We start from the raw sequence: 950606 nt of genomic DNA, 5'->3' as shown, positions 1-950606 counted from the left end.
TTTTAATTGGTCGACTTTGAGACTTTTACAGTCTGAGGGCGAAACAAATCCTCTTTCACTCAGTAAAGTCAATAATCTTCCTAAGTGATGAAGTCTTTTTTCTTTTTTTTCTTCTCAAATGCAACACAGATGGAACAACTTTGTCCTCTTACTAATAAATGGCTTAAGTATGAAAATTAAAATGCAAACAAAGATGTAAATTTGGCACATGAGTACTACATATACATCTTTGTTTATATATATATATATATGGCACAAATACAAATGCTAAAATATAAAAAATAATAAATAATTACAAACACATGGCACATGAATATAAAAGCTAAAATACAAAAAATAAATAAATACAATAATTTCAAACAATGGCACATAAATACAATGCTAAAACATAAAAAATAAATTAAATAATTACAAACACATGGCACATGAATATAAAAGCTAAAATACAAAAAATAAATAAATACAATAATTTCAAACAATGGCACATAAATACAATGCTAAACATAAAAAATAAATTAAATAATTACAAACACATGGCACATAAATATAAAAGCTAAAATACAAAAAAATACAATAATTACAAACACATGGCACAAAAATATAAAAGCCAAATTACAAAAATACAATAATTGCAAAGACATGGCACAAAAATATAAAAGCCAAATTACAAAAATACAATAATTGCAAAGACATGGCACATAAATACAAATGCTAAAATATAAAATAAATAAAATAATTACAAATACATGGCACATAAATATAAATGCTAAAATACAAAAAATAAATACAATTATTACAAACACATGGCACATAATTATAAAAGCTAAAATACAAAAAAACATAAATACAATAATTAAAAACACATGGCACATAAATACAAATGCTAAAATATAAAAATAATAAATAATTACAAACACATGGCAAATGAATATAAAAGCTAAAATACAAAAAAAAAATACAATATTTAAAAACACATGGCACATGTGTGGCACAAACACAAATTTTAAAATACAAAAAATTAAATAAAATAATACAAACGCTTGCCACATTTATGGCATATAAATACAATACACACTGCATGCTAATTTTGAGTTGTTTTATTATTATTATTATTACTTGTGTGATTTAAAGGTGAGCAGTACATGTATAAATGAGCTAACAGCAGCTGATTGTGTGTGATTTCATGCCGTGTTAGATGTGATCTTTTCCCGGAGTGGGTGTGTGCTCATGCAGGTGGCTGCAGCCTCAGTGGATCGAAACTTCATCAGACCTGTCTGTGCACTAATTCATATTCTCTGCTGGTGTTTGAAGCTCAGGTCACTCCTATTTACAGTGTGTCTTTGAATAAACACACACTCAGGCTGAATCTCAGACTCCTCAGTGATCAAACACTCTGCCATGTTTGGCTGTGGGAATAACAGGGGCATGAGCTGGAAAGTCATGTACTCCTAATCAAGACTGATCTGGACGGGGCCCTTATGCGGCTCTAGAATGGATCTTGATGGGGCTGTTGCCTCCCCATACTGCCAACAGGAAGTTTGCATTTGCCTTTCAGAATGTAGATTTCAGCCGCACCTTCTCACATTCTCTGACTGATGTGGTCCTACAGCACCCTCAATGTCCATAGCACCCATGAAATCTTGTTTATGTGCGGTAAACCAACATCTACATGTTGGAAGCCCACTGAGCTACCTGCCCCAATTATAGATTGAACTGGCTGTTTGTTCTCCCCTTTCATGATGGCTTTTTTAAAGGTGCAATTTATAGTCCACAAAATGTAGGTCCCTTCAGCTGCTCCCTTGTTTCCACTCGAGGTCGCCACAGCAGATGCCAAGTGGACCTGTGTGATGATTTGGCTCAAATTTTACGCTGGGTGCCCTTCCTGATGCAATTCCACTTCACATGGAAAGATGTGGCAGGGAAAAACCAGGAACATTCTGCACTGAAACCAAGCACACTAACCACTTGGCCGTGACCGCTGTGCCAATTTATAGTCCATAAAACACGGTATCTTAATAGTCATGGAAATGTTCAAATGGTTAAACTGTGATTGTGTTGTGTGAACCAGGTGACGTTTGCACAGTAAAGCCTTAAAAAGTGTTAATTAAGCAAAACCATGAGTTTGTTAAATGTAAAATGGTAAAAATCTTTGATTTGTGAAGTTTATCACTCAGATTTTAATTTTGAAGTGTCATATTTTAAAATAAAAATAGTCTAGGTTAAACTCTTGCACAAATAAAATCATTATTAAGGTCGTATAGTGCAAATCCAGTCACTCCTACCCACTACTAAATACTCATGCCTCCACTTTACATTTCATTTAAAGTTGATTCTGTGAGAAATTATTTGATGCATTGTAAAATCTGACATTGCACTGACCATTTAATCTCAAATGTTGCCATTAAATTTGATATGTCTGAAAGAGTTTGACTATGTAATTACAAGAACTCTAGTTGAGCGTAGACATTTAATCAACAAGATGAGTTTGCAGAAGCTGTGCAGAGACAGCAATGCAGATGAGAGTTTGTTCATCTATTGTTTATTTCAGCTTTAAAGCTATCTTAAACAGACTCCTCACAACCCTGCTTTACAGATATGGCAGAAAATAAGGATCTATGCACTGTTAAACTGAATTCATCATGTTTTTTTTCCAACTGGTTGTTTGTTTGGAATAAATAAATAAATGCAGTAGGTAAGAGGCTTGTGTGACAAAACAAAATGTGATGCTTTTGGGAGTGCAGCAACTTCTCTACGCTGACGACTCCCCGACTTACCTTTATGTTTTCCCTGGTCTCTCACTCTTTCATTCTTACAGAAAGTGCAAATTGTTATAACTGTTCTGGACTATGACAAGATCGGCAAAAATGATGCCATCGGAAAGGTCTTTGTGGGCCTCAACAGCTCGGGGACGGAGCTGCGCCACTGGTCCGACATGTTGGCCAACCCCAGGAGACCCATTGCCCAGTGGCACGTGCTGAAGCCCGAGGAGGAGGTGGACGCTCAGCTCTCCACCAAGAAATAGACAAGGCCCTTTCAGCATCTGCCTTGTAGTACTCTTTAGCCAGTATGTGTAAATACCTCAGTGATAAAAGGGTCCATCCATGTAACTCCGCCCTCCTCCTCCCAACCTTTACCAGCTTTACGGCACCAATTTTTACACACAATCCTGATTATTCAAATGTGCTTTTTAAACATTATTTTTTTCTATCAGGTTTCTACTTTTCTTTCTTCATCCTCTCTAATTCTGCAGTTTTTTTCCTTATCATGCACTTAACCCCCAAACCAAATGCCCCCTTCTTTTAAGCAATATGATCTGTATAGATAGCGCATGACTGAAAGAATTTATTGTACCACAATTGTATATATAAGTATGCAGACAAAAATGATTTCTAGTTTATGTGTTTGTATGTTGTTACCCATTTCCTAATCTGTGTATATCTTGATGTTTTTAATAAGATGTTCTATTTTAAATTATGTAAATGCAGATATAGAGGAAAGCCAATACTATATATCCCAGGATTTAAAAATTCTACCCTATTACCTTATTGCATTCCAGGAAAAAAAAAAAAACAAAAAACTGAATTCCAACCTGCAAGATGCTAGTGGGAATATAGTCACATTGTGAAGGACAATGTCTGGCTGTAATTTGCGCAAAGGGACATCATATAAATGCTTATGAAATGTATATGAACACACACACACACAAAATTCAAAATCCAAGGCCATTAACTACTACGGTTCTGTGGGCAAATTTATGATTTATGATGCTGGAAATTATACAAGCACATTATTTCTTACAACTTTTTGTACTTATTTCTCAGACAGAGGACGTGTATGTTTAGCTTGCTGCACAGTTCCAAGAAACAACAGTCAATGCAAAACAGTTTGCATTTGATTTGTCCATATTTGGCAATTTATTCTAAGAGAAATAGGTCCTCGTTAAATATTTGTTTTCCACAAATGACGACTTTGGTCAAAACAGTGATTTCTTAATATTTCCAAAACAGATCCCATATGGAGAATGAAAAAAGCACCAAGCTGTAGCCATTGTGTCCTTAAGCTCGTTAACTGCTTACTTTGAACAACCTTGTCGTTGTTGGAAGTGTATTGCATTTGGGCCAGGGGTCTGACCTTTACGACGAGGGAGCGAAAGAGTCGCGGCTCTGCTTTGAAGAAGAGTATTTTTTTAGAGCAGTCAAACATCTTGACTATTTTTAGTAAAGTGCATGATTTTTTTTTTATAATCTTTACTAACGGCCGGGATGGGGTGGTAGATCTCCCGACCCTTGCCTTCAATCAGAGGAGAGGATAAACCAAGTGTGATGTTTAAACTTAAAATGTAGTATGTGTCAATGTTTGATGATACTGTCCGAGGTGACGTTTTGAAACACTGCCATTTCCAGGGAGGGTGACTTCTGCAGAGAGCCTCCCTTCATGCACACTCCCACTTGTTAGTGGTTGTAGCTTTGGTTTATTGGGAACAATGTCTTTGGCTGCAATGGTGCCCTGAATCGCAGTCTTTGCTTTGTGTTGCCTTCTCACAGTGACATTAGAGCTAGCCATGTTTTACTGCCAATTTAAACTTTTATGTGGCTACTGTTTTGCACTGGATGTCTTTGAATTAGCTTGTTGACTTCTTTACAGCTGGGTTTAGTTTTTTATTCTTTTCAGGAAGCTGCAGGGTAGCTGGCCACCTACTTGGTTGGTTTTGATTTAAAACAGAAGCAATGGTGACCAATCAGCCAACAGCAGTTACACCGATTTTGTTTAATCGTTGGCACAGGACTACACCTTAGAATGCGAAATAACCGTAAAAGTTAATAGTCTGTGTAGACTATTAGTCCGTCCTGTCCTTTACTACGGGTCCAAATGGAATGAGTTTGAATCCATGAAAACCATGAAGTCTCTTATCGTGGAGGAACCTCTTGCATATACTCGATGCTAGCTAGCTTCAGGAGGACTTTCTAAATGTTTTCAATGTTATTGTGTAGTTGATAGCGCTATTAAGCAAAAGCTACTTGTCATTCCATAGGAGTCTCTGAGGACTGCTTTGTGTATCACTGTGACTGCCGTGTGTGCTTTGAGATGTAGACTAATCAGTAGGTAGCGAAACCAGTTTATTCCGTAGTGATGTTGTAGCGTTTAATGCCATTCCCCCCCCCCCCCCCCCCCCCCCCCCCCCCCCCCCTTCTAAATGCAGAGAAAGCAAGCAAGCACAAAGCGTTGTCCAGCTGGAAAATGGTTTTCCCCGAGCGTGAGCAGGTCAGTTACACACAGCATTTTGTTGAGCACTGTGCAATACTTCTATGTTCATCCCATGGTGTTGTGTGGGTGGCATCGATTCCAACCCTGGAGGTCGATTCTAGTCCAGAGAGATGTTTATCCTTTCCAGTGAAATGGTTAGGACACAGCACATGTCAATTCTGCCTACTCTGTTGAGGGGTCACTCCATTTCCCAAGGTTCCTTTCTGTTCTTGCACACAGCTCCAGCATCAGACGTTTCAGGGAGTATTAGGCTGTGGTTACACACCGTCACTAGATGCAGCATAGATCCAGTTCATGATATCTGATCGCACCTGCCATCATCTGGACACTTTCGAACCAAAAACATGTCACACTGATATCACACAACGTGATCAAACCTGCATTAATATCACAACCTGGATGCTATCAGACATTTCACAATGCAAAATAGTAATAATAATAATAATAATTAGCAAGTAGCAGCCATCACCTGTATTCTCACAAGAAGAAAAGGTGGGAGTTTGTTTGTTGTTTTGTTTTTACACACTCTTAAACACTAAATGCATTTGCAGTGGTGTGCACAGCTAACCTAAATGATAGCTTTGATAGCTGCTAGTCAGCTAACTGAAAATCTAACTCTGGTAATGCTAAAATGCTAAACCATTTAACAGGCTACTGCTAACTGCTTTGGCTTAGTTTTTTTGTTTGTTTGTTTTGTTTTGTTTTTTGCTGCAAATCAAAGTAAAACAGGCCTAAAGAGCTGCAATTTTAATGTCGTAGTGTAAACATGGCGGATCCCAGAAATGTTTAGCACACCCGTGTGTATTGATTTCACTTCAGGATCAAACATGTATGATTTTAGGGTTTACAAATGTATTAGACTGTTAAACTATATTTTAAACATGTTATCCGACTTAAAGTTAGGTGAGTGTAAGCTAACTTGTCCGCTAATGGTTTTCAAAGGTGGCTCAAAAGCTAATCTGCTGACAAAGTTAGCTAATTAACTGTTAGCTGATTAGCTAAACTGTGCTAACCACTGTGCGTGTTTCTGTTTTGTACACATTCTGCAGAATAAAGAAATCCAATTTGGACGTTTTTATTGTCACACATGGATCAGCTCTAGCACAGTGATCGCCGTGTAATCACAGCCTTTGTTATATACCAAACGAGATTCTACATTTAAATATCTCCTTGCCCTCAAAACGCTATGTATATATTTACATTGTCGTGTAAAAGATGTATATCTAGAATAAATATAAAATGAGAATAATATGATTATTCAGCTGCAAATGTCATTCCTATACGACATCTCATCATTCTTGTTTAATTTTGTCCTTTTATTTATTTATTTATTTATTTATTTATTTATTTACCTGCCCTGTCAATCAAAAGCTCTTTTATATTTGAGATTAAATCTCTGAATGTACAGTACAGACTGTGTTGGTGTAGATTACATTTATGGTGAAATTTAGTGTACTTTTTGTTGTTGAGAAAAAGTCATTTTGTTCTATTTTTTAGTGTATTTATTTGATTCCCTTCCGGGGTAAAATCTCAGCATTCACAAAATATAAATCAGTACATCAGTAGTTCCAGTCTCTTTGTAATTTCTCTTCAACAAAGGGAATTGTTTGTTTCACATCTGTACAGTAGGTTCATTCTGATTCCAGTACAGCTTCAGATTATTGTAAAAATAAAGTACAGTGTTAATTCTTGGGGGGGAAAAAAATGGCCTGTGCAGTTCGATCAGAGTGCAAACAGGCTGTATTAACAGAAATATCAAAGATGAACACAAATCAGAGCTAACTAACACGTGCAAACACATGAGGGAATTTGGTAACAGGCAGCATCGCACAACGAATCAGATTGTGTGATTTGTGTGTGGGGCAAAAACAAACAAAAAAAAATCAAAAGCCATTACCTGCACCACAACACAGCACTTCTCTGATTACCGTTTCCTACCAAAGTGTGCACGCGTAATCAATCCCTCAAATTGTCCTTTTGTAAAAGCAGCTCACTGTGTGTCCAGGAACTTAAGGATCCTCTGCGGTGACACCGACCAAAAGCCACACTGACCTTTCCAAACAAAGCTGTGTCGAGTATTAGAATCTGATGCTGTAGAAAGATCTTAGTTGCCTTTGTGTATATCAACTGCCTGCTTGAGTATTTTGTGTGTGGAACTTTTCTCTGTAACCTTGTAGAACTGTTCAAGGTGTTTTTTCCTGCCATACCGCTCGCAGTGACGGCGAGCTGCCGACGGTTATATTTGCTGTGTATACCTTCATTTTTGACGAGGTGTTTTCTGGTTTCGTTTCACTTTGCGTAGTGATTCACTCTGTGGAGTTTTCTGACTGTTGTTCTATAACTTCATATACACAAAGGATCAATAAAAATGTTTTATTTCCTGTTGATACAGAACTTTATCACGTTGTACTTTCATTTACGGTGTGATTTGTAACGTTTAAAGAAAAGAACGTATTGTTGAGCTCAGGAAAGCCGAAAGAAAACAGTTTTCTTGGTGAAGGGAAAAGCTCCATTATAACAGTGAGCCAGATGAAGAACACCCTACAGGGGATGCAGAAAACTTCAGAGTGAATACTGAATATTTATCACCTGATGGCAAAAAGAACAGCCAAATTCACCAGCGGTCCATTGACCTAAAGCCAGGGGCGCCACCAAGGATTTTGGGTCCCATGAAAAAAAATCTTACTGGGCCACCACCCCCATATTATTTTATCAGTATTATAATTGTATTAGGGCCTCTAGAATCCTTCTCCGTATTGTTCTCGTTTCAGCACCCCTGCCTAAAGCATTACAATTACGACGCCTTAAACTAAACTGAACTTGGAATCCTTCAAATTAAACCTGAAGGTCTTTGAGCTCGTATTCATTATTTTCATTCAAATCGCTGTGCGAAACAGCAAAAGTAATATTGTCAATGTTCAATTATTTATGTTTCAGTCACACACACACCCCCCCCCCCCCCAAAAAAAAAAGCTGTTTATTCCAATTACTGATTGACAGTAGAAGTGTAAACGATTCATTCCTACACAGTAATCTTTTCATATCAAGGAAAGTAGCTAAATTCAAATATTGTTTATTTTCAAATCAGTCTTCTCCAGTCATCCAAGCCAACCTAGTAAAAAGAACAAGACTGCCATCTAAAGGACATATGGGAGCATGACACCTTCAAAACTCAGATGACAAAGTAGGGTTTTTTTTTTTTCTGTTTTACCCTTTTGGCACAAATTAGTTTCTGTCAATGAAAATTTTGTTTTGTGACAGAGGGGATAAAAAACAGGGGCAAGAGTTTGTCCTCACACATCAGTGATCAGAAGAAACATAAAAACTTGCAGAAGTAACAGACCACTGAATGTTGGCGTGTCACTCACTACACCCTAGGGTCGCAAAACTGACCACCCACAAGTTACTAGGTGAATATTTCTAGTTAATATTCATTTATGATAGCCATCTCAAGGTGATTATTGGTTGAGCTACTAATGTTTTAAAAAGGAATATTTGGCACCATCTGTACTATGTTACGGGGTAAAATATGTAGAATCCAACAGACGTCGACCTTGTGTGACTGTTACTGTGAAGAACAAACATCCAACACTGTCAAAACTATTCTTTTTATTAATCCTATTGGCGCAATCAATAATTTGAATCACTTTTTACCAAAAATTGGGGCAATTTTATCTTTTTAATCCCTGTACAAGCTGAAATTGACCTTTCTGACCATTTTTGCTGCAGAACATTTAGACATAGATGGTCCAAACTATACTTTTTTGGAATCCCCATGATTAGACAAATGATGTAGTGTACTTTGCAAAATGATCAGAGCATTTTTAAATTTTAATGCCGTGTTATCCGTCTTTGACCCATAGATAAATGGCTAAAATGACATAACAGTTTTGCTATCCTGAGTGATAGTGACCAATCTATCTGGCACACAGACTATAAATTCAAGTCACCTCAAGGTGGTATACAGGCGTAAGCTCTAGAGTAGACACTACCCACTCCATGAGCAAAAAACTGGTGACACAGGTAAGAAAACACTTCCTCAGCATTTTTTAGTTCCAAGAAGAAACTTCAAGCAGACCAGACTCAATGGCGTAACCATCTGCTACAGCCACAATAATGGGACAAAACCACATCATAAGCTTGACTGAACATGCAATGAAAAAATGTTGGAGCTAAACATCCCCATAATGACGGCATAGTTAAAAAGACAAGGTGAAGGTTCAACAAATCCAACGTGGAACATACTGATGCAAGTTCACACCCATCCATACATGAGTTTACCCCACCACTAGGAGTAGTCCTAAACTCTTATAATACCAACACTCATTAAAGTGCATCCAGCAAATTCTATTTTCAGGCTCATATGGGGACATCTGAAAGGCGAGTGTGACCCCTGCTGGCAGCTTTATCTTGTCTGCAGATGCAGCACGTAATTTCCCAGTACATATTTTTAATGTGTGTGGCATACCATTTTTGTAGATGTTTTTTTTTTTTTTTTTTTTTTTGTAGTTTTTTTTATGTGTGGAGCACTTTATTTAAAGCCTGTACTCACATCTCACCCCAGCATGCCCTCCTTATTTGAGGGCTGTCTGGGTTCTTTCTATTTCTTTTGAAGCATGTATTTGGGGAGGGGAGGTGATGGTCTAGTGGTTAAGGTGTTGGGCTTGAGACCAGAAGATCCGGGGTTCAAATCCCCGCCTGACTGGAAAATCACTAAGGGTCTGGTGTGTAGTGAGCGCCTTGTATGGCAACATCGGGGTGAATGTGAGGCATTATTGTAAAGCGCTTTGAGCGTCTGATGCAGATGGAAAAGCGCTATATAAATGCCGTCCATTTACCATTTATTTGAGACTGTTCCTTTAATGGAACTATGATATGCACGTTTGCACTTAAATTCTCTTACCTATATGAACAAACCTTGCTGGCCAGGATGACCACTTTCCTCTTTGGAAGACAACCAACATGTAAAAATGTGAAATAAATCTTGTTGTAAAAATCTAAATAAAATTAATCACGGTTCTCTTGTCATTGCACCACTTCAATGTTTGTCTTTCCCACATAATTTCTGGTCCATCACCAAACATAGGAAAATAGGAGCTTTTTTTGGCAGGGGCCGTCTGACTCCTGACCCTAACCCTGAACTCCAAATCATAACACTAACCCTATTTATGGAAATTATCTTCCATACAAATGGCTGCGGGCAATGGAAGTCAGGGGCCGATGGCCAATCTCCGTGGAAGTCACCGGCCAGTGGCTGATCTCTGTGGAGGTCAGTGGCCGATGGCCGATCTCTGTGGAAGTCACCAGCCGGTGGCTGATCTCCGTGGAAGTCACCAGCCGGTGGCCAATCTCTGTGGAAGTCAGTGGCCGGTGGCCGATCTCCGTGGAAGTCACCGGCCAGTGGCTGATCTCTGTGGAGGTCAGTAGCCGATGGCCGATCTCCGTGGAAGTCACCGGCCAGTGGCCGATCTCCGTGGAAGTCAGTGGCCGGTGGCCGATCGCCGTAGAAGTCATTTATGTGTCACTGGTCTCCATTCAAGTCATTCGCCACCACCAGCTAGTCACCATGGAAGTCAGTTCCAGGAGAAAATCCACGTGCTGTGCCCAGAATCACTGCACTCTATCCGCTTAAAAGTTCAGCAGAGGACACCCCATACAGACTTCCACATTTTGAACAAACATCTCCAGACACTGTATCCCAGGACAATCCACTCATAGGCATATAAATTCATACCAGAGGACACTGCTACACACATCCTCCAGAACCCAACCCTCCAGCTGAACCTGGTACACTCAACCTTAAGGTCCCCTTGGTCCTTAATGTTAATCCTTAAGGCTGGTCCTTGGTCCTGGTACACTCAACCTTAAGGTCCCTTTGGCTAAATGATACACACCTTGTATCATTTGGCTAAAGGCCTCACACCCCTGGTGGCATAATTTGAACTTTGTGCCCGGGGTGCACTTTTTGCTCTTATGTAGGGCATGTCTAGCACCAGGGGCAGATCTATGGGAGTGCAAGGTAATAACTTAATGCAAACCCCCCCCCCAGCTGCTCCCTAACTTTTATGCTTGTAAAACTGTACCTATAAAAAACAATTTACACTTTGTCAACAAGCTCTTCAAGGCTTTGAAACAAAAGATAAACTGACCAGAAGTGAAAAGTGCCCCCCCCCCCCCCCCCCCGCCCTAAAAAAAGATGCTTAGCTACAGCACTGCATCAAAGGCACAGAGCGGCTTTCACAAAGACACAGTGAGATGGAGTCTGTCTGCAGCCCGGCAGAGCAGAGCCACTGAGCCGCCCAAGCATCTTCAGGTAAAGTCAGTTTCCCCAAGTAAAAAAATTAAATTTCAAGTTAAATTTGTAATGAAAGTAATGTTTACTGATGGAAATAACTACACAATTAATCGCTAGCCAAAGGTGAATGGCTCGCTTGTGATTTGATGGAGCATTTTGCCCTTTGATACAGGATCAGAACCTGTTCTCCAGACCAGTGAGAGGATGCTGGAGGTGTAAGTCCAGGTCTATGATTTATCCAAACCAACAATCACTGCTAACCACTCATTTACAAAATATTATCCCAACAACATCAATCTCTGACATAATTTTAAATGTATCTGTGGCAGCTGATGACACCAACAGCTCCCGTCTGTCACCCGTAGGCTCAGCCGGGGGGAGGTCTAGCCTGTCCGGGCAGCTGATCTCCTCTACTCAAATACCACAAACAGTACTAAGTCCCTTCAGCTGCTCGGAGTCGCCACAGCAAATCCAAGGTGGATCTGCATGTTTTTCACAGGTATTACACCAGATGCCCTTCCTGACGCAACTCTACATTACATGGCAGGGATGGGATTTGAACCAGGATCCTTCCGCACTGAAACCAAGTGCACTAATTACTTGGCCACCACTGCTTCTAAGTACTACAAAGGAGGCCAACATGATTGCTTCAGCACCCTCTGAACTCCCCATTAACCCAAACCCTGAGTGGGTCGTGTTGCCCGGCCAGGCAGCTTTAGACCTCTACACCACCTTGAACCTGGTCCAAAACCTACTATGCCTTCCACCACAGTCCACTACCTCGTCCCCGGACAAATTCAGACCAACATCTCATCTAGTAAGACCTCACCATATGTTACAAGACTGATTCTAGCCCCAACCCCTAACCTTTAAACCTATCTATAAAGTTCTAAAATAAATCCAAGACTTCAGTAAAGCTAACATGTCGCCACTGGGGGGCAGTCAAACACCGGAAATAACGACACCAAATCTCCACTGTCAACAGCAGATGAAATTACATGACAAACTTTTCCCATCAGGATTCTCAATGTCCCCAATGAACATATATATATATATATTTCTTCATGTGAAGTGCAGTGCACCAAAGATCAAATGTTTTCTTACAGAGTTAAAAAATAAATAGGTTTTGTAATGAACACATTTTGACACAAGAGGGCACTGAAAGACCAAATCTCTCCACAATCTCATGCCTTCTATTTTCTACACCGGCTTATTCCAGTCGAGGGTCATAGGGGCCTGTTCCAGTAGTCAGGGTGCGAGGCAAGGTACATCCCAGACAAGACGAAGGGCCACACGCCGACAAACAAGCACATCCACACACACTACAGTCACTTTAGATTCATGGGGAGAACATGCAAACTCCACGCAGAATGGACCAGGCAGGAAGCAACCCCACGACTGTTTTGCAGTTTACCAACAGTACTAACTGCTAAGCCACCATGCCACCCCAATCTCATAACACAGTCAAAAGAAGGTGCGAACCTGTGAGCTAGTACAGATGGACAACTATCTGTGTACACTTGACATGCCCAATAAGACATAATTACCACATACTTCCTACTGCCTACACGATTTCCTAAACAATCCCTCCAATTGGGCTATTTAAGATGCAGATTCCCCCACCTCCCCCAAGCAGTGTCCTGGAAGTCTTTTGGACTACTGAACCTTCAACAGTGTACCCCGCCCGTGGGGTGCCAATGACTGGACTGCTGTACTGTGTACACTCTGGTGAGCAATAATATTCACCGGCTTTCACACCACTGATTAGATATTGAGGCATTTGACCATTTTTGGATATCTAGAGCTTTCTGGTTGTCATCATAGTGTTCATTGCTCACTGTAGTCATTACAAACCCCACATCCCCCATTTGTTGGTTGCATGAAGTTGTAAGAACTTGATCAGCATAGAAAGTTCCTCGGCTATGGTGGCTGAGAGTGGCCACAACACTTCCTAGGCTGGAATCAAATGTCAGTATTAAGCATTAATCAGCGGCAGCTAGAAAATACGAGGAAACAAAGAACACTGGAAGACGTGGTATGACATTCTGGCAGAGAGGAGCTGGACAAGGGTTTAAATAGAACAGGATGTGATTAATGAAGTGGGAAACAGGTGTGAGGGCAGACAAGAAGAAGAGTTTGGGCTAGCTAACTCTTCATATCCTGACGGAAAGGGGCACCAACCATGTGTAAAAATGTGGAGCTGGGAGAAGGTGTGCTACTGTAAGATCTGCACACCTAAAGCAATATCTAGCATTGGCTCCAAACATTAAATCCATCTCACAGGACCAGGCAGGCAACCCTCACAATCACCACCTCACCATCCTGGTTAGGAGAATACAACGGGTCAACGCAAGCCTAACATGCATCACTTTGTCCCACTCTGGGCTCAAACTCACAGTCTCTGGGATGGGAGGGGGGTGCTGGCTGGCCTTGGTGAGTGAGATTTATTCTTCTGCACAGCACCACCTGCTGGCCTCCATTACACGAGTTATGGACACAAGATGTAGAGCCAATAACTCAACACTTTCCTGATGCTCCCCATTTATTTGCTACTTAGTGTTGCTGCCCTTGAGTCTGAAGAGTTCTACTGGAGCATTTTTAAAGTGTGATTCTCATAACCATGATGAATACAGGCCCTAAGGGAGGACGAACCCATAAATAAGATCAGTACGCATCTGAGGCAGCTGTACATCGCTGAATTCCAGATGCTGTTCATGATTTACATGCATTCATTGTCCTGAAGACAGACAGAGGTCGTCCCCATTATCCTGCTCGTACCATTAATCATCTCAGTGTTTCAACACGATAATGAGCTAGTCGTATGTGGTGCATAATTCACCTGATCGAGCAGATTTGTCTGTACACTGAGAGCCGGATGGTCTGATGGTCCAGTCCCACCTGCTGCTGTCATTACGATCCATTTGGCTGCTTTCACAACATTCAGTTTGTTCACTGTCAACAGAGGTGTTGTCTTTTGTTGCACCTCCATTTATATACGTGTGTGTAAAAGGGACCCGTGTTGCTGGTAGAAGGTTGCAGTGGATCACGGTAAATGTATCCATAAGTCTACTTATCTGTTCCCTTTCCCCAACAATCATAATTTCACTGCTTTCTCGTTGAATAACATCAAAACAATGTCATAAAGGTGCTGCAGAGCTCAGACTTGATTATATTCTCTCTGCGTTTCATTGATTCATAATTTCGAATTGTTACGTGTTTGTATCATGCTGCCAACGTCACCACTCCACAAATATTGTCCCCAGTCCATTTGAGACATCAAACCCACTCTGCGTCGTGGATGGAAACAACTCAGGGCTCCATCAGGGACCGTGAGGCTTCAACCAGTATTATCACAGTCAGTACAAACAATGTTTCCGTCACGCTCTGCCACATCCCAACAGGCAAAGTGGCAAATTATCCCTCCACAGCCTGGACAAAGTGCAGCCGCGCTGCCCACTGAGTCCAAGATCTGCACATGACGGCAAAGACAGACAGCGAATGATTTTAGTGCAGAAATGTCCAGTTAAATCAAATAAACAGGAATGAGTGAAATTAAGATGAAATGCCACAAAATGTTGACATTTCGAGCCACAATTAGAGCCACAATTTCTTGTTACAACACATTGTGTAAAACACTAAAATGCATTAGCGTGAAGGATGCGTATGGACCGCGCCCCACGATTCAGAATGCATGTCAGCCGCGGATTAATCACAGTGTGATTTTTCTGTCATGGTGATTTGTTTTTAATGTAATAACTGTGTTCATTTTGATGCAGTTACGGTAAAATCACAGTCTGAGCGCTGACACAGCCTGTTCAAAAAACAACAGCCTCACGGAGTGACTGGAGTGCCTACAGTCGCTGTACGCTAATGCAGCCCATACAGTCAGCACAAAAAGAATCTCCGTTCACGTTAAGATTTGTCGTCTCTTCCCTGTGCAGCCATGAGTCCAGTGAACAGAGCATCACACTCAAACCACATGCGCAGCCAAGGTGGCTGAAAGTCCACAGCTCTGAAAAAATAACAAGTATTCCCGACTGTTTCAGAGCGCCTGCTGGTGGGTAGGATAAATGGATTTATCCAGAAAGTGTAATAAATACGGTGGATCAGTCGTTAGCACTGTTGTCTCACAGCAAGATGGTCATAGGATTCCTCTTCTTCTTTTTTTGTACCTTTCATGATTTCAACAAAGGCTAATATTTTTGTTCACTGATGCCATTCGTATTACACTTTTATTTTAAATTACTATTTAAAACATTGGAGACCTTGTTTTCATTCAGGGCCACATTAAAAAGGTCCTTATTTTCATTACTCAAGTTAATAAAAAAATTAAAATAAAACCCTTTGGGGTTTTTTTTGGGGGGGGGGGGGGGGGGGGTTGTTTTTCCAATCCAAACCGTGGCTTTTGTGATCCAGGACACCCCGACTAAAATCCAGTTGTATATTTCAATAATTTAAACTAAGCCGTGGTCACATTACAAGTTACAGCAAAAGTGGCAATTTGCGTTCATTTTCAATCATTTGCTGTCTTGCAGCCGCAAGAGACAACGGTCGCTCTGCCGCCGCTAGGTGGCGCCAAACTCGACGTCTATTTTATGCAAATATTGAGCGATGTGAGCTGGCGACTACCAATCCCAGTGAATGACGTCAGCAGGTTGTTCACTCAAACAAAATAATCCAAAATGCCGGAAAATGCTCCAGAACAACTGTGTTTCTGTAAAAGCTAATATGTTTCTCATATATTTTGTAAAAGTTACCGAAAAATAAACACCAGATAACATCTGTGAAGTGATTCATAAGACATATTACAGCGATGTAGCGTGCACGCCTCGAGAACGCCCATCAAGTGACAATCAAGCATTTGTAGCAAATGTGACCGTAGCATTGATGGCCATCTCGTCAACACTGCAAAATGTCATTATCATTATTGTTGGCTGGGGGGCCTGGCTGCCTTTTTGTTTCTGTCTTTTGTTTTTCCTTCCAGGTGGCTTGCATTTGGGACTGAGTGGCTGTGTTGCTGAGGTTATCAGGACCTCACTCTGATCACCTGCGGCTCGTCAGGACTCACAGCTGAGGTGCATCTATATGGATTGGAACATGGTGGCATTTAAGACTGGAGTGCACAGTGTGTATTTGCCAGAGACTCGACCTTGTGACCAGACGGGTGAGATCGTCGTCTCGGGAGCCATCTCATCATCAGTGGATGCAGAGAACGTCCAGGGTTTGATGCACGGTCTGTGAAAGAGGAGGGGGTGAGGTCTCACGCTCGTCAGCACACTTCCTGAGGTACGTTAGATTTTGTGACTAACATTTATACAGTCAGTAAATGTGGTGTCCCTCACACCTTTATTATATTGAGCTGTATGTTAGTCATGTATCGGCTTCCACTGCAGTGGAGTTTTGTGAACTGGATGTTCCATGCCTGCAGGTTGGGAAGCTGATTAGTAATCAAGCCAGGAAGTGGTTGCTGTTTGTACACCTTTAAGTGTTCTCTCTGTGTGTAGAGTGTGGACTCACATAATGGTTCCTTCTTTCACAGACTCGGTTTGTTGCGGCCACCTGGGGGGTGTCGGCGGGGTCCTTGGGTCCGAACAGCTTCTGGCTCCGGACCGTTAGCACTGCTGGGAGCGCACCACGCCAGACCGCACTTTCTTTTGTATTTTTTGTATCACTGTTATGTATTAAATTCAGTTAGCCTTTGTACCGTGCTCTGCTTATTTCATACTGGGTCCTTCAAACGCCGGTCAGTTCTCCGAGCTGCGTCCGACACATAACAATTATCTACAATCTGCAGATGGCAGTGATGTAGCTGTATAACACCTGTTATAACACCTGTTATAATGCCTGTTATGACAGTTTATCATGAAGGTTACATTACAACCCCTGGCAAAAATTATGGAATCACCGGCCTCGGAGGATGTTCATTCAGTTGTTTAATTTTGTAGAAAAAAAGCAGATCACAGACATGACACAAAACTAAAGTCATTTCAAATGGCAACTTTCTGGCTTTAAGAAACACTATAAGAAATCAAGAAAAAAAGATTGTGGCAGTCAGTAACGGTTACGTTTTTAGACCAAGCAGAGGAAAAAAATATGGACTCACTCAATTCTGAGGAATAAATTATGGAATCACCCTGTAAATTTTCATCCCCAAAACTAACACCTGCATCAAATCACATCTGCTTGTTAGTCTGCATCTAAAAAGGAGTGATCACACCTTGGAGAGATGTTGCACCAAGTGGACTGACATGAATCATGGCTGCAACACGAGAGATGTCAATTGAAACAAAGGAGAGGATTATCAAATTCTTAAAAGAGGGTAAATCATCACGCAATGTTGCAAAAGATGTTGGTTGTTCACAGTCAGCTGTGTCTAAACTCTGGACCAAATACAAACAACATGGGAAGGTTGTTAAAGGCAAACATACTGGTAGACCAAGGAAGACATCAAAGCATCAAGACAGAAAACTTAAAGCAATATGTCTCAAAAATCGAAAATGCACAACAAAACAAATGAGGAACGAATGGGAGGAAACTGGAGTCAACGTCTGTGACCGAACTGTAAGAAACCGCCTAAAGGAAATGGGATTTACATACAGAAAAGCTAAACGAAAGCCATCATTAACACCTAAACAGAAAAAAAACAAGGTTACAATGGGCTAAAGAAAAGCAATCGTGGACTGTGGATGACTGGATGAAAGTCATATTCAGTGATGAATCTCGAATCGGCATTGGGCAAGGTGATGATGCTGGAACTTTTGTTTGGTGCCGTTCCAATTAGATTTATAAAGATGACTGCCTGAAGAGAACATGTAAATTTCCACAGTCATTGATGATATGGGGCTGCATGTCAGGTAAAGGCACTGGGGAGATGGCTGTCATTACATCATCAATAAATGCACAAGTTTACGTTGATATTTTGGACACTTTTCTGATGTTTAAGGATGATGAAATCATTTTTCAAAAAGATAATGCATCTTGCCATAGAGCAAAAACTGTGAAAACATTCCTTGCAAAAAGACACATAGGGTCAATTTCATGACATAGGGTTAATGTCAACGAGCAGATGTGATTTGATGCAGGTGTTAGTTTTGGGGATGGAAATTTACAGGGTGATTCCATAATTTATTCCTCAGAAATGAGTGAGTCCATATTTTTTTCCTCTGCTTGGTCTAAAAAAGTAACCGTTACTGACTGCCACAATCTTTTTTTCTTGATTTCTTATAGTGTTTCTTAAAGCCAGAAAGTTGCCATTTGAAATGACTTTAGTTTTGTGTCATGTCTGTGATCTGCTTTTTTTCTACAAAATTAAACAACTGAATGAACATCCTCCGAGGCCGGTGATTCCATAATTTTTGCCAGGGGTTGTATTTTTGCACAGCTGCCTTCTTTCCTTGTCTACACAAGTACGTTTTCTTATTATCGCTAAGCTGCAACCTTATCCGTTGTGCTTCCTGTCCCAGTCAGGAGGTCCACTCCAAATGGAGTGTTTGTATGAATAAAGGACACAAAACTGGAGGCCTTTCCTGTTTTGATCTGACTAAACATTGCCAATAATGACTAAAAGGAGGTGGAGAAGCATGGTCCGTTGTGGTGCATTGTGGTGTATTGTTGTGCACAGCTCCAGCAGAGCGTTAGCGCAGAGTTGACACTTGCACCTCCTATATACACAAACCAGACCAGTGACGGCAACACTGCATGGACGCTTTCAACCGTGTATTATTAGTCTTTCTATTGTCCTCCCACCCTTGTCCGGAGAACTGAAGGTCAGGACGAGGCGCACTCTGAAATGCCGGCTGTTGGTCACATGACCAGTGGGCCTGACTTGGCCTGCTGTGTGGAATGTTCAGAGGGAGGGTTCCGCTCCACAGCAGGAAAGTCTGGGAGGTCTTTCCGGGCTAAGATAGGTCACATTAAAACAAATGTGAGCAACATCTATTTGACATCTGTCCTGAAATCAGCTACACATCCAAATGTTTGGTGTCTGTCAGACTCTGAGCAAAATACTGCAGCTTGATATTAGCAAGGGGGAGGGTCCACTAGTCCTAGGCTCCACTGGTCTTAAGCTCCATTGGTCTTAGGGTCCACTGGTCTCAGGGTCCACTAGTGCTAGGGTCTACTAGTCCTAGAGTCCACTTGTTCTAGGTTCCATTGGTCTTAGGGTCCTCTGGTCTTAGGGTCCACTGGTCTTAGGGTTCACTGGTCTTAGAGTCCACTAGCCCTAGGGTCCACTGGTCTTAGGCTCCACTGGTCTTAGGGTCCACTAGTCCTAGGATCCATTCGTCCTAGAGTCCACTGGTCTTAGGGTCCACTAGTCCTAGTTTCCACTGGTCTTAGGCTACACTGGTGTTAGGGCCCACTAGTTCTGGGGTCTACTAGTCCTAGAGTCCACTGGTCCTAGGTTCCACTGGTCTTAGGGTGCTCTGGTCTTAGGGTCCACTGGTCTTAGGGTCCACTGGTCTTAGGGCCCACTGGTTGTAGGGTCCTCTGGTCTTAGGGTCCACTGGTCTTAGGGTTCACTGGTCTTAGAGTCCACTAGCCCTAGGGTCCACTGGTCTTAGGCTCCACTGGTCTTAGGGTCCACTAGTCCTAGGATCCATTCGTCCTAGAGTCCACTGGTCTTAGGGTCCACTAGTCCTAGTTTCCACTGGTCTTAGGCTACACTGGTGTTAGGGCCCACTAGTTCTGGGGTCTACTAGTCCTAGAGTCCACTGGTCCTAGGTTCCACTGGTCTTAGGGTGCTCTGGTCTTAGGGTCCACTGGTCTTAGGGCCCACTGGTTGTAGGGTCCACTGGTCTTAGGGTCCACTGGTCTTAGGGTTCACTGGTCTTAGGGTCCACTAGTCCTAAGGTCCATTCATCCTAGGGTCCACTGGTCTTAGGGTCCACTAGTCCTAGGGTCCACTGGTCTTAGGCCCCACTGGTCTTAGGGTTCACTGGTCCTAGGTTCCACTGGTCTTAACCTCTTTATATTATTTGATGTTGTATATTACAATCCCAAGCTGATTTTAAAGTTCACAAATAAATGTAACACTTTCAAATAGCTAACAAACCAGATTCAGTTTTGTTCAATTTCCAAAAATAAAACCTATGATTCTGTTGACATAGATCATTAATCACCTTTAATTGTACTGTTGTGTATAAATCTGACTTGAAAATCAACAAATAATGGTAATTCAGTTTGTTTTTGTTTTAACTGTAACACTTTTGTAACATTAGTTAACCTACTTTAGTGCGACATATAGCCTAAAATAAATGTAAAAACGCCTTCAACATGCTCTCCTAAAGACTAGAACTCGTGGACCCTAGGACTAGTGGGAAGTTCCCATTAGGGCGAGCTCGGTGATAGCATGGAACTTTCCTGCTAATGAACTCAGCAAGTCCAGAAGCATGCGCTGATGCCGCGCCTTGATGCATCACATGGCACCAGCGCATTCTCGTACCCACTTCCTGCTGCTGATTAACACAATAACTTGATCTGCACACTGCAAAGTCTGAAGGTGGAACGAACATGACCCCATGTGGTTACAGATATTGGTTTAAATATGACCGTGTGCTGTTGTTGTTTGAATGCAGACTCAGCAAAAGGCCAGTTCCCAGTACTCTGCCTGTGTCCTACCACTTCACCCTTTTCCTTTAATTGTCCACAGAATGTACAAACGTCTGTGCACATAATGGATTTTTGGAAGGGTCTTGGGAAGTAAAATCATCTGAAAAACTCAAACATAATGACTCTGCATGTGTTGAGAAATAGCTCAAACAGCTCACCAACTACCAAAACCCCCCACACACGCTATAACCCGCGCAGATTCTCCTCCTTCCACTTAAAAGACAAAAGGTCAGTCCTGTCACCATCCCCCACAACGGCTCCGTTAGCAGACCAGTTCCACCTCCTCTACCGCAGCAAGATCTCACCTCCCCCCAAATCTTCTATCTCTGCATCTTCAACAAGGATGTCAACAAGATCTGAACCCCCCAGGATGCAGCCAATCCTGATTCTGTCCCTCCCTCCTCCCTTGCCCCAGACAGCTTCAACACCTCAACGGAGACATGCCACATACCAGTGTGCTTCAAGCAGTCCTCCATAATCCCTGTCCCTAAAAACACATAGGACCACTGTAGGCTTGTCCCAGCTTCAGGATTAGCCGCGTATGTCGACTTATGAAAAATTTGGTGAATACACCTGATACATTGAATAAGTTCTACACACCTGCTGCACTGGCCTCTGTAGTCATAGTAATGAATATAATTTAAGCACAATCCAACTCCCCACCACCTCAACACACACACACACACACACACACACACACCTGGACTGTCTTTTTGCATATGGCATTATTCTGCACTTTTCATTGACAATGTTCTGCACATTCTTGCATATTTTGTACATTTCTTATATTTAAATAATTATTCATGTTTAGAATATATTTATAAAGTGGCCTGTTCAACCTTTCAGTACTTTTTTTGTACTTTTGGATATTTTTCACATTTTTCATACCTTTGTTGCACATTTTTGTAAAGTTTGCACACATTTGTATATTTTGCACATTTTTGTATAGTTTACACATTTTCATACCTTTTTTGCACATTTGTGGACTTTGCACATTTGATACGTTTTTTGCACCTTTGTATATTTTGTATGTTTTTGTATACCTTTTTGACCATTTTTGTATAGTATGCACATTTTTCATATATTTTTTGCACATTTTGTATTGCTTGCACATTTTTCATACCTTTTTCGCCAAGTTTTGAATATTTTACACGTTTACCACACATTGCACATTTGTATATTTTCATATCTTTTTCCACACTTGTATATTTTGCACATTTTTGTATAGTTTGCACATTTTTGATACCTTTGTTGGACATTTTTGAATAGTTTGCACATTTTTTACTTTTTATTGTACATGTTTGCATAGTTTGCACATTTTACAAACTGCTTTGCTCATTTGTATACTTTGTACATTTTTCATACCTTTTTTCCACACTTGTATATTTTGCCCATTTCATACCTTTTGTGCCAATTTTTGTATAGTTTGCACATTTTTCATACATTTCGCAAATTTTGTATAGCTTGCACATTTTCATCTTTTTGCCCATTTTTGTATATTTTGCACATTTATCACACTTTGCAGTTTGTATATTTTTCATATCTTTTTCCACACTTGTATATTTTGCACATTTAATTGCACACTTTTCATACCTTTGTTGCACTTTTTTGTATATTTTGCACATTTTTGTATAGTTTGCACATTTTTAACCTTTTATTGTGTATTTTTGCATAGTTTGCCCATTTTTCAAATCTTTTTGCACATTTGTATAGCAGGGTTGGTGGCCAAGTGGTTAGTGCACTTGGTTTCAGTGCGAAAGGTTCCCGGTTCAAACCCCATCACTGCCACGTTTCTCCATGTAACGTGGAGTTGCGTCAGGAAGGGCATCTGGCGTAAAACTTGTGCCAAATCAACATGTAAATCCACCTAGGATTTGATTTGGCGACCCCGAGTGCAAATAAGGGAGCAGCTGAAGGGACTTGGTTAGTGGTAGTTTAGACATTTTTAACCTTTTATTGTACATTTTTGCATAGTTTGCACATTTTCAAACCTTTTTTTTCCACACTTGTATATTTTGCCCATTTTCATAACTTTTTTGCACTTTAGTATATTTTGCACATTTTTCATTCCTTTTTGCACATTTTTGTATAGTTTGTACATTTTTCCTATTTAACTAGTCACTGACTGCTAAGTCAAATTCTCTGTAGCGTGATCTCACCTACTTCAGTATTTTATTTATTTTTGCACATTTCTGAACATGATAATTCTCACTCAACCTTCTGTACATATGTAGTTCATTAGTTTATCTTATGTATGATCATTACAACGTTACCCTTATTTTTGCACCAGTTCAACACAATAACTGATTTTGTTTGTGATACTGTATCAGTCCTGACCCTGACCTGACCCTGACCCTGACCTGACCTGACAGCTTCCATTCTACCTGCAGCTCTTGTGGATGTTGGGTACATGGTTTTTGGCCAAATGCCATTCATGGACAGCAGACTGACCTTTCTCTGTGTGACAAAAGTACAGCAGCTCTGCCCTGTGTTTTTTTTTTTGTTTTTTGTGTGTGTCCAGCATTCCAGCCGTGTACATTCTTTCCACTGCTGATGACCTTGTTGGTAAAGATTACAAAGGGCTGCCTGAAAACTGACGTTTATGATTCTGATTCATTTAAAAACAGAATAAATGTATAGATTCATAAAATTTAATTTGGGAAAAAAAAATATATTTTCAAGCAAGAAAACAGATTCCATCAAGGCTCAAGTCTCCCAAATGCCTTCTGGCAAACTGGAGCTGAAATTTTACATTTTCTTTTCAAGGAAATCCTTCTCTGTTCGACAATGAAATTGTGCAGCTGCTGATGGAACAGACAAAAGGTGTTTCTCCAAACATGGCCACAGAAGGTCAACATGTGTTTACTCGTAAATGTCCACGCATCCGTCACCCATCTAAAAACAACCAGCTGTCAAATTTTGCATAATCCTATTCCTGATATAGTCTGTCAAACAATTTCTGGGCTTTGAAAATCGATTGAGGGAGTCTGTATAGAAAGACTGAAAGTCGACTTTAAGGCGTCTTAACTGTTTCATGGTGATTTTGATGCAAAGTTACAAAAATTGTGTCACTGTCTAAATACACATAGACGTGACTGCAAAGAGTTTTTGTTTGAATCTGCACGAAGCTCGACTGCGACACAGACGCTGACCTCGACGTGAACAGTAAGACGCCGTACAGACACAAGCTGCAGTTTACTGACAGACACAAACCAGATCAGGCCTGCAACAAGAGGATGTTTGCTCGTGGAGAGATAAAGAGAGAAGTGTGGAGAGTGTAGCTGCATCAGGGGAGCGGGGCCTTTGAGTTATCTAACACACTGATGACTCTGCCCCTCCCTCAACTGGCCAAAATAATCTCTCTGTACTCATGTGGACCACACCCACAACCCACGGACCACCGGGTGAGGAAAGAAGTGTGAGTGAAAATACACTTTGAAATGATTTAAAATTAAAATGATGATGCAGGTGGAGGCACGCAGGCACCCTGGTGGGTATCGGTACCACGGCCTCCAGCATGGCCAAGCCCCACCCACACTCCAAAAAAACCATGCATACCTCACATCACATGCAAATGCATGACAGTCAGGAAGCTGTCATGCATTTGCATGCGAGGGGGAGGGGCGGCTTCCCCTGGAGCAGCCCCCCAGTCCAGGCCCCCTACAGCACGACTGTCCTACATGTGTACTGATGACATAGCTCGCTTTTTTATTCAGATGTAATTACAGAAATCAGTGTTATGATTTTGAAGCATCAGCCTGAAGGGAGCAAGGAAGGAAGGAAGGAAGGAAAGAGGGTCTCAGCAGGTCTACTGTTTCTCACTGGACAGTTCAACAAACAAAACCCTAAAGAAGCTGCAAAACAAAAGATGGTGAATAACACCGATATTATGGAATAATCACTATACACTATACTTTTTTTTTAACATTTGCAATCACAGATTAGTGATTATTTAATCTTACAGGGGCTGCAGAGCCTCAGAGACACAGGATTTTTATTTTTATTTATTTATTTATTTATAGCATATTTAATTTTTATATAGCACGAAAGTGTTGCTTGTGCAGGTCACAGCATATTGAAACAAATATTTTAATCACCTGCTACGACACGGCGTCTTTAATGTTCTGAATGTGTCATTTACAGGTGAAAGTCCACCTGTATCCGGGAACACCTACATAAAGTGCAAACAGAACTGTCACTCTCAGCTGTAGTCCGATTAGGTGGCTGTTGTATGAATTATAGCACTTTGTGTTGTCATTTTTCTAAGATCACTGGAGCTGAACATGCAGTTTTCATCATTTCATTAACAAACAATGTGTTATTTAAAGTATTACTTCTCTCGTGCATACAGTCTTATAACCTCCTGTACATGAGTTCAACTAATCATGAAGAAATGCAGAAGAAGACTGACGCATGACAGCAAATCTGTCTAAAATAATGACATTAATTAATACAGATCATCTCTTTTATGGCCAGTTTTCTTTGGACCAGTCCAGGGGATGGATGTGTGAACATTATCTCGGACTTCATTTCCATCAGTCATGAAGAAATACAAAGAGAATGTGGTCAATCTGGATATATGGTCATACTGGAAGGGGACTAGTGAGGGAAGCCACCAAGACACCGAGGCAACTCTGAAGGGTGTATAGTGAACACGTATCACCTACCAACTTGTAGCACTCACTCAACTGGTCAACTGGCAGCACCTCAGTCGCATCGTAGAACTTTTCATTGATCAACAGGTTGGGTTCGGACAAATATTTCAAAATAATAGTCGGGTTCAATCACAGAGACACTGAACGTGCAGAACCATTCTGAAACTATGATGTCATAGCACTGCCTTTGTAACCTCAGTCGCTTATAAGTAATGGCATGTTGTTGTTGTTGTTAGTTTTTTTTTTTTTTTTGTCTTGGTGGATCATTAACTGGATGCTGAAGAGATGAAGGATGGCTGTGGTGAACGCTGATTGTGAATAAATGGAGCACTGTGACGCTGATAAAATAACTGCAGAAAGGACTTTCAGCTTTTAACCCTTTAAGGGCTTAAAAAGTTTAAATAAGTGATTGTTTTTTTTTTTTCCTTTTTGCACCCAGAGCACTGCATTGTAACAATGACCAATGAAAAGTGCTATGATTTGACCAAGGTGCGACAATGTGACCAAATGGGTGCTACGAGTTGACCTGGTGTTCTCTGAAGGGGTTATAGACTCCTCTGGCTGTGACTGCAGAAATTGTGTATTGTGCAACCTTTGTGTGTCCCATCACTTGTTATACAGGTTCATGGTCCAGTGTAACAGAAGAACTTTCTTCAAAAAAAAATTGATGCAAAATTTCAGCTAAAGTTTAACAGAAAGAACATGCGAGACTCTGTGATGCACAGACACACACTCGGCTTCTCACGTGCTTCAATCAGGTCGTCCACTGATTCTACAACGTTCACAGCATGGACCACAAAACGCCATTGTACAGTTCTGGCACGACTCAGCTTGACTCTATTCAGTTTTTGTTTTTTTGTTTTTTTGCTTTTCCATTAATGACAGAACCTGGTACCTAGTCAAGGCCCATGAACTTTCCTCACCAACTGGTACCATGAGGTTCAACAGCCCTGCTTAAACACAGAGTCCATGCAAGCACTGGACGATGTAAGAGATAAAAATCACTGATGGGTTGGATTTATTAGGTTAAAAAAATCATCCATGTAAAATGCAAATATAAATAATTATCAAGCATTTTTAAAAAATTGTTTCTCACATTGGAGATTCACTGGTTAATGTGGTCTTCCCACCCTGGAAATGCCCCTTTAAAAAAAAAAAAAAAAGGGAAAATCAACAGCTGATACGCTGAGGTACTTACGAGGTCCAACCCCCTCCACTTGTACACCTCCTCCTCCTCCTTCCCCCTTCCTCCTTCCTCCTCCTCCTCCTCCTTCCTCCTTCTCTTCCACCTTCCCCCTTCCTCCTCCTCCCCCTCCTTCCTCCTTCCTCTTCCTCCTTCTCCTCAAGCCCCACATTCCCCATTCCTCCTCCTCCTCCTCCTCTACCCCCTCCTCCCCCTGCTTCCCCTTCCTCCTCCTCCCCCTCCTCTTTCTCCCCCCTCCTTCCTCCCTCCTCCTCCCCCCTCCTTCTCCTTCCTCCTCCTCCTGCTTCCCCTCCTTCCCCCTTCCTACTCCTCCTTCCCCCTTCCTCCTTCCTCCTCCTCATCCTTCCTCCCTTCCTCCTCCCCCTCCTTCCTCCTTCTCCTCCACCTTCCCCCTTCTCCTTCCTCCTCCTCCTCCCCCTCCTTCCCCCTTCCTCCTCCTCCTTCTCCCCTCCTTCCTCCTCCTCCTCCTGCCCCTCCTTCCCCATTCCTCCTTCCCCGCCTTCCCTCTCCCTCCTTCCTCTTCCTCCTCCTCCTCCTCCTTCCTCCTTCTCTTCCACCTTCCTCCTTCCTCTCCCTCCTTCTCCTCAAGCCCCACATTCCCCATTCCTGCTTCCCCTTCCTCCTCCTCCCCCTCGTCTTTCTCCCCCTCCTTCCTCCCCTCCTCCTCCCCCCCCTCCTTCTCCTTCCTCCTCCCCCTACTTCCCCTCCTTCCCCCTTCCTACTCCTCCTTCCCCCTTCCTCCTTCCTCCTCCTCCTCCTTCCTCCCCCACTTCCCCCTTCTCCTTCCTCCTCCTCCTCCCCCTCCTTCCCCCTTCCTCCTCCTCCTTCTCCCCTCCTTCCTCCTCTTCCTCCTGCCCCTCCTTCCCCATTCCTCCTCCTCCCCCTCCTTCCCCTTATCTCCTCCTCCCCCGCCTTCCCTCCCTTCGCCTTCCCCTTCCTCCTCCTCCTTCCCCCTTCCTCCTTCCTCCTTCCTCCTCCTCCCCCTCCTCCTCCCCCTCCTTCCCCTTCCTCCTCCTCCTTCCTCCTCCTCCCCTCCTTCGTCCCCTCCTCCTCCTCCTCCTCCTCCCCCCTTCCTCCTCCTCTTCCACCTTCCCCCTTCTCCTTCCTCCTCCTCCTCCTGCCCCTCCTTCCCCCTTCCTCCTCCTCCTCCCCCTTCCCCTCCTCCTCCTCTACCCCCTCCTCCCCCTGCTTCCCCTTCCTCCTCCTCCTCCCCCTCCTCTTTCTCCCCCTCCTTCCTCCCCTCCTCCTCCCCCTCCTCCTCCTTCCTCCTCCTCCTCCTTCCCCTCCTTCCCCCTTCCTCCTCCTCCTTCCCCCTTCCTCCTCCTCCTTCCTCCCCTCCTCCCTCCTTCTCCTCCACCCCTTCCTCCTCCTCCTCTCCCTTCCTCCTCCTCCTCCTCCTTCCCCCCTCCCCCCCCCTTCCTCCTCCTCCTCCTGCCCTCCTTCCCCCTTCCTCCTCCTCCCCCTCCTTCCCCTTATCTCCTCCTCCCCCGCCTTCCCTCTTCCTCCTTCCTCCTCCTCCTCCCCCTCCTTCCTCCTCCTCCCACTCCTTCCTCCCCTCCTCCTCCCCCTCCTCCCCCTTCTCTTCCTGTTCCTCCTTCTCTTCCACCTTCCCCCTCCTCCTTCCTCCTCCTCCTCCTCCTCCCCCTCCTTCCTTTTCCTCCTTCTCCCCCTTCTTCCTCCTCCTCCTCAAGCCCCACATTCCCATTCCTCCTCCCCCTTTATTCCTCCTCCTCTACCCCCTCCTCCCCCTGCTTCCCCTTCCTCCTCCTCCCCCTCCTCTTTCTCCCCCTCTTTCCTCCCCTCCTCATCCCCCTCCTTCTCCCCTTCCTTCCTTCCTTCCTCCTCCCCCTCATTCCTCATCCTCCTCCTCCTTCCCCCTTTTCCTTCCTCCCCTTCCTTCCCCCTTCCTCCCCCTCCCTCCTCCCCCTCCTTCCCTCTTCCCCCTCCTCCCCTTCCTTCCTCCTCCCCCTCATTCCTCATCCTCCTCCTCCTTCCCCCTTTTTCCTTCCTCCCCTTCCTCCCCCTCGTCCTCCCCCTCCTTCCCTCTTCCCCCTCCTCCCCTTCCTTCCTCCTCCCCCTCATTCCTCATCCTCCTCTTCCTTCCCCCTTCTCCTTCCTCCCCCTCCTTCCCCCTTCCTCCCCCTCCTCCTCCCCCTCCTTCCCCCTTCCTCCTCCTCCCCCTCCCCCTCCGGGTTCTCCGTCTCTCACACTCGGTACCAGCTCGTGTACTTTACTCGTTCTGCTGCATCAGTAACGGACATCAACTGTACAAACGTAAGTATCGAAGTACCTTTTCGTTTATTTTTTATTTCATTTTATATTTTATTTGTTTTATTACTATTATTTTGTCCTTTTTTGGCGTGTCTGTTCGGCGCGAGACGGTGAGCGCGCTTGGATGCTGCGCGCGACCATTTTCTCTCGGTTTTTAGTCTCGAATGTCGCGTAAAGTCGTTAACTTTGTCCTTTAAAAAATATTATTCTTCTCTTTTTTTAAATTATTCGTTTAAAACGGGCAGCAGTAAAATAGTATTCACTGCAGGTTCAATTTTAACTGAACAGCGGCGAAAATAAAACAGAGTGAATCGAACTGAAAGTTTACTTCAGGTCACGTTTGTGTTTTATCACGTTTATTTCAAGTGTTAAAACTGCACATTGTTGATTTAAAGTTAATTTAAATTACTTCAAACTCAAGATTATGGATTTCAAGTTAAATTAGTTCAAACTCAAGATTATCTAAAGATGATGGATTTCAAGTTAAATTAAATTGGTTAAAACTCAAGATGATGGATTTCAAGTTAAATTAAATTGGTTAAAACTCAAGATGATGGATTTCAAGTTGTTAAATTAGTTCAAACTCAAGATTGTGGATAAATGAAGCTAGTTACAAGTCAAGGTTATTGATGTTAGTTAAAACTCAAAATTATGGATTTTAAGTTGTGAAATTAGTTCAAACTCAATATTAGAACAAGGTGAATAGTTTTGACTGTGTTGAATGCTTATTCAACACAGTCAAAACTATTCACTTTATTAATTCTGTTATTTCAACCACTAATTTGAATAATTTTTCACTGAAATTGGAGCAACTTTAATTTTGACCCCTGTGCAAACTTAAATTGACCTTTGTCACATTTTTTGCTATTTTCACCCCATAACTCCTTAACATTAAATCATAGTTAGTCCAAATTCTACCTTTTCGGAATCATTATGATCAGACAAATAATGTGGTATATTTTTTAACATGATTGGAGCATTTTTAAATTTTGACCTCTACGTAACCCTTCATTGACCTCTACCTGGCTATATCTACCACCCTGGGATGGCGTTCATACATTTTTGTGTAGGTTGTGGTACTGATGTGCTCAGAATTGATGACTGGCTGATGGACTATAAAGGCTCTGGCATGCTTAGGGTTCTTTATTCCGCTTCTTGATCATCCTGAAAGAAAAAACAATTAAAATATTTACCTCTTTTGTCTTTTGATGTGCAGAATTTATCTGCCACCTTTAAGATTATTTAAGTGTTTCATTTCTGTTGGCTATGTGTAGGTGAACATAAGGTCATAACAATGAAAACGGCTTATCATCAGTACAGATGGGTCACGTGACGCACTTGTTTCAGCCACACATTCTTCCCTGTTTTTGGGAACAGAGCCCCTCCCCCTTATTCCACCGTTTTGACCTTGATAGGAAATGAACTGTGCCTCAGTGCTGCAGCTGATACACACACACACACACACACACACACACACATACACACAAAGTGTGTGGACACCAAAGCCCATTTGTGAAGTACATTAACTAACTTCAATTCTTACCCTATTATTAGCTGCATTTGTGAAACTGTAGAAGTCGAGATAAAGTTCTGAGCACCGCTTCCTTAATAGTCATTTATTTATAGAGGACTTTAAAATAAAATTTAAAAAAAATTGCAACGTGCTCAACATAATGTCAGAACAGCAATAAAACAAACATCCTGCATTCTTAGGAATAGTTAAGATTGTAATTTAAAAAAAAATTATGTTAATTTCTTATAGGCACATCAACAGTATCTTGTGGAAAAGGATTTTCCCACTATTTGGACTGCATTTATATAGCGCTTTTCCATCTGCATCAGATGCTCAAAGCGCTTTACAATAATGCCTCACATTCACCCAGATGTCAGGGTGCTGCCATACAAGGCGCTCACTACACACCGGGAGCAACTAGGGGATTAAGGATCTTGCCCAATGGGGCCTTAGTGATTTTCCGGTCTGGTTGGGATTTGAACTGAGGATCCTCTGGTCTCAAGCCCAGCAGCTTAACCACTAGACCATCACCTCTCCATTTATCACAAGTATGGACGCACTTAAAGAAATAATTGGAAGATAATTTTACCGCAGACAGCAGAGATTTGACATTCTCACTTATGTTTTTTTTATGTGGAATTTCTGTATAAATTTGTTTGCACATATGATGGTTATAGTCTCTGAAATCAGTGTTCATGTCAGTGCCTCGGGTCTCCGCGTAATTTATTGATTGATTGAGTTTTGAGGTGTGGCAACTGTAAACCAGAGCTGTTGATTGTGTAGCCACTCTCGTCTCTGTCATTTATAACAATTTTCCTTATCCTGTGCATATTGGCCATAAATATTAGACATGTTGAAGTAAAATTACTTTGCTTCACCTCCCCTTATGAGGCCCATTCAGTCTGAATAGAGCTTAAAACTGCCTCAGTGACTCACTGTTTGTCTCTTTAGTCCTCATCATGTCAGTGCTGCCAAAGCTGATCAGCCCGCTGGTTACCAGTCCAGCGGATCCACCCAGAAACAAGGTGACAGTGGTTGGAGTGGGTCAGGTGGGCATGGCCTGTGCCATCAGCATCCTGCTGCGGGTAAGTTCCACCAACACTTATTTTCCAAGCAGATAATGAATGAATGATTCACTAAATTCATCCTCGCAGGAAAGTTATGCGACATTGGGTAAAGAGTGACGGTTTATATTTAAGGTGGGTAGCCAAACACTATGCTTACTTCCAGAAGGGCCCACGGTATGCATGTTTCCACCTCCCCAACATCCCATTTCACAGTTCGCACTCGGGCTGCCACAACTAGTTGACTAGTCACGACAACGTCGACTAATGAAACCGTCGACAACTAATTTAGTAGTTGACAAGTCGTTTATTTTATTTAAGTTTTTGTTTTTCTCTCAATTCATAGTTTTAGGCAGCGAGCCGTCCTGCCGTCATTTGAATGTTCAAATTTGGATAAGACGGCCGATGCTCTTTCTCTACCGGTGTTCTTTCTGATGACACTGTCCTGTTCACACCATGTGCATGTCGTATACTGAATTTATGAGATCATGAGATGAAATAAACAGTCAAATATCCTTAAAACATCCTTTAAAAATAAGAATATATAAATGAACTGAGGAAAAATTATGCATTCACGGGTTAAAAAAAACCCTGCTGTGGAGAAGCTGCAGTGATGTTCAGAGGCACAGATCACAAAAAGCAGGTGAGAACTCTGAACTTTAACAGCTGTTATTTTCCAAAGGTATTGATTTTTCAGTCTTAAGCTTAATGTAGTGTTCAAGCACAAAACGTGACTGGTGAGGAGAAAAAAATGACTTCATCACACTAAAATGAACTGGAGTCAAAATAAAAATACAAGCTGCTGATTTTTATTTTTCAAAGTTATTATAAGCTGCAGCTATATGTTTTATTCATTTCAAAGTGAGTTACCTCTTATTTTATTCTGATTTATTTATACAAAAAATATGCAGAGTCAAATCAGCCTGCATTGTTCTGTTCAGTTTATATCAAAGTTTTCCTGCACATATCCGTGTATTTTTTCCTTCTTTATAAGAGTTTGGTGTTTGCATTTGCTCCACAAAGGTTTAAAACACAATAAAATGTTCACACTTTTCTTTATAGCAGTTCTGTAATTTCAGAAATGCAACAGAAACAACCACAAATCAGAAAAAGTTGGGACTATAGTATAATGAAGATAAAAATAAAAATGTTGCACTACTCCCAGTTTCTCCACTCACAGAAGTCAAAAGTTCTTCCAGAGTTGTGTCTTGGTGGCTTCCCTCACTTGTCTCCTTCCAGCATGGACATTTAGTTTTTGAGAACTGCCTACCTGACACAGATTTACTATAAAGTACCACACTGTTTGTATTTCTGTTTGATTGATGTAAATAAAGTCTAAGAAATAGTCACTGATTTGGAAATGTTCATGTTTTCATCCCGACGTTTCTCGGAAAATGCTGCAGACCTTAATTTAGGAAATTATGTATGATCCGACTAGTCGACTAATCGCAAAAATAATCGTTGACTAGTCGACTATCAAAATAGTCGTTTGTGGCAGCCCTAGTTCGCACTGCTGGAAACAGTATGACACTCAGATCTGATAGTGACATTTGGGATCTCGGCTGTGATTTGGGAAACAAACCCGGATTGTCAGCACCACAGTTCAGTGTGCAACTGTTACTGTTGTGAAAGTGTTGGAACACGGACCCACAACAGGGGGCGCAATGAACGGACAATGGAGAAAGTAAGTAAGTTTTACTGTTGTGAAAATGCACAACCAATACAACAATTGACAATTTGGGTTTGCACCGAATTCCACTGGTGTCGTGTGGGCAGGCTCGAAGGTAGGAGACGTCCGTCCAAGTCGAGCCGGAACCACCCAGATTTCCCCTGCCACCGAACCCTGGAAATACTGGAACCGCCAAGTCCCGAACTCCCAGGTGGCCACTGCCTCCGCTCGTCGGATCCGGTACTGCTGGCAAGAGAACAAACACACAGGTGTGGGTGCGGCTGCACCCAGTACACAGAAAGGGAAGAAGCTGACTCCACCTCACGTCAATACTGCAGAAAGGTGAGTACTTCTCCAAGCAATTTAGCACACAATAAGCAGCTGTCCTGCAAAGGTTTAACAAAGCTTTTAGCCAGTTAATCAGAGTATTAGTGCAGAGAACGTTACCTCAACGTAAGGCGATATCTCGGCACTGAGGTGGAGACGCCGTCCTCCTGATATACCTCTGTGCTGAGTGGAACAGCTGAGTCTGGTGATGGGTGACAGCTGTCACCCAGGCTGCTCCCAAAGAGGTGGCAGCGCCCTCTGGTGCCTGGAGCCCGCACTCCAGGCAGGGCGCCCTCTGGTGGTGGTGGGCCAGCAGTACCTCCTCTTCAGCGGCCCACACAACAGGACCCCCCCCTCAACGGGCGCCTCCTGGCGCACGACCGGGCTTGTCCGGATGGCGACGGTAGAAGTCGGCCAGGAGGGCCGGGTCCAGGATGAAGCCCTTCTTCACCCAGGAGCGCTCCTCGGGTCCGTACCCCTCCCAGTCCACCAGATACTGAAAACCCCGGCCCATCCGACGGACGTCAAGGAGCCGGCGGACAGTCCAAGCCGGTGCTCCGTCGATGATCCGGGCAGGAGGCGGCGTCGGACCCGGGGTGCAGAGGGGTGAGGTGTGAAGAGGCTTGATCCGGGAAACATGGAAGACTGGATGGATCCGCAGTGAGGCCGGAAGCTGGAGCCTCACTGCGACGGGGTTGATGACCTTGAGGATCTTATAAGGTCCGATGTACCGTTCTTGGAGTTTTGGAGAGTCAACCTGTAGAGGAATGTCCTTGGTGGACAACCAGACCTCCTGCCCAGGACGATACTTGGGGGCCGGGGCTCGCCGCCGGTCTGCATGTTTCTTCGCCCTCGTCCGGGCCTGCAACAAGGCAGAGCGGGCGGCCCGCCACACCCGACGGCACTTCCGTAGGTGGGCCTGGACCGAGGGCACACCGACCTCTCCCTCAACCACCGGAAACAAGGGGAGCTGATACCCCAAGCACACCTCAAACGGGGAGAGGCCGGTGGCTGATGACACTTGGCTGTTGTGGGCGTACTCGATCCAGGCCAGGTGGGTACTCCAGGCCGTCGGGTGCGCGGCTGTCACACAGCGAAGTGTCTGCTCCAGTTCTTGATTCGCCCGCTCTGCCTGCCCGTTGGTCTGGGGGTGGTACCCAGACGAGAGGCTGACCGTGGCCCCCAGTTCCCGGCAGAAGCTCCTCCAGACATGTGAGGTGAACTGGGGACCGCGATCGGAGACGATGTCTGATGGTATGCCATGCAGACGGACGACGTGGTGGACCAGGAGGTCCGCTGTCTCCTGGGCCGTTGGGAGCTTCGGGAGGGCCACGAAGTGGGCCGCCTTGGAGAAACAGTCCACTATCGTGAAGACGACGGTGTTTCCCTGGGACGGCGGGAGACCCGTGACGAAGTCCAGACCGATGTGGGACCAGGGGCGATGAGGCACGGGCAGTGGCTGTAGCTGCCCTGAGGTCTTCCTGTGGTCGGCCTTGCCCCTGGCGCAGATGGTACAGGCCTGGACGTAGTCCCGGACATCGGCCTCCAGGGATGCCCACCAGAAGCGTTGCCGGACGACTGTCACGGTCCTTCGCACCCCTGGGTGACAGGAGAGTTTGGAACCGTGACAGAAGTCCAGGACCGCAGCCCTAGCCTCTGGTGGGACGTATAGTCTGTTCTTTGGACCGTTTCCGGGGTCCGGGACACGGGTCAGGGCCTCCCGGACGGTCTTCTCCACGTCCCAGGTGAGGGCGGCCACGATAGCGGACTCCGGGATGATGGGATCCGGGGGATCCGACGGTTCCGTTTTGACTTCGTCTTCGTGCACCCGGGACAATGCATCCGACCTCTGATTCTTGGTCCCGGGACGGTAGGTAATCCGGAAGTCAAAACGGCCAAAGAACAGCGACCAGCGGGCTTGCCTGGGGTTCAGCCGCTTGGCGGTCCTGATGTACTCCAGGTTCCGATGGTCAGTGAAAACCGTGAATGGCACGGCTGTTCCCTCCAACAGATGTCTCCACTCTTCGAGGGCCTCTTTCACAGCAAGGAGTTCCCGATTGCCGACGTCATAGTTCCGTTCAGCGGGGGTCAACCTGCGAGAAAAATAGGCACACGGGTGAAGGACCTTATCGGTCTTCCCGCTCTGGGAGAGCACCGCTCCTATCCCTGAGTCCGAGGCATCCACTTCAACCACTAACTGGCGGCTAGGATCGGGCTGCACCAGAACTGGTGCAGACGAGAAGCGCCGTTTCAACTCCTTGAACGCGGCTTCGCACCGATCCGACCAGGTGAAGGGAACTTTTGGTGAGGTCAGGGCTGTCAGGGGGCTAACTACCTGACTATAGCCCTTAATGAACCTCCTATAGAAATTAGCAAAACCGAGGAACTGTTGCAGCTTCCTACGGCTTGTGGGTTGGGGCCAATCTCTCACCGCCGCAACCTTGGCCGGATCAGGGGCGACGGAGTTAGAGGAGATGATAAACCCCAAGAAGGACAAAGAAGTGCGGTGGAATTCACACTTCTCGCCCTTCACAAACAGGCGGTTCTCCAACAACCGCTGCAGAACCTGATGGACATGCCGGACATGAGTCTCAGGATCCGGGGAAAAGATGAGTATATCGTCCAGATACACGAAGACGAACCGGTGCAGGAAGTCCCGCAGGACATCATTTACCAACGCTTGGAAGGTCGCGGGAGCATTAGTGAGACCGAACGGCATGACCAGGTACTCAAAGTGACCTAACGGGGTGTTAAAAGCCGTCTTCCATTCGTCTCCCTTCCGGATCCGAACCAAATGATACGCATTCCTAAGATCAAGTTTGGTGAAGATATTGGCTCCATGCAAGGGGGTGAACACCGAATCCAATAGGGGCAACGGGTATCGGTTGCGAACCGTGATCTCGTTCAACCCCCTGTAATCAATGCATGGACGAAGCCCGCCATCCTTTTTACCCACAAAAAAGAAACCAGCACCCATCGGAGAGGTGGAATTCCGGATCAACCCGGCAGCTAACGAGTCCCGGATGTAGGTCTCCATTGATTCACGCTCCGGCCGTGAGAGGTTGTACAGTCTACTGGACGGGAACTCACTGCCTGGAACCAAATCAATGGCACAATCATACGGGCGGTGGGGAGGAAGCGTGAGAGCCAGATCCTTGCTGAACACGTCAGCGAGGTCATGGTACTCCGCCGGCACCGCCTTCAGATTGGGCGGGACTCGGACCTCCTCCTTAGCTTGGGAGCCGGGAGGAACCGAGGAACCTAGACACTCCCGATGGCAGGTTTCGCTCCACTGAACTACTACCCCGGACGGCCAATCGATCCGGGGATTGTGCTTTAGCATCCATGGAAACCCTAAAACCACACGGGAGGTGGCCTGAGTCACAAAGAACTCGATCACCTCCCGGTGGTTACCTGACACCACCAGAGTTACTGGAGGTGTCTTATGTGTGATTGGTGGGAGTAGGGAGCCATCTAGCGCCCGAACCTGCACAGGCGAGGTAAGAGCCACCAGAGGGAGCCCTATCTCCCTGGCCCATCTACTGTCAAGCAGATTCCCTTCAGAGCCCGTGTCCACCAGTGCTGGGGCCTTCAGGGTTGAATCCTCAAACAGGATCGTGACTGGGAGTCGTGTAGCAATGTGGGTGTGTCCCACGTGAATATTTTGGCCCACCCCTGGCCCAGTCTCTAGGGGCGGGCGTTGGAGTTTAACCGCTCGGGGCAGTCGTTTGCGAGATGCTCACTTGAGCCACAAACATAACAAGCTCCGTGGGCCCGCCTCCTTTGTGCTCCAGGTGCCCTAAATGTTGCCCTGCTCGTGTCCATAGCCTCGTCAGCAGGGGGAGCCATAGGCGCACGGAGCGCAGGAACAGAGGAGCGTGGGGAGGGCGGAGCTCGATCGGACCCGGAAGGGAGAGGGATGACGCGTGCCTGGCCACGCCCTTCGCCTCGTTCCCGACGGCGTTCTTCTAACCGGTTGTCGAGTCGTATAACTAGATCGATGAGCCCATCTAAATCCCGCGGTTCATCCTTAGCCACCAGGTGCTCTTTTAGGACCAGTGACAGTCCGTTTACAAAGGCAGCGCGGAGGGCAGTGCTATTCCAGCCGGATCTCGCCGCCGCGATGCGGAAGGCGACTGCATAGGCAGCTGCGCTCCGACGCCCCTGTCTTATTGACAGTAGTGCGGTTGAAGCGGACTCTCCTCTATTGGGATGATCGAACACCGTTCTGAGCTCCCGTACAAACCCATCGTATGTATGAAGGAGCCGTGAGTTCTGCTCCCAGAGCGCTGTAGCCCAAGCGCGTGCCTCCCCGCGAAGCAGATTTATCACATAAGCTACTTTGCTAGCATCAGTCGCGTACATCACGGGACGCTGTGCGAAGACGAGCGAACACTGCATCAGAAAGTCCGCGCACGTCTCCACACAGCCTCCGTACGGCTCTGGAGGGCTTATGTATGCTTCTGGGGACGGAGGAAGGGACTGTTGAACGACCAGTGGAACGTCACTCCCGCGCTCAGGGTCCTCGGGAGGGAGAGCCGCAGCTGCGCCCGAAGGGCGCGCCTCCACTTGTGCGGCGAGAGCCTCCACCCTGCGGTTCAGGAGAACATGCTGCTCGGTCATTAAATCGAGCCGAGAGGTGAAAGCGGTGAGAATCCGCTGCAACTCACCGATTACCCCTCCCGAAGCCTCCGCCGCGCCTTGGTCTTCCATTGGCCGTTCAACAGCCGGTTGACGCCCCTCGGGGTCCATGACGCTGGCCGAGATATCCTGTTGTGAAAGTGTTGGAACACGGACCCACAACAGGGGGCGCAATGAACGGACAATGGAGAAAGTAAATAACAAGTTTTACTGTTGTGAAAATGCACAACCAATACAACAATTGACAATTTGGGTTTGCACCGAATTCCACTGGTGTCATGTGGGCAGGCTCGAAGGTAGGAGACGTCCGTCCAAGTCGAGCCGGAACCACCCAGATTTCCCCTGCCACCGAACCCTGGAAATACTGGAACCGCCAAGTCCCAAACTCCCAGGTGGCCACTGCCTCCGCTCGTCGGATCCGGTACTGCTGGCAAGAGAACAAACACACAGGTGTGGGTGCGGCTGCACCCAGTACACAGAAAGGGAAGAAGCTGACTCCACCTCATGTCAATACTGCAGAAAGGTGAGTACTTCTCCAAGCAATTTAGCACACAATAAGCAGCTGTCCTGCAAAGGTTTAACAAAGCTTTTAGCCAGTTAATCAGAGTATTAGTGCAGAGAACGTTACCTCAACGTAAGGCGATATCTCGGCACTGAGGTGGAGACGCCGTCCTCCTGATATACCTCTGTGCTGAGTGGAACAGCTGAGTCTGGTGATGGGTGACAGCTGTCACCCAGGCTGCTCCCAAAGAGGTGGCAGCGCCCTCTGGTGCCTGGAGCCCGCACTCCAGGCAGGGCGCCCTCTGGTGGTGGTGGGCCAGCAGTACCTCCTCTTCAGCGGCCCACACAACAGTTACATCACCATCTCCCTTTGAATCCGCTAGCAGTCTTCACCACATACTCCAGTACAGTAGGTGGCAGTGTGCACCTGTAAAGCTGTTTGCAGTCTGCCGATAAAAACAAAGAAGTCATTATATTTTTGCTATTAAATGATAAGTGTTATGTTTAGTTTTATAAGGTTGTCTGGCAGTGTGTCTCCTTTTTGCTAAAGGAGTAGACACGACTGAACAAGATGTTAGCGAGACCAAAGCAGTCTCAGAGGCAACGATGAAGCCTCGGAGATAACAGAAAGAAATCGGCCTGCGTTTGAAAGTGGCACAAAATTTCTACTCAAATACCCAATCTGGAAAGCCACGATAAGAATCCATGGCATCCTTGGCAAAGTCATAAAACCACATCCAGTCCATCACCTTCCCACTCGGGTGGTCTTTTTTTGTCCTGCTCTTGGAGTCTTCTACAGAATGAAGGTCTTCTCTCCCCATGCAGGAACTCGCTGATGAACTGGCTCTGGTAGATGTCATCGAAGACCGTCTAAAAGGAGAGATGATGGACCTGCAGCACGGCAGCCTCTTCCTGAAGACATCCAAGATAGTTGCTGACAAAGGTCTGAGAACTTAACACTTAAAGTCAAACTGAAGTTAAAGAGCATTTTGATTCATGGGATTAAACATTGATGCATGAAAGGGGCAAATTCATCCGCAATAGTTTTTGTATTTACTTGGTGGCACAGTGATAAAATTTACCACGTAAGGTCTTAATGTTTTGGTCTACATCTGTTTGTTGGTTTGTTAGCAAGTCCAGTGCTTCCCAATCCTGGTCTTCTGGACCCAAAGTATTGCACATTTTCCATTTGTCCCTGAACTAGTCAAAGCATATCAGCTGGTCCACCCAGCTGGAAATGGGTTCCACCTTTGACTGGAGAAGTCATCTGTGATGAACTGGTGTTCCATCCAGGGGTAGTTGTAGACTCTGAGGTGTTTTGGAGCTTTATTTTACTTAAGAAACTACAAAAAAAGTGTCATTTCACTTTTTCTTTTTTATCTTCTACAATTGTTTTTTTTTTAAACAATGTGCAATCTGACATTACCAAGTATGTAAGTCCCTGGGTGCAGCAGAGCAGAGTTGCCAGATTGGGAGGTTTTGAATTTTATTTTGCTGACTGAGAGCAGTTTTTGAAGAGCCTTCAAAAACTGTACCTGGCAACATCGCACCTGAGCAGCGATTCACAGTCACGTGACCTCTGGCTAAATGATCACATGGTACAGAACTAAATCACGCAGGATATCCTCAATGTTTCCTTTCCTACAGACTATGCAGTAACAGCCAACTCTCGCCTGGTTGTGCTGACGGCTGGTGTTCGCCAGCAGGAGGGCGAGAGCCGCCTGAACCTGGTGCAGAGAAACGTCAATGTGTTCAGGTCCATCGTCCCCCAGATCATCAAATACAGCCCCAACTGCACCCTGATTGTGGTGTCCAACCCTGGTGAATGCACACATACGCATGTTTACATCATGAAGTATTTCCATTGTAGCCGAGTTTAAGATTTAATGACGCTCTTCTCCATTCTGGTCAACGTTTCATCATATTCCTATGAATAGATCTCATCTACACAGTAAATTTTGCGGAGTAAAATATACTCTGCCGGGACAAGATTTGGTGCCAGTCTAAACAGAATAAAATACACTCTATTACAGAGTTAAATCAGCGCTACCGTCTTGTCAAATCAAGTGTTTCTACTCCAATAAGAGTTGATTTTACACTGTGATGGAGTTGACTTAGCAGTGTGATAGAGGATATTTAACTCTATATGCATATACACAGTCCAGAAAGCTGAGATTGTTCTGAACATTTTGATATGCAGCACATGAGCATTATACTAAATGAAAGTATTTTAAAAGGGGAATTTCTTAAGATATGGTAAAATACCCTCAGGGCTCTTAGTTCATGCGTTAAAATACTCATTATGGTATGAGTCAGTACATCGAGGTGTTTCTTTGTACTCCGTGTATATTTGATATTCGAGTTATATTCCGTGTAGGAGAATCTGTACCAGATCTCTTTGCCGGATCACTGGGCACCACTGTAATAACTTTGTAGCTGTTGAGGGAGAATAAGGAGGATCGCTGACATTGTGGTGCGTTTGTCTGTCTGATCCAGTACGCATGTGCCTCAGTGTTGAGGACCCCAGCATCTGGAGAAGGTCAAGGACGTGCCCACGTTTCACCTTGTAGTAGATAGATGTTTTTTCTGCACACGAGTGGCTGCTGTTCAGGACCCAAGGTGGTTCCATAGTGTGGTGGACGTGTGGGCCCAGCACGTGCTCCCAGGCCTGAGTCTGTGTTCTTTTTAATGATCCTTCCACAGTTGACATCCTGACGTACGTCACCTGGAAGCTCAGCGGCTTTCCTAAACACCGTGTTATTGGTAGTGGCACCAACCTAGACTCTGCCCGCTTCCGCTTCCTGATGGCTGAACGCCTCGGTATCCATGCCAGCTCCTTCAATGGCTGGGTGCTGGGTGAACATGGAGATACCAGCGGTGAGTAGACACAGGAAACACACCCGAAACAGCCTGCTACTTTCCTGGGTCTTTGCAGTTCACCGTTCACTGGCGTGTGTGTTTCTTTCCAGTACCTGTGTGGAGTGGTGCAAATGTTGCAGGAGTCAACCTGCAGAAGCTGAATCCTGAGATTGGCACTGATGCTGACAAGGAGCAGTGGAAAGCCACTCATAAGGCCGTGGTGGACAGGTAGGCTGCCCTGAGGCACACTGCACAACATCAGTCATGCTCAGAAGTAAATAAGTTTAAATATGTCCAGAAACAAATGCGCTTTCTCTCACCGGTCTCGTTCAGTCACTCGGAGCCGTACAACTGCTACCTGAGCCAAGACTGTCAAAAAATTACTTTGTAAGCACATAGACCCAGTTCAAAAGTAACGTGGGGTTATTGGGACCTGGTTTGATGCTGAATGAAGCTGGTTTTAAAGTATTGGGCACCAAAGCACTTCCAGACTTTCATAAGTGGGTGCCTACATTCTGAAATCAATTCCTCTCACAGTTTTAGGAGGAATTTTGTGTAATTTGGTATAAGTCCTTGTTATATATTGATAATACGCATATTGGAATATTGTACAAGAATGACAGAGATATGGCCCTTGATTACCAAACCTAGACACTGTCAGTTTCATGAGTTGGTGTCTGCATTCTGAAATCAACTATCACATATCTTGAAATGTTATTAAAAAGTAGAAAGCACTTATACCAAAACAGCATTTGTCAGCGGGGGATATTGTGGTCTCAGAGCACGCTTCTTAAGCTATTTCCTGGAAATTAAACGATGCACAAGAAGGCAACAATACAGTTCTCGACCCCTGTACTCCAAACCGTATTTTCCAGAGTGTACGTCCGGCTTTTATTTTACTAGTTTGCACGTATACTCCTGTGCAACTTATAAACTGAAAAATCACAAGTTTGTCATTCATAATAGTAATTTATATTAAATATTTATATAAGACTTTCCCAGGAAAGAAAGCGCTAAACAAAATAAACTCCAGTAATAAAAGAATAAATGCCAATTATAAAAAGTACACTACAATGATGCACAAAAGGTACGACTTATATATGAGTTTGTTTGTTTTTCTTTTTTTAAGAGGCGTTTTTTTTACAGGTTCGATTTATACTTTGGAAAATATGGTAATTCTTGTTGTTGTTTAATGTTGCACTGTTTCATTCAATTGATGAACAAAGATACAAAAGGAAAGATTAGATTAGATTAGAACTTTATTGATCCCTTGGGAAGACTCCCTCAGGGAAATTGAGGTTCCAGCAGCATTGTATAGCAGCACACAGGGTAAGAAGCACACAGAGTATCAAAAGTGAAAGTAAAAAAGAAAAACAGCTTGCAAATATAAATACAGCTGTAGCAAATGGAGACTTAACTGAAAAGGTTCTACGCAGTCCATGTGGTCTCTTGGCACCAGTACTTATCACCAGATTTCGCGCGTGAAGTCGATGAGAGTCTAAGATTTTCTGGGCAGGACACAACTTCATTGTAGGTCACTTCACCAGCCAAGGTGGGACACGTAGGTAAGTGGGTGAAGCGTCTTCTCAAAGAACACGGAATCAAACCCAGTTCTGCGTATTGGCAGGTCAACTCCTTGTCCCATCGAGGCCTACAAATAAACGTTAGATGATGGAACACCAGCTCTATGATACATACTTTTGAGTATACGTTGAGGCAGTAACTGCACATTGTGTTTCAGCGCGTACGAAGTCATCAAGCTGAAGGGTTTCACCAACTGGGCCATCGGCCTGAGCGTGGCCGACCTGACTGAGAGCATTGTGAAAAACATGAGCCGCGTCCACCCTGTGTCCACCATGGTGAAGGTCAGAACCAACAACACACTCCAATGCTCTGAAGATACTTTAGTTTCCCGCTGAATTGGCGGTCGAAGCCCAGAATTTCAACGCATTATTTTCATACAACCATCTTTTTTAGAATAGACTTTTGTTATATTTGTGTGTGTGTGTGTGTGTGTGTGTGTGTGTGTGTGTGTGTGTGTGTGTGTGTGTGTGTGTGTGTGTGTGTGTGTGTGTGTGTGTGTGTGTGTGTGTGTGTGTGTGTGTGTGTGTGTACTTTTTCAGGACATGTACGGTATTAGCGATGAAGTCTTCTTGTCGCTGCCGTGTGTTCTGAACAGCAGCGGCGTGAACAGCGTGGTCAACATGACGCTGACAGATGGCGAGGTGGCTCAGCTCAGGAAGAGCGCCGAGACACTGTGGAACATCCAGAAGGACCTGAAGGACATCTGATCACACAAACTCACACTTTACACACACAAATACACACTCCAGTAAAAAAAAAAAAAAAAAAATTGTAGCACATTGATGAATTTTCCCCATGTTACTATAAAAACGACAGATTTATTGTAGTTGTATGTTTGTGGTTGGACCGCGGCATTTGTGGTTCTTCGGGATTCTCAGCTTCATTTGTCTCAGGGTTTTAAACATCAAGTGAGGAAAAGTGTTTGTGAAGTAAACCTGTCCTGGAATTTTATACAGCAAATTCAAATACTGCTACTCATAAAAATGTCTGTTACAACATCTGGAGGATGAAAAAACTCATCACCTTCTGCAATCACCAATAAAGTTTGAACTTTGGATCTGTTTTATTGAGGGAAATCTATAAAACACTTTTTATTATGATTTTTTTTTACTTTGATTTTTGCCTTGACAATGTTCTCTGGAAACTGACACTGGGAGAAGAGGCAGCTCCTTATGTGTCCACCTAGTGGACAGGTGTGGAACAGCAGACTGTAATTGCATAATTTCAGTATTTCAGTTCAGTATTTTTGTTCAATCAAAAGTAGGTGTTAAAATAAATTTAATCGCAAACACAGACGGGAACATTTGAGCAATAATTCTACAAATTTTATGTAATAAAGGAAAAAACTTACTATTCTGTTCAAACTAAAATGCAAAATTTCCTCTTGTTCCTGCAGAAAAAAATGACAGTCCTTCATTCCAATTAAAAAAGTCTTTTATTTTTTATGAACCTTGACGGCGAGGAGTTCTCAAGTTTGTGTTTGACATCACGAATGACTAAAATGTTTCTTAAATATGAAGCTCATCAGCTTTTCTGTCTTTTTAAAAGTTAATTAAGGAACTAGGACTCATAGTGTCTGCTGCAGAAAAAATGAACTGCTGAAGGTTTGTTTACATCAGCAATGACCAAAAATTTGCAAAATTTTCATTTTGAAAACACTTATTTGTTTTTTTGTTGTTGTTTGTTTGTTTGTTTGTTTGTTTTTTGTTTTTTTTTTTGTTTTTTGTTTTTTCAGAAATGTTCATTGTTTCAATTTACACTCTCAATTGGACAATATGCAAAACATGCCTACTCTTTAAATAAACAGATTCTGGTTCAGTCTACTTTTGCAGATCAGCCCCAACATTTAGTAATTTCAAGGTCAGAGCAGACTTTCTGAGTGTGTGAAAGATTCAATTCATTAGTTTTTACAGCCTCAAATGAGCAAAAAGTGGGACGGGATGGAAAATGCAAATCAATAAATAGATAAGTGAATAAAATAACACACTGATTCTTACTTTTCCTTTGGCTTCTATTTTATTGCAGATGATGATTATCCAATCCTGCATTTTAGACCTGCAACACATAACTAAAAAAAAAACCCCCCTAAAAAAAACAGTTGGGAAGCAAAAGCATTTATTTACTACTTAGTAATGTTGCTATTCCTTCCCACAACACGTAGAAGACATTTTGACAACTGATTTCAGATGTTATTTTGTCTCATTCTTCATGTAAATATGTCTTAAGTTGTTCAAAGGTTTGGGGTCCTCACATTTTTTCTTTCAAAATTCTCCACACGTTATCTGTTGGAGACAGGTCAGGATGGCGGGCAGGCCAGTCCAGTATCCGTACTCTTCTTCTGCAGCTGTGCCGTTGTAAGGTGAAGAATGTGGTCTTGAACTGACTTGTTAAAACATGCATAGACGTCCCTGGAAAAGATGTCATCTTGAAGGCAGCATATGCTGTCCTAAAATAGTCTATTTTTTCTGCATTAATGCTGCATCACAGAAGTGTGACACAGACAAAACCCCAGACCATGACAGATCCTGGTTTATGGAGGTGTTGCTGATAGTAGTCGGGATGATGCTTTTGTCTTTGGTCCAGAGAATATGGCTTCCACTTCTTCAAAAAAGATGATGTGGAATACTGATTGGTCTGACCACTACACATTAACACTGTAGTGGTCCAAGCCAGATGCCTACAGACCAGAGAAGTCAACCACACATCTGGACAAAGTTAACATAAGGCTTCTTTTTTTGCACAGTAAAGATTTAAGTGTGTTTTTGTGTATTTAACTCCATACTGTAGAGCTTCACAAAGGTTTCCTATAATAGTCCCTTACCCATGTGGTTATATCATCTATTGATGAATGAATTACTGATGCAGTGCTGTCTGAGGGATCAGTGCTCAGGGATCTTCATCTTAGGTTTGCACCCTTGCCCTTTACGCACTGAAATTCCTCTAGACTGCTTAAACCATTTTACGCACCGTAGTGAGAGAAATATGCAAATCCCTTCCAATCTTTCTTTGGGGTTTCAAAAGATTTCACAAATGTCCTCATGCATTTTTGACAAACTGGAGATCCTCCGCCCATCTTTGCTCCTCAAAGCCTTTATTGGATACTGTTTAAGTACCAAATCATGATTACAATCACCTGATTGTAATAACATCGTTAATTATTTGTTTAAACTAATTACTAACCCTGAATGTGTTGCAGGTCTTAAATGCAGGAATATATATCCAAATTAAATCAAGTTGACCACAGAAAACATGATATCTCTGGTTCGTGTTGTCTACATTCTACAATGAAATGTTAGTCAAAGTAAATGTAAGGATCACTATATTTTTTTTAATTTGCATTTTTTTATGTCGTCCTAACTTTTTTCTGATTTGGGGCTGTAAATATGTGGTTCCCTCTGGGTACTCTGGTTTCCTCCTACTTCCGAAGGTAGGTTTCTGTAGGAGTGAGTGAGAGTGTGAATGTCTTTGTCTGTCTATATGCATCAGCCTTGCGATAGACTTGCAGTCTGTCTGCCTGTCTATTTGTCTGTCTGTCTATATGTGTCAACTGTGTTGGTCTGTCCGACTGTGACAGACAGCCTGTCCAGGGTGAACCCACGACCTCTGGGACAGACTCCAACCAGAATGAACACAGCGTCAACACTGCCATCTTGTGGTTACACAGCATTTTACAGTCATTATTTATTTATTTATTTTAATTTGACCTTCCAGGACATTATGACCTTAACTCATCGTTTCCTAGAGTTACTTGGTGGTATTGCAGGGGGTACATGAGAATAAAAACTGATATTTTAAGAATAATTTATTTAAAAAAAAAGTCGACCTGGCTTATGCCTATCCATGCAAATATTTTTACTAAACTGAACAAGTTGAGCCAGAATTCAGAGACATCACCATTTTAAAACTTTATGACTGAATCAGAGGTTTTCTTAAGAAAGCAGAGATGTGTGAAATGTTTTACTCAGTTTGATGCCTTCAGTAAAAACTTAAGTCTTAGTTTCCTGATGTAAGAGAGAAGTTTGAGGAGCTGGACTGAGTCTTAAACCCATTTACAGTTTGCCAAAACAAGCGTAGCATGCTGCTTGTAGACCTGAGCCATTGGATGTGTGGACAGTCTTGAAAACTGTTCCGTGAGAAGAGAGACCTTGAGCCGGGGCAATAAAGGCCGTGGAACATCTGCTCCTGTTTGGTTCTACTGACCTCTGAGACTCGTCATTGTCAGGGATGACACAGAACAATACAAAAGCAAGGGTAGTGGAGAAGTGGTTAGTGTGCTTGATTTCAGTGCAGAAGGTTTGTGGTTCAAACCCCACCCTTTATGAGTTGTGTCAGGAAGGGCATCCAGCGTCAAACTTGTGCCGAATCAATATGCAGCTCTACCTTGGATCCGGTGTGGTGACCTTGAGTACAAAACAAAGGAGCAGCCAAAAGGTCTTACTTTTTTTTTTTTTTACCCAAAATAATACAAAGACACAGACGTTGCCTTCAAAATAGTCTGATAAGAGCTGCAGCTTCCCCAAAAGTCAATGATCTTGAAAGAACGACAGTTAAAGTTGAAATAAAAATCCTTTAAAAAGTTTAATTATCCTTTTTATGGTTATTACCGTTACACTGCTTATTAAAAGCCAGAGAACCTTTTCAATGTGGTGCCTATCAGGTCAGTGTGATCTAATGGTGTGACTCGTCTCAGCCTCTTGCACAATGACCACTGGGACAGGCTCCAGTCGTGGACTAGCCTCTTTGTGTGTGTGTCCTGCTCTGTCTGTCTGTCTGCTTGTTGGTCTATCTGTGTCTATATTTGTCACTTTGTGGACACTTGGGGCCTGATTTTCAAAGATCCCAGATAAGGAGAGCTGAATTGCGTGGGCAGTCCAAAGCTTTGCGCGTTGGGGTCGAGACGGCTTTGTGAGTGATTGACTCAGAGTAAATGTGCAGTTGACAGTGGGCGGCGGTCATATGATGTAGACATCAGTTTGCAAATGAGGATTTTGCACATGTTAATGACCATAAGTGCAAAATGAAAATGCAGGTGCAAGGTACCACTTTATCCAGACCAAATGTCCATGGAAGACCATTCAGTCCTGGAACAGCAGAATATTCTATTGGTTTATTACTGAAGTGCACAGAATGCACACGTGCACTGCACACATTTTTCACAGTGGCATCATTTCTCTGTGATAACAGACAGAACTTGTTATATGGCTGGGGGGGCCTGGCTGCCGGTTTGTTTCTGTTGTTTGGTTTTCCTCCCAGGTGGCGTGCGTTTGGGACTGAGTGGCTGTGTTGCTGAGGTTGTCAGGACCTCACCCTGATCACCTGCGACTCGTCAGGACTCACAGCTGTAGTGCATCTGGATGGATTGGAACATGTTGGCATTTAAAACTGGAGTGCACAATATGTATTTGCCAGAGACTCGACCTTGTGACCAGACGGGTGAGATCGTCGTCTCGGGAGCCATCTCATCAGCAGCGGATGCTGAGAACGTCCAGGTTTGATGCACAGTCTGTGAAAGAGGAGGGGGTGAGGTCTCAGGCTCGTCAGCACACTTCCTGAGGTACGTTAGATTTTGTGACTAACAGTTATACAGTCAGTAAATGTGGTGTCCCTCACACCTTATTGTATTGAGCTGTTTGTTAGTCATGTATCAGCTTCCACTGCAGTGGAGTTTTGTGAACTGGATGTTCCATGCCTGCAGGTTGGGAAGCTGATTAGTAATCAAGCCAGGAAGTGTTTGCTGTTTGTACACCTTTAAGTGTTCTCTCTGTGTGTAGAGTGTGGACTCACATAATGGTTCCTTCTTTCACAGACTCGGTTGTTGCGGCCACCTGGGGGGTGTCGGCGGGGTCCTTGGGTCCGAAACAGCTTCTGGCTCCGGACCGTTAGCGCTGCTGGGAGCGCACCACGCCAGACCGCACTTTTTTATTATTATGATCACTGTTATGTATTAAATTCAGTTAGCCTTTGTACCGTGCTCTGCTTATTTCATACTGGGTCCTTCAAACGCTGGTCGGTTCTCCGAGCTGCGTCCGACACATAACAGTAGTCTCTGGCCAAACATCACGGACCCAGCGGTAGCAGAGACGGTAACGCGCCGGGAAGGCGGCAGCAGACGTTCAGTGGTTATCCGGATCAGTTGCGGGGCTCTCCGCCCGGAAGGTGCGTGTTTGAGACCCATTACTGGATACTGATTTGTGCTCTCTTGCAGCCGTGTTCCTGTGTTTGTGCCTTATCCGTGGGTCGTGGTGGAGTGTGACTGGCGACGGCTTCGCGTCACACTCCGACCGGATAAGAGGTTTAAACGGGAGCTGCAAGAGTGCGTTTGTAATGGGTTCACGCGCACGGCGGAGCTCTGTTAGCACGGGTCGCTGGGCTTCCTGTGCTACAGTCGTAGCCCCGTTTCCCCGGATAAAGGTAACTACTGCGTCTGTTGTATCAGCTCCGGCGTTATTTAGTTGAGCACATTTTGGTTGTGTGTTGCACTCAGCTGCGCACATAAGAGCAGCTCGTTTGTTTTTTCTGTCGCCAAAGGGTTTTTTTTTTTCGTTTTTTGCACTCTGGTTCCCCCTTGTGGTGACTGAATCACGTTACCGTCAAGCTCTTGAGTAGGAACAGGTGTGTTCCATTTGGTTGAGCTTGACGGTATAACTCACTGATTTGTTTTGTGTTAGTTCATTTTGTGTGGGATTTTATTTTTTTGTTGTCCACTATTTGTCTGGGGTTGTGACCCTGCAGCCTGTTTGACAACGAACAAAAACAAAAAAAAAAGGACCCAACCAACTGTGTGTTGGTCTGTTTGTTTTTTCTTTTATTTCTTTTTGTTTCACATCCCCCGGGGTTAGATGGAACGGTCCCCTGGGGGGTGATGGGTTGTTTTTTTCTTTGTTTTTTGTTGTGCCCTCTCTTCTCCTCTGACTCCAGCCGGGTGTGCCGTAGTGTTGGCATTGCTGGAGGGGTGCAGTTAGGTTGTGCTGGGCGTTTCCCAGGTAGCCTCTGCACCCGGGAGGGGAGGGGGGGGGGGTTTGGGGTGTCTTTTTGTTTCCCCCCCCCAGTTTCCGCCCTCAGGGTTTGACTGTGGTGTCCTCTGGGGGGGAAAGGGCGTTGGGTCCATCTAGCCGTGGACGGCCGGGGCTGGGTCCATGGGTCATGAGGGGAGGCGTCTCCTGGGGTTGACGAGTGGTCCTCTGGGAGGCGCTGGTAGTCCCCGTGGGTGACGTTGGATCCCAGAGGGACCTCGGCCGTGGTTATTACTCCTGGAGCTGGCGGGTGGCCCTCTGGGGGGTGTTGGTTCCTATGTGTCGTTTGGGGGGAGGAGGGGGGGTATTTTGGCATTTTTGTTTGTGAGCTCAAGTTTGGGTTTTTCTGTTCTCCCCTTCCCTGGGGTTTGATGGAACGGTCCTCTGGGGGGGGTGTTTTGGCATTTTTGTTTGTGAGCTCACGTTTGGGTTGTTTCCTTTCTCCCCTTCCCTGGGGTTTGATGGGACGGTCCCCTGGGGAGGGGGGGGTGTTTTGGTTGTTTTGTTTTATGACTAATCACACGTTTGAATAAAGGCTGACCGCACAGGTGTAAGAACTCCTGGCCACACCTGTGCTAAGAGACTGTCAGAAACAAGGGCAAAGATGCAGCCGGTTCAACCAGTCTGTTGGAGGATGAACGCAGACGCGGTTTCCAGCCATGGTCCCTGGAGGGGGTTGTTTCTCCTGGGCCAGGTGTGTGGGGTCGCCGGGAGGCTTCCCGTGAGGGTGGGGTACTGTTATATGGCTGGGGGGGCCTGGCTGCCGGTTTGTTTCTGTTTGGTTTTCCTCCCAGGTGGCGTGCGTTTGGGACTGAGTGGCTGTGTTGCTGAGGCTGTCAGGACCTCACCCTGATCACCTGCGACTCGTCAGGACTCACAGCTGTAGTGCATCTGGATGGATTGGAACATGTTGGCATTTAAAACTGGAGTGCACAGTGTGTATTTGCCAGAGACTCGACCTTGTGACCAGACGGGTGAGATCGTCGTCTCGGGAGCCATCTCATCAACAGCGGATGCTGAGAACGTCCAGGTTTGATGCACAGTCTGTGAAAGAGGAGGGGGTGAGGTCTCACGCTCATCAGCACACTTCCTGAGGTACGTTAGATTTTGTGACTAACTGTTATACAGTCAGTAAATGTGGTGTCCCTCACACCTTATTGTATTGAGCTGTATGTTAGTCATGTATCAGCTTCCACTGCAGTGGAGTTTTGTGAACTGGATGTTCCATGCCTGCAGGTTGGGAAGCTGATCAGTAATCAAGCCAGGAAGTGTTTGCTGTTTGTACACCTTTAAGTGTTCTCTCTGTGTGTAGAGTGTGGACTCACATAATGGTTCCTTCTTTCACAGACTCGGTTGTTGCGGCCACCTGGGGGGTGTCGGCGGGGTCCTTGGGTCCGAAACAGCTTCTGGCTCCGGACCGTTAGCGCTGCTGGGAGCGCACCACGCCAGGCCGCACTTTTTTATTATATTATCACTGTTATGTATTAAATTCAGTTATCCTTTGAACCGTGCTCTGCTTATTTCATACTGGGTCCTTCAAACGCTGGTCGGTTCTCCGAGCTGCGTCCGACACATAACAGAACTGTCTGCTTGAGGAACATCGGTTACCAAATGACCAAACTGAAGAAGAATTACTGAAGCAGAAGAATAATTTAGGGCAGTGAAGGAGACAAGGTCTTCAGCTCATCTCTCCAAAGTTCTCTCTCATGGACTTTTCAACAGTGTTTTAGAGGTGTGGCCTTAAAGTGAGATCTGAAGGGAGGCCTACTGGGGTTTATTGATTTACTGTAGTTAACTAATTCTTCCTAGTATGTACCAATACTACCAATCCTAGTTTTAATGTGTTACCATAAAATGTCGTAGACAGAATAGTTGTTTTGGAGCTTATGAGATTATTACCTCTGCCATTGAAGTTGAAGGGGGTGATGTTTTTGCCCCAGTTTGTCTGTTTGTGAACAGCCTGGAGCCCACAAGTTTTCATATATTTTTATGAAATTTATACTGAAGATTCATATCCTGATAGGAAAGAAGTGATTCAATTTTCAAGGTGAAAGTCAGGAAAAATCCCTATCCTTTAACACTGAACAAAGTTTCAAAAATTCATAACTCTGTCAAAAAATATCAAATTTCTATCATATTTGGGAGTGTTATATAGGATGGTATCCTTAATTGACTTACCAAGTGTAATCCAGATCTGATCCAGATTTTGTGGCCATTTAAATTTAACATTGAAACCCCCTTTTAATGTATATTTTACATTATATCTTAATCAAACGTGCTCCAGTCACTCTTATATTTGAAAGTGAGGTGTACACTGGCACTCACTATCACCTAACAAAGTTTTATCCGGATCCGATCCAGATTTTGTATTTTGTGGAATTTTGAATTTAACATCAAAGCCCATTTGATATACATTTTTCATTATATCTCAATCAAAAGTGCCTCAATCACTCTCATTTTTCTGTTATGGATTTACCGACACCACCAAAATTGGATGGAGGTTCCAATTTTATGCCTGTTTATTTTCCAGTTATCAGCTGGAAACCAAGTGCCAAAAAGCAATGACAAATTGTGCATAGCAGAGAAAACCAATCTTCTGTGGAAATTATCTGAAAAAGAATTCAGAAACCAAAAAAAAAAAATTGGGGAAAAGGCTACAATTCAAGTACATGAACTAAATGGATACTCCTGACATTTGATCACATCTAATTAAGCTTATGAAAAGCCACTTCTAACAGGACTTTGACTTTTGTGGAATTAGGTGTAGGTTCGTGCTCTTTGATCTTGGTGCTTTAATCTTTGATCTCTTCCTTTACCATTCTCCCCTTGTGATGTCACAAAGGTCTGACTGTGTTAACTCCAACCCTCCCCTGGCAATTCGCAGAGTTAATAATAGCAGATCATTGTTATTTTGATGGAGATGTGTGTCTTTGAGTGCCCCTCTGATTTATTTTGTCAACATGTTCACATTTAAAATCCTGCAAATACATTCACTTGAATGCAACCACAATTGATTTATTTCATTAAACAGACACTAAATATAAGAGCTGGTGTTTAAGAAAGCTGCTCTCAAACTTCAGAAGACATTTATTTTTGAATGTTGTTTCTTCCAACACTTCCAGACATTAAGTCTTTTTTTTTTGTTGTTTTTCATTCTACACCACCAGTCAAGAAAAATGATCAGGTTTCAGCTCTCGCAGGAACACAGACAGAGGTGAAAACTTGTCCAGGGTGGCCCGGGTCACAGCCCGCCGGTACACGTAGCTGTTGTATCGTTTCCCAAAGCGGAGCCCGAAGGGGTTGAAATTGAATTTGCTCCTGCGGTCGTTACACATGATCTGTTCGTCGTCTTTGGCAGAGAAACACAGGTTGGCTTTATCTGCTGCCTGGACGTCTGCTGATGACCTTCTGACAGACATGGTAGCTTCTGGGAAAAATAAATGAAAAAGAAACCCAGTAGAACCAATGTCATTCTGCATCAACAGCCCAAATTACTAATCACCAGTCCAATAATAAATCAATCTGTTAATTAGTGTCCATTAATAAATGATAAGTGGTCTGTCTGCAAGTATGTAACACACACACACACACACAAACATACACGCACTCTTTTTTCTAAACTAATTGATTATTGGATTAATCATCAAAATCTTGTCATCACCAGATTAATTGATCATGAAAATTTTTGCAATCTCTTGTCGAAAAGGAAAAAAAAAGAAACCCAAAAGTCACCAATTATTACAAAAATGAAGCATTTCAACCTGTAGTTTTATATTTACATGCAAAAGTGAAGTCATTTATTTATTATGACACGTTGCAAATGTAAATGCTTTCAGTTATTTTTAAAGAATAGTTAAGCTGTAGTTTAATATGAAAATTGTTCTTAAGTGTTTGTTGTTGTTGTTGTTGTTGTTGTTTTGGTACCTGTTTCTCGTGCTTGGTTTGCAGAGTCGAATCCTCCACCAGATGTTTCCAGACTTCTTGCATCCTGACCCACGATCAGCCCACATACTGCAGCCAGCACCAGAACCTTCATCCTCTGTCAGTGATCCAAGTCCTCGGTGTGGTTTTTGTGAACGTGTGAGCAGGTACTAAGGCGCTGACTCCATTCAGGATTTACTTTTTTTTTGTTTTGTTTTTTTCTTTCCTATTCCACCAGGTGACCTTGTGCTCCTGGTCAGCTGGCAGCCAATCACAGCTGGCTCTGACTGCATGTGGCTCTGAAATGCATCATTTATCAGCTGGTGTCAGAAATGCTGAAAACATGTTGCATTACTACAGAACGATGAAGCCATTTGGCTCAGTTTTACATTGGATGATTTGCTCTGCTGCGCACTTTTCTGTTTTCATCTCCGTGTTGTTCTGTGCTGTGTGTCTGAATGGATCTGTACCTCCACTGACAGACACAGGCAGGATTTATACGTAAATAAAACCACTGGAACATCTGCAGACTGCCTGTGATGGTGTTCGGACCCACTTCAAATCCACATTCATGCTGTTCACAGCTGTAAGTTGTCAGGAGAAATTCCTTCTTCTGGCAAACTTTCACATCTTAAAACTCAAGAATCATAGAAAAAAAAAGTCCTGCATTTCTGACATTTATAAATGTTTTGTTTTTTTCTGAATTTTCTGTTTCAAGTAAGAAAAGTACCAGAAGCCCTGAAATGCTCAGATCAAATCAAATCAAATCAATTTTATTTATATAGTGCCAAATCACAACAAACAGTTGCCCCAAGGCGCTTTATATTTGTAAGGCAAAGCCATACAATAATTACGGAAAAACCCCAACGGTCAAAACGACCCCCTGTGAGCAAGCACTTGGCGACAGTGGGAAGGAAAAACTCCCTTTTAACAGGAAGAAACCTCCAGCAGAACCAGGCTCAGGGAGGGGCAGTCTTCTGCTGGGACTGGTTGGGGCTGAGGGAGAGAACCGGGAAAAAGACATGCTGTGGAGGGGAGCAGAGATCAATCACTAATGATTAAATGCAGAGTGGTGCATACAGAGCAAAAAGAGAAATAAACACTCAGTGCATCATGGGAACCCCCCAGCAGTCTAAGTCTATAGCAGCATAACTAAGGGATGGTTCAGGGTCACCTGATCCAGCCCTAACTATAAGCTTTAGCAAAAAGGAAAGTTTTAAGCCTAATCTTAAAAGTAGAGAGGGTGTCTGTCTCCCTGATCTGAATTGGGAGCTGGTTCCACAGGAGAGGAGCCTGAAAGCTGAAGGCTCTGCCTCCCATTCTACTCTTACAAACCCTAGGAACTACAAGTAAGCCTGCAGTCTGAGAGCGAAGCACTCTATTGGGGTGATATGGTACTATGAGGTCCCTAAGATAAGATGGGACCTGATTATTCAAAACCTTATAAGTAAGAAGAAGAATTTTAAATTCTATTCTAGAATTAACATGAAGCCAATGAAGAGAGGCCAATATGGGTGAGATATGCTCTCTCCTTCTAGTCCCTGTCCGTACTCTAGCTGCAGCATTTTGAATTAACTGAAGGCTTTTCAGGGAACTTTTAGGACAACCTGATAATAATGAATTACAATAGTCCAGCCTAGAGGAAATAAATGCATGAATTAGTTTTTCAGCATCACTCTGAGACAAGACCTCTCTAATTTTAGAGATATTGCGCAAATGCAAAAAAGCAGTCCTACGTATTTGTTTAATATGCGCATTGAATGACATATCCTGATCAAAAATGACTCCAAGATTTTTCACGGTATTACTAGAGGTCAGGGTAATGCCATCCAGAGTAAGGATCTGGTTAGACACCATGTTTCTAAGATTTGTGGGGCCAAGTACAATAACTTCAGTTTTATCTGAGTTTAAAAGCAGGAAATTAGAGGTCATCCATGTCTTTATGTAGTTTAGCTAATTGGTGTGTGTCCTCTGGCTTCACGGATAGATAAAGCTGGGTATCATCTGTGTAACAATGAAAATTTAAGCAATGCTGTCTAATAATACTGCCTAAGGGAAGCATGTATAAAGTGAATAAAATTGGTCCTAGCACAGAACCTTGTGGAACTCCATAATTAACCTTAATTAACCTTATCGGCCACTAGATGACGACATAAGCTGCTAAAATGTGCAGCAAAGTGAGACTGACAGCCAAAAATCAGCTGACAGTTGTGTCCCCTCACCCTCATGGGCAACATACTTGTTTTTTCAAGTGAAAAAGAATTAATGTCTAATCTCAAGATTTCAACTACTCAAGGGGGCTGAGATAGAAATGGTCACAGCTTACAAATATTTAGATCTCATCACTGATTAGAACCATATTCATCATTCAGATCACATGTTGACAACCTCCTCACCAAGCTGAACCTTTTTTAGGAAAAAAATCTAACCTTCCCCTCCAGGAAAGGAAACATTTGATATCAGCAACTTATTATTATTATTATTAATGTACTAGCCTATAAAACTAGCCTATAAAATTGTTTGCAAACTGGCGCCTCCCTACCTAGCTAACCTAATTTAAACCCTATGTACCGACCCGGGCTTTGTGTTCTCAGGGTGCAGGACTACTTTCTGTCCCTAGGGTGAATAAGAAGTCTACGGGTCACAGAGCTTTCTCTTATCGTGCCCCTGTTCTGTGGAATGATCTCTCTGCATCAATAAAACAATCAGATTCTGTAGAGACTTTCAAGTCCAGACTTAAGACGCACTTATTGTCCCTTTCGTATGGCTACCATACTGGTATAATATGTTTCTATGCTTTTTACTCTTTTAATTCATTTTATTAGGAAATGTGCCGCGGCCTCAACTTTATCTAAATTCTGGGTCTTTTAGTGAAGCTTAGGGCTAGTGGCCGGCGATCACCTTAGTATTTCTTCTGTTTTTCTTGTTACTTAATGCTGACAAATTATACAGTATTGGTTGTCTTTCTGATGCCTGATTCTGTTTCTCTCTCTCTGTTTGAGGTGCAGCTTCATCCAGAGATGGGTGTGGTGTCTGTTTCTGTAACCCTCCAGTCCTGTGCACCGGCAACATTTCCTCTATATTCATTTTGTAAATTGTTCTGTAATTTATGTTTGTAGCATGGCCCAAGCAGAGGGTCACCCCTTCAAGTCAGGTCTGCTTGAGGTTTCTTCCTCAGAGGGAGTTTTTCCTTACCACTGTTGCTCTGGGGGTTGATACTTGTGTGAAGTGCCTTGAGGCAACTTTTTTTTTTTGTGATTTGGTGCTATATAAATGAAAATAAATTGAAATTAATTTTTTAATCTTTACTGGAATATGGTGACTTGCTTTTTATGAATTCCCCAACCAGTGTCTCAAGAAATTGAACACGGTGTATCACATTTCATTTTCTCTCTCTCTCATTGTTTGATTTTTATGTATAAATCCATTTTTGGCTGAGTTTCCTCTTATCACTGCTTGTGTAGAAACCAAAATCAATACAACCTTCACTCTCGTAATATTTGATATTTTTAAATACACCCCTGCTTTGTCCTTTTGGAACAACTTGGTGGAGTGGATCTCTGTGCGCTTTTACATTTTGCCAAATGCCAGTTTTAAATCATACATTATCTCCATCGTAATCGTTTTGTGTCCTTGACGTTATGTTCCACGTGTATTGGGTGGTGTGGTTCCTCTCTGTTGATGTGCGCGGTCGTTTAAAATGTCTGTTTGCTCTGTTTTTGTTACCTACTTGGCCAGGTCCTTCTTGCAAAAGAGATTTTTAATCTCAATGATGCATCATTTGAGCTTCTGGTTCAGATGGAAAAACACCACAGAAATGCAGTCCATAGGTGACCTTTAACCCTGCTATCCGTGTGTGTGTGTGTGTGTGTGTGTGTGTGTGTGTGTGTGTGTGTGTGTGTGTGTGTGTGTGTGTGTGTGTGTGTGTGTGTGTGTGTGTGTGTGTGTGTGTGTGTGTGTGTGTGTGTGTGTGTGTGTGTGAGACGCTCACTTTGTGGAGGTCAGTGTCGGTAGGCGGGATGGACTTTTATCTGGTCCTGGTTTCCTGCTGGATGACTGTCACCACCGACTTCCTCTCAGAAGAATATTGTCTTCAACTGGACCTCCAGACGCTTCAAGATGCCGCTGTCCCGTTCCTTGTCCATGACGTCACTCAGCGGAGTTCTGCCGCAGTGGGAGGGCGAGGACCTGCCGGTGGATGACCTCTTGTTCTTTGAGGTGGCCTGGGAAATTACTAATAAAGGTCAGATGATGATTTTTATCAGAAAGAACGTTTGATTCCGAGGAAGATGAACCCAGTGAAAGTGGTCGGAATAAGAACTAATTTGACTGTAAAACAGCTCGTCCACTTCAAATTACAGAACGAGTTGATTTTCCAAGAAGATTCACAAATAGCAAATGTGAATTTACTTTGGTGATTGAACAGTTTCCTCTGAAGTTCAGGGTGAAGTACAATGAATCATTTTAATCATAGGAGAGTTTTTTTTAATTAATAACACATAAAATCTAAATCTTGGTCTTTGTTGTGTATATTTTATGAAACCTGCTCTTGCCGCTGACAAAGTAAATATTGCATGACAGCAAGAGTGCGTGCGATCTCCGAACAGTTAAACATTAAACTACAGATAAGTGATGAAAGAGTAGCAGATCCACAGAGGACCAGGAGTATGCGGACGTGAAAGTTTCTGGCTATCAGGTAAAACATGCAAAATCATCCACAACACCATTTAACCACCTTTGGTCCTGGATCTCAACCACCCTGGTAGACAACCATTCCATCCCCCATCTATTTGCCACAGCCAGGTGTAATGGGGGCATCCTCCTTGACCTTCTCCAGCTTCTGGGGTCTCAACACTGAGGCACTTTCACACTGGATCATGCACAGGGCTAAAATATTGAAGCTGACGCTTCCTCACAATGCAAGTGATCCTACTTATCTTAGTCTCCACAGGTAGCTGCTCATTTGACACAAAGCCATTCCAGCGGGACCCAAGGATCCTCCAATGAAACCTGGTGCCAAAGACATCCAGTCATCACCTTAGGTCACTGGTTAGAGGCCAAGTCTCACAACCATACAGTAAGACAGGAAGCACCAGGACCCTAAAGACTTGGACTTTTCTTCTTCCTGCAAAGATATCACCATAAGATCTTTGTAGGTGTCTCTGGATCGCAAAGGCTTAGAACCCAGAGACATCAATCAGTCAATCAATCAATTTTTTTATATAGCGCCAAATCACAACAAACAGTTGCCCCAAGGCGCTTTATATTGTAAGGCAAGGCCATACAATAATTATGTAAAACCCCAACGGTCAAACAACCCCCTGTGAGCAAGCACTTGGCTACAGTGGGAAGGAAAAACTCCCTTTTAACAGGAAGAAACCTCCAGCAGAACCAGGCTCAGGGAGGGGCAGTCTTCTGCTGGGACTGGTTGGGGCTGAGGGAGAGAACCAGGAAAAAAGACATGCTGTGGAGGGGAGCAGAGATCGATCACTAATGATTAAATGCAGAGTGGTGCATACAGAGCAAAAAGAGAAAGAAACAGTGCATCATGGGAACCCCCCAGCAGTCTACGTCTATAGCAGCATAACTAAGGGATGGTTCAGGGTCACCTGATCCAGCCCTAACTATAAGCTTTAGCAAAAAGGAAAGTTTTAAGCCTAATCTTAAAAGTAGAGAGGGTGTCTGTCTCCCTGATCTGAATTGGGAGCTGGTTCCACAGGAGAGGAGCCTGAAAGCTGAAGGCTCTGCCTCCCATTCTACTCTTACAAACCCTAGGAACTACAAGTAAGCCTGCAGTCTGAGAGCGAAGCGCTCTATTGGGGTGATATGGTACTACGAGGTCCCTAAGATGCGATGGGACCTGATTATTCAAAACCTTATAAGTAAGAAGAAGAATTTTAAATTCTATTCTAGAATTTAAAATTCAAATAGACATGAATCCTACCTGCTGAGATCAGTGAATGTCTCTACAAGTTCAACACTGTCACCACATGCAGATACACTTTTGATGCCCAAGTCCAATAAGTCACTGATTTGAGTCTTGAACCACGACAACCACAAAAACAAGACACTCAGCTTCTCAAGTGCTGCAATCCAGAGTATCCAATGATTATACAAAGACCACAGCAACGTCTGCAAAGTCAAGGTGAGTAAACCTTTCCTCGGAAACAAAAGCACCTAAATTACTGGCTTCCACATCCTGATCCGACATCCGGCCCATGTGAGAACTGAACAATAGTAGCCAGTTTACATCCCTGAGGAACACCAGTTTTCACTGGGAAAAATTCACTCTGTCTCCGCTCTGCACAGCACTCACGCTAAATGTGCATAGGCTGGCTATGATGTCCAGCAACTTCTTGGGGATCCAATGACTTTTCTGGATGTCTCAGAGAGCAGCCAGATCAGCTGGATCAACTGCTTTGTGAACATCAACACAGGCTGCAAAGAAGCGGTGCTGATATGCAAGTTGCATTCTGCGAGTACTCACAAGACTAGAAGGCAGTCCATGGTTGACTTCTTTGGCATAAAACCAGACTCTTCCGGTCGCTGAATAGCAAGTTGATGGAATGGAATCCTATTAAAAATAATCCTTGCAAGCATCTTCCCTGGCACAGAGAGAGGTGTGAGTCCATACAATCACCCTTTCCTTTCCAGACTGGGACAAGAAGTCCTTTTGTTCCCCATCCATAGAGATGATACCAAAGTCCCAGATTGTTTGCAATGCCAGGAGAATGATCAGTTGACCACGTAACGAATAGATATTATAGTTGATTGAAGAGCAATTCCATCAAAATCATGAGGACAGCACGGGAATTACAGTACTTTTTGTCGGTGGACCCGTATCTTTAAGAGACCAGAAATAACTGGGCAAATGTCCGCTGAGCCATTTCATCTCATTTATATTGTGGAAAAAACTTTAAACCCAATGAGCAGGTGAATGCTGCAACTCTTTGTGTGCAGAAAACCCTCCGTTCATAAGTTACAAGCTTTTCTGTTTGCATGTTTGTAGTTGGTGGCATCTACACAGTGATTCAGACCAAGGCCAAGATAACAGTGGATGAATGGGCTGACAATTACTATATGATGGGGCCGTACTTTGAGCACAACGTCAAGATGCAGGTGGAGGAATGTGAGCCACCCAACCCTGCTGTCAGGAAGGCCATGGATGCTCTCATTAGCAACGGCTGCCAGGTTAGTGTTTGCTGACTAATTAAATGTGTTAATCTCCCCGTTTGTTATGTTTGTTCATATGATTCATGAAACCATCTCTCTGGACTTCACCTTGCTACAATACACACAAGCAATTCAAATAAAACAATGATATAAGCAATTCACAGCTTGATGTTGGAGTGGCACAGAGATGGAAGTTCAACTACAGTTTGCCAGAAGGCACATGGGTGATTCAAACCTAGATTTGCTCTGATTTCTTCTATAAAAATCCTTCTTTGCTCCACTCCATCATGAAGCTGTGACTCGTGATGCAACAAGTAAATGTTGCGGTTTTCCCAGTTCCTCCCACTGCAGCCAGAGAAGAATTTAACTTCTTCAGGGTTGTTACAGATGTCTTGGTGGCTTCCCTCACTCATTTCCTGCTCCAGACAGATTTACCATGCAGTACCCTGCTGTCTTTATTTCTTAATGACCAATGGAAATGTTCATGTCTTTACGTTCTGACTGGTCAAAAGAAAACTGCCTGCAAAAATAAAGATTTGTATTAAAAATAATTATTGTTTAGTTTGTCCAAATACTTATGGTCTCTGAAAATAGAGGAACTGTGTATAAACATGTCTGTCTCGTCTCGTGGCAAGGAAGATTGTATCTTAGTCAATTCCCAGATGGGATGGTGCACATCAGTCGAAATGCCTGTAATTACTAAAAGGTTAATATTTTTGGATTAAAGCTTTTGAATTAAAGCACAATATTTATGTACCTGACTAGAGTAAGAGATGTGCGTTTCTCTCTGCATCTTTCTGAGCGATACACCGATCAACACGAGTGTAAATGTTTTGTAGGTTCACTTCGGTCGCTGGCTGATCGACGGCAGCCCCAGTGTCATCCTGTTTGACATCGGCACAGCTGCCTGGAATCTGGACCGCTGGAAGGGCGATCTCTGGGACACCTGCAACATCGGCCTGCCTTACCACGACCGAGAGGCCAACGACACCCTCATCCTTGGGTCCTTGATTGCTTGGTTCTTCAAAGAGGTTCACCAGATGTTTGCTGTGATGCTCATAAGTCCTGGGCTCAGTATTTTTAAAAGTTTTTTCATCTTTACATTCAGTGGCCGTCATTGATCCACGCACTCTGTCTCTCCCGCTCTTTCTCCTCCACCGTTTCTCCATTCATACTGCAACGTGTGTAGGACGGATCAAAAATGTGACCAATAAGATGAAAATTCAGTAAGGTATATCTTATATATTATATTCCAATTCTAAGGTGGAACTATGCCAGTATACTAAGGTATATCTAAATATATAAAAAGGAAGAGCAAAATAGGAGAGTAGAAAAGAATAGAGTAGAGCCACTTAGGTGCCTGGTCTTGAGAACCAGGGATAGTAGGTTAAAAAGCTTTTTTTATCCCATGGGAACTCTCCCTACACACCCAAGCAGCTCAAGAAAAAGGTATATATAATATAAGTAATAAGACATAAGAAGGATAAGACATCACAGGAGAAGATTGTTATCAAACACAAAGGAACCAACTATTTTGTAAGCTACCATGAACGTTGCTAAGGCTGACTAGATAAGCTAACGTTAGCTGTTAGATATAACTAATTGTACCCCACTCCTCCAATATTTACTTAAATATAATAATATTAAAAAGGGGGGAACAAGAAAAAGTAAAGCGTGTAGAAGTGTATATGGAGACATAAGTACATATATTTGCAGAAAAGAGAAAAACGGCGCCCATTTTAATCACCAAACCTGCAGCTGCCAGCGTTACACATCTTGCTGCTGTCTTGCTGGAAAATCACTTTGGGATTACTGGAACTGCTCTTGCCTGGTTGACGTCATACCTGTCCAGTCGCTCTTACTGCGTACTGTGTAATGGCATCTCCTCTGATTGTAGGGACATGAAGTTTGGGGTTCCTCAGGGATCCGTTTTAGGCCCCCTGCTTTTTTCCCTTTATGTAGCACATCTTGGGAACATCCTGCGGTGCTTTGGGATTTCCTTTCATTGCTATGCTGATGACACTCAATTGTACATGCCAATAACTGCTGGTAATCTCATTCACATAAAATCATTGGAAGATTGCCTTGCATCAGTAAGAAGTTGGATGTCTAATAACTTCCTACTTTTAAATTCTGATAAGACTGAAGTTATGGTTCTTGGTCCAGCGAGGTATCGGCATAAATTTGATCAGCTAGCACTTAGCTTAGGTCCGTGTGTTATACGTCATACGGATAAAGTGAGGAACCTTGGAGTAATTTTTGATCCTACGTTGTCCTTTGATTTCCACATTAGAGACATTACGAGGACTGCTTTCTTCCATTTGCGAAATATAGCGAAGATCCGTCCCATCCTGTCTATGGCTGATGCTGAGACTTTGATTCATGCATTTGTCTCTTCTAGATTGGACTATTGTAATGCTCTATTTTCTGGCTTACCGCAGTCCAGGATTAGGGGTCTTCAACTGGTTCAAAAATGCTGCTGCCAGACTTTTGACACAAAGCAGAAAGTTTGACCATATTAAACCTGTTTTGGTGTCCCTGCACTGGCTTCCTGTTCCTGCAAGATCGGATTTTAAAGTACTGTTATTAGTTTATAAAATCGTTCATTTACTTGCACCTCCCTATCTAGCTGACCTGGTAAGCCCCTATGTACCAGCTCGGGCCCTGCGTTCTCAGGGTGCAGGACTTCTGTGTGTTCCCAGGGTGAATAAAAAGTCTGCTGGTCATAGAGCTTTCTCCTACCGTGCCCCAGCTCTGTGGAACGATCTCCCGGCACACATTCGGCAGTCGGATATTGTGGAGACTTTTAAGTCACGTTTAAAGATTCATTTGTTTTCTCTGTCTTATCATTAGTATTATGAAGTGTTTTATTCTTGTATTCTTTTATGGTTGTCTTTCTTTTATGGTCTTTTTTTATTGTTTTAAATTTTTTAATTGGTTGTTGTGTGAAGCGCCTTGGGACGATTTTATCGTGAACTGGCGCTATATAAATTCATAAATTTGAATTTGAATTTTGCTGTTTCTTCTTCTTCTGCTTATATTTCTGACACACTATTCAGTAGCTTCGCCCAAACTTAGAATGTAGAAATCTTGCCTTTTATGTCCCCTTTCTTCTGTATCAATCAATCGACCAATCCCATAATTTTTGCAAAATCAACCACCATCTGTCCTTCAATGTTCTTCCTCCTGACACCGTTTCAACCCCTTGCTTCCTCATCACCAACATGCCCACTGGTATCCAGTCACCACTCTTTCTTAATATACACTAAATGAAATGAAGAACTGAAATAAAGTGCTGTAATAAGTATTTAACAGACAATAAAATGAAAACTCAAATGTATTTTTTGTGTGTCATATTGCTGGATATTGAAGTGCTCAAACCCATATCTTAATTTTTTTTTCTTGCTACCATTTTTCCCTCTGTAAAATTGAAAGATGATTGTTTCAAGCTCCTTCTCAAACAATATCTTTGACTTTTCAGTTAACTGACAACCTTGGAGACAGGCCCAATGTCATCATTCATTTCCATGAGTGGCAAGCGGGACCAGGGCTCATTCTTTCTCGTTCACGCAAAATACCGATGGCAACAGTGTTCACGACGCACGCCACCCTGCTGGGACGATACCTCTGTGCCGGAAAGGTCGACTTCTACAACAACCTGGACAAGGTCAGAAGTCACGTGCACTGGTCATATAATGCAAACATTTATGTTCATTTATTTATTTAGTTATTGTGCCTATAACATCAACCATATGTAACACGAAACTGGTGAATGGGTCATTGAATAATAATCCTGTACTATGCAGTAATACAGTACTCGTGTCTTCAGTGACACCAGTTGCTAATGGTAACATTTTTGATTTCACCTTTGGTTGCAAAACACAGTAAACTGCACAAGATATAGGCTTAATGCAACCAACTACAAACAGCCTGAGATACTGGAAGTATGGAACCTGTTAATATGCGTAATTTATATTTTTAGCAATGCTAAGTGTCCTCATGCAAGTCCTCCAAATGTTACTTAGTCTTCCACGGTAACTCTGGAATGTTTCAAAAAAGAAAATGTGAGCAGGTCTGAGATTACTAAACTATAGGAGAAAAGTGCAAAAACATCTGGCGTAATACTGCTGCCAGATAAACCAAGATATTCTGCTGTTGGTATCAAAGGCTGGAACCATGTGAGGTGGTAAAGTGGTTTATTACAAATTTGAAGTGACAGCGGGTCACAGGGCGCTGCAGCTGAAGCACAGAAGGTGGAGACATTGGTGGTCTGGAGGGGAGCCAGGATTTGAGTAGCCAGAGCAAAGTGGAGCCACAGAACAAGGAGAGAGAGAGAGAGAGAGAGAGAGAGAGAGAGAGAGAGAGAGAGAGAGAGAGAGAGAGAACTACTAACTACTGATACAGGGATAACTGGACTGAGAATTGTAGAAGCAAACTAGGGATCAGAGACCAAGTGTACTGCACAGTGGAAGGGAAGAATTTTGTGAAGATGGAGTGAAGAGCCACAATTGAAATACAGCACAGTGATTGGATGCAAGAGTTCCACCTGCCAGAGGTGTGGCCACACAGAGGTGATCAGTGAAATGTGTAACAGATCCAACACAAGCAGGAAGAAAAAAGTTAGAAGAAATAAATACAGGTACAGAGAACATGACACTCAACCAAAGCAGATGAAATCTGGTTTACGGGCCAGCTTTTGTTTCACCTTTGTTGAAGGTTTGAAATTAAATGGTCATTTTGTAAAGTAGGACTTTGAGATGCTCTGTACTAAAACACACTTGTTTTAAATACCTTAAAGAAAAAAGGTGATTCATATTAAAACTCAGGTTACAGAGAAACCTGGGAATATATGTTTGTAAATGTGATCCTCTGGCGTTGTGTATGGAAAAAGATTTTACTTTAAACATTCTTTTGAGAAAGTATTTGCATGTTTTGAATATGGATGAACAAGTACAATGAAGAAATCCAATTCTCACATACAAATGTCAGATTTACATCAATTATCACTGTGAAAAGTTGTGTTCCCAAAGTCCTGTCCTTAACAAGAACTTGGAGCTTCATTAATGATTTCACGAATGGTCAGGCTTCGGTTCTATGCGGCGCACAGCCTAAAGGTCAATGTGCGGCTAAAGGCCACTCATTGGCTGAATCAATATTGCTTCCTGTCTGAACTTTCAGACAAACCTTGCATGAAATCACATCCACATGTATTTCTGTGTTGACTATGACAACCTAGATGGAAACAAAGGGTGTATTTAGTGCTCAAGTCTTTATGCAATTAATTATTTAGCTGATCACAGAAAAATAATATTCAATTCTATGTAATGATCTGTTGGTTATTTAAGTCATGAAAATCAGTTAGAGACTCGCACCTGAAGGTGGATGCCAGTCCATCACAGGGTTACTTCCCCAATCAAGGCTGTACTCATTCACAGCTGGTTGGCCTGAGACAATGCGGGTGAAGTGTCTTTTCCAAGGACACAGACCCATGGTACTGTGGACCAGGAATCCAAACCCAAATATACATAGTGGCAGGGTTACCCCACTGAGCTACCTGCTCTACAATAAACAAGCCAAACTTTAATTAGTTATAGTTTCTAAGGGCCCTGTCCCACTAGTGTTTAGGAGGATTTGCGCATGAAATGAGGAGACAAAAGCTGAGCCGTCCGCAACAAAGGTGGGCGGAAATGGACAATTGTCACTGGGGTGGCATCAGCGAATACATGAGGAAGAAAAGCGGATATAAACAGTGGAACAGAAGCGAAGGCGACCGCGGAGGTGCCCCCATGAGGGGCCAGCGGACGTGATGCACCTCGCTTCATCCGTGCCACTCTGTCTGCATGCGCGACATACCATTGCGACCGTGATGTGGGCCATGCTGGGCACGCGTCATATCTGTTTTGCATGCTGTCCTGGTCCGCCGCAAAGCTGCAGCCAACCCGTCGGTTTGCGGATCATCAGCGGATGACAGGGGATATGCGGCGCGTTGGTTGTGTATGTCCCTGCGTATGTCTTCAGTATGTGTTCAGGCAGTGATGCGGATCTCATCCGCATACAGACAGGATTTTCAAAGCGGCTCAAAAATCCTGTCTGCGGACATGCGTGCCTCTGCGGATGATCACGGAGCTTTTCGGATGGCGGCGACTCATACAGGAATGTTAACCGGTTATGCGGTTGTTTGGCGTATGTGGGCCACTTTGTGCGCATTCCATCCGCAAATCCTCCTAAACGCCAGTGGACATGGCCCTAAAATATGACGATTCCGTCATCAGTGAGTTGTTCTTCTCAACATGAAGCTCAGTCACATCACTGGATCAAAAACCTGCAGACTGGTGGCACTTTTTTGCATGACTTTTTCAAAAATGTCACACAGTGAATGGACTAACTGGTTTGCAACCTTGAATATCTATTTTTACAAATCATTACCTTCCCCACCATGTCGGTTGTTTGTGCATCTCTTGTAGTTTGACCTTGACAAGGGGCGGGCGACAGACAGATCTACCATCGATACTGCCTGGAGAGAGCAGCGGTGCACTGCGCTCACGTCTTCACAACAGTCTCCAAGATCACTGCTGTCGAAGCCAATCACATGGTGCACAGGAAGCCAGGTGGAGTATTCTGTCATTCTCATCTCCATCCCAAAGGAGCCAACCATATCTGAGTGCAGTTTGCACAGTGATGAGTTGGATGTAACTTCTTAAAATTAAGGTTTAGTTGACAGCATGAAGCATGAAATGAAATTATCAGAAACAGACCAGGGCTTTGATCAAAAAACAGGTGGGTCAGCAAAAGGCAAAGTGACAAACAGTCATTGCCAAAACATGGCCACAAGACAATCTGGCACAGCATTAATGCAGTAATATGTGATGATCAGATGTACAGTCAGTGATTCCAGCAGTGGGTGTGGACAGGCATGAGCATACTGAAGTACTGATGATGTACTAACTGAGACTCTTAGGGTAATGCAGCAGTCAGGGTTTATGTCTCTTTAAAACAGGGGTGCTTTTAATGATCCTTTCAATGGATTCAGGTATGTTGGAGCAGGGAGACAACTAAGAGTGTCAGGAAGGTAGAGCTCAACAACTGATCTTGGGCACCCCTGCTTTAAAACATTATGTTGATCTCAAGTCTCACAGTCACACCAGGTGAATGCTGCTGCAGCAGTTTCACAATGTGTCCATCCACACCTCCTGAAAGTAACCGTCTATCCAGGTGAAATGTGGGCATGTCCTTGGCCTTTTCCAGCCGCTGGGGTCCTCAACACTGAGGCACCTGCGTGTTGAATGTGATAGCTGATGTTCCTTCACAATGTCAGTAATCCTCCTCATCTTACTCTCACTAAATAACCGTTCGTTATACACAAAGTCATTCCAGTGGGACTCAGGCATCCTCCAAAGTAGACCAAGTACCAAAGACATCCAGTTGCCACCGTAGATCTGGTTAGAGTTCAAGTCTCACAACCATATAGTAAGACAGGAAGCATCATAACCCTACAGACTTGGACCTTCATTCTCCTGCAGAGATATCGGCATAAGATTTTTCCAGGCATCTGTTATGTGGGCCGCCCTAAGAGGAGGTACTGCTGGCTAACGCCAGAGGGCACCCTGCCTGTTGTCGGGTTTCAGGCACCAGAGGGCACAGTCACCACCCAGGAGCCAGGACTACAGCTGTCAGAAATCATCTCATCACCATCCCATCCCATAAAAGACTGGAGGAGACACCACATCTCTGCCGAGATATAAGCTTACCTCTCAGGTAACCTCTCAGCCGTTTTTGACTGTGCCGTATGCCACAGGTTCTCTTTTCTGAGTGTTGTAGGAGTTCCTGTCTACTAGCCAGCTGGGAGCCGGGTTTGTGGTTAATGGAGGAGTGACGTCTTCACCCCTCACTCCAAACCGGCTAAGTAGTGCTTTTCAGGCTTCACAAACTGTGTTTCCTGTGTAGGTGTTTTCCCACCCTACTACAGTGAGAACTTATTTTGCTGACTGCTTACTGGGTGTCCACACACCCACCCTTAACCTGTTTTTGTTCTGCCAGCAGTACCGGATCTGACAGCTGGAAGCAGAGGCCACCTGGGGACTGGGACTTGGCGGCTTCAGTATACTGCAGGTCTTCATTGGCGGCGGAACTTGTGGGCCCCGGCTCTTCTCTGGATAGGCGTCTCCTACCTCGGGCCTGCCCACACGTCACTCATTGTATCTTGTGATTGACAGTCTAAAACAGTATTTGACCTGCTGTGCACTTTTGCTGCAATAAATTGTATTTATTGGATTATCTATTGACCGTTCATTTGCGCCCCCTGTTGTGGGTCCGTGCATTACACTTTCCCCAACAGGATATCTCGGCCAACGTCATGGATCCCAAGGGGCACAACCCACCCGTTGAACAGTCAATGGAGACGCAAGGTGCACAGGCTCTGCAGGAGGAATAATGGGTGAGTTGTGCAGCAATTCTTGGCCGCCTTCACTGCTCGGTTGGATTTGGTAACCGAGCAGAATGTACTACTCAATCGTAGGTTGGAGGCTCTCACCGCACAGGTGGAAGCGCGTGCACAGGGCGCGGCTGCTGCTCCTCCTCCTGCCGACCTGTTGCAGAACAGGGACCCTCCAGTGGTCGTTCAACGGACCCCCCCCCCCATCCCCTGAAGCATACATAAGTCCCCCGGAGCCGTACGGAGGCTGTGTAGAGACGTGCACGGACTTCTTAATGCAGTGCTCGCTCGTCTTCGCTCAGCGTCCAGTAATGTACGCGTCAGACTCCAGCAGGGTGGCTTATGTTGTCAATTTGCTTCGAGGTGAGGCACGCGCCTGGGCTACGGCGCTTTGGGAGCAGAATTCACGGTTCCTAACAACATACACTGGGTTCGTATGGGAATTCAGACAAGTGATTGATCACCCTAATCGAAGCGAATCTGTTGAGGGGGGGGTCCTGTTGTGTGGGCCGCCCGAAGAGGAGGTACTGCTGGCTAACGCCAGAGGGCGCCCTGCCTGTTGTCGGGTTTTAGGCACCAGAGGGCGCAGTCACCACCCAGGAGCCAGGACTACAGCTGTCAGAAATCATCTCATCACCATCCCATCCCATAAAAGACTGGAGGAGACACCACATCTCTGCCGAGATATCAGCTTACCTCTCAGGTAACCTCTCAGCCGTTTTTGACTGTGCCGTACGCACAAGTTCTCTCTTTTCTGAGTGTTGTAGGAGTTCCTGTCTACTACTGCCAGCTGGGAGCCGGGTTTGTGGTTAATGGAGGAGTGACGTCTTCACCCCTCACTCCAAACCGGCTAAGTAGTGCTTTTCAGGCTCTTCACGAACTGCGTTTCCTGTGTAGGTGGTGGAGGTGTTTTCCCACCCTACTACAGTGAGAACCTATTTTGCTGACTGCTTACTGGGTGTCCACACACCCACCCTTAACCTGTTTTTGTTCCTGCCAGCAGTACCGGATCTGACAGCTGGAAGCAGAGGCCACCTGGGGACTTGGGACTTGGCGGCTTCAGTATACTGCAGGTCTTCGTTGGCGGCGGAACCTGGTGGGCCCCTCTTCTCTGGATAGGCGTCTCCTACCCTCGGGCCTGCCCACACGTCACTCATTGTATCTTGTGATTGACAGTCTAAAAACAGTATTTGACCTGCTGTGCACTTTTGCTGCAATAAATTGTATTTACTGGATTATCTATTGACTGTTCATTTGCGCCCCCTGTTGTGGGTCCGTGCATTACACTTTCCCCAACAACATCTCTGCATCTCAAAGGTCACGGACCCAGAGATAAGAACATCACTGCTGAGATCAGTGAATGTCTTTACAAGTTTAACACTTTCACCAAATATAGATACACTTCTGATGACTGAGTCCAGGAAGTCACTGAAAGCATCTTAGCCTTGATCTAGGAAGTCTCACACCCACACACTCAGAAGTGTTTCAACAAAAATATCTGCTGACTCATCAAAGATCACAACATTGTTCATGAAGTCAAGATGAACAAACCTTTCCTCACCGGCAAAAAGCACCTAAGCTGCTGCTTTTCGTAATCCTTCCCAACCCCAAGTCCATGCAAGGAACAGTGGAGGAACCAGAACACATCTGTGGTGAATGCCAGTTTTCACTGGAAAAAAAAAAATCTGTGTTTCTAATCCCGTATCTGTGTATAGGGAATGTCCAGCAACTTCTTGGTGATCCCACAAATTCCCAGATGATTGTCCCAGAGACCAGCCCCATCAACTGAATTAAATGTTGACTTCTTATGTGTGAAGTCAGACTGTCACTTTCACTGTTTCTAATTATAGGCATTGTCAGATTTCAGTGATCAATCAAAATAGCATTTTTTTTCATGTTGTAAACAAATGTTTTACTTCGAATTGTGTGCCAGATTTTCTCAGGAAAGCTCTTTACTCAAAGTAGAGAAGCTTGAATCTTTGACTGGACTGGGTTGCTTGACGTAAGGACGTTTCGCGTCAAATCACAGAAGCTTCCTCAGCTAAAATGCTTGCTCTGGTAGTCTGACTTCTGTCTTGACTCTTGTAGAGAAGAATAAACCAGAAGCCAACAAAAGCTGGAGTTTTTTAACCTAACCAGACCCCACCTACCGAGAGGTTGACTGCTATAGGCTAGTGACTAAACAATAGCTCTAATTAGCACCTATTGTGTTCTATTTAGCACTCTCCTAATGACAGGACGGACGCCTCCCCTGATGGCTCCCTTGACGACTCTCTCCTGATGACATGAATGACTCATTACCATGAACAAAAGACTGAAACTGCTTTGACCCGAGTACCACATTGTAAACAGGGAACAAGTGTGTCTGAGACCCACTGAAAATTGTTCTTAAGTGTTTGTTGTTGTTGTTGTTGTTGTTTTTTGGTACCTGTTTCTCGTGCTTGGTTTGCAGAGTCGAATCCTCCACCAGATGTTTCCAGACTTCTTGCATCCTGACCCACGATCAGCCCACATACTGCAGCCAGCACCAGAACCTTCATCCTCTGTCAGTGATCCAAGTCCTCGGTGTGGTTTTTGTGAACGTGTGAGCAGGTACTAAGGCGCTGACTCCATTCAGGATTTACTTTTTTTTGTTTTGTTTTTTTCTTTCCTATTCCACCAGGTGACCTTGTGCTCCTGGTCAGCTGGCAGCCAATCACAGCTGGCTCTGACTGCATGTGGCTCTGAAATGCATCATTTATCAGCTGGTGTCAGAAATGCTGAAAACATGTTGCATTACTACAGAACGATGAAGCCATTTGGCTCAGTTTTACATTGGATGATTTGCTCTGCTGCGCACTTTTCTGTTTTCATCTCCGTGTTGTTCTGTGCTGTGTGTCTGAATGGATCTGTACCTCCACTGACAGACACAGGCAGGATTTATACGTAAATAAAACCACTGGAACATCTGCAGACTGCCTGTGATGGTGTTCGGACCCACTTCAAATCCACATTCATGCTGTTCACAGCTGTAAGTTGTCAGGAGAAATTCCTTCTTCTGGCAAACTTTCACATCTTAAAACTCAAGAATCATAGAAAAAAAAAGTCCTGCATTTCTGACATTTATAAATGTTTTGTTTTTTTCTGAATTTTCTGTTTCAAGTAAGAAAAGTACCAGAAGCCCTGAAATGCTCAGATCAAATCAAATCAAATCAATTTTATTTATATAGTGCCAAATCACAACAAACAGTTGCCCCAAGGCGCTTTATATTTGTAAGGCAAAGCCATACAATAATTACGGAAAAACCCCAACGGTCAAAACGACCCCCTGTGAGCAAGCACTTGGCGACAGTGGGAAGGAAAAACTCCCTTTTAACAGGAAGAAACCTCCAGCAGAACCAGGCTCAGGGAGGGGCAGTCTTCTGCTGGGACTGGTTGGGGCTGAGGGAAGAACCGGAAAACATGCTGTGGAGGGGAGCAGAGATCAATCACTAATGATTAAATGCAGAGTGGTGCATACAGAGCAAAAAGAGAAAACACTCAGTGCATCATGGGAACCCCCCAGCAGTCTAAGTCTATAGCAGCATAACTAAGGGATGGTTCAGGGTCACCTGATCCAGCCCTAACTATAAGCTTTAGCAAAAAGGAAAGTTTTAAGCCTAATCTTAAAAGTAGAGAGGGTGTCTGTCTCCCTGATCTGAATTGGGAGCTGGTTCCACAGGAGAGGAGCCTGAAAGCTGAAGGCTCTGCCTCCCATTCTACTCTTACAAACCCTAGGAACTACAAGTAAGCCTGCAGTCTGAGAGCGAAGCACTCTATTGGGGTGATATGGTACTATGAGGTCCCTAAGATAAGATGGGACCTGATTATTCAAAACCTTATAAGTAAGAAGAAGAATTTTAAATTCTATTCTAGAATTAACATGAAGCCAATGAAGAGAGGCCAATATGGGTGAGATATGCTCTCTCCTTCTAGTCCCTGTCAGTACTCTAGCTGCAGCATTTTGAATTAACTGAAGGCTTTTCAGGGAACTTTTAGGACAACCTGATAATAATGAATTACAGTAGTCCAACCTAGAGGAAATAAATGCATGAATTAGTTTTTCAGCATCACTCTGAGACAAGACCTTTCTAATTTTAGAGATATTGCGCAAATGCAAAAAAGCAGTCCTACATATTTGTTTAATATGCGCATTGAATGACATATCCTGATCAAAAATGACTCCAAGATTTCTCACGGTATTACTAGAGGTCAGGGTAATGCCATCCAGAGTAAGGATCTGGTTAGACACCATGTTTCTAAGATTTGTGGGGCCAAGTACAATAACTTCAGTTTTATCTGAGTTTAAAAGCAGGAAATTAGAGGTCATCCATGTCTTTATGTAGTTTAGCTAATTGGTGTGTGTCCTCTGGCTTCACGGATAGATAAAGCTGGGTATCATCTGTGTAACAATGAAAATTTAAGCAATGCTGTCTAATAATACTGCCTAAGGGAAGCATGTATAAAGTGAATAAAATTGGTCCTAGCACAGAACCTTGTGGAACTCCATAATTAACCTTAATTAACCTTATCGGCCACTAGATGACGACATAAGCTGCTAAAATGTGCAGCAAAGTGAGACTGACAGCCAAAAATCAGCTGACAGTTGTGTCCCCTCACCCTCATGGGCAACATACTTGTTTTTTCAAGTGAAAAAGAATTAATGTCTAATCTCAAGATTTCAACTACTCAAGGGGGCTGAGATAGAAATGGTCACAGCTTACAAATATTTAGATCTCATCACTGATTAGAACCATATTCATCATTCAGATCACATGTTGACAACCTCCTCACCAAGCTGAACCTTTTTTAGGAAAAAAATCTAACCTTCCCCTCCAGGAAAGGAAACATTTGATATCAGCAACTTATTATTATTATTATTAATGTACTAGCCTATAAAACTAGCCTATAAAATTGTTTGCAAACTGGCGCCTCCCTACCTAGCTAACCTAATTTAAACCCTATGTACCGACCCGGGCTTTGTGTTCTCAGGGTGCAGGACTACTTTCTGTCCCTAGGGTGAATAAGAAGTCTACGGGTCACAGAGCTTCTCTTATCGTGCCCCTGTTCTGTGGAATGATCTCTCTGCATCAATAAAACAATCAGATTCTGTAGAGACTTTCAAGTCCAGACTTAAGACGCACTTATTGTCCCTTTCGTATGGCTACCATACTGGTATAATATGTTTCTATGCTTTTTACTCTTTAATTCATTTTATTAGGAAATGTGCCGCGGCCGCAACTTTATCTAAATTCGGGTCTTTTAGTGGAAGCTTAGGGCTAGTGGCCGGCGATCACCTTAGTATTTCTTCTGTTTTCTTGTTACTAATGCTGACAAATTATACAGTATTGGTTGTCTTTTCTGATGCTGATTCTGTTCTCTCTCTCGTTTGAGGTGCAGCTTCATCCAGAGATGGGTGTGGTGTCTGGTTTCTGTAACCCTCCAGTCCTGTGCACCGGCAACATTTCCTCTATATTCATTTTGTAAATTGTCTGTAATTTATGTTTGTAGCATGGCCAAGCAGAGGGTCACCCCTTCAAGTCAGGTCTGCTTGAGGTTTCTTCCTCAGAGGGAGTTTTCCTTACCACTGTGCTCTGGGGTTGATACTGTGTGGAAGTGCCTTGAGGCAACTTTTTTTTTTTGTGATTGGTGGCTATATAAATGAAAATAATTGAATTAATTTTTTAATCTGTACTGGAATATGGTGACTTGCTTTTTATGAATCCCCAACCAGTGTCTCAGAAATTGAACACGGTGTATCACATTTCATTTTCCTCTCTCTCCATTGTTTGATTTTTATGTATAAATCCATGTTTTGGCTGAGTTTTCTCTTATCACTGCTTGTGTAGAAACCAAAATCAATACAACCTTCACCTCTCGTAATATTTGATATTTTTAAAATACCCCCTGCTTTGTCCTTTTGGAACAACTTGGTGGAGTGGATCTCTGTGCAGCTTTACATTTTGCCAAATGCCAGTTTTAAATCATACATATCTCCATCGTAATCGTTTTTGTGTCCTTGACGTTATGTTCCACGTGTATTGGGTGGTGTGGTTCCTCTCTGTTGATGTGCGCGGTCGTTTAAAATGTCTGTTTGCTCTGTTTTTGTTACCTACTTGGCCAGGTCCTTCTTGCAAAAGAGATTTTTAATCTCAATGATGCTCATTTGAGCTTCTGGTTCAGATGGAAAAACACCACAGAAATGCAGTCCATAGGTGACTTTAACCCTGCTATCCGTGTGTGTGTGTGTGTGTGTGTGTGTGTGTGTGTGTGTGTGTGTGTGTGTGTGTGTGTGTGTGTGTGTGTGTGTGTGTGTGTGTGTGTGTGTGTTGTGTGGTGTGTGTGTGTGTGGTGTGAGACGCTCACTTTGTGGAGGTCAGTGTCGGTAGGCGGGATGGACTTTTATCTGGTCCTGGTTTCCTGCTGGATGACTGTCACCACCGACTTCCTCTCAGAAGAATATTGTCTTCAACTGGACCTCCAGACGCTTCAAGATGCCGCTGTCCCGTTCCTTGTCCATGACGTCACTCAGCGGAGTTCTGCCGGCAGTGGGAGGGCGAGGACCTGCCGGTGGATGACCTCTTGTTCTTTGAGGTGGCCTGGGAAATTACTAATAAAGGTCAGATGATGATTTTTATCAGAAAGAACGTTTGATTCCGAGGAAGATGAACCCAGTGAAAGTGGTCGGAATAAGAACTAATTTGACTGTAAAACAGCTCGTCCACTTCAAATTACAGAACGAGTTGATTTTCCAAGAAGAATCACAAATAGCAAATGTGAATTTACTTTGGTGATTGAACAGTTTCCTCTGAAGTTCAGGGTGAAGTACAATGAATCATTTTAATCATAGGAGAGTTTTTTTTAATTAATAACACATAAAATCTAAATCTTGGTCTTTGTTGTGTATATTTTATGAAACCTGCTCTTGCCGCTGACAAAGTAAATATTGCATGACAGCAAGAGTGCGTGCGATCTCCGAACAGTTAAACATTAAACTACAGATAAGTGATGAAAGAGTAGCAGATCCACAGAGGACCAGGAGTATGCGGACGTGAAAGTTTCTGGCTATCAGGTAAAACATGCAAAATCATCCACAACACCATTAACCACCTTTGGTCCTGGATCTCAACCACCCTGGTAGACAACCATTCCATCCCCCATCTATTTGCCACAGCCAGGTGTAATGGGGGCATCCTCCTTGACCTTCTCCAGCTTCTGGGGTCTCAACACTGAGGCACTTTCACACTGGATCATGCACAGGGCTAAAATATTGAAGCTGACGCTTCCTCACAATGCAAGTGATCCTACTTATCTTAGTCTCCACAGGTAGCTGCTCATTTGACACAAAGCCATTCCAGCGGGGGACCCAAGGATCCTCCAATGAACCTGGTGCCAAAGACATCCAGTCATCACCTTAGGTCACTGGTTAGAGGCCAAGTCTCACAACCATACAGTAAGACAGGAAGCACCAGGACCCTAAAGACTTGGACTTTTCTTCTTCCTGCAAAGATATCACCATAAGATCTTTGTAGGTGTCTCTGGATCGCAAAGGCTTAGAACCCAGAGACATCAATCAGTCAATCAATCAATTTTTTTATATAGCGCCAAATCACAACAAACAGTTGCCCCAAGGCGCTTTATATTGTAAGGCAAGGCCATACAATAATTATGTAAAACCCCAACGGTCAAAACAACCCCCTGTGAGCAAGCACTTGGCTACAGTGGGAAGGAAAAACTCCCTTTTAACAGGAAGAAACCTCCAGCAGAACCAGGCTCAGGGAGGGGCAGTCTTCTGCTGGGACTGGTTGGGGCTGAGGGAGAGAACCAGGAAAAAGACATGCTGTGGAGGGGAGCAGAAGATCGATCACTAATGATTAAATGCAGAGTGGTGCATACAGAGCAAAAGAGAAAGAAACAGTGCATCATGGGAACCCCCCAGCAGTCTACGTCTATAGCAGCATAACTAAGGGATGGTTCAGGGTCACCTGATCCAGCCCTAACTATAAGCTTTAGCAAAAAGGAAAGTTTTAAGCCTAATCTTAAAAGTAGAGAGGGTGTCTGTCTCCCTGATCTGAATTGGGAGCTGGTTCCACAGGAGAGGAGCCTGAAAGCTGAAGCTCTGCCTCCCATTCTACTTTACAAACCCTAGGAACTACAAGTAAGCCTGCAGTCTGAGAGCGAAGCGCTCTATTGGGGTGATATGGACTACGAGGGTCCCTAAGATAAGATGGACCTGATTATTCAAAAACCTTATAAGTAAGAGAAGAATTTTAAATTCTATTCTAGATTTAAAATTCAAATAGACATGAATCCTAACTGCTGAAGATCATGAATGTTCTACAAGTTCAACACGTCACCACTCTTGCAGATACACTTTTGATGCCCAAGTCCAATAAGTCACTGATTTGAGTCTTGAACCACGACAACCACAAAAACAAGACACTCAGTCTTCTCAAGTGCTGCAATCCAGAGTATCCAATGATTATACAAAGACCACAGCAACGTCTGCAGAAGTCAAGGTGAGTAAACCTTTCCTCGGGAAACAAAAGCACCTAACTTACTGGCTTCCACATCCTGATCCGAACATCCGGCCCATGTGAGAACTGAACAATAGTAGCCAGTTTACATCCCTGAGGAACACAGTTTTCACTGGGAAAAATTCACTCTGTCTCCGCTCTGCACAGCACTCACGCTAATGTGCATAGGCTGGCTATGATGTCCAGCAACTTCTTGGGATCCAATGACTTTTCTGGATGTCTCAGAGAGCAGCCAGATAAGCTGGATCAACTGCTTTGTGAACATCAACACAGGCTGCAAAGAAGCGGTGCTGATATGCAAGTTGCATTCTGCGAGTACTCACAAGACTAGAAGGGCAGTCGCATGGTTGACTTCTTTGGCATAAAACCAGACTCTTCCGGTCGCTGAATAGCAAGTTGATGGAATGGAATCCTATTAAAAATATCCTTGCAAGCATCTTCCCTGGCACAGAGAGAGGTGTGAGTCCATACAATCACCCTTTCCTTTCCAGACTGGGACAAGAAGTCCTTTTGTTCCCCATCCATAGAGATGATACCAAAGTCCCAGATTGTTTGCAATGCCAGGAGAATGATCAGTTGACCACGTAACGAATAGATATTATAGTTGATTGAAGAGCAATTCCATCAAAATCATGAGGACAGCACGGGAATTACAGTACTTTTTGTCGGTGTGGACCCGTATCTTTAAGAGACCAGAAATAACTGGGCAAATGTCCGCTGAGCCATTTCATCTCATTTATATTGTGGAAAAAACTTTAAACCAATGAGCAGGTGAATGCTGCAACTCTTTGTGTGCAGAAAACCCTCCGTTCATAAGTTACAAGCTTTTCTGTTTGCATGTTTGTAGTTGGTGGCATCTACACAGTGATTCAGACCAAGGCCAAGATAACAGTGGATGAATGGGCTGACAATTACTATATGATGGGGCCGTACTTTGAGCACAACGTCAAGATGCAGGTGGAGGAATGTGAGCCACCCAACCCTGCTGTCAGGAAGGCCATGGATGCTCTCATTAGCAACGGCTGCCAGGTTAGTGTTTGCTGACTAATTAAATGTGTTAATCTCCCCGTTTGTTATGTTTGTTCATATGATTCATGAAACCATCTCTCTGGACTTCACCTTGCTACAATACACACAAGCAATTCAAATAAAACAATGATATAAGCAATTCACAGCTTGATGTTGGAGTGGCACAGAGATGGAAGTTCAACTACAGTTTGCCAGAAGGCACATGGGTGATTCAAACCTAGATTTGCTCTGATTTCTTCTATAAAAATCCTTCTTTGCTCCACTCCATCATGAAGCTGTAACTCGTGATGCAACAAGTAAATGTTGTGGTTTTCCCAGTTCCTCCCACTGCAGCCAGAGAAGAATTTAACTTCTTCAGGGTTGTTACAGATGTCTTGGTGGCTTCCCTCACTCATTTCCTGCTCCAGACAGATTTACCATGCAGTACCCTGCTGTCTTTATTTCTTAATGACCAATGGAAATGTTCATGTCTTTACGTTCTGACTGGTCAAAAGAAAACTGGCTGCAAAAATAAAGATTTGTATTAAAAATAATTATTGTTTAGTTTGTCCAAATACTTATGGTCTCTGAAAATAGAGGAACTGTGTATAAACATGTCTGTCTCGTCTCGTGGCAAGGAAGATTGTATCTTAGTCAATTCCCAGATGGGATGGTGCACATCAGTCGAAATGCCTGTAATTACTAAAAGGTTAATATTTTTGGATTAAAGCTTTTGAATTAAAGCACAATATTTATGTACCTGACTAGAGTAAGAGATGTGCGTTTCTCTCTGCATCTTTCTGAGCGATACACCGATCAACACGAGTGTAAATGTTTTGTAGGTTCACTTCGGTCGCTGGCTGATCGACGGCAGCCCCAGTGTCATCCTGTTTGACATCGGCACAGCTGCCTGGAATCTGGATCGCTGGAAGGGCGATCTCTGGGACACCTGCAACATCGGCCTGCCTTACCACGACCGAGAGGCCAACGACACCCTCATCCTTGGGTCCTTGATTGCTTGGTTCTTCAAAGAGGTTCACCAGATGTTTGCTGTGATGCTCATAAGTCCTGGGCTCAGTATTTTTAAAAGTTTTTTCATCTTTACATTCAGTGGCCGTCATTGATCCACGCACTCTGTCTCTCCCGCTCTTTCTCCTCCACCGTTTCTCCATTCATACTGCAACGTGTGTAGGACGGATCAAAAATGTGACCAATAAGATGAAAATTCAGTAAGGTATATCTTATATATTATATTCCAATTCTAAGGTGGAACTATGCCAGTATACTAAGGTATATCTAAATATATAAAAAGGAAGAGCAAAATAGGAGAGTAGAAAAGAATAGAGTAGAGCCACTTAGGTGCCTGGTCTTGAGAACCAGGGATAGTAGGTTAAAAAGCTTTTTTTATCCCATGGGAACTCTCCCTACACACCCAAGCAGCTCAAGAAAAGGTATATATTATATAAGTAATAAGACATAAGAAGGATAAGACATCACAGGAGAAGATTGTTATCAAACACAAAGGAACCAACTATTTTGTAAGCTACCATGAACGTTGCTAAGGCTGACTAGATAAGCTAACGTTAGCTGTTAGATATAACTAATTGTACCCCACTCCTCCAATATTTACTTAAATATAATAATATTAAAAAGGGGGGAACAAGAAAAAGTAAAGCGTGTAGAAGTGTATATGGAGACATAAGTACATATATTTGCAGAAAAGAGAAAAACGGCGCCCATTTTAATCACCAAACCTGCAGCTGCCAGCGTTACACATCTTGCTGCTGTCTTGCTGGAAAATCACTTTGGGATTACTGGAACTGCTCTTGCCTGGTTGACGTCATACCTGTCCAGTCGCTCTTACTGCGTACTGTGTAATGGCATCTCCTCTGATTGGAGGGACATGAAGTTTGGGGTCCTCAGGGATCCGTTTAGGCCCCCTGCTTTTTTCCCTTTATGTAGCACATCTTGGGAACATCCTGCGGTGCTTGGGGATTTCCTTTCATTGCTATGCTGATGACACTCAATTGTACATGCCAATAACTGCTGGTAATCTCATTCACATAAAATCATTGGAAGATTGCCTTGCATCAGTAAGAAGTTGGATGTCTAATAACTTCCTACTTTTAAATTCTGATAAGACTGAAGTTATGGTTCTTGGTCCAGCGAGGTATCGGCATAAATTTGATCAGCTAGCACTTAGCTTAGGTCCGTGTGTTATACGTCATACGGATAAAGTGAGGAACCTTGGAGTAATTTTTGATCCTACGTTGTCCTTTGATTTCCACATTAGAGACATTACGAGGACTGCTTTCTTCCATTTGCGAAATATAGCGAAGATCCGTCCCATCCTGTCTATGGCTGATGCTGAGACTTTGATTCATGCATTTGTCTCTTCTAGATTGGACTATTGTAATGCTCTATTTTCTGGCTTACCGCAGTCCAGGATTAGGGGTCTTCAACTGGTTCAAAATGCTGCTGCCAGACTTTTGACACAAAGCAGAAAGTTTGACCATATTAAACCTGTTTTGGTGTCCCTGCACTGGCTTCCTGTTCCTGCAAGATCGGATTTTAAAGTACTGTTATTAGTTTATAAAATCGTTCATTTACTTGCACCTCCCTATCTAGCTGACCTGGTAAGCCCCTATGTACCAGCTCGGGCCCTGCGTTCTCAGGGTGCAGGACTTCTGTGTGTTCCCAGGGTGAATAAAAAGTCTGCTGGTCATAGAGCTTTCTCCTACCGTGCCCCAGCTCTGTGGAACGATCTCCCGGCACACATTCGGCAGTCGGATATTGTGGAGACTTTTAAGTCACGTTTAAAGATTCATTTGTTTTCTCTGTCTTATCATTAGTATTATGAAGTGTTTTTATTCTTGTATTCTTTTATGGTTGTCTTTCTTTTATGGTCTTTTTTATTGTTTTAAATTTTTTAATTGGTTGTTGTGTGAAGCGCCTTGGGACGATTTTATCGTGAACTGGCGCTATATAAATTCATAAATTTGAATTTGAATTTTGCTGTTTCTTCTTCTTCTGCTTATATTTCTGACACACTATTCAGTAGCTTCGCCCAAACTTAGAATGTAGAAATCTTGCCTTTTATGTCCCCTTTCTTCTGTATCAATCAATCGACCAATCCCATAATTTTTGCAAAATCAACCACCATCTGTCCTTCAATGTTCTTCTCCTTGACACCGTTTCAACCCCTTGCTTCCTCATCACCAACATGCCCACTGGTATCCAGTCACCACTCTTTCTTAATATACACTAAATGAAATGAAGAACTGAAATAAAGTGCTGTAATAAGTATTTAACAGACAATAAAATGAAAACTCAAATGTATTTTTTGTGTGTCATATTGCTGGATATTGAAGTGCTCAAACCCATATCTTAAATTTTTTTTTCTTGCTACCATTTTTCTCTGTAAAATTGAAAAGATGGATTGTTTCAAGCTCCTTCTCAAACAATATCTTTGACTTTTCAGTTAACTGACAACCTTGGAGACAGGCCCAATGTCATCAGTCATTTCCATGAGTGGCAAGCGGGACCAGGGCTCATTCTTTCTCGTTCACGCAAAATACCGATGGCAACAGTGTTCACGACGCACGCCACCCTGCTGGGACGATACCTCTGTGCCGGAAAGGTCGACTTCTACAACAACCTGGACAAGGTCAGAAGTCACGTGCACTGGTCATATAATGCAAACATTTTATGTTCATTTATTTATTTAGTTATTGTGCTATAAACATCAACCATATGTACACGAAACTGGTGAATGAGTCATTGAATAATAATCCTGTACTATGCAGTAATACAGTACTCGTGTCTTCAGTGACACCAGTTGCTAATGGTAACATTTTTGATTTCACCTTTGGTGCAAAACACAGTAAACTGCACAAGATATAGGCTTAATGCAACCAACTACAACAGCCTGAGATACTGGAAGTATGGAACCTGTTAATATGCGATATTTATATTTTTAGCAATGCTAAGTGTCCTTCATGCAAGTCCTCCAAATGTTACTTAGTCTTCCACGGTAACTCTGGAATGTTTCAAAAAAGAAAATGTGAGCAGGTCTGAGATTACTAAACTATAGGAGAAAAGTGCAAAAACATCTGGCGTAATACTGCTGCCAGATAAACCAAGATATTCTGCTGTTGGTATCAAAGGCTGGAACCATGTGAGGTGGTAAAGTGGTTTATTACAAATTTGAAGTGACAGCGGGTCACAGGCGCTGCAGCTGAAGCACAGAAGGTGGAGACATTGGTGGTCTGGAGGGGAGCCAGGAGTTGAGTAGCCAGAGCAAAGTGGAGCCACAGAACAAGGAGAGAGAGAGAGAGAGAGAGAGAGGAGAGGAGAGAGGGAGAGAGAGGAGAGATGAGAGAGAGGAGAGAGAACTACTAACTACTGATACAGGGATAACTGGACTGAGAATTGTAGAAGCAAACTAGGGATCAGAGACCAAGTGTACTGCACAGTGGAAGGGAAGAATTTTGTGAAGATGGAGTGAAGAGCCACAATTGAAATACAGCACAGTGATTGGATGCAAGAGTTCCACCTGCCAGAGGTGTGGCCACACAGAGGTGATCAGTGAAATGTGTAACAGATCCAACACAAGCAGGAAGAAAAAAGTTAGAAGAAATAAATACAGGTACAGAGAACATGACACTCAACCAAAGCAGATGAAATCTGGTTTACGGGCCAGCTTTTGTTTCACCTTTGTTGAAGGTTTGAAATTAAATGGTCATTTTGTAAAGTAGGACTTTGAGATGCTCTGTACATAAAACACACTTGTTTTAAATACCTTAAAGAAAAAAGGTGATTCATATTAAAACTCAGGTTACAGAATGAACCTGGGAATATTATGTTTGTAAATGTGAACTTCTGGCGTTGTGTATGGAAAAAGATTTTACTTTAAACATTCTTTTGAGAAGTATTTGCATGTTTTTGAATATTGATGAACAAGTACAAATGAAGAAAGCACATTCTCACATACAAATGTCAGATTTTACATCAATTATCACTGTGAAAAGTTTGTTCCCAAAAGTCCTGTCTTAACAAGAACTTGGAGCTTCATTAATGATTTCACGAATGGTCAGCTTCGGTTCTATGCGGCGCACAGCCTAAAGGTCAATGTGCGGCTAAAGGCCACTCATTGGCTGAATCAATAATTGCTTCCTGTCTGAACTTTCAGACAAACCTTGCATGAAATCACATCCACATGTATTTTCTGTGTTGACTATGACAACCTAGATGGAAACAAAGGGGTATTTTAGTGCTCAAGTCTTTATGCAATTAATTATTTAGCTGATCAACAGAAAAATAATATTCAATTCTATGTAATGATCTGTTGGTTATTTAAGTCATGAAAATCAGTTAGAGACTCCACCTGAAGGTGATGCCAGTCCATCACAGGTTACTTCCCCAATCAAGGCTGGTACTCATTCACAGCTGGTTGGCCTGAGACAATGCGGGTGAAGTGTCTTTTCCAAGGACACAGACAGGTACTGTGACCAGGAATCAAACCCAAATATACATATTGGCAGGTTACCCCACTGAGCTACCTGCTCTACAATAAACAAAGCCAAACTTTAATTAGTTATAGTTTCTAAGGGCCCTGTCCCACTAGTGTTTAGGAGGATTTGCGCATGAAATGAGGAGACAAAAGCTGAGCGTCCGCAACAAAGGTGGGCGGAAATGACAATTGTCACGGGGTGGATCAGCGAATACATGAGGAAGAAAAGCGGATATAACAGTGAACAGAAGCGAAGGCGACCGCGGAGGTGCCCCCATGAGGGGCACAGCGGACGTGATGCACTCGCTTCATCCGTGCCCACTCTGTCTGCATGCGCGACATACCATTTGCGACCGTGATGTGGCCATGCTGGGCACGCGTCATATCTGTTTTGCATGCTGTCCTGGTCCGCCGCAAAGCTGCACCAACCCGTCGGTTGCGGATATCAGCGGATGACAGGGGATATGCGGCGCGTTGGTTGTGTATGTCCTGCGTATGTCTTCAGTATGTGTTCAGGCAGTGATGCGGATCTCATCCGCATACAGACAGGATTTTCAAGCGGCTCAAAAATCCTGTCTGCGGACATGCGTGCCTCTGCGGATGATCACGGACGTGTTCGGATGGCGGCCGACTCATACAGGAATGTTACACGGTTATTGCGGTTGTTTGGCGTATGTGGGCCACTTTTGTGCGCATTCCATCCGCAAATCCTCCTAAACGCCAGTGGGACAGGGCCCTAAAATATGACGATTCCGTCATCAGTGAGTTGTTCTTCTCAACATGAAGCTCAGTCACATCACTGGGATCAAAAACCTGCAGACTGGTGGCACTTTTTTGCATGACTTTTTCAAAAATGTCACACAGTGAATGGACTAACTGGTTGCAACCTTGAATATCTATTTTTACAAATCATTACCTTCCCCACCATGTCGGTTGTTTGTGCATCTCTTGTAGTTTGACCTTGACAAGGAGGCGGGCGACAGACAGATCTACCATCGATACTGCCTGGAGAGAGCAGCGGTGCACTGCGCTCACGTCTTCACAACAGTCTCCAAGATCACTGCTGTCGAAGCCAATCACATGGTGCACAGGAAGCCAGGTGGAGTATTCTGTCATTCTCATCTCCATCCCAAAGGAGCCAACCATATCTGAGTGCAGTTTGCACAGTGATGAGTTGGATGTAACTTCTTAAAATTAAGGTTTAGTTGACAGCATGAAGCATGAAATGAAATTATCAGAAACAGACCAGGGCTTTGATCAAAAAACAGGTGGGTCAGCAAAAGGCAAAGTGACAAACAGTCATTGCCAAAACATGGCCACAAGACAATCTGGCACAGCATTAATGCAGTAATATGTGATGATCAGATGTACAGTCAGTGATTCCAGCAGTGGGTGTGGACAGGCATGAGCATACTGAAGTACTGATGATGTACTAACTGAGACTCTTAGGGTAATGCAGCAGTCAGGGTTTATGTCTCTTTAAAACAGGGGTGCTTTTAATGATCCTTTCAATGGATTCAGGTATGTTGGAGCAGGGAGACAACTAAGAGTGTCAGGAAGGTAGAGCTCAACAACTGATCTTGGGCACCCCTGCTTTAAAACATTATGTTGATCTCAAGTCTCACAGTCACACCAGGTGAATGCTGCTGCAGCAGTTTCACAATGTGTCCATCCACACCTCCTGAAAGTAACCGTCTATCCAGGTGAAATGTGGGCATGTCCTTGGCCTTTTCCAGCCGCTGGGGTCCTCAACACTGAGGCACCTGCGTGTTGAATGTGATAGCTGATGTTCCTTCACAATGTCAGTAATCCTCCTCATCTTACTCTCACTAAATAACCGTTCGTTATACACAAAGTCATTCCAGTGGGACTCAGGCATCCTCCAAAGTAGACCAAGTACCAAAGACATCCAGTTGCCACCGTAGATCTGGTTAGAGTTCAAGTCTCACAACCATATAGTAAGACAGGAAGCATCATAACCCTACAGACTTGGACCTTCATTCTCCTGCAGAGATATCGGCATAAGATTTTTCCAGGCATCTGTTATGTGGGCCGCCCTAAGAGGAGGTACTGCTGGCTAACGCCAGAGGGCACCCTGCCTGTTGTCGGGTTTCAGGCACCAGAGGGCACAGTCACCACCCAGGAGCCAGGACTACAGCTGTCAGAAATCATCTCATCACCATCCCATCCCATAAAAGACTGGAGGAGACACCACATCTCTGCCGAGATATAAGCTTACCTCTCAGGTAACCTCTCAGCCGTTTTTGACTGTGCCGTATGCACAGGTTCTCTCTTTTCTGAGTGTTGTAGGAGTTCCTGTCTACTACTGCCAGCTGGGAGCCGGGTTTGTGGTTAATGGAGGAGTGACGTCTTCACCCCTCACTCCAAACCGGCTAAGTAGTGCTTTTCAGGCTCTTCACAAACTGTGTTTCCTGTGTAGGTGTTTTCCCACCCTACTACAGTGAGAACTTATTTTGCTGACTGCTTACTGGGTGTCCACACACCCACCCTTAACCTGTTTTTGTTCTTGCCAGCAGTACCGGATCTGACAGCTGGAAGCAGAGGCCACCTGGGGACTTGGGACTTGGCGGCTTCAGTATACTGCAGGTCTTCATTGGCGGCGGAACTTGGTGGGCCCCGGCTCTTCTCTGGATAGGCGTCTCCTACCGTCGGGCCTGCCCACACGTCACTCATTGTATCTTGTGATTGACAGTCTAAAAACAGTATTTGACCTGCTGTGCACTTTTGCTGCAATAAATTGTATTTATTGGATTATCTATTGACCGTTCATTTGCGCCCCCTGTTGTGGGTCCGTGCATTACACTTTCCCCAACAGGATATCTCGGCCAACGTCATGGATCCCAAGGGGCACAACCCACCCGTTGAACAGTCAATGGAGACGCAAGGTGCACAGGCTACTGCAGGAGGAATAATGGGTGAGTTGTAGCAATTCTTGGCCGCCTTCACTGCTCGGTTGGATTTGGTAACCGAGCAGTATGTACTACTCAATCGTAGGTTGGAGGCTCTCACCGCACAGGTGGAAGCGCGTGCACAGGGCGCGGCTGCTGCTCCTCCTCCTGCCGACCTGTTGCAGAACAGGGACCCTCCAGTGGTCGTTCAACGGACCCCCCCCCCCATCCCCTGAAGCATACATAAGTCCCCCGGAGCCGTACGGAGGCTGTGTAGAGACGTGCACGGACTTCTTAATGCAGTGCTCGCTCGTCTTCGCTCAGCGTCCAGTAATGTACGCGTCAGACTCCAGCAGGGTGGCTTATGTTGTCAATTTGCTTCGAGGTGAGGCACGCGCCTGGGCTACGGCGCTTTGGGAGCAGAATTCACGGTTCCTAACAACATACACTGGGTTCGTATGGGAATTCAGACAAGTGATTGATCACCCTAATCGAAGCGAATCTGTTGAGGGGGGGGTCCTGTTGTGTGGGCCGCCCGAAGAGGAGGTACTGCTGGCTAACGCCAGAGGGCGCCCTGCCTGTTGTCGGGTTTTAGGCACCAGAGGGCGCAGTCACCACCCAGGAGCCAGGACTACAGCTGTCAGAAATCATCTCATCACCATCCCATCCCATAAAAGACTGGAGGAGACACCACATCTCTGCCGAGATATCAGCTTACCTCTCAGGTAACCTCTCAGCCGTTTTTGACTGTGCCGTACGCACAAGTTCTCTCTTTTCTGAGTGTTGTAGGAGTTCCTGTCTACTACTGCCAGCTGGGAGCCGGGTTTGTGGTAATGGAGGAGTGACGTCTTCACCCCTCACTCCAAACCGGCTAAGTAGTGCTTTTCAGGCTCTTCACGAACTGCGTTTCCTGTGTAGGTGGTGGAGGTGTTTTCCCACCCTACTACAGTGAGAACCTATTTTGCTGACTGCTTACTGGGTGTCCACACACCCACCCTTAACCTGTTTTTGTTCCTGCCAGCAGTACCGGATCTGACAGCTGGAAGCAGAGGCCACCTGGGGACTTGGGACTTGGCGGCTTCAGTATACTGCAGGTCTTCGTTGGCGGCGGAACCTGGTGGGCCCCGGCTCTTCTCTGGATAGGCGTCTCCTACCCTCGGGCCTGCCCACACGTCACTCATTGTATCTTGTGATTGACAGTCTAAAAACAGTATTTGACCTGCTGTGCACTTTTGCTGCAATAAATTGTATTTACTGGATTATCTATTGACTGTTCATTTGCGCCCCCTGTTGTGGGTCCGTGCATTACACTTTCCCCAACAACATCTCTGCATCTCAAAGGTCACGGACCCAGAGATAAGAACATCACTGCTGAGATCAGTGAATGTCTTTACAAGTTTAACACTTTCACCAAATATAGATACACTTCTGATGACTGAGTCCAGGAAGTCACTGAAAGCATCTTAGCCTTGATCTAGGAAGTCTCACACCCACACACTCAGAAGTGTTTCAACAAAAATATCTGCTGACTCATCAAAGATCACAACATTGTTCATGAAGTCAAGATGAACAAACCTTTCCTCACCGGCAAAAAGCACCTAAGCTGCTGCTTTTCGTAATCCTTCCCAACCCCAAGTCCATGCAAGGAACAGTGGAGGAACCAGAACACATCTGTGGTGAATGCCAGTTTTCACTGGAAAAAAAAAAATCTGTGTTTCTAATCCCGTATCTGTGTATAGGGAATGTCCAGCAACTTCTTGGTGATCCCACAAATTCCCAGATGATTGTCCCAGAGACCAGCCCCATCAACTGAATTAAATGTTGACTTCTTATGTGTGAAGTCAGACTGTCACTTTCACTGTTTCTAATTATAGGCATTGTCAGATTTCAGTGATCAATCAAAATAGCATTTTTTTTCATGTTGTAAACAAATGTTTTACTTCGAATTGTGTGCCAGATTTTCTCAGGAAAGCTCTTTACTCAAAGTAGAGAAGCTTGAATCTTTGACTGGACTGGGTTGCTTGACGTAAGGACGTTTCGCGTCAAATCACAGAAGCTTCCTCAGCTAAAATGCTTGCTCTGGTAGTCTGACTTCTGTCTTGACTCTTGTAGAGAAGAATAAACCAGAAGCCAACAAAAGCTGGAGTTTTTTAACCTAACCAGACCCCACCTACCGAGAGGTTGACTGCTATAGGCTAGTGACTAAACAATAGCTCTAATTAGCACCTATTGTGTTCTATTTAGCACTCTCCTAATGACAGGACGGACGCCTCCCCTGATGGCTCCCTTGACGACTCTCTCCTGATGACATGAATGACTCATTACCATGAACAAAAGACTGAAACTGCTTTGACCCGAGTACCACATTGTAAACAGGGAACAAAGTGTGTCTGAGACCCACTCTGCGGTTAAGGCTGGGTTTCAGCTGTTTTACAAAGAATGCTTCCTTGACACCTCTCTCAAACAATTTCTTCTCTCTGGCTAAGATTTTAACTTCCTTGTCCTCAAATGTGTGGTTAGTGTCTTTCAGGTGGAGATGAACTGCAGACTGAGGTCCACTGGCGACCTCTCTGCGGTGCTGGTATAGCCTTTTGTGTAAAAGTTGCTTTGTCTCACCTATGTAGTGTTCATTACAGTTTTCCTGACATCTGATATGATACACTACATTGCTCTGTTTGTAACTAGGGATCCTGTCCTTAGGGTGAACTAATTTCTGTCTCAAGGTGTTGACTGGTTTAAAGTAAACTGGGATTTTGTGCTGTCTGAAGATCCTCTGTAGGTTTTCCCCTACTCCTGCTAAATAAGGGAGAGACACTCCTCTTCTTCTTGTCTCTGTCTCCTGTCTATCTGGTCTCTTTGTTTTCTGGGACTTCTGCACTTTGTCCAGGGACCAACGTGGGTACCCACATACTGTGAGGGCTTTCCGTACAAGTTGTTGCTCTTTAGCCCTTCCCTCTGCAGTTGTGGGCACCTGTAGGGCTCTGTGTTGAAGAGTCCTGATCACCCCGAGCTTGTGTTCAAGGGGGTGGTTTGAGCCAAAGAGCAGATATTGGTTAGTGTGAGTGGGTTTTCTGTAAACCTCTGTCTGGAGCTGCCTGTTCTCTCCAATCGTAACATCACAGTCCAAGAAGGCTAAATGGTTGTTTCTGGCATCCTCACGTGTGAAATTGATATTGGAGTCCACCGAATTGATGTGTTCTGTAAAGTCCTCGACCTCCTGTTGCTTGATTTTAACCCATGTGTCATCGACATATCTGAACCAGTGACTGGGAGAGATGCCCGTGAACGACGTCAAGGCTGTCTTCTCCACTCACTCCATGTACAGATTGGCCACAATGGGGGATACCGGAGACCCCATCGCACAACCATGGATCTGCCTGTAGTAATTCCCCCTAAACAGGAAATACGAGGTCTGTGACATAAAAAGCGGTCCTTTTTATTTTTTTCAAAAAATAAATGGATTTGATTTATATGTTTTTACGTCAGACAAGCTTGAACCCTTGTGCGCATGCGTGAGTTTTGTCATGCCTGTCGGTGACATCATTCGCCTGTGGGCAGGCTTTGAGTGAGGTGTGGACTTCCCCTCTCGTCAGAATCTCTTTGTCTGAGACGCTGCAGGGAGACGGCGCGCATTGCTTTATCAAATTTTTTCAGGACCGGTGAGGGATATCCGTGTGGACACTATTCAAGAAATTCAGCTGGTTTTCGGTGTAAAGTTTAATGGCTGATGAGAGATTGTGGAGTTTCTTTCGCTTTAAGCACAGCCCACAAAGCGGATCGGCGCGATGTGGTCGGAGGTGGCGTCCGTCTGGCTGTTTCGAGCTGAAAACATCCTAATTTAAAGCTCTGTTCACCCAGGACGTCATCAGAGAACAGAGACGTTTCAGAAGAAGCCAGCATCAGGAGTTTACCCAGACATTCCACTGTTAAAGAAGATTTTGTAATGAAAGAACGTGCGGACGAATTTGCCGAGTCGGATCCGTGACGACGTGGCAAATCCGTCTGCGCCGCGACATGAAAAACACCTCTGTGTTGAAAACCATTTGTAAAATTCAGGCGGCTTTTGATGGCTTTCAACAAGTGAGTATCTGAGAAATTGTTTAACAGCTTGGGCATGTTCCAACTTGTCCGTTAAGGTTTCCAACGGAGGTGTTTTTCCTGTGGCGACCCCCCGCGGTCGGGTCCGGCCCAACATGCGAACTGCCCGCACGTTCTTTCATTGCAAAATCTCCTTTAACAGTGGAATGTCTGGATAAACTCCTGATCCCGAATTCTTCTGAAAGTTCTCTGTTATCTCACGACGTCTTGGGTCCACAGAGCCTGAAATGAGGAAGTTTTCAGCTTGAAACAGCGAGACGACGCCGCCTCGGAGCGCAGATCGCCGTCAGGCACTGTGGGCCGTCCTTATGGCGACAGTAAAACTCCAAAATCTCTCATCAGCTGTTAAAATTTTCACCGAAAACCAGCTGAATTTATCGAATGGTGTCCACTCAGTTGTGCCTTACAGGTTTTGAAAAAATTTTTATCAAACAAAGCAGCAGTCTCTGAGCCATTCCTAAACAATGAAAAAATCGATGAGAGGGTGAGCCACTCCTCACTCAAAGACTGCCCACAGGCGAATGACGTAACCGACAGGCGTGAAAAAACTCTCGCATGCCCACGAGGGTTCAAGCATGTCTGATGTAATCACACGTGATTCAAATCCATATAGTTTTTGAAAAAAACAATAAGGTCCGTTACTTTTCTCACAGACCTCGTACATGGTGTTAAGACAGATCGCAGACACCAGAATTCCCCCTAAACCACGTATGGAGAGAACAGGCAGCTCCAGACAGAGGTTTACAGAAAACCCACTCACACTGACCAATATCTGCTCTTTGGCTCAAACCACCCCCTTGAACACAAGCTCGGGGTGATCAGGACTCTTCAACACAGAGCCCTACAGGTGCCCACAACTGCAGAGGGAAGGGCTAAAGAGCATCAACTTGTACAGAAAGCCCTCACAGTATGTGGGTACCCACGTTGGTCCCTGGACAAAGTGCAGAAGTCCCAGAAAACAAAGAGACCAGATAGACAGGAGACAGAGACAAGAAGAAGAGGAGTGTCTCTCCATTATTTAGCAGGAGTAGGGGAAAACCTACAGAGGATCTTCAGACAGCACAAAATCCCAGTTTACTTTAAACCAGTCAACACCTTGAGACAGAAATTAGTTCACCCTAAGGACAGGATCCCTAGTTACAAACAGAGCAATGTAGTGTATCATATCAGATGTCAGGAAAACTGTAATGAACACTGCATAGGTGAGACAAAGCAACTTTTACACAAGAGGCTATACCAGCACCGCAGAGAGGTCGCCAGTGGACCTCAGTCTGCAGTTCATCTCCACCTGAAAGACACTAACCACACGTTTGAGGACAAGGAAGTTAAAATCTTAGCCAGAGAGAAGAAATGGTTTGAGAGAGGTGTCAAGGAAGCATTCTTTGTAAAACAGTTGAAACCCAGCCTTAACCGCGGAGCGGGTCTCAGACACACTTTGTCCCCTGTTTACAATGCGGTACTCAGGTCAAAGCAGGTTCAGTCTTTTGCTCATGGTAATGAGTCATTCACGTCATCAGGAGAGAGTCGTCAAGGGAGCCATCAGGGGAGGCTTCCATCCTGTCATTAGGAGAGTGCTAACTAGAGCACAATAGGTGCTAATTAGAGCTACTGTTTAGTCACTAGCCTATAGCAGTCAACCTCTTGGTAGGTGGGGTCTGGTTAGGTTAAAAACTCCAGCTTTTGTTGGCTTCTGGTTTATTCTTCTCTACAAGAGTCAAGACAGAAGTCAGACTACCAGAGCAAGAATTTTAGCTGAGGAAGCTTCTGTGATTTGAAGCGAAACGTCCTCACGTCAAGCAACCCAGTCCAGTCGAAGATTCAAGCTTCTCTACTATGGAAACCACCTGGACAACTGAGAGCCTACACAGAAACTTTACTCAAAGTGTTCTCTGTCAATAAATAATCTGCTTTTTGCAGTTTTCCTGCAACAGATCTGTTTCCGTTAAAAGTGTCATGTTGCTGTTTTGATGGTGCAGATGTGGTGACACCAAATGGACTCAATGTGAAGAAGTTCTCAGCCATGCATGAGTTCCAAAACCTGCACGCCACCAGCAAGACTCGCATCCAGGAATTCATCAGAGGACACTTTTACGGGTGGGTGTGGCTATATATTCATTACTTTCATGCTGTTATATTTCATACCCTGTTCTCACACACACGAACACACACAGGCTAATGAATAACAATTACGCCATGGGAACTGGTTGTTGGGTGATGTGTGTAAGTGCTCAAGGTGAAGGAGATCTTTTGTGGAGTTTCGAAGGTCCAAGATGGACTTGCCCTCCATTGTCATCTTGGAACAAGAAGAGGTGTTGATTGGACATAAGATACCAGGGTGTTTACCTTCACCCCAGACTGGAACGGATAGTCTACTGTCTCCAGTCTATAGTCTAAATCTTCAATAAGTACAGCAAGATGTTTCGGATCTTCTGCCAGGCAATAGCCCCAAGTGCAACGGTCTTTGCAGCCATCTGTTAGGGCAACAGCATCAGAGAAACTAACACAACTGACTGAGTATCCAAGGGTCCAAAGTTTGTTGGCCATGACCAGAGTAGCCTCTGTGAAGATGACATGGACGGGACGGGCACAGAGAACCTCCCATTGAGGAGAGATGATCTGTGGGTGACAGAATTGTGTGAATTCTTCAAGGATATATTTTTTATTTGTTTTTTTTCTAACAGCCATCTGGATTTCAAACTGGAGAAAACCCTGTTCTTCTTCATCGCTGGACGCTATGAGTTCTCCAATAAAGGCGCTGATATTTTCCTGGAAGCACTAGTCAGACTTAACTATCTGCTTCGGGTATAACTCTTGTATCTGTTTCTTATTGTACTATTATAATATATTGATTGGATAGAATTAAACTTGTTCGCATGCATCACATCCTGTGTTTTAATCTGGTTTCTCTGATGTTTTCGAAATAGATGCACCGGAGCGATTTGACGGTGGTCGTTTTCTTCATCATGCCGGCTAAAACCAACAACTTCAATGTGGAGTCATTGAAGGGGCAGGCAGTACGCAAACAACTCTGGTACAGCACCGATATTCTTTTTAAACACATGGCATGCATACTGTATTCTGCATAATTCATATATCAAGTGTCCAAAAGTCTCTAAATAAGAACAACCTATATGGTGTCGGGTTTCACCGCTTGTCTATCTACGTGTGTTTTTAGTATCATTTATGTCTGAGTGCCTTTTTAGTTTTTTTTTTCCCCCCCCTCGTTGTCCAGCCATCTGGTCTCACTGTGTTTCAGCGTTGTGGTTTCTCTTTTGTGTTTGTGGGCGTACACTCTGTGTTGGTTTGGCTTCTCTCCACACCTGCACCTTATTAATAATCACACACCTGCCTTCTATTGTCTCATCACTGTTCAGACCATATTAGTTCCTGGTTTTTGCTTTGTTCTTGTCGGATTCTCTTAGACGTATTTTGAGTTTTCTACCAGATTGTGCATCAGTTTGCTGTGGAGTTTTATGTACTTTGGCATTCTAGCTTCCTGTTACTTTTTTATTCCCCCCTCCTCTTACGTCATGGTCCTTCAGTCTTTGTGGTTCCACATTCATGTCCTTTTTTGGACTGTTTACTGTGAACACTGCAAATAAATATCCACTTTACCTGCTCAAACAGTGCAGTGTTTACTTGAGCATTTTGGCATCAATATTGGCAAAAACCTCGGAGGATGATCCAAAACGTTATGACCCAGTAGGCATCATGTGGGCATTGCACAGATTAAAGCTACTTTAGAGCAGTTTAATCTTCTTTTTAGCCGCTTCCACAGAATGGACAGTCAGGATTAATTGTACTTTTTGGGGGGGGGGGGCGTAATAATGAGATCTTCCCTCATCTGACTGATATGGATGCTTTATTTGCTTGGGGAAGACTTTTTCGGTCTCTTTGGAGAATCTTTGGGTGTGGCTAAAATAACTTTTTGTCAAAGAAGCAGTTACTTTTTAATCTTTTTTTTTTTTAATCAAGCTGATCTATTTAATTGTTGCTGAATCAGTCTTGACCTTCTTATTAGTGCATTGCACTCAAAAAATGTCTCATTGAATGAACTCAGTTCAATTGTGAGCAGGAGTTCCATCTAATAAATATATGTAGTCCTAAATAAATTAAATTAAATTATGTTGGATGTACTTTTTAAGTTGGGTCTACATATATTGATTAGATGGAAATCCAGTCCAATCACAACAGAGAGTTTCAGGTGCTTCCATTCTTTTAATCACAGCTGTAAGGGACCTTTTTGTGTGATTTTCACGTGGTTTATCTTTGAGCGACTCTTTAGTTTTTCATTCCACTCCCTTTGTTTTTTTTTGTTTTTTTGTGAGTGTACACTCTGTCTTACACACCTGCACATCACTCTTACTCACACACCTGCCTCGTCTTGTCTCACCAGTTTACACAGTGTTACGATTTCACTTCGTCGGTGCCAGATCATTATGTCAGTGTGACTTGTACCTTTTGAGATTTCAGTCACAATTTAAGGTATCCCTTAGCAAAAATAAGTTTATTCAAGTGTAGTATGAGTATACTTATTTTTTTACTAAACTTGAGGAAGTATACTTGAAGGTGACTTTTTATAAACTATATTTTATATACTTAAGAATAGTATAGTGAAGTATACTTGGCTTATACTGAAGAGTATAAACAAAAGTCTAAGTCTAAGTGCATTAATACTAAAACTTACACTTATACTTTAATACTAAAACTTGTACTTTAGTAAACTTTTTACGTCTTTCTGCCACAAAGTACTAACACTTATTATGCACTTGGAGCAAGATATACTAAGTCAAGCCATTGACTCAAGTAACTGAAAAGAAGTCATAAAAGTACAGATTTTTTTTCTATGTAGTTATTTATTTTTGGTTCCAAAGGTTCGCACGTTTCTTTTACCTTTTTTGACAAGGAAGGACTTTAGTTCTCAGTTGAAGACACAATGTTTACATTTTTACAAATAAGGACTTGATCTCGGAGAGACCATTACGTTTACATTTTACATGCACTTTTTCCTTTAATTTTCTCCACAAAGGAAGGACTTGATTTCATAGGTCTTTGTTTTTGAAATGTTTGAAAATATATCAAACTTGTTTTCAACATTCTGTCTTGTGATTTTTTTTAAATGCATCACACTCTTGTGTACATACAGTATGAGTAAACTTTAAGAATACTTTATGGAGTATATTTTCAGTATATAAATAGTAAGCTACAAGTAATATGCCAAGCAAAATTAAAGTAGTAAAATAGTGAAATAACCAATGTGTATAACAGTGTACTTTAAGTAAACTAAAAATAGGGACTCAAAGTATACAACTAGTACAATGGCAGTACGGTATATCGATAAGTGCACTTGTGGTATATGAGGGCTGTCAATAAAGTATAGGTCCTTTTTATTTTTTTCAAAAACTATATGGATTTCATTCATATGTTTTTACGTCAGACATGCTTGAACCCTCGTGCGCATGCGTGAGTTTTTCCACACCTGTCGGTGACGTCATTCGCCTGTGAGCACTCCTTGTGGGAGGAGTCGTCCAGCCCCTCGTCGGAATTCCTTTGTCTGCGAAGTTGCTGAGAGACTGGCGCTTTGTTTGATCAAAATTTTTTCTAAACCTGTGAGACACATCGAAGTGGACATGGTTCGAAAAATTAAGCTGGTTTTCAGTGAAAATTTTAACGGCTGATGAGAGATTTTGAGGGGATTCTGTCGCTTTAAGGACTTCCCACGGAGCGAGACGTCGCTCAGCGCTCTCAGGCGGCGTCATCAGCCTGTTCAAGCTGAAAACCTCCACATTTCAGGCTCTATTGATCCAGGACGTCGTGAGAGAACAGAGAAGTTTCGGAAGAAGTCGGTTTCAGCATTTTATCCAGATATTCCACTGTTAAAGGAGATTTTTTTTAATGAAAGACGTGCGGACGGGTCCGCGCGTCACGCGACGCTCCGCCACAGGAAAAACACCTCTGTTGGAAGCCTTAAGGACAAGTTGGAACATGTCCTGCTGTTAAACAATTTCTCATATACTCACTCCACTGAAAGCCATCAAAAGCCGCCTGGATTTTACAAATGGTTATCAACACGGAGGTGTTTTTCCTGTGCCGCCGCACCGCGTCGGCTGCGTCCCGACACACGGACCCGTCCGCACGTCTTTCATTAAAAAAATCTCCTTTAACAGTGGAATATCCGGATAAAATGCTGAAACCGACTTCTTCTGAAACTTCTCTGTTCTCTCACGACGTCCTGGATCAATAGAGCCTGAAATGTGGAGGTTTTCAGCTTGAACAGGCTGACGACGGCGCCTGAGAGCGCTGAGCGACGTCTCGCACCGTGGGAAGTCCTTAAAGCGACAGTATCACCTCAAAATCTCTCATCAGCCGTTAAAATTTTCACTGAAAACCAGCTTAATTTTTCGAACCGTGTCCACTTCGATGTGTCTCACAGGTTTAGAAAAAAGTTTGATCAAACAACGCGCCAGTCTCTCAGCAACTTCTCAGACAAAGGAATTCCAACGAGGGGCTGGACGACTCCTCCCATAAGGAGTGCTCACAGGCGAATGACGTCACCGACAGGCGTGGAAAAACTCACGCATGCGCACGAGGGTTCAAGCATGTCTGACGTAAAAACATATGAATGAAATCCATATAGTTTTTGAAAAAAATAAAAAGGACCGTTGCTTTATTGACAGACCTCGTACTTTAAGCATAGGAGAGGAATCCAGCCCTCTAATTCATCCTTACTGGACCTGTTTTTAACTAATGCCCCAGATAAGTACTCCGCGGTTGGAATCTTTGTCAATGACATCAGTGACCATTGTGGTATTGCTACAGTCAGGGAAACCAAACTACCCAAAACAAAACCCCAAATTATTTTAAAGCGTGATTTCAAACATTTTAGTGAACAGGCCTTTTTCCATGACCTATGGGCTTTTGATTGGAACAGAATTTTTATTACTGACTCGGTAGAACTGGCATGGAAATACTTTTACGATGCTTTTACAGAAATTATTGATAGACATGCACCGTTTCGTAAATTTCGGGTCAAGGGCCGCTTCAACCCCTGGTTTTCAACTGAATTGTCCAATCTTTTAAAAGAAAGGGATGAAGCCTGGGCCCGGGCGAGAAAAAACAAGTCAGAGACAGACTGGGTCAGTTTCTGACAGCTCAGAAATCGGTGTACCGCTTTAATTAAAAAATCTGAGTTTTACTTGTCCCAAACAACAAAGAGCCTCAATGATCCAAGGAAATTCTGGAAAGCAATAAAATCAACTTTTGGAAAAATCCAAACTAATGATTTCCCAACTCATATTGTCAGTAATTTACAATTTATTACTGATAAATAAGAAATTCTATCTTGTTTTAATAATCACTTTGTTTCATCCGGCTCTCTATTTGAGTCTTTGTATCCAAACTCAAACCACTCTAATAGTTACTCCCTTTCACCATCACAAAATGTTTCCCAATCATTTGTTTTGAGGCCTTTAACACAAGTCAAGGTTCACAGAGCACTAAAGCAATTAGATGCTGCTAAATCTGCAGGTGTTGATAATCTGGATTCTCCGCAGATTTTATTTCTGAGCCCCTCACACATCTGTTCAATCTCAGTCTGACTAACAATATCATTCCTGCTGTGTGGAAGACTGCATATGTTCTTCCTCTTTTAAAGGGAGGGGATTCATCAGTTTTAAATAACTACAGGCCCATTTCAAAATTATGCGTTTTAGTTAAAATTCTTGAAAAGTATGTTGCAGACCATCTTAAACAGTATCTAGAAGAAAATCACATTTTAATTAATAATCAATCAGGTTTTAGAAAAGGACACAGCACAATGACCGCCGCTGTGAAAGTTCTCAATGACATAATTGAGGCTGTTGACAGTAAAAAAATATTGCACTGCACTTTTTATTGATCTGTCAAAGGCCTTCAATACCGTTGATCATGCCATTCTCTTAAACAGACTCTCTGTGATTGGCTTTTCTAAAGAAGCTCTGGGCTGGTTTAGTAATTACTTATCAGGGAGGATGCAATCCGTTCATTTCTCAGGGTCTGTCTCTCCGTTTCTTCCCATAACATAAGTGGTTCCCCAAGGATCTGTCCTAGGCCCACTGTTATTTTCTATTTATATTAATAATCTCTGCTGTAATATAGCCAATACATCTTGTCATTTTTACGCAGATGATACCGTTATCTATTGTTCTTCTGCCACAGTTGAACAAGCATTTGCAGTTTTACAGTCGGCTTTTAATATAATTCAGTCTCATTTGATGAATCTTAAACTGGTTTTAAATGCAGACAAATCAAAAATAAAGCTTTTTTCAAATGCTAAATGGTTACCCGCAAATCTCCCCAAGATAAAAAGCACCGAGGGCACAGAGATAGAAATTGTGTCAACTTACAGGTACCTCGGCTTATTAATTGACCAAGATTTGTCTTTTAAACCCCATATTGAGGGCCTAGTTCGAAAACTAAAGTTGAAATTGGGTTTCTTCTTTCAGAACAAATCCTGTTTTTCAATTCTTGTAAGAAAGCGTCTAATTTCTGTAACTTTTTTACCTTTGTTGGATTATGGCGATTTATTGTACATGAATGCAACTTTACAGCACCTCAAGAAATTGGACAGTGTGTACCATAGTGCTTTGCATTTTATCACTGGTTGTGGAAACCGTGTTCACCACTGTACACTGTATTCTACAGCCGAGTATCCATCTCTGTCTGCTCGTAGATTGTCACACTGGTTTTTATTTGTCTATAAATGTATTCTTGGGCTCCTGCCATCTTATCTGTGTGTATATATGTTTAAAAATCAACCATCTTACGGCCTACGTTCCCAACAAACATTTCAGATGTCAGTTCCTCGGGTGAGAACTGAACTGGGAAAAACTGCTTTCAGATATGCTGCCCCCGCTTCTTGGAACAAACTCCAAAAGGATCTGAAATTAACAGATCCTGTGACTTTGGGTGAATTTAAATCTCTTTTGAAGGAACGTGAAACTAACACTATTGGACATTGTGACTGCTTCTAGTACATGCTGAATTTCACTGTGGTTTTTAATGGTCTTAATGGTTTTAATTGTTTTACTCTTGTGTGAAATTGTGTTTGTTGTCTTGTCTCATCGCTTTAACAATGTTTTGGCTGCTGTCTTGGCCAGGTCACTCTTGGAAAAGAGATGTCAATCTCAATGAGTTTTTTACCTGGGTAAATAAAGGAAATGAAATGAAATGAATATACCAAGTACATTGATAGTATATAGATTAGTGTACTTGTTGCATACTTTAAAGTGTACTTTTGCAAACTTAAAACGAACTTTAAAATATACTTTTATAAATGTTCCAATTTAGTCTGAAAAAGTATAAAATTTGTGTACTTTCTAGTATACTAACAGTACACGGTCTGTCGTATACTTGCTATACTTATACTTATACTGAAGCATACTTAATAAAATGAACTTTAAGTATACTACTTTTTGCTAAGGTATACCACATTTTTTCATCTCCATAAGGCTGCTGCTGGACAAATTTGCCATTCAATGGTTGGAAAATCTTCCCATATCATACATGACATTGCTGAAGAAAATATGTGATGCCATCTTTGTCATTATATTTTAGCCCACATGGGTCAAAATCCAAAACTGTTTCCACACGAGGTGAATTTTGATCACATTGGTGACATAAGATTGAGTTCTTTATTTGACTGTGAAGAAACAAATTTAAAGTGAATAGTGGAGCAGTTCTCAAAGTGTTCATCTCTTACAGGGATACAGCACATATTGTGAAGGAAAAGTTTGGAACAAAGCTCTATGACGCTCTATTAAAGTAAGTCTCAGTTTATACTAACATGAACTAGAGGGGAGCTCAGACGTACCAACCAACAGAGGGGAACTTTAGAATCTTAAGGTATAATGAATGAAGCAAGAGATCCGATTTTTGACGTTCTAAAGCCCATCCACAACCTTTTGCGACTTCTTCAGACAAACAAATAGGATGCGATGACGCACTCTGCCCCTCTGTTGATTGGTGAAGGCAATGAACCCGCAATTTAATTGGCTTGATCGGTTGTGTGACACATTTGATGTGAAGAAGGTCGAACCTCATTTTATGTCCTTCTGCTGTCAGAGGACAGATCCCCAACATGAACACGATTTTAGACAAAGATGACCTCACCATCATGAAGAGAGCCATCTTCGCCACACAGGTACAGCAACACATTTATTCTTCTTCTGCTATGATTAGGATTTTTAGGCAATTCACTCGACATAAAGTTATGCAGTGATGCATGGTACCAGGGCATGCCGGTACCTAAACCAACACAGGAAGCAGCATAATACCCCTGAAGCTACTGCGTTCCAGGTGATCAATAAGGCCTTTCTTCTAATTCCTTGTGGCACCTGCTCAAAGTGTCCAATCCAGGAGGTCATGTCCAGGAGGACATTCTCACGGCTTCAGCTCTATTTTTATGAACGATATCCCCCCCCGCCCCCACCCCCCCCAAAAGACCAGTCAGTCTGACTGATGGTTCCTGCTGGTGATGAATAATAAATGGAGGGTTTGAATGGTAACCAATCTGCACACGGCTCTAATGACCTACTGAGGCTCTTTGAGACGGATGGACCGTACAGCAGATCCACACAAGCAATGTAGCACTAAAATAGGTTTCTTCTCTCTTAAATCTCCCCCCAATGATATGTCAATTTGTGAAAATAGAGCTGCATGGACCTGCAGCAGATAAGTGTAAGAATCATTCAGTTGATGATGCAAGCACCAAATTTGGTGTGAACACTTCTGAGAAGTCTCTGTGAAGGTTCTCAGTTGTCCAGGTGGTTTCCATAGTAGAGAAGCTTGAATCTTCAACTGGACTGGGTTGCTTGACGCAAGGACATTTCGCTTCAAATCGCAGAAGCTTCCTCAGCTAAAATTCTTGCTCTGGTAGTCTGACTTCTGTCTTGACTCTTGCAGAGAAGAACAAACAGAAGCCACAAAAACTGGAGTTTTAAACCTAACAAGCCCCTCCTACCAAGAGGCAGACTGCTATAGGCTAGTGACTAAACAATAGCTTTAATTAGCACCTATTGTGCTCTAGTTCGCACCCTCCTAATGACAGGGTAGCTGTCCCTTCTAACGATGGGACTGACGGCTCTCCTGACGACTCTCCTAATGACGTGAATGACTCATTACCATGAACAAAAGACTGAAACTGCAGACTGAGGTCCACTGGCGCCCTCTCTGCAGTGCTGGTATAGCCTTTTGTGTAACGGCTGCTTAGTCTCACCTTCTGTTTATTCTTCTCTACAAGAGTCAAGACAGAAGTCAGACTACCAGAGCAAGAATTGTAGCTGAGGAAGCTTCTGCGATTTGAAGCAGAACGTCCTCGCGTCAAGCAACCCGGTCCAGTCGAAGATTCAAGCTTCTGAGAAGTCCTTTTCTTCTTCAAAAAAAAAAAAAAAGCCATTAGCTACATGGAATTTTCATTTTGGGGAGGTATAATGTTGAAGTCATTGTTCCATCTATCCAACAGTCCATTCTGGAAGTGTCCAGTCTTTACACAGGAATCTCTCTGTGTGCTCCCCTTACCTAGTTCAGCCCACAAGTCAATGCAGTTTACTGGGGTGAGGCTGTTGCTGTGCACAAGCAACTACTTGAACCCATAGGTAAGAGTCAGGTAAGAAGTGAGGACTAATGTTCATGCAAAGTTCATGGCTGACTTTAAAAGTACATACTACCTCTACTACTAAACTCTTACTCCCCAAATGCTATCACACATTCTGCAGCATGCATGTGCACCTATTAAAAACATATACAATCCATTGAAAAAGCATGAAATTATTGCTTGAAGTTGAGGTCAAATCCCCCCTAGTCCACAGTACAATATTTAACAGGTACAACACTGAAATTGACAAATATAGTTGTACATATTTCTGAGTACCAGCTTGAAAAAAATGGCTACCATCATGGAAACTGAAATAATTCATGTTTTTATTATTATTATTATTATTATTATTATTTTGCAAAAAGTAGACCAAGAAGTACTACTGTGCCAAATTTGGCGCTTGCATCACAAAATGAAAGTTTCTTATGATATATGCATTTATCTGCTGCACTTGTACCCGTTTACAACTGGGTGGACTGGGACACAGCAGGTGAAGTGGTTTGGGGATGTAATGGGCTTGAGACCAGAGGATCCTTGGTTCAAATCCCAGCCTGACTGGAAAATCACGAAGGGCCCTTGGGGAAGGTCCTTAATCCCCTAGTTGCTCCCGGTGTGTAGTGAGTGCCTTGTATGGCTCACCCTGACATTGGGGTGAATGTGAGGCATTATTGTAAAGCACTTTGCGGATGGAATGGAGCTATATAAATGCAGTCCATTTACCGTTTTGTCCAAGAACACAGACGTAGTGTGACCATGAATCAAACTTGCATCTGTACATTGTCATCCCAGCACCTAGTTGTTTCCACTTTGAGTTTAAATGGATCATTTGGAAACGTATGATGGAAATAGTGAGACTTATAAAGCACAGAGTTTATGCACCTTGCTGCAGAGACACGGCCTCCCACCGGTGACCACACACAACATGCTGGACGATGGAGTAGATCCCATCCTAAATAACGTCCGACGCGTTGGCCTCTTCAACTCCAGGGATGACCGAGTTAAGGTAACCAACATATGCATGCGTGTTTAGATCTTTTCTTTCATTTGTGGATGTTTATGTTTCCACCTCGTCTGCACTGATAGTGACATTTATATATGTGCATGGTCTTAAACCACCAAACGCTTTCTTGGTCTGTTGTCCTCTCAGATTATCTTTCACCCAGAGTTCCTGTCCTCCACCAGTCCCCTGCTGCCCATGGACTATGAGGAGTTTGTCAGAGGGTGTCACCTTGGGGTGTTTCCGTCCTATTACGAGCCATGGGGATACACGCCAGGTAGCCTTTTCCATCACGCTGAGAGAGAAACAGAAGATGACACACATGCGCTTTCTGAAATGAAGATTTTACAGGATGACTCAAACAAATGTCAAAGCAAGCCCAACTTTCGGAAAGAACAAAATAATACTCCCACATGGGAATTTCATTGGAACTAACCTCCACCTTCATTTATCAAGGCTGTAAAGGTTGTACAGCTTTAAATATCTTTGATGACGTGACTTTGCCTTATTGTATAGATTTCTGAATGTAGACTGTAGAAACACACATACAGCAGCTCAGTGATTAAAGCATCCCATCATATTCATATATTCATTTTCTGCTGCTTATCCGGATCTGGGTCATGGTAGCAACAGACCGAGCAGCTCATCCCGCACTTCCCTATCCTCAGCTAAGCCGTCTAACCCCTCCTGGGGGTTCCTGAGGTGTTCCAGCTGGGAAATGTAATCCTTCTACCGGCTTCTGGTTCTTCCCTGGGGCCTCCTCCTAGCTGGATGAGTCTGGAAGACCTCCGTAGGGAGACCAGCAGGATGCTGTAACATGGTTTTATCGAGACATCAGCAGAAATCTTTAACAAAGTGCTGCCTGTGATTGTGAGAACACACTCACCTCGTATTTCTTTATACTTGTGCTTTCCAGCTGAATGCACAGTGATGGGCATTCCCAGCGTGACCACCAACCTGTCCGGTTTTGGCTGTTTCATGGAGGAACATGTTTCAGATCCTGCTGCCTATGGTGCACACACACACACACACACACACACACACACACACACACACACACACACACACACACACGCATCATCTTTCAAAACATTGTGATTTGGTATTGCAGGTTTGTTTTAATCCACGTTTTCCACTTGTGCAGGTCTCCTGAGAGTCCGCATGCTGACAGTCTGTCTGTGTTCTCTGATCCCGTCTTAGGGATTTACATCGTGGACCGGCGCTTCCGCTCGCCAGAGGAATCCTGCACTCAGCTTACCCAGTTCATGTTTAAATTCTGCCAGCAGTCTCGCCGGCAACGGATCATCCAACGAAACCGAACTGAGAGGCTGTCAGACCTGCTGGACTGGAGATACCTGGGACGGGTCCGTAGGGTCTTTATCTGTCTTTATCTGTGGTTCATTGGTGACATTTATCAGATGGTGTGTGCTAGTGTGTGTGTATCAAGGGATGTTTCTTTGGTCAAAGAACATTTTTACAGTGATTTAAAAGTCTCTCAGAATGTTTCCTTTTTCCTTTCGGGCAGTAGCAGTTTTGGGAAAGTATTCGGTACATTGGTGGAAATCTGAGTTTTGACCAAAATGACCGTGAACGTCACCTGAGTGACAGACCTTTGGCTATCCTTGCCAGGAAAATTCCAGATGGCACAGACCTGCTGCGTACTTTGACATGTCAACACTCCATTTGAAATCTTACACAACTTAAAAATAAATAAATAAATAAATGTCCCAGATTGTTGTTTTGTCCTCGGGATCCAAAGAATGTTGGATTGGGTTAAGATTCGTCTAATATGTGTGTTCAAGTCCAATCAAGAGGCCAAAAGCAGCTACATCAGTTCCAGACCCACTCAATGACTCTATAGTCCAAGATGAAAAATTAAGTCTTCTCAAAATTAGCAAAAGGTTTTGTTGAGTGTTGTTAAACTGATGGTGGGCGTGTCTGCTTGTGATTGACAGTTCTATGTGCACGCCCGCTACCTTGCCCTGGGCAGAGCATTCCCTGACAAGTTCAAGATTGATCTTGCAATCAAGCCTAAGGTGAGAACTTACTTCAAAGTCCATTGAAGAGGTATTTGTTCGATTCTGCTTATCGGACCTGCTTATCGGACATACACACAAGTCGACCAAAACATATCCCAGCAACTATAACGTACACATTTTTATCAAATACTTGGAATATGGTCTCAATCCTTTAGTGAACCTACAATCTTTTCAGCTGCACTTTGTATGTATTAAATGCGGTGAATCTCCTGCATATCAGTTAATGGGACTCGATCTCCACAGACGGAGGGTTTTCATTACCCACGACCGTACTCCGTGCCCCCCTCCCCCTCTGCCTCCGTCCACTCCACCCCTCACCACAGCGATGCAGAGGATGAAGAAGATCACGAGCCCTACGATGAAGATGAGGAGGCTGAGAGGGACAGGCTCAACATCAAGGTTCCCTTTGCCCTGGGAGGGGTACCAGAAGGCAAGAAGAAGCAGTGTGGAGAGTCGGGGAATTGACACTGTAAAGTTTGTAGAATTGGATGAAACTGGAATTGTACTCATGGAAGCACTTCAATCCACATTTTCTATAATATACTACAATATATACTCATGCAATATATAATTGTATATTTTGGCCTCAAAATGTAAGCTGTTGTTTTGATCCCAGATCACGTTAATCAATTCTCCCTACTGCATATAAAGTAGGTACTTACCGCCACAGTGAGTGCATTATTGGATTTACCTGAATTTTCTGAGGTTCACCAACCAGCTCCGGCTCCTTTGTAACCCACAGTGTATTCAGAAAAAAAACACCAAATACGTCTAAATAAGACTGGATAGCACAAATAAAGTATTAATAAATCCATACCCTGAAACACAACGACATCCTGCATTTACTTCTCCTGCGTTAGCAAACAGCAGCCGTGTAGAATATCGTTCTGCTACGTGGTGCTGCTCCAGATCAGATTTGTATGTAAACAAAGTTATCTCCTTTTGATACTTACAAATTCTACAAGTTCCAAGCGACGGTCAGTAAGCATCCAATAGCCGACATCACATTTGTTTTGCTTGCTTCATTCATTTGTCCACAGTCAATAAGGCGGTAACGTCGCTAACGTGAATGGCTGGTCGCTGTTTCAAGTCCCGTATCCACAACACAGCTCTACCGTTGAAACGCCGAAAGATCGTGGTCACACTTCTACAAAATCCGATAAACTTGTTCAGTTTTGTCCATAAGACTCACTGGCCCGCTGCGTAGTTTTCCACTCCAGGGAACAGCCCTGACAGCGAGACATTTTTTCAGCTGTGGGACTGTCGTATTCCTGAAATTTCCGTGCTCCTCTATGACGACAGACTGTGAAGTAACAGTAATCAAACACTAAAAATAATTACAAAATAAAGAATGCGCTGCTAAGTGAAAATCATCACTGTATGCAAAAATAAATAAATAAATAAATAGTTGTTTATGACGCAGTGCAGTCTGGCTTCAGTTTTCCGATACGCAGTAGGAAGAATTCGCTAAGTTTGTCAGTGTTGGTTAAGCTGGTTGAAGTCAATAAAATATGTCCTTTGATGTGTGAAGTCATTCAGCAAAGTGTTTTCTAAGTTGGTCTCTATCCAACAGCTAATATCACCAAACATTACTGTTAGCTTTAGCTTTATCTTGCTAACAAAGGTTAAATTGCAACTTCAGGCGTACGGTAGAAACTAACCAATATTAGCATTTATCCATTGACATTTCACACAATAATTCAGACCCTCTGAGGTTTAGAAAGTTTATTAAATAAGCGAGTTAGCTACTTTCATGAACCTCTTTTAGAGTCTTTCATCTCCTGAGTGCCTGGAGTGATGCCGGTTGTAAACAATGAAAATGGCGTCACTGCTTATCGCGCACTATGAAAAGAAATGCGAACCAACTTGACATGCATTCAAATGTAAGTTAATGTGTATATAGATTTTTGTTTTGTTTTTTCAAATCCCAGGATGAATCACACCCAGGTTACTTGCATCGATATTCCCGTTCCAGAAGGTCCTTAATTTCCTGATAGCCGCAAGGAATTAATGAATCTCCATGCAACGCCATGTTAGCATGAGACCAGAACCACTCCATGTGTGCAAAGGATCATGGGACCCTGAAGTTGTCTGTGGTATCATTTGGCTTGCACGAAAGAGCCGTTACCATGATGGACTGAGGTGGACTAGATGTTCATCTAAAGTTAAGGAATGGGTACGGTCCACTTTAAAATTCTTCAGGGTATGAATGTGGGAAATATATTGTAATACTTACAGTTACAGAGATATGGATATTTGATAGGGTCTTCATATATAATATGGACATTTGACACAATCTCCTTTTCCCCAAATGCCCACATGCACTGTACCTGTCTTATGCATTTGTGGGAAAATGATTCTCAACCCATGATAGACATGACTAACAGGACAAAAGTGTTTGAATTCATAATTATGTGTGAGGTTCTGACTGAAGTTCTACGTTGTTTTATTCCGCTCGTGTCACACAGAAACCCACTAATGAGAAAACCTATTTTGGAATATTGGGAAAATTGCACCATTTCTTAACAAGGTTGAAACCTGAGAAATGAGACAATGTGAGGCCAACAGTGGTATGAATTCAAACTTTTTATGAACATATCACATCCAGTCAGATTTACAAATTTCCTTCTGTGTCACAGGGAATTAAACGCCTCATGTCCAGCTCCACTGGTTTGTACATCAGAAGTATTCTCGTTTCCACACCGGCGGCTCCTGAAAATACACCTCATCTGGGTTCTCGGCAGCTTTAAGAGACGGAGACAGAAAACGAACATTAATCAACATCTAAACACAAAAATCATAATGTGCACAAGGTGCTTGTTTTGTTGGAAGGACGATAAGATTTCATGCAGGAAGAGTGACGTTCATGTCTCTGGGTCCTGGAGGGAACTTCTGATGGAGTCATGAAGTCGCTGGACATTAAGGAGTTGTACCAAGCTTACAAATCTTCAGAAATAGCTGATTTGAGAAAGCCAAAATCTGCCCAATAAATATTAACTGTATGTGTGTTCACAAATGTATGCCTCAAACATCACAAGCTGATGGGGTTGAAAGTCTCACCGCCGTCTTTGGCCTGCTGCAGGAAGTTGAGCAGCATGGTGGCGACCTGTTCCACGCTCAGCTTGTCTGTGTTCTGACTGTGAGTCTCTGCAACCAAACAAACACTTTAGTTGTACATGTCAAAAGGATATTCCAGCTTTGATAACTGTTTTGTAAAAAAAAAAAAAAAAATGACAGCATTTTCAAAAAATATTCTTCAGCCTAAGTTAAGTCCAAAGCGACAGTGAAAGAAGAAACAGTGGCAGACTTAATTTAAATGTGCCCAACATTGAACCTGTCTGGGGTCTTACTGAGGTGATCTCCTGCACCAACTTTCCCATTGATACACAAAGTCTTTGTCAAGATATTGTGTAAACATCGACTACACAGATACACTGTGAACCAGCACACTGGCAACTGTGGTGAGGAACACCCAGTCCAACCAGCTGTAAATGGGCACGGACCTTCCACACCAAATAACTGTAGAGTCAAAACAAAGCCATCAAAGTATTTTTTTTTTAAAGAAACATGACAAAGAGTGGAAAAACTCACAAAAGCACATTTAAAAAAAAATGAAGACATGCATCTTACCAAGGTGCAGCGTATCGTACATGTCTCCTTCTTTTCGGTCCTCTGAGATGAATCTGCGTCCTTCTGAAAGGGAAAAAATAAGGTTTTCTCTGAGTTTTAGGGACGTGAAGTTTTGGAAAAAAAAAAGCTTTTTAATATTTGTAGATGTGGAAACATACGAGTGCCTTTGAGGTAGAGCATCGCCTGCGGGGTCCAGTTCCTCCGCTGGAAAAACCCCTTCAAGAAGCAAACAGTTGACTGTGAAACTGTCACGTTTCTGTGTGTTTTTCTCAGTGTTTAAAAGCCTTTACCTTCGGCGCACTCCAGGATGGTGACACAAATGTTGCCAGCAGCAGAAGTGTGAAGACACAAGTTATTGTGACAATCTTTAAACCCTGTGGAAAGGAAACACATTCACCAAGAATCACATCACCACCTCTGATCATTGAACTCTGGTCATATTGTCATTGACTTCCAATCATTAACCTCCAATTATTTCATCACCACCTCCAGGCATTGACCACTGAGCTTTTCATCATTTACCTCTGGGTGATTCCACCAACACTGTCTGAGAAGACTATACCGTACCAACATCAGCCAAGCTCCAGAGCACAGACTGTCATCAAGGACCAGCTTCGGTGGGTCATGTCGTTGGGATGGATGACAGCTGACTTACCAAGTAGATCTTCTACTCCCAAATGAACAAAGAAAAACAGTCCAGAGGAGGACAAAAGGATACGTTACAAGGACCTCCTGAAGCACAACCTCAAGAGCTGCTCCATCTACTGGAAGACCTGGGAAGAACAAGTGAGGAGCTGAGCCAGCTGGCAAGCAATGATCCACATGGGAGGGGAATCTTCAAAAAAAATGCAGACGAACAACACAGAGGAGAAGCAGAGCAAGAGGAAGGAGAGAGAGCAAGATCCTGACCGGCAGAAGCTTCCTGTAGCGTCTGTCAGAAACAGTGTGTGTCAAGACTGGGCCTGTCCAGTCAACTCCGCGTCCACCATCCCATACGGGAATCGATCGAGAAATCATCTTCCTCACTACTGAGGGGTTGCCACGATTTGACACAGTGGACAAAAAAAAAAAAAAAAAGAAAAATTAAACATCCAGGGATCAATGCGAACCGTTGCAGCTTTGCACCATTTGATTGGTACCATTGCACAGTTTAATTGACTGAAAGAAATTTGATTGATGCCATTATTTTTTCAACTTTGGCTGAAGTGATTTCATACTAATGCACTTCATTCAACCAATGGAATTTGTGCTTCTTGAAAGAATCAACACATTTCCAAGAGATGACTTCTGCTGTGTTGAAGGTGATGATGATGAAAACCAAGTGGATCCCAGTTTGGTGAAGCAAGTCAAAAGAATCAAGAAAAAAAACTGTAAAATAAAGGTGTAAAACCATTTTTAACAGCTGTTTTTTTTTTCTTCTTCTTTCATGCAAACTCAAACTCTGAACTTACTTACTTTCATGGTGATGCAGTGCACTGAGCACCGCCGCCGCCTTGTCTGATGAAGGTGAAGAGTGACAGCGTGTCATCGCTTCCTGTATTTATATCATCCGGGCAGGAAATCCTCCATGAGCTGCCTTCTTCGCTGATAAGGTCACGCCAATTTAATGAAAAGAGGAGAAAAGTGAATGAAACATCGGCACCAATCAATGTTCAGCTGGAGGCGAAGCTTTTTATACTTCTGAATGAAAAGAGCAGCCAAAAGCAACTCCAGCTTCTCAGATCCGTCATCTGAGCTCAGAAAGTCAAACCGGGATCCCCAGCAGATTATTGACGTTTGTTCACCCAAGCAGAAAGCGGATAAATGAGCACACGCGCACGTATGACTCACTAATGATCAACCCCATGTTGCCGGCAGCTGGAGCGAATACTTCACTTTTTGTGCTCAGTGATTTCAAACATCGATGGTTGGTGATCTCCAGATGTTTCTCCTCCATCTCATTGTGTTTTTAGCCTCCTTCACTAAGTCCACCTGTGGTCGAGGTTGGATCTGTAGGTATTTGGACAGCAATGTGGTTTACGTGCCTGTTTTCAGAGGTAATTCAGCCGTTTAAGAGTTATAGATGTTGTACACAGTCCTCCGTTTTCAAAGCCAGTAAGCAACTGGACAAACTAATAAGGCCACAAGCTCAAGGACACACCCACCTTAAAAACATGGGAATGGACCGTTTGTCTGCCTGCATGGCTGCCATGGCACTCATGACACATTATCTCTGTGATGGAGATTTACTGATGAACAAGACTTTGTTATTTCAGCGATTGCGTTCGATCCTCTCAGGTAAAACAACACCAACACTGGTGTTTTCCTGGTCGCTGGCTTTACCAGATCCCTTCATACCCCTTACTGAAGGTCAGGTCAGTTTCAGTAACCTGCTATTATATAACGCCTGAATAGATTGTTGTCATTTGACTGGTGGTTTGTATGTCACGTGATACTGATCATTTGCCCCATTCGCCATTGTGCTCCATTTAGCATGCGAATTAGGTTCCATATAATTTCTACCATTGCATGCTGCAACCACCGCGTGCACACACAAGCGGTGATGGCGCTTAGCAGCTTATTGACGCTGCTCGTTCTTCTAACACAAAAGAAAAAACAAATCTAGTACGACATAAACTGTCTGAAGGGATTTGCAATATCTACGGACTGGATTGTCAGGATTGTTTTTGAACTATCTGTTTTTGCAAGGTGACTGGGAACAATTCTGGATTGGAATCCTATTTAAAATTTGTGTTGGAGCATTTGGAACCTCTTGACATCAAAGGACCAGGTGTTATATAAAACAAATGACTGTTTTTTCATTTGTTCAATAGTACGGCTTTGCCTCATTTGATGGAATATTCCATCTTTCACCTCATGAAATATTCGTACCATTTGACTCGTAACCCAGTACAACCTGTCGCACGGACGGGTGGTCAGCGTCTAAACTGGCTCCCCCACTTGTTTCGTACCAGTTGGGGAGGGTAATGTGATGCCCTGCAGGATGAAAAACAAGACCTGACAAAAGGCAGGTGAGCTCTTCTTGAGGCAACCGCCATCGTGCACAAAGGCAGTTCTGTCCAGTTCCGGCAACATGCACCAAGTTGCTCCATCTCAGCTATGCTGTGCTGTCAATTAATAGAGCCTCTCGCCAAGTTGACACTACACTAGGACGATGTAGTGTTGACATCATGGTGCAGCCTCAGTTTAGTTTTATGACAGTATGGTACCCCTTATTACACATGTACAAATTAGGCTTTTTGGGTGGTAGTGGTTTTAGTGATTAGCACTGATGCCTCACAGCAAAAAGGTTGTGGGTTCATCTCCCACCTGGTCCTTCCTGTGTGGAGTTTGCATGTTCTCCCCGGCTTCCTCTCACTTACAAAGATGAGTTAGCTGAATTGGTGACTCTAAATTGAGCTTATGTGTGTGTGTGTGTGAGTGAATTGTGGCCCTGCGACAGACTGGTGTCCAGTCCAGGATGTGCCCCGCCTCTTGATCTGTAGCGGGAATGTCCATAGATACTAGGATAGGCTCCGCCCCTCCACGACTCTTGATTGGAGTAAGCAGGTATAGAAAATGGATGAAATTAGATTTGTCCTTTTGTTTTTACAGCTTTGATAGCAGGATGCCCATTTCTGATGTCATGTCCTGATTGGTCACTTCTGACATATGGGCAGGGTGAGAAGCCATATATGGTATTATGGTAATTTGGGCTGTTATTTATGCAAATTCGCAATCCTCATGAACATGCTTGTGGTTTAAAACTAATTTACGCACATCCTTGATGCCATTTATTTTTATTTTTTAATTAACAAACGTTTGCTAAACCTGATGTGGCACACTCTTAAGAAATGACCACACGAAGACGAAAGAGAAATTTGAAAGAAAATGTAATTTTTGTGTGTGTGTGTCATGAAAATGTGAACGCCTCACAAATTTTGCAGAAAATTTAATGAGGCGAGACAGTATTTAGCAGCCAATGGGAGAAACCTTACATTTCTTATGTTATAATCTCATTTATTGTATTTAATTTGATTGGGACTGCAGCAAGTAATGTTTTTCCTCATTCAGTGGTTTCAGTAGAATCATGAACAGAAGGAATTCTGTTCATGATTCCACACTGAGGTGTTTGATGACACTGATGTCTTTGCAGGACAGTGATGGTCCTGGTGCTTCCTGAGACTTGGACTCTAACCAGTGACCTAAAGTGACGACTGCGTTTAGTTAAGGACACAGGCTGAGAAACAGTGCATTAAAAAAAAAAATCAGTTCTTGCAGAAATTAGCATCATCTTATAAAAGTGAAAATATACATCGCTGTTATTCCAGTGTGTCCAAAGTTTAGACCTTTACTATCTGCAGAAGAGTTTATGATACATCAGAAAACAGTAAAAAAAAAAAATGTACAGAAGTGAAACAACATTAATGTTGTAAAATAATGACAATAATCCAACATCTTAAAATAATTTAGACTGAAATCAGAATTGGCAAAACTTATACGTCACAAAAAGGAGAAGATTTTCCAGATTCTAAATAGTTTCACAACATGAAAAAATGGATAATCAACTGTTAAGGGCTTCATGTTTTTTTTTACCAAATAAAGTGAAAAGGCAGCCTCGTTATCGCTGTCTTAATAACGTGACAAAGTGCTGAAGGAAAGTCTGTCACAGAAGCAGCTTTTCAAACATTGACTGTAGTGACTTTGGGGCCTTCATCCTTTCGTAACAGACTGGTGGTTTGGCGCTCGGATGAACTGTGAAAAATCTGAATAAGAACCTTGGCCGCTCGAGTCCAATGAGAAGCTTCTTCGTGGGATAAGACACCGTTATACCATCGTGTTGCTCTCGTTTGCTTTGTCCACATACTGAAAGGAAATAAAAATAAATACAAGTGGTTACATTTGTCTCACAAAAAACAAAGTTTCCAAGTGGTGACAGAAAACAGAATCAACGAAAAAAAAAAAAATCAAATTTTTCTTATGAATTTAACAAAAACAGACATTTTCACAAAATAATAAGAAGTTTTGCTCTTAAAATTTAACGCAAAACAGGACAGTTAAGCGCAGATATGGTACTATTCCTCCATAACCCAAAGAGGAAGTTATGACATCACAGGAAGTGACAGCAGGAAGTTACAACAGGATGTGACAGCAGGAAGGGGCGGAGAAAAAGGCGGGCCAAGGGGAGGGGCAACACCTAGGGAAGGGGCTTGCCTTAAGCCCCGTTTACACATAGACGGTAAGAGCTCCCGGAAGCGTCCCGGAAGAGTATTTGGCCGTCTTAAGGATCAAACGCCGTTGTCAACGCAGGCACTAGGGGGCGTGGCTTAGTTCCGGCTTTACCGGGAATTGTCGAAAAAATTATTCAACGTCGAATAATTCCGGGAGCGTTCCTGGAGAATTCGCGTGATGACGGAGACAACGCGAACAACGGCGTTTGATACTTTTTAATCGCCGTGTCATCCTGCTCCTTCCTGTAGTGCCGCAGTTTACACCGCCATAATTGGCAGCTGGCGTTGTATCCCTAACCAATGGCGTGTAAAACGGCGATAGAGCCCACATCGGCGTCCTCAAAGGCGTTTTAACCGGCGACAGAGGCAGACAAAACGGCGGCGCTAGCGGACAGTACGTCGTTCTAAACACCACCTCCCGATTAACGGCGTTCCAAACGGCCGATAGGCGGCGGTCAATATAAAAACGCTAGCGCGCTGCATGCAGGCCTCTCACTCGCAGCCAGCTCCAGATATTTTGCAGAGAAGCTCCAGTATTCCTCCTAAAAGAAAATTGGCAGCGGCAAGGCCTTACCAAGAGGTCTGGTTCAGAAGCAGAGGAGAGCCCTGTAGTGGAGACGAGCAACACATTGAGGAGGGGAAAAGGAAAGGAGAATAAAAGAAAAGGTCTTTCTGAGACCGACACATACACAAAACGTCATCAAAAAATGTTCTCCTCTGTTTGTAATGCCGCGTTTTATTAGACACAGATCAAATGGAGCGTTTTTGAGGGAAGAGCGAACAGTAGCCACCGGAGAGTTTTTTTTTTTTTTTTTTTTATTTCTCTACGTGCACGCGCAAGCAAATCATCCCTGAAGATTATTTTATTTATTAACTACACAGATGTATAATAAAAGCAAATGGTGACTGGTTTATAAACACAATTATGACAGAGTTTTTGAGGGAAGAGCTGCCTTAGATTCTGAGCTTAATTCTGATTCTGAGGAAGAACACCTTGAAGTGCTGCAGAGAATGGCAGATGACCATGATGACTGCTAATAGATTTTCTGTAATCACAAGTGTAATCAACACTCATGGCAGCCATGATTGTTAATGGGCTGGATGTTTAATAAAACATCGGCAGCTGAGATGACTCCATGCCAATATGCACAGGCAGATTGGCATGGAGTCATCTCAGCTTCTGACAAGGTTAGAAAATTTCAAAATTTCAGAAAATATTACTCCAAAAACACAAAAATTCCCTTCCATAATTTCATCCTATCTGATGAAGGGCGAGGCCCGAAATGTCACCTTTGGTGTGTTATTAAAGGCTTGTTTGGGAGCTAACTGGCTGTGCGGATCTCTTTCGTTTTTTGTTCTTCCATAATTTTACCCCAAATCTGCCCCAGATATCACGAGAATGCACAATTTGCATCCTTTTATATCAAAATTTTGTGGGGAGCATGCCCCCAGACCCCCCTAGTTGCTTTGCCGCTATGCTGCGTAGCGGTAGGTTTGGTACCGAACTTTTCTGAGGGGCACCAAACTTTTCAGATTTTGGTGCCCTTAAGGCACACTATTTATTCTAAAAGGCAAACCCTGGATTTAGCGGTGTTTTATCTGCGCATTTGCAGCTAGTACGGCGCTCAAAATGCCGCAGAAATGCTCCACCCCTTTCCACTGCAAAACAGCCGGAACTACCGCGAACTTCGGTCTACATACTGCCCGCCGACAAAACCGTCTATGTGTAACCTGGGCTTTAGGGTTTTCTCAGAGGGCTTAAAAACAACCTAAAATTAAGTCCCCAAAATTAAAAGAACGTTTTCAGACAAACACTGAAATGTTGTATATTTTTGGCATCACATACAGTGAGGAAAATAAGTATTTGAACACCCTGCGATTTTGCAAGTTCTCCCACTTAGAAATCATGGAGGGGTCTGAAATTTTCATCTTAGGTGCATGTCCACTGTGAGAGACAATCTAAAAAATAAAAATTAAAAAAATGCGGAAATCACAATGTATGATTTTTTTTTAGATAATTTATTTGTATGTTACTGCTGCAAATAAGTATTTGAATACCTGTGAAAATCAATGTTAATATTTGGTACAGTAGCCTTTGTTTGCAGTTACAGAGGTCAAATGTTTCCTGTAGTTTTTCACCAGGTTTTCACACACTGCAGCAGGGATTTTGGTCCACTCCTCCATACAGATCTTTTCTAGATCTTTCAGGTTTGGAGTTTCAGCTCCCTCCAAAGATTTTCTATTGAGTTCAGGTCTGGAGACTGGCCAGGCCACTCCAGGACCTTGAAATGCTTCTTACGGAGCCCCCCCTTAGTTGCCCTGGCTGTGTGTTTGGGGTCATTGTCATGCTGGAAGACCCAACCATGACCCATCTTCAATGCTCTTACTGAGGGAAGGAGGTTGTTTGCCAAAATCTCGCAATACATGACCCCATCCATCCTCCCTTCAATACGGTGCAGTCGTCCTGTCCCCTTTGCAGAAGAGCACCCCCAGAGTATGATGTTTCCACCCCCATGCTTCACGATTGGGATGGTGTTCTTGGGGTTGTTCTCATCCTCTAAACATGGTAAGTGGAGTTGATTCCAAAAAGCTCTATTCTGATCTCATATGATCACATGATCTTCTCCCATGCTTCCTCTGGATCATCCAGATGGTCTCTGGTGAACTTCAAACGGGCCTGGACATGTGCTGGCTTGAGCAGGGGGACCTTGCTGCCCTGCAGGATTTTAAACCATGACAGCATCATGTGTTACTAATGTAATCTTTGTGACTGTGGTCCCAGCTCTCTTCATGTCATTGGCCAGATCCTCCTGTGTAGTTCTGAGCTTTCTCAGAATCATCCTTACCACACAAAGTGAGATCTTGCATGGAATCCCAGACTGAGGGAGATTAACAGTCATCTTGTGTTTCTTCCACTTTCTAATAAATAATCATAACAGTTGTTGTTTTCTACCAAGCTGCCTGCCTGTTGTCCTGTAGTCCATCCCAGCCTTGTGCAGGTCTACAGTTTTGTCCCTGGTGTCCTTAGACAGCTCTTTGGTCTTGGCTATGGTGGACAGGTTGGAGTGTGATTGATTGAGTGTGTGAACAGGTGTCTTTTATACAGGTAACAAGTTCAAACAGGTGCAATTAATACAGGTAAAGAGTGCAGAATAAGAGGGCTTCTTAAAGAAAAATTAACAGGTCTGTGTGAGCTAGAATTCTTGCTGGTTGGTAGGTGTTCAAATACTTATTTGCAGCAGTAACATACAAATAAATTAAAAAAAAAAATCATACATTGTGATTTCCGGATTTTTTTTTTTTTTTTTTTAGATTATGTCTCTCACAGTGGACATGCAGCTAAGATGAAACTTTCAGACCCCTCCATGATTTCTAAGTGGGAGAACTTGCAAAACTGCAAGGTGTTCAAATACTTATTTTCCTCACTGTAGAAACACGTGTTGTGTTTGTACATGTAGATACAGAAGAAAGTGACAGTGTCCAAATGATGATGCTGACACGTTCACTTGATTAAAATTCCTCACATAAAAAAGTGAATTTAAAAAGTAACAGCTGCACACAAAATTTCAGTTAATCAGTGCCCCCAAAATTTGAAAAAATAAATAAATATAATAATAATAATAATAATAATAAAAACATAAAACCCCCATCAACTTAAGCATCCAATCACAGACAGAGGACCCGTAAAGGGGTGTGTCAGTTTGTAACAGGGTTCTGTGAAGGATCCTTGCCTCTGCCTCCTACATCCTTTAACCTCTACCTTCAAAGTATAAATTACCCACTAACATCCTCGGCGGCGGATGTTTATTTTGTGATGTATTTATTTAATGTTAACATGCAAGGTAAAAAGCGGCAGTGACTGACCAATGCTGCTGATTGTCCTCAGTCGTACGAAGGCTTTAAAAAAATTAAATAAAAATAAAAAAGACATTCACCTCAAAACAAAGCAACAGCATAGTGTGACTTTGTTCATTAGCCACATGCTAGCTACACTTCTGCTAAGTTGCACTTCTGGACTTGATGGTTTCAGGCCTCATTGGACAGCTCGTATATCGATTTAGCTTCTGCACTAAACCCGCGACAGATACGTCTTCTTTCATGTTCGTACTTACACTTTGCTACTTCCAGGTTTGCTTTGAAACATTTGAAATGTAAAAATTAACTGACAACTAATAAACCACATTTACAATTTAAAATATAAAATGCCTAATCTGGGAATAAACTCCTAGAGAGGGGCTGGACTCACGTTCTCTAGAGTTGTCCAGGGTAAGAAGCGCCAGGCAGGTCCGGAGATCATCACAAACCCCGAGCCGAGTGCCATTATTTTGGAGTTTTCCCTTGTGAACTAGAGGGTGGTGTCACTGTAACTTTGTGACAAGAAGCGGAACGGGACTGTTTAGAGGCAGTTTTGAGTACTCAGCCTTCTTGGTGGGATTCTGTAAAAGGTCCCCAATGGAGACTCCATAGTTCTACTGGGAGACTTCAATGCTCACGCTGGCAATGACAGAAAAACTGGGAGGAACCCTGCCCCCAATCTGAACCCAAGTGGTGTTTTGTTGTTGGACTTCTATGCTGGTTATGGATTGTCCATCACAAACACCTTGTTCAAGCACGAGTGTTCATAAATACACTTGGTACCACCAGCCTAGGTCAAAGGTTAATGATTGATTTGGTCATCATTTCATCAAATCTGTTATCATGCGTTTTGAACAGTCGGGTGAAGAGGGGGCAGCACCGTCAAATGATCACCACCCAAGTAATGAGTAGCATCAGATAGCGGGTAAGATCTTGAAAACCTAAACACGTTGTGAGGTTCTGGGAACATCTGGTAGAAGAACCTACATTCTTTAACTCACACCTATAAAAGACCTTCTCTGACTTTCCAAGGGATGTTGGGGACATGGAGGTATGTCCAAGGCCTCCATCATTGTTGACGTAACTGCTTTAGTTTGTGGCCACATGGTTATCAGCACTCGTCCCAGTGGCAACCCAAGAATTTAGCGTTCAACCTCAGAATCTGAACGTATGGAAGATCCACATGAAGGCGGTCTTTGACATTATTAAAGTGGACGATCGAGGAGCAGTTCAGCAGTAAACCAGTTTCACACTAAATCTGTTCTGGTGAATGATTATTGCAGAGCTGCTGTGTTGGATTCATACTTACTGCACTGATGAACGGCAGGTTTAGAATTGAGCCGAGGACGGGTATTCTCCTGATGAAGCCGATTACGACAGGAAAGAAACCCCTGAGTGAGAAAGACAAAGTTAAATAATAACTTTGTGGAGAGAGAAAAAATATTCCTTATATGATAACAGGTCGTACATTATATTATGGCCCAGTCACACGGAATAAGATTCCTGAACGAAGGGAAAAAAGTAAAAAAAAAAAAAGAAATCGCAATTCACTGAGAAAAGATAGACAAACAAGCTTTATCACCAAATAGCCTGGGAATCAAGAGCGCAAAAGGGATGAAAGAGGAACAAAACAAAACAAAACTGAAACTAAAGTTGATTTCGACACTTTAAACAAAATGCGCCTGGAGCCACTGCTGGAGCAGTGTGTGTCTGCATCTCTGGGTTCCAGGACTTGGCGCTGGGATGGAGCTGCAGCTCCTCCACAAAAGCGCTCAAAAACCGGCTTTTGTACTGTGTGAAAACATTTAGCTGTTTGAATGAAGTCAAATGAAAGGCAAACGTTACAAAATTTAAGCAAACGATAAGAAACTGTCAAGAATGACAGCAAAAACAAAATACGGACAAATTGAGGTTTTCGTTGCCCTTCGTTCAAATTTTTCAACAGTTTAAAAATCCTGACGAAGCGACAGCTGCAGGAACAGAAGCTGAGCGAAGGTTAAAAGATGCCAACAAAAGTCAACGAAAGTCCAGATTTCTTGTTTCATTTGGGCTTCATTGCCCTTCATTAAGTGCTGTGTGACTGGGCCATTAGTGTGTGTACAACAGCAGCTGCCTCCCAGCAAGACGGTTGTGGCTTTAAGGCCTCCTGTGCCTGTTCTCCTCACATAGCTGGAGTTGCACCAGGAAGAGCATCCAGAGTAAAATGTTTGCCAGTTCAAGTTGTGGATCCCAATTGGATCTGCTGTGGTGAACGGGAGTAATGTATAGAAATCAAAATTTTATATGAAATTATTATTTTTTATTATTATTATTTAAATTAACTCATCCCACCTGCCAAACTTGATGGTAACATTCTTGTGGCAGTAGACTTATGACATATGAAGCAGAGGTGATCCTGGATAAGACAGAACAACGTCTATGCCGGGTTCATTCCATCACAGATTTTAGCACACTTCATAAACACTGAAACACTTTAGTTTGTAGCGACCCCTATCTGCTGCAGTGTTCATTACAGCTTGTAATATGAAAACAAATCTCCCACAGCTCCAAACATTTTTTTCCCAGTGCACCACATGAAACGTGCTGAAAATATACACACTGTACTGCATATTATACTCAGATGTTAGTTAGAAATCCAGATTAATTTCTTATTTGTTAAAGGTCTTGGTGTAAAGTAAAAAAAAGGACTCATTCATATTCCTCTCACCTGAACAACAGGAAAAAGCCATAGATTTCCAGAACAACTCCAATAATGGGCCAGCCAATCAACACCACAAACACACCACCCAAGAAGAAACCGGTGGCCTTCATTTTGTGTTTCTGAAAGAAGAAGCGGAAAGTTCTCTCCAGCCCAATGACGAAGGCGAGTCCAGCAACAAACAGGATCTGCAGAGAAAAAGGTCAACTCAGAGAAATTCAGCAGTTTTTGTTCAATGGCTGGTACTGTAATTTCTCCTGGTTCTTTATGCACTTTACTGCCCGTTACAAAGAACCACATCGATATATTCCTCATTTTGAATTTATTGAGGGTCACGTTGAAAACCGGGCCAGGGTCTTCACAGACGGCGTCCAACTTGTGAAAGACCATAAACATAACTTGCACAACACTTTTATAGAATGCGGGAATCACAGTGGGTGTTTTATAGTCTATATGTTACTGGCTCTCACAGATAGGGGGAGCCCTCCCTGTATCTGAAACTTGCACATGTATGATGGAAGTGAAACTTAACTCTTTAAACCAGATCTTAAACTTTAAGATCTCAGAGACTTCCAATCAAATAAAGGAAAATACTTGATCACTAACATAAAATAAGGAATCAGCACAGATATTATCTAACAGTACTAATTACGGAGCATAAATAAATTCTTAAAACTTCCTGGTTCTAGCACTCTTTGAATGGGGTTATTGTTTTGTTCTTTTTTTCATAATAATTCCACTTCCTGTTATCTCTAATCATTGATAAATGAAAAAGATACTTTGATGAAACAGGAAAAGAAGAAATGCAATAAATCAGAGAGAGAGGGGAAAACAGAGAATATTATAGACAAGCAAATAAGTGAAGAAAGAAGTGGGAGGAGCCAAGAAATGAGCAGTGAAGTGCAGGTGGATGTAGAAAGCAAAGGAAGACTGGAAGGTGGAGAAAATCTATCAAAGCCATGGAACCATGTGGATTAAATGAAAGAACAATCTATTCCAGACTCTGCCAAAAACTTTCACCAAGAAGGAATAAGTTCACCTGGAAAAAAGGCCCTTCTAACAAACAGATGTGAAGAACAACATTTATAAATTACAACAGATTCAACCCCACTTTAGTTTTATTAAAACCTACATTTGTGTTAGCAGTAGCTCAAAGGTTGTAAAATACTGGAAACAGAATTTATACAGCATAAACCCACTTTTTTTACACTGTGGATCTTTTAAAGATGAAGAGAGCCACATTTATGTTTGTCAGCACAAATGAAGCACTATTACTCACATTTCCAATAGCAAGAAGTGCTTTATCAAAAAAAAGGATCATCCCAAAGAAGAGGAAAAACACGCCAAAACCTGTTAAGCCCATTCCAATCTCTGCAGGACACAAACACATCAGCAGTTAGACAAAAAAAACAAAAAAAACAAAAAACATTTCATTCAGTGTTATTTATATTAAAAATTTCTTTCAAACAACAACAAGAAAAAAAAGAAAGACAAAAAAGACAGCTGAAATCAGATTCATCATGACACCTCATAAATGTTTTGTAAAACTCATAGGTGGTGTGTGTGTGTGTGTGTGTGTGTGTGTGTGTGTGTGAGAAAGAACCACCTTAACTCGTGCTGCGTAAGTTGCGATTCGGCTTTACTCGCGGTCGATTTGTGGACCCTGAAAATTTAGAGTACTGTATAATATACTGTATATTTTTTGGTCAGCTTCATTAACTCGCGACCCGATTTTGTGGACCCCAACTTGTGCAACTTAACTGGGCTCACCTGTGTGTGTGTACACACATATATATACACATATATATGTATACATACATACATACATACACACACTCAACAAAAATATAAATGCAACACTTTTGGTTTTGCTCCCATTTTGTATGAGATGAACTCAAAGATCTAAAACGTTTTCCACATACACAATATCACCATTTCCCTCAAATATTGTTCACAAACCAGTCGAAATCTGTGATAGTGAGCACTTCTCCTTTGCTGAGATAATCCATCCCACCTCACAGGTGTGCCATATCAAGATGCTGATTAGACACCATGATTAGTGCACAGGTGTGCCTTAGACTGCCCACAATAAAAGGCCACTCTGAAAGGTGCAGTTTTATCACACAGTACAATGCCACAGATGTCGCAAGATTTGAGGGAGCGTGTAATTGGCATGCTGACAGCAGGAATGTCAACCAGAGCTGTTGCTCGTGTATTGAATGTTCATTTCTCTACCATAAGCCGTCTCCAAAGGCGTTTCAGAGAATTTGGCAGTACATCCAACCAACCTCACAACCGCAGAGCATGTGTAACCACACCAGCCCAGGACCTCCACATCCAGCATGTTCACCTCCAAGATCGTCTGAGACCAGCCACTCAGACAGCTGCTGAAACAATTGGTTTGCATAACCAAAGAATTTCTGCACAAACTGTCAGAAACTGTCTCAGGGAAGCTCATCTGCATGCTCGTCGTCCTCATCGGGGTCTCGACCTGACTCCAGTTCGTCGTCGCAACAGACTTGAGTGGGCAAATGCTCACATTCGCTGGCGTTTGGCACGTTGGAGAGGTGTTCTCTTCACGGATGAATCCCGGTTCACACTGTCCAGGGCAGATGGCAGACAGCGTGTGTGGCGTCGTGTGGGTGAGCGGTTTTCTGATGTCAATGTTGTGGATCGAGTGGCCCATGGTGGTGGTGGGGTTATGGTATGGGCAGGCGTCTGTTATGGACGAAGAACACAGGTGCATTATATTGATGGCATTTTGAATGCACAGAGATACCTTGACGAGATCCTGAGGCCCATTGTTGTGCCATACATCCAAGAACATCACGTCATGTTGCAGCAGGATAATGCACGGCCCCATGTTGCAAGGATCTGTACACAATTCTTGGAAGCTGAAAATGTCCCAGTTCTTGCATGGCCGGCATACTCACCGGACATGTCACCCATTGAGCATGTTTGGGGTGCTCTGGACCGGCGTATACGACAGCATGTACCAGTTCCTGCCAATATCCAGCAACTTCACACAGCCATTGAAGAGGAGTGGACCAACATTCCACAGGCCACAATTGACAACCTGATCAACTCTATGCGAAGGAGATGTGTTGCAGTGCATGAGGCAAATGGTGGTCACACCAGATACTGACTGGTATCCCCCCCCCCCCCCCAATAAAACAAAACTGCACCTTTCAGAGTGGCCTTTTATTGTGGACAGTCTAAGGCACACCTGTGCACTAATCATGGTGTCTAATCAGCATCTTGATATGGCTCACCTGTGAGGTGGGATGGATTATCTCAGCAAAGGAGAAGTGCTCACTATCACAGATTTAGACTGGTTTGTGAATATATATATATATATATATATATATGCTTTTGGCACAACTGTTAGGTGAAGTTGAAAAACACTTACTCTGATCACATGACATTCTAGGAAAATGTCCTTCGTCTGTTTCTATGTTAAAGTGTGTAATGCAAATGTCCATAGTCATAAGACTAAAAATATGACGCAATGCTAAAATACCCTCGGCCATATGAACATAAAAATAGGAAACAAAATGTGACCTTTTGACCTCTTAAAATAGGTCCAGGTTAGCTATTTTTGAATTTGTCCAACATCTGTGTCCCAATGTGAATGGGAAGACCCTGGCAACAGGACTGGACTTCTACTGAGCACAGACAGAGAGAAGGAGGGACGGATGCAAAGTCTTCACAATACCCAATGGGCATATTTTAAGCTCGGGTAATGACACTTTACCAAACCTGTTGTATGCTTAATAATAATAATAACAGTAATAATTTACTTGGTTAAATTTTTATGAAACGGAAAAAGATTAGACATTTATTTTACACGGGAATATTAAAAAATTGTTTATTTTCATGAAGTTTTTTTAAAAACCTTTGATTTTCTTAAAGTAGACCTGCATTGAAATAAATGGTTAGAATTCAGAAAAAAATAGCTGATATGTATTTATAAGACCCTTGTGAATGCAGTAAAGTAAATCTGTAAGCCCAAATTTGTAATTCAGCGGAGAAATTTTCGTTTAAAAATGACAAATTTGCAGCTAAAATTTAGCCCTCTGTGAAAACAGTTTGTACAGCGTATCATTTCCATGACGTCAGGGACAAGACGAAGTGCTCCCGCCTTCAGTCCGATCCCGCATTGAAATTGATTTTATCTGTTAGTAATGTTACTTATACACGTCCTGGTTTCAACATCCAAAAGTAAGGTGCAATGAAAGTGAGATACAGATCTGTGTGCTCAGATCAGCAACAACATCGACAGCGGGCGCTGTTCTTCCTCTACCGCTCTCTGCCTCCGCTGCGCTTATTAAGTCTGCGGGCTCGTTAACGAGCTCGATAACCACCGACGCTGGCCACTCACACCGCCCGTGTCTGCTTTGCAGCCGGTGTTGTGCCAGATTCAGCGCACAACACTGGCATCACCTCTCTGTCTACTGAATGGAGCTGCAGCACACTTGGCACAAGTCCTGAGATTATGCTCGCTGTTTTAATGCGAAGCGGCCGGTACACCTGTTGCTGCAAGGACAGACTTCTTGCGGCAAAATCCACAGCACCGCACGTCTCGGCAATCGGAGCCCCAGAGCTCCATGGACAATGAGAGAGGTTTATATATTTTTAGTGACTGGGAATCTTTGCGGGTCTCGCCTCCATATCCCGCGGTGGTACCGGAGGCGAAAGACAGTAGATTTTCATTGCGACACCACTCAATCAAACAGGCGTATGAAAAAGTCCCCCAAAATAATTTTCAAGCACAAATAAAAGAAATGTGTACTCACCAAACGTACCGCAAGACAATATGAAGTTTTAAAAAAAGTAGATCCTTCCATATAAGACAAGAAACAGGTGCAGATGCAAACTGACGTAAATCCACAAATTACAGTTGGCACGCAATGCATACTGGGAGAGAGGGTCTTCTCCGTGACGTCTCGGCAGCGTCCATGATGAGAGGGCCAGTTTTGCGGAGGGCTAAACGTTAGCTGTAAATTTGTCATTTTTAAATGAAGATTTCTCCGTTGAATGACAGATCTGGGCTTCCAGATTTACTTTACTACATTCAGAAGGATCTTATGTGTAAATGTAAGTCATTTTTTGGTCCAAAGATCTGACTGCATTTATTTCAATGCAGGTCTCCTTTAAATAATATTTTCACCCAGTAACCATTTGGCTGTCTGGTCACAAACAGGAAGTGACCTCATATAAAAGGGTCAAATTGGATCCAGGTTAAATCTGTTTTTAGCCAGTATGTTGATACGTTTGACTTTTTGCGTAAATCATAACAAAAAATGATTTGGGGGACAGAAAATGACTGACATTTTGACTTATATTTACCTCCAAACAAAAGTCTTAATAATAAGTCATTTTTCTAACGACAAGCAGGGCATGAGGAGATAACAAGCGCGTTTCATTACAAACAGCAGAATCCAGATTATTTTTAGCCCTGAAGGCTAACTGCTAGTTAGCACACTTTAACTTCACAAGTTACCAACAAATGTCTTACTTTGAGAGTCAGTTAGAGAAATCATCCTGACGGAAAATAATTAAAATTCAAAACCTAGATGACAAAAAAACACGTCAAAATAAGAAGCTAAACTAACAGCTGCGTCTGCAGCCACGTCTTCCGGAAACAAATCTTCTTCTTCTACGTTTTAGCTGAGATCTCTGAACCAATCAGTGCCTGTGCCACACAAACACTCTAGGCCGCCATCTTACGAAGGTAAAAGATTGTCAGGAGAAATACCAGAAGGGGAAAAACTAGGTTTTTATATGTATATACTAGCTGGGGTACCCGGCGCTGCCCGGGTTAACCTGTTTTAGACATAAGCCAAATGTCAATCATTTTAATCAAAACAATTGCCCAACATTTGTTTTTGTAATGCTGATGTCTTATAAATATAATAGTTAATGGGCTAAAGTTTGTCCAGCAGAACTATAAGGGGTGGACTCTCCAAACTAAGCGGAAAGACAAACACATTTGAAGTCCTTCATGCAGACTTTGTTTTGCAATCAAATTTATAACAAAATTACACACAAAAGGTAGGTAACAGTAAATGTAAATATCAGTTAATCAAAACTGAGGTAGTGGTGTATTTCACTGTTTTTACACTGCCATTTTACAAACATAAAATTAATGTATTTAGACAGGAAGGCAAACTGGGTTGTACAGGACAGTCAGGGGCTTAACAGCTGAGAACATAAAGTAGCTGAAGGAAGGGATTAAATAAAAGAGATGGCCAACACATATACAGGACTGGAAATTTTAACCTGCCTGGTCATACCCATAAGTATGTTGGGATGGATGGTCTAGTTCAGTGGTACCTTAATATGAAATACGAGGTCTGTCCATAAAGTATCGTACCTTTTTATTTTTTTTTAAACTATATGGATTTGATTCATATGTTTTCACGTCAGACAAGCTTGAACCCTTGTGCACATGCGTGAGTTTTTCCACGCCTGTCAGTGACGTCATTCGCCTGTGAGCACGCCTTGTGGAAGGAGTGGTCCCGCCCCGTCGTCGGATTTTCATTGTCTGGAAATGGCAGAATGATTTGGGGGTTTTTTTTTCCATCAGAATTTTTTCAGAAGCTGTTAGAGACTGGCAGCTAGAAACTATTCGAAAAATGTATCTGGCTTTTGGTGAAAATTTTACGGGCTTCACAGAGAATAAGATCTGGTAGTACGGCTTTAAGGACGCTCAGCGCGCCGCGCTCCGAGCTGTGACGATGCGGCACAAGCCACCGGACCATTTCTGAGCTGATGGCTCTGTGGATACGAGACCGTCGTGTGCTCTTTCTCTGGTTATCACAAGAGCTGGACATCAGCCATTTTCCGGCAGATTTCACTTTTAACAAGAGATTTTGTCATGGAAAGCCGCGCGGAGGCTTCGCGCGTCACGACCCATTCGCTTTGGAAGCAAGACAAAGGAACACCTCCGTTTCGGGGTGTCAGAGGACAAGTTTGGACATGTCTATCTCGGTTTTCAATGCTTACCAGTCCAGTAAGTATCAGTGAAATTGTGGAGAGCTGGACATGTTTTCACCGAAAGCCAATTTTCACCGAAAGCCAGATACATTTTTCGAATAGTTTCCAGGTGCCAGTCTCTAACAGCTTCTGAAAAAATTCTGATGGAAAAAAACCCCAAATCATTCCGCCATTTCCAGACAATGAAAATCCGATGACGGGGCGGGACCACTCCTTCCACAAGGCGTGCTCACAGGCGAATGACGTCACCGACAGGCGTGGAAAAACTCACGCATGTGCACAAGGGTTCAAGCTTGTCTGACGTGAAAACATATGAATCAAATCCATATAGTTTAAAAAAAAAATAAAAAGGTACGATACTTTATGGACAGACCTCGTATACGGATATGATTCAAATATTTGCAGATGGATTTAAAGATCCGGGCACAGGAAAGACAGGAACAGTTTCTAATCCCCAGTTTCATAAGTCAATCAGAAAAAGACTGTCAGATCATGTAGCTGTCTTTTCTGTGGAACTGTTAGCACGTTTGCTGCACTGTGGTGTGTAGAGCCCCTCAGCCCCAACCAGTCCCAGCATAAGACTGCCCCTCCCTTAGCCTGGTTCTGCTGGAGGTTTCTTCCTGTTAAAAGGGAGTTTTTCCTTCCCACTGTCGCCAAGTGCTTGCTCATAGGGGGTCGTTTTGACCGTTGGGGTTTTTCTGTAATTATTGTATGGCTTTTGCCTTACAATATAAAGGGCCTTGGGGCAACTGTTTGTTGTGATTTGGCGCTATATAAAAAAAAATTGATTTGATTTAGAGGAGGTGAAGTTCAGTCACCATGTCATCTGTTAAGATTCAATGACAGTATTTCAAATGGACAATCTGTTTGCAGGCCAGATCTGACCAGCGAGATTCTTCAAAGCTTATTTAAACTACAACAACAGGATATTTCAGTATGTTTCACAAGCGTTCCATTTTATTCTGGAATTGAGGGTAATGAAGAAGTAGATCAGCTAGAAAAAAGCAGCTGTGAAATTAGAAATACAGATCAACATTCCACTTAGTACATCTGAAGTCAAAACAGTCAAGACAGAAATGAACAAAGCATGACAAAAGCAATGGGGGAGAGAATCTAAGGGTCGGTTTTTACATAAAATTCAGGGACAGGTTGTATCAAGGAGACATGGGAGCTGGAGTCGCAAGGAAGAAGAAGTAATCACACGACTATGTACACAGGCTTAAATCAGACTGTCGGCATCAAAGGAAAACATGAAACCGGTCAGTGTTTGAGATGTAGCAGGGAGGTGTTGAAGGGAGACTGTTGAGCACGTGTTACTACAGACACAAACCTATAACAGACAAAGAACAATTCTATTACACAATGTCAGAACACTAGGACAGACCAGTTTAACACTTCAGGGATTGCTTTCTTTTTCTACAATTACACCACCTGCTTGGAGGCATGTAATTGAATATTTAAAGGGAACAGGATTATTTAATAGAATATAGTACAGTGTAATTCCCCCTCCTTCTTTTTTTCTCCTCCCCTCCCTTATTTTTCCACTTGCTTATTAATATAGCGTCAGACTCCATTAGTGCTCCCTCCCAAACAGCTGGTGGCGGTAATGCACCGTGTCGGTTTGCAAACCGCCAAAAAAAATCGACAGAAAGGAGGAAGAAGAAGAAGAAAAAAGAAGAAGAAGAAGAAGCAGCTTGTGGAACTGGCTGATCTTGGACTGACCACATTTTCCTTTAAGTCCCTTTTTTCGTATCATGCGAATTCTGAAGAAATCAGGAGTGCTATTATTCGTTTTCTCCGCCTGACTGGCGCTTACTCAAGAATATAGTGTAACATCGGCATCATAACAGAGGAGGGCAGCATTGCGCACACCAGCGTATAGCCTGCCGGAGCCCCATTAGAAGAAGAAGAAGAAGAAACTAGCAGAAGACAAAAGCGGTTGGGTTTGTAAAAGTCGATATCTTCTGTTAAAAGTCGCTGTATTTTGGGTTTCTAACAACAAACGTAGGCGCTATCAAATGTAAAACGTTTCACAATGTTCCGACATGTTAAAAAAAAACTAATATTTGATTCATTTCGAGACCACTGGCTCAAAGTAATGATGTTTTCACAGTAAATAACAAAGGTTGATATTGAATAATTTTATATTTCACATGTGAAATTAATGTATAAAGTCAGTGATGCGTGTGTGATTTTTCTGACAGAAAAAATAAGAACAAATCATTGTGAGAACTATGGAAGGCAGTCAAGGTAAGTCAGTTAAATGCTTTTTTCTGATTTTTAATTTATCTTGAGATTACGTATTTCTTATTAAACACCCTCTAAATCCAACACTTCTGTGTCTATTCACTTAGAAGCAAAGATTTAGACCCAACAGCGCTCATTTTCAATACCTGTGACATATGTCACAGAAGTTCATTTCTGGACTTCTGGCTGATCTGGGACACGCCCACTGAGCTGTTCCATGCTGTGCGACACGCCCACACAGTGCTTTTGTTTTTACAAATATTTTGGTCTTTATGTAAAATTTTTGAGTCTAAACTTTAATCTGTTTAACAGACATTTGAAAAGCTTCAGTTTCCCGCTGTGGAAATTCAGTGGTTCTGTTTTAAGTCCAAAACAAAGACATGTCATCGGACCTGCTGCATAGTCAATCAATAACCAATGAATGTTTCTTCTTAAATAAAGACATCATGTTCCTTAATGTGCATTTGGAGAACATGCCATTCTTTATTTTATATATAGCAGACGTGAAGGTGACTCACAGCTGCTGCACAATTTTATTTTGTGATTCTACAACACAACAACAAGCGCTTTCTTTTTGAAATTAACATTCTCGAATGACTGGCTTTAGAAAATGGATGGATGTTGATAATACAGAGTCAAATCATTGCAAAATAAAGATGAATTTCCACCTTGACAAAGTAATGCAGTAATATAATGGAGTAACGCAGCATGAAGGAGGGAGAAAAACAGTTTGTCGTCATGCAGATGTGCAGGAGAAGTTGGACTCAGTGGATGCTGAGCTGGAGTTGGTGGAGCTGCAGATCTCTGAACTTATGCAGAAGCAGGAGGAGCTGATGTCCCGTAAGAATGAGCTGCTGATGCAGCTGGAGGAGGCCTGCAGCACGGCACAGCCCTCATCCTCCTCCTCAGCCGGGTCAAAGGGTTTAACAATGTCCAAGCAGGAGATGAAGTCCTATGACCATTCAGGTACTGGAATTCACAAATGGTTCTTTACAATTCTACTGTACTGCCAAAAAAACAAAACAAAAAAACATTTGACATTGTCTGTGTTGAGCAGAACACAAAACCAGTTTCATTATTTATTATTTCACACTACATTTTAAAGAATGGCTGTTCTGTCGTGTCCTCCAGAGCAACTACTGTAGTTACTCCTTCTGTCACAATAATTATAACGTATGAATGTGAAAACATGTTGTAGCTTAAGGTTGTGGCTTGCATAAAAAAAATAATTGTACAACACTTTGTCCAATTATTCATTTTATTAAGTGATCACTGACAAGTAAGTAAATTTAATTTATCAAGCACTCTGGTCCATCTGGCCTTAAAAACAATCAATGAAACCATGAACTGAATTCTAAAAATGACTTTTTTTTTTTGCTTTTTTTTGCTTTAAAAATGAGGTTTGTAATTGATTAGATTCTTATCTGATTCTAGCTTCTTAAATGTGAACGCTTTCTGGTTTATTTTACTTATTTATTAATTACTATCTGGTAGTAAACTGGATTGTGGACAAGAGAAGACATTTGAACGCATCATCATTGGAGCTGGAAACCATCGATCAACATTTTTCACCGTTTTATGGACCAAACAACCAATCGATTAATCTGTCTATTTTTTTGATTAATCGATTATGGAAGCGATCATTTGTTGCAGCTGTAACATCTTGTGGGTCTGATTGGTGTTTTGTGCTGACGTGCAAAAAAATCTTTTGTGGTTTTGTAGATTTTCCGTGGTCTAAAGATGTGGAGCAGCAGCTTCAGGATTCATTCCATCTGTGCAGCTTCAGGCCTCTGCAGCTGAGGTCCATCAACCTGACTATGTCAGGCAGGGACGTGTTCCTGGTCATGCCCACTGGGCGAGGGAAAAGCCTCTGTTTCCAGCTGCCTGCTGTTTGCTCCAAAGGTAAACCGACTGTATATCCACAGTGTCTGTCGACGTGCACAGAATCGTCTTCAACGTAACGTACTGTGTAGAGCCAGACTGATATATTGGCCAATATAAGCCCTTTTCAAAGTACTCACTATCGGCCGAAATTTTGCCGATAGAACGCCGATAATTTCTCATAAACAGAACAGTTACTGAAATAATGTTTGTCGGCAATGTAAAATGTCCTTGCACCGTTTGTCCAGTAGATGGAGCTCTGCCTCCATTCAACTGCTTGCACCCCTGCTTAAATGTGTTCATCACTGGCCCCAGTAGTTCACCGTCACACTGCACTGATCAGCTGACAAAAGCATACAAGTAAGTTTATAAGGATGTTGTTTGTAATAACTTTGCATTTACATTCACCCCACATTTCTCCCATTTCAGTTCAACTCAGTTTGATTAACTCAGTTTATGTAGTAATGAGTCAAATGTGCTTTGTTGCGTCGGTCATGCTTTTTATTAAGCCCACGTTGTGTAGAACTTATTTCTAGCATGAAAAACTTTCGTTTACTGCAAAGAGGTTGAAACATTCAGATTCACTGGTCATCCGGAAGAGTTCTGGGAATTACTGCCGTTCGCCATTAACCCTCTGGGGCCGACGCCGTCGTATACCACGGCTGGGACCAAGCTTTACTAAATTGTAAATAACTTTTTAGTGATATGAGTTAGAAACTTACTTTTTTTTTTTTTTTGCTGAAAAGTTATCTCTGCAGACTTTTGATCCACCATTGTCCATCTTGGTACTCCTCATAGAAGATGTGTGATGACATGCGCAATGTGAGTGTCCAATCGGAATTGGTTCTCAGTCACATGGTTTTCCAAAATCCAATTGTAGGGCAGATTTACCTCACGTGATATGGCAAAGATCGTTTCAATAGTGATATCTTACTAGTTGGCCCATTTGAATAGCCCCCGAACTGCTCCAATTGCATTTTTGCATTTTTTGAACTTGAAAATTCTTCTCTGTTATAAAGTTAATCAATATGAGGACAAAGCTTCAGCTTTTAGCTCATACCTTTTTTGTTGAGTCCAAAAAAAAACATTTTATTAATAAAAAAAAAAAAAATAATAATATCGGCTGATTTATCAGCTATCGGCAAATCAGCTTATTTATCAGTTATCCTCATTTTTTTCATCCAAATATCATTATCAGCATTGGCCTCAAAAAATCCATATCAGTCGGGTTCTAGTACTGTGTAACCATAAAACAAAAATGTCATTGTGCATGGACATGGATTTGAATCAACGTGCTGTTACTGAATTCCTGACGTTGAGCCTGAGTTAAACCTTTGGAACTGTTGTTTCTGCTCTGTGCATCTGTGCCAGGTTTTACTCTGGTTGTGACACCTCTGGTGTCCCTAATGGAGGACCAGATCATGTACCTGAAGTCCATCCACGTACCTGTGGTCATGCTGAACGCATCCAGCAGCAAAGTAAGTGCTCATTCGTCTTCTCTTTGACTTATTTCCAGGACTCTCTGCACTCTGGTTCAACACAGGTTCAACACGTTTGCTGCCATTTGGTTCCTGAGAACTCTTCAAATCAAGGAGAACTTTGTTGAAGAAAACACAAACTCCCAAACTGTTCAAACACTTATAGGTTACTTGGTGTCTCCATGGTGTATTTGGCGCCTATTGAGAATGATAAATGTAGTACGTTGACCTTGTTATGGACTGGAGTCCTGTTTGGGACATCCCAGATCACTCCAATCCCCCGTGACCCTCAACAAGAAGATAACTAACAAGTGGCTCAGTAAATCCATCCACCCATTGGTGTACTTACTCAACACAAACACCATAATTCCTTTATTCAGCACAGCTGCATCTACAGTGCCTACTTCCTGGAGTAGACCAAGTCCTAGACTGGACCTGATGCTGATCCCTGGAGGCTGTAGCATGAAGCTGATGACCGATTACTTCTCCAGTGAAGGCCAGTACCCATTTAGAGTCAGATGGACTGCAACAGGACAGATGAAGTGACACCTGGACTCCAACTCCTGTCTGTGTACCTGCTCTGCTCTTTAGAAACATTTAATATTTAACGTGTTGACCAGCTTCAGTGCTCCTGAAGCCTGAAGATACCGTGATGACCTGCTATGTTACGAAAACTGTCTCGAACCATCCACCCAGTCCATGCATGCAAGTCCAACTTTGACCACATAGTGGTAGTAAGAAACAAATGAATGTCCAGAGTTCTCCAACAAGCTAAAATGAGACAAGAAAAGCATTTTTTACTTTAACTTTTCCTGTTTCATCCAGAGAACAACATCTCAGGGATTCAGAGAAATGTCAGCGACTGTTTTGTGGTTTCAGGAACATGCCAAATCCGTTCTGGCCGGAATGACAGATTCAAAGTGTTTTTTCAAGCTGCTGTACGTGACTCCAGAGAAGATCGCGAAGAGCAAACTGCTGATGTCGCGCCTGGAAAAAGCGTACAAAGCGGGTCTGCTGAATCGTATCGCTGTGGACGAGGTCCACTGCTGCAGCCAGTGGGGACATGATTTCAGACCAGGTCAGAGGTGACGCACATGTTCATAAAGTCAACTAAAGAAGCACTTAATCACCTTTTATTACAACATGTGTGCACACAGAGCAGGTGAAGTGAAGATAATGTTATTTTCCTGACTGCATGATTCCAGACAGAAGGTTTTGAAGGAGAGTTGTTTTAAAAATGTTCCAGGTGATTAGAATATATTTAAATGTTTTGCAGATTACAAGATGCTGGGAATCCTGAAGAGGCAGTTTCCTAAAGTCCCTTTGCTTGGACTCACAGCCACGGCAACCAGCAGCGTCCTGAAGGATTGTGAGAAGATTCTGTGTGTATCTCAGCCAATTACGCTCACCGCCTCCTTCAACCGCACTAATCTCTACTATGAGGTGGTTGTTATGGCAACGGCATAAGATGATTACATTTCATATATCTTTATTGTATTGCTCCTCATGTATGGGTGACTGGGAAGCTTGTTCGTCATTCCCAAAGGGTGTTTCAATGACCCTTAGGCCATACCCAAGAGGCCTTGCGGTGACCTTTAGGCCATACCCAAGAGGCCTTGCGGTGACTCTTAGGTGATATCCAAGAGGCCTTTTGGTCACCCTTAGATGATATACAAGAGGACTTTTGGTCACCCTTAGGCGATATCCAAGAGGCCTTTTGGTCATCCTTAGGCCATACCCAAGAGGCCTTGCGGTGACTCTTAGGTGATATCCAAGAGGCCTTTTGGTCACCCTTAGATGATATCCAAGAGGCCTTTTGGTCACCCTTAGGCGTTATCCAAGAGGCCTTTAGGTCACCCTTAGGCGATATCCAAGAGGCCTTTAGGTCACCCTTAGGCAATATCCAAGAGGCCTTTCAGTGACCTTAAGGCGATATCCAAGAGGCCTTTCGTCACTCTTAGGCGATATCCAAGAGGCCTTTCGGTCACCCTTAGGCGATATCCAAGGGGCCTTTCGGCGATATCCAAGGGGCCTTTCGGCGATATCCAAGGGGCCTTTCGGCGATATCCAAGGGCCTTTCGGCGATATCCAAGGGGCCTTTCGGTGACCCTTAGGTAATATCCAAGAGGCCTTTCGGTGACCCTTAGGCGATATCCAAGGGGCCTTTTGGTCATCATTAGGCGAAATCCAAGAGACCTTTCAATGACCCTTAGGCCATTTCCAGTGGGCCTTTTGGTGACCCTCAAGTCATCACTGAGGGGGCTTTTGATGACCCACATCCCCACAACACCACAGTGTGCTAAATCTTAGAAACAGCGCCGTCACTATTTAGATTTTCTCTTTTTCTAAAACTACTGGTGAATGAGATCTTCATAGTCAGGAGGTGTTGAAACTCATAGAACTTTGTGTGTTTTTAACATTGTATTTTATTTCAGGGAATTTGTTCTGTCATGCTGTGAAATATTTAGCCCACATAATTATTATTCTACTTACTTAAAATTCACATAATCTGCATTAAAAAAATACACTTGTGGAGAAATAAATGTAGGATAAATTATGATATTTTCCAAAGTATAAGTTGTACCTCTCAAAAAAAATGCCTCTTTAAGGAGGGGGCAAATACAAGTGGCACCAGAGTTTAAGTCATACCTTTTTTTTTTCTGTATTAGCAGCTCTTTAATTCGAATTTTTGTGCATTGTTGTGTTGTACATTTTATTATTGAAGTTTATTTTGTTTAGTGCATTGATTCTTGGGAAAGTCCTATATAAATAGTTATAATAATTATTATTAATAACAAAGTGGGATTTTTATTTTATTATTATTTTTATATATTAAAAAAATCGGCATAAGTTGCAGAACCTCCCAAACTAGTAAAAGTCAAAACACACCTTATACTCTGGAAAATGCAAGATCTGATAATAAAATGTGGCTGGTTGGATCCGGAGGGTTAGGATTTGGTCCCAAGTTGTTTCAGCAGGCGTTGTTGTGATGTCACTCCAAGCAAGCAGAGAAACCATAAAACTTATTCCGAGATTTGGTGCAATCACGTTTTCAGAGGTGACGACATTCTGACGGAGCTCCGTTAGCTGCATAACCAATCGGAACCCAATATACAAATGAGTGTTGGCGCGGTCTGACCCATGTTGACATCTGTTTTTGTCAGTGAAGTGCTGTGTGAAGATACAGATGTTCTGATTGTTCCTCAGGTTCGTGTTAAGGATTCCGACGGCGACACATCAATCAATGACATCGTCTCCCTGATCAAGAGCAGATACAAGGACCAGTCAGGTACCACGACAAATACGACGGGCTCACTGAAGAACCAAACCGACATACAGTCAGGTCCATTGTGTGTCTTCACCACCACAGTGGAGATCACATTAGTCAGTGAAGACTTTCCTGTTTTGTCGACTGTCAGCTTGAGTTAAAGAGTTTTAACAAAAGTATTTGCATGAATCATTTAGGAATTAGACATTTTATGGGTGATTCTTAGACTACGGGCACTTATTATGTCCTTTGATTATATTGTGTGAAAACCAGAAAAAAGTGGAAATTTCACACTTTTATAGTTATCTTTACAATGAAAGTGTGTTAAGAAATTAGTCTATGATGACTTTTTCACCTTTTTTCAGCATCATTATATGCAAATATTGCCGTTTTGTGCTTGTCCCACACCCAGACTTTTGATCTTCAATGATAAAAATGAATGGTAAAGAAACATTTTTTCTAATGTTTTAAAATATCTCTGAATAAAATATCAGTAAAATAATCAAAACATAATTGTGGTATTCAATGTCATACAACTGTTGTGATTTTTTAAAACAAAATGTAGTTGTCCCACACTATTGCCGTAATTTCCACCACAACACTGTAATGTCCCTTTAAACAGTTTGTATGAAAGATTGTTTGGGTAGTTTCTATGGAGATAAACAGTGACATCAGAGCACATGTATATAGCGCCAAATCACAACAAACAGTTGCCCCAGAGCGCTTTATATTGTAAGGCAATGGTGTGGTGGAAATTACATTTACAAGGCCAATAGTGCCTGTAGTTAAAGAATCACCCTTATACATTTTTAGAGGTCATAAGAATTTGGACTATAAACTATATATAATTACAAAAAGATACTGATCTTACAAGAATTCAATTCTTTATCCACAGCTGGATCGTGACTAATATTTAGAGAAATTCTTCTTTTATAATCACTAATACATTTTCCAAGCATTCTAAAAATAGTTTTCTAGTTTTTGTTTTTTTTTGGCTCCACTTTATGTTGCTCCACTGAACAAATGAAACTGAAGGCGGAAGCAGTTCTGTGCTCTGTGCCTTTTTTAATTTGGGCAAAATATTAAAATGTGAAAAGTGCTTTTAGATATTTTTGGTCAAAGCAGTTGAAGTGCTTTAATTTTTTTTTTTTTTTTTTTTATTGCGCAGGAATCGTGTACGTGTTTTCTCAGAAGGATGCAGAGTCCGTGTCATCTGAACTCCAGAAGAGAGACATCAGAGCTTTTCCATATCACGCCAACATGGATGCTGAAGACAAGTCCAGGGTCCACAGACAGTGGAATACCAACAAAATACAGGTAGTAGCTCGTATAATTTTGCAGAATCCTCACCCGAGTCTCACAGAGACAGAATTCAGAATCAGAGTTCAGAATCACTGACAATGAAACCTGATGAATGCTGAGCGAACCAAAAAGCCCAGTTATTGACCAGCTCCTTTGCTGTGGAGTCCTGTACTCTAGCTCCTCCTCTGTTGTGCAGCACCTGTCTGGACTGGATCTTGGGTAACATCTTGGGGTGCAGTGACTCGGGTGTCTTTTGAAAGAATTGGCAGATTTGAGGAGCTGAGTGAGGAATCTGTCTGTCTGGGGTTGTGGTTTGTGATTGTCCAGGATCAGGACTGTGATTCAGGCTTTCAGTGAGTTGCATTTGCGCTTGTTACGGAGTGTCCCTGTGTCCCTCTACAGGTGGTGGTAGCTACAGTAGCATTTGGCATGGGCATTGATAAGGCTGACGTCAGGTTTGTCATTCATCACACCATCAGCAAGTCTGTGGAGAACTACTACCAGGAGAGCGGACGGGCAGGTGCACGCCCTCACACATCTGTTATCACTTAAAACACTCTACAGGTTTGTTTTTCCTCTCAGACACACCAAATGTAAATCAGCCTTCCTCATGTTTGTGTCCGTGTTCAGGCCGAGATGATCACCCAGCAGACTGCATCGTCTACTTTGGCTTTGCAGACATCTTCAGGATCAGCACCATGGTGGTGATGGAGAATACGGGTCAGAAGAAGCTGCTTCAGATGGTTGACTATTGTGTAAATGTTGAGAGGTAACCCACAAAGCACACAGGGTTTTTTCCAGTCTTACGGCTCACGTTCTTCTCGTGGCTAAAGAGTCTCGTATTTATCGTTTGAAGGTGTCGGCGGTCTGTCACGGCTGTTCATTTTGACGAGGTGTGGGACGATGAAGGCTGCAACCAGATGTGTGATGTTTGTCGTCACGGACAAGGTTTGTTAATCTGTTGGGGCGATGTGTCATGTGTGGGTTCTTCTGTCTGCTTCACAGATGTCTTAACTTTGCTCGTTGAGTCCAGGGGGCACCGACCCTGCTCATGGAGGTCACCGACCCTGCTCATGGAGGTCACCGACCCTGCTCATGGAGGTCACCGACCCTGCTCATGGAGGTCACCTGATGCACCTACATGTTTTTCCATGTGTTCCTGCTGCAATCAGCTGACGCCTTAAGTCTGGTGTTTCCAATTAGATGAAGAAGAATTAGGTGAGCCGTGGTTGGAGCAGGGAGACTGTGAAGACGTGCAGGTTGGGTGATTTCTAGGATCAGGGTTGGTGATCCTTGACCCGTTGTTCACAGCAGTAAGGACCTTCTTTTTTGTGTGTCTTCTTTTTTTTTCATTCGCTTGCCTTTCCTTCAGCTGTCTTTGTCTTCCAGATGTGCTTTTACAGAAAGGTTGAACATTGTGATTTTGAAGTGTTTTGCTGATGTTGTTGTTCCTTCCCCTGTAATTTTCCCGCTGCGTTGCCATGATGTCAAAGGTCAAACACCTTTGCTGATGTTTTGATTACCGAGCTGCAGCTGCATTGTTGGCAAATAACCAGCGCCCTCATCTGGTGGGATTGTTTACAACGTGTTGCACCTGCATTTATAATTTTGCACATCCTTAGCAGCTTTTTTTTGTTTAATTATGGGATTATACTAATTAGTAAAAGCTTTTTGTTGGCTTCGAGTTAGTTAAGGAACATTTTCTAACCTTGAATCCCACAGACTACACCACTACTGACATTACCCAGCATGCCCGGGAGGTGAGGCAGATTCTGGAGCTGGCAGCATCCATGGATGAGAAAATGACCCCTCTGAAGTTGGTGGAGGCCTGGATGGGAAAAGGTCCTGCCAAGCGCAGGAAGATGATCCAGACCACCACGCTGTCTCGGCCAGAGGCGGAAGCTGTCATCGTGCAGCTGTTACTGCAGGGTTACCTGAGGTCAGAGGTCAGGCTGCAGAGTGCCACCACTTTCTCCCTTCCCCTTTTGTTCAGACAAATATTAAGAATACTTTGACAGACAGAAGACTGAAGATTAATGGAAAGAAGCTTGAATATTTGAGATTTTAAAGATCAGAAATCACACATTAGCTTGCAGTTTTCTGATTTTTTTTTTTTTCATTATTGTTATTTTTTTTATTCTAACCTGCAGCATCAAATACAAATGACATAAAACAAAGAAAATCCTTAAATTCTCACATTTAGAAAAGAGGACATTCTCCAGGATAAGTGATTGTTAGAAAAAAAATTAACAGCTGTGACAGTTACGTTTTGTTGCTGATTACGTAGGTTTTTATTTATTTCTGCTTTAGATAAGCGTGTGATTGTTTGTTTGTTTTGTCAACATCAGAGAAGATTTTAGCTTCACGCCATACACAACCTACTTCTACCTGAAGCTGGGACGCAAAGCTCCTCTGCTGAAGAATGCCACACACATGCTCAGCATGAAGATGAGGACCACACGGGGACCTCTGGTGAGCATTCGCTGTCCTACAATGATCAGGACTGCATCATACGAGAGCTTGTTTTAATTTAATTTTAATTTATTTGTGTAATTGTTTTGTTTTAAATGCCATTAACATTAAATAAAAAAGGGATCTGAGGTTAACTTCATGAAAAATATAAGCCGACGTGATTAAAATTACATTTTGTGGTTGAACACCTGAAGCATAAAGGATTCTGGGACTTGCACGTTGATATTTAAGTAGTGTCTGATGCCCGTTCTTGTCCTGTCCTTGAGGGTTTTTTTTGTTGTTGTTGTCCACTTCATGTAGGTGTGTGAAATCAAAGCGTCTCAGATTGACTTTTTTTTTTTTTTCCCACCAGGTAAAAGGCTCATCTGCATCCTCAAAAGACTCAAAGAGAAACCATCAGAGTGTTGCAGACGGTCCTGTTGCCAAGAAAGTCAAGACAGATATCCTATAATGATTTTTTCCACTCAGTGCGAGAGAAAATCTGATAAAGTGTTTCTACTGCTTGTTTGTCTTCATTCATTCATTTTTATTCAACTTTAAGGTTGGGGGGGGGGGGGGAAGGCCAGCGGGGGGCAGCATTTGTCCTTGAATAGAATGAATGCTCCGGATTACAGGACACCAAATAACCTGAGTGAAACACAAAACTGCGCTTTATAAAGCAGAATTATTGAAGGTAAAATGTTTGCCGTCACCACGTGACCTTGTGTGAAAGATGAATTGGATTTATTTTATAATAGTTCAATTCTAATAGATACATCCCGGCTGAGCTTCATTAAGTTAAATGTCTAAGAACTCTGCAGGTTTTTGGGTTTTATTAAATGTAGTATCTCCTTTTTACAAACAGACTGTGACTGCAGAATCGACAGTCGAATCTCTCCAGTCACAGCCACTGACACTTTCATATTTTTTTCAGAATGGACTTTGGTCTTTAAGCAGTCGTTACTGTTAATGAGTTGCTCCAATTTCAGTAGAGACATTTATCCTGTGAAACTGACCGAGTATTGAAAGAAGAGAAACCAGGAAAGCAGACACGTGTGGAAAAATACAGTAATTTTTGTTGAAATATTTAATCAGTTTGTTCCACCATCCTGAGTCCTTTCTTCATTTGCGAAGCTCCACATAACATCCACAGTGAGCAGTAAGGAAGGAGGTGCAGCTCTGATTTTATCAGTCCTTATTTGTTTGTTTTGTTGATTGTTATTGCAGCAGTACAACTGCAAGTGAAAGTGAGCAAAACAAAGAATAACTGGTCCAAGAACAGAACCTTGTGGCACGCCATACTTCACACACTACACACAATCTGCTTTGGACGTGCTAACAATACATAAAGAGAATTATCAGAACATGCAGTGATTAAAAATGCTGCAGCTAAACAACCATATGCAGTCCAGTGATCACAATCACACACAATCGAGATGAAGATCAGAGTACTGACTCACTAGATTACAATTTATCACGTTTTGCCTCATTTACAGTAGTGTTCAGAATAATAGTAGTGCTATGTGACTAAAAAGATTAATCCAGGTTTTGAGTAGATTTCTTGTTACATGGGAAACAAGGTACCAGTAGATTCAGTAGATTATGTTCAAACTGCTTTTTAAGCAATCCTGTGAGTCACTAAACTAGTATTTAGTTGTATAACCACAGTTTTTCATGATTTCTTCACATCTGCGAGGCATGGAGTCAACCAACTTGTGGCACCTTTCAGCTGTTATTCCACTCCCAAGATTCTTTAACAGTATTCCACAATTCATTCACATTTCTTGGTTTTGCTTCAGAAACAGCTTTTTTGATGTCACCCCACAAGTTCACAATTGGATTTAGGTCCAGGGATTGGGCAGGTCACTCCAAAACATTAATTTTGTTGGTTTGGAACCAAGATTTTGCTTGTTTACTAGTGTGCTTGGGGTCATTGTCTTGTTGAAACACCCATTTCAAGGGCATGTCCTCTTCAGCATAAGGCAACATGACCTCTTCAAGTATTTTGACATATCCAAACTGATCCATGATACCTGGTATGCGATATATAGGCCCAACACCATAGTAGGAGAAACATGCCCATATCATGATGCTTGGTCTTGTTGGATTTGTGAGAATCTACTGAATCTACTGGTACCTTGTTTCCCATGTAACAATAAGAAATATACTCAAAACCTGGATTAATCTTTTTAGTCACATAGCACTACTATTATTCTGAACACTACTGTACCTTCAACGTGTGCAGACCACTGATCTATACCACCCATTAATTCATCAGATTCCAATAATCAAGGTTGTGGCTTACCTGAATATAAATACATAAGTTATTTACAAGTAGCATCTTTGAGTCATAACTTTGAACAGAAACTGGATTTCAAACCTCAAAACTGGGAAAACTTGGTGATAATTGTAGATTTATCTGTTTCCATACAATACAATAATGAATTCCTGATGAGAAAAAAATGTGACCAAAAGAGGCGATACTCCATTATTTTTAGTATTTTCTTTTCTTTTTTTACAATAACTAACATGCTATTCTATGTTCATACTTTTATTTCTAAATCTATGTATGTAATTTCTCATAATTTAAGTGTGGTGGCTAAAGGCCTCCTATGTCTACCACTTGGGGGCACTCTTCATTGTTTCTGCTTGCTTTAAAATGGTCACAGTAAAAAAAAAAAAAAATTTGTCAAAACATTTCAATCAAGTAGTTTCTAATCAACTTTTTGCATCTATGTCAGAAAAATCTTTTAGAACTAAAAAAAAAATTCAAAGTTTGAGGCCGAATGAAGAGAGGATTTTGACACGGAGAAGTTAATGTCTTTGCAGTTATTGCTGGTAAACGGTCACAGCTCTGAACCCTGACAATATGTTTGACCCTTGACCTCTGCAGTCGAGACCAGTCTGTAATAAGCAAGTCTGGCGGGTTCGGTAATCGGCTAAGGACTCGTATTTAACAGACAGGATTAGTAGTTGAATGGCTTGTGGAGCGTAAACACACACACCAACTGTTCTTCTTAATGCATAAACAAATTAAACACCATATTAATGTGATACACAATTACTTTTTGGGACAATTCTATCAAAGAAATTAAAAATCTTGATAAACTGATGTGGAGAGACGCTGCACGTGGTGTTGACTAATGAATGCAGGCCTGGGAGGGGTGGAGGCCATGTTTTTCGGGTTTACTCAGAAGTTTATGTTGGGAGAGGCCCTCTGGACGTGTGTGTGTGTGTGTGTGTGTGTGTGTGTGTGTGTGTGTGTGTGTGTGTGTGTGTGTGTGTGTGTGTGTTGATATTCTTACAGGCCTCAGTTTGGTTACATCTAAACTGAGCCCTCCACTACTGATGCCTTACTGCTCGTATATTTCCTCATCAACATCTCATGCTACAAAGTATAGTGAAAAAATGCATCAAAGCACGTCTGCGGCAGGTGTCTGCCTGGGTGGTTGCCATCCAGGAGCCATGGTGTGTATTCTCCAAAATGCAGCACCAGCCCATCCTCCCAGACTTGACCTGACTTGACCTAATTGGAACCATCTGGGTGATTGCGCAACAACTTGGGGAATGTGCGCCCTCTGGTGGAAAAAGCAAGCAGATACAAAAATAACATATCAAGCAAAAATAGGAGGCAATTTAAGATTTTGTATGTGAAGTAGCAGTCAATTACACACACACAAACAAGTCCAAACTAATCTGTGAAATGTCCAAAACAGTCACAGAAGACGGTGTGGAGTAAAAGTCATATCAAAGACAATCAATGTGGACTGCACTCGCACCATCAGATGAAATCATTATCGCAATCCAGATCCTGTCAGTCAGAGCTCTGTGGGAGTTGCAGCATTTGGAAAAAGTGAGCTGGAGAATGACACCAAAAGAAGTCATGTGGCTGTTTCCCCGATGTGTGACTGCATTACTATAGCAACCAATGTGGATAAGAGGCAAATGATGACTGTCACACAGACACACAGGTCAGATCTGGTCAGCTCTGTGTATCAGTGAGTCAATCAGTCTCCTATGTGCACAGCTTTGAGATACATCAGACACTTTACGTTTCTTAATTTTAATAGACATACGACACATGAAAACAGCTTTGGATGTTTTATCTGTGGACTTGTCAATGAATTGACCTTTAGGTCCATCCTAAATGTCTGGTCTCACAAAGTGCTGCTCATGTTCATTATCTGGGTTCAACTCTGACCTGATGTGACAGACAGCTAAAATAACGCTTTGTCAATGTCCAAATATATATGGACTTGTTATTGATTATTATTATTATTTTATTACTTATTTACAAATAAAGTTTTCATATAAAAGGCAATTTATTGGGTGTTTTTGACCTCATTGTCTGAATCTACAATAATATGATTATTTTTGGTATTTTTCTTATTTTAAATTATTATATAGTAAGTGCTGTGCACTTAGATGTGTGTAGTTTTATTTTTAATGCAGGTTTTATTTGTCGATTTTTTTCATTCACTACAACTTTTAATTCCTTGGATTTTTTTTTTTTAATCAGTGATAATATTGTCAGGTTTGAGAGCATGCTGATGCTGGTGTCGTCACATCCATGACATCATGGAACCACCAAGGGTCCTGGATGACAACCACTCAGACAGACACCCAGCTGCGGCCAGGTGAGACGTGGGCGTGAAACTTTAAAAATAAAATAAATGTAATTACTTTGAACATTATTTTGTGACAGGATTTGCTGTTTTAATTTTCCGTTAACTTTGCCCTCCTGGGAGTTTCGCCTCCAGAACTTTCAGGTTCGCGGTCCAGAATCGTGGCCCCGCCCCCTCCGACACAAAATAATTGCTGTTGTCTCCCAGGCGCGCGCGCTCCCGAGGCGCGCCGCCGCGCCGCAGAGCTCAGACATGGCGGCGGATCCCGAACCGGACTGGATCTCCAGTTTGCCGTGCTCGTGGAGCTACGGCGTGACGCGGGACGGACGCGTGTTCTTCATCAAGTAAATATGATGTGGCCGCGCCGCGCACGGACACGCGCTGCGTGCTGGTGGTTTTGTGGCGCCTTTAACCGTTTTTTTTTTTTCCTCCCCCCAGTGAAGAAGCCAAGAGCACCGCCTGGCTGCACCCCGTCACCGGAGAGACGGCGGCCACCGGACACCGAAAGACTCCAGGTAACCGAACCACGACACCGAGAAGACGAACGCGGGGAGGAGATTTGTCCTTATTTTCACTGTTTTCTTGTCTGCGGTGAAGCAACAGTGTCCGGTTCGGTCCACCTGGACACTTGTTAGAAGTTCCGTCACGTACAGACTCGAACCGATTCATCAGTCGGTTCGCTGCAGTGACACGGAGCAGCTGCTCTCTGTTCTGGAACCTCTGAGTGTCCACGTCAAATCTGTAGAACCAGAACCGCACGGACTGGACCGATAGCAGGGGGGGGGTCCAAACGGCTTCAAACCGCGGGAAGAAAATCCGCAAAATCAACTGCGGGGGGCGGGGCCACGAAGGAGTAAACATGGAGTACCAAAACAAGCTGTCTGAGGTCCAAAGGGGTTCTAATGTCTGTGTGTCCATGTCTGTCCTCACAGATTTACCCACAGGATGGGAGGAAGGGTACACGTTTGAAGGAGCTCGCTGCTTCATCAAGTGAGTCCACAGAGACACAATACACGGGGACACACAGGGGCAAGAGACATGATGCATGGGGGACACACAGGGGCAAGAGACACTATACACGGAGGACACAATGGGACAAGAGACAAGATATACAGGAGACACATGGGGACAAGAGACACGATATATGGAAGACACGGGGACAAGAGACACGATATACAGGAGGCACACCGAGACAAAAGACATGATATATGGAAGACACGGGGACAAGAGACACGATATACAGGAGACACACCGGGACAAGAGACACGATATACAGGAGGCCCCCTGGACAAGAGACACAATACACGGGAGACACACTGGACAAGAGACATGATACACGGGGGACACACAGGGGCAAGAGACATGATACACGTGGGACACACCGGGACAAGAGACACGATACACGGAGAACACACAGGAGCAAGAGACATGCTACACGGAGGATACACAGGGGCAAGAGACATGATACACGGGGGACACACCGGGACAAGGGACACTATACACGGGGGACACAATGGGGCAAGAGACACAATATACAGGAGACACACGGGGACAAGAGACACAATATACAGGAGGCACACCTGGACAAGAGACACGATACACAGGGGAAACAGCGGGACAAGAGACATGATACACTGGAGACACATGGGGACAAGAGACACGATATTTGGCGGACACACCGGGACAAGAGACATGATATACAGGAGACACACGGGGACAAGAGACACGATATGTGGAAGACACAGGGACAAGCGACATGATATACAGGAGGCACAGGGGGACAAGAGACATGATATACAGGAGACACAGGGACAAGAGACACGATATATGGAAGACACGGGGACAAGAGACACGATATACAGGAGGCACACCAGGACAAAAGACATGATATATGGAAGACACGGGGACAAGAGACACGATATACAGGAGACACACCGGGACAAGAGACACGATATACAGGAGGCCCCCTGAACAAGAGACACGATACCCGGGAGACACACTGGGACAAGAGACACGATACACGGGGGGCACAACGGGACAAGAGACACAATACAAGGGGACAAACCGAGACAAGAGACACGATACACAGGGGACACGCCAGGGCAAGAGACACGATACACTGGGGACACGCCGGGGCAAGACACACGATACACGGGGGACATGCCGGGACAAGAGACACGATACACGGGGGACATGCCGGGACAAGAGACACGATATACAGGAGACACACGGGGACAAGAGACACGATACACGGAAGACACACAGGGACAAGAGACACAATATACTGGAGACACCAACATGTTCAAGAGACACAATATGCAGGAGACACAGAGACACGTACATGAGATACAGGAGTCACATTAGGTCCCGTGTCCACATGTTGGGTTTTTCTTCTTGTTTCTGGTGGAAAAGCACCAAGTGAGTGTCTACAGACGCTTCCTTCCCAGCGGTTTCAGCATCTTTCATTGGGGGGGGGGTCCTCGTGACATGTTCCCTTGACAACAACAAACATTAGCGACTGTGTTATAATGTACAGTGATTAAAACATACTCAACCATTGCAAAGAACCAGGCGTCTGTCCAATCTACTATCACAGATGACTTTTTTGACTCTTGTGTAACATTTCAGTGACATCAGTAATTTTAAATTTATTTCAATTCAATTTATTTCATTTATATAGCGCCAAATCACAACAAAGTTGCGGGGAGGCGCTTCACACAAGTAAGATCTAACCTTACCAACACCCAGAGCAAGCATACAGGTGACAGTGGTAAGGAAAAACTCCCTCTGATGATTTGAGGAAGAAACCTCAAGCAGACCAGACTCAAAGGGGCGACCCTTTGCTTGGGCCAGGATACAGACACAGTTGACAATACAAATATAGAGGAAATTTTGGGAGTCCATGCTGGTGTCCAGGACGGGAGACTTGCAGTAAAACTAATCCTGTCCTCTCGTTGACCTGAAGAGGCGCTGCAGTGATGTTACGACGCCTCTGTAAAATTTTAAAGATTTTCAGTTTACACACGCTCTGAGCGGGCACTCACTGGGTGCTCAGAAAAGGAAAGAAAAAAAAAGAAAAACATTAGTCATGAAGGCCTAATGCAAAAGTCACATGGAGACAAGTTTGAAGGAGCTCACTGTTTTCAAGTGAGTTGAGAGACATGTTCAAGAGACAAACTGAGATTCATACAGGAGACATTAGACAAGATACACACACAGACTCATACAGGAGACATATTAGACAAGAGACGCATCGAAACACATGCAGGAGACATATTAGACACGAGACACACAGAGACACTCACAGGAGACATATTAGACAAGAGACTCATACAGGAGACATATTAGACAAGAGACTCATACAGGAGACATATTAGACAAGAGACACATACAGGAGACATGTTGGACGAGAGACATACAGGAGACATGTTGGACGAGAGACATACAGGAGACATGTTGGACGAGAGACATACAGGAGACATATTGGACAAGAGACACACCGAGACGCATGCATGAGACATATTGGACAAGAGACGCAATGAGACGCATGCAGGAGACATACTGGACAAGAGACGCATTGAGACACATGCATGAGACATATTGGACAAGAGACACACCAAGACGCACGTATGAGACATATTGGACAGTAGATCCACCGAGAAGCATACAGGACACATATTGGACAAGAGAGGCATGAAATGCCTACAGGAGACATATTAGACAAGAGACATACTAAGATGCATACAGGATACATATTGGACAAGAGACATACTGAGACGCATACAGGAAACATATTGGACAAGAGACATACCGAGACGCATACAGGAGACATATTGGACAAGAGACACACCGAGACGCATACAGGAGACATATTGGACAAGAGACACACCGAGACGCGTGCATGAGACATATTCGACAAGAGACGCAATGAGACGCGTGCATGAGACATATTCGACAAGAGACGCAATGAGACGCGTGCATGAGACATATTGGACAAGAGACGCAATGAGACGCGTGCATGAGACATATTGGACAAGAGACGCAATGAGACGCGTGCATGAGACATATTGGACAATAGACACACCGAGACGCACGCATGAGACAGATTGAACAAGAGACGCATCGAGAAGCACGCATGAGACAGATTGGACAAGAGACGCACCGAGACGCACGCATGAGAGTGATTGGACAAGAGACGCACCGAGATGCATACAGGAGACATATTGGACAAGAGAGACACCGAGATACATTACAGGAGACATACAGTTGTATGCAAAAGTTTGGGCACCCCTGATAATTTTCATGATTTTCCTTTATAAATCATTGGTTGTCTGGATCAGAAATTTCAGTTAAAAATATCATATAGCAGACGAACATAGTGATATTTGAGAAGTGAAATGAAGTTTATAGGATTTACAGAAAGTGTGCAATAATTATTTAAACAAAATTAGGCAGGTGCATAAATTTGGGCACCCATATCATTTTATTGATTTTAATACATTTAGCACTAATTATTGTAACTCAAAATTGGTTTGGTAAGCTCATTGACCCTTGACCTCCTTACACACGTCAATCCAATCATGAGAAAGGTTATTTAAGGTGGTCATTTGCAAATGTTTCTCCTCTTTGCATCTCTTCTAATGAGTGGCAACATGGGAGCCTCTAAACAACTTTCAAATGACCTGAAAACAAAGATTGTTCAACATCATGGTTTAGGGGAAGGATACAAAAAGCTATCTCAGAGATTTCAGCCATCAGTTTTCCACTGTGGGGAACATAGTGAGGAAATGGAAGACCACAGACATAGTACTAGTTAAGGCCTGAAGTGGCAGGCCAAGAAAAATCTCAGATAAGCTGAAGCGAAGGATGGTGAGAACAGTCAACCCACAGACCTGCTCCAAAGAACTACAACATGATGCTGCAGATAGTTTCTCTGTGCATCGTTCAACTATACAGCGCACTTTGCACAAAGAGATGCTGTATGATACTGTAATATAGAGGAAGCCTTTTCTGCATACGTGCCACAAACAGTCGCTTGAGGTATGCTAAAGCACATTTAGACAAGCCAGCTTCATTTTGGAATAAGGTGCTGTGGACTGACGAAACTAAAATTGAGTTATTTGGACATAAGTGGCGGTATGCATGGCTGAAAAAGAACAAAGCATGCCAAGAAAAACACTTGCTACCTACAGTAAAATTTGGAGGTGGTTGCATCATGCTGTGTGGCCAGTGCAGGTACTGGGAATCTTGTTAAAGTTGAGGGTCACATGGATTCCAGTCAATATCAGCAGATTCTTGAGAACAATGTTCAAGAATCAGCGCCGAGACTGGATCTTTCAACAAAGACGACGACCCTAAACACTGCTCAAAATCTAAGGCATTCATGCAAAGGAACAAGTACAACCTTCTGGAATGACCATCTCAGTCCCCAGACCTGAATATTATTGAAAATCTGTGGTGTGATTTTAAGCGGGCTGTCCATGCTCGGAAACCAACAAACCTGAGATGTTTTGTAAAGAAGAATGGTCCAAAATACCTTCAACCAGAATCCAGACTCTCATTGGAAGCTATAAGAAGCGTTTAGAGGCTGTGATTTGTGCAAAAGGAGGATCTACTAAATATTGATGTATTTTTTTCTGTTTGGGTGCCCAAATTTATGCACCTTCCTAATTTTGTTTAAAGAATTACTGCACACTTTGTGTAAATCCTATAATCTTCATTTCACTTCTCAAATGTTAGTGTTTGTCTGCTATATGATATATTTAACTGAAATTTATGATCCAAACAACCAATGATTTATAAAGGAAAATCATGGAAATCATCGGGGTGCCCAAACGTTTGCATACAACTGTATTAGACAGGAGACACATCGAGACACTTACAAGAGACATATTGGACAAAAGACACATCGAGATGCATACAGGAGACATATTAGACAGGAGACACACAGAGACGCACAGAGGAGGTGGATATGAGACACTATATATCTTACAGTACTTGTCTGGAGCTGTTGTGTTAAACTGGACTCTCTGGTTCTGCTGGTTGTTGAAAAAGTCAACTTTTTATGTCGTTGCAGCCGAGTTTCTTTCTGTCTCTCGCGCACGTTTATCCCGCTGACCTGATTCAAACTGTGCGCTTCTGCACTTATAGTTCACCTCTTGCTGCCTGTCTTTCCTCCTTCTTACAGACAGAAACCTGGGTTTTTTTCTTGCTGCTGTGGTGAAAATTAAAAAAAATAAATAAACATTTCTGAAATTTGCTGTTGCGTAACGCAGCCATATTGTTTCCAGATTTCTGCACCCACTGAGCACACTGCACGGGTGAGATTGGACCGTGACCTCGTCACGTGTACAGGTTTTTTAACTTTTTACATTTTACTGTCAAAGACGGAATTCATGTGATTTCGGGGGTTTGGATGTTGGTTTGTCATGTGATCATGAACACTGCATATGTAAAATCTCGTTAGACAATCGTTTGAGTTGGACGTGTATGTCAGCGGGACAGAAGTTTGACAAACAAGCGTGAGTCAGTCCTGCGTGCACGGAACCACCTTGCTGCTGCTGTTTGTGTACATTTGCATGCGTGTATATTTTGCGGACCTGTTTGACTACAAAAATCCCCAGCAGCATCAAGCCACTCCTACACCCACACATGCACGCAGAAACGTGCGCTCTCTTGGATTTGCATGGGGCAGTTGTGTGAGAATTTTCTTCCCAGCGACTCGTCCTGCTGCTCTGTGGCCATTTTAAGAACAGCAGCTGACACTATGCTGAGCTCACATAGCCACTCTATAAATAGTGCACAACCGCTGCTCACTGGGACGTGTCCGTGCACGATGTGCATATGCATCACTGCGGACATGTGATGGTGCACGTACCTGTGTGTGTGTGCAAAATAACTGCTCTCTTTTGGAGGTTTCTGGTGGGTTTTTTTTTTTTAAAGGTCACATTTGACTGTAGGAGAAATGGGTCCAGGTGTTTGGATCAGACTGTTGATGCTGCGTTTTAGGAGGAGGTTCAGGTTGTTCACTGATGGCCTGTTTCTTGTCTTCACTCTGTCCGTCACAGCTTCTTTTAAAGGTTGGATTTATTTATTTATTTTCTGCAGGTTTCTCACGTACAGCTGTGATTCTAAACGTTCCTCTGGTGGTGCTGTAACACGCTCGTGATGTTAGAGGGGAATCCCACATGCTGCTGTTCTCAGCACCATGTGTGCGTGACTCAACATCAGGCCGTCGGCTCGGGAGGAAACATGCTGACTCGTTCACTTTCTGGAATACAATGACGAGCATTGGACGTCAAACAATAAGTCTTACAATCGCTGCATCTGTGCCAGTCTTCCAGATTCTTTAAATTCTCCACAGATTCTTGCTGGATCACTTTTGTTTTCAGCCCGTCGGACCCCTGATCGTGCACGGGGTTAAATATCGCTCTTGACCTGTGGTTGACACCGTGGGCTTGGGATTAAACCGCTCTGCGCTCCATTTGAGCTTTGACTTAGAACGCAGTGGAATTTTTTCCAAACATGAATTATCGCTGAATTATAGCTATGACTGCCACAGAAACGATCTGCGTGTGGCGCTGTTGCCACATCACAACAGTGAAGCTTTTTTCCACCTGTCGTAATCATGCACGTCGTGCAGCAGATAAATGCATGCATCAGTCTTTCGTTTTGTGATACAAGCACCAGATTTGCACAATGGTACTTCTTGGTTTTGCATTTTGCAAAAAAGCTGGTGGCAGCTGTTTTTTTTTTTTATTTTGGTCAAGATGGCACCCTGAAATGGCACGTTTGTTCTATATTTGCACAGTTTTGCACAATGTTGGTTTATTTCAATGTTATGTACGTTAAATAGTGTCCTGTGGACTGGGTGGGAGCGGGGTGGGGTGGGGGGGTGGAGATTTGAAATTAATGCCAGACAGACATTAATGCTGTCTGCAGCCCACCCCCTTTTTGTAGAAAGTTGGTTAAACACCCACCTGAAATTAACCTGTTTTTATTCAAGTTTATTAAATAGTCACCCTAAAACAAATTTAATTTTATGACCCCAACAGCCCGTAAAAAGCAAAAAAAAAAAAAAAAAAAAGTTTTCACAATGTTTTTCTCATCTCGATAATGTTATCAGTGCGCGCTGGTAGTGGAATCAATCTTTATGTTGAAATGTGCTCTTATTTTGAAAGAATCTCATTCACGAAAACAGGAAGTGTTCCAGGTCAACACCTTGCTTTGTGAAGGTAAAGAGTTAGTTCTGCTCTGTGATGGACAGGACAGAGCAACAATCAGGGATGTTCTCTGTCTGATGTCTGCTCACAGTTTTGAGGATGTACAAAACTTTTACACTACGGACTCGCCGGACGTCAGCTGACAAGGAAAACATGTAATGAATGAGAAAAGGACAAAAATGGAAACAAGCGTGTGAGTTGTTTGCGATTGAAATGGGCATTTCTAACAAACATAATGTTGGCCATGCTCGTGCATCAGCCCATCCCCTCTTTGGGTAGAATTTGGCGAATACAGTAGACTGTTTGTTTTACAATTTCATGTGGCTAAAGGGTTTTTTTTTTTTTTTTTTTAAGAAGAAGAAGAAGAAAAGGACTTCTCAGAAGTATTTATACCAAATTTGGTGCTTGTACATATCATCAACTGAAGGATTTGTAAGGCACCTTGACACTTGCACAAATTTGGTCCCCACACTGGCGTGCCAGTGTGTCAAGGCGCCTTTACACTGGTTTGCTGCAGTAATCATCTACCATCCAAGTACATCATCAATATGTGCAATGGGTGGTGCACGCCGCTGTTTAAAAAAAAAAAGAAACAGATTAGAGGTGGGCTTGTGACTAGAGGATCCTCTGTCCAAATCCCTGTCAGATCGGAAAATCACCGAGTGTTTGTGGAAAACAGGAATCGTTCTTTGATGTGGCGATAGATGTGGAGGAAATGATGGCAATTAACTGATGGGACAGTTGTGGATGTTTTTTTTTTGTTTGTTTTTTTGCTGTGATTAGCAGCTCTGGAGTAACATGAATGCAGTGGGAGGGTTTTTTTTTCTGTTTTGACTCAGAGTTCCTCAATGGAGTATTTCTTGGGTGGGGCAGATGTACTCATCAACAATTTCCTGTACAACACACATATTTGCACAGTCTGCCGCACTGAATCGGTTTGGCAGGGTGTTTTTTTTTTTTTTTTTTTTTTTTTTAAGTAACTTTTGCTTTGCTCTTGAGACCTACAGACAGTTTAACCCTGTAGACATGCTTGTGGCTGAGTTTTAGGCTCTTTGACAGGATGGAACGCGGGTTCTGTGCAGGGGGGTTTTGTGGTGTCTTGAAGCCCACGCTCGGGCTGGAACCTTTTAGTTCATTTTTATGAATGCAGGTATAGTTACAGAAAAAGTATCCAAAGTAATGTAAGTCTTGTTGGCATGGCGACTGGTCCCAATTTCATAAAGCAATCTAATCTTTTATACCTCAGCCGGATGTGGGTCTACTGGTTTACTAGTGGATCCAGTACCCTGAATCTGTTGTAGCGGATCCACGTTGCGCCGAACTACTTTCTTTCAGCCATCTTTGCTGGCGGAAGGACAATAATGCCACACAACATGGATCCTCAATCTTGTTTATAACATATCGTTTTTATAAAAATACAGTCACCGGCTGAGGTATAAAAACAAAATACCCCTCGCGGGGAGCAATATGGACGGAGGATCCAGTTCATTGGGGATGGTGGATCATGATCCTCTACCATCCCCACTGAACTGGATCTGCTCACATTGCTCCCCAGACGAGGGCTGTTTTCTCATTTTAGTCTGTTAAGCTTAGTCGACTATGTTTAGTCGCCCAACATTATCCATCTAATCTCCATTTCATATTGACGGTTAAACTCGTAGATTAGCCATCTTACGTTAATCAACGATTTTCACAGTCATAGCGGTCTCGCGAGTGCCGTTGCCAAGAAACACTTCCAATGTGCACGACTTTTGTTTACTTCTAGGTTGGTTGTTGTTATGAACTATCCAGCCTTTGTTTTTCGTTAACTGGCTTTATTAACATTTACGGGCACATACAAACAGGAGAACGATGTGCTTAGCTCTTAGCCTAGCAGTTCTTCTTTTTTTTTTGTGTGCGCACAACGCTGCTTAGCGTAACAGCGATGCCTGGTGGCCAATGTGAGAACTGTCGCAAGCATATTACATGTCAGTCGTCTGCTACAACCACAGTCAAAAAGTGGAGGAAGCTCTCCTTTTGGAGGAATACAAGCAACGTAGAGTTTCTCTTGAGTGTTCCATCAAGTGGTGGTGCATCATAGCTGCCATTTTTTTGAAGACACTGAAGTTTTGTTGACTCAACTAAGATTAGCCTCCTCTGTACCAGGCTAAAAACTTTAGTCAGGTAACTTGAAGCTTTAGATGACGAATTGCTTTGTGCAATGACTAACGCTAAAAAACACGAGTCAACTAAGTGAGTTTCTTTGACTAAACAAGATTAGATTTATGAAACCGGGCCCTGGTCAGTGAAACAAAAATGGTCAAATAAGATGAATTATTTGTATTAATAATAAAGTGCTGTGCCTCCCAGTCTTATTTGTATATGGTAATTTTACAAAGAAACCATTAATGAATGAAACTTTTAGACCATATATTTTAGGAGGATCTTCAGCGGGTCCTTGGGTCCTGCTGGAATGACTTTCTGTTAAAGGAGTGGTTACTTAGTGAGACTGTGATGAGGAGGATCACTTGCATTGTGAGGGAGTGTCAGTTTTCACAGCTGTCTGAGTGTTGAGCTCGGCCGGGGGCATGCGCATGTTTCACCCTGGTGCGGCTAATAGATGTCTATTTTTAGAGATGTAGGGATGGACCCTTGTTTGCGTGATGGGTGGTTGCCGTTCAGGACACAAGGGGTTTCTGTGGTGTCATGGGTGCGGCGAGACTTGACTTGATTTTTAGGGTGCCAAACCAGCCAAAACCATTGTGATATGGTTGAGTTACAACAAATTCTGCATAGTGTGGATAAAATTTGAGCACATTTTCCAAAAAAAACTTGGCTTTATTCCAAAAAGTACAGAAAAGTTTACAGAATCCAAAGTATATTCAGCTTGTTTTAACCACCTGGAATGTGATGGTGATGAGGGAGATTTCCAGTCTAATCTAGAAGAGTGAATGCAAAATCATTCTTTTTTTTTAAAAGATTAACTAAATATTTGATACTCCAAAAATGGCAGTTTGTTGTGGACTTAGTTTAATAAATGCTACTAAGGGTTTTGAAAATGAAAGTTGAACTATTTTAAATGACCTAAATGCGTAAGGTCACATTCTGGGTCTCTGCCTGGATAAACACGCAACACTCCCGTCTAGTTCTTTCTCCAGATCTGGTCTGAGTTCAATGATCAAAGGCTCTCGCATAAGAGAGTATTAGACCTTGGTTAGCGCAGTACGTGCATGTGTGCGTTTGTGCACGATGCCGGGATAATCAGGTGAATGTGCAACAGGTGTGAAGTCTGGTGACGGGGAGCGGCGGGAAGGCTGAGGTGTGTCAGCTGGCAGGAGTCAACTTGCTCTGGAGCAACAGGAAATGTGAATCAATAGCCGGGATGTAACCAAAAATGTGAAGGAAAAGAATCAAGAAACTATATTACTTTATTATTAGTTCCCCTCCTTAATAGAACAGGTTTAATGAAGCTGAAATCTCCTTTGTCAGACCAGATTATAGTTAAAACATATATATCTTAAAAACAGACTATTTGAAGTGTAGATGACACACGTGGCACCCACCTCCTTTTTTTATTAAATGTATGTATTTATGTGGAATCACTGGCAGCAAAATAATGAGGCAATGATTCAAAAAGGAAACTAGAAAGAATGATGCAGAGAAATCCTGGGACATATGGGCATCTGCACGCAAGAAGGACTGAAGGATATGTTTTAACTACTATAATGAAAATTCAGTATAGCCAGAATTTTACACAGTCTAGAAAATATTTAAAACTTTTTTTACAGTAAACTGTGAAGTTGAAAGACATGTTGAATTTATGATTGCATAGTTAATTCCTTTGCCACGTAATTTATTAATGTTTGATAATATTTGAGTAAATGTTTGATATAACTGCAGGTAGATGGCTTTAAAAAACAGCTGTGTGAGTACATGTACTACTCTAAAGTGTGTATTTGACATTGGATCTGAGGAAGTGATATCAGGAAAAGAACTCGTTCTGTTTCCTGTCTGGATTCACTGTGTGTGTGTGTGTGTGTGTGTGTGTACGTGCATGACCGGAGAGCCTTTGTGACCTCTGCAGGCTGACTGCACGCCGCCCTCTAATGTTGCACGCTCATCAAACGCGCTCTGATGCTTAAAGCTGCACAAACTCTTCGCTGACCCCGTGGATGGAAACGACGCACATCTTCATCACGTCACTTTTTATTTAAATTTTGTTTTTTGTTTTTTTTAGCTTTGACCGCAGTAGGTTAGTGCACATCACGGCGATGCCACTTTCTAAGTTTTGTTTTTCAGACGAGGTTCAAGTGTTTTACTTCAGCAAGGTGGTGCTGTTTCTTGGGTTTTGTTTGTTTTTTAGGATTACTAAAAGCTTTTCAAAGAACTCAGTCCAACGATCTTGTCATAAAGAGTGGCAGAGGGGGGCAGCTGTGCACAGGTGATAAGAGTCCTAATCGTTGGTGGTATGTTTGGCGAAGGTCGATGTTATAAAGAAGAGACCCGAAATGCGGCTGAGTCATATTAAAAATTTCAGCATTGTCTCACCTTGACAAAGGTACAGCATGCCGTCTCCAAGCGGCTTTGAAACTGGCTTATTTCACCTTGGTGTTTGCGAGAATACTAAACACAAAAGACGGCGGCAAAACGGATCGCCAGTGGTTACCAGGTGTGTTGGCATAAAGAGGGTTTGTTTTGAAAGTGTCCTTGAACAGTCTGAATGTCTGATTTAAAATCGTGGTGTAGATACTGTCAGCCTTTACTGAACGATTTGCTTTAATGTCTCTTTTGTTGTCTGTTTGAAAAAATAATAATGTGTCTCTGTTCGAACCACAGTGATGAATTATTTGTGGTTTAAATTTTTTAATTTCAAGCAGCAGTGAGACTCGTCTGAACTGTTTTTGCATCCGTTCATGAAAATCTGATATTTGAGTGTGATACCAGTTTATCAAATTTGCCGTAAAGCTGGCGGAATTAGTGGCACCACTTCCTCTGGTAGCGGCAGATGATCCTGGCCTGGTGTCACAGACCGAAGGGTCCCCTAAAAATCAGTCCCCCCTGATGACACAGTTCACAGATTATCACCTTGTTTCTGCTTCAAACTGCCTCCAGTCATCATCTATCTCAGCAACAGATATCTGAAGCTTTTGTACAACAATCATTTCCACATAAATTCAGCATTATTCATCAGAAAAGATGGAGGAAGCAATCAGAGCACTGCGGCTGAATGACCTGCTAGCTGATGCGTTCACTGCACGTCGGACATTTCAAAGCGTCACAGATTTTCGCCTCATTTCTGCTTAAAACTCACTTTAGAATGACTTAAGAGGTTTTACTTTATCATGTGATGGTTAAATATCCCATTAATCCATTTGATTGCTTTGGTTGAAGAGACTCCGTCTCAGACGTACTGCTGTTGTCCGAAATGACGCGTGTGCAGATGCAAAAGGCAGACCGATTTTTAGGGGCGGACCGTGGGGTCTGCAATACCGGCTTTGCTGCCGTTTGGGAAACTTGATATCGCAACAGAAAGAAAGAATGTGTCCCGTTCTGGACAACTACATGGGTATTGCACCATTTTCTGTGCAAGCGTCCATCATGGACCTGGTCCTGGCTCTGTATGAAGACCTAGGCAGCACTTTTTGTTGGTACTTTTTGCAGCCTATGTTGATTTAGTTTCTCAGACTGCTCTCTGTGACATTCAAAGAATTTGTAGGATCCCCAGTAAGTTGCTCGACATCGTAGCCAGCTTACACACAGGAAGTGTGAGTGTTGTACGGAAGGATTAATTGTGTGATCATGAAGATTCCATAAAGGTATAGTTTGGACTGTCGCTGACTGAATATTATGGTGTTATGAGGGAAAATGGTAGTAAAACTTCGATTGTACAGGAGTTAAACGCTAAAGTGGCCCCAAGTTTGAAAAAAAAGTGTTGCAAGTTATTGGTTGAGCTAACTGTTAAATTTACAAGGTGTTGTGATTATTTCTGTTTGGGACTTTTGGTTTAATGCCACGTTTTGGAGTCCTCTCTCTGTCGAGTTCCTCTCCAGTCCGACTGACGGGATGAATAGGTAATCTATTCCTGAGGTTGTCTCGGATTACAGTGATCATGGGGATCTGGACTGCTCTCTGCCAGGCTTATGAAATTCTCTGTCGGTTGTGGCAGCTGGCAGAGCATTTTCACCCTACTAATGCCTATCAGTCCCTTTGTCATTGTGTGCACGTGTGCAGAGGTTTTTGTCATGAACCTGCACCTCTGCACTCAGTAGGAGGCTCTCACTTGATGATGAATTTGAAAGCGTGGCAGCACTGACAGGCTTGGGGAAAATTAAAAACATTGGGTGTTTGTGTGCGACTGTTTCAAAGCACGGCTCTGAATCTCAAGGTCAGAGCTCACTGGGATTAAAGGAGGCACATAGACAAAAGTTTTTCTTTGGCTTCCACTTAAACTCCTTGGATATCAGCACTCAGAAACACAAATTTTAAATCTTTTTCTGCAGACTCTTAAGTGGATCATATGGATCATTGTGTTCTAAAGCTATAAATCCGATGATGTTGGCTGCTGATACCAGTCTCACTGTGGCCCATTTATAGATTAATGCCATATCTGCTTCATGGAAGGCAAATCTGTGGTTTAGTGGTTTGCACTGCTGCCTCACAGTGAGAAGTAGGGATGGGAACAGACACTCTGTATTGTGTGGACCCTGGGGCTAAAATACTAATGACCGAAACATGTATAAGTTCTGCCCTTAACAGTGCTGCTTTCGGTACTGGACAAATTAAGGAAACAAATTTATTATTACTGTATAGAACAGTTTTCTCTCCATCCAGTTTCTATACCTGCTTACTTTAATTAAGTGTCACACAGGGACTTATATAATACGAGGTCTATTAGAAAAGTATCCGACCTTATTATTTTTTTCAAAAACCATATGGATTTGAATCACGTGTGATTGCGTCAGACAAGCTTGAACCCTCGTGCGCATGTGTGAGTTTTTCCACGCCTGTCGGTTGCGTCATTCGCACTGTGAGCAGGCTTTGAGTGAGGAGTGGTCCACCCCCTCGGCGGATTTTCATTGTCAGGAAATGGCGGAATGATTTGGGCTTTTTTTCCATCAGAATTTTTTCAGAAACTGTTATAGAGACTGGCAGCTGGAAACCATTCGAAAAATTTATCTGGCTTTTGGTGAAAATTTTACGGGCTTGGTAGAGAATAAGGAGTGTTACTGTCGCTTTAAGGGCGGCCCCCAGCGGCTGTGGGGCGCACCGCGCTCCGAAGCCACCATCGACAGGCTGAACGACCATTTCATTTCTAAACGGATGGCTGTCTGGATCCGTGACCATCGTGTGCCATTTCTCTGGTTATCACAAGAGCTGCCATGCCAGAACATGTCCCGTGAGGCTTCATCACGGCATTGCTGTGCGCCATGCGGCACCGCCACAACGCGTGAAGCCTTCGCTCCTCTTTCCATGACAAAAACTCCTGTAACAGTGGAATGTGCCGTTCATTTCCAAACTGGACACTGTGTTTTATCCGGGACGTCGTCTGACTAGCACAGGAATTGTGAAAAGACATGGACATGAGCACTTTTTCGGCACATTGCGACAGACGTGCGGTGCCGCATGACACAAAGCAATGCCATGATGAAGCCTCACGGGACATGTTCTGGCATGTCCAGGCACATCCACAATTTCTCGGATAGTCGCTCGATGGAAAAACCACCAACAGCTGTCTGAACGCCATCTCAAAGCCATCCTGTGAGACCAAAACGGAGGTGGTTTTGTCTCGCTCCAGTAGCGAATCCATCGTGACGCACGAAGCCTCCGCTCGGCTTTCAATGACAAAATCTTTTGTTAAAAGTGAAATCTGCTGGAAAATGGTTGATGTCCAGCTCTTGTGATAACCAGAGAAATGGCACACGATGGTCACGGATCCAGACAGCCATCCGTTTAGAAATGAAATGGTCGTTCAGCCTGTCAATGGTGGTTTCGGAGCGCGGCGTGCCCCACAGCCGCTGGGGGCCGTCCTTAAAGCGACAGTAACACTCCTTATTCTCTACCAAGCCTGTAACATTTTCACCGAAAGCCAGATACATTTTTCTAATGTTTTCCAGGTGCCAGTTTCTAACAGTTTCTGAAAAAATTCTGATGGAAAAAAAAGCCCAAATCATTCCGCCATTTCCTGACAATGAAAATCTGCCGAGGGGGTGGACCACTCCTCACTCAAAGCCTGCTCACAGGCGAATGACACAACCGACAGGCGTGGAAAAACTCACGCATGCGCACGAGGGTTCAAGCTTGTCTGACGCAATCACATGTGATTCAAATCCATATGGCTTTTGAAAAAAATAATAAGGTCGGATAGTTTTCTAATAGACCTCGTATAGCTGCTCTCACACGCTCTCCACATCATCCAGCCTTTTTCTCTCCCATTTTCTTCATTTATAAGCTCCTCAAAATATTCCTTCCACCTTCACAACACACTCACTTTGCTTGTACATTACCATCTGCATCTTTTACCACCCTAACCTGCTGCACATCCTTTCCAGCTCTGTCCCTTTGTCTGGACAATCAGTACAAGTTCTTTTCTTCTTCCTAATTATTCAACTCCTAGTACAGCTCACTATATGCCTTTTCCTTAGCTTTTGCCACTTCTCTTTTCACCTTACGCCACATTGCCTTGTACCCCTGTCTGTCTTTATCTCTCCAACTATCCCAATTCTTTTTCACAAACCTCTTTCTCCTTATGCTTTCCTGGACATCTTTGTTCCACCACCAAGTCTCCTTGTTTTCCTTCCACTGTCCAGATGTCACACCCTGTACCGTCCTAGCTGTCTCCCTCACCACATCTGCAGTACATTTCCAGTTGTCCAAAATTGCTTCCCCTCCATCCAGTGCCTCTCTCACCTGCTCACTGAATTTCACTCAACAGTCTTCCCTCCTTCACCTTCCACCATCTCATCCTTTGTTGAGGTCTCACTCTCTTCTTCTTCTTCACCTCTAAAGTCATCCTACAAACCACTATCCTATGCTGTCTAGCTACACTCTCTCCTGCCACCACCTTACAGTCTACAATTTCTTTTAGCTTGATCTCCTATGAAGAATGTAGTCAACCTGTGTGCACCTTCCTCCACTCTTATGTCACCCTGTGCTCCTCCCTTTTCTTAAAGTAGGTGTTCACCACTGTCATTTCCAACCTGTTGCAAAATCAACTACCATCTGCCCTTTCATATTCCTGTCCTTGATACTATATCTACCCATTACGTCCTTATCACCTCTGTTCCCTTCACCATTTGTCAATGGGCATCCATTGAAGTCCACTCCTATCACCACTCTTTCATGCTTGGGTTCACTCTCCACCACCTCATCTAACTCACTCCAGAAATCTGCTTTCTCCTTCATCTTGCAACCTGCCTGTGGGGCATATGCACTGATGACATTCACTATCACCCCTTCAATTTCCAACTTCACACTCATCACCCTGTCAGACACTCTTAGCATACTCTTCCCTTGAAATGACCCCAGCACCATTTCTCTTCCTATCCTCACCATGATCGAACTTGAGCCCACCGCCTATGCTCCTGCTCTTACTTCCCTTCCACTTGGTCTCTTGCACGCACAATATGTCTACCTTTCTCCTCTCCATCATGTTAGCCAGCTCTCTCCCTTTACCAGTCATACTGCCAACATTTAAAGTCCTGACTGTCATTTCCACCCTTCTAGTGTTCCTCTTCTCCCACTATCTGTGGACACATTCTCCTTCTCCTCCTCCTCCTTCTTCTTCCTCCAGCAGTAGCCCAATTTCTGGCAGTCATTGTTAACCCCAGCCTCAACAGATCCGGCATGGAAATTCAATTTGTACACTGCATGATTATTTTGGCGTGTTTTATGCCCTTCCTGACGCAACCCTACTCATTTATCCGGACTTGGGACCGGCACTCAGTGTACTGGCTACATACCCTGCCTCCTTCTACCCTCCTCATTTATCCAGGCTTGGGACCGGCACACACATACATATATATATATATATATATATATATATATATATATATACACATAGGACAACAACTGAGTTTGTCCTTTAAAAAGTAATTTATACAAGGTGACGGAACTCATCTATTCCCAGAGGCAGCGAAAGAGGAGAGAACCTGGCTCTCCGTGGAGTGTTTGTAAGTAGTTAATCTGTGCAGAGATGAAATCTGACAGGGTTTAAAGTGTTCCCTTCCAGATTATGTATGGATTAACTTCTCTTATACATACTGTCATGAACATAATATGAAGCGAATCGCTGTGATGTCACACTGAGCTCTCCATTTAGAGCCAAAGGCTGATGATTTTTGTCATGTTGGGGAAATATTCTTGCAGCTGTTTTTGGAATCTTTTATTGGGTTGCAGTAAAAGTTATTTTATGATTACAAATATTCACATATCTGCTTTTTCTGGTATTAATATGAACTGTCTTCTAAGAGAAAGCCTGCAGGTTACAGCTTTACTGAATCTGTTTGACAGTGGAAGTGATAAAGTAACCATTTGATCACTGGCAACAGTGACCTCTAGTGGCCACCTTGTGATTGGCAACAAGCCCCCTCAAACAACATGATGGGCCTGATTATTTTATTTATTGATTGATTGATTGATTATTCGGTCATATGCTAAAATAGGAAATAGTCTCTGGTCCTCACATGTATCTGTCACCATGTCAACTTCAGAACTGGATATCCTGTCTATTGGTTTTTAAGGGGTTACAGGCTCTATTAATCCAAATAATGAATTAATTTCCACAGCAACAAAACTTCATTGTTATGACAGTACAATAAAATGTGATGACACTCAATTATTAATGATGAACTCCATGGGGATACATGTAGTACCCACTGGTCATGAATATTTGGGATACAGGGGAGAAAAAAACTCAATAACTCACCAGAAATTAAAAATATCTCTTACATAATTCTTCTACAGTCACATGTTTATGATTCAAAACACTGTAGTAAAATGTTTATTATTTCACAATTTACTTTACAAATACTGATGCAGTCAATTCTGTATTTTAAAATTTGATTGTTCGAGTCTATGCATCAAGCATGAGTTCCCCCTTTTTAATAAAAATGACTGAGTGGACAAACAAACAAAAAAGACAATAGCTCAGTTTTGAAAAATTGATAAGTCTCTGAGTTAAAGTTTTCCAATGATTTCACTTTATTATTTTAATAAATTGGCTACACTTGCAAGCAGTTTATCTGCACGCAGTGCATGTCGTACTTGTGACAAACGAGGTGGTGAACAGGCGCTCTGTTCTTGTAGTTAATACTACTCAATGATTTCATCCACGTGCGATATAATTGTGCGTACAGGCTCATTTTTATGTGTGATTCACGCCCTGCAGTGTGTGAATGAGAAAGCTGTTGAAAACTGAAATGGTTACTAATTTTAACACATCCTGACCTTCTAGAAAGTCTAACAACGGACTCAGAATGTTTGAGTAAAATAACGGAATATCGTCCACTTATATGGAGCTTTGAGTTGGGCCTTGGTTTGTTTTATCTGGGACATGCATTCTTTGCTGTTTTGTCTCCATCCAGTGACATTTGTTATTCTTCTACCTTGTCTCCTACGGATTCACATTCAGACCTTGAAAGCTTTATTTAGACTGGATGTTAAGTGATGAGCCGACATGTTTGAGTCTTCCCTGGTTTGGAATGGTCCCTGTTGTCATCAGTGATAAAGACTAATTAGCGCGCTTGTTTTTGTGTCTCCGACAGGCAGAAATGGAGCAGGATTTTATGTAGGACAGTTTCTGAAGTGCATGGTGTCACCTGACAGACACCACTCGCAGTGAACTGATTAATACCGTAAAGACGGCCTCACGCCGGAGGCCAGCGAGTCTGGATGTGTTTTTTTTAAGTTGAGCTGCACTTGGATGCTGGTGCACACTTTCTTTTAACTGTGGAATTTCTTTTTGGACATTTGGGTCCTGAGGCCCGTTGCTGCCGGTTTAGTTATGGTGTCGTAACTCAGTTCTGCTTTAGGTGTTTGTACTGTAACAGCTTTATGCTGTCACGACACGGTCCTACTGTTTCACGTGAAATTACTTCCTCTTGTGGTTTTCCAGTGTCATGTTTTACAGCTGACACAGTGCTGATTCTGCTCTTACAGGAGCGACCTGTTATGACAACACCCGGCTGTCGAGGTCGCGCCTCTTTTACGATGACCGGCCTCCGTCTCACCCTCTCTCCATGTAAGGCCGTGAGTCTGACTCCCGTCGGCTCTAATGAACGGTGTTTACACAGACGGGTGATCATGTGACTCAGAAAAAGTTGCGTCTGAAACTGAGGCAAAGGTGATCCAAAAGGAAAACCCACTCCTTCATTTCTTCAATCCATCCAGATGTCAGCACCCAGTGACACTTCGGGAGCCACAAACACTTCTGACGGTGGACTTGCAGAGCAGATTTGATTTAAACACTTTCCCTGCTTTTACTGCCAAAGACAAGCTGCAGCACATAATTCCCTGTGCTGGTAATGTGGCTTGCACGGGAAAAATAGTCCATAACATCAACAATAGCAACCTGAAAATAATAAATGCTGTCCTCTCGCCAACTTCAAGGAGCACAGAATGAAGATGGGCTGATTGGTTTGTGGTTGACTTTAATGTCCACGATCACTTGAAACTTTGTCTCTGTAATATTCCATAGACATGTCTGCCACCTGCTGGATGGGTTGTGGATACATGAGGAGTTAATGCACCTTACCAACAGTGCATGTAGTTTGTCTGCTGAACACTCAGGCATCCGTTACCAGTTTGGGCTAGCTTCCGTAGAGGAAAATGTGCATTAGTAACTACTCACTGAAATATGCAACAGATAGAAGTCGTGGCTGGGGATGATATCGAAACCTTTTGTTTGTGTTGTAATGTTAAATATATTTGTGTGTTTACAGTGGTCCCTCGTTTATCGCAGGAGTTACGTTCCAAAAATAACCCGCGATAAGCGAAATCCGCGAAGTAGTCAGCGTTATTTTTTACAGTTATTATAGATGCTTTAAGGCTGTAAAACCCCTCAATACACACTTTTCTCAAACAGGCATTAACATTTTCTCACTTTTCTCTCGTGTGTAAACACTCTCAAAGTTCACCCCTTAGTAGAAAAATAAGACCAACCTGTTTTCAGACCCAAACATTTGCTTGAGAAATAAAAATAGAACATTTTCCTATAAATAATTATGATGGCTTTTAGAAGTAACGAGTTTAATTTTAACGATCAACCTACGAGGTTGGACACATAAGAAATTATTAATAGTGACTGACCAGTATTTCACAGTTCCTCTGATCGCGCCTCTTCGTCCTGGCGCCGCTCCGCTGTCACGTCTTTTTGCACTGAGTGACACCTTGGTGCAGGTGTCTTTTTCCGAGTGAAGAACACAGTTATGGGTAGTTGTTGGCGCTCCTTTTTCTTCTGGGCGAGAAGATTCTTATAAACAGATACGCAGAACACAATGCGCGTGCTCTGCCTTCGCGGTGCCACGACCGGCCTGCTTGATGAAGATGCAGAACACAGTGCGCTGTTAAAAAAAAAAAAAAAAAGCATGCAAAATTGGACTAAAAAAAGCTGCGAAACTGCGAGGCCGTGAAAGGTGAACCGGTTTGTTATTTGCTTAAACATGCATGTTGAACTGGGTTGAACCGATTTTACTGCTTGAACAAAATTATTCAAGTTACAATATAAATTATAATATGTCTTTTTATCGCGCAGTTTTTGGGCAGGGGCTGGACCTTCCGCTATGCCTACGGGGAACCAAAAAGGGAATGATTTTGCAAAATAATATCCGACTTTGCCACACCCATATTGTGTTTCATAAAATCTGTTTTAATCCTTTGTTCGGGGTTCTGAACGGATGGATCTCCTGTGAGAGAGAAGTTCTTCAGAATCCAGGCCTGTTTTTCGCCATGACTTTGAATAAGTTTAATCTGAGAAATAGTTTATAATAAGAACCAGGTAAAATTCACAGTAATTTAGTGATGACACTTGAAACACTTTTTGAACCTTTCAAAACCTGTTTTGAAACATTGTTCATCAAAAGGAACATTTGCTAAGTACTGTCACCTGCTGGACAGTTTGCAAATGTGTATCCATTTCAAATAACACACACACACACTTGTGTGTTAGTAGAATGTGAATTCCTCTCTGATTTGGGCTTAAAGAGGAGCTCTTCCTCCTGCAGGCGATGAGACAAACATCTCTAGCAGAATCAGAAGAAATATGTGAAGTTTGTCGCCAGTCAGCAAAGTCAGAATTACGAGTTTTCACTGAGGAAACACCAAGCGAGCGCTCAGACGACAACACGGATGCTGTCTGATTGTCCACCTTATCTTGAGGACACAGCACCTGGTGTTTGGAGCAACAAACAGCCCGTGTTGTTCTTCCCAGCGGAGATAAGCTGAGGTTCAGGCTGCTGAACTGATGGAACCCGATCAATACGAGTCCTGGCAGAAAGGTGAAGGTTCATGCCCCAAACCCTGAGCCAGGCAGGAAAACATCTGTCTACGTAAAGTCAAGAACAACCCAGAACTGCTGAGGTGACTATAGTCACATGACATTTGTTTTTACAAAGATTAACTAAAAAAAAAAGTGTTTTCACAGACTGAGGTTGAGCCAAATTCTGTGTCTGTATGTGATAATGAGAGCGATTCATTCCTGAAGCAATTTAAGTTGTGAACGCGAACATGATGTTGGGATTAGGATGGATCATCTGCATAATTGGCGATGTGTGACTTTGCAGACAACCGAGGGTTTTTCAGAAAATGGGGCGGACTGTTTCTCCAAGTTTGCCAGAAGGCACATGGGGGGAAAAGTGTTCAGTAGACAAGTGTCCGATTACTTTTGGTCCCACAAATGTTGCGATTTCTACCCTGCTGACCCAATTTACAGTACATCACTGACTATTAGAATTATATTCATTAATTAAACGTATCCAAATACATTAATATGCTCAGCTGCATACTGAGAATACCTCTGATACTAAGGACTTTGCTCAAGGGCACCTTAGTGATGGTACCTGCAGTTTCCTGTCTGGCTGGGGAATTGAGCATAAGACCTTGTGGTCACAAGACTGTCTCTAATCATTCAGTGCAAGACAGAATATGTTGCACCAGAGGATGGAATCCAGAAAAAGAAAATAAGGTGTATTTTTTAGCACCTGCACGCCACAGTGTTTAATCATATTTGTCGATAGTTGTTTCTTTCTTTAGCCACATCTGCACAGCTGCATGGGCGGCGTCTTCAGATGTCACAACCTGAAAAAATATGAATCACGTTTTAATTGGTGCTTTAATGCACAAAACCTCATAATGCACATTTGTACCGCTGCGATCATCCGCCGTGATGATGGGGTGAGCGTGCACTCATCTCTGCCCTGTGCTCCAGTGTCGTCATGGCAACACAGATCTATACACATGAAGTGCACAGAAAAGATGGTGTTGACTTCCAGCGGAACAACCCGTCAGTGTAATCACACAACGTTTAGACGCTAAGAGCTCTTTGCGTCGTTCCTGTGATTGCTTTCAAACAGGGTGTGTGTGTGTGTGTGTGTGTGTGTGTGTGTGTGTGTGTGTGTGTGTGTGTGTGTGTGTGTGTGCGCGCGCGCGCGCATTTGCACCCATGCTGTGAGAACCAGCATGCTCCCCCACCTGGACGTATCTGGATAATTACAGATTTGGTTGTTTAATCTGCATTTTGTAATTATTCCAAACTTGTTTTTTTTTTTTTTACTTTTGAGTGTTTAATTGCTCAAAAGTAATTAAACACTGTAATGAATTCCACGTGGAGCCACACCCCCTCCACAGTCTCACACACACAAACACACCATCAGCTTTACTTTTTTGTCACATCCACAAGAATTCTCTCTTTGGAGCGCTCCTTCCTTCCTTCCTTCCTTCCTTCCTTCCTTCCTCCCTGATGAGCTTATTTTCCTCCTTTCCTACTTTCTTTTTCTCTTCCCTTCAATCCAGCAGTGATTAAACTGCTGTTTGCACTTCACATCTTCCTTCCTCAGCTGCTTTTCAAGGTTTAATTTATTTAGCGAGGCCCACAGAATTCTTCACGAGGTTTGCTTCACTTCGGAGCTTCAGTACTGAAGCTGTGAAGTTGGGAAGCTGTGATCTCTGGATCTGATCCAGTCTGCTTCTGATTTGAAGGAAAATATCTGCAGTAATGGATGTAAATTATCCCAAGTTTCTAAATCCTTGTTCATCCTCCCAGTTTATATATATATTTTTAAGTCTTCCTCTGGTGTTTTATTTTCTGACATGTTGTTCTGGTGGTTAGGGTTAGGGTTAGGGTTAAGGGAGCAACAAGAATCTCTGCTTCCATCATGCTGTGTGTGAGAGAAGTCATTTATGTTTAGTAAAAAAAAACGCCGCGTGTTAATGGATGGACATGATTTACAAGTAGCGCTTGTGAGTTTGTGGCCACAAGAGGGCGATGTAGCTCCTCTTGTTTGCTCCCACGGGGACAAAAGGGCACTACACAGAACCTGAACCGGACTCGGTGGGGTTTGTGATCATCATTTTATCTATAAATCAGTAAGTGGATCGAGTATCTGCTGGATTCAGTCTAATGCAGCGGAGTGTGAAGGATCCAAGACGCATGTCCTTGTCATTTGTCTTTTGGGTTGGTACTGGGTCAGTTAGTGTGATTGATTTTGTGATTTCTCTTGACAGGACAGAGCAACAGAATGTTTGGACCTGAACTAAACAGGTCGCCCTCGTTATTTCTCACCCTGAATTTCCAAATATGATCAGAAATAAACCAGTTTTGTGTCATCAGAATGTTTCATAATATCTGTAAAGTTACCGAACAGGAAGAAGACAGAAAACAAGCTTCATATCATAAAATTATAATAAATACAGAGGAGGACTGTAGTACAGGAACTGGGCTCCGTTCTCCCATGTGCCTTCTGGCACACTAAAATTTCACTTTGTATTTTGAAGAAACTCCTCTTTTGTTCCACCATAAATCAACAGGTCATGTGTCTTCATCAAAGGTTTGTTTATTTTATTTTATAACTGCTTTTTGTTGATGTTAAGTAATTTTAGAGCTTTTATTAAATATTCCGCTGATACAGAATTTGGTTCATTTGCATTTATCTGCATTCAAGCATGTTTAAAATTGTGTACGTGCCAATAATCCTGAGCTGCCTGTCTTTTCTTTCTCCTCACTAGTTCTTTGTCCCGTGGATTTGTGCTTAAACTATGTGTGGAGATCAGTAACCATGACAACAGCCTCATCATCAGGATGGTGATGCTGAGATATGAACAGCAGCCTGTGCATCAGCTGCTTGTCTGTTTGCCGTATTTGTACGGCGATCTAGCGATGTTCCGTCATTGGCAAATGATCCACACTTCAAAGGAATCCTATAGAAAGCATCAAATCCGTGAATTAAAAATGAATAACAGCGCTGTCCAAACCGTCTGGGTTGGCAGCGCGATTGCGTGCGCGGCTTTTGAGACGCCATTGACTGGATGCACTTTGAGATGCAACATTCCAAAAGGACCGTCAAAGATAAAGAGATACGAATCACTGCTTCCCGTCAGAACTTTTAGAATAGATCCAGCGCAAAAATGGAATCTGGGCCTTTCTGCATCTCACAATATTTCTATAAGACCATCAAGCATTTCCAGAGGTCAGAGGTCAAGGAACATTTGAAGGAAGACTGGCGGAAGAATGAGGCTGAGCCACAGTGACCTTCTGTCGACTAAAGTCCATCTTCCTCTTTCTGAATGCTAACAGACTGCTGCTGACTCCAACTTTAAGCACGTGCACATGTGCATGCACAACCTTTTGACAGTGATTGGAGAGGCAGCCTTATGAAGTTTTTGTGTTCCATTAATCTGCAAACATTTTCCATCTTGATTAGATCATTTGGTTCTCTGATGTTCAGCAGCTTCTCTCTGCAGCTCCAGAAGCTGCTTCCTTTCTTTTATCTGAAGTCTCTGTGGATCATCCTGGAAGATTTTTTTTATGCTTTTATTATTGTTCCGGCAGTTGGGCTTTCCTCATATCTCCCAACATACTGTTTGATTCTGTCGGTCAACTGACGTGGAATCAGCAGTTGGTCAGTCATGGGGCAGGCGACTGATGTGGAATCAGCAGTTGGTCAGTCGTGGTTGGAGGCGACTGATGTGGAATCAGCAGTTGGTCAGTCGTGGTTGGAGGCGACTGATGTGGAATCAGCAGTTGGTCAGTCATGGGGCAGGCGACTGACGTGGAATCGGCAGTTGGTCAGTCATGGGACAGGCGACTGACGTGGAATCGGCAGTTGGTCAGTCGTGGGGGAGGCGACTGATGTGGAATCAGCAGTTGGTCAGTCGTGGGAGAGGCGACTGACGTGGAATCGGCAGTTGGTCAGTCGTGGGGGAGGCGACTGACGTGGAATCAGCAGTTGGTCAGTTGTGGGGCATGCTGGGTTTGCAGAGAGCTCCTCCTTGGAATGACGGTACTGACCCGCATCCCCAGTTCCATAATGTTCTATATATGTCTGTCTACTGAGTGATGTGTAGTTCTACCAGTTGTTATGAGGTAATTTTATTTTGTTTGTCAACCACAGACTGGATGATCATGATGTTCTGGACACAGGTGGCATCCTGTAAAATCTGACCGTTCACGCTTGATGGCAACATTTCCATTTATGTTTGCAAAGCTAACAATGACATCTGGCAGAGCGCTGAGCCCGTCGCCTTGTTCCAGAAATTGCTGCAGAAATCCTGCAGTTGGGATCACACAGACACACGTCATGTACAAAGATGAGCTCATTATTTGTAAAAGTGGCTAAATGTCTGTGTTTGTCTGAAGTTTGACAGAGGCAGACTGCTGATTAAAAGTCGTCTTCATCTAACGTGTCTCTGAGGGTGAGTGGAGCAGCAAAAGCAGCAAATTCCGACACATAATCATGTAAAATACTGTAAGTGAGTGAAACCAGGGGGCTGTGATGTGCTTCAGAGGCTGATACCCGACTATTGAGCTGCTTGGCGGGAAAACCGGAACATTAAGGCAGTGGGAGGAGTTTGGGATTCCCCACAGGACACAAACACGCTACATGACTTTTAGTGCAGCTCCGCCCCCACTCTGGCGAGCAGGCGGTTTTAATATTACTGCTGCCTGAGCTCAAATCTCCCAGGATGCAACTGAAGAACAGAAGCAGAAAGCGTAGGGCATGCTGGGAAACGCAAGCGGAGAGATGGCACACGTCGGTCCTGTTCTTTCTTTCTCCTGCACTTCCTGTCACCCCCTGAAAGTCTCCTTGTCCAGATATTTCTGACCCAACGATGCACCTGCCACATTCCTCGCCTTCCCCGAGCATGTTCTCTTGGCCTCGAAAATCCTTCTTTGGGTTCCAACAAAATCTTTGGCTGTGCCTCTGAGCATCTCGATCCCAGAGGCTGAATGAAGCATTTAAAAACGTGTCGCAGCGTAACTAATCATGTAGGTGGTGCTGCAGGTTTATGATCACATTTGTCAGATTTATTTTCTTCACTCTGGAGTTACTGATGTCATTTGTTGTCGTTGGATGTAGCGGTGTGCCGGGTTCAGCTGTTGACGCTCCAGAGTGAGCGGCGGTGCTGCAGGCTGGTGGACAGACGGAGGTAACAAGGGAAGGAGGCAAGGAAGGAGGGAGGGAGGGTTGTTCAGCTCAGCAGCACCTCTGCATTCTCCCACAGCAAAGTCCACGGAAGCAGCCGTCGTCTGCCTGCTGCATTTCCTGCGGTGAGTCAGAGCTGTGGCTGTTTTGGCGGCGTGTGGAGCGTGCATGTTGTGAAATCTGCTCGGTGCAGACGGCGCGGCTGTGTTTGGGCTCGGGACCGAGATATCGACGCTGCTGCAGGAAAAGCTGCCGTGCTCTTTGTGCTTGGCTGATTTTTTTTTTTTTTTTTTGCTGCACAAAAAACGTTCCTGTGCATGTTTTGGACACTGATGCTTTCTTATATTTGTGATGACATTTTTTTGTAATCGATGCTTTCAAAAATGTTAAATGTTCAGATTAGTGTGTTTGACGGTGCTGATGAGATTTGATCATGTAAGGTGGCTGAAGCTTTATGACATCACACTGTCACTTTTACAGGGTCCACTCAGCTGTTTTTTTTTTGTGCGCGTGCGCGTGCGTGTGTGTGTGTGTGTGTGTGTGTGTGTGTGTGTGTGTGTGTGTGTGTGTGTGTGTGTGTGTGTGTGTGTGTGTTTGAGCTCTTGGTGGTAAAATGAGGTTAAATGTTCATTTTAGTTACCTTTTCTACTAGCTACCTAGTCTGTAGACATGTTCTAAAACAAAGTTATGGCTAATAGACTAAGATATAAATCTGATGATGTTATTGTAGAAACAAAAACTATGATATATGTATTAGGTTCCTATCTAAAGTTCACCCTGCTAGCTAAGTTATGGATAGTTACTATGGAAAGACAAATTCCGTACTCTACATGCTTTCCACGTCAGAGTCATGTCAGCAACATTCAACATTTCATATTTGTTAGAGTGTCAGGTTTGTGTTTAAACCTGGAGTTAAAATGTTTTCCAAGTTGACCTTCTGTCCCTGCGTGTGGACATAGTAGTAAGTCCTGTATAGACCCTGAGACTTGTTGATGCCACACTGCCGGGGCTCATCTCCAGATTCCGTAGCATCAACCGCATGAAAATCTACAACTCCCCCTGGATGGGACGTCCAGTCTAATGCAGGTTCCTTCCCCAGCCAAGGCAGGTACCCATTTAAAGCTGGGTGGACTGAGACTATGTAGATTAAATGTCTTGTCCAAGAACACAGAGAGGCAGCACAAGCGGGATTCAAACCTACAGATTTTCCACTTTTTATTTACCTGCTCTACTGCATGGGGAAGTCAAAAACATCACAACCAAAACATGACTGGAGCTTCTGTAGCTGTTATAGACTCACCGGGAGGGAGGTGATGGTCTAGTGCAGGGGTGCTCACACGTTTTCGGTTCACAAGCTACTTTTAATATGACCAGGTCCAAAAGATCTACCTTCATCAAAAATGCTTAACATAAGTAAGTACATGCCTTACTCTGATGACTTGCAGTGAATGGACTCAGCCAGGGTTGCATAGTCCGGACAGTAGCTCCTGGTAGCTGGTCTCAAGCAGGCTTCCAAGTGATCATCAGTCATGGTGGAACGGTGTGGGGATTTAATAATCTTCATGTGGGAAAAGGCTGACTTGCATAAATAAGTAAAGCCAAATAGTGCAGTCAAGAAGGTAGCACATTTCCTCATATTTGGATACTTTTTGTCTTTGAGTAAGTTCCAGAATTGTCCATGAGCTCTGGCCTTAAGCTCAATGTCAGACTGTGGTGTCAAAATCTCATCCTCCACTGCAGATGAGTTCAGGTGAAACAATGCTGAGATTTTTTGATGTGAGTAAATCAACTTCAACATATTCTCTAAATGTAGCGATTGCCTCAAGTAAAGCAAAGTCTGGAAACCGTTTGTCAAAGTCTGACAGACAATTTTGAATATGCTCTGTGTAGCGTGCTCTTGTCAAGTTGCGCACGTGTCTTCCGTTGCATCTCCATCTCTGATGTGAGGTTTTTAAAGTTCCCCAAATCATGGTGCTGCAGCTTTGAGGACAAATGTTGCATTTTTTGCTTGAAAGCATGAACTGAGCTGATCATATTGATCACAGTTTTGTCTTTTCCTTGCAGCTCTAAATGAAGCTCATTCAACATGTTGGTCAGATTTGTTAAAAATGCCAAGTTGAGCAGCCAGTTATCGTCACAAAGTTGCTTGTATTCTGCATGTTTAATGTCAAGGAGAACATCCTTTATCTCCGGATAGAGCTCTCGAAATCTTTGCAGGAATTTTCCTCTACTGAGCCATCTCACATCAGTGTGTAGCAACAGGTCAGAGTAGCTGCAGTCGGCCTCCTCCAGATGCGCACGGAACAGTCGTTTCTGAAGAGGTCTCACTCGGATAGAACAGGCAATTTTCGTTGCGACATGCATTATCTCTGTCATATTTAGCATTTTAGCACATAAAGCTTGTTGGTGTATGATGCAGTGATAATTAAGGAAAGCATCGTCCTGCCTGCACTTGGTAATAAATCCATTCAAGTGGCCCACCATCGCGGGCGCACCGTCCGTGGTGATTGACATCAATTTCCACACCGGGAGTCGGGCAGTCATGTTAACAGCTCCTCTTTTGCACTCATATCTGAAAACGGCATCCAAATAAAAATGCACAACTGGCCTGTATCACTTCTGTCTGTAGACTCGTCTAATTGCAGTGAGAAACACTCGCAGTCCGCAATGTCCTTCTAAAGCTGCTGTGTCAAATCATCAGCCATAACTACTTCTTCTTGATAACTGAAGAGCTTTGATTGAAGATAGTATTTTTGGTTTGTTTTTAAAGTCTCGAAACAAGGAGTCAGCTGCCTCAGCGAAAGCGTCTTTTATCATCTCTCCATCTTGAAAGGACTTCTTATGCTTAATGATGGCGTGACACACCCAGAACAACGCTTCGGCGGCTCCCTTTGCTTTTGAATTAAGCTGTGTGAAAAATGACTGCTGCCCTGTTAACTGTAATTTTAGTTCCCTCACCTTTTCATTTTCTCAGTTCGCTTTTTGGAGGGAAGTCAGTGTCGCAGTTTTTGTGAACAGTGCGAAAGTGTCTCTCCACATTTTCCTTCTTTGAAGTAGCAACGACAGATTGGCAAATCAGACAAACGCATTTTGAATATGACATGGTGGGGAAAAAAGTCCTCCTCCCATTCCGTATGGAAGTGGTCCGTTTTTGGCTTCTTCCTTGGTCCAGCTGCTCTGCTCATTTTTTTTTAATATCCCGTCTTTTGTCGCTATAAATTGGAAAGCTAACCGGCGTATTGCAGTAGCCAGTGCATTCAACCACACATGCGTGGCGACTATTGGTCGCAATGACCAATCGGCACAATTGCCACTTGATTGACGTGCACAACAGCCAATCTGAGATCTCTTCTCACAGGGAGGATAGATGCTTTACATATTTTATTATGTCATGTGATCTACTTGCACCAGCTTCGCGATCGCAATCGACGTATTGGGCACCCCTGGTCTAGTGGTTAAGGGGTGGACTTGAGACCAGAGGATTCTCTGTTCAAATCCCCACTAGACTGGAAAATCACTAAGGGCCCTTGGGCCTCCAGTTGCTCCTAGTGTGCAGTTTGAGCGTCTTGGTAGCCTTGGTGTGTGAATGTGAGGCATACCAGTGTAAAGTGCTTTGATCTTCTGTTTCAGATGGAAAAGCGCCATATGCAGTCAAATTACAGAGGACATCAAACTTATTTTGCAGAATTATTTTATCCAAAGTGTCTCTTGTGAAAGTCGTTTGCTGTCCAGGTGCATTTAAAAAAAAAATTTCAGTATCATGAAAGAGTTGTTATTTTTGTCAGATATTTCAGAAATGTGAAAATTTGATACAGTTTAGAGTGTTTACATATAAAGGAGAATGGGACATTATTTTTCTTATTTTAAGTTTGATCATTTTGGCCAAGCGCTCCACCAAATGGAAAATGCATCACTCAGATACTTCATAAGCTCGGGGAAAAAAAAAAAAAAATTGCAATACCGTCAGTACAAGTGGCTGCTTTTGCATGAATTACTGCATCAGTGTGGTGCGAAGGCCGTCAGCCCGTGTGCCCGTCTGGATTGTTGGGTTTGTCCTCGTGTGTGCTGAAGCAGACGGGGACATTTCTGGCAGTTTATACTGCATACATTGTGAGTTACTTAAAACTCAAATGAAATATTGCAGTATTTGTGACATGCACTTGTATTCTGTTCAGAGATGCAGGGGGTGGAGCCTGTGGTGTTGTGCTCCGGTCAGGAGGTGGGGTTTACAGTTGGCCTGTCCGTCAGAGTCTGCGCACTCGCACGCCACTCGACTTTCTCACAGTCACAAGTGAACATTTAGGAGAAGTCGGCAGATTTGAAGCTCAGCGCCGCGTTTCTGTTGACCTCTTTGTAAAGGTCGCAGCTGACAGCAAGGACGACGATGAACCTAAAGGTTTCGAAAGCAGTGATGAAATTGAGGAAGTGGAGTGGAAAAAGCGACATGATCTGGTTTCTTTACGTCAGCCGCCTGAAAACATCCAGCTCCACGGAGCTTCACCACGGTCACAATCCCATCAGCCATCTGCCGCGGTTACCAGTAGCAACGCAAGAGCCAGTAGAGTGGTGTGTGTGTGTGTGTGTGTGTGTGTGTGTGTGTGTGTGTGTGTGTGTGTGTGTGTGTGTGTGTGTGTGTGTGTGTGTGTGTGTGTGTGTTGTCCTCAGAGTGACTGTGTGACTGATATTTGACAGGCAGCTCGCAAACCAACGCTCAGCTGTTTGACACGTTAAAGAAGAAAAACACAAAACGTCATCACACAGTAGTCACATGACCTGTGACCACTGTGTCACATTGAAACTTTTTGGATGACCCACATGGGGGGGCATCTCAACCTCCTGTTGTCATGGAAACTGATTCCTTTAAAAAAATTGCATTTTGATTGACTCCTGGTTGTTACTTTTGCTAAGAAATAATGTAAAAACATAGTTTTCTTTTGTTTTAAAAATTGGTTTTGCACGAGCTTTGAGGCGTGTGCACGCTTTTCATCGTGCACATAGCGTTGTCATGTTCTAATCACTGTCGATCGAGCCAGAGGTCTCAAATCAAAGCCATCAATCAAGTCAAATGAACAGATGCTAAAGGGAGGTGGAGCCACAAATGAACAAGAGGAGGTGGAGCTTGAATTTTAATGATCAATATATATACACTCAACAAAAATATAAACGCAACACTTTTGGTTTTGCTCCCATTTTGTATGAGATGAACTCAAAGATCTAAAACTTTTTCCACATACACAATATCACCATTTCTCTCAAATATTGTTCACAAACCAGTCTAAATCTGTGATAGTGAGCACTTCTCCTTTGCTGAGATAATCCATCCCACCTCACAAGTGTGCCATATCAAGATGCTGATTAGACACCATGATTAGTGCACAGGTGTGCCTTAGACTGTCCACAATAAAAGGCCACTCTGAAAGGTGCAGTTTTATCACACAGCACAATGCCACAGATGTCGCAAGATTTGAGGGAGCGTGCAGTTGGCATGCTGACAGCAGGAATGTCAACCAGAGCTGTTGCTCGTGTATTGAATGTTCATGTCTCTACCATAAGCCATCTCCAAAGTCGTTTCAGAGAATTTGGCAGTACATCCAGCCAGCTTCACAACCGCAGACCACGTGTAACCACACCAGCCCAGGACCTCCACATCCAGCATGTTCACCTCCAAGATCGTCTGAGACCAGCCACTCGGACAGCTGTTGGAACAATCGGTTTGCATAACCAAAGAATTTTTGCACAAACTGTCAGAAACCGTCTCAGGGAAGCTCATCTGCATGCTCGTCGTCCTCATCGGGGTCTCGACCTGACTCCAGTTCGTCGTCGTAACCGACTTGCGTGGGCAAACGCTCACATTCGCTGGCGTTTGGCACGTTGGAGAGGTGTTCTCTTCACGGATGATGCGAAGGAGATGTGTTGCACTGCATGAGGCAAATGGTGGTCACACCAGATACTGACTGGTATCCCCCCCACAATAAAACAAAACTGCACCTTTCAAAGTGGCCTTTTATTGTGGGCAGTCTAAGGCACACCTGTGCACTAATCATGGTGTCTAATCAGCATCCTGATATGGCACACCTGTGAGGTGGGATGGATTATCTCAGCAAAGGAGAAGTGCTCACTATCACAGATTTAGACTGGTTTGTGAACAATATTTGAGGGAAATGGTGATATTGTGTATATGGAAAAAGTTTTAGATCTTTGAGTTCATCTCATACAAAATGGGAGCAAAACCAAAAGTGTTGCGTTTATATTTTTGTTGAGTATATATATATATATATATATATATATATATATATATATATATAAAATACCCTAATGATTTGATCAGTAGGGGTAATCTGCAATGATAAGATTAAATGCAAATTAAAATGACTGAAGTGGGGAAAATGTGATTTTCTTCAAACAATCCTGAATTCAGCGATGTAAGGAGAGAAGGGAACATGAGAGGAAAGAAGGAAGGAGGGTTTGCCCATGAAAGAGTGCGGCTGCTCTGATTGGTTAAAACGACCCGACATCAACTTTTATCATCTCTACCTAAGATGCAAATGTCACTAAAACTAGAAAGGCACCCAGCGAGCACGTTCCTCTGCCAGGCTGGGTTTACAGACGTAACACTGTCCCGTGCCTCTTCTGAAGTCCCGCCCACTTCCTGTCACCCTCACCGCCTCATCTGTAATCATGTCTCAAAGTTCTGATCACTTATTAAAACGAGCTGCTCTTCTTCTTCTGCACTTTTTCTTTATCATCATTCAGATGAGTGTGTTTGTGTCGCTTTTTTTAAATGACTTCGTTCCAGCAACAAACTTTTTCTTCTTTGGTGAAAATGATCTTAGAATGACGGCAGTTTGTTTTTAATGAGTAATAATGTGTGTGTGTGTGTGTGTGTGTGTGTGTGTGTGTGTGTGTGTGTGTGTGTGTGTGTGTGTGTGTGTGTGTGTGTGTGTGTGTGTGTGTGTGTGTTTCTTTCTCTCTCTGCAGTCACAATGAGCGGAAGGTGACGTGCAAACACCCGGTGTCCGGTGCACCATCCCAGGACAACTGCATCTTTGTTGTCAATGAACAGTAAGTTCCACATAGCGTGGCCGTGCCATGAACACACGTTAGCTAACAGAATGTAAAAATAACGGACTAACCCTCTGTGGCGTTTTCTGAAGCGCACCTTTGAAGTGGGACGGTTCTAAATGTCGCCAATTTGGCAGTGCCCTACACTCCACCAGCACACAAATGGATAACTGGGTGGAGGGTGTGCAGACATTTTGAAGCCCAAACATGCCCACCTACCTCAAAGTTACCGGGCTAGCTAAGGCTAACGAGCTAGGTACCCTGGGTTTGTGTGATTTGTGGCGTATTATTGTGGGGTGGGCAGTTACTCAAATGACTGGTGGCTTGGGGGTGTGTGTGTGTTTAAAACAATACATGGGCACACTAGCAGCATGCTAGCCACCTGGATGGTAGCAGTCACTCAGATTGACCTAACTATGTATAATGTTGCGACTAAATGATCTTAAATTGTAAATTGAAGACGTATAAAAAATATTCAGACCCCACACAGTTGTCTTCAATGGGGATACTATCTATAGAGACTTAAGCCATATGTTGTATCAGGCTATAAACATGCTTATTTCTAGTCTAACATTGACCAGTTTAACATGGGGTTCCACGAGAAGTGGAGCCAGGCTCAAGTGGTCATTCAAGGAACAGTTTTGGTCCTTCCACAGGTGAAGGACTGTTGACGTGATGGCGTGTTCATATGGTTTGTGGATCCAGTCTTGGTCACAGTTATTGGCAGCCCAGATTTTTATTTTTTCAAACACAAAAGTTGAAATGTGTTTAGAAATAAGAGCAAATGAACCACTATTGTAAAAGCTGAAAAAAAGGTTTGAGATGGACCTGGATCACATGGTCAAATACAAACATTCCTGAGCCAAGGACACGCCCACATTTCACTTGGCCAAGGACACGCCCATGTTTCACCTGTCTGCAGCAGATACTCTGTTACTTCGAAGTGGTGGGGATGAACCGGTTGTCTGCCATCCAGGACCCGAGGTGGATCCAGAATGTGCTGGATGGACTATATATTTACACCTTTGTTCTTAATCTTTGTGTTCTTCATGGAGCACATGGTTAGAACTTCATTCATGCACGTATGTCTGTGCAGCTAGCAGTGTCACTAACCTCGCGGCTAACTCTCCTCTAAGGGATTTACAGCCGTCCTGGGTGGAATTTCTGTTTTTAATGTAGCTTTAAGCTAACTGTGCATGTTGGTGGTCGTCAGTCTTGGAGGTATTTGCATGGCTCCGCCCCCCACAGTCTCCTCTTTTCAGGTCCATGGAGGCAGCACCTGGACTGTCGCTGACTTTTCTCCACCTTTTTTTGTGTGTGTGAATGATTTCTTTGATTTTGTTACTATGAGTTTGTCATTGTGTCTCCTTGTTGTTTCCAGTGTGAGTTGTGGAGCTCTTGTTCATCCCGACAGCAGCAGGTAATCATCTTCCACATCACAGGACCTGCTTTGGCTTCATTCAGTAATCAGTGAATGCAGAATGTTTTCTTTTTTCTCTCTATCTTTTTGGTTTTGCTTTTCTTCCGTTCAAACGTGATGCCGCGGCGTCACTTTACACAAATGACAATCTGCTGTTGACTGTAAATATTGACTCGATAAGAAAAGAGCTTGTTGTACGACTTTGTCCACCTTCTGGTTTTCCGTTAACACTCAAGATGAGAAGATTCTTTGTGTGAAACATCGTCTTCCTGTGAATAAAACATCACACCCTCTTTAATCTCTACTCATCTTTTATTTATGTTTTTTTAATCCCTCTGTTATTTGTGAGTTATCGTTTCTGTTGATTCTGCTTCCGATGACAAAATGAATCTTTATTATTTCAAAAGTTACTTAAAAAGTGCACCTCTTAGGTCCTAGCTAGAAGAGTACTGCGGTACTCGGAGTTCTAGATTTGTCACGGAGTGTAGCGTGGACCATCTGAGTGCCTGAAAGATGAGGCAGAGGGACGGAGAAACCACCGAAAGCCTCGGTCAGGTTCTCCTCTGCCAAGGAAACACCACAACCTGTTCCTTTTCCAGTGTCTGTGGACAAATCCTGACTCTGTCTCCATGTCTCTGTGACAGACCTGTTCCTAAGACTTCATCAGAGCAGACCAGCAACAACGACAAGAAGGAGCATCCTACCAGCACCATGAGCGAGGCGTCAAATTACACCGGCGGCTCGGACTACAGCACCTTCCCCAGCAGCCCAGTCACAACCACAACCATCACCGCCGCCTCCACACGGGTCAGTTACAGTGGCGCCCTTTGTCCTTCTGTTTGCTCAAAAGGGGCTCTGATTGGCTCATTACACTTTGTCTACAGGTTTGTTATCACTTCAGAAATATGTCCAGCTTCCTTTGTGTTGAATTTCTTTCATTTTAAACCAGCTGGATTAACTCCACATTGATGCGTTTCAGCCAGTGACTCTCTTCTTGAGAGACCCAAGCTGGTCTAGACTCTTGACAAAGACTAGTCATCTACCACATCTGGCATGACTCTAGACGGGTGATGTCCACATTATTCCAGAAATGGCCAAGAGGGTGCAGGATTTCTTTGCAGCCACTGACTCCAGCGGGTGATTTTACTGATGAACACCACTTTGAGCAGATGGGATGAGTTCATCAGTGAAATCACCCGCTGGAGTCAGGGGCTACAAAGAAAACCTGCACCCTCTTGGCCCTTTCTGGAATACTGTGGATCCCACTGGTCTAGACTTCTGAGCAGGACCAGTCGTCTGCCACATCTGCCGCGACTCTTTGGTCTAGACTCTTGATTGAGACAAGTCATCTGCCACAACTGTCATGACTCTTTGATCTAGACTCTTGATTGAGACCGGTCATCTGCCACTTCTATCGAGACTCTTGACTGAGACCAGTCATATGCCACATCTGCTGCGACTCTTTGGTCGAGACTCTTGACTGAGACCAGTCGGCTGCCACATCTGTCATGACTCTGTGGTCTAGACTCTTGATTGAGACCAGTCGTCTGCCACATCTGTCATGACTCTTTGGTCTAGACTCTTGATTGAGACCAGTCGTCTGCCACATCTGTCATGATTCTTTGGTCTAGACTCTTGACTGAGACCGGTCGTCTGCCACTTCTATCAAGACTCTTGACTGACACCAGTCATATGCCACATCTGCTGCGACTCTTTGGTCTAGACTCTTGATTAAGACCAGTTGTCTGCCACATCTGTTTTTAGGAATCCGCTAGCTTAGCACAGCTACTAGCTCTTAGCCGGTTTAGCATGGCGGCTTCTCCTGTCTCTCCCGCGCTTTTCTGCTCCGAGTGTGAAATGTTTAGTTATTCCTCGGCCTCCTTTAGCAGTAATGGTACTTGTAATAAGTCTAGCTTATTCATAGCTTTGGAGGCCAGGCTGCGTGAATTGGAGATTCGGCTCCGCACCTTGGAAAATCCTACAGCTAGCCAGGCCCCTGTAGTCGGTGCGGACCAAGGTAGCTTAGCCGCCGTTAGTTCTCCTCCGGCAGATCCCGAGCAGCCGGGAAAGCAGGCCGACTGGGTGACTGTGAGGAGGAAGCGTAGTCCTAAACAGAAGCCCCGTGTACACCGCCAACCCGTTCACATCTCTAACCGTTTTTCCCCACTCGGCGACACACCCGCCGAGGAACACACTCTGGTTATTGGCGACTCTGTTTTGAGAAATGTGAAGTTAGCGACACCAGCAACCATAGGCAATTGTCTTCCGGGGGCCAGAGCAGGCGACATTGAAGGAAATTTGAAACTGCTGGCTAAGGCTAAGCGTAAATTTGGTAAGATTGTAATTCACGTCGGCAGTAATGACACCCGGTTACGCCAATCGGAGGTCACTAAAATTAATATTGAATCGGTGTGTAACTTTGCAAAAACAATGTCAGACTCTGTAGTTTTCTCTGGGGCCCCTCCCCAATCGGACCGGGAGTGACATGTTTAGCCGCATGTTCTCCCTGAATTGTTGGCTGTCTGAGTGGTGTCCAAAAAATGAGGTGGGCTTCATAGATAATTGGCAAAGCTTCTGGGGAAAACCTGGTCTTGTTAGGAGAGACGGCATCCATCCCACTTTGGATGGAGCAGCTCTCATTTCTCGAAATCTGGCCAATTTTCTTAAATCCTCCAAACCGTGACTATCCAGGGTTGGGACCAGGAAGCAGAGTTGTAGTCTTACACACTTCTCTGCAGCTTCTCTCCCCCTGCCATCCCCTCATTACCCCATCCCCGTAGAGACGGTGCCTGCTCCCAGACCACCAATAACCAGCAAAAATCTATTTAAGCATAAAAATTCAAAAAGAAAAAATAATATAGCACCTTCAACTGCACCACAGACTAAAACAGTTAAATGTGGTCTATTAAACATTAGATCTCTCTCTTCTAAGTCCCTGTTAGTAAATGATATAATAATTGATCAACATATTGATTTATTCTGCCTTACAGAAACCTGGTTACAGCAGGATGAATATGTTAGTTTAAATGAGTCAACACCCCAGAGTCACACTAACTGCCAGAACGCTCGTAGCACGGGCCGAGGCGGAGGATTAGCAGCAATCTTCCACTCCAGCTTATTAATTAATCAAAAACCCAGACAGAGCTTTAATTCATTTGAAAGCTTGTCTCTTAGTCTTGTCCATCCAAATTGGAAGTCCCGAAAACCAGTTTTATTTGTTGTTATCTATCGTCCACCTGGTTGTTACTGTGAGTTTCTCTGTGAATTTTCGGACCTTTTGTCTGACTTAGTGCTTAGCTCAGATAAGATAATTATAGTAGGCAATTTTAACATCCACACAGATGCTGAGAATGACAGCCTCAACACTGCATTTAATCTATTGTTAGACTCGATTGGCTTTGCTCAAAATGTAAATGAGTTCACCCACCACTTTAATCATACCTTAGATCTTGTTCTGACTTATGGTATGGAAATTGAAGACTTAACAGTATTCCCTGAAAACTCCCTTCTGTCTGATCATTTCTTAATAACATTTACATTTACTCTGATGGACTACCCAGCAAGTTTCATTACAGTAGAAGTCTTTCAGAAAGCGCTGTAACTAGGTTTAAGGATATGATTCCTTCTTTATGTTCTCCAATGCCATATAACAACACAGGGCAGAGTAGCTACCTAAACTCTGTGAGTGAGATAGATTATCTCGTCAATAGTTTTATATCCTCATTGAGGACAACTTTGGATGCTCTAGCTCCTCTGAAAAAGAGAGCCTTAAATCAGAAGTGCCTGACTCCGTGGTATAACTCACAAACTCGCAGCTTAAAGCAGATAACCCGTAAGTTGGAGAGGAAATGGCGTCTCACTAATTTAGAAGATCTTCACTTAGCCTGGAAAAAGAGTCTGTTGCTCTATAAAAAAGCCCTCCGTAAAGCTAGGACATCTTTCTACTCATCACTAATTGAAGAAAATAAGAACAACCCCAGGTTTCTTTTCAGCACTGTAGCCAGGCTGACAAAGAGTCAGAGCTCTATTGAGCTGAGTATTCCATTAACTTTAACTAGTAATGACTTCATGACTTTCTTTGCTAACAAAATTTTAACTATTAGAGAAAAAATTACTCATAACCATCCCAAAGACGTATCGTTATCTTTGGCTGCTTTCAGTGATGCCGGTATTTGGTTAGACTCTTTCTCTCCGATTGTTCTGTCTGAGTTATTTTCATTAGTTACTTCCTCCAAACCATCAACATGTCTATTAGACCCCATTCCTACCAGGCTGCTCAAGGAAGCCCTACCATTAATTAATGCTTCGATCTTAAATATGATCAGTCTGTCTTTATTAGTTGGCTATGTACCACAGGCTTATAAGGTGGCAGTAATTAAACCATTAATTAAAAAGCCATCACTTGACCCAGCTATCTTAGCTAATTATAGGCCAATCTCCAACCTTCCTTTTCTCTCAAAAATTCTTGAAAGGGTAGTTGTAAAACAGCTAACTGATCATCTGCAGAGGAATGGTCTATTTGAAGAGTTTCAGTCAGGGTTTAGAATTCATCATAGTACAGAAACAGCATTAGTGAAGGTTACAAATGATCTTCTTATGGCCTCAGACAGTGGACTCATCTCTGTGCTTGTTCTGTTAGACCTCAGTGCTGCTTTTGATACTGTTGACCATAACATTTTATTACAGAGATTAGAGCATGTCATAGGTATTAAAGGCGCTGCGGTGGTTTGAATCATATTTATCTAATAGATTACAATTTGTTCATGTAAATGGGGAATCTTCTTCACAGACTAAGGTTAATTATGGAGTTCCACAAGGTTCTGTGCTAGGACCAATTTTATTCACTTTATACATGCTTCCCTTAGGCAGTATTATTAGACAGCATTGCTTAAATTTTCATTGTTACGCAGATGATACCCAGCTTTATCTATCCATGAAGCCAGAGGACACACACCAATTAGCTAAACTGCAGGATTGTCTTACAGACATAAAGACATGGATGACCTCTAATTTCCTGCTTTTAAACTCAGATAAAACTGAAGTTATTGTACTTGGCCCCACAAATCTTAGAAACATGGTGTCTAACCAGATCCTTACTCTGGATTGCATTACCCTGACCTCTAGTAATACTGTGAGAAATCTTGGAGTCATTTTTGATCAGGATATGTCATTCAATGCGCATATTAAACAAATATGTAGGACTGCTTTTTTGCATTTGCGCAATATCTCTAAAATTAGAAAGGTCTTGTCTCAGAGTGATGCTGAAAAACTAATTCATGCATTTATTTCCTCTAGGCTGGACTATTGTAATTCATTATTATCAGGTTGTCCTAAAAGTTCCCTGAAAAGCCTTCAGTTAATTCAAAATGCTGCAGCTAGAGTACTGGCGGGGACTAGAAGGAGAGAGCATATCTCACCCATATTGGCCTCTCTTCATTGGCTTCCTGTTAATTCTAGAATAGAATTTAAAATTCTTCTTCTTACTTATAAGGTTTTGAATAATCAGGTCCCATCTTATCTTAGGGACCTCATAGTACCATATCACCCCAGTAGAGCCTGGTTCTGCTGGAGGTTTCTTCCTGTTAAAAGGGAGTTTTTCCTTCCCACTGTCGCCAAGTGCTTGCTCACAGGGGGTCATTTTGACCGTTGAGGTTTTTCCGTAATTATTGTATGGCTTTGCCTTACAATATAAAGCGCCTTGTTTGTTGTGATTTGGCGCTATATAAATAAAATTGATTTGATTTGATTTGATCTGTCATGACTCTTTGGTCTAGACTCTTGATTGAGACCAGTCGTCTGCCACATCTGTCATGACTCTTTGGTCTAGACTCTTGAATGAGACCAGTTGTCTGCCACATCTGTCATGACTCTTTCGTCTAGACTCTTGATTGAGACCAGTTGTCTGCCACATCTGTCATGGCTCTTAGGTCTAGACTCTTGATTGAGACCAGTCGGCTGCCACATCTGTCATGACTCTTTGGTCTATACTCTTGATTGAGACCAGTCGGCTGCCACATCTGCCATGACTCTTTGGTCTAGACACTTGATTGAGACCAGTCGTCTGCCACATCTGTCATGACTCTTTGGTCTAGACCAGGGGTGGGCAATTAATTTTTACAATGGGCCACATAGGGAACCTGAATTATGTCCGAGGGCCACACCATCGATAACTCGGCTGTCTCCAATTACAAATTTCTTTTACAAAAAATTACCTATTTAATAGCTTCTATAGGTAATTTTTATTATTGTAATATGTAAATATTTTAATATACCTAAATAAACCTCTCTGATTTGCAAAACACAAGCTTGACATTTTTAATATATGTAATAATAATCACAGACCTCATGAGGGCCGGACAGAGACATACAAAGGGCCGCATGTGGCCCCCGGGCCGCAGTTTGCCCAGGTCTGGTCTAAACTCTTGATTGAGACCAGTCGGCTGCCACATCTGTCATGACTCTTTGGTCTAGACTCTTGATTGAGACCAGTCGGCTGCCACATCTGTCATGACTCTTTGGTCCAGACTCTTGATTGAGACCGGTCGTCTGCCACTTCTATCGAGACTCTTGACTGACACCAGTCATATGCCACATCTGCTGCGACTCTTTGGTCTAGACTCTTGACTGAGACTAGTTGTCTGCCACAGCTGTTATGACTCTTTTGTCTAGACTCTTGATTGAGACCAGTCGGCTGCCACATCTGTCATGACTCTTTGATCTAGACTCTTGATTGAGACCAGTCGGCTGCCACATCTGTCATGACTCTTTGATCTAGACTCTTGATTGAGACCAGTCGGCTGCCACATCTGTCATGACTCTTTGATCTAGACTCTTGATTGAGACCAGTCGGCTGCCACATCTGTCATGACTCTTTGATCTAGACTCTTGATTGAGACCAGTCGGCTGCCACATCTGTCATGACTCTTTGATCTAGACTCTTGATTGAGACCAGTCGGCTGCCACATCTGTCATGACTCTTAGGTCTAGACTCTTGATTGAGACCAGTCGGCTGCCACATCTGTCATGACTCTTAGGTCTAGACTCTTGATTGAGACCAGTCGGTTGCCACATCTGTCATGACTCTTAGGTCTAGACTCTTGATTGAGACCAGTCGTCTGCCACATCTGTCATGACTCTTAGGTCTAGACTCTTGATTGAGACCAGTCCTCTGCCACTTCTATCGAGACTCTTGACCGAGACCAGTCATCTGCCACATCTGCCGCGACTCTTTACATAGAAACTGGATATAGGTTGCATTGTTGAGGTGACAGACTCTCCACAGGCATCTCCTGTGACCAAGTTCTTCTCCTTGTGATGTGGTTAAAGTTTAAGATGAGGGTTCCCCAGGCTGATGTACCTTTGGGCTTCACACCAGAGGACCATGTAGACTGTTGGAAACGGCATCTGCAGACCTCATGCTTGTAACCCCTTGGTTGTTGGGGTTCATAGTTGGGTGGATGAACAGACTGATGATTGGATGGACGTACAGGTGGACGGGCAAGTGCTGCTCATCGTTTAGAAATGCTTTGTAACGCACACCTTCTTCAAATGCGCATGGATGTGTGCTGTGATGACTAAGAGATGTTTGACTTCAGTTTCTATGGGCCAAAAAGGAAATGTTAACACAGCAAGTTCTAACATATTTATGAGAAGTCATTACACTGGGGAAAAAGCAGCACACTAACGGCCTGGAGGAAAGGTCACCACAGCTGTGAGCAAGATGATAAACTTTGAGAATATTGCCATCAAGTTGTGTGTGTTTACCTCCGTGTTAAAGGCAGAAAAATATTCTGCCATGAAAATAAAACTGACTGACTGTGTAACAGCTGAAAGGGCATTCAAATCCCTGTTTGGTGTTTTTTGTTTTTTCTGGTGTTTATCTATTTGTCTCTGTAGCCTTCGAGACCTTCCAAAAAACTTCACAACTTCGGCAAGAGGTCCAACTCCATCAAGAGAAGCCTCAACGCTCCGGTGGTCAAGAAGAACTGGCTCTACAAACAGGCACGTCGCTTTCACGCCGTTACACTTTTAGACCCGTGTGCTCACAGTGAGACCAACAGTTTGTGACCTTTAACCTCTGCAGGACAGCACAGGCATGAAGCTGTGGAAGAAGAGGTGGTTTGTTCTGTCGGACATGTGCCTCTTCTATTACCGCGGTGAGGACAAATGCACACACTCTAGTTGTTGCATGATTATGTTCCCCTTCTTTTTATTTCTATGAAAGTGATTGGGGAATGTGCTTCTGGTGGCCTGTTGTAATTACACCTGTGACATCAGTTGCTATCTTCTTTGCCTTTTAGTTTGGTTGTTTCTCAAACTGGTTCTCAAGGGTCAACGAACCTGCACATTTTGCATCTCTACTCAAGCTGATGAGCTCGTTCAGGTGCATCTTCATCCTTGATTGGTTGCACACCTGAATGATCTCATCAGCTTGGGCAGAGATGCAAAATGTGCAGGTTCGGTGACCCCTGAGAACCACAGTTAGTTCATGCTTTTAACAGACTGTTTCCTGTGTCTGATTTCTGTCCATCTCGTAGGAACTCTCAGATAAACACAGACAAGACATTGAGTGTATAAGATGCAGTGTAGAGGACAAACAAGGTTACGTTTTAGAAAACAGTCAGTGTTCGTTGTTTGTGTCTCTTAAACTGTCGAGCGAGATTTTCCCATTACTGAAAATTGACAAATTAGCCGCAGCCTGAGTGCAATCAGCAGCTGCTTTCATGATAAACCCGGGAGAGAAGTTGGATGTTTGTTGGCTGAGCCGCAAAGACTAGACGTCCTTCAGAAAGACGAGGACGTGCTCAACATTTTCGGGTCCTGTTCGTTCCGAATTGTTCTGGGTGGAAGGAAATGATAACGAAACAGAGACACGTCCAGCTGCAGCAAGAGATAAACATTCTCATCCTGCAGGACAGAGCTGCTGGAATGGGTTCTGTGGGTCTGGATCATGTGGAGCTGTAATGGATTCCAGTCATGGTTCCTGCAGGTGGCAGCAACAGACAGTGGTTCAATATCACAGACAGAAGTCCCAGTCTACAGATACTGTTTTATTTAGTGGGAGTCAAAGAAACATTTTTCCTTAATGTGCATTTATTTGGAAAGAAGCGGGACTTGGACTGGGACCCTGGACCTTCTTGCTGTGAGACATCACCGCTAACCGCTGTTACTGACAGAGACGCCTGTCATCCATGACGTGCGTGTGTCTTTGAGTGTCGCTGTGTTGGATTTTAAGGGAAATAAAAGTTGTCCTTTAACTAATGACTCTGAAACGGGATGAATTGAAAGCTGAACGGGACTGACTGGATTTCTAAGCTCAAGTCTTTTTGTGGGATTTGCTTATTTCGTTTAAATCGTTAGTAGTTGTAGCGTTTGTGGTGCAGAAGAAGAACTCACCCCGTAGCAAGAAGGTCAGGGGTTCAAAGTCCACCCATCCCTTATCTTCATGTACACCTGGAGTTGCATCAGAAAGACCATCAGGTGGACAACTGTCTGTGTGTGTCAAAACAGCAGGGGGCGCTGTGTATTCAAACCTCACATGGACCAGGTGCTGGACTGGGTGTTGTGTCGGGCTGAGTGAGGAACCGGAGTGGCTTGGTTTGTGATGGTCCTCACCTGGATCAGGACTAAGATCCTGAGGCTTCCAGTGATTTCCTGGTTGTGCTTGGTTCCACGTAGGTCTATGTGGGTTTGGATGTGTCCGCCTCTGACATGTGGATGTTTCTTCTGTTTTTTTGTTCAGATGAAAAAGAGGACAGCATTCTGGGGAGTATCCTGCTGCCCAGCTTCTACATCTCCATGCTGTCTGTGGACGATCACATCAGTAAAAAATACGCCTTCAAGGTAACCGTGTGTCTCTGTCCTCTGGCTTCATGTCAGTGGACACCAACTGTGACGATAGCGATAATAGTCCAGCTGGTGAAGGGAAAAAATAACTCATTTAAAGGTTTATGAAGTTTTTTGATCACACATGAGGTTTTATGATGAACATGAGTCCAGAGGACATAACGAGTACGTCCAAACACTGATCTGCTAGTATAAAGTAAAAAAATTAAATAATGTACAGAAATTATCACCCACATACTCTGTCTGTCTCTCTGTGTCTGTCTTTGTGTCTTTCTGTCTCTTTGTGTCCCTGTCTGTTTCTCTGTGTCTCTGTCTGTCTGTCTCTTTGTGCCCCTGTCTGTCTCTGTGTCTGTCTTTGTATCCCTGTCTGTCATTCTGTCTCTTTGTGGCCATGTCTCTCTGTGTCTGTCTTTCTATCTCTTTGTGGCCATGTCTCTCTGTGTCTGTCTTTCTATCTCTTTGTGGCCATGTCTCTCTGTGTCTGTCTTTCTGTCTCTTTGTGCCCTTGTTTCTCTGTGTCTCTTTGTGTCCTTGTCTGTTTCTCTGTGTCTTTGTCTGTCTCTGTCTGTCTGTCTCTTTGTCTGTTTCTCTGTGTCCCTGTATGTCTCTGTGTCTGCCTTTCTGTCTCTTTGTGTCCCTGTCTGTTTCTCTGTGTCTCTCTGTCTTTGTGTCCCTGTCTGTCTTTGTGTCTCTTTGTGTCCCTGTCTGTTTCTCTGTGTCTCTCTGTCTTTGTGTCCCTGTCTGTCTTTCTGTCTTTTTGTGATCCTGTCTGTTTCTCTGTGTCCCTGTCTCTGTGTCTGTCTTTCTGTCTCTCTGTGTCCCTGTCTGTCTCCTTGTGTCCCTGTCTCTCTCTGTGTCTGTGTGCCTCTTTGTGTCCCTGTCTGTCTCTGTGTCTGTGTGCCTCTTTGTGTCCCTGTCTGTCTTTCTGTCTCTTTGTGACTCTGTCTGTCTCCCTGGCGGTCTTTTGATTTCGTTCTCTTTAATCAGGCGACTCACCCCAACATGCGGACTTATTATTTCTGCACGGACACCGCCAAAGAGATGGAGTCCTGGATGAAGGTGATGACTGATGCTGCCCTTGTCCACACGGAACCTATCAGAAGGTTGGTGCCCGCTACACGGACACGCCCACAAACCCACATGATGATGTATGATCCCGCCTGCCATCATTCAGAAGCTGAATTCATGAACTAACCCACACACACAGTTCAAATGGGGAAAACAAACAAGACATAAGAAAAATAACTAAAGAGCCCATATTTCTTGGCGGAAAGAAAAGCTGTGACTTTTTCCTGAATGACGACCAACAGTAATGATGTTGAAACTCCATCAAACTCATTTGGACCGTAGATATAAGACAGAAAAGAATAAGGAAACGCTATTAACGGTTCCTTAGAAAAGGCTGCCAGCTACTGCCCTCTTGTGGTTGTTAATTTGAAGTGTTGCTGTGGATTTATTGATGACATCATCAAACAATCAGACATAAATGGCACGTCTTGTACTTTTGTCGTTTTTTTGCTCAGAGTGGACAAGTTAAAAGTAGACCAGCAGACTCCTCATGAACTGAACAATTTACGGAACCACAGAAACCTGACCCAACCTGAGATCCAGAACAACGAACGGAACCGTGAACCTGTGCGCCAGCACTCCCTGTCACGGGCCGATGACAAAAAGCAGAAAGGTGTGGAGAAACATGACTGCCAGAAGGAGCGGGAATACTACACGTTACAGCGAGATGGCGAACGGTACTCACTGAAGAAAGATGGAGTGAGCTACGTGCTTCAGAAGGACGGAGACAAATATCTCCTGCACAAGGATGGAGAGAAGTTCTTGCTGCGGAAGGACGGTGACAGGTACTCCCTGCAGAAAGACGGAGACATGTGTGCTGTTCACAAAGATCTGGAGACGTTCACAGCCCCGAAAAGTAATGAAAAGTACAAACGGATCCCGACGGAGGAGAAATGCACTTTGTCTAAAGAGGAGGAAAAGTATTTGCTCGCAAAGGAGAGAGAGAATTATGCACTGCAGAAATTAGTGGAAAGGCATGCGCTCCAGAACGATGGACAATATGTTCCTCAGAAGGAAGTAAGGAGACAGCTGTCTTTGAAGGAGACGGACAGGTATGGCACCATGACGGACACAGACAGTAAATACGGCACTCTGAAAGAAGTGAAGAAGTACAGCGCCCTCCGAGAAGGCGACAAATACACTCCTTACAGAGAGGCAGAGAAGTATGCCACCATTCGTCAGGGAGGTAAATATGGCCTCCAGTGGGACCTGAGCGCGGACAGGTCCCTCACCAAGATCAGCAGCATCAAACTTCAGCCCGCTCAGGCTGCCGCCATTGCATCTGCAGTGTCAGCTTCCCGCCAGGGCCAGGCTAACCTCGACCCCCATAAGATCGCTCACGTAAACGGTTCCGGAGAGCAGTCCAGGAATTTCAGGCCAGCAGAGACGGATGGCGGGTTGACTGGTGGTGCAACACGGGCTGCTGGCTCAGTGGAGGAGCCAGAGACAGACCTGTCCAGAACGGACTCCACACAGCAGCAGGAGAACTGGAAACGCACGCTCGGGATGAGAGTATCAGATGATGAGAGCAGGAGGTGAGAGCAGGAAATCTATGCAGCTCACATCTCGATCCACAGTGACGTGGTGTAAAAGACCATAACTGGCCTTTCTTAAAAAGTTACAGGTGATTTTTCAAACGCCTTTATAGCTATAGTTTGCGTAAAAATAACCAGGTTTTTGTTTTTATGGTCTAACAAGGTGTTAGTGGATAGAAAAACCAAATGAAATTAAAAAATGAGTTAAAAATTAGTTAATTTTAAAAAAGGCCCGATGCATAACCAAAGAAAGTCCCGATGCCCCCCTCCAAAAAAAAAAAACAACCCAAAAAAAAGGCCTAATGTGTAACCTAAAAAAGTCTTTATACATGACCAAAAAGGCTTGATGCATCCCCCCAAAAGGCATAATGCATGACCAAAATATAGTTTAGATGCATAACCAAAGAATGGCCTGATGCATCGCCGTGCTCCTCGAAAGGCCTAATGCATGACCCAAAAAGGGCCTGATGCATGACCGTGAAAAAGTTTTGATGCATGACCAAAAATAGGCCTGATGCATAACCAAAAAAGGGCCTGATGCATGACCAGAAAAAGGTTTTTATGCATGACCAAAAAAGGCCTAATGCGTAACCTAAAAAAATCTTTATACATGACCAAAAAGGCCTGATGCATCCCCCACAAAAGGCATAATGCATGACCGAAAAAGGGCCTGATGCATGACCATGAAAAAGTTTTGATGCATGACCAAAAAAGGGCCTGATGCATGACCAGAAAAGGGCCTGATGCATGACCAAAAAAGGGCCTGATGCATGACCAAAAAAAAGGCCTGATGCATGACCAAAAATAGGACTAATGCATTACCAAAAACTTTTTTTATGCATGACCCATAAAAAGGCCTGATGCATGACCCAAAAAAAGTTTTGATGCATGACCGAAAATAAGGCCTGATGCATAATCAGGTCCTCAGTTGCTTTAATCCATCAGAAATAAAGCAATTTTGAGTTCATTTCCGCTGCTCGCAGAGTACTGCCGGGGGCATCAGAGTGACCTACATCACTTTATCAGAGCTGCTTTTTACTGTGCATTTGTTAAAATGTAACTGTTAAAAACCACACTTAAACTTCCACACACTTTTTTCAAAAACATTTTAAAGACTATGCTGATTTAGTTGAGCACAGGGCAAAAAGAGGTGTGTTGCTGCAAACTTTCAGGGTCAGTGAGGTCATTCAAACCCAGCAGAGGTCTGATTTCTGAGTGCTATTTTTATCCTCCAGCATCACCTCGTACCAGACTTTGCCCAGAAACATGCCCAGCCACCGTGCCCAGATGGTACCCCGTTACCCTGAGGGTTATCGCACGCTGCCCCGCAACAGCATGATGAGGCCCGACAGCATCTGCGGCGTGGCGGGGTCTGCGTATGACCGCGCCCTCAATCCTGCCTCCACCCTCACCACGGCAGAGAAGAGGAGGTCGATGAGAGACGACACCATGTGGCAGCTCTACGAGTGGCAGCAAAGGCAGGCCTTCTCCAGGCAAAGTCTGGCTCTGCCACCAGGTCCCGCCTCCAGCACATGGCTCCCACAGGATGACCAGCTAGCCCCGCCCACATCCAGACAGCTCACATTAATCAAATCAAACCGAATTCATGTCAAACTCAAAAGAATAGGAAGTGTCTGTGCACTGACGCAAACAATTCACAGTTGCTGGATGTGGGTGTGGCTTTCTGTATTATAGGGTGCAATGCATGCTGGTCATTGTAGGATTTTGAAGTCATGCATGTCTTCTCTGATCATTGACTTTAAAACATTATAAACATGCATTGGTGTGTCTCTTTGTGCAGCTGCGGGTCACTATGGCACCCTGCCCGTCACCAAGACGACGCGCCACCTCTCTGAACACACCGTGGTCCAGTCGATCCCCACGTCGCCATCTCACGGCTCGCTGGCTCTCTACGGCACCTTCTCTCCTCCACGCCAGCAGCTCGCTCACAACCCCAGCCCCCAGTCTGACCTGTCCTCACCCGTCTTCTTGGAAGACACCACACTGGACCGCCGCCAAAGACCACATCTCATCAAGGTCAGTATCAACCGGATACAACCAGCTTTGTTGTAAACATTCAGGGAAAAAAAAGAGATCCAGGTTTCCTCTCGGTGGTGCTGTTTTAGTTTTAGAGAATGTGTCTGTGCTGAACTGTCTGACAGTGAAATGTGTGATTGTCCTGCAGCACGGCTGCGCCCCCCCAGACCGTCGATCTGTCACAGCGGCTGTTCCCGCTCAGAGCATCACGCCACAGTCGCTGCAGGGAAAGACGGTGAGAATCGTCCAGTTTTTTGTTTTTTTTTATTGTCCCATCAGACTTGAACTTGGGTTTGTTAGCAGATGAAGGTGCTGAACCTCAATTAGACGTGTCCTCTTTGTCGTCATGTCTGTGTTCTGATAAACGCACATCCGTGACCCAGATAAGTAGCACGATATGAATGAATGTCTGATTTTTATTTATTTATTTTTTTAAATCAGAATAAATGTGACGGCGGTTAAACTAAATTATAGCAGCTCTTCTTCTCTGCTCTTTGCAGCCCGAGGAGCTGACCCTGCTGCTGATCAAACTCCGCCGGCAGCAGGCGGAGCTCAACAGTCTGCGGGAGCACACAGTGGCGCAACTGATGGCCCTGGGCATGGAGGGGCCCAACGTCAAGGTCAGTCGTGAAACTCAAAACTGTCCACCCAGAGGCTGCAGAGGGGGTCATCTCCTTAAATCTATGACTAGCCCGTTACTTTTCTGTTTTGTGACGTTACTTTCAAGTCCCCTGGATGACTCGTCCCCTCCTTTAATCAGACAGAGTGGTCATGTCACCCACATACTGAATGGAGGTGATATCGTTCTGGGTGGAGAGTTTAAAATGTTTGTATGTGCCCCTGCTAGCTGATCCACGCAGACTTTCAGGACTCCACTTCGTCCAGTACGGTGGCCTTGCAGGGGTTAACTGGCTTCATGTCTCCTCTGGGTTACAATGGCATTTTGAAGGAGTGTCTCTGCTCAGTTGGTTGAACCTGGCATGGAACCCATTGAGGTTATCTGGGTGGGTGGTGCCCCTGCTCTCTGTCCGGACCATATTCCTGTTTGTAATTAGTTCCAGCTTGGATCCCCTTCCACATACTGCATGTGTTGTTATCGCGGAGGCAGTGCTCACATTTGTGGGAATACGCCTGCTGGTTAGCCTTGATGGTATTTTGTAGCTCACATCAGGCCTGTTTACGCTCCGAGATCCTCTCCCCCCCCCCCCCCCCCCCCCCCCCCAACGACTCTTCACTATGTGCGTGTGCCCTCAATGAGAAGTGTGACCATCATATTGATAAGGAGCAGGATGGCACTGCAGTTGATGAGGTGTGGAAATATCAGTTTAATTTATTGTGGATATACCACAGGCATTAAAGGTCTCCATCACTGTGACAGAATTCCATCAATTGGGCTGCCAAAAGACAAGGTTCGCGCTAACGCAAAATTAAGGCGGGGCACAAGATATAAAATTTACCATGTTCAAAACTTTCACAAATGGATTTTTTTTTTGAATGTTTGTTTTATTTTTGTCATTTCTCCTGGCAACGAGTCCCTGTCTTTTCCTGTCAGGCCTTTGTCAGAGGTCTCAGACGGATTCCAGAAAGGGTCAAGAGGGTTTAGGTTTTCTTTGTAACCACCCATTCCACCAGGTGATTTCACTGATTAACTGATTTGATCTGCTCAAAGTGATGTTAGTCAGTGGAACCATCTGGTGGAGTGGGTGGTTGCAAAGAAAGTCTGCACCCTCTTGGCCCTTTCTGGAATCAGTTTGACACCTCTGCCTGTGGGGGGGGGGGTTTGAGTGTGTCACAGCACACAAAAAGGAGAGTTTTACAAACATGTTTTTAAAGTTTCTTTTCTTTCAAGTGGTCTGAGTGTCCTCGCTGTGGTTAAACTAAAAGCACAACTGCAGTCCCGTGACGCATAACAATAAACACTAAAAAACACAAAAGTTTTTTTTTTTAATCCAAAATCCATCTAAAATCTCTTTCTGGGGATGGCATGATGTAAATGCGCTAATAAAGGTCCAAAAGATGTAAGTCTAATAGGTACAAGAACTCTTTTGGTAGGTTTCTAAACACTATCACGTGAGTGTTTTTAACTAGTTTTTCTTTTTATTTTATGTTGCATTATTATGTCTCTTGTTTGGGGAGTTTTCATGCCGTATTTAAGCTCATGTTATGTTTAAGTCTACGTATGTATGATGTGTTCTATCTGCTGGCTGCACAACAAAGACACCTAATACCTAAAGCGTTCTTACTTCTCAGTCAGGTCGCGCTTTCCACATAAATACACAAATTCCTGATGGTTCTACTCAGACTGCAAACCAGGGACACATTGAGTCAGGTTATTTTTGCTCTAGCCCCTGATAATTTATTAGTATTTGATGATCACATTTTCTCCTGTGCTCGTCAGATGTTCCCATCTTAGAGTCCGTTTTTATTGTCCACTCCTTCCTGAAGAATTTCTCTTTGCTGCTTTTCTTTCCATCCCTATAAAATGTCTCTTCTCCTCCTTATTCCTTCTTTCTCCTCCTTCTACTGCTTCCTTTCTTCTTCTTCTTCTTGCAACTGCTGCAGACTGATGTTCTTTGCCATCACCTCCAGAGGAACCTTATGTACCTGGAGAAGCAGGTGAGAACTCATTTCTGAACCAAAATACTACATTTAAATTTTTCTCTGACTCTTCATTTTCTTCTTTTTTTTCCTCTGTTCTGAACAAACTGTCACAACTGTCTCGACTTTGATTTCGCTGACTTTAGCACATTAAAATGAAAATCGATTACCAGTCTGTTATCTGAATGACTTATCGGTGAGGGGCGTGGTGTGATGTTTGCACTTTGTATTTGGAGAATTTTTCTTTTTTGTGGTCACCATTTGTTCCCAGAGTAATATTGGTGGGAAAACAGTTCTCAGAGATTTTGAAAACAAATAAAGTGGAAATGGTGATGATATTCTGTAGTAATTGGAGACTAAATTCTGTGGTTCTTTTGTTGGAATAAAGCTGGTCACCAGGTAACTAGCAGGTTCCGTCTACACTGTGGAAGAGTTTTTGCTTTTCGCAGCTCTCTAGTCTTTGAGTTGATGTATTCATTTAAGAAGAACCTGCAGTCTGAAAGCTAGAGCTAAAACCAAGCGTACAGATTTAGAACTTCAAGAAGGATGATAAGAAACATCTGCCAGTCACATGTTCCAGTAAACTTGCTCGCCCAAACATTGGGTGCTTTGATGCGATGATCCTTTGAGATGAGTGGAATCTGTTGGCTGTGAATTTCTGGTCCACGTCTTCAGGGTCCTTGTGCTTCCTGTCTTAGTATATGATTGTCAGACTTGGACTCTAACCAGTGACCTTATGCCTGGGTGTCTTTGGTACCAGGTCTCTGGGGGGATCCTTGGTTCCAGCTGGAATGATTTTGTGTCAAATTAACAACTACTTAGTGAGACTCAGATGAGGAGGATCACTGACATTCTGAGGGAACATCAGCACATTTTGTCCACGTGGTGCGTTTCTCTGGATGTGAACCAGCATGCAGGTGTCTGTTGAGGATCCCAGTGGCTGAAGAAAGCCAAGGACATGCCCATGTTTCTCCTGGCTGTAGCAGACAGATGGTTTCTTTGGGGAGGTGGAGATGGACCAGTTGTCTGACAGCTGCTTGAGGTCCACTTTTGCATCAGGATAATAGTCCACATCTTCTGGGTTCATGTTCATTCACTGCTCTTTCAGCTTTGAAGGACCTTAAAGCCACAGTCCTTCACACTTCTAGCCACCTGTTATTGTTTTTGTTTGCAATAAGTGATCGTTGACAAGTAAAACCATAAGACTGACTCTGGTCTCAAGTCAGGTCCATATGAACTTTATTAGACTTTAGGTGTCTTTGAGCTGCTGGAATGCTTTTATTGTGAAAGGTGTGCAGAAAGTCTGTGAGCCTTAACTACACAGAAAAAGAATGGATCAGTGAAAGGCTGAATGTGCAGGGTTCTGATGTGGCGTAGAAGGCCACGCCCACTCGGGCTGATGTGTTATTGCATTTTTGTGTTCTCTTCCTCCTCGGTGCTCCGCTAGAAAAAGGAGAACGAGCCGCTAATCTTCATGATTCACACTATGATCGAGAACTCGGCACCACGGCCGCAACTCTACCAGCAAGTAAGGTGCCCGGCAGGTTCTGGCTCAAGTCCCAGTCCAAGTCTACCAATCCACAGTTTGTCTAAACCATTTGTTTAACCTGCAGAAAGTCGCTGTGGGTTCACAATGACTTTTTTCTCCGCTATAGCCGTTAAAGTTTCTGGCATAAAGTGAGATTAACCTAAAGATGGAGAGACTTGAGTCAGATCTTCACCTCCTTCATCAGGAAGTCACACTGTCTCATTTCATTTTTTTTGTTTGATGCTGTTGGTCCATGGATCCTTCTCCATCACCGCCTCAGTGTCACCATGGAAACATCAGATCAGCTTTCATGTATTTGTTTTAAACATGAGGTCTACATTTATTTATTTATTTATTTATTTTCATCGATACACTTTTACGTGTGTTGTTGTTTAAGTGTGATATTATTGGTCACTGCTCACACGCTCTTTGGTGTCGATTTGAGATTTAATTACGATGCTTGGGCGACTTTGCTGCGGAAGGACTCGGAGACGTTCAGTCGACAGATATGTCGACAGATCAGCGCTAATGCACTAAATGTGTGCGTGAAACCAGTGACGTCATGTTTGCGGGTGTGTTTGGTGTTATTTACATGAATTTTAAAAAATGTACAAACTCGTGCACGGAGCAGTTCTGTGCTTTAGTCAAAGCTTCAAAATGTGAAGTTTTGTACTTCCTCCTCATGTTCTGTTTTCATGTTTTGAAAAAAATTTGGCTTCAGGTGTGACTGAGCATCATAAACAACATTTGGCATGTTTTATCTGCGAGTTTCAGCTCAGGTAAAAAATTAACCCTTATTATAGAATAAATGATGTGGAGTTCATCCCTTCATACACTCACTCTCTCATCCTGGAGTGAATGAAAAGTTTATGAACATTCTTTACCAAAATGTCACTGTAGTTTCTCAGGGAAAAAAAACAAACAAAAAAAAACTGCAGCCGTGGGTTAAAACCTTCCAACAGCGACCTTTGACCACCTGAAAGGGTTATATAGAAAGTGAACCTGTGAGGTCATCACACTGCGCAGTAACTGTCTTGATTTCATGAGTCATAATTAAAATGATGTTTCTGATAATCGATTAAACTACAGAGAGCGGCCCCGATGACTTTTAGCGCAGTTGTTCACGTATGTTGTGGGCGCCCCCTGCTGTCCTTCTGAGTGTACGCCTTCATTACAGGTCAAAACGGAAGAATACAAAGATGACTCCATCATCCAGCGGACGGAGGACATGGACACAGACGTAAGACTACAGTGTCCAGTCAAACGTGCTGCTAAAGTCGATGAATCGACTCAGAGTGTGTGTGTGTGTGTGTGTGTGTGTGTGTGTGTGTGTGTGTGTGTGTGTGTGTGTGTGTGTGTGTGTGTGTGTGTGTGTGTGTGTGTGTGTGTGTGTGTGTGTGTGTCTTTCAGACCAAACTGAGTCGACTCTGCGAGCAGGACAAGGTGGTGAGGATGCAGGAGGACAAACTGCAGCAGCTGCACCGTGAAAAGGTCTGCATGCATATGTGTAAGAGGGTGTGTGTGTGTGTGTGTGTGTGTGTGTGTGTGTGTGTGTGTGTGTGTGTGTGTGTGTGTGTGTGTGTGTGTGTGTGTGTGTGTGTGTGTGTGTGTGTGTGTGAGAGAGAGAGAGACAGGTTGCATGATATTGTCTGTGCATACATATACACGTGTGCACAATAAGCAACTGTGTGTGTGTGTGTGTGTGTGTGTGTGTGTGTGTGTGTGTGTGTGTGTGTGTGTCACAGGACACCCTGGAGACGGCGCTGTTGTCTGCCAGTCAGGAGCTCAATGCACGAGGCTCCGCCCCCGCGGCCACGCAGAACCTCATCCAGCAGCGGGACGTCCTGCAGAGCGGCCTGCTGAGCACCTGTAGAGAGCTGTCCCGAGTCAGCGCTGTGAGTCCGACCTCACAAAGTAAAACAGACCGTAATCACAGACCATTTGTCAGGAATTATAAATAAAAAAGACCTTGAAGTTTAGCTTCTAAAGAGAGAATGTGTCTGTCTTTTGATGGGGGGGGATCCTCCTGGGATTTCTGCTCTTCATTAAAGCAGTCATATTTATTTTATGTGCTTTTCATTATTCTTCAAATAACAGTATTCATGTAGTTAAAATGAAAGCAATTCATTCATCCACCAAATTGACTGCAAGACGGCATCAGACACACACACATCTACAATGTAAGCAGTGTCATCTACACAGAGACTAAGCCTGATGAAAACTTCGTTAGTGTCACACCAACGCTGCAGTGTGAACCCAAACTGACGTGTAATAACATGAACCTTGATTTGGACCCATGTTGTCATGGTTACAGGAGCTGGAGCGCTCTTGGAACGAGTATGACCGACTGGAATCTGACGTCACGCTGACTAAATCTAATCTGTTGGAGCAGCTGGAGGCTCTGGGCAGCCCACAGGTCTCTCTCTCTCTCTTTCACTCACACACACACACACACACACAGGTTGTAGAGTACTGAACTGCCTTGTGAACTGTATGTGACCTCAGACAGAACCTCCAAGCCAGCGGCACATCCAGATCCAGAAGGAGCTGTGGAGGATCCAGGACGTGATGGAGGCTCTGGCCAAAACCAAAGTCCAGCGGAGCACAGACAGCAGTGAGTCCTCAGCCGCGTCAGGTCTGCCTCTGGTGAATGACAGCAGTGAGGGGTGTTTATGTCCTTTTGTTAATTTTTTTAAAAAAGTGCAGCTTTTGATACTAATGATCTTTATTGCTGGGCAGACTTACAGTTTGTACAACAATATCGCATCCAAAATCCTCTGTGGTGCAATATGGGGTATCTCAGGGTTCTGTTCTGGGACCTTTTGTTTTCATTTTATATTGTAGCTTTTCGGCAGACACTCATCCATATTGGATCTGCATGGTTCAGAATGCTTTAACACGTCTGTAGATGTTTCTGCTTGTGACAAGTGTTTATGTCCCTCAGGTTTTCCTGCTTCCAGGCCTCTGTCCAGCCTTCAGAAGAACGAGGTACAGCAGAACCTGCATGCGCTTCACACATTTGTCAGCTGAGGTTTGGAATTCTCTCTTGTAGATATTGTGACCATAACTTGAGAATCAAAATTAAATTGAGGTAATTATCTCACTGTGTAAATCAGAGGAACAGAGGTGCTGAATGATGAAAGTGCTGGAATTTGGAAAAAAACACTTAAGTATTTTTATATTCGATTTGTTTATGTCAAATATTTTCACCGGCGAGAGAAGCGTAATCAGCTGGTTTGGAGTGAGTCGACTCTTAACTGTTAACAGGCAGTCGCCCTGCTGACGCTGGGTTCCTTCAAAGAGGGCGACTGTGTTCCGCCACGCCCGCCCCTCCCTCAGTACTATGACTCAGAGTGCTCCTCCCACCACGCTCAGTCCAGCGCCCGCCTGCCTCCTCCCACATACCGCCCTGAGGACCGCAAGCCCACCTGCAGGAACGGGGCTCACAGCGTAAGCCCGCTGAATGTTGGCCCCTCCCCTCTTCATTCCATCTCAACGTTTTGTGCGCTCACATTCATTTTCATCGTCTTAGACTCGCCCTCGTCCCACATCATCCTGATTTAAAGGGGTCATGTTGTTTTAAATCACCTTTTATTGACCTTTTGTAGTTAAGAAGCCAGATTACAAGATTACACCTTTGTGCATTTTAATCTGTAGATGGAAATACCTTGATTTTACCCCAAAGAATTCTCTAACTTCTACATAATTAAAAAAAATAAATCCACATGATCATCATGGGAACCACTCTGGACCTGCTTTAGAACTCTGCTTGCTGATGTTTGAACCCTGGCAGTGTGTATTGGAACCTTCAGTCTTCACACTCGTCTTCCTCACAGCAAGCTCCAGATTACCGGCTGTATAAGAGTGAGCCCGAGCTGACTACAGTGAAGGAGGAAGTGGACGAGGTCAACACCGAGGACAAGACAGAGATATCTGTGGAGGCTAAAGAGGCTGCAGCCTCTAAAGGTACCTTCCATGTCCACCTCTGGACCCTCACAGGAAATGATGGAAGCTTCCATGGAAAAATGCTGGTGTTTTTTTGTTTTGTTTTTTAATCTAATGTTCTGTTTTCTTCGATGTGCATCTGTCTTCTGTCCAACAGTTCCGTCTTACCATGTGGGCATTGTTCCTTCCAGGACCAAATCACCCAAGAAGCCCCCTGAGTCGTCCACCATCGCCTCCTACGTTACGCTGAGGAAGACGAAAAAACCAGAGTCCAGATTTGTAAGTTTGCTCATAACATCACGATAACCAACTAACTAACCACAAGGACAAAGAATGAGGTGATTTCAAATGGGTGGCTAAGAGTCTCTGAAGTCACACAGAATTAACACTGTGAGACTTATTGTGTCCAGGATCGTCCCAGAAGTGCAGTGGATCAGTTCGGATTTGGAGAGCGGGAAGTGGGCAGAACCAGGATGAGCCTGGAAGAGCAGCTGGAGAGGATGAGGAGAAACCAAGAGGCTTCCTCACTCAGAGAGAAGAAGAGAGAAACGCCGTCCCGCTCGCCGTCCTTCAACAAAGACCAACCCTTTCCCATCCTGCAGGTATAACTGCACTAGGAACTGATCGGGCCTTTGTCTGGGATGCTGCCTTGGTGTTGAGGGGTTAAAAACATGGTCTGGGCTTTGTGGGGGGTGTCAGCCTTGTCCTGGATAGTTTAGGCCTTGACAGCAACACTGGACTGTGAACTTCATGACTGGTGGCTCTGTGTGTTGGCAGAACCAGGTCCAGGCAGGAGGACCGTGCTCGAACCCAGACTTGGACTCGGCACTGCAGCAAGTGAAGGGGTCTGTCCTGGAGGAGAGTGGGACGGCTGCTACGACACATACACAGACGTCCTCACAGGTTCATGGTGTCATATTTATTTCAGTCTGTGTTTGAGCTTTAAAGGCATATTTCTGTTGATTACTGGAAACACAAACACAAGAAACAACAGAAACACAAACCTGCACCATGATTACACCCGAAGGAGATTTTTTTTTTTTCTTCCATCATGCCGATCACTGTACAAGTGTTCAACAGCCTAAAATACTCATGATACTGTAATATAGGTAGTAGTTCTGTGTCAGTCTGATCCTGTCAGATCTCAGAAGGTAAGCAGTGCAGGATCTGGTTAGTACTTGGATGGGAGACGTCTTTGGAACACCAGCAGCTGTGTGTGTTTCTCCAGGTTACACTGGAGTTGCGTCAGGAAGGGCATCTGGCATAAAACGTGTGCTAAATACAAATACGGATCAGGCTGTATCTGCTGTGGTGACCCTGGGGGGGAACAGGAGCAGCTGAATGAACAACAACAACAATTGTAATATAGGTGGTAGTGGGTTAGCTGCTTGGGTTTGATCTGGAATTAGTGGCTGAAGGTGGTTCTCTAGTTGGATTTAACCTGGAATAGTGGTGGTAGGTGGTTAGCTGCTTGGGTTTTATGTGAAATAGTAGCTGTAGTGGGTTAGCTGGTTGGTTTTGACCTGGAATCGTGGCAGAAGGTGGTTTCCTGGTTGGTTTTGACCTGGAATAGTGGCTGTAGGTTGCTGGCTGGTTGGATTTTATATGGAATTGTGGCTGTAGGTAGTTAGGTGTTTGGGTTTGACCTGGAAGTGTCCTTTTGTTTCCTGTCTTTTGTCTAGTCTGTGTCTTGTTGTAGTAGTTAGTGACCCATATGTAATGTAGTCTGTTGTTGTATTGAAAGCTCCTGTGATGTTTGTGTGTTTTTACTGAAAATTGTTTAATTTTTATAGTCTGTCAGGGACTATAGATGGAAATTAGCCCATGGCTATAATCTGACATATTTACACTTTATGTGTTCATTAATATGTATTGTCTCATTTAAATAAATAAATGAAATGAATTGTTGCTGTAGGTGGTTAGCTGGTTGGTTTTGTCCTGGAATAGTGACTGAAGGTGGTTTCCTGGTTGGTTTTGACCTGGAATAATGACTGACGGTGGTTTCCTGGTTGGTTTTGACCTGGAATAATGACTGATGGTGGTTTCCTGGTTGGTTTTGACCTGGAATAGTGGCTGTAGGTTGCTGGCTGGTTGGGTTTTATATGAAATTGTGGCTGTAGGTGGTTAGCTGGTTGGTTTTGACCTGGAATAGTGACTGAAGGTTGTTTCCTGGTTGGTTTTGACCTGGAATAATGACTGATGGTGGTTTCTTGGTTGGTTTTGACCTGGAATAGTGGCTGTAGGTTGCTGGCTGGTTGGGTTTTATATGGAATTGTGGCTGTAGGTGGTTAGCTGGTTGGTTTTGACCTGGAATAGTGACTGAAGGTGGTTTCCTGGTTGGTTTTGACCTGGAATTGTGGTTGTAGGTGGTTAGCTGTTTGGTTTTGACCTGGAATAGTGGCGGGACAGCAACAGTGTTAATTCTACTGACACTAAGTACTTTTCTAACGAAGATGTCTGTGTGTTTCAACAGGGTGAAAGTCACCCCGCGGTGATTGTGGACCTGAACACAGAGCATCAGCTCGTGGAAACAGGGAACCTTCAAACCTTTGAAGAAGACCAAAGCAGAGAGCCAGATGTGACCCCAAGCGACAACAGGTGTGTTGTCACGGTGATGAAGCAGCTGCCATCTGACCGTGCAGTAAAAAAAAAAAAAAAAAAAGGCTAAAATGATAGAATGATTGATTGACAGCGTTCTTCGACCCCACGTTGGTTCACAGCCATGTCAAAGATTTGATCTTTTGACCTTTCACTCTTTTTTACCTGCATTCCATTGAGCTTATTATTAGTTGAGAGAAAAAATGATTTGTGAGGACATCACTGTGGTGCTAGAGTCACATGTGTGATAAAATACAGATGATGCAGATTGACCCCTGACCTCAGTCTACTGCTGCTCGCAGCCTCGGGACAACCAGCCCAGAACCGGACGTGGACCAGCTGGAAGTGATGCAGACACACGAACAGGAAACGGTCAGAGAGGAGAAGCTGGAGATGAGCCTCACTTCCTACAAGCAGTTAACAACAGACGACAAACACAACAACAACATGTTGACGTGTAAGTGACAAATTCTTCCTCACGCGTTAAAAAAACAAAACAAAAGTATATCCACGATCGGCAGATTATCGGATCCAGTGTTCAGTGTTTTTATCATTACAGGCCTCGCTTTCTTTTTGTTAAATCTGATTGCAGATACAAATAAATTTAAAAATGTGTTACTTTGGAGTCACACTCTATGCCCCACCCACAGCACTCTCTGATTGGTTCCACATGATCAGTAATGATAAATCAGCAGTAAAACTATGTACAGAGGAGCAGGAGTGGATCCAGTGATCTGGTCCTGACCTGGATCCATCAGGTCACCTCCTGACCACAACCAGTATACGCTAAAGAAAGTTTTATTCATCTCCAACCCCAAACAGGTTCAAGTTTATTTGCCATTTGCAGTATTAAAACCACATTGGAAAAAGGGTGCATTGGAAAAAAAAAACATGAAGATTTGTTTGTGTGTTTGTTTGTTTTTAAATCAAATGATTCATCTGGAATGTTGGTCATGTGACTCCCTCGTCTCTTGTCTTCGCTGCAGCGCAGACCTTCACTCTGGTGACCAGGGATATGTGAGCGGTGCCGGCTTCAAGTCCACAACGGTGTCCTGTAGAGTTCAAATACAGCCAGAGAGTGCCACCTCCTGACAGCTGTGACCTCTGACCTTACTGCAACCAACCACAAACCGTTTTTTCCGCCCAAACACATTATGAAAAACTTCAAGGTTGTGAAACAATCTTTTATCGGGAAAAAATACTTGCTTATTTTTCCTCTGCACATCTTCAGATATAGAAAACTTAATTAATCCTGACGCCAATTCAGTCATTAATTATGGAGACAAGTAATGTCATCCTTTAGGCATCAATAAAAACTCTTCGGCCTGGACATGATGGTGATTAATAATACATTTCTCTGGGAGAAACCAGTCTCCTGTATCCCTCTAAGAGATGTTTGTTGGACCCTCCCCCTTCGCCAAAGATCATAGAGACGGGAGGAGCTCTCGGTTGACAATAATCCCATCATCTTGGTATTGTCGGCTTCATTTTGTGGCAGACGGCAGCAGACCAGCATCAAGAAGAAAAAGAGTGTGAAGAACTGGCCACGCCAACTCAAAGTCCAAATAATGGTTCTCGATAGTTCTACCCACTCACTAAATGTAAAAAGACAGACTTAAAACAAATAAAGATGGATAAAACTCTGTATAGCAGGTCACACAAAAAAAGGCAGAATTCATCAAAGCCCTGTTTGGTCTTTCTCATTCCAAACCGATTTGTAGACACACTGTTAAAAACAAAGTCTGGTACACCTTTTTGGTTATGTGACTGAGGCCTTGTCCACACGGTAACAGAATTTTCCCTAGACCACTGTTTCAAGAAATCTGCATCCACACAAAACCACTGAAACCGGCTGAAAACGCTGTAGTACTTATTAAAGACCGACTGATATAAGCCCTTTTCAAAGTACTTACTATCGGCTGAAATTTTGCCAATAGAACATCGATAATTTCTCATAAACAGAACAGTGAAATAATGTTTGTGTCTGCAATGCAAAATGTCCTTGCACCGTTTGTCCAGTAGATGGAGCTCTGACTTCATTCAACTGAGAGCTGCTTACACCCCTGCTTAAATGTGTTCATCACCGGCCCCCGACGTTTGCCTGCACTGATCGGCTGACAAAAGCATACCAATAAGTTTATAAGACTCTATATCAGGGTGGCCAAGTTCAGTCCTCGAGAGCCACATTCTTGACACTCTTAGTTGTCTCCCTGCTCCAACACACCTGAATCCAATAAAAGGCTCATTAAAAGTCTGCTAACAAGTCTTTCATTGGATTCAGGTGTGTTGGAACAGGGAGACAACTAAGTGTGTCAGGAATGTGGCTCTCGAGGACCGAACCTGGCCAACCCTGCTCTATATCCTTATCCTGAACTTATATCTAAGTTGCAGCAACAAGAGGTACAAGATCAGATGTATTTCACAACTCTTTTTAAGGATATGTATTTGCTAATTTCACAAAGGTTTAATGCTTAATTGCATTTTTTGAACCTGAAAATTCTTCTCTGTTATAAAGTTAATCAATATGAGGACAAAGCTTCAGCTTTTAACTCATACCTTTTTTGTTAAGGGTCCAAAAAAGAACATTTTATTCATTTAAAAAAATAATAATAATATCAGCTGATTTATCGGCTATTGGAAAATCAGACGATTTATCGATAATCTGCATTTTTTCATCCAAATATCGTTATCGGCATCAGCCTCAAAAAATCCATATCAGTCGGGCTCTAGTACTTATATCAGGCCTGTATGAGATACTGCAACGCTTCCATACAAACAGAACAAGATGTGGAGCATGAACATAACTGGAGTAAGGAGCTAATCAATGTAGCAGCAGAAGCTAAGACACTGAGTAAATATAAAGTCTTTTAATCTGACCTGTTGCGTCCTTTCAGTCGGATTCATCACCATCAGCTGAAAACTGTTGTCCACATAAGACACCCTTGTTTTGGAAGATGATGTCTGGAAATGCGGTAATTCCTTATCGTGCAAATTATTTGTGCATAAGCACTGTGTTGTCAAAAAGTCCCTCTGCGTTTGTCTACAAACATTGATTACTCAGGCTGCTGTCCCTACCAAGAAGAAGAAAAAATACTTTAAAAGCTGAAAGTCCCTTCTGCAGTTATTACTGTTGCAATGGTCCCTTTATTCATGCCAGTGTTCACCACAGGCATTCTTCATCTCTTCAGCATTCTGTTCATGATGAAAATAAATGCCATGAAAGATCCACCAAGAAAAAAACAAGGTATGTTAAATTGCCCTGTTAGCAACAACACGTCATTCATTATGACAGGCTGAGGTTAGAGAGGTGGGACTGTGACATCATAGTTTCAGAAATGTTCCATATTGCTTGTACACACAAAGACGCAAATCTGGCATTTTCAGATTTATCCACTCTGGGACCCATTTTCCAAAAGTAGCAGTTTTGGGTTCTGAAAACGCCAGTTCCATGTGGACAAAACATCTATACGATACAAATCTTTTGCAGATACACCTAAACCTGTCTCCATGTGGGTGGGGCCTTAGTATGTAAGGAATGTTTCACAATCTTGACGTATTTGATTTGTTTGTGGGAAATAATCACTATCAAATAGAACTGTGATACTGATTGAAACATTGTGACCATGTGACCAATACTGCTGAGGAGGAGGAAGAGGTGTCCTGTTGGCGAGGAAGAGGAGTCATGGTGGTAATGGTGATGATGAGGATTCCTAAAGATTAAGTTGAAGAGGAGGATTCCTGATGATGATGATGAGGAGGAACACTGATTTGTGATCTCTGCTGGAGATCAGTGTCCCTGAGCTCACATCAGCGCTTTACCTGCACTCTGCCATTTCAATCTGCGTCAGGGTTCCTGGCCTCAGTAAAACCTGGCCCAGGTTTTTAGTTTTTGGTCTTGGCCCCAGTAACACCTGATCCAGATTTTTAGCCTTTGGCCTTGGTAGCAGAAGAACCTGGTCCAGGCTTTTCCACCTTTTGCCCCCTTCCTCAGAAGAACCTGGTACAGGTTTATGTTCGTTGGCTTGGCTTCCATAACACTTGAGACAGGTTTTTACTCTTTGGGCCTTGCCACAGTAACATCTAGTCCAGGTTTTTACTTTTTGGGCCTGGCCACAGTAACATCTAGTCCAGGTTTTTACTTTTTGGGCCTGGCCACAGTAACATCTAGTCCAGGTTTTTAGTCTTTGGGCCTGGCCTAAAGAAGAACCTGGTCCAAGTTGTTTGTCTTTGGGCCTGGCCTAAAGAAGAACCTGGTCCAAGTTGTTTGTCTTTGGGCCTGGCCTCAGAAGAAACTGGTACAAGTTGTTTGTTTTTGTGCCTGGCCTCAGAAGAAACATGGTCCAGGGTTCTATTCTTTAGGCCAGGCCTAAGCAACACCTAGTCCAGGTTTTTAGTCTTTAGGCCTGGACTCAGAAAAACCTGGTCCAGGTTTTTGCCAGAATAAAGTGTTTGGGCTGTGACATGTGACAGCATTTGGGGTGCTAATGTTTTAGATCTCGGGTCTACTTTTAAATTGAGTTTTTCTTGGTTTGATGGGACTTTATGGGGATTTCTAGTGGAATCACAGAATAGCACACGTACAAAGCAATAAGTCAGACTTTGGATCTCCAGGACATACGACATTTTAAAGACATGTATAAACTGTAAAAAATAAAAATGATAGCCTAACTTATGTACATAGTGAATGTCATGACTTAAGAGGTTATTAATATTATTAAGGTCAATATGCAAAAAGTTCATATCATCTGTTTTATATCATGTGAAATAAACATTGTTCTTAAAACACGAATGAGTGGATTTTTATCGTTAATGTTTTTGAACTACTTTCGACCTTTGACACATTAATGTAATTTGATCTGATTGTGGAGTCAAGCCACACCCTCTGTAGGTGGGGCAGTTTTCTGCTGTTGTCCAATCACAGGCCATCGTGAGCCGTTCACCGAAAGTTCTGCTAACTAGTTGTCGCCTGATCCAGTTTGTTGAAATCACTTGATTTAAAAAAAAAAATAGCCCGCTGAGAATTTTTTGTACAAATATTTTCTCTTGAATAAACATAACATGGTGTTAAAGGTGAGCGTGACCCTACAGCTAGCAAGTGTGGAGCAGCGTAACTACTACAAAAATCTGATAAATCAGAATTTCTGATGAAACCTTTTATTATTTTTCAGTTCTGATAGCTATGTGTTCTGATTAAGATGAATAGTTGCAAATGATTAGCTTACTTTCAGGTTATTGAATTTATGTAGTGTTATGGCTAATATTGCTAGAGGTTTTTTAAGTCAATTTTTCATTCACTTAGAATATTTAGTAGAAGAAAAACTGCATAATTGTAAATGGATTAGCAGCTGCTATGGCTATCCAAGGTAGTCTATCTAGTTAGCATGTAGCGTAATTTTGTGAAGAAATAATTCTTATTTTTTGGCATCCAGTTAGTGATTTTATGAAATAGTTACACTTTATTTGTGACAGTGTCACATATTTAGAACATTTTACAAAATAGGACTGCAGCATTATTACTGAATGTTGAAATATGAAAAATAAAATACTGGTTTCAGGTTATCTTGGCTTTTCATCACGAGTTTCCACATTATTGTATGCTTTTGTCTTTTTAAATTCAAATATGAGCCACCTGTTTACTTTACCAATCTAAAGTTACGGTGTATTCATTGTGTTTTTTATGTTATTTTAAATCTGAATTCATTCACGTGTGTGGAACTTTTTTGTTTTTAATCTTAACACTTTCTTGTCTTTGGGGAACTTTTTTTTTCTGTTTGTCAGAACACGTGGAGTGAGAAGCCACAATGCCAAAGATCATCGGCTTTATCGAGATGGCTCACTCTGACACTTCCTGCCTTTCTTTTTTTAATTACCGTCAGTCGGCATCATTTTCAAACTACTACTGTTAAGTTTTTAAAGTTTGAGATTTTATTTTTCATGAATGCGTTGAACCTGACGTGCTTCAGATATCTTGTTGATTGTGAAGCGTCCGGAGCGCTTCTTGGTTCATATTTGAAGCTTCGTGATGATTCCGCTTCATACAGGAAGTGAGACGTCTGTTCTCTACACGAGCTTTGGCTGACGTCACGTCTGAAGCACACGTTGTGACGATAACTTTTACACCAACTGGACCGAAATGGCTGAAATACCGAACAAAGGGATCGAACCTGTTTCTCAACGTGTGTCGGGTTCGAACGGTTCCGGTGAAGTAGGACAAACCGGTACACGGCTAGAGGCCGTGCCGGAGCCCGAACAGGAACCGGGCGACACCGGAACGGATCCGAGCGGCGGCCACCGCGCTGCGGACAAAGAAACACCGTCGCCGGGCCGAGAAGGACCGGAAACGGGCGCCGGGGACTGCCAGGGGGCCCCAAGTCCCGTACCGGAGACTTTAGCGACAAGCCCCGGGTCCGGACACGAGGGTTCCCGGGTCCTTAAAGAACAAAGAGCGGGACCGAGCATCGAGCTGACGAAGCCCGCGGACCGAGTCCCGAAGAGACGGAACAGCGTGGAACTGGATTCAGAGGACAGGTTAGTGGACCATCGGAACCCGCCCGGGGTCTTACTGGGTCTGGACAAACCTCAGAGTAAAACGGGAGGAAATCTAAGAACTTTTTCCTTCAGAGTTCAAGAACAAGAACTAGTTTTCAGGAGATCCTGCTTTAGTAACCGTAACGAGCTGAAGTGATCCTGACGGACCCCAAACCGCACTTTGGGAACCCGCAGCTGTCACGTGACGCCCAGTGATGGGTGAAGGAAACATGAAGAGAGGGGGTCTGGACTGGGACTGGGACTGGGATGGTCTGAATTTGGCCAGAGTGTGTTGAGAATGGGACTGTCTGGACTGGGACAGGGACAATTGGGACGGGGAAGTCTGGATGGACTGGGACAGAGACGGTCTGGACTGGGACAGGGAGGGTTCGGATGAGGCAGTCTGGATGGACTGGGACAGAGACGGTCTGGACTGGGACAGGGAGGGTTCGGATGAGGCAGTCTGGATGGACTGGGACAGAGACGGTCTGGACTGGGACAGGGAGGGTTCGGACGAGACGGTCTGGACTGGGACAGAGACGGTCTGGACTGGGACAGGGAGGGTTCGGACGAGACGGTCTGGACTGGGACAGGTAGGGTCTGGACTGGGACAGGGACGGTCTGGACTGGGACAGGGAGGGTTTGGACGAGACAGTCTGGATGGACTGGGACAGGGAAAAACTGGACCTGCGTTGTGTTTGACACTGTACTGTGAAATCATTTTATTCATATAGCACCAAAATCATAACCCGAGTCTCCTCAAGATGCTTCACAAGGTTAATGTCCAAACCAACAATCCTCTAGAGGACATTGACTACAGTGGTCAGGACAAACTCCTTCGGACAGCAGACCAGACAGCAAGGCTAAACCCCAAAGTCTGTAGGGTCTGTTAGGTGGTGCGTTCTCAGTGCACAGTTGCCCCCCCAACTGTGGTCACAGACTGGACTCAGGACCAAACCACTGACTCTGGAGATCGGGGCGGTCCTCCGGTCTGTCTGATAGTCCAGTCTGAACCGAGGACAGTTGTGTGGACTGGTGGCCGGAGCACCGTCAGATACTCCTCGACCTGAGTTGACCTGACTCTGTGAAGGTAGAACAGTCATCCAGGTATTTTACGTTTCCAGTGAGGTTATCTGCTGGCGTTTTGTAGCTGGGCGAGAAAACGCCAACCGATAGCCGCGCGGCCGTTTGTAGTGGGGTTGTTCGTTTGCCCTTTTGTCAGCTGATGTTTTGGAAAAGTTGATTCCCAAATTCAGGTTCAGTGCACAGAAACATTGCCTTCGTGTGGGGTCAAAGGTCATATCTGAGACGAGACGTTTGTGGCGTTAAAGTCCATGTTTTGAATTTTACCATTTCAAACAGAGAATGTGTGAGCTATCAGTTGCAACTGCTTAGTAATTTTGTGAGGTCAGAGGTTAGTTTGGGGGGAAATGTTTAGCAAATAAAGTTTTTTTTTTTTTGTTTTTTTTTCTTCCCTTCCCTGCATGAAGGTTAAACGATGTCAACGAAAGTCCAGATTTCTTGTTTTGTTTGGGCTTCATTGCCCTTCGTTAAGTGCCGTGTGGCCGGGCCTACTCATTGTCTTTTGTCTGAAATTCATTTATTTTTTATTATTTTTATTTTATTTTTTACTTTCTTCAGTCACTCGTTTTCTTTGACCTGGTAAGTTTTTTGTTTGTTTGTTTTTTCCTCCCCCTCTTGGTCAGTCACTGGTTTTCTTTGATTTGAAACTCTCCTTCAGTCACACTTGTTTTCTTTTATCTGAAATGTTTTTCCCCCTTCTTAATCAGTCAGTTGTTTCCTTTCATCTGAATTTTTTTTTCCCCTTAGGTCATTTTCTTTGACCTGAAACACTTTTGTTCTCTTTCTCGCTCTCCTTCAATCACTTCTTTTCGTTGAGCTGAAATGGGTTTTTTCTCTCCAGTCATTCGTTTTCTTTGATCTGAAATATGTTTTTCCTCTTCATCAGTCACTCATTTTCTTTGATCTCAAACATGTTTTCTTTGAGCTGAACATGTTTTTTTTTTTCTCTCCTTCAGTCACTCATTTTTTGATCTGAAATGTTTTTTTCTCTCTTCAGTGACTCATTTTCTCTGATCTGAAACACTTTTTGCTTCACTTGTTTTCTTTGACCTGAAATGTGTTTTCCTCTTCTCCAGTCACTTGTTTTCTTTCATCTGAAACGTTTTTCCCTTCGGTCACTTGTTTTCTTTGAGCTGAAACGTTTTTTTTTCTTCTCACCTTCACTGATTTTTCTTTCAGCTGAAACATGTTTTTTTTTCTTCTCACCTTCACTGATTTTTCTTTCAGCTGAAACATGTTTTTCTCTTCAGTCACTTTTTGTTTTATTTGCAACTTTTTGCTCTTCTTCAGTCACACACGTTTTCTTTGATCTGAAATGTCTTTCTTCTTCAGTCTTTCTTGTTTCGTTTGTCGTGCAGCGCTCGCTGACAGATTGGAGCGTTTTTGTTTGCAGTATCAGCAGCACACTGATGGACATGGAGAGCACGGTGTCCAGCGGCCGTTCTACTCCTGCCATGCTTAACGGTCACGGCGGCCCTGTGGTGGTGGGAGGAGGCGCGGCGACGGCAAGCGGCAAGTCCCTGAGCTACACCTGCTGCTGGGATCACTGCCAGCTGCAGTTTACCAGCAGCCCTGACCTGGCGGAGCACATCCGGGCAACGCACGTGGAAGGGCAGCGGGGAGGCGTACGTGTGTCTGTGTCTTTTTCAGGATGTTCGCTGGGTGTTGCTGCTTTCTGACTTTGTGTTGTGTTTGTGTGCAAAGGTGTTTGTGTGTCTGTGGAAGGGCTGCAAAGTTTACAACACACCGTCCACCAGTCCCAGCTGGCTGCAGAGACACATGCTGACCCACAGCGGAGACAAACCCTTCAAGGTGACACAGTGCACATCACGCCAGCGCACACGTTACTGTAGGGCGGGAGGCTGAGCGGATCAGGAGGTGGCCTGCCAATATGTAGACCCGGGTTTGAATCCCGCTCGTGCTACCTGTCGGTTGGATGTCTGTTTCTCCAGACGTCTGCTTGTTAGCCCGATGCTGCGTTCACTCCTCCTTAAAATGTGGTATTTTAGAGCTTTAACAGGTTAATATTAATGTAGCTCATTAGATTAAATGGAAAGATCCACGCCCCCTCTCACCCAAATACCATGTGACCATGTCAATGACTCAAGGGGAAAACGGGTGCACATCGTCCTCATTTTGAAACCCAAAGTCATTTCAGGGTGAAAGGTTTTCATCATTTTGACATGTATGTGAGGAATTGTGGGACTTATTCATCAAAACTGTTTTTTTTTTTTTTTTTTTTTTTTTTTTTTTTTTGTAACAAAAAAAAAATTTACACAATTTAATATCTGGACTTTGACTCTGGATCAACTTTACCATTAATTATCTTCCTGCAGTGTGTGGTTGGAGGCTGCAATGCCACATTTGCCTCCCAGGGGGGGCTAGCGCGCCATGTGCCCACCCACTTCAGCTCACAAAATTCATCTAAATTATCCAATGGCAAAATGAAGGAGGAGTCTCCATCCAAGGCGGGGCTAAACAAGAGGAAGAAACTGAAGAACAAGCACAGACGTTCCCTACGTATGTACAAACACAAACACACACACTGTTTGTTACTTTGAGATTTGACTGAGTTCAGAGAAATGAAGAACTGTGATCAACAGAATTGGTGCACATTATTTCCTTTTTGACTCCAAATGCATCTCGACAATGTCAGTGATCCTCCTCATCTGAGTCTCAGTAAGTAACCACTCACTGGACACAGTCATTCCATCAGGATACAAGGATCCAGTCATACCCCCAAGTCTGACAACTGTACAGCGAGACAGGACCAGCCGGAACAGCAGGACCCAAAAGACGTGGACCAAAAATGTCTGCATAAGCTCTTCCCAGGCATCTCTGGGTCTCAAAAGCAGAGGACCCAGAGACATGAACATCACTGACTGTCTCTACAAGTTTAACACTTTCACCACATCCAGATACACTTCTGGTGGCTGAGTCCAGGTAGTCCTTAAAAGCCTGGATCTTAGTCTGGATCCAGGGCCATCACAAACCAAGACATGGTGGATCAGCAGGTGGCATGGTGACATCACAGCAAGAATGTCCAGGGTTCTAGTTCTTGTCTGAGTGGGTTCTCTCCTGCAATCAACCATGCTCATCAGGTTTGTACTTTGTGAGCCCGGCAGCGTGTCCAGTCCTAGAGACGTTCAGATTGTGTCAAAATGATCTCAATCAGTCCATCAATGCTTTGAAACATTGGACCAGGTCCATATCCATGGAAGACATCAGGAGGATCAATATGTCATTAACTGGCTGCAGTCTGTTTAATACTTCGTGTGTTTTTTTCAGCTCGACCTCATGACTTCTTCGATGCTCAGACCATGGACGCCATCCGCCATCGAGCCATCTGCCTCAACCTGGTAACGCACATCGAGAGCATGGGCAATGGACACAGCGTCGTGTTCCGCAGCACGGTGAGCTCACGCGTTTCAGAAACGAGCTGTCCATCAGCGTGCACAGTCACGTGCACAGTCAGGGATGTCACGGCAACGTTAGCATTCAGTGCTTAAGGATTCCAGCTGGTGTGAACGCTGTGATGTCACACAAAAGGTCAAAGTTGACATTTGTTCCCGTCATCACGCTGCTGGTCACAACAGGTCACTGCTCAGTCACTAAGCGTGTTGAACTTGATGTCAGCTGATGTGACCACATGGTGCTTGGTTCAGGTCCCATCAGACAAGAAATTCACGAAGGCAGTCCTGGTGCGCACAACAGCATGCTGACACCACAGTGTGTGTGTGTGTGTGTGTGTGTGTGTGTGTGTGTGTGTGTGTGTGTGTGTGTGTGTGACAGATAGAAACATGCTTCAAAAACACTTTGAGAATTTGTTGCTGCGACACACGGCGGCGGTGTGACGTCTTCCTCACTCCCTCATTGCTTGGTTGTTTGTTCAGGTGATTGCAAAGAGGAAAGAAGATTCTGGAAAAGTAAAGGTGCTGTTACACTGGATGCCCGAGGACATGTAAGTCAGACCACTCACTCTGTTTATTCCCAACAAAATCACACATCTCTGCACAACAAACCACATCATCCAGAGGAGGAAAACTGCGCAAGTTTTAAAAATACACGCTATCAGTTTGACATCTGAGGATGTGCACGCTTTCAAAATACACGCTATCAATTTGCCATCTGAGCACGTGCACGCTTTAGAAATACACACCATCAGTTTGACATCTGAGCACGTGCACGCTTGAGAAATACACGCTGTCAGTTTGACATCTGAGGATGTGCACGCTTTAAAAATACACGCTATCAATTTGCCATCTGAGCACGTGCACGCTTTAGAAATACACGCTATCAGTTTGACATCTGAGGATGTGCACGCTTTAAAAATACACGCTATCAATTTGACATCTGAGCACGTGCACGCTTTAGAAATACACGCTATCAGTTTGACATCTGAGCACGTGCACGCTTGAGAAATACACGCTGTCAGTTTGACATCTGAGCACGTGCACGCTTTAGAAATACATGCTATCAGTTTGACATCTGAGCACGTGCACGCTTTAAAAATACACGCTGTCAGTTTGACATCTGGGGATGTGCACGCTTTAAAAATACACGCTATCAATTTGACATCTGAGCACGTGCACGCTTTAGAAATACATGCTATCAGTTTGACATCTGAGGATGTGCACGCTTTAAAAATACACGCTGTCAGTTTGACATCTGAGCACGTGCACGCTTGAGAAATACACGCTGTCAGTTTGACATCTGAGCACGTGCACGCTTTAGAAATACATGCTATCAGTTTGACATCTGAGCACGTGCACGCTTGAGAAATACACGCTGTCAGTTTGACATCTGAGCACGTGCACGCTTTAGAAATACATGCTATCAGTTTGACATCTGAGCACGTGCACGCTTGAGAAATACACGCTGTCAGTTTGACATCTGGGGATGTGCACGCTTTAAAAATACACGCTATCAATTTGACATCTGAGCACGTGCACGCTTTAGAAATACATGCTATCAGTTTGACATCTGAGGATGTGCACGCTTTAAAAATACACGCTGTCAGTTTGACATCTGAGCACGTGCACGCTTTAGAAATACACGCTATCAGTTTGACATCTGAGCAGGTGCACGCTTTAGAAATACACGCTATCAGTTTGACATCTGAGCAGGTGCACGCTTTAGAAATACATGCCATCAGTTTGACATCTGAGCACGTGCACGCTTTAGAAATACACGCTATCAGTTTGACATCTGAGGGCGTGCACGCTTGAGAAATACACGCTGTCAGTTTGACATCTGAGGATGTGCACGCTTTAAAAATACACGCTATCAATTTGACATCTGAGGGCGTGCATGCTTGAGAAATACACGCTGTCAGTTTGACATCTGAGGGCGTGCACGCTTTAGAAATACACACTGTCAGTTTGACATCTGGGGGCGTGCATGCTTGTGAGCGACGGCTGACCTGAACGTTGTGACCTCAGACAGATGTGGCGCGCTCTTCTTTGAGTTTGTCCTCAGCTGGTTTTGTGCAGATGTGAACACTGTCAGTGTTTAAAGTGTCAAACTGTGTCAGACTGCCAGATGTTTGGGTGAACGAGAGCGAGCACTTGCAGCAGGAAACTAAGGTGGTCCATCTGTCCAAACTGCCCGCAGACATGGCGGTCCTCCTCGATCCAAACGTCTACAGGTAACATGCACAGCAGCGGCACCCTGAGCTCCAGTTTGGATCCACAGAGCACTGACAGGGTTTTTTATCCCCTACAGGATGTTCTTCTGAGCGGTTGACAGGAAATGTCTCTGTCCCACCGTGTCCACGCTGTCCCAGAGGGATGCTGGGAGTTTAGTTATTTCTTCCTTAGTAGTTTTGGAGGACTTGTAGGTAACAGCTAGAATGAAACTGTAGCCGGCGTTCATCTTTGTAAATACTTCAGATTTGTAATATATTTTTATACTTTGAATATTTTTTGCTGTAGATGTCGGTTTCTTGACAAAAATTTTGAAATGGATTTTTTTTTTTAACTGATAAATATGTGCTGATGAAGCTCAAACATTAAACTTTTACCATTTCTACCTGAAGTGCATCATTTCTCATCAGTTAAACATTTACCACATGAGCAGAAAAGATGGGGGCGGGGTTAGTTAGTGACATCAGCTGAGTGACAGATGCTCAGTCTTAATGTGTCATGTGGGTCAGCAATAAAACACTGGAACTTCCAGGACCAGGTGGGTCTTAGTGAGACCTAAAAACAAATAAATGATCAAACAACATGAATGTATGTCATGACAGAATCATATAGAAACATGCAGCCTGTGTCTTGGTGGCTTCCCTCACTAATCACTGAAGTTGGGCGTCTTTTGCTGCATGTCTGTGTGTGCCTGCTCACCCATACACACAATGTATTTGCAGCTGTAATTGGTTACATTTGTGCAATAAACTAAAAAAAAATGATTCACTTTGACTTTTCGCAACACGTTTTCCAACATTTCAAGCACCAGTAAACTGATTTCACCAGAATGAATTGTGGCCACTGGCTGAATAAAATAATAATAATAAAAACAGGCTCATGTGCTTTTAATTTGTCCTTTACGTTTCATCATTTTTTGGGGGGGGGTAAGTAAGACAATAATTGATATTTTTTTGGGGATCCAAATGTTAAAATGACAGTTAACCCTTTATGATGTCATGGAAACAGCTGCAGCCCTTTGGAAAAAAAAAACTTCTGTCAAATAAATTATTGATTTTGATAAGAAATAAAGTATGGTTGTTTATTATTATGAAGACGAGAGGTTTGTCATTACAAACTGTAATTAAGTCAATTAAAGCAAACTCAAAGCTTGGCATAGTGACCAAGGAAATGTTACCAAAAAATGAAAATCATTGAGCAAAAAAAAAAAAAAAGTCATAGTGACGTAATCTGTCGGTTATTGTCGTTTAACTGTTTATTCAGTCAGAGCATCATGTTGGTTTGAAGGACATAAAATGACTTCGCAGTGGCTGATTTCAAATAATTTGATCAGAACATGAAACGCGTTTTGCGCAGACCTGTCCTGTGTTTCACACGGCAGCCACCAGGTGGCGGTAGCGGCATTGCACCGGCTGATTCTCTACAACCCGGCTGTACATAGACCAGAAGAAGTCCGTCGACGCTGGTTCCGCACGTTGCTAGTTAGTTGCAATGTTGTAGCTATTAGCACGATAACTGTCCGGGAGTGAGAGCTGCCGTTAACTCGGTGTTATCGTGTTTGCACTCGGAAACCGAGTCCCGGTCATTCGGAGTGGTTCTGTCAGCGTGCTGTCCGTCGATCGAGTCGGCTAGCTCATCGTTAGCTTGGATGGCGATGAGACAGACTCCGCTGACCTGCTCCGGTCATACCCGGCCCGTGGTCGACCTGGCCTTCAGTGGCATCACTCCTTACGGATACTTCCTCATCAGTGCCTGCAAAGGTAAGATCCAGACTCGGAACGCCGAGTTCCACATGTGCCCGGAAATACGTCACATCAACAGCGCAAGACGTGTTTCCGGTCTGGAGTGTCGTATTTACTCTGCACTCAGAACCCTCCAGCTGCTTTCTCATCAGAGCCTGTTATACCTAAAGCTATGGGTGCCCTTTGATTAGGGGGTCATAACAAAAACAACACCACCCTTCCCCCACCTCCCTTTTGAGGATCAAAGACGAGAGTCAGTGACGAGTAATTTGGATCAACGTGTCACCTTATGGGATCACAGCAAAAACAAACTCACCTTAGTGCGGTACAAAGAAGAAAACAACTCAGAACAGTGGTCGAGTTTGGGAGCATGTACAGGCATGGAAACGCTTTGGGTCCCGGATAGCAACCACTCAGACATACAACCAGTCCATTGACACTGATCTAATAATCATTACCTGTCACAGCCAGGTAAAATGTGTGTCCTTGACCTCCAGCTGCTGGAGTCCTCAACACTGAGCCTATCGGTGTGCTGGATCATGTCCAGAGAAATGCACCACATGGACAAAATGTGGCAGCTGACATTCCCTCACAATGTCAGTTCTCATCCAAGTCTCACTAAGTAATCTTTAGTTTGATGCAAAGTCATTCCAGTAGGAAGGATCGTCCAAAGAGACCTGGTACTGAATACATCCACTCCTCTCCTTAGGTCACTGTTTAGAGTCCAAGTCTCAGGAAGCACCAGGACCCTAAAGACTTGGACTGTCATTCTCTTGCAAATATATCAGCTTCACCAAACACTTCTGACCACATGACCCATAAGATCTTCCCAGGTGTCCCTGGATCTCAAAAGCTTAGGACTTGGAGTTGTAAACATCAGTGACTGTCTCTACAGGTTAAACATGTTCACCACATACAGAAACACTTCTGATGGCTGAGACCAGCAAGTTAGTGAAAGCCTGGATCTTAGACTGGATCCAGGACAATCACAAACCCAGCTTCCCGAATGCTACAAGCAGAGTATCTATTGAATCCATAAAGATCACAGCATCGCTGGTTTCCAACACCCAGTCCTTGCAAGCATTGAACAGTGTAGGACCCAGTACACAACCCTGAGGAACACCAATTTTCACAAATGGATCTCACAAAGAAAATTAGATCAAAGTGTGTAACCAGCTGACTTTTGGACCGTGGTGGAGGTGTGCACGCCGAGTGCCATTCTATTTTTTTGTGTTTTGTTGCGGGCCCAATCGTTTTTACCAAAGGGTGTGGACGTAAACCTGTTAAGTTTTGAGTGGCGGTTGTTTTTCTTCCCCAGATGGCAAGCCCATGTTGCGCCACGGAGACACAGGGGACTGGATTGGAACGTTTCTGGGTCACAAAGGTGCTGTCTGGGGAGCCACTCTGAATACAGACGCCACGAAGGCCGCCACTGCTGCAGCCGACTTCACAGCGTAAGTAAAGTCTCAAAGCGCTAAAGCAGTGGATCTACCGGGCATCGTCAAGGGGCGCAACCACCTGAGATCAAAGCAATGCCACAGCCACATTTCAAAATCAGGCAGGTAAAAGCCTTTAACAGGCAGATTGACTGGCGATAAAATATCTGAGCTTGAGCATTTTTCAATACGTTAGCATGGGGTCAGAGATCTGACGGTGACCTCTGACCCTGATCATTGACTTCGCCTATCCAGAATCAAATCACGTCTTTCCAGCTGTTGGACCAAAACCAAATGAACTATTCTTAAATATCTTTCTAACATGCATGCATGCACAATGGTCCAGAAGTATTTGGACAGTGATGTCATTAATTCTGTATGGAGTAGACAGTTCTCAAGAAGGAGACCGAGGGAAGCTACCCAGACAGTTTTGAAAAAGATTAGTGAGGAAAGCCATCAAAACACCCAGACAGCTCTGAAGGAGTTACAGGCTTCTGTGGCTGCTGTGTTCTTTTGAAATCTCTGTCTGCTCTTTTGTTGATTTGTGAAGATGTTGCCTAGTTTTGTCTCTCTTGTCAGTTTCTTGTTTTTGTGAGTGAAGGAGTTTCATTTATCCCCCCCCAGTAAAGTGTGGGATTCGGTCAGTGGAGACGAGGTCCTCACGCTGGCACACAAACACATCGTCAGGACCGTGAGCTTCACTCAGGTGAGTGCCGTGTCCGTACAGCATATATAAATCTGGGTCATGTGCAAAAAAAAAAAAAAAAAAATTGGGGCAACATTTTTATTGTCATCCCTTTTATCTGAAAAAAAACAGACAATCTGTGTGTGAGAGTGAGTTCAAAAATAAGATAAATTTACCATATTTTCTCTCGTGTATACAATGCACTTTTTTCTGTGTTATAAGCTGTTTAATTTGGGATTTTTGTGCATTGTTGTGTACTTTTGATTGTTGGCATTTTTATTATGAGTTGAGTTTATTTTGTTTAATGCTTTGATTCCTGAGAAAGTCCTATATAAATATTATAATTACTGTTACTAATTAAAAAAAACTTGGCGCATAAGTCGCTGGACCTCCAAAACTAGTCGGTGGAATCAACGGGCCTCGGGGTGTGGATAGATCTAGAGAATAGATCTCGAACTCAATAAGTGCAAATTAGCATAGCTTTGATTGTTGTGTGTAAAAAGTCGGTGTTGGTGTTTGTGAGTGACATGGGTCAGTTAAATCACAGTGGTAATGTTGTGAGACATGAAACACATGTCCCTGTGTTTGTCGTCAGGACAGCGAGTGTCTGCTGACGGGAGGAAATGACAAACTGCTGCGTATCTACGACCTGAGCAGCCCCGAAGCAGGTGAGTGAAGGAAACCCAAACACCACACGGCGGTGATCAGTTCTCCGTCTTGTTCCTGTAGTTTCTGCTCCCATCTGTTGTAATTAACACCGTCATAGGGCACACATTGCTATGGTCTTTTTGTACTTTCTAATTAATTCTAATTAACGTGATACACAGTCCAACCACTAGGGGCAGTGTGCAGCACCCAGGGACCAAATCCAGGTCCACAGACTGTGCCTCAGTCAGGAACAGTTAAAGGAGTGTTTTCACCAAATTTGCACGTGCAGCTTATCTGTAACTTGTTTTTTTTTAACACTGAATCGCAGTAATTAGGGCTGCAGCTATCGATTATTTTAGTAATCGAGTATTCTATCGATTATTTTGGCAATTACTTGGGTAATCGGATAAAACGTACTTTTGTGTTTTTAAACAACATCGATAGTCCAGGGCTCTCCTTAAACAATGGCACAATGTCACTGCGCCAAAGTGTTGGCATTTTGCTGAAATGGCGATGGGATGTGGCTTTCTGTTTTGTTTTCTCCAACTTGTAAAATGTAACCATTTTTAAGTTTTTTTTTTTTTGTTTTGTTTTTATTAAGGTTGATGGACTGGGTCCCTGTGTGATGTTTTTTTTTTTTGTTTTTTTTTTTCCCCTCCCCTCTTCCTCTGCAATTCAGCAGATGCATTTCAGCTGGAGGTTGAACATGCAGCCTCGCAGTCAGTTTTTTTTTTTTTTTTTTTTTTTTTTTTTTATTTAAGGGTGATTTTTTAACTACAGGCACTATTGGCCTTGTAAATGTAATTTCCACCACACCATTGCCTTACAATATAAAGTGCCTTGGGGCAACTGTTTGTTGTGATTTGGCGCTATATACATGTGCTCTGATGTCACTGTTTATCTCCATAGAAACTACCCAAACAATCTTTCATACAAACTGTTTAAAGGGACATTACAGTGTTGTGGTGGAAATTACGGCAATAGTGTGGGACAACTACATTTTGTTTAAAAAAAATCACAACAGTTGTATGACATTGAATACCACAATTATGTTTTGATTATTTTACTGATATTTTATTCAGAGATATTTTAAAACATTAGAAAAAACATTTCTTTACCATTCATTTTTATCATTGAAGATCAAAAGTCTGGGTGTGGGACAAGCACAAAACTGCAATATTTGCATATAATGATGCTGAAAAAAGGTGAAAAAGTCATCATAGACTACTAGAACAAAGTTCTTAACACACTTTCATTGTAAAGATAACTATAAAAGTGTGAAATTTCCCCTTTTTTCTGTTTTTCATACAATATGATCAAAGGACATAATAAGTGCCCGTAGTCTAAGAATCACCCTTAAGTCACCGTGTTTGTGAAGTGTTGTGTGTTGTCCAAAAAAGAAAAAAATTAAAAAGTCAAACAGTGTGAGTCATCAAAGAGTGGACTTCTGCTGTTTGTCAATGTAGCCGGGGCCAGAGCTGTGACTCGCCCGGTCTGAGAGCCCCTCACACTGTGCAGAGAGCAGCCAGCCATCGTCCCTCCCCACGTAGAGCAGACCGTGTGTTTTTTAAAACTAGACAAACACGCTGCTTCGCTTTAAATGCACAGTAAGTCTATTTCAGATGATCGGCGTGGACCATCTATCTCTTAAAAGCCTTTATTTTACTCTGTGTTACGCTGGAAAGCGGTCGCTATCGTTGCTAATTTCATTAGCTGTTATGGCCCAGTCTTCTTCTGCTTTTTTTTTTTTTTTCCTGTGGACGTTGCACCGCGACACACAGGCCTGCCATATGTACTACAATGTTAAACGAAGCTTCGAGGCACAGAATTTGCCTTGAACATTTTTTGTAATCGAATTATTCGAGTTACTCGACTAATCGTTTCAGCCCTAGCAGTAATGCATAAAAGGTGGAGAGCTGAGTCCTGTAGCTATTATGCTCATCAGGTTAATATGGAATAAGAAACAGAAAAGCTTTAAAAAGCATGTGTGTGTAAATTCTTGAAGCTTGGGTGGTCAACCACATGCCTTGGAGTTTGATGGTATCACACTGTCTTGGCTGATCCTGGTGGACCCAGACGTTAGATGTTGCTCCTGGATTCTCCTGGAGCCACTTTCCACCACTTTGGGCTTCGCATTTTATGTTTGTTCGAGTTCTTAGTATTTCTGAACTGTTGATGTTGCTCTTGCAGATGGGACTGCTGACATCAGTCACTGATGCCCTCTGGGTCCTTGTTGACCACCATAAGGTCTGATTGGTTGGCCAGCACCTGCTTGTCACTCTGCAGCTTCTATTCTCCATTTCAGCCACCTTTGGTGGTGTCTACCATCTGGTCTTGGTGATTTCCTGTCCATATTGGACACAGATGTCCTTGTAGACTTGTTTAGCTGCTGTGGTCCTGTCTGGTGTGGTGGAGCTCAGTTTTTACTGACCGGGTGCCAAGTGCCAGTTGCTGTGCTGCCACGATCAGAACCCCTGCTGATCACCAGTTTGGTTTCTGTAAAGATGATGCCATTGATTGCGCTTGTGAGTCGTCCGGTGTCACTGATGAACCCGTTTCCGGATTCTGGGGCTGGTTGCCATGAGACTCGTGTCCTGACTGTTGGGTCTTTCTATGTCCTGTAGCTCTTCAGGAGATTGCAGGTCACACTTCGGCCATCAAGAAGGCTTTGTGGTGTAATAACGACAGGCAGATTCTGTCTGCTGCAGAGGACAAAACCATACGGTCAGTCCCTCTCGTTCACTTAACCCCATCTTCCTCGCTAAAATGATCTCTGCTGAAAGTGCCTTTGTGTGGCTCCAGGCTGTGGGACCGGAGCTCCTTGGAGGAGGTGAAGACGCTGACCTTTGACCTGTCCGTGAGCAGCATGGAGTATGTAGCTGATGGAGAGATTCTTGTCATCACGTATGGAAAAACCATCGCTTTCTACAACGCTCTGACGTAAGAGACAAACAAATACGTCCACAAAAAAAAAAGACTTTTCAGAGTAGTAGTGGCGTTCTTTTAAGATCAAAGTAATTGAGTTTTTCTTTCCCCTCTGACTCTGTTCTCGTCGATTTTTAAGATTTCTGTTCATGCAATTTTTACTTTTCCAGCCTGGACCTGATTAAGACTGTGGAGGCTCCAGCTCCCATTAACTCAGCCTCTCTGCACCCAGACAAAGAGTTCTTTGTTGCGGGTGGTGAAGACTTCAAGCTCTACAAATTTGACTTCAGCACCAAAGAAGAACTGGGTAAGGAGCTGAATTAAACGTGCTGAACTTAAACCCTGCATATGCACATGTGGTTCACAAATATGGGATTCGGGTATATGTTTGTACCTAAATTTGTTTGTACTCTGCCAATACAGAAATGATGGAGGCCCAGCGGACCTAGAAAACTTAATACACTCTTTTAAATAAATGCACAGTATATTTTAAAAGGCTTTATTAATAATTTAGTATTGTTAAATTAAATGATTTAATATGAAATCATTTTTATTACATTAATAATCATTTGAGCTTATTAAATACAATAATTTAATTTAATAATATTAGATTATTCGTAAATTAATTTGAGTGACTATTTTACTGATGAAGTAAAAAAAAAGAAAAAAAAAAAGTTAAACACAAACATCATAAACCTGCATGATCTTTGTGAGGCCCCAGAACCTGATCCAGAGAGCAGCAGCTCTGTGCACATGCGTTATTGTAAATCCACAGAGATATTGGGCGCTACGGGGTAAAATGTGATATAATTTCTCTGGAAAAACACAGCATTTTCTCTGAGTTTGTTTGCATGTAATTTTCCCAAGAAAGTTAAAATGCAAAGAAAAAGTCACAGTGCGGTGGGAAAGTGGACGTGCTGCAGTTTGTTTATGAACCGGAGCACAAACATGTCGAGGCGGTTTTGCAGGCGAGAAACTGTAGCTGCTCTGGTTAGCTGACACTTACCGACACGACGTCTCCCATCTGCCTCGTCTTCCCTTCTCCACTGGAAACTGGAAAAAAAAAAAAAAACACATTTCGCGACTGCTTCGGTGATTGCAGCCGAAAACATAATGTGAAGTTATGTTGTGTATATCTTGCACAACGGGGTCAGCTGTCCCCATAAGTGGTCAAATCCTGCGATATCACACATGGTTCAAATGAGACTGCGGGGCCCTATTAGTCGAGCAATTTCAGCGTGAAAAGCATCACTTTGAGGTCATCGATCCAAATTTATTGCAGTTTCCATCTAACTGTGTCCCCGTCTTCCTGGCCTGCAGAGTCCTATAAAGGACACTTTGGTCCGGTCCATTGTGTTCGCTTCAGCCCTGATGGTGAGCTGTATGCAAGCGGCTCAGAGGACGGCACGCTCCGCCTGTGGCAGACCGCGGTGGGGAAAACCTACGGACTATGGAAATGTGTCCTACCTGGTAAGATTTGGAATATTAATTGATGGTCAGGGCAGGTCACAGAATTGTTAAATACATAAAATGTTGATACATCTTGGTACATCATTAAGCCAGAGTCAAGTTAAGGTGATGGAACAGTTCTGACAGATGTGGTTCAAACCTCCTGGACCGGCTGGTGTGAGTAGCTGTGCGAGTCTTATCCTGCAGTCGGCTGTGGTCTTCTTCAGACGAGCAGTGATACTGTGAGACTGGTATCATGGCAACAGACTGGAAGAAAGGACACGTCTCACTCTGGAAACAAAAGGCTGATTGCCTGAATTAGAGAGAAATTACACTGTTGTCTGTCAGCACTGTAGCCTCTGTTGGTTTTCTGAAAGGCTTTGATTCAGTCGGTCAGGCTGCTCTCTGGGATATCCTCACGTCCAGCCTGGACACAGATGCTGTGAGTGCTGTATGTGGTGGAGGCAGAGAGCCTGAATTTTTCACCATGAATACTGGTGTTCCTCAGGGATGTGTTCCGGCTCCTACAATGTTCAGTTCTTGCATGGACTGGGTGTTGGTTTGGGATGTAGAAACCAGTGATGTATGTGCTTATGTTGGCAAGGAAAGATTCACTAACCTGGACTTCATGGACGATGCTGATTGTCCTGGATTAAGACTGTGATCTAGGCTTTCAGTGACTTCTTGGACTCATCCATCAGAAGCATGTGGTGAAAGTGTTGAGCATGCAGGTACATTCACATCTCTGGGTCCTGGGTCTTTGAAATCCAGAGGTACCTGGAAAAGCTTATGGAGTCATGAAGGTCTGGGTCTTTAGTATCCTGGTGCTTCCTGTCTTACTGTCTGGTTGCTAGTGTTGGGCTCTGAGTGTCCAAAGGTGATGACTGGTAGCAGGTCTCTGTGGAGGAGACTATGGATGAGGACTATCTCCTGCATTGTCCATGTTGTGTGTTTCTCTGGATATGATCCAGTACATAAGTGTCTCACTGTTGAGGACCCTAGAGACCAGAAATGGTCAAGGACATGCCACAATTTTATTATGACATCATCCTCATTTTTGGGGGGATGGGGGGCTAAAAGTTTGGTTTTGAGTCAGAGCTACATACTGGATGTCACAATCATTTCTATTTAAAGAGACATGCACAATGCAAAAAAGGTAAAGACGAGGTTCGAGAGGACTGGAATGGGATGGACCCCCGCTGGGTCTGTCGCGGCTCTTCTGACCACATGGAGAAGTCATAACATTCTGTCTTGTTTATTGTTTTTTATCGGTCATAAATGTGGACTGTTTTCCATAATACTTCCTGTTTGTTTGTTTGTTTTCCTGCTCAGAGGATCTGGGGGCGGAGAATTCTGAGCAGTTACCAGCTGCAGCTCCTGAGATCAAAGCCTGAGGCGAGTCTGCGCCGACGGGGGATGAGGAGCGTTTCGTTCAGGAAGTGAAAATTAACGTCCGTCGTAGACCAAACCATCTCACAGTGACTCGGGCGGTTCCGAGCGATTTGGGCCGTCCCGCGGACAGGTCGGGTTTGTAGAATAAAGCAGTAGAGCTGTGATGACGGCGATGCTGGAGTCACGGCTGCCTGCTTCCGCTCTGACATGCCCACTTCTGTCCGCTAAATGCTTTCATTAACGAGCGCGGAGACACCGCGCCGCGTCATTGCTTTGTGCCACAGTGTGAGAAAATCTTACTTTGTGATTAGAAAGTCTGTTGTCTTCAGTTGTGGTTAGGTTTCCAGATGCTGATTGGTTTTTTTGGTATTTTTCTTTGCTGTTGTCGCCTGTAATCAGAATAAACAGACTGACGGGCTCATTTTATTTTGGAAATATGTACAAATTGAATGACTTCTGTCATATTAAACATTAAAGTTACAGTGTAAAAAATTGTTTGTTTTTAAATTAAGTCTGACTTTTCCCATGTAACTTTGTGTTGGTAATTACGTTATAATTAGCACAGATGAGCTTTTACAACTTTAAGCTGCAGTTAGAACACTTGTATTTGTGCTTTCAGAAAAATATTTTGTCCAGACAAGGGTGCCCGAGTAGCCCATTATTCTTTGCAATTTTTAATGAGGCCTTAAGTCAGGGAGTTATTCAGAATGCAAATATCACAGGTGTACAACTGTTTGGACAAAAACACAAGCTTTCTCTCTTCGCGGATGATGTCTTAATATACTTGTCAAACCCGGACTCATCCTTTACCCATCTTAGTACTTTTCTAAATGGTTTTGGCTCTGTTTCAGGTTATGGACTAAATATTACTAAAACCCAATTACTAAGTTTTAATTATGTACCTAGCCAGATATTAAAATCCCAGATAAATTTAAATTGGAAATTAGATTATATAAAATATCTTGGAGTAACTATCCCAAAGGATTTATCAAAACTATATGAAGTTAATTTTAAACCATTGTGCCAACAGATTAATAACGACAGACGATGGAATTTAATACCCCTATTGACTTTTGATTTGCGTATAGAAATTGTAAAAATGAACATGCTGTCCAGGTTTTTATGCCTGTTTCAAACACTTCCCATTAGTATCATAGACAAACGATTCAAAGAATGGGACAAAATGATCTCCAAGTTTATTTGGCAAGGAAAGAGGCCAAGATTGCGTTTTAAAATCCTTCAGTTATCAAAACAGAAAGGTGGTCTGGCTTTACCGTGCTTGAAGGATTATTATACTTCAGCCCAATTCAGAACTTGGGTGTGTTTGTGTAACTCACATTATAAAGCAAGATGGAAAGAAATTGAAATAAATATGCCTGGAGATTACCCAGTGCAAGCAAGACTTGCAGATAAGAAACTTATTAAGGATCAGATTCAGAAAGAAAATCCTTGGATTGTCTCATTGAAACTATAGTTAAAATATATAAATACAAACAACTTGCAGGAAGAGATAAAAATATTGTGCTGGGCTTATGACACTGATTTTGTGCCTGGTAAAGAAGATGCAAGATTTAAAATTTGGCAAATCCAAGGCCTGTCAGCATACTGTACTTTTTTCCATCATGGAACATTAAGAAATTTTCAATCAATTGTGAGAGGGCATCACTTACAAGATAGTGATTTTTTTTTTTTTTTTTTTTCTTTTTCAGGTTTTTACAAATCTGTCACTATATAAATGGTTTTACAACAAAGCGATACCCATTTTGGAAATTCTTAACATATGAAGCCGACTCTGGTTCTAAATTGATTTCAAGATTATATCAAGATTTACAATAGATAAAAAAGGAAAACACAAATTATATTAAGCAGAAATGGGACAGGGAATCCAAAAAGGTAATAATAGATAATATTTGGCTAAAACATTGTGCTTTCCAATGGAAAATCACTAGTTCAAATGCATGGAGAAGTTTTGGTTGGAAGAGTCTTATTAGATATTTCATCACACCAGCACAGAGTTCTCATTATTCAGGTTCCTCCTTTTGTTGGAGAAATTGTGGTGCACAAGGAGTAAAACATTATCATCTGTTTTGGTCATGCCCGGTCTTGGAATCATTCTGGAATTTAGTGCAAACTGAAGTGAAAATAATTTTGAATATTCAAGCAACTTTAAGCTGGGACAAACTTATTTGGACTATTACACTCTGTTGACACAGATAAAGAGACAAAATGCTTGTTTGGGATATTGAGTCTGGCAGCATGAAAATGTATAACCAAGAAATGGCTGAATTTATTACCTCCAAACCTTGATGATTGGCATGCTACTGTCTATTCGATATTTATCATGGAACGTATCATTTTTCCATAAAAGACTTCAAATGGACAAGTTTGACAGAATTTGGGTGAAGTGGAAAACCTAGATTCTACCTAGACGGCCAGAATTTGTATGAGCCATATGCTTGAAGTCACATTGAATGTAAAACAGATAAACACACTTCTTGTTCTGTTTTTCTTGTTTCATATGTATATTGTAAAATCTTGGAGAAAAAAAAATAAAATTGAAAAAAAATTCAGATTAAAACAATTCATTTAAAAAAAAGAAAAATATTGTGTATCATATATTAATTTTCTTGCTACACTCCACTATATATATATATATATATATATATATATATATATATATATATATATATATATATATTTTTTTTTATTTTATTTTTTTTTTTTTTCTTTCTAAATTTATTGTGCTTTTTATTGGGGCAGACTATGAGTCTTAAGGTGTAGCTCCATTCAATCTTTCTTCACATCAACAAGAAGGAATGGCAGTTGGAGCCTTTTAAAAAGTCTAGGCTCTGCAGGGAAAGTCGGACGTTTGCGGATCCTAGTCTGGCCGTGTTCTTGGTCAGAGGAATTTTTAGGCTCAGTGTTTTATTTTTGGAAGTATTTATGTCTGTCATCCTGAAAAATTCAGCACACTGTAAAAATTCAGCACACTGTAAAAATTCAGCACACTGTAAAAACCTCCACATTTGAAAATGTCATGCAGGGTTTGAACTTCAGTTGGTAGGTAAATGGTTCAGAGTAGTCTCCTTATTATGGAAACTGAAAAACCTGCAGAGAATGTGATGTACAGTGCATCCGGAAAGCATTCGGTCACCTCAGCATTTTATATATATATATATATATATATATATTTTTTTTTTTTTTTTTTTTTTTTTTTAAGTAAAAGTGATGTGTCCATGTGTATCGATTTACCATATTTACTTTTTCATATGGCCAATGTAGGCTACAGGATTCTAAACCAAATTGAATCAACAGAGGTGTTGGGCTTGAGACCAGAAGATCCTCTATTCAAATCCCAGCCTGACTGGAAAATCACTAAGGGCCCTTGGGCAAGGTCTTTAATCCCCTGTTGCTCCCAATGTGTACCGAGCGCCTTGTATAGCAGCATTCTGACATCGGGGTGAATGTCATTATTTGTAAAGCACTTTAAGAGTCTGATGCAGATGGAAAAGCGCTATGTAAATGCAGTCCATTTACCATTTACTCCGAACCAGAAGGTGGCGATAAGGCACCTTAAGGCTGCCCACCACCATTAATAGAAGATGAATTGGAGAATTTAGCACCCATAGAGATTAATAATGACTAGAGCGGACATCGCCATTTACAAAGGCAGCCAGTAACGAGGACTTAGGCCGCCATCTTAGGAAAGGAATGTTCCACTGTGTAAAGAAAACGCTTGTTGTTTCTGTCATATTAACAGCAGAAATGTTTGAATTGCATTAGTGTTACTATTTATGTGGCTTTTTCTTATGTTTTAAGAGAACAGACATATATTAAAAATAAAACATTCATATTCTACTTTTTATCCAGGTACCAATTACAGTGTCATTAGACCAGGCAGCTCATCCCATCCTTTCCTAAACCCCAGCCAAGTCCTCAAGTTCCTCCTGGGAAATCTCAAAAGTGTTTTCCCATTAAGCCACCTGGGAGATATAATCCCTCCAGCATGTCCTGAGGCTTTTTCCCAGTTGGACATGCCGGGAACCCCCCCACAAGAAGACGACTGAGGAAACATCCTCATCAGATGCCCGAACTACCTCAACTGAGTGCTTTCGATGCAAAAAAGCAGAGGCTCTACTCCCGAGTCCTGCAGGGATAATCAAGCTCACCCTCTCCCAGAGTGTAGGCTCAGATACCTGAGAGAGGAACCTAATTTCTGCTGCTTGTATTTCCAACCTTGTTCTTATGATCATTACCCAATTCTCATGATCACAGGCGAGGACACGTGTACATATTGAGGGTCTTCTGGCTCGGCTCTTTCTTATTTATTTTTTTTTTTTTAAGTAAAAGTGATGTGTCTAGTGATGTGAAGTGTCACCACACTTTCTTCACCAGCACGGTCCACTACAACTTCAGGACCTTAGATGATCGAGCCACCAGAACAACGTCATCCACAAAAAGGAGATACGCAACTCTGAGGTGACCAAACAGAACACCCTGCAGTCCCTGACTGGGCCTTGAAATCTTGGAACAGCACAAACAACATAGCTAGAAAGATCTGTGGAAATATATCTCGTTTGTTGCTTATTTCAATTATACCCATGACTTTGCTTCCTTTCTTCTTTTTTAATAATATTGAATGCCTTGTGATCAGCAAAACCCATTCCTTTATTTTTTACTTATGAAATTCTTATTTTATATTTCTCTGCATTTTGACAACACTTTTATTGTATTAAAATGTATAATTCTTCCGATAAGAAGAAAGTTTTTATATGTTCTGTTCTATTGTGTTAAATAATTAAAAAAAAAAAAGATTGGTTATCTGTCCTTGCCAAACATGGCGGACGAAAATAACGCGGAAAGGAGCGTGCTATCCCCACTAGTGTCTGTTTCGCTCCACCCAGTCTGTAGTGACGTCACTGAAGGGCAAATTGAGTTGCTGTGAGGTCATTCGCTCTCTGTCGCCGGTGGCAGAAAGCGGAAGCGCCATCTTAACGCAGTGAGTGCTTTTAATGTTTTAATCTTAAAATCAACCTCAGAGGTTAACTTTGAATGTAGTTATGGTTTTTGGACACATTTATACTAAAGTATGAGTTCTGAATGGTTCCTGTTCTCCTGACCTTCCTCCTTGAAGCGGTCAAATTAGCTCATGGCTAACAGTATTAGCTTAGCTGCTAAACAACGCCAGAAACGTTGCCTTTTTGGTAATAATAATAATGTATCATAAGATATTTTGTCGCATTATTATGAGTGTTTAGATAAAAAAAATGTACAAACGGAGCCAGATCCGAACACTAGAAATGACCGTTGTGTTGAACTGTTTCCGCAGCCTGCTGGTAGAGATCGGTACTACATACATCAGAAATAGTTTAAAAGAAAAGTCTTTCTAAACACCAATAAGCTGCTGAAACGCATATTTTGTATAGTAAACTAAAATCTGTTTACGTCGCTGGTGCAAATGTTGAAGTTGAAATTGGCCGATGACCACGTGACGCTGTTAGCCTCCTGTGCTAACCCCGCATTCTAACCTGTTGCAGCTCGGCCACCATGTACCCGACGTCTGTAACGCAGCTGGCCCGCAGCAACCCTTTCAGTGCTCCGCTGTTCACTCTGCAGAAGGTGGAAGAACCCGGATCAGTGGTCCTTGGACAGCAGAGACGCAAACTCGCTGCGGCGTCCGCCGTCGTGGAAGGTAAAGAGCAGCGGGCTAAGCTAAGCTTAGCACGTTGTTAAAATACATATTCTACTGCTCAGTAGCACTTGTTTGATCGGAGATAAAGGATAAAATGTCGTTGGGATTGTATGACGACTATGTGATAAGATCCCAGTGGAGGACGATGAAGGACAAACCGGAATATTATACCACGACCAGGGGTGCCGAAAAGGGGAGAATAAGGAGAAGGATTCTAGGGGCCCATGATTGACAGGGGTCCGGAGAGGCCCCTAATAGAATTAAAATGGTAACAAAATAATATAGGGGGTGGCCCAGTAAGATTTCTTTTCACAGGACGCAAAATTCCTGGCGGCGCCCCTGCCACGGCACAACTTAACGATTTGTCAGTGTATCGAGCTTGGATGGTGTTGTCACACCACATCGCTTTCTGGGACACGTCACATTGGATGCTGTGTAGTTGGTTTTGATGTAGCCAGTTTATCACCCATTGTGCTTGTATCTTTTTTTATTATTATTTTAGAAGATGTTGTAATTAGGGTCAGACTTTGTTGTGTCACAAAGTGCAGGGACACAGGACTATCACAGCCGAAAAATAAACACCCAACTGAAACGCAGACACCCAAACACTTTCAGGACAAGTTGGGCATGTGGTCATAGAATTATTAGGGCTACATACGTTATGCTAGATGTGTGCTTTGAGCCCGGTGTCGCAGATTGAGCAGTCCCCCCTAAAAATCGGTCCGCCCTGCCTTCATTGCGTATGCATTATTGGCCGCGGTTCACAGATTACCACCTCATTTCTGCTTCAAACTGCACTCCATTCATTATCTATCTCAGTGACAGATATCTGAAGCTTTTGTACAACAATCATTTCCACATAAATTCACCATTATTTCATCATAAAAGAAAGATGAAACAGTAAGGAGTGCAGCGGCTACGAGAGCTGCTAGCTGGTGCGTTTACTGTTTCTGCTTAAAACTGATTTCAGAATGATTTAAGAGGTTTTACTTTGTCATCTGATGGTTAAAAATCCCATTAATCCATTTGATCACTTTGGGTGAAGAGACTCTGTCTCAGAACTCTGAAATGACGCATGCGCAGTGGAGGCGGGGCGGACCGATTTTTAGCTGCGACCGTTCGGGCTGCAACACCGGTATGCACTGTGCGATTTTTCGGCTGTGACAGATGAAAGATTAGCATCGCCAAAAGAAACCACGTTATCTTTGGTCATGTCTCTGAAACAGTGGTCTCACATTGGACTGTGTGGCAAGTTCAAGGACAGCTGTTGTCTCGCATTCGTGACCAAAGACAGTTTCAGACTAGAAGCACTCAGAGGGTGCAAACCTCCACTAAGGCCATAGGGTCACTGACCCTAAAGAGATTCCCTCCTTGGTACAGTGATCTATTCAACAATTCAGTGTTACAACCAAAACTATGATACATACACTTTTCTTTCTTGTAAATTTGACATCCTTGACCATGAAAACATACCACTAGAACTTGGAATCACTTTTATGTCTTTATTAGTTCAAACGTTATTGTATAAAAACGATTTTTCGGTAATGGCAGTTTTCTTCTGGGTCTAGCTCCATAACATTTGAAGCTACATCAAATCTGATGACACCTTACTGAATCAGTACAGATTCAGCTACAATTTGGTGTTAGTTGTGCATCTCTAGCTTCATTTGTCACCTCACACTGACACATTTTCTATTTTCCCTATATTTTTGCATATTCTGGATCACCATATCCAGATCCGATCATCCCCAAACTTTGTTGTTTGATAGAACATTTGACTATGTTACACCCTAATTTTTTTCAAGCCTTTCTGCCTTGTTTTTGTGGAGTTAGAAACTAGAATGTCAAAATTCCCCCTATCCCACAATGGTGAAGAACCCTTTAAAAAATTCCTGTATCACCACTAAAATTTAATCACTTTTTCCTCTTGTCATTTCCAACCACTCCACAAAATTTCATCAAAATCCGTTCAAAACTTTGAGTTATCCTGCTGAGAGACAGACAAACAAACAAACGCAACCGAAAACATAACCTCCTTGGTGGAGGTAAAAAATATCACACTTATGAAATTCTACAACCTACAGGTAGAAATGTGGCGTGAATTGATGCAAACTAGGCATTGTGTATAGGGTTTTTTTGTTTTTCTTGTTTTTTTTTTTGTTTTTTTTTTCTTTTCGCTGGCAGAAAAGCACAGGCAAAGTGTGGAGAAGGACTTCGTCTGTCCTTTCACAAAAAAAAATGGGAAAAATAAAAATGTGGAATGTGTTTCTAAATGACTGATAAAGGTGGTCACCCTCACCAAAAACATATAGTCTGTCCAATCTGCTCTCATAAAGTTTGTGTAACATACTGGCAAGTGCAGTCCATTGTCAAGGTGATGTGATGACGTTTTGTCCCACCATTCTGTTACATTGTAGAGTCTGCAGACATCAAATTTGGAGTCATGCCTTTAAATTAATCCACTTCGCACAGTGTATACTGGGCTTTAGCCAGGACCATTTAGTGAGTCAGGGAAAAGACCAGTGATCCCTCCTACCCAAGGGAAGAGTCGGCTTTTACGCATGACCAAAATCTCCTCTTCTGGAACCGTGATTCTCTAGTTTTGTGGCAGACGTTTCAGCAATGCGAATTCTTGTTTGCCATTATTGATGTAAATAGCTTATTGTGATCTTTATTGTCCAGCCCTGTTTGGAACATTATCAAAGCAGTAGTCAGCCCATGCGTGCTGCAGACACCCCAACAGTTCAGTGAGTTTGTGTGCTGACATGTTCTTAAAGTGTCGTGTGTGTTTCTTTAGAGGGGGACAGTTGTGAATTTGGCTCTCAGAAGTATTTCGTCCTGTGTGGCTTTGGTGGGATTCTGAGTTGCGGAACCACACACACAGCTGTCGTTCCCCTCGACCTGGTCAAATGCCGGATGCAGGTCTGTTTCTTCAGGCGCCGTCGTCTTAACAGCACTCGTCATCCACATTTTATTTATTGGTTGGGAATGCACCAATTTGCATGGGACATATAATATGTCATCCCACCTGTGCTGATTTTATTTTCATCTGTGTGATCATGATTTTGATGTGGCGTTCCCTTAACCTAGCTGCATGCTGCTGCTTCAGAGTTTGCAGCATATTGTGTTTAATTTGTTTTTGTTTGTATTACATTTGTGGATACACTTAACCTGACCCGGTCTTAATGGCTTCCATAGAGTCCACTTTGATCTGAACTTACTCTACAGCCTGATGATGGCTAAATCTGCTGAAATAAAAGAAAATGTCAAAGGTTGTTCAAAAGGAACTTTGGCTTTGCCTGCGGTAAATACCCAGATTGCTTGTGGGGATCAGGATGTTAATGAGTTCAACCTATGATTGACCTCAAAAGGTCATTTACGAATCCATTAATGGATGTTAGGACTTTGCAGATAAAATTTGGTACGAGCAGATAAATATTCAGAATAAGAACAATTCGGTGGAATTAAATTAGTTTTGTGACTAAAGTGCTAACTTTGAAATGAACTGCTGGTCTCTGTGTGTTGTGCTGTTTTAGACTTTGTATACCAACCGTTAAATAAATGTCAGCTTGTTGATGAACTCTGAACTTATAACCTTGTGTGTTAAAGCTGTTGGATTGTATCAGAGCCTAAGAGCCAACGTCACTAATGAACCCGTCGCCTTAGCACCATCACTACTACTTCTTCCAGGATGGACTTCTCTCCACGGCTGGATGGAAATGTCATTGGCGTTCCATTGCTCACATAACGGAGAAACATGTTGAAGTGATCCATTTCCTCTTGTGATCTGATGCTTGTGTTCTGGGAGGATTCCGAGTAAAAGTTAAACTAGGACCAGATGTGACATGGTTCAGCATTAGTAGTATATAGATTTGAATTTAAGATTTGTTGTTCATTGCTGATGCTCAGCAGGTTTCATATCTCTGGAAGCTGTTTTTAATTGTGGATAAAATTCCTGTTTGTTTTGAATGAATGAAGACTCTGAGCAAGATCAAATCAATAAGTGATTTATGAAATTGCTGGTGGTGTGATCGTAGCCGAGCATCTATACTAGAAAAGCTGTGACTGTGAATCCAGGTGTAAACTGACCGTAATTTCCAGTCATATCTCAAATCAAAGTGTTCCTCTTGTCACAGCTTTTCTGCTATGTGGCTCTGGCTTGGCGCTAATTCTTTGAGTTGCATGTGATCCTGCATGTTGCATGTTTTTTGTTATTGTTGTCGTCACAGAGGATGTCAGCTGCGAGTTTGGCTCCTTAAAGTTCTATGCCCTGTGTGGCTTTGGTGGTATCCTGAGCTGCGGCCTCACACACACGGCTGTGGTGCCCCTTGACCTTGTCAAGTGTCGCCTGCAGGTTTGTACGGAACCTCAGTAACGCCCAGTCACCAGCTGCTCCACAGTGGTCGCACTATATTGTACTCTGTATTCAAATGTCTGCTAACTGACAACATACCGCGGGAAGGGGCTTGGTTTGGAATGAATCTGAAGCTAAGTGAAAGCTAGCATGCTAAATAGCTCTAAACCAAATTGATTCTAAAGGAAACTAAAGCCTGATTCTTTGTTCTAACAGAGAGACTGGGCTGTGACCATATAACTTCCACCCTGCTCAATTGGTTGGCAGAGAAAGAAGAAAACAAAAAAAGAGCACATTTTGTAGACTTGTCAGCCACTTTCTGATTACAGTGATGTTGTAAATCTGCTGTTACAGTCTTTAAATGATGCTGTTTTATCAGTTTTAGATATTAAAGTCCCGCCCACAGCACATGCTCGTGATCTTTGAACCGTCACCTTTGACAGCTCCCAGCTGCTTTTGATACTCTTCCTCAGTGTAATCTTTCTCCTTGTCAGGTAAACCCCGATAAATACAGAAGTATTGGTAATGGCTTCGCTGTGACTGTGAGGGAGGACGGCGTCCGGGGGCTGGCCAAGGGCTGGGCTCCTACTTTTATCGGGTACTCTATGCAGGGCCTCTGCAAGTTCGGCTTTTATGAAATCTTCAAGATCCTCTACAGTGACATACTGGGAGAGGTGAGCCCCGTGCAGGAGGAGGACGGGATTGTGGGAACACATGATGTCCTGATTAATAAACGGACTTATTGATGAGTGTGAGCTGCTATAGATGGCAGTCAGATTAAAGGAGTTTTAATGATGCTGCGTTTTCATCGGCTGATGTGATTCTTTGCTCCCCCCCCCCCCAAAAGGAGAATGCCTACCTGTGGAGGACGTCGCTGTACCTGGCTGCTTCAGCCAGCGCAGAGTTCTTTGCTGACATCGCTCTGGCTCCCATGGAGGCTGTTAAAGTTCGTATCCAGACCCAGCCGGGTTACGCCAACAGCCTCAGAGAGGCGGCTCCCAAGATGTTCGCAGAGGAGGGCCTCTGGGCGTGAGTTTGAGAAAACGTTTAGGAAGTGAAACGACACTTATTTACTAATAGTGCAGCAGCTAAGAGAATATTTAGAGCAAAATCATGCAAATGGTGATACAAGCACCAAAATTGGCACAAATACTCCTTAGATATTACTCTTTTGAACAAACCGACTGGCCACTTGAATTTTCAATAGGCGGCCAGATAGGGGTCAATTGAAGAATTACACAGGGGTCAAAATTATAAATGCTCAAATCATTTTGAAAACTACACCACATTATTTGTCTGATTGTAAAGATTCCAAAATGGTATAGTTTGGACTATCTATGACTGAATGTTCTGGAGTTATGGGGTAAAAACAGCAAAAATGGTGACAAAGGTCAGTTTCAGTTTGTACAGGGGTCAAAAGTTAAAGTTGCTCCAATTTTGGTAAAACATGATGCAAATTATTAGTTGAGTTAACAGGGTTTTAAAAAGGAATAGTTTGGACCATGTATCATGCTTAGTTATGTTACGGGGTAACATAAGTCACATGTCAAAGAATCCAATGGACGTTGACCTTGTTTGACCTTTACTTTGGAGACCAAACATTCAACACAGTCAAAACTATTCCATTTATTAATCCTATTAGCTCAACCAATAATTTGCATCACTTTTTACCAAAATTGAAGGAACTTTAACTTTTGACCCCTGTACAAACTGAAACTGACCTTTGTCACCATTTTTGCTGTTTTTACCCCATAACTCCAGAACATTGTTATAGATAGTCCAAACTATACCTTTTTGGAATCTTTACAATCAGACAAATAATTTGGTGTAGCTTTCTAAATGATTTGAGCATTTTTAATTTTGACCCCTGTGTAATTCTTCAATTGACCCCTACCTGGCTGCTTATTGGAAATTCAAGTGGCCAGTCGGTTTGTTCAAAAGAGTAATATCTAAAGAGTATTTGTACCAACTTTAGCGCTTGTATCACCATTTGTACGATTGTTTCAGTTATCTGCTGCACTATAAAGCTCAACCCTCATGAATCTTTACTTACCTGGAGTTTATTTTTAACACCTGAGGAGATCGGACATGTCAGACGCACTCTCATGCACTGGGAGTACTATTCATTTTTGGTGAGGGGTGGAGCCTGAGTAAAACACACAGGAGGCAGAAAGTACCAAAAAAAAACCTTTACTGTTCTTTGAATTTGACTTGAATTTCTGCATCACTCCAGAAATTTGTCCAACTCCAGTAAACATTTTTGTGGCTCTTCTATTTTGGTTTCTCATCAGTCGCATGATGGAAACCTCCTGGACACACCCCCTTCAGTCACTGTGAGTCCTTTGCACCATTCAGCCACTCTGTTTACATGAGCTCACTCAGTCGTGGCATTTAATGTCCGATTCTCTCACACAGCTCCTCTGGGTAATGTTGAGATAAGGACGTTCAGGGTAACAGTGATGTAAATAAAAATGAATCTTCAACACGCTCCTTAGATCCACCTCTAGAGGGCGCTGTGCTGGGAGCATCTGCTCTGCAGAACAGCCCCTCAGCAGCCTTTCAGCTGTACATTTGGAGGTGCTTGAGTCATTGGCGTGTAAGAGCAGTCCACCTGTCCTTCAGCCCGTCTGCACAGCTGGCAACACTGCCCTCTACAGGCAGGGTGCTCCCAGTTGTGCAAGTCTGTGGGACAGACATAGTTTCCATCTGTGTTAACAGCAGCCACTGAGACGCTTTATGATGTCATAGAGCTGTGAAAGGAGGCAGTGTACAGGCTGAACTCTGAAGATGTGTGTCTCCTTTGAATGCAGTTTCTATAAGGGTGTGGTGCCGCTGTGGATGAGACAGATTCCCTACACCATGATGAAGTTTGCCTGTTTTGAGCGGACCGTGGAGACGCTCTACAGATACGTTGTTCCAAAACCTCGCAGCGAGTGCAGCAAACCCGAGCAGCTGGTGGTCACTTTTGTGGCCGGTTACATTGGTGAGTATCTGTGACACCAAACTGCTTCCATTCATTAACATCCTAGGAGCCAAAATAATATTAGTCCACACCAACATCTTTACCATATTTTGCGTTATTAAACTGCATGCCTGAGTCATTTTTTGGCTCCAGTTATTAGGCTGTGCTAGTCTGGGTGTAACATCGATCATGTACAGGCACAGTTCTGGATGACAGATTATACCAGAAAAGGCAAAACCGCTCTAAGTATAATTTATTTAACTGAGTTTAATATTTAATAGTTTTAATTGCCAGCATCGGCAGTACTGAGCATGCAGAGGAAACGAACGGACATTAGTATGATTTCAGGATGAAGTGCAGCTGTAAAATGACCTTTCAATAAGAATAAATTCTGAAGCTGCTTCTGGGCGTTCAGTCAGGCTGAGAATTTGAATTGCTGATTGTGTTTGGTTATCAATTCAGAAGTTTTCCAAAACTTTTCTGAAAGTTTTCAAATGTAAGCCACTGAGTGGGTTTCAGGTTCACTCAGTCAATATTTATTTAATCTGGTGAGCTGCTAAATACTGGAATTTGTGACTAGTTTGAATTTTTATTTATTTCAAGCAGTGAAGGTGTCATTTAAATTTTTTCTGTACCATTAAACTACTTTTGTTGTAATATGTGAATTATTGCTGATGAGAGAGACTTAGTTATTTTTAAAAGTCAAAACTTGTTACTGAAGAATATATCAGTGTCTTCTTGAAAAGGATTGAACAAATATTTACTGGCTGCAGTACGAACTCTGTTTTGTGGGTTTTTGTTGGTTTTGTGAGGAGTATTTGAAGCAGCAAAGTGTAAATGTTGGTTCTGAGCTCTCAGTATTCCTTCTGTTGTCGCTGAGCTCATGCAGACTTCACAGTTGGACTGTTTGGAGTTTTTGATGCGGCTGTGCTCCTTTCTATTGACCTGCTGAATCTCTCCTCTTGTGTGCAGCTGGTGTGTTCTGCGCCATCGTGTCCCATCCTGCAGACTCCGTGGTGTCTGTGCTGAACAAGGAGAAGGGCAGCACCGCCGCACAGGTGCTGAAGCGGCTCGGACCCAGAGGTATAAACATAGTGTCGATCAGAGGGGGGGCGCTGGAGGGCAGGTTGAATATGGACAGTGGTGTTGGTGTATTAGTGGGATCTCATCCCATATTTTTTTGGGGGGGGGAGGGGTGATTCATTGCAGTTTCTCTTTGCTGGCTTTAACTTTTATGCTGAGCATTTTTTTCTTTCTTGCACTCAGGTGTGTGGAAAGGCCTGTTTGCTCGAATCATCATGATCGGCACACTGACCGCCCTGCAGTGGTTCATTTACGACTCCGTTAAAGTCTACTTCCGCCTGCCCCGCCCTCCTCCTCCTGAAATGCCAGAGTCCCTCAAGAAGAAACTGGGCCTGACGGAGTGACCCCACCCTGCAGCCCACAACTTCAAGCCTCACATTTCTGTATTTATGTTTGTGGCCGCCTGCTGCTGTTGCACCTGTATATTTACCTTTAAGAGAACGGGTTGAGCCATCGGGGAGAATCCCTGTGTAGAAACACATCTGCTTTTCTCAATTCCTGGCAATAAATGAATTCCCAGGAAAAATCTGCTCCCCATCTCGTTGCTTCAGCTTTTTGTTGTGCTGCTTTCACAGGTTGGACACAAAGCAGGAAATCAAACCTAACGCCTAGCCTTCATTTATGGTTATGTCATTAGAATGGACCATACTTTGACATATGTTAATATACAGGAAGTTCACTTGTCTGCCAGGCTGCCTCAACAGCACTAAACAGTCCTGGATGCCATGTAGACAGCTGGGTAAGAGTAACGTAACTTTCAGAAGTACAAAATGAATATTAAACATGAATCATGTACATTTCGATTTTAAAAGTTTAGAATGTTTTTTTAATGGCAGCACTGTTGCCTCACAGCAAGAAGGTCATGGGATCATTTCCCACCTGTGGCCTTTCTGTGTGGAGTTTGCATGTTCTCCCTGTGTTGGCGTGGGTTTCCTCCCACATTTAAAGACATGCAGGTTAGGAAACTTAACTGCCCAGGTCTCCTTTGTAAGAGTTCTCAATGTCAATGGGGTTAACTGGTTAAAGTTCATAGAATCAAGTGTGATCAAACTAAAATCTAACTTACTTTGAATGTACGCCATATAACGCATACAATGCCTACTGTAGAATATACAACCCCTGGCAAAAATTATGGAATCACTGGCCTCGGAGGATGTTCATTCAGTTGTTTAATTTTGTAGAAAAAAGCAGATCACAGACATGACAAAACTAAAGTCATTTCAAATGGCAACTTTATGGCTTTAAGAAACACTATAAGAAATCCGGAAAAATAATTGTGGCAGTCAGTAACGGTTACTTTTTTAGACCAAGCAGAGGGAAAAAAAATATGGACTCTCAATTCTGAGGAATAAATTATGGAATCACCCTGTAAATTTTCATCCCCAAAACTAACACCTGCATCAAATCAGATCTGCTTGTTAGTCTGCATCTAAAAAGGAGTGATCACACCTTGGAGAGCTGTTGCACCAAGTGGACTGACATGAATCATGGCTCCAACAGGAAAGATGTCAACTGAAACAAAGGAGAGGATTATCAAACTCTTAAGAGGTTAAATCATCACGCAATGTTGCAAAAGATGTTGGTTGTTCACAGTCAGTTGTGTCTAAACTCTGGACCAAATACAAACAACATGGGAAGGTTGTTAAAGGCAAACATACTGGTAGACCAAGGAAGACATCAAAGCGTCAAGACAGAAAACTTAAAGCAATATGTCTCAAAAATCGAAAATGTACAACAAAACATGAACGAATGGGAGGAAACTGGAGTCGATGTCTGTGACCGAACTGTAAGAAACTGCCTAAAGGAAATGGGATTTACATACAGAAAAGCTAAACGAAAGCCATCATTAACACCTAAACAGAAAAAAAACAAGGTTACAATGGGCTAAGGAAAAGCAATCGTGGACTGTGGATGACTGGATGAAAGTCATATTCAGTGATGAATCTCGAATCTGCATTGGGTAAGGTGATGATGCTGGAACTTTTGTTTGGTGCCGTTCCAGTGAGATTTATAAAGATGACTGCCTGAAGAGAACATGTAAATTTCCACGGTCATTGATATGGGGCTGCATATCAGGTAAAGGCACTGGGGAGATGGCTGTCATTACATCATCAATAAATGCACAAGTTTATGTTGATATTTTGGACACTTTTCTTATCCCATCAATTGAAAGGATGTTTGGGGATGATGAAATCATTTTTCAAGATGATAATGCATCTTGCCATAGAGCAAAAACTGAAAACATTCCTTGCAAAAAGACACATAGGGTCAATGTCATTGGCCTGCAAATAGTTCAGATCTTAATCCAATTGAAAATCTTTGGTGGAAGTTGAAGAAAATGGTCCATGACAAGGCTCCGACCTGCAAAGCTGATCTGGCAACAGCAATCAGAGAAAGCTGGAGCCAGATTGATGAAGAGTACTGTTTGTCACTCATTAAGTCCATGCCTCAGAGACTGCAAGCTGTTATAAAAGCCAGAAGTGGTGCAACAAAATACTAGTGATGTGTTGGAGCGTTCTTTTGTTTTTCATGATTCCATAATTTTTTCCTAAGAATTGAGTGATTCCATATTTTTTTTCCCTCTGCTTGGTCTAAAAAAGTAACCGTTACTGACTGCCACAATTATTTTTCCTGATTTCTTATAGTGTTTCTTAAAGCCAGAAAGTTGCCATTTGAAATGACTTTAGTTTTGTGTCATGTCTGTGATCTGCTTTTTTCTACAAAATTAAACAACTGAATGAACATCCTCCGAGGCCGGTGATTCCATAATTTTTGCCAGGGGTTGTGTATATATATATATATATATACAAAACACAGACTTTGTACATGATGCATTTCTCCCCACTCCAATTTTTACGTCTTCCAATTCCTCAAGACTCCTCACTTTGTCCGAGTGAACCTGAACGCCTCACGGCGCTGATTACTTCCGGTGCGGCTGGCTGCAGCAGTTAGCTTTCTAGCTGTCGCTGACAAATGGCGGTTCTGCGCAGATATCGAACGGATTTCGTCGTCACTCCGCGGGACGAGCAAGACTCGACATGACGGCGTCCTCACGGGAGCAGCGGGTTCGACCGCTGTGTGGTTACGTGGCGCTGGCCGCCGTGTGCGCGCTTTGCTACAGTAACAGTCTGCATGGCGAGCTCGTGCACGACGACGTTTGGGCTATCGTCAACAATCCGGACGTCAGACCCGGATCGAGTCTGAAAAACATCTTCAGCAACGACTTCTGGGGCAAAAGGATGGCGGATAATACGAGTCACAAGTCCTACAGACCGCTGTGTGTCCTCAGCTTCAAGTAAGACACTCGGAGACAAGTTATCACCAAACTCGAACAGGTGCAGCTAACTTAGATCAGGTCTGTGTGACCGCGAACCATCCCAAGGTCCAGGAGGACAACAGACGGTACAAAGTTACCCGCTGGAGCCAAGTGGGGACGTCGGCGTGTCCTTGGCCAGTGGAAAAGTGGGCGTGTCCTTAGTCGAAGGGTGGCTGTGTGCGAGTCCTTGGCCGGGTTGGGGGGAGTGGTCGTATCCCTGGTCAGTGGGAAAGTGGGCGTGTCCTTTGCAAGTGAAGGGGGAAAGTGGGCGTGTCCCTGATAAATCAATCAATTTTATTTATGTAGCGCCAAATCATAACAAACAGTTGCCCCAAGGCGCTTTATATTGTAAGGCAAGGCCACACAACAACCACGTAAAAACCCCAACGGTTAAAACGACCCCCTGTGAGCAAGCACTTGGCAACAGTGGGAAGGAAAAACTCCCTTTTAACAGGAAGAAACCTCCAGCAGAACCAGGCTCAGGGAGGGGCAGTCTTCTGCTGGGACTGGTTGGGGCTGAGGGAGAGAACCAGGAAAAAGACATGCTGTGGAGGGGAGCAGAGATCGATCACTAATGATTAAATGCAGAGTGGTGCATACAGAGCAAAAAGAGAAAGAAACACTCAGTGCATCATGGGAACCCCCCAGCAGTCTACGTCTATAGCAGCATAACTAAGGGATGGTTCAGGGTCACCTGATCCAGCCCTAACTATAAGCTTTAGCAAAAAGGAAAGTTTTAAGCCTAATCTTAAAAGTAGAGAGGGTGTCTGTCTCCCTGATCTGAATTGGGAGCTGGTTCCACAGGAGAGGAGCCTGAAAGCTGAAGGCTCTGCCTCCCATTCTACTCTTACAAACCCTAGGAACTACAAGTAAGCCTGCAGTCTGAGAGCGAAGCGCTCTATTGGGGTGATATGGTACTATGAGGTCCCTAAGATAAGATGGGACCTGATTATTCAAAACCTTATAAGTAAGAAGAAGAATTTTAAATTCTATTCTAGAATTAACAGGAAGCCAATGAAGAGAGGCCAATATGGGTGAGATATGCTCTCTCCTTCTAGTCCCCGTTAGTACTCTAGCTGCAGCATTTTGAATTAACTGAAGGCTTTTCAGGGAACTTTTAGGACAACCTGATAATAATGAATTACAGTAGTCCAGCCTAGAGGAAATAAATGCATGAATTAGTTTTTCAGCATCACTCTGAGACAAGACCTTTCTAATTTTAGAGATATTGCGTAAATGCAAAAAAGCAGACCTACATATTTGTTTAATATGCGCATTGAATGACATATCCTGATCAAAAATGACTCCAAGATTTCTCACAGTATTACTAGAGGTCAGGGTAATGCCATCCAGAGTAAGGATCTGGTTAGACACCATGTTTCTAAGATTTGTTGAGCCAAGTACAATAACTTCAGTTTTATCTGAGTTTAAAAGCAGGAAATTAGAGGTCATCCATGTCTTTATGTCTGTAAGACAATCCTGCAGTTTAGCTAATTGGTGTGTGTCCTCTGGCTTCATGGATAGGTAAAGCTGGGTATCATCTGCGTAACAATGAAAATTTAAGCAATGCCGTCTAATAATACTGCCTAAGGGAAGCATGTATAAAGTGAATAAAATTGGTCCTAGCACAGAACCTTGTGGAACTCCATAATTAACCTTAGTCTGTGAAGAAGATTCCCCAAACAAATTGTAATCTATTAGACAAATATGATTCAAACCACCGCAGCGCAGTGCCTTTAATACCTATGGCATGCTCTAATCTCTGTAATAAAATTTTATGGTCAACAGTATCAAAAGCAGCACTGAGGTCTAACAGAACAAGCACCGAGATGAGTCCACTGTCTGAGGCCATAAGAAGATCATTTGTAACCTTCACTAATCCTGTTCTGTGCAAAAGTTTCGGATCCAGACAACTTTATAAGTTGACAGATCCTTGGCCAGTAAGAAAGTGGGCGTGTCCTTAGTCGAAGGGGGTGGGCAAGTCCATTGCCAGGTTAAGGGGGCGGGAGTGGGCATATTCCTGTTCAGTGGGAAAGTGGGCATGCCTTTGGGGAGTGGTAGGGGAAAAGTAGGCGTGTTCTTGACCAGGTTGGAGGAGAGTGGGTGTATCTCTGGTCATTGGAAATGTGGGCGTGTCCGCGGCCTGGTGGAAATGTGGGCGTGTCCGCGGCCTGGTGGAAACGTGGGCGTGTCCGCGGCCTGGTGGAAACGTGGGCGTGTCCATGACCTTCTCCAGCAGCTGGGGTCCTCTGCACTAAGGGACCTATGTGCTGGATCATGTCCAGCGAAACACACCACATGGATATAATGTGGTAGCTGATGTTTCCTCACAATGTCAGTTATCCTCCTCATCTGAGTTTCAGTAAGTAATCGTTCAGTTGACACAAAATCATTCCAGCAGGAGCCAAAGATCATCCACAGAGACCTGATACCAAAGACATCTGGTCGTCCTGGTTAGAGTCCAAGTCATTGGAAGCACCAGGACACTAAAAACTTGAACCTTCTTTCCCCTGTAAAGATATAAGGATCACCAGACACCTCTGACCTTTGACCTCATGTCTCCATAAGCTCTTCCCAGGCGTCTCTGGGTCTCAGAGGTTGAAGACCCAGAGACATGAATGTCAGTGTGGTTTTAAATGAACGTTTGGAGTTTTTACACGTGATGTTTCACAGAAACTTTGAAGTTCTTCCTGGAAGCTCGGTGACCTCTGGAGATCATTTGGTATCGTGTGTGTTAATAAACAGATTTTGATTAAAACATGTCTTTCTTTCCTGTCAGGTTGAACGTGCTGCTGGGCGGCATGAAGCCGTTCTATTTCCACCTGGTCAACACGTGTCTGCACTGCGCCGTAACCTGTCTGCTCCTACACACGTGTGAGTGTTGCGTGTTCACAGACCGTCGCCTGGCCTTCGTCACGGCGCTGCTCTTCTCTGTCCACCCGGTCCACACCGAGGCTGTGAGTCCACACGTGTGTTTCTGCTGCACCTCCCAAAAGAAGAACATCAGATAGTCCACAAAAGCCACTTGTGCAGGGTCACACAGAATCAGAAGAAGGTTATTGCCATTGCCAGTGAACAGGATTCACAGACTAGGAATTTGCTTCAGTACAATGGTGCAACATTAAGAAGAGATAAAATGCTAAGATAAAATATAACATAAAATATAAGATAAAAAAAAAAGAAATATGAAAGGCTGTGTGCAACAGAGAAACAGAAAAAACAGTGCAGTGGGAGGAGTGCAATTAAAAACCAAAGTACATTGTCTAAAGTGACCCGTGATAAAATGATAAAGTGACAGAGTTAAGCTTAAGGTGACTGAGTTATGAGGAGTTCATGAGTCTAACGGCAGAGGGGAAGAAACTGTTCTTATGGCGGGAGGTTGTGGTCCAGATGGACCGTAGCCTCCTGCCCAAGGGGAGTGGTTTGAATAGACCGTGTGCAGGGTGAGAAGGGTCAGCTGTGATCTGACCTGCTCGGCCCAGAGTCCTGGAGACGTGCAGGTCGTGGAGAGATGGAAGGCTACAGCCGATCACCTTCTCAGCAGAGGCCACAATGCGCTGCAGTCTGTGTCTGTCCCTGGCTGTGGCCCCGGCGTACCACACCGTGATGGAGGAGCAGAGGATGGACTCGATGATGGCCGTGTAGAACTGCACCATCAGCTGGACAGGCAGCTTGGCCTTCTTCAGCTGCCACAGGAAGTACATCCTCTGCTGGGCCTTCTTGATGAGGGAGCTGATGGTTGACTCCCACTTGAGGTCCTGGGTGATGGTGGTGCCGAGGAAGCGGTGACAGTCCACAGTGGTGATGGGGCTGTTGGTGAGGGCGAGGGAGGGCGGGGGGGCTGTGGCTTTCCTGAAGTCCACGATCATCTCCACTGTTTTCTGGACATTGAGCTCCAAGTTGTTGTTGCTGCATCAGGTCACCAGCCGGTCCACCTCCCTCCTGTAGGCAGACTCATCCCCATCCGAAATGAGTCCGATGAGGGTGGTGTCGTCCGCAAACTTGATGAGCTTTACAGAGTCGTGGCTGGAGGTGCAGCAGTTAGTGTAGAGGGAGAAGAGCAGAGGGGAAAGGACACAGCCCTGTGGAGATCCTGTGCTGAGAGCCCGAGTGTTCGAGACATTTTTTCCATCAGGAAGTCTGTGATCCACCTGCAGGTGGTGTTGGGCACGTGGAGCAGAGAAAGCTTGTCCTGGAGCAAAGCTGGAAGGATGGTGTTGAATGCAGAGCTGAAGTCCACAAACAGGATCCTAGCGTAGGTTCCTGGGGAGTCCAGGTGCTGCAGGATGGAGTGCAGGGCCAGGTTTATGGCATCATCTACAGACCTGTTGGCTCTGTAGGCAAACTGCAGGGGGTCCAGGAGGGGGTCGGTGATGGACTTCAGGTGGGATAAAACCAGGCGTTCGAAGGTCTTCATGACTACAGACGTGAGAGCCACAGGATGGTAGTCATTAAGTCCAGTGATGCGTGGTTTCTTGGGGACTGGAACTATGATTGAGGACTTGAAACAGACTGGAACATGGCATGACTCCAGGGAGGTGTTGAAGATCCCCGTGAAGACTGGGGCCAGCTCATCAGCGCAGTGTCTCAGGGTGGCAGGAGAGACACAGTCTGGGCCAGAGGCCTTACATGGATTCAGCCTTTTGAAATGTCTCCTCATGTCCTCCTCTTGGACCGAGAGGGCAACAGGGGGAGTGGGGAGGGCAGCAGTGAGAGGGGGGAGGTCCAGAGTGTTTGAATATTCAGTTGTGTGGGGGGTGGGGAGGTGTGAGTCCTTGTCTTCAAAGCGTGAATAGAAGACGTTCAGGTCGTTGGCCAGCTTCAGGTCGTCAATAGAACGAGGTGCTTTGGGCTTGTAGTTGGTGATCTCTTTCAACCCCCTCCACACAGAGGCCGAGTCGTTGGCAGAGAACCTTTGCTGCAGACGTGAACTGTACATGGATTTAGCCTTTGCCACCTCCTTACTAAATCTGTACTTTGCACCTCTATAGCTGTCTCTGTCTCCTTCTCTGAAAGCCTCCTCTTTCTGCTGACGGAGCTGCTGGAGTTTAGGTGTGAACCAGGGCTTGTCGTTGTTATATCTCAACTTGGTATGCTGAGGGATGATGCTGTCTTCACAGAAATGAATATATGACGTCACAGTGTCCGTGTAGTCATCTAGACTGTCTGTTGAAGCCTCAAACATATCCCAATCCGTGGTGGCCAAGCACGCGCGTAGCTCCTCTACAGCTTCATTGCTCCACACTTTAGATGTCCTCACAACAGGTTTAGAGAGTTTAAGTCTCTGTCTGTACGTGGGGATCAAATGGACCATCACGTGATCTGAGAGTCCCAAAGCTGCACGGGCCACCGTGCGGTAGGCGCCGCTCACTGTTGTGTAACAATGATCTAACGTGCTCCCTTCTCTGGTCGGGCATTTAACAAACTGTTTGTATTTTGGTAATTCCTGACTGAGATTCCCTTTGTTAAAATCACCGAGAATTATAACAAGAGAGTCCGGAAAGTCTCTCTCCACGCTCATAATCTGATCCGCAAGTGCGCGCTCGGCCTCGTGCACGTCCGCGCTCGGTGGAATATACACAGAGCAAAGTATGAAAAGTTAAACTCACGTGGAGAGTAGAACGGTCTGCAGTTTATGAGGAGATATTCCAGAGAGGGACAGCAGTGTTGGGAGATCACAGTCACATCGGAGCACCAGGCGTTGTTGATATAGAAGCAGAGTCCTCCACCTCTTGTTTTTCCACTAAAGAGTGCTCGGCCTCTGTCTGCGCGGAGGAGTCGGAATCCCTCTAGTTGGAGCGCGCAGTCCGGTGTCTGTGCATTTAACCATGTCTCCGTGAAGCACAGTACACAAGATGAGGAGAAATCTCTGTTCTTCTTCATCAGCAGTGCCAGCTCATCCATCTTGTTGTGGAGTGAGCAGACGTTGGAGAGAAATATCCCAGGTAGGGGCGTGCGCGTGCCCCTTCGTCTGAGGTGCACGAGAGCTCCAGCTCGTTTTCCTCTCCGCTGTCGTCTCACTTTTTTGGCCAAAAAGTGATCCAGTTCAGCTGCAGGCACTAAAAAAACTGGCGTAATGTCCGTGGGTGTTGATGATTTGATGTTTAGAAGCTCCTCGCGGGTGTAGGGACACGATGACACACGATTCACGCGCAAAAACAGATAAAACAGGGAGCACCAGAATACCAGGGCGCCTTCACGTGGCGCCATCTTGGAAGGGAAAGCTTCCCTTCCCAGGAGCCAGCAGGTGGTGCTGTACTGAGAGGAATCTATGTTAATGTTTGTATACAGTTAGTCCAGATGTTGGCGCCACCTGCAGTATGAGCAGTGATTAAAGTTTGTTTTTTATTTTAATCGTAGTGAGAATTGTGTGTCGTCTGTGTGTCTGCAGGTGTCCGGCGTCGTGGGCAGAGCTGATGTCTTAGCCTGTCTGCTGTTCTTGCTGACGTTCTTGTCCTTCGTTAGGTGAGACGACTGCGTCCACACGTGGACGAATTAAAGATGCAGCTTCATGTCTCACAGCTTTTATCTTTTACACAATGAAACAACCATCTTTCATGTTTTTATCATTTTATATGTCCATTTTGGAAATATTCTGCCACATTTATGTCTGTCTGTCTTCTCCTTGCACATTCACTGTATTAACGAAGACAAACACAGAGTCAGTGACAAAACAAAACTGTAAATGTAATTTTGTTAAACATACATACATCAACGTACATCATCGTTTTTACTTTTCAGATTTTCTTTAATTTTTGTCTTGTTGTTGAGATTTGTTTACAGGACTTAAATTTACAGCCTGAATTTTTTTTATTTTTTTTTTACGTTTTCATGCCGTTTATGTCATCGTCTTGGTTTCAGGAGTGTGGGAGTGTCCATCTCTGTGGAGTCTCTGCCCACCACAGTGTCTGTGTGGTCCCTTATTGGCTGCCTGTTGCTGGGCACCTGCGCCATGTTAGTGAAGGAGACGGGCGTGACGGTGTTCGGCGTGTGCGTGCTCTACGACGCCATGGTGTTGTGCCGAAAGCCGCTCGTCCAGTAAGCGCGCCGCTTTCTCCATCTCTGGCGGGTTAGCGGGGTGATTTACGGTGCTTCTGAGCTGCCGTCTGACCGTCATGTATCTGTCTCTTCCTCAGTCACCTGTCCAGCTCCGGAATCAAGGACCTCCTGTGTACCTGCAGCCCCTTCTTCAAGCGAGTTGTCCTCATCTTTTCCTATGTGAGTTCATGCCATAGTTCTGCACTTTCCCACGATACCCGCGACTGGTGGAGGACTTCCTGTCGGTAAGCTGAGGCGTGTCCTTCGTGTGTCTCCCAGGTGGTGATCATCATGTCTTTCAGGCTGTGGCTGATGGGAGGATCCATGCCTCTCTTTTCCGAACAGGACAACCCCGCCTCCTTCTCACCTCACCTGCTCACAAGGTCAGCGATGGAACTAAATCAGTCCAGAAAAAAAAACCTGATGTGAGAACATTCACAAACTTCTGCTGCTTCGCAGCAAGTAAATCAGAGTCGGGACTCGGGACAGAAAACAGTTGCTGTTCGGTCACCGAACATTCTGGCTCCACGAAACGCACTTCAAACACAAACTTAATTAGCGGCTTATTTCTGTCCTGATCAGGTAGAGATAAAAAATATGTAATCACTGGGTAATTTTGTCCTTCACAGGCCACCGTACATACAAAGTGCAGCTGGGCAAAAAGAAATGTGATCAGATCTGGGCTCCAGTCTCCCATGTGCCTTTTGGCAAACTGATTTTGGATAAATGGCTTTGTTTTCGGTCGCCATCCTTTCCGATCGTGGCGTCTGAGCGCTCTTCTTAAACCTGGATGATGTCATGTTTCTGTCTGACAAGGAGAAACCCGTCATTAGCTTCAGTGATGTGTAGAAATGTTTGGTGCAGTTGGCAGAAACTGTTACTCATAATAAACGCCCCAGATTTACAGATAAATACGGTTTGTGTTTTCACCATAGAATGTACAAGAAGCACTGGAAAGGTTGAAAAACTTTCCGCTTTGGGAGGAGGTGGATTTTTATGACCCCAATAACTTTCAAGGTTTTGGTCCGATTGGGCCTAATTCAGGCACGTACCTGGCAGCACACAGCCGAACCCACATACAAAATTTGGCTGAGCTGGGTCCCATAAGGAAAAAGTGTGCGTTTTTTTTCCAGACCCTAATAACTTTTCAGGTTGCAGACCAATCGGCATATGCCCTGCTCCACCCCTAGACGAACCTGTGTGCCAACTGGTGAGCAGGTCGGCCCAGCGACCACTGAGAGGCTGTCTGGAAAAACCTCGGCGTGACAGACGCACAGATGCCTGCCAGGAATTACGTATTATAAGATGTTTACAACTCCATCAGTTCCTTAATTGTGATGCTGAGATTCCGTTGAACATCTGTAGCAAAAATTCTGCCTATTTCTGGAAACTTCTGCACTGTTTAAAGATGCATTCAAGTAAAATATTGACCCCACTGGAAATGTAACCAAGTGATGTTTGTTCTTTGATTTCCTGCCTGGTAATAAAGTTGACCTTCTGACTTTCTACGGTGCTTGGTGACATTAATTGTTTGCACCTGGACCGTTTTGAACAGGGTGTATGTAAACCGTTGGCCTGTGACTGACGTGTGCTGCTGTGATCCGCTGCAGGGTTCTGACCTACTCGTACCTGCTGTCCTTTAATGCCTGGCTGCTGCTAGCGCCCGTGGTGCTGTGCTACGACTGGCAGGTGGGCAGCATTCCGCTGGTGGAGTCGCTGGCTGATGTACGGAATTTGGCCACGCTGCTGTTGGCTCTGGCAATGGTCGCTCTCTGCTGGCGCTGCGCGACCGCGCTGCAGGTTAGCCTTATGACACCTGTCAGTCTTCAGATGTTTGATTTGATGGAACAGAAACCCACTCAGGGCCTGTTCCCTGGGATCCAGAGTCTTCTCGACATCACTGGAAGCTTCCAAAGCACCTGATGGGATCCACTTTTTGATGTCTGTGTGTCCAGAATCAGAGTGGCGAGGTTTTGGTGGGACTGTTGTTCCTGATGTTTCCCTTCATCCCTGCCAGTAACCTGTTCTTCAGGGTGGGGTTTGTCGTTGCTGAGCGAGTTCTCTACATGCCGAGGTGAGCCGGTGTCTGTTGTGCTCTTTTAGACTCACTCAGCAAACGGGCACTAAAAGTGTCTTTGTTCATTGCATTGTTACATTTCAGTGATTAGTGCCTTGGAAGTGTTTGTCCCGCTAACATGTAACCCCTAGCCTGTGGTCGTCCACCGGAGACAGGTGACCTATTTGTGAATTTCTCCTCACATAGGCAGAATCATGGTTTTCTACGATTTTATTCCCAGTTTTTTCCAAGCGATAATCTCAGACAACTGATGTTAAGAAAGAGATCATCTCTGACAAATATGAGGTTATGCAAAAGATAATCTCTGACAAATCATCTTTTGTCCAAGAGATAATCTCTGACAAATCAGAGGTTATTCAAGAGATCATCTGTGAAAAATCAGAGGCTATCCAGGAAATGATATCTGACAGATCTGATGTTAAGAAAGAGATCATCTCTGGCAAATAAGAGGTTATCCAGAAAATAATCTGACAAATCATCTTTTCTCCATGAGATAATCTCTGAAAAATCAGAGATTATCCAAGAGGTAATCTCAGATAAATCTGATGTTAGGAAAGAGAAAATCTGTGACAAATCAGAGGTTATCCCAGAGATGATCTCTGACAAATCATAGGCTATCCAAGAGGTGATATCTGACAAATCTGATATTAAGAAAGAGATGATCTCTGACAAATCAGAGTTTATCCAAGAGATCATTTCTGAAAAATCAGTCTATCCAAGAGATATCTGACAAATCTGATGTTAAGAAAGAGATGATCTCTGACAAATCAGAGTTTATCAAAAAAATAATCTCTAACAAATATGAGGTTATGCAAGAGATACTCTCTGACAAATTATGTTTTGTCTCAGAGATCATTTCTGAAAAATAAGATAATATAGCACATCTGAGGTTAGCCCAGATCTGACAAATCAGGTTTTCCAGGTGATTATCTCTGAAAAATCTGAGGTTATCCAGGAGAGTCTCTGACATATCGGATTTTATCCACTGGTTTGGTTGGTGACTTGACACTTATGAGTACTTCATGATGGCTCCACTGGATAAAGGTTCTGTTGAACTAAACCACTTATGGCCCACTTTGGGTCAGAACATTCTGACCTCTGGTTCTGTTGGAAATGGGTCCAATCAACTGTAATCAACACTAAATGCTGACGGGGGGAAAAAAATATGTCAATTTGACACCAGAATTGTGCTTCACATCTACGGGTGAATTGAAAAGAAATGAATTGTTGGTTGTTCTGGTTTCACCGCTTAAATTCTTTTTCTCTCTCCTCCTTCCTTCACTTTGATCAGTCCTTATTTATATCTTCACATGCTTCTTTTTTGTTCTCCTGTTCAGTCTTCCTTCCCTCCCCTCATGATGCTCATTGTATTTCCACCTCTGCTGCCTTCTTTTTAAACTCGTCAGTCGTGTCCTGCTTTGTAACCCTCCTCCTCCTGCCGTTTGTAACTCTTTGGGTTTTCTTGTTTCTCCTCTGTACCTTGGCCTGAAGTATGGGTTACTGCATCCTGGTGGCCCATGGTTTGGGTCGACTGGGCTCGGCGCTGGGTCGCTGGGGGGCCACAGTTCTCAGTGTGTCCATGCTGTTGGTTCTGCTGCTCTTCTCCTGGAAGACGGTCCAACAGAACCAAGTCTGGCTGTCCAGGGAAGCACTTTTTCGGTAAAGCACAGAGACACATATCAACTCTGTTCTCATATTTCGTCTTTACTTCTATGATGATGACTTCTGCAGCTTTATTAATCCCAAGAAGAGCAATTTACAACCATAAATCAGAAAAGGCAGGAAGATATGGAAATACAAATTGGGGGGAGCAGTGTTTTTTTTTTTTTATTTACTTTGACCTTTATTTCACTGCAGACAGCTTCCTTTCATTTGTTAATATACACCCATTCCTGCATTTAAGGCCTGCAACACATTCCATAAGCATTTGGCTGGACCAATGAATTAGGGCGAGTTGAAATGAATAATATTTCAAACAGGTGATTGTCTGAGGAGCAAAGATGTGCAGAGGATCTCCAGTGTGTCAACAAATGTGAGAAAATTATGGAAATATTTAAAATGTTTTTGGAAGAAAGATTGTAAGGGATTTGGATTTTGTTTTCCTCTGCAGTGCGTAATATCATTAAACAATTCAAGGAATCTGAAGGAATTTCATTGCGTAAAGGGCAAGTGTGCAAGCCAAAGATGAACACCTGTGATCTCCAATCCCTCAGAAAGCACTGCATCAAGAACCGTCATTCATCAATAGCTGATATAACCACATGGGCAAGAGGTTATTTTAGGAAGCGCTACAGTGTGGAATTCACAAATGCCACTTAAAAGTGTACTGTGCATAAAATAAGCTTTAGGTTAACCTTTTCTAGAAGCAGCATTGACTTCTCTGAATGTGGAGGCATCTGAGTTGGACCGCCACACAGGAGAAATGTGTTTTGTGGTCAGATGATGAATCAGTATTCCAGGTTTTTGCTGGAAGAAAGACATGCCGTGTGTTTCGGACAGAAGACAAAAAGGACCAGCTAGACGGTTATCAGCAACAAGTCCAAAAGCAAACCGGAGGGTTGAATCAGTTTAGTTGCCAGCCTTGAACTGGTTGTACCAGTTTCTATATAGCAGTCAGGGTGACCGAGCTGACACGTGGTGCAATTGTTTATTTATTTTTTACCCTATAGACCTCTTTTTCGGAGGTTTGTTGTCTCGTGTCTGCAGTCCATTCCCCATCTTTAAATTGAGCCGTCGCCACGTCTCCTTCTCTTTTCAGCTCTGGTATTCAAAGTCTTCCTCACAACGCCAAAGTCCACTACAACTTCGCCAACTTCCTGAAAGACATCGGTAGGGACCCGGAGGCCATTCACCACTACAACAATGCCCTCAGGTCTGCCTCCTGTCAATCCTGTTCATACTTTTCTAATCCAGTTAAAACAATAAATAAATGAACATTGACCATCACAGCATCTGGATTAAAGTCTAGAGTGGCACTGCAGATTGTCATCGTGAGGTTTCTGCCAAAACGTGATGGACTTTGTTTGATTCTTGTCTTTCAGACTATACCCTCGACACGCCAGTGCCTTGAACAATCTGGGAACTCTAACACACGACCCGGATGAGGCCGAACGCTACTACAGGAAAGCTCTGGACACCAACCCTCAGCACAACCGAGCTCTCTTCAACCTAGGGAACCTTCTCAAGTAAGTTGGACAGGTTTTTGTCTGAGATTCAAGTGGCTAACCTGTAACAAAACTACAACATGTCTAATCCGCAGCCCAAAGCTAATCCTGTTCCTTCCAGAAAACACTAAAAATCAATGATTACCTCTTCAGGACAAACTTTTCCCCCACAGAAGACCTGACACTACAAACAGGTTTTTGTCTCACAGCATGAATAAATACCAGCACACTGTGTAATACCATGACCACGAAGGTTCTCTGTCAACCTGGTAGACGAGATCAAGAACTTTACTTGGAAGCATCTGGACGTCCAGACATTTACCCCATTCCAAACTCCAGAAGATGTCTCTCAAGCTCTTGATTTAGCTGGATTGCAGAAGTAACCAGGCTTTCAGAGGTCACCCCTCAGCTACGAGCGCCCAGTGTGAGATCCAGTTTGACTGACTTTAAGGTTCACTCCAAATATGAAACAGGTCGTTTCTTATAACTCTGATTCTTTTCAAAAGTTAAATTTACTCTCTGTGACAGCAGCAAACAGTTTCATCTTCCTGAGTGTAATAACTGACGTCTTTCTGGCACAGCAGCTCTGATTCTCAGCCATTTAAAATCATAATACACGTTATGAGGCATTCATTCCTTCTGTATCATCTTTGGATCACATGGCCTGAAGGTCAAAGATCACATCACTCAAAAACTCATATTTCTGATAGTATGATAATTAAAAAATGAGACATGATTAATAGTGTAACAGTTCTGTGCTTTTGTCCAGGTCTCAGGGTAAAGACAAAGAGGCCGAGGCTCTGTTGAAGGACTCCATCGTCTTTGGTCCTGTACTTCGCCGATGCCTACTCCAGCCTGGCATCGATGTACGCTGAACAGGTCAAAATCTACATTTACCAGCTTTTAATAATGACCTAAGTTTGATGGCTGATCTGCGTGCACCCTGGACTCTTTGTGACCCGGATCCAGTTCAGTTCCTTTTTAATCCTGTTTGATTCTCCCGCAGAAACGTTTTGCTGAAGCCAGTGAAGTGTATCTGAAAGGTATCGAGAACTGTCCCGAGAGCTCCGACCTGCATAATAACTACGGAGTCTTTCTGGTGGATACAGGTGAGACCAGTCCACTGTTCCTGTAGAACTCGCGGGGCTGATGGGTAAACCGCTGCCTCGCTATCAACATGATTTTAATTAAAGGGTCGTGCTGGGTTTCACTCCTTTAGTGTCTTATCTCAGACTCGTATATGATGAACTGGAACATAAAACGTCAGTTCTGGAGAACACGATACCATGAATCAGTGTTTCAGCATCTGTCAGAGATGGAATAGATCTGATCACTGAAAAATGGGCCATCCTAACAACCTCATTAATATGCAAATCAAAAGGCCATGTTGGATCACACATTTGTAGTTCTATAAACTTCACACAGAAATGAACTGATCTTCGGAAAAGAGGACAAACTGCTGCATCACAGCGGAATTCAAATTATCTACAGTTGTACTGTCAGGCGTTGCTTCCTTCTTTCACATTTCTGTCTTTTATTTCTTATTCTTTCATTCCTTCTGGCTTTTTCTTATCCTTTTTTTGCTTCCATCGTTTCTTTTTTTCTTCTTTTTGTCGTCTTTCCTCCTGCAGGAAGAGGCGAGCTGGCTGCTGCTCACTACCACCAAGCTATTAGACTCAAACCAGCTCACTATGTTGCCATGGTGAACCTGGGCCGCCTCCTCCGCTCCTCCAATGAGAACAAAGAGGCGGAGTCCTGGTACAAGAGGTGAGAAAACAATCCAGGATCCAGGTTACGGTGACATCAGTAAACAAACAAATACCAGGATTTTCTGAAGGATTTATTGAGCTTAAACTGAATAAGTGTTTTTAAAACTTGAGGTATGAAATTATTACGTTTCAAATTAGCCTTCATTGTTTTGTTTTGTTTTTTTCAAATAGCCAACACACAGACGCTTATCCAGATGTCGCACACTCGACAAAAAGTATGGACCTGGTTTAATGTTGACCTTTAACCTTTGCCTGTAGGGCACTGCAGGTGACAAGGAAGGTAGAGATCCTGACGCCACTGGGGGCGCTATATTATAACACGGGTCGCTACGAAGAGGCCCTGCAGGTGTACAGAGAGGCCTCGACCTTGCAGCCCAACAGCACAGACATCTGGCTGGCTTTGGTGAGAACATACACACACACACCGCAGCGCTGGTTTGACTGCAGTAAAACACTCGTCAGCTCATCGCTGACCTTTGACCTCACAGACTGTGGCCTTTGGCTTCAGTTGGTCCTTCTGTGATTCATCATCATAAAACAAACAAGAAACAGGAACCAGATCTTTGTGTGACCTTTGACCCTGTCATGATATATGTTCTAATCTGTCCTGGACTCGTACGTCAGGTCTTTAAATGTTTGGGTGTTCCTCAAGCTGGGGTCTTCTACTAGGGGTCTAGGGGTTTCTGGGACTTCGAGGGTTCTGGGCACTATCTTAAAGGTTCCTAGGACCACACCCTCTTATACAGAGACCTCTGAGGTTGTGCCTGGAATCTGTTGGAGCCAGTCTTCCAGTTTGGGCTTCTAATGCTCCTATGACCTCTCGGACCACATTGAACATTACTTTTCCTCAACTTCTCCGGTTGTTACTTCAATCCCTGGGACTTGATCTTCTTCTGCTCCTTCTTGCTGATGTTGCTGTTGTTGTGGTAAACACCTGCCTCCATGGATCCAGTGCTTGTGGAGCCATGATCAGGGACATCAGACACTTGGCTGCTTATTTATTTATTTATCTATCTTTTTGTCTGTCTCTGTCTCTCAGGCTCAGGTTTTGGTGATGGCAGGTCACACTAATGATGCCGAGGTCATGACCCTGGACATTATATCCAGAGAAGATGGATGTATTGAATGTTACAGACTCCTTTCTGCAATTTACAGCAAACGTGGCGACCACTCACAGGTACGTGTCGGACTCCTCTTTATTTGGACATTTACACTTTTAGTTTCTGGGGGCATGATAGGTGGAACCAGAGGACGCTTTCAAAGGATTTAAATGAGGGTGTTCTGGACTTTTCCAGGCTCTGGATGCTCTGGACCGAGCCCTACAGCTGAATCCCGGTGATGTGTCTGTGAGAGCAGAACTCTATTTCTCCAAAGGAAACCAGCTGAGAGAGATGAACCAGTTGGACCAGGCCTTCCAGGTTCTGTCCTTCCTTCACTGATGTAGGACTTGTTGTATTTCTGATGTCAGCACATTTCTTTGAGTTGGAGAGAATTAAGGTTAAAAAAAAATTGTCATTTTTGTGCAGATTATTTTCAAGCACTTCACCAGAAACAAGCAGCTGTGGAAAGTGTTTGCAAGAAAAGACCCTTAAATTTGCTTGAAAACTTTATTTTTGTCTGGATGTGGCGTGAAATAAGTCGCTATACACGAGATATGTAGATCCAGACTTTACCCAACCCATGAACAAACACATCAGTGATGGTCCCAAAGAAGAACTCCATCAGTGCTTTTTATTCAAGGAAGAAACCTCAAGCAGACCAGACTCATGACCATACAAGGACGTCTGAAGGAGAAGCTCAAAGTACTTTACAATCACAGTGATTTTACACACACACACACACTAATGTCAGGGTGCTGCCGTGCAAGGCACTCAACTGCACACCGGGAGCAACATGGGCATTAAAGACTTTGCCCAAGAGTCTTTAGTAGCTTTCAAGACTGACAGGGATTTGATCTGTGGATACTCTTGTCTCAAGACCACCACTTCATACTTTAGACTGCTATTGGCTTTGTAACAAGATAAAACAAACAAAAACAACATATACTATACAAGTCTTCCTGCAAGATTCAGTCACTCAGCAGACCAGGTCCTTGGGTCTGAGGTTCCTATATAGTCTGACTCCCCTTGGACAGGACACCAGTCCATCACATGTTAGATCCTGAGCCAAGACCAGTACAGCTGGGAGGACCGGGATGATGTGGAGGAAGTGTTTTGTCCAAAAACACAGACAAGTTACAGCGGGATTTGAACCCCAGTCATTTGGGTGTCTAGTCCAGCACTTCTTCTACTGATCTACCTTGTCACACACATTCGGCTCCAGCATCAGATGTCAAATTAAATGGACGTTGCAAAGTTATCTGTAACAGCTCTGAAGAACTTTGATCCTTCAGATGGCTTCATGTTCCATGAAGTAATGCATTTTATTTGAATGCTGAAGAGTCTTGAACTGTTTTTGGTTTGGCTAATGGGTTGACAGAATGTTGTCCTTCTTCTTCTTCTCGCCCTCTAGAATTATAAACTCGTTGTGGAACTGAAACCTGACCAGTCTCAGGCCTGGATGAACATGGGAGGGATTCAACACATCAGGGTACAGTTTACATCCAAAAGTCACAACACTGGGTTCGAACCGCTGCAAGTGCAGTTTTGATGAAAGTGTTTTTCTGACTGTGTTTGAAGGGTGACTATGCTGCAGCCAGGATGTACTATCAGAGAGCTCTGCTGCTCAGTCCAGGCTCCAGACTGCTGAAGGAGAACCTTGCCAAGCTGGACCGCCTGGAGAGGAGACCTGCAGAAGAGGTCTAGACCCCTGTGGACCAAAGACAGCAGTGGGCGAGGCACTTCCCAGCCCGCTGGAGCCTCGCCACACCGTCAGACAGATGACCAAAGTGGACCAGTGTGAGAGCAGAATGTCAGGACTGCTGGTGTCGGGGGGATCATTGTCTCGACCTAGAGTGTGAACTTTTATTTATTTTTGTCTGACATTGCACAGTGGACGTTTGTGTGAAACGTCATCACTCGATTGAATGTCCTGCTTTAGTGCATCAAAAGTACAAGAAGCTACAAACTGTGAGAAGATTCATGAAGACTGCTTCAGTTGACATGAAGTGTAAAAACAGATTCAGTCTGTGTTCACGTTGTGCTCGAAAAGTTCATGCCCATTACTGACGCTGATGACATCATGGGTGATGGTGATGGTGTGTGCAGGTGTAGGAGTCCAGATATATTTGGACACTGACAGGTTTAAGTTTTAGCTGTTTGCAGCAGCGTGTTAAACCATGAAGAAGCTTCAGTTGCCAAAGTGTCTTTTGACAAAAAAAAAAAAAGTTATTTTTTAAACAAAGTGTTTGTGTTCTGCACTAAAATGAAGTTGTGACTGGAGAAGCAGCAGCAGTCTCTCCAGTCACAGCCACTACAGCTGTGACTCCTTCAGCGTCATCTTGGTGGCTTTTCCCACTCGCCTCCTTGATGCACGCTCACTCAGTTTTTGAAGACGACCTGCTGGCGGCCCCACCTTGCCCTCTGAGGTAAGTAGGGCCGATCCGCATCCATTAAAGTGAAGATGGTCACATGTATCATATGATCCAAGTCTGTCAAATAAAGTGACTTCAGTCAACAGTTTTCTGAATCAGCTGTTTCACAACAGCTCAAAGCAGCTGGTCCAACAGAACCGTACACTCAACCATCTGGACTGTTCTGTCTCAGCACCAACCATTTTTACCACTAAGCCCAGTGCTGCTCCCTACCGCCCCCTACTGACCACTCACAACACGAGTCCTTAATTACTGGAATTACAGTAATTGACTAACTGCAGTACTGTCACTATAACTGCAGAAATAATACTGCTGCCATTAATGACTTTAGTTAGTAATTAATTATTCTGTAGCTTCAGTAAAAAATGTTTACTGCAGTAATTGTCTGTATAACTGCCGTAGCTAATGCCTGTTACATAGTAATTAATGACTATAACTGCAGTAATAAATGTCCATAACAGTAATTGACTATAGCTGCAGTAATAAAAGTTCCTTATTGCAATAATTATTTTTAACTGTTGTAATCAATGTCTCTATAACAGTAGTTAATGACTAACTGCAGTAATAAATGTCTTTATAACATTGTAAATGTCTATTATAGTAATTATTGACTAACTGCTGTAATAAATGTATATGACTGCCGTACTTAAAGGTATAGTGCCACTGTTTTTTTTTTTAAGATTTAAGTCGTAAAAAGAATAGTCTTTGGCACCGCTATAATTTTATTCTTTATCATTTAGTTAAGGGATTCATAATACGATATTGCCAATATGATCAAAATTCATGCTCTCTGGAAACAATTTAGAATTTCAACCCCTGAGGGAGAGAAATTCAAGGGATCATATGCTATGACCAACATTTGGTAGATTTGGAAGTAATTTACAAGAAAGCTTATGGATGTTAGTGTAAGATACATCACAAGTATTCTCAAAAAATCACACGTGTTCACACTTCCTCCTGTAGTTTGACTGCATGACAGCAATGAAGGAGAAGACAATATCCACTATGAAATTTTCCTGCAGATAAATATGTGCACTTCATTAAAATGAGTTGTATTTTTGCAACATGTTGCAAAAATAAAGCTAAATTATAATGTTTGGATTTTGGTAGAAACTAAATTTTCTCAGTTTTGTGAAAGTTAAAAGGCCCTACAACTTTAATGTACCTATAACACAGTAACTAATGTTGCTATAACTGCAGTAGTTAATTATTCGATAGTAACAAATGTCTCTTAATGCAGTAATTGTCAATCAATCAATTTTTTTATATAGCGCCAAATCACAACAAACAGTTGCCCCAAGGCGCTTTATATTGTAAGGCAAGGCCATACCATAATTATGTAAAACCCCAACGGTCAAAACGACCCCCTGTGAGCAAGCACTTGGCTACAGTGGGAAGGAAAAACTCCCTTTTAACAGGAAGAAACCTCCAGCAGAACCAGGCTCAGGGAGGGGCAATCTTCTGCTGGGACTGGTTGGGGCTGAGGGAGAGAACCAGGAAAAAGACATGCTGTGGAGGGGAGCAGAGATCGATCACTAATGATTAAATGCAGAGTGGTGCATACAGAGCAAAAAGAGAAAGAAACACTCAGTGCATCATGGGAACCCCCCAGCAGTCTACGTCTATAGCAGCATAACTAAGGGATGGTTCAGGGTCACCTGATCCAGCCCTAACTATAAGCTTTAGCAAAAAGGAAAGTTTTAAGCCTAATCTTAAAAGTAGAGAGGGTGTTTGTCTCCCTGATCTGAATTGGGAGCTGGTTCCACGGGAGAGGAGCCTGAAAGCTGAAGGCTCTGCCTCCCATTCTACTCTTACAAACCCTAGGAACTACAAGTAAGCCTGCAGTCTGAGAGCGAAGCGCTCTATTGGGGTGATATGGTACTACGAGGTCCCTAAGATAAGATGAGACCTGATTATTCAAAACCTTATAAGTAAGAAGAAGAATTTTAAATTCTATTCTAGAATTAACAGGAAGCCAATGAAGAGAGGCCAATATGGGTGAGATATGCTCTCTCCTTCTAGTCCCCGTCAGTACTCTAGCTGCAGCATTTTGAATTAACTGAAGGCTTTTTAGGGAACTTTTAGGACAACCTGATAATAATGAATTACAATAGTCCAGCCTAGAGGAAATAAATGCATGAATTAGTTTTTCAGCATCACTCTGAGACAAGACCTTTCTGATTTTAGAGATATTGCGTAAATGCAAAAAAGCAGTCCTACATATTTGTTTAATATGCGCTTTGAATGACATATCCTGATCAAAAATGACTCCAAGATTTCTCACAGTATTACTAGAGGTCAGGGTAATGCCATCCAGAGTAAGGATCTGGTTAGACACCATGTTTCTAAGATTTGTGGGGCCAAGTACAATAACTTCAGTTTTATCTGAGTTTAAAAGCAGGAAATTAGAGGTCATCCATGTCTTTATGTCTGTAAGACAATCCTGCAGTTTAGCTAATTGGTGTGTGTCCTCTGGCTTCATGGATAGATAAAGCTGGGTATCATCTGCGTAACAATGAAAATTTAAACAATACCGTCTAATAATACTGCCTAAGGGAAGCATGTATAAAGTGAATAAAATTGGTCCTAGCACAGAACCTTGTGGAACTCCATAATTAACTTCAGTCTGTGAAGAAGATTCCCCATTTACATGAACAAATTGTAATCTATTAGACAAATATGATTCAAACCACCGCAGCGCAGTGCCTTTAATACCTATGGCATGCTCTAATCTCTGTAATAAAATTTTATGGTCAACAGTATCAAAAGCAGCACTGAGGTCTAACAGAACAAGCACAGAGATGAGTCCACTGTCCGAGGCCATAAGAAGATCATTTGTAACCTTCACTAATGCTGTTTCTGTACTATGATGAATTCTAAAACCTGACTGAAACTCTTCAAATAGACCATTCCTCTGCAGATGATCAGTTAGCTGTTTTACAACTACCCTTTCAAGAATTTTTGAGAGAAAAGGAAGGTTGGAGATTGGCCTATAATTAGCTAAGATAGCTGGGTCAAGTGATGGCTTTTTAAGTAATGGTTTAATTACTGCCACCTTAAAAGCCTGTGGTACATAGCCAACTAACAAAGATAGATTGATCATATTTAAGATCGAAGCATTAAATAATGGTAGGGCTTCCTTGAGCAGCCTGGTAGGAATGGGGTCTAATAAACATGTTGATGGTTTGGATGAAGTAACTAATGAAAATAACTCAGAACAATCGGAGAGAAAGAGTCTAACCAAATACTGGCATCACTGAAAGCAGCCAAAGATAACGATACGTCTTTGGGATGGTTATGAGTAATTTTTTCTCTAATAGTTAAAATTTTGTTAGCAAAGAAAGTCATGAAGTCATTACTAGTTAAAGTTAATGGAATACTCAGCTCAATAGAGCTCTGACTCTTTGTCAGCCTGGCTACAGTGCTGAAAAGAAACCTGGGGTTCTTATTTTCTTCAATTAGTGATGAGTAGAAAGATGTCCTAGCTTTACGGAGGGCTTTTTTATAGAGCAACAGACTCTTTTTCCAGGCTAAGTGAAGATCTTCTAAATTAGTGAGACACCATTTCCTCTCCAACTTACAGGTTATCTGCTTTAAGCTACGAGTTTGTGAGTTATACCACGGAGTCAGGCACTTCTGATTTAAAGCTCTCTTTTTTAGAGGAGCTACAGCATCCAAAGTTGTCTTCAATGAGGATGTAAAACTATTGACGAGATACTCTACCTCACTTACAGAGTTTAGGTAGCTACTCTGCACTGTGTTGGTATATGGCATTGGAGAACATAAAGAAGGAATCATATCCTTAAACCTAGTTACAGCGCTTTCTGAAAGACTTCTAGTGTAATGAAACTTATTCCCCACTGCTGGGTAGTCCATCAGAGTAAATGTAAATGTTATTAAGAAATGATCAGACAGAAGGGAGTTTTCAGGGAATACTGTTAAGTCTTCTATTTCCATACCATAAGTCAGAACAAGATCTAAGATATGGACTCATTTACTTTTTGAGCAAAGCCAATAGAGTCTAATAATAGATTAAATGCAGTGTTGAGGCTGTCATTCTCAGCATCTGTGTGGATGTTAAAATCGCCCACTATAATCATCTTATCTGAGCTAAGCACTAAGTCAGACAAAAGGTCTGAAAATTCACAGAGAAACTCACAGTAACGACCAGGTGGACGATAGATAATAACAAATAAAACTGTTTTTTGGGACTTCCAATTTGGATGGACAAGACTAAGAGTCAAGCTTTCAAATGAATTAAAGCTCTGTCTGGGTTTTTGATTAATTAATAAGCTGGAATGGAAGATTGCTGCTAATCCTTCGCCCCGGCCCGTGCTACGAGCATTCTGACAGTTAGTGTGACTCGGGGGTGTTGACTCATTTAAACTAACATATTCATCCTGCTGTAACCAGGTTTCTGTAAGGCAGAATAAATCAATATGTTGATCGATTATTATATCATTTACCAACAGGGACTTAGAAGAGAGAGACCTAATGTTTAATAGACCACATTTAACTGTTTTATTCTGTGGTGCAGTTGAAGGTGCTATATTTTTTCTTTTGAATTTTTATGCTTAAATAGATTTTTGCTGGTTATTGGTAGTCTGGGAGCAGGCACCGTCTCTACGGGGATGGGGTCATGAGGGGATGGCAGGGGGAGAGAAGCTGCAGAGAGGTGTGTAAGACTACAACTCTGCTTCCTGGTCCCAACCCTGGATAGTCACGGTTTGGAGGATTTAAGAAAATTGGCCAGATTTCTAGAAATGAGAGCTGCTCCATCCAAAGTGGGATGGATGCCGTCTCTCTTAACAAGACCAGGTTTTCCCCAGAAGCTTTGCCAATTATCTATGAAGCCCACCTCATTTTTTGGACACCACTCAGACAGCCAGCAATTCAAGGAGAACATGCGGCTAAACATGTCACTCCCGGTCCGATTGGGGAGGGGCCCAGAGAAAACTACAGAGTCCGACATTGTTTTTGCAAAGTTACACACCGATTTAATGTTCATTTTAGTGACCTCCGATTGGCGTAACCGGGTGTCATTACTGCCGACATGAATTACAATCTTACCAAATTTACGCTTAGCCTTAGCCAGCAGTTTCAAATTTCCTTCAATGTCGCCTGCTCTGGCCCCCGGAAGACAAGTGACTATGGTTGCTGGTGTCGCTAACTTCACATTTCTCAAAACAGAGTCGCCAATAACCAGAGTTTGATCCTCGGCGGGTGTGTCGTCGAGTGGGGAAAAACGGTTAGAGATGTGAACGGGTTGACGGTGTACACGGGGCTTCTGTTTAGGGCTACGCTTCCTCCTCAGTCACCCAGTCGGCCTGCTTTCCCGGCTGCTCGGGATCTGCCAGAGAGAAACTAACGGCGGCTAAGCTACCTTGGTCCGCACCGACTACAGGGGCCTGGCTAGCTGTAGAATTTTCCACGGTGCGGAGCCGAGTCTCCAATTCGCCCAGCCTGGCCTCCAAAGCTACGAATAAGATGCACTTATTACAAGTACCATTACTGCTAAAGGAGGCCGAGGAATAACTAAACATTTCACACCCAGAGCAGAAAAGTGCGGGAGAGACAGGAGAAGCCGCCATGCTAAATCGGCTAAGAGCTAGTAGCTACGCTAAAATAGCAGATTCCTAAAGACACGCAAAGTGAATAATGTGTAAATAATTTAGAGGTGATTCAGCAGAAGGAGTGCTTTAGTTAAGGCACGTACAGATTACACTGTGAAACAAATCGTAATCTAGATAACTAGATCAATCTAACTGCGCAGATTAAACAGCTAACAGATACAGAAAAACACCGCTGTGCTCCGGAACAGGAAGTGATACAATACCGCAGTGAGAGCCAACCACCAGTAGAGGTAATTGTGTGTGTATAATGGCTGTAATTAATGTCTATAACGGTAACTGTCTTTATAACTTCTGAAATAAGACTGCAGAAATTACTATGGAAACGGATGAATGAGAAGCAAATTTTCAGTATCTTCAATTCCTCAATAATATTTTCAAAGTTTATAAAGTTTACATTAATTTATTTAGAATAAAAAAGTTGATTTGGTCAAACTAGACAATGAGTCAGTCAGAGGTTTTAGAGCTCTGTATTTCAATCAAATTTTCACTTTTAGGTAAAAAATAAGTGAAACATGCATGAGGGTGAAAAAGCGGGCCTCTAGCGATCAGCACGTGTCAGTACAACAGGAGTTTCATTTGATTTTATCGATTGATTTATTTTTAAGGCGGTTGTTCATACTCCTGACCACTTGGTGGCAGTAACGCATGTTTGACAACAGCCAATGATCCCGAAAAAAAAAAAGGTTGGCTTTTGCGGAAGTGTCAACATGGAGGAGAATAAAAAGTGTCTTCTGTCAGACGGTAAATAGTTTTATATCAAAAAGTAGTTTTATGTGTCATATTTTAATCAAATTATTGAGACAAAGTACTGGAAGCTGCAATTTTGAGGGCTCTAGTTTATTTTGTAATGAAACGTTTCAGATGAGGTGCTTGAACAGATTTAATGATCACCGACTAATTACTGGATTATTTTTGTTTTAATAATAATAAAATTAACCTTAATTAAACTGCAGAAAATGGGAAAAGTGTACGATATATTAACGATGAGGAGATTTTAATTTGATCCGATAATCTATTATATATTTAATATATTTATCCTTAACCTTATGAGAAACTTTAATAATCACCTTTTGGAAAATGCTATTTTATTTTATTTTATTTTATGTTTTACAAATAAGTATTTTTAAAATCAATTTTAAGTAAATATTTTAATATCCACTTTCCTAATCTTACAAACTTATAAATGTCAATAAAGAGTGGAACATCATGTTAAATAAATAATCATTTTGATTTTATTTTGCTGTATGAAAAAAATAAAAGCGAAGCGTTTATGTGTAATATTAAAGACCACTGTTAAAATAATTAGGAAGGCTTGAGTTTCTTTTAAAATGTGGTAATGAAGTGAACAAGATTAATATTGCTGTTGTCAAATTTCCACAGGCATTCATTATTTATGGAAAATGATCAAATGATGAATAAACTTTGTGGAACAGTACAGCTATTACAGTTGATAGCAAACCAATATTCAAGATTGATTGGTATAGCATAAAGAATGAGGCTTACTGGTTGTAGATCTATTGAATTGCAATGATAACCTTTTGAACTACCGGGCCCGATGGCTTGACTTTGTTCTTCAGTTACCTGGACAAATTTGTCAAATTGTAAATTGCTGTTTTTGCAAATACTATCACAGTTTAAAGTTTTGTTGGTTATAAATGTCATCAGCTGCTCTGCCCACACCTATTAGGTGTGTTGACGATACGGTGACACACAGAATGATGTGTTGCTGTGTTTGCAGAGTGCTACTCTGACTTTCTCTCTGAGGACTTTGATGTGAAGACATACACAGCACAAGCCATTCATCATGCGGTCATCGCCGAACAGCTGGCCAAACTGGCGCAGGGCATCAGCCAGCTGGACAAGGAGCTGCACAGCCAGGTATCATAGAACGCCAGCCCATGGGCCCTGCCCACATGTACCTCCAGTGCCTCATTAAGGCAGATTCGCGGAGAGCATTTATAACTGCATGTGGCGACGTGGCTTTGGCATGCTGTGTCAATATTGTGTTTTAGTGTGATGTTTGATCAGGATGTAATGTCAATGTTTGTTGAAATATGATTATGGGAAGCTGTTCAGCTTTGTTTTGTTTTTTGTTTTTTTCCCACCCTATACTTTTGGCTGTGGGTCATGATATATTTTTTATCTGCCTATAAATAGCCTAACTTTTATTTATAGGCTTCCTGTGGATTTGGGCCTTGGTGGCTGATATAAAAAGAAATCACTGTAATTTTTCAAATGTGGCTGTTGTCTGTTAACAGCATATAATTACTGGGGGAAAATTATTCTATACAAACAGTAATAAAAGAATCTTGAACTCTGCTGAAGGGTGCACCCTAATGGATGGAGTTGCTTTTTTCAATAAAGATTGCTCATTTTGGATGCTGAACCACAGTTGTTTTCTGAAACAGTGATGTCATAAAGCTCCACATCAAGGTTTTTTCCTGTTTTGCATTTAGTCATGTGAACCCTTCATCCACACTGCGTTTCTTACTGATAGGTGGTGGCCAGACATGAAGACTTACTGGCTCAGGCAACTGGCATTGAGTCACTCGAAGGTAATAAACATATTGTAACATGAAGATAAACACAGTAACCTTTCAGCATTCTGTTAAAGGTCCATACTGTTTTTTTGCTCCACTTCCCCATTTATCTGTAAGATATTACCATTAATCTGGTGTGAATCTATCTGGGTGACCTTGCTGATCCTCTCAGCAGGTCTTCTCAAGGTGCTGACTTGATCGGTCGGAATGAAAATCTGAAGACTCATGGTCCTGCATGGCCTAAGGTGGTCCTTGGTGTAGTTTAAAAAAGTGAACTTAAAGGAATGTTGTTGTTTTCAGGTGTGCTTCAGATGATGCAAACGAGGATCAGTGCTCTGCAGGCAGCTGTTGAAAGGTAAACCGGTCTTCCCTACATCAGAAAGCTTCACGTTCTCAGCAGCCACAGGCTCTGCTCCATTTGTGTACATACAAATGACATAAAATAAGTCATGCTAAGCATTTCTCTGTAGGAATAATATTGTGAATAGTCAACACTCTTCTCTGAACTGATTTTATTTGTTGACATTAGTGAAGTCCCTCAGAGTATCTTTTGGTCTCAGAGCCAAACTGAATCACATCGTCTTGATTGTCTCCCACCGTTAAGTCAGATGCCAACATTTGTAAAATGGATTTAAAGTTTTTCCAGTTTAGTAAGACTGCAGCACAAGTTTGTCATGTTTCCTGTAATTTGTACACTTGTGGTTCTGAATGGAACAATGAAGCCATGCATGACTTTCCAGGATCAGGATGAAGATTGTTGACCCGTACAACAAGATTATGGCTCGTATTACCCAGCTTGCAAGGCTGCAGGTGAGCCTCCACCACACACTTGAACTTTTTGTGTGAGCATCTCTGACATTATGGCATCTGTGTCCTTTAAACCTTTTCTCAGCAAAGAGGGACCTGAACTGAGTAGGTTCTTACTAAACTCATCATTTGCTGTATTTTCACAGAGGTTTCTGCGAATGTTAGTCTACAAGGAATAGAAACTGTTAAGTTTGGGATGGAATCTGTGAAACCAGATGACGACAGGACTTTTTTATTCTGGTTTTTGGCTTGGCAGAAGCAGAAGGATAAAGTTGATGTAGTTGTTCCTCCTCCCCTCCAGGTGGCCTGTGACCTGCTGCGGCGAATCATTAGAATTTTGTATCTGAGCAAAAGGCTTCAGGGTCAGCTGCAGGGCGGCAGCAGAGAGATCACAAAGGCTGCTCAAAGTCTCAACGAACTGGGTAAGAACCAATTCCAAAAGTGTGGGTTGCTGACCCTTGGTGGGCCACGAAGTAACTGCATGAGATGTCATTAAAAGTGAATAAATAAAAGAATTTCAGTTTTGCGGTAAAGTGAGTAAGTGAAGCTTCTTCTTTTTCTTCATCTTTATTCTGTATTTGTGGGTCAGAGTGGGCAGCGTGCTCCGTAGTTCAGCACTTTTGTGTCACAGTAAAGCTGGACGTGGTGATTCAGTGGTTTGAGCACTGAGCTTCTGTGCAGAAGGTTCTGGGACCAACTCTTCCAGCAGTCAAAGGGACGAGTACTCCTGTGATGTCATTAAAGATGTTCAAAGAAAGCGTGTGTTAGAGTTGGGCAAAGTTAAAGTGTTAACTTTAGATGGTGTCTGTGTTGTGTTGAGGTTATCAATCATAAATGAAGCTTGATAAGCAACGTTACACTGACATCACACTGAAGATTGGCCCTTATAAAGCTTGTAATTTAATAAGAGCTTTGTTTTGTTTTTTAAGTAATTTAAAATGAGATTTTCTGTTGACCCACTAATAAAGAAAAACTTCACTACTTAATGTGCACAGTGTAACTGATTGTTGGACAATGGATTAAAAGCTAGCGGCGTCAGAGAGGCGGCTGCAAACAGGATGTGACATCACTGTTTCCTTCTTCTCGAGTGCTGAATGTTTGTTTGTCCTTCGAGCCATCTGATTCACATGCTCACCAGGTCACCATCCTTAAAGTTCATCTGTGCGCACTGTTGCACTCTAGACAGTGGAGTGCTCGGTGTGCAAAATCCATGTGTTCATGTTTTAGTGCACGCTTTAATCAATCAGACCAGCCTCAGGCTGTAAGCCTGCCGTTAAACACACAGAGCCATTAGCCGTGTTCGTCTTCGCTGTACTGGTCGTGGAAAGAAAAACTACTTTGACAGAAAGGAGGGAAATAATTTATTGATCCCAGGGGGAAATTACAACAACAACACCACCACAGTACTGGAGTATGTGGTACTAGTACATACAGTATGCTGTTTCAGTAATACGTGATGCTGTCTGCGGCTTATAAACAAGCGGTTCCCGCTACTGCACCTTCACCTTTGACCTCTAGTGCATGTGTTTCTGTTGGCTGCGCTTATTAAGCTGTATTTGCTGTATTTGTTGATTTTTATTTGTGCTCTGCGTCCAGCTGTTGCTGGTCACATTCGCTCTTTATCAGTAATGAAAGCGATGGATCAGATTTTGATTGCTGACTTGTAGACAGTGAGGTCACCACCTTCAGTTATGGCTGGTTTTTATCTGAAGGATGGCGTGACCTCAGTTATGTTCCGTGTTACTTATCAGAGTGCTTGGTGTTATCGTTGAGAAGTGTTTCTGACAGCCTGCATCTGTTTGTCTGCTCTCCAACCACGTGCTCAGAATTTCCACTGGCTGCGAAAAGCTTTGGCCTGGTTCAGTGTCTGCAAAGTCTAACGGTTTCAATGTTGTTATGTTTGTAGTGGAGCCGCGACTCATTACTTCTCCTGTAAGTGAAATATTCTCTAACAGTAAGAATGATTTGACATTGTGGATGTTAAAAGCTCTTTAAATATTTGTGAAAGTTGAACCAGACTTCAATAACTGAGTCTGTCTTTGATTGCTTTCTGGCATCACGCTTTGATTCCAGATTTTATTCTCATCTCAGAACTCTTCACCTGCTCTGGTTCCTAGTGAGTGAGTGACTAATTGGACCTGATTGGTTGCCATTCAGAACCCAGAGCAGTGACATAATGTGGTGGATCCAGGAAGCCAATCGGAGAGAAAACCTCCTAAAAGACTATTAGTTCATAATGAATGCAGGCAAAAACAACTGGATGAAAATACACATTCTTCAGCTGAATTTCTTCTGAATTAGGATAAAGTCTCTCATAGGTCATCATTAGCTTATGATTATTATAACTGTCACTGCAGAAATATTTTTTCAAATATGTATTTGTGTGTTTATTACTTCTGATCAGTCAGCATTGATCATTTGTGTGTCAAAGTAAAAGCACTGTATAGCTTTCATACCATCATGTAAGCTAGTTAGACATTTTGCTGTAAAGAAGCAAGCCCCGCCCACCTGTAATTGTTGTGATGTGGAAGCAGCCACACAAAAAACACACTGCTGTTGTATCACCGACTTTAGCATATCAAAGTGTCTTAGATACAGCGCGCCCAGAAAGTATTCGCGACGCTTCACTGTTTCTACATTTTGTTACATTACAGTCTTATTCCAACATGGATGAAATTCTTTTTTTTTCCTTAAAATTCTACACACAATACCCCATAATGTCAATTTTATTTATTTATTCTTTTTTTTTTTTTTTACATTTTTGAAAATGTATTAAAAGTTAAAAAAAAAAAAGAATCACATGTACATAAGTATTCACAGCTTTTGCCATGAAGCTCAGAATTGAGCTCAGGGGCATCTTGTTTCCACTGATCATCCTTGAGGTGTTGCTACAGGTTAATTGGAGTCTACCTGGGGTAAATTCAGTTGATTGGACATGATTTTGAAAGACACACACCTGTCTACATATAAGGTCCCACAGTTGACAGTCAGAGCACAAACCAAGCATGAAGTCAAAGCAGTTGTCTGTAGACCTCAGAGACAGGATTGTATCGAGGCACAAATCTGGGGAAGGGTACAGAAACATTTCTGATCCTTTGAAGGTCCCAATGAGCACAGTGGCCTCCATCATCTGTAAATGGAAGATGTTCAAATCCACCAGGACTCTTCCTAGAGCTGGCCGCCCATCTAAACTGAGCGATCGGGGGAGAAGGACCTTAGTCAGGGAGGTGACCAAGAACCCAATGGTCACTGTCAGAGCTCCTTCTTTGAAGAGAGGAGAACTTTCTAGAAGGTCAACCACTCCTTAGTAAAAGGCACATGGCAGCCCACCTGAGTTTGACAAAAGACACCTGAAGGACTCTCAGACCAGGAGAAACAAAATTCTCTGGTCTGATGAGACAGAGATTGAACTCTTTGGCATCATGTTTGGAGGAAACCAGGCACCATCCCTACAGTGAAGCATGGTGGTGGAAGCATCATGCTGTGGGGATGTTTTTCAGCAGCAGGAACTGGGAGACTAGTCAGGATTGAGGGAAAGATGAATGCAGCAATGTACAGAGACATCCTGGATGAAAACCTGCTCCAGAGCGCTCTTGACCTCAGACTGGGGCAACAGTTCATCTCTCAGCAGGACAATGACCCTAAGCACACAGCCAAGATATCAAAGGAGTGGCTTCAAGACAACTCTGTGAATGTCCTTGAGTGGTCCAGCCAGAACCCAGACCTGAATCTGATTGAACATCTCAGGAGAGATCTGAAAATGGCTGAGACTGACGCTCCCCATCCATCCTGACGGAGCTTGAGAGGTGCTGCAAAGAGGAACGGACAAAACTGCTCAAAGATAGGTGCACCAAGCTTGTGACATCATTTTCAAGAAGACTTGAGGCTGTAATTGTTGCCAAAGGTGCAGCGACAAAGTATTGAGCAAAAGGTGTGAATACTTATGTATACGTGATTTCTTCATTTTTTTTATTTTTAATACATTTCCAAAAATGTCCAAAAAGCTTTTTTCATGTTGTTTATATGGGCTGTTGAGAGTAGAATTTTGAGGGGGGAAAAGAATTTACTCAAATTTGGAATAAGGCTGTGACACGCTGTGAATACTTTCTGGATGCGCTGTAGTACACAACAATATTACTCTGAATATACTGTGTACTAGTACCATCGTCTACTTGTATGTTTGTATCACAGTAAAGTTGTTATTAAACATGACGTGCTTAGAACAAGATTTTGCAATTTAAAAACAAAAAAAGATCCTGCGACGTCCTGATTGATGTGGGCGTTGTGGAACAAATTATTTTTATTTTGTTGTGGGTGGCAGTCTATCAGTTTAAATCAAAACAGCATTTCTGTTGATTACTACTGATTTAAAGTGTTTCTTTTTGCAGATTCAAAACATGAAACATAAAATGAACTATAAAAAATGTTCCAAAATCAAAACAGAATCCAACCTTTTTTTTCCACTATTAAAAAAATCCAGCTTGTCAAATAACCTTCAGAAATTTAGCTGATGTCAAGTTAGTGTGTTGTTAACTACAAAATAACACCAAATATCTCAAAAGGTTTAAAAGTCTTCTTCACCATTGCATTGATATATGGAAATTTTCTTTCAAGTGAATGTATAATTAACTGCCAAAAAAGAGAGAGAGTTGTTTCCTGTCATACTTTAAATATTTCCAACCTTACACCGTCTTCTGTTTGTGGCTTTTATGGCAGTTGGCTGTCGTCTGCAGCTTCATACAGCTTTGTGCGTATCACTTTCTCTTTAGGCGTTAGTCCGCTTCCTGTGTGCACAGGCACCTCTGTCTGGCCTCTGTGTCCTCGAAAGTGACCTTCTTATTTCTCCTGGGGTCGATCCATGAGTTACGAATGACCGTGTTGTTGGGGGTGGGCGTGGCTTCCACGACGGACACGACCCTCTTCTTCATCTTGCTCTTCAGAACCTTTTGGAACTTCTGTCGCGTGAAGGCGTAGAGGAGAGGGTGAAAGATGGTGGTCCCATAGGCCATGAGCAGGAAGCCCATACGGAGGCGGACTGTGGATCGACTGGGTCCGGTGCTCAGGATGACCGTGTTGAGGACGGTTATCGGCGTCCAGCAGAGCAGGAACGTGGAGATGATCAGAAGAGACATCCTAAAGACACGTTTTTGTCGCTCCCGTTTCTCCCGATGCCGCTTCACGGCCCTCCTGAGTGCAATAATGACGGAGACCGACGCCCTGATGCCCAGTGGAGCATTCCCACCTTCTCGGACGCCTGTGCTGCTCTGTGATGCCTCGGCGGACTCCGCCCGTGCCGACGTGCTCAAAGATATGCTGTTCTTACTCTTCTTCTTAGGCAGGTTGTGCTGGAAGCGCGTTCCAATGCGAATGTTGAGCGCCTGAAGGATCTTGTAGTACGTCACCAACATGACCACAGCTGTGAAAAAAAATATGGGGATCTGAGCCAGCAGGTGGTAGTATTGACCCGGCTCTGTGCGGAACTCATTGTCCTGAGCCACCATCGCCACCACAGTCTGGTTCCCCAAGTTGGATCCAGAGTCCACAAAGAATCCTACTTCTATGAAGGGAACCAGGAAACTGAAGAAGGATAGAGTCCAGATGGACCCCAGCAGAACCACTGCTCGGCCCATCTTCAGTACACGGTTTGCCGTACGCACCGAGATGTCATAGCGGTCCACAGTGATGGCCAGGACATTGGCGGCTGTAGCTACACTTGCAAAGGAGATGCAGGCCTCATGGAAACAGCAGATCAAGGCAGTCTCTGCCTCTACAGGCAGTAGGACCACCACGGTGGTCAGTGGGATGCAGCATATGCACACCTGGAAACAAAATGCATTTCTAAACTGGAGATTAAAGGATCATATTGTTTGTGGAACTGTGCTCAGGACTCACCAGCACGTCCACCACGTGCAGATTCATGGTGATGATGTTGGACACGGAGCTGATCAGGTTTTGTTTCAGGCAGTAAAGGACCAGAACTGTCAGGTTGGAGCTGAGCCCCAGAACGATCTCCAGAAGCAGGAAGGCTGTCAGAGAAATCTGTGACATTTGTCAGAATTAAAAGTATCTATACAGGAAGTCTCCTCACAGCATCCAACAATACTGAGCAACGACAGAATGAACTATTCTTCAGCTCTTCAAGTTTTTCCTCAGATGATTGTTTTGGAAGATTATTAGGAAGAAAAAAATGTTATTTGGAGATTCGTAGTCGGCAGATGGAGATATTCCGGTAAAATATTATTTTCTAAATTGTGCAGACTGAGCTGTTTTCACTGTAACGACAGCTGGAAATGGGGGGAAAAAAAACTTTAGCATTTAGGGTTAGCCTAAATGCTAAACTGGTGTTGTGACATCAGTAACTTTTCTCATAATTACTAATGGGTGTGAATGAATTTAAATGAGCATCTGCATGGGAGCAGCCATCAGAATGTTTTTAACACTTACAGAAAGATGGATTCTGAAGTAGAAATATCTTGACTGTATGACGAAAGACAGACGCGCAAAACCTCAGTTAAATGATGAGGAATGTCGGCTGTAAATGGCACATAAGAATAGATTTTTAAACAATGTTCCTCTTATCTTTTCATCGGTGCTCATTTGCATATTTCAGTGTGCCCATTAGGGATGCAGCGCCTTTTGAATTGAGTTATTTTTAAATGCACCTTGCACAGATGTTTGCGGTCTGATGCTAAATATGGCGGCTGTGTACCTGGAAGCTGATTGGGTAGATGGAGTCATAGGGGTCAGCATGGTCTTGGACGGTCATGTTTGTCATCGTGGCCGCAGACATGAATACTTGGACTGTGTACATCCTCCTGACAGGAGGAAGACCTGAACAAAATAAACATAAGGTATCTAAAAAAACTAATGACCTGATATTGGTGGAATATATGCCATCCATGTTTGGCGTGGATCTCTCTTTTTTTTGTTTTTACTTCTGAGCTCTTAAGAGACCCAGATACAGACTGGAATAATGGTGTGCATAATGAAGGAGCACTAATTGTTAGAATCATCTGATGTGTTTTCATGAACATGATCCAGTGACCTCAGTGACCCCAGATAAGGCTGAGGACACGCCCACATGTCACCTCACTTGCTGCTGGTTTGCCCAAAGCAGCCCCATGAGGTGGTGACGCATCACCAAATAAACATAAATGTTATCCATATTACAGTTTGGGTGCACCTTCAGAAGGTGTTGACCTTTTGGTAAAATAACTGATGGTGGTTTAACAGGATAAAATCTGAGTTCAGAGTGACTCTAGTCAGCTTGATTTCAGCAGTTTGAATCTGAACAAAACGCGCTGTTCAGCCATGTTTTACTGGTTCCTACCTGCAAGTGTGATATCCCGTCCTGTTGTGCAGCACGTGGAAGCTGGAGCAAGTCAGACCATCCCAGCGTACTCTGACTTAACGTGTTCGGTGTCCACTCAGTCCATGATGGGCTTTGGACCGTCGTCTGTGATCTTGACAGTATCACTGACTGCGCTGGTAGATACCCGCCCCTATTTGGGCAGCATGTTATTTCACCATCAGATCAATGCGTTCATTCATGCACAGCTCTGGCTCCTCATTGTTTGTTGAGCTTGGACTGTTGCATCCAGTGTCATCTCGTCGTGAAAGCGACTGCAAGGCCATAACAGTTGTCATCGTTCCTCCTGGGTCCACTATACACGCTGTCCTTTTGGGTTCTAAAGTCCAGCTGTGCTCGGTGACGACGTGTGTTGCAGAGATAGAAGTGAAGAGAGAACAGACTCGCTTATCTGTTATTCTGCACAGCCCAATTTAAACCCACTCGGCACCCCTGTGAGCCCAGGGGGCGGAGTCTGTGACCAGGAGGTCCTCTGGACACTGATGTGTGGGCAGTCGTATCCCATAAGAGGTTCTCATTGAAGCAAATGATGCTTTTCCTTCACTGTTGTTCGCTGCTCCTGCAGAGAGAAAAAAGGATGTAAGAGTTCAGTGAGTTCAAATGTTTCTTCTCAGTCGACAAGATGCACGCCATCTTCAGCTGGTTTCAAAGCAGACGTCGCCTCCAGACAGGTGGCTCCATCTCTGTGGGAGTGATTAATCAGATTGACGCGATACCTGCGTCTTTGATCTTCCTGCCATTCTCAAGTCTTTCACTTTATAAAATAATGCGCTCGCTGGCTGCCACAGTGAGGGGCGGAGCCTTTGCTGTCAGTCTGTCACAGCAGGGGAGGAGCCTCCCTGAGTAAAAGGAAGGGTTTGTACACAGATGGGCAACAACTAGCGATTTGAAGCCATATTGTTTCCTAGCTCGATCCATCACACGCTGCATTTATTGTGTTTATTCATGACAACTCCACAGTCGTGCCCGTCTTCTCATCACCCAGTAGGCCTCATGTAGTGCCAGAAAACATTGTAGAAATTTATCTTTTAAAGTTTTAATTCATTATTTCTGCATGTGAATATCACACATGCAAAAACATACTTCAGATTGTTCTGTGACCATTTTTAAAGCAAGTTGCTTCTCTGTAAAGAAAAGTCAGTAACAGATGTCTGACTTTCGTGGTGACTGGAGGTCACTTGAGCACAGGTGTGAGTTACTGATGTTCTTAGCTTTGCTGGAGGAGAGGTGAGAAAGATCTGTGAGTCTCTGTGGTGTCAATGAACGGATAGAATTATAGGTGAGAGAGAGGTGGTATCTCAGTCTCCCACCCCTGTTGAGAGAAGGTTTCATCACAACCCTAACAAAGGTATAGCTTCCAGCCATCTTCCCTGTTATCTTCAAAGGGCTTTTTTCCTTCAGATAGTAGATGGCTGAGTCCTGAGCAGAGGATTTGGCCACCCTGTGTTGGGCCGTTCGTGTGTTTGAATGACTGTTTGGTTTCTCTGATGTAACGCTGAATCCACAAACACTGGATTGCTTTTGTAGGTTTGGGTGTGTGGTCTTCGGGTTTTCTGTCCGATGGGTCTATGTAGCTGGTGCAGTCATAAGCAGTTTGCAGATGAGGCAGTGATTTGCAGTTTGGTACAGACTGTATATTAATACGTTTAAGGCAACAGTGGCTTTCAGTCTGAATTCTCATTGTTGACTAAGTCCAGCCTCGGGAACAAAAGGTGCACCAACAGTAAACATCCTCATCTCATCAGTACTGTATGGACTCTGAGCAGCGTCTCGAGGCATAGGTTTAAATCAGGTGTCAAAGCAGATCAGTGCAGGCATCATTTCGTCTGGCATCACAGCGTCTTTACTTTTGCTTTATTACTCTGATGCACTTCATAGAGGGTGCGTTTTTTTTTGTTTTTTGTTTTTTGATTTGGCTGCTCAGATTACTGCTGGTTGGAAAAGTTATCCTAAGTGCTTCTTTTTGTCATCTTGCCCTGAGCTGGAATTTTCTATTAAGCGTCCTCTGGATAACCTATTTGTGAGGACACATTCAGCGCCTTCAGCAGGCTGCAGCAGGAGCACTGTTTGATCTGGATTACGGCTCATTCTTTAGTCTAATTATTCTCCTCTCAGAACAGCAATAATAATAATAACAATCACACACAGACTCCGCAGCGTGTCAGACAGTGTCACCTTCACGCGGCACGTCCACGCTGCACCAGCGTTTACCTGTTACACGAAAAAGACTTGTCCGCACATCAGCGATTCTGCTGCTGTTTGCAAATCAGAAAGGTAGAAATCCACAGAACCGGCAGGAACGACGGAGACGCTGCTGCTCCTCTCTGTCTGTCATTCTCCTCCAATAAACCATCCATCCCCGTTCTTGCTCACTCGCTCTGTTTCACTCGCTCTCTTTCTCTCTCTCACACTCTCTCCCCTCCTTCAGTTACTCTTCCTCTCTCCTCCCTCTCCTCCTTCTCCGTGTCTGTTTGAATTCAGAGGATTTAAGACAGGCTGTCTTTTTTTTCTGCCTCCTGTAGTAATAACAGGGATAAATTCAGTTTCCAGAATGCGTGAAGAACATTTGATCCTTCTTTCCTTACCTTTTGTCTATAAGTTGTTCTGTTTGTGTGACAGCGGTAGCCGTGACGATATTTATGACCACATCCTGTCAGGACTTTAGCCCCTCCTCTGTGTCTGTCCTGCAGTTGCCGCTGTTTAAATGTCCCCAATTTTGCTGCTGTTGGATTAGTTGGTGTGTAGCTGTGATTACCTGGTGAGCAGATCTGCAAGGTAACTCATTAGTGAACTAATTAGGACTGGTTATTGTCATGGCAACAGCATATTCAGAGCTGCCAGCTGTTAGCTCCCCTCCCACCCACCTCCTTTTTTTTCATGTTTCCTGATCTTATGCCAGAACCTTTTAATGAGTTCTTGTTATACGGACACACCCAAATGAGATACAAACGTCACACTGTCACAGTTCAGTCACCGCAAAGACAAGTAATATTACATCAGTAGTCTGTCCCCCACCTCTCGCCCTCTGGCTGCTTAGTCTCAGGGACATTTCAAGCTAAATATTCAAGTCACAAAGTCGGAGAATCATCTAGCCTAATAAATTCTGGAATTTAAGTCTGGATCCAGTGATCTGCAATGAACTAACCGCTGATCATTTATCTGGTCCTTTACGTTGTAACTTGACTCCAGATTTGATGATGACAGCAGCAATGCTGTGTGGCCGTGTGGTGGCTTTTTCAGAGCGTAACCTCAGCAGGTGGGCGGGGCCAGGGAAGTCGGTGTTATGATTGGATGTTTTCCATGAGGTGAACTTCCTTCAAGCCGACCTTTAGGCCTTTAAGCCTGGATGTGAAGCTGCAGACGGCCGGAGATGTTTCCAGCTGTCTCCTGTCCCTGCATGATGTCGTTTTGATTTAATTAATTAGTTTCATATTAGCCGACTGAGTTTGACTTCACAGAACGTGCTGGTTCTGTGAGGCGTTTGGTGACTGCTTCGGGTCGAGCTGCACTGTTAAGGCTGAAAATGAACTCATGATGATGATGATGATGACGTTATGAAAGTCTTTAAAATTCATCAAGAAGCCCATTTAAAACTGATACCTCTGTTCGCCGATCAGGCTGGATGGACCATTCTATTGTTTTGTTTTTTTAAAGTAATATATATAAAGATTTTTATATATTTTGTTCAAAGAATTAAACAGAATTGTACAACAGTTCCTAAATTAAAAGACTTTTAGGTACTTTTTCTTTTGAATATTTTAAATTTTCCTTCAGAAATATGATGGAATACATCACTCATTCATTTTGAGGTACTTCATTAAATAATCGTAGACAAGAAAAAGTCGTGTGTGTCTGTAAAATCTCACATGTACTTCAAACGTAATAATGTTCTATTGTTTGCAAATCACCCCAGTTTAAATGTTAACAAAAAATATTGTGGAAATATCTGATCAGGACTGCAGTTTGATCAGTTTTGTACATATTTACAATAAATTTTGACAATGTTAGATAAGTATCACACCTGGTTTGAAGCTGGAAAAATGGTTTTGCAATGACTAGAGCCACACCATTTAAAAACAAATCAAAAGAGAATAGAAAGACAACACAGCAGTCGGTGTTGCTTGTGTGCCGGGATTCTTTCCAAAGCCGGTGGGTGGGCAAGCAAAGCAAAAGCAGAATGGAAATGTTTAAAACACAAAGTCAGAAGTGCGATGTGCTTTTGAATCAAATGGTGCTGACAGATCTGGCGAGCTGACGCGTCCTGCTGTCAACGTTTTAACAAGATGCAAAGTAATGAACAGGAAAGTGCTAATCACAAAAATGTGTTGATGAAATTTCACAATACTGTGCCACAGCGTTTTAGCTGCTCACTTAGTTACCATTTCCAGTTACCAGAAGTTACCATTTCAGGGAAAAAAATGTTCAGATGTGGCTAACGTGTCCTCGGAATGTCATGTAGGCCCTATCATTTGATGAATTGTATTGCTCATTGGGGATGTTGTGGCTTTAGTTCATCCAGAAAATTCCCAACAAATTGCTGCACATCATTGCTGGTTGACACACGTGGGGGCTGTGTGTGTTGTGCAGAGTGGGGACGGAGTCTCTGGCTTCTTCTCAGTGATTTGTGGTGTTCCTCAGGGATGTGTTTTGACTCCTACATTGGTTTCAATGCTTGTACAGACTCTGTTGGGTTGGGTTGTGGAACCCAGCAGTTGTGTAAACTTGCAAGTAATTTGTGTTTGCTGTGTCGTTTCATGTGACCCAGACTATCTGTCACAAGGCGTGGATCTGAGTGGCATCGAGGTGATTGAGAATGACTTGCTGCTTATCAGCAGAGCCCGGCTGGAAGTGGAGAACCAGGCCAAGAGACTGCTGGAACAGGGCATGGAGATCCAGGTAACTTTTTACATTAAATTGCTACCCATCAGAATAGGCTGAAATATGATTCTTTATCTCCACACAAGGTAATGGTGCCTTCTAGTTGTAATTGGAGGCGTGAACTTCCAGTTATGCCCTGAAATCAAAATTCCAACTCGTCACAAGCCTCAATTTCACAATCCCAGTTGGCTGCTCTCAGCACTTTTGCATGTTTTTTTTTTTTTAGCATTTTTTTTTTCTATGTCTAATTTGATAAATCATACAGATAGTACTGTCCTACTGCTGTCTGTGGACATGTTACTACAGTATTTTTGTGCGTGAAATACTGCATAATGGCCAAATGGTGTGTTGTCCATCTGTTAACCTGGTAGACGCTGCTAGCACCAATGTCTGTCTGCACCTCACTACAAACAGCAGTAATTAAAAACGCCATCAGTCCTCTTCCAGGATGTCTCTTTGGTGGACCAAATATTTTTGTAGCTCTGTATACTCCAAAATCTTGGCAACATCCAACTTGTTTTCCAACTTATTGTGTGGAAACTGGAACAGTTTTCCCTCAGGTGTGACGTCAATCCCAGTTGCGATTTACGACTTCCGAGATAAGTAGAATGCAGCATAAGAGCTCGATGCAGGATCGAGTTTACTGAGTGGTTTGTTAACAGTTGGACATATGCTGTGGGAGCGCCTTACGCTTCAGCGCTCTGATTGGGTCAGCAGAGACCCAGTAATCCATCTGTTGAGTGGGAGCTCAACTGACCCTCATATATATGTTTAAATTAAAAACATTATTCTTTCCACTTCCAACTCAACCAGGCCTGAGCGTGGCACAGGCCAAAGGGTGAAAAGGAACCCCCCCCCCCCCCCACCTCAAAAAAAAAAGTCTGCTGTCTGTTTCATGGCTGTTGTATGTTCTGACAGTATGGAAACTTACAGCATCAGCAAAGCTTATAATGTTTTCCAGTATCTAGGAGTGTGTGTCTACATTGTTTTTTTAATTAAATGAGGTGTGTACAGTGTTGAAAGCTCGCACCCTCACAGCCACATTTCTGTCCAATCTGATAATTTTTTTTCTCTGTACACAATACATTTTTTGATCAGTGATTCCAGACCAATGTGTTACTGATGAAAATCCAATTAAGATTAACCACACAACACCTCTCGCCTAATAGAACCCGACCCAGGTCGGCACCGCCCTGCAGGTCTTTTATAACCTCGGCAGTCTGAGGGAGACCATCAGTACCGTGGTGGCAGGTTATCGGACCAGCATCCAGGAGGACATCAGCAGTGCTCTGGATATTAAGGGCCTGACACAGCCGGTCAGTTCCAGAGGTTAGTGCATGCTCACACACACACACGCAGAAATCCACTCACACTCACCACCAAAGAATGAACTGATTGCAGTTTTTGTTTGTCTGTTTATTGTGAATTTACTCTTATGCAACTTTGAACTTTGGTTCATCAAAAGAGAATCAGTGATCTTTTATTTTTTATTGAGTTTCCAGTCAGTCAGTTATTATGAATTGATGCGTTATTTATGTGTGCACGTCTGACAACCTGAGAGCAGACAAAACCTAACAATCCCACTGTGATCTCCGGCGACCCCCTACAGGGGTCTGATAGCCCAGATTGGCAACCAGGGCTCCTGTGCACAGTGTTGTTCAATGTTGATCAGTCCTGTGGCCCAAACTATAGTCCACTTTTTGGTTTTGTCCTCTGCAGGTGCACCGGGCCGGGCGGTTCTGCCCACTCCCGGGAACACGGCTGCTTGCCGTGCAGCTCTGTGGACCAACCTGGAAAAACTGATGGACCAGATCTGTGCGGCCTGCAGACAGGTACAGTGGAGTGCTGAATAAGTCATTAAAACCTGAAAACACTCACTAAATTAGACATGACTTCTGATTTTTTTTTTTTTGCAGGTGCAACATCTGCAGAAGGTTCTGGAGAAAAAGAGAGACCCTGTCACCCACATATGCTTCATTGATGACATCACCAAGGTGGGTGGGGCTTCACCTCCCTGATTTCTGGAATGAATCAATATTACTTTAAACAAAAATAATTTTACCCTCATTCTGTAAGTCAGTATGAAGAAGTCATGTTCTAAATTAGAGGAAATGTGTTTGTACTCTTTGGCCACTTGGTTATAAGAGCATACTCATTAAACATGTTATGTGGCTCCACCCCTTTTCCTAGAGCTGTTCAAATGAAATGGTTGTATTTCCTGATGCTCATTAATCACATTTGAAGAAATTGTTGAACAGTTTTGCAGTTTTTGTCTGAAATGAGTGATTGACAGCTGGGCTTTTTGGGGTTTTTTGTACTGAGCTGCTGGAGCTCATCAGTCGTAGTATTTGTAGTATCTGTTGTAATCATAGCGCTCATTACCATCGTCTCACTCAGAAACACACTGGTACAAATCAGACTGGGAGACTGTTGCTATGGAAACACCGGTCTCAGCAGTTACCCAGAGATGGAGGTGTGAGTTGGAGACCTAATGACATGTAGAAGTGTTCCATTACTTATTCTGCTGACAAACCTACAGCCGTCTTAAAGAAGGCTCAGAGTTTGTCTGTGGACCAATCACAGAGGAGCTGGACTTTAATGGACACGATCAGAAGCTTCTGCACACTTTGATTATATGAAGTCCTGCATATGAGCTCAGAGTGCAGCAGAGCATAAACATCCTCCGAAGGTTTCTGCGCTCCCCCAGGTGACCGCGCGTTCACATGGGCGCCCCGAGGCTGTGCACGGCGCACCATTTGTGTGTGCATAGTAATCTCTGAGAGAGTGCGTGTGTTTGTCCTGAATCACGTGCACACTGAACTGTAAACCAATCCACCACCAACTCATTCTGAATATACGTACTCGACTCTTTTATCCCATTCTGTCATTTTGACTGAAAATATTTTGAAACTATATTTGGTTTGTTGTTTTTACCTCCAAAGATTTTGTGTTCATTCTGGAACTCGTCATCATGTTTCCACCTAATTTAGCAGATTTTTTTGCAAAGTAACATAAATGTGTCACTTTTTTCAGTTATTGGCAAGAATAAAATCAGTACACTTTACAAATAGCTAAATTCCTTTGAAAAAAAAAAATACAGAAACCCTTTCCCTTGTTTCAGCCATTTTCACAAACAGTAAAATGTTCAAAATAATGATAAAATTGTTCACACTGCAGTGATTGATCGTGAGGTGTGTTAGAATAGAAGGGAGCAGGAATGGAATAAATCCTAAGCATTAATTTTGAATGGGGTTTGATGCTTTTAGGGTCCTGGTGCTTCCCTTCCTATCTTACTGTATGGTTGTCAAACTTGGAATTTAAAACAGTGACTTAAGGTGATGACTGGATGTCCTTTGATACCAGATCTCTTTGGAAGATCCTTAGGTCCTGCTGGAATGGTTACTTGGGTGAGACTCAGATGAGGAGGGTAACTGCTGATATTGTGAGGGAACATGTGCATGAACCAGCACACAGGTCCCTCAGTGTTGAGGACCCCAGTTGCTGGAGGAGGTCAAGGGGACGCCCATGTTTGACCTGACTGCAGATGGTCATTTTAGCGATGTGAGAATGGACTGCCTGGGTGGTTGCTATCAAGGACTCATGGCGGTTCCGTGGTGTTGTGAATGGGGCAAAGCGCAGCACCAGCGCATATTCCTGGTGTCTCAGACCGAACAGTCCCCCTAAAAATCAGTCCCCCCGATAAGGCGGTTCACGGATTACCACCTCATTTCTGCTTCAAACTGCACTCCAGTCATCATCTATCTCAGCGACAGATAACTGAACCTTTTGTACAACAATCATTTCCACATAAATTCAGCATTATTTCGTCATAAAAGGCGGCGGAAGCGATCAGAGCACCATGGCTAAACGAGCTGATGCGTTCACTGTGCGTCTGACATTTTAATGCATCACGGAATTTCACCTTGTTTCTGCTTAAAACAGCCTCGTTTCAGCTTAGCACTAACTTTAGAATGATTTAAGAGATTTTACCTTTATCATCTGATGGTTAATAATCCCATTAATCCATTTGGTCACTTTGGGTAAAGAGACTCCATCTCAGACTTGCTGTGGTCCGAAACCACGCATGCACAGATGCAAAAGGCGGACCGATTTTTTGGGACGGACCCTTCGGTCTGCAACACCGGACTTGACTTGTTTGATGTCATAAAACAATAAAAACATTGACATCATAAATGTATATATTTTTTTAATTGCATGTTTCAAATTAGTGCACAAATAGAGTTGATGTGAGTTTTTATCGAGGACAGCTGGACCGTCAGTGTGTGTTTTATATGCAACAGGACGGACACCCTGATATTCTGCACAGCTTCTGGACCAATGTAACTGACACGCTCACTGAAGAGTTTCATCAAGCAACTGAAGGTAGGATTGGGCCTTTGTCTTCTTATCCGCTACAGATACCAGTTTAAAGTAACGGTTTCTGCTTATGAGTGCTTGTACAGTTGGTAGCTGCTTCTCTGCTGCTGGGAACAAACTGGTGGGTGTGGCTCAGTGAGTCATCATCAGATTCTAAAGTTAACAACAAGGCGAAGTGCAGGAGGGTGGAAGTTACTGAGCGCCCTTTGAAGAGGTGGGTTCAGAGAAACGAGACCAGAACAGGAGAGGTGGATTTTCACAGCACTGAAACTCTTATTCAGCTCATTGCGCAGTGAAGATATTCTGGATCCAGTCTGAAGCCGTAGTCCTAAACCTCTTAATGTGTGCATAACCTGAACTGTGTGCAACATAATGAAACATCAAACTGTAACAGAAAAACAAAATTCTATATCCATAAGTTAAAATTAAACATAAAGACAGCAGCTACAGTTAAAATGAGATAAAACATAATGATAAAGAAAATAAATTTTAAATCTTTGATGTCAGTGGACTTTTTGAAGTTGACAGATGAGCTCGACACAGCCCCCCCCCCCCCCCACACACACACACATTATGTAACCTCAGGGCACGAAGGAACATAAGGTTTCCTTGTGTTTGTGGAAATCGAACCTCCAACACTAATCGTGCTGCAGAGGTCACCTGTCCAACCCGAACCCGAGTGTAAAACATCTGCACGTCACGTTCACTGCGGGACGCTCTTTGATGTGCTTCACTTTTTGCGTTACTCCGTTATCCAGCATTTTGTTGAATCGTAACATTTTTCACCAGATAACCTCTGTTCATGTTGTTGGACTGATTAAGGATCACTAAAACCTGACCAGGTTATTGAGTTGTCTTTGTTCTCTTTCTCTGCTCCTCTTCTTTCTCTGCAGCTTCTTCCTTCCTGAAACAGGCGTTTGAAGGAGAATATCCCAAACTGCTGCGTTTGTATAATGAACTGTGGCGTCGCCTACAGCAGTACAGTGCCAGCCTACAGGGGGCGCTAACAAATAGTGGAGAAGCCAGTCTGGACGTCGGTACCACAGAGACGGAGTCCCGAGACCTGTTTACACAAAGTAGACAGGACTACAAGTGAGCATCATTCTATCAGTGAGGAATAATTAAGCCACTGACGGACCACAAAAATAGACACGGCTCAGTGATTAATGCACGTTCGTTAAGGAGATGAGCTTGTCTCACGGCCCCACCCACGTGGCATATGACCCAGTTTGTTTGCACTTGAAGCACAGTAAACAATTATTTCTTCACTCAAGTGAGGAGCTGAGAGCTGTGATGTCACTGCCGTCAGGCCCTGAAGATATGATAATTATGCCGCCGACGTCTGGAACGATCTGATTCAGGCAGCGTTCAGAGCATTAATTTACATATTAATTACAGCTCATTAAATGAACGTGTGAACATCTTAAATCGGAACGTGCCTAAAAGATTTGCACACATGGATGTACATAAACGTCATGTAGAAACACCGCTGTGTATGCTGTTGTCTGTTGCATTATTTGTGATTTGTGTGTGTGTGTGTGTGTGTGTGTGTGTGTGTGTGTGTGTGTGTGTGTGTGTGTGTGTGTGTGTGTGTGTGTGTGTGTGTGTGTGTTTCAGCCCCGAGGACGCCCTTAAAGGCTCACTGCGGCCGTACGAGTCCGCCTATCTGTCCAAGTCGCTGTCTCGTCTCTTTGATCCCATCAACCTTGTGTTTCCTGTGGGAGGCCGCAACCCGCCGTCCAATGATGAGCTGGACTCCATCATCAAGACCATCAGCAGGCAACTCCTTCCTTGTGTCCCTTCAAATGTGAAGCGTGTTTGCAGTAATTAATACTAATGATTAACACTTGAGGCCATGTGTCGAAATCGTTTTTTTTTTTTTTTTTTTCCTCAGTTTCTCTGAATGAGAACGAAGTGTACTGTATTTTCCAGAGTGTAAGTTGCACTGGAGTATAAGTCGCACCTGTCAAAAAATGCCTCTTTATCTGTTATGAGCTCTTTAATTTGGAATGTTTGTGTCCTGTTGTCGTGTATTTGTTATTACTGCCATTAATTATTTTATTGTTGGAGTTTATTTTGTAGTGCTTTGATTCTTGGGAAAGTTCTATATAAATAGCCATTATAATTGCTCTTATTAATAGCAAACGTGAATTTTCGGGATACAAGTTGCACCGGAGTACAAGTTATAGCTCCTCTCGGAATTTGTTTTGATGTCAACAATAAACAACTAGCTTATAATGTATGGCTTGTAAAGCACTCACCCTCAGCAGGAACCAAGCATCTGTCGAATCTGCTGTGACAGATGAGTTCTTTTTTGTCTCTATTGTGTGAAATTCTGAGTGACAAATCAGCAAAAATAAAACCTCTCCTCCCATTTTCTTGAAATGGTGCTGCAGTGACATTGCAGTGCCTTAAAAGTCCTTTGAGAAGCTGCACAAAATGAGTAAACAAATAAAAATTTAAAAAGCTTTGCTCTGAATAAATACTGTATTTTCTGGAGTATACAGTAGTGTTCAGAATAATATAATAATAATAATTTTTTTTACTAATAGCCCAATTTCATAGCCTTAAGAGTGTGCATATCATGAATGCTTGGTCTTGTTGGATTTGTGAGAATCTACTGAATCTACTGGTACCTTGTTTCCCATGTAACAATAAGAAATATACTCAAAACCTGGATTAATCTTTTTAGTCACATAGCACTACTATTATTCTGAACACTACTGTAAGTCACTGGGTCCCCCAAACTAGTAAAAAAAAAGAAAAAAAGCTGCGACTCAGAATTTAGCACAAAAAAGAGACAAAAAAGAACTCATTTGTCACAGCATTTTGGATAGACGCTTGGTTCCTGCTGAGGGTGAGTGCTTTACAAGCCATACATTATATGTTAGTTGTTTATTGTTGTCATCGAAACAAATTCCGAGAGGAGCACTTTTTTTTTACCATCCAGTGTAAATGCTGAAACCGCTGGGATGAAGCATTAGTGGGCGCTCACAGCGCTTTTCTGCCAGGGGGAAACAAACAAATAAATAAAACAAAATGATAATCATATAGTTAGCAGGTGTGGGAACGGGCCTGATGATTGACTGATGATACCGACACACATGCACTGTTTGTAAAAGGACATTTCTTTGTTTACAGTGAGCTGAATGTGGCATCAGTGGATCCAAACCTCTCACTGGCTGTAGCGAAGAATGCGGCCAAGACTGTCCAACTGTTCTGTGTGAAATCTGAGCAGCTGGTGTGTGTTTGTGTGTGTTTTTGTAATTGTTAAATTAATCATTAACTTTTAACTAATGTTTTTGGGGTGTCTGTAGCTGTGTATGCAGGCTGACGCCAGTCAGGTGATCGGTCCGTTAACAGACGGCCAGAAGAAGAACGTGGCCGTGGTCAACTCACTGTACCGTCTGCAGCAGGCCGTCGCAAAGGTAGGACATCTGACAACCAGAAAGCTCATATTTCTTCAGTGACAATTGTCTAAGTCGTTGTTAGCCATCCGTTGCTGTTGTTTGTATGGTCACCACACTGAGTCTGGTCTGCTTGATGTTTCTTCCTGTAATCAGCAAACGGCTGAGGCGGTTTTGCTCAGGGGCTGGGTAGGGTTAGACATGACTCGTGTGAAGCACCTTGAGGTGACTTATGTTGTGATTTGGCCCTCTGTAAATAAATTGAATTATTCCTCCAAATACTTTATCTTGATACTACATGTAACACTGCCACCCAGTGGCTGTATCATGTCCATACAGCTATAAGACCATCGCTGATCATTAGTCTCTGTTTGAAATGATCCTGATCACATGATTGATCTGTATCACAAATGTTGGCTTTGGATTCATGTCACAAAATTTAACATTTCACTCAGTTCGTAGACGTTTGTGTTCAGTTTGAGGAAAGAGGAATGTTTACGGTTCATCTCATGAACAGAAAAAAAAAACCCTGAGACTTTTAAAGTATTATGTTTAATTATTTATAACTGAAGACTGAAACCTTAAAGAAATGAACAAATATCAACATTAGTCCAACATGATAATTAGTTTGTTTGGGGTTTTTTCCAGTCAGTTAAATCAGAGATGTGTAACTGAGTATAATGCTGTTGTTGACCTCTGACCTGTTTTTGTTAGATAATTTCAGGATTGGGTTCGTGCCCTCCAGCTGCTGGACATGTGCTTTCTTCTTCTTTGGAAGTAAGAAAACAAAACATTTTCACTGCTGCTGATTTTTCTAATTGTTTAAACTGTTGCTATGACATTTATTCTGATGAGATTCTGATTCTGGTATGAGTTTAAATACTTGAGATCAGCTGTCCAAAATAATGGAGAGTGTGGTAGGGAGGTGAAGAAGAGAGTGCAGGCAGGGTGGAGAAAGGTGGCAGGAGTGATTTATAACAGAAGACTATCTGCAAGAGTGAAGGGAAAAGTTTACAAGACAGTAGTGAGACCAGCTATGTTGGACGGCTTAGAGACGGTGGCACTAACAAAAAGACAGGAGGCAGAGCTGAAGATGGTGCAATTCTCTTTGGGAATGATGACGATTGACAGGATTAGGAATCAACATATCAGAGGGACAGGTGAGATGGTTTGGACATGTGCAGAGGAGAAACCCAGGGTATATAGGGAGAAGGATGCTGAGGATGGAGCCACCAGTTAGGAAGAGAAGACGGAGGACAAAGAGGAGGTTTATGGATGTGCTGAGGGAGGGCATGCAGGTGGTTGGTGAGACAGGAAGACGCAGAGGACAGGGTGAGATGGAGACGATTGAGCTGCTGTGGCGCCCCCTATTGGGAGCAGCCAAAAGAAGATTCTGATGAGAATGTGGAAACTGAAACTCTGCTGTAACTGGGCTGTTTTGATCTGGTCGGGTTGAGTAGAACCACCCTGAGCTCTGAAAGACACCCGCTCAGTCCCACCGACAGACAGTCTAACAGACAGACAGAAGGTCGCATCAACAACTCTGAAGGACTTCCAGGGTTCTGTGGCTGTGACTAGAGAGACTTTTGTCTATTGCTCAGTCACAGCTTCATGGTGGAGTGGACCACAGAAAGACTTTATCATCAACTCAAACTGATCAAATCTAGGCTCGTCACCCAGGTTTCTCAGCATGAGTCCTCTGGCAATTGGCAAGTTATTCTTCTGCACCATGAAGCTTTGAATAAAGGTGATGTACATGTGATCTCAGCCGCATGTTCAAGCCCAGCTTGGTCACAATGGTTTTTGTGTTCAGGAGCTGCAGGTTCTGATGAGCGGCGCTCTGCAGCCCCTCCTGCAGTCCGTCAGCGACTCCATCGAGGCCATCATCATCACCATGCACCAGGAAGACTTCTCAGGGTCAGTTAATTCAAGATCACCTCATTTTAAGTGAAACAAAGAATTCACTGCCTTTGTTCTTTAATCGGGTGTGTAAATATCAGCAGGATCCGGGTCCATTAAGCTGACCGGAATTTTTAAACATTAAATGTTGAAGAAAGCACAGGACATTCTTGTATTTGAGGATGTTCGGACTGATTTTTGCACCGTGGTTGTGTGGCAGGCCACTGTCCAGCCCCGATAACCCCGACGTCCCTTGTTCCCTCTACATGAAGGAGCTGCAGGGCTTCATCTCCAGAGCCATGGCCGAGTACTTTCTTCACTTCCGGTGTGTGGACTTCATCTACGAGCAGACCGAGACCATCGCGCACAGAGCCATCGAGCTCTTCATACGCCACGCCAGCCTGCTCCGTCCCCTGGGAGAGGGGGGAAAGATGAGGCTGGCAGCTGACTTTGCACAGGTAACGATGCTCCTGTAGGGGTCGCTGTTGTGATGTTTGGTAGTCTGATGTCGCTGTCGTTTCTATCAGATGGAGATGTCGGTGGCTCCTCTGTGCAGGAGGGTGTCAGATTTGGGCAAACCGTACAGAATGCTGCGTTCCTTCAGGTGAGTATTTTATCGACAGCTTTCTGAAATCAGCTGTCACTAAGTCCACACCAGGTGAAGATTGGAAGAATTAAGAAATGCTCAAATATTCGAGATTAGAACCTTCCATTTTAATGTGGCAGTGAAACAGAATCTGTGCTGCTTTCAGGAACCTTTAAACCATCCTAATTTCACTGAAAAGGTCACAAGTCTTTGTGTCACAGGCCGCTGCTGTTTCAGACGAGCGAGCTGATTGGCTGCAGTCCAGCCGTGGGTGATCTGATCCCATACAGCACTGTGCTCCACTTCCTGTTCACCAGAGCTCCACCTGAGCTCAGGTCACCTCACCAGGTAACATACAGCCTCAGCGACTTACTGTGTAAATTGACGGCTGAAGTCTAACCGGCTTGTGACCCACAGAGAGCCGAGTGGTCCATCAGCCGGTACTCACAGTGGCTGGACGAGCACCCGTCTGAGAGAGACCGGCTCAGCTTAATCAGGTACCCCCCCCCCCCCCCAAAAAAAACAAACAAACAAAAAAAGCAATCCAGACCTGAAACTGTTGACACCAGGTGATGCGTTCAGGTGCAGCAGTAGTGAACGTCAGGTTTTTTTTTTTTTTCTTCAAGCGTTAACTCATCGTGTGTTTTCTCGACTATCCTCTAAGGGGTGCCCTGGAGGCCTACGTCCAATCAGTGAGGGCTCGTGAAGGGAAGGAGTTTGCCCCAGTCTATCCCATCATGCTCCAGCTGTTACAGAGAGCCACCAACGGATGAGCGCAGAATATCCAAGTCTGACGAGGGCATTGGCTTTAATCCCTCCTTTGGTGTCATTGTGACATCATCCCTAGCATTAGCAATGACATCACAGTTTATTTCTAATAAATGATTGAATGTTTGAAATGACTGGCAGGAAAAATTGATCAGAAATTCTTTTTTTTATTGTTAGCAGAGTGATGACATGACAGGTCAGAAGTCAAGCAAACCATTTCCACTGGTTGGGCGGAGCATCTTCTATCAGCGGTTCCCATGGTTTCCACTCCATCATCTTCCTGGATAGATACAGTTCCTGTTCGGCCTGCAGTGGTCACACACAGCGGTCACATGAGCTTAGCAATGCTGCGTTCAAGACAATAAACATTACCAGCACTTGTAGGAAGAATTAGGTGGCCACTTTATTAGGTACACCCACAAACACATTTTAACATCACCATGTAATTGTAGTACTTCAGCGTTACATAAAGTACTTTTATCACATCATCAACTCCAACCACTGCTGTGACATCACAGGAACAGAACTTAAAGTATTTTAAAGGGGAATCGTTGACACGGTGTTTAACATACTCAGTTTAATCTGAAAATGATCCAAAGAATCCATCAACATTTCATTTGTGTAAAAACCACCCAACTGGTTGGACATGATCCGTATCCCCCCTTCAAGAGTGGTCTATGTCCATCAACGCAAAGTCACAACATGACAGTCTAACTTTAGCCAGCCAATACTGATCTTTTTACACTGATTGAAGGTTTGTTTGTTTCACAGCATCTCCATTATGTGTTCAGGAGGGAAACCAATAATTAAAATATCCATAAGCCTCAAAATGAGCTCTTCTGCAAGTTTTTCCCCTCACTTACCTGCTAAATTATGCGAAGAATGAGCCAACATCCATGTTTCACAATAAAAGTATTTTTAACATGACATGTTGTGTGAAATGCATCAGAACAGGAAGTTTGAGGTCTTTCAGAATGAATGTAAATGATTAATAATAAAGGCTTATTTTAAGACTTATTTTGGCATGATTGTTGATGGGACGTCCTGGCAAAGATGACACACTGTTGAGACGCCAATAAAGACTGTGTACCTGGACAATGACTTCTTCAATCTGTCCACAATTTATCTTCTTCTCCAGTTTCTCCACGTCAGGCTCCTGCAGAGCAACAGAACTCTTTATTAAATCAGAACCTCAGCAGCACCAGCATCTGTAGGTTGGTTCTGTACCGTATGGACCAGGTTGAGCCGCTCATTCATCAGCTGTTCTGTGTACTTCCTGTAGGCAGCGTCCTGTGGCATGGTCTGCAGTGTTGCCAGAATCTTTCCATATAGAATCCTCAGACGCTGAGACAGAAAATTAATCAGAATCTGGAGGGTGGAATAAAGCTGACTTCAGGAGGCAGCTTACCTCGTGTGGATTGTGGGCGACCGCCAAGCCGACCAGGCCAGTCGTCTGGAAGAAAACACAAAGTCACTTCTGTTGTCTTAGAATTATAAGCCTCATGCACTCTAACCTGGAACCTTAGAGTGTGCAAAAACCCTTCATAAACAAGATCCCACATGACAATTCTGGTCAGGTCCATATTTAGTGGCTCTAATCGAAGCCACACCACTTCGGTCCAAACCGAGGCACATACGTGCAAAGTGCCGTGAGTCCATCCCCAGTTTAACACGATAATTCAAAGGCAGCAGAGGTCAACTCAAATTTACAAAATCAACAGATTAAAATCTGATTAACGTTGATGCACCAGAATAATAAAACAAAGCTGGTCTGATGTACTCTTACAGAAAAGGACCAGAACCATATCAAAATTCACTTCTGGAAGTGTGCAAATCTGATGCATGATTCTGTACTTTCTTGCATATTAAACAGGTTTATGGGTTAAATTCACTATGATCACATATACAATGTGACTATAACTATTTTAATGGTCTTTTTTTTATAGATATTTAATATTTTTCTTCTTGGAAGGTCGTCATTTTATTTTGCTGCAGCAATACCAAATATATATATTATCTGATTAATCAAACTTTACGAAATTTGAATTACTTTATCTCATATCTTTGAATGATAATAGCCATTTATTTAGGACAGCATAATTATGTGCAGCTGAATGTCATAAATTACCAAACAGCTAAACAATTTTAACCGGCCGAGTTATAAAATGATGGTTTTTGTTGTTTTAAACTGATGATGAATTCATTCTACTCAAATAATTAACAACAGGAGCTGAATTTTAACACATATTTCTGGTTTTAAAGCTTCTTTGTTATCGTAACAAGTTGAATTTCAAACATTTATTTCAGGGTTCGCACGTTATAAAGTCAGAACCGTGACCTCAGAAAGCTAACCATAAATTTTGAAGTATTTTAACAAAAAATTTGACCTTCGATGGTTTTTACCTTCTTTAGCAGCCCAGCCATTCTTCTTCTACGTTCCGGAGGCTGCTTCTTCTTCTTGACTATTGGCAGTTGAAAAACCAGTTTATTTGTGCCATAATGCCACCAACTGGGCTGGAGAGATTCAGCAGGCTGTTTCGCTTACCTACAAGGTCACCTGACCTGGTAACTGGGCAACGGTCTGCTGCGAGTTATTACAACTTCGTTATTTCACGGAAAGTCAGAAAATAGACATTCTGGAGGTGAATTAATTTTAGGTATAAATTATATCGGCCCAGGTTCAAGTTGAATTACTTCCTCCTAAATTATTATAATCACAATAAAAAATATTTTTAAAGACACTTTTGTTTTTCTCATGAGTCTGTGTGCATCATTTTATATATATGTGTGTGTGTGTGTGTGCTTTATACTTTTTTGAAATCCACACGTTTTAATCAAAATCAGTTTAATCCGTATGTGACGTCAGAAGGACGCTTCCTTTGTCCTCACCTTCTTTCCTTGCCTTCCGAAACATCTTTAATGGGCGTGGCCATGCGATTAATGCACACGAGACGGACTGAGTGACGTACTCGGCATTTACCGAAGTTTAAAAATAAATAAATAAAAGATTTCCGCGGTCGGGATGTGACCGGATAAGTTATCGGAAAAAGATGCTGCATCATTTCGTTCGTCACGGAGCGGCGCGCGAGGAGTCATTGGGTGGCGTTAGGTGTGAGGATCCGCGTGTCCCTCCGGCGGGGTCTGTGCTTTAAGGACGGACCGAAACCCGAACTGGGACCGATGGCCGCCGGTGCGGCAGGATGCGGGGAGGAGGCGGACCAGTGCCGGTCCGAGGTGGACCGTCTGAGCCGGGAGCTGGCCGAGGCCCACCGAGAGAAGATCCGAGCGGCAGAGTGCGGGCTGGTGGTTCTGGAGGAGAACCAGAACCTGAAGCAGCAGTGCGCGGAGCTGGAGGCCGAGCAGGAGGCGCTGAGGGCGGAGCTGGAGGAGCTCCAAAAGGTCAGGAACGATACCAGACAGAAACTGGTTCCAGAACAGTTACTTCATCCCAGCCACGTTACAGAAACCAGATAGAAACTGGTTCCAGAACAGTTACTTCGTCACAGCCAGTAGAGGTGGGCAGTACCCGGAATTTTGGTATTGATCTGATACCAAGTAAATACAGGCCCAGTATCGCCGATATCGATACGATACTTTTTCATATTTAAACTTCATAGAGCCAAAGGATCCAAAAGACCTAGGACAGAATTTTGCCAAACAATGTACGTGACAGCAAAATACTTTATTATCACAATCAGCATTTTTGTTTAAAAAAATCACTCAACACAACTTAAAACAAAATCTCCTGAGGTAGAAGGCTGACAAATCACAATACAAGGGTGCGCTGCTCTGTGTTGTGTGACACAGCGCAGCGCTGCACTTACAGACAGAGAGTAGACTTTGATGAATCTGCGTGCGCAACAGTCAGTGTGTGCAGGAGAGAAAAAAAGCTTGAGTATCGATCTTTTCAGTATCAATACCAGCATTGGTATCGATATTAAGATCGATACGCCCACCTCTACCAGCCAGGTTACAGAAACCAGATATAAACTGGTTCCAGAACAGTTACTTTGTCACAGCCAGGTTACAGAAACCAGATAGAAACTGGTTACAGAACAGTTACTTTGGTACAGCCAGGTTGCAGAAACCAGATAGAGGCTGGTTCCAGAACAGTTACTTTGTCACAGCCAGGTTACAGAACAGAAAAAAAAGATAGAAACTGGTTCCAGAACAGTTACTTTATCCCAGCCAGGTTAGAGAAACCAGATAGAAACTGGTTCCAGAACAGTTACTTTGGTACAGCCAGGTTACAGAAACCAGATAGAGGCTGGTTCTAGAACAGTTACTTTGGTACAGCCAGGTTACAGAAACCAGATAGAGGCTGGTTCCAGAACAGTTACTTTGTCGCAGCCAGGTTACAGAACAGAAAAAAAAGAAAGAAACTGTTTCCAGAACAGTTACTTTGTCACACCCAGGTTACAGAAACCAGATAGAAACTGGTTCCAGAACAGTTACTTTGTCACAGCCAGGTTACAGAACCGCAAAAAGATAGAAACTGGTTCCAGAACAGTTACTTCGTCACAGCCAGTAGAGGTGGGCAATACCGGGAATTTTGGTATTGATCTGATACCAAGTAAATACAGGCCCAGTATCGCCGATACCGATACTTTTTCATATTTAAACTTCATAGAGCCAAAGGATCCAAAAGACCTAGGACAGAATTTCGCCAAACAATGTACGTGACAACAAAATACTTTATTATCACAATCATCATTTTTCTTTAAAAAAAAAATCACTCAACACAACTTAAAATCTCCTGAGGTAGAGGGCTGACAACCCACAATACAAGGGTGCGCTGCTCCGTGTTGTGTGACACAACGCAGCGCTGCTCTTACAGACAGAGAGTAGACTTTGATGAATCTGCATGCGCAACAGTCAGTGTGTGCAGGAGAGGAAAAAAAGCTTGAGTATCAATCTTTTTACACGAGGATCGTTCAGTATCAATACCAGCATTGGTATTGATATTAGGATCGATCCGCCCACCTCTACCAGCCAGGTTACAGAAACCAGATAGAAACTGGTTCCAGAACAGTTACTTTATCACAGCCAGGTTACAGAAACCAGATAGAAACTGGTTCCAGAACAGTTACTTTAGTACAGCCAGGTTACAGAAACCAGATAGAGGCTGGTTCCAGAACAGTTACTTTGTCGCAGCCAGGTTACAGAACAGAAAAAAAAAGATAGAAACTGGTTCCAGAACAGTTACTTTGTCACACCCAGGTTACAGAACAAAAATAAGATAGAAACTGATTCCAGTACAGTTACTTCATCCCATCCAGGTTACAGAAACCAGATAGAAACTGGTTCCAGAACATTTACTTTGTCACTGCCAGGTTACAGAACAGAAACCAGACAGAAACTGGTTTCAGAACAGTTACTTCATCCCAGCCAGGTTACAGAAACCAGATAGAAACTGGTTCCAGAACAGTTACTTTGTCACAGCCAGGTTACAGAACCGCAAAAACATAGAAACTGGTTCCAGAACAGTTACTGCGTCACAGCCAGTAGAGGTGGGCAATACCGGGAATTTTGGTATTGAGCTGATACCAAGTAAATACAGGCCCAGTATCGCCGATATCGATACCAATACCGATACTTTTTCATATTTAAACTTCATAGAGCCAAAGGATCCAAAAGACCTAGGACAGAATTTCGCCAAACAATGTACGTGACAACAAAATACTTTATTATCACAATCATCATTTTTGTTTAAAAAAAAAAATCACTCAACACAACTTAAAACAAAATCTCCTGAGGTAGAGGGCTGACAAACCACAATACAAGGGTGCGCTGCTCTGTGTTGTGTGACACAGCGCAGCGCTGCTCTTACAGACAGAGAGTAGACTTTGATGAATCTGCGTGCGCAACAGTCAGTGTGTGCAGGAGAGAAAAAAAGAGATAAAAAAGATAGAAACTGGTTCCAGAACAGTTACTTTGTCACACCCAGGTTACAGAACAAAAATAAGATAGAAACTGATTCCAGTACAGTTACTTCATCCCGTCCAGGTTACAGAAACCAGACAGAAACTGGTTTCAGAAAAGTTACTTTGTCATACCCAGGTTACAGAACAGAAACAAAGATAGAAACTGGCTCCAGAACATTTACTTAATCCCAGCCAGGTTACAGAAACCAGATAGAAACAGGTTCCGGAACAGGTACTTCATCCCAGCCAGGTTACTGGAACTGTTACCAGAACACAACCAGGTTACTGAAAATGGTTCCAGATCAGCTACAAAAGGTCAGAAAAAGGTACAAAACACCAAGCTCCACCAGGTGAGGGGCGGAGTTTTTCAGTGATGTCATGTGGTTTCTGGAACCACTTTGTGACCACTGAGTTAAAGTTTATTTAATTAAACGTGATCAGCAGGTGGCGCTAATGAGGAGGAGATGAGTGTTCACCTTCCTTACCCACATCCATGTGGCAGGGGAATCAAACTGACCACCACTTCCACCCGGCGATCCAAGAAACATTCATGCTGCTCACTTTTGACTTGTTCATTCTGTTGATGTGGGCTGGGCTTTTGGTGCTGCAGCAAAGGCTGCTGGGAAACATTGACCTTCAAACGGATTTTTTTGTCTCTGCTCTCCAGGCTTTTGGCCACGCCTACTCCACCCAGCGTAAGGTGGCACAAGACGGAGAGAGCACGGAGGAGACGCTGCTGCAGGAGTCCGCCAGCAAGGACGCGTACTACCAGGGCCGCCTGATCCAGCTGCAGTCAGAGCTCATCAACAGCCGCGCATCCTTAGCCAACGCGCAGGCCGACAACGAGCACCTGAGTGCCATCCTGCAGGAGGTGCAGAAGGTACGATGGGTCAGAAGGTCAACAACCCTGCCACACCTCCTCACCACATGGTGATTGGCTGAGGATTAGAACCTTTCAAAGTGCCTCACAGTTATGAAAAAAAATAAAAGTAGAATCCTGAAAACAACAAGAACTCAAAGTGAAATCAGTTTGAGTTGTGTCTAATGCCCCGCCCATTATACATGATAAGTCACATGCAGCTGTTTTGTTTTGTTTTTCCTGTTGTTTTTCTGTCTCAGCAGAGAAATGATGTGTTGGAGCTGCAGCACAGCCGGATGCAGGAGGAGATCAGGGAGTACAAGCTCAGAGAGTCTCAGCTGCTGCAGGACTGTAGTGAGCTGGAGGAGGAGAACATCTCCCTCCAGAAGCTGGTGTCAACCCTCAAACACAATCAGGTAACACTGCTGCCCGTCGGGTTAGACGTGGACCTCAGGGTTACACTGTGGGACTGTGGACAGTCAGGTTAGATTGTTGACCTTAGGGTTAGACTGTGGACCAAAAGGTTAGAATGTGGACCATCAGGTTAGATTATGGGACTGTGGACCTCAGTTTTGGACTTTGGACCTCAGGCTTAGACTGTGGATCACAGGGTTAGACTGTGGGACTCTGGATATTTATTTGAGTTTTGTTGAGTTTTTCACCATGAAAATTAAGAACATATTTTTTAAGTGCTTATTTTGTGATGGAACCTGACCACAGCCCCTCAGCACAGTGAGGACTCTTTGTAGGAACATCACGTCAGAGGTTTCCTGACCAATCAATGGCTTCCTTCATGTGCTTTGACCAATCAGCTGCTCCTGTCGCTGTTCCTGTCTGAAGGTGGAGTATGAAGGGCTGAAGCATGAGATGAAAGTTCTGGAGGAAGAGGCGGAGCTCCTCAGCAGCCAGTTACAGGAAGCTTTGCGTCTGAAGAACATCTCGGAGGCCCACCTGGAGGAAGTCCTGGAGTCCCTGAAGAACGAACGCGAGCACAAGAACCACCTGCGGCGAGAACTGGTCCATCACCTCAGCCAGTGCGGCGTGGCCTACAGCGGCACCGCTCTGCTGACATTCTCCTCCACTCCGCCCAGTGGTGCTGCCACGCCCACCTCAGTGTTCTCCCCAAATGCAGAAGAACCACCAAGGTGCTCCAACCTTCATCCATAAAAGATTCAATCTTCAGTCTGAGTTTATGGCGGTTTGTTGCATGTGGTGACGTTTACGGTCGGTGTCTGCTCTCTGTGCTCTGATTGGTCAGGTGTAACAGCCTTCTCCATGGTGGGGCGGGAGCAGTGTTGATGTCCAGAGTTAATCGCGAGCGCAGCATGTCAGCTCGGACCCAGGAGGGGTCTCCAACCTTAAACCTGTCCAGTGAGATCAGCCTGACAGAGATCCAGATCCTGAAGCAGCAGCTGATGACGGTCAGCTCTTTGTGGACTCTGTGAGTCCGTTTGTGTTGGTGCTGATCCCCCTGCTGTATTTTCCAGAATAAAAGTCGTGAAAAAAGATGGGATAGGCTCCACCCCCTGGTGACCCTTAACTGGAGTAAGCGGGTGAATGATACAGAAAACAGTGCGACTTTTATTCTGAAAATTATAGTAATTTAATTACAGTGTTACAGTGGTGTGTGTGTGTGTGTGTGTGTGTGTGTGTGTGTGTGTGTGTGTGTGTGTGTGTGTGTGTGTGTGTGTGTGTGTGTGTGTAAAGGTTTTTGTGGTCCATGGGTCTTCTGCATGAGCCATGTTTGGAATATTGCCATCATGGAATGTTGATATAGTTCTAGTGATTGATTATTGGTGATTTTTACTGCCGTGATTGATTATTGGTAATTTGTACTGTCATCATAGAATGTTTGATATCATTGTAGTGATTGATTATTGGTCATTTTTACTGTCATTATCGAATGTTGATCTAATTGTAGTGATTGATTATTGGTAATTTGTACTGTCATCATAGAATGTTGATATAATTGTAGTGATTGATTATTGGTAATTTGTACTGTCATCATAGAATGTTGATATAGTTGTAGTGATTGATTATTGGTGATTTTTACTGTCACCATAGAATTGATATAACTGTAGTGATTAATTATTGGCAAATTTTACCGTCATCTTGTGAGGGTTATTTAACTGATCTGGTTGCTGCCCTCTGCAGGTTGAAAATGAGAAGGCAGCGCTGATGTCCAGCCTGCAGCCATCTCAGTCTCATGTCCGGCACAGGCAGGAGTCTCTGATGGAGCAGCACGAGGAGGTTGCTGAACCCGTCCCAACGAGGGCTCTGTTGGCCGAGGAGGCCCCAACGGACCCGCAGAGGGAGGAGCAGGAGACTGAGACTTCAACAAATAGTCTGGAATCTCTGCAGGTCAAGTACCATATGGTTGTGACTGAAGGAATGGAGCTGAAGGCGGAGCTAAAAGCCTTACGGGAAAGGCTGGCTCAGCGTGAGGAGGAGCAACCAAGAGGGGGCACTCCGCTCCCGAAGGTAGAGTGTCAGCTGGCCTCACTGGAGAAAAGATACCAGGAGGGATGTGAGAAGGTAACCATGGCAACATTATTGAATGAATGTAGGAAACATAACAACATAATAATGGATGTTTAAGGAGTAATTCCATCAAACTGCCAGATGATGGTGCTATACAGACATATAGGCCATACTATATGCCATAGTTATGGCCAGGATTCTGTCTTCAAAGCTCTGGATTGTAGCAGGTGCAGTTCCACCAAGCTGCCATGGTGGCGCTGTACAGCCAGGGTTGCAGTGTTCCCTCATGGGCTTCATATAACCAGTAGAGGGCAGTAAATATCTACATTAAAAGTTCCAGTAAACTTTAAATGTTTGTTGGTTATAAGTTGTAAGTTTGACCGCACTGAGATGTTGTTGAGGTTTGGGATTGAACCCAGCAAAAAATATGAAGGAAAACCATTCTGAGATCTCGCTGCGATAAAACAAATGCAGAGTCTGGACAAAATTAAAGAGGCGCTGATAACTGTTTGTAAGAGCAGCTTCTCCTCTCAGATATGCAGCCTAGAGTTGGCTCTGCAGGAGCGTTCTGCAGCAGCCAGCAATATCCAGAAGGCGCTGAACGCCGCCCAGGATCAGCTGATGATGGTGAGCGAGGAGCTTGCCCAGTTCTACCACCACATCTGTCTGTGCAATAACGAGATGCCCAACCACGTCATGCTGGATTATTACAGGTCAGAACACTGCACATGCTCAGAAGAACATTTTGGTTCACGTTCACAGCTCTGGCCTTCACTTCTTAAAACATATCTGTGTGGCTGCTGGAGGTAGTGCAGCAGATAACAGAATATTTACAGAGGAATCCTTCAAATCCGGAAAGAAGCACCAAAGTTGGCACAAATACTCCTTAGACATTACTCTTTGGAAAAACTGAGTAGCCACTTGAATTTTCAGCAGGCGGCCAGGTAGGGGTCAATTGAAGAATTACACAGGGGTCAAAATTTAAAAATGTTTCAATCATATTAAAAGCTATACCACATTATTTGTCTGATCACAACGATACCAAAAAGGTATAGTTTGGACTATCTATGACTGAATGTTATGGAGTTATGGGGTAAAAACAACAAGAATGGTGACAAAGGTCAGCATTAGTTTGTACAGGGGTCAGATGTTAAAGTTGCTCTAAATATTGTAAAATGTGATGCAAATTATTGGTTGAGTTAATAGGGTTTTAAAAAGGAATTGTTTGCACTATGTGGCACGCTTAGTTATCATGTTACATTGTAACATATGTCACATGTCATAGAATCCAATGGACGTCGACCTTGCTCTACCTTTACCTTGCAGACCAAGCATTCAACACAGTCAAAACTATTTCATTTATTAATCCTATTAGTTCAACCAATAATTTGCACCACTTTTTACCAAAATTGGAGCAACTTTAACTTCTAACCCCTGTACAAACTGAAATTGACCTTTGTCACCATTCTTGTTGTTTTTACCCCATAACTCCATAACATTTAGTCATAGATAGTCCAAACTATACCTTTTTGGTATTGTTGTGATCAGACAAATAATGTGGTATAGCTTTTAATATGATTGGAGCATTTTTAAATTTTGACCCCTGTGTAATTCTTCAATTGACCCCTACCTGGCCGCCTACTGAAAATTCAAGTGGCTACTCAGTTTTTTCAAAAGAGTAATGTCTAAGGAGCATTTGTGCCAACTTTGGTGCTTCTTTCCACAAATGAACAATTGTTACAATTATCTGCTCCACTAAGGCATTTTAAGTTGTTTGAAACCACCGTTACATTATGTTAAACCGGAGCAGGTCTCAAGTCAGGTTTTGGAGCATGTCCTGGTGTTGTGCACTGCCATGAGGTCTAGTTTACACGCCCACCCTGTGTCCTGATGGGTAGATATCCAGACATACCTCCAGTCCACCCTCACCTACTGAAAGTACTGTAGTCATCTATCTGCTGCAGTCAGGTTATATGTGGACATGTTCTTGATCATCTCCAGCCACTGGGGTCCTCAGTTATTGAGGCATCTGCATGCTAGATCATGTCCAGAGAGACACACCACATGGACAAAATGTGGTAGCTGATGTTCCCTCACATTGTCAGTGATCCTCCTCATCTGAGACTCACTAAGTAACCATTCACTTGACACAAAGCTGTTCCAGCAGAACCCAAAGATCTTCCACAGAGACCTGGTAGCAAAGACATCCAGTCGTCTCCTTAAGTCACTGGTAAGAGTCCAAGTCTGACAACCATACAATAAAACAGGAAGCCACAGGACCGTAAGGACCTTCTGAAAAAAATAGCATCAACTTTGTAAGATCTTCCCAGGTGTCTCAAAATCTCAAAGTCTGAGAACTCAGAGACATGAACACCACTGCTGAGATCAGTGATCAGGTTTCACCACACTTCTGATGGCCGAGTCCAGGAAGTCAATTAAAGATTGGATTATAATCTGGATCCAGGACTATCACAACCCCAGACACTCTGATTCCTCACTCAGCTTCTCAACTGTCCATTGATTCCACAAAGATCACATTATCATCCACAAAGTCAAGGTGAGCGAATCTTTCCTTACCATCAAAAGTGCCTAAGCCACTGCACTCGATGACCCTCAGAATCTGGGTAGCAACTACGACGTCCAACAATTTATTGGGGATCCTGCTAATTCTTAGAATGTCCAAGAGAACAGCTTGTTCAACCAACTTAAACACTTTCTGAAAAATCATCGGCTGCATAGCAGCACTACTGATCTTCACGTTCACATTGGAGCCTTCAATGAGCTTTAAGAGGTCAAAGGTCAACTTGGTAAACTGCTTCGGTTCCACCAGAACAAGGAGCTCAGCTGCAAATGCAACACTGGGATTGGAGCATTTTGCTCAAGGGAACCTTAGTCATGAGGGTAAGACGAGTGCAGGTTTTTCACTCCCAAACTCCATGGACTTCACTATGCAGCAGGTCGGTCAGAACTGCTTCTTTAGCTTCAAGAAGGTCAAACAGTTTTTGAACTGTGGATTTTCTACATCTCTTTAAACCCAACAATTCAGTTTTTCAATTTATTTTATAGAAACGTTAAACATGTTTCAAAGTATCTCTCCTCAGTGTCAACAGTGTGGTCTTTAAGGGTCAAGGTTCAGATTTGAGACCTTCTGTAGATTTGTACCATGATGTTCTGCAGATCAAAAAAAGACGTTGGTCTTTTTGTTTTGTTTTTTTGAAAGACAAGGCCGAGGCATCAGGGCACTCAGTGCCAGCCTTAAAGCTGCGTGTTCGGACACAAACAGAGTTCTTCTCACGCCGCGCCTCGCCAGGCATTTGGCCGTCACTGCAGACCAACCTCAAAGCCCCTCTGAGTCTCCTTCCAAAGAGTCCTTGTCTGGGCAGAGGACTGCAGAGGACATGCAGGTTGCGTCCGAGCCCCCATGCTCGCCTCCGACCTGCCCAGCCAGCACCAGTGCCTCCTCATCATCATCATCATCATCACCCAGTGAGCTGCAGAGAGACCCGATGAACATCTCCAACCTCAGCGCCATCATCAAAGACCAGGTAAGCCTGCATTCTGTCCTCTGTCTGTCTCGGGGAACCGGCTCACGCATTGACGGTCTTTCCTCCTCTCTCCGGAAGCTGCAGCACCTCCACGGAGCGGTGGACAGGTGTCTACAGCTGTGCAGACACAGAGCAGCCGGGCCTCTGCTGGAGGACAAAGAGAGCTGTGCGGAGGAGATGCTGAAACTCAGATCTCTGCTGAGCACCAAGAGGGAGCAGATCGTCACCCTCAGACTCATCCTCAAAGCTAACAAGCAGGTGAGGCTAAGCTCCGCCCCCACCGGGCATGCCCACTCTTTGTTTCCCTCCAAGGAGGAGTTTGATTTATAGGCTAGTAGCAGAACCATTGGACCGCACTGCTGTGGGCGTGGCCAACAGGAACGTCTTCCTGCCCGTTATTATGACACCATGTACTGTGGTGTTTTTGGTTTTAGTGTTAAAATGTGATTTTTGACACGTTTGTCTGTTTGTTTGAATGTAGACAGCTGAGGGGGCACTGACCAACCTCAAGAGCAAATACGAGGCAGAGAAGTCCATGGTGACGAATACCATGAAGAAGCTGAGGAACGAGCTGAAAGCTCTGAAGGAGGACGCCGCCACCTTCTCCTCTCTGAGAGCCATATTCGCCACCAGGTCAGAAGCCACACAAAAAACACACGAGCTCATTTCTCCATCAAGCTGGAATTTATTTTTATAAAATCTTTGTGTTGTCATGAAGAAGCAGCAGAAGAACGTTTCTGAAGTTTGTGTGTCCTTCACAGTTGTCTTGGTGGCTTCCCTCACTTGTCTGGTGCACTTACCTTTACTGTACTGTCATTTAATGAATGATTTCACTGACTTGCAGGAGACGTGGGTCATAAACAGAGTAAAGTCCTGGAGATGCTTCTCCAGTAGCTTTTGGTGGTTTAAAAATGGGTATTGGGTGTAATTTTGGATAATCAGCTGACGGTTTTGGTGATTTGGTGTTTCCTGATGCTTGTGTGAATCTTTTTCAGGTGTGACGAGTACGTGACTCAGCTGGATGAGATGCAGCGGCAGCTCGCTGCAGCCGAGGACGAGAAGAAGACGCTGAACTCACTCCTTCGAATGGCCATCCAGCAGAAAGTGGCCCTCACTCAGCGCCTGGACGACTTAGCCTTCGACCAGGAGCAGACACACCACACCCACAGCGGCAGACTGACCCGACTAAAGTCCAGTAAAGTAACGCCTCCAGCCTCAGCTTCAGCCTCGAACCTGGCTGAAGAATCCACCATAAGCAGCCCCCATTCCTCCAGCCTCACTAGTCCGAAGTCTGTTGTTCCCGAGGATCCCGGTGCTGCCCCCTTCAGTCCTGCCAGTGTCAGTGCAGCTGGTGCAGCCTCATCTCCAGCTGTTACCTCCCTTACATCACAGATACACCCCCGCAGGCTGTCATCACCGACCGAGAGCCCCACCTCTCCATCAGTCTGCAGCCCGCCTTCGACCCTTCTAAGACCCGCCCACTTCCAGGGGACTCTGGCTGTCAGGCCATTCCAGGTCGACTCTCACAGTTTCAGCTCCAACACTCTTCCTCTGAACACGTCTCGGCTCTGTGCCCCACCGCTGCACCGCTCCTCTTCCCCGTTTACTGCCAGGTCTCTCCAGCCAGGCTCCGCCCCCTCTCCTTCATACTGTTCCCGTGTCATGGACTTTAGACGCTTCATGTGGAGCCCGATGCTGCAGACCCAGTCCACCTCCAGCGTGTCTCACTCCTCTGTCCTCCACACTCCTTCCTATCACAGCTCCTTCTCTCCTTTGACTCCCTCCAGCTCCTACCGCAGCTCTGTCGGCCGCCCCGCCCACTGCATGCCCCCCAGACACTATTGCTCCTCCCACCCTCGCCACTGAGCTCAAATACCTCAACCGCTCTCAGCCTTTTACTCAGTGGGAGGGTTTTCCATCAGGATCCTGACCGAGTCTGGAGCTGGGCCTCCTCCTGAGCTGGACCAGGGTGGACTGGTTCTGAAGCTGCTCAGGGATTTGACATTTGAGGCACAGTCCCGCCTTCCTGTTCAGACTGCTGATTGGTCAACAGCTTATTCAGACTTTTAGTGTTTATTTTGGAGTCTCACGAACACTCTCACAAGAACTTATTTAGATGTTCAGTTCAGATCCACTGGACTTCTTCTTTTTTCTTCTGTCTTCCAGATGTTTCACTGCTCAGTCTGAGGTCACGTGCACACGTGTCAGGAAATCTGCTGACGCTGACGCTCTGAACGCCGCACAGACCATCTGACCTTTTCCTCTAAACTTTGTTCTCTGCTCGCAATCTTTCACACGGGCAAGATTTTTGGGTTGGATCAGAACCACAGTAGTAAACATTCTGGTGTGGACGAGTAAACTGGGTAGAGACGGGCGTCCCGAACAGACATAGCGACAAAATAAAACTGGAACCCATGACCTTATAGCCATTAATCGATGCTGGGTAACCTGAGTTCATGTTGACGGTAGGCAGTTCGGTGTCTGTCTCCTTCCTGTGGTGATTTCATGAAATCCAAACGTCCACGGAGGGAACCCAGTGAACAGGAAGTGACCTCTTTGACTCACCAATGACGTCACCTTCTGGGGGTGGCAGTCCGGTCACAGCAGCTATAATTTGACCTTTGACCACATACTCAATAATAATTACATCTGTATATATGATCAGAGCCCGGACGGTCATTTATTCCAAACATACCTGATCCTGGATCTGCTTTGCCAGAACCCCTCGTCACATGACCTTATTGATCTGCTGTGTGGCGTATTTTCAGCCGCGTGAATGAGCAATGAAACATCGCGACATAGAAACTCTTCCAGTCGACTGAACCTTCTGAGAATCTTCAGCATTTAAAGGCGTTTAATCGTCATTCTGTCTTAAACTGTTGCCGAAGCACTGTAACCCAAAACTTCTTAACTTACCCATAATAACTTACTCAGTTCTTTTAAATTTATTTATTTATTTGGGATTAGTTTGTTTTCTTTGTCTCAGTTTGTCTTTTTTGTCATCTCTTTTTTTCATTGTTCATCCTTTTTTTGCAGTCTTAGTTTTTCCTGTTTCAGTTGTTTTTGTCAGTTTTTTTCTTTCTTTTTCCCCCTGTCTTTTTTTTTTTTGTCTTGTCTTGTTTTTTGTATCAATTTAGCTTTTTGTCTATGTCTTTTTTCCCCTCAGTTCCTCTTTTGTATGGAGCTCAGGTTTGGTTTTTCTTTTCTCTTTCTAGCCACACTTCCTCAGCTATACACAATTAAATTCTTCCTAATGATCTCAACAGCAAAGAATTGTTTGAGGTTTGTGATCAGGATTATTTGTTGGGGGGAACTGCCCTGGACTTTTTTACTTGACAGGATTGTGGGTGGGGGCTAAAGTCAGAAACTGAATACAATATGGCTACATGTTTTTAGTGATTATAAGCAGCCTGTGAACAATAGTTCTTTGGTTATTTATCTGAAAATGTATTTCATTGAGCCCTGTGACAGACTGGTGTCCTGACCAGGGTATAAAAAACTCCAAACAATCAAACCATCAGCCACTTTTTTTTCTTATTCCAAAAAATTTACTGAAAATGAAATGTGAAGTGTCTGAGCACAAACAGAACTGAGCGTATTAACTCTTGGCTGCATGTAAATTTGACCATTTATTTGAAGGATTTTGTTGAAGGTCTCGTCTCTAATGTGCCTGATCACCATTTGGGATCCTCCTGGCCACTGCAGATGACCAGGTTCGTGTTAAAGATGCTCTTTTGTCACCATGTCTTTCAGTCTTTTTATTTGAAATGACTTTATTCTGTCTGCTTTGGTTGTTTTTATACGCTCTATAGAAATAAAGTTATTATGACTTATTATTGACTTAGACGCCCTCAGCTGAACTCTTCTCTACAGATTTCAGATCAGACATATGTTATTTACTACCTGTTTCATTATTTACTGTGTGTATCATTATATACTCCCTGCTTTATTTTATGTTGTACATTGCTTACTGCCTGTTTTTTTTTTTTTTTTTTTTTTATGCTGTGCATTGCTTACTGCCTGCTTTATTTTTTACACTGTGCATTGTTTAGCGAATGCTTTTTTTATGATGTGCATTGCTTACTGCCTGGTTGATTTCTTTATGCTGTGCATTGCTTACCGCCTGCTCTTTATGTTGTGCATTACTTACTGCCTGCTTTATTTTTATTTCTTTACATTGTGCATTGCTTACTGCCTGCTTTATTTGTTTATTTCTTTATGTTGTGCATTGCTTACTGCCTGTTTTGTTTTTATTTCTTTACGTTGTGCATTGCTTACTGCCTGTTTTGTTTTTATTTCTTTACGTTGTGCATTGCTTACTGCCTGTTTTGTTTTTATTTCTTTACGTGGTGCATTAAATTCAAAATTCTAATTTATTAATTTATATAGCGCCAGTTCACGATAAAATCGTCTCAAGGCGCTTCACACACAAAAAAAAAAACAATTAAAAATTTAAAATCAATAAAAAAAAGACCATAAAAGAATACAAGAATAAAAACACTTCATAACTTAACACAGTCCACTTTTTGAACTGTTTAGATTTTTTTATTCTGAGTTTTCACATATCCCATAATCCCTTGCGTGCCAGAGAGTCGCTGCAGTCAAAACAACATAGAGAATCCACACGATGACAGTTGTAAATGAATATTATACTACAAAAATGTCATTTTTTTTATGCTTTTCATCATGTTAATAAGAGACTGCTGCATGATACCCTGAAAATTTGCTAAAACAATTATAACAAAAAAATCCCTGTCTGCTACATTTAATCTGTGTGGAATTTAATAAGCGCAAACTGAATTTCAGACATATTATATATATTAGTCTGGAACAAAGAGGACAAACAGTGTTGTAAAGAACAATAATCAAGATGTTAAAGAGCAAACTTCACTTTCCCCCAGAATGACATGAACAGGAAGCAAGTGGAGCTCACAGCAGCTCCCAATGAAAATAACGGAGTGTGATTCTCGCATGTTTACATAAAATAAACACAATAACAACATCTAAAAACCCAGAGAATATGTTCACAAGGGTTTTAGGCACAATATAAAAATAGTTTTATGTTGTGATGTTAATTGTGTTGTCCGTGTGCAGCGGTTAAAGTGAAGTGTGATCAGAGCGTATCGTAGTGCAGCAGATAAGTGAATATTTACTGAGGGATCCTTCAAATGGTGATGCAAGCACCAAATTTGGCACACATACTCCTCAGACATTACTCTTTTAAAAATGGCGGGTACCCACATGAACTTTCAATAGGCGGCCAAGAAGGGGTCAATTGAAGTATTACACAGGGGTCAAAATTTAAAAATGCTCCAATCATATTGAAAGGTATTCCATATTATTTGTCTGATCATAAAGATTCCACAAGGTATAGTTTGGACTATCTGTGAATGAATGTTCTGGAGTTATGGGGTAAAAACACCAAGAACAGTGACAAAGGTCAATTTCAATTTGTACAGGGGTCAAAAGTTAAAGTTGCTCCAATTTTGGTAAAAAGTGATGCAAATTATTAGTTGGGTGAATACGGTTTTAAAAAGGAATAGTTTGCATCATGTATCATGCTTAGTTATCATGTTACAGGGTAGCATATGTCACATGTCATAGAATCCAATGGATGCTGATATTGTTTAACCTTTACTTTGCAAACCAAGCACACAACACAGTCAAAACTATTCCATTTATTAATCCTATTAGCTCAACCAGTAATTTGCACCACTTTTTACCAAAATTGGAGCAACTTTAACTTTTGACCCCTGTACAAACTGAAATTGACCTTTCTCAGTGTTCTTACTCCAGACCATTCATTCACAGATAGTCCAAACTATACCTTTTTGGAATCTTTATGAGCAGACAAATAATATGGAATACCTTTCAATATGATTGGAGCATTTTTAAATTTTGACCCCTGGTACTTCAATTGACCCCTTCTTGGCCACCTATTGAAAGTTCACGTGGGTACCCGCCATTTTTAAGACTAATGTCTAAGGAGTATGTGTGCCAAATTTGGTGCTTGCATTTGAAGCTTTTTTTTCAGTTATCCGCTGCACTATCAATGCAGTTCTCAATGTTCCTGAGATCTCGCAGCGCAGCGACCTCTCACATTTTGCGGGATTTGAAACCTGAAAAGCCTCGGTTCAACTCCAGTCCAGTAGGTGGCGGTGATGTTTGCTCACTGAAACATATGAAGAAGTCGAAGCCGAACAGCAGCATTTCCTGATTCTCGACGTTCGATCGTCGACTTTTAATTAGCGAATAAGCTCCATCCGGTACCGAACCGAACCGCCCTGAAGTGAAGCGAAGGAGACACGATGAGCGCGGACAAACAGTCTAGATCTTCGATTGAAGACGACTTTAATTATGGCACAAACGTTGCCACTGCGAGCATTCAGATACGTATGGGTAAGATACGTCATTAGTGCCTCTGACGTCACTACAGGTAGTCGGGCTTCACTCACGTCTGTGAAAATGTCGTTTAAATGTTTTCAGTCTTTTATGACCTACTGGACTCTAAACTTTATGACGTCATGTTTGAACTGACGATGTATTTAGATTTAAAAATCACAAACCCATCAAAATACTACAGACGTCACTGAAGTTACAGACAGATCATGTCATATACAGTAGTGTTCAGAATAATAGTAGTGCTATTTCATAGCCTTAAGAGTGTGCATATCATGAATGCTTGGTCTTGTTGGATTTGTGAGAATCTACTGCATCTACTGGTACCTTGTTTCCCATGTAACAATAAGAAATATACTCAAAACCTGGATTAATCTTTTTAGTCACATAGCACTACTATTATTCTGAAAACTATCTCAAACTCGAACCGTTGTACGAGTTTGAGATAGTACGTAGGACCTCCGGCTTCTTTCCTTAATGGCATTCATCATATCCACTGCAATATCCTGGATGACAACCACCCAGCCTGGTCCATCCCCATATCACCAGAATATTCACCTACCTGCTGCAGCCATGTGTAAAGGTGGGCATGTCCTTGGTCTTCTCCAGTCTCTGGAGTCCTCAACGCTGATGCACCCACCTGCTGGATCAGGACCAGAGAGAAACACCACCTCCAATTTAAGACCAGATTTCTAAACGGATGCTTTTTACTATGTTTCCCTGTTTCCACACCGTAAAGGAAACCAGTCCAGGTGACAGCAGGTCACAGAGACAAAGGCCTGGATCCCAGTCCTGATGTGGATTTATTTATTGACGGTGGATCTGCCGGCCTATGATATTTGTGGGTTTTGTTTTTCAGACTTCCTGCGGAAGGTTTACAGCTTGTTGACCGTACAGATGGTCCTGACCACAGCGACCTCTGGACTCTTCATGTTCTGTCAAACCATCAAAGACTTTGTTCATGCTAGGTGAGTGCGCTTCAGTTTAGCATGACTTATGATTACCGCTTGAATAGTTGTTGTGCTTTTTGTGGGAAAAATTTATGTAAAATTTGTTCTGTCAATGTTCCGTTTGAGTATGTGGCCGTGATTGGAGCAGCCACATGCTAAATTGAACGGAGGATTGCGTTCATTTCCTGAGGAGGAATTCTGTGATGTCATAAAAGCCATGTGATCTTCCTTTGTCAGCCCTGCTGTGGTTTTGGGTTCAGCTCTGGGTTCTCTGGTTCTGCTGGTGGCTTTGGCTGCTTATCGACACCAGCATCCAGCCAATCTCTACCTCCTGCTTACGTTTGTAAGTAATCAGACGTACACCTTCTTTATGACGTGCAGGGAGATTTCTAATTTAAAATCAGTGAAAATGTTTCATTTTTGTTTTTCCCATTGTGAACAAAGGTAAGTTTGAAGCACCGTTTCACAAATATACATTTATTTGTGTCCTCCACAGTAACTGCACCCTTCTAAGTGCTGTGTCCCAGTTCAGGGTCTCCATCCTTCTAAGGGCTGTGTCCCAATTCAGGGTCTGCATCCTTCTAAGGGCTGAGTCCCATGAAGCTCTTCAGGCTTCAGCCCTTCAGACACAGAGGAGGCCAGAAAAAAAGTTCTCACATCAAGAGCCCACGGAGCATCTTGCTGTTGTGTCACTATGTTTTCCCACCTCTACCTCCTGTTGCCTGGCAACCTTAACAGCTGCATGCACCAAGCTAGCATTGAGGGTGTAAGCCTTAGTTTACTAACCATTTTTTAGTACTTATATATACTTATAAATATTACTTGTTTATGAGTGGGTTTTTTTTTTTTTTTTGGCCAACTTTTATCTTTGGGGGGCGTCACTCAGTAACTATTTTCGGGTGAAAGAAGCAGGATGTGAGCATCGGCTTCTTCATAAGCAGCCTTTGAAATGGGACAGCCTTGTTGCACCGCAGCTGAGGGTTACAGCCTTAGAAGGCTGCAGCCACTGAATTGGGACACAGCCGCTGACTTGCTGAGTGTCTTCTTCCTCAATGGTGTTAATTGTATGTTGCTTTGCAGACTCTGTTGGAGGCCGTTTCTGTTGCAACAGCCGGTAAGTGTTTTTAGTTCACGTGGTTCAGTTTTTTGGGGAATTAAGAAAAGATAAAAAATACTTAAAGTACATGAAGTCCTGGTGGGTCTTCTTCTGGTACTGTTGAGTCAGTGAGTCCTGGTTTTGTGGTTCCACTGTTGAAAGGACTCCCAATATTGCTGATTAGATATCAATTCATCAGGGGATTTTATGGTTGATCCAGGATCCTGACGAGACCACCGGGGGTCATCAGAAGAACCAGGTCTTATTCTTCTAGTTCTCCTCGGACCAACAAAACCGGGCTGACATCCAAAGTCAGTGAGTATCAAGGACCGCACATCAGCCTGAAACCACCCAGACTATGCAGAACTTCCTGGGTCAAACCCCGCCAAAAAGAAGAAGACAGAAGGATTTGGATTGCAGATCCAGTACCATCCAGTCTGTCCTTTCTGTTCACACTTCCACTGACAGTACCTTTGCACCAGGATCTGTTTCGTCTGACATCATTCAAAAACTGCACAAAATCTGCTGTGGCAAAATCCCCAAAATCATTTTTTCTGAGAAAACTGAATCAAACATCTGAATGTTTTCAAAAAAAAAAAATTTCATAATCCCCCTAAAACCTGAACCAGATCCAGCTTTTTTGTGGACTCTAGTCTGTGTCCTGTGTGTACTCAGTACTGTATTGTCCCACAGTGACGTTCTATGAGTACTCCACAGTACTGCAGGCCTTCTTCCTGACCTGTGCCGTGTTTGTTGGACTGACTGCTTTCACCTTCCAGACCAAACGAGACTTCAGTAAAATGGGATCAATGTGAGTAATTTTACTTGTGCCAAATATCTAAAAATGCTTTTGAAGTGTGAATTTTTTTTTTTTCGCTGTTTCTTGAAGTATTGGATGTGAACTGAAAGTAGAAGATGTGCCTCACTTGCAGTGAACATCTTTGACTTTTATTTTGGTGACAAACGGGATATTTGTGAAATCTCTTTTGTTGGTTAAATGAGAAACACTTTCAAAAGGGGTAACAGTTAATCAGGTGACATTTCTGCTACTGACTCGTTCATTTGAATTACTTTAGAACAGCTTTCTGCTAGCACAACCTCTGGACCGACCCCTCTCTATCCTCCCCAAGTCCCTCAAGGCTCCTTTAGAGGGAGTCGCCATCATTTTTCTTTAGTCTCTTAAGACTCCTTCAGCCGGAGTCACCTTCACTTTTCTTTTATTGGGAGTCGCCTTCATTTATATTTTTGTCTCTTAAGGCTCCTTTACAGGAAGTTGCCACCCCTTTTGCTTTAGTCTCTTAAGGCTCCTTTAGATTAAGTTGCTGTCCCTTTTCTTTAGTCTCTTAAGGCTCCTTTAGATTAAGTTGCTGTCCCTTTTCTTTAGTCTCTTAAGGCTCCTTTAGATTAAGTTGCGTCCCTTTTCTTTAGTCTCTTAAGGCTCCTTTAGATTAAGTTGCCGTCCCTTTTCTTTAGTCCCTTAAGGCTCGTTTAGATGAAGTTGCCGTCCCTTTTCTTTAGTCCCTTAAGGCTCCTTTAGATTAAGTTGCTGTCCCTTTTCTTTAGTCCCTTAAGGCTCCTTTTAGATGAAGTTGCTGTCCCTTTTCTTTAGTCTCTTAAGGCTCCTTTAGTCGGTGTCACCCTCACTTTTCTTTCATTGGGAGTCGCCATCATTTTTATTTTTGTCTCTTAAGCCTCCTTTAGTGGAAGACATTCCTCCCTGTTCTTAAACCCTTTTTTAACGTGTTATTTTTGGCTGACCTTATGTTGTCTTGCAGACTGTTCGCCTGCTTGTGGATCCTGATCATTGCAGGTGTTATGAAGGTCAGTGCACTGACTTTGCTATCGATTACATTCTGTGATTTTTGAACAACAGCATATTAAAAGGTCAGATCTGTGCTCACAGTACACCACTGATGGACTTTTATTTCACTGAATCTTCAGGTGTGTGTGTGTGTGAGATAAACTGTGTAAAACGACCATTACTTTTTTTTTTTATCTGAGCTGGTGTGTCAGTATGTTGGTGAGTTCATTCGTTCCAGCCTTTGTCAGCAGTAACTCAAAAGCGTCAGACGCTGTCATCTTGTCCGTCCCAGCGAGGACAAAGCTCACAAACTGCGTCTTTTTGTAGTGTTATTTGTTGTTGTTCCACTTTGATTGGACAGTAGAAGACTGAGGCGTGTCTGTTTTCATGCTGGTCTGTCTGCAGCTCTTCTTCCACTCTGACAGCTTGGACCTGCTTCTGGCTGCAGCTGGTGCTCTGGTCTTCTGCGGCTTCATCATCTACGACACCAACCTGCTGATGAGGCACCTATCCCCCGAGGAACACATCCTGGCCTCCATCAACCTCTACCTGGACATTGTGAACCTCTTCCTGCACCTTCTGCGCCTCCTTGAATCCTTGAAGAAACACTGAGGCTCGTGCCCATCCAGTGGTTCCACTCTGAGTTTGGGCTGAGGGAATTCTTACAATTGAAGGACTTGAGGGAACTCAATCTTTAAGGGAAGTTGAACTAATTAATTTCAGGGCTTTTGAATCCAACTTGTTCTTTGGTTCTGTTAGAACTGTATGGTTAGCGTTCCAGGACTTGACACGTGGTGCTTGTTAAAACTCACCACCGTTGCTTTGAATTGTCACAGTCTGTTAATTTGTGGTATTTTCTACCAGGTTGGTTCCAGCTAAACTTTTCGTTTAACTTTGAGCGCCTTGGGGCAACTGTTTGTTGTGATTTGGCGCTATATAAGAAACAAGTTGATTGATTGATTGATTGATTGAACTTTCTGCTTCATAAACAGAATTATTTGAATAGTTTGAGTTTTTATTTTAAATGTTGCAGATGTAAATTGTTCTATTTGTGATGTAATTATGTCAGTTCCTGCTTCACTTTGATAAATATTGTATTGCAAAGCATTCACTTGTAAAAGGTGGGGAAAAAAATAGAACTCTATAGAACTCGATGCTAAAGTACCCTTTGGCCATATGGGCATGTAATCAATAAAAGAATGTGGCCTTTTGACCTCTTAAAATAGGTCAAGGTGAGCCATTTTTTAACTTTTCCAAGATCTGTGTCCCAAGAATGCTCCCTGTGAATTTAAAGACAGTAATAGGACTGGAGTTATGCTGCGCACAGACCAAAGGACACACGCATGCAAAGTCTTTGCAATACCCAATGGCCATATTTTGGCCTCTGATAAAAAATTTACCTGATTTTGTGTGAGTTTGAGTCTGAAATCCAAACGTTAAGTTGATTAAAGTAGCCACAATGTTTAAAATAGATTTGAATCAGGTCTGCTGCTCCAATCAGACTTTACATCTGAAATGATTTCGACAAACACTGAATCAGCTGTGTGACAGGAAACAAAGGGAGACGGGAGGGGGCGTGGCCAGCATCAGGTCCTTTTCATTTAAAATGACAGGTACAAAAAAAAGGGGCTATTTCTTTCATTTTAGTTTTGGCTCCAAACTTCAGTATCTTATTTTTAAATACCTCCTGAAATCTGTTAGCTTGTTGAAGTAATATGATCCCTTTAACTTTGTATTTTAAAGTTAACAGTATCTTTATGAAGAGGGTCAAATGAACAGATGATGTGGAACAGTTGAGTTTAATCACTGATTGAATGCTGTACAGAAACTTTTTTTGTTGTTTTTCCAATATCGGCCTGTTTCTGCACTCTATCAATGAAAAAAAAATCTGCATAGTTTGAATTTTGGCACTGTTAATAATGTTATTGATCTGCAGTATAAAAGCTTGTTTTCAAATTGTAAAGTGGTTAAGAGAGAAAAAATCAACACTGTTTAAGTTTAATAAAAATGACAATCTTAAATTTCAAAAACAAAAGTGGATTGTTTCTGTATGAAGCCTGATGCGACTCTTCGGTAGCTGTGATTGAAGAGAAATGAGCCGGCTGTAAAAGTGATTTTTTTTTCTTCATGTTAAAACACTGTTGTTATAATACAGAGCTGTGATTAACTTTGTGATTGAAGGAGCTTTTTATGTAAATACAGTTGACTCCAGATTTCAATGTGATGTCATAAAGCAAATGAAACAGTAAAGGGTGTGTAGGGTTTTTTTTTTTTTCTTCATTGATCTGGGCACTTCCTGGCTCCTTTCCTCACCTTTGTTCAGGAAGTTTGGGTAATGACTGAAAGGATAAGGTCAAGGATACAAGCAGTGGAAATGAGAGTCCTATGTCTGAAGTCTGGGCTTACACTCTGGGACATGTTGACAAGCTCAACTGTCTGGGAGGGACTCTGAGTAGAGCCGCTGCTTCTTTGAATCGAAAGGAGCTAGCTGAGGTGATTCAGGCATGTGGTGGGGAGGTCCAGGACACGCTGGAGGGATTATTTTTCCCAGGTCATTTGGGAATGCCTTGAGATTCCCCAGGAAAATTGGAGGATTTGTTGTAATCCAGTTTGTAGTTTAGGAGTTTGTGACGTCATAGAGTCTGGTTCCATGAAAGTGCAAAAGAAAATCACTAGCAAAGACCCACAGCGTGAAGTGGAGGAGGTCAAAGGTTACAGCCAGAGCTATGTTGGGTGACACTGAAGCAGGATTTGATTTCAGGAGAGAGAGTTCCCAAACCTGAGGAATGTAGCGCTTGTGGGTCACAAATATTTGGACAGGAAGTGCAGGAAGAGAGAAATAATGGAACAGGACCAGAGAGAAGTAAAACACACTAATGTAGCACTGAGGCTTTTTAATTTTCAAAACTTTATTTTAACAAATACAATAACAAACAAAAGACAAGGCCACAATAATGTTCACAGTATTACCATTATAAATAGAGACAGAAAAGAAAAATAAAATAAATTGTACAACTACCAAAGTAAATTGATACTTTAACATTAATTCTCTTTTTTTTTAAGTATTATATAAGTAGAGTTTATGACATTTTGGAGTTATGTAGCATTGAGGCATCATGGGCGGCCTTCTTAATTATGACGTCATCGTTGTACCGTTCGCTTCCGCCGGTGGCGCTGTTCGGCTTTTGAGTAACCTAATAACGTTCGTCACTTCCGTTGCACAGCCTATTCTGTTTTAGCCAACATGGCGTCCACGCAGTTTACAGATGAGGAGCTTATCTCCGAATTAAAGCGTTTTGGCTTCACACCGGGTCCGGTCACCGAACATACTCGTCCGGTTTATTTGAAGAAACTGAAGAAGCTTCGCGAAGAGTGGCAGCAGCAGCAGCGGGGCTCCAGGACCGGGAAAGTCCGGATTAGCGGGCCCGTTAGCATCTCCACGGCGGGATCCGGGCCAGCCGCTCGTGACGTCACGGAGCTCAACTCGAGCAGGAGACCGGGCCGGAAGTCATCGGTTCTGGGCTTCAGCTCGGACGAGTCTGACGCTGAGGCCCCGCTGAGGAGAAGTGGTCCGAACCAGAAGGTCCGGACCGCTCACAAGAGCCCGTCAAACGGTTCTTCTCCGGGCCCGGACAGACACGCAGCCTGGGGACTCGACTCCGAGGATGATCGAACCGAGAAAAAGTGTCGGTCTGTGAACGGCCGCCGGTCTGCTCCCGTTAAACTTCCCGGAGATTATTCCGACTCAGACGACGACCGGGACCGGCTGGAGACCAGGAGGAGGACGACCCCGAGACCTGCGCCGCCCTCTGAAGGATCGGGTCTCGGATCCGCGTCCGGAGAGACCGAGGAAGGCATGAACCCGCCCCGGAGACCCGACAAGGTGGGGAGTCTGCGGGAGGAGGATAAGGAGGAGAAGCCGGCAGGAGTTCCCGTGGTCTTCTCCAGGAGGTCCATCTACGAGAACCACGGAAGTACTACGAGGAACCACCACGTGGACAACGTGGAGGACGGGGCTTCCAGGCTAAGACACCGGACCCAAACCAACCACAGCGGGTCCAACCACACCTCCAGACAGTCGGTCCGGGAGGAGGAGCTGCTCCAACAGTTCCGGGGTGAGGAGGTGACCTCCTCTGGGAGCTTCAGTGCTCATTATCTCTCCATGGTCCTCCTGACGGCGGCATGCCTCTTCTTCCTGCTGCTGGCCCTCATGTACCTGAGGATGAGGGGTTCTGGAACCCCGGAGACCAGCGTCGTCAGTAAGTCCCTCTCCAGCTTCACCCCCAAAACCATGAAACATTAGGTGACAAAGTCGTGAAAGGAGCCAGGAATCAACTCTGTGATGTCATAAAGAAGGTCCTCAGATCATCACCACAATGTAAAAAAATATTTCTTGAACCAGAGACTCACTAATCACAACGTTATCATATAAAACAAACAAACAAAACACACAATACTGACAGAGTGGGCGTGTCCATCATGTTAAAGAGGAATAATCAGTCTGACTTAGAACTCAAACAGTATCAAAGGCTGAACAGTCACATGATAGAATTGGACATAGCAAGCTAAAATCCCAGTAAGCGTCTGAGGACTCATTCCTGCAGAAGAACAAACAGCTCATTAATTGTCGACTTGTAAATATATACTCATATATTTTATCTTATTTTCCCTTATTTTTACTTCTTTGTTTTGAAATAGCCTGTTCTGGCACTATGTTAAATTGGAGAACTAACTGTTATTTATGTCATATTTGTTGTAAATATTTATTTTGCATAATTAATAAAAAAAAATGTTGGCTTGTATTGGCTGAAGAGCGGCGCCACCGGATGGCCAGAAAGCTGAGGTGAGAAGCGGTTTATTGAGTGTGTTTTCAGATTTCCCCATATCGGTCAGCTGCCTGATTACAAATTTTTTTTGCCCCAATTAAAAAGATGGACCCAGGGTTGGAAAAATACCAGCGTTCCCCTTAAAAGAAATCTGTTTTCCAGGTCTCAACGTTGTACAGTACGACTGAAAGGACCAGAACGCTGAGGATTTTGGCGATTGTCCTCGTGAAAAACAGACCACATTTTGTCAAACTGCAGAGATAAGTTAAAATAATCACTTTGACCCCTAGATTCAACAGTGTCTCAAATATGGATCAGGTTTTAATAAACCATTAAATCCATAAAAGACTTGAATCAGGTTCTCTGTCCATCTTTGGCTCGAACAATCTCAAAGCAAATACAAGATTGATCACCAAAAAAATGAAATAACATCAGCCATCTTTATTGATACATGCATCTTTTGTTGAGAATCGGTGCATAAAATCGGCCACATGATACGTCACGCTTGAGCTTTATCAACATAAAAGCAAAACGTACTTTAGAGGACCCACAGATTGCCGCACACACACACCTCTCTATGCGTGTCTTTACCCCCTCAGAGAAGGACGGTGCACAGTGTTGCAGAGCTCTATTCATTCGAGAAATCAATCAATCAATCAATCAACTTTTTTCTTGTATAGCGCCAAATCACAACAAACAGTTGCCCCAAGGCGCTCCACATTGCAAGGCAAGGCCATACAATAATTATGAAACACAGTCTACGTCTAAAGCAACATAACCAAGGGATGGTCCAGGGTCACCCGATCCAGCCCTAACTATAAGCCTTAGCGAAAAGGAAAGTTTTCTATCAAATTCTACTGTGTGCGCAAAAGATGCCTTTGATTAGTTCATGCACATGATAAGAATCTGAATTGTGCTTAATTACCAAGTGTCCACAGAGACCTGATTCATGAGCAGGGTTTGGACAGAGATTTGTGGTGAAGATCTGCGTCTGTGCGTTCACATCAGCGTCTCATTCATGTGAGTGTGCTGTGCGACGTTTTCATCTCCTGACCAGATTCTTTCTTCATTTTAGTTGGGAATCATCCCTTTGGCAGTGACTTTGACGTGACATATGTAAGTAGATATTTCTGTTTCTCTCTCACTTCTCAGTTGTGGTTGGTTTTGATGAAACGTTGGAAGTGTGTGTTATCAACATGTTGATTCTTCAGGATCTGAGAGAGAAGGGCCTGATCCTGAAGCTTTTGCTCCACTTACACGACCACCTGGCCCACGTTGCTGGTAACCGTTGCGCTTATTTCTGTCATATTTTAGATGTAGCTGGTTATGGTTTGCATTCAGAGTTGAACTTTGACTGTAACATGTGTGGCAGCACTTTACAAATCAGATTTTAGTTTTGTTTGTAATCCTGATTGTCTTTTTTTCATTAAGTGCTATTTATAGTGATTATTTTTCCACACTGGATATTCCACAGTTTACATAATCCATCTTTTTGACAGATTCTGTGCAACATTTACAGCAGTTTGAGAACTGCTCTATTAATGATGCTGACACCTTTATTCTGTGTGTGCTGAACTGTGCTCTTAGTGTTGTTTGTGCTTTCAGGGCAACATGAATGTGGCAACAAGCAGCTTGTGAACAGGAGTGTGTCCATGGCTGAGGCTTCAGAGTACTTACTGGTATGTTGACATTTTCCTGTTATCCTTGAAGACGAAGACTGGGTTTTCCAAACTTCTAGTTTCCTGTGGATCTCTTGGACTATACAGTCCTGAATCCTGCCTGTCTGGGTCACTTGCACAGTTGGGGGAAGTTTGGGATAATGTAGGAATTCCAGCTGTTGGTTTTAGATTCCCTCCCCCTCTAGCTGCCACCTTATCGTGGTGGGGGAGTTTGCGTACCCGGATGATCCTAGGAGCTATGTTGTCGGGGGCTTTGTGCTCCCTGTAGGGTCTCCCAAGGCAAACAGATCCTAGGTGACGGGTCAGACTAAGGGCAGTTCAGAACCTCCATGACCAGTAAAAGATCAAGGACTGTGACGTCGCCCGGTATGGCGGAGCCGGGGTCCCACCCTGGAGCCAGGCCTGGGGTTGGGGCTCGCGCGCGAGCGCCTGGTGGTTAGGCCTTAGCCCATGGGGCCCAGCCGGGCTCAGCCCGAAAGAGTGATGTGGGCCCGCCCTCCTGTGGGTTCACCACCTGCAGAGGGGGCCATGGGGGTCGGGTGCAGAGAAGATTGGGTGGCAGTCAAGGGCGGGTGGCCCGGCAGTCCGGTCCATGCTCACAGCCTCTGGCTTTTGGGACATGGAATGTCACCTCGCTGGGGGGGAAGGAACCTGAGCTTGTGCGGGAGGTTGAGAGATACCGACTAGAGATAGTCGGGCTCACCTCCACGCACAGCTTGGGCTCTGGTACCCAACTCCTGGAGAGGGGCTGGACGCTTCATTTTTCTGGCGTCGCCCACGGGAGAAGCAGAGAGCTGGGGTCGCATTGCTTATTGCTCCCCAGCTCAGTCGCCAAGTGTTGGAGTTTACTCCGGTGAACGAGAGGGTCGCGTCCCTACGCCTTCGGGTCGGGGACAGGTCTCTCACCGTTGTCTCGGCCTACGGGCCAAGCAGCAGTGCAGAGTACCCGACCTTCCTGGAGTCCCTGGGAAGGGTACTACATAGCGCTCCGACTGGGGATTCCATTGTTCTCCTGGGGGATTTCAATGCCCACGTGGGTGGCGACAGTGAGACCTGGAGGGGGGTGATCAGGAAGCACGGCCTCCCCGATCTGAACCCGGGTGGTGTTCAGTTATTGGACTTCTGTGCTAGTCACAGTTTGTCCATCACAAACACCATGTTCGAGCACAAGGGTGTCCATAAGTGCACGTGGCACCAGGACACCCTGAGCCGGAGGTCGATGATCGACTTTGTAGTCGTATCATCTGACCTTCGGCCACATGTCTCGGACACTCGAGTGAAGAGAGGGGCAGAGCTGTCGACTGATCACCACCTGGTGGTGAGTTGGATCCGCTGGGAGGGTAGGAAGCCGGTAAGACCTGGCAGGCCCAAACGTATCGTGAGGGTCTGCTGGGAACGACCGGTGGAACCCTCTGTCAGCGAGGTCTTCAACTCCCACCTCCCGGAGAGCTTCTCCCAGATCCCGGGGGAGGTTGGAGACATGGAGTCCGAGTGGACCATGTTCTCCACCTCCATTGTCGATGCGGCTGCTCGTAGCTGTGGTCGTAAGGTCTCTGGTGCCTGTCGCGGCGGCAATCCCCGAACCCGGTGGTGGACACCGGAAGTAAGGGATGCCATCAAGCTGAAGGAGGAGTCCTACTTATCTTTGTTGGTAGGTGGGACCCCAGAGGCAGCTGACAGGTACCGGCAGGCTAAGCGTGCCGCAGCCCGTGCGGTCGCAGAGGCAAAAACTCGGGTCTGGGAGGAGTTCGGGGAGGCTATGGAGGAGGACTATCGGTCGGCCTCGAAGAGATTCTGGCAAACCGTCCAACGCCTCAGGAGGCAGAAGCAGCTCTCCACCAGCACTGTTTACGGTGCGGGTGGGGAGCTGTTGACCCTGACTGGGGATGTTGTCGGGCGGTGGAAGGAGTACTTCGAGGATCTCCTCAATCCCATCGTCACGTCTTCCGAAGAGGAAGCAGAGACTGGGGACTCGGAGGCGGACTCATCCATTACCCAGGCCGAAGTCACCAAGGTGGTTAGAAAGCTCCTTGGTGGCAAGGCTCCTGGGGTGGATAAAATCCGTCCTGAGTACCTTAAGTCTCTGGATGTTGTGGGGCTGTCTTGGCTGACACGCCTCTGCAACATCGCGTGGCGATCGGGGACAGTGCCTCTGGATTGGCAGACCGGGGTGGTGGTCCCTCTGTTTAAGAACGGGGACCGGAGGGTGTGTTCCAACTATAGGGGGATCACACTCCTCAGCCTCCCCGGTAAGGTCTATTCCAGAGTACTGGAGAGGAGAATTCGACCGATGGTTGAACCTCGGATTCAGGAGGAGCAGTGTGGTTTTCATCCTGGTCGCGGCACACTGGACCAGCTCTACACGCTCCATCGGGTGCTCGAGGGTTCATGGGAGTTTGCCCAACCAGTCCACATGTGTTTTGTGGATCTGGAGAAGGCATTCGACTGTGTCCCTCGGCGCACCCTGTGGGGAGTGCTCTGGGAGTACGGGGTCCGGGGTCCTTTGCTAAGGGCTATCCGGTCCCTGTACGACCGCAGCAGGAGCTTGGTTCGCATTGCCGGTAGTAAGTCAAACCTGTTTCCAGTGCACGTTGGCCTCCGCCAGGGCTGCCCTTTGTCACCGGTTCTGTTCATTATTTTTATGGACAGAATTTCTAGGCTCAGCCAGGGTGTAGAGGGGGTCTGGTTTGGGAACCACATAATCTCGTCTCTGCTGTTTGCGGACGATGTGGTTCTGTTGGCTTCGTCAAATCAGGACCTTCAGCGTGCACTGGGGCGGTTTGCAGCCGAGTGTCAAGTGTCCGGGTTGTAAATCAGCACCTCCAAATCCGAGGCCATGGTTCTCGACCCATACAAGGTGCTTTGCCCTCTTCAGGTCGGTGGAGTGTCCTTGCCTCAAGTGGAGGAGTTTAAGTATCTCGGGGTCTTGTTCACGAGTGAGGGACGGATGGAGCGTGAGATTGATAGACGGATTGGTGCAGCATCTGCAGTGATGCGGTTGCTGTATCGGACCGTCGTGGTGAAGAGAGAGCTGAGTAGGGGGGCAAAGCTCTCGATTTACCGATCGATCTACGTTCCGATCCTCACCTATGGTCATGAGATTTGGCTCATGACCGAAAGAACGAGATCGCGAGTACAAGCGGCCGAGATGAGTTTCCTCCGCAGGGTGGCTGGGCGCTCCCTTAGAGATAGGGTGAGGAGCTCGGTCACTTGGGAGGAGCTCGGAGTCGAGCCGCTGCTCCTCCACGTCGAAAGGAGTCAGTTGAGGTGGCTCAGGCATCTTTTCCTGATGCCCCCTGGATGCCTCGCTGGAGAGGTGTTCCGGGCACATCCCACTGGGAGGAGGCCCCGGGGAAGACCGAGGACACGCTGGAGGGATTACATCTCTCGGCTGGCTTGGGAACGCCTTGGGGTTCCCCCGGAGGAGCTGGAGGAGGTGTGTGTGGATCGGGAGGTCTGGGCGGCTTTGCTTGAGCTGCTGCCCCCGCGACCCGACTCCGGATAAAGCGGAAGAAAATGGATGGATGGATGGATGGATGGATGGATGGATGGATGGATGGATGGATGGATGGATGGATGGATGGATGGATGGATGGGTTTTAGAAAAAGTTGTTTTTCTTGTTGTCATCATTGCTCATGTTTTTGTTGTGTAGAGACTGAATAGAGATTTTGAAGATTTAATTCACACTTCTCTGGAATGGATCCTCCGCACAGACAAGGACGTGGGGATAAGGTAAACAAAACAAAATGTTATGTTGGTGTGTGAGTCGGTCTGCATGCCTAAACTCACTGCGTGTGTGTTTACAGACTGATAGGACAGACTGTGGATGAGCCCGTGACTGATGTGTCTGAGGTCACATGGCTCGAGTCTACACATCCAAACATGCCGTTCATGTGTCGTTTCCAAAGAGCCTTCCTCGTCGTCGCCAGCAGAGTCTTCCTCTGTGCAGCCGGTGAGCTTAAAAAAACACAAAAACATAGAAACACACGAAATACCAACAACGTTTGTGACTCTGGTCTTTATGTAAATGTACAGCAAAGGTCAAGGTCATCCACAGGGGCTATTGATTATATATCATAACATTTAGGGTCATGTATTGATTAGATATCGGAACATTTACTGACTGTCATTTATTGATTATATATCAGAACATTTACTTGTGATTGTCTTTTGATTTATATATCAGAAAATTTGTAATGATTTTTTTTTCCTTCCTGTGAAGAACTGGAGTTTATTTTACTTTATTTTTTTACTATGATAATTATGTTTATTTTTTTGTCCCACCCGCTAAAGAGCTGCCCCCCAACTATATGAATATGAAAAAGGGAAAGTTGGTAGGCCTGATGTTTTTCAAGAAATTAGCCATGTTAGCTAACAGCATTGTGCTGCAATGTACCATGAGAGTTTTGGGTTTTAAATGTTGTTATTGTGGTTCATATTGGTTTAACAGTGTTGTTAGTGTTATTGATTCATTGTGTCTTTGTAGTTCAATTGGCTTAGTCCGTTTAGTTAAGCATCATGTTGCCGTTACCATAAGTGAGAAGGATAGTGGGTTTGATGTCTTCTGCCACCGTCTCTGTGGGTATGTAATAATAAAAGCGTGCGTGTGTGTAACTTCAATCATGGACAAACTGTGGACAGCTGATATTTGCCGTTTGGTATGCTTATGGCTGCGACGGTACACGCACTTTGATTGGCTGATTACTGGTCAGATATTTTCCCACATCCAGACCAGTTACCATGATAGTCAGTCCGCAACACGTGTTTTTTTTTTTTTTTTTTTTACAAACCAGGAAGCTAAAAACAAGATGAGAAAAGCCAAGTTGGACATAAACGTAAATATCTAAACAGCATCCGAAAAAACACAGATTGAAAGCTTACCAGCTAACAATGAGCCATCAGCAGCTTTCATATTCTGGTGATACTGCAAGTTCATATATATCATAGCCATATAATAAACGAATTATTAACCTCGCTTGCTCCTGTACAGGGATATCACACCTCCGTATTTTTCACATGGACCTTGCGAATGCTCGGTCTGTACTAACAACACGTCAGTCTGATATTACTCTGTACCGACCTCACGGTCGGTTAATAATCCTTTAGTATTTTAGGTTGAGGATGAACGCCATAAAAGCGGAACGTTGATAGAAGTAATATTTTTAGAAGAGCTACACATATTAGCTAACGACACTGAATAACGGACATTAAGGCAGTAAATTTACATAAACTATTTAGCAGGTGTAGGGGAAAAACTACAGAGGATCTTCAGACAGCACAAAATCCCAGTTTACTTTAAACCTGTTAACACCTTGAGACAAAAATTAGTTCACCCTAAGGACAGAATCCCTAGTTACAAACAGAGCAATGTATTGTATTCTATCAGATGTCAGGAAAACTGTAACGAACACTACATAGGTGAGACTAAGCAACGTTTACACAAAAGGCTATACCAGCACCGCAGAGAGGGTGCCAGTGGACCTCAGTCTACAGTTCATCTCCACCTTAAAGACACTAACCACACATTTGAGGACGAGGACAAGGAAGTTAAAATCTTAGCCAGAGAGAAGAAATGGTTTGCGAAAGGGGTCAAGGAGGCATTCTATGTGAAACAGCTGAAACCCAGCCTTAACCGGGGAGGGGGTCTGAGACACGCTTTGTCCCCTGTTTACAATGGGGTACTCAGGTCAAAGCAGTTTCAGTCTTTTGTTCATGGTAATGAGTCATTCACGTCATCAGAGAGTATGGCTTGTATGGCTTTGCCTTGCAATATGAAGTGCCTTGGGGCAACTGTTTGTTGTGATTTGGCGCTATATAAATGAAATTGATTTGATTTGATCAGGAGAGGCGTCAGTCCCATCATTAGGAGGGCAGCTGCCCTGTCATTAGCAGGGTGCTAACTAGAGCACATTAGGTGCTAATTAGAGCTATTGTTTAGTCTCCAGCCTATAGCAGTCTGCCTCTCGGTAGGTGGGGTCTGGTTAGGTTTAAAACTCCAGCTTTTGTGGCTTCTGTTTATTCTTCTCTACAAGAGTCAAGACAGAAGTCAGACTACCAGAGCAAGAATTTTAGCTGAGGAAGCTTCTGCGATTTCAAGCGAAACGTCCTCGCGTCAAGCAACCCAGTCCAGTCGAAGATTCAAGCTTCTCTACTATTAAAAAAACTACATAATAAACAGAAAATAAAGGGGTTGAGTTCCTCTTTTGAAAACCATTGAGGTCTAAGCTTCTAAAAACATTCTGGACTCACGCCATTCCAACTCATTATAGAAACATTACATAATTTATTATCACCCTTGAAAAATGTCAGCTACCTATTTTTTAAACACTATCTAGAGCCCGTGGATCCCTGCGGGATCCCATGCTAGTTTTGATTTATTTTCCCTCTCTTTGATCTCAGTTTTAGGCTCCCTGTTGGCTGTGATCTACTACATGAAGCATCGGTGGAGAAGACAGGAGGAAGAAACCAGGCAGATGTACGACATGGTGGAGAGGATCATTGGTATGGAACTACACCACAGTCAGGACCATAATATTTATTTGTACACGGGCGGCTATTCACAGCATGTTAGAGTTGAAAGCAGACTATGAACTTGAGCTTGTTGCTTCCATATCGGGTCAGCGATGGACAGTAATTCTGTGAACTTTATTTAAAGCTTGATGTTTGAATTCTTCTTCTTGTTGGTGGTGGTGTTCAGATGTGCTGAGGAGCCATACTGAGGCATGCCAAGAGAACCCAGACCTACAGCCCTACCTGCCCATTCCCCATGTCAGAGACTCTCTGGTGCCGCCTCAGGACCGGTCAGTACATATACTTCAATTCAGCAGAAGAACAACACAACAAATTCACCATTTTTCAGAAGAAAACATCCATTATTTCCTTTACTTTCCTACATTTCTGAGATGAATCTTTCTCAGAGGCTGTCCCGTTTTGCAGAAAGAAGATGAAGAAGGTTTGGGAGCGGGCTGAGAGGTTCCTGTGTGCCAACGAGTCCAGGATTCAAAAGGAGTCTCGGAGGATTGGTGGAGCCGACTTCCTGGTCTGGAGGTGGACTCAGTCTCCCGTCAGTTGTGATAAACTTTCCCAGATCCCCTCCAAAGTCTGGCAGGGAAAAGGTAAAAGGGTTTAAAGTAGGACTGTTCAGTCTTTGCTCACAAAGACTCAGCGTTCCAGACTTTAAAAAAAAAAAAAAGTCGTTTGTTCAGAAAAGTGAGCGACTTATCTGGCCTACAAACGTGTGTATGACACCACCTAGTGGAACTTCTCCGTTATTGACTTGAACACACGGAGAACTAGAAGAGTTCTCAGAGAGCGAGTACTAACAGCTGATGTTTATGTCTTCAGCATTCCCTCTGGACCGGAGGAACTCGCCTCCCAACAGCCTGACGCCATGTCTGAAGATCCGAAACATGTTTGACCCCATCATGTGAGCACTTTCAGCTGCACTGTTGTTGTTCCTGGTACATGCCTGGAGGCCTGGAGATGTAAAGGTTCTGTCTTGGTCTGGTTTTCAGGGAGGTTGGTGAGAACTGGGACCTGTCGATTCACGAAGCCATCTTGCAGAAGTGCAGTGACAACGACGGCATTGTCCACATTGCTGTCGACAAGAACTCCCGGGAGGTGTGCTGCCGTGCTGCAGACGACTTTTGACCTCTGCCGGTGTGTGTGGGTGTGTTAACCCGGGGTTGTGTGTGCTCTCTCACAGGGCTGTGTGTACGTGAAGTGTTTGTCTGCCGAGTACTCGGGGAAGGCTTTCAAAGCTCTGCATGGTTCCTGGTTTGATGGTAAGTGATGCAATGAGACTTCCTGTCACAAAGACCCAAACCCCAACACAGTCAGAGCGAGTGTCACGAAAGATAAATGCACAGGAAACCCCAAAAAAATATACATATATTCTTTATTGGTCAGTCTGTGAAATCATGAGATATAAAGCAACACAAGATGTGAAATTTCAGCTGCAGTTTGCTAGAAGGCACATGGGAGACTCTATCCTCGGTCATTTTTCTTGTATGAAAATCTGTTGACATTCGGTGAAATTATGTCTCAGCACTTTTAAATAATACATACAATGAATATCCTTTATTTTGCTATAATTTATAAGGAAATAATCATTAAAGGAATATTAAATACTATATTTAAATAATTTGATATAAGAACAATTACAGAGAGCTTTCAGAGAAAAGTTTAAATTCTTCTGATGTGGTTAAATGAATCTGAAGAGAATCTAGACATTAAAGTTTGACTCTAAATTGTGGAGTAATTTAGACACACATTTTCAAAACTTCTTGAGTTATTAATTGTCTGTTTTTATTGTTAAATACTGTTAACATGTTCCATATTGCTGTCTGCTATTGTCATGTATATAATTTAGTCATTTTCATTGTGTTTAATCTAATTTTCATTATTAATGATTTGCGCTGATAGAAAGTGCTAAACTTTTATTTGGCTGATATCTGCAGTACTTTAGTGTCAAACAATGTGGGAATCCCCTCTAAATTAACTGAATGTATTCATTTATTTTGCTTTTTGTGTTTGTTTTTGTTTTTTTACCTAAACTTATATGAAATGTTATTTTTTTATTAAAATATTTTTTATTAAAATGTTTTCCCTAAAGCTATAGGCAAAAAAAACCCCAACATTTTTCTCCCTCAAGTTTGTTGGGGGGGTGTTTCGCCCATATCACAACTCTGGTTATATTCTGTTCCAGTGTTATGAATAATTCAGTGCACTAACGCGTTCATATTGCGCCCCCTTCTGGCTAAACTGCACATTGATATAAAATGGCCTCTTGGTTTTTGTTTGACAGGTAAGCTGGTAACAGTAAAGTATCTGCGTTTGGACCGGTACCACCAGCGGTTCCCTCAGGCCCAGGGCTGTAGTACCCCCCTGAAGGCATCCAGCTCCAACCAGAACACTCCGACCCGTCTGCAGCGCTGCAGCTGAGGAAAGGTTCTTCTCTAGGCTTAGGATCAGAACCGCTTTCGTGGGACTGGGTGGGTTTGGGCATCAAGACATGCAGCAGCTGTTCAGTGGGTTCTGTTTTTCTGTCAGAACTGGACTCCAGCAGGAAACCGCGTCCCTGTTCTGGCTTTGGTGGAAACGTGGACCCTGCCTGTCTGAGAGACGTGAAGCCTTCAGCTCCAACACCATGTTTGTGTTATTTAGAACATCAGACGGCGTTTAAATAAACGTGGATCATCAAATCAACGAGCTGCTCACGTCTTCAAGCGGATCATATGACGCTAACGCCATCTTAGTTTCCTTCCAGTCATTTGTTTTCTGCTGAGTCGTTTCTGGGGAGGTGACTTTTTTTTTTTTTTTTTTTTTTTTTTTTTTTTTTTTTTTTTTTATATAAAGATGATTCACAGTCCTTTGAAGCTTTTCCCTGCCTATATTCTAATTTACTCCCAACGTATATTATTTCTTCTTTGAATTATTTCTCTTTGGTGTCTGTACATCCAAGTCTAATTTGACTTCCTGTAAAAAGTTATTTACATGTTTTATTTACAGACAACAAACCAGAATATTACCAAGTAATCTGGCCTTTTTATTTAAAACAAATAAATAAATAAATCACCCATTTCAGAGTGAAAACAAAATCACCACAATGTGATCCAAATTAAAGATATAAAACTCTAAACAGCAGGGGGTTCGCCCTCTCATCCAAAAACTACATCATCACTTTTGCAGCCATTTTCTTGAGACGCAACAGCAGATGGGACATGAACAGAATATACACAAAATTAGACATAAAATCTAAGCTGCAGTCTGCGGCCATGGCGCCTGGTGACCGACCGGTGGCGGTCTGAGTGGTCAGGTGACTGCCAGTGTGTCTTTGTCACTGGTCTTAATGTTTTCATGTCGTCGTGTTGTTGAGGACGGTGCTCTAATTTCTCGACTCACGCGTTTTGCCCCCCCACCCCTGAATGCCTCACACGCACACACCCGGCGCCCCCTGTGTAAGAAGATTGACCTCACTCTTTGTGTATTTAAAATGCAGTTGTTTTTACAGAAAACACTAAAAAGTCAGAGAGTTGAACCTTTTTTAAATGCAATGAATGTTTGAATTGTGTACTTGTAGTGTTAAATTGTACAAACGATGCACACGTTACAAACTGGTGCACTAGTTTTGCTCCAGACGACCCACTTGTGCCTTAAATGCTTTTTTGGAGTGGCATGGACCGGGTTCCGGAAAATCTCTAACTGCTTTCAGTCTGGTGGGTGAAACCTGCTGTAGTTGGATTTTTTTTTTTTTTCTCCAGACATTTTTGAATCTTGGTCTTTTGTAGCAGTTTCCTTTTTATATTCTGTCTTTTGATTTCTGTATGATTTTTTTTTTTTTTTTTTTTTTTCTTTTGTGGTTCCAGTTGTTACACGTCATTGTCCATCGAACTCCGTCAGCTTTAAACTTGTCAGGATGTATAAATAAATAATTTTGCTGTATCTCAGTGTATCACTGTAAAATTTATTTTTTTTTTCCTCCCTTCAGCGTGACGTCAACCTCGGATTGTAATTAGAGGGTGAATTGACGTGTAGTTTTTTTTTTCTTCTTCTTCTCTGTATTTTCTGTAAACGCTGTACATTTGAAGATATGTATTTAAATCCTGTATTTCCATGTTTTGCTCTTTAACCTGCTCACTGTATAATCCAGAGGCTTTAATGGGACTCACCTGTACAAATGGTTCAATTAAAAGTTTATTAGGGTTTTTGTAATTGTCTGGTACTTTTCTGTACTTTGCATACTTTACTTTCCCGAGCTTTTGCGGTTGCTGCTCAGTGTCATGGATCAGGTGGTTGTCGATTTGAGAGCTGCTGCTCAGGTGATGGATGGATGGAGGCTCTGTGGGACCCCCAGGCATGTGTGGAGGTCAGGGAGTCGGTCCACTTTTTGCTTCATCCTGTAAATGGAAGTTTTGTCAGGAAGGGCATCCGGTGGGAAATTTGTGGCAAATCAACATGACCCTCAAGCAAAAGCAGGCGCTGTCAGAATATTTCTACATACTGGGGTATAGAAATATTTAACATTAAAATCTATTGTGTGCACATTCTTTTTTTTATTTTCATGTATGAAGACTAAAAAATTTTCCCCCCCAAAAAAATGGATTGTAGGTTTGAGACGAGAAGATCCTTGGTTCAAATCCCTCAGCCCAGAAACCCACTTAATCCCCAAGTTAAATCACTTTAGATAAAAACGAAATTAATGTAAAACTCTGCTCATCAATAAGGCACAGCTTACAGGAGACTTATATTTTTATTTATTTGGAGTAATGCACTCAAACAGCCGAAACAATTTTGAACTTTATCGTTCGTCCAACTGCTGCGCTTCTTACATTTGTCCACTAGATGCCAGTGTAGAACAGAGTTTCGTGTGTAAAACGTGTTATGAAAAGAAAAAGAAGCCTTTGACCATATATGGAAGTGTTTATTAATATCTTTGTTGCTTGACGTTTAAAAGGCTCCACAAAAGCTGCTGTTAAAACTAACAAACAGCCGATGTACCGGACTGACAAACGCGGATTAACGACGAACGTCCAACGGTTTATCGTCACTTTATTGCTGGTGCTTCTTTCCGGTATGTTAGCATGTTTGGCTAACGCTAGTTAAGTCCAACTTAAATCGGGTTTTTTGTTTGTTTTTTAGAAAACTTGTCCTTGTGGTTAAAGCTTAAAAGTTCTTTATGCTTTTATACTAAAGGACGTAAAACAGTATTTTCGGGGGGGGTTTTTCTTCTCTAAGGCGTTCATTTACATGTGCAGGCCAGCAGGCGGCGCTGTTTCGGGCCTGCCTAAATTATGCCAGGGCAAAAAAAAAAAAAAAAAAATACTTGCGAGAAATCCACCCAGAGAGAAAGATGATCTATTTCATTTTGCACCAAAGCGCTACTTCCGGTTCACTCTGTGAAAACAAAACCACGTATTAGTGTGTTGATCCGCAAGTGATAGAAAAACGCCAAAATCTGGTGTTACTGTCACTTGCATCAGACATGACATGAAAGCAGGTGACAAAGTGTGAAAGTGAAAGTAGTTGAAGGCACCCACATGGTTTTGTTTTGTGCATCCTGTCTTTTATGTCTAAACTATGTGCCTTGTTGACCTGCTTTGATACACAGTTAAACTTGGTAAATATTTGTAGTTCTCTCATACCCCCACCAGGAGTGAATATGGAGACACAAATACTGACATTGTCATGGTTCTGATGAACCTTCCATCCTTTTTGTTAAATTAATTGAACACAAAAAAAACAATACATTTAAAGTAATCACGGTGACGTTCTTTGCACAATTAAAGTGAATTATTGTTGTATTTTGGCTTTAGTGATTATTGAACTGGAAGAAAAGGTTCTTATTTAACGTGGTACCCAACAAAACCACTTATTTACAACTTATTTCCAGAAGGGCCCACTGCACATGTCTCTTCTCCTCCCCAGCACACCTCTTCAAAGTGCCAGTTGGGAACCTGGCTGCGATCGGGAAATGAACCCAGATTGCTGGCATTCCAGTCCAACCTGCAACCGTTACACCACCACCACCTACCTAAGACCCCCTAAGACTGGGACCAGTAATAACCCAATGCAGTACTGTATACAGCCCGACTGATACATTGTGCTGTCTCGCTCTGTTTTATATGCGGTGAAGCAACAGTGTCCATCGTTTCACTTTCACTTATTGTTTTGTCAAGTTGAATGTCGAAACAGAAACTCATTTAATATATATTGTTTGTCCACTTCTGCTTATTTGAATATCACTTTGATTACTAAAACACAACTGTAAAAATGAAGTACTTCAGATTACATCCAAGCATTTTAATCAGCTGATGTGTGATCTGTATCTGTATGTGGTAACAGTGTTGGACTTGTTAGGACATACACTGATCTCAGCAGTGATGTTCATGTCTCTGGGTCCTCTGCCTTTGAGATCCAGAGACACTTGGTAAGATCTGATGTGGTCATGAGGTCAAAGGTCAGCTGTTGATGTGTTTATGGTCCTGGTGCTTCCTGTCTTACTGTCCTGTTGTCAGACATGGACTATAACCAGTGACTAAAGGAAGCTGGTCTGCCTGGGTGGTTGTGACCTGGATGCAGGCTGGTTCTGTAGTGTCGTGAAGTGAACTAGCTGACTGACCTGATTCTGACCTGTCTGCACCCTGAGCTCATGTTCATAGTTTGATTTCAGCTACTTTTGAATAACAAACGCTTTATCAATGTCCAAATACTTCTGGACCTACTTTGTGTTCTGGATTAATCCAGCTCCTCCTGTGCTGCTGTTTCTCTCTCGTTTTCTTCAGCGTGACTGTCTCATGGCTGCCCTCTTCAGGTGTGGGCTCTTCATGGCCCGTCATCGTGCTCTTTGGCAAGGCAGCAGCACAGGCTGCCTCCCTGCACTGCTGCTAGGTAGAGTAACCCGAGGTGGTACTTAGTAGGTCTCATATATGTATGTGTGTGTGTGTGTGTGTGTGTGTGTGTAATATGAATCGGTGGTTCTTTATAAAAGAGTTAGAACCAGAACTTCTACTACATTGACTCCACTGGGTTTGATTTGAAAACCCTCTGACTCATTTCTATTGTTTATGATCTAAAAATCCTTATCATACAGTTAGACAAAATTAGACTCTTTAACCACAGACTAAAGTAACTCTCTGCATCATCTTCTAAAGGTGAGGCTGTTGAATTTACACAAGTACTCAGGCACTTTGACAGAACAGTTTTGTCTTTAGACAAGTCAGTCGATGGATGCAAGAACTTTTTATTGGACTGGAGTCAAATCCATCAAGAAATGTGAAGTCAACAATAAATCTGTCCAGAGCAGGACATCCTCAAAAAAAAAAGTGAGCATGAAGGAGGCATGTGAGGGAAGCCACCAAGACAACCGTGGCAGCTCTGAAGACATTAAAAGCTAGCTGTGGTTAAAGAGTTTTTTTTTTGTTTTTTTTTTATCTGTGTTTCCCCTTTAACTGGAGAACCAGCAAAGACTTTGATTAAAGAGAAGACATAAATAATAAAGTTGTTTTTGGTGGTGTGAGCAGCTGTTTGGTGGGAGGAGCTCTTGTGTTTGTGTCATTTTGAGGTGGTGGCGGTGAAGCGGCAGAGCAGGTTTTTGCTCACAGTCTGACAGAACAAGTTGGACAAGTTGAAGGTAAAAGTCCAAATGACTCTGCGGTCCTGTTGGAGGAAACTGGTTTAGTTTTCTGTTTCTTAAAAAAAAAAAAAAGCCTGCCTGTCACCATGGTAACATGCACCTGCTTGTTGGCAGGTGTTCTTGGGCTGCCCCGCCCCCTTCAGGTTGAAGGAGGAGTTCATGTATTTTTTTATTATTATTATTTATTTGGTAATTTTTGCGTTTTGATCAAATAATTAATGTAGACATTATCATTGCTGATATGTGAATTATTGATTATGTTTCTGATTGATTTGTTAGCAATCTGTGTTTCTACAACAGTTTCTTATCTGACACGTTCACACATACGCTGATGTCGGCATTTAACTGCATACCAGCAACCACCTGCAGATTTTAAGATACACCGAGGAGCCTCTGGACAGGTGTTCGCCTCTAATATCTGTCTGTCTGAATGTCTTCTTTTTATTACGAAAAATGTTGACAAACTGTAACACTCGATAAAGCTTCTTCTTTTAATGCTTTGTAATTTTCTGCCACCAGCTCCTGTTCCTTTTCCTGCAATGTGCAATAAAAGCGAGGGGCGATGGAGAAGGTTTTGAGTCTGACCCAGAAAAAGTAGGGTGAGGTTCCCCATCTTTTTGCATTCTGAGAAACCAACATTTCTCATGTGTGTGAGAAGTTTTGACTCACCGGGTGCAGTGTTGGAGAACCACCCCCTACTTTTCAGGCTCAAAACTCTCTCAAAGCCCCTGGAATATTTGCTGATATTCTGCATAAATATTGATTAATATTTCTAACCCCACTGTGGGGAAAAATGACAGCAGTGAGCCTTTTTCCCGCTATCCTGTTCCAGCGATGTGGTCTTTTTGATGTCCTCGTGCACATGCTTTACTCCCGAGTTCAGGGTTCCACTCAGGGTTTTTTTGGATCAGGCCTCCTCTGGGTGACTGTGTCGTCTTGTCTCTTCCCGTTCCTGCAGCCCCTCTTCTGCAACTGCTGCCTCGCTGAGGATCATGTCGGGCTTCAACCTCCTGCACCTGATCAGCCAGAGTCAGCGTGCCTGCGGACTTCCTTCAGGTCCCCTGGCGGTGTGCTGTGTGCTTGCTGTGCCCCTCTAAACCTTTCTGCTGTGTCAGCATGTCCACTATGTGAGCTGCTTCTGCACATTTCCCTTTATGTGCGTCACTGATCGGTCTGTTTAATGCTTCATATCTGCAGACACTTTGTCCTGTTGAGTTTAAAGCCACCGTCAGACAGTGTGCAGTGGATTTTTAGTGAACTGCAAATTAAATTTCCAGGTTTTTGTGTGTTTAAATTGAAACATTCTCTGGGATTTTTCCTTCCACTTTTTGTCTGTACATCATGATCCAAATTAAGTCATAGAAAAGACAAATTACTGGATTGTATAACTTTTGAGGCTGCCCTCTGCAGGCGACACGTCGCCAACACACCACAGCAAATTTAAAAGAGCGACTTTTTCGGTCCAGTTCAGGTTCTGCTGATACGACGCTGAAGTGTGTGTTGCTTGCAGACTAATGAATCACTGCTTAGCTGAAAGCTTTCACACAATGAGTTGCTTTAAGTTGTCGTTTTAACTGACAGATCTTAAATATTGATTAGGTGATGTTTCTCTGTCCATCAGAGTGATCAGGGATTTGGATGACAGGGATTATATTTTTTTAAAAAGAGCATTGTGTTACCAGTATGTGGACCTGGGTTTGATTCATGTGTCCTTGGACAAGACACAGCCTGTATCGTCCCAGTCCACCCAGGTGAAGGAACATTTGATGGACTGGAGTCTTGTAGACTGCGGACTCTGGGTATAATCCCAGACACCAACCTCTTTGCCTTCACAGATCATGCTGTGGTTGGACACTCTGATGGCAGCTGCTAAGAGTCATCTCTGGTTCCTCAGCCTTTGAGATGCAGAGAAACCTGGGAGGATCTTAGGGAGTCATGAGGTTGGAGGCTGTCTGGAGGATCCTTGGGTCCCTCTGGAATGACTTTGTGTCAAACTAATGGTGACTTGTGATCTTCTGATGAGGACAATCACTGACTCTGTGAGGGAATATCAGCTACCACATTTTGTCCAAGTGGTGTGTTTCTCTGTGCCTGGGTGGTTGCCATCCAGGACTCGAGATGTGGTGGATACAGCACCAGTGCATGCTGTCTGACCTGAACACCCAGACACCCGTGTGCACGGTCACTGCAGGTTGTAATCCTGTTAAGAGTTGCTGTAGGTGTCTTGGTGGCTTCCCTCACATCTTGCACTCTTGGTTTTTGACAACTTTACTACACAGTCATTCTTTTTATTTTATTTTTTTAAAACCACACACCTGGACAGGAAAAGCTGATCAGGTTGTTATAATTATTGCACTTTGATCAGATGTTAATGTGATAATTGAGACTCTAAGGTGGTCTTTTTCGCAGTTTACTTTTGAATGTCATTGACAGCTACCGTAACGGCTTTACCGCTGTCCAGATACTTGTGGGTGGAAGTATTTGTTTAGAAGTTAGTAGACATTCAGAGTACAGAAGGGCTCCCCGGGCATCACTGGGGATCCTGATCACAGCAATTTTTTTAAAATCTGTTTTGAGTGATTTTTATTTATTTTGTACCGAAAGCACAGTATGTATTTTTTTTTTTTTTTTTATTGTAGGGGGCGCTGTGATGCTCTTCTTCCTTTGTTGGTCTGAACTCAAACTCTTATTTTTCTTTTTTCTTTCCTGTCTCTCAGGAGCTTGTCGCAGCAAGAAGACGTGGCCGGTGAAGTTCTCCCAGGAGGAATTGAAGAACCGTCTCACACCACAGCAGTACCAAGTAACCCAGCAGAGAGGAACTGAGAGGTACCGACACACTGACAGCTCCTAGGTCTCCAGTGTGGCTCTAATTCTGATCACTGACACAACGTGCATGCAGGTCCATATGTATTTGGACACCGGTTTGCTTGCCTTCCAGCTGAGAGTAAACGACAAAGAAATCAAAGTGCTGCTTTAAATACACTGAACAGTGCCGGTGTCGCAGACCGAACGGTCCCCCCTGATGATGCGGTTCAGGGATTAATACCTCGTTTCTGCTTCAAACTGCACACCAGTCATCATCTATCTCAGCAACAGATATCTGAAGCTTTTGTACAACAATCATTTCCACATAAATTCAGCATTATTTCATCATAAAAGGCGGCGGAAGCAATCATGCACCGCAGCTACTCGAGCTGCTAGCTGATGTGTTCACTGCATGTCAGACATTTCAAAGCGTCATGGAATTTCACCTCATTTCTGCTTAAAACTGACTTTAGAATGAATTAAGAGGTTTTTACCTTCCGTCCAGACATGGGGTCAAATACTTTGCATTGTATTTAAATACAAATACTTTAGATTTTCGAATTCCAAATACAAATACTTTATACTTTTTCAAATACAAATACTTTATGTTTAGAGTATTTCAAATACAAATGCTTTCTATGAACTATAAACAACAAATCAACACAAACTGATAAACCAGTGACAATTTATTGTGAAAATAGCATGACCAAATACTATTGATAAGTAAAGGATTGAATGTTTTATCACAAATTCACTACAATATCACAGCCAATAATCAAACTATCACAATATGTATTCTGTTTCCATCAATATTGCATCCTTTTGTATCCACCATATCACAAAACAATAATAAAATGTCATGTCTGGTGTGTCTCAACACGGTGTCACAGAGATTCCGACGTTTGAAAAAGTATTTGGAAATACTTGGGATCGGCGATGTATTTGAAATACAACTACTTTGAATTCAAAATCGGAAAATACAAATACTCCGAAAAATGTATTTAAGTATTTTCAAATACAAATACTTTTGTATTTGGGCCCATGTCTGCTTCCGCCAGATCCTGATAGAGTCATGAGATGGAGTAATGAGGTCAAAGGTCAGCAACATGTGGCACCTGACTGAACATAATCTGCAAAAACAAACAACAACAACAACAAAAATCCTTTTTAAATAGCAACAGCAGTGATGATTCTACAAGAACAAAGTCACAGCACGATGAGGATTTTTGTTGATGCTGCCTCATGCCGCTCAGATGTTTGCAGCTTTGACAGACTGTCTGGAATCAGTCACCTGTTTTTGTTTTGAGGTGAGGCATCTGTTTTATTCAGCTGCACTGATTTGACATTTTCCCCACAGAGCCTTCACGGGCGAGTTCGCCCATCATAATGAAGAGGGCGTGTACACGTGCGTGGTGTGTGGAGCGCCTCTCTTCAGGTACGTCACCTCACCCGTTTCTTTGCACCCGACACCACAGTCTTGAAGTTTTTATCAGCTTTCAATGAATTTTTGGAAGAAATAAAACCCAAAACAAATGTCACCAGAATGAACGCTTTTCCTGTTGTCTGCATTGGCAGCCCATTTATATTGTGAGATAATGATTGGCCTTATCAATAGGTGATCGGACCATGGGAAAGCGGAGAAACAATGTTCAGCAGCCACTAGAGGGAGCTGTGCTTTAACTGTTTGTTTGGTCTTCATAGAAAATTTAAAACAAAATGTCAGTTATTAGTTTAATTAAAATGCCAACAGCACTGATTGTAAATATAGTATTTACAATCTATACACAATATAAATAATACTGATTGTCAGTAAACTATTTGTCTATCTATAAAAAGGACATACATTAGATTTTGTAGAATTGAGAGATTAAATTGATTGCCTTATTTTTATTCATTTATTTTATCATTTAGCTCACTGTAATTTATTTTTTTTTTCTAATCTTCACTTTCTTTTGTAGTTCAAACACTAAGTTTGACTCGGGCTCAGGTAAGTTTTAGTCCTTTTGTCTTCCGTCTGTTTAACATTAGTGGGCTTTTAATCTTACGGTAGAATTTCTACATGATGCGTGTGCAGGTTGGCCGTCCTTCTTTGACCTCCTGAAGGAAGAGTCAGTCAGCTTGTCGGACGATTTCTCGGACGGGATGCACCGAGTGGAGACGACCTGCAGCCAGGTACAACAGGTGGCACCACGCTGCTCGCTACGCCCAATCACATCTCACAAAAACAGAGAACACAGAGCCCAATCAGCGCTTTCTTTGTGTTTCAGTGTGGGGCTCATCTTGGACACTTATTTGATGACGGGCCGCGACCCACAGGAAAACGTTACTGTATTAACTCCGCCTCGCTGGCCTTCCAGCCCAAAGACGCCGATGCTGCTGCTACTGCCACTACCTCAAAGGGCGAGCTACCAGCAGCTCCGTCAGTGACCGACAGGATGAACTCTGAATGAAATATAGAAGAAGGATTATGAGATTCCATCAAAGTGACACGTCTGAAACACTTTGAGATGCTGTGTTTTGTTTTTTTCTGTTAAAGTTTGTCCCAGATGTTAACTGGTATAAAGTCTTTGACCTCAGAGTCTAGAATATGGTGCCTTTACTTTCAACATAGTTTGTGTGCTGCACTCAGTTAATCATGCACCTTTAAAAATGTATTTCTAGAATATCAAATCAGTATTTAAACTTTAGCTTTATAATATCAAGTATGATGCCCAGTTTCAAAGTTAATCATCACTTTTACAGTCAATTAAGACACAGTATACTAAAAGTGTGTAGGTCATGTTGTCCTCAAGAGCTGAGTGTGCAAAGAGGAGAGGAGTGAGGGAAGCCACCAAGGAGAAGGAATTTAATGTTGTCTCTTCAGTCCTGCCTTCATGGCAGAGTGGAACAAAGGCTTTGCTTTTGATTTGAAGAAAGCTGGATGAGATCTGAACTTGTTTCCTGCATGGCTTTGAGATTTGATTAGTATTTTAGTGTTTCACTCATTAAGTTGTGACTGGCGCAGCACTGTGTTGTGAGGTTTTTATATTGGTTCACTGATGATAGAGCAGTTCTGTGCAAAGGATGTTTATTTAGATTTTATGTCATTAAAAATAATCTAAGGGTCCAACATTGAGTTGTGGGCCTGTTTTTTTTTTTTTTTTTTAGCTGCTACTGATGGGATATTATGATAGTCAGGTGTGTGTGTGTGTGATGACTTTTACATAATAGCTGTAATTTTTGCTTCAAATTATGTGATATTGCACCTTGATATCTAACATTGATTTCATAACTCCGATAGAGCTTTAGTCATCCCTTGGGAAGATTCCCTCGGGGAGATTGCGGTTCCAGCAGCATTGGATAACAGCACACAGGGTAAGAAGCACACAGAGTATCCAAAATAAAAGTAAGAAACAATTTGCAAAATGTAAATATATACTCTTCTTCTTAGTCCTCAATATTGCTTTCAATTAAACCAGTAAAATGTTTCGATTCAAAACATTGAAATGTTCTTCAAGATTCCAATGGGAGCTTTTCGTTGCTCTTTTCATTTAATTATGTAAGTTTGTGTGATGATCATAAAAGCAGACAGATGAAAGACAAAGGTAAATTGGATTTTAAACAAAAGCTACTGCGGTTGGAAGCGTACTGATAATTTGTCCAGCAGGTGAATGAAACTCCTGCGCGATTGCGTAAAAGGTTTATGACCTTCTGTCAAATTTCATACAGCAGTCGACCCCAATAAGAAGTAGAGCCCGACCGATATATCAGCCGGTCGATATTATCGGCCGATATAAGCCTTTTTCAAAGTACTTACTATCAGCTGAAATTTTGCCGATAGAATGCCGATAATTTCTCATAAACAGAACAGTTACTGAAATAATGTTTGTGTCGGCAATGTAAAATGTCCTTGCGCCATTTGTCCAGTAGATGGAGCTCTGACTCCTTAAATCTGCTTAAATGTGTTCATCACCGGCTCCCGTAGTTCGCCATCACACTGCACTGATCGGCTGACAAAAGCATACAAGTAAGTTTATAAGGATCTATATCCTTATCCTGAACCTATATCTAAGTTGCAGCAACAAGAGGTAACAGATCAGATTTATTTCACAACTCTTTTTAAGGATATGTACTTGTATTTGCTAATTTCACAAAGTTTAATTCTTGATTGCATTTTTTTGAACTTGAAAATTCTTATGTTATAAAGTTAATCAATATGAGGACAAAGCTTCAGCATTTAGCTCATACTTTTTTAGTTAAGGGTCCAAAAAAGAACATTTTATTCATTAAAAAAAAAAAATATTGGGTGATTTATCAGCTATCGGCATTTTTTTCATCCAAATGTTATCGGCATCAGCCTAAAAAAAATCTGTATCAGTCGGGCTCTAATAAAAAGTACGTTTATGTCTCTTAGAGCAAACCAGACTTATTTCTGATTTACGTATTAATTATGTTGGAGTGCATTTCTTTTCTCAATGTTTTGAGGGGAGCAGCACTCTGGCGCCCTCTAGTGACCAGCGGCTACTGGCCAAACAGTCACTAAATATGGATATCTTTTGGTTTTTCTTCATCAATCTGGTCAGGCTGCAGTGGGTCACGTGACCTGCATCAAAGCATTTGATTGGCTTGTGTAAAAGTACGTAAATGCACATTTCAAGTGGAGAAAAACGTCTGTCCTCGACGTTTGTAAACTTTTTTCTTTTAACTTTTGTAAACATGAATAGAACGTGAGGATTAACGACCTTGTACAAAGGCACCTTCTTCTTACTTAAACTACCATGACGTCATCATGTTGATGTGCTGTGTCCTGACGTAATTTTTTTTTTTTTTTTTTTTTTTTTTTTTTGTCCCGTGGCGAAACCAAAGTGAGTCTGACGAGTAAATACTCGAAATGATACAAACCTGTTCATAGACCATCAGTCTAATGTTGTCCACAGTGTCATTATATTGATTTTTTGAACTGACCAAATACAGTGACGTCATCTGTTATGGTCAAAACTGATAAATTTAAACTTAAAACAAGAGGATTGTTCAACATTTCGTCTTTTCAAGCTGGTACCAAACCTGTTCAGTTATGCTCTGCCTGGTAACAGCCTGTGAAAATTCCTATTGGCTGTTGCGTGCAGGTGGGCGGTGCCGTCGGGTGTGGATTTATTTGCTGCGTTCATCGCGCTCAGCTCAGTGTGTCGTTTCTGCGCGTTATTGTCTTCATCATGAAGCTTGTTGTTCTGATAGTTGTGGTCCTCGCACTTTGGTGCTCAACAGAGTCCAAAACAGGTGAGGTTTTTTGTTGTTGTTGTTGTTTTGTAAAGAATAACTCGTAGCAAAAGCCAGGCAAAGTGTATTAAATGGTGTTTAAAGTGGTCATGTTCGTCATTATCGATCAGGAAATGTTGTTCGATCGTTCGTTCGTTCCAGGACACATTTTAAAACGTGTCGTCTTTTTTTCTACGCTTAAAATGAATAAAATACAACTCAGAATACTTTCGGTTTCACAGCGCCCTCTGGTGGCACCCATGAAGGTGATGATAATTTAAAAACGACAATAGTAAATATGATTTCACATCTTTCAGGCTGAAAAAAACTCCAGCTCCACTGTTTTTATGTGAAACTTTAAGAGGTTTTTCAAAGTTTTATGTGTGGTAGTTGTAATGTTCATGAAACAGTTTTTATACTCCTAAAAATCTAAATGGAGAAAGTTAAATGTGTCGTTTTATTCTTGTTTGTTTCATTCACAGTAATTCCAATGACCAGCTTATCCACACTTGATTGTTTTTATCCAGTTTGCTTTTAGTTTCATAAGTGCTGCTGTAATTCCCCTTCATTTGAGAGTCAACAAATCAGGAGAGGAGGGCGGAGGTCATGTGACAAAGACTTACTGCTCCTGTTGTTGTTGTCGTCCTTGAATGCAGCCCCAGCTAAGGTTCAGGTGTACAGTCATTACCCCGGAAAGTTTGGGCAGGATAACATCCTGATGTGTTATGTGACCGGGTTCCACCCACCGAATATCGAGATCCAGCTGCTGAGGAACGGCGAGGAAATCCCCAATGCCGTGCAGACCGACCTGGCCTTCAGGGAGGGCTGGTACTTTCATCTGATGAAGAACGTGGCCTTCAAGCCCATGAAGGATGACGTGTATCTGTGCCGGGTCACTCATCAAGGCGTGCCCAAAGACTACGCCTGGCGTAAGCAGCCACACATCACTGAATTTAAGAACTGTTCCCTGCAGATATCAGGGAACAAATACAGAAATAATGTGCTGAATTCTGAATATCAGCTCCATGAAAAACTAATGTTTTTAATTCTTTGTTTTTCTTACACAGAAATAAACATGTAACTCAGTATGGACTCAGTTTGGTGAGTTGTTATTATTATTCACTGATTGGTGCCTAACCTTTTTATATCATTTTTATTATTTTTTCTTCTTCTTCGTTCCTCTCCAGGATGATGTCACATCTGTTGACCTCTTTGATCACAGCCATCTGATGATTCGGGAATTCTTTTGGTTTCTTTTTTCACCACATCGACCATAACAATCAGTTTTATCACACTTTCTGGGGTTCGCAGTGTGTGGATGCGTTTATTCAACATCTCAGTTTTTCTCTGAATTATTCTGCACTATAATTCTGTTTTTTGTTTTTTTTTAAGATCTATATGTATTTTAATTGCATATGAAAATGTCCCTCCTTTTGGATTACAAGATTTTAGCGTAAATGGATTAACGTAATGTGAGGTACATGTGTGAAAAATGAATGACAGTTATGGAAAAGTACAAATAAACTCAACATGTCTGATTTACACATTAATCGTCAATAGATTCAAATGGATGAGAACCAGTTTGATAAATTATGCATCATATTAAATGTATTAGTTTGCTTTTCTTAGAACTTGAATCCAAATGGATAGAAAACTTAAATGTAATCAAAATGCATCCATCTTAAATATCACAAGAATTATTTTTTTGTTTTTGAGTGATTTAAATAGGAAATTTTTTATTTTTTTTTTTCTAAACATTTTTTCCTATTAACTTCAAGCGCTGATATCCTGATTGACAGCAAAATAAGAACTGCGTAAGATCTTCAGGACAAGCGTACTGTGGGCGTGTCTCAAAGACGTGACCTTCTATGGGCGGGCCTGTCAGCAACGACCTTTTTGTATTATACTTTTATTTTTCTGTTTTGTACAGTTACTTGGAGAAAGTTTGAAATCAAACACTAAACGTGTTTAACAAAAAATATAAAACAGCTTTTGTCTAATAATGGTTGTAATTGTTGGACCAAGTGGGTGTTCTTTTAAATGTGAAATTGTGGATTTATTCAGTTAAATAAATTTCTGTTAAAAATAAAATGAGTGTTATTTTGCATGCACACACAGAACTCTGGATCCAATCACAAAAAAGGTTGTACAACTTAAATGTGACATTACTCAATTTAATGAAACACAAAGTCGTTTGTTGAGTTCAGGTCACACGATGACCTCACACCTGCACAGGTACTGTGTGGAGGCGGAGTCTCTGACCTCAGGAAATTCTGGCATTTTCCAAGGATGTGTTTTGGCACTGACTTGAGTATTTGCGTGGAATAAGGTTGAGTCCATCCACCAGGGTCTGTCACTGTCCTGGTTCAGGATCCAGAATTAAGTGAATTCCTAGACTCTGACGTCAGATATTTAAAATTACTTTTTAATTTGCAGATTTAAAAAAAAAAGCCGTCCAATTACTTTAGGTCCCTTAACCCCGCCCCCATACAATACTGTGGGTACCGTTTTGTGCCGAAGTCTCTTTCTGGGTCACGTGTTAGTTCTGCATAAAAGTACTTTCTTTACTGTTACTAATAGACTGAATAATTTAAAAATACCAATTAAAAAATAAAATGAAAATTGTCTAATTCATAAAATATAAATTGACATTTCATATATATATATATATATATAGGAGGAAAAAAAACATCACTTAAAATCTTGAAAGATAAAATCGAATCTTTTTTTTTTTTTTTTTTTTTTTTTTTTTGGCGTGTCTTTGTTAATCCTCGTGTGGATCGGAACCAGCGCGCGCGGCACTGCGGGTCCGGTTCTGTTGGTTCTGCGGACGTTCGGCTCCTCCCCGCTGAAGAGGCGTGTCGAGCCGAACCGGATCTCCAGGATGTCAGGTAGGTCTGCGTCCGGACCCACATCCCCGCCGCGGTTCTGATCCGGGATACAGTTCGGAACGGTTTTGGAGGCGGGTTTCAAAATGTAGCTCGACACAAACCGTTTCGGTTCCCAATCCGGATCAGCATTAATGGTACAGTCTCAGTAACGGTGTAAGGAGGACACCGGCGTTACGTCGAGCCAGAACCGGGACGGGGGGCCGGTGAGACAGACCGGGTCCTATGTGGGTTATCCGTCCGATAATGGAGTCAGTCCTCCAGGTACCACAATTAAAGGAAACGGAACCGGATCAGACGGCTCGATGGATGTAGGCCATGTCAGTCCAGATCAGTTCTGCTCTGACAGACCGACATCAGACTTTATGGCCATCAGAACCGGTCTACAGATGTACCTCCACCTGGTCGGTTCTGGTGGGTTTGGATCACACAAGCGTTTATGGATTTTTATGAATCTGTTTCAGGGATGGTTTTGCTCCTGGAAACAATCTGGTCTGAGGATTTTCATTCAAACTGGACTTTATTTTGTGCAGCTCCAGTTTTATTGAAAATCACATTTATTTATTTTATTTTATTTTATTTATTTATTTTTTGTGGGGGGGGGGGATAATAAAAAAAAAAAAACCTACAATCTGGGTCCCAAACATGAAACCACGCCCATATTTCCAGTTTTACCTACAACCAGCCAATAAGACTGAAGCACTTTGAGTAAAATTTAAATTCCTTGACATTTTAGAGATTCTTCAAATATTCAGAGAAATTACAGATTCCTGTTCTTATTTTAAATATTTTACTGGAGATATAAACAAGAAAAACATAAAATAAAATAATCTGTTCACTTTACGGAAAATGAGTAATAAAAGGTTTAATGACGTGTCCTGTAGGGGGCGCACACATCCAATCAGTGGTCAGATGACCGACAGATCAGAGATCAGTCAACAAAATTGCATTTTTGTTTTGTTTTTTGTTAATAAGTAGGTGGAGTAAACTTCACTTAGCCCCACCCACTTAACTTTTGTGATTTTTACTAAATTTGATTGTGGTAATGTCATTCAAATAACTTCCACCACAGAGGATGATTGATTATAAAATAATTTTTCTACAGCATCACCAAATATAGTTCTTGCAGATGCAACTTTATTTCCCAAAGTTTTGAAAATGTTATGAAAAAGCACCATTGATATTTTTAAATACTGTCACTTTGATACGTTTTTGCTGTGATGACGTGCAGGGCTTCCTGACCCGCCCACCGTGAGCAGTCATGCCCACCAACAGGCGGAGTTTTGAGGAGGGATGGAACCTGTGATGGAATCCCAAATTTCCACCTGCACCCTCAATGCACTCCTGCTGATCGCCAGCACACTGGTTTCCATGGCGACCTCAAGCTCATCTGCTGCAGGTAAGATGTCTCTGGTTCCACGGCTTTTGAGAATCCGAATGGACAGAGTCGAGAGGTCGGAGGTGTTTGATGATGCTGATATCTTTAACAAAGGTCCAAGTCTTTAGGATCCTGGGGCCTCATGTACAAAGCGTGCATATGCACAAAAATGTAGTGTACGTACGTTTGTCTCCACACTAACTTTCAGATGTATCAAAAGTGAAATGACCGTGGAACTGTGTGGTGAGTCACGCAAAGATCCTGGCTGGTGTACACACGTTTCTACAGCTATTGGTCAACTTCCCACATGGAGATGATGCTGGGAACCATGAAAAATGTGAAAACATTAAGTCATCAGAGTGATATGCACATTGGAGACACTGATGAGCATTTAACACACCCACGTGTTTGCAATTATATGGCTAGATATAAAAGCATGTGGCACTAACGGTGGCTGCGTTAGCGTTGTTAGAGGACCTTGCAAATGGTGCATGAGTGTGTATTCAGGTAGCCAGGCAGTGTGTGTTCAGCTCGTGTGCGCTGCTTCCGCTCATGTTTATTCCGGTTGACAGGGTACCAAATAAAATATCCACTGTGTATCTCCACTTCATTTACATCATTTACTTCACTTCATCTGCAGCTCACACTCAGTTAAATTCTTTTTCTTGATGTGATCATTCTGGACGGAGGGGCAAATCTCCAGGTCCCAGGGCCTATTTTAATATATTTGCATATTTAAATAGGGTTGTGTACAGGGAGGATTTTGGTACTTCTGCATGTGCGCTCAATTCCACTTTCAGTGGGATGTACAAACGGAACGTGCTTGGATCCATGCGTATGCACACTTTGATACATCTGGATATTTTTGTGCTTACGCCAGTTTCTGGGTTTTGGCGTATGCCATGTTTCAGTAGGAAATCCACACAAGTCCTTTGTGCATGAGGCCCCTGGGCGTTCGGACGTGCTGTATGGTTGTCAGACCTGGATGTCTTTGGTACTAGGTCTCTGTAGAAGATCGTTGGGTCACACTGAAATGAGTTTGTGTCAAATGGAAGGTTACTTAGTGAGACTCAGATGAAGAGGATCACAGACATTGAGGGAACATCAGGTACTGCATTCTCTCCATGTGGTGCGTTTCTGGACATGATCCAGCATGCAGGTGCCTCAGTGCACAGGACCCCAGCGGCTGGAGAACATTTCACCTGGTCAAGTACACGCCCATGTTTTACATGGTTGCAGCAGGATGGTGTTGGGTAGTGTGTCTTATGGCCAATTTGCTACTTTGATAACTTTAGTATAATCATAGTATCTATGATATAAATGACAATATAATTTGATGTCTTTTCTTTCTAACTTTGACAATGCTTTGCTAAATTCATATCTCCTCTGGAATGCCATGAGGTACACTGCCCAACAGTGGTTACTTTGCAGAGATTGGGATGAACCTGGGTGGCTGTCAGTCAGGATCTGTGCTGCACCAGCAACTGCTCAGTGACCTGATCATCATAAAAAGTAAAAAATAAATAAATAAAATTTAAATGGAAAAAAAAATAAATAATTAAAAACATATTTTTTGCAGTATAAAAAAAGGATATGCAGTGGCTTGCAGAGCTCATGAGGTTTTTGCATTTAGAAAAAAATGAGATATTTCCTGTATATTCATTTTGTGAATTGCTCTGTGCAATGGCCCAAGCAGAGGGTCACCCCTTTGAGTCTGGTCTGCTTGAGGTTTCTTCCTCAGAGAGAGTTTTTCCTTACCACTGCTGCTCTGGGGGTTGGTAAGGTTAGACCTTACTTGTGTGAAACACCTTGAGGCAACCTCTGTTGTGATTTGGCGCTATATAAATGAAAATAAATTGAATTGAAATTGAAAATTACCCTGGCAGGTTCAATTGAAAAATTTCTCAGGGCATGGCAGCCTTTTCTGAAATGTATGGAAACATTTAGAATGACACCTTACCATGACTTGAAACCAAATCACTAATATACTTTACAGTTAGCTGTGAAGTGAATCAATCTGTGTATTCTATTTTATTTAATTTATTTTATTTTAATTTATATTTATTTCATTTATTAGGTTCTTTATGTGTAGATTTTTATGTTTCTCATTCGCTTTTTGTCCAGTTGTTGGGGGTTTGGTGTATAAAAATGAACAGCACAGAATAGTGTACTGCTGGAATGTTTTGTGAATAATGTACTGTTGAAAATTATAAAATTGTAAAAAAAGAAAAAAGGATATATATAAAATATCTTGGCCCCGCCCCTTTATATAGACCTCACTTTTCACCAAGTTTCATGAAATTCATTTATTATTATTTTTTGCCTGACTCACCACAACTTTTTAAGGCTCTTTGCTCTGTCCTGTTTATTTATTTATTCTTCTGAAATTTTAAAGATCAGAATGAAAAATGTTCTTCTTGTTGTTGATGATGTCACTGTTTTTTTTTTTTTTTTATCAAAGCTGCAGAAAATCTCGTTTCCATGTTTTTAAATTAAATTACCACCTTAAACAGTATTTGCATTTTTGTTTGTTTTTGTTTTGTTTTGTTTTTGCCTTGATTACTTGACTAATTGACTCATTCTCTCATTTCCTGCATACAAAAAAAGTTCAGTGGCACTGGAAGAAGAATTTAGGATTTGAGGCTTTTTTATTATTATTATTATTATTATTATTATTATTATTATTATTTAAAGATGCTTATGGACAGTCTGTTACCATGCAAATTGACTGTCATCTCTTGATTGACTTTGACACAGAAACACCTCCTTTGCAGTGTGTTCTTAATCTGGCCTTTTATTCTTCCTGAGCTCAGAATTGTTCCTTTGCAGTGTGTTCTTGATCTGGCCTTTTGTTCTTCCTGAGCTCAGATGTGTTCCTTCGATGGTTTGCGTCACAGCTCTTTGGACGTCACATTGTCAGATAACAACAACAACAGTTCACTGAAATAATCAGGGAACAACAGGAAGCAGCACCCAGCTGTCCAAATACTTTTGGTCTCTGAAAAATAAACAACGGATCTATAAGTCCTCATATTAAGGCTGGCAGTCTGCACTTTGAGTTCAGTCCCATGATTTATTTTAAACTCTAGCATGCTGTGATCGGCAGTTAAGATAAAAACTTCGTCTGATCTTTTCATCGTTGCAAAGTGGAGCGTTACCATGGCAACAGTCTGCACATCATGAGAGGCGCGAGTGCAGAATGTGGTCCAGAGAGAGAGACATCTCACTGCGACATTGCACTGGATCCGGATGCCTACAGTGACCCTCTGACCTCTGAGGTCAAAAGGTCAAACCATAAACACACTGATGGACGCTGGTCCAGGAGAATGTGTACTGATGATGCTCAATATGACAGCTGTGTGGGTGGAGCTTCACTCAGGGGTGGAGACTCTTAATTGCTGTGATGCTACTGACTTTGTGGGTCGCTCTTTGTGATGCCCAGTAGGGGGCAGAATAGAGTTCAGGTGAAACATAGTAATTACAACCACAAATAGTTTTGTTCCGCATCCAGATGTGGTGGTTTGAAGACAGAACAGACGGGTCATGTGTTATTGTAATTGAGCAATCTGGGTCGTGATCTGGATCCAGGTTTCGATCCAGATCATGTGGATGACTGACAGCTGTCATTGAGATTAATGGATTAGAATTTGATCGATTAATGTTTCATCTCACAGAATGATAGGTGGACCAATCAAAGGGTACTGTGGCACCGAATCCCAAACCCAAACCACAAATCTGCAGGTGGTCCAGAATCCATCTGGATTTAGCTGTAGACCAGAAATGAACAACATGTTTCATAGAGATGTGACTTGGTTGCTGTGACCGCACAACCTTGAACACAGTCTGTCTTTCTGTCTCCCTGCAGGTGTGCTGGACTTCAACAGGACTGCTGCTGCCTCTTCATCACCCTCGTCCTCCCCCCTTGGCGCCCTGGCTCAGAGCCCACTCACAGATGCCGGAAACCATGGTAATGGTGCCAGTGCAGACTTGACAGAGGACTCAGGCGCTCAGGGATCCACCTGCTGCTGACACCCCCGGACCTCCTGTCCCCGAGCCTTCCCCCAGCCCTCCCGCCTCTTATCCATCAGACGCTCACTCCCCCTCCACCCTGGGGGCAGGGCCCCACCCTGGACGAGGCGTGGGGATCTGGGGACTACCTGGAGACGTTGTCCTTCATGGTTCCTGATGGCGAGGAGCTGTCTCTGGCCACACCCCTGCCTAATGGCCCTTACGATAAAGACGAGGGGGACCACTGGGTCTCTTTCAACATTTCCTTCCCCACCCGACCCACACTTCCACTCTCTTCCCCCTTCCTCCTTTCACCTTCCTCCTCTGTGCCAAATATTCCTGTCAGGGCGGGGCTGCACACCCACATGGTCCAGATAGACACCTTCCCCGCCTTGGAGGAGGAGGATTATGACCTGGAGGACCTGATGCCTCTGGAGCCAACGGAACTGCTGCTTCCGGACATGAACAGTTTTGAGTACTATACCAACCTCCTCGCCCGTGAAAGAGAGCGTGCCAGAAATCGAGAGGCTCGCCCAGAAAAGGGCGTGGTTGAGCAGCCTTCCTCCAAACCCACCATCAGTCCGACGACAATAACCACACCCATTCACACACTCCTGCAACCTCCGTCTCCGGCCCCAAGCTCACGGCCTCCGCCTGGGCCTGAAGACAGACGACCTTTGACACCAGTAGGCCCCACCCCTCCTCTTGTCCTTTCACCCACTCTCACAGTCCAATTGTTAGCACCCACTCCCACCTTAAAACCGCCTTCCACCAAACCTTCACCACAACCACCAATCCTGGATCAATATCCTGCACGAGCTCCACCCGACACTACCAGCCGCGCTCCGCCGCCGACTCCACCAGAACACCCCACTCGGTCCGAAAGGCCTTCAGATCACAATTTAACAGAGTCCCAGGGGCCCGTCACAGCAAAGACCTTGCCCCCCAGGCACAAAACCACCACAACCAAGGTAACCACATCAACCACCGCCATCACCACCACAACCCAGATCACAGCCATCAGCCTGACCAGATCCCCGCCCGTCACCACGCCGAGGGTGGTCCAGACTCCGCCTTCCAGACAGTACATGTGCAATGTCACCAAACCGGAGATGTACCTCGTCAGAGTTGGTAAGAGGACGCACGTGTTGGTTCTGATTAATGATCAGATATTGAATCTGTTATTATAAGTGAGATTAACCGCTCGGAACCCAACGAAGAGCCAAACATAACCACATTATATCAAATTCAAACAGTTTACTTTAAAACCATTTCAAAATCAGGTCATGTTTGGTTTCACCAGTTTTCACCCATGCCAATGTGTAGTGTTCGTTTAGATTATTTATTAGTTTTATCTGGACAGATTAAAGCCATTTTTATAAATTTGTTCCCATCAGGTTATAATGTGGTGCCCAAACGGTGAGTGCTCTTGTTTCCACAGCAGAAACATTCTGGTTCAAGATCACCCCTTTCCAGCCTCCGTGTAATTTGGAGTTGCCAAGAAGGGCAGCCGCTGTAAAACTTGTGCCAAATCAGCATGAAGATTCATATCAGATCTGCTGTGGCGCCCCCAAGTGGGGAAAAAGGAGAGGCTGAAGGGACTTACGAGTTTGTTGTCTTTTATTTCTTTTTATTGCGAAGTAAAATCCAGTTGAAACATTTTTTCCATTGGTATTAAAAGTAATAACAGCAAGGAGGAAAAAAAAGAAAGAGAGCTATTTTTAAATAAACCCACAAAACATGTGATTGTCTTTCAGCTTTTGATTTTCATGGTTTTGAAATGTGAAATAGTGCCGACTGGTCAGCATTCTTGAAAAAAGAGTGAAAGGACACAGTTCTTTGGCTTCACACCAATCAGATTTAAGTGTTGAATAATAATAATCTGAACTATTTACTGCTCTTTTACTGGAACAGAAACATAATAAGTTAAACTTGATAAAAGGCTTAATGATGATGTGGGTGCCAGGTCAGGATTAAAGGGGCTAATTAACCTACAGATCTCAGGTGTAAGTGTTCATTTCATCGTTTGATTGCAGAAATGCAACCAAGGACAGGGTCATTCTTGAACCAAGGGAGGAGTCAGGGTGTGACCTGGTGACCCTTTGACCTGGTTCAGGGTCAGGTGGTGATTTTCTGTTACGGTGCATCTGAAATGTATTCACAGCGCTTCACTTTTTCCACATTTTGTTATGTTACAGTCTTATTCCAAAATAGAATTATTTTTTCCTCAAAATTCTGCTCACAGGACCCCATAATGGCAACATGAAAAAATTTTATTTTTGCAAATTAAAAATAAAAAACTAAGAAATCACATGTACATAAGTATTCACACCCTTTGCTCAATACTTTGTCGATGCACCTTTGGCAGCAATTACAGCCTCAAGCCAGCTTGAATATGATATCACAGGCTTGGTGCACCTATCTTTGAGCAGTTTAGTCCATTCCTCTTTGCAGCACCTCTCAGCCTCCATCAGGTTTGATGTGGAGCGTCAGTGCACAGCCATTTTCAGATCTCTCCAGAGATGTTCAGTCAGATTCAGGTCTGGGCTCTGGCTGGACCACTCAAGGACATTCACAGAGTTGTCCTAAAGCCACTCCTTTGATATCTTGGCTGTGTGTTTAGGGTCATTGTCCTGATGAAAGATGAACCGTCACCCCAGTCTGAGGTCAAGAGCGCTCTGGAGCAGGTTTTCATCCAGGATGTCTCTGTACATTGCTGCATTCATCTTTTCCTCAATCCTGACTAGTGTCCCAGTTCCTGCTGCTGAGAAACATCCCCACAGCATAATGCTGCCACCACCATGCTGATGGTGCCTGGTTTCCTCCAAACATGACACCAAAGAGTTCAGTCTTTGTCTCATCAGACCAGAGAATTTTGTTTCTCCTGGTCTGAGAGTCCTTCAGGTGCCTTTTGTCAAACTCCAGGTGGGCTGCCATGTGCCTTTTACTAAGGAGTGGCTTCCGTCTGGCCACTCTACCATGCAGGCCTGATTGGTGGATTGCTGCAGAGATGGTTGTCCTTCTGGAAGTTTCTCCTCTCTCCACAGAGGAATGCTGGAACTCTGACAGAGTGACCATCGGGTTCTTGGTCACCTCCCCGACTAAGGTCCTTCTCTCCTGATTGCTCAGTTTAGACGCGCGGTCAGTTTTAGGAAGAGTCCTGGTGGATCAGAAATCATTCCATTTAGAGATGATGGAGGTCACTGTGCTCACTGGGACCTTCAAAGCAGCAGAAATATTTCTGTACCCTTACCCAGTTTTGTGCCTTGAGACTCTGATGTCTACAGACAATTCCTTTGACTTCATGCTTGGTTTGTGCTCTGACTGTCAACTGTGGGAACTTAAATGTAGACAGGTGTGTGTCTTTCCAAATCATGTCCAATCAAATTAATTTACCCCAGGTGGAGTCCAATTAAGCTGTAGAAACATCTCAAGGATGATCAGTGGAAACAGGAGGCACCTGAGCTCAATTTTGAGCTTCATAACAAAGGCTGTTAATACTTCTGTACATGTGATTTCTATTATTATTACTGATTATTATTATTTTATTTTTAATAACGTTACAAAATAAAAAAAACTTTTTCACATTGTCATTATGGGGTATTGTGTGTAGAGTTTTGAGGAAAAAATGATGGAAATCATTTGGAGTAAGGCTGTAACATTAAAAAATGCATTAAAAGTGAAGCCCCATGAATACTTTCTGGATGCACTGTATCTAAAAAAACAAACAAAAATGTAATGGTTTGAACAAACCGAAAGTAAATTTCTGCATTTTGTTGATTGAGAGCTAGTAGGTTTCATTTGTCTTTGAATCATGTGTTAATGTCTCAGATTGCTTCATTTGGCTGATTGTTTATTGTGTGTCCTTCAGTGAGCTCCAAAGGTTCATCTCCTGGCTTCAGTCACGTCAGAGATGTTTTGAAGCGAAGCTTCAACCGATCCGTCGAGCTGCAGGTAAACGGTTCACAAACAGTTCTTCATTCTCTCTCACTGGGACCCAGAGGTCGGTTAAGATCAGTAGTCGTTAAGGTCAACTACGACTACCTAGTCACAGAGTTCCTGTGCACGTTCCTGTTCCTTCATTAAAGTCAATTTCGTTTGTCAGGAACTAGTTTAAATAGTGAGGGAAGCCACCAAGACAGCCATGTCAGGTCCGAATGAGTTGGGAGCTTCACTAGCTGTGATTGGTTCTCTCATCACAGCTGTGTGGAAATATATTTTCAGGAGAGAGAGAGAGCGAGAGAGAGAGAATTGTATTTGTAAACCCAACAAGAAGAACGTCATTAACAAAGAGGAACATCTGACATTATGCCTCCTTCATCTGTTCTCCAATCAGTTCCTGAGAACGCCGTCCAGTTTTGCTTTCCGGGCCGTGTCAGGACCGCTGATCTACACCGCCATGTCTGTCATTAACGCCCTCCGTCAACCGGTGAGAGGTTCTGTGCCCATACCCTCTGTCTCACCTCTCTACACCATACCAGACCTCAGGTACCAGATCCACTCGGTTCTGCAGTTTGTTCCGAGCCACGTGGATGTTCGAGTTTGTAACTTCAGCGAGCGAGTGGAGAGCGGTCTGCAGAAGGCATACTCAGCGACTCGCCAGCGCTCACACGAAGTGGGCAACGTCACGGTACAGGTGAGTTCACCCAGAACCCAAATCCAGGTTCTCCATCCTGCAAATGCTGTTAACTTTCTGTGTCCAGCTGCTTAACATCACCACAGGTGTGGCCCGGGTGGTACCAGAGCAGAAGGTTCCAGTAGACATCACCTTTGCTGTGCGTGATGGGCGAGGCTACCTGCCAGGGTCAGAGGTCAGCGAACACCTGAGGAAGCTCAGCCTGGTGGAGTTTAGCTTCTACGTGGGATTTCCTGCTGTGCAGATCGCAGAACGTACGACACACACACACACACACACACACACACACACACACACACACACACACACACACACACACACACAGTATGGAGTGGGCGTGTCCTCACTGTGTGTTTCCTGAAATGTGCCCACAGCGTTCTACTACCCTGAACTCAACACATCTCACCACCTTCGCTCCACATGGGTCCGTACAGGTGAGACCACCTCACACCTTCAGTCCAGTCCTGGTCTGGTTTTTGTTTTCCACATTTATACAGTGTGTGTGTGTGTGTGTGTGTGTGTGTGTGTGTGTGTGTGTGTGTTTTAGTGCTACTGGGTGTTCAGGATCAAACGGTTACTGAGCGAAGCTTCAAGGCTCGTTTGGAGCGACGCCTGGCTCTGCTGCTGGAGGAGGGACTGGGAGGAACCAACAGGGGGCGCTGGAAGAGAGCCACAGCTGTGGGCAACAACAACCTGCAGGTCAGTGATGGTCGGTCTAAGCCTCACGGCAGACCGGATCCATGCAGGTGGCATCAAGTGTCATCTGGTTTCCAGGTGGTGCGTTTGGAGAGGTTGGCAGGAGTGGAGCGCCCCCTGGTGGTGTTGTATTTTGTGGAGGGTCCAGGTGGCGAACGTGTCCCCGCTGAGGAAACCGCCAGCACCCTAAACCGCGTAGACCTGCAGAGAGCTGCCATCATCCTGGGCCACCGAGTCCAGAGACCACTGGCCCAGCGTGAGTAACGGGTTCGAAACACAGCAGAACCCCAGTGGATGTGAAAACAGGACTGTTATTATTATTATAAATCATCATATTTATTTATTTATTTTGCTAAGAGAAAATTTTGTCACACAGAAGATGATGAAAGGAAGCAGAGATTAAATAAAAACAAAGTGAAGTACAGGAAGCAGAAGTGGTCACGTGACGCGATGCTGTGATGTCACTCACCTGTGCAGCTGCGGAGACGCTGCCTGTGCCACCAGCAGAGACGCAGAGCAGCAGCATCTGGCTGATTGTGGGCGTGGTCGTCCCCGTGTTGCTTGCCGTCTTTATCATCATCATCCTCTACTGGAAGCTGTGCGGCTCCGAGAAACTGGAGTTCCAGCCAGACGCCATCAACGCTATCCAGCAGAGGCAGAAGGTTAGAGGTCACACCCCACACACACTTAAAGCGCATGCACAGAGACGTGATCCTGATGTTCTGGTTCCATCCAGCTGCAGGCCCCCACCGTGAAGGGCTTCGACTTCGCAAAGCTCCACCTCGGTCAGCACAGTAAAGATGACATCATGGTCATCCAGGAACCAGGGCCAATCCCCGCCCCCACCAAGGAGGCCACACCCTCTGATGGTGGAGACCTCAACACTCCAAAATCCAAGGGATCATCCACGAAAGCGGTGCAGTCCGTGCACCACAGGGGCAGGTCAGCCCGCAAGCTAAAGTCTCGCTGTTAGCATTAGCACCGTGTTTACCATCGTCACTTTAACAGGAGTATAAATAGGAACACTTTAGCATGTAGCATTAGCGTGTGTGTGTGTGTGTTTTTAACATTAACAATCAACATAAACAAGCTCCCCTGGAGTGTTAACACTCAAGTTTATTAGCTAAACATAGCATTAGCACTGTGCTTGCCATCATCACTTTAACAGGCGTATAAAAGGGAACACTTAATGCATGTAGCATTAGCATATATATATATGTGTGTGTGTGTGTGTGTGTGTGCGTGCATGCACGTGCTACCCTGGAGTGTTAACACTAAGTTTATTAGCAAACATAGCATTAGCACTGTGTTTGCCATCATCACTTTAACAGGAGTATAAATGGGAACACTTTAGCATGTATATGTGTGTGTTTGTGAATTAGCATTAACAATCAACATAAGCTCCCCTGAGGTGTTAACACTCACGTTTATTGGCTAAACACAGCATTAGCACTGGACTTTAGCAGATATGATGTTAATTATCTGTATTAGCATATTATCAGTAGCACTGAACTAGCTAAACGATAGCTTTAACTCAGCAGGACTGACATTACAAAAAATGACAATTTAAACCTTATCAGAAACCAGCTAAACACAACATTTAGTGATAACACAAACTATAAAACTATATATATATATATATATATATATATATATATATATATATATATATATATATATATATATATATATATATATATACACGAGGTCTGTCAATAAAGTATAGGTCCTTTTTATTTTTTTCAAAAACTATATGGATTTCATTCATATGTTTTTACGTCAGACATGCTTGAACCCTCGTGCGCATGCGTGAGTTTTTCCACGCCTGTCGGTGACGTCATTCGCCTGTGAGCACTCCTTGTGGGAGGAGTCGTCCAGCCCCTCATTGGAATTCCTTTGTCTGAGAAGTTGCTGAGAGACTGGCGCTTTGTTTCATCAAAATTTTTTCTAAACCTGTGAAACACATCGAAGTGGACACAGTTCGAAAAATTAAGCTGGTTTTCGGTGAATGAGAGATGAGAGATTTTGAGGTGATACTGTCGCTTTAAGGACTTCCCACGGTGCGAGACGTCGTGCAGCGCTCTCAGGCGCCGTCGTCAGCCTGTTTCAAGCTGAAAACCTCCACATTTCAGGCTCTATTGATCCAGGACGTCGTGAGAGAACAGAGAAGTTTCAGAAGAAGTCGGTTTCATCATTTTATCCGGATATTCCACTGTTAAAGGAGATTTTTTTTAATGAAAGACGTGCGGACGGATTGCAGCGTCGGCTCGCACCCGCCGAGACACTCTGCCACAGGAAAAACACCTCTGTTGGAAGCCTTAAGGACAAGTTGGAACATGTCCAGCTGTTAAACAATTTCTCATATACTCACTCCACTGAAAGCCATCAAAAGCCGCCTGGATTTTACAAATGGTTATCAACACGGAGGTGTTTTTCCTGTGCTGCCGCACCGCGCCGGCTGCGTCCCGACGCGCGGACACGTCCGCACATCTTTCATTAAAAAAATCTCCTTTAACAGTGGAATATCCGGATAAAATGCTGAAACAGACTTCTTCTGAAACTTCTCTGTTCTCTCACGACGTCCTGGATCAATAGAGCCTGAAATGTGGAGGTTTTCAGCTTGAAACAGGCAGACGACGGCGCCTGAGAGCGCTGCACGACGTCTCGCACCGTGGGAAGTCCTTAAAGCGACAGTATCACCTCAAAATCTCTCATCAGCCGTTAAAATTTTCACCGAAAACCAGCTTAATTTTTCGAACCATGTCCACTTTGATGTGCCTCACAAGTTTAGAAAAAATTTTGATCAAACAAAGCGCCAGTCTCTCAGCAACTTCTCAGACAAAGGAATTCCGACGAGGGGCTGGATGACTCCTCCCACAAGGAGTGCTCACAGGCGAATGACGTCACCGACAGGCGTGGAAAAACTCACGCATGCGCACGAGGGTTCAAGCATGTCTGACGTAAAAACATATGATTGAAATCCATATAGTTTTTGAAAAAAATAAAAAGGACCTATACTTTATTGACAGACCTCGTGTATATATATATATATATACATACATACACACATATATATACCTTATAACATGAAGACTAAAGTACTTATAGTACAACAGACATTTGGTATATGATTGAGTTTAAGAGTGCATTAGCATTAGCATGTTTATATCTGTTCATATATCCCAGAAACAAGATACTAACTAAAGTCATGTGTTTTAGCACTTAAAACATGCTAACTCGTGTCCACACGTTGCTATCAGGCTCAGCCCATCAGATGGTGACTCGTTGGGCAGCGACCAATCAAGCGGCAGAGAATCTGCAGAGGAAAGCACCCGGCCTGTAGCCACGCCCAGTGAGGGGAAACCGCACCAAAAGTTGTCCAAAAATGGTAGGAGAGCTTTTTGATTGACATGCAGGTTATTAAATGATTTAAAAATAGTAATTTATTTCAATCTTTGTAATTTTGTGAGTGATTGCGTTAGCAGGAAGTCAGGTGATCATGTGACTGGAGGTTCATTAACCTGTCTTCTTCTTTTGTTTTGCTGTCTGCTGTGGACCGCAGGCAGAAGTAAAATCGGTATGTAGACTTTTTTCTTTGTGTTTGGAGCTAAAGTTTTGATTTTTCATAAAATGACTTGGAAGGGGCGTGGCTGAGAAAAACCTTTCGGGGGGTGTGTCCATTTAGCTAGCATGGTGGTAACATTAATAAATATTCTACTCTGAAAAGGTTGACTGCCTATTTCTGACCTTTTGACCTTTCACCCACACATCACCAGGCAGCGGTCCAGAGGAGCTGCTGTCATCGTCCTCCATCTTCGACCACGTGGACCGCCTGTCCCGTGGCTCATCTGATGGTGTGCGCCGCCAGGCCAACAAGGTGCAGCTCATCGCCATGCAGCCGCGACCGAGCCCGCCGCTGCCGCTGCACACAGAATGCCAGCCAAGCCCCGCCCTCACCGAGAAGGTCAACACAGAGGTGAGAGAATTTCACCATGCAAAATGTTCTGAACACAGCTGTCATGGTCTGTGTGACTTGCAGGTGGCGCTGAGACACAAGTCGGAGATGGAGCACCACAGGAACAAGCTGCGACAACGCTCCAAGAGGCGAGGCCAGTGTGAGTTCCCATCCATGGATGACATCATGGATGCATTTGGCGACGGCCCCGTGCAGAGTGAAGCGGCACAACGTCTCTACAGCTCCGCCCACGACCACATGGACTGCATCCTGCAAACCGACGCCCACTCGCCACCGACCCCTGTGGACTCCAGGAAGAGGTGGAAAGTGCTCCTTAAAGCTGCCATTTGATCCATATATTAGGAAAAACGTCTGTTGTTTCATTACACAGCACTTCTGCATTTAGACACTCCCACATGTTATAATGGTCTGCTTAAAGATATTTAATTAAAAACGGATTATTGATGCATCAGATCAAAGCAGAACAGGACAGATTAATACAGCAAGTTTGTTCCTGCTTGTGTCCATGTGCACCCAAATCAAGACTGTGGTAAAGAATCAATGAATCAATTATAAATCACTGCTCATTTGTGTGGTGGTTTACAGCACGCATTAATGAATGTGACACAAAAAGTCAGCAGCGTGTGTAAAACCATGTTGATGGAAATTAATTCATTTATTTATTTTAGAAGTAACTCCATTAAAAACTGATGCTTATTCAGTTGAGAAATTTTGGTTCTGATGGATGCAGGTGAGACCCATTCAACCTCCATGTTCTTTTGCACTTCAGGGTTCTAGCCACGGTGGGCAGCGCTGGGCGGCCTTGCCCGGTACTGCAAATTTCCGCCCGGCTCTCGAGTTCAAATTGGCTGTGCCACCCAGCACAGAATTTCTGAAAAATGAAGTGAAATGTTTCTGAAAATGTACCAGTTCGATCATACTTCAAGCTTATAGAAGCATGGTTTTGCAATTTTAAACCAATAATTAAAGTAATAAGAAATATATTTCTCATTTTCTTTGTATCAAATCACAAGCAGCAGAGATCAAATCAAATCAAATCAAATCAATTTTATTTATATAGCACCAAATCACAACAAACAGTTGCCCCAAGGCGCGTTATATTGTGAGGCAAAAGCCATACAATAATGACGGAAAAACCCCAACGGTCAAAACGACCCCCTGTGAGCAAGCACTTGGCTACAGTGGGAAGGAAAAACTCCCTTTTAACAGGAAGAAACCTCCAGCAGAACCAGGCTCAGGGAGGGGCAGTCTTCTGCTGGGACTGGTTGGGGCTGAGGGAGAGAACCAGGAAAAAGACATGCTGTGGAGGGGAGCAGAGATCAATCACTAATGATTAAATGCAGAGTGGTGCATACAGAGCAAAAAGAGAAAGAAACACTCAGTGCATCATGGGAACCCCCCAGCAGTCTACGTCTATAGCAGCATAACTAAGGGATGGTTCAGGGTCACCTGATCCAGCCCTAACTATAAGCTTTAGCAAAAAGGAAAGTTTTAAGCCTAATCTTAAAAATAGAGAGGGTGTCTGTCTCCCTGATCTGAATTGGGAGCTGGTTCCACAGGAGAGGAGCCTGAAAGCTGAAGGCTCTGCCTCCCATTCTACTCTTACAAACCCTAGGAACTACAAGTAAGCCTGCAGTCTGAGAGCGAAGCACTCTATTTGGGTGATATGGTACTACGAGGTCCCTAAGATAAGATGAGACCTGATTATTCAAAACCTTATAAGTAAGAAGAAGAATTTTAAATTCTATTCTAGAATTAACAGGAAGCCAATGAAGAGAGGCCAATATGGGTGAGATATGCTCTCTCCTTCTAGTCCCTGTCAGTACTCTAGCTGCAGCATTTTGAATTAACTGAAGGCTTTTCAGGGAACTTTTAGGACAACCTGATAATAATGAATTACAATAGTCCAGCCTAGAGGAAATAAATGCATGAATTAGTTTTTCAGCATCACTCTGAGACAAGACCTTTCTAATTTTAGAGATATTGCGCAAATGCAAAAAAGCAGTCCTACGTATTTGTTTAATATGCGCATTGAATGACATATCCTGATCAAAAATGACTCCAAGATTTCTCACAGTATTACTGGAGGTCAGGGTAATGCCATCCAGAGTAAGGATCTGGTTAGACACCATGTTTCTAAGATTTGTGGGGCCAAGTACAATAACTTCAGTTTTATCTGAGTTTAAAAGCAGGAAATTAGAGGTCATCCATGTCTTTATGTCTGTAAGACAATCCTGCAGTTTAGCTAATTGGTGTGTGTCCTCTGGCTTCATGGATAGATAAAGCTGGGTATCATCTGCGTAACAATGAAAATTTAAGCAATGCCGTCTAATAATACTGCCTAAGGGAAGCATGTATAAAGTGAATAAAATTGGTCCTAGCACAGAACCTTGTGGAACTCCATAATTAACCTTAGTCTGTGAAGAAGATTCCCCATTTACATGAACAAATTGTAATCTATTAGATAAATATGATTCAAACCACCGCAGCGCAGTGCCTTTAATACCTATGGCATGCTCTAATCTCTGTAATAAAATTTTATGGTCAACAGTATCAAAAGCAGCACTGAGGTCTAACAGAACAAGCACAGAGATGAGTCCACTGTCTGAGGCCATAAGAAGATCATTTGTAACCTTCACTAATGCTGTTTCTGTACTATGATGAATTCTGAAACCTGACTGAAACTCTTCAAATAGACCATTCCTCTGCAGATGATCAGTTAGCTGTTTTACAACTACCCTTTCAAGAATTTTGAGAGAAAAGGAAGGTTGGAGATTGGCCTATAATTAGCTAAGATAGCTGGGTCAAGTGATGGCTTTTTAAGTAATGGTTTAATTACTGCCACCTTAAAAGCCTGTGGTACATAGCCAACTAATAAAGATAGATTGATCATATTTAAGGTCGAAGCATTAATTAATGGTAGGGCTTCCTTGAGCAGCCTGGTAGGAATGGGGTCTAATAGACATGTTGATGGTTTGGAGGAAGCAACTAATGAAAATAACTCAGACAGAACAATCGGAGAGAAAGAGTCTAACCAAATACCGGCATCACTGAAAGCAGCCAAAGATAACGATATGTCTTTGGGATGGTTATGAGTAATTTTTTCTCTAATAGTTAAAATTTTATTAGCAAAGAAAGTCATGAAGTCATTACTAGTTAAAGTTAAAGGAATACTTGGCTCAATAGAGCTCTGACTCTTTGTCAGCCTTGCTACAGTGCTGAAAAGAAACCTGGGGTTGTTCTTATTTTCTTCAATTAGTGATGAGTAGTAAGATGTCCTAGTTTTATGGAGGGCTTTTTTATAGAGCAACAGACTCTTTTTCCAGGCTAAGTGAAGATCTTCTAAATTAGTGAGACGCCATTTCCTCTCCAACTTACGAGTTATCTGCTTTAAGCTGCGAGTTTGTGAGTTATACCACGGAGTCAGGCACTTCTGATTTAAAGCTCTCTTTTTCAGAGGAGCTACGGCATCCAAAGTTGTCCTCAATGAGGATGTAAAACTACTGACGAGATAATCTATCTCACTCACAGAGTTTAGGTAGCTACTCTGTACTGTGTTGGTATATGGCATTGGAGAACATAAAGAAGGAATCATATCCTTAAACCTAGTTACAGCGCTTTCTGAAAGACTTCTACTGTAATGAAACTTATTCCCCACTGCTGGGTAGTCCATCAGAGTAAATGTAAATGTTATTAAGAAATGATCAGACAGAAGGGGGTTTTCAGGGAATACTGTTAAGTCTTCAATTTCCATACCATAAGTCAGACAGAACAAGATCTAAGGTATGATTAAAGTGGTGGGTGGACTCATTTACATTTTGAGCAAAGCCAATCGAGTCTAACAATAGATTAAATGCAGTGTTGAGACTGAGAGATCAGAGAGTCTGCGCGTTCTGTGGCCACAGCGGCGCACTGTGAAGTGCCGCAGCTGGTAACAGCGTCTCTTCTCTGAGCTAAAAAAAAGCCACCATGAAAATCCGCCATTAATCCAGGTCCTTCTGTATCTGTATCTGAGTTCAGAAATTTGGTTTATTTTACAGTTGAAAGGCTTCATGTTTCCAAAAAGCTCCAAGTTTGAAAAACAGAAGATGCGCGTGCGCAAGAGAGAGAGAGAGAGAGAGAGAGAGAGAGAGAGAGAGAGAGGAGGAGGAGGGGAGGGGCACAGCGCCAGTGAAAGAGGAAAATGAAACTCATTTACAAATTTTTTCATTTAAATCAGCAGGTTTGACAAATCAGTCCAGATTCAGCTGTTGTTCAAACAAGGCAATTAGGTGTTATATTGTTTAAAAAGAAAAAGTAATGCAATCCCACTCAAACTGTTGAAAGAAAAAAAAACTCAGGATGAGAGAAAAACTGCCTGCTTCACTGAGTTAAAGGCCACTGTTTGTCATTTTTGAAGAAGAGAGTAAATGCTATGTCCATTAAATATTCATGTGTTTTTAACATTTTCAATGTTATTTAATTTATTAACTTAGACTTTTTAACAAACATGCAAAAAATAACTTTGATCTTACATATATTACAACATAAATATAATTTTTTTGTTTATTATTCTTGCATTCAGTGCATCTAAAACCACCAAAAATTAGTTAAAATAAGACTTGCCAAGAATGTTTTAGTGGTATAAAACCATATAGCTCTGGGGGGCCGCAGATCCAGGGGCCCGTGGCTCCCTGAAGCTATGAGCGGCAATCACATAATTTACCGGCACTAAAATGATCCTAGGTAGAACCCTGGTCCACTTTGGCATCTCGTAACATGCAAAAAAAAAAAGCAAAAATAAATCAAATATAGACTGTGATGCTTCATTACTAATTGCAGCATCCTGGTCGCCACTAGAGGTCACTGTTGTTTGTGTCAACTGTTTTAAAGATAAAATCTTAGCTGAGAATGTAACTATAAATGGTAAAAATGGACTGCATTTATATAGCACTTTTCCATCTGCATCAGACGCTCAAAGCGCTTTACAATTATGCCTCACATTCACTCCGATGTCAGGGTGCTGCCATACAAAGCGCTCACTACACACCGGGAGCAATAGGGGATTAAAGGCCTTGCCCAAGGGCCCTTAGTGATTTTCGAGTCAGGCAGGGAACAACTATGAAGCATGTTTCATTTCCCGATACAAATATTATTTTAATCTTCCAGAGGGAGGCGCTCTCCTCGGGGTCAGCGACCTCAGCAAGGACCTGGAAGTCTTCCCGACACAGACAGAGACCGGCTCCTCACCGATCAGAGCGCCACCTACAGGAAATATCCAGGTCTCAACAATGTGGCATACATGGTAAGACATACATGCTAAAGTTAGCATGTAACAGAGCTCGAAGACTATCAAGAATTAGCATTAGCATCCTTCCATAGCGATGTTACCATTACTTTGAGGAATATGTTAGCATAAAAAGTTCATGTTAGCATGTGACAGAACTCAAAGCATGTACGGGGTGTGCATTAGCTTTTGGAAACATCCATAGTAATGTCACCGTTACTTATAGGAATGTGTTAGCATTAAATGCTAATGTTAGTATATGACTGACCTAAAAACAAAATGTAAGAATTAGCATCCGTCTACAGTCATGTCAAACAATGTGAGAATGTTTGTGTCTCAGAATCAGATGAGGGTTTTTGATGCCCTGTACACTCATCTGTCTCACAGTCAGACCCTGACCTGCCCCTGGGCCACGCCAGCCCCTCCCCCACCGATGAAGTGTTTAACTCCGCCTCAGCTCCACCCCCTTACATGCCACCCCAACCCTCCATTGAGGAGGCTCGGCAGCAGATGCACTCCCTCCTGGACGACGCGTTTGCCCTCGTGTCGCCATCGTCACAGGGCAGCGCCGGCCCGAGCGGTGTTAGCCCCGCCCTGCCTGGCCCCTCCCCTCAGGGCCAGCCTCCCGGACGGCAGTGGGGCTCTTACCCAGCAGCCCCTTCTCACAGCCCTTTCTCTGTGGTGAGTGCCAGTTGGGTCCATAAATATTTGGACAACGATCCAGATGTCCATCTTGTCTCGACTTTCAGCTTTAATTCAAAGCATTTAACAAAAAGATCACTTGAACTGTTAAGGAATTAGACATTTTTATACAGTCCCTCTATTTTCAGACACCATAAGTCACTGGACAAAAATAAATATAAATATTATTTAATAAAAATCTTCACTTTTGCAGCCAGTTTTCTCTGACCAGTGAGGACATGAACATTTTCATCAATCATTAAGAAATATGGGTGGCACGGTGGCGTAGTGGTTAGCACTGTTGCCTCACAGTAAAAAGGTCGTGAGATCGCTTGCTTCACTCCCAGTGGCAGCGCCAGGGGGGGCTTGGAGGGGGCTTAAGCCCACCCAATAATGAGCCAAGCTCCCCCTCAGCCCCCCCAATAATTCTGACTGACATATCTGTGCTGAGAATGTCTCAATATTGCGTAACTGAGCAAAGTGATGAACGTGTGTGTTCAGTGATCCAATGCTGAATCACCCTTCACAAACAGAATTTTCAGTTATGCAAATAAACATTTATTTGTAAAAACCCACACACAAGTTCCAAATCAGAAATTTGTGTTTGTAGGTCACAAAGCACGTGTAGAAATCAAAGGATATTTGTAAATCACCCTCTGTGCATTTGCAAGTATTAATGAGACAAATTTAACTCCATACTCCAAAAATTTAGGTTTCCTAAATATTTATTATGGCCACTCTTAAAACTTCACTTATCTTTATTTATACTTATATCATTCTAAGTGATGTGTGTGTGCATTGATACCACATTTTAGAGGAGCACGGGTGACTAAAACATACGTATACCTTGGTATTTATAAAGCAATTTACTATATATTGTTCATTTTGATGACATTTTGTGGAGCCCCTCCAACTTTTACCCCAGCCCCCCCAACAAAAATTTCCTGGCACCGCCAATGTTCACTCCAGCTTCCTCCCATTACTACAGATATAGAGGTTAGGTGAAGTGGTGAGTAAGGTGTCTGTCTGTATGTGGCCCTGTGATGGACCGGTGGCCTCTTCAGGGTAAACGCCGCCTCTCGCCCAATGACCACCAGGACAGGCTGCACCCTCTCCTTGACCCTTAATTCATTAAGTAGACATAGAAAATGAATGAGTGAATGAATTTAGGAATACGAACAGCATGGTACTGTGTGTAAATCGGTCTGGAAAAGGCTGTTCTCAAGGAGACTAGTGAGTGAAACCAGCACGTCGCACAGACAGCTCTGAAGGAGTCACAGTCTCAATCTTCTTCTTCCAGAGATACGCTGAGTTAGGAATGTCTCCCACGTCAGTCCAAGGTCTGCTGCACAGGTCAGTCCAGCTTTGGTTTTAGGCTCGACACAGAGCGCCTTTTGTTTCAGGCTGGACTTCATACGGTTTCGTTTCTTCGTTTTCGTGTTCAGACAGGGACTGAGCTCAGCGGGATTTGTTTCGACTGGAGACCAGCTGCAGGAGTCGGTTTACTCCAACAGGGGGCAGTATGATGACCTTCCATCCTCCTCCAGACCTCGGCCTGTAGGGGGCAGTACAGGTAGACATTATTTGTTGTTAATTTTCCTTTCCACTAAAATAACTGAGACTAAATCCTGCAACGGCCTGCAGGAGCGCAGCTCCACCATCTGACCCAGGTGGGTCTGTCCAGTCAGATGGGGGTCTATCCTGCGGTGGGCCGCAGCCTGTCAGGCCCCACGGGCTCCAGCTGGAACCAGCAGCACTCAGACCAGGACCTCTCCAGGCCAGGAGCCAGCAGAGAGAGTGTGAGTCTGATGGTCTAAAGCTGTCCAAAGGAAATTAAACTGAAAATGGGTTTGGACTTTTGGGCTTTGTTTGTCTTTCTCCCTGCAGGTGCTGTCGTTTCCCGAGTTATCTTCTTCCTCCGTTTTCCAGATGCCCGCCTCCTTAATGCGGGACCCCTCAGCTCCGCCCCTCCTCCTGACCTCTCCGACACCAGAGTACCTACCAGAGGACGCCTCGCCGTCCGCCCATACCTCCGCCTCTCTGATCAAAGCCATCAGAGAGGAGCTGCGGCGCCTGGCCCAGAAACAGGCCGCAGTCACCAGCTACCCTTAAACCGCTGAACAGGACCAAACCGTTGTCCTTTAAACCCGGTCTGAGGCTGCCAGAACCGGATCAACACCCTCAGCAGGTAAACATTCTGGATGACTTAGATCTGTGTCCCAAAGGACTCTGGACAACAACTCACATCTGGCTTCTGACTCAAACGGTACATAACAGGGTCCGTGTCCTCTGTCCTTCAGCTCAGTCTCTCATTGGACGGGAGTTTGTCTCCTCGTGTTTCCATCAAAGTGCTTCCCAGAGTGGATGGTCCCCGACCTCCTGTGGTGCTAATGTCAGCCTCCTATAGGCCCCTCCTACTGACCACACATTGCCTTCATCAGCTCCACCCATACGTTGTTTGGTATTTAATATCTCCTTTTACAAATTAATTAAATAACTGTGTCAGTGTCATTGTGAAATTCTAAAATTAATCCAGAAAAACAAATTTGTACCATTTCCATCAGCAGGGAAATTAAATAAAAAAATATTTTATGTTTGTAACCAATTTAAACCAGTTTACATTTAAAATCAGTTTGAAGGAGTTTTTTTTAAGACAGTTTATTTTTTAAAAGCACAAATAAAACCTGCAGCTACAATTTGGAGATGAATGTAAAATAATAATAATAAAAAAAAACGTCTGGTTTTTATGATGGAAACTTTTAAAATGGAAATTAAATAACTTTTTGTTTTTAGGGTTTTAAATTTGTTTCTCCCCAGAAAATTTCACAGAATAAACTTGCCGCCATCAGCCATATTGGCGAGATGGCACACTGTCGACAGCTGCTCAGTTTACGAAAAATGAGATGTAACTATATAAAACAAATAAAAAAACATAATAAATATATATATATATATATATTATATGTAAGAGATCCCAATGAGCACAATATTAATGTATGTATGCAAGTTATTTTTGCTTCTATATAAATTTTATTTTGAGAGAAAAAAATGACCAAAATGCTGTTTAATGGCTGTATTCCTCTTGTGTTTGATCTCGTGTTTGGGTTTTTAACGTTGCTTAGCATAGCCGCTCGCCCGTTTGTCCGTGTTAGTGGCAAGAACATTAAAAAACAGCTTTGATGTAAACGTTTGTTGCTCTCAAAGCACTCGAGTTTGTTGCAGGGTTTTTATTTATTTTAAGGACAGAAATTACAGGAAGTCATGTGTCACAAATAACTCTCATTCCTTCCAGATGGAACCAAATTGAACCTCTGCAGCCATGATAGCGCCCCCTGGAGTCTATGGATTAGACTGCAGACCTGTTGGCCAAAAAAGTGTCTTACCTATTCTTTGTATTAATGCTAGCATTAGCATGCTAACAACAAATAATTACTAATATAACTAATATAATTAAGGAAAAGCCTTGTATGCCGCATAAATACAGCCACATATTGTCACGCCGGTGACTAGTCTGACGTGGAAGCAAACCGGACAGAATCAATTCTTCCTCCACGCTATTTTAGCTCACATCATGCGACCTTTCAAAATGGTGGCACCCTTCGTTTTTTGCCAATATTTAGACAATACTTCAACAGCTTTTGCCACAACCTGCAAATTATAAATGCCAGGCAGTGCCCCCTTTGGGCTGTAATATTCATGACAAAGTACAGGGTAAAGTTGTTAGATTAAATAAAGCTGCTAACAGTACTCATGCTAACATGCTAATGCTGTTGCTAACAGAAGGACCACATTCGAAATAAGTGTTTTACACTTTATTTGGTATCCTTGGTAATTTATTTGCATGTACATTTTACCATGTGCCTTTTTAAGTACCAAATTTAAACCAAATCTAATAATAAGCTAACTTCAGAACATGAATTTACAGTTTAGCTGCATACGTTAGTTTTGGAAAATTCTTGATTTGTGTGTTAATGAATATGATTGGATCTATGTGGTTCTGTAATTTGTGAATCTGTGATCGGATTCTTTATTAAGCGCCTTGGGGCAACTGTTTGTTGTGATTTGGCGCTATATAAATAAAATTGATTGATTGATTGATTCTTTGAAACAGACGTGTATTTCAAATCAGTCAGTTTAATCCTGATTTGGTTCCTGAGGTTTGAGAGGATGATTTGTGCTTTAACCTTTTGAATCGTGATGTCGATGTCGTGTGCAGGCATGCTGCTGAAAAAATAATATTAATAATAATAAAAATTAAAGTTTACGTATCGAGTTCAGAGTGAGCAAACGTCACAGTGACATCAGCCATCAATCATCCAATCACAGACAAGATAATACACCATGTGAGCTTGTTTTTGTTTACACAAGATACTTTGAATGTAACTGAAAATCTTCAACAGTTGGTGTTGTATAGAAAATATAATCTATTTAGGATCTATTATTTGTGAACAGACAAAGCTCTGCAACAGTGCCAATAAGCCCCGCCCACAGACATGCACCTGTCAGTCAGGCTGTAGGACTTGGTCACGCCCACTCATCAGCTGTAAAAATCAAAGTTTGATTTTGTGTTCTGGTGTTCCTCACCGTGTGACGATTACGACAAAAAACGTTATGAACAAACAAATAAAAAAACAACAACAAACATGACCAGTCCAATGAATGTTGGAGTGAAACAAAATGACAAAACTAGTCAGAATATTTAATGATACATCTGATTCATTAGGAGAAAAAAAACAAAAAAAACAATGCAAATCAAATATTCAAAAAGAAAGAATGAAATTCTTGATTTTATCAATCATTTAGTGATTGGTGGTTTTTAGTGTGAGCCCTGATTGGTTCGTGAGTTGTCACATGACCCGCATTGTTTCAGTGGGTCTGTAATAATAAACGCTGAGGAGAACCAGAACCAGGCGTGAAACTATTGATCTGAACCTTTGGGTGGTTTGGATCGATGAATCTTTCTGGTGTTTGACAGATTGTTGAACAAACAAATAAAAAAAATGTTCACAGTAAATGTGTTGTTTATTCTTTAATTTTTCTTAAAGATCTATTTATACATTGTGAGAGAACATAAGCTGATCCAGATGCTTGAGTGCTGATTGGATGAGGATAAGGACACGCCCACGACACCTGGCTGCTGGACTCACCACTTCATGTCTTCGATGTCTAATGTGTTTCAAAATGCTGTCAAATCTTCAACCTGACATCATAAGTATTGTCACACTAAGCTCAGAACACTCCACGTCTTCCTTTGACTTTGACCTCCCTCTCCCAAACATCAGGCATCACCTAACCTGACCTTTTGCAACCACAGCTGATTGGTCACATCTGGAGTTTCCCAGCTTGTGATTGGCTGAGCACACCTGACTTAATTAGCAGTTGATCAAGCCAAAAAGTAAGACCCTTTGGCTGCTTTTTTTTTAATGCTGGATGCCCTTCCTGACGCAAGAGTTGGGAAACATGTAGGACAGGTTGAAGTGTTTGCCAAGAGTCAACAAGACACTGAAAAGGATGAACAGTAGCCTGGACAGGTGTGGTCAGAAGAAAAGGAAGGTGGGCGGGGCCAAGGACCAGACAGCATCCCAAAGAACATTGGAAACCATGAAGAACAAGGAAGACATCCTTAGCCACATATCTCCAGAGAGTAAGATGGGTCCCGAGAAGCAAGATACCAGGAGGACATCAACGCCACACAGAAAACTCCTCCCAGTGTCGGTGGGTTCCACCCAAAGTACAGCACCACAAGATTGTATGTTGAGTGTAAAGATGGTGGCCAAGAGCTAATGAGCATCAGATCCACGATCCAAGATGAAACAAGGAACTTCTAAGAATACAACATCAGGATGAACCAGGAAGAGAGTACGTCATGAGGCACAGGTCCAAACCCCTCCAGAAATCCTACCAATGTCTATAAAAAGTCCAAAGGGCAAAGTGTTCTACACAGCAGACAAGAACCATGGTGTTGGCTGTCCAAAGCTGTCTGAGTGCAGACTGGAGGTCCTGATGTAACACTCACGACTCCACACGCTCACATTATTTTTTTTTCAAGAAATACCTAACATTTTTGTAATAAATCTGACAAATGCATCATTAACACAGAATGGGAAACATGCTATGTCAGCTAACACATTAGCATTGTAACTTGTTAGCATGCTAATTTGTCAATAAGATAACATATTGTGCATAAAATGATATTAATAACAAAAACATGCTTTAGTTAGCCAAATCTAGCATAGTTCCTAACTCTGTTACATCATGTTTATAGTTGCAAATTTCATTATTATACATTTTATAAACATCAACATTAAAAAAATGGAGTAAGTTAGCCAACACTAGCATTAGCATTGTAATGTGCTCGTGTTTGCATGCTAATACTGTCATTATATTTTTGATGGGTAATTTAGTTAAAATGTAACAGATTATTAAAAGTTATATATACAAAATGCTACATATTTGTAAAACTTAATGCTGATTGGTTTAGACATTATTTAAAATCAGTTGAAAAACAGCTAACAGCTCATTCTAATGTACATTTATATATAAAATAATTTAAAAAAATGATTTAAACCAGTTTTCTTTGAGCCAATGTCTAACCTTATCAAATTAAATAAAAATCTACATTTAAAAGCACTGTCTCAAACTATAAAAGTATCAAATATGTAAATGTTTTAAAATGTGACTTTATAAAGTTAACAGCTCATGTGATAGTTGTGATGTTTCTTATTCTGAAGGTGCAGGTGTAAAAACAGAACTATGTTTACTGTAACAAAACCTCCACGCTTGTAGAGCACAAAACTCCACCAACGCTAGTTTCCAATTCCACAAATGTTTACCTTGGAAAAAATTTAACGTCAAAGTCCTGTTAGAAGTGTTTTTCATAAGCTAAATTAGATGTGATCAATTTTTTTGTGGTGTTTGTTTGTTTTTCAACTTTTTCAGTTTCTGAATTCTTTTTCAGATAATTTTTTTTTTTTTACAGAACATTGGTTTTCTCTGCTTTGCACAATTAGTCATTGCTTTTTGGCACTTAGTTTCTGACTGATAACTGGAAGACAAACAAACAGGCAGAAAATTGAAACCGCCATCCAATTTTGGTGATTGAGGCACTTTTGATTGAGATATAATGCAAAATGTACACAAAATGGGCTTTTCAATATTAAATTCAAATGTCCACAAAATCCACAATCCAGATCAGATCTGTATCAAACGTTGTTAGGCAACAGCGAGTGCCAGTCTGCACCTCACGTTCAAATATGAAAGTGATTGGGACACGTTTGATTAAGATATAATGTAAAATAAACATTAAATAGGGTTTTCAATGTTAAATTCAAATGTCCACAAAATCCACAATCAAGATCAGAACTGGATCAAACTTTGTCAGGTAATAGTGAGTGCCAGTCTGCACCTCACTTTCAAATATGACAGTGATTGGGGCAAGTTTGATTAAGATATAATGTAAAATATACATTAAATGGGGTTTTCAATGTTAAATTTTAATGGATCTGGATCAGATCCGGAACAAACTTTGTCAGTTGACAAAGGATACCATCCTACATAATGCTCTCAAATATGAAAGAAATTCAATCTTTTTTGACAGAGCTATGAATTTTTGAATATGCATTCAATATTAAAGAATTAGGATTTTTCCAATTTTTCAAGATTTTTCCTGGCTTTGACCTTGACCTATGACCTTGAAAGCTGAATCAGTTCTTGCCTACTAGGATATGAATCCTCCTCCTCCTCCTCAAAAAAAAAAAAAAAAAAAATCATAGTGACATGAAAAATTGTTGGTTACAGGCTGTTCACAAACAGACAAACAAACAAAGTAAAAACATAACCACCCAACTTTGTTGGTGAAAATAACTTTTTTTTTTTTTTTTTTTTTTTTTTTTACTGAGCCACTTGTTTTTCCACATCTGTGGCAGAGAAAAAGCGCGGACGGCGACGAATCTTCCTCTTGGTGTTTTGTCTTAAGTTCCGTTGCCTCATATCTGAACAAAAAGACGAGAAATACTTTATTTATGTTTGTGTTATGCTGAAAGCAGGTGCTGATGGGAAGTCTTACCTGTGAAGCATACTAAATACTCTTTATTGCCTTTGATGACCTTGACCTCTGCCCTTCTGTTGGCTTGGTACGCCTCCTCCAGAAGCCGTGAGCTCACTGATGTTGTTCTCTGGTGCTCGTCCTGACAGAAACATGAAGAATTCTTCTTCAGGTTTCCGTGCTGAGCAGAGTTTCTCATGACACTGAAGACCAGGTTGACCTCTAACCCCAGGGTTATAAGTCAACCTACTGCCAAGAATGACAACTGATGGATCCATGTTCTTTGACTGCTTCTAACATTTGCATAATTCAAAATTTAGGTTTCCTGAGCCTAATAATATAGTAATTTATGTTAACAAATGTGCATTATGAACATTGATTCTGCACACAAATGAAGAAAAAGCTGTTATTTAAATACAAATAAACAAACGTGTGTAAATAACTTGTAGATAAATAAAAGTTTATACAACTCAATCATATTAATTAAATCATTAATAAATGTAAATGTGTCTCACCGGTTCGCCATACTCCACCCAGTTCCCACCGCTGCTCTGGTAGAACCAGCGCCACTCTGTGGTCAGGCGGTAGTGAAGCGGTTTAGTTACCGAGGAAATGGTAGAAAGACGGCGGACAGGTCTGCCATCCTGTGTCATCGTGATGAAATCCACAGGCCAGGGGCCCGAGCTACAAACCCAGCACGGAAAACAGAGTTTAAGGAATGCTAATGCTAACGTGCGCCTGTACAAGAAACCTTAATGCTAAAGCTAACACATGTTAAAGTTTAGTGAAAATTGGTTTAGTGTTTTGTTTTGTGGCACTAAGCACAAATCTTATGGAAGAATCATGCAAGAAGAAGAAAACGATGTTTTGGCATGAAGGCGCGATCATACGATTTTGGTACCTAATTTTTTGGGTGGTGCTCGAGCACCAGTTTTTTGTACCAGTTTTTGTACCAGTTGAAAGTAAATCCATTCAGTACTTTTAATGCTACAAGGTACTAAAGGGTAAGCTATAACAACAATAAAAGTGTGTGTACTTTTAATTATATTACATTTATATGACACTTTCCACCCATATATACAAAGTGGCTCCTTTCAACTGTAACTTGTGATTCTTCACTCATAACCGATTTGGTTAAATGCGTCAGCTCAATGAATGGAACGTTCTGATAGATGCTGTGGCTTGGATTGTTGTAGTATTTGCCACAACCAAAAGAAAACAAAAAAAAATGATATATGCCATAAGGTTTTTGTTGGCATAATAAAGTTGAGGGTGTGGCATTAAAAAGTTCTGCACAGTGTAGTTTTGTATATTAACAAAACCCAAATGTTTTTGGAACATTTACTACAGTAAAATATGGAGTGCCTCAGGGTTGTGTAGTTAGCCTTCTCTTCTTTAAATTTCTCATTTCTTTGTATAAAGGCACTGAACCAGGTCTCCCTGCTCTGCCTACACCACAATCCAAATCACCTTCTGATTGGCTGAACTACTAGACTTGCACAATAAATGAACAGCATCAGGAGAAGTAAACAGCCCTGACACTTAACCTCAGACCTTCTTGTATTGCACGGGTCACAGAATGCTCGTTCCACATCCTCCATGTCCTGTAGAATCATCCACATGTCACCATCAAACACCTCCCACAGGTACGGCAGGTGGAAGTGCACACGCGTGCAGTTTTCTGAACCAAAACACAGCAAATAAAAATGAAATGGCTTCATGGAGCCACATGTTTGTCGCTACCAGAATAATCACGGCTGAACAGGTAGAAGAAAACAAACTCACCCTGAAACTTGCAGGTTTTTAGAAAGAAGTGCAGACAGATCTGATCCAGGTCGTCACTTTGGGACAGTTTAAACACTGAATCCAGACTCATCTCTGACACACAGAACGTTCACTCTTTCAGCTCATTTTAAAACAAATTCCATTTATTTGCAGGTGGGCGGCGCTGTAACGGTCTGCTCACCTGAGAGGGCGGAGTCAGCATGCAAGTGATGGTTGTTCTGGTAAATGGTGGGCAGATGAGGAATGATGTCACCGCTCAGGCCTCTGCCCTGAAGCATGAGGCGGACCTCCTCGTCGATGGTGTGATGACGCTTGCACTTGTGCCCAAACAGACACTCGCCGTGGGCAAAGTGCTTGCACAGGTGCAGCTTGGTGCACTTTTCCAGGAAGCGGCAGTCTCCGTAGGGCCCCGAGCCTTTATTGTAGTGACAGCACAACTGTGTGAGGTCACAAAGGGCACAGACACCATCCTGCTTAGATATCAGACATTACACAAAGATCGCTGATGGTTATAATAATAACAAAACCTGATTTAAATCGTTCTGGGACACAATTTTCTTTAAGAAACACTTATTTTCACTCAGATGATCTTTTCAAGTACCTCAAAAGACGCATTTTGAATGTTTACGACAGGAATGCCTGCGTAAAAAAATCTGCAGGTACAAGGAGCTGTAACCGCGATGATGATCATGTGGTTTCCGTGGTTACCTGGGGTAGCAAGGTGGTGTCGTTCTGCAGCAGCAGGAGGAACAGTTCACTTTCGTTAAGGTTATCCAGCGTGCACTCTCTCAGTAACGGGTAGTTGTGATCAGAATGAATGTCGTGGGAGAACTTACACGGCTTTCTGTGATAAACACCAGCACGATATTAATTAATATTTATTAATCATACAGACTCAGTGTGTGTGTGTATATATATATACACTCGTGTATATATATATATATATATATATATATATATATATATATATATAAACTTAATGCAGAATTCCACAATAACAGTCTTAAAAGACTTAAAAGTCTTAAAAAAAAAAAAAATATTTAATGTTAAGATTTAGAAAACATTTGACATTTTCCACCAAAAACCTTTTAAATCTGCACGGTGGATTAGTAGTTAGCACTGTTGCCTTACAGCAAGAAGGTCATGGGTAAAATTCCCCACCTGTGGCCTTTCTATGTGGAGTTTGCATGTTCTCATGTTTGCGGGGGTTCCCTCCGGGTGCTCCGGCTTCCTCCCACATCCAAAGACACGCAGGTTAGGTGGAATGGAAACTTTAACTTGTCCATAGGTGTGAATGTGTTTTGGCCCTGAGACAAACTGGCGTCCTGTCCAGGGTGAACCCCACCTCATGTTCTGTGACTGCTGGGATTGAATCCAGCCCCAGTGACTGAACCTTTTTGTTTTGTTTTGTTTTTTTAAACATGGTGTTTTGAAACTTATTTCCCTTTATTTCAGTTTCTTTTCAGTGTAAAGTGAAACTGAGCTTTTAGATTCATGCATAGACTTTCAGAATTTTGTTTTGAACTCATTCATGTACAAACATAAACATTTTTAATTAAGTTAAAAAATTCGACATAAATCGTCTCAAAATGTGATTAAATATATATTTTTTTCCTGCGCTTCCTTAGGTTTCACTTTGCCTTGTTACTACCGTCACTGTAAGCTTCCGCAGCACCGAATATCTGAAAGTAGTACCTTTAAATGTGATTAAAAGAAAGAAAAAATCCCAAAGAGTTCATCTGTTTCTTTTGTTTTCATATAAATATTTTATTTTTTATTATTATTTTAAGATCTGTGACCTTTAATTGGAGTAGCGGTTGAAGATGAGTGAGTGTGTGATTATTCTGAGTCATCGTGATAAAAAAAAAAAAAAAAAAAAAATGAAGCAAATAATTTCTTAAAATGTCGCATGATGATAAAATGGGCGTGACCTGACCCGGACTCACCTGGCCTTGCTGTACCTGCAGGTCCCGTACACAAAGTACCTGCACAGGTGAAGGTCTTGACATCCGGACCCGGAACACTCCTCATTGCAATATTTACTGCACAGTCTCAAAGAGGTTTGGGCCACCACGGTCCCATCCTCCACCCGGTCCCCGTCCACCACCAGGAACCTGGAGCACTGATCCACGGTCAAGAGGAAGTCTGGATCACTGATAGAGAAGTTCTGCAGCAGGTTCTGGTGGAACTGGACCAGGGACATGGAGCCCCCGTTGGAACACAGCAGCCTGGTAGCGAACTGAATTTGTACGCTGTTCATGGTGGACCAGATCAGATCTAAACTGGTTCTGTGGCGTTTTACTGATCTGTTATAAATCCCCGCTTTATGTCACGCCCACCTGTAGCAAGCGATGCCCCCGGAAGAGTGAGGGCAGCCATCTTACTACACCCAAACAGAAAGACGACTTAAAAATTTTCCTGGCTGGCATGATGTCATCTGCAGGGGGTGGAGTCTAAAAGCATTAAAATATAAATAAATAAATAAAACATCACGGGCGATCTCATGCGCGTTGCCTTCTTAGCAGATGAAATACTACTACTACTAATAAAAATAATAATAAAAAAAACTACCTTACAGGTGCACCATGGACACTCGTGCAGGGACCAGGGACAATTAAGGCACAACAGACACAAGTGCACCATGAAAACAACAGGCAAAACAAACAAATAAAAAAAAAAAACAGCTCCACTCATGTAATCTGACCATATATATGTCGTGACATATTGTGGCATTTTACGCTTCTGTAAAAAAAAAACCCTATTAAAATATGGGCCATTGCTGTCGTCTCAGACAACTGATCCTGATCTCACTCAAGAATCAGGATCAGGATCAGGTTCAGTCGTGATCACCAACCTTCATCGTGTTTCCACGATCCTGATTGGCTGATCACACCTGTTTAATTAATTAGCAATGGGTGGAACAGCCAGTTGGAAAACACGCAGGTGATTTCTGGGAGCAGGTCAGTGACCCCGTGTTAACAATTCAAACAGGTTCACCAGGTATTTGACCTCACGAACCTTTAGGTAGTTTTTATTGATCTGCTGTGATTGACAGGTGTCAGCCACTGAACTAATAACATCAATTTAATTTTATGCTGCAGACAGAATGATTCTGCTTCTCTGGGTCCAGTTTTTAGTGTGGATTCACACAGTCCACTCAGGTAAGCATCCACCATTTAGCAGTTAGCGCAGTCAGATGAAGTAATGACAGACTGGTTAGCCTGCTCGCATCCAGCTCAGTCAACTGGAGGTGGCTGTGTGTGGTTTAGCTTGGCCGGAGGTGACTTTTTTTTATTTCTAGCATGTTAGTAGCTAGATCAGTCAGCTGAAGTTGACTGTGGGGGTTAGCATGTTGGTAGCTAGCTCAGTCAACTCAAGTTGACTGGGAGTTAGCATGTTAGCAGCTAGTGCAGTCAACTCAGTCGACTGTGGGGGTTAGCATGTTAGCAGCTAGCTCAGGCGACTGTGGGGTTTAGCATGTTAGCAGCTAGCTCAGTCAACTCAAGTTGACTGGGAGTTAGCATGTTAGCAGGTAGTGCAGTCAACTCAGTTGACTGTGGGGGTTAGCATGTTAGCAGCTAGCTCAGGCGACTGTGGGGGTTTAGCATGTTAGCAGCTAGCTCAGGCGACTGTGGGGTTTAGCATGTTAGTAGCTAGCTCAGTCAACTCAAGTTGACTGGGAGTTAGCATGTTAGCAGCTAGTGCAGTCAACTCAGTCGACTGCGGGGGTTAGCATGTTAGCAGCTAGCTCAGGCGACTGTGGGGGTTAGCATGTTAGCAGCTAGCTCAGGCGACTGTGGGGGTTAGCATGTTAGCAGCTAGCTCAGGCGACTGTGGGGGTTAGCATGTTAGCAGCTAGCTCAGTCAACTCAAGTTGACTGGGAGTTAGCATGTTAGCAGCTAGTGCAGTCAGCTCAAGGACCTGGGCGGGTTAGCCTGACTCTGTAGCGGACGGGACTCCAGAATCGGATTCTCTTGGAGCAGTTGAACACAAAATATGAAGGTTAACTAACTTTTTCTTTCAGATGAAAACGTTACACACATGCAGAATCATCAGAATGTGAGCATCAGTCAGAAAGTTGCTGCTCTGCATGGATTCTATGGTACGAACAAAGCTGAATGTTTATTCATAAGACATGTTTGAAAACCACAATCGGTGAGGGTGAGTCTGACACTGAAAATAAAATCTGACTAACTGGTGTGGAACAGAACTGGCAGGGATCAGAGTCTTTAATGTGAACCAGGAGGAGGAGCTAAGGATTGTGGGTGGTTTGGAGGCCTGGGCCCACTCATGGCCTTGGCAGGTTTCACTTCAGTACATCAAGTTGTCTGTGTGTGGTGGAGCCATTATCGGCCCCATGTGGATCATCTCTGTAGCGCACTGCTTCATACGGTTAGAACACAAACTGTTAATCTGAATTCCACAAATCTGTTTCCATGTATGGAATTAAAAAGAAAAACAATGTTGGCAGACACAATAAAGCTTCTCTGTGGAAGGTGCTGGCTGGAAAACATGACCTGGAGAATCCTCAGGAATACGGACAACAGGTCAGTGACGCCTGATGACACACAATTTCTTCCTGAAATCCACCAGGGGGTGCTTTAATTTTGTGACAAGACCACTTGTTGGGGGAAAACACTCTGAGGGGCATCTTCATCAGTTTGTGAAATATCAGAGGAGTTCCAACAATCTAGCAGCTCCCTCCTTGCTCTAAAATGGCTATCTGCTGCCACCATCTGGCAGTTTGACTGAATTACACCTGAAACATCAAATCTTTTAGAAATGTAAAATTGTTATTGAGGGCACTTGGTGTCTGTTATTGCTTTTGATGTTTCCTGATCCAAAATAAAAACTCTTGCTCTATAACTTTTTATTTTCTCCCTAATTGGCTCATGATTTAAAAGGAAAGTGCTTCAATGTTTATTTTAATTCTCTTTCTCGTCCAGGAGTGGTGATACTTCAGATTTAATTTACAAATGTGAACTGACTCTATGACCCTCATGATTTTAAAAATAACCCGTCTGAACTTGTGGTCCAGCTGGTGGGCGTGTCCATGATCATCAGTCACAGCAGCTTTAACGTCCAGACTAAAGAATTTGACGTGGCCCTGCTGAAGCTTCAGGCGCCGCTGCAGTTCAATCAGTTCGTCAGACCCATCCAGATCTGGGTGACGCCGTTGCCGGTCTCCGGGATGTGTACGGTGACCGGCTGGGGGTCCACCAGAGAGAGTATGCTGCAGAAAACTTCAATCCTCTCAGATCTGCTGATTCCGGGGGCACATGGTAAAAGCATCTTAGTTTTCCCTCTTCTCTGTGGTGGCGTATTTCTCCCCAGATGGTCCGCGAGTTCAGAGACTGCATGAGGTCAATGTGACTGTCCTGCCCTTGGACGCCTGCATGCAGTACTACACCAAGAGGCTGCACTCCTCCATGTTCTGTGCCGGGAAGGAATCAGGAAACGCCGACGCTTGTCAGGTGGGAGCACTCCCTGTGCAGGAGCAGAGTGCGTACAGGAAATGAGCCGTCACAGTGTGTGTATCTCAGGGCGACTCTGGAGGCCCTCTGTCCTGCTTCACCGGCAGCAGGTACGAGCTGGCGGGTCTGGTCAGCTGGGGAGTCGGATGTGGACGAGCCCAAAAACCAGGCGTCTACACCCAAGTGCAGCAGCACATTCAGTGGATCACTGACACAATCGGTAAGTTACTCACAAAATTCTGGAGCTGAAACAACCAGCTGGTCTAATACAACTTCACTGTGGTTCTTCATGGTCTGAAGGTTCTCATCACCATTAATTTTCAGATAATCAGAAACAAATTAACACGGAAGATGAGACCAAAGGTGAGTTTGATCTTTAACTTCATTGAATTTTGAGTATTTAAAAGAACGTGTGTGTGAAGGAAAACTGAATGAGCCTGTAAGTCAGATAAGGAGAACCTGAAGAGATCAAGATGACATCATGAAGCTCAGGACTTGGAAGTGAGTGAAATCTGCAGGATCATTGGGAACTGAAGAATTGGGTGCAAAGGTCAGGATTTTAAAACCAGTATTGGGCTGAGGGAGTGGGCAATGAAGGAAGTGCAGAAGAAGAAATGAGAGGCCCAAAATCAGGAAGACAAAAATGAGGAGAATCATCTAAGTCCAGGAATGAAGGCTGAGGTGGTTCGGACGAGATGACATCAAAATGGAAGAGGAGGCTCAGGAGTCTGCAGAGAAAGTGGATCATAACCACAGAACCAAGTGGGGAATGAGGAAGATGGTCATGTGACTTAATGGTTTGAATGAAGAGGTAAAATATGTGACGTGGTTCTTCTCCTCTTGCTGTGATTCTGACTCTGAATTAGATGACGTGTGCGGCCGGCAGCAGAACTCCAACTGTGACCTCGTTCCAGGACCTGCAGCTCTTCTGCTGAACCAGAATGGTGACGTGTTGCTGGCTAACGTGACAGAGTCCTGCCCCTTCTTCTGGCCCTGGCAGGTCAGCCTGCAGTCCAACCAAATGCACTACTGCAGCGGAACCCTGGTCCACAGGCTCTGGGTGCTGACCGCCGCCCACTGCCACACCCGGTGGGACAGCAGCTACCAAACCAGTTTAAAATGTTGTAGACTTTAAAATCTATCTGCCTGACGGTGCTCTGAAGCGGAGGATGATTAAAACATGGTGATTGTTGTCACATCCCTGATTAAACATCGTTCTCCTCCACCTTCCAGAGCCAAAGAGGACACAGTGACTGTGGGAGTTCATGACCTCAAATTCTGGGCACCTCAAACGATTCTGGTGGACAAGGTGTTTGACCTGCCAAAGGACAACAGCTTTCCACCAAAACACGACCTGTCGCTACTCCGCCTCAGCGTGCCCGTCAGACTGAGTACTGACCTCCATTCTGACCTTCTAAAATGCAAAACAACTGAGCTGGGTTAGTCCAAGTGAAATATTTGACACTTGTCCTCCTGTCTCCAGGTTCCATCGTGGCTCCAGTCTGTGTCCCTGATGAAGACGAGGAGCTGGACAACACCTGGGCCTGTTTCACTGCCGGCTGGGGGAACGTCAGCACAACAGGTGGGTATGTGGTCCTGAACTCTGGTCAGGTCTGGGACCATGCACACCACTGTACTAGTGCATGACCTAATCCTACCAGTGGAGGTGCCCAAACCACACTGGCGGTCCAGCCTTGCTGTACCACGGCCTAGGCGCAAAAAAAGTACGGTGGCCATCCAGCTAGGGATCAATGCTTTAAAATGCTCAAATCATCATACTGACAAGTCCACCACATAATCTGTCTGATCACAGGGATTCCAAAAAGGTGTAGTTTAGACTATGAACATTATGAGGTAAAAACAGCAAAAATGGTGACAAAGGTCAATTTCTGTTCATTCATTTTTATTCAAATCAAGGTGTCATTGCACTTTACTGTCAGAACTTTTTCTTGTTGTTGTAAACAGTGAATGTGTCCCCTGACCGGCTGCACAACGCCCACCTCACTCTGGTCAACAGGTCAATCTGCACTGAGAAATGGGGGTGGGGCCTCAAAGACTCCCACATCTGTGTGCATCCTGCTGGCTCCGCCTCCTGTATGGTAAACCATATTTTGTATCCAATGAGGTTTATTGTGCCTGAAACATTCAATGTGTAGTTTTCTACTTGTGCAAAATTGTTACGCTTTTACTACAAAACAGTGACATTTTTACGTTATGCTGACACATTTTTCTGTCCCTGTTCTGGATCAGAGGTTTTGTCTCCAGCTAACTCAAACCCTGATTTGACTATTTTCAGGGTGATCCTGGAGCTCCGCTGTTCTGTCGGAAACGTGACGCCTTCTTCCTTTTCGGTGTGGTCACATGGGGCAGTTCGCAGTGTGATGGCAGAAAGCCTGCTGTTTATTCTAGCATCCCAGATTTTCACTCCTGGATCACCAATGTAACAAATGTCTGACATCTTTATAAAATAGGTGACATTTCAATCTATACAATCAAACTGTCAGTCATCAAGCATTTCAGCATATTAATAAACTGAATAAAAATCAAATAAAAGTATTCTGTTTCTGCAGCTTTAAACTGAAAGAAGCTGCAGTTAGCCACACCCCTCACAGCCCAGAGTAGCTCAGTGGGTGTGTCTCTGAGAAAGCAGCAGTTCAGATCACAGGAACAAGTTCAGGTGTAAATTTAGCTCAATGCATTAAAAGGTACTTTGGTTGTTTGCATTCTGACCAGTGGGCGGAGCCTAAACTAATATTTTTACATCCAGAGGTTTTAAATCATTAACGGTTTGGTTAAAGTGATGACTGATCATCTGAGTACAGTAGACTTGGTAACTAAACACTTCATTTTATTCAACGTTAAAGTCAGTTAAAAGTGACTCAAACTTTGAACAAATACAGGTGGAATATGTCCATTAGATGGTGCTGTAGAGTTGAACATTTGACTCGATTTTTGAAAGATTTAGTTTCAAAAAGCTTTCATTGAGATTTGGTCTTTAAATGTAATTTAGAATTGTCTGGACAATTATTTGGGCCCAGGATCCTGAAGTGGTAACCACAGCAACTGTAAACATCCACAACCAGATTAGGAACGGAAACTTTGAGCGCCATCCGTCCATTCAGTCATGCAGCAGGTCGTATGAGCCGCTGTTCTCCACTTCGTGTTTGTCCTCCACCTAAACATGACAGTGAACGCATCACCAACAAACCAAAACTAAAGCCTGTGGATGAAACCATGTGATCTGACTCACTATGACATCATCATGGGACGCTGCACGCTCTGCTGCGGCGTCATAAACCGGGTTACAGACATTACGGCTGCAGTCTGCAGGAGGCGCTGTCTCCTCTTCACTATCCTGTTGCAACAAAGTGGTCAAAGGTTAGCTAACTGCTAAGCTCCTAGAGGCTAGTCATAGTCATAAAATTTCTAGCTAACATTAGCTTGTGACACTTGCAGTTATAGTGTTAAATGTATCAAACCTGCTAATACATCACTCAGTTGCCTTAAGGTTCCTACAGTAGTGTTAAGAATAATAGTAGTGCTATGTGACTAAAAAGATTAATCCATCTTTTGAGTATATTAATTGTTACATGGGAAACAAGGTACGAGTAGATTCTCACAAATCCAGCAAGACCAAGCATTCCTGATATGCACACTCTTAAGGCTATGAAATCGGGCTATTAGTAAAAAAAAAAGTAGAAAAGGGGGTGTTCACAATAATAGTAGCATCTGCTGTGACGCTACAAACTCAAAACTATTATGTTCAAACGCTTTTTTATCAATCCCGTGAATCACTAAACTAGTATTTAGTTGTATAACCACAGTTTTTCATAATTCTTCACATCTGCGAGGCATTAATTTTGTTGGTTTGGAACCAAGATTTTGCTTGTTACTAGTGTGCTTGGGGTCATTGTCTTGTTGAAACACCCATTCAAGGGCATGTCCTCGTCAAGTATTTTGACATATCAAACTGATCCATGATACCTGGTATGCGATATACAGGCCCAACACCATAGTAGGGAGAAACATGCCCATATCATGATGCTTGCACCACCATGCTTCACTGTGATCTGTGGCTTGAATTCAGAGTTTGGGGGGTCGTCTCACAAACTGTCTGCTGCCCTTGGACCCAAAATAACAATTTTACTCTGTCCACAAAATATTCCTCCATTTCTCTTTAGGCCAGTTGATGTGTTCCTTTGGCAAATTGTAAACCTCTTCTGCACATCTTTATTAAAAGAGGGACTTTGCGGGGGATTCTTGCAAATAAATTAGCTTCACACAGGCGTCTTCTGTCACAGCACTTACAGGTAACTCCAGGCTGTCTTTGATCATCCTGGAGCTGATCAATGGGTGAGCCTTTGACATTCTGGTTATTATTCTATCCATTTTGATGGTTTTCCGTTTTCTTCCACACTTTTTTTTTTTTTTTTTTTGTCCATTTTAAAGCATTGGAGATCATTGCAGATGAACAGCCTATAATTTTTTGCACCTGCGTATGTTTTTCCCTCTCCAATCAACTTTTTAATCAACTTTTTGATCAAACGATGCTGTTCTTCTGAACAATGTCTTGAACGTCCCATTTTCCTCAGGCTTTCAAAGAGAAAAGCATGTTCAACAGGTGCTGGCTTCATCCTTGAATAGGGGAACCTGATTCACACCTGTTCTACAAAACTGACGAACTCACTCACTGAATGCCACACTACTATTGTGAACACCCTCTTTTCTACTTCTTTTTTTTACTAATAGCCCCAATTTCATAGCCTTAAGAGTTGTGCATATCATGAATGCTTGGTCTTGTTGGATTTGTGAGAATCTACTGAATCTACTGGTACCTTGTTTCCCATGTAACAATAAGAAATATACTCAAACCTGGATTAATCTTTTTAGTCACATAGCACTACTATTATTCTGAACACTACTGTATATTAGCACCACCATATTAGCTAGCAAGCATATTGTATTTTTACCAGTTGGCATTAGCATACCTACTACTGAAGAATGCTGTAATTGTTAGCGTTTCTTCATTAGCAAATATCTGCCACACTTTTTGGAATTTTTGGCAATAAAAACAGATTCACCTGTGAAATCTAAGCTAAAATGGAAACGAACAAACCTTAAAATAGTGGAAGTGGAACGGTTTAATGGTGTTGTTGTAGAAACGATACGCCACAAAGATGACCACGCCCACCAGTAAAACCAGCAGAATCAGTCCAACTCCCAGACCCGCCCTGTGGGACGCATGCAGCTACAGAGCCAGTCATAGAAGATGTCAAAGGTCAGGGTAAACATGAACAGTGTAAAAGCAGTTATACATCAGCCGGATGTGGAACCACGGGTTTACTACCGAATCCTGGCCCACGTATCCATTTTTTCTGGATCCACATTGTGCTGAACTACTTTAATTCGGCCATCTTGTTGGCAGAGGGACAAATAGATCCTCACAAAATGGATCTCCAATGATGTTTAATGTATCAGTTTTGTAAAAATACAGTCACAGCTGAGGTATAAAAACAAGCACCCCTCGTCTGGGGAGCAATATGATTGGAGGATCCAGTTTCGTTGGGGATAGTAGATCACCGGCGTCTCCGGCTCAGGTGATCCCTCCACATCCCAACTCACTGGTCTGCTCACATTGTTCCCCAGACTCGTGGGTGTTTTGTCATTTTAGTCTGAGGGTGACTGACCTGATGTTGAGGGGGCGGGGCTTTCAGAGGTCCCTGGAGAACGTGTATGACCCCATTTGATCCCACGATGTTGGAGGAGATGACAAAACGGTCATTGATGTAGCAGGACGACTGCGGAGGTGAAAGTGTTTAATAAAAAAGGTTCATTTTTAAACTTGGTTTTCACCGGGTTTTTAGTGATTATATTGGAGTACTTTTCAGTGTAAATAGTTGAACTGAATCTAAATTGTTGCATTCAGTGTTAACAGTGTGTTATCACCTGCAGAGTCCATGTGTCCATATTTAAGACTGGCAAAGTTAATGAGTTAATTACTGGACATTAATGTGCAGCTTGAGATAAAACAGGAAATGATGTCATTTCCTACATCCCATTAATGCCTCCAAAATAAGTGTGGGCCAGTGCACATAAAGTTAACATTAATTTGACTTAACTCTAATTACATCACTCAAGTAAAACACAAATCAGCTGTTTTCTGGCTGAATTATTCTGCGTTATCCAGTAGGGGGCAGCCTTTAATGTCTAAAACAGAAGTGAGCCTTACCAGAGCCGAGGGGTCAAGCAGGTCCCTGACCCCGATCACGGTCAGGCTGCCCAGACGGGTTTTGATCTGCATGCCGTTCTTCAGCTGCCCGAGGAGCAGAGCCTGTCCCTCCAACAGGTGGAACTCAATGTCCCGCTGAGACAGTGTCTGCAGGGACAGGTGAGGCCAAAGGTCAAGTGGGCCTCATATCTCTTCATTAACTGATTAAAATGTAGAGTTTGATGCACGGCTTCAGCTGATGAACAGGAATGACCGAAAGCTCACATTTGGCATTTGTATTTGTTTTATTAGCGCTCTGATTTCAGAACTCAGATGACCAAATCAGTGAGACATTTCCTTTTTTGCACCTTTCTGAGGACATTTTGCTTCTTCAATTAATTCTTTATGGCTAAGGGGTCGTGCACATGGCATATTTTATCTGCAAATGATTAAGGGTGTGTGTACATCCATTCATGGCCAAAGATGGGTGTGGACAGCAGGGGCACTTAACACGAGAACATGTGCATTTGTGACTTTGTATGTGCATGCACACAAGTTTATAACCGGTGTGTGTGTGTGTGTGTGTTTCTGACCTGATTGCCAGGCAGTCCACTGTTGTCAGGAACAAACAAAGTGGATTGAACTGTCGGATCGCTGAGTATCCTCACCAAACGTTTTCCAGAGTCTGACACCAGAGAAGAGTTCAGGATTTGCTGCAGAATAAAAACGTAAAAAGACAAATTCAGTTAAAAATAAACCATCTCAAAGTTTGCTTCAGGACAGTCTAAGCAGTAAACAACAACATCAGCAGCATAAAAATGTACTTTCAGACCCTTTTAAAGTGAATTTAATGGAGGAAAATGCCAAACTGAAATATCTGTAAATCAATCAAAAGTCAATATTTGATCCTAATAATAGGATTGTCAAACAATGGAAGAAATTGAAACTATTCATCCAACACAAAATCGTCTCCCCTTCAGACTGATATTTAATAATCGCAAAATGCCCAAAGACATTTTATTTAAGTCATGAAGAAGTCTAACTGTAACCTACAGATGAATTATTCACTATTAAAACAGCACTCAATCAAATGTTAAGAGATAACTGGTATCTGTGACGTGCACACACCATTTAAACTAGGAAATATGTTCTACTTGTACATGAGCAAAAATCATCGTCTCTTCCACCGTTCTGCACCGTTTATCCAACCGCACTACAATCTATGTTTATTTTTACCAGATAAATTTTCCACTGAAGTTCATTATCAGTGCAATTAAATCCCTCATGCAGTTTTTGTTTGCTGCACATTTTGTTTTTTTCCTCAATCTGTAATGTTTATGTACACACACACACACACACACACATACACACACACACGTGTGTATACATATATAAACACAGATAAATATAAATAAACTAGAACTGTTGCTGAAACTCTACTGTAACTGGATTAATTGTAAATGTCCACCAGGTGGAGATACTGCTCCATTTCAAGAATCTTGAATATAGGGTGCTATGTGACACCACCAATGATGACCAATCTGTTGCTTATATTAGTAGTTATACAAAATATTCCATGTTGTATACACTGTACATAGTTTTTTATGTTGTTGGTTGTTTTTATACATTATATGTTTTATACAGTTTAGAACAGCTGTTTTTGACAAACGGGATGATTTTAACTTTCATATTGTAAAATTTTCTGATATGAATAGTAACATAACGAGTAAACCTACATACAGTGTTTACACCTCTCAATTAGTCAGAATTGGTCGAATCTGTGATAATTGCCAAAGTTTTTCCACTAGACACCATAAACTTACTAGTAGATTAGTTAAACAAGAGTTTCTGTATAACAAATTGGTTCTTCAGTTCAAAAGATTTTTTTAATGGATATCAAGAAATAATATCTAAGTTTGGGGTTCCCATTAAAAAGCATGTAGAAGATGGAATTTTTTCTACCTATATTAGCTAACCATAACCTAACAATTAAAATACACTTTAGATAAAACCTATAACATATTATATCTGAGCTTTTGTTTATATAGTTACACTGCTACAATTATAGCTTAGCCTATTAGCTATTAATTATCTAATAACCTGTTTCACCCTCATTCACCTTGTATATATATATATATATATATATATATATATATATATATATATATATATATATATATATATATGCCAGTTTAATGTTTACGTTTAAGTGGTTACATTGCCTACTACTGTTTACCTAGCTACATACATGTCGTTAGCTTACCTGGAATTTATCCCTCTCCATCATGTTAGTTATAGGCTAACCTAGCCTACATGTTGCTGCAGCCACAAGCCTCAAGCTCTCTTTAGCCGGGAATATAATCCACTTTTATATCCTTTCACTAAGGTACTTATATCATGTCTCCATATACATTTCAACACGTTTTACTTTTTCTTGTTCCCCCCTTTTTAATATTATTATTTTTATGGAAATACTGGAGGAGTGGGGTACAATTAGTTATACCTAACAGCTAACAGCTTATCTAGCTGGCTGTAGCACCATTTATCGTAGCGTACAATATAGTTGGTCCTTTCCTGTTTGATAACCCACATTAATTCATACTTTTGTCCACATTTATTTTTATATGTATTTGTTAATACCGTTATTGTAGGTTTAACTACACTATTATACTTTATACACCAATTACTGTTTTTGTTTATCTTGTTAGCTTGCTAGGTACAGTTAGCTTATTAACGGCTAATTTAGCTCTTCTAACTATAACTAGCTTATTTTTGTTATTTACAATTTTATTTTACATGGTGTAGATTTTTAATGATTCATCAGTTTATGTGTTCTTTTAAAGATATCAACATATAGTACCTAAGTTCTTAGGTTTCCATTTGATAACATATAGATTACGCTTTTTATTTTCCTATAGTATGCTAGCAGAGTTACTTTAGATAGATACCAATGCACATTACATCATAGCTTCTGTTTCTATAATAAAATACCATATTTATAGCTTAGCCTACTAACTATAATTTATTTTACTACTAGTCTACATACTAAATTACCTATACTACAATCTTCTATATTAATATTTAGGTTTTAATACCTACTCCTTTATATTATATAGTACCATAATTATTGTATATGTTGTTTATTACCCTTAATATTTAAATATAAGTTATATATATGATGTCTTATCTTTCTTATGTCTTATTAATTATTATTATTATTATTATACCTTTTTTTCTTGAGCTGCTTGGGTGGGTAGGGAGAGTTTCCCATGGGATAAAAAAGCTTTTCAACCTACCATCCCTGGTTCCCAAGACCAGGCACCTAAGTGGCTCTACTCTCCTCTTTTCTACTCTTCTATTTTACTCTTCCTTTTTAGATATACCTTAGTATACTAGCATAGTTCCGCCTTAGAATTGGAATATACTATATAAGATATACCTTACTGAAATTTCATGTCTATTCTGTCCAATTTGTATCAGCTGTATTCCACTTTTGTTTTTACTGAATCTCCTGCTGTAACAGGTGAATTTTCCCAGTGTGGAACCAATGAAGTCTGAGCTTATTAACATCACAGTTCAAAACAGATGATCTACAAACACCCAAAATGACTTGACTTGTTTGCATAAAAATATAAATAAATAAAAAATCCTTGTTGTAGGTCATGTGACTCACAGTGAGGAAGTTGGAGAAGGTGGGGGTGGAGCCGAGGACATGCCACAGGTTTCCGTAACAAATGAAACCATCACCGACGAAACCAAACCTACACTCACACTGGATCTCTGAAACGTACCACAGACCAACCGGTGATCAATACATCTGTGATCAATCACTACAGACTTCTAATATTTATTATTATAACTAAAAAAAAACCCACTTAAAATCCAAATTTGTAAACATTTTAGTATTTTTGTTTTCTCAGGCAGTATTATGATCATATGCGCACGTCCAAATGAAATCAGAGTGGTTTTCACCTTTCAGCCGGTAGCAGAAGGTGTCCCAGGTCTCGCTCAGGTTTTTGCGCACTCCGTAGTCCACGATGCCAACGTGCCCGCCTCCACAGTTGGGGCTGGAGTAGGTGGTGGGGTAGGCCACTCGGGCCTGGTCCAACCAGCCGGCAGCACACAGGTGCATCCCGCCCTGAGGACCCAAACCCATCACAGTCCAGAACCAGCAGTACTGACCAAGCAGCGTTGGTTAAAACTGATGTAGTCGAACCACAGTGGTGCAGTTTCCACAGCTCCCGACAGGGGGCACTATAGAGCAGTATTAGTCACATTCTGTTTGTTCAGTGTAGCACAGGAATTGATTCAAATTGGGAAGTGGATCTGGACCATCACAGAATTCCAACACTGTACAACTTCAAGAAAACCTCAAACCAATGCATGAATCTGGAAATACTGTTTCACTTTTTACGAGTATATATTTCAGATAAATTAAACCATTTAAGCGAAAGTTATGTGTAACTGAAACATGATCTTAGAACCTCATTTAAATTCCAGAAGTGTGCAGCTGGTTTCAAAATCACAAAAAAATTCATTCTGATTTGGCCAACCAGCATTGTGTTATGTTCACTGACCTGTTGAGCGTAGGACAACTGAGTGTATGTAGCCAGAGTGCCTCCCTCTGCTCTGCAAAGCTGCTGAGCAGCACTGAAATTCAGTTTGTAGTGCCCCCTATCTGAGCGGAGGTGAAATACACCCACTGTCTTATCTGCACACACACACACACACACACACACACACACACACACACACACACACACACACACACACACGACAACAAATACAATAAACAAAGTTACTCTTAACATGACAACAAAGGGAACAAACAATAAATAAACACTAAACATAATGACAATAAGCCCAGAATCACAATAAGCATAAATCACTCCTGAACCCCACCCACCACAATATTCCCTTTGCTAATGGCCCAACAGCCCCTCCTCCCCCCGCCAGTGTCCAATAGCAGTTCAGCCTGAATACCTTCAAAATGGAGGTCGGTGCACACGGCATCCTGGTGACACTGTCCATTATTTAGGAAACATCGGCTGATTGGCAGCTGTTTGACCTCACAGGTGACCCCGTCACCGATATAACCGTCTTTACAACTGCAACTCTTCTTACCCTGACAACACACACACACACACACACACACACAGGTTAAATATCAGCATTAGGAGCGTCTGGAAGCTGAGGTTAGTTGCAGTCTGTCTTGGGTCTTACTGGCGCCATCATGGTGCAGATGGCGTGCTCGTGGCAGCCACCGTTGTCCCCGGACGCGCAGGGGTCAATGGGCTGGCAGGAGAAGCCGTCTCCAGAGTGACCTGGAGGACAGGTGCAGGTCACTTCCTGTCCAGTCTGAGAACACTTGGCTCCTGCAGCACATCCCCCATTCCAGATTTGACACACGTCAATCACTGCAGAGACACGTACAGGGACAAGGTCAGTTAGAAAACTGCGCCAGGGTTTTTTTTTGTTTTTTTTTTGGTAACAGACTCAACTGACTTACCTGTGCATGTGAAGCCATCACCCTCGTAAAATGGCCGACACACACACGTGTTGTTTTCCTGACAAACCGCTTTTGGAGAGCACGGGGGTGAGCAAACGAAGATCTCAGCTGGTGGACAGACAACATCAGTTAAAATCAAAATGGCGTTAGGACGAGATTTAAAAGCAGGTGAAATGTAACGGCAAAGGTCGCCAAACATGACACCATGACCACTAATGCCCACGTTCTACCTGGACATGGATACATCCACATTTCACCTGAACATGGACAAGCCCACGTTTCACCTGTTACTTGTCTGATTGGGTGGATACTAATCAGAACCCCGAGCTGTCCTGTGGTGGGCGGGTTAGGTGACATGTAGCACTAGTGGATGGTGTCTGGGACTGATGGACCCACACACAGTGTGATTCTCTGTTAAACCAAAAACTGAATCCACATCAACCTGCTTTATTCATCAAGGTCTAAAGTCCAAAGTCGATCCTGTTTGGACCGGTTCACGTCCTTCACGTACCTTGTGGGGTTTCACAGCGTTTTCCAGTCCAGCCCACATCACAGAAACAGGAACCAGTCCCTTTACGGCCGTCATCACATGACCCATGTTCTGTGCAGTTACAGGCTGAGAATGTAAAAAATAAATAAATAAATAAATAAATAGATAAAAGTTTAAAAAGGATGAAAAAAAATCCACAGGCGCCACTCAGGAAGTGCTGCTTACCTTTGCAGGTGGGTCCAAAGAATCCTTTGGCACATAGCTCACAGGCCACACCATGGAAACCCGGGTCACACGTACAGGTCCCGTTGCCAAAGTGACCGTCATCACATTTCCCATGTTTACTGCAGAGGAAGCCCAAGCCGCCTGGACAGACTGGATGGAGGACGGACAGGAGCGTTATCACCAGAAACAACTGTTCCATTGTGTTTCCAGTGAGCACAGGTGGGTCTGGGTCAGGACTTACCCAGACAGTCTCGTCCATAGTATCCAGGACAACACTTAGGCTGCCATGAATTGACTGTGCAAATGGTGCGACAGCTGGAGTCCGATGACATGTGTAAGTAGGGTAGATCACATTTGTGAACCTCCTGGATAAACCAGAGAACATTAAAGGTTGTGGGTTCAAATCCCCAGACAGGCTGGGGAAAGGTGAAGAGGAAGAATAAACTCCAACCATCACAGGTTCAAGCATTTTTTTTTTTTGATCTTCTGACACAAACCTTCTGTTTGGAGCCATGTGGGCAGCGAGTCGCCAAGGAGGCACATAGTCCACATTTCAACTACCACAGAAGAAGAAATTTTGATTTCAGACACTCTGGATCACGGTTTGTAGTTAGTTACATCACAACACATTGGGAGTCTCACCGTCATTTCAAAGCTTATTTGCTCATCACAGCGCCCACCAAGGCTGGGCGGAGTCAACAGGCAGTCAATCCCGTAAGCGATGCCGCTGCTGAAGAGGAGGTGCCTCTGAATGATCCGGCACGTTCCACCATTAATGAAGATCTCTCCCTGTTGGGATAAGAATAAAAGAAATGTAAAGATCCACCGTCATTGCTTCTTTGTGTGTTTTATTGGCGGTGTGCTTACGATATTGTCAATTCCTCCGCAGCTGAAGGAGAGCGTCGAGCCCTGCAGGGTCCTCACCGCTTCCATATGCATAAAGAACGCAGCGTTGACCTGAGTTTGGATAAAGAACACTTCAGTCAGGACCACTTTAGCTTTATTTCATTGCAATATGCTATGAGGGCGTGGCGCTACATGGAACCTCCCTATTCTTCTGCAAAAGCCTACCAGCAGGGAGAGCATCTCCCTACATCTCCACGTGCCTCCAAGGACCTACATGGAAAGGCTATAACAGGGAGGTGGCAGCAAAGACCCCCAAGTACAGGGATCAGATCAGGCTGCAGAGACAATGGAATACCACCAACAACAAGCGAAAAACAGGAGGACCTTCAGTTGTGGAGGAGGCAGCTGTGCCAAGTGTGGTGGTTCAATACGAATGTGCCAACTAAAAACATGTGAGGAAGTCAGCTGATGTGGGCTGAACTTGACTTTGTGGGCTACCAGAACATAACACTGTGCTCAGTTTGTATCCTTGACCTTCATGGTCTCAATCCACTTGGCTGTAACTGGGTAGCGACTTTGGCATCCTGACCAGGAGGGTCAGACCCTCATCTGCTTCATGCTACGGATTCCGGTGATCAACACTGGCACCAGTGGGTCTCGGGGTCTATATAGTACTTTATCATGGAAACATATACCGGTAGTTGGTGAAGTTTAGCATAATTTAATAAATTATAGTATTTAAGAGAGCAGCTTCATTACTGTGATCTCTGTTGGTGCTCATGTCTCTCTGGTATGGACTCTCACCTTCTGGTCCTTGAGGATGTGGTACTTCAAGTACTCCAGCAGCTGTGGACGGTTGTCCTGGTGGTACAGGAAGTCCTTCTGCTTCTGCGGCAGAGACGCCATGACGCTATCAGATGGCAAGAAGATGGTCACAGGCTGGTACATCTTGTAATTTATTAGGTCCATCACACCGGCGTCCTAAAAAACATGACAGACTGAAACCCAGGGCCAAAACCGTCATTTGATTGAACCATGACTGGTTAGATATGTGTTTATTACCTCCAACAGTTTGTAGAAGACTTTATAACCATGCAGATTGGCGATATCTGTCAGGTTCAGCTGTTAGACACAACACATACAGAAACATCAAATCAATACTTCGCAATAATTCACCCACATTAACAAGTTAACGTCCATAGACGTTGCTGGTTTGTGACAGCAGATGTTGTTTCCCACAGGAATGATTTAAAATCAGGTTGACTGGGAGGGTTTGGGCTTACAGATTTAATTTACCTCGAGTCCAAACCAGGTTGTTTCTGAGGAGGTTACTCTTATAGGTATGGATACAACCAGTGACCACGATGAAAAGTGGGAAACCTTCAGCAAGAAGATTGCTGTGGGATGCAGTGGAGTTCCTGACGCCCACAGGAACTTGGTTGTTGTACTCACACCGTAACACTAAATCGGCCACCTCCCTCCTGTAGGCCGCTTCGTCACCTCCAGTGATGCGACCGACCACTGCAGTGTCACCCACTGCTTCGGGATGAAGTTGTCCTAGTGGGAGGTGACACAATCATGGGTGGAGAGGGTGGAGATGATGGGGCTGAGGACACATCCCTGAGGGGTGCCAGTATTGGTGTTGATGCTGGCTGAAGTCCTGTTATTAATCCTGACAGACTAGGGCCTGCCAGTCACAGAGGGTGGGGTGCCTGCCAAGTGTGAGCAGTTTGTGGGTGAGTCTGAAGGCCGAGCTGTAGTAAAAAAAAAGAATATCCTGAAGTAGGAGTCTGCTAAGATAGATGATGACTGGAGGCAGTTTGAAGCAGAAACGAGGTTTTAATCAGTGAACTGCGGCTAATGACGCATGCGCAGTGAAGGTAGGGCGGACCGATTTTTAAGGGGGCAATTTGGTCTGCAACACCGGTATGCATATTGCAGGGGGTCCAATGTGTCTGGTATGCCGCTCTGAATGTGGGCAGCATTGTTGTTCAGGGATGTGTTCTGTCTCCTCCTCTCGTTGACATCTATATGAACTGGATGTTGTGAAAGGTCACAGGGTTTTGTGGTACTGATATATGTATCAGTTCAGGAAGGGTCACCGATCTTGGCTTTCAATGACTTCTTGAACTTAGCCATCAGCACTGTCTGTATGTGATGAGAGTGTTGGAAGTCGGCAATGATACTGGTGTCTCTAGAACTCAGCCTAGAAGGTTAAAAGACATCTAGGAAGGATATATGGAGTCAAGCGTTCACTGGATAGAAGTGTGATGCCAAAGCCTTAACAGCAGCACATAAGCCCATCCCTTTGATCTGTTGGTGCTCCAGGTGTTAATGTACATTTGTGATACCTGGACAATGACTACGTGTTTGTTCTTGGGTACCAGTCAAATTACTTTGTGTCACACAAGGAGCCCCTCAACGTGACCTGTACCTACACCATGAGGGAGCATCAGCTGTCAAACTACAGTCATGTGGTGGATGCAGGTGGCTCACTGCTGAGGATTACAGCAACTGGACCAGACCAGGGCAGCACCCACACCTGGTTGTAGCAGATAGTTGGTTACTTTTTGGGAAATAAGGCTGGATCACAGATTTGCATGGTTCAGGACCCAAGGTCTTGGAGCGAGGTGGTGGGGTGAGGTGGTGGGATGACGTGGTAGAGCGAGGTGGTAGAGTGAGGTGGTGGGATGAGATGAGGAGTGAGGTGGTGGGGTAACGTGGTAGAGTGAGGTGGTGGGGGTGAGGTGGTGAGTGAGGTGGTGTGACGTGGTAGAGTGAGGTAGTGGAATGAGGTGGTGGGGTGACCTGGTAGAGTGAGGTGGTGGGGTGACGTGGTAGAGTGAGGTGGTGGAGTGAGGTGGTGGGGTGACGTGGTAGAGTGAGGTGGTGGAATGAGGTTGTAGAGTGAGGTGGTGGGGTGTTGTAGAATGAGGTGCTGGGGCGACATGGTAGAATGAGGTGGTAGAGTGAGGTGGCGGGGTGAGATGAGGAGTGAGGTGGTGGAGTGACATGGTAGAGTGAGGTGGCGGGGTGAGATGAGGAGTGAGGTGGTGGAGTGAGGTAGTGGGGTGGTAGAGTGAGGTGGCAGGGTGAGGTGGTAGAGTGAGGTGGCGGGGTGACATGGTAGAGTGAGGTGGTGGGGTGAGATGAGGAGTGAGGTGGTGGAGTGAGGTGGTGGGGTGAGATGAGGAGTGAGGTGGTAGAGTGAGGTGGTGCGGTGACGTGGTAGAGTGAGGTGGTGGAGTGAGGTGGTGGAGTGAGGTGGTGGAGTGAGGTGGCGGGGTGACATGGTGGAGTGAGGTGGTGGGGTGACATGGTAGAATGAGGTGGTGGAGTGAGGTGGCAGGGTGAGGTGGTAGAGTGAGGTGGCAGGGTGAGGTGGTAGAGTGAGGTGGTGGGGTGACGTGGTAGAGTGAGGTGGTGGAGTGAGGTGGTAGAGTGAGGTGGCAGGGTGAGGTGGTAGAGTGAGGTGGCAGGGTGACATGGTAGAGTGAGGTGGTGGAGTGAGGTGGTAGAGTGAGGTGGTGGGGTGACATGGTAGAATGAGGTGGTGGGGTGACGTGGTGGAGTGACATGGTAGAGTGAGGTGGTGGAGTGAGATGGTGGAGTGAGGTGGTGGAGTGAGATGGTGGAGTGAGATGGTGGAGTGAGGCATGCCTTCATGCAGACACCAGACTAGCTTAATGCTAACATGACTAAGCTGAGGTTTGAGTTGGTGTTGTACAGAGTCTCTGTGAGTCTCTACATACCGGCACTGTTGAGTCCTTCTGATTGTCGATGTCGGGAGGAAAAAGAATGGTGTCGACCTCATGGATGATCCCGTTGACAGCGACCTCATTGTTGTACATCACATTAACGTTGTTGAGAAAGAGGCTGCCCTGAAATTATCCAAAAAACCTTCATTCAAATGTGGTTCACCCAAACAAGACCATGCAGCCATCTGATTGGATACCTGAATGGAGCTGGTGGTCAGGACACGGCCGGACAGAGCAGTCAGGTTGCGGGGTTGGCTCAGGTCGCCGGGCAGCAGAGTGTGGCACAAGACGATGTGGTTACACACGACGTCTAAATAAGCCTGTTGGTTTTTTTTGGACTGCAGTGCTTTCATCTGGAACAAACGGTCCTATCTTAGAATGTATCAACAGGCTCATCTGTCTGCTGCTTTCTGAGTTATTGTGGTCTCACACAAAAATCACACATGCTAGCTTAGCATTAGCACGTTTGATGCAAAAATGAGTCAAATCAACCAAATGAAGGAATTTCATCACCTTGTTTTCAAACTGTCTGTCCTTTGCGTATGCCTCCTCGGACGGAGCGAAGACCGTGTACGGGCCGCGACCTCTCAGGTTTATGTCAGCCACCTGAGGACAAAATGGAGCCCTTTTGTTTTCTCGTTTTGGAAGCAGCAGAATGAAGCGTGTTTGTTACGTACCACCAAAGACATGTAGAAGCCTCTTAACTTCATGATCAGGAGTTCCTGTCCCAAAACAAAGTATTATGACTTCAAATATCTCTGTAACTTCTTTTTAAAATTTGTTTGTCTGCACTCACTCTCGCCACGCTGCCTTTGCAGGACAATCCGTCTCCGATGTAGTTTTTGGGACACGTACATGTGCGAACACCCGGGCCTGTCATATTACATTTGGAAAGCCTGTGGCAGTCACCATTTTTCTAGAAACACATCAAAGCACAATTAAATCACAGAGTTTTTACGGTGAATTAGTTAAAGGCCCGGCTCCAATACAAGGCCGCTTCAATTAACCCCCTACCACCCGCCTCATTTTCACTTGTCAGTATTGCACAAATAAAAAGTGAAATTTCCCATCGATGAGATATACAGGCTTAGAAGGCCCGGCTCCAATACAAGGCCGCTTCAATTAAAGGCCTGTCTCCAATGTGAGGCCGCTTCAATTAAAGGCCTGTCTCCAATACGAGGCCGCTTCAATTAAAGGCCTGTCTCCAATGCGAGGCCGCTTCAATTAAAGACCCGGCTCCAGTACGAGGCTGCTTCAATTAAAGGCCCGGTTCCAATACAAGGCCGCTTCAGTTAAAGGCCTGTCTCCATTGCGAGGCCGCTTCAATTAAAGGCTCGACTCCATTGCAAGGCCGCTTCAATTAAAGGCCCGGCTCCAATACGAGGCTGCTTCAATTAAAGGCTGGCCTCCAATGTGAGGCCGCTTCAGTTAAAGGCCCGTCTCCAATGCGAGGCCGCTTAAATTAAAGGCCCAGCTCCAATACGAGGCCGCTTCATTTAAAGGCCCAGCTCCAATGCAAGGCGGCTTCAATTAAAGGCCTGTCTCTAATATGAGGCCGCTCCAATTAAAGGCCCGGCTCCAATATGAGGCTGCTTCATTTAAAGGCCTGTCTCCAATACGAGGCTGCTTCAGTTAAAGGCCTGTCTTCAATGTAAGGCCGCTTCAATTAAAGGCCCAGCTCCAATACGAGGCCACTTGGCTTTTATGCGATCACCATCACTTCAAACAAAGGCTCCGCCCACCTCTGGAGCATGCTTATTATATGTATAAAATCAAACCTTTTTGCATATGTCGATGAGCTCACAGTTCAGTCCATCGCCCGAGTAATGTTGATTACAGACACAAGAAGTCTGTGGAAAAGAAACAAAAGAAAATGTTTGTATATTACAATAAGAGTTTTTTATAATAATAATAATAATAATAATAAAAAACATGCAGAAATTCTATTGAAGCAGAGAAAAGAAATCCACTTTCTTTTTATATCTGCTGAAACTTACTTTAACCTTTACTGATCATCAAAATTAGACCAGGGGCTTTTTGACTCATGCAAAAAAATCAAACTTTTTGAACCAACTCTTTCAGACTGACTGAGATCCAGTGATTGTGTCACCTGGTGGATGGTGAGACCCCAGCCCTCAAAGTGAATTTCTGTCTCCACCCCTGTTGTCTGTATTTTACATTCTTAGTGGGCAGTATGAAAATAAATTTTTACTTTGTTTGGTCCAATATGAACACAGTCTGCATTGACGTGGCAACCTCCATTTCCTTTCAGACACGGATTTATCTCTGTGGAAAAACACAAAAAAAAATCCTGCAGATGTCGCTGTTTACTAAAAACCAGTAAACAAAGTTAAAGTCTAGAGCTTATTTTTAATAAATTAATGTAATGAACTGTATTAATACCATTAATATTTTAAACCAAATGAATAACAAACATGTTCTTATTTCATGTTATTTCTAAAAATTAGGTTTGTTTGCTTGATGGCGCCCTGAATCCTGATCGGTCATCAGTGGACCATGTTATGTGTCGGACGCAGCCCGGAGAACCGACCAGCGTTTGAAGGACCCAGTATGAAATAAGCAGAGCACGGTACAAAGGATAACAGAGTTTAATAAACATAACAGTGAAGTGATACGTAAACAACAAAAGAGTGCGCGGTCTGGCGTGGTGGATTGCGGTGCGCTCCCCAGCAGCGCTAACGGTCCGGAGCCAGAAAACTGTTCGGACCCAAGGACCCCGCCGACACCCCCCAGGTGGCCGCAACAAACCGAGTCTGTGAAAGAAGAAATCATTATGTGAGTCCACACTCTACACACAGAGAGAACACTCAAAGGTGTACAAACAGCAAACACTTCCTGGCTTAATTGCAAATCAGCTTCCCACCCTGCAGGCATAGAACACCCCGTTCACAAAACTCCACTGCAGTGGAAGCTGATTTAAACGACTAACATACAGCTCAATATAATAAGGTGTGAGGGACACCACATTTACTGACTGTATAAATGTTAGTCACAAAACCAAACGTACCTCAGGAAGTGTGCTGACGAGCTTGAGACCTCACCCCCTCCTCTTTCACAGACCATGCATCAAACCTGGACGTTCTCTGCATCCACTGATGGGAGATGGCTCTAGAGACGACGATCTCACCCGTCTGGTCACAAGGTCGAGTCTCTGGCCAACACACACTGTGCACTCCAGCCTTAAATGCCACCATGTTCCAATCCGTGTAGATCCACCACAGCTGTGAGTCCTGACGAGCTGCACGTGATCAGCCTCAGGTGATCAGGGTGAGGTCCTGATAAACTCAGCTACACAGCCACTCAGTCCCAAATGCGCACCACCTGGGAGGAAAACCAAAAGACAGAAACAGAAGACACACAAAAGCCAGCCAGGCACGCCAGCCACAACAGACCAGAGGTCCATCCAAACCACATACCGACACACACCAGTCCATCTCCAGTGTAACCATAGTTACAAACGCAGTCCCGCCGCCCGGGTCGAGTCCGCTTACAGATGGCGTAGAGACTGCAGCCTCCGTTATTCACCGCGCACGCATTTTTAGCTGCAGACACAAATAAACCAAAAACATAATAACTTGGACAGGTGACACCTGAACACATCCCTGACACACCTGGTGATGCGTTCTTATTCTCACCTGTGCAGATGGTTCCATTTCCCTGAAATCCAGCAGAACAGAGACACCGCGGTCCGAACCGACTGAGGACACAGCTGTGAACGAGCCAGAACATTTTAAGAAAAGATGTGAAACACAAAAGTTACAGACCAGAAAAACAACAGCATGCGCTAGTCCCACCTAATCAAGATTAACCAACTAATCTGAGTCATAGGAGTCTAATCTGGGCAATACATTAATGAGGCCAAATCTAAGCAGTAAAAGCATAAGTTAACTTTAATTAACAAAAACAAAACAATAGAGGTACAAGTTGAAAATATGGCATTAATGTGGTGAACTCCATGGAACCAGAGTTTGTGGTTCTGAAATTTCTTCAGGCTTTCAGTGAAGGAGTTCTGGCTACTGCTGGGTGTTGGTTCCTGTGCTGGTTCCTGCTTGATCTAAGCCCTCAGGAAACCGGTCTCTGTTTTTGACAGCTGTGCAGGAAAATATGAATCACCCAGCTAGTCAACTATAAGAACATTCCACGACTAGTCGAGTCCTAGCTAGTTGTTGTCGACCATCGTGAATTGTCTCCACTCTAGTTGTTTAGTCAAAATATGTCAGAGTGTCACTGGTACAATCTGAAAGGCAAATCTGTGATTTCCAAACTGCAATAATTTGAGAACAAAACATCATTTTGTAAAGAAACCATGTTACTGTAAAAATGTTGCATCATAGCACAAGAGAAATAGCTGACATATTGAAATATTTCAAAAGTCACATTAAAGTCAAAAGACAAAGAGACATTCACTTACTTTGCACTCGTGTGACATTTAACAGAACCACAAAGTTCATCAGGTGCAGATTCAATTTCTGAGATGAACAAACAAACAATCAGATTAGAGTGATGCGATTGCATCATCTCATAATTATCTCTAATTTTTGGTTTCATATGTTGAATTTAACTCCAATTTCAAGGTAATTTCACATCCACAATTTATCTCTAATCTCAGGATCATTTCACCTTTTACAGTCTTGTCTAATCTCAAAGTCATTTCACATCTCAATTTGATCTCTAATCTCAGTCATTTAACATGCCTTTGTTTCTCACACTTCTGGTCTATTTCATATCCTGAATTTAGTATCTCTCATTTTCAAGTTTACTACTTGTCATTGTCTCATCATTATTATTAGATCTCAAGTTTTCTTCTTCAAGTTTCACATCTCTGAATTTCTCTCATACGCTTGTTATCAAATCTCAAAAAAAATTCTCATGTTATTGCTGATTATCTCAGCTGTATCTCTGTGTGTCAAGATTATCTCAGATTAAAGATTTATTTTCATACTTTCATCACACAGGATGCCTTTCCAGCCCAGGTCACATTCACAAGTCCCATCACCATTTGGTCCATCGTTACAATCTCCGTTTTTACACAAACACTCTGCAAAGAAGATTTTAAGAAGTTTAAATCTGTCAACAATCACAAATATTCATTTCATAGCAAGTAAGTAAGTCCCTTTAGCTGCTCCCTTGTTTTTCACTAGGGGTCGCCAATCCAAGGTGGATCTGCATATTGATTTGGCACAAGTTTTACGCTGGATGCCCTTCCTGATGCAACTCCACATTACATGGAGAAATGTGGCAGGGGTGGGGTTTGAACCAAGAACCTTCCACACTGAAACCAAGTGCACTAACCTCTTGGTCACCACCCCAGCATAAATATTTATTCACACTAATTCTACAAACCCCAATCACAATGGGTGTATAAGCCACAGTGTATCTACAAAACATGATTGCAGTAGATTTAATAAAATAACAGTAGATCTACAAAAAATCACAGTGGGTTGATAAACTATGATCACAGTGGATCTACAATCCCTACTTAAAGTGGATCTACAAACCGTGATAACAGTGGATCGACAAACTATCATCACAGTGGACCCACAATCCATGTTAAAAGTGGATCTACAACCCATGATCACAGTGCATCTACAACCTCCAAACACAGTGGATCAAACCATGATTACAGTGGATCTACAAACCTTGATCATAGTGGATGTACAATCTCCAAACACAGTGGATCTACAAACCATGATAAGAGTGCATATACAAACTCCAAACATAGTGGCTCTACAAACTCCAAACACAGTGGATCTACAAACTATAATCACAATGGATCTACAAACCATGATTAGGGTGGATATACAACTTCAAAACACAGTGGATCTACAATCTGCAAACACAGTGGATCTACAATCCCTACTTAAAGTGGATCTACAAACCCTGATAACAGTGGATCGACAAACTATAATCACAGTGGACCCACAATCCATGTTAAAAGTGGATCTACAACCCATGATCACAGTGCATCTACAAACTCCAAACACAGTGGATCAAACCATGATTACAGTGGATCTACAAACCTTGATCATAGTGGATTTACAATCTCCAAACACAGTGGATCTACAAACCACGATAAGAGTGCATATACAAACTCCAAACATAGTGGCTCTACAAACTCCAAACACAGTGGATCTACAAACTATAATCACAATGGATCTACATTCTCCAAACACAGTGGCTCTACAAACCATGATCAGAGTGGATATACAAACTCCAAACATAGTGGATCTACAGTCTCCAAACACAGTGGATCTACAGACAATGATCAGAGTGGATATACAAATTCAAAACACAGTGGACCTACAATCTCCAAACACAGTGGATCTACAAACCATGATGAGTGGATATATAAACTCATAACACAGTGGATCTACAAACCATGATCACAGTGGATCTACAATCTCCAAACACAGTGGATCTACAAACCATGATCAGAGTGGATATACAAACTCCAAACATAGTGGATCTACAATCTCCAAACACAGTGGATCTACAGACAGTGATCAGAGTGGATATACAAATTCAAAACACAGTGGACCTACAATCTCCAAACACAGTGGATCTACAAACCATGATAAGAGTGGATATATAGACTCATAACACAGTGGATCTACAAACCATGATCACAGTGGATCTACAATCTCCAAACACAGTGGATCTACTAACCATGATAAGAGTGGATATATACAGTAGTGTTCAGAATAATAGTAGTGCTATGTGACTAAAAAGATTAATCCAGGTTTCGAGTATATTTCTTATTGTTACATGGGAAACAAGGTACCAATAGATTCAGTAGATTCTCACAGATCCAACAAGACCAAGCATTCATGATATGCACACTCTTAAGGCTATGAAATTGGGCTATTAGTAAAAAAAAAAAGTAGAAAAGGGGGTGTTCACAATAATAATAGCATCTGCTGTTGACGCTACAAACTCAAAACTATTATGTTCAAACTGCTTTTTTAGCAATCCTGTGAATCATTAAACTAGTATTTAGTTGTATAACCACAGTGTACTAGTGTGTACAACAACGTCTTGAACATCCCATTTTCCTCAGGCTTTCAAAGAGAAAAGCATGTTCAACAGGTGCTGGCTTCATCCTTGAATAGGGGACACCTGATTCACACCTGTTTGTTCCACAAAATTGACAGACTCACTGACTGAATGCCACACTACTATTATTGTGAACACCCCCTTTTCTACTTTTTTTTACTAATAGCCCAATTTCATAGCCTTAAGAGTGTGCATATCATGAATGCTTGGTCTTGTTGGATTTGTGAGAATCTACTAAATCTACTGGTACCTTGTTTCCCATGTAACAATAAGAAATATACTCAAAACCTGGATTAATCTTTTTAGTCACATAGCACTACTATTATTCTGAACAGTACTGTATATATCTACAAACTCCAATCAGAGTGGATCTACAACCCCTGGCAATAATTATGGAATCACCGGCCTCGGAGGATGTTCATTCAGTTGTTTAATTTTGTAGAAAAAAAAAGCAGATCACAGACATGACACAAAACTAAAGTAATTTCAAATGGCAACTTTCTGGCTTTAAGAAACGCTATAAGAAATCAAGAAAAAAATTGTGGCAGTCAGTAACGGTTACTTTTTTAGACCAAGCAGAGGGAAAAAATATGGACTCACTCAATTCTGAGGAATAAATTATGGAATCACCCTGTAAATTTTCATCCCCAAAACTAACACTTGCATCAAATCAGATCTGCTCGTTAGTCTGCATCTAAAAAGGAGTGATCACACCTTGGACAGCTGTTGCACAAAGTGGACTGACATGAATCATGGCTCCAACATGAGAGATGTCAATTGAAACAAAGGAGAGGATTATCAAACTCTTAAAAGAGGGTAAATCATCACGCAATGTTGCAAAAGATGTTGGTCATTCACAGTCAGCTGTGTCTAAACTCTGGACCAAATACAAACAACATGGGAAGGTTGTTAAAGGCAAACATACTGGTAGACCAAGGAAGATGTCAAAGCGTCAAGACAGAAAACTTAAAGCAATATGTCTCAAAAATCGAAAATGCACAACAAAACAAATGAGGAAAGAATGGGAGGAAACTGGAGTCAACGTCTGTGACCGAACTGTAAGAAAGAAAAGCTAAACGAAACCCATCATTAACACCTAAACAGAAAAAAACAAGGTTACAATGGGCTAAGGAAAAGCAATCGTGGACTGTGGATGACTGGATGAAAGTCATATTCAGTGATGAATCTCAAATCTGCATTGGGCAAGGTGATGATGCTGGAACTTTTGTTTGGTGCTGTTCCAATGAGATTTATAAAGATGACTGCCTGAAGAGAACATGTAAATTTCCACAGTCATTGATGATATGGGGCTGCATGTCAGGTAAAGGCACTGGGGAGATGGCTGTCATTACATCATCAATAAATGCACAAGTTTACGTTGATATTTTGGACACTTTTCTTATCCCATCAATTGAAAGGATGTTTGGGGATGATGAAATCATTTTTCAAGATGATAATGCATCTTGCCATAGAGCAAAAACTGTGAAAACATTCCTTGCAAAAAGACACATAGGGTCAATGTTATGGCCTGCAAATAGTCTGGATCTTAATCCAATTGAAAATCTTTGGTGGAAGTTGAAGAAAATGGTCCATGACAAGGCTCCAACCTGCAAAGCTGATCTGGCAACAGCAATCAGAGAAAGTTGGAGCCAGATTGATGAAGAGTACTGTTTGTCACTCATTAAGTCCATGCCTCAGAGACTGCAAGCTGTTATAAAAGCCAGAGGTGGTGCAACAAAATGCTAGTGATGTGTTGGAGTGTTCTTTAGTTTTTCACGATTCCATAATTTTTTCCTCAGAATTGAGTGATTCCATGTTTTTTTCCACTGCTTGGTCTAAAAAAGTAACCGTTACTGACTGCCACAATTTTTTTTCCTGATTTCTTAGAGTGTTTCTTAAAGCCAGAAAGTTGCCATTTGAAATGACTTTAGTTTTGTGTCATGTCTGTGATCTGCTTTTTTTTTCTACAAAATTAAACAACTGAATGAGCATCCTCCGAGGCCGGTGATTCCATAATTATTGCCAGGGGTTGTACAAACTATAATCACAGTGGATATACAAACCCTGGTCACAGTGGACTCCGTATTTGTTGCTGTTGCAGGTCTCGCAGGCCGTCCCATTAAAGCCCTTGTTACACCGACAGATTCCCATCCCGTTGATTCCATCCATACAAAGTCCATTCCCAAAGCATGGCTGACCCTTTGGTCCGGGGCAGCGTTCACAATGCTCCCCAAAATACCCGCTGCAGCACAGAGGAACCTGAAACACAAAGTTTTTATATTGTCGACTCAAAGTCTGAATGCAAAGGTGTGAATGCAAATGTGTTTCATGATAATAAAAAAATAAGTCACTCTAAACGTACGATGTGTGACTTCATGCAGTTTGTCCTGCAGCCCAAAGCCAGCACTTCTTTTCCATTGAGCATCTTCTTGAAGAGACATGGCATCGTCTGTGCGGATTTCTAAAAACAAAAAACAGACTCTGACACACTGTATTTAAAGTTTGGTTTTATAGTTGTTATTGAATTATCGGAGAAGTTGATCCGTTTACAGACCACCTGAACATTTGGTCAGATTTGTTCTTACGTCTGGAGTCAGTCCATTTGGGCAGACATTGTCTCGTGGAAAGACACAATCCAGACATAGCCCCTGCACAGAGAGAAAGACATTTTTTCACTGATTTATTTACTTTTGAAATGACATTTAACCCCTTAATGCCTGAATTTATATAGCTGTATATAAAAAATTTAAAAGTTTTGTGTGTGTTTTTGCCTTTAAGTAGATGGTAAATAATGTTGAGATTATTAATTTCACTTTTGCACAAAAACTAGATAGTAATATTGGGTATTCTGGTAATGACTTTATGTTATAATGTTATAATAATAATGATGGTATGTTGCAAATTTGCGACAACGGGCATACAGGTCAAGTTGGTAAGTTGCATATTTGAGTCAGAGATTGTAGCATATATGCGACGATGGGCGTTAAGGGGTTAAAACTTTCAAACTTTTCTCCAGACATAAAGACAAAATGATAGTGATGTTTTACCCTCACGCTGTCGTAACTAATGTCATCACAGCGATTTCTTTTGATTTGTAAAACTGCCGTCACACCGTGAATGACGCCGTTACCGCTCAGGATGTCCGACACGTTGATCTGAGCTTCATTGACAAACACCTGCAAAACAAACAAGCACTTTGTTCAAGAAAAACAATAAAGTCAAGAAATAAATAAAGTCAAGCAAGAAAAAAAAAAAAGCCAAATACAGAATGCTGTTGTTTCCTGACATACAAACTGATAAATTATTGTCTTATTTATTCTTTTATTAAAAAAAATACAGTGCCAGCGCAACATTATTTCAACTTATGCAAACATTTACTGCAACTGAATTTGTTTCTCTTCTCATCCAAGAAGCTTCTTCAGTGTTTTTTGGAGACAAACCTGTAGAATAGTTCCTGTAAACGTTTCGAAATTTCTTCCCAGGATGACTGCGAAATGACAAATTATTTCAACTAATCTCAAAGATAAATCATCTTATATGTTTAAATCTCATTTATTCTGATATACAGTCTCCTTTGTTTTAATATACAGAACATCAACAACACCCAAAGGAGGACAGAGATCATGATGCATCAACATGATGAACAACAGCGTTAGCATCAGTTAGAGATTTGGCCAAATTTGACTGACATCACACACACATATGCTGCATTCAGTGGCAAATGAGAACTTGGAATTTCTGTTGTGCAAAATAAATAAATAAAACAAAAACACCACGATATCATTATGGTGAGACGCAGGAAGCTGGATATACAACTCTCTCTGACCTTTCCATCTCGGGGGAAGAATCCGAGCTGGAAGGAGAATCCGAGCAGAGTCTGTTTGTATCCTCCAGACTGCAGGTCGCTTAGCTGCAGGCGCTCTGACGCCACCACATGGTAACGAGTGGTGTTTATATCCTGAAAGAAAAACAGGCTTCAGAACGTGTGTGAAGACAGATACAAAGTTTAACAACATGACATAGTCTTCTTTTGTTTCTCTGCTGTAACACATGTAACTTATGACATCATAAAGGCCTATCTAGTGTTTGTAGTAAATTTCCTCAAGTCTCCATGTAAATGCAGACAGGCATGATGGGAAAAAAAAAAAACACATTCTAACTGCCCTCCTCCATTGGCTGGTGGAGGTAATACTGGTATTGGACATTATTAATTATCAATTTATCTATACCATTGAAGTGGCAGCCATTTTGGTGAGGTATTCTGTGACAGCGGCGTCCGTTGGTGCAAAGACGGTGAACCAGTCCGACTGTGTGAACTCATTTGTTAGATTGTGTTCCTGAAAAACAAACAAACAAACAAACCATAAAATGCAAATAAGAAAAAGTGCATGCTGTGTGAAAATGCAAATTTGTGTGTGTACAATGAGGTACGATCTGAAGAGAGAAAACTCCGTCCTTAGAGCGAGCGACGCCAGCAGACCATCACTCAGTTTCTGATCTGGAACCAGAACCTGCACACAGGAGAAGAAACATCAGATTATGTGTCTGATCACTGAGCTTTGATCTTAATTGTTGATTGTTGTGTGTGTCTGTGTGTGTATGCACATGTATGTGTGCATGTGTACTGTTCTCCATAATTAATGTTTGTGTGTGGATGAGTTTTGTGTGTGTGTGTGTGTGTGTGTGTGTGTGTATGTGTGAGTTGTTTGGGGAGACGTTGACATGGTTACTGTTGCTAGGCACCATGCTGGTCAAAAACAAACATGCACATTTAACATCATGTGTTGTTGTTATTATTATAATTATTGTTGTGATTATAGCTATTATTGTTGTTGCTATTTCTGTTGTTATTGTGTTACTATTGTTATTATTATTGTTATTATTATAATTACTGTTGTTATTATAGCTATTATAGCTATTATTGTTGTTGCTATTGCTGCTGTTACTGTGTTATTATTATAGCTATTATTGTTGTTGCTATTGCTGCTGTTATTGTGTTATTACTGTTGTTATTATAGCTATTATTGTTGTTGCTATTGCTGCTGTTACTGTGTTATTATTGTTGTTATTATAGCTATTATTGTTGTTGCTATTGCTGCTGTTATTGCGTTATTATAGCTATTATTGTTATTATTATAAATATTATTGTTATTGTGTTATTATTGTTGTTATTATAGCTATTATTATTGTTACTATAATTGTTGTTATAGCTATTGTTATTATTATAGTTGTTGTTATTATAGCTATTATTGTTGTTATTATTGTTGTTATTATTACTGTTATTATAATTACTGTTGTTATTATAGCTATTATAGCTATTATTGTTGTTGCTATTTCTGTTGTTATTGTGTTACTATTATTATTGTTGTTATTATTATAATTGTTGTTATTATAGCTATTATTGTTGTTATTATTGTTATTATTATTGTTATTAGAATTACTGTTGTTATTATAGCTATTATAGCTATTATTGTTGTTGCTATTTCTGTTATTGTGTTACTATTGTTATTATTATTGTTATTATAATTATTGTTGTTATTATAGCTATTATTGTTGTTGCTATTGCTGTTGTTATTGTGTTATTATTGTTATTATAGCTATTATTGTTGTTGCTATTGCTGCTGTTACTGTGTTATTATTGTTATTATAGCTATTATTGTTGTTGCTATTGCTGCTGTTACTGTGTTGTTATTGTTGTTATTATAGCTATTATTGTTGTTGCTATTGCTGCTGTTACTGTGTTGTTATTGTTGTTATTATAGCTATTATTGTTGTTGCTATTGCTGCTGTTATTGTGTTGTTATTGTTGTTATTATAGCTGTTATTGTTGTTGCTATTGCTGCTGTTATTGTGTTATTGTTGTTATTATAGCTATTATTGTTGTTGCCATTGCTGCTGTTATTACGTTATTATTGTTGTTATTATTATTGTTGTTGCCATTGCTGCTGTTATTACATTATTATTGTTGTTATTATTATTGTTATTATAATTATTGTTGTGATTATAGCTATTATTGTTGTTGCTATTGCTGTTATTGTGTTATTATTGTTGTTATTATTATTATTATTATAATTATTGTTGCAATTATAGCTATTATTGTTGTTGCTATTGCTGTTGTTATTGTGTTATTATTGTTGTTATTATTATTGTTATAATTATTGCTGTGATTATAGCTATTATTGTTGTTGCTATTGCTGTTGTTATTGTGTTATTATTGCTGTTATTATTATTGTTATAATTATTGCTGTGATTATAGCTATTATTGTTGTTGCTATTGCTGTTGTTATTGTGTTATTATTGCTCTTGTTATTATTATTGCTATTATTATTGGCGTTGTACCTTATCAATGAGATGTATGAGTCCATTGGTTGCAGCTATATTCGATATGGTAATGGTGGCTCCTCCCACAACTGTTGACTGACAGAGCAAACAGATTATTATGATATCAGCGATCATTCGGGTGTCTTTCACAGCGTTGCTAACCCTATTCAAATGCTTCATGTGGATACTTCAAGCTGCTGAGCTAAGCTAAGCTCAGCTAAGCTAGCATTTTTCCATCCTGCTTCCTCTCTTTGTGCTATGCTAGGCTAAACACGGCCTGTATTCAGCACATGTACAAGTCTGGTACATGTAAGGATGGACTCTTTCATCCTCGCCACCTGTAGTCTCACCTGATTGGTTGATAAAGGAAGTGTTGTCCTGAGAAGTGATGTCACAGAGGACATGCTGCTCAGGCTGGATGATGGATAGTTTCCTGGAATCATGTGATTTCTGTCAGGGAGCAGATTGATATTTCATTTCAGGACGTATCCATGAAAAAAACAGACATTAGAACTTGTGACTGTTCAAAAATTAAAGCTGCCATCTCTCCAAAGAAAACCATGTGACCTGAGAAGACTTGGCAAGTTGCCCTTTAACGTCCAGAACTTCTTGTCTTCTGAAGACATTTTAGCCACGGCAGCAGAAGACGGAACCAGGAGGGTGATGTTCTGCTCCGACAGAATCTGGGACAGACCAGAGTCCTGGGACAGGACGAACACAAAAAGACAAAACCGAGTGGAGGACATGAAGGTGGTTTACAGGCCATCTCAAGCATTTTTAAGTATTTTTTGTGTTGGATTAATGAAAATGAGACCTACAGTTATCCAGGTGAGGAACTCAGAGACATCTGGTAGCGTCATCAACTCCTAAAAATCCCACAAATTAATTCTGTGTCACTCAGTAAGAATAAAACAGCAAAATAATAAAATATCACGACTGACATGTTGCCTTGCTCTAATCTGTATCTTGTTTAAAATCTCTACTTTCATCTCTAGTCTTATTATAATTTTGTCTCTCGCCTTCGTGTCCAAATCCAGATCTGTTTTATTTTCATTAAAATTCCGACCTGTTCCACGGTGCCGTAACATATTTTCCCGTCACCAGCGTATCCGTCCTCGCAAACACATTTCCACTGACCCGAGATCAGCCGACAGTCAGCCTGCACAAACAAACATCAGCTCGTGATGAAAACCCTTTAAATCTCTGCAGATTTGTTATTTTGCTGGTTTTCTGTGCATGTGCGCTCACAAAACAAGGTAAATATTAATGTCCAGCGGACCCACGTCTGGGATTTAAGCTCCTCACCAGGTAATGGCAGCCTCCAGTTTGGAGAACGCACTGGTTAAGGGGTTCACAGTCCCGCCCGTTCCCTGTGTAGTCCGCCTTACACATGCAGTTACGCTGTTGGTATAAAAAGGACAGGATCAAGACTAATCACTCCCTGGGGTCTCTACTGGACCACAGCTCCGAGTCCTTTAAAGCAAGATTACCTGTCCGGGTCCTACGGAGATGCAGGTAGCGTTGACATGGCAGCCGCCCCTATCCGGACCGTCACATATGTTGATTGGCCGGCATTCATCCCCATCCTCCGTCCATCCTGACAGACATTGACACCGGTGTGTGCTTGGACCTGTTTTTATACACTCTGCCTGTAGGGGGCAGAAAAGAGTTTAGACCCATCAAATACGACTTAGCAGAAGAGGAGAAACTCACATGGTCCCAAAATAGAGCCTGAAGAGTTCAGCATAACAGAAATATAAGATACATATGGTCATGTGACCAAGCAATACCATTAAATTCAGGGGGAGGAGCCTCTTCTGTGTGTTTACACAATGGGAGGAACCAGAATCTCTCCACCCCCCACCCCCCCCGCCCAGTCATTCTGAGTCTCACTAAAGTAACCTCTCATTTGAAACAAGGGGACCAGTGGATCGCCCAAAGACACTTGGTACCAAAGACATCCAGGCATCACCTTAGCTCATTGGTTAAAGTCCAATTTGACAACCATAGAGTAAGTCAGGAAGCACCAGGACCCTAAAGACCTAGACCTTCATTCTCTGGTAAAGATATCACTGTCACCAAACACCTCTGACCTTTGCATTCATAAGATCTTCCCAACCATCACTGGATCTCAAAATCTGAAGACCAAGAGACATGAACATCACCGCTAAGATCAGTGAATGTCTCTACAAGTTCAACACTTTCACCATATACGGATACATTTCTGATGGATGAGTCCAGGGAATCACTGAAAGCCTGAATCTTAGTCTGGATCCAGGACAATGTCAAATCCAGACACGCTGATTCCTCACTAAGGGTATCCATTGATACCACAATGATCATAGCATCAACTTCAAAGTCAAGGCCAGTAAACGTTTCCTCACCAATGAAAAGGCATCCAAGTTGCTGGACTCCATGATATTTCAGTTCATGGACAGACTGAACAGCGTAGGAGACTTGTCCAACATGCCTGGTGTGTTATGTGATTAGCTGCAACAGTGGCAAGAAGTAAGTCCCGAGTTCAATTCCACCCAGTTCCGTTCTGTGCCGGTTTCCAATACGTAGACCTGGATTCGATTCCTGGTCCTGCTACTTGTCTGTGTCCTTAAACAAGATCATTTGCATGGTCCCATCCACCTAGCCAGGGCATGGCATCCTGTGCAGGGTGAATCTCAGACCCTCACCAGTTTCAAGTTGTGCAATCCAGGAATACCAATCAATACCAATGGCTTCTTCTTCTATGACACAGTTCCTGATTTTTGGTGGTTGAGGATATGAAGCTCAGGTCCAGTGCTAATCACAAACCCCAAGCAAAATAAATCTGGTTTGAAATTTCACTCTGGTTCAAGTCCAAGTTACGTGACTCGTCTCTATGCCTCCGGGTTTGAACTGGTTTTGGATTTCGTAAAATGAAATGTGATCTGACTTACATTCACACTGCAGCCTCCTCGTTGAGGCGGCGCACACGGATCCAATTCCACACAAGTGATGCCGTCGCCTTGGTAACCAGATTTACAGACACACCTGCAAACAAAAAAACAGCAGACACGCCGAATGATCACTATAGTAACAGGGTTAGTTTATGACAATTTAGTTGATAAATGTTTAGGTTTTGCCTGTTTTTCTTATACTGCCCCCTGCTGTTATTTTTTATTTACCTCATAAGTGAGGTCATAAATATTCTACATTAACACATTTATTACTGCAGATGTTCTTCTAAATGTGTTGCTTTAAAAGTTGCTTTCACATCGCTGTGGTGAGGTGCAGTATACGCACTGTTGCGCCCCCTGGCTGAAGTCACAGTCTGCGTGGGCGTGACAGAACTGAACATGGATGCCACAGGCCTGGGTCTGGCGCTCACAGTATGGTCCGGTGTAACCTGACAAACACGAGTCGACTTTACAGCGTCCGTCGGCATCTGGACGGTTGTCACATAACCCGTGGATGCAGCCGCACACTGCAGACAAAGACACACGGACCAGGTTCAGGGATGCCCGCCGTCTGTCAGCTGTCAGGGGATCAAAGCTCACAGACATACCGCGGTCACAGCTGGGTCCATATTTGTTGGCGTTGGAGCAGTACTGACAGCGGGACCCTCTGAAGTTTGGTTCACAGATACAGGTTCCATTTCCTGTGATTCCCTCAACACACTGTCACAAAACAACAACAATAAGGTTGGCGCACCCACCCTGGTCGTTCCCACCCTGGTTGTTCCCAACATGGTCCTCACCTGGTCATTCCCAACATGGTCGTTCCCACCCTGATCCTTCCCACCCTGGCCCTTCTTACCTGGTTGGTCCCACAATTGCCCTTCCCAACATGGACGTTCCCACATTGGTCGTTGCCACCCTGGTCCTTCTCACCTGGTCATTCCTACTCTTGTCCTTCCCACCCTGGTCATTCCCACCCTGGTCCTTCCCACCCTGGTCCTTCCTAACCTGGTCCTTCCCACCCTGGCCCTTCTTACCTGGTTGTTCCACAATTGCCCTTCCCAATGTGGACGTTCCCACATTGGTCATTCCCACCCTGGTCCTTCTTACCTGGTCATTCCTACCCTTGTCGTTCCCAACACAGTCGTTCCCACATTGGACGTCCTCAACCTGGTCCTTCTCACCTGGTCGTGCCCATCCTTGTCCTTCCCAACATGGTTGTTCCCAACATGGTCCTTCCCACCCTGGTTGCCACCCCGTCCTTCCCAACCTATTTGTCATCTGACCACCCCACCCCTGCCCTCATTCTTCCCAACCTCTTTGTTCCCACCGTGGTCATTCCCAATCTCGTCCTTGCCAACCTAGTTAGCCCCCCCAATCATTTCCACCCTGGTCCTTCCCACTCTGGTCACCACTCCCGTCCTTCCCAACCTGTTAGTCGTCCACCCCCCACCCCTGCTCCTGTTCTTCCCAACCTGGTCCTTCCCAACCTCTTTGTTCCCACTGTGGTCATTCCCAACCTGGTCATTGCTAACCTAGTTAGCCCCCCCCCAAATCATTCCCACCCTGGTCCTTCCCACCCTGGTTCCAGTCTTTACATATTCTGGGTCTCTGTCAGTCTTCTTTGGAAGTGTTGAGGCAGCTTCTTTTTGAGGGAGATGTTGCTTTAAATCGGGTCTAACATGGTGCGTGCTAATGGAGGAAAGGGTTCTGACCTGACCGTGTCCAGAGCAGGGCTTCTGGAATCCTCCTGGACAGGGGCTGCAGTCTGGACCATAGAAACCTTTGCAGCACGCTGGAGTCTGCACAGAAAAAAAAAATTACACATTAAACTTTAAATTACTGCATTCTCAGGATCAGTTCCAACCAATCAGAGCTTAATTAATGCTCCGCTACCATCACAATGTTTAACATTAAAAGATGAAGGCATTCAGAGTGCTTGACCTTTGACCTTTACAGAAAACTTGATATAATGATGGCAATCAGATGAAAATGTTTGCATCCAATCAAAGCTCCACCTTTAAAGAGGTGTGTAAAATACAGTCTGTTTAATCCTGTGATAGGAATGACCGTGCACATGTATGTCTCTCTCGTTCTGTGCACACTTTGCTCCAGTAAATGGCCCAGCTTCAAAAATGACAGGCCAGAAGGAGGAGGAGCTTCTGCAGAAAAATGCACCCTGTTCATGGCTGCAGGCCACGTGTGTTACAGCGTCTATGACCTCACGGAAACATTCGTATCTGATCACATTTTGCACCCATCGTGGGAACACATTCTGGGATCTGACCTGATGTCAGTGTGGTGTGTGTGTGTTTGTACCGTGGAGGTTATGTTGCAGAGCGGCGAGCAGCCTTTTAATGGGAAGTTAAACCCTGGAGAACTGATGGAGAACATGTAATCACAGCCGTAGTTCGATCCCTGATTAAAAACACAAGAAGAAGAAAAAATAGATTTATTCTTATTTATCTGTCAGTCACAGAATATTACAGAATTTTATAAATTGATGAGTTTCAGGTCAAAGTGCATGTTTTGAGAATAATTCCAAACCAGCTGAACGGTGTGGGAGATCCCAATCAAGCTGTTACATTATTTCACATTATTTCACTTATCTTTTTTTTAAGCACATGCTTTCTGTGTTTCCCTTGAAGCTGTGACTGGTGAATAACCGATAAAACTCTCTCCAATCACACCCACTGACTGGAGCTCGTCTTGGTGGCTTCCCTCACTTGTCTCCTTGACATTTAACACAGGAGACTCTAATAACAGATTGAACTGAACTCAAAGTAAATCTTTTTGTAACCATCTGCTGAAAACTGTATAAAACTAATGATGTCTGTTTAAATATTACTTATGTAAATTTTATTTTCAGCTTATGGAGAAAGGGGCGGAGTCACTTTGATCCTCTCTGCACGTATCAACAACATAATGAAGGTGCTAACTTGCATTTACTCTTCATTTGGAGCTTGATCAGATTTCTGATTTTGTAATATGAACTCTTGATATCATAAAAAGGCACATAAAAAGCTCAAAGGGAATTTAATATTTTATCAGCATTACAGTATAATAAAAGAAAAGAAGTGTTGTTTTCACATTAGAATCTTTTGCAAAATGAGGGTTATTTGCTCCTTCCCAAGTGCAGGACCAACAGACTGTACAACTCCTCACTCAGGGGGAGGAGGAGTAACAGGAAGACAGGGGACGGGAAGGAGAGGAACAGTAGTAGCCAGTAAACCAGTAGCAATCAGTATATCTGGCATTTATATTTATATATGCAAACTTTTTTAACTTTCACTTTTGATGCTCTGTGTGCTTCTTACCCTGTGTGCTGCTATACAATGTTGCTGGAACCTCAGTTTCCTTGAGGATGTTTTCCCAAGGGATTAATAGAGTTCTATCTAATCTAATTATGACTTTTTTGTCATATTAACACTGTTTTTATTTTTTATAAATTACTTTATTCTTCATTCCCACATGTCCCACCAATTTTCCAGTGATGTCATAAGAGTGTGACTGTGTGACGTATCAGAGTTGCTGAAAAATGAGCAGAGTGAGACGTCTTACTGTGAAAACTCCAGACGTACACTGCATCAGTTTAATCTTTGAGCAGCTCATACATGGACCCTGAAAAACAAACCATGCTGCATTATTACAAACACACAGCTGTCAAACCCTCATTTCAGTAAGCTCCGCCCTCTCATAGCTACAGTAACACCCCATTTCACAAACAGTAAAGGTCACTGACCCTGCTCCTGTCCTGCTCCACCCACTGCTAACTAATTAACACAGGTGAGCTCACATCAGCTGGACATGTGACCTCCAACAGCAGGGTCAGTGACCCCTGCTGTAACAGATCTTCAGGATGTTCCTGCTGCAGATTTTTGCAGATGACTTTGTGTTGTGCAGCTCCAGAAGGACCTAGAGGACACTGGAATGACAGAAAAAGGCTATGGAAAGTTGACAGGAAGAGGAGGGAGTATCTGAGGGGGTTAATGAAGATCACAGTTCAGATCAGAAAAGAGTGAACAGGTTTAAATGCTTGAAGATGGAGACTTGAGAACAGAAATAATCCACAAAGTAAAGTCTGAATGGAACAACTGGAGGGATGTGAGAGTTCAGGCACAGGTCAAAAGGTCAGGTCTACAAGACTGGTAATGATGTAAGAACCTGCGACATGAGCTGTGAAGGGAGCGCAGAAGAAGAAATTTGAATGCTGAAGAACACGTGGAGTTCCAAAGATGGACAGAATAAAAAAACAAGACCATCCAGGAAAGCAGGCTGAGCAGGTTTGGACGTGGGACAGAAGAGACAATGGATATGTCCCTGAAAGAGAGATGAGAAGAAGAGGGGAAGAGGAAGAGAAGAAAGCTGAAGGATAGAAGGACAGAGTAAAGGAGGTTCAGCACCACACAGTGTGGAGAAAGTCTATCAAAACCATCAAGACACATGTGCTGAAAGAAATCAAAGGTTGAAAAAAGAAACTGGAAAGTAAAGTACAGTCTGGTATAAGTCCTGGATGGCAACCACTGAGACACACAACTGGTCCATCGCCGCCTCGCTAAAGTAACCAATTTTGGAGGATCCTCTGGAAAGACACAAAGTCGTTCCCGAGGATCCTCCAAACTGACCTGCTACCAACGACATCCAGTCGTCACCTTAGGTCACTGGTTAGAGTCCAAGTCTGAGAACCAGACAGTAAGAAGTGTAGAAATAAAATGTACTTAAAAATTAGACAAGTGTATGAAGTCAAAACGTGTCGAATGATTGAATGAAACCCACGCTGATGATCTCTGTGACTGTGAGGTCACATCGGTGTGGCAGCACCGGTTCAATGGAGGCTGGAATCAGAACGCCGTCCAGCACATACAGCCGTCCGTTCTTCGCCTCGACGTCCGCCTCCACCACAGCCGCACCGTTGACCAGAATCTGACCCTGACAGGAAGCAACGTCAGACACGAAGCACAAAGTTAAAACAACATTTACAACTCGTGGACCAAATAAAGTCCCGACTGCTGAAGTCAACGTTATGTCATTAAGCTCGTCTGAAGAACCGCCCTGTGGAGACACACCTGACCTCCAAGGTAAGTCCAAACAAACCCACTGTCACCAATACGGCCATATGATCTGACAGGTCAGACCTTCAGTCTGAGACGAGGGTCTCCATCTGGTCCTCTTCACTACCACTTCCTGGCTCCTGCATTCCGAACTGTCCTCCTGGATTTTACTCCAGTACAGGTGTCATCTTCTCATGGACATGAACTCTGACCACAGACATGAAGTCTTCCAGGCTGATATCTCCTCAGATTGAATCATAATCCAAAAACCTGATCTGGTAATCTGGGATTATCGATTATGGTTCTCAGTCTCCCAGGAGAGAGATATCCAGGGGTGAACCTGAAAGCTACTAAACATCTCGTCGTGTTTCTGCCATCTTCTTCTGGAGGACAGATCACAACAAGGAACCCGGTGAAACCGGAAGCAGCCTCAGATGAACAAAAAGGTTGATTTGGAAACACAAAAAACTAAACCTCAGGCGGTTCTTCACAGAGAGGACACAAAATAACAACTAGTAACACTAACACAGACTAACTACCACTAACAGGACACTGCCCCAGTGCATGATGGGAGCTGACACACCAGACAAGAAATAATAATAATGCTAATAGAAACTAGAACTTTACTTACATTTCCAGTCACGTTAAACACGAGAATCTGATTGGCTGAGGTCATGATCCTCGGGTTAGACGCGGCGTTATAGATGTCCAGCTTCAAAGGAGCAAAAGTAAGATTTATTATCCTGGATTTAAAGACAAATTCCAAACAGGACAAATATCAGGACACACTCACCGCGGTGGACGGGACCACGTGGTTCCTGAGCAGCTCCAGCAGTTTGGTATGACCCTGAAGGTTCAAGAACAGCCGTCAGAGAGTCCAGGTGGACTGAGATGTCCAACACATAAGAGTCCAATCACATAGAAGGTCCCCTAAAAGCTCAGATTCTCTCAAACATCAGCCGGAAGTGTAATTATTTATTTATTTTTCACAAAATGAACTCTGACCTAAAAATCGATTCTGATATCAAATTGGACCATTTTTTTTTCCAAGCTTTTTGTTCCCGTTCTAATTCTGTGAACATCAACTGGAAAATAAATTACATTAGAACACTTAAAGATGAGCCACATTCAATTTTCTGTCATTTCCATGATGTCATAAAGAGCAGTAAGTCCCTCCTTTCTCAAAATCACCAAGGAGATCAGAGTTCAAGGGAAATTCTTTGATTTGTCAGAAGTAGAGAAGCTTGAATCTTCGACTGGACTGGGCTGCTTGACGCGAGGACGTTTCGCTTCAAATCGCAGAAGCTTCCTCAGCTAAAATTCTTGCTCTGGAAGTCTGACTTCTGTCTGACTCTTGTAGAGAAGAATAAAACAGAAGCCAACAAAAGCTGGAGTTTTAAACCTAACCAGACCCCTCCTACTGAGAGGCAGACTGCTATAGGCTAGTGACTAAACAATAGCTCTAATTAGCAACTATTGTGCTGTAGTTAGCACACCTAATGGCAGGACAGCTGTCCCTCTAATGATGGGATGGATGCCTTTCTGATGGCTCCCTTGATGACGTGAATGACTCATTACCATGAACAAAAGACTGAAACTCCTTTGACCTGAGTACCCCATTGTAAACAGGGGATAAAGTGTGTCTCAGACCCCCTCCCCAGTTAAGGCTGGGTTTCAAACGTTTCACAAAGAATGCCTCCTTGACCCCTCTCTCAAACCATTTCTTCTCTCTGGCTAATATTTTAACTTCATTGTCCTCAAACGTCTGGTTAGTGTCTTTAAGGTGGAGATGAACCGCAGGCTGAGGTCCACTGGCGCCCTCTCTGCGGTGCTGGTATAGCCTTTTGTGTAAAGGTTGCTTCGTTTCACCTATGTAGTGTTCGTTACAGTTTTCCTGACATCTGATATGATACACTACATTGCTCTGTTTGTAACTAGGGATCCTGTCCTTAGGGTGAACTAATTTCTGTCTCAAGGTGTTAATCGGTTTAAAGTAAACTGGGATTTTGTGCTGTCTGAAGATCCTCTGTAGTTTTTCCCCTACTCCTGCTAAATAAGGGAGAGACACTCCTCTTCTTCTTGTCTCCGTCTCCTGTCTATCTGGTCTCTTTGTTCTCTGGGACTTCTGCACTTTGTCCAGGGACCATCGTAGGTACCCACATACTGTGAGGGCTTTCCGGACATGTTGTTGTTCTTTAGCCCTTCCCTCTGCAGTTGTGGGCACCTGTAGGGCTCTGTGTTGAAGCGTCCTGATCACCCTGAGCTTGTGTTCAAGGAGGTGGTTTGAGACGAAGAGCAGATATTGGTCAGTGTGAGTGGGTTTTCTGTAAACCCCTGTCTGGAGCTGCCTGTTCTCTCCAATTGTAACATCACAGTCCAGGAAGGCTAAATGGTTGTTTCTGGCATCCTCACGTGTGAACTTGATATTGGCGTCCACCGAGTTGATGTGTTCTGTAAAGTGCTCAACTTGCTGTTGCTTGATTTTGACAAGCAACAGCAAGTTGAGGAGAGAGAGGAGAGAACAGGCAGCTCCAGACAGGGGTTTACAGAAAACCAACTCACACTGACCAATATCTGCTCTTCGGCTCAAACTACCTCCTTGAACACAAGCTCGGGGTGATCAGGACGCTTCAACACAGAGCCCTACAGGTGCCCACAACTGCAGATGGAAGGGCTAAAGAACAACGTGTCCGGAAAGCCCTCACAGTATGTGGGTACCCACGATGGTCCCTGGACAAAGTGCAGAAGTCCCAGAGAACAAAGAGACCAGATAGACAGGAGACGGAGACAAGAAGAAGAGGAATGTCTCTCCCTTATTTAGCAGGAGTAGGGGAAAAACTACAGAGGATCTTCAGACAGCACAAAATCCCAGTTTACTTTAAACCGGTTAACACCTTGAGACAGAAATTAGTTCACCCTAAGGACATGATCCCTAGTTACAAACAGAGCAATGTAGTGTATTCTATCAGATGTCAGGAAAACTGTAACGAACACTACATAGGTGAAACGAAGCAACCTTTACACAAAAGGCTATACCAGCACCGCAGAGAGGGTGCCAGTGGACCTCAGTCTGCGGTTCACCTCCACCTTAAAGACACTAACCACACGTTTGAGGACAAGGAAGTTAAAATATCAGCCAGAGAGAAGAAATGGTTTGAGAGAGGGGTCAAGGAGGCATTCTTTGTGAAACGTTTGAAACCCAGCCTTAACCGGGAGGGGGTCTGAGACACACTTTATCCCCTGTTTACAATGGGGTACTCAGGTCAAAGGAGTTTCAGTCTTTTGTTCATGGTAATGAGTCATTCACGTCATCAAGGGAGCCATCAGAAAGGCATCCATCCCATCATTAGAGGGACAGCTGTCCTGCCATTAGGTGTGCTAACTACAGCACAATAGTTGCTAATTAGAGCTATTGTTTAGTCACTAGCCTATAGCAGTCTGCCTCTCAGTAGGAGGGGTCTGGTTAGGTTTTAAACTCCAGCTTTTGTTGGCTTCTGTTTTATTCTTCTCTACAAGAGTCAAACAGAAGTCAGACTTCCAGAGCAAGAATTTTAGCTGAGGAAGCTTCTGCGATTTGAAGCGAAACGTCCTCGCATCAAGCAACCCAGTCCAGTCGAAGATTCAAGCTTCTCTACTATGGAAACCACCTGGACAACTGAGAGCCTACACAGAAAGATTTGTCAGAAAATAACAGTTAGCGTAGCTTAGCATGAAGACTATAAATGAGACAAACTGCTGAAATCACAGTCAAAGTATAAATGGTTGTACTTTATGACATCACATTTGTGCTTTTTGAATTTACACTCAGTCAGTTCATGGGTGCAAGAAGGAACTTTACATGGTGCAGACTCACTTGAGGGCTACTGAAGTACTGCAGGTAGCCGTCCTGCAACGTGTCAAAGGCGAAGCTAGTGGGCGCGAACACAGTGTAAGGACCCGCCATGTCCATCAGAGACAACATGTCCACTTTCTGCAAAACATACCAATACCTTACAACACAGCACCCCCTACAGGCCACAATGCAAATACAGAACAATGTGTAATGTAATGTGTTTGGCCTGGGGGCGGGGTCATCTTTGGTCCAGACTCTTTTCGTTTTGAGTCAGTGAGCTAAAGAAGACGTACTTGTAATAAAGACTTGAAGGTGTCAAATTTGCCGTAGTCAGAAATGATCTTCATCAGGTTCTCCTGTGGACAAACATGTTGGACATTAGCACCAAGGGTGAGTGGATGAACCGCATGAACACATGAGCGCATCGTCACCTGGCGCTCACTGTCCACAGTAGCAGAGACGCTGTCCATCAGCTTGTTGATGATGTGGATCACACCATTGGAGGCAATGACATCAGACTGGATGACCACGCCCTTCTTTCTGCTGCCATGGATACGGATTTTGGTCTGAGTGTCCTGTTAAAAAATCAATTTTAAGAAGGATTTTTTTTCGTGTGTGTTTTTTTGTCCAGTAAATGATGAATTTTCTCCACTCAGATGTTTGTACATATTTTTTCAAACCCTTATTATGATGATTTTTACTCAACGCTGACTGTATATTTCATGTCAGAAATGTGTTTTTTTTTTTTTTTTTTTATGGACACGTTGCTGTCTCACCCCCTCGGATGTGTCCATCTCGGCTGATTTCCCCGTCAGTGTGTAGTAGACGTCAGTTTTCTTCAGGCTGTCAAAGGGCATCATACCAGCAACAATGTGCAGGTTACACAGGTATTTCGCTTTGGAAAGGTCAGAGGTCAGAGACTTCACCTGTAAAGATAGACAAAAATTACAAAGTCAAAGTGGATTATAAAGTTCTGAATATCGCGTCACGAGTACTGAACATCTGTGGTAATAAAACTGGATTTTTTTTTTTTTCCCATTGGCTCATCAATTGTAAATTTAAAGTTGAGACTTTAAAACACTTAAGTCACATGAAAAATTATTTGAATTCCATCTTCTCACAGAAGTTCCTTTAAAGCCTTTATTGATCGGGACAAAGACGGTGAATGGACCCAAATTCTGCAGAGACCATGACACCGAACCTGAAAGACAAAACGTGACTGCTCAGTTCTTCATGTTCTAACCGACTTTATTCATGTTACAGGGTAAATCATAGTGCACCCGTCCTATAATTACGTTATAACACCGTTAGTCATGTGGGTCAGTGAACATGGAGGTTCTGGTTTGGGAGCAGGATCACGCTTTGGAATTGTTCCGTGTATCATCTCATACCGAACAGCGTGATGCTGCTTGTCAGCTGACCCCTCCACTGGCTGTCGGGCTCCGTGTTCAGGTCGTTCAGACGCTGCATGATGTTCCCGTAGCAGACTTTACCGTTACCGATGTAACCTTGGAGACAGGTGCATCTGAAAGACAGACAGACATCTGAGAGACATGACAGGAACATGCATGAGACACGTGAGGTACATCTATTAGATGTCTGAGAGACATCAGAGGGACATCCATGAGACATGTGAGAGACATCAGCGGGACATGTGAGAGACATCTGTGAGAAATGAGAGGAACATCTATGAGACAAGGGAGAGACATGAGCGGGACATGTGAGAGACATCTATGAGAAATGAGAGGAACATCTATGAGACACCTGAGAGACAACTATGAGAAATGAGAGGAACATCTATGAGACAAGTGAGAAACATCAGCAGGACATGAAAGAGACATCTATGAGACATGAGACATGACAGGAACATCTATGGGACATGCGAAAGACATCTATAAGTCAAGTAAGGTACATCTATTAGATGTCTGAGAGACATCAGAGGTACATCTATGAGACATGTGAGAGACATCAGCGGGACATGTGAGAGACATCTATGAGAAATGAGAGGAACATCTATGGGACATGCGAAAGACATCTATAAGTCAAGTAAGGTACATCTATTAGATGTCTGAGAGACATCAGAGGTACATCTATGAGACATGTGAGAGACATCAGCGGGACATGTGAGAGACATCTATGAGAAATGAGAGGAACATCTATGGGACATGCGAAAGACATCTATAAGTCAAGTAAGGTACATCTATTAGATGTCTGAGAGACATCAGAGGTACATCTATGAGACATGTGAGAGACATCAGCGGGACATGTGAGAGACATCTATGAGAAATGAGAGGAACATCTATGAGGCACCTGAGAGACATCTATGAGAAATGAGAGGAACATCTATGAGACAAGTGAGAAACATCAGCAGGACATGAAAGAGACATCTATGAGACATGACAGGAACATCTATGGGACATGCGAAAGACATCTATAAGTCAAGTAAGGTACATCTATTAGATGTCTGAGAGACATCAGAGGTACATCTATGAGACACGTAACAGACATCAGCGGGACATGTGAGAGACATCTATGAGACATGATAGGAATATCTGTGGGACATGTGAGAGACATCTATGAGACAAGTGAGGTACATCTATTAGATGTCTGAGAAACATGTGTGAGAGACATCTATGACAGACATCTAGACATCTGAGACAGATCAGAGGGACATCTATGAGACATGCAAGGAACATCTATGAGACATGTGAGAGACATCAGGGGGACCATCAATGAGACATCACTGAGGCATGAGATGGACATCTATGAGACGTGAGGGGGACATTTATGAGACATGAGAGGGATATGTGACATGAGAGGGAGATCAATGAGGCATCTATGAGACATAAGAGGGACATCTATGAGACATGAGAAGAACATCTATGAAACATCAATAAGACATACTGGCACATCTATGAGACATCTAGAAGACATGAGAGAAAAATCTGTGAGTCATGTGAGAGACATCTGAGACATCCGAGGGACATCTATGAGAGATGTGAAGAACATCTGAAACATGTGGGAGAGACATCAATGAGAAATGAGAAGAACATCTATGAAACATCTGAGAGACATCTATGAGACATGTGAAGAGCATCTGAAACATGTGGAAGAGACATCTAAGAGACATGTGAAGAGCATCTGAAACATGTGAGAGAGACATCTATGAGACATGTGAAGAGCATCTGAAACATGTGGGAGACACATCTATGAGAAATGAGAAGAACATCTACGAAACATCTGAGAGACATCAGAGGGACATCTATGCGACGTGAAGGACATCTGAAACATGTTTGAGACATCTATAAGACATGAAAGCAACATCTGAAAGATGTGTGAGAGACATCAATGAAATGTGTGAGATGGATCATATCTGCTGATCCATGTGATTGCTCCCTGCTGTGCCATGACCATGAGGACTCTCTGGATCAAGGTTGAGCATCATTGAAACTAGAATTTGGAACTCAGTGTGTGTGAACTTGATATGTGTGCAGGCTAGATGAGAACATTTGAACAGGTTTTGCTCGGTGACAGGGCACTTTGTTGAGGGGTTAGAGGTCTGTCTGGTTTGCTGTGAGCTGTGGGGAATCTCCTGCCTCAGTGGTGGACCTGTTTCACCGGGACTCTAATTCTCACCTCACATTTGAACCCATCACTGTGAACTCTACGTGAGGTAGTTTAGCTGCAACATTTCTGTCTATCTTGTCTGTATTTTGTCATATTAGGAATAACAGATGGTCACCCCACTGAGCCTGGTCTGCTGGAGGTTTCTTCCTGAGGAGGAGTATTTTTTTCTTGACATTGTCATGTAAGGTGCTTGCTCATGGGCCATGGAAGGTTTAACCCTGTGATTGTGTTGTGATTAAATTTGTGATAAATTTTGTTAACATCAGACTGTAATTAAAATCATGTTGGGAAACTGTAATCTTCAGTTATCTCTGGTTCGGTTTATGATCCTGGTTGAGGTTTCTCAGGTTTTGAGGTGCTGCTGGATATGTTCCCTGAAATAAAGTCACATACTCGACTTGATATGGTGCCACAGTGGAACAGTTGGCATTCCTGTGGCAGGAACTTGGTTTGCAAGAATCCCTCAGACTGCAGCGGACTCCATCCTGCAGGTCATGGAACCCATAAAGACACTCGCAGTGAGACTGTAGGACAGGAAACACAGAAACTGTTCTGAAACCAACACCAGTACCAATCCCAAATCTGCCAAAACCCTTTCTTGGTCTAAGCCTGATCCTGATCCTGATCCTTGATACTCATCCTGATACTTCCAGCCTTCCCAACAACACTTCCAGGCCCTACACAAACCTGACCTTAGTCTCAGTCCTAATCCTGGTCTCAAATCTGTATTTGATCCAGATCAGTCAGTTTTACCTTTCCAGGTCCATCGTTCACACAGTGGGTGGAGTCAGCGGAACAGCCTCCATAGTTGGTCTGACAGCGGTCGATGGCCATGCAGACACGTCCGTCCCCTCTGTAGCCCTCGTTACAATTACACAGGTGTTTGTTGGGACCAGTGTGGGCACAGGTGGCATGGGCGTGGCAAACCTGCTGGAGACACGGGTTGATGGCTGAGGAGATGCACAAACACAAAGTCCTTCAGGGAGATGTTAGAGTCCCAAGAAACCAGTGTGGTCATCACTACACATTGACCTCAAAGCTTTACTGCCCCCTAGTGGGCAGACAGACTCACAGACACACTGTCCTCCTGAGTACTGGTAACCCGGTAAACACTGACACATCAGCTGTCTGCTCAGAGCGTCCTCCATACAGCGAGCGTTCTGCTGGCAGCGCAGCGCCGAGCACTCAGGTGACTCTGAAAGCAGGTGATACGTTTCCATGGAGACAGACGTAAAACGAGGCTGAAGATGATTTCATGATTAAAAAAAAAAAAAAACAGGAACCAATCGGATCACAGCCATCAAAATATTTACTCATTTGCACCACCTACTGCTGGAAGCTGGTACTGCAGTTGTTGGGAGGCCACATGACTGATGTTGGTAAACACACTTTAAACAATTACTGTCTCAATCACTGTATGATTAAAAAAAGAAAAAAAACTATGGTCCACTTGTCCAGGTGGGACAGAACCCCGCCCCCCACAGACAAAATTACATTTGCAAATAATTTATGTGATTAATTAAAGTTTTTAAATTAGAGTCTCACCCTGGTCACAGTTTAGTCCCTGATATCCCGAAAAACATAAACACGATCCGTGACCTTTCAATCCAGAAAGACACAAACCATGAACACACCTACACACTGACACACACACACACACACACACACACACACACACACACACACACACACACACACACACACACACACACACACACACACACACACACAAGAATATTAATACATTTTTAATAAAGATGTGGACGACAGTTGAAAGGTGTTTTAGTTCTGGATGGTACCTGAGCTGCAGGAAGGTCCATATCGATTGGGTTCACAGTCCTCACAAGCAAATCCTGCAAAACCCACCTGAACCCAACAGAGAATTTTAGGAACTTGTGGGGACCTCACACTGATGCCAGAACATTCTCCACAAAACAAAAACTAACCAGAAACTAACCCATAGCTACCTTTACTACAGCCTAAAGTGAACTGAAACCAAACATGACTTTAATCTGAATTAAACCAAAATTAAATTTGTGTGTGTGTGTGTGTACTCTGTGCATACACTCTGTGCGTGCACTCTGTGTGTGTACTCTGTGCATACACTCGGTGTGCATGTACTCTGTGTGTGTGTGTACTCTGTGCATACACTCTGTGCGTGCACTCTGTGTGTGTACTCTGTGCATACACTCGGTGTGCATGTACTCTGTGTGTGTGTGTACTCTGTGCATACACTCGGTGTGTGTGTACTCTGTGTGTGTGTACTGTGTGTGTACACTGTGCATACACTCTGTGCGTGCTCTGTGTGTGTACTCTGTGTGTGTACTCTGTGCATACACTCTGTGCGTGCACTCTGTGTGTGTATTCTGTGTGTGTACTCTGTGCATACACTCTGTGCGTGCTCTGTGTGTGTAGTCTGTGTGTGCATTCTGTGTATGTACAGCACTCTGTGTGTGTACACTGTGCGTGTGTACTCTGCATACGCTGCGTGCACTCTGTTTGTACACTGTGCATACACTCTGTGTGTGCGTACTGTGCGTGTGTACTCTGCATACACTGCATGCACTCTGTGTGTGTGTACACTGTGCATACACTCTGTGCATACATTCTGTGCGTCCACTCTTTGTGTGTGCACTCTGTGTGTATGTACACTGTGCCTACACTCTGTGCGTGCACTCTGTGTGTGTACTCTGTGCGTACACTCTGTGTGTGTACTCTGTGTGTGCACTCTGTGTGTGTACACTGTGCATACACTCTGTGTGTGCACTCTGTGTGTGTGTGTGTACTCTGTGTGCTCACTGTGTGTGTAGTCTGTGCGTGCACTGTGTGTGTGTGTGTGTGCACTCTGTGTGTACACTCTATGTGTGTGTACTCTGTGTGTGTGCACTCTGTGTGTGCAAACTCTGTTTGTGTGTGCTCTGTGTGTACTCAATGTCGTTACCTTACAGCTGCAGGTTCCATTTCCTCCCATGCCATCTAAACAGCGTCCGTTGTTGTTGCACGGTTTGTCTGCATTTTCAGGACACTCTGAAACACAAAGTCACGCTCAGATGTCTGTCACATGTTGCGATGATGGAATGTCTCAAAACATTTTGGATTTTCTGTGGGGTTCTTTTTGGGGGTGTGGGTGTGTGTGTGTGTGTGGGGGGGGGTGTCTGATAAAAACACACACCTCTGTTTGAAACTAAATGGATTTGGCTCCAGAACAAAGGTGTCAACGTGAGTTTCATCGTTTCTGAAAAATGTCCTGTTTGCTTCACAAATACGAGATTAAAGAACAGGATGGAAAATAAACTCTGGGATTCTGGTTTGAACCAAATAAAATTCACCAACATAACACCTGATCCACTGATTCAGCGTTTAAATGACAAAAGGTCACAGTTTTTCTCTGAGGTCAACGTGCTCTGCAGGCTGCTGCAGCACCCTCTGTCTGTGACTGCACACAGTGCGCCGCTCAATCTCCCTGTTTGTTGTCACGTCAGCAGAAACCTCCCAAACCTGCTCTGAGACCTGCTGAAGAGCATCAGCTGGAGGTCATCATTTTTGCAAACTCATCCACGCGCACGGCGATAACACGCCACCAACCCGGCTGAGGAAACATCAGGGCCTCCGACTCAGCACATTCCCCATCTGCTGACCACCAGATCCTCAGGACAGGATGGAAGTCCTCAAATCGCAAGAGCCCAAGATGCATCCTGCATCCTGGAGGTGGGCGGAGTCTCCCTCTCCTTTCCTGTCTGCTTTGGTACCCCTCTGTCACGTTGTCCAGTTTCAGGAGCTTTTTGACCTTTGACCTTCCTCCTTTGAGCACATTTTCTCCAGAGTGAAGCACCATCATTATATTTCATATATTATGCAAATCACACTTAACCAACACAGTGCTGCAAGGACACCAAGATCTCAAGAGTGGGCCTGTCAGTGTGTGTGTGTGTGTGTGTGTGTGTGCGTGCGTGCGTGCGTGCAGATATTTGCAAATCAAACAAAGCTCTGTGTAGACGAGATTAACCAGGCAGCAGGGTCGAGGGTCTGCAGCCTCTGATGTAGTTTTTGTCTCATTCAGCTTGTGTGAAATAAAACCTTGTGAGCAGAAACATCTACAGGCGGTGGTGAGATGTGCGGGGTGTGGATGACCTTTGACCTGTCAGTACACACCGATGCAGTCTTGGCCCCAGTACCCGGGACAGCAGCTGGTCTGCTCGACCTGACGGGAACAGACGAAGGAGCAGCCTTTGATGGCCAGCTTCAGACTGGCCGTGCGGATGTAGTAACTGAAACACACAGAACAAATGTTAACTGACCGTCTGTTGCTGGTCGCTTTCCAGTTTAGCCACACTCACCTACAGTCCTCAGGAGTGGGATTCTTGGTGAAGCCAGCCGGACAGATGGTCAAAGCGTTCAGGCTGCACGAGCGACACGTCGTCTGCGTCCTCAGAACCGTCGTGTTGGTACAGAAATTCTGTAAGAAACAGACAAAACGTGACCATCATGTTGCCTGACACAAAACGAAACAATCTTTTTCTGTCTCTCCTGCAAAACTGTTAATTAGATACCATTACACATACTTCCAGTAGGTGTCGTAGTTTCACAAGCAAGGTGTTTGACACCTGTCACTCACACACACACACACACACACACACACACACACACACACACACACACACACACACACACACACACACACACACACACACAGTTACGTCATTGCTGCCTGATCGTTTTGGTGATATTGCGTCCACTTTATGATATCATCAATAGTTCAATGTGCAGAGGAAAAAAACAACATGTGGTCCGGGTCCAACATGTGGACCGGTCCTGACACACTCACCGGGTCTGTGAACTTCAGTCAAATTAATCATGTAGTTTACAGCTGATCTGTCTTGATGTAAATATAAAGAAATATTGTATGTTTATGCTTGTGTTCATCCCCCTGACTTGTCAAATAAAGGCTGTAAAAGTGATGACTTGATCATTATATTTAGCAAAAATTGCCCCCATCCTGTTTTTTGGAGTGTTTACGTCCTTTAATAAAGAAATGGTTGAATATTAACAAATTAAATCAAGTTGGCCAGAAAAAAAAACATGAAATATCTTTGATTAATTAAGTCTTTCATGTTGTTTACACATTAAAGGAACGTCACTTATGTCAACATGTCACACTTCATACGAGACATAAAAATCCCTTTAATGAATGGATGAGTGATGCTGTTACCTGTCCAGGTGCGCTTCTCGTTGTCATCATCATCGTCATCATCATCGTCATCGTCAGAGACACAAACACGCTGCTCGGAGTGGACGCCATGTCGTCTTCTGTCGTCTTCTGTCCTCCGTCTCTTTATCTGAACTCTCTCTCTTCCTCTCTCACTCTGTCATTTCCTGCCTCCCTCATCACACACCAGCCCATCTCACCACACACACACACACACACACACACACACACACACACACACACACACACACACACACACACACACACACACACACACACAGCTCACCCCCCACCCTCCAAAAAACCGGCTGAGTCCTGATTCATAACCAAACACAAAAACTATAATCCAACTGTTGATCAATCAATCAATCAATCAATCAATCAATCAATCGATCAATCAATCAATCAATGTGGATATAAAGGGAAAAACGCACCCACTCCAAATAAACCAAAGAAGAAGAGCACTCACCGCACATACTTCTGCCAAACCCATCAGTCCTCAGCTGTGCTGACAGCAGGTGGTGCTGTTTCACTACACTAAAAATTAATTTAGAAACAATAACTCGTAAAACACTCAGCACCATGGAAGACATGTTCAAGAACATTTAATGCTAATTATAGTTCTAAAATAAATACTAAAATAAAATAAAACTAATAAGGGGTGGGGGGGGGGGGTATAAGGATATCTACAGAAAAGAAAACAACACATTTTCACAAGCCGGGGGACCCTGAGGCCACAGGTGGGAATCGATCCCATGACATTCTTGTTGTGAGGCAACAGTGCTAACCACTAAGTCACCATGCTGCCACAATTTGGTTAATGTTGATGCAAGGTCACTGTCAACAATCAACCTCAAAGGTCAAACTTCAAAGGCAAGGTTAAAGGTGAAGTTACTGTGTCATAAAACTTAACAACCTTTTTTTTTCTTTTCAGGTACTTTTAGTTTTTCACAGTGTCAGTCTGATCACATGAGTGAGTGCAGAAACCATCAAAGGTCACATCATTTCTGGGTCAAAGGTCCCTGCAGTTCAGGTAGATGTTTGCTGTCTCGTACTAAAGTGTTCCAATACTTTATTTTGTTTTGCGTTTTGATTTTCTGTCCTAAAGAGTGAAGAACTTTGAACTGACATGTTACCGTCAGTGAAATCTGTTCATTTTCATGACGGTAGTAAAGTGACACATTGTGACCGCTGGTCTGGGATCAGATTTGTGCCAGTTCACATAATGACAGGATTTCCTGGCGTGTAAATCTGATGTTCCTGGATCTTTGTGCGCCGTCAGGACTTTCAGGGAAAACATTTTGTGCTGAACGTTCACTCTGATCTAAAAAAGAAAAAAACAAATAAAAAAGAAACCTGCACTTTAACACAGTGAGCTACTTTTGGTGAGGAAATCTAAATCTGTCATCAAAATAATCAGCATTTTTTTGATCACTAATTAATAATTAAGATTGTTGAAACAAAATTTGTAAGAACTTATTTAATCCAAGTCAGATCGGCTGAGACGACCCCAAGCAAAAAGGGAGGAGCCAAAAGAACTTAAATCATTGTTATGTATTTACCTTTTCCCTGACCCAGACCACCAGCCAAGGTTTAACCCTGACCCAGCCTATGAGCCAAGGTTTAACCCTGACCCAGCCTATGAGCCAAGGTTTAACCCTGACCCAGACCACCAGCCAAGGTTTAACCCTGACCCAGCCTATGAGCCAAGGTTTAACCCTGACCCAGCCTATGAGCCAAGGTTTAACCCTGACCCAGCCTATGAGCCAAGGTTTAACCCTGACCCAGCCTATGAGCCAAGGTTTAACCCTGACCCAGACCACCAGCCAAGGTTTAACCCTGACCCAGCCTATGAGCCAAGGTTTAACCCTGACCCAGCCTATGAGCCAAGGTTTAACCCTGACCCAGCCTATGAGCCAAGGTTTAACCCTGACCCAGACCACCAGCCAAGGTTTAACCCTGACCCAGCCTATGAGCCAAGGTTTAACCCTGACCCAGCCTATGAGCCAAGGTTTAACCCTGACCCAGACCACCAGCCAAGGTTTAACCCTGACCCAGCCTATGAGCCAAGGTTTAACCCTGACCCAGCCTATGAGCCAAGGTTTAACCCTGACCCAGACCACCAGCCAAGGTTTAACCCAGACACAGCCCATGAGCCAAGGATTAAGCCTGACCCAGCCCATGAACAAAGGTTTAAACCTGACCCAGCCCACCAGCCAAGGTTTAACCCTGACCCAGCCTATGAACCAAGGTTTAACCCTGACCCAGTCCATGAGCCAAGGTTTAACCCTGACCCAGCCTATGAACCAAGGTTTAACCCTGACCCAGTCCATGAGCCAAGGTTTAACCCTGACCCAGCCTATGAACCAAGGTTTAACCCTGACCCAGCCTATGAACCAAGGTTTAACCCTGACCCAGTCCATGAGCCAAGGTTTAACCCTGACCCAGCCTATGAACCAAGGTTTAACCCTGACCCAGTCCATGAGCCAAGGTTTAACCCTGACCCAGTCCATGAGCCAAGGTTTAACCCTGACCCAGCCTATGAACTAAGGTTTAACCCTGACCCAGTCCATGAGCCAAGGTTTAACCCTGACCCAGCCCACCAGTGAGTTTAAATCATTTACTCACAGTCACTGGTTCTTTCCGTTCCAAGGCTCATTCCACGTGACCCACCGATGCTCCTCAGTGCAACAGGAAGTTTGTCACCATCTATCTTCCATCGTCTATCGCAGGGGTGGGCAATCATGTGCCATAAAGGGCCGAGACACTGCAGGTTTTCCATGCAACCAATCACCTCAGCAGGTGATTTCATTAAAGATCAGGTGTTTCAGCAGGTGATTTCATAGACAACCAGGTGTTTATGTTCAGAGCAGAAGCTCATCAGCAACCCACCTGCTGAGGTGATTGGTTACACGGAAAACCTGCAGTGTCTCGGCCCGCGACGCCCACCCCTGGACTCTATCGGCAACCTCAGGGGTCGACCTGCTGGTTCCTCTAGTGGTGGCTCAGTGACCTCCACTCACCTCATGCAGGCAGGATGACAGAGAGCAAATCTCATTCAATCAATCAATCAATCAATCAATCAATCAATCAATCAATCAATCAATCAATCAATCAATCAGAATGACTAATATCACCTGTAACAGCTAATTAACAGGTAACATGATAACTAGCAGTAATTCCAGGAATCTGAGTCCTTCCCCATCAGTGAGTAATAGACTTGAGATGAAAGTTAATGACTCAGTGTGGCTAAGAACAAGATGATTATGAACAAGATCTGAGAAGCCTTTAAATGACTCCAGAGGATCAGACAGGTTTGATCTCAACAAGCAGAATGTTCTAGAGAACAGAGAAAACTCTGTGACCTGCCCACTTCTTTTTGACCCTTAGAACAAACACACAGTAATCGTGCCTCCTGAGAACGCAGAACGCGAGTCAATGCATAAGGTTTAATTTGGTCAGCCATATAGGAGCCCCGAGTCCATGAAGGATTTTCTTTGTTAATAACAAAACCTCAAAATCTGACTTTAAAAAGCCAGTGGAGGAAGGCCAGAATCGCGGTAACATGATCAAACTTTCTCTTCATGGTCAAAACTCCAGCAGCAGCAGCAGCAGCATTTTGAATCATTTGGAGACCAGATCAGAGTCAATCACTTCATCTTGTCTGAATTTTAAAATAAATTATTGCATTATTGTGATGGAAGAGAGGCTAAGGAGTTTGCTGGTTCAGTTCCCAAGCTGTCTCACGCCTTCCCGTCTATCTTTCAGAACAAACAACAAACATAAGTATAGATTTTTTAAAAAGAAGCCCCAAGAAACTGTAAAAGCAGGGACAACTGTTGAATTTCTGGAAAACATCTCTATAAATGTCTGAACCTGTACACTGCACACTGCTCTCTCCCTTTCAGTCCACTAGGGGGCAGTAGAACGCTTATTATTAAATTTACAGAAGTCAAAACGTTTGCGCTCTCACGTACATTAATGTTAATTAAAGTCTAAGAGATTGAACTCCAAATGTAAACAAAACACAGAAATAATCATCCACACGGCAGAGGTTTGTATTTAAAACATCTGACATTTTATTCAGTCAGCAGATGGAGATTTCTCTTGATTTTATTGATGTCTTGATTTATTGACTGAACACGATTTTTCAAATGTTTTCATTAAAGGTATAAATGTTATTAGTTGTATCTACACCGATGTGAAACAGGTCCGGCATTTCTTTTGCTTTCTTTTTTGTGGATTGTCGAAAATTAATTCGCTAGAACTTGTAATGCTTCCATTAGCTATGAGGGGGCGCTATAATCATGACAGCAGTGCAACAATGTACTCAAAAACAGACGCACAAGCAAATAAAACAAGACAAACAAGGTGGGACATTTTGAGGCGATATTGAGTTTGTACATGAGGTCATCATGCAGAACCTCAGTAAACTAGCGGAGCACTCCGAGAACACACCTGTTATAAAACTACCGTATTGTTCTGATTATAAGACGAATCGCTTTTTTCAAGGCGCATTGTTGGAAAATTATTTTTGGAGCTTAGTGTTTGTATCATAACACCGGCTCAACTGCTGGTTCAAACATGCCTGACTTTTGAGCCATGATCATGTAGCATTGTAAGCTAGTAAGAGGGGCGGGTCGCTTCAGTCCTGGGAGGTGCACTTGTTTCATGGCTATTTAGCACCACCTACTGTTGTGTATGTATATATGTAAAAGTCTCAACATTCAACACAAAACAAAACCCTTTCTTTTCAGATGTATTTCCAGTAAACCTTTTTAAAACGCGTCTTATATTCAGACCAATGCGGTAATAAAGGGCAGCTGTTATTACACCAGAAAATTAAAAGCAGGTCAATGGAAACATTTCAAGGGACATTTGAATCCCCACAAAAAAAAATGCATTTTCCAAACTCAAGCCTGTCATGTATCTTTAACATAAGCTCCTCCCTCCTCCGTGAGTTTATACATATGTCATAAAGAGTTTAAAACAAAATAACATTCTGCTGACGTCACACTACTCTGCCCCCTGGTGGAAAAACCTTTAAATCTATCAACTTCACACAAAACATACATTTACACATCAAGAGCTGTCTCAGTGTCGACTTCTGCCAGGGTCTTGCTGCTGGGGGCGCTGTTGAGTCAACATAAAACTAAAACAGGAACCAGGTATTATAACGCACAAACCAACAGTCGTACAAACAGCGCTGTCAAAGTCGCATTTGAAATTCTCTGTCAGTGTTAAGTTTACGTCTTTCAGGTTTTCGTTGTTTGTTTTTATTTACACGTGTGGGTATCGTTCATACTCTCACAGCGCCTGCAGTGTACGTAGCAACACCACACAAACTTGCACTCGCAGCGTTCGACGTGTCGCACAACATGCGTGTTGTAGCCCCGCCCACAGCACAGTAGGTTGCATCCATCTGGGCCTTGGGATGTACGGTTGCAGTGGCGCCCCCTGGTGCCCGAAACGCCCCAGCGTTTGTCCTCCAGGCAGTAGTTTGGCGATTTGTGCAGGAAGACGAGTTCATGCTTGTTGATGGGGACGTGGCGCTGCTCCTTCCTTTTTGTCTTCTTCTTGGATCGGTCCGGCACTTGCACGCTCTGCTCGTAGCGCTCCTTTAGGTAAAAGCCCACCCGTTCAAATGGTGCCATGGTGCGCCAACACGTCTTTACCGCGCAGGAACCTGAGACACCATGACAGCGACACTCTGTGGACATCGTCCTGTCAATGGCCTGACAGAGACACAGACATTACTTTTAATGCACTGCCCCCTACAGGCTTCAGTCTTCATTACAGCAAAATACTGAAATAGTTATTTATGAAAGCTTAGAGCAAGTGGAAAATGTTTTGACCTCTTCTAAGCTCACCTGGCGTCCAGCCTCACTATTGTGCTGGTTCATGGTGAGCAGAGTGTAGCCTCCGCGGGCCGTCGACATGTTCTTGACGCCGTTGTCAATGAAGCGGCGGCTGAACCAGGTGCCGTACTGAATGTGGTCAGAGCAACCACCCCAGTGCCAGCTGGGTGCCTGTGAGGCCACGCCCTGCCGCCGCGGGTCACAGCTGCAGTCCGTCATGTTGCCCTGACTGCAGGAGCGTGTCACAGCGTGGACCAACCCAGCCGCCATCACAGCGTGGATAAATGCCGTTTCCTTGGTTCCTACAGGATGACACAGAGTGGAACATTCTGAGAATATAAGAGGTCAAAGGTCAGCGTGCATTCATTTAAACTCTGCAGGTTTAGTATAAAATTACATTACAGGCGAACTGAGTCATTAGAATCCACTTACTGATGAAGAACAAGCCGCAGTCGACTTGTCATGACTGTGGAAAGTGTTTTCTGACATTTTCTCTTCTTCAAGCGGTTGACCACAAGTGTTTTTAGCTTGCCCCATACAATTCCATTATGTAACTGTTTAGCCCGTGATGGGTGTTTGTGTTCTAAATCAATACTGGACCAATTAAAACCACTTTTCACCCAAGTGAAAAGATGAACCTAAGAACATCTCAAAATAGAGCCCAGGTTGAAAAATCCCATGATTCCCCTTTAATGTTACCATGGTAGCATGCTCTTGTTAGCTTTTGCCTAACAGCTGAGAGACTGACAAAATCTAGCTTGCGTTGATGGAAACATCACAACATTACGAAAGCTATGTGCTAACTGTTAACACGATAAAATGATACTACTTTCTTTATTTTTAATTGCTAACAGAATTGCTATGGCAGTGTTAGCTTTCAGCTCTAAATGCAGGTATTTATCCTAAAGTAATCTAAAACATATTAAACATAGCAAAATCTGTGTGTTAACGCTTAGCACAATAAAATAATACTTGCATTACTTTTAACTGCTAGCAGTAAGATGGTGGGGTTAGCGTTCAGCTTTAATTACAGGCAGCATTTTGTCAAAAGTAATCTAAAACATCCTAAACATGACAAAGCTACTTGCTAATAACCCAAACTTAAATACTAATGATTGCCTTTTTAATTGATAGTTGTAACATGTTTATCTGAGCATATAGTAGTACAAAAAAGAGACAAAACTGACTAATGCTAATCAGAACACACACGACAAAAGCTACATGCTATACAGTATGTTAGCAAGAAGAAAACTGCTGCACATAAAATCATATATTAAAACATCACATCCATTATGAAATAAACTTTATACCTCAGAAAAAAAAGAACAAGAGAGTCAAAAGAAAATGAAATATATATATATATATATATATATATATATATATATATATATATATATATATATATATATATATATATATATATATATATATATATATATATATATATAAAAGTAGACCATCAAGAAAAACTTTGTATTTGTTCTACCAATAATGAAGATAACTAGCTGCAAGTTAAAATTTTTAAAGTTTTTCAAGTCTGGATTTAAATAGCTAAAATAGAGTCAGAATGTGTTGTAGGTATCAGGTTATTCTGAATAAAAGGAGTTTTAAATAACTGTGTTGAGATAAACAGAAATAACTGCTTTATTATTTCTCATTTTCCACGTCGGGCAAACTGAGTGTGTTTTAAGCGTGCACATGTTACAGTGTTCATGTGATGTGTGTGTGTCTGTGGTAAGAAACTACATTCACATTACAAGCTGTTCCGAGGCTATAAAAAAAATTACAGATCTAATCACATCTTGAGGCCAAGCACATTTTACCTACATAAGATGGCGGCCATGCTGACCATCTTCTCCTCTATTCACTTTGTTTATTTCTGCGATTCCACCAAAAATGAGCTAATGAGGACTAACGAGGACACACATGGTTTGGATGTGATGGGTGGAACCAGCTGCTCAAACACAATCACCTTTGATTGGACTAGATATTTGCGTTCAGGTTGACATCAGACATATTTGATGTTTTCAGGGTCAGAGGTGAAAGCTTGGAGTATAAATATAAGAGCTATAATTATGGAACCATCATCTAAATAAATAAAACATTTTTAAGTGCATTGTGGCTTTCACTGTTGTTAATTTCTCAAAATGATTTATTATTAAAGAAAAAAATATTTTCTTTCTCTTCATCGAGGCAACACAAATAATCATATTGGTGTTTTTTAAATTGTTATTTTTTAAATTGAAACACACAGCAGCAGCAACACAATAGTTCAATAACCATCGCCAGTCTCCCCTATCATGACAAAATTTAAGGTGGTATTCCACAAACAAATACTCCATTTTAATTATAATTAATAGCAAGAAAATAATATTAGCAAACTGAAATGATCAAATTTCTTCTGTAACCTTCCAAGCTAACAAACTCACCACTTGTCAGCTCGTAGCCGAACACCGTGTGGTCATTGGTCGTGGAGCAGTTCCATCGCTCATGTCTGAACTGCTTCTGGCAGGCGGCGATGGCAAGCAGCGCTCCATCCTGGATGCTGGGCAGCAAGAATGGCTTCTTTCGGCACAGCTCCCTCTGCCTGTGGCTCAGAGGAAGGTTCATGCAGCCCAGTTTCTCTGCAAGTCCAGCTGAGGTCACGCCCAGCCACCTGCTCAGAGCATCGACTGTTAGTGCAGCACGATCCAGTCCGACAGACCTTCAAAAACCAGGATCACATGACCCGATCTCAACAGACACTTGAAAACAAACTCTGTCCAACACGGTTCCATACCCCCCTAACATTCAGTACATCATGTCCTGGTTTCCCCTACAATAGTCACTTCAACACAAACCCCTTTCCACATACCTCTGTACCCCCCCCCCCCCCACACACACACACACACACATTCAGTACATCATGTCCTGGTCTCCCCCATAAACCCTGACAGTTGAAAAGCAGCAGTGTTATTGTGTTAAAATTATATTTTTCATTATTGAAGACTGTTCATCCAAACAAACACACAAAACATAAACGATAGTTAATTCCCTTCAACTTCTCCCTTTTTCTGTCTCAGGAATCATCACAAATAAATATAAATAAAGTCTACAATAAGTTCTCAGCAGCAAAACAAAGACATTGAACTAAATAAAATATGACAGCAACAAAATACTGCATGATATACTTTAATGTTATTGTAAAGGTGTTAGGTACATTTATTCAACTAAAACCTAAAAAATTAAAAGCAGCAATTTAGATAACATTTAGAAATAAATATAAAGTAAAAAAAAAATGTGACACTGACTTTTAAAAAGAATGTTTTCGGCAATCTGATGCAATTTCTGAGAAAATCAAGTATTTATTCGTTTTATTATTCATTTTTAGATTTTATTGATATAGTATTAATTTTATCTTTGTGTAAAAGAAAGAAAATTAAGGAAATCTAAAAATGAAGTTTGAAATTTAAGCTACGTTTTGATAAATACTGAAATGAAGAGGGGAAAAAAATCTCACCTTTGATTTTTGTTGAAAAGGAATACTGGGACATTTTAAATTGGATTTTCTGTTTACACATTAATGGAAAAACATCAAACATCGCATTTATTACCTTTTCTATTGTGCATAAAACGTTTGCGCATCAGGTTCCTGCATGTTAACAATATTATAACTATTAGTACTACAGTCAATAACACTATTAAAACACATTTGAACGCAAAACAACATATTAACACTCGTTATATGCTCATTATTACCAATATATTTCCTACATTATTACAAATACGTTACCATTATTAGCAGTTATAATTAACACAAATATGCTGTGTTATTATATAAACAAAAATACAATATTAGTAAGTAACTTTCCTTTGGCTTCTCCCTTTTGCTGGAGTCGCCACAGCAGATCTGTTATGGAAATTAATGCAGATTTGGCACAACTTTTACGCCTGATACCCGTCCTGACGCAACTCCACATTACGTGGAGAATGAGGAAGGTGGGCTTTAAAAACAAACAAATACATAATAATAATAATAATAATAATAATAATAATAATAATAATAATAATAATAATAATAATAATAGCATTCTTTATTAAACTTTTTCTTTGGCTTGTCTGTGGTCTCCGGATAAACTCGGATGCGGATTTTATTTGACAGTTTTGTTGAATTTTTGCGCTTTCGGAAGGTTATTTTATGACGTCATACTCACATCCAGCTGGCGGCACAAAGCGGACAGAGCGCGAGCAGCAAAGCGGCGAACGCACACACGTGTCGTACTCCAGCGCTCCGCATGGCCGCTTCACGTGCACGCGCTCACCGTGTCCATAGAGACCACAAATCCATATGTGCAATGAAACCGGCTCAGGACCAGAACCAGGACCCGATGAGTTTTGCTTGGCCGCGCGCGTCCTGCCTTTAATCCGTGTTGAAGGAGCCGCTTCATACCTCCGGACCGGATTTTATTCTGGACCCGCTGAACCAGTAGGAACCCCGGAGAACCCCCATTGGTCTGGTTCAGGATTCACAGATTCGTCGATGGACGCTGATTGGATGAGAAGACAACAGACTGTCCAGGTTTAATAATAATAATAATAATAATAATAAATAATAATAATAAAAAATTAAAAACTGATTTTAAAAGTTTGATTGAGATCCAATCAGGACGTTTAAACGTCAAATTTCTAGACATTAAGCAAGACTGGGTTCAGAATAAACAGAGAATAAATATAAATTATTTAACATTAATTGTATTTTACACTTTAATATTAATGCCGTGTAATATTGTTTAAAACAGACTGAAAATCAACAGTTTGAGAATATGTGCAAATGCACATTTTAAATGTTGATTATTTTCTATTTTTAAAAAACAGCCTTATCCCCCAATTTGGGGATTAAGGAATTTACTCAAATCCAAGCCTTTAAACTCTCAACCATCACACCACCAAATTAATGCTTATTTTATTATAGATTTTAATATTTGACTAATTTAAGATTGTAACCACCAAATCAGGATCAGACTTGACTCCTGCATATTGTTCAGATGTTCCAATCTTTGATGTTACGATTGAAATGAAAATGATTAATATCAAAACGTTATTGACACGTCAACATAAAGTGCGTGCGCGCGCGTGTGTGTTGGGGTCGGCGGTTGGGGAGTGAACCAGTTTTTGTCACACAGTTTTGGTCCACCTGATCTGGATCCACGTCTGGTTAAAGACCAAACTACAAGTATTGATAAGTGATCGGAGACACATGAACGTTTCCATTCATCTCAATCTGAGAGTCTCAGTGAACAAAAACGTAAATAATAATTAAATTAAATTAAATTAAAAAAGGTTCAGGGGCCTTGTGAGCACTTTTGTCTGCAGCGCCTCAGATTAACGAATTTAACGTTTGAGAAAAAAAAAAAACAATGTGAACAAATCAGAAAAATGTTATTTCAGCATTGAATTTTTATCATATGGAATTTCTCAGATTTAACAAAAATCATATAAATAAACGTCATACACAAAGTTATGAATAAAGCAACAAAATGTAAAGTGAAATGATATAAAAATGCAAATTAAACTCGTTGGAGGGACAAAGGGATTGTAATTGGAATTCCTTTAGTTTTCTTTAAATTATTTTCAAAAATTACCATTTAAAACGTATTTGTTACTGGTGGATATATATATATATATATATATATATATATATATATATATATATATATATATATATATATATATATATATATATATATATATATATGTATGTGTGTGTGTGTGTAGTTATAGTGCACTTAAATTGTATTTGAACCAAAGGAGGATTTAAATAATAAAATACTTTCAAGGAAAATGAAACATGACCTAAATTGTTGGTGAAATTGTGACTTTATTTGTGTGATTGGAAGCAGTTTGATTGTCACATGTTCAATCATGTTTATTAAATACTTCAATAAATAAATATCCAGGTTATTCTTTGAAATTAAAACAATTAAGGTAAAAATAAAAAAGAAGCTATATTCATGACAAATATCCAAAATGTTTCTTTCTTACTTCAAAATGATCTAAAAAAACCAAAACAAAACAACATACAGCAAAAAGATGACAGATGTCAAATATTTACAAAATTGTCCAAATCTAACAGACACACGGATGCGCACCTTGCTCAAAGGCACCTTCATATATAATGGCTTTCTCACATTATAACCTGTGACCTTCTGGTGTCCAAGCATTTGTTTAGCTTTATACAAAAAGAAAATAACAGGTTATAAGACAAATTACTTTTATTAAAAGTTAATTAAAACAAATATAGGCAATTATTTAAGCATTTATATAAAATCTGTGGAAACAGATTTTAAGATTAGGACTTAAGTGAAGACCTGTGCTGTTACAAATTTTATATGTTGCTCATGTTAAAGTATAAATATTAATCTGCTTTCCATCTTATTTAAATATAGAAATAAACATATGTAGAAAAATATAGAAAACGAACTGACACATTAAGACATTTTTACGGTATAAAACCTCAGTTTGTTTTTGGTATCAAATATTCATTTATTTCCAACCCAGAAATCAACTTAAAAAAAATTCTAAAGAAAAATGTGTGTGATTTCTGAGCATAAGAAACTAGAAGAGCACTCAGACACTACAAACAACACCAAAAGTTCCAACCTGATCACGGAGTTAGTTATCAACAAGCACGACGTGGTTACAATGAAATAAAAGCAACGCCCACAAAGAAAACACAACGCTGAAAAGTGACACAGCAAAACAAAAAGGGATGGTGACAAACAACAAGGTGCACACAGGAAACAAGGCACACACACAGGAACTGGCGCTCTCACACAGGAAACATGACGCCTAAAAAATAAATGCGGTGCTCATGCAAGAAACAAGGTGCACGCACAGAAAATGTGGCGCTGATGCAGGAAATGCAGTGTGCACCAGGGAAATGTAATGTTCACACAGGAAACGCAGTGAGCATACAGGACACGCAACGCTCACAGAGGAAACGCGGCGCTCACACAGGGCATGTAGCGCTCGGAAACACAGCACGCACACAGGAAATGCAGGTGCTCACACAGGAAACACGTGACGCTCACACAGGAAATGCGTCGCTCACACAGGAAACGCACGCCGCTCACACAGAAAATGCACCACTCACACAGGAAACGCGTGACGCTCACACAGAAAATGCACCACTCACACAGAAAATGCACCACTCACACAGGAAACGCGTGACGCTCACACAGAAAATGCACCACTCACACAGGAAACGCGTGACGCTCACACAGAAAATGCACCGCTCACACAGGAAATGCGCCACTCACACAGGAAACACGTAGCGCTCACACAGGAAGTGCGGCGCTCACACAGGAAATGCACCACTCACACAGGAAACGCGTGACGCTCACACAGAAAATGCACCGCTCACACAGGAAATGCACCACTCACACAGGAAACGCGTGACGCTCACACAGAAAATGCACCGCTCACACAGGAAATGCGCCACTCACACAGGAAACACGTAGCGCTCACACAGGAAGTGCGGCACTCACATCTTGTGGTCAGGCCATTGACCTGATTATTGATGGGATTTAAACACTGATAACTCGTGGAAATCATTAATCATTCACAGGAATGTCACATAACTATGACATCACTACAACATTATTATGGCATCATCATGTGTGGGAATGAAATCAGTGTAAGGGGAAGGAGACGATGATGTCATCAATATGGAGTGATTCTGAATCCATAATTTGTGTTGGAACAAGATAACGTGAGAGAACGTGAGGCCAACATCCTAACACGGGAACGTACACGTGAACTGATGATGTCAACATCTTGTAACCATGACTCCACTAAAAACAAATCATGACTCCATAAAGCTCAGACGTGATCATGTGTCACTCTGGTGATTTCAGCCAACCAGCACGTAGCTGTTGTTCTGGAATGCCATCGGAATGCTATCACCATGATTTGATTTTTCCCCGCTGTTGGTATTTTTCAGTCTTGGACAGGACAAAGTTTTTGTCATCTCATCCCTACAGTTGATGACCTTTGACCCTGCTGACCTTTGACAGCTGCTGACCAGTTGAACCCTCAGGACTCTGACAGTCCTGATTTGTTGACTCTTCCAGGAGGGCTTTACCTGTGGGCGGAGCAAAGGCGGCTCAGCAGGATCTCAGAATACACCTGGTTTACTGGCCCTGTCACGTGATAGGATGAGCTGTAAGACCCCGCCCACTGGTCTGTGTCCAAGGCCATGGACTGGCTACTGAGACTAGGTCTGGATCTGGTAATTTTGGATTCTGTGTTTCTGGCACTTTGATGAAGGTTCTTTGTCTTCCTGAGGGGCGGAGCCTTAGAAGATCTTAACTTCTCCACCTGGATCCCACAGAAGAGGTAAATTTTTCAAAAATGAATTAATCTCAAACTTTAAACTGAAAAAGAAACGTGTCCTGAAGTGTTCTTGATCAATCTGATCAGAGCCCAGAATGCTGGTTTTACTTACACATATGTCATCAACACCAAACATACTAACTTCATGTTAGCATGCTAACATGTTAGTATTGTCAGTATTAATGAACAATATGTTAGCATGTTATCCTTTTGCATTAGCTGTGAACTTTCATTGCATTAGCAAGTTCTAGATTCCTTTGTATCAACTGTACAATTAGCAGAATGTTTTTAGCGCACCATAGCTCGGGATGCTAATGTAGGCAAAGGTTTTCCATTCAAGCACAATGCTACAGTTATTGCTAGCGTGTTATTATGTCGCTGTTTCTATGCTAGCTTGTTGACATGTGACTTTAGTTACAGCATTAAATAAACAGCAGTGTCATCTAATCTGGAAAAAAAAATCTGATATATACCACCTTGTTCTGAAAATAGTAAACTAAAGACTTAAATGTTAATAAATAAATACATGAAGTCCCAACAAATCATGTTAGCTTACCTCATGAAAATGGCACGCACATCGTCCCTGCAGGAACTCTTTGTATCGACCCATTGTGATGCTGAATGTGTCAATAACCTCATACCCAAGATGCTTTGCTGCACTTATGATGTTGTGGTTGTCATGGTAAAGCTGCTGAATTTCTTTCTGAAACATCAATAGACAAACAAAGAATCCACACAGAGTATTTTTGATTTGTAGGACCTGAGAACACTAATCCTGGCTTTATGTAACAAAGAGAGAGTGCCACAGGAGCAGAGTGCCACAAAGAGCCACAGGGGCAGAGTGCCACAGAGTGTCACAAACAGCCACAGGGGCAGAGTGCCACAAAGAGCCACAGGGGCAGAGTGTCACAAAGAGCCACAGGGGCAGAGTGCCACAAAGAGCCACAGGGGCAGAGTGCCACAGAGTGTCACAAACAGCCACAGTGGCAGAGTGCCACAAAGAGCCACACAGGCAGAGTGCCACAAAGAGCCACAGGAGCAGAGTGCCACAAAGAGCCACAGGGGCAGAGTGCCACAGAGTGTCACAAACAGCCACAGTGGCAGAGTGCCACAAAGAGCCACAGGGGCAGAGTGTCACAAAGAGCCACAGGGGCAGAGTGCCACAAAGAGCCACAGGGGCAGAGTGCCACAAAGAGCCACAGGGGCAGAGTGCCACAGAGTGTCACAAACAGCCACAGGGGCAGAGTGCCACAAAGAGCCACACAGGCAGAGTGCCACAAAGAGCCACAGCGGCAGAGTGCCACAGAGTGTCACAAACAGGCACAGGGGCAGAGTGCCACAAAGAGCCACACAGGCAGAGTGCCACAAAGAGCCACAGGGGCAGAGTGCCACAGAGTGTCACAAACAGCCACAGGGGCAGAGTGCCACAAAGAGCCACACAGGCAGAGTGCCACAAAGAGCCACAGCGGCAGAGTGCCACAGAGTGTCACAAACAGGCACAGGGGCAGAGTGCCACAAAGAGCCACAGGGGCAGAGTGCCACAGAGTGTCACAAACAGCCACAGGGGCAGAGTGCCACAAAGAGCCACAGGGGCAGAGTGTCACAAAGAGCCACAGGGGCAGAGTGCCACAGAGTATCACAAAGAGCCACAGGGGCAGAGTGTCACAAAGAGCCACAGGGGCAGAGTGCCACAGAGTATCACAAAGAGCCACAGGGGCAGAGTGTCACAAAGAGCCACAGGGGCAGAGTGCCACAGAGTATCACAAAGAGCCACAGGGGCAGAGTGTCACAAAGAGCCACAGGGGCAGAGTGCCACAAAGAGCCACAGGGGCAGAGTGCCACAGAGTATCACAAACAGCCACGGGGCAGAGTGCCACAGGGATAGCAAATTAGAAAGGCAGAGTGCCACATTAGTCTTTTTTAAAATAGATTTATGGATGTACCAGGCTGAGGGAGCGGACGTCTTCGCCAGGAAGATGGAAGCCCATCCCCAGAGACTTGACCACCACCAGGATGTTGGTGAGAGTTTCTCTGAGAATAAAGAACAAGATTAAAAAAAATCTGATAAATTATTTACAAGTTTAGCATGTTTACATTAATATGCTAGCATTTATCATTTTAATATTCTTAGACATCAGTGAAATTTTGATTAATTATAATAATCTTGCAGAGTTTCCTATGTGACATCACTTTTTTTCATCTTCACCTTTCCAAAAGGTCTCTGATGATGGTCAGGTGATTAGTGTTGAGCCACTGGACTCCGCCCACCACCAGCACAGTCAGATTGGAGTTCACCAGGGGTCGCGACCTTTAGTAAAGCAGAAATCCCCTCAGCATTTAAAAAAATATATATAGCCAGTCTTTGCCATCCTTCCTAAAAGAGTACTGGCCTGGATACATAAAACACAAAAAGCTAATACTGTCTGCTTTTCACATTTTTGGTTTCGGTTGTGACCTGTGCAGCAGCTGTTCCAGCGCCTGCCTGAAGGTGGGCCGGCGCTTCTTTTCCAGCCAGAACTGCGGGTAGTAGGAGTAGCTGACGTGGGTTCGGCCCGCGTTCAGGTGGTTGTAGGTCAGCGTGTCGTGAGCCTTCCCCCAGTCCTCCAGGCTCAAGTTGACCCGCTCCACCAGGAAGTACATCATCCCGCGGTTTGTGGAGTCACCGATGAACAGCAGCTGGGGGGGCGGAGCCACATGAACATGACATTAGTTGGAAAAGAAAAATCCCACAGAGACCGTTGTTTAATACTTTTCTCTCTTTTCAAAGTCATTTTTTAATCATTGTATTTCATTTACAACAACATGCTGGTGTCACTGGCAGAAAAGTCAGATTGACTGATTGATTGATTGACTGATTGACATGATTTCTGGTGGAATATGCCTTCCGGTGTGTTAGGTGACCTCACCTTCCTGTCCGTCATGCAGTCCTGCAGCTGTGGGCCGTCCAGCACAGGATAATGACAGCCCTCAGGTTGCCAGGCAACTTCCCTCCAATCACACGTCCTGTTATCAGCACAGGTGAGACAAGGCACCTCCCACAAACCTGAGACAGACCTCAACAATCAATACTACTGTAGTATGAGCTATCAGCACCAATTTATTACAAACACACCACATTCTGAATTTTTTGAATTAATTTTTTTTTTATGTTTGCAGATTTCAGTATTTTTTAATATGACTTTTTTTTTTAGTTTACAACATCGTTTTATTTTCATCCTAACCCATACAAATGATGTGGTACTGTACGGTAAAGGTGCCAAGGAGGCTGTTCTCCAAAACTGAGTGACCATGCTGGAAGGAGACTAGTGAGGGAAGCCACCGAGACACTCAGCTCTGAAGCTGCACGTAATAAAAGCAGATTGACATTCACCTTCGCTTTAAATATGCAACAACTCTATTTTATTCACACAAATCATCAACAATGCACATCGGCCTTGCTGGGTTTCATAGCGCAGTGCCGACGTAGCGAGAATGAGCTGCTCTCTGCCAGTTCAAAATCTATTTAACACTCCTTCACTTCAAATATGCGTCAAGTCTGTTTCTGTTGGAGGGCACATGTGATATGTTTCTTTCTAGCCAATCCAGAAAGGTTTTATGAGATTTTCCCGTCATAATGTCTGTTTTATTCCCGCTCACAGACACTATACAGGTGCGTAGCCAGAGGGGCGAGTGGACAAAATCCCCCCAACATAATAATAATATTTTTAACAACTTAAACTAAGTGGAATTGATGAGCCGTTTAAAATAAAAACATTAGTGAACAGTTTGCATTGAAGGTGGGCTTTTCTTTATGAAAGGCAGAGCTGTTAAACTGTCGAACATGTACCTCAAATTGACTTCAGTGTGCTCTGTGCAAGTGTAATATGTCGGGAAAAGTACTGAATCAGGAATCAGGTTATTGGCAGATACTTAATATTAAATGAGTCGGCTCGGGACTGGGGGAACCCGGTCTGGACATCCTGACTGTAAAACTACATAATCTCATGAGCAGATTCTGAGCACTGGCAAGAAGTGAATACAAACCTGGGACGTCCCCAGAACTACAGATCTCACGTGGATTCTGAGATACAGGGACCAGCTGCAGCCCACAGGGCCGATCCAGCTGAACCAACAGCCCACAGTCCTGAAACCGAAACCAGAAGACACGCCAGGAAACAGGTAATTAAAAATATATGCGTAGACACAGAAGCTAATTAATTGTTGGAGTTGAAATCAGACAGAAACAAACAAACAAACAAAAAAGAAGATAATTTGTGGATAAACAAAATTATTTCCTTACATCATCTTGTTTTTGTCTGATTATTTCCATTTCACTTACAAAATAAATAAATCAGAGCATCCCTGTGGTCTCTTTCATGTTTTCTCGATGTGTCCAAATGTTTCGACAATCGTCGCTTCATTGGCCTCCAATGGTTAAAGGTCAGAGGTCAAACAAACCAACCAGCTCCTTGTGGGAGCCCCTACGTTTGGCGTGGACTTCAGAGCGGCAGCCGACACAAACCGCCTTCTTTCCTTGGAGCGGCGAGGCGGCGTCACATTCTGCACGGTGGCATCGCAGCTCACAACAAAGTGCCACAAGAAAACTTTACAGGGATTTTCTTGTTCGTACGTGCACACGGAGCACATGCTCAAAGAGCGAGGGCCGCTGCCTTTCATCCCCACGCTCGCTCATTCCTCATCGCTGCCGCGTCGCAGAACTTTACACACAAACAATAAAAGCCAACGGCTTTAACATTTTTTATTCACAGTAGAGGTTTAAAAAAGGAAAATATCTGAGATCGGTTCCATCAAGAAGCTTTAAATATTATGAAAATATTTTTCTCCTAAAATGTAAATTATCAGGTTAATGATTTTTTTAAGGTTAAACTAAAAACGTTGAAGAACTAAAACCTTTGGCACATTAGTTGTGCAAACAGCTTCTTTATAACGTTTGAAATTTTACTGCCTGAATTTACACACATAATTTTTAAAAAATGCTTTAGTGACTGATGTCAACACTTTTCCGTGCACGAGGCTCGATGACACACTGGGAGGGACTTGAGGTTTTAAGGACTTTGCTCGATGGACTTGTGGTGAAGAGGAGCTGAAGATCCTCTGGTCTGCAGCTCGCCCGCTTTATTCAAAGAGCGCAGACCTGGTTTGTTGACAGGTCTCGCACCCTGGATGGACCATTTGTTGAATCTTTCCAGACTGATCCAGAGCAGCAAAACTCCAGTTAGGTGATGTGGATCTACTCAGGTCCAACAGGACTCAGTGTTTGTGGTTTAGCTAATACCCAAAAAAAAAAAAAAAAAAAAGACCATAAACTCTCAAACTCCAGAGTGGGCGGGTACACGTGCAGGTGGATGTGAGGTTAAACACCTGCTGGTCGAGCCGTCCAGATAACGCACACTTATTAAAAGATTCAAGACTTCAAAGCAAAGACCGCATCCTGGGTCAGCGGGCCCTTTGTTGTCCTGGGGGCAGCGGTCTGTGGCCCAAAGCAGCCTGTTAGTGCGGCTAATGGAGCTGAACAGGTAAGATGATGAAACACGACACCAGGCAGATTACTGAGTGCTTCACTGACCCGGAAGGATTATTTATTAAAGCGCTGATCGTCTTCAGCCTCTCTGATGTGGTTTCAAAAAGGTCATCACATCAAGTCTGAGCCCACTGGCCAGTTGTGTAGTGGGTGTGACCACAATAACCACAATAAGCAGCACCTGGACCCTCCAGGTCACGTTAGGTCCAAGTCCAGGTCCAGGAGCACGCACTCACCAACCTACAGAACTGCACTTCATCCTGATGAGGTACAGCTGATCCGTGTCTCCTGAAAGCAACCGTCCATCCGCCACATCAAGCTGACTTGGGCGTATCCTTGACCGTGGTACTAGTGTCCTCTAAGGCAACTGTACACTGGGTTGAGGATGTAGAACTAAAGACATCAACATCTGAAAGTCAAGTACAGCGAACCTTTTCTCACCATCAAAGGCACAGAGGTCACTGGACCCCATGACCTTATCCATGCAAGCAGTGAACAGAGTAGGACCCGGAACAGAACAGTGGGAACACCAGCATTCACTGGGAGGACGTCAGAGACCCCGCCTCCACTCTGTGCAAACACTCACAGTATTTTCTGTGATCCTGTGAAGTCTCAGGATGTCTGGATGCCTCCAAATGAACAGCGTCATACATGTTATGTGTGTTTTGGATCACGCCGCAGATGCTGTGTCGTCAGCAGGGAGCGCATTTTATGTGCATAACGTGACAACTTCAAGGTTCCATTATTTAGTAAGTCAAAGACTTCATGCCCTGCTCACATCAACCCTGTATCCAATAAAAAAAGACAGCTGACATACCTGCACAAAACGGCACATGACATGATCCCCAAACATCGGCAAACTGGGTCGGCTCTCACGGTACACATACAAGGTGTAAATCGTCATGGCAACAGGCTCTGGTGATACTTCATCCATCACCAGGATGCTAATCCTGCTGTTCCCGAGGCCAATAGGGTAGTGAGCCATCCTGGAAAAAGAAACTAAGAAACTAATCTGCTGATATTAGCATTTTAGCATGCTAAAGCTAATGATAATATTCTAGTATAATGCAGTGATATGCTAACATGTGACACACTGATTTAAACTAAGTAAACCGTCTTTAGGTTGTGTGGTTATACGTGTGCCAGAATGACATCATCATGCTACCACGCAAACGCTAATACATAGAAAAACTGACTGCTTTTGAGTTTGGGTACCACCATGCTAGCACATGAAACACGCAGTCTTATGTTAATTTTGCTGTTATCGTACTTCTCTAAACATCCATCCATTTATCCATTTTCTTCCGCTTTATCCGGAGTCGGGTCGCGGGGGCAGCAGCTCAAGCAAATCCGCCCAGACCTCCCGATCCACACACACCTCCTCCAGCTCCTCCGGGGGAACCCCAAGGCGATCCCAAGCCAGCCGAGAGATGTAGTCCCTCCTCATCTCGGCCGCTTGCACTCGCGATCTCTTTCTTTCGGTCATGAGCCAAATCTCGTGACCATAGGTGAGGATCGGAACGTAGATCGATCGGTAAATCGAGAGCTTTGCCCCCCTACTCAGCTCTCTCTTCACCACGACGGTCCGATACAGCAACCGCATCACTGCAGATGCTGCACCGATCCGTCTATCGATCTCACGCTCCATCCGTCCCTCACTCGTGAACAAGACCCCGAGATACTTAAACTCCTCCACCTGAAGCAAGGACACTCCACCGACCTGAAGAGGGCAAAGCACCTTTTTCTGGTCGAGAACCATGGCCTCGGATTTGGAGGTGCTGATCTTCATCCCGGACGCTTCACACTCGGCTGCAAACCGCCCCAGTGCACGCTGAAGGTCCTGATTTGACGAAGCCAACAGAACCACATTGTCCGCAAACAGCAGAGACGAGATTCTGTGGTTCCCAAACCAGACCCCCTCTACACCCTGGCTGTGCCTAGAAATTCTGTCCATAAAAATAATGAACAGAACTGGTGACAAAGGGCAGCCCTGGTGGAGGCCAACGTGCACTGGAAACAGGTTTGACTTACTACCGGCAATGCGAACCAAGCTCCTGCTGCGGTTGTACAGGGACCGGATAGCCCTTAGCAAAGGACCCCGGACCCCGTACTCCCGGAGCACTCCCCACAGGGTGCGCCGAGGGACACGGTCGAATGCCTTCTCCAGATCCACAAAACACATGTGGACTGGTTGGGCAAACTCCCATGAACCCTCGAGCACCCGATGGAGCGTGTAGAGCTGGTCCAGTGTGCCGTGAGCAGGATGAAAACCACACTGCTCCTCCTGAATCCGAGGTTCGACCATCGGTCGAATTCTCCTCTCCAGTACTCTGGAATAGACCTTACCGGGGAGGCTGAGGAGTGTGATCCCCCTATAGTTGGAACACACCCTCCGGTCCCCCTTCTTAAACAGAGGGACCACCACCCCGGTCTGCCAATCCAGAGGCACTGTCCCCGATCGCCACGCGATGTTGCAGAGGCGTGTCAGCCAAGACAGCCCCACAACATCCAGAGACTTAAGGTACACAGGACGGATTTCATCCACCCCAGGAGCCTTGCCACCAAGGAGCTTTCTAACCACCTCGGTGACTTCGGCCTGGGTAATGGATGAGTCCGCCTCCGAGTCCCCAGTCTCTGCTTCCTCTTTGGAAGACGTGACAATGGGATTGAGGAGATCCTCGAAGTACTCCTTCCACCGCCCGACAACATCCCCAGTCAGGGTCAACAGCTCCCCACCCGCACCGTAAACAGTGCTGTTGGAGAGCTGCTTCCGCCTCCTGAGGCGTCGGACGGTTTGCCAGAATCTCTTCGAGGCCGACCGATAGTCCTCCTCCATAGCCTCCCCGAACTCCTCCCAGACCCGAGTTTTTGCCTCTGCAACCGCACGGGTTGCGGCACGCTTGGCCTGCCGGTACCTGTCAGCTGCCTCTGGGGTCCCACCTACCAACAAAGATAAGTAGGACTCCTATTTCAGCTTGATGGCATCCCTTACTTCCGGTGTCCACCACCGGGTTCGGGGATTGCCGCCGCGACAGGCACCAGAGACCTTGCGACCACAGCTACGAGCAGCTGCATCGACAATGGAGGTGGAGAACATGGTCCACTCGGACTCCATGTCTCCAACCTCCCCCGGGATCTGGGAGAAGCTCTCCCGGAGGTGGGAGTTGAAGACCTCGCTGACAGAGGATTCCGCCAGTCGTTCCCAGCAGACCCTCACGATACGTTTGGGCCTGCCAGGTCTTACCGGCTTCCTACCCTCCCAGCGGATCCAACTCACCACCAGGTGGTGATCAGTCGACAGCTCTGCCCCTCTCTTCACTCGAGTGTCCGAGACACGTGGCCGAAGGTCAGATGATACGACTACAAAGTCGATCATCGACCTCCGGCTCAGGGTGTCCTGGTGCCACGTGCACTTATGGATACCCTTGTGCTCGAACATGGTGTTCGTGATGGACAAACTGTGACTAGCACAGAAGTCCAACAACTGAACACCACTCGGGTTCAGATCGGGGAGGCCGTGTTCTCTAAACATGATAACAATAAACCTGGTGACATCACAAACAATCACATCAGTACATTACAGTACGTGCTAATATCAGATAGATATTAGGGATATATATAGTTAGCAGTAAACTCTCTAAACTAGATACAGGCTATGTGGGAATATACATGACAACTTTATGTTAGGATTTTTAAATGCTAACTGTAGCATTTATGTAAGCATACCATCAAGATACGACATTTGCAAGAACGCTGATGTTAGCATGTTAGTGATACCACATCGAATAATGCGCTAGCATGAGCTAACTAATATTAGCATGTGCAACAGTTTAACAGCTATTAGCATGTCTCTGCTGTAGTTTGCATATTTAACATGACTATTAAGTGTTCTAAAATTATAGTCAACATACCTACAAACTAGAGCCCGACCGATATATTGGCCAGCCGATATTATCGGCCGATATAAGCCCTTTTCAAAGTACTCACTATCGGCTGAAATTTTGCCGATAGAACGCCGATAATTTCTCATAAACAGAACAATTACTGAAATAATGTTTGTGTCAGCAATGTAAAATGTTGTCCATTTGTCCAGTAGATGGAGCTCTGACTCCATTCAACTGAGAGCTGCTTACACCCCTGCTTAAATGTGTTCATCACTGGCCCCCGCAGTTCGCCGTCACACTGCACTGATCGGCTGACAAAAGCATACAAGTAAGTTTATAAGGATCTATATCCTTATCCTGAACCTATATCTAAGTTGCAGCAACAAGAGGTACAAGATCAGATGTATTTCACAGCTCTTTTTAAGGATATGTATTTGCTAATTTCACAAAGGTTTAATTCTTGATTGCATTTTTTGAACTTGCAAATTCTTCTCTGTTATAAAGTTAATCAATATGAGGACAAAGCATCAGCTTTTAGCTCATACCTTTTTTGTTAAGGGTCCAAAAAAGAACATTTTATTCATTTAAAAAATATATATATATATATCAGCTGATGTATCGGCTATCGGCAAATCAGCCGATTTATCAATTATCGGCATTTTTTTCATCCAAATATCGTTATCGCATCGGTCGGGTTCTACTACAAACCGCAACTGTAGTATTTAGGCATAGTCACCTGGGTCCGTTGTGGTCATCGAGGTGAACGTAGCAGGCTGAGTTGATGGGTTCTGGCCGGATTCGAACCATCACAGTGTCAAAGGTCACCTCTGTGTAATAGGTCTTCACGAAGGGGCTGAAGGAGGGAGTTAGACTGAGCGGGGGGTCAGTGTAGATCTGCCTGAGGTGAGGGGTCACGCAGGATCCTGAAAACATCACAGAACACAGCTGGTGATGCTTCATAACTGAGCAGACGGACTCAGAGCAAGACGTCTCTCCAGCACAGATAATCTCTGATCTGATCATCTTCCCCAGAAGACTATCAACAAAGATTTTGATAACCCAATATTTTCTCCTGTAGGGCCACCACCAGGCCATAATTCATGTTGGTACATAATCATCATGTATGGATACAACCGAATAAAGATGACATCAAAGTCTTGGTGAGCCCTTTTTTTGGGGTTATACGCAGACGACTCACTGATATTCTCACAATCAGAAACAGAGAAAATGCTGTTTTGTAGTGTGTTCCTGTTATTACTATTATTATTAATTTTTTTTTGTTCTTGCTATACTTGTTACTGTTCCTCTTCTTTCTTCTTTTTGTTCTTGTCATGCATTATTTTGTTATTCTTGTTCATCTTTTGTTGTTGCTGTTATTCTTGTTCCTTTTCTTTTTTGTTTTAATTAGGGCCCGTGTAGGCAACGTCCTACGAGGACCCTATTGTAATTGCGCTGTTTATTATTATTATTATTATTATTATTCTCACTCTTGAAATCGAAATTTCTGCCTCTTCCCATGCTCAAAAACTCACCAAACTTTCCAAAGTCGTCCGGCCGGATCCGAAATTCGATATTTTGGGGGCGTCGCACATGGTCGCAGAAAAATCACGAAATAGCGCCCCCTAGAAATTTTCGACAACCCCTCCGCATTGGGCTTTTTTTGTCATAGCCTCACGAAATTCGGTACACATATTTACCATGCCAGGACGCACGAAAAAGAGGTCCTGATGTCACATACTTAACCCAGTCAACTTCATTCCACTTCTAAAACATGCAGAACAAATTGGTGAACGTAGGCGATGAACGCCGTGAAGTTACGAGTAACGGTGTCCGTGTGGTGGCGTGCCGAATATTGCCCATTCGCCATGAAATTATGTTCTTCATTTTGACGGCTTTAATTTTGTCACATCATCATGAAAATTGATACACAGGTCGAGCATGACAACCTCTTACAATTCATAGGGGCGTCACCCATGGGCGGGGCAAAATGCCTCATAGCGCCCCCTTGAAACTTTCAAAAACCCCTCCACATAGGGGTTTTTTTGGAGTAGGGAGATGAAAATTGGTACACATGTGTGACTTTCATAGATGTACAAAAAAGTCTCTTGCACCATGAGTCTACTCCAAACAGGAAGTCAGCCATTTTTAATTTTCTTCTCATTTTGGCGTGATTTCCACATGTTGTATTTGAACGAACTCCTCCCAGGGATTTTGTCCAATGCACTTCAAATTTCTTTGACAGCATCCAAAGATGATATTGAACAAAAGTTATCGAAAGCTTTTCTCTATGTTGAAGGGTGTGGCCGCTATGGTGCCGCCATTTTGACCCTTTGCCATAGAACATCAAGTCATGATAACTCCTTCATGCTTTGCCTGATTGACTTGAAACTTCACATGTATGATGACGGTTGGCCCCTGAACACACCCAGCCCCTCTGTTTGTACACTGAGCGCCCCCTAGTGGATGAACAATGAATATGTCATAACTCCTTGATGCACTGTGTGATTTGTTTAAAATTTTAACTGTGTGATGAGTGGTTACCCCTGCATGCACATGCCCACATGTGGTCACAAGGGCACCCACTGGCCTGGGTAGGCGGTCGCGCGGAACGAGGGCCCGTATATGACTGCTTGCAGTCCTAGTTAGGGCCCGAGTAGGCAACGTCCTACGAGGACCCTATTGTAATTGCGCTGTTTATTATTATTATTATTTTTTTTTTTATTATTATTATTATTCTCACTCTTGAAATCGAAATTTCGGCCTCTTCCCATGCTCAAAAACTCACCAAGCTTTCCATGCCAGGACGCACGAAAAAGTCTCTTACTGTCATGGTGAAATATCGACAGGAAGTCGGCCATTTTGATTTTAAGTTTCGATTTTGAGCAAATTTTTGCCATTTTTGGCCATTTCCACTATTTACATTTGAACGAACTCGTCCTAGGGATTTCATCCGATTGACTTCAAATTTGGTCAAAATCATCACAACACAATGGTGATCAAAAGTTATCAAAAGATTCTAATTAAGTCAAAAGGCGTGGCTGCTAGGGGTCGTCAAACTTTGGCGAGCTTTTCGGAGCACGCCATTTCACTTCAAACGGCTGTCACGCCCACATACTTCATCGTAGATCCTTCATACTTGCTGGACATGATGAGGGCTCCGCCCTGAACGTCTACATATCTTAGGTTCCCACCTGCGCCATAGCGCCCCCCGTTGGTGGCGGGAAATGTCCTATTTTTACTTTAAGAGGTCCTGATGTCACATACTTAACCCAATTAACTTCATTCCACTTTTAAAACATGCAGAACAAATTGGTGAACATAGGCAATAAACGCCGTGAAGTTACGACTAACGGCGTCCGTGTGACGGCGTACCGAATATTGCCCATTCGCCATGAAATTACGTTCTTCCTTTTGACGGATTTAATTTTGGCACATCATCATGAAAATTGATACACAGGTCGAGCACGACAACCTCTTACAATTCATAGGGGCGTCGCCCAAGGGCGGGGCAAAATGCCTCAATAGCGCCCCCTTGAAACTTTCAAAACCCCTCCCCATAGGGGTTTTTTTGGAGCAGGGAGATGAAAATTGGTACACATGTGTGACTTGCATAGACGTACAAAAAAGTCTCTTGCACCATGGGTCTACTCCAAACAGGAAGTCGGCCATTTTAAATTTTCTTCTCATTTTGGCGTGATTTCCACATGTATTTGAATGAACTCCTCCTAGGGAGTTTGTCCAATGCACTTCAAATTTCTTCCAGATCACCCAGAGACGATACTGTCCAAAAGTTATCGAAAGCTTTTCTGTATGTCGAAGGGTGTGGCCGCTATGGTGCCGCCATTTTGACCCTTCGACATATGAACATTATACTTAAACAGGTACTGAAGTCACATATTTAACCCCATCAACTTCCTTCCACTTCTAAAACATGCAGATCAACTTGGTGAACGTAGGCGATGATCGCCGTGAAGTTACGAGTAACGGCATCCGTGTGGCGGCGTGCCGAATATTGCCCATTCGCCATTAAATTACGTTCTTCCTTTTGACGGCTTTAATTTTGTCATATCATCATGAAAATTGAAACACAGGTCAAGCACGACAACCTCTTACAATTCATAGGGGCAACGCCCATGGGTGGGGCAAAATGTCTCAATAGCGCCCCCTTGAAACTTTCCAAAACCCCTCCCCATAGGGGTTTTTTTGGAGTAGGGAGATGAAAATTGGTACACATGTGTGACTTGCATAGATGTACAAAAAAGTCTCTTGCACCATGAGTCTACTCCAAACAGGAAGTCGGCCATTTTGCATTTTCTTCTCATTTTGAAATGATTTCCACATGTTGTATTTGAACGAACTTCTCCTAGGGATTTCGTCCAATGCACTTCAAATTTCTTTGACAGCATCCAAAGTTGATACTGACCAAAAGTTATCGAAAGCTTTTCTCTATGTTGAAGGGTGTGGCCGCTATGGTGCCGCCATTTTGACCCTTTGCCATGGAACATCAAGTCATGATAACTCCTTCATGCTTTGCCTGACTGACTTGAAACTTCACATGTATGATGACGGTTGGCACCTGAACACACCCAACCCCTCTGTTTGTACACTGAGTGCCCCCTAGTGGATGAACAATCAACATGTCATAACTCCTTGATGCATTGTGTGATTTGTTTAAAATTTTAACTGCGTGAAGAGTGGTTGCCCCTGTATGCACATGCCCACATGTGGTCACAAGGGCACCCACTGGCCTGGGTAGGTGGTTGCGCGGAACGAGGGCCCGTATATGACTGCTTGCAGTCCTAGTTTTTACTGTTCTTTTTCATAATCTTTCTTATTCTTTTTCTTCATTCTTGTTTTTCTTAATGGAGATTAATGATTAAAGATATGTGAAATGATCATTTGACAAACAGAGATAATATTATAGATGATTGACAGCTGTCACGTTACCTCGGCCTGCGGCATGCAGAGAAGATGTCAAGGATGAATTCTGATTGGTCAACACGTCCATGTGGTCATATCTGTGACAGACATCATCAGCCTGAACTCACGTCACAAAATCTGGTCATTTTATGTTTAGCTGAACAAAACTTAGAGTGGAGCTACAGCTCGCAGACAGACAGAGAGAAACAGACAGAGAGACACAGAGACACAAGGACAGAGAGACAGACAGACCTGGAGCTGTGATTCCTCTTTTGCTCATAGTACTGACTGAGTCTAAACAGGAGACCGGACAGACCAGAACCAGGATCAGAACCCGCTGAGCAAGACGAGCAGGGAAACAGCTGCAGAAAGCAGAGAGACCACAATGAGCCCAAAGTCCATAATGCTGACGCTAATCATTCAAAGAACCATCCAGGCATCCTAACCATTGCATCACAAACATTAGCATCATAAACTCTAAGCTTAGTGGTTGTGCTTTCCCTAACGCTGACATTCCAATGAGCATGCTAACATGCTAAATCTCCATATGCTAGGAGTTTCTACAGTATTTTAACCTCACCATTGCAATTAGTGTGCTAGCACGCTAATTCTGCCATATGCTAGGGGTTTCTACAGTATTTTAACCTCACCATTGCAATAAGTGTGCTAGCATGCTAATTCTGCCATATGCTAGGGGTTTCTACAGTATTTTAACCTCACCATTGCAATAAGTGTGCTAACACGCTAATTCTGCCATATGCTAGGGGTTTCTACAGTATTTTAACCTCACCATTGCAATAAGTGTGCTAGCACGCTAATTCTGCCATATGCTAGGGGTTTCTACAGTATTTTAACCTCACCATTGCAATAAGTGTGCTAACACGCTAATTCTGCCATATGCTAGGGGTTTCTACAGTATTTTAACCTCACCATTGCAATAAGTGTGCTAACACGCTAATTCTGCCATATGCTAGGGGTTTCTACAGTATTTTAACCTCACCATTGCAATTAGTGTGCTAGCGAGGAGGAGCTAAGATGGCAGAGTGAGTGGCAGACTTTTTGCAGGCTCTCTTAGTAAAAGTTTATATAGTCCTTGAAATGTGACATCGTCGTGCTGTAACTCTTTAAATACGAAGACTGAAGTAAAAACGGAACTCTTAAGCTGACTGCCGATAAGCTCCAAGCCTTGAATTTTACTTTGAAACGCTATTATTATCATCGGAGAGATCTGCTAAGATTGCTGCTAGCATGAGTGAACATAACTATGTTCTGGCAGGGCTACACAAGGCGTGATGACTGATCGAAGAAATAGAGGTGGATCAAGCTTCAAAACAACAGAAAGTCAACCTCGACCACACACCAATTAAAAGCCCACATCCCCAAAAAAAGAAGCAAAAGAAAGCACCGGAGCAGTGATTCTTCATGCTGTCCAAGCCTTGACTAAAAAGATGGAAGAACAAACTGAACTTTTAAAACGTTTTGAAAAACGCATTGAAGACAACACAGCTGCAGCTAAAGAAAACAAAAGGGAAATTATCAAAGCGCAAAATGAAATACATGCTTTGCAGAAACAAAACCAATCCATGAGGCGTGCATTGGAGGAGCAAGCCCGATACAAGAGGAGATGGGACCTGAGGTTGACCGGTCTGCAAGAGAAAGATGGAGAAGATGCAAGAGAGACGGTCATTGGCATTCTAACGAGAGTGGTACCTATTTCTGTCAAACGATTGCGGGATGTGGTGGATACAGTGCATCGCATGGGTAAAAAAGGGAATGCTGCTACGTCTAACAACATAGCAAGCTCAGTCATCATCCAGTTTGCCATGAGAACCGTGTGAGTTGATGTATGGAGGAGATCGAAGGATGCCAAAGTGTGCAAGGAACTGCACATATGGTTTAAAGAAGATTTCTCAAAAGAGGATCATGAGGCTCGTAGCAAGCTGTGGCCGCTGGTGGAAGAAGCAAGAAGAAAGGGGAAACGAGCTTTCTTGAAGGAGGGATATGCGATGATTGATAACCAAAGAATAGACTCAACTTAGGCAAGTTAACGACTCTAAGGTCTAATGTGAGGTTGATTGTTTAGCATACTGCCCTAAGGTTATTGAGGGTTATAGCGCACATATGAGGTAATTTTTTATAAGGACTAATTTAGTTACTCATTCCTGCACATCAGCTAAACCTTGTGTTTTTGTTCAAAATGAATCGTTCAGTGCTATCATTTATTTCCTTAAACACTAGGGGGCTAAGGGACAATGTAAAGTGAAAGGCTATTTTTCTTTTTTGTAAGGAGCAAAAGGTTAATTGTGTTTTTCTTCAAGAGACTCAATCAGTCACAGATGACTCAACATTTTGGAAAAGTCAATGGGGGGACACTCTTTTTCTTAGTCATGGTACATCACACTCAGCAGGCGTGATGATTTTGTTGAACAGATTTCCTGGTAATGTAATTGACCATAAAAGTGATGATATGGGCCATTGGGTAATGGTGGTTGGTGAAATGAATGGAGTAAACTACATCTTACTGTGTGTCTACGGGTTTAACAGAAAAGTACAGAATAAATCATTTTATTCATCGTTGAGGAAGGATGGAAGACACATTATACAACTGATAAAGTTATTATTGGAGGGGATTTTAATACGGTCCCGGATCTCTGGTTAGATCATATGCCTACTAAAACAAATTGTCACAATTATGATGTAACTATTCTACAATTAGTCACAAATTTAGGGTTGACAGATTATTGGAGAATGCAGAATCCCAGTACACAGCAGTATACTTGGTTTAATGCAGCAAATAATGGTCAATGCTCTAGGTTAGATTATTGGCTAATCTCAGACAATTTGATTCTGTTGTAGCTTTATCTCTGTTCTTGTATGGATATGAGCTTGTGCCAAACTATATCTGGAAATTTAACAATATGTTACTACAAAATGTTCCTTTCTGTTCTAAAGTTAAACAACTATTTGAAGAAATTGAGGGCTTGGATATGTCAAATCTAAGCACATGGGAATGGTTTAAATTTCAGGTAAAGAAGATGGCAATTAATACCAGTAAACAGATATGTAAGCTTAAAAAAATAAAACAGCAAGATATTATAAAGAACATTAATCAGTTGTGCAGCAAATCAAATTTAGCTGAAGATGAAAAAAATAATTTGAACAATCTTCATAAGCAACTTGATATTCTTTATCTGGAAAAAGCCAAGGGTGCTTTTGTACGTTCAAGAGCCCGTTGGATTGAAGAAGGAGAAAAGAACTCCTCCTACTTTTTAATCTTGAAAAACAAAGACAAGTCAAAAAGAAAATTCAAAAATTGAATATAAATGGTAAAGTGAGTGATAATCAAATGGATATTGATGAGGAAATAAGTACGTTTTATAGCAACTTGTATAACTCTCAGTTCTCAGAGTCAGGTTGCTCTTTACTTTTAGAGAAAATTGGCAGATTAAAAAAAAAGATGGACCATGACTTTAGTAATAACATGGAAAACGATCTTAAAATCGAAGAATTAGATAGGGCAATAACAAACATGGCAAAAGGAAAGTCGCCAAGAGTTGATGGGCTAACTACTGAGTTTTATTTGTTCTTTTGGAGTGAAATTAGAGTATTATTGCATAAAGCCTTTAAAGAATGTATATCAAATAGAAACTTGTCTGCCACTATGAAACATGGTCTCATAACATTAATTCCAAAACCTAATAAAGATTCACTCCTGTTAGACAGTTGGCGACCAGTAACACTTCTATGTAACGATTACAAGTTGTTGGCACATGTCTATGCGAATCGACTAAATGAGAGCTTAATGACTGTAATTGATGAATCCCAATCAGCATTCATTAAAGGCAGGAATATCCATAACCACACAAGACTAATATTAGATATGTTGGACTACAATGAATTTATATTCAGTGAGAGTCTTATACTATTCCTTGACTTTTACAAGGGTTTTGATACAGTTGAGCATTCCTTCCTATTAAAAGCACTTAATTTCCTAGGTTTTGGAGAAAGTTTCTGCAATATAGTACAGATGTTCTATACTAATATATACAGTTCTGTTGCCTGAATCCAGGAATGACTCCTAAGTTTAAGGTGTTGCGGGGCATCTGACAAGGATGCCCTATCTCTCATAAATTATTTATTTTGACTACTCAACTATTAGCACTGCTCATTAATAATAATCAGGATTTAATTGGTATTACGATTTTTGACAAAGAATTCAAAATTAGCCAGTTTGTTGATGATGCAGCCATCTTCCTCAAAGATAAATGTATGGTTGAAAAAGCTTTAAGCATAATTAATATTTTTTCTAATGCATCAGGGCTAATCCTTAATACTAAAAAGTGTGAATTGCTTCCTTTACATACATGCACAGATTCTTCTATTGCTTCAATTAGAGTCAAATCTGAAGTTAAATACCTTGGACTAACAATGTCCAAAAACATACTCAGAAGAGAGGACACCAATATCTCTGTCCGAATATCAGATATGAAAAGAAAATTTAGCCGATGGTTATCCAGAGACCTAACCATTTTTGGCAGAGTGATTCTTTCCAAAGCAGATGGCATTTCAAATTTGATCTACCCTTGTCATTCACTTTATATTTCTCCCAACAATATTAAAAAAGCCAACTCTATTATTTTTCAGTTTCTGTGGAAGAATAAAACACATTACATTAAAAGATCACAGCTTATTAAAGAGTATAAAGAAGGTGGTATCAGAGCTCCAGATTTTGAAACAATGGTTGGGACTCTGAAGGTTAAATGGATTAAAACCTTTTTGGCCCAGTCTGATTCTATGTGGTTCCACATACCTAGATCACTGTTCAATAAAGTTGGAGGATTTGATTTTCTTTTAAAATGTGATTTTGATATCAGTAAGATTCCTTTGAAACTTTCAAAATTTCATAAACAGATTCTTCACTTTTGGAAAATGATATTTACCCATAATTTTTCACCTCACGGAGCAACCTTATGGAATAACAGAGTTATTAACATCAACAGAAAGTCACTTTTTAAGAAGGATTGGTATGAGAGAGACATTTGGTTTGTTACTGATATAATGGATGGGGATGGTGAATTTTTGAATCACAGTGTCTTTTCATCTAAATATAAGTTAAAATGTTCTCAATATGAATATAACAAAATCTGCAAGACTGTCCCACTGCCTTTAATTAGATTGATACAAAATATTAAGAAGAATTCTAATGCTAGATCTCATTTACCTCAGTTAATTATAGATGAAATAAACAATCAGAAATGTGATAACAGATTTGTTAGTGTAGCCTTTAAAGTAGAGCTATTCCATAACTTCAATGAAGCCTTGTTCAGAATAACTGATGAAGTGTCCTTGTCAGTTATGGAAAAGGCTCACACAAAATTTGTGAAATGGCCTGTTTCACCTAAGGTAAAAGAAACTCACTTTAAAATAATAAATAAAATCTATCCAGTTGCTGATTTCCTTAAAAGAAGATTTGGGTTTGAAGTAGAGCCTTGTGCCTTCTGTAATGTAGCTGAGGAAACCTTAGAACATATGTTTTATTTATGCCCTGTATCTAGGACGTTTTGGCTGGATATTTTGGCTGGTTATCTGTGAAAGTAATTGATATGTTACCTTTTGTCATCTCTCACATTCTTTTTTATATGGACAATCTAAGGTCTTCTATTTCTGATGTGGTAAATATTGTCATACTCATGGGTAAATATTATATTCACTGTTGTAAACGGAGAAACAATAAGCCCTCCTTTGTAGGTTTTGTTAATGACTTTAAATTATTTTTCTTGTCTCTCCAAAAAGTGAAATCTAAGCTGGCGTGTAAAATCCACAAGGATATAAACTCTATGTTACTTTTATGAAATGACCTTGCTCCTTGCTCCTTATCTGTCACTGGGTAATGGCCCTTTTGAATTTGTTCTTGTTTGTTTGTTTTTATTTTTGTCTGTTTTTGTTTGAATATTTGTCTCCTCTACGAGATGTTGTAATTCAATTTCTTCTTAATTAGTTAAGAAAAAAAACCCCCCTCCAACCTGTCCTCTGAACAGTCCAAGGCGACCCTGGTTGGGGGCATATGGCGCAGGTTTCAGAACAGGCACGCCCCCCCAGTGGAACGCCATGGCTGCCCTGGCTGGTATCTGCATGTTTTTTTATTTTTTATTTTTTTAAATCTTTCTATTTCTCATGATAATACTGAGAACGTTATTGTGACCTTGTTTTTGTTCGTTTACTGTTTGTTATTGCATTTGTTGAAATAAAGTTTTGGATAAAAAATATTTGTGTGCTAGCACGCTAATTCTGTGATATGCTAGGGGTTTCTACAGTATTTTAACTTCATCATTAGAATAACTTGCCAACATGCTAAAACCACCTATTCCATTTTAAGCATACATGTTAATTAGCATGAACAGATTGAAAATAACTTTAAACATACAACAATAGAAAACCAACAATAAACTTTATGTCATGTTTATTTCTGAAATAACAGAATTGTTGTCTACGTTTTTTTTTTCTGTAAATTGGTGATACTACCACCCAGTGGACACAAGTTACCATCCATGTAGTGAAAAAAACTTTTCAGTGAAGCTTAAAACAGCAACAAAACAATGTATTTATATTTGTGTTGATAGTGTTGGAAGTGTTGATATCATTATGTTAACCAAAGTTAAACAGGATAACTAGTCCTGCATGCATGCACATTTTTGTGTAAGCAGTATTAGATTTAAAAAATTTGCACCAGTTGAAAATTTGTGGGCGTGGCTATCTGACGATGAAACTGAAGCAACATCATCAGCTCGTCTTCTGACAAACAGACATCAAATGTCCCTCTGCAGCCACCGTACTGAAACACACATACATAAACAACAAAAAAAATTCCACAAATAAAATACAGTGAATGTAAACACAATAATAATAAAATAAATTAATTAATTAATAATTAAAAACAGTTTCAAATGTTTACAGTAATTTTACAAATTCTACAAATGGTCTGTTGGCAGCAGGAGGAGAAGAATATAACAAACCTTTTTTTGAAATGTTAAATATCATTGTGCTGTCTAAGTCAGTTATGTGAAGGCTTAAAAAAGTTTTAAAATAAATTAGTTTAAATCAAACTGAGCTTAGATTTAACATTTTATTTAGAAAAATCGATTCATGTTTTGAAATTACACTTTTTGTAACTCTTTTTGTAACATTCACTGTACGCTCCCAAATAAATACATTAATTAAATAAAAGGTTAACTGAAAACTGATTTTCTTTCTGTGATTTTAAAGTATTTAAATTATTTTTGTTTTACTTTAAGAAAAATGGTGAAAAGTCAACTCACTTTTGTTTAAAGTAAGATGTGGTTTTGTGAAATTCTATTTTCAGATACAACAGAATAGTGGTATTAAATATAAAAAAGTATCTTTGATGTATTTTATTTACCAAAATGAATCATATTTGTTTTTTTGTTTTTTTTACTATTTTCAAATAAATGCTGCTAAATATTAGGAGAAATATTCTGAAATTTTCTTCTTGTAATGTTTATTTAAGTTGATTTAAATACATATTAAATTTATTTAATTTTCAAATGTAATATCAAAATAACTGGTCAAAATCAAATGAAATGGGACAGTTATTTTTATTTTATTATGAAATATTCAAGTTGTTGGTGGTGAGATAATTTTTTAAAGCACAAAATGTGTTAAAAAAAACAAAATCAATGCCACAAAGAAGAAACTAAGTTCTGACTTTAAAAAAATATTAAAGGTTTGTTGCTGAATGTGAACCTCAGTCACATGCTGGGTGTGGTGATGACATCATAAAGGTGAGTTTTTACCTGTCCACTCTCCATCGGAAGAAGGAAATTGAGCGCGTCCTCGAGTACCATCTCTCTGCTGATCCGTTGCACAAAAACATCGTCACTCAGAGACGAAAACATCACATCGGTGTCGACCTGAACAAACAGGATACCATCGCAGAATCATACTGATGCGGATGAAGACCATAAATAACATGTTTTTGGTTGTGGGAGGAAACCACACCTACACGGGGAGAACATGCAAACTCCACACAGACAGGGCAGGAAGCGATCCCATGACCTTCTTGCTGTGAGGCATCAGTACTAACCACTAATCCACCGTGCCGCCATAAAACAGAGTGAAGCCACAGTCATGAGGACACACTGACCTCTAGTGGACATTTGCACTCGGTACACCTGCCTTTAGTTCTCTCAGCCAAAGAAAGATCAAAGTGAAATAAATACATTTAATAAATTATATTTAAGGTACTTAAGAAAAATGCACCAATAATTAACAACAAAACCATTAAAAAAGAAAACTCAGCAACTTAAAATAATATCAAATAAAACTGTAAAATACATTTTACAGTTAAAAGTGTCAAAGGCTAAAATAAACATCTTTAAAGACTAGAGATCATTGAAAATAAAGTTTGTACTTTCAGATTTTAAAGGCTCTCACACATTTCACTAAATAAACTATTACTCCAAACGGGGACGTGATGGATTAAAGGTGCAAAAGGATCCTAACCCCGTCAGACCAGAAAATGAAGAAGGGCCCTTTTAGGCAAAGTACTTAATCCTCAAGTTCCTCCTGGTGTAAGGTGAGCATCATGCACGGGAGCACGCTGACATCAGTGTGTGTGTGTGTGTGTTAGAAATGCTGTTCATTTCAAGTATACAGTACTCTGTCAGAGCGCCCCCTTGTGATTTCACCCTTGAGCTGCACTCAGCTGAACAAACAGAACTAAGGTTATGATGACTAGTCATAATAGTTAACTGCAACTGGCAAGTACATGATTACTCAACGAACTGAGTTTTTGTTGTTGTTGTTGTTGTTCTTCTTCTGCACAGCTCTCATAGTTCCTGTGCAGAGATCAGACAGGAACCATCACAGGAACAAACATCCAGCAGCAGCCAGAACTCACTTCAGTGAAAGGAACCATGTTGGAACTTTGGTTCCATGTAATTCACTGTGTTCCAACTTTTAGTTTTATTGTTATCTTTTAAATTAAAGTCGATTTGGAGTCTCACTGCCAAGATTTGACCTTATTTATTTACTGTCAGGATTAGTTGTTAACTAGTTAACAACTAATGGTTGACGACTAGTTCTGACCACACAGAGAACACAAACAGGAAGATGTCCTGCGCACGCCCTGCACCTCCCACACGCCCTGTGGCACATACACTCCCTGTGGCCCGTGCACGCCCTGCAGCTCCCACACGCCCTGTGGCACATGCACGCCCTGTGGCCTGTGCACGCCCTGTGGCCTGTGCACGCCCTGCAGCTCCCACACGCCCTGTGGCACATGCACGCCCTGTGGCCTGTGCACGCCCTGCAGCTCCCACACGCCCTGTGGCCTGTGCATGCACTGTGGCCCCGTGCACGCCCTGTGGCCTGTGCATGCCCTGCAGCTCCCACATGCCCTGTGGCCTGTGCATGCCCTGTAGCCCGTGCATGCACTGTGGCCCATGCATGCCCCGCGCCCCATGCATGCCCTGCAGCTCCCACACACCCTGTGGCCTGTGCATGCCCTGTGGCCCGTGCATGCATGCCCTGCAGCTCCCACACGCCCTGTGGTCCGTGCATGCACTGTGGCCCGTGCACGTCCTGCAGCTCCCACATGCCCTGCGCCCCATACACGCCCTGCAGCTCCCACACGCCCTGTGGCCCATGCATGCACTGTGGCCCGTGCACGCCCTGCAGCTCCCACACGCCCTGTGGCCCGTGCATGCACTGTGGCCCGTGCACGCCCTGCAGCTCCCACACGCACTGCAGTGTCTTTGAGATGTTGCCCAGTGATTTGGGAACGTTTGAGTGTCAGTTGCAAAGTGGGCGTTACCTTCAGGATGATGGGTGTCAGAGTTTCACTGAGATGCAGAGTTAATGTGAGCAGCTGGAAACACAGAACACACCTTAAAAAAAAGAAAACATGTCAGGGTGAATGACGGTGTCTCACACAAATACACACAAACGACTACAGATGAAGACAGATGAAAACAGACGAAGGTTACCTGTGAGCCTCCTGATTGGTCAACACAGCTGCCTGAAGCACCTCCCCGATCACTTTCTTGACCCGCCCCAAAGCAACATGGGACACTGAGGGTCCAAATGTCTGCAGGAGGAATGACATCAGCTGGGGGGAGGGGCAAGAGGGGAGCTGTGTTTTATACATTTGACCAGCAGGTGGCAGCAGCTCACACACAATGCAGAAAAACTACAAGTCTTAAAAATAGCATCAAATAAAATAACAATAAATAACCTTTATGCTAACAGGCTAATATCAAGAAACATGAAAGCTAATCAGAATGATTGACAGGTCTACCTGCACGGACCGCCTCTTTGTGTCACGATTTGTCGACACCACACTGACATCATGCAGGAAGGCGGTCAGCGGCGTCGCTGATGTCACCAGGACATACACTGTCACCATGGCAACAGAGTGAGGAGGCGTGGCCTGACCTGTTGAGGGGCTGCGACACAACCAGTCGATGAGCTCAAAGGTCAGCTGATATGGACGTGGAACAGCGTCCGACTCTCACCTGCTGGCTTCGGGTGAGCCCGTGGCGGTCTGTAAGTGCTCGCTGCTCGACCCACAGGCGTGAGGACTTACGGGCAACTTGACTGTGGAAACACGAATGTTAACAGGCTGAAAAAGGAAAAGAAGCCAAAAGCTTGAGAAGGAAAAATAAATGTGCACCTGCAGCATGTTTGATCACGTGACAGCGGCCGTCGCCAGCATCAGAGAACGCCTCAGTCAGCGCCGCCACCATGTTGACCTGAGGACAAACCCACACACGTGACCTCACACAACCTCTGCAACACTGCTTCTGATTGGCTCACATTTGACCCGGTGAGTCTCACCATGTGACGTGACCGCAGGTGAGAGGCGGAGACTCTACGACGACAACTCTGCTCTGAAGAGCGGAGACACAGCAAGAGGCTCCACCCACCGGCTGAAACACACCAATCAGAGCTAATGGCTGCCACCATGAGGTTTATTTTTGTAAACACTGTGAATTCTTCTCAGCAGGAACCACGAAGGGTCACATGACACGCTGTGATGTCACGACTGAGCTCCAGGTCACTCAGAAATGTAAAACAAAGACATTTACACGAAAATCGAAAGAATGTTGAACATCTCAAAATATGTTTGAAATTTAGTCTTAAAGCAAAGAGAACCTTTGATGACCGCCGTTGTCGCTGCTCGCCCTCTCATAAATCAGCCTTTTGATAGTTGGTGTGGACTGTGGAGGAGGTCGCTGTGTCGCGCTGATGTAGATCCACCTCATCATCTTTCTTTTTTATGTTAGATGTTCCTTTGATCTGACATTCTCACCTTATGACATCATAAAAGTGTAAAGTGTGCACACACCACGCTGTCTAAAGGTTGTCACTGTTTTAACGTTTGTAGTCAATCAGAAATAAAGTCATAATAACAACGATGATTATAATAATAATAATAATAATAATATTATTATTATTATTATTATTATGGCTCTTGAGATTCTCTGAGTGCGGCTCAATTTATTTTTGTTCCTGTCTTCTGAAAAACTCGAGGTTTTTTTACTTGTTTATTTTTTTACAGCGCAGGAAGGGGTGTGGGGGGTGAACAGCTTTGTCCAAACATGGACGCAGAAGTAGAACATGTGGAAGTGATTTTGTTCACAGGAAATGAGCTGCTGGGTTTCTGGCACTGATCTGGTTCGCTCTGTTTGCAGGAAACTCCTCCAGCCGACCTCGCCGTTTACCGCGACTTCTGAAGAAATCTGGTTTTTACACACTCTGTTTGGCCGCTTCTGAACGTGGAATAAAATCCACTGAAAACAGACGAAATCGGATTAACAACCAGCTTGATGTTGAAACCAGAACAACAGTTTGACAAACATTTAAATCAGAACATCTCAGAAAAGGAAAGTTTCAATTTGAAACTTCTGAGATCAAACAGTTCATTTTTTTTTATTGTCAAGTACAAAAATTAACTGATGCTCAAAGCAACTGATTATTTTCTTTCAAATGTCTAATCAGCTAGAAGAGCCATTATAGAGTGCACACTTCTGACAAAGCATTTCCTCCTCCAACCACTAGAGGCAGTGTTTTGAACCCGAGTCTAAAGGGCTTTGAGACATGAAATGTATGAGATTTGTGACTGAGATGTGAGTCATGGCTGGTGTTGATGGTTCTGCGGATCCAGACTCACCATTACGGGTTTTCAGGATGCGGCTGGTCTCGGCGTATTGGGACAGATGAACCTCATAACCTTTCTGCTCCAGAACCTGCTGGTACAGTTGGACCTCTGTGTCCGAGGCGGCGTGTTGACCGGTCAGAACCACGGCCTGCCGCCTGTGACCCGCCCACTGCCCCGCCTCCTCCGTCTAAAGAGAGGGATTAAAGTTGAAGAAGTAAAAAAAATTGTTTCACAATTAACACGGCTTTAAAATTTAATTTTATATATGATAAAAATATATAAAAATAGATTTTCTGGTTAAAACAAGACAAAGTAAAAAAAAAGACAATTTTTAAAGTTCTGTTTTTGTTGGAATGCTGATGGACATAAAAATGTCAAAATGATTTGAGCGTTAAAGTCAACATCACAAGAAGAAGGGAAAAAAAAAACAGCTGGGAGGTCAAAGGTCAGCCTGAGCTGGCGGTTCTTAGACACATTACAGAAAAGTTTACATTTCCCAACTTTTTTGGCTTCTGCCACAGGATTTCTTCAGTTTCATGTTTCTTTTTCTTCTCTTTTCTGTTTGTCAGTCGGCTGTAAAAGTGACGATTTCTGTTCTCTTCAGGGCCAAAGGATTACTTATGGATTCTTCTATTTCATTCGAAAAAAAAATATTAATTTATATATTTTTTATCACAGAGATTAAAGAGCAGCTTTAAAAAAAATTCAATGTAGAATTTTTTTTTTAACACAATTAAAAATATCTAATATTTTACCCAGAGTTCTGCTGTGGCTCCAATCCAGATGCACTCTGCAGATTTTTATGTATTTCATTTGTTATAAGTGTGTTATAGCGCCACATTGTGGCCACTCAGGCTGCAGTTAAAGACAGAAGACGTGAGAGCGGCTAAAGTCTGGGTTTTTGGATGTGTTTGGATTTTGTTAATATTCAGTCCTCATCCTGCTCTGACAGAAGCTTCTTTTGTTTCCACTCTGACTTTATTTTCTCTCTCACACGTATAAAGAAGATCATTGTTTCATGTTTTACAAACTTAAAACTAATTCCACTAAAAATGCAAAGGATAAAATGTTATAAGAAAAAAAATTAAACAACCACAGCAGATGGACGATTACTTTGGGGAGGTGGAGATGTACCATTTGTCTGGGTGGTTGCCATCCAGGACCTAGGACCGTCCCGTGGTGTCGCGGATGCAGCACCGGTGTGTGCTCCCAGACTTGAGTCGATCCACTTAACTGGATTTAACTGGACAGACTGAGTTCAAATGAGCTTTAAACCAAATATCAGCTGTTTTAAGTTTTAAAATGAGTAAATGTTTTATAAACAGGCTTTTACTAATGGAATAAATGTGGATTTTAGAAGAATTCATAATCAAACTGATTGATAACAGATTTTTGTGGCCTGTTTTGAGACCGGGTTAAGAGCAGATTCTTCAGAATCGGTTCTCGGCTGTAAAACCGGGAGGTTCACTGAGCCTGGCTAGTTTAGGGTCAACGGTCAAAGAACAGGTGACCTCAGCTGTCACACTGATAACACACATGGAACACATTCAAAAACACACGTGAAGCAGATTAAACGTCATTTCAAAAAGAACTTTAAAGACAAATTCTTTGATTTTTAAATAAACAAACAAATCACATTTTATAAACGTATTAACTGGTTAGAAAATAAATCCAGGCTGAGGTTTCTCTGCTGAACTGAAGCTGAACTCTGGTTCTGATGAACAGAACAAACATTTATTTCAGGGACACTCTTAAAATACTCTGCAGGGATAGCTCAATGTCACCGTCTGATTGGCTCCTACAGCTGTCAATCAAACCCCATCAGCTAAAAAGTAAAGAGGAGGAGCCTCAGTCAGCAAAGAACTCGTCCAGAAAAAATAGCACCACTGATCACATACATTATTGATTAATCTGATCATTTACTGGGTCATGTGAGTTTTATATATATATATATATATATATATATATATATATATATATATATATATATATATATATATATATATATATTATATATATATATATATATATATATATATATATATATATATATATATATATATATATATATATATATACAGTAGTGTTCAGAATAATAGTAGTGCTATGTGACTAAAAAGATTAATCCAGGTTTTTGAAATTGGGCTATTAGTAAAAAAAAAAAAAAAGTAGAAAAGGGGGTGTTCACAATAATAATAGTCTGGCATTCAGTCAGTGAGTTCATCAGTTTTGTGGAACAAACAGGTGTGAATCAGGTGTCCCCTATTTAAGGATGAAGCCAGCACCTGTTGAACATGCTTTTCTCTTTGAAAGCCTGAGGAAAATGGGACGTTCAAGACATTGTTCAGAAGAACAGTGTAGTTTGATTAAAAAGTTGATTGGAGAGGGGAAAACTTATACGCAGGTGCAAAAACGTATAGGCTGTTCATCTACAATGATCTCCAACGCTTTAAAATGGACAAAAAAACAAACAAACAAAAAAACAGAAATGCGTGGAAGAAAACGGAAAACAACCATCAAAATGGACAGAAGAATAACCAGAATGGCAAAGGCTCACCCATTGATCAGCTCCCAGATGATCAAAGACAGTCTGGAGTTACCTGTAAGTATTGTGACAGTTAGAAGACGCCTGTGTGAAGCTAATTTATTTGCAAGAATCCCCCGGAAAGTCCCTCTGTTAAATAAAAGACATGTGCAGAAGAGGTTACAATTTGCCAAAGAACACATCAACTGGCCTAAAGAGAAATGGAGGAATATTTTGTGGATTGATGAGAGTAAAATTGTTCTTTTTGGGTCCAAGGGCTGCAGACAGTTTGTGAGACGACCCCCAAACTCTGAATTCAAGCCACAGTTCACAGTTCACAGTGAAGCATGGTGGTGCAAGCATCATGATATGGGCATGTTTCTCCTACTATGGTGTTGGGCCTATATATCGCATACCAGGTATCATGGATCAGTTTGGATATGTCAAAAAACTTGAAGAGGTCATGTTGCCTGATGCTGAAGAGGACATGCCCTTGAAATGCATGTTTCAACAAGACAATGACCCCAAGCACACTAGTAAACGGGCAAAATCTTGGTTCCAAACCAACAAAATTAATGCCTCGCAGAAGTGAAGAAATCATGAAAAACTGTGGTTATACAACTAAATACTAGTTTAGTGATTCACAGGATTGCTAAAAAAGCAGTTTGAACATAACAGTTTTGCGTTTGTAGCGTCAACAGCAGATGCTACTATTATTGTGAACACCCCCTTTTCTACTTTTTTTTTACTAATAGCCCAATTTCATAGCCTTAAGAGTGTGCATATCATGAATGTTTGGTCTTGTTGGATTTGTGAGAAGCTACTGAATCTACTGGTACCTTGTTTCCCATGTAACAATAAGAAATATACTGAAAACCTGGATTAATCTTTTTAGTCACATAGCACTACTACACTCAACAAAAAATATAAACGCAACACTTTTGGTTTTGCTCCCATTTTGTATGAGATGAACTCAAAGATCTAAAACTTTTTCCACATACACAATATCACCATTTCCCTCAAATATTGTTCACAAACCAGTCTAAATCTGTGATAGTGAGCACTTCTCCTTTGCTGAGATAATCCATCCCACCTCACAGGTGTGCCATATCAAGATGCTGATTAGACACCATGATTAGTGCACAGGTGTGCCTTAGACTGCCCACAATAAAAGGCCACTCTGAAAGGTGCAGTTTTGTTTTATTGGGGGGGGGTACCAGTCAGTATCTGGTATGACCACCATTTGCCTCATGCAGTGCAACACATCTCCTTTGCATAGAGTTGATCAGGTTGTCAATTGTGGCCTGTGGAATGTTGGTCCACTCCTCTTCAATGGCTGTGCGAAGTTGCTGGATATTGGCAGGAACTGGTACATGCTGTCGTATACGCCGGTCCAGAGCATCCCAAACATGCTCAATGGGTGACATGTCCGGTGAGTATGCTGGCCATGCAAGAACTGGGACATTTTCAGCTTCCAAGAATTGTGTACAGATCCTTGCAACATGGGGCCGTGCATTATCCTGCTGCAACATGAGGTGATGTTCTTGGATGTATGGCACAACAATGGGCCTCAGGATCTCGTCACGGTATCTCTGTGCATTCAAAATGCCATCAATAAAATGCACCTGTGTTCTTCGTCCATAACACACGCCTGCCCATACCATAACCCCACCGCCACCATGGGCCACTCGATCCACAACATTGACATCAGAAAACCGCTCACCCACACGACGCCACACACGCTGTCTGCCATCTGCCCTGGACAGTGTGAACTGGGATTCATCCATGAAGAGAACACCTCTCCAACGTGCCAAACACCAGCGAATGTGAGCATTTGCCCACTCAAGTCAGTTACGACAACGAACTGGAGTCAGGTCGAGACCCCGATGAGGACGACGAGCATGCAGATGAGCTTCCCTGAGACGGTTTCTGACGGTTTTGCAGAAATTGTTTGGTTATGCAAACCGATTGTTCCAGCAGCTGTCCGAGTGGCTGGTCTCAGACAATCTTGGAGGTGAACATGCTGGATGTGGAGGTCCTGGGCTGGTGTGGTTACACGTGGTCTGCGGTTGTGAGGCTGGTTGGATGTACTGCCAAATTCTCTGAAATGTCTTTGGAGACGGCTTATGGTAGAGAAATGAACATTCAATACACGAGCAACAGCTCTGGTTGACATTCCTGCTGTCAGCATGCCAATTGCACGCTCCCCCAAATCTTGCAACATCTGTGGCATTGTGCTGTGTGATAAAACTGCACCTTTCAGAGTGGCCTTTTATTGTGGGCAGTCTAAGGCACACCTGTGCACTAATCATGGTGTCTAATCAGCATCTTGATATGGCACACCTGTGAGGTGGGATGGATTATCTCAGCAAAGGAGAAGTGCTCACTATCACAGATTTAGACTGGTTTGTGAACAATATTTGAGGGAAATGGTGATATTGTGTATGTGGAAAAAGTTTTAGATCTTTGAGTTCATCTCATACAAAATGGGAGCAAAACCAAAAGTGTTGCGTTTATATTTTTGTTGAGTGTAATATTCTGAACACTACTGTATATATATAAGACAATGCCGTATTTCATAAGAATAACATTTTTTACATCATCAAGGGTCATGGGGGTTGGAGCCTATCCTACCGGTGACACTGTGTGAGGCTCCCTGCACAGGATGTGATCTATCACAGGGCCACATATTGACAGATGAACACAATCACACTTACACTCGACCGAACCTCCATGTCTTCGGAAGCGGGAAGAGCCCTGAGTCCCAGGAACCCACACACATGGGAGAACATGCAAACTCCTCACAGAAAGGGCCAGGTGGGATGCGATCCCACGACCTTCTTACTGCGAGGCAACAGTGTCAGTGCCAACTACTAACCCACCATGCCAACCACCTGGATATTAACTATTTTAAAAACGCATTCATAAACTGTCGAGTCACTTATTTAAAAAAAAAAATCATAAACTGTCAAGTCCCTTATTTACAAAATGGTAAATGGCTGCATTTATATGGCACTTACATCTGAATCAGAAGCTCATAGAGCTTTACAATGATGCCTTACATTCACCCATTCACACAGACACTCACACCAATGTTCAATCATGAACTGCCAAGTCCCTTGTAAACGCGCACTCATAAACTGCCAAGTCGCTCACAAAAACACTCTCAGAAAGCGCAAGTGGTTTGTAAAACAAAATAACCAACACTGCCGAGTACTTTGTAAAAATGCACTGAAAAACTGCAGAGTTCCTTGTAAAAACACACTGAGAAACTGTCCGAGATCCTTGTAAAAACACACTGAGAAACTGTCAGAGTCCCTGGTAAAAACACACTGAGAAACTGCCCGAGTCCCTGGTAAAAACACACTGAGAAACTGCCCGAGTCCCTGGTAAAAACACACTGAGAAACTGTCCGAGTCCCTTGTAAAAACACACTGAGAAACTGCCCGAGTCCCTGGTAAAAACACACTGAGAAACTGTCCGAGTCCCTTGTAAAAACACACCGAGAAACTGTCCGAGTCCCTTGTAAAAACACACCGAGAAACTGTCAGAGTCCCTTGTAAAAACACACCGAGAAACTGTCCGAGTCCCTTGTAAAAACACACTGAGAAACTGTCCGAGTCCCTTGTAAAAACACACTGAGAAACTGCCCGAGTCCCTGGTAAAAACATACTGAGAAACTGCCCGAGTCCCTGGTAAAAACACACTGAGAAACTGTCCGAGTCCCTTGTAAAAACACACTGAGAAACTGTCCGAGTCCCTTGTAAAAACACACTGAGAAACTGCCCGAGTCCCTGGTAAAAACATACTGAGAAACTGCCCGAGTCCCTGGTAAAAACACACTGAGAAACTGTCCGAGTCCCTTGTAAAAACACACTGAGAAACTGTCCGAGTCCCTTGTAAAAACACACTGAGAAACTGCCCGAGTCCCTGGTAAAAACATACTGAGAAACTGCCCGAGTCCCTTGTAAAAACACACTGAGAAACTGTCCGAGTCCCTTGTAAAAACACACTGAGAAACTGTCCGAGTCCCTTGTAAAAACACACTGAGAAACTGCCCGAGTCCCTGGTAAAAACATACTGAGAAACTGCCCGAGTCCCTTGTAAAAACACACTGAGAAACTGTCCGAGTCCCTTGTAAAAACACACTGAGAAACTGTCCGAGTCCCTTGTAAAAACACAGAGAAACTGCCCGAGTCCCTGGTAAAAACATACTGAGAAACTGCCCGAGTCCCTGGTAAAAACACACTGAGAAACTGTCCGAGTCCCTTGTAAAAACACACCGAGAAACTGTCCGAGTCCCTTGTAAAACCCACTGAGAAACTGTCCGAGATCCTTGTAAAAATACACTGAGAAACTGCAGAGACCCTTGTAAAAACACACTGAGAAACTGCCCGAGTTCCTTGTAAAAACACATTGAGAAACTGTCCGAGTCCCTTGTAAAAACACACTGAGAAACTGCCCGAGTTCCTTGTAAAAACACTGAGAAACTGTCCGAGTCCCTGATAAAAACACACTGAGAAACTGTCCGAGTCCCTTGTAAAAACACTGAGAAACTGTCTGAGTCCCTGATAAAAACACACTAAGAAACTGTCCGAGTCCCTTGTAAAAACACTGAGAAACTGTTGGAGTCCCTGATAAAAACACTCTCAGAAACTGCTGAGTCCCTTGTAAAAATACACTGAGAAACTGTCCGAGTCCCTGGTAAAAACACTGATAAACTGTCCGAGTCCCTGATAAAAACACACTGAGAAACTGTCCGAGTCCCTTGTAAAAACACACTGAGAAACTGTCCAAGATCCTTGTAAAAACATACTGAGAAACTGCCCGAGTCCCTGTTAAAAACACACTGAGAAACTGTCCAAGTCCCTGATAAAAACACACTGAGAAACTGTCCGAGTCCCTTGTAAAAATACACTGAGAAACTGTCCGAGTCCCTGGTAAAAACACTGATAAACTGTCCGAGTCCCTGATAAAAACACACTGATAAACTGTCCGAGTCCCTGATAAAAACACACTGAGAAACTGTCCGAGTCCCTTGTAAAAACACACTGAGAAACTGTCCGAGATCCTTGTAAAAACACACTGAGAAACTGCCCGAGTCGCTGTTAAAAACACACTGAGAAACTTTCCAAGATCCTTGTAAAAACACACTGAGAAACTGTCCGAGATCCTTGTAAAAACATACTGAGAAACTGTCCGAGATCCTTGTAAAAACATACTGAGAAACTGTCCGAGATCCTTGTAAAAACATACTGAGAAACTGTCCGAGATCCTTGTAAAAACACACTGAGAAACTGTCCGAGATCCTTGTAAAAACATACTGAGAAACTGTCCGAGATCCTTGTAAAAACATACTGAGAAACTGTCCGAGATCCTTGTAAAAACACACTGAGAAACTGTCCAAGTCCCTTGTAAAAACATACTGAGAAACTGTCCGAGATCCTTGTAAAAACATACTGAGAAACTGTCCGAGATCCTTGTAAAAACACACTGAGAAACTGTCCGAGATCCTTGTAAAAACACACTGAGAAACTGTCCGAGATCCTTGTAAAAACACACTGAGAAACTGTCCGAGATCCTTGTAAAAACACACTGAGAAACTGCCCGAGATCCTTGTAAAAACACACTGAGAAACTGTCCGAGATCCTTGTAAAAACACACTGAGAAACTGCCCGAGATCCTTGTAAAAACACACTGAGAAACTGTCCGAGATCCTTGTAAAAACATACTGAGAAACTGCCCGGGTCCCTGTTAAAAACACACTGAGAAACTGTCCAAGTCCCTTGTAAAAACACACTGAGAAACTGCCCGAGTTCCTTGTAAAAACACTGAGAAACTGTCCGAGTCCATGATAAAAACACTCTCAGAAACTGCTGAGTTCCTTGTAAGAACACACTGAGAAAGTGTCCGAGTCCCTGGTAAAAACATTATTACTTTGTCTACTTGGGGAGTGGGCTGGGGGGGCGAGTGGACCCCTTCCACCATCAATAATCAAAGATCAATGACGCATAACAAACCTAAATCCGTTTCATGGTCAGAACTGCACTTACGTGTCTGTGTAAATTTTCCAGAGCGGAAACGAGTCGTCCGGTTCCGTCCAGCAGAACTTCATCTGAAGCTTTACTGTGAACATCAGCTGGTGGTCCGGACCGGAGCCGGTTCCGGGCCACCATCAGGGTTTGGTAGAACAGACAAACGGCCACCCCGAGCAGAACCAGCGGCCCGGAGCAGGACCGGCGGCGGAGCAGCATCCCGACCTCGGGAACCAGAACCCGACCCAAACGGAGGAGCATGAGAAGAAAGTTTACTTTCCTCTGCAGATCCACTTCATCCTCCTCTTCGTTCTGGACTCTGTTCGGTCCAAAACAAGTCCAAAGGCGCAGAGCAGAAACCGGAGCAGTCAGACATCGTCACCGAGTCAGACTCGGTTCTGGTTTAGTCCTTTGAACCGTCACAACAAGGCAGCAGAAGCTGCGGGTCAAAAGACAAAAGAACCAAATGTGCGCAAAGTTTGCACACAGACCATCTGGTTTGCGTTAAACCCTAAAGGAGGATCCGGATCCCTCAGACCGGCTCACCGTCTGCTTTGTTTTTCTTCAGCTGGACCAGGTTCGGGTTTTGGAAGGTCTGCTGACAGCCCGGTCGGAGGTCCGCACCTCCTCCTCCTCCTCCTCCTCCTCCTCCCACGAGTTATTTGTGGATCACACGCATGCACGCACGTGCCATCACATCACTGTGTGCGTGCGTGCACGTGTGATATAGTGGTCCAGCAGTGCAAAACTTTTCACAATCTGTCTCTCACACACACACAAAATTTGTGCGCGTGCATCACACACGCACATGTGGTTTTTAGTGTCAAAGTAGAACAAAATACACAGAAACAAAAGCATCTATGAAAGCAGCACGGTAAAACAATAAAAATATACTGCAGTTAAAAAAATTTAAATACTATACAGCAAAAAATAAGAGTAAAAAACAAAACAAAAACCCTGTAAAAATACTGCAGTAAAAAAAAAAAAAAGCATATTAAGAAATACTGAACACTGAATGGTCATTCTTTCATTTTCTGCTGCTAAGCGGGGCTGGTAAATATAATCCCTCCAGTGTGTCCTAAGTCTTTCCCGTGGCCTCCTTCCAGTTGGACGTGACTGGAAGACCTCAATAGAGAGAAGACCGGGGGGCATCCTCACCAGGTGCCACCTCAGCTTGCTCCTTTAGTCAACCTTCTCACCTTGTCCCACAGTGTAAACCCAGATTGGGGGAGGTGATGGTCTAGTGGTTAAAGCGTTGGGCTTGAGACCAGAGGATCCTCAGTTCAAATCCCAGCCTGACCCTTGGCAAGTTCCTTCATCCCCTAGTTGCTCCCAGCGTTTAGTGAGTCTGTTGTATGGTATCTTGTAGACCATAAAGTGGACACCATTTAACTTATGCAATTTGAAACTGTGGATATAAGTACTTTATTCTGAGAATAGCCAGCGTTGATTTTATTAACATCCTGGTGTAAATAAGGTATCACCACATGTGTAGAACTCAAAAAGAATGATAGGTTGAGTTCTCATAAAAAAAAAAAACTGCAATGTGGTAAAATGTATTCATAAATATGAAAGAACAGGCTTTTAATAATTATTAACTATCGCATACTGTATATTTTTTTTCCTCAAGATTTGTTTTTGCATAAGTTTGAAAAAAAAAACAACAGCTCATAAGTTTAGGATAAATTACTTATCATGAATTTAATTTTCGAAGTGGCACTAATGACAACACTCATACTGAACATTATTTCGCTTGCATAGACTGATTTTGGAGATCAAGCAATAATTGCAGATGGGCTTTCTGAGGTCCCAGATAGCTTTTCTGATTACCTTTTCTAACTTTCAGAATTTACTAAATTAGCATATGGTCCATTGATACTTATGTGTAGATACTAGTCCCTAGAGGCAACTATTTTTGGTTTCAAATCTGGGCAAATGCAGTCCCAGAAAATTCAGAATGTGTCAAACAAGAAACAGGTGTTGTAAACAAGTCAATGCTGCTAAAAATACAAACTCGCAGAAACAAAGATACTATTCTGAGATGGTTTGCACATAAGACTGACATAGCATGTTTCAAGTACACACATATATGTCAGAAGGTGGGGGGAACATACCATATTCTGTCCCCCCTGGTTGAAAAGGTGGGGGGGACATGTCCCCTCTATCCCCCACCAAATTGCACCCATGGAAGTCAGTATTAACAGATGTTTGTATTTGTGCAGCTGCTGGTGCACCAACGAGAAAAAAACCTGATGGTTTTGAGGAAATGTGGCCTTTGAACATATTTTAGTCAAAAAACTGGTTAAATTAAAATTTAAATGAGTGACACACCCACTGGGCCAATCTGTCCATTCAGAGAAAAGGAGACAGAATGTCAGTGAAGTGGGCGTGGCCAATAGCATCTCCTTTGCATTTAAAGCAACAGATACATAAAAGCATAGTTCTCAGACATCTGACTTTTCTCTCCTTTAAAGGGCGTTTCAATTCAAATTCTGGCTAAAAGGCTGAACGCTTGTAAGATAACAGTTGACACATGATGTAAAGATATTAAATATCGTCAATTGGCACATTAAAGAAACAAACAAGAGCCTGATTTACTGTGGACGTTTACTGAAGACAGACAGGAGGAAACAGTATGTCCTCATAAAACTGACAATTTAAAGGTAAAGGGTGGATCTTTTAAGCTCATTTCTTATATTCCTTATTGCTTTTGCAATTTGGTTAATTTTATTTTTTCATTGTAATTTTGAATCTATTTCAGAATGAAGCTGGAAAATGTTTTTGTCTGATAAATGTTAAATATTTACTGAGGGTAATATGTCTTTGGTGCCACCTGGAGGCAGTGACAGGTTTTGATCATTGGCTGCCCATCTTTTTTTTTTTTCCTTCTTTGCTACATAATTTCTCTATTTCTTTTTGCCCCTTTTGACTCCATCTGCAGCGTTTAGTGTGATAATGAACTCAGCCAATCAGAAGCCATCAGACATGACATTTAGCCGCCGGTCAGTGTTCACCTGACAGGTGAGATCCACCCAATAATAAAACTGAAATCCATGTTTCTACTCATCAGCTCAGTTTCATGTTCAGACATTAAACCTCTCTCTTTTTTGGATGTAAAAACAAACAGAAAACAGTTTTTTGATTGATTGATTGATTATTTCGAGCTTTACAAAATAAGCATTTCTTTCACATTTACATTTACCTACATTGGGTTGAAAAGAACAGGAAATACGTACATACATACATACACGCGCATTTAGCCCGAAAAGGGGTGGGAAGAAGACGATCTTATTTAATCCCACCCCCAAACACCCATACGTTATTACCACTACCGAGTGTGACCAATATTCCTTTTTTATTATTATGTAATTGATGTCATATATTAGTGATGAATATCTATAATAATAATAATAATAATAATAATAATAATAAAAGAAATTCCCACCATAATAGTTAGTAATAATAACAACAATATTATTATTGTCAATTTTTTTTTTAGGTGATATTGCTGGTGTCATTCCTTGAGTCATTTTCATATGTCAATAAGTTTCCCACATTTATTCAGAGAATGACTATTTAGAAGAATTATTGTATGCGTCAATGGTAGTTCTGTCTCAATATATATATATATATATATATTATATATGTAGATATACATACACAAAATACACACATACATCACCTATACACACATGTATACACATACATACATATATATACAAATATGTTTCATTTATTTTATTACCTTGTCTTTTTTTTTCCCCTTCCCCTCCTTCCCCATTCGTCTTGTGTGTGGTGCATTAAACGATGCAAAGTATTTTGTAAACCTGCTGCCAGAGAGGGGTTGCCCCCTGACACAGGTCCACCATTTGCTGAATGTCCTAGGCTCTGCATTAAAAGACAAGGTTCTGGAGTCTGCTGGCAGAAGGGGGAGACCTTCGAGCAACAGACCTCCACTTGCCGGCCCTGATCTGGTGACAGTGATGTAAGTGATGCAAGTGGGGGAAACAAGGAGGAAAGAAAAATAAAAGTATTTTTATGTATTAATAAATTTATATATGTACATATTTATATAAATGTAAATATAAATATATATATATATACACATAAACATATACACACATGTATACACATACACATACGATTATATACATATACACACACATATATATATATATACACACACACATATACGAGGTGTATATATATATATATATATATATATATATATATGTTCCCCCTCTCTCTAAGTTATTACCATCGGCACCATACTTCATAATAATTTTGACCATGGTTATGACACCAGCAATAACAGGTATTATGCAAATATGTTAACATATATTAACAAACATATAGTAAGATTTTATTATTATTATTTTCTTTTTTTAATAATATAATTTATAATTATGGCTATGATATAATTAAATTGATGTACAGTATAATTCCAGGTATTTTATGAAAGTTTGTGTGTCCTAGCGGGACCCCTTCTATTGCTGACAAGGCAAAAAAGCAAAGGTAAATTAAGTAGAAATAAATTAAAAAAACGTAATGATCACGCACCTCTCTCCTCATTCATGTATTTCAACAGAACCATTTCTTTGTATCTTTGTTTGAATTGGTGGATATTTGGACATTGTGTTATGTGGGCCGCTGAAGAGGAGGTACTGCTGGCCCACCACCACCAGAGGGCGCCCTGCTTGGAGTGCGGGCTCCAAGCACGAGAGGGCGCCGGACCCTGAAGAAGTGACAGCTGTCATTCTTCCCCTGCACCAGCTGTCACTCGTTCATCATCATCATCACCAACTTAAAAGCCGGATCGTGACTCCACCTCCTCGCCGAGAAATCGACTACCGTAAGGTAATTTCTCTGCTGTCTCATACGTTGAGTAATAACCTGAACTTTTGTTGCAGCCGGTATCCTGTGGTGTTCGCCCTTATCTGGGAAGTGGCGTGGAGCGTGACGACGACAACCGCGCTACAGATAAGTGGTCACACCAGGAGCTGCACGAGTGTGTGATTCGGAGGTGGAGGTTCTCCTCCTAACTGTGTACAGACTATAGACCACTGAGTGTAAGGAGTTACACTCATTCATCTTTTCTCTGCTTTCTGCCAGCAGTACCAGGGTCGACAGCCGAAGACAGAGGTCACCTGGGGATTCGGGACTTGGCGGCTCCGGTGTTCTTCAGACCGTTGGTGGTGGAGGCCGTGTGGAGCGCGGTCTCTCTCTCGTCGGGGTCTTCTATCTTCGAGCCTGCCCACACGTCACCTGGTGTTAATTGACTTTGCAATTTCTGTGCATTTAGTTGTGTATTGTCACAACAGTAAATTGTTGCATTTTGGTTTACTCATTGTCCGTTCATTTGCGCCCCCTGTTGTGGGTCCGTGCTACGACACCTTCCCAACACATTGCTTGAGCTGAGGTACCAAACTATTCTACAGCTTAATGCCACACACGGACACACAGAAACTTTTCCTGGTAGTTCTCACTGCCTTGACTTTAAAGTTACCACATCCCCTAAAATTATAGCTCCCTTCTCTCTGAGTGAAGAGACAGAATATTACTACAACCCCTGGCAAAAATTATGGAATCACCGGCCTCGGAGGATGTTCATTCTTAATTTTGTAGAAAAAAAAAGCATAGCACAGACATGACACAAAACTAAAGTCATTTCAAATGGCAACTTTCTGGCTTTAAGAAAAACTATAAGAAATCAGGAAAAATAATTGTGGCAGTCAGCAACGGTTACTTTTTTAGATCAAGCAGAGGGAAAAAAATATGGAATCACTCAATTCTGAGGAAAAAATTATGGAATCATGAAAAACAAAAACGCTCCAACACATCACTAGTAATTTGTTGCACCACCTCTGGCTTTTATAACAGCTTGCAGTTTCTGAGGCATGGACTTAATGAGTGACAAACAGTACTCTTCATCAATCTGGCTCCAACTTTCTCTGATTGCTGTTGCCAGATCAGCTTTGCAGGTTGGAGCCTTGTCATGGACCATTTTCTTCAACTTCCACCAAAGATTTTCAATTGGATTAAGATCCGGACTATTTTTTGACCCTATGTGTCTTTTTGCAAGGAATGTTTTTACAGTTTTTGCTCTATGGCAAGATGCATTATCATCTTGAAAAATGATTTCATCATCCCCAAACATCCTTTCAGTTGATGGGATAAGAAAAGTGTCCAAAATATCAATGTAAACTTGTGCATTTATTGATGATGTAATGACAGCCATCTCCCCAGTGCCTTTACCTGACATGCAGCCCCATATCATCAATGACTGTGGAAATTTACATGTGCTCTTCAGGCAGTCATATTTAGAAATCTCACTGGAACGGCACCAAACAAAAGTTCCAGCATCATCACCTTGCCCAATGCAGATTCGGGATTCATCACTGAATATGACTTTCATCCAGTCATCCACAGTCCACGATTGCTTTTCCTTAGCCCATTGTAACCTTGTTTTTTTCTGTTTAGGTGTTAATGATGGCTTTCATTTAGCTTTTCTGTATGTAAATCCCACTTCCTTTAGGCGGTTTCTTACAGTTCAGTCACAGACGTTGACTCCAGTTTCCTCCCATTCATTCGTTTTGTTGTGCATTTTCGATTTTTGAGACATACTGCTTTAAGTTTTCTTCTTGACGCTTTGATATCTTCCTTGGTCTACCAGTATGTTTGCCTTTAACAACCTTTCCATGTTGTTTGTATTTGGTCCAGAGTTTAGACACAGCTGACTGTGAACAACCAACATCTTTTGCAACATTGTGTGATGATTTACCCTCTTTTAAGAGTTTGATAATCCTCTCCTTTGTTTCAATTGACATCTCTCGTGTTGGAGCCATGATTCATGTCAGTCCACTTGGTGCAACAGCTCTCCAAGGTGTGATCACTCTTTAGATGCAGACTAACAAGCAGATCTGATTTGATGCAGGTGTTAGTTTTGGGGATGAAAATTTACAGGGTGATTCCATAATTTTTTCCTCAGAATTGAGTGATTCCATATTTTTTTTCCTCTGCTTGGTCTAAAAAAGTAACCGTTACTGCCATAATTTTTTTTTTTTTCCTGATTTCTTATAGTGTTTCTTAAAGCCAGAAAGTTGCCATTTGAAATGACTTTAGTTTTGTGTCATGTCTGTGATCTGCTTTTTTTCTACAAAATTAAACTGAATGAACATCCTCCGAGGTCGGTGATTCCATAATTTTTGCCAGGGGTTGTAGGTAATGAGTTTTTACTGGCTTTATATAATTGTGCAGTGTAGAAATGAACCAAATCTGGCATTTTGAACTATTTGGATTGCAAAAAGAGACTATTTGTGTGATCAAGATATCCTACCTTATAGATGATTGTTATTGCACGCTTTTGGAGTATACAGAAAGGATGTAGCAAACTTTTGTAATTGTTGCCCCAGATTTCTATACAGTATGTTAAATAAGGAGAGATTAAAGAACAATACAATAAATATAATGCATTATGATCCAGAAAATATTTTGCTTTGTACATAATAGAGACATCCCTAAAAATTTGATTTCTGACACTATTTCAACACCGTCTATATTTATTGGTAAATTCAAATTGTCATTATTTCTGAAAAACATGACTTTAGTCTTATTTATATTTAGGGATAATTTATTAATATTCAACCAGGTTTTCAGCTTAATTCACTACTTACCACAATAAGTTTGCTATAATTATCACAGAAATAGAATATATTGCTGTCATCTGCAAATAATAACTTTAATAATTGTGACATTAAAAATGTAATTTATATAAAGATTAAAAAAATGTGGACCCCGTATGGATCCCTGTGGGACCCCACAAGTGATGCCCAAACATCCAGATTTAAATGCACCCATCTGCACAAACTGATGTCCCTCCGTTAAATAGCTTTGAATCCAGTTCCAAGCCACTCCCCTACCATATCTTTCCAGTTTATTGAGTAGAATTGAGTGATTGTGTCAAACGCTTTCTTTAAATCAATGAATATTCCAACTATATAGTTTTTACTATCTAAGGTGTTTGTGATCTCTTCTATTGCTTCAATTATTGCAAGTGATGTTGATCTTCCAGACCTAAACCCATATTGACTTTCGTTAATTGTTATATTTTTCTATAAAGGATTCTAACCTGTTGTTAAAAAGCTTTTCTAAAATTTTGGAAAATTGTGGAAGTAGAGAGACCAGTCTGTAGTTTGTGAAGATGTGTTTATTTCCATTTTTGTATAGTGGAATAACTTTTGTCATTTTGTTCAAGAATGTCCCAGTTTGAAATGACAAGTTACATATCTGAGTCAGGGGTTTTGATATGCTTTTAATTATTGTTTTTACTAGCTTCATATCTGTCATAACAGGCAGTTGATTTTTTATTTCTACATTTATTAACAATATCTATTATTTCGGCTTCATTAACACTGGAGAGAAACATTGTGTTTGGATTGATTTTTATGAGTGATTCCTGCTCGTTACAACCTTTGGGAATTTTTGCTGCCAAGTCGGGTCCAATATTAACAAAGAAGTTATTAAAACCATTAACTATGTTATATTATAGATGTCACTGTTCTTATCAATAAAATAATTGGGATAAGAATTACCTCTTACCTTATTTTTGATTATAGTGTTAAGAATTTCCCAGATTCTCTTGGTGTCATTTTTATTATTATTTAATAGATTGGTATAATTTCTTGCTGGCTCTAATTATATTAGTTTGTTTTTATATAATTTATATCTAAGTTCAGATTCTTCTGTCCTTAGTCTAACAAATTGTCTGTACAATGTATTCTTTTTGCAAGCATTTTGTATACCTTTTAACCATGGACTTTTGGCGGCAGTACTGTTTTCGTTGACTTGGCCTATTGGACAGTTTATCTCATATAATGAACTGAAAATGTCTAGAAATTTATTGAAGGCACAATCCACATCATTCTCCCTGTACACAGTATGCCAATCCTGTTTTGTTAAGTCATTATTGAGTTGATCTATTGCTTTTTGGGTTCTTACTCATTTAAATGCAGAGTATTGGGGGTTTTACTTGAAAATTACAATTGGAGTCATACACAGTGAACACAGGAAGATGGTCAGTTATGTCACATATCAATAAACCACTTATTTTTAGTTTCTATATTGTTTGTGAAGATGTTATCTATTAGAGTTCATTTCTTTATTGGACTTTTTTGTTTTGTGCAGAAAGACAAACTGCAGGTTTTTGTTTAAATGAACGTAGGAAATGTTTACATGTCGTAGCAGCTCAGCAGGTTTATCTTCAGTGCTCAAAGGTCAAAATCATCTCATGAGACAAAAAGTCCAGGCTGTGTAGGTCCAAAAGTGGTTCTGATTCCAGCTTTGAAGTCCACAAGCAGAACCACAAAGTAAGATGGTTCTCCACAAAGATTTGAAAAGTCATAATGTTTCTTGTTCATTTTAATGCTAAAGCTGTCGTTCTGGTTTTATGGTTCAGGCAGGACAAGACAAAAGCTAACAGAACTGGGAGTCAGAACTTTGTGTGAAAATTCTGCTCTGGAGACCACCTGACCCCTCCCATATCTGTCCAAGTTCCACCCATACCTGATAAACCTTGTGCTATCTGTGCACTCTTTACCGACCTTACGTCTGAGTGAGGTAAGCTCCAGGAACAGCTCTATTAATCACTGAATGTCATGGATTGTTGTTATTGGCACAGCTCCGCCCCCAAACCAATCGCCAGCCTGCAACTTCCCAACTGTGACCACACGAGGACTAGTACAGACGACTTCCTCACGTACCAACCCAACACTTCAGCTGGTTACCATCCAGGACCCAAGCCGGTTCCATTCTGCAGCAGTTGTGGCGACACACCGCATGCTTCCTCACCCAACCATCAAGGCTAAACACCGTTTTGTAAAAAATTAGTCTTTTTTTAAGCTAACAGTGACATTATGTGAAAAGCATCACATAACAAATAAACTATCACAACAACCAAAGAAGTTTGACTTTTTACTTTTAACTCCACCCACTTCTTGTATCACAGATCACATTTAAAAATCTCCTGCCAACAAATGCAACATCCTGCTTTGACCTTTGACCTCTACTCTGTGCTGTACCACATTTGTAGACAGGCTGAGAGTTTAAAAAACAAACACACTGTTCAGTCTATTTGTGGCGGCTGCCCCTCCTCTTCATGGCGGCTGTACACTGGGGGCAGTACCACTTGCCCTTTGGCGCCTCCGTCAGGCCAACACAGCCGTAATGGAACCACTCGATTGGACACTGGAGGGGAGGGAGACATGACGTCAGTGACAGAGAACATTAATACACTGGACAACTTTAATACTAATAAAACACTTCATATGATCAAACAACCAGAAAATAGTTCATTTAGTACACAGGTGTACCTATGGTGTATCAAGTATTTACCACATATTGCATCCAAATGCACACACAGACGATATACTGTCCAGCACACTATGTAAATATCAGGAGTATAATAACACACCCTCCCCAAGGCAAAACCGATACTTACGTCTGTGTTATCACAGCCGACCATTTCTCCATAAGACACCTGGGAGGGGAAAAAAAGTTAGATTTAGATTATTAGTTTTTAAAATACATTTTACATAAAAGTACTGCACTTTTTCCATTTGTCCCTGAACTAAGCACGAGCACACTAACGTCCACATACCTGGTTACAGATACAGTATCGGGGCTCATTGGGGTCATAGGTCCAGTCTACCTGGCTGTTGGCCTCAGCCTCAGGTAATGCTGAGGCCTGCTGGGAAAGCTCCTGAGCCAGTGCTGATGATGATGAGCAGGATGACAGTGAGGATGAGGAGGAGGATGAAGAGGACTGATGACTGGAAGCCTTAATGCTGCTTCTGTAGATCACAAAAACATTTATGAGCTCACAGACAGATAAGAGACGTCTGACATCGAGGTGGCCAGTTGTCAATGTCTACACGGATGTTTTCAGGTGCTCAGTAGCCCACGGACTTACTTGGACTTGCGGCCCCGGGAGTCAGAGGAGGCGGACGGGGTGAGGGTCTGCGTGAGGGTGGAGGCCAGAGCAGAGGAGGAGGTGTAGCCTGTTGTGTCCCGGGATAGAGAAAACTCTCTGCCCAGCTGGAAGTCGTTGTTTTTGATGGCCTCATAGCTCGCCTTCAGACTGGACGTTCTCCTGCCTTCTTTCATCTACACAAACAAATAAAAAAAGAAGCACATATGATATGCTGATTTTTATATAGATTTTTTTAATGTTGGGGAGCAGGAAAACTGCACAATGACAAAGTAGGTCATCCTCAGGGGTCTAACAAAAAATATACATTTATTTCATTTGTAATCTGCCAAATGAAAATAAAAGCAAGAAACAAAGAGCAGATGTTTGAGCGCTCAAGCTTTCATCAGTGCTCACAGCTCACACACCTGAAGAAACAATACTTACACAATGTTAGCATGCTAACCACAACATGTTTGACAGGTGCAAACGTGTCTGTGGGGACAAACGGCTCTGGCTGTGTCTCACCTGTGCAGTGGCCTGGACAGCCTGAGCAGCCGCCATGGTGATGGCCCCAGCACCGGCCCCAGGCCCCGCCGGCAGAGAGCTCAGGTTATAGGAGGCCAGCGGCTGGGAGGAGTTCACGCTGTACACGTTGTTGGTGGAGGATGCAGATGTGCTGTTGGTTCGGCAACCTGAGGAGGTCAGAGATCAAAGAGAGGGATGAGCAGGCTTGTGAGTACTCTGATTTGTACTCGTTATCTTTTGAGACACCAGCGAACATCTGCACAGGAGGTCAGTGCTCTAAACTCTGAACCACCAGAGCAGCAATATTTACACCAAAAGGCCAGGATTAGCTGGTGCACACACGGCTGTACCTGGAACATTCTCCTTTGCAGCATCAGATGTGAGTGTGGACAGCAAAGCTTCAGACTTGAACTTCTTCTCTGGAATGTGTTCAGTTGTGTGATGAGATGGCGTGTTGTACTTTCTCTCTGATGAATAAAAACATCATATATACGCATTTATTTATGTTTTAGGGGTCAACTTCAGGGCTCCTCCCTCTGGGGAAAAAATATGAATACAAACTAAAATGTTATTCAAGTTTTAAGAGTGAAAGAAGATGTCAGTGCTTATGTTGTTTGAAATATTCATACTATTTTGTGCAGACATTTGGACATCTGCTGTTTTCATGCCTGTCTAAGCGCACCAATGCCACAGTTAAAGGACATATATTGTTTCACTTTTTTTTTTTTAAGTTCATGAAATCCTTAGTAACAGCACATCAGAATTTGAAGACAGGTGTACACACACACACACACACACACACACACACACACACACACACACACACACACACACACACACACACACACACACACACACACACACACACACACACACACACACACACACACACACACACACACACACACACACACACACACGTTTGCATGGATGAGTTGATCCCTACTTACTCTCGGCTGTGGTGTGAGAGTGGACATGGTGGTTATTGACCGGCTGAGACGGACTGTCCATCTCTAAAGACCCTGAGAAGTCAACAAGCAAACAGCATCACACCATCAAACCAATATGGCCGTCATCCTGATCGGTGATTGACAGCTGCCATACTCATTCACTTACGTCTTTCCAGAATCTCTGTGATACCGGCATTGTCAGCCTCCAGTTCCATCTTAAACTTGGTTAGTTCCTGGTCCAGTTTACGCAGGTGACGGTCCACCTGCAGGGGAATTGACAAATGATACCTGATTCATTAAAAAAAAAAAAAAGCAAGCTATCCATCTATGTATCAATCATGCAAACTATCAACCCTGAAAAACCTTATAACTGTGCAACAAGATGCAGAATGAGTCATGTACAGCCTTGGTAACTATACCCATTACAGAATGAAACAAGGCCAAACTCGGTCAAGTGAGACAGTTATTTAATACAAGGTTGAATTGGTCACTAAATAAAAAGCTACAGTTCCTGAAGAAGAATGTCCTATTTTTGTTAGCACAATCAGTTAATCATGTCCCCGCAATATGAAACCACAAACAACACTCAAACATGATGTACTTATTAAAAACAAACTCAGAACAAAAACATCAGCAGAGCACAGTGCCCCTAAAGAATCCCCAAACTCAGGTTAACATATTCCCCCTTTGTCAGTGAAGGAAAGGAACAAACTAATGCAGATTGTGAAGTAGTCAGGGAAACTGATTGGAGAGCTACAATTTAGCCCTGAGTCGTTGTACATCCCCATGAAGGAGTAATGCATTAACTGCATTATAGTAAGCCTTAGAACTTTTCAGCCTACCCTTGTATATTAGGCAGCTAAATAGGATCACAAAATCAATTCTACATGACTATTCACACCCTCTATATGGGGAATTTCAGCTTCTCCCCTCTGGTCGGAGGTTTGCAGTCCCAAAGTGCAGAACAAAGCGCTACAGGAACAGCTTTATTCCAGCTGCTATAATTCCGATAAATAAGTTATAGTAGGAAAATTAGCACCAATTTAGGTAGTTTCTAAGCTGTGCTTTGATGTGGCTTTGAGCACTTTTTTGAAGGTGTCAGGTCTTTAAGTTGGACGCTTTCTGTGATTGCAAAGCAAATCTACTTACGGGTATTAATAAAGTAACCTGAACTTGAACCCCCCCGCCCCATTCACACACACTCAGTTGTGTAATCAGCAACACATATGTCTCAAGTATAGTGCATTATCATGCATGGCCACAGACTACACGTGACAACTAAACGCTGCTCCTATACACCGATCTGAACGAGGAGGAAGGGCTAGATCATAGACAACGAGCTCTTACTTTGCACACGACTTGTTTGCAGCTGCAACAAGAGGATGGCTAGGCTAAGGGAAGGCTAACTATATATTCAGTTACTTAAAAATAGTTTATTTACATTTAGTGATGTAAATGCATATATGTTTAGTTCCGCGTTGAAGTAGTGTGTACATCTGGTCATTTCTAACAACTTTTTTGTCTGTTCAAATGCAACAAGAAGCAGTTTACAGATTCTGTTTACATCATACAGTAACATTAATTAGCTCATTAGCTCCTGCTTGCAAATGTGTTGTCTGTATTAGTAAATAACTCCCTTGGCTTCTTGCTTTTTTTACTCAGTCACCAGCAGATCAGAGGTGCATCAGCATGTTGATTTGGCACAGGTTGTACACCAGATTCCCTTCTTAATGCAACTCCACATTACACAGAGAATGGTCAGTGTTTGCATTATGAATAAATAATTAAAAAGTACGAAGATGACCCTTAATACATCTAAAAATAAAGCCAACGTTGCAATTAGGATTAGAATTCTCCTTTATCAACAGTGCAATAATGTCTCCATTACCAGGCTCATTGAAGAAATTATGATGGATCAGCAATTTACAAAAAACACTTCAAATTATCACCTATACCTGCTCGGAATGGCCGTTTTGAAGTCAGAAATTCTAAAAAATTTTCCACACCCATGCACTGCACTAAATTAAAGATTTTTTTCCCTCCCCCTGGTGGCAGCCCTGCCCCATGTTATGTTCAAAGCTAACAGATAAAATCCATGTAAAAAGTGAAGGCCTGTTGGTGCATCACACTTTTTCCCCCTCACTGTGGAATGTGAATGATAACTTCCTGTCAGAGTAATAAAACAGTGCAACAATTAGCTCTGTGATTAACAAAGCACCCGGTACCAGGTACTAACCCTAGTAGAAAAGAAAAAAAAAAGAAAAAAAAAAAGAAAAAAGAGTGGAGTCGAGCTGAGTAGTGCTACTTTTGTGAAGTAGAAAAGCGCCAAAAGTGTGGGCTGTGGCCCCCAGTGGGCCATGTACAAACTGTCTAGACAGCTGAGAGCATGAGATGTCTGTTTTTCAATTTTTAAGTAACATTTAAAATTACACAAAAATATTCAGAATTTTAAAATACAACCAGAAGAAAGAAAACAAAGTCATGTGATGTTATTCTTCATTTATCTGACCTAGTTTAATATCATATACATACATGGAAGTACTTAATTTTAGTCTCATTTGTCAATGAAAATTGTGATTCAAAATTTTTGTAGGCCTCGGACGATTTTCAAAATGGGCCATGGCATGCTTAAGCTTGGAAATGTTTCACTGAAGTTCAGCTCTGAAGACTTTCTGTGGCAGGTTTCATGTGCAATTTCTATCAGAGATCATCTCACACTCACCAGATCATAAATCTGATTGGCCAGTTGTACTTTCTCATCTGCATCTTCCAAAGCTTTGTAGTAATCCTGAAAGAGAAGAACAGCTCTGGATTTACTATCACACATAAAGCATGATTTAAATATCTGTATAATATCAATGCTTCAATCTGAATATCTCATTCAAAATAGATAAAAGTCTGAAACGCTTCTGAAATATTGCTCATGTTTGACATGAATTGCAGATTCATTTAACAGAAAATAAATGAATAATAAACTCCCCAAAGTTCCTGCTACATCTGATCAAACTTCAGGACAGTGATTTCTGGTGCATTGATGCTTATTAATAAATCAAACAAGGATTAATCAGTAAATCCTTAAAAGTAGTATAATCAAATGCTCTGATAATCAATTAATATGCAGTTACTGCATCAAGAAAATGAAGAATGTTGACATGTTTAAACTTGTAACATTTGGTCTAAGATAAGCTCATTTAAAGACGAATGTCACAGAGCAAATAAACAAATCGCATAATGGATTTTATCCAGACACAACCTGATGTCACATTAATGATCATAAATCCAGACAAATCGCTGACCTACACAGAAATTACGCAAATAAACAGCATTAGAAATGCTGTGACCAGGAGCATCATCTGTTGCTGGGGAAGATTTTCTAACCTTCTTGATAACCTCCATCTGCTCTTCTCTCCACTCTGGTTTGTTCTTCTTGGCATTGACAAAAAACTCAATTACCTTTTGCTCCAGCTGGTCTGTGGCATCTGAAACCAGATGAGACAACAATGGTCACAAAGTCCATGTCAAAAAGGCAAAGACCACCACATGAGAAAACCACTTCATATCATAACCACCCACTTAAAGGATACAACCAATAACACAAACATCTAACTTTGTCTCTCTTTGGATTTTGTGTTGGACTTGGGACGCGTCTGTCAACATTCATCAAAATTTATTTTTAAAGCTGTCTTCATTCATAATTTAATTTCATTTAGGACTGTATCTTAAGAGGTGCATTTCTGTCCATCTGGTATTAGGTCAGATCTACTACACTCATTTTTCTTTTTCTTTTTTACAAAGTATGTGCTGATACTAACAGACATTTTAGATTAGATGGATGTGTTCCAAAACATTTTTAAACAAACCAGCATCTGTTGGGACATTTGAGATCAGATGGACTGGTGTTTGGTGGGACACTTCAGTATACAAACATTTTATTAATATATATATATATATATATATATATATATATATATATATATATATATATATATATATATATATATATATATATATATATATATATATAGCAGCATCTGTTGAGACATTGTAGGACAGATGGGCTGATAGCCATCATGGCTTAAAAAAAAAAAAGACAGGTTATGTGTAGGGGCATTTTAGGATGGACAGATTTGTTGTCAAGTAATTTTCTGACTGGACCAGTATCCATCAGCAAGAATCTATAATTGACAGTGTCCACATGACTGTATGACGGACCTGATTAATCAAGCTATTATTGGACAGACTGTGTCCATCAAACTTCCAGCTATTTAGGAGTCAGTTTTGGTCGTACTCTACTGATTAGGATATTTAATGTCAGACCTAATATAGTCCTGAAGAAAATTATAAGCCATGAAGAAAATTTTCCAGTATAAAATTCACCATCAGCTCAGTGAAATTTCATTAAGCATTTTTCCACTATTTTCAAACATTAACTGATTTTTCTATTGAGGGATCTTTTTTTTGGGGGGGGGGAAATTGTGCCTTCTGTAGAAGGCAATTAATTAAATTTAATTCATGGAATGGTAGTGAGGTAATTTCTTAATTTTCTGAACCAAAATTAAAACTGACTTTCAAATAATAATAAATATACGAAAGAAAAATGATCCTAAATTTAAAAAGCGCGTAACGGCAGAGGCACCAGATAACACGGACACATTCTGAACCACAACACCAGATGACATTCGCTAGGGTGCTAAATTAAAAACTAAACTCACTGTTAAATGATGGACTTCCACTTTTCAAAATGCTTCATAAACATGACACACATACACACAAGTATCATGAGTTCAAAGTGAGCCACAGTTTAAACTAGCTGAGGTAACTGTTAGCACTGTGTTACGGTACAGACTTTGAACCTGCAGGTCCATCTCCCTCATTTCCGTAAACCTGTCGCGGAGATCCATGGGTAACTGCTCGATCACTGCCAGCACAAGAAAGAACAGTTAGCTTTTAGCATGGTGAGGCTAACAGCCGCCAAAATCACACCTTTACAGAACAAAAACACATTAAACTAAATTACATGGCACCACAGACTCGTACTCACTCTCCAAATAATCCTCTAAGTACAGCATGGCGCGGAAAGTCGAGTTTTTAACCGTTTTATCAAAGTATTTACGTCTTTCAATATGGCGCCGTCAGCAGCTATGCGCTTCACAAAAAATACACCGTAAACTGAGGTCAGAGACAGTGACGCAAATGGCGCTTTGCATACTGATTGGATACCAGCAAACCGCAGTCTGTGACGACAAAGTGTTGATCGTGTGCTCGGACAGATGCCCCATGGGAGATGTAGTTCAATGCGATTTTCATTACGTTTTTTAACATAACGAAGACAGACAGACAGATGTAATTTAAAGTCCCCTTAGACGACGACAATGCACAATAAAGCATTAAAGCTATATATATATATATATATATATATATATAGAGAGAGAGAGAGAGAGAGAGAGAGAGAGAGAGAGAGAGAGAGAGAGAGAGAGAGAGAGAGAAAATCTATAGAACAGAAACTATCAGTCATAATATAAAGTAATATAACTTTAATATTCATGTATATGTAAATGCTTCTGCAGGATGGTAACATTTGGGACAGAATTAGACTGTAATCTGATTACTGTATTCTGATTACTGTGCTTGATCACTGCCATACCACAATAAATTCAAATTGATTACATTATAATTCCTCCATGGCTCGATTCTTCTGGAGGATCTGCCAGATCTGGATCCAGATTCCAAGACTTCCATGAGGCAGAGAGTCTGTTTGAAGATAATATGATTAATGTGTCTATTGTGTCAATGTACCAGCAGAAAAGATATAAATAAAGTAAAGGAAATTAAAGAAAGAAGGCATTTTGTGGCTGAACAGCAAAGTCACACTCATAATCCAGAAAAGGACAGACAGACAGAGAGAGACACACACAGAAATGGACAGACAGACAAGTGAACAGACAAGCAGACAAATGGACAGAGGCAGACAAAAGACACAGACAAAGGCAAATGAAAAAATATGCAGGGCAGACAGAGAGACAAATGGGCAGATAGACAGGCAGAGACAAATTGATATAGAGATAGGTGGACAGAGAAAGACAAATGGACAGACAGGCTGACAGACAGAGAGAAAAATGGACAGACAGGCAGACAGAAACAGATAAATGGACAGAGAGACAGGAAGACAGAGACAGACACATGGACAGAAGAGACAGGCAGACAGAGTGAGACAAATGGACAGACCGGCAAACAGAAACAGATAAATGACAGAGAGACAGGCAGACCGAGACAGAGACATGGACAGATAGACAGAAAGACAGAGACAGACAAATGGACAGAGAGACAGGGAGACAGAGTGAGACAAATGGACAGAGAGACAGGCAGACAGAGACAGAAACATGGACAGAGAGACAGGCAGACAGAGACAGACAAATGGACAGACAGGCAGACAGAAACATAAATGGACAGAGAGACAGGGAAACAGAGTGAGACAAATGGACAGAGAGACAGGCAGACCGAGACAGAGACATGGACAGATAGACAGAAAGACAGAGACAGACAAATGGACAGAGAGACAGGGAGACAGAGTGAGACAAATGGACAGAGAGACAGGCAGACAGAGACAGAAACATGGACAGAGAGACAGGCAGATAGAGACAAATGGACAGACAGGCAGACAGAAACATAAATGGACAGAGAGACAGGCAGACACAGTGAGATAAATGGACAGACAGGCAGACAGAAACAGATAAATGGACAGAGAGACAGGCAGACAGAGACAGACACATGGACAGAGAGACAGGCAGACAGAGACAGACAAATGGACAGACAGGCAGACAGAAACAGATAAATGGACAGAGAGACAGGCAGACAGAAACAGATAAGTGGACAGAAAGGCAGACAGAGATAGACACATGGACAGAAAGACAGGCAGACAGAAACAGATAAATGGACAGACAGGCAGACAGAGACAGACACAAGGACAGAGAGACAGGCAGACAGAACCTCCCTGATCTGAGGTTAAAAGGTGAAATGCTTCAGTTCTCTAAATGACCACTAGGTGGCAGCAGAGTCCTTCGCACGGAGCGGAGCTGCCCCGCCTCCCGAGTGATGATGAGGCTCCTCTTCATCTCTGAGGTTCTGTTCGTCCCGTCAGCTCCGCCCCCCGTCAGACTGGTCTGGAGCCCGTCGGAACCGGACTTCGTTCCTCAAACTGGACTTTACAAAGTCACTTTTAAGGACCTGCACAATCCGCGCGTTTGGAATTTACGCAAAGTCAGTTTGTGCGTAAAAGTCACTAAAAGCCACTTTGTTTGCGTTTTAAGTTTGTGAATCATGAAATAATTCTTTTTTTACAATTATTATTTATTATCGTGCGTGTTTCTGGCGGGTGGCTGAGGTGGAAAATAAAAAGTGCTGCGCCAAAGTGAGAAACCACCTGTTGCCGAGGTCTCCTGGACGTGCACGCGCCGCTAAAACAGGACGCACTGGGGTATCTGTTTGTGGACAGGGGGCTGTTGCCATGGTGACCGGGCTGGAGATGAAGATCAGGACGGACCAATGGCTCGTGAGGACGCGCTGAGGTGTCTTCGCTGTCTGCTGTACGCGCTCAACGTGCTCTTCTGGGTAAGCAGGCGACGTTCCACGAGTACTGATGTGTGTCGGCGATCAATTTTACTCTTGAATAAATAAAATAAAGTGGTCAAGCGGTTAGTGCGCTTCTTTCCAAAGCAAAGGGTTCACGGTTCAAGCTCACCCCTGCCCAGAATCCATGCCGTGTGGAGTTGCATCAGGAAGGGCATCCAGTGTAAAACTTGTGCCAAATCAACATTACATACCTGCTGTGACGACCCAGAAAACTAAACATAACCTGACTCTCCTTTACAGTAGTTGAAAAGTTTTCCTTTAGGATGTTAGGATGTCATAGAGCAAGAACATTAGGTTTTCCTTTATGATGTCACAGGGTGAGAACATTAGGTCTTCCTTTACATGTTATCTGACAAGAACATTAGGTGGCAACATTAGGTTTTCCTTTATGATGTCACATGGTGAGAACATTAGGTTTTCCTTTATGATGTCACATGGTGAGAACATTAGGTTTTCCTTTAAGATGTCATGGGAAGAGGACATAGGATTTCCTTTACGTTGTCACAGGGTAAAAACATTTGGTCTTCCTTTGTGATATGATGGGGTGAGAACATTAGGGCGTCCTTTACCGTGTCATAAGGTGAAAATGTTAGGTCTTCCTTTATGATGTCACATGGTGAGAACATTAGGTTTTCCTTTAAGATGTCATGGGAAGAGGACATTGGATTTCCTTTACATTGTCACAGGGTAAAAACATTAGGTCTTCCTTTATGATATGATGGGGTGAGAACATTAGGTCTTCTTTTACAGTGTCACAGGGTGAAAATGTGAGGTCTTCCTTTACCGTGTCAGGGTTGAGAAAACATTAGTTCTTCCTCTATAATGTCATGGGTGGGAATATGAGGTCTTCCTTCAGGATGTCATGGTTTGAAAACAGGAGGCCTTCTTTTTCACTGTCATGGGGTGAAAATATTATGATGTCAAAGGGAGAGAACATCAGGTTTTTGATTACTATGTCATGGGGCGAAAGCATTAGGTCTTTCTTTATGATGTCATGCATGGAGCAAGAACATTAGATTTTTCCTTTACAGTGTCATCGGTTGAGAACATTAGGTTTTCCTTTCCAGTGATGTCATGGGGTGAGAAAATATGGTCTTCCTTTATGATATCATGGGACAAGAACTTTTTCTGCCTTCATGACATCACAAAGCAAAAATAATTTATCAAGCCAGAGTCTTTTATGTTACTCACAGATATCCAGTTACTGCCATTTACTCAGGTTAACCACTTGGGCAGTTGCTGAGTTACTGTTAAAGTAACTTAGTTACTCTCGGTCACCAAATTGCTTTCAGTGAGTTATGTTCATTTACATCACACATATACAGTTACTTCAGTACTTCCATAGTTACCTGAGCCACTCAGCTGTTCCTGCCTTTTTGAAAAATCCTGTTGACAACCAAACAGACAAACAGCAATAATGATGAACTGAAGTTCATGCAGCTTGTCTATATATATATATATATATATATATATATATATATATATATATATATATATATATATATATATATAAATCAATCAATAAAAAAATGAATAACAGGGATCTCTACTTTAGAGGTTTGTTGTTGAGGTGGTTTTGGATGGCGAACACCTGAAGCCTTCATATTAGCTGCAGCTAAAGTGGGTCAGAGTGTGACGCGAGTCTGAGGTCCACATGCTCTGATGTTATTTGTGGGCAGCAGAAACTGATCTCTGGTGGCGTCGCTCTCTTCCAGCTGATGTCAGCATGTGTCCTGGGGGTGGCGGCTTGGATCCGGGATGTCCTGAACACCGTCCTAACCATGACAGCCCACACCAGGTGAGTCTGACTTCAGGTTAACACACCTGCTGGATATGAGCTGGTCTGACCTGTATCACAGAGGTTCTAGATCCATGATATTTTTGGAGTTTTCAGGTTTTTCCTTCACCCTGGCTCTGACACAGCATCCATCGTTCTCGTACCCAACACAAAATCTTTTAACAAGCTTCTGAAACTAGCATCATTTTATCCAACAATCAAACTTAAACACCATGTTGTATTTGAAATATCATTGCACTAAAAAAAACTAATAATGTTAATATTATAACTGAACAAATAATTCATTCTAACAAACAAATTATAACAAATAAATGAGATTCTTTGTCGAAACCACTGTTATTAACATTCATGAAGCTTTCAGTTCTCCAAGAACGTTAGCTGAAGATCAGCCAGGAGAGACACGAAATGTTAGAAATTAAATCAAATATTATCTAATAAACAAGTGAACCAGGTGATGAATGAGTGAAAGTGCTGATGAATGAGTGGAACAGTTGATGAACAAATAAACCCCCTGATGACCAAGTGAACCTGTTGATGAACAAGTGGACCAGTTGATGAACAAGTGATCATGTTGATGAATGAGTGGACCAGTTGATGTACAAGTGAACCCAATGGTGAACAAGTGATCATGTTGATGAACAAGTGGACCAGTTGATGTACAAATGAACCCAATGGTGAACAAGTGATCATGTCGATGAATGAGTGGACCAATTGATGTACAAGTGAACCCAATGGTGAACAAGTGATCATGTTGATGAACGAGTGGACCAGTTGATGAACAAGTGAACCCATTGGTGAACAAGTGATCATGTTGATGAACAAGTGGACCGGTTGATGAACAAGTGAACCCATTGGTGAACAAGTGATCATGTTGATGAATGAGTGGACCAGTTGATGTACAAGTGAACCCATTGGTGAACAAGTGATCATGGTGACGAGCGAGTGAACCTGCTGATGAATGAGTGAACCAGTTGCTGAACATGTGAACCCGTTGGTGAACAAGTGAACCTGTTGATAAACGAGTGAACCCGTTGCTGAACAAGTGAACTTGCTGATGAACTAGTGAACCTGCTGATGAACGAGTGAACCTGAATCTGAATGAGAGGAACTCCTGATGATCAAGTGATCATGTTGATGAACAAGTGAACCTGCTGATGAACGAGTGAAACAGTTGATGAACAGTTGAACCTGTTGGTGAACAAGTGAACCTGTTGATGAATGAGTGAACCAGTTGCTGAACAAGTGAACCTGTTGATAAATGAGTGAACTTGCTGCTGAACGAGAGGACCTGTTGTTGAAGGAGTGAACCTATTGATGAATGAGTGAACCTGTTAACAAATGGACCTGCTGACGTACAGGTAGACCTGGTGATTAATGAGTGAAGCTATTGGTAAACGAGTGAAGTTGTTGATGAACAAGTGATCATGTTGATGAATGAGTGGACCAGTTGATGTACAAGTGAACTCGTTCGTGAACAAGTGATCATGTTGACGAGCAAGTGAACCTGCTGATGAACGAGTGAACCAGTTGCTGAACATGTGAACCTGTTGGTGAACAAGTGAACCTGTTGATGAACGAGTGAACCTGTTGATGAATGAGTGAACCAGTTGCTGAACAAGTGAACTTGCTGATGAACGAGTGAACCTGTTGATGAACGAGTGGACCTGAATCTGAACGAGAGGACCTCCTGATGATCAAGTGATCATGTTGATGAACAAGTGAACCTGCTGATGAACGAGTGAACCAGTTGATGAACAAGTGAACCTGTTGATGAATGAGTGAGCCTGTTGATGAATGAATGAACAAGTGAACCTGTTGATGAATGAGTGAGCCTGTTGATGAATGAGTGAACAAGTGAACCTGTTGATGAATGAGTGACCCTGCTGCTGAACGAGAGGACCTGTTGTTGAAGGAGTGAACATATTGATGAATGAGTGAACCTGTTAATGAACAAATGGACCTGCTGACTTACGGGTAGACCTGGTGATGAATGAGTGAAGCTACTGGTGAACGAGTGAAGTTGTTGAATGAGTGAACCTGCTGATGAATGAGTGACTGTGTCTCTGCAGGCTGGAAGAGGCGGCACTTGTCACGTACTCTCCGGTTGTCCATCCGGTGGTGATCACGGCGTGCTGCTTTCTCATCCTGGTGGCCATGTTGGGGTACTGCGGTGCACTCAGGTGCAACCTGTTGCTGCTGTCCTGGGTATGTCTACTCGCTGCACGGAACTTCTCATCAATCCTCAGTTACTTCAGTCACTTATTAATAGCTGTGCAGATCTGTTGTCTAAGGATCATGTCATGTTTTTAGCATGTTTCAAGCTAACGATGCCCGCTAACATACTGATGATAACACACGTGGACATTGTGACCTGTAGGTGGCGCTAGATGTACAGTCAGGGGTTTATCAGCATTGACTGTGAGATGTTTTACTCTGGAATGAAGGTGCAGATAAAATGTGATTACAAACCGGTCACACAGAGCAGAAAACACACGATAAACTGTTTGCACCTGTGGGTCACCTGAGGGGGCGGGGCCAGGCATCAGGTGTCCCCATTGTCCCACAAAAGAGATAACATTGTGCTGTCAGTCTGTCCCTGAAACATAAGACGTGCAGCGCAGACTGAGCCTGATCAGGCTGAATGAAGTCCGACGGGCCAGGTGGTAGAATCGTCCTGGATTCTGGCTCCGCCCACCCCTCAGGTGACCCGCGTCAGCAGAGACAAACCAGCAGCACAGTGGAAATGTTCTGACATCAGCATTATTTCTATAACCTGGAGCTAAAATCAAAACCAGAATCAAATCTGGTTCTTGTGAGGATTTCTGATTAAATCCACATCAAGTGGTTTTTCCTGGAAGGCTGTGATTGGTTGTTTAAGGTTGATTGGCAGCAGACTGACAGGCTGATGCTCAGCCAACCAGACAAAAAAAGGTCGCTTATAAATAAAGACACAGATCCCTCGGCCCTAAAGCAGCTTGTCCATCTGTCCATGTCTCCATCCGTCCATCCATCCCACTATCTGTCCATCTATCCAGGAATCAGACGCCTGTCTGTATCAGCATCACGTGTTTAGAAGCTTCGCTGCCTTCAGTGGAAACTTCCTGTAGCCACGACTGCAGATTTACCCAAAGAACATTAATGATGACAACACGTTTACCATCTGTTAGCTGATCCTGGTCAAAGCACAAAGTTATGTCGTCTGTGTAGCACACGGACAAAGTTAGACGTTTTAAAAGCTCTTTGCTGCCCAAATTTCTCAGAAAATTCTCAGTTTTCAACACAAAGACTTAAAAATGTTACATAATCATCTTAAATCAGTTTGTACACCTTCTGGTTATTATGACCACACATGCACACTCACACGTACAGTACATATGTGTTCGCACACACACACACACACACACACACACACACACACACACACACACACACACACACACACACACACACACACACACACACACACATACATTTTGAGTAACTGGTTTTATGCTGTGTTCATGACATGTAGTAAAACCGGAAATTACGTCCTCAAACTCAGACAAAACTATTTGAATGTGTGCTTGGGTTCGATATATATATTTGCCGGAAACGTGGGTGCAATTTTAGCATTCCGATTCATCCAACTTGACATCAAAAGAACTACAAACATGGCTGCTATTTAATTAGTTTGAACACGTGATTTACTTTTGTGATGTTTACGTAATTTATTTATGAGCAGAGTGTCCAGCATTACAGTTTTGCAACAAATTAATGTCACTGAGTCGAGACTACAAATAGAAATAATCTCAGAGACATTTTCGGTCATGTTCATCCACAGCGAGTAGCTGGAAAAAATGTATTTCTGTGTTCCTCATGAAGACACCATCAAAGCTGAAGATGTTACTGTGATTAATGTTTTCAGAGGTCATCATGTGAGCGCGCTTCTCAAGTTTCCAGTTTTGCGTTTTTCCTGTAGTCTTGAACGCGGCATAAACTAGCATGCTAACATGCTAAGGCTATGCTAACAACAACTAGACCACGAGTGTCTACAAACTGTTACTATGAATAAAATGTTGGAGATTTTAACCTACATGAAAAGTCACAGCATGCCTATCTGTGTGTGTGTGTCTTTTTTCATCTCTGGTAGTATTTTGGCAGTCTGTTGGTGATCTTCTGTGTGGAGTTGTCTTGTGCCGTTTGGACCTATGAAGAGGTGAGAAAACTCGACTTTAGACTTTTTTCATTAATTTTTTTACACAAACAGCAGAAGTTCTCATGTTTCCAAACACCTCGACTTTCTCCAGTCCTGATCCTCGTTTTCCCTTCCTTCACTCTATCCATCCTTTTCAACATCACTCGTTTATCCACATTCATTATCTCTTCTCCTCAGGTGTCCAACCCGTTGCAGCAAACGTTCTCATTTCATACCCCTGCACTGTCTTCACCGCTTGGTCTTATAAACCTGACCTTTAACCCTTGTGGAACCCCTACATCTCCAAGTCCAACTCTGTCCCAAATGCTCATCAGTGCATAACTCTTCCACTTTGAACGGGGGCTGATCAAAGTGGGGGTTGGGTCTGCAGGTTCATCACAAGGGCCTGACACCTGAAGTCTCAACAGCCTGCCTGCAGGGGCTTCTGGGTATTGTAGTTGGAATGCCTTTACCTCCGTATTCCCTCTGAACAGACTGTCTGTGCATGTGGGACGGTCCTGAACCCACAGACCTGGCTGTGAGGGGGTGGGGCCTCTGACAGTCAGGTGACACGACACTTATTTTAACTGACCCGTGAGACATACATCAATGCAGGGTACACACTGATAGTTTTACAAAACCATCACCATGACGTGTGTGTGTGTTCAGCCTTCAGTGCAGCGCTCAGACATGATCAGCCTGAAGTCCCGGATGACAAATTACGGCCTGCAGCGACACCAGTGGCTCACACACACCTGGAACACCTTTCAGACAGAGGTCAGAGGTCACCACACACACACACACACACACACACACACACACACACACACACACTTTCTGTCACTTCTGGGGACATTTGATACTGCAGTTGCTAAAGCTAACCTTGATCAAAAACATAAACAGCAGGAGCTGGACTACCATTAAATAGATCTGGGTTCGATTCCCGGTCTGTGTCCTTGGACAACTTCCGGTCTGCTCCAGTAATGTGCGATAGACGTGTCGCCTACAGGGAGAGTTGTAGACTCTCATCTCTGTCGCACTCTGGTACCTGGGGATAAGCTCCTATACAGAACTTACGTCATCAACCTAAACGACGATGAGCAACGTGTATAACATCTGGCACATTTTGAGCTAATCACATGCTAACTATCTAAGATAGCTGGCTTGCTGAGCCTCTGTCGGGATGGCGCTAGCTAAGCTATCCAGCATGCTACCGGGGTTTAAAAAAGTAAATCAGCTTTTGAGGTCAGCGTATTTGTGCAGCAGTATCAGTCTGGTTTAAAATTATGCACATAGCAATTGATTTAAAAAAAGGGGGATTATCTGGGGTAGCTAGCTAATAAGCAATGTACATGCTAGTGCACCTACAGATGGTCAGTGTTAAGCGAGTGTTCCTTTTCGATATGGATTCTGGAACAATGTTTCTTAACAGGAATTGAAACATTCCAAACAGTGTTTCAAGTGTATTATCACTAATTTGCAGTACAGACAAGAAGTTTTCTATCATCCCCAGGCACAGCTTCTATCCTTTTTTAAATCCCCCTTTCATTTTGCACTTCTGTTGTATATTTTGTCCCGTACATGTGGGCATCAGCTGTTATCTAAACATATCTAATGACAACGTGAAAGTGGGCGGAGCACATGATGTGCACAGTGTCCAGCAGGTGGCAGACATGTTTATGTGATATTACTTACCAAAACAAAGCTGGTTTTTCTATTGATCTGGTGCATCAAAATTCACGTAAAACTAATCACTTCATCCTCATTATGTGCTCTTTTAATTTGAGTTATGAGATGATTCCTGACTCAGTGCTCTTAACAGCAAAGGGAAAATAGTGATTAATAATAATAATAATGCCATAAAAAATATTGTGTGCATGTGCGCTGAAGGTGGGCGTGTCCCTGTTTGCAGTTTAAATGCTGTGGCGTGATCTACTTCACCGATTGGCTGGAGATGACAGAGATGGAGTGGCCACCTGACTCCTGCTGCTCCAATCAGTATCCAGGATGTGCTCACCACGCCCACAACCATGACCTCAGCGATCTGCATCAAGAGGTGAGACGGCAGCGCCCCCTTCAGGCTGTACTGTTGGTTACTCACTGATGCGTGTGCGTTGCAGGGCTGCGGGCCCAAAGATCTACAGTTTCATCCGCGGCACCAAACACCTGCAGGCGCTGCGTTTCCTGGGCGTGTCCATAGGTGTGGCTCAGATTGTTGCCATGGCGCTCACCCTCATGCTGCTGTGGGTACTTTATTATGACCACAAAGCTCCTGAGCTGGACTCCACACTACGGGCCACAGATGACTCCGCCCTCCTCGCAGTGACCTACAGACCCTCAGACGGCGCCGCAAAGTCAACAAAAGGCGGGATTAAAGCAACAAATACTAACAAGGCCGGGGTCAGCGCCCCCACTGGTGACCTCCAGTTTGAGATGGAGCGTTTGTCGAGTGACGTGAACACACCTGTGACATCAGCAAAGTGACAGGTAAATGTTGATTTTCACGTTATGACATAGTGAGATTTTACAGACATAAAGTTTACAAAAATGGATTTATCGTTATTGACACAATAACAAAGGGAATAACAGAAACCCTGATGCATTCTGGGACTTTGTGGACAGAACGTGATGCGTTAAAGGACCGAACAAAGAAAATTAAATTATGACATCCGGATAAAGAACCACTGGAACATAATCCAACATTTTATTTTATTTTATTTAACAAACTGTTTCAGAATTCATTCACGGTGTATCTTTCTTTAAGTGTTTGATTCTCACATTAACGTCAAATGTTTTAAATCTTCTCTTAGTAGCGAGTGAGAGTTTGGATAAAATCACAGTTAAATAAATGTGTTGCAATGAGATTGTTTACATGTTTTCCTCTATTATTATTTATTCTTATATTTTCAGAGTGTTTTTCATTTTACGGGATCTTCTGACATCATCAGTTGATAAGAAATTTCATTTCAATTTTATTAACTGGTAATGATAAAATTTTAGTAGACACCTGGGGTCACGCTGTTTGTAAGCCAGATGGTGCGCTCTGGTGGTCACTTTGAGAATGCACCCATTGGTTTTCCATTCATTGAAAGTTGCTGCAAACAGCTGTGATGAATTTTCAAGTTAGCAAGCTATGTTAAGCCTAAAGCCAGGATCTGCAGGGACATGAATGTGACTCTTCTTAACCCCCGGGTAAGTCACCATGCAAATGGAACCTGGTGCAGAGCAGATTGTGGTCAGAGTTTCAACTTAAATCAGCTGTTAAGTTGGCAAGGGATTTTATGGAAATGCATGAAAGTGCTTAAAAATGTTTTCCTATTGAATAATTTCACGTTGATCTGGCAACAAACTAACAAATTGATTTGCAGAAATTAGCTCTAATAGTAATGTCAGGATTTGTTGAGCCAGTTTACACATAGAAAGCCTGGCTATGTTGATCTCACTTTGTAATCCAGGCCTCAGGAAAAAAATGGATCAAGTTTTAAGCCAGTTAGAACTGAGAAGATACAAAACATCAAAACATGCACACGTTAGTGTTCCTGTGATTGGATGGCTGTGAATGGATGAACGTGAGACCGGATGATTGTGTGAATGTGAGGCTTTTAGCTGCCACTTTCAGATCCACTTACAGTGAATGTGTCACACAAACTGGCTCAGGGACGTGGCAAAAAGATCAAATATGAACTTCTGTGACATATGTCACAGACATCTAAAGACGTCTAAAGTTTGTTTACAGTCAGAGTTTCTATGCAGATAGAAATTCTAGAATGTTGGCTCATTGAAAACATTTAATATAAAACAAGAACAGTTACAGTAGTGTTCAGAATAATAGTAGTGCTATGTGACTAAAAAGATTAATCCAGGTTTTGAGTATATTTGTTATTGTTACATGGGAAACAAGGTACCAGTAGATTCAGCAGATTCTCACAAATCCAACAAGACCAAGCATTCATGATATGCACACTCTTAAGGCTATGAGATTGGGCTATTAGTAAAAAAAAAGTAGAAAAGGGGGTGTTCACAATAATAGTAGCATTTGCTGTTGACGCTACAAACTCAAAACTATTATGTTCAAACTGCTTTTTTAGCAATCCTGTGAATCACTAAACTAGTATTTAGTTGTATAACCACAGTTTTTCATGATTTCTTCACATCTGCGAGGCATTAATTTTGTTGGTTTGGAACTAAGATTTTGCTGGTTTACTAGTGTGCTTGGGGTCATTGTCTTGTTGAAACACCCATTTCAAGGGCATGTCCTCTTCAGCATAAGGCAACATGACCTCTTCAAGTATTTTGACATATCCAAACTGATCCATGATACCTGGTATGTGATATATAGGCCCAACACCATAGTAGGAGAAACATGCCCATATCATGATGCTTGCACCACCATGCTTCACTGTCTTCACTGTGAACTGTGGCTTGAATTCAGAGTTTGGGGGTTGTCTCACAAACTGTCTGTGGCCCTTGGACCCAAAAAGAACATTTTACTCTCATCAGTCCACAAAATATTCCTCCATTTCTCTTTAGGCCAGTTGATGTGTTCTTTGGCAAATTGTAACCTCTTCTGCACATCTTTTATTTAACAGAGGGACTGCGGGGGATTCTTGCAAATAAATTAGCTTCACAGAGGCGTCTTCTGTCACAGCACTTACAGGTAACTCCAGACTGTCTTTGATCATCCGGGAGCTGATTCTGGTTATTCTTCTGTCCATTTTGATGGTTGATTTCCATTTTCTTCCACACGTCTCTGTTTTTCTTTCTTTTTTTTTGGACCATTTTAAAGCATTGGAGATCATTGTAGTTGAACAGCCTATAAGTTTTTGCACCTGCGTATAAGTTTTCCCCTCTCCAATCAACTTTTTAATCAAACTACACTGTTCTTCTGAACAATGTCTTGAACATCCCATTTTCCTAAGAGAAAAGCATGTTCAACAGGTGCTGGCTTCATCCTTAAATAGGGGACACCTGATTCACACCTGTTTGTTCCACAAAACTGACGAATTCACTGACTGAATGCCACACTACTATTATTGTGAACACCCCCTTTTCTACTTTTTTTTTACTAATAGCCCAATTTCATAGCCTTAAGAGTGTGCATATCATGAATGCTTGGTCTTGTTGGATTTGTGAGAATCTACTGAATCTACTGGTACCTTGTTTCCCATGTAACAATAAGAAATATACTCAAAACCTGGATTCATCTTTTTAGTCACATAGCACTACTATTATTCTGAACACTACTGTAAGTGTAGAATCAAGATAATTCTGCACAATATGATCACTTTAAATCCTTTTAAGTAATTTAAGATGGAGACTGAACATATTTCATATTTTTCAGTATAACAGATTAACATGACATTTTGTTCATCGCATAAAAAGAATAAATTTAATGTATATTTGTAATACTGATTGATAACTGATCATCTGAAGATCTACTGGGTGAGTCACTAAGTAAAAAAGAAAACAGGAGTCATGTGTCAGTTTTTAAACATTAGAATAAAAAGATGTCTATGAGTTGGTCAAAGTTTTATTTTGTCAGACATGAAACTTTCATTAGCAGTGTTTTGTCTTTAACACAAGTGTTAAGGAATCAAAAGGAATAATTATTGTGATGATTTTCACATCCATCCTTTGAAAGCATGCAAACTGTTTGAGAAAAGTATCAGGAAATGCTGAGAAAATGCAACGTAAAACACAACAGTTTTTTTAAAAAAAATGAGCAATAAAGAACAGTTACAACATCTGCACAGGAAGCTTATTTTTCTCTCATTACTCTCAAAAATACGTTTCTGTTCCTCACATTTACAAAAACGGCAAAAGAGGAGGCAAAAAGGGTGCTTAAGTCACGAGGGAACAACAATGGATGGAAGTTCAGTGTTGGCTTTTTGCATCTTTCATATGATTAAAAAAAAAAAAGTTGCAGAGATTAAAATCCAGAACTGAGATCAGATCTGTGAGTTTTTGCATCAGTGCTGCTCGTTACAGCAGAAATATCCAAAATTCAGATCACACATGATCCACTGTGCTCCTTTTGTCCATTTAAGTCCAGCTTCCACAAAAACCGTACAAGAATCATCCAATACCAAGGTCAAAGGTCAGTTTGTTTTTCCAAATGTGACATCCACAGAACAAAGCAACTATTTTATTAATATTTATCGCACACATTCATTTTCAGCATCTTAACATGGTTTGTGCTCTCACAGAAGGAAGTTGTTTGGTGTTCAGCTCATTACAAATTAATAAATATCAACTTTCAAAACACAAAGGTCAAATGTCAGACATGAAGCTGAACAAACCTTCAGTTCTCAGAGATAAATATTAAAAAAGTTTCTAGAAATTTAAATGAAGAATACGCATTTAAAAGTCTGCATAATATTTGTTTTATGTTTAATACAAACATCAATATTGCACATTTTTGAAAAATGAATAAATTTGCAACAACTGCATCTTTATTTCATTCAATCATTAAAATTAAGATTTTGCAAAACAGACTCACTGCTTTGTAACAGGTTGATTTTGTGAAATTGGGATTTTTGAGCCATTTTGTAAATTGTCTATTTCATAGCTCATAAAAAATCTATTTTTTTTCCCTAAAACTTTAATTTTGCTTTAAAACCAATTAATCGGAGTTACCAGGAACAGACTGTCATAATATTTATTTATAATATTTAAAATATATACAATATGCAAAAATCTTAAACATGATTAAAAAAAATCAAATCAAAAAGCAACGCTGCAAAACCTATGAAAAGCTTTTAACTACCAAATTGTTTACAAGCAATACTCAATTTTAAAGACTAAGGTACACCCGATTTAATGTATGTATTTATTATAATGTTTTATTATTCATCTGCATTTTTGACCTATTTTAGCTGTTCTATCTTTTGCTTTCTAATTGAATTAATTTTTATTTGAAAAATTCTTAACTTTTTTTTTTGAAGGTGTACTTTTTAATGTGTCCATAAAACAGTACAAAACAAAAATTGTGTTTTTATTGTACCTTTAAAATGTTTAACTGGAAATAAAATTTCCAGTTTAAAAATGACCTTTTTATTTTGCTGCGTAGCGATGCAGTATCATCAGCAAACATGTTTATCAAACGTGCAAGCTAACAAAAATAAAGATGAAAAGAAACGTAATCACAAACTGACATCAGTGATGGAAGTTCAGCTCGGTACCATGAAGAACCAGAATGTGTGGTACTGTAGCCAGAGAACTGGAAGAACAGATATTTACACACAACGGACCGGATGTCTTACCGCCTTCCTTAAACATATTCACTGACAGGATGTCATAGTGACATCACACACGCATTCATTTAGCATGTAGTCAAACACGCCTACAAGCCGACAACATGCAGAGAACAGTCCAAGGTTGGTCAATCAGAAGATCATCGTTAGTTGCATGTCTTTTTCCTGGTTCTTTCCCTCAGCCCCAACCAGTCTCAGCAGAAGACCGTCCCTCCCTGAGCCTGGTTCTGCTGGAGGTTTCTTCCTGTTAAAAGGGAGTTTTTCCTTCCCACTGTAGCCAAGTGCTTGCTCATAGGGGGTCGTTTTGACCGTTGGGGTTTTTCATAATTATTGTATGGCCTTGCCTTACAATATAGAGCGCCTTGGGGCAACTGTTTGTTGTGATTTGGCGCTATATAAAAAAAAAGTTGATTGAGTTGATTGATTGATAGTTTCAGTTCTGTGAGTCCTGAAAGTCCCTCAAGCCTGTTTTAGCACAGCATTCTGCTAACCTAGTTTAGCACATCATAAACTGCTAGCCTAGATTAGGGCATGACAAATTGCTATTTTACCTTATTTTTGCATAATCTTCTAGTTTAGCAGATAGACTGGACAGCATCACTTTGCTTCTGCTTTCACTAGTTATGCTAAGCTAGGCTATGTTGCAGACACATCCAGACATGACGCAGACTTTCATCTTCTGTGTGTGACTGGAAGCAAAGTTGTTTTTCCAAAGTAGTTTTCATACACATGGTAGCATCACCTTTCTCGTAAATTATCAAACCTGAAATTGGAAAAATAATTTAATTTTCTAGACCTGCGTACTCCAACCAAAGGTCATGGGAGCCTATCCCAGCAGTCATAGGACATGAGGCGGGGTACACCCTGGACAGGATGCCAGTCTGTCGCAGGGAAACATAAGGACAGACAAACACATTAACACGCACACATGAGGCCAATTTAAAGTCACCAGTTCACCTAACCTGCATGTCTTTGGAAGTGGGACGAAGCCAGAGCACCTGAAGGGAACCCACGCGAACACAAGGAGAACATGCAAACTCCACACAAAGATGACCAGACTTGAAGCGATCCCATGACCTTCTTGCTGTGAGGCAACAGTACTATCTACTAAGCCACCGTGCCGCCTTGGAAAAATGATGTTTCTGATTTATTTTCAGATTGATGAACCACCTGTCAATCAAGTGGCTGCCGCTCTTCCGTCTGCGATGTTTGGGCGCCACAGAGTGTTTCTCACATTGCTTTAAAGATGTAGAGGAAGGCGGTGTGAGCATTCAGCTTGTGCACATGGACATTTCTCACAGTACGGGTGAAGAACTGTTGACTTCCTGAATGTGGCACACAAACCCCGCCCCCTTTGCCCCTTGTGCTGTAGGGTCACTGACCCTGTCATCCATATGCGTCATGTCAGCGCAACTGCTGCTTCTAGAGTGCCGACACGCGGACGATGTTGGCCTGGGAGTAGTCGGTGGAGGGGGTTGAATTGTCACCTTCAGGCGTGGTGTTCGCCGCCATGGGCATGCTGATGATGGCAGCAGTGATGTAGGGCTGGTCACAGTTCAGGGGGACTATCTCCTCCAATTTGACGTTCAAACTGGAACGACTGCAGGCAGACAGGAAAATGATTTAAGATTCTTTCAATGACATTCAGTAGACTCATCAAATATTGAGTTGGCAAGCAGACGAAAGCACATCCATCACAATCTGTGAATGAGTTTTTATTATATCTTAAATCACAACTTCTGAGATTGGACTTGGACTCAACAGCTACAATATTTAACATTTCGACATTTCTGTGAAGTTTCTGACATCATCAAACACCTCTTATACCATAAGAAATGAATCACAGGGACTCTAACCCTGACTTGGTGCAGGAAGTACAGAGACTTTAACCCTGACTTGCTGCAGGAAGTACGGGGACTTTAACCTTGACTTGTTGCAGGAAGTACGGGGACTTTAACCTTGACTTGTTGCAGGAAGTATGGAGACTTTAACCCTGACTTGCTGCAGGAAGCACGGGAACTCTAACCCTGACTTGGTGCAGGAAGTACGGAGACTTTAATCCTGACATGGTACAGGAAGTACAGGGACTTTAACCCTGACTTGGTGCAGGAAATACAGAGACTTTAATCCTAACTTGGTACAGGAAGTACGGGGACATTAATCCTGATTTGGTGCAGGAAATATGGGGACTTTAACCTTGACTTGGTGCAGGAAGTACAGGGACTTCCTGACTTGGTGCAGGAAGCACAGGAACTCGAACCCTAACTTGGTGCAGTGACTGTATGCTTTGCTGTTTGTCCACATTACTGGTTGCCTGAAGTAGTTAAGCAGTAAAGTGATTTATTTTGTCCTCACACACACAATAAATAACTCTTTACTCCAAAAAAAAAAAAAAAAGATTAAGAAGAGGATCAGGTCTGACTGTTGGTACTGAAACCAGGGAAAGACGAATTACAATTGGACTTTCCAGCTGTCCCGGTCCCAGAGTCCTCGGACCTCCCACATCCTCCCACAGCTGGACATATTCTGGATTCCTGTGGACTGACTCACTGTGGGAAAACTGCGTCACATGATATCTGGTGGCATCTGTTTGTGCCGTGTCAAACTTTTATTTATAAAACCGACGGTCAGTGAAAGTGTCAGGAAGCTGCACAGCATCAGGAGGACTCAGACTCAAACTGGCTTTCTAGTCTGAGGTGACTCGTTTTTGAAAACACAAATTATGGCCAAGTCTGTTTTAGTGCTCTGGCATCAGTCTTTTTCATGCAAAATAAATAAATAAAAGTACAGATTTTTCACTGAACTAACTGTCCCTGTTTGTGTTTACAGGGGTGCAAAAACAAATGTCTGAAAACAGCTCTGAGGTTTTTAATAGTTCAGATTTTTTAAAAAGAGTTTGTTGTTTGTGTTAAGAAATTAATACATTTGGAGGAAAAAAATATTTGGAAATAAGTGAAAATTAGATAGAATTTCAAGGAAATATGAATATTTAAAAAAAAATCTTGAATTATATTTTATGACAAGTTGATTTGGATTTGTTTAACCTGAGTTAATGTCTCACACAACCAGCAGGGGGCAGTAGAGGTCAAGGTTTAGAGTATGAAACATCTTTGATGTCCATAAAGTGGGAGTGTGGCCTCTTTATGATGTCATCACATCAAGAACAAAATCTACCAAATATTTGCTCATCTGAAAATGTAACAGTTTTACATTATTAAAAGGATCAGAGTGCCGTTTAGCCAGATTTTAATGTAGCAGGGTTCAAGACTTGCATCACTCGAAACATGAAGGAAGTCCACTGAGCTCTTCTTGAGATCTCGCCGCACATTGACGGATTTAATGTAAACGTAATTAAAACTCCTTTTCACTGTCATCAGCTGTAATGTGTCTGATTTAAGAACAGCAGAGGTCCAAGAATCGTACCCAGAGGTACACCATATTTTATAAGACTACAAATCCAAAAATGAATCATAACAGCACTGGTGAGTGAGCAGGTGACAAAAACACTGTGGGTCCGACAAATCCATGAACAACTTAGATAGAAAAGGATCTCGGTGACAAACAGGAAGTGGTTTTAGTTGTTAGCATTTTGGACAAATCCATCTTGAATAATGGAGTTTAGCGGTCTGTACCTGTTGGACAGTGGCCTTTCTCGGATCTGGATGGTACTGAGCTCCTGGATGCTGCCCTGCAGCCCCACAGACATGTTGGAGTTGGGTACATTGAAACTCCTCCTCTTCCTGCGGTTGCAGCAGGAAGTGAGGCTATGATGAGCTGAGGCTGAAGAGGAGACAGACGAGGAGCGAGACACGTGCTTCACCAGTGCCACGTCCCTGCAACTTGCTTCGTACGTCTTCTTGTCCACAAAGTCGTGGTTCTGAGACACAAATAGAACATCAGTGAAACTTTGTGGTGACCAATCAGATTGTCTGCAGGAAGTTTTAAAGACTCTTTGGGTTGTGGCTGAGGTGTGCGCTGGCTGGGTCTTACCGTGGTTTTCTCCAGGCAGTGCATAAGGTGGTGATGGTGAAGCTCGAAGCTGGAGTTGATTTTAGACACCAGCAACCGTCCAGCTTCTTTGGAGGCCTTTAGGGCACAGGCACATATCACATGACCACAGCACGTATCACATGACCACAGCACTCTGCTAGCATTCTGCTGAATGACTGGTTTTTCCCACATTCCCACATCTTCCCAGAGTATTTCAGACTGACAGATTGCTCAATGGTTCAAACCCAGACTTTGACATGACCTACATATTTGACAAATTTGCCTTGTTTGACCCCAGAGGGCCACTGTACTTCTTGAGTACAGGACGTGAGACTAAAACAGTTTAAAGGTTAAAACACAAATAAAACACTTAAAAGAAGTCACATGACATATGAAACTCAAACTCAAGACCTTTAGACCAGAAGCATGGGGGAAAATGTTAGCACAGCGACGCCTAGCTGACCCTATTAGCCTAGCTTAGCACAGCGACTCCTAGCTGACCCTATTAGCCTAGCTTAGCACAGTGACCCCAGGTGGAAAGAAATCCTTAAAGATTGAAAGGAGGAATTTTTAAATGATGATTGCAACAGCTAGCTGCACTGCTAGCGGTCAGTCACACATTTAAGGTAGAGTCTTTGAACAATTTAAACATTTAAAAACATTTGTGAATGTCTTTCAACCTGACTTAAGCAGGAAATGTAGTTCCTTTAAGGTTCAGATTCCGCAGAGTACCTCCTTCAGGACCACCCCAACCACGCCCCCTGCATCCATCCCACTGACCACACCCCTTGCCCCCCTCCCCCCACACAGGTGACTGAGCAGATCATCTGATTCTCATCCAGCTGCACGATGATGTGTTGTGATGATGTCATGAGTCAACAATTCAAAATGCACCAAGCAAAGAAGCAGAACATTAAAATGAGCATTGTTTGGTCAGGCTGTGCGTGTAGTGGGCGGGGCTAAGGCATGGAAGGCTGGATGGATGATTGCATCTCAATTAATTTATTTTGTTTTGAGGTAGAAGATTCCACAGTTTGTTCTGGTGCTGACTTCCTGTGGAGGAGGCGGGGTCAGTGAAGGACCACCCCCGTGCGTGGGCTTCGAGAGTCCTTACGGTCTTTAATGAAGGTTGTACTTTATGTTTTGTGGCACGGATCTGAACTGAAGGTAGAAACCGTAGAAACTCTAGTACTTTCTCAATTCTTGTTCCAGTTGCTCGTCACAGTTGCCGTGTTTGTGTTTCCTGTTGTGTCTCAAAAAAAAAAAATCGGAACCCTCACAAACTTAACATGAACCAGAAAAGTTTTTTAGTTGTTGTTGTTGTTGGGACCAACCAGAGGAACTATTTGGCAAGCGATGACTTGGTGGGCGGAGCCTATAATGCACCACTTCCTCCTCCTTGCAAAAGAACAATGTAAAAGTTCAACGAAGAAGGTTCAAACATCATCTGGTTTCAGGAACTACGTAATGTCACAGGAAAGAAACTAGTTTAACACTAACAGTTTAAATAAGGCTTTTAGTTTTTTGTTTGTATTGATTTTACCATGTCCCAATATCGAGTGTTCCAACACAGAGTGCCTCAATGGCAACAGTCCCAATACCGCGTGCTCCAACAGCAAGTGTCTCAATGCCGAATGTCCCAATGTTGAGTGCCCCAGTGACACGTGTTGCAATGCAATGTCCCAACAAGTGTCTCAATGCCATGTGTCTCAACGCTGAATGTCCCAACAAGAGTCTCAATACTGCGTGCGCCAACAGCAAGTGTCTCAATGCTGCATGCTCCAACTAGTGTCCCAATGCTGAGTGCCCCATTGTCACATGTTGCAATGCAGTGTCCCAACAAGTGTCTCAATGCTGCGTGTCCCATTGCCGAGTGTCCCAACAAGTGTCTCAATGCCACGTGTCCCATCGAGTGTTACAATGCAGAGTGTCCCAATGCTGAGTGCCCCAGTGACACATGTGGCAATGCAGTGTCCCAACAAGTGTCTCAATGCTGTGTGTCCCAACAAGTATCCCAATGCCACGTGTCCCAACAAGTGTCCCAATGCTGAGTGCCCCAGTGACATATGTTGCAATGCAATGTCCTAATAAGTGTCCCAATGCCAAGTGTCCCAACAAGTGTCTCAATGTTGCGTGCCCCAACATTGAGTGTCCCAATGCTGAGTGCCCCAGTGTCACATGTTGCAATGCAGTGTCCCAACAAGTGTCTCAATGCCACGTGTCCCAACAAGTATCCCAATGCTGAGTGTCACAACAAGTGTCCCAATGCTGAGTGCCCCAGTGACACGTGTTGCAATGCCAAGTGTCCCAACAAGTGCCTCAATGCTATGTGTCCCAATGAGTGTCCCAATGCCAAGTGTCCCAACAAGTGCCTCAATGCTATGTGTCCCAATGAGTGTCCCAATGCCAAGTGTCCCAACAAGTGCCTCAATGTTGCATGCCCCAACATCGAGTGTCCCAATGTTGAGTGCTCCAGTGACACATGTTGCAATGCCAAGTGCCTCAGCGATTCGTATGGCAACACTGAGTACCACATGCCCAAATGCTACATGTCCCAGTGAAATGTGTCCCAACAGTGACTGCCCCAGTGACGTGTCTGAATAACATGCCCAAAAAAAAACGTCTGAATAAGGCAGGGTTAATGTTTACTGCTACTGGCCATGAGGGGGCGATATAGATACTTTGAACTGTTTGTCACTTTTCATGTTGTGCACAAAAACAAAATAATGTTTACCGCTGGATGTCAAAACATCAAATGTGTTTAAAAAGTCATTAATTTACATTTTTCTTAATGAAGGGACAAAAACTCTGAGCAAGGTTAAAGATGGATCAATCAGGTAGCAAGTGACTGATGAAATCGATCGATCAGTAAATAGATGACATGATGACGGCGTGAACAGTCCTGCGGCGAATATTTTATTGGGCATCCGACATGCAGCAGGCTGCGACAGATCATGTGAAAAAACAAATGAATTAAAGAAAGAACAGAAGGAAAGAGGGCAAAGGTCAAAATGGCACCAATGACGGCTGCGTTTTCATGGTTACCTCCCGGTCTGGGCCAATCAGCAGCTGGCTGTGTTTGTACTGCAAATATGCGTTAGCCCCTCCACGCTTCACCGCGCGAATTCTAGCAAGCTGGGATTTCTGTTTGTAAACAAACAAACATTTAGGCAGGTCACATGCTGCAGTGTGAACGGGTCAGGACCAAAACACAAACATGTTTTCTCTTTAAGTCTGATTTAAAAAAATTATCACCAGAAAGCAATCAAAAAATATTCCAACTAAACAAAAAATGGGGCCTGTAAAAAGTATCCAAACTAAAAAATATATTAAAGCGGGTTTAATCATCTGAAGCTGAAGCAGATGGTTTGTATTGGTGGAGGTGGTTTGGGGTCACTGGGGTGAAGTGGTGAGGTCAAGAGGTCATCACCTTTTGTGCTCGCCTCTTCTCGGCGCGCTGGCTCTGGTGGTAGATGCGGCTGAAGTTGGAGACAATGACGGGCACGGGCAGGGCGATGACGAGCACGCCGCTCAGCGAGCAGATGGAACCGAAGATCTTCCCCATGATGGTCTTTGGCACCATGTCTCCATATCTGTGCAGGACCAAGAACCAATGAGAGGCCATGTTTGGGAACAACACCGACTCATTCTGTTTGGTAAAGATGGAAAAGTGAGATGGAATCTTATCTTTTAAAAGTTTTAGCTGCCTCAAAACCATGTTGTCCACGAGGGGGCGCTAAAGACTCTGGAATGACACCGGAAATGAACAACGGCCTTAAACTGGTCCCATTAAGGTTCAAAAGGTCAAAGAAGACTGCAGCTGAATTTGGAAGGATTTTCGATGACGTTTAATATGTTGATATTTAGAAACAAAGATCATTTTGTAGACAGAGGCTGCAGATCCATCAGCAGCCACATGGAGGGGACAGAGAGCTGCAAGTCTGATTACGGACTTGAAGACAAATAATAAATAAGAGCTTTATATTAATTTAATTAACATCCAAACCTGATTAACAGTTTACAGCACATTAAATGTCATTAATGTCCTTTTAAAGGGACATCAAAGTAACTGGACAGCTGGTGTTTGATTGACAGCTCAGCAGTTTAAAGGACAGATCTGGACACAGTTTGGTGTCAGCAGCAAGGTCATGACACCAAAAGGAGCAGCAACACGTCACTGTGGTTGTGGGATCAAACCGACCTGGACTGTTGACTGTTTTAAAGGATTTGTTTGTCTCACTGATGTGGACATTTTATACCTTTTTCCACTGAGACAAAAATTGCACATCAATTTAAAACATTTTTTTTTCAATCCCTCCTCGCTCAGGTCTTTGACGTTTGTGGATCTGCAGTCAGAAATGTGTTTTGTCGTTGTGGTACTAACAAAGAGCTGAGCCAGGTCCAGAGTCTGCTGGGTGTTCTCGCTGCTGTTTTAACACACTAATAAATCCTGATGAATGCGTCCCTGCAGTGACATCAGCACAAAGGTCACCACACACACAAAATGAAGACGAATAAAAGTCCACCGTCACGCCACAGAACATATTTCAAAATAAAAGCTCCTGTTTCCTCCCCAGTCAACACTAAACTTTTTATTTCAGCTACTTAAAGACAACAAAATCACTAACGAGGATTACACACCCTGTCCACTTAAGACGTGCACATGTATGTGCCAGAACATCCAGGGCCTGGATGGCAATCACCCCAGCAGACAACCCAACCATCCCCACATCTGCAAAGTCAGGTGAAAGAAGAAGAAGGAGGAGGAGCTTTATTATCATTGACCGTCTTCTGCTTTTAACCATCCTTATACAAACCAACCACTAGGGGCAGTGTGTAGCCACTGCCCAGTACCCAGGGACCAACCCAACTGATTGGGCAAAGATGAATTTAGACTGCTGACTGATGATGTTACAGTGGCGGTCAGGAGTTAAAACCACAGGGAGCAAACAGCAAAAATAAAAATAAAAAAACCTCAAACACATGCTCTGTGTGTGTTTCCCGCTGTGAGCATTAACAGCGTTGACAGCACGTTGAATGTTTCATAAAGTAAATCATTTATGGGCCGCACTGAGCGGCCAGCGCTCGGCTCCTCGCTCGACACTCCGCAGCCACTAAATCTGACGCATGTGAAGAAAAAGCTTATTCATTATGGATCAGGCTATTTCCAGGTCATGCAGCAACAATCCACAGCTTAACGAGTTATAACCATGTGCTAACACTAACGATGTTAATAAAGGCTTCAGCAGATGATGCCAGCAGAGGGCGCTGTCACAGAGCCAGCACGTTCAGGCCTGAAGTAGACGTCCTGTGGTCCACAGTTCAGCAGGTGAAAACTGTAAACCTGAAATTACCAGCTGGTGGATCTGTGACTTATTCTGCGTTTCACCCATTATGACTTCCTGTGATGTCATAAAGAGCTACATCTGGGCTGTTCAGCAACAGCACAATCACAGCGGTGGATAGTGCAGACACGCCCACCAAACTTGCTTGTGCTCCAACACACGTCCATCACACTCATCTGTGCTCTGAGAACGCCCACAAAATTTGCATGTGCTCAGAGAGACACGCCCACCAAACCCACCTGTGCACTGAAACATGCCCACCAAACCCACCTGTGCATTGAAACACGCCCACCAAACCATCCTGTGCATTGAAACACGCCCACCAAACCCACCTGTGCACTGAAACATGCCCACCAAACCCACCTGTGCATTGAAACATGCCCACCAAACCCACCTGTGCATTGAAACATGCCCACCAAACCCACCTGTGCATTGAAACACGCCCACCAAACCATCCTGTGCATTGAAACATGCCCACCAAACCATCCTGTGCATTGAAACATGCCCACCAAACCCACCTATGCAATGAAACACGCCCACCAAACCATCCTGTGCACTGAAACACGCCCACCAAACCCTGCTGTGTATTGAAACACGCCCACCAAACCCACCTGTGCACTATGAGATGCACCCAGCAAAGCTGGCAATGCTCTTGTCAGACACTTCCATTAAACTTGTCTGTGATGTTAGACACGCCCACCAAACACACGTTAGCATTGAGACACACCCGCCAAACTCAGCCATGCTCTATTAGACACGCCCACCAATCCTGTCTGTGCTGTTAGACACGCCCACAGACTATGGGAAAGACAGCAGGATGCCTCTGTCCTGAAGGTGGAGAGGGCAGAGCCAGTAGCAGCAGCTGCTTTTTTAAAGTGACAAGCAGGTTGTCTTTAGAGATCTTGAATATTTTGGTTACATCGCCGATGCTCTGCCCCCATCTTTAGGCGAGGCTTTGGCGGCGGCAGCGTTCTGAGTCGGCTGACATTTGTCCTGGATGTGTTGTGTAGAATTAGCAGCAGAGACGCTCAGACTGCTGACCTGCTTCCACCTGCACACTTTTCTCACAGACTTCCACATGAAGCACCATGTTTGCATCAGAAGCGTGACGCCGGCGAGTGCTTCCGTCACGCTTCATCACGGATTTTGAGTGCTGAACTCATCGGGGACTTCCAAACCTCCACGTTCACAGATTACGTGTCAGATCGTCTTCAGATCCAGGGTTTTAGAATCAGAATCAGATTAGTTTTATTGCCATATGAGTAAACAAGTTCACAATATTAGGAAATTGCTGCGGTATTTGGTGCTAACATTAAAAAAAAGAGTAGTAAAACAAGTAATATATAATAAAACTTAACACTATAGCAATGTTACAAAATGTACAGAATGTATGAGCTAAGATAAATACTAGATGGTGATGATAAATGGTGATAGCAACAATCTAGAGTTCTAAAAGTTCTTGTTGATGAGCCTAACAGCAGAGGGGAAAAAACTGTTCTTATGGCGGGAGGTTCTGGTCCGAAGGGACCGTAGCCTCCTGCCTGAGGGGAGGAGGTCAAAAAGGCTATATCCAGGGTGAGAAGGATCGGCTCTGATCCGACCTGAACGCCCCAGTGTCCTGGAGGTGTACGGGTCCTGAAGAGATGGAAGGTTGCAGCCAATCACTTTCTCGGCAGAGCGTATAACGCGCTGTAGTCTCTGTATGTCCCTGGTGATGGCTCCAGCATACCATACGGTGATGGAGGTGGTGAGGATGGACTCCATGATGGCAGTGTAAAACTGCACCATGATCCTTGCTGGCAGGTTGAATTTCTTCAACTGCCACAGGAAGTACATCCTCTACTGGGCCTTCTTGACAACAGAAGTAATGGTGGACTCCCACCTGAGGTCCTGGGTTAGAGTTATTCCCAGGAAACAGAAGGTGTCCACTATGGTGATGGGGGTGTCTGCCAAGGTAATGAAGGGGAGAGGGGCTGTGTTCTTCCTAAAGTCCACAATAATCTCCACTGTCTTCTCAGTGTTCAGCACCAAGTTGTTATAGCTGCACCAGGACACCAGTCGTTGGACCTCCAGCCTATAGGCGGACTCATCCCCATCAGAGATGAGTCCGATAAGGATGGTGTCATCTGCAAACTTGATAAGCTTGACAGACTGGTGATCAGAGGTACAGCAGTTGGTGTCCAGGGAGAAAAGCAGAGGAGAGAGGACACAGCCCTGAGGAGTACCGATACTGGTGGTCCGGGAGTCTGAGACATTCTTCCCCAGCCTCACGTGCTGCTTCCTATGCTTCAGGAAGTTGACAATCCACCTGCAGGTAGAATCAGGCACGTTCATCTGGGAAAGCTTAGCCTGGAGAAGATCTGGGAGGATGGTATTGAAGGCAGAGCTGAAGTCCACAAACAGGATTCTAGCGTAGGTTCCCGGGGAGTCCAGATGCTGCAGAACGAAGTGCAAAGCCAGGTTGATGGCGTCATCCACAGACCTATTGCCTCTGTAAGCAAACTGCAAGGGGTCCAAGAGGGAGGCCGTGAGAGATTTGAGGTGGGACAGAACCAGACTCTCAAATGACTTCATGACTACAGAAGTCAGTGCCACCAGTCTGTAGTCATTGAGTCCAGTGATCCTCGGTTTCTTGGGAACAGGAACAGTGATGGAGGTTTTGAAACAGTCAGGCACGTGGCAAAGCTCCAATGAGGAGTTGAATATGTCTGTAAACACTGGGGCAAGCTCATTAGCACAGTGTCTCAGAGTGGCAGGTGAGACACCATCTGGCCCAGGAGCTTTGCGAGCTTTACATTCCTAAACTGCTTTTGCACCTCATCTTCATAAATATGCAGAGCTGTGAGGGCGGGGAGAGAGGAGGGGGGCTCTGGGATGGAAGTCCTTGATATTGTGGGCTCCACTAAAGTGTGGTGGGTGGGGGAGGTGGGAGAGTGAATGTCCATGCTGGATGTGTTGCTGGGTATGTTTCTGGGACTGGAGGAGGTGTGAGGGCTGTTAAACTGGTTTACACTGGTTGGTCAGACTACTGACGAGATCCAGGTTCAGAGACCTTGTTTTCTCAGATCCTGGTTCTTTGTGGCGTTTGATGAGTTTGACTCTTGCTGCAGTTAAATCTCTTCTGACAGCAGCAGCTTTACGGCGTCGGCAGCAGCGAGCGTGCCGTGCTAGATGGAGGATAATGAGCTCCATCAGCCGCCTGCTGAGCCTCTATTACCCAGCAGGCATTGCTTCTTCCCCTCTGGTTCTTGTTCAGGAACCTGCTAATGAAACATGGGTGCTCACAGGGGGATCCACTTTAGATCCAGACAACACAAATGTTCACGTCTCTGCAAGAACATCTACTGTTATCTTCTCTTTAATCCATTCAAGAGGAAAAATACTATTTCTTTTCATTATTTTAATCATCAGTGTGATGAATCAGTAACTTTGAATTTGAATCATTTCATTTTTTTCTATGAAACTGTAAATATGAAGCAGTGGTCACTAAGTGAGCCAAAATATTACATCCAGTTTTTACCCTTAAACGTTACTGCATTATAATTAAAAAGCAAATAATTTAACTAAAACTTTGGATTTGATGGAATAAGTCCACTCCTGTTGAAAAGGTCAAAGGTCAAGTTAAAATGAAGGTGATATTTTTGTGTCAGCAGCACACAACAAGGCCTTGAACCTCCAGGAAGCTTTTAATCGCATTCTCTTTCTTCTGCTCCATGTTAATTTCATTTGCAGCCTCACTGGGGCCGAGGCCGCAAAGGTTGATGGGTAATCTCCACGGCGAGCCTGAGGGATGCTGCCGTCACCATGGAAACTTCTTTATCCCAGACTGTACGGCTCTGAGGATTTGGGCTGAAACGTGGCACATCAGTGAAGCACGTTTCAGAGTTTCATAGAAGTATAAAAATAATTTCAAACCAGAAACAAAAATGTTTCAGGTGCCTCATCCTGTAAAAATGCTCGGCCTTATGGGAGTTATTCTTTAATGGTTAATTAATATGATACAAACTTGTAATGAAAATAACTGAGATTAGAGGGGTTAAAAAAAAACAAAAACAATGCAACAAGATGAATCAGATTCAGTTCTCTTATAGGACACTTCAGCATCTTTTCCACCCCACCAGCAGGGAACAGTAAATATCACAGAAGAATTTAGTTTTTCATCTCCATCTGTCATCATTGTCGTGGTCACCAACACGATAAATTATGCTTCATTACGGTGATGTGTTTTAAATCCTTAATTGCATTTAACAGCCTTCAGACTGACAAAAACAGAATTATAACAATTCTGTGATAATGTTTTGATATTTTTAGAAAAAAAATTCTATGGCAGGTTTCTGATATTTTCACTTTAATGTCTCTTCATTAAAAACTCAGCAAAAAGACTTTACAGTTAGCATCATGATTAATTCTCTCATATGCCTTTTTTAGTATAATATCTGTGAAAAATCCTAATTAAGATTAATCTAATAGGCTACGGCCAATACAGATGAATCATGCTAAATTTAATGTGCTTCTTGTTAACTTGTAAACCCCAACAAAGATGTTATGGGATGACATTAGCATGTTGCTACACTAATGCTGACATTAAGCGTTAGCATGTCCTCAGCATATCATAATTCTATGTTTGCTAGCAGCATAGAAAAAATGCTAGCTGATTTACATTATTATACCAGCGTTGAGCTAGCGATAGCATGTGAATATTTTTTGACACTATTCCAGACCACATGTTCCATTTATTGTGTAATTCTAGTTTCACTTTCCCCTTCTGTTCTACGTGTCATCCGGAAGGTTTCTCACTGCAGTTGTTAGCTTGTTAGCTTAGTGGAGCAATAAGCACATGATGTATCCAGTCTTCAGGAGGCAGAAAAACTGTTCCCCCATCTACTCAATCACCTATTCACAAAATCATTCACCTACTAAATCATAAACTCACACACCTACTCATTCACCCACTCACCAACTAACTCATTCATGCACTCACCCACTAACTCACCAACTCACTCACATACTCATTCATCCACTCATTCACTGACTCACCAACTCATTCACCCACCCACTAGCTCATTCACCCACTCACCAACTAACCCATTCATGCACTCACCCATTAACTAATTCACCTACTCATTCATCCACTCACTGTCAATGGACCACTCACTCACTCACTCATTCACTGACTCACCAACTCATGCACCCACTCACCAACTAACTTATTCTTCCACTCACCCACCAACTCACTCACTGCTCCGCATTTTAACTGTCTGAGTTGATGCTGTTACCACCTCAGCGGTAACGTTGAGGTGTTGGACTCCATGTACCGCATTCCTTTGTCCTAAACGGCACGTGTTAAAGGTTACACTGAAACAAGGTGAGTTTCTGCTGCACACCTGCTGTGTCACCTGAGGACAGATGGATTAGATAACAGCTGTGACATCGTCATGGTCACACTGAGCTGCTAAATGTCAGCAAGAAGCTTCAGTATGACTTGTTTTTCCAGCTGCTCCCATTAGGGGGCACTACAGCAGATCATCCATCTCAATCTCACCCTTTCCTCTGCATCTTCCTCTGTAACACCAACCTCCTATATGTTGTCAAACTACCCCAAGATTGCAGAAGGATGAACATTATCCGAGATTGCAAAATTGGGACGCTCAAACACAACCTGTCCTGCCTGATGGGCCTTGTCCAGAAAGGGGGTTGGTAGGTCAGCCTGGGAAAGTCTATATGATTCCCAAGTACCCACAGACATGACTTTCCAGCGTAGTGAGCGTCCACGTCACAGTGAGAGATTAACAGTTCCAGGTCAAGTTACAGGATGACAGCAACTCAAAGAAGGGTTAGTGTCCCCTGACTGGGCCGCATGGCCCCAGAAACCACTTCTGGAACAACAGAAGGGGACCGCCTGAGCAACCAAAGGTCACCACATCCATAAACCTCCACTTTGGCATCCCTCTTCTCCTCCTGCCTGGTGGCTCCATCCTCAGCATCCTTCTCACTATATACCCTGGGTCCCACCTTTGCACATGTGCAAATCATCTTAGTCTCACCTCTCTGACTTTGTCTCCAAACTGTCCGTCTGATATGATCAATCCTAATCCTGTCCATCCTCAACACTCCCAAAGAGAATCACAGTATCTTCTATGGGGCATATGCACTGATGACATTCATTGACACCCCTTCAATTTCCAACTTCACACTCATCACCCTATCAGACACATGCTTCACCTCCATTTTTCCTCCCATCCCTGCCATGATACAACTCAAACCCACCTCCGATGCTCCTGGTCTTACTTCCCTTCCACCTGACCTCTTGGACACAGGGTATGTCTATCTTTCTCCTTTCCATCATATCAGTGAACTCTCTCCCTTTACCAGTCAAACTGCCAACATTCAAAGTCCCGACTGTCACTTCCACACTGAAACTTTCCTCTTCACTGCCTCTTGAAACATTCTCCTCCTCCTCTTCTTTTCCAGCAGTACCACCATTTCCACGGGCACCCAGTTGGACAACAGCACCAGGGGTGTTCGTTGTTAACCCGGGCCTCGACTGATCTGGCAAAATCTATGCTGGGTGCCCTTCCTGACGCAACCCTACTTGCTTATCCGGACTTGGGACTGGTACTCAGAGTGTACTGCACACCCCATGTGGCTGAAACTGCACGCAGCTTCAAGACAAAAATAAATAAATAAATAAAAGTTACCAGTTTCAAGCCTGTCCTGGTTTAATGCAATCCCACATGTACGGCAACAACCACTGAGGCTGTGCTTTCATAAGAAGTAAATGTGGAGAGGATCGTCCTGTGGTAGGTGTGATGCCACCTTTAGGTTGCTGTGCGCACAACACCGGGTCACTAGAGGCAACTTAGTACTTATATAGAGAGTGGAGGTCAAAGGTCATATCCTAGGAATGAAAAAGTGTAGTCAGTTACTACAACACTTGACGTTTCAACAAAGAGCTCTGAAAGCCGCCAGTTGCCTGGTGAAGGGAGGAGTGGGTGTGGCCACAGCAGCATTGTGTTGCAGTAACGTGAATGACGCTGTGAAACACCTGATCCAGGTGAGCAGGAGGTCAGTGATCCAGTTTCACAGCTGAAAAACCAAAGAAAAGACAGGAACTTGACTGACAGGGTCAAAATAGGACAACTGACCTTTACAGGTCCACCAGGAAACTTTCTGTCACAAACCATCTGGATCAAAACCAATCCCTCAGTCCACATCAGAAACAGTCTGAAATCAAAGCTGGAATCTGGATCCAGATCAAAACTGATCACACACACATACACACGTGTGTGTGTGTGTGTGTGTGTGTGTGTGTGTGTGTGTGTGTGTGTGTGTGTGTGTGTCTATGATGGATGGAGCCTGAGTGAGGGGTTTTGTTTTTTTTGTCTCATTTTCTGTATTTTGCTGTGTTTCAGTGCTTTGGTGGTAAACTGATTATATTGTTCATGTGATTTAGATTTGCTTGTTTCCTCAGCGAGGGAATAAGACGAGAAAATCATAAAATGCTGAAACGCAGCCGTTTCTCCTCCCCGACAATCAATCAAACATGTAATTTCTGTTAAAACTGTCTTATTTTGTACAAATTTTCTGCCTCCATAGTGCAGCAGATGAGCATAAAATCATTCATTTGATGATAGAAGCACCAAATTTGGCATAAATATGTCTGACAAGTCCTTTTCTTCATGGCTTATTTTTTCAAAAAAGTATACCAATAAGTACCATTGTGCCAAATTTGGTGCTTGCATCATAAAATTAAAGATTCTTATGACATACGCATCTATGTGCTGCACTGTACTACAGCGGGGAAAACAAATTGTTTTAATCATCTGACTGCAGCCAGCGAGTGAGTTCTGCCTTTCTGGTGAAAGAACTGAAAACAACAGCCTGTGTAACATCATAGAGAAACAACAGATCAATCAGAACTCACTCACCAAATATACGCCACACACCAGTTTAACAATCAAGCTAACACATCTATTAGAAATGATTAAAAATGTCAATATCAAGTCTGAGAAATAAATTCACAGATTATAATGATAACATTATCAGAATGTAGAAAAAGTACACAGTTATCTCACCCTCATGTTGATCTTTCTACTGCTTTTAAATGGCGCTCCCTTGCTGTGCTTTGGTCACATGACACCCCATCTCTGTCTTCTGGACAAATGACACCCCCACTTTGTGCTTTGGTCATATGGCACCACTCTATGTGCATTGGTTACACAGCACCCCCTCTCTTTGTTTTGGTCACATGGCACTCCATCACTGTGTTTTGGTTCAACAGAACCCCCTCTCTGTTTTGGTCAAACGACACCCCCTCTCTGTGCTTTGGTCACCCAGCTAACAATTTGACGTTGCCGGAATGTTGCACAGAAGTTGCAATGACGTTGTAGCAACGTGAAGTTGTAGACTCCCCACAACGTTGCTGCAATGTTGTCAGCAACGTTGCATTTACATTGTGTGTTACCTGGGTCAAACGGTACCCCCTCCCTGTGCTTTGGTCAAACAGCACTCCCTCCCTGTACTTTTCACTTTTCATTAAACTTTGCTGGTGTCTCAGGATATTTGTGAATCTCTGGTTTGTAGACTTGATTGGTTTGAGCTCCTGTATGACATGTCTGTCAGGCGTCAACTCGAGGGGGCGGAATTTATTTCCAGACTGTTGTAATTGGTGACTTCAGTGTTGGAATGCACTTCATTAATTTTTAAAGGAGACTACAGGAAATATTTAATAAATGATTAAACTGTCAATATTTTAAACAATTAAAAAAATGGGGGGCGGAAGGGGGGCCTCTAATTTCCATGTTCCACCTGGATCAGTTTGATCCAGTTTTCTGAAATCCTGCTCAACTGGTGTAAAAACAAAAAGATTAAGAACTCCTTTTGGGATGTATTAATGAGGTAAAACCTGAACTAGCTGAACTAATCTGATTGTCTTGGCTAATTAGCATCAGTCTAGCATGTTTCTGATATGTCAACGCTAATGTGTCTATCCACTGATGGCGGGCTGTGGCTTGTTTAGTGAATAAACTCAATTTAACCAGTTGTGAAATTAAGCTGTTTGTGCACGATGATTAGTTTCATTGTGACGACACAAAACCTGATCTCAGAAACGTTCCTGTTCAGAGTAGCACCTCCCATCCCTAACTCATGGGACGGCCCACTGACATTTTCAGCTGAATGCTGTAGAATATTTTTTGCAACATTTTAATCACATCAAATCACACGTGACCTGAATTTTTGTTTACACGTTTTTTGTTTGTTGCGCCATAGCGGCACATTTTCCCCAAACGTTTAGCACACGGTGTCAGGCTCACGTCACATGTCCTGCAGGTAAAAACAGACAACCTGTGTGACACTGGATCTCTTGTGGTCACCCAAACAGAGATCAGGTCACAAACTTTGCGTGTCCATAGCCCCTGCTTGCGGCAGGGGGAGGAGCTTCTGCAACGTGATCCTGTCCTGATGCGCGGCCTGATGAGCCGTAGCATGTTTCATCACTGGGAGAGCAGCCACAGGTCGACCGTTCTCAAAGGCAGCAAGGAAAACAATCATCAAGCTAAAGCTTTCCTGCACAAGCTCAACATCCTGCATATATATAAAAACAGACAAACAACATTCTTTGAAAAGATAAAATAGCCAAAGTTTTCATAAACGCATTTTATGATGAGAATCTTAGCAACTGTATTTCCAAGCAAATGCAAATGTATTAGCTAACATGCTAATAAAGTCTACAACTTAGCAAAGATGCTAATTAGAATATGTAACATTAATAATAATGCAAAAAAATGTTTAACAATTTTTTCTTTCATCGTTGTGTATGTGTTGTGACAACCTTTTTACCTTAAGTGATTCAGAAGTGTTTGTGTTCGAGTGTAAACATTCAGAAATCTGTTACAACGCGGCGCCTCCCAGCACTCTGTTAGCACTGCAACATTAGCAAAAGCAACACAATAACATCAGCGCTGAGAGTGATGACGCCACGCAGAATCACCACAGTCACAGCAATGCTACTGTGTAGCAGGAGGATCACAAGATGTAAAAACTGCTGAGTCATCAGGACTCATGGCAGCCATATTTATGATTTTCTGGTGAAACGTCCATGATGGATTTTCTTCTTCTCTTCCTGCGAGGGGAAGAAAAAAATCCACATTTAAGTCAGACAACTCGTGATCTTAATGAGCTGCTGACTTTCGATCTGGCGCCACCAGCAGGTCAACATGTGTTAACCCAGTATTTCTTAAGCACCAATAATCAGTTTTATTGATCCTATGAGGGAAAGAGAAAATCTATACACAGTGTGATGTAAAACTTTTAGGCAGCCAAAAATGTTGATTAAATTTTTTTCCCCTAATCAGTAGATTTAAGCAAAATACACAAGAATTTCCAAGCATTAATACTGCAACAAAAATTAAACATGAGATTTTCTATTTGAAGAAATCATAATTTATCAAACAAATTTTTAAATTAAATGTTTTGCTCACTAATCAATCCATTTATAGTGCATCGCACTGCACATAGCGCCCTCTAAAGGACACTGGACAGCTTTGCAAAATGCGATGAAAAGACAATAACGCCACAGTGAGCATCATTAGCATGTCAGCGTAGGGGCAGTTGGGCGGGGCTTCATGACATCAGTCTCCAGCCAATGTGTGTGTGTGTGTGTGTGTTCATTATTATAAAATGCTAAATATATCGGACCACGAGCTTGTTTGCAGAGCAAAAATAAGCTCTTTTATTTAATCGTTGGTTTTATCCCAGCTTCACAAGTGGCTGAATCCAGAAAACAAACAAAACTGTGAAGCCGAGAAGCTCCAGCGTCTGTTATAAATGATGCTGGTCACCATGGAGACAAGATGATGCAGATCTTAATCCATATTGACGGATGAAACACAGTGATTGGTTAACTGGCCCAACAAGGTCATGAGATCAACAAGATTTATTTACTTATTTACAGTTAAACAAAAACTATATCAGACATTAATGACATTTGGTGATGAGGTTATCAAGGGCCAAAAATCAGCAATAATTCTTTTTTCCTTCATCTGTGAAGATGTTATAACACATAAAAGAGGACATGAAAGTAAATCTGGTTTCTTTTATGTCCATGAAACTGTGGCTGACAGTTTGTCTCGTCATAGCCACCGAAGCATATAACTCCTTCACACTGGTTGTGGGTGTCTTGGTGGCTTCCCTCACCTGTGTCCTCTGTGCCTGCTCAAGACACCACCTTGTCTTCACATTTCACGGAACTTTAACAGTCTTTGGGGAACCACTGATGTTGGCACGAGCTGCCGCAGCGCTTACTGTGTCTGAAGCGTGCAGCTTTAGATTCACAGATGAATGGTGGCGCACTGATGTAATTACCTTCAACTCTAATGTCACTTTGACCGTGTCCAAATACATACGGTCGGAGCTGCGTCAGGAACGTGACGCAGTGATTCTTGCGTGTGGGATTTTTGCCGGCGGTGAGGGATTTGTGTCAGAACAGTTCAGTGATCCGCAGCGTATTTCTGCTGACGCTGCTCATCTGTAATCTCACAATTAAAGAAGCAGAGAAGAAGAAAGTGGCGCCTCTTCTTCTCTTCTCAGTGTGCAGAGTAAAACCATCTGCAGCGCCTCGTCTTCCACATTCACAGTCAGGTCACAACCTGTGACCTCTGACACGCCACCTATTATTTTCTGCCTGCTTCTGCAAAGCAGAACAAAACATCTGGGTCAAAGGTCAGACTGCGGTCAGCATGAGGACACGTTTTGGCCAGGACACAAAAACACGTTAAACATTCGTGTGGATCAACATCACAGTGGTGGCTTGGGTGGAGCTCAAAGGGCCACACCCCCAATGTTTAAAATGACACATGATGTTCCAATAAACATTTTCACAAACTGAAAAAAGTCCCAGATTTTCCAGCTGCCTGCATCATCAAAAACCAGCATCTGGATGTTGTTGCCAGTGGCGATGTTCATGTCTCTGGGTCCTCTGGCTTCGCGATCCAGAGATGCCTGGAAAGATTTTATGGAGTCATGAGGTCCAACGTCAGAGCTGTTTGGTGATACTGAAATCGTTGAAGAATGAAGGTCCAACTCTTTCGGGTCCCGGTACTTCCTGTCTTACTGTATGCTTATTAGACCGAGACTCTAACCGGTGACCTAAGGTCTTTGGTACTAGGTCCTTCTGACCTACGGAAACATCACCACTCTAAACTGCTTTTGAACATGGAAGTTAAGCACCTTTCACAACGGGGCTGCTCCCAGTTGCTCCCTGTTGCGTCATGATGACCCAGGAATGTCTGCATCAGGTGCGCCACAGCAGGGGACAGAGCGGAGGTGAGGACGCAGCCTGCAGGTTCTCTGCACAGAGAAATCAGAGTGCACAGTTTGGCTGCAGGCACACTGTGCACTCTGACTTCTCTTCTAGTTTATATTTGTTCTTGTGCTGGGCTGCAGGGCTGCGCTCTGAGTTCTGTTACAGTTTATCTTTCCTCCTCCGGGAACAATAGAGCACAGTAGGAATCATAAATTGGTGTCGGGTAACGTTGTCTTGTGAGCGTGTGGCTTCCAGTCACGTTGAGTACCGTCCTGTTGCTCTCACTTGCGCTGAAACCACTTAATTCTGCGTCAAGCAGAGGACGCAAAAAAATGAAACGTGTTTAATTTTTGTTTGCGCCCCTCGTGCTGTTGTGGCGCCGAGCTGCATCGTCTCGGCACTAGGTTGCTTCCACGTGGCGTTGTCATAACGACGCACGACGCAACCGGGAGCAGCCCCGGTGTGAAAGGGGCTTTAGACAGAGTACAAACGCGTGAGCGTGTGTGTCCATAAAAACTGTTCAAACTCTCAGATCTGTTGGCCATGGCGCGTCTGAGGTGCACAGTCAATGTTACGAGTCTCCTTTCCTGATGAAAGTCAAACATCTCTGCACGGCTGCTCCTCCAGGTGGCTCATCAAGAGGCCACTTAAAGACAATCAGGTTTGTAAAACGAATGTATTAATTAAATTAGCCTCATCACAGAATAACGATGCACAGAGGGAATAAAGAAGAACCGCAAACGAGCAGAAAGATCAACTTCAAAACACCGTTTGACAGGAGGATCAATAATCTGATCACAATCACTCAGTTCCTGTCAGGAGTCACAGAAAAACAAAACGACACTATAACCATCCTGAACATGAGATCAGAGATCAAATCCCCCTTATTCCTGACTGCATGTCGACATGTGACCTTTGTTCAAAATAAAATAGTCTTTTTCGACTTCAAGGGTCACTAATTTTTGTTGATTTAATGTCAGACTCGAGCTGAGAAACAAACAGTCCAAAGCAAGTTACAAGTTGTTTTTGAAACATTATTTGTGTTCAGAGGTGAAAAATGAGACATTTCACTAAAATGACATCGTCTCTGACTTTGTCTGTTTGACACATTTGTGCCTCCGCCGTACTTCAGCTTTTACCAGGTGAGTTTGATTAAAGGCAGCTGTGTTTACACACGGCAACAAAACACTCATTCAGATTCACTCCACAGCCATCAAACACAAACGCACAACAGCACAAGCCGAGGCTGCCAGCCCGCCGCTCCCCAGCCATCAAGCACAACAGCACAACCCGAGGCCTCCAGCCCGCCGCTCCCCAGCCATCAAGCACAACAGCACAACCCGAGGCCTCCAGCCCGCCGCTCCCCAGCCATCAAGCACAACAGCACAACCCAAGGCCGCCGGCCTGCCGCTCCCCAGCCATCAAACACAAAAGCACAACCCGAGGCCTCCAGCCCGCCGCTCCACAGCCATCAAACACAAACGCACAACAGCACAACCCGAGGCCGCCGGCCCGCCGCTCCCCAGCCATCAAACACAAAAGCACAACAGCACAACCCGAGGCCTCCAGCCCGCCGCTCCACAGCCATCAAACACAAACGCACAACAGCACAACCCGAGGCCGCCGGCCTGCCGCTCCCCAGCCATCAAACACAAAAGCACAACCCGAGGCCTCCAGTCTGCCGCTCCACAGCCATCAAACACAAACGCACAACAGCACAACCCGAGGCCGCCGGCCCGCCGCTCCCCAGCCATCAAACACAAAAGCACAACCCGAGGCCGCCGGCCCGCCGTTACACAGCCATCAAACACAAACGCACAACAGCACAACCCGAGGCCTCCGGCCCGCCGCTCCCCAGCCATCAAACACAAAAGCACAACCCGAGGCCGCCGGCCCGCCGCTCCACAGCCATCAAACACAAAAGCACAACCCGAGGCCGCCGGCCCGCCGTTACACAGCCATCAAACACAAAAGCACAACAGCACAACCCGAGGCCGCCGGCCCGCCGTTACACAGCCATCAAACACAAACGCACAACAGCACAACCCGAGGCCGCCGGCCTGCCGCTCCACAGCCATCAAACACAAAAGCACAACCCGAGGCCGCCGGCCCGCCGCTCCACAGCCATCAAACACAAAAGCACAACAGCACAACCCGAGGCCGCCGGCCCACCGTTACACAGCCATCAAACACAAACGCACAACAGCACAACCCGAGGCCTCCGGCCCGCCGATCCCCAGCCATCAAACACAAAAGCACAACCCGAGGCCTCCAGTCTGCCGTTCCACAGCCATCAAACACAAACGCACAACAGCACAACCTGAGGCCGCCGGCCCGCCGCTCCCCAGCCATCAAACACAAAAGCACAACCCGAGGCCGCCGGCCCGCCGTTACACAGCCATCAAACACAAACGCACAACAGCACAACCCGAGGCCTCCGGCCCGCCGCTCCCCAGCCATCAAACACAAAAGCACAACCCGAGGCCGCCGGCCCGCCGCTCCACAGCCATCAAACACAAAAGCACAACCCGAGGCCGCCGGCCCGCCGTTACACAGCCATCAAACACAAAAGCACAACAGCACAACCCGAGGCCGCCGGCCCGCCGTTACACAGCCATCAAACACAAACGCACAACAGCACAACCCGAGGCCGCCGGCCTGCCGCTCCACAGCCATCAAACACAAAAGCACAACCCGAGGCCGCCGGCCCGCCGCTCCACAGCCATCAAACACAAAAGCACAACAGCGCAACAGCACAACCCGAGGCCGCCGGCCCACCGTTACACAGCCATCAAACACAAACGCACAACAGCACAACCCGAGGCCTCCGGCCCGCCGATCCCCAGCCATCAAACACAAAAGCACAACCCGAGGCCTCCAGTCTGCCGTTCCACAGCCATCAAACACAAACGCACAACAGCACAACCCGAGGCCGCCGGCCCGCCGCTCCCCAGCCATCAAACACAAACGCACAACAGCACAACCCGAGGCCTCCGGCCCGCCGCTCCCCAGCCATCAAACACAAAAGCACAACCCGAGGCCGCCGGCCCGCCGCTCCACAGCCATCAAACACAAACGCACAACAGCACAACCCGAGGCCGCCGGCCCGCCGCTCCACAGCCATCAAACACAAAAGCACAACCCGAGGCCGCCGGCCCGCCGCTCCACAGCCATCAAACACAAAAGCATAACCCGAGGCCGCCGGCCCGCCGCTCCACAGCCATCAAACACAAAAGCACAACCCGAGGCTGCCGGCCCGCCGCTCCACCTCTCTGAAAGCCCACCATGGCAACAAGTGTCATAAATACAAGGTCAAAGGTCAAAACCGGCAAATTAGGCCCTCCACCAACGGGAGGAGTCAACTTGCAGGACACCTATCAGTGATTAGCAGTTGAATTCAGAGACCAAAATGTCCAACATAACACTATGTAACACAATTTTTGTTCCTGGCTTCTAAGTGTTATATTTCAACTGCTTATGTCTAAAGTCTATGGAAAAATGACTACATTCAGCACAAACTTTGATTGTATTTTTAACGTTCTAGAAAGTTCTAAAAGTTTCTTGAAATTTCTAGATAATTCTGGAAACTTCTAGAAAATTCTGGACAGTTCTAGCAGTTAAAGAATATTCTAGAAGACTACTCAGTAGTAGTGAAGGCGAATCGAAAATATTCTTGAAAACAGACAAATTTCAAAATATCATTGTCCTGATCACAGAAGCAAAGTTTCTGTGGAATAACAGCTATTTTCTATTTATTTAAGGCACAACAGGTTAGGAAAACACACTGTGTACCCAGGAACAAAACAAAAATAAAAATTTGTTACATAGTGTTATCAATGAGACGCCAACCTGAAGCTTGACCAATCACAGGTCGAAAGGACAACAGACAAAACTAAATGTGCAGAGACTTCCAGATACAATCTAACCAATCATGGCTGACCACTGGCAGATGGTTGACCCCCCCTTAAACAAAATAAATAAAAAAAATAAAAATTATTAAAATTGCTTTAAATGGTAAATGGACTGCATTTATATAGCACTTTTCCATCTGCATCAGACGCTCAAAGATCTTTACAATAATGCTTCACATTCACCCATTCACACAAACACACTGATGCCAGGGTGCTGCCATGCAAGGCCCTCACTACACACCAGGAGCAACCAGGGGATTAAGGACCTTGCCCAAGGGCCCTTAGTGATTTTCCAGACAGGCTGGGGTTTGAACAGAGGATCCTCTGATCTCAAGGCCCCAAAACTGTGACTTGTTTAGAATATGGATCTCAGGAAAACCACAAAATAACTGTGATCTTGGAGGTACCTGAAGTCTCAGTCTGACTTTTTAGTGTTTGTTTCTTTTTGTTTGTATTTAACTGCAAAAACTGCGTTTGATCATCAAACGTGCTTTGAGACAGAAACATGGACTTTCAGCACCACGGACAGCGACACGCCTCCACACACGTTTTTAAATGATGACATTTTTAAGAAACTGACAAACCTTTAATTTGTGCTTTCTAGGGCCCAGCATTATAAGCCCCGCCCACCCGCACAAACACACGAGCGTCACCTACCCGAGCGTCGTCATGGTGACGATGGTGTACCAGAAAGCCGCGGGGATGCTGGTGAACTTGGTGGCCGTGGAGCCTTTCTCCGCGTAAAACATGACAGTGGCGAAGATGATGATGGCCATGGTGAGAGAGAAGAGCAGGAAGCCGAGCTCGGACGCGCAGCTCTTCAGCGTGTAGCCCAGGATGCGCAGCCCCGCCGAGTGCCGCGAGAATTTGAAAATCCGAAACACCCTGAAGACACGCAGCGTGACGAAGGCGCCGCTCACGTCCTCGTTGTCGGTCATGACCAGGCCGATATAGTACGGCATGATGGCCACCACGTCGATGACGCTCATGACGCTCTTGATGAACTTGCAGCGGCTCGGCGCGGCCAGGAGACGCAGCAGGTACTCCACCGTGAAGATCATGACGCACGCCGTGTCCAGGCAGAAGAAGGCCAGCGCGTAACGCTCCCCGCACGACATGTCCTTTAGACGGTTCGACGCGGCGCCGCACGGCACCGTCTCCACGACGTTGGCCAGGACCGACACGGCGATGAAGAAGCCCGTGACGTAGTAGAAGACCAGCGCCATGGTGCTGGTGTGCGGGTTCTCGAAGGCCCTCCACATGGACTCTCGGAACGTCATGTCCGAGGAGACCTGCTCGTTGGTCGGGTCCATCTCCTCGTCGTCCTGGATGCGCTCCTGGTTCTCCCGCCGCCGGTCCTTGTACTCCTCGTAGCAACAGTCCCCGATGATCTCCGGGATTATGCCGAAGAAGGCCAGCTCCTCGTCGTACGCAGAGATGCACTCCTGGCGCGGGTAGTGCAGCTTCCCGGTGCGGTAGAAGTTGAGGATATGCCTGAAGATGTCGGGGTCCCTGTCGAAAAAGTACTCGTTACTCTCCTCGTGGAAGAAGTAGTCCCGCTCCGAGCTGCCCAGCAGGGTGTCCGGGTACCGCTCCAGAGTGTTCCGCCAAGTTTGGAACTTTGTGCCACTCACATTGAGCACGAGGAGGCCGTCCTGACCCCGGTGTTTGTCCTGCGGCGGCACCGGCATGGACGCGCTGGCCACCGGCATCCAGCCGATCGCCGCCGCGCGTGCGAACGGCAACCACGCCGACACTCCTGCTGCCATGATGCGGCGATGAGGAGGTGCGGGGAGCGATCAGGGAGCAGCGGAGCAGCGGGAGGTCATGTGAGACAGTTTCTCCACGAATCCAAGGAGGATTTTACGCACCACGGTGGCGCGTAAAACCTTCAACGAATTCGGCTCCAAAGAAAATCAGATCCCAAACCAGATCCATCGGCAGCCAGTCGAACAAAAACGATTTTCCCTTGAAGAGAAAGTCCACGGGAAAAAAAAAATGTTCAGCGGCGACGAAGACTGGGTCAGAAATCCTTTATTTTCGGTGTCTGCGCGCGTGCGTTTCCCACAGCAACAAGTTCATCCAGCGTCCGGTTCATTGTGCGCTCCAGACCCACAGAACCAGCCGGCATCGAACCCCTCTCCGCTGATCCTCCTGCGGGAAAAGCAGCCCGGAAAGAAAGAAAGAATGAACAAAAACCGCAGCGGCTGTTCGTGGCTTCCTGCGGGTCTCTCTCTCTCTCTCTCTGGGGGCGTGTCACACCGCCTATCACGCGCTGCTCTCCGCGTCTTTTACGCACCTGCGGCGCATCGTTTTAATACAGAAAACGCGGGCGAAACCACACCCGCAAGAAGTACGCGGTAATTGGAGTCACTGCAGTCCTGTTGGCGCGCGCTTTGTAGGGCACGCGGAACTCCCAAACGCGCCTGCACAATCAGCCCTCTGACATCATCAGTACATACAAGAAAAATAACCACAGCCTAACATGAAATACAAGTTTATAATTATTATCTTGTTTCTTTAAAAGTTTAAAAAAAATCTTCTGGGTCACTCGGGTCACTACAGCAGAGGTGGACCTGCATGTTGATTTGGCACAGGGTTTATTTACCTGGATCAAAGGATCAAAGGCAAATCAAGAAAATAATTTTCCAAGTTCAAATGTTGTGTGTCGAAAGTTTAATCTTTGTGAAGCATCATGTCATTAAAATAAATTCAGACAGGAAAATAAATTATTTGCTTGTAAAATGTCTAATCTAGTCATGTAAATGAAATCATGTTCTGCACATCAGACTGGACTGAAAAGGTTAGCAGACAGAGGAGGAATAGGGTGAATAAGGCCAGAGGAAAAAGGAGTTAGGAAAAGGACACAGGAACAACAAAAACTAGTCTGAAAGTGTTCAAACCATTTGATGATCCTCAGCAGGAGAGTCATCTGCTGTACAAAAACAGCCTGAAGTTTAATATCCAAACTCACCAGGAGTAAAAATAAACATTAATTGTAAGAACAGACAATAATAAACAACAGCTAATACAAAGTTCAAAAGAACAGACTAGTTATAAGTCTGATTTACAGAACAAAATCATACAGTTTTTTTCCACCAGAGAAAAGAAGCCTGATCAGAGTAAACCCCATGACCTGCTGACTTCTTTTTCACCTTTGTAACAGAAAGCAGACCTGTGTTTTGAAAACACAGAGCACTGGGAGGAACATAAGGCTTTATGACATCTGACAGATAAAACAAAACCCTATGACCTGCCAACTTCTTTTGCACCTTTGGACACAAAGTTGACCTGTGTTTAGAGAAAGCGCACGAGGGAACCTAAGGCTTTATGACATCTGACAGATTAAAACAAAAAGCTCTGTCATCTGCTGGCTTCTTTTTCATCTTTGGAAACAAAACAGTCCAAAACAGTCTTTCCAATTAGTCTTCGCTACATTTAGATGTTTGGAGTGGGACGGGGTTATCAGAGCCCAGGGTTGAGTCCTGTTTCATTGTTTGTCAGTTCATTAGTGCATGTTTGGATGTTCGGAGTCATGGTCATCTCTCATTAACAAAATGTTTGTGGGTGTGTTCGGGATCAATTGCTGCCTCGTTAGGGATTCCTGTCATGGCTTTAGGAGTGATGAAGTTCTGCATGTTTAACATCACCTGTGACACAGTGCCTCATTATTCAGATGTCCTGCACTAATGACCGTGCAGACGCCATCTGAATTAATCTCTTTCTCCTCTCATAAAAATTCATGTTTATGTGATATCATTTTACTTTTTTAGGATCCACTGGAGGAGGATTATCTGTTTTTGTGCCGAGAATGGTTCTGTGCATCCGTGTCTCATAATTTAAAGATGCTCCATCTTACCATCACATCAGCTGGATCTGGATCCAGATTCTGGAACAGTTTTAAATATTCATTCAAGGTTGTTGAACCAATTATTTAGCAGTGAGCTTCAGTTCAGTTTGACATGTCTCATGAAGACGAGTGGAGTTAATATTTTACTTTGAATAAATCTCACGGTGAAGATGCAGATGTCTGAGGTGATGAATTAAAAAAAGTTTTATTGCGTTAGTCGCCAGAGTCAGTTTAAATAATTATAAAAATATCAATTAAAATTGAAACAAACTCAAAAATCTGAGAAACTACACAGAAATCTGTGCAAATTAAATTAATTATGAAAAGTCAATTAGAATAGTTTTATTCTGTTTGATCCCAACCAAAGCAGAACCTGAACACGTTTGAATCTTATATGATGTATGAAGCAGATTATTTAGTCTAATATGCTTTTAATGGCTCGTTGTGTTTTTGTGATGAATAAATAAAAACAGCATTCACTCCTTTAAAACAACCTTGAGACCAAAACATTAATAACGGAAAATTAAAATGCTAATTCAATGATGACAAATGTTAAGAGGTTTAATTAATGAAAAAACTGAATAATTAAATCTGCACTTTGTGGGATTTGTCGTCTCAACAGCTGAATGAAAACAGTAACAAACATCACAAAACAACAGTACAGACAAGGAAGAGTTTTAAAATTAGAGATATTTCTTCCTAATGTGTGCACAACCACAGTGTGTGTGTTTGTTAACAGCATTACTCAGAATGTCCAGTCCATCATTAACCTTTTGGTTTTAATAAATAAAAAAAAAGATCAAAATCCAGCTCGAGTCTCCCATGTGACTTCTGGCAAACTGTAGATGAAATTTCACATCATCTTTTTAGATTTTTTTTTTTTTTCTGTCATGAAGCTGTAAAAGTGGAGCTCCAACAGAGAAAAGTTGCACATTACTCACAGTTTCTCCAATCACAGCCATAGAAGCCTATAACACCTCCAGATTTATCTGGATGTCTTGGTGGCTTCCCTCACGTATCTCCTTCTTGCACAGTCACCCAAATTTTTTGAATACTGCCTCCTCCAGACAGATTTACCACACAGTACCATGCTGTTTGTATTCATTAATGGAAATAAAGAAAACTGGCTGGAAAATTGAGGATTTACTGTCAAAGTGTTACAGCAAAGTAACATTTCATGTCTTTTTTATTTCACCACATGAAAGCATTTTGTTTTGTTGATAAATTTGAAAAATTTATTCAATTTTTTTTATTTAAATTTGTGTTTAGTCCTGCTCAGAATTATTGAAATTTTAAATACAAAATGTAAAATATTTTCACAAATAAATAGTTCTAAAACATATGTTCATTTAAAGAAAATTCATGGATTGTCTTTCTTGTTTGTATCATTTCTCATTATAAAAATGATGCTTTAAAGCCTCAGTTATCTCCAGCATGAATCACTTTCAGGTTTTATGGAAAAATGCACAAATAAATCACAGTTCCACACATAATGGTGCCAAGAAAATGGACTTAAATGCTGCAAAGATAAGTGAGATGATTCAGAGTTTCTTTATTCTGTCTCACAGCAGAAATATGACACCTGGATCTGAATCAGAATGGTTAGAATAATACTAAGTTTTGTCAGGTGAAGCTGCAAAATGATAAATGCAGAACACGCAGACAACTGTTGCATCGATCTGTGTGATAAAAAAAAAAACCTGGACAATAAAATAAAAAAAACTTCTATAACTATCAGATGCTTCAGTGAAACAAGGATAAGAAATATCTCAGAACTCACTGGAAAAGCTGAAATGGATTTACAAGCTAAACCTTTTCGATATGACAGAAAATTTTAATTGACCCCCGCAGACTCACTTTTTTCAAATATTTAAGCATTATCAAACAGTCATCAGACAACAACCATCAAGTCATCAGACAGTGCGCATTAACTCATCTGACAACATCTATTAGGCCATCCCAAGGTGCATCCAAGTTATTCGATGCCATGCATCAAATCATCAGTCATCCGATGGTGTGCATCAAGTCATCCGATGGTGCCATCAAGTCATCCAATGGTGCCCATCAGGTCATCTGATGGTGCGCATCAAGTCATCCAATGGCACTCATCAAGTCATCTGATGGTGCACATCAAGTCATTAGACAGCGTGCATCAAGTCATCCGAGGGCGCACATCAAGTCATCCGACGAAGCGCATCAAGTCATCAGACGGCACGCATCAAGTCATCTGATGGTGTGCATCAAATCATTAGAGAGCGTGCATCAAGTCATCCGACGGAGCGCATCAAGTCATCAGACAGCGCGCATCAAATCATCCGATGGTGTGCATCAAGTCATTAGACAGCGTGCATCAAGTCATCCGAGGGCGCGCATCAAGTCATCCGACGGAGCGCATCAAGTCAGACGGCACGCATCAAGTCATCCGATGGTGTGCATCAAATCATTAGAGAGCGTGCATCAAGTCATCCGACGGAGCGCATCAAGTCATCCGATGGCATGCATCAAGTCATCCGATGGTGCGCATCAAGTCATCCGATGGTGCGCATCAAGTCATCCGATGTTGTGCATGAAGTCATCAGACAGCACGCATCAAGTCATCTGATGATGTGCATCAAGTTATCAGACAGCGCGTATCAAGTCATCTGATGGTGTGCATCAAGTCATCTGATTGTGCACATCAAGTCATTCGATGGCGTACATCAAGTCATCAGACAGCGTCACCATCAGATACAAGTCATCTGATGATGTGCATCAAGTCACCTGATTGTGCGCATCAAATCATCTGATTGTGTGCATCAAGTCATCAGACAGTGCGCATCAAGTCAACTGATGGTGTGCATCAAGTCATCCGATGGTGTGCATCAAATCATCTGATTGTGTGTATCAAGTCATCCAATGGCACGCATCAAGTCATCCGATGGTGTGCATCAAGTCATCTGACAGCGCGCATCAAGTCATCCGAGGGCGCGCATCAAGTCATCCGAGGGTGCGCATCAAGTCATCCGAAAGAGCGCATCAAGTCATCCGAAGGAGCGCATCAAGTCATCCGAAGGAGCGCATCAAGTCATCAGACAGCGCGCATCAAGTCATCAGACGGCACGCATCAAGTCATCCGATGGTGTGGATCAAATCATTAGAGAGCGTGCATCAAGTCATCAGACGGCACGCATCAAGTCATCCGACGGTGCGCATCAAGTCATCCGATGTTGTGCATGAAGTCACCAGACAGCACGCATCAAGTCATCTGATGATGTGCATCAAGTTATCAAACAGCACGTATCAAGTCATCTGATGGTGTGCATGAAGTCATCTGATTGTGCACATCAAGTCATTCAATGGTGTACGGCGTATATCAAGTTATCAGACAGCGTCACCATCAGATCCAAGTTATCTGATGGTGTGCATCAAGTCACCTGATTGTGCGCATCAAATCATCTGATGATGTGCATCAAGTTATCAAACAGCACGTATCAAGTCATCTGATGGTGTGCATGAAGTCATCTGATTGTGCACATCAAGTCATTCAATGGTGTACGGCGTACATCAAGTTATCAGACAGCGTCACCATCAGATCCAAGTTATCTGATGGTGTGCATCAAGTCATCTGATTGTGCGCGTCATCTGATTGTGCGCATCAGATCATCTGATTGTGTGTATCAAGTCATCCAATGGCGCGCATCAATTCATCAGACTGCGCGCATCAAGTCATCCGACGGTGCACATCAAGTCATTCGATGGCGCACATTAATCTCGTTTGTGCCAACAGTTTAACATCAGACTAGGAATTATTTATTGTGGACAAAAATCAGTTTTTCATTTCCATGCAGCATATGTAGGAATCCAGAGTGTGAAACACATTAATTTACTGATTAACTTCAGAATCTTAAAATTATCATAAATAAATAAAGTCAAACATAATTTATGCAAAACAGGAGAAATACAGGCCTGATTCAGGTCGATCAGCCCAATATTCAGACATGTCAGTGAGATGAGTTATTGATTAGCGATCTGCTATGTTCTCTTCCTCACGTCAGCACGGCAATGCAGAGCACCATAATTCTGTATTAATGTTCCTCAGCCATCAGGCTTATTGCTTATAGCGGGAAATAAATTCCTGAGGTAATTACCCGCTTAAGACCAGCTGAATGTTACTCAGCTCTGCAGCCTTCACTTCTCTTGTTCCAGATCCATCAGAACACCTCGCCGTGGTTTTATTACTGCAACATTAAGTAAACACCGCCTAGTTATGATTTCATTCAGACAGAATGTCTGATGATGCTGAGAACAATGTAAGCCGAGCTACAAAAACACCAACAGTTGGAACAACATAACCTGGGTGTAAATGCAAAACAGAAAACGATCTGCACGAAAGAAAACTGGCTCTTTTGGCGTCTTTGTCTGCAGCTGTGTGATGATGTCACTACCATGGACAAACACGGATGTTCTCGTGAAACGTTTTCACTGTTTTTGTCTTTCCAGCATGACTGCAGGAAACCTTATTTGGGAATGTTGAGAGCCAGACACACTTGTTTTGATGATGAAGTTGGGACAAAAAGTTTCAAAATTTCCCAGACTGTGACATCACAAAGGTGTCGTACTTTGATTGGACGGCTGCGGCAGCAGCATCACAGTTCTTATTTTACTTCTGCTCTCTTTTCAAACTTTATTTACAGTTTAAAAAATAGAGGGAAGAGGAAGTTCCTGATGTGACCTGATTCATTGCGCGAGGACGGGCTGTTTAGACCCGCCCATTAGTCACTCAGGTTAAACATGGGACCTCATGATTAATAACTCAGAATTTAAAAAACAACAACAAAAAAGATCAATCACCATCGCCACTCATTGGTAGACTCCAAGCAGACTGTGAAAAGTCTCTCAAAAACAAAACAAAAAACAGAATTATAAAATAAACATTTAAACACGGGATAAACATGTTATAAACACGCAATTAAAAATGTTACAAACACATGACAAACACATTGTAAGCACATTCTAAACATGCAATAAACATGTTATCAGCGCAAGATAGACATGTTATAAACACGTGATAAACATGTTATAAACATGGAACAATGTGATAAGTTATAAACATGTTAGAAACACACAATAAACTGTTATAAACAAAACAAAAAACAGAATTCTAAAATAAACATTTAAACACGGGATAAACATGTTATAAACAAGCAATAAACATGTTTATAAACACGCAATTAAAAATGTTACAAACACATTGTAAGCACATTCTAAACATGTTATAAACACGTGATAAACATAAGCGTGGGATAAACATGTTATAAACACGTGATAAACATAAGCGTGGGATAAACATGTTATAAACACGTGATAAACATAAGCGTGGGATAAACATGTTATAAACACATGATAAACTGTTATAAACATGCAATAAACATGTTATAAACATGCAACAATGTGATGTAAACATGTTATAAACACCCAATAAACATGTTAAGTGTGAAATATACATGTTATAAACACAAGATAAATTGTTATAAACATGCAATAAACATGTTATAAACATGCAACAATGTGATAAATGTGTTATAAACACACAATAAACAAATATGCAATAAACACATTATGAACACGTGACATGTTAGAGAGGTTTTGTTGTCAGCTGTTTCAGCTGGTTTGTGTGCAGTGCCGGTCACTGGGGTCAGCGTGCAGACAAACCGAATCCTTCCATAACAAATGCTGTGTTAATGCAGCGAGAATATTTAAAGGTGATTCAGACCTGATTTAGACTGCGTGTTGCATTTGAAGGCAGGTTATTTTGGAGCAAACGGGCTCAAAACACGCAGACCAGCTGCTGCAAGCAGATGTTAGGCCATTCAACGCCTGGCGAGACTGAGTCAGAGGACGAGGACTTGGTTTTTAGTTCCTGAATGATCTGCTCAGAGAGATAGAACTGTCGACAACATCATCAGTTAGAAAATTTAACACCATGCTCAAAGTGCAGCGCTGCAACCTACACCACTTTACTCATCCATGAACAACCTCAAAAAGATGCCCCGGTATTCAGAGAAGCACTGTGCTGACTTCCCATCCAGCTTGTTGCCAGATCTGCATTCTCCTTTAGGTGGAAGTATTGAAGAGATATTGTGTTGCCGAGATCAAATCCGGGCCAACAACGAGAAAGTAGCTGCTCCTCCTGCTGCCTGCATTTATTCCACTTTTTAAACAGAGACAATGCCCCGTGCAGCGCCCTCTACAGGACAGACTTCTCTCCAGATTAGCAGCTTTAAAAGTAGAAAAAGTCTGCAATGAAAACAAGCTAAAGGTTTCAGAGCCTTCAGACTATTTCACCAACGTTTATACACCATTTGACTAAATACCACTTTGAAATATCTAACTTGATCTCTTTACGTAGAAATATCTCATGTTGGTAAAAGTTTTACTGTTAGCTGGTATTAGCCCATAGCTACATTTATCAATGTTCAAAATTTACTGATCATGAAATTCACTGATTATGCTCTTTAACACATTATATATATATATATATATATATATATATATATATATATATATATATACACACTCAAAAATATAAACGCAACACTTTTGGTTTTGCTCCCATTTTGTATGCGATGAACTCAAAGATCTAAAACTTTTTCCACATACACAATATCACCATTTCCCTCAAATATTGTTCACAAACCAGTCTAAATCTGTGGTAGTGAGCACTTCTCCTTTGCTGAGATAATCCATCCCACCTCACAGGTGTGCCATATCAAGATGCTGATTAGACACCATGATTAGTGCACAGGTGTGCCTTAGACTGCCCACAATAAAAGGCCACTCTGAAAGGCGCAGTTTTATCACACAGCACTATGCCACAGATGTCGCAAGATTTGAGGGAGCGTGCAATTGGCATGCTGACAGCAGGAATGTCAACCAGAGCTGTTGCTCGTGTATTGAATGTTCATTTCTCTACCATAAGCCGTCTCCAAAGGCGTTTCAGAGAATTTGGCAGTACATCCAACCAGCCTCACAACCGCAGACCACGTGTAACCACACCAGCCCAGGACCTCCACATCCAGCATGTTCACCTCCAAGATAGTCTGAGACCAGCCACTCGGACAGCTGCTGAAACAATCGGTTTGCATAACCAAAGAATTTCTGCACAAACTGTCAGAAACCGTCTCAGGGAAGCTCATCTGCATGCTCGTCGTCCTCATCGGCGTCTCGACCTGACTCCAGTTCGTCGTCGTAACCGACTTGAGTGGGCAAATGCTCACATTCGCTGGTGTTTGGCACGTTGGAGAGGTGTTCTCTTCACGGATGAATCCTGGTTCACACTGTCCAGGGCAGATGGCAGACAGCATGTGTGGCGTCGTGTGGGTGAGCGGTTTTCTGATGTCAATGTTGTGGATCGAGTGGCCCATGGTGGCGGTGGGGTTATGGTATGGGCAGGCGTCTGTATGGACGAAGAACACAGGTGCATTTTATTGATGGCATTTTGAATGCACAGAGATACCGTGACGAGATCCTGAGGCCCATTGTTGTGCCATACATCCAAGAACATCACCTCATGTTGCAGCAGGATAATGCACGGCCCCAGGTTGCAAGGATCTGTACACAATTCTTGGAAGCTGAAATGTCCCAGTTCTTGCATGGCCGGCATACTCACCGGACATGTCACCCATTGAGCATGTTTGGGATGCTCTGGACTGGCGTATACGACAGCGTGTACCAGTTCCTGCCAATATCCAGCAACTTCGCACAGCCATTGAAGAGGAGTGGACCAACATTCCACAGGCCACAATTGACAACCTGATCAACTCTATGCGAAGGAGATGTGTTGCACTGCATGAGGCAAATGGTGGTCACACCAGATACTGACTGGTATCCCCCCCCCAATAAAACAAAACTGCACCTTTCAGAGTGGCCTTTTATTGTGGGCAGTCTAAGGCACACCTGTGCACTAATCATGGTGTCTAATCAGCATCTTGATATGGCACACCTGTGAGGTGGGATGGATTATCTCAGCAAAGGAGAAGTGCTCACTATCACAGATTTAGACTGGTTTGTGAACAATATTTGAGGGAAATGGTGATATTGTGTATGTGGAAAAAGTTTTAGATCTTTGAGTTCATCTCATACAAAATGGGAGCAAAACCAAAAGTGTTGCGTTTATATTTTTGTTGAGTGTATATAAACCAAAAGTAAAAAAAAAAGTAAAAAAAAAAAAAAAAATCCTGATTGGTCTGCTGCATGCGGCACATGAAGAAGAGTTTGCAGATTCGCTGTTTTTCCAGCGTTACCTCGACAAGGCCAAACACTGCTGCAGGGGGCTGATGGGAAGAGGCGGAGCCATGCTGCTTCTCATTTTTAAACTCAACCTGCACCCTCATTTCAAGGTTCATTGTTTGCGTCTTTTTTTATTCTTGCAGAAAAACAGAATTTTTCTTTGTCAGTGTTGGAGAAGGAGCCGGCCAGCTGCTCTTCACCTTGGAGCCGGAAGACACATGCCGCGGGATTTGGAAGCGACTCGCTTCTTGCTGAGACTGACTGAAGAAGTGTTCCATGGCCTTATGGGAAAAAGCTCTTTGAGCTCAGGCAGGTAAGAACATCAAACCCAACATCTCCAAACTGCTTCTGTATGCAGAGTTTAAATTCAAGCTCACGCTGAACTCCAGGTGTTCAGCCAACCATTGAGTTTCATATCACTGTCAGTCCTGTTTACAAAAATCTGGAGATTCTGGTTTAAAGTAAACATCATTGTAGGAACAAGAAGCTCAGAACAGAAATTCTACATGTTTCTTCAAATAAAGTGGAGCCTGTTGGTAAGTAGAGACTGGACCGAACATAAATGAGGCATGGAGTCCCACAGGGATCAATTCCCGGATGTCTCTTCTTCAGTCTTAACATGCAGGTGAGATCCAGATATAAAACAAATCAAATCAATTTTATTTATATAGCGCCAAATCACAACAAACAGTTGCCCCAAGGAGCTTTATATTGTAAGGCAAGGCCATACAATAATTACGTAAAAACCCCAACGGTCAAAACTACCCCCTGTGAGCAAGCACTTGGCGACAGTGGGAAGGAAAAACTCCCTTTTAACAGGAAGAAACCTCCAGCAGAACCAGGCTCAGGGAGGGGCAGTCCTCTGCTGGGACTGGTTGGGGCTGAGGGAGAGAACCAGGAAAAAGACATGCTGTGGAGGGGAGCAGAGATCAATCACTAATGATTAAATGCAGAGTGGTGCATACAGAGCAAAAAGAGAAAGAAACACTCAGTGCATCATGGGAACCCCCCAGCAGTCTAAGTCTATAGCAGCATAACTAAGGGATGGTTCAGGGTCACCTGATCCAGCCCTAACTATAAGCTTTAGCAAAAAGGAAAGTTTTAAGCCTAATCTTAAAAGTAGAGAGGGTGTCTGTCTCCCTGATCTGAATTGGGAGCTGGTTCCACAGGAGAAGAGCCTGAAAGCTGAAGGCTCTGCCTCCCATTCTACTCTTACAAACCCTAGGAACTACAAGTAAGCCTGCAGTCTGAGAGCGAAGCGCTCTATTGGGGTGATATGGTACTATGAGGTCCCTAAGATAAGATGGGACCTGATTATTCAAAACCTTATAAGTAAGAGTAGAATTTTAAATTCTATTCTAGAATTAACAGGAAGCCAATGAAGAGAGGCCAATATGGGTGAGATATGCTCTCTCCTTCTAGTCCCTGTCAGTACTCTAGCTGCAGCATTTGAATTAACTGAAGGCTTTTCAGGGAACTTTTAGGACAACCTGATAATAATGAATTACAATAGTCCAGCCTAGAGGAAATAAATGCATGAATTAGTTTTTCAGCATCACTCTGAGACAAGACCTTTCTAATTTTAGAGATATTGCGTAAATGCAAAAAGCAGTCCTACATATTTGTTTAATATGCGCATTGAATGACATATCCTGATCAAAAATGACTCCAAGATTTCTCACAGTATTACTAGAGGTCAGGGTAATGCCATCCAGAGTAAGGATCTGGTTAGACACCATGTTTCTAAGATTTGTGGGGCCAAGTACAATAACTTCAGTTTTATCTGAGTTTAAAAGCAGGAAATTAGAGGTCATCCATGTCTTTATGTCTGTAAGACAATCCTGCAGTTTAGCTAATTGGTGTGTGTCCTCTGGCTTCATGGATAGATAAAGCTGGGTATCATCTGCGTAACAATGAAAATTTAAGCAATGCCGTCTAATAATACTGCCTAAGGGAAGCATGTATAAAGTGAATAAATTGGTCCTAGCACAGAACCTTGTGGAACTCCATAATTAACCTTAGTCTGTGAAGAAGATTCCCCATTTACATGAACAAATTGTAATCTATTAGATAAATATGATTCAAACCACCGCAGCGCAGTGCCTTTAATACCTATGGCTTGCTCTAATCTCTGTAATAACATTTTATGGTCAACAGTATCAAAAGCAGCACTGAGGTCTAACAGAACAAGCACAGAGATGAGTCCACTGTCTGAGGCCATAAGAAGATCATTTGTAACCTTCACTAATGCTGTTTCTGTACTATGATGAATTCTAAAACCTGACTGAAACTCTTCAAATAGACCATTCCTCTGCAGATGATCAGTTAGCTATTTTACGACTACCCTTTCAAGAATTTTTGAGAGAAAAAGAAGGTTGGAGATTGGCCTATAATTAGCTAAGATAGCTGGGTCAAGTGATGGCTTTTTAAGTAATGGTTTAATTACTGCCACCTTAAAAGCCTGTGGTACATAGCCAACTAATAAAGATAGATTGATCATATTTAAGATCGAAGCATTAAATAATGGTAGGGCTTCCTTGAGCAGCCTGGTAGGAATGGGGTCTAATAGACATGTTGATGGCTTGGAGGAAGTAACTAATGAAAATAACTCAGACAGAACAATCGGAGAGAAAGAGTCTAACCAAATACCGGCATCACTGAAAGCAGCCAAAGATAACGATACGTCTTTGGGATGGTTCTGAGTAATTTTTTCTCTAATAGTTAAAATTTTATTAGCAAAGAAAGTCATGAAGTCATTACTAGTTAAAGTTAAAGGAATACTCGGCTCAACAGAGCTCTGACTCTTTGTCAGCCTGGCTACAGTACTGAAAAGAAACCTGGGGTTGTTCTTATTTTCTTCAAATAGTGATGAGTAGTAAGATGTCCTAGCTTTACGGAGGGCTTTTTTATAGAGCAACAGACTCTTTTTCCAGGCTAAGTGAAGATCTTCTAAATTAGTGAGACGCCATTTCCTCTCCAACTTATGGGTTATCTGCTTTAAGCTGCGAGTTTGTGAGTTATACCACGGAGTCAGGCACTTCTGATTTAAAGCTCTCTTTTTCAGAGGAGCTACAGCATCCAAAGTTGTTTTCAATGAGGATGTAAAACTATTGACGAGATACTCTCTCACTTACAGAATTTAGGTAGCTACTCTACACTGTGTTGGTATATGGCATTAGAGAACATAAAGAAGGAATCATATCCTTAAACCTAATTACAGCGCTTTCTGAAAGACTTCTAGTGTAATGAAACTTATTCCTCACTGCTGGGTAGTCCATCAGAGTAAATGTAAATGTTATTAAGAAATGATCAGACAGAAGGGAGTTTTCAGGGAATACTGTTAAGTCTTCAGTTTCCATACCATAAGTCAGAACAAGATCTAAGATATGATTAAAGTGGTGGGTGGACTCATTTACATTTTGAGCAAAGCCAATTGAGTCTAATAACAGATTAAATGCAGTGTTGAGGCTGTCATTCTCAGCATCTGTGTGGATGTTAAAATCGCCCACTATAATTATCTTATCTGAGCTAAGCACTAAGTCAGACAAAAGGTCTGAAAATTCACAGAGAAACTCACAGTAAGGACCAGGTGGACGATAGATAATAACAAATAAAACTGCATTTTGGGACTTCCAATTTGGATGGACAAGACTAAGAGTCAAGCTTTCAAATGAATTAAAGCTCTGTCTGGGTTTTTGATTAATTAATAAGCTGGAATGGAAGATTGCTGCTAATCCTCTGCCTCAGCCCGTCCTACGAGCGTTCTGGCAGTTAGTGTGACTCGGGGGTGTTGACTCATTTAAACTAACATATTCATCCTGCTGTAACCAGGTTTCTGTAAGGCAGAATAAATCAATATGTTGATCCATTATTATATCATTTACTAACAGGGACTTAGAAGAGAGAGACCTAATGTTTAATAGACCACATTTAACTGTTTTAGTCTGTGGTGCAGTTGAAGGTGCTATATTATTTTTTCTTTTTTAATTTTTATGCTTAAATAGATTTTTGCTGGTTATTGGTGGTCTGGGAGCAGGCACCGTCTCTACGGGGATGGGGTAATGAGGGGATGGCAGGGGGAGAGAAGCTGCAGAGAGATGTGTAAGACTACAACTCTGCTTCCTGGTCCCAACCCTGGATAGTCACGGTTTGGAGGATTTAAGAAAATTGGCCAGATTTCTAGAAATGAGAGCTGCTCCATCCAAAGTGGGATGGATGCCGTCTCTCCTAACAAGACCAGGTTTTCCCCAGAAGCTTTGGCAATTATCTATGAAGCCCACCTCATTTTTTGGACACCACTCAGACAGACAGCAATTCAAGGAGAACATGCGGCTAAACATGTCACTCCCAGTCCGATTGGGGAGGGGCCCAGAGAAAACTACAGAGTCCGACATTGTTTTTGCAAAGTTACACACCAATTCAATGTTAATTTTAGTGACCTCCGATTGGCGTAACCGGGTGTCATTACTGCCGACATGAATTACAATCTTACCAAATTTACGCTTAGCCTTAGCCAGCAGTTTCAAATTTCCTTCAATGTCGCCTGCTCTGGCGCCCAGAAGACAATTGACTATGGTTGCTGGTGTCGCTAACTTCACATTTCTCAAAACAGAGTCGCCAATAACCAGAGTTTGATCCTCGGCGGGTGTGTCGTCGAGTGGGGAAAAACGGTTAGAAATGTGAACGGGTTGGCGGTGTACACGGGGCTTCTGTTTAGGACTACGCTTCCTCCTCACAGTCACCCAGTCGGCCTGGTTTCCCGGCTGCTTGGGATCTGCTGGAAGGGAACTAACGGCGGCTAAGCTACCTTGGTCCGCACCGACTACAGGGGCCTGGCTAGCTGTAGAATTTTCCACGGTGTGGAGTCGAGTCTCCGATTCGCCCAGCCTGGCCTCCAAAGCTACGAATAAGCTAGACTTATTACAAGTACCGTTACTGCTAAAGGAGGCCGAGGAATAACTAAACATTTCACACCCAGAGCAGAAAAGTGCGGGAGAGACAGGAGAAGCCGCCATGCTAAACCGGCTAAGAGCTAGTAGCTGCGCTAAGCTAGCGGATTCCTAAAAACACACAAAGTGAATAATGTGTAAATAATTTAGAGGTGATTCAGCAGAGGGAGTGCTTTAGTTAAGGCACGTGAAGATTACACTGTGAAACAAATCGTTATCTAGTTAACTAGATCAATCTAACTGCGCAGATTAAACAGCTAACAGATACAGCAAAACACCGCTGTGCTCCGGAACAGGAAGTGATACAATACCGCAATGAGAGCCAACCACCAGTAGAGGCTAAAACAGGAATGAGTACAGCACCACATTCACAGGTGCAATGAATAATTCAATGACTGGATGTCCCAAAATTTGTTCCAATTAAGGCGGTGCCATACACGCCACCGTGATACAATGTGACAGTACCATAAGGATCTATTCGTGCAGTGAAGGACGCACGCATCTGCAGTTTCTATCCCATCTGCAGTTGATGCAGAGGAAAATATAGAACAATGACATTTTACTGAGGACTAAAAACACTCCTGTGTCTTATACAGCGACTTCCCCGCAGTTGATGAGTTTGTGTTCACATGACAAGCTTCTGCACTTTTCCAAGATGGCAAGTGCACCCAGAGAGTTTAAACAGAAAAATAACTCCCTGTGCAATCTACGTCATTATTGGGTGTTTAGTTGGATAACAACAAACATGGGAATACATTTATTAAGCAGAGAATAGATTTTGATCCTTCTGGAAGAGGCACGTCTCAGCACTCGTCTTTTCCCGTGGCTTGGCCGTAGCCACTGCCAAAATTATTTCAGCATTTATCTCTTCTACACAAATTAATCAACGCCTCTGAATAAATTATGCCTTATATGCATGTATTAGCACTTCAGACACTATAAGTATTTTTTTCTTCTTTCCGTTTTGTCCGCTCTCTGGCCACACATGCTTGGAGCTTTTGTTTTCAGCGATGTAGACATCTTCACGCACATTATTTATGGACATCTGGTGGATTTTTTTTGCCCATGGGCGAGTGAGTTTGTTTTCTTTTTTCTTTTTTTTTTGCCTGTTAAATTATTTCTTGAAATTTTGCTGGTAAAAATAACCTATAATTTACTCATAAACAATATGAACAAAAACAAATTTTCAAAGTTATGTCACCCTTATAAGCTACCTAGAAATTTGGGTGAGCATGGTTATGCTCAGCGAGTTAGCGCAATAATTCTTAACGATCACTTAAAGGTGGTCCAAACATGGCTCCTTATTGTGTTTGTTTGAATAATATATAAAAAAAAATAATCAAAAACTGATGATTAAAGATTCATCTTGTGATAAAGTGAATGATGTTTGAGGTTTGTATGTTTAAGATTCCCTTTGATGTGTCATAAAGACGCCTTCAGCAGCCAGAACAACCAAAATCAGTAAATCCACAAGCTTCACCAATTTCATCTGAAATCTCAAAACCTTTTGTCCTTGACGATGATGTTCAAACGATGACGAAACACCTGAAAACCTTCATCTTTGTCTCTTAAAGCCATGAAAGACAACTTTCCTACTTAGATTTATATAAAAAGCTCCAAATGACACTCAGATGTAAACATGAACTAGAGTTAACTCATTCATCAACACCAAAATAAAAAGGTTTATACTTAAAAGTTACTCTTCATTTATTATTTATTAACATTATTTATATTTGTCCATTAAGATGTTTTCTTTTGACGTTTGCAGATTAGAAAATTTAAATTGAGCCATTTTGACTTAATTTGCTGCATCCAGTCATCTCACTGAGTGAGGCTAGCATCTTAGCGCCTTCCCACTGCATCCAGTCATCTCACTGAGCTAGGCTAGCGCCTTTCTGCTGCATCCAGTCATCTCACTGAGCTAGGCTAGCGTCTTATGTCTTCCCGCTGCATCCAGTCATCTCACTGGGCTAGCCTAGCATCTTCCCACTGTTTCCAGTCATCTGACTGAGCAAGGCTAGCATCTTAGCATGTTCCCGCTGCATCCAGTCATCTCACTGAGCTAGGCTAGCGCCTTCCTGCTGCATCCAGTCATCTCACTGAGCTAGGCTAGCGTCTTATGTCTTCCCGCTGCATCCAGTCATCTCATTGAGCTAGGCTAGCGCCTTCCTGCTGCGTCCAGTCATCTCACTGAGTTAGGCTAGCTTCTTAGCATCTTCCCACTGCATCCAGTCATCTCATTGAGCTAGGCTAGCATCTTAGCATCTTCCCGCTGCATCCATTCATGGTATTAACCTAGGCTAATGCATTCCCAATCCTGTAAAAATAGAACTGACTGACTTTGTTGTCCACTTGGACACATTGTCTGGGAGCAGGGGGAAAACGAGTTTGGCAGCTGGGGATCAGTTTCAGGTCTACAGGTCCTTGGTCAACAGCAGCGGGAGGAAAGAGACACAGGAACAGCAAGAACATGCAAACCCCAGGAGAACAAATCTCTGCTTTGGTAGGGAATCAAACACACAACCTTTTTGTTGCAAGACTAGAATTCTTTCTGTCTCTTTAAATGTTGACGTGGGTTATGAGTGTGATGGAGAGTCGTTGCTACAGTGACAATGTTTGTTGTTGTCAGAATGAAGTCTGTCTGGGTGTCAATCTGGACAGCGAGTCCTGCACGGACGAATTACTGTAGAAGGAATGCCGTTTAATTACACGTGTGTCTGTAAAATGACATCACAGCCTGTGGCGCGCACACATGCACACACATGCAGATTAAATCCCACCTGGCATCAAATCTAATTGATATCTAAGAGCAACGAGCTGGAATTGCACCTGTGGGGAAACCTGGTGTGGATTTACAGTAGTGTTCAGAATAATAGTAGTGCTATGTGACTAAAAAGATTAATCCAGGTTTTGAGTATATTTCTTATTGTGACATGGGAAACAAGGTACCAGTAGATTCAGTAGATTCTCACAAATCCAACAAGACCAAGCATTCATGATATGCACACTCTTAAGGCTATGAAATTGGGCTATTAGTAAAAAAAGGTAGAAAAGGGTGTGTTCACAATAATAGTAGCATCTGCTGTTGACGCTACAAACTCAAAACTATTATGTTCAAACTGCTTTTTTTATCAATCCTGTGAATCACTAAACTAGTATTTAGTTGTATAACCACAGTTTTTAATGATTTCTTCACATCTGCGAGGCATTAATTTTGTTGGTTTGGAACCAAGATTTTGCTGGTTTACTAGTGTGCTTGGGGTCATTGTCTTGTTGAAACACCCATTTCAAGGGCATGTCCTCTTCAGCATAAGGCAACATGACCTCTTCAAGTATTCTGACATATCCAAACTGATCCATGATACCTGGTATGCGATATATAGGCCCAACACCATAGTAGGAGAAACATGCCCATATCATGATGCTTGCACCACCATGCTTCACTGTCTTCACTGTGAACTGTGGCTTGAATTCAGAGTTTGGGGGTCGTCTCACAAACTGTCTGTGGCCCTTGGACCCAAAAAATAACAATTTTACTCTCATCAGTCCACAAAATATTCCTCCATTTCTCTTTAGGCCAGTTGATGCGTTCTTTGGCAAATTGTAACCTCTTCTGCACGTCTTTTATTTAACAGAGGGACTTTGCGGGGGATTCTTGCAAATAAATTAGCTTCACACAGGCGTCTTCTAACTGTCACAGCACTTACAGGTAACTCCAGACTGTCTTTGATCATCCTGGAGCTGATCAATGGGTGAGCCTTTGCCATTCTGGTTATTCTTCTGTCCATTTTGATGGTTGTTTTCCTTTTTCTTCTACACGTCTTTTTTTTTATGTCCATTTTAAAACAATGGAGATCATTGTAGATGAACAGCCTATAACTTTTTTGCACCTGAGTACACGTTTTCCCCTCCAATCAACTTTTTAATCAAACTACGTTGTTCTTCTGAACAATATCTTGACCGTCCCATTTTCCTCAGGCTTTCAAAGAGAAAAGCATGTTCAACAGGTGCTGGCTTCATCCTTAAATAGGGGACACCTGATTCACACCTGTTTGTTCCACAAAACTGACAAACTCACTGACTGAATGCCACACTACTATTATTGTGAACACCCCCTTTTTCTACTTTTTTTTACTAATAGCCCAATTTCATAGCCTTAAGAGTGTGCATATCATGAATGCTTGGTCTTGTTGGATTTGTGAGAATCTACTGAATCTACTGGTACCTTGTTTCCCATGTAACAATAAGAAATATACTCAAAACCTGGATTAATCTTTTTAGTCACATAGCACTACTATTATTCTGAACACTACTGTATGATGAAAACATGCTGTTGTTCTGCGCGGCCAAAACAAGAACACCCTTCACCAACATTCAAACCTATTCACGGGGTTCATGAGCCCTTTCATGCAGACATCTTGTTTGTGTGTGTGTTTTTGTGCGAACATCTCTCGCAGACACTACGGCCATTTGGACACAAAGCAGAAAAAAAATTCGACAGAAGTTGACGGGAAAAAGGAAAAAAAAAATAGTCACCGAAAAGTACTGCGAGGAAGAAGAAAAAACCCTTTCTGGCTCTGGACTGCTCATTATGCCATCTAAGTGATGTTTAACTGACACGCTTTCGCTAACTTTATACACATACCCTCATTCTCACATTTTGTCACTTTCCCGCCACTGTTCTTTGTCCAGATTCCTGCTCTTCAAAGTTAAGTTCATCTGCAACATTTCGTCAAATATGCGACTTTTTGTCGGTTGTACTGCAGATTTGTTTTGTCAGAGTGAAGTCCCCGTGCAGTGTAGAAACGCCTCACATCCACCATGAGGCGTGACTGGCGCGCAAACTGCCAAGCAGCCCTCGACTTTATCCAGCGTGAAATCATTCTCACTTCAGACGCAGCCTGTTTGTCACCACGTCACCGACGACTTTCTGAAGATCAGACCTGCTTCTGTCCCACACAGTACGGAACACTGCCCTCTACTGGTCACTGGATTCACTGCAAATCAGACACTGGACAGTTCAAAGTGGAACCCACTGTTTTTTGGTGCAGAACCACAGCCTCAGAATCTGATGAGGTTTAGGGGTCACGGTGACCCTGAAACCACCGCAACGGCTCCTCGACTAGGTTTTGTCCAGGAGAACCAGTCAGGAAGCGGAGAGCATTCATTGGTTCTTTTTTAACGAGCAGTTTGTGTTTTCAGTTCCAGAGTGAAGCTTCTCTTGAAGAACAGCTCGAATACTTAGTTTCGCCGACTCGGCCCGTCAGCGCTGAAAATCCACCTGCTTCCTCCAGTCGTCCTGACATTTTCTCCGCATGTCCTATTAGGGCAGGAAGATGGTCCGACAGGAAGCTCACCTGGTCTCACAGTGGGATTTTTCCCCCGTTTTTTAAAATAATGATTTCCCAGTAGCACTCGGGGGAAACAGCGCTGTGTAGCGTTTAAATCCCCCTCACCATCCTCCCAAAGAATCATTATTGTGGTTTTGCTATTTTTAGTCCTGCACCTTCCCCCTGCGAGTGCAGACACAAAGGAGGAGACGAAGACCAGGACAATTAAAATTAAGAAACAAACATGAGGGTCGGGGAGGACACATCAAAATGAGTCCAAATAAGACATTTAATCTGGAAAAAAAGCAGAGATTACATTACAGTGGGTCCAAAAATACATTTTAAAATATCAAAATAATTCAAATAAACTTAATTAGCTGGATTTTAATTCTTTGTTGTTGCATGTTGACGTCTTGACCGACTGCACAAACGGTGTTCGCTCACCTTTTGTTCACCACTGGGGGCAGTGTCATACACAGTTCGTTTACCCATAAATTGCCAAACAGCGCAGTTGTGAGGCTGAACTAGCAGAGCACCCATACAACGTGACAACCTGGACATCTTTATGATGTCATATAGTGTTCCACGTTGGCGAATGAGATCAGGCGTAACGGACATCTGTGAGCTCTTATGTCACCGCCTGCTCACCATTCTCGCTGTGTGCACGTTTCTCAGTTCCCACGCATCCAGTCGATGTTTGTCAGCGGGACGATGTAATCCTGAACTCTGGTTCGGTTCAGGTCTAGAAGTCCAGAACGTGTCGGGTGAATGAGAGGCCTCGTAAAGATAGAAAACAGCCTGTGTGTGTGTGTGTGTGTGTGTGTGTGTGTGTGTGTGTGTGTGTGTGTGTGTGTGTGTGTGTGTGTGTGTGTGTGTGTGTGAGTGAGACAGAGATCTGAGGAGGGTTTTTTTTTTTTAAAGATTAGCAGCGAGGCGGAGTGAGAGAATCATCTTCTCTTTGTTCACTGCAAGTTATTACGGGATTACTGGTATTACCCAGCAGGCTTTGGTGTTTGATTTCAACAAAATGGTTCACACACACACACTCACACACGGGGCGTGTGCAGGTCAAGCATCTGCTGCTTATCAGTCGGTTTCGAGTCTACGGATCCATGAGATCAGGTCGGGGCATTCGGGTCAATCGGCGCCGACTGTGGTGTCTAAGTTTGAGGGGAGGAGCTTGCTAATAGTCATTGAAACATGTGAAACATTCCTGATGTTTTATTCAAAGCAAATCCAGACTGAAACCTAACATTCTGAACCTGATCCTGTGGAACCACAAAGTCCTGTAGTGGTCCAGAAGGACCTGAAGCCGGCGGCACTCACGGCGGTCATCTTAACGACGGTTCAAACGGATCTTTTCACTTTCCTGGATTTCAAAAATGGTTGCCAGGAAATGGCCATGATGATTCTTCAGCGTTCAAACAGGAAAATGGGCGGGGCATCGAAGAAGAAAAAGGGGACGTCATCGTGTGGCGGCGATGCAGCAAAGTGGAACGAAAACGTGCAAACAGAAGACAAACAAAGATGTTTGTGTGCAATGACATCGACACGCCAGGACTGATGGACTGAGTTAAGCGACAGCATGAAGAAGAACAATGAAGAAGAGTTTCTTCTGAACTAATGTCCCCCCTGCTGGACCAACTTTTACCGGACAGGACATTTGCACATGTTGTGAAGCAGGAATGAATGGATGGAGGTCAGGACACAATCAGACGTGAGGAAAGGAAAACCTCAACACGTACGTAGGTTGTAGTTTCATAAACCATTAGAGCTGCTCCCAGTGGATTGTGGGAAGTGAAATGAGGTGAAAGTCAGCCAGGCTTGGAATGAATTTGAGCGCCGATCAGACGGCTCGGCGGCTGGGGGTGGAAAATTGGGGTGATGGAGGAGCAGAATATTTTCTTTCTGTGGGTGAGTGTTCAGCGAGCGGCAGATTGTGGAATGAACGTGTGTGTGTGTGTGTGTGTGTGGACTCGCCATTGGAGTGCAGTCGATTCACTCGCTGCCTGTCAGCGGCCCCAGTGGCCTTAGCAACGGCTTTTCTGAACCAGTCTGCTCATGCCGTGGGGGGTCGTGACCCCTGCGTTTGTTATTCAGACCTGCTGGGCACAAACACACATGAGGGAATTTATGTACCTTTGAGAGGACTCTGACATCATAAAGTCCATAAGACCTAAAAGAGCATCGAACCAGGACTCTGTCCCTGATCCGAACCAGGACTCTGTCCCTGATCCGAACCAGGACTGCAGGAAAGTAAGTGCACTTCTGCGTCCACCTCTGCCGTATGTGTCTGCATGACAGTGACAAACACACACACACACACACACTTTAATGAATGCTCTTTAATTTTTTTTTTTTTTTTTTTACAATTATCCTTATTATTATTATAAATTTTCATCTTTTCTTGCTTGATGAGAAGTTACATGAACTTTCAGATCCTCTGTGGATCAGTTAGAAGACACCAATGAGGATGAGAAGAACAATTACAAAGGACACATCAGGGGACGTCCTTCTGCGGAGGAGGCGGAGCTACAGCACAAAAACTGGAGTGAGTGAGTGTGTGTGTGTTTGTGTGTGAGACAGAGTGTGTCTTCACTGTCCGTTCAGTCACCATAAAGGACATAAAGCTTTACACTTTAAATCGTGTGCACGTCCTCCACCACGTGCACCGGCTTTAATGTATTTTTAACTCTGCGGGGGTTTTTTTTCTCCCTCTCGCATCATTTTTGTCCTCCATTTGTCTTTCTCTTTGTTCTCTCACTCTGATGTCTCCTCTTTTCATCCCTGCATTATTGAGACTGACACGGACCTCTGAACAGGAGAAATTTTACTTTGGTTACACTCGAAAGTTACGCCACAATGTTTCAAAAGGGTTGTTGTGTTGTTTCAGTCTGACTTCCTGTTTGTCTGATTTTCATCCTGGAACATGAAGGGAAACAGACTATCAAAATAAAAGCATTAAGGCTTCATATGATCATAAAACTATGTTGGAAAATCGTACCTTCCTGTTTGTTTGTTTTTTAACATGAAGGTGTGACTGGAGAAGCAGCAGATCAATCACTCGTCTGTCCAATCACAGCCACCGATGATCGCAACTCTGTTTTTTTGGGAGTCGCTTCTCTGCTCGCTGTTTCTTCTTCATTGCTTGTGCTGAATGACGGAGATGAAACGTCACGGTTAACCTTCATCAGAAGAAGATGAAGAGTGATGGAGGACGGGATGACAGGCTCAGTCACTTGCCAATGAGCCGCCGCGGCCGCAGAGGAGCGGTGACAGGAAGCTCCTCTGAGGTTGTTGTGACAGATGACTCATCTGCTCGCCAGCTCATTAATGAACTTCCTGTGTGCAGCTGGACTTCAACGCAAACCAAAAATCTGGACCAGCTAAGTCTTCACAGGAGACATCTGGCAGCAACATCAATGAAGTTGCCATGGCGACATAATTAACCTGTTTGGTTCTTCTTACAGACGGCGTTCGTGAAGTCGGTCGAATCCGTGAAATTAATGTAGCACCGGTTCAAATATCAAAAACCGGACTTTGGTTTGAACCGGAATTGTGTCAGTCTCAGACTGGCTCAGGATTTTTATGAACCCTGAGGTCAGAGGTCAGTAAAACCAGGGTGAGGATGTTCTTGAATTCTGCTGCTCACCTTCTCACCACCGAAGAATCTTCAGGTCCATTCATTGTACTTTTGCGTTTTAGACACTTTTTTTCTTAATTGTCTCAAAAACGGATCAAAAATGGGTCAAAAACATGTCGTCAGGAGTCACAGTGTCACATCGATCCCTGTGAGGCTAAAAACTTTCCATCAATGCCTCCTAACCTCAATACACTAATGAAGATATGTGTTTTTTTTGTTTTTTTTACTGTAAATAAAACCTGTTTTTGGAACTGAGATGCTAAGGAAAGAAAAGAACCCTCTGAGGCTGGAAGGTGATTCATTGGTTTGCTTTGGAAGTGGGTCACGATCTTGGCCAAATGTGTCCATCTGATGGATGAATTTTGGATCCTTTCTCACCCCATCAGCACTAAATCCATCATGGCTGCAGAGAAGGCAAATGCCGCGCTCCTTCACTGCGGCGCCGGCGCCTAAATAAATATAAATCTACGAGAACTGGAAGCGATGTCGAAACAGGACTGACTGAGTTCTATCCCAAACTCAGCTGTCTCTTAGGAAGGAGTTGATTACCAAAGTCGAAATGATGTCTATCTGACTGCACCTGTCAGTGACCCAGGGGTCATCCTGTCCCGGGTCATGTGGGGGCAGGGCTGAAGATGGTGCCAAATGTGATTAATGTCAGTGAGGAAGCTTCATTAAAATAATTATTAAGGTGATTTACCTTTTAGACTTTGCATCTTTTTTATCAGTCTTTGTTTTCTTGTTTTTGTTGCCCTTCAAAATAAAAGCACACTGTGATATAACATGTATCAGCAGCCGCTTTGTTTTGGCGGGACTTTGGATCTAGTGGGACTGAACGCCGAGGATCAGCGAAAGCTCAGTGATCTCAAACTGGTTCCACACACTCCCAGAGGGTTCAGGGTTTCAGTTCTACCAAGCACATCAGCAGTTGATGTCAGACAAGCTCCTCCCCCTTACTGAGTGGGTGTGACATCATCACTTTGAGGCTGCTACAGGTCGATGTGATGTCATAAAGCCGATTCTTCAAATGGCCACACAGGGGAAAAACAAAAAACATTGATCCAAGAAGAATTTCTATAAAGTTTTCCCTTAGCAGGTATGATTTAAAAAAATTAAATGAAATAAAATAAATAAGACAATGGCATCACATCTGCCCTCTGTTGGCTGGCAGAGTAAAAGCTAAATAAAGCAGGTGCACACAAATTATTTTGTCTTTATAAAGGATTTAATCATTCATGGATTTAAACAGAATGATTTGGCTCCAAAATAAAAACTGGAATTTTAACTGGAAATTTCTACAGGAAGCCATTTTGGAACATTTCTGACCCATCTGGACAAATGGACTGTGTCCCTCCAGGTCTGTTTGTCCTTTTTAAAGAGCTGCAGTACTGAAATAGTCTTAACAATGATCGATAAGGTGAGAAAAACCGATCCAGAACCTGGTTGTCCATCAGCAACCAGCTCTGAGGTCCACCATTAACGTGGGTCATTCCCGGGTCTCCGTCCTCTGGGCCATTCTTACTCCAGTCTCTAAGTTCCGGCGCTCCATTTCAAGCTTATCGCCCCCCCCTTTTTTTTTTTGTGTTTTGCATTTATCCTTTCTGCTGCACATTCACTGTTTTTCTTCTGGATGGTTGCTATTCCAAAAAACAACCATTTTACCTTTCGAGGTTTAATCAACGACCACAGCCGTCAATCACAGGTGTTACCATGACAACGCTGGAGGTGAGAGGTCAGTCTGAACAGCGAGCTCCGGTCCTTAAGATGCATCTTTTATGAGAACCTGCAACATTTCTGATTTATTCCTCCTCAGGTGGAAAATGTGCACCAACAGCTTTGGAACAAACTTTTGATTTCAGCTTTAATTCAAATTCCTCTTTTTTTTTTTTTTTTGTCTGTTTGTCATCAAAATAATTAATGCAAATTTTCACCATGCTCTCATATTTTGATGACTATCAATTTTATTTACATGCAAATAGATTTAGACGTTTTCGGACACAGACTCGTCACTGCAGACCAGTTAACTAATTAGTGTGACTGGATTAGTTATGCAAGATCACAAATTAACAATCTGAGTGCACGGATTAAGAAGGAGCAGTCAGACTAATGTGACGTCTCTGCTGCACGGCGGCGCTGCAGGATGATGAATGTTCGGTCCAAAGACTCGCGCATCGATCAGCTGGAAGTCGCCGCTGTGGGGTGATGAATACCAGATCAGCGTGCAGCGCCTGCAGACGGCCGAGTTTAACTGAGGGAGCTGCACTTCATCATCACCTGCAGCATCAACGCTCCACCAGAAAACTACAGGAACTCTGCAGGAACTGTAGCAACTCTGCGAGCAAACAGCTGCAGCGTCTGATGGAATCCTGACCCCTCTGCCACCCTTGACCTTTTCTGACCCTAAACACACTTTCATAAACAAAGCAGAGAAACCCATCAGAGTGAGGAAAAAAACAAACAGATTTTTACATGAAAAACTACCTATTTCACCTGAATGCACCAATCAAATTCCAGAACTGGATCCTAGAATGAAGAAAGACAGATGCTGATTTACTCTGAGCTGATCTGAATCAGATGTTTGTGATGAGCTGGTTAGTGCAGCTGTTGCTGGTTTTTCATCCTTAAAATCAAGCAGATTTTATCTTTTGCTTGTGCAGCAGATAAAATCTGGATCAAATGAAAGCGGTTTGATTTCCGTGCACGTTTTTGTTGTTTGTGTGTTTGTGGTCTTAGCATTTATTGTCTCGTCTGTCACACATGGAAACAACCAATTAAAACTCACAGCCGGCTTCTGCAAAGCATGCTGGGAGCTCGCCAACACACCGCATGTGGAAATGTGACGCCTGCCACATGGAGAAAAATTAATTACAAGTCTGGAATAAAGTGGAGGCGCCAGTTTATTTGTCAATAAATAAAGAAAAACACACAATAAAAATATATTTAAAAAAATAAAGAAAAAAAATCAGCTAATTATTGAAAAACAGCACCATTTAGTTCATGTTTCGTGTTAGATATTTGTGAAACATTTTAATTTTGCAAGGGCACAATATTGGTCATTTACATTGTTCCGGTCTGAAAATTATTTCTGTAGATTCTTTCGTTTGGAAATGGCGGCCATTTTTATGCCGAAAACAGCCATTTTGAGCATTTAAAGGCAATTTTCTCAAAAACGGTCTGATAACTTTTTTTATAACTTGGCAAGGGCATAATATGGGTCATTGCCATATATCACATCAAAAAATTGTAGTTGTACATTTGTTCATTTAGAAATGACGGCCATTTTTATGCCGAAAACAGCCAATTTGGGCATTTGGACCCAATATTCTCAAAAACTGCCCACTAACTTTACTTTTAATTTTGCAAGGGCACAATATTGGTCATTTACATTGTTCCGGTCTGAAAATTATTTCTGTAGATTCCTTCATTTGGAAATGGCGGCCATTTTTATGCCGAAAACAGCCATTTTGAGCACTTAAAGGTGATTTTCTCAAAAAACGGTCTGATAACTTTTTTTAATTTGGCAAGGGCATAATATGGGTTGTTGACATATATCACATCAAACAAATTGTAGTTGTAGATTCGTTCATTTGGAAATGGCGGCCATTTTTATGCCGAAAACAGCCAATTTGGGTATTTGGATCCAATATTCCCCCAAACTGCCCGCTACTTTTAATTTTGCAAGGGCACAATATTGGTCATTTACATTGTTCCGGTCTGGAAATTATTTTTGTAGATTCCTTCGTTTGGAAATGGCGGCCATTTTCATGCCGAAAATGGCCATTTTGCCTTGAGCTTTGAGCCGGTAGCCCACATGGCCCTTCGCACCCTAGTTACCAACTTAATGACTTTCTGACCTTCCCTAGCAACTAAAAATCTTACCTAGTGAGACTGTCGACACATCTGAGGATTTTTATTCCACACAAACTGTTGATTTTAAAATATTTAATTGAATATAATACAATTAAATCAACAAAACACTAACTTTTAAGCCAACAGGATGATGTTCAGCTTCCCATCATATGCAAATTATATATGATTAAATTATCACCTAATCATCGACTTCTACCAACATTTCAGAGAGCTAATGGGGAGATTTTTCTTTCCAGGATTTGAGCTCGTATGAACGCCTCAAGGGTCAAAAGGTCTCCTAATTTCAACTCTACAAAATATCTGCACAAATCAGGAGATGTTTAACGTCGGAGTGAATCCACGTGTCGATCAGTCAATCAGCAGGAACAGCTGAGGATCATGTGTTTTCTAACACGGTGGTTTTTGAACCCGTGACCTGATGTAAAACGAAAACCTACAGTGTGAAACACACCTTCAGAATGAGGCTGCTCACAAATCGCCGCCTCGGCGTCAATTCGGCGTGTAAGCAGCGATAAAGAGAGAAAAATAAGGAGCAGAGTGCTGTGAGGAGCAATAAAAGCTTCAGAAAGATAAAAGGCAGTGAATGAAGCTCGGCTCCTTTGAAAACGCAGACAGGAATACCACTCCAAGGATTTACAGCTGAAGGTCAGCCTTTGTGCACAAACACGGGCGGATCCACGCACTGCTCCCTGGACAAAAAAAACAAAACAACAAAAAACACACCTGACTGTGCACGAAGGAACAAATCAGACTTGGTCTTGAAGATTTTCATTGGGGCTCCAATGTGGAACCCGAGTCCAGAACTTTCCTCCTGAACTGTGTTCTTTTCATCTGTAATCATCCACCTGAGCAGCTCCGTCTGTCCAGAGCTAATCTCAGTGATTCTGCTGTTGGCTTCATGAACTCACACATGGATTCATGAGATGCCTCAAAAACATCAAAGTGACCTTTGATGATCCTAAATGGAAGCATCTATCTGCAGCTAGGTGCTATGTGGGTGTGGCATCTACCTGCTCCTCCCCTACCTTCGTTTGCTTCACAGGGATCACACTGATCTGGGTCGTCGAGCGGCGCTCAGTGTTTCATCTTACACACGTCACACCAAAGACACCCGTCGTTTTCTCAGCTCACAGCTCAAATTACACTTTTACAACCCCTGGCAAAAATTATGGAATCACCGGCCTCGGAGGATGTTCATTCAGTTGTTTAATTTTGTAGAAAAAAAGCAGATCACAGACATGACACAAAACTAAAGTAATTTCAAATGGCAACTTCCTGGCTTTAAGAAACACTATAAGAAATCAGGAAAAATTACTGTGGCAGTCAGTAACGGTTACTTTTTTAGACCAAGCAGAGGGAAAAAAATATGGACTCACTCAATTCTGAGGAATAAATTATGGAATCACCCTGTAAATTTTCATCCCCAAAACTAACACCTGCACCAAATCAGATCTGCTCGTTAGTCTGCATCTAAAAAGGAGTGATCACACCTTGGAGAGCTGTTGCACCAAGTGGACTGACATGAATCATGGCTCCAACACGAGAGATGTCAATTGAAACAAAGGAGAGGATTATCAAACTCTTTAAAGAGGGTAAATCATCACACAATGTTGCAAAAGATGTTGGTTGTGCACAGTCAGCTGTGTCTAAACTCTGGACCAAATACAAACAACATGGGAAGGTTGTTAAAGGCAAACATACTGGTAGATCAAGGAAGATATCAAAGCGTCAAGACAGAAAACTTAAAGCAATATGTCTCAAAAATCAAAAATGCACAACAAAACAAATGAGGAACAAATGGGAGGAAACTGGAGTCAACGTCTGTGACCGAACTGTAAGAAACCGCCTAAAGGAAATGGGATTTACATACAGAAAAGCTAAACGAAAGCCATCATTAACACCTAAACAGAAAAAAACAAGGTTACAATGGGCTAAGGAAAAGCAATCGTGGACTGTGGATGACTGGATGAAAGTCATATTCAGTGATGAATCTCGAATCTGCATTGGGCAAGGTGATGATGCTGGAACTTTTGTTTTGTGCTGTTCCAATGAGATTTATAAAGATGACTGCCTGAAGAGAACATGTAAATTTCCACAGTCATTGATGATATGGGGCTGCATGTCAGGTAAAGCCACTGGGGAGATGGCTGTCATTACATCATCAATAAATGCACAAGTTTACGTTGATATTTTGGACACTTTTCTTATCCCATCAATTGAAAGGATGTTTGGGGATGATGAAATCATTTTTCAAGATGATAATGCATCTTGCCATAGAGCAAAAACTGTGAAAACATTCCTTGCAAAAAGACACATAGGGTCAATGTCATGGCCTACAAATAGTCCGGATCTTAATCCAATTGAAAATCTTTGGTGGAAGTTGAAGAAAATGGTCCATGACAAGGCTCCAACCTGCAAAGCTGATCTGGCAACAGCAATCAGAGAAAGTTGGAGCCAGATTGATGAAGAGTACTGTTTGTCACTCATTAAGTCCATGCCTCAGAGACTGCAAGCTGTTATAAAAGACAGAGGTGGTGCAACAAAATACTAGTGATGTGTCGGATCGTTCTTTTGTTTTTCATGATTCCATAATTTTTTCCTCAGAATTGAGTGATTCCATATTTTTTCCGTCTGCTTGGTCTAAAAAAGTAACCGTTACTGACTGCCACAATTTTTTTTTCTGATTTCTTATAGTGTTTCTTAAAGCCAGAAAGTTGCCATTTGAAATGACTTTAGTTTTGTGTCATGTCTGTGATCTGCTTTTTTTCTACAAAATTAAACAACTGAATGAACATCCTCCGAGGCCGGTGATTCCATAATTTTTGCCAGGGGTTGTACACACACCATCATCTTTGGACAAATAAGGGGATGAATACGAGGATTTTCTTCAAGATCAGTAAATCTGTCTAGACCAGGTTGTCCTCAAACCCAGAGTTAATGTGCATGAAGGAGACAAGTGAGGGAAGCCACCAAGAAAGCCACGAGACCTGTGAAGGAAGCTTCAGTGACTGAGTGGAGAGACTGTTTCTGCACCAATCTCAGTCAGACACATAAAGATGTTCCCTCTTTGACTCGTCAGCCGGCGCATGTGATTGGTGGACGATACTGACAAAGCCACCGCAGACAAAACTTCAACGCACAGGACAAAAAATAAATAAATCTTATCATCTCTGCATCGCCGCATCAATCAAGTCGTGTCTTTATCACCTGAAGTGTGAAACTCACGCAGGAGAAGAAATCTAAAAACAAAATCTCAATAAATGCTTTATTTATTTCTCCAAAACACTGTGAGGTCTGTGTGAAAGAAAGAGACGATGGACTATTTCTCCCGTCTTCATTTTAGTCTCCAGAACAAAAAAACGCGCAAAATCTGATATTAGACAATTAACCTCCAAATAATTCTCAGAAACGAAATAGAAAGAAACATGAGGCTGAAGTGAAAATCTCACTTTTGCTGAAATCTTCCTCTGAGCTGAAACTGACTGACTGACGTTCACTGCGCTGATGAACTAATCGTGTGAATCTGACAGATTGCAATGTGTTAAAAAGTGAGACGGGTTTGTTCACATCTTGCTGTCTGCAGGCGGCTCAGAGCTCATAATGAATCAGCGCTGACGGACGTTTCCTTTATGAGGTCACAGACTCACAGCAACCAAACCAACACCACAGAGTCCAAAGCAAAGACACCGGGACACCTGGAGACATGATGACAGAAAGACAGACAGAAGGACAATTGGACTTTACATGTTGTCCCCGTGTTTGCATGGGTTCCCTCCAGTTGCTCCAACTTCCTCTTACTTCCAAAAGCCAGTTCAGTGAAGAGGTGACTTTAAACTGACCGTAGGTGTGAGTGTGACTGTTTTTGTCAGTCTATATATGGACCTGCAATAGACAGAAACCTAACCCTAACCTGCCCCTCGCCCAGAGACATAACCCTAACCCCGCCTCTCGCCCAGATACCTAACCTTAACCCCGCCTCTCGCCCAGATACCTAACCTTAACCTCGCCGCTCGCCCAGAGACCTAACTCTAACCCCGCCTCTAGCCCAGAGACCTAACCCTAACCCCGCCTCTAGCCCAGAGACCTAACCCTAACCCCGCCTCTAGCCCAGAGACCTAACCCTAACCCTGCCTCTAGCCCAGATACCTAACCCTAACCCCGTCTCTCGCCCAGAGAACTAACTCTAACCTCGCCTCTCGCCCAGAGAACTAACCCTAACCCTGCCTCTAGCCCTGATACCTAACCCTAACCCCGTCTCTCGCCCAGAGAACTAACCCTAACCTCGCCTCTCACCCAGAGAACTAACCCTAACCCTGCCTCTAGCCCAGATACCTAACCCTAACCCCGCCTCTCGCCCAGATACCTAACCCTAACCTCGCCTCTCGCCCAGAGAACTAACCTTAACCCCGCCTCTAGCCCAGAGACCTAACCTTAACCCCGCCTCTAGCCCAGAGACCTAACCCTAACCCTGCCTCTAGCCCAGATACCTAACCCTAACCCCGCCTCTCGCCCAGAGAACTAACCCTAACCCCGCCTCTCGCCCAGATACCTAACCCTAACCCCGCCTCTCGCCCAGATACCTAACCCTAACCCTGCCTCTTGCCCAGAGACCTATCCCTAACCCCGCCTCTCGGCCAGATACCTAACCCTAACCCCGCCTCTCGTCCAGAGACCTAACCTTAACCCCGCCTCTCGTCCAGAGACCTAACCCTAACCCCCCTTCTCGCCCAGAACCCTATCCCTAACCATGCCTGCAGCCCAATGAGAGCTGGAATAGGCCCCGCCCCCTGTGACTCTTAACTGTAATAATTCGGTACGGAAAATGAATGGATGGACAGATATTTATAACTGTGACAGTGTTCATCCATCATATAAAGAATTCCAGACACTTTTTTATTTTATATGAAATAAAACACAATGAAGATGGACAGATGGATGTTTGGCCCCGTCTCAAACGTGAGATTAATGTTCTGACATTTGCAGCAGCTGAAGCGATCTCCATCTAATTTACGATCACTATGTCTTCGAGGCTCCACCCACCGCCCACGGCAGATGGCGTCAGACTGCAAAGATCAAAGACAAAAACTGTCGTGAGCTCAACTTCCGCTTCTTACACATATTTTACATCAACATTTAATTAAAGACAAAGCCACGTGAGGTCCAGAGCAGAAGACATGAGACACAAACCGTTCGGTCTTTAATGCTGTCAGACTGAACTACGAGCTCATTTCAGTAACAGACACTTCCTTAAGGGGCCGCGAGCCCCTCGTGACTGGCCACACCCCCACTGACCACCGCAGCTTTCTGTGCTCATTAGTGGCCAAACGGGATCTGGATCTTTGACTTCTGCTTCATGCTTGTTTTACATGTGCTTCGATTTCACCGCTCTGCCACCGGCCCTTTCCCATGATGCATTGCACCTCACAGCTCTCGCAGGATTTATTGCTGTAATTAGTGATGTGATCACACCAAAAATGTTCTTGCTTGTTTTTCTCAGTTTATATGTTGTTTATTGATCATTTTTTCAGGTTCACACGTGCAAAAGAGTGAGCCGTCCTTAAACTAGATTAAAATCCTCATTAAGGCTGCCAGGACGGTCATGTGATCGTGCATAGTTTTATTCCCTCCATCAGCCTTTGTAACCTCCAGACAGTCACATCCAGCAGGTGATGACAAACACTGAGGTAAAAAATAAAAAATAAACGAAATTCTAAAAACTTTCAGTTCATTCCCAAACATCACGCATGAATTCTCGCTCATTCTCTGCTCATATTGGTTTTCAGCTCGCTGCCTCGACTCAAATCCCCAGAAAGCAAAACGTGAGCAGAGAGCGAGACAGCGCGACGGGAAAAGAATAAAGGAGAAGATCTTCAAACCTGCAGCAGGAGAACGCTCACGGACACGCTCACATACATGCTCAATCTCAGGCCAACACACAGTATCACAGACACGTTCTTATGCACCATCATTCTCACGTACATACTCACTCTCACACACACACACGTGCACCATCATTCTCAGGTAAACACTCACATGTACACTTACATGCACCACAATTCTCACATACATACTCACTTTCATCTACACTCTCACATGCACCATCATTCTCATGTACACTCACTCTCACGTACAAGCACCATCAGTCTCACATGCACGCACACTCTATGCGCTCACATGCGGCATCATTTTCACAAAAACACTCACTCATATATATGCTCACGTGCACCATCATTCTCACAAACACGTTCACTCTCACGTACATGCACCATCAGTCTCACATGCACACTCACTCTCATCTAAGTGCTCACATGCGGCATCATTTTCACAAACACACTCACTCTAATGTACATGCTCACGTGCAGCATCATTCTCACAAACACGCTCACTCTCACGTACACCATCATTCTCAGGTACACACTCACATGTACACTTACATGCACCACGATTCTCACATACATGCTCACATTCATCTACATTTTCACATGCACCATCATTCTTATGTACACTCACACTCACATACATGCACCATCATTCTCACATGCACACTCACTCTCATCTACGCACTCATATGCGCCATTATTTTCACAAACACACACTCATGTACACCATCATTCTCACATGCACACTCACTCTCATCTGAGCGCTCACATGCTCCATCATTTTCACAAACACACTCACTCTCATGTACATGCTCACGTGCACCATCATTCTCACAAACACGCTCACTCTCACGTACACCATCATTCTCAGGTACACACTCACATGTACACTTACATGCACCACGATTCTCACATACATGCTCACATTCATCTACATTTTCACATGCACCATCATTCTTATGTACACTCACACTCACATACATGCACCATCATTCTCACATGCACACTCACTCTCATCTACGCACTCATATGCGCTATTATTTTCACAAACACACACTCATGTACACCATCATTCTCACATGCACACTCACTCTCATCTGAGCGCTCACATGCTCCATCATTTTCACAAACACACTCACTCATGTACATGCTCACGTGCACCATCATTCGCACAAACACGCTCACTATCACGTACACCATCATTCTCTGGTACACTTACATGCACCACCATTCTCACATACATGCTCAGTTTCATCTACACTCTCACAAGCACCATCATTCTCATGTACACTCACTCTTACCTACGCGCTCACATGCGCCATCATTTTCACAGACACACTCACTCTCATGTACATGCTCACGTGCGCCATCATTCTCACATACATGCTCACTCTCACATTCTTGCTCACGTGCGCCATCATTCTCACAAATACACTCACTCATGTACATGCTCACACGCAACATCATTCTCACATACAAGCTCGCTCGCTCTCACATACATGCTCACATGTCCTGTCATTCTCACAAACACACTCACTCTCATGTACATGCTCACATGCACCATCATTCTCACATACATGCTCGCTCTCACATACATGCTCACATACCCCATCATTTTCACAATCACATTCATGTACATGCACTATCATTCTCACATACAGGTTTGTAACAAATTCAAAACGGCACAGAGCAGCTTATATTTGACAACAGGCAACAAAATGAGTAAAAATCATCTTGATAGCTTTGGAACTAAACATTGTGATGGTGCCAAATTTACCCACCACCCCTAAAAACGATTATGAATGTTTATAATTTTCTCCACAGAAGCGATTCAGCTGAGAGAATTGTTTTGGTTTGTTTTTGGTGGTGGTGGGGGGGGGGGGGGGGGTGGTACGTGCGCACTTTAATGAGTGCCACTCTCATTTGATTCAGAGGTTTTGTTCAATTTGTAAAGAGATGTATTGCTGCTGCTCTTTAATTCTCTTCTTTTTTATCGCTTCATCCATCAAGTCAACACTTTACTGCATCCTCGAAGCCCAACAGTCCAGATATCTGCACCAGAACACAAAAATCACTTTTTATTTCTCCTCCTCTTCACCATCCCCCCGTCATTATCGTCCCCTCTCCTCTGGCAGCTCCAGGCTGTCTACGATTGTTGGGGGGAGTCATTAGTAAGATGCTCGTCGCCGTGGCGACACCTCTCTCAGTTTCCTCGAGGAGTCGCGCATTGTTTGCTCATGTCGATGAGGATTCGTCCGCACTTATTTATACATCAACGTTTCTTCACAGAATGGAAAGGAAGGATATCGATATTCCACGTGAACAGCTGAAACGCGCCCCAACAAAGCGCAAGGCCCACGTGGCCGGCACCATAAATACCGCCAGATGAGATGCACCACTGAAGCAGCAGCGAATTTACAGCCAGCAAACACACCGTTATTACCACAAAAACGCTCACGGTCCTGTGCATGTAATGAAGCGTTTCCTTATAAAGGTTCTGGTTCTGTCTGTCAGAACCAGTCAGAACGTGCCGCAGACACAGAACTCAAAGTCGTCACACAAGCAACAAATTGTTTTCCAGAAATACACAAACTTCGTAGATTTTTTCGATTCCCTCAAATTTCTAAGAATAAATTAAAAAAGGGCACATACTGTTGACCTTAAAGGCAAAAGGAGACTTGGAGACACTATCGCTAGCTGTCTCACAGTTTTAATCGACAGAAAACAGTTTGATAGAATTTCCATTCAGTTCTAAGAATGAAAAGCCCAAATGCTGTCACTAAACTGCACAACAAACAAGCTAGCTAACTATCTTTCAAGACTTGCATGAACAACTCAAACGGCCGCGTTCATTAGTTAGCATGTTGCTAGTTTGATAAATATGCTTCTGCCTTCATCAGATAACGTTAAGCTCTGACCAGTTAGCGATTGAGAATTCAATATTAAGGGGTTTTTATGGCATTGTTGAGATCATACAAGAGCAATTTTGTAGTTTAAAGACACCAAATTCTTTATTTTTGTCACACTGTAACACCAAGCTCAGCTGTCCATGTTTATACAGGTACAACCCTTTAGTTCTTGTATGCGTAACTCACGTTTCGGCTTTACTCGTAGTCAATTTGTGGGCCCTGAAAATTTAGACTACTGTATATTTGATTAAGTTTTTTTTTTTTTTTTGGCCAACCTCATTAATTCCCAGTTTCACATATCTCCCGGGCCGATTTTGTGGACCCCAACTTGCTCAAATTAACGTGGTTCACCTTTATATTATTGTGTTCAGCTTTTCAAAGATTTCCGAGGAGAGCTGAACACAATTTTTAAATGTGAACAGCTAAGGTGGTAAAGCATCCGTCACGTACTTATGGAACCACTGAGGGAGTGTTCGCTCACGACATCTCAGGAATCTGATGCAGATATTTTATATTGACAAACTATGCAACAAAAAAACACAAGCAATTTGACACTTCAGCAAGCCCTCAGCCAAATGCTTCACTAAAAGCTTGATTACGACAACTACTGGTTAAATAATGCATTGCACAGGTACTATGACATAAGCTGGAAGCCACATGGTAGAATTCCTGTAGATAATGACTAATCTGGAGAGGTTTTTTTTTTTGATTAATTAAAATTTGATTAAGTTAAAATGGATGTAACACCATTGCTGCTCGCTCTTCTTGGAGGGCGGGGCCTTTATTCTATAGAAAAATCTAATTTTTATTTGGGATTTTCAGTGAATAACTGAAGCCTGCAGTTTGTTCATCGCTGACGACAGAAGAGCTGCTGGAAGTTGAAGCTCCACCCCACTCAAACGCACGCAAAACAGCACCCCCATGTACTCACACTCAGCATCGCTGCACCTTTCATTTGTTTTGAAGCAGCAGGAGTTCCAAGTTCACTGCTTTTATAGACGGGTTGTGACTGAATGAAAGCCAAGTTGAGGCATCATTGTGGAAGCTCATTAGATTCAGGAAGCGTTTTCTCTCTGCTGGCTTCATTGTATCCATGTTCCGTCTCCCTGCAGAGACCACAGACCGGTGAGACGACATGCTAATGACTCACATTACGATTCTGTTATTCATCTCTGCTGCTCTAAACTCTTAAAGTCAGCTACTGGTCTCCACGGTTACGGTCACGTAGCTCATCAGTGTCAACATCAGTGTGAAACAAGGATCAGGAGCGAATGCTGAAGACTTTGGTGGTTTTGTTCAGTCCGCGCTGAAGCGAGCGGCAGCCTCATGACCCGGACCAAATGCTATTCATCACCAGCGAAAGAACAACACTTTTTCACCGCCGGCAACCTGCCCACCTATAGTAGTTTTGAACATAAGTTTTGGGTTCCAAATCCATTTTTCATGACAACACTCAGAAAGACGGAAAGTGAACCCGACTGATGAGAGCTGGGCTACTTTGTATCCATTCTGTTTTTCCAGAATCTGGATCACTTTACCTGTTCAACCCAGTTCACCAGGTGACCTCGTCATCCTTCTGATGTAAGATGTTGGTCTCTTCTCTCACAAAACCCGACCAGACAGAAAAACACAGTGAAGGTGAAGGAAAAGCAATGTAATTATGTCATGAAGCACACTCGATTGATGTCATGAGGCAAGCTCAACTGGCAGCACAGGATGCTCCATGGCGTTACAAGGTGCGCTCATCTGGGGTCATGAGGTGAGGTCGACTGGAGTCATGAGGTCCCCTCGACTGGCGTCACAAAGCACCCTTGATGGCATCAAGAGGCATCACCTATTGGCGTCACAAGGTGCACTCGACTGGCATCATGAAGCACCCTCGATGGCGTCAAGAGGCATCCTCTTTTGACAACACGAGGCGCGTGCTCCATTGACATCACGAGACAACCTCTTTTAACAACACAAGGCGCGCTCGATTGGCACCACGAGACGTGCTCGATTGGCATCATGAAGCTCTTAACGCCGATTGGCATCACGAGGCGCTCGATGGCATCAAGAGGCACCCTCTTTTGACAATACGAGGTGCGCTCAATTGGCAGCCTGAAGCTCCTAAGATGGCGTCACGAGGCGTACATTCGATTGGTGTCAAGAAGCTCCTAAGATGGCGTCAAGAGGCACCCTTGATTGGCGTCATGTGGCGCGCTTGATTGGCATCACGAGTCAAGCTTGATTGGTGTCACAATGTGCACTCAACAGGGCGTCAAAAATCAAGCTCCATGGCGTCACAAAGTACGCTCCATGTTGTCATAAGGCATCATGGAGCCCAACACCTGCTGGATCCTGTTGTGCTCCAACCCATCTATCCTATGGATTCTGGCCCATATGTGCATTCTGACAGGTGTTGGCATGGGAACGTAGACCATTCTAGGGATTTGTCTTGGCCCTGCGTCCAGTTTCCTAATTATTTCTCCAGACTGCAGCTGGACCACATTCAGGACTCATTAATTAAAACTGTCATTGTACACGGCACGTGCACAGCACTGATCGATGGCGGCCTGTTCCACTTTATCTGAAGAAACATGAGGGCGTGCGGTCTCTTGGGGCAGGGTCAGGACGACCATTCACGTTACATGGACTGTGAACGTGTCGTAAGTGCAGCATCAACACAAACACACATAGTGTTGCAGCTCTAAGAAGTTGACTTACAGGGTCAGTGTAAGGTTGGGGTCATGGTTTGATTAAGGGCAGGGTTTGGTTAAGAGCAGTGTCAGTTTGAGGTTAGGGGTTAAGGTCAGGGATATGTTAAGGTCAGGGTTTGTTTAAGATGAGGGATCGGTTAGGTTTGGGTTTGTGTAATTTCTCACTTTAGTCATGGACATAGACTTTGTGACAGATTTGTGGGTGTGTCTACAATATTCAGTCGCGTCCGTGGAGTTGCACCTGGCAATGACATTGGATGGAAACTCTATTCCACCATGTTGTCACTCCCTTCGTCCATGCTGTACACCACTTTAGAACCTGTAAATACCTCAAAGTATTTGACTGATCCAACGATTGCTCGGTTGATTGACTTCTGTGTGTTCTATAAGGAAATTATCCAGGCGAAGACGGTTTTAATAGTCGACAGTAGATGATGAAGGTGTTTTACTGTGAACTCAATGATCCTGATAGAATTTATGGCCTGACTCATGCTTGCCATAAAGCTCCAGTGAAGGCCAAAACTCAGCTTTTGTTTTTTGAATTATTAAAGCCCAGAAGAATGGGTCTGCATAATAATTTAGCTTTTATTTTGTTACCATGACAACATAACTGTATATGCGCCACTGAATTATGGATGAGATTTACTTTGTGTAAACGTGGAGCGACAGGTCAGAAACAAACAGGAGCCCGGCTCACAACAGATCTATACACGTATTGATCACCGTGAAAACAGTGGATGTGTCTGGAAATTGGGGGGGGGGGGGGGACAATTCCTTGATCGAGCAGGAAATCACTGACATGCCCTTGAGCAAGGTTCATAAACTCGTGTGGATGGTGTACAGTTGAGCACACTGTGTGAATGTGAGGCATCGCTGTAAAGCGTTTTCCCCATCATATGGAAAGACGCTGCAAAAATATTGTTTGTTTATCTGCACCTGTCCAAACACCTGTCCATTTACTTTTGGTCTCAACCCCCATATACAAAAAAAGTGTTGCAACTCCGCCAAACTTAGGCTGGACTGCACCATTAAGTTTTAAATCTATTATGACTGACAGTTAAAATGTCTAAATGCACACAAACCTGAGTGGGTTCAAACTATTTACGAGCCTCACAGGGTTCGTGATGCGTTCAATGGCCGTCAGAAAGTCTGCTGACATCCATAAAGCTGTTTGGGCTCATTAGAAGCGACTAACATCAATTATCTTCCAACCACGAGCCGCACTCCTCGCCCCCTCCCCTCCCCTCTGTCCTCCTCACCCCCTCCCCTCTGTCCTCCCATCATCAGTTTGGGTGGACAGAATTTGATTAGCTCCATATTACCATAGCTGCTGCTCATTATCTGCCGCCGCTCGCTTTGCTAAAACCCTGAGGTGTGAAAAGTTGGTGAAGCCGTCTGAAAGTTTGAGACTGGTGAATTACCATCAAATTCCTCGCAATATTTGTGGCCGATTCTCCAACTTTCCTCTCAGGAGACAAACAGACATTTTGCTTCCACAAACAAAATAATAATTGAACAACATGATTGGCTCGTCGTCACTCCAGCCATTCGTTTTATTTAATCGATAATGCTCAGAACTCTTTATGATCGCTTTGTCTTTTTTGCAGCATCTTCAAACGTTTAATCATTGTGCCTAAGACTTTTGCATGGCACCGGCAGCACATTTGAGTTTTTCTATCAACTCAAAATGATCCAGATCCACCAGCCAGAATTCAAAACCATGAAGTTGCACTTCCTGATTGCAGGTTTCGATGAAGACGTCTCTCTCTCTCTCAGAAAGCTGAGAAGCAGTGGAACAACTTTGATGTTTCCTTTGATGGCTACGGAGCCCAAAGCTGGGAACCTAACTTTTCCTAACAGGTCAGTCACGGAATAACTTCCATGAGAGCCTACGGTCCACACGCTTGTAATCGCAATGCTCTTCTTGATGTTTAGTGCAGATGGTGAACTGCTCCATGCTGCACTTCTTTCAGGTAGCCTTGAGATGATCTTTGCAGTGAGTTCACCAAAGAGTGGTTTTCGGGGAGGGCAATCTTCAGGCAATCTGCAGACGTGACCCACCCCATGAAGCTGCTGTTGGATGATGTCTGCCTGGAGGATGGTCGCTTGAGGAACCCGATCAGCCCAAGTGATTGAGGATGCGTTGCAAGCAGCTGATGTGAAAGGCTTCAAGAGTCCTGATACGAGCCCTGTAGGTGGTCCAAGTCTCACAGCTCTGGAGCAGGGTTTAGCTGTAGATGGCTTTGTAGACCAAAACCATGGTGGAAACAGTGATGCCCTGATTGAAAACCGTGTCCTGTGACAGGCAGACAAAGGCAATAAGAGATGCTGGCCGGATCCTGCGTACCTCATCACTGATACTACAGGTCTGGGTCAGGATACTGCAAAGGTAGACAAAGCTGCTGGCACTGATGACAAGACCAGTATTACCACACACATCTGCCAGGGTGGAGAGTGACCTTTGGAGGCCAGTTGTTGAATGATTGCACACTGGAAGTCAAACATCACCTGGTTCCTGGTTTTGTCTTGGCATTGAGTCGGTGCAGATCATAAAATCTACAGACCGATTCCAGGTTAAGATTAACATTAATATTCAAATCAGGACTGAACCAGGCTGCAAATGGCAGAACCAAACACCAGCCAGCTCTCATTGTTTTCCCATAATGCACTTGGATATTAATGTACCTGGACCAGTTCTGTGTGAACGCCAATCAACAGTTGTGTGGAGATTGTAGAGCTTTGTGATGTCATACGGGATCAGGACACCACACAGCTGTCAATCAACACTGACACATTGAAACGGAACCGAACTCGTGGGGGGAAACCTTAGGGTGGGGACCCCATTCATGGTCACATAAAAAGCAAATGAGGTCCCGTTAACGTGAGTCAACATATGAAATAAGAAATGTGAACATTTGAAAAACCGTTCAGGTTAACAGATGAGCCAAAAAAAAGTGTGTGTGTGTGTGTGTATGTATATGTGTGGGGGTTGGATTGAAGCATTGTAGCAGAAAATGCAGCCGACCGTGAATAAAAAGCGAATCGCCGTTTTGTTCCAAGTCTGGAAACACAACACTACAATTACATGTGAACCCTCCTGCACGCTGCTCGCTACCCGCTCCATCTTAGTTAACGAGGCTTGTAAACTGAGCGTTAATTAGTCAGTGTGTCCTCTTTCAAGTGGCTGCTCATTGCAGGTCCATGTGTCATTTCCTGTCCGCCTCAGAGACACGAGATCCCAGTGCGGCGTCTGTAGACGGACCAAGTCCTGAATCATATTCAGTGATTTCTCAGCTGCAGAAATCAAACTGATTTAATTTGATATCAGGTCTTGAACCGGAGAAGCATAACGTGAGCAACAGATGCGATGGTGTCTTGGTGGCTTCCCTCACTCCTGTCCTTCATACATGCTCATTCATTTCATTTATTTTTTTTTATTTAACCTTTATTTAACCAGGTAAGTTATTAAGAAAATTTTTTTTATATATACAATAATGACTAATTTACTGTGTCATGACTCTGCTAAACTGACATGAACTCTCAGAGCGCCTACCCCTGACCCTCCAACAGGTGGGGATGCTGTCAAGGTAACTTTATTTGTACCCAAAAGGTAGATTTGGTTTACAGTGAAGTGAGTCATCTTTCTCCATACACACAGATAATGCTTAAAACACAACAAAAAAACTTAAAAGACAGCAATAAGTGCAAGTAAGTAAAATACAAAAAAAACAAAACATCCCAGCAGATAAAAAAAAATAAAAAAATAAACAGAATAAGAATAAATAAATTAATTAACTAACTGATGCATTATTGTAATTAATAACTGTACAACTCCTCACTCAGGGGCAGGAGGAGTAACAGAAAGACAGAGGACAGGAAGGAGAGGAACAGTAGTAACTAGTGAACCAGTAGCGAGCAGGCAGTATTTCTGGTATTTATATTTGCAAATTGTTTTTTACTTTCACTTTTGATACTCTGTGTGCTTCTTACCCTGTGTGCTGCTATACAATGCTGCTGGAACCTCAATTTCCCTGAGGTAGTATTCCCAAGGGATCAATAAAGTTCTATCTAATCTATCTAATAACAGCTATACAAAGAGTGAGTACACTAAAAGAGTGAATTCCATAAAATACTTACTAGGTTTTGCTGATCATTACTGTTTCTCCAGCTATAGGTCAAAATAATTCTCTGATAAAACAACTCTTTTATTTTCCCAGCAAATGTCACCAAAACTCTGATTTCAGATACGTCGCCAAAATATGGAACAAAAAGGCACAATAATTTTAATGGCCAAACATGCACAAGTTTTCAGTCTTCACGTCGACGCATGAACGCATCGTGAACTCTGGCTGACAGCTTGACAAAAAATAAAACAAAACATTCTGGTTTTATCAATCAAAATATTGGACAAATACTGACAAAACGTCAACATGATTGACTGACAGATTTTTGGGCAGAGCTCTTTTGGTCATCCATCGATGATGCATTCACTGTCTGTCTGTTAAATTCATTCTTGAGTAAAAATTCTTAATGAAAACAATCAGCAGGAGCGAGAAAACAATAGACATGGCTTAAAATAAATGGAAGTCTCTCCTCGCAGACGTTGGCGGATTTTGGACGCAGCAGCTGCAGGAAGAACAACATCACATCCTCCCCAGCAGCTATTTTTAAACTCCTCCCACTCAGTCATTTATTACCACCCACTCAAGATAATTATATCCTCAGTGAAGCTGCTCAACAGCGCCACCACTCTGCAGCACCAGGCTGCAAAACAAAAGTTTATTTCTCGTAGGTATCTGCAGACTTTGTAAAGAAAGGCAGGGCAACATCTACACAGTTTCACCAACCATGACAACACTCATCAAAATAACCTGAAGTTTACCAAAAAAAACAGTTAGATAAATAGCTAAAGAGGTTTATTTACTTTCTCTCAACATAAATAAGAAAATGAATCCTAAATAAATAAAGACTGAACATTTTTTTTTCTAATACTCCTTTGATTTGAAACTGTTAACGTTATGAGCTAAATAACAAACACTGACTTCCAAACAACACAAAAGCACAACAACAACAAAATAAAGGAATATAAAAGAGAAGTGCTGGGAAACAAAATACATATAAGTATGTACTTTTAGAAACTCAAGTTGCACAGTCTGGTGGTTAAACCAATGAAGCTATTTACTGTTGCTATGTGATGCTAATGCTACCTGGCCTACTTACCACAAACTAATGCTACATGAGGCGTGAACTCATGCTAACTTTTACCGCCAAGTAATGCTACGTGAGCTAATGCTAACCAGGCTGTAACTAAGACAACATGAGCTTATGTTAACCGGGACATTTACTGTAAACAGAGGCAACATGAGTGAATGCTAACTGGGCTATTTACTGTACCCTAATGCTACATGAGCTAATACTAACAGAGCTATTTACTGCTAACTGATGCTGCACGAGCTATTGCTAACCAGGCTATTTACTATTAACTAATACTACATGAGCTAATGCTAAATACGCTATTTGCTGTAAGATAATATAACATGTGCTAATGCTAAGTGGGCTATTTACTGTACCCTAATGCTACATGAGCTAATACTAACAGAGCTATTCACTGTTAACTGATGCTGCATGAGCTATTGCTAACCAGGCTATTTACTATTAACTAATACTACATGAGCTAATGCTAAACACGCTATTTGCTGTAAGACAATATAACATGTGCTAATGCTAAGTGGGCTACTTAGCATCAACTAATGCTCCATGAGCTGTCAATGGACTACTTACTCTAAACTAACATGAGCTCATGTGAACCGAGCCATTTACTATAAGCTAATGCTACATTAGCTAATGCTACCAGGGGTATCTACTGTAATCTAATGTAACATTAGCTCATGCTAACAAGGCTATTTGTTGTAGTTTGAATTTAGGTCTACTGAGAGAGAGATGACTTTTGACTCTTACAAAATTAAATCAGGTTTTTTCTTTTTTGGAAAAATAATCACAAAAATTACATTACAAATTGATTAAAATAATCAGTTTTCATACACAGATCGCTCATTATTTGCATATTTGTTCATTGTAAATTAAAAGTGTTATGGTGTCTGAGTAGGGTTGCCAACCGTCCCTTGAAAAACAGAATCGTCCCTTATTTGGAAATAAAAGTGTGCCTTCCGTATTGACCTGAAACGGGACGCAGTTTGTCCCGTATTTCTGTAAGAATCAAAAAGTCTGTAAAATGTCAATGGAATTGACTGGCGCTTTATATGGAAACTTACGGTAAATTTGATCCCAGCCTCTCTCCTGCTTTTCACCAATGAGCTGACAGACACGAGTTGACAATACAGAATCACTCTTATCTCATTGGTCGAGGGACATCTGCTCGCAAGAAGATACCGACGTCATGAGCCGACGACGGTCGCTGGACGACAATAACAAAGCAGCATGGCTGATATCGATACAGACACCGACACTGGCACTGCAGATATGTCTACGGACAGCAATGTCTGTAACGTCATTACTCCTCCTAAAAAAAACAAACAAAAAAGAATGCAAAAATACAGGGGAGAATGAGAACAGGAAAATGGCTGGGTGGAAAAGGTCCGCGACAACAGTATTGTTTACTTTTCAGACTTTATTTTTTGCACTTTTTATTACACTAAATGTGTAAATGTGCACTGTTACATTGTTTTGCACTGTTACATTGTTTTGGATGATGCAAATTTTCTATTGTTTTTTTTGTTAATTTATACAATTTTAAGTTAAGCAATAGCACTACAGAGATGTATTTTTAAAGAAGACAGAATGCTCATATTGAAATTGTGAGTGAAAATTTATTTTGCACTAAAAATAAATTGCTAAATAATAATTTGTTTTCCACGTGTTCATATCAGAACAAATGCATGTATGCATCTACCTAAATTCAGGGTCAAGTCAACAGTCAAATGGTTAAAAATCGTTTCACACAGACGCTGGGAAGGGTGAAGGCAATGGTCAGTCGGCCGGTCGGCCCTGGCGGTGAGGTGTCCCTTATTTATTTTTCAGAGAGTTGGCAACCCTATGCCTGAGGCAGGAAGTGATTAAGGCACAAGAGATAAACGATCAAGTCCAAGGACTCCACGTAACCACGGCAACAGATGCAATTAAACTTTCAGTGTCTACATTTAGAAATGATTCATGTTTGGACACAACAGGTAGGTAAGTGAGAAATAATGCAATAAGCTTTTGTTTGCATCTTAATGTTGACATCGTATTTAGTATGGGTCAGAAGTTGAACATCCATCACTTTATTACAGCATCAACCTTCAAGTATCTGATTCGTCAGATGAAGTTTAAAAACAGAAATGTGTTTTATGTGTAATCTATTTTTCATTTCGGCCAGCATAGTGAGTGTCTGCTGCCACCTGGTGGTCTGCAGCAGCATCATCATGCAACTGTATTTCAGTTTATAAATTACAGTTGTAATGTGGGGTCAGATTTTCATTTTGTTCTGTGGTGAATCTCATTTGATTTCACAGTCATATTGTCCCTGAGGTACACCAGAATTCACTGGGAAAAATTCAGACGCTCACAGAATCCCCGTGTTAGTGGTCTAATGATCAACTTATTGAGAATTCCACAAACTTTCAGCGGGAGGAACGGAATGAAAACGCTTTGTGAGACTCATTACAGACTGTGAAGCATCACGGATATTCACACTTCTGTTTTTACATTCAAAATTTTAGTATAATTATTTCAGTCTTACCTTCAAACAATCGATGGGCGTGGCCTCTGTAGGTGATTGATTTTTTTTTTTTTTTTTACTTTAATTGAGCTCCAGATTGAAGAACATTCAAGATCAGTTCACAGTTTAAAAACCAGCCTGTTGACTTTGTAGTTATCTTAGCTCTCAGCAAGCCTAGCTTAGTAAGTGTATGTAACACACTGAACGTGACTTCTTTCGAACAGTCAGGTGATTGATTCAGGTGATCAGCACGTTCAAGGATAGAAATGAAAGCTAGATATTCTGGCGGCAGTCGGCGCGGCCGCCATCTTACGTAGGTAGAAATGTGTGCCGTTCTCCTGCTGCTTAAAACTTTTAAGATGATCTCGGTTGCACAGATCTTTTGCTTTTAGTATTTTTGATGTAAAATCTTTTCACAAAAAACTCCATGAATATATTAATCATTCAATATTGTTTTGTTGTAATAAAAAGAAAGCTCAGCCTTTATTTCAAGTAATAAATGACGTTTGCATACAAAGTACACACCCTACCATGGTGCTAGCTGGATATGGGTGCAGATTCTTGAACCTTTCAGCAGGTGGCAGCAGAGCATGCAATATTTTATGCAGACTTCAGAAAAATGAAATGCTAGTGTTTCAAAGGTTTCTATGCGGTCTGAAGCAATATCTTGAGTTAGCATTCATTAATTTGCAGTACTAGCAAAACCCTTTGGCATGATTCCTATTTTTCATCCTGCATATATTTCTACCCAAGTCTTGCTCCCTGTGGTTGCGAGTTTGTTCGCTTAGTATGAGCACGAAGTGTACATCAAGTTAGCATCCAGCAGGTGGCAGTGTATGGAGTAAGATGGGTGCCAAAAAGATGTATGCATAATTCTAACTATTCATATTTGTAACTCTAATTTCTATGACTACGGGGCCTCTCTCTCTCACACACACACTCATCTTCAACCGCTTAGTCCAATCAAGGGTCAGGGGCGGAGCCTATCCCAGCAGGCATAGAACGCAAGTGTCCCCTAGTGGCCATGGCTCCATGCAAATACTGTTGAAAATAATATATATTTGTTCTTAGATTTTATATAAAACTGTCTGAATATTTTTGGCCCATAGTCTGTTGGATATTAAATCAAATCAAAGATGTGATGACGTGTTAGTTACAACATGTCATCCAAGCCTCCAGGGGGCGCTACAATATTTATTTATTACACGTGCACAGGTGAACATATCAAACGCTTTATTTCATTCACATTTCTGATAGAAAATCACTATAAAACATCACTCTGATAATATAGATCACTGCACATTCTTCTTGTGTAAAAAAAAAAAAATCAGCACATCTGTGATGACGGAGACTCAACAAAAAGGTTACAAAATCAGTTTCAAAAACTATCCCATTTTATGTGTGAGCAAAAAAGTATTTAAAAGTTTAAAGTGAGCAGATTGTTTTTGTAAACGTGCCGGTCACATTTGAGACAAACATGGAGCTTATTTTCACAACTTTTGTACTTAAGAGTCGCTGATGTCAGCAGCAGCTAATCGTCATACACAAAATGTTACGTTAGACAATGTAATATTGGAAAATCCATTCGTGAAGTTAGCTAGCAAATATGATCATTATGTTATATTAACGTAATTTTGGAAAATCCATTTATGAGGTTAACTAGCCAACATAATCACTACATTGCATTAACGTAATTTTGGAAAATCCAATTGTGAGGTTAGCTAGCTAATATGATCACTACATTACATTAACATAATTTTGGAAAATCCATTCACAGACTAAGACAGTTAATACAAATGTTACGTTGGATGTCAGCATCATTTTGGAAAATCTATTCCTGGACTTAGCTAGCTAATATGATTGCTACGGTATGCTAACATCATTTTGCAAAATCCCTTCATGGACTAAGCTAATTAATATGATAGTTATGATTGGTGTAAACATAATTTTGGAAACTGCATTCGTGGACATAGCTAGCTAATTTGATCACTGCGTTACATTAGCATTTTGGAAAATCCATTTATGGATTTAGCTGGCTGATATGATCGCTTCCTATTTTTTTGTTTCTTGTCATTTCTTCAGACATCACAGTTTTTTTTCTCAAGTTAATTCAAGGTGAACTGTGCTGAAATTTAAACTTGCGTAAAAGTCTTTTGCTAAAATAGGAAAATATCAACAGCTGCTAATCCTTGTGATTTATTTCTCCTTTATTTTGCTCACAAATTCAAGACAATGGTTTTGACATATTATTCTGATAATTTTTGTCCTAATTTTTAAAATTAAGTCCCTGAAAAGTGTGTTGGTAATAATGACTTATTTTCTGAAGAGCTCTTAAGCTCTGTCTACAGGTGAACAGAAAATCCAGAAAAGTGATCAGATGAAGCTCACTGAACAATAAGACAATTTTCTGTCAAAGAAAACAAATAAAAAGTCACAGCACAGCTTCTCAGTGAGATGAAATATGTTCTTTTTGTTCTGCTTTCATAAAATATTTTTAATCTGCACTTCTTGCAAAACCCAGAAAACACATATTTGGACAAAGACAGTTTTAGTGCATATGACAAAAAAATTAAAAAAAGACCAAAAACAAAACTAAAAAGATGTTAAACCTAGGCTCGAGTCTCTGGCAAATTCAAGCTGAGATTTCATGTATTTTTTTTTTTAACTAAAGTTTTACTGTGTTCCAAACATCACAGCCACTAAAGCTTGTAACTCCACACTTGTCAGAAGTCTCTTGGTGGTTTCCCTCACTCTGTTCCTCTTTACAATTTTTTAACTACAAGAAATATGGAACATTTAAAATAAACCCAGTTTTACTTTGCTGACTTATTCATCAAAAAAAAAAAAAAAAAGAGGGAATAACACACCTGGACACTAAACAGCTCAGTAGACAACTGGAGCAACCCCACTTTGTGCTTTATGACATCATCATATACTGTGGCCCTGACAAATTAATTCATTATAGTTTTACAAAAAAGCAACCTCCAAATAAACAACAGCATCATTTTTTTTATTTAAACATCTTGTTTCATAACATGCTAGAATTTTTTTTTTTATAATTAAAATTCATGAAGTAATTTTGCACTAATGGCTAACTGCTAACTGCTCCATGGTTTCATTTTGCACAGCAAAGAGAAACTGAAGCTGATAAACCTGATGGGAGCAGACAACTGAAGCCTTGTGCACGCCATGTCTCGTGCACACTGAAGCTCATTCAGGGCACGGTGACGTGGAAGGGGCTACCCGGGATGTTCTCATCCCCCCACTTAACGATCAGGATGTAGGCGCCCTGCTCTTTGACTGTGTACGTCACGTTGTACATCCTGTTGCCCGTGTGTTTGACGTAAACCTCCTCACACGGCGTCTTGGGCCCGTGCACGCCAACCATCAGCATGTTGGTGCCTGCACACGGAAAGTCAAACATAGAATCACAGACACGCCCCCTCACTGGAACACCAACACTGAAGTGACGATAACAAGAGGCGTTAAGCTACTTCCTGTTCATGTGCTTAACACGCCATCACGGCAGACAGAGCAAGCAGACTGTGAAAAATGCAGAAATCAAAACGCATCACCTGCTTTGCTGCAGTCGACTGTAAAAGCATTTTTGTGCCCCACGAAGGCTTTGGACAGGCCGACGCCCCTGGACACCACCTTACTGGCGTCTGACGAGAATTTGGGTAAAGTGGCAAAGACTCCACCCATCGCTGATGACTTGGTGACCGTTTCAACGAGGACGGAGGACGTCTCATGTAGATTGTGTCCACCAGCCAGACGAGGTCCTGTGGAGACAGAGACAGGTTCGTGCAGCACAGTGTGTACTTTGTGATGTCACGGTGATTGATTATGACATCACATGTTAAGACTGAAGGGTGACTGACAGTGACAGGAAGTCAACGGTCCGAAAAGTGATTCTGGGACTTGTGTGGGTTTTGCGTCTAATGACCCACCTGAGATTTTGGCCTTGAAGGGACTGCCTACGATGTGCTGGGGTCCCCCGTATCTGATGGAGATCAGATAGCTTCCCGGAGCCATGGGCGTGTAGGACACTTTGTATCCATCTGGACACTCCTGACAGTCCATCTTCACCTTGGACGGCCCATCGATTGTCACCGACAGTGCTCCTGCACCGGCGTTACATGTGTTCACCAGAAACTCTGAGGCCTCGCCTACCATACAAGACAGAAAAAGCAACAGCTTTTAAAGCGTCATGGAGATCATTGAGATCTGGATCCTCAAATACGGGAAAGACTCTGGATCAAATCTGGAATGTGGAGGAGAATATTTCTTCCAGGCAGCCTTGTCATTGTTAAAAACTTGTTTGTCCTGTTTTACCTGTGGATCCACCCTCCAGACCCGGTCCAAAAGCGGACACCAGGCCAGGATCTCCAGCCTGTCCCGGGTCTCCCACTCGGATCCTGAAGGGGCTGCCGGGAACGTGACTTCCATTGAAACGAACGTCAATGGAATGAACTCCGTTTTCTCTGGGGATGAACCTGATGGCATGCTGTTCTGTTGTAACAGATGAAAACATTTATGCATGAAAAATTTACATCACTAAATTTTTTAATTAATTAAATGGTTTTCTGAAACATCCAGCCGACTGGATTTTACTTTGAACATGTTCAAAAGTCAGCAAATGTAATGAAAAGCTCAGATGATTAAAGGGCCCGGAGGGGAGCCTTGTGGGATTCCGCCTCTTTAAGTCTGACCGCTGTCCAGCTCAGTGATGTGGCAGTCCTCGCTGGCTCCAGACGGACTGTGGATCTTAGCATCGATCAGGCCTCTGGCTCCGTTCAACTGCACAGCAAACGAGGCTTCCTGGCCAACCTTCAGACCCATGTCCTGGTTAACAAACACACCAATGAGTTTAAACTCCGCGCTCTTCATATTTAATTCATCTCACTTTCAACCACTTTCTTTAACAGAAGACCATCCAGGTGCCTGATCCCCTGTCCACCCACTACACATTAGCCTATCTTTACAGAGACTTTTTTTGGACCTGCAGGCTGGTGATGGTGAGGCGGCGAGCGTCAGCAGACAGCGTGGCGATGGGCACGATGAAGGGCGAGTCTGGGATGTGTTCATCGTTGAATTTAATGGAAACTTCATAGTCACCTGGAGAGCAAACATTTAAAGTTTAACAAGCAGGAAAATTAACTTTTAATGTTCTACAATAATCAATGATAGGCTCCGCCCACCCCACGACCCCTAAACTGAAATAAGTGGGTTCAGACAATGAATACCTGAATAAATTTGGATTTATTACTGAAACTTTAAAACGCTAGTTTTGTTTATTTGGGGGGATTTTTTTTGGGGGGGGGGGGCACTTTAGAGCTAAAGCCAAGATGCTCTTCAGCCTGAGTAGGTGTGTCCATGTTTGATTGACAGCTGAGTTTACAGGCCGATGTGACAGAATTTTGTTCCCATGTAAGCTAATAAAAGTATTTAGCATAAGCACCAAAAATACAGACTTTCTAGGGCAGTGATTCTCAACCGGGGTGCCGCGGCACCCTAGGGTGCCGTGATCGATCGTCAGGGGTGCCGTGGGTATTTTTCATATTCGCGATTACCGTGAATTATTTATTTTATCCACAAAGCATAAAACGACAGAATCTGATGTCAAACGTGCTGCAGCCTCGCTCTCGTCTTAAGGCGGGACAATAACAAGGAGGCTGACGGCCGATTAAAACAGTGCCGTCTTCTTCAAAAGCCGTCTAAAATGCGGAGCTGTCGGTGTGTGTGTCTGTGCCTGTGTGCGCGCGGGGAGTTAACAGGCTGCAGACTGTGAGGGAGGGGGTGGGTGAGGGAGATTCCTGAATGCAGGCGCGACACGTTCAGTGCGCAGCGAGCGCGGAGCAGAGAGAGGATTTTAACCCGAGTGAATGTTAACAAAACGGAAACGTGAAGCTGCCTTTACTTCTCTCTGAACTTTCTCTAAAGGTGTGATTCTGCCATTACCGTCCTGTTCACACCATGTGCGCGTCGTATGCTGAATTTATGAGCTCATGAGATGAAATAAATGGTCAAATATCTTTAAAAACATATTTAAAAAATGAGAATATATGAATGAACTGAGCCACAAAAAAAAAAAAACAATGTTCAAACGCACAGATCACAAAAAGCAGGTGAGAACTCTGGTCTTTAACAGCTGTTATTTTCCAAAGGTATTTATTTGTTCAATCTTGAGCTTAATGCAGTGTTTAAGCACAAAATGTGACTGATGAGGAGAAACCATTTCAGAAATGCAACAGAAACAACCACAAATCAGAAAAAGTTGGGACTGTATGTAAAATGAAGATAAAAATAAAAATGTTGCACCATTCCCAGTTTCAAATGTTCTTCCAGAGTTGTGTAATTATACTACAATAGTAGAATATAAAGAAGGGGAAAAAAAGAAAAAAAAAATACAATATATTCGTCAATCGCAATTATTTGACAATCGTCTCCAGAAATTCCTAATCGTGACAGCCCTACTTGAGATAAGAGCGCAAAATGCTTGAGGATTTTCGAAATGTGGTGTTTTCTGTATCGATTTTCTATTAATAATAATAATAATGATATTTGGGTTTTGCGCAAAACCAGAGGTAATAGCATTATAATATTATTTTGGTTGGTGGTGTGCCGCAGGATTTTGTAAATATAAAAAGGGTGCCGCGGCTCAAAAAAGGTTGAAAATCACTGTTCTAGGGCATTTGATGCTATTGTAATGATACAATTAGCATGCTGATTAGCTAGCCCGCTAAAGCTAATGCATTGTCAGTGTCTCACCGGGTTCTTGAACAACATAGGACACGCCACAGGATCCGTCCTTCCGGTCTTCAAAGGTGATTTCGGCCTTGCTGGGTCCTTCCACAGCGATGGACAGGCCTCCGGCTCCGGCCTCCCGGGTCCAGATACTGAACTCAGCTGCAGAAACAGACCACGTATCACATGGTTGCAGTTCCTCCGCTCACCACTGGGTAAATGTTTTCACTGAACCGCAAAAATACATTTACCGAAAAAGTTTTTGAAGACATTATCTCTGCAGCGGCGGCACCACAGAGAAGTGATCAATAAATCAGATTGTTGTGATCGTATTTAAACCTCTGCATGAAATATTGAAACTCTTTAATACAAATAAAGTTGAATATGAGTCGAGTAAAAAAGGCATAGAACAAAGACAGTGTGACGTGTAAAATCAGAACGAGGAAGAAGGATCCACATCCAGCCCACCTGGAATTCCTGCCAGTCCCCGGTCCAGCCCCGTGCCTCCTGCCCGGACCTTGTGGGCCCCGCCCTCTCCCAGTGGCCCTACGGTGAACTGGAAGGGGCTCCCGGGGACGTGCTGGCCGCGGTATTTGACATTGACCGTGTGCGCACCCATCTCCTGAGGGATGAAGCGCACGCTGTAGGCGCTGTCCTCGCCTTTAATGATCTCCGCCTCCTCGGTCTTCCCGCCAGGACTCGTCACCTGAGCCATCATCTCCTGGTTCCCTGCCTCGCCTGAAGGGGGAGAACTTTTCATTGAATTGTGTTCAACTCGTGGATAAACCACTGACACTTCAGCAGAAAAACTTTGTTCATATTCAAATTATTCACAGGACATGCTGAAAAAATATTCAAACCACAGGTCTAGTTATTTTGGGATCTAGTTATCTTTAAGTCTAGTTACTCTGGAATGTAATTACTTTGCAATAGTAACTTTTCAATCTAGTTACTTTGGGATCTTCTTACATTTGGGATCTAGTTACCCTTCAGTATAGTTACTTTGGGATCTAGTTACTTTTCAATGTAGTTACCAGAGGTGGGATGAAGTCACCAGCAAGTCATTCTCAAGTCATAAATCAGCAAGTCTCAAGTCAAGTCTTAAGTTAGCTTACAAACAAGTGGTGGTCATTATGACTTGAGACTTGCCGATTCATGACTTGAGAATGACTTGCTGGTGACTTTGCCCCACTTCTGGTAGTTACTACTTACTTTCCAATGTAGTTACCTTTCAGTATAGTTACTTTGGCATCTAGTTACTTTTAGTTTAGTTACTTTGGGATCTAGTTATCTTTAAGTCTACTTACTGTGGGATGTAGTTACTTTTCAATGTTGTTACTGTAGGATCTTACTTTTCAATATAGTTACTATGGGATCTACTTACTTTGCAGTGTAGTTACTTTTAAGTCTTGTTACCTTTCAGTGTAATTATTTTGGGATATAGTTTTTTTCAATCTAGTTACTGTGGGATCTACTTACTTTTCAATGTAGTTACTCTTCAGTCTAGTTACCTGCCATCTAGTTACTTTTAGTTTAGTTACTTTGGGATCTAGTTACCTTTAAGTCTAGTTACTGTGGGATGTAGTTACTTTTCAATGTTGTTACTGTAGGATCTACTTACTTTTCAATATAGTTACTATGGGATCTACTTACTTTGCAGTGTAGTTACTTTTAAGTCTTGTTACCTTTCAGTGTAATTATTTTGGGATATAGTTTTTTTCAATCTAGTTACTGTGGGATCTACTTACTTTTCAATGTAGTTACTCTTCAGTCTAGTTACCTGCCATCTAGTTACTTTTAGTTTAGTTACTTTGGGATCTAGTTACCTTTAAGTCTAGTTACTGTGGGATGTAGTTACTTTTCAATCTAGTTACTGTAGGATCTACTTAATTTTCAATGTAGTTACTTTTGGATCTAGTTCCTTTCAGTCTAGTTACTTTGGGCTCTAGTTACTTTTCAATGTAGTTACTACGGGTTCTACTTACTTTGCAATGTAGTTACTTCTGAGTCTAGTTACTTTAGGATGTAGTTACCTTTCAGTATAGTTATTTTGGGATGTAGTTACGTTTCAATCTAGTTACTGTGGGATCTACTTACTTTTCAATACAGTTACTCTGGAATCTAGTTACTTTTCAGTCTATTTACTTTGGGATCTAGTTACTTTCAGTTTAGTTACTTTGAGACATAGTTACCTTTAAGTCTATTAATTTGGGATCCAGTTACATTTCAGTATAGTTATTTTGAGATGTAGTTACTTTTCAATCTAGTTACTGTGGGATCAATGTAGTTACTTTGGGATCTAGTTACCGTTCAGTATAGTTACTTTGGAATCTAGTTACTTTCAGTTTAGTTATGTTTTGTGTTTGATTCCTTGTCAAACTGTGGTCGGCGCTCACCGTCCTGCACCGGCTGTCTGTTGAATCCGCTCAGACTCTCTCTGCCCAGAAAATCCCCGAACACGTCCCTGAAGGGGTCTCCTCCCACCTGCGTGCTCTCCTCCACCCGCACCTCCCTCTTGGTTTCCCCGCCACGGGTCTTGCTGATCTCGGTCCGCTCCGTCCTCGTGTACGTGTGACTGCTGCGCGTGAACGTGTGCGTCAGGCGCTCCTGATCTGAAACCATCTGAAACCAGTTTCCTGCAGCAAGGAGGAGGCGTGAAGCAGGGAAGGAGACGAGCTGAGGAATGAGGAGGCACAGAGGGTCGATATCACGACTTACCTGGGATTTTCAGGTTCAGGTCACAGGCGCTGCCCACGGTTGCGATAGAAGGAGCCTGTCGCTTCCTAGTGATGCTCTCCTTCATCCGACCCTCGCCAAAGACCTTCACTGTGAACGGACTTCCTGTTGAGACAACATTACAAACTTACAGACACCATTAGAAAAAAAGGACACTTATTTCTACACTTTCAAGATTTAAGCAAAAACATGGTCTAATGCCCCGTCAACATTTCACAGGTTGTAATTAGTATATCCTTTAGTCGCTGTGTGGCTACCACATGATGAGTCCATCCTTTGAAAATCATGTCCACCATTTGTTGTTAATTTATGCACAGAACTCCTTCGGAGCCGAATCAAGGTAGTCACACGTCATTTTTGAGAGGAACGGGAGGTTAGGTTAGCATGTAGCTGAAGGCTAACAGTTTTACACCTCCATCCTGGATAACAACCATCCAGACAGACAAGTGATCCATCCCCACCTCTCAAAAGTAACCTTCTACTTGTCCTTGGTCAGGTGAAATGTGGGTGTGTCCTTGACCTTCTCTAACTACTGGGGTCCTCAATACTGAGGCACATGCATCCTGGATCATGTCCAGAGACCCACACCACATGGACAAAATGTGGTAGGTGGTGTTCCCTCACAATGTCAGCAATCCTCATCTAAATCTCAGTAAGTAACCGTTCATTTGACACAGTCATTCCAGCAGGACCCAAAGATCCTCCAAAGAGACCAGGGGCCTCATGTACAAAGGCTGTGTACGCACAAAAACATGGCATCCGTCTCCGCGCACATTCAGATGTATCAAAAGTGAAATAACTGTGGAAATGTGCGGTGCACTACGCCAAGTTCATGGCTGGGGTACACACATTTCTACAGCTATTGTTCCACTGCCAACACATAGAAGTGATGCTGGGAAACTGTTAATAGTGTGAAAACATGAAGTCATCCGAATGATGTGCACATCAGGGACACATTTATGAACAATTAACAAACCCATGTGTTTGTAATTATATGGGTTGATATAAATCAATTGCAAAGTGATGAGGAAAATGGCACTAACAATGGCTGTGTTAGCATTGTTAGAAGAGCTTGTAAATGGTGCAATTAGAGGTGAGCGTGTATTCAGGGAACACGAGGATTTACTTGCAAATGACGATAACTGGCTCATAAGCCGATTTCAATTACCAAGGCCACTGTTACTGGAGTTGCACACAGAACTGCAGCCATCCCAGAGCGCAATATGGCAAGGAGCCAGGTGGTTGTCTGTGCCCACACAGGTGCTGACCACGACAGGGTCCGCGGCATCAGGGACATTTCAACTGGAGCTCGCCAATCAGTCAGGAGTGTGCTTGTTAACTTTGCACTGAGCCATACCAGCTGTGTGGAACGCAATCATCTGAATGTCATCCAGGTACATCACATTCCAACATCACAGGGCAATTTGCAGGGAGAGCTGGTTTCCCGAATGTAATCAGAACTAGTGAGTGCACATATAAAGGCGGCATCACGTTATGAATTTGTTTTGTTAATAGGACACATTTTCATTTCATCAATGTACAAATCGTGTGATGCACAAATGCACTGGCTTGGGTTGGGAACAGGCTAGAAGCTGGCACGGTGCACGATGGGTGGCTGCTTAGTAAGCACATAGTTTTTTCGTGCAATTGTTCTGAACCAAACCAGTGCGGGCACATGTGCATTCAAATATGTTTTTGTTATTATTATTAATGTCTTTTTGTTTTGCTTGATGGTGAAACTAGAGCTGTAGAGCTTCTTAACAGGCCCCCGATTGTCTCCCTGTGTTCAGTATTTGTCAATAAACGCGTGAGTAAAATTGTGAATGTCACACACCTCATTTGTTGTGTGTGTGCTCTGTTCTGAGCCCACAGCATTTATGGCTTCACACACATGCTCCCACTAAGTTTATTTCCATTTCATGTTTATTCCATTTAACAGGGTACCAAATAAACTATCCCTGCATGTCTCTACGTCATTTCCAGTCATCTGTAACTCACACTCAGTATAATTTGTTTTCTGTGTTCATTATGGGACAGAGGGGAATCCCACGCCCAGGGCCTGTTTACATTAATTTGCATATTTAAATAGGGGTGTGGAAAGAGAGGAGTTTGGTATGTCTGCATGTGTACTCAATTCCATGTTCAGTGGAATGTGCAAACGCAACGTGCTTGGATCTATGCGTACGCACACTTTGATACATCTGGATATTTTTGTGAGTACGCCAGTTTCTAGGTTTTGGTATACACCATGTTTCAGCAGAAAATCCATGCAAGTCTTTGTATGTGAGGCCCCTGGTACCAAAGACCAGTCATCACCTTTGGTCACTGGATTAGAGTTCAAATTTGACAACCACACAACAAGACAGGAAACACCAGGATCCTATTAACTTGGACCTTCATTCTCCAGCAAAGCTGTTAGCATCATCAAACACCTCTGACCTTTGACCTCATGACTCCATAAGCTCTTCCCAGGCGTCTCTGGATCTCAAAGGCCGTGGACCCAGAGACATGAAAGTCAGTGCTGCGATAATAACCTAAAACAACTTCAATAGTAAATATGAAAACATCACCGCAGCAACAGGTTTTGTTTTTCCATAAAACAATATTTTGTCTGGTTGGCGTTTGTACCTGGAACATGCTGGTCCGCAAACTTGATGTTGATGATGTAGTTTCCAGGCTCCGTGGGACAGTACGTGACCTTACAGGTCCCGTCCTCCACATCCTCACAGTTTATATCCACTTTACTGGGACCCTCGATGGACAGACCCAGACCTCCATACCCTGAAAGTGGGATGGCAGTCCTCAAACTCAACACCAACATCAGCCTCACATCTTCATTCATCTAACTTGATTGAAGACGCGGTTTTGGTCTCACCTGCATTGCAAGTGTTGACGATAAACTCTGCCACTTCGAAGGTGCGCCCTTCCACCAGCCCCTGTCCATAAACCTTCACCTTACCGGCATCTCCGATCTCAGATGGACCCACCATGATCTTGAAGGGGCTGTTAGTCACGTGTTTGCTGTTCTTCTTCACACTGACCACATGCTCGCCAACTTCCTTCGGTGTGAAGGAGATACCTGCAGACATGTTCACATCACAAACAAGGAGAACCTCAAATGCTCTGATGAATTCATCGATTGGACTCCAGTTTTCGAGCGATGAATCCTGATTTTTGTTGCTGACGATCTATTTGAAAGAAGGTACATGCTACGCTAAGATGTTACTGCTACAGAAATCAGCTAATGCCTGGCCTACACACTTTTTTACCCATCAGCCCTGAGGGGTGTCATCTCCACCTGCACCATTTGTGAAACAAATTCAAAACCAGTCCACATAAAATTCTCCACATCAAACTTTAATGTGAGCCGAACCCTGACCCTGGTGTGACCTTTTTGAGCTACACAGAGGTTATCTACATTCAGCCAGTGGTGTTTTTGATAGCTAGCTATCGAGCTCAGAGAAGAACTTGGTCCAGCCCTGAGGCTGGACACGTGGACTGACCGATGTGGTGATTAGGAAGCCTCTTCAGCACACACGGCTCCTCACTGCCAGACGGCGTCCTGATGCGCGCAGTCAAACTGCTCAGGTCTGTCTCAGTGATCTTCAAGGAAACATCTGTTGCTGTGCCAACGTTCAGCTGCGACATCCTCAACAAGTCATCACCTGGACATCAGACAAACATACAGCAGGTAAAAACTCTGAAGATCCGTACTTTGTGAGGGTTTGAGTAAAGGACGTGGTGTTGATACATGGGGGCGGCGTGGCATACCAGTGATCTTTGCGGTGAACGGGCTGCCAGGGATGTGCTTGTCGTCAAACTTAACAATGATGTTGTAGTCTCCAGGAGCGGTGGGCAGGTAGGAGACGGTGCATGTCCCATCTTTGTTGTCCTTACAGCTGATCTCTGCTTTAGACGGACCCTCAACAGCCAAAGACAAGCCACCTGCAGAGCCCAGAAGACTGGAGATGGAACAAGTGGACTGGAAGCTTCAAACAGCAACACTCACAAATTAAACTCAAGAGGCCCGAACAAACAAAGATGTCCGTTGCTCAGTTTTTCTTAATGACATCATAAAGTGTGACTGGACGTCATCATCAGAGGGGTTTCTATATGTTTGGAAACGATACCTTCACCAGCATCTTTGGTGATAACAGTGAAGGTGGCAGATTTGTTCACGATGCTGTGACTCAAACCAGGACCGTACGCCGTCACATGACCACTGTTAATGGCATCAACGTAGAACTGCAGTGGACTTCCTGTCAAACAGGAAAAAATAAATCTCAAAGATATAGTTTATATCTTCCAATGAGATGATCTGAGTGTAAAAGTCATCAACAGGAAGATGATGTTAAGCTGTTTGCAAACGATATGATGCTCTAAAGGAAGGACATAAAAACAAACAGTATGTTTGCCTGGGATGTGGCTGCCATCATATTTAATGTCCATCTCGTGTAGACCTCTTTCTGTTGGCGAATACTTCACAGTGACCGTGCCGTCCTTGTTATCAGTGATGTGAGGATGCGCGGTTTGACCGGACGGCATTCGCACTTCACCTGAACAAGCAAACGCAAACACACATTATTTATTCCTGTGTTTGTGGAGCTGCAACATGCAATGAATCAAAGTGAAATGCAAAAACATTTAAAGTCAACATTAAAGAGAAAAAAAATCTTATTTCATAATAATAATTATTTTAATAAAAAAAAAACACTTTCAAGACAGAATGTGCCTAATTAAAATGTTACTTTTAAAAATACATAAAATATAACAACTGTGTGGATGGATTAAAAACAGGAAGCCAAAACAAACAAAATATTGTAAATATAAGCAGTAGAAAACAATGTTTTTTAGGTTCTCCTTTAAAGATGCTACAGAACTGGATTTTCTAACATCAACAGACAGACTGTTCCACATGTCTGGTGCAAAATGCACACAAACTGGAGCCTGCTGACTTCTTTTTAATACTCAAAATACAAAGTAACCTGCATCAAGAAACCACAAAAAAGTTCAAAGTTTTCTAACTCCGCCCCTTGGATCTGTCACCAAAATTCAAGATTTTTACTCAATAAAACTGGAGTAAACAAATTCAGAAAAATGTAAAAAAAAATCAGTTCACAGAAAGCTTCTTCACAGATTTCTGTGACGGTGACATTGTGGTCACATGTTTTCTTCAGAATCACTTCAGTGAATTTAGATCTTGTCTCCATCATGGAAAAACACAGACAAATTCTGTCAGATTTGATTTTGTTTATACTGGGATTAACATGAGGAAAATATTGATCTGCCAGATTCAAACCACAGTCCTTATTTATGTGTAAAATTTAACGTTCGTGTGGAAAATCACTTCAAGACAAAATGAGAATCCCGTCATCGTGCTGAAGCGCCAAATGTGAAATAAAGACAATAACGCCAGGAAGCACATTTTTCTCACCTGTGATCTCGCCTTTCTGCACAGTGAAGGGAATGACCAGGCTGAAGGGGCGGAGCTCCAATCCATCCACAGGGCTGATGGGACCATCAGTGGCCTAGACCAGGGCCAGAGGGGAGGGGCATCATTCTCACTATATGCATTGTGGAATATCATGCAGATAACAGAAGGCAGAGCAGCAGGGATCATGATGGGCCGGCTGCAGCACGACGTGAGAATGCTCTACGTCAGTGTAGTCGACCTCACGTGACCTTTGAGTGAGTAAGTGTTAGTAAACAGAGTCGAGCTGCGGTCAGGTGACAGGGAGGAGCCTCATCTCTGCAGCGTTTGCTCACAACTAAAATAATTCTGGATTTGTCCTCGTCACTGTGATCCATTTGTCATTTTGCTGCGGTCATTGCCATCCACAGAAGAAACGACGTGAAAATGTTTAAAAGTTGAGAGTGTTGCAGAGTTACGAATCGTGTTGGAGCAGAGTTCGAATTTGCGTTGGAGCAACGTTACCAATCGAGTTGCTGCAGTTACGAATCACATCGGAGCAAAGTTATCAATCGCACTGGAGCAGAGTTATCAATCGCATCGGAACAGAGTTATCAATCGCATCGGAACAGAGTTATCAATCGCACTGGAGCAGAGTTACAAATCAAGTTGGCACAGAGTTACGAATCGTGTTGGAGCACAGTTCCAAAATGCGTTGGTGCAGCGTTACCAATTGAGTTGGCACAGTTACGAATTATGCTGGAGCAAAGTTATCAATCACGGTGGAGCAGAGTTACTCAGTAAAATCACCTGCTGGAGTCAGTGGCTGCAAAGAAAACCTGCACCCTCTTGGCCCTTTCTCGAACAAGTTGCCCACCCCTGGCATAGAGTTACAAATCACGTTGGTCCAGACTTACAAATTGCGTTGGCACGAAAGTTACGAATCACGTTGGAGCAAAGTCAAGAATCTCATTGGCACAGAGCTACGAATTGCGTTGGCAGAGTTACAAATCACGTTGGTGCAGATTTAGGAACTGCGTTGGCACAGAGTTACGAATCACGTTGGAGAAAAGTCAAGAATCTCAGTGGCACAGAGCTACAAATTGCGTTGGCATAGAGTTACAAATCACGTTGGTGCAGACTTAGGAACTGCGTTGGCAAAGAGTTACGAATTGCATCGGAGCTGAGTTACGAATCACATCAATCAATCAATCAATTTTTTTATATAGCGCCAAATCACAACAAACAGTTGCCCCAAGGCGCTTTATATTGTAAGGCAAGGCCATACAATAATTATGTAAAACCCCAACGGTCAAAACGACCCCCTGTGAGCAAGCACTTGGCTACAGTGGGAAGGAAAAACTCCCTTTTAACAGGAAGAAACCTCCAGCAGAACCAGGCTCAGGGAGGGGCAGTCTTCTGCTGGGACTGGTTGGGGCTGAGGGAGAGAACCAGGAAAAAGACATGCTGTGGAGGGGAGCAGAGATCGATCACTAATGATTAAATGCAGAGTGGTGCATATAGAGCAAAAAGAGAAAGAAACAGTGCATCATGGGAACCCCCCAGCAGTCTACGTCTATAGCAGCATAACTAAGGGATGGTTCAGGGTCACCTGATCCAGCCCTAACTATAAGCTTTAGCAAAAAGGAAAGTTTTAAGCCTAATCTTAAAAGTAGAGAGGGTGTCTGTCTCCCTGATCTGAATTGGGAGCTGGTTCCACAGGAGAGGAGCCTGAAAGCTGAAGGCTCTGCCTCCCATTCTACTCTTACAAACCCTAGGAACTACAAGTAAGCCTGCAGTCTGAGAGCGAAGCGCTCTATTGGGGTGATATGGTACTACGAGGTCCCTAAGATAAGATGGGACCTGATTATTCAAAACCTTATAAGTAAGAAGAAGAATTTTAAATTTTATTCTAGAATTAACAGGAAGCCAATGAAGAGAGGCCAATATGGGTGAGATATGCTCTCTCCTTCTAGTCCCCGTCAGTACTCTAGCTGCAGCATTTTGAATTAACTGAAGGCTTTTTAGGGAACTTTAAGGACAACCTGATAATAATGAATTACAATAGTCCAGCCTAGAGGAAATAAATGCATGAATTAGTTTTTCAGCATCACTCTGAGACAAGACCTTTCTGATTTTAGAGATATTGCATAAATGCAAAAAAGCAGTCCTACATATTTGTTTAATATGCGCTTTGAATGACATATCCTGATCAAAAATGACTCCAAGATTTCTCACAGTATTACTAGAGGTCAGGGTAATGCCATCCAGAGTAAGGATCTGGTTAGACACCATGTTTCTAAGATTTGTGGGGCCAAGTACAATAACTTCAGTTTTATCTGAGTTTAAAAGCAGGAAATTAGAGGTCATCCATGTCTTTATGTCTGTAAGACAATCCTGCAGTTTAGCTAATTGGTGTGTGTCCTCTGGCTTCATGGATAGATAAAGCTGGGTATCATCTGCGTAACAATGAAAATTTAAGCAATACCGTCTAATAATACTGCCTAAGGGAAGCATGTATAAAGTGAATAAAATTGGTCCTAGCACAGAACCTTGTGGAACTCCATAATTAACTTTAGTCTGTGAAGAAGATTCCCCATTTACATGAACAAATTGTAATCTATTAGACAAATATGATTCAAACCACTGCAGCGCAGTGCCTTTAATACCTATGGCATGCTCTAATCTCTGTAATAACATTTTATGGTCAACAGTATCAAAAGCAGCACTGAGGTCTAACAGAACAAGCACAGAGATGAGCCGACTGTCCGAGGCCATAAGATCATTTGTAACCTTCACTAATGCTGTTTCTGTACTATGATGAATTCTAAAACCTGACTGAAACTCTTCAAATAGACCATTCCTCTGCAGATGATCAGTTAGCTATTTTACGACTACCCTTTCAAGAATTTTTGAGAGAAAAAGAAGGTTGGAGATTGGCCTATAATTAGCTAAGATAGCTGGGTCAAGTGATGGCTTTTTAAGTAATGGTTTAATTACTGCCACCTTAAAAGCCTGTGGTACATAGCCAACTAATAAAGATAGATTGATCATATTTAAGATCAAAGCATTAAATAATGGTAGGGCTTCCTTGAGCAGCCTGGTAGGAATGGGGTCTAATAGACATGTTGATGGTTTGGAGGAAGTGCAGATGATCAGTTAGCTGTTTTACAACTACCCTTTCAACACACACTGCTCCAACACATTGGAGCAGTGTTACGAATTGCGTCGGTGATGCAGACGCTTAAAGCTCTTTACAGTGACATCACACTCTGACAATGCTGCACTGCAAACTACACGCAAAATGGGGATTAAGGGCCTTGCTCAAGGGCGTGTTGGTGTGTTTCCTGCCTGACAGGGAATTGAACCAGGGATCCTCTGGTCAAAAACTGTTCCTCTATCCTCCAGGCCACCATCTCTCCAAAATGTTAGAATTAAAAATAAATAAATAATGTTTGTGATCCTTTCAGAAAGACTTGTGGATGACGTCAGACTTTATGAAACCAGGATGCAGAGTGAAGGCACTAAATCTGGATCTGGGTTAGTATGGATCCTGAAGTCTGGAACGCAGCAGTAATGAAGAGAAAAAGTTCAGCGAGTGAAATTTATACCCATTGAGGGTCGACGCCCACATAAGGGATGGAGGACTCAAGCTGGTCACATGGTTCCTGGATTATTGGGACGGTTTCGCCGGCCTAACAGGAAGGGAAGGAACAAGCTTCAGCATGCAAACACATCATCCTGGATCTGGTTTTACTAACAAAACAAGAACTCAACACTTTCATTTTCACTCTTTCCCCTTTAAATTTGTCAGATTTTTCTTGAAATTTAAATTTTCTTCTAGACATCAACCAGATTTCATTCACAAGTTAATATTTAGCATGTGCCATTTAGCAGGTTAGCATGCATGGGTGACATGATAGCAAGCTAACGTTTATGACACAAATGCTAACATGAATATATTTGCTCACAAGCTAGCACGAGAAAACTGTACGTCAAACGACAGAACTGCTGCTGGAATCTTACTGATCTTGACTTTGGATAAGTTATCTTCATTTTGGATTTGCTGTGGGACTTACTGGTACTGATGCAGGACTGACTAGTACTCGTATGGGGTTAGTTTTGGATCAAACCTTCCAGAAGTGGGACTAATTTGAACTTTGCTGTCTTGACATAAGGCATCAATACTTGAAGCCCATTGGTCGTAATGCGGGACTAGACTTGGGACGTGGTCTGGAGTCAGGAATTGTGACTTTGCTTGTCTTGACTTGGGATTTGCTGACCTTGAAGTGAACTTAATTGACTTAATTTAGGACTTGGTCTTGATTTAGGATTACTTAACACCAATTTGGGACTTGCTGGTTTTATATTTGGTCTTTATTTTGAACTTCTTACGCTGATCCGAAATTGGGCATAGACACAGAAATTCTAGGTCTTGAACTTAAGCCTTAATTTGGGTCTGATCTTCAAATTGCTAGTGTTCCTAGGGGGTCAGAACTGTTATTTAATGATCTTGAAATTTGTTAATCTTGAATTAGACATGTTGATCTTAAACTTGTAGTTGATGATCTTGACTTGTGGCTTGATTTTCAGTTGGACTCGGTCTCAAAATAAGACTTGTTGGTCTTGATGTAGTGGTGATGATTTGGATTTTAACTGGACTTGCTGTTCAGTACTTGGGATTTTAAGTGGGATTTGTTGCTGCCGAGTTGGACTTGTCAGTCTGTATTATGGACTTGCGAGTGCTGATCTTGCTTGTTGGTTTTGACTTTCACTTACTTGTTAGCAGACGGTGAGACTTTTGTGCTAACGCTGCTAGTTAAATGTCAAAACCTTATTAATCTATTCTTTTTTTTAGGAAAATTTCCCAAATAAACTTTCAAAAAGTGAAAAGAAGTAGAAGACACAGAAGAAAATAAATAATGACTGAGATTATTTTATATATTTCTACTTTTGTCACTAACGAAGAACAAATCGATATGACGTTACAGACACAACATGTTGAACTCGAGCAAACCAACACGTTATCGTTTGTAAATTTCTGTAAAACACGTCGAAGCAGCAGTCCTCTGGAATCGGCCTGCAGGACTCACCACCACGTGGAAGGGGCTGTTGGGAATTTGTTCTCCACCAAACCGGATGGTGATGACATACTTTCCGGGTTCTGGAGCTGTGTAATAGATGTCAAAGGTTCCATCTGCGTTCTCCACCACGTCCACGTCCAGTTCTGCTCCTTCAGGATTCGAGACTTTGCACGTCACTTTGCCTTTCCCAGCAGCCTTTGCATCTACAGTAATGACGGTCTCCTCCCCGATCTGAATGGTGGGACCGAGGCCGGACCCTGTCAAAGGCAACAACTGATCAGGAGATGAGGAATCCATCCAATCAAAGACCAAGTACAGTGCACCAAGACCTTCTTAAGACCAACCCGTTTATACAAATTATTACTTTGCAGTTGTTTTTTTTAGCTGAACAGAACAACACACTCTCATTGCAGATGTTCTTCACTTCCACTTCCAATTTGGTTTGTAAATCTGAATGGAGCAGCCAAGAATAGAAGTCTGTGGTTCCTGTTCAGAAGCAAGAACTAGCAGAACCTGATCTTGGAACAATGACGGCTTTGTGAGTGGTTCTGATATAAAACTGCAGGTTTGGGGAGTTACTCACCTGGTCCATGTCCTCCAATCGAAACTGTAGGGACAGAAGAAGAAAATTTAAGAATGTGAGACATCAAACATCTGCAGATAATCTTGCCTTTTTTTGGCAAAATGCTGAGGGCGGACCTGTGACGAGACACTTGCTGGCGTCTCCAGTGGGGACAGCGTGAATACGGTATGGCGAGTAGGGAATCTCGTCTCCTCCGTATTTGATAGTGATGGTGTAGCGGCCCGTCAAGTCTGGAACATAGGACACCGTGTACGTCCCGTCCCTGTTGTCCCGGATATTTGCCTTCTTGGGTTTTCCTTCGGGATCCTGGGAGAATATGGCCAGGAAATGAGTCGTGTTTTTGGGTAGACACAAACGTCAACTGCTGCCATCTGTGCTCTCGGCCCTAACGTACCCTACAGGCCATGTTCTACTATGTTCTGGTAAATCTCCTGAAGTATGATTCAACTCACACAGCCACACATGATGAGACTCAATAAATCGCAGTAGAACTATGGACAGACAGCGGCAGGTTAAGAATGGAGCGTCAGGGTCACCGCGGGAAAAATACGAGATTTACAAAATAAAGTCACAAAACACAACTTAATATTATGAGAAGAAAAAGAATCCTGAGAACAGTGAGAACTTTCTTCAGTCGTTCTAACTTCATACCCATGAGATTAAGATTTTTTTTTTCCTTCCAAAAGATTATATTTTTCCTCCATGGGATTAGGAACATGTTTCCCTCCATGAGATCGATTGTTTTTCCCTCTATGAAATTCGGATCCACCCCCCACCACCCCCCCACCCTGCCCCTTAATGAAATTAGGAATTTTTCCCCTCCATGAGATTATGATTTTTTTCCTCCATGAGATTAAGATTTCTTTTTCTCTGTGAGATTAGGATATTCTTCACCACAAGAAATTGGGATTTGTCCCTACATGAGATTAATATTTTTGATAACATGAGATTAATACTCTTTCCTCTGTGAGATTATGATTTTTTTCCTCCATGATATTACGATTCCATCCATTAGATTAGGATTTTTCCCCATATTGATATTAGGATTATTTCTTTTCCTCCACATGATTAGGATATTTTTCCCCACATGAGATTAGGATTTCCCCTCCATGAGATTTGGATTTTTGTCTCCATAAAATTTGGATCTTTGACTTTTGTTTGTAAAATATTTTGTCACTTTTCTTGAGAAATTCAGACTCGTCGCTCGTCATGTGACTCCTTTTTTCCCTTCCAAACATTATGAACAAATGTAAATACTGCGAGATTTTTCAAAGCGTTTCTAGAATCTCATTTGTTTTCCAGCAGTGGCGCCGATGCTGGTCGTCATGGTGAAGCACTCGGGTTAGGTGGATGGAGGTCAGTGATGACGGCGGCGGCGAGCGCAGCCTTACGCAGCGGTTCTTAAGAATACTGAAGGGGATGGTTCCCTTTGTTATGTGCCTCTGCCACACCCTCCTGCCCCAGTCCTCCACAAACACAGACACCTCGCGCTGGTACCCGTCCGGATCCTGCAAGCAACAGCAACAAATCCCCACAGGAAGACGTCCTGTCAAAGACAAGCTCACCTGACAGATCAGCCACAGGAGGCAGCTCAAAACCTGACCTTTGACCTTACCCTATAGAGCACACCTCACCATAAATGACTGTGGAGGACATTTGGGTTTGGACCAAGTTATGACCACAACTGAATACAGTAAAAGGTCAAAGATCAAACGTCTGGTTCCGGGTTACCATCTGGTTTTATTTCTGCGTTGATATGTTGGTGGTGGACACAAGGACAGGAAGCAGAACCGTTACAGGACTGCCAGCATCACTCACCAGGATCTGAACAGTCAGGAGTCCCTCACCGGCGTCCCGGGCGTCGATGGTGAACTCAACGGGGATGCTGGCTGGAACGCCGGACGCATTTAGACCTGGACCGCTGGCCCGGACCTTACTGGCATCATGAGCCGGCAGGGTCTTGATCTTAAAAGGACTGAAAGGACGCGGTTTGAACATTGAGAGCGGGATTGGTGAGGGATCCTCTGGGCTTGTGTGTTCTGGACTGACCTGCGAGGGACTTCCTGGTCAGCATACTTCACACACACCGTGTACGGCCCGTCGCTGACCGGCGTGTAGTTCACCGTGTGAGTACCATCTGCGTTGTCTGTTACACCGACTGGCTCGGCCACACCTGGACCAGAAGAAGTTTCATTTTTAATCCTTTTTTGGGTCTCGAGTTCAGGATTTGAGCCCAGCTGCGTGTAAACCTGTTCTCACCTGTAGGCCCGTACAGCAGGACCTCCAGGGCCGCCACTCCGGCCTTGCTCGTGTCGACGGTGAAGGTCTGTGGGACGTGGACGCGGACTCCGGTTCCCAGTCCAGGACCAGAACACTTCACTTTACTGGGATCCACCAGCTCTCGGACCGGAACACGGAACGGACTCGCTGCAGCACACACAGGCAGACTGAGTTTAACAGGTTTATTAATCATACAGAGACAACAAAGACTGATCCTGTAGAACCAACTAACTACTTTTTAATTTTTTTTCCTGGAAACAGCAATATTTTTGTGTAGAGTAACAGTTATAATGTCAGAATTAATAGAAGAAAAAAAAAACGTTGAATTTTTGTTGAGAATTTAATTTACAAAAACTGAGAAAAGTTGGAATTTGTTTATACATTTTTCCAAGTGCCCAAAGATGCTCCGAAGATATACTGTGTCTGTTTCTGGGTTGTTTATTTATTTTTGTCTCTGAATCCTCTCTGTTATGTCAGTTATTCACTAACTTTTTGTCATGTGACTGTTTAGCTTCACAGCTGAGGACTAGAGATTTAAATTTTTTTTTTTATACTTCTATTTATTTATTTTTACAGAATATGGATAAGATAAACATTTTATGCTGAGTTCATTTAAGTCCAAGATGTAAGACAAAGTGATTTTGATTTTTTATTTTTTTTTAAGTTGCTATTTTAAGCTCAGATTTTGATATTTTTCATGATGGACATTTTTAGTTCAAGGACCATTGGAAATTTGGAAATTCACCAAAAATTTCTGTTTTTATATTTGGGGTTTAAAGTCAGGTGCCTTTAGCCAACCAGGAGCTTTACTTGATGTGGGCGGAGCAAAAAAAGGCAGGTGATCAAAGATCTAAACTGAGGAACAAAACTGAAGCTAAGATCGTTTATACTTTGTAACATTTGGAAAGTCAGAAAATTACTTCTAACAAAACCCATTAATGATGAAAATTTAAGTTATTATTTTCCTGTTGTTTTGTTTCAGCTCTGATATCGAGGCACCTGGCAGCTGTTGATCAAAGTTCAAAGGTCAACAGCTTGTGCAGATTGAGGTGAAACACACAGATGTCTTGGTGGCGCGGTGGCTCCGCCCCCTGAGGGTCACCTGGGATGGGCAGGCCTCCGAACGTGATGTTGACGTCGTACTCTCCAGGAGTGAAGGGGATGTACTCCACACTGCAGCTGCCGTCCTTGTTGTCCTTACATGACATCTTGGCCTCCGATGGACCCTCAATAGCGAGACCAAGACCGCCGGTACCGGCACCCCTGAAGAAGAGGATGACGGGAAGTAAGAAGCGGACAAACTGCAGTGATCCGGTTTGATCTGCCCTCCTTATGTGAAGTGAAAGCACCTGGTCTCCACGGTGAAGCGGTTCGGTTTGTTCACGAGTCCTTCCTCCAGACCCGGACCGTACGCTTGCACCCGCCCGGGGTCGCAACCCTCGGTCACCAACACCCGAAACGGGCTCTTTGGCACCGACACCTCATTGTATGACACGTCAACCAGATGTAAACCTGCAGAGAGGAAAATTCAACTTCAGCCAAAGCTTAAAATACAACATCCTAGCTTCGCCCTTTTTCTTCTGACCCACCTGTAAAATTGAATGGGATGAAATCAACACATTAGCATGAGTATGTAATGAGTTTTTGTTCTTATTAATTTAAACACTGTGAACGTTTTCGCTTCCCATGATGCTTTTCTGCAGCGTCCAGGCCGGAACGTGAAGCGGGTCGTCCCGCTGAATCCCTTCATCCCACTCTGTGAAAGCCTAATTTATTACTAATGTTACGTTGATGTTTCGAGGTCTTCAACTGATTTCACTTTTTGTTGGAAACAAAAACCTGAAGCAGTTTTCAGCACAAAGTGTCAAAAGGAGAAGAAGGTCCCACTTCATGCTGCAGAGAAGCTCACCGTCCTCAAAGGGCGTGTACTCCACCCTGGAGGTCCCGTCTCCATTATTGCTGATGTAGGCGTCCATGTTGGCGCCCGACGGGCTGACGATACGCGCCTTCACGTGGCCGCTGCTGCTCTTCTGCTGAGCGCGACTGTCTACGGTGAAGTATGTCGCGACCTCACGCAAGACACCTGTGGATGTGGAAAAAGGGGCGTGTCTCAATTAACAGGAAGAAACGCTGTTAAACCTGACAGTTTTTGTAATATTGCAGTTATCAGTTTTACCCAGCAGAAGGCAGCACTGAGCGACAGCTGAATGGTCTTTACATGTAAATGATTTGAATCGATATTTTGTCCAGCGTTTACCATGTGAACACACCCTCACCTCGGGGTTCCACTCCGGGTCCGGTGACTTTCACACCACTGGTATCGACAGCCGCGTCCACCTGTACACGAGCAGGGAATTTGGGCACAGCGTGCCCCCCGTATTTGATGGTGATGGTGTAGGTGCCGGGAAACGGTGGGATGTAGGTGATGGAGTAGGTCCCGTCGCCGTTGTTTTGGATGTGGACTTCAGCTTTGGCTCCAGAGTCTGAGATGATCTCAATCGTGAGGTCAGCTTCTCCGGCTTTGGAGCAGTCCACCGTGAAGGAGCTGGCCTCGCTGACCTTTCCGTGGTCCAGGCCGGGACCGCTGGCCGTGACCTTACTGGGGTCAAAGACTGACTGGACTGTGGCCTTAAAGGGCGAGCCGGGGATGTGCTGGTCGGCGAACATGATGTTGATGGAGTACTCTCCGGACTCTGTGGGCAGGTAGGACACGGAACAAGATCCGTCCCCATTGTCCTGACATTCAATCTTGGCCTCGCAGGGCCCCTCCACCGTCAGACCCAGACCACCGGTCCCAGCTCCTTTTGTGTCGATGGCAAAGGGGGCGGGTTTACCCACCAGGCCGCCTTGAAGACCTGGACCATAGGCACGCACCTGGAACCCAGAAGATAAGGAGATATTAACTTTTCTGAACAGCTCACAATGAAGAACATTCTGAGAACATTTAAAATGTAAACATTTTCAGGTGAAAAGTGGGAGGAAAAACAACAAAAACCATAACCCTTTCCTGAAAATTTTGGACTCATTTGTGAAACAGTTTTTTGATTTTAGGGAAAAAAATATAGATTTTTTTAAATGAAATTATTATTCATAAACCATGTAGTGATTATTATATTTTATTATAGAATATTCCAGGGGAAAAACGTTTCTTTTGTAATCTGAATTTCTTCTAATTATAGATTTTACTTATTTATTTTTTTAATGAAATAAAACACAGAGGCTTTTATTTTCAGAAATGTTTGAATTCTTTTATGACTTAATTTTAATTTTAAAAATGCAGCTTTTTCTCACCAAATTACATCTTCTAATCTTTTTTTTATTTTTTTACTTTTTGTTGTAAATTTACAACTTTATTGCAAAATCTTGAAATATTGATGATTTTTGTTTCAAAAAATATATATTTTTTTAAATCTAATACTATAAGTAACAGGTTGGTTGTCATTGTGTCCCACAGCAGCCTGTACTCAAGGTCCTTGAAATGGAGCAATATCTTCACCTGGTGGACTTTCACCATTAATGCAGATACAATAGAATTTCACCAAAAGCTCTAGTTGTTATATATAATTAATTTTTATTTCTAAACAGTCATGCTAAATTCATTTTTTGCAAAGCACTTATACTCAAACTTGGAAAAGATGAAAACATTTTCTGATATTGTTTTGTGATGAATTTGTGTGACCTTTGATGGGTCTGGTGGCATGATGGCCTCCACGGTGAACGGGCTGCTAGGGATCGGGTTTTCATCGTAGTCAATGTCGACTCTGTAAGGCCCCTCCTCCGGGGGGATGTACTTCACCGTGTGCATGTCATTAGCTGTGCTAGACTCCAGCTTGCAGGGGATTGGTCGGCGGGACGGGGACATGATCTTCACATCCACTTTACCTTGACCTCCAGCGCCACGGGTGCCGACAGTGAACTCCTGATCCTTCCCAACATCCACCTCTTCCAGTCACACAAACATACGAGACGTTATAAACAAATCAACGGAAAACAGTTAAGGTGAAGGCTACTGTTCTGACATTTAGCGCCACCAGGTCAAAGCTTCCAACACTTATCTTCAAGAAGACAAAACCCCAAAGTCGACTCATTTTCGCCAAAGTCTCAGATGGAAATGTTGGGATATTTGTGCTAATGCTCTAGCATTAGCATGCTAACTTATGGTAGGAGAGGGTCCACTGGTCCAAGGGTCCACTGATTCTAACCTCTTTATATTATTTGATGGTACCCAACAGCACTCTGAATCATTGTCAGACTTGTTCTTGCTTGTGGTTCAAGTAAAAACTGGACTTGGACTCACTGTTGTTCAGACCGTGGACCTTGACCTTGCTGAGGTCCAGTGGGGGGGCCACGGTGATGCTGAATGGACTTTTGGGAATGGCATCTCCGCCGTGGCACACAGTGATGGACACGCTTCCCTGCCAACGACACAGTGTAGGTGTAACACGCTGCTTTGTCAAACAAACACACGAGATGCAACATGACAAAGTTTGTCTGCCACCTGTTGGACGGCGGTGTAGCGGACGGTGTAGGAGTAGTCGTGGTTATCGATGACCTCAAAATCTCGGACGGCCTCTCCTTTGGCTGCGGCGGTGAAGTGGACCTCCGGTTTGGCTTTTCCTGCTCCTTTGGTGTAGATGGTGAAGTGAGTCGGTTTACCCACTTCCACACCTGCAGAGGACGACGAGAACTGAACAAACAGGCTCACTTAACATGCACAGTGATGTTACCACGGGGATCGGGGCTGTACTTTTAGAATAAAAAAAAAAAAAATGTTTCATGTTAAACAGTTTTGTGCTTGATCTCAATGAACAACAACTAAAAATTAATTCAACCTTTCACCATCAAATGTACGTGACTGGTTCTAGCAGATCCCAAAAACAAGCTGACCCTGATTCACATCTCCAGCTGTGAGCCTTAAATAACCAGTATAGACTGCTAAATGTCAGGCTCTTCATACAGCCAGCAGGGGGCAGTAAATGTCCACATCCAAACTGACACTTTGAAATTTGAATGAAGCAGATGTGTGGGTCAACCATGACATCATCGTAAATACGGGGACACCCACTGAGGGCTTTGTGAGATCTAGCTCCAGACGGACAGACAACATGATTGGTTCAGTCAATAAGTGGTGGATAATTAACTAACCAGTTTTGTTGAGTCCGGGTCCCTCTGCCCTGACTTTAGCTGCATCGTGGGAAGGCTCCACCTTTATTCTGAAGGGGCTGATGGGAATTTCCTGTTTCAAACATGACAGGTAGGAGGACCTGTCAACATCATGTTTAAATAGAAGTGGAAGAGAAACCCTGGTCCCAGCCGAGGCGTCTCACCTGGTCAGCGAACAGGACCATGATGGTGTACTGACCGGGACCCGGAGGCGTGTATTTTACTGTGAAGGTATCGTTATCATTTTTGATGATATCAAAGTCAATGTCGGCCTCGGCAGGTCCAACCACACCTGGAGCGCACTTGATCCCGATGCTGACATCACCTGGATGGAACCGTACAGAAAATACAAAACCGATAAGGCGATCTAACAGCTCCAAAGGTCCCAGTGTGGTGATGAAAAACTGTTTGTGTGCGTTAGTCTCTGTTACCCTGTCCGGCCTCACTGCAGTCCACAGTGAAGTACGTGGGCTCTTTGGCTTTAAGTCCCGCCTTCTCCACTCCTGGACCATAAACCTTCACGTTCTCTGGATGGCTGCCCTCTCCAATAATCACCTGTGTTCAAACACACACACACTTTATCATTCATTCATGTCTGAAGTCATGCTGGGGATTAATTTTATGATCTGATTCAAAGCTAGACTCTATCCCGGTCAGGTGTGAGCGTTTTGGGTTGGTTACCCTGAAGGGGCTGTTGGGGATGTTGACGTCGCCCCAGGTGATGATGATGGTGTGTTTGATGGCTTTTGTGGGAATGTAGACACAGAAGTAGGTGCTGTTTCCATTATCTGTGATCTGAATGTCGATGGGGAAGCCGTCTGCATCCTGCAAAGACAAACCTCGTGAAACCGCGTTCGCCGCACCTGACTGATGGGGTCTATGGTTGGGCTAATGCTAGGCTAATGAAAAACAATTAGTTGTACCTGAGCGTAGAGCTTCAGCTCGCCTCTGCCAGCGCCGCACGTATCGATGGTGAATTCTGCAGCTTTGTTGACGATGCAACCCGTCGGCTCAAGACCTGGACCGTAACACTTGACCTGTGGAGGAACCACGTCTGATGCCATCAAAACAAACTATACATCCATCATACCAGTGCTTGTTACTAGGTAATAGTGTACGGAAAGTGCTACGGCAGGTTACTCATACAGTTCATTGCGTGGTACAAATTTGATCTTTGACCCCAATGACCTCCACCTATGAACTTTGGATGACTTTGCCAGGGCAATTCTGGGACCCACCTACATATGTCTGCCACGTTTGGTCCAAATTAAGTTGAAAATAAAATTCCTTGATCTTAACCCCAATAATCCAAAATGAACCTCTCCTGTACCCAGGCCTAGAGGTCCGCCAGGCCATTGCTTATCCTGGATACTGCTACATAAAGAAGAAGACGAGGGTCTACAACTCCCCCTGGTGGTGACACCAGTCCATCACATGTTACCCCCCCAGCTGAGGCCGGTACCCAGTTACAGCTCAGTGGACTGAGACAATAGGCAGGAAGTGTCCGGTCCAAGGACGCAGACAGGCAGCCTGAAGCACACACCTGGAATCAAACCATGGTTTAGTGGTCGGTAGTTCAATTCCTATCATACAGAGCCACATGCTCTGCCAAGATGGAACCTTTAAAAGTCACTTCTGGGGTCGACCTTCTTCCACCCACCAAGTCTGGTGCAAATGAGAGATCCTTGAACATTGCCAGAATCAATTCTGATGTCAACCTTCATTTGTGTACCAAGTTTGGTAGACATTAGCCAAACAACTAAAGGGGAGTAGTAGACCTAACAAAAAAAGTTGTAGTCTGATAACACAAAATTTGGTAAGGCACATTTTAACAGTATGGGCTTCTAAAATGGGCAGGGCCTGATGCTTGATGATGTCACTTTGTGCCTTTGAACTCAAAGAGAGCCAAAAAACCTTGGTGACCAAATTTGTAATCAACAGGAAATATGGTCAGAAATGTCTAAAAGAACACATGACAAATACAAGAACCAACCAGTAAAATGCCATTTGTCTGGACTGTAAAATCAGTCCTCCTACCTTTTCAGGGAAGACATCACTGGCAGCAGACAGGATGTGTGCGATGAAGGGGCTGTCCTTGATGTCATCGTCATCACATATGACGTGCACAGCGTAATCACCGGGTTCTGTAGGCCAGTACCGCACATCACATGACCCGTCTCCTTTATCGTCACACTCAATCTTTGCCTGTGAAGGGCCCTCGATGGAGAAACCTGCAGGTAAATGACAAGACACAATGCATTTGATAAAATGTGCACCCTCTAATGCTCATTTCTATTATGGAAAGTAAAATATCTGCAACCGTCTCAGACGTATCCTGGACATACCAAGTGTTCCCACCTCCGTGCCAATGGCCTCCACCACAAAGTCAGCACTCTTTCCCACCATGCCGGTCTCCAGTCCTGGGCCCCAGGCTCGCACCTTTTGAGGCCCCGCCTCCTCACTCACCAGCACCTCAAACGGGCTGCAGCAAGACACGCCTATTTTAGCCTCAGAAATATAATAAAGACTTTACAACACGTGTATAACAAGATGTCAATAAATGAGTACAATAAGAGCGTCTGACCTGCGGGGGATGCTGTGTCCTCCCCAGGAGATGCTGACGATGTATTTGCCTGCGATGATGGGGTAATAGTAACACTCGTACAATCCATTCTCCATCTCCTGTACCTTCACTGGCTCATCCACGCCCTCTGAGTTTAAGAAAATAAATCAAAATATCGTCAGCAAACACACAAAGAAAAAATATAATTTATTTTAGATTACAGCAGTGTGATGATACAGCTGTGTTGCGTTAGAAGCGATAAGGAATTATACAATCTAACCTTTGGAAATTAGCGTTCGTTTGTCGACTTACTTGGTCCCTTCACCGAGACACTGAGTTTTCCACTGCCAGCTCCTTTCGTGTATACTTTAAAATCCGCCACCTCCTTCACCCGGAGGCCCTTCAGCTGCAAACCTCGACCCGACGCTCTGCAGGCATTGGGGTTGCAAGCTGTAATGACCAATCAGAAGGAGGCATGAGACACTTTATTCCACAAAACTTAATTTTTGCCACACCCACTGATTCTCTCAATGCACAATAACACGATAAAATCTGAACTTTATAGGAACACGTAATAGGGAAAACTGTTCCATATTTTCCCAACAAATACGATAGCAACATTAATAGTGTAATAATATTTCTGTAAATGTTATTCTCAGGTAAAATTAGGCCCTGTTTTTATCATTTTTGTGACATTTCCACTTTATTCATATGACAGCACAAACAGACTGCTACAAAATCACATTTTTTTTTCTTTTCTTTTCTGATAACCCCGTACTACTCAGTTATCTGTACGAAGATGTGAAAATTACAATGGAGCAGAATGTATTCCATTTAAAAGTGAAAAACACACATAAACATGTTTAGCTGTTAGTTACTGTGACAGAAGCAGTTTGCAAAGGCTGAAAGTGAAACGCAGCAGATTAAGTCAGAATGGAAACCAAAACCAGGATTTATGAGTCTGCAGGATCCAGGTCAGGAATTCGGCGAGATGAAATAATCACAATGAGAAAATGAACATTTCAAAATGTTCACAGATGTAAGTTTGTGACACCATTTTTACAAGTTACAATGATTCTTTTTAAACAGAATAACTTTGAATATAATTTAAATTAATGAATTCACTATTTAATAATTGGATTATAATTTTACAAAATACTGAATTTTGTATTTTTAAAATATTATTTCAGTACTTACTTTTCCAAAAAATTTAGTAAAATTCACTAGATTTTTTTTACATTATTTAGAATTTATATATATTTAGAATTTTTATCAAACAGTTACATTTCAATTATTAACCTGTTAGCAGGTTTAGTTTTGTATAAACAGATTCTGATGACATGAACGTCTGTGTTAGCTGAAGAAATGTGAAAACTAACAAAGAGGAAAATGAAGATCAGATGTGAGGATGATAATGATGAAAATGAGTATTTATTAAAAAAGAAATTAAGAAAGGTCACATTCACTCTCATCAACAGAAAAAAGGCGCCAAATATCAGCAAAATGCTTTATTTATTTACTGTATAATTGTATATTGAAGATATGTTAAAAAAAAACAGTCTGTTTTTAATTGACTATCTTAGACTTTTATTTGCTGAAAATGTTTTATTTTAATAATTTAATAGTATTTGCTTAATTATCATGTTATTTTTCACAGATGGAAAGTTACTGACTGGTAAGAATTCACCTATGTGTTATTCTCCCGAGATATTGTGAGATGTGCTGCTAACACTTTTAGCATCAAGCTAACGTCACAACTTGTCAACTAGTCAATTAGTAACTGGGAAGCAAACTAACATTATCTGATGAGTGCATAACAGAAAAATACTTTTTTTTTTTTTTTTACTTTTTAAAATCTACCTACATGTTAATTAAAAAAGGTGAATGACTTCATGAGTAGCAACTATTAGCTATTAGCTTGTTACCTCTGTTGCCACCTGAATAGGAGTTTATTTGTACGATATATTCCGAATTAACATTAGTAAATGTCAAGCAAAAACAGAGTACAATTACAAGCTGGGTGTCAGTCCAATGTTACCTGATAAACATGCATTAAAGGACTACATTATTTTAACAATAACATAAATAAAGATGTGCTAACTGACTAAGCAAGCTGGACTGAGCTAGCTAAAATGCTACCTGCCCCAATAACAATTTAACAATGAAAATGACAGTATTTTGGCTGTCCTGTTGATTATAACTTATATTGATTTGTTTTTGAGAAGTTTATACTATAACGTTAGATTACAGGAAAAAAAAAACAGGATTCTTTTTTGGACATAATTTTTCTGAATTTGTCTGTTAGTGGTGCTAAAGCTACGATTGGCCATCAATGTGAATGTTCATTCCATAAATATTTAGACTGAATTTAATGTTAATGTTAATCTTAAAAAAAAAAATCCTTTATTTTGTTATTGCAACAGCAATGCAGATACTTTTCCCACAATCTTAACGTGACAGCACCGAGAACTATTTTAAAATGTTTGCAATATTAATCTTTTAAAATGGTAACATTTCCTCTACATTTACTGATCATTGGGCACCTTTCTTTAATCCTGATACCATCAACAGATGGCGCTCAAATCCACGTTCACTCGCTCTGGATTGTAGAAGAAGTAAAAGGTGCTCAGGTCGAAGCAGGTGTCAGCACATGCTGTAAAGCTGACCAGAATGGTCAGTGACACTTTTGAGTTCAAGTACGTAGAACCAGACTAGTGCAGGCAGGCTCCAGTCACAAACCCCAACCAGCCTGTACTAACTTGGTCGCCTGGGTTTGGGCGGTGTTGGAGGGGGGGCTCTCTTTGGCTTGTCTGAGGGTGGGGTGTGTATGGATTGAGGTACATTCTGCACTGGAGAGCCGGGATGCGGGACGTTCTGTGGAACTGAAGAAGGGAATAACAGTAATGATAGACAGAACACAAGACCACCTGCCAGACTTCCAATCCAATCACTGCCAGACCTCCAGACCAACCACCTGTCAGACCAACCACCCGCCAGATCTCCAGACCAACCACCTGTCACACATTCAAACCAAACCACATGGCAAACCTACCACACTTCTAGTCCTGCAGCATTCTGGTCAGCTGATAGACAATTCAATGGTTTAAGCAGATCACGAGATCAGCAGACAGAAGTTGGACCATGCCAGGCTATACACCTGTAACCATATCATGATTGGCCAATTCCCAGTCCAGACATCAAAAGACTAAAAATCCTAAGTCAAGTGTAAGACAAAAAAAAAAAAAAAAAAATCATCTCAAATCCCAAGTCAACATAAATTCTGATACAAACTGTCAAATCAAATAAGTCTCAAATCAAATATCAAGTGGACCCAGACATGGCCATGTCAAGTTCCAGGTCAAGAAAAAAAAGACTGTTGCAAAAACGTCCCAAAACCAACACAGAGAAAACCTTAGTCAGCTGCCGGCCGAGAGAGACAGGTTCAGATTAGATCCTGAACTCCAATCCAAAATAACAACAATAACAATGTTCTAAATCAATCCAAACTCTCAAGTCAATGTTTAAATCAGGTTCTAAGCCAAGACCACAATAAGTTCTAAATTTAAGGTTTCAGACCTCATTAGTGGTGATGCAGTTCCAGCGTGGAAAGGATTCTGTTCAAAGGAAGAAAATTAACACAAGATGTTGTCAGATTTTGAATTTGAGTCTCATCAATCCAGTCCAGTCCAAAAACCAAGTCCAAAACCACAAGACCTGAATGAGTAACCTCAGAACTGGCCAGCAAACCCTGACCATCCTGAACCAGCTTTCAAACTTATGAAACAGTCTGGACCTTAGAGTTCAGTGTGACATGGTAATTCGAAACAGATGATAAGTAGTGGAAAAAGGGGCGGAGTCTCAAGGTTGAATATGCTAATTACATAAACAGTGAATGAATACCGAACAGAGCTCTCAAGTCTCACTCATTCGGCGTGAGACTCGACATGTTGTCTCGCTCTCATGCTAATGCATGACATTCTGAAACATTTCACCGCTATGACCTGCAAGACAAGATTCGGCGGGAAATAACTCCTGACAGAACATCTGCTGGTTGCGGTCCATCACAACAACCAATAGAAGAAGAATACTGTCGACATCAAGCAGCAATGACTGATCGTTGCTATGGCAACCAGAAGTGGATCTATGCATTTTACTACATATGTGACATTAACTAGTTAGGTAGCACGTAGATCATCTACTGTAAACACGACTGTCACATAGTCGCTGCTCTGGGTCCCGTTAAATCCACCAAACAATAACAAAGGTTAGACGTGTGGCCCAAAATATAAGACAACTAAACCATCACAAATCTAGTTCTGAATCTACACAACAGACCTGAGCTGATACCATGGTATAAATCCTTTACAAATTATTAAACCATCTGAACTTATTCCACACAGAATGAGATGATTGCAGTAACCGTGTGCACAGACCACCATGAACCTGGACCAAACCCGGTCACCAGAGACCGATGGCTGGATGATCTGACCAGACTGGAGACCCATGTCGCTTTGGTCTCAGGTGGTCTGACCGTGTTTGACAAACACAGAAAAAAAATTCAGACAAAAAGACAACTGTTGTAAATTTAATGAGCTGCTTTAACCCTCAAGCGACCTATTTTAGAGACTAATATGACCAAGTGCAGTTATTTATGACCCCGTTGACTTTATATTGGAATATGTCTATATAAATGATTGTTTTAGGGTTCTTCAGATTTATTTCACTCTCTAATGTATTTGTCTATCATCCTTTTCATCCTCACTCTGGGCATCAAGAATCAGTCTCAGTGCTTGTGCAGCTGTAACTCTTGCTATTCTCACTCTGTTGGCTTCCCTGCAAAACAGCAAAATATAATGTTTAGAGTTGGCAAATTACAATACCATCAGAAGCTATAAAGTCGAAAAATCTCATAAATCTTCCTGGGGTCATACAAGTTTGGATTATACTTGCCACAAGGATCAGCCGATTCTTGCAAAATTCTATGAAGAAATGTAGGACAAACAGATTGACAAATTAATTGTAGGAAACTTTTTTCCGATTAAAATTACAAAAATAGTGCACACAAATATATGCCCAGTGGTCCTAAATGACCCCACTTGGTCGCTTGAGGGTTAAGACACTGTGTACTGAAACAAAGCTGTCAGAGGTTCTAGAGTATTTGGAAACATATCGAGGATTTCTATTAAAAATTTATGATACCACCATTTAGAAAAACTGGGTGGAAGAATGACAAATAAATAAAATGTCAAATTCCAAGAATTGCTGAAAATGTGTCTCCTAGGATCTTCATTCTTCGAGTTTCAATTTGCATTTGGCTTGGGTTTAGGTGGTCACTAGTATTGCATATTACATATTGATGGTTTGGTCTTGGGTGTTCTGACCCAGACGTTTTGTTGGTTCTGTTGGTCTGGCCTCCTCTAAAACCAACTCTGGTTTGGTCTCAGGTGGTGTGTGTCATGTTCAGACCAAACGTTGGGTGACCTGAACCAACCCTTAGTTTGGAATAGTAACTTCACATCACAAAATGCTAATGATATTGATTGGAATCGTTGGATCAGTTCCACATGGTTATTAGCAGAAAGCTGGACTACACTTTGATACGGACAGAACTACTGGCAGATAGAAACAACAACTAAAATTACAGACCAACATTAAACAAAGGTAATGTCATTACTGTAGACAAAAGGCAGCAAAAGTGCTTAAAAATGTGAATATAACTTGAAATCACGTTTCTCATAAATGTTCTAGTTTTTGTTATCAATGCCATTTGTTCTCACGTGAAGTTTATGGTAGCATAGATCTGATCGCGGACTAGTTTAAACAATAAATTCTAATATTTTAATATTTTTCAAAATTGGGTCACAAACCTGGTTTGTAAAAGTTTCTCAATTCTTTGGCTTGACTGGAAGGTTTGTGAATCTAAAATAATTTAAAATCAGAAACGTGGTGGACATGGAGATAAACGAACCCTCAGAGATGTGGACAGTGAAAGGGCTTCTGGGAATTTGCTGCCCTGCAAAGGTCACGTAGACAGTGTGCGCCCCCTCCAGGACAGGAACATAAGTGCAGCGGAAAATGCTGTCGCCTTTGTTCTCCAGGATGATCTCCACAGTGTCCCTGCGGCCGTTAGAATCCACGATGATCACGCCCACATCTCCAGCACCGGCCCCTAGACAGCAAACACACAAGCAAAGGATGTTTAAATGAAAGAGATCCTTGGCTTGACTTGGCTAATCAACCATGTGACTTGGCTAATCAAACCTGTGACTTGGCTAATCAAACCTGTGACTTGGCTAATCAAACCTGTGACTTGGCTAATCAAACCTGTGGATTGGCTGATCAAACCTGTGGCTTGGCTAATCAAACCTGTGACTTGGCTAATTAAACCTGTGACTTGGCTGATCAATCCATGATGTGGCTAATCAACCGTGTGACTTGGCTAATCAAACCTGTGACTTGGCTAATCAAACCTGTGACTTGGCTAATCAACCGTGTGACTTGGCTAATCAAACCTATGACTTGGTTAATCAAACCAGTGACTTGGCTGATCAACCCATGATGTGGCTAATCAACAGTGTGACTTGGCTAATCAACCATGTGACTTGCCTAATCAATCCTGTTACTTGGCTAATCAAACTTATGACTTGGCTATTCAAATCAAAAACTGTCACAAGATGTGAAAGTGCAACTGCATGGCCTGGAGGCATTCCAGCATGTCAATCAACACTGACTGTCATCATTCAGAATGTAAATGTTTTTTTTTATTTTTACACCTGCTGATGGAATCATCAACAGTAACAGCTGTGTTTTACTTTATTTCCCTAGGAAACACATTTGGAAACAAAATGGCTCCCCATATCACTTTTACTAGCCACTAGGCCATAGTAACTAGTAACCACCATTACTCAGTTAAGTTAAACCAGAGAGAACAGATTTGAGCATTGAATCCTGTTTATGCACTAGATGTAAACGGGAAAAATCTTGTTGGTATTTTTAAATAACAGATTAGCATTACAGTAAAACAGGTTTCCATGCCCCGCCAACAGAGGTTATGGTTCCGCCTTCTCAAACCTAGTGCACAGAATTTGGTTCCAAAAGAAAAGCCTCATAATTAGCTTGACTTCTGGAGGCTGATGGCTATAACAATGATCACTCATTTACCAGCCGTGTAGATGTCAAAGTACGTGGGCTTGTTGGCCACATTTCCTCCAAGCTGCAGTCCGGGTCCACGGGCGTGAACCCGATTCGGGTCGCCCATTGCCTTGGAAACATTGACCGGGAAGGGGCTTCGGTCGATGTCCTGACCCGCAAACAGCACCTTCACCTGGCAGCAAAAGGAAACACACAAAACTGTTACTTTTTATAGAATCCAGAAAGCTAATCACAAAAAAAATGTACTTTCCAAGGACGATTAACAAATTAATTACACCATTAAACCAATAACCATCTGAAGAGTTTAACAAACAGAATTTTAGTTTGTGCACAATAAAATCTGAGAAGAAATATTTTAGAATTTTTTGTATCAGCGGGAAAAGGACAAAGAAAAAAACACCCCAGTTTGATCTGGATCCTGATCCTAATCCACTCAAATGAACCTGGTGTAAGTTAAAACAGTTCTGTGAGGTTTGAACATTAATTCAATTTACTTTTTTATCTGCTTCCTTTAATAAACACTAAAAACAGACATTCATACAAAATAGTAAAATTTATCATCTTCACTTATCTAAAGAACCAGATAATCTAATCCTGAACCAAAACATTAATTGCGTCTCATCCAAACCAAAATATTCACCACATTTGATCAAAATGAGTTGATTAGTTTCACATCATCGTTAATACGTTTAAATGTAAAAATTGTGAACGCAGTTGCTTTTAAGAAGCTCAAAAATCCACTTTTAATATTTACAGACTCGTTAATCCAGATTTAGAAAGGTTTTTCAGCAACATTAATATTTTTGATTTTATTAGTATTGATTGTTTCTAATCAAGTGATGTTATTAGTGATGATATTAAATCACTTGATGTTGATTTACATTTTTTTATACTGCAATCAGGGTTTTTCAGTTTTTTGAAGTTTTTTTATTTTTATTTTTTTGTGTTATAAATTTTGTCAGGTTTTTCACTTTGCACACATTAAAATGAATTCAAACTTTAGTGTGACTTTACTTTGTGAAGGCCTTCGACTTTGGGCAGATAGACGACGGCGTACGATCGCTTCTTGTCGTTGTTGGCAATGACTCTAGCCTGATCCACAAGCAACAACACATAAATAATTATAATTAACATTAGATGGCTTAATAGAAAATTAAATATGAGTCTGTGTTCCGACCTCCTCCGTGTGACCTTCTGGATCTTCCACAAAAACCAGAACCTCGCCCAGTCCGGCCTCAACTGTCTCCACCAAGAACTCAGCTGGCTTCAGAACTATGTTCCCTCGTGGCTCGATCCCTGAAAACATCCACTTCTGCTCATTAATTAATTAGTTTCATCATCAGTTCACCGGCTGATTACTGAATGAAATAATTAATGTGTTAAACCATCAAATTTCACAAAATAATAAAAACAGAAAATCAGAATTTACAAAAAGGCCAGAAATGATCGTCTTAATTCACAAGTTTATTCTGACTAACAGCCCCCAAATTCTTCAGATAGAAACCAAACAAACAACAAAAAAAACTGTGATTTTTGTTAATCATCTCCTGAAAATTATGATTTTCTAATTAAGATTCTGCAAATGTTCTCACATCCAAAATATAAACACACACAAAAAAAAGAAAACCCACCATGAAAACATTTCCGTGGTGACAGAGAGAGAGAGAGAGAGAGAAACATACAATCTCAGTTCTCATATTTTTAACCTCATCTCATCTTCAACCACTTATCCGGGATCGTGGTGCGGTATTTTTAACCTTCAAAGTACAATTTACAAGGACTTCTGGTTCATTTAGAGGCTGGTCTTTCTGACTCAATTAGAGGCTGGACCTCCAGGTTCAGTTAGAGGCTGGACCTTGCTGGTTCATTTTGAGGCTGGATCTTCTGGCTCAGTTAGAGGCTGGACCTCCAGGTTCAGTTAGAGGCTGGACCTTTCTGGTTCATTTTGATGCTGGATCTTCTGATCCCTTTAGAGGCTGGATCTTCTGGCTCAGTTAGAGGCTGGACTTTCTGGTCCATTTAGAGGTCGGACCTTCTGTGTCTGTTAGAGGCTGGACTTAACACATCCTGTAACTTTTTAATATTTGGGTGGGCTGACAAACAAAATTATTTTTGGCCAATTAAGAATTCTGGACTTAATTCACATTTGGATTTTCTTACTCTTACATTAAGTCTACTAAAACAATCGTTGGTGGAGGTTGGTGAGGTGAAGCCAATCAGGTTTTGGTTCTGGACTCACCCAGTCCGTAGGCCTTGGCTCTTTTGGGATGCAGTGTTTTGGCCCTCAGCGGGGCGCCGGGCTTCAGCTTTGCTTTGGGGAACTGAGACAGGTACGTCATCACTGAGTGCTCGTCCACGTTGGGGTCAACGATCTCCTCCGGGGCAATGACCTGGAGCAGGCCAGAGGACAGACATAAGGTGGCGCTACAGATGCAATATTTAGCCAAGATGTTATTGTTCTTTAAAAAGGTTAATAAAAAAAATTAAGATCAGTGTTGTTTTCCTGCACCTTCAAGTTAATGTTTTTATATTTTTGTTTGTGTTTTCATAATTATGATTCATTTGTATATCATTTGAATGATTTTCCTTCATAATTATTGAAATGCAAACAATATTTTTCTGAATGTTGACAGTCGTAAACAAAACATCATGGTGTTGTGGCGGAAATACTCTCACTAACAAAAGCCCTGTCCGTGTGAGGTCAGGAGGTCAGGGTTACCTGGGGAACACCAAGCCAATCGTCAGCCTGCTGCATGGCCTCTCTGGCGTTATCCACCGGCTGACTGGGATCCCACATTTCCCAGTCTGGACAGAGACCTGAACACAGCACAGAAGATGGACAGTTTTAAAATGAAACCAAACTAATTTGCACCGAGATCAGATGTGAATCGAGGGTTCACCACAGGTCCAGAGTGAATGCACTTTGATCGGAACGTCCAGGTGACGCCACGCCTACAAAGTTCTAACTACACCAACCAGAGGAAGCTGTGCTAAAGCCACGCCCACTGTTAGCTGAGACAGGTGGACTGTTGGTCTCACCGGGAGCACAGTTGTCCACCAGCGCTCCCAGCGCCTTCCCGTCCCTCCAGTCTCTGTGGAAGTTGGTGATGGGAAGCTGAGGAACCTTGTTCTGGATCCAGCCGAGCAGGCGCTGCTTGGGCGTGAGCTTCTTAGCGTCTTCATCGTCCTCATCCTCCCACATGGGCATGGAAATGGAGTAATGGAGGATCAGGGTCCAGATCAGGCCCAGGATGAGCTTCAGGTTCCCGTCTACAATGGCTTTCGAGTCTGGAATGAAGACAAACATTGACATTTACAAGTCCCGTTTTCAGTTTCAAATCCAGATTTACACTTCAGACCCTCAAAACTGGTACAGAAGGTCCAGTAACCAGAGCTCATATTTGATTGGTTCTAGCAGATTCCTAGTCTGTATGTTCCAGGTAAGTGCAGCAGCAATAACGACGTGGTCACCTTGATTAGGGGAGAACCTAAAAGAGGAAAAAAACAAAAAGGAACCATCACCTGTGACAGCTCGTTTCAGGTTTGAATCTCACCACCGTTGAAGTCCTAGAACAGTTAGACATTGATTCTTTTTCATGCCTGTCTGTGCGATTTGTTGACATTCTCAAACACATTTTGATTGGGTGTATATGTGACCTTTGACCCCAGTGACCTTGACCTTTACCCAGATGTTTGACCTTGGGATGACTTTGCCAGGGCAATTCTGGAATCTACATGTGGGTTAAAAATCTACTGATCTGTGACCGTGACCTTTGCAAAAATAAACTCTTTCAGGGCGCTGCTGGGGTCGACCCCGGACCAAGAGCAGCAGGACAACAAGCAAACAAACAAACAAATGTTACTCAGATTATTGTTTCAGAAACAAATATATTTAATAAGTTTAACTTGCAGTCAGTCAAATATCAGATAGCTACAGTTACACTTCATGAACCCGATGACATCATCCTGATGACATCATCATCATGTTTTTTTTCAGTGAAATCTGCAGATCTGCTAACAGGATTACAATAGTAGATCAAATAATCCAAACTTAAAATCAGTTTCAGCTTCGGTAAATTCTGACTTGTAAAGGTGAAGGGTTAGAAAGAGCTGCTGTGACCTTTTGACCCCTGACTGACCACTAATGTCATCTGGTCTGTTAAAAAGTCAGGCTCCCTCTTTTAGGCATCAGCAGATTTAGACTTCCTGATCCACGGACTCAAATGTCCGGCTGGCCCGCAGTAAGTGGATCAGCTCCAGGATGATGTCATCAACTTCCAGCTCTGAGGGATGAGGTCATCAGAAACACGTGTGTTCAGGGAAGAACTGACAGATCTCAGACTCAGACTCAGAGGGCTCGTGTTTGGCTAAACAGAGCTACATACGATTCCCGGCCCTTCCAGGTCCTCATAAAAAGGAACATTTCCCCTCACATTTAAATTATCGCAAGAATAAATTTCAGTGCGTATAGAGAAAACTTTCCCCAGGAATCACCTCAGAATAGTGGTTACATGCTAAAGCCACGTGGTAACAAAGCAGCAGCTAGCAGATTATCGTTTACACGCTAACCCCACACGGTAACAAAGCAGCAACTAGATGATTATTAATTACACGCTACAGCCATGCAGTAACAAAGTAGCTGCTAGTAGATTATTGGTTACATGCTAATGCCACGCGGTAACAAAGCAGCAGCTAGCAGATTATTGGCTGCATAGTAACACGGTGCAGCAAGAAAGCAGCAGCTATCTGATTATTGATTACACGCTAACACCACGCAGTAACAAAGCAGCAGCTAGCAAATTATTGGTTACATGCTAATGCCACGTGGTAACAAAGCAGCAGCTAGCAGATTACTGATTACACGCTAACGCCACGCAGTAACAAAGTAGCAGATAGCAGATTATTGGTTACATGCTAACGCCACGCGGTAACAAAGCAGCAGCTAGCAGATTATTGGCTGCATAGTAACACGGTGCATCAAGAAAGCAGCAGCTATCTGATTAGTGATTACATGCTAATGCCACGCAGTAACAAAGCAGCAGCTAGCAGATTATTGCTTACATGCTAACGCCACGCGGTAACAAAGCAGCAGCTAGCAGATTATTGATTACATGCTAACGCCACGCAGTAACAAAGTAGCTAGTAGATTATTGGTTACATGCTGACGCCACACGGTAACAAAGCAGCAGCTAGCAGATTATTGGCTGCATACTAACACGGTGCAGCAAGAAAGCAGCAGCTATCTGATTATTGATTACACGCTAATGCCACGCAGTAACAAAGCAGCAGCTAGCAGATTATTGGTTACGTGCTAACACCACGCGGTAACAAAGCAGCAGCTAGCAGATTATTGGCTGCATACTAACACGGTGCAGCAAGAAAGCAGCAGCTATCTGATTATTGATTACATGCTAACGCCACACAGTAACAAAGCAGCAGCTAGTAGATTATTGATTACATGCTAACGCCACGCAGTAACAAAGCAGCAGCTAGCAGATTATTGGCTGCATACTAACACAGTGCAGTAAGAAAGCAGCAGCTAGGCCATATTCTAGCCTGTGAGAGGAAGTGCAAAGTAAAGGTCAAAATTACTCGTTTTGCCAATCCTGAGTTATGGTTTAACAGCCGTGGTCAGAGAAAACAACTGTGAAAACATCCATCCATCCATTTTCTTCCGCTTTATCCGGAGTCAGCTCGCGGGGATAGCAGCTCAAACAAAGCTGCCCAGACCTCCCAATCCACACACACCTGCCCCAGCTCCTCCGGGGGAACCCCAAAGCGTTCCCAAGCCAGCCGAGAGATGTAGTCCCTCCAGTGTGTCCTGAGTCTTCCCCGGGGCCTCCTCCCAGTGGGACGTGCCCGGAACACCTCTCCAGCGAGGCGTCCAGGGGGCATCCGGAAAAGATGCCTGAGCCACCTCAACTGACTCCTTTCGATGTGGAGGAGCAGCGGCACGACTCCGAGCTCCTCACCCTATGTCTAAGGGAGCGCTCAGCCACCCCGCGGAGGAAACTCATCTCGGCCGCTTGTACTCTCGATCTCATTCTTTCGGTCATGAGCCAAATCTCATGACCATAGGTGAGGATCGGAACGTAGATCGATCAGTAAATCCAGAGCTTTGCCCCCTACTCAGCTCTCTCTTCACCACGATGGTCCGATACAGCGACCGCATCACTACAGATGCTGCACCGATTAGTCTATCGATCTCACGCTCCATTCGTCCCTCACTCGTGATCAAGACCCCGAGATACTTAAACTCCTCCACTTGAGGCAAGGACATTACACCGACCTGAAGAGGGCAAAGCACCTTTTCCGGTCGAGAACCATGGCCTCGGATTTGGAAGTGCTGATTTTCATCCCGGACGCTTCACACTTACTTCACAGCAGAGACGAGATTCTGTGGTTCCCAAACCAGACTCCCTCTACATCCTGGCTGCGCCTAGAAATTCTGTCCATAAAAATAATGAACAGAACCGGTGACAAAGGGCAGCCCTGGTGGAGGCCAACGTGCACTGGAAACAGGTTTGACTTACTACCGGCAATGCGAAAACATATTTTAATAATTTATTGAAAAAGTACTTCAAAATGTTATCCTTTGAAGTCATGGCATCATCACTCACAGCTAATCGCAGTAGCTAACTGGGCTAATTAGCATGTTGACAGATTATCAGGTTAATTAGTAACCAATTACTCAGTATAGCTTTCAAGTGAGTTTCTAAACTAGAGTGACAGTGTGAACAGGTCCAAACCAGTTTACATTAAACTGGATTCTAACCGGTTCGGTTAGTTTTCATAAACCCAGCAGTGTTCACTTTCGGATCGTTTCAGAAGTCAAACTTTCCTTCATCATCACTTTTCTTCTTCTACTCTCTGACACACTCTTTTCTGATGACATCACTTCCTGTTTTTTTGTCCCACAAAGCTTTGCTTTCAAAACTTCCCATGACCCAGTTTCTCTGGTGGTGTGGGTTCAACCAAGACACCATTGTGTTTGTGATGGCCGCAGTGACCTTTAAGGTCCGCTGATGTTTGTTTAGTAACCGTGGGTGACGCCGTCAGTGCCTCGGACCTTGAACAATCAGAACTATTGTTGTTTATGACATCACAGTCCAAACCAGACATGACATCATCACTTTGAAACAGCTTTTATTTTGAAATCTCAGAAAAAAAAATTTCTGCTTTTTACTTCTTTTTTTATCAAGTTACTCAAAAACTGAACATTCAAAAGTTTCAATTGGACCTGAAACACCAAAAATTACATTTTATGATGGAGCAGGAAATAATGGAGTGGGGGTGGAGCCAGGAAATGTATTAAATAAATAAAACGGTTTTATTTAAAATCATGACAAAATTCATCCTCGTTTGAAATCAGCATCATTCTAATTTCAGGGAAATTCACAAAAAAAGATTTTTTATAATGACTCCCCAGATTAAAACAAGGCTCATCTTTAAAACATCAACTCCCAAAGTGAGGATCAGATCAGCTGACTCAGCAATGCTCATTCTTTGACAGCTCTGCCGTCTGTCAGCTGCCATCACAGCTGACAGCTGGAAGGTCAAAGGTCACAGAGAGCATGAAGCTTTTTTTCATTCTGTAATGCTGAAACTGAAGAACACTAAATTTCTTTACTGTTAAAATGCAACACATCGTTAACAACACCTTAACAACACAATCTTAAAAACACTTCAACAACATAACCTTAACAACACGACCTTAATATCACAACCTTAAAAACACTTTAACAACATAACCTTTATGACACGACCCTAAGGACACCTTCACGACAGAACATTAATGGCACAACCTTAGTGACACCTTAACAACATAACGTTAACGACACAACCCTAAGGACACCTTCACGACATAACATTAATAACACACCCTTAATGACAATGTTAACATCCAAATGGCACAACCTCAATGACATCTTAACGACATAACCTTAAGGACACCTTAACGACATAACTGTAATGACACAACATTAATGAAACCTTAACAACACAACCTTAACGACAATGTTAACAACATCCGAATGGCACAACCTCAATGACATCTTAACGACATAACCTTAAGGACACCTTAACGACATAACCGTAATGACACAACATTAATGAAACCTTAACAACACAACCTTAAAAACACTGTAACGGCACAACCTTAATGATACATTAACGACACAACCTTAACAACACCTTAACAACATAACCTTAACAAAGACATAACCGTAATGACACAACATTAATAAAACCTTAACAACACAACCTTAAAAACACTGTAACGGCACAACCTTAATGATACATTAACGACACAACCTTAACAACACCTTAACAACATAACCTTAACAACGACATAACCGTAATGACACAACATTAATAAAACCTTAACAACACAACCTTAAAAACACTGTAACGGCACAACCTTAACGATACATTAACGACACAACCTTAACAACACCTTAACAACATAACCTTAACAACAGAACATTAATGACACAACCTTAACGACACCTTAGCAACATAACGTTAATGACACGACCCTAAGGACACCTTCAAGACAGAACATTAATGACACAACCTTAGTGACACCTTAACAACACAACTTTAATGACAATGTTAACAACACCTGAATGGCACAACCTCAATGACATCTTAAGGACACCTTAACGACATAACCGTAATGACACAACATTAACGAAACCTTAACAACACAACCTTAAAAACACTGTAACGGCACAACCTTAACACCTTAACAACATAACCTTAACGACAGGACCCTAAGGACACCTTCACAACAGAACATTAATGGCACAACGTTAATGACACCTTAACAACATAACGTTAACGACGTGACCCTAAGGACACCTTCAAGACAGAACATTAATGACACAACCTTAACGACACCTTAGCAACATAACATTAATGACACAACCTTAAGGACACCTTAACGACATAACCGTAATGACACAACATTAACAAAACCTTAACAACACAACCTTAAAAACACTGTAACGGCACAACCTTAATGATACATTAACGACACAACCTTAACGACACCTTCACAACATAATGTTAATGACACAACCCTAAAGACACAACATTAAGGACACCTTAACAACACAACCTTAAAAATACTGTAACACCACAATCTTAACACAGTAACAACACCACCTTAACTACACCTTAACGACATATTAACAACATTAATGACACAGCCTTAATGACACTATGTTTGTGACTGAAAGTGTTTATTAAAGCAAAAACAAGAACCAAAGGCACCTAAAAGAAGCAACAGCTGTATGAATGCATTTGTGAGTCGACGTTTATATAATGTACGATAAAGTAAATGTGTAACATTTCTAAACGTTTTATCAATGCTTGTCTTAGATCAGGGTCTGTTCCAGCTGCTTTTAAACATGCTGTGGTTCGACCTCTTCTTAAAAAACCTCACCTGGACTCGTCAGTTTTATCCAATTTTAGACCTGTGTCTCATCTGCCATTTATGTCTAAGGTTTTAGAAAAGGTTGTCTTTTTACAGTTACAATCATTTTTAGAAGACAATCTCATCCTTGAAAAATTCCAATCTGGGTTTAGATCATGACACAGCACTGAGTCGGCACTTTTAAAAGTTCATAATGACATCATTTTGTCAGTGGATGCAGGGAATCCTGCTGTGCTGGTTCTGTTGGACCTCACAGCAGCCTTTGATACTGTGGATCACACAGTACTTGTTTCCCGGTTAGAACATTTTATTGGCATTCAGGGTACTGCACTTAAGTGGTTTAGATCATATTTGGCTGAAAGGAGCTTTTCTGTCATGACTGGGGACCTCTCCTCATCAACTGCTCATCTGTCTTGTGGTGTGCCGCAGGGTTCTGTCCTTGGGCCGATCCTATTTTCTTTGTACATTCTGCCATTGGGGTTAATTATAACCTAGCACAATCTGTCCTTTCATTGTTATGCAGATGATCTGCAAATCTATCTGTCTGTGAGGACTAATGGGAGTGATGCTTTGTCATCATTATTTAATTGTATTTGCGATGTAAAGCAGTGGCTGTCCCAAAACTTGCTTTACCTGAATGATGGTAAAACGGAGATCATGGTGTTTGAGCGCTCTGGCATACCAAATGTGGTAACACCAAATTTTGGTGCTTTGGCTAACTATGTAAAACCAGCTGTCAAGAATTTGGGAGTGATATCTGACAGCTGTTTGAGGTTTGATCAACAGATAAACTCTGTTGTCAAAGCTATTTTTTTCCAACTTCGCCTTTTGGCTAAAATAAAGCACATTCTCAGTAGACGTGATCTTGAGACAGCCATTCATGCTTTCATCAGCTCCAGACTTGATTACTGTAATGCACTTTATTCGGGCATTAATCAGTCATCTCTTGCGCGTCTCCAGTTGGTGCAGAATGCTGCTGCTCGCCTTTTGACAAACACTTTTAGACGTGAGCATATTATGCCCATTCTGTACTCACTCCACTGGCTTCCAGTTCATTTTAGAATTGATTTTAAAATTTTAATGTTTGCTTTTAAAGCTATTTATGGCCTTGCACCTCCCTACTTGTCTGAAATGCACAGCTACAGTAGGACATGAAGGGCGTCTGGCCAGCTTTACTTAGATGTTCCAAGGTCAAGATATAAACGCTGGGGTGATCATGCTTTCACGGTAGCTGGCCCCAGACTGTGGAATGAGCTACCTCTTGAGTTATGTACTATTCCTGACCTAGCACTTTTTAAATCTAAGTTAAAGACTTATTTATTTAAACTGGCTTTTAACACTTAGTGGGGAGGTGACATGCTCTGTTTTTTTATGTGCTGTTTTAAAATTTTATTCTATATGTGTTTTATTTTTGTGAATTTGTGTTTTTAATGTTAAGCACTTTGGACACCAGTTGGTGCTGTAAAGCGCTTTATAAATAAATGTTGACTGATTGATTGATAAATACGCAACAGATGACATGTCTGTTTACATAAATATGATGCACGTAAATCCACTAACTTCTGCGTCAAACTAGCGCATTGGTATTTGCTCAATTTTAAAATGTTTAGCGTTTGTTTAAATTCGGGACATCTTGGCCTTTTGTGTAACGTGGCATTGTTTACACACTGACAATTGTTTATTCATTGTTATGGTCGAACAATATTTTAGAAAAATTGTTTTTCTGTCAAAATCAGATGAAAACACAATATTTACACACATAAATGGAAAATGATTACTAAGAATGTTCCTATCAAATCTCCTAAATTCCCACACCAGCAAGTTTAGCATGTTACTGTCCGTTAGTCACGCGACCGGTTTGCTCTGATTTCGTTCGCTTTGTTTCGGGTTATTTAAGTTTGTTTGAAGTTTTGAAGCAAAGTTGTATTTTCTCAAAGAAAACCTTTCTGCACAGTGATATAAAATGTACTTCCTAATATTTTACTGTGTGAAAGCCCTAATACCGTAGCGTCATATAAACCGCCATGCTAACATTTAGCATGGTAAGCGTGGTACTTTATTGTTCTATACGTTGATGCTAAAGTTCGAGGGTTTTTCTCTGCATGAAAGCCTGAGAATCAACAGTGTGTCTGAAGTAGCTCCAAAAGGCTTCGGTTCTGCTCTTCAGTAATTCCGAGCTCCTACATGGATGAGCTCATCCCACCTGTTATCACAGGAAAAGGGGGACGCCTGCTTATCTGGCAACATTCCTGCAGCCTGACTCAGAGAAAAAAGTGTAAGTTTCAAACACTTTGTGGTGTCAAAGACTGGAAACACGTGGTTGACCCGCTCCAGACTCCTGACGGGGTTCTGGTCTGATGGTGGTTTGGGTTCTGCTGGTACTTTATACTCACTAAAGATCCAGAACAGTTCTGGAGCTGGAAATTCTTGAAATGATCTCAGACATTTCTTCATTCAGCAGAAGAGCTCATGCAAGTTCTCACTCAAGAACAACATGCACCTTAAGGCGTGTGCACATGTTCCCCACTGAGGAGGTCTTGTGATCGCCGTTGTGCATGCATGCACGCGCACATGTGCGTGTGCATGTGGCCGTGCATGTGTATTAGCAAAAAGTAAAAGATAAAAAAAGAAGCCATGAATAGACAGTGCCAATAACAAAAGATGGAAAAAAGATGATCTTTTTTTTTTCACATTTGGTGCTGATCAGGATCCAGATGTAGATTCCGGTGGTCCCCCTTTTTTCCCCCCACATTTGCATTTTCCAACATTTTGATCCATTTGTAAACAGGATTTTACTGCTGTTGATGTCAGGTGTCAGTTAAACATAATCAACATTAGGTGTTGATCTGGATCTGGACCTGAATCCAGAACCACTACATCTAGATCTATTGGGCTGATATTAGGAAGGATCTGAAAAAGCTGTCAGCAGATTTCTCCTTCAGCTCCACTCTGACCAACAAAGAATCAGAGGAAAATCAAAACCATTCAGGATTTCCCCCGTCGATTACATCCAAGCACAACCGGCACCGTGTGTGTGTGTGTGCGCGCACATGCGTGCACATGCAGGGACGGGGGTTTGCACATTCCTCTGCTGTGACGGCCGACAACACATGGCAGTAATTATAGAGCGAAGCTGACACTGAAGCCTGTGTCACATTAAGATTCACACAGTTTGGTTCGCTGCTTCATAACGATTCACTTCAACAGCGATTCTTCCAGAAAGGGTTCGATGCTTCACATCACTAACAGGCAGAGGTGTGCAGCTGGGATGTTACCATGGTAACAGTATAAGTTGCTCAGCATCCATGATTGTTCTGGAAACTAGTTAAACAAGGTTGATGAGGATATGATGTCATCGTGACTCATTAAGTCACCGACACCTGTCAATCAAATAGATGTTTTTTGTGTTTGTTTGTTTTTTTTAAACTGATGCTGATATTTTCCAGTAAATTATGCTGTAAATCGTAGGATTTGACTGAAAATCAGCGGCTTTGTGGTTCTTGCCGACTGGGAGCAGACGTGAGTTCTGTGCGAGGTTCTGTTGAAGGAAGTCGGGTTAACGGTTTCCCTCTGGTCTATTTTCAGCAGCTGTTGGTGGAAGGATACCAGAGCTCAGCTGTCCTGCCAATCAGCACCATCCAAACCCCCCACCCTCCCCCAGCCCGGTGAACCAGACCTCAGAGGCCGCCAGAACCGGGGGGCGGAGCCAGAACATGTTCAAATAAGAATTAGTAAAACTAAGAAATGTTTTTTTAACAACCCATTTGACTATGAGTACATAGTATTATGATTAAAAGGGGCGGAGCCAAGACATCTAAATGCATATTCAAACGATCATATACAGCATCTGACTAATGAACTTTTTTAAGGTGTGGAAAATGTTGGGTCACATTCAAATATATATATATATATATATATATATATATATACATATATATATATAAAAACAGGGAACATGCTGGCAGCCGATGGCTAATGGCCTTCAAGAGCAGTAAAGCATCATGGGAAGAAATGCGTGATAAGTCTCTCTGGATTCTAACCTGAACTGGATAAAAGGGCAAAGCTGTGCTGCTGCGTACAGAGAAAGCTAAATGTGTAAACCTGTCTCTAATTACCTTCTTTTCATGTTATACATGTGATACTTCAACATAAAGTAGTTTGGAAGCATTAAAAAACAAACAAAAAAACAGATTAAACGGGGTGAAGCCAAATTGAATGAGCACCAACATATTAACGTCCACGTTAATCCCATTAAACTTTATAGGGTTCAGCTATAAAAATGTGCCTGTCTGTCTGCCTCCTTATTAATAAACATCATGTTGCAGTTTCAAGTTGTTCTTTATGGCCTCCAGCTTATATTATCACAAAAATGTGCTACACATTACTTGACCAGTAGGTGTCAGGAGTCTCTAATGAGCATAAAGTAAAGAAGATTTTTGGTAAATAAATTGGTTGAAGCGTGGAGGCTTTGACGCCTAAAAGAAGCTACGACTCCATGTTCTTCATCATGTGTTGTTTGTTAATGAAATAAATTCATTCTCTCAAAGACGCAGCAAGTGCCATGAGCGGTTTTGTTAATGTGCGACTGGATCCATTTTTTGCCTTTTTCTGATGTAGAACCTGAGCGCTAAGTTTTGTTTTTGTAAGTTGCAAACGTGAGCGTAAAATGTCACCGTCTGTGTGGTCGAGTTCCGTGTTTATGACGCAGGAAAAAAATAAAAGAATTTGACCAGTTTAACTATGAATGTGCATGTGAACTTATTAAAGTTCCCCCTGGACAGTCAGACAAACCATATCAAGCCTGTGATGTCATAAAGGCCTGTAGATCAAAGTCTCAATCCTCTCCTCTGGAGGTAAAGAGGTTTTGTCATTATTTCCCAGCACTGGTACACACTCTTGACTGTCCATTCTTGTTACACTGCTGCTAACTAGTTAAGAAACCAACACAACTGAAAACAGAAACTCCTTAATCGAAGCAATAAAATGACTCACTCAGTCTCACTTCAAAACTGGTTTTATCAGTGTCAAACAGAATCTGGTTTTCAATATCATCAGAAAGTTTTACAAAAAAAAAAAAAATAATAATAATAATAATAATAATCACAAAAATTCATCAGATACCCTCATCCTTAATTGTTTTTTTTTTAATTGTCACATCCTTTCGCCTAAACTGAAGCTTTCTGTGACACTCAGGAGTTTGAACAATCCAATGTGTAAGAAAGACTAATCAAGAGTCTTCTGGAGCTCCTGGTCAAACCAGGACTGTGTTTGACCGTGACCTAAAGATCCAGATGGCGTCAGGGATCCTCCACCGCCTCACGCTAAGTTTCTGCAGCATGACGTCTGGAATCTGACAGGACTCAGAGGAGGGAAACACGAGCCCGGATTCCCCACTGGCAAAGTTTGGAAAGACCGCGACCGGGTGTCAAAGTCTCACTTCCAACGCCAGTCGCCACACTTCCTGTAACCTTAACACTTCCTGACATTCAGTGCTGCAGGTTCTGCTCAAGAGCTACAACATAACAGGAACCACAACCAGGTCCAGTGAGTAAGAGGACTAACTAGCCTGTGAAAGTCCAGAAGGACATCACAACAGTCCAGGAGTCGACTTTCGTTTGAGTCATCGCTCAGACCGCTGACACCAGAGCGACGGAACTTCAACACAGACAGAAACCTCACAAGAATTTCAGCCTTTCTTCTGGTCCATGGTTGACTCAGGATGACTTAAAAACAAATGAAGAGAGAGGCAGGAGACAAAGTGAAATGATTCATTTTGACCTGAAGCCATGAAGCTCAGAAGCAGATCTGGACGATGACAGAGGTGTAAGGAGGAAAAGGTGGGACCGGAATCATATTTCATCAATGAAAAATGGATCACAAAGATGAGAAAACTGTAGAACTTCCCTTCCAGTATCCTCATGCCATCTGACCATTTGTCTGATATCACTCTGTGTGGTCCAACGCGCGGTGCGCGGGCTGCTGAAGGACAAAGAAGCTTTCTGGTTCAACACCAAACAGCAGTCAAAGCTGCTCTGCTGGATGAATAACGGAACCACCTTTAGATACAAAACCCAGCGACACATTACATTCCAGAGTTCTTACTGCTCCACCCCGGAAATTAAAGTGATGCAATACCCATATGGAACAAAGGGGCAGTATAGCAATAATCATAAATTTAATTAATTTGTGGAACCTGTTCGCTGCATTTTTTTTCCATTTGGTTCTTTGCACTTACAGATAATTTAAATCTCACCTGCTATGATTTCCTAATCTGTCCCCTGCTGGATAAACATTTTAATTCCTCGTCTTCGAGGAGGATACTTAGGCACAAAGTGGACCAATAAGAACCTGGACTGACTTCCCTGGGTTCTACGCTGGTCGGGTTTTGGAGGTTCTACTTTCAGATTGGTTGGAGTAGACCAGATGGAAGATTTGCTTCATCGCCTCGCAGGCCAAAAGCCAAACCACGTGTGGGTCCGTTTCAGATCGATCTGGGTCAGAGAACCATTCAGCGACATCGCAGAACCAACAGAACTGTTCCCACATCAACACAAACCAAAACCAAACACTGATAAAATCATTCGCTCAAAGTTTATTTTTGAACGAGGATGTTCTCATGTTAAACATTTTCTGCTATGATTTTAATTCCATTTTCAGTAAAAATGTTTTTAAAACTACATTTTCATAGCTTCTGGCGTGATTTGCTGTTTTTTGTTGTTCTATTTGATGCTAATGAGAATTAAACCAGCTTAAAAGGAAACTTAACCAGATAAAAATCTGACTGGTTAAAAAAAAAAATAATTAAAATCCAGTTAAAACAAGCTAAAAGTGGTTTAAATGCACTTTAACCCGACCAGTGTGTCCTGATTTCAAAACCAGTTCAAAGTGATTTATCTCAAACGGAACCAGTTTGGTCCATTTTAACACAAATTTAAAATCCTTTCCATTTTTTATAAAACCTGCTAAACCAGAAGAGTTTAAAACTGGATCACCTCCAGTTTAAGTTTTTAGATTAATTTACTTTAAAAGCGACCAGAAACTAATGAATAATCAGTGATTCAATTTAATCTTCTTGTGGATTTAGTGTCTTTGTCTAAATTTGTAATGTTTCTCTGTGGACAAGTTTTAATCTCTTTTTACAAGGTATCTTATAAAACTAACCGGCAGTTTTATTAAAAAAAAAACAAAAAAAAACTATGGATTTGAATGACATGCGATTACACCAATCATGCTTGAACCCTCGTGCACATGCGTGAGTTTTTTCACGCGTGTCGGTGACGTCATTTCCCTGTGGGCAGGCTTTGAGTGAGCACTGGTCCAGCCCTCTCGGCTGAATTCCTTTGTTTCACACGCTGCTCGAGACGGCGCACGTTGCTTTATCAAACTTTTTTCAGGACCTGTGAGGAATATCCGAGTGGACACTATTCGAGAAATTCAGCTGGTTTTCGGTGAAAAGTTTAACGGCTGATGAGAGATTATGGGGTGTTTCTGTCGCTTTAAGGACTTCCCACGGAGCGGGACGTCGCGCAGCGCTTCCAGGTGCCGTCATCTGGCTGTTTCGAGCTGAAATCATCCTCATTTTTAATTTAAGGCTCTGTTGACCCAGGACATCGTGAGAGAACAGAGAAGATTCAGAAGAGGCCGGCATGAGGACTTTATGCGGACATTCCACTGTTAAAGGTCATTTTGTAATGAAAGAAAGTGCGCGCAAATTCGCCGAGTCGTTTCCGTGACGCCACCGCAAATCTGTGTGCGCCGCGACAGGAAAAACACTTCCGTGTTGAAAACCATTTGTAAAATTCAGGCGGCTTTTGATGGCTTTCAACAAGTGAGTAACTGAGAAATTGTTTAACAGTTGGGCATGTTCCAACTTGCCCGTTAAGTTCCAACGGAGGTGTTTTTCCTGTCGCGACTCCACGCGGTCAGGTGCGGCCCGACATGCGACTCTGCCCGCACGTTCTTTCATTACAAAATGACCTTTAACAGTGGAATGTCCGCATAAACTCCTCATGCCATCTTCTTCTGAAAGTTCTCTGTTCTCTGACGACTTACTGGGTGAACAGAGCCTGAAATGTGGAAGTTTTCAACTTGAAACAGCGAGACGACGACGCCTCAGAGCGCAGATCGCCATCAGGCACCGTGGGCCGTCCTTAAAGTGACACTACCAGACCAAAATCTCTCATCAGGCGTTAAAATTTTCAACAAAAACCAGCTGAATTTATCGAATGGTGTCCACTCAGTTGTGCCTTACAGTTTTGAAATTTTTTTTTTATCAAACAAAGCAGCAGTCTCTGAGCCATTCCTAAACAATGAAAAAAATCGACGAGAGGGTGGGCGACTCCTCACTCAAAGACTGCCCACAGGCGAATGACGTAACCGACAGGCGTGAAAAAACTCTCGCATGCCCACGAGGGTTCAAGCATGTCTGATGTAATCACACGTGATTCAAATCCATATGGTTTTTGAAAAAAAAAAAAAGGTCGGATACTTTTCTAATAGACCTCGTACATTATGAAAACTTTTTATTTGATGGAGCTGAAACAATCTGAAAATACATTTTACAGTCTAATATTTATCATTCTAATCCAATTACATTTTTTCCACAAATCTGAGTGGTTAATCGTGTGAGATTTCAGACAGTATAATATCGGGGTAACGGTGGCAAAATATTTGCCCGTTTCACATTTGGATGTATTACTCCGCGCCTTGACCGGTGTTCTGATGAGATCGCATTCCTGTCCTCCGCGCAACTGTGCACGCATGCACTGTATTGTTTGGACGTGGAACTGTTGATTTATGCGAAGAGACGCACAATTCAACAGAACACCAGCCATGTGCGCTGCCAGCTGTTAGCTAAGAGCGAGAGAAAGTCACGTACCGCCGCCGCCAAAATGGGTGATTTTAAGCTGTTATATGGTCGCAAATATCCATTTTATCCGTAAAGCTCAATTTGCGACCATATAACCAGCATAACAGGGTTATTCCCTAATTCTTAGTATTTAAAGACTATCTGGTGTAGAATGTTTTTCTGAGATATTTGCATTGAAAGTCAGATTTTCATCACTTTGAAATGACAAGATTAAATTTTTTAACCTGTAAACGTATTTTTGCCATCTGTTAAGAATTTTCCAGTGTTTTAACAAATTAAATGTGATGTACAACAATAACAATAAAAAACAACAACAAAAAATTTTGAGCATAAAATATGTTAAAAGAACATTAAAAGGGCTCCATCTGAACCGACTCTGGTTTAAAATCTGGAACCTGAACTTTTTAAGTTGGTATGAAGCGCATCGGGAGCCGTTTTGGGCCCTGACGCGCGCCCCCTAGCGGTGCGGCCCCCGCGGCTCTTACCAATGGACACTAGCCTGATGTGTTCTCGCTCCAGGAACTCCAGCGCCACCGAAACGTTCTCCAGCTTCATCTGTCTGAAGTTGGGTCTTCCGTGGTACTTGCGGTACATGTTCTTCTGGCTCAGGACCTCCAGGAGCCCGATCAGCTTCAGGCCGTCGCTCAGGTCCCTCTGCAGGTCCACGATCCGCTTGTTGAGACCCTTGAGGTGCTCGTTGCACCACCTGGTGAAGGTGTTCTGCTGGATCTTCTTCCACGGGGCGTCCTCGGCCAGGTCCTTCTCGGTGGCGGGCATCTCCTCCTCCTCCTGCCGCTGCTCCGCGCGCGCGTACACGTGCGGCGGAAGCGGCTCCGCGAAGCCGCTCATCTTGGCGAGCGCGCGCACCAAAAGGCGCAGAAAGAGACGCGAAAAGCGGGAAAAGTTCGCAAAAAAAAATATAAAAAAAAAAATGGTCAAAAAGTGCAAGCGACCGGCGCGCGCGGCTGGCGTTAAAAAAGCTCCGCGTCAGTCCGCCGGACTCTGAGGAATGTCAGCCCACAGGACCGAGTCCAGGACCAAATCCAGATCCACAGCAGCCAGGACAGCCGCCCGCTGCCCATTGGCTGACACACACTCAGGGGCGGAGTCAGGGAGCGCCGGTTATTTTTGGTTCGGACCGTTTGAACCGATTCAGGGGAGGGGCAAAGTCACACTTAATTTAAAACTTTTCAAAAAGAAAACGGTGAAAACTTGACGTCCCCATAGCAACAAGACTACCTCTTTGTGTTTGGGGCGTGGCAAAAACTTTTTGAGGGTGGGGTGGGGCGCTTTGGCGTAAGTGGGTGTGGCCTCACGCCATTTTTATAACTAACTTCAAAACTTTATTTCAGACAGAAAACTGGTCCATAAGTAAGAAAGTTTTTGAGCTGAGCTGGAAACCAGACTTAGTCCATTCCAGCCTGCGGTTCCCAATCCTGGTCCTCCGGTGAGGACCAGGATTGGGAACTATGGGAACTGCTGACGTAAGCAGTAACTCAAAATCATAAAATGCTGTCACCTCGTAAGTCGCCACATTAAAAGGTGAGATAGCGAGGACAAACTGATTAAAATGTGGTGAACTTTGATGCACCAGATCAAAGAAGGAACTTTGTAATAAACGGTGACCGTGTCTGCCACCTACTGGAGCAGCGCCGCCGACGGGTAAAATAAGATAACCGCAGGGAGAAAAGCAAAGCTCACATACGGGATTCTGGAAAACAGAATTGCTGTAGTTTTAAACTTTATTTCAATTTAAAGCGTTTTTGTAAAATCCCTGAGATATTTTCAAACTGCTTTAAACAAAAAGAAAACTGATATAAACTGGTTTTAACTTGGTTGACCACCATTTATTCACATTATTGATGATTAAATTACATTAATAAGTGATATAAAACTTTTTTAACAAATGACACTGCAACATTTTATTAACAAATACAGTGCATCCAGAAAGTCTGCAGCACTTCACTTTTTCCACATTTTGCCATGTTACATGCTTATTTCAAAATGGATGAAAGATATTTTTCCTAAATATTCTACACACAATATCCCATAATGACAACGTGAAAAAGTTTTGTTTTAATTATTTTTAGATTTTGCTAATTTATTAAAAATTTAAAACCAAAAAAATCATTCACACCTTTTGCCATGAAGCTCAAAATTGAGCTCAGGTGGATTCCATTTCTACTGATCATCCTTGAGATGTTTCTTCAGCTTAATTGGAATCCCCTGAGGTGAATTCATTTGATTGGACATGATTTGGAAAGACACATGCCTGTCAACATATAAGGTCCCACAGTTGACAATCAGAGCACAAACCAAGCATGAAGTCAAAGGAATTGTCTGTAAACCTCTGAGACAGGATTGTCTTGAGGCACAAATCTGAGGAAGGATACAGAAACATTTCTGCTGCTTTGAAGGTCCCAATGAGCACAGTGGCCTCCATCATCCATAAATGGAACAAGTTCAGATCCACCAGGACTCTTCCTAGAGCTGGCTGTCTGTCTAAACTGAGTGCTCGGGGGAGAAGGACCTTAATCACGGAGGTGACCAAGAACCTGATGGTCACTCTGTCAGAGCGCCAGCATTCCTCTGTGAAGAGAGGAGACCCTTCCAGAAGGACAACCATCTCTGCAGTAATCCACCAATCAGGCCTGTATGGTAGAGTGATCAGACGGAAGCCACTCCTTAGTAAAAGGCACATGGCAGCCCGCCTGAGTTTGACAAAAGACACCTGAAGGACTCTCAGACCAGGAGAAAAAAAAAATTCTCTGCTCTGATGAGACAGAGATTGAACTCTTTGGAGTCATGTTTGGAGGAAACCAGGCACCATCCCTACAGTGAAGCATGGTGGTGGCAGCATCATGCTGTGGGGATGTTTTTCAGCAGCAGGAACTGGGAGACTAGTCAGGATTGAGGGAAAGATGAATGCAGCAATGTACAGAGACATCCTGGATGACAACCTGCTTCAGAGCACTCTTGACCTCAGACTGGGTAACTGCAACAGTTCATCTCTCAGCAGGACAATGACCCTAAGCACACAGCCAAGATATCAAAGGAGTGGCTTCAGGACAACTCTGAATGTCCTTGAGTGGTCCAGCCAGAGCCCAGACCTGAATCTGATTGAACATCTCAGGAGAGATCTGAAAATGTCTGAGCACCAATGCTCCCCATCCAACCTGATGGAGCTTGAGAGGTGCTGCAAAGAGGAATGGACAAAACTGCCCAGATAGGTGCACCAAGCTTGTGGTATCATATTCATTAAGACTTGAGGCTGTAACTGCTGCCAAAGGTGCATCAACAAAGTACTGAGCAAAGGCTGTGAATACTTATGCACATGCGATTTCTTTCTTTTTTTTTTAAATAAATTTGCTAAAAATTTCCAAGCAACTTTTTTCCTGTTGTCATTATGGGGTGTTGTGAGTAGAATTATATGTGTGTGTGTGTGTGTGTGTGGTGGTGGTGGTGGGGGGGGGGGGGGGGGGGTTACTTTGGTTATTTTGGAATACGGCTGCAACATAAAATACAAGTGCTACGAATACTTTCCAGATGCACTGTATTTAATTGTAGTCATCAACATAATTTTATAGTAAAAATTCTTAGCTGCAGTTTTTCTTTTAACAGTTAAAGGGGGTCTAAAAAAAATGCAATTACTGACATGAGGCAACTGATATCAGTATGTATGAATAATTTCTTTAATTTCTGACAATGCGAAGAAGTTACAGATGACTGAACAGAATCAAAGAATCATCCTGGAAGTTTCAATGTTAGGAAAACATTCCTCCGAATTCAATGATTTAACATCTTCTGATGTCTGTGACATATTTTTACCGACATTACATGACTACAATGTACCAAAAAATAAAATTAAGTAATTAAAAATATATGATAATCATATCCAAACACATCATCCACAATAAATGATTTTCTCTGACAGTACAAGTTGTGTAATTTTCAGTAGAAAATAATATGAACATGCAGCTTTAAAGGAAGTTTTCTGATTTGAATGTAATATAAAGAAAACAAATTATTATGGAAAAAAGACCAAGAATAACATTGTTAATATTGACAATCAATAAATAAAGCACACACTTCTGAGAATAAATAACAGTCAATCTTCAGAGAATGAAGAAACAACAAAAACTCAAACAGTGTCAAAATGTATATTTCTAATATTCTACAGAGTCAAAACAATATTTGTCAAAATGCTGTCAATTTGTACCAGCATCCTATTTTTTTAATTTTTCAGAATATTTTTTTGTAACATGACTATTTTCCAATTACAACAATTTTAAAACTCTTTATTGTCCTAAGTTTATAATTTTCTTGTGGCTTCTTACATTCTTCCCAGAAGTTGTTTTTTATTATTGTAACTCGGTAACTATTTTCTCAAAATGTTATGACTTTAATCTCAGAAATTCTGGTTTATTTGTTTGTTTGTTTTCTGGCTCATATTCTGTCCATCACTGAAAATTTAGCCAACATCGTCTCTAACGCAATGTATGTTTTTTATTTGAAAAATAAGACTGAATTTTCTTGATGATGTAAAAATAAATCACATAAACACCATCAACATACCAAAGTGTTTACACAAACTACACACATTATTATTATTATTATTATTATTAATTATTATTAGAATTGGTAATTGTGGAAACTATGCATTTGTCCTTTAATGAGGAAGCGATGATGTTTAACTGCTACATGTTGTCATCATGCAAACACGCTACATACGAAGCTGGTCACAGTTACACGGATCACCAGGAAGCCATAAGACAAAAAAAAAAAAAAAAAAAAAAATCACAAAAAGAGAACATTTTTGACTGAAAGTTCTGCATTCTTCTATTTTAACACATTCTTTCAAACCTCTTCAGTTTGTGCACACTAACTTTTTTAAAGTGTCATAACATAAACAATGTGCATCAATACAGAAAAACCTGACAGCAAACTAAACAAACAAAAAAAAAAAACTAATAATTTCAACTTAAATTCACAGTCATCGTCATAACTCAAATGTAAAAGCTCCCCTAAGAAATCCGAGATATAAATAAAATTACAAACATAATATTTAATCCTATAAAGTGCAAAACAAATCACAATCACTGAGAAATTTTTAGATTTTATACTGAGAATAATGTAACATACATCAGAGCAACATTCAGTAAAACGCCTGAAGCCATCACAACCAAACGTCGGTGACCAAGAACACTCAAACCACCGTGAGACAATCAGAAAATAGCGTCTCATTTCTTGGAATCACGGCTTCATTCTTCACCGCTCAAGGAGGGGGGGCAACTGTGAAAGGAGGGGCCAACCTTGACTGAGCCAGATTTCTTAAATGGGATACTGTATGTTTTAGCAGTTAAATAACAGAGTGCCTCCATCAGCTGACTAACATGCCTTTATGACATCACTACAGTAATTAAAGGCAGAATGTAGTCAACAGTCAAATGTGACCCACAGTGCAGAAATTTGAACTTTCACAATGAATACTATGATGAGGTCAAAGTTAAAAGTCTGAAATGGTTCATTCACTCATACTTTATGTTATACCCCCGTCACACATAGCCGGAATCACGCAGAGTGGCATCGGAATTATGAATTGGCGCACATCCGAAAAGTGTTAGATTTCAGTTCCAAAACATTCTGACAGCCATCTGCGGAAGTCGACACAGTTTGTCAAAATCGGCCGGTGGACCTAAGTGTGACCCACGTTCAAAACTCTCCAGGCTCCGTCGAGATGGGACACCTATCCAACGGCGGTCCATGTGTAATCTGATGACCATCTGACCACAATTGACATATTCTGACATCATTAAAACAGCATCTGAAACAATCTGATCGCGGCTGATTGAGCTCTGAGATCAACTGGTCACAGCAAAGCCTGCCGACATGTTGTGCCACGTTTGTCCACCGTCACTGGACTCTGGGCAGGGAGGGCGAAGGAAATGTTATGTAATAACAAATATGTGGCACTGTGTACGCATCAGAGGCTCGGTGCAGCTCCGCAACACAGCTGAGCGGGATGTCACCACTGTAATGCACATATTATTACATGTTCACCTCCTACCTCTGTAGCAGGTATGATGTGGAAATGTTTGCCCAGCACATGACAACATAAATAAACATGTAACTCACCTCTGGTACCTCACGTTCCACAGCGCAGTGCAGACAGCTGGTCAAGTCCCTCTCACCCAGCTGCACTGTGTGCTCAGATGACAAATACATAATCCACCTCTGGTAAGAATAAATCCCATGTGAAACGCCGTCCCACAACGATAATCCAACTATAGTTGTGTTAAGATGCATATCAAGTAAAATGACAACAACAAAAAAAGAGTTTAAAAAAAGACAAGAGAAGGTCCACTGCATCTGAAAGTTGCGCACGTGGGAAGTTGGTGCACTGCCAGCACAAATCAGCAGCAGTTATGGAGTCCAGCCGGACAAATAAAATCTAGCAATGCAAGACAAGTATATACTGATCAAACACCTAAAGCGATTTTTCACCGGACTAACAGCAGGTGATCACTGACACACACAGGCACATGCGGCTCGTTCAGCCATTGTGAACACGCGCAGCTGAGTGGACACACACTCATCGCTCAGATCACCTGTTCTACACACGTACTCCGTTATGTGAGACACACACTGATGAGAGGTCAGTTTAGCGCTGGGAATGTGAGGACGAGCAGAGATTTGATTGCGAGGGTGAGTGAGTGACTGACAGCTCCAATGTCGGTGCCGTCTGACAGCAGTCTGTGTCATCTGACTGTTGTCAGATGACAACAGGATGCAGCCCAAACATATGTTTGGGCTTCATCCTGCAGGTGTGCACGAGGCAGTCTGGATGCATTCGGACCACAGCTGACCACGCCTCTTTTCCTCCCGACTGCGTCGGATTATGGCAATATTTGCCGTGTCGGAATGGTTCCTCCACATTCTTGCTATGTGTGATGGGGGGGGTTTACTGATTTTATTGTTTTTGTGTCTCAGCAAAAGTTTATTGATACATTTTATATCCATATGATGTTGACTTTTTTTTATTTGCAAAATATTTTTATGAGAAAATCTAAGAGTATATGTAGAATTTATGGCTATTCTTTATTGATAAGTTAATGAAATAATTAATCAACTAATCAGAAATCAATCACATCAATCAAAAAAATAATTGTTAGATTAACTGAAAAAATGTTCAATCAATTAAATGACTACAATCATAGCTGTAGCCCTAATTTGAACCAACACCAGATAGTGACGTAGGATATGATGGCCATATCAGAGCAACCACCAAACAGTATCTTAGCAACTGTATAACCGAATATTAACCATCAGCTTACAACCATTAAGTCATTAAGCATTAATTGATTTCTTCAACGCAAATCAAAACAACATATTAAACCCCTAGTTATGTACTAACAAGTGCCAAAAACATCATATAACCACCAACTGCCAAGCCCACATCAGTATCCTAGCAACCAGCCAGAATATCACAGGCACCACCTAGGAACCACCAAATATAGTCTCAGCCAAGACCCAGAATCCAACCTATTACCATAATCACCATCATTTTAGCAATTAGCTAGTATATCATACACATCACCTAGGAACCAACAAGTAAAGTCTCAGCCAAGACCCAGATCCCAACCTATTACCATAATCACCACCATTATATTAGCAATTAGCCAGAACCCCATTGGCACCACCTAGGAACCACCAAGTAAAGTCTCAGTCAAGACCCAGAACCCAACCTATTACCATAATCACCACCATTATATTAGCAATTAGCTAGAACCTCATTGGCACCACCAAGTAATGTCTCAGCCAAGACTCAGAACTCAACATATTACCATAATGACCATCATTATAATACCAGCCAGCCAGAAGATCATAAGCACCACTAAGGAACCACCAAGCAAAGTGTCAGCCAAAACCCAGTACACAACCTATTACCATATTCACCATCATTATTTTAGCAATTAGCTAGAACGTCATCTGCACCACAGAGGACGCACGAAGTAAAGTCTCATCCAAGACCCAGAACCCCGGCACTGTGAACCACCTCAAGACGTCTGCACAGTCTCAAAGAATGAAGGTTGGAGAAGCGAGTTTAACGTCCATAAGTTTTTTTCTTTACTCTGTATTTTGACAATTGCATTTATTATACTACAACACAGACTGATTAATAAGTTACGTTTGAGTTACAGGCACGCTAAGAAAACATACAGTAGAAGAAAATCACAGTTTTAAAGTGAAAACAGTCACATTTTATCTGCTACACAAATATTTCAGAAAAAAATAAACATTTCCTGCTGCTTCAGCAAGTTTAAAGTGAGGAACTGGTCTGTGGATTTACTTTCGCTACATCAACGCTGTGAGGCCCTCTGCTGGCCAAAAAAATGTGTGTGTGTGTGTATATATTTCAGTTCTTTTTGTTAATATTGGTTTCATCAGTTGAGATCTTATGGAATATTTAGGTCAAATAAATAAATAATAGTTTTTTTTTGTTGTTTTGTTTTTTTTACTGATGCACTTTTTTCCATTGTTAAAATGACAACACAAATTGTGACTTTTTTCTTTTGAAAAAAAAGGAAAAAAAGAAAAGAAAAATTCTTATTTCCAAATAGACTCTCAGCTCGTGACGATGAACCAACCAATCAGCGACCGCGTTTTCCACTGACCACCTGCAGGTTTTACTGCGGTCGCCAGCGGCACTCACTGACGTCTGTGGCGTGAAGATCAAAATATCAGCATTTGCGAGGGAGCAGACATCAGGGCGGGAATGAGGGCGGGTCTATGTGGTGACATCACTCCCAGAGGTCACAGAAGCTCCATGAGGTCAGCTCCTGTGTCGTCCTTCAGGCTCTGGTCAAGCTGGGAACCACCAGAACAATGATGGCTGCCACAGCGAGCACCGCCACCGCCAGATTACAGCCTTCAGTGGTGCTCTGCTAAAAGAGAAATGGCAAGGTTACCACGGTAACTTTGTTATCAAATAAACAGTTATGTTTGACATTAATTGGGAAAACATATTAGCTATGATGTCCTTTACCGAACAGAAACAATCTCACTGACTTCAGTTAGCTGCGGCTCATTTAGCTACAACTACTGTGACATTAGACAGCCATTAGCCTGTTAGCTATGATGTCATTTACCACATAGACATTGACTTCACTTCATTTAGCCACAGCATATTTAGCTACAATTATCTGTGACAATAGATAGCCATTAGCCTGTTAGCTATGATGTCATTCACCAAATAGGCACAGACTTCATTCCAGTTAGCCACGGCACATTTAGCTACAGCTATCTGTGATGTTAGATAGCTATTAGCTATGATGTCATTGACTAAATTGCAGCAGACCTCACTTCAGTTAGTCATGGCACATTTAGGTACAATTATCTGTGACAATAGATAGCCATTAGCCTGTTAGCTTTGATGTAATTTACCAAATAGACACTGACTTCACTTCAGTTAGCAGCAGCACATTTAGTTACAACTATCTGTGACGTTAGACAGCTATTAGCCTGTTAGCTATGATGTCATTCACTAAATAGGCACAGACTTCATTTCAGTTAGCTGCAGCACATTTAGCTACAACTATCTGTGATTGTAGATAGCCATTAGCCTGTTAGCTATGATGTCATTTACCAAATAGACACTGACTTCACTTCAGTTAGCAGCGGCACATTTAGCTACAACTATCTGTGACGTTAGATAGCTATTAGCTATGATGTCATTGACCAAATTGGCGGAGTCTTCACTTCATTTAACCATGCCACATTTAGCTACAACTGTGACGTTAGATAGATTACCCTGTAAGCTACATGACTGGTGTTACATGTTAAACGTTTGACGTTAACAGTATTATAATCTTCCAGTGCACGACTGTGGTGTAAACGTCATGCTAACACGAGCACAGAACCATCCTTAACAATGTGACCAATGTGAACCTCGATTCAAGGATTTGTAGCAAAGACGGAACCATGCCGCGAATCCAAACAGCTGTTTATTTTAATTAGCAGTGAAAAGAAACAGAAGGGAAAATAATTCCACGACAAACGTTATCAGTATTCTGACATTTCACCTTTAGACATGCTCATGCTACACGTAGCATACTAGCGTTAAAAAACACCGAACCCTTAAACCAACACTTCAGTCAGTCATGTGATCCTCTGATATGTTGTGTTGGGTGGGGGGGGTGTCAGAAGTAGGTCAAAGGTTACACTGTTTGTTTGGAACACGTCGGTAACACCGGTGTGGATCAGAACGCCGTTACAGTAAAGGTTCTGGTGCCGGCCCACAGTCACCAAACAATGACTGTCCGTCCCCTCAGAGGACCCGCCCACGTCATGTGACATGCTCAGGAGTGTAGAATCACGTAAGAGGCCATTTGAAATGGGTTCCAATTCAAACTGTCGAGAGAAGCGTTTGTAGGATTGGGTCACCGTTAGCGACGGTACAGCACAGAACAGGTAAAGAAGGGCGTGGCCATACCTGGTCCCTTCTAGGATGCCAGCTCCTCCCACCAGCACCAAATCAAGGCCACAATTACAATCATTCCTATGAAGGGGGCGGAGAAAACGGGGGGCGGAGACTGAGACGAGCAGGTCTGAGGAGAAGACAAGAGAAGACGATGGAGAAAAAAAAAAACAATAACAACAACGTGATGGAAAAAACAAAAACAAACCAAAAAATGTACAAAAATGAATTAAAAAAAAAAAATCAAATTTAAGAAAAATTTGGTGTCAGATTTTTAAAAAAAATGATGAAGGAAAAGAAACAGAAAGAAGAAATAATTAGAGAAGATCAAAGATGGTTAAAGACCAGGTGGAGATCTGTCAGATCAGGTCCAAACAAAGTCCACATCTGGTCATTTAAAGATCCCTGCAAACACATGACGTGCCACCACAGTGCCAGTGCACTTCAGTGAGGAAAGGTCATGAGGTCAACACCTGCCAAACATACGGAGGGACACCAGTCAAGGCCAAGTCCAAGCCGATAAGTCCACACCACCAGGTCCTCCTTTCTGTCCCATCACCAATCAGCTTCTTTCCACATGCAAAACAATAACGTGAGGCAGCACATCATTCCGTCAAAAAGCCTCCATGCCTCGTAATTACCCATAATTCTTTTTGCCACTTTGGCCAAAGCAAAGCTGTCATGCTGATTTCCTGTAGCGTCCTGGGGTCTTAAGATGGGCACAGCCAAAACCCAAAGACATTCTCCTTGAGTCAAAGCTCACATCAAGGAAGGCAAGTGAAGCAGTTCTGAGTCATGTGAAGCAGTTCTGAGTCAATGTCCGAATCACGTCTCACATGAAAAGTCAAAGTCCAATTCATATTCTGCATTAAGAGTCAAAGTCTGAATAATGGAAGGCGAGTAAAGCGGTTCTGACTCATGGTCCAAATCACGTCTCGTGTTCAGATTCAAGGTCTGAATTCATAATAACAGCTTAATTTTTTCCAAAATCCTAAAAAGTGGCAAAATGACAGTAAAAATGCACAAACGTCCTATTTCACGCAGCTCCCGTGCTCTGTTGTTGTTGTTCTGGTCCTTCAAGAAGCCTCAGAATGCACCATTTGGACCTCAAACTTTCAAAAGCTCCCTAGCGTGGAGGGGGAGGCCCTTCAGCAGCCCCCCACACACCTTCATCGGTTGCTCCGCTCCGGTCACGTCTCAGATCAGTCAGATGTCTCAGATCGGTCAGATGTCTCAGATCGGTCAGATGTCTCAGATCGGTCTCATGCCACATTAAGTCAAAACGCCAAACCAGTGTCAAGTCAAGTAACTCGCCATGACTCCGCACTCAAACAAGTCAGAGTTAAATGCTGTGTTCAGGTGCAGTTTGAAGATTGTGTTTCATGTTCAATTCAAGTCTCAGAGTCTGAGGTTCTGAAGCCAGACTGAAAACCAAAATGCACTTCTGATTTGGAGCAAGAAAGTCTTGATTTGTAACCTAAATCGGGTCTGAGATTTATGTCACAGAGACCAGTGACACCGGGTGACGAGAATCCAGATCTGAACTTTGGACAGTTTGGGGAAAATCCTGATAGCAGTAAGGAGGAGGAACAGGAGCTACATCAGAACCAGGTCCACAAATGGGTCTGTGGTAAGACCGGACTCGAACAGAGTCGCACACAAGCACAAACCAAACTGATCAATCAGGAACCCAGGAAGCAGTTTAACGCCTTTATAGTTCACTTCTTAATCTTCTCTAAACCAGCATTAAATCAAACATTTCTTTTGGCACAGATGTCAGAACTAAGAACTCTACCTGTAAACATCCGGAAGAAGAACCATGAGGTTCCTGGTTCTAACACCACCCCGAGCTTCTCACGGTAACGTTTGTTTTCTGTTTTATTTTTCACTGCTTCACATTCTGAGCGCTGATCGAACTTCCTGTCCATCTGAAGATTCATTAAATCTTTTATGTCCAAAAAGTAACAAGAAATAATAATAATAATAATAATGATAAATTTATATTTGAAAATAAAATCCCAATGTCAACTTTAAATTGTCCGTAGGCATGCATGTGGGTGTGAATGTGTTTGTTTGTCTGTATGTGGCCCTGTGACAGACTGGCGTCCTGGCCAGGGTAAACCCTGCCTCTCACCCTATGACTGCTGGGATACCCCCCCCCACCGTGACTCTTAATTGAAGATGAGTGAGTGAAAACCCAATGTGACGACAATAAACAAACAATTAAATAAAAAGTTCAACATGCCTAAAAGAAAAAAAAATAACCCAATGTGACAAATTAAAAAAAAAAAAAAAAATCATGATGTGACCACAAAAAATAAATAGTCGTAATGTATCAAAAAGTAAAACATTTTTTAATTTAAATAATAATCCTAATGTGATGAAAAATAAAATCCTCATGTGATTAAAAAATATAATTTTATTACCAAAAAAAAAAAAGTGACTGAAGTGTGATCTTTGACCTTTGGTCAGTGTGGAGTGAGCACAGTGGATTTGGGCAGGAGACTTTGTGGACTTTGTGTTATCGTACAGTTTAATCCCAGAACAACATGTGTCTGATGTCTGATCAAAGTCAGAAAGCTGCCGTCACTTTTCTTCATCGTGAAATTTTCAGCCAGTAAAACTGTTTTGGGTTTTTTTTTTTCTTCTGCACTTTCTATAAAATAAAGAGTAAACAATCAGCTGAGACCTTCAGCTTCTCACCTGTGACTTTGTGCCAATCATCTTCTGCAGCTCCGCCTTGCAGCGCTGCAGCTCGCGTTCGAGTGCAGCTCGCTCTTGCTGGCTGCCGTCGTACAGCTGCTGCAGTTCCGCCAGCTCGTGCTTCAAACCGTCACACTGACGAGAAAATACCGACATATTAAACGAGGAAAGACACGCAGAAAGTGGAAAGTCGGCACTGGGTGACATCACGGACTGTATAACTATAACCCCGACCCCTGACCCTGATACCGTAACACATGGTTTAGTGGGATCTTCACATTTAATCAATTCTTTCCGAACCCGAAGTCTCAGGTTTGGATCGTTTATTCAACATCATGACACTCATGATGGCATGAGAAGACGCAGCCATTTTTTAAAAGACAGATCAGAATTTACTTATTGATCAGTGCGACTGCGTTTTAGCGTTTTCTCCCAGTGAGTGCTGCTAAAAAAGTCAACTGTGATGTCACAGATCCAGTTCATTCTGGAATAAAGTTGTCCCATTTCTCAGATGGCGCTGTTCTAAAATAATCTCTATCTGGAAAAGTTTTCATTTTTCCAACTTTCGGCAGCTCATACCGTCACACCGTGCAGAACATTCCATAGTCTTCGGCTAGAAAACGCTCCGGTTTACTGACAACATGTGAACGCAGCATTAGAAATCATACACAACCCAGGAATCAAAACCAGCTGATGCTTTATTTTCCTCACAGCGGCAAAGCTGAGGAGGTGTTTCCATGGGAACCGTGACATCATTCTTCATCTTACATGGTATTAATAGTGCAAGAACCAAGTGAGAGTTCTGGTACCTGTTCCTGGACTTTCTGGGACGTGTCTTCAGCCTGTCTCAGCTGGAGTTTGAGGAGCATCAGGTCCGAGCTGTGGACGGACGGCGGACCTGAAGACTGCGGCAGGCTGATGTAAACTGCGTCCTCGTGTCCCGCATCCTGTTCTGATCTCAAGGCCAGATAAACGTGGTCACACCTGTTCACAGCACATGTTACTCACTTTATCGTGTCTCTGTCGGTGGCATTAGTGCGCTGTGTTGGTGACTCACGCCGCCGCTCGCCGCTGAAGCGCCTCCAGTCGGTCGCTCAGCTCTTGCTTGTCTTTAGTCAGTGACTGACGCTCGACTGTCAGTAAACTATGCTCCTCCCTCAGCTGGATCACATCACCTGTCAATCATACACTCAGCATCACTAAGTGCTGCCAGCGCCCCCTTCAGGCTGCAGCACTCATTACAGTTAGGCAGCGCCTCACCTGGCGTGAGGGAGGCGTCGGAGCTCCGCCCCTTCATGCTGATCTCGGCTCTCAGTGTCGTCACCTCCAGCTCGTACTCCTGCATGGTGGCGTGGAGGCGCTGCAGCTCCCCACGCAGACGACACAGCTCCTCCTGCAGGGAGGCGATGTCATTCTCCCTCTCGGCCGCCGCCTCCTCCGCCGCCTGCTGCATCACCAGCACGTCCTCCTGAGCAGATCGGAGCTCCTCCTGCACCTCCTCCAGCTCACTCTCCTTCTCCTCCTCCATGCTGTCCATCTCCTCCTGCACTGAGCGAAGCTGGGCTGCACAGGAGGAGGAGCAGAGGCTGGATTAGAGGGTTCAGGCCCGGTTCCAACCTGGTTTTAGTCTTAGACCTGGGTTCAGGGTTACCTTGCAGTCTCTGGATCTGTCTGGTGAAGCTCTCAGCCTGGTGGGCACTGGCCAGCCGCTCCTCCTCCAACACGCCTGACGACAGGAAGCACAAACTGTTATGATGGCAGAATGAAACCCTCACTACTGAGGTTTACATGAATCGGACCTGTGGCTAAATTCTCCAGAGTCATGCAGACTGAGCGGATCAAGACCGGTAAGGTACTGACCCTGCAGCTCCAGGAAGCTCTCCACGTGTCTTTGGGAGGTCTCCCTGGTCTCCTCCAGGTCCAGCAGCAGCTGCACAATCTGAGCCCTCAGATCGTCCACTTCCTTCCTAGTTCCTCCTCTGTCCTCTTTTGTCTCCTTCTCCTTTCCTTGCTCCTGCTGGCCCTTTTCTCCATCCCCTGCTGCCTCCTCCTCCTTGTCATTCTCCTCCATGGACTCCCTCTCTTTGGCTGTGAGGGTTTCTCCCAGCGCGATCGGCTTCTCCACGATCAGCTCACAAATCTCATCTGGTGAGAAGACAAAGATGAGATTGGACAAACCTCAGCGATACATGTTTCAGTGTTTTGATTCAATGTGTCAGTGTTTCGTTTCAACAACACAGTGTAATGTGTCAGTATTTTGTTTCAATGATACAGTACAACGTGTCAGTGTTTCATTTCAACTACAATGTAACATGTCAGTGTTTCGTTTCAACAACACAGTGTAATGTGTCAGTATTTTGTTTCAATGATACAGTACAACGTGTCAGTGTTTCATTTCAACTACAATGTAACATGTCAGTGTTTCGTTTCAACAACACAGTGTAATGTGTCAGTATTTTGTTTCAATGATACAGTACAACGTGTCAGTGTTTCATTTCAACTACAATGTAACATGTCAGTGTTTCGTTTCAACAACACAGTATAATGTGTCAGTATTTTGTTTCAATGGCACAGTAAAACATGTCAGTGTTTCATTTCAATGATAGTGTTATGTGTCAAGTGTTTCATTTCAATTACACAATGTAACGTGTCAAGTGTTTCATTTCAATTACACAATGTAACGTGTCAAGTGTTTCATTTCAACAACACAGTGTAACTTGTCAGTGTTTCGTTTCAATGACACAATCTAACGTGTCACTGTTTTGTTTCAATTACACAGTATAACATGTCGAAACCTGCCAGGGCTTCATTTCAATGACATTGTAATGTGTCAGTGTTTCATTCCAATAACACTATATGTGTCACTGTGTCATTTCAACGACACAGTGTAACATGAAAATTCAGCAAGGTATATCTTCTATTATACATTTCAACTCTAAGGTAGAACTCTACTAGTGTATACTAAAGTATATCTAAATATCTTTAAAAAAAAAAAGAAGAGTTGAGTCACTTAGGTGCCTGGTCTTGAGAACTGGGATGTCAGTATTTCAGGTTCAATGAAAGAAACCTGTCAGTGTTTCATTTCAACGACACAGTGGAATGTGTCAGTGTTTCGGTTCAATGACAAAGTGAAATATGTCAGTGTTTCATTTCGACGACACTGTAATGTATCAGTGCTTCGTTCCAATTGTGTCAGTTTCATTTCAACAGTAACGCTGCCAATAGCACACATGCTAATTAATATATGTCCGCTGACTTTAAGATTTTTTTTTTGTTTTCATGTCTGTTTCATTTCATGTTGTAAATCAATTCGAACAATTAAACTTGTCGATCATTTACGGTTTTAATATGTCGGATCGACAGTTAGCTTCCTGAAAGTAGGACACTCGCTCGGTAACCGGGCGCGTGCGAATTGTAACCGGGCGCGTGCACAGACTAACCGGGCAGATCGATGACTTCCTCTATGACCGGCGGCAGGTGGAACCCGTCCATGGTTTTGGCTGCTGATGGAGGGATAGTCCGGAGCTCCTCCTCAGGCTGCGGGTCCAACGAGCCGCTGCAGCGCCGCCATCCTGGAACCGAGAGAACAGCGGAGGAAGAAACAGAAAAGATGGAGGGATAAGCAGAAAGACAGACAGTTAGACAGACAGACGGCTCACTCTCTGCGGCTCTCTAAACGCTCTTCATCTTCTATGACGTCAGCAGGCCCCGCCCCCTGCAGTCACCTACCTCCGTCTGATCGTCTCTGCTGCTCAGACACGAAAACTCCAAAACCTCAGCTTTTTTTGTGGACGTCATCAATTACGTAACGAGAGGGAGACAGGAGGAGGGGGAGGGGGCGAACCAGTGACATCACACGTTAACTCATTCTGGTTCTGGTTTAGGAACTGGACTTGGTGTGCACGGGTCAACCGAAGAACTGCATTTCCCAGAATGCTGTGGGTGTGAGCCGCAATCAGGTCCGTAAATATTTGGACACGTTTCCTCCGTTCACTGCCGCGGAGTTGAACTGAAACAAAGATGTTCTTGTTGTGTCGACTTTCAGTTGTAATTCAACAAAAACATCATAAACCGTTTAGGGATTAACACCAAGACAACTCCGTGGCTGTGAGCAGAGAAACTGTTCAGAGGGCAGCTTTTGTCTGTTGTAGATTCCCGGTGGAAGAAAAACAACAAAAACAGATCAAATCTATGCAAGAGTCTCCAGTGTGCATTCTGGCAAACTGCAGAATCAACTTCATGAAAATCCTCATTCAGAGCTGCCAACTCCAGACAGATTTACCATAAAGTATCACACTATTTGCATTTGTTAATGACTGGTGGGAATGTTCATGTGTTCATTCCCTCTGGTCTAAAGAAAACTGGCTTTAAACGTGATTATTTATATAAAAAAAAAAAGATTTAGTTTGTCCAATTAATTATAAATTCTGACAATGGCGGGACTGTATATAAAAATCTGTCCAATTATGAAAATGTTAATGTTTTTCTTAAACACTTTGAATTAAAGCTGAAAGTCGACACAAGAACATCTGGATTGATTCATTTTCTTCTTGATTTTAGCTGTGGGAAGTCAAAATCCTGCCTAAATACTTATGGACCTGATTGTAAAGCCATTACACTATTCACTTTTATACAGATTTTTAATTCCACCCACGAACAAAAAAGGGCTTTATCCCCAGCAGACCTTTATGACATCATAAGGTCAGACTTGAACCAAAGTCATCTTTCTATAAAATATCACAGCCTTCACTGAAACACTTCTGCTGACAGTCAGACATAAATTCAGGAATTTTTCAAATGTGTTTCGGTGGTATTAAGAAGAATTTAAATGTTTCTGATGTTCCGAACATGGATCCGAAAAATTTCATTCTGTCCAAGGTTGTCATGATGTCTGATTTTGATCATGTGCTTAAAACTTCTGCACATTAAAAAAAAATCAGAGATAATTTGCATCATGTAACCGTTTAGCTCATCTGGAGGAGTTTTGCCTGCGTTTAAATTTAATCATGAATCCAGGAGGTAAAACATTCCTGGAGAATGTCACCGTGCACGCCTGTCCAGGTGGTGGCGCTACTCCATCAACAGCTTTACTATTCACCTCACAAAAGAAGACTCGCCGGCTTCTGTCTGTTAGCATTTAGCTTGACATGCTCCCTCGTATTTCGACTGTTTGACGGCAGACATTATTCAGGTAATTTTTATACACATAACCGATTATTCAAATTATATTTGAATATATAATGATCGATTCGTGTCTACATTAGCACGTTTGACGACATAGGTGACGATCGAAATGTTTCCGCGTTAATTTGTGGACTTTTGTCGGCGGTTACTTAATTATAATTTAAAGCATATAGAAATAAAATAACGAGAACTAAAATTTCACCTTTGCTACTGCATACAAGACAAAGTTTTACTCCGGACACACTTTGATGCAAAACAGCGGAGTGACGTCACTGTAACCATCAAAAGGCTGCTTTTTTCCTCTCTCGCTTTATATTTAAACATAATATAGGGAAACATTTTTGCCGCTTCTAACATCTCCTGTTTGAAGTGGCAAATGCTTTTAAACCACAGAAATATGCTGTATTACTGTTCAATGCTGCCTCCAGCGGCTGGAGGATGTATTGCATTATTAACCTGCTCTGTGGCTTAGATTCCAGGTGTGTGCTTCAGGCTACCCGTCTTTGTGCAAGACAGTTAATCTACACACTCCTGTGTGATTTCTGTTTCAGTGGTCTACTTTCTCTGAGTATGATTATTAGATGTGTCACCAGGTTAAATCTGTTTTATCTTGTAGAACATCTGGTGACGATGTTGGGACTCCGGTGCCTTGTGGGTAATTTGAGTGTTCTGAGGTGCATCTCCGTGTCAGCTCATCCTGTCAGCAAAACACTGCTTGTCTCCACTGTGAAAATAACTGAAGCTGTTGGTCATTGTGAGCAGTACCATGACCCTCTGCTCGTCCAGACACGCTTCATGTCTCAGGGCCAGAAGCCGTCGGTTGACTCTGGCAGAATCCCGCTCAGGACGAGGCTGCTGGTGACGCTGCTGATTGGTGGTGGTGTATTGGGCATGTGGTGGTACATGGAACTGGAGAAGCAGCAGAACCTGCAGAGGAAGCGCATTGAGCAGCTCAAACAGGTTTCTGTGGGTCAAGGGAGCTTTAGCCTCCTGGACCACAGGGGGCAGCGCATGACCAAGAAAGACTTTCTGGGCAGCTGGGTGCTGCTGTACTTTGGTTTCACTCACTGCCCTGACATCTGCCCAGAGGAGCTGGAGAAGATGAGTGCCATAGTGGATGCCTTGGACAAGGATCCCGGTCTGCCACCCGTCCAGCCCCTCTTCATCACCGTAGACCCGGAACGGGACAACGTGACAGCAGTCGCGAAGTACATAAAGGACTTCCATCCCCGCCTGATTGGGCTAACAGGCACCACAGAGGAGGTGAAGCAGGCGGGGAAGGATTATAGAGTGTATGCCAGTGCCGGACCCAAAGATGAGGATGGTGACTACATCGTGGACCACACAGTCCTCATGTACCTGATCAGTCCTGATGGACTGTTTCTGGACTACTACAACAGGTTGAAGAACGAGGTACAGATTGCAGACAGCATCAGGAAACACATGAAGACTTATGTCAAACTGGGACTCCTGGAATCTGGACACTCATGAGTCCGTGATTCATAGACATGCTAACAATCCTGGTCACCCTTGAAACATGAACCTCCCGCAGGTTTTCTTCAGCACTGTTTGGACACAGTGACTTTTGTTAGCGTGGAGATAAAAATCATCCATAAATCTCTAACATCACAAACACAAGGTTGAATTATTACAAGAAGTGACTAACGTGATTGATTAAAGCAGAAACCAAAATTAAAAAGCTCAGATGGCTTTTTTTCTGCTGCTGTGCAAAAAAAATTAAAATGTAATAATGCTGTAAAAATTAGATTCTAAATATGAAATAATGTGAACAATATAAATGTGGAGTTTCATACTTTACCTTCAGAACAGATGATTCATTATCTTGTATTTTGTATCATGTATTTGTATCATTTAATAAAATAATTCATTAGTTTGAAACTTGCGCTGAATCAGCATGTACAGAAATTTAATGTCCATGCTGTGCAAAAAAAAAAAAAAAAAAAATCATCATTCAGCCACCAGACAAAACTCAAAAGTATTTATTACAAGTAATATTTTAGACATTTCAAAGAGGGAAAACATAATTTCAGCTTGTTGCCATAGTGACAGAAGCATAAATACCTGACAACTCCACCAGACTGTTAAGAATAACCTTCATCAGCATGATGAAGAAAAAACTCAACTCAAAATGTTGAGAAAAGCCAAAAAGTCACTCATCACACTTGCACAAAAATGTTTCTTCCACAAATTTTTTTATTCTTGCAGCATTCTTCCTGAGAATTTTCCAACTTTTTCTGATTGTTTTTGACTTTTCTCAAATTAAGTTTCATCTCAAAATCTCAGGTCAGTTTATTTACTTTTTTATATATTATTTAGGGTAAAATAACAGACCTGCTAGTTACGTTCACACAGCTGTTCATGCAGAATGTTGACCAGCAGGGGGCGTGTGGGCAGGAGTGTTTAACTGTAAGAACAGACCTGCTCCACGGTCCAGAGGATTTCAGATGTACATAGTTTCTAAATGAGTTAAAGTCTACAGTTCATCCTTTTAGCCCGCTAACATGTGTGTGCCATGACCACTTTACCCGTTCACAATAAAACTATCTTGCATCCACCGCTACTTTGATGTTAAACTGTGGCTTTTTCCACATTCTGACAAAGTTTTTGAGAGCAGCTTTGCACATTTTACTTGCTGTTCCCTTTGTTTTTCAAATTCAATAGTTTTTGCTGGTCGGAGCACAAATACATAAAGCTGTGATCGCACACGACACGCTAAACATAAAGTAGTTAGCAGGACTGTTACAAAGAGACGAAATGAAAAAAAAAAAGATCAAACATCCTTTTTAAATTACAGAGAACTATGATGAAATGTAAAACAGTGTCATGTTTATGTCCTGCAAGATGTTGAGAATGTGTCCAAAATGTTTTTTTAAAATTTCAAACTATAAACAGTATGGGGGGGAAATGTGGCGCTGTGTGAACTCAGAGGTCAGGAGGAGGTGTGAAGGGTTTTGAATCTGTCGGTGGCTCTGTGCGTACTGAGCAGCGTCAGGCCCATCGAGTCCACAGCGTCCTCCAGACCCTTGGCGCTGTCGATCTCGACCGTATAGTCGTTTGCCTGAAAACGTTACACGTTAGCTGTCACGTTTCAGTTTGTCTCTTCTGATTTAAAAAAAAAAGTCTGTTAATCGTTGGCTTGTTTACCAGCTGCAGAGACGCCAGCAGGTACTTGCAGGCTTCAAAGTTGTCCAAGCTGTGGACAATGGCAGCAAAGGTTCTGCGGCGTCCAACGCTGCTCAGCGCGGCCACGATCCTGTCACCATAATCGTGGATGTCGAACGGCGGACGCTCCTCCTGAGAGTCGTAGGGAGCAGAAACTACTCAGTCTAAAACCAACCAGCAACTTTTCCCCCTAATTTATCTTCAAAAGAGGAAAATATTTTCTACATGTCAGGATTCAGTGATCAGAGGGATTTCATTGTGGTCTAAGTCTTCAGGGTCCTGGGGCTTCATGTCTTACTGTGTATTTGTCAGTCTCTAATCAGTGACCTAAGGTGACAGCTGGATGTCTTTGGTACCAGGTACCACCTCCCCGGTTCTAGTGTTACAGAATAAGAATGATTCATTACCTGCAGAGCGAGTTCAGGGCGGATTTGGTCCTCCCAGTCTTTGACTCTGCGAGACAGCGCCGTCTCCTGTGTGTAGCCCCGTGAGTTCAACACCAGCTGCTCCTGCAGGACCGACAAAGACAACTTCTACCTCACGACTTCATTGATCACTTTATTAATCAGAGACTTACAATCATTCACACCATCTGGTTAAAGTGTGACGTTGTGAAGGTTATGATCACATACCACTCGCAGCTTCACCAGGTTTTCATAAGTCATGTCCTCAGTTCGCGTGTCTGCAACACAAATCCGCATGTTTCGTTAAAGATTATCACACACACAGTGCCATCGTTTGCTTGACACGATTTAGGTGTTAAATGTCACCTTTGGTGTTTTACTTCAGTTTGAACAAATCATGAACTCAAGACTTATTTTTCTTTAAGGGCCCCTTCACACAAAGTGCAAATAAAGTACAAGTCAGGGCAACTCACGGCGAAACAGCTCGTATGATCGAACCACGCAAACATCGCACCGACAGGCAGGCGTACATGATGCCAGTGGGACGGTTCGTGCATGCGGGAACACAGCAGCTTTTCACAGCTACTGCGCAATGTGGTTACACGCTGTGAAGATTAAAAAAAAATACAAATTACATGCCATCCACAGGAATCAAACCCATGCCAAAAGTTCTGATTGCCAGTCAGAAACTTTACCGCTGAGCTACGATCAGCCCTGTAAAAGGTGTGAAAAACTGCCTCATATCAGGAAGGACATCAACATATTTAAAAAAATAAAATAAAAATCACACACCGTATAAAAACACCGCACTGTATTGAATCCCTCTTATCAAGCGAACAGTACAAATACGAGCCGTCTGTTCCTCTGTAGATGACCCATGATCACAGACGTACGGTCATGAAATGACATGAATGATGAAGCAGTTCGCTTGTCTCATGCCCACATCTACCGGTCCGGTGCATCCATCCGCCTGCACGCGCGAGTTCTGCCCGACACACGTCTTGTGGATGGCGTGCCACAGCACTGACACCGCGTCATGTGGAACAGAGCTCACGTGGGGGATGTGACAGTCAGATCGTCCGCTGCGTGTTCTGATCTGATGGCCCGTTTCAGCCTGGGGGCAGCCTGTCAATAGGCTGCAGCGAGGGAGCGCATGCACACTGCAGCCCACAGCATATATCGCCACCGCAATATACGTTTTTATTTATGTCCACGTGATGACAGCAAACAGACACACACGTGTCACAGTGGGCAATTGTTAGTCCATGTCCGTCCAAACACAGTACGTGTTGTCCAGCTCGACAGATCTCCACAGCTGCTTCAGTGGGTGGACACATCTCCTGTCAATTCAGCACACACACACACACACACACCAAAGCCACACCCGTGGGGAACTTAGACAAATTTCACAGCCAGCACGACAGTGATTGTCTGCAGACTGTCATCGTGTTCATAGTGTGAATGGCCACACATTTTCTAAGTGCAAAATGAGCAGTGTTAGATGCTCGTGCGTGTCAGCTGGAATTTGGCCGACGCCTGCCGTGACAGGGATTGATGGGTTCACACAGCGCACACTGTCTTTTAGCCGCTGGTGTGCGCAAATAGTTGTAGCAACAGATGTACGAGGCGTTCAAGGCAGGGACGATTTTACACATTTTGCATACGATTCCTGCTTCGGGCGCACTTCGACCAAACTTTGCACTATGTGTGAAGGGGCCCTAAGGGAATTCCACATGAAACATGTTTCATAGTTTGTTTCATATAGCACAGCCATCTTATTTTTTCTTCAAGGGAATTCAACATGAGACATGCTTCAACAGCCACTAACTTTACTTAGTGTTAGCTTGTTACATTTCCAGGAAGCAAACGTGAATGAGCTAATTGTCCAGTGAACGACTCAGCCAATAAGAACAAGATGATGAAAATTGAATAATTTCATTGGCTGCATCAACACACCTAACTGCCTTCTGGTTGTGAAGGCAGGGGGCGCTGTCTCACACAAGAAACTGCTCATTCCAAGCACTTTCCGATGAAATGACAAAACAAAAAAAATTTTTTACAGATGTACACAATGAATTTTAAAAAAATATATATAACATTAACAGTTAATTTACCTGGTGATATAAAATCCGGTGCTGCACCAAACTCCTCAGGAATGTTTGGACAAAGTTCCGGTTCATTGTCAGAGTTGTCATTTTCTACAATCCAGAATAACAGCCAAATTAACAGGACATCACGTCTTCATGGGGACAAAAGTGAGGTTTTTTTTTTGTTTGTTTGTTTTTGTTTTTTTTTTACCATTCTGATCCAGGTGACCGAACTCCTCCATAGGCTCCGCCTCCTCCCGCTGCAGAAACGTCTGCCTGAGCTCTTCATCAGAAACGATCACACCCTGTGACGACCGTACGTTCAACAGGCTGATCAACAAGCAGAGTGCATGACATCACGTGACCAGAAGACAGCGACATACCGCTCTTCTGAAGATCCGCCGGCGAGCTGACATCTTGCACTTCATGTTGCTCAAGTAAATGTAGTTCAGATCTGATGGGAGAAAAATTTCAGAGTTACACTCCTTTAACCATCAACTAGCGTGTTGGATGGGAAATTACACCTTGATTTCAATTAACGTGTGCTGGCTTTGAGTTCAGAGTCCATGGTTGACACCCGGTTCACCGGATTCAAACACAGACCCAAAACTACACAAATAGTAGCAACAATTACAAACATGGATATAATATAAATGATTCATATAAAGTTTGTTTAAACCAATAAAAACTTGATTTATTTATTGTTCCAGCGAATGAAAAGCAGCATTTTGTTGTAGCTGAAACCAGTTTAACTCACACGTGGCCAGTTTAAACTGGTTTATCAGTGCTTCAGGTCGGGTTTTCACCTGTTCTTACCTGTAAACGTGGGTCCATTTTTTAACTTGGGCTCAGGAGGATCAACTGCAACAGAAACAAAAAGGTAAATTCACGTCACCTGGAAGCTGCTCAACTTTCAGACCCCCTCAAACATGAACCGCCTCTTACAGGTCCCACTGAACCAGGTCCTGAAGTCCTGCAGTTTGGACGCCCGCTTTCGTTTTCTCTTCCCACCTTCATCCAAACCGTCGGGGACCTTGTAGCATTTTCCTGGACAAAGATGACAAACACTGAAATATCACATATGGATGACACTGCTTTTATAAAAAGACACCCTGAGTCCTGAGTTTTACCCGGTTTAAGTGGTTTGTCCTCCCCGGCTACGGCATAGGGGTCGAGAAGTGTCCAAGCACTTGCCTGAAACAAAAAGAATCATCACACAAACAACATATTCAAAATTATTAAGTCAAACTCTGAATATAAACATGGATTCTGAAGAGAAAATACAGAATCCAGAGTATCGCAGAGTGGTCCCTCTTTTCAATAAATTATCTTTGTGATCACACTGCAGTATGTCTCCAGGATAAGCAAAGTGTAAAACAACACTTTTTATCACTTTGAAATGTGTGCAGAATATAACGATACAGAAAACGAGACATTCTGAGGGCCACAAAGTGGAAGGTCGAGGTCCTCAACCAGCCTCCGGGCCACCGCTTTAAAACCTCTGGACTCCAAATATAAATTCTCTGTGGTTACTGTCAGAGCATCTTGGAACGTGGACACATTAAGAGCTGTTAACTGTTGAGGGACGTCAGCATACCGTGTGCGTGGGCTCTTCCTCCCTCACTCTGTCGAGTTCAACCTGCTGCCGCTCTCGAACCATCCTGCCTTCCCGTGGAGCCTGGACACAGGTTTTTATCCCCCCACCGCTCAGCAAAATTGTAGATGTAAATAAATTGTATTACAAACATGTGAGGTGTGTGCACGGTCCGTGTCAATTTGGACAGACCTCATGTCTTTCAACGTGCTCCTCTGGTTCCTGCTCCATTCCAACATCTTCTACAGGAGCGAGGTTCTCTTCTGCAGCATCCTGTGCATCATCAATGTCAGCTCCGCCCACTGCAGGCTCCTCCAACTGCCGAAATTCAAAATCTGAAACGTCAAAAACAGAAAAGTATAAAATTATACACCGGCACTCCTCAAAGTGCAGCAACCTTTAGATTTATTATATAAAAATACAGCTGCACCGTGCGCTCTGATACCTTGTTGCTGGAACTCAGCTGCGGGTCGGTACCCCTGCAGCAGTGTGGAACAGGACGATTTCAAGGTGAGGAGGATGAAGTCTTCCTCTCCTGGGAGGAAGAGGTTTATTCTGAAGTCTTTCAGGCTGCACAGGATGTCTCCTTTCACACTAAAACACAGACATGTGAAAACCAGCCGGACGTCTTCACAGACGGGTCAAAGAAAAACCTGGAAGACTGACCTGATCAGAGGAAACTTCTGCTTCTCAAAGGATTCTGGAGGAAGCAGAGACTCAGGAGGAAGAGGAGCGACATTCACACACTGAAAAACAAAGAGGGTGGGCGTCACCAGGGGGCAAACAGACAGACGGGATGGGCATCACAAGGCGGCAAACAAGACAGAGCGAGCGTCAAGAGGAGCCAAACAAAACAGGGCGGGTTCCAATCAGATGGGACGGGCATCACAAGGTATCAAACAAAAACAAACATTTCCTGTCAGTCAGATGATAGATTCTGTCCATGTTCATACAGCACTGTGTGAAGCTCGCTCACCGTGCCTGATAGAACCTTGTGTTTGTTTTCAGAAATGGTGCAGTCCATCGTGGTGAACTAAAAATAAAGAATCAACAGTTAAAACTCCAGAGTCTGGTGTTGTTTTGAGTCTTTGTTGACACTTTGCAGAGTCATCCAGGGACTAAACATTTTTTCCTGAATATAGTAAATTATTTCAGGTTTTTTTTTTTTTTTTTGGCTTTCCTGGTTCTTACTGTAGCACTGTCATCATCATCTTCATGACTGCCCGCCGCAGTATCACCATCACCCTCCTGGCATTCTGTCAGTTTATTTTTCCTGTCAGAAGAGCTGCGTCATAAATAAATAAATAAAATCACAAAACTCCTCATCAATCTTGAGTTTGCATAGAGAGAATCTTACTTCTTATTTCTGTCATTGATGTAGTCCAGAGTTTGATAAACCAGACTGTGCAGAAGCTCCACCTGAAACACGTCAAGGTTTTAAGTTGGAAAAACTTGTTTATTTTATACCTGAAGATGGTTGTTTTTTTTTAAGTCCTACTTTTTTGCTATAGATACATGCTGATCCTTGGATGAGTAATGCGGCCTCCGCAAAGTTCAGCCTTGTCTTCCCGCCATCAAATGTGATGCACATCTCATCCAGCTACAAAATTTTTTTTAAAAAGTCAATCTTATAAATGTGTAGAAATTCTGACCCATCACACATTCTTCATCCAAAAGCACTAACATTAACCATTTTCATTATGTAAAAAAAAAAAAAAAAAATGGAGAGAGAGAGGGAAAAAAAGGCAATTTGGCCCAATTTCAAACATCTTTAAAAAATAGAGTAACCCCAGCAAAAACTGCAGGGTGCAACTGGCTCACAACTTTATTCAGATACTTAAGTTTCATGAAAAACAGCTGACTGTCAGTTATTAACAGTGATGACTGCAGCTTTCTGAAACAATGATTCAAAAACCTCTGTCATGTTACCTCTTCCAAATAGTCGTTGAGCTCAGACGCCACATCCACATCCCAGTTCTTGGTGAGCTCTCTGATTGGTTGCAGCAGGTGGGCAAAGCGGCTCTCGACGGACTCCATGTTTAACTCACTGTGACCTGAGGAACATTAGCATTCAACCAGAGACCAAAAAACTCAGTCCAAAAAAATATACTGATCCCAATGAATGACAAGTCAACTGATCGGAAACGATTCAGATATCCTGATCATCATTTAAGACACCATAAAAAAAATTAATCAGCTTTTTTTTTTTTTTTAACAACACAACTCTGGCCTGTAACCAGATTATTTTACATTCACACAGAACAGTTGTGTTTCTTCTGTGTGTGTCCATTTTTGGATCAAATTGGGCAACACAGACAAAAGGTCATCCAGGAACTAAACAACACACTTTTAGAAAGAACCTGTCAAAGGTCACAGAAAAAGGGTCAACGTTTATTTTAAACAAAGGCTAATATTTAATGAATCTTTACAATGAATGTATGAAGTGAATGTTTTGACAAATGTGACCTGTCCCTCTTCTGGGTCATTATTATTATGTACAATGTTGTGCGCTGTGGCCTCAGGATGCAGGTTTACAATGTATTTCTAAAATGAGAGAACAGGTGGCTGAGTGGGTAATAAGATGGCCTGCCAATATGCAGACCTGGGTTCAAATCTCACTCATGCTACCTGTCTGTGTTTTAGACAATACACTTAATCTGTATTGTCTCCGTCCACCCAGCTGTAAATGGGTGGACGGATATGCACCAAGGGGTGTTAGGACCTATAAAGGACTTATTTCTCCTCTAAGATGATGACAGCAGGATGCAGAGCTTTATCCTGCTTCCACTTCATGGAATAATTTGAACATTTTTGCTTGATTGTACATGTATTTGGTGTTTTTCTTTAATGGTTGTTAAACTTTAATTTTTTTTATGGCAACAAGTAAAAAGGCTATAACAAGACGATGGCTGTGTGGGGAACCTCCTACTATCGACCAATGGGTAGCAATAATCATAAACATCCAGCGCATGGAATGCATGACCTTCATCTTAAGACTCCAAAAGGACAAAGACGATGCTCTTTGGGGAAAAATGGGGCATGTATCTCACAACAACAGGTGATAACCTGCTTTGTTTTTGATTTATGGTTTATAAGAACAATATTCTTATCTCATTATCTCCAGTACTGTACTCCTATGCTCTCGATCGTTGCTGTTCTCAGAACTGTTTTACACTAATTGTATCTTGTTTAGTTTATAAAATGTCCTTTGAAAAAAATTAAAAAATAAAGTAGAAAAAAACTTTAATGTTTTGATGTTCATATCCAGCAGTTTCCAAACCGCTGAAGTGCAATTTTGACTATATTAGTAATTATTATTAGACATGTTCTCTAGTCTGGCATCTGAAGGACTGACGTCATAGAGGAACTTACTCCTCTGTGACCCATCATTTTTTTTAAAGTGTTGCATTTTTTGTTTGTTTGATGTGAAAATCTTCTCATTTCCAGCTAAAAACGGCTAAACATCGAATATCGAAAATATCCTGAAGATCTTTGAACTATTTTTTCTGTCCCAGCCAACCAGCGATTTCCAGTGACTATCAGACGGCTAAAGCACCTTTTCAGCACCGATGCGACATTTTAATGTAGTTTTACGACTTAAAATGAATAACATAAACGCTTCTTACTCACCAATAAAAGAGTTGAATGACTAAATGTTTACAGCAGCAGAAGCTAACAACACAAACAACCCGCCGGAATTCTTCTTCGTCTGGTGCTTCATTTTTGTGCAACACCGCCGCCAGAAGGACAGGAGGCTATAACGCAGGGCGAAACGGCTTGAACGCGTTCATTTTCTGCACTCCGTGAACTTTGAAGCTCTCGGTTCTGCTGTGTACTAAACGCAGCAACGGATCACCACAGCAGTGACTAAAAATAAAACCTTTTGAGTAACGTGTGCTCCTTTTTGTTGGGTTTTTGTTGAGTTTGAAAATCAGAAATATTCCAAGAATATACATTTGCAATTCTGCTGCTGTGCAAGATTCCTGGAAGTGCGCAACCCGTAGGGCAGAAGGGGAAGTATTGTTAAAATTTCCAAACGATGTTTTCAACCTCATCGTAATCCTAACCCTAATAGATAAAATAATTTGAAAGGACATCGGGTTAGAGCCTTATAGTCAGATTCAAGATTGCAAATAATAAATAAATAAATAAAATCCGTTTGTCCCGGTTTGTATACTGTGCCTGACATGACATCCTGCTGATGTCACTGAATTCTTTGATGATGTCACAGTGACATCACGTCACTGTGTTCTTTGTTCCCCTTACATTTGAACCTCTGTTCTCCTCACAGCTGCTGTGTGGTCACCATTTACACATTAGCTGCATTTTATCATCTCCAATACATCTTTGTTTCTACAAACTGCTGTTAAAGAGGTCGTATTGTGCAAAAATCGGTTTTATTGACATTTTAAAGTTGACTAATGTTGGGTTTTTGTGTTAAACATCTCCAAAGTCACAGTTCTCCTGTCTGTGCATGTAGAGCTTTTCCTTCTTCAGCTAAATTTAGACCTGAAACGCTTCGTTTTATAATTCTGTGACTTATGTCCTGTGCAACACACTGAGCTGGTGGTCTCAGATGAAGCGCTGCACGGAAGGAAAAAGCTGCAGTTCCTTGGTTGGCCACAGGAGGCTGGCTCCAAAAGTGAGCAGGTTATCATTCAATTCATGCTTAAAATGTTCAAATTTGGAGCAGAAATAATGTTTACAGCCTGGTACAAAAAAATGGTCTCTATAGATAGTTTCCTTTGGGGGTTATTTTTTTCTTCCAAATTTTGTAGTTTAAGTTTAAGAGGTTTTGACATACGAATATGCATAATTTGAGTGTGGTCACTTCTGGGTTCTTCGGGGCATCGGCAAAGTTGGCGCTGCCAACATGGCAACACTCATATGGGCGTCATATCTGCAGTTCTGGTTCTCGAGATACCTATGGGTGACGTCATGAAGGCTTTGTCCAGTATATGTAAGGTGAGGCAGGTAATGACGTCACCACAACCACAGCTGATGTTTTGGTCATGATGTAATATTTCAATATGTTACTGAAAAAGAAAGGTCGAATAAGAGGAAGAAAGAAAAAAAAAAGGTATGAGTGAATGAAAGGAAAAGCGGGAGGAAGAACAGAGGAAAAGAGAGAGGCGACAGACAAAGACATTTTTCTTAATGCTTGCATTCCTAAAGTGTGAGTTTCTTGAAAAGCGCTACACACATAAAACGAGAGATGTGGAGATGGAGAAGGGAAAGAGAAAGAAAGAAAGAAGATCGACAAAGTAACCGAGTGAACGAAGCGGAGAATTATGCCGGACGACCTTAAATCGTCTGGCTCTCTACCACGTGACAGTTTTTTCTTGGAAAGTTCCTAGAAACGCTGCTGCAGTCTTTCTGTGTCTGTCGGGTTTGTACAGACCGGGAGGGACGCACGCACGCACGCACGCGGGCTCTCTGACTGACTGCTTTCTGTTTTCTGTTCTGGAGCTGAACGTGTTTTTGTTTCAAGATGAAAAAAAGTGACGCTGCGAAGCCGCGCACGCGAGTTAACGGACGAACCGACACCTGAGGTACGTCACTAATAATCAATATGAACATGAGACCGACCCTGTGTGCCAGATACGGTTCAAAACCAACGTCAAACCGTACAATATAATTCATCTAAAAAATATATATATTTTTAAAAAATTGATAAAATACTCTTGATCAGGTCAAATGAAGAGCGCGTTCATTTTTTTTATGTCCAATTTAAATAAATTACATTTTTCCCTCCCACAGTTCAACATTCCACACGTTTTCAGCAGAAATAAAAAAGGAATTATTAAATTCTGACCTTGTTTGTTTCAAATGAGTCACTTCCCTTGTGAACACTAATTTAACACCATGTTTGTTGTTAAATGAATAAGTCCCTTCGGCTGCAGGGCCGTATATAGGAATGTGAAAGGGGGGTTCAAATCCTTGAGTTGGGGGTCCAGTGGGCCGCAGGGCCCCCAGTGGGGTCGAGGGGCCCCCGGTGGGGTCGAGGGGCCCCCGGTGGGGTCGAGGGGCAACGCCGTCGTGGGGAGCTCAGGGGGGGCGAAGCCCACCAAAGCAGAAGCTTTTTGAGGATTTTGTGAGGTGAAAAGCTACCTAAATTTAATTTGAAACCCAAAATGTATCATTTTAGGAAATACATTTTTATATACAAATACGAGGGTAGGCTGAAAAGTTCTAAGGCTGACTATGATGCAGTTGTCGAATTGAACAAATTCAGGGTTATTTTTCTACATAGTCTCCCTGTAACTCCACACACTTCTTCCAGCGGTGCTTGAGTGCTTCGATTCCCTTGGCATAGAAGCTTTCAACTTGAGAGTTAAAATAGTCCTCAACGGCAGCCATCACCTCATCATTGCTCCGATAGTGCTTCCCAGCCAAGTTTTTTTTTCAGGTTTGGGAACAGATGAAAGTCCGAGGGTGCCAAGTCAGGGGAGTATGGTGGGTGATCTACCAGTTCGAATCCACACTCGTGGGTAGTGGCCATGGCCACTGTTGACTTGTGAGCTGGGGCATTGTCTTGATGGAACAGCACCCCTTTCGTCAGCTTTCCTGGTCGCTTCTTTTTGATAGCCTCGCATAACTGTCTCAGTAGGTTAGAATAGTACTGTCCATTTATGGTTTGTCGCTTTTCAAGATAGTCCACGAACACAATGCCCTTGGCATCCCAGAAAACTGAAACCATGACCTTCCCCGCAGACGAAACGACATTGGCCTTCTTTGGAGGTGGTGACCTTGGGTGTTTCCACTGCATTGATTGTTTTTTGTCTCTGGTTCAAAGTGGTGAACCCAACACTCATCCTGGGTAAGAAAACGTTCCATGTAATTGCTGGATCCTCTTCAAATTGCGCCAAGTTTGCCTTCGACATGACTGGCCTGGTGTGTTTCTGATCAGGCGTCAGAAGACGTGGCACCCACCGAGCTGACACCTTTGACATTCCAAGTTCTTCATGCAGAATGTGTTCAGTTCTCTCATGGGATATTCCCACAGCATCTGCTAGCTGATTAATCATCTGTTGTCCATCACCATTTCATGAACAAGGTCAATGTTTTTCTGGGTTGTGGCTGTTGCAGGCCGCCAAGACCTTGGGTCGTCTTCAAGGCTTTCTCTGCCCCTCTTAAATTCAGCTGCCCACTTCTGCACTGTAGATATGGAGGGAGCTTCATCCCCTAATGTAGCAACCATATCTGCATGAATGTCCTTGGGCTTTAACCCCTTCTTATGCAGGTACTTAATCACACCGCGATGCCAGATTTTGTCCATTTTTGCCGTTTCCCTCTACCACAAACTTTCAAACATGGCTATGAACCACAAACTACCTCACAACCTGGAAGAAAATAACAGTCATCAGAAGAGTTGAACTTAATGCATGCCAAGTTTTATTGAAATGGCATTTCTCCTTATTGGTGAGCCTTATAACTTTTCAGCCTACCCTCGTAGTCCTTGCTTGGGATTGGATCAGTTGCCATAAGAACCACCCAGGAAGAACCAAGATAACATTAATGCAAACTTTATACCTGCCTGTCGGTTACGAATGATGCAACCGACAGGCGTGAGAAAACTCATGCATGCGCACGAAAGTTCAAGCTTGGCTGATGCAAGCGCACATGATTCAAATCCATACAGTTTTTGCAAAAATAAAAAGGTCGGATAGTTTTCTAACAGACCTCGTATTTAGCGGTATTAATATTCGCATTTACATTATGAATATGTACATATGTATGTTATGTATTAAAATAGTGGTATTTAATTTGGCGACCTTGTTTAACTCGCGAAATTCGCATAATAAATCCCACGTGAATATTTGCACCTTTACAGTATTTGCAACAGGAAGGAGAAGCTCCCTTTAGTTCTCAGCTTCTACATACAAACATGTTTTTACAAATCAGACAAGTGTAATTGTGTGTCTACATGGGTATTTACAAGCCTACTAATCTGTTTGATATCAGAGGAGGATAGGGACCAGGGAGCAAAAATTCTAAACCCCCATGGGAAAAGTTTATCTAGCAGTTTCCCCTTTCATCACTTAACGGATTACTCTGGCAGAGGAAATTGAAACTTGAGGGTGTATGATAATACGAGGTCTGTGAGAAAAGTATCCGACCTCTTTATTTTATGCAAAAAATATATGGATTTGATTCATATGTTTTTACGTCAGCCAAGCTTGAACCTTCGTGCGCATGCATGAGTTTCTCCATGCCTGTCGGTTGCGTCATTCGCCTGTGGGCAGGCTTTGAGTGCGCACTGGTCCGCCCCTCTCGTCGTTGTTTCATTGCGAGGAAATGGCGGAATGATTTGGGCTTTTTTTTCCATCAGAATTTTTTCAGAAACTATTAGAAACAGGCAGCTGGAAACCATTTGAAAAATGTATTTGGCTTTCAGTGAAAATTTTACGGGCTTCACAGAGAATAAGGAGTTAGGACGACCCACAATGGCGCACGACGCGCCACGCTCTGAGTCACCATCGAGAGGCAGAAACCACCACATCATTTCTAAATGGATCGCTGTGTGGAGCCGGGACCGTCGTGTGCAATTTCTCTGGTTATCACAAGAGCTGGACATCAGCCATTTTCCGTCAGATTTCACTTTTAACAAGAGATTTTGTCATGGAAAGCTGCACGGAGGCTTCGCGCATCACAACCGATTCGCTGATGAAGCGAGACAAAGGAACACCTCCGTTTCGGAGTGTTAGAGGACAAGTTGGGACATGCCCAGCTCTCCACAATTTCTCTTATACTCACTCGACTGGTAAGCACTGAAAGCAGAGATAGGCATATCCACTAACCACTTGGCCACCACCCCTAATGTTTGTTGTTATATGAATAATACAACTGAAATGGTTCAGCAGCATGTTTTATTGATACAAAAAACCACCAATGTGTCATTTCCTTTTTTTTTTTCTTCTTCTTTTTTTTTTTACTTTTGTCTTGGTCGAAGGATCACCGTGGCCTCACTGTTGGCCAACAGCGACAGTCAGTGCCTTGCTCAAGGACACTCTGGGATTGGGCCCACCATACACCATCTGGGGTGGCAATAGCGCAGTTGATAGAGCGAGACGTGACTGAAGGGTTGGCAATTCAAATCCAGCTCCCATCCTGTCAAAAATCTGCATATGGCCGTTGTGTCCTTGGGCAAGACACTTAATCCACCTTGCCTGTGTATTAATGAGGTGGTGGTTGGAGGGGCCGTAGGCACAGAATGGCAGCCACACTACCGTCAGTTTGCCTTGGGGCAGCTGTGGCTACGTTCGTAGCCTGCCACCACCAATGTGTGTGAGTGAATGAATAATGCAACTTGTAAAGCACTTTGGGTGTCTTGAACAGCGTTCTATTAATCCAAGTCAATATTATACATGAAATAAAGTTGTTATTGAGACAGTACTGCATTCCTTTTTCACAGTACAGTGTCTAATAAGAAACCGTCACGATTTTCGCAAGATAAAAAGGGACATTGTGACGTTGAAGCTGCACAGGAGGCAACAGGTGAATTTCAAGATCGAAGCTTCAGGTCAGGGTCGAGTGTGAGCCTTGATGTTGGCTGTAGTTTAAACAATAAAATGTGGTGTACCAGTAGCAATGTGCAGTTCATGTACAGTACCACAGCAATGACCGTAAATAAAAGCGCACCCCCCCCCCCCCCCCCCCTTTTCAATCATCAAGAAGAGAATAGATTTTTCTAGACATACAAAATAATCTCAAGGCACAGGCAGCTTTGAATTTAGAATCAAGAAAATTATTAAAATTTCACATCCAAAAACATTTTATCAGATTAACATTCAGATACAAGTCAGTGTTTCAGTTCTACATCATGATTATTACTAATTGATCGATGAGTTTCAGTAGCCGATTGATTAGTTAAACTACCAAAGTAATGTGAATGGTGGAGACAAAGTGGATTATAAGAATAACCAGGCTTGCTACACGGTTTGGTTTCCTTGCGGCAGATCTGAGGCAAGCAGCGCCTTCTTCCAGGCTGACCTGGATCCTAGAGACCTGATCCATGTCTGAGCTGCAGGTCTGAACATTGGCGTTCTCCAATGACCTGCCAGTCCTCAGAGTCCTCTGAAACTGCTGAGAGTGCCAGACAATCAGACAGCCGGTCCGGGACTGTGGAGTCGGACAAGTGGTGCATCGCCTCCGCCATGAGAGAACTGAAGAACACAGGTAACCTCCATCTGGATCAGAGTTTTTCTTCATCTGGATTGTCTAAGTCCACCCAGCTGTAAATGGGTATCTGCTTTGGCTGGGGAAGTAACCTGTGACAGACTGGAGTCCATGCTGTGGTGTCCAGTAAGAAGAACTAGCAACACCACAGAAAGTCACATGACCACCAGAGGTAGCCCAAGGCCCCATGATTCTGACATGTTTGTGAACTGGTTCCAAATTAGTTAAAGCTGTAGATAAAATGGTTTGAAGTGATTCTGTGCTGATGCGGTGCCAACCTTGTTAGACTTTAAACTGGTTTGAAGTCCAGTGTGGACAAAGCAGAGTAAATAAGGAGCTGCTGCTCACAGGTTCGTGTACTAATAACCGTCTTGTTTCTTGGCGGGGCAGGTTGGTACTGGGGCAGTCTGACAGCTAACGAAGCCAAAGAGATCCTGCAGGACGCTCCGGAGGGAACCTTCCTCTTACGGAACAGCTCGCAGCGGGATTACCTGTTCACCATCTCCACCATGACCTCTGCAGGACCCACCAACCTCCGCATCGAATACAAAGACGGAAAGTTCAAGCTGGACTCGGTGGTGCTGATCAAGCCCAAACTGAAGCAGTTTGACAGCGTGGTTCACCTGGTGGAGCACTACGTTCAGCTGTCTCGGACCAATGACAAAGCGACATCTACCTCACAAGCCTCAGCGATGCCCAGTGGGACGGTCCAACTGCGACTAACCAAACCGGTCTACATTGCAACACCTTCACTGCAGCACCTGTGTCGTATCGCCATCAACAGGACAACCAGGCAGGTGCAGGACCTCCCACTGCCCAACAGACTGAAGGACTACCTGGAGGACTACACCTACAATGTGTAGCCCCATGCTGGTTTCTGGGACCCTGAAGCCAGAATCTCAGGTTGGCAGCCTGCCTCGGTCAGAAAGCCAGTCTGGATTCTGTGGCTGACTGGACTTCCTGATCACAGAAGGTTTAAACTGTTTGCAGAACATCAGATGCTTTTGCAGGAACTTGACTTTTTGTAAATCAGAGAACGCTTCAAAGACCTTGAATTCACAAAATCTCATCACAAGGAAGTTTGAATGAAATCTGCAGTTTTATTTATGGGCGAGGTCGCCGTAAACACATCAGCGGCACAACTGTCTCAGACCTTTATTCGCTTCACGTGCATCAGCGCCACTCGCCACTATTGCTCATAGCAGGTTATTTTAAGTTCAAATTTTATTATTAATTTTAATTAATATTAAAGAAAAAAACATGAACTTGCCAGGACTCAAAATAAATACTTTTGGTTTTTGAAATCAACTTATGTTTCTCCGAATAAACTTCAATTTTATTTTATTTTTTATTTTTTTAAGACCGGGGTGGGCGGGGCTTGTGACATGGCTGCTGGTCATTCGAGGTAAACAGGAAGCTATTTATCTGACAGCTGTTCTTGTCTGTAATTTTGTTTTTTATTTTTCTTTTTGTACAGAGACAGCTGAGTCAAAATGTAAATAATGAGGACAATGTGACATAATATTTATTAAAAGTGGTTTTATGGTACATTATTCTTCGGGAGCACAGACCAGATGTTCTTACAGATGTGTGACTGTTTAAATTAGTTCCACTTATGACAGAAATAAAGTGTTTTTATGGCGCTTCCTCACTGTCTGTCTGTTTTTGGTTGTTTCACTGATGCAGGACAGTGGTTAGCACTGCTACTCCATAACCAGAATGTTGAGTTCAAAGCCCATTTTAGCTTGTAGATCTGTATTTGTGGCAGAAGCCATTCAAATAAATCACTTAATTTGAGACAGAACATTGACTCAGCACATGAAATTGATTAGTTGTTCAAAAATTAAAGTGAGAATTTTAAACTACATGTGAGATGATCATCAGCTTGACATCAAGGAAACACTTAATTTGGCAAAAAAAAAAAAAAATTGGTTTATCTTGATTTATAGCATTTTGACTTAAAACACTTTTTAAAGTAGTTCCAAGTAAATGCAAGATTTTATTCTACTAAATTTAAATCAAGAAAAAATTTTTAAAAAACTGACTTTAATATATATATATATGAACAGGTGATCAGCGGGTTTTTAGGTGTTTTATATGACAGTAATTTAGAGTTTGTATAAATCTGAATTGGCATTAATATGTAGTTCAAGAAATGATTAGTAATTAAAATTCTGCTTTCCACCGGGTAATTTCACTAATAAAGACTTATTCCATTAGAGGGGAGGAGTTTATTGACGTCACCTGCTCATCTTCTATGGTTTTAGCTGACACTTTCTCCATAAGGAACTTTTTTAATTTTTCGTGTATATCTCCTTGACCTTGTGTTTTGTTCATTTATTTATTGTATTTGTTGAAATAAAGTTTTGGTTGGAAAAAAAAAATATTTAAAAGGTCATAAAATAATAAGACTGTCACTTTAATATAAACATTGGTTCCGCTCACATCGTGTTTCCAGTTGGACATAATAAGGACACACGCGCTTGTGCTAGCTGCGGCTACACAGCTAGCCGACAATAAAATCAAATATTTGATCAAAGTGCCGCCGTGATGACGTTATGGACCCGCGGCACAGACAGGTCCTCCGAACACACCGACTTGAACTGTCCGACCAACTCCTGGTCTCTGACTCCATCGTTCCGTTTCTGTACCAGGAGGAAATCCTGACCCAGGACCATGTGGAGGACATCGAGTCCCAGACCACCAACAGGCGAAAGGTTCTGAGGCTGCTGGACCTCCTGCCGAGCCGCGGGCCGCACGCCTTCCAAACCTTTCTTAGGTCTCTGGACTCGGAGTTCAGCTGGCTGAGGGAGAAACTGGTGCAGGAGACTCACCTGGAGCAGACACATGGACCCAGTCCAACAGGTGAGACACCAGAGTCCTATTACAGGTAAGATCCCAGAACCTAGTCCAACAGGAGACACCTTAGTCCTACATGAGAGATCTCTGAACCTAGTCCAACAGGTGACACAACAGAGTCCTACATGTGAGATCCTGGAACCTAGTCCAACAGGTGAGATACCTTAGTCCTACAGGTAAGACCCCTGAACCTAGTCCAACAGGTGAGACACCTTAGTCCTACATGTGATATCCCTGAACCTAGTCCAACAAGTGAGACACCTTAGTCCCACATGTGAGATCTCTGAACCTAGTCCAACAGGTGAGACACCCAAGTCCCACATGTGAGATCCCTGATACCAGTCCAGCAACTCAACTCAACTTTTTTTCTTATATAGCGCCAAATCACAACAAACAGTTGCCCCAAGGCGCTCCATATTGTAAGGCAAGGCCATACAATAATTATGAAAAACCCCAACGGTCAAAACGACCCCCTATGAGCAAGCACCTGGCAACAGTGGGAAGGAAAAACTCCCTTTTAACAGGAAGAAACCTCCAGCAGAACCAGGCTCAGGGAGGGGCAGTCTTCTGCTGAGACTGGTTGGGGCTGAGGGAAAAAACCAGGAAAAAGACATGCCGTGAAGGGGGGCAGAGATCGATCACTAATGATTAAATGCAGAGTGATGCATACGGAGCAAAAAGAGAAAGAAACAGTGCATCATGGGAACCCCCCCACAATCTACGTCTAAAGCAGCATAACCAAGGGATGGTCCAGGGTCACCCGATCCAGCCCTAACTATAAGCCTTAGCGAAAAGGAAAGTTTTAAGCCTAATCTTAAAAGTAGAGAGGGTGATGAGCAGATGAGACATCAAGAGTCCTATGTGTGACATCCCTGAACCCAGTCCAACAGGTCAGACACCAGAGTCCTACATGAGAGATTTTGCAGGCTAAGGTGTCAAAATCCAATCCGGCATCCGTGTTGTGACTCCTAGGTAAGGGTTCAACTAGAGGATTGCCTGTTTGGGTGAATACAGTGGGGACCTTGTGTGCCCCATGACCACTACTGTAACCACAAAGGCCAAGCAGGAACACTGAACAAGAGGCGTCTAACGGGGTTCTGATGAAACAAGAAGACTTCCATAGCGGATCAGATGGCTTAAAACCTAACTGCTGTGAAGGGGGATGAATGCTGCAGCAGGTCCTCAGACCCTGACTATCTGGTATTCCCAGCCATCGGACCATCTGTCAAGGAACTTGTTTTTGTTGCCATGCCACGACATTCCCATGTTAAACAAACCCACGCACAGGTATAATTAGATTGACCCTGGATATAGCGATATTTCTTGTTTACAAACACTGATATCACAAGCATGCGTGTTGACGTGGTTGGCAAGAATGCGTGAAAATCGATAACACGAAAGAGAGAAACGATGGCATCTTCGAGTTCAGGAAGCTATTCCGCAATCTATGAATACGTTCAAAACCTAGATAGTACTGCAAAAGCAAGGTATTTCTCTACGCTAACCTACAATGAAGGCCTTTGTAGGCTTCCAGATCTGTCAACAAAACCACGTGATCAGATTCATGATGTCACGAGACGTATCGCTATAGATATCCTATAGCGACCAACAGACGATCTTCCACCCCACCGAGGGATTGCCATGACAGGAGAGATCCCTGAACCCAGTCCAACAGGTAAAACCCCTCAAGAGGACACTTGGACCCAGTCCAGCGTGTTAGACCCTGAACACAGTCCTACAAATGGATCGTCAGTCCGTCAGTTATGCAACATTTCACTGTGAGTGAGATAACTTCAGTCGTACTGGCCCGATTGTCACCAAACTTGGTATGTGCCTTACACACAGTAACAGCGAGAAGCCTATTGATTTTTGGGATGAAAGGTCAGGGTCACTGGAGGGTACTTTGTAAAAATCTTGTGAGTGCAGTAACGTCTTTCCTAATTGCCTAATTGTAACCAACCTGGCATGTGTGTCAGGCATGGTCACCCCAAATAGCCTATTGATTTAGGGGTCAAAAGGTCAAAGTCACTGAACTGTACTTTGTAAAATCCTTGTGCAGAAAAGTGTGATTTGTCAGTGTAAAGCTGCGCTGACACTTGCATGACTTTGAAGCTACGCACGTCATTAACGATCCCACCGCTGTGTTCCCAGCTGGACGTCGTGCTTTGTTCCACCACCTGCCACGTGCTGTGCTCTGGATGCTGCATATGTGAAATAATGATTTTGTAGCAGATGAATCATTTTCTCTGGAAATTGTTTGTTGAAAACGGCTCTGTTAACTTCCTGAATCACAGAGGACCACTCCAGCAGCGTTGTTCACACGCGCATGCGCTGAATGAGCTGGAGAAAGCATTTGGAGCCGTCTAAAACGGTAATTATTTGTCATGTTTACATTGTCATGGCTTGGTAAAACAGTTGCATGTTCTTTTCTTCTTGTGTGCAGCTGTAAATTTATGTTTATGACAGATTTAGCATCTCGTAATAATCCTTCAGACAAGGTGCGCTCTGATGCGATCCGCTGACATCACCACTCGCTCTATTCACTTTTTCTTTACTCCACTTGATGAGCTGCATGTCGTGTTGGCGAGCAGATCGCACCACGTAATCCTCTTTGCGCAATTGCACGCGCTGGCGCCCCTCTCACGTTCAGTTTGCACCCGTTAAAAATGAGTTTACTCTCCTGCACGACGCAGGTCATGCAAGCATCAGTGCAGCTTTACACTGACAAATCACACTTTTCTGCACAAGGATTTTACAAAGTACAGGTCAGTGATTTTGACCTGTAGATGATTAGTGTTTGGGGGTGGCACTGTGGGTCAGTGCAGACTAAGTCCATGTGCTTGTTTTTAATTAGAAAGCTGACTTTAAAAGCGTATTAAAGTGATATCCTGAAACCAGGGTGGTGGTGTTGTAATTCTTTTCCGTGAAGTTTGCGAACGTTTTATCTGTGATGAAGCCTCGTGTAACTGATTAAGCTGACCTGTATGCCGTTATTGTGCCTCTTTTCCAGGTATTGTTGTTTTGCAGCACGTATAAAGCTGCCCGTTGTTTTCCAGCCCTCCTCTTCTCTCACTCCTTTTTATTGCTTTGTGCTTTCCAGGAATCCTGCAGGATCCATCTCTCCATGTTAAAGTCGCAGCTTGTTTAGTTTGGAAAGTTATTTCACATCAGAAGGTTCCATTCTCAAAGCTGTTTATAGAACACTTACTTATCCTTTTTGAAAACATTGATCTCCTTTTCTTCTCTCTCCAGCAATGTTCTAAACTTTTTATTTTTTGGCCCAATTAAAAAAAAAAAAAATGCAGTTGGCACTACAGTGTTCACAAATATCTGATTAAGCCACTAGATCTTTGTGATGTCATAAACAAAAACAAGGAATACTTAGAGAAGGATTCAGAAAAGGATTAGGTGACTAAGGTATCACGTGTGGAAGTTATACAGAGGCTTTAAACAGAAGGCTCAAAGGGACCAGCTGGAGGAAAGGTGACAGTAGGATCTGTTATACCAGATCAGGAAAGGAGCCAGTATTTCAGGCTAGACTTAATCCTGACTGAGGGGCACAACAATGCAAAGACGCACTTAAGTAGCTCTACCCTGTAGTGCAGTTTGGTCCAAATATAAACATTTGAACATCAGTCCAGAATATATATATGGCTGAAACCATCAAGAATAATCATCACCAGTTTTAATTCAAGGGTCATTGGGTCCACATCAGGTGGACTTTAATTTATTTGGATTTTTGTCTGTTTTTCCTTTAATCAATTTGTAGTAATAATAAAAAAAAAATGTGAGGCTGCATGATGCCGTTTAATCATTTTCAACAGAACAACAAAATGGGGAAGAGAAAAGGTCTCTTTGTAGCATTTCTGCAAAGTTTATTTCCCAGAATGCAGCTCTCTCTGTGTGTGTGTGTGTGTGTGTGTGTGTGTGTGTGTGTGTGTGTGTGTGTGTGTGTGTGTGTGTGTGTGTGTCTGGGCGGGGGGGGGGGGCAAATGTCACAGTGACCCCAGCGGGGGGGGGGGAATGAGTAACTTTTGTGTTTGCTGATCAAACATTCATTCGGCCTGACTTAAACTCTAAAGTGTTTTTGTGTTTAAACTGTATTTAATGTTTTTTTTGTATGTGTGTTACTGTCTCTTCGTAGATTGTTGCTGCCTTTCAGAGGCGGTTCTCCAGAAGGTCCCTTCAGACCAGGAGTTGTCCCGCCTGGCGTCTCTCCTCGGACCTGAGTGGAAGTCAGTTCTGCTGGATCTGGGTCTGTCTGTGGAGGCTGTGTTTCGCTGTCGAGCCGATCACGCCTTCAGCTTCCATGAGCAGGCGCTGGCCGGACTGGTGCAGTGGCGGCGGTCTGAAGGGAAAAAGGCCACGGTGCAGCGGCTGGTGCAGAGCCTGCAGGCGGCTGGCCTCCATGCGTCCCTTCTCAGTGACGTTTTTACCCCACCAATACTTTAGAGCAGACGGGTCCAAACGAACAGAACCTGTTTGAATGTTTAAATGTCTCACTGGAACATATGAACCTGAACATAATGAAATTCAAAATACTTACACCCCCCCCAACACACACACACACACACCACCACCACCACCACAAAGCTTTAAATTATAATCCCAAAAAAGGAGCAAATTGTCAGAGAAGTTGCAGTTTCCTTCAATAAATAAAATTTTTGTCTGTCAGTGGATGAACTGAGCAGATTATCTATTAAGTAACAATTGTCTTATTTGTCCAGTAGATGGCGCTTTGAACACCATAAATTTTTTAGTGGATTCAAGGTATTTTTTTCACAAGTTTTATCAAGATGTACAAAATTCCCACATCTGAATATGAAATAAACGGCAATAAAATATTGTCATCTGGATCAGCAGCAAACTTTACTGGGTTCAAGATTCGTGGAGATCAGCTGAGAAGATTTTAAGGATCCCAGACACAGTGTCAAAGACCTTCAGGAATTAATCAGCGTTATTTGTTTACTTAGGGCTCATGTTGTGGTTGTTGTCAGATCACAGAACTGTTCAGTGTCAGTGATGGTCCAGATGTTCTCGCTGTATGATGTCATAAAGGTGTGACGGGATAAACCTTTTTCTCTGCACTCTGAGTGCTGTTCTAGTTTTGGGCTGGGTCACCTCAGTGACTCGTTAAAAGTGTCACATGATGCATTTGTGCTGGTGTCTTCTGGGACAGAGACACAGGATGGATCCACATTGAGGACTTTTGATTCACACTGAACAATGCAACAATTTGGCTTCAGGCCATCACTGTCTTTGGCCCCGCCTCCTTCCAGCCCAGAATGCTATTGTGTCTACAGCATGACATCATAGATGTATTCAGTTCTGGTTGTGATGTATTTGCCTCCTCGTTCCCAGCGGAGCTACAGGGACACTCTTTTGTCCCGTCTGTCTCCGTGGATCAGTCCACACCTACATATGGCACTGATAACAGGACTGACCAGGGTCCTGACCTCAGGCTGGTGGACTCTCATCCAAACACATCAGCAGACAGGGTTGGAACACGGAACAGCAACAGATGAGTCAAAAGGTCACAGAGCGAAGTCCATAAATATTTGGGACATTAATGTTAAAAATCTCTGCCTGACATTTAAACTGAACGTGAATATTCAGTCAGAGCTTTAATATCAGGCTAAAAACAGACGAACAGCAGAAGGACACAAAATCTGTTGATGGGACTCCCACATGGCCACGGAACCATTTCAAAGTGTATATTTTAAATCAGTTTAAACTACCATGAACTATTTCAAATTAGTTATCTTTTAAAACTAGCTTAAACTACTGTGAATCATTTCAAATTGGTTTATCTTTTAAAACCAATTTAAATACTCTAAACCACGTCAAAATGGCTTATTCTTAAACCCAGCTGAAACTACTGTGAACCGTATCAAATCAGTTTTATTTTTAAAAGCACTAAAACAGACCATGCTTGTGTGCTGACGATGATGAAGCTGATGATGTGATGATGATAATGAAGGTGACGATGGAAAATGAAGCTGATTGTCATGAGATTCATCATCATCACAGTGATGAAGATGATGTTTGTGATGATAATGATACAGAAGATGATGTTTGTGATGATAATGAAGATCATGTTTGTGGTGATAATGAAGATGATGAAGATATGTTTGTGATGAAGATGTTTGTGATGGTGATGATAAAGTTGTTTGTGATGATAATGAAGATGATGTTTGATGGTGATGATGATAATGATAAAGATGTTTGTGATGATAATGGTAATGAAGATCATGTTTGTGGTGATGATGATGTTGATCATGAAGATAATGTTTGTGATGGTGATGATAAGGTTGATGTTTGTGATGATGAAGATGATGTTTGTGATGGTGATGATAAGTTGATGTTTGTGATGATGGTGATGATGATGAAGATGATGTTTGTGATGGTGATGATGTTTGTGATGTGATGATAAAGTTGATGTTTGTGATGATGGTGATGATGAAGATGATGTTTGTGATGGTGATGATAAAGTTGATGTTGTGATGGTGATGATGATAAGATGATGTTTGTGATGGTGATAAGTTGATGTTTGTGATGATGGTGATGATGATGAAGATGATTGTGATGGTGATGATAAAGTTGATGTTTGTGATGATGAAGATGATGTTTGTGATGGTGATGATAAAGGTGATGTTTGTGATGATGGTGATGATGATGAAGATGATGTTTGTGATGGTGATGATAAAGTTGATGGTGATGATGGTGATGATGATGAAGATGATGTTTGTGATGAAGGAGATGTTTGTGATGGTGATAAAGTTGATATTTGTGATGATGATGGTGATGATGATAATGATAAAGATGATGTTTGTGATGATAATGGTAATGAAGACAATGTTTGTGGTGATGATGTTGATAATGAAGATAATATTTGTGATGGTGATGAATGATGAAGATGATGTTTGTGATGGTGATGATAAAGTTGATGTTTGTGATGGTGATGATGATAAAGATGATGTTTGTGATGGTGATGATAAAGTTGATGTTTGTTGATGATGGTGATGACTGATGAAGATTATGTTTGTGATGAAGATGATGTTTGTGATGGTGATGATAAGTTGATGTTTATGGTGATGATGATGAAGATGATGTTTGTGATAAAGATGATGTTTGTGATGGTGATGATAAAGGTGATGTTTTGTGGTGATGATGATGAAGATGATGTTGTGATGGTGATGATAAGTTGATGTTTGTGATGATGGTGATGATGAAGATGATGTTTGGATGGTGATAAGTTGATATTTGTGATGATGATAATGATAAAGAAGATGATGTTTGTGATGATAATGGTAATGAAGATCATGTTTGTGGTGATGATGATGTTGATAATGAAGATAATTGTGATGGTGATGATGATGAAGATGATGTTTGTGATGGTGGATAAAGTTGATGTTTGTGATGATGATGATGAAGATGATGTTTGTGATGATGATGATGATGATGATGTTGTGGGCTGGGGTGTTTGGCTGGCTTGGTTTTTGTTTTATGTTTCTCCCACCAGGTGGTATGCATTCAGGACTGAGTGGCTGAGCATCAGGACCTCACCCTGAACACCTGAGGCTTGTTATCACGTGCAGGTCATCAGGACTCACAGCTGTGGTGTATTTTGTCATAATCAGAGATTGCTGCATTTAAACCTTGAATGCACAGTGTGTGATTGCCAGAGACTCGACCTTGAGAGCAGACGTGTGAGATCGACGTCAGGAGAACAATCTCACCATCACGGATGCAGAGACCGCTCCAGGTTTGACGCCACAGTCTGTGAAGGAGGATTGGGTGAGGTCTCACGCCTCTTCAGCACACTTCCTGAGGTAATTGGTTTTGGTGACTTTTATGAAGTAATGACAGTGGATTTGGTGTCCCTCACACCTGTGTTAGTGAGCTGTCATGTTATTGCTAATTGTCTAATCAGCTTCTGCTGCAGTGGAGATTTGAACTGAATTGTTCCGTGCCTGCAGGGTGAGAAGCTGATGTATAGATTTAAGCCAGGAAGTGTTGCTGATTGCGTGCACCTTGAGTTGTGTCTCTCTGTGTGAGTTACCTCATGTTTTCTTTCTTCACAGACTTGGTTTGTCGCGGCCACCTGGGGGGTGTCGGCGGGGTTCCTGGGTCCGAACTGCTGTGGCTCCGGACCGTTTGCGTTGTTGAGAGCGCGCCGTGTTTCCACCTCACCAGACCGCGGACTTTTTAGTTGTTTAGCACTGCACCCACAGTTATGTTTATTAAATTCTGTTATCTTTTGAACCGTGCTCTGCTTATTTATGCTGGTCCTTTCAAACGCTGGGTCGGTGCTCCGACCAGCATCCGAAACATAACAGATGATGTTTGTGATGATGAAGATGATGTGTTGTGATGATGGTGGTGATGAGTTGATGTTTGTGATGATGTGGTGATGATGAAGATGATGTTTGTTGATGATGAAGATAATGGTTGTGATAATTGAAGATGATGTTTGTGATGGTGATGATTAGAATGAGATGTGTTTGTGGTGATAATGAAGATGATGTTTGTTGATGATGGCGATCATGATGATGATGATGGTGAAGCGGCGCAGCCTCCGGCGCGCAGGGCGGGGCTTCAGCGACCATCAGCAGGCTGCCGTTAGTCGGCGCAGCGGCACCGACCTCCTGCTCGTCTCCAGGCCGCGTCATGGATGGCGGAGCGCGGCGTGTGTCTGAGTGTCTGCGGGTCCAGATGGATCAGTTCACTGCGGGGATTCTCTTCACTTAGATCCGTAAACCTCCCAGAAAAACGGTGGGAAACCGCGTGCGGAGCCGCAGAAAGCGAGCGGAGCGCCGCGGAGCGTTGATGCGGCAGAAAAATCGCCATTGTTCGGATGCGCAGCAGACTGACGCAAAGTGACGGAGAAGAGAAAAGCTCGTGCAGAGCTCTGAGCCGCAGCCGCCATGGCTTCCCCGCTGCTCCTCGGCCTTTTTCTGCACTGGTTTTTCCAGGTAAGCTGCGTTTTTATTCATTTTGCCGGGAAAGTGGACGCGCCGCGTGCCGCCTGTCTGCGAAGCGTCACGCTCTCTCGTGTTCTTCAGTGAAAATACCACATTCAAATAAAAAATAAAATAAAGTCAGTTTAAAAAAGAGGGAAAAGTAGGCAAATGATATAAAGAGGCCGTTATAAGTGAGGTAATTACCGCGGTGACGCGTCGATGCGCGCGGAACGAAAGTGGGTCAGTGATTCCCTGCGCGTGCACCAGACAGCATCACTCGGGTCGGCGCGTGCACATCAACAGACAGTTTGGGTGATTTGATTGATTTTGATTCATTAATGAATCACCTATCGGCACGTGACTGAAGCGCGAGTGCACGTGCTTCCCCCGGTTTAACCTGTGACCTATAACCTCTAGATACACCTGCTTCAGGGAGACCGTCCGGCGTTAAACCTCTGCCAAATCAAGGTAATGCCCCCCCCCCCCCCGTCAAAAGTGAGGAGCCAAAAGAAATTCGTATTGCTAATTGTTTATTACCAATTAATTATTAATTGTTGCAATAAATTGCTGATTGATCCTTTTGGTGGAGTGCAGGTTTGGCTCACAGAGATAATAATAATAATGTAATTATATCAGAGCACGTTCTAATACATCTCAGAGTACATCCTCAAAATAGTTAAAATATTAAAAAGCAAAAACATACAAACACAAAATATACTTTGTGGAGGTTCAAAGGTCAGCCATCACAATCCAAGTGATCAGGTCAAAGTTCAGTGACCAGAATTAAAGCTTGGAGATCAGGATCCGAAGTCATCAATCGGGATCTAAGTGATCAGGAGCCAATAATGTTGGAGAAGAGATGAAAAGAGATAATGCATGTAAACAGAGACCGGTTGGACCTTGGCGGAGGTGCACGGTCTCTGAGTGTCTAGTTGTCGTCCTGTTTTCGCTGTTGTATCTCAGAGTTCAGCCGTGTCGTAGACTGGCAGTTAAAATTGTAGCTTGTAGACTTCCAACGGGAATAAGATCATCTTGACCTGATGATGCTTTTAGAAAACAAGGACTTAGACTCTAAGGTGATGACTGGACGTCTTTGGTACCAGGTTTCTTTTTGAGGAACCTTTGGCTCCCCTGGAATGACTTTTTGCCAAATTAGCTGTGAGGTGAGCCACGGGTTTCCCTGTTCACTGCATCTCTGGGGATCCTGCTGACTGGAACCAAGGACAGGCCCAGGACTCAGCTGCCAATGGCTAATTTGAGATGACAACAATGGACCGCCGCTCTGCAGGGTGGTCACCTGTCAGGACTCGTGGGTCCGGGTGGAAGTAGGACCCACAAGTTCAGTGGCTGCACCACTGAATCCTCCTAAAACCCATCTGTATATTTTCAAAGCATTTTTTTTAAACAATGTCTAAAGTGAGTTAGTTTGCTAGCTAATGCTGTGTGTCCTTTTTGTTGATAGTATCCTCAAGAGTCCAGTCTGGATTCTCCAGGATTAGTTTTCTGAGATTCTTGTGTCTGAAATTTGACACTGTATCGTCTTGATGCTGTTTGATAAATAAGAGTGGGATAGAATAAGAGTTTTGCTGATTAATGTCCCATCTGCCGCTTTAATTATAGCCTCAGATTATTCAGGCACTTTCATAAATGTGGATTAATGAACTTCAAACCCACTGTTGGATCAGCATTTTTAAAATTCTCTCCAAAGCTTTAATCTTTAATTTTTATTTGCACACAGCTCCAACAACACTGCCAATAAGAACAATATTAAACACAGCAAATTATTATGTAAACAGCATCAAGTGTTTCACTCCAGACAGAGACGACACGCAGACGACAGATGATGGGGAACGACAGGTGGAACGACAGGCAGACAACAGGGAATGACAGACAGATGACAGGTGGAACAACATGCAGACATGGGGAAGAACAGGTAGAAGAGAGGCAGATGATCGGGAACAACTGGCAGAACGACATGCAGACAGGCAGATGGCAGGGAATGACAGGCAGATCACATGCAGATGATGGGGAATGACAGGCGGAACGACATGCAGATGACAGGGAACAACAGAAGGAATGACAACAGATGACAGGTGGAACAACATGCAGACATGGGGAACAACAGATAGAAGAGAGGCAGATGATCGGGAACAACAGGCAGAACGACATGCAGAGGACAGGTGGAACGACATGCAGACAGGCAAATGGCGGGGAATGACAGGCAGATCACAGGCAGATGATGGGGAATGAGAGGCGGAACGACATGCAGATGACAGGGAACAACAGGAGGAATGACAAGCAGACAGGCAGATCACAGGTGAATGATGGGGAATGACAGGCAGACAACAGGTGGAACGACATGTAGATGACAGGCGGAACTACATGCAGATGACAGGCGGAACTACATGCAGATGACATGGAACAACAGGCGGAACGACATGCAGATGATAGGCAGATGTCTGGGAAAGACAGGCAGATGACAGGCAGGCGACATGCATCCCTCACTCATCTTCACTTTAGATATGAGGCTACAGCTAAAATAAACATTGTACATAATCGAATCCTGTTTTTTTTTTTTTTTCCTGGTTTGGTATTTTGTAAACCAGGACTTGGTCTGACTTGAAACACAATCTCATGTTTGTTTTTGTGTTGAATTAATTTCTGATCATTTCATACATTGATTGTGCTTTTAACTGGAGTTTTTGTGTGTGTGTGTGTTTAAAATTTGAGGCACAGATGTGAATATATAGGTCAAGAAATTAGGCTAGCATTAGCATTCCGTCTGTGCCGCCCCAGGGAGGCTCTTCACCGTAACCATGGTGACCACAGACATAATGAGCTTCTCCCCCAAACCAAACATATCTGTCCTTTCATCTCTGTTGCCATGGTGAAGGCACACAGCCAACACCGGGTATTTTTTTTTTCCATTTTTTTGTGCCTGTAGCCAAATCTTTTAGGAAGAACATCCACCGAGTCATTTTCTAAATATATATACTAAACCATTACCTTTGCCCAATCTCCTATAAAACAAGTTAAGTTTTTGTTTACATCAGTGTTGTAAACTATATAGAGGTTTTCATGTGACTTATCGGTTACGTGATTGAAAACCCTCTATTGGTCTAAGAACATGAAAAGGATTAAGTTGTTACCCTAGCTTAGCATGAAACAACAGAAAGGAGAGCCTGCTAGCCAGGCGCTAGCCAGGTTTATCACCTAAAGTTTAAAAAGACTGTTAGCATAGCTTAGCACGAAACAACAGAAAAGAGAAACTGTTAGCCAAGCTAAGTATTAAATGTTTGAAAAGACTGTTAGCCTAGGTTAGCATGAAACAAGGAGAAAAATGCTAACTAACTAGAATTAGTACCTAAAGTTTGCAAAAAACTGTTAGCCTAGCTTAGCATGAAAAAAAAACAGGAGAAACTGTTAGCCAAGCTAAGTATTAAATGTAGACTGTTAGCCTAGGTTAGCATGAAACAAGGAATATAGAAAGGGCTAACTAGAATTAGCACCTAAAGTTTGCAAAAAATTGTTAGCCTAGTTTAGCATGAAAAAAAAAACAGGAGAAACTGCTATCAGGCTTAACATCTAAAGTTTTAAATGAATGTTCGCCTATCTTAGCATGAAACAAAGGAATACAGAAACTGCTAACCAGTTAGCAGTTTCCACCTAAATTTGGTATAAAAAAACCTGTTAGCCTAGCTTAGCATGAAACAACAACAGCAAAAAAGAAACGGCTAGCCAAGCTTAGCACACAGACAAGTAAAGACTGTTAGCCTAGCTTAGCATAAGCATTGGATGTGTAAGTCAGTGTGTAGGTTAAGAGAAGCTAGTATTAGCCACCTTTGCTAAATGCTGACACTGACAGCCATAACATTATTTGAAGAGTACATGGTAGCAAAATACATTATTTGATTATAAAGCCTTTAAAGTGTTAACTAGCCAAGCTAGTTAGTCAGTAGCTTTCTTAGCAGTCGTGTTCAGCACAATATTTGGACCAAGTCAGAATAAAGTATTTTGCTTACAAAACTGCTGCCACTTCTGGAAGGGCACAGTGTGTTTGTGGAATCTGGAGGATCCTGTCTCAGCTGCCTAGTGACAAAACAACAATATGCTTCATGGTTTAGGTCAGGGGTCAGGGGTTAGGAACCCTACTCATGGAGGTCATCTGTATGATTTCCATGTTTACCTGCTGTAACCAGCTGATTAGACAAGTCTGGCATTTCCTGGCACTTCATTGGCTGAGAACACCTGACAAATAATTAGCAGTGGATGGAGCTGGGAGAGTTGGAAAACTTGCAGGTCACATGATCTCCAGGTCTGGGGTCAGTGACCCCTGCTTAATGCTTTTATTTGTCATAAATGCACAGTTTTAATATTTGAAGAAAAAATTTGGACTCATGGAGCAGCTTTGTGCACTTCTGGGAGATTTGCACAGTATCAGAATGGTCCAGGTCCACTTCTGGAAATGGACCAATTATCTAAGTGAATATAATGAATGTAGAATGTTTTTGTGAAATCAAACTGACTGTAAAGTTTATCCATGTGTTTTTGAAAAAGCAAAAAAGAAACTGCAAAAAAATTCTGTGACACTGGATGTACAGATTGTAACAACGCGCATTGAAATCATTAAGAAAAAGGTCATTTTCATTTATACGGAGGGAGAAAAAGGGTGTTTTGGATCTAAAGTCATTTTTTTTTAATTGTGTAAAAGCAGGAAGCAGTTGGTGACTCAGAAGATTAATTTCTATGGTCAAAGATCTGATCTGACCTGATCATTTTTCAGTCGCCGCTCTTTATCCATGGTTACTAACGTATGTGTCACCTTTGTCCAGGTATGCTGACGATGCAGCAAGGGCGCCGGCTCTCCGTCTACTCAATTAGCAAAAGAACAACGTCTTCAAAAAGTCTTGAGTCTTGCTGAGGGAACTCTTTAACAGTACTCGGTCCAGTTCCATTTCATTTTGTTCTTGCCCACTTTTATTTTGGTCATCAGGTCTCTGGAGGATTAGGGTTTAGAGTTTTTGCTGAACCACTTCTCTAACCAGACTGAGGTGGATTATAAACCAGACCCTCTTCATAATGACATAATCTGTTGTTTATCCAGAACATAGAGTGTTGCGGCCCCGCAAACAGGAGATCAGACCCACTCACCCTACCGTGCCAGATCCACCCCAGACCAGGAAGATTTTGGAATTCTAACACTGAGATGTTGATGACATTTTGAGTTAACGTAACATAGAACCTTCATTCCCGCCAGAGACTTTGGTCACTCATCAGCTATTCATCGTTTGTCCTCAGCAGAACCCGGCGGCGTTCCAGGTGACTCTGAGTGAGGAAGGTTCCATCATAGCAACCTTAGAACCTTCTGACTTTTGGGAGAACGCCACTGCGTATGCAGCTCAAGTCTCAGGAGAACCTCGGCGCATCGTGGCCCAATTTGTCAACACCGGCAACAGGTCGATTTCCACACCTCCGCTGGTCTTCAACACCGTGTTTCATGGACTCTGCTACACCGTGGGACTTCTGGTCAAACAAGGACGGTCCTGGTCCAGACCCATCAAGATGGTATCCATTCTCACAAGTAAGAAATGAGGGGATCACCCCTTTGAGTCTGGTCTGCTTGAGGTTTCTACCTCACAGGGAGTTTTTTCTTACCACTGTCGCCTGTGTGCTTGCTCTGGGGGTTAGTAAGGTTACACCTTACTTATGTGACGCTCCTTGAGGCATCTCTGTTGTGATTTGGTGCTATATAAATGAAAATAAATTGAAAAAAATTTGAGGGTTCACCTTTACACAGTTTGTCAAAAAAACCTCGGTCCATCCTGGTATCTCAAAAACCCAAAAAGGTCTCAGAACAGGAGCACAAACAAGCAAACAAACACACAGGACCCATGGGCTCTACTTTCACCTCATCTCCTAATAATGTTAACAGTGCTTCTGAATCATAGCTCCATCCCTCAGGGCACCAAACATTGGGGTTCTCTGCTTTCTAATTGGCTAAATCTGCAAGCTCCTTTATTGGTTACTATCAGAAATATGCACAAAATATTCTTTGCACCGCCATCCTGTCTCAAGGCTAACACACCGGTCCTGGAACCAAAAGCATAACTTTATAATCAAGGTAGAAGTTGATAAATTCTAAGTTAATGAATTGCAAACAGCCTGGAATGTCCTTGATTATGGATGTGTAATAAGTTATTAATTACAGTATCTGGTGGTCAGCAGGAAAGTTTCACTAGTGCTGAAGGCCGATGATATCAAGAGGATATAAATTATAAATCCACTATGACACAAAACTGAAATTCTACAAAAAAAGCAAAACCTTAGTTATTTGTAACATGTTGTTTTATCCTTGAATATTTACTCAGATTTATTTTTTTTTGTTCAGATTATTTCCTCTTCCTTGTGAATTTGTGGACTTTTTTGTTTTGTTTTTGGATGCTTGTCAGAGCCCTTCCCACTGCTCAGCGTGCAGATAACGGACTATAAAGAATCTCCCGAGACCGGCGTGGTTTTTGAAATCAACCCTCCGGCCCGGAACTTCTTCAGCCGCATCAACATCAGCTACACGGAAGGTCAAGAGCGTCGCTCGATGCTCTACAAAGGTCAGAAGGTTTACTGTCCTCCAATGCCTCAAGTTAATTTTTAAAAGATATTTTATATTTGCATTGAAATTTAATGTGAAACGGGTCTGTTGTGTGTTGTTGACGTGTTGTGATTTTTGGCTGATCTGTAGGTTTTTATAAAGGGCGGACCGTCTTTAAGCACTGGTTACCGGGTATGTGTTACAATAACACCTTCCAGCTCATCTCTGAGGTCACCGTGTCTCAGACGGTCATGACTGCGCAGAGTGATGTCACCCACACACCACTGCACCACCGGACAGGTAACACATGGAAGTGACAAACACCTCATAGTTTGCAACAATACCAACCGTGTCTGTATAAACAAATGCAGTCATACCGGGTCTGTATGTGGTGAAGGTCTGAAGGTTCACTTATCTCATGAGAATGAATGTCCCAAGTCTTTAGGGTTCACGGGCCTCATGTACAAAGATTTGCATGAATTTCCTACTGAAACTTGGCGTACGCTAAAACCCAGAAACTGCACAAAATAAGCACAAAAATATTCAGATGTATCAAAGTGTGCTTACGCGCGGATCCACGCATGTTACAGTTGTACATCCCAATCAAAGTGGAATTGAGCGCACATGCCACGCACCAATCTCCTCCCTTTCCACGTCCCTATTTAAATATGCAAATCCATGTAAATAGGCCCTGGACCGATCAGTTAACATGAACACAGAAATTAAATGAACCCGAGTGTGTGCTGGGAAGGACATGGAGACACACAGGGATAATTTATTTGGGACCCTGTCACACTAAATACAAATGAAATGGTCAAAGAGTTAGTGGGAGGGTGTGTGTGTGTGTGTGTGTGTGTGTGTGTGTGTGTGTGTGGTGTGTGTGTGTGTGTGTGTGTGTGTGTGTGTGTGTGTGTGTGTGAAAGGCCGAAAGGCTGTAGGCTCAGGGCAGCGCACACACACTGACGTTGAAACAGTGAGGGACCCCACAACGGTTTTCGTTCGGAACAATTACATGAATAAACTATTTACTCACACAGCAATCCAGTGCACGCCGTGCCAGCCTCTGGCCTGTTCCCAACCCAACCCAATGCATTTACGCATCACATATGATTTATACATTCATGGAATGAAACTGTTTCCTATTAAGAAAAACAAATTCATCATGTGTTGGCGCCTTTATCGCAATATGTGTGCAGTCAATAGCTCCGATTACATTAGGGAACCGGCTCTTGCTGCAAATTGTGCTTTAATGTTGAAGTGTGTTGTACCTGGATGACATTCAGATGATTGCCTTCCACACAGCTGGCATGGCTCAGCTCAAGGTTGACTGGCACACTCCTGACTGATCGGCCAGCTCCCACTGGAATGCTTCTGCTGCCAGGAAGCCCATTGTGGTCAGCACCTGTGTGGGCACAGACAAGCACCTGGCTCCTCGCCGTATTGCAATCTGGGCCGGCTGCATTGCTACAAGCAACTCCAGTAACAGTGGCCTTGGTAATCGAAATCAGTTTACGAGCCAGTTATCGCCATTTGCAAGTAAATCCTTGCATTCCCTGAATACACGCTCATGTGGGATTGCACCATTTGCAGGGTCCTCTAACAACGTGAACGCAGCCATCCATCCATATAATTGCAATCATGTGGGTGTGTTAATTGCTCATCAGTGTGTCTCTGTTGTGCACATCACTCTGAGGACTTCTTGTTTTCACACTATTAACAGTTCCCAACATCACCTCTACGTGTTGGCAGAGGAACAGTAGCTGTAGAAACCAGGATTTTTGCGTGATACATTTCCACGGTCATTTTACTTTTGATACACCTGAACGTGAGCACGGAGATGGGCGTATGCACGCTTTGTATACTTCCTGTCTTATGGTATGGCAGCCAGTCAAACTTGGACTCTAACCAGTGAGCGAAGGCGCAGACTGGATGTCTTTGGTGCCAGTTCTCTCTGGAGGATCTTTGGGTCCTGCAGGAATGACTTTGTGTCAAATGAACGGTTACTTTGTGAGACTCAGATGAGGAGGCTCACTGACATTGTGAAGGAACATCAGATACCACATTCTGTCCATGTGGTATCTTCCTCTGGACATGGTCCAGCACACAGGTGCCTCAGTGTTGAGGACTGCAGTGGCTGGAGAAGGTCAAGGACACGTCCACCTTTCACCTGGCTGTAGCAGATAGACAGTTACTTTGAAGATGCTGGGATGGACTCCCAGACCTGACTTTATCGTGATAAACTACTACTGCAAAAATAAGCAACACATTGCTCAAAAAGGACTACAGCACACACACACACACACACAAAATAACCTGTCTCACTTTGGGTTTTTTCAGTTCCCAACCCGCCCCTCAACATTTCCTATAAGATCATTCACCTAAATCAGAGGGTGGAGCCATATGATCCCGTCAGTGCCGTCCCTCCTGATGGGAGCTATGAGACACATGGAACCTCTCGCCAAACCCGGGACGTCTCGCTGTTGGAGGAGGATGTACCCAATCAGGAGGAGGAGGAGGAGACTTTGTTTGAGGCTACCACACAGACTCCACTGAACCCAACAAACAACATCACAGACGCTACCACTGAGTACACAGACACAAACGCCACCACCATGGACGACGGCTCGGTAGCTCGGAACCACTGGCCAGAACCCACAAACGACCCCACTCCAGCGGACACGGAGGAGGAGTTTGTCAATGCAGTCATACCAGAGTATGAGGACTCAAATGAGCCCGGATCAGCAATGGGTTTTCCCTCTGAACCCTTGGTCCTGCCCACCAAACTGCCTCCCATCCTGTTGGAGTTGCGATGGCTTCCGCCCAGACCGCCAACCGTCTACGATGGCTTCGTCATCTACATCTACAGAGTCGGTAAGCGAGAACCGCTTGCAAGGCTCAGAAGTCAAACCTCAGGTGCTTCTAGAACTAGTTTGTGTGTCTCTGTCTCTGAGTGTCTCTATGTCTCTGTGTGTGTCTCCTGTCTATGAGTGTCTATATATCTGTGTGTGTGTCTGAGTGTCTATATATCTGTGTGTGTGTCTCTGTCTCTGAGTGTCTATATATCTCTGTGTGTGTCTGTCTCTGAGTGTCTCTATGTCCTAGTGTGTCTCTGGAGTGTCTTTATATCTCTGTGTGTCTGTCTCTGAGTGTCTCTATGTCTCTGTGTGTGTCTGTCTCTCTGTAGGAGTGTCTGTGTGTCTCTGTCTCTGAGTGTCTTATTATCTCTGTGTGTGTCTGTCTGAGTGTCTCTATGTCTCTGTGTGTGTCTGTCTCTCCATAGGAGTGTCTGTGTGTCTCTGTCTCTGAGTGTCTCTATGTCTCTGTGTGTGTCTGTCTCTCTGTAGGAGTGTCTGTGTGTCTCTGTCTCTGAGTGTCTATGTCGCCGTGTGTGTCTGAGTGTCTCTAGTCTCTCTGTGTGTCTGTCTCTCTGTAGGAGTCTCTGAGTGTCTCTATATCCGTGTGTGTCTGTGTGTCTCTATGTCTCTGTGTGTATCTGTCTCTCTGTAGGAGTCTCTGTCTCTGAGTGTCTGTGTGTCTCTATGTCTCTCTGTGTGTCTGTCTCTCTGTAGAGGTCTCTGTGCGTCTCTGTCTCTGAGTGTCTCTATGTCTCCGTGTGTGTCTGAGTGTCTCTATGTCTCTCTGTGAGTCTGTCTCTCTGTAGAGGTCTCTGTGCGTCTCTGTCTCCGTGTGTGTCTGAGTGTCTTTATATCTCTGTGTGTGTCTGTCTGAGTGTCTCTATGTCTCTGTGTGTGTCTGTCTCTCTGTAGGAGTGTCTGTGTGTCTCTGTCTCTGAGTGTCTCTATGTCTCTGTGTGTGTCTGTCTCTCTGTAGAGGTCTCTGTGCGTCTCTGTCTCTGAGTGTCTCTATGTCTCCGTGTGTGTCTGAGTGTCTCTATGTCTCTCTCTGTGTCTGTCTCTCTGTAGAGGTCTCTGTGCGTCTCTGTCTCTGAGTGTTTCTATGTCTCCGTGTGTGTCTGAGTGTCTCTGTGTCTCTCTGTGTGTCTGTCTCTCTGTAGAGGTCTCTGTGTGTCTCTGTCTCTGAGTGTCTCTATGTCTCCGTGTGTGTCTGAGTGTCTCTATGTCTCTCTGTAGAGGTCTCTGTGTGTCTCTATGTCTCAGTGTGTGTCTGTCTTTCTGTGGGTCTCTGTCAATTTCTTTTTCACTTTAGCCACAGGCTACCAGTTAAGCTAGCATGTTTGCTAGATCATTGTCACAGCTAGGCTAGGTAGCTAACTACTTGGTCACTGTGTGACTAATAAGTGACTTGTATTATAACTTAACTGTAATCATCAGTACTTTTATTTTTGGATCACTTTACAGATAAAATCATCCTGTATAAGACACGCCAGCTGTGACACAGCTAGCCAATACATTAGCTGACATAATTTCAGAAGTTCTATACTTGTGTTGATATCAAACAGCAGCTTCAATTTTTCAATTAAATATGAGAATTAAAGCAGCTACAGACTTACAGCACATCAATGAGAAAGTCTAAAAAGTCTTCTGTGATGTTCTGATGTGAAATCACCTCCACCTGTAGGTAACGTCACAGAAACGGCCACTGTGGATGAAAACACTCACGAGTTCTTCACCGAGCTGACAGAACCGGGAATCTACCAAGTCCAGGTCACCACTCTGAGCTTGTCAGGAGAATGTAAAGCCAGAGAGAGAGCGCCGCCAACGCGGGCTTCACCTTCTACCTCAGTATGAGCTAAGACACTTCATTATCTGCCCTGGAATTACACCGCGCTCACAGAGTTACATATAGCAAAGAAGCTAGAGGGCGGACTCCCTATACCGCTAGTGTGCAGCCACGGCAGTGCCATGCCCAAAGAGGGCAAAAAGGACACAATGTACATGTGGACCTGTGAACAAGATTTACCCAACTACATACTCAACAAAATATAAACGCAACACTTTTGATTTTGCTCCCATTTTGTATGAGATGAACTCAAAGATCTAAAACTTTTTCCACATACACAATATCCCCATTTCCCTCAAATACTGTTCACAAACCAGTCTAAATCTGTGATAGTGAGCACTTCTCCTTTGCTGAGATAATCCATCCCACCTCACAGGTGTGCACTATCAAGATGCTGATTAGACACCATGATTAGTGCACAGGTGTGCCTTAGACTTCCCCACAATAAAAGGCCACCTCTGAAAGGTGCAGTTTTGTTTTATTGGGGGGGATACCAGTCAGTATCTGGTTGTGACCACCATTTGCCTCATGCAGTGCAACACATCTCCTTCGCATCATCCGTGAAGAGAACACCTCTCCAACGTGCCAAACGCCAGCGAATGTGAGCATTTGCCCACTCAAGTCGGTTACGACGATGAACTGGAGTCAGGTCGAGACCCCGATGAGGACGACGGAGCATGCAGATGAGCTTCCCTGAGACGGTTTCTGACAGTTTGTGCAGAATTCTTTGGTTATGCAAAACCGATTGTTTCAGCAGCTGTCCGAGTGGATGGTCTCAGAAGATCTTGGAGGTGAACATTGCTGGATGTGGAGGTCCTGGGCTGGTGTGGTACACGTGGTCTGCGGTTGTGAGGCTGTTGGATGTACTGTCAATTCTCAGAAACGCCTTTGGAGACGGCTTATGGTAGAGAAATGAACATTCAATACATTGGCATGCTGTCAGCATGCCAATTGCACGCTCCTCAAATCTTGCGACATCTGTGGCATTGTGCTGTGTGATAAAACTGCACCTTTCAGAGTGGCCTTTTATTGTGGGCAGTCTAAGGCACACCTGTGCACTAATCATGGTGTCTAATCAGGCATCTTGATATGGCACACCTGTGAGGTGGGATGGATTATCTCAGCAAAGGAGAAGTGCTCACTATCACAGATTAGACTGGTTTGTGAACAATATTTGAGGGAAATGGTGATATTGTGTATGTGGAAAAAGTTTTAGATCTTGAGTTCATCTCATACAAATGGGAGCAAAACCAAAAGTGGTGCGTTTATATTTTTGTTGAGTGTACATAAATGTCATTTCTTTTCAAGACAAAACCAATATTACTCATGGAGAAATGAGTTAAAACTTTATTATAAGTCTTTATCATTGATTGAATCCAATAATGCTTCAAAACTAGTTTCTGTTATAGACAAATTTGGTCTGTAAATGTCGTTGCTTTATATTTATTTAATTTATTATATGTAAATAATATACAATAAGCCCCTTATGTTATTTTACTTTTTAATTTTATGTGAGCAGCTATTTCAAGATTTAGTACAGTACCTGATTTGTTTGTATTGAAGCATTAATAAATAAAAAAAAAAACAATGGGCTTACACGGACTGTAAATGCCGTACCTAACTGTTTTTTGGTTCACTTTTTAATTCTGATAATATTCTAAATTAAATTAGAATAAAAAGAGTTAAATTTCTTACCTTCCTGGCATAGCAGGGCTTCGGGATCATAACCCACACACACACACACACTCGTGACTTGATCATCGTCAAACAAAACGCTGCGCATCATGCAGTGTTTATAAATCCACGGATAAATTCTCATGATAGCTTGTCCCAAGATCCTAATAACATGACATTTCCATCTTGACACAAAATAATGCTCACCACACACTCTGGAGTGACTGTGGGATTAAAGAGAGAAAATGCAAACATGTATTTAAGTAAAATCCAATCCAAGTAAAATCCTTCTGAAAACAGGACAACACAATCACACTGTGTCGCTTGTAGCATTGAACTGTACGGTAAAAGGTCAATTCAAACGGCGCTTTTTTCCCTCTGTGGTAATGATAGCATGTTCCTTGACCGCACTCCGCCCTCTAGCTTCGCTGTATATAACGCTATGGCCGTGCTACACTTTGTCGTGCTAACACTTTCCCCCTGCTTTCAGCCTTTGTGCTGAACTAGGCAAAAAGTTCCACCATTTACAGTCTTTGTCCTAAGCTATTCTAAACTATTCCCCCCTGCTTTTAGTCGTTGTGCTAAGCTATGCTAGTACTTTCTCTCTGCTTACAACCTTTATAGTACGTTAGGCTAACAGTTACCCCCCTGCTTTTAGTCTTTGTGCTAAGCTATGCTAACACTTTCTCTTTGCTTACAACCTTTGTACTAAGTCAGGCTAACAGTTACCCTCTGCTTTTAGTCTTTGTGCTAAGCTATGCTAACACTTTATCTCTGCTTACAACCTTTGTAGTAAGTTAGGCTAACACGTTACCCCCTGCTTTTAGTCTTTGTGCTAAGCTATGCTAACACTTTATCTCTGCTTACAACCTTTGTAGTAAGTTAGGCTAACAGTTACCCCTGCTTTTAGTCTTTGTGCTAAGCTATGCTAACACTTTATCTCTGCTTACAACCTTTGTAGTAAGTTAGGCTAACAGTTACCCCCTGCTTTTTAGTCTTTGTGCTAAGCTATGCTAACACTTTCTGTCTCCTTACAACCTTTGTGCTATGTTAGGCCACCAGTTCCCCCTTTACTTTTAATCTTTATTGCTATGATGTGCTAACGTCCCACCCACCGCTATGGTCTTTCTGAAGTGAGGCTAACATGCCTCCCCTACTTACAGTCTAGACCTGCTCACAATGGACAGGCTTCCTCTTTGTTGGAATAAGGACCAAAATGTGAATTTGTTGTTCAGGCGCAGCAGCGGTGAGTTGCTGGAGGAGTTGCGGGAGTGTCCCCCGAGCAGTCAGCGTGCGGCTGGTGGATTTGAGCACCGCCGTCGTGTCTGGGCTCCGTACTCTGAGAGCCACAATGGCAGCCTGGTGTCAGTGGTGTCAACAACCTGCCTCAAACCCAGTCTGAGCCAGCGCATGGAGACACATACTGCAGTGAGTAACACAAAAACCAGACGCCTCAGACATCTGAAGCAGATTGCAGCGCACACAGTGGACTGCTGCGCTTTCTTCCTGTTAAAAGAACTGTTATCTGTGCCATCATGGATAAGTCTTAATAAACCTTGAGCGTTGCCGTCACTACGTGGTGACGTTTGTCTTTCTGTTGATTCAGGTGATGCAGGAAAGTGTGTCATGTCATTTCACAGGAAAACACAACCAGTGACATTATCACTAACCTGACCCCTGGGGCTCAGTACCGTGGTGGTGGTCTACCACACCAACGGACCTCTGATCAGTCCACCGTCCTGAACCAGTCATCATGTATAGTGTGAGCGACACGCCGCCGTGTAAACCTGTCATCATACACACAGGCAGCGCATGCACACAACCAAACAGTTGGCCTATTAACGTGATTGACAAAGCAATTTATCAAAAATGAATAAGTAAATAAACAAACATCTGATAATTTTCAATTTAGCAAAAAGCTAACTAGCTAAGAGAGCATGTTTACCATTCGATAAATTCAGCTGGTTTTCGGTAAAATTTTAACGGCTGATGAGAGATTTTGGTCTGGTAGTGTCGCTGTAAGGACGGCCCACGGCGCCTGACGGCGATTTGCGCTTCGAGGCCGGCAGCGTCTCGCCGTTTCAAGTTGAAAACTTCCACATTTCAGGCTCTGTTGACCCAGTAAGTCGTCAGAGAACAGAGAACTTTCAGAAGAAGTCGGCATGAGGAGTTTATTCGGACATTTCATTGTAACGGTCATTTTGTAATGAAAGAACGTGCGGGCAGAGTCACATGTCGGGCCGGACCCGACCCACGGGGGGTCGCGACAGGAAAAAACACCTCCGTTGGAAACCTTAATGGGCAAGGTTGGAACAGCCCAAGCTGTTAACAATTTCTCAGTTACTCACTTGTTGAAAGCCATCAAAAGCCGCCTGAATTTTACAATGGTTTTTCAACACAGAGGTGTTTTTCCTGTCGCGGAGCACACAGATTTGTTGAGTCTTCACGGAAATGACTCGGTGAATTTGCGCGCATGTCTTTCATTAAAAATGACCGTTAACAATGGAATGTCCGCATAAAGTCCTCATGCCGGCCTCTTCTGAATCTTCTCTGTTCTCTCACAACGTCCTGGGTGAATTAAGCCTTAAATTAGGATATTTCAGCTCGAACAGGCCGACGACGGCGCCTGGAAGCGCTGCAGGACGTCCCGCTCCGTGGGAAGTCCTTACAGCGACAGAAACACCCCATAATCTCTCATCACCCGTTAAACTTTTCACCGAAAATCAGCGTAATTTCTCGAATAGTGTCCACTCGTATATTCCTCACAGGTCCTGAAAAATTTTGATAAAGCAACGCGCGCCGTCTCGAGCAGCGTGTGAAACAAAGGAATTCAGCCGAGAGGGCGGGACCACATCTCACTCAAGGCCTGCCCACAGGGAAATGACATCACCGACACGCGTGAAAAAACTCACGCATGAGCCACGAGGGTTCAAGCATGATTGGTGTAATCGCACATCATTCAAATCCATATAGTTAAAAAATAAATAAAAGGGTCGGTTTATTATCTAAGAGACCTCGTAGTCTATAGATGTGTTTTTGGAACAGCAGGACTTCTTTAAAGCTGCATTGTGCACCGCTGCTAGCTAACATGCTTAGTAGCAGTGGACATTATTACAGCAAAAAAAAAAAAAATCAGATTTCGTCCACAAATGTTTCACCTCTTTCAAAGAGATTCACTGATGATGGGAAGTTTTCACATAAATGAACTGATATTTGTAGCCAAAATGCTGCGCAGACACAGTTCAGTTTGAGCTTTAACTGTGAAAGTTCTGGTTTATTTCCTTTTTGCTGTTGTTTTGTGGTGTGTCAGAACCGACTGGAGTGCATGAGCTCGCTGTTTATCCGCTGAGTCCCACGGCGGTCATCCTGAGCTGGCAGAGGCCGTATCACGTCACCTTTCGCAAATACGTCCTCCAAACCTTCTTCTTCAACCCCGTCACCTTGGCGTCTGAATGGACCACCTACTACGAGATCGCCGCCACCGCCTCAGTCGTTGCATCCGTGGTAACGCACAACTTCCTGTTGATAAATGACAAGTGTCAGAATCATATGAAGAAACAAAGAAGGAATTTTAATTTACATTATCAGTCTGAGACTAGCAGTGAGATTGTGTTGACAACTCCAAAGAAGCAGTCGTGCTAGGTGACGGTGGCGCAACAGAGTAACAGAGCCATTTTCATCAGCGGGCTAACTTTAGCATTAGCATGTACATATGCAAAAACCTTAGCATGTTAAGTTAACAAGTGTACACGCACCAGATGACTTGTTTGCATGTTATTTCACATGCTAATATTAGCATGCTAATACTAATGTTAGCATTAACTTGATGGCATTAACTGAGAGCGTCATCATGTTAGCTAACCTATTTTATATATATATATATTTGGTAAATGTGTATTAATCTCAAAATGATTTTTTTTTTCAATATTTTTTATTTGCTTGTGTGTTTTTTTTTTTCTTTGTCCTTTTTCTCAGAGAGTGACTGATCTCCTGCCAGCTTGGTACTATAATTTCCGTGTTTCCATGGTAACGTGGGGCGAGCCGCCCCAACAGCTGCTGCGACAGTTCCACCGTCAGCTTTGTGACAGGTACGGGACCTGGTCAGGGGTACCACTCGGAGTTTGCTTCTTTAAAAGCCTCTGTCGTAAATGCTGAAGGTTCTGGCAAAGAACGTGCACACGCCTCTGAATGTTTATCGGAAGGTAGCACAAACCGGGCGGCTCACGCAGGCTTTTGTGGTAAATCGGTTTCCTCCTATGTCTTCCTCCAGCTCCTGAGGCTCCTCACATCTCCTCGGTGGATTACTCGCACGGCGTGCTGTACGTGCGCTGGACGTACGGCGAGCTCTTCATCGACCTGTCGCACTCCAGGATGCTGCACTGGCAGGTGGTGGCGGTGGGAAAGAAAAGCTCAGAGAAGTCGTATTCTGTCGACGTGAGTCACGTTTCTGCAACACATTCATATTTCTCTGGAGGTCAACATCAGGTGGCTGCCGACCCAAAAGACGTGAACAAAGTTGTTTTGTAAAATAAAAAATAATTAAAACCTAGAAGACAGAAAATAAATATGATGTAATGTAATAAGTATAATAAGGTTTAGGAGAAAGGATTGTTAGAGACATAATATACAGATGTGCTCATAAGTTACATAGAAGTTGTCCAAGGTCCAAGGTCTGTGTCCTAAGAATGTTCCCTGTGAATCTGAAGACTCTGACAGTAATAGGACTGAACACAGACAGACGCAAAGTCTTCGCAAAACCCGATGGCCATATTGATGGCCTCAGGTAAAAATAGGGTGCAGACGTTTTGATTTTGTGATAAATTTTTATATATATTTTTTAGCTGTACAATGATGGTTTAACGTTTGTCCACCAGGGGGCAGATGCTAATGCTCAGTCTTACCAGACAGCTGATTATTTTATGTATTATTATACACATCTGTCCCCACAGCGCCACATGATGGTGACGCTGTGGATAGACTTTGGAGTTTAGTTTCTAAATCTTGTGTATGATGTCGAGTGTTTCCTGCCTCCTTGTTTGGCTGCCAGGTTCACAGTAGGTCATGTGACCGCATCCCCTTCATGTTGGTGGATTTTTGTGGGCAGGATATGACATCACGCACGTGGTCGTGCCTTTTGAGTGTTAAGAAGCCTCTTGTACTTTTAAAACTTTGATGTCATTGTGTTACGTGCGACCTGTGTCTGTGTTCATGTTAGATCACTCGGAACGTGATGCAGGCCAGCCTTCCTCTGCCGCCGGGCGACATCTACAACCTGACCGTGACGGCGTGCACCGAGCGCGGCAGAAACACGTCCACGCCAAACATCATCAAACTGGGTCTGTCACATGCACGTGCGCGCACACACGCATGCATGAGTCCACATGCACATGCAATCTGGAGGAAGTTTTTGGCCATACTAAAATACGAAATGGAGCCTGATAATCACGAAATGGGAGAAAATGTAATGAAATGGAGCAGAGTGACCGAGACTGACTCCAAGTATGATTAAATATGATTCAATTAAGTACTTTTATTTAATTGTTTTTAAGCGAAATGTGGACTGTTAATAACGAAATGAGGGTAAAACATAGCGAAATGGAGCAGACTGACTCCAAATATGATTCGGTTAAGTACTTTTAATTTTTTTTAGTGAAATGGGGACTGATAATAACGAAATGTGGGTAAAACAGCGAAATGGAGCAGACTGACTCCAGATATGATTCAGTTAAGTACTTTTAAATTTTTTTGGTGAAATGGGGACTTACAATAACGAAATGTGGGTAAAACAGCGAAATGGAGCAGACTGACTCCAGATATGATTCGGTTAAGTACTTTTAATTTTTTTTAGTGAAATGGGGACTGATAATAACGAAATGGGGGTAAAACATAGCGAAATTGAGCAGACTGACTCCAAATATGATTCGGTTAAGTACTTATAATTTTTTTTTAGTGAAATGGGGACTGATAATAACGAAATGGGGGTAAAACATAGCGAAATGGAGCAGACTGACCCATTGTCTGAAGTTTCATCTCTTGAACGCCAGATGGCGCACCTGCCCCTACTACATGTACTGAGCGCATCTCACAAAAAACAAAAGCCAAACAATTAAATAAAAGTACTTACACTCAACAAAAATATAAACGCAACACTTTTGGTTTTGCTGATTAGACACCATGATTAGTGCACAAGTGTGCCTTAGACTGCCCACAATAAAAGGCCACTCTGAAAGGTGCAGTTTTATCACACAGCACAATGCCACAGATGTCGCAAGATTTGAGGGAGCGTGCAATTGGCATGCTGACAGCAGGAATGTCAACCAGAGCTGTTGCTCGTGTATTGAATGTTCATTTCTCTACCATAAGCCGTCTCCAAAGGCGTTTCAGAGAATTTGGCAGTACATCCAACCAGCCTCACAACCGCAGACCACGTGTAACCACACCAGCCCAGCACCTCCACATCCAGCATGTTCACCTCCAAGATCGTCTGAGACCAGCCACTCGGACAGCTGCTGAAACAATCAGTTTGCATAACCAAAGAATTTCTGCACAAACTGTCAGAAACCATCTCAGGGAAGCTCATCTGCATGCTCATCGTCCTCATCGGGGTCTCGACCTGACTCCAGTTCATCATCATAACCGACTTCAGTGGGCAAATGCTCACATTCGCTGGCGTTTGGCACGTTGGAGAGGTGTTCTCTTCACGGATGAATCCCGGTTCACACTGTCCAGGGCAGATGGCAGACAGCGTGTGTGGCGTCGTGTGGGTGAGCGGTTTTCTGATGTCAATGTTGTGGATCGAGTGGCCCATGGTGGTGGTGGGGTTATGGTATGGGCAGGCGTCTGTTATGGACGAAGAACACAGGTGCATTATATTGATGGCATTTTGAATGCACAGAGATACCGTGACGAGATCCTGAGGCCCATTGTTGTGCCATACATCCAAGAACATCACGTCATGTTGCAGCAGGATAATGCACGGCCCCATGTTGCAAGGATCTGTACACAATTCTTGGAAGCTGAAAATGTCCCAGTTCTTGCATGGCCGGCATACTCACCGGACATGTCACCCATTGAGCATGTTTGGGATGCTCTGGACCGGCGTATACGACAGCGTGTACCAGTTCCTGCCAATATCCAGCAACTTCGCACAGCCATTGAAGAGGAGTGGACCAACATTCCACAGGCCACAATTGACAACCTGATCAACTCTATGCGAAAGAGATGTGTTGCACTGCATGAGGCAAATGGTGGTCACACCAGATACTGACTGGTATCCCCCCAATAAAACAAAACTGCACCTTTCAGAGTGGCCTTTTATTGTGGGCAGTCTAAGGCACACCTGTGCACTAATCATGGTGTCTAATCAGCATCTTGATATGGCACACCTGTGAGGTGGGATGGATTATCTCAGCAAAGGAGAAGTGCTCACTATCACAGATTTAGACTGGTTTGTGAACAATATTTGAGGGAAATGGTGATATTGTGTATGTGGAAAAAGTTTTAGATCTTTGAGTTCATCTCATACAAAATGGGAGCAAAACCAAAAGTGTTGCGTTTATATTTTTGTTGAGTGTATTTGGAGTCAGTTTGGTTCACTGTCCTCCATTTCGTTACATTTTACTCCCATTTCCTGATTATCAGTCCCCATTTCGCTCCATTTCGTATTTTAGTATGGCCTGAAGTTTTCAGTCGCTGCTTGGTGGAGCATAAATGAAATAATGAATGAGGTCAGAGGTCATACGGTCACCGTTAATATGAGATTATTTAGAAATCAGGTAAATGGAGCAAAATCTCCCGTTCTGTGCACCTGGTCCTATATTTAGGGGACCAAAAGTAATTTGACAGCCGCTTTTAACTTGCCAAGTCAGCAGATGTTTCTTCTATATCTCTTTAGAGTTCAGTTAAATCTGTTATAAAATGAGAACTTTAAACACGTTGTGCAGATTTTAAGCGGCACCAGTTTAGAAGTTTTGTTGTTTCCATTTTCAGCTACAGGGAAATAAAAAAAATCTACAGCTGCAGACTGAAAACCAACTGGTTATGAAAGTGAATAGAAAAGAAGATTTTCACTTCCTCAAACAGATGTTTGTTGGTCTGAGGGATCCGATCAGTCTTTCTGAGGCGTCAGAGGCAGCCGATGGTTGAGAGATTATAACTGTACCCTGTCCTGCAGAGCCGGCTCCGCCCAGGTCGCTGTACGTGGTCAACGCCACACACTCGTCCGTCACTCTGCTGTGGGTGGAGGACGGCGTGGTGGACTACTACCAGGTCCTCTGCAAACCCTCCAAACCCAGCAAACTCCTCAAGGTAAAACGCTGTTTGATAACACGGCATGTTTGGAGACTGTTTCAATATTTTATGTGATGGGCGGGGTTAGTGTGTCACTCAAGTTATACTTGGTTTTAACTGTAAGATTGTCTGAGAATGTCCAACAGTACGACGGATCAGTACTTTAAAAAACAGTTTAATGTTTCTTTCAGAGATCAGAGCGAAACCAGTTTAAATCAGGTTCTTATTGCTTCTGGTTTTCTGTTGTCTCCTTCAGGCCCGGGAACCTCAGACGTCCACCTCTCACGTGGTGACAGTTTCAGGTTTGATGCCCTCGTCCACCTACAACTGCACCATCACCAGCTTCAGCTACAGCACCCCCAGCAAGCCCGCGCACATCACCATCACCACTGTCTGTAGGTGGCGCTGTGCACCACACCAGCCGCCTTCAGGCTGCTCCACTCCACTTTGTAATAAGTCAGTTACCTCGGGCCGCTTTGAAAAAGAAACTGCTGTCAGAGAAAGAAAACAGAACAGTTGCTTGAGTGTTGCTTGATGAATCTCGCTCTGCAGATAAAGAGATGAACCCCAGCGTGGCAGCCATCTCAGCTCTGGCCGTCCTCAGCATCCTGATCATCATCCTGCTGGTTCTGTTCCTGCTCGTCCTCCGGAAGAAGCACCTGCAGATGACCAGGTAGGCAGTGTGCCGCTGACCCCAACACCAGCAACTGACAATAATACAAATAAACCCTAACAGAGATAAATAGGAGACTAATGTAGGACTCTGGACTTGGATTAGCAAGTCTTCAGGACACTCTGCATGGACTTGCCTTCAACTCATTTGACTCAAGTCTTGCTTTTAATAAGACTCGCAGCTCAAGTAGACATGAGAAGACTTTTCCTTTCTTTGGACAAGTATCAAGAATAGATTTGGTCTAACTTTAATGGTCCTTTGATCTCACACCAGATACTACTTGGAATTCCCTTTGATGATTTGAGACTAAATTGTTGTGGAATTTCTGTGATGATGTCAGCATAAAATGAGACAGGTGTCAAAGGAACATTCAGGAGTCAGGCATACTGATGCAGAGAGATTTATTTTTGGTTGAAACAGAAACAGAAACGTCTGACTCCTGAATGTTCCTTCGTCGCTTGTCTCATTTTATGCTGACATCATCACAGAAATTCCACACCAAAATGACATGTTGCCTTTGAGACTTGCTTTAACAGAGTTGAGATGGTGTACTTGACCGTAAGAATGCAAAACTTTACTCGGGATAAGAGAAGACTTGGGCCTCCAGTAGATCTTTCTTCTCGAGGAAGCCATTCTTGGCATGCATGTGCTCTCAGGGATTGAGGCCTGATTAGAGACTTGACTTGTATCTTGCTTTGACCAAACTCATAATTAGCTTGATGTTTCCTTGAAGAACTTGTGTCTATCCCTGGACCTGTGTCAGGTACTTTAGACAAGTTTTGACATGTTCATCAACAAGACTCAACATTGGCTTTAAGTTTCCAAGGACTCAAAACTAGTCTCAGGCACTCGGGACTTGATTAAAAAAAGAAGAAGATGTGTCTCAATTTGATTTCAAGGATTTGAACTTGCCTTTACGATTCCCATAACTTGACTCAAGACTTTCGAGTGTTAAGACTTGACTTAGCCTTTAAGATTTGAGACGTGATTGAAAATACCGTTGACAAATCTTGAGAGTCGGGTTGGGTATGCCAACAAGGATTCAGACCTAGACTTGGACTTGGAGTTTTGTTGTTGTTTGAGTTGATTTGTGAAGGCTTGTTCTAGTCCTCAAGGACTCAGAACCTGACCTGAAGATCTGAGACTTGAACCAATGCTTAAACAAACCTCAGGATGAAAGTTGGTGCTGAGACTTGACACAAAGGGACTAGATTTGGTCTCAGTCAGTTTTGGTGGGACTTGTTGTGACTTGTGATGGCCTCAGAGTTGGTTTCAGGTCCATTTTTGAATATTTTCATGCCTCAAATAGCTCATATCCTCTTTTTAATGACTTGTCATCAAATATAAGTTGACTTCCCAAAAACAGTTCTGTGCCATTTGTCGCTACGCTCATATTGTGGTGTGTTTGTTTACCCACGAGCCATCTGTTTTTTTTTTGTTTGTTTGTTTTTGTTTCAGGGAGTGCGGTGCAGAGACCTTCGTCAACTTCGCTTCATTTGAGAGAGACGGAAAGCTTCCTTACAACTGGTACAGTTCACCGCATTTCACGCCACACGTTTCACGTGCCAGCTCAGTGGCTTTTGGATTTGAGTTGAACGACGCGTTTGTAGAAGTTTGGGTTTTAATGTGGTCGGCAGATTAGCGGCTCTGCGAGAAGTCAGAGGACAGATTAGGGATTTGAACACACCGCTGTGCCCGTGCAGATGGATTTTATCTGATGCTTTGATGCTGGAAGCAGCACAGCGTCGGTTTGCTAATGGAGGAATTTCCATTAATGGATAATGTCGCTTTTGGACACAAACAGTCGTCTACAAAAAGTGTTATCCCTGTTGGAGTTTTGTCAGTTTTTTTAAATTGCTTTATGACATCAAAAAAAAAAAAAACCTTTAACCTTATGTGAAAACATGATTCACAAAATAATGGTTTGCATAAATACATATGTCTTTTATTATAACAGCTAAACCATGACTTTCATATCCAGTTATGTTTATAAATAAATGAATGAATGTTCTCTCAGTGATGAAATGTAAAACATGAGACAGTCTGGGAAAGTCACTTTTTTTAAAGACAATATGGTGTCATATTCTTTATATTTAAGGTTTAAAGGGGTCTGAAATAACGCTCATGTTTGATCTAAATACAGACGTGGAGCAGATTGTGACTGTTGCTTTAAAGGGAACAGAGCAGCTGCTGGCCACGCCCCCTCAGTTTATTGAGAGGCAAAGGGGGCGTGGCATCCATCCCCTGATTGTAAAAGTTGCATTAAAGGAAATGCAAAACATTAATTTATGTTTTATATTTTTAATTTCAGATTATGTTGTTGACATTTATTTTCTCTGAGATTCAGGACCATAATTTTTAGGCTATTGTAAAAGGGAGCCTGCTTTTTTAAATAATTAATAAAAAAAAATAAAAAAAAAACACTTTAGGGGAGTACTTTTTTAAATCAGCACTATATATTATACAGGACAAGAAGTGGAAATTTCAGAGCTTTTTAAAAATGGTTCTGTAATGTTTTATGTTTATTATTTTAAAATAATATTTTAGAATAATAATAATGTGGTTGATGCAGCAGATAAAGTATGTGACTTTACAAAGGGTTTATGATTAATATAAGAGCTGAAAGACGGTCAGTTAAGGCAGATTTAGCTTTCCATCACATGCGTCTTAAGACTGGTGAGTTCAGAACCTGATCCTGCACCGGGTCTTTCACGGTTCCTGCGTCTGTTAAAGTGCTCATAGCGAACCGGACCTCAGACACACGTGGTTAACTGGAGGTCAGACAGGTTTGGAAACGTGTTAAGAAATGCAAGAAGAAGAAAGTCATAAAAGGTTTTTGTATTTTTTTTTTCCCTCAGCAGAGTCTGCAAAGATGTTTTTATCTTTCGGGATTTCCACGATGCTTCACCGCCACCGAAAACCACCGAATGCAGAGTGACAGCAAACGCTAATTTATTATGACCACACCTCTTTCTGCAAACACAAACTGAGCAGGACTCCAGATTAAATGATTAAAAACAGAAATTTGATACGTCGTCATTTGAAAACATCAACAATGTCTGCACGGCAACAAGATTTTTATTACTATAAAGTACATGTAGTCATACGTCATGCTACGTTGAATGTGATTAGCTTTGCGTGCTAATGCTAGTTAGCGCTGAGATAGCAACCTGGAGTTAAATTAACGAGGTATAACATGTTAATAACCAGTTTTTTAAAAAATCATTAAATGTCTGGCCCATTCTGGAATAGATTCCATCGGGGCCAATCCACAGAAAGGGGCGGAGCCACAACATTTTAGTTTAACAAGTTGCTGTTACAGTGTGCTCACATTCTCACAGCTGGCACGGATCCCTTAAAAAACAACAACAAAAACACCTGCTTTCTGCTTTTTTGCAGTGTGCCCAAACTGTCAGTGCACAGACTCTGGACAAAACCTGAACTGAGACCGGGACTGGTGTCGCAGACCGAACGGTCCGCCCCTAAAAATTTGTCTGCTCTGCCTCCACTACGCAAGCACACATGTTAGCGCCACCATCTGGTAAACAGCATAAAGTGTCAAGAGAAAAATGACTTAAACGTTTGATGATCTCAATTAAATTTGGATCAAATCATGATACATGTCCAGAACAGATGTGCTTTAAAAACTGTGCTAAAACCAAATATCCACATTTTAAAAAATTTGGTATTTATTTATTTATTTACTTAGCAATGCACAATATAAAAAAAAATTCATAATTTATGATAGACATTTATATACCTGCCCAAATGTGTTTGAATTTGGAGGATGTGAAAATGTTTTTTTTTTAAATCTTATTTTGCTAAGTGTTTAAAATATATTTTTAAAATGGAAAACAATTTATGAAACTATAATTAGGGCACACAAACGTGAATTAATCAGCTTATTTGATGAAACAGTTTAACAAATAGCTGAGAGATGTTTCTTAATAAATTTTCAAATGAGAAATTTTAAGTGTAAATGCATTAACATGGACACAGTGTGGACACATTAACATGGACGCCTTAAAGTGGACAGAGTGTGGGGTCATTGGCATGGACCTGTTAATATGGACATAGTGTGGAAACAATGTGGACACGTTAACCTGGACACAGTGTGGACATCTTAATGTGGACACAGTGTGGACACGTTAACATGAACACTGTGTGGATGCGTTAAAGTGGACACAGTGTGGATGCATTAATGCGGACACAGTGTGGACACCTCACTGTGGACATAAAGTGGACACAGTGTGGACACATTAACGTGGACACAGTGTGGATGCATTAATGCGGACACAGTGTGGACACCTTACTGTGGACATAAAGTGGACACAGTGTGGACACATTAACGTGGACACAGTGTGGATGCATTACGCGTAATGCGGACACAGTGCGGGCACCTTACTGTGGACATAAAGTGGACACAGTGTGGACACATTAACGTGGACACAGTGTGGATGCATTAATGCGGACACAGTGTGGACACCTTACTGTGGACATAAAGTGGACACAGTGTGGACACATTAACGTGGACACAGTGTGGATGCATTACGCGTAATGCGGACACAGTGCGGACACCTTACTGTGGACATAAAGTGGACACAGTGTGGACACATTAACGTGGACACAGTGTGGACACCTCACTGTGGACATAAAGTGGGCACAGTGTGGACACATTAACGTGGACACAGTGTGGATGCATTAATGCGGACACAGTGTGGACACCTCACTGTGGACATAAAGTGGACATAGTGTGGACACATTAACGTGGACACAGTGTGGATACCTCACTGTGGACATAAAGTGGACACATTGTGGACACGTTAACATGAACACGGATGCGTTAATGCGTCTGAAGACCAGAGGTTGTCCCTCAGCATAGAGCGTTGTCTGACTGTTGCATTGTGGGACGGCAGCGATGAGACGCGGCGAGCTTTGTCAGACTCGTGTTGTCCGGCGGCGCCCGACGCGGCTGCATGATGCTTTCACTGTGTTCAGCACTAATTGTGAAGCTGGTTCGCTGTGTGCCACTTTACTAATGGAGCTCCGTGTTCTGTCCCCACCCCGGCGCCCCCTGGTGTCTGTTTGTGTTGTTTTATTTGCCCCTTCAGGCGAAGAAGCCTCTTTGCCTTCCTTACCCTCCTGCCATCCTGCCTTTGGACTGACTATCTTTTGGCTTTTTATATTAATCCGTGGTAAGTAAGCACTTTGTTAGCCAAGAACATGGTAGGGGCATGTCCGAGCAGAGCCACGCCTACAACGCCACTGCAGACAGTGTTCTACCCCAAATAACCACCAGGAGGCACCATTGCTTCAACCTGAATGTCACAATGTATTTGGAAATTAATTTGTATAATATATTATTTTTGAAAAGTCATTTGTGTGAGAATTGTTGCAGTCTGAATAAAATACTTTTGTCCATTTAAGAGTAAATTCAAAATTGTACAACAATAAAATTGTAATTCGACAAATGTCAAAGTCGTGATTTTACACAAATGCTACGATAAAATCATTATAAACAAAATGTCAGAATATGAGGTTGTAAAAATTTTGAGAAAATAAGAGCAGCAATTTTTGCTGAATTGAGAGGAGTTTCTCATCATAATGAGATCAAATTGTGTTTTACCAGAAGATTTCAAAATAAGATGCTCAATTTTAGAAAATAAAAGGCAAGATGTTTGTGAATAAAGTATAACAAGAAAATAAAAGTACAGCCTGGTGACAAAATATTCAGAAAATGTAAGAACATCTTGCAACTTGGAGGATGAATTCATATAATATTTTGGAAATAAATCAGTTTAAAAAGAAAATGAATATTCCTGGAAATCAACTTGTATTATTCCCTCTAGTTTTTTTATTTTTATTTTTACTATTACAAGCAAAGAAAACAGCTGTAATATGAAGAACAAAAACTCATAATTGTCATTTTGTTATTTGTGTAAAATTGAGATTTTTTTAAGTTTAACTGAAAATATGCCAAACATGAAAACACTGTAATCGAAGTAAACCTCAAATTTAATTCTCACAATATCAGGGATTTTTTTCAGTGATTCAGTTTTTTGGGTGCATTTCTAATGTTGAATCGGACACTGATCTGAAAACCAGATTGTGTCTGATCTGGTTCTAAAACCGATTGTGATGTAATGAACACTGTCTGCGTGCTCGAGCTGACGTTTAGCTGTTAACGCCTATGTAGCATGATGCTAACTGTAGCTTGGCTCTGTGTTTGGTATGTGCATGCCGTATTAGCGCTCACTTTAGCATGTTGCACAGCCGTGTGCACCACATTCTGTACACGTGATGGTGCATGTGAATGTTTAAAGGGGCATTTCACACAAACACCAGGTTTTGTGATGAAGCCACGCCCCCTCTTGTGACTGAAGCCCTGCCCCTCTGCTAGCTACCTTCTGTTCTGCTACACTGTGAATGCATGTATAAAAAAATGACAGGTAAGTCAGAATAAAAACCTGAAAAATATCTAACTGGTTCTGGTTTTAAAGTTACACTGAATTTTTTTCTTCATTTTGTTAGTGTTTTGTCCATTTTTACCCAAGGCCATCAAATATGGCCATCGGTATTGCGAAGACTTTGCATTCATCTGTCCGTACTCAGTATAACTTCAGTCTTATTACTGCCAGTCTTCAAATTCACAGGGACCATTCTTGGGACACAGACCTTGAACAAGTTCAAAAATGGCTAAACTTGATCTATTTTAAGAGGTTAAAAATTCACATTTTGTTTCATTCTGTTCTGGTTTTTTGCTAGCTAGCTGTTTCGTTTGTGTGTAAATAGAACCTCTTTGTCATATATTATGTAAAAACTAGCAAGGAATAAATACGTCAAAAACTGAAAATGCTTTTTTTTGGAACCTGATAACACCTCTGGAGTGATTTACAAGACATTTCGCCAACGTCAGCGTGCACGCCAACTTCTGCTCTTGTATGCACACAAGCACGCCCTTCTACAGGCACCATTAAAATGTAAATATTGTTTATGATTGATTGAATAATTGATTGATAGAGGGGCTTTATTGAACATTTACAAATACGTAAGACAATAGGGTCTTAATAATTAATGTAAATAACAATAAATGTATAATTAATTTCTATATGTGTGTGTGTGTGTGTGTGTGTGTGTGTGTGTGTGTGTGTACGTGTGTGTACGTACACTTTGCACTGGGATACCAATTAAAAAGCTGCAAATTATAAAGAAGAACATTTTAGCATTGCATTATATTTTAAAATGTTCTGTTCAATTAAATGCTTCATGTCTATTTAAAAAATTTCCATGAAAATTGTAAAATATTCTTGATGACGCTCCATGTTCTATAGGGGGCATATGTTTTACTTAACATCGTCAAATGTTATTTGATGAGGTGGCTCCATCCACAATATAAATATAACGCAATGCTAAAGTACCCTCGGCCGTATGAGCATAAAAACAGGAAACAGAATGTGACATTTTGACCACTTAAAATTGGTCAAAGTCAGCCATCTTTGAACTTTTCCAAGGTCTGTGTTCCAAGAGTGTTCCCTGTGATTTTGAAAACCCTGGCAGTAAATGGACTGGACTTATGCTGAGCACAGACAGAAGGGTGGATGGACGGATGGATGCAAGGCCTTCACTATAACCGATGGCCATATTTTGGCCTCGGGTTAAAATGAGTTGTTTGCAGAATATTTATCGTATAGTATATTTAATGTATTTAAACAGCACTCAATGTTTATTTCCCATAATGCCACAGTTTTGGTTTCAAGAGTGCATTCCACCAGTAAAGGTGACAGAGGTTCTAAAAGCCCCACCCATTGTTAAGACATCCAATGAGATCAATTCAGGTGTGTCACCTGACTGAAGCTGGAAAAGGTTCAGTTTCAGTGTAACTTTAAACTGGAAGCATGTCAGACATTCAACTTATTAAAAAGTTCAAATCTGAGCATGTTTTTATTTTAGTATTTCTTCTAAAGCTTGATGCCCAGCGATCACCCACAAATTTTAATGCATTTCAAAGTGGTTTGCTGCAATCACTGCGTTTTCTTGAATTATTTCCTGGATACAAAATAATCTATAAAATGTGTAAAATAATCCAAGAAAAAAAAAAATCCATATATATACACAAAATTTAGGGGGTGAGCTAGCATAACTTGCCTAGCTATTACAATGATTCAGCAAACCATTTAGCTGTTGTCGTTAGTGTGTAGTTGTGTTAAACAGCTGTAGTTAATTTGAGATCAAATGATGCATATTATGCTAAACTGTAACATAAATAATTTAACCTTGTAGCTGCTACATTACGTGTTTTAGCTCCTCATCAAGAGCAATAGCTGCTGCGCTAACAAGTCCAAGCTTCCTGTCCTGCCTATTTAGTGACAATCATCCAAATTATACATAAAATCACTAAGAAGCCATGCAGCATTTTAATTTAATCAGTAAACAAATTAAATGTGAGAAACATTAGGAAAATACTGTCTTTTTTATGTACATCTTCTCCTTACATGTTCTTTCTGAAAGAACAAAATGTTAACTTTGATAACGTTTCAGGAGCAAAGATTCTGAGACATAAATTATGTTGCAAGCACAAAATCACAATTTTCTAACAAAAATTAAACACTTATGAGGCTGTTTCACCCAACAAATTAGTAATGTGAATTTTAGTGACAGGTTTGCTTAAACTGGGCGAGGCAGGAAATTATCACAGATTTTTGCGGGTTGTGTAGTAGCATGGAACTAATTGCAACATTTAAACATAACCTTACAATAGTGATGTTAAAATCATGAACTGGGGAGCAGGCTGATGTAGGCAGGCTGGTGTAAACATTATGAGAATACATTCTTTAATTATATGTTTGCTTTCATGCTAGCTCCATGCTAACTTTCTGAGCTGGCTAATGATGCAAATTTTTTCTTAATTAAGGTTGATAGCATCAAAGGACAGTTTATTATGAAGTTAAATAACAAATTTATGTTTCCAAGTTCACCAACGTTGAGCTTGATAGAAAACGTTTCAAAAGATTCCTCGGGCAAATGTCGTGATCGCAGCAAAAACATCGGAAATAAAATTCAAATGTGCTTTTGTCATCTTTGTATTTCATAGGAGCAAGACAGCTCTTAAGAAACGGAAGCTAACAAGGTAACAAGATGATTGTTTTTTTTGTTTTTTTTTTATGATGATGATGATGATGATATTGTGCTAATCCACTAGATTAATGCATTAAATCCAGATAACCAGTTAAAACCAGAAACAAAGATCAAAATAATTTAGATTTATAATATTTAATCAACTTATCCTTGAATAACTAACAGGACTGAATTTAGCCAACTGAAAATGAATGTTACATCACTAAAATGCTTACTATTTGCTACCTGGATTAACGTATGAAATTTATGCTAATGATGAGAGTCATTCCAGAGTCAGATGGAAATCCTGATCTGATCCAGAATCTGTTTCAGTGATAAAAATCTTATCATGCAGAATTTCAAGTGTCAACTGTTTTCAAGTGATGATGTCATAAAGTTATGTGTTATAATGTTAACATTCTGATCAGATATATCGGACCCTCCCTTCGGTGACGGTGAGGCATTGTGGGATTTTAGCTTATGTTTTTGTCTCTAGTTTGATATGATTTTTGAGTTGACATAAATATCATCAGCTGTTAGCGTTAGCAATGTTAGCAAGAACATCAATGACGGGGATATCAGTTGAACTTTGTGCCGCAATATATCGCTGATGTTCGCGAGTCAGGAAAGTCTGAAGTTTAATGGAGAACGTGGAAAGTGCAAACCTTTGCCAACATCTGCATCCAGTCTGCGCGCCGCGTGAACACACAAGCATATTTCAGGTGGATGCCCTAGTGCAACACGTGAATGTCAGAGGTCAGCGGCTCTTCTTTCTATTCATCGCTGTGGAATGTCGTCAGGGTCAAAGGTAACCTTTGTTTGTTCTTCAATTATAGATGACAGCGTGATGCTGAACACGAGGTCACACTCGCGTTTGTTTATGGCCTCTGTCAACTCAAATATTTACAGATTAAAAACCATCAGAGCCGCCAAAACAAATTAATGACTCATTTTCGTTTGTACCAAGCTAAACATTTACTCTTCACTTTAAAAATATACATAAAACACAATTACATGTGTATATTTTTAATCATTCTAAATAAAAAATAATTAAAACGTTCAGAAAAATTTAAATTTCCATGTCAAATAGTTCAGTGAACCACGATGCAGAACATAAAAAAACCCGACCTGTCTGTGTGTGTGTGTGGGGGGGGGGGGGGGGGGGGGGGGGGGGGGCGCTATTTCACTAAAGAACAGATAACACCGAAACCAACATCATCCCACAACATGCCGGATGGTTTCAGCTCCACCAACTCCCAACAAATCCCTGACCCAGATCCTGATAAATCTCAGACCCTGCCAAAACCCAGGTCCAGACCAGAGCAAATCCCAGAACCTACCAAATCTCTGACCCAGACCCTACCAAATCCCAGAACCTACCAAATCTCTGACCCAGACCCTACCAAATCCCAGACCCTACCAAATCTCTGACCCAGGCCCGACAAAATCCCAAACCCTACCGAATCCCTGACCCAGACCTGACCAAATCTCCAAAACAAACCCTACCAAACCCCAGACCCAGACCATACCAAATCCCAGACCCTACCAAATCTCTGGCCCAGACCATACCAAATCCCAGACCCAGACCCTACCAAATCCCAGACCCAGACCTGACCAGATCTCCAAAACAAACCCTACCAAACCCCAGACCCAGACCATACAAAATCCCAGACCCTACCAAATCTCCAACCCAGACCCTACTAAATCCCAGGCCCTACCAAATCCCTGATCCAGACCCTACTAAATCCCAGGCCCTACCAAATCCCTGATCCAGACCCTACCAAATCCCAGACCCAGACCCTACCAAATCTCAGACTAGACCCTAGCAAACCCTCAACCTAGACCTTAGCAAATCCCCAACCTAGATCTTGCCAAATATCCAGACCCAGACCCTACCAAATCCCAGACCCTGACCATAACAATGTTAGTATTTAACATCAAACAAACAAATGTAACTAAAAAATGAACAAGTTTTACTTCATCTTCAGGTTTCCTTATAAAATCTTTTTTTTTTCTACAGTCCCGTTCAGCTGGATGATTTTGAGGCTTATTTTAAAGAAATGGGCAAAGATTCTGCGTACAAATTCTCTCTGCAGTTTGAGGTACTTTCTCTTTTTCTACCTGCATTGCAGCACTTTACTTTTCATGTCAAACTTTTTATTTTTTATTTATTTATTTTGTTTAAGTAAAACATTTTCTTCTTCTCTCTGACACCTTTTTAAGCAGCCACATAAAGATTTTTAGTGTCATTCTTTGATTTTTGTTTCTAAATCTGTGACTGCAGGAGCTGAAAACAGTTGGACTGGATCTTTCCCATGATGCAGCAGACCTGCCGGTGAACAGGCCGAAGAACCGATACACCAACATCCTTCCCTGTGAGTCCTTGATCAATCAGATGCAACTTACAACATACAAAACAATCATTTTAATTGACCTCGTGCTGATTTGCCAATTCTGTAGACGACTTCAGTCGCGTGAAACTGATGTCCATACACAACGACGAAGGTTCCGACTACATCAACGCAAACTACATACCCGTGAGTACGCCTGGAAAACTTTACAGTACTTCTACATCAATGTAAAGTATATACCCGTGAGTACGTCTGGAAAACTTTACAGTACTTCTTCATCCACACGAACTACATACCCATGAGTACGCCTGGAAAACTTTACAGTATTTCTACATCAATGTAAAGTATATACCCGTGAGTACGCCTGGAAAACTTTACAGTACTTCTTCATCCACACAAACTACATACCCATGAGTACGCCTGGAAAACTTTACAGTACTTCTACATCCACACAAACTACATATCCGTGAGTATGCCTGGAAAACTTTACAGTACTTCTACATCCACACAAACTACATATCTGTGAGTATGCCTGGAAAACTTTACAGTACTTCTACATCCACACAAACTACATACCCATGAGTACGCCTGGAAAACTTTACAGTATTTCTACATCAATGTAAAGTATATACCCGTGAGTACGCCAGGAAAACTTTACAGTACTTCTACATCCACACAAACTACATATCCGTGAGTATGCCTGGAAAACCTTACAGTACTTATACATCAACACAAACTACATACCCGTGAGTACGCCTGGAAAACTTTACAGTACTTCTACATCCACACAAACCACATACCCGTGAGTACGCCTGGAAAACTTTACAGTATTTCTACATCCACACAAACTACATACCTGTGGGTACGACTGGAAAACTTTACAGTACTTCTACAGCCACACAAACTACATACCCGTGAGTACGCCTGGAGAACTTTACAATATTTCTACATCAATGTAAAGTATGTACCCTTGTGTACGCCTGGAAAACTTTACAGTACTTCTACATCCACACAAACTACATACCTGTGAGTACGCCTGGAAAACTTTACAGTATTTCTACAGGAGTAGGGGAAAAACTACAGAGGATCTTCAGACAGCACAAAATCCCAGTTTACTTTAAACCGGTTTACACCTTAAGACAGAAATTAGTTCACCCTAAGGACAGGATCCCTAGTTACAAACAGAGCAATATATTGTATTCTATCAGATGTCAGGAAAACTAACAAACACTACATAGGTGAAACGAAGCAACCTTTACACAAAAGGCTATACCAGCACCGCAGAGAGGGCACCAGTGGACCTCAGTCTGCGGTTCATCTCCACCTTAAAGACACTAACTGTTATGTGTCGGACGCAGCTCGGAGAACCGACCAGCGTTTGAAGGACCCAATATGAAATAAGCAGAGCACGGTACAAAGGCTAACTGAATTTAATACATAACAGTGAAAATGTAATAACAGAAAGGTGCGGCCTGGCGTGGTGCGCTCCCAGCAGCGCTAACGGTCCGGAGCCAGAAGCTGTTTCGGACCCAAGGACCCCGCCGACACCCCCCAGGTGGCCGCAACAACCGAGTCTCAGGAAGTGTGCTGACGAGCGTGAGACCTCACCCCCTCCTCTTTCACAGACCGTGCATCAAACCTGGACATTCTCAGCGTCCGCTGCTGATGAGATGGCTCCCAAGACGACGATCTCACCCGTCTGGTCACAAGGTCGAGTCTCTGGCAAATACACACTGTGCACTCCAGTCTTAAATGCCAACATGCTCCAATCCAGCCAGATGCACCTCAGCTGTGAGTCCTGACGAGTCGCAGGTGATCAGGGTGAGGTCCTGACAGCCTCAGCAACACAGCCACTCAGTCCCAAATGCACGCCACCTGGGAGGAAAACAAAAAGACAAACAAACCGGCAGCCAGGCCCCCCCCAGCCATATAACACTAACCACACGTTTGAGGACAAGGAAGTTAAAATATTAGCCAGAGAGAAGAAATGGTTTGAGAGAGGGGTCAAGGAGGCATTCTTTGTGAAACGTTTGAAACCCAGCCTTAACCGGGGAGGGTGTCTGAGACACACTTTATCCCCTGTTTACAATGGGGTACTCAGGTCAAAGGAGTTTCAGTCTTTTGTTCATGGTAATGAGTCATTCACGTCATCAAGGGAGCCATCAGAAAGGCATCCATCCCATCATTAGAGGGACAGCTGTCCTGCCATTAGGAGGGTGCTAACTACAGCACAATAGTTGCTAATTAGAGCTATTGTTTAATCACAGGCCTATAGCAGTCTGCCTCTCAGTAGGAGGGGTCTGGTTAGGTTTAAAACTCCAGCTTTTGTTGGCTTATGTTTTATTCTTCTCTACAAGAGTCAGACAGAAGTCAGACTTCCAGAGCAAGAATTTTAGCTGAGGAAGCTTCTGCGATTTGAAGCGAAACATCCTCGGATCAAGCAACCCAGTCCAGTCGAAGATTCAAGCTTCTCTACTATGGAAACCACCTGGACAACTGAGAGCCTACATAGAAAGTATTTCTACAGCCACACAAACTACATACCCGTGAGTATGCCTGGAGAACTTTACAGTATTTCTACATCAATGTAAAGTACGTACCCGTGTGTACGCCTGGAAAACTTTACAGTACTTCTACATCAACACAAACTACATACCTGTGAGTACGCCTAGAAAACTTTACAGTACTTCTACATCCACACAAACCACATACCTGTGAGTACGCCTGGAAAACTTTACAGTACTTCTACAGCCACACAAACTACATACCCGTGAGTACACCTGGAGAACTTTACAGTATTTCTCCATCAATGTAAAGTACATACCCGTGTGTATGCCTGGAAAACTTTACAGTACTTCTACATCAGCACAAACTACATACCCGTGCGTACACATGGAAAACTTTACAGTACTTCTACAACAACACAAACTACATATCTGTGAGTACGCTTGGAAAACTTTACAGTACTTCTACATCAATGTAAAGTACAAACCTGTGAGTACGCCTGTTAAACTTGACAGTACTTCTACATCCACACAAACTACATACCCGTTAGTACGCCTGGAAAATGTTACAGTACTTCTACATCAACACAAACTACATAGCCGTGAGTACACACAGAAAATGTTAGAGTACTTCTACATCAATGTAAAGTACATACCTGTGAGTACGCTTGGAAAATTATACAGTACATTGACATCCCAGTTGGCTGTAAAAGTGATGATTTAGTATTTTATGTTAAGGTGTGAATGTACTCAAAATTTTCAGTTATTAAAATTAAATTTAGAACTTTTAATTTTGATAGTTTTTTTAGTTGTTGCATTAAAAGTCTGAATTATTTTCATTTTATGTTAAAATCAGAAAAAGATTTAAAGACTCTGAATTGATTTTCTCAAACGGGAGAGATAATTCTCATGGTTATTAATTTTTTTATTCTCAGAATGTGTTTTTTGTTGAAGCTCATTTTCCATCGTGTTTTGTTGAATCGTTGTTTCAGGTTGCTGTCGTCGTTTGTTTGCTAACATTGTGTGCTTGGACGGTTTTTAGGGCTACAGGTTTCCTAAAGAGTACATCGCCACGCAGGGGCCGCTGCCCGAAACCCGGAATGACTTCTGGAAGATGGTCCTGCAGCAGAAGTCGCCCATCGTGGTCATGCTGACACAGTGCAACGAGCGCCGCCGGGTGAGAAACCTCAGACGACAACTTCAGCTACTGCAGTCATTCTGCACCATCGCCATGACATCAGCAGGAAGTTCCAACATCATTTTCAGCTGATGTTGTCATAAAGGCAGATCAGGATGTGAAAGTTGTTTTAGATTGTTGTTTTTGTTTATGATCCAGCGTGAGTCCATTTGTGATCGATGGTACGTTTGCAGGTGAAGTGCGATCACTATTGGCCATTCACTGATGAGCCCGTGATGTATGGAGAGATCAGCGTCGAGATGCTCTCTGAAACCGAGTCGCCTGAGTGGACAGTCAGGAAGTTCAGATTGGGATACGTGAGTTATACGTGATCCTAAAAACAATAAAATAAATAAATTATGGCACACACCTGTGGGAACACATTTTCTGCTGTCGCCCCCTGCAGGCTGATGAGACTCGGGACGTCCTGCATCTCAACTACACTTCGTGGCCAGATCACGGCGTCCCCACGGTCAACGCCATCGAGAGCATCCTGCAGTTTGTTCACATCGTCCGTCAGCAGGCCAACAGGACTAAAGACCCCATCATAGTCCACTGCAGGTCCGGACCAGAACCAACAAAATTGACAATTTTAACTTTGGCCTCGGCATGGTCCTAGAGGAAGCTATGTTGTTAGCCAAATTTGAAATGTTTTGACTCCTTGTGTGTCTGGATCATCAGTTTAAATTTGGTTATACATAGCTGTCTTCTAAGTGGAACCCCAACATTAGCATTAGTATGCACAGTAATGCTGTCTAGCTAATGTGTACTAACACATTTTCACAACATCAGCGTTATGCACCAGAATGGATGGCTGTCTTTATGTGTAAAGATGCTAGTTTGAGGATTAACCACTGATTAAAGTCTGCGTACAACACTTTACATACGTTTACATTAGGATAGTTAGCATGACAGCATTTGTGTGTTGGATATTTACATAGCATATAGCTACTTAGCATGCTAACTCTGAATGCGTACATAGAATATCTATTAATTAGCATGTATTGTTAGCATGTTCAGCTTTAAACACTTAGGTAGCGTGATGAAATACTAATGTTTGTTATGTTAGCGTGCCAACATTAGCAAATTATCATGTTGATGCTACTGTATTTTGCAGCTGATGTTATTTAAATCGTGATTACCATCTTGGAGGGAAAGAACAGGTCACTGTGGTTAGCGCTGCTCGTAACTCATTAATCCCATTCTTTAATATTGACTCAAATTCCACTGTCTGTCTCTGAGGAAATGTGGTGGTTTCCTATGCCTGCAACAAGCGGACAAAAAAAATATTTATTTTACACATTGTCTACAGAGCTGGAACGAGCTACAGGATTAGCAGCAATGTAGCTGCCTTCAACATGTTGTGGACATTTACTAATTATTAAATGTTTAATAGCCATCTTAATTTATCTCAGCTAGTGTCAGATTTTGTAGTTTAAATACATTTCAGAATTTTTTCTGTATTTTGCTTTCGAGTCTTGTTCTTCGCAGACTCAAACAAACAAACAACAAAAACAGGTTAATTTTGGCTTCTTTCTAAACTTTAGAGTGATTTTTATTGGGTTGTTAATCATTCCAACACTTTGTTTTGGTTGTTTGTGGAAGAAAAGTTCACATTTTAAATTCTTCAGATTGTTTGACTCCTGAATGCCAACTAGCACCCTGTGGTTTAGCGTCAGCGTTTACTGATTTTAGAGATGATTGTTTGTGTTCTTGCTCTCCAACACGGTGATGCAGAATCTATAGTCAAGCAGTTCTATGGCAGCAGAATTACAATGAGTGTGAAACCTGGTGGTCATATATTAACTTCCTGTTAAAAAGTTGCTCTGGTTATAATTCCGTGACCGTAGAATTACCCAGTAGCATGCTAACAGTTAGCTGTGCTAGTCAGATTTGGACATTTCAAAACACAGAGGCTGCAACGTAACAGGAAGTGACACTTTTTTACAGTAGTAGCAATTATGATTCAAAATTTAAAACAGTCATAAAAAGTGACGATGATGATGTATTTTCGGCTAGTGCCTGAAGGTGTCGCTGTGCGCGTGTTTGGTTTGTGTGCAGCGCTGGAGTCGGCCGGACGGGGACGTTTATGGCACTGGACCATCTGATGCAGCACATCAGGGAGCACGAGTTTGTGGACATCCTGGGAATGGTGTCAGAGATGCGATCTCACCGACTGTCCATGGTTCAGACCGAGGTCAGACCCAATGCACCGCAAACACACAAAAAGCAGTTCACACGAACCAAAGATCCAGATGAGCTAAACCATTTTATTTATTTTTTTAGAGTTTATCAATTAGTTGAATTGATTTTTTAAGAGATTGTCAAAGAGTTGACATGTTTTTAGGGATTATTAATACAGTTTTTAGAGATTATTACATATCATTTAGAGATTGATATTTTTTAGAAATTATTAACCTGCTACAGTTTTTCTTGGTTTTTTAGAAATTAGCACACTAAACTTTTTTTTTAGATTATTAGTGCACTAAATGTTAGAGATTATTAACGAGCTAAACTTTTTTTGATATATTAACAAGATTAACATGCTAAACTCTTTTTGGACATTAATAAAATGCTAAACAGTTTTTAGACATTATTAACGAGCTAAACAGTTTTTAGAGGTCACTAATACGCTAAACTAGTTTTTAAGATTATTCATGTGCTAATCTCTTTTAGAGATTATTGACGTAAACCATTTACTTTAAGAAAATTAGGCAAAGTTTTTTCGTTGTTGTTGGTAAATATTTGGTGATGCTGTTGGACAGAATGTTAAAGTCAAATATTTTAAAAGTATTGTAAAACCAGTTAATCTAGAAAAACCATTAGGAACCCCACTCCCTCCTAATGAGTCCATTTAAACTAAAACTAGTTTAGTTTCAAAAACACTTTGTTTGCATTTTTAAACTAGTTTTTCACTGAAACAGTTTACAGTTACTGTATTAAACTGGTTTAACAGCAGTTTATAACTTTCACAAAATTGAAAAGGAAAAAAAAAATCTTTTTTTAAACTGACATGTAAAAAGTCAAAATACAAAAGTTTTTTAATCTTTAAATCAAAACTTAAATGTGCATCAGGTACTTTTTGACACTTTAGAGATGTTAAAAAGACCAAACAGTAGAAGGTGCTGACTGCAGTGACATCTTCCCGCCTGTAGGAGCAGTATGTGTTCATCCATCAGTGTGTCCTGTTAATGTGGCAGAAGAAGAAGCAGCAGTCCATCACCAATGACGTCATCTACGAGAACGCCAGCAAAACATAACGTAGGTAACGCCAGAATAATTAATGGCCCAGTCAGTAATTGGACAGACGCCACCACATGGTCCAATCAGGAACATCAGAACCGGTTTTGTTTGGACTTTCATCGGTCAGATACAACATAAACTATCCGACAGGATGATTCAGTTTGTGAATTATTATTTTATATACGAGTCTCGACTGAGTCCAGAGAAGAACTCTGCAGGTTCCTTTTATAAAGACTCCTGGTTCTGATTTAAGTCCACTCATGGTTCCGGCGACATTTACCGAAATGAGACGTCTTCAACAGGCTGCAAAGATCTTCAACAAGTAAAATGTCAGGCTTTGTGTTTGGAATGTGATCATCCGTCGCGCTGCTTTATCCCAAGTTTAGGAAAACGGGAAAATAACTCGCAGCATCCAGATTTATTTTCCGTTTTTGTCCAAATATTTATGGACCTGTGTCTGTCTTTCAGGCTGCCGAAGAGTTCTGCTTCATCCTCCGTGTCAAACACAAAACAACAGGAAAAAAAAAAAGGTTTTAATTTTGTGCGTGTCAAAGGTCAAAGTCTGCCTTAAGGAGCCTTCACTAACGTTCAGACGCAATCCTGCTCTCTGATTGGACAGATTCTCCTCCACGCTGAGCGACTGGACGACATGAGTCAGCCAATCGTCAGTTTTATTTTTCGTTTTTTCTAATCTCAGGTGCAGCTGGAAAAGAGGCCAACGAGCCGGATTCTTCCTCCACTCCGAACGAGCGCGAGCCTGATTTCTCCCCCGCCCACTCGTTTAAACATGGACCAATTAACTGCCAGGACGAGAACACGGAGGAAACCTTCTGCACCGCCAAAATAAAATGAGCACAAACATCAGGAGGATGATTTTAAGAGTTAATTCTACTCTGATTTTTTTTTTTTTTTCAGCAGATCTCCGTCGATCAGGTTTATCGCGTCACTTCAGTCTATTGCTAACAGCGTCCACGTTCTTCACTGTGGTTGGTTGTTGAAAACCAGCAACACAGTAAACAAAACAAACAAAAGGTATGAATGCCACAGAAGGTCGACTGTTTTATCAACAGTTTTTTTTGTTTTTATCACACGGCATATTTTAGCAACATCTGAACAAATCCACCAACTTGAATTTCACAGAATGTTTTCAGGCAACGTAGGAGTGTCGCATTATTTCCTTACATGAAGTCCTCCACTGTAGCCAGCAGGGGGCAGATGAGTGCTTGTGCTTCTCTGGCTGAGAGCTGCCAAGTTTCCATGGCAACCTCGTGCCACTCATTTCAGAGACACGCGGTGAAATCATTATGGACAAGCATTTTTTTTGTTGTTGTTTGTTTTGGTGATGTTCGGACTGGCTTAGTTGTTTCCCGTCATGCAGCGTTTATAACGTATGACACGCTACCGCTACATGTTAGCATAACTCAAGAGTAAATGTCGAAAAACCCTAATTTTAACGGAGCACAAAATTCTACGTTTAGACGCATTAAATATTTTTTAACTTGAATGGTAAGATTGCTCATTTGGCCTGCACTTGCGTACGTTGTGTCCCATGATTCAGTTCTTAGTGAGAATCATAAAAAAATAAATAATAAAAATAAAATAAATAAATAAAAAATATTGTATGGTTTGTACATCTGAACCCAAATTTGCTGTTTTTTATTCCAAATTTGACCAAATGTTTTCAGTTTTGTGAAAATGGTTTTTCACACACACACACACACACACACACATCTAGACTCCGCCCCTTTCTACAATTGCATGCTAAAATTAATGGAATCTTTTACAAAATTAGACTTTTTTTAATTATTAGAATCAGCTCCACCACATGTTCACCATCACAATATATATGAAAAAAACAATTGGAGTTGTTGGCTCCACCCGTTTTTCCCATCTGAGCGTCCACGTGACTTTAAGTCTGTGATGTAGTAAAAAGGATACATGTCAAATAATAAAAAAAAAAAAAGAAAATTATAGAAATGTTGACTCCAGTGAGATTGAAGCGTTATTGTTCATTTCTGCTGAATGTCGGAACTCGTTAAAGGCCGCGTGGATGGAAAACCAGCCGCCATCTTTACTTGAAACATTTGCTCAATCTGCACAAAACCACAAATTGCCAGTGTACGTTTAGGCGCACAGACACGCTTGTAGGTTTGTTTATTTGCACTGAACCTTTGGCGCTGCTAATAAAAGAACCAATAATGACTCCGCCCACTTCCACCAGAAGTTGAAACTCTTTCAAATGTGACAAAGTGAACAAACTGCCAACACGCCGATTTCTTCTTCGTGTGCTTCAAGTTTCAGAAATGCACTCAGAACTTCAGAACTGACCACAAAAAGTAAAAAAAAAAAAAAAAAATAGAAAAGAAAAAAAAAACCTCACATTCAAATATAAATCTCACAAATACATTTGACCTGTTTTATTATTATTATTATTATTAACAAACAAGGTTGTTGCAAAATCTAAATTTTAATAGATGAAAATATTTCTCATTTCATCACAAGTAGGGGGCGTTATAAGATGTTTTGGTTGATTTGGATTGCAATTAAATTACATGTCAATTTGCTAAATTCATCTCATTTCCACCACTTTTCTGGAATAGGATCACCATGGCAACAGTTGGTTGTTTTTGTTTTTTTTAGAAAATGTTTGTAATTACAAATAACGCCTCAGTATTAAAATTTGTTATTGCACAATGAAAACTGCCAATGTTTTTATAGCACAGATTTTTATGCGTTTGTTAATTTGTTTTAATCACGTGTGCTTAAGACAGATTTTTTTTTTCCTCTTCGTATTTCACACCCAAAATTTATATTTAGGTCCACAAATGTGTCAATTCACCTAAAATTAAATTGTTGTGCTTTCATTTTTGTTTTGTAAATTTGTGATAGCACCTAATAAACCCGGACATTATTCTGGGATTTGGTATTTATATTTTGAGCTGTTAAAAAAAACAAAAAAAACAAAAAAAAAACAAATCGACCTTTGGGGCCCCCTGGTGGCTGCAACCGGCTCTGTGTGTCTCTGAGTGCATTGTCTGGATACTAAATTATCTCAGCATTTTACAAGCATCACTGTTAAAATGTGCAATCCGTTTTTTATTGTTAAAGTTTATGATCATCTGTTCAAGATTTTGACAAACATGAAGCGTGAAAGAGAATCCACGTTTATCTTTTTTTTTCTGACTGTAGACAAAGTTTACTGAGCAGACAAGCCGTCCGTCGTAATTTAACCAAAATGTTTTACAGTATTCACGATGTGCAGGGTGTTGTCAAAATAAAACGTCAACTTTTTGTTTTTTAACACAGAAAAAAACAACAAAAACTACAGATTTAACCTCCATTAAATGTTTCAATTTTATAGTTGTATTTCAATGGAAAACTTGTTAGGTTTTCAGACTGTCAGTTTTATTTTTTATTGGCACATTAACGCTTAAATTTCCAATAGTGACATTTTTAAAATTATGTAAAATAAAACAGCAACAGACGAGTTTATTGGCAGGTTAAACAAGGTGAGCTGCTGTTCAAGTAAAATAATTTCAGAGTTTTCATGAAAAGTGCCAACATACACAATGAAGCTAAAAAATGGATCAAAATATGAAACCATTTTAATTGAAAACACTTTTGTTCAACAAACGTGGCGACTGCGGCGTGCAAAACGCTAAGATGTGTTAGCGTTTGTTATTTTGACCACACCCTGTTTGTATGTTGTACAATTACAAGTGAATGTTTTGTTGACTTTCAAAAGATTTTGCTGCAAACTGAGAATCTTGTTCCGGCGCCGCGCTGAGACTTTGTCGCCACTTGATCTCAAACAGGTTTGACTTTTGGAAATTACACGTACTGTAAATAACGTTTAGCGTCTTTCTGCTTGTCATGATGCCAGTTCTTGTGGGAATGACTTTGTTGCTTTTTTAATAATCGTTGTAAATGTGACTCATCGTTAACGTGAGCAGACGCTTCGTTGCACAGCTGGACGTTTGGAAATTGTTGACTGTGAGCGCCACCATGTGGACACGGAAGAACACACGTTGATTTGACTGTGTGTTGAGGGGGGGCACGGACCTTGTTCAGCACTGAACACTTTTTTCTCTTCGTGTTTGTCGAGTCGAATTTGTTCGGCTTTGGTGCCATGTTCTCGTGGATTGTGTCACTTCAGATTTGATGTGCAATCTCGGATCAACTGTCGGTTTTTATGTGTGTGGAACAAAATAAAATGTTGCAATGGTCAACTTGTGGTTCCATTTTTAAACACAGACGTCACTTCAAACTGCAAAAATTCAAGCGTAAAATCTGTGGTTCAAGTCCGACGACTTTCTTTCACTCTGCTGTCAGACAGCGAAACACCTGAGATTAAAAGTGAAATGAAAAATTTTAATTTGCAAAAAATTATTCATGTAAAATTTTATTCAGAAAGTCAAGAACACTAATGTTAACATGAAAATGAGCAACAGGCGAGTTAAAACCATGCACATAGGGGGCGCTGTTTTACCAAATTGCATAACAGAATTCTTTGTTCAACTTTAAAATAATTATCCTGGAGCTGCACCTGTTTTATGTACTGCAGAGTTTGCATTCGATTCCTGCTCTGTCACCATCATTCATGTCATTGTACACCGTCGAGCAAAAGCTAACACACACACACACACACACACTGTGTATTCAGTGGGACTTTTAAAGTAAAAACCTCAAACATCTAATAACGATATGTAAAAGTAAGTATTAATTTAGTCACCTTTAAACATTTTCTGTCGGACTGGCGCCGCCTCCAGGGGGAGTCGTAGAATCCGGAGAGAAGCACCGTTGATATTTAGGGTGGGGGTAAGATATCCTACGACAACTTCCACCCGGAGGGGAAGATGTAGTTACACCAGGTCTCAATAACCGATACAGAACTGAAAACGTTCTTTTACTTCAGTGTGTCAAAAATGGCAACAAAAATACTTTTATTTTTGAGCTTTTTAAATAAAATTTTATATATATATAGGCTGACTATTGCAAAAGGAATGTTTGCATATTTCTAATTACATATTTTGTTGACAGACATAATTACTGATTCAATCGATTGATTTGCAATTACACAAACTCAATGAAATAAAATGTTTATTGCAGATTTATGTGGAAAAGGCACCATGAAAACAAAATATCGCACTAATACAACCCCTGGCAATAATTATGGAATCACCGGCCTCGGAGGATGTTCATTCAGTTGTTTAATTTTGTAGAAAAAAAGCAGATCACAGACATGACACAAAACTAAAGTCATTTCAAATGGCAACTTTCTGGCTTTAAGAAACACTAAGAAATCAGGAAAAATAATTGTGGCAGTCAGTAACAGTTACTTTTTTAGACCAAGCAGAGGGGAAAAAAAAAAAATATGGAATCACTCAATTCTGAGGAAAAAATTATGGAATCACCAAAACTAACACCTGCATCAAATCAGATCTGCTCATTAGTCTGCATCTAAAAAGGAGTGATCACACCTTGGAGAGTTGTTGCACCAAGTGGCCTGACATGAATCATGGCTCCAACATGAGAGATGTCAATTGAAACAAAGGAGAGGATTATCAAACTCTTAAAAGAGGGTAAATCATCACGCAATGTTGCAAAAGATGTTGGTTGTTCACAGTCAGCTGTGTCTAAACTGAACTAAATACAAACAACAAGGGAAGGTTGTTAAAGGCAAACATACTGGTAGACCAAGGAAGACAAAGCGTCAAGACAAAAAACGTAAAGCAATATGTCTCGAAAATCGAAAATGCACAACAAAACAAATGAGGAACGAATGGGAGGAAACTGGAGTCAACGTCTGTGACCGAACTGTAAGAAACCGCCAAAAGGAAATGGGATTTACATACAGAAAAGCTAAACAAAAGCCATCATTAACACCTAAACAGAAAAACCAAGTTACAGTGGGCTAAGAAAAAGCAATTGTGGACTGTGGATGACTGGATGAAAGTCATATTCAGTGATGAATCTCGAATCTGCATTGGGCAAGGTGATGATGCTGGAACTTTTGTTTGGTGCTGTTCCAATGAGATTTATAAAGATGACTGCCTGAAGAGAACATGTAAATTTCCAGTCATTGATGATATGGGGCTGCATGTCAGGTAAAGGCACTGGGGAGATGGCTGTCATGACATTAATAAATGCACAAGTTTACGTTGATATTTTGGACACTTTTCTTATCCCATCAATTGAAAGGATGTTTGGGGATGATGAAATCATTTTTCAAGATGATAATGCATCTTGCCATAGAGCAAAAACTGTGAAAACATTCCTTGCAAAAAGACACATAGGGTCAATGTCATGGCCTGCAAATAGTCCGGATCTTAATCCAATTGAAAATCTTTGGTGGAAGTTGAAGAAAATGATCCATGACAAGGCTCCAACCTGCAAAGCTGATCTGGCAACAGCAATCAGAGAAAGTTGGAGCCAGATTGATGAAGAGTACTGTTTCACTCATTAAGTCCATGCCTCAGAGACTGCAAGCTGTTATAAAAGCCAGAGGTGGTGCAACAAAATACTAGTGATGTGTTTGGAGTGTTCTTTTGTTTTTCATGATTCCATAATTTTTTCCTCAGAATTGAGTGATTCCATATTTTTTCCTCTGCTTGGTCTAAAAAAGTAACTGTTACTGACTGCCACAATTTTTTTTCCTGATTTCTTATAGTGTTTCTTAAAGCCAGAGAGTTGCCATTTGAAATGACTTTAGTTTTGTGTCATGTCTGTGATCTGCTTTTTTCTACAAAATTAAACAACTGAACATCCTCCGAGGCTGGTGATTCCATCATTTTTGCCAGGGGTTGTATTTCTGCCTAGCATCTAGAACCTTCTGACTAAATACTTTTTTTTTTAAAACTTTAAGCTTTAATCAGCAGCAGATAACAGTAGCTTTTTTTAAAAAATCTTTAACAATGATTTTTTTTTCTTTTGCTTGTTTACAATCAAACTGATTATATTCGAAATTAAAACATGTTTCAACAAATCAAAGCGACTCGGAACAAACTGAGCTAAAAGCAGTCGCAGTTTTTGACTAAATGTTTATAAAATATTTATGAACAAGTTTTGGTTGTTGAATGAACTTTTACAGATTTTTTTTTCCCCAAACACCATTAAACAGTTTGTCCCTTTATATGACCTGACAAAGTTAGAACAATGTAGCGAACAGCACGCTGTTAGCTAGCTAGAGCTAGCAAACAAAATTACAATTCCAAGAAGAAGAAAAAAAAACAGCTGTTTATCAAATTCATGAGAATTTGGTTGGTCAAAGAAAAAAAAAGTGATCTCACAGTCAATCTTTATTTTTTAAGACATTTTAGTAAATGTTTTGAGTCAATTCAAAATTATTTCATGACCAAGAAGTGTAAATTGTCCTTTTTACAGAATCTGTATCAAATGAAGGCAAATGATAGGAAATAGTCAAATCATTTTCATTTACAACCTGATAGTTAAAAAAATAAAATAAAATAATCAGCTTGTGACAAATCACAAGACAAACCACCAATCACATGAGGTGTCTTGTTGCTGTGGGCGGAGCACGTTTATCAGTGGATACATTCAGTGTTCACAATCAGTGTTGTACAAGAACAGTTCTGCCATCTACAGGCCAAGTGTAGTACTGCAAAAAAAAAAAAAAAAAAAAAAAACACCGTCGTGTGTGCCACAGGATAAGGGGGCGTGGCCAAGACAAGAATACTATGTGCTCGCTTACGTGCAATACCTGCATCAACCACAGGCGGCAGTATAACAAGTTAACATCTGAGAATCTCTGGAATGACTTTGTAAATGTGTCCAGATTACGAGCTGTAGAAAAGAGTTCATACTCCAGGTACCAGAACTATATGGCTTCTGGGAACTAGTCCAGGTTTCGGTCCCACTTTAGTTTCCACCAAGACAACCAAGAATGTTATGAGGACATGTTGCTACATGAATCACTACACTTTAGTTTGCAAGCTCTGCTCCAGTGGCCCCTGGACCAATGAGAAATTCAGTTACAAATGTAACAAAAACCAAAACCCAACCCGAGTTCCACTGGTGCAATGAGTCCCTTTTCAACAGTGGTTCTTGTTCTTGCAGTGGGGGTGTGCTGTCAGTCTGGTGGACAAACCAGGAACCACAAACATTTTTGTAACTGAAACCAACGATTCCACCTTGAAACATTTTGGCCTATGAGCTGAGGGAACAGGACGCCACCATTAAAGTCTGGAGAGTTCCAACAACTCACTCTGACCTTTGACCCTGGAGACACAAAGTCTCACTTTGTTTCTTTAGTCGCCGTCGTAAAGTTATCGTGTGCAAAAAAAGAAAAATAAAACGTGATCAACCATTAATTCTGTGTTTACAAATAAATTAGATTTTGATCATTTTTACAATAACTTAAACTAGAAAATAAAAAGTGGAAATATTCTCTCAGTGATAAAAAAAAAAAAAAGCACGTTTTGTTTTTCCTGTACAAATCAAGATGTTAATACTGACAATCTGAGCGTCACAAGCATGGCAGGTATTTCTGTGCCCTTCTGGATGTGTTTCTATGGCGACGAGCTCAGGACTTCCTGGCGACGCCGCATGAGCTCCAAGAAGTGGGCGTGGTCGTTCGCCGCCTGAGAACCAGAAAATAGCAGGATGAAGGTTAAAAAAAAAAAGGGGGGGGGTGGAGATCAGTGCACGCTGCCTTCATCAAAAGACTCCACCCCCGAGTCACAGGTGGAGGCTGCAAGTTTCTCCTGACGCCTCCTCATCACCTCCTGAAGCTCCGAACCCAAACTTCTCTGAGATGCAGGGGGGGGAGAGCACAAGGATGGAAGAAAGAAAGATGAATGACAGGAAATAAAAATGATTAAATGTCAGAAAATCTGCAGCAGAAACTAAGCAAAGCTTCAGACTACATCAGCTGCAAGCAAAGGGCATTATGGGAAATGAAGTCTTATTTCTGAAAAAGCAGGAAGAACTCCTGCTTTGCCCCCCCACCCCCAAAAAATACCACAACACTTTCAAATCAGATAGTGTTTGCATAGAAGTACACAACATTTAATAATTAGTGCACACAAATAAGCAGGAATACTCACCTGAAAGTGATAGAGCCTGAGAAAATATGCAGCTGGTTTTCACATTATTTTACACTAAAGTGGTTAAAAAAAAGGAGGCCACGTGGTGCACAACAACTATTAATTAGTTCAAACATCACTGATCCCGACTTCACAAATTAAAAAAGTGTTTGGTTTAACTTTGGTGCCCATTATTAAACAAACTCATCTTATTGACACTGAAGAGAAATCTAATGAAGAATGTAAACTCCACACAGGAAGAACTGAAACCACAACATTCTTACTGGGAAGCCAGAATCCAAACTACAGAGCTACCATGCTGCTGCACCAGGACAACAGCTGTAAACAGTTGTCAACAACACACATAAACAACGCTAATGGATAACACCCACACAATCACTTGTGTCTGTTTAGATGTGACGGCAGCCAGAGAAGCTCTTTTTTTTTGGGGGGGGGGGGGGGGGGGGTTAGAGTAAGGGGACCTGGATGGTGGGGTCAGAGGTCAACACATGGTGAACATTTTGGTTTGGGAGGTTAAGGAACCGGACTGTACAGCCACAGCAGGTAAATACTGAACGCTGCTACACAATCAAGGTTTTTTGTCTCCTCCTGCTGGCCACATTCACAAATTCAGGAAGAAATTTCAACCAAATAACTTTTTTTTTTTTAAACTAGGCAGCTGTTTTAAGGTAAAACTCATTCATACACTGAATGTGAAGTTAAAAATTCACTGCTTCTAATTTTAATGAAACAAAGTTATTCACACCAAATGATAAAATGTCATCAGCAGGTCCGACATTTATAGATTATGGTCTTGACCAGCTTCTTCTTACGTTTATGGTTCTAATCTCCAAAATGATGAATCATATGTTTGAGAAAGTCCAAATCAGTGTGACGGAAAGATCTCTGGAAGGAAGTTAAGCAAGTTTGGAATGCAGCTAGCAGAACAGAGCGGTGGACATCCGTGGATGCAGATGATACCTTCATGAAGGTAGGAACAGAAGATCAAAAGGAGGCTCAGAAGAAAACCTGCAGGTGGGAAATAAGACACCAAACACCAAACCTTTCCAAAGGTGGAGGATTTGAAAAGACACAATAAAATCTGCAATCGACACAAACCTCAGACTTTATCACAACGAGAGAAGGAATTTTGAAAGGCTTAGGCCTCGTCTCCATGACAACCATTACCACATTAGACGGATTAATTTGTCAAGGATGTGGCGCGATTTGTGATTCCCTGGTTCTTAAAAACATGAATCGGACTGGTTGACACAGCAACATAATAATAATAATAAGTGGAAGTAAAAACCTGCTTTGGAACAGGTTTATTTCATTTAAACAATATTAGGTGAAATCTGCCCAACCACTGGCTGGTTAGGGTCAGTTAATACTGTGCTGCTTCGGTTGGGGGGTATTAGTAATCCCACTGTATTAACTTTTAATATTTGACTTTAACAGGTCTCGCTGGTCTGAATATTAAGGAAATAAATGATGAGCTCATTAAATCAGTGGACTAAAGGTTGTGACAATGGGGGGGGAAACATTTGTCACTTTCTGCTGATGAAATTTCTCTTACTCAGATTTACTCAAATTATCTTTTGGTTTTATTTCATCCTTGATTTTGATTTTTCTGCCGTGTTTAATTTTGTCATTCATTTGTGAAGCTGAAGGAAAACTATAGCGCCCCCTAGTGTGTGTACAGTTCTGCAGCCCCTCCCCTTAGCCAATCATCCAATCACAGAGATGCTCATGTAACTACACTTCAAATCAAATCCTCAGTTGGGTTTTTCAGAAGCAAATAAACCACACTGGCTGATCCTGGATCAGCAAGTTGATTTGGGATCTTTTAGGTGGTTGAGACTGTTAATCTCAGCATGATTAAAAAAAAAACAAAAAAAAAAACTGAAGCTTTATTATAAAACATTAACGTTTTAAAATCCTGTGGAGGGGAAAAAAAAAAACAACTACAAACTGCTTTTATTAACTGAAATCTTCATTTTCTTGACCCGAGCCTTTTAAAATAGAAAATTTCATTATGAAAAGATTTTTGAATAGTTTGTGTATCTAAAAAGTATCATTTTTGTGAAGAAAGTATTAAGAAACAGCAACATAACATACAATTGATGACTGAGAAAATTTAATGATTGGATTGATTGTACAAATTGAGACGTTTTACGATGTTGCCTATTGTATATTTGCAAACTGTTTTTCTTTTTACTTTCACTTTTGATACTCTGTGTGCTTTTTACCCTGTGTGCTGCTATTACAATGTTGCTGGAACCTCAAATTCCCAGAGGGAGTCTCCCAAGGGATCAAAAAATTCTATCTAATCTAGAAACAAACATTTTTACACTTAAAAGCTGAAAACAAAGACTTCATTGTTTTTTTAAATTAACATATTAACTGATTTGACTTCATGCCACTAAAAATCAGTCAGTCAGTCAGTGTGACACCAACCTCGAGCGCAGCCTTCTGCACGGTGACCTGGCTGTAGACTCGAGCCCCGTCGTCGGGACAAACGGTCTTCAGCTCGTCCTTGTTGAGTGAGAAGAGCTGAGCTCCGGTCAGGACGCCGAGGCTGCTGATGGTGCTGCAGAGACGACATGAAGAAAAAAAAAAACAAAAAAAAAAAACATACGATGTGATGAAAGCACACAACATCCACCAATCAGACGCTGCCGTATGATGTCTCCAAACCGTCTCTGTGTGCCAGCGTGAGAATCCTTCTGATCAGGAAAGTACATTTCCAGAACTGATTCTGCAGGAACACGCTAAGAACGCAGGCTGGTGCAGGTCTTTGGAAGGAGTACCAGGTTTGAAGAGGAACTGTGTGAGAGCTACTTTACTAAGTTCTTCCAGGAACTTTCAGCGTCAAACTGCAGGAACTGCTAACATTCTAGAGTTCTTGCTACAGCGGTACCATAAATTTTATGGTTCACGGACCTTCCAGTCTGCTGGAAATGCAGCAGGAACTAAGCTTGCAGCCAGGACTCATTTCAGGGTCTAGTCCCTGAAATGGAAAAGCACCTAAAGAGAGGCTAAGAGGAACTGGCGGCGGGGATGAGGAGCAGCGCTGGAACGGCATCTACACGGGACTGAAGCCTTTGGCCTCTAACCAGGCTCGGACGTCGGGCGGTGGCGAGTCGTAGGTGATGCTGACGGCCGGCAGGCTGCCGCTGCGGGAAGAAACCTGGAACTTTTTGTGAGTGCTGCGGCCCAGCGTCAGTCTGTGCACCAGCTCGTCCTGGACCTCCTCCATGTTGGATTTCCTACCTGCAGAGGGGAGCACCATCATCAGAACTGTCAGAACCAATCAGAAAACGATGAGGGGGTGTGAGGTGGCAGCTGGGACTTACGGCTGCCGTGTGCAGGGTTGTGGTTGGCGTCTCCCTCGCAGCAACGCCACCGTTGTCGCTGGATGTCACGCTGTTGTGGCGGCTAACCGCGGTGCTGTTGGCGGGCTCTGAAGCTGGAGGGGGGAGGCGGCGGCTGTGGGCAGCCTGGTGGGCGCCGGAGAGGGCGGTGTCGGAGGCGTCGGCGTCGCTACGGGTTTACCGGGGAGGATTTCCGTCCTCGTTGTCTGTTTCTGAGAAACAACAGACTTTACACACCTGAAGTGTGGTCCTCGGCCCAAAACAGCCAAACGTTTAAAGTGTGTGGTCCTATGAAGGTTCGAGTCAAAGTTTAAAGCAAATAAAAAATAAATACAGTGAATCCCCCAGACGAAAGAACTAAAGACCCCGAAAGAACCAGAAGGTTCTTTCAGCAACGTGTTGAGTAAATAATGACTTTTAATCATCAAAACCAGAAGCCATTTATTTATTACTGAATTCTTCATTTATAAACGGAGTAATTCACTTGTATAATGAAGTATTTCTGTTAATTGAGGCCAAACGTGAAATCTACACAGCTGGAGGGAAACAAACTGAGCTTTCAAAACACAATTTAAAACCAGATTCACTCCTGATTTACCTCATTCAATTCTCCCAGCAACTGCTGCAAAAACCCAAAAAATAAAAAACAGATTAAAAAAAACCATGAGAAACTAAACACGGCAAACGCTCTATAGGGACAACTTTCTAAAAGACTTAAGTTATTTCTGGAAAACAGCCTGATATTAAGAGAATTTATCTCATCAAGCCTGTGATGAAAATAGACCATTTTAGAGATATTACCTACAGGACACGTTTACCTAACTGAGCACTAATGCTAGAACCTAAGCTAATACTAGCTTAGCACAAGGTGAAATTTCATCAGATTTTAACTAATCAGTTAACCAAGAAGTTAATACTTCTCAGGAAGGTAAACGAGTGGTTCCACTCTTTGAATGGCTGAGCTAAGATAGCAGTTTCATTTCATTTTTTGTGCTAAGATAGGCTAGCTGTTTTGTGTCGTATTACTAGCTAGGTGGGGTTTTTTGGGGAGGTATTTGTGTTAAAGTAGCTGTTTTTTCTCTAGATTACCAACTTCCTGTGCTCTAAGCTAGGCTAAACATGTCCACGTCATTTGTCTTAGACCCAATCTGATTAAAATATTTTTCTTAAAAAAAAAAACAAAACAAAAAAACAATAGATAATATTTACAGAGGAATCTTTCAAATGGTGAAACAAGCACCAAAATTGGCACACACGCACCACAAACACACCTTAAACATTATGCTTTTGTAAAGGCACTTTAGCCACCTAAATTTTTATAGCCGGCCAGGTAGGGGTCAAATGAAGAATTACACAGGGGTCAAATTTTTAAAAATGCTCCAATCATATTGAAAAGTAAACCACATTATTTGTCTGATCATAAAGATTCCACAAAGGTATAGTTTGGACTTTCTGTGACTGAATATTTTGGAGTTATGGGGTTAAAAACAGCAAAAATGGTCAAAGGTGACAAAGGTCAATTTCAGTTTGTACAGGGGTCAAAAGTTAAAGTTGCTCCAATTTTGGTAAAAAAAAAAAAAAAAAGTGGTGCAAATTGTTGGTTGTGCTAATAGGATTAATAAATGGAATAGTGTTGACTGTGTGAATGTTTGGTCTCCAAAGTAAAGATTAAACAATGTCGACATCCATTGAGTCTGTGACATGTGACATGTACCATGGTACTAAGCATGACACATTGTGCAAACTATTCCTTTTTTAAAAAACATATTAACTCAACCCAATAACTTGCATCACTTTTTACCAAAATTATAGCAACTTTAACTTTTGACCCCTGTACAAAACTGAAATTGACCTTTGTCACCATTCTTGCTGTTTTTACCCCATAACTCTAATATTCAGTCACAGATAGTCCAAACTATACCTTTTTGGAATCTTGTGATCAGACACATAATATGTAATAGTTTTCAATATGATTGGAGCACTTTTAAAATATTGACACCTGTGTAATTCTTCATCTGACCTCTACCTGTCCGGCTATTGAAAATTTGGGTGGCTAACGTGCTTTTACAAGAGAGTCTGCCAATTTTGGTGCTTGTTTCCAGCAATTAACAATTGTTACAGTTATCTGCTCCACTAAGACGGATTCACCAAAACGTAAAACTGTTGTCTTTAAAAACCACAGCAAAGCAAAACATTCGATGGAAAACTACCAGAGCAAACAATCAGACCCACAACTCTCACCTTGAACAACTCAAACTCCTTCTTTGGCATCATAAGCTTTAATTGTCAAAAAATAAAGAAGAAAGAAATAAAAGATGAGACTGAATGAAATTAATCTGGTGATTAAAAAAGAAATAAAACATGAGACTGTAATGAAAATTAATCTGGTGATTAAAATAAAGAAATAAAAGATGATATAATGAAATTAATCTGGTGACAACATAACCGTAGGCTGACAAACATCCAAAACGTCACTGTCAGGGCATCTGTTGGTTAGTGACCCGGCTGTGACCTGTGACCCGGAGACAGTGTTACCTGTATAGTGTGGCTGTAGATCGGCTCTCCTCTTCCAGTGACGTCCACAGCTTTGGTGATCTCCAGAATATTATTTGGCACATAACCAGAAGTCCCGCCTCCGTTGCGAACCTTCCACCACTGTTTCCTGTCATCAAGGACCTGACAGACAAAGTCAGGGATTAAACATTTTATTCACTCACACGTCAAAGAACGCGACCAAACGACACTCGCTCACCTCCACGACCTCGTCCTTCAGAACAGAAAGCTCGGTGCCATTTCGGGCCACAAAGTCGTATTTAGATTTGACGAATAGTTTTTGGCTGAACTCTGCCGTCAGCGTCGTAAACTTCTTAAATATCACATGTCATGGAGACAAAGAATAATAATAATAAAAAAACTGTTTAAAAATGGTCCACATTTAATGCAGCTTACTACATTAAACAAAATACAAATTAAAATTATGCTATAATTCTGCAGGAACAGAAATTAATCTTCAAATTTCGTAAACTTAAAAAAAAGTTTAGAAATGATCCAACATTTAAAGTATCTTATTACATTAAAACAAAATTACAACTTTAAATTTTACTACAATTCTACAGAAACTTCATCTCAAATTTTATTTACGAACAAAAACTTTGGGGGGGGGGGGGGTGCATAACCACGGGAGTTAAATATTTGTTGGATTTCTTTCAGCCGTGGAGAAACGTCCCGCCTTTACAGAAGGAAGAAAGTGAAAGTTTTGATTCAGTGCAGAAAGTTTCACATTTTTTTTAGCAGAAGCAAAAGAAAGAAATAAAGAGCACCTGAACCAAAACAAAACAAACAAAAGAACAACCCCACTCATTATCTCAGATCTTTTTGTCACCTAAAAAAAAATTATATATATATATATATATATATATATATATATATATATATATACACACACACACACACACAACAAAAATATAATGCAACACTTGGGTTTTGCTCCCATTTTGTATGAGATGAACTCAAAGATCTAAAACTTTTTCCACATACACAATATCACCATTTCCCTCAAATATTGTTCACAAACCAGTCTAAATCTGTGATAGTGAGCACTTCTCCTTTGCTGAGATAATCCATCCCACCTCACAGGTGTGCCATATCAAGATGCTGATTAGACACCATGATTAGTGCACAGGTGTGCCTTAGACTGCCCACAATAAAAGGCCACTCTGAAAGGTGCAGTTTTGTTTTATTGGGGGGGGGGGGGGGGGGTACCAGTCAGTATCTGGTGTGACCACCATTTGCCTCATGCAGTGCAACACATCTCCTTCGCATAGAGTTGATCAGGTTGTCAATTGTGGCCTGTGGAATGTTGGTCCACTCCTCTTCAATGGCTGTGCGAAGTTGCTGGATATTGGCAGGAACTGGTACACGCTGTCGTATACCGGTCCAGAGCATCCCAAACATGCTCAATGGGTGACATGTCCGGTGAGTATGCCAGCCATGCAAGAACTGGGACATTTTCAGCTTCCAAGAATTGTGTACAGATCCTTGCAACATGGGGCCGTGCATTATCTTGCTGCAACATGACGTGATGTTCTTGGATGGCACAACAATGGGCCTCAGGATCTCGTCACGGTATCTCTGTGCATTCAAAATGCCATCAATAAAATGCACCTGTGTTCTTCGTCCATAAGAGACGCCTGCCCATACCATAACCCCACCGCCACCATGGGCCACTCGATCCACAACATTGACATCAGAAAACCGCTTACCCACACGACGCCACACACGCTGTCTGCCATCTGCCCTGGACAGTGTGAACCGGGATTCATCCGTGAAGAGAACACCTCTCCAACGTGCCAAACGCCAGCGAATGTGAGCATTTGCCCACTCAAGTCGGTTACGACGACGAACTGGAGTCAGGTCGAGACCCGATGAGGACGGCGAGCATGCAGATGCTTCCCTGAGACGGTTTCTGACAGTTTGTGCAGAAATTCTTTGATTATGCAAACCGATTGTTTCAGCAGCTGTCCGAGTGGCTGGTCTCAGACCATCTTGGAGGTGAACATGCTGGATGTGGAGGTCCTGGGCTGGTGTGGTTACACGTGGTCTGCGGTTGTGAGGCTGGTTGGATGTACTGCCAAATTCTCTGAAACGCCTTTGGAGACGGCTTATGGTAGAGAAATGAACATTCAATACACGAGCAACAGCTCTGGTTGACATTCCTGCTGTCAGCATGCCAATTGCACGCTCCCTCAAATCTTGCGACATTTGTGGCATTGTGCTGTGTGATAAAATTGCACCTTTCAGAGTGGCCTTTTATTGTGGGCAGTCTAAGGCACACCTGTGCACTAATCATGGTGTCTAATCAGCATCTTGATATGGCACACCTGTGAGGTGGGATGGATTATCTCAGCAAAGGAGAAGTGCTCACTATCACAGATTTAGACTGGTTTGTGAACAATATTTGAGGGAAATGGTGATATTGTGTATGTGGAAAAAGTTTTAGATCTTTGAGTTCATCTCATACAAAATGGGAGCAAAACCAAAAGTGTTGCGTTTATTTTTGTTGTGTGTGTGTGTGTGTGTATATATATATATAAGGCATTCATATGACAATATGAGCAATTAAAATTGCACTAAATTTGACATTTCTGTATGAAAAAAGTTCTTAAATGGTGATTCATGTTCTGGGGTGGAGGACTCGTTATAGCTGCTGTCAGAGTTTAAGGGGTTGTTTTTTATTTGTTTAAAGATGAAGTGATATTTTATTTGAACACTTGCTGAAGCAGGAATCAGAAACACCAAAATCAATCAAACGTCTGATTTTCAGTCCCACACCAGCGGGCTCGCTTCTCCACGGCGTCTCTGTTACCGATCTATACGCCGGCTGACGGCCTGCTTAAAGGCGGCCATGGCCGTGTCCTGGTCCAGAACCTGCGTGCGTTTGAAGGCGTACCCGTCTGCTGCAGGAAGCGGCCCCACCGAGCGCTGCAAACACACACACACATACACACACATCAGCGACTGCTACAAACACTAAAGATTCCAGACTGTCAGCAAACGCAATGATAAAGTCAGAGTTATGTTTGAATTGTTGGGCGCTGGCGGTGGTACGCTCGCTCAGAGTGCCGCTCTAGATTCTCCTCCTATAAACTCCGGCCCCACCTCCTGGTCCAGGCACAGCTGCACATCCTCCTTCCTCTGCGTTTCTCCGTGGGCGGGGCTCTCAGCCCGCTGGCTCAGCTCCGGCTCTCGACTTGGCGCTGCCAGCTGCAGCCCCGGCGGTTCCCAACCGTCCCGGAATCTCAGCACGCAAGGCGGGAAGTAATGGTCTTTTGGCCACTCCAACCTGAGGACATCAGACACCACAAACATGGCACTTTGTGCTTCAGCAGGCGGAGCGACTGTGATGTCAAATGTCACCTCCACCTGCATTTGGTCCAGCCGTCCCCCAGCGCCACCCACAGGTGTCTCTCCTCTGCCGTTCCTGAGGCGTGGAGGAAGTCAATTGCATCCCTGTTCAGCAGCGGAACCACGACGCTCCTCGCCAGGTCCACAGTGCCGCACGCCTGGATCACCTGAGGAAGAGGCGGAGCTAAGCCATCTGTCAATCAACTGACTTTCAAGAATTATCATTTAATAAAAATAAAAAAAAAAAGACAAAGATTGACTTGAGCCGTTCAGAAAAACCTCTAATGTTGATATGAAATGCTCGAGAACAAAAACCTGAACCAAATATTTTATGGGTCCAGTTAAAGGCAGAACCATTTAAATTAGAATTAGAGATAAACTACTTTGAAATTGGTCTCAGGGCAGTTTAATTCTAGTTCAATCCAGTTCTCAAAATAAATAAATACAGAGCAGGAGGCAAAGTCAGGTGAAGGTCTGCACTCTGAGTGCTGCTTTAGTTCATGGTGGAATCAAACAGAAACAAGACTCAGAACATTTTGTGATATTTAAAAAATTGACTGTTTGACTGACTGGTTTTAGCTCTAATGTGATAGTTTCACTAAGATACAAAGAAAACAGAGAGAGAGAAAAAAAGAAAGTTTCAGACCATCTTGAGTGGCGTGAAGAGAAAGTGAACCAGGTCCACAGCACTCGGGTTCTGGATCTGGTCCTTCAGTTTCCCCTGTGGGTCAGAATCAGTCCACTGTGAGAAACCTGAATGGTTCTGATCCAACAATTCATGAAGAAAATTCTTCTTACCAGCTGGTTAAAAGCATGTTTGAACTTCTGCAAACAGTCAACAAACTCTTCTTCACTGGGGGGCTTGGACCGCAGCGTCAGGACGCCCTCTGGTGGATGAAATTGTCACATGAAATAAAACCACAGGCGAAAAAAAAAAAAAAAAAAAAAAAGAAACAATTCTTTTAACAATTCTCACACACACAGTTCTATTTTATTATATTTGAGCTTTTCAAAAATGACAGACTGAAATAAAGTCATGATTTTTTTAATAATATTGAGGGATTTTTGACTTCAAAACTAACTTTTGCTTCATTCTGAAAAGGCAAACAAAATAAAAATATTTTAATAAAATCAGGATTTAACTCTTAATGAGGTAAATACGAATTTTTAATTTCCAGATCAGAATCTTTCTGCTCATTTATCTTCACATTTTGTGACATTTCAAACGTATTTTTTTAAATAAGTAAATGAAACACGTCTCACCTCCTGGTCCTTTCTTCTTGCCCTTTTTGGACTTCTTCCTCTTGGCAAGCTCGTTAAAAGCTTCTGCAGCTTTCTGCAGTTTGGTGATGAAGAACTCGATGTCGTCCAAGATGTGGTTCAGGATTTGCTGTTTGTTTTCGTGAAAAGAAACAAACATTCATAACACAAAGTCCAACTCCTTTTCTCATAATCAGTCAGAGAACTTTTGGATGCTTTGTCACTTCCTGTCACCTTCAGGTCCCCTGAAATTTTAATCATTGAACTTTGACCTAACGTGTTCCTGATTTCATCTTCAATGGTAACGAGTTGGTTCTTGGCTCTGACTGCAGTCTGATCCGTATTTCCTGAATCAGCTCAAACTGAATCTGGATCATGTCGGACTCAGACCGGACTCACCACGTCTCTGTCGACTCGTACCGCCGTCATTTCCGCTGCCCCGTCCTCCAATGATGCTCGCCGCCGCTCATCTGCAAATTAAAACATTGTTTTTTCCCATTAAAGCTTTAAGGGTTCAGCTGTTGTGATGTGACATCACTCACAGTCTTGTTGCTCATTGGTCCATGCTGACCAGGCCGCCACTCGACTCTTCACGTCCACCTGATTGACAGCTGCCGGGGGCTCGGGGGCGGGAGCGGCAGGGGGCGGGGGGATGATCCCGTCACTCTTCAGGATCATCCTGCAGACAGACGCATCAGTCAATCAGGCACCGGCGTGAAACGGGTTCTAAGGTGCATTTCAGGAGCAGTTCTTACTTCAGCGCCTCCGGCCGCTTTTTCACTTTGCTGCCTTTGGCATCGATCATGGCACTTTCAATATCAGCGTGGATCAGATTCGCCTGAGATCCACAGACATTATTTAAGTCCAGTTTGGAGAGAGCAAAAATAAAACATGCAAATACTGAAGATGTCAACCAGCAGGGGCGCTCATTCTATTAAGTTTCCCTTCCACAGTCACTGCCACACCCACTTCATACTTAGCAGATGTTTCAGGCACCAGTTTGTGTTTTTTTTTTTATGTACAAATGTTTACATAAAAAATTCTAATATTTTTCATCATGAAAATTCAGTTCTGTTAAATCCTTCAGTGGTACTTGACTTTTTGAGCCACAAAGCAAACATGATCACATTTTTTGTAAAAAATAAAAAAAAATAAACAGATTTTTAAGAATTTCCACAGATCATCTAAAAGACATGACATTTTAAAATGTAAAGGGGTCACATATTTTATTTATATTTCAAAATAATAGTTATTTAGCAGCATTTCTTTATTTTTAACATGACTTTTAATGTTTTTAAAACTCATGTTTAAAAAGCATGATAAAAAAATATGGCATTTATTAACTGAAAACTAAAAACACAACAAGTTGAATAATTTCCAACAGACCTTGAACTAACCATGTTCACCAAACACTTCCATTGGGAAAATAACCAAATCTAAGTCTCACTAAAAATTGTGGCAAAAATAAACTAAAGGTGGCAGCACCATAAAACCACCACCTCAAACCCACATGAGGGTGGAGCCTGGTGTGGTGCTGATGTCATCACATGGATATATATATAAAAAAAAGCTGCTTACCTCCATACCAGCCAATCAGACGTCTGCATTCACTGCAGTAGAATTCATCTCCATTTTATTTAATTAAACACCTGGTATCGAGCTGATGATGTCATTCATCAGCTCACCTTGATGTCGTCACACTGGAAGAGATGGAGGTCGGGTTTGCTCTGACCCGACTCTTTGCACACCAGCGCCAGGATGGAGTCGTAGCTGCAGGCGTTCATCACCGCCTGGCAGTGCTGGATCGACCCCACGGGGAAGTTCTCCAGCTCGTTCTGAACACAGGAACACACCAAATGCACCATAAAAAAAAAAAAAAAAAAAAAAAAAAAATCACAGAACAAAGACTCTGGTGTGTGTTTGTGAGGCGTTCAAGGGCGGTGAAAGTTACCAACAGGGACAAACATGTAAAAATCTACAGGAGAAGGAAGTGGTTTCAGCACCAGGGTCAGCTCCTGTACCTTGGTCTCCTGGTCGATCAGGCTGACCGTCTTTTCCTCCACCTGCAGCAGCATTTCCTGCGTCCACACCTTCCCTTTGGCGTCCAGCAGGCGAAGGCGTCGAATCCCATCGTCCACCGTGATCAGTCCTTCTTTACGGTCCAATACAAACGTGGTCAGGTGCTTTGAGAGGAAGAACCAGGAAAGAAAACAGTCATCAGTAAAACCCCCAATATGTGTTTATTTTTTATAATGATCATTTTATCTTCAATAGGTATGTGATTAAAATACATAAATAAATAAAAAAGACTATAACTGGGATCAAATTTACATACTTTCTGTTCATTTTCTACATCTAATATGAGAATAAATTCTCCCTCCAACTGACAGTAATCCAAAGAAGAGCTGGACTGGACGTGTTTCTGTGTCAGACGTGAAGGTGACGGCGGTGTGACCTCTCACCTCCACGTGGTACTGTGACGTGTCCGTCAGGCTGTTGATGCTGGTTTTGGTGTAGTGTTTTCTTTGTTCTGTGGGGGGAAGCAGATGAACAAACACTTTGGATACGTAGACCCAGGCTTGAGTACTCGTCTGTGTCCTCCGACAAGACACTTAATCTGCATCGTCTCAGTCCACCCAGATGTCAAAGTGGGTACCAGGCAGGAACCTACAGGGGGAGTCATGGACTCTGGTCTTCTTCAGCCCACAGATAAGCGTCGGCTCGATGGGCCTCAGGACCTGTGAGGGCGGACTTACTTTGACACGGGTTTACGTGAGTATCACTCTTCTTTTTTGTCTCATATTCACTCAGCTGTTGTTGAATTAAACTAAATCTTTTGTTAATGTTCACGCAAACAGAACCACGGGAAGAGATCAGAGTTCAGAACACAAACTCTTCCTTCACTCATGAGGTTTCTACTCACACAAAGACGCACAACCAAACACACAGGTTTGACCACGATGTGAAACAAGAACCTTTCGGCAAAACAGGGATCGAACCAACTAAACTACAACTCTTCAAAACCATAAGTCCATCATTAAAAATTAAAGGATCATTTATTCTGATAACTGATCAATTATGTACAAGGGTTCCCTGTAAAACAAAAAACAAAACAAAACAAAAAAAATTCACCCAGGTCATAAAGTAAACACGGGCGGAGCCTCAGGCCAAAGTATCATCATCATGACACCACGGTGCAAAAACTGACAGTAAAATATTTTAAAGTAGATTTAAAGACTTGTCCTTTATCTAAATACATTTTTAGAAATCTGACATGTTATCCAGTAAAGAGGTTAAGAAAATTGCTCTTTTTTCTTGAATAGAAATCAGTAAATTCAGTTACAAAACATCTTCAATTAAAAAAAAAAAATTATAAATAGAATTTCTGATTTTAAAAAACTGCCACTTTTATTAAATAATATAGAATTACCAACTTTCAAATATCAATAAATTAATCCAAATGGTGATTCAAAAATATCCCAAAATCCTCTTAAGCAAACATTGTATGATTTAAAAAAAGAAGACATGACTGTTATTAAAAAAAAAACCAAAACAAAAAAAAAAAAACAAATGACTCCTTAAAGTGAGAGTTTAGTAAAAATCAAGAAGTCTTTAGATAAAAAAAAAAAATTATACAAAACAGAAAGATGAAAATTAAAAACCAGGAGCTGAAAGGTTTACCTTAAAAATGATTTTTCTTAAAATCCAAACTATTTGAAGATGTTGATGAATGACTCAAGTTTCAGTGTCACATGTTGGTCAAAACCTAAAGAAGAATCCAGATTTTTTTTTCTTTTCTTTCTTTTTACAACCTGGTTTCTTCTGTACATTTGGACTTTAATAAATCATAAACCAAAAATACAAACAACTTTACAATGATTCCGACAGCAACAACAGCAAAACTGATGCAAGCAAGTGTTCACAATTAATTATTTGCATTATGAAGCAATCAAAAATACGAATTCTCCTGAATCTGAGGCCTCAACTATAAACAGAGCCAAAGCTTCATGAGACCCAGAAAACAAAAAGTAAAATAAAGAACAACACTTTCAAACAACACAGATGACACTCGGCTCACTTTTGCTTTTCTTTTTCTGTTTGGAGGACGAGCGAAGGAAATATTCATCATCTGTTCCTGGAAAATGACAGGAGGAATCGTGAAGCTTCAAATGAAACATGCTTTGATTTAAACTACTTCAAAAGTTGCTTATTTCTGATTGGTCTCGGCAGATGTTTGTTGAGCCAATCAGATGAAAGTAACTGTGCACAGAGTGTGACGTGTGACCAGAAGGTGGCGCTGTGCGAGAACATGTTGAAGCCAGTCTTGGCTCTAGTAGCTACAGCACCACCTTCTGGCAGCTTGATGCCGACGTAGCCTCGTTTTTAAGAGACTCCAATAAAAAATGCAAGCGAGCCATGATCCGTCCTCGCCACCAGGTCGATGGCGCCCAAACTCCGGCACAGACTCTGTGCAGCTTCGTGGATTCGTAAACAGTCAGGAACAGCTGACTGAGATAGGCTCCTCCCCTTTTTTCCCGGAGCTGGTGTCTTACTCACCGTACAGAGCTCTGGCACTGGACTTGGCTTTATTCTTGGGAAGTTCTGGAGACTGCGAGTCGTGGCCGCTGTCACACAAATCAAACAAATCAGGTTGGAAACAGCCGTTTACACAAACTCATTCAAACACAGGTGCTTCTGGTGACATCTGTGTTCAAACCATAAATATTAAATTATTCATACAAAAAAAGCATCACACCAATTTCTAAAACTCTATAAAACACTTATTATAAGAATAATTCTGTAAAAAACAGTTTGATGATTTAAATAATTGTTTTTGTCCTGTAGATGAATTTCAAAGCAAAACTGACAGAAAAGAAGCTGTCTGTTGGCGTGCATGCCGAGTGCATGTGATGGTGACTGTTGATGTGTCACTGAAACTCAATCAGCCGACAGAAACATGAGATTTTCACACGTTCACAACTTCTCACTGACTGCTGCTTAATAATGAATGTAGAGGCTGTTTATAGCCACCCGCCAGGGACGGCCAACGCAGGAACCAACGGGACGGCCAACGCAGGAACCAACGGGACGGCCAACGCAGGAACCAACGGGACGGCCAACGCAGGAACCAACGGGACGGCCAACGCAGGAACCAACGCAGGAACCAACAGGACGGCCAACGCAGGAACCAACGCAGGAACCAACAGGACGGTCAACACAGAACAGCCAACGCAGGAACCAACAGGACAGCCAACGCAGGAACCAACAGGACAGCCAACGCTGGAACCAACAGGACAGCCAACGCTGGAACCAACAGGACAGCCAACGCTGGAACCAACAGGACAGCCAACGCTGGAACCAACGGACGCCAACGCAGGAACCAACGGGACGGCCAACGCAGGAACCAACGGGACGGCCAACGCAGGAACCAACGGGACGGCCAACGCAGGAACCAACGGGACGGCCAACGCAGGAACCAACGGGACGGCCAGAAACGGGCAACACAGGAACCAATGAGACAGCTAACACAGGAACCAACGGGTACTGTGAAAGACTGCCAACGCAGGACCCAACAGTACCATGAGGGACAGCCAACACAGGAACTGACGGCACCTCAGGAAACAGCCAACACAGGATCCGACAGCACTGCGATGGGCGAGGAACATTGGAAACGATGGCACCACTAGAGACGGCTGAAACAGGCACTGACAGTACCGTGAGGGATGATGAACACAGGAACCAACATTATCACTCGAGACGACCATATAGATATTAAATTCATGCAGAAATAAGCTGTTTCAGAGCCTTTTTCCCCATCTTTGATTAATTTATTTGAGGGAGCAGCCAACGTTTTACTCAGATTAGCAGTCGCTATACAGCATCACTCACAATAGACTTCTTGTCTATTTTGGCACCGCCGAGCTGGCAGCATAGCCACTGTTGGCTAAAATAATTAGAAAAGGACTCAGAGTGAAAAATAAAGTTAGCGTGTAGTTAATGTTGTTTTCATATTCTGTCACCAATGTGGTTACCCAAAATGGGAGCAAAAATCCACAAACATCTATTAGCATGTCAACACCAACATCAGTTAAATTCTAATGGCTTCGTTTTTGGGATACATTACTAACGTGCTGGACCGACCGACATTCTGACCTGTTGGTGGCACTAAATAATCAGTGGATTAAATACATGAAAGAGTCTTAAACTTCTTTACTAAAAAATAATAATAATAACAAAACTCCATCCATGAAGTTTTAAATACTCACTTCAGTGGGGAGGTGAAGGCGCCAAAACCGATGGAGGCGAGAGGCGGAGTTTCATATCCGTTCATCCTTCACTGTCAGCTGGACAAAAACAGACATGATGTTTTTTATAAAGTGCACTTTACTGTTGTAACTAGAAGACAGGAAGCCCCGCCCCAAACTGACGTCAGCGTTTGTTTGTGGCAGCGCAGACTTTAGCTGGCAGCATGAATTAACAGCCCAAATGACTCCGGTGTCCTTTAGAAGGCGATATACAGCAAAGTGTAATAATAAAGTGTTAGAATTCCTGAATGTTGTGTTATTTCTCATATCAACCGAAATTAACTTACATTTCTTATAAACAGATGATGAAATAATAGGAAATAAAAATCGACTGCACAGCTTCATTCAGGACACACCGACAGATATAAACGAAGGGTCGTGGGTTTAAACCCTGACTGTTTGTGATAACGACTCAAAAGAAGTAGGCTAGTCAGTGCGCACAGCGTTGAGTTTGTTTCAGGTCCAGATTAGGCGCACTTTAACTAGTGCTGCCCTAGTTGTTTGGACTGTGATGATGCTGTTTCTATATTTAATCAGATCCACAACCAGTTTGACCGACTGTTGTGTCGTCCTGATGAAACAGTCTGGCAGACCAGCAGGGAAATGTCCCAGTGGGACACCAAATGCATCTCTGAGGTAATTTATGAGTGCTGATGTACAGTGCAAACACAACCGCTTACTTTTCCCACGCCTGCTCCATACTGGTAACCATGGCAACAGGTAGGGGCAAAGCATAAGATCAAAAATAGCTTTGAGGGCCAAACGCCAAAACCTCTGTCTTAAAAAAGGAAAAAGTATTTGAAGTCTGATAAAAAGTTTTTACATGACAAAACTGGTGACAGGAACCAGGAGCTCCGGGTCAGCGGGTACACGATGACCCGCTTTGATGGACATTTCCACTTATTTCACTCTGATCTGTCCTGATTCTTGTAAAGAAATCTCACTTTGAGTTCAAGGTCTGTGATCTTTGCAGAGCAAATTCAAAGCAACGACCAATCAGAAGTGACCATTACAGCTGACAGGGCAGTGAAGAGAGTCAACAAAGTCACATGACCCGGCTTTGTAAAATCCTCCAGCATTGCACCGCAGATCTGGAACTACTTCAGATAACTATTAACAAACCCCACAACCCACCCGTGGGTGTGAAAGGTTAATAAATAAATAAATAAAACTTGAGTAAAGAGTCAGACAGCACAAAGAGGCCACACCCACATTTCAAAGTATATATATATATATATATATATATATATATATATATATATATATATATATATATATATATATACACACACACAAAATCTGAGTTCATTCCCATAAAATCTACTTTATTTTCATGTATGTTAGCACAGGGCTAGAAATTTGATCTCCACTTCAAACCAAAACAAAAATCAAATCATTTCATCGTTAGGCTCAAATACATATTCTTAAGATATTTTGCCAACATACGTATATGAAGTGTGGTTCCACAAGGCAATAAGGAAAAGAGAAGGAAAAAAAAAAAAGGCAAGAATGACAATTTATCAGAACCAGAAAATTCTTTCCAAATGTTTCTGAAACAAGCAACTTGCACACAATAACAAAATTTAATACTAAAATAGAAATTAATTTATAATAATAAAAAATAACCCCCACCTAAAATAAAATATTAACACTTGTCATAAATCGTTTCCATCTTTTTCAATTCTTCTACATTATAATACAGAAGAAACTAATTTTTTTTTCTTCTTTGATTTATGACATAGTTGCATTATTCTGCACATTAGACATTTTTGTCCAATTCCAGCCACAGTGGTGGTGTTTCCACAGAGGTGCAGCACTTGCAGGTACAATAAAAAATGAAGCCACATTCAGTAAACAAACTGCTTGGGGTTCAGATGGGTAACACGTCTCCATTGATGCCGCGACTCACTGCAGCAGACAGCTTAAACGATTAGCATGTAGCTTGCTGAACTTGTCTGTGAGCAAACAAACAGTCTTCTGTTCATGTTTTCACTGGCTAATGAGGTGATTTTACTAAAACTATTTCATCTCATTGTTGTGGCTTCACTCAGGAGTATCACTTGCACTGTGAGTGAGCATCGCCCACGCGGCGCATTTCTCAGTGCAGCAGCAGGCGGCAGCTGCCTGAGTGTTGAAGACCTCAGTAACTCCAAGGACACGCCCCCATTTCACCACTTTTAGAGATGTGGGAATGGACTGCTTGACTGCCTGGGTGGCTGCCATCCAGGACCCAAGGCGTATGCTCCCAGACTTGACTTGTTGTGAATTTTTTATATTTATGACTATCTCTGTGACCAATCTTCTAGCCCCGCCCTTTTCCCCCACAGATTGTGACCAAACTTCTAGCCCCACCCCTTTCCCCACAGATTGGGCAGAGAGCCTATGAAGGCTGAAGCAGTTTTGATATCCATGTAATACCATTGTGACCTGACAGGGAACCTTCTAGAACACAAAGTGGAGCTGAAACCCATAAAAGCGACAGCGACGCTCTTATCAGAACCACCAGCTGGTGCAAAGTCCATCCATCACACACTTTTATCCTCCAATCACCTTCACTAAAAGCTACCGACGCACGCTGAGCACTTTAAAACCTCCCACCATCACCTGTGAGTCGAGTCGGAAACCCAGCCTCAGATTCTGAAGTCAGAACTCAAAATAACATTTTAGACGTCAGCATGTTTAACTTACAAAATGAGGAAAAAAAAAAAACTGCCTTGAGGTTTGTTTGTTACTTTCCTACAAACACTTGTTGACAGACATGTGGTTCACTGAACCAAGAAAGCAAAAGTTTCACAAAATAAACAATAACAGAAGAAATGTGTGACCGTTTTGCTGATGATGGATCAGACTTAGCATTAACTAAAATTCACAAACTTAATTAAATAATGAACACAGAGTTGAGAAACCAATTCAGAATTTCTGAGTTGAAAAGGCTGAATTTTGGAAGCATCTTCATTCACTTCTCAGAGTTCAGAGTTCCCAGTTCCCCCTGAATGCACCATGTGTATCTACAGACTAAAAATACAGCAACAAGAATGAAACGATGGCCTAAAAACTCAGAGGCCAAAGTGAAACTTTCACTCCAACAGCAGCTTTGATTATTTCAGTTATTTATGTAACAACCTTCAATGACTAACCAAATAACAACAACAACAACAACAACACTGTGACCCTGATTCTACCAAACACAATGAAGGGGGCCTGAACTCATGACTCGCATCACTGACAGCCATGTGAGTCATCAGTTCAGTCCCGTTTCAGTGTCACTCATTTACCAAAGGTTGGTCCAAATCTGAGTAAAACTGAGTGACACCTCACAGATGTCACATAGTGATAAATGGAATAAAGAAAGCAGACGTCAGTTAACGGCGGCTCGATTCCCTCTTTGCTTTTTTGAGCACGTCGATTATTTCTGCTTTTCTCCGTCAGCTGTTTAACCAGCGAGGCTGTTAAAGAACAACCAATAACCAAACAAACGCTTAATAAGTCACCAAGAAGGAAGTCACCTCACTTTAACTGCTGCTCAGCTTTCTCACATTAAACAGTCTGAATACAGACGGAAACACTTCAGCAAAAACTCACAGTAACTTCAACCTCAGCTCATTCTGACATAATCCTCCAAACGTAAACTACTAGTCACCATACCTTTTGGTCCAGAGCTTCAAAGATGTGAAGCTGAAGGATTAATCAATTATTTATAAATGTATTTAATTTTTTTTTCCCATAAATCAATACATGTTGAAATGTTTCATAGATATAAATGTGAGATTTCCAACAACAACAACAAGAATCTGACTTTCATCCCATCACGTCTTTGTGATGTCATAAAGCAAGAATACTGAAGAAAATTTTATGAAATCTGATCTTGCTCCGCCCACAGTGAGGACATGTTTTGTTCCTTTCGGGTCACTCTTCACAACTCCACGTCTGACTGGAGATCAATAACACCACGTGGACAGTAACGCCTCAAAGAGGATTTCTAAGACGATTTACACTCACACCTAATCCCTGCTCCTGGCCAAAGCATGCTGGGACACATTCATTCAGCAGGTCTGAACCAGACTCTGAACCCCACAAATCACCAGCTAGAAGCTGTCCCACAAATATATATATATATATATATATATATATATATATATATATAACAATGCTAAAATACCCTCAGCCATATAAGCATTGTCTGTTATAATTTGCAGTTTTATAATTTCTACATGTATAAGAAAGCCTCTCTATCAATCAATCAAAAACAATATTTACATTTTAACGGTGTCTGCAGGAGGCCTTGCATGTGCACATATGCGTTTTGAGAAGAGCGGAAGTTGTGCAAATCAAAGAATATTTGTAGATCATCATCTGTTCATTTGCAGGTATTAATGAGACAAACCTAACTCCATAGGAAGTTAGCTTTTGAGTTAGCGGACAGTGTGCATGCAAACATCTACGAATTGTCTTGTAAATCAATTCAGAGGTGTTATTAGGTTCCAAAAACAGCTTTTTCCATTTCAGAAGTGTTTATTTCACATTACATTTTACATAATATATGAGAAAGGTGTTATTTGTAGCCAAAAACGAAGTGAAGTCAACAGCTAGTGGAACTAGGAAGTGCTGTCACCACGCAAACATCCACTAAATGTTTTGTAAATCCCTCCAGGGGTGTTGTCAGGTTACAAAAACAGCATTTTCAGTTTTAGAAGTGCTTCTGGTTTATTTATTTATTTATGGTTAGCTTTTACATAATATGAGAAAGGTGTTATTTCTAGCCAAAAACAGAGTGAAGTTAGCAGCTAGCGACGTCACCACGCAAATATCTGAGATCATACCATAAAATTAGATAAAGAAAGTGACTTTTTAAATAACTCTTAAAATAGGTTAAGGTTTGCCATCTCTAAACTTGTCCAAGGGCTGTGTCCCAAGAATGTTCCCTGTCAATCTGAAGACCCTGGCAGTAATAGGACTGGACTTATGCTGAGCACAGATGGACGGACAGACAGACGGAAGGACAAAAAGCATTCGCAATACCCGATGGCCATATTTGATGGCCTTGGATAAAAATTAAAATTCTAATTTTTACTCTCCGTGTTGCTGACAGTCTGATGTGTCTGAACATACAACATCCATTCAGCAAAAACCAGAACCTTCAGCTGGGCCGAAATGAGTCAGAAGCACTGATCTGTTATCAGTCGTTTCATGGCTTCAATCATGACCTTTAACTGACCTCTGCAAAAGGAACTGAACAGTTCCATCCAACACATCTAATTCTGTCATTTCCTCCACCAGTGCTTACTACAAGGCATGTGGGCGGAGCTTAGCTTTTACTGAAGTTTTTCTGAGACTAGATGTGTTCTGTTTGACCATAAACTGGACAGCAGTCTGTCCAATCACAGCCACTGAAGCTTGTTACTCTCTCATAGGTGTTCTGTAGGTTTTGAGGGCTTCCTTCAGAAAAAAATACATCAATATTTAGTAGATCCTCCTTTTGCAGAAAAAACAGCCTCTAACGCTTCCTATAGCTTCCAGTGAGAGTCTGGATTCTGGACCATTCTTCTTTACAAAACATCTCAGGTTTGTTAGATTCTGAGTATGGACAGCTCGCTTAAAATCACACCACAGATTTTCAATAATATTCAGGTCTGGGGACTGAGATGGTCATTCCAGAAGGTTGTACTTGTTCCTCTGCATGAATGCCTTAGTAGATTTTGAGCAGCATTTAGGGTTGTTGTCTTTGTTGAAAGATCCAGCCTCTGCGCAACTTCAACTTTGTCACTGATTCATAAACATTGTTCTCAAGAATCTGCTGATATTGACTGGAATACATGTGACCCTCAACTTTAACAAGATTACCAGTACCTGCACTGGCCACACAGCATGATGGAATCACCTCCAAATTTTATTTTAGGTAGCAAGCATTTTTCTTGGAATACTGTGTTCTTTTTCAGCTGTGCATACCGCCGCATGTTATGTCCAAATAACTCAATTTTAGTTTTGTCAGTCCACAGCACCTTATTCCAAAATGAAACTGGCTTGTCCAAATGTGCTTTAGCATACCTCAAGAGACTCTGTGGCGTGTACGCAGAAAAGGCTTCCTCTGCATTACAGCATCTCTTTGTGCAAAGTGCGCTGTACAGTTGAATGATGCACAGAGACACTATCTGCAGGATCATGTTGTAGTTCTTTGGAGCAGCTCTGTGGGTTGACTATGACTGTTCTCACCATCCTTTGCTTCAGCTTATCTGAGATTTTTCTTGGCCTGCCACTTTGGGCCTTAATTAGTACTGTGCCTGTGGTCTTCCATTTCCTCACAGTGGAAACTGACAGCTGAAATCTCCGAGATAGCATTTTGTATCCTTCCCTTAAACCATGATGTTGAACAATCTTTGTTTTCAGGTCATTTGAGAGTTGTTTAGAGGCTCCCATGTTGCCACTCATTAGAAGAGATGCAAAGAAGAGAAACATTTGCAAATGACCACCTTAAATACCCTTTCTCATGATTGGATTCACCTGTGTAAGGAGGTCAAGGGTCAATGAGCTTACCAAACCAATTTTGTGTTCCAATAATTAGTGCTAAATGTATTAAAATCAATAAAATAAGGGTGCTCAAATGTATGCACCTGTCCAATTTTGTTTAAATAATTCTTGCACACTTTCTGTAAATACTAGAAACTTCATTTCACTTCTCAAATATTAGTGTGTTTGTCTGCTATATGATATATTTAACTGAAATTTCTGATCCAGACAATCAATTATTTATAACTTTTTGCATACAACTGTTCATGACACTTAAATTGTTATTTTCTGAACATTTTAATTCCATTTCTATTGCCTGAAGTGTTACTTTGACATTGTGTGAGCCGCTGCAGATGCCCAGGTGCACTTTGGGAAATGTTGCTGATTTTAACGATCACATGATCATGTGACTGCTGAGAGGAGGCGAGCAGCTCTGCAGTCAATCGATTTATTTTCAGGTTCAGAGCTCAATTATCTCACCTCAATTATCTCACACAAATCCACAGGAAAAAAAAAATCATTTACATTTAAATAATTAACTTAAACAGCTGATATAATGAACGCTGGACTTCCTTTTCATGGACGTCTGTCAGACTGGAAACTTCAGTCACCAACAAACGTTTTCTAACTGCAGCAGAAAATTAAAAAAAAAAAAAATTCTCATCCATTTCACACTCAATGGAGCATTTTACTTATTTTATTTTTTAAACTATCATGCAGAAAAAAGGTTCAGTTTTCCAAAAATATGAGACTTGGGTTCATTCAGGGCATGATTCACCTGGTCTGGACACACTGGACTCTAATCCAGATCCTGTGGACCCTGGACTGAGTCTAGTGGACTGCGGGTCAGTAACATCAGATCAGGTTCATATGGACTGTTATTAATCCTGGATAATCCTGACAGTGCTGATGCCTGCAGACCCGCCCAGGGTCCTGACAAACTAGTTCCAAACAGTCTTAAAAGTCTGTGAATCAAGATTAGTTTGAAACACCTCACAGAAACTGAAACAAAAACCAAGACTGGAGTCCATGTTTGAAACATTCTGCACTTAAACATTTAAACTCATAATAATAATAATGTTCTGGTTTTACATTGAATGTTTCATCTGACCTATAGGGGGCGCACACATTATCTGCTTATCAATACCTGCGCTTATTAATTAACGCCCACTTTCAAGACATCCAATCAACTCGCTCTCGACATGAAGTCCAATTAAATTCTGATATGAAAGAAGATAGAAATGCTGTGTTCTAATATTTCTGATGGAATAACTGTAAAAGTAATCTCACTGGATGATAAAATGTTCAGAGCTCAGGAAACTGGAATCTCTGGTGAACCACAGGGATTGGAACCTGGACATACCCCTATTTTCTACTAGAGAAGATTACAGTTTTGCCGCACCCCCTTCAGGCCAATCACTGGACTCACCTCCTTCATATGAACAAATGTGCATCGTTTAAGAAAAAGTTCTGACTGAGAAGTTAATTCCAAAGTAACACAGGGCAAGAAAAAAAAGGGGTAAAATCCTGGATAGCACTTTCACAGAGTTCTGGGTTGGTGACCTCTGACCTACACGCTTGCAAAGTTATGGGAGAGATGAAGCTGTTGGTGTTTGCTCGGTTGGCAGAATGTTACTTGCGAGATATGGTTCCATTGCATAAGTAGAGAACCATAAAGAAAAAACGAAGACGTTGTCATCATACGAGCTAGCAGGGTCATGTAATCTAGTTTCGTAGAATCCTACTCCTTTGCAGCGTAAACTGATCCAGAACTAACCAGTTAGTTAACAGCAAACTAAAACAAGACTGGAGAGCACAAAAAAAAAAAAACCTAGCTATCTTACACCGTTTGCTACAGCAACTCGACAAACCATCTATCTTTACGAGTTAGCATGCGGCTAGCTTAAATATGAACTTGTTTTTGAGGAGCCAATATATGCTGTTAACGTGTTCATCAGGTGATGTTAGTTTGCTAGATGGTTAGTCATTTTACTGAATAACGAAATGCTACGTGATGTTCAGCGTTTATGTATGATTAGCTTCACGATGATAACAGTCGCTGAGGCAACATCTGCAACAGCTCAGCCAGCACGTCAAAAAAAAAAACCAGCCACAATTAAGGTTATTTCCTCGTGTGACTAATCAATACGTTTGATCAGAATAACAGATTATGTCAGAGAAAAACATGGACGCTGTGATTGATTTGTGTCTGTGGATAAAGTCCAGCAGAAAGCAAAACAGCGTCTGAACTAAATTACAGATTCATGTGTAATTTTATTTTTTGAACAAAACAGTAAAGTGATTTGAAACTTTTTCAGATTTAGATTCTCAAGATGGAGAACTGGATCAGAAAACATTATTTTAAAAATGACTTAAATATGAGAAACAATTTGTTATTATTTGATAAAACACACAAACATTTTAATGATTTATGTGATAAATTTATGCATAAAAAAAAATTGTTCAGGGTTTATGGACTGACCCTTAAAGTCTTAAAAAAAAAAAAAAATAAAGAAAGAAAGAAATGGACTCAGAACACAGATCCTACCTGAACTCCTGTTGACCACAGGAAAACTGGATTTGGAAGAATCCAGATCAGAACCAAAACTGTTCTAAATCCATGAGCTCTGCTCCTGAGTGAACTTCGTCCGCTTTATGCCTGACAGGCAACAGACTCCACCTACAGAATACAGTCCCTGACACTCTGGATTTGTTGCTGCGTGTGGTTTTCCAGGATTGACCAGTTTAATCTAATTAATGCCTCATTATGACCAGGAGGGGCGGATCTTACAGACTTCAATCTCATCTGCAGGTCTGTGCCGCTCAAATCTGATCAGGACCTCAAACACCTCACAGGATGCTCAGTTCAGCTTTCAAACAAAAAGCTGCTGATTTCCAAACAAAGCCAAAGTCGGCGGTCTGGATTAGATGCGAGCGGCAGCCGCTGCGCTCAGAAGATTAGCGCTGCACTTCATCAAAACCACCCAACAACCTTTGACCTCAAGAACATGTGATCCTGTAACCAGAAGAAGACAAACAGTTTTCTGAACTGCAAACAGATTTTCAGGCAACACGCCCTAGAGGATTCTGGGAAACTGTGATGGATATTTTACCACCATCATGAAGATTACTGTTGCTCAAAAAGTAACTCCACTTAGATTTTCACAAACTTGGTGAAATTATTTTTCTCTGGTCAACAGTGCAAAGAAATGCAATTTACAGATTTTAAAAATGGAGCTGAAACGCAGCACAATGAATAAAGTGGATGGAAGTGTTTTTACATCACACCGGATAAAAGAATTCTGCATTTATGGTGTTTCAAACGTCATGCAATCATTCTACCAGATCAAACAGCTTCTGGTCCAGTTCCACAGCACCGATAACATCCTGTAAGAGATACACAATGCGCTGTAACACGGGTCACACACACACACACAAAAAAAACAACATAACATTCACTGACTCAATAACTACATAACCTAACCTACATAACCACAAACAGTCTAAAAAAATAGCTTGCATGAAATGGTTACAAGTTTTATCCACCAGAGGGCAGATTTGTCACCGCATAACTATGCGATGACATCACTGTAATTTTGTGGTTTTAAAAACATTCTAGTGTTTTCATTTTGTTCCAGGTGAGTATTTTCTTCTTATCTGTTGCATTCTTGTCGTTATACTGCCCCCTGGCTGTGACAGCTTAAGTCCATTTAATGCTAAATACGGATGAATAAAATAAGAAACCTTGAACCTCTAGAATAGGGGTGCACAAGGTCAGTCCTCGAGAGCTACCTTCCTGATACTCTCCTGCTCCAACACACCTGAATCCAATGAAAGACTCCTTATCAGGCTTTTAATGAGTCTTTCATTGGATTCAGGTGTGTTGGAGCAGGGAGACAACTAAGAGTATCAGGAAGATAGCTCTCGAGGACCGAACTTGAGCACCCCTGCTCTAGAAGATGTAGAGAAGACTATGTATTTGCTCCAAGTCATGAAGTATTTCTCTACTGTGTGTCTGCAGTTAAACTGAGGAATCCATCCTCTGGTGGTCTGGGAAACTTCCCAAAATGGTAAGGGTCAGGATAAGGATGACGGTCCCAAAAGACGACCGCATCAACAGCTGTGGAAAAACTGAAAACGACTCAGATTACAGAACCTTCGGCTCAAAAGTCCTTATAATCTTCACGATCAGACCATGTAGCTTTGTAAAGAGCCTGATGACCTTTAACCTCCAGAATAATCAGAGTGACACATGCAACAGGATCAACAACAACAACAAAAAAATTTAAGACCACTCGGGGGGAAAAAAAAAAAATCCTTTTCACATAAGCAACTCAGGAGTGACACTGACACACTCCCTGATTACACTGTTAAGTTCAAACATCCCAAAAATGTTTTTCCTGTCACCATCAGGGAATCCAACATCAGTAACCATGGCAACAGACCTCTGGAGATCATTCAGGGGTACTGTGTAAAACAGAGTTTTTTCTGGTCCAAAGCATCAATGCCAAAAAAACAAACAAACAAACAAACAGCAAATGAGTCTGAAACATGTCACATCATTTCCCAACATAAAACTGCCACATGTGCAAGTACAGACAAGCGTTAGTGGTGACCTCTGACCTTTGAAAAACAGATCTTCAATTTTGATTAAAAGTCTTTTATTAAATTTGGCTAAATGATCTGCAAACACCAGTTTATACAGCTGGTGCATTTAACACACACACACACACACACACACACACACACACACACACACACACACCCCATTACTTTTTTTAAACATTAGAACACAATGATGTGGAATTGAAATTTACGCCTGACGTGTTCCTGTGACTGGATATAATCATCAACATGAAGTAAACCTTTAAGAGGCTCACCTGAGGCCGACGCACATCATAACACCTGCACAGGTCACACCAGGGACGAGCTAACGAGCCACAAACATGAACCTGTGGCGTGTGCAACTGCACAGAGTGAAATAAAAAACAAAACAAAAAAAAAACAAAAAACACTGAAACAGCTTTGTCGTCTCATCCACACAGCTGAGTATGTGCAGAAAAATATTTTCCAATACAATGCGTTAGAATCTTGTAAAAACAACAACAAAAAAAACAAATATGTTAATTCATTTTCACAGTTGTCTTGATAAAATATAAGGACAGATTTGGGAGCTATCCTCACCAACAAAGACACATAAGCTCAGCTGCTGGTTTCCACAACCCAACCCAAAACACAAAGTCCATGCAAGCACTGAACAGAACAGGAGCCAGAACACTGCCCTGAGGAACACCATAAATCACAGGGTGGATGTGCAGCACTCAGTACTTGTGTTCAGACCGGATATGACATCCATCAAACCTACTGAGGATCCCACAAGTCCTCAGGATGTCCCAGAGATCAGCAGATCAACCAAATCAAATTTGGTGAAAATCCACACAAAGAAGCAATGCCGATATTCGCAATATTCACGCCTGTGTTCAACGAGTACTCGCAGAGATTTTAGAAAGTATCAACACCTTATTTTGACCAGCAGCCCAAATTCATAATGTGTAGTGTTTTGTTCAGTTCAGAGAATTATAACCCAAATCTTTTTCTCAAATGTAATGTTGACCTCAGACATAGTTGGTAACAGTTTGTAATAAGAAGCATTTTTTTTATTTTTTTTGGTGCTGTGGCTGAATTAAATTCAAGAATTACATGATTAAAAAAAATAAATGCATAAATAAATAAATTTACACATTTTTAAAAGGTCAAATTATGAACACATTCTTTTGATTCTGGAACTGTTTTCAAAGCAATAATCTGATTTCAAAATGACAAAAAACCCCAACAACAAACAAAACCTTTAACCCTAACCCTAACCCAATATGAAAATAATTGACAAATTATTTTACACTTGAGATTTGGATCCTGCTGAGTCGAACCGTGCAGGTTCTCTGTGAAAAGTGACATTGAAGGGAACCTTTGCTTAACCCGGACTACAACAATAAAAACCCGTGCTATCACTGTCGCCATGGCAACCATCTATTCAGCCCAAATCAAACAAAGCCCCGCCCCGTGCCGAGCCGCAGCCTCACCCGAACCGATCCGGGGTGATTATTCTCTGTTATGTTTGTTTTTTTTTTAGATAAACGTGATTGTTTAGCGGCAAACTGCCAAAAGTGGAGCTTCCTTTAATTTTTTTTTTTTTTTTTTTGTCACGAACCGAACCCCACTCAATATTCTCTGTATTTAAGGTGAACAGACCAACAAGCATTTTATGTAGGATTAAATGTAAATACACTCGATAGTAGCAATTTATCATTTCTGAACAGTAAAGATAGACTTAAAGTATTTAGTAATTTAAAAAACAAAACAAGATCACCACATTGCTCATATTTTAGATGAAGTTTATTTTAAAAGTACCTGAGAAATAAAAAGCAATGGCAACCAAATTTGAAATTATATACGTATATATATATATATATATTATAAATTTGTGTTGTGGAGATATCCGAATTTAAGAAACGCTTCTTGTAATTAGTAAAGTGAGTAATATTTCCTGTAGGTTTGCATTGAAACGCTAAAAACCTCTGTATCACTATTTTTTCCCCAAGGAGTCTGGTGCCGTTCAAACGCCGTATTTCTAGGACACCAAATTCCATTTAAATTTTGTCAATTTAAGGGGAAATTTGTTCCGCGGGTAAACGCGATATCACGAAAGGAGTTATTCTAGAATACAAGTGACGCTTCCGTTTAATATATTTAATTAAACGTTATAGAGTCGTTTCACGTTGCTCCCAAGTTAATTCTGGAATAACAGGAAAATAAAAAGGCGAGGTGGTGATAAAACTCGAAATTAAATTATGCCTGGTGTCGTTAATATAGGCCGAATTGAAGATATGATCGACACTTTGAAGGCTGTGTGGCTCTTGTGAAATCTCGTGCGTTTTTAATTAACAAGAAGCTAAAGTAAAATTTTGTGATAGTTTTTCTAATTGAGTCTGGCAGCAGGGAGAGCTCTACCTGTTCCTCCACAGCACAGATCATGTTGCCACGGTTTGCATTTAAATATTTTTGTTTTAGGTTACAGGAAACAGGCCGACAAAAATGCTAAAACATTAAATCAACGTTACAAAGAAAACAGCTTCAGTTTGTTCACACGATGGACCGTGTGCTACAATCGACGATTCTAAGCGTTTGTGTTACAAAAAAATTAGCATCTTACCTGCAGGTGTGATCTTTAATCTAATTCCTGTAGCGTCAATAAAACATGGCACAAATAAACCCGTAAATCCGCTTTCACAGCCCCACTATTTTCCGATATTTTTTTTTTTTTTTTTTTTTTTTTTTTTTTTTGGAGGGATTAGAAATAAGTTTCCCTCCTGCTGCACTTGACTTTGAATCGTGTGGAAAAATCAGCAGCAGTCAACCTGACCAGTGATCGTGGGTTCTATTATTCCCTCGGCGGTGACTGACAGGTCCAACCCTGCAGGAGAGAAATCGAAATTATTTCATATATTTTTGTTATATTTTACTGTTAATTGTTTTATTTGTCCTTGAAGTCTGTCACAATTTTTGGGTGGATTAAGTATCAATTTGACTGCAGCATTAAAGTGCTTTTTAATTATTATTGTCTATATTTTTTTTTTTACTTAACATGTTCAATAAGAACAACATTGTTCTTGCTGGCATTTCATGAAGTGATTTGAAATGAATGTGAAACTGAAGCTTCATAGATATCAAAATAGAGAATTTAGTATTAAGACAATAAATGATCTTCAAAGAAATGGTAGCGTTGTTATAGTTTTGGTAAAATGGTCACAGTTTCAAACAATAAATGCGACGCCTGCTACTTTTTAAGAAAAGTGTTTTTCATTAATCTTTCGACATATTAAAACCAATTTTTTTTTTTTTTAATAAAAAGGCTGTTTTATAACTGTTTTGGTTCATTCCCTCACCTGCAAACCTGTAATTAATTTATTTGTGTTCATTTTTATGCGTATATAGATATTTGTGATGTCATAAAAAGGAACAAGGTTTTTGAAATACCAGGAAGGAAAAGCTACGTTTGTTCCAATATTGCTATTACGAAGAAAGAGACAGGAAACATTTTTGAACTGGAAATAGTTCTCCTCCCAGTGTCGTTCAGGGAATAAAATAATTGTTTGCGCCCGTGGAACCTGGTGGAAACAGTGGGACTGGCACGCCCCCTGCTGCGTGAATATGGACCTACGTACTCGTCTATCGGCCGTTACCATGGAAACGAAGCTGATTAACTTCAGTGAATGTCACGGAAAAGAAAAAAAAAGCCTCAGTTTATTGTTCGTAACAGGTCAAAATTTTCTATAACTCCAAGTGATTGCAAAAATAGTTGCTGATTATTTTTCAGTCATCCAACAAATCAATGAATCAATTTGACTTCTTAAAGTGGAAACTGCATGTCTGTAGCCTGCAGAGGGCGCTAAAGTACAGCAGTTCGTTCCTACTCGTCTTCCGTCACTCTGATCATGGTGATTGGCTGTAATTTTTAATCAATGAATCAATCGATGTTTTTTTTTTTTTTTTTTTTTTTTTTACAAATTAGGGTCAGATCACATAAGTAAAGAACTGATATGTGAACCCACACCGTTTGGGTCTAACTGCGTAGCCTCAGAAATGACAGAAATTAGATCAGTGACTTTAACGATTGAAGTAACAGTGATTAACATTTTTAAGTTTTAAAAATAGAATTTAAACGGGATATTAGCATTTTTAAAATGATTTTAACCAGGGTCGAACATTTTTGAAATACAGTAAACCACATTAAACAGGTTTAAGATGCTTTGTTGTTGAAACAAGTATAAAAATCAGTCCTCATGCTGAAACATGTTTGAATCAAAGATTTTAAATCTGTTCTCCTGGTGTGAATGTGTTTGAAGCATTTTAAAAGCTTTTAAATCAGTCCTTGTGGTGGCAATGTATTTGAAGCATTTTACAAGCTTTTAAACCTGTCCTGGTGGTGTAAATGCATTTGAAGCATTTTAAAAGCTTTTAAATCAGTCCCTGTGGTGTCAATACTTTTGAAGCATTTTAAAAGCTTTTAAATCAGTCTTTGTAGAGTAAATGTGTTTGAAGCATTTTAAAATCTTTTAAATCAGTCCTTGTGGTGACAATGCATTTGAAGCAATTTAAAAAAGCTTTTAAATCAGTCCTTGTGGTGTCAATACTTTTGAAGCATTTTAAAAGCTTTTAAATGTGTCCTTATGGTGTAAATCATTTGAAGCATTTTAAAAGCTTTTAAATCAGCCCTTGTGGTGTCAATACTTTTGAAGCATTTTAAAAGCTTTTAAATCCATCCTTGTGCTGAAATGTGTTTAAAGGATTTAAAAAACTTTTAAATCCATCCTTGTGGTGAAAACATGTGAAGCCACTTTGCTGCTGTGAGCTGTTTTTCAGGTCTGTCTGTGACCTTTGACCTTACTGAGGGTCATGGCTTTTATCAGTCTGTCTATTGTGTTTCTTATCAGTGACCTGGATCCAGGATTACAGCAGCAGAGGTGTTACTGTGCCAACCAGTGTAAGTGCACTTCGTGTCAGCTCCGCCCACAAACAGAGAGGTTGCAAGTTTAATTCCTGAGCTGCTGAAATGTGTCACGGAAAGCGCAGCATGCTCGCCCTGTCACGGTGGTCGCCGGAAACAGATCCTGAGAAAATGATCCACAGAATCACTGGAGTTTGCGTTCAGAGTTCTGACACATGAAATGAAGCGGATTCATCCGCGATGAGTCACTTCAGCAGAACGTCACCTAAACGCCTCACGACCAGCATGGTTACTGAAAACGAGTTCAAAACTCGAGTTCAGTGACTCGGCAGGCGGATGACTCACCGGTGGAACCAAAAGGTTCTTCCTGCTGAAAAAGAGCCAAGAAACCAAAAAACGTGACTTTGTAGGCTTAGAAACTTTATTTTTGAAACTGTTACTGCGGCTCTGCATCAACCAGAGCAGGACCAGGATTCTGGGTTCACTGTGACCCTGACATCAGCTGGATCAGGACCAGGATTCTGGGTTCACTATAACCCTGACATCAGCCGGACCAGGCCCAGGATTCTGGGGTCACTGTGACCCTGACGTCAGCTGGATCAGGTCCAGGATTCTGGGGTCACTGTGACCCTGACAGCAGTCGAATCAGGACCAAGATTCTGGGTTCACTGGACTCTGACGTGGAAACACGACTGTGTGCAAAATGTCAGCTTCTCTTTGTTAAGACTAATTGTGGAAGAAATGAGCTCATTAGTGTTTACGAGATGATCCGGATCCGTGGGCCTGAATCCCTAACTCTTTAGGCATCAGACTCATGGACCTATGATACCTGATCAGACCTGTTTCTAACAATCCTGATATGTGGATAAAGGCCAACCCAGGGTTATTGTTGACAAAAGGAAAAGTCATTGGGTCAAAGGTCAACATTTGGACTCTCTCAAACATATGTTGGTAGGTTCTGGAATTGCCAAGGTCAACCATCAGAGTCAAAGTCATGTCTGTTTTTGATGTACTCCTCCCGCGACCTTTGGCTTTCAGGATGTGGCTGAAGATTGATCCCAGAAGTTTCCTTAAAGGTTTTGGCTAATGTCAGGGTCATTTGGGTCATTTGAGCCAAACGAAACACATATGTAGATGGATTCCAAATTTATCGAGGTAGGCCAAATGTCAGTCACTGGGGTAAAGATCAAGGTCACTTGGGTGAAAGGTCAGGTTCCTACCAGGCAATGATTTGCCACATTTACTGGGGATTTTCTTATCCACGTTTTAAACAAGGTGTCAACATTCACGTTGATGTTATATTAACTATCTATTGTTTAATTTTATAAATATGAGTCGTCACGATTCTGCATCTCATAACTGTGACAAAACATTTCAAACTCATCAGTTATTTCTGTCATTTCGGTGATTCAATCACATCGTCTCAACGTAAAGCTACCATGGCTGATTGTGTAATTGTTTCAGTTTGTGGGGGCGATGATAATGAAGCTGAATCATGATTCAGTGGTTTGAAATAAAACAGTGAAACGTCAGTGCAGAAAAAATGTTTTTACTTCACTCATTTCTCACACATAAAAAACTTCACATATTTTACAAACATTTACAACACAAAAAGAAGAGTTAAAAAAACAAAACAAGGTTAGTTAGAAATTTAAGTGCCAATTACAGAAAAGTGCAGCAATTAATGTCACACATTCAAACTACAACAAAAACATTTAGAACATTAATAATAATAATATATTGTTTTTAATATTCAGTTTTCTTTATCCGAAGGTGAACAATTATACAGTGTCTTTTAATGGATGTTCACTTATTTAGTTATTAGACTTTTTCTTGTCACAGAAAAATTAATTTAAAGAAAAACAAACATACAAGTGTTTTTCTATTTCTACATTGTCCAGTAGGGGACAGCACACGTGTCAATACGAAATATAAAAGTAGGCGTGGCTTTTTGAAATATTTTAGTGACCTAAACTTCTGAGTTAACGCCCACTTCAGTTTGAAAGGCTGCAGAGTGGGTGGAGACAAAACCGAGACACCACCCACACCTTCTGTAGTTCAAACTGGTTTCTTTGATCTTTTGCTCTTCAGGAACTGTTGATAAATAAAGTAAAAATGCAGTAGCACGTGATTTCAGAAATACAAATAAAAAAATCAGATTTTCATGAGGTTCGAGTTTGTGTGAAGCTTCATGTTTGTGAAAAGTGTTCAAATGATAAGGAATTTACCTAAATGTGATGTCATAAAGTGAAGACAATCGCTTTCATTAACATCGTGTTTTATTTCCTTTCAGTTCAATTTCTTATAATTTGTTCAAGAAACTTTAAAATTTAAAATTTCTCCAACACTCAAATCGAGTCAGTTGTCGGCTTTGAGTTGCCAACGAATGCTCGTGAGGAGGTGTGAATAATTTTCACATTGTATGCTTCTAGCATGATGGTGGCGCGGCGCGTCATTGCTGCTAGCAGCGTCAGAAAACGGGATTGTCACAGCAGCGTTTATTTACAACATCAAAGATTCTTTTTCAGGGAGGAAGAAATGACCACTTCAGATTTTATCGCATAATTTGCTAAGATGATAAATGGGCGTGGCTTAGCAAGCACAGAGAACCTTGCTTCATCACTTCGGGACATGGAAAGTGACAGACACGTTTACAACTTTCTCACATTTTATGGAAGAACGAAAAAAAATGTTATCAGTAAAATAGTCAACAAATTGTTTACGACTGTTGTGCATCAGCAGAACATGTCACACTTGTGCGTGTCTGATTGCACTCCAATGTGTTCAAGAAAGCAGCTAATGCTAACCGTTAGTGTTACCAGTCACACGTTAGTGTTTAGCATGACCACATATGCTAACTGTGGTCATGCTAAACACTAGCATGTTACCTTTATTACAACTGAGCATTTGTTGAATGCAGCATGTCAACATCACAATGTTTGGGTTTGAGTTAATGCTACGATCCACAGCATGATTTCTGGTCCGTCCTGGAAATATTTAATCACTGTGTCATAATTTGACCATTCAGAATGTGGCTACTGAGAATTTCTGGCTATTTACTGCCCCCCTGTGGCTATATGTGGAACATGACACTTAGCTGCCTTTCCTGGTTATTTGAGGCCTCCAGTGGGGAACAAGAATCACATCAGTCAACAAGCTGATATTTAAAAAAATTAAATAAAAATCTGCAATAAAAACTCTATAAAAGCAAAGAAACAAAGTTTTCAGTTGAACCATTTTTAAGATGTTCCAACTGATTAATGTAGAAAGTTTCCATGGTAACGCTGAGCCGCCCTCGAAGCTGTTTCATCTGAATAATCTCAGATGCAAATATATGAAATTTATAAAGAAGAGAAACTGACTTTTTCAGTGATGATGATGTTACTGTATTTTTTTTTCTTCTTTACCCCGTCAGATATGACTTTAACAGTTTCATTATTCAGCTCGTCTTTAATCCTGTTTCTGTCCTGGATTCGGTTTTCAGTTTGGGGATCGAGTCTGTGACAACAATCACACAGACATTGCAGTTTTCACACTTACTCACAAAAACACATCAGCTGTAGACTCACACGGAATGTTCTCAACGTTTTTCTACCATGTTTGTTTGCATCCTCTGAAATTTCAAAATAAAAGTTTATAGCTTCTCTGATCCACTAAGATTTACAAGTCAGAGAACACCACTCTTCTTCTTTTTATCATCTGTATTTTATGATTTGATGACCGTTTTCAGCAAATAAAAATGTTAATTTATTTCTTGCAGCAGCCAGGTGAAAAATGTTCTGCGTTTCAAGGATTCTGCTCTAAAATTAGACAGGTTGCAATACCCACTTTAGCCACGGGGGCAGTATAACCAAAGTGTGGGATTAGCACAAGGAAGCACAAAGAAGAAAAAAATCCTGCAACTACTAAATAAAAATATCACGTAACTCTACAATTATACAAGTCGTATGCCAGTAAAGAGAAGTGTTACGGTGCTAATCTGCCCCCTGCTGGACACACTTATTAATTTTTAAGCAAATATGTGAACAGTGACACTAGTGAGATGTAATGTAGTAACATCAGACTGCGTTTGTACTGTAAAGCAGCGTGTCATGCTAACAATTTGGCAGCGGCTATCGCATTAGCTAGCCACATTGCACAATCCAGTTTGAATAGAGTTTGTTTCAGTGAGTATAACGATTAGCTTCATGCTGACAATAAATAGCCATGCACCAACGCGATGTAGCTTTGAGGCGTCGGGTGAAGATTTATTCATTTAGCTCACTGCTAAATCAGACACGAAGTCATAAATATAAACTAATTGACTCGGAAATAAACAAAACAAATACGAGTCACTAATAAATCAGTTTTGTTTGTTTTTTTTAGAAGAAATACCATAAATAAGATGTAAATCCAAATATACAAATTTTTAACTGAAAGGAGCAAAAAGAGTCGGCTCTGAAAAATTAAAGAAAAAAATTCACTGTGTCACCAAAATTCCAGCCCCACCCATTTTACTAAAGCGATCGGGTAAAATTCATGCTGCTAATTCCTGGGGACCGAGAAACAGACACGGAATCAAACTTCCAATGTCTGCATGGTAAAAGTGCGTTCACATCTGGTTTTACTTTTCCTGCTACATGTGTTGCCATAGAAACGGTCCAGCTGCACCAGTCTAACGATGCGAGTCGACAAACATCACCGAATGCTTCGTCTCACTCGCTGACTTTCCTGTCCCCTCTTCTTCCACATCTTCTTCTTCTTTTGTACTTCTGCCTGCCACCAACACCTGTGTTGAGTCACATGACTGTTTCTCTGCGTCCCCGTCATATGGCGATTCTGTCACATGTGGCTTGGACCGGCTTCTGGCTCCTCCCTGTCCTCGTCTGAGCCGTCCCACAAACACAGCTCCACAGGCGTGTTTGGCCAGCCCCGTCAGCTCATCCCGGGCAAACGGGTTGAATAACAGGTACAGTAACGGGTTGACGCAGGCTGGCAGCGGCGCCACAAGGAGCAGCACCACCTTCGCTGCCTCCGGCCCCGCCACAGGGAGGCGCAGCACCGAGGAGAAGGAAAGGAAGGCAACGGGGAGGTAGAGGAGGCAGTCCGAGAAGAGCAGCCAGGCTACATGTCGTGTCAGCGCTGCCCCCTCCTCAGTGGGGGGTGGAGCCTTGTCGACCCGACAGTAGAGGCGCGTGTAGGCGACAGTCATGAGGAGGAAGCACAACAGGTCCAAGAGCACCAAGGAAACAGTGAACGCCAGCGAGGAGGTGGAGGACGAGGAAGGAAGGGGCAAACAGAGAGATGTAGTACTGTGCCCTGCCACCAGGGGAGGTAGTGTGATTACCAGCCCCAGCAGGAAACACAAACAGCTGGCGAGCCGTGCAGAGAGCAGCTGCGAGGAACGCTCCTCAGCAGCACGTACATCAAATTTGTGGTGATGTGTGGTTCCGTTAAGGCATCGCTCCAGAGCTGCAGTGGTGAGCAGGAAGATGCCCGTCTGCGACGCAAACAAACACAGGAAGCCGCTGAGTGGACATGCAAAGCTGCTCTCCCACCTCGTTCCGTACCTGCAAGACACAGAAAGTCCAACAACCAGTCCAACTCTGGATCACTATGTCCCAGTTTCAAATGTCTTGAACCTGGTCCTAATCCTTTCTCATCGTCCTCACAGTCCCCTGTATCCTCAGTCCACAATGGAATCAGAATCCTCCTGGTTTGCCAGTACCTGGTCCCAGGAACCAGACTGACCCAAGTGCCTATGATAATCAGAGCCCTACAAATCCAGGGTCCCCACAACCTAGAGTCCTCCTCAGAACTTGAATGCCCCAATATCGTCTTCAAAGAAACCAGTCCCCACAACCTGAAGGATCCCGTGTCTCCCTGGATTGGGTTCATACCCAGACAGAGCTTTAATTCATTTGAAAGCTTGTCTCTTAGTCTTGTCCATCCAAATTGGAAGTCCCAAAAACCAGTTTTATTTGTTATTATCTATCATCCACCTGGTCGTTACTGTGAGTTTCTCTGTGAATTTTCAGACCTTTTGTCTGACTTAGTGCTTAGCTCAGATAAGATAATTATAGTGGGCGATTTTAACATCCACACAGATGCTGAGAATGACAGCCTCAACACTGCATTTAATCTATTATTAGACTCTATCGGCTTTGCTCAAAAAGTAAATGAGTCCACCCACCACTTTAATCATATCTTAGATCTTGTTCTGACTTATGGTATGGAAATTGAAGACTTAACAGTATTCCCTGAAAACTCCCTTCTGTCTGATCATTTCTTAATAACATTTACATTTACTCTGATGGACTACCCAGCAGTGGGGAATAAGTTTCATTACACTAGAAGTCTTTCAGAAAGCGCTGTAACTAGGTTTAAGGATATGATTCCTTCTTTATGTTCTCTAATGCCATATACCAACACAGTGCAGAGTAGCTACCTAAACTCTGTAAGGGAGATAGAGTATCTCGTCAATAGTTTTACATCCTCATTGAAGACAACTTTGGATGCTGTAGCTCCTCTGAAAAAGAGAGCTTTAAATCAGAAGTGCCTGACTCCGTGGTATAACTCACAAACTCGCAGCTTAAAGCAGATAACCCGTAAGTTGGAGAGGAAATGGCATCTCACTAATTTAGAAGATCTTCACTTAGCCTGGAAAAAGAGTCTGTTGCTCTATAAAAAAGCCCTCCGTAAAGCTAGGACATCTTTCTACTCATCACTAATTGAAGAAAATAAGAACAACCCCAGGTTTCTTTTCAGCACTGTAGCCAGGCTGACAAAGAGTCAGAGCTCTATTGAGCTGAGTATTCCATTAACTTTAACTAGTAATGACTTCATGACTTTCTTTGCTAACAAAATTTTAACTATTAGAGAAAAAATTACTCATAACCATCCCAAAGACGTATCGTTATCTTTGGCTGCTTTCAGTGATGCCGGTATTTGGTTAGACTCTTTCTCTCCGATTGTTCTGTCTGAGTTATTTTCATTAGTTACTTCATCCAAACCATCAACATGTTTATTAGACCCCATTCCTACCAGGCTGCTCAAGGAAGCCCTACCATTATTTAATGCTTCGATCTTAAATATGATCAATCTATCTTTGTTAGTTGGCTATGTACCACAGGCTTTTAAGGTGGCAGTAATTAAACCATTACTTAAAAAGCCATCACTTGACCCAGCTATCTTAGCTAATTATAGGCCAATCTCCAACCTTCCTTTTCTCTCAAAAATTCTTGAAAGGGTAGTTGTAAAACAGCTAACTGATCATCTGCAGAGGAATGGTCTATTTGAAGAGTTTCAGTCAGGTTTTAGAATTCATCATAGTACAGAAACAGCATTAGTGAAGGTCACAAATGATCTTCTTATGGCCTCGGACAGTGGACTCGTCTCTGTGCTTGTTCTGTTGGACCTCAGTGCTGCTTTTGATACTGTTGACCATAAAATTTTATTACAGAGATTAGAGCATGCCATAGGTATTAAAGGCACTGCGCTGCGGTGGTTTGAATCATATTTGTCTAATAGATTACAATTTGTTCATGTAAATGGGGAATCTTCTTCACAGACTAAAGTTAATTATGGAGTTCCACAAGGTTCTGTGCTAGGACCAATTTTATTCACTTTATACATGCTTCCCTTAGGCAGTATTATTAGACGGTATTGCTTAAATTTTCATTGTTACGCAGATGATACCCAGCTTTATCTATCCATGAAGCCAGAGGACACACACCAATTAGCTAAACTGCAGGATTGTCTTACAGACATAAAGACATGGATGACCTCTAATTTCCTGCTTTTAAACTCAGATAAAACTGAAGTTATTGTACTTGGCCCCACAAATCTTAGAAACATGGTGTCTAACCAGATCCTTACTCTGGATGGCATTACCCTGACCTCTAGTAATACTGTGAGAAATCTTGGAGTCATTTTTGATCAGGATATGTCATTCAAAGCGCATATTAAACAAATATGTAGGACTGCTTTTTTGCATTTACGCAATATCTCTAAAATCAGAAAGGTCTTGTCTCAGAGTGATGCTGAAAAACTAATTCATGCATTTATTTCCTCTAGGCTGGACTATTGTAATTCATTATTATCAGGTTGTCCTAAAAGTTCCCTAAAAAGCCTTCAGTTAATTCAAAATGCTGCAGCTAGAGTACTGACGGGGACTAGAAGGAGAGAGCATATCTCACCCATATTGGCCTCTCTTCATTGGCTTCCTGTTAATTCTAGAATAGAATTTAAAATTCTTCTTTTTACTTATAAGGTTTTGAATAATCAGGTCCCATCTTATCTTAGGGACCTCGTAGTACCATATCACCCCAATAGAGTGCTTCGCTCTCAGACTGCAGGCTTACTTGTAGTTCCTAGGGTTTGTAAGAGTAGAATGGGAGGCAGAGCCTTCAGCTTTCAGGCTCCTCTCCTGTGGAACCAGCTCCCAATTCAGATCAGGGAGACAGACACCCTCTCTACTTTTAAGATTAGGCTTAAAACTTTCCTTTTTGCTAAAGCTTATAGTTAGGGCTGGATCAGGTGACCCTGGACCATCCCTTAGTTATGCTGCTATAGACGTAGACTGCTGGGGGGTTCCCATGATGCACTGTTTCTTTCTCTTTTTGCTCTGTATGCACCACTCTGCATTTAATCATTAGTGATCGATCTCTGCTCCCCTCCACAGCATGTCTTTTTCCTGGTTCTCTCCCTCAGCCCCAACCAGTCCCAGCAGAAGACTGCCCCTCCCTGAGCCTGGTTCTGCTGGAGGTTTCTTCCTGTTAAAAGGGAGTTTTTCCTTCCCACTGTAGCCAAGTGCTTGCTCACAGGGGGTCGTTTTGACCGTTGGGGTTTTACATAATTATTGTATGGCCTTGCCTTACAATATAAAGCGCCTTGGGGCAACTGTTTGTTGTGATTTGGCGCTATATAAAAAAATTGATTGATTGATACCTCCAGAAACTTCCAAATGTCCAGCCATCCACCGCCGCCAACCATCCGCTCCAAACTCCCATCAGACCATTCACCAGCGCCAAGAGGCCAATCAGCAGCTTAGGGGGTGTCACAGAGGTAACTGGAGACAAGAAAACTGATAGGACAACCAGGCAGTTGCTACCCAATGAGAGTGCTGCAACAAGCCACACCCCTCCACGAATCAGCCAGCTGCCGAGGAGATGGAGGCAGGGTTGGAATGGTCCTGGAGGAATTCAAACAAACACCACGCAGGTATCACTAAATTCAGAAATATCAAAATACTTTTTGTCAACATAACAGAAATTCAGCCATTGTGCTAAATTCTGAAATGCTGGCACAAGGTATCAGTTGCTTTCTTGAACGACAGAATTAAATGGCTGTGTGTAGTTCTGGGTACCTGGTGCAGGGCTGCAGTGAACTGAGCGCTGATGTTTGTCATCATCTTCAAACTCTGACAAGACATTGTCCCAGTCCTGATCCCCTGTAAGGACACAACAGAAGAGCAGCACATCATCTGCAAAAGTTTTTACTTTGAAAAGTCATTTAGCATTTTAACAGCTTCAGAAACACTAAACAGCCTGATTATTCTACGCTAAGATAAAAATCATTAAGATAAGGTAAGAATGGTAGATTTTGGGTCAGATTCACATTACCTGTGACGGCAGGTTAAAAGGAAAATTAATAATTATACTAGCTTCATCGAAACGGGTGGAAGCTGCTCCTGTAGGTGGCCTTTTATTGTGGCACACCTGTGTAATAATCATGGTGTCTAATCAGCATCTTCATATGCCACACCTGTGAGGTGGGATGGATTATCTTGGCAAAGAAGAGGCGCTCACTAACACAGATTTAGACAGATTTATCAACAATATTTGAGTGAAACAGGTCTTTTGTGTATATAGAAAATGTTTTAGATCTTTCAGTTTAGCTCATGAAAAATGGGAGCAAAAACAAAAGTGTTGCGTTTATATTTTTGTTCAGTGTATATTTAGCAACTGTTTAAATCATTTTTATTATATTTGTTTTTTACTTATCACACAATAATGACATGTTTAGGCTTTTTTTTTTTTAATTATGGCACTCATTCATCCATTTTTAAAACCTGCTTATAACAATTAAGAATCGGGGGGAGCTGCCCATTGGTCACTGGACAAAAGGTGAGGTCCACACTGACATGTTGGAAAGGAAGCCACATGGTTGATGTGAGACTGACCTTGGCTGAACAGGATGTCGGTGTCTTTCCCTGAAGGCCCGAGCATGCGTCCAGCCGCGTCCTCTCTCTCCCAAGAAGAGGCGGCGCCGTCCGCACTCTCACAGGAAGTAAAGGCGCAACACTGGAAGGCGTGCGGCAGCTCCAGCACTCTGCACGAGACAAAACCTTAAAATTATAGAAAATTTGTCTTCCACTGATGTCCAGTCACATTCCGCAGAGGGGCATTCTCTAATTGGTAACGTAGAAATTTGTAAAGAAACCTCTTTTTTTTGGATGGCAGATCAGTAACATTCTGCACAATCACCAGAAAAGGTGTATTATGAAATGTCTGAAGGTCAAGGTTCACATTAGGGTCAAAGGTTAAATCTTTAGTTTCATGTTAGGTCATATTAACAGTTTCTCACATATGATGGTGAACGGATGTTTGACCTTGATTAGCTGGCAGGAGCAAAAATGCTACTTTTACAAATTTTGAAAGTCTACATGAGGATCGAGGTCAAATTAGTGTTATGTGCCACAGACATGTTATACCATTATTTCGATTTTAACTTTAGAATTAGATCTATGTGAAACAGTTGAAACCCAGCCTTAACCGGGGAGGGGGTCTGAGACACGCTTTGTCCCCTGTTTACAATGGGGTACTCAGATCAAAGCAGTTTCAGTCTTTTGTTCATGGTAATGAGTCATTCAGGCCATCAGGAGAGGCGTCAGTCCCATCGTTAGGAGGGACAGCTACCCTGTCATTAGGAGGGTGCTAACTAGAGCACAATAGGTGCTAATTAAAGCAATTGTTTAGTCATTAGCCAATAGCAGTCTGCCTCTCAGTAGGAGGCGTCTGGTTAGGTTTAAAACTCCAGCTTTTGTGGCTTCTGTTTATTCTTCTCGACAAGGGTCAGACGGAAGTCAGACTACCAGAGCAAGAATTTTAGCTGAGGAAGCTTCTGCGATTTGAAGCGAAACGTCCTCATGTCAAGCAACCCAGTCCAGTCGACGATTCAAGCTTCTCTACTTTAGAATTAAAATAATAATAATGATTTTTAAAAAAATCTCTGCAATTTTATAATCTTGGCTTCAGCATTTGAGACTTTGCTAAAGTTCATTCAAAACTTCATTTATTAAACATAAATGAAAAACAAACAAGCAAACAAAAACCATATAGCTGCTACTCTTCATGAAGCCTTCAGGCACCCCCCCCCCAAAAAAAACCCCAACATATTTTAAAATTTGTGTTCAGCATTTAATGCCCACTTGTGACATTTCAGAGTAAAGGCCTCTAATCACAATGACATGCTTTTATTTTGAAGAACTTTCAGTGCTAAAATGACAGCAAAAAAAAAGTTCAACAAAAAGTATTTAAACATCTTCAGTGCATGTTTACAAAAGGTCCTTTTTTCTGTTCTACATGAGACATTTTCACACACAAACAAACAAATGTGGAAAGGTTTATGTCAGAGGCAGTCAGATGTTTGTGGGTTCACCTGATTCTGAGCAGGTTCTCCCTGGAGATTAACTCCATCAACTGATTGTTTCCTGCCAATCGCAGATGAGTTAAACTCTGCAGACCAATCAGAGGCAGAGCTGACAGCTGGTTGGACGACAGGTCACTGTGGCAGGAGACAGAAGGTAGCAGCAACATTACGTTTCCATGTGACATCCTGAATTCTACAACGTTTAAAAGATTTTCTTTTCAGGTTTCTGTCTGAATCAGTTTCGGGAGTGTTCCTGTTCCATGAGCTCAGGTTTCAGGGCTGTGAGGCGCCGTCACGGCAGGAAGAAAGTGTGTTTTAAAGTGTATCTGTAATTTGTTACTCACAGTTTGCTGAGAGCCGGAAGCCTGGAGAAAGCGTTCGGCTTCACTGATGACAATCTGTTCCACGATAAATCCCTAAACAGAGACACAGTTAGGACGCAAACCAACAACCTTCCCGTCATGCCTCACGGGAGAACACATAAAAAAAGTGTATGAATTGAGACATTCCAGCATGCATCTAAACAACCAAACAGATTTACACAAGACCTGAAGAATTTTAAAAATTTAAATGTGACCAAACAAATGTAAGTTTTTATGTGGCTTAAAGAATTTAAAAGTTGTAAATGTGGCTTGAAGAATTTAAAAGTTTTAAATGTGGCTTGAAGAATTTAAAAGTTTTAAACATCAAATCAAATCAAATCAATTTTATTTATATAGCGCCAAATCACAACAAACAGTTGCCCCAAGGCGCTTTATATTGTAAGGCAAAAGCCATACAATAATTACAGAGAAACCCCAACGGTCAAAACAACCCCCTATGAGCAAGCATTTGGCGACAGTGGGAAGGAAAAACTCCTTTTTGACAGGAAGAAACCTCCAGCAGAACCAGGCTCAGGGAGGGGCAGTCTTCTGCTGGGACTGAGGGGAGAGAATCAGGAAAAAGACATGCTGTGGAAGAGAGCAGAGATCAATCACTAATGATTAAAAGCAGAGTGGCGCATACAGAGCAAAAAGGTGAATAAAAAGAAACACTGGGTGCATCATGGGAAACCCCCCAGCAGTCTAAGTCTATAGCAGCATAACTAAGAAATGGTTCAGGGTGTTTAACATGGCTTGAAGAAATTAAAAATTTTAAATGTAACTTGAAGTATTTAAAAGTTTTACAGGAGACCTAAACGTGACCAAAAGAATTTAAGTTTTAACATAGCGTGAAGAATTTAAAAATTTTAAATGTAACCTGATGAATTTAAAAGTTTTAAACAGGACAAGAAGAATTTAAGTGTTAAACAGAACAAGAATGATGTAAAAAATTTAAACACGACATGAAGAAGTTTTTAAACTGATATGAAGAACTTAAAAGTTTTAAAAGTGACACAAAGAATTTAAAAGTTATAAATAGGACCTGAACAATTTAAATGTTTTAAACATGACCTGAAGAATTTAAACATTTTAAACATGTCTTGAACAATTTAAAAGTTTCAAACTTGTCCTGAAGAACTTAGTTTTAAATGTGTCCTGAAGACACGTGTACTAAAGGGGTCACTAGGTGACCCCTTTAGTACTGAATCATCTCTGACTGACGACACGATATCTTGCTCATCTTATTTATCTCGCTTCAGCTCTTCTGACACCATAGAGCTGCACGATGACAACATTGTGCAGTGAAAACTTTGTGCCATTTTTATTTTGTTGTTTTTGTTGGCTCTTTCCTTCTTTGCACTGCTCCCACAGTTATACTGCCCCTGTGGTAGATGCAGGTATTACAGCTTGCACTGTGTTAATGTGGGAGTTTCTGCACGAAGAACAAATCAAAGTGATGACTGATGAAGTGGTTTTCTGAGTAAAATCTGCAGTCGTGATGTGTTTTGTGTTTTTGTTCTGGTTTAGGATGTGGATCAGGATTTCAGCTCAGTTTTACTGACACTTTGAATAAAGTCATTGAGCTCAGGTCTTCCACTCTATGTGTTGGTATTTCACGCTCTGCGGTGAAACTGAGCTGCATGGACACAATCCAAGTCCTGACTGGAGACATTTGTAGAATGTTTTTGTGCAGATTTTTGGTTTGGTTCCAGATTCTGGCGTCACACGCATCCCATCATGGAGCAGACCACCAGCTGTCCATTTGGAAGCACTTAAAGACGCCACACTGTGTGGCTAATTATCCGTGCACTGTGTCGCGTTCTTACAGCGAGCGTAATGACGTCAGACTGCTGAAGGCGTTCTCGTCCACTTCCACGATCTCATTATGGTGCAGATCACTGCAACATACAAATGCAGGATTTGATCCATCACATCACATTTATCTATTTTACACAAAAACACCATCTGATTGGTCAACATACACAGAATCAATGGCAATTATTCCCATCATAATCACAGCTGGTTGTATTTCACCTGTTGCTATGGTAACTGTGAGGTATACATACAGCCGCAAGCCGTGTGTTCTTTCCAAGTTTGACTATTTAGACTTGACCCAGAAGTGCAGCATGATTATTATAGCATCTGATTAAGAACTAATGAGCTCAGAAAAATAAAACATTTTTAACTCAGGTCAGATAGAACTTTGACCTGGTAACCCCTGACAACAAAACGCTGCGCTAAGGGCCCTGTCCCACTGGCATTTAGGAGGATTTGCGGATGGAATGCGCACAAAAGTGGCCCACATCCGCCAAACTACCGCAATAACCATGTAACATTCCTGTATGAGTCGGCCGCCATCCAAACACGTCCGTGATCATCCGTAGAGGCACGCATGTCCGCAGCCAGGATTTTTGAGCCTGCGGATGAGATCCGCATCACTGCCTGAACACATACTGAAGACATACGCAGGACATACACAACCAACGCGCCGCATATCCCCTGTCATCCGCTGATATCGGCAACGGGTTGGCGCGGCTTGGCGGTGGACCGGGACAGCGTGCAAAACAGATATGACGCATGCCCAGCACGGCCACATCACGGTCGCAAATGGTATGTCACGCATGCAGACAGAGTGGGCACGGATGAAGCGAGTGCTTCACGGCCGCTGTGCCCCTCATGGGGGCACCTCCGCGGTCACCTTCGCTTCTGTTCCCTGTTATATCTGCTTTTCTTCCTCATATATTCGCTGATCCACCCTGGGACATTTGACATTTCCGCCCACCTTTGTTGCGGACGCTCAGCTTTTGTCCCCTCATTTCATGCACAAATCCTCCTAAACGCCAGTGGGACAGGGCCCTAACTAACGTCTTAGGTCTGCGCTCCGCTAGATGAGCCGCTTTCTCCTGCTTCCAGGCTTAGTGCTAAGGTACCACACCTATAAAAACTGTTTTGAATAAAACTAGATTTTCTTTTAATTACAAACTGAAATGGACAGAAATAAAATAATAAAAGAATGTAAATAAATACTCACATCCTCTGAATGCTGTCACAACTGGAGAAACTTGGCAGAATCCGGATGTGATTATAGGACAGATCGCTGGAGACAGACAGAGAATGAGATATTGTCATGCACCGAAATGAGCATGCACTTTGTAAATGCAACAATATGAGTGTGCACTTTATATTTGCACCGAAGGGAGCATGCACTTTATATACTCGTATATGCACCAATGTAAGTGTGCACTTTGCATATATGCACCAACATGAACGTGGACTCCGTATTTGCACTAAAGTGAACATGCACTTTGTATATATGCACCAATGCGACATTCACTTTGTATTTGTACCGATGTGGGCGTGCACTTTGTAATTCCACCAAAGTGCACTTTGTATTCGCACCGATGTGGATGTGCACTTTGTATTTGCACAGATGTGGACGTGCACTTTGTATTCGCACCGATGTGGACGTGCACTTTGTAATTCCACCAACGTGCACTTTGTATTCGCACCGACGCGGACGTGCACTTTGTATTCGCACCGACGCGGCCGTGCACTTTGTATTCGCACCGACGCGGCCGTGCACTTTGTATTCGCACCGACGCGGCCGTGCACTTTGTATTCGCACCGACGCGGCCGTGCACTTTGTATTCGCACCGATGTGGACGTGCACTTTGTATTCGCACCGATGTGGACGTGCACTTTGTATTTGCACCGATGTGGACGTGCACTTTGTATTTGCACTGATGTGGGCATGCACTTACAGTAGCTGCAGTTCTGGAAGCTGCTCACACATTGAACCAGGCAGAGACGTGATCCGAGCTCCGGTGATCGTCCTACAGAGATATCAGAGTAACTCTTCAGCTTCATCTCAGAAAATAAAATCAAAAGTGGCACCACGGGTCAGAGGTCAGGGTCTCCTGGATGACAGGTTACAGTCATTGTGATCCCTTTCCCGCTAAGAGCCCAAACATGCTGCAGAGCATTATGAAGATGTGTTTAAAACACGGTTTGTTACTGTGCTGTGTTCAGGAACATTTTAAGTGCAGGGATGTTGTGCTTTAGAGGAACTACAGTGAGTTTAGGAGAGGCTGGTATGTTTGTGTACACTGTGATATGTTCAAATACACTTAAGCTACTTCATGGTGTGTTGAGGATCATTTAACTTTTATTCAAGTGACGTGTTTTTGTGTGGCGAACTTGGAAATAAAACACATGTGCACAATAAAGTTTGATGAAAAAAAAAAATCTAATCTGATTTTCAGCCAAATGTTGATCCAATGAAACTGGATTTTGATGAATTTTCCAATGGAGGATCAGGCAGGCACGGATTGTTTGGTTGGAGTTTTAATTTCCACCTCATGTTTCTGTCAAACGGTTTGTTCTCACAAAAATAAACTTGTTATGAAACTTTAAAACAGTTTGTCTGAATAATGAGTGAAGCAGTTTGAGAAAACGGTTCATCTTACAGACTCTCCAGGCTCTTGGTTCCTGTCAGATCTGGAAACTCTGTGAGATCTGCTGCTCCGTTCAGAGAGCTGAAAGACAAAATGTTAGAAACCCACTTAGAGCAGGATCAGGGTGGACAAAGCAGGATGGCAACCAGCCACTAGGAGGTGACAGAGTGATTCTGGCTTCACTTTTCACACATCTGTTGTGCTGAATCCAGATGTGAGTTTGTCTTTTGTGGGTTTGCATTTAGAGTGATTTCAGATCTAAAGTGTGTTCGTCTCACAGCGTGCGCAGCTCCGGCAGGTTCTGGAAAGCTGAGCGTCCTACGGACTGAATCGGATTGTCGTAGAAAAATCTGAAACATACACATCATCATCATCAGCATATCATCTCAAAGCACAGCAACACACAAGGCAACACTACGCCAACTCTGCAGAGCGACAAACTTCGCAAAGAGATGTTGATTCTGGACAGAACTGCTCCACATTTTGTCCCAGATTGATTCAAATTCCAGTGCACTTTCCTCAAATATTGTTTTAGTAAGTAGGTGTGTGTCACTTGTGTTTGTGTTTAGCTTGAGTGGCGGGTACTCACATAGTGGTCAGTGACGGATTTCCTGTGAAGGCGTGCTCTGGAATAGACTGGATGCGGTTACTATGGAAGCCACTACAGAGAAAGCAAAAGCTGAATCAGTTTAACGCTTTTCCCATTTTCACAGAATGTTAAAAACCTCTCTCCTTAAATTTACAGACAGAAATGAGACCAGCTGCGGTGTACAGAGACTGTGACGCTAATAAAAAAAGGACAGGGGGCAGAGCTAAAGATGCTATGACTATCTTTGGGAGTGACGAGGATGGATAGGATTAGGATTATGAATTAACATATCAGAGGGACAGCTCAGGTAGAACGGTTTGGATGTGTAAAGGAGGGACCCAGGGTATATAGGGAGAAGGATGCTGAGGATGGAGCCACCAGGCAGGAGGAGAAGAGGGAGGGCAAAGAGGAGGTTCATGGACATGCTGAGAGAGCACATGAAGGCAGTTGGTGTGACAGAGTAAGATGCAGAGGACATGGTAAAATGGAGATGGATAATCTGCCGTGGCGCCCCCTAACAGAAGCAGCCGAAAGAAGACTAAACATCCTTATTCCTTACGAAGGAGTGCTGGGAAAAAAAAGTCTTAGAATGGTTGGTGGACTCACAGCTCCTTCAGGTGTCCGAGCAAGCGGATGGCTGCAGGAAACTCCACCAGACTGTTAAAGTTCAAATCCCTGAAACACAGACAGACAAGGACAGGGAAGAAGCCTGAATTGACACACGTGGGTACACACTGTACTTACTAAGAATACTCAGAGTACTCTAAACACTAAAGGCACAGAAACCGTTAGCACAGACCGGAAGAACCAGCTGTACTGCCCAGTGTTCCAGGGAAAAAAGAAAAGACCAGGAATGGAAACTTTATAGATGGGAAAATGTGCAGCTCAGGATTAGCTATTCCACACATTCCAGATTAAATCGGGTCTCCACGTGGCTTTAATCAGGTCATCTGATCCGGCTCTGGGATGCAGATGTTTATCACGGACACGTGAAGCCCCACAATGTGAAAACAGCATTAAATTGAAATGACTTCAGGATGATTTGTAGCAGCAAAGTTGTTACTGCTGGAATGGAAACGGCTCTGATTGGACGATGGAAAACTAATATCTATAGGCTATAAAACATTAGCTTTTTGAGACGCTGATTTCCCTTACCAAAACGTAGTACATGCAAGTATGTTTCAAGTATACTTCCAGTTTACTTTTTATATACTTATCAGTACTATTTTTTGGTAAGGGTTTAGCAGGAAGGAAAAGTTCTCTGCAGGTTAGGCAGGAACCCGGACATTCTGGGTCAGGAAAAAGAATTGTGTTCAAATCCTGAGATCGTTGAATTTGTGTTTGCAGAGTTTCGGGTGACTCCATGCCGTGGTTTATTATTACTGAACATACAGCATCAGAGTCGCTATGATTAGCGTCGGACCACACACCAAGCCTGGACAATACGCACACGTGTGTATTTCCAAATGAAGGCCGTATGTGTTTGTGTGTTTATACGTGCCGATGAGGTCGACTGACAAAACACAAATATTTCTATAAATGCAAACATTCCGCAGCATTTATACAAACATACAGGTTAATCCCACCCATTAAAACCCCATCCCCCCAAAAAAAACCCGCAGGAACTCAGCACCAACATGGATTTCATCTTTAGTCTAGTGCTTTTATGGGCCTTGCCCAGGGGAACCTCAGCAGAGTGTCGACAACACTGGTGTTTTGTCACCTTCCCCACGAAAACTATCCTGCCAATTTTGTAGTTGACCTAAAGTAGGTGAGCAGCTTTCACCCGTTTCTAGCCTTTGTGCTAACCTAGACAAGCAGCTTTCACCTGTTTCTAGCCTTTGTGCTAACCTAGGCAAGCAGCTTTCACCTGTTTCTAGCCTTTGCGCTAACCTACAAGAACAGCTTGTACTTATTTCTAGCCTTTGCGCTAACCTACAAGAACAGCTTGTACTTATTTCTAGCCTTTGCGCTAACCTACAAGAACAGCTTGTACTTATTTCTAGCCTTTGCGCTAACCTACAGGGCATCTTCCACCCATTTCTAGCCTTTGCGCTAACCTACAAGAGCAGCTTATACTTATTTCTAGCCTTTGTGCTAATCTACCGGAACAGTTTCCACCTGTTTCTAGCCTTTGTGCTAACCTACAAGAACAGCTTGTACTTATTTCTAGTTTTTGTGCTAACCTACAGGGGCAGCTTCCACCCATTTCTAGTCTTTGTGCTAACCTAGAAAAGCAGCTTATACTTATTTCTAGCCTTTGTGCTAATCTACCGAAGCAGCTTCCGCCCGTTTCTAGCCTTTGTGCTAACTTACAAGAACCGCTTGCACTTATCTCTAGCTTTTGTGCTAAGCTAGATGAGCACCTTCCACACGTTTGTGGCCTTTATGGGAGCGAGGCTAGTGGATCTCTGATTCTGGATGAATCTCACAGGTCAATTTTGATGCTTCACTGCTGCTGTATCTAAAATACATTGCCAAAACTTTGATGATCCATAATAATGTTTCTCACTCAAGCTAAATATATGTTAAAACATTAGCGAAATAACCGGACTCAGCTGACATGTCAGTAAATTAGCGTTGTGAAATTGATCATCTAATCTTAGCGCTTCATGTTAGCGCTTACCTCCTGTTGCTGACTTTGTGCTAAGCTAGGCTAAAGGCACATGTACTGGATTCAGAGATGAACTAATGTTTGAGCCAATAAAATCATTTGAACATCTTTTCTGTGACCTGCGACCCTTCAAGGTGACCTTAACTTAACCCGAGCAGCTTTAAGGACTCACAGCGTCTCCAGACTGTAGAGGCCCTGGAAGCAGCTTGTTCCCATGGAAACGATCCTATTGTTGTTGAGATGCCTGTAGAGAGAGAGAAAGACGGACAGAGTAATGAAGCAGACCAAATGTGGGCGTTTAAAAAAAAGGGGGCCCCAGAGCCCCTCAAAAAGCTTTTTCTCCTTTTGGTAATTTCATGCAAATTAGCTTTAAGCTGACTGGACAAAAGACGTGACAGCAGACTTCAATGGGGCCGCGCTGAACGCCTTTAGCGCGTCGTTAATGCAGACGGACAGCGACAGTCGCTGCAAAGGTTAACGTGAATGCAGACCCGTCTCCTAGCAACAGTCCACACGGCAATAACAAAAAGCCGGCGTGAGTTTGTGTTGATGTTTACGTACAGCACCACCAGGCGGCTCAGCGTGCTGAAGGCGTGGTCCGGGATGTGGCTGATGTGGTTCAGGGCAAGGGTCATGGCCTGCAGGGCGGGCAGATCCCTCAGAGCATCCGCTGGCACTTCGGTCAGAGCGTTATCGTCCAACCACAGGTGACGCAGCGAGCGCAGGCCCGAGAAACAGCCGGCAGGGATGCTGGAGATGTGATTGGCATCCAGACGGCTGCAGAAAACAAACAGTTTTTCACCAAAATAAAAAAAAGCCATCGCGAAGGTTTGTTTTGGCAAACATCAAGGTGATTGGGATCAAAGGTTAAAAATTTTATTTTTCGCACCGATTTACACCAAAGTTGCCACATATGTAAGTGGATTCCAAAACCGTCCAGCTAAGGCCAGCCAAAGGTCAACTGCTCAAGTAATTGCAAAGTCACAGGGGTCAAGGTCACTGAAGGTCATGTCTGTCTTTTAGCTGGTTGCTCTAGTCCTTCCAGGTCCTTTGGTCCGTTTCTATGCAAGATAAGACTATGAAGGTCAACCCAAGAACTGTGCTTTGAGGGTTCACTTTGGCAAAGGTCAATGCGGTCAAGGTCATATGTATTTGTTGGCCTACTCCTTGGCCCTTTGGTCGAGTTACATCTTACTTGATATGTGTATGAAAGTTGACTCCAAAATGGCCCTTAAAGGGTTCACACAGGCAATCTCTCAAAGAAAGTTAATGGGGTTGAGGTCAAGCTAACTGGGGTCAGAGTTCAGATTTTCCCCAGACACTAAATTGTTGCATTTCCCAGGAATTTCTAACCCAAAGAAGGTGACCAAATCCTTCCTGATGTTCTACCTGTCCTATCTCTCCGCCATAGTAGGAGTTGAGAGTATTGTTTGACAACAGATATGATGACACTTGGCTAGTTAGCATGCAGCTAGCTTGGCAATAAGATCATCTGTGGGCATATAATTTATTCTACTTATATCATGTTCAGCTGTGACCTGATTAATGGTTTTATTTTATAATTTCACCTCAGAATTGTGATTTCAGATATTCGCTGCATGCTGACGACACATTAGCTTCTGCGCGATAAGCATCGCTACACCTCAGCCCCACCCACTTTGTCTGAGCGCTGGGGAAGAAGGTGCTTAATGTGAGGTGAAGTGAACAATCGGTCCTCTGTTCGCTGACAGACGGATGGGCTGAGGACAGAGAGACGAGGCTAATCTACACACAGACAGACAGCCAGACTCACAGGTCCAGTTACAGCATAATGACTCTGCCATCTCCGTGCACGTACGTCCACGTCGGAGTGTGAGACAGAAGAGTCCAGTGAAGGTAAACGTGTACAACTCACAGAGACTGTAGGTTCTTCAGGGTTTTGAAGGCATCAGCAGGAACTGACGTCAGCTGGTTGTTCTGAAGCATCCTGGGAAAAAACAAACAAAACGAAACACAAAATTCAAACATTTTCAGAGAGAGTGAAATCTTTGTTAAAGGACAACGTGCAGCTGCTGTAGAAATGTTTTACTGAATTCATGCTGCTCGGCCAAGAACAGTCTGAGGACACGTGACCACGACCTGAAAGAACTCAAAACTCTACAAAAGAATGAGATCATGGGAAAAAAAGCTCAAATAAGTTTATCTGAACAATGGTGGTTGTTGGGCAGAAGAGTTCCAGACTCACCCGCAAAGATGGGACAAGAAGTTCCAGACGCCCTCAGAGAAGGGATGAGGAGTTCACGTCCTTAAAGATGGTGCGGAGTTCGAGACTCTGCCCATAGAGAAGGGACAAGGAGTTCTAGACCCATCCATAAAGATGGGACAATGAGTTCTAGACTCATCCATAAAGATGGGACAAAGAGCTCTAGACCCACCCTTAGAGAAGGAATGAGGAGTTCTAGACTCACCCTGAGAGATGAATGAGGAGTTCTAGACTCACCCATAAAGATTGGACAAGGTGTTCTAGACTAACCCTTAGAGATTGGACAAGGAGTTCTAGACTCACCCTGAGAGACGGAATGAGGAGTTCTAGACTCACCCATAAAGATGGGACAAGGAGTTCTGGACTCACCCTTAGAGATGGGATAAGGAGTTCTAGACTCACCCATAAAGATGGGACAAGGAGTTCTAGACTCACCCTAAGAGAAGGAATGGGGAGTTCCAGACACGTTAATAGAGATGAGACAAGGAGTTTAGTCTCACCCTTAAAGATGGGACAAGGAGTTAAAATTACCACCATCAGACAGTCCACTGACATCATTTCCTTTGACATCAAACGACAGAAAATTAAATTAGCGGGAAAATAAAACCTATGAAGAATGTGTGTCACTGTACTTGTTACTGCGAGTCAAATCGGACATGTGTACTCACAACACTTTGAGGTTATGGAGGCCGGCGAATGCTCCTCTGGGGATGAACGCCAGATCGTTTCCTGCTAAGCGGCTGAAACAGACATGAATAAAACTTGCAGTGAATCTTAGGAAGTGACATCCAGATGCTTTTACTGCGATTTGTGACTGAAAATTAAACACAGTAAGAAGCAGAAAATCTCCAAATTCAGTGTAACTCTTGTTTCCTTAAATCGGGATTAAATGTTTGGTAAAATCAAAGATTTTGTTGAACTAAATTTGTTTGTGAAGGTACAAAAAAATTGTTATTGTTCACATGCGACACTTTGACCTGCCTGAAGCAGGAGCATTAAAATATTTATCCACTAGGGGGCAGATAAGTGCTGAATGGCTCTGGTTTTATCTCAGCGTGACCTCACAGTAAAAGTTACATGATGTCATCACTGTGGACAAAGTAGTAGAGTTTTGTTTACTCCACTTGTGTATATTTTACTTCATCATACATCATAACTCTGCTCCCACATACCCGTGTGGTGTATGTGTGCATTGCAACACATGTCACATTCATTTTGGACGATTTTGAAGTAAATGTAGGAACTCTAACAGGTTCTGTGTGCTTTAGGGGTCATTAACGTTCAGCCAATCCACGTGGGCCCGACACGTATCCCTGTGGTGTTCCATCGCTGGACTGACGTTTCTCCCACCACAGCGACAAATATCACACACACATACAAACACACATTGCTGACAGTAAAGTCAGAGTTGTGTTCAAGTCTGTCGGAGGTCTGACGTGTTTTCATAACCTCGGTCATCTCTCAACCTCAACTTGACCCCAGGGTCACTTTTCTCAAATGTGTGCCATAAATGTTCCGTGATAACAAATGACATTTTTATTTAGACGCACAAATTGGACCAGCAACAAGTCACCAAAAGGCCAGACGCAAAAAGAATTCATTTCACTCTGGAACCTGCGAGCGTAACGTGTGTCAACGCTAAAACATCTCACATACAACTGAAGTGTGGTTTAATTTGGCATCTTGGAAATGTTTTTGGTCCAGTGAGGAATGCTGCCAGTGTGAAAAGGTTCTAGAAAATTCTCACAAAATGTTCAACTTACAGTTCCTCAAGGAAGTGCAGGTTGGACAGAAGTCCATCGGACAGCACCGTCAGGTTGTTCATGCTGAGGTCACTGCAGGGAGACAGACAGAGGTGTCCTTAACGTCTCTGTATCTGGGAGTCCAGATTCCCTCAAGTCACAGGACGACACAGGCTTCACGAAGCAACAGATCATTAAGGGGAAACTTCATGGAAGGAAAGACAACCTCAGACAGATAAATCTATAATGCAGCCAATCGTCTCCGCTGATTTCATCACTTCTTGACATTTTCTAATCAGTCTTTTACCGTTTTATTCATGCACACATTTGTGTGTTCCTATGCAAATTAGATTGTTTTTATTTATTTATTCACAACTGTAACTTGTGCTTGTCAGGAGAAATTCCATCCTTCCGTACATCCATCCGACAAACTTTCACATCTTAAAATTCAAGAACCATAAAACTATCAAAATCTGAATTTTTTTTACATTAATACTGGGAGGTCAAAGCTCTTTGTGCCAAAAAAAAAATCATACATTTCTGGCATTTATAAATGTCTTATTTACTAAATTTTGGGTTTCAAGTAAGAAATGTTCCATAAGCCCTGAAATGCTGACATTGCCCGCTAGATGGTGACAAAAACTGCTCATTTATGCGGCAAGATTTCGGCTGAACTTATTCATTTGAGAAGTTACCTTTTGATGAAAATAAGACAGACTGACTTATAGTTGTGCCGTTAGATGTTATGAACAGCTTACTTGTTTTTTTTGTTTTTATATCCAGTCAAAATTTTAAAATTCAGGCTTCTGTACACACAAAACAACTATGGTCTGCAGAGAGTTCTTTTCATGAATTCTTAATGGATACAAATAACAAAAACCTCCTAGTGGAAGTAGAAATTCCACCAAAAAAAAAAACCCTATTAAAAATCTGAGCAACACCTTTGACTTATCTGAGCACACACGCACGCGCGCGCGCGCGCACACACACACACACATACACACACACACTCACACACACACACACCCTCCTGTGGCCCTCAGGGTGGAGCACGGGTCATAAAAATGACTTACAAAGTTCATAAAGCAGCACTGAGAGTCTGCTGCAGACACAGAGACCATTCAGCAGAAATAAAAACACCCACAAACCCTCCAGTCACAACTTAGGGGACACTGAGCCCACCACAGTCCAACCAGACCAGCCATCTACAGAAAAAAGAAAAAGGACCAGACCTGGAAGAGACTGGAAGGTTGTTAGAACAGATCCCAAGCTGACCTGGGTACAGAAAAATGCTGAAGGAGTTAGGTGGTCATCCCAACTGTGGAACCAGAAGCAGGACCAGAAGGACTGGGTCTTCCAAAGCAAACTACTGGGTTCAACCCTACAAACACAAACCATTGGCCAGATGGTCCAGAAGTTGGACCAAAGTGAATTCAGCAAATTTGGGCAACAGGTGAAGTTATGCTTTGGTTCTCAGATGACACATGTGGTCTGCACCTCTTGATCAGCTCTGGCAGGTTCTTGAAGATTCAGCCAATAAAAGCAGACTTGGATTCCCAGGATGGTCACTGGTCAGGTGGACTACAGATCTGGTCAGTGTGGTTTTAACCGTGAACCTGGACCAGGTACTGTTGGAACCATCCCTGAGACCCCAACATCTGATGTCATCACACCTCGACTCTGACCAGCTAACATTGTTTACCGCCATGTTTCCATACACTGGATCAGCAGCGGGGTGTAATGAACATTTCTGCCCCTAGGGGTCATTATTCCAGCTTTTTAGAGCAGAAGATTCAACCAGACTCCCTCAAAAAGCCCTAAAACACAATGACGTCCTTTATCTTCTGTCTGATTGGCTCAACCGGTGGCGTCTTTGTGAAAGGAGGCGGACACTCTGTAGCCAACAGGGTGTGTCGCGGTCTAAACACTCAACTCTTTGTAAAGGAACTTTCTCAACACGCCATAAAAGTCGTTAATGTGTGCGCGAGAGGTTTGTTTAGTGGAATATTCCTTTAGCCTGACCAGACTAACACAGTCGTGGCTAATTGGTTTTTATGACGCCTTCAGACACTGAGCTGCTCGCGAGTCTCTGGAACATTCTCCACACGTGCACATGTTCATAGTTAGCACTCCTTAGAGCACACGCATGTGCCAAGCCCCAAAAAGCCCCAACGGCTAATGCGGGAAAAAGTGCTTTTAAAATGTGCTAGCTCCACCCATTTAAAAAAAATCTAAATAAAAGTTTCTATTTCAAAACATTACCAACATTTTCACCATGTGTTTTTTTTTCCCTCTAAATTCAAACTCCGTGAAATCTGACCTGCAAATATGTGATTACAAGCTGAAATTTCACACAGTGAAGGTAAACGTCCAATAAGGAGGCAGGAATCATCAATCAATCACACCTGCTCCTAATATCCATCACACGTCCAGCATGGGGTCAGCGTCCAGCAGGGGGCAGTAGTTAAGAGGTGACAAAGTCCAGCAGGGGGCAGTGTTCAAGAGGTTGCAGCATCCAGCAGAGGGCAGGTTGGACTGTGAGATCTAATACCTATACTGGACCACCTCCTCTTCTCAATTCCCTACAAGGCCATTCAAGTCGTTGTGACATGGAAATAGCACGAGCAGAGCAAATCTCATGTGGTTTGTTTGTTTCATTACATCATGATGATGTAATAGGTCTTGTGTTGCTCCAATTTTGGGACCGGTAACTAGCCCTAAACAAAATCACAAATCCATAACCCTGATTGAATCATAATTATATATTCAACTGTTATCCCTTCACAGAACTGCAGCAGCTAGCAAGCTAACTACTCTAGCACAGTTTCTACAACAACTCTGCCCACAAGCTAATCTGCTAGCTGGCACGTAGCTGTTCAACTGTGGGGTTTTTGTGATCGGGTAACTGATTTTACTAATAATGTAACCTCACAGTCATGACGGGTTCAAAGCCCACCATGAAGGATCTCCATGGACACCTGGACAGGGGTATCCGGTGTAAAACTTGTGCCAAATCACTAAACTAAGCTCCCCACTGGAGCCGCTGGTGTGAACCCGAGTGAACGGGATGAACCAAAAGGAATCAGTTTTGCGGTGATGCTAAGCAATGACGCGGTTAGCTTCCAACGCTGACAACACAGCAGCTGCTGCACCGCCCAAAGCTAGTGCATTCCTCGTACCATCACCATCCAGATTCCTGAACTGAGCAGGAAAAAGAAAGATAGGAGAATGAAAAGAGGAAGACATGAAGCTCAGAGTGTCTCTTTTTTTTTCATCAGGTTCAGTCTGATGGATATCAGCAGATTATTCAAACCGAGCAGAAAAGAGTTTTGTTGTTTGTGTGACAGTGAGGCCTCTTTTCTTTTTTTTCATCCTCTTTCACTCTTTTCCTTCGTATGCCTTTCTTTCATTATCTTGGGGGTGGGGGAGGGAGGGTGCCTGGGGCCCCCTGGGGCCAAGGAAGGGGGGGGGGGGTGTTCCCATCCCGTCCATCTCTGCTGCCTTCTTCCAAATTAACCTCTGACATGATGATTGAACCTTCACAGTGACGCCAACATTTTACCGAAACATCAAACAACCAACAGAAATACAAATGCAATCTTTAAAAAACAAAATTATAATTTAATTTATTTATAATGAAAAAAAATGTTCAGTTCTGATTGATTCCAGCTTCTGATATCTGAGAAGGATTTTTATTTTTTGTTTATAATTGAATATCTTTGGACTTTGAGTGCAGAGATCAAAACATCATCATGTACTGGTTATGATTTTTTTAATAACACAACTTGATTCATTGGGGGAAAAAATGGTCACCAGATGAATCAATAATGAAACATTTGTTAGTTTTGTTTAGATTATAATGGTTTCACTGATGCTGATGTATTTTTATATTTCAAGCTGTTGAATTAAACATTAAAGTGATAATTGATGAAGGTTCTGCGTGATCCACTTTAGAGACTTTTCCTTTCATCTTTAAGACATCTTGAAGGTTAAACGGGTCCGGTTTTGAGTAGAACCATCGAACAGGATTTTTGGCCAAAATGTCATCAGGAGGATCTGGACCTCACAAAGACAGAAACACATGCACAAACACACACAAAAAGTTCTTGATGTTTTCTTGGACCTGGTTCCTGATTTCAGCTTTAATTCAATACCAAGAACCTTCGAAGGACTGCCGCAGTGAGACCGATTGTCCATCTGGTCGTCTTGGACAAACTGTAAGGCCTCAAACGTCTTTCTTTTAATGAGAGTGAAACTTAAATCTGGATCATTGTTCAACCCTGAAGGACAGGTTTTCACTCCGCGGTGACGTCAAGTTTTCACCACAAACAAAGACAAACACGACTCAGTCCAACTAAAACTCAGAACCTTCATCCTTCAGTTCTGGAGCCAAACTGTAACCATTCAGGTGGGTCAGAACCTGGAAAAACCAAGCTGGTCTGCAGCCTGGGAACTGTGACGTCACAAGGGAGGGGGCGGAGACACCCATTAGTTATGTCACTTTTTAATTAGATATATCAGTATATTAACTCATTTTCTGAACTCACTCACACACTTATAGCAATTACTTTAATTAAAAATACATTTTTTCCTGACATTTTAGAGATTTATTGGAGAATAAAAACTACATGAAACAACAACAGCAATAATTTCATTAGTTATGTCACTTTATATTAGACATATCAGTATATTAACTCGTTTTCTGAACTCACTCACACACTTATAGCAATTACTTTAATTAAAAATACATTTTTTCCTGACATTTTAGAGATTTATTGGAGAATAAAAACTACATGAAACAACAGCAATAATTTCATTAGTTATGTCACTTTATATTAGTTATATGAGTATATTCACTCATTTTCTGAACTCACTCACACACTTATAGCAGTTACTTTAATAAAAATACATTTTTTTCTGACATTTTAGAGATTTACTTTTAAAGACACCAGACAGATTATTGGAGAATAAAAACTACATGAAACAACAACAATTTAATTCAGAAATAATCCACATTTGTTTGTATATCGCCCCTTAGTGGCCGGTTTTAGTGGATCTAAGTAACTAAAGATTAACTACAGAAATTCTAAACTTCACACAAATTTTAGGATGATTGTAAAACATCCTGCGAATTAGAGATCAAAGGGAAAGGTTTTTTTACATCCTGAACCTCTTCCCATGATCACAATCAGGACCCGAATTTATTCATCACCAAGGAAACGATTTATGTTAAAAACAGAAAGAAAAACAACCAGAAAACTAGTTAGATATCCTCCAGCTGAAGTTTTACCCCTGTTTTTTTTTTTTTTCAGTGTGCAGCAAGAACTGATAAACAGGTGCTTACTTTCACACGCGCGCGCACACACACACACGTGTGTAAAATGTTAACACTTTTTAAAATATATAATCAATAGTTTTTGAAGACTAAAAGATGCTTTCAAGTGTTTCCAGGTGCGTCTCTGACTTACAGGTAGGAGGTGAAGACGCTCAGGTGGTTCGGGAGGTTCTGGAGTCCCTGATCCGAACAGTCCACGCGCTGCAGACCCCCGTCCGGCTCGCAGCGGCAGCGACCGGGACACGAGGAGCCCGTGAGGCCGGTGGACCAGGCGGCGAGTCCCGCCAGCAGAACCACGAGTCCCCGCATGTCCCGCAGCAGTGATCGAGGCGCACCTGCAACCCGCAGCGCCAAAGACAACATAAAAACAACAAAAACAAACAAACAAAAAAACAAAAGTTCCAACGACGTCCGCGGCACGGCTCTGCAGGCTGCACGCGTGGGAGAGCGCTGTGCGTGGACACGCGTGTGCGTGGAGTCCTGAAGTACCACTGGAACAGCGCGTGAGCCCCGTTTACTTTATACCCCCCTCCCTACACACACACACACACACACACACACACACACACACACACACACACACACACACACACACACACACACACACACACACACACACACACGCCAACTACTTTCTGAATTTGTCCCGCATCAAGTGTGGAACCTTGTTTCAGGAAACTCCGCCCTCCAAAACCTCAAAAAGAAAAGAAAACAGCGCAAAACGTGCAGGCGGTGACGTCATAAAAGAACAACATCTACAGGATCGGGATCATGGTCCGGACCGGTACCACATAAAACAACAAGCTGCAAAAAAGATGATAGATAGATAGATAGATAGATAGATAGATAGATAGATAGATAGATAGATAGATAGATAGATTTTTTAAAACATTCTATGTCCTCAATTAAAAAATACAGTCAATATTTATTATTTTGTTTAACAAACAGGTTGAGGATAATACATACTTTATACATTATTTGTCCAATTTTATACTGCACTAAATTATTACATTTGTGTGTCTCCGTCATTATGTGATCATATCTGCATGTTTGTAATATGTAAACTGGATCAGTAACGGCTTCATATGTTTTGATGCTGCGGCCTTTTTCCCGTGCAGTCGTATCATGCCCTCTAGTGGCCGATTAGCTCCACTGCAGTGAAACTAAACTGTGTCCGTCTCATTCAAATCATGAGTGCAACTGATTGCATGAATTTTTTAAAAAGATTTTGTTAAATATGACCTCAAATCCGCATCAGGATCCAGATTAACACCAGATTTGAACAGTTCGAGTGGTTTCAAGAACCCACTCATGTAACCTTTCTACATGTTGCACCTCAGACAGGTGATTTACTGATTAGTTCTAGTTAATCGACCTGCCTGAGGAGTTGAACTAATGATAACCAGCTGGTTTAGTGGGAGGACTTTTACTCACTGAGGGAAAAATTTTCCACCTCTTGTTGTTTGTCTGAAATCTTTAAAAAAAAAAAAAAAATCTTGTTTACAGACACACTGTGACGTCAACATACAGATTGCGTTGGTTGTGTGATGTGAAAAACTCCCTCCATTCATCACGTGACACACCAGAGAGCAGGAAGCAGGACAGACCTCTCACTCTGCTGTGTGCTCTGAGCTCAGCTTGTCTCAGTTTGACAAATGTTGAGGGTAATTACAGTATGAAGAACTGTTGACAAATTATTATTGTTGTATTTTTAAATGCATAGACCTTTTTCCTTCTGTCTCGAAGAAGTAAGTCCTATATAGGCCCTGAAGCCGGATTGTGGACCTGCTTTTCTCCAGATTCCGCAACTTCAAGCGGATGAGGGTCTATGATTCCACACGGACAGGACTCCAGTTTGACACAGGTTACTTCCCCAGCCGAGGCTGTTTGATTTGACAGGACAAACAAGAAGTTAGTTTGTGTTCACCGTATACAGGAAGCGTTGTCATTAACTTTTTGTTTGATTGGTTTTATTGTGTATTAGATATTAGAAAAAGTACAGAGAAAAACAACTAATCTGCTCACGCAACTTTCAAATTTGACTTAATAAGACAGATTTGAGGAAGTAAAATTGAGTATGTGTAAAAAATAGAATTACAGGAGATTTAATCAAGGTTTACAAAATGAAAAATTACACTTTAGAACCTAAAACATGTATAACATAAGGAAGTTTTTTTTAAATAAATAAAGTTATTGTTATTATTATTATTTGGCCATGTAACATCTTACCAGAAATCATTGTCAATGTGTCTTAAGAATTATTACATTATTATTAATACTGATTACATTTTAAATTTAACTGCAGCTGATTTTTATTTTAAAAATTTCACCAATTTATTTATTCAATTTATAACATGCCAATTCACAACAAAAGTTGCCTCAAGGCACCTCACACAAACCAAAAAAATAAAAAAGAAGAATAAAACAGATTAAAAAAAAAGCTATTCATAAGAAAGGGAGTAAAAATATGTTTTTATTCTTGACTTAAAAATGTCCACATAATCTGACTGCCTCACGGTCGCAGGGAGACTGTTCCATAGAGCGGGTGCACGATAAGAGAAGTCTCTTTGACCTGCTGGCTTCTTCTTCACCCTAGGAATGCACAGTAGTTCTGCATCCTGCAACCGCAAAACCCGGGCCGGTACATAGGGTTTCACCAAATCGGCCAGGTAACCAGGTGCCAGTCCATGAAAAATTCTATAGGTTACAGGAAGCCAGTGCAAAGATGCCAAAATGGGTGTCTGGTAGCAGCATTTTGAACCAGCTGGAGCTCCTAATGCTGGACTGTGATAACCCTGAAAATAGGACATTACAATAATCCAATCTAGAAGAAACAAAAGCATGAATGAATCATGAAAATGTTCTTATTTAGTTGCTCTCGTGATTTTATTTTGTTTTTAATGTACATTTTTATTGCACACTAATAAATAAATTCGTTATGAAAAGATTCGCGCCTCTTTCACAGGGTGGGACTTGTGTTGTTTATCGTAGTGAGACATCTTACTGCTTCTAGTCGATCTTTGTTGAAGCTAGCCGGCTAGCTGGAAGTAGCCGAAGAGACGCCATTAAGGCAGCGTTCGCGTCAGACGGAAGGTCGACGTCTGCTCGCTGTTTGTCACATCTGCCAGAGATATTAACAACAGTCACACACCCTGCTTTTCTTCCTCCTGCTGAATTTCGCTCTTTGTGTGACTTTGCCGCTGATGTGATCTGTGTTAGCGTTAGCCGTTAGCTCGGCCCGCGGTTGGAGCGTTGATTCCGGCCATGGCTGCCCGGGGGAGCTTCTCCTTCAAGGTGGTTCTTCTTGGGGAAGGCTGTGTGGGCAAAACGTCGCTGGTGCTGCGGTACTGCGAGAATAAATTCAACGACAAACACATCACAACGCTACAGGTACGACCGAACCCTGACCCGGATTACCGGGCCTGGTCCGGCGGGGGGTGGGGGTGTTTGCTGTAAGGTGTGATTGTTTTTATTTATTTTTATTTTATTTTCTGTTTTCCTTGTCGCTGTCACTTGTTTTCCGTCCAAGTGGGCGGAGTCAGTCAGTTTCCTCCAAGTCAGTTTTAAACATGACGCGTTTATAAAATGACGAAATAATAATTTGCAATCTTGATCAACAGGAAACATGATTGACAACGCGGGGGGGGGGGGGGGGACAAACAAAACAAAAAACATTGGACTTGTTTTGATAATAACGTTGAAGTTGGTGCGCAGTCTGCTGTTCGAACCTGGTACTGCAGTTGGTAGCAGCTACTTTAGTGTCAAAACTAAATTAGGTTCACCGAGAATTAAAACCATTTTGAACATATCTGTTAGTTTGCAACCATTTAAACCAGTTAAGACGTAATTTACTGTAATCATGACAGATTAAAAGCACATTTTCACACAACCGTCTTGATGATCAGGTTTTGTCCAAATTGGATCATGTTTTTTGTGCAACTCAGTTTGAAATCAGTCTGAAAGAGTTTGTCAGAACACACACACACATACACGTGTGTATGTGTGTGTGTGTGTGTGTATAAAACAATGATAATCATGATTGTATGGTTTTATTTAGTTTAATTTTTTTTAAGTTTTAGTGAGCAGATCTATGATCTGGATCAGGATCCGCTTGTGCAAACTGCTGTTTGTAGGTTTCATCATTCACACAGACTGTTGCTTCATAATCTGCAGACCAGATGTTCCACCAAGACCCCATCCCACCTGAATCCCAGTCCTGTCTGAGACCCGGTCTGTTAGCATGAAGGTAGCACTGATGGCAAAACATTTTGTTTGCTTTAAAAGTATTGCAGTAACTCTTGACAGGAGGGATACTTGTTTTCAAACATTACTGAGCTGATCTCTAATTCCCATAATGCACCTTGGCATGTCACGAGATCATGTGACAGACGAGTGAGGGGTCCAACACATTCATTAGTTCTCCCATAATTCCGACTTCCCCGGATGCTGCAGCACAAACAAGTCGGAGAGACTTTGAGTGATTTGAATTCTAATTCGCCGGGTCACTGTGTCTGTCTTGATTATTTACTACAGTAAAACTCTCAGTAGTTGTTGATTTCAAGTAAAACATCATTTTGCAGTTATTACAGTTGGCAGTAAATCTGGGTGGTTTGAGGTTTTATCACATGACATGCAAACACACCCAGTCAGCTGATTTGTTTCAAACCACAAACATTCACTCTCACTTTTCCAGTCCAGATCAACTGTCTGATGGGGAAAACAGTGATTTATCAAAAACATTTCGAAATTAATATGGGTACAATCACACCCTATTAATCAAACGTGTTTCTGGAGAATATTTAAGGAGAATAAACCTAAACCTCTTAGCCAGAAGGACTTTGGCCTCGTGGTTCTTATCAGGCATGTGTTCAAAAATGGCTGCAGAGAAAGTGGCACAGTTTACACTTGCACGCTTTCAGACTGTGTCAAAGTAGTCCAGTCTTCAAAACTACAACGTTTCCTGAAGTTTATTCAGCTGTGTTCTTAGTTTTTGTTTTTACACTGTAAAGTGGACCAAAGCTTTTTTCCGGTTAATAGGAGCATGTGTACAAGTACAATGTCATCTGCATACAGCTGAATAAGAGATTAAGGAAAAACTGGTTCAGGCCCAGTCCATATCCTTGTGGAACACCTGTGGATTAGAGCTTCCAATTGTTGAGTTTGTGTCCGTTTCAGTGAATGTATTTGAACTGCTGTATGAAGCAGCTTTTCTCTCTGATAGGTGTCAGGTTTAAATGACCTGATTGTCTTGCAGGCATCCTTTCTCACAAAGAAGCTCAACATCACAGGAAAAAGGGTCAACTTGGCCATATGGGTAAGATACTTAGTTAACCTTCACACATTGTGAATATGTAGGGTTCATGTCTGACCACGTGTGTTTGTGTTCAGGACACAGCAGGTCAGGAACGTTTCCACGCCTTAGGTCCAATCTATTACAGAGACTCAAACGGAGCCATACTAGTGTATGATGTCACAGATGAAGACTCCTTTCAGAAGGTAAAAACTCTCTCTGCTCAATTGTAGCCTGCAAATTTGTATGTGGAGAGTGAATCCCTTTTTTTTTTTTTTTTTTTTTTTTTTTTGTTCTTAGTGATGTTTTAACTTCGTTAAATTAGCAGTACCTCCTGGAAGTTGCGAATCCATGTTGGAATTGTGGTACAGATTCACGAATCCTGGAAGACCTTGTAAATTTTTTTTCCAATCAGCACAACTTTAGTGCAAATTTGATCAGTTGCCATTATTTCCCTGAGGTCAACACACTGTGCAACACAAAAACAAACTCACCGTCACATTTAGTAAAACTAGAGACATTCATCACGAAATGCCCCACGTGCAGTCTTATTTTCCATGCAAAGTGCAGTAATATGTACTTGTATGGGGTGGGTTTTTGGTTGAAGCCTTATTTGTTTGATGTAAACTGGGATATACAATGAAAAAAAATTGGAGATTGGCATAATATTTATTTAGAAGATGTGACAGTGACCATAAAAAGTCGGTCACGGTCGCCAGCCTTCAAAACAAATGCAACCACTGGTGACCTTGAAAAGTAGGTCAAGGTCACTGGCCTTCGAACACATGCGAAGTACTCCTCCAAGGCATGTACCCACCAAATATGAAGTTTCTGCGAGCAATAGGTGCCGGGCTACTTTACGGCAAAGGATTTGACAGTTGTGACCATTGGTGACCTTCAAAAGTAAGTCAAGGTCACTGGCCTTTGAACCCATGCAAAGTACTCCTCCAAGGCATGTACCCACCAAATATGAAGTTTCTGCAAGCAATAGGTTTGTAGCTACGTTGCGGTGAAGGATTTGACAGTTGTGACCACTTGTGACCTTGAAAAGTAGGTCAAGGTCACTGGCCTTCGAACCCATGTGAAGTACTCCTCCAAGGCATGTACCCACCAAATATGAAGTTTTTGTGAGCAATAGGTGCCGAGCTGCATTGCAGCGGCCGGACAGACGGACGGATGGACAACCTGGATGCTATATGCCCCGCCTCGTGGGGCATAATAACTCCTAAAGATAAAGGAAATTTTCAGTTCTTTGCTGGAAAGTAGACATGAATCCTCTGGCGTTAATACATTGCACAAAAAAATAACTGCAGCTATTATTGCAATTTTTATTTGTTCCTGCAATTTGAGCTTTAGAAAAGAAGGGGAAAAAAATCCTTCAAAAAACATGGCAGCATGCATTGCAGTATATTAGGAAAATCTGCCACAAAAAGTCTGAAATCCTGGACTGGTTCTGGTAGAATGTCGTATGCTAATAAATTTAATATGCTTCTTTGTTGCAGGTAAAGAACTGGGTGAAAGAGTTGAGGAAGATGTTGGGAAATGAGATTTGTTTATGTATAGTAGGTAAGTTTTCAGTTAATGTGTCACAGTCAGCTTAATGAATAATTCACTGAAGACTCACACAGAACATTAAACCAGAATAAAAGGTCCTGCAGCAGTGTGTTACTGACGTTACGTATGACAGCGGTTCTAATAACACCTTAGTTTTTTTTAGAATGTCTGCTGTCTTTAATCTGGTGTAAAAGCTGCTTAACAGTTTAGTGCTGCTTTAAAACTGTTTAAACTAAAAGGTCATATTTAACCAGATTTTTTTTTTTAATGTTTTTATATTTATGTAGCTAAAGATGAATTTAAATCCAGTAAAAGATAATTAGTTTAAACCAGTTTAAATTATCTTTAAAGTAGTTTAACGGTTTAAAAACCAGATGATCTCAAATGAGACTGAGCGGGTCACATGGAGCAGGAACAGAAGTGAGCTAATTACCTGTATTTTCTGGGGATAAGTCACACCTTTTTTATTATCAGCTCTTTAATTAGGGCTTTTTGTGTGTTATTGTAGTGTCTGTTTATTTATTATTAATGGAATTTATTTTAATATGTGTATGTCGCAGACATGACGAGCGAAGCTCTTCAGCATCTCACCATGTCATTTAGGTCCTTCAGACTCTTTGAGTAAATTCTTCAGGGGAGTATGAGCATCAGCACCTTATTATAATAATGCATTATATTTATATAGGGCTTTACACAGTGCTAAAAGAAACTTTACAGAACAGATAAAATAACAAAGAACAAAGCAGCTTTATTATAGAAAGATTTAAAAAAATAAACAATATAAAATCAAACCTTCACTGTGCCGTGCGATGGAATCACGACCAGTCCAAGATGGCTTTATGGCTTTTTACGACAGTGTTGTCCGGTTTGTGGCTTTTTCCCCACTGGGCGGATTTTTTTTGTCATTTGCGGTTTGTGCCTTCATCTGTCATAAGAGCGAGTGTTATTGGAGTTTATTTTGTTTAAGGGAAAATTGTACATATATATTGCAATTACTGTTACTAATAAACTTGTGAATTTTTGATATGCTACTGTATGTCATAGGGCCTCCCAAGCTAGTTAAAAAATGTGGCTTATAGTCTGGATTTTTTTTTTTTTTTTTTTTTTTTTTTAAAGTGGCCTTTTTCATTGGCTTATAAAAGTATTTGATTACTTTCCTGTTGATTGTGTGTTTAACAAGATGGTAATATTCTGCATTAGGAAATGTGAACTGTACTGTTTGAGTTAGGATAGCCGCGGCACCATCTACACCGCCTGTCCTCTAGTCCCGCCCATTCTCGCTGGTCGTGACGCTTGATTGCTGTTTTTTTCTTTCAGGTAATAAAATAGATTTGGACAAAGACAGGCATGTTTCAGTGGATGAAGCAGAAAGGTGAGAAACATGTCAGTGATGAAACCAAACGGCTCTGATGTTCTACTGCTTTGCTCACTAGCTCCCCCGTGTGTGTGTGTGTAGTTATTCAGAGTCAGTGGGGGCCAAACATTACCACACATCAGCCAAACTCAACAAAGGCATCGAGGAGCTGTTCCTGGACCTGTGCAAGCGTAAGTCCCTGACAGATTGTTTAAGATACTCCCCACAGCGCCCTCTACTGACCTCTTCTTGTACTTCATATGTTCAGGGATGATGGAAACTGCTCAGGCTGAGGAGAGACTGAAGGGCAACGGCTCCAGCCAATCAGCATCGAGTAGGCGGGGTGTACAGATTGTTGACGATGAGCCACAGGCCATGCCTGCTGGTGGCTGCTGTTCCTCTGGCTAAAGCGCTAACATGCTCATACGTGACTTCAGACATTCACACAAATGTGTCTGTTTGTTCAGCCCCAAAGGATCATGGGAAATCTGATAAATTTCCTCCAGAAATGGTGTTACATTATAGCACTTTAATGACAAAATGTCCTCTAATAAAAGTTATAACTAAAATATTATGTGATCTGGAAACTAAAAACAACCTCTGAGAAACACTAGGTTGTCATGGCGATGGACCACATTCATTAAAAGCTGAAATAATTTGAACAGATTTTTTTTTTTTTGTTCTATACACAAAAATAAAAAAAAAATACACATGCACCATGTAAACCTTCCATAAAGTTATTTATCTACATTGTTTGAAAATAAACTCACCACAGCGACTGTTTGTGCAACAGCGCTACTTGCTGGACGATTTGAATCAAATCCTGAAATTTTCAGTTATATGTAGAATAGAATAGAAAGCTTTTGTCATTATACACAGCAAACACAGTCTGCATAGTACGAGATTTACAAAAACATGGGCTCATATTGGAAATGTCTTTTTTTTAAATTACCACTTTGTCAACTATTTGAGTCATTGTCCTATAACGTACTCAAACTACACTAATTTTGCATTACAATGGTTCAAATAATGCAGAGTTTAATAGTATTGGAAACAAGTTGGTGTTTTTTGAAATAAAACTGCAAATTATATATGGGAAACTGAGAAGTCTTTGGAGAATAACTGGTTTAAATAAATCATCCAGTCATGTAACTTCTCTGGCCACCTGGCTGTGGTCCCGCCTACTTTCTAATGAGCAACACCATTTCCTGTGTGAACATTTGTCTAAATGGGGAAAGTGAAGTCACAGTAGAGCCTCAACGTACTGTTTCAGTGCAACTTTATATGTGAGTTTTCTAATGTTATGCAGCTTGAAGTAATTAAACTGAAGCTTATTTCTGTGGTGGCCTTGAAGTGGATTATGTGCTCACAATTTCAGGGTGGAGCTAAAATACAGTGGAGATGAAGTGCGAATCCCTGCAGAGATTAAATTTAGTGGTCTTCAAGTGTAAAACATTTGAAAATTGTATAGTGTCAAAGGCAACATCTCTTTAAAAATGGTCCTGAAGGGTAAAGCATGCCTTAAATGAAGATGTGGGAAAACAGGACACTAGGAAACAAAGCACTTCAGAAAACATGAGTACACTTTGTAAAACTATCAGATGGCCATAAATAACTTACTGTATGCTTTGTAAGTCGATGCTAACCATGTTAACTAGTTTCCTTATATTAAATGGGATGTTTTGCACTTCAGTGCCACCATACTACATTTTAAAACAATGTTCTTACCCCTAAACATGAACACACAAAAACTCATTCACATTTGTCATGACGAAATAAAACTGCATGTTTGACTTCTGTTAACTTTTAAGGTAATAAAATTGATTTAATAACTTGTTTGTGCTGAAATACAACTTTTTTCCTGTGTGCTTCTGTTTTCACTTAGGGTTTTTTTTTTCCTCCACTGAAGCAACAAAAAAAAATTTCCTTAAACTCTGTGACAAGAAAACACTGAGGATTTTTAACAGTTGGTGACATTTTGTAAAGAGAAATTACCCATATTTCAACACGGAAGCTTTTATAAGAGTCGTGAAACTCATTTTGTTTCTTCCTGGAAAGATAGCTGGTAACACTGAAGGACTTGACAAGCTTCAGTGGCTGCCAAAGCAGAATAAAGTTAAAGCCCATCTAAGTCTGAAATTATTCTTGTCCTTTGTGAAGAAAGTGTTTCGAAAAAGCTCCAGTAGAGCAACAGCTTGAAACATTCTAAAAAAAGTTGTACCTTCTCACTGTGAGCAGAACACGTGCACGTTGGAACAGTTGATCTGGACTTTAGCAGATCAGATGAGACAACTGAAGGGCTGGGGAAAGAAAGAAAGACACCACAATTCCAAAGAAAGATTTCAGACAACACGCAGAGTTAAGGAGACTTTATTCATAGAATACAGCAAAGATCTGAGGTGTTTCAAAGAAATACAAAATTACAGAACAGAAAAATAAACCCTGAACAGAGTTCACTTCAAGTGATTACAGTCAAGAGGGAAAAAAAAAAACATTAAAAAAATAATTCAATTGCTTATGACTGCGGCCAACGTTAGTGGTTCTGCAGGTGTTTTTGTGTGGCAAAAACCTTTTTCTGCATTTGAATAATTCTGTGACTATCAAAGCATGTCCATTGGAATGATACGATACACTATTATCCCCTCAGGGAACTTTGTCTTGGACTCATGCTAAGTGCCTTTACAAAAAGAAAAAACAGATACAAGTAGAAACACAGCCACATCCATAACAAATTAACATGATAGGAAGTTGGGAGAAACACGATAAGTATTGCACAATTCCAGTTTTAGATGTTTAGCAATTTGATGGACATGGGGACGAATTAGTTTTTTTTGTCTATTCAGTCTGCTGCGAAGGAATGAAGGTTCCTATCAAACGCTTATTGTGCTGCCATACTGGGTGCAAATAAAATTATAGATGTTTCTTTTATTTAGACCCTTCTTAATGAAGGAGCAGAAGTGCACGACCAAACGGATGCAAGCAAAACAAAAAAAATCCAAACAACTTATATTGAATAAAAAATTCCATGTAAATGAATGAATTTCATGATTGCGAATTTTTACCAAAATGTTGAAATATGTCAATCAAGAACTTAAGCATCAGTGTAGCTAACGACTTTCTATTTTTAAGTACTTTCGAATCAACACTTACAGAATGCTCTAACAGCTTCTGCTGCCAACGTACAAAAACATAATATATAAACCCCACCCACACAGCACTGACCCATAAGATGTTACTTCTCTTAAGCTACTTTCTGTAAAAACTAAACTCTAATGCTTGGGCACCATCACATCACCATTGTCTTAAAGATGGTTGACAGTCAGGCCACCACAATAACAGAAGGCACTTTGGATGTCAAACTGTATAACATAAGAGAAAGGGGAGAAAACCCCCCCCCCCCCAAAAAAAAAAACAAACAAACAGGTCAGCTTCTTCAGCATGAAAAAATAGAAGCCATCTGGCGATGGCTGCAGGTGGCGCCGTTTATCTTCCATACTCTGGTGGGTTGTGCAGTTCCTGGTACTTGGGAGGCTGTGGACTGAAGACAGCGGGCACCGTCAGCACCATGGGGGCGCTAGAGGGGAACCGCATCTGGTAGATCATGAGCGAGGACAGCGCCATGCCCAACAGCTGGATTACCAAAAAACAACAACAAAAAAAGAACTTTATTAGTCTGTCTGCAAAATACAAGCACATTTCTAAAACAAAACACACACGATAAATTAACTCACCGCTAGGGCAGCCAGAGTGAAGACCACGCCCAGCATGATGTCAGCGACCAGCAGCACATAGTGCATGATGATAGGGAAGCAGGTCTGATGGTAGAAAAACCTTCAGGTTTTAATCTTAATTTGCATTTAAAACCACTTTCACCAACTTAAAAACTATTTCTAAGCCAGTTATTAGTTTATAGATCTTATATCCAGTTTAATTTATGGGATTAGTTTTTTAAAACTGATTTTAACCTGGTTAGCATCTCCATGCTAACCAGTGGCTGTTAGCAAAGCTAACCAACACATTATACAACTACAGCAAAATGGGCGTGGCCTCAGACAAGATGAGTTAAAGGGTGGAGCTTGAATATTTTTTTTTAAATGTCTGGAGACATGAACGCTCACTTGTGTGCCTCCAATCCAAAGTAAATATAAATGCCGAGTCATGCTGCAATAACTTATAAGAGGTTTACTGACCTTTTTGTAGACAAGCTTCTGCATAAGAACCTGCAAGAGAAGAAAATGTTAGCAAAAATGTGTCCCGACTGGTTTCCGCATGAAACATAAGATGACATTTACTCACATTGTAGTTAACCAGCCGACACTCGTGCAGTGACTCCGCCTGCTGGTTGCACAGACACGAGTTGGGGATATCCTGCCCCCAGTCGGTGTAGCTGAACAGCCCGCAGCAGTGCAGCTGCAACAGAGCAAATGCTTCAGTGACACAAAAACAAGCGGTGCGCGATAAACACATTTGCTCAAAAGGGGGCGCTAATTATACAGCACTGTTACGCCGACATGGCACGTCAATACGGATGGGTTGTACCGCGGAAAAGCCAAAGCACATTTAGCATTAGCTGTCAAGCTAACCACAGTTAAGCTAGCAGTTAGCATTCAAACTAGGTCGGGAGACAACATCTGAACAAGATGCTAGACATCTCAGCTGGACATTTAATAAATATTTTTCACCATCATCTTGTATATAAATGTCAGTTGTGGGTGTGCCTGCCTATGACTGGCCTGTTGCTTAGCAACAGTAATGTGGAACCCCCCCCCCCACACACACACAAATCTTATGTCATGTCATGTCCAAATACTTATGAACCTTTCCACCTTCATTCCTTCCTGCTGCAGTGATTAAATACTTAAACATTATCTCCTCATATTATGTGTGTTATTGTTAAAGTTCAAAGAGCAGATTAAAGCTGCCATTAATGTCTTCATCTCACACCCAGGTGATGCCCGTGTACTCTGCTAGTCATTCCTAAACATGACTCAGAGCACAAACAACCATCAGTCACATGCTTTTTTCCCCTCCCTGCCCAGCAACACCTGAGAGCCGTCAGCCAATCAGAGTGCTTGGCCTGCTTCAAGTTGAATAACGCAGGGAATGGAAACCAATTTGACAATGGCAGCACTATGATCTGGGGTTTACCGTTTCCTGCAGCTTGTCAGCCACGTTCCTCACATCCTGGTCGGCCGTGTTCAATGGCAGAACTCTCCGTAAGCGCTCCTCCAGCAGGTCCTCGAGCTGCACAGAAAAATAATGGTGCCATTCACATCACTCTGATCCAGATTAGAGCACAAGGCATCATATTCAAACACATTTCAGGGTTACCTTTATGACATCATCCATTTACCTCCCCTCCAAAAAAATTAAAATCCTTTCAATCTTTTGTCTTGTTCGAACTTCATATTATTTTTCAGGAGCCTTAAAAAGCCCCAAAACAGCATAACATTCCTTAAACCACTTTAACCGGATGTAATCTGGTATAAACTGGTTAAATGTGATTTAAGACGGATTAAATAAAATATCAATTCAAAGGATTCAGTTTAAGTGTCAGCCTTTAAGTAGGCATTTTAATTATTGTCACAGGCTTTAAACCAATTCTTAAGAAACTTAAACTGGCCCAGTTTCAGATTAACTGGTCAGGAGACACCACAGTGGCTTGAGGAACAGATTTAACAGCTTCTGATACATCTACAACAAACAAACAGAACAGCATGCACGTGGTTGTTACCTCAGAACGAGCCATGGCGGCAGGAATTCCAATTCTGAGCATCATCAGGCTTCCAATGACCATACAGACCAGGAACTGACCACAACAAATAAATTTTATTAGAGAAGTATCACCTAGAAGACATTAAACACCATTAATGTCTAATTTTGTAAAATAAATAAGTGAATAAAATAAGCAATGGGGAAACTAAAAATTTAAACTAGGACTGCAAGCAGTCATATACGGGCCCTCGTTCCGCGCGACTGCCTACCCAGGGCAGTGTGTTCTCTTGTGACCAGATGTGGGCATGTGCGTACAGGGGCAACCACTCATCCCACAGTTCAAATTTCAAGCAAATCACACAATGCATCAAGGAGTTATGACATGTTGATGGTTAATCCACTAGGGGGCGCTCAGTGTAAAAACAGAGGGGCCAACCGTCATCATACATGTGAAGTTTCAAGTCAATCAGGCAAAGCATGAAGGAGTTATCATGACTTGATGTTCTATGGCGAAGGGTCAAAATGGTGGCACCACAGCGGCCACACCCTTCAACATAGAGAAAAGCTTTCGATAACTTTTGGTTAGTATCATCTCTGGCTGCTGTAAAATACATTTGAAGTGCACTGGACAAAATCCCTAGGAGGAGTTCGTTCAAATACAACGTGTGGAAATCATGCCAAAATGACAAGAAAATTCAAAATGGCCAACTTCCTGTTTGGAGTAGACAAATGGTGCAAGAGACTTTTTTGTAGGTCTATGCAAGTCACACGTGTACCAATTTAAAAAAAAAAAAAAAACCCTATGGGGAGGGGTTTTTGAAAGTTTCAAGGGGGCGCTATTGAGGCATTTTGCCCCGCCCATGGGCGACGCCCCTATGAATTGTAAGAGGTTGTCGTGCTCGACCTGTGTATCAATTTTCATGATGATATGACAAAATTAAAGCCGTCAAAAGGAAGAACGTAATTTCATGGCGAATAGTCAATATTCGGCAGGCCGCCACACGGACGCCATTACTCATAACTTCACGCCGTTCATCGCCTACGTTCACCAACTTGTTCTGCATGTTTTAGAAGTGGAATGAAGTTGACTGGGTTAAGTATGTGACATCAGGAACTCTTAAAGTAAAAATAGGACATTTCCCGCCACCACCGGGGGGGCGCTATGGTGCGGTGGGAACTTAATATATGTAGACGTTAAGGGCGGAGCCCTCATCATGTCCAGCAAGTTTGAAGGATCTACGATGAAGTATGTGGGCGTGACAGCCGTTCGAAGTGAAACGGCGTGCTCCAAAAAGCACGCCAAAGTTTGACGACCCCTAGCAGCCACGCCTTTTGACCTAATTAGAATCTTTTGATAACCATTGTGTCGTGATGATGTTGACCAAATTTGAAGACGATCGGATGAAATCCCTAGGACGAGTTTGTTCAAATGTAAGCAGTGGAAATGGCCAAAAATGGCAAAAAATTAGCTCAAAATCAAAACTTAAAATCAAAATGGTTGACTTCCTGTCGATATTTCACCAGGACAGTAAGAGACTTTTTTGTGCGTCCTAGCATGGTAAATATGTGTACTGAATTTCGTGAGGCTATGACGAAAAAACCCCAATGCGGAGGGGTTTTTGAAAATTTCTAGGAGGTGCTATTTTGCGATTTCACTGCAACCATGTGGGGGACCCCCAAAATATCAAAATTTGGATAGGACCGGACAATCTTGCCAAGTGTGGTGAGTTTTTGAGCATGGGAAAAGGCCGAAATTTTGATTTCATTTTGCGCAGAATAATAATAATAATAACTAGGACTGCAAGCAGTCATATATGGGCCCTCGTTCCGCGCCAGTGGGTGCTATTGTGACCACATGTGGGCATGTGCATGCAGGGGCAACCACTCATCACACAGTTAAAATTTTAAACAAATCACACAATGCATCAAAGAGTTATGACATGTTGATTGTTCATCCACTAGGGGGCGCTCAGTGTACAAACAGAGGGGTTGGGTGTGTTCAGGGGCCAACCGTCATCATACATGTGAAGTTTCAAGTCAATCAGGCAAAGCATGAAGGAGTTATCATGACTTGATGTTCCATGGCAAAGGGTCAAAATGGCGGCACCATAGCGGCCACACCCTTCAACATAGAGAAAAGCTTTCCATAACTTTTGTTCAGTATCATCTTTGGATGCTGTCAAAGAAATTTGAAGTGCATTGGACAAAATCCCTGGGAGGAGTTTGTTCAAATACAACATGTGGAAATCACACCAAAATGAGAAGAAAATTCAAAATGGCTGACTTCCTGTTTGGAGTAGACTCATAGTGCAAGAGACTTTTTTGTACGTCTATGAAAGTCACACGTGTACCAATTTTCATCTCCCTACTCCAAAAAAAAAACTCCTGTGGAGGGGTTTTTGAAAGTTTCAAGGGGGCGCTATTGAGGCATTTTGCCCCGCCCTTGGGCGACGCCCCTATGAATTGTAAGAGGTTGTCGTGCTCGACCTGTGTATCAATTTTCATGATGATGTGACAAAATTCAATCCGTCAAAATGAAGAACGTAATTTCATGGCGAATGGGCAATATTCAGCACGCCGCCACACGGACGCCGTTACTCGTAACTTCACAGCGTTCATCACCTACATTCACCAATTTGTTCTGCATGTTTTAGAAGTAGAATGAAGTTGATTGGGTTAAGTATGTGACATCAGGACCTCTTAAAGTAAAAATAGGACATTTCCCGCCACCACCGGGGGGCGCTATGGCGCAGGTGGGAACTTAAGATATGTAGACGTTCAGGGCGGAGCCCTCATCATGTCCAGCAAGTTTGAAAGATCTACGATGAAGTATGTGGGCGTGACAGCCGTTCGAAGTGAAATGGCGTGCTCCGAAAAGCTCGCCAAAGTTTGACGACCCCTAGCAGCCACGCCTTTTGACTTAATTAGAATCTTTTGATAACGATTGTGTTGTGATGATTTTGACCAAATTTGAAGACGATGGGATAAAATCCCTAGGACGAGTTCGTTCAAATGTAAGTAGTGGTAATGGCCAAAAATGGCAAAAATTTGCTCAAAATTGAAATTTAAAATAAAAATGGCCGACTTCCTGTCGATATTTCACCATGACAGTAAGAGACTTTCGTGCGTCCTGGCATGGTAAATATGTGTACCGAATTTCATGAGGCTACGACGAAAAAAGCCCAATGCGGAGGGGTTTTTGAAAATTTGTAGGGGGCGCTATTTTGCGATTTTTCTGCGACCGTGTGCGATGCCTCCAAAATATCGAATTTTGGATGTGGCCGGACGACTTTGGAAAGTTTGGTGAGTTTTTGAGCATGGGAAGAGGCCGAAATTTCGATTTCAAGAGTGAGATAATAATAATAATAATAATAATAAACAGCGCAATTACAATAGGGTCCTCGTAGGACGTTGCCTACTCGGGCCCTAATAAAAATTCTGTTAAGTAAAGAGTAAGTAAGTAAGTCTCAATCTGTGTTACCTCATTTTAAGTTTGTTATAAATAAAAAGCTTTTTAAAAGGATATAAAAATATAACATTTCTACAACGTGAAGGTTTGCCATTTATATCCACAGTGCATCTGGAAAGTATTCACTTTTTTTTCACATTTTGTTATGTTAGTCTTATTCCAAAATGGATGAAAATAATTTTCCCCCCCCTCAAACATTCTACACACAATACCCCATAATGACAGTGTGAAAGTGTTGAGATTTTTGTAAGTTTATTAATAATAATAATAATTAACAAAAAAAAAAAAAATCACATGTACATAAGTATTCACAGACTGTAATGAAGCTCAAAATTGAGCTCAGGTGTCTCCTGTTTCCACCGATCATCCTTGAGGTGTTTCTACAGTTTAATTGGAGTCCACCTGGTGTAAAATCATTTGACTGGATGTGATTTGGAAAGGCACACACAGGTCTACATATAAGGGCCCACAACTTTTCATGTTGTTATTATGGGTTGTTGTGAGTAGAATTTTGTGGGAAAATGAATTTCCTCCATTTTGGAATGCGGCTGTAACACTTCATCACACTCACCACAATCAGTGCTACACGGTTCTCCTTATGCGCGCCATAGGCTCCCACGATGGCGATCACCATGGTAATGGCACCCACTACGTACAGTATGATGAGGCCGGAGGTCCGACCTTCCAGCTGGGGGCGACAAAGTCGACATTTTACTTTTACAGCAACATAAAAGAGGCAAATACCTTGATGACACGATCAGTTTGTACCAATAAACAAAAAGATGCCGCATTTTGGTTTCTGCATTCAGGGGAAAATTCTAAAACAAGTGAATGTCTATGTCAAAAATTAACCACTAAGGGGCAGCAAAACATCCTGCAACAGACTCTTCCCAATTTAACAATTTTGTCGCTACATGTGGGGATTTTTTGGCCTTCCTTGGTGAGAAATTTCAAAAACAACAAATATATAAATGTCGTTACTGCTATATAGTTCCCATCATCTTCTTTAGAGAGAGAAAAAAAAAAATCCAGCCTTCAAGAGAACAGAACACTCTTCAACTTCCTGCCATATGCAAATTACACCTGATTACATCATCATGTAATCTCGTGACCGTCTCTGACATTACAGAGAGCAAATATTTACTTTATTTTTGGCAGCACTCCAATCACAAGAGGTCACTATGCAAAGACGTTTCCAGTTAGGACAACCAGTCTGGATCCTGCCACCAAACCTAAACCTCTTTCAGCTAATATATTTAACCTGCAGCTAGCAGAGGGGGCGGGGCCTGTGACTTAGCCAGAAGTCCCAAAGCATGCTTACTTGTTCGCCTCCGTGCACATTGGTGATGATCTGTGAGAGTAGAGCGAGTGCAATGATGACTCCGCCCACAATCTGAAACAACACAAACATTTATAATTTTACACAAACATTTATAAGAGTTCCCTGCAAATACAATTCCTCCCAGTGGTCAACAGAGGTACTGCACAACAAAACCTCCCATCAGAGTCAAAATAAATAAAGTTGGAAATTTCAATGACATCAACTACAAAAACATTTTTAAATGACCTTTACATGGAAAAAAAACATTTTAATCATTAAAAGATACTTAATTTAAAGACAATATAGTCCAGATGTAAAAGCTCTGAACCAAATCGAAACTGAAATTAAGGTGGTGGAATTGACAAACTGGCTCAACTAGTTACCAAAAGTCAAACAAACAAACAAAACACAAACAAATACACACTAACTTTAATATTAACCAAAAGAAGCAACTCTGTAGCCTTTTAATGGCTATGGAGGTAATCCATTACTTTGTATATACATACATACACACACACACACACACACACACACACACACACACACACACACAGCAGTGAAAGCCCTCTCTGAGCACTCGCGAGATTTTAGGGCGACTTTAACGGCTAAGAAGTCTCGGCCTAACTTAAAAACCAAGATTTTAGGCACAAACTGCTTTGTATAAACAAATATTTGTTTTGTATAAAGCTGTATTATACTTAATTTAAAAACAAACTTCCTTAAAATGTCAGAACCTTTTTTTTTTTGCTCCAATCTCAAAAAGAGAGGAAAAAAGACAATTTAATCCAAAAAACTAAAGTATTCATTAGTTTTGTTTAAAATATTTGTACATTAATCATTACTAATAGATTTTCGCCAAAATAAAATAGATAAGAACATTGTGTACTTCATGTTGATCCAATTAAAAGATTGTTTAAAAAAAAAAAAATACTTCTCGTACACAACGTGCAGTTTTTAACACCTTTAATCAATTACGTGATTATTGATTATGTGATTTAGAAGATTTATCACTTAACTCGGTTAAAGTCCGTAAAAATAAAGCTTTTCTTGCACTTTTTCGTGTTTGACGTTGGCAGAAGTTGTGTTTTTTTTTAATTCCGTAAATTGAAATATAATTATTTGAAGTTTGTTGTCGACGGACGGGACGAGTTGAGGCCAAAACAACTCGACTGCGCACTTTTTCATTCCCACATCAAAGGCAGCCATGTTGTTCTTTTCTTCTTTTCCGCTCAGGATTTCTTTTTTTTTTTTTTTTTTTCTTTTTTCCTTTTAAATCGTTGGACTTACCGCGAAGAAAATGTTGAAAATTGTAAAAATCCACTTGAGGCACGTATTAATCTGGCCCATTCTGGTTCGGAAAATCCACCAAAAGTGAGGTTTCGGGTTCGAGCTCCGGTTGCCGATAAAACTGCGGAAAAAATATACAAGTGCGGAGTTTTAAGACTACCTGAATGTCCTGCTGGTGGGGCGGGGCTTACAAGAAATGATAGGAAGAAGGGGCGGGGCCGATCTACTATGGTTGTTTTCCGGCGGGAAGAGGGAGGGAGGGGGAGCGTGTCCTCATTCCGGGAAAACTAATGAATAAATTCCTCTGCACGCGTGCGTGGAGTTGTGTGTGCGGGCGTGCGGACAGCTACAGGCCTCAAACTGAAGAGAGAGAGAAAGAAAAAACAAAACAAAACAACCCTCCACTTTGCCTGGACATGACGGGAAAAGAAGAAGAGAATAAAAAATCTGGGAAGTGATGCGTTTCACATTCGTCACCTTGTGAAAGTGAATCATAAAGTGGGGCTTTGAAAATACTGGAAAATCAGGATTGGGACAAATTCCAACAGTCACCTGTGGAATCTAAAGTTTGACATATCTGGATAGACAGACTATATAAAGAAACACTGAGGCTCCACATCCAGGAGTCAAAACAGCTTTTAGTACAACCCTTACCAAAAAGTAGTACATACAAGTATGTTTCAAGTTCCAGTTTACTTTTTATATACTTATCAGTACTATTTTTTGGTAAGGGAAGAAACAGTAACAGAGCTGAAGCAACTTAGAAAAACCCCATAACTCCCCGGGAAGTGGTTAGAGGAACAGTACATCATACTACGAAAGTTGAAGACATTTTTGCAACATCAAAGAACAACTCCTGATGGTGCACCTCAAGACACTGTGCTGGGACCCTTGTTGCTGGTGAGGTAATTAGCTCTTCTAGGGTGTAAACAGAAAACCGTAAACAGGAAGGAGGAAGAGACACATCAGACAGACACACCCACAACTGACGTTTATATACAAGATGATGGTGAAAAATATTTATTAAATGTCCAGCTGAGATGTCTAGCATCTTGTTCAGACGTTGCCCCCCAGGGAGGTGATTGTCTAGTGGTTAAGGCGTTGGGCTTGAGACCAGAAGATCCTCAGTTCAAATCCCAACGTGACTGGAAAATCACTAAGGGCCCTTGGGCAAGTTCTTTAATCTTTAATCCCATATTGCTCCCTGTGTGTAGTGAGCATCTTGTATGACAGCACCCTCAACATCGGGGTGAATGTGAGGCATTATTGTAAAGTGTTTTATGCAGATGGAAAAGCGCTATATAAATGCAGTCCATTTACCATTTCACTCAACTCTATCAATATCCAGTACAGCCATCAGTTGGAAAGAAGAAAATCCATCGATCTCCCACAAGCATATGTATGGAAGCCCGTTTCCGCCACTTGAAAAAAGTTTTTTTGATTAATTGCGAGATAGTATCTCACAATTCTGACTTATTATCTCACAATTCTGACTTATAACATGGTTTAGAAACATGGTGTCTAACCAGATCCTTACTGTGGATGGCATTACCCTGACCTCTAGTAATACTGTGAGAAATCTTGGAGTCATTTTTGATCAGGATATGTCATTCAAAGCGCATATTAAACAAATATGTAGGACTTGTTTTTTGCATTTACGCAATATCTCTAAAATTAGAAAGGTCTTGTCTCAGAGTGATGCTGAAAAACTAATTCATGCATTTATTTCCTCTAGGCTGGACTATTGTAATTCATTATTATCAGGTTGTCCTAAAAGTTCCCTGAAAAGCCTTCAGTTAATTCAAAATACTGCAGCTAGAGTACTGACAGGGACTAGAAGGAGAGAGCATATCTCACCCATATTGGCCTCTCTTCATTGGCTTTCTGTTAATTCTAGAATAGAATTTAAAATTCTTCTTCTTACTTATAAGGTTTTGAATAATCAGGTCCCATCTTATCTTAGGGACCTCATAGTACCATATCACCCCAATAGAGCGCTTCGCTCTCAGACTGCAGGCTTACTTGTAGTTTCTAGGGTTTGTAAGAGTAGAATGGGAGGCAGAGCCTTCAGCTTTCAGGCTCCTCTCCTGTGGAACCAGCTCCCAATTCGGATCAGGGAGACAGACACCCTCTCTACTTTTAAGATTAGGCTTAAAACGTTCCTTTTTGCTAAAGCTTATAGTTAGAGCTGGATCAGGTGACCCTGAACCATCCCTTAGTTATGCTGCTATAGACTTAGACTGCTGGGGGGTTCCCATGATGCACTGAGTGTTTCTTTCTCTTTTTGCTCTGTATGCACCACTCTGCATTTAATCATTAGTGATTGATCTCTGCTCCCCTCCACAGCATGTCTTTTTCCTGGTTCTCTCCCTCATCCCCAACCAGTCCCAGCAGAAGACTGCCCCTCCCTGAGCCTGGTTCTGCTGGAGGTTTCTTCCTGTTAAAAGGGAGTTTTTCCTTCCCACTGTAGCCAAGTGCTTGCTCACAGGGGGTCGTTTTGCCTTGGGGCAACTGTTTGTTGTGATTTGGCGCTATATAAATAAAATTGATTGATTGATTGATTGATTGACTTATCTCGCAATTCTGAGTTACTATCTCGTAATTCTGACTTACTATCTCGTAATTCTGACTTATTATCTCACAATTCTGACTTATTATCTCGCAATTCTGAGTTACTATCTCGTAATTCTGACTTATTATCTCACAATTCTGACTTATCTCGCAATTCTGACTTATTATCTCGCAATTCTGAGTTACTATCTTGTAATTCTGACTTATTATCTCGCAATCCTGACTTATTATCTCACAATTCTGACTTATTATCTCGCAATTCTGAGTTACTATCTCGTAATTCTGACTTATTATCTCACAATTCTGACTTATTATCTCGCAATTCTGAGTTACTATCTCGCAATTCGTAATTCTGACTTATTATCTCGCAATTCTGAGTTATTATCTCACAATTCTGACTTATTATCTCGCAATTCTGAGTTATTATCTCACAATTCGTAATTCTGACTTATTATCTCACAATTCTGAGTTATTATCTCACAATTCTGACTTATTATCTCGCAATTCTGCGTTACTATCTCGTAATTCTGACTTATTATCTCACAATTCTGACTTATTATCTCGCAATTCTGAGTTACTATCTCGCAATTCGTAATTCTGACTTATTATCTCACAATTCTGAGTTATTATCTCACAATTCTGACTTATTATCTCGCAATTCTGAGTTACTATTACAGGGAATGATAACCATTGTTTTGTGTACATTTTTATAATAATAATAATAATAATTCTGAAGATGATTAGGATACTCTGAATAAATTAATATATTATATACAGACATAATACATATACAGACAATAGGAATGGACGCTAATTTCAACAGGGTCCTCAAACGTTCCACAGTGATTCAAGCTGCATATATTCATTTATAACGTCAATGAATAAAATTAAAAGCATTTAAGCAAATAAACACTAAAACAAACACCATCGTGTGATGAAACGTCATAAAATAAACATGATAACATCAGGCGCTTCGTTCCTACTGAACAAAACCAGCCAATTAGTGCTCGGAAATATGAACATATTCTGTTCACTCTCACATATCTGGAGACAACGTGACATAGAATAAGGATCATATTGATTTGTGTATGTTTTTGTTGCACAAACTGTGTATCTGTGCTGTTAAATGTGAGTTTAAAGGCGACGAGGTTCAAATGCGCGCGAAGGGGGCGCATTTCACGGCAGGGGTGCTGAATCCGGCACAACACGTCTCAAGCGATGCCTTGCTCGTAAATCTACGCCACCACCATCCATGAGTCTTAACAACAGACGGACAGTTTCTCTGTCCGTGGTTATGCCAGCCGTCCAGCACTTCTGGTGCATCCATCTGTAGCCGTGTTGTTGACCCGACATCTGTAGCTGCTGATGGATGAACTCCGCCACCTCGATATCCGTTTTATTTCGCCTGCGCCAGAGATGGTTCCTTGCCAAAGTTCTTTGTAAAGTTCGGAGGCTTATTTCAATGTCATCCTCCTCATGTAATAGCGTCCTCTCACTGTTTGTGAAACCACACCGAAAATAGCTTTCAATGATCGAATGGAATGACCATGTAGGGGGAAATGCATTTCGTAACATAAAGTATCTCAGAATTGCAAGATAGTAACTCAGAATTGCGAGATAAGTCAGAATTGCGAGATAGTAACTCAGAATTGTGAGATAATAAGTCAGAATTGCGAGATAGTAACTCAGAATTGCGAGATAGTAACTCAGAATTGCGAGATAATAAGTCAGAATTGCGAGATAGTAACTCAGAATTGCGAGATAAGTCAGAATTGCGAGATAGTAACTCAGAATTGCGAGATAATAAGTCAGAATTGCGAGATAGTAACTCAGAATTGCGAGATAGTAACTCAGAATTGCGAGATAATAAGTCAGAATTGCGAGATAGTAACTCAGAATTGCGAGATAATAAGTCAGAATTGCGAGATAGTAACTCAGAATTGCGAGATAGTAACTCAGAATTGCGAGATAATAAGTCAGAATTGCGAGATAGTAACTCAGAATTGTGAGATAAGTCAGAATTGTGAGATACTATCTCGCAATTAATAAAAAAAAAACTTTTTTCAAGTGGCGCAAACGGGCTTTCATACATATGAACAGGAATGAACAAAATAAAAATAAAAAAATGCCTGTTTAAAGGATCAGAAGAAGACCATCTCAAACAAATAAATCAACAAACATTACAAATCAGTAACCTGGAGTTGCAAACTAACAGGGCCGTATGTCTGTAAACAAACACTGAAGCAGACCAGACTCAGCAGGGGGACCATCTGCTGCATCCATACAAACCCCAGACTGACATGTTGCAAACTAACAACATGTCGTTATGTCATGGTAGGAAAACTGAAAATACAATAAGGGGTCCGTGTCCACGGTAAGACCAGACTTCCCAAAGCCGATTTTTCCACAAGAGGAACTGTCAATCAGCAAGTGATTTCCACGTGTCTAAGGTTTCAGTGTGGACGACTAGTGTTCGGTCTCACCTCCACCCTGACACACCAAGTCCAGTTAACCCATAATCCTCTGCGGATCTCCTACCCGGATGACTGAGAACCTTCATGGACCACCACCACCACCACACCAGTGTGCAAGAAGATGTTGGCCACGCCCCTGGGAGGTGGAGACTATTCACTTCAGCAGTGTTTCATTTGTGATGTGAAGCTGCTTCAGTTGGGTGGTGAGTCTGCTGCAGCGGCTGTTCCTGCCGCCAGAGGGCGCTGTGGGACGCTGCGGGGCGGGAGGCGACGATGCGGAACATGCGGCAGATTCTTGGACCTGATTCTTCTGGGCACTGAGGCGGGTTGGGATCATATCGGATCCCGGATCAGGTTTAGATCGGATCCACCTCTAGGAAGGAAGGATGAGCCGCGCAGCAGCAGGAGGAGGAGAAGGAGGAAGACTCGTCACCTTCTTTCTTTTCTCTCTAATTTGGACTCAGCTGGTGATCTCAGGTACATCATCAGCCCACGAGCTCTAATCGACACATTAATCGATCAGTCTGTAGATGGATTACCGATCGATCAGTGGGACATTTTTGCTGCGGTGTGTCATTTATCTCCTTTTTGTTTCGGGCACGTAGTAATCTGTAATTCTGTCTGGAAGTAATCGGATACAAGATTATAAATAATTTCAGAAAATTAGCAACAGATATAAATTAGTCTGTGAAAGATGCTGTGCATTAAAATAATCACAGCAGTATTACATAAAAATTAAAACATTTACACACAAAAATGATTTAAAGTGATCAGGGAATATTATAGGAATATTATGGGAATATGATGTCTAATTTTGGGCAACCAGCAAAACCTTCTTTATTTAAGTACATATTTATTTATTTGGCAGCTTTCATGCATGTAAGTGTTTTTCAAAGGACTGACACATACAGGACAGAAAAACTGGAACAGGATCTGGAAAAAAAATCAAAACATTCCATAGGATTATTCAAAACCGATTGTGGTGAAAGTGTGCAGGATATGAGAGGACAGTGTTCACCACATTTACCACAACTACATTTTGTTGCTTGCATTCACAGATTTTGCAGGAAGCTGTTACTTTGTCCACCAGGGGGCAGTCCTGTGGCCTTACTGTCAGTTTATTTGATTAGCTGAGAAGCAGCCGCTTACAATTTTTCAATTTGTGGGACAAATAATATTACAGTCATTTGTAACAAGCGAGGAGATCAAAGTAACCAAATGAAGCCGAATCCTGATCCTGAATCCAGCATCATGTAGTTACTGTGAGGAGGTGGATCCAATCAGCTAAAAACAGGAAGTCCAAGTATTGAGTGTTACTTACTTACACCAGGAGCAATGTGGGGATTAAGGACCTTCCCGAGGGTCCTGAGTGATGTTCCGGTGTGACAGGGATTTGAACCCACCTGATTAACCATTTGACCATCACCTCTAACCAGCTATTTAAGGTGATGACTGGATGTCTTTGGAGGATCCTTGGGTCCCGCTGGGATGACTTTGTGTCAAACATACAGTTACTGAGTGAGACTCGGCTGAGGAGCATCTCTTGTATAGTGAGGGAGCGTCAGCTTCCACATTTTGGCCGTGTGGCGTGAGTCTCTGTGTGTGATCCAGCACGCAGGTGCCTCAGTGCTGAGGTCCCCAGCGTTTGTAGAAGGTCAAGGAGAAGCCCACGTTCCACCTGGCTGCAGCAGGCAGAGGTGAGGATAGACCTGTTGTCTGCCTGCGTGGTTCCCATCCATGAACAAAGGACACAACATGCAGCAATGCTGAATTCCCCCAAACCAGATCTGAGTGCTGTTGGCAAACGGTTGTTTGCAGACATGAAGATGATCACATGTGGTGATCCATCCTTCTCATGTAACATCTCATAGACGTGGCTGCCACCTGCTGGATGGAAGAAGAAGAAGAAGAAGAAGGACTATTTGTTGTCATTGTTCACACAGCAGAATTTGTCCTCTGCATTTAACCATCCTAATTACATTTAGACACAATCCAACCACTAGGGGCAGTGGGCAGTCACAGTCTGGCACTCGGGAGCCGACTCCAGATGTAGAGATGCTGCCCTGTTCAGGGGAAGAGAAAGGAGACTCTAATGTGTATGTTTTTGATGTGGGACAGGAAGTGGGCATGGTGGAATCGAAGCCCAGACCTTCTTGCTGTGAGGCAAGAGTGCTAACCACTGATCCACCGTGCTGCCACAATGGTGGAAATTAGGAACAGTATGGTTGAATATATAGATAGCTTTAAATGAGCTTGTTTACCAGATTCTTAAATTTCCAACGTTATTTCATTTACGACCACCAAAGTCTAGGTCGAGTGGCCCCCAAGCCTAGGTTGGATGGCCGCCAAAGCTGGGGTCAGGTGGCCATCAAAGCCTAGGTTGGGTGGCCACCAAAGCCTAGTTCAGGTGGCCCCCAAACCTAGGTTGGGTGGCCACCAAAGCTGGGGTAAGGTGGCCAACAAAGCCTAGGTTGGGTGCCCCCAAGCCTAGGTTGGGTGGCCACCAAAGTTGGAATTACATAGTCACCAAAGCTGGGGTCAAGTGACTGAAAGGGTACATGAGAAGGTCTTCAGCACTGAATACATCAAAAGCGTCCCTCTTTGTCTCACTTTATGTTTTCAGAATCGCGTTCCAGCGACCATGTACTGCATCGGTCTCCTCACGGTGCTCAGGATCTGTATCCTCAGCAGAAAAACCCGCCAGAGTCCCGTCACCACCATCACCGCCATCAGTACTCTGCTGGCTTCGCCAAAGTGTTTCCTGCCACTCTGTTGGGTTCCCAGTTCCACCAGGACGCCGGCGTCCAGCGAAGCCTCGATCTGCTGGAGCGTCCAGAGCACGAGGTCGTGCCGGAGCACGTTGTGGTGTCTGCACAGCACCTGGTTACCGTGGTGAGTAACCTGACAAAGAAATAAGTTAATCGGCAAAGTGACAAAAGTTGGTACATTCTGTCATATTGTTTTAGTCTAAATATATGTACCAATCAGAGAGCTGTAACGACGGTGGTGACGGGTTTGTTTTACATTGCTAGTTGTCATAACTTATGCTAACTAGCTTACTGTCATAGAAGAAAAGCAACAAGATGAGACCAGGTTAAGGAACAGAAACATCAAAGACTGAGGCAAAATGTAGTCTTCTTTGGGACAAATGTGAAACAAATAATGTAGACTTTTTTGAAGCATGTACTGATAGGTTCAGTGAGTTTGGTGAAGATGGATCACATTTGGTAAGAAGAACCTGAAGCTTCAGGTCCTCTAATGGTCTTTGATGGTTTTAACAGCCTGTGATAGTATCTAACAGCCTGTGATGATCTCTAAGATTCTGTGATGGTCTCTAGCAATCTGTGAAGGTTTCTAATGGTCTGTGATGGTTTCAAATGGTCTCTGATGCACTCTAGCGGTCTGTGATGGTCTCCGATGGTCTCTAATGGTCTCTGATGCTCTCTAGTGATCTGTGATTGTCTGTAACAGCCTGTGATGTCTCTAACTGTCTCTGATGGCTTCCAATGGTTTCTGATGGTGTCTGACGAACTCTGATGTTTCTAACAGTCTGTGATGGTGTCTGACGGTCTCTGTTGTCTCTGATGGTTTCTGGTTGTCTCTAATGGTCTCTGATGGCGTGTAACAGTTTCTCATGATCTTTAACTAGTGTATCTGTGATGGTCTCTAGCAGTCTTTAACAGTCTCTGATGGTCTCTGATTGTCTCTGAGGGTTTCTGATGGTCTCCAGTGGTCTTTGATGGTCTTTAACCTCCTAAGACCCGGAGGTTCTCATGAAACAAAACTTAGTATTATGGTTTAGACAACCAAAAATGTCATGTCCACATATGTGGATGCCAGGCCCTAGGAGGTTAATGGTCTCTAACAGTCTTTGATGAACTCCGTCAGTCTCTGGTGGTCTTTGATGGTCTCCATCAGTCTCTGATGGTTTCTAACAGTCTCTTATGATTTCTGATGGTCTCTGTGGGCTGAAACCATTTTGGACTTTGTGTAAGGTTTTGTTTGTCTTTCTGGAGGACACTACAACACATTTGAAGTCATTTAAGTCAATCAATCAATCAATTTTTTTTATATAGCGCCAAATCACAACAAACAGTTGCCCCAAGGCGCTTTATATTGTAAGGCAAGGCCATACAATAATTATGTAAAACCCCAACGGTCAAAACGACCCCCTGTGAGCAAGCACTTGGCTACAGTGGGAAGGAAAAACTCCCTTTTAACAGGAAGAAACCTCCAGCAGAACCAGGCTCAGGGAGGGGCAGTCTTCTGCTGGGACTGGTTGGGGCTGAGGGAGAGAACCAGGAAAAAGACATGCTGTGGAGGGGAGCAGAGATCGATCACTAATGATTAAATGCAGAGTGGTGCATACAGAGCAAAAAGAAAAAGAAACAGTGCATCATGGGAACCCCCCAGCAGTCTACGTCTATAGCAGCATAACTAAGGGATGGTTCAGGGTCACCTGATCCAGCCCTAACTATAAGCTTTAGCAAAAAGGAAAGTTTTAAGCCTAATCTTAAAAGTAGAGAGGGTGTCTGTCTCCCTGATCTGAATTGGGAGCTGGTTCCACAGGAGAGGAGCCTGAAAGCTGAAGGCTCTGCCTCCCATTCTACTCTTACAAACCCTAGGAACTACAAGTAAGCCTGCAGTCTGAGAGCGAAGCGCTCTATTGGGGTGATATGGTACTATGAGGTCCCTAAGATAAGATGGGACCTGATTATTCTAAGTGAATGTGTTGGGGGGCTGGACCTGGATGAGACCAGGATACAGATCTGACATCTTTTCTGATGATTGCTGGAGTTGATTTCCTCCACAAAGACATGTATGTTATCACTCATCTCTTTCTTTCTCTTGCTTCAGTTTTTGTAAGAAAAGATGTTTTAAGGCCTTGACAGAAATATGCACTTCAGTGCTACTGGTCAGAGAAATGTTGGGAAAATTTTATTTGTGTTTTTCCAGTTATTGTTATTTTTCATTGTAGGATACTTTCCTTTGATCTCTTCTCTAACATTTCTACTTTATGACATCACAAAGCAAAAGTCCTAGTTCTGATTGCTTGGTCGTGTTGGTTGGTGTTGATTTTCTAATCACTGTGCTGGCAGAGGTGCATGCTCTCTGAGTGTCCTTTTCGTTTGGAGTTGATTCATACAAACGTTAGAATCAGTCTTTATACTCCACAAAACTACAAAGCATTTCAGCCAATCAGATTTCAGCTCTGACAAACACTGTTTCCCGTCATGCCCTGCTGTTGTACAGCTGGGGGAGGCGCCAGACTCTAGACTCTGGGCCCGCCTGCATCTCATGTGGTTAGTGTCAACGATGTCACAGTGTAGACAGAATACATTGGGTTCAACATGAACAGACTTTACCCAGCATGCTTTGTGTGCTGATCGCCGCTTATCAGTGTGTGAGAGCCTCAAATGAACACGGTCTGATTACAACACGAGATGCGTTATATTAATGATAAACGTTACACACAGCTGCTTCCTCAAAAGTACAGCGTGTTGGCGACACACTGTGTCTGCAGCACTGAGGACGGATGCTGCTCTCTCTGTTGCCACGGCAACACTAATGATGAGAGCACGTGTCCGAGACACGTGAGACAATGGGTGGTTACATAACGACACGGGCGGCGGTGGCACAAACAGTGGCGACCTTTGGAGTGATACTGAAGGAGAAATGGAAGCGGCAGAGAAAACATGACGGGACAGAGAGGACGAAATGAAACCGACTCTTATCCAAGACGATTCATCACAAAGTACATATTCTGCTCACCAGAACATTCCATGTCTGCTTTTCCAAAAACTGCATCTCTCTGACGTCATCACGTTCCCGTGCTAAGAATCTTGTTGAATTTAAGTCGCGGTGTGGCGCTGGATTTCTGATCACACAGAATTCAGTAAGATTTCAAAAAGTTACTTTTGTGAATTCCCGAAATGTCAAATCAAATCAATTTTATTTATATAGCGCCGAATCACAACAAACAGTTGCCCCAAGGCGCTTTATATTGTAAGGCAAAAGCCATACAATAATTACAGAAAAACCCCAATGGTCAAAACGACCCCCTGTGAGCAAGCACTTGGCTACAGTGGGAAGGAAAAATTCCCTTTTAACAGGAAGAAACCTCCAGCAGAACCAGGCTCAGGGAGGGGCAGTCTTCTGCTGGGACTGGTTGGGGCTGAGGGAGAGAACCAGGAAAAAGACATGCTGTGGAGGGGAGCAGAGATCAATCACTAATGATTAAATGCAGAGTGGTGCATACAGAGCAAAAGAGAAAGAAACACTCAGTGCATCATGGGAACCCCCCAGCAGTCTAAGTCTATAGCAGCATAACTAAGGGATGGTTCAGGGTCACCTGATCCAGCCCTAACTATAAGCTTTAGCAAAAAGGAAAGTTTTAAGCCTAATCTTAAAAGTAGAGAGGGTGTCTGTCTCCCTGATCCAAATTGGGAGCTGGTTCCACAGGAGAGGAGCCTGAAAGCTGAAGGCTCTGCCTCCCATTCTACTCTTACAAACCCTAGGAACTACAAGTAAGCCTGCAGTCTGAGAGCGAAGCGCTCTATTGGGGTGATATGGTACTATGAGGTCCCTAAGATAAGATGGGACCTGATTATTCAAAACCTTATAAGTAAGAAGAAGAATTTTAAATTCTATTCTAGAATTAACAGGAAGCCAATGAAGAGAAGCCAATATGGGTGAGATATGCTCTCTCCTTCTAGTCCCTGTCAGCACTCTAGCTGCAGCATTTTGAATTAACTGAAGGCTTTTCAGGGAACTTTTAGGACAACCTGATAATAATGAATTACAATAGTCCAGCCTAGAGGAAATAAATGCATGAATTAGTTTTTCAGCATCACTCTGAGACAAGACCTTTCTAATTTTAGAGATATTGCGCAAATGCAAAAAAGCAGTCCTACATTGTTATGTGTCGGACGCGGTCGGACCACCGACCCAGCGTTTGACAGGACCCAGCATGAAATAAGCAGAGCACGGTTCAAAAGATAACAGAATTTAATAATCATAATGAGTGCAGTGATAAACAACCAAAAATGTCCGCGGTCTGGTGAGGAGAAAACACGGCGCGCTCTCAGCAGCGCAAACGGTCCGGAGCCACAGCAGTTCGGACCCAGGGACCCCGCCGACACCCCCCAGGTGGCCGCGACAAACCGAGTCTGTGAAGAAAGAAAACATGAGGTGAGTCCAACACTCTCCACCCAGAGAGACACAGCTCAAAAGGTGCACACAATCAGCAAACACCTCCTGGCTTAAATATATATCAGCTTCTCACCCTGCAGGCACGGAACAACTCAGTTCAAATCTCCACTGCAGCAGAAGCTGATTAGACAATTAGCATAACGTGACAGCTCAATAACACAAGGTGTGAGGGACACCAAATCCACTGTCATTACTTCATAAAAGTCACCAAAACCAAATTACCTCAGGAAGTGTGCTGAAGAGCGTGAGACCTCACCCAATCCTCCTTCACAGACTGTGGCGTCAAACCTGGAGCGGTCTCTGCGTCCGTAATGGTGAGATTGTTCTCCTGACGTCGATCTCACACGTCTGCTCACAAGGTCGAGTCTCTGGCAATCACACACTGTGCATTCAAGGTTTAAGTGCAGCAATCTCTGATCAAGACAGAATACACCACAGCTGTGAGCCCTGATGACCTGCACGTGAAAACAAGCCTCAGGTGTTCAGGGTGAGGTCCTAATACTCAGCCACTCAGTCCTGAATGCATACCACCTGGTGGGAGAAACAGAAAAACAAAAACCAAGCCAGCCAAACACCCCAGCACACAACACTACATATTTGTTTAATATGCGCATTGAATGACATATCCTGATCAAAAATGACTCCAAGATTTCTCACAGTATTACTAGAGGTCAGGGTAATGCCATCCAGAGTAAGGATCTGGTTAGACACCATGTTTCTAAGATTTGTGGGGCCAAGTACAATAACTTCAGTTTTATCTGAATTTAAAAGCAGGAAATTAGAGGTCATCCATGTCTTTATGTCTGAAAGACATTCCTGCAGTTTAACTAATTGGTGTGTGTCCTCTGGCTTCATGGATAGATAAAGCTGGGTATCATCTGCGTAACAATGAAAATTTAAGCAATGCTTTCTAATAATACTGCCTAAGGGAAGCATGTATAAAGTGAATAAAATCGGTCCTAGCACAGAACCTTGTGGAACTCCATAATTAACCTTAGTCCGTGAAGAAGACTCCCCGTTTACTTGAACAAATTGTAATCTATTAGATAAATATGATTCAAACCACTGCAGCGCAGTGCCTTTAATACCTATGGCATGCTCTAATCTCTGTAATAAAATTTTATGGTCAACAGTATCAAAAGCTGCACTGGGGTCTAACAGGATGAGCACAGAGCTGAGTCCACTGTCTGAGGCCATAAGAAGATCATTTGTAACCTTCACTAATGCTGTTTCTGTACTATAATGAATTCTAAAACCTGACTGAAACTCTTCAAATAGACCATTCCTCTGCAGATGATCAGTTAGCTGTTTTACAGCTACCCTTTCAAGAATTTTTGAGAGAAAAGGAAGGTTGGAGATTGGCCTATAATTAGCTAAGATAGCTGGGTGATGGCTAAGTGATGGCTTTTTAAGTAATGGTTTAATTACTGCCACCTTAAAAGCCTGTGGTACATAGCCAACTAATAAAGATAGATTGATCATATTTAAGATCGAAGCATTAATTAATGGTAGGGCTTCCTTGAGCAGCCTGGTAGGAATGGGGTCTAATAGACATGTTGATGGTTTGGAGGAAGCAACTAATGAAAATAACTCAGACAGAACAATCGGAGAGAAAGAGTCTAACCAAATACCGGCATCACTGAAAGCAGCCGAACATAAAGATATGTCTTTTTGATGGTTATGAGTAATTTTTTCTCTAATAGTTAAAATTTTATTTGCAAAGAAAGTCATGAAGTCATTACTACTTAAAGTTAAAGGAATACTCGGCTCAATAGAGCTCTGACTCTTTGTCAGCCTGGCTACAGTGCTGAAAAGAAACCTGGGGTTGTTCTTATTTTCTTCAATTAGTGATGAATAGTAAGATGTCCTTGCTTTACGGAGGGCTTTATAGAGGAACAGACTCTTTTTCCAGGTTAAATGAAGATCTTCTAAATTAGTGAGACGCCATTTCCTCTCCAACTTACGGGTTATTTGCTTTAAGCTGCGAGTTTGTGGGTTATACCACGGAGTCAGGCACTTCTGATTTAAGGCTCTCTTTTTCAGAGGAGCATCCAAAGTTGTGCTCAATGAGGATGTAAAGCTATTGACGAGATACTCTATCTCACTCACAGAGTGTAGGTAGCTACTCTGCCCTGTGTTGGTATATGGCATTGAAGAACATAACAAAGAAGGAATCATATCCTTAAACCTAGTTACAACGCTTTCAGAAAGACTTCTACTGTAATGAAACTTATTCCCCACTGCTGGGTAGTCCATTAAAGTAAATGTTATTAAGAAATGATCAGACAGAAGTGGGTTTTCAGGGAATACTGTTAAGTCTTCAATTTCCATACCATAAGTCAGAACAAGATCTAAAGTATGGTTAAAGTGGTGGGTGGACTCATTTACATTTTGAGCAAAGCCAATTGAGTCTAATAATAGATTAAATGCAGTGTTGAGGCTGTCATTCTCAGCATCTATGTGGATGTTAAAATCGCCCACTATAATTATCTTATCTGAGCTAAGCACTAAGTCAGACAAAAGGTCTGAAAATTCACAGAGAAACTCACAGTAATGACCAGGTGGACGACAGATAACAACAAATAAAACTGTTTTTTGAGACTTCCAATTTGGATGGACAAGACTAAGAGTCAGGCATTCAAATGAATTAAAGTTCTGTCTGGATTTTTTATTAATTAATAAGCTGGAGTGGAAGATTGTTGCTACTCCTCCTCCTTGACCCGTGCTACGAGCATTCTGACAGTTAGTGTGACTTGGGGGTGTTGACTCATTTAAACTAACATAATCATCCTGCTGTAACCAGGTTTCTGTAAGGCAGAATAAATCAATATGTTGATCAATTATTATATAATTTACTAACAGGGACTTAGAAGAGAGAGACCTAATGTTTAATAGACCACATTTAACTGTTTTTGAAATGTGGAAGATGTGTGATCAGTGTCAAACTCGAGGAACACACACACACACACACACACACACACACACACACACACACACACACACACACACACACACACACACACACACACACACACAAAGAGCACCACAAACAGCTGATTTCTGGCACCAATACGCTAAATTTATACATAATTATTATTATTTTTTTTTTTTCAGTTCTTGGGCCAAAATCTCAGCAAATTTTACCGAAACCTGCTGTGATGTCAATCAGAGTTAAGCTATTTTTAGATTTCATTCCCAGAGTTTGGATATGAGCTTTCACTGCCCCCTACTGGTTGTTTGAAGGCCATGACAGTTTGCCACCCTTCTGGCCTCTTGGTAATCACAAGTTATTGACACAGAAGAAAAGCTACAAGACAAGACCAGGTTTAGGAACAGAAACATGAAGGCTGAGGCAAAATGTGGTCTTTTGGACAGATTTGGAAGAAATAATGTAGAATTTGAAAATGTACCATTAGGTGCAGTGAGTTTGATGAAGATGGATCATATCTGGTTGGAAGCACCTGAAGCTTCAGACTGTGATAGTCTCTAATGGTCTGTGATGGTCTTTAACTCTCTGTGATGGTCTCTAACAGTCTGTGATGGTCTTTAACTCTCTGTGATGGTCTCTAACAGTCTGTGATGGTCTCTAACAGTCTGTGATGGTCTTTAACTGTCTGTGATGTCTGTAACAGTCCGTGATGGTCTCTAACAGTCTGTGATGGTCTTTAACTGTCTGTGATGTCTGTAACAGTCCGTGATGGTCTCTAATAGTCTGTGGTGGTCTTTAACTCTCTGTGATGGTCTCTAACAGTCTGTGATGGCCTTTAACTCTCTGTGATGGTCTCTAACAGTCTGTGATGTCTGTAACAGTCTGTGATTGTCTCTAATAGTCTGTGATGGTCTTTAACTCTCTGTGATGGTCTCTAACAGTCTGTGATGTCTGTAACAGTCTGTGATGGTCTTTAACTCTCTGTGATGGTCTCTAACAGTCTGTGATGGTCTCTAATAGTCTGTGATGGTCTTTAACTCTCTGTGATGGTCTCTAACAGTCTGTGATGGCCTTTAACTCTCTGTGATGGTCTCTAACAGTCTGTGATGTCTGTAACAGTCCGTGATGGTCTCTAATAGTCTGTGATGGTCTTTAACTGTCTGTGATGGTCTTTAACTCTCTGTGATGGTCTCTAACAGTCTCTTTAACTCTCTGTGATGGTCTCTAACAGTCTGTGATGATCTCTAACAGTCTGTGATGGTCTTTAACTCTCTGTGATGGTCTCTAACAGTCTGTGATGGTCTTTAACTGTCTGTGATGGTCTTTAACTCTGTGATGATCTCTAACAGTCTGTGGTGGTCTTTAACTGTCTGTGATGGTCTTTAACTCTCTGTGATGGTCTCTAACAGTCTGTGATGATCTCTAACAGTCTGTGATGGTCTTTAACTCTCTGTGATGGTCTCTAACAGTCTGTGATGGTCTTTAACTGTCTGTGATGTCTGTAACAGTCCGTGATGGTCTCTAATAGTCTGTGATGGTCTTTAACTCTCTGTGATGGTCTCTAACAGTCTGTGATGGCCTTTAACTCTCTGTGATGGTCTCTAACAGTCTGTGATGTCTGTAACAGTCCGTGATGGTCTCTAATAGTCTGTGATGGTCTTTAACTCTCTGTGATGATCTCTAACAGTCTGTGATGGTCTTTAACTGTCTGTGATGGTCTTTAACTCTCTGTGATGGTCTCTAACAGTCTGTGGTGATCTCTAACAGTCTGTGATGGTCTTTAACAGTCCATGATGGTCTCTAATAGTCTGTGATGGTCTTTAACTCTCTGTGGTGATCTCTAACAGTCTGTGATGGCGTTTAATGTTCTGTGATGGTCTCCAGCTGTCTGTGATGGCCTTTAACTCTCTATGATGGTCTCTAACAGTCTGTGATGGTCTTTAATTCTCTGTGTTGGTCTCTAACTCTCTGTTATGGTCTGTAACAGTCTGTGATGGTCTTTAACTCTCTGCAATGGTTTCTAACTCTCTGTGATGGTCTTGAATAGTCTGTGATGATCTCTAACAGTCTATGATGTCTGTAACAGTCTGCAATGGTCTCTAATAGTCTGTGATGGTCTTTAACTCTCTGTCATGTCTCTAACAGTCTGTGATGGTCTCTAACTCTCTGTTATGATCTGTAACAGTCTCTGATAGTCTTTAAGTCTCTGCAATAGTCTCTAACTCTCTGTGGTGGTCTTGAACAGTCTGTGATGGTCTTTAACTCTGTGTTGGTCTCTAACAGTCTCTGGTGGTCTCTAACTCTCTGTGGTGGCCTCTAACTCTCTGTGATGGTTTCTAACAGTCTGTGATGGTCTCTAACAGTCTGCCATGGTCTCTAACAGCCTGTGATGGTCTCTAACGTTCTGTGATGGTCTCTAACAGTCTGTGATGGTCTTTAACTCTCTGCGATGGTCTCTAACTCTGTGATGGTCTCTAACAGTCTCTGGTGGTCTCTAACAGTCTGTGATGGTCTCTAACAGTACGTGATGTCTGTAATAGTCTGTGATAGTCTTTAACTCTCTATGATGGTCTCTAATTCTCTGTGATGGTCTCTAACAGTCCGTGATGGTCTCTAATACTCTGTGATGGTCTCTAACAGTCTGTGATGGTCTCTAATAGTCTATGATGGTCTCTAATTCTCTGTGATGGTCTCTAACAGTCTCTGGTGGTCTCTAACAGTCCGTGATGGTCTCTAATACTCTGTGATGGTCTCTAACAGTCTGTGATGGTCTCTAATAGTCTATGATGGTCTCTAATTCTCTGCGATGGTCTCTAACAGTCTCTGGTGGTCTCTAACAGTCCGTGATGGTCTCTAATTCTCTGTGATGGTCTCTAACAGTCTCTGGTGGTCTCTAACAGTCCGTGATGGTCTCTAATACTCTGTGATGGTCTCTAACAGTCTGTGATGGTCTCTAATAGTCTGTGATGGTCTCTAACGCTTTGTGATGGTTTCTAACAGCTGTGATGGTCTCTAACTGTCTCTGGTGGTCTTTAATGGTCTTCAATGGCCTCTAAATGTGTATTTTGATGTCATTCATAATCAAACTGTTTTAAAGATTTTTTCCTTTGTTTTGGATATGAGCATTCACTGCCCCCTACTGGTTGTTTCAAGGCCATGACCATTAACAATCATTACGGCTTCTTGTTAATCACGTACGATACACGGCGTTCATTTTACTAAGTATACTAAAAATGTCCATCTCTGTTTCTCAGTGTCTCAGACAACATCAAAGCTGAAACCTCTGCTTGGCGCTTTTATTTGATCAATGATGCCCCGCCCTCATCCCCCTTATTGGTTGAGCAGGGAGGACATCCGTGAAGTCGCTGTTATTACTGTGCGTCTTGGACACAAATAGCACCTGATCCATCACAGATCACGCTGTGGGATAATACTATTACCCTGGACAGCAGCCAATCAGGTAGCAAGCTGGGTTTTGACACCCCCACCCGCCCCCACTAAGCCAATCACAGATCACGGACACAGAGGCTGAAATCCCTGAGATGTGACTGACAGGCGTTCATTCAGTGAAAAGCTTCCTGTGAGGATGTCTGATGTTTGCTCGTTTAATTGGTAAGGCTATTTGTTTATTAACACATTCATTTAAACTATATATATATATATATATATATATATATATATATATATATATATTGCATTATTGAGGTGTTTTGTGTCTTTTTTATTGTTAAATCTTTTGTCACACAGATTTGATTTTCCTCAATGTCTTTAATTTAAAACTGTTATTGCGAAACATTGGAAACATCGGTGAGGAGTAAAATTTAATTTGTTTTTCTAAATGTGAATTCAAGAGTTAATCTACATATTGATTCATGACTTATTAATTATTTAACAGTTTTTATTGCAGCTTTAACAATGAAAGCAACCCGTTTGATTAAAAATCTGAACACCTGTGTGTCTTAGTGCTGGTTTCCTGTAATGTACTTTGATCTGGATTCAGGGTGGCGCGGTGTCTTAGTGTTTAGCCGTGCTGAAGGTTCTCTTCCCACTTGGACCTTTCTGTGTGGAGGTTTTGCACATTCTCCTTGTTTTTGCATGCTTTCCCTCCGGGTTTTCCGGCTTCCTCCCACTTGCAAAGACATGCAGGTTTTAGGTGAAGTGGTGACTCTAAATTGGCCGTAGGTGAGAGTGTGACTGTCTTTGTCCATACATGGCCCTGCGATAGACTGGCGTCTTGTCCAGGGTGAGCCCCGCCTCGCACCCTATAACTGCTGGAATAGGCTCCTCCTCTCGTGACCCTTTACTGGAATGAGCAGGTTTACAAAATAGATGGATCTTGATTATTTATTTTTTTAATTAACTTTAGATGTTAGTGATATCGGCTCCAACACCTATTTTTTTTCCTCACATCTAAATGTTCCTCAAAGTCAAATAAACCAGTTTTTTGTTTTCACTTTGAAAAAACAAAACCTGCAGCAGTATTTTTAAAATATGCAGCATATATTTTTATAGAATTTGTTTTGACTGTGCTCCCGTAGTTGTTTCTTTGCTCAGTTTGTATTCAGTTGAACAAACTGAAAGCAGATGTTGTCCGGTAATTGAATCAGCTGTGTCTATGTGATTATTGAAGTTCATATTAAATTAAGAGGCAAACAGACGTCTCCAGAAATGCAGCATTTGTTAGGGTTCTGGTCCAGTCAGGTAGTTTTTGGGGTACTCCTGTTAGGTGTTCCCATGTCTTCTAGATCTGTTCATCTGTCCATCCTGTCTTGTCTTCTGTCCTTTAGTTCTGCTTTGCTGTCATTCTGTCTTGGTTAGGCCTCGCGCTCAGTTTGTGTTGTACTTCCTGCTCTTGCCTTTTTCACTCATCCTCTAGTCTTGTCTCTCCTCTGGTGTTTGCTTTTGGGTTTTTATTCCTATATTCTCATAAGTGTCAATAGTGTCTGTGTTCTATGTCACTTTGTATCTGCCCTCCATGTCATGTTCATGGATGTTGTGTTTCTCTGCTAACAACATTTCTCTTTTTCTTTCTTTAAACTGGAAAACACAAGTTTATTCAAGAAAGCTTCTTTCCTGTTTTTATGAAGCCCTTCAAAAACTTTAAGTATAAATTTAGGTGTAATTTTTTTGTTTTGTTTAAATGTATCAATCAATCAATCAACAACTTTATTAATTCCACAAGGGGCAATTTCATTTGAGCAGTCCATTTGAGAGAGAAAAAAAATACAATAAAACTAATAAAAAAAACAAATAAAACAGACTTAAGAAGTTAAAATGAATAGCAAGAATATATAAATAGAAACATGGCAGACCTACGGAGCATTTAAAAGTTGAACCGCCGAAGGTATAAACAACTTTAAAAACCAGTTGGTTCCACACACCGGGGACGCATAACGGCGTCCTAAAGGAACCAGGGAAAACTCTCCTAAAAGAACATGACCTGACATAGACAAGAAGATTTCAGCCTTCAGGAGGATCTGTTGATTACAAAAAGAGTGTAAGTCTTTTTGTTTCACTCCAATAATCTTTGAACAAATTTTAACAATGTTGTTCAGGCTGTTTCTGTCTTTCACTGAGAGGCTGTGAAACCAGCAGATAAATGAAAAACACAAAAGACTCTCAATAAAAGACTGATAAAAACGACAAAGGATTGCAGGTCTAACAGCAGAAGAGTTCAGTTTACGGAGAAGATACATTCTCTGCTGTCCTCGCTTCACAATGGCATCTGTGTTCACAATGTATTCGTAATATGACGTCTGTCCGTTTGTTTTGATATCAGTAAACGTCTGTGGCCAGAAAAAAGACACACTGTGAAAATGCTGATGTAATTAACTATTCAAAGTTTAGTTCCTTTGTTGTGATTTGGCAAATGAAAATAAATAGAAAATTGAAATTATGCTAAATAATATGCAAAAACTATTCACATTTCAAAGACGAATATACAGTTGTGCATGCAGAATGGTGTTTTCTATCCAGATGTACCACCACACCTGAAACAGTTCCTGAAAACAAACCTACTGATGTCATTTTTCACTCTGGCAAAGAAAAGCGTTTTAATTTTTAATAGTGATAAATTAGTGGTGAGACACAGCTTTCTGTTGAGGCATCTATGAATGTTCTTCATTCTCTGATTTTGATGGAAATGGACTTTTCGTAAATATTTATTGACAGTAGCAAGCGGGAAATAAACACGAGTCCTCACATAAAACCAGATTACACAATTGCTTAACTTGTTGCCTAACAAATTTTGGCGTATTATAACGTAGTAAATAAAGTTCTGCTTTTGGGGTAATTTGTGTATTAACTCTTTTTTAAAAAGTTTGTTTATTTATTTATTTTGCTTCACTTTTGGCGTGTTTTCAGGATTATAGAGCTCAACAAGCTTGTTTTTGAACCAGCTACATGCTAACTAGCCAAGCTAGCGTGCAGCATAGTTGTCGTGACCTGCCTATGCTAGCTATTTGGAATGAAATGGTTGCTGGTTGAGGGAATAACCCTGGTGTGTCTGATGATTTGCGGACGTTAATGCTGGATTTTATTGTCGCAAATTGAGTTTTACCAGCGATGCATTAGCAGGTTTAACTCCTGTGGAGGAGGTCTCGCACTGTGAGGGCGGGTCTAACTCCTGTGGAGGAGGTCTCGCACTGTGAGGGCGGGTCTAAATCCTGTGGAGGAGGTCTCGCACTGTGAGGGCGGGTCTAACTCCTGTGGAGGAGGTCTCGCACTGTGAGGGCGGGTCTAACTCCTGTGGAGGAGGTCTCACACTGTGAGGGCGGGTCTAACTCCTGTGGAGGAGGTCTCGCACTGTGAGGGCGGGTCTAACTCCTGTGGAGGAGGTCTCGCACTGTGAGGGCGGGTCTAACTCCTGTGGAGGAGGTCTCGCACTGTGAGGGCGGGTCTAACTCCTGTGGAGGAGGTCTCGCACTGTGAGGGCGGGTCTAAATCCTGTGGAGGAGGTCTCGCACTGTGAGGGCGGGTCTAACTCCTGTGGAGGAGGTCTCGCAGTGTGAGGGCGGGTCTAACTCCTGTGGAGGAGGTCTCGCACTGTGAGGGCGGGTCTAACTCCTGTGGAGGAGGTCTCACAGACTGAGGATTTTTGTGCAGTTGTTATTGATTCCAGCTTTTTAAAATATTCCCTCTGTCTCAGGACCTGGCTGTGGATGTGCGGAGGTTAAACACCAGTCTTCTTCACTGGTTTCGTGAAGGTGTAGCAGCAGCATTGGGCGTACCTGTGAGACTCGTGCACATTAACCGGCTAAATGTAGGACACGCCCTCACAGATTACTCACCCTCGTTTGATTGATTGATTCATTCATTCATGGTGCGGCTCTTGCAGGAGAAGAAGAACGGCATCGAGCTTTTCGTGTCTTCGGATTGGCCAGGGAACTCTGAGCCCCGCCCAGCCGAAGAGGTCATCCGGTCTCTGAACGTCCAGGTTCTGCATCGCCACCTGGGACACTTTGGCATCACTGAGGTCTCCACAGAGGTGTGTGTCTGCTCCTCTGTCTCCTAGGCAACAGTAGATCATTAGCCAGCCTCGTTAGTCGTCATGGAGACAGACAGGGAGGATAGATTGGGATTATTAGTGCCCAGAGTGCTGCTGCTGAAACATTAATGGAACTATTAAAGTGTCGTGCGCCGTCCTGATGGATTAGATTCATATTAGGACTCTGATATTACAGCTACAAATCAAAAACACAGGAAGTCCAACAGGTACTGACTGGAGTGCGTACTGCTGCCACGGCACAAAACACATCTTCATTCCATGTTTCTGCAGGTCTCCTCCTGGAGGACATCTGCCCTGCATGCTTTAATTATCTTCAAATGAACTAAAGGGAAAAGGGGGACATCCTTTCCTGTCCAGAGGAAAAAACTCGGAAACGACTGTTTTTTGCACAAGAACAAAGAAAAAAAAATCGAAAGAAACTGCTTCAGCTGGTGACAATTTGGCATAAATTTTACTTATCGTCTAATTAGAGTGTTATTTTAAATTTCTAGTTTTATGTCATTTAGATCATATTGTGTTAAAAATGAGGAATGGGTCACCAGAGTTTGTGATGATGTGAGATTTGTGTGTCTGTGTAGAAGAACGTCCTGCAGGGGGCGCTGTGGCACCATGGGAGGAACCCGAGGGACATTTATCCCATCATCTTCTTCTGCATCACCTTCATCATCTGCTTCACCTGGTTCTTGGTGCGACACACACACACACACACACACACACACACACACACACACACACACACACACACACACACACACACACACACACACACACACACACACACACACACAGTTAATAACATGTCAGTCTCTGATTGGTCGAGACACCTTACTGCTGTTTACAGTGAGGTCAAAGGTTACTGAGTTCTGGATTTGATGCTAAATTTATTCACATTTGCACAATCATGCTGAAGGTCAAACAATGACAAGTCAGTTTAATAATTATGAAATAATAGAAAATACATTTTTAAAAAATGAAAAAACAAAAGATCGGGTCTATTTTGAAACTCTCAGGCTGATTTGAATGCATTAAAAAAACAATCAGGTGGAGACGTGCCTAATAAAGTGGCGCTGACTGTCTACACTTACATTTTTTAAACTGGATTTTTGTTTGAAAGCTCAGTGTCATTTAAATATGAAATGTTTAAAATAAGAACCATTTCTGTACATCTTTAAAGGTGTTACGTTGTCCAGGTGCAGTTGTTGGGAGATGTTTATTCCACCAGAGGGGGCTGTTCAGTCACACTCAGCTGGGTTTTCGGAGAGTGAGGAGATCACGCGAGTGCACTCCTCCGGGATCATCACTCAAAATGTAGATCAGCTGTGTTTAGTTTAAGCACACGTCAGGAGATGACACAAGAACATCTCTGAATCCCTGAATATCTCTTGGAGCTGAAATAAATCAAACACGAAATGTAAAGAGTAAAACGTAGCAGTGTAAATCTGTCTAGAGCAGTGGGCACAAAGCAGATAGGTGAGGGAAGCCACCAAGACACCCATGGCAGCTTGAAGGATGTTCCATGCGTCAGAGGCTGTGACTGGAGAGACGTTTGTGTGTTGCTGCACCTGTCACAGGTAGAGCTGAACACAAAAAGACTTTGTTAAAATAGAAACATGAAGGACAGGATCTGTCGTGTGCCAGGCGAAGTCACACATTTGTCTCTCACTCAACAGCCCGATCTGAGTTTGCATTCAGATGAGTTTTTCTGGTTTGTGTTTTGTTCCCAGGTTTTGTTTCAACTTAAAAAGAAGGTTCAGGTTTCTGACAGACAGCTGAAAGCGCCGTCCCCAAAACTCCCCCGGACGCCAACCACTCCTTCAGACTCTGCCCAGAGGTCAAAGGGCACCAAGGTTGGCATCTGAAAATACGTTAACGTTTGCCTTTAACGCTCAGACATGTAAAATTCAGTTGTGTCTCATCAAACGTGTGTTTTGTAGGTTTTGACGTCAGAAAGCATGGTCCAAGTTGAACTCCCTGTAGCTGTAGCCACACCCACTCCCCAGCAACAGCCAATCACAGCCTGTTATCGCCCAGGACCTCCTACCAGTTCTTTGCTGAGGTAATTCACCATGCTTGATGTAAATGAAGCTGATATGAACTTGGATAAAAGTCTTTTTGTCTAAAAAAAAATAATAATAATAAAAATACTGTAAGGATGTTGATGTGAATCTTCAACCATCCATTTATCCAGTCTGACCTCATGACTTTTATTGTAATGTAATTAGAATTATTCCTCTTCAGTACCCACAGAGGCATAAATTGGATCACCCATAGCAGGAAATTATGGGAAAGAGTAGTGTAAGCTAGGCTGAAAAAAGAGCTGAAGTTCTGTGAGCAGCAATATGGTTTCCTGCTGAGAAAGAGCACTACAGATGCAGTGTTTGCTCTGAAAGTACTGATGGAGAAGTATAGAGAAGGCCAGAAGGAGTTACATTGTGCGTTTGTGGATTTAGAGAAAGCTTACGACAAGGTGCCAAGAGAACAGTTGTGGTATTGCATGAGGAGGTCTGGAGTGGCAGAGAAGTATGTGAGGGTAGTGCTGGACATTGACAAGGATAGTGTGACAACGATGAGATGTGCAGTAGGAATGACAGGCTCATTCAAGGTGGAGGTGGGATTACATCAAGGATCAGCTCTGAGTCCTTTCATGTTTGCAGCAGTGATGGACAGGTTGATGGATGGGATCCGACAGGAGTCTCCATGAACTATGATGTTTGCAGATGACATTGTGAGCTGTAGTGAGAGTAAAGAGCAGGTTGAGTCTAATCTGGAGAGTTGGGGATATGCTCTGGAGAGCAGGGGAATGAAAGTCAGTAGGAGCAAGACTGAGTATATGTGAATGAGAGGGAGCCCAGTGGAATAGTGCAGTTAGAAGGAGTAGAAGTGGTGAAAGTAGATGAGTTTAAATACTTGGGTCAACTGTCCAAAGTAATGGAGAGTGAAGTAGAGAGGTGAAGAAGAGAGTGCAGGCAGGGTGGAGTGGGTGGAGAAAGGTGGCAGGAGTGATTTGTGACCGAAGAATATCAGCAAGAGTGAAGGAGAAAGTTTACAAGACAGTAGTGAGACCAGCTATGTTGTACGGCTTAGAGACGGTGGCATTAACAAAAAGAGTGGTGGAGCTGAAGATGGTGTGATTTTCTTTGGGAGTGACGAGGATGGACAGGTAGGATGGGTTGGAGACAAAGTCAGAAAGGCAAGAATGAGATGGTTTGGACATGTGCAGAGGAGGGACCCAGGGTATATAGGGAGAAGGATTCTGAGGATGGAGCCACCAGACAGGAGGAGAAGAGGGAGACCAAAGAGGAAGTTCATGGACATGCTGAGGGAGGGCATGCAGGTGGTTGGTGTGACAGAGGAAGATGTAGAGGACAGGGTGAGATATGATCTGCTGTGGCGCCCCCTAATGGGTGCAGCCGAAAGAAGAAGAAGAATTATATCTCTGTGTTAAATCATACAAATAAATTAAAATGCTCATTCATGATGCAGTTGTTTTGTTCTACAAATCTTATAAAATCTGATCATGAGTGTTTTGACCCCCCCCCCCCCCCCCACACACACACACACACAATAAAATTATTTGTATTTATTTGTGTTTCCACAAGAAATGTCATAAATTCAGAACATAATTTGAAAAATTGTATTGATATCTTTGGTAATCAACATTTTGCCTTACTTCCTATTGTAGCCCCACCCCCATCTTTAGTGAAGACTCCCCCCCGTTGACCAACAGTGCCTCGGTGACTGCCAATAACGAACTAAAACCCTGCTCCTCCCCCTTCAGGATGAAACCTGCAGCAGGACTGCAAGAAAGGTAGGACGGAAGAAAGGAAGGATGAAAAAAAAACATGTTTTGTATGCTAGTCCCGCTCCTTTGCAGACTAGCATTTTATAGTCAATTATTAAGATGATTTTTTTTTTCCCCATGGAATTTGCAAGGACTAGCAGAATGTCTTGACTTTTCTAAAGAATGTTCAGGAGTAATTAAAACTGATATTTCCTATCAAATTAAACTTTATATAATATAAAGACCAGATATTATAAATGCATTAACTACAATTAACTGTCAATGTTTTTAATCCAGGAAGTGACAGAGTTTGCTAGCTATCTTAACACAGATGCTGCAAACACTCACCAACCCAGATAGCTTGGCTACGTAGCATGTAGCCAGATTGGATTAAAAGGCATCAGGGAGACTTTAAGAGCTTGGTAAAATATGTTTTTATAAGAAAAACACAAAGTTTTTTATCTCGGGCACGTTAATCTGCTGCTGTTCTTCTGCTGATTAATAGCAGCCAAGGTCAGACTATTGCAACTATTGATGTAGTCTGACCTTGGCTGCCATTTTGTTTTGTTGGTTACATCAACGTTTACACTGCAGGCGTTAACGTGCTGAGAGGTTTCTTAAGGTAACAAAAGGAAGGAAGATTTAAAGACGGGGATGTTTTTCTTTGTGTGTGCTGTCCACACTGGACGGCAGCCAATCAGCAATCAGACAGGCAGGATGTGGCGGAATCCTGAACAGGAAGCTAGTTCACACGTAGTGAGACAAACACCTCTCACACACTCCTTTTCACTTTTCCAAAACATCTCCAGTTTTTAGTTTTACTGTTTAAATCTTTGTATTTTCAGTCACATCTGTTTATTGGTTTGAGTTCAGGATCAATCAGTAACTAATGAACCGGTTTGAGTCTGAACGGGAATAGAACTCATTCACATTTGGGGTGGAGCCAGAAATTTAAAACATTGGATTTGTGAGAAAACAAAGGATTTGTGAGGGTTGGAATGTTGTCACCACTGACTTTCTCTGATTGGATTCTGTTAGAGTGGTGGGCGGAGCCAGGGGAGGGTTTAACATTGTAACAAACCTGTTCAAAAAAGAAAAAAATAATAATAATTATAAGTTTTAAATTGTTGGGTTTCCTTTACATTTTCAGGTGGTTTGTCATAAAGATGTGCAGTCAGGAAATCAAAAAAAATAATAAATAAATAATAATATTCCTAGGCTTGTAGTGAGATCTTAGCTTTACTTAATTTGGAGCAAAATGTTGGGCCAAAAGTGAATAAATATATAAACAAGGGGGTGGAGCTTTATCGTTTTAGAAAATATGTTTGAATTTTTTGTCTTTGGTGAACCTCTGCTCTCTTTTTTGTGCCATTCGAGATCTTCCTTCTGCAGGGATTTAAGCTCAAGTTCATGAAGCCACACTCATTATTTTAGTAATATCAATTCCACAAGGTCACGGCGGTTCCTGCAGAGTGGTTATTTACTTTTTAGCATTCCTGCTAAAAGGATAAAAACAGTTTAACCACTAGGGGGCAGATCATCCTTAGCTGGAAAAATGGCGCGAGGGTCTCACACTAATAATTTTTGTCATTTTGGGCTTCGGTGACTGTTTCCAGATGGAACGATGCGTTGAGGTAGTCAAACTTGAGTTAATGAGTTGTGACATCATCACCACTTTTCTTCTGTTCTTTCTGCTTGTCTTCTTTCATCTCCAGACGAGGTTCTAATGTCTCTCTGGTGTTGGACATGTCTGCTCTGGGTGCTGTGGAGCCGCTCAGTGTTGCCGTGGTAACCCCCAGGGAGACGGCGGCCAAGGAGTACCTGCTGTCTGCCGGCCGACCAATAACACAGCAGCAGCTTCGTGACATCATCAACAACACACACAAGCTTCATGCAGAATTTGCAGTGAGTAACTAGAAATACTGAGCTTCTGATAGTTTAATTATTGCCCTTATGCCATTATTGATCGATTGGTTGGTTGATTGATTGGTTTGTCAATTGATGGTTGGTTGATTGATTGGTGGTTGGTTGATTGCTCGATTGATGGTTGGTTGGTTGATTGATTGGTTTGTCAATTGATGGTTGGTTGATTGATTGGTGGTTGGTTGATTGCTCGATTGATGGTTGGTTGGTTGATTGATTGGTTTGTCAATTGATGGTTGGTTGATTGCTCGATTGATGGTTGGTTGGTTGATTGATTGGTGTTTCTTTCATGTTGTCCACTGGATTAAGTCAGTATTCATTGTAAAAATGATTTGAGATCTAATGAAAACCAGGTCAGGTTCCAGACCTGAGTGAGACTAAAGGTACTACATAAACAACATCAGTTTAAATTCAGCCAGGACTCAAAACAGGCTCAAGACAGAAAGGGAGTCGGGATCAGGATCCAATCAAAACAGAATCTTAAATCAGCTTCAGACTCAGAAAACGCTTATAGTCAGGATGCAGTCAGTTAATGTAAAAATAACTCAAAGTGAGACGGACCTTAACAGTTTTAGCTCTAAAAGAGTTGAGACAAAGTCAAGATTGAATCAGATCTTGGAGTGAGACAGGATCAGGTCTAAACCTGGCTAGCACCACCTTGAGTCTGTAGGGTTGAAAGCAGGTGAACGCGACCCGTTCACTTTTTGTAATTGGAAAATTTTTGGTTAATGTGTGAAAGAGTTTTAGATTATAGGTTGTGGTGATTATTGATCAGTAAATGCTGATATTTCTGTAAATCTTTCAGTCAGGATTTTGTTGTTTATACATTTATAACTGCGAATTTCTTTTGATATTTCAGGAAATTCCCATGAATTTTATTGATCCCAAGGAGCTGGATATTCCAAACCATGGAACCAAGAACAGATACAAGACCATCCTCCCCAGTAAGTCCATCAAAAACCCAAATCTGTCAGAAAACAGTTTATTGTTGTTATTAGACCCCACAGTAAAGGATTTAGTTAAATCTAATGATGGAAACATCTGGAAAATTTGTTAAGATACTCTGAAAACAGTCCTCATCTCTTGTCTCCCGACAAACAGGGAAGTTTTTTTATGTGAGAATGGCCAAGAGTCAAAGGTTAGCAACCATAAGAACAGCTAATATTAAATGTCCTCCCTCACATTCTTGCAGCCTATTTATTTTCTCCACATTGATTTGTTTTCACATGTTAAGACGTTACGTAAAACACTTTGGTCATCACACTTCATTTTTCTGCAGACGTTATGCGGGCGGGGGCCATCGATACTGAGGTAGCTTCCTTACAGCTAATCACAGCAAAGATGCTGCTGTCGGTCAAAGCCTGAGCTGTGTTGCCTCAGTTATGGTCAACACCAACATGGGACAAATGGAGTTTAATCAGGTTTTTAATTAAAGCCAAGTCTAACAAGGGTCTACTCACACTGTGCACTCCAGACCACATCTGAGCACATTACGCCCCCAAAGTCCAGTTTGTTTGACTAGTGTGAGTGCTCTGGCCAGGGTCAGGCTGCTGGCATGGGTCTGACCCAACGTACAGAGGTGGTCTAGGACGAGGTACAGCTGGACTCACCACAGCCGCATGTAGTGTGAGCACAAACAGTTACTACTAATATTATCATTACTACTTGGCTAATACAGTCTTCAGTTCAATTCATTCAACAACATTTGGGTTAAAACAAGCCTGGTTTGTCACCTTATTGATGAATGGGAATCATGGTCATGGAGTAAAAGTGCAAAATATTTCCTCATCTTCTGCTGCCTCCAAGAAAATCTTGCCATGCGTGCAGTAAGTCTAATAAGTCCTTTGGTCTAAAAACACATTAGAAATTGCAAACTTAAAAAAAAAAAAATTGCATCTTGCTCTTCAGAATGAGTCACCGGAACACCAGTACTGCAATACTGCAGTATTTAAACTGTTTTACTGAGTGAACGGGTTATGATGGCTGCTTCAAAAAAAAGACAGAATTTTGCAGACTGTAAAAGCGCTCCCAACAGGATCTCTTATTTCTTCTGTCTCACCTCCTTTTCTGACTTGTGTCCTTGCTTCTCTCCTTGTCATGTCTCCTAGACCCTCATTCCAGAGTGGTCCTGAAGTCAAACAGCAGCAACGACCTGCTGGGCTCCTACATCAACGCTAATTACATACGGGTCGGTAACATAATCATCGGTAATCACAGTTTGAGTTGGTGCTGTGATAAAGAAACATCTTTACCTCCTGTTAAAGGGAAAAATAGATAAATTCACTCTAACACCAACAAAAAACTTTGAAGATAATTTTTTTTTTTTACAGGACTTCCAGAAAGTTAGGTTTTGGGTCAAAGTCAGACAATTGCATTTGGAACAAAACTACAGGAAGGTTTTTGAGGTTTACATATTTATTTATTTTGGACAAGAGGCCCAGAACCATTCAAGTCCATTCAGGTCTCCAGAACCGAGTCTCGGATCTGCTGAGTGCAGATGGCCGTGCGCGTTTGGACGTACGCTATCAGTTAGTTTTCCCATAATGCCATGTAGGTGTGGAGATAAAGGAACCAACGCTGGTCCATAGTGCAGAAATGGCTTCAGATTGTCTTAAGTCCCACCCATTTCAAATAGCCCAATCAAATCCAGCTGACACAATGACTTAATTTGTGAATCATGAAGGATAAAAGTATTTCCAGCAGGAGGCAGTGTTGCTGTCAGATTCTGCAACATTTGCCTTCCTTCCTGTCAGAAAACCTTGTTAAAACATATTCTTAAAGAATTTTTTAATATTTTTTTACTTTTAAAGCAGTGTTTCCCAATCCTGGTCCTTGGGACCCAAATTATTGCACATTTTACATTTAACTGCACATACATAATAAGACAAATCAGGTGTGTTCCATTGTTCAGCAAGCTGCTGATTGGCTGAACACACCTGAGCTGAACTCCTCTTGAGTAGAAAACCTGTACTATACTTTGGGTCCCGAGGACCAGGATTGGGAAACACTGCTTTAAAGGATGCGTTACCTCTTTATCTGTGTTTAAAAACATTTAGTTTGGACTCACCTGGTGACACCTGTCAGATGGCTAAAACCCTTTATGACATCACACCAGTTAACTAATGTAATTTTAATTACTGTATTTTCCATACTGGATAGAATAAGTCACATGATACTGTGAACTAGAAGAGCACTCGACAGAGTGCATATCTCCACCAATTCCAATGTAAAAAACATTTTAATGTAGCTTTTATGACACTGTTGATGATGTTGTGTGACTGGCTCTTGATAGGGTTACCAAGGTGACGAGAAGGTGTACATTGCCACTCAGGGACCCATGGTGAATACAGTGAGTGACTTCTGGCAGATGGCGTTTCAAGAGGAGTCGCCTGTCATCATCATGATCACCAAACTGAAAGAGAAGAACGAGGTGAAATGAAAAATGCAAATTACTGTTCTGCCCTTTCGTGGGTAAAACCAAAAACTATGCAAAAAAAATCAGTTTACCGCAAACAAATATGGCAATCTATTATTATCATACAATTCACATTAATTAACTTAAATTTTAATCAAATAATATAATAAAAATCTGTAATCAGTAATATCCATAGATACTTTGCTATACATTATTTAACCATTAGGTGTCAGTAGTCTCCATTTTTCTGTATCATCTCTATCCGGATTCTTCTCTGCAGAAATGTGTTCTGTATTGGCCGGAGAAGCGGGGGATCTATGGGAGGGTCGAAGTGTTGGTCAGTGGCGTCAGAGAGTGTGAACATTACACCGCACGCAGCCTCACGCTTAAGGTTGGTACGCCCTTTGGATGCAGGCCACGCCCCCTGATCTCTCCCACTCGCTGAAAGTGAAGCCAAAATGTGCTGAGTCTGAATTCTTCTGATCACTTATTGATGCTATTTGAAATCAGGCTGAGATATGAAGGGGTGTCTCGCACCACACAACGACAATTTTATTGTAACAGAATTACAATGACAGCAAAATCTAGCCACGTTTTAGCTCACTATAAATATTTGCGTTGATTGTAATTCTGTTATAATAGAATTACCCAGAAGCAAGAGCTGCTCACATCTCTAATGCACCTTTGTGCAGGGGAACCTTTTTAGATGTGAAGTTTAAATTTTCCTTACTACACATAAATGTCAATGAGATTTAATACAATCAGCCACTAGGGGGTGATAGAGAGATTTTGTCTTCACTTTTGAAGAGGTGTAAAACAATCCATCTCTATTTTTTCCTTAAAAACTTGAGACTTGAAGTGCTTTGTATTTGTGCAGTGTGGGAATCAAACCCCAACCCTTCAGCATTACTGGTACACATCATGGCCTGACCACAAAACCCCCGACTCAGCGCTGCCGCTGCTGCAGCTGATGAACGACGTTGAGATGGACAGACGGAATGCCACCACTGCGGGACCGGTTATTGTCCACTGCAGGTACTGCCAGAGACACAGAGACGCGATTTCTACTCCAAATGCTTGTTTGCCATCATTCTGTTACCCACAATCCCCTTCTTGCAGTGCCGGGATCGGCCGCACAGGCTGTTTCATCGCCACGACGATAGGCTGTCGGCAGCTGCAGCTGGAAGGAGTCGTGGATGTGCTGAGCATCACTTGTCAACTTCGAGCCGACAGGTAATGCAAACACGTGATGGTGCTCAAACTGCAGCAAAGCGATGCCAGTGTGACCGAGACATTCTCTCATTTTATTATTATTATATTTTATTAATAAGGAATCACCAGGTTTTCTGGAACATTTTTGTGTGTGTGTGTGTGTGTAAAAGTCGTAGTGAAAAACGTTTTGAAGTGGATTCTAACCTCTAGCTAATGCTGCGTTCAATAAAGCTCCTCAGTCCGGAAATCTAAATTACAGTTCGTCTTTTCAGCCACCGCATGTTCAATGCAGAAGAACAAAAAAAGGTGCAAAAATCTATTTTGTTGAATGTTTTATTAGAGTAAGAATGATTGACACTCTGTTGTAGAGTGAAATCAGCTCTACCGGTGTCACCAACTGCTTCCACTGCACGTGTCATTTCGGAGCACAGCCGCTCTGTGGGCGGAGTCTCTTTACCCAAAGCGAACAAATGGATTAATGGGATCATTAACCATCAGATGACAAGATAAACCTCTTAAATCATTCTAAGTCAGTTTTACACAGAGCAAGGCCGTTTTAAGCAGGAAAAATGCGATCCTCTGTGATGCTTGAAATGACGGACAGTCAGTAAACGCAACAGCTAGCAGCCGTGTAGCTGTGGCGCTGCGATCGGTTCCTCCGCCTTTTCTGATGAAATAATGCTGAATTTATGCCGAAATGATTGTTGTACAAAAGCTTCAGATATCTGTCGCTGAGATAGATGATGACTGGAGGCAGTTTGAAGCAGAAACGAGGTGTTAATCGGTGAACCACCGCTGATGAGGCATGCACAGTGAAGGGCAGGGAGGACCGTTCAGTCGGCGACACGTCTAGTCAATGCAAGTGGTTTTACTCCAATAAGAGTTGATTTTACACTATGTTGAGTTGATTTAGCCCCGTGGTAAATTATATTTTACTCTATTTAGACTGGGATCAAATGTTATCCCAGCAGAGTACATTTTACTCAGCTTGATTTTACTCGACTTTAGACACTTGAAATTCCCAGCTGCTACTGAATGCAGCATTAGTCTCCAACAGGTTGTCGTATGAATCAAACGTGTGCTTTGTTTGTGTTGGAAAAGTTCTTGTGTTTTATTATCAGGATGGGAGAATGTGGAGTTTTCTTTTAATTGATATCATGTATGCTGAATATATATTGTGCTAACTTTACATTTAAGCGTGACCACTTAATGCTGAGGGTTTTTCATGTAAGATTTGAGGTTTTGCGCAAACTGGCACTCCTGCGGTAATAAAGACTTCAATTGAAGCAAGACTTCTCTCTTCCTCTTCCTCCACCACGAGTCAGGGCGGTTATTAGTATTATTTTGCTGACAGTTTTTTTTTTGTTTGTTTGTTTGTTTGTTTGTGTGCAGAGGTGGTATGATCCAGACAGGTGAGCAGTACGAGTTTGTCCATCACGCCTTGAGCATGTATGAAGCCCGCCTCCCTGCAGAACCCGGCCAATGAGGAACCTTTAACCTGGAGGTGTGATCATGTGTACTTTAGCAGGTACGATCTCTGAAAAGAGGAACTTTTACATAAAATTAGGAAGCGAGGGAAGAGGCTGGAATTTAGTTTGAAGAACAAAACGAGCAGTCGCTGCGGACTGTTGAGGGCGTAGCCTGCCGGAGGAGACTAAACATCTGGAATGTATCGGTTCGTCTCTTTGGTGGTTCTTCACAGGAAATCAAGACAACAACAACAGCAGATGTGACGTTTTTAAACAAACCAAACTGTCGTCATGGAGGATGTTGGAATCCTTTGAACTGGTTGTCGATTAACACTAATGCGTTTCTGTGTCGTTTACCATTTTAAAATTACTTAACAACATGTTGAAACTGACTGTTAGATATTGTAGCTTTTTAAGATTCTAATCATTTGTCCAAACTAACCAGGCTAGCCACACGACACGGCTAAATGCTAACAGACTAACAATGATTTAGCCCCTCGTATGAAACAGGATTGACCTCCATACCAGATCGAGTGAGACGGATGAATGACCTCAAAACGAATGCTAGCAGCCAAAATAAATCCCACGGAGCCATGTTTTACTAAATAATTGTCTTTTGTTGTAATAATTTGGCCACATCAAATCTGTTTACCCTCTTTGTGAGTAAAACTAAACCACAATTTAAAAATTAATTTGTCTACACTGGCTAAAGTGTCCATCTTTCATTAATTTGTTCCCTTTGTTTGTTTACAAATACAACACAGACCCTGAATGTTACTATTTAGTTATATTTTTGAAAATAATTCATGATACAAAGCAAATAATAGCTGGAATTAATAATAAAATTCATACGCGTGTGAAAGTATTGGACATTTAACAATATGATGATTCTGTGATATTTATTTATTACTAAATCTCATATGAGGGGCTCTACAATAACAAAGATGTGAATATAGACTTCATGTGGTGCAGCATCACTAACCAAATGCAAACTATCTTAGATGGTTCCACATTAATCTCTAAAATTCAGTATTTATAGATGGAAGCTAACCGGTTCGCTCATGCTCTGACAAGCCTGTGTGATGCTAATCGTATCTTAATGCAATAGTTTTATTTATAGATTTGGCACGTTTTTTTGACACGTTCATCCAACTACATTTCGAGTTGTTAACTATTTTCTGTAGCTTTAATGTCTACAGTTCCTTGAGGTTTCGCTAGCTGTGCGAGTGGCAACTGTTAAACACTAACAACTCTGTTGTCTTTGTAAAACTGTTGAGTTGTTCAAATATCAACTGTCCATTACAGTAACACAAGTATTCATAGATGTGAGAGGAATGGACACAAAACTCCACTAAACAAATTCAGTTCTTAAAAAATTAAACTGATGGGATGCACAGTGGAGTAAAAACTAGCGAAACAGTGAGCTTGTCGCGAAGTGGGGTTATAATGTGTTAATTTTATTGATGCTCTAAAGTAACATCTGTTCAAAGACCGGATCTATATCATTTTAGTACAAAAATTGTAAATACAATCACATCATTGTTTGTTTGTGACCCGGCTAGCAACCGAACCAGCTAGCTAGGAAGATAGCATATGTGTGTGACAGTTAGTTCCAGAAAACCGTAATTATTCACTACGCCATCAATGTGCTGCACATTTCACAACACTGTGTGGATAAAATTCACTTTACCAGACCCGGGCGTGGACCTGGTGTATGGACGTAAGGAGCCCTGATATGTTTGTTAGATGTTATGCATTTGGTCTGGACTTCCCGCTCGCTACACTTGTTAGCCTTGTGCGTTGGACGTTTTCTCCACTGTGTTCTGTGTTGCCTGAATACCAAAAAAATGTGAGATAAGTTGTAATTTCTGTCATCGCGATGCTTTTTTCTCATTGACATGTTGTTGTAAATTTATATCACGGAGGTGAACAAGTTATTTTGGTGATTCAAAGTAATAACTTTATTTTATACAGTTTTACATGTTTTGATAATGTGTTTAGCAGTTGTTTAGTAGATTGTCTCTAATATCAACTTGTGAACAACAAGATGAAGTTAAGTTTTGTCAACAAAGCCCGGATTGTGCAAAAGGGGTGGAGTCTAAGTGTGATGTCATATCCGGTTAGGAAGACACACCCCCAAACATGGTCCCGTCTATGCCTTTGGTATGGAGCAATAATGTTTACATTTGCCTCCAGAACAAAATTCTCTTTTAGCAGTGTAAATTTTAAAAAGTAAAAATTGAGGAGGAACGTTCTGTCGCTTTGATGAACAAGAATGAAATCTGAACAATAATCTAACTTTAATGATTCACATTCATTCAGTGAAGTGCAAAACTATTCGTTTAAACAATGACAAACTATAGTGCATAAATACATTAATTATGTTATGAATTGTACACATGTCACATTTTTATTGAATTGACCCCCCCCCCACCACCACCACCACCACCTTTTAAATAAATACATGAAGAATTGTGGCCCAGAGATAGTCAAAGTCTGGATTCTTAAAATTTTTTGGATCCTTCGCATCATCATGATGACATCCTCTACCTTTTTCACATTTTTAATTGTTGTTACATTTTATTGGTTAATATATTTTGACTGATTAAAAAAATAAAATAAAATAAGATAACATCCAAATTTGAATTTTTCCACATAGTCTTATTTCCACTCATGAGATACACAACTTCCACGACATTTCAGGAAAACATTTAAAAAACTTGGCTAACACAAGAAAAAAATACAATTTTTCCAATCTCTGCTGTTGAAGAAACCTCAATTTAATTAATTAATTCAAAAAAATTAATGTCTGTATCTAGATCTGGACTGACCTTTCCTAAACTCAATCAGTCATTCCTCATTGGTGAGATCCAGTTTTCCATGAAATTTGCTGAAAACTGGTTATCCAGTTATTTTATTAGCCACGCGGCAGATACGAAGGTTGGGCTCCACCCTTCAGGAGACGTGAGGGAATCAGTTTCAGATTCAAAGATTGCCTCTTCAGAGTGAAGACTGTGAACGCGGTCAGCAGTAATATTCTTTGTAATAATTGTTTAATTGTGCTGAAGTGATGTTTTGAGTATGCACGCCCACTGATGTAGGGGCGCTGACGTACACGCAACGGCCTCTGATGTAGTACCATATATGTACACTAGGGGGGATTTATGCCATGTATTTTTATATTGTGGACCGCTGACGAAGCTTGAAGGGACGCTTTGTTATGCTGGTGCTGCAAATGTTTGTGGGTATTTCACCTTTCAGTGGTCATATGTTTATTTAATTAACACATTATTTTTTGTGCAGATTCTGTTTCAGGACTGAAGTTAGCTGAAGAAAATAATTCTGATCCAGTTGACAGATAAAATATTTGCTCTTGGGGGGAGAACTGGCTACCAATACATTCTTGTATAGTTTGAGAGCAAGTTTAAAATCAATTTTACATAACTCTTCCTAATTGGGGGATTGCTTGAATATGCTATCTCAATTATTGTGTGGATATATTTTGGACTGAATTCAGATTTGGAGAATTTGCAGTGTTTTCACATTCTTACTACTAGCTGAGCAATGAGGTGATGGGAGAAGCCGTATCCAAAGCGGCAGTAAATTAGGCTAGCAACACCACAAATTCTACTTCATAAATCCTGTTTTAACCAAAAAATAAATTGTCAAACAGAGCTTGCAGTACAGTTTGCAGTCAGTCATGTACAAAATGGAGAGTGCAAATACAATATGTTGTAACTGTTTTATTGCGCTAGCAACCAAGTTAACACAAGCAGTGTAGCGTCACTTATTGCTAAAGAAGCTTAGCAGGGCCGAGACCTAGCATGAATTCAGTAAGTATTGTACAAAATAATCCAGCATTTTATTTGTGATGCAGATTATTTGTGTGATAATTAGTAACTGCTGCACAATCTGCATCAAGTCACTACATTAGCATTTAGCCTCATCTGTGTGTGTGATGACAATGAATTGACACTGCCAGTTTCTCTGAATAGGAGACTGTAGTCTTGTTTGAACCCTCCGTGATATCGCAGGATTTGACCACTTACGGGGACCATCCATTTATATATATACAGCATAACTTCACATGGATCATGGTGTACGGTTTTGTTTTCGGCTGCATTCACCGAAGCAGTCACGAAAAGCTTTTGTTTTTTTTGGTTCCAGATGGAGAAAGAAAAGGTGAGGAGGTGGGAGATGTCGTGTCGTAACTGTTAGCGCTGCACAGCTAACCAGAGTAGTTCCGTTCTCTCACCTGCAAAACCGCCTCAACACGTTTGTGCTTTGGATCATAAACAAAACCGTAACACATGTCCACTTTCCCCATCGTATCATCACTTTTTCTTTGCATTTTCACTTTGTTTGCATTTAATTTGCCCCAACCCCATTGAAAATGCAGTGGTTTGTACCCCGAAAGTAGAGAAATTACGTCATATGCGTCATATTTACCCCTTTAGCGCTGCCCACAAATGAGACTGCGCTGCCCTGTACATGCTGCACTCCTCAGAAATTTTGCTAATTGCAAAGAAAAAAGTTTTATATCTCAGAATCTGCTGACAGGAAATTCATAGATGTATACATTTTTGTTTCTAGTGCAAATTCCAACTATTAAAAATGTTGCAAACTGTTTGTGGGAGAGCTAGCACATTAATGCTCCTGATGGCGAGTGTGCTAACAGTTAGCAAATACTGTGGTTAGCCAGCAACAACCTGCCTTTATGTAAACCCAATTTCTTCAGTGCTCAGAGGAACCATTGACGGGTTTTTGACTACAGTAAAGCCATGTTAAAAGAAAAACTGTTGAAGTCCCTTCAAGCTTCGCGTTGTGTTAGCAACATAACACAGCCGGAGTTCATCTGATCTATATAGTGTGAGGTGTGTGTGTGTGTGTGTGTGTTTAAAATCTATGCTAATCAACCTGAATGTTGTTACAAAAATCCAGATTATAGCCAGTCGTACTGTATCTCTTTATCTCCTGTGTCTCGATATTATCTGTAATCTGTACATAAATGGCTATAAAGATTCACGTTGTCTGTCACTGACTGAATTACAACAACCAGGTTGAAGGTTCAAATCCAATCTGGAACTGCTTGGAGCATGCTGATCAAAAACGAACTCGGTAAGAAAGGTTCCGGTTCTCGTGTCGAGTTAAAAAAATGAAGGATATTTTACTAAAAATTAACATTAGCTGCAGCATGCTAAAGTAAGTTGTATGTTGATGATGGTTCTACTTAAAAAAAAAAAATGGTGGTTTAACACTTGGTTCCAAAGGTGCAGAATGTGAACTTTTAGAGGCACAAGACCAACGTGATGACTCAACAATTTCATGTTTGCTCATGGCTCAATGCCTCAGCGCGGATCTTTGGATCGATTCCATACAGCATTAAACACAACATGACAAATCGTGACCACCTCCAACAACTAGAGCCCCTGCGGGATGAAGAAGCTCAGTTTCAACCTGGTAGCAAAAGAACCACTAGCTGCCTGGCCTAGCCTAGCCTAGCGTAGCCACTACAATGGCTCACCAAACCTGCTGTCTTAGCTAATCATTATGTTGCTAGGTAAAAAAAAGGGTGCTAACTTCTACCTATTTAGTGATATGACAAAAGGTTAAAGGTTGTAGTTGCACTGACAGCATAATAGCTGCTACACAACAAAGCCTATGGTTAGCCGAGAAAACGCTAAACAAGACGTTTGTATGCCTGTGGTGTGACCGAGGTCTTGGCTTTGTTTGGATCCAGAAATTCCTGACATGCAATCTCAAGCTTTGTTACATTTCACTTCAATGTGTCTTTAATAAAAAAAAGTCTGTGTTTTAAAAAATATTGGCAGGAGGATGGCGAGGTGTCATTAAAGGACACTACCGGGGTACATTATAGGAAATGCAGGAACACTGAGGTGCTCTTTTAGCAAATCTAAGTATTGCGGTAAGTTTCTGGAATTTATGGATCTGATGTTCTTAGAAACTCTGATCCAAAACGCGAGCGGGAGGAGCACAGGAAGGAAGGAAAGAGGTGTGGGCGACTAAACGGGACCAACGTGAACAAAAGAGATTTAGACTTTAACCTGCAGCTCTGCAGGAGACAAACCTGAAAACTTCAAAGTATGCAGAAGACTGAGATCAATCAAATATGATCAGGAGGCGACAGCATGAGAGGCTGAATGACACTAATTTAATTCATCATCATAAAAATGAAACGCTGTCTCGAACTTTACCTCAGACTTGAGATGTGCTTCAAAGTTTAGGAACACCGAGTCTTCAGATTTGAGTCAAACAACTTCATTCAACATCAATAAATAAAATAAAAAAATACAGACCTTACTAAATACCGCTGGTTGATTTAAAAAAAAAAAAAATAGACATGATTTGTATTATAATTCACCTGTAAAGTCTTTGTGTGTTCCTGGAATTAATGTCTAATTTCCAAACTTTTACAAAGTTCAAGTCTTTGAATTAGTCTCTATAGATTCTAATTCAACTGTCAATTGTAGACGTTTATGTGAAATGTATTAAATTTGAGTGTGTCAAGTTTTAAATGACTGAATGCAGAAAGTGACAACTTCAGAATCTAGAGTCCAAATCAAGTGTCATGTTTTAGAATTTTACTGTCGGTCCAGGTTTCAGGATAAAGTCCAAGTCTCAAGTGCAGTCTGTAGACTCTAAGTCTAGTCTGTAGAGTTAAGTCAAGTCTCTAAAATCTAGGCCTAGTCTGTGGAGTCCAAATCTAGTCCGTAGAGTCTGTCAAGTCTCGAAAGTCTAGGTCTAGTCTATGGAGTTCAAGTCAGGTCTGTATATGGTCTGCATTTATATGCACCATCTGCATCAGATGCTCAAAGCGCTTTACAATAATGCCTCACATTCACCCCAATGTCAGGGTGCTGCCACACAAGGCGCTCACTACACACTGGGAGCAACTAGGGGATTAAGGACCTTAGTGATTTTCTGGCCAGGATGGGATTTGAACCAAGGATCCTCTGGTCTCAAGCCCAACAGCTTAACCACTAGACCATCACCTCCCCCACCAGTGTCCAAGTAAAGTCTTTAAAGTTAAAGTTGAGTCTGTAGACTCCAAGTCTGGTCTGTAGAGTCCAAGTAAAGTCTCTAAACTCCAGGTCTCATCTGTGGAGTCTACATAAGTCTAGTCTCTAAAGTCTACATCTAGTCTGTAAAGTACAAATCAAGTCTATAGAGTACGCCATTAAGTCTCTAAAGTCCAAGTCTAAGAGGCCAAGTCAAGTCTTTAAAGTCCAGGTCTAGTCTGCAGGTCAAAGTCTACTCTATGGAGCCCAAGTCCAATCTGTAGAGTCCAGGAGAGTCTGCAGAGTCCAAATCAGACTCAGAGTCTGAAGTCTTTGAATCAGGTCAAACACGTAGACTTGATGTTTGCTGAAGGTTCATGTTCAAATGAAATATTTTCCCGAAGCAACGACCTTTTTTTTTCTTCCAGTTCAGAACAAACAGCATAAAGATGAAGCCAAATTTAGATTCCAGTAAAACCTGAACTCAAAGACGATGCTGTCGTGAAACAAAAAGTGTCCTGATATTTTTAAAGATTGTCTGTGAGAATTAAGACTTTTATCTATTTTTACCTTTTGAGGTGGCTGTGGTTTAACTCTCTTTATAGATGACAGAGTTTGTCTCCATGTTTTCACACTGACTGATGGAGGAAGTCTCCAGAGAGAGAGAGAGAGAGAGCGAGGCGGGGCGAGAGACACAGAGTCTGACAGAGACGCTGAAGTGAGGTTGGACAGAAAAGGACACAATGAGCACCAGTAAAAAATAACTAAAGGAAATTTGGTTTCTTTGCATGGATACGAATGCGAGAGAAGGCCGGGTGACTTTTTAACTCTAGACTCCAAAAACCGACCACAAGTCCACGTCTGTCCCTGAGCTGCAGGATTATGTGGACTCTGAAGGAGGATCACCATGGCAACGTGTAAAAAAAATTTACCTCTCTGCATCCTGTGGATCATCGCTGTGCTCCAGGTGAGTCACTGGAATTCAGGGGAAAATCCTGAGTTTGAACAGAGATTTACCAAAGGAGAGATTTAATCCAAACAGGAACAAATATCACTGATTTAAGAATACGGGTGAAATATTCTGACAAGATGAAATATTGAGCAAAAAGACATTACAAAGAAACCAGAACATTATGAAAATAAAATACTTTGAAAATGAAGTTATTAGGAAAAAAAAGCTCATATTAGAAGGAAAGTCCTATTTTGTTGGTAAAACCCACATTATAAATTAACAGTAAAAGAGAGTAAAAGCAGTTCTTATTATTAATCAATTAATTAATTATTGGAACTCATTGGAACATTGCTTTTATCTATCAGTAAGTGATAAAACGGTAAACTGTTCCTTCAGGGTGAGATCTGATACATAGAGTCTTAATAATCAAGCAAAATGGAATCCAACATTTATAACGTTGGGATTTTTTATTATTATTACAGACTATTTTAACATGATTAACATCCAACTCATCCTGACTTCACAGTAGCAGTAATTTTCATATAAAATCCACCAACAGATTTCTTGTGAAATGTAACAGCAAAGCGAGAGGGTTTGTTTTTAATTCTTTTGTTGGTGATGTTTTCCAAATGTTGACTTAAACGTCCAGTAAATAATGCAACATCCTACGGCGCAATAAGTTTTGATCTCTACAGAATCAATTAACGAGCAACTTTGTGATGTAAACACACTAAACCGTTCCTTTTTTGGCTCTGGCTCCGGCCAGCTGGAAAAGGTCTAAAGACAATCTGGCATGTTTCCCGACTAAAATGCTGCCCTCTTGTGGGTAAACCAGTAACTCGTAAAGTTGTCACACAGCAACTTGGCAGCTAACTTTCACAGTAAATCTTGTTAACTTGAATAATTTTTTGCAAAAATATTTAATGAATTGTAAATTCTGTCTGTGGTTTTTGCACTGACACATAATCCAGGCTGTCTCAGTAATAAACAGTGTCCAAAGGAAGGTAGCTACGCCTATGTGCTAGCCATGATAAATGGGCTAATTTTATAAAGTCATGTTCTAAATTCTTCCATAAACAGATTACAATAGTTTTGCAGTTAGTTTTAAGATGCACTTGATATTACTTGTCAATCATTATAAGCGAATGTCTGAGCCAGTTAGCATAGCTTAGTCGCACTGATAGCTTTCCAACTGAGATAGCTTTAGCTAGTTAATTTAAAGATAGCTTCAAAAGTACCAGCAAGGCTGTAATAATCTGGTTGCTACACAGATATCAATCAACAAAAATTAGTGTAATGATGATTCGCGCGTTCTTTCTGGCGTTTTATATTGTTTGTTTGTTTTTTTATCTCTTATCCCAGGATGTGAGCATGCAGCTCCGCCCCTGAACACCTCCACCTCATGTTTCATCACTGTGTCAGAACCAGAATCCAGCCTGGACTCCATATCGCTGACAGTGACCACGCTGGGGCGGAACTGCTCTTTTACGGTGATGTCTCCAGACACAGGGGGGGACAGCGCCCCCTGCAGGAGGAGAAAACAGCATCATGAGGAAGTTAAAAATTTGACGAAGGAAGAAGAGGCAAATAATACGAAACCACTGGATAGGAGAGAAGGATGTAGGAGACATCTTCACCTGTGTGTTGGATCACCTTGAGCCTGGAACCGCCTATCAGATCCAGATTCAATCCCAGAGCCGCGAGGAGACGGCCAACATCACCCTGCACACCAGTAAGTCCTGATCCAAGTCCACCTCGGCCTCCGACTGCTTCAACGTGTCTGTGGACACAACGTTTCACCCCAGATAAAGATAATCAATATGATTATTAATCATTTCTAATCACTTCCAGTTGTGTGGCTCCACTCTTTAGCCTCGTGGTTTCCGACTGGCTGAGTTTGCTGGAGAACCAATTGTGCCACCAGCCGCTGTTTCAAAGGAGCCCTGACTGCTTGATGGAAACCCACACATGAAGGAATCGAACCAACAACCTTCTTGCTGTGAAACAAGAGTGCTAAACTCTGCTTCACGTGATCACGTCTTATCATGTAGAAGCAGCTTTAGGTTGTGATCACGTTCTAAATTCAGAGTTTTTGGGCACTAAACTAAAACTTCCAAAATCCAGAGTAATCCCGGCTCACAGAGTGAAACCTGGTCTGATGTTTGGTGACCAAAACGCTGGCGTGACACGCCGCGGGTCTTGGTGGTGGTTTGCCTCAGTCTAAATAACTATTCTCTTATTGACCTTTGACCCGCGGTCGTTTGAAGTAAAAGAACACAGGCTCGTTGTTTTGTTGAGTCTGAGCGAGTTCATGTAGCTTCCGCTCTGCGGCTCTGTGATTAGCTACAGGAACCACAGGCCTGCTGAGCGGCACTGATAGAGCGCTAAGAGTCCGGCTTGGCAGACTTCCACAACAGGAGTTAGACCCTCAGAGTGTATTTCCATGGTGGACTGAGCTCCGGGTTCAGCCATTTCCTGCTTCCATTGTTCCTTTGTTCTGTGGGAAAGGGCGACTGGGTGTGTTCTGGAGGAAACGATGTGTTGCTGCACCCAAGTCCAGTCCCGACAGCGCACCTTCCAAACCAGAGGCTCTCAACCACCGCAGCTTCTCTCAGGAGATGTTCAAATCCAAATTTTACTAACAGAATCCATTTTTAACGGTATCGATACCTGGATTGGTAACCCAACTCCTGACATTCAGACAAAACGGTTTTGTGTAAAAATTTGATGATTTGGATGTGATAATGTGTTGGTTTAACACAAAAACCAGAAGCAGAGAAAGTCTGAGATTATTTTATCACAAAGGCTGTAAATTAGGGCAAGTGTGAGATTATTTTATTGCAAAGTGTGTAAATTAGAGAAAGTGTGAGATTATTTTATCACAAAGGATGTATATTAGGGAAAGTGTGAGAGTATTTTATCGCAAAGTGTGTAAATTACAGAAAGTGTGAGATTATTTTATCGCAAAGGCTGTAAATTAGGGAAAGTGTGAGATTATTTTATCGCAAAGTATGTATATTAGGGAAAGTGTGATATTATTTATCACAAAGGCTGTAAATTAGGGAAAGTGTGAGATTATTTTATCGCAAAGTATGTATATTAGGGAAAGTGTGATATTATTTTATCGCAAAGTATGTATATTAGGGAAAGTGTGAGATTATTTTATCACAAAGGCTGTATATTAGGGAAAGTGTGAGATTATTTTATCGCAAAGTATGTATATTAGGGAAAGTGTGAGAGTATTTTATCACAAAGGCTGTAATTACAGAAAGTGTGAGAGTATTTTATCGTAAAGTATGTATATTAGGGAAAGTGTGAGATTATTTTATCACAAAGGCTGTAATTAGGGAAAGTGTGAGATTATTTCATCACAAAGGCTGTAAATTAGGGAAGTGTGAGATTATTTCATCACAAAGGCTGTAAATTAGAGAAAGTGTGAGATTATTCATCACAAAGGCTGTAAATTAGGGAAAGTGTGAGATTATTTCATCACAAAGGCTGTAAATTACAGAAAGTGTGAGATTATTTCATCACAAAGGCTGTAAATTACAGAAAGTGTGATATTATTTTATCACAAAAGGTGTAAATTAGAGAAAGTGTGAGATTATTTAATCACAAAGGCTGTAAATTAGAGAAAGTGTGAGATTATTTCATCACAAGGGCTGTAAATTACAGAAAGTGTGAGATTATTTTATCACAAAGGCCATTAGAGAAAGTGTGAGATTATTTCATCACAAAGGCTGTAAATTACAGAAAGTGTGAGATTATTTCATCACAAAGGCTGTAAATTACAGAAAGTGTGAGATATTTCATCACAAGGCTGTAATTACAGAAAGTGGTGAGATTATTTTATCACAAAAGGTGTAAATTAGAAAGTGTGAGATTATTTAATCACAAAGGCTGTAAATTAGAGAAAGTGTGATATTATTTCATCACAAGGGCTGTAAATTACAGAAAGTGTGATATTTTATCACAAAGGCCATTAGAGAAAGTGTGAGATTATTTCATCACAAAGGCTGTAAATTACAGAAAGTGTGATATTATTTTATCACAAAAGGTGTAAATTAGAGAAAGTGTGAGATTATTTCATCACAAAGGCTGTAAATTAGAGAAAGTGTGATATTTTATCACAAAGGCCATTCAAGAAAGTGTGATATTATTTTTTCACAAAAGCCATAAATTAGAGAAAGTGTGAGATTATTTGATCTAAAAGGCCGTGAATTAGAAGTATGAGATTACTTTATTACAAAGGCTGTAAATTAGAGAAAGTGTGAGATTATTTTATCGGAAGGGCTGTAAATGAAATAAAGTGTGAGATTATTTCATCACCAAGGCTGGAAATGAGAGAAAGTGTGAGATTATTTCATCACATAAGGCTGTAAATTAGAGAAAGTGAGAGATAATTTTACTTAATTTTACTTTTCCAATCTAATTTCTGATAACTGGGACAACCTTGTGTGCTTTTTAAAACTATTGGATCTTTGTTAAACCCTGGCCAATCCACCACTTTGGAAGCAACTCAAGTTGTTTGTAATCGCTTTTTAAATTTCTTTTGTGATAAGGTCGCCAGTATTAGGGCTGGGATGACTGTCACTTCGGCCAGTTCAATCATGGCTCACACCTGTTCTGCTGTGTTAGACCGGTTTGAAACCTGTGTTATTTTCAGATTTATCAAATATTGTTAAAAATCTCAAACCTTCATTTTGTCCCTCAGACTGTATCCCCCCACGATTCTTTAAAGAGGTCTGGGGAACTATCGGCCCTGATGTTGTTGTTTTGGTCAACAGCAGCCTTGTGTCAGGAAATGTTCCTGCGTTTTGTAAGCAGGTTGTAGTTGAGCCTCTTTTAAAGAAAGTGAGTCTTGATAACTCTGTTATCTCTAATTATAGGCCCATATCTAAGCTTCCTTTTATTTAAAAGATTTTGAAAAAAGCTGTTCTTGTACAACTACAAGAGTTTTTAGAAACGAATAACATTTTAGACAGTTTTCAGTCAGGTTATAAATTATTTCACGGCACGGAGTCTGCACTTTTAAAGGTTTTTAATGACCTGTTTTAATCACTGATTCTGGTGATTCTGCCGTTTTGGTGCTTTTAGACTTGACTGCTGCCTTCGACACAGTTGACCATGCAACTCTTTATCTCTTCTTGAGAACTGTGTGGGTGTCAGGGGACAGCCTTGGACTGGTTCCACTCTTACCTTACAGGCCGTTCATTTACTGTCAGGCTGGGGAGTCCACCTCGTCTTCTGTTCCTCTGAACTGTGGAGTCCCCCAGGGTTCTATTCTTGGGCCTATTCTCTTCACCCTATACCTTCTCCCGTTAGGTCAGGTGTTTAGAAAACATGGCATATCTTATCATCTTTATGCAGATGATACTCAAATTTACTTGCCTATTAAGAAGAACTCTAGCAGCCCCCTGACATCCTTGCTTGTGTACCTGGAAGACGTCAAGGCTTGGTTGGCTCAAAATTTTCTTAGCTTAAATGAGAACAAAACCAAGGTGATTGTGTTTGGGCCCAGTGTTGGTTCCACAGCTCGATTAGACCTGGGCCCTCTCAGTCAACACATGAAGCCCACAGCCACCAACCTTGGCGTCATTATGGACTCTGATCTTAAACTGGACAGGCAGGTCAAGGCGGTTGTTAAATCCAGCTTTTATCAGCTTCGTCTTTTAACCAAAATTAAATAAATTTTATCCTTTTATGACTTGGAGCGCGTCATGCATGCTTTTATTTCTTCACGCCTGGACTACTGCAATTCACTTTTTTTTGGAATTAATAAAAATACACTTCACAGATTGCAGTTAGTCCAGAACACTGCTGCACGCCTCTCAACGGGGAGCAAAAAACATGAACATATTACACCCATTCTTGCATCTTGCACTGGCTCCCTGTTAATTTTAGAATTGATTTAAAATTTTATTATTTGTTTTTAAAGCTTTAAATGGACTGGCCCCACAATATATTGTAGCCCTGCTCCAAATTTACTCCCCAGCGCGTGCTCTGAGGTCTGAGGGCCACCTCCAGCTTGTGGTGCCTAGGACGAGACTTAAGACCAGGGGGAATAGGGCCTTCTCTGTGGCTGGGCCCAGACTCTGGAACGCTCTGCCTCTCCACGTTCGAACAGCCCCCACAATGGAGTGTCTTAAGTCTTGTCTGAAGACCCACTTTTATTCTCTGGCTTTTAGCTCTGCATGAGTTGTATGGTCCTCTGTTGTCTTTGGCCCAGTGTTTTATTTATTTATTGTTTTATTGTTTTTATGTTTATTTATTTATTAGTATCTGAGTGGGTTTATTGTTTTGTATACTTGTATAATCATTTTTATGTGCAGCACTTTGGAAACTGTTCTGTTGTTTAAATGTGCTATATAAATACAGTGGATTAGATTGGATTGGATAATTTTAGAACAAAGGCCATAAATTAGAGAAAGTGTGATATTATCTTGCCACAAAGAGAGGAAGTGAGAATAAACTCCCGGATTAGTTTAGCACAGAAGCTGAGTGTGTGAGGAAGATATTAGGTCGTGTCACTGTGACACAAAGTTTTCATTTCAGGAACTGAAACCATTGCCTTGGTATGCGGCCGCTCGGTGAGAGTCCTGTTGACTCGGCTCTCTTCAAGTCATCCGGTTCATTTTCCTGCTTTGTACTTTCCCACAATGCCTTTGTCAGCAGTCTAATGAGCCTGTGCCATTGTATGTTGCGTCAAACACTTTCAGCAATATTATCAGGTTGGACAACGCAGGCCCGAGGGCCGTGTCGGGACACTGTTTAAAAAAAAAAAGGCCAGTCAGCATGCAGGAAACTTTAGTTTCTTGGCCGTGTGTCTGCTCCAACAACACTAGATATTTTATCTTTTCTTGAAACCGAAAAGCCTCACTGTGTCAAGAATCATGATGGACATGTTGGGCGTGAAGTGAATTCAAATGATGCTTCGCTGAACGCCAAAGGAAGAGCTACATACAAGTGATAGGCTTATTAAAAATAATGAAAAGCTGCTAAATATCAGTCATTTACACATAAATATAAGTAACTATATGTGGCCACTTTTCACCTTTACAATAAGTCATTCTTTTTATTTGGCATCCTGCAATTTATAAGAAAATCAGGTCGTGGTAAACGAGATTGAAGGAAACAAAGCAAATCTCATCACTCGTCACCCTTTTATTGCAATAGACACATTATTTATTTTATTATATTGTGGGTTTTTTCCCCAACATGACAATGAAGAAAAAACAAACAACAAATCAGTTTTTTTTTTTTTTTACTAATTTCTAGCTTTTTTCCCTAATCATTACTAAAGTTTTGATTTACCATTGAATATAATTTGTTGTCTTAGCTAATGCTAACCAGCCTTTAGCCTTATTGGTGAAAACTTGATGGAAATATAATATATACATAGAAAAGCGATGGTGCTGAAGTCGTGTAAAATCTCATAATTCACTATTTTTTGAGTCAGCGATGCACTCTCATATGAAACTTTTTCTGATCATTATTCTACAACTAAAAAGTGCAAAATTTCACATTTTTCTTATCATTACTGGTGTTTTTTGTTTTTTTGTTTTTGTTTAGTTTTTTTATACTCTGTGTGCTTCTTACCCTGTGTGCTGCTATACAATGCTGCTGGAACCTCAATGTCCCTGTGGGAGTCTTCCCAAGGGATCAATAAAGTAATCTAATCTAATCTAAAAATTAACCAGTGACTTAAGCACTGACTTATGTCAGCGTACCCTCATGCATTGACCTTTGCAGAATCTGGATCCAGTTCTGGATCACCTCCAAAATTGAATGGAGTCTTCCATGTCCTAATATTTATCTGTGGTGAAAATTTCATCAAAATTCGTGCAGTAGTTTTGACGTGATCCTGCTAACAATCAGACAGACAGACAGACAAATAAATAAACACCAAAGATTTATTACGTCATTGGTGGATGTAATAATGGGTATCAGGCGACCTTCACACGTGCTGAAGCATGAATGGGAATGAACACCTGAGCGGTCCTCTCTGTCTCAAAGTTTGCTGTATCTGTGTTGTCAGTTCCATCGGCGGTGAGGTGGCCTGGCGGTGACATCCAAGACCTGCAGGAGCCTGGGCGTTTCCTGGCACGCGGGTCCAGGCAGGACTCAACGCTTCAGGCTGCAGCTGTGGGGTCCAAATCCCGCCGGTACGTCTGCAACAGCTTTATCATGAGCCGTTATCGCCAGCGGCAACTGCTGACCCCTTCAATGTTTGACATTTGGAAAAAGAAATAGGTCAACTTTGAAATGTGATTTCTGAAGAGTGGGTTCAACATCGATAAGAACACCGTGCTGCACACGAGTGGTCGCAAAGTTTCTCAACAACAAAAAAGGCACAATTTAATTTAATTTGCTTGTTTATTTTTCATCTGTTCAACAAGACACCTCGAAATTTGTCAACACTGATCTTCAAAAACAGAGATATTAGTTAATGAATAAGTCTTCATTTCTAACCTGGCAGGAACTTGTGAGGAAAGCTGTATTGATGTTCTACTTCGCTGATGATGCTTTGATCTTTGTAGAGTCAGTGATCGCAGCACTGACTCAAAGTGTTGAACTTGTGGAGACCTTTACTTATCTCAGCAGTGACGTTCATGTCTCTGGGTCCTCAGTGTTTGCGATCCAGAGATGCCTGGGAAGATCTGATGCAGTCAAGATGTCCAAGGTCAGAGGTGCTTGGTGATGCCAATATCTTTACAGGAGAACATAGGGCCAAGTCTTTAGGGTCCAGGTCTTCTGGTTCTTTAGCTTCTTGTCTTAATGTATGGTTGTCACACCTGGCCTCTAACTAGTGACCTAAGGAGACGATTGGACGTCTTTGGCACCAGGTCTCTTTGGAGGATCTTTGGGTCCCACTGAAATGACTTTGTCTCAAATGAATGGTTACTTAGTGGGACTCTAGATGAGGAGGATCACTGACATTGTGAGGGAACACCAGCTACCACATTTTGTCCATGTGGTGTGTTTCTCTGGACATGGTCCATTACGCAGATGCCTCAGTACTTAGGATCCCAGCGGCTGGTAAAGACTAAAGACACACCCACGTTTCACCTGGCCAAAGACACTCCCACTTTTCACTTGGCCGAAGACACTCCCACTTTCACTTGGCCGAAGACACTCCCACTTTTCACTTGGCCGAAGACACTCCCACTTTTCACTTGGCCGAAGACAAGCCATGTGTCACCTGGCCGAAGACAAGCCCATGTGTCACCTGGCCGAAGACAAGCCCATGTGTCACCTGGCCGAAGACACTCCCACTTTTCACCTGGCCGAAGACACATCCATGTGTCACCTGACTGAAGACACTCCCACTTTTCACCTGGCTGAAGACACGCCCATGTGTCACCTGACTGAAGACACGCCCATGTGTCACCTGGCTGAAGACACGCCCATGTGTCACCTGGCTGAAGACACGCCCATGTGTCACCTGGCTGAAGACACTCCCACTTTTCACCTGGCTGAAGACACGCCCATGTGTCACCTGACTGAAGACACTCTCACTTTTCACCTGGCCGAAGACACGCCCATGTGTCACCTGACTGAAGACACTCTCACTTGGCCGCTGACACGCCCATGTGTCACCTGACTGAAGACACTCTCACTTTTCACCTGACTGAAGACACGCCCATGTGTCACCTGACTGAAGACACTCCCACTTTTCACCTGGATGAAGACACGCCCATGTGTCACCTGACTGAAGACACTCTCACTTTTCACCTGGCTGAAGACACGCCCATGTGTCACCTGACTGAAGGCACTCCCACTTTTCACCTGGCTGAAGACACGCCCACTTTTCACCTGGCTGAAGACACGCCCACTTTTCACCTGGCTGAAGACACGCCCACTTTTTACCTGGATGAAGACACGCCCATGTGTCACCTGACTGAAGACACTCTCACTTTCACCTGGCCGAAGACACGCCCATGTGTCACCTGACTGAAGACACTCCCACTTTTCACCTGGATGAAGACACGCCCATGTGTCACCTGACTGAAGACACTCTCACTTTTCACCTGGATGAAGACACGCCCATGTGTCACCTGACCGAAGACACTCTCACTTTTCACCTGGATGAAGACACGCCCATGTGTCACCTGACCGAAGACACTCTCACTTTTCACCTGGCTGAAGACACGCCCATGTGTCACCTGACCGAAGACACTCTCACTTTTCACCTGGCTGAAGACACGCCCATGTGTCACCTGACCGAAGACATTCCCACTTTTCACCTGGCTGAAGACACGCCCATGTGTCACCTGAGTGAAGACACTCCCACTTTTCACCTGGCTGAAGACACGCCCATGTGTCACCTGAGTGAAGACACTCCCACTTTTCACCTGGATGAAGACACGCCCATGTGTCACCTGACTGAAGACACTCTCACTTTTCACCTGGATGAAGACACGCCCATGTGTCACCTGACTGAAGACACTCTCACTTTTCACCTGGATGAAGACACGCCCATGTGTCACCTGACTGAAGACACTCTCACTTTTCACCTGACTGAAGACACGCCCATGTGTCACCTGACTGAAGACACTCCCACTTTTCACCTGGCTGAAGACACGCCCATGTGTCACCTGACTGAAGACATTCCCACTTTTCACCTGACTGAAGACACGCCCATGTGTCACCTGATTGCAGCAGGTAGATGTGAGGATGGAGCATTTGTCTGCCTGTGTGGTTGCCAGTTCCACGGTGTGGTGAATGTGGAGACACATGGCACCACTGCACGCTCCTAGACTTAACTTGACTTGTCTTACGTCTCAAAGGGAGGGGCTTAGATGGGGAGGGTTGCACGTAAACAAATGAACACCTCCCTCCATCGATCATGTGACCTTTGTGTTTTTTGACGCCATCTTTCTTTACAGTTCTGCTGAAGAATGAAACATTGGAGAGCACCACCACACGTCACAACGCTCATGAACTTGATTCCAGGCCGGTTGTACAATGTTACCATGGTGACCGAGGCTGGCGGTCTGCAGAACAGCAGGACAATCGAAGCACGGACAGGTGAAGACAGACGAAAAGAGACAAACACACGAATTCAAACTGACGTCTGAGGCTCCTCTGTCTCTCTCTGTCTCTCTCTCTACAGCGCCCTCTGCTGTTTCAAACCTCACCGTGGACTACAACAACAGCACCAGCAACCGTTTGCTGTTGTCGTGGCAACAGCCTGAAGGTGACCTGGACTCATTCACCATCAGGCTGTGGTCCAGTGAGACTATCCGTGGGGAGTTCAATCTTTCGGCAGACACCACACAGATCAGCCTCGATCAGCTGACCCCAGGCTCGGCCTATCAGGTCACAGTGACATCGAGGAGCGGCGAACTGAAGAACCAATCAGAACTGACCGTCAGGACAGGTGAGGAGTCTGTGTTTTTTCTCGTCCATTCTTATTTCTTTTCCTGCGTTTTTAGTCTATATTTGGACTACCGATATGTAGACCAGGTCTCATTTCCAGACAAGACCTTTCATCTGCGTCGTCCCAGTCCACCCAGCTGTAAATGGGTACTGGTCTTGACCGGGGGACCAACCTATGATCGCCTTGGATAAGCACCGGGCCTAATTTCTTATTTCTTCTTTGTGTCTCCAGCTCCGGCAGCTGTCTCCGCCCTCTCCTTGTCTCCATCCTCTGACAGCCTCTACTGACTTGGATGCCTCCTGATGGCCACTGGGAGAACTACAGGCTGCTCCTGTTTGATGGTGTCCAGCAGTTAGCCAACGTCACACTGGATCAGGACGCGGTTAACTTCACCTTCCCGGCAACGCAGCTAACCCCTGGAAAGCTTTACAGAGCTGTGCTGAGGGTGGAGAGTGGAGGACTGAGTACAGAAGTAGCTGCGAGGGATCAACAGGTGGCGCTATTGAACAAATACATCACATTAATATTAATGCTGATATATACTGTACCCCATTCATTCATTCATTCATTCATTCAGTTTCTGCCACTTATCCGAGCAGAAAATGCTAGTCTGGCAGCAGACTAAGCAGCTCATTCCACACTTCCCTATAATTGTAAATGTTAGGTAGAATTCGATTTACTACCAAAATAAGTAAAACCAAATATTTCCGACAGAACAATTGGATGTGACAAATATGTTACACCTTATAAAAAATCAGATGTCTATGTGTATGTCCACCCCCCCCCCCACCCCCACACACACACATGCTACCGTTTGAAATGTTTTCATGTTTTTATCCCATCACATCAAAATTGACCTTTAACCTCTGTCTGTCTTCAGTTCCTGCTCCGCTCCGTCTTAAACCTCCACATTCGCCACTCAGACGAGACCTCTCTGAGCGCCATGTGGAGCCATGCCCCTTTGGGTTTACGTGATGGTTACTTCTTGACCATTCGCCATGGTAACCATCAAGGAGTCAGATTACAGCTGTCTGAATAAAATCAGTTAAATTAAATCAGACAAAAAATAAATAAACAAAAGCCAAATGGTGTGACTTTTTTCTTAAACAACTTACTGAATGTCTCAGGAAGTTACCAGGATACCAGGGAGGTGGATCCAAACATGAGGGAGTGTACATTCAACGTGCTCACACCTGGGAGACCTTACATCATCAACGTGGCAACCAGGAGTGGTCAACTGAACACTTCAGTGTCTGTAAAGGGCCGAACAGGTTGGTTTTGTTTATCTGCATCCCTTTATGACATCACCATACATAGGCTCCACCCTAATGTTATTTCAGGTTGGGTGAATTTCATATTCAAAATACACAAAATTCTCAAATATTAAAATGTTAATTTAAAAAAGTTGGGTCAGATCTGTCAAAACATTACAGAACCACAGTGGGTCCAGAATGGCCACCACCCAAAGTGGACAACCAGTCCATTTTTTTTACCCATAAGATTTGGAATTAACCATTAAAAATTAATTTATACAGAAACAATAGGTTGTTAAAATTTGCATTTGTTGATGGTGTGACACTTCACTCTGTCCAGCTATCGTATTAGCTTGTCATAAAGTCTAGTTTTATGAAATCTGCTTAACTAGTGTGTAAACTCTTAAAAAACAAATGTATATATTATTTGTACTCCATTATGCATGGAGAGTGCAAATACACAAACTTTAGTGATTAACTTATTGTTGTAGTGAATAAAATAGCCACCTAGATGTGCTACTGTGACTAAACCAACTAGCTGTGCTAGTTAGCATATCGCTAGCATGCTTGAAACTGTGAAGACGTATATTCTCACTGACATCAAGCCGCTACACGATTAGCTATTTCAATAAACAATTTAATTTTACCGTTGTGATATGTGATATTTATTTTTGATTAACTGCTACACTGCTAACAAGTCATTACATGTCAAACATTTAGCCCCGCCCACAATGTAGACACAATTCATGTTGCTGTCTGAAGTATGGCATGAGAGTCTAACAAAAGTATGTAACAGTGACGTGTTTATGCGTTTTTAGTGCCCCTGGCGTTGCGTAGCCTCAGTCTGAGTAGTTCTTCATCCGACAGCCTCCAGGCATCATGGGAAAAGCCTCCAGGGGACATGGACTCGTACACCCTGATCCTGCTGCAGGACAGGTTCGTTAAAGGCGCAACGCCACATTTTAATCAAACATTTTGGTGAAGTTGATCACCGTCTCCTGTTCCTCCACAGCGTCATGATCCAGAACTACAGTGTTCCAGTTGGTTCTTCTTCACTGCTGCTGTCTGGTTTAACACCTGGCGCCCTCTACAGGCTGCAAGCAGCCACTGTTAGTGGTGGCGTGGTTTCTATGACCACCAGTGTGGACGCACGCACCAGTGAGGCACTCTGAACTTTAAACATGTCTCTGAACTCTGAGCCGATTCATTTATGCTTTGTTATTGCAAAGAAAATTTACAAAATTTATTTATTTTTTTAAATAATTGATTTAGTTCCTACAATGTCACATAAGACTTCTGGTTGTTTCAAGGCCATGACCATTAACAATCATTACGGCTTCTTGTTAATCACGTACGATACACGGCGTTCATTTTACTAAGTATACTAAAAATGTCCATCTCTGTTTCTCAGTGTCTCAGACAACATCAAAGCTGAAACCTCTGCTTGGCGCTTTTATTTGATCAATGATGCCCCGCCCTCATCCCCCTTATTGGTTGAGCAGGGAGGACATCCGTGAAGTCGCTGTTATTACTGTGCGTCTTGGACACAAATAGCACCTGATCCATCACAGATCACGCTGTGGGATAATACTATTACCCTGGACAGCAGCCAATCAGGTAGCAAGCTGGGTTTTGACACCCCCACCCGCCCCCACTAAGCCAATCACAGATCACGGACACAGAGGCTGAAATCCCTGAGATGTGACTGACAGGCGTTCATTCAGTGAAAAGCTTCCTGTGAGGATGTCTGATGTTTGCTCGTTTAATTGGTAAGGCTATTTGTTTATTAACACATTCATTTAAACTATATATATATATATATATATATATATATATATATATATATCATTTTGAGGTGTTTTGTGTCTTTTTTATTGTTAAATCTTTTGTCACACAGATTTGATTTTCCTCAATGTCTTTAATTTAAAACTGTTATTGCGAAACATTGGAAACATCGGTGAGGAGTAAAATTTAATTTGTTTTTCTAAATGTGAATTCAAGAGTTAATCTACATATTGATTCATGACTTATTAATTATTTAACAGTTTTTATTGCAGCTTTAACAATGAAAGCAACCCGTTTGATTAAAAATCTGAACACCTGTGTGTCTTAGTGCTGGTTTCCTGTAATGTACTTTGATCTGGATTCAGGGTGGCGCGGTGTCTTAGTGTTTAGCCGTGCTGAAGGTTCTCTTCCCACTTGGACCTTTCTGTGTGGAGGTTTTGCACATTCTCCTTGTTTTTGCATGCTTTCCCTCCGGGTTTTCCGGCTTCCTCCCACTTGCAAAGACATGCAGGTTTTAGGTGAAGTGGTGACTCTAAATTGGCCGTAGGTGAGAGTGTGACTGTCTTTGTCCATACATGGCCCTGCGATAGACTGGCGTCTTGTCCAGGGTGAGCCCCGCTCGCACCCTATAACTGCTGGAATAGGCTCCTCCTCGTGACCCTTTACTGGAATGAGCAGGTTTACAAAATAGATGGATCTTGATTATTATTTTTTTAATTAACTTTAGATGTTAGTGATATCGGCTCCAACACCTATTTTTTTCCTCACATCTAAATGTTCCTCAAAGTCAAATAAACCAGTTTTTTTTTCACTTTGAAAAAACAAACCTGCAGCAGTATTTTTAAAATATGCAGCATATATTTTTATAGAATTTGTTTTGACTGTGCTCCCGTAGTTGTTTCTTTGCTCAGTTTGTATTCAGTTGAACAAACTGAAAGCAGATGTTGTCCGGTAATTGAATCAGCTGTGTCTATGTGATTATTGAAGTTCATATTAAATTAAGAGGCAAACAGACGTCTCCAGAAATGCAGCATTTGTTAGGGTTCTGGTCCAGTCAGGTAGTTTTTGGGGTACTCCTGTTAGGTGTTCCCATGTCTTCTAGATCTGTTCATCTGTCCATCCTGTCTTGTCTTCTGTCCTTTAGTTCTGCTTTGCTGTCATTCTGTCTTGGTTAGGCCTCGCGCTCAGTTTGTGTTGTACTTCCTGCTCTTGCCTTTTCACTCATCTCTAGTCTTGTCTCTCCTCTGGTGTTTGCTTTTGGGTTTTTATTCCTATATTCTCATAAGTGTCAATAGTGTCTGTGTTCTATGTCACTTTGTATCTGCCCTCCATGTCATGTTCATGGATGTTGTGTTTCTCTGCTAACAACATTTCTCTTTTTCTTTCTTTAAACTGGAAAACACAAGTTTATTCAAGAAAGCTTCTTTCCTGTTTTTATGAAGCCCTTCAAAAACTTTAAGTATAAATTTAGGTGTAATTTTTTGTTTTGTTAAATGTATCAATCAATCAATCAACAACTTTATTAATTCCACAAGGGGCAATTTCATTTGAGCAGTCCATTTGAGAGAGAAAAAAAATACAATAAAACTAATAAAAAAAACAAATAAAACAGACTTAAGAAGTTAAAATGAATAGCAAGAATATATAAATAGAAACATGGCAGACCTACGGAGCATTTAAAAGTTGAACCGCCGAAGGTATAAACAACTTTAAAAACCAGTTGGTTCCACACACCGGGGACGCATAACGGCGTCCTAAAGGAACCAGGGAAAACTCTCCTAAAAGAACATGACCTGACATAGACAAGAAGATTTCAGCCTTCAGGAGGATCTGTTGATTACAAAAAGTGTAAGTCTTTTTGTTTCACTCCAATAATCTTTGAACAAATTTTAACAATGTTGTTCAGGCTGTTTCTGTCTTTCACTGAGAGGCTGTGAAACCAGCAGATAAATGAAAAACACAAAAGACTCTCAATAAAAGACTGATAAAAACGACAAAGGATTGCAGGTCTAACAGCAGAAGAGTTCAGTTTACGGAGAAGATACATTCTCTGCTGTCCTCGCTTCACAATGGCATCTGTGTTCACAATGTATTCGTAATATGACGTCTGTCCGTTTGTTTTGATATCAGTAAACGTCTGTGGCCAGAAAAAAGACACACTGTGAAAATGCTGATGTAATTAACTATTCAAAGTTTAGTTCCTTTGTTGTGATTTGGCAAATGAAAATAAATAGAAAATTGAAATTATGCTAAATAATATGCAAAAACTATTCACATTTCAAAGACGAATATACAGTTGTGCATGCAGAATGGTGTTTTCTATCCAGATGTACCACCACACCTGAAACAGTTCCTGAAAACAAACCTACTGATGTCATTTTTCACTCTGGCAAAGAAAAGCGTTTTAATTTTTAATAGTGATAAATTAGTGGTGAGACACAGCTTTCTGTTGAGGCATCTATGAATGTTCTTCATTCTCTGATTTTGATGGAAATGGACTTTTCGTAAATATTTATTGACAGTAGCAAGCGGGAAATAAACACGAGTCCTCACATAAAACCAGATTACACAATTGCTTAACTTGTTGCCTAACAAATTTTGGCGTATTATAACGTAGTAAATAAAGTTCTGCTTTTGGGGTAATTTGTGTATTAACTCTTTTTAAAAAGTTTGTTTTATTTATTTTGCTTCACTTTTGGCGTGTTTTCAGGATTATAGAGCTCAACAAGCTTGTTTTTGAACCAGCTACATGCTAACTAGCCAAGCTAGCGTGCAGCATAGTTGTCGTGACCTGCCTATGCTAGCTATTTGGAATGAAATGGTTGCTGGTTGAGGGAATAACCCGGTGTGTCTGATGATTTGCGGACGTTAATGCTGGATTTTATTGTCGCAAATTGAGTTTTACCAGCGATGCATTAGCAGGTTTATCTCCTGTGGAGGAGGTCTCACACTGTGAGGGCGGGTCTAACTCCTGTGGAGGAGGTCTCGCACTGTGAGGGCGGGTCTAACTCCTGTGGAGGAGGTCTCGCACTGTGAGGGCTCTAACTCCTGTGGAGGAGGTCTCGCACTGTGAGGGCGGGTCTAAATCCTGTGGAGGAGGTCTCGCACTGTGAGGGCGGGTCTAACTCCTGTGGAGGAGGTCTCGCACTGTGAGGGCGGGTCTAACTCCTGTGGAGGAGGTCTCGCACTGTGAGGGCGGGTCTAAATCCTGTGGAGGAGGTCTCGCACTGTGAGGGCGGGTCTAACTCCTGTGGAGGAGGTCTGCAGTGAGGGCGGGTCTAACTCCTGTGGAGGAGGTCTCGCACTGTGAGGGCGGGTCTAACTCCTGTGGAGGAGGTCTCGCACTGTGAGGGCGGGTCTAACTCCTGTGGAGGAGGTCTCGCAGTGTGAGGGCGGGTCTAACTCCTGTGGAGGAGGTCTCACAGACTGAGGATTTTTGTGCAGTTGTTATTGATTCCAGCTTTTTAAAATATTCCCTCTGTCTCAGGACCTGGCTGTGGATGTGCGGAGGTTAAACACCAGTCTTCTTCACTGGTTTCGTGAAGGTGTAGCAGCAGCATTGGGCGTACCTGTGAGACGTGCACATTAACCGGCTAAATGTAGGACACGCCCTCACAGATTACTCACCCTCGTTTGATTGATTGATTCATTCATTCATGGTGCGGCTCTTGCAGGAGAAGAAGAACGGCATCGAGCTTTTCGTGTCTTCGGATTGGCCAGGGAACTCTGAGCCCCGCCCAGCCGAAGAGGTCATCCGGTCTCTGAACGTCCAGGTTCTGCATCGCCACCTGGGACACTTTGGCATCACTGAGGTCTCCACAGAGGTGTGTGTCTGCTCCTCTGTCTCCTAGGCAACAGTAGATCATTAGCCAGCCTCGTTAGTCGTCATGGAGACAGACAGGGAGGATAGATTGGGATTATTAGTGCCCAGAGTGCTGCTGCTGAAACATTAATGGAACTATTAAAGTGTCGTGCGCCGTCCTGATGGATTAGATTCATATTAGGACTCTGATATTACAGCTACAAATCAAAAACACAGGAAGTCCAACAGGTACTGACTGGAGTGCGTACTGCTGCCACGGCACAAAACACATCTTCATTCCATGTTTCTGCAGGTCTCCTCCTGGAGGACATCTGCCCTGCATGCTTTAATTATCTTCAAATGAACTAAAGGGAAAAGGGGGACATCCTTTCCTGTCCAGAGGAAAAAACTCGGAAACGACTGTTTTTTGCACAAGAACAAAGAAAAAAAAATCGAAAGAAACTGCTTCAGCTGGTGACAATTTGGCATAAATTTTACTTATCGTCTAATTAGAGTGTTATTTTAAATTTCTAGTTTTGTCATTTGATCATATTGTTAAAAATGAGGAATGGGTCACCAGAGTTTGTGATGATGTGAGATTTGTGTGTCTGGTAGAAGACGTCCTGCAGGGGGCGCTGTGGCACCATGGGAGGAACCCGAGGGACATTTATCCATCATCTTCTTCTGCATCACCTTCATCATCTGCTTCACCTGGTTCTTGGTGCGACAACACACACACACACACACACACACACACACACGTTACACACACACACACGTTAATAACATGTCAGTCTCTGATTGGTCGAGACACCTTACTGCTGTTTACAGTGAGGTCAAAGGTTACTGAGTTCTGGATTTGATGCTAAATTTATTCACATTTGCACAATCATGCTGAAGGTCAAACAATGACAAGTCAGTTTAATAATTATGAAATAATAGAAAATACATTTTTAAAAAATGAAAAAACAAAAGATCGGGTCTATTTTGAAACTCTCAGGCTGATTTGAATGCGTTAAAAAAACAATCAGGTGGAGACGTGCCTAATAAAGTGGCGCTGACTGTCTACACTTACATTTTTTAAACTGGATTTTTGTTTGAAAGCTCAGTGTCATTTAAATATGAAATGTTTAAAATAAGAACCATTTCTGTACATCTTTAAAGGTGTTACGTTGTCCAGGTGCAGTTGTTGGGAGATGTTTATTCCACCAGAGGGGGCTGTTCAGTCACACTCAGCTGGGTTTTCGGAGAGTGAGGAGATCACGCGAGTGCACTCCTCCGGGATCATCACTCAAAATGTAGATCAGCTGTGTTGTTTAAGCACACGTCAGGAGATGACACAAGAACATCTCTGAATCCCTGAATATCTCTTGGAGCTGAAATAAATCAAACACGAAATGTAAAGAGTAAAACGTAGCAGTGTAAATCTGTCTAGAGCAGTGGGCACAAAGCAGATAGGTGAGGGAAGCCACCAAGACACCCATGGCAGCTTGAAGGATGTTCCATGCGTCAGAGGCTGTGACTGGAGAGACGTTTGTGTGTTGCTGCACCTGTCACAGGTAGAGCTGAACACAAAAAGACTTTGTTAAAATAGAAACATGAAGGACAGGATCTGTCGTGTGCCAGGCGAAGTCACACATTTGTCTCTCACTCAACAGCCCGATCTGAGTTTGCATTCAGATGAGTTTTTCTGGTTTGTGTTTTGTTCCCAGGTTTTGTTTCAACTTAAAAAGAAGGTTCAGGTTTCTGACAGACAGCTGAAAGCGCCGTCCCCAAAACTCCCCCACGCCAACCACTCCTTCAGACTCTGCCCAGAGGTCAAAGGGCACCAAGGTTGGCATCTGAAAATACGTTAACGTTTGCCTTTAACGCTCAGACATGTAAAATTCAGTTGTGTCTCATCAAACGTGTGTTTTGTAGGTTTTGACGTCAGAAAGCATGGTCCAAGTTGAACTCCCTGTAGCTGTAGCCACACCCACTCCCCAGCAACAGCCAATCACAGCCTGTTATCGCCCAGGACCTCCTACCAGTTCTTTGCTGAGGTAATTCACCATGCTTGATGTAAATGAAGCTGATATGAACTTGGATAAAAGTCTTTTTGTCTAAAAAAAATAATAATAATAAAAATACTGTAAGGATGTTGATGTGAATCTTCAACCATCCATTTATCCAGTCTGACCTCATGACTTTTATTGTAATGTAATTAGAATTATTCCTCTTCAGTACCCACAGAGGCATAAATTGGATCACCCATAGCAGGAAATTATGGGAAAGAGTAGTGTAAGCTAGGCTGAAAAAAGAGCTGAAGTTCTGTGAGCAGCAATATGGTTTCCTGCTGAGAAAGAGCACTACAGATGCAGTGTTTGCTCTGAAAGTACTGATGGAGATATAGAGAAGGCCAGAAGGAGTTACATTGTGCGTTTGTGGATTTAGAGAAAGCTTACGACAAGGTGCCAAGAGAACAGTTGTGGTATTGCATGAGGAGGTCTGGAGTGGCAGAGAAGTATGTGAGGGTAGTGCTGGACATTGACAAGGATAGTGTGACAACGATGAGATGTGCAGTAGGAATGACAGGCTCATTCAAGGTGGAGGTGGGATTACATCAAGGATCAGCTCTGAGTCCTTTCATGTTTGCAGCAGTGATGGACAGGTTGATGGATGGGATCCGACAGGAGTCTCCATGAACTATGATGTTTGCAGATGACATTGTGAGCTGTAGTGAGAGTAAAGAGCAGGTTGAGTCTAATCTGGAGAGTTGGGGATATGCTCTGGAGAGCAGGGAATGAAAGTCAGTAGGAGCAAGACTGAGTATATGTGAATGAGAGGGAGCCCAGTGGAATAGTGCAGTTAGAAGGAGTAGAAGTGGTGAAAGTAGATGAGTTTAAATACTTGGGTCAACTGTCCAAAGTAATGGAGAGTGAAGTAGAGAGGTGAAGAAGAGTGCAGGCAGGGTGGAGTGGGTGGAGAAAGGTGGCAGGAGTGATTTGTGACCGAAGAATATCAGCAAGAGTGAAGGAGAAAGTTTACAAGACAGTAGTGAGACCAGCTATGTTGTACGGCTTAGAGACGGTGGCATTAACAAAAAGAGTGGTGGAGCTGAAGATGGTGTTTTCTTTGGGAGTGACGAGGATGGACAGGTAGGATGGGTTGGAGACAAAGTCAGAAAGGCAGAATGAGATGGTTTGGACATGTGCAGAGGAGGGACCCAGGGTATATAGGGAGAAGGATTCTGAGGATGGAGCCACCAGACAGGAGGAGAAGAGGGAGACCAAAGAGGAAGTTCATGGACATGCTGAGGGAGGGCATGCAGGTGGTTGGTGTGACAGAGGAAGATGTAGAGGACAGGGTGAGATATGATCTGCTGTGGCGCCCCCTAATGGGTGCAGCCGAAAGAAGAAGAAGAATTATATCTCTGTGTTAAATCATACAAATAAATTAAAATGCTCATTCATGATGCAGTTGTTTTGTTCTACAAATCTTATAAAATCTGATCATGAGTGTTTTGACCCCCCCCCCCCCCCCCACACACACACACACAATAAAATTTTTGTATTTATTTGTGTTTCCACAAGAAATGTCATAAATTCAGAACATAATTTGAAAAATTGTATTGATATCTTTGGTAATCAACATTTTGCCTTACTTCCTATTGTAGCCCCACCCCCATCTTTAGTGAAGACTCCCCCCCGTTGACCAACAGTGCCTCGGTGACTGCCAATAACGAACTAAAACCCTGCTCCTCCCCCTTCAGGATGAAACCTGCAGCAGGACTGCAAGAAAGGTAGGACGGAAGAAAGGAAGGATGAAAAAAAAAAACATGTTTTGTATGCTAGTCCCGCTCCTTTGCAGACTAGCATTTTATAGTCAATTATTAAGATGATTTTTTTTTTCCCCATGGAATTTGCAAGGACTAGCAGAATGTCTTGACTTTTCTAAAGAATGTTCAGGAGTAATTAAACTGATATTTCCTATCAAATTAAACTTTATATAATAAAGACCAGATATTATAAATGCATTAACTACAATTAACTGTCAATGTTTTTAATCCAGGAAGTGACAGAGTTTGCTAGCTATCTTAACACAGATGCTGCAAACACTCACCAACCCAGATAGCTTGGCTACGTAGCATGTAGCCAGATTGGATTAAAAGGCATCAGGGAGACTTTAAGAGCTTGGTAAAATATGTTTTTATAAGAAAAACACAAAGTTTTTTATCTCGGGCACGTTAATCTGCTGCTGTTCTTCCGCTGATTAATAGCAGCCAAGGTCAGACTATTGCAACTATTGATGTAGTCTGACCTTGGCTGCCATTTTGTTTTGTTGGTTACATCAACGTTTACACTGCAGGCGTTAACGTGCTGAGAGGTTTCTTAAGGTAACAAAAGGAAGGAAGATTTAAAGACGGGGATGTTTTTCTTTGTGTGTGCTGTCCACACTGGACGGCAGCCAATCAGCAAACAGACAGGCAGGATGTGGCGGAATCCTGAACAGGAAGCTAGTTCACACGTAGTGAGACAAACCCTCTCACACACTCCTTTTCACCAAAACATCTCCAGTTTTTAGTTTTACTGTTTAAATCTTTGTATTTTCAGTCACATCTGTTTATTGGTTTGAGTTCAGGATCAATCAGTAACTAATGAACCGGTTTGAGTCTGAACGGGAATAGAACTCATTCACATTTGGGGTGGAGCCAGAAATTTAAAACATTGGATTTGTGAGAAAACAAAGGATTTGTGAGGGTTGGAATGTTGTCACCACTGACTTTCTCTGATTGGATTCTGTTAGAGTGGTGGGCGGAGCCAGGGGAGGGTTTAACATTGTAACAAACCTGTTCAAAAAAGAAAAAAAATAATAATTATAAGTTTTAAATTGTTGGGTTCCTTTACATTTTCAGGTGGTTTGTCATAAAGATGTGCAGTCAGGAAATCAAAAAAAATAATAATAATAATAATATTCCTAGGCTTGTAGTGAGATCTTAGCTTTACTTAATTTGGAGCAAAATGTTGGGCCAAAAGTGAATAAATATATAAACAAGGGGGGGAGCTTTATCGTTTTAGAAAATATGTTTGAATTTTTTCTTTGGTGAACCTCTGCTCTCTTTTTTGTGCCATTCGAGATCTTCCTTCTGCAGGGATTTAAGCTCAAGTTCATGAAGCCACACTCATTATTTTAGTAATATCAATTCCACAAGGTCACGGCGGTTCCTGCAGAGTGGTTATTTACTTTTTAGCATTCCTGCTAAAAGGATAAAAACAGTTTAACCACTAGGGGGCAGATCATCCTTAGCTGGAAAAATGGCGCGAGGGTCTCACACTAATAATTTTTGTCATTTTGGGCTTCGGTGACTGTTTCCAGATGGAACGATGCGTTGAGGTAGTCAAACTTGAGTTAATGAGTTGTGACATCATCACCACTTTTCTTCTGTTCTTTCTGCTTGTCTTCTTTCATCTCCAGACGAGGTTCTAATGTCTCTCTGGTGTTGGACATGTCTGCTCTGGGTGCTGTGGAGCCGCTCAGTGTTGCCGTGGTAACCCCCAGGGAGACGGCGGCCAAGGAGTACCTGCTGTCTGCCGGCCGACCAATAACACAGCAGCAGCTTCGTGACATCATCAACAACACACACAAGCTTCATGCAGAATTTGCAGTGAGTAACTAGAAATACTGAGCTTCTGATAGTTTAATTATTGCCCTTATGCCATTATTGATCGATTGGTTGGTTGATTGATTGGTTTGTCAATTGATGGTTGGTTGATTGATTGGTGGTTGGTTGATTGCTCGATTGATGGTTGGTTGGTTGATTGATTGGTTTGTCAATTGATGGTTGGTTGATTGATTGGTGGTTGGTTGATTGCTCGATTGATGGTTGGTTGGTTGGTTGATTGGTTTGTCAATTGATGGTTGGTTGATTGCTCGATTGATGGTTGGTTGGTTGATTGATTGGTGTTTCTTTCATGTTGTCCACTGGATTAAGTCAGTATTCATTGTAAAAATGATTTGAGATCTAATGAAAACCAGGTCAGGTTCCAGACCTGAGTGAGACTAAAGGTACTACATAAACAACATCAGTTTAAATTCAGCCAGGACTCAAAACAGGCTCAAGACAGAAAGGGAGTCGGGATCAGGATCCAATCAAAACAGAATCTTAAATCAGCTTCAGACTCAGAAAACGCTTATAGTCAGGATGCAGTCAGTTAATGTAAAAATAACTCAAAGTGAGACGGACCTTAACAGTTTTAGCTCTAAAAGAGTTGAGACAAAGTCAAGATTGAATCAGATCTTGGAGTGAGACAGGATCAGGTCTAAACCTGGCTAGCACCACCTTGAGTCTGTAGGGTTGAAAGCAGGTGAACGCGACCCGTTCACTTTTTGTAATTGGAAAATTTTTGGTTAATGTGTGAAAGAGTTTTAGATTATAGGTTGTGGTGATTATTGATCAGTAAATGCTGATATTTCTGTAAATCTTTCAGTCAGGATTTTGTTGTTTATACATTTATAACTGCGAATTTCTTTTGATATTTCAGGAAATTCCCATGAATTTTATTGATCCCAAGGAGCTGGATATTCCAAACCATGGAACCAAGAACAGATACAAGACCATCCTCCCCAGTAAGTCCATCAAAAACCCAAAATCTGTCAGAAAACAGTTTATTGTTGTTATTAGACCCCACAGTAAAGGATTTAGTTAAATCTAATGATGGAAACATCTGGAAAATTTGTTAAGATACTCTGAAAACAGTCCTCATCTCTTGTCTCCCGACAAACAGGGAAGTTTTTTTATGTGAGAATGGCCAAGAGTCAAAGGTTAGCAACCATAAGAACAGCTAATATTAAATGTCCTCCCTCACATTCTTGCAGCCTATTTATTTTCTCCACATTGATTTGTTTTCACATGTTAAGACGTTACGTAAAACACTTTGGTCATCACACTTCATTTTTCTGCAGACGTTATGCGGGCGGGGCCATCGATACTGAGGTAGCTTCCTTACAGCTAATCACAGCAAAGATGCTGCTGTCGGTCAAAGCCTGAGCTGTGTTGCCTCAGTTATGGTCAACACCAACATGGGACAAATGGAGTTTAATCAGGTTTTTAATTAAAGCCAAGTCTAACAAGGGTCTACTCACACTGTGCACTCCAGACCACATCTGAGCACATTACGCCCCCAAAGTCCAGTTTGTTTGACTAGTGTGAGTGCTCTGGCCAGGGTCAGGCTGCTGGCATGGGTCTGACCCAACGTACAGAGGTGGTCTAGGACGAGGTACAGCTGGACTCACCACAGCCGCATGTAGTGTGAGCACAAACAGTTACTACTAATATCATTACTACTTGGCTAATACAGTCTTCAGTTCAATTCATTCAACAACATTTGGGTTAAAACAAGCCTGGTTTGTCACCTTATTGATGAATGGGAATCATGGTCATGGAGTAAAAGTGCAAAATATTTCCTCATCTTCTGCTGCCTCCAAGAAAATCTTGCCATGCGTGCAGTAAGTCTAATAAGTCCTTTGGTCTAAAAACACATTAGAAATTGCAAACTTAAAAAAAAAAATTGCATCTTGCTCTTCAGAATGAGTCACCGGAACACCAGTACTGCAATACTGCAGTATTTAAACTGTTTTACTGAGTGAACGGGTTATGATGGCTGCTTCAAAAAAAAGACAGAATTTTGCAGACTGTAAAAGCGCTCCCAACAGGATCTCTTATTTCTTCTGTCTCACCTCCTTTTCTGACTTGTGTCCTTGCTTCTCTCCTTGTCATGTCTCCTAGACCCTCATTCCAGAGTGGTCCTGAAGTCAAACAGCAGCAACGACCTGCTGGGCTCCTACATCAACGCTAATTACATACGGGTCGGTAACATAATCATCGGTAATCACAGTTTGAGTTGGTGCTGTGATAAAGAAACATCTTTACCTCCTGTTAAAGGGAAAAATAGATAAATTCACTCTAACACCAACAAAAAACTTTGAAGATAATTTTTTTTTTTTACAGGACTTCCAGAAAGTTAGGTTTTGGGTCAAAGTCAGACAATTGCATTTGGAACAAAACTACAGGAAGGTTTTTGAGGTTTACATATTTATTTATTTTGGACAAGAGGCCCAGAACCATTCAAGTCCATTCAGGTCTCCAGAACCGAGTCTCGGATCTGCTGAGTGCAGATGGCCGTGCGCGTTTGGACGTACGCTATCAGTTAGTTTTCCCATAATGCCATGTAGGTGTGGAGATAAAGGAACCAACGCTGGTCCATAGTGCAGAAATGGCTTCAGATTGTCTTAAGTCCCACCCATTTTCAAATAGCCCAATCAAATCCAGCTGACACAATGACTTAATTTGTGAATCATGAAGGATAAAAGTATTTCCAGCAGGAGGCAGTGTTGCTGTCAGATTCTGCAACATTTGCCTTCCTTCCTGTCAGAAAACCTTGTTAAAACATATTCTTAAAGAATTTTTTAATATTTTTTTACTTTTAAAGCAGTGTTTCCCAATCCTGGTCCTTGGGACCCAAATTATTGCACATTTTACATTTAACTGCACATACATAATAAGACAAATCAGGTGTGTTCCATTGTTCAGCAAGCTGCTGATTGGCTGAACACACCTGAGCTGAACTCCTCTTGAGTAGAAAACCTGTACTATACTTTGGGTCCCGAGGACCAGGATTGGGAAACACTGCTTTAAAGGATGCGTTACCTCTTTATCTGTGTTTAAAAACATTTAGTTTGGACTCACCTGGTGACACCTGTCAGATGGCTAAAACCCTTTATGACATCACACCAGTTAACTAATGTAATTTTAATTACTGTATTTTCCATACTGGATAGAATAAGTCACATGATACTGTGAACTAGAAGAGCACTCGACAGAGTGCATATCTCCACCAATTCCAATGTAAAAAACATTTTAATGTAGCTTTTATGACACTGTTGATGATGTTGTGTGACTGGCTCTTGATAGGGTTACCAAGGTGACGAGAAGGTGTACATTGCCACTCAGGGACCCATGGTGAATACAGTGAGTGACTTCTGGCAGATGGCGTTTCAAGAGGAGTCGCCTGTCATCATCATGATCACCAAACTGAAAGAGAAGAACGAGGTGAAATGAAAAATGCAAATTACTGTTCTGCCCTTTCGTGGGTAAAACCAAAAACTATGCAAAAAAAATCAGTTTACCGCAAACAAATATGGCAATCTATTATCATACAATTCACATTAATTAACTTAAATTTTAATCAAATAATATAATAAAAATCTGTAATCAGTAATATCCATAGATACTTTGCTATACATTATTTAACCATTAGGTGTCAGTAGTCTCCATTTTTCTGTATCATCTCTATCCGGATTCTTCTCTGCAGAAATGTGTTCTGTATTGGCCGGAGAAGCGGGGGATCTATGGGAGGGTCGAAGTGTTGGTCAGTGGCGTCAGAGAGTGTGAACATTACACCGCACGCAGCCTCACGCTTAAGGTTGGTACGCCCTTTGGATGCAGGCCACGCCCCCTGATCTCTCCCACTCGCTGAAAGTGAAGCCAAAATGTGCTGAGTCTGAATTCTTCTGATCACTTATTGATGCTATTTGAAATCAGGCTGAGATATGAAGGGGTGTCTCGCACCACACAACGACAATTTTATTGTAACAGAATTACAATGACAGCAAAATCTAGCCACGTTTTAGCTCACTATAAATATTTGCGTTGATTGTAATTCTGTTATAATAGAATTACCCAGAAGCAAGAGCTGCTCACATCTCTAATGCACCTTTGTGCAGGGGAACCTTTTTAGATGTGAAGTTTAAATTTTCCTTACTACACATAAATGTCAATGAGATTTAATACAATCAGCCACTAGGGGGTGATAGAGAGATTTTGTCTTCACTTTTGAAGAGGTGTAAAACAATCCATCTCTATTTTTCCTTAAAAACTTGAGACTTGAAGTGCTTTGTATTTGTGCAGTGTGGGAATCAAACCCACACCCTTCAGCATTACTGGTACACATCATGGCCTGACCACAAAACCCCCGACTCAGCGCTGCCGCTGCTGCAGCTGATGAACGACGTTGAGATGGACAGACGGAATGCCACCACTGCGGGACCGGTTATTGTCCACTGCAGGTACTGCCAGAGACACAGAGACGCGATTTCTACTCCAAATGCTTGTTTGCCATCATTCTGTTACCCACAATCCCCTTCTTGCAGTGCCGGGATCGGCCGCACAGGCTGTTTCATCGCCACGACGATAGGCTGTCGGCAGCTGCAGCTGGAAGGAGTCGTGGATGTGCTGAGCATCACTTGTCAACTTCGAGCCGACAGGTAATGCAAACACGTGATGGTGCTCAAACTGCAGCAAAGCGATGCCAGTGTGACCGAGACATTCTCATTTTATTATTATTATATTTTATAAGGAATCACCAGGTTTTCTGGAACATTTTTGTGTGTGTGTGTGTGTAAAAGTCGTAGTGAAAAACGTTTTGAAGTGGATTCTAACCTCTAGCTAATGCTGCGTTCAATAAAGCTCCTCAGTCGGAAATCTAAATTACAGTTCGTCTTTTTCAGCCACCGCATGTTCAATGCAGAAGAACAAAAAAAAGGTGCAAAATCTATTTTGTTGAATGTTTTATTAGAGTAAGAATGATTGACACTCTGTTGTAGAGTGAAATCAGCTCTACCGGTGTCACCAACTGCTTCCACTGCACGTGTCATTTCGGAGCACAGCCGCTCTGTGGGCGGAGTCTCTTTACCCAAAGCGAACAAATGGATTAATGGGATCATTAACCATCAGATGACAAGATAAAACCTCTTAAATCATTCTAAAGTCAGTTTTACACAGAAGCAAGGCCGTTTTAAGCAGGAAAAATGCGATCCTCTGTGATGCTTTGAAATGACGGACAGTCAGTAAACGCAACAGCTAGCAGCCGTGTAGCTGTGGCGCTGCGATCGGTTCCTCCGCCTTTTCTGATGAAATAATGCTGAATTTATGCCGAAATGATTGTTGTACAAAAGCTTCAGATATCTGTCGCTGAGATAGATGATGACTGGAGGCAGTTTGAAGCAGAAACGAGGTGTTAATCGGTGAACCACCGCTGATGAGGCATGCACAGTGAAGGCAGGGAGGACCGTTCAGTCGGCGACACGTCTAGTCAATGCAAGTGGTTTTACTCCAATAAGAGTTGATTTTACACTATGTTGAGTTGATTTAGCCCCGTGGTAAATTATATTTTACTCTATTTAGACTGGGATCAAATGTTATCCCAGCAGAGTACATTTTACTCAGCTTGATTTTACTCGACTTTAGACACTTGAAATTCCCAGCTGCTACTGAATGCAGCATTAGTCTCCAACAGGTTGTCGTATGAATCAAACGTGTGCTTTGTTTGTGTTGGAAAAGTTCTTGTGTTTTATTATCAGGATGGGAGAATGTGGAGTTTTCTTTTAATTGATATCATGTATGCTGAATATATATTGTGCTAACTTTACATTTAAGCGTGACCACTTAATGCTGAGGGTTTTTCATGTAAGATTTGAGGTTTTGCGCAAACTGGCACTCCTGCGGTAATAAAGACTTCAAATTGAAGCAAGACTTCTCTCTTCCTCTTCCTCCACCACGAGTCAGGGCGGTTATTATTATTATTTTGCTGACAGTTTGTTTTTTTGTTTGTTTTTGTTTTGTGCAGAGGTGGTATGATCCAGACAGGTGAGCAGTACGAGTTTGTCCATCACGCCTTGAGCATGTATGAAGCCCGCCTCCCTGCAGAACCCGGCCAATGAGGGAACCTTTAAACCTGGAGGTGTGATCATGTGTACTTTAGCAGGTACGATCTCTGAAAAGAGGAACTTTTACATAAAATTAGGAAGCGAGGGAAGAGGCGGGAATTTAGTTTGAAGAACAAAACGAGCAGTCGCTGCGGACTGTTGAGGGCGTAGCCTGCCGGAGGAGACTAAACATCTGGAATGTATCGGTTCGTCTTCTTTGGTGGTTCTTCACAGGAAATCAAGACAACAACAACAGCAGATGTGACGTTTTTAAACAACCAAACTGTCGTCATGGAGATGTTGGAATCCTTTGAACTGGTTGTCGATTAACACTAATGCGTTTCTGTGTCGTTTACCATTTTAAAATTACTTAACAACATGTTGAAACTGACTGTTAGATATTTGTAGCTTTTTAAGATTCTAATCATTTGTCCAAACTAACCAGGCTAGCCACACGACACGGGCTAAATGCTAACAGACTAACAATGATTTAGCCCCTCGTATGAAACAGGATTTGACCTCCATACCAGATCGAGTGAGACGGATGATGACCTCAAACGAATGCTAGCAGCCAAAATAAATACCCACGGAGCCATGTTTTACTAAATAATTGTCTTTTGTTGTAATAATTTGGCCACATCAAATCTGTTTACTCTTTGTGAGTAAAACTAAACCACAATTTAAAAATTAATTTGTCTACACTGGCTAAAATGTGTCCATCTTTCATTAATTTGTTCCCTTTGTTTGTTTACAAATACAACACAGACCCTGAATGTTACTTATTTATTTATTATTTTTGAAAATAATTCATGATACAAAGCAAAATAATAGCTGGAATTAATAATAAAATTCATACGCGTGTGAAAGTATTGGACATTTAACAATATGATGATTCTGTGATATTTATTTATTACTAAATCTCATATGAGGGGCTCTACAATAACAAAGATGTTGAATATAGACTTCATGTGGTGCAGCATCACTAACCAAAATGCAAACTATCTTAGATGGTTCCACATTAATCTCTAAAATTCAGTATTTATAGATGGAAGCTAACCGGTTCGCTCATGCTCTGACAAGCCTGTGTGATGCTAATCGTATCTTAATGCAATAGTTTTATTTATAGATTTGGCACGTTTTTTTTGACACGTTCATCCAACTACATTTCGAGTTGTTAACTATTTTTCTGTAGCTTTTAATGTCTACAGTTCCTTGAGGTTTCGCTAGCTGTGCGAGTGGCAACTGTTAAACACTAACAACTCTGTTGTCTTTGTAAAAATGTTGAGTTGTTCAAATATCACTGTCCATTACAGTAACACAAGTATTCATAGATGTGAGAGAATGGACACAAAACTCCACTAAACAAATTCAGTTCTTAAAAAATTAAAACTGATGGGATGCACAGTGGGATAAAAACTAGCGAAACATGAGCTTGTCGCGAAGTGGGGTTATAATGTGTTAATTTTATTGATGCTCTAAAGTAACATCTGTTCAAAGACCGATCTATATCATTTTAGTACAAAAATGGTAAATACAAATCACATCATTGTTTGTTTGTGACCCGGCTAGCAACCGAACCAGCTAGCTAGGAAGATAGCATATGTGTGTGACAGTTAGTTCCAGAAAACCGTAATTATTCACTACGCCATCAAATGTGCTGCACATTTCACAACACTGTGTGGATAAAATTCACTTTACCAGACCCGGGCGTGACCTGGTGTATGGACGTAAGGAGCCCTGATATGTTGTTAGATGTTATGCACTTTGGTTCTGGACTTCCCGCTCGCTACACTTGTTAGCCTTGTGCGTTGACGTTTTCTCCACTGTGTTCTGTGTTGCCTGATACCAAAAAAATGTGAGATAAGTTGTAATTTCTGTCATCGCGATGCTTTTTTCTCATTGACATGTTGTTGTAAATTATATCACGGAGTGAACAAGTTATTTGGTGATTCAAAGTAATAACTTTATTTTTATACAGTTTTTACATGTTTTGATAATGTGTTTAGCAGTTGTTTAGTAGATTGTCTCTAAATATCAACTTGTGAACAACAAGATGAAGTTAAGTTTTTGTCAACAAAGCCAGGATTGTGCAAAAGGGGTGGAGTCTAAGTGTGATGTCATATCCGGTAGGAAGACACACCCCCAAACATGGTCCCGTCTATGCCTTTGGTATGGAGCAATAATGTTTACATTTGCCTCCAGAACAAAATTCTCTTTTAGCAGTGTAAATTTTAAAAAGTAAAAATTGAGAGGAACGTTCTGTCGCTTTGATGAACAAGAATGAAATCTGAACAATAATCTAACTTTAATGAATTCACATTCATTCAGTGAAGTGCAAAACTATTCGTTTAACAATGACAAACTATAGTGCATAATATACATTAATTATGTTTATGAATTGTACACATGTCACATTTTTATTGAATTTGACCCCCCCCCCACCACCACCACCACCACCTTTTAAATAAATACATGAAGAATTGTGGCCCAGAGATAATCAAAGTCTGGATTCTTAAAATTTTTTGGATCCTTCGCATCATCATGACATCCTCTACCTTTTTCACATTTTTAATTGTTGTTACATTTTATTGTTAATATATTTTTGACTGATTAAAAAAATAAAAATAAAATAAGATAACGATCCAAATTTGAATTTTTCCACATAGTCTTATTTCCACTCATGAGATACAAACTTCCACTACATTTCATGAAAACATTTAAAACATTGGCTAACACAAGAAAAAAATACAATTTTTCCCAATCTCTGCATGTTGAAGAAACCTCAAATTTAAATTAATTAATTCAAAAAAATTAAATGTCTGTAATCTAGATCTGGACCTTTCCTAAAACTCAATCAGTCATTCCTCATTGTGATATCCAGTTTTCCATGAAATTTGCTGAAAAACTGGTTATCCAGTTATTTTATTAGCCACGCGGCAGATATCGAAGGTTGGGCTCCACCTTCAGGAGACGTGAGGAATCAGTTTCAGAATTCAAAGATGTGCCTCTTCAGAGTGAAGACTGTGAACGCGGTCAGCAGTAATATTCTTTGTAATAATTGTTTAATTGTGCTGAAGTGATGTTTTGAGTATGCACGCCCACTGATGTAGGGGCGCTGACGTACACGCACGGCCTCTGATGTAGTACCATATATGTACACTAGGGGGGATTTATGCCATGTATTTTTATATTGTGGACCGCTGACGAAGCTTGAAGGGACGCTTTGTTATGCTGGTGCTGCAAATGTTTGTGTATTTTCACTTTCAGTGGTCATATTGTTTATTTAATTAACCATTTTTTTTGTGCAGAATTCTGTTTCAGACTGAAGTTAGCTGAGAAATAATTCTGATCCAGTTGACAGATAAAATATTTGCTCTTGGGGGGAGAACTGGCTACCAAATACATTCATTGTATAGTTTGAGAGCAAGTTTAAAATCAATTTTACATAACTCTTCCTAATTGGGGGATTGCTTGAATATGCTATCTCAATTAATTGGTGTGGATATATTTTGGACTGAATTCAGATTTGGAGAATTTGCAGTGTTTCACAGTCTTACTACTGCTGAGCAATGAGGTGATGGGAAGAAGCCGTATCCAAAGCGGCAGTAAATTAGCTAGCAACACCACAAATTCTACTTTCATAAAATCCTGTTTTACCAAAAAATAAATTGTCCAAACAGAGCTTGCAGTACAGTTTGCAGTCAGTCATGTAACAAAATGGAATAGTGCAAATACAATATGTTGTAACTGTTTTTATTGCGCTAGCAACCAAGTTAACAACAAGCAGTGTAGCGTCACTTATTGCTAAAGAAGCTTAGCAGGCCAGAGACCTAGCATGAATGCAGTAAGTATTGTACTAAATAATCCAGCATTTTATTTGTGATGCAGATTATTTGTGTGATAATTAGTAACTGCTGCACAATCTGCATCAAGTCACTACATTAGCATTTAGCCTCATCTGTGTGTGTGATGACAATGATATTGACACTGCCAGTTTCTCTGAATAGGAGACTGTAGTCTTGTTTGAACCCTCCGTGATATCGCAGGATTTGACCACTTACGGGGACCTCCATTTAATATATATACAGCATAACTTCACATGGATAAATGGTGTACGGTTTTGTTTTCGGCTGCATTCACCGAAGCAGTCACGAAAAGCTTTTTTTTTTTTTGGTTCCAGATGGAGAAGAAAAGGTGAGGAGGTGGGAGATGTCGTGTCGGTAACTGTTAGCCTGCACAGCTAACCAGAGTAGTTCCGTTCTCTCACCTGCAAAACCGCCTCAACACGTTTGTGCTTTGGATCATAAACAAACCGTAACACATGTCCACTTTCCCATCGTATCATCACTTTTTCTTTGCATTTTCACTTTGTTTGCATTTAATTTGCCCCAAACCCCATTGAAAATGCAGTGGTTTGTACCCCGAAAGTAGAGAAATTACGTCATATGCGTCATATTTTACCCCTTTAGCGCTGCCCACAAATGAGACTGCGCTGCCCTGTACATGCTGCACTCCTCAGAAATTTTTGCTAATTGCAAAGAAAAAAGTTTTATCTCAGAATCTGCTGACAGGAAATTCATAGATGTATACATTTTTGTTTCTAGTGCAAATTCCAACTATTAAAAAATGTTGCAAACTGTTTGTGGAGAAGCTAGCACATTAATGCTCCTGATGGCGAGTGTGCTAACAGTTAGCAAATACTGTGGTTAGCCAGCAACAACCTGCCTTTATGTAAACCCAATTTCTTCAGTGCTCAGAGGAACCATTGACGGGTTTTTGACTAACAGTAAAGCCATGTTAAAAGAAAAACTGTTGAAGTCCCTTCAAGCTTCGCGTTGTGTTAGCAACATAACACAGCCGGAGTTCATCTGATCTTATATAGTGTGAGGTGTGTGTGTGTGTGTGTGTGTTTTAAATCTATTGCTAATCAACCTGAATGTTGTTACAAAAATCCAGATTATAGCCAGTCGTACTGTAATCTCTTTATCTCCTGTGTCTCGATATTATCTGTAATCTGTACATAAATGGCTATAAAGATTCACGTTGTCTGTCACTGACTGAATTACAACAACCAGGTTGAAGGTTCAAATCCAATCTGGAACTGCTTGGAGCATGCTGATCAAAAACGAACTCGGTAAGAAAGGTTCCGGTTCTCTTGTCGAGTTAAAAAAATGAAGGATATTTTACTAAAAATTAACATTAGCTGCAGCATGCTAAAGTAAGTTGTATGTTGATGATGGTTCTACTTAAAAAAAAAAAATGGTGGTTTAACACTTGGTTCCAAAGGTGCAGAATGGAACTTTTTAGAGGCACAAGACCAACGTGATGACTCAACAATTTCATGTTTGCTCATGGCTCAATGCCTCAGCGCGGATCTTTGGATCGATTCCATACAGCATTAAACACAACATGACAAATCGTGACCACCTCCAACAACTAGAGCCCCTGCGGGATGAAGAAGCTCAGTTTCAACCTGGTAGCAAAAGAACCACTAGCTGCCTGGCCTAGCCTAGCCTAGCGTAGCCACTACAATGGCTCACCAAACCTGCTGTCTTAGCTAATCATTATGTTGCTAGGTAAAAAAAAGGGTGCTAACTTCTACCTATTTAGTGATATGACAAAAGGTTAAAGGTTGTAGTTGCACTGACAGCATAATAGCTGCTACACAACAAAGCCTATGGTTAGCCGAGAAAACGCTAAACAAGACGTTTGTATGCCTGTGGTGTGACCGAGGTCTTGGCTTTGTTTGGATCCAGAAATTCCTGACATGCAATCTCAAGCTTTGTTACATTTCACTTCAATGTGTCTTTAATAAAAAAAAGTCTGTGTTTTAAAAATATTGGCAGGAGGATGGCGAGGTGTCATTAAAGGACACTACCGGGGTACATTATAGGAAATGCAGGAACACTGAGGTGCTCTTTTAGCAAATCTAAGTATTGCGGTAAGTTTCTGGAATTTATGGATCTGATGTTCTTAGAAACTCTGATCCAAAACGCGAGCGGGAGGAGCACAGGAAGGAAGGAAAGAGGTGTGGGCGACTAAACGGGACCAACGTGAACAAAAGAGATTTAGACTTTAACCTGCAGCTCTGCAGGAGACAAACCTGAAAACTTCAAAGTATGCAGAAGACTGAGATCAATCAAATATGATCAGGAGGCGACAGCATGAGAGGCTGAATGACACTAATTTAATTCATCATCATAAAAATGAAACGCTGTCTCGAACTTTACCTCAGAGACTTGAGATGTGCTTCAAAGTTTAGGAACACCGAGTCTTCAGATTTGAGTCAAACAGACTTCATTCAACATCAATAAATAAAATAAAAAAAATACAGACCTTACTAAATACCGCTGGTTGATTTAAAAAAAAAAAAAATAGACATGATTTGTATTATAATTCACCTGTAAAGTCTTTGTGTGTTCCTGGAATTAATGTCTAATTTCCAAACTTTTACAAAGTTCAAGTCTTTGAATTAGTCTCTATAGATTCTAATTCAACTGTCAATTGTAGACGTTTATGTGAAATGTATTAAATTTGAGTGTGTCAAGTTTTAAATGACTGAATGCAGAAAGTGACAACTTCAGAATCTAGAGTCCAAATCAAGTGTCATGTTTTAGAATTTTACTGTCGGTCCAGGTTTCAGGATAAAGTCCAAGTCTCAAGTGCAGTCTGTAGACTCTAAGTCTAGTCTGTAGAGTTAAGTCAAGTCTCTAAAATCTAGGCCTAGTCTGTGGAGTCCAAATCTAGTCCGTAGAGTCTGTCAAGTCTCGAAAGTCTAGGTCTAGTCTATGGAGTTCAAGTCAGGTCTGTATATGGTCTGCATTTATATGCACCATCTGCATCAGATGCTCAAAGCGCTTTACAATAATGCCTCACATTCACCCCAATGTCAGGGTGCTGCCACACAAGGCGCTCACTACACACTGGGAGCAACTAGGGGATTAAGGACCTTAGTGATTTTCTGGCCAGGATGGGATTTGAACCAAGGATCCTCTGGTCTCAAGCCCAACAGCTTAACCACTAGACCATCACCTCCCCCACCAGTGTCCAAGTAAAGTCTTTAAAGTTAAAGTTGAGTCTGTAGACTCCAAGTCTGGTCTGTAGAGTCCAAGTAAAGTCTCTAAACTCCAGGTCTCATCTGTGGAGTCTACATAAGTCTAGTCTCTAAAGTCTACATCTAGTCTGTAAAGTACAAATCAAGTCTATAGAGTACGCCATTAAGTCTCTAAAGTCCAAGTCTAAGAGGCCAAGTCAAGTCTTTAAAGTCCAGGTCTAGTCTGCAGGTCAAAGTCTACTCTATGGAGCCAAGTCCAATCTGTAGAGTCCAGGAGAGTCTGCAGAGTCCAAATCAGACTCAGAGTCTGAAGTCTTTGAATCAGGTCAAACACGTAGACTTGATGTTTGCTGAAGGTTCATGTTCAAATGAAATATTTTCCCGAAGCAACGACCTTTTTTTTTCTTCCAGTTCAGAACAAACAGCATAAAGATGAAGCCAAATTTAGATTCCAGTAAAACCTGAACTCAAAGACGATGCTGTCGTGAAACAAAAAGTGTCCTGATATTTTTAAAGATTGTCTGTGAGAATTAAGACTTTTATCTATTTTTACCTTTTGAGGTGGCTGTGGTTTAACTCTCTTTATAGATGACAGAGTTTGTCTCCATGTTTTCACACTGACTGATGGAGGAAGTCTCCAGAGAGAGAGAGAGAGAGAGCGAGGCGGGGCGAGAGACACAGAGTCTGACAGAGACGCTGAAGTGAGGTTGGACAGAAAAGGACACAATGAGCACCAGTAAAAAATAACTAAAGGAAATTTGGTTTCTTTGCATGGATACGAATGCGAGAGAAGGCCGGGTGACTTTTTAACTCTAGACTCCAAAAACCGACCACAAGTCCACGTCTGGTCCCTGAGCTGCAGGATTATGGTGGACTCTGAAGGAGGATCACCATGGCAACGTGTAAAAAAAATTTACCTCTCTGCATCCTGTGGATCATCGCTGTGCTCCAGGTGAGTCACTGGAATTCAGGGGAAAATCCTGAGTTTGAACAGAAGATTTACCAAAGGAAGATTTAATCCAAACAGGAACAAATATCACTGATTTTAAGAATACGGGTGAAATATTCTGACAAGATGAAATATTGAGCAAAAAGACATTACAAAGAAACCAGAACATTATGAAAATAAAATACTTTGAAAATGAAGTTATTAGGAAAAAAAGCTCATATTAGAAGGAAAGTCCTATTTTGTTGGTAAAACCCACATTATAAATTAACAGTAAAAGAGAGTAAAAGCAGTTTCTTATTATTAATCAATTAATTAATTATTGGAACTCATTGGAACATTGCTTTTATCTATCAGTAAGTGATAAAACGGTAAACTGTTCCTTCAGGGTGAGATCTGATACATAAGTCTTAATAATCAAGCAAAATGGAATCCAACATTTATAACGTTGGATTATTTTATTATTATTACAACTATTTTTAACATGATTAACATTCCAACTCATCCTGACTTCACAGTAGCAGTAATTTTCATATAAAATCCACCAAACAGAATTTCTTGTGAAAATGTAACAGCAAAGCGAGAGGGTTTGTTTTTAATTCTTTTGTTGTGATGTTTCCAAATGTTGAACTTAAACGTCCAGTAAAATAATGCAACATCCTACGGCGCAATAAGTTTTGATCTCTACAGAATCAATTAACGGCAACTTTGTGATGTAAACACACTAAACCGTTCCTTTTTTGGCTCTGGCTCCGGCCAGCTGGAAAAGGTCTAAAGACAATCTGGCATGTTTCCCGACTAAAATGCTGCCCTCTTGTGGGTAAAACCAGTAACTCGTAAAGTTGTCACACAGCAACTTGGGCAGCTAACTTTCACAGTAAATCTTGTTAACTTGAATAATTTTTTTGCAAAAATATTTAATGAATTGTAAATTCTGTCTGTGGTTTTTGCACTGACACGTAATCACAGGCTGTCTCAGTAATAAACAGTGTCCAAAAGGAAGGTAGCTAGCCTATGTGCTAGCCATGATAAATGGGCTAATTTTATAAAGTCATGTTCTAAATTCTTCCATAAACAGATTACAATAGTTTGCAGTTAGTTTTAAGATGCAACTTGATATTACTTGTCAATTCATTATAAGCGGAATGTCTGAGCCAGTTAGCATAGCTTAGTCGCACTGATAGCTTTCCAACTGAGATAGCTTTAGCTAGTTAATTTAAAGATAGCTTCAAAAGTAACCAGCAAGGCTGTAATATCTGGTTGCTACACAGATATCAATCAACAAAAATTAGTGTAATGATGATTCGCGCGTTCTTTCTGGCGTTTTATTGTTTGTTTGTTTTTTTATCTCTTATCCAGGATGTGAGCAGTGCAGCTCCGCCCCTGAACACCTCCACCTCATGTTTCATCACTGTGTCAGAACCAGAATCCAGCCTGGACTCCATATCGCTGACAGTGACCACGCTGGGGCGGAACTGCTCTTTTACGGTGATGTCTCCAGACACAGGGGGGGACAGCGCCCCCTGCAGGAGGAGAAAAACAGCATCATGAGGAAGTTAAAAATTGACGAAGGAAGAAGAGGCAATAATACGGAAACCAACTGGATAGGAGACAAGGATGTAGGAGACATCTTCACCTGTGTGTTGGATCACCTTGAGCCTGGAACCGCCTATCAGATCCAGATTCAATCCCAGAGCCGCGAGGAGACGGCCAACATCACCCTGCACACCAGTAAGTCCTGATCCAAGTCCACCTCGGCCTCCGACTGCTTCAACGTGTCTGTGGACACAAACGTTTCACCCAGATAAAGATAATCAATATGATTATTAATCATTTCTAATCACTTCCAGTTGTGTGGCTCCACTCTTTAGCCTCGTGGTTTCCGACTGGCTGAGTTGCTGGAGAACCATTGTGCCACCAGCCGCTGTTTCAAAGGAGCCCTGACTGCTTGATGGAAACCCACACATGAAGGAATCGAACCAACAACCTTCTTGCTGTGAAACAAGAGTGCTAAACTCTGCTTCACGTGATCACGTCTTATCATGTAGAAGCAGCTTTAGGTTGTGATCACGTTCTAAATTCAGAGTTTTTGGGCACTAAACTAAAACTTCCAAATCCAGAGTAATCCCGGCTCACAGAGTGAAACCTGGTCTGATGTTTGGTGACCAAAAACGCTGGCGTGACACGCCGCGGGTCTTGGTGGTGGTTTGCCTCAGTCTAAATAACTATTCTCTTATTGACCTTTGACCCGCGGTCGTTTGAAGTAAAAGAACACAGGCTCGTTGTTTTGTTGAGTCTGAGCGAGTTCATGTAGCTTCCGCTCTGCGGCTCTGTGATTAGCTACAGGAACCACAGGCCTGCTGAGCGGCACTGATAGAGCGCTAAGAGGTCCGGCTTGGCAGACTTCCACAACAGGAGTTAGACCCTCAGAGTGTATTTCCATGGTGGACTGAGCTCCGGGTTCAGCCATTTCCTGCTTCCATTGTTCCTTTGTTCTGTGGGAAAGGGCGACTGGGTGTGTTCTGGAGGAAACGCTGTGTTGCTGCACCCAAGTCCAGTCCCCGACAGCGCACCTTTCCAAACCAGAGGCTCTCAACCACCGCAGCTTCTCTCAGGATGTTCAAATCCAAATTTTACTAACAGAATCCATTTTTAACGGTATCGATACTGGATTGGTAACCCAACTCGACATTCAGACAAAACGGGTTTTGTGTAAAAATTTGATGATTTGGATGTGATAATGTGTTGGTTTAACACAAAAACCAGAAAGCAGAGAAAGTCTGAGATTATTTTATCACAAAGGCTGTAATTAGGGCAAGTGTGAGATTATTTTATTGCAAAGTGTGTAAATTAGAGAAAGTGTGAGATTATTTTATCACAAAGGATGTATATTAGGGAAAGTGTGAGAGTATTTTATCGCAAAGTGTGTAAATTACAGAAAGTGTGAGATTATTTTATCGCAAAGGCTGTAAATTAGGGAAAGTGTGAGATTATTTTATCGCAAAGTATGTATATTAGGGAAAGTGTGATATTATTTTATCACAAAGGCTGTAAATTAGGGAAAGTGTGAGATTATTTATCGCAAAGTATGTATATTAGGGAAAGGGTGATATTATTTTATCGCAAAGTATGTATATTAGGGAAAGTGTGAGATTATTTTATCACAAAGGCTGTATATTAGGGAAAGTGGAGATTATTTTTATCGCAAAGTATGTATATTAGGGAAAGTGTGAGAGTATTTTATCACAAAGGCTGTAAATTACAGAAAGTGTGAGAGTATTTTATCGTAAAGTATGTATATTAGGGAAAGTGTGAGATTATTTTATCACAAAGGCTGTAAATTAGGGAAAGTGTGAGATTATTTCATCACAAAGGCTGTAAATTAGGGAAAGTGTGAGATTATTTCATCACAAAGGCTGTAAATTAGAGAAAGTGTGAGATTATTTCATCACAAAGGCTGTAAATTAGGGAAAGTGTGAGATTATTTCATCACAAAGGCTGTAAATTACAGAAAGTGTGAGATTATTTCATCACAAAGGCTGTAAATTACAGAAAGTGTGATATTATTTTATCACAAAAGGTGTAAATTAGAGAAAGTGTGAGATTATTTCATCACAAAGGCTGTAAATTAGAGAAAAGTGTGAGATTATTTCATCACAAGGGCTGTAAATTACAGAAAGTGTGAGATTATTTTACACAAGGCCATTAGAGAAAGTGTGAGATTATTCATCACAAAGGCTGTAAATTACTAGAAAGTGTGAGATTATTTCATCACAAAGGCTGTAAATTACAGAAAGTGTGAGATTATTTCATCACAAAGGCTGTAAATTACAGAAAGTGTGAGATTATTTTATCACAAAAGGTGTAAATTAGAGAAAGTGTGAGATTATTTAATCACAAAGGCTGTAAATTAGAGAAAGTGTGATATTATTTCATCACAAGGGCTGTAAATTACAGAAAGTGTGATATTTTATCACAAAGGCCATTAGAGAAAGTGTGAGATTATTTCATCACAAAGGCTGTAAATACAGAAAGTGTGATATTATTTTATCACAAAAGGTGTAAATTAGAGAAAGTGTGAGATTATTTCATCACAAAGGCTGTAAATTAGAGAAAGTGTGATATTTATCACAAAGGCCATTCAAGAAAGTGTGATATTATTTTTTCACAAAAGCCATAAATTAGAGAAAGTGTGAGATTATTTGATCTAAAAGGCCGTGAATTAGAAGTATGAGATTACTTTATTACAAAGGCTGTAAATTAGAGAAAGTGTGAGATATTTTATCGGAAGGGCTGTAAATGAAATAAAGTGTGAGATTATTTCATCACCAAGGCTGGAAATGAGAGAAAGTGTGAGATTATTTCATCACAAAGGCTGTAAATTAGAGAAAGTGAGAGATAATTTTACTTAATTTTACTTTTCCAATCTAATTTCTGATAACTGGGACAAACCTTGTGTGCTTTTTAAAACTATTGGATCTTTGTTAAACCCTGGCCAATCCACCACTTTGGAAGCAACTCAAGTGTTTGTAATCGCTTTTTAAATTTCTTTTGTGATAAGTCGCCAGTATTAGGGCTGGGATGACTGTCATTCGGCCAGTTCAATCATGGCTCACACCTGTCTGCTGTGTAGACCGGTTTGAACCTGTGTTATTTTCAGATTTATCAAATATTGTTAAAAATCTCAAACCTTCATTTTGTCCCTCAGACTGTATCCCCCCCACGATTCTTTAAGAGGTCTGGGGAACTATCGGCCCTGATGTTGTTGTTTTGTCAACAGCAGCCTTGTGTCAGGAAATGTTCCTGCGTTTTGTAAGCAGGTTGTAGTTGAGCCTCTTTTAAAGAAAGTGAGTCTGATAACTCTGTTATCTCTAATTATAGGCCCATATCTAAGCTTCCTTTTATTTAAAAGATTTTGAAAAAAGCTGTTCTTGTACAACTACAAGAGTTTTTAGAAACGAATAACATTTTAGACAGTTTTCAGTCAGGTTATAATTATTTCACGGCACGGAGTCTGCACTTTTAAAGGTTTTTAATGACCTGTTTTTAATCACTGATTCTGGTGATTCTGCCGTTTTGGTGCTTTTAGACTTGACTGCTGCCTTCGACACAGTTGACCATGCAACTCTTTTATCTCTTCTTGAGAACTGTGTGGGTGTCAGGGGACAGCCTTGGACTGGTTCCACTCTTACCTTACAGGCCGTTCATTTACTGTCAGGCTGGGGAGTCCACCTCGTCTTCTGTTCCTCTGAACTGTGGAGTCCCCCAGGTTCTATTCTTGGGCCTATTCTCTTCACCCTATACCTTCTCCCGTTAGGTCAGGTGTTTAGAAAACATGGCATATCTTATCATCTTTATGCAGATGATACTCAAATTTACTTGCCTATAAGAAGAACTCTAGCAGCCCCCTGACATCCTTGCTTGTGTACCTGGAAGACGTCAAGGCTTGGTTGGCTCAAAATTTTCTTAGCTTAAATGAGAACAAAAACCAAGGTGATTGTGTTTGGGCCCAGTGTTGGTTCCACAGCTCGATTAGAACCTGGCCCTCTCAGTCAAACATGAAGCCCACAGCCCCAACCTTGGCGTCATTATGGACTCTGATCTTAAACTGGACAGCAGGTCAAGGCGGTTGTTAAATCCAGCTTTTATCAGCTTCGTCTTTTAACCAAAATTAATAAATTTTATCCTTTTATGACTTGGAGCGCGTCATGCATGCTTTTATTTCTTCAGCCTGGACTACTGCAATTCACTTTTTTTTGGGAATTAATAAAAATACACTCACAGAATTGCAGTTAGTCCAGAACACTGCTGCACGCCTCTCAACGGGGAGCAAAAAACATGAACATATTACACCATTCTTGCATATTTGCACTGGCTCCCTGTTAATTTTAGAATTGATTTTTAAAATTTTATTATTTGTTTTTAAGCTTTAATGGACTGGCCCCACAATATATTGTAGCCCTGCTCCAAATTACTCCCCAGCGCGTGCTCTGAGGTCTGAGGGCCACCTCCAGCTTGTGGTGCCTAGGACGAGACTTAAGACCAGGGGGAATAGGGCCTTCTCTGTGGCTGGGCCCAGACTCTGGAACGCTCTGCCTCTCCACGTTCGAACAGCCCCCACAATGGAGTGTCTTAAGTCTTGTCTGAAGACCCACTTTATTCTCTGGCTTTAGCTCTGCATGAGTTGTATGGTCCTCTGTTGTCTTTGGCCCAGTGTTTTATTTATTTATTGTTTTATTGTTTTTATGTTTATTTATTTATTAGTATCTGAGTGGGTTTATTGTTTTGTATACTTGTATAATCATTTTTATGTGCAGCACTTTGGAAACTGTTCTGTTGTTTAAATGTGCTATATAAATACAGTGGATTAGATTGGATTGGATAATTTTAGAACAAAGGCCATAAATTAGAGAAAGTGTGATATTATCTTGCCACAAAGAGAGGAAGTGAGAATAACTCCCGGATTAGTTTAGCACAGAAGCTGAGTGTGTGAGGAAGATATTAGGTCGTGTCACTGTGACACAAAGTTTTCATTTCAGGAACTGAAACCATTGCCTTGGTATGCGGCCGCTCGGTGAGAGTCCTGTTGACTCGGCTCTCTTCAAGTCATCCGGTTCATTTTCCTGCTTGTACTTCCCCACAATGCCTTTGTCAGCAGTCTAATGAGCCTGTGCCATTGTATGTTGCGTCAAACACTTTCAGCAATATTATCAGGTGGACAACGCAGGCCCGAGGGCCGTGTCGGGACACTGTTTAAAAAAAAAAGGCCAGTCAGCATGCAGGAAACTTTAGTTTCTTGGCCGTGTGTCTGCTCCAACAACACTAGATATTTATCTTTTCTTGAAACCGAAAAAGCCTCACTGTGTCAAGAATCATGATGGACATGTTGGGCGTGAAGTGAATTCAAATGATGCTTCGCTGAACGCCAAAGGAAGAGCTACATACAAGTGATAGGCTTATTAAAAATAATGAAAAGCTGCTAATATCAGTCATTTACACATAAATATAAGTAACTATATGTGGCCACTTTTCACCTTTACAATAAGTCATTCTTTTTATTTGGCATCCTGCAATTTATAAGAAAATCAGGTCGTGGTAACGAGATTGAAGGAAACAAAGCAAATCTCATCACTCGTCACCCTTTTATTGCAATAGACACATTATTTATTTTATTATATTGTGGTTTTTTCCCCAACATGACAATGAAGAAAAAACAAACAACAATCAGTTTTTTTTTTTTTTTACTAATTTCTAGCTTTTTTCCCTAATCATTACTAAAGTTTTGATTTACCATTGAATATAATTTGTGTCTTAGCTAATGCTAACCAGCCTTTAGCCTTATTGGTGAAAACTTGATGGAAATATAATATATACATAGAAAAGCGATGGTGCTGAAGTCGTGTAAAATCTCATAATTCACTATTTTTTGAGTCAGCGATGCACTCTCATATGAAACTTTTTTCTGATCATTATTCTACAACTAAAAAGTGCAAAATTTCACATTTTTCTTATCATTACTGGTGTTTTTTGTTTTTTTTTTGTTTTGTTTAGTTTTTTTATACTCTGTGTGCTTCTTACCCTGTGTGCTGCTATACAATGCTGCTGGAACCTCAATGTCCCTGTGGGAGTCTTCCCAAGGGATCAATAAAGTAATCTAATCTAATCTAAAAATTTAACCAGTGACTTAAGCACTGACTTATGTCAGCGTACCCTCATGCATTGACCTTTGCAGAATCTGGATCCAGTTCTGGATCACCTCCAAAATTGAATGGAGTCTTCCATGTCCTAATATTTATCTGTGGTGAAAATTTCATCAAAATTCGTGCAGTAGTTTTGACGTGATCCTGCTAACAATCAGACAGACAGACAGACAAATAAATAAACACCAAAGATTTTATTACGTCATTGGTGGATGTAATAATGGGTATCAGGCGACCTTCACACGTGCTGAAGCATGATGGGAATGAACACCTGAGCGGTCCTCTCTGTCTCAAAGTTTGCTGTATCTGTGTTGTCAGTTCCATCGGCGGTGAGTGGCCTGGCGGTGACATCCAAGACCTGCAGGAGCCTGGGCGTTTCCTGGCACGCGGGTCCAGGCAGGACTCAACGCTTCAGGCTGCAGCTGTGGGGTCCAAATCCCGCCGGTACGTCTGCAACAGCTTTATCATGAGCCGTTATCGCCAGCGGCAACTGCTGACCCCTTCAATGTTTGACATTTGGAAAAAGAAATAGGTCAACTTTGAAATGTGATTTCTGAAGAGTGGGTTCAACATCGATAAGAACACCGTGCTGCAACACGAGTGGTCGCAAAGTTTCTCAACAACAAAAAAGGCACAATTTAATTTAATTTGCTTGTTTATTTTTCATCTGTTCAACAAGACACCTCGAAATTTGTCAACACTGATCTTCAAAAACAGAGATATTAGTTAATGAATAAGTCTTCATTTCTAACCTGGCAGGAACTTGTGAGGAAAGCTGTATTGATGTTCTACTTCGCTGATGATGCTTTGATCTTTGTAGAGTCAGTGATCGCAGCACTGACTCAAAGTGTTGAACTTGTGGAGACCTTTACTTATCTCAGCAGTGACGTTCATGTCTCTGGGTCCTCAGTGTTTGCGATCCAGAGATGCCTGGGAAGATCTGATGCAGTCAAGATGTCCAAGGTCAGAGGTGCTTGGTGATGCCAATATCTTTACAGGAGAACATAGGGCCAAGTCTTTAGGGTCCAGGTCTTCTGGTTCTTTAGCTTCTTGTCTTAATGTATGGTTGTCACACCTGGCCTCTAACTAGTGACCTAAGGAGACGATTGGACGTCTTTGGCACCAGGTCTCTTTGGAGGATCTTTGGGTCCCACTGAAATGACTTTGTCTCAAATGAATGGTTACTTAGTGGGACTCTAGATGAGGAGGATCACTGACATTGTGAGGGAACACCAGCTACCACATTTTGTCCATGTGGTGTGTTTCTCTGGACATGGTCCATTACGCAGATGCCTCAGTACTTAGGATCCCAGCGGCTGGTAAAGACTAAAGACACACCCACGTTTCACCTGGCCAAAGACACTCCCACTTTTCACTTGGCCGAAGACACTCCCACTTTTCACTTGGCCGAAGACACTCCCACTTTTCACTTGGCCGAAGACACTCCCACTTTTCACTTGGCCGAAGACAAGCCCATGTGTCACCTGGCCGAAGACAAGCCCATGTGTCACCTGGCCGAAGACAAGCCCATGTGTCACCTGGCCGAAGACACTCCCACTTTTCACCTGGCCGAAGACACATCCATGTGTCACCTGACTGAAGACACTCCCACTTTTCACCTGGCTGAAGACACGCCCATGTGTCACCTGACTGAAGACACGCCCATGTGTCACCTGGCTGAAGACACGCCCATGTGTCACCTGGCTGAAGACACGCCCATGTGTCACCTGGCTGAAGACACTCCCACTTTTCACCTGGCTGAAGACACGCCCATGTGTCACCTGACTGAAGACACTCTCACTTTCACCTGGCCGAAGACACGCCCATGTGTCACCTGACTGAAGACACTCTCACTTGGCCGCTGACACGCCCATGTGTCACCTGACTGAAGACACTCTCACTTTTCACCTGGCTGAAGACACGCCCATGTGTCACCTGACTGAAGACACTCCCACTTTTCACCGGATGAAGACACGCCCATGTGTCACCTGACTGAAGACACTCTCACTTTTCACCTGGCTGAAGACACGCCCATGTGTCACCTGACTGAAGGCACTCCCACTTTTCACCTGGCTGAAGACACGCCCACTTTTCACCTGGCTGAAGACACGCCCACTTTTCACCTGGCTGAAGACACGCCCACTTTTTACCTGGATGAAGACACGCCCATGTGTCACCTGACTGAAGACACTCTCACTTTCACCTGGCCGAAGACACGCCCATGTGTCACCTGACTGAAGACACTCCCACTTTTCACCTGGATGAAGACACGCCCATGTGTCACCTGACTGAAGACACTCTCACTTTTCACCTGGATGAAGACACGCCCATGTGTCACCTGACCGAAGACACTCTCACTTTTCACCTGGATGAAGACACGCCCATGTGTCACCTGACCGAAGACACTCTCACTTTTCACCTGGCTGAAGACACGCCCATGTGTCACCTGACCGAAGACACTCTCACTTTTCACCTGGCTGAAGACACGCCCATGTGTCACCTGACCGAAGACATTCCCACTTTTCACCTGGCTGAAGACACGCCCATGTGTCACCTGAGTGAAGACACTCCCACTTTTCACCTGGCTGAAGACACGCCCATGTGTCACCTGAGTGAAGACACTCCCACTTTTCACCTGATGAAGACACGCCCATGTGTCACCTGACTGAAGACACTCTCACTTTTCACCTGGATGAAGACACGCCATGTGTCACTCTGACTGAAGACACTCTCACTTTTCACCTGGATGAAGACACGCCCATGTGTCACCTGACTGAAGACACTCTCACTTTTCACCTGACTGAAGACACGCCCATGTGTCACCTGACTGAAGACACTCCCACTTTTCACCTGGCTGAAGACACGCCCATGTGTCACCTGACTGAAGACATTCCCACTTTTCACCTGACTGAAGACACGCCCATGTGTCACCTGATTGCAGCAGGTAGATGTGAGGATGGAGCATTTGTCTGCCTGTGTGGTTGCCAGTTCCACGGTGTGGTGAATGTGGAGACACATGGCACCACTGCACGCTCCTAGACTTAACTTGACTTTGTCTTACGTCTCAAAGGGAGGGGCTTAGATGGGGAGGGTTGCACGTAAACAAATGAACACCTCCCTCCATCGATCATGTGACCTTTGTGTTTTTTGACGCCATCTTTCTTTACAGTTCTGCTGAAGAATGAAACATTGGAGAGCACCACCACACGTCACACGCTCATGAACTTGATTCCAGGCCGGTTGTACAATGTTACCATGGTGACCGAGGCTGGCGGTCTGCAGAACAGCAGGACAATCGAAGCACGGACAGGTGAAGACAGACGAAAAGAGACAAACACACGAATTCAAACTGACGTCTGAGGCTCCTCTGTCTCTCTCTGTCTCTCTCTCTACAGCGCCCTCTGCTGTTTCAAACCTCACCGTGGACTACAACAACAGCACCAGCAACCGTTTGCTGTTGTCGTGGCAACAGCCTGAAGGTGACCTGGACTCATTCACCATCAGGCTGTGGTCCAGTGAGACTATCCGTGGGGAGTTCAATCTTTCGGCAGACACCACACAGATCAGCCTCGATCAGCTGACCCCAGGCTCGGCCTATCAGGTCACAGTGACATCGAGGAGCGGCGAACTGAAGAACCAATCAGAACTGACCGTCAGGACAGGTGAGGAGTCTGTGTTTTTTCTCGTCCATTCTTATTTCTTTTCCTGCGTTTTTAGTCTATATTTGGACTACCGATATGTAGACCAGGTCTCATTTCCAGACAAGACCTTTCATCTGCGTCGTCCCAGTCCACCCAGCTGTAAATGGGTACTGGTCTTGACCGGGGGACCAACCTATGATCGCCTTGGATAAGCACCGGGCCTAATTTCTTATTTCTTCTTTGTGTCTCCAGCTCCGGCAGCTGTCTCCGCCCTCTCCTTGTCTCCATCCTCTGACAGCCTCTTACTGACTTGGATGCCTCCTGATGGCCACTGGGAGAACTACAGGCTGCTCCTGTTTGATGGTGTCCAGCAGTTAGCCAACGTCACACTGGATCAGGACGCGGTTAACTTCACCTTCCCGGCAACGCAGCTAACCCCTGGAAAGCTTTACAGAGCTGTGCTGAGGGTGGAGAGTGGAGGACTGAGTACAGAAAGTAGCTGCGAGGGATCAACAGGTGGCGCTATTGAACAAATACATCACATTAATATTAATGCTGATATATACTGTACCCCATTCATTCATTCATTCATTCATTCATTTTCTGCCACTTATCCAGCAGAAAATGCTTAGTCTGGCAGCAGACTAAGCAGCTCATTCCACACTTCCCTATAATTGTAAATGTTAGTTATAATTCCGATTTACTACCAAAATAAGTAAAACCAAATATTTCCGACAGAACAATTGGATGTGACAAATATGTTACACCTTATATAAAAAAGTCAGATGTCTATGTGTATGTCCACCCCCCCCCCCCACCCCCCCCACACACACACAATGCTACCGTTTGAAATGTTTTCATGTTTTTATCCCATCACATCAAAATTGACCTTTAACCTCTGTCTGTCTTCAGTTCCTGCTCCGGTCTTAAACCTCCACATTCGCCACTCAGACGAGACCTCTCTGAGCGCCATGTGGAGCCATGCCCCTTTGGGTTTACGTGATGGTTACTTCTTGACCATTCGCCATGGTAACCATCAAGGAGTCAGATTACAGCTGTCTGAATAAAATCAGTTAAATTAAATCAGACAAAAAATAAATAAACAAAAGCCAAATGGTGTGACTTTTTCTTAAACAACTTCCTGAATGTCTCAGGAAGTTACCAGGATACCAGGGAGGTGGATCCAAACATGAGGGAGTGTACATTCAACGTGCTCACACCTGGGAGACCTTACATCATCAACGTGGCAACCAGGAGTGGTCAACTGAACACTTCAGTGTCTGTAAAGGGCCGAACAGGTTGGTTTTGTTTATCTGCATCCCTTTATGACATCACCATACATAGGCTCCACCCTAATGTTATTTCAGGTTGGGTGAATTTCATATTCAAAATACACAAAATTCTCAAATATTAAAATGTTAATTTAAAAAAGTTGGGTCAGATCTGTCAAAACATTACAGAACCACAGTGGGTCCAGAATGGCCACCACCCAAAGTGGACAACCAGTCCATTTTTTTTTACCCATAAGATTTGGAATTAACCATTAAAAATTAATTTATACAGAAACAATAGGTTGTTAAAATTTGCATTTGTTGATGGTGTGACACTTCACTCTGTCCAGCTATCGTATTAGCTTGTCATAAAGTCTAGTTTTATGAAATCTGCTTAACTAGTGTGTAAACTCTTAAAAAACAAATGTATATATTATTTGTACTCCATTATGCATGGAGAGTGCAAATACACAAACTTTAGTGATTAACTTATTGTTGTAGTGAATAAAATAGCCACCTAGATGTGCTACTGTGACTAAACCAACTAGCTGTGCTAGTTAGCATATCGCTAGCATGCTTGAAAACTGTGAAGACGTATATTCTCACTGACATCAAGCCGCTACACGATTAGCTATTTCAATAAACAATTTAATTTTACCGTTGTGATATGTGATATTTATTTTTGATTAACTGCTACACTGCTAACAAGTCATTACATGTCAAACATTTAGCCCCGCCCACAATGTAGACACAATTCATGTTGCTGTCTGAAGTATGGCATGAGAGTCTAACAAAAGTATGTAACAGTGACGTGTTTATGCGTTTTTAGTGCCCCTGGCGTTGCGTAGCCTCAGTCTGAGTAGTTCTTCATCCGACAGCCTCCAGGCATCATGGGAAAAGCCTCCAGGGGACATGGACTCGTACACCCTGATCCTGCTGCAGGACAGGTTCGTTAAAGGCGCAACGCCACATTTTAATCAAACATTTTGGTGAAGTTGATCACCGTCTCCTGTTCCTCCACAGCGTCATGATCCAGAACTACAGTGTTCCAGTTGGTTCTTCTTCACTGCTGCTGTCTGGTTTAACACCTGGCGCCCTCTACAGGCTGCAAGCAGCCACTGTTAGTGGTGGCGTGGTTTCTATGACCACCAGTGTGGACGCACGCACCAGTGAGGCACTCTGAACTTTAAACATGTCTCTGAACTCTGAGCCGATTCATTTATGCTTTGTTATTGCAAAGAAAATTTACAAAATTTATTTATTTTTTTTAAATAATTGATTTAGTTCCTACAATGTCACATAAGACTTAGTTGATTGATTTAACTGATTGATCATTTATGGTATCTGTAATTATTGTCTGATGAGTGAGTCACAATCATCACTCCACTGATCTTGGTTACAATTTTGATGAGTCATGGTGAGAAGCTGTTCAGTTTGGATTAGCGATAGCTGTGAATATTAGCATGGATATACTGGGGGGAAAAAAACGTCAAATCTCGGAACCTGAAGTGATCATAAATGATTTCCTGAATGCGATAAATGGTTAATAAATATTCAGACATGTCTGTCAACATATATTAATGAATTTAACAAGAGGAGAGCAGCAGTTAGCTCAACAATCGCTGGTGCGGTGACTCAGCGTTTTACATCTTAAGCTGGGTTTTATTTGGAATATATATTTTTAAAATTAATTTATTTGTAAAGGGACCATGTACAATAAAGAACATAAATGTTTCCATTTGATGCATTGTACCAGAGTTAGCTTAAAGCTAGTTTCCATCTGCAGTCCCTCAAAAATGAATATAAAACATACTTGAAAAGTAGGCCACTAGGTAATTACAGATATCTTGAATCAGCCTTTTGATTATTCAGAAATAAGTCTCTGTTGTCTATAAAATTGAACCGTGTCCACTTAATATATGTTAACTGCAAGGAGACAAGATTCATTGTTTTTTGTTTTTTTTTAATCCACCTCTTTCTAGGTTTTAAGCTTTGATGTGTATCTTTTACTCTCAGTCCCGGCATCCGTTTCCGAGGTGACGGTTGCCAATGGCGGCAGGTCGGATGCTGTGCAGGTGTCATGGCGTCCTGCAGTGGGCGTGGTGGACAGTTACCTGGTGCTCCTTCAGGACAGAAGGCGAACCGTGCACACGCTCGCCGTGTCCCGTTCCTCACTGACGGAGTGTTCCTTCAGCTCTCTTGTTGCTGGGAGGTTGTACTCTGTTGTCATAGTGACTCGGAGCGGCGGCCTAGAAAATGCTACAACCGTTCCAGCACAGACACGTAAGGTTCAATTCAAGTTTCACTTTAAGTACAGTTATATTTATGTTTTTATCTTTGACGTACCTAGTTTTATATGATAATCCAAAACAGAAAAGAAGCAAATTTTCACATTTGGGAAATCTGAAAAAAAAGTTAACTTTTGGTGTTTTTCTTGGTAAATGCCAAGAAAATATTCATCTATCATTATTTTACTTGAAGTATTGTGAAGCAGAAAATATTTTATGTTCTGACCTGTCAGTCATCTTCACAGTTTGTTTAAAATCTGTTTTCTTTATGAAATGTATAAAGTGTTTATGATGACATGCCCCGCCCTATGTGTCATCAAATATGCGCATACAAAATCAAATTTGATTTGACAAAATGCGTCATGTGGCAGAAACTGCGGATGCTTGAAATACCGCGTCATTGTAACTTTAAATACTTAAAAGTGTATTTACTTTCTTGTGGCATCTGTTCTGCAGAACCTGCAACTGTGCAAAACCCAACAGCGGTTCACTCTGCGAGAGACGACTTCCTCAAGGTTTGTGTTTTTATCTGCTTATTGCTTTTTTTCTGTAGCAGCTTCCATACTTTGGACTGAATTTCACACCAGGAGAAATTTGGGGTCCAGTGTCTGGCCCAGTGACACTCAGGTAGACATAGAAAACAGCCGGGGATCAAACTGTGATCCTTTGTCTAGTCTGTCTTAAGTAGTACAAACACCACAAGCAGTAATAGTGGTAGTGCTATCAATAGTGCTCTAATCGGTATCCCGCGTTGTGTTCAGGTGTACTGGGGTCATGCGGCGGGTGATGTGGACCGTTACGTAGTTCTGATCCGTTACAACCACAGTGTGCTGCAGAACAAGAGCGTATCAACTGGACACAACGAGTGTGTGTTCTCCTCCCTGACACCGGGACGTCTCTACACCATCACCGTGGAAACCTGGAGTGGCAACTACATGAGCAGTGTCTCCACCGACGGCCGCACCTGTGAGTTAGTCGAGTCACGTTCTTCTAGAATAATCAGAAACCGCTTCAGATATTTACAGACACTGTGGTTTGTTCGTAGTTTTGTTGCTGCTGATGGAACAGATGCTTTGTTTTCCAACAGTTCCAGCAGCAGTTAGCAATCTGTTGCTCGGCAGCGTAGGAACACGTGACCTCACTGTTACTTGGAGCCCTGCCCCTGGAGATGTGGATCATTATGAGGTGTGTTTATTTGAGCCTAAATGTCAAATGGAGTCATTTATTATTGAGGACATCATTTTTTCATTAGATATGAAAACAAATGACAAAATGTACTTTTTAGAAAAGTTAAATCATCAGCATATTGTTTGATTCTTCTGTACTGTGAAGTGTAATGACCAGTGCTGACTCTAGTGGGCAGTAGAGTGTTCATCTGTATTTCTTCCATTTTTTTTTTTTTTTTTTTGTCAGGTCACACTGCTTTTCAACGACACTCGAGTTTTTCCTCCAGTCACGTTAGGTAGCGATGTGCAACATCATCAGCTGACATCTCTGACCCCTGGACGACTTTATAAGATTGTGGTATCGACGTTCAGTGGACCGTATCAGAGAGCGCAGTTCATCGAGGGACGGACAGGTCGGTCCATGTGTCCACAGCACTGACATCATCGTGTCACAAAAACATCAACAAAACATCACCAACACCAGGGCTCAGAGAGTGAGCACAATTGATTTGAAACCTGGTTCTGTCACAGAATCCATCAGCTGATCTGAAACCTGGTTCTGTCACAGACCTTAACTGATCTGAAACCTGTTTCTGTTAGAGATGAGATGAGAATTCATCCTGTTTTCGAATTCCATGTGATGGATGTGTTTTGGTTTTCTCTTCTTGTTTGATTTGCTGTTGATACTTTTTGCTTGGAGCACGAATTTGACATTTTGTCCTCAAATTCTGAAGCTTCATTTCCACAGCAACAAAACAAATGAATTGTTTGGTAACACTGGCAATCAAAAAGCTTTACTCACTTGAATTCCAGATGTTCTTTCCATTTTTCAGACCTGCGTGTACTGTTATCATGATCCAAAGTCTAGTTTTGCTGAACCCAGGTTTGTTTCATTGTGTTCTTTCTTGTATTTCCAGGTCCATGCGCAGTAGGGAACATCCACCTGGTATCTCGGCCCAGTCCAACAGAGTCCACAGCAGAGCTGATGGTCTCCTGGAGCCCTGGAGATGGAGACTTGGACATGTACATCATTTCTCTGTCACATTCAGTAAGTCCAACACTTTTGACTCCTCATGGAACAAAAAACACTGACTGACGGACAAACAAGTGACGGCCGATGGCAGATAAAGGAAGGTGATAGGGGTGATCAGGTCACGTAACCTGTCAAAAGCTTACTAGTTCTATACAAAATGGATTTGACTAGTCTGTTGGACGCGTTGTAACTTCTTATGTCCAGGATGGCGTTTTGGTGGAGACTCGTCCTGTCCCCAAGTATGTCTCCTACCTGGACTTCTTGGACTTGATTCCAGGCCACGCCTACACCATCACAATCCAATCAAAGAGCGGCAAACTGATCAACAGTAACACAGCCACTGGCAGGATAGGTAAGACATGGACACGCGGCTTCCTTTGTAAATGAAAATAAATCCCATTCTGGTCTTCTTTTGTAGACCTGGTTTTGGTCTTTAGGATACTTCACTACTCATCCACCTTACTTAATCTGAAGAGGATTGAGATGTCTCCAGAGTGGGCGTGTCTCTGCAGGCAGCCAACAGAGGACATTATTATGTAAAATATCTTTGCAGAGAAATAGCTCGTCAGCCATACAAGTCATACGTTATTGTCACTGTGGAGTGTCGTAAAGTTCTGCTCATCTGGACACGATGGGTCTCCAAACCATTTTATACTGAAGAAACAGCTGTGATGAAAACCAACAGGCAGCCCGATGTTCTTGAATCTTCTCCTGGAACTTCAATCAGATTATTCATTATTTGATCTTCAGTGGTCGATGGTCAGAGATGATTGTGTGTCTCTGCAGCGCCGGCCAGAGTGACAGCCCTGCAGGCGGACAACGACCACACCACCCACAGCCTGACAGTTTCCTGGGAGAGGCCGGTGGGTGTGTACGATGGCTACAGCCTGCAGCTTTTGGACGAGGCAGGTGTCCTCCTGACTAACCGGTCAGTGCCTGCAGAGAGCAACAGCGAGCGGCTCGAGGGCCTGACGTCGGGGAAGTGGTACCACGTGCGAGTGGTCACCCTGAGTGGCGGTGTAACATCACTGGAGGCCACAGCAGAAGGACAGACACGTGAGTCTGTTTTTACTGACACTAAAGAGGACACTGAGCTGTTTGTTGATGTTTACTACTCTGGTGGACCTTACGTGATTAAGGTTTTAGGATACAACACCAAGTAGTCCACTTTGAGACTGCAGATCTGCTCCACTCAGCTTCTTCTAACTACCCTGATCCAGGACCTGAGACTCACTGTTGTTCAGCCTAAACTAGTCCACAGATCCTGGATCTTTGTTTCAGAATCTAATTCTATATCTAATCCTTCTCCCTATATACTCTGACCCATCTTCAACATCCTTCTCCCCGTATACCCTGACCCATCCTCAGCATCCTTCTCCCCGTATACCCTGACTCATCCTTAACATCCTTCTCCCCGTATACCCTGACTCATCCTTAACATCCTTCTCCCCGTATACCCTGACTCATCCTTAACATCCTTCTCCCCGTATACCCTGACTCATCCTTAACATCCTTCTCCCCGTATACCCTGACCCATCCTCAGCATCCTTCTCCCCGTATACCCTGACTCATCCTTAAAATCCTTCTCCCCGTATACCCTGACTCATCCTCAGCATCATTCTCCCCGTATACCCTGACTCATTCTTAACATCCTTCTCCCCGTATACCCTGACCCATCCTTAACATCCTTCTCCCCGTATACCCTGACCCATCCTTAACATCCTTCTCCCCGTATACCCTGACTCATCCTTAACATCCTTCTCCCCGTATACCCTGACTCATCCTTAACATCCTTCTCCCCGTATACCCTGACTCATCCTTAACATCCTTCTCCCCGTATACCCTGACTCATCCTTAACATCCTTCTCCCCGTATACCCTGACCCATCCTCAGCATCCTTCTCCCCGTATACCCTGACTCATCCTTAAAATCCTTCTCCCCGTATACCCTGACTCATCCTCAGCATCATTCTCCCCGTATACCCTGACTCATTCTTAACATCCTTCTCCCCGTATACCCTGACCCATCCTTAACATCCTTCTCCCCGTATACCCTGACCCATCCTTAACATCCTTCTCCCCGTATACCCTGACCCATCCTCAGCATCCTTCTCCCCGTATACCCTGTTCCCTCCTCTGACTTTGTCTCCAAATCATCCTAGCTGCACTGTCCCTCTGATATAATACATCACAACATTCATGTTATCAATCTAGTTTGGTTTTAATTGGGTTATACACATTTTTGGTTGATCTAATGATCCTCAGCCAGTTATGGGTGGAGTCTCATTATCCACAGCTCTGTTGGGTTCAATACACAATAAAACAGCATTGTGCTAAAAACACACTGTAGCACTATTTATACATCTGAACATAATTTGGACCCAGCTCATGCAATTCCACCATTTGAAATAATTCAAATCAGGACTATATTTTATTCATTCCTTTATTCTTCATATTTCAAATGGGTTTTTCCTAGATTAGATTAGATTAGATTAGATAGAATTTTATTGATCCCTTGGAAAGACTTCCTCAAGGAAATTGAGGATTTTTGTAGAGTTTTGGTTTAAATTAATTTAAACCAAATGAATGAATGAATGAATGAATTACTGTCTCTCTCTTTCTGAATGTCTGTCACCCAGGTCCAGCAGCTGTCAGTCAACTTGCGATAACATCGGCCAACACTTCCTCTCTGTCTTTCTCATGGCGTCCATCACTTGGCCACGTTGACAACTATGACCTGTCACTCTACAGTGTTGATGAGACAACAACCAATCACATACAGGATTCTGAAAGTAGCAGAAAAGATCATCCCCAGGTGGGCGGAGTTTCATCCAGTTAAAAACTGCAATAAAACTACTGGATGTGCAAGAAAAAAAATGCTGGTGTCCTAATGCTGCAGACACACTGAAATGTTTTAAATTTACTATGATTCATGTATTCTCAAGACTTCCACCAGGACGCAAAATATGTGCTTGAATTATCATTGCAAATTTTTCACATATTCTTTCACATCGAATTACAAAAGTGGGCGGAGCTGCAAGTAATCAGAGATGTAATGTCTGCTGCAGGCTATGGGGGCTTTGGTGGACTTACAGAAGCTGAATCCAGCTGCAGACAGCTGCGTCTTTACCGGCCTGCGAGCAGGAAGTCTGTACCGACTGCAGGTGGTGAGCTGGAGCCGAGATATGAGCAGTGACTCTAACCTTCTAGCTAGAACGGGTCGGTACCATCATCATCATCATAACCACCGTTACTGTTATTCCTGGCGGCGATATGTCAAAAACCTTAATCACCTTCCGCTTGTCTTTGTGTCCTCATCCCGTCTTGTGGTCTGCAGTCCCGTCTCCAGTCTCGTCCCTGAAGGTTCAGAGTTCAGGACAAACAGACAGACTGGAGGTCAGCTGGCAGCACGGAGACGGAACCTGGACGAGTTACCAGGTAAACTACCCACAGACACGCCCCGATTTAATATTAATCCCAAAGTCTTAAAATAAATAAAGTACTTTAAATTAAACTTAATTCTTTCATATGGATTTGGATTATGAATACTTGATATTTTACCACACATCAAATGAAAGATTCACATGATTAAAAGTAACGGAAAATAATCCCGAAACATTCAGTAAATACTTTAACATTTATTATGCAGGTGGCGGGAGGGGGGTCACATGATCCAAAAATTAAATTATGATGTTGAACTACATGGGGGAGGTGATGGTCTAGTGGTTAAGGTGTTGGGCTTGAGTCCAGAAGACCATGGGTTCAAATCCCCGCCTGACTGGAAAATCACTAAGGGCCCTTGGGCAAGGCCTTTAATCCCCTATTGCTCCCGGTGTGTAGTGAGCGCCTTGTATGGCAGCACCCTGACATCGGGTAAATGTGAGGCATAATTGTAAAGCGCTTTGAGCATCTGATGCAGATGGAAAAGCGCTATATAAATGCAGTCCATTTACCATTTACATTCACTTACACTGAGATCATCGTTTTATTTCTCATTCCATTTCCCCTGCCTGAAATGCAAATTCCACCACATCTCTAAATTATGACTCAGCAAAAGTCTAAAGTTATGACTCATCTTAGCCTAGCTTCAAAATGTCTTTAATTCATTATTAATCTTCTTTCCTCCAAAGATTTTTACATCAGCTGTGACTCAGCATGATTTCCTTTGGATCTTTTGACTTTTCAACATGTAGTTTTGGATCAGTAAAACGCTGCGTCATTGCATCGTGATCCATATCTGTGGAGATCTGGATTATGGATCTCGAAGTCAAACCTTTTACACCTTGGCATTTGTCGGATTTGTAGGTGGTGTTGTACGACGCCTCTGGAGCCATGCTGCGAGCTCAGACGCTGGGGGCAGAGCACAGAAATCACATGTTCCCTGGCCTGATCCCTGGTAGGCTGTACCGTGCTGAGGTCATAACACACAGCGGAGAGTTGACGAATCGCGCTTCAGCCTTTGGACGTACGAGTAAGTCAAACGCTACATTATAGCAGATTCAACAAAGACATGAAGCCGGTCAGTGCTAGTGCCAACTGGAACAACTGGTGGGATGTTAGCAGTGGTGGGCACAGTTCTGCTAATCTGCTAACTGCTAATTAGCGAAGCTAACTTTTTTGTTAGCGAATTAGCTTTTCAACTAACTTTAAAAACCATCAGCAGCCCACTTAGCTTCTGTTAAATTTAGTCCCGCTAACTTTCAGTCAGCTAACTTTTTTGGGTAGTAAAGTCAGTAAAGTTTAACGGTCAAAAACATTTGTCAACCCTAAAATCATATATGTTCATTCCTGTCTGTTGTGTGTCTGCAACAGGCCAGTATTCTGTTGAGATGAGTTGCCTTAGTGTAAATCCACAGTTAGTGTGCCTGCTATAAAGACAGTGTGTACATCAGACATGGGGCCAAATGCAAAAGTATTTGTATTTGAAAATACTTAAAAACATTTTTTTCAGAGTATTTGTATTTTCTGATTTTGAATTCAAAGTATTTGTATTTGTATTTCAAATACATCGTGGATCCCAAGTAGTTCCAAATACTTTTATAAATACTTTTTCAAATATTTTTCAAACTTGGGAATCTCTGTGACACCGTGTTGAGACACACCAGATATGACATTTTATTATTGTTTTGTGATATAGTGGATACAAAAAGATGCAATATTGATGGAAACAGAATATATATTGTGATTGTTTGATTATTGCCTCTGATATTATAATAGTGAATTTGTGATGAAACATTCAATCCTTTACTTATCAATAGTATTTGGTTATGCTATTTTCACAATAAATTGTCACCAGTTTATCAGTTTTTGTGTTGATTTGTTGTTTATAGTTCATAGAAAGTATTTGTATTTGAAATACTCAAAATATAAAGTATTTGTATTTGAAAAAATACAAAGTATTTGTATTTGGAATTCGAAAATCTAAAGTATTTGTATTTGAATACAATGCAAAGTATTTGACCCCATGTCTGGTGTACATGCAAATGTTTACTTTTTTAAAGTGAAAAGACACTGTATTTTTATATAAAGACAAAATTTATGTGCGTTTTCTTCGGTGGGGAAGCTCAATGCGACAGGTGTAGATTTTACCAGTCGTGTTGAACGCAACATGGGTGTGCCGTTCCTGTAACACGTTATAAATATAAAACAGAGATAAACTGTGACTTCTAATACTGCGATTTACTGCTTTTGATAAAGATGACAGTGTTTGGGGTTTTATTTTTATTTTTTTTCTGCGTTCCTTTTATGTTTGCGATCCTGAATTTACCCAGCAGCCCCTGCGGTGATTAAACTCAAAACTGGTTTATCAGTGAGTCAATACTAAAAGTTAGCAATTAGCAGTAACTTCCACTATTTTTTTTTAGCAGTTTAGCGTTATAAAAGTTAACTTTTCAGTTAGCTGTGTCCACCACTGGATGTTAGTCAATTACAGTTCCTCTTTCTATTCTTTCCAGCACCAGAGCCGCCCAATCACCTGACCGTCAAACAAGGCCCCACCAATGATACGTTAGTTCTGTCATGGGTAGGCCCCGCCTCCGGGGACTATGACAGCTTCAGCTTGCATTGGACTCCTCCAGACGACCTGTCAATCACTCAAGATGACCCAACCAGCAGCGTTGTGGGTGGGATGTTCCCAGGTCGACTGTACAACTTCAGCCTGTCAACTGTCAGCGGAGGTGTGGCCAGCAGTGGACCCAAAGTCAGAAGCCAGCCAATCCAGAGAGGTGTTAGGACAAGTAGGTGGAGCTAACAATACTTGTCACATTACTTTTTTTATCAACTTAGCAATGTGGACACAGTCATTTAAACTGCTGTTCCAGCAGGGGGCAGCATAGAACTGAATAATATCTGCTTTGATAGCAGTCTGGAGAAATATTGATGTTAATTTTGAACGCCTGTTTGTTTTCCTTTATTTATGTCCTTCACAAACATGGAGCCGATTAGTTTCAAACTTTGTGTGTTTCCTTTTTTACTGCTTTTTTTAATTTCCTCTCTCCTAACTCACATCTGCTGCTCTTCATCTTTCCTTCTTTCCTTCCCTCCTCGCCTCTGTCTGTCTCCTTTCTTTACTGTCACCTACCTTCCTTTAACGTTACTCTTTAAAGGAAGGGAGAATATTTGTACATCCTCTCATCTCTTCTGCTTTCTTCTTTCCTCTCCTCCTTCCATCTCTGTCCTCAGGTCCTTCCTTCTTCACTCCCTTTCATCCTTTTTCTTCCTTTTTGTGTGCCTATCCTCCCCACCACTCCTCTTCTCGCATCCTCTCTTTTCTCAAATCTCTTCTTTATTTCAAAATTTTTTTTGTTTTTTGATGTGGCACTTTTAAAATTCCTTGACTCCTCCTCTCGTCTCCTCCAGGCCCGTCTCCTCTGAAGTCCATTCACTGCTTCCCCCTCTCCTCCTCCTCTCTCTCCTGCTCCTGGTCACCTCCTCTGTCTGATTTTGACTCATACGAGATAAAGTGTCGTCGCCACGATGATGGGGACCTGACGGCGGCTCTGCGGCTGGCTGGAGGCGTTACCACGGTAACGCTGGACCACTTGGAGGCATACCGTAAATACTCGGTTGGGGTCAGAGTGGCATCAGATGGCCTGATGAGCCCGCCGGCAACTCAGGACACGGTGACCATGATTGACCGTAAGTATGATTTACTGTATTTCCCCCCAATTTTTTTCTTCTTCTTCATCTTTTTAACACTGAGATGATAATGACCCAGTGAAAAATTCTGGGAAAAAAGTCTTGGAATGCGTGCGAGTACCTGATGACATCACACACGCCACACAGCTGTGCCCTGTAGGAGGCGGCAGAGAGTTTGTGTCAGAGAGATGCTGTCCAAAGTCACTACTGCCCCCTACAGGTCGTGCCAGTTTTCTGACATCATCGAGCCTGATGACGGCTTCTCACACACACAAGATGAATTTATGTCTTTATTGCTTGTAAAACTAAAATATTCCTTCACTGGATCCAGAACAAATGAAGTGGAAGCAAAACCCTGGTGTGAACATCCGCGATTAATTAGCGGAACTGTTTAAATAACAATATAAGTCTTGGCCAAGTGGTTAATGCGCTTGGTTTCAGTTCAGAAGGTTCCGGGTTCAAATCCCACCCCTGCCACATTTCTCCATGTAATGTGGAGTTGCATCAGGAAGGGCATCCGGCGTAAAACGTGTGCCAATTCAACATGCAGATCCACCTTGGATTTGCTGTGGCGACCCCAAGTGCAAACAAGGGAGAAGCCGAAGGGACTTACTTTAATTAGGATGAATTTCTCGAAGGAGGAAGAGAGGAAAAATAGGAAGGGAAAGAGGGAGCGACAAAGGGGGGAGTGAGAAAAAGAGAGAGAGGAAAAATCTGATTAGCGTTAGCTGAAACAGTTGACGTGGGACGTTTGGATCCAGGTTTGATTAAAAATGCCAATGTATGGAAGTAAAACAACGTCTAAATATTTGGAATTTAAATTTGTAGGTTTTTTTTTTTATTATTATTGGTGAAGAAGTCAGCGTTTCTGTCAGTGCGCGAACAGAACCGTCACTCTTCTTTTTGATATCTGCAATTTATTTGATTGACAACTTGATTAACCAGCCTCATTACTCGCAGGCCCACCGACTCCGCCCCCTAGCGTACGAGTGAATGAAAAGTCATCCAAGATCACGTCATCCTCCATCTTGTTCCGCTTCAACTGCTCGTGGTTCAGTGACACTAACGGAGCCGTCCGATACTTCGCAGTGATCGTGGCCGAGTCCAATGGTACACAAATACAATGCTAACACAGTGGTACCTGGAAATTAGCGTTGTCTCATGCTGACATTCTGTCCTCTGGTAGCCAATGAGGTCCTGCACCCGGATCAGCGCCACCCTCTCCCCTCATACCGCAACTACATCAACAACTCATCTGTCAGAATATACCAAACTGCCTACTTTCCCAGTCGATGTCCGCAGGACACCAGCACCACTGCTGGACAGGTGATGCAACTGCACTGCTGAGGCCACGCCCACCAAAAAAACAAAAACAAAAAAACAACTGATTTAGTTATTAAGATGACAGAATATGATTCTCACATGTGTGTGTTTCACGTGATCAGGTGATGGAGGTGAACCTGGGGGCGGGAGGCGACCGGCTGGGTGGGGCATGTGATCATTACCATGACGATGATCTGTACCTGAGCGACAGCTACAGCGACTTCTGTGATGGGCCTCTGAAAGCCAGAACGTCATACAGGTATCAGAGCTCCAGCAGCCCTGGACACACCGCCTGCTGTTGTGCCTTTGAGCAAGGCAGCTGACATGTTCAGTTCTAACGACTGACTCTAATTAAGACTCATGTGGTGCACGTGTCGGCAGGCTGAGCATCCGCGCCTTCACCAAGCTGTTTGATGAAAACCAGCGGGAGTTTCCTCAGCCGCTCTTTAGTGACACCTTCCTGTCGGCGCCACTCAGGACGCACTCAGGTCAGAACCACACAAACATCATGTCGAGACTCAACGCCCAACTTAAACCCAGTTCTACCCCAACCCAGAACCAAATCACAACCCTTAAACAAGACTTTTGGAAAAAAGGGGCAGGTCAGAATGTCCTCAGTCATGATTGGATAAAAGCTGGGATTTAAATAATCAATAACCTTCCAGAGGGGCGTGTCTCCACAGATGTCCGAATGCTTGATCATGTTGCAGAGTCAACGACTTCGGCTCGAGTGAAGCAAAGTTTCTTCAGTGTGATCAAGGCCTTTGCTGTTCTTCTCTGTCAGAGCCTCTAGGTGGCGTAGTGGAGGGTTTGAGTGCTGGTATGTTCCTGATCGGCGTGACGGTGGCTGTGGTTTCCCTGCTGGTCTACAGACAGAGGCTACGCAAAGTGTAAGACAACGCCCACACACCAAATCACAACCTTTACTGCAGGTTCAAGAACAACATCAAAAATAAAACCTCAAAGAACCAAAACCTGAAAGTGACTCTGAAACTGTTCAGACATCCTCAGAGAATCGCCTTTACTGATGCCGCGGCCACATTCGGAATCAGAGTTACTTTCCAGTGTCCTCACCAATAACGGTGCTAACTCCATAATTAACTCTGTAACCCTCCTGTCCTGTGCACCGGCAACATTTCCTGTATATTCATTTTGTGAATTGTTTTGTAAATCATGTAGCATGGTCCAATTAGAGAGTCACCCCTTTGAGTCTGGTCTGCTTGAGGTTTCTTCCTCAAATCATCAGAGGGAGTTTTTCCTTACCACTGTCACCTGTGTGCTTGCTTTGGGGGTCGGTAAGGTTAGGCCTTACTTGTGTGAAGCGCCTTGATGCAATTTTGTTGTGATTTGGCGCTATATAAATGAAAATAAATTGAAATTGAAAACGCTACCCGCTGAAGAACGTGTATTAGCAGAATACCCTACTTTATTTGCTGATCGTATTAGCTTGTAAAGCTAGCTAGCTTGGCGAGCCGTTGAAGTGATACGCTAGTCTAGCTAGCTCAGTCGCAAGTTGAACAGTGCATCTGTTTTGCAAAATATATACATGTTTTGGAACCCCTTATACGTCAGCAGATCAGGATTTTGTTCAACTGGATTACAACAAAGAGATGAATATTGAGCACCTTTTATTACATCACAAAGATTACTTTAATGACTGTTATTGTAAAATGGTTGATAATGTGAAGCCATGTGGTTTGAGAGAAACGCCGTCACCTCATGGTGCTGGTTTTTCTTGCTGCTCTGAGTTGTTTGTGACTGGATCAGTGTCTGTGCAGGGCGGTCCAGGAGAACCCGGTGGTCAGGATGAGTATGTGGAAAGAGGTTCCGGCTTCAGGGATCTATATGGGAGTCAGGAGGTAAGATTGAGGATCAAGACTTACTTTTCTTCAGTATTTCACTGAAACACAGAGATTAGATTGGAGATTTGACTTTAGTGAAGATGCCGTTTGTAAAATTTCCACCTACAAGTAGATGACATCATCAGTTTCCCATCAGCCCATCTGTGTGGCCTCCACCACTTCTCAATCATCAGAGTTACAGAAAAAAAATATGATAAACTTTTCTTTGGTCCATGTGTTCACTGTACAAAATGTTCAACAATTTAAAAAAAATGTGTTAGCTACATATTAGCTGACAAGCCATTGTAGTGGCTGCGCTAGGTTAGCTAGCTAATCCTTCTCAAAGGTATTTTACATCACTATGGTAACACAATCTTTGTTTTTACTGTGTTTCAGTAACCGTCGTATCACCAGGTAAGATGATTTTATTCTTTAATGCAGAAGATAGCCACAAACATCGAAACATTCCAAACATTTCTAAACTTTTTTTTTTCAATCGCAGTCCTGTCAAAGTGTGTCACTTTGAGGGTCACCTGACCAAACTACAGAGCGACTCCAACTTCCTGCTGTCTGAGGAGTTTGAGGTAAACCTTTGATATAAAAGTTTTTCACGTTACAGCAGATTCTGTGCTAATGTAAGCTGTTTGTCCGTGCAGGATCTGAAGGACGTGGGTCGGAACCAAACCATGGATGTGGCCCGGCTGCCGGAGAACCGAGGGAAGAACCGCTACAACAACATCCTACCATGTTAGTGTAGCCGATGTTGCCATCATTTTGCTAACATTAACAAACAATAATATTATCCCTCAGGACACACCAACAGAATGTAAATAAAAAGAAGTTTTTCTATAAATACAATTTTTAAAAAATGTGACTTTAAAGCAGACTGAGAATAAAAGTTCACCTCCCGTGAACGCGTCCCTCAGTGACAAAAACATAATTAAGATTTGACATCGAAGAGCTTGAAGTAATGAGACAGCCCCATTACTATGGCAACAGCGGTGTTCAGACTGAGGGTCCAAGAAAACTGAAAAATTCAAATGATATTTGTGCAGCAACAATTTCTCCAAAGTTTAAACAAACCACAGATTCAAACAAATATTCTACCTGATATTTTTTTTTATTTTGTCATGATATTTAATAAACATTGTTCTCACCAACTTTCTTTGTTTAAATATAAAGTCTTAATTTCCCCCATTTAACTGAGTTTAAAAAAAAAAAACTGTAAGAGTGTCTGTTGGGTGATGAACTCTGTCTGGTTGAAGTTAGTTTTGCTAACCATCGCTAGTTTGTAAGTCACTAATTAGTTTTCAAATCATGCTGCTAGTTGAAACAGTGGAAGCAAACAATCTGACATTAAACGACATTTAGTTGATTTATTCTGCAGTAAAACATGATTTTGTAAAACAGGATGTTGTGACACGGCTAGCTAACATGTTAGCGTGCATTTTGGGCTGCTAATGTCTGTTGAGTCAAAGGTTAGCAGTACTGACTCGTGATTGGCCAACATAAATGAATCCTGTTGGATTTCACCGAAGTTGAATTTGAAGTAAAAGATTCACACAGGTTGCGTGAATCTGCAGACTGAATCATCTTTGTAAAGCTTCAGAGATACGGACCACTTCACAAGCGTTGTGTTGTTTTTTTTTCTAGATGATTCCACGAGGGTGAAGCTGTCGTACGTGGAGGATGACCCCTGCTCCGACTACATCAACGCCAGCTACATACCCGTACGTAAACCTGCTGACGGCTAACTGACTGCTGGTTGAACAACATGCTAACAGCGCTTTACTTTGTAGGGAAATAACTACCGCAGAGAATACATCGCCACGCAGGGCCCACTCCCTGGAACCAAGGACGACTTTTGGCGAATGGTGTGGGAGCACAGCGTCTACAACATCGTCATGGTGACGCAGGGTGTGGAAAAGGGGAGGGTACGTTTAATTCAACGTTCTTTCGATGAAGCATCTCAACATGTTGTAGAATTGAAAAAAAAAAAGCAATTCTGTGTAACTGGAATTTATTATAACCAGAATTTATTTATTTAGTTAGTTTTTGTATCTCAGGCTGCAATTCAGATTTTTTTTTTTTTTTTTTACAGTTAAATGTTTAATAAAATCTATGATAGTTTCTTCTAAAACATGAAGCGTAACCAGATTAAGACGGTTTAAAAGTGATGAGAGTCATTTAAATTCATTGATAAATAAGAGATTCAGTTTAAAACGGTTTTAAATTCAGGTTAGTAAACAAACAAAAACATTTGTAAAGAACATGTCAAAATGTTGAAGTTTTCCTCGATGAGTTAAATGTCTGATTTAATATTATTTTCCAGGTCTGAATTGATGAATTGTTGAAATTTTTCTGTTGTTTTTGTTTGTTTGTGTTTTTCATGGCCCGTGCTGTGATTTGATTGGGTATTGATCACTGGGACTTCGTGTGGTGCCCAGGTGAAGTGTGACCAGTACTGGCCCACAGACACAGAACCTTTGTTCTACGGTGACCTGGTCATTCACATGTTGTCCGAGTCCATCCTGCCCGAGTGGACCATCCGCGAGTTCAAGATCACTGCGGTAAGAACTTTTGCAAATTTCAGTCTGAACAAATTTACTTTAGACCAAAAAAGAAACAAAACAAAAAAAAAACAAAAACAAAGTCCAGATGGTTTGGTTTAAATTTGTTGAAAACTGACATCAAACATTGTCCAAATAATTTGTACGCTGGTTCCTCGGGAGTTTAGAAAATGAGATTTTGTGACCTGACAGGAGGGTGGCCGCAGTTACCCACGGGTGATACGTCACTTCCACTACACTGTGTGGCCCGATCATGGGGTCCCGGACAGCACTCAGTCCCTGATCCAGTTTGTCAGGACAGTCCGTGACTACATAGACCGCTCGCCGACCTCTGGGGCCACCGTGGTGCACTGCAGGTAAGGTGGAGTCTCTGTTCGCAGATTTGATATCACATGGTAGTCACATGACATAGTGGCTTTTGCGTGTCAGTGCTGGTGTGGGACGTACGGGAACCTTCATCACCCTGGATCGGGTTCTGCAGCAGTTGGACTCCAAAGGAACCATCGACCTGTACGGCTGTGTGTTTGACCTCCGCCTGCACCGCCAGCACATGGTTCAGACTGAGGTATGCCAACCATGCCCTCACTAAAGATGACTGACACATGACCTCTACATTTCAAACTGCACAAAACAACAGCATGCTAACAGCAGCTAGACGGTTATTCATCTAATCAGCTGGTTAACATGTCCTAACCAAATGGCGGGGCTATGGTGATGTGTTACAGTGTCAATATGCCTTCTTGCATCAATGTGTGCGTGACGTCCTGAGAGCCCGGAAGTACCGCGGTGAGAAGGAGAACCCTTTGTACCCGATCTACGAGAACTTCAACCCCGCCTACTGCCGCGGTATGACCTTACACACGGGCCCCACCAACATCACATCAAAGTACAATGGCACAAATCACTGCAAAGATATTTTTAATTATGTCCAATATAGTTAAAAATCATGATTTGTTTAAACCAATTTCTTTAAAAAAAAAATCTAAATTGTAAATGTAACATTTTAAATATATTAACAGTTTATTTATAAATTTACAGTAATAATATAATAATGTATCTAATAATAATAATATACAAAAGTATCTAAAGTGAAAATAAAACTACTGCTAAACATCAAAACAATGTTAAATTTGATTAAAATTTTCTGATCAGAACCAGTTTAAACTGAGTTCAAAACTCAAAGCTTTAAAGTTGATTTGAATAACCCATTTAACCCAACATTTGATAAAATTAAATGGTTTGGCATCAAAAAATAATTTAACATAAACACTGTGGAAGTGTTCATTTATGTTTTTTTTTTTCTCAACCTCCTCAGATTTCATCTACACGGGACACTGAAGAGGCGACATCAAACCACGAAGCTCGGCTAAGCTAACAGGAAGAGTTAGCTACCAAATCCACCATAAAAACAAGATAAATTCTCCAACAAATTAGTGTAAAAAATATCAAAAGTTAAAATCTTTATATGAACTGAGAGGGTCATCAGAGTCAACCAACCAAAGCGGTGATCACATGACCTGGTTAATATTTGGAGCCACAAGGTGTTAAAGTTGCATATCCTACACAAATATTATCATAACTGTAATACTAAATCATTTAGTAAAATAACTGAGTAGCCGTCTAAAGTTACCTGATGTTATCTGTATAAGCAGAATATATAATTTAATCACAAGCTAGCTGCACGCTAACTAACCATGCTAGCTGTCTTACTCGCTAATGAGTTGGACAATAATTATTTGTGGGGATTTGTACCATCCTCTCCACATGTGCCACTCTTTTTCTTTCTTTTTTAACAGTTTAGCTCTTCTTGTAGAACAGGATTTTGTAAACTCAGACTATGTAGCACAACAAGCTAATAAGCTAGCCATTTACGAGTCAAAGTTCACCACACTTGAACTTCTGCAAATTTATATTTTCCTCCATGAATTTAGGATTATTCTCTGAGTTTATAGAGCTCGACTTAAATTTGAGTTGAACTGAAATTGTTCGTGAATCCAGACTAGCTAATAAAAAAAAAATCCAATTCATGTTTGATTTTGTCAGTGACGCCTCAAATCAAAGAATCAAAAATTATTTCAGATAAAACCAGAAAGGTAGAAATACCTCTATATTTGTACATTAGTTTCAGTATTATAATGTGGCCATTAACTAGTTAAATTATAGATAATGTTGGGATTATTCATTGTTTAAAAGTAAATACATTTTGGACTTTAAGATTTTATTTGTCTCTCTCTCTCTCACACACATATACACACACACACACACACGTGCGAAATGAGAAAATAATTTGAATCATTCTCAGTAAGAACTTGAATCTGCCAGTTATCAATTAAAACAGTAATTAAACATTTATAAAATAGATTAGAACAAGTAATTAAATGTCAGCATTAATTTAGCAAACATGAAAACCAACTGGTTCAAATATGAATTTAATTTGTTTCTTCTGATTTGGCACTATAATTGAATTTTTGACTTATTTATTTTTTCCCAAATGGACTAACTAGTTCAACAAAATCAGTTTTTTTGTTTTGTTTTAAGGAAATGAGGGTTGAACTCATTATTAGAGATTAGATCTTACAATAATAAATATTTTAAAATATTTTTATAGTCACTATAATACTGTTTTTCACTCACTAGAAAGTTTATTTAAAACATCACATGTTGCTGTATGTAAATATTGATGAAATACTCATTTTTATATAATAAAGGTTATATATGCCGATTATTTTTTACCTTGTGTTTAGATATTTGATTATGGGCTGACTTTTTTCAGACTTTATGTAAATAAGATTTCCATGGCATCTTATGGCATTGCAATAGTTTTAAATAAAAGTTCTTTTAAAATAAATTTGTAAAGTCTAACTGTATAAATCTTAACCCCTTAACGCCCATCGTCGCATATATGCTACAATCTCTGACTCAAATATGCAATTGACCTGTATGCCTGTTGTCGCAAATTTGCAACATACAGTAACATAAAGTCATTACCAGAATACCCAATATTACTATCTAGTTTTTGTGCAAAAGTGAAATTAATAATCTCAACATTATTTACCATCTACTTAAAGGCAAAAACACACACAAAACATTTTTTTATATACAGCTATATAAATTCGGGCGTTAAGGGGTTAAACATAAAATGAAAAAGTCTGAGTACAGAGATGTAAACCAAATTACTGGAACGAAAGAATTACTTTAATGTTGCTACTTATTAATAGTAAGTCCCTTCGGCTGCTCCCTTGTTTGCACTCGGGGTCGCCACAGCAAATCCAAAGTGGATCTGCATGTTGAATTGGCACAAGTTTTACGCCGGATGCCCTTCCTGATTAATAAAAGAAATAATTATGTCTTTTAAAAAAGCAATACGTATGACATGTTTGCAATGTGGTATAAATGTTTCCTTGATGAACTGGAATAAATTGATTTTTAAGGACCTTCCCCACCCACCCACCCACCTGCCATTTCTATCCATTGGATTATTTAAAAAAATAATAATTGTGAACTGATTCTGATTAAATTCATCTTAAACTGTCATTCTAAGAGGTTTTTTTGTTGGTGGTGGTGGTGTTGTTTTTCTTGAGGTAACACTTTTGTTATATGTAGATAAAAATGAACAATTGTTGCTATAATATTTTTGAGTTGACTTAATCTTCAGAGTTTTCACTTTGTGTGAACAATATATTTTCTATATTTTCACCACTTATTGTGACACTGATTAAGTTATTAATATATCATTGTGAGATATTTTAATCTGAAAGGACATCAACGTGAATCAGACTCAGCATCAATGAGTGAACAAAAACAGATGTAAGAATGAACAAAAACAACGGAATGAGCTAACAAAAACAGCGGTAAGAACGAATGAAAACAGCAGCAAGAACGAACAAAAACAGTGGTAAGAACAAGAAAAAACAGAACGAACAAAAACAACGGAATGAGTGAACAAAAATAGTGGTAAGAACAAAACAGAGGAATAAGCAAACAAAAATAGTGGTAAGGGGCGAACATAACAGCCATAAGAGCGAAAAAAAAAACAGCCGTAAGAGCGAAAAAAACAGCGGTAAGAGTGAACAAAAACAGCGGTAAGAACGAACGAAAACAACGGAATGAGTGAACAAAAACAGCAGTAAGAATAACTGAAAATAACGTAATGAGCAAACAAAAATAGTGTTAAGAGCAAACATAAACAGCAGTAAGAGTGAGCAAAAACTGGTAAGAATGAACAAAAACAGCTGAATGAGTGAACAAAGAAAGGGAAAAGAAAAAAAACTGTTGGTGCTCTTATGAAGCTGATTTTCAAACTTTTGATTTGCATATTGATCTGGGTCATCACGAGGCTGAAGCAGAACTGGGTGACCCAGATCAACAGCGATCGGATGAAAACAGAATCCCTCAAGACCCAACATCAAGCTCGTTCTCGCTGCTGCATCCCGGTGGAGACTCAAAGTTAGAAAAGCTTTGAGTCCAAACAGCCAAAGACTGAGCAGTCCAGGGCCATGTGCACATTCATTCATGTGCACGTTTTTTTTTTTCTCAAGTAGCAGCTAAACATCCACAGTGTGGTTGAGGTGGAACTATTGGGGCCGACTCAATCAACAGTTAGAAGTATAGTCAACAATTTACATCGAGAATCCTGGTGGGACTTTTTCCAGATTACAGATTCCTCTTTGATCCCAAAGGAATTTTTGCAGATTTTAACCTTTAGTTGGGAATAAACTCATTTTAAATCATTTTACACCAAAGCTAAACGGTTTTAAAGTAATTTTACGCAGATTTGGTTTTAAATGTCTACATCCCATGAATAACGTGGTTTAGATTTGCTTAAAACTGGTATAAAGTGGTTATGAACTCAATTGATTTAAGATGCTTTTAAAACATGTTTAATCTAGAAACTGGCTCTAAACCAAGAGCTTGTTAAAATTACTCAGAGATCAATTTTAAACTTTTGTTTATCAAACCTAAACTGGTTTAAACAGTTTTTGACAATCACACTAAAAAAAAAAAAAAAAAAAAAAAAGCTAATCAGATATTAGTTTCTTTTGATCTGACTTTAAATGGCAAGGTTTTTAAATGGCTGAACTGAAAATGATTTAAGACTGGGTTTTTAATTGGATTTAAAGAAATTCACTGGATTAAACTAGTGTTAAGTGGCACGAAGCTAGCGGAAAACCAGTTTAACATGGATGAAAACTGATGAAAATAATCTGGTTTTAACCTGATGTACAATCAGATTAAATGGCTTCAAGTAATATTTAAAATAAGACAAGATTTTTCTTTCTTAAATTCTGGGATTAAATGGCTTTGTGTAATAAAATAAAGGAGCTAATTCAAGATAAACTGGGTTTAATATTTTCCAAATTATGGACAGTCCGAGTTAAAATGCTTTTAAAATATTAGCCTGTTCTGAGGTGCTGTTAAATCAGAATTAAGATGACTTAAAGTGGTTTTTAAGCCTGTTGAAATTAAGCACAGACGTGATATTTTTGTAGCTCTACATCAATAGCTGTGGATCCTTGTCCGCGTTTTTAAACTTCGGCTTTCATTTTGCCTAATGTGCTCATAACCTAGAGTGTAACCCTGTGTGTCTCTGTGGGTGTTTACACCGTTAACAAGACAAACATTTAGTGTAAGTTTCAACCTGATTCTCACAGATTTAGGGCAAAATGATGCTTTTATTTTACATCCAACATTGTAAAATGTTGACATCCAAATGAATGTCGACACCCCAGTCGTAAACCGCTGCAGAACTCTGAAACTACAAAAGGAAAGCGTGTATGCACTTTGACCGTGAGACTGGTGAACAAAAATAAATGTGATACTTAGTGATAATAATCTAAAAAGGTACGACTTTGTTTGAAGGTAAACATGATTTATTTAAAGATTCTATCAGGCACTATCATTGTTAAATGTCAGCAAAAGTGGGCCACCTGGGACACGCGGTGCACAGGTTCAGACGGGATGAAGAAAAACAAAAACAACAAAGAAAACAGCTGCTCACAAAACGCAACAACAACCATCAGAAAATGCAGTAAATTAAAGAATTGAACAGAATCTTACACTGCTGACTGAAAGCCTCAAATAAAATGACAAAGCATCTGGAAAAGCGTCAGCTGTCTAATAAACAAAACAACGGAGGCTCACAGCTCAGATTATGGCTTTAGATAGAAAATCTATTATTATTAATACAACAACTAATAAAATACACACCAAAAAAATATAAATGCTACAGAGAAGCTACATCAGACTGCTTTAGGGGCGGAGTCTCGTAGGTACAGTAGTGATGTCATAAAGACAAACAAATGTGTGATCAAACAATCAATGTTCAAACTTTGATTTACAAAAAAGGTTTAATTTCGAAGATATTGCTGGAGGAAATAAAGGAGGTAAGAAACAGGCAGAGGAATAGAAATGAATGAGAGAGCAAGAAAGTGATAAAAGGAAAAAGGGAATTAGGTAATTTAGGAGGAAAGGAATTAAGTAATAAGGAGAGGAGTAAAGGGAAAAACATAAAATATATATATATATATATACAATAAAGTGACCAAATTCAGGTCCGGATATAATTATTGGGGCCCATCCAACCCAACCCTTTATCTTTGGGTTGGGTTCAGATTCTTAGATCCAGATTAGCAGCAATCTACGCCAGCTTTAGTAAATCATCGCCAACATAAAGTTTTGACTTATTGTTGATCCAAACACAGTGACCAGAACCAGAACCTGAGGATCAGATCAGTCCAGACTGCTACAAAACACTAAAAGAGGAACAATCAGGATCCAGTTCATTTAAGATCAGTAACTTAAAAAAAAAAAAAGGTTCTCATCAACTTTCACTTTTTTTTCTTAGCTATGAATTTTGAGAGGGCCCTGAAAAGGGGTGGACCCTCACAATGTTGATAATATTGTTGGAAAAAATATTAAGAAAGGCTCAACAGACCAGCAGATTTTTTTTAATGACATTTGATGAAGTTGAGTCTGATTTTAAGTGTTACACTGAGTTTAACACTTTGCCCTCATTTATGTCTGCAGGCAACATTTCTTCAAACTGAGCCTGACTGACATTCACAGGTCCTGCTAAAGTTGCTACATCATCTTTTTGCTGTTTCAGGATTTTTATCTGAGTGTGTAACACGTTGCATTAAAGGCTAAAGATTGTCGCGTTGCTGCTACATGAGCTGTTAGCAAGTTGCTGCTACATGAGCTGTTAGCAAGCAGTGAAACTACGAACCGGCACCAAACATTTTATGGCCATAAAATAAATCTTCTGCAGGTTTCGATATTGGACTTCAAACCAAACTTTTCCCAGGTGATATCTGGAGTTCCTGCTCTGTAGCAAAAAAAACCCCACAAACTTTCAGGAAGTACTCGTAAATTTTTAACTCGATACACTACATTCGTATTTAGCGGAGAAAAAAAGTTTTAAATTCATCTCTTTTGGCAAATAAAACTGATGTGAAATCCATCCGTCTAGAGGTAGAGTAAGAATCTGACTCGGTTATCATAGTACTAAAGTTATTTACGTAACCTCTCACCATAGACATCGTTTGCTTGCTTTCATCATAAAAACTCGTCATCTGCTGGCTGTCATCAGAAAGACTCGTCATCTGCTGGCTTTCATCAGAAAGACTTTTCTGCTTGCTTTCATCATAAAGACTTGTCTGCTTGCTTTCATCATAAAGACTCGTCTGCTTGCTTTCATCATAAAGACTCATCTGCTTGCTTTCATCATAAAGGCTCATCTGCTTGCTTTCATCATAAAGGCTCATCTGCTTGCTTTCATCATAAAGACTCGTATCTGCTTGCTTTCATCATAAAGGCTCGTATCTGCTTGCTTTCATCATAA

General features: G+C 42.3%; 43 protein-coding genes, 6 long non-coding RNA genes, 1 other non-coding gene and 2 pseudogenes across 82 annotated transcripts in view; 31 read left to right on the top strand and 21 right to left on the bottom strand.

The window, feature by feature from the left end:
* syt1a (synaptotagmin Ia) overlaps positions 1 to 3919 on the top strand; it is a 155077-nt gene extending 151158 nt beyond the window's left edge. For 2 of the 3 annotated variants that reach the window (XM_034163879.1, XM_034163881.1), the window contains exon 9: positions 2816 to 3022. In XM_034163879.1, coding sequence (XP_034019770.1) covers positions 2816 to 3022 — 207 coding nt within the window. Of the gene's footprint in view, positions 1 to 2815 lie in introns of all 3 variants that reach the window. The other variant, XM_034163880.1, reaches the window with a different exon arrangement.
* A 1258-nt stretch (positions 3920 to 5177) lies between these two features.
* LOC117504415 lies at positions 5178 to 5721 on the bottom strand. The gene is made up of 2 exons (XR_004558797.1): positions 5661 to 5721; positions 5178 to 5535 (listed from the first exon to the last, which is right to left on the bottom strand). It is a non-coding gene; the product is annotated as an uncharacterized LOC117504415 (long non-coding RNA).
* A 15494-nt stretch (positions 5722 to 21215) lies between these two features.
* Positions 21216 to 44267, top strand: ldhba (lactate dehydrogenase Ba). Its single transcript, XM_034163450.1, has 8 exons — positions 21216 to 21220; positions 31764 to 31897; positions 39840 to 39957; positions 40662 to 40835; positions 41718 to 41891; positions 41984 to 42101; positions 43615 to 43738; positions 43997 to 44267. The coding sequence occupies exons 2-8, from the start codon at positions 31772 to 31774 to the stop codon at positions 44162 to 44164; spliced, it is 1002 nt and encodes a 333-aa protein (XP_034019341.1). The 5' UTR covers positions 21216 to 21220; positions 31764 to 31771; the 3' UTR covers positions 44165 to 44267.
* Positions 21288 to 30577, top strand: LOC117504448 (annotated as a pseudogene).
* A 9368-nt stretch (positions 44268 to 53635) lies between the features above and the next one.
* Positions 53636 to 54506, bottom strand: kiss2 (kisspeptin 2). Its single transcript, XM_034163492.1, has 2 exons — positions 54395 to 54506; positions 53636 to 53897 (listed from the first exon to the last, which is right to left on the bottom strand). Exons 1-2 carry the CDS (start codon positions 54504 to 54506, stop codon positions 53638 to 53640), a joined length of 372 nt encoding a protein of 123 aa, XP_034019383.1. The 3' UTR covers positions 53636 to 53637.
* Positions 54507 to 58429: 3923 nt separating this feature from the next.
* On the top strand, positions 58430 to 107210 carry gys2 (glycogen synthase 2). Of its 2 annotated transcripts, XM_034163702.1 has the most exons (16): positions 58430 to 58634; positions 61401 to 61582; positions 62404 to 62595; positions 83040 to 83225; positions 86025 to 86169; positions 94054 to 94171; positions 94759 to 94879; positions 95002 to 95108; positions 101819 to 101878; positions 102179 to 102257; positions 104599 to 104712; positions 104857 to 104983; positions 105623 to 105718; positions 105907 to 106070; positions 106662 to 106742; positions 106989 to 107210. In XM_034163702.1, the coding sequence occupies exons 1-16, from the start codon at positions 58511 to 58513 to the stop codon at positions 107208 to 107210; spliced, it is 2118 nt and encodes a 705-aa protein (XP_034019593.1). In that variant the 5' UTR covers positions 58430 to 58510. The 2 variants fall into 2 exon arrangements, with proteins under 2 accessions (XP_034019593.1, XP_034019592.1); XM_034163701.1 differs by lacking the exons at positions 58430 to 58634; positions 61401 to 61582; positions 62404 to 62595 and adding exons at positions 79388 to 79579; positions 80401 to 80592.
* Positions 107211 to 109316: 2106 nt separating this feature from the next.
* Positions 109317 to 110800, bottom strand: spx (spexin hormone). Its single transcript, XM_034163921.1, has 5 exons — positions 110666 to 110800; positions 110534 to 110591; positions 110376 to 110438; positions 109806 to 109892; positions 109317 to 109489 (listed from the first exon to the last, which is right to left on the bottom strand). Exons 1-5 carry the CDS (start codon positions 110798 to 110800, stop codon positions 109425 to 109427), a joined length of 408 nt encoding a protein of 135 aa, XP_034019812.1. The 3' UTR covers positions 109317 to 109424.
* Positions 110801 to 114679: 3879 nt separating this feature from the next.
* Positions 114680 to 127811, bottom strand: golt1ba (golgi transport 1Ba). 2 transcript variants are annotated; one of them, XM_034163502.1, is made up of 6 exons: positions 127657 to 127811; positions 123418 to 123509; positions 122148 to 122326; positions 120750 to 120831; positions 119450 to 119482; positions 114680 to 115220 (listed from the first exon to the last, which is right to left on the bottom strand). In XM_034163502.1, exons 1-5 carry the CDS (start codon positions 127679 to 127681, stop codon positions 119468 to 119470), a joined length of 393 nt encoding a protein of 130 aa, XP_034019393.1. In that variant the 5' UTR covers positions 127682 to 127811; the 3' UTR covers positions 114680 to 115220; positions 119450 to 119467. The 2 variants fall into 2 exon arrangements, with proteins under 2 accessions (XP_034019393.1, XP_034019392.1); XM_034163501.1 differs by lacking the exon at positions 119450 to 119482 and having other exon boundaries at positions 127657 to 127810.
* A 3001-nt stretch (positions 127812 to 130812) lies between these two features.
* On the top strand, positions 130813 to 142286 carry recql (RecQ helicase-like). 4 transcript variants are annotated; one of them, XR_004558726.1, is made up of 15 exons: positions 130813 to 131080; positions 131342 to 131387; positions 132129 to 132350; positions 133107 to 133286; positions 134637 to 134743; positions 135623 to 135821; positions 136020 to 136186; positions 137951 to 138032; positions 139180 to 139328; positions 139716 to 139833; positions 139944 to 140082; positions 140170 to 140261; positions 141036 to 141259; positions 141662 to 141785; positions 142138 to 142235. XR_004558726.1 is itself a non-coding variant. In XM_034163500.1 (15 exons), exons 2-15 carry the CDS (start codon positions 131372 to 131374, stop codon positions 142234 to 142236), a joined length of 1911 nt encoding a protein of 636 aa, XP_034019391.1. In that variant the 5' UTR covers positions 130813 to 131075; positions 131342 to 131371; the 3' UTR covers positions 142237 to 142286. The 4 variants fall into 4 exon arrangements, 3 of the variants coding, with proteins under 3 accessions (XP_034019391.1, XP_034019389.1, XP_034019390.1); XM_034163500.1 differs by having other exon boundaries at positions 130813 to 131075; positions 141036 to 141252; positions 142138 to 142286; XM_034163498.1 differs by having other exon boundaries at positions 141036 to 141252; positions 142138 to 142286.
* LOC117504119 lies at positions 141602 to 142220 on the bottom strand. Its single transcript, XR_004558727.1, has 2 exons — positions 142135 to 142220; positions 141602 to 141782 (listed from the first exon to the last, which is right to left on the bottom strand). It is a non-coding gene; the product is annotated as an uncharacterized LOC117504119 (long non-coding RNA).
* A 4288-nt stretch (positions 142287 to 146574) lies between the features above and the next one.
* Positions 146575 to 209816, top strand: LOC117503849 (pleckstrin homology domain-containing family A member 5-like). 11 transcript variants are annotated; one of them, XM_034163110.1, is made up of 31 exons: positions 146576 to 146733; positions 146828 to 146904; positions 147322 to 147379; positions 181203 to 181286; positions 182668 to 182706; positions 183351 to 183513; positions 190603 to 190707; positions 190790 to 190862; positions 192449 to 192549; positions 193540 to 193655; positions 194076 to 195155; positions 196391 to 196671; positions 196957 to 197192; positions 197341 to 197427; positions 197693 to 197812; positions 199755 to 199808; positions 201238 to 201318; positions 202496 to 202558; positions 202729 to 202809; positions 203064 to 203213; positions 203633 to 203734; positions 203824 to 203932; positions 204263 to 204306; positions 204586 to 204768; positions 205155 to 205284; positions 205421 to 205542; positions 205674 to 205865; positions 206041 to 206166; positions 207737 to 207861; positions 208164 to 208318; positions 208853 to 209816. In XM_034163110.1, exons 1-31 carry the CDS (start codon positions 146642 to 146644, stop codon positions 208951 to 208953), a joined length of 4530 nt encoding a protein of 1509 aa, XP_034019001.1. In that variant the 5' UTR covers positions 146576 to 146641; the 3' UTR covers positions 208954 to 209816. The 11 variants fall into 11 exon arrangements, with proteins under 11 accessions (XP_034019009.1, XP_034019001.1, XP_034019003.1 ...); XM_034163112.1 differs by having other exon boundaries at positions 208848 to 209816; XM_034163111.1 differs by lacking the exon at positions 182668 to 182706.
* Positions 209817 to 213763: 3947 nt separating this feature from the next.
* Positions 213764 to 221502, top strand: LOC117504313 (zinc finger protein aebp2-like). 2 transcript variants are annotated; one of them, XM_034163750.1, is made up of 8 exons: positions 213767 to 214389; positions 216866 to 217097; positions 217177 to 217284; positions 217809 to 217992; positions 218761 to 218885; positions 219366 to 219433; positions 221006 to 221119; positions 221197 to 221502. In XM_034163750.1, exons 1-8 carry the CDS (start codon positions 213995 to 213997, stop codon positions 221207 to 221209), a joined length of 1239 nt encoding a protein of 412 aa, XP_034019641.1. In that variant the 5' UTR covers positions 213767 to 213994; the 3' UTR covers positions 221210 to 221502. The 2 variants fall into 2 exon arrangements, with proteins under 2 accessions (XP_034019642.1, XP_034019641.1); XM_034163751.1 differs by lacking the exon at positions 221197 to 221502 and having other exon boundaries at positions 213764 to 214389; positions 221006 to 221123.
* A 1038-nt stretch (positions 221503 to 222540) lies between these two features.
* Positions 222541 to 231829, top strand: strap (serine/threonine kinase receptor associated protein). The gene is made up of 9 exons (XM_034163566.1): positions 222541 to 222877; positions 224178 to 224313; positions 224920 to 225001; positions 225576 to 225648; positions 228253 to 228352; positions 228431 to 228568; positions 228724 to 228860; positions 229874 to 230023; positions 231335 to 231829. The coding sequence occupies exons 1-9, from the start codon at positions 222766 to 222768 to the stop codon at positions 231394 to 231396; spliced, it is 990 nt and encodes a 329-aa protein (XP_034019457.1). The 5' UTR covers positions 222541 to 222765; the 3' UTR covers positions 231397 to 231829.
* A 4449-nt stretch (positions 231830 to 236278) lies between these two features.
* On the top strand, positions 236279 to 246011 carry slc25a3a (solute carrier family 25 member 3a). Of its 3 annotated transcripts, none has more exons than XM_034163294.1 (8): positions 236279 to 236393; positions 236932 to 237086; positions 241316 to 241440; positions 241935 to 242114; positions 242288 to 242469; positions 244251 to 244423; positions 245375 to 245485; positions 245669 to 246011. In XM_034163294.1, the coding sequence occupies exons 2-8, from the start codon at positions 236942 to 236944 to the stop codon at positions 245827 to 245829; spliced, it is 1077 nt and encodes a 358-aa protein (XP_034019185.1). In that variant the 5' UTR covers positions 236279 to 236393; positions 236932 to 236941; the 3' UTR covers positions 245830 to 246011. The 3 variants fall into 3 exon arrangements, with proteins under 3 accessions (XP_034019185.1, XP_034019184.1, XP_034019186.1); XM_034163293.1 differs by lacking the exon at positions 241316 to 241440 and adding an exon at positions 239884 to 240008; XM_034163295.1 differs by lacking the exons at positions 236279 to 236393; positions 236932 to 237086 and adding an exon at positions 239884 to 240008.
* On the top strand, positions 243922 to 244138 carry LOC117504510. Its single transcript, XR_004558811.1, has one exon. It is a non-coding gene; the product is annotated as a small nucleolar RNA SNORA53 (small nucleolar RNA).
* A 2399-nt stretch (positions 246012 to 248410) lies between the features above and the next one.
* Positions 248411 to 267036, top strand: tmtc1 (transmembrane O-mannosyltransferase targeting cadherins 1). Its single transcript, XM_034163482.1, is given in 20 exon segments — positions 248411 to 248780; positions 251581 to 251758; positions 255193 to 255266; positions 255663 to 255839; positions 255938 to 256019; positions 256119 to 256222; positions 257450 to 257639; positions 257795 to 257913; positions 259408 to 259575; positions 260675 to 260788; positions 260958 to 261101; positions 261850 to 261910; positions 261912 to 261959; positions 262087 to 262189; positions 262712 to 262847; positions 263108 to 263252; positions 263889 to 264026; positions 264145 to 264267; positions 265361 to 265438; positions 265528 to 267036. Coding segments are annotated over 20 exon segments (2565 nt in total). The 5' UTR covers positions 248411 to 248523; the 3' UTR covers positions 265654 to 267036.
* Positions 267037 to 272655: 5619 nt separating this feature from the next.
* cog5 (component of oligomeric golgi complex 5) lies at positions 272656 to 298950 on the top strand. The gene is made up of 22 exons (XM_034163895.1): positions 272656 to 272755; positions 273753 to 273892; positions 274512 to 274569; positions 274855 to 274909; positions 275295 to 275364; positions 275663 to 275783; positions 287496 to 287626; positions 288778 to 288937; positions 289328 to 289440; positions 289525 to 289602; positions 291910 to 291991; positions 292879 to 293077; positions 293603 to 293764; positions 295127 to 295226; positions 295303 to 295413; positions 296107 to 296169; positions 297206 to 297309; positions 297512 to 297749; positions 297819 to 297895; positions 298099 to 298225; positions 298295 to 298374; positions 298542 to 298950. The coding sequence occupies exons 1-22, from the start codon at positions 272677 to 272679 to the stop codon at positions 298648 to 298650; spliced, it is 2457 nt and encodes an 818-aa protein (XP_034019786.1). The 5' UTR covers positions 272656 to 272676; the 3' UTR covers positions 298651 to 298950.
* Positions 280017 to 283703, bottom strand: LOC117504421 (G-protein coupled receptor 22-like). Of its 2 annotated transcripts, XM_034163898.1 has the most exons (4): positions 282692 to 283703; positions 282071 to 282192; positions 281254 to 281400; positions 280017 to 281180 (listed from the first exon to the last, which is right to left on the bottom strand). In XM_034163898.1, exons 2-4 carry the CDS (start codon positions 282170 to 282172, stop codon positions 280134 to 280136), a joined length of 1296 nt encoding a protein of 431 aa, XP_034019789.1. In that variant the 5' UTR covers positions 282173 to 282192; positions 282692 to 283703; the 3' UTR covers positions 280017 to 280133. The 2 variants fall into 2 exon arrangements, with proteins under 2 accessions (XP_034019789.1, XP_034019787.1); XM_034163896.1 differs by lacking the exon at positions 282692 to 283703 and having other exon boundaries at positions 282071 to 282275.
* On the bottom strand, positions 298793 to 301100 carry ndufa5 (NADH:ubiquinone oxidoreductase subunit A5). Its single transcript, XM_034163899.1, has 5 exons — positions 301049 to 301100; positions 300054 to 300098; positions 299873 to 299989; positions 299736 to 299801; positions 298793 to 298951 (listed from the first exon to the last, which is right to left on the bottom strand). The coding sequence occupies exons 1-5, from the start codon at positions 301067 to 301069 to the stop codon at positions 298850 to 298852; spliced, it is 351 nt and encodes a 116-aa protein (XP_034019790.1). The 5' UTR covers positions 301070 to 301100; the 3' UTR covers positions 298793 to 298849.
* Positions 301101 to 301519: 419 nt separating this feature from the next.
* Positions 301520 to 314483, top strand: LOC117504418 (protein bicaudal D homolog 1-like). Of its 4 annotated transcripts, none has more exons than XM_034163892.1 (12): positions 301520 to 302044; positions 305237 to 305449; positions 305692 to 305844; positions 306269 to 306573; positions 306687 to 306849; positions 307583 to 307963; positions 308444 to 308622; positions 311130 to 311454; positions 311533 to 311712; positions 311936 to 312087; positions 312450 to 313525; positions 313560 to 314483. In XM_034163892.1, the coding sequence occupies exons 1-11, from the start codon at positions 301826 to 301828 to the stop codon at positions 313318 to 313320; spliced, it is 3141 nt and encodes a 1046-aa protein (XP_034019783.1). In that variant the 5' UTR covers positions 301520 to 301825; the 3' UTR covers positions 313321 to 313525; positions 313560 to 314483. The 4 variants fall into 4 exon arrangements, with proteins under 4 accessions (XP_034019783.1, XP_034019782.1, XP_034019784.1 ...); XM_034163891.1 differs by having other exon boundaries at positions 305689 to 305844; XM_034163893.1 differs by lacking the exon at positions 301520 to 302044 and having other exon boundaries at positions 305246 to 305449; positions 306241 to 306573.
* On the top strand, positions 302107 to 302782 carry LOC117504423. Its single transcript, XR_004558798.1, has 2 exons — positions 302107 to 302154; positions 302622 to 302782. It is a non-coding gene; the product is annotated as an uncharacterized LOC117504423 (long non-coding RNA).
* A 3120-nt stretch (positions 314484 to 317603) lies between the features above and the next one.
* Positions 317604 to 323735, top strand: tmbim4 (transmembrane BAX inhibitor motif containing 4). Its single transcript, XM_034163597.1, has 7 exons — positions 317604 to 317853; positions 318713 to 318821; positions 319041 to 319146; positions 319884 to 319917; positions 320593 to 320710; positions 321675 to 321720; positions 322106 to 323735. The coding sequence occupies exons 1-7, from the start codon at positions 317763 to 317765 to the stop codon at positions 322310 to 322312; spliced, it is 711 nt and encodes a 236-aa protein (XP_034019488.1). The 5' UTR covers positions 317604 to 317762; the 3' UTR covers positions 322313 to 323735.
* A 1140-nt stretch (positions 323736 to 324875) lies between these two features.
* On the top strand, positions 324876 to 338919 carry lemd3 (LEM domain containing 3). Its single transcript, XM_034163541.1, has 13 exons — positions 324876 to 325959; positions 327602 to 327642; positions 327738 to 327807; positions 328132 to 328205; positions 331859 to 331938; positions 332013 to 332158; positions 334606 to 334707; positions 334904 to 335006; positions 335143 to 335321; positions 335551 to 335632; positions 335721 to 335826; positions 335912 to 335990; positions 337013 to 338919. The coding sequence occupies exons 1-13, from the start codon at positions 324945 to 324947 to the stop codon at positions 337147 to 337149; spliced, it is 2214 nt and encodes a 737-aa protein (XP_034019432.1). The 5' UTR covers positions 324876 to 324944; the 3' UTR covers positions 337150 to 338919.
* A 669-nt stretch (positions 338920 to 339588) lies between these two features.
* On the top strand, positions 339589 to 348260 carry msrb3 (methionine sulfoxide reductase B3). Of its 4 annotated transcripts, none has more exons than XM_034163729.1 (7): positions 339625 to 339778; positions 341490 to 341595; positions 345058 to 345166; positions 346503 to 346580; positions 347104 to 347132; positions 347220 to 347317; positions 347413 to 348260. In XM_034163729.1, exons 2-7 carry the CDS (start codon positions 341502 to 341504, stop codon positions 347593 to 347595), a joined length of 591 nt encoding a protein of 196 aa, XP_034019620.1. In that variant the 5' UTR covers positions 339625 to 339778; positions 341490 to 341501; the 3' UTR covers positions 347596 to 348260. The 4 variants fall into 4 exon arrangements, with proteins under 4 accessions (XP_034019621.1, XP_034019620.1, XP_034019622.1 ...); XM_034163731.1 differs by lacking the exon at positions 341490 to 341595 and adding an exon at positions 343299 to 343396 and having other exon boundaries at positions 339626 to 339778; XM_034163732.1 differs by lacking the exon at positions 339625 to 339778 and adding an exon at positions 343299 to 343396 and having other exon boundaries at positions 341520 to 341595.
* Positions 348261 to 350254: 1994 nt separating this feature from the next.
* Positions 350255 to 352467, top strand: b2m (beta-2-microglobulin). The gene is made up of 4 exons (XM_034163833.1): positions 350255 to 350401; positions 351037 to 351309; positions 351448 to 351481; positions 351568 to 352467. The coding sequence occupies exons 1-3, from the start codon at positions 350338 to 350340 to the stop codon at positions 351459 to 351461; spliced, it is 351 nt and encodes a 116-aa protein (XP_034019724.1). The 5' UTR covers positions 350255 to 350337; the 3' UTR covers positions 351462 to 351481; positions 351568 to 352467.
* An 831-nt stretch (positions 352468 to 353298) lies between these two features.
* On the top strand, positions 353299 to 378923 carry LOC117504369 (UPF0606 protein KIAA1549-like). Its single transcript, XM_034163831.1, is given in 22 exon segments — positions 353299 to 353672; positions 354500 to 354667; positions 358512 to 358658; positions 358661 to 359785; positions 362526 to 362608; positions 362991 to 363290; positions 363358 to 363544; positions 363665 to 363724; positions 363838 to 363989; positions 364065 to 364242; positions 364464 to 364648; positions 364723 to 364928; positions 367247 to 367374; positions 367549 to 367563; positions 367763 to 367962; positions 368026 to 368261; positions 373111 to 373246; positions 373616 to 373909; positions 375210 to 375262; positions 375355 to 375482; positions 375554 to 375708; positions 375797 to 378923. Coding segments are annotated over 21 exon segments (4299 nt in total). The 5' UTR covers positions 353299 to 353672; positions 354500 to 354561; the 3' UTR covers positions 376022 to 378923.
* Positions 378924 to 381761: 2838 nt separating this feature from the next.
* On the bottom strand, positions 381762 to 386098 carry parp12b (poly (ADP-ribose) polymerase family, member 12b). The gene is made up of 8 exons (XM_034163832.1): positions 385685 to 386098; positions 384447 to 384582; positions 383920 to 384175; positions 383739 to 383831; positions 383508 to 383634; positions 382469 to 382637; positions 381975 to 382095; positions 381762 to 381900 (listed from the first exon to the last, which is right to left on the bottom strand). The coding sequence occupies exons 1-8, from the start codon at positions 385996 to 385998 to the stop codon at positions 381800 to 381802; spliced, it is 1317 nt and encodes a 438-aa protein (XP_034019723.1). The 5' UTR covers positions 385999 to 386098; the 3' UTR covers positions 381762 to 381799.
* A 5756-nt stretch (positions 386099 to 391854) lies between these two features.
* On the bottom strand, positions 391855 to 440429 carry stab2 (stabilin 2). The gene is made up of 69 exons (XM_034163141.1): positions 440294 to 440429; positions 439422 to 439540; positions 439237 to 439352; positions 438026 to 438111; positions 436884 to 436950; positions 436630 to 436725; positions 436157 to 436279; positions 435838 to 436034; positions 435478 to 435608; positions 432849 to 432982; positions 432579 to 432658; positions 432234 to 432383; positions 431889 to 432032; positions 431751 to 431813; positions 431479 to 431595; positions 428419 to 428472; positions 428257 to 428337; positions 427351 to 427503; positions 426136 to 426195; positions 424894 to 424992; positions 424290 to 424376; positions 423183 to 423294; positions 422921 to 423101; positions 422575 to 422668; positions 421135 to 421293; positions 420950 to 421045; positions 420711 to 420803; positions 420463 to 420510; positions 420212 to 420345; positions 419995 to 420094; positions 419663 to 419740; positions 417745 to 417834; positions 417553 to 417660; positions 417150 to 417281; positions 416371 to 416499; positions 415909 to 415971; positions 415686 to 415784; positions 415387 to 415582; positions 411213 to 411308; positions 410682 to 410739; positions 409906 to 409979; positions 409687 to 409812; positions 408462 to 408535; positions 408028 to 408099; positions 407046 to 407165; positions 406927 to 406971; positions 406763 to 406855; positions 406447 to 406602; positions 406244 to 406372; positions 403554 to 403613; positions 403296 to 403472; positions 402513 to 402602; positions 402288 to 402434; positions 402143 to 402202; positions 401887 to 402010; positions 401646 to 401795; positions 401442 to 401546; positions 400931 to 401038; positions 400645 to 400838; positions 400405 to 400546; positions 399999 to 400132; positions 399394 to 399559; positions 399095 to 399201; positions 396015 to 396134; positions 395443 to 395589; positions 394901 to 395011; positions 394330 to 394461; positions 392464 to 392568; positions 391855 to 392388 (listed from the first exon to the last, which is right to left on the bottom strand). The coding sequence occupies exons 1-69, from the start codon at positions 440381 to 440383 to the stop codon at positions 392332 to 392334; spliced, it is 7638 nt and encodes a 2545-aa protein (XP_034019032.1). The 5' UTR covers positions 440384 to 440429; the 3' UTR covers positions 391855 to 392331.
* A 5106-nt stretch (positions 440430 to 445535) lies between these two features.
* On the bottom strand, positions 445536 to 450684 carry wnt16 (wingless-type MMTV integration site family, member 16). Its single transcript, XM_034163843.1, has 4 exons — positions 450342 to 450684; positions 448578 to 448804; positions 446161 to 446450; positions 445536 to 446025 (listed from the first exon to the last, which is right to left on the bottom strand). The coding sequence occupies exons 1-4, from the start codon at positions 450422 to 450424 to the stop codon at positions 445567 to 445569; spliced, it is 1059 nt and encodes a 352-aa protein (XP_034019734.1). The 5' UTR covers positions 450425 to 450684; the 3' UTR covers positions 445536 to 445566.
* A 1847-nt stretch (positions 450685 to 452531) lies between these two features.
* On the bottom strand, positions 452532 to 490166 carry cped1 (cadherin-like and PC-esterase domain containing 1). Its single transcript, XM_034163335.1, has 21 exons — positions 489602 to 490166; positions 481037 to 481211; positions 479701 to 479792; positions 479537 to 479615; positions 479379 to 479460; positions 479162 to 479309; positions 478851 to 478972; positions 478679 to 478751; positions 476658 to 476774; positions 475574 to 475678; positions 469099 to 469208; positions 468874 to 468944; positions 464663 to 464849; positions 460860 to 461028; positions 458545 to 458644; positions 457428 to 457564; positions 456977 to 457197; positions 456728 to 456829; positions 456465 to 456552; positions 455078 to 455224; positions 452532 to 454506 (listed from the first exon to the last, which is right to left on the bottom strand). The coding sequence occupies exons 1-21, from the start codon at positions 489842 to 489844 to the stop codon at positions 454267 to 454269; spliced, it is 2808 nt and encodes a 935-aa protein (XP_034019226.1). The 5' UTR covers positions 489845 to 490166; the 3' UTR covers positions 452532 to 454266.
* Positions 490167 to 499539: 9373 nt separating this feature from the next.
* ing3 (inhibitor of growth family, member 3) lies at positions 499540 to 507205 on the bottom strand. The gene is made up of 12 exons (XM_034163608.1): positions 507066 to 507205; positions 506871 to 506942; positions 505403 to 505503; positions 504747 to 504812; positions 502191 to 502287; positions 502025 to 502096; positions 501425 to 501541; positions 501075 to 501241; positions 500550 to 500743; positions 500238 to 500430; positions 500079 to 500117; positions 499540 to 499825 (listed from the first exon to the last, which is right to left on the bottom strand). Exons 1-12 carry the CDS (start codon positions 507091 to 507093, stop codon positions 499709 to 499711), a joined length of 1263 nt encoding a protein of 420 aa, XP_034019499.1. The 5' UTR covers positions 507094 to 507205; the 3' UTR covers positions 499540 to 499708.
* A 2001-nt stretch (positions 507206 to 509206) lies between these two features.
* tspan12 (tetraspanin 12) lies at positions 509207 to 518487 on the top strand. Its single transcript, XM_034163391.1, is given in 8 exon segments — positions 509207 to 509632; positions 511369 to 511451; positions 513521 to 513656; positions 515581 to 515646; positions 516295 to 516402; positions 517538 to 517681; positions 517746 to 517751; positions 517753 to 518487. Coding segments are annotated over 8 exon segments (966 nt in total). The 5' UTR covers positions 509207 to 509566; the 3' UTR covers positions 518110 to 518487.
* A 5741-nt stretch (positions 518488 to 524228) lies between these two features.
* On the bottom strand, positions 524229 to 550588 carry kcnd2 (potassium voltage-gated channel, Shal-related subfamily, member 2). Its single transcript, XM_034163747.1, has 5 exons — positions 549086 to 550588; positions 530299 to 530461; positions 526869 to 526964; positions 526511 to 526755; positions 524229 to 524478 (listed from the first exon to the last, which is right to left on the bottom strand). Exons 1-5 carry the CDS (start codon positions 550195 to 550197, stop codon positions 524301 to 524303), a joined length of 1794 nt encoding a protein of 597 aa, XP_034019638.1. The 5' UTR covers positions 550198 to 550588; the 3' UTR covers positions 524229 to 524300.
* Positions 550589 to 598760: 48172 nt separating this feature from the next.
* Positions 598761 to 654444, bottom strand: flncb (filamin C, gamma b (actin binding protein 280)). 4 transcript variants are annotated; one of them, XM_034163855.1, is made up of 49 exons: positions 654054 to 654444; positions 638300 to 638548; positions 637980 to 638077; positions 637500 to 637650; positions 636438 to 636556; positions 636275 to 636352; positions 635270 to 635432; positions 634077 to 634277; positions 630868 to 630990; positions 628421 to 628558; positions 628130 to 628256; positions 627891 to 628027; positions 627583 to 627776; positions 626469 to 626582; positions 626227 to 626370; positions 625977 to 626100; positions 625710 to 625870; positions 625528 to 625618; positions 624881 to 625050; positions 624680 to 624797; positions 624062 to 624324; positions 622659 to 623256; positions 622292 to 622465; positions 621732 to 621894; positions 621485 to 621645; positions 620362 to 620529; positions 620152 to 620275; positions 619921 to 620077; positions 618219 to 618408; positions 618103 to 618126; positions 617529 to 617776; positions 616047 to 616130; positions 612460 to 612553; positions 611441 to 611581; positions 611156 to 611284; positions 610797 to 610970; positions 610529 to 610690; positions 609901 to 610104; positions 609654 to 609806; positions 607008 to 607130; positions 606686 to 606925; positions 604758 to 605027; positions 604314 to 604451; positions 602545 to 602660; positions 602255 to 602387; positions 601878 to 602054; positions 601493 to 601711; positions 601118 to 601324; positions 598761 to 600944 (listed from the first exon to the last, which is right to left on the bottom strand). In XM_034163855.1, the coding sequence occupies exons 1-49, from the start codon at positions 654415 to 654417 to the stop codon at positions 600757 to 600759; spliced, it is 8286 nt and encodes a 2761-aa protein (XP_034019746.1). In that variant the 5' UTR covers positions 654418 to 654444; the 3' UTR covers positions 598761 to 600756. The 4 variants fall into 4 exon arrangements, with proteins under 4 accessions (XP_034019746.1, XP_034019747.1, XP_034019749.1 ...); XM_034163856.1 differs by lacking the exon at positions 616047 to 616130; XM_034163858.1 differs by lacking the exon at positions 630868 to 630990.
* Positions 654445 to 660665: 6221 nt separating this feature from the next.
* Positions 660666 to 661288, bottom strand: LOC117504390. Its single transcript, XR_004558784.1, has 2 exons — positions 661166 to 661288; positions 660666 to 661065 (listed from the first exon to the last, which is right to left on the bottom strand). It is a non-coding gene; the product is annotated as an uncharacterized LOC117504390 (long non-coding RNA).
* Positions 661289 to 661326: 38 nt separating this feature from the next.
* On the top strand, positions 661327 to 661859 carry LOC117504391. Its single transcript, XR_004558785.1, has 2 exons — positions 661327 to 661379; positions 661598 to 661859. It is a non-coding gene; the product is annotated as an uncharacterized LOC117504391 (long non-coding RNA).
* A 276-nt stretch (positions 661860 to 662135) lies between these two features.
* LOC117504388 (coiled-coil domain-containing protein 136-like) lies at positions 662136 to 670367 on the bottom strand. Its single transcript, XM_034163860.1, has 9 exons — positions 670189 to 670367; positions 668609 to 668893; positions 668400 to 668474; positions 668009 to 668311; positions 667806 to 667923; positions 667558 to 667732; positions 666749 to 666883; positions 662416 to 662513; positions 662136 to 662384 (listed from the first exon to the last, which is right to left on the bottom strand). Exons 1-8 carry the CDS (start codon positions 670238 to 670240, stop codon positions 662421 to 662423), a joined length of 1236 nt encoding a protein of 411 aa, XP_034019751.1. The 5' UTR covers positions 670241 to 670367; the 3' UTR covers positions 662136 to 662384; positions 662416 to 662420.
* A 1480-nt stretch (positions 670368 to 671847) lies between these two features.
* On the top strand, positions 671848 to 673803 carry LOC117504389 (protein SCO2 homolog, mitochondrial). Its single transcript, XM_034163861.1, has 2 exons — positions 671848 to 671939; positions 672549 to 673803. The coding sequence occupies exon 2, from the start codon at positions 672563 to 672565 to the stop codon at positions 673421 to 673423; it is 861 nt and encodes a 286-aa protein (XP_034019752.1). The 5' UTR covers positions 671848 to 671939; positions 672549 to 672562; the 3' UTR covers positions 673424 to 673803.
* Positions 673804 to 674695: 892 nt separating this feature from the next.
* Positions 674696 to 682949, bottom strand: ncaph2 (non-SMC condensin II complex, subunit H2). Its single transcript, XM_034163920.1, has 20 exons — positions 682831 to 682949; positions 681130 to 681254; positions 680699 to 680800; positions 680558 to 680619; positions 680392 to 680473; positions 680177 to 680233; positions 679867 to 679946; positions 679646 to 679794; positions 679393 to 679535; positions 679204 to 679284; positions 678737 to 678800; positions 678552 to 678653; positions 678423 to 678467; positions 677990 to 678060; positions 677818 to 677911; positions 677634 to 677717; positions 675748 to 675797; positions 675523 to 675624; positions 675098 to 675247; positions 674696 to 675011 (listed from the first exon to the last, which is right to left on the bottom strand). The coding sequence occupies exons 2-20, from the start codon at positions 681235 to 681237 to the stop codon at positions 674883 to 674885; spliced, it is 1755 nt and encodes a 584-aa protein (XP_034019811.1). The 5' UTR covers positions 681238 to 681254; positions 682831 to 682949; the 3' UTR covers positions 674696 to 674882.
* Positions 682950 to 684595: 1646 nt separating this feature from the next.
* Positions 684596 to 691025, top strand: socs2 (suppressor of cytokine signaling 2). Its single transcript, XM_034163581.1, has 3 exons — positions 684596 to 684752; positions 689160 to 689379; positions 689770 to 691025. Exons 2-3 carry the CDS (start codon positions 689253 to 689255, stop codon positions 690240 to 690242), a joined length of 600 nt encoding a protein of 199 aa, XP_034019472.1. The 5' UTR covers positions 684596 to 684752; positions 689160 to 689252; the 3' UTR covers positions 690243 to 691025.
* Positions 691026 to 691813: 788 nt separating this feature from the next.
* On the top strand, positions 691814 to 696908 carry cradd (CASP2 and RIPK1 domain containing adaptor with death domain). The gene is made up of 2 exons (XM_034163580.1): positions 691814 to 692244; positions 696383 to 696908. Exons 1-2 carry the CDS (start codon positions 691938 to 691940, stop codon positions 696688 to 696690), a joined length of 615 nt encoding a protein of 204 aa, XP_034019471.1. The 5' UTR covers positions 691814 to 691937; the 3' UTR covers positions 696691 to 696908.
* A 3915-nt stretch (positions 696909 to 700823) lies between these two features.
* ptpro (protein tyrosine phosphatase receptor type O) lies at positions 700824 to 745742 on the top strand. The gene is given in 33 exon segments (XM_034163919.1): positions 700824 to 701213; positions 706500 to 706782; positions 707651 to 707806; positions 707938 to 708087; positions 710125 to 710658; positions 712327 to 712448; positions 712451 to 712490; positions 715398 to 715484; positions 715487 to 715594; positions 715783 to 715856; positions 715858 to 715902; positions 715904 to 715917; positions 716157 to 716164; positions 717473 to 717666; positions 718138 to 718212; positions 718214 to 718250; positions 718433 to 718596; positions 719378 to 719498; positions 722336 to 722469; positions 722708 to 722846; positions 723004 to 723124; positions 724583 to 724651; positions 728236 to 728319; positions 732216 to 732251; positions 734259 to 734340; positions 734523 to 734613; positions 734699 to 734775; positions 738136 to 738270; positions 738465 to 738587; positions 738677 to 738831; positions 740332 to 740467; positions 741426 to 741531; positions 741982 to 745742. Coding segments are annotated over 32 exon segments (3747 nt in total). The 5' UTR covers positions 700824 to 701165; the 3' UTR covers position 741531; positions 741982 to 745742.
* Positions 745743 to 749019: 3277 nt separating this feature from the next.
* eps8a (epidermal growth factor receptor pathway substrate 8a) lies at positions 749020 to 781293 on the bottom strand. The gene is given in 24 exon segments (XM_034163918.1): positions 749020 to 750281; positions 753015 to 753147; positions 753647 to 753830; positions 753880 to 754037; positions 754040 to 754143; positions 754530 to 754553; positions 756173 to 756208; positions 756467 to 756607; positions 756684 to 756810; positions 759297 to 759412; positions 759590 to 759773; positions 759854 to 760002; positions 760482 to 760556; positions 760634 to 760722; positions 761099 to 761225; positions 761495 to 761565; positions 761638 to 761774; positions 761851 to 761933; positions 762781 to 762930; positions 763117 to 763278; positions 763558 to 763625; positions 765653 to 765720; positions 767362 to 767439; positions 781115 to 781293. Coding segments are annotated over 23 exon segments (2562 nt in total). The 5' UTR covers positions 767427 to 767439; positions 781115 to 781293; the 3' UTR covers positions 749020 to 750170.
* A 5522-nt stretch (positions 781294 to 786815) lies between these two features.
* LOC117503759 (leucine-rich repeat-containing G-protein coupled receptor 5-like) lies at positions 786816 to 815514 on the bottom strand. 2 transcript variants are annotated; one of them, XM_034162991.1, is made up of 19 exons: positions 815383 to 815514; positions 807065 to 807136; positions 805970 to 806041; positions 804954 to 805025; positions 803621 to 803836; positions 803232 to 803303; positions 801052 to 801120; positions 800446 to 800517; positions 800135 to 800206; positions 799869 to 799937; positions 799164 to 799235; positions 798434 to 798499; positions 797229 to 797300; positions 795385 to 795456; positions 795050 to 795175; positions 793572 to 793720; positions 792756 to 792839; positions 792338 to 792581; positions 786816 to 788958 (listed from the first exon to the last, which is right to left on the bottom strand). In XM_034162991.1, the coding sequence occupies exons 2-19, from the start codon at positions 807124 to 807126 to the stop codon at positions 788064 to 788066; spliced, it is 2556 nt and encodes an 851-aa protein (XP_034018882.1). In that variant the 5' UTR covers positions 807127 to 807136; positions 815383 to 815514; the 3' UTR covers positions 786816 to 788063. The 2 variants fall into 2 exon arrangements, with proteins under 2 accessions (XP_034018882.1, XP_034018881.1); XM_034162990.1 differs by lacking the exon at positions 815383 to 815514 and adding an exon at positions 812512 to 812903.
* rab21 (RAB21, member RAS oncogene family) lies at positions 815490 to 821272 on the top strand. Its single transcript, XM_034162992.1, has 7 exons — positions 815490 to 815768; positions 817633 to 817692; positions 817767 to 817874; positions 819171 to 819234; positions 820540 to 820594; positions 820679 to 820767; positions 820845 to 821272. The coding sequence occupies exons 1-7, from the start codon at positions 815643 to 815645 to the stop codon at positions 820982 to 820984; spliced, it is 642 nt and encodes a 213-aa protein (XP_034018883.1). The 5' UTR covers positions 815490 to 815642; the 3' UTR covers positions 820985 to 821272.
* Positions 821273 to 822930: 1658 nt separating this feature from the next.
* Positions 822931 to 832525, bottom strand: LOC117504218 (tetraspanin-8-like). 2 transcript variants are annotated; one of them, XM_034163615.1, is made up of 9 exons: positions 832369 to 832525; positions 831082 to 831153; positions 830332 to 830448; positions 826311 to 826385; positions 825725 to 825820; positions 824873 to 824986; positions 824767 to 824796; positions 824308 to 824391; positions 822931 to 824206 (listed from the first exon to the last, which is right to left on the bottom strand). In XM_034163615.1, the coding sequence occupies exons 1-9, from the start codon at positions 832426 to 832428 to the stop codon at positions 824060 to 824062; spliced, it is 795 nt and encodes a 264-aa protein (XP_034019506.1). In that variant the 5' UTR covers positions 832429 to 832525; the 3' UTR covers positions 822931 to 824059. The 2 variants fall into 2 exon arrangements, with proteins under 2 accessions (XP_034019506.1, XP_034019507.1); XM_034163616.1 differs by having other exon boundaries at positions 831085 to 831153.
* A 5057-nt stretch (positions 832526 to 837582) lies between these two features.
* LOC117504456 (receptor-type tyrosine-protein phosphatase R-like) lies at positions 837583 to 866878 on the top strand. Its single transcript, XM_034163928.1, has 16 exons — positions 837583 to 837890; positions 840037 to 840305; positions 854702 to 854815; positions 854891 to 855040; positions 855640 to 855747; positions 856786 to 856908; positions 856996 to 857117; positions 858744 to 858869; positions 860558 to 860747; positions 861625 to 861709; positions 862874 to 862953; positions 864058 to 864195; positions 864461 to 864571; positions 865058 to 865215; positions 865300 to 865413; positions 866785 to 866878. Exons 1-16 carry the CDS (start codon positions 837800 to 837802, stop codon positions 866876 to 866878), a joined length of 2073 nt encoding a protein of 690 aa, XP_034019819.1. The 5' UTR covers positions 837583 to 837799.
* Positions 861291 to 870557, bottom strand: LOC117504459. The gene is made up of 3 exons (XR_004558802.1): positions 870547 to 870557; positions 869582 to 869585; positions 861291 to 861412 (listed from the first exon to the last, which is right to left on the bottom strand). It is a non-coding gene; the product is annotated as an uncharacterized LOC117504459 (long non-coding RNA).
* A 12329-nt stretch (positions 870558 to 882886) lies between these two features.
* Positions 882887 to 888640, top strand: LOC117504443 (receptor-type tyrosine-protein phosphatase beta-like). Its single transcript, XM_034163917.1, has 8 exons — positions 882887 to 882997; positions 885722 to 885863; positions 885949 to 886215; positions 886447 to 886708; positions 887096 to 887216; positions 887343 to 887486; positions 888287 to 888404; positions 888481 to 888640. The coding sequence occupies exons 4-8, from the start codon at positions 886508 to 886510 to the stop codon at positions 888638 to 888640; spliced, it is 744 nt and encodes a 247-aa protein (XP_034019808.1). The 5' UTR covers positions 882887 to 882997; positions 885722 to 885863; positions 885949 to 886215; positions 886447 to 886507.
* A 4067-nt stretch (positions 888641 to 892707) lies between these two features.
* Positions 892708 to 893265, top strand: LOC117504458 (annotated as a pseudogene).
* Positions 893266 to 893709: 444 nt separating this feature from the next.
* On the top strand, positions 893710 to 905313 carry ptprr (protein tyrosine phosphatase receptor type R). The gene is made up of 13 exons (XM_034163929.1): positions 893710 to 893776; positions 894768 to 894888; positions 894976 to 895097; positions 896711 to 896836; positions 898510 to 898699; positions 899577 to 899661; positions 900821 to 900900; positions 902006 to 902143; positions 902406 to 902516; positions 903002 to 903159; positions 903244 to 903357; positions 904719 to 904857; positions 904889 to 905313. The coding sequence occupies exons 3-12, from the start codon at positions 894994 to 894996 to the stop codon at positions 904810 to 904812; spliced, it is 1200 nt and encodes a 399-aa protein (XP_034019820.1). The 5' UTR covers positions 893710 to 893776; positions 894768 to 894888; positions 894976 to 894993; the 3' UTR covers positions 904813 to 904857; positions 904889 to 905313.
* A 7233-nt stretch (positions 905314 to 912546) lies between these two features.
* Positions 912547 to 945488, top strand: ptprb (protein tyrosine phosphatase receptor type b). The gene is given in 41 exon segments (XM_034163038.1): positions 912547 to 912803; positions 914157 to 914343; positions 914346 to 914528; positions 920816 to 920941; positions 923667 to 923807; positions 923893 to 924159; positions 924391 to 924654; positions 925051 to 925167; positions 925293 to 925436; positions 926239 to 926356; positions 926433 to 926578; positions 927426 to 927692; positions 928154 to 928212; positions 928459 to 928663; positions 928785 to 928882; positions 929111 to 929276; positions 929781 to 929911; positions 930101 to 930248; positions 930683 to 930952; positions 932535 to 932710; positions 932964 to 933114; positions 933233 to 933333; positions 934201 to 934366; positions 935850 to 936131; positions 936754 to 937032; positions 937993 to 938142; positions 938219 to 938358; positions 938478 to 938614; positions 938737 to 938843; positions 939140 to 939245; positions 940134 to 940214; positions 940593 to 940610; positions 940699 to 940780; positions 940853 to 940943; positions 941850 to 941926; positions 941996 to 942130; positions 942644 to 942766; positions 942959 to 943122; positions 943196 to 943331; positions 943492 to 943612; positions 944082 to 945488. Coding segments are annotated over 41 exon segments (5943 nt in total). The 5' UTR covers positions 912547 to 912743; the 3' UTR covers positions 944105 to 945488.
* Positions 945489 to 950606: the final 5118 nt, after the last annotated feature.

This window comes from Thalassophryne amazonica, chromosome 22 (assembly GCF_902500255.1).
Source record: "Thalassophryne amazonica chromosome 22, fThaAma1.1, whole genome shotgun sequence".
NCBI classification, from domain to species: domain Eukaryota; kingdom Metazoa; phylum Chordata; class Actinopteri; order Batrachoidiformes; family Batrachoididae; genus Thalassophryne; species Thalassophryne amazonica.
This window is presented reverse-complemented; position numbering and strand designations above follow the sequence as displayed.

Coding starts and splice junctions, on each gene's coding strand:
- socs2 (XM_034163581.1), top strand. CDS start 689,253: ATGACCTGCCAGTCCTCAGAGTCCTCTGAAACTGCTGAGAGTGCCAGA. Junction 689,380..689,769: donor GAGAGAACTGAAGAACACAG/GTAACCTCCATC, acceptor TTGGCGGGGCAG/GTTGGTACTGGGGCAGTCTG.
- flncb (XM_034163855.1), bottom strand. CDS start 654,417: ATGAGCGGCTTCGCGGAGCCGCTTCCGCCGCACGTGTACGCGCGCGCG. Junction 626,583..627,582: donor GTGATGTCTTCCCTGAAAAG/GTAGGAGGACTG, acceptor GTTCCTCCACAG/GTCAAGTGTTACGGTCCAGG. Junction 618,127..618,218: donor CAGCAAGTGTCTCGTCACAG/GTCCGCCCTCAG, acceptor CTGTCCCTACAG/TTTCGATTGGAGGACATGGA.
- ldhba (XM_034163450.1), top strand. CDS start 31,772: ATGTCAGTGCTGCCAAAGCTGATCAGCCCGCTGGTTACCAGTCCAGCG. Junction 40,836..41,717: donor GATTGTGGTGTCCAACCCTG/GTGAATGCACAC, acceptor ATCCTTCCACAG/TTGACATCCTGACGTACGTC. Junction 41,892..41,983: donor TGAACATGGAGATACCAGCG/GTGAGTAGACAC, acceptor GTTTCTTTCCAG/TACCTGTGTGGAGTGGTGCA.
- cradd (XM_034163580.1), top strand. CDS start 691,938: ATGGACCCGCGGCACAGACAGGTCCTCCGAACACACCGACTTGAACTG. Junction 692,245..696,382: donor ACATGGACCCAGTCCAACAG/GTGAGACACCAG, acceptor GTCTCTTCGTAG/ATTGTTGCTGCCTTTCAGAG.
- LOC117504418 (XM_034163891.1), top strand. CDS start 301,826: ATGGCCGCCGGTGCGGCAGGATGCGGGGAGGAGGCGGACCAGTGCCGG. Junction 302,045..305,236: donor AGCTGGAGGAGCTCCAAAAG/GTCAGGAACGAT, acceptor TCTGCTCTCCAG/GCTTTTGGCCACGCCTACTC. Junction 305,845..306,268: donor CAACCCTCAAACACAATCAG/GTAACACTGCTG, acceptor TCCTGTCTGAAG/GTGGAGTATGAAGGGCTGAA.
- kiss2 (XM_034163492.1), bottom strand. CDS start 54,506: ATGAAGGTTCTGGTGCTGGCTGCAGTATGTGGGCTGATCGTGGGTCAG. Junction 53,898..54,394: donor AAACCAAGCACGAGAAACAG/GTACCAAAACAA, acceptor TATTTTTCCCAG/AAGCTACCATGTCTGTCAGA.
- tmbim4 (XM_034163597.1), top strand. CDS start 317,763: ATGAGCGCGGACAAACAGTCTAGATCTTCGATTGAAGACGACTTTAAT. Junction 318,822..319,040: donor AAAGACTTTGTTCATGCTAG/GTGAGTGCGCTT, acceptor TTCCTTTGTCAG/CCCTGCTGTGGTTTTGGGTT. Junction 320,711..321,674: donor TTCAGTAAAATGGGATCAAT/GTGAGTAATTTT, acceptor GTTGTCTTGCAG/ACTGTTCGCCTGCTTGTGGA.
- slc25a3a (XM_034163294.1), top strand. CDS start 236,942: ATGTACCCGACGTCTGTAACGCAGCTGGCCCGCAGCAACCCTTTCAGT. Junction 244,424..245,374: donor TTTTGTGGCCGGTTACATTG/GTGAGTATCTGT, acceptor TCTTGTGTGCAG/CTGGTGTGTTCTGCGCCATC. Junction 245,486..245,668: donor GAAGCGGCTCGGACCCAGAG/GTATAAACATAG, acceptor TCTTGCACTCAG/GTGTGTGGAAAGGCCTGTTT.
- LOC117504456 (XM_034163928.1), top strand. CDS start 837,800: ATGAGCCGCGCAGCAGCAGGAGGAGGAGAAGGAGGAAGACTCGTCACC. Junction 861,710..862,873: donor ATACAAGACCATCCTCCCCA/GTAAGTCCATCA, acceptor CATGTCTCCTAG/ACCCTCATTCCAGAGTGGTC. Junction 864,572..865,057: donor CACGCAGCCTCACGCTTAAG/GTTGGTACGCCC, acceptor GTATTTGTGCAG/TGTGGGAATCAAACCCCAAC.
- wnt16 (XM_034163843.1), bottom strand. CDS start 450,424: ATGCGGAGCGCTGGAGTACGACACGTGTGTGCGTTCGCCGCTTTGCTG. Junction 446,451..448,577: donor CGGCTACGAGCTGACAAGTG/GTGAGTTTGTTA, acceptor GTCATCCTGTAG/GAACCAAGGAAACGGCATTT. Junction 446,026..446,160: donor ATAGTGAGGCTGGACGCCAG/GTGAGCTTAGAA, acceptor TGTCTCTGTCAG/GCCATTGACAGGACGATGTC.
- cog5 (XM_034163895.1), top strand. CDS start 272,677: ATGATCCCGAAAAAAAAAAAGGTTGGCTTTTGCGGAAGTGTCAACATG. Junction 274,570..274,854: donor TGGCATTGAGTCACTCGAAG/GTAATAAACATA, acceptor TGTTGTTTTCAG/GTGTGCTTCAGATGATGCAA. Junction 297,896..298,098: donor AGAATGCTGCGTTCCTTCAG/GTGAGTATTTTA, acceptor TTTGTGTCACAG/GCCGCTGCTGTTTCAGACGA.
- gys2 (XM_034163702.1), top strand. CDS start 58,511: ATGCCGCTGTCCCGTTCCTTGTCCATGACGTCACTCAGCGGAGTTCTG. Junction 101,879..102,178: donor CTCTATGACGCTCTATTAAA/GTAAGTCTCAGT, acceptor TTCTGCTGTCAG/AGGACAGATCCCCAACATGA. Junction 105,719..105,906: donor TTCAGATCCTGCTGCCTATG/GTGCACACACAC, acceptor ATCCCGTCTTAG/GGATTTACATCGTGGACCGG.
- LOC117503759 (XM_034162990.1), bottom strand. CDS start 812,741: ATGTTGTCTTTGGCGCTGCGGGTTGCAGGTGCGCCTCGATCACTGCTG. Junction 801,121..803,231: donor CTCTACAGTCTGGAGACGCT/GTGAGTCCTTAA, acceptor TCTGTGTTTCAG/GGATTTGAACTTTAACAGTC. Junction 795,176..795,384: donor CTTCCGGCTCTCAGCAAACT/GTGAGTAACAAA, acceptor CTCCTGCCACAG/TGACCTGTCGTCCAACCAGC.
- ncaph2 (XM_034163920.1), bottom strand. CDS start 681,237: ATGGAGTCCGTCGAGAGCCGCTTTGCCCACCTGCTGCAACCAATCAGA. Junction 680,234..680,391: donor ATGATGATGACAGTGCTACA/GTAAGAACCAGG, acceptor CTTTATTTTTAG/TTCACCACGATGGACTGCAC. Junction 675,625..675,747: donor ACCTGGTGAAGCTGCGAGTG/GTATGTGATCAT, acceptor TCGGTCCTGCAG/GAGCAGCTGGTGTTGAACTC.
- golt1ba (XM_034163501.1), bottom strand. CDS start 127,681: ATGATTTCTCTAACTGACTCTCAAA. Junction 122,327..123,417: donor CACTTCTTGCTATTGGAAAT/GTGAGTAATAGT, acceptor TTTTCTCTGCAG/ATCCTGTTTGTTGCTGGACT. Junction 120,832..122,147: donor GGCTTTTTCCTGTTGTTCAG/GTGAGAGGAATA, acceptor TTTCTCACTCAG/GGGTTTCTTTCCTGTCGTAA.
- lemd3 (XM_034163541.1), top strand. CDS start 324,945: ATGGCGTCCACGCAGTTTACAGATGAGGAGCTTATCTCCGAATTAAAG. Junction 327,643..327,737: donor GTGACTTTGACGTGACATAT/GTAAGTAGATAT, acceptor TTGATTCTTCAG/GATCTGAGAGAGAAGGGCCT. Junction 335,827..335,911: donor TCGACAAGAACTCCCGGGAG/GTGTGCTGCCGT, acceptor GCTCTCTCACAG/GGCTGTGTGTACGTGAAGTG.
- LOC117503849 (XM_034163110.1), top strand. CDS start 146,642: ATGGCGGCGGATCCCGAACCGGACTGGATCTCCAGTTTGCCGTGCTCG. Junction 195,156..196,390: donor TCAGATGATGAGAGCAGGAG/GTGAGAGCAGGA, acceptor TTTATCCTCCAG/CATCACCTCGTACCAGACTT. Junction 207,862..208,163: donor GTGACCCCAAGCGACAACAG/GTGTGTTGTCAC, acceptor TGCTGCTCGCAG/CCTCGGGACAACCAGCCCAG.
- recql (XM_034163500.1), top strand. Junction 138,033..139,179: donor CAGATACAAGGACCAGTCAG/GTACCACGACAA, acceptor TTTATTGCGCAG/GAATCGTGTACGTGTTTTCT. Junction 139,329..139,715: donor GGAATACCAACAAAATACAG/GTAGTAGCTCGT, acceptor GTCCCTCTACAG/GTGGTGGTAGCTACAGTAGC.
- ptprr (XM_034163929.1), top strand. CDS start 894,994: ATGGTCCAAGTTGAACTCCCTGTAGCTGTAGCCACACCCACTCCCCAG. Junction 898,700..899,576: donor AGCTTCATGCAGAATTTGCA/GTGAGTAACTAG, acceptor TTGATATTTCAG/GAAATTCCCATGAATTTTAT. Junction 900,901..902,005: donor TCAACGCTAATTACATACGG/GTCGGTAACATA, acceptor GGCTCTTGATAG/GGTTACCAAGGTGACGAGAA.
- ndufa5 (XM_034163899.1), bottom strand. CDS start 301,069: ATGGCTGGGCTGCTAAAGAAG. Junction 299,802..299,872: donor GGCTCAACCTGGTCCATACG/GTACAGAACCAA, acceptor GTTGCTCTGCAG/GAGCCTGACGTGGAGAAACT. Junction 298,952..299,735: donor TTGAAGAAGTCATTGTCCAG/GTACACAGTCTT, acceptor TGACCACTGCAG/GCCGAACAGGAACTGTATCT.
- spx (XM_034163921.1), bottom strand. CDS start 110,800: ATGATCAGAGGTGGTGATGTGATTCTTGGTGAATGTGTTTCCTTTCCA. Junction 110,439..110,533: donor GCTCTACCTCAAAGGCACTC/GTATGTTTCCAC, acceptor TTTCCCTTTCAG/AAGGACGCAGATTCATCTCA. Junction 109,893..110,375: donor GTACGATACGCTGCACCTTG/GTAAGATGCATG, acceptor GTTTGGTTGCAG/AGACTCACAGTCAGAACACA.
- rab21 (XM_034162992.1), top strand. CDS start 815,643: ATGGCTGCCCGGGGGAGCTTCTCCTTCAAGGTGGTTCTTCTTGGGGAA. Junction 817,875..819,170: donor ATGAAGACTCCTTTCAGAAG/GTAAAAACTCTC, acceptor TCTTTGTTGCAG/GTAAAGAACTGGGTGAAAGA. Junction 820,595..820,678: donor TCAGTGGATGAAGCAGAAAG/GTGAGAAACATG, acceptor GTGTGTGTGTAG/TTATTCAGAGTCAGTGGGGG.
- LOC117504443 (XM_034163917.1), top strand. CDS start 886,508: ATGCCTCCTGATGGCCACTGGGAGAACTACAGGCTGCTCCTGTTTGAT. Junction 887,217..887,342: donor CTTCTTGACCATTCGCCATG/GTAACCATCAAG, acceptor TGAATGTCTCAG/GAAGTTACCAGGATACCAGG. Junction 888,405..888,480: donor CTGATCCTGCTGCAGGACAG/GTTCGTTAAAGG, acceptor GTTCCTCCACAG/CGTCATGATCCAGAACTACA.
- kcnd2 (XM_034163747.1), bottom strand. CDS start 550,197: ATGGCAGCAGGAGTGTCGGCGTGGTTGCCGTTCGCACGCGCGGCGGCG. Junction 530,462..549,085: donor GTCACCATGACGACGCTCGG/GTAGGTGACGCT, acceptor GGTCCTGCACAG/ATATGGAGACATGGTGCCAA. Junction 526,756..526,868: donor ACTGCCTGGAGAAAACCACG/GTAAGACCCAGC, acceptor TTTGTGTCTCAG/AACCACGACTTTGTGGACAA.
- LOC117504313 (XM_034163750.1), top strand. CDS start 213,995: ATGGCTGAAATACCGAACAAAGGGATCGAACCTGTTTCTCAACGTGTG. Junction 217,285..217,808: donor GCGGAGACAAACCCTTCAAG/GTGACACAGTGC, acceptor ATCTTCCTGCAG/TGTGTGGTTGGAGGCTGCAA. Junction 218,886..219,365: donor GCGTCGTGTTCCGCAGCACG/GTGAGCTCACGC, acceptor TTGTTTGTTCAG/GTGATTGCAAAGAGGAAAGA.
- LOC117504389 (XM_034163861.1), top strand. CDS start 672,563: ATGTTGGGACTCCGGTGCCTTGTGGGTAATTTGAGTGTTCTGAGGTGC.
- stab2 (XM_034163141.1), bottom strand. CDS start 440,383: ATGGCGTCCACTCCGAGCAGCGTGTTTGTGTCTCTGACGATGACGATG. Junction 432,659..432,848: donor AAGCAGCATCACGCTGTTCG/GTATGAGATGAT, acceptor TTTGTCTTTCAG/GTTCGGTGTCATGGTCTCTG. Junction 409,813..409,905: donor AAATGGAACCATCTGCACAG/GTGAGAATAAGA, acceptor TTGTGTCTGCAG/CTAAAAATGCGTGCGCGGTG.
- msrb3 (XM_034163729.1), top strand. CDS start 341,502: ATGGCTGCCCTCTTCAGGTGTGGGCTCTTCATGGCCCGTCATCGTGCT. Junction 345,167..346,502: donor CAGCAGAGAGGAACTGAGAG/GTACCGACACAC, acceptor TTTTCCCCACAG/AGCCTTCACGGGCGAGTTCG. Junction 346,581..347,103: donor TGTGGAGCGCCTCTCTTCAG/GTACGTCACCTC, acceptor TTTCTTTTGTAG/TTCAAACACTAAGTTTGACT.
- b2m (XM_034163833.1), top strand. CDS start 350,338: ATGAAGCTTGTTGTTCTGATAGTTGTGGTCCTCGCACTTTGGTGCTCA. Junction 350,402..351,036: donor CTCAACAGAGTCCAAAACAG/GTGAGGTTTTTT, acceptor CCTTGAATGCAG/CCCCAGCTAAGGTTCAGGTG.
- LOC117504421 (XM_034163896.1), bottom strand. CDS start 282,262: ATGGATGGCATATATTCCACCAATATCAGGTCATTAGTTTTTTTAGAT. Junction 281,401..282,070: donor TCTACCCAATCAGCTTCCAG/GTACACAGCCGC, acceptor CAAATGTCACAG/ATTTCTCTGACAGCCTTCCT. Junction 281,181..281,253: donor TGCACGTGGTGGACGTGCTG/GTGAGTCCTGAG, acceptor TTTTGTTTCCAG/GTGTGCATATGCTGCATCCC.
- LOC117504388 (XM_034163860.1), bottom strand. CDS start 670,240: ATGGACGGGTTCCACCTGCCGCCGGTCATAGAGGAAGTCATCGATCTG. Junction 668,475..668,608: donor GAGCTTCCTGGAGCTGCAGG/GTCAGTACCTTA, acceptor TCCTGTCGTCAG/GCGTGTTGGAGGAGGAGCGG. Junction 666,884..667,557: donor CCCAGAAAGTCCAGGAACAG/GTACCAGAACTC, acceptor TTTTCTCGTCAG/TGTGACGGTTTGAAGCACGA.
- LOC117504218 (XM_034163615.1), bottom strand. CDS start 832,428: ATGGGCCAGATTAATACGTGCCTCAAGTGGATTTTTACAATTTTCAAC. Junction 831,154..832,368: donor TTTTCAACATTTTCTTCGCG/GTAAGTCCAACG, acceptor GTGTTGTTTCAG/ATTGTGGGCGGAGTCATCAT. Junction 830,449..831,081: donor ATGTGCACGGAGGCGAACAA/GTAAGCATGCTT, acceptor TGTCGCCCCCAG/CTGGAAGGTCGGACCTCCGG.
- cped1 (XM_034163335.1), bottom strand. CDS start 489,844: ATGCTCCTCCGTTTGGGTCGGGTTCTGGTTCCCGAGGTCGGGATGCTG. Junction 479,310..479,378: donor GGCTCACCCGAAGCCAGCAG/GTGAGAGTCGGA, acceptor GTTGTGTCGCAG/CCCCTCAACAGGTCAGGCCA. Junction 456,830..456,976: donor CTGGAACAGCTGCTGCACAG/GTCACAACCGAA, acceptor GCTTTACTAAAG/GTCGCGACCCCTGGTGAACT.
- strap (XM_034163566.1), top strand. CDS start 222,766: ATGGCGATGAGACAGACTCCGCTGACCTGCTCCGGTCATACCCGGCCC. Junction 222,878..224,177: donor CCTCATCAGTGCCTGCAAAG/GTAAGATCCAGA, acceptor TTTCTTCCCCAG/ATGGCAAGCCCATGTTGCGC. Junction 225,649..228,252: donor CCTGAGCAGCCCCGAAGCAG/GTGAGTGAAGGA, acceptor TATGTCCTGTAG/CTCTTCAGGAGATTGCAGGT.
- parp12b (XM_034163832.1), bottom strand. CDS start 385,998: ATGAACAGCGTACAAATTCAGTTCGCTACCAGGCTGCTGTGTTCCAAC. Junction 382,638..383,507: donor GACCCGTGCAATACAAGAAG/GTCTGAGGTTAA, acceptor CTGGGTTTGTAG/CTCGGGCCCCTGGCCTGTGG. Junction 382,096..382,468: donor GGGTGGAGTATGGCGAACCG/GTGAGACACATT, acceptor TGTTTCTGTCAG/GACGAGCACCAGAGAACAAC.
- ing3 (XM_034163608.1), bottom strand. CDS start 507,093: ATGCTGTACTTAGAGGATTATTTGGAGA. Junction 501,242..501,424: donor TGCAAAGGAGAATGTTCCAG/GTACAGCCGTGT, acceptor TGACCTCCTCAG/GTTGCCGAACCAACAGCACA. Junction 500,118..500,237: donor GATACTGTATCTGTAACCAG/GTATGTGGACGT, acceptor TTCCCCTCCCAG/GTGTCTTATGGAGAAATGGT.